The following is a 1,038,858-nucleotide window of genomic DNA, read 5'->3' as shown; positions in this document are numbered from 1 at the left end:
TCTTTCCTTTTTCTTTTTTTTCCTTTTAACATGAAACCTCACCCAGTTTGGTGTCAATCATCTGCCAGAGGCCAGCCCCTCTCAGGTCTGGCTCTCCCACCACAAGCGCGTCGGGGCCAGCCCCGACGTGCAGCCCGGATCCCTGCGCCTGCCTTCCTCCGAGGCGGGGACCGGGCACGGGCACCCGCCCGGAGCTGCACCGTGGCTTGCGAGGAGCCTCAAGGTCGACAGGAAACCGCCAGCTCGGAGGGCTAATACTCGCTCCCTGCGAGCTGAAAAGGACACAGTCGAGTCATTTGGGACATGGGGACTTGGCAGAGCTCCTCTTCGCATCCGTATCCCTGACCTTAACGATGATGCTGCAGCAGCCTGTTTCCTCCTCTGCAGAACGGGTATCGGAAAGAAGGACGTAGTCCCCCGATGAACTAAAGCTGGGAGAAAAGGAGATTGAAGTCAGGGTAACAGCAGGAAACATTCGAACAGACTAGCTGGGCACTCAGTTGGAGCTGACTGGAACAACTTGTCACCTTATTGCTTATTTTGCTCCCAAATAGGCTGGTTGTGCACTACTTTATCTCAAATGCTGTGTATGTGACACAAATGAAGTTTGTCTCCGTCCCTCTCCAAAGGAACTTCTAGGCAAAATCTCTGCCTTCTCTGCAAGAGGGAAGTTGCACCCAGGATTCAGAGAGTAGAATCACACCGGTGATGGGTGATGCCCATGGCCCAGTAAAAACCATTCAGTTTTGAACCTGAATAAGGCTCAAACTCTCTGCCAGAATAAATCCAGCTACTGCATAGCCAGCAGTTGTATTGAGACCCATTTTCAGCTCACAGTCTTCCTTCCTCTCTGACTTAAATTGCTGGGCATTGATTGAAGAGTAAACTGATGTACATGGGGATAATTTGAGGACGATTGTTCCAACGTTGTTGATTCCCTTTTGTCTCAGTTACAACACTGGTTAAGATACAGATCTGGGTATTTCAGAAACAGGGCTGAGCCCTAGGGGGAATATACGTAATTCGTGCTCTGAATGTCCCAGATCACCTCGGTTTGAATTTGGAAATGTTTGCATAAAGAATTTAATTGGCCTATAACAGACATAAAAAAAAAATCATTGTGCTTTTATGTAAATTTAGTTTTAAACACTCCCTAAATGCATATTTTCACCATGAAGTCTCAGTTTACAGTACAAAGTCTCATAAACCTCTCTCCAAGAACATTTGCCTCTCCCTCACACTCATTTAATATAGTCAAGATTCACTCAAACAGGTGGTGGTCACCACCCTCCAGAGGTAAGAAAAGTTGCAGACTCCCCTTTGAGCACAGACTGGAGTGTTCTTATCAGTTCCTGTGCACCAGCTCTCTGCTAGAAGGTGACTGTGTTTGCAGTATCCACTTTAACAAAAGCATTTCTCAACTCCCACAAGTATATACTGTGTGCTGTACACTGCTCTCTCCTCAGAGCTGTCAAGTTGCAGCTGCCAAAGAGTTGCTGTTTGCTTAGAAAGTTGGCTATGTGTGCTGAACTCTCCTATTAGTTTCTGGTGACTACCTTCCAAGATGAAAAAGAAGTTTAAAAGCAAACAAGCACAGATTTAATATTACTATTCAAACCTGTCACGATCCAGGTGTGACTTGGCAAGCCTGACGCTGTCTCACTTGCATCTCTCTCCCTCACATGAGTGCTATGGCTTTTCTCCAATATAGGCATATTCTGCCCACTCTCTCTCATCCAGCGTCTGGCAGTAGGTGAGGGGCTGGCATGAGATGGAGGCTTTGGGAAGGGCTGTACACAGGTTTTCAATAGTCTCAAATCCTTGAGTGCAGCCAGGCATCACTGCTCCTTCTCTCACATACAGCTCCTGTTAGCCAGCAAGTGAGGAGTCTACTACAAGTGCACCTCAGGAATTTGATATTTCCGTGTAAGAACTGCCTTTATTTTTACAGATGCATCATGCAGTGAGAATTGTGCTTCAGCTATGCTTTGGGTGTTCAGAAAACCCATGAGAGAGAGAGATGTTACTAGAAAGTTTTTTTGTGGAAGGAAATCTTACCTGGATATCCTCAGGGGAAGAGTAGTGTGTCTTTGTCACCAACAGCCTGTGTGGAAGTTGAAGTAAAGCCAATTTTGGTTCACAGATTTATCCCAGACAGCCTTATTAGCAAAACCTCACTCATATTTTGCCTTTTTGAGTACTACAAACCTCCCTGTTAGGGCCCAAATGCAGCTTAATCAGGATTCCCTGGACAACCAAAACATATGAAACAAGACTAAGCTGGTAATTTCTTTGCATTTCCTTGTTCATAGCTCCCAGTTCCCTGTTTTCAGATAGCAATTTCTTCTAGATTGAAACTGTGAGTATTTAACCTCAGCCTGACTGAGGCAGAAAAAGAGTCCTCTTCAAAGAGTGGAAGATAAAAGGTGTAAATAATAATCTCCAGCCTGACAGGGCAAGGGAAGACAGCTACTTTCAGTTCCTCACTTAAAAAGGCAAAATAGCAAAGCACTGAATATTGTGTTTTCTTTCTGAGCCTTTGAAATATATACTGAGAAAACAAACAATTTAGTACCTTTTGTATCTCAGGGTCTCCTAGTGAAAACATGTTAACTGGTCCTTGCTGCAAGTTTTAAGTACAGCTTTTTAAACAGTCTATAAAACTACCTAGTATAAATGATCTCTCTATGTTATTCTAACTATTTTCTAGCTTTCAGTATCTTATTTCTATCAAAATCCCACATGAACTACAGCATTATCCTTGTAGAAAAACAGTTTCAAGCTTCTACAAAACATGCATTGTTACTAAAAAGCTGTTGTTTCACTGTACTTAACATACACTCAACTCAAAACCATTGTGCTCACAGCCACAAGCTGCTGATGTCCACAATAAAGCAATTATTTTGATGAGTTTATTAACTCCAGTGTTGGTTTATGTTACAATCCCAGAACAAGATAGTTCCCAGATGCAAAATTAAGTAAGGCCTATACAGTTGCACTAACACAACACAATATTCATGCCTCTGTAAAGCTGATATTTGTGGTGTGGGGTGAGACATCTCAAGTTACTTTAGCTGCCTAAAAGTTAGCCTTGGACTGAAGTTCCAGGAGATGGCTGAGAAAACCCTTTCTCACCATCTGATGGAGCAGTCCTGTTTGTTTCACTGTGGAGGGATAGTCCCAGATAGGGTTCAAGAACCAAAGGATGGAGGACAAATGCTGGATGAACAGAACTGCCATTACGGTGGCAGCAGGCTATTGCATCACCCACATTCCCTTGGTCATCCAAGGAGGGAAAGGAGTCTAGATGTTTTAAAAACCTTCTAAACACAATGAGCTGATGATAGGGAGCATAATTAGCCCAGACATCTACTTGTTAGGTATCTGATGTTAGATGATACGAATCCTAAAGAAAATGCTCTTTGAATTGTATACATCACATAAAGTAAGCTACAAGATCCTTTACTGGCAGTCATTGGAGTTAATGCCTGTGATTTTTATTTGGAATGACACGAGGCAACCAGGTACATAGTATGCTGATATTGCCTTACTGAAACTATTTATGAAGTAACTGGAATAAATAGTATGACCCAAATAAAAACATTGATAACTCTGGAGAACTGTTGTCATAACTACTTTCAAAATAAAAATAGGAAATCTGCTTGAAAAACTGATATGTCCCATTTTGATGTTTTCATAGTGATACAGATTGGCTTTTGTTTTGAAGCAGACTGTTAGTTTTGAATTTTTTTTGTTCTCACCATGTTACATATAAAAAAGGACATGGGAACAAGATCTGACACTTTGATTTCACTACAGTTAGGCAAGAAGTTTATTTTTCAGAGAAATTTTGGTATTTCAGTTCAAATCAAAGTCAAATTTTGTAAGCCTGTATTATTTGAAACTTAAAACCTCTGTTCACTGCAGCACTCTGTTCACAAAACTGACATTTGCCTGCTAATTTTCAAATTGAGGGTGCTTGGCATGGAGCATCAGCCTTTCAGCATCCTTGATAAGAGCTCTGCCTGTCTTGTGTATATTTGGCTGAAGAACACATTGTCCTCTTTGGAGCAGTGTCAAACTGTTGTGCCCTGTATCATCATTTGAATCATATTTCCCTCTTAATTTAGGTTATCATAGAATACAGAATTACAGCTACTGTTAAATGCAATTTTCTTACTTTGTATAATCACTGGTTTCCACTTGTTATTGATAATTTGCGCCATTATGAGAACACAGGCAGCCTCAAGCAAGGACGTTTACAAAAGGTTACATTCATTGTAAAATGGTTTTCAAAACTTATAAAATGTGTTTGGACTTAACACAGCATTTATGCTTATCTCATAGATATAATCAAATTAAAACATCTGTTGTGTGTAATCATCCGTCAGAAAAAGGAAATCAGCTTGTTATCAACTCCTGCATACATCAGAGGCAACAACAATAATGTTATGTTCAAGATTTATCTTAGTAAAGCTTTCTGCATAAATCTCCTGAATGACACTTATCAAAATGAGGTTTTGAAATATTATTTGAATTAGCACTCCATTCTCAGGGCACTGCCGTTCACATGATCTCTGACTTTTAGCTAGAATGCAAATCAACCATTTCTAAGCTTCACAGAATTGGCTTGCTCTGTGTTTACTGTGACTGTGTGCATACCCTGCAACAGTGAAAGCAGAACTACAATAGTGTCAGAAGAGATATCTTTCTGCAGTGCTTCTGGCAGGAAACACCATTAATGTCACCACACAACCTTTACATGAAAACTTCCATCTTATTTTTCCAAAAGCAAAGGATGTTTGGAGACTTTATACTGTTTTTTTCAGCTTCTACAATGAGTTTCTGAGCTGGAGGGAAACTTGCGCACCTCCATAAGTGTGTTGTATTTTTGTGTGGAATCTTTTACATGTACAAACAACTTGTAAAATTAAGTCTAGATGATGCGGCATTCTTAAAAGATGTGAAAACAAATTATTACAGATGTACTCTGCACATAATTTAAGTTGCTTGAAAATAGGGTTACCCATCATTACCGCATAATTTGTAGTATTTACTATCATCAAAGCTTGTTTTTATAGGCTCTTCATTAGAAAGAATTTGAACATTGAGTGCCAAGCCTCAGAAAATATCTGAAACTATCAAAGAATCTCAGTAGTATAACACAGAGGCCCTTCTGTTTCATTTTTCCCACAGGAACAAAAGGGAGTTGTGAATCTATCATAAAATATATCCCTAAATCTAATCTGAAAGAATCTCAGTACTTCAACCACAAAGCCCCAGAACTGAGGAAAGCCTCCTCCCACCCCACCAAGCAGAAGATCATGTCTGTGTTGTTCAGGAATGCAGCACACTGATGATGTTGAAGTGGCTCATTTGACCGCGATCTTTAAACAAATTTATTTGTGATAGCACAGCTGTTCCTCTAAGGAAGGAAATGCACACTTCCATAATTTCTATCTGCAAGGCAACTTTATGATCTGCGGTCACAGGAGGTGGCTACTGTGCTTTAGAGGTCAAAAGCAAGCAGTTCAGGAGGATCCAGAATGCCTTGGGAGTTGGATATTGTTCCAACAGAGCTGACCCCATAACAAATGAGCTAACTGTGGCTTGCAAATAACTCAGCTAATAAAGTTTACTTTTGCTATTTTCCTCTTCTGTGACTAAGAGCTTCATGAAAGTAGCCTGCAAACCCCATTTTCAGGCTGTGCACTCACAGTGTCCCACATCTTCCAACTGGTGTGGCATCTCCTCAGTTGGACGGTGGTCTCCACACAATCCTACCAGCCTTGAATGTTGGGCAAGCATTTCCAGTCACATCTCAGGCCAGAGATGCCAGGCTGCCACCAGTGGTTTCAACTCCTGGCTATAGCAGTCTAACACTAAGCAGTGAAAATTGCACTGGGCTCGCCTCTCAGATGTGAAGGATACCCATGCTGTCTGCTAAGCTGGGACAAACATTGGGGCATTAAAGACCTCTACAAGGATGAGGCAAAGATTGTTAAACCACAGCTTCAGTGATACTCAGCATTCCCTGCATCACTAGAACAACACAGGGGCTGTTAGAGAGAGCTTTAATGTAATTTGCACCCATTTTGTTACCTTTTTCAGTATTAAAGTGTTATAGATAGTCCTTAACTGAGAATTAAATGCTTTGAAGTTAATAAAAGATTCATATTGATTCTACTGTCTATGGAGAAATAACACAGTATTTTCTGTCAATTTGGCAATTCTGGAGTGTCAATTTCCCAAATTCTATGCCCAGATATTGACTTCTGTGAGGGAACAAATGCACATTGCTGGTTCAAACTCCGTTTTCCCTTCCTTAAAAACGTGTACCACATTTCTTGCTCAACTTTGCCCTGTCTGTAAGGATATTTCTGCCTTTGGAGAAAGAGGTTTGGTAATTCTTCTGCCTACAAATGGAGGTGCAATTGACAACTATGAAAGATGAGAGTGTGAGTGAATATTTGATGTCTCTTCACATGCTTTGAAGTATAGATAAGGAGATATCTTGTCCGGTGTTACCACAGTTTGATCTCTGAATCATGCAGCAGTTGGAGCCTTCCTGTCCTGAGGGACCTCTGCCAATCTTATAGCAAAAAAATGCTCAGAAATTGAGGAGTTTGTAGGCTTTATGGTGGGTAAAACAAGACAGCCAGGCAGCAGAGTGGGATGTTGTGCAGAGAAGTGTAGTGATGCTCCTTAGGGAGAGAAAATATCCTGTTGAAGTCAGACTGAGTTTTCCAAAGAGCTTTTATAGTTCTTGCTATTTATTTGATGCATGAGTTTGCTTGCCATAAATACTAGCCTGGTTTTCATCTCTACCTTTCTTTGATGATTTCTGAAACATACCAATGTTTCAGAAAGAAGAAAAGATGGAAAATCAATTTCAATAATCTCCATCACAAATGAAAAATAATTTACAGCTGTGTGCATGACATTACTCTTGTATGATTTCAATGTTTTCCTTTAAAGGGCATGCTGTTCTGAATTGGCATGTCTTTCTTTTCTTCATTTTGTTGTCTATTTTTGCCTCTATTCTTTGGGTTCCTTTCTCCCATTTCTCCTATTCTCTATTAAATCTTTCCTTTGTTTCTTTCAGTTAATTTGTTCTGAGGGTTATAATCCATCCCCACTGATGTTTCCTTTGGGTGTCAATGACAGACTACTATGTAAAATTAAATTTTTTAACATCTTTGCTATTACTACTATGTCTGTCAAACAATGCTAATGTTAGACTTAAAACTGCTTTTTCAAAACTGTCTTTACTTGTGTGTGCACATTAACATTTCATCTAAAAAAATCATGCCCATTAGTTTCACAATTAGCAGCTACCACGCTCTCTTAATTGAGCAGTGGTAAAACCTCTGGGCCTCACAGTGTTTTTTAGTCAAAACCCTGAATAAAGGGCACAGGGAAATGAGAGTGGGCATTACAGGCTTCACAGCTCATTTATTTGCCCTCTTAACCCCAATAAAGTGTCCCAGCCCAGGCTGGTCTCCATTTCATTACCACCCTCAAAGATTTCTAGCTATGTTCAGATGTGCTGATAAGCTGATATGTAACATCCTGTGAAAACACCATGGCACGAGGTCCCACCTTTTCTAGCAATGCAGTCATAAATGTGCATGTGGTGCTGGCAGCTGAGCTGGGGATGGTGTAGCAGAATGAACTTGGCCTCCTGTACAGAACCTGTTTCCACTCCTGTCTGATCCACTTATGGATCTTAGTGGTGTGTTGGGGAGAACAGCTCCTATTTTCACTGTAAAAAGGTGTCTAATTTGCAGCGATCACACTAACTGCATTCTCACCTGGTCCTTCCAGTTGCTGAGTCCCCTCTCACAGTCTCCCTGCAGCTATTTCTAGCCCCTCTCAGTTCCTGACAGCTGCCATTTCCTGCTCAGCCCACTCAGCACAGTGCCTGGTTTGCTAGGCAGCAGCCCTCAGGGCTGGCATGGTTTGACATTGCTGCTTTGGGTTGTTGTGTCCTTCAAAGAAATGCTGGGGTACATGCCTTTGTCTATCCTGTGTGGGTCACACTCCATGGCTCTTGTGAAAGTTTTTACGTGGTATTTCCTGTAAAGTTTCTTAAACCCAATAACGATTCAAGGAAAAATGCTATCTGAAACACCTTCTAGGTCACTGCTTAATTTCTTTCCTTACTTAGCTACAGTGGGCAAGAGAATTTAAAAGGAAAACAAGACTTTTAGCACTTCAGTGGTGTGATTAAAGTTTGTTGGTGTTAGAGTCATACAGTCAATAATGATTGACAAGGCAGTTTTCATCTCTGAATTTCTACTCATAGAAAATGTGGACTAAGTCCTGCCTTGGACTCTTAAAGAACTTGTACGTCTAGCTGATGCTTATTGATTAGTTTTGATGTTGTTCATCCTCTTGGGTGTTGATGACAACAATGAGAATCTGTCAAGGACCAAATTTTACATAGACATTTCAGGTATTGCTCCTTCCTTGCCTACACTAAGCCTGACGTGGCTGCCAGCCCAATCATTTAGAACACAGGCTCCAAAAGTCTCCAGTCCTACAGAGCATCCCCTGAAAGGCACAATCCCTTCCATGTGCCATGACAAATGGTGCCAGTTCATATTGCATGATGCTTGGAGCATAGAGCCAAGCTCCATGGCCTTCCTGTTTTCTGCTCGTTGTACACCCATGTCAAGGCAAAGGATGCCACACCTTGGAAAGGGTTTCCCTGGCAGCCAGCAGGCAGGCAGGTCATGGAGGTGCTGAAGGGAGTGAGGTACCATTTGGCCTCTTCTACATGGAAATGTAGACCTCCCTCAAACTGCTAGTGAAGCAAAAGTTAATATAACTTAACCTTCCACTGGAGGAAATCACTAGAGTAATTTATTTTCATGGCTAAATTTTGTAAAAAGCTTTTTTTTTCCTTTTTTTTTTTGGCATTGGAATAAACTACTCAAAGTGCAAATTATTATAATTGCACCATTCATGACCACAGTGTCTTCCTCTCTTCAGGGAGAGGAAACGTCATAAAAAACTTCATAAAAGTTTTCTAAGAATCAGAGGAAACCCACTAATTCTTATACATGAGGAGAGACACTGCTTCCAACAAAGTGCTCAAAGATGCTCAGCTGGAATGCATGGAGAAAGAGGCTCCTGGGAAGAACGGGAACATTTCTTTTCTCATGAATGAACATAATGACCTAAAAAAATAATTGCTATGCCTACAGCACTGAATGGGTTTTTAAACAAAGTATATTTATTCTTATTTCTGCTGTTTACTTTTGTGTATGGGACATGAGCAGACGAATTTGAGATAACTCATAACTCTGTGAGTTTTTTCTGTGCAACATGCAAGTAATAAGTACTACCCCACAGTGTGGATAGGATTTATCTATTAGGATTTATAGGGCAGAATTCACTTCACAGGTGTAAAACATCATAAATGATATATGTACTTCATAACTCTAATAAGTTTACTTCTACATGGCCTTTCAGGTACAAGCATCCATCTCTTTCCAGTGTTCATGTTGATGACTCTTAACACGACATCAGTAATATCAAAAGGGATCCATCTAAGGCTTGCTAACATCACCACTTACTACTTATAGCTGAGTACCAATCACAGACTAGCAACATGAGCTTCCAGGTGTGAAAAGAGTGGTGACAAGTGAGAACTGCAGGTGCTGATAGAGTGTGCAAGCCAAGATGTGATAAGCAGCTACCAGTGCGAACTTTGGTTTCAAAGACTAACACGCATTTTGCAAAGGCAGCATTTGCAGCCCTTGACAGGAATTAGAGGTTGTTTTGCAGCACCCACAGGATAACCTTCTGCTGTTGCTCTACAAAGGGTGCACACCACTTTCAGCTTTTGCAAAGCAGTTTATCATAGACACTCCTTTGTGGGCTCGCCCCTGCTGTGCTGGTGCTCTTGTACACAGGCAGCTATGCTGTTCAGAGCATGCAGCTGCTGGGGACTTCCTGCCTTCCTCTGCAGCAGGCAGCCATTTCTGGCCTTCATCTGCACCATTAGGAGATGGCCTGACTTTGTAAAGTCTGAATCTGGATCCAAACACAATTTTCTTCAGCATTCACAGGAGATCTTATCCTAGGTTTGGGCTTGCTCCTTTCAGATCAAAGACCAGCTGCAAAACTTGTACTCCAACCAAAACTTCCTCCAAGTGTTGGGGTCTGGGGTTGCAGCTCAGATTTAGCTCCAATTCTACCTAATTTAGAAAACTCTGTATGTAGAAAGCCAGACAGTTGTCCCATTGAAGTCAGTAGAGTCTTGCTTTCTTGAAACAGATTGAAAAAGGGCATTTAGGTCATATAGGTTAGACTAATACTAACTAGAATGTTTAAAAATTTTTCTGACAGGCCTAATATTTGGTTGGAAATCAGCCACCCTAGGTCTGTAGAATTCTCAATGTTGTGATCTCATTTCATTACATTACATGTCTATTTAATATTAACTCAAGAAGCATGTCCAAAAGACAGTCCTTGTTTAGTTTGACCTTATATCTTCCAATCATTGCTTCTGGAAGGGTGGGCTGTTTCCTCTAAGAGATTTAGTGCAGAGATATGATAACAGATTGGAGTGGGCTACCAACCCCTTCCAATGAAATGATTGTTATATTCCTGCCATTGTATAAAGCCCAGGTTGGAGCTGGGTGGGTGAGAGCTGATGGTGCACTGAGTGGCTCAGAATGCCTGCTGCCCAAAGGGAAGAACAGCGCTGTAAGCTCTCCTCAGGGACACCAATGAGTTTTTAGAACAGTTTTTGCCCTTAGCTCTTTGTTGCAAAGGGTTTTGGCAAACATCTTGCCCTAGGAAAAAGAATCTTTCTAGCGGGTATGTTATTAGTTGTCTTTGTTTGTTTGCAATAAAATTAAAATTGAATGGGCTGTGCTCACTGAGCAGCGCAGAAGCAGCAGTTGGCTTGAAATGAAATGAGCTCGAGTTGAAAACCCTCATCTTCTGCTATGTTGGGCAATTTCCTTGTAAAAGTGTGATAAAGTTTATTTGTACAAGCAATTGCTTCTCCAGCAGTGTACAAAGAAACAGTAGCAGGGGGAGGTTGTGGTCACAGCTAAGCAGTCTCAGTGACCTTAGATTACTAACCTAGCACTGCATTACTCCTGGGCTCTTGTCAGCCTCTCAAACACACCAGCTCAGTCTCTGTGTGAAACTTCATTGTGCTGGATGAAGGAAATCTTCGTCTGTCTGAATTTCATTTCAGCTGATAATGACAGCTGTTTTTTAAGTGCTTGGAAAACCAGCAAGAGCTAAAAGACTCTATCAGACCTTAGAGGTCAGAACAGAGCCCTGGGAAAATCTACAGTTGCAGCAGCACCTGTCATGTCAAGCTACTATTCATGTAGGTTAGGCTGCGTAAGGAAGGAAAGAGGGATAAATTCCTGTGGTTACTTATGGTCCCATCTCAGTTCTGTTACTGCTCTTACCATATGAGTGTAGGCAAGAGATTTAAGATTTTCCATAATTTCAGGCAAAATAATCCACAATGGAATTATTTTAAGTAGTTGTTGAAGAGACTGTTGAAGGGAAATGAAAGGAAAAAGTGACACCCCTTTTTAACTGGGTGGAAAGAAGTTCTTGGAGAATAATGTGGTAAGAACTCATGTGTAGCATAGTGTCTTGGAATTGTACAGTATTTTGTGTGATTGCTGTGACAGCAAACCTACCTACAAGGGTTTCAGAGAGATATTAAAGCAAGGAAAGCAATTTTTACTGGGGAGATTTATAAAACAATGCCTTACAAGTGACAAGAAGCAGCTCCTCCAGGCCTGCCAGTTTACACATAGGTTGACAGAGTGAGCAAGTATTTTTTGCAACAGTGCCACCTGGCCTTCCTTTGAAGGAGGAGAGTGCTGCACACGTACCGCTTGATCAGGTGGAGCACAGCACAAATGCCTTGTTTAAAGCTGACTGGTATTTGTAATGGGGTTAATGTTCAAGATCAAACACTTTTGCAAAATAGTTAGCACAGGTTACTGGGCCTACCTCTGAGCTGTGGCCAAGAATAAAATAGAGGCAGTCAAATTCAAAGATGTCCAACCTTTTTCCTTGAACAAATGATGACATTCTCAGAAGTTCTTGATTTGCAATCAGAACCAATTAGATTAAATCAGTGAGAGATATCCGTGGATTTATTTACCTTCATTAATGTCAAACAACATTGGACAATCAGGATTCAGTGTGAATCATCTGGAAAGGATGAAGGCATTAGTATTCCTTTTGCTTACCTAACAAGGTCCTGTTTTTGAGATTAAGGCAAAATTCTAAACCCTTCCCCAGGGGCTATAATTGTATTACTGCTCTTTACTCTGAGTGTTTTTCTAATTTCTAGTGTAACTGTTCCTAAACTACAGAAGTCTTATTGGGTAGTAGGAACTCTTCTCATGCTGGAAGCTTAAACAATTCATATGGTTCAGCTGATCAGGAATGTTGTTTTTCTTCAGTGTGAACTGTAGCCATTAGATCCATCTATTCATTTTTTGTGACCCACCTGAGAAATGACTCCACTGTGCTACTGCCCAACAAAGGAGGGAAAAGAGGGAAGCAGCAAATATAGCAGCTTTCCCTGATCTGAGGTAATTGCACAAGAAACATTCTTTATGTTATTCCTAAGAGGACCTGTTGGGTAAACCAGCTTAGTTCCATATTTCCCAGGAGTTCTCCCTACTCATGACAGCAGAAAGGACTAAGATTTGGTGAAGTCTTCTCAGAAAATCTAAAGAAATTCATGTTTTGTAAGCCTTGAAAGGGAATGACATTTCATTCCCTAAGCCAATTCTGTTAAAAAAATATTTAGAATTTTCACAATTGTTTATCTTGCTGTTTTTACTGCAACTCCTCTTCCCCTGGTTTGCCACTAAAATGATCAAATTAAGGGTTTATTAAAAAAACCTCTAAATTTTCATTTCAGATACTCTGATGAATCTTCTCCAGATTTGAACAATAATAATAAAAATATAATCTTCAAAATAATTCAAATAGAATGAAAAATTTCCTTTAATGCATCATTAAAGGAAATACGCAATCTATTTTTTTATTACCTTTTTGGGTCTTAGCACTGGCAATAATTATGGTGACTGCCTCGGGTCCCTAAAGAAGGGTGGTAGAGGTAGAGAGTCTCCTGTGCTTAGTAAAATGCAACACTAAAATGAATTATTTGAGTTAAACCAATGCTGTTTCTCCATGGACACTGTTAGACAGCTTTACTCCTGGTTTATGTTGCCAGAGATTAATTCAGCTGGGAAGAATAAGACTGAGATGTCTCCATTAATTATGCTTACCTAGAAAAAGTACCAGAAAAAAATCATATGTAATAAATGACCAGGAGATTAAGGGACATGCTTGTGAAATGACATACATTCCTTTGAAAATTGGGAGGATGGCTGATCATTGGGAAAAAACCCCTGTTCCAGATGATGGCAGATTCTGCATTTCTTGATGTCTCCAGATTGAGGAAATGTGTTGCAACTAAAGACAAGTTACTGGACTAAGTCAGAATTAAAGAAAACATGGGTCAGACTAAGTTAACTAACCATATTTTTCTGACCATAAATTACAGCAATCTCCAAAAAAGTAGGAAAATACTAGGAAAAGTGTGGGCAGCAGCTCTCTCTGTCTAGTTCCAGCTGCTTCCTCTCACTGGCTGTGGGCTCAGTTCAGAACAGTTCTCTAATCCAAGGCAACTAGGAAAGTGAGATCCTTTAGCTTTTTTGTTTTGACCTAATCTGTCTTTTTCTCTGAGCTTCTTTGCCATTTCTACCAGGCTCTTTTTACATGGATAAATTTGGATTTCTTGTAGAAGTTCCTCCATGTATGGCAGAAGGGAAGAGCCATGGCTTTAGCTTCATGGGGTCTACTGGGGACAAGCATGCCTGCCTTCAGTCTGACAGTCTACTTACGCTGAAGTATTTGTGTGAATTTTATTAACTGCACATCTAATGCCTTGTCTCTACACTCTGGGGTGCCCATTTTCCCCAGCAGTGGTCACAATGAAAGGGAAAATGGCTCTTCCCATGAGTGGCTCCCACCAGCAACATCTATGTTAGATGCTTCTGCCTGCCTGCCTCCCCAGTTTTGCTACAAGAATGGCAGTTTGGAATGATAATTTCTGCCTTTTTTTTTTGCTGTTGTTGCATACAGGAGATAGAGTGAACTGTTCATTTCATTATAGAATCACAGAACACCCTGGGCTGGAAGGGACCTTGAAAGATCATCTAGCCCAACTCGCTGAATGCACGGAGCCAAAAAGCATCCTCTATTCCCAAAAGATTGACAGTCATGCATAAATACATATTTTCTACCAGCCTTTTTTCTTCTACTCAGTGAACTAGTTACATTCATCAGATGTGCAGTTTAGGCTGCAAGGTTGTCTCAAAGCATAGCAAGGATTTGTTTGGCCAATGTAGGTCTCTCAGTCAGCAATGAATGCAGCCAGAAAGGTGGTGGAAAAGGAAATTGGGGAAGGACTTTATAGACACACAACTGCTCTCTTGGTCATAACCAAGACAACAACCCATGATTGGTGCAAATGAACTTTCAATCTTCTTCTCCACAGACATGTGTGCTGGCCACAGATTTACAGCTGGCTTTCTGTCATGAATTCCAGTCAGGTCCACTGCTCAGTTTAATTCAAAGCAGCAGCCTGTTTCCCAGCTGGTGCTTCACAAGTTAGGATCAAGCACATCTCTGAGACCTGAGTCTGGTCCTTACAGCTAGGTAAAACATATGGTCATTGGCCTCTTAGCTCTGTAAGATGTTCTAGAATGAAAAAAGTTGTAGGCAAGCCAGTTTGCCCATGAATTCACCTTGTGACACGTATACTAACCCAAGGGTGATTTATATTTTGAAGACCAAAAGCATTTTTCCTATGCAATTTACTTACTCTTGCAAGCCTTTTGGCCTCAGTGCAGTAACAGTCTGTGTATCTTCACTTTCACCAAAGCTTTCTGTGTCAACCTTTACTATTCTGCTTTTCCAAAGGAAAATATGCATTTTGATGGAGTATTCCTTTCACTTTAATTTACTTTGTTCACATTCTTTGCTATCATATGAAAACCACCCTTTCTACAGTGGTTTAACCTGTATCCCCTTGTATTTAGTCACTTGTCAAAATAAACCTAAATATTAAACCTTTTCTCTGTTCTAAAAGCAATTTCTAAATACAACCTCCTTCCACCCTCCTATGTTTTCATTCTGAATGTAACTGTTGATTTACTTGACTGACTCCAACATTTTTATTATTGCTTAAGAAATATACTGTCTTAACAACCTAAAATTGAGTATGAAGGAGCAGAGAATGAACTTCTCAGTATTGAAGCAGAAACAAATTCTGTTCCATGTGAATAAATCACATGAACTGACTTTTGCACTCAGAAGTTCTCACTCATGGAACTTTGGAATTCAAATTTTTTTAAACCCCAGAGTATTTGAAAAGCTTTATGGCCTCCCTTGAAATAAATGTAACTGAAGCTGGAAAGAGCCTGAAGGTAAAAAGAATGAGCTTCTAAGCCTAAAATCCTAAACAGAACAAGGCACTATCTGAATTTCTTTCACAGAACAATCAAAAGCAATAGTAAAGTCCTTGGTTACCTCTGCATATGGTCTGGGGAATCAATATTTACTAAGTTATGGGTGCTTTTTGGAGGTTGGTTTTGTTTTGTTTTGTTTTGTTTTTTGGGAGCAAAAAGAAGAGGGGATTATGGAATAAATACAGCTGTTGAATTGTGTCATTGGCGGTAATAAGCTCCTTTCCTCACCCACCCAATCACATAGGGAAAACACCAATATTTCATCCAGATGATCAGAATCCAGAAGAGCACTCCACACCAGCATTACCTTGGCAAGAGGTACAGGTATTAAAAAGCAAAACTAAATTGATTTTGCAAATAGTTCTTGCACATTTTTTCCTGAACCCCGTGATCTAAAGCACATCAGAAATACCCAGTTTGCTCTGACATTTCTTCAATTCCTTTGAGAATTATGGCCAAGGCTGTAAACAGGTACTGAGAGAAAGAGGAAGCCAGCTGAGGGACTTGAGCTCAGACATTCAGTGCTAAATCACCTTACACTATGGAAAAAGTCAGCAGTTACTTTCTGGATCTATTCTCAGGTTTCTGATTCCACTTCTGCTACAAGAGCTCAGGATGGAGGTGACAACTGCATGAATCACTGGGACGACATGTCCATCGACGAGGAAATGACGGAGTTTCCTAGTGAGCTGAAAGTGAGAGAAAGTATTTCTGGGAATTCCTGCAAATTTGATCACCCCTGTCTAACGAGGAGTCAGCCATAACTTTGATGAATAAAGGCTATATATCTTTGAGGAAAGGTGGTGACAATGTTTTGGCCAGCTCTTCAAAGTGTTTCTCCTTTCAGCCAGACACACTTCAGTCTTGCCTGGGTTCAGCCTGAGCAGACTGTGCTTCATCTACACACTTCCCTGTAGGCATTTTGATGTGGTACAAGTGGTGGTGGTTGCATTGTTCAACAAGGGGTGTACAGGAGGACAAAGAAGAAAATTTAAGTTTGAGTGGACATGGCAACTGTGAGATAACTTATATTAAGGCAGAATTCCCTTCTAGGTATTTCACTAAGAGCTTTGCAGCATCAACAGCCTCACCAGGCACTCTGAGCACTTAGGAAAAGGTGCCAACGCCTGTCTCCTGGTAGGAACTCACTGGTCCAGACTGGACTGAGTTGTGCTCATGGGGATCAACCTGCAGAGCCTCCTACTGGAGCCCTTCTGGACAGGCCTTGTGACACAGGGTACATCAGAAGACTCCCTTTACTTCAGCATAGCTATGCCTACCCTGTGTTCTCAGTAGGTTATAAACAGGCTGTGCTGGCCAAGAGAGATTCCCCCCACACACTTTTGTCCCCTTATAAACATGCCTGCAAATCACTGCATGCAAGTACAGGCTTGCCATTCAGGAAGTCTGAACGTCTCAAATAAATGACCGGAATTTTAAAAGCCTGAGCACTCACGCAGGAACCAGAAAGAAGTTTTCCAAACTGAATAAACCAAAACCCACTCTGATGCCAATGAGAGCAATAGGAACCTTGGACAGTCTGTGACTGAGATGGCCCAAAGGAACTGAGCTCCAGGACCAGGAGCTCTGCACAGGGCTGCTAAGTCCTTCAGAATACATCCTTCATTGTTGCAGCCTCATACTTTGGTACAGAAAAATCACCAATAGCAGCCTTTAGCTATTTTTAGATGATATTAATGATTCTCAGATTGCAAATCTGAAACTGCCATCTGCTCAGTGTTCCTGCTTTCTGAGCGCTTGTGTGCTCTTTTTTGGTTCTGCCTAACACACATTCTTGGTGCCACTGAAGTCAAGAAGAGTTTATTGTTAAAGGTGACCATGGAGAAACTACCTGCAGAAGTTGTTAAAGTGAACACTCATAGTGCAAAGATGTTTCATAATGAATCAAAGAAGAAAATCAATCTTTAAAAACAGCTAAGCATATGCTGCATTATACTGAGAGGAAGAAATACAGGTGAAATATAAATGCTGTTATGTGAAATACACATACCAACATTTAAGAATGCTAAATAAATTGATCTTTTGCTTTAGCTGAAGAATTGTAAACTGAAAATAATGTCCCTTTTGCATGAGGAAAAACACTCTAAAATATAATTGTTCAAGAAAATCTGTGCAAGCACAAACTATTCCCAAAGGCAGAGAGCAAGTCACTAAAAAATTTGCTCTAAAAATCACTATGCTGATTACACTTGCCTACTATGTCATTTTCTCTTCCTGCAATTCATCCATAGTCTTCAAACTTGCAATCTCAGGATAATAATTTTCACAGTGGATGCAAGCAGTATGGTGAGTGAGACTCAAGTAGATGCTGGAAAAAGCAAGCTGTCTATTCAGTTGTCTGGTGGGCTGAAAGTTAGTCAATTACTGCTGTGAACTTACAGTTTTGGAGGTTTCCCTTTCAACCTTTTTTTCACAGCAGAGTCTTGAATTACCGGATTCAAATGGATGTCAACAATGTATTCATTCTTAAAGCACAATTTAATACTTAAAGCTGAGACATCCAACCCCTAAGACAAATACCTCTACTTTTTCTTTTTTTTATGGATACATTTTCTATTAAATATCAGATAATATATATTGGAAACCAGAACTATACTGTATCAGTAATTTCTTTCACTTGTTATTTAATACATATGTAGGCAGGAAAGAGGTTGGGAGGGACTGGACAGATGATGGGGACTTTTAAACATCTGTTACATTTCCAGAATTCCATTCCTGGTAAGACTTTGAAATGTCACAGCTGCTGCCCTTTTGCTTGTATGATTATTTCTCCAGCTGTGTGGAAATGCTGCAAAACCATTTTGTGACCTGTCACAGAAAATATTTTGACTCAACAATCAATAACATAGAAGTTCCTACTAAATGGTATTAGCTAACTTGGTGTCAGAGTGGATTAAAAAAATATTGTTGGTTCTTAATCATTGTATTTGGAGCTGATGTGTTTAGAATGTATTTTCCCAGAAAAGTTGCATTCCTTACTCTTCTAGGAGTTTACAACTTGGTTCTTTGTATCTCCTCTACACACACACACACACTTAAGCCCAAGTTAAGGAAAGAGTTAAAAGGCAATTAAGGGAGAGACTTTATCCATCACTGGAGACTGATTTCTGACTCTGAACTATGTGCAGGGATAAATCCCCCGCAAATCAGAAAGAATTTTTTTGCGCAATAGACTTTAGAAGTGGCTACCCAAGTACCCAAGAAAATGAAAATGGATGAGGGGGAAAAGTCACCTAAAAGAGCTGTGAGGCTGGAAGAGTCTGGGAAAGCACTACAGGGAAGTTATTCCAATTGCTTTATAAATACTTCCCCTGATGGTTCTGGGTACTGTTGCAAAATGTCTCAGTTATCAAACCTCGCAGAGACAAAATTCTGCCATTTCTCAGACAGGGCTGACTGACTGCTGGCCACCTGACAAACTGGGGAGATGCTCCACAATAGTAAGTGTCACTGAGCTGCCAAGTAAAGCCAGTGACCTGCAGGAGGGTGAGGGATAGAGGGAGGGAGACTCACCAACCTCACAGTTAAGAATTTCTCCCTAATATCTGATCTAAGCCTTTGTAGATACTCTCTCTCCATCCTTTCTTGTGAGCTCCCTTCAGGATATTAAAAGATCTCAGTTAGGTTCCCCTGAAACTTTCTCTTCTCCAGGCTGAATAAACCCAATTCTTTCAGCCTTTCCTCACAGGAGAGGTGCTCCCTCCCTCTGATCATCTTGGTGGCCTCCTTTGGACTTGCTCCAACAGGTCCATGTTTTTCCTGTGCTGGGGACCCCAGAGCTGGATGCAGGGTTCCAGGTAGGGTCTCACCAGAGGGAAGCAGAGGGGCAGAATCCCCTCCCTTGCTCTGCTGCCCACTGTGCTTTGGATGCAGCCCAGGAGACATTTGGCTTTCTGGGCTGTGAGTGCCCATGGCTGGGTCATGTCCCCTCACCCACCAGCACACCCGAGTCCTTCTCTCCAGGGCTGCTCTCCATCTGCTCATTCCCAGCCTGTACTGATAAAAGGGGTTGCTTACATCCGAGTATTTCTACCATCTTGTGATACTGCCCCTTGAGATCAGACTGTGACCTCTAAATGTAACTTCAGTTAGTCTTCAGGAGAGATCAAGAGGGAATCCTGTCACACGTACGAGTACAAGAACAATGTTACATGCCTGGCTAAGTGTACATAGCTGGCTAACAACATTAAATACCTGTCAGAGTTCATGACCCTAACTTACATCAAATTGCTGACTGTATCTGAAAGCAAGAAAGGCTAAAATGGACACAGGGGTGGGGGGTTTTTTTTGGTTGGGTTTTTTTTTTTTTTTTTTTTTTTTTTTTTTGAGAGGAAATAAGGCAAAACTACTGCTGGTAACAACTGCCCACAGATTTCCCAGCCTGTCATTACAAAGATGTTGAGGAGGAGATTCAAAATTTGGCAAAAGAACTGATTTTCAGATAGATGCTTTCCCACCTCACTGAAGAATGTCTTTAAGAGAAATCATTCAACCCGATTGGCAAACTGATGTTTTCTGGCTTTCTTTTTTCCCCATAAAAAAAGTGTTCCCAAGGGTCAGCTCTTTAGACTCCTTCCAGTAATACTTGCACATGTGATAAAATCCCAGGACGACAAGATTCTAGACTGATTAGACACATGCTATGATTACATTTGATGAATTTCTTAGAAAAACATTGCATTTTCTGTAATTTGTTTCATAATCTGACACATAAGGTCAAATATCTAGCCAAATTCGTGGAAGGATTATGTTAAGTGGGGTTTTAAAAGATATTAATGGGTGGAAAATGAAGCTATTGCCGCCATTTTCAGAGCTCTATTTATCTGAAGTATTGCTGAGCTTCACAGGTCCTCTTCAGGCTCTGTATGGAGCAATGGTTTGGGAAAATAAAAGGGTATCAGACTCTGGGCCCATGTTGAATTGTTCAGTCTTTCAGATTTTCAACCAAAACACCTGACTGAGCTACATTTTCACAGGAATTCGTGTAGGAAACATAAAAAGAAGGGTATCAGAGACTAGCAAAGGAAAATCGTAATCTGAGAAATAAGGATTTAGTGCTACAAGTGGGATGAAACCCTGAGGCATTTCCTTCTGTCAAACCTCCTATGATAATATATAGTGATATAAATCAGGACGTAGATTCAAGTATGGGTGACAATTTGTCTTTCTTCAATATCCTGCTGACAAATGTGGTTTATCAAGGGATAAACCTTGATGTGACTGAGTGACTTCCCCATTTTCTAGAACTCTTTCAGTATTGGAAGTTGATACTGTGGAAAAAAGTTTCAAGGGGAGCAACAGCTGGAGCTTCCCAGGAAATAGATATGCCGGAGAGGAGATGTTTGAGAAGCTATCTTGTGCCTACACACTTTGTATTTGTCACAGAGAACAAGGTGCTATGCCAGAGAAGAGCAAAAGGGTTTAAGAGAGAAGAATTCAGTTACCTAAACATAGTTGTGACAGCCTCAAATGACGCAGGCCCTATAATAGATTTCAAGACAGACAACTGAAAGCCTTAGGGAATACACTAAGCATTGGAAGATCTCTGGACACCGATGTTTACGTGAGTGGATCCCACCCTGACAATCAAATGAAGCAGCAGAAGGGTTCTGGTGAGCAGGGAGATGTCTGAGGTGGAAGGACAAGGCCTCAAGAAGACAGTCAGAGTATACCCACAACATTCTTTTCAGAAAACCTATGGGATTAAACAGCTCATTCTAGGGAAGACAAGGTAAGAGGGGAGAAGATGAAAAGGGGAAAAAAAAGGAAGAATTTTGTTCAGAATATGGACAGTCTAAGAAGGAGCAAAACCAGGCACGAGAGAAACATGTCCTGGAAAGGGGATTTGAAGGGTGAGGAGCAGAGGGAGGTAGAACTAATTTGGACGAACATGTACAATCCACCAAGTTCAAAATACATGAAGTAATAGACCCTGTTTCATGAAAGTAGTTTCCAGTACTTTTTCAGCAGTTTTCCTTGAAGAAGACCAATCACTAATTTCTGCAGCAATGTGGAGGATGATCTCTTTAAACTTTGCCCAGTTTTTCCATAAGCCTTCAGAAACACTCAGGTTTTCTTTGTCACCTCCATACCACAGCTAACACGTTCCCAGACAATGAAATTAAAAATACGTGAACCTGACAGTTTATAGGATAAAGGAAGAAACCACACAAGAGAGAAAAAAAATTACAGGGTTTTGATTTTTTCCTCTAAACAATCCAGTGGGCAAAATTCTCTCAGGAGTTCTCTCTCTGAAGGAAGGACAATTACAATGCTGTAATTAAGACAGAAAGATTACTAGTTAACTCTAATTACATTTTGATTTCTACTATTTTTTTATGGTTCATTTTTTTGTTTTTTTTGAAAGCTATTACTCACTGGAATGAGCCTGAACAGCTGTGAGGCTTTCTTGGTGATATGGGTTAGGAAATACTATCATTTGAACTGATTAAGTGTGCACGTTCCACTTGTCTTTATCTCATTAAATTGTAATACACAATGCACTGCGCACACTGGAAAACACACAGATCACACGCAAAGGAGGCAATCACTTGAGAGCTGGAGACACCAGGCTTTCCTGGAGGCCACCTGGGATTAATTCCCACATAGCACAGTACATATCAGTTTAATAGACCTCATAAAACTCATAAAACTGGGATTAAGATTACAGCCCTATGTTAAGACACATGACAAATTTTCAGCTGTTATGAGAATTAAAGAGAGAGAGAGTGAAGGAAATTTAAAAAAAAAATGTGGGACACAATTTACATACCAAAACTCCCCTTATCTAGGTAATATTGTCTTTTGCCCAGTGGCAGCAGCCTATCTGAAAGGGGTGCATCAGGATGTAATTTTCTTCCCCCAAAACAGAGATTAAAACCTGCCTAGTAAAAGATCACCAGAAATCCAGGATGTGTTGCACCTCCAAGACAGAATGTTTTGCTGATGGTTATTTGAATTCTTTATGAGACAATGGTTTCCAGTGCAGTTTAAATTTAAACAGAAGCAGGGAGGTGTTGCCTTTCACAGATCTCTCTTCTATGATGTTGCTCCTACCTCTAGACCACACAGCATGACAGAATACCTGTGTGCCATCTTTGGGTTTCCTACCCTTCTTTTTACCCTCTGTTGTGGACTACTGCAGCCCTTAGATCTATTCTTGGTAAATGCAATGACTCAGAATAATGTATGTTTCCTACATGAATAACAAAAAGACAAACTCCTGTTACCCTCCCTTATGGCACTTGATGCTTGATTTGCTGAAGTTATAGGGACTAGTCAAATATTAACAATCTTCAGAGCCTTTGCAAATGCCAAGGCTGTTTTGCCTAAGGTCAGAAATGACGCAAAAATATTTTCTTAATGAAAAAATACTTGAAAATCCCAGTTGAGTGCCATATATATATATATATATATATATATATATATATATATATATATATGGATTTCAGGTTATTCTCCAGTGAACTGCACTGAAAATCTCAAAGCCCCATTTAGTAATGCCCCGCCTGCCTCTCTGAGCCTGGGTCTGTTGCCATGGCATCTGCACAGCTCTTTAAAAAGAACCCAAAGCCAATGTAAGCTACATCTGAGTCAGCTCAATGCCTGACCTAACAAAAATACCATTGCCTAAAAATGGGCACTCCTAGTAGATTTTACCTGAAGCAGACTAGTTTAATCCAGACAAGAACACTACTAAGGCAAGACAGTGCATGCAACAGTTATGAGCAATAAAATAACTAATTTTGCCACTGCACTTCTCAAAGAATTAAAAGGTGTCATAACGCCAGGTGTCAGAAAAGAGAAAATAATACACCAATGCACAGACAAGCACCTAATATCCAGGGTAAAGGACTTGACAGCTTTTGTTTTTTTTTTTTTTTCTGGTTATTTGGCATGGGTTAAAACTTCAGTTTTGTCTTCACCCAGATGTTTCCAAAAATACATGGATGAGAAACATAGGTTTCCTAGGAAGAAGGGAGTGACAGAGACTGTGCTCACACAAGTAGTGCTGATATGGCACATTTACCTCCAGGGAAGTGATGGAGGGATGTCTGTTCAGGAGAGGACCATGCTCAACTCCAAAGGGACATCTGGGTTCATTTTTCAGCATGTGTGGAATCTCATTCAATGCCCAGGCTTATTATAGATTTTGTGACGGAAGGAAAAACAGCATGAGAAACAGAGGCCAACAATTTTGTTTCTCAAATCTCTGATCAGCCCCTGTCAAACTCCTTTTCCTGCCAATAAAAGCAAAAGAGTGTAGTGCTTGAATGTGTAATAGTGGGAGTCATAATTCATAAGCATTTAGAGAAATCCCTCCTAAAATTTTAGTAAATACTAATGATTTTGAACATCACATTTCATGCAAAATACTGGAAGTTTTCTATTTTTAGCACAGCAAACAATCTCTTCCTAAAGCAGTCACCATTAAACCCTTTTTGCAGTAAGTGAAAGAGAAGGGAAGTTTTGCCTGGTAAATTTTAATTTTTTTATAGTATCATGAAGAAGGGTTTTGTTTTTGGTGTTTTTTTTGTTCTCTGTGAACAAATACCTGTTTCTTCAGTCACTGACAATTGACAAAATAAGAAAAAGTGTTACATGTTTAAATGAGAGTAGTAGGGAGTGTCTTGGGTCATTTGCCTATGCTCCAGACTCCAGTTTTAAAAAGCAGGGACTAGGCATGTCTTGCTGCTAATTCTGCTTTCCTAACCATTTGAGTCTGGAGAGCTAGAGGTGAATGACTGCATCTGGTAAGGAACTTTCTTTTGCTCCCCAGTTTGTTGAAACCTCAGAAAATTCTCCTAGCCTTGCATGCGGGGCTGAAGTGGGAAAAGTCTCAGATGCAATCTAACAGCGCCCTAATCCGGGACAAAACCACACTCACCATGTGAACCAAACGCTGCCATAGCCAAGCCTCCTGCACGCCTGCTAATGGAAAAAGCACACATGCAGACGCATGCAGGTTCCTTTGGAACATTCTGCCCACTGGAAGAGAAGAAATCTGCCTTTCACATGAAGTCATTTTGCCAGTGTTTTGAATAGTATTTTCCGCATGTTTTTTCTATGAGATCAGCAGTCATGCCCTACTGTTCCACATTATCAGCCCTTTTTTTTTCCACCCTGTGTTTTACATTAGCAAATCAGCCAGCTCTGAGATCATATTACGTAAGTTTCTTGTTTTCTTTTTTTTCAATTTCTGTGTTTCTCTAATTAATAGGAAGTGGCTCTCCTTTAAGGCCTACAGATGACAAATGGCTTCCTTTCCTCATTTGCGCACAGCTCAGCTGTGAGCCCATTGTTCCTTGAGCTGCTCTTTCCCAGTGCTGCCAGCCCCAGGGCTGTTGTGTTTCACAGAGCAAGAACCACTTCAGGAGCAGGACAACAATGTCATGGGTACATTTGTCCCTCACCAGCCACAGGGCCTTGTAGCAAAATACAAACGTGCACACAATAAACTCTGACCTGTAATTTTAGCCTTTCCCTTAGGGGGATTCATCTCACTTGACACTGACCTACTGAAAGGCAGCTGACTGAGCTATTGGGTTACTGGTGCTTCCTCTGTAATCACTGGGGAGGAGTACTCAACCCATCTGAGGTGGATGAGGATTTTCAGGAGGTGCCTACTTGCCACTGGCTACAGAGCATACTGAGGCAGCCACTAAATTAAACATCTACTTTCCAGATGACTGAAGTGATATGACATGAATTCCATCGTACATGGTTTCCCACACCAGTTGAAGCCTGCTCTGAAGGAGAAATGTCTTCTTTATCCTTCAGTCTAAGACTGACAACACTACCTCCATTTTCTATTTTGAAGTTGTATGTTTTTTTTTTCTCTCTCTCTCATTAATGGAACTGGTAAATAATTTGCAACAAATCATGTACTTCAAGGAAATTAAAATTTTGGAAATAAATAGTGAACACCTCCCAGTTTTCTTCCAATGCATATGCTTTTCAAAATTTAGTGACTGCATCTTTTATAGACAGTTGGGTAAGAATATTCAGTAATTAAAATTCTAAGGTTGAGGGTTAGTCTGATTTGGATTCATTCACCACAGAATATTTCTCCTGTTCTGTGGCAGAATACAACTAGAGGTTATTTGCAATAACTAATTTGACTCTGCTTGGTACTGGTTTAAAAGCATGGCAGTGGTCTGCTGCAATGACTCAGTTGCATGGCATTAATTCTGAGCTGAGATGGAATTATTTAAGATGCTGAAATATGATAGAAATTATCTTGTCTAAAAATTAAGCTTTATGAGTTGAAAATATTTTTTCTGCAGATGAACCCTAATAAGCATTTAAAATTCATAGTTTCTAAGAATACTATTAGTGAATTTATTTGCTGCAATATTCCTGAAAAAAATTATGTAGAGCAGAATGATGTATTGGAAATACAGTCACTACTTTTGTTCAGCAAGTTAGAAGCTGAGCATTGGCACAGAACTAACAAGAGGTTAGAAAAATAAAAAGGAAAGGTTGAATTGTTATTCCCATTATATTTCTGCTCAAACAAAATGTTGAAAATTGTTTGGTTGTCTCCAGTATAAAAGATGTTATGAGGGAATGGTCATTTCAAATATAGCCATTCTCACTTGCATATTGAAATCTGAAGATAATCTCAGATTTTTATTTGGCAAACAAATCCTTGAGTTCCGCCAGTTATTTTTAAAACAGGCCTGGGATAGTTAGAACTGGGTGGTGTCACAGAACAGAACACATACTCAATAGGTGTTAAAGTGAGATGTCAATTGACAAAGCTCAGGAAAAAACACCCTGCAAGAAAACAGCCTGTGTTACATCCATGGTCTTCTCTGAGTTTCTCCACTGAGAATCCTTCCCCAAGAGTCCTGGCAACAGCATCCTTCCAAAGAATCTGCAATCTCTTTTGCCTTCCTAGCCTTGTCCTCATGTCTTGCTAGAAGGTGAGTTGCCTTCCAACAGGTAATTCTAATGTGCTACTTCTTTCTTGTTCTTCTATATTTAAATTTTGTTATTCCATATTCCTTTCCTGCATGAGCTGGGATTTCCTAAACTGTCTTCCGTGCAATGGAACAAACTAATCAGCCTGCTAAACTTCTCTATCCCCTTTATTAATTGGTCACAAAATCCAAAGAGTGGAGGGTTGGACACATTTCAGTTATTGAGGTGAGTAAAGGAAACGGGATGTGTCAGAACTGATACTCTGGTCTCTGGCAGCTAAATGCTGTAGCAGCACACACTGCTGAGAGTTACTAGATGGAGGATCTGCTCCACAGAGGTGTGCTGGTAAGCTGATTTAGCAGCTGTGCCTAGATACAGGTCCAAACAAACAAGGATCTGAAAGCTGGCTCCAAATCAACAGCCTGGTAACCATTCAGCTAGTCTTAGAAAACATTTTGTTCCAAGGCTTTAAGTGCTTTCTATTTTCTGCAGGAAAATCTCCACTGAATTACTGCTATGTACCTTTCACCCAACAGAGGAAAATATGTGATTTCTTTGCATTTTGAAAAGTTGATTTAATACAGAATCCTAGTTGGTAATTTGGCATTGGTACAGACAAACTCTCAAAAATTTCAGAAGTGATTGTGCAAAGAGGGTGACAGGCATTACAATGCTTTGCAAAAAAAAAAAAAAACCCACACTGATAACTCAGCACATTCTTCTGTTTTATTTGTCAGGTTCTCTAGAAGTATTTTGCAACCACACTCACAGAAATTCCATTTAGTTGCAAGACCTTTGCCCACACTAGAGAAAGCTATGCCAGCATTGGAGTAAAATTACAGCCAGAACTGTAAGGGAAGTAAAACATCCAGGAACATTCCTCTTTCAAAACCTGCTGGTGAGAATGACGGGCAATGTCCCCTGAGTTTTGGAAAAGCTCTGAAAAATTCTGTTTCTTTTTCCAAAGCTCCATTTCCAAGAGCCTGTTTGACTCATGCACATCTCTGAGATCACATAGGTTTAAAAATTTTCCTTTAAAAAGTGACAGCCATACTGCACCTTCCCCAACAGGAGCATTTCCTAGCTAAGAGCAACAATTATCAGCAAACTCCAGAAATTAAAGGCAAGTTGTTTGAAAATATATGCCCAGTCACAATTGTTAGGAAACTAAAATTTCCTTATTCCTGTAAACAGGCAAGTCTGTCAGTCTGACAATCAGATGCAACAGATCCAACTTCTGGTTGAGGAATCCAGAGATTTATAGGATCTGTAAAATAAATCTGAGGTTTTTAGGTCACTAGACTACATCTGGCCTACTTTGGTAATGAGTAAAAAGTGTTATCATCACTGCAAGTGGTGTTGTGTTCACGTTGGTGTCTGTGGTGGTTTATGCAACTTGAATGGACTAAGTTTTGGGGTTTTTTCTTTTTTTTTTTTTTTTTTTGGTTAGAAAATGGTGATGGTCTTGTTCAATTATCTGGAGAAGGTAGACAGCTCCAACATAAAAGAGTGAAGTCAAAAAAGAAATATGAGCATAGATCAGAATGGAAAAGCCCAATCATCAGGAGCATACACAATCTGTGTCAGGACAAATGAATATTCTCTAGGCTTGTGAGTCTAGTATCCTTTACAACATTAGAAAAAGTCAAAACAAAAAGGAAAAAGAGGCTGGGAAAATTTATATCCTTATTATTGTAAGCCATGCACAACACCTGGAAATGCTTAGGATTCCAATAACATCTCAGAATATACCTTTTTTTTTTTTTTTTTTTACAAACCATACTAGTATTATTCACTTTATTTTTTATCTGAGCAATGTAGACTGGCAAGGACTATAAACATTTCTGGAAATAGTCACTCAAATTTTGCTTCACCCAGAATTAAAGCATTGGTATTTATTTTCTTGGATTACTCTCTTCCCTTGGGGTCAGAGCCGACATCAGAGTAAATGTCACCCCCTGAGAATATTAAATGATTGCTAACCAGGTTATTCTAAAAAACAAGAGAAAAGGAAACTTAGCTACTCTCACTGTAATGCCTCAGTATTACTCTAGTATCAATGTGTATCACTGAGAAGTAGTTTTCTAAGTCAGACACCAAAACTAGGAATAGAATAGCTGATTCCCCTGGATCCATTGCACATTTTCTTTGTTTCATTAGTTAAAATAGTTATTTCACAAAGTAATGGAGAACAATTTATTAAGAACTTACTAGGAAGAAGATACTGCAGGCTGTCCCCTACAGTATAGTATTTAACTATCTTGCTGGGCTGGGCTTCCTTGAAGTAATTCCTTGTGCTTTGTTTTGGACAGTTTTTATCATAAATTCTGCCGAAAACTTCTATTTGCTGCAATGCTCATCATGTCACAGTGCAATAAGAGCAGGGCTGCTCAGATCTACCATGTCACCATGCAGTGTTAAGTGGGGTCTTTGTGCTCTCCTGCTCATCCACCCTCTACCTCTAGACAAGGAGGTGTCTGATGCCAGGCTGCCTGTGTTTGTGTTGTGTTTGCACAGGGCCTGATCCCACGGAGTCCCTGTCTGTAAGCATATATCTAAGCTCTCTCACTTATATAAGATACAATATAAAACAAAAATCCCTTTTATTTACACATAAAAGACAAAGAAAAATAATGGAATTAGTCACATATAAAATATTAATAAGAGGAGAGCGTTGAAGTTACTTTTGAAGACAGGAGGAGTCACAACTCACTGGAGAAGTCAAGCCCCTAGAGAAGAGCCTGCTGCTAGCTCAGGCTAAGGTGAATTTTGGGTGGGAAAGAGGACAGTCTCAGTGAAACAGGAAGGTTGACAGTTACAGAGGACAAAGAAGGGTCCTTGCCAGTCTACATATTTTGTAGCCAGGCCAGCTGGATTTGATGCAGACCACTCCAAACCTGAAAATTCTGTGCCAGACAATTTCAATAGGGAAATGAAGATTTTTACAAAGTGAAACAGAAAAAAGTTACTGCTTACTCTGCTTGTCTTCCTGCAGATTTTAGCACACAGTATTGTCATTTGCACCTTACAAAGTACTGCAGGTTTCTGTCCCTGTGGCAGCTTGCAGAGTAAGGAATGAGAGAGGTGAAGGTGTTGTTAGCTCACTGTACAGCCAGTGGGGTGGGTGAGCATGGGGAAGAGTAAGGGGGTGGGTACAGAGGAGTGGTGTCACATGCCCAGCATCAGCTCAAGTGAAATAACTGGCAGTATGGATGCTGACACAGTTGCCTCAATGGTGGAAGGTTCTCAAGTGATGGGAGTAAGTCACATCTGAACTTTTTCATTAGGCTGTCTACACATCCAGGAAAATACAGGTGTTTTTTTAGTTTGACACAGTTTTTTCTTTTTTTTTTTTTTCCTTTACAACCGAGAACTAGAATTGAATTTTAGATTAAAGCCCTTACATTGGAAAACAGTTTTATGCTATGGAGCCTGTATCAAGGCTGCATGAGTGCATGTCACCTGTAGCTGCAGCTCTGGTGTTGGACTACTAAGAACTTGCTTAACAACCAAACATGCTGTGACCATGTCTTTGAACAGGACTTATTTCAGTACAGCATTAAAGGTTAAATTCCAAACCAGCATATCCCTCAGTTAATGTTTCCTTTAGCCTTTGATGTCTGTTTACTTCTCTCCATACCTGTTTCTATTTTAGGTCAGAGGGCATTTGTATGTAGGTAAGAGTACACATATCTAAGAGACTATTTCTGCAGGCATGTTATAGAAGGTAATTTTAGGTCCAGAACACATACTGAGAAGTGGACAGGCTGCCAGAAGGATTATAAAACCAGTTGTGTGTTTTTCAAATCCAAAGGACAGGTTTCAATTAAGCAAAGCTAGGTTTGGCTGTAACAGAAATTAATGCTAGGTAGAAAAGGCTTCTCTGATCCCTCTCCTGCCCCATCCACCCTTCCCATTTTGTGCTTTCGGCCAGCTATGAGATGAACATTTGCCCTGAACTTGCATAAACCCTTGCAGCATGATGGTCTATGGAAAGCAGTTCCAAGTCTATCTAACTGGACAGACTGGATTAGTGCAAGAGGCATGTCAGAGGCTGGCCCATTGCCAGGAAGATAACCCACCAGTCGATATTCTGGAAGTCACTTGCATTAAACAGGCAGGAAGATGCTGTGTATTTTGCCATTGTATAAGTTCTGACTCGGTGCCAAAATAAGCTCCCGAAATGGATGCATAGCGCAGCATCTAAAGCACTGCACTGTCCCAACTGTGGTAAAAGGAAAACACTTCTTTCCCTGTTGCTATGTACTTTGGCAGAACTCCCATCCAAAGAATTGTGCTCAAAGTACTCTGGAAACACCTGCCAGGAGACTACTTGGGAATGTTGTTTAAACAAGCCTACCTGCCAACTTTCCAGCACTGTTGACTTTGCAGTACCAAAAACCCGTCCTATTTTAAAACAGGCTTGATGGATAACAGGAACTGGGCCATAAGGATGAAGCACAGAATGTGCTTAAAATCTGCTTGCAGTTTCTGAAGCTGCTCAAAGGGTGTAACTGTCTAATGTACAGACATTTCAATACGCAGCAGTATACATGGTTGGACTCCTGACAGGAACACGTACGTAATCATGGTATGTGTTGATGCATTCTGAGGAGAGGAAGGATATGTTTTTCCTTCAGTAATTTACTCTAAAAGGGCTTCCACATAATTGTTTTCTGATAAGATGTCTTTTTAAGTGTGTGTACAATATTTTTAGAGGAGCTATAAAAATTTTCAGGGCAAAAGCTTTAGTGTACAGTGTTTGTTCTCAGGGGAGGTCATGCAGAAGCAGAGGTAAAGAGAGTAGCCTCTTGCCAGATTTGTCTACTGAAGGGAAGAGGAGGTGCAGACAGAGAGAAAAAATGTCCTTTTTCACACACACACAGACTTCAGCACACAAACACACTGGCACGGCCTGAGTTACCAGGTAGTGATGAAAATACCATCTGCTTCATTAACATTGGTCAGTGCAAGACATATTGACAGAACTTCTAATGGAGGAAACTGGATTTCCTTCTATCCCTGCTATGCACATACTTCTATTTCCCCATACAGTGTGTTTATTTTCAGATGTAGGTAGCTCAGGGTCCATTTAGTTAAATTCCCTCTGGTCTCTTTGAGGATTTCAGAGATCTGTTCACGTCTTTGTTCTTGGCCCACTCCTAACACGTTCTTGTGATGGAGAACTTGAATCCCATAGCAACTTCCTGTATGTGAAGGTCTGTGAGGTTCTTCTACCCCCCTTTCACTACTTCTAGTATTAGCCTAAGTCCATAAATTTAATCTCTTCAGGGAACTTCAGCAAACATGGAAAATGGCTCTCTAAAGGATCAGCTTAGGCACAAGGAGAAGGCTCAACTTCTCTGACTCAATCATCCACACTATGCAAGTTCAGCCCTGCAATAATTCAAGAAGGGCTGCATCAGAGTTTTTGCTGATCCATGGATGTGTCAAAATGCTTACATCTAAAGTTGCAACTAACCCCCAAGAATATGCAGCAAATCAATGAATGTCCATCAACATGGCAAACAGCGAGTTTTTTCAAGCTCTCTCAAAAATTTCCCGCTGTTGACCCACAGCAGTGAGGAATACATCTGCCACTTATAATGCAGTATCTTGTGAACTTTAAAACTGTTCTAACCAGCTAAAATCAAGGAGCTGTCTGAAGTGCTCTTTATGTCCAGATAAAAAGAAACTGTCTGCTGTGCCAGCAGAAGTATATAACTCTATCCTGAAATATTTACAGCCTTATTGGGCTGCATTTTTCTCTGTCTGAAGCCAAAGAAGTATTTCCCAAAGACTACTGACTTTGTAGGAACATTTATATCCAGCTTCTCTTGAATATCAATGGAAAGATTCTCGTTGACTTCAGGAGGAGCTGGATCAATGATCATATCACTGAAGTCATAATTCATTAGACAAAAGGCTCACAAAATTTAGCTGCAGCTACTCTGTCACTTATCAGTGGATAAAAATTTTGCTGACCTTTCCTCTGCAAAGGCACCTGTGCTGTCAGAACAGTCCCAGCTGTTATTCAACAGTTTAGAAAGCATTCACAAATATTGTTACCCAACTTTTCATCATGTAAAGTGCTCTGGCTCTATCACTCCCTCTTAACCTGTGGAAAAGGCAGAGGTATCCCTAATGACTAGAGCAGGCTGAGTGCTGCACAACCAGCTCCATGGAAAACTCTGAAATGCACAGCTCTGAGCTTGGCTTGAGGACCCTTAGCATTTGTTTTTGCAAGCTTCCATCTCTCATGTGCATTTTACAGTCAAGGAGAGAGTTTATATCCTCAAGCCAGTAGCAGACACATAAAAATGTAAAACCCTCCTATATCCTTAATCAACAACTGAAATCCATAGATGTAAGGCAGGGACAAGTAAAGCCAATGCACATGCTTTAGTTATCTTTTTTATTTTCTGTAGTGAGATTAACTTGGCTTTATATGTATTTTCCCTTTTCTAGTCTGCTGTGATTCCCTTCACTGCCATTACAGTCTGATAGCTCAGTGCATCTTTGCCTACAGTGTTTTTTGTTTGTTTGTTTGTTTACTTTTCTACAGGAATGCTGCAGCATCTGCTTCGTTTTCTGGTTTCCACTACATCAGAAATAATTTTCTTCTTTTCAAAAATATAGAAACCAAAACCAAAATTGTGTCTGTTAAAAGTATTTTTAGGAGGAATAGTGCTCTAAGGTGTTTATTTTTAAAAGCCTTATGGTATTTAAAAATGTTGAGTGCACAGAAAATAAATGCAGCACTTTGATATTCCTGCAAGGTTCCTATCTCTGACTTCATGGGAGGAAATTTTGTTTTAGCTATTATGAGCTCTTTTATCCATTGTCTAATTCTTGCTTCCTGTATTTTAAGTACAGGAGACTGAAGAATTAAGCAGATTAAAATCAGAAAAAAGTTATTTTAAAAAGCTAAACATAATTTCTGAGGTGAACTGTCCTATGCATAGCATTCTTAAACATGAGAATTTTTCAGCACTCTGAAACCGAGATACTTTCTATTACACGGTATTGTGCTTGCATACTCTGAAAGATGCTTGAGATACTTGGCTCAGGTTTATCTTCTATGTGTAATGAAGCCTATAAAGCAACATGATAACAGATACTAAATTACAGCCGCAGATATGAGTGAGAGGTGGAGGTTATATTCAGGGCTGTTTATGATGTCATATTGTGTTTATCAAGAACTCAGTTATTATATTTCCCATATTAAATTTTGCTTTTAGAAATCTCTTTTCTATGTCTGAACCTACAGACTGCCATACATATGCAGGCCCTTTCTCAAACAGAGGGTCTCTTATTTTCCCCAGAAAAACAAAAATTTGCAAGCAGTTGACAATTTAGTCAGGAAAACTTTAATCCTTCACATAGCAGCCCACTGAATTTTTGGAGTGAAGTCTTGAAGACACAGGAGCTTGGGGACTAAGGACTTCTAACTAAAAAGCCTCTCTAATCTTACCACAGGTTTGGGGGGATCAGATTAAGAACTATGAAAATTCCTTCATTTTATTTTGGGGTTGACAGTTTTGCTTCATCGGAAATGCTTCAATTTTCCTTCTGTCTTCTTCCTCTCTCTAATTTTTATAGTTGAGATGGAGCTACAAAGACTCAGTCATTTCATTCAAGCAGCAATTCGACCCTAGTTGCTTTCAGAATTGACTGTATTTGCCTTTAGCCACAAAACCTAGGTCTTAAATGCTGGCTGTGCTTGGCAACTTTAAAACCCTAATAATAGGAAAAAAGATTCAGCTAGGAATTACAGAGCAAGTTGCTGGAACTTCACCAAAAATAGTGTCAGATGTGTGTGTGTGCTGGGCAACTGTTACTGCAAGAGACTGTAGAGTTCTTTGTGGTAAATGGGTCAGAGAAGGGTTGCTAGTGAGAACTGATAACTCTGTGACAACTTGCTCAGCGTGGCAAAAAGCAAAGAGTATGGAGAGTAGCATGAGGTGTTGCTGATACACAGGAATTCCTAATCCTAAATTGAAAATTTGTTGGAGTTGCTCCAAGGTATGCTATTGTTCAGTGCCTAATGTTGACCCTACAACATATGATTTTTGAAGGATGGGAAAAATCTGCACTGGATTTCATGTCTCCATAGCAAAGAAGTAAAGTGGTTATAAGAACCATCTACCTTGGTCTTATGAAATCTGAGGACTTCTGAATATTATGTGCAATTTTGGCTGGACAGCTTGAGCCAATTCCAGCTCCCTCAGTAGTAAAAAATAAAAAAGAGCAGCAGAAAAGAACCTGCTAGTGTATTCCCTAGAAATAACAATAATAAAAAAGTGGTATGCAATGATGTGGTGGTATGCAAACAGGAATGGTATGGCCATAGAAATACAGTGATAAACAGCAGGGAATGATGTATACCAGCAAAAGTAATTTTCTTCTACACTATTACTAACCTCTTGTTTTTCTATTGAGGCCAAGAAGCAAGGGAGCAGCAGCAGGCCCAAATCACAGCAGACATGTGAGAAGCCTTCTGGTGCAAGAGCAGTATCCCCAACCAGCCAGATCAGATGAGAGGACCACACATATTAAGGGACCAGCTCTCCCTGCCCCTCCATGTACTGTGCTTCTCCCCACCCCTGCCTGTGCTTCTGGTTGTAATCATGGCAGGGTGGCTGTGGTGTCACTAAATGGCAGGAGAAAAGAGAGGAGAGGCAGAGAGGAGAGTAAACATGCACCAGTACCAGCAGCAGGGGCTCTGTGGGTCCAGGACTCCCTAGGAAGCATCCAGATGGGGCAGCCGCATCTCTCTGATTGTGGCATGTAGCCCAGGTGACATTTTGGTGACTCTTTATTTGCCTGATAGTGTTAAAGCCTTTTGCTGGAGTCACAACACCTTGTTCTTCTATTGAAAAGTGCTAATCAGGTTCTTTTCCAGCAACTAACTCCAATAGCATTGACAATCACCTTTCAATTTATGGCCACTACCCTGCTTTCTTAAAGTTCATTTTACTTATTAACCTGCTGTTTTTTTAGTGGTCTCTGTTCCATTTTGATACAAGTGCAGATGCAAAATGTTCTATTAATTCACAGGTTTTATATCTCTAACAGTTTTGCTATTCACTACACTCTGACAGGTAATGTTATCACAGTTTACTGGACACAAGATACAAGTCTTGAAACAATTCTGCCCTTTTTTTTTTTTAATGAAGATACTAACGAATGTTGAAAATGTCTCAAGTTAATTGGTTCCTCTCAGAGGGACTGGAATGGGAAAAGGAAATGACAAGGGAAATAGGTATAAAAATAAACTATTCTTGTGCTCTAAATTTCCTGATCCCCTGGAGTTTTTCATAAGCTGAAGTAAAGGAAAGACCTCACAGCTGGTGCATTTTTGCATTTTAGATGCATATGAATAGGAATATTTATGCTTTAAAATACCAACATAATTTTAAACCACCATTTTCTAATTGCAGCTGATATATGCTTCATGTGTTTCTTGGCAGCTTCGTTTGGAAAAGACACAGGAACCTCAAAAAGTGTAGGATTTCATTAGGAAAAAAAAGCAGCGCAGGCTGCTGTATATATTGAGGAGCTTGCCAAGCCTATGAGAAATCAGAGGAACAGATAGGCCAGCCTCCTTCTTCCAAGCTCCATCTCTATGAATTAAACTCAGGAACGTGTTCTGCCTGGGACAGAAGAAAGTCTTATGTGCCTAGGTAAAAGAGAACAGTATGTGCTTAGGCTAAGCCAATCGCCCAAACTCATTTTCCATAAACAAGGCTCTGCTACGGAGACATAACTGTGTTTAATCCTGTCTGGATGACTTCATGTGCTAAGCACTCCAGAGCTTGCCATAGACCATGTGATTCACCCAGCTCCATTCACTCCAGAAAGTGGCTCTCTCTTTGACTCTGAAGCAGCAAAAAAAGGTCATTTATCAGAGCAGTAGAATTAACACTGGGTCATGAATAGCCTAAAAGGTTGTGTTGATTTTGCAATTGAAACCTTCACAAATGTCATCTTTCCTTCAGGAAAAATCTTTCCAAACTGTAGCATTTCATTGATTTTTATCCTTTTCCCGTTGTTTTTAAATAATCTCAACCCACTCCCAACATGGATTCACAGCAATTCCAGCTACTGGAGAGCAGTAAGTGTGAACATAAAAGGACTCCATGTTTTGATTTTTTTATCCATGTTATATTTTAGGATATTATATAACTGCTTAATTAACCTTTATGCATTTCTGGCTTTTTCTCCCCCACTACATGGAACCTTTCCCTACCCATGAAAGGCAGGTTGGAACCAGATGTTCCCTAAAGTCCTTTCCAACTCAACCAGAAAAGGCTGGATTTTGTGTCCGTTTATGCCTTATGTTGTAACTGTCTTTGAACTAACTCAAGCACGCAGACAACTGAGGAGTAAGGGCTGACTCAAAGACAGAGCAGGTTTTGGCCCTGCAGGTGAGGGTTTCAGATCTGCCTGTGAACGTGAGGTGCCACAAAGGTTTCTCAGGCTGAAATTCTCTCCACCATACCCTCGAGCTAGAAATGCAGGCCAGGGAGCAACAATCCCTGGAGCCTAATTAAAAGATCCTGGCTTGTAGTGTGGGAAATGCCTCCATGATGAATAGCACTTTGCTGCACTGAACAATCTGTTCTTAAAACACAAAATGGATATGCTGATTGTGAAGTGGGGATCTGTTTTATTTGTGCATAACTAAGTTGCATTTGCCTACATGATAGGAATAGGGACTGGGCAAACTGCTAGAACTCTTCAAGAGTTGGCTGCTGCACTGATCAGTGGGCAGTGGCTATTAGTGTGGAAATCTGATCCAGAAATCTGATCTGGATCATAATAGACATGGACCCTGGAAACATCTACAAAGCCTGAACTTGTCACATGTGTGCTGCAGCAAAGAGGGCCCAGATCTGGAGCAGAACAAGGCAGTTCAGAAATATCCATCACCGCGCTGCACCAACTACTGCTTTAGATGACTTGACTGCATTTTGTTAATATATAATTCATTCATGTTCACACTTTACACAAAGAGGCCTAAAGTATGTTCCCTGTTATTGCTATGCCATTGTCAGAATCTTTTAAGAGATCAGGACAACAAAACTGATGCCGTGCCTCAAAAAAAAAAACCAAAAAAACAAAACCAAAACCAAACCAAACCAGGGATGTGGAAAACCAGGGATCTCTTTCTAGTGGGAGATACTGACACCTAGACTGAAACAATGTTATTCTCATACTTGGACGGCAAGTTCCTGGAACTGAAAAACATTTTCCAATTCAAATTTTGTCATAAACAACAAATTATCCTTAGAAATTTTAATTTTACCAAAAAGAAAAAAAAATGGTGGAAGATTGCAAACCACCTTGCAAGAACAGAACTGAGTGTGTGGATTTGGAGGACACATTTCTCAGGAAGGGATGAGGATGGTGAGTAAGTACAGGCATTGACAACTAAAAATAGTTCAACAGAAACAAGGCACAGCATGTAAAGTACTTTGCAAAATACCAAGATATGGTCAGCTAGTGCTAAGTAAATCCTATAATGTATATTCATGTTGGATCTTCTGGGGGATGGATGCAAGGCAATTTTTTAGAGGTGTGCTGAGAGCTTACTCAAGATTTTTGCTGCTTGTCCTGTTGGCTTAGTATAAATATGACTTTCAGAATGGTTTTAAGCTTTTTGTGAGCCCAAATATTGTAAGCTCTCTTGGCTTTTGTTTGTTTGTTTATTGCTGCTCAGTTGAACTGACCTAAATTCTGGGACAGTGTCTCTTGCAAAGAGATCAGTATCGCATTTCTCCTTTTGTGGACTTGGCTTTTATTCGTTTTGCTAATCTCAACGAGATTGCCTGTAAATCATTCCCATCAGGGCTGGTTTTCTCATTTTCTGCTTTTGTTTCTAATGAGTTTTACTGGCTGTCTTCCTCTTAGGAACAATCCCTGCAGCCAGGCCAAAGAGTTTCTTCAAAAGGCACTTATTTAAATGCCTCTAAAAATTGAAAGGAAGATGACAAAATATCCAAACTTGAAACTGATGTACTCCACGCAGGAAGAAGTAAAGGGAATGAGAGATGGGGATACCCAAGGAACTGAGCAGCACCGCCACCACAGGGTCCTGCCCAGTCTCACAGCACACCAGCCCTGCTGCTCTTATGCAGCTTGGCAGGCAAGAAAATACTTTGTTACTCAGCTGCCCCCTCCGTGTCACAGTGGCTAACTTACTTTATTTTCAGATTTTACAATGCAGACATCAGTACCTTTAGACAGGATAAAGCACCACACTCCCTAGCACAGCAGAATTACATACATATATGCATACACTTCTTTTGATGACAAATGCTGTCACCAAAATTATAAGAAGAACCTGCAGTTTGGAAAGAAAAGTATACTCCCTACTAAAATGTGAATTAGGTACTAAATCTATCTCCTGTCATGATTCAGAGGAGTCCCACACCCACAGTGTTAAAGTACCCTGAGTGTACTCTGTGCAGAAAGACACTTTTAAACCAGGTTTTGCAGGGGAAAAAAAAGCCAATAAAATCTGTTTGCCTTTTTCACACCTCAAAAAATGAAATCTCTTTAAAAAAAATTAATAACAGATGGAAAACTAAAATACCAGATTTTTGAAGCTAATAAAAATAGTTATAATTCCCAGTTAATGCTGCTCTGCAGTAGCAAGAAATATCAGACTTGCCAGGGCTGTTTGAAACTCCCAAGTAAAAATGGTACAAACAAAATTTGAGCTACAACCAAGTCATCAGCACACAAAGGGTATTAGGAAGAGAGCAAAGAGAAATAATATTTTTTAAATTCAAATGAAGTGTTGAAGTAATGTGCATGAGCCAATTCCACTCCTCACTGAAATTGAGACACTGGATACTCACTGGGTACTGAGACTCTCTGGTTATGAGAAACTGTTCTTCAGAACAACCTGATTGGAGCTGCTGCATGGACCTTAAAGGATTGCAAGAAAAAGCTCTAACAGTTTGTCCCCCGGTTAGCATTTCCAAATATGTTTTCCAAAACCTAAATTTTAAGAGCTTTGCCTGTTCTATAGATAGGTATTTTTTCTCCTATTCAGCTTCTCTTACTGCTTGAAGAAGAAAAAGGAAGCAAAAGTCACTCTTTAGGCTAATGACATGTGTTAAGGATAAAGAGGGAAAGAGAAACACTTATATCTTGATTAAAATCTGTCACTGGGGTTGTTTCTGTGCAACTCTTGTGAGTCAACCATAAATCAGCCCAGTTAAAATATCATGCTCTACATATAATTCCTTTCTACTCCCATGACATTTTGACTTTCAAAAGAATAATGTCAGCCCCTATTATCTAGGTTTGCTTGGTAATATCTCTTTTTCTTTTTGGCTTGTGTGTCTCTCACTTTCCCAGTGAGTGTCTTGCTGATGAAAGTTCTTGTACTTTTGCCTTTTCCCCTAAGGTTTCCTGTAAATGTCTTATTTTAATGACAGTTGATGTTGCAAAATAAATGAGAAAATGATAAACCATAAACACCACATTTCAGTTAAAACCATGTTTCTGAGAAGAGATGGACCATTCCAAATGAAAAGTGGAACTGTCCCAGTCCCACAGCTACACTGGATATTGATAAGACACAGAGATTTTAGCAATTGCTGGGATGAGATGTGGGTCCTAGGCATTTTCCTAGAAAACCAGAATGGACAGCTTTGTAAGTCTGGACACACACATCCCCACCCCCCTAAACCTTTCCAATTTGCTTCATCTAAAACTAATCTGGATTGCCCACAGCATGGGGCTTTTATCAAAAGGACTGAGCAGAGACAGGGTGGGGATCCTGTTATGGCAGGGTGTGTTTCTCTGTAGTTGTAAAGACTCATCCCTCCATTGTATTTACAGGAAAAGAAAAATCAATCTCATGAGCATGTCCTCATCTTATCCCAGTTTCTGTACACACAGATAAGAATGAAATCCAGACTCCCCTCCTCCCCTGGGCTTCATCTTATTGACTGTAAACCTCTAGATCTGCCATGTACTCTAACGCTGAGATATTACTTGTAAATTGGTAACAGAATTCTCAAGGATGTAAAATATTTATAAAACCATGGATAAATGTGGATCAAAGTATTGTCTCAGATTTTAAAACAGTCAACTGAGTTAGGTAATAGTAGAAATTTTTTTTAGCTCGTAGACACTATTGAAGGACGATAAGTTAACAGACAAATCAAATCCCTACAGTAAATTTTAGTCTAAATCTGAATAATCCTTATTAGGAGCATGGAAAGCCATATCATCTTCAAAGCTGCTCCACTTGCTCAGCTTTGACACTGGGGTTATGCCCAGATCTTTTTCTTCCAGAGCTTTTCTGGCTCCTAGATGCAGTTGAAGAGTCTTGAGAACTTCACGGCAGAGAGGAGCAAGCAAGGAGCATATCCTGAGAGTGAGTTGCAAGAGTATTAAAACTGCAGTCCAGGTTCATCCTCTGATTGAGATGCCCAATGAATAAACTGGATGTATAAGAGCTCTGGTGGAGTGAAGCATTTCCCCAGCCCAATCTCCCCCATAAAATGTTTCCATTTTTTGCTGCAAAAATAAATAAAAGTAACATGCTTATCCCAGTTTTTCAGTGGGCTACACCTCTAAAGTGCCTTACTCCAGCTCCACCAGACTTCTTTCTCCTCAAGGGTCACCCCAGATGACCCAATGGGAGGAATCCCATTCTCTGTGTCAGCCAGGGCAAGGAGGACCAGAGGACAGCTCTGCCAGTGACAGGATTTTCTGCTGTGCCCCCACAGCACGAGCTGGGCTGAAGGGTTGGCACACACCAAGCGACCTGTGCAGCTCAGCAGCCACACAAGCAGGCTGTGTCCCTGCAGAGTGCTACTTAGATTTGAAAAGGCAGCTTGATTTCTGCACCTCATGTGGCTTGCCCCACTGGAAACCTGTCACAAGGGTACAAATTGCAAAGGCTTATGAAGAAACAGAAGCCATAAATATGGAAAGACTAGAATGATTCTTACTAAGAATACAGTAGTCCTGGACTATCATACAGCCATTGCAGCACAGGATTAACAGAACTCCTAGATGACAAATTTTCCTGCCTTTAGGCTTGTTATTTTTGGATGCTAAAAATTGTTTTAATAAAAAAAAAGTTTTTAGATGTTTTTAGCTTATCCTTAATAGTCTATCCTTAAAAATTTATTAGGGATTTTTTTTTTGAAACAGTCAGGGAAACCAAAGAGAGTGATACAGAGTGATTTTTCTTAAAATCTTAAAATGGTGGAAGAATTATGGGGAAATATCTGATATGAAATATGTAATGGTAGGGGTATCATCAAGGCTATGGAATAACACAGATATGACCATTTTGGACAGGATATTTTGGGGAATAAAAAGTTGCATAATAATTTTCCTAATAACTTAAAAAAAAATTAAAATAATGCCTTTTTCATATGGTCCCTCTTTTCCTTTTCCAAAATGAGTGATCTTTATCAAAATATGCTTTCCCAATACTTTTCTTGAAAAAGGGTTTTGCAATCACCCAGAGAACAGTTCCAGTCAAGAACAAGGTTTCATTTTTACAGCTGGTACTGTGGTATCATTTCCATAGTGAGTGCACATAGTAAGTACAGCCATTAACAGCGTGGTTATGGGATATGGCAGACACACTTTCACACTGCTTCATAAAGCAGCATTCCTTACCAGAACTTTACTACCCAGACTTCTGGAGATTAAGGCAAGACAAGGGAGAAGCAACCAGGTAACTGCTGTAGAGCCAGAGAACAAAGCTGGGAGGACTTGTCCCCCTGATGCACAGAGCAGTTGGAGGACAGGCAACGTGCTTGGCAGAAAAGAAGTGGCTGCATTTTTTAAAGTGTGGGAGGAAGCTTACGTGAAGGTACACAGCCAAAAGGGGAATGAGAAGATGGAGGAAGTTGTCCTGAGGAACAAATGTGCCTGAAAACTTCTAGCAGCACTGCCTGACTTGCAAACTCAGCAGCACGCTGTTCAGTCCATCTCTAGTGCATCTGATAGCACTGGTGTATACATTAGTGGCAGCCTGTGGAACTCAACCCCTTTTCTGCTCTGCCCTCATCTTAGGTTAACAGATGGACGTGTTTGCATAAAAAGATTAAACTGCTGAAAACATTGCAAGCATGCAGTGTTTACTAGGAACTGTCAGCTTTCTATCTCCTACAGCCACTTTGCTTCCTCACATATAGATGTATTTACATAATTTGAAAAATGCCTATTATCAAGCTGACTGTTATGGTAGCTCTGGAGTGGTTACTGCCTATTCTGTAAACACAGCACTGCTCCAATTTATAACAGCCCTGTTATTTACCCCACAGAATGTGCAACTGTTCCAAGCGAGCCATTACCGACTGCCACCTAAAGTAAATTCATCTTCAGCTGCTTTTGCAAGCAAGAGTTGTAACAACACTTAACATTTCTATAGTGCCATGCACGTTGGAAGATCTCAGTGCACCTTATAAACAGTAATGAATGAATTCAGAATTAAAAGCAGATCTGTGAGGAAAAATTAGAACTAACTCAATAATTCATAACCATGTCCTAGTTCAGGAAGTTTAATTGTGGGCACTGACTTCAATGTGGCTGCTTATGTGTCAGAAGCTTCACACATGCCCAAGTTCCCAGGTGACTGCAAATCTGCAGGGTCCATGACATCCATTTCTCATCTCTTTCTGTTGCCAGAACACACTCAGCTTACAGTCTTAACACAGGAGGGCTCTCTGCAAACCTCTCTTAATTCTGTAAGACATTTGGTTTGAATTTCATGCATGCACACTCCCCCCAACCACACAGTGAGTTCATTCTTTTCAGGTTCCTTGTATTTTGTGCTAACTCTTCCCAGAAGAGCGCCCCACCCCACTGCACGGTGTTCTCAGAAGTGCTGGGGGGAGGCAGATGGGAAAGTCAAGCAGAGCTTTTTCCAGCTGGGCAGCAAGGACACAGCTCTGCAGCCAGGCATTTCTGCTTGCTGAGGCTTTGGAGCCTTCAAAGTTGTTAACAGAGAAAATAGCTGCAGGTGTCCAGACTAGAATGTTAAAAACCCACATGTGTCCAGTGCAGAACAGCGACATACTGGGGAATAGTAAAAATGCCTCACCTCCAGTTACTATTTTTCGCTTTAAATCCAAGATTTTGAATTACTAATATATGCCATGACCAAATGGTATTCCACTGAAGTGCATTTTCTTATGACAGCTTATTTGGGAATAAGGGAAATGGAAATGAAATTTTATATTAGCTGCATTATGAACTTATATATATTAAAAAAGTCCAATTATCCTCTAAATTGTACTGGCTCCTGAAGCACTAAAAACAATGGAGCTACAGCAGCACAAACAAGAAGAAAATTATGTCTTATTTAAATTAATAAAAAGTCAAAATTGCTCAATAAAATAATATAATAATTGCAGTGCCTACAAAAAATAGTAATTAATAAATTCAAAAGAGCTCTTAAGAGACATCCTCACCTATGCATGATAGCATTTCTCCATAAGAGAAGGAATAATGAAGTGAGTCAAGCCTTTTCACTTTAAGAGATGGAATAAGTATTTAAGCTCTAAAAATTAGCCAGGTTACTACTGCTGAATTATACTGGATTGTATTTTGTTCTGCAAATCTGTTTATAGACTACACCAAAAGTATGCAAATATTCTCTGGAGCATATACACTGCACAACCTACTTCTGATCAGGCATAAATTTTAAAACTGAAACTCCAGTACCAAAAGTGTTCTCAGAAGAAAATTCCTACACAAGTGGTGCACGGAAATGAAATGATTTACTGGGCTCCCAAGGGTGCCACACCACTGAAGGTCTCTATGAACAACATTTCAAGTTCCTCTGCAGTTGTTCCTTGTTAGACAGTACCTGGGAGCCAGGTTGCACATACACCATGGATTGAGCAAACGCTGGTTGGAGAACTGTCAGATGTGCCTGAAACAGCCTTGCAACAGCTTGACATTCTGGGACTGGCAAACCAATTGCAGGGTAAAGCAATGCATGGCAGGAAAACAACCCACAGGAAGGTTACCCTTAACCTTCCCTCTACTTTATCATATTCTCTTCTATTATTTACTGCTGCCTATAGATTTTTATTCACCCTGCGATGAAATGGGAGAATGCGATGTCTGGAAAATTGGTGGAAGTGACTCCCTTAAGACTTAATGAACCTGGTTCTTGCCTGGCAGCTGGTTGACCTTGTTGCACCTCCATTTCAATCCAGGGAGTTAAGTCATCCATTAAATCAAAATAGTTTTGATCAACATTTGTGTAACTAATGAAAGCATCATTTCCATAGCCTCTCTCAAGTGATACTTAATATTCTGTGGTGACTGAGCAAAGATTTCCCTAAAAGTAGGACTCCTTTTTTAAAAGCTAAATTCTGGGTTCCATAAAGTTGATGACAAAATGCTCACTGCTTCTGATCTTTTTTTCCTGGCTTTTCAAGGATATGTAAGTAATTTAGAATGGACAAGCGCACAGTCTTACAGTACTGAGGCACATTGATGTGACAGATGAATGATACACTCAAAAAAAAGAGAAGTTTGAATATCCCTTCTGCAGATTTAATATAAGTTAGATCCTTCAATATTGTATGGATGTGGATTATATTAAAGAGTTTGAGAACAATTCCTAAGTAGTGAATTGAACACTATCATTCAAAAACATAACACAAAAGTGAGTTAGAAATCACAAGATAGGAAAGACTTGAGAAAAAAAATTAATGGTCATGCTCTCACAGCTCCTAATGATAAACGATGTCTTGCATGCAGATAGAAAATCTCTTGCCTTTTGCTTATGATGAGCTTTTCTACTCTATATAACTGATACAATGGAAGAGGACTTGAAATATTCCTAATTACAGGGAAATTCTGATGTGGAACATATATCTCATTTCTTTATGTTCCTCTTATTACTTTTCTGAGAGATACCTGAAGCGCCAATTTGAAATTCAGCAGAAGTGGGTATATTCCAACTCTCCCCAAAGATCAGAGGTTTGCATGCAGCTGGGCCCTGTGTATTAGCAAACACAGTTATTTGAAACCTAAACACATGAGTCCTTTGTATTGTCTCATGGAGTACAGGAAAAGACATGAAAAAGGTTTACATTTTATCTTTCAGCATGAAAGGTACTGTGGGACCGGGTGAAGGAGCCTTCCCCATCAGCACAGGTTATGGGGATGACCCTATTACAGCTCTCTTCTCAGCTCCCTCTGAAATGACAGTCCTCTAAAATAGGAACAAAAGACACAGGCAGAGGAGGGAGTGCTAAATCTGTATTTTCTTTCTCATGGCCCATTAACAAAACACACTTTAGAGAGGTCTCAATTTACAGTGGGAGCCAGTCAGACCTAAGAGCACAAAAATACAGGCAAATCAAAGAGTTTTGTAAAAAGTCTCTCTCTTTCTTCAGTTTCTACACTAACCACAGTGACCAAAATCAAAGAACACAGTTTATGCTACTGCCAACAAAGATTCTGAAGTTAGAAATTCTGAAATTTTTTGCTAGCCTTTTAGGAGCAATAGTTTAATCAGAATACTTCCAAGGCCCTCTTCCCCATTTGATTTTTTTTCTCTGTTCCAATACTGATTATATAACAATAGATCTACCAGTGAAAGGACTCAAGTGACATGAGATTTTCAGAGCCTTTTTTCCCCATCTTCAATTTTGGAAACTATCTTCACTCATTTCAGGAAGCAAAGGGGAAGTAAAGTTCAAATGAAAAGAGAATGAGTTTCAAATGACCATCTTCCAGAAAACTGACCTCCTCTTACATGTGTTTCCATCATAGTGGAGAGATTTACAGAGTCTATTTTCCTTCCTCTTAGAGTTGTAAAACTTCACACTTAACACTCAGGCATCCCCATTTCATCCTTTCCCAAATGCCTTTCAGTCAACACGACAGCTTAACTGCTTCTTTCAGCCACGTAGTTTTGCAGCCTTGCTGCCCAGCACCATTCCCCTCTTTCAGAAACAGATCATGTTTCTGGATGAGAAATTTCAAGGGCATGTCACATACACTCATGAACTGTCACTGTGCTTTCTACACCTACTTTGGACACCATGAGATTTGCCTCTTGAGTATATATATATATATATATATATATATATATATATATATATATATATATGCAGTTGGCTTTTAATATCCTCCTGAAAAGGCTATAGCTGGCTTTTTTTCCACCCAAATCCAGGCATTTAAGTGAAGATCAGAATTATAAGAATATTCACTTATTCACTACCTGTATTTAGGTTTGATTATCCATTTGAAAGAAATGTAATGGAGGTAATTAATTCCATGTGACTACTCACAGACTTGCAACTAATTTTGTCTATTTTGTGGGATCAGAATGCTTTAAATTTAGCAGGACTTGTGCTGAACATCTCAGGGGAACAGCATTTTCTTCCTTTTCTGTTGTTATATAATCACAGAGTATAAAATTGGTGTCTACTTACCAGAATTTGAATTTTTTATTCCTACAAGGCACGCTTTGCCAGTATAAGGTGCAATTGTTTGTAATGAACCATGCAGACATTAGCCTACTAGTCTTGCTCTTTTACCCCCAGTACTTATTTTTGGGACCAAGACATTTGCTTTATCAGTATACATTAAATCAATGTGCTTTGGATTTATTGCCTACAGTCTAGGCTTGAAAGCAAAGGTTGAGTTTCTATCAGCTCCATTTCTTTCCACATCAAATCCCTTAGAGTGAACAGAGGGACATGGGGTAACCACTGAATATGAGAGTTGGCCCAAAACTCATAAATGGTTCAAGCACTCCATCCAGCTGCAGAACATGCCTATTATGACAGTTTTGGGTTTGCCTGCCTAGAGATGACTGTAAGAAGTGGCTTCCTGGCAAAGTCTGGAGCAAAGGCCGCAGTCTAATTAATTCCTATTTGTAGAAGTGGCTTTAGGTAGATTTATTCTTCAAAGCCTCAGTTTAATTGTTGAAGTTATAGACTTTTCTAATGAAAAGAGAAATGCAAAGGTGGAGTAGAATAACCAATGTTTTAAAATTTTGTAAATTTTTTTTCCCCCAGAAAAAGCTCAGCTGCTTTAAAACCTCTAGATTAAGGTTTACCCAGAAATCACTTTTGTGGGTTTTGAGGCTCCTGGAAAGTGGTTAAATACCTGTGGGACGGCAGAGTAGGCTCCAGTCAGGTACTGAAATGAGTCAGTCCACAGTTCTGATAAAGGCTGAAGGAAAGAGCCTTCTGATGGAATCCAGAAAACTTCACTTCTCTCCAATAAACATTGTACTGTGTATTGACTGGAAACACTTTTGCAGAGTCCCATGGATAGGTGGCAATGAGATCCACTCGGGAGAGATCACACAGGAATCCTGCATGGGGAATCTCCACCCACTTTGAAGGGCCACTGCTCCCCAGCTCACTTTGCAGTCAGGCCACACTGTGGTAATTGCTTTTGGGAACTTAAAGACACCCCTCAAAGTGACATGCTCTGCTCATTTTCACTGGTATTGAAAATGAATTTTTTTCTCATAACATTTTCTTTACAGAGTAGAACAATAAATGAGGGATGGTTTCTGCAAAATACAAGCTTCCTTGTGTCCCACTGGTTCCACCAGCATGGAGAATGCTCTCTAGGCTTTAATACAACTATTAATTTCTCCAACCATATTGCCTTTACCACTAGGATTCCAAGGATTAAGCTCTCCAAACCTCCTTGTGGAACAACAATCTTCACTTTTCCTTCTTTATCGAAGTCACCACAGACATGGGATTGCAGAGCCAGAGTGTCTGGCTCTGCTTTACAGCACATCTCCTGCAACACCACTTTAGCTGTTCAAAGTGTTGATTGCTGCAGCTCCAGGGGCCTTTTCAATATAAGGATGAATGTTTTACATTTTATTTCTGCCAAATGTAGAGAACTCTTTATAGATTGTACAATATTAACTGCAGCTTTTTTTAATCTATATATGATTAGAAGAGAAGCATCACCCTGTGGGGATTCTGCCAACTGACTCAATAGCTACTCTTTTTTCCTTTAGTGCTTCTGAGAAAAACATATCAATTAGTAGGATGAGGGCATGGGGAAAAATCTAGAGTTCCATTTTGGGAAATTGGGCTCATCTCAGCTAGCTTTAGCTGTCTTCAAGACAGGCAATCCAAGCCAGCCACACAGGACTACTCATTCTCTCTTAAGAGAGTTGGGTTGAATGAGTCTCAGGAGCTGCCTGTCTCTGTTCCTCCATCTCCAGAGAGAACTATGATAATTCACATAGTTTAAAGGGTGATATTTAAGATAGACAAATTTAAGATATAATTAGTATGACCCTTGTGCTGAAGCCCACTCCTTGCATGAGAGAAAAAAAGAAGAGTAAATTCTGGTGAGTAAATTACAGGGTTTACTTACTTTTAAATGCAGGATACAGTTTCAAGCATCTTTTTGTACCCATTGTTTCTAATCCATTGTTTAAATAATGAATTCTTGCTTCCTTGTGTACCTAATAGATTTTGCTCTTATTTACAAACTGAAAAGTCTCATGCTTGGTCCTGATATTTTGAGACATATGACATTTTTATGCATGTGAATAAACACCCGAGAGCCATCCTTCAGGCTGGAAGGAAAATGAAGCACTGCAGGGCTGAGGGAGTGTCCTGATGACTGAAAGAAGACAAAAGAGAGGAAGACAATCCTAAAGATGCCAGCCAATAAATATTGCTGTGACTCTGTTAAGTGATTATATTCACTCAAGAGTCAGATTTGTGCAAGTACAAACCTAGGAAAAATGCCAAACAAAATCATTTCAGTTTGGGGAACAGTTTCTCATGCAGAACACAAAAAATTTAAAGTACCCCTCCCCAGCTTTCAATTTTCTGTTTCTCTGGCATCTTAACAAACAACATTACAATATGATAATGTGATGTTTTTGTAGCCATGAGCAATACTATTTAGTTTGAGTCTATGCCTGATGCTTTTCCTTCAGGCTAGAGGAAACATTTGCAAGTGTGAAGACTTGTCTCTGTTCTCCAAGTGTTTCAGCTGGTCTAATGCACACAACAGCCTCCTCCTTCAAGTTTGTGGTTGCTTTCAAAAAGAGCATGCAGACATCTCTGGTGTCAGTAGTTACTGTAAAAGGCCTGGATCAATGCTTCCCTGCAACAAAGGCCAAGCAAGGAACTGAATGGATGTTTCAGTTAAAGAAGCAAAGAGTGAAGGGCAGTGCTGAGGAGCACAACAGCAAGCATGGAACATGAAAAGGGCTTTGGGAATAACACCCAACACCTGCAGCCTCACTAGCAGACAAATATTCAGGGCTCTCAGAAATGACTCATACTAATTTGGGAGTGTAGAGGACAAGCTTTGACAGCACAGCCAAAGAGGCATCTCTTACTCCATGGAGCCAAAGGGCTCAATGTAATTTTAATCTCTCCATGAACGTTTTCCAAGCTCGAGAAAGGAAAGAAATCTCTGGGTGATTGGCTAATCAATGTCCCCCTGCTAATAATTGCTGTTGAAGGGCTCTAGTGTCACTCACTGACAAAGAGATTTGTTAAAAAAGCTCTAATTGTTCCAAGACATTTATGGAAGGAAAAGGTGACAATGGGATGTTGGGGAGGGGGCAGCAGGCACCATTTTCTGCAATGTCTGAGAGCAATGCTACTTCTTAATAGAAGCAACAGTAGAAAAATCCCAGTGAGAGAACAGAACAACACAGGCGTAAGGTTTGGCAGTACAGATGACTGTATCCAAAACTCACACCTCCTATGATTTGCAGGCAAGCCTGCATCCCTACACTCATTAGAGCCAGAGCTTATGGTGACTGTGGCTGTCAAAGCATTAGCACTCTGCTGTTCCTGGATATATATTAAATGACATCACACAAAATGGACACTTCAGATTGCCTCCAGCTAGTTTGCCCAGCTTCTATTGCTCCTAAAGCTGCAATGCCTCTGGCAAGGGTATTCCTGAAGAGAACGCATTAAGAGCTGGAATTTCTTCTCTGTAGAAAATTCTAGACTTCTTTTTTCCCTCTTTGGAACAAAAGTACAGATGTTTCAAGAGTTTCCTACGGAAGTGAGAAATTCCCAAATATTTTGTTTCAAAATAGCTAAAATGACACTGAAACTGGAGACTGTGACAGACTCTTGCTCAATGCCCAGTTCCTTGTGTAGCAACAGGGAATCAAGGCCCTGAGACTCCACAATTGAAGCAGCAGATGAGGAATACAGGAATCAACATTTCAGCTCACTGGCTAAGGTGCCCAGAGCAGGGTCCTCACACAGAGCAGGATTTTATTTTGGCTTATTAAAGTCCTGCTTTCTACATGAACCACCATCAAAAACTAGAAAACAATGTCTCAGCCTCTCTTTCTTCCAAACATGAAAACAAGATTGTTCTGGGCAGAATGAAATGCTGCAGTTTAAGGATTTCTGGTGGGTTTTGGTCTTTTTAAAATTTAATTTTAGGTCATTTTAAGAAAAAAATGTGTTGACTCTCTTTTTCACCCAAAGTATCTGTATGATTCTTGTATAGATACAACCAGTTTTTTTTTTTTTCTTTAGGAAAAAAAAAAAAGGCGGTTTATTTCTGGGAATTTTCAGCAGTGTCTGCATGAAAGCCCTGAGTGGGTTTCCCAGCATGATCTCTCAGCTGCTGCACAACAGTGGGCCAAACTCCAAGTGGGACCATAGGTTCCTTGGGCTTCTGGCCTCCAAATGCCTGTGGGAGATCCTGACAGCCATAAAAACCCAGAGAAGGCCTGTGGGGCTGAAGAAGTGACTTGCTGGGCTCTACAACCTCCTGCCGGGAAACAGCGTGCCATGATGAAAACTGAAAACCTCCTTATAGTTCTCTGTCAGTTTGCTAAACTGACAGAGTTCCACAAATCATTCCAGATGTGATAAGTCACTGTTTTCTGACCAAAAAAAAAAAAAAAAAGAAAAAAAAGAAAGAGAGAAAGGGAAAAAGGATGGTTTGACTGGAGAATATCCAACCCATTTTATTCTTGGGATGGCTAGAAATTCCCTTGTGCTAGACTTCCAGACTTCCACCTGTTCTTTGACCTACAAGACAACACAGCCCCTGAGCTAAGGAGACCAGAGCAGCGTGCTCCAGTCAGTGAGGCCTCCGAGCACATTTTCCACGAATCTCTCATGCCAAGGAATACCAGCAGTTTCAAGCTAAAAGCACCTTCAGCACTGCCACACAAGTGTGCTATCCCTTTCACTGTGTCTGCCAAAAATCTTTGCTCTCAGAAACAGCACTAAAGAACACAGGTAACAGAAAGACCTGTTTATACTGAGAATTCTTCCAAATGCAGTTGGCTTTTCAGAATGACTGGGGTTTTCTTTGTTTTAAATGTCCCTAAATTTGTCCCACAAGTGTATTTTAGCAGCTGGATAAGCACGTATCAGAGTCTTACTATAAACTGGAAGAAAGTTAACAATCCCCTGACAATCAGGTACATCTTAAAATGAGAGTTTGACTAGCCTAGCTACAAGTTCCCCACAGTTTTCTACACTTGTTAGTAAGGTACATGCCCTCCTGTGGCTTGTTGAGTGCTGTGCCTGCCTGCCCATTCCGTCCCCAATAACACGCTCGAGCGAGTGTGGCAGAGCAGCAGCAGCTTCAGAGACATGGAGTTCCTACCTGTTCCATCAAGGCTGGGCACAGCCAGGCTATCAGTGCCTCCCACAAGGGAAAAACAGTGCAGTTTTTACAGGATACCAGGAAGTCTGCAATATCAAAAACCCCTCTTAATGACTCCACTGTTGGTAAGGCTTAAGCAAAACTTAGGCTGTGAAGTCAAGGACCAAAGAAATTCATAATAAAGTAAGTTTTCTTCCTTTTGATGCTCACAGTACAGACAGGTTTTTTTCTAATGGAGGAAAGCAAGATAATGTCATTAGGAGATGTAATTTCTTTCCTAACTTCAGCAAGCCAGTCTTGGTCATCTCCTTGGTCATTGCTTCTTCTTTAGTACAAGGGTTGTTGCAATTAGGAGTTTGCCAGTTTTGGATAGTTACAGACTTGGAGTCAGACTGGCTGTGATAGTCTGTTTGAGACTATGTGAAAACAGCTTGTGCAGGCAAGAACTTGGATATCTTTTAACAATTCTCTCAGCCAGTCTAACAGGATATCTAACACCTCCCTACAGGGAATGCTTCATCAGTCATTACCTTGGCATAGCTTCCACTGAATTTGAAGGAAACTTTGTAAAAACAAAAGATGGCAGAATAACTGTAGGATTTTGTGCAAACAGCAAAATTGCCAACCATGTTGACTCCAGTTTTGGGAAACTAGAAAATCATAAGAAAAATTAATATTTTGTCATTTTATGAAAGATCATTGCCATAAAGTGCCCTCTATATTTTAGATGAAGTGATGGATGTACTCATACCTTGCACAAAGGAGAGGTAGGCAATTGTGGAACTTCTTGCTTCAAGCAAAAAGAGGCCCAGATCACAAATTGAAAATACTATTATTTTAAAAATAATTTTGTCTAATTTGGAGAGCAGAATGTTTGAGTTGTTGAATGTTAAGAAAGAATACAAACCATGCCAAGATCCTTAAATGAATCATTGACACACAGTGTAAAATCTGCAAGGGCTCAGCAACAGTGTAAATTTGCATTTCCATAGTCATCCCTGCTGAGATGATCTCAGATGAAACAGTGGGATCCACATATGTAATTTAGTGCAGGAACTATTCAAGCCTGTTCTACTGAAATGTGTAGTGTATTCAATTAGTTTTATGCATCCTTATTTGCCAAACGCTGATGCTCCTTAAAAAAAAAAAGTTCTAACCAATTTAGCTTCATTCCTGTCAGGAAATTAGTATGAAATGACAACTGGCTTTTCAGAAGTGTTTCTTGACTGTTTTGATATGTTTAGCAGGATGATGCAGTGCAGCAGATGCTGTTAGGTCTAAATCCAAGAGAAAAAAGTAACAAAATGGGGACTCTGACCTTGTGCTGTTGTTTAAATCCTTCCAGGAGAATTTATACACTCTGCTGCATGTATAAATGTTGTTAACTCAAGGGCCAATAGTTATGCACTATTGGACAACTATTATAGTTATCCACTGCATATCTAGTTCTTGCTTACACAAATCTTTTTAATAATGTCCAAGCATCTCTGAAATATTCATTTCACAACATACACGTCAGTGAAATATTCATTCTGGCACTGGGGAACTGAAGTGTTTCTGTTTCTGAAGTGTGTAAATTTCTCATATTGCTGTTTCCACCCATGGGTGGGTGCTTTGCCTTAGCCAAGGTGTCCAGAGCAGCCCATGTTGTCACTGCTTTGCCTATCCACACCCAGCATCACCCAGTCAGTTCCACAATACACACCCCTTACTGCAAATCCTGGCTCCACAGCTGTCCCACACACCTCCATTTTTCCTCTGTCAAAGGCATTTCTAGTCCATGGCTCATTGCATGCAAAGTATTTGCCTGTCCTGTGCTCAGCATGTCAATTTCCTGCCTTGAATCTTAGGGTAGATTACTACACAGTTAGTTGATGGTTTCAATGCTGGTTTTAAACCCCTCCAGATGAAGCCACTCCACATCCCTGTAGGTGACCAATATCATAGTTGTGAACTCTCCTGACTTGTGGGATATAGCTTTAGGAATATTGGTATAAATATCCCATCTTTCCTGCAGGTCCCTTGTGGTCCCTCTTTTGGGCTGAGACATCTCAAATACATTTTAAAGCCTCTCTTAGTGTGAGTCTCTGCACACTGCTGCAGAAGGGCATGTCCTCATGTGTTGTTTTCTGGAATGGCAGTGGGTGACTGACCAGACTGGTTGGAGGACCAGTACCAGGAGACCCTCCTGCCCAGTGGAATGATCTTTGCTCAAATCCTACATAACTGCTAATTTTATTCAGACAGAGATCTAGTTATGCCATTCCAGCTAAAATCTCAGGATTGGTCTAGCAAGCCGACAGTATGGTACAGTCAAGGAGGTGAAACATTCAGGAGTCAGTCCCACTAATGAGCACAGTGAAATGATAGAAGATCAATCAGGTGCTGCAAAGGATCCTCTGCCAGTCTTTTAATGTGTTTTTGCTCATACTTGAGTTAGCCTGGTTCCCCAGACTGAGTGGTCCCACCTTTCAAGGTGGCTCTCTCCAGGCAAGGTGTCTCACCAACCCAACTAGGCCTGGTAAGTCTGCCAGACAGCACCAGAAAATAACTAAACTTGCAAAATTTACTGCCTTTTGTTTGCATAGAGCCATGAGGGATTTGTGGCAGGTGACCAGATATAGGTTCATGGCAATGCTGCTCATCAAATTCAAATTTCAGTCTTACCACTAGATTATCTTTTCACCCAGAGAAGGGGGCTTAAAGCTTTATCAGTGTGTAGGTGGCAAAAGGAACAAGTGCTTATCAACACACATGGAGCAAAGGTAGAAAATATGAGCAGCATGGACATTTTAAGCCTTTCTGTGAAATGATCCATTACTAAATATATCTTTTCTTTTATATACCATATCAGAAAGGAGGATTATTATCAAAATGTCATTTTTAATTGTATTTTCTATCCTTGACTTGGTAACATTTAGAGAAAACTGTGAATCCTTTTCCCTAAAAAGGAGAGTCTACTCTTCCCAGGTGTATTACCTAAAATGAATTATTTACAGCTCCATGAGAGAGATTTCTCTTTAATTAGAGATATAATTAGCGAATCCTTAGTGTCTGCTTCTACAAATGGTTAGTATTTTGTAAATTCTTAGGAAATTGATTTTTACATGATGATATTAATGGTAGCCATGTAAACCTGAGCAAAAATGAGCTGTTTTATAACAGGGACAGAAAGGCAGGAGAAAAGTGTATAGAAACTTTGCCATTGCTTCTTTTACGATTTGCTACATATGGTCCCACATGGACTTCAGCACACAGATAAAAAGCTATTTAAGATACTCCTTTAACCAATGCACATGTAAACCACAGAAGTCATGAACAGGAAGAGATGTATATGTTGTGTGGCAGACTGTGTGAACAGAAGGTGAATTCCACAGAAACCTTTTAAAGGAAAATGTGTCACTTTCTGCCATTCAAGTATATTTATTTTGACTAGAAAAGTCATAGTTGATGCAACTTTATCAGATTTTTTAAAAAAATTTTTATTTTAAGTAACCTGAAAGCCAGAATCCCTAAATGTGGCACCAGTGTTACTGTAAGTGAACAGAATTAGACATTTAGAGTGGAATATTTTTATCTTCTGACATAAGGACAAACTGCAGCTGTTTCAAAGGTGCTGAAGCTTTCACATCTCCAATTAAGAGCACCGCTGTAAAAGATTAAGAACTCAGAAAGTGAAGTAACCATCAGCTGCATTTGCATTACTTATATGAGCAAGGGATTCTGCTATTTTTATCTGCATTTTGGGCTTCTTAATGAAGAAAATTTTTAGAGCAGATTCCGGTTAGTTCTTCAACCTCCTTGAAGTTACAGCACAGCTGCATGTACCACTATGGTAACAGAACTGCTGGCACAGAACAGTCTGGTAGCACTAGATTATATTTTAGGGGATAAATGTTTTATGTAAGGGAGCTATGGTCATGACTGATATGACTAAATACATCAGAAGTTAGGAACTTTTGCAAATATCCTTCCCAATAATTTATAATGTGCAAAGCAATCAAATAATTTAGTTTAGCACCAGGCCTGTGAGGGAATTGGCAATATTGTAAAGCTGTTTATGTTGAGACCTGTGTGATTTTGTTGGGATTTACTCAAAAGTCTGACTGAAAACATCTCTAAGGTTACTGACACAGTTTTCTAGTTTTACTCCTTTGCCAGTGGCATGAAGTCTGGGGCAAGGAAGCATTTTAAATTTCAATTTTTAACTTTTTTCATGAAAAGGGAATACACCAAGACATCAGGGAGAAAGCAACTCATAAAACAGCAAAAAACCATCACTGAGGCAGAGCAGTGACTATGATTCCATTCCTGGAGGTATTCTAGGTCAGGCTGGATGGAGATTTGAGCAACCTGATCTAGCGGGAGGTGTTCTGCCTATAGCAGGGAGCTTGGAGATAGATGATCTCTAAAGTCCTTTCCAACCCAAACCATTCTTGGATTCTGATTCCATGTATCTGAAGCCAACAATTTCAAGGCACACAACTATCTACCTCAAGCACAGAGCTGCTGTCTCTATTTATCTTGTCCTAAATGTCTAAAAGTACAGCAAAGCAAGCATGGCCTGTGACAAAGAACCAGAAGTGTAAAGGTTTGCAGGAAAGAGAGGAAGCAGCAAATGAGCAAGGATGTGATAGTTTAGACTCCTAAAGCTTGAGGATGTGACAAACTATGATTTTTTAAATAATTTACCAGGTATGGACAGATATTTGAAACACTTTCAAGTCAGCAGTATTTCTGACATCAAATTTCAGAAGATAAGGAACTCAGAACTTCATCACATTAATTTTGATTTGAATACAAACTTCCTTTATGTTGCATATCTTTTCAAATCCAGACACTATTTTCCAGGCAGTGAAAATATAGCTACACTAAGGTTATAAATATTTTTTTTTTAATTTCCATATGGAGCTAATGGTCTAAACATGACACAAAATAAACCAGCTTTTATTTGTATCATCGTTGTTAACAGTGGCTTTGGAATCTGAAGAGATGGGCAACTATTTACAATTTTATGTGGTGTCAGATTCTGTTAAGGAAATACTAATGCTTACTGCTTTGCACCTGCAAAAGGCTCCTTTGAAAAAAGATTCTTTTTAATCTGTCTTTTTACCAGACAAAATGTTCATTGCTAAAATTTCCATTTATGTGACTATAAAACCAGAGTCAGGATCCAATCCATAAATTCCTATGAGGTAGGTAAATATTTCTTCAATTACACAGAAAAAGTAATGAGTTGTTTAAGCTAAGTGATTTTCCCTTACAGGCATGTATTTGGAACTAGAGAATTCTTGTATTTTGTTTCGTTCATTTCTCTACCACATTGTACTTCAAACCAATATTCACTGAGGATTTACACTTGGTCATATGGGGACAATAAGAAATTTGAGGGAGAAGTTTTTTATTTTTTTTCTTAATTCTTTTCTGTCTCAACTCATAAACTTGAGTGGCTTTTATAGCTCTCAAATAAGAAAGACCAAGCAATTGTTGATGGCCATGAAAAAATGCAAATCAAGACTTTGACATCGATTGCAATTGAATGTTCTCAAATCACCTTGCCTTCAATGTCTCAATTTTCTTTAAAATATGTGTGCTGTTGCATTTTTTTCTTCCCTTTCCCATCTCAGTCTGTTCCTGGACTTCCAGAAATTTTTTATTTTTTGTTACATGTAGGGAAAAGAACACTCAGTCACCTCCATGCTTTTGTGCTTTGACAGCATCTCCTTCCACTTTCTCCCTCGTCTGCTCCACAGAACTGACCAAGAACAACTTGCTTGGTTATGACTGACCTGAACAGAGGCTGAACTCGTGTTCAGCTTTATAATAATTGCAGACTGCCATTCCTCTAAGGTGTCTTTGTATTCCCCCTCCCCAACACAGCTTTGAGTGCCTGACCATTAACTTGTCTCTTCTATCTGAAAAACTTATGTGTTCCAACATCCCCTTTTAAAGATATTTCTGTCCTTTGGCCATCTCAGTCCACTTGGAAACAGAGGGATGGGGCAAATTTATCTCAGTAAGTTATGCTTTGGATATGTTATAGCTGAATAAGAGTTTCAATTTTTCAATGCTTACAAAGCCTTATCTCTTGCAGCTAGAGCCTATTTGAACACCTTAAGCACTTGGTTATTTCCACTGACAAGATCAATTTGGTACCAAATTAGAAACCATCTAACCTTCAGTAGTTTGAACAAAATGAGTGTGGAAGAGATAGAGCTTGTATTTGCTGAACTCAAAGTGAAAAAATTCTAAATCCTGAGTAACATTCCTGACCTCATTCATACTCAAAATACCATCAAATATTATGGGTCAGATTTTGAACTTGTTCAACAATGTGAGAGAAGCTTATTAGCCTCTTAGAGAATTTTTCGTATTGCAAGTTTGATGCTAAACTTAAATGAGAAACCTCAAGCCACTCCCTTAGAAGACTGGCACAGGAGTGAGTCCAAAGAAGCTGCAAAACTTCAAACATTTTGGGTGTCAGGGTTGTTTCTAAACACTGAGTGAAAACCAGCAGAAATTATTGTCCCCAGGGGGCTGTTCTAACTTCCAGTGCTGGTAATATTATCAGTACAACAGGCAAAGGACTTGGTGTGTTCCAAGCCTGAACATCAAAAAAATGCAAAAGAAAAATCAATAAGTAAATTTCTAATTAATCAAAAATATTTGCAAAAAAGGGGCTGGATTGGAGGAACAGGGAAAAAAAATCGGCATTTTGTGGAGCATAGTCCTTTCTTTTAAAGTTTTCTTAAAACATTTGTTTTTCTAGATAATGAACTCACCCTTTCTTCTCTCAGGAATATTCTGGACAAGAAACTCAAATATTTTTTGTGCTTAAGTCAACATTTATGAAAGAGGGAATTTTGACTGTCTGTATGTACAAGTATATCTCTGTTCCCAAAAAGTCAAGTGTGAGAAGGATCTCACAGTGGTTTTTTAGCCAATGCACATCCTGTATCTTTGAGCACAATCAAACAAGTACAACTCATTTTTTATTGATATGATTTACCTGAATCTTTCCGGAGCAATGTTGTAAGAATGTGCATTCTGCACCCTCCACAGCCTGAGTTTTACAAATATATATAGTAAAAGTATGGCTATGACTGATGCAAATTGCACCACTGTTCTTGCTGAGAGATTTCTGCAAAGTTCTTTTTCTCATGCATTCTGACTTCACCCTGAAATATTCTTCAGGAAGGGGCCTCTTTCAGAGGTGCTGATAATCCTCAGTTCCTCTGAAACTAAGTGAGTTTGTGAGCTTTTTGCACATTGCTACAGTGTTCGAACATTTTGAACATCTATCTCAGCTGACTGTTTTCTGCTCTAATTTGGGATTTGGCCAGAGCACAACATTCACATCAGCCCTATCTTGACATCAACAGTTACTTACATTTCTTCATTATTCCACTTTTACCAGCTGGCCTATTATATTATATTATAGCATGTCACAAGGGATTGTCTCAATTACATGAGGTTATGCTACATCTGTGAGCATAATGTAAAACTGGGGTTGGGACAGTGGTGTTTTCTCACAGCTCTGGCTAAGCAAAATGGCAGTTTTACAAGAATGGGTGCTGAACAGTAAATTAGAAAGCTAGAGATCCCCTGATTTATAAAATACTTTTACACAAATGAGTTATGTTACCACAAATATATACCAAGCAAATATGCAATTAAACTGCTTGAGCAAGTCAAGGACTATTTTCTCTTATCTGTCTAGAGTTGCTCTGAAAGCTTAGGCTTAGTGTTTGAAGTTGAAAAAAAAAATCCTTAAAAGCACTTCAAATATTCTGTTGTGCAAACTACAGTGAAAAAAAAGTCTGCTTCTAAATGAAAGCATCCTGATGGAGTGAGCAAAAAAGTGTTCAACCTCTGTATTGACTTCATATCACTGGAAGGACTGTCAAATTCTCCAGGCAGACAAATCCCGAGCCAGGATAAAATGACTGTGCCAAAATATTTCCCTTAAACTATATAGGGGCATATGAAAAAAAAAAAAGATTACTTCAACAAAGCTGATTTAATCAATACCAGCTGGGACAGGCATGTTAAAAAAATCTCTGTTTTCATTCTATTTGACAAATCGTGAAGCTGTATTCACATTTTGTGAAGGTGTGGCTCATGCAGTAATACTTTTATGGCCACAGACATTATGAAACAATATAAAATATTTGGTGAGCGGAGCAAACACCTGCATTTTCTATGATTGTGGGTACAGAAGAAAATGGTATAACACATAGGAGCATACTGTGGCATTTAGTCTGCTACCATTCAACTACTGCTGTGAAGGCAGCTTTTGAGAAACTAAAACAATAATGTTATTATCGTCACTAAACAATACTGCTCAAAGAGTCAGTGCTATATATAAACTCCTAAGAATGTTTTCATCAAGCTGGGAAGCCAAGTCTTTGTAAGACTGAAAAGAAATTTTAGTAAGTGAACAAGTGTCCATTCTGCACTGCATTCCCCAAGGGTTAGAAAAACAGCAGAAGGCTACATAGTTTATAGCATATCAGCATTTTTTTTTCATATACAGAACTAGAAAAATGAAAATATATCTTTGTTTTTTATGGATTTTCTTTAGCCTTCAGACTACTGAGCTATTCTTCAAATGCCTCTTGCTAACAAAGACTTAACATTTACCAGAGGATCGGGCAAATTCCTCAGGCATTAGAAGCATGGTTGATTAAAAAAGCCTGCATTTAGTAATTAAAACAATGCAGCTAATCCTCAACTTGAAATATTTTGGAAGCAGATCATGGGGTGAACAATGCAGCTGTCAAATAAAGAAGAGCTTTTCTCACAAGGGATCACTTCACAATACAAGCATCTCCAGATCCCCTCGAGCAATAGTGCACTTCTGCATAGTTGAAGACTTTTAATATTTCTTAATAGCTGATATAAATCACAAAATTTCATAACAGTGCAAGATTTCCTAGGGTTGGTTTAACATTTACAGAGAGCTGCAATTTGCTGTCTTATCCAGCTTATGCTTACATGCAAGTGGTTTTGATTCCAACAATGTAATTAAGATGGGTTTAACATATTGCTGGTCATCCTTTTGTAAGAGCTTTGCCATTCCATATCCTAAGTGGCTTAAAACTTTAAATTATGTGATTAGTCATGACAGACACATTAGGAGTGGAAACCCCAAACTGATCTGAAACAAGCCTCAAGGAACCAAATACAGTGAGCTCAATAGTGGGAAGGCCCCCTTTCTTTTGTCTTTCTGATGGACATGGTCTGTTTTCCTCACATCTGTGCTGCTTGGTCAGAACAAGCAAGTCTCACAAAACATTTGTGGCAGCCTCAGTAGAAGCATCTGCTATTTTACAAGCCTTAAAGTCAAGGGACATTCTTACGTCGATTTTCAGTCAAGTAATAATTGACCCTTATTCACAACATTTCCCCCCATGCCCAAATTTCTGTTACTTCAGTCAATAAATATGCTAATCTCTCTCAGTTTTGTTCCTCTCTAGCAAGCATGGAGGAAAAATGTCTTGTTTGCTGTAGAGGAAAATAACAAGGATACTAAATTTGTGTCAGGTATTTCAGACCCCATGACTGGGATCATGACAACCAGCGAAACCCCTTCACCTGTGACTGCCACCAACCATAGCTTTGCTCTCTCCTCACTCATTCACAGCAGCCAAATGTGCCACTCTGGAGCTACGGAACCCTGAGGAGCAGCAATTACCTCCAACATTCCCCCAACAAGAGGGGAATCACAAGAGAAGGGAATCCCTGGGTGAGTCACTGTGGCAGGGAGGTGCTCAGCAGCACCCTGAAAAGCTACCAGCAGGTACTCCTTTGTCAGCTCTGCTCCTGAAGTTGCATCAGCCTTCACAGACCCACAGACACGAGAGGAAAATGACAAGAGAGTCTTACTGCTCAAATGGAATTCTATTCAAGAGGTGACAATTGACTGGGGAGCTTGTCTAGGTCTGGCTGGAAGGAGAACAAATTATTCAGTTGGGAATTGGAAAAAGGGTACAGTGAAATTTTTTTATAGATTTTACTTTCAATGTCTTTAGACATAAAGACTAAAGAAACAAAAACATGGGAGATTTCCTTTTTATTATCTCTGTCCTATGAATATTTATGTAACAAACTACAACTGACATGTAGTATCTGGTAGGAGCTCCCTATTTAAACTAATCCATGTAAATTACATGGGCTCTTCACAAAGGTCTCATTGCTGCTTACCTTTACCTCCTACAGAAGCACCTCTACAGGTATTCTCAAAGCACACAAGAATACAAATGCACATAATCAAATTGGATCACACTAAGAAGATTATGTCTGCATTGATTGAAAGGCACTATTAAATCTGTCCAGCATTCCTACAGCCCTTCAAAAGACGTGAACACTCTTTTGCTGACAATTTTTCCCTGCATTCCCAGTTATCTTCTTGGTAAGCAAGGTTACAAAACCAAAATAAATGTAAAATATAAAGCTGATGAAATAGGGAAATATAAGACAACAGATATTTCTAAAGGAATAAAATATATGAAACACCAAGCTCTTAATTGCCATTAAATTTAACCTGGTGCTTAAGGAAAAAAAATGCTATTAAATTTTTTCCTCAAGATTACTTTCAATCAACCCAAAGCCTTAATTCTGTTAAAGTACTGCAAGAGAAACACAAATTGCTTTGCAATATGTCTGTAGAAATACAAGTATGGGAGATCCTAGTATCAGACAATGGAAAACCTAAACCGGTGTTTATAACTTGAGTAGAAGACAATAGTTAATCTTGGATGTTACAGAACACACACTGAACATTTCCTTCCTCAGCATATTTGTGTGCATGCATGTTTCTGCACATCATTTTGATGATGTTAAATAAGAAACCCCTGTTTCAGGAAAAATGAAGTAGGAATACATAGACACATGTGTGAGAAAATGACAAGAGGCTGGTGGCTGTGGGACATCATAGTTTGTAGAGGTCCTCTCACAGCCAAACAAACTGCATCATGATGTACCTGCTTTCACCTCACTAGGGAGACTACAGAGCCAAACTCTGACATCCATATTTCCTTTTCCTCAGAAGTGGTGGAAACCTGTTGGCCTTTATGCACTTTAGAACTGCTGGCTGGCCAGGGTCAGAGGTTGGCTGACTGCTCTTAAGTGCTTGACTCATTACTCAGCTACTACACAGCCCTGTTATTTTCTGCCTTGTCTTTCCACTGCATTTGTTTCAGAAGCTGGGACCTAATCCTTCAACTGGATGAAGTCACAGCAAGCTTTGCTTTTGGCTCCAGTGGGAGCAGTATCCTGTGTGATTACACTGTGGGCTCCATCTCCCTTTAACTTACAACATGTCAACACATTTTTGCAGCTCTATAGAAAGTACTGTAATCTTAACACAGATGCTTGTTGTAGATAAGCAGGGAATGGTATACTCTGTGCTGATTCTAAATCAAAACATTGCTATCTCCATGAGCTACTGAAAACACTTTGGTCTTCTTCACCAGCCAAGAGCAGTGCAAGGGATTCTCTGCTGCTAGCCTGAAAAAACTGCCAGCCAATTGTTTCATAGAGCCAAAATTACCTGTGTCTCTCTTGCAACAGTATTTGCAATACACAAGGAGGAGGAATGGAAAAGATGAGACTTCTCCAAACATCTCCACTGTTTACTCATTTTAATCCCTGAGAGCCATGAAACAAAGAGAGTTTTATTTTTCTCTCTGATTGTCAACTTGCTTTGGTTTTAAATCAAAAAGGTGTAACTACTTCTTCACTCTGTTCAAATCCAATGACAGCTTTCAATGCATTATTTTAATTAGGCTTCCAAATTTGTTCATAAGCTGTCCAGGTCACAAGGAGAATTAAAAACAAACACTGGCAATGTATTTCTTCGTTACTTCTACAGACAGCTATATTTGACTTGTATTCAGAAGCAAAGCTAGCAGGATGCACATGACTGGAAAGGGCATCAGTGAAGTCTGACATGGGTTAAGCTTCTGGAAGCTCTGGTCTCAACTCTGCAGTGCCTCTGTTACTTTGGGATTTGTACAAAAGATAGAGGCTTAGCAACTCTCAAACAGCACACAGGTACTGGAGTTGAAAAGCTCACCACTAAACTGCATGAAGTATTTATGCAAGGATAACAGTTGTGTTTTCAACACACATGATAGATTCCTTGCTCCTATATACTCCTCAACACCATACATTAATGATATGTCATCTACAGATTTCATAGTTATCAGTAATTTTATCCTAATTCTAAAATTCACCCCCCCACAATTCCCTCACATCCACAAGTCAAGTATCAAAGCAAGCACTGAAATATAATTTCCCCTCAGCTTGTTTTGTTATAGAAAAGAGAATGTAATAATCATTACAATGTTTGTAAACTTCCAGGAATTCAAAGGCTTTTTTAAATTTAGATTTTTTTGCAGATTTTTCATCATTTATGAGACAAGACCAAAACCCAACACTTCCTCAGTTTTTGCCCTCTCATGGCAAAAACATGACAAAAAAAGCAAGATCCATCATGATTCAATGGATGTATTAGTCAGAGTTGAGCTCACACATCCAGAGTTGATTAGTGATTTCCTAGCAATCCATCCTGAAGTTCCAACATTAGCTCATCAACAACTCAGAGAAGGGACAGCCAAAACCAAAACCATACACACACTTTGATCCCTTCCCCAATTTTCTGTGCAAGTAAAGTACAATACTTTCAAATTTACCGACTTTTTAAAGTATTTTAAAACCCTTGATCAAAAAAAATACTATTTACTACAAGAGAGATAAAAGGGAATTTGGGAAGACAGCTATCATCCATGGTAACAAGCAAAATAAATTTGTGGACCCTAACTATGAATTTTCAAACTTTCAGGTGTTTGATGGCTTGTGAATTTAATCTTAACTCTGAATTCCCCAGGCTTTAAAAAATCCATGTATAAATACCTTTCTGCTAACTATAACATTCTTGCAGGGTGTTTTGCCGTAATTTACACTGTGCTCACACTGAAGCCAAATTGCTTTCACTTAAAAAGCACCTCTGCTAAGGCATAGATCATTTCTAGTACCTTTGCTTCAGCCCTTTGCTCTCCTTTTATGCACACAGAAGGCTTTTACACAAAGGTGACTGTCAATACCTTTAATCCCAGCGGTGGTACAGGCAGGGAAATGAGATTCTTCCTCCTGCTCCCCCAGGCAGCTCTGCAGGTTGGTGCTTCTGAAGTGCAGAGACCTCGTATCAGCTGCTGCACATTATCTGTGGAGCAATTAGCAGAAGAGCTCACTGTACAGAGCTGTCCACTGGGATCTTTTACAGAACCACAGAACCATTATGGCTGGAAAAGACCTCGAAGATAGATGAATCCAAGCATTACTTTTCACAACTCTTACAACAGACCCCTGAAAACTGCAATCCAGACTCAGCTACTCTAGTGCCAAGTACTGCATGAAGTCCTGACAATGCTACTAGAGCAGCAGACTGTGTTTCAGACTAGGGGTCTGAGGTAAGACTGAAGGGCAATTTTTTGCCTTTTCTTCTCTCCCCATTTCTCAAATGCTATTGATCTAAATACAGAAGAGACTGAACACACAACTTCACTGAAAAGTGCATCCATAATTTTTTTTTAATTTACAGTGAGTCTGAACCAGCAAAGAGGTTGTATTATATTTTTGATATTTACATATTTCTTCAGAGATGAATTACCTGAATTTTTTTCATAGTTTTTTTTTTTTCAAGCCTGAAAAGTGGTGAAGGTTTGCATTTTCAAATCATATACAGCCTGTACAATCATTTCTGTGGTATTGACTGTGAAACAGTAACCACAACATTCAATTAAATAAAAAAGGGTAATCTTTTAAAATGTATTCAGCCTCACAATTGCATTACAGCAAAACTGCACTGACTTTATCATTTGTCTGCGTGGTTTCTCATTTCCTACAGTGGTATTTCCTTTTGTGATGAAATAATACTCCTACTATTTTCTCACTGTAACCTAGAGATCCATTTTACATATAAACCATAGAAACAATTCTGGTTTTTATGTTCCCTTGTTAGTGAACATTCAGGATCACCAAGTTCACCCAAGTCATTCTCTGCCTTTCTGTTGTATTAAATACAAAAAAGTCTTTGTAAAGAACTAAGAAACATTTTTTTTATCAAAGAATCATAGAATATCTTGAGTTGGAAGGGACTTACAAGAATCATCAAAGACCAGCTTCTGGCCCTGCACAGGACAGCCCCAGGAATGACATAAATTTTATTTCTTGTGAATAATTATTAAGAAAAATAGCAATGACACTACTGAAACTATTCTACTAGTCACAAAGTTTGGCAAAAACTTTTGATCAAATCCTTGCAGAAACATCAAAATATTTAAAAGTTCCATTTAAAATACTTAGTTAAAAATTAGAAAACAAAGTAAAGTAGCAGGACTAAAAAGGGACTAAAAAACATTAAAAACATTTACAGACCTACACCATAAGCATGGAAAATACTAACATAAGAATGCATCCTGAGGAAAAATCCATAAAAAGAAGTAGCAGTCAGAGCATTACTTAAATACAGTTGTTAAGTATAAAATAAATACCATTGTTAATGATCATATTTATTAAAAAAAATTTGTATATTTTAAAGTAAAACCACGTATCTTACAGCTCACAGCTCTAAGAAATATACAATGCAATTTGGTTTGCATTAATACAGAGATATTTAGTTATTAATCCTGTAAAAATGGTTTCTATTTTTTATTATTAGAAAATACTAAGCATCACTGTAGATGAAGGAGTTACAGGATTTTCATATTTTATTAAGCAAAGATTCATAAGACATAACACAGATTTGGAAACCCAGAGAAGGGAATTGGAATACAAGGTTAATAATTTTTAACTTTAGTGCTATCAGGAAGAAATAAAAATCTAATTTTCATGAGGCTACACGTTGTCTTCCAATTTTGAGATCTTATTCCTCTTTTAATCTTCTCAATCTTGAAAAAAAGAAGTATAATACAGGAATAAAAGAGAGCATTTTAAGCAGCAGGGGGTTTGAGAATCATACCTTTTCATTAGATTCAGTTGCAATCAGAGTACCTAAAATGAAGATTAGCCCTTAGCAGTCAATACACCATCTGTTCCTGGGATTCTCAGGGTCTGATGGCCTGATCATCTATTTTAATGTGTTTTAACTTACAAGGGCCACTAAGAGTTTCACATCTGCAGTAAGAAATACCTCTGAAAAGAATTACTTTTGTCCTTTCTACTTTCATGTTAGATGGCACAACAATGAAAAGAATGAAATTGAAAAAATACTTTTTAGGGCAGAAATCTGTTGGGAGATAGTTGCATATATTATGCCTCACAGCAGGCAGCTGAATCAGTAAACTTTGTAGAGCTCTCTGCTGCTGGGAAGAAACTGGTGCAGAGGAATCTGTTTGCATTTCATTTCTTAATATTAAGTGAGAGCAGCCAGAAGATGTGCCTGTGCCCTTGTTTCCCTCCCAGACAGCAAATCCTTCTGGGATGAAAGTGCTGTGGGCTGGCTTGGACAGGGGCTGTCCTTCAGTCAAGACAGGTCTCAGTATCAGAGCAGAACCGAGCAAGGCAGCCTAAAGAACCAGCACACTGGGCTAAAACCTGGTCTTTTTGATGCTCTGAGTTGTTGAGATAAAATGCAGAAAAACAGGAAGAAGGAAATGGTGTCTAGAAATACAGGGAAACAGAATTAGCTCAGCACCTGTCAGCAGGATCACAGCCATCACTCTGCCAGCCCAGCAAGGTCCTTAAGCACAGGGCCTACAGCTGCCCCTGGAAGCTGCTGAGGAAGGCAAAGCAGAGCCTCCCTCTCGAGCAGCTGCACACCAGGGTTAGCAAAGCTTAATGCCAAGAGCTCCAATCAACTTTCCCATGGTGTCATTATCTGGAGGCCAGCTTTGAGGTGCTGCTTGGTGGAATGCACAGAGGGAGAACCTCTAATGAGGAGAAAGTTTGGCTACAGGCAAGCTTGACTTTAGGCTAGAAGTCTTCTACTCTTTTCCCCAGCAGTGGCAGAAAAAAGCAGCAGGCATAATTTTTGCTAAAGAATCTGAATTATTTTAAGTCCACTAGATTTCACTTCCTTGCACTCACTAAGCTGAGAAATGTCAGCAGCGATATTTAAAGAGATGGCAGATAGAGCAAGAGTGTCAGATTACATAAAAGCAGTTATTGTTTCCTTAGAAGCAGAAAGTTTCCTTCCTTCACACCAAATTAACTCAATGAGACTGAAAATTAAAGTAAATTAATATTCTTTATTTTAAACAAACAAATAAATCCTCACTGACCTTTGAAACACAAAGCATAATAGGCAAAGGTGTGATTTAAGCACTACTAGTAATTAAAAATGAAATCAGAAGTTTTCTGTAGGCAACCACAGGAAACCTACTATCCTGGCTTTACAATGAGCCTGGCTATATGAGCGGGCATTTACTTGTTTGCAATTATTTTCACATGCTGCTTATCAATTCCAATTGTTATTAAAGGCAAAGGATACACTGTGTGAGTAGCTGAGTTCAGAAGTACCTTTCAGGAGAAAGCACTAACTATCTGAGATATCTATGGTATCTGAACTGTGCAGCTATCTGTTTTCTACAGGTGTCTCACTTAGGAGGAATCAATAGGTGAGTAATGAAAGTACTTAGCTAATCCTAAGGCCCAAGTGTTTGGGTCAAGAAACAAAGTTTGATTTTCAAAGTTTACTCATAAATGTCCTGAGCTGCAACTTACTGATATCGTAGAGCTCTTGGTGACTCAAAAACCACTTCTTCTGACTGGCTCTGTGCAATATCAAAGCAGAGGTTCTAAGAGTCTCATGAATAAATAAGCTAGCACTTTCACTTCTGTGAAAGTCTGAGTGCCTTTTGCCTGTTTTCAGAACTCCATGCTGTATAGATAAGCCTGGCTGATATGATTCTTCCTGATTTCTGTCCATGTCACGTAGCAGAGTAGCATTATTTCAATAGGGAATAATTTTTAAAAAGAAAGGAAAAAGTAGGCATTCTCTGAACTATTCTTTTAAATTTTGACCACTGTTATGATTTTTCTTTTCCTCTACAAAAACCTAGGATCTTTACAACCAGCCATGAGAATCCTACTTTGAGAAATCACATTTTCTCTAGTTTCCCGTCACATCCTGCAGAGTGACTTGAGGATATTTTCTGTGTAAATACAGAAATTCTAACACATGCGAGGATTTTTTGTCCTTGTTTCCAGAAAAGATTCTAACACATCCCTCCACAAGTAAGCAAATTAACTGAGGAAAAATATAGTGCAGACCCACAGATCCCAAGGTTGTAGAAAACCTCACATGACTTGGCAGCTGAATTTGGGGTTGATTTATAGGCTGTCACCAAATCAGTGGTCAGAAGCTGACTCAAAATGTCTTCTGCAAGCTTTGATTCCTTATTCAGAAAGTCTTCTTCATTTATATTCTATTGAACCAAACAACCCAGGATTTCCTCTCCCTTTGTTGGATGGCTTCCTGTTCCTGCAGCTGCCTTCTGTGATGTCAAAACATGAGAGTTAAGTGTTGCCTGAGGATTATGTTGCCCAAGTCCACCAAAATAAACCAGATTTGAGCATTTAATCCTTTTAACATCTCTAAATATGTGACTTTAAATAGCAAAACCTTCTGTAATAAGGCAACTCCTCCCCTTCACCAGACAGCTCCATGACAAGTAAGGATTCAGTATGACTTGCCTTGAATCTTACATATTGCAATATACTGAAAGTTTCCTGTTATCTTTGCTCCTTTACTGTAGAAAAAAAAATACTTTTCCTGCATCAAAGTCTAATAGGATCAGATCTCACTGTATGTATAATTACATATTATTCTTCCCTTCCCATCTGACCTAAATCAATTCTTCTGGTGGCAGAGTCTGTACTCTGTATTTGAATAAAGCATCAGTTGTATTGAATGTGCTGGAATTGGCAGATGGTTGGTCAGTCATTCAGTTTGATATTAATTGCTTCTTTGAGATCTCTTCCAGAGAACTGAGGACAAAATGCATACTGTCTTATTACATTAAGAAAAAAAAAATTCTCATCTGAAATTCTTTGATGAAAGATTCGTCTGCCTGGCAGACAATGTATTTTCTCTTTAAGAGTCAAAAAATGACTAAAAAATTCCATTATTTAAAGATTATCTCATTTCCTTCCAGTGAGTTAAAAAAAAAAAAAATCAGACATTTTGTTTGGAAGAAAAATTATATTTTTTCTCTTACTATTTGAACAACACTTTTTACTGATTAAGAGAGGGGGGTTCTTTTGCAGGAAGGTCATGTAATTTTTTTATTATGATTAATTTTTAAATTCCTCACCACTCATTAATGTTCAGCTGTGTTCATGTGTCATTTAGTGGTTGATTTTGACTATAGTAGCAAGCAGGGGCAAGATCAGTTAAAACAAGAATATTTAGCATTTGATATTAAACACTGGAGGTTTAGAAGATGACCAAGGCAGCTGGGGTGAGGTCTCTGGGTCTGTATTTCATGTATTATGGTGGGTCTACTGCTAGAGCCAAATAATTTTCTACTGGTATAGAAAGTACTCCCACAAACTCTCCAACATACTTGTAAATTATATTCATGCTTCACATTGAATAAATTTTCCCTTCAGTATATTAAATGTATCTGGCACCTAAAAATCATTATGTATGATTTAATCTCAGATTCATTACTTCACAGATATGTAAAGTGTATGTTGCCTCATTTAGTCATTGGCCATTAGAAATACATAAAATAGCTGGGAGCTGTTAAAAAATGTGGCTCTCATTCTTCTGATGCTTATGTATTACTATTTCCATCACAGCAATTACAGCAGGTGCCAAATGGCACCTATTTCTTTTTGATAAATGGTATCTTATGCAGTATTTAAGTAAGTACTGTGTCTGCTCACCCTAAACATTTTTAAAGAGGTGACAATCAGTTAAAACTGGAGGCTGCTTCTGCCACTGCTTAGCATTGCTAAGCGAGCTAAATGCCTTGTTTCAAAGATGAGTCTCTCTCACCTCAAAGGTCACAAAATTCTTATGCCATTTCTATGATTCACTTTTGCACTATTCCCTCAGTCCTTTCCTTGGTAATATTTTCTTTTTCAATAAGCATGCTGCATGCCCCAGTTTTGTCTTCCTCCTATCCTACTTTTGACATCATGGTGTGTATCTGGATCTTAAGCTCAGACACTGCAAATCATGAATGTTTTAACTTCTGCCACCTATTTACAAGCAACTTTGGGATACATCAGTAACACAGTTAGTGTTTTTAATTTTCAGTAAAATCTTTCACTGAGTCTGGAGGCTTGATCCTGAGCTAGCAAGCATCACATTAGCTCCCCTGATTTAAATGAACAATAGAAATCTCAAATCAATAGAAATCTTCAAAAAATCTCAATACTTCTTGGGACCTCACATGTTTTATATGGAAAGATGGATAAACATGGGAGCAAGATTTTGTCCCAAAGCTGAGCCTCCTTCAGTAAACAATAAAAATGGCTTAGTTGTATATGGCTATATTTTGCTCTACGACTGGAAAAAATATGCATTAACCAGAAATTATTGACATTGGCTAAGGCTATTCACTTGATATTTTATGACAGCAAAATACGTATATTTTTTTCCACATGGAAGAGCCACCGGAGCAGGACTGACAGCAGGTTGGATACTGTGAGCTCACATGGCTGCTTTGAGAGACAGACCAGTTGTGCTCAGAGCAAGGGAGGCCTCTTGGACCCTGTCTGGGTGCTGTGACCTGGAGCTGCCTCTGCCCTGGTGGATATCAAAATTCAATGACAGTCCTCAAAACACCAGAGCAAAGGCAGCAACATGAGCCAGCTTTTCAGGTAGGTTTTAAAAGTTCTCTGGGCTCAACCATCATTATTATGCTAGTAGACAGAGAGTACAAGCTGAAGAACTTGTGCTGATAGCATCTTCAGAGGCAGTTTTGCCATGCTGTGCCATGTCTCTCTCCCTAAGAGTTGTTGTACTTTTCCCCTTCAAGTCTACAGATAACTGAGCTGTTGCTGTTTTGCTTCTGAAAATGGCTTCAGCGTGTCTCTATCCTGCTGCCTAAGTGCACTGATTCATTCAAACCAAAAGGAAAGTGGCTTTAGGAATGGGAAACTTTATTACAATGAATTAATTCCCAGTTCCATACCATTAGTGAGGGCACTCACTAATTGGAGTGATGCTCAAGAATGCTGCTCTCAAGAATGTTGCTCAGGCATCAAGCAGCCATGCCATGTATTCAAGAGGAGGAAAAACAAGGCGTGACCTAAGATGCTGTAAAGATTTAGGTAGTGTGGTGAGCTTTGCAGGGAGGTTAACAGGCCTGGGTTTAGTGCTGGGTTGATGCAGCTCTGCTGCTTTCATTTCTGAGGCTAGTGTCTGCTGGAATTTAAGCTGTGTTGTGTGTACAAAGCAAGTTACTCAGGGTAGCCAGGTATCTCTTACACAACACTTTATCTCATGGAATACAAATCCAGAGAGCTGCACTGAAGATGACAGACTTCTCATGGGAATAGTTGGAAAAAAATCACAAAAAATCTCACTGGATGTATTAAAAAAAGAAAAACTCTCATATCAGCTAACCTGTAATCATGCATGGAAGATGGCAAATGCCTATGGAAGGGTTAAGAGGAAGAATTCTTTACTTTCTCAAGCCTACTGTCCCATCCTTTTAGCAAAATCAAGCCAACAAATGAACAAGAACATATTGCCAGAGAGAGGAGCTGCAAGAAATATTCTAAACCAGAAGAAAACACATTTGGCCACAGCAGCAAGGAGTCAGTTGACACACTCAGCAGGATTTCTGAGCTTATGAATAAAGATGACAACTGAGAACTGAGCCAAAACTCAGAGTAAAAACTACACAGCAATATTCACACCTTTAACGAAGCCAGGGAATTTCTGGCTCTGCATCTTTTGTGCTTTAAATATGACATTTTTGGCATTTTGCCTCTTTGTGTGTGTGTTTTAGTAGTGTAAAGAGATCCTAACTTAAAAGAACCTCTTATTCTGCTTTTTTCCAATTAAATACCCTGCTAACAACCTCTGAAATCAGGGCCTCATGAGCATCAGAGAGCTCTGCTAAAAGTCAAACAAAAATACAATTAGACGAGAGGGATTTTTTCTTCCCCAAACAGTGTCCTGCCACTCACATTTTATCCTTTTTGTCTTCAGTTTTGGGCATGCTGACACTCCTCCATATTTGTTTCTGGAGGTACTTTTGAGCTAAGCCATAAGTGAAGTCTAAGTCACTTCTCACCAGCCCCATACGTTTGTCAGATAGGAAAATGCCAAAATAATGTTTAAAATTACTCCATCAATTCCTGTTGCCTTACAAAATATCTTGGCAGGCTAATTTTATTTTCTTTAGACCATCTTGCAACAAGTTTGCTGGAAACATCATGTTTTGATTTACTGTCCAAGGGGTTTTTTTGTGCAATACTTGCAACAATTTTTGCTTGTAATTAAGAATGGATGGGAAAAAATTCCACGCAAGGGTTTGTAAATGGTTACAAGGGGCCTTGCTCAGGGTCCCTGGCCTAGGTCTGGAGAAGGAGACAGAATTATCCTCATCAAGTTTGCAACCACCTGTAGGAGAAAGGCATGTGGGGGGATGCAGCTGATATGTTCAAGGACAGGGCTGCATTTAGAATGAGCTGGATGGGAGAAATGAAGTAAACTTCATGAAATTCAGTCAGGACACCTGCCCTGCCATCTCTGGAACAGGCTAACATCCAACAGGAAACAGGCTGGGACTGCCTGGCTGGGGAGCAGCTCTGTGGAGCAGGGACAGAGGTCCTGGGGCACACACACCTGGTTGAACCTCAGCCAGTAGGATCCTGGCAGGGATGAAGGCAGAGTGCCCTGGGCTGGGTCAGCAGGAACACAGCCAGCAAATGGGGGAAGCAGTTATTCCTTCTTGCCAGGCATTTGCTTGGCTGTCTCTGGAATACTGGGTTCATCTCTGGGCCACTGAGTACATGGAGGTTGTCAATGAACTGCAGCTCAGCAGAGAGTCCTGAGGTGGCCGAGGCTGAAGCACTTGTGCCGATACAGGTAATAACTGAAATATTTTGTATGCTGTGATTAATTTACATCAGCTTTGATGAATGTTGGGCATTTCATCTTTAAAAACAAATTTTCATGAGAGAATGTGCTTGTGTGGTCTGTATTCACCAGTGCTGATAATTTTGCTCATTTCCTTCAAAGGGCTTTCTTCCTTATAGACATTCCTCACACTGACAAGTGAAGAAAAATTTGACCCAAGTCTTTTTGTTCCATACTGACATCTAAACCATTGGTGTGGAGTGGTTTGTAGTAATTTCTGCTTTAGGAAGAGATCATGAAGTTACAGATATAGATACCTCCCTATCACCACAGGTCACTACAGACTATTACCCAGACACTTTTTTGGATCACCTAAGGAGTGATAAAAGAAAAGAGGGCACAGAAAGCATTTAGAAGCTTATGACATTACACAGTGGCGACAGTGGAAACATAGAGATGTGTTAATGAAGAAGCTTCCATATAATCAGTTTAATATTTATTTTCTTCAGCAATCCACATCTGAAAAATGCCAGTATAAATGAGTGATACTCTAAAAAATATTGGTCTGCCATACTATCACGAAACAGTCCATTTCACCCACTGATACTTTCCCTGTGAAAGTTTAAGGCTGAACTGCTGAATAGCCTCTGCCAGGTTGTGAGGATTTTCTCTGTGAGCTGAGGACAGCATTGGGATTTCCCTACCTTGCAGTAGAGTGGGTGTAGGCTCCTGGCTTGCCAGGGGGATGTGGGGTGTCCACAGTGTATGTGCTGGATGCAGAGCCAGCATGGCAGAACACTGCTGATTTCCTGGCTGAGTCAGCCAGAATTCTCCCTGGGGCTTTTCCTGCACTACAACTCCTCAGCAAGCTCAGACCTCAGAGCCACACAAGGGTCCTATCAGATACTATTCTTATCAGTTGTGTGGGCCAGGAGACACAGCAGCAACATGCAAATGGAAAACCCTTGTTGTAGCTACCAATACTTTCCGAACTGTAGTTTGAACCACTAATATTCAAAACATAAAGGACCAATTTCAGTGTGGGAATAGCTCAGTTAACTTCTAGGAAATTATATTGACCTACCCAGAGATAAATTTTCCTCTAACCATGAATGCTGTTAACACAAACAGCCAGAGAGAAACTGTGTAGGTCATTGATTTTGCAGATTATTTTACATGTAAACTAACTTCACCTTCTGGATTTAATGAGTGTCGATTCAATTTTATGGGCTGTTATTTCTTCAGTGGCCCTGATTCACACAAAAATCTCATAAGGAAAAAGTTCTGGGATTCCAGCTGGTAAAAATTAGCTCTATCTTCATTCTCCACCTGCTTTTCCCTTTGTTAGAATCATGTATTTTATTGTGGTTTTATCAAAAAAGTGAAATACAATTTGATAGCTATGATTTAAATAACAAAGGACTTGTGGGTTTGGATGTAGTAACCAGGACTGTAAAAGCAGAGGTTTGTGGAAATTGATTTGCTATATTCACTAAGGCTGAGCATTCTACTTCTGTTCTTACAGTTATTTAGGCTAACTTGAAAAATTCGAGCCTTGTTTTCTTATTTGGAGTTTCACCTTTGTTTGATCTAAAATACACATACTAAGTGGCCTGGGTTATTGGCAGCTCTTAGCTACTGGTCTCTGCTATCTCTGAACTCTCCGATATCAAAATATTTTTTCTCAATTATGCTGAAGTTAAGCAACATTCTGAAACACTTGTACTTTTCCAAGTGTTGACTTTAAGGCAGAGAACAATTGAAAGATAAGAAGAAGGACCTGAATATCCACCCTCAGACAAGTACATAGCCTCTCTAGTTACCCTTTCCACTGAAAAAGACCTCTAGAAGATAAGGCATGGATGCTCAGCTATGAAGATTGCAAGACGAAGAGCCAGGAATGTGGAGTGGGAGGTAGGTACTGAACATGGTATTCTTTAGGCAAGCAAACACTTCTTAAAGAAACTAAACCTACCTATGTGTGGAATGAAATTCCCTTTGTAACATGGGTAGAATGCTTGTGTTCAATGGAAATCCATAAAATATGAACTCCAGCACAGAACCACTGAAAGGAGCCCTGCCACTGCTCAGTCAAAGCCATGCTGATGTTTGAGAAACTAAAAACTCTTTCCTTCTCAGAGTGTTTCTAATGTTCTATTGTTTGCTGCAAACAAGGTGGAGCAATAAAGCTCTACAGGATGCTGCTTGCAAATTGAAGAACCCACAAAACCTTTGTACTTTTTTATTTTTGTTTCTAGAAGTATTCCTATAGATAAAGCACTTATGCTTTATGCTGCACTATTCATGAGGCATACTTTGCAAAAAGCTTAACAGAGAAGTTTATTTTCAATTGTGGCCAAGTAATTAAGAAAACAATATTCTTTTGCACAGAAAAGAAAACAAAATAACAAAGCTGTGCATTCCTGAGGTTATTTTAGAATGCATTTGTTTCTGTCTGTCACTGCCTGCGGTAAGGCAACAGAACCTGTGATTTTTGACCAACTTGGTGCTGCAGCCACTTGTGCCAGTCGCTTTGCTAAAGAGCAGAGGTGGATGTTCTGATGTGGTGGTGATCAGCATGCAGCACAGAACCAGCTTATCCACAACCATGTCCTCCTAATCCATGCCCAAGCACTGCCAGAGTCAAGAAAGTACTACATAAAGATAACAGCAGAAAGATCCAGTCTGTAAGTACCATTCAAAGTAAGTTATGGCCAGAGGTCTCACATTTTCGGAAAAAGGAGCTGTTTCAATAAACTGTTCCTTTTCTCTGGAGTTAGGTTACAACATTCTTGCCTTTGTTGGAGCTATAGAAGGAATATACAGTATTTTCTCAATGGCTGCAAAGTATTTGCAATTAATAACAATTTTAAGCTTTCTACAAACGCATGCTTTCAAAAAGTGTTGGCCTGTCCTTTTTTTCCTGAAACACTCTGAAGTCCACAGATTTTATATCTACATTACATTGCTGATGGAAATGATGCCTTCCTTTTCTCTGATCCATCGTTTTCTTTTTTCTGTGGGCTGGTGTGTGTGCACAAGCCATAAACATAAACAGGTAAGAATAACTACATATCTATAATAAATAGATAAATATAACTAAATAATTAATATCTATAACTAAATAGATGAAAATACCTAAATATAACTTAAATAACTAAATATAACCATTTATATATATACATATATGTATATATATATATTTATGTATATAAATATATCTAAATATATATTTATACATACACTGTATGTATGCATTAATATACATATATATAACTATATATATGTGTGTGTGTATATATATATATGTATATATATAGAGAGAGAGAGAGATAAATAGACCTATCCCCAGTTAAGGACATGAGTAGCATAAAAATGGTTTAGGTAGCCTATTTGTTTCTTTGTTAGGGTTTGCTAAGGAACATGGTAGGGTATAAAAAACCCCTGGATCAAATAGGTTTCAGATTTCCTTTGAATACAAATGAAAGTTGTTATTATTTGCATAGCATTGGTTCTTCAATTCTGTTAAAAAGCTGAGGCATCTACTTAAAGGCAAAATTCTGATGAGGAAGATTAATTGCTTTTCAGTGAACCCCTCTCCCCCCATACTTAGTGGTAGCTGTGTTCATCGCAGATGGAGGTCTTGACTGTACAATCATTACCACTGACATCACTGAAACTTCTTAGAATCCATGAGCTGGAGACTGACTAAAGAATTAGGCTGGTATTTATTCGCATTCTCAGGATGGGTCTGATCCTGGCTTCCAGGAGACTTCTCTGATTGAGATTGATTCTCCGGGGAGGAGTGGGACTGAGCTCCAAATTGACAGTGTGATGAATAACAATGGCACAGTGATGCTCCAGTCTGTTCCATCAAGATGGATCCTAAATTTTTTGCTATAAAGATAGTGCTCCTTGTTCCATCTAGTGTCCTAGTACAGGTCCCCTGATCATTTAAGTAGCTGAAGAAACAAGCAGGAGCTAAAGGACACCAGGTCTTCTGCTGCTCTACAGCACTGCAGCTACACTGAAGGGCAACGGAGTTTCAGCAGTTCAGACCAGCTGAAGCTTTTCTGCCGAACTGCTTTTGGTAGAGTGGAAGGAAAGGCAGAGCCCATATACCACAGAGCAGTCTCAGAATGTTTGAGATGCTTTTTCTTTGTACCCAGGCAACGTGCAGGTACTCAGGGGAAAGTGTGAAAAGAGAAGAGAAGCCAATAGCCAAATGGATGATTGTTCTGAAAGAAGAAAGAGCTGTGAAAAATTGAAGAATAATGAAATAACATGGGGCAGTTGGGGTGGGAGGAAGCCCATGATGTTTGGTCCCTCAGTAAAGTTAATAAATAGCTGAAAAATGTGAAACAGGATGCAAAAAAAACACGTGGCAAATACCAATGAGGCAACAAAGGCCATTTAGAGCGCTTCCTATCAAAATTCAAACACATGCAAAAATAGAGCTGCAGAAACTCATTTCAGAGCAACTGGTTGTTCTTCATAAATTTTGGTTTACTCCTACTGGAAATTACCGAAGTGCTTTTTTTGCACAGAAGAAACTTGAAAGGTCTGTGACTGTGAATATTTTACTCAGCTTGAAAACACTCTGAAACCCATTAGCTGAAGGGAAGGTGCAAGTTTCACATTGCTCCAAACCTCCCTCGCTCCACAGAGCTCTGCAGCTGTAAGCTGTTTTCTCACAGAGGGACCCAGAGACTTCCACTGCCGTCCACTCTTTGTCAGGATCTACATAACATCATCTGGGGGGGTTGCCCAGGATTATTGAGTGCCCTGCTTGCCCAGCTATCTTTCATATTTGCATGCAGCTATGCTGCTTGGGAACCCACCACAAATGCATTGGCGTGAGTGCATACTCGGATGCGTTTGTGTGTTTGCCAATATATTTGGCACAGACAGAATGCATCTGTCTGAAAGAAACTACAGGATATCTACTCTGACAGCATTCCAGTAATGACATTGAACTGAGGCAGACATATCTATGGAACAATCATGCATTTGTCTGGTCTTTTGAATCTGAAATGCTAACTTGAATTGGAAAGGGCAAGGCCCTTTCAGAGCACTCATGAAGCAGTCAGGAGAAGGAGATCTAGAAGACTTAAGTTTTTTTCTATCTTGTTCTTTGGAGCCTAAATATGCAAGAACAGAGCACAGCCCTGAGGGAGGCTTTGCTCATGCCTGAGCCCCTGACCTCAAAATGGAAAACTCAGAGTCAGCTAAGTCTCCCTGACAACAAAGAGGAGGGGAAATGGAATTGGCACTCCACATTATTAATTTATTTGCATTACAATTTCATCTCAAATGGGGAATAAACTGAATCAACAAAGAGTGGTAAAGAAGTGATCTCTTGTCTACTACAAAAAACCATATACATATGTATATGTGTGCGTGTGTTTACATGTATATATCTCTATATCTGTATATGGAATGGAGAGACAAAGTCTGCTCGCCCTTGGGGGCATGGCAGGCAGCATTGGGTGTGCCAGCTCAGGAAACAGCGCTTATCTTATCCTGTGACATTTTGGGGTCCTCTTTGAGCCAGGAAATGCCATCATGACCTGCAGCAGATAAGATAAAGAGCTCTAAAGAGGGCTGCAGAGTCTTTATGAGTAATCAGAGCCTTTATGTGAAATCAGTTGTTCAAACAACTGCTTATATTCTGTGCATTCAGAGAAACTAGTACTGATTTCCCCACTTGTTTCTTGCCAATGACACCACTGACATTTTCTCAGAGATCTCTCAAGACCTGAAATCTACCTTGTGTTTTGAAAAAAAAAAACATCAGAAATGCTTGGCAACTTGAAGAATCTGTAACCAAAACAATTCCTCTCTGCCTTCTCTAGTTCAGTTTCCCTACCTGGTAAAAGGAAGAGTTAAAGTGAAAGGAAATGGAGTATGACATCAGACCTGAGGCCAAGTCCTTAATTTGTTTTTTTGCTGAGGCTGAACTCAAGGAAGTCAACTGGATCCTTGCCTGAGTAAGTAATGAGCAGAAATTAAGGAAGGGCTTGAAGCCTGGGTCTTTGATGATTAGGTCAATGCCTTCCGTGTAATCCCAGGTGACCAAAAGAGCATAGAGAAAAAAAAGAAAAGTACCCCTTAGCACTTCCCATTGCCAGCTCAAGCAGGAGTACTTCGGTGCTCATGGAATTGGGAGTCTACAACAGAGCTGTTAAAACCCCATGGAAATGAGAAAAACACTGGGGCTGGGCAGTTGCAGCCATGTGGCTGCAAAGTTAAAATAGAGCCATTTACAAATTTGACAGATTCCTCTCTTCAAAATCACTGTGAAGCACAAGGCTGTACACATACATCTCCTCTGAGCACACCACAGGATTCCAAATCAGACTGTAGATATGTTCTGCAAAGCAATTGTCCAAGGATGTGATCCAAATGCCTATATCACCTACCTCAGTGAATTCAATGCCTGATTCATTAAGTCCAAGGACAGGGTTTGCAAAGCTTTCATTGAAACTGCTGTAGACTATGCAATTACAATAAAACAGATGACTGCTTTTATCTGCAGGTATAGGACATGTACAAAGCAGATTGGTTCTACTAAAACATAATATCATGCCAAAAGTTCTCCCAGAAAGAGAATGATAATGTTCCAGAAAGTAAGCAATATGTGACCCTGCTTGGTCTCCACAGAACTGCGGACACCGTTTTTCTTGGATCGAAATGTTGTGGCCAAATTTTGTATTGAGTCATTACTCAGACAGTCTTATTGACTCCCATGGAATTGTACCAATCCAAATCAACCCCAGCTGTCCAACATCCTTCCCTTGACTCCTAACCCTTTGCAGTCCTATTCTTCCCACCTCACAAAGCTTGCCTTGAGCTAATTCAATGGCAGGAGTACAAATGCAAGACTGCAGAACTGACCAGTTTTATGTATTCATAGCCATAGCAGCCAGAGAGAGTCAGTAATCCTGGAATCATCTGATTAGACAGCACACAAAGCTAAATTTAATTCCATTGTTTTGCAGCCTGTGGCACTAGTAGGGAAAGGAAAGCTATTAGTAATCCCCCTCTGTATTGCTCTCACTGTAAATAAGTGTTTTTAGGGGATTATCCAAGGATGTAGATTTCATATTATAAAATGTTCTTACTGCTGTATAAACTATGGGTGTAAATTTAGGTGTAAAAGGTAATGAATATATAACCAAGAGTGCTCAGGATGTAAGCTCCTCAAAGGGCTTTCTTGAAGACTCAGATCACAGCACCAGTGAGGATTTATACTTATACCGTTGATCTGAAACAAACAAGATCATTCTAAACAGGAGATAACTTAAGCAGATTAAATAAGCATTGTACAAATATGTATACAGTTCTGCTTCACCCCATTTCCTCCCATGCACATCACTTATTTGCATTTATTATATTACAGGTTGGAAAGAAATGTTCAGTTGCTTAGGACTAAGCTCACCAGGAGCAGAAATTGCTGAGGTAAGTACTCAGTGGTTTGGCTGGCTCCAGCACTAAGGAGGCAGCTGGAGGGTATCCTCACTGCAGATTGTGTCAGGAGGGCACAGTGTGAAGGGGAATCTCAAGCTCGCACCCCCTGGTGCTGAGAGACTCTGAGTGCTGAGTGTCTGTCACGGAGCTACTCTCACCTTGAGGAAGATGGGAGTCAAGTCCTCTGGGATGCCTTCACACACCATTGGCTGAGGCAAGCAAACAAATTTATAGGAGACAGCCCGGTCTGGGAATTCTGCCAGCAGGAAAAGGAGAAGGCAGAGAAGAGTCTGTCTCTGACATCTGTAACTAAAGATGGTTTTCCTGCAATGCTCATAGAGGATGGCTGGCAACACCACAGAGATCTAACAGAAAGTAAGGCTTCAGCTTTATGAGGTTTAAAAGAACTGCAACTTACTATGCAACTCTGCATTTGAAAAAGACAGAGCCCTCTGCAGACATTAATGCTTTCTTTTGCTCCTCTCACAAGCATTTGGCATATTTTTGCTCACATAAAACTTGCCCACCAATTCCTTTGTGAAATGCTTTTAGGAGATGTCATCATAAATCATTTTCTCAGTAATCGTTTGCTTCTACCTCATGTAGCATATCCATGTTTTGCATATACCTGGAAGAGGACAAGCATCCAGAATGTATGATCTCCCTTGCTGGCTGTCTGACTAAATATGAGTACTACACCCCATACAGCAGACAGACAGAAAGGATCTGGGAACAGCAAAAGTCAGAGGGGCCAAAACAAGTGTATCCATTTGGCTTGTTGCTTCTGGGTGGCCAGCAATGAAGTGCTGGTGTTCATACACTTATCCTTCATGTACCCAGCCAAGGTCATTGTTACCCAGCTTTCAAACCTGGGCCGTGCTGGGACTTGCTGCAGAAACCAGTGTCTTTTTAGGAGGAGGAAAGCAGGGTGTGTATGTGTGTATCTGCAGGGTAGGGTTCTGCACCGAAGGACACAATGCTCCTGACACATTCAAGAACCACTCCAGCTGCAGGTAGTGCATTTTGCCTTAGCATGACTGTATTCAGCTTAGGACATATTTCAGGCTAGCTTAGAATAAGAAAAAGTGCCTGGTGTAAACACTTTGGGTTTCAAAGTTTGAAAGCCACTTTCTGAGACTACTCCCCCTTGCAGTATGCAGTTTAATGGCAGATACATTTGCTGTTTTCACCTACATGTTCATTCCAAAGTGAGAAGAGCAGGCTGAAAAGCATACTAAATGAAAGCAGAAGGGTATTTCTTGCAAGAAAAGTGGTCTTAGGTAAAGGGAAGAGATGGATATTTCCCTGCTCAAGCCAGGAACACAGATACAGAGCTCATTGTAACTGCAGATTCTGATACCAGATTCATTACAAGTTGGACATTTATTTTGTACAAGAGAACATAATTCTGAGAACCTCTCCAAGAGAAAGCTCTGTAAAATCCAAATTTTAAGGGCAAACAGGAATAAAAGATTGGAAATAGGATCTTCCATGTTCTGCTACATATCAAATGAGTTGTTTTTAATTACAGAATCTCAAGTGTTAAAATTACTGCATACTGGGTGGAATCTGGCAGCCTCACGCAAAGAAAGCAAACAATAGACAAAATACAGTGAAACAGAGTGTTAAAAATCCTCCAAAATAGTCTGCTATTATAAGTCAATATTTTCTGAAGCTGTCAGAAAACAATTTTAGGTATCTGCAGAGTCTGCCATGATGGCAGATCTGTCCAACCACAAAACTCATCAGCTGGGGCTCAGCAGTTTGCCCAGCTGTAAAGCCCAGAGCAGGCTGAAGTAGACCAGGGACAAGGGTCTGGCACAGCCTGTCTTCACCCACCTGGCAGATCACAGATAAGCAAGCCACCATTTGTAGACTACAGCAGCTGAGGTGCCAACACCCAAAAAATCCTTGGGTGGTACAGCGGGCTCTCAGAGAGGCAGGCAGAAGTCAAAGTACATAGGGAAATACTGCAGTGGGATTGTGAGAGATTAACTGGGAAGTCTGATGCCTAAGATTTTATCCCAAGACCTTATAAAAGTCTCACCCAGGAGCAGAGCACAGCGTGGTCTGAAGTTGCATTAAGAAACCAACCAACTAGACAAAAAATAAATCCCAGTTTATACTGAAAGTAGCAATTTTGTTTTAAAAACCCTCCTTCAGCAATTTCACCCTTCTCTTTGGTTTCAACTATTTTTCAAATCTTTAAAATTCTGCACCTGTTCGTTAATCTTATGGAACCAAATTTCTGTTTTGCAAGGAAAGGGGAATGTAGGTTCAACAAAAAGGCAGCAACTCAGTGATGAGCAAAAGTAGTTTAAGTATTTCAAAAGGACAAGCCCCTTCTAAAAATTCAATTGGAAGAGTGCAACTGATAAAGAAATCCTATAGTACTTTAACTTGGAAGCGTTCAAACTGTTGAAAAATGACATTGCAAGGCTGAAGAAATCAATCAAAGTTCATTGGCCAAATTCTGCACTCAGAAAAGAACAGCTAAGATCAGAATCTCTCCCAATTGCTATCTGTTTTCCTATTTTATAATTAAATCTTGCAATCTTTCCTCAGACAAAATCATCCTCTGGGATTGCTGGCATTTTTTAGGACTTCAAAAACTTGGCACTCAGTGTTCTCAGGAGGAAAATCTTTAAGAGTTAAAAGTATACAGCTGAACTGCAAAGAACTGTCCAGAAGTGGCACGACCTCATCCCCTAGCAACAGAAATCAATAACAACAAAGATAATATAATTACACCACAGAAAGGATCCAGAGGGCAGATTATGTCAAGTATTATGTTGTTAAGAAAGAATGACATGTGAATCAGACAGTTTTAAACACGGATGAAAATACAGAAAATGTGCAAAGTCGATAGAGAAAAGTGAAATTCGAACACAGAATAAATTAGCCTGCAAACTCTTAAAAGGGAAACAAAATTATTCCTGTTCCTGCTTTCACTGTTTTATTTATTCAGTACACAGAATCAGATTCCCAGGGGAGCAGGGAAAGGCATTTTATTTCACAAGAGGCATAGTGGCACAGGGAAAATGGATGACCCTATGATGACAGCCTTGTTCTGGAGCTCTGAAGACCCAGTTCATTTCCTGTTTTTGGTACAGATGGTCCATACTACTCAGACGAATTGTGGGCTTCCTGTTCCTCTGTCTCCCATTTGGAAAAGAGTGCCAGTAGGAGTATGAGGATTCAGAGCGTAGATGGAACAGATACAGCTGTAGTCTAGGGATGACATGGAATTGCCTGCAACAGAAGGATTCCTGTCTGCATTGGCATGGAACACGTATTTGTCTCTTGAACAATGCTCCTCCCTTTTGCTGTTCAGGTTGCTCACATGTCTGGAGGAGGCAGGGCATAGTGCCTGGGCAGCCTCCACTCCTCTGCAATACTTGGAGCTCCAGCACCACCCGCCTGCCAGCACAAAGGGTATTTGGAAATGTGTTCCCTGACACAGCTCCCTGCCAGCGCATTCATACAGCTTTGACACATAAAGTAACGTGGGGAAACTTTCCAAGGGCAATCCCATTTTTGGCAGAACTGACAGGTATCAATAAAGGCCTATATGCCTATTGCTTTATGTGATGCAGTAATGTCCTATCACCAAATCACCTGATCCCTCTCCCACAGTTTTGCCTATTTCTTCCCTATACCACTGCCATGTGAATGTAGCTTTCTACTCAGAGTCCTAAGCAGCCTCTGGCTAAAGTGACCCTGCCTTTTTCAGCCATGTCCAAGACATTTGCTGAAATTAAACTACATAAACCAGCAGAAAATCCAACAACTGCAAAAGGAACATCAGAGGTTAATAGTGGGGTCTCATCATGATTTCTACATATTGATGTCATACATAATGATTTCATACATACTGATATGTAGACTAAGCAACAGCTTGCTGAACTCAGTTTCTATGTACTCAGGGATCTCAAAAGCAGGATCAAGGTGAGATGTTTGTAGTAACAAATTTTGGAGGGGGTGAAGATGTGCACTAAGAGTATGCTTTTCACTTACTGCATTTTTGGCATAAGTGAAAGAACCTTCTGAATGACAAATATATGCTCATGAACACTCTTAGCAGTACAGCCAATAATAATGAAAAAGCCCAAACTAGAGAGACAGAGAGAGAAAGAATATTAGAATGTATGTGAGGTGTAACTCACACTATGGGTTTTGTCTCTTAAACACTCTTTATTTTACCTGTTCATTGCCACCCTTGTGGTACCTGGTGTGGTCAATCTCTCTCCCTCTGCATCAAATTCTGAATTGATGGGGTTCACATGTCACACATGGAGGACACAGAAACAGAGTGGCACCAAAGCACAGAGGCTACATCTACAGCAATAAATGCAGCAGGGCCAGGAACAGTCCTGGGCACTCTGTCTCAATCATCCATGCTGTTAACTTGTAATGTTTCCAGGCACAGTTTTGGCTGAAGGCTGACAGCCCATCCTGAAAAAGTCCTGGGCCCTGTTCAGAAGTTGACAGTGCCCAGGGAAAATTCCCAATGGCAGTTTGGATGCAGACACCTGATTTGGAGAATCAGAGAATTTAACAGTATGGACAGGTACTTCCATGGTATTTGGTCTCAAAACCAATTCTGGGGACATTTAATTGACTCATATGTATATTATCTGTGATTATTTGTGCCTTCTTACCATGAGAAACCAGCGCTACTATTCTAAAGTCTTTCTAATTATTTTTTAATTAGAAAGTTTGAAGTAATTATTAGAGACCATTGCTTCTTTCCTCCAATCTGTGAAGGGTCCAGTGGCATTTTTTGAACCTTTACAGGCAAGACCCAAAACTGGGCACTTATCCAGGACTGCTTTGCTGTTATACTCATCTTTATATCTCTTTTATGAGTAGAAGTAGCTGATATCAGACCAATTATGGTCATTATTCCTGTCATAAGATGTAAAACTAAGCACAGATGGTATCTTATTCAACCTTAACATGATGCAAACAAAAGAACTATTTTAACACACTGTATAAAATCAGGGGACTTTCCACACTCTTTCCCAGGAGTGCCTGAGAACTGATGATTTAGCTGCCTTGGCACCTACCCTAGACCCATCAGCCAAACTAGTCTATTTTTCCTTCAGAACAATACGTTTTGCAGATATTACTAAATCCTGTTTTTTTCCCCCAGCTTCATATGGAACTGTGTTAATCACAGCTCAGTGGATGGAAGAATCAGCACAGTGGATGCAGTTTTGTAAGCCTTTTTCACAGCCTGCACAGTCAGGCTCCTCTAATACTGGCTGTCACAGTTCTCCCATCTGAGCTGCTGTTTAACTCAACTGCTTCTCCTTTGTACCACCCAGCTCATCTTTTCTAAATCCTAAAAAGTTTTATTGAGGACTAATCTAGTTACTGATACTCCACGTGATAAAAATGAGACAGAGCTTTCAGCCAGGACTCCCTGTAAGTTAATTTGAAGCAAGGTCATTACCTGCATTTATTAGCAGTTTTTGAAGAAGGAAATACATCTGAAGGTTGAGGTTAAAAAAATAAAGCTGAAATGAATTAATACTTTTTTTTTTCTGTCTGGTAATCTTACAATCTTCAGGGACACAGATTATTTCTATAGTTCAATTTACTGGTGTGTATTCATGTGAAGAAGATTTTCCACATGAAGTAAGAATACTTTGATTTTTTTCTGGCAAGTACTGTGTTAAAAAAAAATCCGATTTTAGGTCAATTTAACACAGAACAACCTAGAAGTAAATTACAAGCAGGTAGAAAACATAGTCAATATTGAAAAAAATGCACAGATTTTTTTTAATAGTAGTCCCAGTAGTAAAGACTGTACACAGAGAATCCTGTCAGATTCATGATTATTCTCTGTTGTCTATGATATTGCCATTCCTCAAGGATACTGCCATTATTTCATAGATTGTTAAATAGCACATGACATCATGGTGAAAAAACTGATTGGTCTATTTGGAGCTGTGGAGAAGAACATAAAATCTTCACTACTTTATAATTTAAATTTATATTTAAGCTAAGCAGTAGCTCTTTGTCAGTGCTAATGTCTCTGAGTATCTGAATGTCAGCTGCCAAAAATAATAATTGGTTTGGTATCTTTGTTTGGAACTCACTGTAAACAAAATAAATAAATAAATTTTTGGACAACTCTTTTGAAAGGACTGCACTATTTAGACAAGCCATGTATTTTATTGCCTCTAAAAGCTCCTGGTTTGGCTCAGAACCATTTAAAAATGACACTGAACAATGCTGAGTATATGTTTATATAAATGAGCATATTATTATCCTTGATCCAATCAATCTTGCATTTCAATGGCTAGAGGAAATGGCACTTGCATGGATCAAATTACACAAACAAATCATTACAGTTAAACAGAATGTAAGTTATTGAAAGATTCCTCCCTAACTGGTGGAAATATTTGTCTACTTCCCCATCCTCAGCTTCATATCTAGCACACAAGAAGGCATGTTGTTGCTATTCTTGGTTCTGAATTCCAGTGACATGTTCAGGATCACATACATTTATAAAGAAGTTCAGTAACCTATGATCTAACTGGATATGGACAACAATACTTTTGTGATAATGTGTGAGGCAGAAACACTATAGCTTTGAGAGGTATGACTGAAAAAATGCAAATAAATGTGCACCGATTTGGTGTACAGTAAAGTGTTAAAGGGTTCATGTATTGAGTTGACTGGAGAAGTCTTTGAGAAGAACAAACCCCTGTCAAATTTAGCAATTATAATGTGAGCTTCCAAGTATTTCCAGATTTGCTGAATAAAATCACAGGTTTCACGTTTGTAGGTTTTTTTCCCCTCCAAGTTTAAAAAATTAATGGAACTATAAGAACAGTAAAATAATATAAAACTAAAAATTATACAAATGTATCCAGAAGTTTCTGAGGAATGAAGGTGACACACTGTTTCCCAAACTGTTATTAAAAAAGGCAACAAAACCAAACCCCCTTGCAATCATTCAGTAAATCTTACTGTTGTAAATGCATGACTAGATTCTCCCAGAATGTGGCTGGACAAAACTACAGGAGAAAGTTAAAGGGTGTTTGCACACTTTCAGTAAAAGAAGAGGGGAGAAACTACAAAAGAAGAATCACAAAGGGCTTAAAAGGAAAAAGTACCTTTAGCCTGGTGTGGAAGATAAAAAATGAAACCTTACTAGGAGACTGAAGTTAATAGAAATATGATCTTGGAAGAAAAAAAGACTGTAAGTTTATTTCAAATGAGGCCTTGATTGCTGTAACTGATAATGCTGCAAGCGGTGCCAAGGGGTAATCTCTTCCTGAGTATGGTTCCTAAAAAATTCTCCATGAGAGCATGGAGCTGTGAAGGAGAGCAGTCTGCCATGCCCTTCATTTCTGCTGCTCAATGCCCTGAAGAAAGCAAGAGGAGTCAAATGGAAGTGTGCCTAAATTTGCCCTCAGCAGCTGCTTCTAGCAGAGTGATCCTATGCCCAAGGTAATGCAGAGGAGTGAAGGTATTGCTATGCAAAATGAAGGGCCTGTCCTTGCCCTTCCTGACCCATCTCTGCTTCAAGAAGTACATTCATTTTTAAACTAAACAGGAATAAAATTTCAGGTTTGAAATATGCATATGCTTTGTTACAACTGTTTTTTCCTCACTAGGAAACCAAACAGAAAAGGCTTGCCCATTTTTTACCCACTGACAGAATGGGCCTGCTGGAAGAACAGTTCTTCTTTGCCCCTTAAAATACAAAGGATGTGATTCTTGTCTGCAAATGAATAGCAGAAATAACTGCTGAAGTTAGTGAAGCTCAACAGCAATGAAAATGAGAACCACATCCTAAATGTCAGCATGGTCCCTCCAGATTTTCTGTACTGCTTGGCACTTAGACAACACTTTTTATCTGAGGAACTCAAAAGGCCAGTTCTTAGTTCAATTTTGTAATACCCTTCTGAGGCTGGTAAAATGCCCAGCTAAGGGAGCTTGAGCACAGAAAGGTTAAATAATTTACTGACAGTCACACTCAGTCAGTAGCAGAAACCAAAGGCCCAAATGCCCAGACCTGTGCTGTAAATGTAACAAGCAATAAACAAATTCTGGTCATTGTCAGTAGATTTGTGTATCTGTACTTTAATGGAATGCATTGACTATGCATCCTTTGGGGCTTAAATGCTCAGTAAATCAAACTGAGCTAAGGCTTGTTTTAAATAGATGTAGATTTCTAAAACAAATAGCAGCATTCACTCAGAGAAGTGGATCATAACTCATGGGAAGGGTGTTGTTTTGGAAAGAATAATCAGCAAAATGCAGGAAGAATTTTTAGAGTGTTTTTCAGTAACAGTTATTACTCCTGCACCATATTACATTTAATAGCAAAGTCCCTGCTGAAACTGCAATACTGCAAATGCCTAAAATGGTTCTTTGTGGAGGATAGGAATTATTACATTTAGTTTCCATGCAAAGATGTCCATCTGCAACCTGGAAAAGAAGAAGATTCAGCTAAAACCAATTTCAATTTTGAATACCTCAGGTAATGACAGCTGAAGGAAAATGGAACTAAAATGCTACTCCATTTAAGAATCTATTATACAGTACTTTTCACAAAAACTTGATGTAAAATATGAACTTGTATTTCAGGACTTCTGGAATTCTAGGCCAACATGCCACCCACAAGAAATCCTGTCTAGTATCATTTTTCTAATTAGTGAAAATCCAGCAATTATAGAAAAAACCCAGCAATATTCATATGAATAGGTAGGTCATCAATAATTAACCACTGTGGAAAATCTTCTCTTTTTCTTTTATAGCCAATATATATTACCAGAACATGCTTATTAAATTTCCAAGTGGCATGGATCTAGGACGAATTGTGAGTTCCTTGGAGAACAGGATGAGGATCCAAAGTTGGATAAATTACCTAAAAAACATAGGATGTAAGTCTAAGAGGACATACAGTTAAGTAAGATGAACTAACTGCATAACTATATAATAAAATAGGAAGAGTAGCTCATTAGATGAGGCTTCCTTCGGGTTTGGGGTTTATGGTGCCTCAAAAGCTGTGTTAACAGTGTCATGTTGTTTGGAAGAAAAATTACAAATATGATACTGGGGGACAGATGTAAAGCAATATTCAAGACATAGGAAGCCATCCCTCAGTTTCTGTCAGCTGCTGGTATATGAGTGATGAGGGAAGTGGTAGACATGTGCCCAAGTTTCAACTCAGGAGCCATGAAAAATAAGAGAGGGAAAAAAGAAAAGAGATTCTCAAAACACAACCTTGAAGGAAAGATTCAATAAATAGTGAAGGGGGGTGGGGTAGGGAAGAAGGCAGAGTTGAAAATCTGCCAAACATAGAGAAGACTGCTAAAAAAGAAGGAAAATGCATTCCCTGGGCCTAATACAGCCTGAAGTTCTATAAGAAGGATTCAGGATCGGCATTGGGAGGAGTTTTCTAACAGCAGGAAAGGAAAACCCTGCAGGAAGCTGCAGGAAGCTCTACCACCTTCCCACCAGTGGTGAGGTATGTAACTATCAGGAAAGACATTGACAGAGACAGGTAGATGATTTCCCTGGGACTCTGATCCTACTCTGCTAAGTTACATATCTTTAATATTTCAGAGAAATATCAGCATTAATAATTTTTCCTGATAGAGAATGCTTGATTTCATTACTTGATCTTAGCTTCCACTCAAAGATGGAGATGATCTAAGAGGACCAAATGGCTCAAACCATCAGAGCCCAGTCCACAAATCACTTCTCAATTAACACAGTGCCAGCAGGCAAACGGGGAATTGGAAGCAGGCACTACTCTCAGAAGGGTTCTAAGTTTCTGTTGTGGATGTTGCAATCATAACCAGCGAGAACGAGTTTGAAGTTGATCAAGTTTGACACTTAGTTTTGCTCAAAGCTAACAAGGGTGGTAAAGAGAAAATCATGGTCTAGAGCCATCTCATGCACAAAGAAGAAGGAAACATTGTAAGCTGTGTTGACAGAAACACTAAAATGCAGTTAAAGAGTGTTTTAACAGGTAAATCATACCTGGCTTTGGTCATGAATGCGATGCATCAGAAACATTTTGATTGGTGCACCCAAGCCTATACTGCTTCAAAGTTATTTTTGCTTTGCTGTTTCTTGCAACTTTGCCTGAAAAATGTTTTACCCCAAAGTTTAAATTAAGTTGAGATATTTAGATAATCTTACAACTATTGTTCTCCCTCTTCACAGCTTAAATATATATATATATATATATATATATATGCCTTGAAGAAATAGGCATATGGTAGTTGATCCTGACTTTCATTGTCTAGAATTATAAAAGCTTACTGCAAATACATCCTCAACTGCCAAAATCCACTCTTTTTTTAAAGAATCAAAGTGTATTTATTACTTCAGACTGGCTTTTTATTTTAGTAAGCCTTCACCAGTGTGGACCAGAGAGAGTAACAGTGAGGGAAGATGAGGAGAGGAAGAGGCGGAGGAAGACATCAGAGGAGAGCAAGAAGAGAGGAGGAAAGGGTGAAGACCAATCCTAACCCCAGTACCTCATCTTTATTTTTAGGAGACTTTGTGTCACAGACCTAAGAGGTATAAATACATTCAAATTATGCTGAAAAATTGCTGTTACTCTTACATTCAGTAAGTTCATATAATTGCTAATAATGGGAGAATGTGGCTTCTGAGTTTCAGATGTTTATTTAAATTTTCTCTGATTAAAGCACTTGAAACAAATGCCTCTCTTCATTAGACTTTAGGGCATTCAGCAACTTAAAGAACAAAATGCTTCCCCCTCCATTCTTCACAGGTTTCTTGGGTAAATTACTGGATAAAATTATATTTAGTGTGGCTCAAGAGTTTCTAGAATTAAGAACATGGGAGGTGCTTAAAAGTAAAACAGAGAAGCTCAGGTTTTGTGTGTACACTGAATGAACCAAGGCCAGAGCATATATGTCTTCCATGGTGCAAAACTGAATGTGTAGTTAAATTAAGAACAATAGGTATTCATAAATCAGCACAAGTGCCCATGAGAAACAAGTCTTCTAATTAAATAAGAGAATCAGTGTTCCTTGTTCCGGGAATTGTTATTTGGTATTAGGTAGAATATATTGATAGTAGAGAGACTTTTTTTTGTGAGAAGAATTATTTGGTTTATTTATCAAAAACAGCTCCCTTCCTACACATTATTCAAGTTAATTTACACAACTGGTTTGGAGGGAAATACTATTTGTGCTTTTTGAAAAGGAGCTATAAAATGCTCCTGCAGAAAAATAAATCTTAGTTATCAGAAAAAAACAAAACTAAAAGTAGTATTTGTGTGGAAATCAGTATGGTATTTCATTTTGCTTTGGTTTATAATAACAGATAAAACCAAAGAAACACAAACCAATCAAAAAACCAAGACAGGCATTAGTATCCTTATTAAGGGAGAAAATTCTGCAGTGATATGAAAAAAAGATTTGATTTATTTTCTTTAAAATACTTCAGAATTTCAGTGGAAATAATTCAAAGTTCTAAATATTCTCTGTTTGGTGAGTAAATATGGCTTGAGGAATGGCTTTGTAATTTTCTGATCCTGATGCTTCCCAAGAACCTGTTTTTCCATCATCTCACTAAGACAAGACAGAAAGCAGAGAACGAATGTTTTCTAACTTTGGTCCTGCAACCCCAAATTTCATCCACCCATTATGATGCCTTACAGCTTTTCAGGTAGAAAGAAGAACCTGAGTAGGTTATACTTGGTAATATAGTCAAGAACATGTACATTTCAAATAATGGGGACATGAAAGATCTCACTTTAACCTCTTCAAAAATAAGACATTCTAAAGAAACTTTCAGAAATTTCTCTTCAAATCGGCGGTTAAAAGAGGTCAGCCTTTATACGAACAATTTTCATTAAGCCAGGCTGACTGAATCCCATTAATCACAGACTAAGGGAAGTAACATGGCCCTGTTTCCTGCACAAAGAGTAAGTACTCAGATCACCAGATTAGGAATCAGATTCTGTTCTCACAGAATTCCTTTTCAAGGCACAATAATCTCTTGTGTAGACACACTTTTAGAGACTTGAGCTGGCTTTGAAATTCCATCTTTAGTTTAACTCAAATTGCCCAGAGAATAGTTAATACATGTAAATTCCTCTATTTTCCTTTATGTCCCTTGAAGTACAAGTTCAAAGCAGGGAAATCCCATCAATGCCTTACTTTGGATGAGGCTAAAACTCAACTTTGAGATTGTCCTCTACAGTATTTCCATGTTAATGTACATTAAGCTGCCAGGGTACTTTGCTTGCCCAACCAAGAACGTGCACTGCACAACCTGAAATACACAGGGCATTTTTGCACATTTGAAACTTTTTATCTTCACAAGAGATGACTTGAGTTCAGAACTCATTGTGTCATGGTGATTTGAATATATCTCATCATGAGTAGTGTTTTAGGGTATAAAGGCAACTATTTGCTATAGATGTTTTTTAATAGATTTAATGGGTTTTGGGTTAGTATTTTTCCACCCAAAGAAAATCAAATTCTATGCAGACATTTTGGTCTTGTGAGTTATAGCCCAAAATATGTATTTTTTTAATATTTTCATTGTTTCGTCACTGAAAGAAAGAGTTAATACTTGAATATTCTGGTTAGAAAATGAAAGAAAAAAATGTTTTGAACATTCTGGTTTCAATAGCTTTTCTTCTACTGAAGAGAATACATGACATATTAGACATACTGCATCCCTGGTTCTGTATGTTAATAGTGTCAGAAACTTAAAAATTAAGTATTGCACTGACTGTGGGTGAAATAGAAGCATGATGAGATTTCAAAAGCAGACTCTTTTCTGCTGCCATCACAAGACATTGGGCTAAGATTCTTTTGAAAATCTTACCCTAGGTCTTTGGGTCGTGAGCCTTGGTGGAGTTCAGTCAGTGAAACAGTGGAGTGAAGGCTTTTAAAAGTATTTTCCCGCTACAGTCATGGCTCTCAGAGCTGAAAATTTGTTATCAGGTCATTTGCATCATTCTGTGGCAGCTTCCAGAAGATTCAGTTATTTTAGTCATTCAAAGCACAAAGTTGTGTTGTTACTGGCATTTTGACATGAGGCAGGTTTTTCCCTCAAAGTTTGTTTAAAGTGACCACTGTGGAAAAATTACTACCTCTCCAAGTATTTATATAGGTCTACCATCAAACTTGTGGGTCTATTCCATGCAGATGTAACAACTAAGAAAATGTTTCTGACACTTTTTTTATGCCCAGTTGGGTGATTTTGGTGACATATCAAAAAGACAGAACCCAGAAGCATAAGGAGATAAAAGCACACTATTTTTAGGCCCAGTTCTGTGGTGTTAGAAAATTTTGTTAAGGCTGTTTGCCTAGGGCGTTATGCTCCCCTCGAGCTTCCAGAACCTAGGACAGTAATAGACCACAAAGCAGTGACCATCAAGGGCAGCTTTGCCTTTCAAAGTCTTTGATTTCCAACCCTATAGACTATGTTATTTTCATGGCCTTTGTAGGGCTGTTTTTCTGCAGCATTTTCTACAGAGTAAATTCACAGGTCATGTGTGAGAATATATGAAACAATTCGTATAGAATTTTGACATAATTTCACAGAGGACACACATTGTCACTGCCATTGTACCCAATTCCAAACAGGATGCTGATCCCCTGACAATGCAGCACCAATCAACAACATTTTATGAGGCAGAGGAAAGTAGTCCAAAGAAGCAGAATTTAACTGGAGAAAAAACCCCACCAAACCACAAAAAATCCACCCAAGCAAGCATAGCAAAACTGAAGCCCATTACAAAGAAAAGATTAGGATGACACAACTATTTTTTCCCCCCATTGTTAAATGTAAACTAAGTTAATGGCAAAAAAGTCGTGAAGGATGAGGGAGGGAAGTTGTGGATGATTGCTGCATTCTTTATTATGACCCCTCTCCATCCTGGCGAGCTGGAACATCAGTGCAATTCTCATGCCAGCTTCCAAGTAAACAACACGCACTTCCTGGCTATCTCTAATCTGGGCAGCAATGTGTGTGAAAGGAGAGTGCTGAGTGATCTGTGACTGTGACCAGGTATCCTGTTTTGACAAGGGTGTTTGTCCTTTACCCGACAAATTGCAGAAGTTATTCTTGACATTTTTGTACTATGTTTTATTGGAAAAGATCTAATTAGGTCTTTTGGGAATGATTTAATTTGGATTACTGAGAAGGTTACAGGGCCAGAGGTAACAATTAAAAAACAACAAAAACAGAAAAGCTTTGCTTAAAAAATGCCTATTGCTTTCAACATTTTAATTACAGGTAATTCAAAGATATTCTCTTTCCTCTAATTAATATTTAAACTATATATTATCTATTAAAATCAAGTTTTAAATTTGATTCTAAAATGCTTTTGTAGCTGGCTCACACTTTCATTCAATAAGTAATGCTGTTCCAAAGTTATTTTCAGCAAAAAACTTCTATTTTGGAAAATGTCAGCAAAGCAAACCCCCACCAATAGAATGTAATGGTTCTAGGGGAGCTCTGCTGGCAACAGCAGAAATCGGAAACAAATTTCAAGATGAACAAAGTGCACATGTGTGTAATTAATTATTTGGTACTTGGACGAGATGTCATTCCAGATCTATATTTTAAAGACATGCTGTCTCCTGAGTGAGTGGTCTATTATGTGGGCTGAAGACAACTCTGTAATTTCACCCACTGAGTCCTTAGATTCACCCAGATGAAGGGTGTCATCCACAAGAGAGGTTTAAAAGAGGCTGAACATTAGAGATAAAATCTTGGCTGTTCATTTTCTTCTCAGTATCTAGTACAGGCTTATGTTTTGGGTTTGTGCTGAACACAGAACCGGCAATACAGAGATGTTTTTGTTATTCCTGGGCAGGGCTCATGCAGAGCCAAGGCCTTTTCTTCTTTTTGTACTGCCACACCGGCAATGAGGCTGGCGGTGCATGGGAAACTGGGAGGAGACAAAGCTGGGACAGGTGACCCAGGCTGACCAAAGGGATATTCCAGACCTTAAGACATCATGCTCAGTGTAGAAAATGGGGGGAAGAAGGTGGAAGAGTGGAACATTTGGAGTGATGGTGTTTGTCTTCCCGAGTAACTATAAAGGAGCCCTGCTCTCCCGGAGGTTGCTGAACACCTGCCTGACCATGGGAAGCAGTGAATTAATTCCTTGTTTTTCTTTGCTTCCATGCACAGCTTTTGCTTTCTCTATTAAACTTCCTTGGTCTCATCCCAGAAGTTTTAAGTTTTACACCTCCAGTTCTCACTGTAATCTCATTGTTGGGGGAGAGATGGAGCAGCTGTGTGGGCCAGGGTTGAACCACAAGAGCCACACACTGACACAGAAAGTGTAAGTGGCTGTTCCTCTCCCATCCCATGTAGAGAAAATACTTGGATGGACAGTTCCCATATTCTACCCAGTTGCCAGAGCCATCTAGATACTGGCATTTCTCATGGGGAAAAATCCCCCAAACCTATGGTTTTATGGAGAAATACTCATAACATTGTACTTTTGTTTCAAAGTTAGCTTTAGTAAAATACTCCATAATATGGATGAGGAAAACAAAATTATAAAACTTACGTAATAAAAATCATTTACATGCTAGTTCTTTGCACACTGAAGACTTGTATTTTTCCCCCTCTATGATTCCTTTGCACTTTGGACCAATCCATAAGCTGATTTCATTGGAACCTGGTTCACTGAATAAGATGGATATAAACATCCCAGTTGTGGGCCCAGTCCTAAACCAAAGAATGCTAAGGTAGGCTTGTCACTGACTTCCATAGGAGGTTAGTGTCCCTTCCATAGGAGGGGAATGGCTACACCCCCAAACCAAAAAGGTGTCATTTATGAACTTAAATATCTTAATTAAACCTAACATAGCTACAGATTTTACTCTGATAAGTGGTGCTGGCATCAAATAAGGTAAAGAGGAGGCCAAACGAAGGCAGGTAACATGTGTTAGAGACATTTGGAAGATTTAGGCAAACTCTGAGCTGAGAGGACATTTAGGAAGGCAACAATTTATCTGCTGTGTCTAGCAGGCACAGAATTTACCCTTTCTCTTTCTAGCTTTCTCCATTTACTACATTTGATGACAAGAAACATTGACTAAAAATGGCTCTTGGGTAGCTACAGAACCTGCTTAAAATGTTGAATATTCAGAAAAACTTGATATCTCGAAAAAAAATTCTATGATGGTATCTTAAAGAAAAAAACCACTTGTATTTTCCTTTTTTCTTTTGAAGATGAATTTCATCTCTGAATATCTTATAAATGTCCAAGCAGGGAAGGAAAACTAGAGCCACACATTCTCCCTGAATTCATTCCAATTGCACAGGTGTGACCTTGGGATGACTTTGACCTGTAATTTTGTAATTCTAGAGTTTTGTTGGATAATTCCCCCGACATCCCAAATTGCACAAATCCAATGATATATGAATATTTTGGAAATGTTAAGAACCTGCTGTTGAGTCCTACATTTATAACTTACTTTTTTTTTTTTTTTGAGAATCAAATATTCATCATCAATTTTCCATCACTTCATTGTAATATTTGAATAAAGGCAATCCAGAGGCACAGATTCCCATTATATAAGAAACAGCAGGACATTTAATGGCATAATATGCAGTTAATATAGGGACTGAAAGTGATGTTATATATTGTTGGGAACTCAGTGTCAATGAACTTAGAGCAGACCTCATTAAACAGCAATAATTTGCTTTTTCTTTTTAAGGCAAAATCCCAGTTCCACAAGACATTGTAATGGATTGTGATTCCAGAAGTCCTTCTGAGCACAATGCTCACATAAGGACCACTGGAGGGAACTAGTTAAAAGGATTTACTTTTAAATTATCTGGTATGAACTGAATATATTAGAAATAATGAATCATTACAAGCTGATGCCTTAGAATGCTAAATCCTCATTTTAGTTAAATATACTGGAGCTGCACAGGAATGATCTTGGAGGGTAATGAAAAGCAAAATAATGACAGATTAGCCAGTTCACTAACTTCTCTGATTAAAATCTTTCTCCATAATGAGCAAGCCAAATTAAATGGAGGCGTGAGGTAAAAATATGAAACATACTTTTTTGCTGAAGTTTAAAGTACTTTAGTAAATTTTGTGGACAAATTTCAGATTCAAAGACCAGAAATCTAACTTGAGGTCTCTCCCTACATTTTTCTTGGGGTATGACCCTGTGCCAGTGGTAAAGCCTAAATGAATTAGACAAGTAAGACTTACAACATGGAAATTCACAAACTGGGACTTGAAATCAAGGCTTGGAGTTAACCCCATAGCTGAAGAAAATCAATAAAGAGATGGATTTTAATCAGGTAGAGCTTCCCCAAGATAACTTAGCAGTATTCTGGAAACAGCAACTTGCAAACATAGAAATCAACAAGTCCAGCCTTGCTATACCTTAGATTGATTTTTTTTTTAAATTTGTTGAACACATACTAATGCAACTAATTAGTTCATTTGGGAAGCATCATTAAGAATCCAGTTCCCACTAGAGAAAGACATGGTTTCCAAGGAAAAATAAAGTAACCCAAGAATTACTTGAGAAAGTCTGAGGCCCCAAGCTGTCATGTTCCCTTGCAGCTCATTTGGCTTACCTGCCTGCACAATCCACCTTTATAATTTGTAAAACTAGTGACTCCAGTGCACTCTTTATTATTCCACAGTCTAAAATGAACCATATTTTAATTTCATTTACACTGCTGTCAGTCCAAATAAATTTGCTGGGTAGCATCCTGAGGTTTTTTAAGTCAAGGACAAATTGTCCATTTACATCACTGAGAAGAGTTCCCTCTAAATTTGGCGGAGTTACTCCAACTCATCTTTGTGCTATCAGCTCCATGTCTCATCTTTTATGTCCTGGGGTTACAGCATAAATAAGGGAGCAATTAGAGATGCAAAGGGAGTTTTAGTATCAATGTTGGAAGCAGAATGTGTCACACTAGGAAAACAGAAATGTGAATCCCAAATGATTCAGGCAGAGCTGCCAAAGGGAATATCTAGCATTTCCCTAATGGAAAAAGTGACTGTTAGGTGGAAGGCATAATTGGAAAAGTACAACAAAACTTGAAGCCATACGACTGATTTATATAGAGCATAGCTAAAGTATGTTCACCTGTTATTCTCTTTCTAAGGTCTTCAAAAAGAAAGTGTTGGTCACTTTCCCAGGGGTCTCTCAAATAGCAGGAGATGTGGGGAGAGCCTTATATAGATGTTCTGGTTTTGAAAATTGTTTTGCCACCATCTTTTGGTAAGCATGAAACTCTGGGAAAATTTTAACACATTTCTAATTTCCCTTACTTGTTTGCATTGCAGTCATTGTCTGTAGCTATTCTAAGACTCAGAGTCAATACAGAACAAGTTATTTTAGAAAGGGAACTCAAGAAACCCAAGATGTCTTTTTTTGCAGAACTGAAAAGTCTGCCTGTATCATGTCTAGCCAAAAAGAATACTGGTTTTCAGCTTCTTAGGAGAGCTCCAGATTTCCATGAGTGGCAAAAAGGTAGCATCTCCAAAAATTTTACTGTCTGGGCAGTTTTACGGTTGGACTTGGTGATCTTTAAAGCTTTTTCCAGCCTAAATGGTTCTGTGGTTGGTGAATCACTGGATGGTGAGTTTGACTGGCTGCATGCAGGCTGGAGTAAAATTTCTTCCAACTCTCAGCTTTGTGTGCTGCGCTCAGGCAGTGTGTGGTTGTGTTTCTCTCTTCTACCCTGAAGCAAGAGAGGCAGGAAGCCCCACTAGCTGACTGTCATATTTGATGTGGTCTGGAGCCCTCATTGTGCTTAACTGCTATTACAGACCATTCTGGAACACACCTGAACCAAGAAACATGGACAGGAGTGGGTATTTCTCAGACAGTCCACTTCAGATCCCCTTTTGCTCAGAACTGACCTCAAAGGCCACAATCTGATCTTGTTTTTCAGTTTGTTAAAGAAATCCCTAAACTCACAGATGTTATTTTCCTGCATTCTGGCAAACTAAAATAAATGAGAAACCAAAAACTTTATTTCTAATAAAGAAAAAAAAAATATTAGAGGCGAGTGAACCATGACTGTGACTGGGTCTTTTGGCATATAGGTGTGACTGAAATAGCTCTGAAAGAGACTGGTAATTATTAGGGGGAAAAAGAAGTAAACATGTCTTTTAACTTAAACCAAAGTATACACCACCTTCAAGATGTTAATTAAATTTCTCAGTAGGAATTAGCTCAAAAAGAAAAAAAATCTTCAATCAACTTAAGAAGGTTTCCATAACACAAAACTTTATGCTATTAAAGGCATTTCAGAGAGGAAACACAGTACGAGTTTTACAGGCAGACTGACAAGAAACTAAAAATCCTCAAGTGGAGATGTTACAAAACCTAACTCTACTTCCTTTTTGCAGCAGATAAATCTGACTCATCTTTTTAATTAAAAAAAAATTAATGTCACTCCATCATTTTTAGCTAGGAAATCAGTACCTTCCTGATACATTCTTAAAGATTTTACTTTCTACTACCTTCTCTTCACTTGTGTTTTCACATAAAGCTTGGTACATCACAGGCTACAGTTATGTGCCCAGTCTGCATCCCCCCGGGACAGCTTGGTCTGTATTTTTGTCATTTGCAAGATGGCTTGTGTGAAAACCATTCAAGTGCCCTCTGGTGACTGAAACTCACAGTAAATTTACAGCTCAGTTCAGCAATCATGAGTATTTGATGGACCCAGTTACAGCAATACAGTGGATGTGGATGTGTTGTTGGCATTTCCCTGTTGCTGTGACCAGCACTGGAACGTCTCACTAACAACATGCCTGCAAGCCAGAGGGCAGAAACCATCCACCTAATGTAGGGAAGATAGATGCTGTGATGACAGGAAACCACATATGTTTATTGCTTTGTCAGTCTTAGGTCTAAGACCCAAAAGAAATAAAAAATAATGATAATCTATAAACAGTTTATTACATTACTCATGAAGCAATTTCTGCTACTTTTATTACTCTATTTAACAAAATAATGGTAGAAAAGCAATGTACTAGTAATGGTAGGCAAAGTTTCCATTTTACCACAGGCTAGAAAATGGATTGTAAAATTTATGCTGTTCCAATTAATTCAGATTTTGAGCACTGTGATGTAACTGAGCGACAGAATAACACTTTATTCCAGAAGGGCACTATTTATTTATCCATCAATTTATCAATTAATCTAGAAGCTTAACTTTGGCAATGGAGAATCATATAATACAACACATGTAGATATTAAAGCCAACACAGCTTGATAAGATGAATTCAAATTCTAAGCAGTAAAGTATGAAGGAGAAAAGCATAAGTTAAGTTTTAAATTTCAACCATTTAAGACAATAAAAAATGGCAAAAATACATGGAAATAAATTTTTCATTTCTATTTTAAATAGTAAGTTAAATAAAGGCAGCAAGCCACATCACGGAGGCATTTTGGCTCACTAGAAGACATCCTGGTTGTGTGGGTTAGTATAATAAATGTAATCTGGTTCAGAAATGAAGTACTTACTGAATATACAGTTCTTAGGAAAATAGCAAGAGATACTCAACCTGCCCATGCTGTCATGGGCAAACCGTTTTTTTCCTCTCATACTTAAAGGAGACCTACAATTCTTTTCCATGCTCACATTCAAAGCAGAAAGGGGTATTGGACTGAATTAGCCAAGGAAACCACAGTTATTTATCGTTCTCTGGCAGTTCCTTTTCACCAGGATAAGTTTGATTATGTTTAAAGATATGTTTAGGCATTAAAGCCAGCTCAAATTCTGTGAAGCGTGAAGAATGGAGAAAGTAATGAAAATTCAACAAAGGGCAATTCTGGCATTTTGTACTGGTAAGGTATTGCTCTGCATACACTGGGAGGCCCTGGTATTATCACAAATTGAACACTTTGAATAAATGCATAGTGGTTTAGTCAAAGTATGCCGCTCTGCAAATTCTTGTTGAAGTGGGATAGTCAGCAAATAATATGTAAGCCAGAATGATAACTTTTACAAGGTGTTTTGAAAAATACCTCCTTTCTTCACGTGCTTCAGTTTTTCTGAGTTATAACAATAAATACTGATCCATGTGGGCTTCCTTGGCAGTTTTTTTACTGTGTGCTTTAGTAAGCCTAGAAAGCTCAGCAAAAAACACACTGGCAGGCACAGCCACATGTTTAAAACCAGAAACAAAAAGGTTCAGTGTGTGTTAGGAGAAAAAGAATCTGTTAAAATCCACTACACAACATCACAACAAATCCTCTACAAGGGTGGCTGTTCTCCAGCTTATCACTACTGTTCTGAATTGCTGTGACTTCCCCTCCTTTTACCTCAAACTTTCTCAACCTGCAAACCATTCATCATGTAACATTTTAATCCTTATTGTCCTTTTTGTTCTCCTTTGTCAATGTCTCCCTTAAAACATTACCTGCAATGGTTTTTTTTGTATTCTCATTTTCATTTTTTTGTCCTCCCCTCTCACAAAGTGACAAAAATGTTATATTGTAGTTCTCATAGAATGAACATTCCTGAAAATAAATCAAACTCAAATTTAAGGTGAGAAATAAACCCTAAACCCATCCAAAATTTCCAGTGGTGTTCAAGGGTCTCCACCTTTCAAAAAAACTCCTGCAAGAGCAGGTTTTAATAGGGATGTTTATTGTTTTATTTATTGGAGCAGGCTTCTTTATTGTGGTTTTATTTTTCAAGTTTGCCTTAGAGAAAATCTCTTAAATGGTTTCTAAACCTCTTGAAGGTCTCAAAAACAATCTCTCTGCACTACCAATTTTCTTTTAGCAGCAGGACAAGCTTGCCTGCCAGCAAGCCAGTTCTTTGTCAGAATGAAGAGCTTCTCATCAGTAAATGGAACATCTTCAGCACTGTATTTCACTCTCTGCAGTAATAACACAGCCCTGCCAATGACTTGAAAATAATTAGCCAGCAGCAGCATTGATATTTTCTTCATTGCCAGCACTGCTCTTCAAAGCAATAATTCGTCTCTCTTCAGGACCATCAAGCCCTTCAATTGAATAATGATGGACTTGAACAAATACCAACATCAGCAGCAGAATTCCTACTGTGGAAACTTGTAATCCAGTTTTCTTGTGTAGTAATCTAGTGTTTTTAGAACTACCATCAAACCCTCCATGAGAGTGTTATACTTGTGTGCAATTAAAGTGAAGAGATCTAAGCTTCTGAGGGCAGCATTTTCCTTTCAACACACATTTCAAATAAGCCTGCAATTCCCAAAATTCTCCCACATTACCGCCACGTTCACACATCCCAAGCAAATTCAGTGAATTCAGTGACCAGTTTGCTTTTTCAGTCCTGAGACTACAGCAAGCCACACTGTCCCTTTTGTATCAGCATGTAAATCCTCCTACTGAGCCTGTGTGACCAAGACTTCAGTCTTTTGAACAATCTGTCTAATCGCCCACAGACACAAAGAAGTCCTGAATCTTGTCTCGTGTCCCCAATCTAGCACTTTGATTTACACTGCCCCAGAAATGCACAAAAAAAGAGCAGCTAGTTCAAATGCAGGCTCTAGAAACATTTAACCTTCATTCTCACCAGGGTTTTTCATTTCCCTTTTGCACATGGGAATAGGAATGATGCTCTGTATTGGTACTCTACTGGGACTAAAAAAAGTGCTGTCCACCTTCCTCCAAACCTGCAGCCATACTCCAACAATTTAGGAATGAGATAACCCCCTTTGATTAAAGCAAGTCTGATTGATAGAAAATGGTAGTAAAAACAACCTCTAGGAGGGAACACATGGTCACATTGCTCAGCTGGGTGGGTGGCTTTGTCTGAGTAGCCATAAATTCCTGGAAGAAGCAGGTGAGGGCTATAGAGACAAGGTACAAGCCTAAAAACAGTAACAGTCAGCCAGTGAAAAAGCAGTTTAGGTGGACTATGAAAATGTAAGTTCTTCCTGTGTTTGTCAATTTTATACCCCAAAGTAATTTTCTTTATTGAGTTAGTCTAACTTCACTTTTTGTTTGGAGAGGCTTATTTTGTTTTTGTAGAGTTAATCCAAATCACCAGACAAAATGGCTAGATACTTTTCTGACATATTTTTTTTTAAAAATCACTCAAGGTTGTATGTTTATTTATGCAAATATATTAGGAATATCAGCTGTGTAAATCAACAGTTATTTCCCAATTAAAGCTGACTGGTAGCAGCAATTAAAGCAGCAATAGGTGCCTGTAATAGTATAGTCAGGAGGCTATCTCCATTTTCAGATTGAATAGATTTATGCATGCCTTCTTAGTAAATAAGCAAATTGTGGTTTCTTTTGCTACAAAGTCTGTTTTGGTCTGATTTGAAAATAAACCTCTTTTTCCTCTGTGCCAAAAAGAATGTTCTTTGAAGCTAGAAGTGAAAACTCCAGACACGGTCTGCACCATTTCTAATAATCCAAGAGCTCTTAACTGAGTACCAACACACATTCCTCTAAACAGGGCACTTTCTCAGATCCATCTGGCTTGCAGCACAGCCCTCCCACCTCATTATTTGCATTACTAAAAGCTGCTTGTCCTCTCCATCCCTGCTGCTGAACAGGTCACTTCTCTTGATGTCTAAGACATCTAATATCCTTTTCATTCCTCTTGAGATTCCACTTCATTCTTCTATTCCTGCCCCAGTTCCTCACTGTTTTTCTCTGATGACCTGACAACTCAGCAGAGCAACCTAAAATTTGTCACTTTTAAATACCTGTGTTTTGGGCAAAAAATCCCAAAAAACCAGAATGTTCTGTCTATGTGTCTACGTGGCCTTTTCCTCCCTTTCTGAACCCTTGATGTATTGCCTCAGTGCACATAATATGGGAAAGAAATTATTAGGATGGTATTCATATAAATCCCATCCGTCTTCTTCAACACTTACTTTGCTCCCTGATAAATAGTTGGTCAGAAGATTTTCCAAGGAGGCCTAATCACCAACAGGAATGCTGTCTGAAAAGATCTGTCCCAGTCATTAAATCCCTTGTTCCTCTGATACAATTCCAGAATAACAGTGCTTCTAACAGCTCTGATTCGTGTACAGCATTGTGTCAGCTCGAGGCAGCTGCTGAGGCTCCACACTCTGCTCACTCCTTCTTGGGCTGCCGAGTCAAAACAGAAACTTGTACACTGGTTAGCTTAAAAATGCTCTGTGGAGAACTGCTGCTGCCTCAGGAGTGAATTCCTGAGCAGCATTGCCATTCATTTAGGACTGGTAACTCTGTTAGCCATTCCCAGCTTTGTCCCCATGAAGAATACCTAGGTTAGAAATGCACTGTGGCACTGCATGTGAGTAATTGGTCTTGTACTTGTGCAGTTTGCATTCTACACTGGCCCTTATGGCCCTTATGAACAGGAAAAAACTACACTCTGAGAAATGTTAACAGCAACTGTAAAGCACTTCTTCCCTCACTCTCTCCTTAATTTCTGTCCAAGCACACAACTCCTGAGACGTAATTAAAACCTAAAAAAGATCTAAATGATTCTTAAATGCACTAAAAGTGGAACATCTGCTTAATTTTCAAATAACTCAGAAGCTTAGGACCATTCACATTTGCTTCAAGCAGAACAAACCAACAAAAAAAAGCACGAGTGTCATAAAACTAGGAAAATATTATGAAAATGCCTCCAGCCACCACAAGCTACACATTTTGATACCATTTGTTCCATCCACAACTCAGCAAACCAGTGTTAAATAAACAGAGAAATGGCAGATTCACTTGCGCTGAAGTAATTTGAAAATTCTGAAGTAAGCAAAGAGAGTTGTGCAGGAAAGTGCGTGGAACTACAAATTCACAAAATGCAAGTTGCCATTGCTTTTCTTGCAGTTTTGACTAATGAGGATGTAGGCAGGAGAGAGTCTGGGAGACATTACCAGAAAGAAAAAAAAGGCACTGCTAATAATATCTCTGGCTCCGATTCCAAGTTTATTATTTTATGGGGAATTACATGGCTAACACTATTAATATTTAGCCTAAGTGAAAAAAGGCAGACAAATTACAGGCTAAGCCCAGCTGCACAGAACACATACCCCACCTTTCTCATTTGCTTAAGCTTGAGTAAGCTGCTGTATGTTCCTTTACTTTCTCACCTTCTTCCATTAACACTTTATACTAATTGTTGTTAAATTGAGGTTTTCCTTTTAAAAAATCTGAAGCAGGAACTAAGGTTTACAAAATAAATTTGTGTCAGCTTAACTGCAGAACACTTCATTCTTTGGCAGTAAAATCATAAGATACCATTTTTATAGGACAAAAGGAGCAGGTTTAATCCTTTTGTATTTAACTGAGGTTTCCATTTAAAATTTTTTATCAAAATGATCTTACTCGTAAGTTCCTGTAAATTTTTTTACAGGCTTTAGAAAATACTCATGGGCAATGAGAAATAATTTCTAACAGGCACTCTTGGATGAGGATAGGTTTTAGCCTCTAAAATTTGCACAAAAGACACGACTTTCGTGTCTTTGAATATCTGTCCAATTCAAATCTCAACAGCCTCGTAGTATTTCTAATGCTATTTTTAATACTTTTACAGTTCGTTTGCACTATAGGACACTGTTTTGTTCTGTGCAACTCTTCAGTTTTGCCATAACTGGCACCTAATTGCCCTTTGTTTTTATATAAGACCAATCAGAAATATGTTGAAACCTTAGAGGACAGCTACAGGTCAGTTTACATGGCACTGGTGCAGAAAAGGCACAATGCAGGCTTTTAGTCAATCATTCCTTACCTAAACAAAATTTGTGTTCAAGGAAGTAGAAACATGGCCAAAAGATTTACACTCAAACTCTGCTTCAACTCTGTGCCTCAAATTCTATTCAGAGAAAACCACATTTTCACAGCATTGACAGTAGAAATTAGAGAAAGGACAAAGAGATCAGTGGAAAAGAGATTCCTTAGCCTGAAAACATGGGAGTATTCAAGACAAAATTAGAGTATTTGAGAAGCACGAAGAATTAATCCCCCAGCACACTTCACAAAGGTATTTGGAACACAGTGGGAAAATAAAGCAAAACTGCAGTAAGATGTTAAGTCTGGAAAGCACTGGAGAATAGGAAAAACTAAACAGTTAATATCTTTACCATAAAGACAGCACAGTAGGCCATTTAATTATTCAATTCCAGATGGCCATTCTGTTTTTTTCTTTTTGTAAAACAAGGTGAAACCATGCAAGCTGACCAGAAAAAAACCAAACAAAGGAGTAGTAAAATTTTATCACTTCAAAATGCCACAAACTATGTACTGCAGATATTAATTTTGCACAGACAAATCAAAACTAATCCTCTACTCAAAGAATAAGGTGATCATTTCTCAGATAAGGTGACTTGCTGCACTGCACCTCATGCTTTTCTGACTAACATTAAGGCAGACCCAGGAAAAGCTTATTGAGTGGCTGTGCTGATGAATGACTCACTGTGAAACCTGATGCTAATCAGGAAAATAAACAAGGAAGTTCGGTAAAATGCCCTGAAGTTGCAGTTAGTCAGAAGAAGGGGAAAACAAAATCTTGACAGCTCTTCCCTGGAATGGTGCTGAGGTTATCACCAGTGATGCATCAACAGCTCCTCAAGATAAGAGTGCAGAGAAAGCAAAGTAGCCAGGCTGACTTGCTACAGAAAATGACAAGCCATCAAGGAAAGGCACTGGAGCTGCAGAGTGCTCTGCTGCATTTACATGTGCTAACCAGAACCAGCAGCTTCGAATGACTGTTGGCAACATGAAATTCCAACTATTTATCCTCTGGCACATATATTTTTAACAGTGATCCTAGAAAGTGAATTTGCTCCTCCAAAAGGTAGAGTGCTTTCTGTAACTATTAAAGTAAATTTCAAAGGCAAATGATCTGAAGCTCAGTGGCATTTATGCCCTCAGGATATGCCCGTGGACAATTAGCACTGTTACTAGTTAAGATCTGAGGATAGACATTCACTGTGTATCAAGTGTAAAACACAGAAAAGATGGTCTCTTTCTAAAAAAATTTCAATTCAGACTGAAAAGTTTGAAATGGAAACTAGGTGTGATAGCAGCAAGGCATCCAAGAAAGCAGAGGACAGACTGAGGTATTGAAAGGATTTATGTCACATGTTCTGAGAGTCACATGTGAAATCATTTGGCAAAAGTTCTCTCTCCTATTTACCTGCTCTAGACAGATATATCGAGTTGGGGGGTAGGTCAAATAAGGGATGTAGTAGCATGTAAGTAAAACTTCTCATGCTTAGATGCCTGCCCCCTCCAAAACATAGACCAAGCTCCTGCTTGAGTACAGGGACCCTTATAAGTGATGTGCAGTCAGAATGATAACCCCCTGGATCAATATGCAGGTGGAGCTTTCTGGACAGAGTCAGTAAAAAACACTAGACCCAGGACCTGTCTGAAATCCTGCATCTCTTAGGAGCTTTAAGGCTTGAGCTAGAGCTTGGGCAGATGTCTGGATTTCCTCAGGACTGAGTCTCCTGTGAGTAGGTGTTTACAAAGCTGTGTCTCTCTCAAGCAGGTGAGCAAGGCTCGCTTTTGAAGATTCAGCTTCTGAAGAAAATAAATAGTATGAGCTGTCAGATTTTAAACAGTAGCCTTATATAGAAAGTAGAGAACTCAAAGACAACTTCTGGGCTCCTAGAAAAGCACCTAGCCCGACAAAGTGTGGGTGAGAGAGGAATGCTTACTTCCCCCTTTCAGGGGTACCGTGTCCCTGTGGAGAGTTTTATAATGATCCCAGGGCCAGGAGAGAAGCACAGAGCTCTGTTAAACTGCTGCCCTGCCTCCCAAGTATGTTAAAACTGTAGGAAAAAGGCAGTCCTGGAAGAAGGACTGGAACTGCCCACCATCAGCCAAATCCCCTAACCATGGACGCATAAGCTCACCCCCTCTGTGCAGTTCAGTGACTGCTTTGCAGATACTCGTGTTTCAAATTGATCTACAAGCACTATCATCCCTTCCCTTTCCTTTGGCAACAGCTTATACGGAAAAACCCCATGACCATAAAAAAATCCACCAGGGAAAAAACTCCATAGCAGGCATCAAAACCAACAGAGTAGCATTTTGCTGAACTGTTTCATAGCTGTTTTGTCCCTAACCCTGATTAATGTTAATGGGACCTTCTGCAAAAGCACAAAGGGGGACCAAGGCCACTACTTTGTGCCTGGAATTGTAGGGTTCCCATTTCCTGCTGCAGGTTCTTTCCTGCAGCAGGAAATAGCCCAACTGTCTCAGTAGAAAGGTCTGAGTCAGTGCTGAATCACCGCCCAACACGATGTGAGGGGGTTGGAGGCCACCTGCAGTTTTTGTTATGTTGTTTTCCTGTGGTGTCTTTTGAATATAAGCATAAATGTAGGACCGAAACAGTTTAAAAGATGGGACAGCCCACTATGCTATTCACACAAGTGTCTATGATGTTTGCATCCCTAAAGCAAACAGATACAATATCCAGCCTCCTGTTTAATGTTGCCCTAATAGCTAAAAATCCGCAAATCTACTGGGGAAGTAACATTTTAACAGTGAATAGGAGCAGCAGGAGAGGAAGGGTGATCTCATGCCTCAATATTGGTCAGAGGCTTGAAGCACCTAGGTTTGAGTTCTGAAGTGAGAAGATCAAACTTCTTTTGCTTAGGTATACATTCAAATGAGATGTTTCATGCCTAAACATGGATCATGTCAAAACTGTAGTCCTTAAATCCATGATCTCCACCAGGCCCATCTGCCTGGAAAGGCTAATTCTCAGAAGACCCCCCAAACACATAACACTCTGCAGAGAACACCAATTTTAATGTTGCCTGTGGAGAAAAACTAGAATTTCATTTCTCTAGGTAATGACAACAATAAATTAGGCAAGACAATGTTCCAAGTTCCAGGTCTTGCTCTAAAGTCAGCACATACTTCATAGCTGGTTTATATCAATGCAAACCCTCTGCAAAGCAGTAACTTAAACCCAGTCCTTTCCTTTTCCCTCGTAAGTATCCAAAAATTATGCCAAGTATCACATTTCCCCTCACTGGCCCAGTGAATGTGCAACATATTCCCCTTAAGTGGAACAGCTTCGGGGAAAAGAAAGCACCAGCCATATGGAGTTCTCACTAGTCAGTGGCCATATGGAATGCTCACTTTTGCAAGATGTGGGCGTCTTCACCAGTCAGGCAAAGACAAGAATCAGCTGTTGTCTCCTCTGTCCTGGATCAGTGTTCCAGCCACTGACATTGCCCTGCTGCAACAGATACCAAGCTGCACTTGAGAGGAAACATTGGCTCTCTCTTCATTGGCTGACAGGCAGCAGGCAAGCTGCCTTGAAAGGAAGATATTGTGGGCTGCCCTTCCCAGGAGTGAGTCTTTTGTCTTTGTGGAGTTGTATGGATGGAGGGGCTAGGTTTTAAGTTGTAGCACAGCAGGGCATTGCATAGTCCTGTTAGACCAAACAGGTGACTCTCTGTTGACCATTCTGGTTCCTAAGTCTCTCAAGGCATCCAGTCTTTCCCAGGCAGTGTTTATTGGGTGCTAGGAGGACCAAAGCCCCAGTTTGTAACTCTCAGCTTGAGTTGTGTTGGAGTCAATGAACACAATGGGCTGAGCTTTGCCCAAGGCCTGGGGCAAAACTGTGACTGCATTCATAGTTTGTGAAATGCTCAAGGGCATTCTCAGGACAAAGCACTATACAAAACTCAAAATACTGTTGGACTGATTTCCACACCAGAAAGGAAGCAAACTGTCTCCTACCAATGCCACTGGCAGAATTCCTTCTTGTCAGTGACAGCAGAAGGACGTTCCAGATAACTAGAAAGCCAGTAAGAGATAGTGAGGAATACCACTGAGCAGTGCTACATTTTAATTTATGATATTGTTTGTACTTTACATGGAAGCTCTTTCCTGTTTTATAGCCCCTGGTCTAGAGAGTTGAGGTTGTGCATTCACTGCCCTGAGCCAGAAATTTCCTCCATGTCTCGGTGGTGGTTTTTAATTGGGTGCACCACCCTGCTGAATCCACTGGCACAGGCAGACAAAGGGCAAACAACTGGAAACCTAGGAGTGGTAGGGAGTGAAACAGAAGATAGTTGCACCACATTTTGCAGCAAACAAATGCCAGCTCTTTTTGAAAGTGGGGAAGATAGCTCATCTATTAGTCTCCTCTCTTTCTGACTTGTATGTCACATCCTTTTTAAAAATAGTTTCTCCTACTGCTTGTACACTGACAAATTAGCAGTGGTTAGTAGGAGGCTCTGGACATAGCCTTACACACCAGAATATAAACCATGGTAGCTTTTGTATATAAAGGATCTTTAGGACTGTAATTTCAACAGTGGCCCGTGCATTGAACTAGAAATGGCTTGGAAAAGCTGCGTTACTATAAAAATAGATCCTCTTTCCCCCCCTAGCAGTGGGGTAGAAAATATAGGAAGCAACATTGCCAAGGCAGAAATTTCCTTCTTAATCCCCTAAAATTTCTGTTCAGTCCCTGGCACAAATACTAGGTGCTATTAAAAAGCTGGAGCATACACTAAATTGGGAACTAAAGAAATGGCAGTGATGATTTAATTCTGAATGTGTCAAATTCCTGAGAGATTCCTCAATGATATCCTCAAACATTAATGACTTTATCCGTGAATGCAGATAATAAAAGTTACTTTAAACTACAAATATGCACATATCTACAGTAAATTATTCTTGTTCTATTGTACTATTTTATAAGATGACTTAAACTTTTCAGAAAAGCAGACAAATTTCAGCACTTCAGAGAAATAAGAAAGCCCTAAATAAAATTATCACAGAATGAAAATTCATGCTAATTCACTAATTTTAAAAGGGCATGCATCTAGCAAAACATTAAAGCAGCTTACTAAAACAACTATATATTTTTGACAAAATTTGTTTTTCTACCCAGACTGGGTGTAGAGCGTAACTCCTTGATGCCAACTGAACCTTGGAGGCTCCAAGAATAAATGTTGAGATTAGCAGCAGGACAGTGGAAAGCCAAAGTCTCAACTGTCACATTTTGTACTGATATGAGTTTTCACACAAATGAACTACAAAGCCCTGCAAAAATTTATAAGGTCCATGCTGACAGACCAATAACTATCAAGGAGATGCTAGTCTAAAAAATAACCTAGAGGAAAGAGAATCAAAACAGATTACAAAGAGGTCTGGGTAAGGTCTTGCCCATCAGTCAGAAATCAGATGAAATATTTAGATTTTGGGTAGGCTCCCTGTTCAGGATGATTTCCTTAATGCCTAATAGAAGACATTTTCCTGTTAACACACAGCAGTAGGTGCTTCTGCACAGGATTGATGGAGCTGTGTTTTTTAAAAGCTGAATGTATTCTTTCTGCATTTGCCATCATATGTTGAGAAGGAAATGATGGGGGGAGGAGGTATATTAAAAGTAGGAAGGATAAATTTGTCTCACTCAAGTCCAGAGTTTTAAACTATGATATTTAAACTATGCTTTATTAGTTGTTTTTTTTTTTTTAATCCCAGTACTTTTGAATTACAACATTTTATTAGTGAATTCAGATATGCAGAAGAGGTCAAACACATGATTTGTAGGTTACTTATGAGAAGTCTGACCCTTCTTGTGGCATTTTACTTATTTACTCATTTTTTACTCCTACTATCACTTTATTTTGTTTAAAGATAGACAGAGACATTATTTCCCACTCACTCTTGTCTCCACTTGCTTGTCCCTTTAAGTTGCAGTTTTCTCTCTTAATAAGCTCTGAAACTATTTGTTGTTGAAGCAGTTTTGCCCACTCTGCAAAGTGCAAGTTGTTGGTTCATTTTTTCCACCTAATTCACAAAATGCTTTGGGCATTATTAAGTGCTCAAAGCTATAAATCACAAGTCCTGGAGCAATTTTATGTCAACACTCTTACTTCATACAGCACAGGATAGCCAGCACCATCTTCACTTTGTGCAGCATCTGTTGCTTTGAGAGGCAGCAGATTTGGATGCCATGGCCCAGAACTGTGAAGCTGCTGGCCAGAGAGGCAGCAAGGCAAAAATGCCAAGGGGTTGTAGCACTGAATGTTTCCTTTTATGACCATGAACCATCAGTATCTCCACTATTCAAAGCAGCTTCCTGAAGAGCCACTCAAAGTAGCCCTCCAAGGTCTGACCTCCCCCAGCCAGCAATATTATGCCATGCAAATAGGTCACTTGGAGTCTCTGGGGTTAAAACAGCAGAATTCCTCTTGAGGAAAGAACCATCAAGAAAGCCTTATCTCCAGGGTATCCCCATACCTTCTTTCCCCTTCCACCCTGAAGTGAGCTACAACAGAGTTCTTGGAGTTGCATTAGTATGTGGTATTATCTGGGATTGCTTTCAAGGGCTTAATTAAAACATTGAGCAGTTGTAATCAACAATCACAAGAAGTGTGATGTGGAAGTATGGAATTTACCTTGAATTCAAGACTTTAAAATATTGTAGTTTGTTTCTGGGAAGCATTTAGTTCCCTGTGAATTATCAGAAATCTTACATTTAAAGAGAGTTGAGATTTTTTTTCCCATGAAGCAGATACTACAATTCAAATTATCACAGATCACTGTGCTATCTGTGAGCAATTACTTTTCACCTCCTTTTTAAAACCTTCTCAACATGTTAAGCTAAGTCAGGCCTCAGTTTTTTCCTGAGGTTTGGGTGTATAACCAGATATTTACAGTAAGATCAAGTTCAGCCTGATCCTCTCCTACAACTTGTTTATATCAAGAGTTGCTGCTTCAAAATTGCCATTTCTGAATTCTCCCTGGTTTTCTGTCTCTGCTTCAGAAAACCATAAGACCAGCAACACTCTTTGGATAGTACTACTCTTTTTTTTATGAGCCTTATAAAAGATTGTTCCTCTAGGGGAATGGATGCTTCAAAGCCCAAGTTATTTCTCTCCTTTTGTCCAGGACAGACTATTAACTTCTCCATCCTTGTATGTTACCAAATTTGTTCTTCCCACCAGATTAGTGAGAATAGTAACCCTGGGGGATCAGAGTGACATTGCTGATTTGAGAGGAAAAATAAAAAAAAAAAAGAGAAGAAAAATATTTTACTTTTCTGTAGCAGTTGAACTGCATCTTAGACAAGACTGAAGAGGGCTGTCAGTACCTGGTAAGTGCCTTCTAGGTGCTGTTTTATGTAGTGCTTTTTGAGCCACCACATCCTTACATAAAAAAGGGCCCTTTTTAAAGGTTTTTTTAGCTGTTTTTTCAGTGCAACAGTTAATTTCTTACCATATTTTAAATCTTCAGAGTACTGATTATTTATTAAAACAAAGACCAGCAGAGCTGGAAGTAACTATAATCCATGCTTTCTACTTTTATTTCTACAGTACATCATCTAAATGGAAGTCCTCAAAAGATAATAAAATTTATCCCATCTGAATGTAATCATTTGAAAGACACTTTTTTGATTGACATCAAAAGTTCACCCAAATATACATTTTCTAGAATTTTTCAGCTCCCTGACCCCTGGGAGCACACCTTTGTTAGCACACATATCTTAACCATCAGCAGCACTATTAACAATATCAGGATCAGTAGACACTGCTGCCAACTGGAAGCATTCTCCATAGAGGTGTTTGAATCCTGAATGGGATTAGGAAACCTCAAAATGGAGCTGATTTATACTGTTGGAGAGGTAACTGATGTTCACCCTTGTTCTTGCTGCTTTGTGGCAAAATTTTAACCTTTGTAGTCTTCAGTCCACCACCATCACCATCGTTTAAGAACAAATGTGAAACATACAAAAACTCTCTGATATTATTATAGCACTGCTGCTGTGGTCTTTGCAATGACCCCCCTTTTACTTCTAGAATGATCTCTCAAGGTCTCCAGAAGGTTTTCAAATAAAGTATTAGAAACACTTTTCTTTCACCCATTACTTATCCTTTCAGTACCTAAATGGGACCTACAAGAGAGAAGAGAGGGACTTTTTACAATGGCCTGTAGTGACAGGATGCATGGGAATGGCTTCAAATTGAAAAAGGGCAGGTTTAGACTAGAAATTAGGAAGAAATTCCTTACTATGAATGTGGAGAAACAATGGCACAGCTTGACCAGAAAAGCTATAGTTCTCTCATTCTCGGAAGAGTTGAAGTCCCCCAAGTTGGATGGACTCTGAGCAACGCGGTCTAGCAGAAATGGGGAGTTACAATTAGATGATCCCTGAAGTTCTTTCCAACCCAAACTATTCTACAAATGTTCTTTATTACTCTCCTAAACCTGTAGCATATTTCTATGACTCATGCCTACTAGAGATTTAACCTTAAGTTTGGTGTTATGAGAATGGTGAATGATTCAGGCCTCATGAGTCAAAGACAGACACTTTCCACAGTCAAGGAGAAACAGTCACAATAGCTACAGTGGGTAGATGGTCTGCTTATAGTCCCACAAGCTTGTTCAATTCAAGTACATATAAGACACCACTTCTGCTATTCACAGTAATCCATTCATTGTTCAGCTATGAAGACAGACAAAATCTCTCCTCAAGACAAATAAAGGCTAATTCTTATTGATTCAATAACACTCTAATTGATAGACTGCAAACTCCCTCAGAAAAATACTGCTACCTCAACAGTGGTGATGGAGTCTCCCATAACGCCAGTGTTGGAATTTCATTTTTTGGAGCACCTTTCATGATGAATTAGTGTGATTTTAACCACAAAATGATGGCTAGAGATGTCCTAGTGTTATTTCTTGTGCCCACTGTGGCAGCACTCTTCTCAATCCCTCATTGTGTTGCATAGTGTCTATTTAATTTTGCTTACACTGCCAGCACAAACCACTCTTTGATTCTCTGAAACATCAGAAAAAAGATAAGCTTTGAGTGGGACTGCTAATGGATCGTGAAACTAAACCACACTGAAAAGATTTGATTGGCTGAAAGACATAGGAGACTGGTATTAAAAAGCCCTGAACAACCATCACTGCTACCTTACACTCTTCCACCCTCAAGTATTCATAAAATGAATGAATGAATTTAGTGAAAAATGGAAGGCATATTATTTTTCTTGCAAAACACTTCCAATTTCACACACACACTCATGAACTGCCACTTCAAACCCACATTGATTGTTCCAGCATCCTCTGCCCACGTTTCAAGTACTTGAACTCTCCCTTCTCAACTTTTACACAGGACAGTTCCAGCTTGGTATGAAAATTATCCTCAAATTTCTTTACATTTCGTAATTTATATTTCTTCCAGTTGTTTCATGAAAAAGTGATTTGGAATCCCATAAACAAAACTATTTAAATACTAAAAATATGTTTAAAAAACAGTGTTAAAGCCAACATTGATTAATTTATGCCAATTCCATCAAACTAGACTTACAAATTTCACAGACTGCTGAGTTTCCATCATGACTCTTTGATTGAAGAAGCAGGGAAACTTCGTTCTGTTTATTAAATACACTTTTCTCCCCCTTCTGATATTTATATTCCTAGATAGTGTTATAAATTCTGTAACACCAGCCTACTTTTTCAAAGGTTTCATATTTAGTCTTAGGCAACAATCATGGTAAATTCCACAATAATGTTGGCAATGGTTTATTCTTGGCTATTGCCAGTGGGATTCCACTTGTTGGTACTTAGGATTGCACAACTCCCTTTTAATCTGGGCACGACATTTTTCAGTATGCCTTTAGTGCTTCTTCAGAAACTTACATGCTGCATTTTCACTTGAGAATTTATAACAACTCCTGCCAAGACTAACTTCAGATACCACGATGGCAGGAGCCTGCTCTGCCAGTCAGCATCAGCACTAAGGGATGGGAAAGCTGAATTCATGGGGTGGGGCTTTGAAGAACTCTGAAGTGCTCCTTCACAAAAATTGGTATTCAGGACATTCAAAACAATAATAATAAGGCAAACAGACAGAACCACAGCTTGGCTATGAAATCAGGCTGCTCTGATGTCAGGGAAAGTGAAAGCAAGCGGGGCCTCCGAGCTCTTTCTATGTGCAGAAGTGTGGAGAGCTGCTTTGCTCTGGGACAGGCTGTTTGCACACATTGTGTTGGAAGCTGGATACAGCTGTGGGAGCATTTTGCTCACATTTGTCATGGGAACTGCTCCCCTGTGCCGCTGTCATTGGGAAAAGCACTTGCACAAGGGAAGAACCCCTCCCCTGTCTCTTCCAAGGCTGCTAATGGCCAAGCCTACTTCAGCAACGAGGTGGAGAGAGCTGAGCAATGTGCAGCCAATGAGTAGCACTGAGAAAGTAATTCTGCCACTTAAGAACAGCCAAAACGTCAGAAAAGCCAAACGTTTTGCAATTTTTCAATGACTATCTCATTGAAAAGGTAAAAAGAGCCTTACATCAACAAATTTTCCTGACAGTTTTTATTCCTCTCATTCTTTTGTATTTTTTTATTCTTACCATCACCAAAGTTTTTATCAATTTCCTCCAGCATGAAGCAATTTTAAATAAGTTCACACCTTTGTTTGTTCACAAAAAGTGGTTGTTTTTTTTTTTTTTTTTGCTGTGTGTGAATGGAATTCATTTTAAAAAGCTTTGCAATGAGAGTAAAGCTTTCAAATAAGCTCATGTGGAACATCTCTCTACTGGAAGCATAATATCACAGAAACAATTCCAATTTTACTTTTTTTGTACTTGCAGAAATTTTCCACATTTAATCACCTATGTCTTACAGTATTGCCAATATCTGTAAAAGAATCCCCTATACCTGCCAACAAAAAAAAAAAACCAAAATCCAAACCAAAGCAAAACACAGGCAGAATGTGTTTCTTTGGACTTTTATTTATTTCAGTTTATTTTTGCCCATTCAACTAATAAGCAATGAGTAAAAGTTAATAAAATTTCAAGCTCAACTTTTGACATGGACCAAGAAAGCTACTTTATTATCAGAGTAAAAGTCTTGGGCTAAATACATGAGTATTTTTATAATCTCACGTCAGCTTTGGATTGTGCTAGAGGGAGATTTTTATTTTCTTGCTACTTTATGTTTGATTTTACAACACTTTCTCAAAGGAAGTCAGATCTTTCTGTTTGGCTCTATATATACTTATTCAGACAAATTTTTTTGTTTAGCTTTGTACACTGGCTTAGCCCTATGAGGAGGGCTATGGAGAGATTGGAGAGGGTCTATCTTCTGATTTTTTTGAAAGGAAGAGATGCATGAAATATGCAGTTCAAGCTTTTTATCTGTGGTTAAATCTCACTTTCCCCCTTCAGGTAAAAATACAGTTATACATTTTATATTGTTATCTGCTGCAGACTCCTCATGATTTCCATCACAGAGAATATGAGACACAGCAGTTCAGATATTTTGACTTGTAATCTCTCCAAAGGTACTTTTTGGTCCAGTTATATAACAGTAGTTGTTGCTGTGCAACACAATATCTTTGAAAAGCTGAGAAAAATTAATCAAAATTTTCTTAAAACTGATGTTTTGTAAGGCTTTGGGAGTAATCAAATTTCCTTTGTAATCAAATAATAGCATTAAAAGAATCAAAGAAAATTATTTGGCAGGGTCTTGAAAATGGTCATTAGATACAGGATAATCAGTCTTGTTTTGAACAACGTGGTTGGCTAACAAGCAAAATCTACAGTTCCAGAAGGGGAGGGTTTTCTAAGTAGAGAGAAAAGCACACCAATGCATGCAACCACTAAAATTATAGAAAGGCTAAGTATTACAAGCAAAAAGTGATCAAGGAAATCTCTCAGATGACTGGAAGCCAAGTAGTATGAGAGAACAAACAAAGAAAATAACTTTTACTGTATAAATTGAACACTTTGAGAGCATAGAGTTGACACACACAACTTTTTAAGATGGATTTGATATCTGATCCACTTGACACAAGGAAAACTTTATAGACTTTTATGAAACTATTTTTAAAAAGCCAGTTATCACTCTTTCTTAATCAAAAGATTTAAAATAATCATCAGGTAAACACAGCTACGTGGCTGTCCTGTTTATGTGCAGAAGCCTATAATTCTTTGAACTACGTAAAGTCAATTCTTTCTGGTCAAATGTTATCAAATATTCTTGGGCCTGCTACGGAGTGGTTTTTTCCTCTATTGTTACTAAATGGGCAAACATTTCTCCACCACTCTTGTTTCTATAGTATCAGTAGAGAAGAAAGATGATGATTAGCTGTGCATTGCAGCAATGATTTTGGCATTTGTGGTTTATGAGTCAGTTGTACCTTCCGTGGAGGGGGACCAGACCTTCTCTGTGGAAAGGAAACAGTTTTGCAGGTGAGATGTCATAGCTGCTGAGATATGTGACTATGTCTTAAAAAAGAAACTGATGTCCTCCCTCCTTGAGGTAAAGAAAAATTTGAACTTTCACACAGAATACCTACTAGCTAGGATAAAACGTTAGAGCTAGCACGTAAAGTTATGCAATCTTACTTTATGCCACTCCTGAATAATAATGAGATTCAAAAGATAATATTCAGGCCCAGTATTTCTTGGCTGGCTTCCCTCACTCCTTTCTCCTGTGTGTTTTTTAATGCAATAGATTAGCATGGAATAGACTCACATGGAATTTGAATAGGAGGAATTTAAAATAAATTAACACTGTGGGCATAGCAATTGCTCTGCTAATGGTTAATAATCTAATCGTGCTCCTTCCAAATACAATGAAATAAGAGGATTTGGTGTACTCTTTGAATCACAGACAAATTTACAAATCTAAATAATGAAGGATGCAGAAACCCAAAATCTCCAATTTATTTTAAAGGGGTCAAAATTGTCACTATATTTCTTATGTTTGCTAAAAATGACAACAAAAAAGTCCTATTGTTATGAAATGAAATGTTACAAATGCAACTGTACTTGATGTAAAAAAGCCATACAGATATTTAGCTTTCCTCCCCACCATTCTGGCCCTACTGTTTATTGTGATTTAGTAAAAAGACAGTTAAAGTTCTCAGCAGTAGCAGACTCATCTAAATAGTAATAGATTTCTCAGAAAGGAGCACTTCTCCCATCATCCTGTCACAAAATCTGTGAGGAAGCTGGTGCTTTACTAATTAGCATATCATCTTTCCTTGTACTGGTTGGCTAAACTGGGAAAAAGAATGTTTTAAGTTCCCTGAACTGGGAAGATAGCTCCATAAACTTACTGTCAGATATAATTCTCTACAACCTGCTAGAAGGAATGGAGGGAGGAAAGAGAGTTTGGTCTCAGTGGAGAAATGCCAGAGATAAATCTGGCCAACTATTTTCACAACAATATAAAAAAAAAAAATAGTCTCTCCAACCAGAAAAAAAGAAACCCCAAACCAAACTTCAAAAAACTTTTCCAATAGCTTTTAAGTTTCTAAGAAAAATGACTGTATTCCTGAAAGAGAGACCCCTGGTTTCTGCCAAATACCAACCAATAAAGAAATCTCTATTCCTATCAGGAGATCAAAAGTTCTCAGAACAAAGCCATTTTATTTCCAATTTTGCCAAATATTAGCATAAGTTTATTTTCCAGGGAAACCTATCCAAGGCAAAGTGCTTTTCCTAGAAAAAAAAAAAAAAAATTCTACTAACTTACGTCAAACAACAAGGAAAAATAACAAGCAAATTCCTGAACCTTGAATACCAGCTCATAAAACTCAAAGGAGAACAGTTTCCTCAAAACCAGAAGAAACCGTGGCAGACTTTCTAAATTTTTTCTGCAGTGAGAGGTTGTGTGTCCAAGACATGTTTGTACAATATGGGAAAGAAGCAAGAATAAACAAAAAAACCCTGGTGACTCTAAGAAAACTATTGTAGAAAATGTCTGTCTTCATAGTTCAGTAGGTGACCCTGTGCTTTAAGAAAGGCTGTGACAGAGAGGGAACTGCAATATCACTGTGTCTTATGAAAAACTTTGCACACCTGAGCATTCAGGAGTGTACTCTATCTGCTTCCCCTGCATACTAATTCCTTACAGTTTACACTTCAGGACTGAAGAACCTTCAGAATCTCATCCCAGAGCATTTCAGTGCAGTGTGTAAACACGAGAGATGTGCTTTAATTGGCAGTCTCCAGTGACCTGTGCTCTGACAGCGCAGGATGCGGCTGAACGTGTCTCGAATACAGAGCAACAAGTTCAACACACATACCATTGTGCACAGCCCACATGCCTAACACAGAAATTTCAAATTGCTCTTGAATTGTTTGAAACCAGGCAGAACAAAATCTGCTCTTCACTTACATGAGTGAACTCAGTTAGCAGAGGATGCTTTCCACCCTTACTCCCATCCCAGGGAATCATCAAAAGTCATTCCAGTTTGAGGCTCTCCAAGTGCCAGGAAGGGGTTCTGACCTGGAAGTTAGCTTTGGAGGTTTTTCAGACTCCTAATTCTGTCTCCAATGGCATGAATTAGTATTAGCAAATACCTGCTAGCCTACTGTTTGTTATGGAAGACAGAGGTTATTTTATTTTCCATGCTTCCTTTAACAAGAATGTATTCCACCACAATCCACCACTCCCACACCTTGAAGCAGCAGAGAATGACAAGATTATAAAAATGTTCCCAAGGGTTTGTTTCCCCCTCACCATATCCAGCTCCTGTGATTAATATCAATCAGGTTAATTTTCCCATGTGTACATTATTTTCTAGTCTAAAATAAAAACCAACACTACAAAGCAGAGACTGTGCTGGATAGGACTACTCAAAATGAGATTTATGAATCTATGTTCAAAAACCATACTCATGCTACTGAAAAGTATTTACCTTTATACTTAATTTACCTTTCCTTACAAATGCAAGCAAAGAAAGAATGTGTGCAGGTGTCTGATTCTTTTTTATGATATGTAAAGCTCAGCATTTACAGTGTTTACTGCTGCTTTTGATATAGAAGTTTTCTTCATTTTTTGGTAGTGGTTTTATTTGACAAATCTCAAAATGGCAGAAAAACTAACAGAAAAACTAACTGAAAAACAAGAAATGTAGTTCTATTTAAATTAAGATGGCAAAATACAAGCTATTTTTATACAAAAATATCAGAGTTTTACTGAGGTCTTTTTTTGAATTTTTAAATGAAAAATATAAAGAAAATCTAATGAGCTAATAGTTATAATTTGCTCTTTCATTATCAAAGAAACCAGACAATTTTAGAAGGAATAACAAACGTTATGTAACAAAGTGGTGTACATTAAAATACTTTCATTTTCTTTCTCAGTTAATTTTAGGACTCTCAAAAAATTTGACTGAACAGGTCCATGAGCAACCTGAAGTTTGACCTTTTTGAGCAAGGTTTTAAGCTCTCTGCCCTTCAGAAGTCACTTACAATCCAAATGAGCCTCAATAGCAGGGCTGTTTCTATTTAATCCTCTATCTAAATTAATTGGTTAAAAATATCTAACCAGGTTCAGAGTAAGGTGGAAACAAGTGTTTACTCCCAGTGTCAGTACCACTGTAATAACCTCCACATGATGCTGTGTCTCATGCTGGGGTCATATCCTTGTTTTCTTTCTTGCCTCCCCCTCATATTTTAAATTAACATCTATTTAATTCAAATTGCTAGCAAGACTGGAAAGAAAAGATTGATTTTTGAAATATTAATTATTTGTATCTTCTTAACTAAGGACTGAAAAATGATAAATGCAAGCATTTTGGTTCTTTCCACAATTTATCACTATCAACTACATTAACAACTGCTATTATTCATTAAATTTATAAGATTAATATTTATTTCCACATTCTGTATTGATTTATTGGGCTGAGACATAAGTTCAAAATTGTGAAGAAAAATAATCTAAGCTGTAAAAAATGCTAGCATGCTGAAACTAGGAACACAAAGCTAATTAAGATCTGGTGACTAGCACATGTTTATGCTTTTACTGACATGCAGTGGATACATGCCAGCACAGCTAGTTTTGTTTTGTTGGGTTTTTTCCTTCACAAACACAGCTGTTTGCAATGAATCAATTCTTATAATTTCCCAATTGACCCATAATGAAAGAGAGCAGCCTGCTTAAAGTACAGTTGTTAATATCCTTTCTTAATCCATGTTTGTGGGGCTACCTTTGTAGTGTGTTTTGTAAAGGTGAAACTGGAAATGCAAGTGTGCAGGGACACGTATGAGTGTGTATTCCTCCTACAAAAAAAAAACCAAAAAACGCAGAATGACATTGATGGCAAATACATGGAAATTGTTTGACAAACCATCTCTAAGAATGAGGTCCTGCCTTGGTCACACAGAAATCCAAACAGTGGCATGATGAACATATCATTATATTATACTGTCCACAACACATTCTGGATATAATTCAGATCCTAGGAATTTAAAAGCTTTCTGAAAGTAACATCCATTAATTATACCTCACAAAAATTTTCAATTTCTATCCCAGTGAGGACAACCAGGAAGCTCCTGATGCCACCAGAATAGGTAACAGCAAGATTATTTTGTTTGGAAGAAAAAGTGCTTGGATATTTCATAGTATTTCATGCTATTTGACATCAAACCTATTTGTGTCTTCCTTAGACCGTGATAACTGTCAGGAGAACTGAATATCTGAGTATCCAGAAAGAGGAATACACAAGATTAGTCTCATTTCTACCTTTCCCAGCTGGTTTAGTACAGACAGCTGATACATGAGTAGCACTTTTCAGCTTCAGATCACTACTCTGACAGGTTTTTCTACCTAGAGAAGTGAAGCTACTTCTGCTGTATTTAACAGATAAAGCCAAAGACTCACCTCCTGATTAGATGAAGCAACAGTAACAATACAGTATTTTCTGAAGAGTGTCAATGCTTTTTCTGTGATTAAAATAAAGCTTTTCTAAAGTAATCTATAGGCAAATGCTATGTAGTATATTCCACCAATTCTAACACTTAAATAGACACCTGAGTTTATGAAATAGATACACAGATCCTATATTGTGTTTGAAGTACTAAAAAGAGAACGTCAGCCAATGGTATGTGAGTCAAAAGACTCATGTATGTGATATGACCTTCATGGCAAAGCTGGAACACAAAGGAGTTGTCCAGCCTTTGCCTGAGCTTTTTCCTGTGGCTTTTGATGTTCATGGACAGATAATATTTCCTAAAGAGCTTTCCCATAGCAGCTCATTTAAAGGAACTCCATGAATCATTTTGCAGCAAGCTGTAAATGTTGTTCCTTTGAAGCAGACAGGATTCCTTTGACGATCTCTCTTCTGACAAACTCTGGATAGCTGTCAATCACTTGACTTGATGTTTAATGATATGAAGGCCAAAAAGAGAAAAACATACCCAGAAAATAGTTATGCAGTAAAACACTATCAGGCCTGATCCACGCTGCAGGTCCAGGACACAGCATGTAATCAATCTGTCTTAGAGATAGTTAATAATGTTCTTGGGTCCATTCTACTGTGGTGGAAGGAACGACATTTACCTTTGAACTGAGCTTCCAAAGAGATCTTTTGGAAGTCTGAGTAAGAAAAGTTGATTATACCAAGAATTAAGTGGAACACATTCTGTGAGAAAAGTAATATATTTTTAACTGCCCAAATAGTGGAAATTTATTGTTAGCATTAGAAAGTGCTATAAAAAGAATAATACTGTGAGTGTCTAAAACATGTTTGGCTAATAACCGTTTTTAATATATAACAAATAAAATGTTTTTATTTAGCTCTGTGGTAATGTGTTTTCCAAGAAAGAGCAATATACCTCAATAGAGAAGCAGTACTTTATAAAGGAAAGAGTTCCTTCACAACATCAGTTTTACTTCTATCATGTATTGGGACATAATACTGAAACACAACCCTGTAAGGGAAACCTGCAAGCCTAGGCCCAACATTCTTATGACGTGGCCTTAAAGGTGGCAAAACGTCCATGAGACTTCATACGTGGAAACCAATCCATGTTGAGTTGTTGAAATTACTGAATGGAAATCCTGTATTGTGTAGGGTTTCCCAAGTAAATGAAGATGGGGAAGATCCTTTATTTGGTATCACTTTAATAGATGGATTGGAACAGAAAGGAAAATGTAAGAGGCACAAAGAGGTCCCTTCTCCCCATACAATTTTGATGAAATTCAGTGGTAAGAAATTACTTTAATTACTTCACATATTTTAAGTCAGAGCTGACATTGGCAACAGCCCATTAACAGGAGACCTGAGTTGTAAGTCAGTAAAAAAAGAAAAGAAAAAAGAAGATAGGTACTTTCCCCTCTGAAAATGTAAGCCATGTTTCTTTCTACAACCTCAGCTATTTTCCAGGAGATCAAGAGGGTGAAAAGTAACCTATAAGTAAAAAAGTGATTTTTAGCAGGCAATAGCATCTCATTATCTCAATGCTACAATAATGTACAGCACAATGGGAAATAATATTTCTTTGAGTGAAAATGCACCCATGTACACTGTATTCTTCAATCAAGGAATTGGGGAAAGGCAGGTGGTGAGAGTCACAATCATAAAGCCGTTATACAAAACCACAGATGCCTCAATAGAAATTTGTTTTCATTAGATTTGCTTTCTGATATTACAACGTGGACTAAAAGAAAGACTGGAGTTGGAGACGGAAGGTAAAGACAGAAAATTATGAGTAAAACTTATCCTTTATCCCAAAGAAGAATTCTGTAAGAAATGCATAACATATTCAGAAAAGCCATTATTTCATATCAAGAGGAATGAATTAGCTGTGGATTATATGGTTGGTTTGGTCATCAGCTGCTGTATCTGCATTATTATAGATTTTTTTTCACAGAATGAGTTTAGCAAAAAAGACATGAGTGAAGGCAGTTGGAGTTTTATGATTTTGGAAGTAAAACAGTGAGACCTTAATTTCAAGGGGACCACCTTTCTATAAGCTTCTGGAAAAACAAACTCGGAACACTGACGTGAACCAGAGAGCACAAACTACTCATTTCAATCCTGCAAGAGTCCACTTAACTCCCCCTTCTGAACAGATAAATGAGTGACTGCAGGGATGATAAATTAGTTCAGCTCTCAGCAGTCACAGTGACAAAAGCAGTAGAATTCACATTTAGGATTATTTTATATAAGCAATATCATGGACATTTAAAGAGAGTGAGTCTCTTTCATGGTGATTTGATCTGCTTGGCACGCAGGGTGCCTTGAGAAGCTGCAGGCTGCTGCTTGCAGCTGTGCTCCCAGACACTCCTGCTGGACTCATGGTAGTTGCTGACAAAGAGTTTTGCTAACCACAAAGCCATATCACCTCCTATATGACAAACTAAGCCACCAAAAATACTTCATCTGTAGCAATGATTTTTCCTGCCACTGGAGATACTGGATTTTCCCCTAGTCCTGGCTAAGGATACAAGGTCAGAATAACTTTCCTTTATGCCCACCCTTATGAAAAGTGTTCCTGTCTTCTCCACAAGCTAGTAGAGCTGTTGAAAGATAGAGGGCTGTGAAAACAGACTTCTCTCTTCTCTGACCCTTTAGGAGCACTTGGTCTTGCTTTGAGCTTTCAATAGGCTTTTATACATGACCAATACTTACAAAGTAGCTCCCTTACTTTTCTGACAGGAAGAGATGGATGCAAACACATTCTGAAAAATTGGATGCAGCTGAATCAGGATAAAATTTTTTAAGACCCAACTTCACCTGCAGTATTCTGAGTCTGTGTTATCCCAATACTGATCTGAAGGCTTACTTTTCACATTTAGTGTTGGTGAGACATTTTATTGAATTGGATATTACAATACTGACATATTAGACAAGGACAGAGTTGTGAAACAGTCTCTTGAATTTATTTGACTGCAGTGGAGAAAAGAAGTAGCAGATATTTTTATAGAATTAATTTGAAGGTACTATGCTATGGATCGCATGCAGTGAGACAAACCCACATATTAAAAGCTACAACTCTACTATAAAAGTATTTTTTCAAAGTCTAGTAATAATTCAAACCATATAACCAAATGTTGCAATCCATTTTGATCTAGTTCCATCACACATTCCTAAGCCATACTGTAAATCCCACCCAAAACAACAAAAACCACAAAACAAAAGCTCAAAATACCCCACCAAAAAACCTGAAGGTAATCACTTTGCAAGCTTTTTTATTTTGTTATAAAGTTAAGCTTTTGGAAAGCTTTCAAGACAATGCTAATTCTTGAATAAATGCCACTACAAACTGCAAATGTATAGGATAGGCAGACCAGTTTCTGGAGAGAGAATGAGCAAGCATCCAGCTGAACAAACCACACTTCCCCCCTTGTCCCACTCATATCCTTTTTCTCCACACAAAAGCCAGAAAACAAATTTCATCTGGATAAAGTGAATGCTGACTGACTGCAGGTTGGTTTGTTTTTTTAATAAATTTGCCACCTTGACAAAACCTGCCCGTTTGCTCTATCTGTATATACACCCAAAACAAATTTTCTGAAACACTTTCAAATTCCCCTTACTGCCAGGATTACTGAATGTTTTACCTATTAGGCTTGAATCCCCATGACCATGGCATTATTCAAATATTGCTGATACAATGGTCTCTGCATACAGCTGCTCCTGCTAACACATACCAAGAGGAATTTTATTGTGACAGCTTGTGAAAAAAAATACATAATCAAAGGAAATGTGCTAACACCTTAAGTGTCCAGTATCGAGTACTTCATCACAGCACAACACCTACAGGAAATGCCTGTGACATCCACAAGTACTAAATGAATCCATTAGGATCAGTGGTGTTAAAATGAATACCAGATGCATTAACAAGGGACTGCATAAAACAAAATGCTGCACAAATATTTGCATCCCAATCCCAGCTTTCAAATAACATCAGCATATTACCCTAAAATCATTACTTTGCTATTCTAGTTCCTTTCCTAGGGAGCTCTAATGATAGTTCTTGCCCTACAGTGAATTCATATTGCATCTGGCACAGGAAATTTGGCATTTCAATTTACATAACTGTTTTCAATTGCACAAATTTGCTGTTCCCCAATTCTCAGCGTACTTTGAACAACAGTTTTCAATGCTTGACTGAGAAAGAGAAAAACTGAGCCAAACAAATTTTCTTTCCCTCTCTCCCCTTCTGTCAGTAGGTTCTTGTGCTTTTTCAAATGATGATAAAAGAAGGTTGAATGTCAGATTTCAAAGAAGAGAACTTGTCCATCGTTTTGCCTAGTTTAATTTGGATAGTTGGGACTGACTGATAGAAACTGGATTGTGTGTTACAAGGGAGAACTGCAACCTGGATGAAAATCCAGACAACAAAAAGTATGACATTTCCCAAGAAATAATGCTCTTGTTTATGTCAGATCAAAAGAGACAGAGATAAAGAATAGTATTTCTGTGAGACCAAGAAAAATCAGTACAGCTTTATTACTGACTGAGTTTGAGCTGAAGCTGTGGAAGGCAGATGTGCTTCTCTAGGGTATGTCCAGTTCCAAGGTATACATTGCTGCGTGTTGAAGGAGCAGGCGATGAGTGAACAGTGATAATGCACTACACACCATCCATGTTAGAAAGCAGCGTGGAATTTAGGATGAAGACAACAAAGGTGGGCTAGAGAGGAGGAAATGTGGCACATAAAAATAAATGAAATCAGGCTTTAAGGAGATGCAGGTCCTGTCTGCATCTCTAGCAGTAACTCAAGCCCTCTGAGTGCTCGTAAATCAAGGGAAATACCATTATAGTGAGACCCAGGGTTTCAGCTCACACACTGAAGCTATTTACATTTACTGAGAGAGAAACAAAAAAGCTGATATGGTGAAATTGCGAAAAGTACAGCTGTGGAAAAGAAGAGGCAGGCTAATCCTAGCTTTGTTGCCAGTGTCTCTGTTATTAGGAGCAGCAGTGATAACATTATCTCTTCTGGTTGTCATTGACATCCCTAGTTTATGAACGTGTTTCTCAATTTCCCAACATTGGCTGCTGTGATATATTCCATTTTTGTCATTACCTTGCCTGTGGCAAGACACCTAGTGTTTGTAGTAGTGCATTCTTCATGTGTGATTCTAGTGTCTGGGATAAAAAGAAACAATTTGGCCTCTCAACTGGATTTGTCCTCAGTAAAGGAGGACAGCACCATCTTCATCCACTCAGAAGAATCTATTAATAGAAAAGAAAAAGCCACAGAGTGTGGTCTCTCCTGGCAGCTCCCAAGGAGATATGTAGTTCTTCTTGCTGAGGCGAGAACACAGAATTGACAAGCAACAGAGCTCAAGGGAATAAAGTTTGCCAGAGCTACACTCTCTCTTTGTGCAGCCATGTCCAGTGTCTCCTGGCCTTTTTGAGGATGGAAACAGCAGCCACAGGGTGGGCTGGGGACACAGAGACAGCAGGAATTTCCACACAGAGGAGAGAGGAGGAGCTGAGCTCAGTCAAACAAAACACAATGCCAAATTTCTAAGGTACGTCTAAGCCACAGAAAAGACAGGAACCACTGGTCTATGCAAATCCCTTCTGTTATCCTGAAACCTTCTTGGCAGCCTGGCCCTTCCTCTTCTTTCTGCTTTCATTAACTGCTGCCACCATTCCACCCACTACAGCTGTTTAGCCATCTCCTGTTGCCCACTCACTAGTGTGTCCCAGTCCCTTCCTTCTCCTGGCCTTTGCTGCTGCTTCACATTGCCCAGAAGGAAAACATGCCAGTCACCAGCTCAAGAGGTTTGGGGAAGAAATTAGAAGGGCAGATTTTACTTTGCTGCCATTATGTGGCAGAATTAGGGAGAAAGCCACAGACCAATGACATGTAGCATAATTATAGCTTTTACAGATTTTACTACTTGTTTTTTCCCAGCTTGTTTACAAATTCACTGCACAGAATATTCCAATTCCATCCTAAAGGTCAATCAAAGTAAACAGTTTTAAGAGCTCTTGAGATAATAATTTTGAAGAAAAAAAAAAAAATCTTGCTTTACTTAGGCACCCTGCAGAAGGTGGTAGAGTAAAAACACACAGAGATTTCTCAAGTTCCCAATTGCTGAATGTAGAGAGTGCACTCCAGAATATGTACATAAATGCTTGTGTGTGCAGTGTTGTGGATTTACTCTGCTCTTTTAAAATTGTTGTGGATTTACTCTGCTCTCTTAAAAACAAGTTCCAGTTTACATCACAGAGGTCTGATGGCAAGAGCAAAATATTCCACCATGAAAGCAAAATACCACAAAGGACTGAAGCTGTATTAGTTGTTTTATTCCTGTAGTTAAAAACAAGAAAAATATATCCAAACCCCAGAGTCTGTGTTGAGTCTACTAATGTCACTGCCAATAAGAGTTAAAATTTCAGTTCCTATGTTTGTCTTTTTTGGATACATTTCAGACTACATTTGCAATATGTAGTCCGACAGGGAGGTCTAAGAGAGCTGCCAAATTCCTCTCCCCCATACTTACAAAATGAGTAATCACCTCTCCCTTAACCCTCCCAATTTTTTAGTATTATGGAAGCAAAAATAAATTAAGGAATTATTAAAAAAAAGAAGAATAGAATAGAATAGAATAGAATAGAATAGAATAGAATAGAATAGAATAGAATAGAATAGAAAAACTGAAGCAGTTATCAAGTATTACCATTTTCAGAACCACTAACAAAAAATTGAAAGTTATGACCATTTAAAATGGCTGTGGCACTTTGAGGTGTGGTTCTATAGCTGAAAGTAATTTCCAAAACCTTCTGTAACTCCAGTGAAGTCAATAGGATTTGAATGAGTTTGTTGCACTACATTTATAAAATATATGAACAATGACAGTACTGTCTACCATTCGTAACATTTTTTTACAGCTCTAGCTTAAAGAAGTGTGGGGCTTGTAAAATTGGAGAAATAAGATTTACAAGATTTCATTAGTTTATAGATGCTTTAGCTTTTTGGGATTACACATCTCCATGCCACTTTATATTCAGGAAATACAGTTCTGTACTTGACCAAATGCTGATTAAGAAATGGCATAGGGAGAATCCACTTTAAAATACTTAAAAGCTCCCTAAAATTATAGTTTCAAAGAGAACTTGATGAAATATTCTATGCTCATGCTAACTTTTTTGGGTAGAAAGGGAGAAGATTAAGCAATCAATATTTTCCTAAGTTTAAAAGCCTGTATATATGAATCAGTTACATAAATGTTGTCATGAAAGGCATAGTCTGCTTTTAGGCACGGGTTTAAATAGCTCACATCAGCTTGAATGTAAGCTGTGCCAGGCACTCACAGGCAGAATTGCATGGGGAATGGTCCTCTTTTATGTTTATGCCTTCTGAACAACAGGTACAATCACACACACAAAAAAAAAACCCCCTCCTTTGAGTCTACACATGTCTCATACTCAGATCTAAAAGCTGAATGTCAAAGAGAGTACATCACAAATCTCCATTGCATTGTTTATTGTGCTCTCCGTAGAAAACAGCTGCTAATAATTAATCCATTTTGGTGTTACCAAACTGCTTTTTCTGCAGCTCTCAGAAGAGCAGCATTTACTGGATGCTTAAAAAAGTTTTTTTTTTTGTTTAGGGTGAAGAAGAGGGTATAGTTTGAAGGGCACTGGACAAGTACAAAGCCAGTGAAAGACTGTGCCCTAGCCCAGAGCCTCAAGCAGACACTACCAAATACTGTTGGTTTCTGGTTTTGTAATACTGAATAATTATGGCTTGAATTCCTCCAAATGGAAACAACATCAAACACTTATTCCTGCTTTTAGAAGTTTTTTATACTGCCTAGCAAAACCATTGCATTATGTACATTTCACTGGAGCCTTATAAAAAAGAGTTGAAGAAACAGAAAGAAATTCCACACTGCTCTCTAAGCTTATCCACTTTGGTTCATATTTATTTCATCACTATAGCTATTATTATTATCACTTCTGTGTGAGCATTGTCTTCTCTACTTCCCACCTCAGGTTACTGTAACAGTGTTGACTGACAGCTGGAGATTTCCAAAATTAACCCCAGTGAGCTGAGCAGCTCTAAGAGCATGACTCTTGTCAAGATTTTCAGCAGGCACTCAGATTATCTTGGTGAAACAAAGGGCAACTTTTGACTAATCTTGCCCAGAATGAAGCACTTCAGTGAAAGTCAAAAAATTATTTTTCCTGAAGAAGAAAGGAACTCTGAAGATCTATTTAAGTTAATTCTGATTATAAACTACATTATTTTCAAGGTGAGTATTTCTTCAAAGGAACACTAAAAGAGAAGATGTCATTCTAATAATGAACTAAACAACAAACCACCTGGGGTACTACTTGTTGTGACTGCTGCTTCTCCTACCTGTGCTGCCATTTTGGGAGGTATAATGCATAAGGAGAATGAAGACAGATGAAGATCAGTTCATAAAAACCCAAAACACAATCAACAACACAGCAATAAGACAAAGAGGCTTGTGAGACTGTGCACTGCAGAGATTCAAAGACTAAAACTAAACATGCAAAAAAAGTACCAGGTCAAGGGAGCCCATCAAGATATTTGAGGAATTTCTGCCCTTGCATACCTTATGGGCAGTCAAAAATGCCCAGTCTAAGAGTCTAAGATATATATTTATATATATATATATAAAAGACAATCTGAAGTTAATGTGAGTTCCTTGAAGAACATGACCAAAGAAGGGCATGATGATCAACCCCACATTTTGATTTGAAGAGAACTGCATCAACAGAGATGATGACTTCAGTAGTAGAGTATCAAATCCAATATATTTAACACTAGCAAATTTCATTAGCTTTGTATATTAACGAGGCTAAATTGCTACAACTGTTCTTCCTGACATACTGCCAGTGGCTCAACACAATGCTAGAACACAAAGCAGCAAAATGACAATGCAAAACTAAGTCCCAACAACTGCTTTGCAGAAGAAAGATGAAAAAAATCTTCAGAAATTGTACTTCCCATAATCCCTCCCAATCCCAATAGAGAATAAACCTCTTTTCCACACAAGACTATATTCATTTGCCAAAATAATTCAAAGGAAAAGTCTTGCACAATCCCTTCAGTTGTGAAAATGACATAGCTGCCAGCAGATGAAAGAATTAAAGCAGAAAGAACAAATTATTAGCAGCAGAAGGACAGTCATGGACTAGCAGAACATACCCTCATGGTAAATAGTGCAGCTGTTCTAGTGCTAAACACTTTGGGCACAATGATCTCTTGCTTTTTCAGTCTATACCTTCTTCAGATTTCTCTTCCTCAGAAATTTTGAGTGCATGGAAAAAGAGATGCATTAGGGCAGCTCCATTAGCCACCTGATATCCAACAGATCAAAGTGATTTTGGCTCAATGTCACTAGATACCTTCTCGATTACAAAGAGGCCTTGACTTCTCAATCTGTGCTCTTTAATACTCATTCTAGGGGCAACAAATAACAACAAGATCTGTTTATTAGGATTAAGTTTATAATTACCTGTTGGGTGATTTTATCCTGGACAAGGAGAAGCAATGATCCACTGTAGAGAATTGTCTTAAAATTTGCCTGTGTTTCTTATTAAGTGTTACATTTTAAAAGATTATCGATGTTTTCCCCAACAGTAAACTTGTAAAAAATGTACTAAAGTAAAATTGCCTCATGCCTTGCACCTTGATACTTCTTCATTTATATTAATCCCCAAATGCTCCACTTAACTGAAAATCCACAGAAACTCTTTCAGTGTTTTACATATTTCAGTTTTTTTTTAAATCTTAAAAATCCTCTGCCATTTTCTAATTCTTTTTACCATAAACAGTCATGTTTAAATATTGAATACTCTATTGAGATTTTTTTTTTTGTCACTTGTGGTTTTCTATTCCAGCTTGTGAACAGTTTTGCAGATGGTATTCATTTTTAAGCTTAAGTGAGGTGATCTTTTGTATTAATACTGTTCACGCTTATTCATAACTGGCTTTCTTTCAACAAAATAGAGTATTTGTGTGCTCTGTTCCACTAGTACATAATGTACAAGACTTTTTCTTTCTAAGAGTCAGGAATTCCAGCCAAACTAAGTCTCTATATAAACATTTGTCTGCACTGTTCTTTGTTTATCCCACTCAAAGAGAGATGAGGTGCAACTGGTGAGGGGATGAAATAAGACCATTGCATATAAATTAATTAATCAAAATAGACAGGAGTGTGTTAGATAGGATCGTGCTCAAATGAAGCATGATGTTCAAGCGAACATTTCTCCTGGAGATATTGAAAACCCTATCCAAGGCAAACAGCTTAGTTGAGCAAATGACATTGGTGCTGCTGTTTTAAGTAAAACGGCAATTAAAAACTCAGTGAAATCTATAGCTGTACAAAAGTCAGCATTAGGAATTGAACTCTATCCAAATTCAGAACAAATCCAGAAAATAAACAACACTAACTACAGGTGTGGTCAAACTTTTACCACAGTACTCTGTCTTAAATTCCTTAGGCTTGGAATTTGTTTTTGTTACCCATACGAAATGCATGTTCTAGGGAATTCAATGCCCTAAATTATTTGACTTTCCTACAGTGCACCAACCACTAGATGTAAGAACAGTAAGGAAAATGGCTTTGTGTCAATTTCTGTAAGCAGTCACTCAGCTACTGGAAATCCAAAAAATTCTAAGTGTGATATCTCTGCATGAAACAGCTCACAGGCCAAGAAGATTGAGTGAGAAACATTAGTCTTGCCAGAGTAAGGTGTGCTATGGAGCCAATAGAGAAGAGAAGGTGAGAGTCTAAAGATCCCTGTTTAGCTCTGTGGTGTCAGGGCTGCCAATTTCTGTGGAGGTGTGGATGTCACCTGGAAACTTAATGAAATACAGGATCTTCAAGTGTACTTCATCATTACAGGGTTATTCAATGGAGCCCCTACTTTCCATGAGTTTCCCCAGAAATACAGTGCAAAATGAGCTGGGCACTGAGTGCTTGAGAGTGAGCTGGAGAGGGACACTAAATGCACAAAGATATGATAAATATTTTTGGTTTCTATTTTTTCTGGCTTCAGTCTCAGAATGTTAGTAAAGTCTGAATTCCTTAGGACGGTTATGCATCACATTTTTTTTTCCTTTTCTTTTTTTTTTTCCCCTGAGGTTTAGGTTTCAATTGTCAAAAAATTCCGTGCAGGTGGAAATGTTGTAAAACCTCTCTGCAGATCTGAAATCCAACCAATTTTTTTCTAGAGCCATTTGTCCACTAAGCATCTGTCCATTCTTAGAGGAGATATTTTTAAAACATCACTCTGCTTCACCTTGAACATAGAAAGGCAGCAAACCATGCTGGAAGTCCCTGAGTGAAAGGTAAAATGTTAAATACATTATTAAGTACTATTATTCAATAGGAAAAATCAACATATAAGGAAGTACAGCGTACTGAATTCCTCTATTAGTCTGAGTTACAGAAGCAATTGGAAAAGTAATCTCCTGGGGAAGCCATTCCATTAACCTCACATAACATGGCACAACCTGTCTCAATTTTTAATCCCTAACTTTCAGGAAATGTGGCTCCATGATAGAGGTAAATGTTTGTGTCAGAGCTAGAACGAAACAAACCTCAGTGGAACTGAATATGTTGCAATTTCCACTTTCTATTAGCTTGGCTACTGAAGGGTATGTGCCTGCCTGCAGTACAGTGGGACCATCACAAGTGTTGCTAGGGTTTTAATTAACTTTTTTTCCCCCCTATATTTAACAGACTAGCAGTGTGCCTATGGCTCGGTGTTGTATTTGAAATAAAGGAGGGAATTTCCACCCCTTTTAGCTTTTAGCATCTCACACAGAATCTAAGTCAATTAATTTTGTTCATGCTCCTGAGAGTCTGCGGGTTTTCTTATGTAGACTTGCTTATGTCACTTTCCTGTCATCACAACATAATTACATAGCATCTGCACACATTGACCTTGCTTTGTCCTGTGGCTGCACTAGGATATAACAAGCATAAAAATAAAGCTCCAGCTGCTTGGTTCGTAGGTTACATTAACACAGACTCCTTAATATATCTTTGAAATAGGTGAAACTGGTCCTAGGAAACAGAGTGAAGTACAACAGAGTGCACCATTCATGCATCAGTTCAGCACTTTCAGTGCTGGCAGAGAGTGAAAGGGCATGCTTTGTTAGCTTAATTTTTTTAGAAGAAGAAGCAGATTTTTGCTTTGAATTCTTACTTTTCAAGGTCATGCATTTCATGTCTTGTCAGTTACTTGACATTTTCCATTTCATCTTCTTGACCATGGCTCTTCTATAGCTAGCAGCCCACCTCCTCCCAGAACCATGGTGTGAAGGGAGCTGTCCAACTGGATTGTACCCAAGGGACAGGATGCAATTCATGATACTAGAAACATCACTGTTGATGTCAACAGAAAGTCAGGGCTAAGACAAAGCTAGCAGATGGAAGCCAGACAAATCCAAAATTGGAAAATACTACAGTTGGCTGCCAGTGTGAATTACTTTCAGGTGGTCAGGTTCATTCCTAATTAAGATGGCACCCTCAGCATGCAATCCTAATGAGCCCTCAGCAAAGGCATAATGAGTCCTAATTCTCAGCTTGCATAGCTGCATTTCTCAAAGTGGGCTGGTTACTATGCAACAAGTGAGGCATAACAAAGATCCTGCTTTTGCTAAGTGAAGTGGGAGTCAGATGAGATTAAAAACTTGATTAGTTCATTTATGTGTGCCTGTTTTAAACTAGTCTTTGAGAACGAATAAAGGTAAATTTACACAATTTATCCTATCATTATGCTGGGGAAGTTGTGCTGTTTACATGGAATTTGTAACATTTGAAAAGACATAGCGGATACACAAAGCTTCCTGTATGTTTTGAGTTTTTTTAATACGAGAACTCAAACTAGAAAAAATGGACCTCCAGCACTGTTGTCTTGTAGTTGAGTGAGCTTTATAATAAAGCTTTAATAAGGAACTTGGCAAGGTAGTATAAAAGTCAGGTCTCTTGTAGGGATGTCTGGCTAAGGGGTCATAGGGCTATCAAGAAGAAGATCTGGCCATTCCTGGCTGAGCCACAAAATTGTTCCATCGACTTTGGAAAAGCTATTTTTTCCGACTGCAAATAGAACCAGATAAGTAAAAGTACCTATGCAGCCTTGTTGCTGTTTACTGTCTATAACACCAAAATAGATTCCACGTCTCATGGGCATTTGATGGCAGCTGTTGTTCACAACATCCTAGAGCAAAGCAGCCTTCAAAGATGTTCCTTAACATGATATGGTGAATTGCAGTCAATTCTAAGACTCAAGAGTTTGTCCAGAAATTGACCTACTACTTTCAAAACAAAGAGCCATTTTAACTGCAAGTCCCACTTGAGAATCATAGATGCTACTGTATATGAATAAAGAATTAAATTATTATACCTAAACTCTGTGGCTAAGAAGAGTAGAAAGGTTACTTTTTCTGAAAGTATAATGGTAACTCACATGATGATTACACATCTGATTCACCTCATCACATAACAAGTGCCTAAAATAGCACCAAGCAATAACGGATTTAAGTGTGGTGTCCTCCGAAATTTTTGTTCATAGGACCATGATGAATTTTAACAGGCATTCAGATTACTATTTACTCAAATTACTGAGAGTATTTGGATCATAGGTACAGTAAAACTTTAGAATGGTTTTCATGCTACAAAATAAACTTGCTTACATTGCTTGCTGTAATGATGATAACATTGCTTACATTGCACTTTGTCAAACATGTCGGGCTGCTTCTGGTTATCACTCATAAGTATTTTCTTATAGGTACCAATATTTTGAGCATTTGGGGAAAAACAACTCAGTTTGGTTAAAAATATGAAGTGTCAGCTATTCAGCTAACGTGAATCAACGTTGAAGAAAATGAGTCTGGCAAGGGAAGGTTTGCTACTACGTCCAGGCTGGTGTGCGTAAAGATACAGAACTCTGCATAATAGAGCATCATATTCCATGGCAACATAGGCTGAAAATAAAAGTGGTTGATTTACAAGAAAATGTTCCTCCTTTTCTTGCCTCACCTTTCCCCAGTGCCTCAAGAAGCTGCCAATGCAAGATATAAATGCCACAAAGAGTTTCTGGCTTTCACAGTATCCTGACCTCTCACAGATATGCTGAATGCTGAATTTCATAAATTGCTGAATGGCAATTTAAGAAACCATCAGGTAATATTTTGGCATAGAGTGACCTGACTCAGCTGTTTCATCCTCCTCTCCCCCTGTTCAGCTGCACACGGATCTTCCTTGACATCCTTTTTCCTGGGTGCTAGGCATTGCTAGATACTAGCAAAAACACTTTCAGAAATTCATATCACTGTTAGACTTGGTTGGGAATTTTATGTGATTTTTTTTTTTTTTTTTAGTTAGGAAATATTGGAAAAAACTAAACAAGTTATGGGAAAGTCAGTTTGTAATGAAAGACCAAGTTTAACCTATGTTACACAGTTGCAAAATTATCTTATTTTTTGACATTTTCAAAAGCTGTTCATTTCCTTGGTGAAAATGACTCTTTGTTTTGAAATTAGTGTATCCCTCAATTAAAAGGTTAGTAAAAAACTGCAGGGGAGAGGTGGGTGTGGCAGGAGTGGGGTTAAGTGTTGGACCACAGGAAAAAAACCTTCCTGTGATTATCAGAAAGACTTGTGACTGTGCTACGTAGACATAGCTCTGCTCACAATAAAAGCATCAGACAGCAAAAACATTGCCAGAATGGGAAGAAAAGTTTTGTATGGACAGAGCACCAAAAACTCAGGTTCTTGTGATACTCCAGCTAGAACTGGATGGCTTCTTAGAGGCACTTTATACCATCCCAAAGGCTGGGCTGAGTGTGCTTCCATAGGCCTGAGATGGGTTTCCCACCTTCTCTGAAGAGCTGTTGGTGGATGGCAGCTCTCCAGTGATTCCCATCCAGTCTTCAGACATCTCCAGCTTTACAGACACAGATTCTAACAGAACCTCTTTAGCTGTGCCAGACCTTGACCTTAAAAATTAGCCACAGAACTGCTAAGAAAGCCTGAAAATTCATTGCAGATGTCTTCTGTATCTATACTCAAACTGCACAGTCTGCAGGGTTCTTAAATCATAAGAGCTGCTAGGACAGTGCATTGTTTGAGCATAATTTATAAAATTAACTAGTCCAAGTGGATTTTTTTTGCTGTTGCTAGGAGCAGCCTTCCTCCTGGTAAATGACACTAAAAGGAAACTTCAGTGTGATAAGACAGCACAAGACCATATTTTCTGTTACAGCTAACTTTTGGTAAGTTCTCTTGCCTTAACCAAGTTGTAAAGACTTCTTAGTACTGCTGTTTTTCCCTTGATTAAAGCCTCACTTTGTCTGCTCTTGGCAAAGATAGTTACAGGCAGAGGCAAAATGCAAAACTATCTAAGCAATAGGAAAGGTAGCCTACTGTACACAGCTAGAGAAGGGTTGAAAGGATGGCTTGGGCACAGAGGCAGCACCACAGGAAAAGACTTGTCCTCTGCCTTGCCTAGAGAGTGTTGGAACCCTGGATGCTGAGAATTTTAGTTTCTGTGGTGACAGGCACTGACCCCCAGGAGAGCCGTGGAACCAGCTCCCAAAATTTATTGATAGTGCTGGGATTCAGGTGTGTAGTTGGTTAGAAGTGTGTAATATTACAGGGTGAAAAACTGAAGAGTTTGGGGTTTTTAGTATGGAGGAGGACAGAAGACAAGATGGAGGATTTTGAGGGTTGTTTGATCTCCTTCTTGTTCTTCATCTACTCCATTTTCTGCAGTGTTGGTGGCACAGAGTGGTTGGTTAGAAAGAACAGCAATGCAGATGTTGCGCGGACAGACAAATAATTAGTTATTGGTAGAAAGGTAGAAATGAAGTACGTTCTTAGAGTTCATTGGAAAAAATAGCTTCAAAAGACCTTGAATCTGTGTGCCTTGTGGCTTTTGGTGCCTTCTGTTTGTATGTTAAGTCTGAGATGTAGATGGCATGCTGAACTTCTGAGAAGAGAAAAATAAACAACAAAGAAGACCTAAAAAACCACAAGTCCCGTCCTTCTCTCAAAACTGGCAAACAACTTTTTAGGGGTCTCCCCATCAGGGGGATCTACGAGGGAGGTTTCTACAGACAGGATCACAAAAAGCAGAACTACAGCTGTTCCTTCTGTCAAAGAATTTAGAATAAGCGATGTAGCAGCTACTGCAGGGAGTTAATACCCCACCTCAGCAGCAGCAACTGTCCCCTGTGCATGCATTACACCTTTTCTTTACCATCAGCTGGAAAAATAAACTTGTTTTCCTATCTGTATCTCCACTTCATCTTATCGCATGTCCTTGACTATGACTGGAAAGTGTTCCTGTCATCTTTAGAGCAAGAAAACTCAGTTTTGCCTGTACCACTGAGTGTCTCTGAGAAAGATCTGCTTTGGGAGTGAAGGGGAAGAAATGCCAGGGTAAATAAATGCCAGGGTAAATAAAATTAGCCAATTTCAGTTTTCTACAAATTTCAGACAACCTTAAAGACAACCGGCAATAACACCACTCTTCAAAAGCATCTAAGCTTCTGTTCTCTTAAAATTCTGTCATTATTTAGAAATATCTATCTAAGAAAGCCATTTAATTTAGATTGCTGGAGATGTGGATGAGCTTTATCATGTAGGTTTCGAAGATTAATATGTTTCTCCATGGACGTGTTTCTAATCCAAAGTAGACTGAATTCCACTGAAAGACTAAGGATGGTGAAGAAAACCCTCCAGTATTCTTGAAATTCCAAAAGTTTGTAATAGAGACATTTTATTAGCCTCCCTAAAACTGCTTTCTCCCAGCTGGGTGTTATAAAACCAATGTGAAACCCACATAATTGCAACCTCAATTATTCATACAGATTAACTGCTCTGTTAAAAGGTTATTTACTGTTGGAATGATTTATTAACAGCTGATAATATATTTATTTATAAGTAGAGAGGGGAAAGCCATAGGGGGTTTCAGTTTCAGAAACTACACAGTCAGTCTTATCTCGGTTTTGCCACCTGAGACACCAAGCTATCCAGGAACAGATAAAAACATGAGACGTTCTACTGGTTCCAGCTTTTCTTTATTGACCTAGAAGTATTACTCCCCTTTTACTTTTTGTTTTACTTTTAGAAACTATGACAAACCTAAAATTTTAGCTGTTGCTTCATAATAATGTAAGCTAGAGGTTTCAAAGTATCAGTGTTGCAGCAATGTATATAATGGAGAACAGTGTGAAGTTTGGTAGTGCATATGCCAAATGCTGTCATCAATACTTCATTAGTTCCAGATTAGGAAAAATCAAGCAGGAAATTGCTCCCATACATGATAGAAATATTAATTGCACACAGGATCTAATGTCCCACTACAGCTCTTCCATTTATATCAGGATAATTGGACCAGCTATTCACCCCATGAGGCTCAAGAATTTCAAGGCAGCTGTTAAACTTCTGTGCTGGGGATCATGCCTCTCCTTCTCATACTTCCATGGAAGTGTTTGTTTAAGTGAAAATAAACGCAAGCTCAAAGAGCACACAGCATCACAGGCTGGGAGAGTGTATTATACCCAGAATATGACAATCACATTCTACTCCACATTTCACTACAGGAAAACATGCAGGGATATTTACTTCCACACAATCATAAACAGTTTGAAAGTCAATTTATGCACCTACATAAAAGAATTACCTGGAAACTGTATCACCACTCTGGCATGAATACCCTTGCAGCAGCTCTGACAGCAGTGAAATTTCAACTCTATCTTCTTCTCCAGATGAGCAAACTTGCAAAGGCTCAAAAGTTATTGTTGTAATAGGAGAGATCAAAGGCCTTGTAGCAGGTGTTTAAGCAGCTGTTCCTGTCCAATTTCTGCCCAAACAATTCACAGCTGGCTGCGAAAAGACCTGCAGAAGTAGCGCAGAGAGCTACTCAGAGTTAGGGGAAGTCTTATTTTCCGTGACTTGGTTTGTTATGGAAGAAGTAGGTTATTATTATATGATATTTTCTATGTATTAGCAGAAGGAAGAGCTGTTCTGTTAAACACATGGTTAGCTAAGGACTTGACTCAACAGTTGTGCTGAATACTTCTGAAAAGCACCTTTCTGTCTGCTCAAAATGCCTGCAAACACCTCGCAAGGAATGGAGCTAGGTGCAGAAGTAGGTAAGAGGGAAAGGCCAAATCCCTTATGTGGTGTGGGACATCACAGCTCAGTTGTAATCAAAAGAGGCTCACAGACAGCCTGATGTTATTGTAATGGGGTATTGCTGTTATTGTAATGGGGTATTCTACTGTAATTGTAGCAATAAGCAAGCATATGCTGAGTACCACAATTTTCCCGCTGCTTGTTAATGCCTATTAAAAAATTGACAATGGTCCAGAAAACAGCATTACAGAATGGAAAATAAACCATAAAATGAAAGAATGTATGTCCCTTTTCAGAGGAAAGGGACTTAGTGGTCTGTGGTTTATAGATACAGAAAAAAAATTTTCATTATGAAGATGCACAAAATACAACGTGTGAAAATTGAAGCTAGACATTTTGTGTTGGAAAAAACAATCAAATCCCTTTTTAACAATGAGGTGACTTTTCCATTGTCTGACATCTTAAAATGAAATAGAGAAGTGGTTTAAGTTGTGTGCTCCTGCTGCTCCAGAATGTTTGGAATAGAGTAAAACATTGGGCTGAACTGCCTTGGGATGTGCAAATGGATGTACAGATCACTTTACATTTGGAAAACTGTTTATGCTGCCATAAGAAAAGCAGGCAACTGGAGGATATGCACAGTGCACACCTTCTGCCACAACCATCCTTAGGACACAAAAAAGAGTGTTCCCACTCCCTGGAATGCCATCAGACTGAGGTAACTGAGTGTCACCCCAATGCACACCAGACCCTATGGTGAATTCACACCAATGTGACAAACATCAAAATTTGCACTACAGCTATAAATGTCCCCAGATTTTCTATTATGGAAACAACTTTGGTAGGTAAATATTTGCTCATATTTCCATTTGAATAAAAAAAAAAACAAACAAAAAAACCGACCGACACAAAACCAGAGGATTTCTCCTTACAGGAGAGAATTTTCTTGAGAAAATTAGGTTCTGATCCAACATGTCTTTGCTATTTAAAAAGCTTCATTTTGCATGACCTTTGAAATATTTGCATTAAAAATTGAAATTCTGATTTGAAAAGAATTATTAAATTATTTCACTCCCAGCAATGTCAGCACCATTGAAAGTGCAAGGTAGAAACTTTCCAAAATGAAGTGCCATTGAAAACTTTGACAGAAGGTTCTGATTCAACAAAGTTGCTTTTTCCAAACAGAAGAGAAAAAAAGTGTCAGAATAATGATTAACCGAGCTTTGAGACCTCTGGAGGCAAGTTGTGGTGTAAAGTCTGACTGCAGCTGAGGAAATTAAATACAGTCTACACTCTTTAAAAGGCAATGCTTTTAAAAGTGCAATTTTTTTCCCCTTTAACTTTTATTCAAGCATATTTAGCACACCTGCAAAGAGTCAGGGGGACTGTCCTGGCAGCTGACCTCCTTTCACTAGAGAACTGTTTAAAAGCAAGGAAAAGCAGAGTTTGCTTCCTTTTTCTTTCCTTTTCTTCTCTTTTCGTTTTTCTCCACAAATTTCAAGCAATCCAACCCTCATCTGGGTAGACCATCTGCACTTATGAGAAGACAGCTCAGCGTCCATCCCCTTTCAAATTCTCGGTCTAATTCGAGACACACAGAGAGTTTTTCATCTCCTTCCAATGCAGAATGTTAGGAGGGTACTGGAGTTCAGTCATTTTAAAGCAAACGAGAGGAGCTGGCAACAGAGTAATGGAACCAAGAGTGAAGATAGGCCTGCTGACCTGAACAGTCCTAAACTGAGAAATGATTGTGAGGGAGCCACCAAAATCCTGCCAGTGAATGCTGCACTCAGGGATAGGGATTCTATCCCAAACAACACGATTTCCTAACCATGGAAAATTGTGTAACCACTTTTAGAATACTTAGTCTTTCAGGTTAAGGTAACTTCACATATTATGCACTGTTATTGTAAAATATCAGATACCAGCCTGAGGTTTACATGAATCAACGTAAGAGATTTATTTTTGGATTGCAGGGCACCCACACTGCAATTAAACAGCTGACCCCAGGCAAACAATTTCAAGGAATTTACTCTTTGTCAAAGTCTTTAGGAATGTCACTCTTTTGAAGGGTTAAATAAGAAACTATAACATATAAAAGGATAGCAAAGGTATCTGTCTTATGCAATGCAGAAAATTTACTTCTGGATTTAATCCATGCATGCAGATGGGTACACAGTTATATAAATTTATATATATATTCCTGGCATATTTGGAAGAGCTCAGATGGTTTTATAGTTTTATACATATACACCACAGACTGTGTGAGAGGCTATTTTGTGCTCTGTAAACAAGGTAAACAACCACCTTGAACTGCTTTTTGAACCAAAACCAAACACAGAATTGTAATATTTAAAAAGCTAAAATACATGCATTAAATACTGCATGGAATACAAGCATGCTCTGATTTTAATGAGAAATAAAGGGGAACTTCTGCCTCTGCTCCCACTTTTCTAGTAACCATTGCTGGGTGTGTGGCATGAAGTCTGTTGCAAATAACTGTGTTTTAAAAAAAGATAGAAAAATAAACAGAAAATAAACCCACTCCTGCACTGTTTTCTTCCTCCAGCTTCATCATTATAATCAGCCCTGCTCATAAAGTAGCACAGACTTCTTCCTGTTTAGACACAGATATATGACTGAAATAGGTCTATACTATTAATCATACTCTCATATTGAAGGTAAGACCAGAATGTTGAGTGTAAAAGCTGAACTCTCCATCTTCTTCCTTCAGTAGCCAGTGAAAATGAGTTTGACTCTTTTATTCTGTTTTCCTCTAGCTGTTTGCCCATCTTATCCCAAAAAAACCTACTCAATAGATATTTGAAAAACCTTTTCTCCCACCCTCTCCCTCAAATCAATTCATCCTGTGCTTTAAATTAATTCTGCTGAACAGGCTTCACAGCTCAACAGTAATGTCAGGAGTAAACATGACTGGGGCTGTTCAGCCTGTGGCTCTTCTCATCTTGGCCAACAAGTCATTACACACCAGTACCATTTCCCACTGGACTGGAAAAAGCACAAATCCTCACAGTCTTGTATCAGTTACATGAGCCCAAGCACCTTTATCATCCTGGATCTTTAAATGCATGGCTGCACTGGTCAGGAAACTTGTGACAAATTAATAAAGCCTATGAGATACTTGGAGCAACAATCAATAGCTATGCCAGTGACATCATTATTATTATGAACCTATTGCAGTTTGGCAGAGTTGTGCCCAGTAGAAGTAAGGGAGAAAATTATCTGATATACAACTATATTATGACCTGAGGCATTACATGTGCAACCCAGCTGTCAAATTTTAGGAAGTGCTGGTTACCTGCAACTCACATTAAAGTCATCTCTTGTGACTTGGCTTAATTTGTAAGGAGTATGGAGCTCGCAGGGTTGAGCAACGAGAACAGGGTCGAATGAGACAAACAGCAAGATTAGAGCAGTGTGCAGAGAAATGAAGAGCCCAGTGCACCTGCAGAGACAGCTCTAACAACACTTTTTCTTCTACAAACCATGCTTAGGGTTTACTTTGTTGCAGCTCCCAAGGAGTATGTATTACACAGCTTCTATAGCAAGCATTAGCTGCCACAAAGTCAAAAGGGATTTGGTTTTGTTATGGTTTTTTTCAACCAAGAAAGATGATAATGATGATGCACAAAACTGATCCATTAGGCACATCAAATCCAAAGATGAAATACTGTCAGATTCAAAGCTCAAACAGGTCAGAAAGACTCCTGGCAGTATCCAACTGTAGCATCAGAGATTTCCTCTGAAATCAAGGCTTGCTCCCCCACTTCTCCCCTCCACAAGGCAGCTGCTATCAATATTAGAAAACATAGCTTCATAACAGTCTGCCTCATTCACATGAATTTACCTACATGAAAGCAGATGATCTGTGGCCAGGCATTTATCTTTCAAGTGAAATCCCCCTGGGGGTTTATCCTAAGGGAATGAATCCCAGCCAAATCAGCCTTGGTAAACTTTCCCACTAAAATAATGGTGTTCTAGCTGACTTCATTACTCAAATGAAATAACAGGAGGAGGGAGGAAGGCAGAGCAGCGGCTTAAGCTTCCCTAAAATTACTGCCAGTGTTCTCTGTGAGTAAATTATCTAGATTCATCCTGACAAAACCATCAAACATGAGACGGAAGGGGAAAAGCTGTGATAAGGTCAGTGATGCTTTGCCTCTTTCTGCAGAGATCTTGGTGCTGGAAAAGGCTTCACTGAATCCCTTGCTACCACTCAAGCTAAAACCGGAGTGTGTGTTGGGTGCAGTCCTACAATCAACTCTTAACAGCATTCATGTCCAGTATGACAAAGGGAATCCATCTCAACTGCTTGATATCCTTGTTTTTTACTTTATAAACAGGCCTTTTATTTGAACCCACCCTTGCCTGTGTGTTCAGTTCTGAGAGTCAGGATTAAGCTGTTTTCCCAGGATACCTCTAAGGGTCTAGAAAAACTCATAATTTTAACAGGTCTACCATTACTGTTCTTGTCCTAAACTATGGCATCAGGGCACTTGCTAGAAGAAAACCCTCCCTAGGCATTTATTTTTTGCCTTATAATCAATACTTCAAAGTCATCCAAAGTCAGCATATGTTTTTTCTATAACTGCCGCAGCAAGAATGGGGGAAGCATTACAAGCTTCCACTTTACTGCATCTGGATTTAAAATACCATGCACAATTATTAACTGCCTCCCCTGGAAATTTCCTTCCTTTATTTGCTCAGGCAAGCAGATTTTGAAAACCTGAGGTTGAGTAGCCTCAGCAGCACAAAATGGTCAGTGATTTATTAAGACAAGCTGTAGGTGCAGAAATGCTCACCAGGTGGCTAATAAACAGGCTTTGTGAAATAAAACTGAGGGGGAAAAATAATCAGTGGCCTTTTCTTGGGATAGTTTCAAACATTTTAAATATGCACTGGGGAAGGCACACTTTTTTTTATATTATTATTTTTTCAAACAGTTGGACATGCTCTTTGAATGTTAAACAGACTTGGCATTTTCAAAGTCAGTATAATTTTGCAGTGAAGAAGGGGGAATATATTAATATAGAAATAGTCTCCCTTCTGTGTGGAACAGTGTTTAAATCTCATCGTGAAATGGTCTTTCATAATGAATTACTGGTATAATCCAAAAGCTTAAGAGGGCTTTGATCACACTTCAATGTGTTTCCCAATCTGTGGTGCCACAAGGTAACCGAGGCTGAGGAATGTTGCAGACAAAACTCTCGGAGAATTTGAAAGATAAGTCTTCTTTTTCGATTTTTATTTTTTTTTCCTTTGCTAACCTGTGGAACAAGAACATGTTCCAAACCATGGGATAGGATTGAAGATAAGAAAATATGCTCTGGGGTGCCCAAAATCGATATTTCAACAATAAGAAAATAGACTTTTCAAGCAAGTTATGTATTTTGCATAAATCAAAAGGTTAGATAGGGTAGCCTTGATAGTTTGGCAAGACAAAGGTGGATCCCAATTGTTTAAATATTGACAGTAAAATAAATTTTGTACAGTACTTAATTTTTTTTCTAGAATAATAAAACATGAAATCTTGTAAACCTTTTGTTTGTGGTTTTCATCAGCTTGAGGAGAAAAAAGTCTTGAACTAAAAAGTACATTGATTATAGGAAATATAATTTTTTTAAAAATGTAATTAAGAGAACATACTGCAAAAAGACAAAAATGGACATTGAAAACTGATGCAAATTTTGATTCCAGAAATGTAACTGGTTACATACATTAAATAAAGGAGTAAGAGGATTTGTTTTAACAAGCATCACTTTTTCCTTTCTTTCCCATTTCTTGTATTAGTAGTACCTTGCATTGCCACTGGGTATTAGCTGGTAAACAGGTTGCCACGGATCAGCCCTTGGTGAGTCATTTGAGAACAGACATCACTCTTTTTAGCTGGCATCCAGTTTTACAGCCCTCTCTTTGTCCATGGGCCAAAACCTTCGGCAGAATGTGACCTTGAGAGATCATTTGTGTAAATAACAGAAAGAGACAAAGTGTGTTCAGCCACAGAGTATTTCCATTACCAACCCTCCACCCATGTTTTATGTTCTTTGCTCAACATCACTGAGAGAAGATGTAAAGAGTGCCCTGTGACCATCTCTATATTACACCTTAAATGAGCTGCACAGAGGCATTTCCCACAGATTGGCACCCAACAGCACTGCAGCATTCCAAGGGAGCATGTGCAGAAAGCATGGTTGGTTACAAAAGGAGAAAGATCTCTTACTGTGTCTATGAACAGGTCACTGGATTTGCCAAGCTATGAAATAGGCAAGCTTTGGAAAACTGAAACACTCGGGATCCATAGTCTTGCTAGGCCACACATACATCAGCCCACTCCAGCATGCTTTTATTCACTCTTGAGCAAAAAAGATCCTGCTTTCCTTTTCCTGCCACTTGTACTAATTCAGTGAACTCCCTCAAATTGCATAATTACTTAATAAGAACAAAACCTGAGCTCAAAGATAAGCAAAATATTTGGCCTATTGTTTCAAGCTTCAGTCCAGAAGCGCATGGTTGCAAACACCCAAATTCAGATTATTACTTTAACATTTACTGAGGTCTGACCAATCTCAACTAGATTTTAAAAAAATTTAAAATGCCCTCCTGAATGTAAGCAGGAAGAACTCCCGGTAAGTACGTCTCTCAAACTGGTGGGAGACCTCCACATTTCTGAGAGGATTTGTAGCTGTACTGGGATTAACTCACTTGCCGATCCTTTTGAGAAAACTCTTGCTTTGAGTAGTGTTAAAACAATATTTTAAATTTTGCCCTCAGCTTCCTAACCTTGATGGCCCTGTGAGTCACCATAAAGATATTACTTATGAAAGGTGACAGATTAATACATTTACAGTAGAAACTGTTCTTCATCAAGGATTTGTGGAAATAATAGTGAATCTGTGGTGCACCCAGGCTATAAATTCCAATGTAAAGAATTTAAAATTGTGGAATGCCTGTAAGTAAAAAAACTCCCCACATCAGAATTGCCTTCCTTCTTGGCCTCAACCATCAGCTGTCATAGGAATAACATCTCTCACTGATGTGCCAAGCAATGATCCCATCCCCCCGTGCCAATTTCGAAAAAGGAATATTATCAAGTAAATTGTCTAACTTTTGAAATGTATGATGCACGGTAAAACAGTGCTGCCTTCTGCCCCTAACAGTAAAATTTCAAAGAAATGGGTTGTCACAGCTGACAAAATTTTTTTTGAGAAACGGCCTCCTTTCTACTGAAGAACCCAAATTACCAGTCCCAGTGGAGACCATAGCATCACCCTGGAGATGCAAGACCATCAGGATAAATAACCAGACAGAAGGACACTCATCTTAATTTTCATGTAATGCTCTGTCATCTTCTGAAACTTGCTAGTCCTGAGAGACTTAGAGTACTAACCAGGTAAACTATAAAATATGGCAAGGAATGATCTACAGTGACTTGTGCATCTTTCTCAATCCATAAATAACTTTATATTTCATTTCTGGCAGCATGACAAAGCAAGGAGGTAATGAGCCATTATGGAAAACCCATCTGTTGCTCATAAGGGGAAAGGCTTTGTGCTGGTAGATTTATGGAGGAAAATTTTCACTGCAAGTCCTGTTATTCTTAATGAGAATTGCACATCTAATTGCCCATGTTGAAAGTGTACCCCGTTATGTTCCTTCACTATTCAGATGACTATTGTGTGCTCCAGCAACAAGGGAAACATTATCAAAGGAAACCCCATTGTGAAGTGACAGTGGCACTCAGGTGGTGGGGGAAAGGAGCCCCACAGCACAGGGGTGGCTGGGACAAGACAAGTACAAAGGTACTAGTCACAATTTCTGATACTAAAACAAAGCAAATAAAGAAATTTTTTTTGCATGCATACAGAGAAGCATCGTTGTTTGGTCTACTCCAAAGCCCATGTGTTTTTTAATTCTCTAGCTAAGTTTCCTGACTTAACCTTCAGATTCCTGGTTAGAATTTTAACCTTGTATTGTTTTCCTTGATCACTCTTCCAACCGCTCTAGAGAGGGCGTTCTAGGCAAAAACATCCTGCCTACTCAGGCTTCTCCAGAGCACTGGCGACTGTCTCTGCATCTTGAACACCCTCGAACATCAGGAAAGAATAAGGCCTTCATCATTCCTTTTGCCTGTGGTTTGTTTAGCTCGTGCACACACACTGGACCCCACCCAGCCGTTCTGTAGCAGACTGTGCAGCCCCTGCATCCCACAGCAACTGCAGCAGGACAAGAGGCCAGGGGAGAAGCCACTTGGGCCAGAGGCTTCACTTGGACCTTTGGCCTGTAAGCATTCCCAACCCTTCTTCCATGTCTGTCTGCCTGAATTTGCCAGGGCCACAGGACACGACAGCAAGTGCTCAATCACAGGGGCTTGACCATGCCAACAAGCAACTCCTCTTGCCAGCTCCAAGGATCAGCCTTGAAGCCACTGACACACAGCCCGTGGTTCCCTGCTACCATTCCTCTGGTATGGGATCCAGGGCCTGAAGAAACAGGTAGTCAAGAAGCCTCATAGAATATTAGGAGATCACCAACACCAAAAACCATAGAGCACATGTTAAGAGAGCTTTAAGGAAGCAACTATAACAGGTTCCTTCTAGTCCTAGCAACATAAAGTTACTGTCACTCAGGCAAAATAACTTTGCCCTTCTCGTTTAGAGAACAGGAGCAGGCTCTGAGGCCAGCCTGAAACAATGACATGTTAACTTAGCAATATCCAGATATGCAAAAGAATTCAGTATTAAGAGAATCTTCTCTGGCTGCAGACCCCTAAAAATGCCTCTACTCCAAACTAAGTCTCTGTGTCAAAAGCAGTGGGCCTTAACAGCGAGCTCCTACTTTATCTTTCCCAAACATAGCTACAAAGTTAATCCACCTCTTAAAGGAAAACAGAACATTGCAACCATTGCCAAAGTTTTCTCCATTAATAAAGTAAAGCTGATGAGCCCCAGATATGTTCTGGGTGTTCTTCTGATGGCTTGATGAACAGCAAAAATTTTATCCTGCTACAACTTCCCAGCGTGGATTCAATTGAAGTTACTTCTGAACTAGGCAAAGCAGATGTCTGAGCAAGAAAAGCAACATGACAAATCATATAATGCACATATTTTGAAGAACTGTTTTTCAACAGCCCTTCCTACTGGGAGGCCTCAAGTCCTGTACAAACATGCCTTTCCTTTGCACCAACTCAGTGAGGCTGAGATGACATTCCATATGGTATTCCTGAATCACTCACATCTGCAATACACAAATTAGTTTGTGAAGAATCACAACAGAATCTGCTGAATGTTGCTGAAATTGTAGGAGGAGTGTAAGTAATCAGAATAAAGTCAAGAATTTGGACAGATAACCATGACATGAAGTACCCTGTGGATCTTCAGTAGCCATCAGTAGCAATATTAGCCACACTAATTTTCTCAGCAGAAGCAGTTAAAGAAGTAGAAGTCTCTTTAAAAGAATTACTTATTGATTCAGCACTTCTTTTGGAGGGTAATTGCAACATAATTTTTAAACGTCCTCTAAGTACTAATTCAGACTATTCCTTTGGGAGCTGGTGATCAGTTTAGCATGCCATGATATGACCAGGTCCTTTTAGTGCTCTCAGCTGAGCAAGGAGCTTCTGGAATCACCACAGGAGAAGGACTAGGTTGCTTTGAGGATTCTTCCATTGAAGAATCATACTCTTTGTCAGCCTGTGAAGACTAACATGGAACTTCATAAGACCACATGTGCCAGCTGCAGCTTTGGGAGACAGTTTTGATAGAAATGCTATAAAGAATGAAGAGACAATTATTTGAGCTTTATGTCTCAGCCTGTATCTGTGTACACATGCAAGCGTGCACATGCCCTGAATTTATAGAAGCTGGATCTTGTCTCAGAGATCTTTTGTTGTTTTAAAAATGAGGATAAGGGCTCGAGGGAGGTCAAGGCAGCATCAAGGGTAACAAAAGAAAAGGTGGACCATCAAAACTAACACGTTAAAATTTAACAGAAACCATCTTGAAACACTAAAAGTAGAAAAGAACTATGCTGTGTACCCATAGCACATGTATAATATAAGTTTGAAGAATTAAATTCCTTGGGGAGAAAAGGAGAGGCATAAAAAAGCCCAGGCTGGGCTGCAATGTGGTACATCTCCATGTCAGCGAGTTTCAAATGGCACCACGAGATCTGGCACACACTTTATATAACATCCTGCAGAACTACTGTAGACAGAGGAGAGCACCTTTTCCTGAAGGCATAAAACGTGCCCTTGCTGCTGTGGAGAAAACAGGATGGGGAAAATGTATGTTTAGGTGACAATCTAGCTGCAGGGTAAGACCATGACTGGAAAGGGCAGTCCTTGCACTTCAGCTGGCCATGGTACAAAGCTCTGTAAAATTTCCTTTTCCTTCCTGAGTCTGTATATCTGTCCAATGTCTCCATGCTGCCTAGCCCTACAAAAAGCAACAGGAAGAAGCATTCTGCCTGGAAAATTCTGTATTTACAGACAGCACATCCATAGCACAATGATTTCCCTACTTATTAATGCTTATGTCACATCTAAATTTATGTGCTAGAACAGCTACAGGAATCAGCAAGCTCTTTTGAAGCAATACAGTTATAGGAACATAAAAGGACAGATCACTCCATTTAAGAGCTGCCTTAAGATTCTTTCTAGCATAAGCCACAATGCCCACAGCAGAACTTTCTGCTGCAGTTATACCAGTATAACTGTACCAGCAACCCCCTTCAAATCAGACAAGACCTTATTTCACCAGCAGAAGGCCTAAAATTGTTTTTCTCAGAAGACCTTCTCTCTTCTGCTGCCTGTCTCTGTGACGAGGTTCAACTGCTCTCTCCCTGGGGACGGTGGCATGTACAGGGTTCTTTTCTGATCTCCACAGGCCTTGAAAGCAGCATGATCAAATGGATGCCTGAAGAGACCTGACAGGCACACAGCTGTGTGCTGCAGCTCCACTGCCCCCTGACTTCCCAACTCATCTGTCTCTCTTGTCTCACGGCATACAGACAGGACAGAGCAGATTAAAGCCACACGACACGTTACTGAATTACACCGGAAAGAAAGCAGATATCAGCAGAGGACAGAGATAATGCTCCCAAGTAATAAAGCAGACAACAAATTCTGAGAGTCCCTGTTCTCTAATTGAAATGAAGCCTCCATTTCATTCTCCCCTGGATCTTCTTCGGTATTCTTGAGGTTTTAACAATTTTAAGCTCATTGAGGCCAAAGAGATTAGTTCTCCATAAAAAAAAGTAGCAGCAGAACTGACATGATTATCTTATCTTAAAAACATTATAAACAACCCTCTGAAACAAACTTTTTTCCCTGAAGAGCTCCTTAAGCCACATCTGAGCTGAAGAAAACAGTAAGCTAATGACATTTCTTCTTGATTTAAATTGACTTACTCAATCCCATACAAAACTTAACTGCTTTAACTTAACCTACAGCAGAGCATCCATACAGGCCTTTTATAACTGCAGAATGTTCAAACACAGTCTTCCCCAAAAATTTATGGGAAGACACTGTCGCTGTTTGGCTGCTTTAGGAAGGGAATAGATAATGGCTCATACCTCACAAGGAAAATCATATGAAGTTGATATTCAAGAGAGTTTAAAGCCTATGTCTAGGGTTCCAGTGTTGTTCTTTATGTCATATTTCAGCTTCCCTTTCTGATGGCTGTCTCTATGGAATTTAAGACTGCCCTAGACTTAAGGCAACTAGACTGTATAATTGAATGCACAAAGGAAAAGTTGAGCAGGTAACTTGACAGTGAATCTTAAAGACTTTCTGAGGAATCAGAAGAATTAACAAGACAAATTATTTCATTGATGTGTTTGAGTGCAGTGTGCATGTTCTTGATTGCACAGTTGTACCTGCACAGGCAGCTGAAGGACACACAAGGCTTCCACACACACCTCAATAGTGGCAATGCTCAAGTGTTCCACAGACTGGTTTAGGGCAACAAACAGGTGGGTATCCTTGAGGCTCACATTAAACTGGCAGACTGGAGGTTCCAAAACCCCTCTCTCTACCCTCTGTCATGCCATCAGAAGCTGATGACTGGTTTATTCCATACTTTTTATACCTAGAGAAAATACACTCACATTGGGCAGGCAAGCTCCTAAAATACATATCTCCTTTTATATTCAGAGTAAAACCTTAAGCAGGTTGAAGTTGTCTCTTTTCAAGAACAAAACAAAACCTGACAAAATGTGTATGTCTCCTTTGTAAAATGCATAAAAAATGGCCCATGATTTTATTTTCATTTTGTAGATGGCATGGGTGTGATCATAAACTCGCAGTATAACATGCATAGTGGCACAAACAGTATGAAAAAAACAGCATTCCTGGTGGAAATCTGTAAACATAATTTATATATAAGTACTTTATCTCATTTAACTCAGTGAAAATGGGGGAGAAAAAGGTATCTTTACATAAGCAAATTTGAATTCATCTTTTTATTTAAAATCTGTCTACACATTAGAAAATACCTCATAACACAGCTGATTATCATTTGGTAGCATAAAGCTCAGATTGATCAGGCAAGGAACAGATCCATGGGAAAAAAAGCACAAAACAATTTGGACACGCCTGCAGAAGTCTGGTTACAGCCCTGCACAGCTCAGCAAGGGGGGGTACAACCCTGGACTGGGCTCCTTTCCTTTTCACAGACTCAGCTGAGCCTTCTGCAGGCCAGGACCAGGCAGCACACATCATACTGGTTAATATGTCATACCATGTATTTACCAGCTTGAAAGAAACTTCTTCATTAGCGCTCTCTGCCTTTGATATCCTAAGATTTTAATTAAGCACTGTCACAACAGGGTGTGCATTAACAGAGCATTGGCACATGCCTTTGGAGCATTGTGAAGCACTGCACCAGAGACCAATTACCTTCTACCACCCAAGCAGTACAACAGCAGCCCATTAATGCACACCCTGGTGTGGCCTGCTTCAATTAAAGTATATTTGTGAAAGGACAGGCAGTGTTGGACCACTGAGAAAATCAGATGTTTTTAGGCTAGGATCCCACTGATTATTCAAACTTTTACAAATGTACACACTGAAATTCAGTAAACAAATTGCCCAGCTTACTTGGTTACACTGCATAGTAAGAAACAGGGCTATTAAGAGAACAGAATGGAATTTCCATCCGAACGTAGAGAAGGCAAGGAGGAAGCTGTGGTGTCAGCACTTCTGCTCTCTCCATTCCCCCAAAGGAGGCTCAGTTTCAAGACTCTGGCAGAGACAACATTGAGGAGAAATAGGCTCTACTCACTCCATGACAGGGTTTATCCATGGATAGAGTTCATCCAATTATGTAGCACAGTGCAATTCACTAGGAACTTAATATTCTCTTTGTGTCTTGGTTTGTGGTTTGTTGGGGTTTTTTGCATTTACTACAAAGCTAATTTTCTCCTTGCATAAAAATTTCATGCATGGCTTCAGTAAAAGACATATACACACTTGGCAAAATATGTTTTAACTAAACATCCCATGCACATCAGGCAAATCTTGCGTCCTCACAGTTTTTTGTTTCCCTTTTCTCTCTCCACTCTTTTTCCACCTATGTATTTATGTCAGACTCTTTAGGGTAAGCAGGAGCCCTTCTCAGATTCTCATACAGCCCCAGATATAATTCCTCACGCTTTTATGGCTTTCAGCAACTTTAACAAAAGCCACAAATAAAAATAAAGCACAGACCTGTGGCCAACTGGCAGACTATAATTGCATGTTACAGGAGTGGGGCATAAAGCTGTGGTTTTGATCACCACACTCTAATGCAAGGGCACACCATCAAAGGCCATAACAATACAAGTTGCAGAAAGCACAAAATCGGTGGCAAAAATTCCTTGATATGAGTCTCACTCGGGGTCCATAGAAATCAACTTATCCTAGTAGGTTAGAATAAAACAATTTTTGACTGTAATGTAACCATTGCCAAAATACAGGGCAGAATAAATCTGGCAGGAGCATCTAATCTGTACAGAGCCATATCCTCCTACCTTACTTCCTTCCAGGGTAGGCTGAGAGATGATGGACTGGATGATAGTATACCTGGCAACTGGAAGCACCAGAAAGAGAACTAGTTAAGCAGCAGAAGAGTGTTATTACTAGTAAGCAACTAGGAATGAAGTTAAAGTGAGTTTCTGGATGAGATTTTAAGAGAGAAGAATTGTGAAGTTCCCTGTGGGAAATTAAGGTGGGTTCACTAGCCAGAGCATTGAAACTGTTCAAATCTCCAAGTAATCTTCTATTAAGGGGAAGCTGGCATTTGTAGGAGGATGAAGTGGATGGCACAGAACTGCTTTTCCTTCTTAATTTTCCTGTTTTTAAATGAGTCATGAGCCTGAGCATGTAATGAAGTGAAGTCATAAACATCAGCTACCTTCTCCCAAGTCTCAGAGGTGAAGCTTGATACCTCTGCAGAACAGCTAGTTAGGCACACAGGCAGCATTAGAGCCCCTAGAGAGTTCAACTGCAGTATTGCATGCAGCAGTTGGACTTGCTTCCATCTTTAAGCATCTTCCTGACCCAAGTTTTAAATGAAAAACAAGCCATGTGCTGAAGATACATTGCAAAATTATGAGATTTTTGTCCCTCCTATTTTGTTTTCTTTCTTCAGGGTATAGTCTAATAACTCTCAAAAGCAGATGTCATCTCATGTCAACTACTCTTCTTTCTCTCTTGCTGAAATAATGAAATTTGCCAGTTCTAATTTCAAAAATGCTATGTCTTCTAATCTTGAGTCACTATCTAAGTATTAGGAGAACAGAAGAAGCTTTTGTTCTGCAGTTACCCAGTGAGCTGAATGCTGTGCCTATTCTCTATTTTGTGTTAACAAACTCCCAATGCAGACAATATGCTGCCAGAGTGATGGATATGGTCGAAATATTGTCAATTAGATACTGACTTCTAAGCAAAATTGCAAACATCAAATGAATTTCCAACACATTTGAGCTGATGTCACTGTTTCTCCAGCTACCAATTCTTCTGGCCTCTTATCTGTTTTTATGGAAATTTATGCTAGGGTTGACAGAAAATCTCTCTCCCATCTTTTCACTTTCTTTGAAAAGGAAAGATCAATCTTTGAATCCCAATCAAAAGGTAGTCAGAGAAGATTGGTAAAGAAGCATCTAAACCTTTAATTAAAAGCAGCAAGACACATTCTATTTTTTCCTCTACCACATTAAACAGGATGCCTTGCAGGACTTTCAGGATAACTTAAGAATCAAGTTTATTCTTTCTTCTCTTTTCCAGATGAGATGATTTTATCATCAGCAATTGCTCTTTAGATTAGTATCTTATCAAATTATTAATCAAATAAAGTGTGTATGTATATATATATATATATACATATAAAGTATAAAGGCAATAGATAAATACACTGAATCCACATAAATATATAAAGAGATATAAAGCAAGTATCAACATAAATATGTATATCAAATATGTGTAATATTAGAAGTATTAAATGTCATTCCTAATTCATTTTCTTTTTAAGAAAGAACTCAAAACCAGCACATCCTAGATATGGCATATATATTTTCTGATGAAACACTAGAATTCAATTTATCCTAGGTTTTCTAGAAGCCCTGTACACTGGTACCTATTGACAAAACATTGGTGCAAGTCTAACTGAGACTAATATCTAGATAAAACAAGGTATAAACCATTAAAAATTGAACCCAGAATAATATATTGTTGATTTTAATATTTATGTTTTATATTTTTCTATTTTATTTATAATACATAGTTGCTATGGATAAGAGGTAAAAATGTACAATTCTTATTAAAGGTTAGTGATATCTTGCCTTTTTCTTCCTTTAAAGAAACTTTGAGTAAATTTTTTGCTCTCACAATAGTTTTCTATTCAGAATGAATAGTTGTTAGGATTTGGATTGCAGTAAACATATCTGATGGAGTCTTGCATGTGCATCTTGCCATGGAGATTCAGTTGAACATTTATGGATAACTACTTCATTCATAGTGCCCTCCTGCCTGCTTTCTGCTAAGTTGTGTATGATTGTGAGGTGTTACCACAGGGATAGCAAGTAAAATATTCCCCAAAAGAGAGCTAAGGGTGCTTTCCATAAGCACCTGTGTGCACTATAGATACATTTATATATATATATATATGTGTGTTTGTGTGTGTGTATGCATATATATATATATATACAATACATATGTACATAAACATATATATACATATATAAGATACTAAATTATGCATTGTTATATCACATTTAAAGTACTACAGTTGTTTCTAGAGATGGCTAGAATATTGAAGTGATTCCATTTATAATGTTTCCTATAACTTCCAAAATAAGGCAAGAGAAATAAGACATAATTTTATCTCCCAAATGTCCCTTTCCTAGGTTAACCCCTTATATTTTTCTTAACAAAAGTCAATTGCTAGCAGACAAAAGGAACAGTTGTTAATCTTTGTTGCTAATAATCTTTTCTCAGGACTGTGCAATACAGAAGTTGAATTAGTTCTTCATGGTTCAAAGACTACCTGGTAGAAGTTAATATCACATAAAGTGATATAATGCCCTTCCCTTATAGGAAGGGGGTATGAGGACATTGTTGGTGTAAGGATACTACTCTACAGGCCTACAGAAGAAAATTATTCTTCCATAAGGAACATCTTTTCTCAGTTGCTAATAATTGATTTCTTGCTTTAAGTCAGCAATTTATTGCTGCACTGCAGCTGTGCAAAGTTGAAGACATTATTCCAACAAATATGAAAAGTTTTTAGGTTCAAATATTGCCTATTGTAATAGTTTAAATAAAATATGAGGAGAAACAGAGTTCCTCTGTAATTTTCTATGTGTTGTGTTGACAACACTCTTTCAGCTCATGAAAGATTTGTAGGTTTCATGATTTTATTTTGTCCTGCCACTTCACTGATTTTTTTGCACATCCTGCTAAAAAGGCAGGGAGCGCTAGATTTCCATGTGTGTTTTTAAACAGCAGCTCATGAGGCTGATCACTAGTTGGATTGATTTATGTTTTAATTTTATGGATGATATCACACAATTATCTCCAGATGGAATAATCGGGATGAAGCCCTGCCAAAGAACATTAGACACTAAAGGAGTCAGCCAATGCAATCCATTCAGTACTGTAATTATTTTTGTTTTGGCTTCAGATATTTCTACAGAGGCACAAACTCATTCTGGTAGGGCCTTGTTCAGTGTCTGCATAAGTCAATGGAAAGACTTCCACAGATGAAAGGAAGTTCTGGCTCAGCACCCCAGAACCCTGCATTCCCTTCACACATTCCCCTGTTGTATATCTCAGAGATTCCTTCATTGTATTTCCTTTCTCTTGCCTTCCTCTCTTCTGGAGTCAACTCTTGCTGTCCCACCCTTGTGTCCACTGGTTGGTTTTTTTCCCCTTCCCAGAAATCCGCAGCTGATATTCAGACTCATTGTTTCTGGTTTATTAAACATAGACAAATGAAATCAAAACTTGTTCAGCCTGGGTAAACCAGGAAAGCTTTAATTCCTATAGCAATCTATATATAGTTGTTATTTGTATGCATTTATTGGATGAGCAAGACTGATGACTTTGAATTTCTTGGTGTCGAACTCAACCAAATATTTCTTCCTAGATTAAATCTAACAATCTAAGAGAGAGAAAAATTTCTCTTTTTTGTTTTCTTTCTGTGAAAACAAACAGACTGTCCTGCTTAACAGGTCCCATTTTATTTGGAATCCAACATTTCAATGCTTACAAGTAATTTTCTAGGAGTGAATTTTCAGAAGGACCTGCCTCAGCTAGTAGCACAGATCCCACTACAAACCCTCAAGCTATATTTAGAAACTTAAACCGAAAACTTTATTCTGAAATGTAAGTGTAGACTTAAGGCTGTGACTATTTTGGCTGTACTTCCTACTGCAGAACCCAAACAAGCACCTCAGGGGAACACTGCAGGTGGCCCTCTTAGGGCACATCTGCATTGGTGAATGCACTACCAGAGAGCTACCAGCTACCTCAGGAACTGCAAGCAGTGTCACAACACCAGTGTGACATTATCTCTATCTTTTCAGCTTTCTGAAAGACAGAGATAATTACTGGGGATTCAGAGATGTACCAGTGTCTTTATGATGCTGTCAGGATATGTGCCTTCCATCATGGATTCTTTCTATTGCCCCACACTGAAGTAAATCACATTTCTACAAATAAGTCTGACCTGCCCATAGACCTGAATGAGTTACTTGGTCTTCATGATTCACTTGTGCTTCCTTAAATAAATTTGTTTATTATCATGCACTTGTGACTGGCTGACTGAGGCATGACAATCTATATAATGTTTTCATAATGTGTAGAGTTCTACTTGCTTATGTTCCCAAGCCAATGAGTGAAGCTTTCAGGCTTGAGGGGTCTGAGCCAAACTTTCTGAGTTACACAGCTTTCTGCTCGGTTTTGGATCAGCTGCATAGGTTATGACTGACACTTGACATTGAACAGCATGTTCTTTTTCTTCCTATAAATATAAACATATAAAGGTTTTAGTGTAGGGTATCATGTCAGATTATTTCAACTAATTTCCGAGAATGCAAAGGGGAATATTATTTGATGTGTTTGTGTCACATTTGGGAAACTTCCAGCATCATTTTATTAACCTCCACTATAGACTTTCCCCTTAGCTTTTTCTGAGACATGCTTTGTAGAATATCACTGACTTAAATATAATTAGAAAGTACTGGAAAAACAGGCAAAAATTGCCCTTTCTCTTTGCACTGGTTCAAAGATAATCAGATAACTGTAATGACCATTTCCTTACAAAATTCTTAAGACTTTCGATCAGCAGCCATACAAAAGGAGGGTTTCTTGCCTCCCATTTCATAGAAAAGAAATGTATATTTAAGTTTTTTGCCTTAACCTAAGAATCTAGGGTATGAGTTTACAGTTTATGAGCTACTCCACGAAAGTGCCCCTCTGTATGGTCTATGGTGGCTTATCCTTTAACAGAGCAGCAGAAAGCTGTCTCAGAGGGTAGAGCCTCTACAGCAGCTATCACAGATCTGCTAATGCTGTGTGAATTCCCTGAGCTTGCACCAAAAAAGCAAGAGGTAATGCAGCTACTTGGTTATTCCTTCTACTTCATCCACAACTCAGTTGATTTCTCACTTCCTATAAGTACCTTGGCAGAATAAATCTCATTGAAAAAGCTGCCCTGTCCCATTGCAGTGCATGAACAAAGTTTAAGAAAAGTCAACAAAATTGGGACCTCAGCACAGAGACACCATAGGCTAAACTGCAATACCTTCCACCAGAAACTTCATGCTGAGTTCAAAAGGTTCTTGCTGAATAAGGGGCTAGCTCTAGCCACAACACAAGCAGGCATGCTGACAAGATGACAAGTGAATTTATTAGACTGGCATTGAGCCTGAGCAAATAAATCTTCTTGGAACCTCCAGAGTTGTATAGAGATGTTCAGGTGGCACTCAATGAGCCTGGCTGGCTTTGCACTGCCTCTGTGCAGTCCCATTCCTTGTGGGAAATAGGAACACAGCACTGAAGCCTTCCTGATGACTCCACAAAATGAGACTGAGCCTTTGGGGCTATTAGTTTGTGTTCTGAGACACAGTGTGGCTAAACTGCTCACAGACCCAAGCTGGCTGGGAAGGCAGCACAGCTGCCTCTTTCTGGCTTTGGGCCTAAACTATTAAATAAGGGCAGCCCAGTGCTGGCTGGGTAAGGGGAGAGCTCAAGTATTTCTGCTTCCATCATATGATTAACCTCAAACTGGTTAAAGCATCCACAGACAACTGAGTGTTGATTACAGATAAGTTCAGAATCACACAGAAAGCATGTGGCAGAGCTCAGGGCTCATTCAGGTCTACACCTCCTGCATGTCAATCCTGTCCCTAGGAATTACAAGACTGTTTCCCCTTACCAGAATGTTTTCAGTCATGTGCCAGTAAGTAAAAGGCAGCTTCTGTTGGTGCCTGAGCAAAATCATAACTAGCAGAAGACACCACTGCTGAGTGCATAGATTGTTAAACAAAAAGAGCACTGGAACAATAGTTAAAAAAAAAGGAAATTAAAAGAGCCAAGTGACCATTCCCCACTCCTGATAAGTGAGGCACAGCCACTTTGATCACAGGTAGTCCCCCCCTGTGGCAAACTGCTGATGTGAAAGCTACAAATCATTTCTTACTAAGCACCCTGCAGTCCCTACACAGCACCAAGACAAAATTACCAGTTAGTGGTTTTATTTCAGTCTCTGGATTCAGACTGACCAATGTGATTACTGGCTGTACTGCAATCTATCACAGTTTGCAGCTTTAAGCTGAAGCTGGGTGTTGCCTGAGCACGTTATGAGGATGCTTGAGGGGTAGATTCTGCTGGCTTTACATTGAGAAATCATAAAACACCACCAGACACGTGGCAGCCTTAGGCACTCATCTTTCTGGAGGAAGCCTGTTGAGTGTGCTCTTTCCCACATGGTGGCTTAGAAAGCCAAGCTGTGTGACCCAAAACAGAGCTGGGCACTCATACTGACAATCCAGGATCCTGTGCATGGGTGTTGTCTGGTCTCTTTTTCTTGAAGCATGCACACTTACCTTGATGTTTACAAACTCAACTGCATAGTTTCAAAATAGATATCATTACATTTAGAAGGTGTTTCTGTATCCCAGGAGTGATGATGGACAGAACAGGTGAATATTAGCACTACTCAGCACATGTTTCTTAGACATAAAAATAAAATAGCCTTCAGTTGAAAAGCTTGCTAAAGTTCATTTCATTTCCATCCTAGCAACGTGCTTAGTGCTAAGAGAATTGTCCTAGGAAGAGGCTATAAATATCTCCTTCTCTCTGTCCCCTCCCCAATTACTAAAAGAAAACACTTATGATGGTGAGGAAAACAACTTGAGAGGAAAAAAAAATAAATCAGAACTTTGCAGAAAAAAAGAAATGCATCCACCATTGTATTGTGACAGATCTCCTTGTATTTGTTTGACAAACACATTGAGTTTGTACAATAGAACATCTGAAAATGAGAGCAGTCACCTTTGCCTCCTCCTAATTATTATCAAAGATTGTGCAATGAGTTTGAAAAATTCCATTACTGGCTTGTGACTTTATTATTTGCAATAAAAAGAAACTGTGCTAATAGAGATAAGAAAGGTAAAGGAAATGGAAAAGCATTCGGCATGGATAGCAGGATAGAAATCAAAATTCAACACCAACATACAACATTCCTCCTAACCTCTCAGTGAGGATCAGTGGCATTCTCTGCATTCACAGACTCCTGTTTCAGAGGAACACAGCAGAAAGAATGCAGAGGTAGTAGAAATCAGATTACAATAAACTCAGCTAGCCTCCTTTGATGAAGGCAGAAAAAGCTACATTGATGCAGTCTAAAAAATTTGATCTCCATCTTGCACTGCATTTGAGGGAGCATATTCTTGAGCACTAATGAAACACAAAATCCAGCAGCAGAAACAGATGTGGCAAAAAGGTATGGCAGACATGTCTAGTGTTTGGGAGCTGGCAGAGGGTGTTGGCAATGCCTGAAACTGTTTCATGACCAACATTTTGCTCCATTACCCGAAGCAGAATGTCACTTTCCTACTCTATAGAGTGACAAAGTAAACAACAGCTTGTGGGTTATGCTAATTCATAAATACCAGTGGGAATCTTTTGTCACCTAACACATCCTCTGAAGACAATCTGAACCATGGCAAGTAGTCACACACAAAAATAAAAAAAAAGGCAAAAAAAAAAAAAAGCAATTGCTTGTTCTTGAGATTGTGGAAGAATCTTTTCTTATAAAAACATGCTCTTAAAATATATGAAACTATTTAGAGATCCTAAAATTGTCCAGTTAAAATATGTCCTGCCATCTAAATTTCCTTCTATGCTACAGTAACTGCCTTGGGGCTGGAATGGGGAGTGAGGGTTAAAAAGCCACTAGAAAAAGTAAATCTTGATTTTGATAAAGAATTTCTATCAGCAGTCTATGAAATTAAGTAATTACTCCATCACAATACAGTGGGTGAAAAAACAATTGCTTTGGCTTCCAAATGGGTTTTAAAGGGATGCACTCTGGGCCTGATTCCACTCAATGCTTTCTTAATGACCAGAATGAGGTATGAGAGTATATGTTTATATATTCAGCAATGATAATAATTGGGACTGCAAAGGGGAGGGTTCATCACAGTGTTGAAAACTGAATATGGTTGAAATAACAAATGTCAAAAACTCAAAACAAATGTAAAGTACCACAGGCTGGAAGGACAGATCAAATGCAAGATGTGGGATAAAATATGTAAGCTGTTTTACAGCAAAAGAGAAGCTATGGAATTGAAGTAAGTAATAAATAAATTTTGAGGCCAGAACATGGCATCACTTTTCCTCGGTGTACTGTACTTAGTGCTGGTGAAATTTGTCTGGTGCGCCTTTCAATTTCCATGTGGGACAGGAAAAATTGAAGAAGGGAAGAAAATATCAACAAGAATGGTGTGAGGGCTAACACAATAATCAATTAAGAAAAGCAGATTGATTTGATGAAGTAGTATTCTCTGAAAAGAAGAGAATGAATAAAAGCAGAGTTGAAGATACACATTGCAACACTTTTCCAGTATGTACAAGGGAGAAAAATCAAAAGCTACTATGGGAAGCCTGAGAAAAATTCTGAGCTTCTGAGTGTAATCAAAAATTACAACTAGACAATACCTAGAAAAAAGGAATTATTTAGAAATATTTTCTATTAGAATTATTTTTTTCAGATTCCTCCAAGAGGGGTTGCTGTCCTCCATCACAGTAGGGAAAATTCTCATCCACAGTCTCTGAAGTCCCTCCTACCCATATACCCCTAAAATGACACCTAAATTTATTTGTACAATGAAAAAGAAGTTTTGGCACAGAGCTCGTGTATAAACATGCTCAGAGCTGAACACAGCTCCACAGTGACTCTCTTCTGTGCCTTTAGGTGCTTGTGCTAGGACTCCACAGGAGTTTAAGCAGGCAAACACTTCTGTGTTTCAAATATTATGTTTACCAGAAAGTGGGAGTCTTGATCTAACTATAGTGTTTACAAAAATTGTGTTTCTGGCCTGCATTTCTGTTTTGCTTCTCTTGGTAACAAGACATAAGGTACAGGATTACACTTTTGGCAGGTAGTGGGAGTTCAGTGCTCTAATGAGTGCTTTGACCCTCCAGGGTAAACAACAGCAGAAGTCAAAAACTGGTTTAATAAAACATATTGTTTAAAGAATCAAAGCCTCATGTTTAAAATGAAAAAAATAAAAAAAGGTAGTGGGAGTCGTTTAAAGAAATTTCCTACACATTAGAGTTAGTCCCAAACAAACCTGCTACTGACATATCTGTGTGTCATGAAGGGCATGCACAAACCTGTCTGGACCTCTGAAGTGTTATTGGTCAATTCATTACTTGCTCCAATTCTAGGAAATCTCCCGTTGAATACTGAAATGAAAAGTAGCCAAAAGGAGTTGGTGAAAATGGTATGTGTGATGTCTTGGACTTCATGGACAATAAGCAATTCTTTGGTGTGTACTATGAACTGCTTAGCACAAATATGATCTCCTAGGAAATAATCTTCTACATGTAACTTTTGTAAAGCTCAGTTACAGATGCCCTTTTCACCTAAGACTAAACTTAATTTGCATAATCTGCACTTTCTCTCTGTCACCCTGTCATAAATGGCAGTCTTTTGACTAGTCAGTAAAAGGAATGAAGAATATCTTCTTCCTATGGCCCTAAAAGTTTGGCTGGGTATAGAAGGCAAAGGCAGGGCAAGCTTTCTGGCATAGGGTTTTAAATTAATTTACTTCTTCTCCTTAAATCAAACAATTTCATCATTAGTGCCAGTTTCAATATTGCAATAAAATAATTTATGGGGCCCAAAGTAGATAAATACTTTAAAAAAAAAAAGCCCTAAGAATTAAAGATCTTGAAAGATCTTGCAGAAGAATATAAACTATTGTCAACTGCTGTATGGCAGGACCTGTGGCAGCTGTCTGTTGTAAGGAGAAGATATTTCATCTAAGAAATTAATCTCTCCTTAAAGGTAAGTTTTCATCTCAGAGGAAATACAGGTAAAAACAAAAAAAAAAAAATCACCACAGCTATAATTTTACACCCACCTGTTGGGAACATAAAGTCTGTCTAGCTCTGCCCTGGCACTGCCCCAGTTCCTGTAGCAGTACAAAATATACAGCTCTCTACTCTAGCTCACCCTGAAGACATACACAGAATAGCAAATGCTTACAAAGGTAATTTAGTCTATCTGGCCTGTGTAAGGCTCTCCGGACAATCCTGGATGCTGTGCCATGTCTTTGAATAAATGAGAAATATGCCTCTCTTTTTTTTAATTGAAAATTATTTCAGTGCACAGACTTCCATTATCACGCCATTCCCCCGAGATTCTGCTGAACCCAGGTGATGACAGTATTGCCAGCATCAAAGTTTATTTCTCTGCAATCTTGCCTAACATTGCCCTGTTGGGAAAGAACCCCCAAAAGGGCTTGAAAAAGTTGCTGGTCTGGATAAAGAAAGCAAGCAGGCTTCAAAATCAGAATTCTGACTGCCTACTGCCAGCTGGCCTGAAACACTGCCCAATTGTCCAGGCTAGCCTGCAACCATGTGAGAATACAAAGCTACACTTGTAATCTAGACAAGCAAATTTGCTGCTGTTTCCTGCACAAAGATACAGATTTAACTGGAACACTCTTCACTGCAAACACAGCTGAGGTAGAATCCCTTAACAGGATCAAACAACAGCCTGGATTTTGTCCTTTCTTCTTTAAATGGACAAACACCAAAAGACTAAACTGAAAATGTAGATGTTAAAAATTGGGCATACTCCTATTAATATTCCAAGTTCATCTGTTTGAACCTCATTTTAAAAGGGTGACCAATAATTAGGTCTTCTCTCTGCAGAACCTAGGATGTAGTAGTCCCTGTTTTGGTCACCTACTTAAAATGCTTGCCAAGTTTCTCCTCACCATGCTCCCTGCAACCTAGAGAAATACAAACTTGCCCTACACTTAGCCATTCAAAGATAATTATCTTGCCTTCCTGTTCATCTCATGGTCCATATCTTTTCTAATTCCCTCCCTGATTTTCTTACTCTACTCAATCTAATCCAAGCTGCTTCTCTTCCCTTTTTACACAGATCACAGCCTAACTTCAACGTACCTGTTATTCACAGTGGAAAAGCTGACTTTTACCTCACCATCCACGCCTGCCATCCTTGCCTTAATTTGCATTTGCAACTGGCTAGCTAAGATGCAACACTAAATAAGCTGGTGTAGAAGTCACCTTTTAGCATCTGTAAATATGAAATTTCCTTCAGTATAAAAAATTCTCAAATACTATAAAGATGTAAATGATAGAAAAGAGTACTAGTCTAACACTCTAGAAATCTCCACCAGTCTTCTACTGACTTCTACTCACCGACTGGGCTTCATCTTTCAGTTGCTAAAGATATAGGACTGAGCTTACTAACCTCAATAATGTACTTAATAATTGTCAGCCCCTCCAGCTCCCTTCAGTTAACCTCAGTGTCAGTGTGTCTGTAGCCATTATCAATGTAACCCACACACCTGAAATCATCTTCTGGAAAAGCCAGTTTGCCATCTTATCGCAGGTGTGGTCAAAACCCACACATCTGAAAGCAACATACATCAGTTGTAGATTATACTTCAAACTCAACTTTCAGCTTCAGCTTTTAGGACCATCATATTTTCTAATTATTTAAACTTTTGAAGGGTGAAACCTTTTAGCTAAAATTCTTACTTTGTCACTAGGAGGAGTGGTTGTATAAAGAAAAAATGCAATTTTTCTTTGTTTCTTTTAGAAAGAGTACCCAGAAAATGTGGGCCCTTGGAATCTCTCCCTCTCCCCTATGTCCATATGTATGTTTATAAACATTTATATCTTTACATATATATGTATTTGTATCCACAACCTGAGTCTGGATTTTTGTGAACAGAATGGGTCTGAATTGTTGTTTTACAGAAGTTTTCTGGGAGATACAAGATTTAGCATGCTGTTATCAATCAAATTAGACTTAATAGATATAAATATTCTTCTTTAGATATTTATTTAAAATTTCTGCAGTTGCAGAGATCACAGACTACTAAGTTAACAGCAAACACAATATTTAGTGGAAATCATTCCCACAAAATGCTTCTTTAACCTGTACTCAGAAGCATACTTTCCTTAGCCTGACTGGGTACTCACCAGCTGTTAAAGTCAGCATTCTCCTGAGTTGGAAAAGAAATCTCACAGAAATCTAGGCCTGCTTCTTCTTGCCTCATCTATCACTGACAAGGAAATCAAAGAAGATTCCTTCCTTCCTTTTACACAGCACCCTTTATGTTTTTGAAGGCTGCTACATTGTGTCCTCCCACTCATCTGATGGAGCATCTTCCCAGATCAAATTTCCCAGGTGTCCAATCGCTTTCTCAAGACTGATGGCTTCTCCACATCCCCTTGCAACCTGTGCTTGCCTCTGTAACAGAGTAGCTGCTATGGGGAACTTGACATGCATTCACCTAAGTCTGACAGGCATTTAGATCCCTATTTGTCTTGTTTTGAAGTTTTTGGGACTCCTCACATTGCCTTCAATGGGGGCAGTGTCAGATCGCATTCACAGCAGCTCATGCATTCAGCTTGACTACTACAGGTATTCTGAAAGATATGAGAAAGCCAAGGTTCTTTTCTAAAAAAGGATCACACACATTCTGTAATTCCCTTTGGAGCTGAGATAACCCATGAGAACAAAGCAGTAATCTTGGCTCAGACACATACTGGCTTTGCTCTTTGTGCTACACTTCAATGTTCCTTTTCTCTCTGAGCAGGTTTCACGAGCGCTGCTGCCTCTCTATCAGTGAGGCTCAGACAAGTCATCAACTCACAAATCAAACTTGCTTGGAGATCTGATTTGCAGTTAGTCCAGCAGTATAGATAAGAGTTCTTTAGTTGATAAAAACCTAGTTTACACAATCCATAAAGTCAAGAAAATGAATTACTTATTATAATTGTAGCCTACTGATAAAGCTTAACATCTATCATCAGTACAGTATATTTAGGGTTGAAAATGAAAAATAATGTATAAAAAAAGCTAATAAGAATGTACAAAAAAGCTAAATCAACCCACTTTAAAGACTTTGAACTGATCAAAATAACAGTGGTTTTTCCCCATTTTTTCATTAAAAAAATATGTGAAAGCCAGAAAGAAAACCAAGCATAAGATATGGACAGGAGAGCAGAGGAATAAAAAAGTGGAACAAGAGCTATGGGCTTTCACTTTGATAATGCACGTAAAAATCGAACTCATGCCTTTACCCATATACAAAGAGTAATTAAAACAATCAAACAAACAAAAGCAGCAGCAAGAAATCCTAAAATACCAAACTGAATGAAAAAATAATCATTTGGTAGTGACCATGAATGAACACTGAAGCTAAATATTTTCAGACACCATTTGGTGAGCTAAATCAATGAACAATCTTAGAATAACACCCTCATGGCTTTATACGGTTTTATCCAAATCTGTAGTGGAAGAATTAAATGGAAATAGAAACCAGCAAATAACTGCAATAATCAATGAAGCCAACAGAGTCTAATGAGACCCTTTTCTTAGCTTGAAAGCTGTTTATAAACACATTTCCGGTTTATTTATGTTCTTTCTCTATGTATTTTTATACCTTAATGTTGTTTTTCACCTGTAGAATTTATCACACACTGCATGCTGCAAGATGTGTTACCAATACTGTACCTTAGACAGGAAAATCATCTCATTTCAGCTGGAGTGACAGATCAAAATAGGTGAAAAGTCTTTAAATTACTTGGAGAAAGAGTTCTGACTTCACTGAAGGTCAAGATCCTTCATCTGAGTATTCTCTTTTGTACCATTTCTATGCAGCCTTTTGCTACATGGGACAGGACAATTTGTTAAAAACTGGTTCTAGACAATAGTCAGCGTAGCCCACGATCAAACTTAAATGCATCCTCATGATTCATGGTGGAAGGTGTTGCAGTCCTGAGTGCATTTTAAGAGGACAATTGGCCAAAGTTATTTCCTGCAGAGTTCAACACAAACTGCAGTATTAGGTTTCTATAACTAAATAGGTATAAAAATAATGGGCTACAAGCATATAGAACATCTAAACCACTCCTTCCTCTGAAGCAGGATGTGCTGGCAGGAAAATCGTTCCCCAGATTGGGCAGCATGGCCAAGATAGGATCAGGATGGACAGGGAAGGAACAGATTTATCAGGTTTTCACACTGGCTTTGAATGAAAAAGAATTCTGTCAATCCTCATGGCAGAAACTGCTGCCCAGAGATGTGTTCCAGGAATTTTAGTGTTAGAAACTGTCTTTAGTGGAAATATATGCTGCCTAAAAATGGGAACATGCTGCCAACACAGACATTTGAAATTCCTTCATAATTAGACTAAGGGAGGTCTCCATAGTACAGAAAAAATTGTTATAGTAGGATCAGGACAAAGGGGCAAGTTGGGGGAATTATTTGCATATTTGGATAAAATTCAGCACGTACTTAAAGGAAAGAATGCTGCATTGATCCCTTTTGACAAATACCAACCAAAACATTTATTATTCCTTCAAGATACCATTTGCAATAGGATGTACTGCTACCAACTCCCTTGTAATTCATATTAAGACCCTGTTTTAAAAGATAAGAGAATGAGGGTCGACTTCCACCCATACCAGCTTGGGGTAAGGCCTCAGTGAGAGGCCTCTTTTGACTGAACTGTGCCAAAATGAGCATCTTTCAGTCTTCCAAAATGGATGTCCTTCATTATTCCTATCTAAGAACCTAAACTTCACCTATGTGTTCAGATGTGCTGGAACAAAGGCTCTCAATGGCTCTAAAATGGGAGGTTGCCACCAAGCTCTCTGTACCCTGTTTTTGTTTCTATCCCAATGAAGATGTGACAGGTGATTTAGCTCTAAGAGAAGAGGCCCACCCTCTCTGTACAATATTTTTGCAGTGGCAGCACAACTCCTTGCTCCAGTAACACAAGTATCAGAAGGAATGATGATCAAAATTCCACTTTAGGAGACTATACAAGGCTGCCTGTGATATACTTGCTTTTACCTTTAAGAACAGATTTTCCACCATATTTTCTTAAAATCTATTCCAGCAATATTTCAGCTAGCCACGCTCCACTCTTCATTGCTATTCTACCTTCTGAAGTACTGCAGGAAAGAAGGGACCTTTCTGCTTCAAAATATCTATGGAATTTAGGTCAGAATAGCATAATACAACAAATCCTATTAAATTACAGAAGGCTTGCTTTCTCCACCTAGTGGCTAAAATACAAAGCTAATATTCTGTACAGTACTAGCACCCTAAGGAAAAAGGGCAAAATAAAAAATAAAATAACAGAACAAAGAATAAAAGATTAATCCACTGATTCACTAATAATTAGTAGTTTAATTACACTGAAAAAATGGACAAATTTTTCCTTGTCCCTCATCAAACCATTTCTAATATGAGGTGCTAAAGAAGAGTAGAAGATTGGTACCTAGCATAGTAGGATGGGAAATTTTAAATGTTAAATGCTTTAGTTTTCAACCTGAAGAGGCACAGGCCTCTCTGAGTGATCAAGGCTCCCAGTGAGCACTTTGATTTCAAGATCATAAGTCTAGTCAGCATATTTTTCACTATTTCAAAACAGGATGGGGATGGAAGAAAGTTTTCTGTTCATATTTACCTCCTCTATCAGCTAATTATGTAAGCTAACTGGCACTAAGTTTCACAAAATTAAGAAGCAAGAAAGAGAGAAAAGGCTGAGGTAAGTTTTAGCACTTTCTAAAGGCCCAGCTCAGAGAATTCTGAGGTATTGCACAAATAATCTGGCTCAGCAGCCACCACTCCTTATTGACATACTCAGATTTGTTCAGAGATGACAAGCCCTTGCCTACTGTGTCACAAGAGGCACAGTTCAGAAAAAAAACATCTCAATCATCTTTGTGGTAAAGAGAAACAACAGAAAAAACTTCCTTCATTCTTGATGTCCAATACATCCTGGCTCATCCAAAAGTATATGTTTGCACATGTTCTAAAAAGCTAAGGGACTCAATGTGATCGTGTCTACAAAGAAGAGAACCAGACTAGAGTCAAAATCTCCAAGGAAAATGAGAAACTTTGTAAAATAATTGCAGTTACTAAACCTCTGGTTTTGGTTGTGGAGAACACACACAGGGTTAGTTTGAGTTAAATGATAAATTTTTTTACCCTTTCATTTAAGCATATGCTTAAGAGCTTTCCTGATTAGACATTGATTTAAATCTGCATTTAAGTGTTTTTGCAGATCATCTTACATCAATGACTGTCATAAACAGGACCTAAGAGAACCATTTTGATTTCAGGATTTTCAACATCACAGGAAAATTATAAAACTCAATGGGGAAAAAAATCCCTAAACCTGCAAAACCCCAATAACAACCCCCTACATCCCCAAGACATAAAGGAAAATAGGCTTTTTAAAATGGTTTCTAATGCTATAGGAGGTGGGGGGGGAAAAGTTTTGTATTTGTTTGGGGATTGCTATAACATTTACACTGAGAATATTCAGTTTAGCTCTAACTATCTTCAGCAATGAGTCATCAGCATAAAAAGCTGGACTATACCATACTTAGGAAATATTATCATCTATGTAATGGAAGATTAATCTGAAATAGTTGTTTAATAACTCTAAATGTCCTTTCAGTGTTACAATATCAGGTTTCTCAGAGGAAGGCACTTCCTGAACAATGTATTTTAAGAATTACTGACCTACTTTCACTCTTCTGTTCAAGCAGTGAAAAGTATTGAACAGATGTTTGCATGGCTATGAATCATTGCAAGTTTAAAGCAACTTAGGAAGAACCAACACCCAGCAGCTTAGCACCTAACTTTAAATTAACAGACTTTTCTCTTTTGCTAATTAGTAATGGTAGTTCATAATGTATATCAATCTAGTAGTGTATGATATAGTAGTACACATTAATAATATGATTTTTGTATTGTACATCTTTGAGAATAACTTCTTCAACCTACCTCTGGTAGGCTGAAAGAAGCCCATGATTTCTACATCTTTCACTCTGCTTCTCTGAACAAGCTTATTACTTAGAGATATCCACTGCATGATTCATTCACCATCTTTTAGATTTATTTCAGTATATTTTTCTGTGCCAAATGGAAGGGGGAACAGCATATTCTGCTTGTTTTCACAAACCAGTAGAGGGTCAGAACACCCTCTTCAGCCAAAATAGGACATGGCATTATTTCAGCACTGCATTACTGACAGTATTTTTCTCCAGTGTGGTGAGATTACTGTAACATGCTAACATGATAAAATGGCTAGTCACACTGCTTCTCTCTCCACAATCTATCTTAGCATCTCCCTTTTCAGTGAAGAATAACAGCAACCCAATGATGTATAATAGCTGACATTGCTGAATCTCCTTTTCTATGCTGTGAAGACCCATGGTGGAAATCTTGAAGCAGCTCCTTTGTTAAATCCCTATTTAAGTTCTCTCTATCTGACTAAAGGGAGAGACACAGATCAATAGTACTGAGAGAGAGAATAGAATGACTCTTTTAAGAAATTCAGAGCCTTTTAGGAAGAATTTGCAATTGCATTTCAAACAGAGTCTAGAAATGCACTATGAGCTTTGTGAATTGTTTTAATGGCAGTATCTGAGCACCCAATGGATTCTTTGACCACACTCCAAAATTTGTGCTTTGGATGAAATCTACTTTATTGAATGTCAAACTTCTGCCCCCAGAAGAAGACACTCCAAATATAAGCAAGAAGATTCACATTTTCAGCTAAGAAATTACCCGAATATTTGGAATCCAGTACAGGTTGACAGAAGTCCCACAGACAGACTGCAGGAACAGAGCTGTTTGCATTTCCCACTCAGACACGGGCTATTTTTAGACCATACTGGTTCACCAGCCAAGCAAGATTTACTGCTATCCTAAAGGTGAGATGGAAGGGCAGTACAACTCTTCACTGGCTCTGTAAAAATGATTGCTACCATTGCAAGAGTGAGAGTATTTTGCCTTTACTTTTTGAAGATGTTTTTAATATTCTCTGAGTTATTTAAGGGGGAAAAGGCATTTTGTTTCCTTTTGCTTTACTGCAAGGACTGCTTCATATTGCATAGATGCACAAGTTATATGTTGCAGCCAGCAGCCAAAGGCAATCATGCATTTGTGTAACACATTTCTACTAGGAAAGACAATATGTTGGTGGTATAAATGACAGCTATTTGCACTGCTTGGTCTTCAGACCTGGCAAAGGTCATTAATAGTCAGTAGGTGCCAGAAGATTTTTTGCCTGTGCTCTTCTGTAGTGCTCAGGGGACTGAAATAATGAAGCTGTCAGTGAAATCTCTTTAAAAGGGAATTGCAGGCAAAAATACAAGCAGAAATGTGAAATAAGTGAAAAAAAAAAGTTAAAAAATCCCTGGCTACAGTTAGAGAATTACTTGGGTGGTGGGGGAGACGAAAGGGGAGAAAATGCTCACAAGCACAAAACCTGATTCTCACTGGCTCTGCTCCTGCCCACTCTGTCCTAAGCTATTTCACTCTGCTGAAGCAATTTCACATTGTGGTGATTGAGACTTTCAGAGGCTGATTCCTCATCACCACACACCGTGTATTTCTGGTGCAGTGTAATTTCATTGTACAATGTTTTACTTCGACTCTCTGCTTGAGCAGACAATTAAATACAGTACCACATTAAGCTTATACTGCACCACTTACTAGAAGGAGATCCAGCAGATGAAATGTAGATTTCAAAGCAAGCTTCTGCAAATAAGGAGGAGTTTGTAAAAGCAGGAACTTCAGATAAAAAATTACTGTTTATACAAACCTGTTGTTTAAACCCCATAGTCTGTATTTCAGCTTTCTGAATCTCCAAGAGATTCTGATTTAGAATGGTACATAGGGGTGAGGCCCCCTAAGTTTCAGTTTGGATTTCAGTTTGGATATAATCAAACTAAGCCATACTTTCATTAGATATGGTCTCACAAATCCATTTCAGACTGACTAAGTATACATATGACTTTAAATTAGACACATTTTAAGTGTCTTAATGCAGTCCACATAGATGATCTCCACCACATCACATTTTTGTTGCAACTGGGGTTGTTTGAATGAGTCATTTTTCACCTGTAGGAACTATTTATCCTTCAACTCCTGCCTACCACAAAGCCAGTTGAAATTTCCAGATAAATCTCAGGAGACAGACTGACACTTGAAAGAAAGAGAGAAGCCTGCAGCTATGCAGTGCACAGTACATGACTAGCTCTCATCTACAAACTGCTCCTAAGCGTGGCTTAGAGTCATGATAGACACTGATCTGATGGAAAGCCTTGCTGTTTGTGGGTAGGGATTTTTCATTTATTTTTAAATCATAAATCACAGCGGGGTGTTGTAATCAACCCCATAACATGACTTTTTTAATGAGTATCACTCATTTCTCACACTTCAGTCTGACTGATGCTGATGCTTTCCAGCTTGTTTCAGTGTTCACACTTGATACCTGTACAGCACTGAAGCACCTCTCAAGATTTGCTTTCATGACCTCTGAAACACCTCAAGGTTACTTTAAATCCCATCATTGTCTCTTTCCTCCCCAAGCAGACACCTAATACCTAAAGTTTAACCATGCAGAGGTCATGCCTAAGTACATTGTGGGTGCCCACCAGTCCTGCTCAACAGGAATCCTTGGAGGGAGCAAAGGAGCATCTATTCAATACGTCCACTCAAGAATGCCCAGGACATGCTTCTCTGCCTTGCACTACAGACAGAATCTGTTAGCTAAAATCAAAAGGATGTGCCAGATTCATGGCAGGTATTCCTTCTCTGGTGTAATTGTGTTGTTGAAACAAAAGCACTAGCTTTAAATTAAAATTTCAAAGATGCAGAGTCCTGCTTCCTCCCTTAACCAGAGAGCAGAGCCACAACTGCTGGTTCCACAGCTGGTGCCCTGATGCTCCACCTTCCTACAATCCTGCTGCAGTATCAATATCAGTGAGCTCAATATGAGCTCCTTTGCCTCAGAGTTATGCCTTGTCCTCTGCCCTCAGCAGCTTTCTTAGATCACCCTGTTGAAGGGATCTCACTTTTTTACTGAGACACTAGGAATACACCATGCACTCACCTGAGCTGCTTCCTTACAATCTGCTGTAAGTAAATATTTTCAGTTTGGAAAAAAAACTCCTAAAAACAAACCTAATCCAAAACCAACAATGCCAACCAACCTTTTCAAAACAAAAAACCCCTCAAGCACAAAATACCAAAGAAAAAACAAAAAACAAGATCCACACAATTAATCCACCACCCCATACCGCAAGCCACAAGGGTGAGTGAAGATAAATAATCCATGTGGTTTGCTGTGGGGATTTTTTTGGGGGGGTTTGTTTTAGCTATAGAGATTTTTATATTTTTCTATTGTTTTCTGCTTGTTTGGATTTTTTTTTTTTTTTTAGGAGAACAAGGCATTTCTGTTGTTTAATTGATTACAGCACATAATTTCTGAACCCACTGGTTAACTTGACCAAATCTGAGAGTGAGACAGATCTCAAAGTAACAGTGTATTTTTTTAATACATGTTTTTCCCATAAAAGGGACAGAAGGGAGGTTCCAACAGGAAAGAGATGAAGCACTGAAAGGCTAGTTAGCCTAGACAGGCTTGCCTTTTGGCACTCATCAACCAGGCAGGCAGTCAGGCCACATTTAGCTGTGACCCAGTTATGGTATGATGGACTTCCAGGTCTGGAAGTCTTGACAGGGGATAGATTAAAGGTTTTACAATGAGGGAATAAGAGCACAGTGGGGAAAACAAGAAGACATGCAACAGGAAACTCATAGGGAGGGAGGAAATGAAGAGGTTGCAATATCTAAATTTGTAGCAATTCAACTGCAACCAATTTATTTTTCTCAGTATTCCTGTTTGGAATTACAAAAGACAGCTTCATTTGTTCTTCCTGCTTTGCTCATTATTTCTGCAGGAAAGACTCCACTAAAAATAAGTACAACAGCAATGAATTAAGCTTTTTACAATTGCACTCACACAGACCCAATATCCTTCTTCCACCTTCTCCCACACCCTCAGAAGTACACAACTGAAGAAGGGCTGAGAGAGAGCTAAAACCTGTTACTTCACACTGGTCTGTGAAAGTGTGATGTCTGTGTAGATGCTCTCAAATTCTGATGCAACACTCTGGTATGGTTGCACTCATAAAAAAAATAAAAGATTGCTGAAAATTATTCTTAGAGACACTAGATTTTAGTTAAGAGGGCAGTTTTCTTAATATGAGATTTTAGTTAAGAGGGCATATTTCTTAATATGTTTATCTTCCTTAACAGCTCTAAAGTAAGCAGGCAATTGTGCTGCATCTATTTTGTATAAAACTGATTATATTTTAAAATTACAGCTCTATAAAAATGCAGCAACCTCAGGATTCAAAGGCAGTCATACATCATAATTTCATCTTAGAATGCATCCTGACCGTGTTTTACCATGTCTTTTGTTTCTAGGAAACACACTCTAGAAATAACACCACAATACAGTACAGACATTTTAAGTAAGCATAGGGAATCATTTCTCCTCTGACATGGCTGTAGAGCTTCCACTCATTTCAGGGACTACACAAGCCAAGCCTGGACCCCTGTTTTCAGTGTAAATTCAAATGAAACATTTAAAAGTCTACAAGCAGTAAAGCAGAGAAGAAATAATGCTGTTCTGCCTGAAATAAAAGGATAGGCTATAATTTCACTGTATGTGCTTAGTTTTCAGTTCATTCATTAAGAGATACTAAAATATAACTATGCAACCACTAGTTTAGTTAATTATAGGCCAAGAATCTCAGTGGATGATCTGGCATACTTCTGCTATTGTTAATGAAGCAATTGATACCAGCTGAACTCATGGTTTCTGTTATCATGGAGAAATAACTTGCCCTTGTACACTTACAGAAGGAGAAGTGTATTCTACACTTATGTAGAATAAGAAGGCAGAGATACCAAATGCCTTTGCATCAGGCTTCACTGACGGGGTCAGCCCTCAGGAACCTCAGGCCTAGATCCAGGGAAAACCAGAGGTGAAGAAGAGTTTCCCATGGTCAAGGAAGAGATGGTTAGAGATCAGCTTGTCAGACCTGGCTTCTGCAGCTCCATGGAGCCTGAAAGGATGTGTCCACAAGTGCTGAGAGGGCTGGCAGACAGGAATGAGCTCAGGAGCAATAAGCATGGGTTCACTGAGGGTGAATCCTGCTTGCCAACCTGATTGCCTTCTACAATGGTAAAACTACCTGGATGAATGAGGGAAGAGCAGTCCATATTGTCTGCCTGGACTTCAGCAAGGCTTTTGGCTATGCCCCCCCCCCAAATCCTCATAGGCAAACTCAGGAAGAGCAAAGGGTGAAGTGGACAGAGAACTGGCAGAATGACACATCCCAGAGGGTCATCATCAGAGGCACAGTGTTTAGCTAGAACCTGTCACTAGGGGTGTCTCCAGCAAGAAGCAAGCAGAAACTTGTTCCTTGTTGCAGGAAGTTCCACCTGCATGGGAGGAAGATCTTTATACTGTGCAGGTGGCCATGCACTGGAGCATTTTGTCCAGAGAGGGTGTGGAGTCTGGGCATATTCACTGGAAACTTATTCAAGATTTGTCTGGACAAAATCCTGAGCTGTGTGCTCTAGGAAAACCCTGCCTGAGTAGGGAGATTGGACCAGAACACCCACTGGTGGTCCCTTCTGATCTTGCTGTTCTGTGACTTGGTAATTAAATACAGAGTCTATTCATTATTATTTATTTATCATTAATTTTTAGTTAATTTGTTTTTTCTGAGAAAGTTACATTTCAGGTTGTAACTTCTAGCTACCTAGAGAAAATTCTTTAGAATCTGTTAAAGAAAAAAAGGTTCATTTGATTTTATGGTTTTGATTAAAAATGGTGTTTGCCCTTCCGCCTGGCTTCTTAATGCATCAGGGAGTCATACATAGAATTGAAATACACTGCTTTGATGTGATTTTATTCTATGATTGGAGAAAATACCATGAAAGAAAAGGACTAAATCACACCTTATTTTAGCTCCAGAAATGCTTTTCTCAGGTACTAAACATGTAAATACAAATCCAGTAATAATACATTTTACAGTTAGTTAACCCACTATCTTCATTTTGACTTAACTTGAAATCAAATTCTGTGCTGCATAGTCATGTGTTAACATGTTCACCTGCCAGAACAAACTTTCTGGTCCTTAGATCCTCACCCTCATAACAACCTATGAATAAACTCGGAGAAAACAAAACAAAGCAAATAAAAAACAACCAACCAAAATAACTGAAAAGGCAAAATCTTGCAGCGTTCACTGTCAGTGTTGAATTACATATCAAGGAAAAGAGTTTTATTTCCATAGGTTTGTTTGCTTTGGTAATTGATGCCTCTTCCTCTTGTGTTTTAAAGACGTCTTTAACAAAATGACAGCTTAAAAGCCCTCCTTATTCACAGCTTGAGGTTGAAATGGAATCAAGCCAGAACTGGAATGGCTTTCCAAATTAGCAAGGGAACCTACTGCTGAAGTAGACTATTACCCTGCATGTGTTTGTGCATACAGCCTTGTTTCTCCTACCCACAACCGGGCTAGCTCTCATTTACTCACCTCGCAAAGCTGCCTCCTTCCTGTTCTTCTCAAAGAATTTAGTTAAAACAAAAGAAAAATCAACATAAAGTCTTTTGTGCTTGAAAGCACTTTTCACTTCAAATGGCTGAGCAGCATCAAATCATTTAGCAAATAAAGAGTCTTGAAAGTGCTCAAGGCAAACACAGTGGGCTGCAGTTTCAAAGGTGCTGTGCCTGTGTGAGAGGCTCTGAAGGGCTCATGTCTGGAGAGTGCTTACACAGTGTAAGTGGTACACAGAAAGCCAGGGCTACAGTCACATCAAAGAAATATACAGTGCAAATTGCACAGATCATTGGCTTGCAGGTCTGCTGAGGAGCCTCTTAAAGCACATGCAAAGATAAGGCTTTTTTTGTTGATTTCAGCCAGTGCCATACATTTTGAGGAGACCAACAGATGCAAGGAACTTTAGAAATGGGAAATCTAAGCCGCATAAATGCACCAAAACATAAAAAGAAGCCCCTCAAAGAGTTAACAACAAAGACAGAACATGCCCTTCCTGATCTAAGTCTCCCACCCTTGCAAAGAAGAATCCTGAACTTTAAGGGAGATTAACAGAAATCACCTAGTTATTGGGCTGGCTTGCTTACAGGTATTAGCACTCACAAAGCAGCCTAGCATGCTAAGATGATGGGCAATGTTTTCCCAGATGTCTCTTGATCATTTTCCTCTTGATTTCAGTTTGCACTGAAATCCATACAAATTGTCAGTAAATGTGCTCCTTACAGAGACCCTCCAGAGCTCAGGAGCAATGAAAAAGGGCAAGATGAACAGCAAAACCACTCCACAGCTTTTGGGAGATAAAGGGAAAATGTCTCATGCAATCAGCTGTGTAAGTCTATGGGCTGCAGTCAGAGCGCTCCTGCACATTGCAACCCAAGAGCCCTGTGCTAACAAAGTTTAAATTAAAGGAGCTAAAAGTAAGAATTTCATAACTGAGTAAAGGGCACATGCAGAGCCTAAAACCACCAGCAAAATTGCAGCAACAGCAAAATGAGACCACATGTCAAGAAAACTAAAGAAACTGCTGACTATGATAATGAACTACCTTGGAAAATTCACAACCTTACTCCACCTTGCCAAGAGAGTTGGACCACACATTAGTTCTCAAAGCAACTTAATTATTACTCTCAGTTCACTTTCTCAGCTGCCTTGCTGCACTCCTTGGACTCAAACAATAACCATGGGGCAGAGCATCATACAGTCAGCTCTGCTGGGTCAGCATCAAGGGCTAGGTAAAAGGAATCACACATGATTTCATCTGCCTGGTTGCTTTCCTCATCAGCTGCAAGCACGTCTATTTAGCTCTCTGAAAGAGCTGATTAGGAAAATATGTGAAAGGGGGTTGTAGTCAGCTGTGGGGCAGTTCCTTCTTCCAAGTAACAACTGATAGGATGAAGAAATGGCTTCAAGATGCATCAGGAGAGTTTTAGATCAGATATTCGGAAAAATTTCTCTATTGAAAGTCTTGTCAAGCATTGGAACAGGCTGCTAAAGGAAGTGGTTGAGTCACCATCCCTGGAGGCATTTAAAAGACCTGCAGATGTGGCACCTGGGGACACAGTCTGTAGAGGACTTGGCAGTGCCACATTAATGGTTGGGGTCAATCTTTAGGTCTTTTCCATGATTCCCTGGAAAAAGTGGATGCAGCTAGGATTGACTCAATTTTCCTGGGTTAGGCACTAATCCCCAAAACCCAGGTGAAACAGTCTAGCTCTACTATCTGCTTCCAGCGAGAGGTGGTCAGAGGGGACAGCATGGGATGGCTGCCCCTTTCTGCACAGCCCTGCAGGTGGAGGTGTGTGCCCTTCCTCACCTCCCTGCCCACAGCATAGCCTAGTTTGCAGGGCATTCAGGTGTTAGTTTTGGTAGTAAATCCCAAAGCCAGGCATATGTTATTGTGCCTCTGGTATTTCACTGGGCATTTTTTCATAATTTTTAGGTGGGTTTTTTTCAGAGGCTAACCTTTCTTCCTAACCACAGATCTTTCCTTTACTTGGATTATTGGAAATGACACAGTTTCAACAGATGCAGAGCAGACAGGGCCTTGGAGGTTTTTTCACCATGCATAAAAAGATAAGTCCCAAATAGCTTCATAAAATCTCAGTTTTTAAAGCAGTTTCTTACTTGAGATTGATAAGCTCAGCAAAGTGTCTACCCTGGGATCAGAAATGAGTGGTCTGAGACAGAGGAGCTGTAGATGGATGTAGAAGCAGCAAGGGCAAAAGCTGGTCCTGCCCAAGCTCACTAACCCTTGTGAGAAATAATGGTATTTATGTTGTGAAAGGCCAAGGCTCCTGAAGAGATGATGGAAAAGAGATGTACCCATGGCCAGCCATGGCCACTCAGGGTGCAACTCCCTCACACAGCTCATGGCTGGCATGGGCTGCCTCTGCTGGCCCTTGCACTCCGACACCTGCGTGCTCTTCAGTCACTCTGATGTGAAAAGGATGACTCGTAACAGCATCAAGCTTTTCCTCCAGTCTCTCCAGACTTTCTGTCCCATGTTCTATGCAACATTCCCATGGCCTGCCCAACCACAGCCCCCTCCTACATGCCTGGCTGTGGGATCGATACAATTTGACTCTCAAAAATATTCTCCTGATGGGACTTCATGGAGTCAGAAAGATGAGTTGGCAAAGGAGTATTTGGCATTAATCTTAGTGGCCAGGAAAACTTGGAATTTATGTTTTAAAATAGGAGTGAGTCTTAATGTTAATATGTTTTAATATTATATAAAATGAAAATAAATTTTAAAAAGTATTTATTGGGGAAAAGCTTCAGATTTGCAATACATGGGTGGGGGGGAGGAGGGAAGGCAAACTTCCTGTTTTTCTAGCATTTTATTTCAGTTATTCTATCGTGCAATAGAACCAATCTTCACTTAAAATATCTGTACCAGTGAGATGTACTACTGTTTTCAGGGGACTTATTTTCACAGCAGAGTGCTACCTGGCATTAGTGAGCCCACGTGGCACATCCTGTCTGTCTGAAAAAAACTGCTTTGTTTTGGGTGTTTCATCATTATACCAACAATTTTAATTTTCATGGCTCTCTAGCCTTTGTTCCCTAAGCTAGGGCTCTCCCACCTTTCTTCTGTTTACCTCCTCATCCTCTCTTCCAGTACCTCCTTCCTTTTGTTCTTTTCTGTGTATTGCAGCCCTTGAATCACACCCCTGTTGCCAGACAGTTTGTCCTCCGCGGTGCTGAATGGGGCACTTCAGAAGGCAGCGTGTCTCCTTGGTGCTTATTTCACTCACAGAGAGGAGCAGCTATTCAGCACAGCGGGAGAAATTACGGAACGCAGCCTGGAGGGGAGGTCGATGAGACAGAACATTTTTCTGGAGCTTTCCGGCTCCATTTAACCTCTCAATAAAAGTAGGTGAGAGCATCCTGATATTAAGGACTATGTGAAAGGGAAAATGAAAAAAAAAAAAAAAAAAAAAAGCATAGAGAGGGGAAGGGGGAGGAGAAGGGAACATTTGAATAGGAAAAATGCCCTTGCAGGTAAATGCACACAGAATTCCTTCCTGATGCATAGTATAAAGGAGGGGATTGTTATGCTTGGCTCAAGAGTTTGCAAGTGTGAATTGTTTTTTGCCGCAGTCAGAACTGAGCTGTCACAAGTCTAACCACACTTATGCATCTGGGCTTGGTGGGGGAGAGACTAAAGAGGAGAGGGTAGAAAAAAATATTGTCACTTATAGTTCATACAGGCAAATCTAGAATATAAACTGTGCTGTATTCTTAAAAAAAAAAAGAGTGTCTGAAGGACCCAGATTATTTGCAAATGCAATCAATTATGCTTTCAAACAGGTGCTGAACAAAGACTTTTATTCCCATTTCTCTGCATGGGGAAACTGAGGAACCTTTCCCAAAAGGTAGTGTGAGACAGCTCTGGACTGGCCAGCCACAGGTGAAGGGATCGGGACATTACCATTAAAATTAGATGTAAAATTGCTTGTTAATAGAAAACACCCAGAGAACCATGAAGAGGCTACTTCTTTAACTTCATTGCAATTACTAATGTAGACTCATAATGAGTCTACATCCGAAAAAACAGATCAGCAAGCCAAGGCAGTTTTTTATGCCGAATTATGATGGATAAAGATGTTTGAGTGAGGATTTTATTATACATTATTTCTGTTTTAATCAGGCACTATAAAGCAGCAACAGGGCTTATATACTTCACAGCCACTTTGGATTATTGAAGGCTCACAGTAGGCTAAAAGAGCACTTGCAGTTCATCAAATTAAGCAAAAATGTATAAATTAGGTGCCATCAAGCACACAAGCCAATGCATTTGTGAGGAGTGAAGAAGGGGAAATAGAAGAGATTTAAAGGGTGAGGCATTAAAATGTACTTTACAGTGTGCTTTTAAGAAATGACATTCATGACTGAAGAAAGCAATTAACAAACATCTCAGCCTGTTTCTATCCATCGTGTGAAGCTCAGACCTATTTCTGCATGTCTCCCTAGTCAACTATCCATCTTCCCTGGCCAGCTATCTATCTTCCCTGGTCATTGATTATTGCAGTATTTCCAAAGAGCATGATTTATTGTCTCCCACACGTGTTGCAGCTTATATAGCACGCCTGTCATGTGAGGCAGGCTCAGCCTGGAGTTAACATCTGCAGTGTGGATGCAAAGCTCAGGGTCTCACACCCAGAACCTGTTTTGCAGGATACCATGTAGAGCAAAGGTACTGGTATGCTATGAGACAGAACTGCAGCCTTCTGCATGCAGAGCAGCTTTCCTGTCACAGAAAAGCCTCATCCAGGTTTAATGATCCTAGGAATTTCAAGACTTCTCCCTGTCTCTGGGCTCTCAGAGAGGGTACAGAAGTGGAGAATCTCAACTTGCATTTGGCACTATGAGTTTGCTGGTCAGTCACTATTCCTCTTCTTTGCTGCTGGTTCCTGGGCACCCATCATAAATCAGTGGTGTATTTTTTCCCTTGGTGAGTTCCATGCAAGTTCAGTACATTCAGGATTGCTTGGGCTCCTAGCTTAGACTGGAGACTAAGATAGGCTGAAGATGTCTTCTGCAGGGACAGAAGGCTGCAGATGCCAGCCCATTTTAGAAGGGGCTGCAAATTAATGTCTTAGAGGAATAGGGTGAGAAGAGGGCAGTTTCACCTTTGTGACACCCAATCAGGAGGGAGGGAAGAAACAGCTGGACATGAACAGATGGAGAAAAAATGCAACAAACTTTTTCTTCTTCCATGTGCACTAAGATGGTATAGTTTCTGTTGTGCCTTTTACTGTTGTGATAGATTATGGGAATTGCCACAAAGTAAAGATAACAGCACAAGCTAGGATAGCTCTTTAAAAGCATAGAGGGAAAGACATCAGGATTATGAAAATGTCAGAAAGTAAAAAAACTTGGAAATTAATCACAAACCAAAAATCTTTATGCATCTGATAAGCTGTTTGTAAACGATAGCCATATATCTTTAGTCTACATTGCAGCATGAAACACCACCTTTTCAGCAAGGACTTTACAGTAAAACTTAAATATCATTGTTCTCAAAACAATTACTGTTATTTCTCATCTCTACAAAGACAAGACCTCAGACATTAAGTAGTCAGCTGAAAATCCCCTTTGAAGACTTTCCAGATAAAGGAGAAGTTTTGTTTCTAAAATAAACCAAAACAACTGAGAATTAATTAAGAAAAAAAAAGGGAATACTAATCAACAACCAAATTTGCCACCTCTGTTTTAAATACTAACCTGCTAGATAAAGAAAATTTTCAAGTATTATTTGCCAGTTTCTTCTAAAGCTGTTTTTCAGTGTCCATTATGAAATTCTGTTAATCTTTCAGATTTCTACAGTATTCTTACAGGGAACATGTTAGATGAAACTACTGAAGGATCAAACAAAGACCAGGCAGGTAACCAGTTAAGATAGAAAGCATTCCCTTCCGATTTCCTACAGAAACATTGGGTAGGCAGCCCACATTGGATATGGAACAGTTGGACTGAAAAGATTTCACATTTGGATTCCATAAAATAATCCTTCTAAACCTGAAGTGTTTATGAGAATGACCATGCAGTAGATCTTTCAGTTTAGAAGAAAGTGGCTGCTTTAAATTGTGCTAGAAAGTAAAATTAATGAAATGTGCTGCCTCTTTAATAATTTTTATTTTAAATAGTCGGGGGTGCCTGCACCCTGAAAGTGTCAAATGCAGAAGCATTATTTCTAGCATGGCCTCAATGCATGGTGTTGGTTGGTCTTGCTACTCCTTCTGCCTTGTGCGGTAGGATGAGAGGCAAGGAAAGTGAGGGTTTAGGTGTCTAGTACTCGTGTGTTTTCACCAGCAAATACACGTCTGTGGCTGCGCTCACACGCGCATCCACTTATACCAATATGTATACACACACACACACACGTATGGATCGCGGCTATGGCTCGCAGTCTGTGGTGCCATCTGGTGGAAAGAAGTCAGCAGCGGCCCTGCCGCCAGGAAAATAAAGGTACCAGTAGCCTTGAAATAAGGAAGGAAGGAGTGAAACACCAAAAGAAGGAAGGTCTGATCACATGATTAATGGAACCCCCAGTGCTCATCAAAACACAATCAGTTCCAGTCTGTCTTAACTCCTAAAGCTTCTTACCTTGGCTGTCTCAGACTGTCACACTCATTGATATGGATCAGCAATCATTGATGAGCATTTAAAACCACAAAAGCTTGAATGGGTAATGGAAAAAGAGAAATACTCCCTCACATTTCTAGCTGTCTCCTCTCCCGACTCTGTCTGAGTTAGAAGGGTTGGAGTCTTGCAGACTTAATGGAACAGCAGACATCATCAATATCTTTGACTTCTGCATCTCATAGAGAACCTTTTACAGTGAGCAAATGTTTACATGAATACAAGGTTTGGGATTTTTTCCCCCTGGTGCCCTGTCAACTTTACCTGGTATGAGTTGTCTCCATTTCTATCACTAGATGCAGCTCTTGGGAACAAATTACATACCATAACTTCTAGACAATAAGAACAATCATTTGTTTTAAAGATTTCTTGGAGTAATGTTTGCCATATAGTCAGAGAGAGGCAGTCAAGTTTTATATGAACGATCTCGGTTTGTTTTCTCAAAATATTCTTTTTTTGTTTTGTTTTGTTTTGAAGGAAAAAAATATGGACTGGTTACTTTTTTAGAGAAATATCTTCAAGGACAGCACTCACATCAGAACAGATCAAGGCCTGAGGGAGCCTGCCCAATGTAAGTTCTAATTCTTCACTAGGTTATACAAAATTTGGTCATTTGGGAATGTTCTTTTATACAGAGTTACTATGTACTTCTAACTGTGTACTCACAATTATACTGAGAACTAGGGATTGGCATAACATTGTTAAGGCTTCCATGGCAGAAATACATACAGCAAAACTAGTTTTGTAGAGAAACAACAAATAGCTGAAATGTCCATCAGTAAGGGTGGTGACATTACATCATGTTCATATTCTTATAAAGTAGCTTTAAATAATAAAAGGTAGCTGACAAATACCAGCTTTCGTTTTTTCAGATTAATATCCTGAAATGAATCAGTGAATTAAAAAAATGATCAGGGTTGTTTCTTAAAAGGCTGGAAAGTTTGTCAAATGTTCTGTGTCTCATAAAGAAAATACCCTGGAAAGCAGAGACCTTAAGTACATAGCTGAGCAACCACAAATCCATGTCTATATACCAGCTGTAATTAGTTTCTGCAGCTGAGGCAAATGAGCCCCCTACACTTCTTCCTTCAGCTTCTTTCCCCAGGCTCCCTTTTCCCTTTGCCCATTCAGTGGTTGTATACCACTTCTCCACGTAGCTCTCAGGCTCTCTTAAGGCTCCATTCACCTCTCTGACAGCCATCAAACCCTCTCGAAAAAGTGGATGGAAATGCAGTGGGGAAGAGAAGTGATATGACTAAATGAAAATCCCATCCCTGCTGAGACAGCATCCTAATCCATTGGCAGTCTTTCTTGATAAAGAGGGAGAAAAATCTTGGATAAGATTTCAGAACTTGAGTTGTGGTTGAACCATCTTTATAGCTGCCAAATTAAATATATTCCTTGACCTTCAAAACTCAGCATTGTCCAAATGTGTTCTTAAAGCTCACTCAAAAAAAGAAGAGTTAAAATGTGACTCCTGTTCCAGCACTTGCCTTATTTCTGCAATTCTTGCTTTTTGGTCTTGTGTTCTTTTGTTTCTCACTGCTTATATTATGAAGTCTGAATCACAGGCTGCTTCTTGTATCCAGTGAACTCAGCAGAATAATTTGTATTGACTTTACTTGGTATAGAATTGCATTTACTGTCCATTGCTCTAATCTGCTAGATTACTTTTCTCCTGCTATTTCTTTCCTGTATGCAAATAAACAATGAATATAGAGAAGTTGTACTTATTGGCTAATGTGGTTGTTAGAAGATTGGAAACTAAACGAAAGAAATGGCTATTTTTGGAAACAATTTTCACAAATTTTTTAAACAAAATATTTGTCCATAAGTTTTGACTATGAGTTGTTAAAAAACAAACTTCCATTTACTACTGAAATGAAACATTTCCTAATATCTATAAATCCCCTTTCTGCCTTCCTGTAGCTGAGGTTCTTCCTCACCACCATCATTCAACAAATCCATTGGAGGAAAATTATCTCTCTCTTCTCCCAGTTTTTCTAAAAAAATTTCTTGTTTTCTTTGTAAGCTCAAAAATAATTACTTAGAAGGGGAAGGTTTCATTTGTAGGACAGTTCAGCAAGTTCAGTGGTGAATGCCTGGAAGACCCAGTGATGTGCATTGTTACTATGATTAATGACTCTTATTATTGATGCAGAACCATAAATTTATACAGGATCTGTCTAGAAAATGTAAGATGTAATGTGTTCTGCTATAAAGAGTTACAGCAGGAAAATAGCTAAGATTCATAAAAAGCAAATATTAACAGATAAACAAACATATAACCAAACTGTGAACATGATATGCTCCTTTTGTAGTTCTTGGAATGTTGTCTTTTCTCTGAGATGGGAGGCAGACTGGGCTCTTAGTGGATATAAGAAAAGCAGAACACAAAAAAGAATTTGAATTTAACAAGGAAGCTGATCCATTTCCTCATAAAACCTTGAAAAAGTAACCTGAAGGCAATTTGTTTACAAGCACACACCCAAACTGATGTCTGACTGAAGAAACTGACAGTAAATGGGATGGTGTCACAATTTTGGGGAGCAGGAAAGAGACCCCCTTTCCAGCCCCAGTGATTTCTTTGCAGGTTCAAAATTGGCATTATTCCCTGTGGTCTCAAGGTGCTCTTTTCTCTGGAGGGCTGCTGCACATCTTCACTCAACAGTAAACTCTCTGCATAGGTAGTGACACAAAAGTGTGTGGAAAGTAGGGGCTGATAGTGTCTGGTAATCTGCAAATTATTTAGGTAATCAACAACCAAAAATTTACACCCTGGAATTTGGTGCTATCTGCCTTGCTTAGCTATCCACCTCTGCCTTGGGCCAATGCAGGGAAGCCAAAGAAACTTCACCTGGGGCCTCAAGACTGATCAGAGAGATACAGCAGAAAAATCAGGGAATTGTGGGTTCCACATTAAAAGAAAGGTATTCTCATACTGCAGGTTGAGCTCACTTTCAGGGGTTTTTGGTCTTAAATGGTAGGAATATCACCTATTTTTTTGCGTAATAGAATGCATCTCTGAAGTGATTCTGATTTTAAAAAGAAATAATATGGAAAAAGTAAGACCTAAACTCTTGTAACAACCTCCAAAGTTTGTATTTGGATGTAGAACTGAAATCTAGTATAATGAAAGAGCACAAAAATGGGAAACCAACTGACATGTGGATGTTGTATTGGCAACTTGTAGGGAAGGAATGGGTTCACGTGTATTTCAAAGCTGAGGAAAGAGGGCATAGACAGGATTGGTTTTTCCTCCTTACCCCAATGTCACAAGAATTCCTTACATAACCACATGCATCACAGTTCTGAAATCTCCTCTTTCTTTCCTCATACCATACTCAAAAGCACAATTTAGGCTCCTTCCACACTTGATTCTTCTGGGCTGCCCTTGTTCTCTCCATGGTCATATTCCATAAGTTTTCCCATTTCACGTCATGTTCGGAGCAAGGACTCCTTCTGTTGGCACCTCTCACACGCTGCCTCTGGCTTCATTCTTAGAACACCTCAGAGGTATTTCCACTGCTTTTTCTGAGCCTTAATTGCTGAAAATGTGTCTGGGCAGTATCAACTGACACTAAAATGATTTCCTCTTTAATGTCAATTGAAAAATGAGTTCCGTTTCTTGCTCCAAACGCTGCTTTCATGTCAGTAATTTCACGAGGCCCCCGAGAGTTTCACTGGAGCAGCCGGCTGCCGTGGTGCAATCGGGCCGTGTCGGACCAAGCTCCGCGAGCACGCACTCTGCTGTCACTGGCATCCTGCATTTTGAGGGCTCCACATGTACAGGAACACCAAGAGTTTTGAATAGATCTGCACTGGGTGGGAAGTGGGGACAGTGCTGCAGGGAGCTACTGTGCCGACAGAAGCAGTAATGAATTCTATTGCAGGAAAAGAAGGATTGAAGGCTTTCTAAGTAAAGCTATGGGAGAGGACTGAGAGGGGGTTTTTGTTGCTATTTATGGTTGAAAAGATTCCCCTGCTTAGGTCTTTCTCTGACCTCTGCACAGGAAGATTTTTCCTGTCTAGAGTCATAGACTTCCCTGCTTTTTATTCTCTACAGACTACATCTCTGCTGTGTCTGTGGCACCCAATGGCATCTGCAGCCACTAAAAGTGGGGGTGGCAAAAGCCCAAGTTGGCACTGGCATGCAGGGGTGTGGATGAAATGGACAGGCACATTTTGCACGTGTGCCTTGCTACCAAGCAGATTTACTACTGAAACTGTTGTAGGAAGAAAGAAACAGGTAGGCAGCTCTGTAGCTTGCGCTTTCATTTGAGTTCTGAGGATGGGTTTTGGGTTAAAGAAAAGTATAATGCACCATGTAATGTTATCACATAAAACTGTCCTGGATCTGTCCATGCAGAGGTACAAACATTCATATCCACATCACAATGCCTTTCCTAAATGGTGCTTCATAAAGAGGCAGAGGAAAGCAGAACTTTGCAAAGGATGGAAAGCAGGCATCTTTCTTAACTCTGGTCAGCACTTTAGTCTGCAAACAAAGTTATCACACAAGTGTGAATCTTCTGGAACTCTTTTTGAAACAAGTCTGAAATACTCAGTGTCTCTCCCTGCGCTTTTGGTAAGGTCTGTTGGCAGGTGTAGCTGGGCTGATTAAATGTCTCTATGTGCTGGGTCTGGGGGCAGGAAACAGGGAGTTGAAAAAGCAAAGTGACTGGGGCCTTTTTTTTTTTTTTTGGTAAATAATTTTGGATGATTGCAGATATCACTACCGGAAAAAATAATTCTGCTATAAAATTTTTCATCCTGATCCGTTTTTACCAATGAAGTGAAAGCTTGCTTGTGCCACAGTGAGGAGGAGACAATTTTCTGGGCCAGATGCTGATGTCTTGCTATTTAACATTCAAGTGTCCTTGCTCCCTCACAGCCTGTGTGCACCTCAGCTATCCGTGCTGCTTCAGTTCTTTCCCTTTAATCTGTGCACAGAATTAATCAGAATTATTTGTCAATTCACTCACCAGGATAGCTCGTGGTCACATATCTAAACCTTTGTAGCAGCCTCCAAAGGAGAGGAAAAATAGGATAGAGAATTACTAGCCTGCCAAGCCTAGCAAAGATTCTTTCCTTCCTCTTCTCTTTGGGAAGTTTGTTTAGTTTTGCACATTTTTGTCCAATTATCTTGAACATTTAATACTCCTACACAACAGACAAACTGCTTCTCTCAGGTAAACAGTCCACATTACCACAGTGAGCTTTGATGCTCAAGTCCCTACTTTTTAATAAGAATTCTTTCCAAGCTTAACAAAAAATTATATGCTTTGGGAAAAAATAATGGAAGAATTCCCAGCAGAGAATCCAGTGGGGTTGTAGCTTGTTGAAGCTATACTTTTTGAAGACTTTGGTGCTGTGTAGGCAAGTAATAGAAATCACCTCAGAAATTTAAACTTTGCATGTCAGACAGGATGTGTCATAGGGAAGGGAGAGATAAATGAGCTTGAAGTGTATTGGGAGGAGCAGGAAGATCTAAAAAAACCAACTATAATTTAGCCAAAGAGCAGAGGTTTTTGCTGTTGCAATTCCCTGATCCTGGGTCTCCACAGCTGGAGGAAGTCTCTGACACCTTCCTTTTTTTTTTTTTTTTTTTTTGGTGGAGAGGAGACACGAAGGACTTGTTCTCAGGACTTCGTGTCAAGAGGAGCTGGCTGCAAGAGCTGAAACATATTACAGAATAAACATAAGTCACACAGGCAGGACTGGCAAATGGTCTGTTTGCTGCAGTCCAGGGAAGCCCTTGGTGTGAAAGAAAACCTTCTTTGTCCAGAGGCCTCTCATGCCTCTCTGCAGGGGCAGAGTCCTTGATGCCTTAGGCTTTAGCTTTTACATTTTTCAGATTCTGTTCTGCTTTAGTGTGTAGTTCTGAGCTTCATATTAAGGGATGGTAAGCTCTCTTCACAGAGTAAGTAGACAAAACGATTCCTTTTCTAGCTTGGGACCAATGATAATTGACCTAAATTTCAGGCCCAAGAGCATAACAAATATGGACTGAAGAGAGAAAAGCAAGCAGGATGGGACTTCATAACCTAAAGCTATAACTGGACAAATAACTCCAACTTGCAAATGGACCAGGACTTATAAAGGTGAGAGACCTCGTGACCAGTCATTCATTTTGTGACCATTTTGGGTTCATCTTGGGTGTAGCCCTGGCTGGGCTCTTTTACTGCCCAGGGTGTACCCATTGAGGCCTTTTAATAAATACCTACTTTATTGTTTAACTTTGTCTAGCCTCTGTTCTAGGTCAGCCTTCACAAGGCATCATCCCCACTAGAAGCACAGACACAGTTCCCAGCACACTGTGAGCATGGAAAGGGTCATTTTCAAAGGGAAAGGAAGGAAAAAGTGTCATTTTCAGAAAACACTTCTAACATAAACTCTGTCCCCAGTGCAAAAGACAAAAGAAGGGCCAATTTTATGGCCAGCTCACTGCACAAGACATTAAAGTTATGTTCAGGTGAGGCACTCTTCTACAAAGACAAACCAGTTCCCTTGTGTGGTAGAAAGAGCCCTGCTGTGAGCATCCTGTCTCAGTCATTGCTACAGACAACACTCATCACTACCCAGAGCACGCTCAAAGCTTTAGTACCTTGTAAAGGTCAGTCTGGCCATCTTTTTGGATTGAAGAAATATTTCATCCTTGCCATACAGGTCTGCACAGGGGTGAATCATGTACCTCAAGATGATTTTGGTGGCACTGAGACTACTGGGTAACTCTGTTTTTCTAAGCAGTAGTAGATGTTCCTTTTGAACATTTTTCCTACTCAGAAAAAAAAAAAAAAAAGAATTGGATATTCTCCAAAAACCAGCATCTGCAAACAGCTGTTTATATCCCAAAGCCCTCACAGCACAATCAGGATATGAAAAGGATAACAGATTTTGGAAAGCAGTCCTTGAACTCTGCATTACAGCCAGCTATTGCTGTGAAAAGTAACAAGAACTACCAAATCCCACTGAACTCAGGTGGGTCCGAGGGTCTATCAGAAATCCGAATCACTGGATAGATTAGGTAGATAATTTTTCCCTCCCTCATAAGCCTGGCAGAACATGTCTTTTTTTCCATGCTTGCATGGCATCCAATGGAGACTGAGGCCACTGTGTGTTACTGTAATAAATATTTACTTGCTCATTTGGAAGCATACATGGGACATAATTCTGAGGGGTCACAACTGAGAAACAGGGGTGAAACATTCAAAAAATGATTTTTTTTTAAAATTTTTTTTTTTTTTGGTGGTAGCTCTCTGGGCCTCTCAAAGTCTCACCTTTAGAGCAAGAAAGCCAGGCTGTCAGAATGCTTGCTAAGAGGAGAACCTGGAACTCGCATCACAAATGGAGAAAGGAAGCATTGGGTCAGATCCCCATTTCTCCTGGTGGCTTACTCAGTTTTCTGTGCAGCGCTTGTTCTTTTCTTCAGCAAAGGATTGTTGTGTCTTGGTATCAGCTGAGGAGATGCGTCCACTTCCCTGCTTCTGCCCCTTTCTCTGTACTAAAAAGAGACTCAGTGGTGGCAGTACAACTTTGCATGTCACCAAGACTAACTAGAAAAGAGCAAGATGATGTGTGGAAAGCTCAGAGGAGCCTGGACTCCACTAAAGAGTATTTCATACAGGATTAACACCAGGCAGAAGTTGCTCTACCTGAGGAAGAGACCGTCCTAGTCAGCTGCCGTGTGATGTACCACAACTGTTAATAAGGAGGAAATGATTTCTGAGTGAAAAACATGGAACTCAATCCCATGGGAATTATGTTCAAGGAGCTTACACAATTTTCAGTTGGCTGTGTGTCAATGGCTGAATTCCACAAAAGACAGAGAATGTACTGACTGGAAAAAAATGGTGAAATAAATCAAATAATAGGTGTAAATAATGGTTTCTATCTTTTCCTCACACAGTCCTGTTTTTCAGCAGCATTTCCATGCAGCAGAACCTAGGGCCTCAGCTAGTCACACTATAAACATAAGCCCATTCTACTTTTAAAAATAGCTGCATCATTCTAACTGCATCGACTTTCAACTCCTCCATTCAAAGCAGTGCACATATCTAGTACATTATTTAGCTATAATTTATGCTCCTTCAAGTAAGTTCAGTGAGGTACCAGCGCAAAGCATCTGCTAAAACTGAACACACTTTGGCAGAGGTCTGTAGATGTAAATTTTGAAAAGGAAGGAAGTGGTTTGGTCACAGGACCTTGCCAAAAAGTGGATTTTTTTGGGAACATTGTAACATTGGTAAACAAACCTTGATGACCGTGCATGTTTCCCCAAACTGACAGACCCTGGGAGGGCTTCAGTAGAGGGATGGGCTGTGTCCTGCCTGCCTCCCATCTGCAGAGATGGGAGACACCCCACGCCTGCCTTGCGTGCAGCAGTGGGCAGCTGCAGCCTCATGTCTGCACGTGCTGGGCAGCACATTCCCCTCCAGGCAGGCTTGTTATCTGCCTGGCAGAAATCCTCCCATGGCCTGCAGCCTCAGGACCACTTTTGTTAGCCATTAATTAATGGCTAACCGTGGCTGCTGCTGGCCTCAGCCAGATGGAGGCCTTTGTGTTCTGCTGAAGATCAGATTGACACGAGTGGGGCAAGGAGCTGAGGCACAGACAAAGGCCACAGCAACTTTGCCAACAGTCAGATGGACACTTTGGTTTGAATCATGGCTTGCTCGGTGCTTTCAGTAACTTCTGCTGCAGTCCTCTCTGCTTCTGACCCTTTGCTTCTGTATTTGCTGATCATTATTGGCACTCTGAGACCTTGGTGTTAATGGGCAAACTCTGGCCATCCAAAATATTAAAATTAAAATTTATATAAACCTGCTAATTGTGGAATTGTCCTGACTTTATGCTATACCAGCTACTGATTTGTTTTCTCTCTTCCCCTCTGCTTGAAATCTCAAGGAGTGACAATCAAAGGATATTGCTATCTCCACATGGAAGTCATGGACATCCTTTCCAGATGCAGACTACTGGTAAAAACGGCTTTCACCCTCTGGAACAAACACACCTCACACATAACAAAGCCCCATTTGTCCTTATTCTGTAATTCTAAGGCTAAGACACATACAATGATATAACTTGCCAATTAACCTTTTTTTTTTGGGACACTGACAGTGGAGCCAGGAGGATGAGAAGATAAAGCCTTCTTACCTGAACTTCTGTGGAAGCTGATGATGCAAACTCCCCTTAAACTGGTTCCATATGCACACAGAGAGCCAACTGACAGACAATAAAACCAAAAACACTAATGCCACAGTTGTTAGCAATTTCATTTTAGTAGAGCTTGAAGTGGTATGATATTGCAATTGGAGCAGTCTTGGCAGGGACAAAGATGAACTTGACCCCAGGACATCAGCTATAAACCACCTTTGCACCATCTGTGTTAGTGGAACACAGCGTCTCACTTTCTGCTGATCTCCCCAGCCTCCTCAGCCACCACTCAGAGTTCCAGGCAGGCTGCAGCTTCAGCCTCCTGCCTTCCTCCTTTTCTCACCATCATCATGGCCAGCAGTAATGCACATTTCAGTACAGGTGCACTTGAAAAAACCCCTCTCACCTGCTTCCTCATCTGATTCCTCTAAGGATTTCTTTGTTCTTTCCTGATTAAGCTGAAGGGAATTAGAAGCTCATTGATGTGTATTTCATTGGGCAAAACAAAGTGAAAAGAAAGCATGCAGGTGATCCCACAAAACATGTATAAAGCTGAAGGAGACAGGCAGGTAAAAAGGAACATTTAGTGATTCCCAGCCTGTGAACAAAGCCACTTTGTTTAGCTGAGGAGGAGACTGGAGCTGGACCCTTCCACCCCATCCTCACCTTTGGCACAGAAACTGCCTGGTGGGAAGAAATGCTCATGGCAACAAGAGAGCAGCTGAGTGAAGCAGCCACGGGGAATGCACCCAATACCTTGTTCCCTGTGAGATATGGCTGAGGAGACAATTTACTTTCCACTTTCCTTTCAAGATGAAGTATGGCTCACTCTACCACTGCTTAGGCTGTACTTATTCCACAAATAAAGATTTTCTGTCTTCCATGTGGCAACTTTTGCCCTGAAGTCACTCTTTACAATAAACCTCAGAAGCAGAGGCAATGTTCTCCTAGCAGGTGCACAGCTGAGAGCCTGGACAGCAGAAACCCAGCAGCAGTGTACATGCAGTCCTGGTGTGAGAAACACTTCCTCCTGGATATCACCTCCTAGCACGTGGGTGGCTGTGCTGCTGGCAGGGCAGCAGAGCTGTCCTGTCTCTCTGATTCCTCCCTTCCATTTGGTGAAGATGCAGAGGAGGCAGACTTTGCTGCAGAGCCTTTCTGCTCCCTCTGTGCTCAGCCGCAAGAGTCACAGCCTTGGGAAGCCTCTCGAGAAAGGTGCCACAAGAACACAGAGTCACCCAGCTCTTTTCTTTCTTTATTTTTTTATTGAAAGCTTCATCAAAGAAAACAGAAGTTTAAACCTAACATCCACTGATCTACAGAAAGCCCCAGGAGTGGGAAAATGGCAGCTATTTAGGACTGTGTTACAAATGGAAAACATAAAAAAAAATCATAGCAGTACAGATCTTTCAGAGACATTCTGAGACATCAGCACACAGATGCCCATATAAATAAGATTCATAATTTAAATGTATCACAGAGGTTCTGTATTCTACATTTTGGCTGCAGTGAAGTCTGTAAGGGCTGTAAAGAACCTCTGACCCATTTTTGTGATGCATGTTTTCTTGATAGGAAGTTCATCTGCTTTCAAAGCTGCTTTGATTTTTCTTACAGATAGAATCTATTCATTCTCCTTTAAAAAGGAAAACAATTAAAAATTCCTAAATGAATTCTGTACACTTCCTGGTTTTACATAAAATTGTTTTGCCTCAAAAAGATAGTAGAATTTTCTTCCACTCTGGAATACATCATATTTAATAATACTTCAATTACATAAACATCATGTTCTCTTCTTTAGGCTGTATTTTTGGGCTTTAAAAATATAACTGACTGTAAATTTCACCAAATTCATAAAATTATTATCCAAGAGAAAGACACTTAAAGGCAGAAAATTAATGTTGGGCAGGTACTCTTTTAAGGACAACAGATCCAGATCTTGGAAGGTGCTTACACCTTGCAGGCTTTGGACCTACAAGGAAAAATGGATTTGTGAACCTGTCAAGGGCTGACATTTTCCACTTCATTACACATTTTTACTAAGGTGAAAGAACTCAGCTGTCACTGTTGGGGAATTAACAGTTGAACTGAAAAACTTCAATAAACACAAGAATTTTTTCTTATCATGGGAACCTGAACCAGTGCTGGGATTCATTTCTTTTACAGCTTTACTCTCATAATTTTTGTTCAATTTTAACAAAGAGCATGTTAATAAAGGGGAGAAGAAAGGGTCTCTTCTGCCTGCTTTGAGGCACAAAGGTGAATAAATCTCTGGAGTACATACAGAGCTCTAGCCTATTTGGGTGACAGGAGCAAGATAGAAAAAGTTGGTGCTCTTTTTGAGAGGAAAATAACTCTCCTTACTCTGCATCTTTGCTGCTTGCTGAGATTCTAGAAATCTGCTCCACTGAAGGGGAGGAGAAGTCTGCTGCTCACTCAGCCCTCCTTCTGAGCAAGTGTGCGTGCATGACTGTGGGTGTGGGTATTAGAAATGAAAGGAATCCTCGTTACTAGAGTCAATTGTCATCAAACAGAAAAGACCAATGCACCAAATGTCAGCAGTTTTGTTGTTTTCTGTTTTGCATTTCCATCACACCGTGACTGTTTTCTTGGATCACGTGGGCTACCGAGAAAGACCAGGAAAATCCCTACCCTAGGGCACTTCTTTTATATCCAGACCAATTTCATGTTAAATAAAGTTTTGAAAGGAAATGTTGACCACGTGTGTATCAAACATTACTATCTTCAACTACCACATTTGGTCTCATCACTAAAAATGGATTGATTCATTACTTTAAGCACATTATCACTCTTTAGCATGACTCTTGCTATAGGTGGAGTTAAGTGAGTCTGCCTAAACCTGTTTTGCTCATGTCAACCTCAGCATTAAAATGAAGTGGCACGAGGAGCACCATCAAGCTTAAAACCATGAAGCATGGCAATTCTTTAAACACTTAGGATCAGTCTCAATCTTCAGTACCATAAACAACATAATATAGATCCAAATACTATGACATATTAAAAATAAACTTTATTACAATGCAGGCTTCCTCAAATTTGCTGAGTTTTGGTACACATACATACATAAATAATACCCTTCATTTGATTTTTACTCGAGTAAAAATCCATTCGAATGCTACAGTCCAATTGCCCATTGAAAGTTTAAGCCCTCACTTCTCTAATGGCCAGCCTTTATCTTCCACGTTTGGGCATGCATCCATAGCAGAAGATGATACAATGTGATGCAACTGCTCTCAGATATGCCTCGCTCTGCATTACGGTGGATTTCTCAACCAACACAACCAAGGCAGTCTCTTGGTAAACAGAACTACACAAGTAAGCACAGGCTAAGGACATTTCAAGAGTCTGTTTCACCAGAAGGCAAAAAGAGGACATTCACAACTTGAGGCCTGACTGTCACAGGTGAAAAGTGCTTACAAAACCAGCAGTAGAGCCAGATAGGAAGAAGAGTCCCACTGCAATCTCAGCGGGAACAGTGAAATTTTTTCAGTGCCCTGATCTACACTCGGGTCAGCACCTGCAAATATAACACTCTCTTCAGTTCCACTGTGTCTTTTATTTTTTCCCTCAATGTTAAGTGACAAGCCCAGGTATTCAGAATTTTCTAGCCATAATTCATAGTTTTCTGACACCCCTTTTGTATTTATCTTTTAAGGTTAAAAAAAAAATTACCAAACCTGAACATTCAGATTTGATTATTTACAAGAATTCAGGTGTGATGGAAAGTATGTACGCAGTTCAGTTTATGGATTTGATATTACTTCTAGACCTCTGGGCCAGGCACCATTGCCTTAGACATCTAGAGTTGCTTCTGCAATCTTTCAGGAACTCTCCTGATATTTAAAGCTAATTTGGCAAGACAGACAAAGATATTGACTTTACAAATTCAGGTCTTCAAAAAAAAAAAAAAAAAAAAAAAAGGAAACCAGAAACTAAACAGAGCATAACTATAAACCTTCAAAAAACCATAGTAGCCAGAACAAACATAAAGAAAACCAGTTTAAGATTTCAGAGGCCACCAAGTGACAACACCCATGCAGCAAGTGTGCTGCTATTTCACTGTTCACTTTTAGAAATGAGTTACGACTTTCTGAGCATTTTGTAAGTTCCAAATAAGCTTTTTTTCTTACCTTATGATCTATGACTGTTTATAATCAAGGCTCACAGTGTTTACAATTCATAGATTTCAAGTACCAGTTCACTGTTTTTTTGGGATCAGTAAGATGATGAATTGTATTTAAGGGGTCCATTTTCTTTCCTCTTCTTCTTCCTCTACTTCTTTGCTTTTTTTCTTTTGATTTCAAACACCATTGAACATTATAGCATGGAAAAGAAAGGGAACAACTCTAATACAGAATGCACTTGAAACACTTTAAAGTGACAGGCACTGTGATATCATGTTGCCTGCCTGGCTTAATAAAAAACACTGAGATTGTTTAACTTTGCTGAAAAAAATAAGAAAAATGTTTCTGAATGTATAAATAAAGCAGCAGAGTTCTGAATAGAAACAAGAAGGTACCTCAGCATATTCATCAGCCACATGGTAGCTACCTTGTAGCCTCATTGTTGATAGTAAATGAGACTTTTTGTGTGTCACATTAGAACTAACACAGAAATAAATGTCTTTATTTCATATTTAACTGACTTGTGCCTGGGGTTATCTCCATTTGTACAAATAATTCAGAGAGAGACAGAAAGAGAGTATGTGTAGAAAGGAAGAAAATAAGGCTAGATTGATTTTTTCCCTCATATGCCCTCTAAAGAAAGAGGGAACCTTTATCCAAGGACAAAATTCAAGTGCCCCTCTCAAAAAGCAACAAGTAATGAGACAGCACATGAAAAAGAAAGAGAGGTTTGGGGTTTTGAATTAAAAACATGTTGTGGATGATGTTGTTCTTTTACTTTGGCATCATCTGGTTTTCAGAAGCGTCGAATACCAACAACTACTTCGGAGGAAGCAGAAGTTTTATCACTTCTGAAAATCAGGCCCTCTTCCTATGGTGAAGAACCACGTGAACTCCCATTTCTCTCTTTTCTATGTTGCATACCTAGCAGCATTTACTTGGGAAACCCCCTCCCCCCTCCCATTATGTTAAAAAATACGATCTTGCTTCATCAATTTAAAAAAATAATTGTGTTCTTTTCCCCAAAAAGTCAGGTTAGGGAAACACAGACCTCTTTTTAAGATTGGGCAGCTGAATCAGATTGATCCAATACATATGTTTTAATTTTCCTTATTTTTAATGGATACCCTGTCTCTAATCCACCACAGTAAATGTGATGAGCCTTCCCCTCTCTTCTGGACGGAGGAAAGTTTAAAAATGTTTGGTTTAATATTTACACATAGATATGTGTGTATATATGTATATATGGAAATGCTGCTTCACTTCTGCCTCCTTAAGGAAAAAAATCATCTTTTGACTTCCTTCTCACCTTTTTCATTTGTCTGTTTGGAAGAAGCAAGGGCCATAATCAAGATTTCTGTATAGAAAACAACTGTCATTCCTAAAATAGGTTTTGGTGGATTAAATTTAATTTTTTTTTTGCCTGATCATACTAATTAGTGATTGTCAGCCAACATATTAAGACAACAGAAATCATAGCAGAGAAGAACAATTTTTAACTTCCTGCCTGCATGACAATAGGACAAAATTTTCAAAATTTTTGCTTGTATGGGAAAGCTAAAATGAGAACAAATATCAAGTTTGCTTTCTCTTATATCTACCTGGCAACTCAAATGCAACACTGAGAAATAAATGCACAATTAAGGTGGCTATGCATGCTGGACGATGACAAAGACTGAGGTGAAGAAATGAACTGGTATGTTAGAATTCAGAAGGAAGACTGTTGTTTCAGTAGAAATACCAAAGATCAGGTAATTAAAGAGAAAAACTCCCCAAAATTGAAGCCTGCCTGAACAGAGTAGTTGGTAGCCCAATCCCCCTTGCTTTGGAATGTTCTCCAAAGCATATCATCAAAAACCTGGACAGCTTCTGATACCAACTATTCTGAAATTTCCACTATAAACATATGCAGTATGCAAAACACCAGTGGAAGATAGTTTAAACAAACAAGAAAGTAAGAACTGGTCCGGCCATGTAGGTCAAATAAAGATTAAAAAAAAAAAAAAACCCTCTATCTTCTGGACTGCGTTAGGGTGTCACTTCATCTTTGGTATAAAATAGGCCATCCATAGGCTGCATTTGTTCACAACTAGGAAAGACTACAGAAATTGTCAACAATTTCTTCTATCTATTGCTTTTTTTGCACTTTTTTTGACCATAAGCTCCTATCTACTTAAGTTTTTTTAATGCTCTTAAGCTAGGTTTTTGCAATGTGACAAGCAAAGCGGACTAAAAACTTCTTAAAGCTCATAAAAAAGACTGCAGATAAAAAGCACTAATGCTTTTGCTAGCGATCACGCTTTGTAAATAAAAAAATCTGCATTCTGCAAGAAAAAAACCCTGCATTCTCTATAATGCAGCAAGTTTTTTTCTCAATTCAATAACTTTACTGTAAAATGCTTTAGCCTTCTAGATTTTTTTTTCTGTCAACACTTAAGACAAAGTTCATAAAAGTCCCAGCATTTTTCCAATCCTTTCAGTTGCCACAGTTCCTTTTATCATCAACTTTTCTTCAAAAGAAGAAAATCATTTTCTTTTAAACTGTACAGTTTATTTTTTGTTCACCCCAAAAACTCAGTCTATTAAACTTCTGCACCAGCACCGGTGTGAGCAGTTTCAATTCATTCTCGGGTTTTCTAACAAGACGTTGACAGCTTGCCTTGAGAGCCTTTGACGTCCTTAAAATTAAGGCAATTAAGATTCAAGATAAACCTTACCTAAACATTTCTTTAAAAAAAAAACAAAAAACAAAAAAACCAAAAAATACTCTAGATTAAAACAAGAAGAAAAAGAAAATGAGAGAAAAAGAGTAGCTTAATTTTTGAGGAAGACAATTGGTTTTCATCGCAACTTGCTCCCTCTTGACATCATCAGTTTTTCTGTTTAAAAAAAAAAAAAAATCTAGCTACACCTCCAGGTAAATTCTGAATTCAAATGTTCGTCCAGATGAAATGTCAACCCAGCATTTTTCCTCTGGGTTTTTCCTTTAGTTGAAAAAAAAAAAAAAAAGCAAAAATAAAATTGTCAGACTACATGACGGAACCATTTGCACAGCACATAAAAACACTGTTTTGTTTTCGTTGGGAAAGGTAGAAAAAAAAAAAAAGCATTCATTTGACGCCTGTGCAAACTGGAAGCCAACTTCTTGTTCAGTGAAGTTTCTCCATTCAAGGCAAAGATTTCAGACCGACATTCTTCAGTCCTGTTTATTGTCTGTAAAAACAATTCAATTAAAGTGGTCATTAAGTCAAAATAACTTTGAAATAGCTTCCTCTCCTTTTTTTTTCACCCAATTCCCTTTAAAAGTTATCCAAGCTAAACTAACTTTGCAGCTGTTTAAATATGATACCGCCACTAACCTGAAAATAGTCAGGCAAAAATAGGGAACTCTTACTTTGGGGACATTAACACATCCTAAGCAGATGAATTTACTCTTTGAATGCTAGGCATTAATAGGCAGTCTAACTGCACTGAAATGAGATGAATACATGGCTTAACACTGTGCAAATCTTTCACAGGTAATTCAGTAAGAGGGTGAATATTTTCACAATAATAAGTGCCACTACTTATTTTGGGTATTACTAATAAAATGAAAGATAAAATTATAATAAAAGAATACAACCAATTTGCTAGAAACAACACATTTTCTGATGGCAAGAACAATTACACTGTGGAGCAGTCTGCTTAATGAGCCAGTTAAGGCTAACTTAGCATAAACCTTCAAAGCACTATTAATTAGAAAAATATATTTTTTTATCATGTAGTGTAATATCTTCCTAAATTTAGCACAGAGAATAAGGAAAATGATCAATCTTTTTCCTACAGAAGATACCTCTCATTCTGTGTTTTTGATGTTTCATGTTACTTAAAGATATGTCACATCTAGCTTATTTGAAAAGGACTGTATGAGATCTTTAAGAGAGACCCAGAACCGACATAAAAAATCTATTCTCTGTCTAGGGCTATCTGTAAGGGTCAGCTGTTGCTTTTCCCAGAGTCTTTAAAGCTTACATGGAAAAAATCCTTTCCTGACCAAAGTTCAACACAAGAAAGTCCAGCACCTTTCCTTTTGTAAATATTAATGCATTTGCCTTGCATAGTTTAAAATAAATTTTAAAATTAGGAGTTAAATTTGAAGAGTGTTGATGACCTAACATTTGCCACAGAACTGTTTGTCTGGGAGTGTAAACACAGAACTATAATTTTAAATATTAAATTTGCCAAGGGGCTTTTTCATTGCATGACACCTGAAAATTAATATTTTGAAAGTTAAGAACAGATTTATGTGGAATGCAACAATTAACTATTGACTTCAGGTTTTCTATGCATAATTTCTGGTAGGACTACTCAAGTTGGAAGCTCACCCCCTGAGATTTTACTGTCCCTATGGGTCGAGTGGCCGCCACACGTGTGAAAGTCCAATATCAACAACACAGCACTCGCCCTTTAATCTAACCTGGCATTGAGTTTGCCTGCAAAAGGCTTTCCACGTTTAAAATCAGAGTATGTTGTCCAGCAGAGTTTTGCTTGGAGGTAAGAGAATATACTTTTTGGGGGCAAGGATATCCATTGATCCCCACTTCATAGTCTTCATGATTTTATGTGCAAAATTAAATATTTACAAGGAAAAAAGGGAGTAGGGTCTAAAATAATTAAGGCAATTTCCTCATAAAGTAGATTCCTCTGCTCAGAATCAAGGGCTTTTTTTGTCTACACAATATGTAGCCAGGTTTTTGCCATGAAGTTACCATTTCTGAACTCTGTGGGTGGGATCCTCAAGTACAGCATTCAGCATATTAAATAAAAGAACACGTATGCTGATTAGAAAGTGGAACTTAAATTCCAAGTTTCATGGTTTATTTTTACTTACAAAGAGAGTACAGAGTCCTTATACCACCCAGTTCATTCTTAGTACATTTTCTCTCCTCCGTTGCCTGCAATTTCATGATTGTTGCAAAGAAAATAAATGTAAGGAAATATACCATTATAACTTTTCTCCTGCTTGATCAGCTCCAATGAAATAATTTTATATAGTCTGCCTGTTCCTTTACCTATATCTGACAAAGTCATTGTCCAGTCCTGTTAATTACTTTCTTATATCTCACGTTGACAATCACTGTTTTATATCTGGCATGATGTCTCTTATTGATAAATGTACCCATTGGAAAGCAGAGTAATAAAATAATATTTTAATTATAAAACAAATTCACTTGGTTTATATTAACGGTTATTGGAATATTTTGTCAGAAGTTAATTTTTGAAGACAGAGATTGTGTATATTTTGGTTTGTTTCTACAGCTTCCCACACTGCATTTCTGCCTGCAACTGGCAGATATAAATACAGGCCCAATTTCAGTCTAAAAAAAATACTGAAATAAGGACAATAAAAAAAATCTGTGGTGGATCTGCCTGTCTGATTAAAAAAGAAAGAAAGTCCTCTGAATATAAATGCCAGTGCCATTACAAGCATATTCATCGCTGCAAAAAGGCTGTAGCTGACAAGGAAAGATGAGGGATCTCATTTTCAGGGAATTCACCACATGAACAAGAAACACAGCATCCATTTCAATAAAGAATTGCAATGTAGTTTTCTCCTATGCTGGAAAAATGCCAGAATCTGCAGCTCACAGCTACCTTATGAGGGCTTCTAGACCTAAGTCCTTTTTCTTTGAGATGCAAGAGAAAGGAAACTGAGACACAGAAATCAACAGATCCGAATGCTACAGAACACACTCATTAAAACAAGTCAACAGGATGGTACAGACATATTTCTCTCTTTGCCTTTTATGTGCTGTAAGTATTTTGCAATCATTTATTTATAGGTGCTAGAGAGACTGGCAGCTAGAAAGGATAAGCATACATAGTCTGTGTCTCCAATTGGGTAGCTTGTGATTGATTGTTTTTGCAATATGTACAGACAGATATAGACATGACAATAAATAGTCTTCTCTTTTATTGTGGTCAAAACCACATAAATCTGAAAGCATTTGATACTCATATGGTAGACAAACAAATGCATCTTTCACTTCCAGAGGTCAAAAATGAAGTAAAGCAATTGACAAATTGTTGTAACTCTAATCTTTTCTATACCAGCTCATATCTGATGCCTGGAAGTACAGAGCCATGATGCATTGACTGACATATCTATTGTATTTCTTGTCTGGCTATTTCTCTACTTTCTTCCCCAAGATAAAACATGTATAATTCTATTTTCAAAGTGATGCTGGTGTTCAATATACATGTATTAATGAAAGACTGGATTTGTGCTTCTTCCTAGAATCTGTCCAACATTTATCAGTCCCAGTGAGTATCCTGTCAATATGAAACCTTCACTTTGTGAAGATTTTTATTGTAGCAAAGAGAAGTTGTGTTTGAAGAGATTTTTCTGAAGATGAAGGGACTCTTTAGAAGTTCTAAATACAGCTGTCAGTTTATGAAGTTTGAACTTTCCAAAGTATTCTGTGGGAAGTAAACAAAGGGAGCAGAAGAATGGAGACATTGAACAGTGCTTCTACCCACCTCCTTCTTATCCCTCTTCTTCCATTTCCAGGTTCTGCCTACTCTGTATCTGCATGGAGGTTTTGCACAATCACAAATACCAACTTGGGGTAATTTATACTGCCTCATTAACTACACTTTCAGACAGAAATCTTTACGTGTGCCAATGTGCACTGTGCCAATATTTTCACCACTGCAAAATTTAAGCCCTTTTTAACCTCTGATGCCAGATGCTGCTTTAGCCCAGCATGATGATTGTTAACACAGTTGTTGAGATCCTTCTGAGTCCAGAAAAGCAGCAGACAGTTAGAGAGCATATCACTGTGGGCAGGAGCTCAAGGACATTTTGCCAAATTGAGGACGTCAGCCAAAACCTTTTGCTAATTACAGTGCTATACATCCAGAATTCATCAGAACTTAACAAAGCTATTCAGAATTTATATTTCTGAAAGAGGGAGTCCAATTTGGCCTGCTATAATCGAGAAGCAAACCCTTCTGACTCCACAGCCTATGCCTACTTACTTAGACTGTTGGTAAGAATATGCAGGCGCATGTTCACTGGATGTTTCCACTGTCATCTGTTGCTGTTGACCACTGGCTTCCTGTGATGAAGATGCTACTGTCTGTGGAGAAGTATCAGCAACAACACCCTAGGGAATCAAATGAGAACATGAAAAACTTACTAATTTTGCTCATGGCAGTGAATTATGTACAAGAGCTCAGCACCAGCTCACCGTTCACACATTTCTCTAGAGATCGAGAGAGTTTGAGGCAGCAGAACCACACGCTAACACAACAAACTCCATCAGTTTTAGAAAGCTAATTCAGCAACAAGAAGCTTTCTCAGCCTACCAGTAGTACTTTGCTCTCACAGGTTGCAGTGAAAAACACCCTCCTCTTTGAGGGCAGTTCCCTGCCCATTCAAAGCTAGAGGCAAATCTTCTGATTCTGGTGGATTCTGGGTTTTACTTCTTGGCTTTTTCATAACGTATACATGCCTCTTCCGATTCTTGCTTACCTACCCCCACTTCACAGTGAGTTCACACTTATTTTGTTTGATTTAAAATGCAATAAAGCCAGAATCTAGACCCACCACTTTCCACTTCACTATACATCCAAAAGAACCTGAGTCACCTTAGAAGAATGCTTCCCTCTTCTACACACTGTCTCAATGCATGTTCCCTTCAAAAATAAATTTGCCTCACACTAAAGACTTTAATCTGTTAAGTCAAAACTCCAATGAAGTTTCATTTTGTTTATATATTTGCAGAAAGCAGATAAGTAAACACATACAAGATTATATTCATGAATGCAACATTATGCACAATTTCTTATCCTATTTAGACAGTCTGAACTTGGTTTAAGTTTTTTGTATGCTTTCAAAGCAAGATACATTTTCTTTCCTCTACTCTCATGCTTGGTGTGTTGGTCTCATGAATAGCAAGCATCTTCAGGGAACATGCTCCGTTACTCTATTGCACACAACAGAGCCAGAAGAGGGAGCACAAAGCACTTGCTTTGTTTTTATTTGAGCCTTGTGTAAACAACAGGTAGTTTATTTTAAAGCATCTGTTAAAATATCAGTTTCATTTTTCAGAAATTCTTTGTATCTATTGCTTAGCAGACTGCCAGTATTATCTTTTTCTGTCTACTTCCTTGTCTTTATCCTTCTCCTTTTGTCCACCTCATCTTGAGATTGTAAGCTCTCTGGGGCAGAGACTGTATTTTTTGGTCTCTGCTTGTGGAGCATCCAGCATGGTAGGGTCCTGGTTCATGATGCTACATGAATACAGATAAACATTAACAATAATCATCATCACTGGATAACAGCAAAACAGGCTATAGATTCAGATAACATTTTGATTATTTTAGTAGATAATTATGACATTGAGTTACTTTAGAAGGCATGACGGTACTAGCAAGTGATAGGGAGGAGGACTCGACAAGTAATATAAATTAACTTTAATTCTCATTTGGACAGGTCAGCATGGTGTGCAGACAGCCCCATGATAGGAACCACTCTCTATCCCACCATCTCCTTTTAATTCAGATTTGTATCTGCCCAATTTAGACTTAAGAACGGCAGTTGAAAAGAGGCACTCACTCACAGTGCATTTGCAAACAAATGAGGTTTAAGGCAAAATTATACAGAGGCAAAAAAGACTGAAACATAACCAGCTCAGTACAAAAGAACAGCAGTAGCCTTTCCTGTGGGACCTTATCTGGGAATAATTGCAAAGAACTAGAAGAACACAAGATAAGACCACTTGACTGCTGGCAAAGCCGTGCCAGCAGTACCACTAACTCACATCCTCAAAGCACAGAGTAGTAATAGCACAAAATCCAAAGTTCACACAGATGAAGACAGAAGTACAGAGACCCTGGCACTCCTTGCCTTACCCCAGAGTAGGGCAGAAGTTGTTAATAAAAGAGGGTAGTGCCAAAGAGAAACACACAGGGAAGAGGATGCCAAGGCTCCCTCCTCTCGCTGTGCTCAGCTGCCCCTATGAAGCTTCACAGAAGTGGAGGCCAAGCTGACGCTCTCCCAGCAGCTTGTGGTCTACAGGGTTGAGTAAATACTTACTCATTAGACTGTCATCAGCATGACTCAGCCCCAAGGAGGGAGGGAGCGAATCCTTCCTCAAGGATGAAAAGCACTCAGTCAGTGCAGCATCCTCCACGTCTGTATATACAAGAGGAAGGTTTCCATTGCTCAATCACTTTTTCTGGTGGCTAAATGTTTCAGCAATTACCTATGCTTGCTAAGGACCGCATCAAACCCTCTTGCAATCTTCTCTTCTTGAAATCTCTTTTGGTTTCGCGGTCTGCCTGCTGGGTTTGTTTTCCTGTCTCTTCCCATCTCCCTCCCAAGTACATGGGGAAAAAATAGTCATAATCACTGATGTTTTTATTCCGTGTCCTGCTGTACAACAAAACAAATGCAAAACAAGAGCCCTTGCAAATAATTTTAAAAATAAAAAAGAGGGGTTAGAAAAAAGAAGGAAAAGGAAAGAAAGAAAACAAAAAGAGAAAGAGATGTGCAGTCCTCATTTAATAAGCTGGAAGCTTCCAGCCACCACTCCATAAAGAACCTTTAGGCCCCTTTCAAGCAACAGGTGCACAAAGACATAAGTAAGAGTTCTGTTTCCCCTTCACTCTACTTTAATGGATGGAGATAAACTTACTTCAATAGGGACAGCTGTTGGAGGCACAGGAGTGTACTGGGGAATGTAGGTCCCTTGCATAGGTGCAGCAGCAGTCATGTACTAGAACAAATCAAAAGCAAATGAACAGTAGAAAACCACAATTAAGATGCATGAAACCACGTTAGAAGAATGACATTCAATTTCCCATTGAGAACTTTTAGTAAGAGTGCAGTATATTATTTCTTTTAAGTAAGGACTTTAGGTAATGGTACAACTTACCCAGCTATAAAAAATCATAATCTTGAACCTCAAACTCAGGTCATATCTGAATACAGGCAATAGTAAACATCTCACTGACAGAAGCAGATTGTTCTCTAAAATTGAGAGACTCCTATTTGCACTTACAAAAAGTGGAGACATGATAGCAGCATATATACACACACACACACACACACACACACACACACACACACACACACACACACACATATATATATATATAAAAGTGGTTACAGATACAAAGCAGTCTAAACAATCTTCTTTTGAAGTCTTACTGACCTTATCTAATGACATCTACAAAACATGATGCATGAAATTTGAGAGGTTTATTCCAATCTATATTTACCCCATCAACAGCAGCAGTTGGGTTTACAGGGATACAAAGCTGCAGATAGGTGCAATCCGAGACAGGAGAAGTAAAGCAAGAGCAAGATCCATCTGGAGTTTCTCCTTTTGTACACAGGTACCTTAGCTAAATTCTTATGGCTTATTCTTACTATCTAGGGATCTTTCCTATGCATTTTGAAACTTGTGCAAATTATTATAGCAACAATTTGTATTAGCTTCTCTGAAAGATGGTCTCTCCCAAGTACTACAAGACAATCTTTTTTAAAATTCATGTATGCAAGTGAATCTTGTCATTGCTATGGCACTGATTCCTTTATATACAGCACTTCTCAAAAACCTCTTGAACTGAATGCAGCAGTCATTGTTCAAATTTTCAAATAAAGTATTGATATTAAGTCCTTAGATCTATATGTACCTTTCTTTCTACAATCCAGTCCTAACTACATGTCTTCACTGACAAGAATCTGAGAATGTGCCCAATCCCCCAACTGACTGTATGACACTTCCACTACATGTTATTTTCAAAGACACACCAAAGATCTGAATCAGCCCACAATGTATTTGATGAATTTTAAAATGAGTTAAATATAGCTTTGCTTCCTGGCAGAGCTAGGAAGTGCTTGCAAGATTTTATTCCGCTGTTTATAGTAAAATTTACATTTAAAGCACTCTCCCACCTCAATTCTAAACTAACTGGATGGTTTGATATGCCTGTCACAAACATGCATTGTGAAATTGCAAAGTGGGGTGAAGACTGCAGCAATGCTGGAGAAATGCCTAAGGGAATGACAACAGCATATGTAAAAATCTCACAGCTAAATCCTGAAATATTCTTTCAAGTAGAAGAAAATAAAAAGTATTTAAGTGAAATTGTTTTCTATTAAAAAAACAAAGTGAGGATCATATGTGACATAGAAGGCATACTTGCAATATGAGCAGCATATGGTGTTGAGAACCATCACAGTATTTTTCCCCACATTCACAGTGTTTTCCTGAACTTGAGCAAAGAGACAGGAGTGCCCTCAGCGTCTGTATGCCTGTATCAGGCCATGTTTTTCTGCAGCTCTTCTTCCTTGTTCTTCAGGAAGAGAATTGAATTCAATAGTGTTTCTTACGAAGGCTAACCCCCCCAAAAGCATTAGGCCAGCTTTCCCTTTTGTACTCAGTGCAGTTGGGCTGTTCTCCTGCCTCACAGATTAAGAGCAAATGAGAATGCTACAGTGGGGTGTTGCAGAGCTCCTCCTGCTGCATTCATCCTGCCTTTTAATGTGTTGGGAAGACATCTGTTGTGTAGCATTGTTCTAAACGTGTCAAAATTTAACATTAGCCTGAAGCACGCATTCTTACAGTCCTGCAAAAACCTGCAAGGGTTCTAAACATTCATGCAGTCTAATTTCACTTGTTCAAAGATATAGAGAGTTTATCTGAAAATGTTAATTTAAATAATAAAGTGGTATCATTCAACTTGAACTTCCTCTGTTTTCTTTGAACCTGGCAGAAGAACAACATTCAGACTCTTATACGATGCAGTTGTCTGCCATTCCCTACCTTACACACAAACCCATGTGACTTAATATACAAACAATAAATTACTCAACTGCCTTTTAATTCAGATTACTCAATTTTTGCAAAAATCCTTTGGCACTGTGTTCTGTAGCACTCCAATGGAAACTGTCTGGGAGTTACTGATGTCTTCGCTGTCTCTAAAAGCACTGCTCTCAGTAGTTGTGCAGTTTCTTACTCTATTATTTTTTATTGAGGCAGATCCTGATCTTACTTTCCAGCCTCCTTCATGTTGCTTCTTTCACTGCCAGACAATCTCTAGGGAAAACTGTACTGTTGACTGGAGTGTCAACAGTGGCCCTGGCCAAAGCCTGCTTGCCCTGGTCTTTTCAGATACACACACCTCCTGGTTTAATTTTTTTTTTTTTTTTTGCAGAAGTTTTAACTGAATTCAGCCAAACAGCAATGATTTAAAGCACTAGAGACCAAAGCTGTCGAGTTACTTGCCAGACTCCCTGGAGAACTGTAGGAGAGTGACTTCTCCCCTGTATATAACACTCTGCATGTCTAAATGTCTGTACTAATGGTGGATCAGTTTTTCTGACAAATCCTTCAGAGTTCTACAATCAAAAAGAAAAATGCTGTTAGCCAAATTATTTCCACCAATGGCACAAACAAAGTCAAAGTACTTGTGGCAAAGATTTTGGTCCCAGGAAAATTTAGCCAAGGCTCGGTGCTACAGAATAGTGGTGCTTTATAAATGGCCCTGGATCACACAGCAGCAGTGGACTGCATCACAGGTACACATATTGAGCCCTTCAGTGGAATGTCCAAACATATTTAATGCCTTCCTCTTTACGAATGTAAAGATACACTCACCATTTCGAGTTATTGGGTCAGCAATTAGACATGTTATGTGGGCTGGAACTGGTTCTCTGTCTCCAGGATCTCACTGAAGGGTTCATTGAGGCTTCTGTAAAAATCTTTACCAACCTATAAAGGACAACTACGACTTCATTCTCCGAGACACATAACTGGTGTCTAGTATCTGAAATCCCCTCGCATGCAGCACAAGGGAGTCCCAGCTGAGACCACATGAATCTGGAGGTGTCTGCCCTGCTGGATCAGTTTCTACCATGGCAAATAGTGCTGGGAAGCTGCTTTAGCTTAGTTTGTTCACTAACAGTGTAATGAAAAAGGAGACGGAATAATTTTTTTTTATAACTGACACTAGCTCAAGCAAGTTTACACGTATTTCTTTCCTTTGTGAACTACATAATCCTAATTCTCTGATCTCACAGGATAAATAAAGATTACACAGTGCTAAGGCACAATGTCAGTGTTGATACTTACAACAATGGGTTTGGATAATGCAAGAGTTGAATTCCTTGTCATGAATATTCATGGTAGGTTGTTTAGCAAAATGATTCCTGAACACTGCTGTTCAGTAGCTTCCGTATCCAGCACACAATGAGCCCCATGGAATCTGTGTCTCTTCCTGGGTGCCCCAGACATTTTGCCTAGCAATTCTATTAAAAAATGTGCTTTGAATCTGTTAAAGTGAGTAGAGTCCAGGCTAGGAGGTGGAAAAGGTGTTCAGAAATTATTCTGAGATTTAAAGAAAAGTTAAATATTTTATATCTACTCAGTTTAAGACCACCCAGGATGAAAATTATAGTCTAAGGACATCCTTGAGGTGAGGGACTGTTGTAATGCAGCTCAATTTGGATTACAGCTCCTGTAAATATATGCACTCTGCACATGGCTTCCCATCTACCTCAAGAACCTCAAGTAACTTGGAAGTAGGCAGATGGCCAACAAAGAAGATGTCAATGTCAGAAGGCCACTACTCACATTTATTTTCTCTGTGAACCACACTCAGTAGAATCTTTATCCACACATATGTGTGAAACAGAGACAGCATCACTCACATGCTCAGCTCAGCAGAACTCAGCTACAGCCACTAAAGATCAATATTATGAGCATTGAAATGAGAGAATCTGAAAAACCCAAATGCATCCTTTCTTTGTCGTGTGTTTCCATCAGGATTAAAGATTCTTGTGCTGTGATGTGATCAGTCATTCAACAAGGTACGTGCAAGGCAGAGGAAACCATCGTTCATTCTTCCACAGCTGTACAGGCTTTGTGGGTCTAAAAGTAGAAGCTGCTCATTTCTGGCAGTAAAATGAATGGTGACTCTACAGGCAGAGATGATGGATCTGGAGGTTACAAGGGAGCTTTTCTCAGCAGTCTGATCCTTTAAAAGCCAGTAATTTCTACTACAGAAAACTACTACACTGCTGGTGGCAACAGGCTCTTAATTTGCTTGTAAACTATTGTTTTCTTCATACAGTACAGAGAATGGATGTTCTCAGCACTGAAGATGTGCAGTATTATAATATAATTCATGTTTTATGATGCCCAACTGCTTAATTCAGACTGCACTGATCAGGTACCAATTTAGTCTCTATGCTACATTAAGAATTCTACTCATGTCTTTTCCAATGGGGTTTTTGTTTGTTACCATTTTGAAATTACTTAAATGTGTGGAAAAATATATAGCTAGAAAATGAGAGTGTTGATGTACACTTACACTTCTCTTCTTTCAGATACTGCCCTCTGTGACTACAAAGAGTTAAATGCCAGGAGGTAACAAATGAGGAGGTGGGTTGAGGGGACAAAATGAGATCCCTCAAGAAGGATCATGTTTAATTCAGAGAGCAGCATCACTTCTTCGAGATCTGCAAACAGCAGGGTGTCCCAGCCTGGCTCCAGCAAGGATCGTGTTAAGCCTGCAGCAAACACCAAACCCATAAAGGTGACAGGCACTGGGAAATAAAAAAACAGGAGGAAGGCAGCTGCCTGTACCCAACAGAGTGAGGGAGCATGCTGCAGTAGGATAATAGGATTTACCCATCAAAGGTAGAGCTGAGTCACCTGCACAGAATTTGCAGGAGCTTTTACACTGAGACTGGGGCACAGGTAATGTCCATTTATTCATCTGCCCTAATAAGCTCTTAGCCTGCTTTTCTCAGGCCCAGGTTAATGCAGAGTCAGGCATCTGCCTAACAGCTGAGATACATAGCAAACACCCCTTACACCAGCCATTAGTTACTGAATTTGAGCTGAGACGCTGCCTGCAAGAGTGCCTCTTGCAAGACCAAACTATTTCATTTACATCACCAGAAGAGTTTGGCTGCACATTCTGTTTAAATTCTGAAGGCCATCATTAACAGAATGTATAAGAAACCACCCTAAAGTTCAGTTCTATTTATAGGCCTAGTTGCCTATAAAATAACACAGCTGTGATTAGAGAGAGGCTGCTACAGATACTCTAACTGTCTTGGTCACTATGAATACTGTGGGATTTTAGAGACTGACAACAGTTAATAATCTGATCAATGTTGAATAAGTTTCCTGGTATAAAGAAAACAAAAAAGAACTTACAAAATGAGATAGTAACAGATATGTTACAGTAAATCTGGAAACCTCAAACAACACTCAGAATCACTAGACTTGCTAAGGACAAATGGCAATGACCAAGGAAAAAATGTTTAAGAAGCCTTTTATACATTCCACGTGAAAATGCTTTTTTCTGGTGTTTTGCTTTGGTCAACGTATATCTGTCGCAAGAACCAAAGATCTCTTTCCTTCTATCATCAGCCTTCATGTTCCTGAGAAGACTTGGAGCCTTTTCACTCAAGGTGAGAGCCAAAATGCAGAAGCCTTGTACCAGACTATGCTGGTAAGCCTTTACACCAACCACCACCGGCTGCTAAAGGGAGATTAAATGGGATGTCTAACATGAGACAAATGTTAAACCATGTATCTGAAATAAGCAAGGATTCCAGAATCTGGTCTTCAATGACTGTTTGTGGTTTCATATCACCGCATGAGCTATAGTACAGTGATAATGACTTAGCTTTTCAGGATTCCCAGAATTAATGCCAGGGTTTTCTGCTTTCTTTTCTTTATTTTTTTGTTAATCTTTTAAACCATCTGAGAAGTCTAGACACTGCATCACTAACAGAATTATGTGAAAATATTTGCATTGCTGGAAAACTGAAGGAAATGAGTCTGTTGGCTGAATTTATTTTTATCTTTTTTTTAAACTTTTTTTTTTTAACCCCATGAAGGAAACATGCTCTTCCACTTTCAAATCTCTTTCCCTGCAAAGAACAAAAACTGCATCTCTCTTTGACCGTTGTCAGGTGGTTATAACTTTAATGAAATGTAGAATAAAACCACTGCTTTTTTCTCTCTGGTTCCACCTTCTCATTTGAAAATACCCTGTTCTCCAATAGAAAAGAACATTGTCTTGCTGTGTCCTCTTATCCCATAGTCTGGCATGGAGATACGGGAACTCAGGAAGAGAAAAGGACCATCTAGTTCATCACTGCCAGTGGCAGTTCAATGAAATACAATATCCAGCTGCCAGTTTTCACTTTAAACTTAAAATATCTTTTGCTACCCAGAAGCATTCTCATTTTCCAGCTCAATCCTGTACTTATTCAATGGCTGTTATTAATTTCACTTTCTCCCAATTAAAGAATGGGAGAATAAATGGTACGAAGTTTTTGCATATATTACAATAATTTTGCTAATAATTATCAGCCAGGCCTAAAATATAATAATATAATTCCATTTTACCACACAATTACCATAGTCCTATCAAGAACAGCTCTGTCATTCAACAGAATCCCATCGCTGGGCCACAGCACTCATTGTTAAGGCAGAGAATAGAAATCTTCACCGGATTTAACATTCCTTCCCTGCTGCTCAGTAATACAAATGTATTTAGGAATGCTGGCTATCAATTCCCTTTCAACCTTCCTAATGAGATGTTACCTAATTCTCTGAGCAAGTTAAATGAAGGTAGAGAGAATAATAACTTCAAGAACTATATTTGCAAACTAATCTTCTTTTCTCTCCAGGAGTTCTAAACATCCTTCACAAATCCCTATCTTTGGAAATCAGAGTAATACAAAGGTATAGAAGAAAAAGTGCAGATGAGCTAACCCCCCCCATAGCTAAGAGGTCTTTTCTTCTTTCTGAAATTCAGTCCTGCTACTAAAGCTCAGTGATCAGGACTAATCACATAAAGACTATTTAGAGTAAATAAATATGAGAACAGTCAGATACCCACATACAGCTGTGCACCAGCTCTCATTAGCATACACTTTGTAAAAACCGTAGTGAATATAAGCAGTATAAACAGATAAATAAAAAACCTGGCTCATTCCCTTTAACAACTTTTTAGTCTAAAGGCTGACACTTAAAATGAACTCAGTAAAAGTCTCAAACCACTTCCAGACATCTCATCAATGTGTGAAAAGGGCGAAAACAGAGGAAAACTCATCAGCATGTTAAAATAAATTCCCATTGTGATTGCATCTTTCATTAACTGGAAACTTCCTTTAGGCATTTGACCCGAGGGTGCCAAAGATTCTTGCAGCCCATGTGAGTGTACCCAGGCTCATGGTAGTTCCACTCTTCTGTAGGTTGGGACCATGGAGACCATACAGAAATGTAAACTGATCCCCCACATGTGACTGCATATATGAACAGCCCCAAGATGTGAAAACTGCTTTTTTGCATAATTTGAATAATGCCATATGTCTGATGGATACATTTGCAAGACAGGAAGACTTCTGTGCTTAAAACAAAGAACATGACTCTGGCAATTTGTTGTATTTTCTTAATTCTTCAGTTCTTGCATGTTTCTCTACAAGAGAGGCTTTTTTTTTTTTTTTTTTAAATACCCTCTATGTACCTGTTCTATGAATGCACATTACGAGCTCTCTGGACCAAGTTTCTGAGCATGGGTTAGTGCCTGATTTATTACAGTCCTGTCTGCAGCACCCTATATGAAATCAGGGTACAGTGACTGTATCACAATCATACTGCATCAGTTTTGGTCAACCAGGGGTGGCAATCATTGAGATTCTGTGTGAGATTCACACATTTATATTCTTCTTTCAGATCCTGTATACTGAAGAATAAAGGGGTGATGCAGCAGAATTATAACTGTGGCTTCTGATACTTAAAAATTCCCTATGCACCCCTTTAGTTGGAAATTCTTCGACATTTCCATTTAACTGCAATTCTGCCAATTAGTCCCTGATGAATGGCTGCTAGTAAGATGAAGGAAAACTGATCTGTACATTTTAATATTTTCAACATAAGTAAAAAAAAATGAAAATGTGTTGGTGAATCAACATATAAGCACACTGAGCTATTATTAATAACGCATCCATTTATATGAACAAATAATTGTTTTCTAGATGCTATGAATGAATCTCCATGAATGTGAAGAGTCTAAAGAGAAGCAGGCTGCTGTGTGCAAATGTGCTGTATGGTTAAAACAAAAGAACTGCTTAGACTCTTTAAATAACAGTTGCTCATCAATCATCACATGCACTTTCCATTGCTCTTTCAGACCAGGGATAACAGTGGACAGCTCATGGGCCAGCTGTCCAAGAATGAAGCAGATGAAAGCCAGGACAATTAGTTGGAAGCTAAATCAAACCAAAAAAGAACAGTAAAAACAGACAAAAGGACACATGAATGTTAGTAATTCCAGTTTTCCTAGAAACAGGAAGAATTTCAACATCGCCTGCATGAAAAGGCAGTCATGCCAGACTGAGGAAAGGTAGTAAGATAATAGAATTATAGCACCAGTGTACACCTTAGACATTGTTAAGAGCAGCTAAAGCATGATATTTTTCAGTCCTTTATCTCTAAAAGATCCTTAGAATCCAAAATGTTTGGCTAAGTATCATGGAAGATATCACTGTGGGAAGGGAGGCCAGGGGAGGGAAGGGCAGGGACCATTTCAATACTTGATAAAAAACACTGCTGTTCACCAGTACCCTGCATCCAGAGATGGAGGAGAAGTTGCCAGCTCAGTGAGCCTGAAACACCTTGGAGACATCACTTTCTGGGCCTTACCCTGGAAGCAAGCAGTGGCATTAGGGAAGCCTGGCAAGCTGGTCTTCCTGAATGGATGGTGAACATGCCAGTCCAGGCTTAGGCAGGGGGAAACACATTCCCTCTGGGAAATGCTGGGTCCTTATGCCTAAGGGTACAAGGCAAATCAGCCTATTGTTGGGCATGTGTGGATAAACATCCCACAAATCATGCACTTAGGCCTTCCAGGCAGCCCAACACAGAGATGGTGTGGTTGAGCAGGGAGTTTGCAAGACCCAAGAGCGCTGCTTCATCTCGGCCCCCACATGAAGCTCTGGGATGTCCTTACCTCTTCCTACACATCTGGAAACTGGCAGTACCTCTTCAGTCTTCAAGCCAGTGCCCTGCTTTTTTTTCCAGGACAATCCCACTTAGTTGCCTCACCAAAGTAACATTCTTGGGGTTTTCTGACTTGGCTGCCAGACTAATCTGGCCCTCAGTAAGCAGACCTGTAAGCTGACCCAATAGGAGGTCTGGAAGCCTGCCCAAAGCATTGGACATGCTGAGGCTGCTCTGGAACATGAAATCCTGGGATTGTTTTGCAGCTGCTGCCTGAAAACTGACAGAAACCAAGATGGACATGTAAGCCAGCTGGCAGCTGCCAAGGTCTTGCAGACTAGATTTTGTATTGGGAACAACATGAGGCATTGTTTCTGAAAATTAAATTCTGTTTGGAATTTCTGGCTCAAGGGAGAATCTTTCTGGTTTGTTCTGAGTTTTCAGAAGATGAATCAGAATGAAACAAAATTTCATAAGATTGATTTCCCACAAACTGGAAACCATGAGTGTTGCTTGGCCAACTCTTCATCTATCTGCAACTTCAGCCATATTTGTATTTGGATAGGGTAGGGATACTAGAGAATACTAACCTTTAATGGCTGGTGCCAATTTCAGTACACTTAAAGTGTTTTAAAGTGATGCAGAACAAAATATTGCTTCTCATTGGCATAAAAATTGTTGTGTGGAAATTTTTTAATGTATTTACATGATCACTAGCTTTGCTTACATGGCAGGGCTGTGGAAGGTGGTAATAGTGAGCATTTTGGGGGGAATTTTTTGTTTTTCCACTTTCCACAAACTCTTGAAATTCTTGTGGAAGATGGATCACCTTGAAATTAAAGTCAATGCCCTACTGATAGAGTGTGACTGTGTAAGAATATTACAGTCTGCCCCTCCGTATGTTAATTATCAGCTGTGGGAGGAACTCTGAGACCCACTGGATCATATCAGCTGCAAAAGCAAAGGAGAAACCTTGACCTGTAGCAGAGTGGACTGAACTATACTGCTATGTCATCAGCTTATCTACCATGTAATGATCTGCTAACAATGTTGAACTCCTAAACTTGTGTGATAAAAATTACACAGAATCTCTCCTAATTTGTCATTGTTTCATCCAAAAGATAAGGGGAAGAGGTAAAGAAGATACCAAAATATTTTAAAAAAGCCCCACAAAACAATGAAAACCAGCAGAACAAAACAGAAAATGCAAGAATGAAAAAAAAAATCCCAATAGCTCAAAAATAGCCATCCCTACTTGCCATAAGCCCTCCTGTCTTATCATCTAATCAGTAATTGGTCTCCTAGAGAGAGGTCCCTTTAGAATGCCTCCCATTTTTGACCCCTGAAGGTCTTTCATACTATTTCCCTGTAATATTTTCTTAACCTATACTGTTTTGTATAGGGAAGTGTGATCAACACAGCTGATGAACCATAAGCGAAGTAGCCAAGATGGCAAGCCTGATGCCTCAGCTTTAACTCTCACTTTGTACAGGTGAGCAACTTAGCATATAGCAAACATAAGGTTTGTTTGAAAAACAAAAAAGTGCAGGTAATCATTTTTCATAAGACACTATTAAATTGAGCTTTATGGGTATGCTTAGTAGTTATTTTACCAGGAATAACATGAGCAATGCTTGAAGGGGCCAGTCAAAGAGATGTGTCTTAGTGCTGGCAGAATAGCAGCATGCCAAGCCTGTTCTTTGGGTTCTTTCACTGCTTGTTTTCCAAAGGAGACAGAATCACCTCATATGCATTCAAATTATATACAATTATCATTTGGTATGGATTTGTGCTTTAACACCTTCTTACAGTTCTGGAAAATACAAGCACTGAAAGTTTTCAGTGCTAGTGTATGAATTTTAATAATTTCTACAGCTAATAGAGACCTGACCAAGTATGAAGCAATTCCCATCATTGGAGAAAAAAAATCTCTTAATCAGTCTTGTCCTTGCTCTCACTGTACTGATTGTAAATAGTTTTAGACAGGGCTAAAAAAAGTGTAGCAGCAATCTCAGCTTGATAAATGAGTATGCTGAAATGGTTGCTCTTGATACATTTTTTCAGTTAGCACATTCTGTGAAAAATTAGAAGCAATGCTAAATAACAAAATCTTCCCAATTTCCTCCTCTCTCTCTAATTCTGATAGAGATTATGAGAAGAATAATCTAGGAAGGGAATCAAGATTGGGGAAAATATAAATACATGTTCAAACACCCATATGTCCTCCTTATGAATGCCCTTTCTACGACAGAGATGTCCAAACAGCACTTATGGAGCAACAGCAAAATGCCTGACAGACAGGCATGATAAGTAATGGCTCAAAATGTTTGCAAGCTAGACAGAAAGGGTGACTTTTTCATTTTTTTTCCCCCCCCTGAGAATCCTTTAAGGTAAACTCACTCTGTGTCTGCTGGCATGAAGCCATTTTTCTATAAATTCATATTACAATGCTGTATTTCTAATGGATTGGGTATGGTGCTTTTCCATTTTGCTAATGAGAAAAGCTAAAGGCCATTACTTGTTCTGATTAAGATCCCAAGGGAAGAAATGTGATGTGTATATCACCACGCCATACCTAAAGGAAGTATTTGGCATTTCCAATCAATCAGATGAAGGGTAGACAGAAAAAGTCTTCTCTTGTGACTGCAGAGAAGGAAGATATAGGGGGAAAAGAAACCATAGAAAGTGTCTTTAAAAGGTGACTTACAGGAATCAGTTATAATGATATTAGTATGATCAATGACTAGGGCTACTATCTGGGAAGGATGTAATTACCAAAATGAAAACTTTCAAATGGGAAGCCTGATCAAGGGCAGGGGTACTGTCATATTTCTCAGAGCACTGTCAGCTCTCATCCAGGCAATGTATTACAGTGTCACTCACAAGCACTATGAGGTTGTGCTTCCCTGGGGTGGGAGCAGACCTAGGAGTGAGGGATTGAGAAACTTTGCATCCAGCTCAGAAACGTGGATAAGTCTGGCCCCAAAGGCAAATTCAAGATAAAGAAAGATAAGGCTGGGCAAAGGGGAAAAGAGAAAATTCCCAGTCATGACTGGCTTTAAGGAAGGTTTTGCAGCAGTGCACATTTAAAAACCATTTCAAGAGAGAGAGAGAAAGGAAATGCTGTAGACTGATGAGCTACTTGTCATAAAGGAGAAGAAACAAAAAAATGTACCAAGAGATGCACTGCTCAATTTACAGAAGGATAGTCTGGAGTATCCTCTAAGATGTTTCAATATGCAATTCCTACATGTTTAATCATGTTGTCATAGAATTTTTGAAATTTATATCTGAATGAAATTCAAAGTTTAGAGACAATTTTTCATCCCTTTTTCAGTGGCTGCATAGTAACAGTTTGAAAATGGTACAAGATTGATGCTCCAGATGGCAAATAAAATGAATAGAGCTTGGAGATGGGTGTTCTAAGAGAGAACAAGATTCCTTGACTGTGTCACAATGCACAGTCAGAGGTGTAGATATACTTTAAAAAATATATTAATTTCACATAATAAATAACTCTGGAACATTAAAACTGACAAAAAATTTACCACACTACATCCTCTCAATTGGATTTCCAGATTCCAGCAAAACTATAATATATTCCAGATTCCAGCAAAACTATAATAACTGATAAGGTCAGCAGGAGAGATAGACTCCTGTACTCTCCCAAATCTGTATTAGGGCATTTAGCTTTCCTCTGTAGGACACCACTGATTCTTTACAGATACTTGGGAATGTTTCAGATATTGCCACTTGGGAATAGAAAGAAAAGCTGTAACACGTCCCCCCCCATGTGCTTTAAAAGAACATTTTCAACCTTTCCTTTCATCATAAGAAGGCAAAGGTGAGAGATGTATTTCTCTTAAATATTATTGGTGACAAGGCACAGATGAAACATACAGTGCCAGAAAAAAAATAAGGACCACAGCTGAGAAAGCCCATCTACAGCTATCACACTGAAATTCAATCATCTTCAGTTTTCCTTAAAGGCACATATTTAAAATATTCCACACAGGCCCTAACAGGAGTTCTCAGTGAGCTCTTCTGATCCCTCTGCTCCAATCATGCAAAAAGGAACAAATGCTGCACAAATGCACCCCAGCCTGTACAGGCAAGCAATTCTGTCCTCTTCTAAATGCCACAGCCTAGTCAGGGAGTTGTTCTTCTCTGGAGGATCTTGCAGAGTATCTATTTCTAGGCTAGGTTGTCTATTCTGTTTCTTTGATGCACTTCTGGCTCTGGCACATGGACTGACTGGAAAGGTCAGACATCTTCATTCTGCACTGGCACTCACTGATCAGCATAATGTTCTCTTTCTCCTTTCCTTTTATACACAATATATGTAAAATGAAAAAGATTAAGTGCTGTGCAAATATTTGCACAAAGTCCTAACTGCATCATAGATTTCCTTGTCCAAGAATATGACAGAGATGACAAAGAGGCCATTTTTCTGTCAAATAAATTTATACCAACACTTTAAAGCCACAGGACTTTGCATGATTCACCTTACAAAGAAGGATTGCTGCTGACATACAAGTGTTACATCTAACTCACAGGCCACACTGCTAAAATACAAATTAACAGAGTTTACACACAGAAAGTATAAAACTGGCTATTCCTGAAGCTGAAAAAGGGCATTTGCAGATTCCTCACACTTAGTGGCTGAAGTCAGGGACAACGAATTTAATCTTAAAATGGGAGAGTGTTTGTGGGGGATGGTTTGCCAGCCTGCCCAGCTGTAATATCCCCTAGCAGCCTGGAAGGAATGATAATTGTGAACTGAAACAGCATCTGCTTAACTGTCATCCTTGCCTCAGGACTGGAACTTTTTTTGCTTGTTGTGAAGATCATGAGAAACACTACATGGAGCATGAAGATGAAAACAGAGCAAGATTAAAAACATTAAATACAACCACCAAGACACAGCTGTCCACACTGCTAGTGAACTCAGGGAAATACAAATGCCAACATTTGACATTCATGATATAATTTGGTATGGGAACACTGAATTAACTGCAAAATTCTATTTTAAAATATTTTTTCATTATTATTAATATAGAGGACAGATTATTACACATTATTCAGCAAGAAGCAATTAAGATTCACTGCTAGACAGTAAAGCCAAATCTAACTTCAACTGGTAAAATCTTCTTTTCTTACTGAGAAGAATGGGCCAGTTAGTTCAGCTGCCTTGACCAGAACAGCTTATGGCAGTCCATCACACTGAGACTCTGAGCATTGCCTCAAATGTACAGCGGAGCATCCCTGGGTTTAGAGCAGGAGCTGCTGTCCATACTCTAAGAAAGGCTACACTGTATGGAGGTAATTTACCTCAAAGGGAATTGAAGAACTTGCATTAATTTGATTTTTATTCAAGTGATGCTATAAGGTTTAATTAATATTTTTTTAAAACACCTTGACAATATAAAATGCATTATAGGTTCTGCTGTTGCTATTTGTCAGTTGTTCTCTGCCTCAGGATGTCTCTGAAAAGACTGGAGTCCTGTTGTGCTTGGGAGGAAAAGCAAATGTTACAGATTCCCTCCTGTATAATTTGTACCTTAGGGAAAAAAAAAGAAAAAGAGGGAATGTTTGCCATAAATCTGCAGGATGTGTGCAGATGGAGTTAAAATACTTCCATAGAAATGCCACAGCTTCATAAACTGAACTAACTGAACTGCCTAAATAATAAGTGCTTCAAACTATCAGTAAATACTGACATTTTTTAGTTTACAATAGGATCAACTCTGCCTGAAAAGATCTCTGTGTAACAATTATAGACAAGAGACACTAATACTTTACACTTCTGTGCCAAACTTGTAATTGCAATCATATAATTAAGAGTCCTTGGAACGCATATCCAATAGTGTATGTAATAAAGTAAAAATCTTAATATTAAAAATAAGCTCAAGATGAAACCATGGTGCTTGAGCCATATTTTTCTGTTTTGAAATGCAAGGAAAAAAACTGCTCATGACATTTGTATGAAAACTAATGAAAGACAAAAGTGGATTTATAAGCCTTGAAATCATATTATTTTCTTTCCCTTCTGTTGCAGATTAATTACTTTAAATTTTTCCATCAATCATTTTCTGATTTCCAACTCTGTTACACTCAGTTTTAAACAAGGGTAAAGATTTGAGCAAGGTCAGTGGTCTTCTGCTCTCAATACTGTTCAGGTACAAATAAAATAAGGAAACCTACTTTAACCAATAGCCAAGCACTGAGTGGAATTTTTTGCTACTATTTCCTTCTGTCCCCTAAGACATCAAGGAAATCTGAAATTGTTGCTACTTGCGTTTTTTAATTATGGATAAACTTCATGTAATTCTTTAACACATTCTATAATCTTATAGAATGTGTAAAGGAAAATAATATCACTCAATCAAATTATGGCCATTTTGTTGGAACAGCCATTTATTAAAGAAAACTAAAGATTCTGAGATAAGTCTATTGTCTTCTGAGGAAATCAATTGTACTAAAACTAGTCAGGAGCATTTGTATGTTAAAAGAAAGTCAGCAAAATAGCTTTTGTTAAAAAGTTATCTTTGAACACTAAAATTTTGAGCACCAATTTTGATTCCATGGATGAACTAGGCAAGGTTATCTGAGAGAATACCATCATAGCCCAATTCACTCTTCCTCTTGTTACGGTATTTTTGTCACTCTGGTTTGCACTACCAAAAATTGCAATTGAAAAAAGAACAAATACAACTCATTTTTAAGTCCAATGCAGGTGTTTCAGGTGGAAAAGGCTGGCAGCAGAGCAAAATTACAGTACACAGGAGTAAGGGAGCAGTCAGGTGCCTGAGGGGTTGAAAAAAAAATCACTTTGGAGATCATAGCACCTTTGGTCTATATCGCAAACACTACACACAGCTGTGGCTCACGAGCCAGAGAACACAAACAGCATGAAGCTCTTGCATCAGTGAAATCAGTTGGTGTCATATAAATATTATATTGATTTAAGAGAAGCCCCTGAGGGAAACACAGCAAAGGAAAACCGGGAGTTGAGGTTGGCAAACACGCAATATTTGGACACTTAGATACTAAAATCCTAAATTTTCTGTTGCTGTATTACAACTACAAATATTAAAGAGGCAAAATTAGAAGCATACAGGTGAGTATATCACATTCAAAAGTCATAAAATGTCACGAAGCATAGAGCAGTCCTTCACAGGACCAGAAAAGGATGTGCCTCTGGATATGAGCGCTCCCCAGACCCATCCCAATGAGGTGTTTCTCACCTCTGCCACACAGTAGAAATCTGCTGAGTTCAACAGTTCATCACCTTGCTAGAAAAACAATTCAATTCAGCAAACTCCCAAATTCACTCAACACAGCTGCTCTCAAACCCCTTGCTACAGCTCAATGAAAAGTGCTGACTGAGATGTTTCATAGTAAATATTAGGTATAGCAGAAATCTCCTCCCAAACTGAGTCTTTCAGGAGCAAGAGGATTCTACAGCCTCCGAGCTCTGACACAGAAACACCCATAACTCACAGATAATAAAATACCATCAGAGGGCACAGAGGTTATTGCCATCAGCAGCTCCCTATAGATTTGTAAATAATTTGAACAAAGCTTATCCTTTTCTGAGAGCTTCAGGCTGAAATCATTGTATATACAGGATACCAGTGTCTTGCACAGTGTATGAAACCTGTACCTTTAGCTCCTTCATTTAACCTGGCTTCACAAATGAGTGAACTCTGAACAGGCTGCTCTTTCCAGAAGAAAACAAAGATACCTCAAAAGCACTGGTAATTTGTTTTACAGGAACTTTAAACCTTTGGGGTACCAGTTTGCCAACCATCTGATAAGCCATGTGGGTTAACTGTGAAATGCACTGTGAGCTGAAATTCAGAGGCATATGATATGGGAAAAGGCAGTGAAATTCAATGGAATATTATTTTCGTGAGCAGCTGTAGGTCCAGGACTTTGTCCAATATGAAGGTTATCTCTTCCATTGTGAATAAAATACGTAATATACTGAACATCTTTCAGATGAAATTCACTTTCAACTCCATTCTATGTGTTTTCAGTAACATGGCAACAGGTCATCTTCCAAAACACTGCAACACCTACAATCTAGCATAACTAGTGTTTCTGTGAAGTCCCAATACCTCTTGAATTAAAAAATTTCCCTTATGAAAGAACATGGGAAATGTAATTCAAAGGTTGCTGCTCAGAGCAGAAATATATTGCTTAACAAAATGTACCCATCTTATTGGAAAGAAAAAAAAAATAATCCAAAGAGTTCAGTATACTTACTAATCACACAAAACATGTTGAAATGATTCAATCTTACCTCTTGGTTCCAAAGGATTTTTAGTAAGATAATACTGTGAATGGTCAGTTGCAACATACGTTTACTCTTTGACTGTAAACGTCACGCATTGTAAATAAAATATTATTTTGATGCACAGCTCTTTTCTGAGTCTTGGTACATCATGCTCAGTAAATATTTTTTTTATAATACCCTGAAGCCTTGGTATTTAAATGAATATTACTTGTTTTGAACTGAAATAACAATGTCTCTTGTGTCTCTCTTTGTGATGAAAAACAGAGGATGGAGATGAAGAAAGGCTATTAACCACTGCTCTGGATTTCTGTCAACACCTGGAAATTCCTCCTGTGGATTTTAAAGTTCAGTTGAGTTCTAGACGTCCCAAACAATGGACTTTCTGTGCTTCATCCCAAACACTAGTCTAGCTCTTAATGTCTTCTGCAACATATTAAAGTTATGCTTTCCTTATTCTACCTTCATAACCTTGTTAGCACCACTAAAATTTATTTTCCTTTCCACGGATACCCTTAATACACCTATGTTGTGTTGTAAACCACTGCTGTCTTTCACCTTCAAGCCCTTTTCTTTCAGCTAAAGTTTACCTCTCTCTCTGAAGATGGTACAGTTCAGGTGCTTCACCTTAGACCTAAATGATATTGTGGGAAGGACTGCACCAGTACTGAGGATAAACGATCTGGTTTCCCATATAATTTATCATGTTGTTCTTTTCTTCAAGGATTTCAAGACTTCTTGATGCGTTTGTGTGCACTTGCACATGAGGAGAAATGACCACAGATCTGTTTCCCAGCTCTTGGCAGAGAAGAGCTGTGGAAGCAGCACCTCTGGGAGACACTTGCTTTTCACATGGCCACAGTTTTGAAAAACACTCTTCACGTCTCTAAGATCCTCAAACTTGCCTTGTATCACAGAGCCCCCACAGAGCTTGTCTTCACCACTTATACTTGGATTTATTACTTCTCTGGAAAGCCATATTCCTCATTTCAGTCAGAATTACTCAAGCCTTGTTTAAACACAGGGAGGACAATAAAAACAACTTTCATTCTAATATGGCAAAGAGTTCTCTCCTTGATTGAAAAATGGAAAACACATTTACAAAAGAGAAAACATATCAAGAAAATATTGATGACAGATCTGACATTTTAGTACATATAGTACTTTTGCTTTCCACCTCTTTATGAGTTTGTCAGTTAGGTGTGGCGGGATGTTTCAAACCTAGAATAATTTTCAGGATTTTTTTTAACTTATTTGTTCCTCTCTTCTACCTCTCTGTCTGCTAAATAAAGTCATTCTTTTTCTCCCCAAAACTTGCCCTGTCATTTATAGCATCAGCACAATTTCACAAGAAAATGTGTGAACATTACATTTTTCCTCTTGAAATTCAAAGTATTTAGGTAAATGACCTACTAGCAGTTAGTAAAATGATTTTGCAATCTGTAGGAGACATATCAACAAAAATTTCTGGGAGTATGACTACACATGAGCCTTTTGAGGGGGGTATTCTGCAGACCACTAAATTTATGCCAGATACTAGTAGTTTTATGGCTTTCAGTTTCTATTCATTACTGCAAAATAAAAATCCTCATTTTATATGCAGTGCATGGCTATCACTAAATAAAACAACAACATGCTTGGAAGAGGTGGCTTTGAACTGCACTCCCATTCAGCAGGTGGCACTCTTAGAAATCACAAAAAGAACTGCAGGAGTCATATTTAAGAAAATGAGAAACAAGCCTCTAAATGTTCTAGTTTACAGTTATGTAAAGTCATCTGCAAATCAATTATATGAATGAGGTTAGTTTGATGATGAAAATGAAGTTAAATTAGTTAGGGCTTTTCTGGCTGATATTTTTTGCTTTGCTGATCCATCACTGTTGTTTTGTGTTGATGTGTATTTTTATCACCACAATCAGGGAGCTGATTCCTCCTCTGAAAAGGAATCTGGGCTAATGTCACTTTGAGTCAGTAGCTGATACCTCAAAGAGAGGCAACAAAAGCTCTTTGTTCATTTGTGGAAGTGTTGTGTGAAGGTAAAATTTAACACAGAATAAAAGCTACTGACCTGCTGGGCTCAGATGAAGCGGTGCATGGACCAAAAATGGAATTGCCTCCATCTATGTTTATTCACCTTTTACATTTTCCCTTCCTGCCTATGACAGGTAATGGCTTTGAAGATTGGAACACTTCCACACAAAGGCAAACAGTAAGCCACTACCAACAAATGGCAGGAAGGTAGAGCTGAATCCAGAAGAGAAGGGGGAACACTACAGAGATATGATTTTATAAACTCTATTCATTCAAAAATACCACCTAGCCAGAGCTATGGTCAAACACAGACTGTGGAACCCCTGTTGAAACAGATGAGTAGAAAGAGTCTTATCTATACAAGAGGTGACTGCTGTTGACTGCTTAGAATCTGGGGCTTTTCACTGAGTGCCCCTTTTTATCTCAAATTATATGAGGTAAATTGGAATTGCCTTTCAAGAGAATGTTTGGGGAAAAAAGGTGCAGGAGGAGTTACTTGTTTTTCATAAATCTCACAAGAATTTATGCTGATCTTCTCCCTTCTAACCAGAATCAATTCTCCTTAAATGGATCTCCTGCCCCAGACAGCTCCATGTTGTTAATCACTTACATTTGCCCTGGACTTTGGCTGAGTAAAGGCATAAGGAAGATCTTAGTTTCAGCCTGAACTAGGCTATTTCATTTGAAATGGGTTCAGTCCTATATTTTCCACACAAGCAGTAACTGAAACTGTCAGTCAATAAATAAAATAAAAGAGCTCTAAGATTAACACCTGATAACGTGAAAGGCACAAGACTGCAAAGAAACTTTGCTCCTGTAGCTCTCCAAGGACCTTGTGACATACAATTAGAATAACAGAGAGTACTTTTTGAACAAGAATCTGAACATGAGGGGAATGAGATGATGTTTCAGCTCCATGTAGCTGTAGTATCTGCAAATAGAATGGGAGATTAAACAGGAAAAAAACCCCAACCCTATCTAACAAAGCAGTTATTCTGCTGAGGCCTTCAGGTGACATTTTAAACCACCAGTGACCACGGAGTATCCAAAGGAAATAAAAGATAAAAAACCTATAACAAGCTTGTTGTTCCATTGAAGGGTTCTGGAGATATCATCAAGCTTTGCTGGCAACAAAAAGAACTAACAAAGTGAAAGATAAGACTGATGTACCTGCATAACAAGCCTGCTATTCCACTGAGAAATTTCGGTGATGCTATAAAGCAGGAAAGCTGAGTTAAGGTAGTTTGCAGTTTCAATAGGATCCCACATTATGTCATTGCAATTCTTTCACCTGACTGTGTTTTTAATACAGAGCATCTGGAACAATTAAACAATATTTTTTGTTTGTTCCTGTTGTTGTTTGAAAAGTGCAATGGAGGGTTTATTTTGTAAGTTGCCTATCAAGTTTCTAAATTAGAAACTGAAAGCAGAGGGAACCTCAAGTGTGAAGAACAAATAAGCAGTCCAGTTGAACTACCAGCTTGAGTAAAAAACCAGGCTTCTACTCACTCTCCCACTGGTGTGGGCCTCAAAGGTTTAAGATGAAACCAGGCTACACTAAGGCAGTTCCAAAGGAGAGGGGAAAAAAAGCTGGAGTCACCCCTATGCCTGTGAGGACTAACAAAGGCTGCCTCAAACTATTGAATGAAACTGGAACACAAGCAGTGTCTGAAATGGATACTAACACCAGGGAGGGGAGGGAAAGCCCAACCAAGAAAGTGCAGAACAGCAAACTTCCTTCAGGAATGACAAGCAGAGGAAAAAGAATAAAGCAAATCTGCTTCCCACCGAAGAGGCAGATTATTGCTGCTGATGGCCAAACTTGGAAGTGCCAAGGAGCAATAACTGAAAGCCGTGATCAAACTGCTCAGTTTTTTACATTTCTAAAGGTTTTTGTATTATCAAAATACAGGCATCAATCACAATGTTATTAAACCACGAAAGAGATGTCAGATCAATGGCTGTATCAGAAACATTTTGAGTGATAGGCTGATGATGGAACAATTCCAGCCTCTATACATTATTAAACACATACTAATGCTGCTCTTTCAGTGCTACCCTTGCAGACTCACACACTCTATTCTCCCTCTACAGTACCTTTTTTAATAGCAGACCTAATTGTAGGTGAATATTACACAGGAAAAACAAGACTTACCATAATAAATAATAATAAACTAGGAAAAAAAATCAAGCTTTAAAGCTCTTGTCTATCTTCACATTATGCCTTCTGGCATTAAAATTTCATTTTAATACAATTGTAGGAGCTGAGACTGGGTTGTCAGCCTTAATCAAAATATTCAGAGCTATTGCTTTCTTGCTGTAATCTTGACATAATTTAAGCTTAGGTTTTCTTTATGTATTTGCCCACAGCTAGCACACCCATGTAAATGCTTTTTGCTCCTTTTGAGTGAAGAGGTATCTATGAAAAATACATATAAATACAGCAGAAAGCATCCCTCTGGCAGATTGTCTGCTTAACTCCAGATTTCAAGCAGAATGGGGAAGTGATCAGAACAGTACATGTGCCTCTCAATTCATCAGCAACAAAAACTGTATTTTCACTGGCAGAAATCAATTTGATTTTCATAAAGGCAAAAAAGAATTATGTTCTTGGTGGATAAAGCACAAAGCACAGTAACTGGGACATGCAAATGCTGTACCAATTTCTCTCACAACACAGGAACATAGGGTGGAGATGCCATAAATGGCACATCTTTACCTCCTCCCTCCCTCCAGTGCCCTATACCATCCTTTGGCATTGGAATCAAGCAAAGATGGAATCACAGCTTTTCCAGGCATCTTGATAGCCTGCTTAGGCATCCTCCTGATTAGGAAGTGGTTGGTATAGAAGAGTTGTCTAATTTTATGTGTACAATTCAATAATAGAGAAGAATTAAGAATGTTAAAAATATAATAAAATGAAATTAAATACGCGTTTTTGAGGAGTTTGGATAGAAAGAAATCTTCTTGCCCCTATTCATGGCAAATAGTTTCCTAAACAAAATTATTTGGGTTTTGGGGGGAAGGCTTTACCCAGCACAAGGGGAATGCAGCTGACCATGAGTGAGTCTATAGGAAAGCTACTTTGTTTTGACTGCCCAATTGGAGTCTCCCAGATGGAAGTGAACACCCTAGGAACATGAAGCCCAACCTGGGCTGCTGACCAAATAATCAATTGGATGGAGGCAGCTGCCCCCTGGATTCCCAGGGGCTTTAATGTGTGCTTCAGGGCTGAGAAATCAAAACCCAAATCCAGTTTTTGGAGTCAAGGTACAAAATGGCAGAGGCTGCTGTTACTCAGGTCACTCGCCTCACCAAAGAGCTAAAGAGTGAAGGGAGATGGAATGGCTGGACAGAGTATTTTAATGTTTTAAGGAACATCAAAAGGCTGAGTAATTCCCACAAGATACGAAGATGCATAGACACTTATACTATCTCTCTAGCTCACTCACTAGAGAATAGATTTTCTGTTGAAGCAATGTTTTAGAAACCCAGTATTCATCCTGAATCAGGCAAGTGTGGAGGTGGTTTTTAAGTCAACTCTCACTTAAGTGACCACAGGGGTCTGTTTCAGCTGAAAAATATGTTATGTTAATTAGCAAAATGCTTTGTCTAAGGAAGTGAACATATGAAAGCCTTCCAATAAAAACTGCTTTGCACACTGCAAGCTTTTAAATTAAAATGGGACAGAGTTACTGCCAAGAGTGAGTAGAATTATTTGAGTAGAATTATTTGTGACTTTTTGTCTTGTTTGCCTAAAAAATGTGGCTGGTTTCTTGAAAGGTAGCTGGTGGCTTTTTATCGCACTCTGTTGCACAGTTTTAAGGATAAAATTGAAAAATATATTCATAACAGAAATGCATCATTTATATCTTTTATCTCCCATAAAACCTAGTCCTGCTGAGGTACTCACAGTAGTATGGCTTGGACTTGGCACAATTCTTCATGCTTTATGCTCTCAATGCTCCTCTCTCTGGACCAAAACTCAGAATTCCAAATAAATGAAGTAAAAATATCTCTAAATAAATCAAATCTCTAAATAGCTCATGTTCCCCATGTTGTTTTTTTTGTTTTGTTTTTTTTTTTTTTTTCTTTGTAACTGAATATGTGCCGAAGAATGAATTTCACATCTGGGTAGATACATCCAGCAAAACTGCTACTGGCAGCCCAAATCATGATTTGTGATAAGAGGAATTCTCAACATAAGAAATTCTCTATGACATCCATGATTATACTGCTTGCATGAGTATTTAAACTGAATATGGTGCTGATGCTGTTTTTATCTAAGAGAAATCTTGTATGTGATAAAATAGGGTGTCATTTGAGATGTTTGAAAAGCCTATGGATATTGTAGCACTCATCAATCGTTTACTCTTTCTTGCTCTTTAAGTTTTCCACAAATGACTTAGAAGTTTTACAGATAGTAAACCTAGACCTTTATGGTATACCTCTGAATGTATTTCAACAAATTATTACAAGGAATGCTGTGACCTTGAAAGATAAAACTGTGTAAAGAGCTAGGAAAAGAAAGGAAAGATCTTCATTTGGTTGCAGTAACATGAGTTCAGGATCTCACTGTCACCCACTGGATGACCCACTCTCTCTCAGAGTCCTTTGCCTGACTCCCCAGATGGATTTGTTACTGTAAGCACTGTAACAGTGGTCTCAAGCAAGAAGAGAACATTAACTAGGAATTTTCTAGTCTGCATTAAGATTGTGAGACAATGAGCACAGAAGACAATGTCTGTTAAGTGTTATGGAATTGAAAATGACAGGCAGAGGAAGAAATTCATAGGAGTTGCCCAACAGCACAATCAAAATTAATTTTCCATTTCCTTGCCTTAACTTTTAAACAAGCTTTGGAATCACAATAATTACACATGCAGAAATTCTCATTAGACCAAGTATTTCCTTCAATTTCACGAAGGGGAAAATGCTGAGATTAACTTTGCCATGTAATTCCTACTTCTTTTGATTATTGAATGCAACATCTAAAATGTCAGGAATAAACAATGAACCATGATATTTAAGTCTTGTCGTAAAAAAATACAGAACTCTTATATCTTAACTGAGATTTTTTTAAAGAAGTAGGAAGAGACACTGGAGTTAGAATTAAATTCAACAGATAAGGAAGAAGCAGCAGAAGAGAAGAGATCAGGAAGAGAGCTAAGACAGTGAGTTAAATAATTTTGTACAGATGCAACTGTATTAAGTTGCATCTTATTCAACAAAAAAAGTTGGAAAACTGTGTTCCTATAGATTAGTATCAAGTAGAACAGTGGTAAAAGAAGGGTAAGTGCATAACAGAGCATGTTATGCAATTACATGTTTCATGTGTGCTACAGTAACAGAAGCATAATATTCATGCCTATATTTTTGCAAAAATTTACATTACATGCAGTGTACACACAGTCACATATCAAACCACCATTTATGGTCTGCAGTTGCTGTACTTTAGGAACTTTCCAGAGAGCTTGAATGATTTTAATTAAGAATGGGTTTTGCCTTTCCCTGACTCTGGGGGAGTTAACTGAGAATGACCTACACAGTTTAAAAAGAAAATTTGAAAAGAGTTGTTGAAATATGCATATTTAAATATGATAGACTAGAAACACAGCTGGCCTTGACCAAAAATCCCATTTCTAAGCCTGGAACAAAATACATATGGCTGGCTGCTATGATTTGAAGTGAGTAGGGGATCCTACCAGAAAGCCAGAACTCCTAATCCAAGGGGTATGAAACTTTTTCAACGGACAAGCAAACAATTTAAAAAACAAATTGATAGAGCAGTACTTCCATATTTGCATGAGAATTAGTACAGATAATTCCTCTTAAATTTAGATCAGGTTTTGTTGGCCTACCATTTTACTACTCCTGCTACTTTGTCATTTCTGTTCTATAATAACTAATGCGTACTGTATGATGATGAAGCCTTCACTTCACCATCAAAACCACTGAAAAGAGCAGCCAATTACCTTAGGAAACTCAGTAAGCAAGAGATGCTTTGCAATAGAGAGAAAAAGTGATCTTACCGTTCCTGTTGTGCCCAAGGAAAGGTGGTTCATCTGTTGGGTCAGAGGGCCCATCATGCTTGCTGGCTGCATTGACATAGTGTGGTCCATTGTTGGTGTTATCACAGCACCCTGGAAACACAAATTATTCACAATTCAACCTCTCACATGAAAAAAAAAAAAAAAAATTAGAAGACGACATAAAAAAGGCATTCTTTAAACGAGTGAACCTGACTGAAAACTTGACATGAATCTTAAAAGACACTAATACATCTGTCAGAAAAAATATGTTTTGCTCCTATTGACAACCAAGCTACACACATATACTATTTGTACTGCTAATGAGACCATTTTATGTCAGCTCCAATTAAGTGCCATTTTTTACTTCATTGCTTCTGACAAACAAATGCATATGTTCTTTCTATGATGAATGCTACTGTACATTGCAAAATGCCTGTCATTTCCATTTTTCCATATCCTATATAGAACGATCTTACAGACAGAACACATATGTCCCCAATTTTCTCTGCCTTCTAAAGCCTTCAGTCTCAGGGATCTTCAGCCTATTATGGTAATTATCGTGGATTTTTCCAATCTCAATTAGGAACCCTTACTCATGGTATTTTATCGCTGATAAAGGAAGACTAGCTATTGACAGTGAGTTTGGTAGTGACACTCATTTAAAACACACACACAGTGTTTAAAAGCATTTTTCTTCCCTGCATGAAAAAAAAAGACATTAATAACAAAGACCATATGTACTAAAGCAAAACTGAGAGTTTGACCAAAAAAATGAAACAAAAGACATGCCAGAGGAGCTTTAGAGAGAGAGCTCCTTTGCCATTCATATTCCTTGGTGTTTGCTCTCCCACTCCCCAAGGTCCCATGTTGGCAACATCATGACTTGTGAAGTGTTGATTCTCTTCAGTTCAATATTTTAAAATGCTATTTCCTGTGTTAGTTGGAGAAAGTCAGTCAGAAAGTGTAGTCTGCTCTTTTTTTTTTTTGTGGATAGTGATATAAGGCAGTATTTCCAGTCACTTCTTCATAAGAAATTATAATTTTAGTCTGTATGCAACTTTGTGTGCATACATCACAAACTTGCACAATCCCATTACATCTGCTACAAAGTGTGAAAAATGTAGATGAATGTATCTGTTCAAAAAAATTGTCTTTTTTCCCCCCCTTTGAGAATTCTGGAAAAATTCACCTATAAACAAACAACCTGTAAAACAAACTTGTTTCAAAACTCATAGCATATCTGTTCTTACATGTCTATCTCACATTTACATAGAGCTATTTTTGCCAAGGATCTGACTAGAAGATAAGGATTTCAAATTTTTAGTTGCAAATAGAAGTAAATAAAAATACAAAATTCTGAGGAAATACCAATTCAATTTTGCCTCACCCTCCATCGATATTTTTTCCTATTCACATCCTATCTGAGAAGTATAGAGTTTGCAGTCCCTGCACACTCATTCCTTGCATGCAGTGGGGTAAGAAGGAGGTAGGCTCATTTTGCTCAGTCATTTTTGTAATATTCTCAGCATAAGAAATACATACATACTTGCTTTATGTCACAGAGTGGATTTACATTGCATTGACAAGAGTCCCTAAAGAAATCTGACAAATTACAGAACCTAGCCTCTGTGGAGTATCTGTCATGATTCCAAATAAATGCTTAGGAAACACGCTGATCAGCGTGCATGTATCAAACCTGCAACACTTCCCACGTTTGCCCCTTTATTGGCTATTATTAATTTGCACTGGTTTACATTGATTAATTTATTGATTAACTCATTTAATGAACCACCACAAGTGAAGTCTTCCCTTGGGGTGCAAGAGTCTAAAAGCAAGTCTGCAGGGCACACACCCGTTCACCCATCCAGCAGTTCCTACAGAGAAGAATCAATGCAAGAGTCTGAAGAAGAGCCACGCACAACAAAATTAATCTTGTTTAGGTTTTGAAATCAGTGGCCTTAGATACCATCTGAGGTTCTAGGGTTTGGGCTTCAACTGCACTTTTTGGTTACAATAGGACATTGTAAGCAGAGTGATCAGCATTTTTACTCTATCAAACCATACGTGCTCAAATTAAATTTGTCAATTGATTTCTTCTCAGTTCCCTCTACAAGCAGTGTTCTCCTTTGGCTCAAAGGTGGAGAATTGCCTCAGGGCTTTCCATGACAGACAAGCTGGGCTCCCACTTGTGATGACAAGGAAGGTGATTCTCCCTCTCTTCTCCATGATATCCCACTTTGAGAGATGTGCCCAGCTCTGGGGGCCCCAGCATAAAGAGAATGTGTACCTGTTTGAGAGGGTCCAGAGGGAGCCCATGAGGATGATAAGAGGGCATCAATGCATGTAAGCATCTGAAGGGAAGATGTTAAGAGCAAGGAAGCAGACTCTTCTCAGTGTTGCCAAGCATTCAGGCAAGAGGCAACAGGCAGAGACTGGCAAAAAGGAAGCTCCTGAGGAAGAACTTCTTCACTGTGCTGGTGATGCTGCCCTGGAACAGGCTGCCTAGAGAGGTTGTGGAGTCTCCCTCACTGGAGATGCTCAAGAACCCTCTGGATGCAATCCTGTGTAAAGATGCTTATTGCAAAAAGACAGTTGGAGGAACATGTGTGACAGACTGATAACTATTTCTGGGTTTAATTCAGGAACCTGGAAATAAAGAAGGGGCAGTGGTGAAGGAAGTCTTATGGCTTAGTGTAACAAATGCAACTGCAAGACATAGAATGGAAAAATCTGAGAGCAAATGTCTTTCAGTAAATAAGTAAGCATAACAGGTATTGCAAAAAAACTATTTAAAAATATGGTCTAGAGAGAAAATATATCAAGGACAAAAAAATTGCTCAGGTACAGAAAATGTACCATTTTCAAATTGAAAATATATATATCCATGTCCCTAAATATACACCATTTAATACACTAGAAAAAGAAGCTGGGAAAACAAATCAAATATTTGCAGCTTTCCTAAGACAGCTTAACATGTTTTAAGCTGACAGTTACCTAGAGCAGAGAATTACATGCATTTCCCAGATCATTAATTCACCAGTTAAGAATCTTTTTGTGATCACATAGGAAAGAAATTATACTTAATTAAGGAAATATTGTCTGGTTGTTAGGGCGACCCCCAGTCTCCAGACCATAATGCATTTCATATTACATGCTGTCAAGTCCATTCATATTCAATTTATTTAGCTGCAGAAGACAAAAATGTCTTGCCTCAGATGTTGCCATCATATTAAAAGTAATTTGATTCTTTTCAGCCTATAATATGTAATTGCTGATAAATATCCAGTTGGCTACTGGCAAAGGTTATATCAAACATATTGTTTTGTCTTGATCTGTTTGGATGTCAGATTTTACTGAGGTTGTAAATGTACAGAAAGGCATCTTAGCATTGCAAACTATTACTTAAAGCCCATTTTAATGGTGAAAAAACTGTAGAAGAAACTATCATGAGATTTTTTGCCACTATCTTTGCCAAAATGTAGCTGTCCTGTCAATTATTTAGATTTGTCCTGTTGCTCTGTTGCCTCAGTAGGATTACTTTTTTTTTTTTTTTTTAGTTCCCACAAGAAACTGATTATAATGACTTTTAAATTTGGCAAGATATTCTCAGCATGTGATTTGTCATACAATTTTGTTGATGCTAGAGTGGCTTTGAAAGAAATTACCAGGGCAAATGGTAAGGAATAATGATACAGACAAGCATGGTTTTTGTAACATTTTGATAAACCTAAGATAAGCTGACATACACATTTTATTTCCTCTTCACTTTGTTCGAAAGACCTTGCTAGTTTAGAATGCTTTAAGTTTTATGAAGACACTTTTCCTATAAGAAAGTAAATGTATATATTTCAGAATAAAATCTATCACGTACAAAGAGAGAAGCTGGACTTTATGAATACTGCACAGCCCCTCTATAGCAAAAAACTCAAATTACAGGAAGGACACCAAATACAGTTTATTATATGAGGTAAAATACCTTTAAATATTTGCCAATATCAAAAGGCATCAGCAGAACAAGTCTTTGCTGGTGCAAAGACACATGTCACTTCTGTCTGTTGAAGGGTGGGAAAGTGACATCAGAAATAAAAAGTGTATTAGGAGGCTTTAGAAAAGGAGAGTTCACTAGTTGAGAGATGCACTCAGGGTCCAGTGGGAGGGTGGATTTGTTGGTCACGGATTTCTACAATAAGAACTGCATTAAAGGCTTCTATTTTATTTCAGTGTTCTAATACTGATATTGGACTTAAGGGGAAAATACCAGCTGAATAAATATTTTTAAAGCTTACAGTAAGCATTTGTTTATTTTAGAATTTACTTTTCCTTTATTTAAGAAGTTTAAACAATTTAACCATACTCACAAGTTATGTTTTGTAAATACTGGTCAGTGTAAAGCCAATAAACTTTACAGCAGAAAACTTTCCTTTCAAATTATTTTACAGATATCTTGTGCAGACATATAAGCACCAGGCCATTCCATCTGGAAATTTATTACCCTACTACCAAGTGAATGCCTTTATGTTATTGAGAACACGTTGTTCCTTGAGGTTTTATTAAATTGAGTGAAAGGATGACTTTCCTTATACTTATCAGACAGACACATCTATCAAGAATTAATATGAAAAAAATCAACATGCATGCTTTTTTGCAGAGAAATACACTCTCTCTGCACACTGAACAAATGATGGCCATATTTCAATTGATTTACTGTTCTGTCTAGTCTGACTTGTCTGATCTCCTTGGGCTGCCTCTCACAGGCAGCAGAAAAACCAAATCCCCTTGTCAGAACTGAGTCTACTGAACTACTCCAAACTGGTTTGTAAGGGTCAAACTCCTATGACTGTTGCAGGAAGAGTAAAGGTAGCTTTGAAATCCTCGCTGTCCTTGTCATCACCTCTGCTGGGAATATCTGTTGATATTTCAAACAAAGGAAAACTTATTTTCCCTTTCTCAATGAAAAGATAGCAACTGCTGTGGCATCTGCCAGTTTATCAGAGGTTAAATCATGACTTGAGTATAGTGAAGAAGATAGCAAACATCATCTAAAAATGTATATTCTGCAAATCATAGGATTTGATTTCATTACATTGTTGATTTCAAAAACTTGCTAAAAATGTGGTAAAGTGAGCAAGAATCCCAAACCCTCCACTAAATTAAAGCAGCTTTAACTTCAGAATAGGCAAACCTGATAGAGACCATCAATGCTGAGCCCTGCTTCTGCACTGAGTACTAAACCTAAGCTCACATCACCATGTACTGAGTTCACACTACCATGTGAACTTATCCCCCATATTTTGAATCTTGGGCATTAATTCAAATTCTTATCTGACATCACCTTCATAACTTACCTGAACCTCCTAGGAGCAATGAGCACATTTGCTTTCCCTTTCTTTGTTTTTGCTCTACGTTTGTGAACTTCTTTCTTTGGCTGAAAGTAGACATCATAGGTTCAAGAGAGTTACTGCCCAGAAGTAACTGCTTTTAAAGGATTAAGAATCCAAACACAATGTGGTAAATGAAGAACAAAGGTGACCCTTGTGTAGGCTTCACCTTTCTTCAACAACAGCCAACACTTTTTTGATGGTTCTTTCCCATTGTCCTTCTTGCCTTGTATTTCCTGTCTCCTACTCTGAAATACAGCTTTGATAATGTACAGATACTAGCCTACATGTACAAATGCAGATTAAAAGGATGTAGAAATGGGAACATCAAGATATAAGGAAAAGAAAGCTGATGCAATAGGAAGAGTTTTATGCTGGTAACTGTGTGCCCAAAGAAAGCAATACCTGAAACAATATTGTTCCAGTTAATAAATGTATTATATCAGGCAGTACCATATATCAGTAACTTATGCTTCAACCAGAGTAGAAAAAATCAGTAAATATCAGAGCATTCCTCTGTCTGTTAATCTAAAAGGATCTAACTAAAAAACAAATAGCATTTATTCTGCAAACAAAAAGCTGCCCATGTCACTCAGTGCCTAAGGTGACTTTTGCATGGTGACCTGTATCTTTCCACCCAAAATAAGGTCTAAAGAGAAAGGCCATTCAAGAAAGTGACAATATTTACAAATATTTATGAATGGAAAATACACCTGAGTTCTTATAGGCACTCTGAAGCAGATTTTGTGAGCCCTGTGTTAGACCTTTGCCCTTACTGTCTGCCCATGCATGTTGGACCATAAGCCCATGTGCTTCTCCATAGACTGAAAATCTGAAGTTTTCATACCTTTCTTCAACTTGCCCAGAAATAAAATACAATTACTGATATTATATGCAGGAATAAATGTGAGTATTTTAGCTGGGGTCTGCTATCAGGAAAGAGCCCAGAGCAATTAGGAAATGACCTGTTGCAGTGGAGTATTCATTCCAGAAATTGCTGGAGAAGGCAGAGAGGCCATGGGCAGTTCTTGCTCCCTCATGTGACCTATTCTAGAAGGAAATGGGAAACCTCATTTGCTTTTTCCCTACTCTTCAGCTTTTGAGTATGCACTTGGCTGTATGATGGCTTTATGCAGCCACTCCACGTATCAGTGCTTTTGTTATGTCAAGAACAGCCACCACAAACAAAACAATCCTCACAACTCAAAGAGGGTTTAGCATCCCTGGAAAAGAGAAAAAGAAACACAAAGGTGGTAATTTGCTTGGGACATAACTACTGTAATATACAGATCAAATCTTCTCCTGCTCTTTCCACTATCAGATTTCATAAAAGAAAGATTTCCATCCGTGTCAAAACTAGCAATTCCATTCTGTTTATATTCTTATATATATATTCTGATGTGGATGAAATCCTTTCTTCCTCCACTGTCTCCCAGAAGCTGATGCACCGTCCTAGTAAATGGGAATCAGGAGTCCCTTTTCTTTGGACTAGTTTTTTTTTAACATCAGAAAGGAATTTAATCTATTAAAGTTAAATTCAAATAATACTTCTCAAACAGCTTTGTTCTATTCCCTCCCTTCTTGCCTATAACCAGGTGTGAAAATTCACTTAATGGCACATCCTAGGTGATAAATGGATATTATAAAACTGTACATTAAAATATAAACCAGAACCAGTTTTTAGCTAATATTTTCACTTCTTTGTCCTAGTGAGTTCAAATGAAACTTTCAAAAAGGATGTCACGTTTGTATCCTCAATAGTTTGACTTTACATATACATATGTACACACATAAAATTACACATGGGAAGACAAATTGTATTGCCAATTCTATTACACCCACTCAGGCCACAATATTTTTTCAGTATGTAGATAGGTTTTCCTTAATATTTGAAACTCTCAGTGCAGAATTTATTATGGCAAATGTAACTAAGAGCAACAGTGACTGGTTTTGAAACTCCCTGCTCGTGAGCAACATTTAATGAGCAATGAGTACTAACTTCTGTTATTTGCTGAAAATGCTTACTAATTTTATTTTACTCGGGCAAACATGCTTTTAAAACAAGAAAATGTTTGATGGAAAATTTTGCCTCCAGAGGCTTGTGCTTTTAAGTAGAGGTACAGAGAAGGTTGGTGACATGAGAGAATGTAAGATGTTTAATGTAGTGGGGCCTTGTCTCTCCCTGGGCCTCCAGTTTTCCATGCAAAGTGAGGCAGTCCCACCTGTCTCTGTGTTCCACAAAGGCATGGCAACAGATGTGAGCCAGTGTCTGATACACTGGGCTGCTGATCTCTGCTTTTCTGGCAAGATTCGGTGCATAGGTCATTTGCCAAGCACAGAGAGTGCTTGACTGGGTTTGGGGAGGAAAGTCCAGTGACACTTCTGTGTGCACTTCTAGCCTCGACACTGCAATGGCCAGTGACAGGGCAGAAGCTGTGATCTCGAACAGATGTGCTGTGTTTTGCTTCCTGCCCAAATCCTGGAGCGACTTGTGCTGTGTGAGCTGTAATCTAACAGCTGAGCTGGATGAAAATATTCACTCATTAGAAGGACAAACAGTGACACTGAGAGACATCAGGAATTATTAGGAACTGGATAACAACAAGAGAAAAAAACAAACCCAAAACCAAGCAGAAAGCGGGCTGGTAATATAATCCTATGTATTAAGGTAATATTAGAGGTAAGATGACAAAAATGGCACTCTACACAAGGAAGGAAATGCTATGGCTGTGTGTGGTGTTAACTCCACAACACTAAAAGGACTTAACACAACCAGACTTAGATGGAAATATCTGAAATACCTTCAGCATTCAAAACAGTGAGGTGGTATCACGAATGACGTTCCCAGGAGACATACTGAGGTGCCAGGGTGGGAGACAGCAGAGTGCTCCTCGGTGAGATCCCAAATACTTGAGAGGACAATGGGAACAATAGTCTAGCAATGGTTACTATCAGGATGTTCCCCTGCAATTCTGGAAGGCTCTTGTAAACCGAAATTTATTAGTGATGGTTAATACAAATAAGGCAGCCTCACACAGTTCCTCCCGGATTTCATGTCAGCTCTTCCAATGTCAAGCCAAAGGGAACTCTTCAACATCAGAACTAATTCCTAGGCAAAGCTCAAATCTAGGCTGCGCTCTCAGAGCCATGCTGATGTAAGGGCTACCATGTAATCCAGGTACACAGCTGCATGGGGTGGGTAGGAAGACACCCCATGAAATGCTGAGGCTAATGTTGCTGTGTCACTCCTGAGCTCAGCTACAAACACAATGTCCATCCTCCATGAGGATGAACTATGGTGCACTGACATCTGCTGCCTATGTAACAACTCCTTGTTGGCAGCTCCTGCACAAAGGAAGAAAAAAGGTATGGAGGGTCTAAAAACTATGTTCTTTCGCTCCTCATACCATTTTTCGAATTTAAAAATTCTGGTAAGGTGATGAGGACCAGTAATATGCAAATAATCTTCCCAGCAATCCTTCTTATCCTACTTATTAGGAAAGACAGGTAGCAGAAGATGCTATAAATGAAACCCTGGGTGAGTAAGGATGTTTTTCTAACCATATGCTTCTGGTCAGTAATAGATTTTAGACTTGAAGATGATAGACTGGGAAATCTTGTACTAAGCCACTGTTCATATTATGTATCAATTCAGTTCTAGATCACAGTGATTCATACCAATCTTTAAAACTAAAAATGCATCTTGTTAGAGAGGACAATACAGAAATCTGTCTGTCATGTTTTGTTAGATTTGTAACCTGTAATGTTAAACAAAGCTCTCTCCTACACAGTAATGGAAAGACAACTATTCCAGCCTGCCTTTCCTTTCATTTAAACCCCAAAATTTTCACAGTCCGTGTGTCCTGGCCCAGATCCCAAATTGCATTTCATTTTCTGGACTTGTAACTCCTTAGGGGAGGCTACAGATGGAATATACTCCATTCTGTACAGAGGTTTGTCCTTTGACTGGTTAAAACTGGCTACCTGGCACTGCCAGTTCTGTGACAGTCCTCAAATCCAAGACTGAGGCATGTATTTCCAATAGTGCCTATTTCCCTTACATTCCATCATTAAAAGTAACACAAGACTATGCCTCACTCACGCCTTTAGAAATTTTAAGCATGATTTTTCTGACTTTAAAAACTCCAGACCAGCTTCTCCTTGGACTCTCTGCAAGCAAAATGCCACCAACACCTGGCTTTTGCTGCTCCTGGACAATCCATCCTGCTTTGGATGATGCTCCCAATGACACCATTGCAGTTTGTACACTGTTTTGAACAACTGAGACTATTGGCACAATCTGGACCAAGTGTTGCTGCAGAAGTGTCCCAACCTAAAACTTCTCTCCCAGATGCATGAGACCTCAAGGAGCCAGTAAAGCTGGTGGCAGCAGCCACACAGAGCATGTCCTTCAAAGGTAACCCCGTCTACATCCATGAAGGTACAAGTCATATTGATGAAATCAAATTCAAGTCCTCAGCTATGTGTCACCAGTCAGAAAAAAAATGGAGTCCAGAGAGGGTAAGCAGATTTTTTAAACTAAAAATTGGATATTTTATGTTCTTATTTACTTTAAGGTACTTCCAGTGAAACCAGTCTGTGTGTTAAACACTAAACATTTGTAAGTCTCCCTTCTACCAAAGATCCCAAAGTGTTTTAAATCCTGTGTGATATATAGAGAACTCAGGAGCTGGTCTGTTGTCAGGGTTCTGGGATGAGTCTGGATCTTCATCTGTAACTACATCTTCTCAAGGCCATGGGTATTCAGACTGGGGGGTACATCTTGGGTATTCCCCATTGCAGGCCCAAAGAGAACAGGTGTTTCCATTTACACACACCAGTCCAAATTGATCAAGAAAATGATATATTTTAACTCTTGATTCATGCTGAGCAGATTTGAAATAAATAAGAGAAAATGGCTAACATGAGTCTACTTTGCTCTACACTCCATTGTCTTTCAGAAGCAAATGAAAATATTGAGGAAAAGCAATTTAAAAGCAACCCATGTGAGTAAATATTCAGTGCAAAAATGGTTCAAATAGTCTAAGAAGCAGACATGAAAAGTTCAGAAAGATGCAGATTTTGGCTAATATTAAGGATAGAAAGAAGAGAAAGTAAGCAATCCAGCAAGGATTATTCTACTTTTTAAAATATATCTTTACTGATTAAGAATGACTAAATTGATATATTTTACCTTTTGTTTTCTGTCCAGATAAAGTCAGTCTTGGGCAGAAATCTTCCTTATAAAGTTTCAGCCTAGAGCACATTTTTACAGCTGAATTATTATCCTTAAAATACAAGTTCACACTGGAAATGCTGGCAGCCCTCTTAACTATTGTATAACAGTGAGCACAGCTGTAGCATGTTAAATATTTTGAAAGTACATGGGGGGAACAGGGTGGCTCAGGGGCCTGGTAACAGAACAGAGTCTCAGTGCTGGGTCACCAGGTTTGGTAATTGCTGGGACTGAAAACTTTATCAAGTGGCAGCTGCTCAGTTCTGTTCAGGTATCAGCAACCCACAGAGAAACCCTCCACCACAGAGATACATCACTGTGACTTGTGATGTCCAACAGCTTTCCTGAGGGTTGGGAAAGGTAGGGAGCTGCATCTCCACAGGTTACTGATTGGGGAGAGACTTGCATGGTCCTTGGCCGACATGCTGCTCTGCCTACAGAGGGTGTTCACCCCTAGCCTATGGCTACTGGGTCTTCTCAGGCACTCAGTTTTATCAGAAGGATGGTAACCACCAAAGACTGCTCTTTTTCCCACATTAGTGAATGGACCACATCCATGCTATCACACTGCCAGTTTCAGAGGAATTGCCGAAGCAACGAGGGCAAATGAAGTCAAAGTCTGCTGCTTCCGTTTTCTCCAAATGAATTTACTGGAGTAAATCAGGTAAGTTGCTCTAATTTACACTTATCCATACATGCTGCAGTAATGTCTTCAAAAAGATTTTATTATAGCTTATATTTTTCATACTACCATTTCCTACCAGCCACTGAGTACTAGTCCATGGGAATGTACAGCAAGCATTCAGATCCTGACATATGACAAAGAGGTTTTTTCTTCTTTACGACTTTGTGGTTTCCATACACTGTCTGATTTGCAGAAGTTTAGGTTGAAATAAAAAAAATTATTTTGGGCAGCTTTCCTGAATTTCTTTCAGCTATTTTAGTATTGTAGAGGTGTTCAGTTTCTCTGGAAAAAAAATCTTTAGGTTTATTTTCTCTGGCATGTAAAAATTAACTACCGTTGTGGTCAACAATAATTTAAGAGGTTCCACGAATGAGCCAAGAAAGAGCAGTTCAAGTTTTTTTCTAAGTAATTTTCTAAACCCTACCTGAAGTAAATTCTTCAGGCTACAAGGCAGCTGATGGGAACTGCCTACTACCAAATACTGCTCTGAAAATGCCTCAGACAACAGAGAGCACCTTGCTCTGGAGCCAGAAAGGAATAAGCTGGTGAGTCACTGCTGTGGTAAATGTACCAGAGAGAGTCTTTGACCCAAACTGGATGACCAGCCTTCCATGAAACACTGATCAGGCAGCTGAGTCTGCCATGAGTTCAGTAAGATGTCTTTCACATGATGGTAAGGAGATGCTTTAGAGGAACAAATCATAGAGGAAGCTAGAGAAGAGAAAGCCAGCTGGATAGTATACACATATTGCTGAGGTGAACAGTAAGTTATTTGGAAAAAAAAAAACAACTCTCAAGGAGAATAAAACATCCTGTGAATCCAGGTCACGTTTGGCACATAATTGTGACCAAAAGAATGAAAAAATTTGAGCTGTCAAAAAGCAATGTTTCCACCATATTTCAAAATGACATATAATTTCAGAATTTATCTAAATTTGAAGGGGGGGGGGGGAAGTTCGACAACCCAGAAATGAAAACAGGGAGATTATAGATATTTTATCTTTGTTCTTCTTCTCACCCTTCCCCAACTCCCTAAGTTCTCTCAGGGAGTGGAGTCAAAACAACATTTTCACAACTTTTTCCATGTCACTACTCTCTCCCTCTGCACATTTTCACTTGAAGACAAATTTTAGAGCTATTATTTGATTCTGACCACAAAGCCAAATTTTATTATCCACAGAGTATTATATATGTATTAGTCCTGTCAGTCCTAGCCAGATGCAAAGTGTAGCCTCAGAGGTAAAGGAAACAAGAAACTTCCAAAGGAAGAAAAATAGGAATGAGATGATAGGCAAATGGCTAATACTCCCATCTTTTGTTGAGAGCTGTGTGGATAGAAAAAATAGTGCTCTAATTAATTCAGAGTGACAAGGACTTGAGGGCCAGGTTCTGTGCACTGCATGCTTGTGAATCTTCATTATATGTGAAACCCCTTCCTCCAAAAACCAAACAAACTTTTGTTTTGTCTTTGACATCAAAAGATGCATCATAACTAACACCAGATGTCTGATAAACTCCAGTAGAGACCAACCTCTTGGCAGCCACATTTCTGTTCTGCAGTGACTTTTCCAGTCACACAGAAAATCCACTTGTGGGACTGAAAAGTACGTAAATTGGTTTTCTGGTAGTATTTCCTGTGGTATTTTCTGTTACTATCGAGGAACTGCAGCTTCATGAAAGACCATCTTCTGGTGTTTCAGTTCAGGGTCACTGCAGATGATTATGCATCTTGAAGAGGGAACTAGATGAGGCAAAAAATTTAGCAGAAGCTGGTTGCAATTTCAGTGGTTCAAACTTCTGTAATCCAACAAACACAGTAACATACAGATCTTAGTGAATTCGAAAAATTTGGCTTGAAATCCTGGCCCTGCTGAAATTAGTTATGGTTTGTCATCAACTACCAGTATTTCACATTGTTTTAATCCTCTGAGACAGATGCCAAGCCGTACATCACTACGCAGGTATCCAAAAGATTTTTATAGCACAGACAGATTTTCATTAATTAGTTATGTCTAGCAGAGATGATTCTACTCTTGTTTTCAGATTCAGATTGTATTCAGTGATTTTTGGGTTTTTTTTTCAGTAATCCAATTGTGAATTTTGTGGCCCTATCCTGCCTGCAGACTTGTTTAACCAAGAAACAAAATTTTGTTTTCTGGCAAGACAGCCATCTTTTCAAGAAGCTGAAGTAATTAATAAAGATAAGGACAACCAACTTTGGAACAGGAAAGACTCAAGTCTAATAAAAATTTCCAGTAAGAAACCATCTAATAAATACTTGTTATGCACACTGAGAAGGATCCTTAGGCTGAAATGTTGCCATAAATTATTCATATGGAAGTTTTGGACTGTAAACAAATTTATGGAGATAATGATCTCTTTGCAATTCATGAACAAAAGTGGAGGGAGGGGTCAATCCCCAGAATAAACTGCGATGTATAAATCCACCAGCTGGAGGCATAAAGCACTGATGCAGAGATTCACTGCAGAAATTGTAAAATAATCCCTGCGTGTTTTCTCCTTCCAGAAAGACAGCTTTGAAGAGCAACTGCAGAGCCAAATAATTTAGCGTATCCTCATTTGCTGTTCTTGACCAGAGCAGTAATCACAAGTTAGAAATCAAAGTCTTTGGACTATAATGGGTGAATCAAATGAGAACTGTGCACAGCATTAGCCTGTGCCTGCTTAAAACTAGCAGCAAGCAAGCGTGAAACCTTCGTCAGTACAGACCGCAAGGGGTTGTTGCAACTTTGGGAAACACTGATGTTCATTTCTGTTTGATGTACCAAACTGCTTTTCCTCAACTGAGGATTCATACTGACTGCCTAGGTGGTTTAATAAGCTGAATGAATTTCACAATGGCAAAGTTTACTTCCAGTACATTTATTTAATGGCTGAGGGAACTGATGAAAGGGAAATAAAAATCTGATGAGGAGAAAAAAAAAATTAGTCTAGAATCTAGACTCCCCCAGGACAATTTCTTGTGCTTTGTATCCTCTGTACTGACAGACAACATATTTGCTTTCTAGCTAATTACCAACAAGACTAAAATTTTACATCTTTGATGTGCATGAGATCAAAGAATATTAGGAAATAAAAGTAAGATTAACATAATTGTCTTGTACAGCTATAATAAATTATGACTACATATACAACCAGACTCATCGGGAAGGCATAAACTAGAATCAATTGAACTATACAAGAACCTTGTTTAACTTTGCTTCCTCTGCAGTTTCTCACCTCTCTTGACACCCACCACTGGATCCCAGATGGAAAGCCACAAAAGAGGCCCCCATTCCAGTGGCCTATCTGACACTCATAAGATCCACAGAAGTTCCTGTTTCAGTTGTTGAGCCTTAAAAAAACATAGGAGCCTCGTGCAGACATGGCAGGTCACCAGCAGGGGATGAACTAAAGGATTTCCAGGTCCAAAATCACATATCCTTACCACATGCTTGGTATGAAGAAATTATTTCTATTTAGGTTTTTTATTCTTTACTATTATTGTCTACCTTATGTGCTAACACGGGCTGGGCACCCAAGTCTCTTTGGGAGCATTTTGTGGTAGTGCAACCTTTTTCTATTATGTATCTAGGGCACGATTCTCATCCATCAAATCTGTGTGACAGTTAGCATGCTCAATTAAGGAAAAAAGGAAAAAAAAAAAGAGGGGAACCAATGCTTTGATGTATACCTGCATCTAATTCATCATTACCATGGTTTAAATAATGAACATATTATTTTAGGAGTGTTGCATTTTCTTTAAATTGTCCATGAGAATAATGCTGCTCTGTAATAACTGATAAACACCTAGCTTTGATTGATTTGTCTTCAGTCTTAATGCACACAGCATGTTTGTTTACTCCACAAATATCTTAGTATTCCTACTTCCTCACCCGCTCAACTATGAGGAAAAAAAAATCAAAGGCAGCCAAAAGCAACTGCTTTGTAAGAGTAAAATGGGGTGGGAATGTTTGGATCGCTCTGGCTCATTAAGGTGACGTGAAAGGTCTACTTCTGGCTAGGAGCTGTGAGTTATTCCTTCAAGCAAAAGCATTTTGAAGGTTTTATTTGTCATCAGGTGGCAGTGACAATGAAAAACGTCTATTGCACTTCAAGACAGCTGGTAATAAAGCAGCACGGGGAACGACTGACAGAATAACTATACCACTGTAGCTTCTAAGTTTTTACAGCCACTCAGCTGGAGTGATACCATTGCATTAAAAGTGGTTTAGGGTATAAAAAACATGTGATACAGAGGGGTTCTCTCCCTCCCCATTGCTGTATGAGGAATCAGTGCAGCAAAATTTGGGTAAAGTGGTCTTTTGCTTAATTTAATTAATTGTTTCTACTACGCAGTTTTGCTTTAGTTCACACAAGGGCAAGCCTAAAAATGTTTCTGACTTTCTGACAACTGAATCATTCAGCACCCTTGCAAGCAGCTCCCAACAAATCCCAGTCTTCAAAGGCACATTGTTTTTGTTTGTTCTCATTGTAACAGATGTTTTGTATCATGTACTTCAATGAACTAATTCATCTGCAGAGGACCGCCTACTCTGGCTGGTGTGCATCCAGCTGTGGAAATAGCTCAAGTGTCATCTGTGACCACTCTCATTCCATTCTTCTGACCTCACAGGATCTCAGTGACCGCATCCAAGCCCATTAAAAATAAACAGACCTGAGAACATCCTTTTAAAAATTTTCCAGCGGAGGAGTAAGGCTACTCTAGGCAGGAAGCCTTTCTGGAAAGAATGTAACTGATGCTGAAGGAAGATTCACTCAGCTCTGGAAGTCTCCTCCAAAACATGCTGCTTTTATCATATGGACTACCCAGTCAATATTAAGAGGCACAGGAGCAATGTCATGTGTGATTTTGATGGAGCTGAGAGCTTCTGAGTAACTCAGTGCCATATCAATTAGCCTGAGCACCAGACAATCAATCACCACTTCTGTTCTAAATGTACTGTGCTCCCATTAGAAGCTGCAAATACCATGAGGCTACTTCATCTCAACACACTGAGCCCTTTTATATACTGTGGCTCTACTGTAATATATTTCTGAAGTAGAAACAAAATCAATCTGAATTGCTCTGGAGTGGAAGCATATCCCATTAACAGCTGTGCACCAAGATTAAAATGTATTAGTGGATAAAAAATTGTCTGCGTCTGTAAGAAGACAATTACTGCTTTCTTAAAAGTGACCAAATAAAACATCCAACAGCAATAAAGAACAGACTTTCTGAAAACACCTTTAGAATCAGTTGGGATCACTTCATCACAAGTCAAAACATGCTGGGATGGTGCAACCATTCCTTGATTGGCTTCCTCAGAAGCAGGAGCAACAAGTTGCTTTCTGAATTTCTTGTGAAGTCGACTGCAGTTTTCCACAGGAAATAAGTAGTTCCTCATAAGATGCTGATCATACACTTCAATACTGGGTCCACTGTATTTGCTAATTACTTTCAAACCACTTAGTCAAGTCACCCATTAAGAGGAAATGATTCAATTGCAGATCCACTGAACTGAGAAACTCGGTGACCAAGACTCCTTGTGGAGCTAGAATTATCCACCTGTGTAAGAGGGCTCGCAATATGTCAAACCATGTAGTTAATTTTGGTTTTGAGAAGCAACTATGTCTGTAGTTAATTAGACAGCTTGGAAGGATTTTTAATATTGTACAACACCAATTACTAGAATATTTCAGAAACATTTCAGAAGCCTTTGAAAACCTTCAGGAAAATTAGAGCCTTATATCAATCACCAGAACTGATTCATCACTTTCAGGAAGTTGCATTCCGAAGCCCTGTATTCTACAGAGAAAATTTTAAAACTTTCTGGCAACTGTCCTATATTTTAAAGATGGTAATTAATCTTCTCACTTCAGCTCAGGTGTATTTATTATAAACTTGCTATTTGGGTATATCTAGGGGTCAAGCTGTTTTAAGGTCTAAGCAGATCACGCAGAAGGCATGAACAGCTGGCTGCAGCCCATGACATTTTCTGTAGTTCCGAACTCAGAGGTCAACAAAATGGACTTGTTCACAGCAACGCTGAAGAATTTCACATTAATTTTCACTGACTTCACAGTAACTCATTAAATGGAGATACCTAGGGTACAAATGGGTGCCTGACAGAAGACTTTTTTGGGATTTTAAGTCTCTGCCTGTCACACATTCTAGCCTTCTGCTGATTTTGCTGTTGCTTAGTTTGTTTGGCTTGGGCTTCCACTTTGGAGAATGTCAGAATGATAGATAGCATTCTTTGAAATAGAGAAAATACTTCTCAGAGGGAAACCACCACATTTGAGTAAAACTATTGTCCTTCAGCGCATATAACATACAAAAGTATTGCCTGTGATGCTCTTATGACTTACACTGGATATTGGAATTGTTAACGTCAAAGACTTCTGTCCCTTGTACTTATCCACAAGACTTTTACCAGCACAAAAGAGTTAACATAGCTTTTTATGCTGTGAGAAGCAGAACAAATATTGTATAATGCCTGGTTACATATTGTCCCAACTTGGCCAAGCAGATGAAAGGAAACAGCAAAGCACAGTCTCGTACTTCACTCGATACAACAGCACTCATGGCATGTTTCCACTTACTCCTTCACTTGTCTGTTGAACAAAATAATGAAAAGAAGCTCAGACAGGATTCAATACGTTGCATATTGTGGAAGCAGGCAAATATCACCACAAACAGATCATTGCTAGTCACCACAGCCCACACTCTCAGAGTCATGACCTGTATCACTGATTTTTATCTGGAAGACAGATTTGAATGGCATGTAAAACTCTAGGAAGAATAAAAAATGTACACATTTTGAATATTGTGAGAAAGTTCCCTTCAATTGTGGTATTTGAAACTTCTCAAGCTCTATTTCAAGATGTTTATAATGAGTTCACCTGGCTTACACACATGTCCAATTTTTTTTTCCCCTGAATGGATGCAGTTACACACATTGGTACATTTATATTATGCCAGTGAGAATATCCATGGTTACTACCCACTGAAATATGAAGTCCAGAATCTCAAAGACATGCACATCACCTGTGTGGGCCAAGTGAAATGTTTCTCAAGGTTGTAGCCAAACCTGAACTTTGTCATCCAAGGATAAATTATCTTGTTTTTCTATCCTGGAAAGTGGAGGCAAAGCAAAGGAAAGGGCCAAACTAGTATGGAGTTCCCAGGACTTACTCCAGGTCCAGGCTTTTAACACTGACATGGATTGAAGGCATGTTTGCTATCTAAGTCCAGATCTGAGCTCTGAGCCATAACTCTTCTCTGGGCAGCAGCAGAACCAGGACTCCCTTTCAAAGACCAGTTTCTCCCACCATTACCATGTTCTAACCAGCTGCCTAAAATTTGCTTTATAGTCATCTCCTGGTAGAACCAATAGCCCAAGGTGTTGAGTACCTGTGAAGACTTAGGTTGAAATGTTATAAAATTGGATATCAAGTAAAAGCTGAAAATGTGAATAGGGTGTTACTGTCTGCAGAAAGCAGCATGAAACCAGGGGAATTGCACAGGTCTTTCACTTCAAATTTTTGTTATTCCTGTGCTGTTCCTGAGGCAAGATGTGGCCTGTCACAGCTTCAGCTGTCATGATGAGTGTCTTTGCTTGCTGCACTTGGAGTGGAGTTAGCCAGGGAGCTGATACAGCTTAGCTACTTCCACAGACACAAATCAGTGAGATAGGGTTCTGCATCTGCTTGTCTATCAGAAATACTCAAACTGCTCCTGACAAATGTCCACCCCTTTCTCTCCCTAAAGAAAGAACTGTGACAAGCACTAGGAAACAATCATTGCATCAAACACTTCATCCTCATTTAAAGTAAGTACATCTAGAGCAATCCTCTCCTTTCCACAAAAATGACATGGCCTGCCAGCAGGAAGAAATGTCAGTGGTGGAATGCATGCAACCATGCTTTTCCTGGAACACTGCTTGTTCTCCTGGACCACTGAACTCTGGGTTAGCCAGGAGCAGCTGTGGCAGTGCAGATGCACCAGCTTTACAGTGGTAGGTCTCTTCCCCTACCTGCCCATGGAAAATACACTTCTAGCCACAGCCCTGTCAGATGTGGGACATCTGTGAGTGTGACACCCACCCCCACCTTCTTGGCTAGAGGCAGGCAAGAGACCAGTAATTTCCACAGCTGCAAAAAGGAGTTTTTTATTGATAGTGCTAAAGAGGAAGGCTACCAAGCTGGGAGCTGACACAGACTCACATCCTGTGTGGATTGGGCAAAGAGGGGGTGCATAATGATTTGCAGATTGCCGTACTGCAAAAGTACAAAGGCTGTTTGAAAGCAGGCTGTGTGCTGTGTGAAGCATATGCAGCCCTCTTGTCCCACCATGGGAATCAGTAGCAGGGTGTCAATCCTGTGATCCTCAGCTCGAAGTTGAAGTAATCATCCAAGTTATTCCAGACTGAACCCCCCATGAGGACTCCACACTCTGTGAGTTCACAGCATTTTAGGAGGCAGAAGCAGCAATAATGAAGAATTCAGTTGTCTTCCTGCTTTGGGATAGGCATGTATAGTTTGCCAAGCATAGAGAAAAGATAACTTCCACTCAATTGCTCACTCAGAAAAGCACAGTGGTGAAAGGCTACACCTGGGCTTTGGGGTGATGTTACAGACAGGGTCTCTCCTCAGCAACAAGGCACTACAAAACATCCCAGGTAGTTTATGTAAAAGGCACAGACTTGGAAAGGTTGTCCAGCAGACATCCTTTAACAAGAGGCTGTAGTCAGTAACAAGAAATAAAAAATTGCATTTAAACCATAATAAGAAGAAGTGAGATTTCAGCCCCTAATTTCCAATTTCTTGTTAACAATAGGCCATTTGATAAGAGAACCTACTCTGCTGGAAGTGCATCTCTCTGACAGAGGGTAGTCCAAAGGTAGCGATTTCACTAAATAACAACTTGGCACTCCTTCAAAATTCTTCAGATTCTGTTGATCACTGTGTTACACAACTCATTCTTCATCAACCCACTATGAAACAGCCAAAGAATGTTCAGTGTTTATGCTATTACATTTCACTATTTGTTTTCTCAGTCATGTAAGAAAGAGGTTGAAATCATCCTCTCAACGGCACTGCAGATACCACTGACTCACAAGAGGCTTTGTGGCAAACACTGCTGAATGCATGGACTTAATCCTAATTCACACTGCTTTGAGAGGAAAACAAGGCCACAAGGTTACAACCTGAAAACTGTAATTAAGCAATTACTCCACTTCAGTGGGATTAAAATCAGCTTAGGAAAGATACACATGATTTGCCTCTGTACTGCAAAGTTTAGGTCAATATTATTTTCTTTCTAAGGATATTTGAATTGAAAAGAAAGCATTTTACCTACGACAGTTAGAAATGAATGTCAAATACTGTTAGACCTGACTACATTCAATTGTTTCAATAATAAGCTACTACTTATGGTATCTTGAATGTTTCTAACTTCCAGGGTGTCAGACCACAGCCTACATTTGTACATTGAGATAAAAAAATAAATTTTTAGCACTGCTTCTACAAAAATAATTATAAAATAATTATGTTTCAGCAGTTACAGTTGAGAAGGTGCTAATTAATTAGCCACTTACTCAGACCCCTCAATAAGTATATCAGGAATGAACACAGGAGAGAAAAAGCAAGAAAATGCTATATTTAGAGGCCAGAAATACAATTTGCTATAAGTCTACCTGAGACTTTGCAAATGATATTCAAATACATAAAAAAGGTTTCTTACATAGATAAGTGAAAGCCAAGGAGAGAACCCAGAGCTTGGCTCCCCATTCAGGGCGGATGGGGGACGCATTAAGGTGTTTCAGAAGGAGCCCCAGCAGAATAAGGGCACTCTCTCAATTTCCTACATGAACCAGCAGACAGCAGAGGCAGCACTCAGAGAATGAGTGTTTGGGTAGAAAAACAAATATAGACAATGGAGATGAAAATCCCAGAGAAGTCAGTGAACTCAAGGTGAATTGAGGAAGCAGGACTGGATCATCTCTATTGCAGAGCTGGAACATACGAGCACAGGTCCAGGACTAAAGGATATTAATGAAGATAGAACAAAGATAAATCAAAGATAAATCTAGCTAACCTCATTTTTTAAAATAAAATAACCTATTTTCTCAACAAAGGACATGCAGCAGATCTAAACTCTCTGAAGGTCAATAAAGCATTTCAGGCAGTGCTACAGCTAGAAATTACTAAACTTTGGGGATGATAAAGGATCAACTAAAGCAGAAATGATAACAGGTTGTGCTAAAAGACAAGATGTACTACTTCAGTGGGAGGATCACTAAAATCTCCCTCAGGATTGCTCTCATCCAGTGTTTTTAATAATTCCCTTGAATAATATTTGGGGAAATGGCAAAGTTGTAAGGCACATTAAGTAAAGTGGCAATTTACAATACCATACAGGAAGGACTGGACTAAACAGAGCAAGGCAAAAATTCATCAAGTCAATCAGGCTAACATGTGGTTTCCTTTATCACATAGGAGAATCTGCTGGAAACGTGGAAGAAGGAGAAAACCTAGGTATATCAGTGAATTTAGGATGGCATAACCATCATGAGCACAAGGGAAGAAAGATATTTTACAATGCAGCAAAGTCATCCCAGAGAAGAGAAGGAAGTATTAAAGCTATTTGCACAAAAGGCTTGAATCCTGTGAGCATTGGCTGCCCCAGAAAAATGAATTCAAAGTGGAATAGATCCACAGAAGAGTCATTGTTGCAGCCAGAGGTATAAAATCCTTACAATTACTGCAAATGAAGTGATGCTAACACAGTTAATCTAAATTAAATTGAAAATGCAGGTAACATTTTTGTCTATAAATTAATGTGGTGAACATTGAGAAAGGACAACAGTTACTGAATGTAGGAAGAGTGTTTGACCAAGAACAGATGTAGGCAAAATGAATTGGAGCACCTTTAAGCTGGAAATTAAAAACCGAGTGCTAAGCCTCAGAGCAAAGGTGTTTTGAAACAAACCTCCTGAAAGGATTATCAAGAGGCATAAAATCAAAGTATTTAATCAGGTTTTGCAAAGGATTATGTAACATGCCACTGAGATTAGCTCAGCTGGTTAGGGTATGGTGTTAATAATGCCAAGGTTTGGGTTTCGATTGGGCCATTCACTGAAGAGTTGGACTTGATGATCCCTGTGGGTCTCTTCCAACTCAGAATATTCTGTGACTCTGTAAGGTTCTGGATACAGGAATTTTGAATCTTATAAACTGGCCACTAAGTCCTTAGGGTACATTATTATAATTTTCTACACAAGTCCTGTGCTAGAAAAATCATGATGCATTTGTAAGTAATACATAGATTAGCTAGTTTCCCCTACTTATGTAAATTGGTCCTTGAATACACTTGGCATAACATAATGGTAATTCATGGAAGTGCTGTTGTTCCAAGGATTAAGAAGGTGCCAGAGGCTCCTTCATCAGCTTATTGCTGCAGGCATGATTTTCTTCTAATTCTTGGTGTTTCACACCTATGCAATTCAATTTTCTTAAGTGAAGTTAACTCTTGATTTATACTGGTAAAAATCAGATCCAATATTTCCTTTTGTAGCTGGGACATGTTTATTTTAATTATTAACATGAAAACCCTGAACCCTAATAATATCTCTGTGAAGATGTGTTCAGAGGCATCAGTCTATATAAGCCTTTGTTCCACCAAACTTTCAGAAATTTCTACTAAAAACTATTTAGCACTATGACAGTTTTATAATCTAAATTGGGATTTGAGAAAAGAAAAATCTGAAACTGACCCTAAGAGAAAGATGTTTTCTCCAAGGCCAAAAAGCTGATCAGTGGCAGATGAAAAAGTATCTGTCACTAAGTGCTCTAAGCCTACATGTATTCTTTGAAGCCAGTGTGAGGAAAGGCAGGCTCAGGTAAAAAAGGTACTGCAGCAAGGAAAAATATAGCTATAAAACACACTTGTAGCTAAACAAGTATGCATGATTTCCATTTGGAATTTTCTTTCAAAACCAGCTGAAGCCTCTGGGAAAAAACCTCAAATGAATACCATATTTTAAAAAATAGTAAATTAATTAACCTTGAAGATTACACCTTGATTAACACATAATTTTCTTCCTATTCAATTGTTTACAAAAGGACACCTTGTCAATAGCCTAAAAGTTGACTCAATCCCTCACTAACAAGAACTCACCTCTACAGCTTTGACAGGTTGTGCAAGTCTTTTAAAATCCTATTTTGGAGATATTACATTTAGGGTGCTGCCCTGGCATTACTCTACTTCTAAATCACAGGCTTTCCTCAAAAATCCTCTTCTGGGTTTGCAAAACCCCAGAACCTGTTTCCTTCTCCAAAGCTGTTCAGCGCTTCTTCTGTAAATGGAAGTGCTGATTTCCTGCAGTTGTAGGGATGGAGTTTGGGAGGCAGAAATGAGATACAGGTCCCCTTCTTCTGGTGAACAGTCCTCTGGTAACATCTTGTATTCTTAACTGTGCTATGGAAATGAGAACCACATCTCCATCATGGGAAAGGCACCCAGAGATTATTCCCAGCCTTGCCACCAAGTAGTGTGAAACCTCTTTGCTCTCAGACCACAGAGCACATTCAAAGCTCTTTGCTGTCTGTGGCAGATGAAAATTGTTGCCTTTCCCTTCCACCATCGCAGAACTTGCATGTTTGGCAATTGCACTACACCATCACCTTTGTTACAAACAGGCTGGGGTCTGGCTTACTACATGCACATTGTCTGGTTTGTTGTAAGCCAGCAGAGCAAAGCCCTCTCTGCTGAAGGTGGGTAACATCAGCATCAACTGCAAGACAGCAGACAATGCTAGGCACAAAATAAGAGAAAGGTTCATGATGGAGGGTAAATTTGAGAGGACTGTAACACACATGTCACATGCCTCAGCCTGTTCACTGCACATATATGCAGGCATCACCAGAATGCATCACACTGGGCAAAATACCTGATGGTGAGCTAAATTCAGCACTCTGCTGAGCCTGTTATCTCTGCAAACTGTTCTTGGCCATTAATAGCATACATTTACACAGTCCACCACTCTCTCCTGATCCTATCACAATCTGCCTACTTACTAATCTACCACCTGGTAAATAAGTAACTTGACCAGTGCTCACCAAATTAGGAATTTTTGCTCAAAATGGCAAACAAAACATATGAATCTTGCAGATCTGTGTTCAGGATTTTGACTTTGTGTAAATCTAAAACTTGATGAAAATGCAAATCTCCATGAAAACAGAGATGTTACATATATTAATAGGAGCTAAATTAAGTACTGCTGATATTCTTAGGTGATGTACACAGAGTGGGAAAAGTGAAAGCAGAACGCAGGCTTTGTACAAAATTAGGCATTGATTTTTTTAAAAATGCACCACATTCTTCCACAGAAGGCACTCTAATGTCTATGGATTAGTAACCATCTTTTTAAAAAATAGTTGCCTTTGATAAAACTGCTTTTAAACAGCTGTTGTATTAAGGTTTTTCTTGACAATGAAGGTTGATGGGTAAGGTTGCATCTTTTCTGTTAAAAAGAAATCAATATTCCATAACCTCAACCAGAATTTCCTGGCTTCAAGAAACTCTGGGGAACCTTTCAAATTTAGTGTCAGATGCCTTCTTTTCCAAATATCTTTTTCATTTATGTTTATAGATTTATATGAAACATAGATGTTATGTTTTTTTCCACTAATGTAAATGTCTTTAAACAAACTGATGGTTTATACATTTAGTGTTCATGCTATCTGTAGAATATTTGAAAGAAAAGAAAATTTTACTAGAGCCCTGAAGTCTTTTTAGGATAAAACAGCACACCACAAGTTCCTCAAATGCAAGGGCTTGTCTACTGGAAACATTTGTGGTTCTCCTGTCCATGTTTTCTAAGTGAATCCATATGTGGTGTGTCTTGCTGCCATCACAAAAAATGCTCCATTTCACTAGGGGGCTCTAACTGAGTGTCAAAAAATGTTGGCAATCAAACTTAACTGTATCTTTTTCTGGCAATCATATTAATTCCTACAACAGCAGAACAAAGGACTGGAGCAATACTTTGATATGATTCCAGAAGCATTGTATAATCGGACTCAAAAACTGCTACACTTGAGTAGGAGATGTAACTTGGCTGAATCTCTTACACCTGTTTTCTTTTAGAGGTCTAAGTTAGTTGAACTCAGGCACTCAGGCTTTTCTGGCCTAGGTACTCTCCCCAGAACAATACCTGGCACTAAAGGAGGGCAGCAAGCACATGCTCACCAGCCTCTGACAAACCTGTTTAGGTAGCACTGAGGCAACCTCTGTATACAGTGGGTGCTGGGGGAGAGGGAGGCAGAACTGACCTCATGTGAGCCTGCCTGCCCCAAAGGAACACTGCCAATTACTGCCTTGATTATCAGAGTTATAGAATTTGCAGTCCTCGATTTTTTGCCTCGGGAAACACTGGAATTAAAATTGCTCAGCAGAACTTTGTCATTGGTATTTGGTTAGTTATTTCAACCTCTAAACACTTTAGCCTTAAGAGTTCAAGTAAGTTCATGTTCAAAGGATCTCTTAAAAACACACAGCCAAAAGTTGAAAGACTTGCTGAAGATTCCAATTTCTAAGGATTATTTCCTGTTTACTTTTCATACCAGCTAGCTGAATTCTCACATTTCATCTTGGAGGCAGGACTGAACTGTCTGCAGAGGATATATTTTGTTTTCTTACACTCAAACAGGCAAACTCAAGATAGATTCCTGCCTCTCTTTACTAAAAAGGTAGAGCAATAAACGTGAGGTAGAGAAAGCTGTCTTGGGAGAGGGATGTGGATTGGAACACAAGGAACTTCTTTGTTCCAGAGTGTAGGAATCAAAACACTGAAACTGCTGTGGCATTTTGGGCATTATCCAAAGCAGCAGAGTCGCTAGTGAGAAAATGAAAACTGATCCATTCCAGTTGAACAATTTGTACCTTTTATGCTACTACACTCATGCACAACAATCAAGAGGCAAGAATCTGGAGCCCTTACTCAGCCTTGCTTGTCACCAAGCTAGGGGTTTTACACTGCTTATGAAAAAAGACATGTTTTTGTTGGTGCTTTTAAAGACAGACGGATTCCATTTAGCCATGGGCCACAGGAAGGATGACAGAAAAAAAATAATAAGGGTGTTTGTTAAGACATTGACCTCTCTAGAAGGACTGTAAGGGCTTGTAAGGGCTTGAGAAACTTCCAGAACAGAAGTTCTCCCCAACATACTTTATCGTTATAATTTATCTATATCTTTATAGTGGTACATTTTTCCATATGCTGCTCTGCTTACAGCCCTCGTGCTGCCACTGGCATACTCCTTCTCCAGCTATTATGTAGAAACTATTCCAGACTGACAAGGACATCTATCTGTGCATACCCAGTGATTGCACACACAGTTTTACTTGGAAATAAAAGAGGATAAGTGTAAAACCAGTGTGTACCTTGAGTATTAAGGTAGCACATTTCTGTTGGTTCACTAAAAAAATTGCCTTTAAAGAAGAGTATGTGTATTTTTTGTAATAAAGATTTGAATCAAAATGTTTTTTACAAATGCCCTTATCAGTAAAAATGAGACTGTCTACATGTGAATTGACGTGTAAACACGTTTTTCAAAGTATCCCCATAACTTTCAAACAGCCTTCAGGGACTACAGGAAAAACATAGTAATATGGCAAATGTTATAAGTCTCAGAATAACTCTTATCCCATTTATGTTTTGATTCTGTCATCACTATCCATCTATCCTTATCCTGAGGCAGTAATGAAAAATAAGACTTTTGTTTCAAACACGGAAGAGCAAGCACTGTACTTTGAAAGATATAGCTAACTAAACTGAGCCTGGACTATCATCAGGGCCTTAAATGTTTTGCCAATTTTAATCCAAACTCACACTGCTGAAACTCTTTTGGAGCTTGTCTTCCATCAAAACTGTGGAGACCAACCAGGACACATGACAAAGGAATGAAATTTTAAGTTTTCTTACTTTGACACAGTGAAGGCAATATGGGAAAAAGTGGTGAAGGTTCAATTCACAAAAGATGCATATTTCAAAAGCATCTGAATCACACATGAATCTCCAGGTAGATTTTTCATCATGTCCACATGATTCAGGAATACTGCTTTCCAAAACCCTGAAGGTTGTGTAAGCATTAAGATGTGAGAAGTTTTCATGTATACTATACCAGGAGAAGTTTATTTTCATTAAACTAAATAAACTACTTATTCAGAAATAGCAATGCCACCTCAACCTATTCAATATTATTTTTCCATGTCTCTTGGAGTAAGACCAGCAAAAATCACTGATAACCAAAAATAAAGCCCCTCTAAAAATTGTATCTGCAGTTGTTTATTAGCAACGTCCTACAATATCAGTTCTATACCTGCAGCATCCTTGACTGTTCATCTTTCTTCTTTTAGGACAAAAATGTTCTGACTATTGTTTTATTACAAAATGTAACTTTGGTTGTTTTCTGGTTTTAAGGGTATCACAGAAGCAAGAAGACAAACATCACAGAAGTAAGAAGACAAAGGTTATCAAGAAGCAAGAAGGCTGAGAAGGGAGACCAGTATAGTCAAATATTTTTTGTTAATATATATGTCATTTTTGTTTGTTAGGGTCCAGACTTTATCTTGTTGTAGTTAAAAAGCTACAGAAGGAATTGGAGATACAATCTTTTACAATAGTGGGCTTTTTAATCTGCCAAGTAAATGGATACAGAATGCACACGTGCACACATCAGGAAAATGTGGCTGAAATTTATATACAAAGGGAAAAAAAGGACAAAAATGTCTGACAGGCCAACCTACTGCAGGGGATATCTCTGAAGAAAGAGCTTTGTATTTGCTGCACAGGGAGGCAGGTGGGAAGGGAGATGAGACGGGCAGGCAGAGGAGGGACAGACAGACACAGGATGGTAGTGCTGTGCAGCACAACTCTTCCCTCCTGTCAGCAAGGCTGCCAGTCTGGGAGAACACTGCCCTGTCTGTGCACAGCACGCCGAGTGAAAAACCCCCTTTGTCTCCTCTACAGCATGGTTCTGCCTGTCTTTTTGTCATGAGGGACACTATGTGCTGTTAAATTACACATAAATATCAAGTAGGACTTTCTGTCAGAAATTAAAAGCTAATCACCCAGTAACATGACTTAGTGGATACTTATAATCAAAACAAAGAATTAACCACCCCTGTCTGAGCAATTCAAACTGTGCTTTCTGTATGAGTTCATCTCTACTGACAAAGAATAATAGAGGCTTAACAAAATTTCTCCTTCCTGGGTAAGAGGAATGTAACATTTATCTGCAGTGGTGTCCAGGGGGACATCACTTGCCACAATCAATCACCTCATAAAATATGAAGTAAAGTGGTGGCAATTTAGATAATAGCATGGAAAACTAGCTTATAAGAAGAAACAGAAAGCTAACCAAATTGGAAAGTTCCCAGTTTCATCAGCTCAAAGGATTACCAAAACTCACATCCTTAATTCTGCCAACTTTATGGTAATCTTTTCTTTTCTTTTCCTTTTTTTTTTTTTTTTTTTTTTTTTAGCTGTGGAGGTGCCTAGAATAGAGCCTATATATAGTTAGGCATGGAACTACAGAAACTTAAAATGAACACAGATTCTTTATTTTCTTTCAAAACAGACCATTAATTCTGAAGTCTCCTGAATTCTCTGTGTGGCAATATTCTGACAAGTTTTCAGACATTTCTAATAAAGAATTCATCTCTGAATGAAACCTTGGGAATGGTAGTTCTGCCTTTTTGGTTTTTATGCTTCTTTGGTACTAAATGCCTCATGTCCTCTTAAGAACATAATCTTTAGAAACATATGGGAAAAATCTGTCAGTGAAGACTCTAGGATTGCTACAGAAAACACATGGAGGTAACCCACAACAGCAATGAGACTGGAACAGAAATGGTACACCACTTCTCCACTGTCCCTCTGCTTTTCCATCTAGAATCACACTTTCCTTTATTGACGTGACTCTCTGGTTCACAGTGAACATCAATTTAACTCAGCATTTTGAGGCTGCTACTCACAATAAAATACAAGTTTTCTCTTCACGTCCTTACCAAGGGGTAAACACATTTAATTACTTCATAATAGTACCTCTCCTAGTACTACAGAAAAATGCTTTGCTCAATATTGTCAAATAAAACTCTAACACACATATACACAAAATCTGGGATTGGTAGAGTGCTTAGATTTTTCTTTTAGAACGGGAGTTTTTCTGCAAGGATTGGAGCTTCTTTGGCTTCCACAATTCTCATAGCTCATCAAATACACACATCTAAGACTTCTTGTGGTATGCTATTAAATCCAAGTATTAGAATACAGGACTGATGCTAACTGTGAATTTGTTCAACACATTTCATCTCCCTACAAGGAATAGAGCAACAGCTTTACTCCACTGAGATGGTAAGTTCCTCCAGGGTCTGCAGAGAGGTGCAGCAGCAGGAACTGGGTGCCCAGTCAGTCCCATACTATGCTCTCTGCCTTGTGAGAGAACTGGAGAACTTGCCTCCAAAGAGCTGAGGGGTGTGGAAAGGGGGCTGCAAACTGGGATGAGAGACTTGTGCAACTAAACAGATATGTAGTGTAATTATATCCGTGTTGCTGTACAGCTAACTCTCACTGGAAGTTACACTACTGTGAAGTCAAAATATTTGAAAAAAAATATGAACAATAAACAATCCTAAGCTACAGACCTTCATTTTAATATTACTCCTCTTCTAAAAATCAATGTATTGATGATTACGTGGAGCGTGCATTTAAATTTTGATTAATGGCACTGTCAAGTGGATCTATACCTGACAAACTCAAAAAAGGTAGAAATGTCACTAAAGTGATGTCTACAGTGGAATTCAGTATGGTGTTTTCTCCAGGTATAATGCCAATATTTAGGTAAAGAGCATCAAAAGTCCTCTGTGAGGTAAAGAAAAATCAGCTGCACTCGTTCTAAAGAATGTTGATTAGAAACATAGTGCAGCTTTAAGTAGTTATAAATTGATAAAGATGACAATTTACTCGGGGCAGAGGGGGAAAGAATTGACTGGCCAAATCAAAAAGCAGATTCAGATTTGCTAGAGACTCTCTAAGACAGTTGTGCTTCAGCCTTTTCCACCACATTGAAATGCATTACTGAGGCAATGAGGATCCCTGACATAAAGCTGCACAGGACATTTTTGATGGATAAGCCTATAAGGGAATGGTCACGTGTGATCCTGGCAATTCAAAGTACGCAGGAATGCGGTTATCTTGCAGTCCCTGAAGCACAGCTTCAGAAGCAACACTTCAGAACTTGTTACTCTCTTACAATCAATGCAATTAGATAACACATCAACCATCCTCCCCTTTCCACTAAATCAAATGGTGCTCCTTAAAGAAACAGATTCTTTACGGCAGAGGGCTCTTGTCTCAGGGAGCAGCTGGCTGCTCTTACATGACCCAGAACTTCAATGTGGCTGGACAAGCAGAGCAAGGCTACAATGGAAGCACTTTTAGCCAGATAGAACCAAGTATCCACTTACTGTTGGTTGCATAACATATGGCGGATGAGGCATCCATGAAGTACTCTGGACCTGCACATCAAATACTTTTAATTAGCATAGAAAAGTTTAAAACTTAAAGATTTACTTAAAAATAGTCTCTCTGTTACAACTGAGGTGCTAATTTTGACAAAAGACTTAAGTCTTATAACTCAACCCAAAATTAATTTACGCTTTGTAAAGTTATTGACAAAGGAAAAAGCTTTCAAATTTCATTTGATAATGTTTTCCACCAAAGGCAGAAGTCTGAGTGATTGCACCACTGCTATGAATCACAACATTTTATCTCATAAAGAAGCCTTCAATATTCCATGTTGTCCTATTTTTTCATTTGCATCTTTTGCTTTCATCCATCAATATAATCATGAACATGTCATCCAACCGACAGTGCAGGAGACAGAAAATGTTCAAAGTTTATTTTCAAAAGTATCTGTATGAACCTTTAAAGTTATAGCATTTTCAGAGATCCCAGAATGACTTGATCTGTTTCCAGTAAGAACTGCAGATCTAATTCAGAGTTTTTGAGAATTATTCTAATTGAAAGCTTTCATGGCAAAGCTGGCTTAAGAAGTCTTCCCCTCCAGGATCATTCTTAGATAGAGCATGGGTCTAGCTGGGGGTCTGTTCCCACCAGAACTCCATATGCATCACCAAAGACTTTCTTTGTTCTGCCTTATGACTGCCATGCAATGTATTTCAAGGATATAACAATTTTACTAAGAATTAGACACATTATAGGGTGTTTGCATATTTGTTGTGGCATCTCTGATTTTTGCTATGTGTGCTTTCTGCTATGCGTGCACGGCCCGCATGCTACAGAATTTTGTATTTATTTTGGGTTTGCATCAGTCTGGACACCACAACACACAAGTACACAAAAGATGTAGCTGTGCTAGAACCTTCAGAGGACACCTCACTTGCTGTCCCAGAGATGGGTGTGCAGCACCTCAGACTGAGCATGTCCAGGAATAACAAGGAGAAAGCTACAAGGTCCCACTTCTCCAGATGCCTTGTGATTTTGTTAATGAAGAAAGTGTTGAGAATTATGTGTATAACAGTGTGCTCCAACACTTGTATATGTTTATCAAAGTCTATTTTTTGTTGAAAAGCAAGTTCAGGAAAACATCTTTAGAACCAAAACCAGCACACCCACATGTGAATACTCCTCTACTACAATATTTTCTGCTGGGAATCCCCATGAGCTAAAACACACTAAAGCTGCCACAGCTTGTTGCTGCTCATTGCTCCCAGTCTTGCACCACTGCAGCTCCTTCACAGTGCCAGGGTAAATGTCTTTGGGCTTACACTGCCAACTATCTAAGGAAAATGATACAGGTTAAAAAAAAAATTAAAAAGAATGGTTTTGTTGCAAATGCATGAAACCACAAACTGATGCAATGGTTCAAACCAGAATGGGAAAAGGGGAGCAACTGTGAACTGTGGAGCAGTGATGAAAGTAAGTGGCTGGGGTGGCCTGAACTCAGTGGCCTGAATGGGAAGCAGTGTGGCTCTTAAGCCAGCTTTACAACCAAGGAAATGGTGTGTGAGCTGCATGCAATGCAGCTTATATCTCTGGCATTGACTCTACTGAAATTTACTGAATTTACTTCATCAAAACAACTTTTGGCTACATAGCCATCTCAAACAAAATAACACAAAGAGAATTACAAGAATCATCTGTCTTTGAAGATCAAGTTTAAAGTGGAGTAACTTCTCAGAATTACCTGTAAGCAGAATCATACCATCTACACACACCGCCCCTACACCCCAAAAAACCAACCCTAACATTAAGAACAACCCACCATGCAGCTTTGAAAGTTTGGGTAGCTTATTTCAGGTAAGACTCAGGATTGGAAAATCACTGATGGCACAGGAGAGAAATAAGTAAAATTGGAAAATGTATAGTCAATGACCAGCTTCTGTGAAGTGATAAACTCCCAGACAATGGCTAGTAATAAAAATATACAATCTGGTTTAGACTTCCATCTCAGAAAGCCAAAACAAGACAATAATTTCCCAGTGGAGATCTGAGAGGGATATGCTGAAAAGAGAAGTTCTGAATGACACGGCATGTAGCAGACTAAAGAACGATTTGAGGACACTTATCCTCAAGTAATATGCTTTGTCAGGAATTATTGGACAAAAATGAGTACTTTTAAAAGGTGTAGTTACTGGAAAAAATGTAGCTGGGGTCAAAAGGTCAAAGTATAATGCAGTCAACATAAATTATGAAAAAGAAACAGTTAAAAAACTTTTGGCTAATGAAGGGGAGCCAAAATGAGGAAAGAGTTCAATAAGAATGATGAGCTTCTGGTGTTGTCAATTGGAAATTAGGCAAAATGTTGTTTATCAGAGAAGCTGATTGAAATTAAGAATTACAGTGGCTTTCATTACTGCTGTAAAGAATGCAGGAAACACTTTAAACTCTACCCAATGATACCTGAATGTTCCTAGAGAGCCCTTTGTTTCAAGAGCGACTCAAGAGTGCAAGCACTCACAGTTTTCTGTGGTATACACTCTGCCTTCATCCACATCCAAAACATCATTAACTGGGAAACGCAGTAGACAAGGGCATATCTGACGTACCTGATATGTAGAGACAGGGGAAGCAGCAATGAATGGCGTGATTGATGTCTGTGGAATCATGCGGTTTGTTGGAATACTGTACGGTGAGGAATAAAATCTGCAAACAAAGAACAAAGGCAAGAGGTTTTTGAACCTTTTGACTACTTAGGCTCTGACTAAATAATTCACCGCCTCCTGGGCAAAGACAAAAAGAGTCTACCCAGGTAATTATGTCCATCTATTTCCAAAACCACAATAAAAAAGATGAGATGGCTCCATTGAGCAGATCTTGAAAATGGAAAGGAGGAGGAATATTTACACAAAGCATATTTTTTTTCACTTCAACTAGCACAAATATAGAACTCCACAATACAAGAAGCAATTATCTGAGATGCAAAGACAGCTGATTTTCCAGGGCGCTAGCTAGTGAAAGGAAATTTCTTACACAATATCGAAGACAACATTACTGATTTCATTTTTACAGAGGTTACTGTTTTCTTTTCATATCCTAGTGCTTCAGTGCTGAGAATAACACATTCTATATACATGCCTGAATTATTTTATTAAGGGGTGGCTACAAAAACTCTGGCTGAAATTTTTGTATTCATCTATGCAGAGAGCAAAACCCCCTTTTTCTGGTGAAATATATCAGGAATTATGAGGCTAAATGCCCCAAGCAGCACTAAAAATCCCAGATTTAGTCGGTTTTATTTCCACTGTTGCATGCTATGAACAGAACCTGCACCATCTCTTACTTGATGGCAATAAATGTTATATTCTTTCTCCTTCCCTGTGTGTTAATGGTTATTGATAAAATTATCATTTGGAAAATATCATCACTACTACTGGATTGTGTTAGTACTTTATATGTGCATGCTTGTAAAGATTTTTGCATTTGACCTTTTTGCAGTTTTAGCTGTAAGCCAGAAAATTAAAATTGCTTAAAAAAAGAATGTTTGTGGTTTTACTGTTGTCTAAATGCCTGTATTTTGGACATTGAGACTGCACATGAGAGAAAACCCTCATGTGCAGTCTCTTTTGTACAATTTAAACCTCATGTAGATCTTTCTCATATAAGATGCACCAGTAAGTAACAGAAGATTCTGCACAGTGAAGTGAATTGCATTCCCTCTCTTTCTGTATTTTTTCCCCTCCCTAATCTGAGGCAATCAACAGTAGCTTTCCATGAGAGCTATGCAACCAAATAAAAAAAAAAAAAAAAAAAAAAAAAAAAAAAAAAAAAAATCATTACTGGTGTTTAAACAAGTGCTCTATTTCCTGATTGCCCTGGCATCACAGATTTAGTACTAATCAGTCTAGTTCAGACTGGATGTATTCATTCTGGATGCAGGCTCAAATAACTACCGACTTCAACCAATAGCCTTGGAAAAACAGGCTGCTCTCTTTGAACGTTGGGTGGAAACATCCAAAGTTAGGAGGGAAGAGGGAGACAGAGAAGCAATCATTTGTTCTTTCTATTCCAAATCAGATTTTAAAATGCCAAAAGCAGCAGGTGGCATCTGAGTGATTTTTTGTTTAATAGAAATATAATGCTATTTTAGGACCATTTATCAGCCCTCACAATGCTCGCACAGAGACTATTTTAAAATTGTGCCTTTGCCCAATTTTATATATATCCTATTATGAGAACTAAGAGGCAATTGTATCGCCATGTTTATACCAAATATTAAGTTCACACAACATCAAGGGAGAAGGGATTTTTATACCACTAGGCAGAGTCATCTATGGCACGAGCATGTTGCATATTCTCTAACCCTTTTTACAAGTTTCTCCCAGATTAATGTTAACCAAAAATCACTTGGACTATGGTCTTGCTAAGTGGGTCAACTGAGAAATTTTGTGTGCAGAAAATTAAAATACTCAATAGCAGACTGACAGAATTTAGTAGTCTATGGGTGAAATGTTTAATGTATAGAAATAGATATAAATCTTTTAAACTAAAAAATAATATAAACAAAAAAAATCTTTTGAGAAAACCACACATTTTTTGTTTACTCTTTTCTCATTCTGTTCATAAACATGGCATTGATGCTGGGCTCATATCCTTAACCACATATGAACCACTCAGACAAAGACAAGTACAGGGAAGAAACAACTTTCCATTTGGAAATAGTGCTGACTCTTTGGAATAAACTCTCCAATAAATCCCAGCAAATACTAACAAATTTACAGAAAATGTGTGCTAAGCCAAGAATTTGACAGACAGCTTGCCATTTCAGTTTCAGCTTAGAGATGCATTTATCTGAATAGTACACAAGCCTGTAGAATATATACTGTGGTAATGTGGAATATACAGCCCTTCCCACAGCCCTGCCAATACCATTTATCTGTCACCATTTGGAATGCTCTCAAATAAGGATCAAATAAAACATACCACCAGGACATTCAGCTGTTTTGGGAAAATTTCTGCATAAGAGCATCGAGGAAGAGAAAGGAAGAAACTCTGATGCCGCAAATGACAGTGCAGGAAAATCAAGTTCATATATTTTAATAACAGTAATAATAAAAAATCAAGTGTTACAATCTCAGCCACTGCAACAGGCTACAAAGAAACTATTTTGCAGTCAGGAATTTCTTACATCAAGAGACAAAGGCTTGTTTCGTTTCCTCAGGGCCACTTGTGGCCAAAAGGATCTAATGGTAAAGGATGTGGATGTCTGCCACATGTGAAGAACAGTGGTGTGGTGAGGATAGAGGTGTCCTTGCTGGGGATGGACTCAAGCAGAGCCACCCTGAGGTATGGGATGCTCAACCTACCACACTGCTGGAGTCATTTGCTGCCAGGGCAGGGTTCATTGACAAAGAGGGCTCAACAGCCCCTCACCCATGGGACACTGAGGCATCTCTCTAAATTCCCTCTACATACAAATGGGCTATTATCCTCATGTGTAACTGGCATAAGTGGCATGCTGGGGATCTAATAAGAGACAAGCGGAACAAAACACAAGAGTAGCCTGCTCTGGCACAAACTCTACAGCATGACAACAAGATTTGCAGCTGAGGACCCTCCTGTATTCAGTCTTAAGCTCTGCCTTCTTTTTTTCTTTAGGCTTAGGGAGAGGTGAAATGAGGTGGAAGATGAATGTTTTAAGTTCATTCAAGGGAATACAGGACTCTCAGTCATCAGAATATCTACATCGGAAAGAGGAGTGGAAAGAGATATGAATTATACTGGCTTTGATTTGTCTTAGATATATTAAAGATATATTTAATGCCAAGTTTCCTGGCATTAAAATGCACACAGTGTATCTAATACAGTGCACTAGGCACTAGGAGAGCTGTAGGTTTTGTGGTGTAGTAGTTGGCCTGTGAGCTCTAAGGAGAGCTTTCCAGAAGGCTCAGCTGCATTTTCTGCAGATGCAGTATGCATCCTTACATTGATCTGTGCAGCCTTTTGCAGGTGCAAGACAATGTCCCTGCTCTTCAGCTGCAATTGCAATGCTAGGAGTACAAGCATGCAGGTGGTAAGGGCAAGGCAAAATGGACGTCACCCTCTTGTTAAAAATAGACTTTTTCAGCATGCCTAGATTCCATAAGCAAAGGGGAAACTCATCACTAGTTGAGAAAATGATGCTCCTGGAAGTTTCTGAAGGGGACTTTTTTTAGAAGGGGCTCAAAAGAACACATTTTGGAGCGATGTTAAAAAGAAGCAAATTTCCAGTACCTCATCAGGCACACAGACACAGCGCTTTAACAACAGTTTCTGTTGCTTAACAGACAAAGCACATACTCCTCTGCTACACCAACCCTCCCTTTGCATTTGGGGACTGCATTATCTGCAGTGCCTGGTCACTATTTCCCTGCCAAAAAGTGGAAAAAAAAAAAAAATCCATATGGTTCCCATTCTAGTGGGGAATGTGCAAGCTTCCAGACAGAATCTGCACAAGAGCAAGATCCTATTTGCACTGCAATAAACACCATTTGCTCATGCCTCGTGCCTGCGGGCAGTACTGAAAAACTTAGATTCATAAATAGCATCCTGGGGCTCACATAATGTAAGAGTATTACCAAGCATTATCAAGGCAGCAATTTTCTGTTGCAACAAGGCACACAGTCAGATGTTGGAGTTGGAAAAGACCTATCTGAATATTGAGCCCATTGGCCAGCAAACGCACAAAATTGTCCCCCAGATATGAGGCACTAAACTGATAAAGCACATCGCAATCTAGTCAAATGGCCAGGAGGACTCCAGCCTCAAGAACAATTTAAATGAGCCTCCTTACAGTGCAAGAACAAGAGCTCTATCCTGCTCCTCGTATGAGTGCATAAAACTACTAAAACAATATTAATGCCACAAATTGAAAAATCAATAGCATATTACAACAGGCACACTGCTCCCCAAAATAAAACCTGAGTACCTTTATAAACACAATTCAGAAAAGGCTGATTATAAAACAAAAAAAAAAGGTGAAGTGGTTGCCAAGTGAAAAGAACTTATCTGCTGAAGGGTGTTCTTACCATATCCTCAGTACCTCATACTGCAATGCTATGGTACACTACGGGCTGGGTTCTCCACTCCATTATACCAGTTTTATGCTGATGTAACTCCACTGGATGCTTAAACAGAGCTACATGGGCATAAAAACAATATAATGAAATGGAGAATTGAGCTTTACAATGTAATAGACTCAGAAGAAAATCATCTATTTCTTAGCAGAGGAAAAAATCATAGTCATTTTTAGTGAGAGCCTCTCTCACACTGTTTTATTTCTGCTATAGATTTTCAAGGCAAATATGCAGTTATATGGTAATAAAAGTGATAGTATGACACCATGAACAATAAGAACCTACCTTTTCATTTGGAAGCAAGAGTCCAGATTCTTCCTTCATGGCCCAACCCAAAACCTAACATAATCCACACCTCTTAAGGAACTGTGAATTTTAAATACCACCCCATGACACTGGCTGCAGAGACATGGTTCTCCAGTAGGCTTCCATCCTCCACATAATCCTGTGTGGATTTAGCAACTTAGATGCATCCAAACACATCTATCAACCCTAGAAAGATCTCTAGTAAACATCAGCATGGGCAGTTAATCTTTCTTTTAAAATTTTTTTGGTGGTTCATAACTCTTCTGAATCATCACCTTGACTTGGTATCTTTACATTTCTCATCCCCAGACTCTGCCTTCACTACTTTTTGCACTGGTGGCCCCAGCTGAATGCTACAAGGAACAGACCTTTGTTTTACAGATCTTTAGGTGTCATTGCTCCATGCAAACTTTAGTGGCTCGGCCCACGTTACAGCCAAAGTATTCTACAGCCTTTTAAGCACAGGGTGGGTGTGCCACACTGCCCTTCCCATGAGGAAGATGCCCCTTTGCTGAGTTAACCTGTTACTTCACAGAGCTTAAAGAGCCTTTAAGTCTCTTTGCCCATGGCCACACACCGATGCCTGTGTCTTGTGTCAGCAAGCAGCAGATCAAATTTACTCATTTCACAAGCAAAGCATCAAGGTGGTCCCTGACTTTATTAAAATAAAACTCCTGAGCTAGATTTTTCACTGTATTTGCAAGTAAAGACGCTTATAAAAAGGGAAAAAACAAAGCTACAGGATATATAGAGATTGCTGTGTGAATGTCTTGGAAGATAAAAAAATCCTGTTGGACCAAAAGGGTCCTGGCGATCCTCATGATACTGCACACAATCAAGATCTCACCACAAGAGCATTTTGAATGATGGTTTAGTTCTGATAAAACTGAAAATATTTTGACACTTTAGAAAAAAGACATATGTCAAAGTAGTAATTGTCACTCATAGAGAGATATCTGGTACTGTAATTTAATTTATTTCTTGTTTTAAAAATAAAAGAACACTTAAAAAACTGCAGAACTGAAATCCTCCATCAGTTACAATTTCTTTACCCAGTGATGACAGCGTGTTCAAGCAACTGAGTGATCAAACCACCTGAGCAGCCTGAACACCATAGGTGTTCTTTGATATAAATACTGTCTGATTGTGAGATAACTTTCATAACTTCAAAAGAATTCTTCTTGAATTAAAATCATATTAGTCTCAATGGGTCATTCAAACTACGGTTTCCAAAATACTCACACAACTGACAAGCAGGAACTTATATGAAAAAAAAAAAAAAAAAAAGCCAGTTGTCCACATGAAACACTGGTATATTATGAACCAGTGATGTTTTTATTTACAGATTTCAATGTTTTACCAGCTGAAAAGTATGACAATAGAGAAGAATGACTCATGTGGAGGTCAGAACAGGGAAATAAAAGCAGAGAATTCTGAAATTACAATTACACACAAGCTTTTTATTCTTTTGAGTTTGGCCTCTTCCTCAACAACACAGGAATATCACAAGTCCTACAAAATTACTCCTTGTAAAGGAAAATTAAGCAAAATAGACTATTACTATTGATTTTTTTCAAACTACTGGGAATGTTAGGGTTTTTTTCCTGAATCCTTCAACTAGCAGCGCCCTAACAACTATTTAACAAATAAACTCATTCTTATCTCTATCAGTAAGTTCTCCCCTTCAGCTGGAGAACAGGTGGGAGTATGCATGGAATTTGATAATCGTATCATACATCTCTCTGATCAGAGAGTGACTGTCAAAGAGTTCAGGGATGAAGTTCCTGCCTCTTTTCAAATTGTTGTTACCTAGCTGAAAAGAGAGTTAAATAAAGAGGATATGTTTTTCTAGTTTATGAAATAATTGGAAAAGTAATCATTCAGGTAAATAATATGATGATGTAATTTCACTGCTTGGTTTGAGGAAAAAATTGCAATTCCTCGTGTCAACAAATGGTAGTGGAGAAGCAAAGAAGAGCGTTGCTCAGAATGTTACCCTTAAATCCCATCTGCTTACACACTAATTTAAGGCTTTCTCCCTGTCTGGCATTTTTATTCAGACAATGACATGGAAGGCAGCCAGCCTGCAGAAAGAATCCCAGATGAAGTAACAGCTCCATTATTCAAAATACATTGGAATCTTCAATGATTATTTTAACAAAAGCCAAGTCAGTAAAGGGAAACTTTACTGGTTTCCACTTCATGACAGAGAGAGTTAAAAAGACATCTACTAACATTTGCCAAATAGAGATGGGAACTATTAGAAAAAACAACTTCCCATTCAAATGGATATTGCAAACAAGAAGGCATCAAAAGAAAAGGAAAACTAAAGAAGAACTTGACAATATAGCTTTATATGCTTCAGAAAAAATATGACTGAGTGGATTTGCTTTTCAAAAAGTTTCACTACAGAAAGAGAAAACAGAAGATGACATTCAAAATAATTTTAAAGAAGACATAAGAAAACATGCAGTTCTTACCCATTCTGTATAGCAGCTGTTGGATCGTAAGTCAAAGCCATGCCAGCCTGCACATAGTTAGGGAAGAAAAACAGATTTTTACTATTACTGAAGGAAAAGGGGAAAAAGAAATTAAAAAAAAAAAAGACATGAAACATATTCAAAGCCAATGTGAATAAAAACTGTATGCAACTTAAATAGAAATCTAAATTCTCAAGGGAAGCTCAGATGGCCAAAAGCAGCATGGACAGATTGGGTACCTCCCCAGCCTGAGAGATCACTGAGAAACAGATCTGTTCAGTCTGTTGGTTGCCATCTTTCCACAACATTTAGGGAAAATGATGGGGTTTTTTTTGCACCAGTATCAATTAATAATTCCACTGTTATTAATGACTTTACAGCTGATTATTCACTATAACAAGACAGGCCCAAATCCTGCCCAAATCACAGGCCCATCCTGTGAGATGGCTGATTGGGAAATATTCCAAAGCCAACTTCGTGAGAGCTTCAGAGGAAGGAGTCTCATCTTTTCTACAAAGGTCACACCCTGTATGACCCCTGCCTTCAGTTTCTGTGAGGTGCAACTCGTAGTTAACAGTTAATTCATTACCAAGAGACAAGAAACAAAAAATGGGCTGTGAAGCAGAAAAAGCTTGAGCTTTCAAACAAAGCTTTTAAAATACTTCAGAGGTCTGGACAGCAAAGAATTTGTTAATGTGTTACACAGAGCTTTTCAACTGCCATTTGCCACCCGGCAGACTGTGACCTGTGCAAAAGGATCTGGCAGTGTCAAAACAATGTCCAGCTAGCAACTGTCATCCCTGCCAACCTTAGCAGACATATCCACAGGTACCACAGGAAAGGCAGTGAGAGAGCAGGGCTGCAGACAGTATTAAGCACTCTACCTTATGCTCCAACATAGAAGTCAAGGTCATGCAGGAAAGACCTTTTTTTTCCCCCAGCATTTACTTAAAGACATGGAACTGACAATCTCTCCTCCCACATACTGCATTTGCTTTGACTTTTTGCCTTCCTTATCGATTTTTATCCCTCCCTTTGTGAAACGCTTTCCAATGTAAGACTACCAAGAGATGAGAAGTTGTCCTTTGTGCAGGGTAAGAAGCACAATGGAGAGAAACTCTATTGCTCAAGGTGCTGCTCTCCCTGTGGGAACAGCTGAAAAAATGCCATGGCACCATCCCACCCCAAGACACTGTATTTCTCTTCATTTTTCATACATATCCTATGCTTGCTGCCTGAAACAGGCAGCATTTTCTTCAAGGACAGATGCTTTACCAACCACGTGGCATGGTCCATGCTCCTGCTGGGAGCTTTTCATGCCCCTAAAGCCATCTACCAAAGCACTTCTGAATAATGGCACCTGCCCCCTTCCAGATGGCTGCACAGACAGGTCAGGAAAGCGCCTGGGCTTGGCTGGCTCCCAGGCAGGCAGGTGAGCAGCCAGGGTAAATGCACTGGTGACGAACAGGCAGAGAGTGAGCAGCACTCCTGGAAGAGCTGGGTTACCCCAGCAGCTGCAAACTGGTCTAAGAAGAGGTGGTCCAAATTTCCAGAGGCCAAAAATAATTTCTGATGTGAAAGACCAGATTTCATGCTACTTTGTGCTGCCAAAAAAAGGCTTGTGTCCTTATTAAATTTGTATATTTCTCTCATTATTCTTTTAAGCAGATGCTAGGGCAAATGTTTTGCTTTATGAAAATGCCACTGTTTTAATAAAATATGTAGTCTCTCCCAAGCAAAGGATAATTCAGGAGACAAAGTCCAAGTACCTGTGGCTATTTTTGAAAGAAGTATTGATTTAATACAAAGAGAAATAAAATGGCTATTTCTGCAAGTTTTAAATGTCAGAGAACTGAATTTAGGAAGACTCAAACCACTAATTATTTTGATGTAAAAAATAAATTAGCTCAGAAAATCATAATCCCTTACTTAACTTGGTTTTATATTCTTATGTCTTATGCATGCTCAGCACATTATACTGTTTAGTAAGGTTGCATTAATTACTGAAGGAAATGTAGAAATTTCCAAACAAAAGAGAAAAGAAAACTTTCTGGCTGCAATACATTTTTGAGGAAACATACCGTCTTGTTTTCCTTTCTCTTTTCAACATGTATAAAATTTGTTATTGCTCTCTTTTTCTATTCCTGCACTGGTGAAGACAACTTAAATATTACGTACAAGCCCTAGAGGAACAGAAAAATTACTTCTAACATTTTTTTAAAATATTCTTTAAATTAACTTAAGATGCTCCCTTTAAATTGAGGTGTTTACATTTTACCTCTCATCTCATGTCTACTCAGACTAGCAAAAAAACCATTATAATTTCTTGGAAAAGGACATATCCAAGTTTTCTAAATTAAAGAGTTTCTAGATCTAGTTGTCCTTAGAGTTGCTGGATCAGGGCTCACTATATCCTGCAGCTTGCATTAGTGACTGGGGGGGTAAAATGGCAAAAAGGTAGATGGGTCTGGGAGAAAAAGTGAAAATAAACTACTGATCTTATTTTACTTTCTTTGACATAAATAAGAATGAAGGCGCAGGAATGAAAACCTACAGCAGCTGTTTCACTTGCTGTCCATGTGAGACCTGCAAACATGTTTGCGCCACTTCCATTTACTTTTCTCATGGATATTTGAGCACATGGTCATGGACACTCAGCTCACCCTCCAATCCCATCACTCCCAGACCTGTGTGTGGGTCCATGCAGACAAACTGCACAAAGTCAGTTCTTTATATTGGTATTAAGAACAGGGGGAACACAGATGTGATCCTGAAGAGTACAAAAGTATGACAGGCTAGGCACTCATCTCCTCTTTATGCACATCCCATATCCATCTTGCATGTAGACAGATTACGAGAATCTGTTCAAGTACTTCAGCAGTGACCACTATAAATATCACCATCACATTTACCAGTAAATGAAAAGTCTCAATTTAGACAAATAGGGCACAGCGTGTGGCAATGTGTGCATATGGTAACCACCTACGGCTGGCCCAGTAATAATGCTAATATCCCCCGTTGCTGCATAGCCTTAAACAGCTGCTATTTCAAATAGCTGCTAACACAGGACTATTTACTTCTTCCTCATCAAGTTGTATAATTTCTCCCCACAAAATTATGCTGGCTGGAAGCCCAGGAGTGGCAACGCTTAGCCTGGACTGGTCAAAGATTTAAGGTCTGAAGCATCCTCATTCATCAGGAATAAAAACTGATGAGCAATAATAACTTACTGGAAAATTGTCTTAACTTTCCTCCATAGCAGACAAACAGAAATTCCAAAAATACCAAAGGCGGAATATTAGAATTGGCCTCAGACCTCTGTGTGAGAGCTATATTCAATTCTGTTAAAATCAGAATTGAATATAGCCATCAGAGTGCTAACACAGGCTGAACTACACCAAGCACTGGCTGATGCCTCTATAGCAGCCCTCTGCTGTGCTGAGACTGTTTTCTTCTGGGCCTTTTCACCCACTGGTTTGCTCATGTCTCAGTAGAAGGAGAGGGTCTTATTCTTTCTTCTCATAGGGACACTTCCTGACAAAATGGCACCTGAGGGAGTGGCACTGATGATGGAATGCTGGTTTAAGAAAGTATTTGTCAGATAAATCTTCTATTAAGGAACAACTGAACCACATAATTTTCATGCCACTCAGCCAGATAATGGCCCTAGACTGCGCTACTGAATGAAAACACACCAGTAGAAATAAAGGTCATTCTTTATGACGACTGGTCTGTTCAGAAAGTCAGGTGACAAAGAAATCAACTCAGCTTGTTAAAAATACTGATTTTAAAAAAAATATTACTTAAGCCATATGAGTCTATTTATCTCTTATTTTTAACAAAGTGTCTGAACTTAAAGGACATGTGGAAAGAATGAAAGTTTTTGTTACTTTTTGCTGCAGTTTTTTAACTGTTGACATCAGTGAAAGAGATTCTAAGAACAAGAGATTCAGCCCGCACCTGCCTTTAAATTTAAGCTCTTTCATTCAATAGAGAGCAGGAAATATCAAAAAGCATCTGGAAAACAAGGGTTTCCCCAGGAAGTTTGAAGGCCTTTTGTTCAACACTCTACTGTGAAAATTTTTCCATGGGCAAAGACAAGATGTTCTGTTTCTGGTTTGATTTTTTCCCCGTCTATTTTATGATTTGAACATAAACGATCTGATCTTCAATATCATGTGAAATGAAGTGGGTTTATTATTTCTCTACCCAATCCCTGTGATGTCTCACAAGAAAAAAAAAAAACTTATCAGTGCAGTATCTGTCTTCCAGCAAACATAAATACCTATATATGACCCATTTCTTCTGTGCATCTTCAATGCAGCCCAGCATCTTCTGTGTTGCTGGGAAGCTGCTTTCATGGACAACTTCACCATCACATCCCCATATCTACTCTCAGCGTACACGTCTTTCTGACACTGTGCAAAATTCACCACAATATCAACCTGCTACAGATGTGCTATGCCTCCTCCTCAGAGGTGAGACTTCCACATCATCTCCTCAAACCTGCCCTGGCCAGCCTCTGCCCAGTGCTGGAGCACCTCTGCAAGGGCAGGCTGCTGCCACTGCAGGATCTCGGGCTGTGCAGGAGGCCGCAGTCCATTGGAAAAAACTGAAGAGGCCTGGAAATTAAAAAGGGGTGAAATCCATGGATGTGGTGGGCTTTCCAAGCAGAAGGCCCCCTGGATCTGTTCTCCTTAAGGTGAGATTTGGAAAGGTAAGGTTGTACACTTGCACTTAAGGGATTTCTGTGGTGAACTGACGTGGGAGTTAGACTAAAAGATAAGCCTGTCCTCTGAATCTCCACTGACTCAGAGCTTCAGCCTTTCACACTGCAGGACTGCCATCCCAGGGCGTGCTCTTGGCTACTACAGTGGAATCAACTGAAATTTCAACACTCAGATTCCTGTACTTGTTTTTTTTTCCATCACTAATATCTGCCAGGCATCACAACACAAGGATCTCTTGTGCCCTGACAGAAGATACCCCTATTGAAATGCTTTGAAGAAAGAAGAGAGTAGGGAAAAGAAATCATCAACCCAGATGAGATTAATGCAAAATACTGATTTTAGAAAAAAAGTTCAGTCACCAGTAAAGTTAATTTGGCAGAATTCCTTTCTTTGATTACTTAAACAGTTCTGACAGAAATATTCAACATTATTAGAAAGACTTCTGAATTTAATTGTGACTAACTGTCCCCACCTTTCCTTTTTAGAGAAGGAGAAATCTAGAATATAAATGTGACACCTCTTAGACATTTAAATGTATATGAAAGGAATGGAGCATTTCCCAGTGATGTGTGCTCCTTAAGGAGCTTCAGATTCTGAGGGCAAAAGTGTTGTGGAGAGGAAAGGATATACTATTGTTGTCAAACATGGGAAGTGATTCATGAACCTCAGAACATCAGAGACTGCTCTGATAAACACAATAACAAGTTCAGATACCCAAATGAATGACAAGAAACCCTTTTGTCCTACAGAACTGGAATGGAAATCTGACATACACAGCTTCTGTTCTTGGGATTGAGTCACCTTCTTCCCACTTCAACTCACCTTACTAGTTAAAATACAAGTGCTGAAGACTACAAAATTGGAAAAAACAAAACAAAACAAAACCAAAAGATAACATATATAACACAACACAATTATTCTGTTTTCACAGCCACTCCATACATTCCACCATGTCATCTTCAGGTCTATAAATGATCTGGTTTTGGGGATCTGGTATCCCCAGTTTGCCATGAGTGTGATCCAGTGCTGTACTAGCTGTGTATTACACTCGCATCTGCACACTCACATGTGTGTGCTGCAGTGAGCTGGGAAGAATTCTAGGCGTGGCTGGCAGCACTCCTGATATCTGTTGGGGATACAACAGAAAAAGGTATGTCCTTTCCCTCTGTCCAACATTTGTTTATTCTGCCTAAGAAAAAACTGTTATAGCAGCAGAATTTGGAGGAAAACCCAACTGCAGGAAAACCTCCAGGGAAAATGGCATGACATTTTTCATCAGAGAAGGAAATTCAAAGCTAAAATGAAAACAAAGAAAACTGATCTCTAAGGACAGGTGCATTGCTGATTCTATTTTAACCAAACCATGGCCCTTTTACAATCCTGATTGCATTGACAGTGATTACACATAGGCTATTGGTTTAAAATATTTCTATGTACTTTATAAGCTCAAAATCCAAACTAATCTTTGGTATTTGATCCACTGAGGCATCTTTCCAAAATGGTGCCAACAGCAACAGCACCTTGTGTCATTATCCTAGATCTTTTCACCTACTGGTCAGTTATCTTTTACCCTTCTCTTTCTCCCTCTGGAGAGAGGGCTTCTTTTCAGGTTCAATGCCTCTCTTTGTTAAACCGAGCTTTTGTTGAAAATAAGCATGTGAAGTGTCAATGTTTAATGTACAGGCATGCTAAATATATATAGTAAATGTCTTTGTGGGCTGTTTACATATGAGGGTACTAGTGCTTAGCTCAACAGAATTGACTCTCACAGCAAAGAAAAGTTACTTGTCTAGGTATAAAATACATCTGCCCTGGACACTCAGGATTACAGAACACAACTATCTCCTCAGAAGCACAAAAAAAAAAAAAAAAAATCCATGCCTGAGTTATAAATAGGCCTGGAATAGAACTACTAATCATTTCTAAATGCATCTGCTGGTAAAGAAGAGACCATTGGCATGAGGATCACTTGCTTGAGCCTTTCACTGGTACTGACTTTAAAAAAATTTGGGAAGTGTCTTACCTATTGTATGTTTTTCTCTCTAAACTGCTGTTTGCATTAGGCAAAGTTGTAATGAATAGTGGATAAAAAGAGAAACTGTTACAAAAGCAACATTCCCAAACTACCTGGTCATTTTATTTTTTAAGAAAGAACTAAAAAGATGCTTAATTCTTTGGATATTCCATGAACTGAGCTTGAAAGAAAATAAAGGAGAAAAGAGTAAGTAGGAAGAGAAGAAAGGGAAGGAAAGAAAGGTAACCTATTGGCTCTTTAGAAATAAAAAATGTAACTTAGATTATGGAAGCAGAAAAGCAATCAATGGAAGAATTATTACTGACAATTATTGAATGTCATTACAGACATCAGACCAAATTCAATGGCAATTATTGAATAACTTTATAGACATCAGACCAAATTCAATGCATTCAGTACTGCTTCTCACTGTTGTGATACATGCAACAATACTGTAAAGGTGGTACACTCTTACAAGACAATGCAACTATTTAAATAGCACAAATTTTACAGAAACTTGTGAATGAAATACTAAGGAGTTCAGAATACTGTGACCATTAAAAAAGCCTTAATCACATTGGGTTGACCAGATGTAGAAAAGCTACAATTTCTAGAAAACAGTAATAAACTTTAGGCAGAATTCTCCCTGTCTACCATGTAATTCTCAAATAAACCTGCTCTTAAATATATCTATCAAAAGACTTTATTTTTGAATAACCAAAACCAGGTTTAAATCTGCAACAGAAGATTATGTTGCAAAATTTATGTTGCACTTTTTAATCCAATCTGATCTCATTTTGTGACTACACTTGATTCCCTGGATGCATTTTTGACTAAAAAATTTTTGGATATTTATGTCACCCACCTCTAGACTTGTCAATTGCAATTTAAAGGTAAATTGAATCAAATATTTTACAGACAGAATTTGAATATGATTATCCTCTATCACCATCTCAATATAATCTTGTCAGGTTAAGTTTCAAAACAGAATGCTTAATTAAACCAGCATGAGGAGAAGCTAGCCCAAAAAAGAAATTACTAAACTTTGTGCAGAAATTATGTCAGTTGCTGGGTCAGAATTTCACTGCAAATATTTCCAACACTTGCAGGTTTCACTGTACATTTATTGCACCTGTCTTTTTGGTGCCTAATTTGACAGCCTTATATAAAGCTGTCACTAATATAAGCTCTCAGCTCTATAGCCCAGGACTGGTCAACCATCACAAACAGTCAGTTAAATGTCTCAGCAAATCTGCTGAACGTTTCCTGAGACTCCAAACAAGATGTAGGGGTAAGGACTAAGAAGAACTATTCAAGATCTGCCATTCTTCCCTGGTTACAATTGGCTAAATAACCAAGCACCAAAACCACCCCCCTAGACCTCCCAAAAATCCCTGGAGAAATTCAGCGTATTCCTAAATATTTGACTTTAAAAGGGCAGGCAATTTAACAGCCAATCAAAGTATTTCTCTAAGGTTATGAAGCAACCTACAAAGATGTAAGATAGGAATATGATTTTCTACTGCGTTCTGCAGTATGACCTGACAACTTCACAAAAAACCAGAAGAAGCCCTGTCTTATAAAATTCCATAGAAGCTCTTCATAAAAGAGAGCAAAACCTCTGAGAACAGCATGACCAGAGACATAACACTACAGCAAACCGGCTCCTCCCCACTAAATCTCCTTCCATTCCCTCCCTACAGTAGAGTACTGGGCACAGCTCAAGTTTGAGGCCAGTGACAGAACCGCTGCCATCATTTCTCTGGGATCTGCCTTTCCGAGAAATAATCCTTCTGCACGTTCAGTGCTAAGGCTGGTTAAACTCAGATGTTTTAAAAATGCCCTTCACAAAAGTGTTCAAGAATGCAAAGGCTTATTTGAACAACAGCCAAAATACATCTTGGTCTAGATACCACAGGATTTGGTCAGGGTGGGAACATTAATGGAGTAATCTCTTGGATGCCGTTTCAATTCTTTTCTTTGGGGAAGAAACCAAAAAAGAGTAGAGGTGAAGGGAATATTTCCAGGTCCCATTTGTCATCAGAACTATGACACTTGTCATAGATCAGTTGTTTTTCACTACTCGCACTGCCTGTTCTTTTAAAAAGAAATTAAAAGAAATTAAAACCTACAGAAATAACTGTAGGAGGGTTACTCAAGTGCTGCTACCTAAAGAACAACTGAATGGTAGATTGTTTTTAGAATATGATCGTTAAAGAACAAAGAGTTTGAAAAACCTTATTGCGTATGAAATATGAGAGTAATTATACAGAAAGATTTTACATTGGAAATAAGAAAATAAACAGTGGGGAAGAAATTCAATAAATGAGGGACCCTAAAAGAGAACATGCATTCTTGTCTTTGATGCTCTGGGTAGTAAATATCCAATGTGCAGTAGGGTATTAACCAGATGTTAGTAAACAGAGAAAATCTGAGAAAATCTAGCCTGAAATATTTCTGAGTTTGTATCTTTACCATTTTTTCATGTTTGTACATTATACCATGACAACACCTCTGTAGTTGACTGCGACCAGCAACATGGAAGGATGTCTTCCAGCACTGAAAATCAGTTTTTAAGTGTTGATACTACAAACACACCAGCCACACCCTGCCTCCAGGTCACCAGGATATCACTGGGCTTAATAGGCACCACTCCACTAGCAACAAATGAACTACACAAGATGCAATAAGCGGATGCCCTGAGGCCACAGGCATAATGGTGACCTGCTGGCTTTAACTTTATAATTCCCTTTTATTATTGATTTGAACTGAAGGAAGTATAAAACAGCAGAGATAATAGCTGTGATGGCATTTACTTTTTAAACAGGGATTTAGAGGTCTTTAAAATATGGATTGTTGATCTTATTGTCATCTCCTACACATAAATCTTTGTTTTTCAAACTATGTATAGGCTGATCTGAGTCTATTGCTTGAAGTACTTCTTGGGCACTCGCTCCTCAGTAGATCCCTAACATGACAAACCATAATGGCTCCTGAGAAGATAGCTCCATTTTCTGAGACATGCAGTGTAAAATACTGCAATGAGCCTTTGGAGACTGCTGCAATGTCCTGTAGCAAACGTGTCTGCCACACTGGGATGTTCAGCCCACAGAGCTAAAAAGGGACCCTTTGCTGGTGGAACAGTGTAGAACAACCATGGGATGGTGGGAGAAATTTCTACACTTTCAAAAGGCCTTTCTGTTTGTTTTGGGAGCTCACCAATTGTGCTAGAGTATATATGTCATAAACTAATGCTCTGAAAAGGATCAGCTAGAAAAATCAAGTAGTTACAAAAAAGCTGAAATACTCTAGAAACATGTAACTCAGAAACAGCAAATAATTTTTTTTTTTTTAGTTTGCCTTGTAAATTTGAAGTAAACATAACATAAAACAAACACTCACCCCGCCCCCCCCAAAAAAAAAAAGAGACACCTTCCCCCCATTCCCCCCACAACTTGTATTCTAGAGGAGTACAGTCGAGACCAATATTTTTTTTCCTTGAAGGGTCAATTGTAAACACAGAGAATAGTTGTTTAGGATAGAAATACTTGCAAGTCCTTCAGCCTTCATAGCTAACACCATGTATAAGAAGGCGCTCTGAGCAGATCTATTCTATTTGTTCAAGTCTTTTTTTGGTAATAAAATTCTAAAACAGTAAACAAACTCTTGAGGAATCAAAAAAGTGCCCTTCCTATTTCACCTTCATTTGGAGTCACTTCACATAAAAGAACACAGAAAAGTAACTCCAGTAACAGACTACTTGCAGGAGAGCAGAGAGCAACCATTAGATTATTTTAAAATGTTGTACACATGATGCAGCTGAGGCTACTGTAAATTGCTTTGTCTTGAACAGAATGAAGAGCTCAGCTCAGATAAGCTTTCTGAAAACTTTTACATCCTACATCTGGATGCACATCTCTCTTTGGAACAGCTCTCATATTCCCTAAGGATATTTTACCACCAGAAACTATGTGGAGGAAATAACATTGTTGAGTTGCTTCAGGGCAAATTGCTTTGGTTTGTAAAAGGCACACCTTGGTTGCTGATGGCTCACCAGTAAGAGAATCCTCAGGTCTGCCTGCAGAACACTCACAGTGGGACCAGGCTGTGCACAGTTCCACACCAAGCTCAGAAATTCTCCTTTCCTGTAACTTTACACTCTGCACATTATCATAAACCTCCATCTCCCCACTGCTTACATAGCTTTTTCTGTATGAAGCCATTGCATTTTGTGTGCAATCTGATTTCTTCACAGTCTGAAAGGTAGACTTCCAGGTCTGTCGCTGCCTTCTGCCAAACCCCAGGAAAATAATTGCTACGTGGCACTTACCTCTCCTTCTCTGGGCCACGGCCTTCCATTCTGTGTGTATTTGCTTTGATTCTGGCGCTTCTTTTGCCCTCCATCAGCAAATTTGCACAGCAAAGGCTCAGTGGGGGCTGTGAAGACAAGAAACCCAGTCTATATTAGCATCCCCCCCAAAGAAAGTGATTATACCAGCAACAGTAGTGCTTTGTAATACTGATCTTTTGAAGTAAAATCTTGCCTTCTGCAGATATTTTTTCACTCTTTTAGCCTTGACTCGGCTGGCAGCTGTTCTTATTAACTAAGCTTCAAAAAATATATACTGGCAGCCCTTAAAAGAATTTAGCAAATATTGTTGAAAAAATAATCAGCCTACGCAGAATGTTAAGTTGCTGTAGTGGAACAGTATAGTCAGGCATTAGTTCCAGCTAAGTTAGACACGTATCCATGACCAGCATTAGTACAAGGATAAACACTGCTTTACTAAAGCAGCTTTCAGGTTTTAATTGTAAAAAACCTTTGCAAGAACCTGCTTAAGGAATAAGTGTTCTCACTATTTCGGTGTTTCTCAACATCCAGTCCTTTAAATATCTGACTAAACAGAATAAAATGGAGACTTTTGCCAAGCCCGGTCCAATCAGCTTTCTTCTTTCTCTTAAGTCCCTCTTTTAAGTAAGTTGGCAGCTGAGAAAACCCTTTTCCTCTCCAAGTGAGATCTGGAGTGTGTGAATACAATAGTCAGGAGGGGCCAGAGTCCCAGGAAGAAAGGATATTCAGAGCACTGCACAGCCCAAAAGGCAACCCATAATAGGGCCCCCTGGAGAAGAAATTAACACACATCAAACGTGCATAGCAGGAAGGGAACTTGGTGTCTTGGGATCTCTTTCCCATCCACCCAGCTCTTCACAGACTCCTAAAATATTTTTTTAGCCAAAACTTTAATTACTGTGCTGGTGGGAGCTTGTCTCTCCTGCTTAATCTTTAAAAGGAGGGCCAAATTCTACCCACTCACATATACTAGGTGTATGTTAGGGTTGAGCTTTATTGCCTGCATCAGCAGAGAAGTAAACCAATATTTGCCTGTTTGAAAGAAACTTATAAATCATGTGTCACATCTGAGTCTCTTCAGGAATCTTTGAGTTCCCAGGCATGATAAGTGTGTAATTTTTGGGTAGCGGGGCTAATCAAGTTGTTGACTCATTAATTTGTAATAAAAATTATGATTTGGTTAAGGGACAAGATCATGTGGTATTGAAACAAGTTAACCTCCACCAACCTCCTGATTATAGCCAACTGAAAATGGGTCGGAAAGCATAGATTAAAACTGTGATCACCTAAAAACTGCATCCAAGAAACAATGCATGGACAGAATCTCATATCAAAACCACAATTTCGCATTGGGACAGCATTACTTTGGCTACTTCTGAAGCTACAACAGCTTTGTTTTTTCATTACCATTTTATACAGGCTAGTAATTTTCAAGGTCACTAGAAAATGAACTGCAGGAAACAATCCATTATTGGCAGAAAGCTCGACTGTGTGACCCCAGAGGTCCTTTCCCACCTCCAACTTTGATTACTGTATCAGATTTTTCTAGAAGCAATGCTCAGCCAACCATTTTAAATTTAAAATAACGAAGGTTTAAAAGCATCCAGGTGGCTGTGGAGATTCTTTCTGCACATGGAGAGACTTTACAGGGCTGATTGCCTTGTGCTTTCACTGGTTTTACTCCATGGCCTGATGCTGCATGATTTCAGAGTGGTTACTTAGAGTTCACTTTGATGTGATTGTGAGGGAGGAGCAGGTGCTAAGCCAGCATTAGAGAAAGGCCTATTAAACATCACATCTGAAGCTTCAAAAGCTTTTTGTTTTAAGCACTGAACAACTACCAAGAAACATATGATACCGTCAGGAGGACCATGCAAAAATCATCTGCACACTGGATATTTACACACACCCTGATCATCTGCTAATGAACACATCTGGTATCAGCCCATGTACTGTGATGTGGTTTAACAAGCTAGGAAATCTACACATCCTCTCTTTCCATTTAGCCAACCACAAATAGGAAGCTGTTACCATTTCCAGAATTCCCCACTCCAGCATTACCATCTGACAACCTCATCTTTGTTAATTAGTGGCTTCCTAAGGTTGATTGATATTGAACAGGGCTACCAAACAACTTTACTAACCCCATCTAGAAAAAAAGTGAAAATAATATTGTATAGACTTTTCAGGAAATTGGAAAGAAAGTAGAAAAGGACAATGCTCTACACAGGCAAGTTTCTGCATGGGAAATTGTATTCCTCTATGATAAACTAAGGGTAATTCTGTGGATAAAAGCAGTCTGGGTTGACCAACATTCAAAGAAGTAAAAATTTCAAAACAAAATGTTCTGACAGGAAGACAGAGCTCATATAAGATGGTTTGGGGTTGAGGATTTTCAGGGTTTGTTGGGTTTTTTCCCCCTAAACACAGGCATGCAGCATCAAATGAGACAGAAGATTATCTTAAGTTTGAAGTGGTGTCAGTCCTAATGGTTTACACATGGAAACAATAATGGTAACCAACATACATACCTACATATATATATATATATATATATATATATATATATATATATAAAAAACCAAATTAATAATCTCTCTTCTTTCAGTACATAAAGTAGAATGTAGCAGTCTTGAGAGCTCAAAGATGTTGCTCTAAGTACACAGAAGAACTCAAACCTTGATTTACTTCAGCCCTCTAGAAATGCTTTGTAAGAAAGGTCCTCTAGGCTTTCCAAGATCAGATACACCCAAATAATAGTACCATCATTCTTACTGGTCAAATGCAACAGAAGATAGCAGAAAGACAACATCCCATTCCACTATGAGAGCATAATTCTTTCTAGGTAGAATTCTTTTTTAATGGTTTCATTAAATTAACAACATGCTTTAAAAATAATACATTTACTTCAGCCAAGAAAAGGATCACAACTAGGTACCATGGTTATCAATTCAAAAAAGAAAATATTTAGGGACTAGGCAAAAAATATCAACATTAGATTAATAATACTTATGAGCTCCAGTAGAAGTATATTTTATCCCAAATACTTCAGAAGGGGAGGAAAGAAAAAAGGGAATATTTAAAACTTTTCAGCTTCTTTTCTTTTCCATTCCATGTAGACAGTCTTCAATTTATGGACTGCATTTCTACTTTTCTCTTTTTCCTCTGTATGAACACATGGACTGAAAATAAATGCCTGTCTCTCTGCCTCTTCTCTCACCTTTTGTACTTCTGACTTAATAGAAAATGTAATTTGGATATCTGTAGATGTTCACATTTTGAAGTGATAAGCAGATCTTATATGGTTCTTGACATATTCTAAGTTTCAAGCATATGTGGTATTTTGAAGCATATCTGGAAAATCTACTGTTGCTATTTTCCTGTTAAAAAAGTGAGAATTGATTCACTTGAAACAAATTTCAGGCTATTCCATCCTGATAAACTCTTCAAGATAGAATGCACTGCTCTTTCATTGACTTCTACCTGACAGCAACAAACACAAATATCAAGAATAAATAACTGCTTTAACCTGAACAAGGTTCATTAAGCCATAACCCATTTTTCAGGCTGAAGATTTAAATGCCTGCTACAGTTCCCATCCAAAGCCTTCTCTAGTTAATAAGACATAAATAGTCCTGAACTTGGCTTTCAGTCTTGAGAAGGAAGTGGGATCAAATTGATAGTGCTTCTAAACAGCATTTGCCAAGATATTCAGGGCTGCCTTAGGAAAGGGCAGTAGCTGCTAGTGTTCAAATTCAGTTCCCATGGAAGTCAATGGCTAAAACCCTATCTCACTTCAGTCAGGCCCTGAATTTACTCAGAGAGTTCAGTGGAGGTGAAAGAGAGAGACTGGTTTTATGTCAATCAAGCCTGTCGATATTGTTGGAGTTCCCTCAGGAGATCAGCTTCTCATGCTCTGCTACTTTAGATGGACAGATTGTGCAGACAAACAGCACAGAACTGCCAAAAGGCTGTTAGCATCACCAAAAGCAACACTGGTACTTAAATAGCACAAAAACTTCTGAAGGAAGGAGAAGGGGTAACAGTGCCCCCTTCTCAAATCTGGCAGTCTCTAAGAAATGTTCCAGCTCAGGAAGGGAATTTCAATTAAATTGGAGAATTCAACAAAATAAAGCAAACTCCTAACTAATTCTGAGTACATAATTTCCGTATTCTTTCATTCATCGGAAGGCAGATACACTTGAGCTCCTACATGTGCAAAAATGTATATATTCATGAGCATGTGCTTCATAAAGGAAGATGAAAGCTGTCATTTGCATTTGGTGAGACTTTTGCATTATTTCAGGTGCTCTGAAACTTTTACTGTCTTAAGAGTTACTGAGAAAAGTTTGTTCCCCACTGTCATTCAGCATCATCTGTCCAGCAATGGCAAGAATTACATATACAAAAAGCAGTAACGGGACATTTTTATGCATTTTAGCTGCTTTTACTGTGAATATTTTTGAAGACAGAATATTTTTCAGCATGTCAGGAACAGTTTGGTCTCTTCTCATTTTTTGCAACAATGGAAGTAACATTTTCAGTAAAAAACAGACATGTGCATTGTGAACATTCATGTATGTCTTTAGCCACCTCTACTTTGTTAATGTGAAGAAAAATAATTAAAAAGTCATTGGTATGACAATGAATGGTCAGTGCACAATTAATGATCTTTTTCACAGTATGTTTTAATGATAAAGTTGGATTAATTTCTTTTTCAGCCTTGGCAAATCCTTTTCCACAATAAAAAAACTGTGCACAGTAATAATTGGGTTCACAATTAGATCAAGCGCTCATACTGACCAAGCTCTGATAACTATTTTAAGTCCTAACTGCCTTCCAAATTTTAAGTAGTTTGGTAACATTTTTATGTGCAAATCACACAGAATATCTGACTGAAATACCCATGTAAGAGCCAAACTCTTTGTCTGTTATAGATCAAACATTTGGAGTCTTTAAGAAAAACTTCACCTTACGGTAACATCAAATCCATTTTGTAAGGAGGCAGTATTTCACAGGGAGACATGAGAGACACAAAAGCTGTACAGCAAGGCAGGACAGAGCAAGTTTAAGTTTTTATTTAATATCTGGGCTCAGATGGATGTACCCAGCAGGACTATGGTATTTATGGAGACTGCAGAGTTTATTTACAAAATGAATGTTGCTGTTGTAAGCTTTGAAAATGTAGAAGTTCCAGGACCCCATCAAAAGAGTCACCCTCTGCTGTAGTGAGTCCACTGGCTTCTAGGAAAGTCCTGCCATGCAATACTTTTTCATCCCAAAATCATAAATAAACAAAACTTGAACTTCAAGGAAGATTATAAAACAAAACCATAGCTAGTCTGCTCTTGGGAAATGAAGATGAAGAATTACAAAAGATGGTATGTGACAGAATAGGACATGAAAGGACAAAGTGTTACCTGAGTAAGAAAATCATAAATAATATGGCAAATAACCACTTCATCCTGCCCTGCATGGAATTGTTAAAGGATAGAGTAATAGATTTTGTCCCAGAAGTCCATGATACAGGATGTGATGGCACAGGAGAGACTCTTAATGTTTACAAGAGCTAGCTTTTAACAGAGGTTGAGCCATGTACAGCATATTTCATGGAATCATGGAATACTCTGATTTGGAATCACAGAATAGCCTGATCCACTAGGATCATCAAATTCCATCTTGTGGTCCTGTATGGAACAGCCTCAAGAGTCACACCATGAACCTGAAAGTGTTCAAATGCTTCTTGATCTCTGTCAGTCTTGGTGCTGTGATTACTCCCCTGGGGAGCCTCCTCCAGTGCCCAAACACCTTTGGGGTGAAAAATCTTTTCCTAACACCCAGCCTAGACCTCCCCAACACAACTTCAGGCCATTCCCTTGGGTCTTGTCACTGGTCACCACAGAGAGCTCAGTGTCTGCCCCTCCACATTCCTTAAGAGGGAAGTTGTGGACTGTGATGAGGTCTCAGTGTCCTCTTCTCCAGGCTGAACAAACCAAGTGACCTCAGCCACTCCTCATTCAGCTTCCCCTCAAGGCCCTTCTCCATCTCTGCAGATTTACCAGTATTTCAGTTAAACTTAACTTCATTATATTAATTGGATTTGTACAGATGATTATGAAAGCAAAACAATGAGTTATCACAGCATTTTACTTTCTATAAATCTTCACTTTTACAACATAATTATAGAAATTGGGGGAACAGTTAATAGAAAAGGAGACCAAAGTGAAAAAAATATAGAGCAAACATCTATTTGGGTAAAGAAGAAAAAGGAAGTGATCTACTTTTGACAAATTGTATCAGAGCTTAAGTAATTATCTCTTGTTCACCTCTTTGTCTTAAGAAACAGGAAGCAATCCTTTCATCTTTTTGGATAATAATGGTTTCTAAATAGCAAGAACATGTTAGAAAAGAAAAATAAATCTCAGGGAGAAATAATGTGTCAAGCAGAAAGTTAGGACTTTTATCCTGTGAAACAGAAATTACTTAGAGCAGGTAATCATCTGTGTATGTGCATATTGGAGAAACAGCATGCCAACATGGAAGTGTGGAGCAGATCTTGTTGCAATCAATCTAAGCACTCAAGCAACTATGTGGAAAACTTCTGCTTAATCTTATTCTCGCTGAAATGTCCATAAATATTTGTTAGAGCAGCCTAGAAACTGGAGTCGCTTTTCTATAAGAAACTGCAACATTCATTTTACAGTCTGTTTGGTTTTTTTAAAAACTATTTTCCTTTTTAAATTTTCAGTGGAACAGAGGACTAGGAGTGCCTGATTCAGGCCTATTAAAGTGCTCCATTCCAATCTGCTGATAAGGAGGAACTGTTGTAAAGGTTATTGAAACAGATGCTTCAATATGTTATGGAAAGTTAAATCAATCAAAATAGAAAAACTGAGATACTGAGTATTAAACTTGTGCCCAAATGTTGTAATATGATGGTCTATTTTTATTTCTCCAAACTCCATTTCTTATACGACTCTAGTGCTGGTCTCTGTTGGAGAGAATGAATGCATGGTGGGCAAATACAGAATAGAATTTGGAATTTTTTACTTCATTTTATTAACTATTAAATCATTATAAAATACTCTGCATTTTAACATTGGATTCTGCCTTTATTTTAGAGCTCTGAGCTCACAGAAATTAGACATTCTCACTGAACCCAAAGCCTCTCTACTGAACCCAAATTTAAATTTGCAGTAAGCATAAGCAAGAACAGACTCAGGCCCATGGGTTTTGCCACAGAAATCAGCTTCCTCAAACTTGATGATACAGCAAAGTTCTGCCCTATTGGAAGTACCCAGCACAATGCTGAAAAATTCCAGCTGTGGTCCATCCTTTGTAACCAGTGCTGTGAGAAGCTCTCACAACCTTTAACCACTGGATGAAAAGGAAGTGGAAGGAGTGATTTATTTTGCAGTTTTAAAATTTCTCCAAAAGCCTTGCCAGCAAAAGAGTGGACCCTCTTACTGAATGACTGTGCAACTAAACCAACTAAACATGTCCATCAGTTTGCACAAATAATTTTCCACATCTATGCTTAAACCCAGTGGGTTTTTTTCTAAGACTTTCAAAGAAGATCTGTTACAAACTGAAATTTAGGGCACGTCCTTTTAATGTACCAATTCTAATTGCAAAACATGTAGTTCAGCTGGGAAAATATCTCCTCCAAAAACCACTTTGATAGACTCCCTTGGATTTGTGCCTCATCGGAAAAGCCGTGTACAAAAGAAGTGAGTCTGTATCATGTTTTGTAGAGGAGCATTTGCTACAAGTCATTGGAATCATTTCACATATTATCTGTGAGATAGACAACAAATAAGTATTGACCTCTTAATTTATGCTAAATAAGAAAAGCCTCTGTCTTGCTTAATCATCACTGTTAAAAGGTGAATGCTTAAGAAACCCATTCACCCTGTCTGAAGAATTTTTGTGTGGAATTTATAACTTCCCTGTTTTTCTATCTTGCCAGAGTGACTAAACACTGAAAAAGAAGAGTCTATGTAGCTCTTCTGGAAACTATGCAAATATTCAGTGGAATAAAGATTTATTATAATACAATGGCTCCCCTATCAAGAGTTTCTTCCCATTGACAAGAGCTGACAGCTGTGAACAGTTTTTCAAAACAAACCAAACAAAACAACAAAAATTATATTTTAGTGGTTTTTTATAGATTTTTGCAAATACTAATTATTCTCTGGGATTCTGACTTAAATAGTTAAAAGGAAAAAAAAAGACGAAAAAAACCAAAGGGTTGCCTATACCACTTTAATGCTATTGACTTACTGCATCAGATGCTCATTGGACTGCATGATGGCCAGGAGCTGATTCATCCAAATAAAATGAAAAAAATTCCAAACTTAAAATAAATTCCTGTATTAAAAAATACTTTAAAAACCTTCCTGTGTCTTTCACTGTAAATTTCTAGACCATGCATGATTTGCCACACAGACACACATTTCTGCTGAGTGTGACAAGGAGCTAATAGAGATCAGACAAACAATGTCCAACCCAAGAACCCAAGATCCAGTCAAGCTGATGAGAACACTTTCACTGGAAATGGAATATGACAGCAGTTATGCTGAAATAGATCTTACAAACTTTTTCTTTGTGTTTTATTTGGTCTTTAAACTTAAAGCTGAAACCCCTTCACATTGGTAAAATGCCAAGAGAGTGAAGACAATGGCTAACCTGTCATCAGAACCAGTTTTCAGGGGAAAAAAGTTACACAGTGAGGTTCTGCTGTCTTACTGTGTTGCTCGTCATCCCAAAGAAGCATTAAATCTGAAAATTCATATACTGAGGCAATGAACTGGAGGAAAGGTCTGACTTGTATCACATTTTTAAACCCGTAGCACCCTGATTTTCATGCATCTACTCCATACTGGTGCTCCTGAACTGAGTGTGGTTGATACATCAGCTGTGTGGGGCCCCAGAACTCCAACCTGCAGGTAGAAACTTACTGAGGAAACGTGACCCTCTAAATGTGAAACCAAAACCACTCTTTAAATCCCCCTCTGAGACTGCCCTGTGAGCTTTTAGGAAGATTGTACTTCATGTACCTTTTTCTCTTCTCCCATCTCACGAGTTACTTTAGTTGGATGAAAATGGAGATCTTGTATTTCTTACTGTTCAATTATTAAGGAATGGCAACAGAGGCGGCTTCATCTGAAAGGCTGAGTGATTTTTAAATGATCTCATGTACCATAATTTATAATGGAAAATCAGGTACAAATAGTGTGATATGCTTTCTAGTTCCTCTCTAATGGAAATAAAATGAATCCCTGGTAATGGGTGACCCTACTTGCTTCTGTGGTCACCCCTTTTACTTTTTCAGTGTTCTCTTTAGTAGTCTCAGGAGAAAAGAACAAATGCAAAGCTTTTATCCAAAGCTGCTTCACAAAACAATAGCTCCATGCTTCTGCTATAAAATCTATTTTTGCTATTCTCAGAAACAAATATTATTGATCACAGAGACTTTGCTATTCCCACTGAGAAAAACTTACTTGCACTGACAGTCCAGAGACAAAATTATTAGAATTTATGCTGAACAAATAATTAATTCTGGTTCTGTTCATAAAAGGCTATTTCATGTAGCTGTTTAAGTGTTACTCTAATATCTAATGTGGAATCTATTTATTTTAAATTTAATTTTATTATGTTCTGCATTAGTTTTTTACTTTGTATTTATTTAGATAAGCCAGAACATTACCATCACATATTCCTCTATATGACACTGCTAGAACTAACACTAGAAAGACAAAAAAACCTCTTCAAACATGTTTTCAATATAAACAAGGAAACCAGAACAAACGTCTCATGTCAATGAAATGATTTCTTTCCACCAGCATAATGACAATTCCTGCACATACACATTTATTGTTTAATAACTGAAGTTGAGTTTTGGGTTTCCCTGTTTACACTCCAACACATGTATACTATTAATGTCCAGAGGAGCTTATGCAACCCAGGGTTATACTACATGAGGGGAAAAAAAAAAAAAAGCTTCAGTTATGACCATTAGCTTATTTAATTCACATGTACGTGTTCTAATACTACTTTTTTTCCTTAACCCAGTTAAGGAAAGACACATCTGATGTGTCTTTGTGAATGGCCAGCGTAATTAAAAAAAGTGGCTACATATATATATGTATAATGCTAACACTATTTGCAGCTCTGCTACAGCCTGTTACAGAGTAGCAGTAGAAAAGATACACAATCAATAAATATTTGGTTTCGGTAAAGATGCCCTGTGTGTTGTCAAAGTAGTAACATGACCTTCTTGACATCTGAGCTGAAACAATCTATTTCTAAAAGCACTGATTACTGCAAATGCATGAAATATTCCAGTGTAAATGTAAAATAAAGTTAATTTTTAACCAGCTATCAATCTGCTAAAAAGTTTTAAAATATTCAGAAATATTCAAACCTTTTTTCTCAGACCACCTAGTGAAAATCCTTTTATTTAAATCAGTTCTAATTAACACACATTCTAATAACAACTGCTGGGTGCAGCAGCAAAAACTCCAACCACTGATAATATAAAACATAGCTCAGCCATATCATTTTGCCATTAGTCTGAGAAAAAAGGAAAATCTGAAGGGAATTTTTTTTAAAATTTATTGCCCTTCTTTCATTTTATTCTTCTGCATTCACTGAAAGTTATAATTTGTATGCCCTAAAATGAAGGAGTTTACTAGGAGCTAACAGATAGCATTACCAGCTTTCTCACGTCACTGCAGGAATAATTTTAAAAAGTGGATTTGACCCTGACTGTGACAAAACCAGGGCTGGGTATAGGTTCCAAAGCAGGAAGCATTTAAAAAACAGCGACTGACTGATTCTTAAAGGCAGGAGATCATTTTGTAGTGGTAGAGAATAACCAAGTCGCACTAAATGCCTTGGACAGCTTAATTTGTGTACCACAAAACCTCACTGTGTGCTCTCACCGTCTTCTTCTGTAAATGGGCCCAAAGGGAGAAAGGGAATACTTTGGAAACAATACATAAGCAAGGATGCTGATACCCCTTACCTTTTTCTCCCGAGAAGAAGGGGTGAGCAGCAGCTCAGAACAAGGACTGCAGTACCCCTTGCAGCTCCAGCCTGATGCACTAGCTGCTCCTCCTGGCAACTTCCGACCCCTGAGTCTGAAAGACAGACTTTTTTTGGGTGATAACTGTGCTGAATGGCTACTGCCCCCTCACCAAGTACCTGAAGGTAGGGAGCAGATGTGGCACAGGTATTTATGTGCTAGAAAAGGAAGATAAGACCTTGGGAAAAAAAAAATCAGTAACTCCCATTTCCTTGAAGGGCAAGAAGGCAGAAAGGCCCTGTAGCACAGGACCACCTGGAGCTCCTGTCAGGACATCGAGGCTTTGCACCAGCTTGAAGTAAGCTCTGCCTTCAAGGCACAACTGTACCTGTGGTTTCCATGACAGAGAACTGCACAGTGGAGTCACTGGGAATTTTCCACTAAGTCACCTATTTATGATGACACTTTATCCAAGGGAAAGACAAAAAAGTGAAATTATAATCTTTTCCCAAGACAATGGAAGACCTTACTCATACTTCTTAGCTCTTTTCAAAATGTGTAGATGATACCAACACTAAATCTAATGTGCTATGACATAAGGAAAATTTGATCCCTTGCAGCTTAAAAATCTTTTATTATCATCTGAGACAATATCGTAGAATATTAAACAGATAACACTAAACCCTTCTGAAATTTTCAACTGCAAAGCTCTCAGCTGAGGGTAGGCAGGGAAAAAAGCTTACATATTAGAGACTGAGTGATAGACTAATCCTTAATGTCGTAATACATTGCTTAGAGATTCTAGATCATACTAGATTCTACTTTGCCATGCACCCAAAAATTACAACAAGAGTAGGATTTCAATGCTAAGATTGGCAAAATGAGAAATTGGCCCTCTACTCCTTCAGTTAAAAATCCTGGAATAATCAGAACATGAGAGAGCCAAGCACAAGAAAGAATACATGAAAAGGAAAGAAAGGTATAGAAATATGCAAACAAAAGCACTCTGACAGAATGAATGGAAAAAATAGGAAAAGGAGGGAAAGAAATGGTTCTGAATTGCCCTTGAAAATGTTCTAGTTTTACAGAAAAGCAAATGCAACTCATGTCCTCCATGAATGACAACAGAGGCCTTCACAGAGACTGCAGAAAAAGAAAATTCTAGCAGAAATGGCTGCTTAAATGTCACTGCCTATAGCAAACAGAATGACAGAGGTTTATAAAAGATGTAGTTTTATCTGAAAACAGGAAAGGAAGACCTATTCTGTTGCATTGTGAGGAACCCACTAAGGCTGTGGATGGTCTCAAAGGCAATTGTTTGGCATCAAATCACTAAAGAAACTGGGGGAGACTATTGAGTCTCCTCCACACAAAAATACCAAGGCTCCGTTATTAAAGTAAATTCAAAAGCTTATCTCAAAACTCTATAGATGAGCCAACACTTACATGCCACAGAAGATATAATTAGAGATGACTATGTGAATGATGAAAAGCAAGGACCTGTCTTCCAGATAAGTTACATTATGAGAAATAGTAATAGTTGGTTGCACCAAAACACATAATTTTTTAATGTGTTGTCCCCATTTGAATGGGATCCTTCTTTGGTTTACAGGCACATGGATGCAGCCATGCTGGCATGATGAGTCTGTGGGCAACTCTATTCAAAGCATGATTTTAGCTCAACAGTAGTATCAAAGTCTGGTCTGGCAAAAGCCGTTTCCAGCTGATGTGAAACAGCAATTCTCTTCACAGCAAATTATTTCATGAATCAGCCAGCAGGGAGTGACAACATTCTGCTGCCAGTGACTAAGTATATGACCTCTGGGTTGTAATTTCCACCAGCTTAAGAGGAGTTCATTGCAAACATGAGCTTATTTTTCACACTACTGTTAAGAGAGATGCTAATCTGGCTCTTGGTTTCCTTTCTTTCTTCTTTTTTTTTCTTTTTTTCCTTTTTATCAGCTTTATTGCTTACAATGTAGTATTTCCCTGGAGACAGAAAACAAAGTCTAGAACAGGTTGCTAATAAAACTTGAAGACAACCCAGCAAAGTAAGAATTAAAGGGCAACAACTTTTCTACTTCAAAAAGTAGATGTGGCAGGCCTAGCAGAGACCTCATGGCTTTCTCCTGTCATGAAAAGGCAGGTGAGTACTGAACCTTGCAACCTGGTGAGAGACAAGCAAACTGAAGTGAGGGGGGAAAAAACCTTTCTGAGAATGCCTTCTGATAGAGAACTAGAAACAGAGGAAAAATCCCAGTTCTGAGTATGGTGAGAAGATGAACACGGAGTTTTAAATGAAGGGTGAGGTAAAGACTGAGTAATGAAAATATTAATATTACCCACATTATCAAATGTTCTCCAAATACTTCAGCTAGGATCTGCACACAAATAAAATTTCCAGGTAATTAACCACAACAGACTAATGTCAGTATTAATTCTACTGAATTAACACAATACTAGAATACTGTACTGCTTTATGTGACTCGGTTGTAACAATATTCCATGGTAGAAAGTGCTTTTATACCCTTAATAGAAGTGTTGAGGAGAGGAAAAATGGAATCCTAGATTTTATTTAGCATTGGGATTCTGTTTGACTGCTGATCCTAAAAGGAGTGACAACCAATGGTTAAAAGAGCTGCCATTAAGCCACATTTGTTATTTTTATTCAGTGCAGTTCTGCTTCTTGGGTTGTTACTGGGGGGAGAACAAAGTCTCAGGCTCTAAAGCTCAGCTCTGAATTGAGAAGGACAAGCTGATAACCAGTGACTCCTAAACTCTTTGGCAAGGGTGGAAGAAGTTGCACTGAAAAGGCCAGCATGGACTTGGTGGCAGAGCAGGACATGAAAAATGTAAGATTTCTTTGTCTCCACCTCTGCCTGAGGAGCCATAAGAATTGGATTTCTGGGACATGGCCCATATTATTAATGTGGATCTATCAAACTGTGCATTCAGAGGTACAGAGTCATATGAGATCTCTGGAAACTTACTGGGTGGCTACATAGTATATGCATGGGGTTTTTAACTGGCCTGGACAGAATATATTACCTGGATTGAAATACAAGCACATCTGACATAGGATGAAATCAAGGTGACCCAGGCCTCAGCACAGTCTGTTTGCAACAGACTGCTTTTGCTAGTGGATAAGCAAAGATGAAAGCACATTTAGGCAAAAGCTTTTGCTTTAAGGGTGCCTATGTGCCAAACCAGAATAACATTGCAAGAAGAGCTGCTTTATAGTACCAGAAGAAAAGTGTATTTATTTGAAATGGTCAACTTAGACCAAACTAGCTTACTCTTATTATCAGTTTTTAATGTGTTTACATAGCATATAAAATGAGCACAGAATTAATCCAGGTTTAATCCTGTATCTCTTATTCCTGCTTTGTAATACCCTTGTAGGAGAGTCTTCTCATACAAACTGAACTATTAATATTTACATTATGCAACATGTTCTAGTGCTGCAGGATTAGGGTACAAGCATGCCTATGCAGTTCTCAAGCTATGTCATGCCAGGCTCCTCCAAGGTAACTTCTGCTGCCACTTTTTCATTCTAAATAAGGTTGAAGTTTTTACAGTGCTTATCACTGACTTTGTTTGCAAACACCTTACAAGCACTAATGATTTCATTTTCTCAGTAGGCAGTGAAGTATTTCCTTCGTTTCACAAAGGGATGAGATGCAGCACAGGGATAATGGAAGTTGTCCAGTTTCACAGAGTCACTGAGTACGGATCTCCTGACTTGCTGCACAGTATTTATTCCCAAGTTAACCCTTATCAAACACCTCTGCCTAGCTGCACCATTTTCTCAGCCTCATTTCCCACTTCAATCTATGTCATTGAAAAATCTCATTCACCGATCCAAGTTTGCAATGCCACCATCAGCTCACTAAGTGCTTTATCAGAAGGCAGCCTGATCTACAGTGCTCATTCAAATTGAGCTTGTAATGATAATAAGGACTGAATGCAACTACAAACACACACATTTCTTTATACATGTTTGTACATAACATATGTGCATATACACATCTATATTATCTGGTATCTGTAGAAAGTTATCGAATACAGAACATCCAAACAGTAAATGTGCAGTTATCCAAAGCTTCAAACAAACCTGTTTATTCTCTGCAATATTTAGATATTCCAGGCTCATACTTATATCTATATCCCTAGAGGGCAATGTCACCTAAGAGGTTGTGCTCATGTTCCCGTCATCTTCATGTGAAGTCAAAGATGATGCTATTGAAAAGACAGACAGAAGTAAGTCTGCACTTAATAAAATTTGCCGTAATTACACTTGTCCCTGTTTATACTCAAGAAGTTTTAAAGCCTGATTTCAAGAATGGCAAGGTACAGTTGATTATCCCAAATTTACCTACCTTCACAAACCTCTGGGATTATCCTACTATGTCCCAATGTCAAGCAGCATAAGGCATAAGGTAAAGACAAAATTCACTGGGGTCTTAGAGACCAGCACACAGAAAAACAAACCACTAGAGAAACTTGAATGGAAAAAACCATTCATTTTCTTCCATGAATTTACTGTCTTGCTGCTTCACAGCTAACATACTTTCTGCAAAGCCAAGTTTCCTGCTGCCAAGGCCTATGTCTATCCCCAGGTCTCAATCCACGTTTACTCTCAACATTGTTCAACTTGCACTGTTCAAGTGTGCTGCCAACCCTGGTGGGCAGCATTTCAGTGCTCTCTTTTCCATGTGTGAAACAAAACCCCTCACTTCAGCAACAATGTTCTACCTCTGAACAGAAAATGATGTTTTGGGTGGGGAAGTTTTCCAGCAAACCTTCTGACAATGCAACCGCCTTTTAAAATCAGAATAATGCCATATAATTGCTTTATTGATGGATTTTGCAGCCTGGATTTACCCTCTGAAATATAAAAAAAGGAAGGCTTCTGTTGTTTGCTTCCTTTTTGTTTTAAATTATCAATAATTATTTCACAAATGTCTTCCCCTGACATTTGATTTGCTAGATAATACACAAACATACAGTTACTAATGGGTTTTCTGGCCTTTAAACCTAATTTCTTTTTTCATTACTTTTCATTTTATTTCCAATTCCGATAAAAAAAATCTGTTTTCCAGAAGATTTTTGCATGATCTGAAGCTTCCTCACTTTAATAGTATACCGAATGATATTTTAAAACAACGACAACGCCAAGATCAATGATAGCAGAGAAGCAAAATCAACCCATATTTTTAACTTTTCTTTGTCATGTTGAACTCCTTCACATGCATTCTCTCCAAGAAGGTTCCAAAATTATAATGGAAATGAATAAAAATTTTGTGTATGTTAACTTTAAAAAAAAAATCTGCTACATGAAAACATTTAAGTGAAGACCATACAAGAGAGTTCAGCATAAGAACAGATGTTTTGCTGTCAAGCTACTAGCTAGCATTGTTACTGTATTGCAAGGATATATTAGCTAATTATTGATTAGGACGATCACAGAGATAATAATTTAGAAGTGAAAATTATGTATTTTACATTTTTATACCACAGAAGAGGAAATAACAGCTAAAACTTCAGGGATTTATACAAATGTGCACAAGACAATGAAAAAGTCTCAGTGTTAAGGGAGCAGAAGTGGAGAGTAAGAATTCCAGTACACTCACTAATTGCAGTGGGAGTAACAAACAAAGTCCAGTAACTTATTTGCTACAACAGCATTTACACTCTTTGGAACAAAGCAGGTTGTTTTAGCAATTGTTCTGAGTGTATCTTTGGGATTGTACTAATTTACTCAAATTTTATCTGGATGAAGAATTACGCTGTTTTTTTTTAATTTTCCTCAGCCAATATAATTTGAAGTCAGCAGGACCTTGTGATTATTGGTCTTACAACACTGCAGGTCCACCCACCACTCCATTCATAAATGCATGAAAATGCAGGTCATCTTTCTAAAGAAACGACTTAAAAGTTTAAAGGACAATAGCCTTTTGTGTCCATTGCTGGAATCCTACATGACTAGGAAGGAGACATAAAATTTTTTCTCAGTGAAGATTCTCAATATGACATCTGTATATCATCATTCTTTACAAAGACCCACTGAGATTTCCTAGCACTGCATTAAACAAATTAAATGCATTTTTGTATTGCTGTCCTATTCAAAAGATTGCTCCCATGCACTAAGATTCAGAATAGAAGAAGCCTTCTGAAAGAGAAGTCTAAAGAGGACACATCCAATCTGCTATTTAACCTATTTTTCCCATTCTAAAGACTCTTTTTTTTTCCTCCAAGGTGTGGCTCTGGTTAGAAAGGATAACACAATAATGATCTCCAAGCAACAATACCTGTATTGTAAAATTGCAATTTATTCAGATGTCCTTTCCAGTGTAGCCAAAAGAAATAACCTGACATGCTAACGGACAGGTTTCTATTTAAACCAAAAAGAAAAAACAGAAGTCCTTAAGAAATAGCCTCTAAAAAACATGTTTTTGGCTCTTTTCCTTGAATTCCACTGACAAAAGTAATAAGTGAGGTGACAGGAAACCTGATATCAATTCTGCAAGTTCTAACTAGATGTGCAGGAGATCTAAGCTCAAGGAATAGGCCTCGAATGCAGAGCAAATAGGCAATTATTCTGAGCAGGAGAATTCTGTGCCTGATGATGACTTGCCTGTCTCCATTCTCTGGGAGAATCTTCTATGTTGATGCCTATATTCAATCTTAACTCCTGATACTGAGTGATGGGAAGCTGTAGGGATTCTTTGGAGGTTCACTGTTCATAGGGTTAACTCAGTTGCCATGTCTGCTGAGATATTTCATAAATAATAACCCACGCCATGTGATAGGAATAATTAACTAGAATCACACAGAGCACACAGCTTTAAAACTTTTGCCATCTTCTGCTTTAGCCCCTCACCTTCTTAAAATAACAAATGCTGGTAAAAGGGCATGGAGTGATTTCTCCTCCTTTGCATGCATTCATGGTGCACTCACACAACTTCTGCCTCTGGATTCCTTCAGAACCTCCTGCCTGAAGTTCTGAAGGAATCCAGATTTCCAAAAACATTTATTTTCCACACGCTGAGATGGCTACAGTTCTTCTTTACTGTCTGAACAGACCATTCTACTGAATATATGCAAGTTGTATTCAGAACCTGAACATTCCTGTCAGAAAGAAAACTTCAGGATTTGAGTGAAAATGTTTTGAGAAAGAAAATCCTGCTGCAAATGTGCTTTTCAAGCAGCTTAAAATTTATGCAGCTGCTTTTTTTTCCATTATTAATCTTCTGCTTCTTGGTCCTCTCCTTCCCAAATGCAACAACAGCTCTTTTTGTTAGCATACGACATGGAGGAGGGGTTTATTTGTCTGCAAGGCCTCTCCATAAATAATGCAATTGCTATGGCTCCTGACCTATCTGAACTCCAGCATTTGAAGTGGACTGCATTCATTTATATGAATGGACTTCCATGACATGGATCTCAATGAACCACCAGTAGACACAGTCTCAGTATTTGCCTTTCTTGCATTATTGTATTAAAAAAATGAGGAAAATGACATAGGGTCCACCCCAAGGGAGGGTGCTTCCATTTACTGTGCCAGGTGTCTGACACATGATTCAGGCATAGTGATTCCTTCCTCTAACCCTACCTTCTTTTATTCTACAGTCTTCTCAGCTCCTTCAAAACTAAGGAGGTATCCTGAATAAAATACATGTTTAGAGGTACAGGACTATCACATTATGTGAAGTGCTCCCACTCAGTCCATAGGAGAGAACCCCAGGGGAATATTCAGTCTGCTGAAAACAATCTTGCTGCAGTATCATTACAATGCAATCTTCATTTCCAATCCCATCAAAACACATGGCTAAAAATTGTTTTCTGAAAGCTGGATCTCATCAGATCCTCTCATAAGAGTTAATGTGGCTTTCCTGATGATCAACATGAACATGAAAACGTTGGCCCCAGAAACTCCATAAAGGTAATGGTGACAGGCATGAAGCCAGCAAAATTTTTTAAAAAAGGAAAAATCATACAATTTAAGTTTTAAGATCAAATTGACAATGGGTTGTGTTTGTTTTTAATAGTCATGCCTAGTTGATTCCCTTCAATTAGTAGTTGTTGAAACTTTAGTTTGAATTAGAAAAAATGATATCGCTAAGTAATTTAACAAGGGTTATTACCACTTAAGACTTTCAGATGCGTAATTATGTAAATCCACCAAGCACCATTCTGGCTATATTTTCATTACTTGGCAAAAATTGCTGATAGAGGAATGAATTTACATAATGCCATCTGCTATTTCATTTACAATTTGTATTTCAAAAATAAGGTGTGCGTAAGGTAACTTGTACAACAGTTCCACTGTTCCTCACCTCCAATTGTTGACATTTTAATTTTTTCCTACTTATTTAAGTAAGCATGCAAACACAGGACTGAGAATAAGCAAGGAATCAAGAATACAGCTTGGGATATTTACCAGAACTGGTCTCATTTCCAAAGATGAGATGCTCTCTGACATATGCATACGTCATTTTAGGCGAAGCCAGAACATAAATGCAGATCTGGATACAATAAAGCTTCCCATTTTTTGGTGTACCATGAAAATACATATATTTTACAAAACTCAAAGCATAAAACAAAAAATTGAGATATTAATCTCAATGCTCTCTTCTGACTCCCTCCTCCATTTCTCCTGAGTTAAGTATTTGAAGATTCTGGGCTCTTCAACCCCCTTTCATGTGGCAAATTGATAAAATGATCTTTAATACTTTAACCTTGCTCTTCTGCATTTCATATCAGTTCTCACTGTGTATTCCTCTCATAAAATTCCTTACCAGTCCAGTTTTCTGCATTGCACTGAACGACTCCATACTTGGTGACACTGTATTTTCCATTACACTTCTTGACTACCTAATTGGTTTATTTGAGTATTACAACACTCACTGAGTCAAAAGTAAAAACAACTTGGCCAAAAATTTCTTCATGTTTCAATAACGTCAACTACACTCACCGAATAATGCAAAGGAAAAACAAGGAAAAGAAGAAAACCACCCTAAAGGCCAAAACAAGCCATTTTATTCCTATGAATCTATGGCAGAGTGGGCTGAACATCCTGTCATCACCCTCACCATCATTATGGGCTTGAATTACTGGAACACAAGGTATGGTTCGTTTACAGTATTAGCTTGCCTACAAGGAACACACAAAGCATTTACTGCTGAGGTACAGAGGACCTCAGCAGAGGTCAGAGAAACAGAGGACACATAAGACAATATTTGGCATTGTTCTTCATGCTCAAATAATGTAACTCATCAGTTTTCTGGTAGTAGGTAGAGACTTTGAAAACAGAATTTTTAGAATGGATCACCAGGAGAAGAACTGTTTTAGGGGCTTTCAGATGCTTCTACATTCCAGACATATACAATACAAACTAAAAGAAAAATAAAAAGAAAAACACTGCATATTTTACAGGAGTGAGTTTCCTTGATCCATCAAGGATCAAGGAAAAGGTGTTAAAATCCAAATGAAAGTCAGTTCAAACTCACTTTCAGGACCATTGAAATAGATGAGGTTTCATAGTTTGATCATGAGGAAGGAAATTTTTGTGATTTCCATTCAAGAGAGAAATGCTACAAAATCACATCCCTTTGGACAGAAAAACAAATACTTTGGAATAAAATAGAATACCGTACTTTTTTCTCATTCCAAGTTTTCTGTTTGTTTTCAAATTTTCTGTCCGGGTTCTAAGTTCTCTTTGTTATTTCAATTTAAAAGTTTCCTTCTTATTTTTAAAGGGTAAAAAAAATCAGCACTTCTTTTAGAGGCTGGCAACTCTTCCTGAGTTCTGCAACTTGTGCCCTTGTCTAGAGATATTAAACTTTGACTTCAACTTCTTCTGCTTTGAGTGACAAAATGAAAATTAGATCAACGTAGCTGGAGTTCAGAATTGTTGTTGTTGACACTTTCTTTGTGAATTCTTTCTCTTCCCATTTTCACCCAAGATAGTTTTTTTACTTGTTTCTATGGGTTTTTTTTAATCAAAATATTTTACTTTTACGTATCTGTGATGCATTGGGCTGTGCAGCTTTTGGATATGAAAACACTGAATCTGTGTTTTAACTGACCATATGAAATAAAACAAATAAGCTGCGAAACATTTTCAAAATATTTTTTCCATTCTTTTGGCACTTACTTTAATTTTAAAGTTGAACAAAGAACTATTTGCTATTCCCTCTGGAGACAACAAAAGCGAAGTTAGTACACACATTCATAGCACATACTTAAATACATTTATACCAAAATTCAGAATGATTCAGTAGTCAACTACTACTTGCGCCACCTCTGTATAGAAAGAATCACAGAAATAAGAAAAGACTCAGTAGCTGATTATTCAATTATCACTAAAAGTGGTGGTAGCAGTGTGTGCATACTGCCTTGGAAAATACCAATATAATATCCATGCCACACAGAGTACACTCTAAATTAGGGAGACAACATAATGAGAAATGCATGGAACCTTTGAATAGCACATTTGCACATAAATGAATGGAAAATAACACATATCCCATATAAACACTTCTTGGTTTGGTTTTTTTTTTAACTCCTTTAAATTGACACATCTTATCACACTACAGCATGAGTGCTATGTTTGCAAAGATATTGACACCAAAAAAGTCTATGTAGGTGTTTATTTTTGCTTGTAGCATGTGTTTAAGAGCTGGAAAAGAACAATGAGGCTAGATCCAAAATTCTTTGAAGCCTATACATTCAATGTTAGTATTAAAATATCTGTTTAAGAACGAGGCTGAGATCTGTTACTGTCCTTTCCATTTTAAGCCAAGCTGCTAAATACTATTTTGGTTTTCTGCTTAAATGATGAAAACTTGCATATGTTATAATAACCCTGACTATTCCTTTACTTCACCTTCTGTAAGAAGGTAACCCTGTATGTATTGATTTGACACTGGTAACTGGCACTACCTAGAGTACAGCATCTGGTGAATCAACCACTACCACCACAGTGGCACACTGCAACTCAGTCCAGGGTTTTTGTGTTCACAGCACAAAGTAAAGAAAGTTTTTTATAGATAAACTACCACCTTCCAGCCAAGTATGCTGTGTTATCACATGTTTTATTATAACTTGGGATACCAGACTACGCTCAGTGTGCTGATCTGCAGACTGGCTTTCTGAGGGAGGAGATGGGGGAGTCTCATTTCTCTGCCAAAATGAACTGTAAGAGTCATTACATCCAAGTCCACAATAAAAGATTGTGCAGTGCCATCCACAGTTCATGTAATTTTTTATATTTTGCTGCATTCAGTATTATGCTTTAACCTTGAACAAGTTACCTTTCTCTCTCGCTGACAGGTTAAGACCTTTACAAATTTCTTTTTAAGAGACCTGGAAAAACCTGCACTGCTCTTTCCCTTGCTCCGTTGAAGAGAAACACACTTAAACCTCCAGCCCAACACTTACTGTAGGTAGAATCAGAGCTCATTTTCTATGAAGTAGAATTCATGGGGGTGGCTTCTCAGGATGATTTCCCAAAGCATCACCTAACACAACAGAGATGGTGACTATCTGCTTCTGCAGGAGCCTGCCTGAATAAAACAAACTCAGCAGGTTTTACTGGGGACAACTACTATAATTTTCTCCTGTAATGTCACATTTCCTGTGAAGTTTGTATACTCACTGGCTGGGTAAAAACCGTGCTTAGGATATGTGTCCGCTCTTCAGAGGCAGGAAAAACACAGCACAAGGATCTAAGCATCCACACAGCAAATGGTGGAGCCACACCACAAATGAAGAAACAATTTGACATCAACCCTATGGTTTCTAAGCAAGATCTTCCCATGTTATCAAACTTCTACCTTTCTGATGGAATTGTTTCTCCTTCAAACAGATTGGGGCATTACAGATCTCTACATGTGAGCTGCCCCTCCTGAGATTCCTCTATAAGCAATTAAGAGATGAAAAAGCAGACTTGGGACATATAGCCAATTTCAGAACAGGACGAAACATGAATTGAAAATGTCTATTTCCTTCTGTTAGCTGTGAGAAGAGACCAAGTGATGTAGTGAGATGCAAGCTCCTAAATCCATTTTCTAGTGGGTAAATTTAGGCTCTTGAGCCTGAAGATTAGAATTCCTACTCATAGAAGTGCTTACCAAAATGGAGTGAGATTTGAACTTTTCTAATCTGACTAGCAATACTATAAAAGCAACAATACACTTAATATACTGATCATGGTAAAAATATGCAGAAAGGATTAGAAAAAGGACAGTTAAATCATAAAATCAGCTAAGAAAGTGGGCAATAGTACCTTACATATGGAAGTTAGTGAGTCTGATTAAAAAAGCAAAATTTCTTAGCCGCTTGTTGATGACATGGCAATAGTTGAAGTCATTGATTTATATCAATGCAAAGGGTAACTTATGCTGCAGTATTATGTCACTGCCCTACTGTAAACAGAATTCCTTCTCCAAAGCCAAAATGAAAATGAACCTTCATCTTATACATTAAATTCAAATGTGCATATGTGTTGGTGAGAGTCTGTATTTGTATCAGCTCTCTTTAATATCAACTGTGCACGAGGACATTCTCTTCTTTGTGTAATGTTACTATTAGATTCATTTATCCTTTAGCTTAACAGGTCTTATTTCTGAAACAGAGATGCACAAATGTGAACGAGAGGTCAGGGAGAAGGATTCCTTTCAGTCTTCTTTCTTGTGTAAAAAAAAAAAAAAAAAAAAAAAAGGAACCTAATTATGAAGAATTTGATTAAGAACCCAGTCTCTTTCTCTTTTTGTCTTGTCTGTGAAAACTGTCCTTACCATATGGATGGGTGAAAGAAAAAAATAATGACAGAAATTACCATCATCCCATTTCCTCTACCTACAGAAGACACTGTAGACACTAAAGAACACTCATATTTGATCCAAATCCTGGGCTCAGTTATTGTCTTCAGTTCCTTCCTTCTCTCAGCCTTTCACTTACTTGCATATAGCACAGTCCAGCATAGCAGATGCTTTCATTAAGTATGCTGAGAAATGCTGGTCTGGCCTGGAATTCAGAAAGAAACTCAATTTAAAATCAAAATGCATTTAAATGTCTCTGGATATGACACTGCTGAGAGAAACATTACTGAATCTCTCAATTTATTCCACCAAGAACTTTCAGGATAATATATATTAATGTATTTTTGGTAGGTCTGCATTGCAAGTTTGATTTGTTTCTGCTAGAAGTAATTTATATTTAAATTCCAAAGCTGTAGACATCTGAAGAATGCTTAGGTTCTCTTAATCATGGTAAAGCACCACATACAGGGATTAAAAGAAGCCAACAGCCTATAGAGGGTCTGTTTAGAGAAGTAGCCGTTTGATAGCAGTAAGGTGAGAGTGAAAAAGAAAACAAAATAAAATCATTCTTAAAACTTCCAAATAGATTTTTAGAGCCAGGAGCCTTGAATCTGGTGTTTAACCAACACAACTAATTACCTTCAGCAAAAGAATTGAGAGAGGAAAAAAAATGAAGCGACCTCTTTCAGGCAGCTTCTGAAGCTGTGTCCAGTTCTGGGCTCCTCAGGACAAGAGAGACATGGAGCTCCTGGAGCAAGTCCAGCGTGGGTAACAAAGGGACAGGAGCATCTCCCTCACAAGGACAGGCAGAGGGAGCTGGGCCTGTTCAGCCTCCAGAAGAGATGGCTGAGAGGGGACCTCATCAATGCCTGCCAGTATCTAAAGGGGGGGTGCCAATGGAGCCAGGCTCTTCTTGGTGGTGCCCAGCGACAGGACAAGAAGCAACAGCCAGAAACTGATGCACAGGAAGCTCTGCTGGAATGAGAGGAAGAACATCTTTACTACACAGATAACCAAGCCCAGAGAGGGTGTGGACTGTCCCTCACTGGAGATATTCAAGAACTCTCTGGACACAGTCCTGTGCCACGTGCTCTGGGATGGCCCTGCTTGAGCAGGGAGGTTGGACCAGGTGATCCCACCGTGATCACTTCCAACCTGACCCGTTCTGTGATTCTGTGATTCTGTAAAAGCTGTCTTCACATTCACAAGCCTACTCTGACTCTTCCTTGAATTAAAGATGATGCTGGAGGGGAAGCTGCAGCAAACATTCCAGCTGTGGTGGGCAAACCTTGTGAGTCAACAGCTCTGATCCATGGAGGACAGGATCAGAGTTTTTTTCCTATTTTCACAAAATCTGAACTAGGAGAGACAACTGTGCCCATTGTGACTCTTCTGTCATGTAGGGGGTCCCTGGCCTCCAGCTGTCAGAGGAGGCAATGGGAAAGTGTGACTGTGAGAGTGGAAGGAGATGCTTAACCCTTACAGCCCCCAGTAACAATCACCATATGCAGAGACCCAACCAAGGAGCACTCCTTGAGCAGAGGGATAAGCTGGATTTTTGGAGGTTTGACTTGGGACACTTTTTTACAATGACATTAGAGTAGTAACCCACCTTCTTTGTCAACAAGGGAATGTCAGGTCTACTTATGTTATCCTGGGTTTTCTTATCTTCATGCAACTGCCTTTCACATCACTAGCCATTCATGTCATGGCAGTTCACAAATTTATGCACAACAGGCTGGTGACAGTAAGAAAAAGTGGAAAGTTTCTAAGTGGTCTATTTTTGTTTCTGCAATTTTTTTTCCTGGAAAAGTTAAAAATTCTATTAAAATAACTTGGCTGTCTTCCATTTTCTTTATTAATCAGACTGCCTAGCAAGTGACTTCTTGCTAGCTGAGAAATTCCTATCTTGCAGGGTTTACTAGTAACACCAATTAACACAGCAGGAAATATAAACATTTCTACCACAAAAGTGATTATTCCAAGGCAATTACACTCTGTTGGTCAGGGTGAATAACTCCCAATACCTGAGCAAGTTTCCACTCTCCAGCACTGGGGAAAAAAAAAGAAAAAAAAAAAAGAAGAAAGAAGAATTGGAGAAATGGTTTTCTACCTTTCTCAAGAAAGAAAAGCTAAATTCTCAATAAAAAGGAAAATCCCCAAGCTGTATTTTTCAGAATGTGAAAATGTATGTGAGATGTAATGTCTATTAGCTTCTATTTAGCGTCTTCCTCACACCAGGGAACTTTATAATAAGAAGCAGCTGAGGAGAAATCAATGTTGGCCTCCATGGATGTTCTGTATTCATAGGGATGGCTCCTCTGATTGATTCGTTGGCAACATGAGATAAAAACAATTTAAATTAAAAAAAAAAAAAAGACCTTAATGAGAGCTAAAGCTTATATGAGAGAAGAGTGAGAAACTAAAACAAGGAAAAGATTTTTAACAGCTCCTCTAACCTTGCTTTATTAAAATTTTCGGTGCATGGACAAGGACAATAGAAAGAAAATGGATTCTCCCCTAGATTTGACCTGCTGAGATAAAATAATCAGGTCAAAACACTTGAGGCCTTGCACAGTATGAGAGGACACATTTGGCTGAAATAATAACAGAGAGCCATTTATTCTTTTCCAGTTTGCAAACTAGACAGCCGTATACTAATTTTAATTTTTTTTATGCTTTCTTATGGAAGACATAATCCACTTGCTCTGTGGCAAAGCTAATCCTCCAAGATTGCAAAAGCACTTGTGGAACAATGCAGGAGTATACAGTAGATTGTGGGTTAATCCAGCACCTCACACTACCTTTAAAATATAGTTCTACCTCAAAGAAATACTTCTCATAACGACTAAAACACACACAGGATGCCCCTTTCCTCTTCCACACAAAATTTCAGACTGTACTATATACATGCATGCTTCATAGCCACAGGATACCCATTTTAGCAAATGTTTAAACAGGGACCCACCACCTGAAGGCATCAGAGGGGGACTTGGAGCATTCACAGAGGTATTAGATGAATGAAGCTTGAAAATAGTGGGAAACATAAATTACACTGCACATAAATTCAGCTCAGTGCCACTCTCCATATGAAAAGCTAACTACATGTTCTGGTAGAACTACATGTTCTGATGCATATTTTCTTTCCAATCAGTATTGTGCATTTCTTATCTGCACACAGGTCCCTGCTGTATATCCTGAAAGTGCCTAGTGCCTAGAAATCCTGTTGAGATCAATGAAACTTCTATGCATAGAAGGGGCAGAGAATGAGCAACAGAGATCCTCGAGGTAGATAAATCTTTGAATCAAGTTCATGGAAGGTGAATTTGCCCTGTGTGACTGGTAGCAGATTTATTTCAAGTTTTATACAATTCACTGAAAGCCAAAGATAGGTGTGGTGTTTTACCTGTCATTGCTTTTAAAGGAACACTGAATTAATTTCATTTGGAGGCAGATCATGCAGGTCTGTACACTGACCAACAACGAGAAGTGACTATGACATCCAGCATAGACAAAGTCAGAGTATAGATACACTGAGGAGAAAAATTCCAAAACAAGTGGGATTCTCAAACCTAATGTATAGCTGTGCACTTAGTCTGAAGTGCTTTGGGCAGAAAAGAATCAAGATATAACACTTACGCTTAACAGCAGAGCACTTACTCTTGTCTTTTGTCTCTTGGTGGTGGTTAAGTGGCAGAACAGAGCTGGTTACAATGCATAGTGCTTTCATCCATGCAGGATTATGCCCCTCTCTCTTCCTCACAATTTCCCTTTTTGTGCTTTCCAGGATCACACATATTTTCCCAACACGAGACAGAATTATGGGGGAAACTGAGCTCTCATAAGGATTCACACCTTACCATCAATGAGCCCATCTTAGAATTTCATACAGACTTCCTGGGATCACAGCTGCTGTAAAACACAGCAAACTCTGAAGGACACCAAGATTTTAGGACAACAGCTGATAACAAAACCACAACACAGAACAGAAAATTTGCTTTAAGGATCATCTGTTTATGTGATTCACATTGTCTCAAAGCTTTGCAGTTTGAAAAATGTCTTTCTTCTTCATCTGAGTTAGTACATTCCAATGCAACATCACAGTCTCTGCAGCTCATCCCTTGTAACTCATCACTGTAATCAAAATGTTAACAGAAATGACCCAGAAAGCATGCAATCACTCAGCATTGACAAAAAACTACCTCTGTCAGGCCACATGGGCTTACAAAGCACAAAAGAGCTTTTGGCTGTGAAGGACAGATATTTCAGCAAACACACTCTGCTAAACATCTACCTACAAAAGTTAAAGCTCTTCATCACAGTTCTGATCATACAAGTGCTCCCTAAGTAAAAAATAATATGCCCTTGCATTTTAATCTCTGCAGCATGTTTCCACAAATTGTTAGTCCATTCCACTGCAGTGTACATTCACTCAGCTCTATTTTTTTCCCTAATGTTATGATTTAGCCTGTCCCTTACTTTTTTTTTTTTTATTTTAATAAAGCAATCTTCTCCCTCCAGAACGAGGAACCATTGCCTGTTCTATACATGATGAAGTACACAAGCTGCCATCCACTACAGGGCCTCCTCTGTTACTAGTTCAACTTCATCACAGTGAAACTAGTCTGCAACTCTTCCAGCAGTCCACTCAATTCCAAGAGTAATCACATGTTACTAACAAACTGCTGAAACTTAGGACAAATGCCAACCAGTCAGTGCAAATAAGTCCATTGGCTTGTGCTATATTTCTATCCCATCCAGGTTAGTGGCGGAACAGCCAGCATTTCATCATTTGTCCATAAAATGTGTGAAAATTGGAAACCTGGAACCCCTAGCACAGTATGGCAAACTCTGTTTCCTTGTGTCAAACTCTGGAGTATTAGGAGATATTTCAAGAAAAATTTCAAGCCTCAAATCCTTTGCGTAGAAAAATGAATCATTGTACCCAGAGCAGAGACAACTTTCACTTAGGGATGCCCACCTCAGCTGATGCATGGCCATGAGCAGTTGTGGAGGATACAAAAGGTGGTTGTATCTCCCATAAAATCCCACCCTGCATGGAGAGTGAGGAGTCATTAGTCCTAACACAACCATAGAACCATAGAATAGCTGGGGTTGGAAGATCACCCAAATCCAGCTCCCCTGCCAAGGCCATGGACACCTTTCAGTAGATCAGGCTGCTCAAAGTCCCATCCAACCTGAGCCTTAAACACTCAGTGATTCACCTGAGACACCTCTGGTTATGACTGCTACGCAAATTTTGTTCAGTTCCTGACTTCGGCAGCACAATTTATTTACATACAGATGATAAAAAATCAGCTCAAAAATGTAATAGAAAACAATAAATCATGTATTCAGATATACCTGTCTGCCACAAATGAAAACACACCAATAGAAATCAGTGAAATATATTTTCAGCAGAAATGCTCCAAAAACATAGGGCTCAACCAATTACACTAAAATCACTTCTTACTAATTCCAAGATCTATTCTCTGTTTTGAGGGCAGTCAGTAAAGATTAGGAGGATTACAAACATATGTCCTGGTCTCAAAATTAAGACCAGGTATAGAAAGCAGGAGATCTGAGCTCTGTTTCTTCCTAGGCATCAGAGACTCACTCACTGTACAGGAAAAGCAGGAATCCTTGGAAAGTGAAGTTAATTCATCTGAGCAGGATACTTTTAAGTAAAAAAGGTATCAAGAACTCCAAAAGATCATCTTTACTGGGAAAACTGTGATGTTTTCCTCATATACAGGAATACTTTTATTACTTTGAATACTGCTGACAGACACCAGATTTCTTAATCTGTCGAGAACTGACAGAAGAAAGAACATAGCATCCCTGTGCTGGCCCTAAATATGAACACCTCTGTATCCTGAGGCACGATGAATAAAAGGAGCAGGTGTAGTCATTCTCTGCCACTCTGTGGTGGCACCATCAGCCAGTGAATCTATCACCAGTAATGGACAGATTTTCATAGTTTCACCCTGCAAAACCACTTAAATGAAGATTAGCTTTTTTAAAAGTACCCTGTCCCTTCTAACATCCATTTTGGCATTTAAGACTGAACACTTCAAGGATCTGAAACACTGGATGTTTTATCTTTAATGAGCATCACAGAAGCTCAAACCATTAAAATCCACTCAGCATTGATCACCTAGAAGAAGAGAATATCCTTCAAAGCCATGCAAAATTTTCAACATAAAGCATTGACTTCTTTTTCACCAGCTTTGAAGATATCTAAAATGCAATTTCTTTACATCGTATCAACAAGATCTTCATCAATTTAGTGAGAGAAGCATGTGTGCATTTGTTTCACTCTCCTTGCTAACCTTCCCCTCCAAACACATAACCAGGTCCAAAGGATGATTAAATACGTAATGGGATGAGGCATAACGTGACATTTTACTGAAAGATAAGAGGGCAAGCACAAGTATTTAAACTTTTCTTCTAGCTTGTGACAGATAAAGCAAGCACCATTATGCAGCATAAGCTTCATGTTACTTTAAATATCCTGTACAATTCCTATAAAGCTTTTGTGTAAAATCCTTTCCTGCATATATAGAAATGAATCATATCACATTATAGCTTGCTATGCATTCTTCCCGGAGCACACAATGTTTTAAATTGCAAAATCCATTTTTATTTTCTTTTTCATTTGTCACCTCACCACTGGAAGGAAGGTTTCCTGGCGTGTATTCCATTGCATGCCTGACAATATCAGGTTTGCCTTCAATATATTAGTATAAAAAATGGAGGATAAATGATTACATGAGGTCAATGAGCAAGTGCAGGAGACAAGAAGCCTACATGATTCACTGTATCTTCAGCTACAAAACTCTGAGACTTTTTGATGAGAATACAATAAGCAAGCACATAGCAGAGAAATAACTCGCTTTTTAGTACTCGGATAATTTTCAGATAATTTGGATAAACCTGATATAAATATGTGTTCTTTGTTATCTGTCATCCCACAATACAGTAATGTGCTGCACAGTGTAAGCCTCTCATAGTCCTTAATGTAACTCAGCCACTTGGAGATGAGGCGCTGATAGATTTTCTCTCTGAGGCATTCTCCTTTTTAATTCTGAATTAGTACACCATCCCAATCCATGTATACATTCACAACATGCTTATGCAATAAACCTTTAAAATTGGTGCAAGCATCTTACAATGCTTTGTCGTGCATTTGTTCTTGGAAAAGAAGAAAAGTAAAAAGAGTAACACGTAAAACATGTACAAAGCAGAAAGGCTGAGCATGCTCTGCAGGCCTGAAACACTTTTCAGAGGACAAAGGGAGAATCCCTAAATATTTAACGTTGCTACAAGCAGAGGGATTAACAGAGTAGAGCTCTTTGATCAATACTTGCAGCATCATGTATTATTTCCAGCAGGCATGAACAGCAAAATGCTATTTATTAACCAAAGTATGCTACACATCATTGAAGTTTAATAAAAGGGGACATGAAATTCTCTCTTGATCAGTACTAAGCCCCTGACCTGACCATAACCTAATCAACCATTTCTTGCACTGCAGTAGCACTTGTTAGTTCCCAGACTCATTTTTCTGGGAGCTTTCCACGACATAGACAAATCCAGTCTCTGACATCAAGAGATTAAAGTAATAGATAGTTTAAGATGAAATTAAATAAAGCTGGTGCAACAGAACAAATAGAAGTATGAGTAGTGAGAGGGTAAAAGGCATAAAATCACTTGGGTTCATAGACTAATTAGGACTTCAATTAGGAGTACAGAATAAGAAACACTTTTGGTTTAGTTTTCTAGCTTATAAGAATAGTAAGAAAGAGTTTTGGCAGCTTTTGTCCCACTTTCCATATATGCAGTGCTATGCAAGCCAAAATGGAACAGTAAAATGAACACAGCTGCCAGACAGGAGAGCTCTTGTTGGGGCAAACCAGAAATGTCCCGATCAGACCAATGCCCCATCTGCCACAGACAATGCTCTGTATCAAACACATATAAGGAAAATTCCAGGAAGCAAACTGTAAACATCTGTGAAACAAATGGACGGTGAGAAAACATTATTTGCCCTGTCATCCCGAGTCTCATAAAATATGTTGCAGGATTCTCACTCATTAATCTCACTGAGATACATATGAAATTACCTAGCACTACTTGGGAAAAATCAACCTGTAAACTTAACTCCACTTTTTTAAATTTCACATGCTTCCAGTAGCTGAAATATCTTGAAACAAATGGTATGGTCCCCACCCCTAATGCAAAACCCTGCTGCACATACAACTGCCAAAGAAAAGCACGAACAAGGAAATTTGCATCAGTCATTCCTAACACTGAGATCTTTTGAAGATAAATTATTGTAGTCCATTGTCCTCCCCGTCTGTTCTAAAATCTCCACCTTTTCTGTTCTGTAGCACGCAATGTTTGTTGTGTTTATGATAAAGCTTGGAGTAGATAATTGGCCAGATAAAATCCCATAATAACAGAAGTGCATTAGTCTAAAGTCCAGGAACACACACCCCTGTATGTATAGGGGCAACCCAGACAACAGAGTCCACATGAAACTCTTTTCCTCTTGATGCTGAACACAGATGAATTAATGTCACAACAGTCAGCACCTGAAAATTGTGGTTGCCTGCTACTAAAGAGATCAAATGCTCATTCAGGTGCAAGGAGAGGTCTTCCAGAACACAGGAGCTCAGCTGCCTCCAGACCCATCACCTTGCAGGGCTGAGCTCATCTCCCTTAGTTCGTAACCTACATTCGACACTGCTGAATCTGTGCTGCTTCTTTGGAACTAGGTAATTGGGATAAAATGAAATAACTTTTCCTCAGAAGGGAACCCTCTCAATTTTCTCTTCACAGCTGCACTTTCTGTTACTCAATTTCAAGGAAACCAAAGTGACTGAATGCACCTGACTTCAACTTTTTAAAGGGCTCAAATATGACTTTCAATCTCTCTTCCTTGCTGACTGACGTATCACATCAAGGAAGCAAAGAGATGCTTCCCTTGTAAACTCTGAATAAACTTCTCCAGTCAGTGTATTTTAACTCTTATTTCTAATAAGGACAAAGGTTATTCAAGTAGACAGCTGCTACTTCTGAATTTCATTTAGCATATACCTCTCATGAGGTTTCTAAGTGATACATGTCAAAAGCTAAATGTGAAATTCCAAAAAAACCTTCAACCACTTACCTAAAATGTCATTCGCAGCCAAAGAATGAGTCTGGAAGATAAATCCTTAAATGACCATTTTATATTTTCTTCTTTTCAAATATGGTCCTCCTTTCCCTGACAAAGCATTTTGAGTCCTCTTATGCAGTTATAAGCTTTTCTTAAGGTTTTTTCAGGTGTTATAATAACATTTTTTGATTGCTTTTAACAATGACACATAATCCAAAACACCTAAGAGGGATTTCAGGGAACAAATTTAAGCAGTCACTGAAATATGAAATCACCGACTTCAAAAGGTTGCCACCTCAAGCTATCAGACTGACCTGTTTTCTACACCTGGTTTAAAAATACAATAACTCTGCTATGCAAAAATAAATGAAATCAAACAGTGCAATGGTTGAAAATACTGACAAAGAAATGATGAATGGAATAGAAATGATGAACAAAATGAAAATAAAAATCCTTTTCAGCACTCCAGCCAGCCCACAAGAACTCCTTGGTGCATTTGATGGGTGTTTTCTTGGCTGAGAAAGGGCTGATGCCGAATACATTGTGTACATAAATTACATGAAGTGATGACAAGAGGATGAAGAGGAGGGCATATGCACTTAAAGAGGAACAAAGACTTTAGCAGTAGAGTGAAAATATCCTGTAGGAAATTTCTAAAGGCACTAAAGAGGTGAGTCAGAGATACTCAGAGAGGCAAATGGCTGTGTCTGCTGTGGTAGGTGGTTAAATGTAGTTCATTGGTATACATTCTATAGACAAAAGACTAAGGAAGAGTCATGTACATGAACCTCCTGGCCATGATACTTTCCCACCTTTTTTCTTTTTTAAATATGAATTGTGCACATGAATGTGTGTAAGGAATTTTAATGAGATATACACTATAAATGTATTAAAATGAATTATGCAGAAAAGCAGTAGGAGAGCAACAGATGTACAGATCCAAGGGTGACATGCTTAGTTTCACTTGATGAATGTTTGTTTTGTTGCTTTGAAAAATTAATGTAATGAAATATTTAAAGTGAACAAGAAACTTTAAAATTAACTGGGGGATGGATTACTTCCTTACAAGGACAGGGTTTTATTAAGGAAAATATGCTGTTAGCATTCGAATCAGTACTCTATGAACAAGCATTAAAAACAGCCAGATATTTTAGGAATGCCTTACAGACAGTGTGCTTTCAAACCATGGTATAACACCTCTTAGGGACCACAAGACCAGAGAACAAAGTCTTCACAGCAAACTTACATGTGGTGTCTTCAATTTAAATGGTGGTGACATGATAACCTTTAAGAACTTTCACAAGCTGACAGAAGACCAAGGCTGTCCACTGGTCCAAAAATATTCTGGACCACTGCTTTTACTTATACCAAATAGTCACAGTATAATTCTAGAAACTTCATTAACATCTAATTACATTAACATCTTCTTTCCATGATCTTTACCAAATGAGGGAATTAGAAAATGAGAATTCCCTCCATCCCACATTTCTGTTATTAACAGTATCAGTTTTCTTGTCTAGAGCAGGATTTTCTGAAGTTTATGTTAAGCAGTAAAACTTTCAGTAGTCTTTAGGTTTGAAAACCATGTTCAGGTATTTAAATTTAGGTATCTACTCCAAAAGGACATCCAAAAACCAGACAATGGGTTCTCTGCCTAGGCTCTTCAGCTTTCATTGGCAACAGCTATGAGGGCAACACATACGTCTGCCTGATTCCTCAATGCAGTCTGTACATCATATAGAGAAGCAGCAAGTACCAAGCTTTTGATTCTGAGTCCAAAGTCAAATTCCACAATTGTAAATAAGAGTTAGGCTGTAATGCCCAATGGAAAGTCACTGTGAATGAAGCAACAAACTGGAACTGTTAATTTTGCCAACAGCACCTCAGGGAATCAGAAAATATTTAGTTTTTTCAAAGAGAAGTCATATTCTTGAGAATATCCAGCCTCTCCTCCATGAGAAAATTGTTCTTGAGGCAAGTAAAGGAGAACAGAGGAGGTTATGATGACATAACTTGCAATGCCAAGCCTTTGAAACGATAGCCTCATGAGAAATAACATGAATCAAAAGGATTCTTTGATTTTTCCTTTTTAAAATAAGACCCCAAAACCTCATCTTGTCCAGTACTATGCTCTTTACCATTTAGAATGGCTGGTAGCCAAGAAACGCCAACTAACCTGTATGAATGATACATGCCAAGGTTGTTCTGCAAAAACAAAGAACTTTTTGTGGTCTAATAATGTTCCCTGACTCTAATCCATCTATGAAGAGATTGCTACTGATAACAGCACCAGCAGCAATTGAAAACCCTCTGTGTAAAAGCATAAATTGCATAAGATGTGGAAATTGTATTATTTTGGTAACAATTTAACCTCAAGCCTTATCTGTGTATCTGATAGACACCCTCCCTCTCCCCATGTATCTTGATCCCCTATACAGAGGATCAACATGTAGAACACATTTTCATGGTGGACTTTACCAAAATCTATTTTACTTTCATGAAAATTCAATTAAACAAGAGAGTGCAATTATCTGTTTACTGGCAAACAGGCAGTCCACATTAGTTCAGCTCTGCTCTGCTGAACTGTGTTCAACTGCTCAAAGCATTCACATGTTTCATTATGAGATTTCATCAGACACCCTTGGCTCCAACACAATGGCACAGAAAATGGAATGCACCATGCCCACTGCTCTTCACATTTTGGCTGCAGCTTAAAAGCTGACCATGAAACTAGTCAGCTTAAAAGCTGACTACAGAAACTATTCACAAGCATAGCAAAGGTCAGGATAGCTTCATACAGATATGGTTTGTGTTTTCCATATCTTAGCCAGGCTACTTCCCCTCTCTCCTTTTTTAGCATGGCAAATTGAAAATTAACTTTCATGGCTTTGCTTTTGCCTCACTTCAGTCAGGGTGCCTAAAAAAATCAACAGTACATATAGTATTTTATATTCTATTAACCACATGCAGCTTTACATAGTGGTGTAACTTCCCACCAGAGCACACAAAGCCACCCTGTCCCTGCACGGCTGAGCTGGCATCCACATGCTGATGGCACAAAATACATCTGACTGAATTGCCATTTAAACCTGAAACTCCTGATGGAGCCAGAAAAAGCTTTGATCCTGGGAAATGTTTCAAGTGAGCTGCCCTCCTTCCCAAAGCAGACAGATCTCAGATCTGAAATGTCACGCACAATTACCCCAGAGTCTTTGACTCTGAATCTCCAAATAACTCCGGGCATTATGCAGGCTCTCCTCTTCCCCCAATAACTTCAGGACTTGATTTTAGTGAAATTTAAAGAATTTTCTTTCAGAAGTAGTGGCTAAAATGAGACCTATGTCAGTATAGGAAAAAAAAAACTGCAACACTGATTCTTACAAATAAGCAGAAGAATGCAAACTGTGAGGAAACAAATAGTAAGACTGCCTCAATATGCAGGCCATCTAGAGATTTCCAGGCTTCTTTTTTATTCTGTGTTTGGGACTTCTTTGATGAAGACAAAACATCCTCTTTGTGATGGCGGAGCAAAAAACCATGGGCATTTGGAATCAGGTTGGTATTGTAGTTCAATATTGCGTATTACAGCAATACTGCGTATTGCTCTATCATGCTTGTGTTGTGATTTCCACATATTGCTACATGAATGTTACAAATCAAAATCCAATGCAACATCAAATATCTTCAAAACTGTACACTTGGCATTAGAACATTGAGCAGTCCTGCTGCCTCAGACCAGAAGAGATTTAACAGTTTGTTTGGTCACAGTTTGTAGGACAGGACTGGCACTCACCAAGTTTTCTTAGAGCTACAAGGATGAGGAGCTTGGTGAGTTCTGGGCCAGCAAGAGGGGTCTGTGGTTCCATGGGGCTCAGGAAGTAAGGTAGTGTGGCAACTCATGATAGCAAGAGGTTGCTTTGGTGGTCATGTGCAGGGGCAACCATCTCAATGACCATCAGAGTAGTCTTCTGATGCTCCATGTCTGCAAGGATACCTGAAGCGAGGAAAGCAGAGGCTGCTGTCCTTTGAGTGGCATGCCATAGAGGCACTTCACTGAGCCATGGACTCTCCTTGGCAAAGAAAGGCAACAGATTAAGAAAAGGGACACCAGAGACAACATCTTTGTGCAGAAGTTATCACCAGTGCTTGTGTAAACGATGATGGGGTGAACCCCACACAGCAAACCAACAGAAATGAGCCCAGGGAGGCTTCTGAGCTCATCAGCATTCCCCTTAGGCATTTGTGGGGAATATGTCACCCCTGGTCACCCTCACTGGGACCAGGCAAGAGGGCTGGTCATACATGTGATAAATGGATTAAGTTCACTGTGCAATATCAGTGATCGCCTGTGCTGGCCTGAGATGGGAGCAGAAAATCACTGACCAAGAGCTCATCATCCTCGGGCTAGGAGATGAGCACAGGTGAGGTATGTGCTCATGATGTTCAGAGAAGAATATACAGGCAACCACAGCCTTGTTAAGAAAGCTGAACCCAACACAAATGACACCCACATGGTAAAGAGTCCTTTGCTTTAGATAAAGAGCATTAACAGTTGAGTAGATAACCTGTTTGTGTAAATGGAGTTCCCTGACTCAATCCAAAGGGTGTAAATGTCCTTCTGAACCACACAGAAAACATCTACAAATTTCAGGCCCATGTAAAGTATAACATGCAAACAGCTAATAAGAGAAATTTGGGAAAAAAAGCAATAGGTTTGAGCTGGCTCTGAGCCACATGCTCCTCTGCAGTGACTGGGAATGTTCAGCATCATGATAGTGCAGCATAAGACTGGCCCTGGGAATCAGGCTTCTATTCTGATTCTGTTGTGTAAAACAATTGCCATATCATGATTGTGCTGTAGTTTCAGTGTATTGCTCTTCAAAATCACAACCCCACATAATGTCGAGTATCTTTAAACAAATCTGGAACTCTTCTCATGTGAAATGTCTGAAGGAACCAGATCCGAGAGTATTGGACTCTGACAAGCAGAGTCTCAGGAGGAAAAATGGTTTTTTGTGGGCTGTAAAATGATACTACTTAGAATCTAGGGGTCAGAGATTCCAAACTTACCCCTTTTTATTTTTGTACAGTGAAAAAAGCCAATAATTATAACGAAGAACATAAATAGAGTAGATAAGAATCTTTTCTCTGAACCAAGCAGTAAGAGCCATGGGAAAGCAGGGATGATGCCACTAAGTGCTTATTCCCCAGCATCCACTTCCTGTGAGCTCACAAGCCCAAAGACATTCTCAGAACTGTCATCTCACTGCATAGGGAAAGAAGCAAATTTTAAAGGCAAATAAGAGTAAAAAAATTAGGAAAAAAAAAAGAAGGTGAAGTCCTTTAACCAGGAAATTAAATTCAGGACCTGGCAGAAGTCTTAAGCATGTTTTTAATTTTGGCAAAGGAGGAGATTGAGCATTCTAAAGACTTTTTTTTTGTCTGGAATAGAGCTTTGAGATTTCCAAATAGGCAACAAACAGTGAAAAAATTACAATGCACAGCAAAAAGAATGAAACTAAAGACCAAATATTAAAAGAAAAATCTCACAGGATGTCAAAGTCAAGTGGACTTTCTGAAAACTGGATGTTTCTAAGACTGACACAACTTTTAAAAGCTAGAACGGAAGAGGAGGAACTGTTTTAAATTGATAGATGCTTTTGAGCTCTTAACACAAGAAAACAGGAAATACCTTAGGAATTGTTATTTTGGTTTTGGCAGATACTAGGGACAGACCTTTAAAGTGCCACAAGAGCAAAAGGATATCCTCTTGAAAGGAACACAAGCCCTTTGCTAAGAGCTAAGCTCAGTTGCAGAAGCCTGTAAAAATGAACTAAAGCAAGTGAATGTTAACATTCATGGCTCAATTCCCTATCCAGCTCAGCTGAGATCTAATTCCAAAAGACAGGTATTTCAGCACAAAAGCATATGCCAACAAATTAAAAGCCGTATGCAGAAGAAACATGCAGGCAGTGGTGCTCTCAAAAATCAGAACACAATGGTAAAATATCAGGAATATTAATTCCTTAAAATGGATTACCTAGGAAAACAGATTTATAATCACTAAAACTAAAATAAAATCCATCAAAACCATCAAAATGAACACAATCTGACTTTAAGAAGAGTTAATGAGCTTGAACTAAGATGTAGGATTAAAAACCAGATTTCTTTTGAGCTCCATTAGTGATAAAGTATATGAAAAAGCTGTGCATTAATTATTATTCTTAGCACTCCAGACTTCCTGCATAATATCTTCTCTTGTTTGGTCTCACCTTTGCTGCCAAAGAATGGCCAAAGATTTTCTGTATTTTATTCTGTGGGCTAATTAATTTGTAAGATGGGAAAATATTAGGGACATTGAACACAATGGAAATAGAGATGCATTTTGAACAAACAAAAATGTTCAAAGCATTCTGAGTATAAAAAGAACAGAACTGTTTTTACTGTAAGTGGATGTCAATATGCATCCAAAGATTTGGCAATTCAGAGGAGTTCTTGGCTTGCTCAACCAATTCAAACAAATTGATTTTGATCTACCCAAATTTTTTTAACTTTCATTTGTCTTTAAGAGAAAGATAAAAACCGTCATTCAAAACCTTGGCAGATGTTAGAGAATGAACTTTGCTCTTACCCAAATACTCTTTTAATCTACACGCAGAAGGTTCAGACTCAGGAGACCACTGCTATTCAGATAAAAAAAATCAAGCATTTATTTAAAATTTGAGTAGGGGTTATTTAAGTATGTGCTAAGAAACCTTTCTCAATCAAGGTCATCAATGAGATTTCAGGGGGAAAATAAACACTATATATATATTTATACATACACACAATCCTGAGAGAATCAGCTGTAATGGAAAATGGGCTTGCCAACAGTTCTGGCATGACAGGTGGGAGCACAACTCAAATTTTCCTAGGCTGTTGGACTGTATCTTCATCTACAAAAAGCAACATTGCAAGGCATATTCAAGTCAGCATATTTCACATGTATCAGAACTTGAAAAGCCCACACGAAAGGGATATACCAACACAGGTAACTGTCACATGGATTTAGCTCCAATGACAAAAACTTGTTATCAAAAGAGGTTATCAGAAAACAGAAGGTTTCTGCTGTCTAACCTGTCACAGGCTAAAACATAAAGCAGTGTTGACTCTGCATTGAGAAAAGGACAAAACAGACAGACTCTAGGTCAAAGTCATTGGTGCCCAGTGTTCCTACCAAGAGTGGAGGAATCTGTGCTGTGTCATCATCCAGCAAAACCCTTCTTTCAGGAGAGGATAAGTGACAAGATGCAGACAGTGTCTGATCTAATGCTGCAGGCACAGCACATGGAGATGCAGGATCGTATTTACAAGAAGTTCTGTGCAGCTGAGGCTGCTCAAAACCCATAGAGGAAATTTTTGAAATGCTGGCATAAAAGAGATGGTGACAGCAAGGCAATGCTAGCTGCAGGGAAGACACACTGCACTAAGCCTGCTGGGAACAGGGAAGAGTGATGGACAACCATTTGATTAATCGAGATATTCTCTGCAAGGTGCAAGGAAAGTGAGATGCAGTCAGCTGTTTCCTGAGTAGTTGCTTGTACAAGTTAAACCAGTTCTTACCAACAAAGCAGCAGTATAAGAAACACTAAAAAAAATTTAAAAAGTAGATTAAACCAAAGACCATGCATACTATATTCCTAACAGCTGAACTCCCTCACAGAAAGCATGATGTCTGGTTTCCAAAGGTCTCTGCTCAGAGTTGTAGTAGGACTGACATCCCAATGAACTTGGCATCATGTCTTCCCCTGCCTAATCTTCCCCTGCCGCATCCCTCTTAGGTGCTGTACATAAGCCACCCCAGTCTGGAATCCATCAGCTGTGTTAGAACACAGAGTTACTTTGATTTCTTAAGTAGTGTTTGTAAGTTCTGACAGCCACACTTAGTTTTATTAAATGTACTTGTGCCGGCTAAAGCCTTTCCCAATACCTCCTTAGGGCACTATTACAGGTTTCAGATTGAGACTGGACTGCTTGGGAATCATTGTGTTCCCTGGAAAAGGGCTAATTACAATGGCAATCTTGCACAGCAGTTACCACTAGTCTCTGCCTATATTGTTTTCCTCCTGCAAAAGGTTAGAAGCATGAAAATAAATAGAATTAAGTCTGAGTTTGTTATTGGAAGATATGCAGCAATCAGGCAGAAGTATTTTCATGTTCACTGCTAGGTACAGGATCTGATGCATGAGAAATGGTAATGAGATAACAAATTAGCCATTGATTCAGACACATCAGTGATGACTGTAAGCCATTATGTGGTAACTGCTCTTTTCTGGGGGTCTGTTTGAAGTATGTTGGTGGTTCCTATGTATTTCCTAGGAGAAGAACATCTGTTGAACAAAAAACACTATCAAAATCAATATAATTAGCATCTTTTTGAAACTCTTGAGTTAAAGGAAGGGTGGATCTTTTTCCTGACCCTGAGCTGATCTTTCTTGTGTGACAAATAGAAGCTTTCAGCTTCCAACTTGTTTTTGTTGGATGAAGAAACAGTTTTATTTCCTAGGTCTGACAGTCTGGCTCTATCTATTAATGTTCATACACTTAGTTACATTAATGTTGATTAATAGTCAATAGTTTCAATTAAGCCTAAAAGACTTCAATACCTAAGTATCCCTGAAAATTATTGGGACTGACATACCTCTCACTCAAACTAATTCAAAAAATGCCCAAAGTGTTAAATTAGTAACAGATACCAGAGAAGTAATATGCAGCACACTTACAGAAAAAGCCTCCTTTATGTCACTACTCTGGCATTCAGAAAAACCTTCTGGAGTCAATGATCACACAAAATGATCAGAACAGCAGAATCTTGATTCAGACCACCCCTTATGTATAACATTGGGGGTGCTGAATATTTTTTAACCTTCCAAAGCCAGCACACAAGCAATGTCGTGGGAAAAAAAATCCTTTAAATTCAAGGCACACCTAATACCTTCCATATTTCCCACCTTCAACTATTATTTCCTATCTACACTTCTTATTTTCTTAGCACTGAAACTAAATCCTACTTTGGATGCAGGTCCTAATATGCAATGCTATACCAGCAACGTGGGTCATGTTATGCACAAAAGAACTATTTGGTTGAAATTACAGGCAGGCAAAACATATATAAGTTAAAAATTGCCTACCAAGATGTTAATCACACAAAAATTATATATTTTAATGATTAATAATTTTAATGATTATTTCTTCTTACATTACATGATGTATGCTGAAGATAACTTATATGGAAAATGAACTGCTCAACCTAAACTTGTATCCACCACACACCTGCTGGAATTAAAGCCTCCTAAGGCAAAAGTAAATTTCTTTGTGCTACTGCTCACATTCAAGAAGAATGCTTTCAAAGAATCCAGCTCAGTTCTCCCTGGTTTCTATTAGAGCCACCCTTGAGGCTAGTCAGAAATAAGATAAATTAGAGATGAAAATAACCAATGACATCAACTCCTACATCAGTGAAATGTAGGCTCTTGCAATATATTTACTCCTGTGCTACCAGGCTTCTTTTGAAAATTCCAGATGCTGAAGTTTTCATTACACTGTAATGCAAAATTCAGCTGATGAAGAATTTCTTTGAAGGGCAGGTGCTCATTCATGATGCTGTTACCATGGGTGAGGTTGGACAGGGAAATCCAGACAAGAATACTTGCTACAAGCTAGGAAGCTGCTGGTTCATATTTTCTTAATTTGAATGCATATTTCATATTTTAATAGTATAAGCTCTGAACTAAACAGCTTCACATTTGGTCACAAAGTTACAGCATTTACTGGAAGGGGGATAGAGGGAGAAGGAGGGGAAGATGGGAGAAAGGGAAGAGTGGGGGGAAAAAAAGGAAAAAAAGCAAATTAAGAGGGAAAAGGAAGGAAAAAGAGGAAAAAAAGGCTCAGAATCAGTGAATTTATCGTGCAATCAGTAAGCTAATAGAGAAAGATACTGATTATATTCAGTAATATATACTGTAACTGAAGAGCCACCCATGACAACTGGGATGTATACCTTTTTAGTTGTTTTGGGAGGATTTCTTTTGTCATTAAAATTTGCACTTTTTGAAATGTAAAAGTCTTATGTGAAGTAAGGATTGTTAAACTTGGCTTTTGAAAGTTATTTTTCCTACCATATCTGTGCAATCTAAAAGTTAAATTACTCCTTTGCCCTTTTTCTCTCTCTTTTATTTTTTTTTTGGTTTCTTCTTCTTTGCTGAACAGCAGCAATTCCAAAAATACTACATACAGAAAGATTATATACTGGGTGGTAGGGTAAAGGCTACATAAAAAATGTTGCTTTAATGAGCTTTAACAAAAAGGACAAATGTAAAATCAGATATCCATCACCTTTCCCCTCCCTCTTGATGTCTCTTACATTGTAGAAGATAAATTGCAGACACATCATAGACACTGAGGCAGCCCAAGTAAAATGTAGGCTGCTTTGCCCTTCTTTCAAGTTCCTGTGATTGAACCTGGGAAAGACCTTTCTATGATCTTGTGATCAAATGCTGCCATTCAAAAAAGAAAGGCTCAGAGAAATGAGTAAGAAATGGGGCTTTTACAGCTCCTCAGGACTGCTGACCAGCACAATGACATCGTTGCTGGGACAAACAAATAAAAAATCAAATAGAATCTTAGCCTTCTGCTCCTCCAGTGCTTTCAAGGCTGAATTGCTTTTCTCTGTGTTTTGCAGAACCATTGGAGGAGAAGGGTGAAAGAGAGACTTCAAGTAATCAAGAGGCTCCTTTCATACTTATTTGAATACCTTGAGGTATTCAAAACATATGGGGAAGGGAGAAAGAAGGTGCTGGTATTCAAAACATATGGAAACTGCTATTGTGGTACCACTGATCTTACTTTGTCAGGATGAATCTCTAAGGGAAATATCTTCACTCGCTACTTCACACACTTCATGTCACTTCATGCTCAGGGGAGAAAGCCTGCAGAAGAGTCCTCAATGCTCCTCTGGTGCCAGGGACAGTTTTACTTTTGGAATGAGGGAGGGAGGGAGAGAGACAGTGTGGCAGAAAGACAGGACTACAAAGGGAAGACAGACCCTGTGTAACTTTTCCCCTTATATGTGTCTTCCCCTTCCAGTGACACCCCCTTTCTCACTACCAAGTCCTTCCTAAAGGCATCAGCACCAAACTTTTCCCAAAATTCTTAAGGACATACCAAGCACCTGCAGGATGTCTTCTGTTCAGACAAGTACTCAGAAGTTTGGGTACAAATCCTCTCTTTCCAGCTACCAAATTTTTCACGTACTCTGCCAATGTAAATGTCTTTGTACAAAACTCTCTGTACCATCTCTGATGGGACAAACCCAGCTGAAAGCCTCCATAAGGCTGTCTGCCACCCAAGGGCACTTCAAGGCACCTCTCCTGGATGTTTGTTGAGTTACAGTGGTGTTCCAAAACATGTGAAAATTCAATACTCCAATTTTATTGGGACGTCTGAAAAGTCCATTCCCAGAGGCTTCCACTTCTGGTTGAAATACAGATGCACAAAGGAGTGTGTCAAAAAATATCTATTTGCACATTGTTAAGCTTCAATAAAACTTTTTTGTTCAGCTTAAATGGAATTTACAGGGTAAAGGTAAAGGAGATTGAAGCTTCTGACATAAATTTCTCTACACTTTGAATTTAAAAGTGTTCAATGTGCAAGCAAGTGGAAAAGTGTGAGGGAGGGAGGAGGAAGGGAAGATTTCTTCTATGAAAGGCCTGAAATGGAAATAATTTTCCTCAGTTAAAAAAAACCATGAGATCACGCAAACCACTTGCTGGGTATTATTATTATTGAGCATAACACACTATGATCTCAAGTGGTTAGTCTGTGCTCAGCCTTGCTCAAGCTGGCTTTTTAAATGACTTTTAAACTAGTTGGCTCAGGTGTGACAACACCATACTGCAGCAGTAAGGTCTGCAAAGCAGATGTACTCCATCATTTAAAGTGTCCTGAAGGGACTAATAAAGTAATGCAGGAGAGGAAGAAACAGGAGGAGTTGTGCCACTGCTGGCCACAGCTGATGCAAAAGCAGAATTATACCCTGAAATCTGAATCATGCACAAATAACTTTGCAATGTTCCACATTGTTTCATGCTCTGATTTGCATGTTTTTTATTTATTTGCATTACTTTGTTTTAAATTGCCAGCCCTTTAGACCTAAACAATCTGAAATTCAAGCTGTGAATCTTTCTGGCTCATAAATTTTGCCTGCCATAACACCTGCGCAACTCGTCTGGCTTGTCTTGGATTTTACAGGCGCATCCGAGGAACAGCACTGTCCCTGGACCAGAAACTTGTTGACACTTCTCCTGCTGATGTATGAGGCAAGACAGAATTCAGTGCACACACTCTCAGCTGTGCTGGGTATGCAGCAGTAGCATACAGAAGGGACTTCTTTATGCTTAAGCAAATATATCCACCATTTCCCATAAAGGGAGTGGATTTTCTGAATTAGAAGATTTACATAGTCACTCTTAACAGCAAAAAATGCCCATGAGTGAAAAGAAAAAAGAAAAGTATATATTGAAATTAGTTTAGATAAACTGTGGCAGACTTCATTGTCACTAGATATTATAAATGAGAAAGGAATGCAGTTCTGTTTATGCTGCAGACTTTTAGAAATCTTAGGAAAGATATGACAGGTGGCAGGAAGAAAAAAATGAATAATCTTTTCTCATTTATATGCCATATTGTTCTCTAACTTTCATTCTTATAAAACATGTGGAAGATTTTAATCCAAACTGCAGTAATGCTATTTTATAGATCATGACCTGAATTACTGTATTATCACAAACAAACTGATCTTATGCATTTTTTGTTATCTCTAGTTACAAAGTAATACAAAAACCCCAACACTGTAAAAGACTTTCTCCCTAATTATACAGCTAGATTACAAAATTCAGTATTTGACCATACAGCTTTTTGAAATACAAAAAGATACAGGTCTTTTCCTAGGAACTTACAGACCAGTACAAGATCAAATGAAACCCAACATAAATATGAAGCTCTTCAGATCTTTGACACTGTCCCATCATCAACAACTTTATGTCTTTTTGGAAAAACAGGCTTTAGATGATGGCAACATTCTGTCTTCTCTCACACAGCTTTTCTCATGAGCTCAAATTACATGGTTTAGCACTGATACACACCTCTTAATATCTTTAATACAAATTGGCTCAGCCCTCATTCCTCCAGGACATTAGTGTGTCCCAACTACTGGGATTTACAGAATAAATAAATATGCCCATATCCTCCTAAGCAAAGGGAGTTTTTTTTTGGAATGGAAATGACATAAAATCTTGACTAGATAGGAATTTTTCTTTTTTGCTTTTTAGAAAAACAACATTTGCCTTTAAAGAATCTAAAGAATATACAATCTTTAAGATCCAAGAGACCTAGGAAATTGGAATGTATCTTTGCATCATGACATGGAAATATGTGGTATGGAACCAGAAGCACCTACAGCAATGTCAGCACAGTAAGGACAACTGAAGGTTACATAAACTTAATTCTGAAGAAAAATAAAAAAACCCAAAGGAGCTAAAGAGAGAGAACCCCATCTTGTCCAGTGGGACAAAATGACACACTTCATACTTGAAATTCTTAAGAATTCCATGAAGCAAAACAAGTATCATCAGATTTTAAAGGCTGTCTTTGAAAGGAAGGAAACTTTGAAAGTCCAAGAAACATTTACTTCAGGAGAAGTCAAAAGCTATTGGAAATCTATTGCTGAAGAGTTGGTACACCTTGGATTAACTACAAATGATGTTTGAGCAAGTAGTGGAAGGAGGGTAAAGCCAGGAGACCCTGCTGGTGGTGTTTGACAGCTGTGAGTATGGAAGGGAGGACAGAACATGGAGCGGTGATGAGGTTTTGGCCACATCATAGAAGCCTGTATGGGCCAAAAACCAAAGTCACTGAGATCTAAACAGGGAACTGCTTTCTAAGCAAAAGGTTTTATATTTTCCAATAACTCAGTACCCATTCTGCAGTTTCTTGGTTAGAAAGTCCATCTTTATGACCATCTTCTGCAAAGTCTATGTGATCTTAAAAATAATGTGATATCTGAAAAATAAAACTATTTCCTGAAGGACCCTCTCTTCTGAGAGCTGTATACACCACCCAGACACCTCTTAGCATCCAACACAACATCAGCAAAAGGTCCACAGAGCCCATTCTGCACAGAACTCTTTGTCAGAGAGACCTGAGCTTGGCACAGCACCTGCACATTGCTGAGGGCATGGGAAGCACGTGGGGCCCAAAGCAGGACAGGTTACAGAGGTCTCATTGTCATCACCAAGAATCAAACAGGAGTTAAAGATTTTAACTGTTTGTCAAAGATGAAGACTTGCAAAGAAGATGAAACCAACAGAAGTTAAAAGAATATTCAGAGGGCTTGTGTTGTAAAAGAAATTTCTGCTAACAATGAGTTGAGTTTGTGTATTTATGGAGCACAGAAAGTGAAAGATAACAGCAATTCCATAAAAAATGACAGCCAGAAATTGGAAATGAGAAAAATAAATAGAAAATTTGTTAAACTGTTATTTTTTATTAAGGTTTTTACAAGGATCATATTTTCTGATACAATGAGGAATAATTTTTATAGTGCAGTCAGCAGACAACAATGGAAGTATTTACAAACCTTAATTCTTAGAATTCAGGTAGACAATATAAGAGATTCAGATAACAGTGACATCATATACATGAAAGGAACTGAGAAAACAATTGTGAAAATCTGGGAAAGAAAATTTTTGAGGATAACAATATGTAAAATACAACCCTTCCTTTTAAACTAGATTCACTGAGTATTACCAGTAGAAAATCTAGCAGAATGCCCTTTATTCTGAGTTCTCTGTAGCATTCAACAAATGTTTTAAGATATCTACAAACCCATAGCTGGTTTATAGTTTTGGCTGCTGTTTTATCTAGTTTAAAATGTAAAAAACATATATGTATATACCGACAGCTATGCAAATGCCCCAAGAAGAAATTTTTGGAAGAGTTTTTCAGTGTTTTATCTATATAAATTAACAGAGAATTAACTAAAAAAGATGAAAAACGAAGAGGCAGGGTCTAAAGAGTTATCAAACAAAACATTTTAAGTTCTTCACTCAGAAAAGCAATTTAGAGCATTGCTAATGACAAACAAGATTGTATTTGTTCATATACTAAGAGAAAAACAGTGGAAAATGTTGTTAATATTCAGTACACAGTTAAACCTCAATTGGAATACTGTTCCTTCATCACCATTTAAGGCACAATATCCTAGAAAACATGTTGCTCTAAATGGGGTATTCCAAGATCTAAGTCTACTTCTCTAAAGCAAAGGTTGACCATTTGAATTTACTCTCTGTGGTGCAAGAACCTGAGAGATGTCCTAACAGAAATATTTAAACTAAGGAGAGAGGCAGAAAATATTAATCAATTTTGGTGAAATGAGTCCACAAAAATGCAGTGCTTGGAACACTTTCAAAAAGAAAAAAAAAAAAAAGAAGCATGCCCAGTAATGATTAAAGCAAGATATGAGGTATTTGCAAAAACATCTGTATTGTAGCAGATAATTTCTTTCTATTTGAGAATTTTTACTCTAATAAAAGTCAGTATAAAAATGATAGAACTTGTGGGGTTCTTTATGTACACAAGAATAATAATTCCCTCTTCTTTCTTTTTGTCAGGTATCTGTAATTAAATTAGTGATAAGAAAAGGAAGATTCTTTACCATGTAATGTAGCATTCATGTGTCTCACTTGCTTTAAATTTTCTCTGAGAAAGTAACTGGTCCAATGTCCTCTGACAACTCAAATGAAATTTAGGAAGTACTATAACAACTAGAAAATGCTGTGAGGGAGTATAATGGACATATCAGCAGAGGATAATTACTGCAATTGAGGCATGTTCCTGTGAAATTCCAAAGAGAAAAGTAAGAACTTGTTAAATTTTTGCATTTTTTCAGAAAGAGAAAAATGATGTTATTTAAAAACATTCAAGGATACCGGGACATGAACAAAAACTGTATAAATATCATTCTCTAAACTTGCCCATCCAAACAGAAGCCAACTTGTTACTGAGAGATGGGCTAGGAAATTTTAATTTAATTCAGTGATTGCAAAATTTCAAAAATTAGCAGGATTTCATATGAAGTCTCCTATTCACCATCAAAAAATAGATGAAGTACAGAAAGACTGAGAGAGAGCTACCTGCATTATTAGTAGTGCTCTTCACATCTCGATGGAGATTTAGAGCAATGCAGAATTCATCTGCTGGCTTTCAGCGTGGCCATACAGGGCCTATACCATTAGTTTCACACGAGGCTGAATTCTCTATAGGATGAAAATACACCCACTGGGCTGTGCAGGTCTATTTATCTCAGTACAGCAGTACTAATAAAGGGAAAACAAAAAAACCTCTCACAAATAAAACCCACTAAAATAATAATCACTCAAAGCTACTCAGAATATTTATGAAGTTGACATGGAATCTGCCAAGAATTGAGATTTTGCAGATTTCTGCAGATGACTGTGCTTTCTCAGTCTGCAAGAAATGCAAAGACATTAACTAATTATTTATGGAACAACCAATTATTCTGTACTGTAAGTCTAAGACTGAACATCACGAAATGCTTATTAGTTGAGCAAGCAAGAGAGTGGAGCAATTCCTTCTGGAGTGGAATGAAGCCAAGGAGTTGAATGGAAAAGGCCCCTTAATGAGAATGATTCACTAACACAGACACAGAGATGCTCAATTTACCTAGGCACTACACAACTGACCATCAAAATGTTTCAAGAGACAGAAAATAACCTTTACACTGTGACTGGGTTGAAGCAGAGGGGTCTGGAGCTACAAGTGCTCAGTTCAACAATTTTTAAGAAACAACAGTAATTGAAGTTAAAAAGTCAAAGAAGGATGGATGTGGTTTTGCTTTCAGAAGGTACAAAGGTCAGAGCCTCCAAAGTGCCCTGTGTGCCCTCCTTTCCTCCAGTTGTAACATTGCTTTCCTGCTGCGCTGCTGGCCTGGGCTAGCTTATATGTGTGACTCTTGGCTAGGCTCAAACATCCAGGTACACAGCACTTAATGTCTGGCAACTTATTTCTGACTTACAAGAACAATAAAAAAACCCCAAACCTGACAACAAGAAAAACCAAATTAAAAATAAAATTAACTGCATTTACATCTCAGTTGTCAAGAAAAAACAACTAGTTGAAAAACAGCTCTCTAGTCAAAATTAATGTTTGAAATAACTCTTTGGGAAGGTAAAACAAAGTCAGGTAAGGTATAACTTTATTCTGGCATGAAAGCCAGAGCTATGGTGCCCAGTCTTTCTAATGGGCTGTTCAACATCATGTGAAAGCTACCTTCTCCAGATCTTCCATCATGACTGGGTAACCAGACAAAACTACCCTTGCAGCACATGAGCATTTTATCCTCTAAACATGCTGATCTCACAAACATATGTCCCACAGAATGTATGGTGACACATCACCAGGATCACATCTCAGGGAACCCAGCAGGGGAAGACAGCAGGGATGGAGGGGAGCTGCCAAAAAGATTTGTCTGGTCCATAATCCCACTGCCTCAGGCCAGTAGCACATGGCAAACAGCCAGGTTGATTTCTTTCTTGATGGGCCTCATGTAACCTTCTATTAGCTGGTAAACCTGAACCAGAACATTAGTGCTTGGATGAGAGATGTGGACAAAATGCAAAAAAACCCTTTCAGTTCACTGCCACACCTGAAAGAAATCCATTTGAAAATCCAAAAATCAATGTAATTTAACCCTAAAACTATTGATCCATTTTCGCTCTCATTAAGATCAGGCCTTTGAGCAGCAGAGTTAGTAACAGTGTTGCATATTTCCACTAATGTTCTCTGGTTCTTTGTTTTTTAACTGATATCCATAAAGAGGTCACAGCAATAAACTAGAGATGATTCTCTTTCCATGCCAATTGCTGAGATGCTGGGAGGATCCTTTTCAGATTATAATTGTGATTTTCCAAGTACATTAAGAGACTTGATTTTCCTTCCTTCTTCATGCAAGACACTTCTGTCTTGCTGAGAGGCTAAAATACAGGTTCATAGCACAGATGTAGAAACAGAGTACAAGCTTAACCAGAAACTAGGAGTGAATAATTTTTTGCACTAGATAAAATGTAAAAGATCCCTTGAATCAACCCCACTGCTAAGGTGATCATGTTTATGCCCTGGCTTCTTAAGAAGAAGAGGAATGAATATAAAACATCTTTTAATTATGGATTTAAAGAGTGACCTACTCTAATAACAAGGCACAAACAGCCTCTTTTATGTGGACCAAATACCCTGTGACTACTTCTAACTAGCTGTGTTCAGAGATACAAAATCTGCCTCCCAAAACTCAAGGACAAAATGGGATCTCTTACAGATACCTCATGCATAGCTAAGTGAGTTCAGTTAATGGTTCTGTGATTTTTTTCCCAAGCCACATTATGCTATATCTGCATCTAAACAGCACTCAGGTAAATTAAAACCCTTAATATAGTCACTTCCCAAATAATCCTTGCAACTAAATTCCATCTGACAACAACCATCTCGAGAGAAACAGAGTAGACAATATTTTCACATGGACATCTTTTCTTCCTCAAGAAACTAAGAACTGATTCATGTCCTTTAAGAAAGCACCAAAAGTTATGGCCATTAAAATCCAATTTCAGTGTATCTCTTGAAACAAGATAACAAGAAGTAAATAATCACGCTATCTTATCAAAATCCCTGTTTCAATGTACGACATTGTTCATGCTGAATACCCAGCACATTTCTGATTATTTAAAAATTAAAAAAAGAAAATTATTTTCATTTTATAGCTGTCATTCTTTACCACGTAGCTTTCTGTCTCAAGCCGGCTCTGCAAGAATATTCTGCTTTAATACTGGATTTAATGATGTGTCCTCTCTGAGACAACTGGGAACATGACCATGGAGCACACAGACTTATACTGACAAAGCCAGCCTTAGTGTCTCCTTGCTATTCACACTCTTTCCATTGGGTGTTGCTGTGATATTAAACAGATTACTGCTGGGACTCAAAGTGTGCATACAGAAAGGCAAGGCAAAGGTTAAAGTTCTCTGCCTATGCTGCTCAGCCCATTGTTCTAGGCAGCCCAAGTTTGTTGTACTTGACAAAGTTGGTGGTGTAGTTCACTAGCTAGTGCTGAGAAAAATAGTCAGTGACTACTTTTAAAAAAGCAGTCTTAATATGGAGTCTTGCAGCTTATATTAAAACCTTTATCTTTGTTCATGAAGGTGATCTGACCAAAATTTATATGTACATTGCAGCACTCAATTACTGTACACTGTAGCTGTGCAGATGGCTTTCTTTTAATTAGAGTATTTAGTACATCTTCTGCATAAAGAACCAGGCAATGAATAAGAAGAAATTTAATGAAAGTAACTAAAAAAGGAAATAGTTTAAAGGAAGCTAGGGGGAAAAAAAGGGGGAGATAACAATTTAGGACACAATTCTCGCAAGCATTTCCTGCTCATTTAAGGCAGCCCTTCAGGAGAAATCCTTGCAAATTTGTGGCCTTGGAGAGGGTCTTGTCAAGCAGTAAGTATCAAGCAACTGATCACTAAACTTTGCACAGCTGATGAATACATGGATGATAGCTAAAGATTTGAAAAGCAAAATAATAGCTGGAACTTGACTTTAAATGTGGCACACCAGTGAATATGTTCTGAAGGTATTGTGAGGAAGCGCCAGGACTTCATTAAGTTATGGCAAGAAAAAATAACTTAATATTTGAAATATCTTCAGTATCAACAGCTACTTTTGTTAATACAGGTAACAGTAGCTAGCAATACTAAGTGGTAACTGTGATGAATATAAAGCTGCTACCTGAAATCCTGGATATTTAATAATTGATAAAAAAGCTATAATTGATAATGAATTTATAATCAAGCTTTTATACAAGTTATATTTCTAGTTTGTTAAAAAAACATTGACATTTAGTTATGTGGCCTCTATACTAACTGGGGAAAAAAAACAAACAAAACCAACCAACCAACTAAAGCCCCCCAAAAAACCCCAAGAAAACAACATTCAAGAGGAAAAAACACATCAAGACAACATGAATTTTATATGTTCCTAAAGTTGCTGCTGTCAGGCACAAATGCTTAAAACATACAAACCAGGGTAAGAAAAAATTGCTGAGGATCATAAAAGATAGGATTCAGCCAGGGAGGTTATATGCCCTCTTAGCAGGGGCAGTAATTTAAGCCACTCTCAAGTATTTCTGTATTCTAAAGTCTTCAGTGATTTTTAAATTTCACAATGATGGCTAGACTTACCTGGTAGACCGGGTGGGGTTTTCAGATATTTGCCATTAAAATGTTGAATTACTACTTCACATTTTTCTGTAGACTCCATTCTGGAAAAGAGAAGAGAGTGGGATATGGGTAGAGGCAATTTGTGTTACTAGACTGTTACGGGAGCACTCAGTCAGCAAAAAAAACAAAAAGCAGAAGGAGAAAAAAAGGACAAGCACAGATGCTGAGAGAAACCTTCAAAGCTGTTGTTGCTGATTTTTGCAGAGAAACTGGTTGAGCCCATTAGGACAGAGTGTGGCTCCTGAGGAGGACCTGCCACCCTCCCTGCCTGCAGCTGTGCTCCCAGCTGTGTTTGAGCCACAGCCCTGTCAATGAACAGTCCCTTTCTGGCTCCAGGGCATCACTCTGAACAAGGACATCCTTTATGCTCTCACGTGCTGCTTGGAAAAGCAATGGACACGTTTCTAGACTCCTTTTGCACCCAAAATAACTTCAAATGGCTTAAAGAAATGAATTGCAGGATTTGGAGAAGAACACGGAGGATTAAACAACAATTATTAAGGATTACAGTGTTAAGAAAACAACCTGCAAAGACAGGCTTCATAGTAAAACCAAAGACAGTGCATATATGACTATTACAACATAAAGCTGAGTTCTGGCTGAAGACAGAAATTTATGTATAACACCAGCTGAGGAAATGCTCTACTGTTTATCTTTTATGAGTTCAGGATAACTTTCAGCATTGAGACATTAAAGTATTAACAGTGTATTGGTAAATGCAGTTTTGAAGAATTGTTAAGAATACAAAGTTACTAGTCAAATCTCAAACTGTGGTTATACCACATCTGGAAACTCACTACTGCTTCAGATCCTCTCAATTTCCTACATACAAGTCCAGAAAAAGAGTTAACTTTGCTACAGAGGGGGTTTAGAAACTTTGAAAAGAGGAAAAGAGAGAAATGGAAAGCTAGACATTTCCTAGAAAAGTTGTGTTTAAAAACCATGTTCAAACCTCCTTCAATACAACAGTATGTACCTCCAGGTATTCGCCACAAAATAACTCTGCTGACATATATATTGCTTACTTCTCACCAGTCTAAATAATTTTGAAATGAATTTATCCACCACTCTTCCTGTCACACAGTTTGGGGAAAGAGTGGTTCACACACAGCAGCAGTTTGTGTTCCAGGATACAATTCTGCCAGAGTCCAAAAAAACACACCCCACCACAAAGGAAAAACAAAACAAAACAAACAAAAAAAAAACTAAAAATCCTGCTTTCCCATTTAATTCTTTGAGGAAGTCAGTCTATTGTCCAATTGTTTCCGATGAAATTAAAACTTTCCCCTTCCAGGTTGTTTCACTGTGTATCATGTGGGCTGGGCTATTTCTGCAAGCACAAAGACAGTGACTGAGATTGTTCACTTTGGCTTCATTCAGATTTAACTAAGCGAATGTCTGCGCTGAGCCTTTAGAGACTCTTGTCTCTGAAAGAATAAATGCAATAAAAGTCTGTTTTCTGTAGCTGCAGGCACTTGGTGTCAAACCATGTTATGTTGCACCACACAGCAGTGACAATTTCATTTTAATACATGGGGTACATTTTAACAAGCCAAAGCAATCCCTGCAAAGAATGCAATATATAAGCTGCCAAATGAAAGAGACTCAGTGCACTTCATGCGTTTTATGTGGGAAGAGAATAAAAGTGAAACCCACAGTGTTCTGGGATAAAAAGCCCATAATTCCAATAGCACTCTGAAAAAGAATGTGCACATTTTCCTCTCAAGTTTCACAATTAACGGCTCTCAAATGCCATTGCTGGCTATCTGTAATCTGGCACACGCTTCGCTTGAAACCGACACTGGCATTATCGACTCAGCCTGAAAAGGCAGCACAATAGACAAAGCCCTCTATACATGCTCCCCTCTGATGTGGTGCTGAGTAACAACTGCATCCATCCTTTGCCCACCCCACCTGAGCCCTCGTGTGCTTTCTGCAACTTCTGCCTGTGGGGGTGGCTTTTCCCCCCGGCCGGGCAGAGGCTGGCCAGGCAGCCACGCACTAATCAGGAAGGCGTCCACCCAAACATGAATTATAATTGTCCACAACACCCCTTTGCTTAGAAAAAAACCTTTCAAATTGAGTTCTTCAGGTTAATTAGCTCACTGACTGACTGGGAAAAATTAGTGGTACAGAGCAACCAGATATATTAGCAAAATTCTCAGATTCTTGCCTTAACAACACCCTGGTTTTAGTTCAGTCAAAATTCTGACCAATATCAGCCACTTATGTGGTTTTTTATGTGTCAATGCCTATGGCAGGCACCTACACATGAGTTGAAGCTATCCACACATTACTCCTCTTCTTGTTTTATCCATAAGGACGAACTGTATCTGGGCAGAGGTCCCAAAAATATACTTTCTTTAGGCCCACATTAATAAATTCCTCCTACTTTTCCTTCAGAAAGCTGCAGCACTCCTCTAATGTAGAAAGTGCTTTGAATTATTTCTCTTATATGAGCTAGCAATGTTTCAAAATGTTGCATGCGACTGGGATTTAATAAAAATATCACTAGTGGAATTGTTACATGTTGAAAGGTTTTCTGAGAAAGAATGTCAGCTAAGCACAGGTAAACTTGGGGGAAGAACACAAATAAATTTTTTAATATTGGCATTCCTTTCATAATTGATAGGAAAAAAATATGACAAAATATAATATTCTGGATAAAAGATAAAGATCCTAGATGCTTCAAATCTTTCTACTGAAAGATGTAGATATTCCACACTTGCTGGAAAGGGAAGGAAAACAGCTTCAAATGATAACAGAAATTTGGTCTGATTAGATAATTTGTGAAGTATCACTTTCAAATTCCCTTCAATTGTATATTTTTGGTGTTGATCCTAAGAGGATCTAAAATAATAATTCATCTTTAAATGCAATGGAGATAACAATAATGCATCTGAATATTATTTTGAACCGAGTGCACTGCAGAAAAGAAACAATTATCAAAGCCATAGGCTTTTATAATTTTTAAAAGGTACAGATAATTATATAAACCCAGAGGAACTAATAAAACCATGATAATTTACTTTTACTTGTGTCTATATATCTCCCAGTTCTGGAAACTAAGTTGTAGGGATCCCAAATAAAAAATAAGTAATGAGACTGTCTATATTCTGTCCAATTTGAAGTCATTTTTTTTTTTAAAATCTGAAGAATGTTTTTATGATTTTTTCTAGCTATATTTTGTAAACTAAAGCTACTTCAATATGAAAAGTAAAAGAAAAAAAATCCAAACAAACTTAAACAGTGGATGCTTAAACAACCATCAGAACCAAATAATTTGATGTTCAGATCTTGCTATTAAATATTTATTATATTTATAATCTATTATTATATTATAAAAATAAAATTAAAATAATTTATTTTATAATATTAAAATTATAATAGATATCTCTCTACAGACCACAATGGCACCAAAGTAGTCATTATGTGTTGTTAGAAGTAATTGGGAACATTTGACATGAAAAAAGAGAAGAGAAGAGAAGAGAAGAGAAGAGAAGAGAAGAGAAGAGAAGAGAAGAGAAGAGAAGAGAAGAGAAGAGAAGAGAAGAGAAGAGAAGAGAAGAGAAGAGAAGAGAAGAGAAGAGAAGAGAAGAGAAGAGAAGAGAAGAGAAGAGAAGAGAAGAGAAGAGAAGAGAAGGAGAAAGAGAAAAAGAGAGAAAATTAAAATTATTTTAACTGCCTACCTAAAGCTCTTATACACGCTTATTATAAAGATTGATGCACTGTCAAGAAACAACTTAATACAATTTTTATATAAGGAATACCATGGTAATTACATAATTATTACCTGAGAAATATTCAGTACCATGTAATTACCACTTAATGGAAAAGTGTGGGTTTGGTTTACATATATCCTATAGTCACTTTGCTTAGTAATAATAATAATATAAATGAGAATCAGGACTATTTTTTTTTAATATCCAGAGTAAATATTTAAAGACGAAATTTTTACCACCACCTTTATGTTATGATCAACATAATAATATTGTTTACATTTACAAGAGTGGGAATAATAAATCTTTGAGAACAATGCTTCCTTACTATTTAGGGCATTTTGCAAAGATGGAAGCAGGTAGGTAGTAACAGTATTATATAGTGAGGGGAGCCCAAAGAATGGAGACCATAGTTAGAATACAGAGAGAATAGGACAGAGAGAACTGAGAGAATACAGAGAACTGAATTTCTTTAGCATATCAAGAAAAGGACTAGAGGGGCAGTCTGATAGCACTGCATAAGTAGCTTTGTGGGGAGAATAAACCAGGGAGTAAGGACTTCTTTACTCTTCCTGAGAAAGTTGTGACTAGAACCAGATAAATTTAAAAGAGAAATTAGGGAGAAACATTTACCTGCAAGGAAGATGATCCACTGGCAAACATTAGTTATAAAATTGCTGGTCCTTTTTTTCTGGTTGATGTCTTAAAATAATTTCTGAAAGTCTTATTTAAGTAAGACATGAGCATAATCTCAATATTAGGTAACGGGTAGTATTTCAACTGCCTAGGATATAAAAGATGTAGGCAAAATGATCTTCAGGTCTCAAATACTCTAAAGCTACAAGATAGTTTTGATTAGCATGAGGTTTCCTATGTTTTTCATCCTTCCATGGAAACATACTCACTAGTTTTTTAATTTAGTTTCCTAATTTAATTCCAGGCATTCTAAGACCCTGATGTGGCAGCAACAAGATTTCCTCCTTCTCTGTAACAGATTTAGGTATCTTATCTCCTCAGCTTTTCAGTCAGTAAGAGATTGCTTCAAGATGTTTGTGCTTTTTGGTTTGAATCCATTTTATGTTGGAAAAAAGCTATTCCCTTTGCCACTCACAGCCGAAGAAGACATTTATTTTGACAAGTTCTCCTCATGGCTCACAAATTATATCTTTTCCCAACATGTCTTGCCTGTATATTCTTCAACTGTCTGCTTGAACAACAGGAGGTTGTTTACTTTCTCAGATAAATATAAAAAAAATCTAGAAACCAGTCTTTTCCTCTCGAGATGTGGTTCATCCTATACCTTGCAGCATCACCCATTATGCCAAGGTGAGCTGCCTCAGTATCTCTGAACTACAGTATCTGCGTTTACAGCACTCTCCATAGAGAAACCTCTTTGGGTCAGAAGAAATAACTTCATTACATATACATTATCCCGAAAACCTCTGAAAAATACACAGCCTCCTTTAAGAAAAAAAAAAAAAAACACCAAAAACATCGAAATTAAGGCTAATCTCTCTCGTTTTACTTCAGTGGAAACTGGAGCAAAACCATTTCTACTGAAATCCATGCAGAGCTTCTATAAATAGAATAATGATCCTGTGATGGCTCAAAATCTCGTTTCCTAGTTTTTGTTGCTCTCTTTTAGTTGCCAAGTTGAATATTGTTTCCAAAGACTAAATTTAAGACATGTAAAATGGGGACAAGTAGGAGATAAGTTTAGTAAAAAAAGATAGAAAGAGCAAAGAAAAGCAACCCATTAGAAGCTTTTCCAGAAGAATAAGGTAGAGAAAAGATGAGGATGAAGCCCAAACTCCCAACAGCAGAGTGTTTAATGCCTCACTACAGACCCCCAGCTGGGTCACAAAGGGATAGAAGCATCTCCCTGATTTGTACCTTTGCTCTGAGGTGACAGCTAATTGAGAATGTCTTGATTTTGGTCACTTGCTGGGAATAGCATCATAACATTCTTTTATGACCATTTGTGTTGCACAAATTTTCTCATGTTACTGGAAAAGAACAGTACGAACACACAGTCATTTCCACCTAGACCTAGGCTGATTGATGCTACTGTCTTCACAGTCTCAGGTTAAGTATTATACTGGTGCCTGCCAGCAGTGCAATACTTGACTGTCTGACTGTCAGCATTTCCATCATAAATTTCTGTTTTCAGAAGTTTATGACTTCGTTGTAAAATGTCGCTTGTGGGAGGAATCTTGCAAGGTCGTTTTAAGTTACAAGACAGCAAACAAAATAAAAAAAGTTAGTGGCTTCTAACTCTTTCTTTGCACTTTATCATTTAAAAGGACCTATAAAATGCTTGTTCTGCGGTTCAGCTGAGTGTGACAAACCTGTGTATGGTATTATTAACACTACCATCTCTTTAGGGAAGATACTTAAATAATACTTGAATGGTATTTTATTGTGGGGTTATAAAAAGCAATTTCTATTTCATTGATTCAGTGGCACCAGTTAAGTCCCTCCCCAAGGTATATACCAATATCTCCTTGCTCCCTTTTCCAAAGCCCAAAAAGTTCTTTAATTAAACTCACAGTATACCTCAGGCTTGGATTATGCAAATTACTCAGCCAAATTATTTGATGGCTCCCAATTTTCCAGTTTCCTCCCTCATCACCTTTCAGAGCTGCATCTTCATTTTCATCTTATGGAGTCCCACTGATATTTGTCTAGGGATCCTGATCCATCTGTCCTTCCCTGAAGTTTGCTTCTCCCTGCTTCTTCCTGAAAGTGCAGCTTCATGCCTGCCAATTTTCTTAGGGATGTATGAAGTCCAGCAAAATTTTTCCAGGTTGCAATAGCAGATGGAAATCTGAGGGTCTCAGAGATACATTCCCACACAGATCTCCCCTCCACCCTGCAGTGTTGCTCTGAGGCTTTTCCAGGGAGGCCTTTCAATGGAAAATCTATCACCACAGGCATTGGAATATATTACAGACATCACACAAAATCTTTGGAGCATGCTTGGGATTTCCAAATCAGTTTGGAAATCAGTCTAGTATCTCAGTTTCACCTGAGATATTAAATTATAAAGCAATTTCCTGGGTGAGGTGCAGGATGTGACAAATCATTCTTCTGACTGAAAGCAGGAATGATTCTTATAATATCTAAGCTTGTACTACCATCCCATATGATAGATTTATCCAAGCTAAATTATAGCACCTTTTCAACTACCTTCAATTAAACCCTTGAATAAGGAAGAACAAAGCACTTTTCCTCTTCACAAATGCATCCCTAAACTCCCTGAATGCTCCTTATCCCCTGGTGCTGCTGACACTTCTGTCTCCTAAGTAGCAACATCACTGATCCTCAGAAATCTCTCTCTAAATATTCCTCCGAGCAAAACAGCACTACTGCTTTGCCTCCACTGTGATTTTGTCATTCCTTTATCTTTTCACACCTTAACATCTGGAATTCATCCTCTGTGGGCCTATGGAAATCCAGGTCTTCCAGCACATACAGTTACCTCTTTCTAAGTGGCAACACTTCTTCAGGATGAGGATAAATATTTCCCTCCAGGCTCTCAATGCCTTCTCCTATCCAGTAATTCCCGCCTCCCTCAAAGACCTTCTTACTATCTCTGATCTGCTTTTTACTCATACCATCAACAACACTACTAATGTTGTTTGCCAAACTCATAAAACATCAACTTAAAAATTACATCTTAAAATTTCAAATCCAGTTTCTGTGGATTTCTTTCCTTTTTTTTTTTTTTGTTTGTTTTGTTATGTATTGTTTTGTTCTCTTTCATCTTGCTGATTTTTTTTTTTCCTGGATGAAGGACCATGTTTTTGTTCTAAGCTCTGAAGAATACATTTACACTTTTAAAATGAAAGATCAGCTGCTGAAATTATTAGACAACTCCCGGCAACAGGTATTTTAGAGAAACACCTACAAATTTAAGTATTGTGATGAAATCCTGTGCGCCGGCATCACGGTGCCATTCCCTCTTTTAACAGGCAATCCTACAAAAGACTGAACTCAAAGCTTCACATCCTAAGAAGTGCCACCTTTTTTCCAATACCCTACTTCTATTAAGCATTTCTGTCCCCTCCTATTTCTCATTTCTCTCTCTGCCCTAGGATAGGCTGTGCTTAGTCTCAGCTTCTGCTCGCCGGTGTCAACAGAAACACCCCTGCCAAAGACCACAGCAGTGTGAGCCCTGTGGAATGCCAGCTCCCAGGGAGCGTCTGAAGGCAGGTAATATGGCCCTGAAGGAAAAAGCATGGGCCAGGGGTGGGGCAGAGGCAGATGTGTAGAGTTTATAGCATGGATTGGCTTTTATGAAGCCACAGTCGAAGTCTAAAGTTTCCCTTCTCTGGCCCCTTGCTCATAATTCTCCTCCCAAAAATCTCCCCTGGGGTGTACCCAGGCATAGTTGGCTCAGGCCGCAGTGAAATGCTCTGGAAAGATTCAGGAAAATCTGTTCAGTTGCTTTTGAAGGATGCAAAAGAGAGGAAATTGTTTCATGGCTTGATTTTCACTCAGAGCTAGTTTTGTACACACATACTCTAAAGGAGGCTGTTAATGTCACCAGACATAACCAAGATAATTTTGATCCAAGAACATTTGAAGTTCTCCAGGTTATAAATGATTGAGTGGCCATCTGCAGTACTATAAAACTGTTAATCATACCCATTTAGAAGAAAAATCTGACAATAGCTGCCTACCTCCAGTCTTTACTTTTTATTACTTTTTGAATTAATATACTTATTTTGAGATTGATTACTTCCATGATTGGGCAGACTCAGAAAGTGACTTTTAATCATTATAAAATGTAATTAATAACTTTGAAACATCACATTTCAAAATTGCTGGATGCTGTATCATTTCAGCATATGCAAACTTAACTTTTTCTCTGGTGTTTCTGTGGCTCTGTTTAGAGCTATGCTAAGCATCATGGTACATTCCACAGGCAGGCAAGACATGCTTTGATAAAAGGTCCCAATCAGAATAGCCAGGATCCTCACCTGGGCTGCTGATTTGAACTTCTAAAATCTTATGTGGACTGGAAATCCAGCTTCCATCCCCTACCTATACTGCCTTGGTACCCACTCAACATGTGCTCACGCCATAGGTACACTAGAATGAAACCTTCAGGATTACAAGCAAGGCTAAACAAACTAACACCCTGTTTGGTTTGACATATAGGAAAAAGATACCAGATAGCACTTCTTTACAAAAAAGAAAAGTTATGTAATAAATATTGTATTGATAATTCTGCAAAGACAGGAGTCAGCATTCAACTATGGTTCTAAATTCCTGGATTAACTTCAGCTTCACTCAAATCAGTGGGAGAACTCCTGCATTGTTTGATGGAGTGAAGGTTTTACCCCACTGTCGTTGACATGGTGAATTACACAACCTACAAGTTAGATCATTAAAGGGTCCCTGAAATATGTTTCATAATTAAATGCATTTTCACAAAGTAAGTCAATTTTCAAAAAATGAGTTTATCCATGACTTAGACTAATCTATATTTAGTGAGCTAGAAAAAATCACGTTATTAACTGCAAGTATGCAGTGTGCCATCTTTCAGCATAAATGCTTTGCCTTTTCTCATTGAATTCAGACAATATTATCTAAACATTTTTTGTGCATGATGGCCTTTCACATCAAGGGCTGAGGTAACACTACAATGTCACTTTTCTTGAAAGCTAACATTTTATCACACGGTACCTCATTTCACTCAGTGGTATTATGGCACTAACAGAAGTGCCATGATATACCAAGATATGATGGTTTTCAGAGAAATTTGCAAGATGAAGAAGTTATTTTGCCTCCTCTACAAAGCACAGTGTTATGAATATTCTGTAGAAACAATGATCTGGGATGTTTTTTTTTTTCCCTTTTCTTTTGAAGCAGAAGACTGATTTGCAGCAGAATTGCAAATTTCTCTTCTTATTTGTTTTTTCAATACCTTTCTATATATAGGACTCCATTTCTTGGCTTTTGAACAGAAAACTATTTGATTTGAGAATGTTTCAAGCTGAAGAGAATCTATGTAAATATTCCCTGAGAGTAAACATGGAGCCTTGTCTATCTGTACTAACAATGAAATACATGGTAATAATATGTTGCCCATTCTGTCTAAAATGTCTGACTACTCCATCAGGGCTTTTTCTATGCAAATATTTCTTCTTAAGCTCTTTTCATAGCTGCAGCTGAAGCTTTCAAGGAAGACACATTTCTTCAGTCACAGCTCCTGCCCTTTGCTCTTCCAGCTGCTAAGTTTGCTTTCTCCTGTTGCAAAATCTTTGTCAAATATTTAATCAGTTTCATAGAACGGTTTGGGTTGGAAGGGACTTTAAAGAGTATCTAGTCTCTCTCCAGATTTCTTACAGGACCCCTTCAGGTACTGAAAGACTGCAATAAATTCACCCCAGGATCTCCTAAGCACAGGCCTTGATTTCTTTACCAAGTGTGTGCTTTTTGCTGTAGGACATTTATTATTACCCCAGCTTGATCCTGAATGGATAGCTCACTATTCCCAGCTATTTTTATTTACATTTACCAACACAGAATGAACCAGTTTTTAGAACAATGAAATGAACATCCTTCTACACTGACATTTCCTGCTGGAAAGAATGGATACAATCTGATAAAGGTGCCACTCTGCATCTTCCATAGCTGTGAGACTTCAGAGCTACAGAACAGATAGCAATTGCAAAGGACCAAAGGCGAAAAAATGTGCATGAAAAGTAAGAGCAAAGGTTTCACCTGGCAAAGCCGACTCCTCTGCTGACTCCATTTGCATCTCTTAATATTCTGGTGGAAATGACATGTCCAAAGGGTTTCAGCATATTCTCCAGTTCCTGCTCATCCATGGACACGGGTAAATTTGAGATGTAGAGATTTGTGGGATCTTGCTCTTGTTGCTGCGACAAAATAAGAGAAATATCTGCAGTTAGGCTTAACATGGTAGGATAGATTATGACTCGTACAAGAAAGGCTGCTCAAAATAGGACCAAGCCAAGAATTCATAGCTGCATTAGAAGAAAAGCTGGGTAATCTTTTCATGACAGCAACATATTTGCCAAATTTCTGCAAACTCTCATGCATGTGCTTAATTCTGTGCATGATTGCTCTCATTGAACTCAGTGACACTACTCATTTATAGAAAATTACTCTCAAGAACAAGTGTTCTTGGATTTGTGTTCTAATTTAGCAATGAGATTGTGAAGAAAATGTGATTTCTCCAAATGTGCTAATGTTAACATAAATAAAGAACAAAAATTCAACATATACTTTAAGCAGATGTGCTTTCTAGCCTGAACACTTCCCATTCAGCCTGTTCATCATGAAAAAGGTTGGTTGAGAACACAGAATACTATTCATAGTATCTTCTCCTGTTCTTTCCCCATCAAAATGTTATCCTTAATAACAAGCAACAAGATCGAACTGGGCCTGGGGGAGGGGGTGGGAGTTCTGCAGTTCAACCTATGGTCCTGGGTGAGATAGGTCACATGTTTATTCTGAGACTAAATGAAAACATCTTATAAAACAAAGCCTGTAGCATGAATAATTGAAAAAACAAATTTGAAAGCAGCTTTCTTGTTCTATTTCAGCTCTTTAGGCTAAACTTTCCATTTTGGTAACCACTCCAACTCCTATTCTTGCTTGCTGAACTCTTGCATAGAAACATGAAAGAGACATAGATGCCATATGTAAAATAACTGTATTGAAGCAATAAAAAAACCCTTGTCTACAGACAACCAGATCTTGATTGCATTAAATCAATTTAGTTATGCCCTTGCAAATTTTCATGGCTCTGTCCATTTTTATTGATACAAGCTTTACATAATAACTGATCACCTGCCAGCACAAGCACTGGGATGAGGCATTACTACATCATTTCAGTTATTGTTAAATAACCAAAAATATAAGATGCAATCATTATACTGTGCAGTAATCCAGACAACATCTTCTCTGAGAAAATTCTGAGACAGAGATTTTAATTCTTTGTATTACACATTTTAATAGGCAGAATTAATTTGTACTTGTTCAACATTGAGTTGACAACAGCAATACCCTTTTTTTGCTGAGTTGTCCTAAAATCAGATTAATAACCTTGCAGCAGCACTGCAACCTTGCACTGTTATGAAATTACACACAGTCCTGCAGCCATCTGCCCTGGTTTAACTAAACTAGTTTCAAATTTCACTCCATTAAAATCAGTGAGGATGTGCCTTGTCAAACACAATAATGCATTCTGTTTCAAGAAGATGTATGAAGACGGGACAGAAGCAAGATATCTGCTCCATCACTGCCTTTTACATTCAAGGCCTCAATATTGGAAAGAGAAATTGCTTCAAGCTGTGATTCACACACACCATCTTTGCAGGGACAAGAATGACTAAGGCAAATCTAAGGTAGCTAAATACCAGAATCAGAGGCTGAAGAAAGTTCCCTCAGGCTCTAGGGAAATTTTAACCCTTTTGGATGAGACAAAAAAACTGCAAATGGACACCCCAAAAAGTCCAAAATCAGGAGGCGTGTAATACTGTTGTACTGTTTAATGTGGATTCTGATCTCAGGGCTATGGATGCTTGTCTTTGGATGTACTGGCTAATGACCACTGCATTCTAGCTTTACATCTCCAGACCCACTACCCCTTGAAACAACACATTACTGTGCATGATGAATTTCTGTTCTACAAAACAGAAATAAAAGACCAAAGTAGGCATGTTATCAAGCTGCTGTCCATAAAAATATACCCAGTTATTACCACATCTTTAAGTAAGGGGCAGAAGAGAGGAGAGGAGCACCATACACATGAACACTGAACTCACTGCAAATTCAACCAATGTTACAAAGCTCAAATATAGAAAAACCTTATTTCCCCTCCCAGTTATCTTTCCCTGCAGTCATCTTCCTTGCTCTCACATCAATTTACATTTATAGACATCCAAAAGCTAGTTCCTCTCCAGTAACCAAAAGATGCTGGTGAGGGGTCAGAACTGCTACAGTACCAACAATGGAAGGAAAATCATGCAAACAGTCCTGAAGGGAAGGTAGACAAGAAAAGAAAATGAATATGAGCTTCAGATCACACTTTTAGCTTCGGGAAAAGCAAGGAGACAAGAATGCAAATAATTTTCTTTCTCTATCTCTTTTTATTTTTTTCCTTTATATTTTTCACCTTTTCTCTATGCAAGCTATATAAGTTTTATTGGTACTTCCCGCCTTATCCACCCTCCACACCCCAAAGCCACAAAAAAAAAAAGAAAGATGTAGGAATTTGGAAGCATCTTCATTGTTACTAAGTACTTTGAAAGGGTGAGCAGTAGAGGCAGGTAAAGCAGAGGCATTCAAAAGCAAGTCGAAGCAGAAAGTTTTGCAATTGCAATCGGCTCAGTTCTTCAGAAATAATTCCATTATTATGCAAACCTCTACCTATTGATTGGTCAAGGGCTTTGATTTATCCACCAATCAATGCTCAAGGACTAACATCTCTTGCTAATATTTAGAAAAAATACACTGATTAAATCCTTGTAGCCAAAGACCAGACTAATGTGGAAAAGTGGAGTTACGCATCAGTAACTTCACGACAGCCTCTGCTTTCACTGAAGCAACTCAGTCCCACAGCACATTAAAATGAGAACTCCTCCTTTGACTACTCATTTTTCAAGCTGGGTCGTACAAATAAACTAAATAAGAACCATTGCCAATGTGTTTCACTTCTGAACCAGGAACACATAAGCCTTTTAACTGTGGTAGAGATTAAATGTCGTTGTTTTAAATATCCATGGAAAGTTAGCTACACTCTGAGGATGAATGAAAGACTAGCAGACCATAGTCAGTCTTCCACAGGGATTTGCCAAGCCTATCTTTTATCAATGTGATAAACAAATGCTGCAAACAGAGAGAGACAGATGAGACCACTCATGCTACCTCTGCAACATAACAGTGTTTTCTAAGAAATGGAAAAATTCACATTTTTCCTTGCTATACAAATATAGCATTTAGAGAAATACCCCTTTCCTTTAGAGAGAATTATCAGCCCACAGAAGCCATATATCACACAACCAACTGAAACAAGATGAAATGCCTTCACAGTAATGCAGCCGGGAGCTGAGGAGGCTTTACAGACATGATGTGGAACCCAGCTGCCCTATCACTGTGCAGCCAGACCCCACTGCCACCTTCCCTCATGAGTTCCTATTTCTCAGGCTTGGTCCCACTCCCAGCCTCTGGCACTGAGGCTCCTTGTGATCTTTTTCAGCTGTGCAGAGATCTCTGCTGTTCAGTGTGGAGGTCCTAACACACGCCTCTCATTTTGCCCAAGCCTTTCCATCCCAGATCCCCAAGCTCCTGTGTGAGATATTCTCTTCCCTATCCTCGTGACACTGCTGAGCTTTTCACTGTCAAAGGTAAGTGTCCTGCTGTTCAAAATGTGCCTATTTGTTGACAAGATAAGCCTAACCAGAACCATAAGTCTGAGCACCCCATGAACCACTTGCCTTTCATAATCCTAACAGCTGACAGCTCACTTTCTGCCTTCAGTGAAGGAACAGCTCCCGGGGTTGCAGGACTGATGGCGATGTTAGTGTCTGGATCGGGCCCCCTGTGTTCATTTAATTCTCTCTAAGATTTTTCACTAGACATTAAAAGTGCTACTTCCCATCTTGGGCCACTAAAATCTAATTTAATATTGTCTCCAGTCCCAAAATGCACTGACTGACCAGTCATCAATGAGAGACAGCTGAAAGTGTTTTGTTTGATACTGAAGGTCACTTCAGAACTGCATCTCCATCCTATGACCCCAACAGTCTGGGCAGGAACTAAAAGTGTGGGTGGCAGAAAGCCACATGCTCACCACAAACAACTCCAACAGCACCGTGACTTGGATGCCCCGCAGCTGCAGTCTTGCAGCCAGTGCTGTGGGGCCACCAGCCAGGGCTTTGCTAGCGAGTTCACAGAACCCTAGAATCACTAAGGTTGGAAGAGATCTCCATGATCGAGTCCAACCAGTAACCTAACACTGACAGGTCTGCCACTAAACCACGCCTCTAAGGACCACATCTACATGTTTCTTTAAAACTTGCAGGGACAGTGATTCACCTCCCTGGCCCGTGACCACCCTTTCAGTGAAGAAATTTATCCCTCTGGACCACACAGAAGACACCATGCTGGCCCTGCACCATGGGGGAGTGAGACACATTGATGCAGTCTTCCCAAAGCACACCTGTCCCTTGTATCTAATCCCCCACAAGTGAGAAGGGTCACCCCAGGGGGACCAGGGCCAGCCACCACAGCTGACCACTGTCCTGGAGGCTCACAGGAGCAGGGGGTCTCTGCAGGCTCTCTGCAGTGTGGCAGCACATTTCCTCTGCCTATCCCAGGCCCTGTGTCAAACATGGATAAATAATGGGTACAGCACCAGGCCAAGTTGCTGCTTCATGAAGAGAGTGGTGAAGCAACCATGCAGCCTGCTGTGTGTGCCAGCTGCAGAAGAACCATGCTCAACACATGCAAACTTGCAGGTGCAGTCTCAAGGCACGATCAAAAGCCTGCTCCTGCCTATCCTCACAGATGCTCATTTTAGCCAAGATCTCCCATTTGACAGCCCAAGAATTTTCCACATACAGTTTGCACTTGCACTGCAGCCCTAAAGAAGCAGGAATAAACTTATCCAGTCAGACCCAACCCCAGGAAATCCTGGCACAGCCTCACACCTTAGGCTAAGCTCATTCACCCTGGTGTGTGCCAGTCTGTGTGGGTATGCTGAGTGCCAGAGAATGAGCCAACAACAACAAGAAAAAATAAAATAAGCCAATTTAAGCTCCTCTCCAGAGGAGTGCATGGCTTTTTGCAACTCCCTTTGCTCCCACTGCAGTCTGTTTCACCATCATTGTATGAGCATAATACCTCAGCTCCTCTGGCCCTTGTGCTCCAGGGGCTTTAGCTGCATGCATATGTTGCAGCTAGACCATTCTGGCTGGGCATGTGTGTGATAGACACTCTCAAGGTGGTCAAAACCACACCGAGAAAGGCTTAAAATTGTGAAGATTATTTTATTTTTTTTAATTCCAATTTGAAAAAAAAAAACCAATCTTAAAATTGGAAGGTTTAAAATTGTGAATACTGCAAACCAGCAGTAGGTCAAGCCGAATTTTTTTATTATCTCAGACCAACTCCAGTGGTCAGCAGGGCAGGCATCTTGCTGCAAGGCTCTGTAGTTCAGCAGTCAGGAGCAGTTGTACTGGGGAAACAGCCAGAATTTTTGTTGCTGCCTTTAAGCAAGAACTGGGCCAGTCACTCAGCTCCCAAGGCCTGTGCCAAGGAAGCAAAAGAAGTTTATAATGCAGAGGATTTGAAGTACACTACACCAGCAGCATTTCAAATGAAAAAAAGAAAAAACAAAACCAAACCCAACCCTAGTGGGGAGTGTGCTACAACTCCAAGTTTGCTGTTTGCTCTGCTGGGCCCTCCCAGACACTTTTGAAAGGAAGGACAACGTTCAGATGGGATTTTCCCTCCCATCTTGAGATAATCTTTGGAAGCAATGCATGAAAAGCTGAAAGAACAATTCCTTCTTGTGTGAGCTGAGGCTAAAGCTCCTTACGCAGTACATTTAGTAATGCATTCCTTAAAGACACGTGTAGGGAGGGGCAGACACATTTGGCAATGTTATTTTTTTCCCCAAAAGGAACTCAAAACTCTTCTATCTGTGATCTCAGTACGACTGGAAATTGAGTATGTTTGGTTTATCTGGAAACCTTATGAACCGATTCCTTTTATTGGACCGAATTTATTTCTCCTTAGAGCAGCTTGCTCTAGGAAACCAAGCACTGATTATGAGTTCAAATGATTTCTTTTTCCATCTTCCAAACTTATTCTGGGAATTTAACTTTGCATGTGGATCAATATGAGATTCTGAACTCCTCCCCTAAGAGATATAATCAATATTTCTACTATTTATCAATAGTATTATCAATATATCAATGTTTATTTATTTGCTGGTCTTTAATAAATTGAATCTTCGTTATACTCATTTTGACACAGGTCAATATTACAGCTCACCTTTAGAAACACAGTTCTGGTTTTTTAGATGCAGGTTCAAAACACCTTTTAAGCAATTTTTTTCTCAAATTAGTTCATCTCTGCCTTATGGCTACTGCTCAGATCTTCAGCCTATGCACTGAACTCCTTGTCTCCTTTGAAGATCTAGGTTGAACTTCTGTATCCCCTCAAAATAAAAATAGTCATGTTTTTATAGAAAAAGCCATTTATGTGGATCCATATACATGAAACCAGATCATTTATACGGGAACATTTATGTGGTATTTCACACATTTTCCAGTGTTTGCTCACCGTTTTGAAAACTGCAGTTGTATGGCAGCATCAATCTCATCTTCAGTTTATTAAATTATTTCTAAACTGGAGTCTTTATAGCCACTAAGCTTAAATTAAATTTAGAGGAAGCATGTAATATTTACCCTCAGTAGATTCATATTCAATAATTCTTCCTGTTGTTTTATTTTTTAATATTCATGTTTTAATATTGCAGATCATGAGAACTTTTCAGGACATCTGAGGCAGACATTCATTTAAAAGCTGATCTTATGCACATTTGGTTGGATTCACAGACCAAAATTTTGAATGAAGAGACTTTACCCCATTTTTCTATTGCTACTCCATTTAGTCCTTTCATATTATTGTAGCATATTTTTTCACATGTGCAAAAGATGCCTGGCTTCAGACAGAGTAAGGTACTGATTTTTATAATCCTGGTGTTTAACCTCTACTCTAATACCTAATGTCTTCAAGGAACCTTTAGAGATGTTCTGTCTTCACTGACCTATGCAGCCATGGCAGGATGCTCCTAACTTACTTAATCACTTAGATAGGATGAATATGGGCTAGTAATGTGAAAGTTAAAAGAAAGTCACCCCAAACTCCACCACCTCCTGGTATCAGAGAAGTGACAGCAGGAAATCCTTTTCCTCCTCATTGAGGATGAGAAGGAAGGGTGTGGTGTAGGGGTTGGGGATGGAGATCTTGCCTGTGTACCTGCATGTGATGCCTTCCCAAGCAATGAAGATACGCTGATATGAATTAAGTGACAGTAGTCCTGCTTTCAAAGATTTTTTTATGTTACATGTTTATTTTATAAAAGGAAGAAACAAACTAAAAAACACTCTCATGAAACCTTTGCTATAGCAATGGTCCAGATGATGCAGCCTGCCAGATTTGCCAATGACATATTTTGAGCCATCATTGCATTAACACGAGGTGAACAAAATGAATCAAGTGCAGCAGCCAGGGTTCCCTTTGACTTTTTCCTTGCTTATTTGCTTTCCTTTGTGTGAACACTTTTTTTAACAATATAGAAAGCCAAATCAATGGCCAGTTAACTATTGATCACTGGCTAGTTTTGCTCTCTTGTTGAGAACCACACTAAAAGTGATGTACAGAAAGCCTAAACTTCACATGGATTTTATTAGTGCGCAATGTATTAATAATATAACAGATACAGTTGAAGGAAACTGCTAAAAGTAATGCAGGCCTCCTTGACAAGAGTATTTTTGAAGCTCTTTTACAGAATCTTGGAATTGTTTCAGTTGAAAAAGACCTTGATGATCACTGAGTCCATCCCTCAACCCAGCACTGCCAAGTTTGTCATTAAACCATGTCCTTACCTGACACATGTGCTTGTCTTTTAAATCCCTCCAGAGATGGAAACTCCACCACTTCCCTGGGCAGCCTGTTCCAATGTTTGACAATCCTTATGGTGATTTTTTTTTTCCTGATATTCAATCTGAACCTCCCCTGAGGCAACTTAAGGAAATTTTCTCTTGGCCTATCAATTGTTTCCTGGGACACCAAGCTGGCTAAACCTCCTTGCAGGCAGTTGTGCAGAATGGTAAGATCTCAGCTGAGCCTCCCTTTCTCCAGGCTGAATAACTCCTGCTCCTTCAGCTGATCCTCACAGGACTTGTGTTCCAGAAACTTCACCAGCTTCACGGCCCTTCTCTGAACCCACTCCAGCCCCTCAATGTCTTTCTTGCAGTAAGTGGCCCAGAACTGAACACAGGATTTGAGGTGTGGCCTCACCAGTGTCGAGCACAGGGGGACAATCACTGCCCTGCTCCTGCTGGCCACACTCTTTCAGACACAAGCCAGGATGCCATTGGCTTTCTTGGCCACCTGGACACACACTGGCTCATGTTCAGCTGAATGTCAAGCATCATCCCCAGGTCCTTTTCCACCAGGCAGGTTTCCAGCCACTCCTCACCAAGCCTGCAGTGTTCAATGGGGTTGTTGTCACCCAAGTGCAAGACCAGGAACTTCACCTTTTTGAACCTCACACAACTGGCCTTTTCCCATCATTCCAGCCTGTTCAGATCCCTCTGTAGAGCCTCCCTACCCCTCCAGCAGATCAGAACTCCTGCCTAACTTATTGTCATCTGCAAACTGACTGAGGGTGCACTGGATCCCCTCATCCAGTGCACTGGATCCCCTCATCCCCTCATTTATAAAGAAATTAAACAGCACTGGCCCCAACACTGATCCCTGGGGGACATCACTTGTGACCAGCTGCCAGCTGGATACAACCCCATCCACCACCTTGCCCTGGTCCTGGCCATCCAGACAGTTTTTATTGAGTGAAAACACATACATCCAAACCATGAGCAGCCAGTTTCTCCCAGAGAATGTGGGAAACAGTATCAAAGGCTTCAGGAGAGTCTAAGGAAACAGCATCCACAGTCTTTTCCTCATCCACTAAGTGTTTCACTTTGTCATAGAAGGAGACCAGGTTGGTAAACAGGACCTGCCTTTCACAAATCCATCCTGACTGGGCCTGATGCCCTGGCTATCCTGGATGTGCTGCAGGATTGTGCTCAAGATGATCTGCTCCATAACCTTCCATGTTATCAAGGTCAGGCTGACAGACCTGTTTCCCAGATATTCCTGTCCCTATAGATGGGTGTCACATTTGCTAACTTCCAGTCAGCCACAACCCTTCTGCTGGGAAATGATTGAAAGTGGCCCAAAGAGCACTATGTCAGCTCCCTCAGTATCCTTGGGTGGATCCCATCTGGCCCCATGAACTGTATAACAGAACACTAACCATTTCCCCTGGGAATATATGGCTTCATTCTGATCCCATCCCCACCTTTCAGCTCACCTGAACAACTGCTGGTCTTACTATTAAAGGACTGAGACAAAGAAGGCATTAAGTACATCAGCCTTTTCCTCATTCTTTGTCACTGTTTCCCTCTACATCCAATAATATATGGAAATTTTCCTTAGCTCTCTTTTTATTGCTGATGTATTTATAGAAGCAAATTTTATTTTCTTTCATGGCAGTAGTCAGATTACCTTCTAGCTGGGATGTCAATCCCAACATGCTTTTTGGGGAAGAAGCCCTAATTATTACATGACAATTCTCAGGTGCTTCTGAGGTTTTTAACACATCAATAACCCCTGTATCCTTGCTCCTACATGGACGTCCATCCCGTATCTCCACTGAGACAGCAGATCAGCACATTGTCCCTCACACACTGTCATGATGCCCCCAGGCTTATCTCTACTGAGCCTGGCTTTATCCCTTTTCCACTTAAATTTTTTTTGCATTAGGCATTGTCTGAAGCATGAGCTATCTCTTCAACCAAGACTGTCTAAACATGGATGGTTTCACAAGGAATATACTAAAGAACAGAAGACATTTGGTTATTCAAAGCAGCTTAATTTGTCTTAGGTATCTTCAAAAGAATCTCTGTCTTGTTTGATGGTCTTCCAAAGGCTCCAATACACAAAGATTTAACATCAACATATTGACTTCACAGTAGTTGCTGCGCCTTTTAGACTTAGTGCTGACTACGTGTTTCATAAATTACCCTTCTTCGGTGCCCAGCCCTACCTGATGTTAGCGCTATGATGGTTCAAAATTTATTAAGTGTGGTGTTTCCAAAGAGTCACAGGAGATTTGGCCCCAGTATAATTATGCAACCACTATTTAGCAATAATTAGGCCAAATCCATCAAACATTTTAAATATAGCTAAAAACAAACCTGCAGCATCCATTTTCTGTATAAGCTTGATTGTCATTAAGTCATGTCAAAAGTCTGTTAATAAGGTCACCTTCTGAAAAGACAGCGGTTCTGCACATGGACACAGAAAACACTCATAAGTGCTATTCTGAAGAAAAGCATTTTCCCAATGCTTTTCAAAAGTATTTTATTGTTATTCACATACATAAATTTAAGCACTACTGAACTTTATAATGACCCAAGAAAAGCACTCCTGCCATTTGAAATCCTTTTCCTGGACTCATCTAATCAGAAAAGATGTGACTTGGGTACCCAGCATTACTGGGCCATCACTGAAACACTCTTTGCAGTTACTCCTTAAACAAGGCACAGACTAAAGATTGCTCTACCAAATTTTGTCCAAAAATTGCAAACAAACAAACTCTTGAACCCCAAACCTATGAAGAGCAAAACCAAAAAGTATTGTAGGAAATTATCTGTCACAAATGCCTGTATCAGCTCCACAGTGGAGTATTATTTATAAGTACCATTTTAATTAAAACCATGAACTTTAAAAGAGTTCACAGTTTATATATGCCCAGGATTTCTTCTCTGTGCAAACTATCAGATTGCTGTGTCTGCTGTGTAAGCTGGACTCAGCTTTCTTTTAATTAAGTTTGTTCATGGACAGTACAGCATTTGCTAAAGCTAAATATTGCTGGAACTGAATTGTCATTGGTCTGTCCAGCACAAAGCTGCTGCAGAACCTTCCATCATGCAATTCACCTACCAACGGTGACTTGATTTGCCCTTTGTCTTCCGTGGGAAACATGGGCTTGAGTACTCTGGTGGCTGCCTTCAGATTCTGTAAGATACATGGTACCTCCCTTCACTTCCACAGAACACACTTGTAACCAGAACTATCAAACACTGATGTAAACACCTCTTATTCATACTTTTGCTGTAACAAGGTGAGATTTTTAAAACTCCTTACTTTTTAGTCTTCCTAGAAACAAATATCTAGCTTCCAACTTCCACAGTACAGTGCAGCCAAAAAGGCAGATCAACTCAGAAAAAATCATTGTATCATTCCAACTTTGAGTATGTTCAGTTGTCTCCATATTCTATTTCACACTGTTTCAGTGACTGGTTTGCTATTTTTATTGCTGTTAAGTACAAATAAATTAATTACCTGAGATGATCTGATAACTGTCTGTAGCAATGTCTGAAAATGCTACACTAACCCCTACTTATGGGCCTGAAATCAGAAACTCACAACTTCTGGAAGCAAAAGGATATTTTTGCCAGATGAGCTGCAACCTAAGCTGAATACCTTATTTCTCTTTATTTTGATTTTTCATCAATATTACGCTGGTGAATTTCTGACAGTTTTCTGTTGCCCACAGGACAAAATTGCCTCAAGTATGTTTGTTTCCTTTATGCTATACTGAGCTAATGACATACTGATTGATGTATATTTTGCAGGATTCTCTTACTGATATTTAGGCAAGAGTCAAGTCCTTTTTCCCTGCAGAGAGTCAATGAACCTTGCAATTTAACCCTGCTATTCACTTTCTCCCAGAACTGTGTTTTACATGATGCTGTCCAACAGAAAGGGTGCATTTGTGATGTGCAACAGAGAGCAAAGAGGTCATGGAAGAGATTACTTGCTTTGCAGAGGACACAGCATGAAATCAGGCCACAGTATAAACTTTCCACTATCAGTAAGGGAGGAAAGAAAACTAATTTGACCTAAATTTCCATATGCACTAAATCAATAACATTAAATTAACAGCTTAATTTAAAGTGTTCTTAAAAAAAGAATTTAGAAGTATGCACTGAAACATCCCATTTTAATTGATTCTTGTGATTATTATTTGTAATTTTGAAAAATATGATCTAGCAAATAATATTTAGTAGCACTGCTTACTTCAGTTCTTGAAAAAATACCTGTAGTGACAGTGACACTAATTAGTTGAAATGCTTTTTTTGTATGTATGTAAAATGCTCAGTGAAAAAAAATAATTCTGATTGCAATAATATATAAAAAAGAAATTCACAATTATTTTTGCTCTAATTAAAATCATTCTTCCAAACACCTGACATAAACACCAAGCATTTCCAGACAAAACTCTTGTTATGTTGAGGCAATATAACTCTTACAAGAATTCTACAGTTCTACTTTGCATAAGCTGAAATATCAAGAGTTATGATAACCAATACTCAGAAGCTGGATTTGTGCACACAGCAATGCAGATTCCAGAGTAAAAGGTTCAAATTATTACAGAATTTCTAGATCTTGTCATTTTAGTCTACATTTGCCAAGATGGCAACTCTCAAGAGTGGTGAATCCTGGAGCTAACTGGGCTGTTCCACTTCCTTAACCTCAAAGCTTAAAGCAGAATGTCTATGTTCTCATGACAGTAACATTAGACCAAAAGGATTGCAAATGGCAGTGGAAACAAATGGTTTTCTCCCTAATCTGTCTCAGGATACAATACCACTTGCTCAGTGCAGAGGTCAGAGTTCAGTGTCATTGTAGAGGACAAAAGTGGGTTCCTCAAACTGTAGATTAAAAGCATTTAGGTCAACCTGTGCATTGACCCCTCGTGTGTAACTGTGGAGACTGTAGCAGGTGTTAGAGCAGAGGCTGGGTGCTCCTTCCTTGGCAAAGGAAGCAATGGGACTTAAACAACAGGAGCATGGCAAAGGTGAGGGCTTTGCTGTCTGATCATCCAGAGGCTATAGGATGTCATAATGGAGCAGCAGAGCCACAAGTTACAAATGTGGTACTGTACTTGGCCACGGTGGCTTTAGGACTTTCTATCCACTATTTTCAGCAGCTGTTCTTGCCAAGGACAGAGTATTTGCTCTGTGATAGCCTTATCCTTCTCTAACTGAATGCTACAGAAAAATTCACTTTGGTTTAGTTGGCAGCATCAGGATCTGTGCTTGGAAAACATTTTCAGAACTGCATTCAGTTTAATAAAGATGTAAATAGCCCAGTGAATACATTTCTTCTGATGATTATAATGCATTTATTGTTTTCCATTAATACTTCATTTCAAAGTTGCCAGAAATATAAAGACAAAACAGATTTGCACAGAGGGTTAAATTATTATCAATGTTGCATCCACCTGTAGATCAGTAGGAACTCATGTTTCTCTTGAGAAACTTCTCTAGATTTGAAGATAAGTCTGAGGAATCTAAGGAAACTCAGATTTCTTCATTTAAAATTCAAAGACTTAACATTTAACTGTCTACACTTGGACTGGAAAAAGACCATAGCTATTAACAGTAGTAAATTATCAGCACTGGGACAGCATTAAAAGCTTTAAGAGGACTTTTTGGGACAGTAAAAGGCTTTTTAATATTTGACCTACTGACCCAAAGGCGAATTCAAGCAGTGCACAGGTCCCATGTGATTGCCTGTGAGGAAAACGGAAGGCTTTCTTTTGTCATGTTTTGTGTTATTTCCTATAAACCATAAATGAAGTCAGAATTTTCTAGTCTGGGAATTCCTGTTGGGATAAAGGTTGAGGCCTACTTAGCCTGAGTCCATACAAACTACTAGAGAACAGTTATTCATCTTGATGCACATGCCAGAAATAGAAACCTACTAGTCCTTGAGGATGCATCAATTTTCAGGGAGTCTGGATACTTTTAACTACTACAGAAACCTAAGAAAAAAAAATCTACATAGACACTGCTTAAGGAAATCAAAATCCATCGTAAAACACTGCCTTGACAGCTTTATTTTGAGAAATGGTATTTTTGTCTGTATTTAACACAGACAAAAATACCATTTCCATTTAAGTTCAGGCTCACTTCACAAAATATACACTGCAGAAATACTTGTACTATATCTAAATGCATCAGATATAAAAAGGCAACCAAGCCATGTTTCAGAAGTGACAAGGGATGGCTATCACTCACAAGCATGACAGATGCAACACTACCACATTTTCCCTATTTGTGGAATTTCCAAAGCTGAGTCAGCATGTCCCAGCAGAGGGCTAGCAAGAAAGCCTTGAAATAATCAGTTTCCACTCCCACAGATGAAAATGAGGAAATATTATGAGTAAGGGAGGAAAAAGAAACTTTCATTTATTTAAAGCATAACATACTAAAAATAGAATAAAAAAGCAGGGTTGAATTGCTGTGATTAACACTGCTGAATCCATTGTATGACACAGTCCTGAACTGCTGAGCTGTCTGTGCTTTCCTCAGCACCCATCAGAGCAGGTCTTGCTCTACATGATGAGATTGCCTTCTCTAAATGAAGTTGAGATTAGTGGCCAACATAAGGAAAGAAACATGCAAGAGTTAATGATGGGGTTAACATCCTGCCTCTTTGCCAAATGGAGCAGTCATGGATGGTCCCATGGTGTCCAGGCTGGAGTCTCAGCACTGCTGGGACTGTCTGTCTGGATTTTTCCTGCCAGGGAAGTCCCCTGCTCCACAGCTGCAGTCAATATCATGCCCATGCACAGCAATGACAGGAAACAAATTGATAACCCATGGTGGCCAATTATACACCGTTCAAACACATGAAATTTCACTAGAAGAGTGGTAAAGAAAGTAATCTTTGTATATCCCTTCACAATCCTTCAGAAATACCATGCACTTAGTCAATCATGGGCACAGATGTGTAGGGAAGTTGACTCATGTAAGTAATGGAGCACATAGTGTATCCTGATGCTGCAGATGAGCTAAGGGTCAAAGCTTACCTTCCATGACACAGAAACCAAGTGCCTCTGGGGAAGGAAGTATTATTTAAGGGTATATAAGCTTTGTGTAGGTAGAAAATAGGGATCTGAGCAGTTCTGTGCATTGCCTAAAGGTTTCGGTAAAGTCAGGAGAGAGTAGTAAGCACTCCTATATATCTACTATACTAAGGGAGAAAGGAAGAATAGAGAGAGCAGTATAAGAAACATGGTTCTCCTCTTGCCCTGTGATGAAAGCAGAGAGGAAAGGGGATTTTCCTTTTCAATCTACAAAGAACATAGTGCAAGATGGTGGTGGGGGGAAGCAGTGAACCAAAAAGTAGTCTATGAACTCTCTTACTTCCAAAACCCAAGGTAAGCACAAGTTCTTAATGAGTTTTCCTACAAACCTTTCATTAGTTCCTTCCATATTTCATATCAGCTAGAAGAATGCTGTTTTCTCAGCAATAAACACTGACTCAAGTTTTCCAAGCCAATGAATGTTTCCAGTTGCATATTTACAGAGAAAAAACCACAAAGTCAACAATTATCTGCAGAAGTAAGCAGAAAACAACTCTGAAATTAAAATAGGTATAGCAAGGTGGACAACGTGGTCAGTTCTATGCTCCTATCAAAGGTCAAGACAGAATTATAAAGCAGATTTTGTTGAGCCATGAAGGGCCATAACCCGGTCCTATTGTGGAGAGGAAAAAGAATTTCCCTCTGCTCAAGAAACTGGTGTGAAAGGGCACATGTGCTGTTCTTATGGCAGAAACAGAGTTTTGAGAAAGCCATTACGCAAAGATATCTGGCAACCAACATGAAATAAGATTCAGTTGTCAGCTGGTCAGCTGGTGAGATGCATCAGGACTGGGGTAGCTGGACATGGGCTGTGCAGCACATGGCTGTTCAGGGTGGGAAGGACAAGCTCAGAGTTGCTGCTGCATGAAGCTCATGCAGTTCATTGCCTTTGTAACCCAGGAACCAGGAGGCAAACTGTACAAGGATGACACAAGATGATACAAGAGACCAGCACAGAAGAGACTGAAAGATACTGCAAGTTGAATTCAAACAGAGCACAATACTTGAGCCTGAGTACACATGACCAGTCCCTGCAAGAAGGAGAAATGAAAGAAGAAAATGGTCCAAGCCCTGTAACTCCATATTTCCTTTTGCTTCCAGAAATCTGAACTGGGCTGGCTGTGACTGCTCACATGCCAATGACTTGCTGTGCTGTACTAAAGTGGCCTGTGAGAAAATGCACTAGCATTCCAATATTAAGCTTTCTGAGGTCCATGCATATCTGTTCTTATGTCTCTACAGTATTTCAGCTGTGGGTAAGGTGTATATGTATGTGTGTGTGAGCCTGTATGTGTGTGTACATGCATGGGAATCATAGAATGACCTGGGTTGGAAGGGATCTTGGAGGTCTTCTAGTTATACCCATGGGCAGGGATGCCTTCCACTAGATAAGGTTCCTCAGAGCTCCATCCAGCCTGGCCTTGAACACTTCCAGGGATGGGCTATCCACAACCTCTCTGAGTAACCTCTTCCTGTGCCTTGCCATACCATGGTGAAAAATTTCCTCCTAATATCTAATCTAAATCTCTCTCTTTTAGATTTAAGCCCTTTGTCCTGTCACTACATGCTCCTCTAAATAGCCTCTCTCCATCAATAATGGAATAATGTGTTTGAGTACATAAGTATAGTGTTGTATTATATACATTACAACAAAATATACACATAAAGGTGCATTCCAGTTTACATATGCTTTCAGTTTTGAAGATCTGCCTAAACAGATGCCTATGTGTAAAAACATATAAGACTACATCTAGACTTCCAAAAAAAGGATGCACATTTGCAATTATGCATCATATGTGTAAGAGACTGTGTATGAAAAGTAGGTATCCCCATGCACAGTCACTTAATGTACTTAGCTGGTGGTCTGCTTATATGTGATTAAATATATCTGCATGCAATCATATTTTACATTTACTTGTACATGTGTATAAACTGTTGGTATAAAAAGTGATGGCTGCACCAATCCAACAAATGAAGGATGTTATTATTCTCTTTCTCACTTGTAAATCATAACCAGCTCTAAGAATTTCTGCAGTAATAAAACTGTAAGACAAGATGTACAGACAGTCCTTGAGTCCCAGACTGGAAAGGAATTACAGTTGGGCATTTTGGATGGCTGGGAATTAAAGACAAAGGAGAATCCTCTGCAGGGTATAGAGGGAGTGGTGTGGTCTCCTCCTAGGATGCTGAAAGCTGGACCTGGTTCTTGTGCTGGTCCTTAATTTATCTGAGTCATCAGGACAAGGGGGAATGGGTTCAAACTGAAAGAGGGTAGGTTTAGATTAGATACCAGGAAGAAATTCTTTACTTTGAGGGTGGTGAGGCACTGGAAAAAGTTGCTCAGAGAAGTTCTGGATGCTCCATTCCTGGCAGCGCCCAAGGCCAGGTTGGGGTCCCTGAGGGGGAGTTCCAAGCAACCAGGTCTAGTGGGAGGTGTCCCTGCACATAGGCAGGAGGGTTGGAACTAGATGATCTTTAAGGTCCCTTCCAACTCAAACCATTCTATGATTCTCTGACTTTATTCCAGATTCAGAATATTTTTTTAAATGATGAAAAAGACAGCATTAAAGAAGAGAACTACTGAACACTTTAGGCTTCTGGATTACCTCTCTCAGGTGCTGTATTCATAACTTGTTTTCAGAACAGTTTTAGTGGAAAGAAAAGCTGAAGGCTTAGAAGTGGAACATCTTAAACTCTCAGCTCTCTATTACACCACTAGTGCAAAGAAGTAGAATGAGAGAGAGCCATTTTATCATGCAAATTAGGAGCGCTTTATCTGAGGTGCATTTGTTATGCCAGTGCTTATCCTTGCTCATACTGGTATCATCAGTTGATGACATAAATAAAAAACCCAAAACCAAAACAACCTCGCCCATTTTTTTTTTCTGGGGTAAAATGAGTTGTTTCATCTTACCTAAAGAAGGTAAGATGAAAAAGATACCTGTGAAAATCCAGAGTTTGTTTATGAGGTTCCTGTCATGACTGTAGCAATTCCTGGTGGCACATGGTAAAACATACTGCTGTGGATGTGTGAGCTTTCTTTACTAGCTGTGTAAACACTTCAAACCTAAGGGAGCAAACCTGATATTATGCAGTCCTGAGAAATCTGTGTTCAGCTCAACTTGTCAACAGATCAAGCTAACATTACTTGTATTCTGTGGACCATTTAAAAAGAAAAAAAAAAAAAAAACAAAACCAAATCACAAAAAACCCCACATCTACGTGCTAAATATGAAATTGGTCACAAACCCCCAAATCTAGCAAAAAAACCCTTTAAAATGCTCAGATTCTCCAAGAGAAAAATAAATATTCACTGAATCCCACTGAGAAATGTCTCAGTCAGATGTTGACTCAGTTGTGGACCTGCAGATTGGTGACTGCCACAGATGGATTGCACATCCAGCAGCCTCAGGATGGGATCTGACACTCAGAGGTTTCCCAGCCTTTCCACGCCAGGGAGCGGATGAGGCTGGCTCTGCTGGGAAAAGCATCAACAACCTCTGCAGCTTGTTTGTTTTTTATGGGAAATAGTTTCAAGTTACATTACCCTATTTTTAAAGATCAATAAACTTAACCTGCTAGGCTGCCTTTCACAGGTTCTTGAGATATTACATCGTTTCAAAAGATCAAGCAATTGCCTGAGAAAGTGAATAGCTAAGGAGTAGAGCTATTTGCATTTATTGTGCTATTAATTTTAAGACCTTAAATAACAAAATTTAAAGAGTTCAAAATAGTCAAGTATGAGAAAAAAATATTTTGAGGTAGTCAATCAAATCACAGGTCATGCAGTGAAATAAGAAGAAAAAACAAAATACACAACCACCTTCTGCCACTTGTGATACACCTAGAAAACTGTGTTGTACTGTCCCAGTGTTGCTAATCCCCATGTAAGCAACAAATTTGCCCACTTTTCAATTCTGCTAAACCTGCTATCTTTTCTATAAGCTCCAAAATTAACATGAAGAAAAAGAAATACTATTCAGAGACAAAGCCCACTTGAAACTAAGGCCCTGAGTACTCTGGGACAATTAAAGTGCAGCCTGGGTATATTAATCACAGTCTTCTGGCCCATTTCCAAATTGGGCAATTACAATCTGCCTACCTCAAATTCTCCCCAGAGTTTCAAATGCAAGAGTTATTTGGGATTTCCTTCCTATAAAAAGTGTTGTTTAGCACAGTCAGTAAAGACTGGTCTCATTCAAGTGATGGGTGAATAACCCACATTGACTATAGAAAATGTGTAAAAGCACTTTAGGATCCTTCAGGAAGAAGGACACTTATTACATGGTCATTTTACAGTGCTTTTATTATTCTAAGAGGAAGTACTCCTTTCTAGATATTTCTTCACAGGCTTCTTAGTAACCAAGTAGTTCAGAGTTTAGACTTGTTTTTCTAAAATTACATTATGGTAGATTATTTTTTTTTTGTTAATTGAAGATGATAGATTTGAAATGCAAGCACTGTATCACAAAGACAGTTTAGGAACACATACACAACTTCTACTTTGAAAACCATTCAGACAATTCCTGAGCCAAAAAAGATTAATGATTTATTATGGGGCTCATTAATCAAAAATTGTGTGTGCATGTTTTTTAAAGGACCAATTCCACTGTTCAAGTCAATTAGGTCCTCTAAAGCTATTACATCGGGAAGGAGCCACAATATTACCAAGACTTCCTGCAATATTGTTGAGACTTCCCCAAGTGTATTTAGAGTATAAAATAAATGCTATTATTCACGAGATACTGAATTGCTAAGCTTCTTAAATTTGTACAATTGGGAACTTGAAGTACATTAAAATGCTGAAACTCATTAAGAGTCCTTTTCACAGCTGCAAAATCGTTGGCATTCACAGCACCGTGCAGAACAATAAAACACTCCCCACACCTTTGAACAGGGCAACTTCCGTTCCTCCAGCTCCGCTTTAATGAATCACTGAGGCAGAACTGGTATCTAACCTCTCCGTCAACCTCTTTCATTGAAAGTAAGAAACAAAAAAAACCCACAATAACACTGATATTCTGAACAGAAAAGAAAAATGTACAAGCATACTGTACTAACCCTCCCCCAGCACAAAAACCTCAGCTATCGCTGACTCTTTGTTAGAATGTAATTCAATTTTCTCCATCAAAAAGAAACAAACCATCTTCAGAGGCAGAAAACGATCCATGTTTTTCTCTCAAGTCACCCACCAAATCGTGCCAAGTAGACTTTGTTTGTTTGGGTGTCGTTTTTCCGAACCCAAAGCACAGGACTCAGCATTTGGGTGGGTGTTTTCACTAACACTAGCTGGAAAAGGTCGCTCTTCATGCCAAATTGTCCTCCTGCCCTGATCACTGAAAGGTTGGATTTTGTGCCTCCAAAGCGGTACCAGAACAAACAGCCCAAGTCTTCAGGAAACTTGTGGACACCCCATAAATGTTTCTGACACATTCTCCAGCAGATGCACAGTGCTGGTCCTGATGATCAGAAGACTGTGTCTTTCTGTGATTCAACACAATTCCATCTTTCTCCAACTGCATCAAGGTAAGCAGTGCCCAACCCTTCCCAGCCAGCCACTCCACACACCAAATGATTGCAAACAGCACTTAAAACCAATCCCTCCCTTTGGTCTGGGAATGGTATGTTCTGCCGTCTCCTCAGTCAGGAGGGTCACAACTGCACCTCTCATATCTACAGGTCTCACCAACCCCAGAGCAAAGAAACCCAAGTCTTATCAACACTAATGTGCATCAGCCTGATTTCTTCAGCTGAAGGATTTGTTTCTAAGTAAATTTGCACTGGGCCACCTACCGCGCTTCCTTTGGTATTTGAAAAACAGAAGGAAAAAAAGTCAGTAACCAACCAAAAATTAAGTGAGAGTAACAGCTATGGAAATAGTGACTACTCTAGACATTTCACAAGATTAATCATAATCTTGGTGCTGGACAAAACAGAAATAAACAGTCTTGGGACTATTATTTAGCTCATTAAATTCTATGTGCAAACTCTCTCTGTTTATTTCAAACTATTCCCCAAAGCAACAAATGGATTGTCTCCCTGAGAGGGGGAAGTTTCACCCTTTTCTCTTCTAAAAATTTTTGAAAGGAAAGTACAATGCCAAACTGGTGAAAAGATTATCTGTTTCAGAAGTGGGTTTGAAAGATTCAACAAGAGATACTCACAATAAAGATCACAGAATTAATTACAGAAGAGGAGGGGGTGGGGTTCTGCGTGGGAGTTCCTGTCTACATCAAACAGACTCAAAGAAAGCAACATTATGAGGGAAGATTACAGTATGACAAAAACAAGGCATGTGGTTAAAGCAAAAGATGCTCTGATAGTGTACAAGCTGAGATGGTTTTGTTACTGGCCATAAAAAAATGTAGCTTTCAAAGCTTAGCTGAAGAGTACTACCCCAGCCCTACAGTTCTTGACAAAACACACCACTGCTGGCACACGATTCTGGCTCTGTATGTTCAGCTGGAGATACCTAATGCATGCCAAGTGAGGAGAACAAGAAAACTTGCCTGCACATCCCCTCCAGGATCACATTCCTCAACTGCTTCCTGGCCACGGACACTAGGGATCAGGCACTGTGGTACATGGCCATCAGCACTGTGGGCAAAGGAGGTGTCTGCCTCCATGCCAAATGCTGCAAGAGACACAGCAGTGGCAAATCCCAACTTCTTCCTGAAAAACACCCAGTAAGAAAAGGGCTGTACCAGTTTCCTCTAGCCAGTTGTTTGGGGACTGATTGATTTTGCATGGAGACAATAAAAAGAAGGAAAGTAGACCTCTAAGCTTTTCAAAACATAACTGATAGCCAGTTTTTTCCATCTGAACAGGAAAACTGTGCCCAGCAGAAAAAGAAGCTTATTCAACAGCTTTTTATCCTTGAAGTGTTTTGGCTTTCCCTCTTGAATCCATCTAACTCTTTCTATTGGATCATTTTATTACAACAAAAGCGAAAGGGTCACTGTGGAATCCATCCCCTTTGCTAAGTCAAACAGAACTCAAGCTTCCACCTTGAAATCACACTGTAAAAGTTGTCTTATGCTGACAACTCAGGGCTTTCCTTGTCCTATAATTTAGAGTAATTGAACTTTGCCATCTTGTATTTTGCAAACTTAAAACAGAATGCCAACCTTTCTATCACATTCTTATCAACTACCTTAATTTATTTAGCCTAAGCTTTTGTTCTCTTGGAAAATAACAAAACTAGGCTAGCATCCAAGCACTACAATAAGCATCTCTCCTTAGGCAATGTGACCAAGTACACCTTTAGAGCTATGGTCATCTTATTCATTTTAGAGTATGGGCCAGTATTTTTACACAGTAAGTTCTCATCTGGTGGAAGAGCTTGGCCAGAATTATTTTAAAACTTCAAATCAAAACGTTCTATTCTGCATCCCAAATCATTGCACTTGAATAATACTGGGCATTTGGAGCTGAAAGCACATGGTTGCTAACAGTGATTGAACTGCACACCAAGGCAGAGGTGTGAGCTCAAATGTCTGCATGCCCATCATGGAGACTCAGATGTGCATTATGCACCTGGCTTTTTATATCCACCTCTGGCTCTGGGAAAACACCTTGCTTGATTTCAAACACAGTGCCTCCAAGCATGAAATATTTTCTATTTTTCAAACCAACTTTTGAGAACAGTTTGAATTATTTGCTTTCTTCATTAATAATGCTTTGACCCTTAACCTGGGAAGTTCTTTCCAGAAAAAAAATAAAAAATCTGGCGTTGTGCAGACTGCACACTCTGGAAAGAAAAGCATTTGCTAAAGTTTTAGGCTCACAAATGAAATATTAATATATATGTGCAGTATTTAGAGTATCTGGCTTTGGAGTTGGGAGTAGGTACCTCATTACATAAAGTTTCCCTCCCACATATGTGAGAGACATTTAAGAGATGTTTTAGCTTGGGTTGTTGTCATAAGGGATCTCAACTGCAGTAATCCAAAACTGCCCTGCTTTAGCAAGAATCTGGTGCCAAGATTCACATCCAGGCAAAGCCCGGGTGGATTGCAGACCCCAGCCCAAGGACTGTGTCTGATTTTTAAAGGTTTTTCTATGCACTGCCTAGGATTACCCGCATAGAGAAGGAAATGAGAGGAAGAAGCCTTTCTAAATTACTAGAGTAAATTAAATTTCGGTATCTAAGGTCAGACCAAGAATTTTTTTTGGTTAAGAGTTCGGGGTGTTTGCTTTTACTCCTAAGTGAGTTCCAGTTTGATCCTAGAAGCCGCCTGTGGCAGCTGAAAATGGTGCCATCTGTAGGCGAGACTGGGGGTAGCACGGTCGGGACGGATGGAGACGAGAGATCTCTGAAGCCAAGTCGTGGAACTTGCGGTTTATTGCAAAGGGCGTGGGTACAGGGCCCTGCTGGGAGCTGCCAGCTGCAGCTCGGAGCAGGCCCGAGAGAAGAGAAAGGATGAGAGGGTAATAACGTAAAAAGGCAAGAGCAAGAGTAAAAGCAAGAGAACAAGAGCAAAAGCAAGAGCATAAGAGAGCGAAGTTCCCGTTACAATACAATAAATCATCTTCTGTGTTGAATATTCTGATTCTCACTAACCAATCTAGTACAGCATACAAATCCTATAGCATTTACATACAGCCTATAAGAATCACTACATTACCATATTGTGCTACATTTTAAACTCTAAAACCTACTCTTCGGACCCCTTCTGCCAAGCTGGCAGGGTCTGCTCTGACCCTTGGACCTGCCTGCTTGCAGAGGGTCTTGTATCATCCAAAGGGGATTACCTTCAGCCGGCCACACCATTGTTTTCCTGTTGTTCAGTAACTAAGGGATGTCAAAGCTTGCTTTCATTTCAATCTCGCTTATAGTTTCTATATTCTCAAAATCTTTTGCCAGGCAATCATATTTGTAAGGCTTTCTTGTTTCATCTTCCCCAACAGCCATCCCTTCAGCTCTCATCCTCATACAGATCTCAGTACTCTCCTCTGCAATCCCCTGTGGTTTTGAGCATCTGGCCTTTCCTTGCCAGGTAACATTAGGAGGATGAGTGTAAGGCTCAGAGTGGGGCAAATGAACAGCTCATTTTCCTCAGCAACACCTAATGTGCAAATATGGCCTGGAAAGACATGGAACACCAGAACCTGTATTTCTAAAACAAACAACAGTAAACAGAAAAAAAACCCCAAAAACATCAAACCACAAAAAAAAAAATCAAAAAAAAACCAACCAAAATCAAACCAACAACAAAAATCTTCACCAAAGAAGCAAAACCAAACAAATAAAAAAGGATTCCTCTTTCAGCTGTTTCTAGTATATGAGTCATTGATGTCTTATTCAGCCAAGCATTTTGCTGATCTAACTGACACTAGTTATTATAAAATCTCTAGCAGCAACAGAACCACAGAATGAAAATTAGGTTATCAGGGAATATCTTTCCTCATCTTTTTCTCTAAATACTATATGCATAAGAAAATCTGAAGGTGAAAGACTTCCTATATTTTGATATAAAGTAGGTAAGATTTCATTCAACTTCAGTGAAGCAGTTTCTCAATTGCCCAAGTAACAAAAAACAAAAAAAACCCCAGAGAGTAAATATTAATTTGGCCAAGCAGGTTCAACACAAACTATGCTGAATGGCATGGGCTGTGCACAAACGAAAGCACAATCCTTGTTTGTAAATCCCAAGATCAAAGGCTAGAGAAACAATAAAAGAGTGCATATCACTAAACTCATAAGGTAAAAGAATACCTAAACATACGGAAGGTTATTAACCAGCATCAGCATAAGCCAAATGTACTTTTGAATTACTTTCGAAAATGCAATCCTCTGGGTTCAAGTTTGCATTTTGACTCTTCTACACTTGTGGCCACTCTATTAAATACTAATCTAATTTTTTTTTTTCATTTTTAACATGTCAAACTTGCAGTTATACTAGGACTACTAAACTTCCATGTTCACATGGTTTTAAACAAATTCTTTAGTTTTCCAACACAAAGAGGAGCAAAATGAGTTGAAATCTTCTTATGGAAATGTGTTCAAAGCTAGGAACAGATTTGTGTACCTAGCAAGCTGAATAGAGTTTGCAAGTTAAAAGTTAAGCATAGTTCAAATCCCCTGAGAACTGCTACCAGAGCACTTTCTTTCTCAAAATACCTAAATAGTTAATAGAGGAGTTAACATTTAATGATGCTTAAAATGTGGACCTTAATTCATTAACTTTATGGGAATGATAAAATATACCAATGGGCTTTTCTAATAGTTTCCACAGTTCAGCCATCCTCTCTTAACAGGTAGGACCTCAGTCTTCATGGTAAGCATAAAAAGGCAGCATTGGCCATCTTGGTGAGGTTGCTGGCCTACCTAACCTGGAGATGACATCCCTTACACCAGTTTTGTCATCACAATGCAAGACTAACAGCAGCTTTTACTAATATAACTGTGAAGCTTAGTCATATATATGGGAAAATGAAAATACAAGTCATTACTGCTTTAAGCAGTACATAGAAAATAGCCTAAATGAAAATACATTTCAGAAATAAAGTTTTTTCATGACTTGTCTTTGTTTGCCATTAAAATGAAAGGCTGGGTTAGAAAACTGCTGGATTAGCGACTACATGATGACACTGGGTCCTGCCTGGACTTTCTATTTCCTGCCATGGCAGTGGCAGTGGTTTAGGAAATCCACTGTCCCTCTCTTCGGAGACCCCAGAACAACACCACAGTTTCTCCTGCGTGGAGAAACGACAAAATGTTTTCAGCAAAGCACATCTTTTAAGCTGACATCATTCTTCCAGAACATGTCAAATACAGCCACTAAAACTCCAACCTACATATGGTTTAGATTAAAACTAACAAACAAACAAACCAGCCCTTAAATTATGAGGCCTTCCAGGAGCAAGAAGCCAAAAGTACAGTAATTGCTTTATAGAGAGAGCACTGCAGGGACTGCCAGCAGAGCAGCACATCCGGCACCACTCAGAGGAGAGAGTGCTCCCCGTTTTCCGTGAGCAGGATGGAGAAACAGCCTCTCCCAAGGCAAAAGGGCTGCTGGGATGCTCTCAGCCCTGCTGCACCCTGGCTGGCACATACTCCCCAAGGGCACCTGCACTGACAGAGGAGTGAAAAACCTAACACAAAGCAAAGAAAATCCCTCCATGTAGCCTATGCAACAGGTTTTGGACCTCTGCCTCAGGGAGAAAAGAGCTCCAGGATGGTTTGGTATTAATGACAAAAATGAAGAAATTACATTTGCGCTGCTTCCTACACTTAGTAAAGGAAATTATGCATTTCCCACAAAGCCTAATGCCAGCTCCACAGGGATTATATTACTATTTATTGTTTTGTTTGCTCAAATAAAACACCTGTTGAGGTCAGCTATTCAAAGAATTTTTAATATACAAGTCTTACACTATGGAGAGTAAGAAATGTTTATAGAGGCACTCCTGGTAAGATTGTTGGCTTTTTTCCCCCCAGGTAGGTGCATAATGATTTAATAACAGAAACAGCATGCCCACAAACCTCTGAACCTCAGATTTAAATAAAAACTAATATATCTGAAATCTGGATATCAGTCTCCTTCAGCTTTCCCTGTTATGGAAGGAGGCGTAACCCTAGGATACCGCATCCTTCTTTTATAAAGAACCATCTTAAAGTGTCAGGAGTCAAGGAATTAAAAACAAAAGCAGCATAAATCGCTGTCAATCACTAAAGTCTTTGATCTGCTGGTTTCTTCAGAAGGCATTATGCCTCTAAATGGAGGGATCAATCACCCTACTCCAGACCTGCTGCTAGGCACTCCCGCGCAGCCAGCACGGAGGGCAGCCCATCCCAGCGCATTCCAACTCCCCTTCCAGGCAAACCAAGGGGCAAAACCACACCAGCAGGGAAACAAAACAACACTACACAAACTCCTTTGTGCAGCTACACAACATGACTGCCTTCCCTTTTGGCATATTTTTCGGCTTTTCTGTTAAACAGCAGCTCACTTTGGTCTGACTTTCCCGATACGTTCTCAGTGCGTGTTCCACCATCACAATGTCTCACTAGCAAACAGAATTATTGGGGATGTTTTTAAAATCAAGGAGAAAATGTTTATATTTTCACTCATCCGTGGCCATATGAAATTATATGTTGGCCTGCATTAGCTTGTCTCCTCCTCTCTTACAGCAAACAAACAGGCTGCATAAGTAAAGGGAGATAAATTTATTCACCTCTTCCTCAAATGCCAAACCTCCGCAGATGCAGCACATTTATCTCACATGGAAGACTAAGCACTTAAAAGGATAGGAAAAAATTAACTTTCTCATCTATGCACAGAGATACATCTGCTGACTTAGCCATGGTTCAACCCAGACAGGCCCTGCTGTCCTGTGAGGATGAATCCTGCAAGAAGGCTCAAAGGGAGTGCAACCTCAATGCCCTGTACCAATGCAGGAGATGCAATGAGCTGATAGAGTTGCACAGATTTGGTGAAAAAAGAAAGGATTTTAATAACAGCAAATGGTATCAATCAACTGCTGGCCAAGAGAGAGTATGGACAGAATACCTGTTTAAAATGGGTGTGCTTGGCCTGTAGCAAGAGTTAAATAGGTTTTCATCCCAACTCAAACACGTTTTTCACTTAAAGGTTTCTATTCCTTACATGTCTCCCAGGCCTTAATTCTGTTGCCCTTCCTCAGTTTGAGAACACTTTTCCATAAACAATCCTTTTAATTTCACATTATGGCAATCACGAGCACAATCTGGTCTTTATAAACAAGGAGCTGAAGAGAAAACAAACATCAAAGAGATAAAAGTAGTATTGTACTTTTAATTATCAAAGTTTTTTATTTCTTTTAAAGGAACAGATTCACTGGTCTTTTCCAGCTGCCTTGCATCATCACAGCAATGCAAAGCATTGTAAATCCAGTTCAGGGGAATAGTTACAGGGAGTTAGCAGCTGCCTTACATCACTGGAGCAGCATAAAGCAGCAAGCATTTCAGTCTAACCCCTAATCTTTCAAGGCACTTTACAAAACAAGAGAAAAGGTTTTTCTCTCCATCAGTGACTACTACTTAACTGAGAGCACAGAGCAATCTAGTTAAGAGAAAAAGTACTAGAGAAAATCTCTGAAAACAATTTTGAGGCAGAATTCATACACTTTTCTCTCCTTTGGCTAGCAAGAACATTTAAGTCTCCTCTTACACTGAGGAGACTTAAATGTTCTTGCTAGCTAAAGGAGAGAAAGGTTTAGACAGGTTGCAATATAATGCTTCAAAACAAGTTAGAAGGGCAGATTCACTGCTACTTAAGGTTTGGAGCATGGAGAAATCAATGCTCAGATTAAAGATGATAAAGACAGATAAGCACTTTGGGTGAATATGAAATAGAAAGAAAAATACTGCTCTCAAACCCCTCCTGCTTACCTAATGCAAGGTAAGTGGAAGTGTGGCATCTTCCACAAGGTGACTGCAATTCTTTTTTCACTTACTTTCAGTCTCATGTCTGTTCAAGGCTTCCTCTGTTCATGAGCTGCACTGCAGCCTGATTAGCTCAGCCATTAACTATGCCCTACATTGTTCTTTTTTCACCTGGCTATTGCTTTATTTCTCAAGTGGATGGAGCAATTGCTCCTATTTGGCTAAGCTCGTAACAACCACAACTACTAATTTTCCATATATTTTCAGGCAACCTGCAGTTTAGAGCAAGCATTTTTTCCTACTGAATGCCATAGAGAATGGGGGAATAATGCCATCCCCCATCAACATGTGCTCCACACCACATGTGCACGCGCACACACACACACACACACACACACAGAGTTGTCTTCTTTTACCTTACCATGTTTGAAAAATTACTAGAAAAACAAAAGTAGACTTCATTCCCATCTCCTATCAGTAAACAGAGGCTGTTTTATCCAAGGTCCCAGGGAAATGAGGCAAACATAGGATCACAGAATATCCTGAGTTGGAAGGGACCTGCAAGAACCATGAACTGCAGCTCCTGGCCCCGCACGGGACAACCCCAAAAACCACACCACTTGTCTGAGAGCATTGTCCAAACACTGAACTCTGGTAGGCTTGGTGCCATGACCAAACATGCTGTTGGTGTTCGTAATTTTTTCACCTAATAGCTGCTAAACCTAAGAGAAAGATAAGGTTTTCAAAGACAAACTACAGTTCTACATGTCTTTTGTCATAAAGGAAGATAAGAGATCAAGCAAGTTCCCCCAGCTGTAAGGAAAAAAAATGACATGTTAAGACTGTGTAAAAGGGAATGATGTGTTAAGAATGCTGTTGCAGATAACTGCAGCATCCTTTGCTGGCTCCACTCTGTGATAGGCCTGCACTGTGGGTGGCTGCATTGCAGGAACATTCAGCTAGCCTGAGTTTCCTCTGTGTTTGCATCCCCATTGACCTGCATCCATGCAGCCAAATGCTTCACTTCATTTGCACACAGCGCTTCAGCATGTGAAACTTTTCATCCTTACATCCTTCCTTCCCAATGACTGTGGCATGTCTTAGGTGGGGCTGGGCCCAGCACTGCAGCCTGGCTGCTGCATCGCTCCTGATGGACATCCTGGAAGCACTTGGCTGGCTTCCCCTTTCAGAAAGTGGGAGGCTTGAGCACAGACAACACTTTATTCAAATGATAATTACTGGAGTGCTTTCTTGCAAGCCATTTCAACTCAATTACTTCAGTGAGCAGTAACATTTAATTTTACAGCCTGGGAGCACAGTGATTCTGTAATTTAAATGTTCCTGACAATTTCAATCATACTATGGTCTTCATGCAATTTGGTTCTTGACATTGAGTGGCAGAAACTGCAGAACTGATGCCACTTGCCACATAATCATGCTGTCACAACAACCTGGAAGCCTGGCAGCCATGCTACCAGGTCCTGGGCACATCCATAGCTCACTACCACTGACCAGCCAGCTAGAAAGGGCAGCAGACGATGGGGAAGAAGGCAGAGTCCACACTAACACACCTGCTGCTCCTTAGGGAAGCCAAGGGCAGTAAAAACAGCAATTCAGCCTGGATTCCTTGCAACACAGGAGCACCACATAAAATCCCAGAGATTTCAAATACAGTTCATCACACCAGTCTGCCAGTCTCATTTTCTACTATGGGCATTACACCAATAATTTGCTGCAGGAACAAGCATTCTGTCTTCCCCTCCCTGAAGTGCAAGGAGGGACTCGGTGCGGTGGGGGAAACTGGCAACTCACTAGGTGACACTATGGCTGTGCAGATCCCACCTGCTCTGCATGTCTAAAGGATGGCTGAAGCCTACATCTCAGAAATATCAGGACCTTGCTTTCAGAGACAAGTAGAGAGGCTGTTATGCATTCATCAGAAATCACAGTGAAAGTGCACACCTTCTTCCCAGGAAAAGCTAATAATTTAAAAAACAAAAAAGAAAAGAAAATACATCTCCATTTAGGTTTGAACACATAGAAAAAGCAAAGCTTTTAGACCTGTCTTTCTACAATTAAAAAATTAAAAAAGAAAAGAGAAAAAGGTCAATTTAATTTAAAGTTTAATTATGAATACTAGTCACAAATACTTCTGATGACTACATGGTATCCAGTTTGGACTGTTTGGCCTCCTGGTTTACTAGTACTGACATCCTCACTTTCTGTTTTCATGCTTGAGAAAGGCAGGGATGTGTGGCAGAAATGGACAGTGACCAGACTTCACTTTCCTCTTTTACCAGTCAAAATGAAAAGGAAAGAGAAACCTACACTATGGTGAAAGAGGGGGCAGCTGAATGCAATGCCAATAGCACCATTACTATTTTGCTAAGGCACTCTTTCATTCCTCTTTAAGCAGCTCTCCTTGCCACCTCGCCAGCCTGAAGGCAGGCAAGCTGAAAGAGAAGCAAAGGACAGCTGTCTGACCACCGAGCAAGGAAAAGTGCAGGAATGGCTCAGCACCAGGCACAATCCTCCCCCTGACTTCTAAGCTAGACATGGAGTAACATTTCCCAGTCTTCCGTGCTTTCCCTCCTTCCTCCACCCAGTTCTCTTCTCCCAGAGGACAAGAATTATCATTAGGAAGGTCACTTTATAGCTGCTGAGTTTGTGTCTGGCTGTACTTCAGCTGAAGCTGAAGTTAGCATGCTGCTGGGTGTGAGGCAGAGCCCTGCAGACCAGCTTCTCTCCAAATCCCCAGCGCTATAATTAAAGTAATTGCTATGTCCAATGAAAGAGGTTTAATTTCACAGGGATTCAGGCAAAGCCGGAGTGTGTCTTCCCTTCCTGAGGGCTACATAACAAACTCCAGTGGCATGGAATTTATTTTGTCATTTTTAATTGTTATTAATTTTGAGGAAAACACCTGAAATGTTTCCACAAGTATGACCAAATATGTTAGGCTGTGGAAAATGTGCTATCTGCAACTGAAAGCAATTTTTGAAAATTTGTAAGAATGCCTGACAGCAACTGACTTCTTTCTCAGAAAAAAAAGTTTACTCCAAATGAATATGCTTCACATGAAGCACAGTTTTACCTACAGAAAATCTTTGGAACAAATATTTAGCCTTGAAAGACAACCATTTTTTGAGTTATTGATGAAAAGATTTATAAAACAAATGAAACCTTCTTTTTTTTAAAAAAAAAGGATGCAGTATACAATATCAATATCCACACTAATTTTTCTACCCATGCCTTAGGAAACTATTCTCCTGTGTAAACTCCAACAATTTTTGTCCAGAAATTTTTTGAGAGAAATCTATGCCTACAACTACTGCACATATTTGGTAAACTCGACATCATACTCTATATGTTTTTTTTACAAACAATCAAAGCGTCCACATGTAAATCCCAACGCAACAAATGCTGGAATTATTGTTTCCCACAAATCATTGGGTGACACATTCATGGCTCAACGCTCTGGATTCGCTGTGCATTGCGACACAGCAAGCGTGCATGAGCAGTGACTTCAGCCACGCTGCAGAACATCTGCACACTGTGGACATGGCTACAGTGCACCGAGCTGCCCCAGGGATCCCTAAGATAGTTGGCAGTGAAAGTCTAGCTGAGTTGAGCTTAAAAAAAGATCTCATATACGGCCCAAATAAAAAGCCTTGGAAATCCCCCCCCCGACAATTCTGTTTGTAAAATAAAGTTTTTAATGGAAAAAAGAGGGTGATGATCCTTCTATGAAACTCCCCTCTTTACCTTGGTTATCAAGAGATGACCACTGCACGAGCAGGAGGACTGCTTGGGTAGTTACTTGTTTCCCAGGGAGGCACAGCAGCTGTCTGCAATGCACCCATTTCAGAAAAGAAAACTCAAAACATCTGGAGCTTTTCTTTTCTTCCTTCCCAAAGAAAAAAATGAGTTAAATGCTTCAAAGCCCTGGGAGACTTGATGTGCAACTACATATAAAGCATCCACTCCCCTCTGTGTGAATCGGCTGCTTGATGCAGCTATGTGGAAACTGGGGTCTGGGAGAGCTGCTGGGTTAAAAAGATGAGAATACATTTTCCCTGAGGCTGCAGTTTCAGTCCAGCTCCAGAGTGCCAGAGCTGTTGCTGCCAGGAACCATTTCAGTTATTCCTGTGAAATGATGGATGGCCTCAACCCATTCCCTAATGAAGATTTCATCAGGAAGGCTGCCATTGCCATCAGCTTCTTTTTAAGGGCAGCTTTAAAGGATAGGCTAAAGAAGAAAAAAAAAAAAAACACCACAAAAAAAACCCCAAAAAAAAACACCACCATACCAAAACACTCGCTGCCCTGTGCAGTTCTCTTCTGAAAAGTGAGGTGCTAAATTGCAGCAAGTAAGTCTTTGAGAGATTCCTTTATTGTATTTATTAGCATCTCCTTTGTGTAAAGCAGAGAGGAAAGGGGGAGAAAAGGCCTCGCCTACAGGCTGAGACCTCAATGAACAGTAGTAAAATATGGTGTTGAAGGAACCAAAATGTACATGCCAATTCATGCTGTGAATTGAGGACATCAGCTAGTTGACAAGGAGTTTCTGTTAAATTCTATAGCATCATAGTGGTCAACTTCATCGGATACTTTTGCTGCTGAATGTTCCACCAAAACCCCTCTCAGGTCCCTCTTATTTTCTCGAGTGTGTTTATGCACCACATACGTATGATACAGCATAATGGAAAACAATATTATTTTAGCTAAAGAAAACAAAAAAGAGCAATTCTTACTTTAATAGTGTCTAAACTTTCCTAAATAGTCCTTTAATAGTCCCTAAACTTTCCCCAAAGTCAACAGCTGAGTGAGGGTAGCACCAGGCTGGTCCCACTGTCTTCTGAGAAGCCACAGAAACTTCTTGAATTCAGAGCTTTAGCATCGTTGTTTTTAGTGTACTACCAAGAAAGAAAATGCACCTGCCTTAAATTTGCCCATTCTTAAGAGGGCACAAACAGGCCATCCCACCCGCAGAAGACTAGTGAAGAAATTATTTGTAACACTCCCTCAAAAAGGAAGTTGAAAGATGAGGAACACCACAGCTGAGCAAGATGTGATTTTAAGAGTGCCGAGACCTGGGAAGTCCAGTGCACTCTTTACCCAGCTCCCACTGTTGTTAGCAGGGGAGAAACACTCCAAAGAATATTGACAGTCACTATTTCCACAGCTCAAAGCTTAAGGAAACATTATTGCTTCACTTAAATTCCCAAAGCTATTGCTTATAAAGAAGCATTGTTTCAATGGTAATGATAATGCTGGACTTCATAATGGTGGTGCCCACATGAAAACTTCAGGGCACTGCATCTGAAAGTGCCTGATGCACTGTGGATGCTACATCAACCATCACAGCTTTGAGTTCAACAGGAAAACTTGGTGGAAAACAACTTTTTTCTCACTGTAAGCACACTCAACATGCAAACTGTGACTTTGTGCACATTTTGGAACAGGCTGATGGGCTTCAGACTCTCCTTGCTTGCATTAGCAGCCCTTCTTTACACATTGGTGATACACTCTTTCCCTGCTTCCATCACTTGCCCTGAGGTGAGTCAAACCCTACACCCAGCCAGGGGTTTCAGGGCTAATGCAGACTAATTCCTTGAGTTTCTAAGGTCAGTTTTGTGCAGAAAATCCTCTGTTGGACCGGTATCTATGAATGATATGAAAGACCAGCTGTGAAGAGAGGTAGCTGCTCACTGACAACTTTCCACATAGCCTTTGTTCTTACTAATAGGTTCCTCCTTCTTTAGTGCTTCCCTCACATTTGGAGCAAATACAAGGATGTAGACTTTAGCATCATAAATGGGGGTTACTGTTTTAGGAATGTGTTAGCCTTTCCAGCAATCATATCGTATGTCTTTGTTATTGCTCACTGTTTTCCTGTGTGGATAAGCTTTCCTTGTTAAAAAGGGTCCAGTAAAAGAAGTGTAGAGAATAAGAACAATTGAAGATGTTTTCAAGTCTTACAGAAAATGGGTTTTTCCCTGGCAATAATATTAGGATTTAAAAGTTTAAAGTCATTCAGGGATAAAAACAAATATTAGATCACTGAGATATTGGATGTTTCTAGTTTCATTTTACGGAAATGAGTTCCCCTCCTAACTACCAAAAAAAAAAGTACTGTTGTACTGTTTGGAGAAATATCCTACTATACTTCAAGAATGCTTCAGCCTGTTGCTTCTGCTTCTGCTAAGAGCCACACTGCATTTGGCCAGGTTCAGCACAACTGCATTTACCTTGTCCGGTCCAAAGCTGCAACTTCCACGCTTTTTAAAGTGAAAATGACATCACAGCAGAAAGATTACCCTCAGCTTTTCAGATGATCAGTGATGTGTGCTTTATGCTGTTCAAAATTTTCAAATATGAGAAATAAATTTCAAGAAAGATGAACTAGAGGAGTATGCAGGTCAAAATATCCAAATTTCATCTTGTAAAGCTGGTATACTCAATGTTTTTTTTTTAAATTACATTTATTTAGCTTATAAATGCAACTTCATAAGTAGCTGTCATATTCTGCCATCATATGAATAGAGAGAAATGTAGAGGTAATATTCCCTACACTGGTAACTGGTATACTCTAAGGTATACTTGCACAAATTATACCTCTTTAAATATTTATGGTTGCTGCTCTTTTGTTTATATAAATCCAAATTTTTACCTAAATGCTATTTTATTGTTACTTGTCAAATCCCTTTATCAAACAATAAACAGGAAATGTCTCTCTTTACTGGCTCCATAATATTATAAATGCAATGCAACTAAGCTCTAAAAAAAGAATAAGAAAAAACTGCAATAGATGGCAAACTGGGATTGCTTTGTAGCTCACTTGAGCCTTGTGAGGAGCAGGTCCAACCTCAGCAAGCACCACTCAGTTTCAGCACGTTGTAAAGTTATCTCATGTTGGGACTAAGAGAGAAATTGAAGCTTCCATTCAATACAATAGGCCACAATAGAAATACATCCTGCCTGGTCCTCATTAAACTTGTAAAACATGACTGCAGGAGAGCAGTGCATAGCACCCTCTAATAGCACCATTTAAATACCAGTCAACACTGTGCAAGAGGTAGAGAAACGTGACAGAAGTATTAAAGCTAAGTCAGCCCTGAAATGTCTGGAGTTTAAACGTCTCTCCAAATCTCTTTGGACTTGGAATCAAGAAGAGAAGTCTTGAGTGAACACAGAAATGTTTTTTCTCCAATACCTGTTTGCAGTCAGGCTTCAAATACCAAGAAAAAAAAACGACGAGGAATATCAAGGAAAAAATGTAATGCTGGAATAAAAAGAACCAAATCTTTTCCTTTTTACCTCTCACCATCTGAAATCATTCTTTCACCTCACAGAATACTTAATTCCAATGAAATTCTTCACTTCAAAGAATTCCTCCATTATCTTAAAAAGGAAGTATGAAGCAAGCATTCTCCAGGGGAGAGTAAACACTAATTTAACTTGCTGTTGAATTTTAAGAGTGAGGGTTGGGGGAAAGAACATTCAGTAAACATTAAAAGCAGCTCCAAACAAAATGAAAACAAATTTTTTAAAAAAGGGGAAAGCATAAATAACAAATCCAGGGACAATGCAATTTGATTTTGAAAAGAAAAGCACTTTTCTCCTTATTGTTTTCCACACTATGACAATTTTCTTTTAAATACACTTTATCTGTTATTTGTCTTAAAGTATGTTAAGCATGTATGTGTGAGCTGTTCCTCTAGCTAATTACTATTAGAGCATTTTAAAGAGAAAGTTAAGTAATACTGAGAGGGTTTAGTTTCAGAGAGGCATGTCTAGTCAAACTTTCAAACTTTACAGGAAAGACTGTGCTTGCCTCCAACATTTTTATTCTTAGAAGAATTTTCGCATTTGAGGTTGAGATCTAGTAAAATTTCAGTGCTGTTGACTTCATGGAATTTATTGAACTTCAAACTTCAACATCAATAAAAATTCAATGCAGTTATCTGAAAACAGCCTTATTGAACTGACCTAAAACTCTACTGATGGATAGGAAAATAATGTTCAACACAAATAAATGCATAAAACATTTCTAAGGATCTGAAAGACTCCCATCCAAAAGGAATTGTTTCAGCAAGTCTTTTTCTACCTTTCTTGCTTAAGTGCTGCATGAAATAAAATTATTTCCAAAACGTTTCTTCATAAAGTAAGTGTTCAAGTGAATCAGTTCGTGTAAACAAGCTCTACTGAGGATTCATGCTGCCAATTTAGGATAAACTATTTTGTGTATTCAACTCCATTTCTCTGGTAAAATTTCCCTAATGAAATGTAGTAAAACTCACAAACCATCAGATCAACACACACCAGCAAAATTAAACCCCTGAGAATATTCACTGCTTTATTTTTATTAGTACTGCTTTAAATATTCAAAATGTATGGGTCATAAAATTATGCTTAGGGCAACATTTTCTCATAAGTTCATTTGTGCATGTTTTAAAATAGATTTAAAAACTAAATAATTTTAATCTCAACCTTAATGCAGACACAACCAGCAGCAGTAGTGATGGGGGCAGATCTTGATAGCCTCTCCTCAAATTGTTAATTTTAGGTTGGTTTAGGACAGGAAAAGGAATGTATTTAAAAGCCTGAAGCAGTTTATATAATGTTTCAAATTTCTAGAGCAGCCCCCACATTCCCTTCCTTACAAATACAAGATAAAATTACTTGGAATTTCCTTATATTATTACTGAATATAGGACAAACAATAACACAGTCAGGAGTCAGACATGGTGACCTGTGATTATTTTTCATGGAAAGATCACAGGACAATATAAAATCTGAGCAGTCGACTAGAAAAATGGGCTTCCATGTAGTTTAGACACATACATCTCAGGCTATAATTTATCATGTTATTACCCTGATCACAAAATGCAAGAGGAAAAGTTCATGTCTACTTTCTTGCAGATGTAGGGTATCACTGCAGCAGTATGCACAGGAAAGTCACTAAGTGATTTGAATGAGAAGGGGTTTTTTGGTTGTTGTTGCTTTTTTGTTTTGTTTTGGGTTTCTTTGGTTGGGTTTTTTTGTTTGGTTTTTTGGTGGTTTTTTGTTTGTTTGGTTTTGGTTTTGTTTTGTTTGGGCATTTTTTGTTTGTTTGTTCATTTGGTTTGGGTTTTTTTCAAGTTTTTTCCCTCTCAAGGAAGCCAAGACAGCCTGTGATATGACACAGATAACTAGATAACTTCAGGAGATAAAGGATGCATTATCTGCAGTAATTGGGAGAAAGGTGCCCTCATGTTCACCCAAAGAATCAGAAGATGCTAGACCCATGCTAAATCACAGAGGACAGCCTTGCAACTCCTCCTGAGTTTTTCCTAGGTCTGAATATAAAAACAAGGCTGAAGAAGGGGTGGAGGAAGGTGGTAGGTTGTGCAGGAAACCTGGCAGCACTGGAAAAGGAGAAGCTGCTGCTAGCAGGATCAGCAGGGGATATGACAACTCATATTTATCCTCAAGAGCCTGGAAGCATCAGGGACAATATTCAGCACAAGCCAGGCAGCTCCACAGAATGCACTCTGATTTGAACTGCACTCTGCCCAGCTTGTACTGCTGCAGGTCTGTGGGTTCCACCAGGAGAGGACGCAGAAGGTGCAAGAAAACTATGAACGGCCACCTCAAGCACATAGAAAAGCTTCCTTTTCTTTCCCTTTCCCTTTCCTTTCCCCTTTCCTTTTTTCACCTCTTTCTTCTCCCCCTGTCTCTCTCTCCCCACACTCCTTTCTGCTGGTCCCTCTCATCAATGTGTCCCCTAAGAACAGACATTAGTTTTCATTTTCTTCTGCTTGAAGGAGCAGAAACTTCCACAAACAGAAAGTTCCAATGCCAGTGACTTTTGGGTACAGGCAGCACAACTGCCCAGTACTATCAGGGATTCTCTGTATGAAGAAGTCAGTGGTGAATATCTGTCTCCGGGCTTCATAAAAACTATTGACAGCATGCAAACTGGCTGGAGACAGAAAAGTGCCTGGCTGGAGCCTTGGTGTTTAGGCAGTCACAAGTGGCAGCATGGCCTAAGAATACTGGGAAGGAACAACAGGCTGGGGCCTTGGTTCCAGCAGTTGCCACCAGGAGAAGTTTTGGAGCAAACCCTAGAATGTTCCTTTGGTCTTGAGTTAGATATACATGTTGAGTTTTATCCTTCCATGGTACAAAATTCTGCATCCAAGAAAAGCCTGCCTTTGCTATTACTCAGAACAGGCCTAAATGTAATTTCACAGAAAAAGATTATTGAGAAGAATCTGAAAGTATACAACTGCTTATCCCTACAGAGAGGATCACTTTTGTAGGGAAAAGGAATGAAATCAGATGCACATCAAATAGTTCAGGATCTTAAGAAAGACAAATTGACCCAAAATGCACAGCTAATGTTGCTTTCCGTTGGGATAGTTTTTTTTCGTTCAGACATTTCATGCCAGAAAATAAGGTATCTGGAAAAGAATCCAAACTTTTGGATTTGCCATAGAAATCCAACCCACTTTATCTGACTATGCAATGAGGCAAGAAGAAATTAAAAAAAAAAAAAAAACAGATAACTTTCTTGGGGAACACAGTGAAATCACAGACCAGACAGCAAGAAGAAATGACACTGGCGAGGTGAAGACCATTATAACATTTCTCTAGAAAGATGTCAGTGCTCAAAAGTGACAGGACACAAACCAACAAGTGAACATGCACAATGCCCACCCAAAAACACTGTGTGATGTTATAGCTGGCTGAAAACCATTTTTAATGAGATAAACCTTTCAAATGCACAGGGAAATAATACAGCCAAGAAATCACCTAAATGCTTTTCATAACAGATTCTCAGTAGAACATTATTTAAATATTAAGACTTATAATTGATGAAATTACTATTATAAAATATTATATTAGCTGTAATATTTCCCAAAACCTGTTCCTTGCATTATACTGCTCCTTATTCTATTTTCAGACAGCCTCTCTAACACGAAATGCCAACATTGTACACATCAATGGCCTCGAGGGTATAATTAAAACTTGTTATTTACATTTATTTTTTAAAATAATTAACTGGGAGCATGTCTAATGAATGGTAATGGGACTTAAATTGAGACACAATATGTCAACTACCTTGCCATTTGGAAGCGAACTCCCGTGCAGCTCCGTGTGATCGGGAGCACAGGGCTGGCGGGGGAGCCCTGCGGATGGCACTGCCAGTCTGAAGCCAATGACACTGGCTGCCTCTTGGTTACTTTGAAGAATCTGATTTTCACAGACTTCTTCATTTTACACACAGCATTGATGAGTTAAGGCACTGGCTTGGTTTTTGTACATGTCAGAGGTTAAGCAGAGGCTTATCCGTACCCTAAGCTAAACCTGCTGCAGTCCTTTGTTACTACACTCTCTCTGTTTTCCACTACTCATGTGTATGTCCTCAGTTGACACAGTTTATAGGACATGGCATAAGCAGCTACTCATGCCAGAATAAGCTTCTGACTCAGAAAGAAGCTATGCATAAAGAAAATCCTCACACAGTGATGTACTTTCAAAATGCATGACCTCATTCTTCCCCAGTCAGGCTCTCAAAGGAAAACAGACCCAAACAAAACATTTTATGGAGTGAAATATGAAACCAGTGTTGGATAGGTCACGTCCAAGAGCGAAAGGCAAATTGCAGTTGTGTAATCAATGTAACAGTGCTTTTGTCCACTTACTACAGGTATAAATCCATTTTCCCAGCATCCTGAAAGATTTTCCCACCATGGTGCACTTGGGTCAAAAGCAAAGAATTGACCTATAAAGGTGTACTCATTCAAACCTGATCACTGGTCTGCAGTGCTAGTACTAATCTTGTCCATGAGTTAAAAAAAAAATTAAAATTTATTTGCAATGCTCTCTCTAACAAGACTCTTGTAATCAGTTCAATTCATGTAAGACAACCCCCTTGTTTTCATATATGGCTTCAAATGTATTTTCATAAAAGATTAGCAGCTGTTCATGTGTAATACATATGTTCCATAGGGTGAACAAAAAAAATCTCACTAGGAAAAAAGCCTGAAGGTATCTGTGTCAAGAGTAAAACACTTACCACATGTCACGTAATTATATGAATGAAGTTCCAGGTTGTAAATACAATAAGAAAAGAAAGTAGAAAGAACATGACATTTTTCAAACACATCATTCATAAGCTGAAGAATAGTTAGATGTGTGTTATCACTGTTTATCTTTCCCCCCTTGCCTTTAACTTCTTCCCTTAGGTCTATCCATTTCCAGGCTACTCTTTCCTTTCAAAATCCTTCTTGTCCCTCCTCCTTCCAGGAAATTTTTGGCCTATTGTTGTGGGCTGCACTACTAATATTTGATGCCACCTAATTTAGGCACACTGCAATACTAATGAGTTTGTAGTAAAGGCTGCAATAGCTAACAGATCTCATTTGACATCAGCATGACTACCTTAGCCCTGTGAGAATGAGTTTAAGAAAATGCAAGATGTGGATAAAGAAATACAGGGACTTATTTATCTAGATCCATTTTATAATGTGTGCTATATACAGGGGTACATTGGAAACCACCTCAAGTAATAGGCCAAAAATCCATGAATTCCTTACCTCAGCTAAAACAAAACTGTGGCCCACAGAATTATCACTTCAGACTATAGCAAATCTACTCTTTTGGTCTAAGGATCTATTCATCTTTCTTTAGACATAAATGTGCATATATGTGCATCAGTTCAAGGTAAAACCAGAAGAGAAACAATGCTTCTGTTTCAACACTAAATATTTAAATTTTCAAAACAGCTAAAAATATTTGAATAATTGTACAAGCAAGGGCAGTTGCTCTAACTAGATAATGATTTCTTTGTATGATATACAAGAAGAAAGTGCATCACAATCACATGTATACAGCTGGGTGCACTTCTACAGAGCAGGTAGGAAAACAGCAACCATAATGCATATGCTAAGAGAAAGTAGAAGGTGGTATTCTCCACAGAAAATGTACTCTACCTGTAATATCTGTCAGTGTGAATAATTTCTTGGCTGCTGGCTAGAATATATTCTGCAGTTCATTTTGTTTTATCACATTATTCACACTTTTTTCTGGAACAAGCCGTTCTCTTCTTATAAGACTACACTCTAGTGGAACAAATGAGCTCAAGCCTATGATTGATTCTCCAACATAGTTGAGATGCTATAGCTTTATTCACTTTTTTTTAAACAGCTTTATTCATTTACTACCTCCAGCATGACTCTAGAGTATCAGCTGCTCAGAGAAACAGCATTTTGAAAGGTTCTTTCCGTGCCCAAGGAGGTGGTGGTTGCTTTTTTTTTTTCCATAGTAAATTCCATGATAAGGAGGAGGAGAAGTGCCCGACACAGACAGACTGTCTCTGCTCACCAGTTCAAAAAGTGCACTCCCAGAAATATTTTCTAAAAGCTTATCAGTCTAAACATTCCTCTTCAGCTCTGTTTCCCTGTTGAAATGCTGTGTGAGTCTATTTGGATCAAGGCAGCAACTCCCTGTTTTATTTCCTGCTGAGGAACTGGCAAGGGTGGGAAATCAACAGCAATCTGAGCAGGGTCCCTGGAGAAGCTAAAGCCGTGCTATAGCTGAGAAGGTTTTGTACAATGCTGTTCTGTCACAGCGTCACCAGAAAAAAACCAAAAAACAGAACCAAAACGAAGCAAATCTAAATTTCAATAATAAAAAACCCCAAAGCAAACAACCACAACTTTTTTTTTTCCAAGATATATACATATATTTTTACTTCTATAATAACTAATTAAAAAATAAACATATTTTGGGGGATACAAAATTCACACAGAAGTCATCATATTCTTTTTTTGAAAGATTCTCATGTTGAGAGCAGAATGACAAGGACTACCAACTACCACGGATTCCTCTTTCTCAGGACTTGCTTGTTTTGTTCACTGAATTTTTTTCTAGGAAAAAAGAAAAAAGTACCCTTTTCCCAAGATTTTCCTTGATGTCTCAGACCTGAAACACATCAGCTAAATCGCTCACACACAGTTACTTCTGTTTAGAAAATCCTGTGAAGAAGTATGGGGGACATTTATTTATTCTCATTTTCAAATCCAGGCACTCAGAATAATCCTGGAAAAATAGCTGCATTTCTTAAGCATCCCAGTAAAGAAGACATTTCCAAAAATCCACCAGGAATGAAAAAAAAAAAAAATTAACTGAAAGTTTTACAACTCAAAAAAAAAAAGTAAAAATATCAAAGGAAAACATGGGTTTACATACAATTTAAAAAGTACACATTTAGTCATAATCTAAAGGTGACCTAAGTTGCTTTTCTTTATGACCAAGGAAAGCACCTAAACTGAGTTGGGCCCCATCAGCTGGAAACAGCATGAACATACAACCAGTTCTGCAGTGTGGATATCTGTGATAGGTGAAATTCAGTGGCAAATAAAACTGGTTTTAGAATAAATTGTGAAAATAACGTTGCAGGTGTGGAATGAGAATAGCCACTGATATCTTGTACTATAATGCTTTTGCTCTTACTTTCTTACTTTTCAGAAGTATTTAATTGTTATTTTAAAGGCAAGACCCTTACATGGCGTAGCAATCGTGGTTTAAAAAAATGAAAGTCTCTAAAAGGGAGACAAGAAAAAACATGCATGAATTTAACTCAGATCTCATGTAGCAAAATGACCTTTTAAAGTTCTGCTTAGAAGCAGCTGCATTATTTACTCTGCCACAATCTTTAGAATGTTCAGAAGGCTGGATAAGGAACAAAATTCAAATATTTGGAACTCAACCACTGAATTTTGGACTCCTTCCTTTTCCAGTGTCTTAACTTTGTTTATCAGCAACTCTTCTGCTGTGCAAATAAAATTATAACCACTTAACTGAGCAAGCAAGAGATGCCTTAAATTAAAAATGCTCTGTGAAGAGAGCAACTGTGTAAAGGCATCATGCAAACCAAAAATGACTAAGAGCAGAAGCAAGCTAAGCAAGTCCATGAGCTCAAAGATCTCAAGAGGAGAAAGTTGTCATTTTCCAAAAGCCCTGCCTCCCTCCTTTTCCAACATACAGGAAAGGAGAAAGGTGAAAGGAGCAGAACTTCCCAGGGATTACAGGGGAAGAGAAACAGGGAAACCCCAGCTGGTTCTTGTATCTGCTCACAGAAAGGCTCCTCACCTTTAGAAATACCTTATTGTGTCCAACACTACCTCTTGCTGGGAGACACTAAGCCTGCCTCTCTTCTACAAAGCTAATACTCACCAGGGGCTACAGCAGTAAAATAAAGAAATAGTAAACATCACCTTTGACACACGTAGAGGTGGGAATCACTGATTTTACACCATTTCCTTTAAACTTGCAAACAAACACCAAAACCCTTCCTCCTGCAGTAGGGGAACAGCCTTACTGCCCTGCACCCCGTGCCAGTGCTACACACTGATCTGCCATTCTGTGCTATTACAGTCGCTACGATTCACCTCAGGTATGTATTAAATATAAAGCTTTTATATTTCTTTTCATTTTTAAAATAATGAATGTAATTTTACACTTAGGAGAGAATCTGTAAACTCTTCTGGGCTACCTAGAAGCCATTCTCCATTTGTGGTTTGCATGTTTTCTTCGTTTGGCTTCTTTAGACATCCTTGTCAGTAGTTTTGGAAGAAAGGGACCTCAGAGCTCCTGAATGACCCAGAACCCTTTCACCCTATCCCACCAGCTGCCTCAGGCTCTGCAAGGCAGTGCAGCAATGCAGCACCAGCTTCCCTTTCAGCCTGTGCAAGAGGCTGAGCATTTAGCACTCTGCTGAATGTTTATTTCAACCACAACAAACGGGAAAGAAATGCACACTTGATCTCGGCCTCCTCCTCACAAGCAGGGACTTCTTATCTCTCCTCCTACCTCTTCAGAGCTGTAATTTAGAGCACAGTTCTGGGTCTGTTATATGCTACTTGGAAGTTATCATTGCTCCAGCTATTCATGGCTCATAAAGTATTGTTCTCTCAATTGCACTGTATGGCTCTTTGTGTGGAAATGATGGATGAAATGGGATACATATTACTTAATGATTAGACTTCTGCAAAACATGTTCAAACAGATATGCCAGGCTTGATGATACCTTATTATCATCAATGAAACAGAGACAGCATAATGGTGCCATGTATGTATTTCTCAGCAGTAAATACAAGGGAAATGTTTCTGTTTCAAAACCCGACAGCTCTTTAGTCTCAGTTATTTCAGTTCAGCTAAAGATGACATGCTAAAATGAGGGCATTTATTACTAAGTGGCATTAAGAAGGGGGATATTTAACCTACCATTGCTTACAGCAATGCATGGAGAAATCATCTAATGTGTGCTGGCAGTAATTTATGACATTGGAAAAAATGCTATCATCTTTTTTCCCCAGTCTGTGGTCTGGCTTTGCAAACTACAAGCCCTCAGGAGCAAGTTTGATATAATGCGGCTAATGAGAATAAGTGAGCATACTGCAATATTCTTAAAGGGTTACACTGCTGAGTCTTTGACTCTTTATACTTTTTAATTTCCTTGTACAAACAGTGCAGTGAAAAACGGCAAAATCCATTTGGCTGGTCTGTGCTACAAATTAAATCCTTGATTAAATTTTGGCAATTACTTCTCCGGGTCTTTTTCATTTAAACATTTTTAATTCATTTGAATAAGCTTCTTAATCATGATTCTGGCAATCCATTGTATAGCAAGACAAACTCTAATAAATACTATAATGCAGCAACAGACAAACAGAAAGATGGATGGATGCTGAAAAAGAAGGGTTCTGTCTTTTGGACTTTTTTTTTTTTTTATCTTGTTAAGTGTTGCCTATATCCATCTTTCATGAAAGTTGTATTCCAGTCTTCTGTGATGTTGAAATTTATCTCATTATGTGTTGACATTTCCCTTTGTGATGTCAAAAGCTAATAAAGACTCCAGGTAGGGTTTCAAACCCTCTTAATAAGAGGGTGGAAGAAAGATTAAATCATCCTTAATGCACAAATCAATACTATAGTCAACCAAAGGGTACAAATTAAGAGGAAAATGTGAAGGGCTGTCACTCTTGCAGCAGGAAGGATGCTCGATGGACATTTTCAGCAAAGTTGCTTTAATTTAGCTGCTTAGCCTTTACTGCACGGGATTGTATTACCTATTGAAAAAGCATCACAGAACCTGAGCTCTTCTCTGGAGGTTTTGGGTGGATTTTTTTCATCTGAGAAGACAGACATGAGACAGCAGGAGGTAAAGTACCTCCTTAGTCAGAGAGGAACTGTCTGAGCATGGAGAGCAGCACCGTGATCTTTTCTGTGCAGAAACAGTGTGAAGAAAAGCAATGGCAACTTGATGAGTACAGAGTCAGGAGAAAACAGAAATTAAAAGAAGCCCTACAGGAAAAAAAACCCAAAAACTGAGTGGAAGTAACAAAATGTAGCCATTTATTTTTAATTATTGTACTACTAGTTTACAGGTACAAAAATGTGTAGAAAATATTGATAAATATAGAAGTTCAACATTCATACCGTGCTTATCCGTGACCCTAGAAAAGAAAGAGTTAAAGTCTTACAGCAAGGCCAACTTGATGTCAGACAGGAAATATGCTAATATCTAACCCAGAGTGTCCCTATTCCTGTAACCTCTGCAAATGCCTAATCTCATCAAAAACAGAAAAGATAACCTCTGTGATCCTGAGAGGATAAACAAAGGGAATGCACATGCCCTGTTTTTTCCCCTTTCCTTTAAGCCAGAAGTCACCTGTAAATAGATTTTGCTGATTTTTCCCACTACATTCCAGAGGCCTGGCTTTATGCAGTTCAGAAAGGAGAAGAATTTAAAAGCTGTACATTTATCTAGGTGCTCTCAATTGCAATTTCACCATCACATTACATTGTGGGCTCAGTGGGAGGTAAAGGCACAAAGAAAACAGATAAATAGAAGACCAACAGAGAATACCTAGATTATATCAAGAATTAAAAGAGGGGAGACACTAACTCTTGGCAAGCTGTATTAATGTTGTATCTGCCTCTTCCTGTCCCTAAAGGCAAGGGACTGAACTCTTGGGGATTTAAGCTGAAAGGTGAAGGTTCTGCACACACATTTGCTAGCATGCAGGGGATACAGAGCAGGTGAGCTCATCTGTTCAGTATAAACCAGCAGTGGATAAAGATATAGTGCCCAAACAATAAGTCTGTCAATGCCATGTCATTATGCTTATGCTCAGTTTCACCAATAGCACATAAAACCTTTTTGAGCTTCAAATGCTGGGCCACACAATTTTGTGTACCAGTTAATAAAATTGGGGTATTCTTTTTAAAGCCTCTTCTCATGACAGAATTTCATTCTCTGGAGTGTTCTTATCAAACTTCTGTTATGATCCTGAATAAAAGCCTAGTTCCTGAAAAATACTACAGTGAAGAGGGGGGAAAAAAATCCCAAATGAAGCACAAGAGAGAAAAATCCTTACCAAGATAAAAACCTTCAATATATCACAACAAATCATATTAGAGCACAGGTGACAAACACTCCAAATCCATCACCAGAAAAGAAAAATAAACTATGATCTATTTATACAAGTATAGTGATATGAAAGGAACAAGGAAAGAATAATTCACAGGGAAATTACAAGCTCTGAGCTTCTAATTTTGTAGATTATTGTCATTTTCTCTACAGATGTTGGCACAGAGAGACAACTTTAACCCTGAATTCTCTTCTTGCATAAATGAGAGACTACAAGCCTCCTGATACTAAATTCAATATAATATGAAAATTAAATCTGGCAGAAGTAAAAATCTATTGAAAGGGTAAAACATAGAAGTCACATTTAATGTCTTCAGGATCAGCATTCTATTAGCAAGTGGATGTTTTTCTGTAGCATGCCTTAATTTAGTAAAGACTGCTACAAGATGCAAAGACTTTCTCACTGTGATTTGAAATTAGGGTCCAAATGATACTTCTGGATGCCCAGGGATTTCTCTAAATGCAGCATGGGAGTGTAAGGGAGACATGCAGCTCACTACCTTTGATAAGGAACCATATGAAGTCAACAATGACAAAAACTCAAATCCTGTTCTAAGCTGGGTTCTTCACAGGTGCCTGTCATCTGCCAGTAAGACTCTTCTATTTTCTACACCTTCAGAATATTACCTCAGTTTTGGTGTGAAGGATAAAACCCTCTGCTTTGAAAGCAATGAAAATATAACTACTGGCTGATTAGTTTGTGCATCAATGCATTTTTATGTCAATTATGAATTAGAAGCTTGGCCAAGGACTTCCATAACCAAAGGTCTGGCAAGGATGACACTACATTCAGACACTTCCCTCTCTCAAGTAGCCATCCATCAAGAGGCAGGCTTTTTTCACAGCTGTTTTTTTTTATAATGATTTTTTTTTAAATTTTAAAATAAAATCTTTTTATGAGCTTCAACTCCAACACATCACAGCCTGCCAAATTCATCTGCTTATAGCCCTAGGCTGAAACATCTTTTAATGCTCACTTTCCACAAAGCCTGAGAAGGACAATTCCAAGGCCTGTGTTGTATCCACTCCTTCCCTACCCTCCTCTGCCCAGCTGGCACATCCTGCCCAGCCCGAGGGGCACCTTCAGGACCTGGCACTGGCAGAGAGACACCCTTTGTTAATCAGTGTAGGGGGCAGGCTGCAGCCCAGAGCTCATCAGGACATTACCATGCAAGCCAGCATGTTACTCTTCCCTATTCAGTCCCTAAAGGAATCGTGTTTGACAGAAGTGAACAGCTGCTGTGTATTTAGAGATGTGAATGTATTGCATTATTTAATGAATGGTGTCATTTTAATATAATTATTAGTAAAAGTCCAAACGTAAGCCTATTTTTATTTATGCTTAAAATTTTTACCCACTAAGCATTTTCAACTCTGTCTGCAGCCAGAAGTGCTTTCACAAGGTTAGACCACCATAGTACTCCCAGTTTTGTTTGTGGATCCTTATTCAGCCACTTTCTTTTCAAAAGGAATGGTCTCCTCCTTTCCAGATAGTACCAGGACTGTAGCTGCGCTGCTTGCACTTGAGCCAGCTCCCCTGCATGCCACTAATTTTGCTATCTCACATACAAGTATTTCTGGGCTTTTAACAAATAAAATCCATGCAAGGATTCCCGTTTCTCCTCATTTTGTTGGTAAAACTCTTTTATTACCCCAGTGCCTCCACCTACATGCTCACTCTCACTTAATATCATGACAGTAATACCTATGTCAAAAAGTCTTGAGCATGAATTATTCCTTCATGTGCTAAGAGAGTAGCTCATGTGGAGCAAAGGATGAATTTCAACAAGCCACTTAGTGCTACCAATTTCTTAACACACAAGCAGCCTAACAGGCACCAGTGCAGCTCAGCAGGTCTCGCTGTCAAGCCCACAGCACAGCTCGGCTCCCACCACGTACAAGGACACGACAAGGCAGTTTTGATCCCGGTGTTCACTTTTACCTTCAAAACAGCACCACTAATAAACTCACGGGGTTTTCAGAACAAGAGGGAATAAAAAGGGAACATGGGTTGTGACACTTTGCTTCCTTATTACTGGAAACCAGAGCGTGACTTGACTCTGCCTACCTACTGCTTGAAATTACAGCGAGGGAAAAGGATTTTAGATGCAGTGCCCTGCCTCTAGGAGCAGACAGATTCAAAACAACTGGTCACAGAGCTCTGGTGATCACATGCATTCACAGGCATCTCATTTTATGCACTTATGCAATAACCTCATTGCTGAAAGTCATCTGGAATCATTCTCTGGGGCTGGGACCCTGGGCCTGACACATGTTCTTTTTGGAAGGTGTTTCTGGTTTCCCAACTGTTGTTCTGCATTGCTCTAGGGCTTACAGACACTCTAGCGACGGCCACAACCTCATGCCTTATTCACATACCTCTCTATTGCTACATTACTGGGTGGATACTGAATTAGTCATCACCAAGGGTCACTGAAATATTCACCTATTACTTCATTTGCAGTAGATATTCATGTGGATGCTAGCCAAGTTAATGCTGAATATGCTTTTCACTTGCAGCATTAGACAGATGATGTCCTTCTTTTTTTCTTAAATACCTGTTGCTATCAGAAGCAAAAAATGTCTATGTATCTTTCCATATATTTCACATCCATCTGTATGAAATCAATTGAAGACAGGAATGTTGCTAGCCCACCTTAAAAAATGCTTAGGTAAAATGAGTGTGCACAAAACTACCCCATGCTGGGTTTTTTAAAGATATTGTTTATTTAAAGTAGTCAGACCAAATGGCCTCTAGAATAAAATTCAATTCAATCTTAAACAGCACAGAGAGAGTGATTAGAAGGGTAGTGCTCTGTTTCTTTCTAAAGAGGTAGAGATCATGAGAAACTGTCATCAGAGGTCTAAAACAGATACACAGATTTAATAAAACTGTAGAACTCGCTGGCACAGGATGTCTATGCATCCACAAAGTGGTAAGCATGGAAAAAAGACCCCATTTGTATGAAGTAATCCGGCCCAGGGATGTCAGGGTACACCCAAATATATCTGTATTTGCATACCATGCCCCTACATGCTGCAAAAAGCAGGACACAAGCCCACTGAAAGCCTCTCTCAGCAGTGCACCCAGGCATGATGCTGGTTAATCTGTCCCTTATTGCTACTTTTCATTTGCAAATTGAAAGGGGGAGCTGTGGGCAGGAGGGATGTAGCTTGTTCCTCCCAAAGGGGTGCTCAAAATCCAACCCCTCTTCTGAGCAGCCATGAGTGCAAAAGGCAGCAAAAAAATCCTGATAGGCACTCTAATGAAAACACAGCCTGTTACAGTCCCTGTGATAGAGAAAAATTCAAAGAAAAGGAAGGAGCAGCCAGTGGGGCTTCACAAGGGACTACTCTGAGGGTTTAAAGAAAAAAAGCAGGCATACTGGAAATAGAAAGGATCCACACAGGACTACAGAGGATCAGTAAAGACTTGCAGGGAAAGTAAGAGAAACAGAATAGCAAGGGGAGTTCACGCTAGCCAAAGGGATTAAGGGGAGTAAGAGAGGCTTTTACAAATACTTCATGTCAGGCAGGAAAAGGATGGAAGAGGCTCACTAATAAATGAACGCCAGGACAAAGAAAAGACTCTAAAATGAATAAATTGACTTTTAACAAGGGACATAAATAAGAGAAAGCCAGATTATAAAAGGAAAACTGGATAATAAAGAGGCAGGTAAAGGGAAGCCTGAGTTAAGTGTCGCAGCACTGAGGCACAGGGAACACAGGGCAGCAGGGGAGCCTCTGCAGCAGGCACTGCTCTCACTGCATGGGGCAGAGGGGACAACATGGCCCAGCAAAGGCTCCCCACTAGTGTTATAAGGCACAGCATGTTCCTGCAGCTCTGCTGTGTCCCTCTGCCAGAAAGCAAGGAGGGAGTGAAACAGCTCTCTTCCTCCTCCTCACCTATCTCAGAGACCAGGACAAGGATGGGGAGCTTCTGTCAGGATCTTGCAGATGTAATTGACTGCACAAAGCTCAAAGGCATGTGAAGTCAATAGCTCACATTCTGGACCCAGAACCATGTTGTGAGGCCATTGGGAAGAGAATTTAGGGAGGATCTTCTGCCTGTCTTGTTAATTCTGTCTCCCTTTGACAATTCACTGGTCCCCATGCCCTGGTTTACAGATCAGATCTGCCTTGACATCCCTTATGGCACCTCCATCAAGAGTTTAAAATTGAACCTGCTGATCAAATTTAGGCTTTTCCCCAAAGAAGCACAAAACCTCAGTGGGTAGCAGAGATGGGGTAGCAAATTTCCACCAGAAGACTTGGCCTGTCCATGACATCCATGGAGAAGGGTGACATACAAGGCCAGCAGCTCAGGTAAAGGCTTCCAGAACAAACCTAATGTCACTACAGAAAATCTGTAATACAGGTAGAGATAGATCAAAATCACCCACCAGTTCTAAACTGTCCTTCAAACTTGACCTTGAAAAATGCCTCACTGGAAAGAAGCAGACTTGCCTCAATCTTCTATTTTTGGATTCCACTTATCAACAAGAATACTACCAATGTGGTGGAAATGTATGGGCCACTTGGTTGCTATGTGCCCTTTACCATTCTAAAACAAGGCCAAAACAATAGCAATACAGTCAGATGCCAGTGCCTCGAGAGCCACACAGCAATTTCTGAGAAATCGTGAGAGTTTAAGATATTAAATAATTTAAATATGTTTATGAAAGTTTTCCTGATAATCATCTCACCCAACAAAATATACATGTGTCAAATGTAAAGTTTGTATTTTTGGACTCTCCACCTTGGCTATATTAATATTTCTACTGCAGCAAGTTCTCGAGTGCAAAACCAGACCCAAGCAGAGAGTGAGCCTCCAATTCTGAGCCCCCTTACCCTCCTACAGACCCCATCTGTGAGGAAGTTTATACAGCTTGAGAGCCCAGTGCTCCACAGAGAGCAGCTCCCATCAAACCTACTGCTGCTAACTCAAAAGCACCCAAAGGCTGCAAACCCGAGCCATGTGCTCCAGCTTTGTTTGCAGAGGGGGTGGGATGATGCCTGCCACCTTTGACTCCTCTCATGCAGCCTCCATCTCTCTGCATGGCCATTTCCTGCCTCTTCCTTGCCCCAGAAGAGATCCTTTTAACAGTTTAAGTCCCAATCTTCAGGGAGACCCTGGTGCAGGAAGGAGGGCTGCTGAGCCCTGTGGGGAGTCATGGCTCACCCCTGCTCTCAGCAGGTATTGTCCCCCACACTCCAAGCCCACCTTCTCCACTGCTGCACTAACAGCTTCCTCCTAATGGTCTTCAACCCCACACCAGCACACGGTGTGCTGCCAAATGGAGATGCACAGAACCAATGCACCAAAGAGCAGAGATATTCAGCTTGTTCTCTGCCTATTCTACTCTGAAATGCACCCAGTCTCATTAAAGTGCTGATCAGAGATTATTAACTCTGAGTACTTCCTTCCATTTTGTCCAGCTGTCTCTAGGTTCTCCCTATCACCTGCCAGAGGAGCCCACTAAATTTCAAGAGTTTTAGCCAGTTTAATACATTTAAAAAGAGGCAAGAATGAATGGAGCCCTAATACTATTTGTACCAAGTGGAAAGTAGTCAGAGCTACTATGCTGGAAAATAAGCAAACACAGCCATTTACACTGAATCTTTCTCCATATATCAGCCTCTAGACAAAAGCACCTGAAACCACTTCTCCTGTTTCAGGCATAACATACATTAAACTTACTTTAGACAAGGGTGAATAATAAAGCTCAGGATCTATTAAAATCTTGACATCTGATTTAAAGTACAAGAATACATGAAACAATGTGTGTCAAAGACTCTAGAAATTTCCGGACATTAGGATACAGGAGAAGCAAAATACTGCAACACAGTGACCCAAATTAATTATTCCACTGGAAACCCAGAAGCTGTCAACATTAAGCAGGGACACACCAAACTACATTAGCGAAATAAAAAGTTATTTCAAAAGGTATCCATTATTCTTTGCTAATACCCCTAACCTCTCCTCAGGTTTTTTGATAAGCTAATGACATAGGCTGCTGGGGGAAAAAAAGCCTGCCATGAAGGAAGAATTGGGTAAAGCCAGAAATCACATCCTATGCAGGAGGCAAAAAATCAAAATGTTTTTTAGATACAGGATAATTTATGCACTAACTTTGCTTTTCAGAATAAATTTGCTGCTGAGGCCCCAAGGATGCCTCTCACTGAAGCAGAATATTATCAAACAGGAATGAGTGCTTTGCTTTCTCAAAATCCCAAACAACTCAAAGAAGAAAACCTCGAGCTTATTTACAAGCATCACTTGTGCACTCACAGCCGTGAGTAACAGATTTCTATTAACACTCTGAAAGAGTATTTGATTTTTACAGACAAGCTACAGGCTATACTTAACTTTGGATACAGCCAGTGACCAAGCTTCAGTGATTAATTTTTATGTGAATCACAATTATTATGAGAATGTCTATGCTGTTTTCTTCATTTTCTGATTTTTCACTTTCATGTACTTATGTCAGAGACTTCAACAAAACAGATTTATAAACAGGGGCTTGCATTATTACCCTTGACTCTTTCATCTTCTGAAATAATGTAACATCTAGTGTAAACTTGAACAAAACCAATGAGATATACGCAGTTTATCTGTTCACAACAAAATTACACAGAATAAAAATGACTTAAAGAATATTTCATCTTTCCTCATCTTTCATGTAAATTGAATTTTGCTACTGTGAGCTCTTTCTGTACACACAGGGGTGGAAAACCAACTAGTTTTTATGGCATAATGAACACTTAGCTGCAGAGAGAAGCATTCAATTGCATTTACATTTCGCAATTATTTAATGCCACCTATTAATATCCAGCTACCGTCTCCAGCAGTTCTACCTTGCAGGGTGGCTGAGCATGCAAAATGTGCTAAAAAGGAATTTCCTCTTCATTTCCATCTTTGTTCTACTAACCCATGGCTCCCATTGTCCCTGCACACCGTTCCCATCAGGAAGGCAACTCGCATTAAGCACAGCCCCAGCACACCAAGCTTGCTGCCAGCACACTCTCAGCTCTGCTCCTCTTTTCTGCTCACAGGTCACAGTGCCTTACTCTTTCTGGGCTTTGTTTTCTGCAATCACTACCCTACTGTTGCTTGGGAGGTTGAGTTCCTTATCTACCTTGGGAAAAACCCCAACAACTGAGCTTTGAATGCCCCAGGCTGTGATTTTGTCTTATCTTTCCATCTATTGGGAGGATTCAAGTGCAACATAGAGAGTCGTAGAGCCAAGTTTATACTGTGCCACTGATATTCCAAAGATAATTTTCTGAGAAGCAGACATCTACCTAAACTGATCTCATGGCTAAATTTCAGTTTTCATAGTTAGGATCCCTGCACACCTTACATTTGAGTACTGTTTTCCAATCTGCTGAAAGCACTGAGTGGTGCTGCTGTGCCATGAAAACCACGTGGTGCACCTGTACAGAGATAGATGCATGTCACCCAGGCAGAGACCCTTGTCAAACCAGACACAGAGCGATCTGAGGTCTGAAGCATTAAAGGAAGCTTGTAATAACTATACTTTCAAAGCTTTACTATATTATTGACCCTTTTCTTTCACCTAAGCAGCCTGCCCACTTTTAGTTTCCTAACACGCCCTCCTTCACCAATTCCCAATTGACCAGCATCTCCCTCAGGAGGCCTCAAAATGAACACACATGAAGTCAGATCAGCTGATGATTAATCCCACTGTGGCTCCAAAGGGTCAAAATACCGGCAACAGAAATCAATGGTCAATCATGTAATGACCTCAGCAGGACTCTGATTACATGAGCACAAGAGAGCTTACACAGAAAGCTGGCTACCATGTGGATCTGCTTTGGAGCCCCAGGGTATTACAGAGGCTGGCAGCCAGAGATCAGACAGGCAGCAATTCTCTCAGCCACACATGCAGATGGATTTTTCGGTATGCTGCAAATAAGTCCCAAAGGCAAGAAAAAAAGCCCAGCTTTCTACCTAGTGTTGTTGCATTGCTGGTGACTGGTAACACTTTACAACTCTCCTCTCTTCTTTGCTCTATAAGGACTGTGCTAGCAGAATAGATCCCACTACAGGAATCCATGAAGACCAGTGGCCCAAGCATATTTGACACTAGTGATGAAACTTCTCTTGGCTTCAAGGTGGGAGAAATTCATCCTCTAAGTTCCAATCAAAGAGCCTGAGGTTTACCTCTGAAAACATACAAATACAAATTTGGGTCAAAACTTGCAGAATTCCTACAAATCTGCTATGTCTCACTCAGGAAACAAATTTATTTTAACTTGGGATATGAAAACAAAAGTCCAGAGAAAGGCCTGCTGAAGACCAACTGCTATTCTCTCTAAATCTTAAGAAAGACCCTCAAATGGATTTACACAGCATTCTTTTAGCTATAAATAACTATTCCAATTGCTATCTACTGCAGCCACATCTGGTTTAGACAAATATTTTAAAACCATTCTGCCCAGGTGGGAATTTATTTAGATACACAAGCTTGAAAAGAGAATTTAAAGTTCAACAACAATTGCACGCTTTTTGGAAGTGGATGGGAGAAATGCTGGGAAGAGACTACTTTTCATAAGTTTTCTGACACTCTTCTTTGGATTGGGTGGGTCAGCAGCCAGCCCAAGTGTAATTCTGAGGTGTTGCAGATAGGAAGATCATACAAAACATGTGAAACAATCTCACCACAAAGCTGAAGTGCTGAAGAAGTCAATGTGCCAGTGCAAGGACTCTGTAGCATCAGCATTGAGTCAATTCTTTCTGAATGACATTGATTCATATCCATGGAAAGACAGTAAGGCTTCCAAGGATGTAAGGAGAATCCAAGATGCAGTTTGAAGTAGAAAGCTTTTGAGAGAGGTATGGCCACCAAGTCTCTGTACTTTTTTTTTTTTTTTTGGGGGGGGGGGGGGGGGTGGAATTTTGCTTCTTTTGTTTCCAGTCCCAGACAAAACAAGGAAGGAAGAAAAGTTCTCAGAGATTCAAATCTGGCTTTTAAATAAATGTCCCACTGTCTTGTGAGAACCAGTCTTCTGTGGAACAAGGGTCTCTCCCTCATATGGGGAAAGAAAAGGGAAGGTTTAAGATCTTGACCAGTAAAATGAATCTATGAAATACTGACCAGAGCTGCTACTCCTCACAAAACTGCTACACAAAGACATCATTTTGTGTTGCTGATATCTGACCAAAGGCAAAGAAGCTGAGCAATGTGCCTTCATGTCAGGAAAAATAATGCAATGCTTAGATTGTGCCAAGTGTGGAAGCCCACTGGGGCTGAAAGGGAGGAAATGCAAACAATAAGCCTTTAGTTTCTCACTCCACAGCGCTACTCTGAGGCTGAGCATCCCAGACCTTTTCCAAGTGCTGCCTTCAGAGCCTTACAATATTCTTCCTGCATGACTGAAGCATAAAATAAAATAAAATTAATAATAAAATAAATTTGTAAATCATAGGCTACCCTTCTTTCTCTGAAACACTAGGCAATTTTCTTAAATCCACCAGAGGGGGTTTAGCCCAAGCATCTTACAGCCCAAATCTCATCTGTGCCAGAAATTATATTGTGAAATGCCCCCACAGATGTTAAGAAAGCTTTGAAAACTGTTAGTCTGATATTCCTCTTTTAAAACTCAGTACCACTGAGGTGCTACTGATTAAAAAAACAACACCCAAAGGCTCCAAAAAGAACAAGACCCAAAACCAAGTCTCTGCCACCATGTTTCTGAGCCTTCTTGCAAAGCTTGCTTTGATAAAATTAAATTCCTATTTTAACTTTTTTTAATTAAGAAATGAACTAAAATGAATTAAAACTCTTTTTAGATTTAACCTGCTTACCTCATAAGTAAACAACTACCTTGAGACAAAGTGTCTGAAACACACATAGAAATGAATATTAAACTTTTACTATAAAAATACCTCCTGTGGATTTCAATTTTGCTTTTAGACTCCTCTTGGGAAAATTATTTTAGACACAGGTGCAGATAAGAGCAGACTTAGATAAAAACTGGTTTCAATAGTTTGGGGCTGGATTACAGACTAGTAATTCCTCTGTAAAGCCACAACAGTAAAGATAGCCTGGACAGATGCTGAAAACATACATATGTACATCATAAATCTTACACAAGATTAGATACTGCTTTTAATGGTGTTAAGAACCTAACAAAACACCCACAGCTCTCACGAACAGAGCCAAGACAGACAACTAAAACTTGCAGTTTTGGACACCTTTTCCTCCCATGAGAAGCTGAATTGTCTGAGAAAGATATTCAAAGAATACCATTAGCCTAAGACTTTCCAAAAAAGCACTCCGGGTTAGTTTTTTTATAGAATTGCCATGTTTAGGAGTAAAGTATCTATCTGCTTTTAAAAATCTGCCTTCAAGCATAAGTGCATCTTTAGATATCTAAAATAAATTTTAAATTCTGGCCAATAGTGCCCCATTTTCTCCCATCCAGCCTCCATAAGTTAATCAGCCAACTCATCACTTTGAAAGCAAGAGCAATTAAATCCTTGTATTAGAACTTGGTCCCATTAGATCTCCTCCAGCAGAACACCTTTTAAATGAGATCTGCAAGAAAAAGACATCTGCTGGAAGAACTGGGCTGTAAATTACAAGTTGAATGCTGATGGCACTGAAAAAAAAAAGAGAAAGAACTAAAGGCATTTAAATTCCTATACCTAGAGAGGTGTGTTTTTTAATTAGATGGGAGAGTTGACAAGGCTTGGATAAGAATATTTTTATGTGCTCTGCCTGAAAATTCAGATCTCTCTCTTTAATCCTAAGAAAACTATCAGTTGGATGTGATTGTGTGCTATAACTCTGTTTATGGTATAGTCTAACACATTGCACTAATGTGTTCCAAGAGGTGCCTCCCTAGGAAAAGCCAGCATCCATGCAAGCAATGAGAAAATTTGCCTGTGGAAGGCATGGCTTGCCTTGCAGTGCAGGGGGGCACAGGACTTGTGTGTGGGTACTGATCCATTGTGCCTGTTTCCAGGTAGCCCTGTGCTCTCTGAAGGCAGATAAATAGCTCCAAAATGAGAACACCACCACTGCTCCACATATTAAATCAATTTGTCCTGAAGGAGGCTATGCTAATGATGGCAGAAAAAATTTTTAAAAGTCTCTCTCTTTCTAGTCTGACGTGGGATATAAATCTGTGGCAAAAGAAACATTTGTACTTGGTCCAAATAAGTTGTTACTGAGTGAGTTTGACAGATTGATAAAACTTTCTTTGATGCAGTAATAAACATTTTCAAACAGAAATCAAGATTCCTCTTTTCTGTTTTAAACAAAGATCTGGAGAGGTCCAGTATATTCAGTTCAACATTCCAGGCATATATTGGATTAAAACCAGCTTGGTAATGAATATTTATAATTTTCTTTTGTCAAGTGCTGTAACTAAAGAAGGCTGTGGAAGGACAGCTTTTACTTCCTTACCCTGTAGCTAGCACAGAGATGCCCAGTAAAGAGACAGCATGTGAAAACAGTGGCAGGAAGGCTTAAAGAGGTACAACAAAGTCTTCAAGAGGTCTCCCAGCCACCAACCCCACATAAGGCTAGGTACATTTACTCGCCCTCCTTTACAGGGCACAAGATTGATTTCAAGTGCTGGATAAGCAACATGAGTGAGCTGGAGGAGAAACCAAGGTTAAGGAGATGGTTTGAGGGAGCATTACTATGCAAACTGGATCTCTCCCCATTTGGCAGGCCTCTGAACAGAGATGAAGAGAAGCGCTTGCCATAAATATATGTAGGGCTGCAGTGCACCAGCTCTCTTGTGATGAGCAATAAGGGATCAAAGCTGATCCCTGAGGCTGCCATGTGCAAGATGCCAAATAAGTCTCTTATGGACTTCCAAACCCATGACATTTCTTTCTTCCTTCCTTTTATTTTTCCCCCATAATTCAGCGATGCCCAAAGATTTCTGATATTTCAGCAATCTATTGGGGATTGCCTGATGAATAAATGGCTGAAAAGCCACAATAACAGCCCACACCCTCCCCTCCTTGCCTGGATTCACTGAGTAATGCCAGGAGTTTCATACGCCCCAGGAGCTCAAAGAGCAGCACGGGCGACTGACTGTCTAGTAAAATAAGGATGATTAAGTCAGATCAGAGTCATTGTTTGCCTTTATGACCCACGTCTAGTCTTTCATCACATTTACAACACTTAATCCTTAATAGGAAATGCTCCATTTATTTTGACCACTGATGTATTCAGGACAGTCTCAAGGGTCAACATGGTTTCCATCTTTCTTCTTCCCAAGCTACATTATTAGGACTGTCCCATGGGAAAATCAGGCTTCAGCTTATCACATCAGTTTCTTGCAATTTTCTGAAGAAGCTCACTGAGAGTAAACTGAGGGAGAGCCAGGGCAGAACTCTTTCCCCCCAGAAGCATATCTACCAAATGCATGTTACATGAGCTTTGGTCAAGTGATCACTAGGAGATTCCAGCAAAGCTTGGCTGAAAGCATTTCCCCTAAAATACTGCAGGACTGCAGGGTGTTGTTCCTCCACTTGATTTGCACTGAAAATGGTATTTACATAATTTAGCTAACCTGGGGTGATAATCACTGGGATTATTAATTGTGTTCATATTAAATTTTTAACCTATTTGAGTAATTCACATTAGGATAATAATGAATATAATACATGTAAGGAAAATAAATACTTAGTTCTTATAAATAAGAACTAAATACTTAGTACTTATAAATAAGTTATTCTATTTATTATTCACAGAAGACCATGTATTTTTACATCATTGCATTCTTACTGTGGTCTGTTCATTTATAACGTTTTAAAGTCATGGATATCATATCACTGAGAGATCCAGCTTCTTTAAACTTCCAACTTCTTTTACAGAGTTTTTGACCAGGATAAAATATTTTCCCTCACAAACACAATGTGACAGCTTTGCATTCCACATATTTGTCCTGTTTAAAATAATGGTAGACAACCAATGGAAACCTGACAAACTAAAATATGTAGGTTTATAAAGGAGGACTGCACAGATGGGTACATTTAGCAAAGTCATTTTCCACCAGCCTATGAGTATCGAATTTCTAAATTCTACAGTCTTTATTCATTCACTCTTGGAAGGTTTAGAGGCCAATTCATTTTCTCAATCTCTCAACTTCATAAATTTTCATTATTTGCATTTTAATTCAAGCACGACCTTCATTCTAGATTTAGAGTGAGTTAAGATAGGACAAGAACAAAAGAAAAAAAGCATTCTTATAGATGGCAGAAGTAGAGTGAAATGAAGGAAAGGATATAAGTTGATTACAGTTTTGAAAACTTAGAAACACCAGGGAGAAAGCTATTTATTAAAAGTGGAAAAGACGAAGGGAGAAAACACAAAAATAAATGGAGCACTGATTAAAACCTCCATATTATTAAACAGGACAGAAATGAATTTAACATACTTTTAAAAGAATGAAAAATAATACAAATATCAGAGGAAACTGTAGGCAGGGGGCAGCCTCAAGATGAGAAGACATCAAAATGAAGAACATGGAGCACAGAGGAAAGGTACCCTTAAAAGGTCATTCTTTCTATTCATTGCATAAGTTTGACTTTGCCACACATTTCCAACACTCACAGCATTTTCTGTGGTATGTGCTGACCTTTTAGGTTTGTCTACGGTAGTATTTTCTTTTACTTCAATATTTTTTCTTTAAACATTTTGAATCAATAATTTAATGTCTTGTTAGGTACAGCACTAGTAAAGATAAACCCCTACACACAGAACAACAAGAAATCCCATGAAAAATAGCCCCCCAGAACATTTCCAGCTTTGTTTCAGGACATGGGCATAAGACCTTCTCCTCAGGGCTAACCTGGGAGCTTTACTGGGGTCTCTTCTGTGTTGGGTGGAAAAGCTGCCTGGTGCAAACACTTTTATATGCAGCATCTCTTAGGACACTAAAAGCTTAAGGATTGATGTAGCAAAGTGTGAGCCTGTGACTGATGTGGCACCTGAGTATTACGCTGGGAGCAAAACGATGGGTTATAATGCCAAGCTCTGACATAATGGCCTCCACCAAGTGATTTAAGCTCTTCAGACCTCTTTCTCCTCCTATGGTCCTATAAATACGACACAGACCACAAAGACTTCTGTCTCTCAACATTGCCTGCTCATGCTGTTCCACTTTAGGGACACACAGGCTGCCAAACAGTGATCCAATGCTGGTGCTGAAGAAGAAGGGAGAGTGAATTTTTCACACACGTCAATGGTATCAGTGGCATGATACCATTTTTCACGTATCAGCAATGGTATTTCTGGTCTGGCAGTAGGATTAAGCAAGACTGACAAAACCTAAACTCAGATGAGGTTGAAATTCATGGTCTGGTTAAATACAAATGCTCTACTTCCAGTCCAGAGTATTTCATTTGAGGGCATAAAGAGATTGAAAGACTATAGCAACAACATGGATAAAATCAGTCAGGAACCTGACTACAGTTTATTAATACGAAAAAAGTGAAGCGAAACAAACAAGGAGAAAATTGGATAAAAATTGAAGGCCCTGTATATTATATCAAGATTTGAAATAACTCCGTCATCATTATCCAGAGTTCAAAGTCCACAGTTATTTCCTCGTACAGAAAGGCAGACTGATAATTCCCTTACGTCAGTTAAGGTCTTTTTTCCCCCTCACTCCTTACACAAAGCCCTTCTTGTCACTGGGAAATTCCTTAGACAGCAGCAGGCTCTCTTGCTAAGAATGAACAAGACACAAAGCTCAACTTCTGCAAAGCACTGCTCATTCAGCAGATATTAATTTGAATACCTAAATCAAAGTGTCTGCTGACAGCTCAACATCACTGGAGAAATGCAAGACCCATGATGTAAAGCTGTGAGAGGGCCTTCAGATTTGTACATACCTATGCATTGCTGCTGCCCCACTCAGCAGGAGTTTTAAAACTGGTGGTCTGAGTCTCAACATCTCAATCATTAATCACAATTTAAATAATTAATTAAAATGGACCTCAAAAGACAAGGAAGCCTTTCAGCTATCCTATGTCTTTTGGAGCAGAAGTTTGATGATGGTTTTTTTTTCTGCTTAATGAAGTTGATTCCACAGGCCCCTATCTGCAGATAGAGGTAACTTCACTTAACCAATTCTTTTAATAAAAAAGCCAAGCAAAGCATGTGTATCTTATTTAGCCACATAAGGAACAGTCAAAGCACAAATCTCTAAACACAATAACAAGTCCTGCTTGTTTCAAGACACTGGTTTCGTAGTCTCAAAAAGTCAATCACATATGTAAATTGTGCACATAGGGAGAACATCCAAGAGTAGAAATTTAATTATTTGTACTTTATTAAGGAATAGTAATCAAAGAGGATTCCTGAAGAACTTCAGAAGAATCTCACTAATATTTTCAAAAGTTAGAGATGACTACTGGCCAAGAAAATAAAAAAAAAACTAGAAAGGGGGGATCTGAACACAAAACAGTGTTTAGAAGAACTATACTTACATATGAAATGCATTGCTGTTCCTTGCTACTTGATACAAAAAATGAAACTACATTGGGCATACTAACAATTGCTTACATGACTCTACTGGACCCTGGTATGGAATGAAGCACCTTCAGTTCTCAGAAGTGCTCTGGAACTGATTTTTCCACTAAGTCAAAATTAAAAAAGGAGCTGTGCTTTTGCAAAGCTGGCTCTTGCAGACTTTTTCTGTCAAATTTTACAAATGCATTTCTGAAGATCAGCTCAGATCTGGTACTAATTTGCAAGTGAAATGCTGAACTTGGCATGAAGTTTAGCTCAATTCTTCTCACAGGGTCACTTCTTCCCATTCTCCCTTTTGGTGCATAATGCCTCCTTGGTGAGTTCTATTTAGTCACTAGGGTCTCACAGGAGACATTGGTATATCTTCTTAAGGAATTATTGTTATTTTTAATTGGAGCCATTTGCCCTTCTGAGAAATCCACAGCACTAATGGCAGCTCTTCTGTTTCTGACCTCCACCACCTCCCTGTCAAACTGGAATGGAAAACAACCAGCTCTTCCATTTAAATCAGCTCCTGCTGTCAGCGACAACACCCAGAGTTACACAAGTAAAGTTAAAGCTGAAAAAAACGCACAACCAATCTCTACTGCTGCTGCACAAGCTGTCTTCACTCAGTTCAACTCCCTTAATCTGAGCAAGGTGAGAAAGATGAAAGGAATTTAGATATAGCAAAAATCAAATTGAACTGCAACATCTGGATCCAAAGTGTTATTCCTATGTGAGTGCTGGAGGGAGAGACAAGGAGTGTCAGGATGGAGCAAGATGCAATTTAAAGCACACTGAATAGGAAGACCACCAAATTTCAAATATTTTATTAATCAGTTGTTTTCTAGAGATAGGAGACAATTCCATACCGTCTTTCCAGGCAGACTTGATGTTCTGGCCTGATGTAAGAGCAAGCAGTCTTTCAGGCAGGCCAGCTGCTTCAGCACTCCTTCAATTAAGCAAGGCTTAAAGAGGGGAACTGAATGGGCATCTTTTTTCTCTTTTTAAATTATTCTATTTGAAATTTATTTCTGCTTTATGTAGGGGTAACTTTTTCATGTACAAGGATGCTGTCCAGAGACAAAATTACAGCCCCATTGCAGGGAGTTAACCAAGCCAAAAGGTACCTGATGATATCTAAAACTTCAGTGAGTTCAAGCCCCCTGCTTTCAGGGGAACAGTTGAGAAGCAAGCATTTAAATATCTTCTGGCAGCCCACAAGAATTCCCTCTTAAATGCAAGTGTAGGAAAAGCCCACATTTAGAAGATATCTTTCTTCTTCTCCTGAAGTAAGAGCAAGACATATCTTGCCCACTTACAAGAACAGTGGGTTGGACAGCAGAAATAAATATATGACAGCACGAGGTCTGCTGCCCTTGCAAAAAATGATGAAACATTCAGGGATCAGCATTTTTCGCCCCAACTACTTACAATCCAAAGTAGATATTTCAGGCTGGCAAGTTATACCTCTGAGGACAGAGTTATGAAATAATTTCTCCCCTGGCTTGACAATAAAATGGGGGGGAAGAAATGACAGGCAGGATAAATGTGCCTGTCACACAATGCACAAATAGGAGAATCAAGCCTTAAGCACTCTTAAATAAAAAGAGAACAACAAAAGCAGAAAACCCAAACATCTGAACTTTTGCCACAAACTGAATTAATTTTTCTCCATGAAAAATCCCCCCAACCCACATTCTATACCATAGATATGTCACATTGTTTGACACCTGGCCTGAAGATAACTTGATAATTGTTGGCTAAGCACTAAGAGTTTTTTGGGGTTTTTTTGGTTTATTGTTATGTTCCTCATTTTACCATAGGACATTAGAAAAAAGGAAGGAAGAATGATGATTTTCGACAATGTCATCAATGTCACCCCTAGGGTCACACCCCTTTTCCTACATCTTGGGACATCCAAAATTAATAAGTATTTTTTATATTTAATGATTGATGGTGAACTTAAAAAGTATCAAAAGAGTGAAAGCAAGTCTGAACCGAAATGCTTTATCAAAATTTAGAAAAAACAACCTGACAACAAACAAAGACAATGACATGATGCCTCTCTTGTGTCTTCCATGGGCTACGCTGGGCTAAGAGCTCATCCCTAAAAGCTCTGCATGTGCAGCTGCTAATGCATGGGAAATGTGATTAACTGACTTGAGAAAGGCCCAGAATTACTCCCATTCTGACTAGATTACTGGATAATTAGATTGGTGGCACTCTTCCCTTACTGGGCTGTCAGATTAAATCCTGCTGGTTTTCTTCAGATAACTGTCATGTTTCACAATAATAAACAGAGACTGACACCAAGTCTCTTCATGTTCAAAGAAAGCAAATGTCTCTTCTTCCCCCACGCATCCAAACAGAAAAATGCTCAATGCACTTACTATTTCATTGAAAATGTCATTAGATTTGATTAAAACATACCTAGTTGATGAACCTGGTCAGAAACATTTAATTTGACTTGATAAATGGGAATCACAGGGCTTTGAATACTCATCTGGCAGATTACTTAATGGGAGGGCAAAATCAAATTATGCTTTAATGGGGGATAAAGCAGGAACATTTCAAAGTTCTGCTTCCAGAGAAACAAGTCTCTCATTCACACGCTCCTTTATGGGGATTTGTTCAGTCCAAGAAAGGAGCCAGCAGGTATGTTTGGATCTTCCACATCTGCTTAATGTGGGAAGTGAAAGTTTTTTGTCTTCCTCAAGTCCCATAATTGGTATTGTACCACACGATGTTAAAACAATAATCAGTATATTTATGGTATTTGGCTCCTCTCTTCATTCCATGAAGACCTTGACAGAGCTTGATATGAAGTCTGTGATTTGACCAGAATGTAAAGTTCAACTACCAGTTCCCAAAATACACAAATAACTCTACCATTTTCAAACCTACACATTTAAATCTCATGAGGAACTATAAGTTTGATGTTTTTTCCTGAAGTAATCAGTGGGTTGGGAAAGTCTTCTAAAAGATAAGAATAGACACATGCCAAACCTGAGCCAGTACCTTAACTCAGCTGAAAACAGTGCTGAGCTTCCCATCATCCTGGTGAGCACAGAGTAACAGTCCTTGGAAAAAAGGGTTTCTAACACAGGGAGCTTTGCTGCCTCATTGTAACCCTACCCCAAAACCAAACCAACTCTCCCCACCGAGGCATCCATGAGCTATCACAGCTGCATTGCAGTCTTGCTCCTGCCGATTTCAAGAAGGCTGCTATTTGGAACAAGGCACAAAGCTTAATTCCAGTATTTTTTCCTCTTGTTTTAAATTATATAATAGTGTCTTATTTGAAGTATTGCCACTGCTAATTAATAAAGGCAAAGTTTTCTGCTCACCTGGTCACACTGGCAAATTTATGCAATGTGAAGAAAAATTTATCTTTTGAAATTTGCACAAGAAAGAGAATATCGAAGCCAAAGAAAAGGTGAAACATCTCTGAGAATGTACACTAGAATATCAAAAACATTAAAAGTGTAAATCTATATATGCATTTCTTTTTTTTTTTTTCCTGCCTTCTAAAGGCTTTTGGGGTTTTTTTTTTGTTTATTTTAAACTGAAGAAGTTGTTTACACTTTTGTATGAGATTATCTGAAATAATGAAATGGGGAAGGGGCAGAGTTATAAACAACAACGGCAATAAAGTAGAGGGTAGATAAGCAGCTAAACCAGTAAACTATAAATGTAAAGAGCATAAGCTAGCATTAAAAAAATACATCACTGTTATAGGGCTTGCATTTACAACACTAATATATGTTTATCATATTCAATATGAATAACAGTTCCAAGGACTTGCAGCAAGAGTTAGAATAACAAAACTAATCACATTAACTATATGGAGATACTTATCTACAGAACCTTTTTTTTTTTTTTCCACCCACAGGTTCTGGTTTTTATAAAACTAGATTAGAATCATTTGTCTTTTTCACTTACAGCTGAAACAGAACCATTTTGGGGGGAAAATGAACTGGCTAACTGGCTGATCTACAGTGACCAGCAAAATCAAATAGCAAGTTTGGATAAGAAGTGACTGACACTTTACCTAAGGAAAACAGAAAAGGGATTACAATGAACTTCTTGAACTAGAATTTGATGAAAACATTCAAATTAACTCTTTCTACTCTCACAGATTGATATGAACAGTAAAAATTGAGAGATTGTCTCCATCAAAGTACAATTAAAAGAGAATGCTTAGATATTTGTATTAATGAACTCTATTTGTGAATACATGCCAAATTACTATCTTGAGAAATGAGATTAGCAACACAGTGCCTTGAAGAAATCTTGACATTTGCATATGTCTTCTGAATGCTATAAAAAAACTAAGTTCCCACAGAAAACTGACATTCCCAACAATTAGGGCCTTTGTGTGTCTTACAGAGAAGTGGTGTAAAACTTCAAAACTCCATTGGCTTCAATGGAGCTAGGCAGATTTGTATCCATGATTTATCACATACCCTCACCCATTTTCAAACCCAGATGTGTGACATTTCTTAAAAAACTATGCATAAGAAAATTGCTGATGAGTCAGAGCCTTGGGTGGATAATTTTGAGCTACTGGGTATAGATGGCTTCTGATCACTACTCAGGGGGCTGGGATTAAAATCAATACAGAAAGGGGTTGGGAGTAATTTTTTAATAAAGAATTCTTGTCTGAGTAAGGGAAAGAAAAATGTCTTTGACTACTTGACAGAAGTAAAATGGCACTTGTTTAAGGTTGCTTGGGGACTTGGAATGGCAGAAAATGACCTGTGAGAGATGGATTAATAGAAAGTTAATCCTGCCACAAGTACAAATACATTATTCACCTGTCTGTGCTGTTTATGAGATGGATAGATACATGTCCATGCAGTCATGCACTCACAAAACCTTGCCTAATATTTGAAATACTTTGCTTTTTCTTAATTTCACTATAGCTCTTCATGCATTGAAGCTGCTTTGATTATGCCAGTTGAAGGAAACCTTTCCACGCAGTTGTGACAGAGGAACTCCATTTTCCTGGGTTTTTACCCTCAGGCTTGCTCAGGAGCAGGTGTGTTTACACTCACTATGATGGAGGTCTTCCCTGGACACCTGTTCAACACGAGCTGAACAGAAACCCCTGACACCCTTCACGGTGTCTAACAACTCTCAGATGTTAACACATTTTGGCTATTAAGGAGAGGGACTATGATTAAAGCCAGCATCCTAGGAGTAGGAGGGTTTTAATCACATTCTTACATGCACTGGGGAGGGAGAGCTCTCCATTTTGAAAGGCTATCATCCAGGCCCTTTGTGAGAGCTCAGCGCAGTTAACCAATAATGTGAATAGTATCCACCACTTCACATACTTTGGGTGGCCTTTCTTAACAAAAGGTTATTCATGCTGTTCCATTATGAGAACCCCTAAAATCTCATTAGCAGCAATGAAGCAGATCCAGTGGCTGTAATAAACTCTAGTTTAAATTAGAAACAGCTACATTTTGCACATTCACATGTGTATACATGATCTGTTTGTTGATAACCAAAATTACCAATTTATTAAAGTTTAAGTAACTTAGAGGTGAAAAAAAATAATCAGCAACTTCTGCATTTAGAGTAATAAATCCTTTATTCATCCTACAGCTGAGCTGCTCCTCTGATCATTAAGGAAAAATTAATTAAAACACCTTTGCAGAAATTGCATCCCAGGGTGAAATGTGGTAGAGCCAAAGTAGGCTCGCATTTACTTGCAGTGTGTGGTCCCTGCTGTGAAAAAACACACATCTTACAAGAGTCACTCACATTTTAAATATTTCCAGCTTGAACATTCACTGCGAAACATCATTGCTAAGTTTGCATTCAAAAGACACAGCATAGTAAGAGTTCTATTTAAACGCAAAAAGAATGCTTTTTGTTTTACAGCTGAACACTCCTCTCCTTCTATTCCACTGAGGAAAACACTACATACTGCAATTCAAATCAAGTTTGCTTTCCTGTATGAAAATTCCTATTTCAACATCACAGCTGCTATTAAGTTCAAAGGAAGCTGACAGTTCTGCAGTTATTAAGTTAAAAGATGGCCAACTTTCAGCTGGAGTCATTGCAAATTAATTCTGCCTTACAAGGCCACATTAGGTCATTTCCTGAGCTAGTGGTAATAAATAGCCCTTTCCATAATGTAAGAACAAATGAGTGTAGTGAGGCTGTCCTGATGTGAAAACAGGAGGACCAGGCTAGGCTGGGCTCAGGGAAGTGCTGTAGGGCAGCCTGAGCCACCCACACTCAGACCCACCTCCAAGTGGAACCTGAATCTTGCATACACTGAACTTAGGTGCATATCCAAGCTAGAGTGTTGCAGTAGGTATGATCTCACAGTGCCTCTTTTACAGGCCCTTTACTTTCTCATTTTACATTTTGGATTGTAACTTCACTTGCCAGCTACAGGGCAGAGATGGCGGAGTGGAATTGAAACGGGCTGAGATCAACAGGTTTTGTCTTACAGGTTTGAGCTCTATTATGTCCTCGGCTTTGAGAGGCATTTATTTATTAATGGATGTATAGGAAGGAATAGAGTTGGCTGGGACACGCTGTGTAAACAAGCATCAAACTACTGACATTTTCCCTTCGTGCCTTTGTGCTGAGTAATTTGCCACAGCCATGTGAAAGCACTAGTTAACAAAGCCTAAAACCCAGGATTTTCTCTTCCTACTAAACTATTCATTAGCTTCATTTCTTAGAATGCAATGACCTCCAGGAAAAACATTTCCTCAAGTAGTGGGGGAAAGAAAAATCCTGCCTGAGCCTTGCATGGCCTCAGATTTGTGTAGCCCTATCTCTCTGTAGATACAGAGATGCCACAATATCCAGGTACATGGCCACCCCCTAATACATTGTATTATCCTGCATCTTTCATCACCTGCTGTCTTCCACATGAATCTCTTCCACTCAAGGGGCAAGGACTGCTCTTCTCTTGATTTGTTCAGGACCTAGTAGAGTCATGGGCCTGATCCATGATGGCTCTAACACAAAGTCTCCATGGTGTCCGTGTGATGATCAGGATCAAATGACACAAGCTAGTGAAGAGACAGCTTTTCTGAAAATAGCAACACAACTAAGGGGAGTTTTGCCATTATCTTTAGTGAAGTTATCACTTAACCCAGAAGGTCCACAACTCATGTTGCAAGGTGAGTAGCAAGAAGTCTGCACTGGGTCTCTGGCACCCGCCTTTCATTATGGGAACACAGATTTTCCCTTTCTAGCATTTCTGCTTTTTATCATTGAAACCTCCATGGCTGCATTCTACAATGGTTAAGTGAATTTCAGAGAGGATGGCACAAATTAATTCGCATTATTGCTATTACTATCATTATCACTAAGTTAGTACAAAAAAAAAAAAAAGGAAAAAACCCAAAATCTCAGACTCCCTGGACAACAAATGAGCTTAGGTTTAACTGTAAACAAAATGGGCCTGATGGTAGGCTTTTGCACAAGTCTTAGACAATCAAAGCTACTGATAAACAACAAGCATCATTTACCATGGGAATACACTGGTTTTTGCTTTGTACAAAAGAAGGAAACCTGAGAGCTGGGAGAGCAACAGGGTATCTCCATGCAGTGTATCTTACAGCACACAAAATATTAGTAGGAAAACCTATACTGACATGGCCACAAGTCCATTGCTGGGCTTTGAGGGACTGAGAAGAATGCAGGTCAGGAAGAATAACTGGTGCATTATCCTGCCTTTGCCCAAATCAGAAAAGAGCATTAAAGTGCTGCACACAATCTGACAGCACAAGGCCCCACAGGGATTCCAGGCTTCTCCAGCAGGATGTGAGAGCTCTGAGTTCAAGGCCCTACATCCCTGATACCTAGCAGGCTACAGCTTTAGTCTCTTGCCCTGCCCCAATGACTATTCAATTATTCATGCAAGGTGAGAAAGGTCTGGGTGAGAGAGAATGAGAATGTCTTCTTTCAAGACAGCCAATAATCTGATGGAGGGGAAATCACCTGGCATGTAAGAGACCCTCCTTAGAGCCATAAGAGATCCTCCCTAGAGTCCCTGCTGCAAATTAGACTGACTCAGGACAGAGGCCGAGCCACCAAAACCTAAGCGAGTTCCCTGAGCTTTGAATTATTAACTGTTCCAAAAAAAGATTCTTTCACCATTAAACTTCTGCAGCTCTTTTCTTTTTCTTCTTTTGGTGGGTAAGGTCAAAAAAGACCTTGTCTTCTCTACCATCATATTTATCTGCTGCTGCAAGTGGCAAAGTAAAGTGAGGTTAAGTGGTCCACTGAGACTCATGATGAAAGCGAAAGCTTCTACACAAAAAAAAGATATGTACAAGTATTTAAGACAAGAAGGAAGAAAGTAGAAATATTGGAAACTGATAAACAATCTGTGTAAATGGAAGTTCCATTGCATTCAGAAAATTGCCCTTGGAAGGACTTTAGGAGTGCATCAAAGAATTAGAATCTTTGGGGTCTTGATAAATAGAATTTCTTCATGAAAAATAAAGTCACTTAACATAGTTCAACCAAGATTACAGCGAGTAGTCAGGTGATACCAGAGATATTTAACACATGCAATCAGGATAATTTGTTCACACAACACACTGCAAAATAAATCTAGCAGGCTGATTATCTTCAGTTGAACTGAAGTCAGACATAATTGCTAACACATTGGCACATGCTATTCATCATTACACTCATATTTTTCACCTCAGAAAGTAGCCACTCATTGTCCTCTGTAACCATTTAGTTTTTTCCATTGCTTTAAGATCTTAGTACTCTCGTTGTCATATAAATTGCATTATGGCTCCAACACAAATCCTTTGCAATCACAGTCAAATTTTATGAAAATGGAAAGAAACCCAGCAATATAACCAAGTGAACCTCATGGAGCTCAAAATCCCAGGAGAGCTGTACAGTGCAGACAATTAGTTTCTGCTTACTGGTAATGTTTTGCAGGCAAACAAAAGGCAATCAAAAACAAAAACAAAAAATCCCCTTTTAAACAAGGAGAATGGATAAGAACTCTGAAAGTGGAAAATTACAAAGCACAGGAAGAAAAAGATCTGAAACAAAATTTGAGCCTATCAAAGCTTGCTTGTGTTTCACCTCTGAAAGGTCTCTGCATGTACTTCTACCTATTAATGCATATCCACTGACATTTTGAAAACAACATGAAATAAAGCAGGTCTGTTTGGAATAGCATCTTTCAGTATTTATTTACTAAAAACCACAAACTGCTATGCAGTGCATTTGCTGTGATTGGGAAAAAATAATTTTTATTACAGTCTGAGTCATTTCCTATTTTCTTCCATTACTGAATAATAATTTAACACAGTAAACAAATATCCACTCATTAAAGTTTTTTAGCAGACGAAGGCTTTGAGTCATTGTTCTGGCAAAATTTACTGCTCTGAAAGCTCTGTGCTTTGTGATCAGTATTACACAGGTAATGAACACAGCACACGAAGATAAATAGAAAATGTTCCATGTTTCAGCACACTGAAAATCCGACCATGCAGAAGAGCTGTACATTCATTATGTCATGCTGATTTTACAAATCTCCTTTAGCAGCTCTTAGGATGGCAGTCACCAACCTCATCACTTGTTTAGCCCAAAAAAACCAATCAGAATAAAAAAAATCTGCTAATTAGTACACAGCTCTGGGAGGCAATGCCTCGGGTCCATGATGGGCACGGAGACATTGGGAAAAAAGGCTGAGAACAGCACACATAATATGGGCAGTGACAACCATGAAATCAGAGTAAATGGCTGAAAATTACCTCCTGACTGCCTGATTAAGTTTAACACAAGGCAGGGTTCAAACCAGCCATCTTCAGATACATGGTGGAGTGCGACCAGCTCTGTGGGACTGTAGCTCATCTCCAGGGCAAGCACAAGTTCACTAGTGACTACTGAAAGTTTAGAGACCAAGAGAGAGAATAGCATTTAAAAAGTTTTGTAGATTGGAGAGACGAAGCAGGAAGCCATTTTTCAGGTGTTGTTCAAGACCATGTATGGCAGAGACTAGAGAAAGTCTGAAGGAATCTGGCCTTCTCCTAAAACATAAAGGTGAAGACATGTGCATGCACCTTTTGTTTAGATTTGTACTTTCTCTGGTGTTTTGGCAGTCAGAGAATACTACTTGGGCGTAAGCAAGGGCTGTGCCATTTATGGTGGTCAGTATTGATGGTGCTCACAGAGGTCAGGAAGCTGCACATTCTGAATTAAAACTAGATCTGCTGAGATAATCACCAACATGTGTTCCTGCTCAGGGTATTCAAATAAAATATAGAAAACTTGCACAACCCTGTCCCGAGACTTGCAGTAACCAGGAGGCCGAAGGCTGGAAAGGACTCTAGGAAAAATCAGGAAGTGATAAAAGTCAACCTGTAGCACAGACTATTAAAATCCTGATTTCAAAATTAGGGAAAAAACTCTCTTGTCCTAAATAAGCTCTATCGACTTTCAAGTAGCAATAGTAAGATAGTGCCTATCTATCCCTGAAACCAAAGCTTTTGGTGAGAGGTACGAGTGTGGGCCCAGCCTGGCCAAGCTCAAGTCAGCATCTCATCCCAGGAGGATAGGCTGTGCAGCTACACAGTTAAAAATAGCTGGAGTTGCACCAAAAAATCCCTCAGGAACAGAGTGGGAAAGCCAGGAGGTCTCTGCAGCATTTTCCACATCCATGCACCTGTGCCCTTTACTGGAAAGCTCTCAGAGGAGAGCTGAAGACTTCTCAAATTTGCAGAAATAACATTTAAAAAAAAAAAAAAGAAAGAAATTCAACAAACAAATCAGACTAGTAAGTCAGACACAATCCTATTTTTCCATATGGTACCAGTGAAGTATTTTGAAGCTGCCATGAAGCAGAGCTGATGGCCTATGGGCAGGTCCATAGGAGCCACATCTCCTGTGCAGTGATGTAGGAGAAGGGGAGATTCAGCTGTCCCAGTCCCAGGGGAAACAGGAGGAAAAAAGCCACAGCAACACAATGGACTTCATCAGCAGCACCAGAGGGGAGGACCTGCACCCAGCATCCCTCTCATGACACCCTCTGTCCCCTACCTCCCAACATGTTCTGTACAAAGAGGATTCCAGAGCTTCCCGCTGAGGGATTTACTACAAATACATAAGCTGTTACTGTTAAGGCCAATAGGGATCTTCTTACAACTCTGATTTCTTTAAGGTTTCGTGCTGCAGGTTAAGACATCTAGGGGACTGAAAATGCACACAATACCAGCACTATCCTGTACAGTGAAACCAGTGGCTCTGAGGACATTAGGAAGCTCTTAGTTTTTTTTTTCATTAAGTATCTGGGATTCACTACAAAACATCCAGAAATTTCTCAAAACATCCAGAAATTTAACAAAGGGCACCCCTTCTCCTCTCCCTCAACTCTTTGAAAAATATTTATTTTTCCAAACCATAATCAACATTTATTCAGCAGGTATTTTAGCACCTGGCATTCAAAGAGGCTGCAGAGGAAGGAACAAGCTGAGCGAGATAAGGAGGTAGAGCAGAAATAACTGGAGTTGAGAGGGAGGAGGTACAGATTGGTTTTGCACATTTCAAAATATTTTACATTTAAAGATAGAACTGTCAAGCTCCAGATGACACAGAGGTCTACAGCGATATTCTCCTCTACAGTAATCTACAGCACTGATATAAAATACCACGGGAAGAATAAATGTAATGACCAAATATTATAAAACAAATAAACAAAGAAATAGCCGGTCTTTTTTTTTTCCCTTCCTCATTTTTAAATCCTGAAAATTCAAGAATTGCCAATCTTCTGTCAGGAGTGGCTCCAGAGACTTCTGAGCCCAGTTTTGAACGCTTCCTTTTTATTCTATCATCTCTTTTCCACTTCTTCAGCCTCCTGTCTCTCCATTTAATTATAGAGGTGTCAATGAGGTTGATTAGAGCAAGGTTTTTAGGAGCCAGGGGATTGCCATTATAAAAATCTAAGGAGAGACAGTTCTGATGAAAATCTTTTATAAATAGCTACAACTTGCAGCTTAGTCTATTGAAGAAAAGAGGCCAGAGGAAAAGGGCATCTTAACTCGGGTCACATCACTGCATTTCATGATCCAGCCTTTGAGTACCTGGAAATACCCATCTTTATAAAACTCCCCAAATGCTTAAAACCTAAGGTACAAAACCCTTAGAGCAATCCTCTGGTGAATGTGTACTAAATCCCCTGCATGCCTGAGTCCCCGAGCCTGCAATCCTCTTCAATGTGAGCCCTCGTTGCCTTAGCTCAGGCTGTACCACAATACACTTTTTGAACTCTGGCTCCTCAGCACAGACTCTATTTGAAGAAACATGATAGCAGGCATTGCATTTTTTCTTCTCCATGCTTTTAGATAACTGTTATTCTTGACAGTACATGTTGCAATATTCTATACTGAGCAGAAATTTTGTTACAAAGGCTCAAGGGACTAAACTTGTAACTGAAAAACAGAGTCGGCACTGTTATGAGCAGATAACAAAATGGGCAAAAGACAATCCAATAGATCTTTTTAACCTTATAAAGCAATCTACTTGCTCTATTAGGCTCTTTTTCCAATAATGGCTGTATGAAGCTATTTACAACATAAATTAAGACAATTACTAGCCTTGATTCCCACTTATCCGCTCTATAATTATTCCCATATCCTAATCTGCTCTCACTTGTTTCCTTCGTATTTTCCAAGAGGTACAAAGTACCTTGAATATAAACAGGCATGAAGCTCACTGAGGTTGCACCTACATTTGCATTTCAGTGTGACTCAGGCACGTATCTTTTATGCAAATTTCCTAATTATTCCCACTTGACATGGGCTGGTTCATATCACAGAGCCATTGTGGAGCACAGGGAACTCAGGCACTTTCAGATCAAATTTACCCAGAAGTTCAGTTCAGGACTCCACTCGATGTATTTCCACCACAACCAAGCCTGCTGCCTCCAGGGCCTGAGGAGAACTCATGTGAGATAAAACCTCAGTTTTATTTCAGAGATGAAATGCACAGTGTGGATGCCAGCTCTGTAGGACTGTTTGTCTCCCCAGATCTGCTCCCTTTAGTCCAAACTGCTCCTTACAGTAGGCACAGCCTGAACACTGGACCTGGGCAAAGACTTACAGTCCTCAGCTTAGCTCAGCAAACTGCCCAGCTGGTAACCACAAACCCACTTTGCTCTCTGTTAAATAATATACCCAGATTGTGCAGATCTAAAGATAAAGCAAGTGAGTGAGGAGTTCAGAATCAGACATCATTTTGGTCCCCTTGAGTCACTCCAGCATGGTCCTTTGCAGCAATGCCCAAGAACATAAAATACAGTAACACCTTTCAGTCTTCCCTGATTCTAGGTAAGAACAGGAAAGTTGACTGCCCACTGCTGTCCCCAGGTCTGGACAGAAATGTTGAATCCTTAGCAGCATCAATTTAAGAAAACACCTAAAAACGCCTTCATGATTTCTGTGGGAGTAATAGTGCTACTTCCATATAAATATTGCTCAAATATATATATCCTTCTGTTAGTATGAAACTGAAATGGTTATTCATTTATATATATGCATATATATATATATATATACACACATATATAGATACATGGAATGATCAAATTTGGTTTTATTAATGAGTACATAATTTTTACAATGAACACACCATGAAAAGTGTCAAGACAAGTGGGGGAAAAAAAAAAAAAGAATGTCCCACTTTGAAACAGAACTTACAACAATGTAGCCTGAGTGACCATTAAACAAGATCTCTTTTCATGGTCATGGTAAATGTGTATGCTGCTTAGGAAAAGGAAAAACATATTCCACAGATAAAAAGTAAATTTAGTATGTCCTGAAGAGGTTTGTGGGATATTTACCACTACTTGAATTTTAAAAGTCAGCTTAAATTGGTAAGTTAAATAACATATCCATATCTAACTTTATAGAAAGATAATAGGCAAATACCTGTAAAGTTTACCCATATATTTGCTGTCTACAAGACAAAAAGCATCATCATACTCTCCTGGGGAAACACCTACTTTTTTTGACAGGACTTTTTCTTGTCAAGGACAGCACAAAGATAACATAATACACAGATCACAGGATAAAATCAAATACTTAGAAGAAACCCCAACCTATCAAATAATCATTCTGTCTGTATAAGAAGTATCTTGTTTAAAAATGGCAGGAATATATCTCTTCTAATTTGCCAGTTCAACACCATAATTATATCAATGTTGTGTGTTTCCTGGCAGGTTTACTATAAAGATTTGCAGCTATTCAAACATTCTCTTTTGCTTTTGATGAATATGGATTTTTCTCCCCCAACTCCTCTACATCTTTATTTGCCTTCACAGAATGGAATGAAGGGTTTTCGAAAGTATATCCAAGAAAACATTTTCATTGTAGTAAATTACAGAAAAAAAAAATACTAGTAAAGCACTGTTCCAGAAAAAAAAAAAAAATAGGCTTTTTTTTTTTTCCCTCTGTAAAGGCTGAGCAACAAAGCAGGTGCACTGGGGAAAAAACAAATCTGCTGGCTTTGCACAATGGAATGGAAAGTCCACTTTGTTTTATTACCATTTCAAGCTGCTTACAGACTTCAGTGTGTAATGAAAAAAAAAAAAAAAGATTTAACAAAATCCAGATTTTTCTTGTATATACTTCAGGAAATTCCCTTGCTAAAGCAGAGCAGTAGAGGTTTTCTCTTGTTTCCCTTTTCTCCCCTCCCTTTTGAAAGGACTGTTGTGATCTTGAAAACATAATCTGGGAAGAAACATCTGGTCTTCACTTTTTAATTACATTTCAGTCATCTCAAAGGCTTTCCTGGAGGTAGACCTACCTACAAGGGCTTACTGTCAGAACTATAGGAGTTACAGGGCTGCTGCATAAATGGATCAACTGTAACGGTGGATTTGGGACCAGCCTAAATAAATAAGATCATGCCACGTAAAACTTCAGAAGCAGGGACTGCATACAAGCAGATTGAGAGTTTTTGATGCCGACAGAAGCGTGGCCTGGGGAAGGTAAGGGAAACCTTCAGGGAGAAGATAAGGCCAGGGACAGAAGAAGCGTCCGAACTGAATGGTGGGAATAACCCAGCAGCCTGCCTCTGGCCACTGCCCAAACCTTTTTACATAGGAAGCAAGAGTAGTGCTCTGTCAAGGTCAGGAGCGGTGCCCTCCCTCAGCACTATCTCCAAATGAAGATGGCAGGGACAGCAGTGCCACGGTGGTGGCAGCGGGGCCAGGCCAGGCAGCCGTGCAGGTGGGCTGCAGCCGCCTGCCGTGCGGCTGGGACTCGCTTCCTGAGCCTCCCCCAGCCCAGGTGCTGACACTCGGGAGACCACGTGGGGGGAGCAGGAGAGCTGCCAAGTACAAGGTGTTACCCTGGACACTCAAATGCCTTGCTACAGCTCTGAAGCATGCAGTAATGGAGATACGAGAGGATAAGGAATTCACAATTTGTTCGGGCTGTGATCCAGCAAAAACCACTTAAGCAGGTGTATTACCAGCAGAACCACCCAGCTCCATCACACACAGGAAGCAGACATCCAGTTTCCCAACAACAGGATCCACACCATCCTGAGGGAGTGGGAGGATCACTTTGTGAAGAGCCCTTTTTCCTACTATCCATTTCCAAATTTTATGACAACCTGGCCACAGTATTTCCTTGAGTGCAATGGAAACACTGAACAACAACAGAGAAAAATGCCTCTCTCCTTCTTTCCTCTAATATTTATGCTACAGTGACAAGAACAGGGCTGCTCTGTGCTATGTTCTGCACAGATAAAAAGTAAGAAAGTGTCCAAGAGCAACAGGTATCAAAAAGAATAAAGCTAGAGAGAGTACCAAGACAGTGAGAAGAAATGAGTTGGCCAGTGTCACACAGTAAACCACCAGCAGAGCATGGAAGAGTATCCACACTGCCCTGAATTTGCGGCCTCTTAATCTTGAGGGTTGGTACTAGCTGCTGTGTCATCCATGCTCTGGCAGCCCAGAATGAAGGACCAAAATCTGAAGCAGAAGATCTAGATTTTTTTTTTTATAATCAGTACTATGTGCCATGCTTAGAGTACTTTGGGGACAACATATCCTGTGCCAAAGCCCTGAATCCTAGCAAGTATTTTGCCATTTTAAATTATCTAATAAAAAAAACGGTTAAATAGTTCCCTCCCTTTTTAGAGCTCTGTGTGTGTATATATGCACACATATGTACATATTAAATCTAATATGTACTGACAAGACAAAGTAGTTTTCCCCTATTCTTTCCTTTACATGAACCTAATGAGGCTCTGCAAGGCTGTTGTGTCTCAAAGTACCACCAGTGACAGATAGGTAAATAAATAAATAAATGTGTCCCCCTTTTAAGATCTTTGCTCACAGTGTCCATTGCTGGTAAGGTCGACCTGACATAAACCAGTTCTCAGCAGGCATCTCCCCAGCTTTCAAAAAAACCACGGAACTTAAACTCTGCAGATGATAAAGCACCTTGTGTCAAAACCAGTGCCTTGTGACTTTGACCTTGTAGTAAAACCTCAAAGGTTTGTTCTGAAATGATGTAATCCACAAATTATTTTTCTTCATTACTGTTTTTAAACTTCACAGTGGTGAATTGATTAACAGAAAACTGTGACAGGCTGGAAAAACACTTACAGGTAACAAAGTGAGAGCAGAAACTATTCCTAAATTTTCACTAGCCTTCCTAACTACAGATAATTAGCAGGATGGAAATTGTTGATGCTATTTGAAGTAGCCTAAGTAATGACAAACAAAAAGGTCCCACTTTGATTAGCAAAAAACCTCCCGGTAACCTCAGTTGTTTGGCATTCCCGGGTGGCAAGAACTGGGTTTGACTTTTCTTGTCCAGAATAGAAGTGTGCTGACCCTGAACTTGACTCAGCCACATTCAAGGCATGGAGTTTTCCCAGCTTTTACACCTTGTGTTGGCTGCTGTTAGTTTATACAGCCTTTCAGTTAGACACAAGACCTTTCCATCCCGAGCTAGCTCCACAGTCCATTTAAAAACCCATTTTCTAAGAAGGAACAGCTCTATTAAATAACACTCTCAATGTGATCCTGCCAATATTCATATTCAATTGCTTGACCTGTAGAGGCAAAAATATTTCACGAACCTACTGCTGCACATCCAGTAGAGTTGCATTTGGCAGTGATGGATACTGCTGGCAGGCAGTGCTGTTGGCCTAGTCCAGCCACACAAGAAAGCCAGTTGGGGTGTGGATGTGGTTTCTTCAATACACTTATTAATTTCAGCAGCTTAGATGATATGTAATATTAATGGATTAGAGGCAAAGCTGGGAAACACTTACTTATATTTTAAAACCACCAAGCCTTAAATTTGGGATGAGAAAACACAGAAGGAATCCCAGCTCAGAGGGCAACTTGCTTTTAAAACCACTGCAGCTAGAGAAAGGCATATGTTTGGACAAGATTTATTTTTATGTGCTTAGGGACTGATCAAGAGTAAAGCCCTGACACATCCCTTCCAAACAGCTCACGGAGAGGCAGTCAAAAAGCCAGATTGCTTCATTTCCTCTCCTGTCCCCCTCTTCTGAAACCCTGCCACACCCAGGTGATGCACCTGATGGAGGGATGCCAGGAAAGTTAGTTAGGCCCCTAAACTAGGTTCACACACATATAATATATCTGACTAACCACCTAGTAAAAGAGAGCGACCCAAATAAACAAATAAAACAATCACAAGAGAGGCCTGGAGCTGAGGTCCCCTGAGCATTTTGGGGGATAAATTATCCAGGACTACAGGGTCTTGTATACTTCAGAGTGATGAACTATTAAGAAAGGGAAGGAAAGATCTGGATATTTCAGAAGTGCAGGGTACTTGAAGCCAGGTTTCACAGCAGAGGAAGTTTGAAGTATTAGTTCTGTTAATGGCCTTTGGATTTCCATGAAGGAATATCCTGTGAATAGAAATACAAGCATTCACGAAAGCATACAAAGCTGAGATCAAGGTAAAAAAGAAGCTAGCAGTGCTGTAGTTAGAGCAGCAGCAGTGACAGTGGCATATGCCTTTTTGTAACCATACATGCAAACATATGTACAATACTTATATTCTGTGCCAGGGAGCCTAATCCCTGCAACCTTCTCTTGGGGTGAGATGAATAGCACAGAATTTCTGATCTGAATGTAGCCTGGACAGTCCTTGGGATGAACAGCAATGAGGGCTGGTTGTCTGCCTGCTGCAAAACATCTTGGAGGGGATGTTAAGCTCCAGCACAAATGAGGGCAGCACCTCAGAGCTGCTAAAGCTCCTTGCCGTGACATGATCCAGACACAGCAGCTCGTTTCCATGCTGCAGTTCTGGGCCTCCAATCCCTCTTCCAGCAATCAACAGCAGCCCAAATGGAAACACAGTTATAGGAATTTGTTTCATTAGCCTTCTGCACCAACATTACATTTTTTTCCTTTACATTCTTTTAATCTTTAAAAAAAGAGCTACTGATTTTAAAGATCTTGGCATCTCTTCCTTCTTGTGCACTAATCCATCCTGCACAAGACAAGTTACCAGTACCTTTATATTTTTTCCAAAAGAGTCTCTGGTTTCTAAAAGAAAAAGAAAATGAAAGAGATGTAATTCTTCTCTAAAGTCTCCATAGATATTTGTTTTCTCTGGATAACTATTTTCCTACATTTCAGCAAATGGCCTGGCTGTGTGACCCTCCCCCTCTGCACCTGGGAAGCACATTGTCAACCCTGGAAGTGTTTATTCTCTGTAGATTGAACAGTATTTGCTGGACCGTGATCACAGAAAGTTGTAAAAACAGATGGACAATGATCTGTCCAGACTTCCAGAGCTCACCACCAAAAGGCTACTTACATAAAAACATTTTGCTGAAGGATCAAAGGATTTTCTTCCCCTTCTCTACACTCAGTTATGAGGTCTTTTATATAAAACATGGGAATGCAAAACAACCATCTTAAATAGTGCCTAAATTCTAACTTTTGAAACTAAGTTGCTAATTAGGCTAATAGAATTACTAGATCAGTTTAAAAAACCCCACACAAAACCAAACCAATCCTATGCATGAGCCTTTTCCTGTTTCACCTGCATCTTGAAGCCTTTTCCTATTTTTTCCCAGATATACAATCATTCATCTTACAATCATGCTATTTTCAAAGAAAATAGCAAAACTATTTATTCTCACTACAGCTCCAGATCACACTGATTCAAAAGTTGACATCAGTGTGCCCTCTCATGCATCAACATAACCAAACAATGCACTGTTTAAAAGCACACAGGCTTTCATCTAGGAATAAGAAATAGCATTTTTCTAGGTGGTGAGTTCAGCCCTGAGCTGTACCTCTGTCAGTCTCGAGGTCAGGCTAAATGAGAAGATGAACATGAATTCTTAGAGTAACACTGCTTAAGAGGCTATGATGTGATGAAAGGGGGATACAGCATAAGTAAGTACAACACCTTGGCTCTAGTGCTTGCAATCTAGGAACAGAAAGTGAGGTCCAAGTTCTCATTTTCACAGTAAGGACTTGGAAAAACTAGAGCAGTTACAGGGGAAAAAGCAAGAAGAATGATGGAAGGATCAAAGCATTTGCTTCACAGTGTGAGATGCAAGATGATCAATTTATTTAACTCATCAAAGAGATGGTTTAGAGGTGGCTTGGTCTCAGTCTATGAGCGTCCATATGGGAAACAGAAATTTAATAGATGGGTTTCCAAGCTAGGAAGAAATTACTGAGATCAAACAGCTAGAACCTGGTTTGTTCATATTATAAAATCAATTGCTACCTCTCTGCCACCAATCCTGACTATACAACCATCTGGTCCTTCTTCATATACTTCCAACTGAAATGTAAACAGAAAACTAACCAAGGAACTGAACAGTATAAAACAGGAAAGAGAATTTACATGAACAAGAAAAACACCAGTGATCTGAGCAGTATGCAAATATTGTTCTTCAAGCTCTGACTTCTCCATTCCCCATTCATGTTTTTCTGCATTTTGTGTTTCTAATTATCTCATTTACTAACTGTTTGTTGGCAGAGAACTAACTTCTCTGACAACAAACATTGTCTTTACACTTACCTTCATGCAATCAGGTTTCTACATTGCCTAAGAATTCAATATTAACAGTGCCTTTACTTCGTGTACCAGGAAGCTTGTGTTAATCCCTCGCCTCGAGAGCAGCAGTTTTCAAACTGGAGATAGAGCAGGGCCATTTTAGTGGCCCTTGAGAGGTTATCAAGGGGACAAGATGATTAGCATTTCTGCTCCTATACAAAATGTGGCCTCCCAAGCTTTTAGGCATTTTGCGATACTGTTTTGCAGTCCTCCTGAGGCATGCATCTTTGTAGTCCTATTTGGGAGGCTGGGAAAATCTGCTGTAGGAATGTCATAGTGCTACTGCCCAGAAGGCAGCAGTACTCTTTGCCTTTTTTTTGCTAAAGAGGAATTTTGTATAATGTTTTAAAAAGTCTGAATAATAGTATAAATTTGCACGTGCAACTTTCAGTATAACATCCATTATTTTTAGAGAGTAATTGATGTTGTTTATTTTCTTCTATGATGATAGTTAAGCATTGGAATTTGACAGACAGTTTAAAAATAAAACATAAGGAAACTCCCAAAATAGGTTTCAATCTAAACAAGGCAGAAAAATGTTGGGACAGGGAAACACCCCATGTCAAGAGCACCATATTGCCTGGCATGCAAAGCACCAGCGTGATTGTTTGGAGCTGCATGCTTTCTTGGTCACATCCTCAATGCCATTATGCTGTATCCAGAAACTTATAAGGAAGTGGGAAATATGCCAGCCTTTATCAGAGGAGGCTGAATGGTTCTGTACTAAGAGCTGCTAGTGCAGTAGAGCTGCATGCTGTACATATTTAATCCACAAGCACAGCACTGTGCGAGCTGTGCAAGACAAGCATTTTGCCTTGTGTGGGATTTTTTTAAATGCATTTAGAGCACTTTGTAAGAGTAACAGTCCTGAGATACATACAAAGAAAAGTGTTTGCCATACCAGTGTGTGAAATCCCTGAGCTGACAAGCTCTGTTATAACAGAACAGAAGAACACCCCACACTTGACTTACCTAAAGAGCTCTTCACGAGCAGCTGAGTTGGACTCAGAGTCCAACTAAGAAAAGGCTAATTAAGAGCTTTCTCTTGTGAAAAGTTAAGAGGAAATTACAGAAGTACAAAAAGGGAAGACAGAGGGACATGAAAAGCCCAGCCCCCACCTGCATGATCTTTGTAGGGCAGCAGGGTGTGGGGATCCCAGCAGTCTCTCTGTACCTGCTCTGATCCCATGAGCAAGCAGCTTGCCCCTCAGAACACAGTGCAAGGAGGGTGAGAAAGGAGACTTCTTCCCTGTCTAGACTGTCACACTGGGAAAACTCAGACACTCCCCCTGAAAGAATAAAATAGCAGACATAGGGAGCAATGAGAAGAATTCTCTCTCAAAAGGTCTCTCAGCTTTCGCCCCATACCATAAACTGCACCTTGGTGATGCAACCATGGCCCTGAGAAAATAATAATTAGGTGAACATCATCAAGGAGGAAGAGCAGTTCAACTCTTTTCAGGGGAGATGTTTATAGATCATCTCCTCTGGATATGGCTAAACCATTGTTCCTCATGGTCCTTGTCCTGCCAGCCCCTGGTGTGAATGTCCACTGTGGGGTGCGAGACCACAACTGACACACGTATGTAAATATACTCACAAGAAATAAAACATGAGGCAAACAGAGACAGTTATATGATTTACTCATGAGCAAAAGGAAAGTCATTTAAACGATGGAAGCCAAGGATAAGTTAAGTCTGTCTTCCATCTTTCTAAAGATGTAAAAAAAATTAATTCTTTTTTCCCCTATCTTTGTCTTCCCTCCCTTCTCCCCTACTGAATGGTATAGCACATTAATATAAGTTTCAAATTGAGTCCTTGCCCCTGACAATCAGCTCTTCTTGCTCCCTGCCTCAGGAAACACAAGATGTTTGGCTAACCCTCCTCTTTTAATTTATGGAAAAGAGCTACACTGCTGACTAGCAATTATAAGCAAGATTAATGATTTGCCAAGAGACCTCTTTGTACTTTCAACTACCTATACAAAAGCTGCTCTTTGTCTATAGAAAACAAATAGTGTTTTGAGAGAAAATATGACACAGTTAGCAGACTGGAAATTATTCCCTGAATAGTACAGGTTGAATATTTTAAGCCAGTGCTACTGTAAGGCCTGCTTTGCACAGTGTGTGTTTGTATCAAGTATACCCTACCAGACAGAAACTCCTCTAGCTTACTCAAACCCTTACACAGCAATACTTTAGACAGGGAAACCTCCATCAGAAAGCAGCAAGCACAGTGCAGACACACCATGTAACCAGTTAAGTTGCTTTACTACAGATCTGATTTTTTTTTTTCAAAATGCTGCTACTTCAGAAATAGTTATTGGATCCAGTAATTGTAAAATCACACAAACAAAAAATTTTTACATACCTTCTCTCTGTCACTGATAATATTTTTTGAAAAATTTGGCAATTTTTTCTAGGAGATGAGAAAGGGATCATGGATCACTATTACAATGAGTTAAAATGTCTTTTCCCCAACTCTCTAGAAAGCACTAGTATTGTTTCTAGGCATCACCGTGTTTGCTGTGAGGACTCCTAAATTTCCTTTCTCTGTGTTGAATTCTTTATCTTTTTGTAGCTTAAAATGTAAACAAATCATTTATATATCACTGCATGGAAAAAAGACAAAGGCCCACAAAAATGCACCTAGCTACTATATTTTCGTAATGTGCCTTTCCTGCTGCTTGCCTTTTTGCTTAATTGCAGGAAAAAAAATATGAGCAATGCTGAGAAAAAGAAAAAATAGTTATTCAAAATAGGAACTGTGGTGCAGAAAACAAATTTATATTCAACAGATTATACATAATAAGCTCAATAATGGTTACTATCTAATACAGCTCCAGCCTCCCATATACACATACATATAGATATTTTCACTCTGTGATCTGGAAAAGAACTGATAGCTTGCAAACCCCACTAAAATTGGTGAGAATTGCTGGAAATTAATTGTATCCTGAAATTATTCTATGACTTGGAAGAATAAAGACTAGGACAAAAGAAATAATTGCAGTTACTAACAAAAACAGGAGTGATTTGTTAAAAACCCCAAATGGTTTAACAGGGGATCATGCTTACTGCCTACATCTATCTTTTTAGGGGGGAAATTATGACAAACAAGGAGTCACTGTAGGTGTTCTCCATGTGACTACTCATCATTTCAACAACAAATTTATGCATAATTTCATTTTGCTACTGATGGATTCAGATTACCAGGAAAATGGTGTATATACCAAACAGCTGCATCTGTTTTCCAATACAAACACTTTTTAAGAAGACAAACAGGTCTGAATCTTATGCCTTCAAACATTGCTACCATATTCCTGGGAAAAATGTTCTAATAATTATGATTAGTGCTACTTTATGTTGGGTACTAAAAGTCCTGGGTAAATGTGATTTTCTAACCATTTTTGTAAAAATAGATATTTTCATTTTACTCCAGGAAGTTATAAATACAGACCAACACATTTTCCTCCACACAAGTTGTGGAGGAACCACAGTCAGCCTGAACAAATGCAAGGCTGTGACCATCTCCTACTTACACAGAGTGACATCAAAGTCACCAGCCAAAACTGCAATTCAAGCTAAGACAGTTTATTAGAAACCTCTGACTAAGCTCAGTGCAAGTGACCCTGTGCTCCAAGGGCAGTGCCAGTTCTTTTCCTCAGCAAGGAGGCTGTGTTTGTAGGGAAAGTCTGTAGGAACTTCCCCAGGAACTCATTCTGCCCATGTTATTAGCAAAATGAAAATCAGAGAGCTGAGATTAGAAGAGAGCTGAGCTACAGACAGAAAAACTGGCTGAGCAGTTAATATATTTATTTTTAAACACAGTTAAGCTCACCTTCTGAACGAAAACTAATATGATCAATTACAATACTGGAATTGCACCATATTTTAAAACATTTTTCTGAACTAAGGCCAGGTTGCAGTATCTAATAGAATTTGGTAAAAAGAGGGAAGGCATTTACATTAACACATTTTGCTAAGGCTGTGCAGATGTGTTAATGTAAATTATTTGTAATTCAGTTGCTACCTATAATAAAGCACTTTAAAAGATAATGACACTAAAGGGAGCACATGCAAAATAATGCAAATGGAGAAAAAAGGCCAAAAAATTGAAATGTAACCACAGCATTGCAAAAGCTGAGAAAATAGTGACAAGATACATAAATAGAGATTGGAGTTTATTAATCAATCACAATTCTATTTGCAAAATTCCAATATTTTCTTCTTTTCTTCCTTTTCTTATCAACATTTCACCTGCATTTAAAGTAGAGGGGCATGCAGGGAGGGAGTGATTGCTGCATTATTCGTTATATTCAAAGCTTATTCATTTGCCTTAAAATCTGAAATTTCAGAAATAAAGGGAAAATACTTGGTTAAAAATGTTTGACTAAGGCAAGGCAATTTGTGATTATTTCTATGAGCCCCAGAGTGGATAACATAAACATCTCTAATAAATGAAGGCAAGCTGAGTATTTAAACAAACACTTCCTTTCACCATCAAATTAAATAAATTAAATACCTTCAGTGAATGTCAACCTTCCTCCCAGAAATGCAGACCTTCAAAACTGCTTCCTACCTCAACAACAGCTACAGATTACCCAGCTATGGATAGGAAACACACTGTGTTGGATTTAAAGTAAGTTTTTTTTAAATGCCAGGCATAGCAACCATTAAAAAAGGTATTATGCCAGTGTCATTACAGCACACAGTCTGAAGGTTGATTAGTAGGACAGAGCATGGTCCCAACTATCCCTATTTGTGTTTTCTGAAAAGGAGAGTATTTGTGAAAGAAAGCCATAAAGTATGCCACATATATCAACAATCAAAAGCTCATCTGCATTCCTGTTCCCCAGGATGGTGGATCATTTACATTCTAACACCTCCTGAAACAATAATGTTTTTTTCTATAATTGCTCCCCTTTTGATTATTCAAATCCAAGGCAGTGCCACACACTGGAAAAGGGAATTTAAAAAGGAAAGAAGAAATGCTACCAATGTACAACAATAATGGAATAAATTTCACCTGCTGGAAAGCAAGGGGCAGTTCTTTTCTGCATCGGTAAAGGCCAAATTTTTTAAGAGGCATCATCATCCTAGGCTTTACATCTGTCTTAGCACCAAGTTCTCCTTGATGTAAAACAATTTATGCACAAAGATCAGTACTTCTCTGTGGTAAAAAAAACACAGCTACTGCAGAGTTCCATTACCTATATCATCTCCCTTCATTTCTTTATGCTGGCAAACTTTTTGTGGATTACATACACAAGGAGGACTCTTACCAGGAGTGCTATGAATTTACATAGCTTTTTATCTGTCATCTATGGACCTGACTATTCTCACTGCATGTAGGACTCAGTACCATTCATGATTTTGCAAATCCTTCTGCCCATAGAAAATAAAAAGATAAATATTTTTCTTTGTTTATAACAATTTTTGAAAAAAACTTCCCCTTTTAAAGTTTCTACTCCCCACTCTCAATCCTTTCTTTTCAATCTTTTATTTTCACTTATGTTTTTTACCAACCATATTTAAAGGTGTTCAGGAAACCTCTAGGTAAGATGGTAACAGATCATCCAGTAGGGAAAGAAAAATTGCACAGCACCAATGGCAAAAAAAAAAAAAAAAAAAAAAGGGCAAAACAACATGAAAATTGCAAAGGATAACCCTTTCACTTTTCAAAGCTTTCCACAATCAGCTCTAACATATTCCCCATAACTTCACAAAATACACAGATAAGGCAAAAGGCTCATTATATAATTAGACAAAATCTTTTAATTCCACAGTGTGCACCAAATGTCTACCTGACACCGAATAAATACATGGGAGGCTTTCCATTTACTTCAAAGGTTACTGGACTAAACTCTGTGTGGGCTCACTAATGAGCAACCTGACTTGTGCTCATGAGCCTGGCAAAGGATAGCTCCAAGAAAATGCAATCTCTACAGCTCATAATTGTTTAGATGCTGGAAAATGAAAATAATGAACTGGTAGAGACACAGCCCAGGACACATTTGCTTTTCATGTATGCCACTAATCAAACTTTGTGGTGTACCATTGGAAGAATAAAGTATTTTAAAAAAATAGGGAAAAAATAGAGCCTAAATTTGTTATCCAGGGTGGGTTGACAGCTCATTCATAACTTTGGCAGGAAAAGCCTGTCATCTATTTGGAGACATGCACGGAGACAGTGCAGAGAGAGGCATACTTAGGGGCATGTTTACACTGCAGTGCAGGAGAAACCCAGCCATGGTCTTAGAGAGTTCTCAAGAAGCTAATTTATCTTGCTATGAAAATTAGACACAGACCTAACAGGAATTATTTTCTCCAGAGCATCTTTAACCCTCAAACACCCACTACCTAGTATCAATCTAAAACCTCTTTAAAGCATCAGCTCTTGATAAGATTAGGTTGAATTACAAACATGAGATTGGTACTTTGATTTACTTTGTGCTAAAATACAGCCAGCACACAACATTGGTTTTTTACTGCTTTATGGAGTATACAATTACATGAAATACACATCAAACTCATCTAAATAGCTGGCCATTTAACTGTCTGTTTGGAGCGGTTGCACACTTTGTCATCCTGTGTGATCTAAAGCACAGAGTCAAGTCTGGCTGCTGTTTGTAATTTAAGATAGGTAGCTCTGAACAACTGGGCCTTTTCCCCTCCTCCCTTTCAAGCAAGGGAAAGCTCTTAAAAGGTCAGGCACCAATGCAGTTTACTGAATAAAGCTCAAGTTTGAAGAATGTGCCTTCTGAAGTGATTTTACTACCTGGGATGTAATGAGTTTTACAGACTCGCTTTGTTAAATTGCCCTGACAATTTCCATTTCCACTTGCTTCAATCATATTAACAGAAGCTAAAGTTCACAAGTAGTAAAATATTTCAGTGTACTGAGTTGGGTCTCTAAAAAATAGATCACACACTTGACAAACATAGAGGACATAGCGTTTGGCATTCCATTTCATGTTTGGCTTGGCATGTCTCATTTAGGGCAGGAAAAGATGCCCTATCACAGTATCTCATTACTCATGGAAATAAAACATGGTTACACCATGGGCTTGACAAATCCCATTTAGTATCTCAGAAGGACAGGACTGCCCCAGTGACTTGGAGTGAGAATGAAAAGGGAAACGTTGGAGATGCTCCACTGAGAGGGAAATGTACTTTTAACATCATAAGACATGAGCATACAGAACCTGGGAACACAGGTAAGAAACCAGAAATCTCTCACTGAAATGAGAAAAGGGACAGAAAAAGTGAAGACAGTGAGGATAAGTCTTGTTAATGAGGGGATAATTCTCTTATTAGAAGAGTACACACACTACTCTGTCACTACCTTGTGCAATTGCCTTTGCCTTTTTTAAATCACACAGTCCTTGGGGCATGGGATGGACCTTCCTCTGCCTTTGGTAAGTGTCCATGGCTCCCTGGAAGGTACCACAATGCAAAAAAAACTGGCCAACAAGTGATAGTTTCCCCTTTTCGAATGCTGAAAGAGTTCTGAAATAATTTTAGATTTTGCAGAATATAGGAAAGAAAACTTCAGTCAACGATTATATTGAAAGGAGGAGGATTTGAAATCTTGCACTAATTCAAAGCAAAAGAGGCTCACCCATGTATGCTGATTTACAAGTTTTACTTCCCAAGTGTTTTTCTCTATTATTACCATTAAGTGCTATAGCTATGGCTACATGTAGCACTATACCGAGATTTAAATTGATTTACTATGACTTCGATTAAAAAGGCAACTTGATGCAACCAGGAGAAGAGGTGGGCCAAGAAATGCTTTTGCTAAGCTAACCCACTCTAAGTGACATATAGAACAAATACAGCATCTTGACATATCCAACAGCAATCTTCAAACCCACTGAGTGAGGGAGTCAGACACAGACCTTTAGGATGCTGCTTAATGAGCTACCGAGGCTCTTCAGAGCCAAAAATAAAAAAGGAAAATTGATTTCAAAATAATTTTAAAACAAAAAATTTGGAACTATGCATTATCATCCAACTATTCTCAGAAACATTAATAATGCTGAAGCAGTTTGAGATACAGTCAATATCAAACATAAAAACAAGGGGGGGGAGGGAAAAAGCAGTAGTTAAATAAATGCTGTACTCATCACTCATTGCTCCTCCTGAGTCCCAGACTCCAGTAGCTGGCCTGACAGCATGGTAACCAGATCCAATGTAAAAGATCTTTATTATATATACTTATCTGGCAGCACTGACTGAAGGTGGCAGACAGTATGTGAAGGGAAGATGAGCGCATAATGGGAACACAGTTCCCCAAATCCCAGAAGGAATAAAACCTGTAGCGATCAAGGTAAATCAAAGCCGAATGAAAAGAAACGCTCATCTCATTTAGATGCAAATAAATCCGGATGCCACTGCACGCCACCTCTAAACAGTATCTCACAGACAGTATTACTTTCATTGTACCAACAAATGCCTGTCTCCGCTCTAATAATGTTCTCTTTGATGCACATGCTGTGGAAGAGTTGAGGCATATTTACATTCAATCAACAAAACTTCATCAGCACAGCGAGATGAACAGAGATCATATCCATAGCCCGCATCTGACCTTTGCATCGCTCCCTCCCTGAATGCAGGCAGGCGAGCACATGCACACCAGCAGAAACCAGAGATAATGCCTGAAATCAACTTCTGCCCAAGGCATCCTGATATTTTCTCCTATGGTAAGTATTTTATTCACTTCAAGCCCTGGATTTTAATTTGTAACATCCACAGAGCTATGCACAGTGTTGGTGCTCAGGTAATGAGCATTTAATGGAATTAGAGGAAGGCAATAAATAAAAAAACCGTCACATTAAATAAGTGTATTACCTTTAACTGAAACCACATATTTAGAAATTTACTTATTTACTAATTTACCGTATTAAGCCAGATTCATGATCTACTCATCACAGGCCTGTGCATATTGCAGGACTTTCATCCAAAACCAGGTTATTACACATCAACCACTTTTCAGAATCCATCCCCATGAATATTTTTCTTTGAAAATACATGAAACAATTTCAGGTTAGTTTATCCTTCACTAAAGGAAGGATAAATCAGAAATGTATTACTATGACATAATTTGTTTATGTGTCTTGACCTTGCAAGTTTTACACAGCTGGACCTTGATCCAATCTGTTATTCAGCATCTAGAAATAAAATCTTTACACATACAGCAAACGGCAGAAGTTAATAACACTTTTGATGCTACAGCTTCATCTTAACAAACACAGGACATAGCAAACTGTAAAACAGGTATAACAGGGCAAACTGTAATGGTATAACAGAGCACTGGATGGAAACTGTCAGCAACAATGGCTTCTTTCTTACATTCTGTGCAATGTGAGACGTTATTGACTTTAATTTTTTACTCTAATTTTAAGAAAGCCCATTAATTGTGCCTGTTTACTTTGTTAGGACTGGTTTTGAAAATTCTAACCTTTCCTAAAACAGCTAAAACAGTGGCCTTAATGTATACTGCTTATATAAGTCAGTTGTGGTCCTCTTTTGGAAGGGGTTATTGAACAAACTGCTGGAACCTCACCCATGATTTAGGTCCCAACATGCCTCAGTTGCACCTCCTTTCAGCTCTTCAGATTTGTGAGGGAGGAGAAGGTTCATGGATTCAGCAGGTCAAAGTGCACATCACTGGCTGTGGCTGATAAAGAGAGAGTTGCCCAGAAGGCCAGATGCTTAGATTTTGGTTTCAGCTTGATGGGCCAAGCTGACATCTGGGAAAAATTCTGTTATCTCAGCTTTGCCTTCAGGCTTCAAACTATCCACAGCAGGCACGGAGGACCCACACTGAGACATAAAAGATTTGTGGAATCATTTAATATGGATACTTAAAACTCTATTTGGGACTTGAGTTTTAAAGGCAAACCTGACCCCCATTCCTAAATTCTTGCAGAATAAAATCTTGCACCACATCACGAAGGGTGAAAAACAAAGTTTGTTGCTTGTTCTCAAAGAAAAAAGTTTTTGGTTGTTTTTGTTCTTACTAATATGTTAAGGAAGGGCAGTTACAGTATTGCTGACCAAAAAGAACAAAATCAAATATTTGAGGGTTTTTTGTGAAATACATACTACATTGAATTATTTTTTCTAAAACAAAAACTATGAAAAAGTGTGAATGGAATTGAAATTAAAAGATCAACAGAGATCATTCGTTGAACAAAACCCTTCAATATAATCCATTTCTGCTGCAAGATGAAATAATAAGCAGAGATAACACAGTGAAGTCTTTTACATAGGTGGAATATTATCTAGGGACCCAGACTGTCAAAATCTTGAAACAATCCAGCAAATCTTTCTAACCAAAGACAAGACATTATTGCCAGCTGAATATACATGTTAACTTTAGGTCCAAAATATATGTCTATATTTTAAAGCAACTAACATCAGCACCACAAATGACTGCATCATGACTCTGAGCAATCTTGTTTTTTAACAAGATTAGAAGTGGCAGTACAACAAGGCTGAGGGTCATCTGAGTCATCCAAACTTCCACATTGGAGCTCCTACTCACAAAAATCAAGTTCTGCCTTGAAATAACCAAACTTGATTCCCTGAAAAATATGTACGTGAATCTGTCATCTGGATATTTATATTGGGACAGCAAGATTTCAAAGTTGTCTAAAACAAATATTAGAGACATATATCTCAAGGAAATCAATTTGAACAGAGTAGATCATTCTCTTAGAAAACATTTTGTACATCTCAAGGTTTTTCTCTACATAATATTTGTGGGAACAGTAATTCTGACGAAAAAAAGGACCACAACACAAACAACCAAAAACATGAAAAGAGAACTAGAATTCATTTGTTTCTTATAGCTCTCTAACTTAGGCCTGTATTTCTCACCATCCTATCTTCATGTTAAACCTTTTAGCTGTGAAGTATCTGCCTAGAGAATAGTTTGTGGTGGCTGTTTTTTTTTTTTTTTCTGTTGTTTTTGTTTGTTTTTTGGTTTAAAGGTAATCTTTAAGGTAATAAAAACCTGCCAGTTTCATGGAACCTAATACTTCTTTATTAAAATGTGAGATTTTATCATAACTGAAGCAAATGATGGTGCAAAAATTTCAGGATTTAATATGTTAGAAACCCATCTATCCCTTATTGCTGATTTCTCAGATTCATTTTTCTTTGTGAAATGCAGCATTTCAGAAAGCATTTAATGTTTAGAAACACCTAAATATAACTCACTTTCTAAATCTCCTGTTTGGCTTACTATATTTTTGGTATCATACATGGCTATAAATTAAGCTCTGGGACACTAAGCCTCTCTTAGCACAACTCAAGATACTTGGGGTGTCACATTTATGGTGTTAAACAGCCAACCAGTTGGTGCACTCACTAAAGACAAGCCAAAGAACAGATCTTTAGTTGTGAAGGTTTGCAAACACTTCTGGCATAATTTTAAAACTGGTGTTTATAAACTACAAAATCTACACTTGAATCTAGACCAGGAAAGGCATTCAGAGATTTAATTGAGCAAATGAAATTTAACAATTGAACATGCAAAATAATGTAGTTATACATCTGCTAAAAATCAGAATCTCTAATGCAAACTCTACAGTGTTCATCAATTGACTAAAAGGCAATAAAATATACATATTACAGCACTGTGGACTCTCTAAAAAATAGCATACAGCTTCACTCAACAAGATTTAAGAAAGATGGATATTTAAGATAAAAGGTATAGAAAAACACTATCAGTCAGTGGAATAACACAAGAAGAAGTGTGACTATCCCAGAAGAGAGACTTTGCCTGTTGCAACAGCACCACCCAGCTCAGATCCAAAACTGCAACAGGATTGTGATAAGTGTGTAGGAACACCCTAAAAAGAATGTGTTATATTCACAATAGCAAAATGAAGGATGCAAATCATTCTGCTTTTTCAATGCTTTGTGTGGATTAACTAGAGTGGAAAAGATTAAAGTGAAAGGACTCCACTTACATGGGAGCAAATGGGGATATTACAGAAATAAAAACATTTGTCAAGTCAAATACCACTATAAAAACTTTAAAAATATTAAGCCAAAGACCAATACAATGGGTTATAAAAAAAAAAACCCAGCAAACAGGCAATAAATAGTATTTATAGCTATTATTCAATGCCTGATCTGATCTATGGATCGCTAAGACCGGGAACTTGAGAGTGCTGTGGTATGTGAGAAGTTTCCATCACTGATTCAAAGCGTTTCAGGTCTCAGCTACTACACTGACTCAAAGGACCTGTCAACAAAGAAATGGAGAAACCTTCAGTAAAACACAGTATAAAGTACTAGATGATCCTCCCAGGAGGAAAGTGCCTAAGTTGCTACATTTTTTAGACCATATCCTTTAGATAAGCCTGCACCAGGCTTCCCAAATGTCTTGGGATCCAAGAGAGAGAGCATAACAGCCACATAGAGGAGTGCAGAGAGATGCCCCTGTAACCAATCTAATTGCTCACTGACATAAAATCTTGAGCCTCTTCAAGGTACCTCTGTAAGTCAATCTGGAAATTTCTTACATACTCAAGAGAAGTAAATACATGCAACAGTGTAATCATGCAAGATGAAACTATTTATTCGAACTTCAAGGAAAGCAAAGCAGAGTCTGCACCCAACACTCCTTTTAGCATAGAAAGCCTGAGCATAAGCAGACCCAGAAGAAAGATCATACAAAAGACAGCCATTATGTATTCAGCTAATTAAATTTTGTTCTGAAAGGGAAGCATTTCCATCACTCTTGGTTGGCTCAGCAACCTCCGAGAGAGGGCAGGGCAGCGAGACCACTGCAACCCCGTTACAGCCAGACTTCAACCTGCTTTGGATCAGTTCTGGCTCCTTTACCAAACCCACGACTTTACCATGTGCAATGTGCTGTGCAGTGGGAAGGCAGGCTGAAGTGAATTAGGTCCTGCTATTAGCAGTGGTGACCTTTCACTGATGAACAGTTTTTAAGCAAGGGAAAAGATTTTTTTGGAAGCTAAGACACTGCAAAAGCCTCACTTCACTGACTCCACATGCTGCTTTATGCTGCATCCCTATAATATAGCAACACAGACATATAAATGATAGTCCTGGCTTTCCATAACAAGCTATAATTGGAGTAGGTGACTGGGAAAATGTTTAGATAAATGGTGGGATCATAACCTTTTATGCAAAATGGACAAATAAGTTATGGAAATATCTGGGAAACCCTGAGGCTGTGTAGCTCTACTGCAAGCTATAGGCACAGTTAAAGCAGACAGTAAATCACTAAATCTCGTCTCAGAGTTTACAGTTTTGTTGTTGTTTTGGAATTTTTTGCCAGGTTTTGCTGACAGATGGAAAAATACTGGCTGATTATGACCAAGATTTAATTTACCTCCAATTTCCTTCCTATTTCTACAGCACATGCCTAAAAAATCCACATACTATTTTATTTTCAGGGCTTAGAGCTATTACTAGCAAATAGTCATACTCCAACAGCACATATTATGAAAATACCACTGCAATACTTTTCGCTACTCATGAGAATCTCATTATAAAATTTTCTCACAAATATTTCTAAATTATCATCCATAAATGTGGGCATACATTGATACAAGTATAGTTTCTTGAATACTTATCAGCTAGGCATGCATAGACTAAAACCCCGTATGTCCATACGCAGAGAGACAGAACTGTGATACTGCAGTGGAACAGCATCATCTATCAACTTAGTGGGGTAGTAAGGTGCCAAAGATACCTCTGAAGATGGAGAAGCCTTTATTCAAGGTGTCTTCTCTTTCTTTTTCCATCTACCAACTGAATTTAAAGACCGAAATGATTCAATTGCATGAAGTGACATCTGAGACACAGACTTCAGTCTCAACTACTAGAAAGGTATGTTCTCTTGTTCTGAGGAATTCAAAGCCAAGCTTTCTAGCACCAAGCCTTAATTATCCCAATTCCAAAGTTTTCTGCTAGAAGCAAACATCTTTTTTCACTCTCTGTTTTCCTTTTTGAAGTGGGGTAAGAATATGAGGATAGAGGATGACTGACAAGTGGTAATCATTGAATACTCCCCACTTTGCTATTTACTGGCACCTAGATAAACAAAGCTGTATGCATTTTAACAAGGCAAAAATATACCCCCAACCAAATACCATATCCATATTCTAACCATGTGCTCACACTGGGGAGGACCAATTTTTCCAACTACAAAAAATTCCTTTACAGTTGCTTTCATCAAAGTTTTCACTATTCTCTGTGATTTTTGAGAGCACAAAGTTGTGAGGAGCAGTAGAGGAAATAGCCACTGCATCTCGATTAAGGCAGTGTAAGGGGTGTCTTTGGTAGGTGTACATCTCCCAGATGTACTCAGTACATACCTTTGAGAATCACAGAAAGACTCCATCTGCCTACACAGTGGAGGAAATGGCAATTTAGAGCCTCTAGGTTCTTCTGCACGTCCACCATTTTGAGCTATGACTAATAAAATGACTAACATTTTCTTCCATGATCTCTGGAGAAAGAAGAATACGAATATAAATCTCTCCTAAATAAGAATTCATTGCACAGCGTGACATCTGCTGCAGTCCTTTCCTGGGTTTAGATATGAAGTCATGTGCTGCAGCATTGCTGGTCACATCATGTCCAAGCAGTGGGTGCAAGACAAAATGCACAGGGGTGCTTCAGTAGCCCCTGGCAAAGATAAAGTCCTTAAGCCCGTTGACAGAATTGGCCAGATATTGATCCATTGGTGGCATCAGTTTCAGGTATTGTTCATCAGTATGAAAGATATTTATTTGATCTAATATTTAAGGAAAGCTGTGACCAAACAATTCCAGACTTGAAGGCAATTAGTTATAATGTCTTATTTATACAGAGATGAGGGGACTTGGGTATATGTCCTTTTGACACGCTGAACACATGTCCTCATACTTGGGGTTATACTTCTCTTCACTTGCTGCTTTAAAGGAATAGCTCTGTTACATTTTTTTAACACTTCAATTATTTCTGGGGCACATTTTTCTAAAGCTGACAGTTCTTCTTTTAAAAATTGATCTTCCTAGGCTTAATCAGATATGTGCATTTATCCTTGTGCAAAATGAGGACTGCCTTACAAAGTACCTGATACCAGCCAAATGTATTATTCCTCTCTGTGTCCATTTTCTCATTTCCCAGGCTGCAGCACTACACAGCATTAGCAATACTTGCCTCATGTCCAACATATTGATATAAAATGACCCTCTAAGCTTCCTGTCAGCTCTGCTCTCGTATTACAAAGCCACTTTAACATGTTTCACGTTCATTACTTAGCAACTGCTCCTCGCTTCTAAGAACCACATCCTTATTGACGCACGCACATCCTGGCACATCCTTCTTAAAACTGGAAACAGAACAGGGATTAAAGGAAGTTATGATTGCATTTTATAAAGTCATAAGTGCGGTGAAAAGGATTCATAGGGAACAAGAGCCTTCTGTCTCCCCTGATACAAGAATTAGCAAGCAATCAATGAAATCTGCATTGCAGGTCTAGAGCAAGCAAAGGAGATGGATCTTTGAAGAACATGAAGTTAAACTGAAGAATTTCTAAAAGCTGGATGTTGTGCTGCCAAAATTTTAAATGCAAAACAGGCAGCATAAATTGTTTATTTGGGGATGGGGAGGCAGCTCTACAAATGACTATTCAATACAAGCTGAAGAAATCCCAAATTGCAAATTGCTAGAGGCTAAGAGACTGCTCTGGGGAAGTATCCTCAGATGCTTGTCTGGTTCTTGTACTCCTCTGTTGGCACGTACTATAGTGCATTATCAGAAAGAGAATCTGATATCAGAAGGAACTTTAATCTGGTCTGATACGGCCAGAATGGGTTTTATTCTTATATCTCTTACATTTATTTGGATCACATCATAGCTAATTTATCACGACTACGAATAGAATTCAACTGTTCATGTCATCATTATCTCCCTTCCTGAGCACAAATTTGTAAAGGGAAAGGACTAAAAAATTCAGTGAGCTTCCATTATGACTGAGTATGTTACATATAGCATAAGCACAGCCTAATTTCTTATTTTTATACAAAGGAAAAATAGAGTTTCCTAATATAGTGACGAAAATTATCATTCATTAGTGAACAAAACTGCATCTAAACTAAAATTTATTTAGATTACAGCCAGACTGCTCAGTCATGTCAGTTGAATCGGAGACAGTCATTAATAAAGAAATAACAAGCAGAGTATTCACTAATACAGTAACATTTAGATATTCAGAGGGGGATGCATAACTGTACAGGGAATATCTAAGTATATTACTGGTAGATTTGTGTTTACTGGTAGAGTGTGCACCTGTGCATTTCCAGGCTGATGAGCTGCTATACAGGCACTTGCATCAACTCAGAAGAAATGCCACTGAAGTTTGCACACCTGCTTTCCAAATCAAACCAAATAATCTGAAAGTGGCCTGGTTTTCACACAAATTGCATTGCTTTGTTGAAGCTGTGTCTCAGCCCAGACTAAGGGGTACCCCAAAAAGCATGCACGTATTCTCCTGCTGGTGGTCACATGAATCATCATGCCAGATACAATGAAATTTGTTTCTCACCTTACAAAAGCATTGTCCTCAGGCTGATCTACAGAAGAATATAATTAAATGATATGTCAATGAAAGAAAGGCTATGTCCATTTTCTACCACAGTAATATTTTCTAAAACCACAGTTTTTTGATCATTTCAGCATGCGCTGGCTTTTTCCTGGTGAGTAAAGCTGTGCTTACTGAATTTAGAACATAGTTCTGCTCAGTCTGAGCTGCAGATTCCCAAGCTGCATAATTGTGGTTGGATAACTCCTCCGTGGGGCGTTTGGAGTTTCCTGAGTATGGAGGCAAAAAAAGAATTAATCTGACTCCAGTGTTTAACTCGTTTGCAGGACTCAGATTTCCTGTTCTGCAAACATAAAGGGTTTGCAAAGAGTGTGTAAGAGCTTCCAAGATGTATAGCTATGTGACTGCTAAAGATAGGGAGCCCCATTCTTCTCCCCAGCTTAGACTGCCAAAGCTCTGTGGATTTCAGCTGTATTATTACCAATTCAAATGTGTTCCAAGTCAGAGGAAAGTCAAGAACAATGTGTATTTATGAAAAAAGGCCAACTCTTGTTTGGCTGAAGTTCATAACCCGAAAAGAACCCAGTAATTCCACTATTCTTCAGCCTAAAAGTTGGCTACATTTTTCACTTTCAGCATCTGTTCTGTGGTGCAAGGCATTAATAGCATGGAGGTGGATATATTTACTGATTGTTTGTATTTTAATTTTCAAAGGGAGAGGAATGTTTTAATGTTAGATGAAGTTACAGTATGGAAAAAAAAATCAAGTAAATCTAGAAACTAAAGCAGCACTTGAAAAGGGAAGGCAAATGCCATGGCCAGGTCTATCTGAGGTGATAGCTAGAGAATAAACATGATGGTGTGTGCTGTAAGATTTTCTAAGTTAACTTAGTGGTTAAGAAAGATGCTGAGCTGCAATTTTTGGGAACAAAGGAACATAGTACTGACCTAATTCCTCTCAATTGGCCAACAGTAAAGTTCCATGCACTTTCAGAGTGTAGAATTATGTCAAGTTAAGCACTTCTGAAAACCCCCAAAGAAAATATTGTTTATAAATTTGGCAGGTGTGGTTCAAACACTGTCGTTGTGCATACTCTCCTTCATGCTGATCTACATGTTTTTAGGAGCAACACATGCAAGTGTGAAAGGACTGCTGGATTTTAGTACCCCCAGGATAACTCAACGCTCTTTCAAGAATGGCTCAAGCTAATGTGTTCTATATTGGCTTGTGAATGCACATTTAAAAGCAGGAAAAGGATCTTAGGATCATTTCACACTGACTACCATACAGTTCTCAGGTAGAAGCATAAAATTTATAAGGCTGGATAAGACTAGGAAGTCCTTCCATTAATGTCATGTATCTCTGCTACCACCCCAATCTATCATTGTTTGTGCAAAGCCACTCATTGCTTTAGTCTTGATTGTCTAGGATGCTCATAGGACACTGTCATTCGCTACTGCAGATTTTCTGAAGTTTAAAGTTAGCCCTTTGCTAGCACATCTGTGATTTGAATCCTGAATTTAGACAGTGTTTCATCTTAGAAAAAAAAAAAACAAAACAAAACTCAAAAAAAAAACCCAAAACAAAAACAAAATACCAAAACAAACACAAAAAAATCCCACAAAAAACCCAAAAATTAATCGACCAAAAAACCCCCCAAAACCGACCAAGAAAACTTTCCAGGCATATTATCCTAAGAAATTTTGATATAAAACCTAATATCAACAAATAATTTAGCATCTTCTTAATGCTCTTGCTTCGTCAATTATTATCCCTTAAGAAATGGAAAAATATCCTATTTTACAAAACCTGCATTTAAAGGCCAGCTCCATCTGGGAAACTATGATTCCCCATCCCAAGAGTAAAAGATAATTTATGAAAAACAGAGATAAGCAGGCAAGAGAGGATGAGGACAAGCCTGACTTTGATAAGCAGCAGTACATGAAACTTGAAACTTCCAGTTAGTGCTTCTGCAGGACACCTTTGGTACGGCTGACTTGGTAAAAGAAATCAAAGGAGAGGGAAACAGTTGCACGTGTAATTTTAATTTCCAAATCTAAACTGAACTACCTCTCATTTCTTTCCAGCTATAACTTTCCATTTTCATTGAACCCAGGACTGTTATTTATCCAGGTCAGTATTGGTCAGCCAGTATGTGCTGTGCAAAAGCCCAGGGAGAGAGGGTGCACATTTTTGGAAGATGAGAGGAGAGCTCACTGGAGAGTGCTCCACACACGTACAAGAGTTGTGCCAAACGTCTCTGACAAGTGTTGCAGCAGCAGCAGCCCACGCCTGGCTGTGCAATTCATTCAGAAACGACATGGAAGGTGGCCAGCACAGCCATGTTCTCAGCTTCTCCTACACTGCTGAGCATGGCGAGGTTTCCAGCTCCTGCCCCAGCAGCAAATGAAAACAGTGGTTTATAAATCACCAATACAAATATCAGACTTCATAGAACAGTTCAGTGGGGATGAGATATCTGATAATTAAAGTATAGGAGTAAACCAAAGCCTGGCAATTTCAATATTGAGCTCTGAAACTCCTAGAACCCCACTTTGGTTTCAGAAGGAAAGTTATCTCAGTCAGAAGGGCTGTTAACCAAAAATATTATCAAAAAACTCAATATCCTGAGGTTTTGTTAGCTAAAATTTGCAGACATTTCAATCATGAGTTAGGAAACCAGTGTACCATGTGTATAGGCCATATTTCATATTTTGTACGGACAGAATTCTAATTATTTTCATGAATTTATAAATGGCAAAAACAAACAAAACTTTTCATTGAAATAGGTTAAAAAAACATTGAAAAGAAGGGTTTTCATCAGAGTTTTTCCATTTTAAGGATTAGCCCTTTAGAGTACTGGTGTCTGACAGAGAAATAAAGGGAAGTAATTTAAAAATAAGAGAATAGGAAGCTGAAAAATAAGCAGACAGAACGAAATTATTTGGTCAGCTGACTCATACCAGAGCAATGCTTAAAACCTACGCAAAAGTCTGGAAAATAAATAAGATTTTCTTCTGTGGGATTTCCTTTTCCTTGGTTCCTGGAGAAAATCTTTCTATTTAACTATACAGCAACCAGCTCTCTGTTCCTCTTTAGAAGGTCTTGTGCTTGGCTCTGCTCTGTGGGAAATAGCTCCCTTTTATCTTTCACCTCGATGGTGACTACTCCCTGTATTTAAGCTTCTGCATGATGGAAAGATGAGAAAAATATCACACAAGAAGCAAAATCACTTACTGCAATTCCCTTGTGGAGGAAAACACATCAGAGCCTACTGGCACAGCCCTTTCTCAGAACCAGTTCCTGCAGTGTACTCTCTGGATGGCAATTACTGCAGCAGAGTAGTCAAGAAATGATTCCTTGGACTTAGACAACTGCCAGCACTAATTAGATATCCCTTCAATATCCGCATTTTTCACGCAGGTCTTGAGGATGTCTAAATGCATTATATGTACAAAAGAAAGCCCAGAGAAGATACATAGGATCAAATACATTTTTAATCCTTATAAAAGCAGGACTGAGAACCCTTCCTTTGTGAATGCATTTGTTTCAATACTCTTGATGGGCTGCTAGGTATTAAAGAAGCTATTAGATACTCTCCAAGAACCTACCTTCACCTGAACTTTCAGATTATACAATCTTACAGCAGACTAGAACTGGAAATAAAAAATGGTAGAGAGGACCCCAAATGTCTGTGAAGAGATAAACTGATTGCACAGTTCAACTGCAGGCTGACACAAGCTCAGAAGCTCAAATTTATTTAGACAGCTGACTTCTATTGATTTTTCAGGTGATTTAGACTCCTTGGCATCATTAAAACTTACATATAAAGTAGATTAAGAAGTGTCCTCATGAATGTGCAATTCTGGGTGAAGGACTATTGCAAATCCCAAGAATAGATGTGTCTACAGATTTTATTAGAACACTGATACATTTTTCATGTGTACTAGGCTTCTTTGCCTACTTGTCTGAGCCAACTCCCATATTACTAAGAGTCTCCTTATTAATTTTCCATATTCTGTCTATAATATTTTTCTAGGAAATGCAAGAAAGGAGCATCTGGAAAAAACCTAAGCTGATATATAAATCATGCATATAAGCAATGTTTTTTTCTGTCATGTTTCTGTAGTCCCTAGCATAAAGAGACAACCAAATCAATAATTCCTGTGAGATTATGCAGAGGCATATCAGTTCTGCCATTTTTAGCAGGAATACAAACCCCAAAAAACACCTGGACTCTACAAGCCTGACCAAGCAGGCACTACATATACACAAATGAATCTGCATGTCTAAAGGCACACAGGAAGCACACAGCAAAATAAGGCCAGCTAGGAAAACATCCCTCAGCAGCTGCATAGATGAGGGATCGATAAATGAAATGCTTAATAAGCACTTTTGAAAAATATGGACAAACCTAGATGAACATAGGACAAGAGAAGTGGTCAGAACTCCTGGCATACTACTGCTGTTCAGCTCCCTCAGCCGAATCCTCACCCGCCTACTTCAAACCAGAGCAAAAGAAGAAATTCAGACGTGTTTAACAGTTGGGTTTTTTTTCCTTTTGTGGGTTTATGGGGTGTATTGGCCTCAACAGAACAAGTCTTCCAATACTGATGGGACTTGGAGCATCAATCCACCAGAGTTTAACCTTCTTCCAGAGGCAGCACTCTGAAACAAAATCAGCCAAAATGCTGTCCAAATTCTATAAAAAAAAGAGGGAGGCGGCTGTATTTTAGCATCGATAAAATGCGTATATTTTACTCAAGTATCCACAGGATACTTCTGCTAACCAACATGAACAGGGGTTCAGTTTTGCTTTGTGTTTTTCAAAGAAGATTCCTGGATTTCTATAAGAAAAATTATATTGTGTTAAAACTGAGAAAGAGCCACTCTTTCCGAGCAAGAGCTCTCTCCAGGAAAACATCACAGACAATACTAACACCTCAGCATATTTTCTCTCACTACTAAAGAAGGCCAGCACATAGAAAGAGTTCGCCAATGCCTCTTTCACCTTTACTCAAAAGCATCCACAGCTGGACTGAGATTTTTTGACACTTGCTGAACACAGGTTACAGTCTGTCTCCTCTCTGGCCTCTACTCAGGGCAGTTTCACTGCTTTGCAATGCAGAGTAAAAGAGAACACTGATACTATGAAAGCATGGCATACAAAAGGTTTAGGGAATTTCTTCAGACTTGACTTATTTTATTTTGATTCTATTTGAGAGCCACCATTCACCACTAATTAAAGCAGCTCTTGAAATAAAACTGCTCTGGCTAAACTTCCAGAAACGCAGGTTAGACTATTGTTCTGCCCCTTTCCTCAAACTCTTCTGAGCTCTCACTGTCAATTCCAACACTGGCAGGTAATGCTGTCTTTCAGCCCTGTTATGCAACTTGGCTTCCAACACATGCAAGAACTGACATGTTTCTCCAATAGATTTGCTTTCCCAGGCTCCTGCCTTCTCGGCAATGTGAGGTACTTTGTGTGGAGTCATCTCAACTTCCTTTGAAACCTCATTTTTCTAAATAATTAGATTTTTTTCAGAGATACGAAAAGTCAGCTGTATATTTATCTTGAGCTATCAAACACACTAAAAAGAATCTATCTGAGATTCCAGGCACCATGGCTAAATAATAAAAATACAGTCAGTCTTATGCAAACAAATCTGTACATACCAGCCACCTCAAAATCTCACAGGGCAAAAAGCTGCTCCTGCCACAGGCTCCCCAGAAAACAAACCAACCAAGGGCTGGTCCAGTTCTTCCTACTCTGAAAACATCAGGCTTTGCTTTTAGTCCCTAAATACTGGACAATCCAAACCACAATGCTTTAAGCCACCATCTTTTCTGGTGTTTCCACAAATATATGTACTGCAATTGTTCATTGTTCTGAATCCTGACAACCCCAAGCATAGATTTATCTTTCAATCCTATCTTTAAATCTGTAATTTTAAATCCATAACTGTACAGTTTTATACTGATTTAGATTTTTTACAGATTTATATAGATTTACTCCTTTCTAGAAAGGGCTATTTGATATCAATCATTAGGAGAAAACATATCTCCTGTCTTTGGTTTCTTTTCCACAGCTTGACTAATGCACCAAATTGCCTATATTTTAACAAGGAGCTGCTGTATATCTGAGAAATAAAATAGCACAATCCTTAGCAGAAGTTCACATTCTTCTGCTTGCCATCTTTTACCCATTTGAAGCAAATATTTTTTATCACCATGTGTCAATAAAAACTAAGAACCAATAAAACAGCCTAGCTTGCATTGTGGGATGCTTTTAAACAGAAATACATCGTTGACATCCAGTTTCTTTCAGGCACAGTGAGTGTAATTCAGTAGAAGGCAAAAGAACCTCATTTACCAGCAATTGCTTTTCTCCCTAAAATAAAATAATAATAAAAAAAACCTATACACCAAAACAAAACTATGTTTTTACTAAGACATCATTGAAAAACAAAGGTTTAAACCACCAACATTCCTTTAAGTGGAAATGTTGAAATCTGATGGTTGTTTATCCGTTGATTTCCCTCTTTTTTTGTAATTACCTGTTTGCTTTCACTGTTTTAGATTCTAGGACAGCATCATTTCTAGAGAGACTAAATCAAGCACTATTAAGTGCTTTCTGTGAAAGCAAAAGCTATTTTTACTGGCTGACACAGTGTAGAGCCCAAAGACACATTATTCCACCTTCAGAAAGGCAACAGCTGGACCACACAATGGTCATTGCCATAAGCCCTGTCTCACCATCAGCCCCTTTGCCTGGGGACAAAGGACAATTCAAGACCAGAGTGACTGAGCTCACTGCTCTTGCTATGGCTTCTGCAGCCTCTGTGAGCAAATGCCAATCATCTCCACACAGCCTTTAGCAACTATTCTCCCAGCAATCTTCTACACTCTCATTTATGTCCTCAAAACAAAAAAAAAACCTCAACAAGCAGGAGAAATCAAACCTAGGCAGGTCAACCAGATTTTCATTATGGTCAGTCAATCCCTCCTTCAGAGAAGCCCACCAGCCCCATCAGAAAAGAGTAACTTTCCAAAGCAAAGGAACCAAATGAAGACAACTTCAAGGTGAAGAAAAGGCAACTCTTTCACCCAGTACTTAGGAAAAGGCATTTCCAATGCTCTTCCACTTCAGTGCTCTGTCTTCCAACCCTCTCCAAACAGGGGTACAGAGAGAGAATCAGAGCAGAGCCCATTATATGAGACACAGCTCTCAAGAACACAGACAAACCATGAACAAGGCACTGGAGCCAAAGGATGAAAGAATCTTTGGAACACCCAACCCCAAACCTTAAGGAAAACCGGAGCAAAACAAACCCTTGTAAATTTAACCTAATAGCTGAAATAAACCTGCAATGACAGAATTCTTCTTACCTTTGCCATCTGCGCCTGCACGCCATTTGCTTTGAGAGATGCTACTGCTTTCTGTGCTGCTGCAGGACTGTCAAAATCTACAAAACCATAACCTGGAAAATAAGCAGATAAATACAGTTTTTCAGTATTATCCATGTTATGAACACAGATAAAGATTTTATTTTCATAAAGAAGGAAAAATCTTTCCATTCTCTCACACTGTCTCATGATCATGCAGTAGCACTGCCACCACACCTCTATTTGTCACGTCTTTTCTCCTGAACCTAGTGGGGTTTAGGGGAATGTAAGTGACCTGAAAATTTAAAGTGCCAGAAGATTTGAAGCAGAGGGGGAGTGTAGGCAGGTGTTTGTCAGTCCTAACAGATTAAAGGTCCCTGGCAGCAGAAGGGCACACACACTCAGTGCTCTGGAGCCCTGCTCCATCTCTTCCATAAGAGAAGGTAACATTAGGGACCTTCCTGAGATACAAAGCTACAGCTTGCAGTTTGTGGTTTCACGAAAAAAACACTCCTTCTCCTGTCCTTTAAAGCCATACAAAGATTAAGCTTCACAAAAGGAGGGCAACAAGTCTGTGTGGCAGGCTAGAGCCATGTGTGCAGGGGCCACGTGTGCAGCTTTCCAGCAGGTGGGACCAGTTCAGGGAAAAATCCCAATGTGTGCTCTACAGGCAACTGCCAGATAGCTCTAGGAGATGGTGAGATAGCAAAGTCTCAGCTTTGGTTAAACCACATCCCTTTCCATCTCCCTGCTCTCCTCGCTGGAACAAGGGACAGATCTCTGCCAGGAACTGCTTTGGGGTATCATCTGAACAAAAGCTTAGAGGTTAGATCTTAAGGATTGGCAAGGGATAATCATCTGCTTTTAAGTGGCTTTCTTACTCCCAGTATTTCCATTAGTTTCTTATATTAATCAGAGAGTCACTTCCTATCTTCTCTTCCTCTCTCTCCATTTTTTTTCTTCCTTTAGCCAGCAACACTGGTATGTTCAAGCAAGCCCAATGCTGTTATGCCCTTAATGGACAGCAAAAACTCTGAAAGAATTTTTATTCTCCTAAAGACATAAAGTAGGGGTAAGAAGGCAAGGAATCGACTTTTCACAATTTCTAAAGCACTGAGCTCTCTCTGACCTTCAACAGCATTCAAATGTCTTGCTCATAAAGATTTCGACTGAATTAGGAAGATCTAAAAATCTCACCAAGCACCTATTTAGGCAGCTGCATATATTTCACAATCCATCCAGGGAAACCCCCTACATCTTATTAAGCAATTACAGCTCAGGTAGGCTGTGCTGCTCAGACAAGCTGTGGCCAAGGGCCACATCTTTGGCTTCTCTCTGGAAAGCCATATGGATGAAACTGAACTGCCTGAAAGCTTTAATAATATTAGCACAAGCGTATTTACAGCTTCTTTGCAGACATCTCCCTCTCTGCACCAAATCTAGGTATAAGATTGTGTGCTTGTTATCACCTTGCGCCTCAAATTACAAACATCTCTATTATTATTTTGGTATGCATACATTGCTCAATGTCCAATTATGAAATAATTTTGTGCACATGGATGTTTTTGTTCCTTGGCCTAAATCTCATCTACAAAGTTTTAAGAAAACTAAAAGAAATAAGAAAAAAGAAACAGACAAAATTATTCAAGAAACTGCTGACTTAAGAAGCGTGAAAAGCACTATTCTGTAGCAAAGTCAAGATCTGAACCTTTCTTTTCTTTGCTCAGTTTTCTATTTTGGTTTGTTTGTTGGAGGGTTTCTTGTTGTGGGGAGGACTCGGGAGGGGTTTTTTTTGATATGGCATCACTACAGATTGAGGGACACTGCAATACAGACACTGACAGATTGAGGGACACTGTGATAACAAATCTAATAAACACAAGAGTTTGATCAGCTTGGGCATGTGAGGAGTTTTTGACCTTCTCTGATTGCCTCATTTGATTTTCCTTTTTTACTGCAAGCCATTTTTAAATCAGCTTGTCCTACATCACATTTGCCTTTGCAGTGCTATCCAAGCTCTCTTCTCACTGCAGAGCAGCAGCTAAACTGATGCTGCTTTGAAATAAAAAACATGCTACAAACGAGCAAGAGTCCTCCCTGGAAGCCTTTGCCCCCTGGAAGAGAAACTTCTGGGAGGAGGAAGGAGATACAGTTTCCTATATGAGAGATCCTGACAAGAAGCCAGAGCTGTCAAATGAGAAATCTGAAACATCTTGGGAAGTGATGAGATGGCTTGGATCAAACACTGAGAAAATAACTTTTTAGGACAGTTAGGTGATCTTCTCAGGAAACTGAATTGTTTTTTATTTCTCACCATTTCCATGCCCAACAATCAGGAGGTAAAAGTGCAAAAGTAATTTTAACATTGTCATTAAAAACAGATAGTGGAGTTAGATTTTTATATTTAGCATCACTGTACAGTGCAGGTTTCATGCACGAAAGAATAGAAAAGAGTTTATTTTTAATCTGACTTTCTAGACAGCACAGTAATTATTCACAGCTAAGTTAGTTTTGCTTGTAAATAAAAAACAGAATGTGTAAGAATATTCCAGTGTTGTATCCTAGATATCTAGCATAATAAATATCCTAGGTATACCTAGCACAATAAATCATTGAGGAGTAACTTTAGTCCATAATATCTAAAACCATTAATATCTTCTAAGAATTTTTTCAGTGGACACAAAGGGCTCTATGACCATATCAGAGATCCTATGGAGTCTCAAGACAAAAAACCCCACATCTTTAGCTGCCCATTATGCATTCTAGTATTACTACTCCCAGTCTCACTGCAAAGCTTTTCTTTTTCCTTCCCTCAAGCTCATTTCCATTCCAAGTATCTTTTTCTAGCCCTCCCCCATCCTGACACATCTCTCCACCACACACAGAACATCAGGACAAAATCACTCCATGGCTGAAAACCCGTCCAAAGAACATCAATCTGCTGCAAGGGAAGCCAAGTTCCCAGGCTGTTTCAGCATTCAAGTATCCTTACAAGAACCCTGCAATGCTATATAACAGAAAACCAGGCATGATGCCTTCTTGTGCAGCTTCCGTTCTTCCACGTAGATGTTTACAGTGTATGTTAGTGACCTACACTAAAATATTTCATTTGTTTATAATCTCACTTCATTTTTTGTGTTTCGGGCACTAACTAAATAGTGTTGGCATTTGTGTTTGGGTTTTTAGTTTTTGTGTGTTGGGCTTTTCTTGTTTTTTGTGTATTTTTTTTTTTTAATGTTATTTGTCTGGGTGGATGAAGTTTAGCCCCCACAAAAGCTAAAACTGGGTCTTGGAACATCCTCTCCAATGTTCTCCAGAGGGTAAATGAAGCCCCAAACTCCCTGTGCTGAGTCCTTCCCTCTTGTCCAGGCTGTGGCTGGAGTGGGTTGTGCTCCCTGCCAGCAGAACTGGGCTGCTGTGGCTGCCCCTGGCAGGTGCACTGTGGCTGGGTTTGGCTGCTCCAGCATCTATCCCTGCTCTGTTCCCTGGCTCCTCCTGGGAAAAGGTAGGAAAATGGTTGGAATCATCCCCTGGGATGAAATTCAGATCAGGGCTTGCCAATCAGACACTGCTCTAAGAAAACACATTTCTTTTTCATCCTTTAAAAACAAGTGCAAGCCCCACCAGACTGTCCCTCTGCTAGACTCAAATTCCACAGCCTTTTTTTCCTTCTCTCTCCTCTGTATTTTTACTGTGTGTTCCTTGCCTTGTAAATATTCTGGTCAATGGATTATACATTTTTTTCCCCCCAGTTTTTATGCAGAACATCATGAAAAACAAACTCAGATTCTAAACCAGGACCTTCAGACTGTGCTCATAAGAATCCGTCACCGCCACAGGAAACCAAAACTATTTCCTTTTTTTTCCTGAAGCGTCCTGAGATTTTCCTTTAAGAACTCCAAACACAAAAAAGGAAAGCTGTGTTGTCCCCTATTGCTTTGAGAGATGGGAAATGAACTTATCACTAACACGAACCCCTCACCTCAAGAGTACTTAGACTGAGGGTGACTTTGGTACTCCAGCACTACAAATCCTCCAGGATCCTGAGGTTTTTTTGGTAGAATTACATATTACAAGTTACTACATGCAAGCACACGCACAAAGAAACCCAGGACAAGACTATCTAAAATAATTGTTAAACCTTTCCTTTCAGAAACAGTGCCCATAATTTTGTACTGGCCTGATGCCATTAGGGCTAAATAATTAAATTTTAAAAATAAAACCAGTAGAAGGGTTTTTTTTTTTTTACCTGTGGGGGAAAGAAAACAGCTAAGCATCAGCAAACTCAAGTTTATAGCTAGCTGCAATAAGTGCTACCCAAATACACTGGCAGACACTAAACATCTCCGTCTCCTATAACCTAAATGGCTGGGGGCCTCCCGGTCTCAGTTTCTCAGTTCCATAATTAAGCTTGGCAGGAGTTTCAAATGAATTAAAACTGAATGTCACTATTTCCTCAACAAATCCCTCATCCTTGTTTTTTCTTACTTGTCAGGAGAAGACCAGCAGAACAGCAATTAGTGGTAAGCAGTGCAGTGAAAAAGAACCAAGCATGCACTAATTAGGTCACTCGCCAAACACGTTCATTTCATTGGCAGATTTAATCAATGTTTTCCTGAAATGTCTTAAATCTCCTATGCTAATTTAAAGTTTTGTTATTGTTGTTACTTTAAACACAGATGGGATGCCTGGAGATTTTCAATTGCTTTCCACAAATCCATTTCAAAATAACAACCCCTCATATAGTATATCATCAAAATTTCGGCACAGGTTTTAGGAAACGGCCTCTAATTTTATGCCAACATTTTTGTGCCTGCAAATACCTACGGGTGCAATTTTGTGGATTTAAGTAATTGCAGGTGTGTAGGGCTCTTAGACATCAAATTCTGAATTGCCCTGATGGATCGGGTACTTAGGGGTAATGCCAAATAATTTAAGGGACTGCCTGCCACTTGAGGTTCCCGTAATTCTTGTGAAATGCTGGATGGTGGCACAGAGCAAAGGTGAGCTTCCCCTGGCACACATGGGCTTTACACTTCACCTCCAGGGAGCTCCACTGGTGTAGTGACAGGAATGAGAGCCTTGCTGCCTCTTTGGAGCATTGAGGCAGCTCCTCAATGAGGAGCATTAGTTACTCATAGTGCATGTGAACAGCAGTTTTGGGGTATCCTAGCAGCTTGGTCCCCCAATTAGTGCTTAGAGCTAGCACACCAAGGTGCTTTTTTGCATGGAAGACACTCTGTTGGCAGTCATCATTGTTGTCACCGTGGGAAAGGGAGCTGCCACAGCTGCTGAACCAATCTGCCCTACACCAGCCTGCCCTGCACGACACCAGCCTGCCCTGCCCTCCTTCCTGTCCTGACTGCACAACATCTTATCCCCACAGAGGCTCCATCCTTCCTGCCGCCGCTGCCCCAAAACCGGCCCACCCACGGCCCCGCAACCACCAATGAGTTTGAAAGGGCAACAAGCAGCCAAGCCACAGCTCAGCAGCCACCTGGTCACCTAGGGTCAAAATAAAATGGAAAAAAAAAGGCCAAAGAGCAGGAGAAGTGTGGTTTCCTAGAAGTGAGGAGTGGAGCACCCTGGTACACTGCTGACAGACAGGAGCTCAGCAGACATGAACCTCTGGCAGGGGGCTGAGAAAGGAGAAGCCATGACAAACGAGGGAAGTGAAGACAGGGATGGTGAGCTCTGAGCCTGACCCTGACACAAGTACAAACACCACATCTGACCTCTGACCAGGTGCTGATTTGAATCACTTGAATTCAAGTCAACCATTACTCTCTGCTTTCTGCCCCCCACACATCCACACAAGCAGAGGCAAGAGATGAAGACCTGCCCCATCCAGCCAGGAGACTGGCACGGAGTCTGGGCACTAATTCAGCCAGTGTTCCTGGCTCACTAACCCTGAAAGCACCTAAATACATTGATGGGAGCTCACACATACCGAGGAGCTCTTCTGGTTCCACTGATGCCAACAAACTCACTTCACCAAAAGAGTGAAAGGCTGGTTTCTGTAAGTTAATATCTTTGCCTCCCTCCTGACAGATGGAAAAGGCTGACTGTCCCAGGCAGCCCCTACTCCTGCCAGGCCCTCTGTACTAGGGGCTGATGTGGGCGTTTAAGGGAAGTTGTGGCAAAGCAGGAACTCCAGCTCTGACATTTTCCCACATTGGAGAGGTTGACTTGGTCACAACTACTCCTTTTGGCAGCATAAGGCACATAAATGTTACATAATATCACATAATAGTGGAGAAACTTTTAAAAGATGAACACAGATTTGCTTCTGTTTAATTACAATTCCATTATACCTAAACTTTTTTCCCTAGGTCTGCTGCATCAGAACATTTGGAACTGTGCTTGCCACCAGCATACAAAGTTTTTTTAATGTAAAAAAGTTCCCAGTCCTTGTTTTTGACCATCTAGAATTCAATATATTAGATCTGAAATCCAGAACAGAGAAAACTGAGCATATCATACAGGTTGGGTCTTCAAGGAGTGTAGAGGTTTGGACAAAAAGGAGGATAAAGTAAATTCAAGAAAGTACTTGCTTTTTTCATCAATGTTTCTGCTAATGTTACTTAGAGACTGGAAATTAAGAACCACCTCCAAAAGGAAATGTAATGAGGGAGAGGAATATCAGCCTAGGAAGAGGCAGCAATCAAAACTACTTGATGAATTAAGAAGCCATTAAATAGAATATATTTATCACAAATATCTTAATTTAACTTTATGATATCACTTCCACATATCTATACATATATATGCATACATTTGAAGACACAAGCATGAAGTTTTGACACAAACACTAGTATAAGTACACAGCTAAGCAAATAATGTAAGATAATATAATTATCAGAGAGGCTTCTCCTTCACACTTAGAAGAAAACACTAGGATTTCACAAAAGCCTAAGTTAATTTGAGTTTTCAAGTTCACTTTTGCCCAGCACTTATTTAGAGTGTCTCTTAAAGGGCAGTATTTGTTCTGACAATCAGTCTGCAAAAGAAGTGATTATCTAGTAATTTACTATGCAATTTTCAGACATTGTTTTATGCTCAGATAAAGAATCAAATAAAAGTTTTATAAGCCTTGGAAAATTACAGTTAGCAAGCAGAGAGGTTGAATCACCCTTGAACACAAAATTACAAAAACCAGCTTTTTCTTTCATTGTTCAATTTGTACTAAAATATTCCTACAGCTCCAAATGTTCAGAGTAATAGTAAAATAGTCCACATCATTACTATTTTTAAATCTCTACTTTAGAAAAATGTTCTCAGTGGCTAGAAAGTGGTGAATCATCACCTTTTAATTAAAACAGCTAATATATAGTTAGAAAAATAATTGGAAGTGAAGACTCTTAAATGCAAGAAAGAAAAGATAGTCCCTTCATTTTAGATCACTCCCCAGAGATGCACCTACATTGTTAAGCATGCATATAGAGCTGATTTTTTTTGTTTGCTTTAGCTTGATATGGAAATACAGCACAAAACTGTCACTTTGATTATGTTTCTGCAGTGATTTCTTTTGCTTCTTGCATTATTTGAATCCCCTTTATAACAAGAGAACTGCAGAAAAGCAGCAGTAACAAACAGAATTTTTAGAGATCTCTTTGGAAACACATTCTTAATTTGAAAATTCAATTACTTTGAATTAAGCAGAGCACATATGAATACAGGTTATTATTAATTGCATTGAGTAACTAATGATAATATTTTAATGCAAAACTAAAATAGGAAACTCATGATGATCATTAAATTTATTATAAACTGCTTCTAAATTATTTTTGTCAATACTTATCAGAATATGTAAAGGAAACAGTACAAAGACACCTACAAAATTTTGTTATGTGGGAAAGAAGTATTTATACAACAAGTAAGTAACTATATGTATATGCATATTCATGTCTGTTTTTCTGGAACTTCATGCTTCCAAAATCTTATTCTCTGAAGGAACAGAAGCAGATCTCAAAACTGACAAAAGCTCTTTGTGAAAGATGGTTACAATAACAACCCTGAGGGAGAGAGGCATAAGAAGTTATGAATTTAGCAAATACACCCATCAAGAAAACAGTATTGCACTTGAGTACCCTCTCTCAATTTACACTGCATTCCTGGCAATTCAGAACCCCAAAGACTGGCAAACTGAAGAAAATCCTAGAAAAGAGCACAAACATAGTCATAAAAATCCAGATTTTGCAAATGGCAGAACACAATTTGTTTATCCCTAACAATATGACAAACGTTTGGGGCCTTAAAATGAACCTACACGTGCGTGAAAACTTATGGGTAACCCTAATTGCAGCACATCACCAACACAAAGACAGAGAGACCTAAGACTTTGTGAGGACCTGTCAAAGGACAAAAGTCTTGGTGAAAACAAACAGAGGGAAGTTGAGAACTGTTTCCTAGTATTTGTTAACAGCGTGAACTTGGATTAATCACACAAAACCAATGATGGAAAATTCATTGCTCAAGTTACTAACTTTGGACTGACTAAAGAAAAAACATTGTAAATCTCAGTGTCAAAAGGACAAGAGATAAACACACTTTTCAATCTTTAACTTTCAAAGTAAATCTCTCTGCAAGTCCCATTGATTCACTGTCAAAATTCAAAAAGAAGAGTAACTCAGTTTTTTTAAGTAACTCAATTTTTTTAAATATCTTTAAATATCTTACATCTACAATTGCCATACGAACCTATGTATGAGTCAACATTACAGTTATTTACCACCATAACATTTTTATCAATACATTAGTTATATAATGCAGTCATTAGGATTATTTTCATTAGATTTCTGCAGCATGAGACATTGTGGTACTGCAGCTGAGCTAAATTTCACACTTGAAGCAGTGATTGAAGAAAGCAGAATGTTCTCCCAAAGAAATACAGCAAGAGGAGTGCTTAGTTATGTATTTATATAAAAGGGAGGGAAGGATACAATAGCTGTTTCTTTCCTTGACTGGAGAAACACTCAGTGCCTCACAATATAGAACAAAATAACCAGAATTTGCAGTTTCAGATTTACATCACCTGCCTTGAGATCCAGAGTTACAGTAGCAATTAATAACTTCCCTGAAAAACTTGAAAGGAACCCTTACACCCAAGACTGGAAAAGGTTTTGCTTTTTAAATGACTATTTTTCATTTTCACTTTCCTCTGATTACAGCGACGTCCAGATGCCGAAGTTTCAAAATACCACAAGAAAGACTATTTTCTTGGTATTTCCAGACAGCAGGAAACACTGACACTCTCATGAGAAAGTCTGCTCTTCTGAGGTTTCATGCTCAGTTATGCAGACTCCAGAGCTTTACTTAGCTTGGATAATGTTTGGGTAAGATATGAAACCAAATCTCTTGAGATTTGTCCATCACTTATTTTAGACCTGAGCGACTTGAGTAAAAAACCTGGTGCAGAGAAACAGTTTAGGAAAAAATCATTCAGCCATTACTTCTGAAAGCTCCAAGTGCCTGTGTAAAGCAACTGATTTTCTCCTCTAATATTGGACCTCAGTTTACCCAAAGCTAAGCAAGTTATCCACCAGCTGTTCACCAAAAAGGCACCTAACCTAAGAAACTATGAGACTAATTCTAGCTCCTGAGGACTAGTTAGAAATGAACATTAATACTGTCCTGCATCTCTCAGGGTTGGAATTTGGCATGGCATTCCAGAAGCAGACTGAACAGAATCTACGGGTGCTTTACTTCTAGTGCACCACACCCATGGAAGACAGCAGTGAAACACTGGGAAGGGGGAAATGAAATCTCTCAGCAGCCAACTCTACCCGCACTCATTTTAAACAGTGATACTATTCTAGGAGGCAAAGGAGGATGTTTTGTATCACCCAGGGATTTTTGTCAGAAATGAAATATTCCATTCTCTTCTTCCCAGCACTGGATTGCTCAGCAACCTTAACATTAAGTCACTGCAAATCCTTGCAAGCAGGAAGAAACTATCTGACAAGAGAAGATGCACTTGGTGATCACACCGTGATTACTGTACTTTATTAAAAATAATTTTCTTTTCAGTATGTTTTGACAAGAAAATAGAAAGCATCTTGTGCAGGCTTCAGGAAATATTAAAATAACCCAAGGTGATGAACGTGCTATTATCCAGTCTGTTCCAGAGGGAGGATGCTCAAGTACTGAAATGGTTTTCGTTTCAAATACACATTCATTTTCAAGACACTGCACTTGAAAAATTGGACTGTATATTTGTCACACAGTGAGCAGTGATAAAGAGCACAGCAATTTATGTTCTTTATGCAAACCACTTGTAATTCAGAAAAAAACTATAGTTTCTAAAAGGCAGCAAAATGATAACACTTTCCCAAGAAAGTGAAATGGGGTTTTTTTGTGCCAGTTGTCCAATTCTAGCATGCCAACCTTCGCTGTGATAAACATTTTGGATAACATGCAAAGAGCTCCTATTCCAACCCATCAACACTCATGATTTCTTGGAGCTTTAGGCAGAGATGAGCAATACCTTCTGAATATTTCATACTTCTAAGAAAAGGATCCTGATACCACCACCACCATCATACTAAAATACTGATGACCTTTGAGGAAGAGGTCAATGTGCTTTTAAGAAATGACTGGTGGTAAAAAACAGCATTCCACCTGTGCTATGGAGGAGAAGCACAGCAAAGCTGGACAGCACAGAGCAGGATAAGCCACAACAGAGAAGTAAGAACAAAATCCATTTTAAAGACACAGCATACTTTTTTGCCAGATAATTTTGGACTGAGACAGTATTTCAGACAATCAGAACGCAAGCATCCCTAAAGTTTTATAGTTATATTGCCCAGGGTGTTCTTTTTTCTTTTGTGGTTAAATACCAGTTGCAGCTTCTGAGCCTTTTTTCATGTATCTACCACATTTATCTGTAGCCTGAAGTTCCAAAATGCTATTGTTGTGGTAGCCAGAAAAGGGTTTTAGTTTTCCAGGCTGAGACAAAATAAAAAAAAAAAAGAAAAAAGAAATGAAAAAAGAGAAAAAAATTATTAAAAAAAAAGAGAAAAAAAAGATTAAAGAAGAGAAGAAATAATCACATCAGAAAATCTCTTTTCAAGATCTCTAATCCATTTTTTTCAGATGTGAGAAAGTTCTGCAATGTAGGTAAGTGGAAGACACAGATAAAGTGCGGGATTTTAATCAAATCTGAATTTCGAACTAGTAGAAGTTTCCTATCACTAGAAATCACATATCTCTAATACATGAAAAAGAATCAAGTGGATAATGTAACATTTGAATCTGAAGCAAACACCTTCCTTCCTATCTTGAATTTAAGGTAGCTCTTCAGTACCAGCTTGTGCGTAACATTCCCTGATGGTACAGAACACGGGGGTCCCCCACCACAAAGGTCTGATGAAGGTGCTCACTGAAGCCCACACTGAAGTCATCTGGATGATGACTGTGAGGCATCAGGAGGTCAAGCCAGCAGGAGGACAATCCCCTGTGTACAAATGCCAGTATGTAGGAAGCCGCTTGCACACTAAAATTCATGGCCATCACCAGCCTTCACTGAGCTTGTAGAGAAAAAAGGCACAACTATGGGATTGGAAGAGACATCCTGGGTCTTTCTGGAATGTGGATGATGAAAACTCAACATTAGATGACCACATGGGGTTACATCAGCGACTCACATAGTTCTTTTAATATTACCCTTTACTTACTGGAAGGATCTTGCCTGATACATCTTTATACCATATATATTCCCTTCACAGCTGTGGCCATTTATGGCTTGGGCAATTACAAAATCATCTGATACTTTCCCTAAAAATAATCTTCCAACTTTCCATTCAGGATTTCTTCTATTACTTGCTAAGTAAATGATTTTACTATTGGATTTTTTTCTCTTTTTCTCAAAATCCAGTCCTCATCTAATTACCTTTCCATGTAATTGCCTTGTGTAACAAGCAGGTATTGAGGGAGATTCGGCAGCAATATCATTGAAGAATAAATGAGAAATCTGTTACATGCCTTGGAAAGAAGGGGTAGGTGGGCATTGCTGATGGTGGTGACTGCTGTGTCCTATCCTGAATTCAGATCATAAGAATATCAGCAAGGACTATGTTCAGTAGCTTTTTCTAAATGCTCAGGCATCCTCTGAAGATAAAGCTGTTAAGTTTAGGGTCTCCAGAGACTCTTAAGGATTTAACTAAGAAGCAAACTCATTGATATATATTGCCAGTGAAAGGCCAAATATACAATGGAAAACAACCTTCACCACATTAAGCCAGTTTAAGGTATGAATTTCAAGGCTTAAAAATAAAAGGTAAATGCAAGGAAGGCAGATATACTAAAATATTCTTTTTAAAAATGAAAGTGAGGACAAGTTAGATATAGTCTGTTATTAATGAGGGATACTTTATTATTAAAAAATCCCTATTTTTATAAATTATACAGAGAATTACTGAGATGTCCAGGTCTGCAGTATTTTGCTGAGAGTGGTTGTGCATCACTGTAGTACAATAAATAAAAATGAAAAAGGAAGCAGCAAGGAGTTTAGCTGAGACACACAAACCCAGCAAACATATTTTGCCTAAGAAGCCAAAATGCACAAAAAGAGAAAAAGACATTTGAAATGCCCAGCAGGATCCTCATTCACCCCATCACAGTTTTGTGTATGTGCATGCTCTTGGTCAGTCCCTGAGCCTTCTTTGCTGTAGCAAGCGAGACAGGGAATAGACACAGGCACTGCCGCGCATCCCTCACGCAGACGCCAAATTCATGTTGGTGTTGTCAATGCAGAGATATGTAAATGTTTTGAGCCTGAATGTCTGCTTCCTGTCAACAGCAAGAATTAGCCAGACAAATATCCAGCAGGCACGGCTGTGCTTTCGTAAGAGTGTAAATGTTGTACTACAAAATTTGCTGCTCGCTTCATTGCTGGCCTGTAGCTCTCAAAGCCATTTCTGTGACCAAATGCAAAGGAAAGCACCTTCCCACACCACCAGCAGACCCTGAAAGCAGTGAGGGGTGTGTATAGAGGAAGATGATGAGGTACCAGCTGGCTGAAAAAATGAACACAGAGTTACTCAGGTCCCATGACCAAAAGGGTCACAAAAGGAAACCCGTCTCATTTCCATTACACAGAGATGGCAGCAACTCTCCTTGCTACTCTACCTCTACACCTTCCTAGGCACCACTTTGTATATCTGGGGCAGACCTGGACTCTTTCTTCCAGAGGTGACCCAGGCAGGTGATGCATCAATCAGAAGAAGGCATGTCCACATACTTCTGTATATAATGCAATCAAAAGATCCTGCACTGGTTATTTCTATTACATTGAGTGATATTGTGTTATATGACCCTGAAAGCAGGTTTATTTTTCACTTCTTATGGGCAAGGGTAGGGGGTAACATGGAGCAGAGGTGCAAATTCCCTCACGTGCCAGGCTTGGAACCTTTGACAGAAATGGGGATTGCCATTTATTCTCATCTACTCATGGGATGCAACAGGTTCACCCTCCCTAGTGCTCTCTCCTGCACTAGAAGACAATATGAGGTTCCAGCAACAGACAGGGAAGACATTTGGAAAGAGAAAACCTCCCTCATCTTCCAGAAATCATACCATTCTGTCATGTCATTTTATTACTTATTTTTTCTTTTTTCTCCCCAGATGGTTGGGACAAACATTACACATGAAAAAGAAGAGTAGCCTTTCCTTGCCTGTATCTAGAAACAAGCAGATGGAGCAGATGAAGGATCTCATGCAAAGCATGATGGCATGACATGATGAGAGACAGACAACAGTATTAGACAGCCTTTCCCTCCCTTAGTCTCCACTACATCTAATTAGGATGCTCATTTCACCTTCCCATCACAGATTTTATCACTTAGGAAGCCTGCATTTATTGCATCAAGGTATTGTTGTCCTGCAAAACAAAACCTTAGGTCTTTTAAAAAAAGAAATTTAAAAAAAGTCCAGCAAATGACATGATTCCAATCTTATTTCACATATGTGGCACAAGTGCATTGTACTTGTTTAATGGGCGACCAACAGAATCAAGCTTCCCTCAGGAAAGTCAACATTTTAGTGCACGCTAGGAGAATTAAGAAAAAGCCATCCCCCAACCAAAAAAACAAACTCCACATTTAATGGCTTAAAATGAAGCCACTGAAGACTAAACATCTGGGCTTTTTGGATATCATCCCAGATGCTGCGTGTAGCACCAAAGCTCTTCATAACAGTATCCTCTTAAGAATTTGAGTAAGATCATTCCCCCAGTATATGTTGCTTCTCTGGAGGACATCACAAAAACATGCATGTTGCAATAAGATCTCTTTGCTATGTGTATGGAGATCACACAGAACCATAGCACTTTAGATTTGTTTGGGTTCTCCAGGACTTGACATAACACTAATCACCTATCTGCAGCAGTAGCAACAGCAACCACCCATGTGGATCACAAAAGCCAGTTAGAGAGGGATTATCACAAACACTCTCATAAATCAGCTGTGTTTCTACAACTGGAGGTCAGTGGGACTTTTTGTCCCTGAAATGCAACAGGCACATCCACAGTTCATCTCACCAGCATCCATCAGAGACCTTCTCACCAGAGTTGAACAAAGAAGTATTGCCTACATGGCAAAGAGCAGTGCCTGAGCAGTGTGGTGCTCCCAGAATATTTAGGACTGTTTCTCATCAAGTATGAAAAGAACTAGCAGAGCACCACTGTGTCACTGATTTCAGTACTAATTTGGACAGGCCTACTCAGTACAGCACTGTGCTTTTGAAAACCCCTGTTCCTGAACAACTTGTTTTGAGATCTCCACTGGTCCCATCTTCCAGGTCATACCAGCTGTGCTGAGATGCAGCCTGGATTTACTGGGACTGCTGCACAGAGTTCTGGACCTGGTTCTCTGCAGAAGGTCAGACTGATCAGTGGATACATTTAAGCTCTGCAAATTTCTGAGAAAGAGTGTGTGGAACATGGCCACTGGAAAGCAACTGAACCAGCACAACATTTCATAGGCCAGAGGCACACACATTATAACTATAGCCAAACTACACAGTGTGAGAGAGCCACACAAAAGACAAAAGTATTGGATAAGGCTGAAACAGAATTAGCCTTAATAGACAGTGCCTCCCTAGAGCTTTTATGCTCACAGCCAAGCAAAACGGTTCTGCACAGGAAGACAAGAATTGCAGACTTCTGGCATGGGTCTTGAGACATAAACAGTGTGAGAGACTTGTTCCCATAGTAGAACAAAGAGGTGAAGCAGACCCCCTTGAAACAAACAATTCCTGGCCACCATACCATCCAAACAAGCACAAATAAAATTAAGTGTTTCATTTAGCTTTCCTTTTTTTTTTTCCCAAATATATAAAGTAGAAAATAATATTTTTTAAGTTGCTGGGGTTTTTTTGTTTAATTGACCTTCCTCTACTCCCTCTAGCAAATCACACACATTCTCCCTTTTTTTAGAGATACATTGGTAGTAGGAAGCTCTGTTGTAGAGTCTCTTTTTGTTTCTTTTTTTTCCAGACAGCTAGTCCATTTATTTCCAGTCCTGAGATGATCACTCCTATCCTTCATTTTCCTCCTCTCCCTGCTCCTCTAAGGTGACTTAAAAAGAGAAAGACCCACGGAATAGGCTAGGAAGATGGCTTGATTAATGACTTTTCCACTCCTGTAAGTAATTTCAAAGGAATCATTCTATCCAGGGATGACAACAGGGAAGATGTTTCCATAAACTCCAGTATGCTTCCTGCAAACACATAAGCATTCCAGTGCAGGCAAGGAGAGAGTGAAGATCTCATTCTCTAGCAATGCCATTCTTTTCCTTTTCTATTTGCTTTTTGTCCTCATACTTTGTGTTTTTCCCACACTTCCCATGTTTTTGTCTTTCCTTTACTGTTTTATATATTTCTGTTCTTTTCTTCCATCATCTCCTCTTTCCTAGTGTTTTTTCTAGCTTCTTCAGCCTCCCCTTTCCTTTGTCTCCTAATTTCAGCAATTAAGATGGAAAGAGTAGTTCTCATAAAAAAAAAAAAAAGGAAAAGAAAAAAAAAAACACCTCAGCTTTTAAAGTTGAAACAAGAAAACTGGACTTTGAAAAAAGGTGAAAAGTAAGGATAAAGGTCTGTTTTGAAATGATAGTGCAACAAAGGAAGCAATTAGGGGAAAAAAGTCAAGTGAAAAATGAACCCAAGTTTTCACTCAGAATTCAAGTTTTCTTTTGGTTAAAAAAAAAGTTCTTGTCCAATATGTTTCTGTACTTACTGATTTTATCCATAATGAGGAGTAGACTTGCCAAAATATCATGAGAGTCTTACTAGTAATGAGACTTTTAGACAGAGAAAATGCCAGAGTTTCTAGATAAATCAGAAACAGAAAGTACTAAGTACTTAATGGAAAATTTCTCTCATGAAGGAGAGCAGCCCTGTATCTCAAACAAAACCAGGCCCACAAAATGCTGTACTTACATTTTTAATAATCTGCCATGTTAATCAACTTTCTAAGATTCAGTCTAGCTGCCTCAGGAGGGGCTTTGTTATCCACACCCTGCAATACGCAGGACAGTTTGGTCCTGGCTGAAAGGCAAAGGGCACAGAACAGAGAACCCAAAACCTTCTCTTGATGGATGCTGCAGCCTGAGGTTGCAGCACATTTCTAGCGCAGTTTGAGAAAGCCAGTACTCTGCTGCTGTCACAGCTTTAGGACGCCTGCTGCAGGGATTCTCTGCTGCAACTTGCTTCTGTCCTATAAACACAGCTAGAAAACATTCAAGATGAACTTGGGGCCTTGGAAAGTTTCTGAACACACTTAATAGAACTATTTATCAAAGGAACATGTAATAGAAGATTATTATTTTACTCCTCAAAGTATGGTAGCTACAGGAGAAAACTTGTTCACCAAAGGACAACTCAGAAGATAGCTCAGCTTCTGAACCACAATTTTGCCCAGCTTCAGTTAATGTTGACTAATTTAGGAGACAGGAGCACCACATTCTTCATGTGTGTCAGAGGAAATAGAGAGCAGCTCCTTTGTGGGGCACTTCAGAGCCCCAAAGGTAAATTCATTTTCTGAACCACCTCTGAAGGAGCTTCTCTCTGCAGGGTTCATACAGATTCTAAGAAAACCAGTTTTAAAACTGAGAGTTTTGCATTTGTTTCCAAAACTGGGCAGGGCAGACATTTCCCTCTGCAAGTGTCACTGTTCAGCCTTTATCAAACTTACAGTGGGGAGCAAGATCTTGCCAGCTCATGGCATGTGCCAAAAGGAGAAGAAAGGAAAGGAAAGGAGGGTGAGACTCTCACGCTGGGATTGCACACAGAGGAAGGGACGGGGTAGCAAGGCACTCATGCAAGGTACAGCATAGGTGGATAAGGAAACAAAAGAAAAATCAGGGATACGTGCACACTGGATTTTAGTTCTAATAAATAAAAACTAGGGCAATGCACCCATTTTTATCACAAGGCTTCACTAATGAGAACACTGCTAATGAGAACACAACATGGACAAAAGCTTCTCTCAAAGCTTTTTCATTCAACACCAAACACTTCCCAGTCAAAATCCAGAAAGACTTCCTAATAGGGATTAGCTCATTTTCATTGTGAGCCAGAGGTCTTTGGAACAGAAATACCAAGTGTTTGGTCAGGAAAAGTAATTTGGGCCAAATATTGTTCTCATTTGGTCTTGGTCTCCCTTTCCCGCCCCTCTCTGTTCTCTCCCAGTGATGATGAAGGGTATGACTGTCACCACTACTTCTTCCTGTTAGCACACAGGAAAGGCTCCAGCAAAAGGCTCTTGCTCAATTCCATTCATTGCAGCTGGGTCATGCAGACAAACCACAGTGAGCTGATACAATGAAAAGCAAGTTTTAGCTGGAAAGCATGATTTTTTATTTTTTTTTTGCCTCGAATTGTTCTGCTCTCTTATATAATTTTAAAGCAATGTGCTACTATGTGTATTTTTAAGGAGCTGAATCAGTTAAACCAACAAATCCTTTTTTCTTGAATTCTTTTTTTCCTTACAAAGTAGGCAGAGCATACAAGCTACATAATATTATTAAATGTATGCATAACTTCTAAATAAAAATAAGAGGTCAACTTTGGTGTGATTTACTAGACTGACAACATCCCCCCACCAAGTATACAGTACCCTCATAAATCCCGAAGTGCTCCCTTAAATTTGTATAATATGTATGCACTATCACTCAAAACCAGGTGTGGATTGATACAGACATCTCAAGGAACAAACAACTCACTGCATAGGCACAGACTACAATAATAATCATTCTCTGATTATGGCTGATGCCCAAAAGATTAGCCAGCTAGTGGAGACAACTATCTACCACGCTGGCTCAATTTAATGAGCATTTCATATGCCCTCAAAAAGATTCTCTTTGAAATTAAAAAAAGAGAAAAAAAAAAACCAACCAAGACTGTGGTGGGTTTTTGCTTAACTGAAAGTGGAAAAACACATTACAGACTTCAGGTACATCTGCTGAAGTTCATCATTACCATGGGAGATCAAAGCATTTTTCTTAATCTCTTCTTAACTAAAACAATTTAAGCCCATTTTCATCTTTACTTCCCCAGGCTGTACCTTTCAAGGACAGTTCCACTGTTTTTAATCTAAAATACAATAACCTGCTTCATACGCAACACACATAAATTTCCAAATCTCCCCATGCCAGGCAAGGGCAGTAAATTGAGAAAAGGACGAGGACAGTAACTTCAGCTGTGCAAAGCCTGTTTCCTAGCAGGGGATCAATAGCAGCTGACTGCACTATGGGCAGAGAAAGCAGCAGCAGCTTTGCTGTTTTGCTGCTGGAGGTCACCACCACCCTCAGTGCAACTGAGCCTGATGAGGCACATGCCCAGGGTACAAAGGTGCAGGGGTCCCTGAAAGAGCTCCAAACAAGCCAGCCTGCTTGCTGGAAGCAATAGAGCTGCGGGACCAGGGAAAATGGTCAGTGCAGACCCAGCAAGTGCTTCACAAATACCTTCACTTCTTCCACAGCTTAAGTAGGACTATTTTTACTTTTTTTGGACTCACACATCACAGCTTGACCAGCTACCTCCATTTCCCTAACAAAAATAATAATGTTAAAAAATTTTAAAGCACAACTCTTACAAGGAGCAGCCAGGGAAGTTGGAGTTGTTTGGCCTGGTGAACAGGGGGAGGCTCAGGGAAGATCTTACCACTCTCTACAGGTAGCTGAAAGGAGGTGAATGTTGATGTCTTAGCCCAAATAACAAGAGTTAGAACAAGAGGAAATGGCCTCAAGTTGTGCCAGGGGAAGTTTAGATTGGATATTAAGAAATCTTTTTCACTGAAAGGCTTGTCAGGCATTGGAACAGACTTCCTATGGAAGTGGTTGAGTCTCTGCCCCTGGAGGTATTTATAAGATGTGTACATGTGGCACTTGGGGATACAGTTCAGTGATGGACTTTAAGTTAATGGTTGGATTCAATGATTTTAAAGGTCTTTTCCAAACTAAACTATTCTATGATTCTCTCTCAGTTTTGTCTTTGCAGGGGTTACTCTTTCCTCTCAGAAAGGAAGGAGGAGTTGGTCCAGCTCACAGAGCTACAACTAAAAGGGTAAAACGAAAGACAGAGCTCTCACTGATTGTCCTAGATCACCAAAGATGGAATGTTACTTTGCTTTATCTCCCTTTCTGTTTATCTGTTGAATTTGTCCTTCTTATTCCATTTACTACACCAAGGCTAAGGTCTGCAGACCTTCCTATAACCTAACCTCCTTCTGCCTCAATTTCTTCTTCCTTAGAATGGGAGTAATACATTTATATTCACCTTTTGGCAGCTAGATTTACTAATCCAATTAACCAGTTATCATGCATTTGTAAAGAACTCAAGCTCCTCAGAAGGAAAGCATTACAGTAACACTAAGTTTTATTGTTATTGTTGTAAAAATAGTCAAAATTCAGAGGGAAAGGGAAGATGCCAGCTGGCAGATTGAATATCCAGTCTCACTTATTGGCAGCAGGACCATTGCTGATTATGCAAACTTGTACTTCCAGTCTTCAACTGGTTAAGGAGCTGTTGTCAGCTTATTTCACAGAAAGCTCCTTGTGGCTCAAAATACTGTCTGATCAGCTTCTTTTCATGGATCCAGGATTCAAAAGAAGAAGTCCTTAAGCACATGCTTAGTGTAAAACCAGCATTTAGGTGCTCTAGTTAATCAGACTCACAATAAAAAACTTCCTCAATGCAAGAAAATAAGAAGGCTTTTTCCTCACAAATATATACACATATTAGAGTATCCATGGCCAAAATTTATCTTAATAAAACTCATCTCCAAACCTAGCATTTGCATACAATATATGCATATATATATATACATAAACATAAATAACAGGCATGGTACATATTTCATTTAAATAAACCTTTTCTTTGGGGCTTGGGTCTTGGTGTTGCAGAAGGACTGTAAGAGCCTGCTAGGCTTTCACTCACTCCTGTTCAAGATACCTGAATTACCCAGGTCTAAGGGATATATTCCAATTTAAAGGGGCCTTTCTGACTGTCTAAAAGAAGTTATATGGTCAGGGAAACAGGAAGATGAATGTGTGGCACAGAGCACACCAAGGTGACAGACTCTATACTGGCAAGCATGGACTCTTGTTGAAAGCTGAAAAGTAGCAGAATCTGTGAGGATGTACAACAACTTTTGAAATAGAAGTCTGGAACATTTGGAGCATGGCTGCATCAGCAAAAAGGATAAAAAAAAAAAGGCTATGAGAAGTGTCAACAAATAGAATCTCCTTCTGGAGTAATTACTCGTCCTGGAATAAGCAATAGTTAATAATGAGAAGCAGGCAACCACTGAAAAATGAAAATAAAAACACAATTTAGTTGAAGAGAGAAGATAGTTGCCACACACAGGAAGCATCATTAATTAGGACTTCTAAAAGAAGATTTCTCATCTTGAAGGAACTTATTAGCAACTGATTGCTCCAAGGCAGGTTTCAAAACGTGAAAATAACAATTATAGAATGTTACTAGCTAGAAGATGACTAAGATGGTGAGATTAAAGATTAAATCTTCAGGTTTTTTATTGGTAAATTCCCACAAAAGAGAATGGGAAAATGGGAAACTTCAGCATAATGGAGATATTGACAACTGAGTAGAGACAACTACAGGCAAGTCAGACACTGATGGCCATTGCCTACTCAGTAGAAAACCAAGCTGATCACCAGAGAGCTGTTTCCCCAAATCAGTGCCACCATATGTCCTGAAACATACCCCATGTATTAGAGCATCCCAGCAGGATGTTAGAGAAATTAACACCATGGGCAATGTAATGCCTGATAGGTAAAACTAAAAACCCAGCTTGGAAAAACCTGATGCTCTCACTCTTTTAGGAAAAGCAACAGCTAGCAGACAGTTGGAGGATCCAACAAAAGATTTGATATACCACTAGAGAAATCTAGGCTGACCAGAAGAACAGGGTTCAGTGTTCTCAGATCAGATCTCAGGAACTGACACACCTCAGCTTTGTCTGTGTGACAGCTGAAAGGCAATGCAGCAGCTACAGCTGCAAATAGCTCCAGGGAGACTCATCTGAAAGCCTGCATAGGTGGGGATACCAGCATGAGAAAGAAAGCAAGTCAAACCAAACATTAATTTCTCCAAAATATGGCCTCAAAGGAAAAGGCAGGAAAACATAGAGTGCAAATCAAAGGTGATCTAAATGAGGCTGATTATTGGTGACAGGGAAAATAGATGACCCATATTAGCATATCTAAGAGACTGGATTTCAGAGTCCAGAAGCTATAGTGTGCCTACCACATTTTCACCTTCAGAACAGTTACTGAGAAGCACATCAAGTGGCAAAACAAGCTCATTAACTTAATCAGTTTTTGATGGCATCTGACAGCCTCCATCACTGCTCACTTAAAAACTAACAGAGGCATCTGAAGGTTGATCAGAAGCAAAACAGACCTTTGTTGTCGCAGACACAAGGGGCCATGGCTGGATTGTTCTTTTCACCAGAGAAGAACAGCATAAACAATTTGTTTTTCAGTTCTTGAAAGACAATGTGAAAAAAGTCCCCTTACACTTTGTCCTATCCCTGTAGTAGCCACCTTCCAGCCCATTCCAACATCTTGTTGGTCACAGCACCAAAAAATGTAGGTTCCTAGAACTCTGCCATGAGTGGCACAGACATCGTGGCCACCACTATTATAATCCAGGCTGTTGTTAAATTTGCTTACTTGTAGCATCTCTGCATCTTTATATGCCATGGATTCCTTTAAAAATAATGACAAGCCACAACGTGAGCTATCAAAGTTAAACAATTAAGGCATGGAAGCACAATATGTTGTTTGTCTTCTGCAGGACACCGCCACAGATTTTGACATGAGGAATGGATAAATGGATACTGTCTAAAATCAGTGTACCCTTTTAGCATGAGGCCAAAATTTGGCATTCACTGCCAAAATAGCAAAGTCACAGTTCAACTATCACATATATGCCTCAAAACTTCATACCCAGTAATGATAACACAAGATGCTGCAAATGATAAATTAACAACAAACACAGATCACAATTTAATTTTTAAAGCAGAAAACACAGCAGAATTCACACATATTGGCACTGGCATGCCCGTTAAGAGGGATATTCACAAAGACCTATCAGAGCAAGGTGTTAAGCACTTACTCATTCAAAGAAACTCAAAATCTGGCTGTCAAATCCAACACTTAAGACTGCAATATATGTCCTATTCTCCTTAACAAATTGGCATAGAACAATACCCTTGAAAGATAGATTTATGGTAATAGTCTCTGTAATTTATCTTAAAAACAGGATGAAAATACCTAGTTCATTTGCTAAGAACAAAGCCTTACCATCAACCACCAGGCAGCTATGGAACATATAAGGGTATCTCTGCTTAGGCCTTTCTTTTCTTCAGGAAGGGATAATCTATGGGTCCTCAAAGAAAAAATGCACTGAGACCAGGCCAGCGGTGTCCAAAAGTGAGTTATTATTTGAGATCACAGGATGTGTTCCAGTTAAAGTACATCATCTACATACATTTTTTGCCCTTACTCCATTATTTTCTATTCTCCACAGGATGTATCACTGGACCTACAAGCATTTCTGGGGTTTTCTTGCTATAAAAACAAACCCTGCGTTTCTACTTGTGGTAGCACTTTGATCTGAGATTTCTCAGTATTGGTGACTCATCTCAAGGTCAAACTGAAGAGTTTGTTTTCCTAATAATTTTTGATTTGCTGGTGGTTTTCTTTTTCAGTGTTTGGGTTTAGCAAAAGATGAGGCTTGAAGAATAGGAATAAACAATCCTGACTAAGCACATAATGCGACTTCTTTGAGTGCCATTTTAAAAGATAACAAAAAAATATGACACTGTGATAATCATTGATTATTTGCATTATATTGTAGAAGAAAGGCTTGCACTACCCTTGGGGCCCACATTGCAAAGCCTTGTACAGCAAAACAGGAGATATATTTCATGTCTCAATCAACTATGGATAAAATATGCATAACAATTTCAGCTTGGGAGGCCCAGAAAGATCATTTATTTTTCCTGTCTGGGAAAGAGTTATTTGTTTGTTTAATTGTACTGTGCCTTTTAATAAGGAATGTTAAGGAATCTTCTGTTGACAGAAAAAACAATGCAGTCCAATCCATTTCAGCAAGAATGCCTATTATTCACTGGATAGCATTATGCATATGAAACACATTGTATTTGCTGCAAACAGGAAAAACATTTGCTGTTTTGCTCAGCTGAAGAGAGAACAGCTTCTCACCCATGTTTTATCTATTTTTTTCCAAACACTAAATATTACATCACTGTGAAATAAATTAATTGACCTGTGCTGTGAATAGATAAATTAAAAAATTCAATATGCTGCTTTGAATTTGCAGCTCATTTCTGCAAGACGGTTTTGCAGCAGCTCTAACATATGAGTTAAGTAAGCCTTTCTGACAGGTGTAAAAGCCTTTCATACCGCTTGCAAGGTTATGCTAGCGAAATATGACAGAAAACGTGGACTAGTCACAATATCATATGCTCCATATCAGCAAGTATCATAACAGAAAGGCTCACTACACCAAATAAAATGTACTATGTGGTAAAACAATGGGTGTGTAGAAATAATGACACAACAGAACAGGCAGGAGCTGGGGCTCTAATTTGGCATGTTGCTTTGCCATAGGATTAACCCAAATGAGACTCATTATCTGGGAAAAAGAAAGTAATGAACTTATCCATCAGGAGCATTACCCTATGCTTGGCTAAGGAGAGAGGAAGCAACATTTATTTTTTTGTTTGCTTTTTTAGAGCTGAAATGAACTCATACAAGATTATGGCAGTTTTCATATGTACTGCCTTTCTCTGCCATCCTGTCCTGTTGCATGTGCTTTCTCGAAGGGACTTTATTGATCCCTCTTCCCAGATGTTTCATATTTGAAGAAGTATCATAAATCACTTCTGGAGCAGGAGACATTGCTGGCTTTCACCCATACAGTGCTCCAAATCTGAATTTGATTTTGTTTTGCCTGCTTAGTAGCTCACACCCAGCCCTTGGCTCAAGTGCCTGTACCCGGCTCATCCCAGTGATACCCTGGGTACTGCACAAAGAACATTTTCATGCCTTGGCCAAGGAATGCTTTGGTTGCTGTCAAAGCTGGGTGACTCTGCTGAGCCACTCCATTCAGAAGAACAGCCAATGTTGGAAAGGAACTATCTTTCTATCATAAGACTGAACAGCTGATGAGCCAAACTTCATCTAACTACTCACTTGTGATTTTGGAAAGAGCTCTACCCCAGAAAAAAAAGGAGCCTGTGTGGAACTGCAAGCTGGACTTCAATCAGGGTCTCTGCGCTACAAGGCCAGCACTTCATTTGGTATGTGATCCAGAAACTTCTGCAGAAGGCTTATGTGAATTACGCATTGCCTCATGTTGAGAGTCAGGCAGTTAAGACATACTGTTCTAAACATCCTTGTTCACATGAACTTCAACCACTATTTACTAGCGTTCAAGAGAAAAAAATAAATAAAAATGACATCAACACTGATCTAATGCTTCGATTTTTCACTAGGAGGACAGCTGTTTATACCAGTCTGCCTCACATCTGTGAAAGAGCACAACTTATCAGACAGCTGAGGGATGTAGGGAGCAGTACTGAAAACCAGGTTTTAAACTCTCCAAACCTGAGCTGACACCAAAAAAGTAGATTTTTTTACTGTCTCCCTTAAAAAAATGCCAAACAAACAGAACAACAAAACAAACCCACAACACCATAACCAGTCTTCAGAGAAAGAAATACGAACAAGCTAGGTATCAACAAACAAAAAAACAACCCAGCAGGATATATAAACTAGGGATTAATTGTTTTGCTCTGTGACCAGCAACAAAGTCTATCTGCTAGCATCTATTTCTAGAACTTCCAAATTCAAATTACATCTAATGAGTTTACAGTACAATTTTTAAGGGGTCTCGCCTGAGTCATAAAGACTGAAGCAACCATTAAGGCCCATTTGTTAACAGCTATGATAACTACACTGTCATTACGCTCGCTGTAGGACATTGTGCTACACAAAGGACTAATGTTATTGCACCAGACTAGAAGCACTTGAAAGTCATCTTGTGCAACTAGTAAGACAGGCAAAACACATTTTCTGATCGTAAAAAGCATTCTGGAAACTGACAAAATTCATGCATTAGCATCAACTATACGTGTAAAATATGACTTTATTTTACCATTTAAGTAGACTGCATTAACCTGCCATGTTTAGCTTTGAAATTTCATAACTACGGTTATCTAAACACCACTGTTATGATTATCTATGCATTTAGGTTTGATGACAGTTTTGTCCTCTTATGCCCTTTAAATGATTTTCATTTGAGGCAGCAAATTGTCATCTCTTCTTTTTTTAACAATATTAATTAACACTATAACTGTTTATTACTACTATAACTGTTCACATAGTCTAGACAATGACACAGAGTGTCAGCAGATATCTAAGCAAAAGTGATGAAAACTATGGATCTCTGCTTGAAGCTTGATGGTTAATCAGAGCTTATCTACTTGCAATTAAATTGTCACCAGGCTAAAGATTGCAAATTGAAATCTACTGACCAGATTCTGGTCTTAATATATACCTGGAGAACACTGATGAAATAAGAGATTATTCTAATTTAGAGTGATGCAGCTAAAACTGGATTCTGAGGGTTTGTGTATTCAGCTCTAGAAACCAGGGCTTTTGAAAATGCACACCTAAGATATTGTTAGAAAAAGTAGCTTTATCTCAATCTTAAGGAGATCTTTATGTTCCCACTTATTTATAGAAAATTAAAATGGAGCAATAGCACATCACAGAACCTTGTGGCTACATCCTGTCAGGCTAGAAGTCAGACAGACGACCTCTGAGAGTTCTTCTGTATCAGAAAGGAGGTGTCTCTGACAGCTTTGACATCAGGTACTGCAAAAGAACTGAATCAATTTTGAGAGAACTGCTGGATGGATAACAACTGCTACCTTCACCCCGGGAAAACATGTAGCACTCCTACAGGGTGTGTGAATGTTTCACTTCAACATTTCATCCAAGGTATTCTCAGAAAGCCTAATGACTTAGAACCAAAGAAAGCAGAGGTATTGCACAATATGCAGTGGTTTATAGAGATAGATCAATCACAACATGGCTTTCTGCTTTGCACAGAAGGATGTGAAAGACAAAATAAAATTTTTAAAAGCCAGTCTCTGGAAACCCCAGTTAAAGATCCATTTATATACAGCTTCAACTATGATCCTGTGATGACTTTTCTAGATAAGCAGGAAGAATTCGCAGGCTTTTTATACAGAGCAAAAATAGAAAGAAAGAAAATCTTGGTCAAATCTGTATGTTGAAGATAGAATCTGTCTGTTGTATGTTGGTATGCCAGAGAATTAATTATAATACCATTTTTTATACACTTCAGAATAAATAAGGCATCACAACAGGGAATGAATCTTTGTCCTCTCTTCCTTACAAGTCACTTTATCATTTATTATTTTCTGAAAGAATTATTTATAAAAGATTCTCTATAGATATTCATTCGGGGGCATACGCCTAAAGAGGTAATCACTTAATATACAAACCTGTTAATTTGAGTTCACATTTGGCAGCATATTCCTCTTAATGTTCATCTGGTAACCACCAAAATGTCTCAGTTTAGAGAGGGACTTTCATCTGAGGGAGAAGGATGGGAGGTGCATAACATCTAATGTCAGAGCAATGTTTTAATCCTCTCACCAGTCATAAACCTTATGTCTTACAGTGTTTATACTACTTATTTTAGCTATTTAATTTCTAAATCAAAGGCTTTTCCACATCTTACTATGATGTCTCCCTACATGCTCCTGCCTGCAAGTTTTTCACTTCTACTTCCCACATACAAGTCAATATCTTGACACTGTTACAGTTGTGCGCTGGTGGTCAATTCATGTCCGAAAGTTTGGTGCTTCTTCTGATTAAATTTAACTTCTAGGATTCTAGGCCACACTAGTGAACTCCTCACTGCTCTGATTACTCCTAGCCTTACAGCTTAGTGCCAGTACAAAGTATGCCAAACCCCTTCGGGTTTTTCTGTGACCAAGTGCAGTCTCCCAGCAGTCCTGGACACAGGCGTGTTCGCTCTCCTGGGCTATATAACCCAACACTGACTCTCCAAGTCATTAATGCTTTTCTCTGCAACTTGTTCCTAAGGCAGATACAAACACTGCAGGCTCAACAGCAGAATGAGCTGGGGTGCTGCCAAAGAAATAGTTCTCCTCTGAAAAATACCCCAATCCATTCAAATTAACACAAAACAATGTCTTGGTTTCCATAGACCTTTCACCTCCACATTATAATTTCTACTAAAAGTTGTGACAGAGCTAAGGGAGGCAGAGCAGCCTGAAGGTCAGGACACCCTCAGTGGGGGTGGAAGGGGTCAGGCTGGGTGCTGATTCAGACCCAGAGCTCCAGCCTGAGCTTTTCACCTCTCAGCCAGCTGTCTGGATAGGGTGTTCCTTTCCACGGTTACTATTAACAGTGCCAAGCTAAGAACAGGAGAAACACAGATACAGGCAAAATACATTTCACTAGACCAACAAATAGTTGGAAAACATACTTGGGAACATATAAGCTCTCCTTCAGATTTAAAAAAGTTTCTGTTTCTTCCCCCACTCTCTTCTCCCATGCCTCCATTTTTTTAAAGTCTTGAGTTCACCCCAATCCAGAGTAGGTGAAGAAATCCTAAAAAAGACTTAACAGATGGGAAACCCCTGTTTCATCCAAGAGTATTAATTCACAGCTGACTGCAGCTGACACAGAAGTTGGATCTCAAAGAGGCAAAAACCTACTGAAGCAGCACTCCAAAAGGACATAGGAAAGTACCAGGCAAAAAGCTTATTTCTAACTTAAAAAAAAAAAAAATCATGGAAGTGTTGTTTCAGTTGACACTGCCTGCTAATACAGTAACTGGCAATAAAAGTGATTATTTGGATTTTAAAAAACGTTGCAGAGGTTTGGGGGCTTAAGTCTGAGAGACTTATCTTTGTGATGGCTATGTGAAACTACACCTACCTGTAACTAAAATATTTACAGAAAACTATATTTATGCTTGGGAATGGTTCACATTCTTGGCTTTTTCAGGATAGCCAAGAAAATAGTCCTTTCATTAGCTCAAACTCTGTATTGACACATGGGCTTTGCTATCCAAACAGCAAAAAACACAACTCAGCTGAGCTGCACAGATGTTTTGAACTGGCCCAAAAGGCCAAGCAATGTGATCAACATCTTATCACCTAAAGTTGTCTCCCTGAGCACTCAAGTACACATCTGTACTTCATATTTCTTCTTTCACCCATGACATCCAATAAAAAACAACTAATTTAACACAATTGCCAGTGGATTCTTCAATGTTTCATTTAAGTCAAAAAGAAAACAGATTGCTTTTAGAAAAACACAGCTATTTAATGCATTGTTATTGCTGCTCAGACTTGGAAGCCAGGCAGCAGACACACAGCTTACAGAAGTCACTGAGAGCAGGGAATAAAAATGTATTTTGAAACAGCATATTGATTTTTATTTCTCTTCTAAGGGCATGTGGAATTTTCCCCGGGTGTAATTCAGCTTGCCTTGTCAAGGAAACGTTCCCTTTGTGTGTGCAAATTGAGTGTTTATCCTTTCAGCCACTTGGGAGCCGGTGGCTTTGTGCTCCTGGTGCCCCTGGTGCCAGCAGCGTGAGCATGCTTTGCTCATCCATTTCTTACCAGCCTTTCAGTGCTGTGACACTGGGGCTGAGCTGAAGGCTGCCTCTTAGCTGCATGCACTTATGATATCACTGTGCTTCCTTTGTAGTCCTTCAAACCAGGACAAATGTCAAAGAAGCCCTCTAATACTCAAACTGAACAGTCTCTCCAAGTTCTCTGTTTGCAGCCATCACTGGTGCCCACTAGTCTTGCCCAAAGACACAAGAAGTTTCCAGCAAACACATACATTGCCTTCTTTTGTCTCCTGTTTCACATCCAATTCCCTCCTTTTTTTTTTTTTTTTTTTAAACCTCTGTGTGTTTCTAGGGCAATTTGGTCCTTTTTACTATATGTGATCCATTAGCTGCATAACTTTGCAGACCAAGATGGAGGTTTCAAAGGGATTCTCAGGCACCTAAAACCCTGGAAGCTGAGGGAAAAAATGAATTAAAGGAGGCTAATTTGTCTGGCTTCCTATGCCAAAACCATAAAAATGACATGAAAATCAGAGGCATAAATGCATGGATAGGTGGTCTGGCTCCAAAAAATGATGGTTCTTGAGTTCTAACATATGGGAGTGGGATCATTTTCCATGTGTAATAAGCTCAGCTATTTATTAACATAAAAGCACTTTACAAAGGGGAAAAGTTTTTCCGGAACAAACACAACGTTAAAAATAACAGAAGAAAAAAAAAATTAAGAAATATTAGTTTTCCAGATTTAACAATGTTTGTTTCCATAAGCATAAAGCAATACTTCTCTTCCTTTATGATAATATAAAAGGTATGCTATTAAGAGTACCACAATACCAGGAATGCATAGAAGAGAAAAATGCCAGCAATAAATTAAATGTACTGATAAACAATAGGCTAAATAATGGCACTCTACAATTAAAAATATGGCCAGATTTTTTTCCTTAATTTTCTAAAATGTTTAGTATGAGTAATTTTTTTTTTGCAATTTTTTGGAAATGTTTAATAGCCTCCCAATTTCCCCTTGTCCTTCAGCCATTGGAAGCAGCATGTTGACACTCAAAAATTATCTGCAAGTACTGAAATGTTTCAGATTGGAAAACAATGTGGAAGCTAGGCTGGTTGTGGGACACTGCCCTAGCCTTTCACCTCTGTTGAGCTGGGAAATGAAATCTGTCTTAGGTCATAAGTCAAATGGGCTTCGTGATATGAAGGAGTCCCTCAGGAATGCGGACACAGAAATGAGGAATGAGAGAGAGACACACACTAGGACTCATAACCTACTTCTGTATTGCTCTGAGCCAGCTTCCTATTAAAACCTCATACAAGCAAGCTCCTTCCTACCAAATTTAACCTGGATGTATCCTCAAAAATCACAGGAAAAACTAAGCTTTCAATCTTCAAAATCACACGCACAAATACACAAAAAGCTCTTCGACATTTTTTGGACCTAGATTGATCCTTATTCAACACATTGAGCTCTTGGCATGGAAAATGCAGGCTTAATTCTTCCCACCCCTGCCTGTATAAACAGGCATTCGTGTCCCATGCCCTATGGTGTTCAGTGAGGTGACTCACAGCAATGCCCGGCCACTGCCCTCGCAAGCCTGTGACACAAGCCTGCTCTCTGAAAATGGGGTTTGGATGTTCAGCCTCATCTTTCTTTATTTAATTCTGTAAGCCTTTAACGTTCTTGAATCATCCTCCAGGCCAGGTAGTTAAGGAATCTCCTATTTATATCAATTCCCTGTAGCTCAGGACAGCAGTAAAATGCTGGTGTGCCAGGAGGATTACCTGAGCAGAGAGGTTTTCTCTACAAAACTTTTCCTCCCCACCATTAGCACTAAAAAGGCAAGGCAAATCCTATAATGCTCGCAGGGAGTAGCAGTGACTTTCTGCAGTTCAGCTCAGACAGCTAAAAAGCTTTGGGGCACCTATGACTTTTTCAGGGCTCCCAGTTTGATCAGTGCACTGCTGCAGCTACAGCTATATATTTATTCCTGTGATCAACACAGAGGTTTTATATGTATTTGTATGTGCACATGAGCATATATTGATACATGCATGTAGCTGAGGAAAGGAGCTAGACAATGAGAAATTGCAGGTAATATGACAAACACATCCTGCTACAGGCTTTGCATTAAAGGACATGTCCAAGTACAGTTCTTTCCTCCAGCTCCTGAAGGCTGTGCTTAGGCTGGACATAATGCAACAGAGCTGTAGCAACTGTATTAAAATTGTTTTCTGACAAGTAATAGCACATTTTCACGAGGCTTTACACATGGTCAGAGATTCAACACTGCCATTAAGGAGAACAGTCAGCCAGTAAATATCTTGTGCTGTTCTTCCCTAGCAGGAGTGTAATTACACCCCAGCATACCAAACCGCTCTATCTCGTCCTTGTGACCTTTGTCCTTTAGCAAACCCACAAAGGGAAAAGCTGGTATTCCTGCTCCAAGAGCATCACATACGAGTTTTAATCTGCTTCAAGATTTCACTGCCCTTAGAAACACTGAACTCGCTTCTGTGTGAACAACCTGACAAGAAGCCAGGCAAAGGGCCACTCGGCGGTCAACAGGAAGTAAGCTGGGACAAAAGGTCCAAGTTGAGGAACGCTTCTCTGGGCTCTCTGTCGATGTGCAGCCTCGGCAGCTTGCACTTGGGGCAAAGCCAGCATAAAAATGTACTCTGGGTAACTGTGGGCTTTGATTAAAAAGCCACAGTGCTTAATAACAAAACCTGACTGGAGAGCAAAGAGGACTGAAAAAGAAAGAGCCAAACTTATGAAAAATACTCGTGCCTTCAGGCTCATTTAGATTGTGTTTTATTGACTTTTTACTCGATTAAAGGATATTCTTATTCTTTCCTTAGATACTGTCCACTGCTTCATTCTGCACATCAATAGATGATGAAGCAATGCAAAAAGCTCAGGTAAAGCAATCCAGAGTCACTGTGTGAACTTGTTCGTGTTTCTCTCAGCATCTTGGAAAAAAGAGCTCTTGAACTATTTGGAAATCCCATTAAACCCACACATGGGTAGAAGATAATGGCATTTCCAGAATGTCTGTATGTGCACTATGACACTATGAAATACTCAGTATGAGTAGAACTGATGAGTTCCATGAGCTCTTTGGAGTTAACTGTTGTGAGAAGGAAAAGCTTGCAGGCAGTTGAACCTGGTGGCATTGCAAGTACCAGAAGATGTTTTTCAATGAAAAATCTCCCAAGTAGGACTTTGAGCAGAGATATAAAGGCTCTTTAGAGATCACATCAAGTGCTCAAAAACCAAACCCTTTTCCTCACTTGAAATAGCTCTTTGTGTATACAAAGAACATGTAATGCGTCTTGTGTTGGAATATCTGTCTGTAGCCATCCCTGCAGTTTTGCTGTATGCAGCTTTGGGGAGACAAGTGGACATCTCTTCTTCCTCTCCCCTCTCAACCTTTTTAAAAAAAGCTTATGAATTTCTTTTGCACATAAGGAAAAAATATTCTTAAAATGAGATTTAGTTCAAATATGACTTTCTAGAACAGGACTGTGTATTCCTCTCCAAGTAATTTTAACTGGATGACTAAAAATTTCAATTGAATTATTAAAAATAGAAAGATTCTATTTCCTTACTGCCAGAAAATTTCTGAGTGCTCTGAAGTCAGTTGGCTCAAAAAGTATCACTAATAAATAGAAAGAATAAAAATAATTCACAATTTTAAATTCAGCAATGCAATTTCTAGTTTCAATTAGGAGACTTTTCCACTAGATTATAAGTTATGCTTATAAAGCCCTTCATATTTTAAAATGTGATTAAATATTTTTTCTTATAGTTCAGGCTGAAACCAAAGTAGCAATACAGGAACAAATTACTATCCATCATCTGTTTTGCTACCCCCTTTGCAAGCTCTCACTCCATAAAAAATGCAAAGCAGCTTGCTGAAAGTAATCTCTCTGGTAAATAATGTGCTTTTACCCCAATGTCCTGAGATGTGTGTGGACCTGAACAGTCCCTGAGGAGCATGCAAGAACTTGCTGCTTCACAGTAACCTGCACATATGAGTCTTCAATCACTACCTCTCCTTCCTTTGTTGACTTCACCATATAAATAGCAAGAGAAAAAAAAAAAAAGTGGTAAGAAGAGATTTTGCAACAAAAGTAATCTAATACGATGCTTAGGTCTTACCAGGGACATACTTTTAACTAAGGAGGGGAATGACTGTCTGGCAACAGCTTTGAAAAATATATGCTGGAGTTAACAGTGCTGGCAAAGTGACCAATGCCATCAGAGCACAGAAGAACAGATCTTACTGCAATGAAAGAACAGGAAGGTGGTGCTAACACCAACTCCAATAATCTTTCCACTGTTTAGTTTGGAGGTTTGTGCCCTTTTCTGAAAGCCACATTTCATGACCTACTGGTGAAGTCCAGAGTAGAACAAAAAAATAATTACAAGGTTAGATAATATGAGCTAAGAGGAAAGACTGAAAAACTCAGGGTCCAGTTGCTGGACAAGGCAGAGAAGAGACAGGATTACTGTAATCTGGTAAATTAACAGTTGATGCAATGCATAAAGGTAAAACTATGTTTCCTTGTTCGTTTGGAACAGTAGCCTAAAACACAGCAAGGAAAATAGATTGGGTGTCAAAAAAAGACTCCAAACCCTATGGGTAAGCATAGTATGCATTGCCTGGTAATATTTAGGAATCTCAATCATGGAAATTTCTGGGGAGAGGATGTAGGAATAACTGTAGAAAACAACTCAGCCTCCCTTAAGACCAGGTGGATGGATAAATTCTTCCCAGCCCTATCTTCTACAAGTATTATTTTTATCTAGCCTCATTTTAATCTCACTTGGAACTGCAGAATTTATGCTAATATTACAAGGAATGTGTCACAACAGGTTTATACTACCAAGCAGTCATTGATAATTTGAAGCCTGTAATAAATATGTTTTGTAACTAATGAAAAGTTATACATATTAAACTACCAGCTGAAGAAAGACTGCATATTCCATTACAGTATTTTTTCACTTCTAAGGATACCAACATTTTTCTCACATTAACCCCTGTGAATTAAAAGACAGACTATTGCTCAAAAGCTTATGTATGATGTAGATATACAAATCTCAATTTTACAAAGGAAAAAAAAAAATTCATAGGTATAAATTTTAGGCTATCTAGACAGTCAATTATTACACAGCTGGCATTTCAGTTGCTGTCTGCTACAGTCTGTTTAAAATTACAACCAGCTCTCAGTGTAAAGCTTGCAGAAAACTTGACAATGGTTTCTGATTCCTTTTTTTATTTTCACTACTCAGTAACAAAACCTGTGGAGAACACCTGCTTCTACCTTCTGGACTAAACTTTCTGCAATCTTGACTGGTAGGAAATAATAAACCTCAAAACTTCATTATAGTGGTAGCCAGCTCTGTCATAGGAATTTTCCATTGTCGGCCCCTCTAGAATTCAGAACTTCAGATTGATTTAGTAGGAAAATCTGAAAGATATTCTGGAGTACAGTATCTAAAACACAAGGAACACTGATTTGCTATTTCCTTCTTTTGCACATTCTCTCAAATGCTTTCCTCATTTGTTCGTGTGTTACACTGTCAGGCACATTGGAATTAACCAGAAGATATGACCCAGATGTAGTGCATTTGTAGTGGAAAAAGGCAATTTCAGAGTCTAGTGCTTAATAAAATTTTTGCATGATTTCCTACAGCTGTTATCCATGTGTTATTTCAGGATAGCTGAAACACAACACTGTTAAATAACTGAAACAAACACTCAAAACACGCTGAAAACGCAAATCCACAAGTGACTTTAATGTGGGATGTAAGTCTAACAGAGTATTTGGGGCTAGTGCTGATAAATAACCACATTGTTATCCCTGCCACCAGATTCTGCATCCCAAAACCAAAAACCTACTAAACATATGTATTTGCCATATGTAATTATGACATCCTGATTTAGTCACTGGAGTCTCTTCTTTCGCTGAGGTTTAATTCTGTTTATTTTTGACACAATGTGGGTTCTTATTGCACTCTAGAATCTAGAGACAAAATACTTAGTCTGTGGATTAAAACAAAATGAAAATCCTTCCATATGAACTCCATGTCTGATGATTCTAACGGCCACAACTATGTGTAAGTTTCAAATAATAGTCCTGAAGCTTTAAAAAAAACTAGTTGCTTTCTCTTTAAATGTTAAAGAAAGCAGGGATTGTTTTGCCCTATGCTATGACCCAGGATGGGATCTTTCCTCATTTCCTACACCTTTGAACACAGAGCTGTTCTGTGCTGTCTGTCACACAATAGATATGTGAGTTCAACAAGTGCTAAGCTTACCCTAAAAAACAGACAAAAACAAACATCCATGCTTATGAATACACTGCTACTGCACTTGGGTGGCCATCTGCAAGAGAAGAGATGCTGGGACCAAAGTCTTCCCTGGTATATTTCCAGTGACCTCAAGGTTACATCAAGACCTACTTGCCCATTGCACTTACTGATACACATCAGGATTTTTGAATAAAAACATATCTTGGATGAGAGAGTTCCAGAAACAGATGCACAAAGCCTTAGAAGAGTTCTATACTCAGCATGGTGTAACTGAGTGATCCTGTCCAGCAAAACACCGGAAAAGCACATTAATCAACAGCCAAAAGCCCACATTCTGGATTTTTTTTTGTTTATCTTAACATAATTTGTTTACATAAACTTTGCACAATATTTTTCAACCCACTGTTCCTTTGGTATTTACTTATCTTCCTAGAAAAAGCTTCCTGCCAAATAAATAATTAGAAAATAGATTTTTCCCCTTCCTAATTATTAATTATTGCTGCTTGTAAGAGAAGATATTTAAAGAGACTTGATAGTCAAGAAAAGCCTCCTATGATATATTCATCATAGACCCACAATTTCAGCCCTTTGAACTGTTTCAGATAAAAATAGAACATAAAATGATTAGAAAATATAAGAATTTTACAAAGGCAGATGGCTGAAAAGATCATTCCAGGTACAAAAAACCCCCCACCCTAGGCTGTGATTTAAGAAGGCCTTTTATGAAGAAAAGGAGATTTTGCAGAATTTCATTTCCCGAGCACAGGTGTTAGAAAAAGGGGAACCAGTTGCAGACACCTAGAAGGTGGCTGAGTATTTATTTCTGCAGAGTAAAGAGTAGGATCCAGATCAACAGAGAAACTCTGTGGTATCTAAGGATGATCCTTCCATGCCCAGAGCTCTGGCTATAATCCCAGGTAAATACTGACAAGTGTGCTTCAGAGCAGAACACTGGATACCTGACCTTCAAATGCTCTACTGCTGCTGAGAAAATGCTTTTATAAAACTACTGGAAATGAATGTATCAAATCTCCTTCTAATGCCTCCATGAGAAGTAATTAATGATGGGAAGTTATGGGTTTGCACAGAACAAGTCACTTGCAGGACAAGTCACTATGGGTGTTCATGATGGAACTTGCTTTTCTTTTTTAAAACGCCTTAAATAACCACTGAACCTTTGAAACAGGTTTCATTGTTAAAAAAGCGTTGGTCTATCAATATCAAAATAACACACCCTCAAAACCAGCTGTTTCACATTCCATTCATCAATCTTTTGGTTGCTTATGTCAGGCATTGACAGGTTTAATGTATTGAGAGATAGGAGTTTGTCCTTGGCTCTAGCAGGAGGGAGGAAATGACGGCCGAGCACCAGCTCGCAGCACACATACTGAAAAGCCTACAGACTACACTGGGGCCTTGAAAACCACTCATCCTTCCATGCCCTGGGATCACCCCACACACACCACAGGAGGCACAGATGTGTGCGCATGTCACCCTGAGCAAGGACAAAAAGAGCAATCCCTGAACTGTTTTTTGGATGCACTTTGGGCAGTGCAACAGTAACAGACATAAGCCTCAGGTACTATATGCTGGGCAATTCCAAATCTCCCCTAGGCTTTAAAAAAAAAAAAAACAACAAAATAAGTATCTTTACACAAACATATACCAGAATGTTCTGCACTAACACAAAGCAAATAGCCCCTGCGAATGTAAGCATACCCTAAGCAGCCACAGAGTGTGCCCAATTTCACTTCTGTGGGTAAAGCTGAACCATGGAAAGAAAGTACAGGTATCTTCAAAAAGCACGTGTGTCCTAAAAAGAGCAAGTAGTAGAGGAGAGAGCTGGAGAAAACAGGAACAAATGTGGAGTGCTGTTGTTCTGAAATATTACCACGATTTAAGGAAAGAAAAGGCATTGGTGATACTGAATTAAGACGTCTGCTTCCCAATTACAGTTTTGTACATGGTGTTTGGGAAGCCATTTGATCACAGCTAGCACTGGAATTTTGTCCTGTCTTGCAGTGTTCCTGAAACAAATATGTTTGCCCTGGTAATCTGCTGATTAAAGGAAAAAAATAGGACTGCAAGGCTGAGCTTGAGTTGGATCCTGTTTCCCCACAAAACTGGGAGCATCTCCAACAGTTCTCAGGACAATACTTGCTTTCCTTGGGACTTCTTTCCCCCAGCTGCTTCACAGCTTGCTATGAGAATCAGGGCAAGCTTGTTCTCATGTAGTACACATACCCAAGATAATTTGTTTGGGAAGAAAGATATAAGCTTCAACCACAAAGACAGCAATCTTTCCTGTAAGTTTGTAACACCCTCTGGTACAGCAGAACATGTCAGTATTGCATAAGAAATTCAAGACACTTACTTTATTCTATTTGTGGTATATGTTATTATTAAAGTCATGTTGAATACAAGATTATGTTTTAAATTTTACGAAAAACGTGGTCATATTCCCATCCTCACACTGGGCAGTATTTCCCAGATAGAAAGAAAGGTTATGCTCATACTCTCGTATTGTTCTACTTTAACCCAGGAAATACAGTGGCTACATTGCTGGAGCTACTTGGGACTGCAGCATCTGTCTTATGAAAATAGTCTGAGGGAGCTGGGGGAGCTGGGCCTGTTCAGTTTTGAGAGCAGATGACTGAGAGAGGACCTCACCAATGTATATAAATACCTAAAGGATATGTGCCAAGAGGGGCCGGGCTCTCCTCAGTGGTGCCAAGCAATAGGACAAGAGGCAGTGAGAAGAATCTGATGAACAGGAAGTTCCACCTGAACGTGAGGAAGAATTTCTCTACCATGCAAGTAAAGAACAGATGGTCCAGCGAGGGTGTGGAGTCTCCTTCACTGGAGATATACAAGAAGTGCCGGAACACAATCCTGCGCCAAGTGCTCTGGGATGGCCCTGCTTGAGCAGGAAGGTCACACCAGGAAACCCAACTGTGGTCCCTCCCAACCTGACAAATTCTGTGATTCTGTGAACAGCAGTTTTGGCCACCCAGCTCTAATCTGATGAGGAGTACCTACATTTAACTAAGAAATACCAGAGGTGTAGTCAGTGTCACGGCAGATTTCCTGAAAGATTGTTCTGGTTATAACGTAAGCAGGGCCTGCCTTGGCTAAGAGAGGCAATAGTTATTTAGCCAACTCAACTACCCAAATGACATCTTCACCCAGGAGGATAATAAAAATAGTAAATGTTACTCTCAGGATCCTCCACCTTCTCTGGGTATTATATACAGTTAGAGGGAAAAACGTCTTGTAACAACCACTGACCTGTAAAATCTGCTCTACCACACACTTCCTTTACAATTCTGTAAAAGGGTATTAACAGAACGTTTCCCACATCCTGGGGTGCTGAGAGATCAAATGCATCCAAGACTGGGAGGCACTCAGATACTACAGTGATGCAAGCTATGGAAGAATCCAAGACAGATAATCCTCATTTATACCATATGAGGAAACACTGAAGCAGAGAGAAGTTAAGCAACCTGTCACTCAAAAAAATTACGTGGATAGTGCCGCAAGGAGAATTTCATCCCCTTTCCCCAGAACTTCAGACATTTGGAACAAGCTGCAAGATGAAGAATATTACTGGAAATAACAGCACAGGAGACAAGTGACTAGCAGATTCCCAACTACATAGCCCAGTGCATATGAAACACCCTCTCCTCCATCCCATCATGGTATTAGCATACAGAGCACAAAATGACTGAATGCAGCATGACTATAATCATTTTGATAGCGATTGTTTAAGTCAGTCAAGAGAAGAGCTGGCTGTCACTTCTAATCCTTTTGTTTGAAAGGTGGAAGCACCAGCACTGCATCAATCTTTCTGCAGGATCTTACACCTCTGAGCATCCAGGGCTTGCTACTACCAAACAAGTTTCATGGCAATGTATTAACTAATGACATTGGAAGAATGACTCTTGATTTCCACTGGCATTACCTCTGCCTGGGTGGTTTAAAGAAAAGAGTTATCAGTTAAAGAACAGTGATTTAGAAGCCATAGATGCGGGGACAGAGACACCCATGGGATTTGTGTGTTAGCTTTGCTTGTAACAATAGATTAGAAAATCAGATTGAGAGTTGCAAAAAAAAAAAGGCAAGAAACTCAAGAAACTAAAGATGGACTGATAAGAATTACTGCAAACCCTGCACTTTTGAAATATAGGTCTAACAAGAAGATATTAATGGGTCCAGAGAGTTTATACTTCCCATGTGTTAATTCACAACAGTTACACACCTGCTGTATTTTCCATGTGCAAAACAGTCACATGTAGTGATTTAAACTACCCATGAAATCAGCACTTTAAAGAATTATTGTTTTGCTAACAAATGTACACATGAAAACTCAATGTTTTTCAAAAGTGCTTACAAATTAGAAAAATGTACTGCCATGTCTTTGAAAGAATAAGCACCAATATTCCACTAGATATTTTAGTACAAATATTGTCAAACTCAGACCTCCAGAAACGTCCAGTTTAAAACAATGCATCTTTTTAGAATGATGTGAGCTATAAAAAACATATAATTATAATATTAGCAAAGAATGTATAGCAATTTGCTATGGCAACACTACTTCAGAATTCAATGATACAATTACACAAGAAAGCATATTACTTAAATATAAAATTTTATGTCTGTCCTTAAGCTTTTCCAGGAACAACATCAACATTGCAGTTAATCATTTAAGAAGAAATACAAGTGTCTGATTTTTATTTAGCTATCAAAAGGCTTTCATTGTGTAACACTGCATTCAGCAGTTCTCTTGATTCTCTCTAGAAAGAAAACAAAGTGCCGAGCTCGTCAAGTTTAAACTTAAAACAGCAAAGTACCATGACACACCATGACATTGCTGTCTGATGGCAAATGCTGATGGAATACTGTCCTCCCTCCCAGACTACAATGTGTCTCACACTAATCTAAATAGTACTTCCCATAAACAATGACTACTGTGAAACTCACTGCATTCAAATAGTAATGGAGAAGGTCCACAAGGATGTATGGTCACAATAAACTCATTATCAATTCAAGACCATATGTGTGGAACATATCTGCAACTGTTTATTCATTACTACTGCCATATTTTTATTTTCATCAGTCACTGTAGCTGTAATTTGCATGAGGTATACTGCTAAACGTTTTTAGTGGATAAATTTGAAATTTTCATAGCACTTCCAGTAGTTTGCATGGCCAGAAATCATTATGTTTCCCTACAACTATGCAACATGAAAAAGGGGGAATCTCCTTTTTGAAACTCAGGTTTACTACACAGCATTTTAAAATGCAGACTTCATTTTTATCATTCAATAATTTTATTTCACTTGCCAGGACTCTCTGTTTTAGTTTTCTTAACTACACAAATTCATGCAGATGTTTTCTGATCTAAATGGGTTTTACAAATTCTTTACTTCCTGGAGCCATTTGTAAAGAATTTTGTGAGATGCACACGAGACAGCAAAGAAAACTCAGAATGTTTAATCCTAGCTTTCCCAACACTACCCCCTGAGACTGTAGGTAAGAGACAACCACACCCTCCCTCCATCAGTAGCTTCAGTTTCCTTGAAAGGATCTCAAAATAGACTAATAGACCACCTGCGAGGAGATCTTAAATTCATTAAACTCTTATACGGAATAAAATTTCTCCCTATTTATAATTTAGTCCTATTGCTGATCCATTTAAATAGAAACACTGCAAAAGCCACTTCACATGTCAATTAACTCTCAAGTGAACAGTAGCACATTATTTGTGACAGCTCTCCACTTTGAGCTTACTCAATCTTCCTGTTATATCCATTAGAACTCTTCCATAATCTCCAAGGTAAAGACTTAAAATGCACAAATTCAGAGCATTTTTTCAGAATACTTCTTATTCTTACTTCTCTTGCTTAGCATTTATTAGTGGCCTACAGCAATTTTCCTCAGGCCAAGTACTATCATCAGTGCTTTTACACAGCTTGGCCTTTCTTCCTAATCAATCACAGAAACATGGTCCAGAGAGGGTCTTTCATTTTAAGGTGACAGAAAACCAGATTATTTTTCTTTTATTCATTCTACCAAAATTTTACGTCTTGGAGAACTTTCAGATTATAATTTACAGGACTTTTAGCAGAAGGTGCTGGCCAAAATACCCTTACAGATATAATCTCTAATAAAGGATTTTTTCTTTTCAGGAAAAGCTGATATTGTTCCTTCTTTTTGTAGATGAATGTGCCATATTTGCCAAGTGACAAGGACTTGCTCTTTCCAGCCTTTATTTGCTTATCAGCTGGGACATGGCCTTGGTTTTGTTTGGTTTTTTTTTCCTATGCAGGTTAGGTTGGGTTTTTTTTTCTTATTTTTAAGGTGATTGGTAATATGTGATGGTACCATGCTCCCTTTGAAACAGGAGTGCAGACTACTAAATGTAAAAACTATCCAAAGTGCCCTTTTTCACAGAACCATTAAGATGGAAAAAAATCCTCTGAGATCATCATTAACCCAGCACCATAATATTCATCACTAGATTATGTCCCCAAGTGCCACACCCACGCAGTCTTTTTAACAACTCAAGAGATGGTGACTCAACCATTGCCCTGGGCAGCGCCTTCCAATACCTGAACACTCTTTCAATAAAGAATTTTTTTCCAAACATTCAATCTAAACTCCCCTGTCACAACTTGAGGCAGTTTCTCTCATCCTGTTGCTTGTTACTTGGGAGGAAACCCTTGACTTCACCTTGCTACAACCTCCTTTCAGGTAGTTTTTGAGAGTTATAAAGCCCCCTCTGAGCCTCAAACGCTCTCTGTTACAGCCAAGATCCTAATTTTAAGAGCCCAAAGCTTTGCTCCTTCCCTTAAAAGCCTCCTGTGAATGGACAAAGCCTCATTTCAGGGTAAAATCTTCTCACAGTTCAAAGCTCATGTTCTTCATTTCTAATACCTCATTTGGAGCATCCAAAGACATTTTTAGGGTTAAAGTCCTGTTTTTAAGGCCAAAAGTTTCATTTGTAGGATTTGAGCATGTCTATTAATACCCACAGAAGGAAGAGAAGAAATTATGGTTTTGTCAAGGTTCAGATGACTAATGACAGACTAAGCATTTGTTTCATTACTGAGTTGTTAAAGTTTACCTACAACTGACATGGAATATCTAGGACACAGACGATAATAGCAGGGGGAAAAAAATGAGGGAGGGCAGCTGTGTACAGATATAAGCTAGCATGCCATTAAGAACAGAGAGTCTAATTACTTATTTAGGTAGAATAGTAAAGAAGGGGCTTCAAAATGTTAAGAAATCATTCGAGAAATAACACTGATGGAAAAGGAGAGACATGCAAGCTGAGACTTTTGAAAGGTTCATGCCAGGACACCCACATATATATCAAATGGCAAAAATCACCAAATTATTAAAACCACCTATGCCCTAAATACTTCTTAAATAGGACTTCCTAAGTGCACCTAAGAACTGTCAAACTGGTTTGATTTCATATCAGATCATAAAAACTATAATCAGTCTGCCTTTAAATAAAAAAATAAAATAAAACAACAGCAACAACAAAAAAAGCCCAAGAAAAAGCAAACAAAAATGATTTAAAGGCACTGATATATAAAATCCCAGTTTACAAGGTCACTCACACACTTACCTGGGGTAATGCATCTTGTTCTGATCAGTTTCATACCAGCAATTTGTAAACAAACCAGAGGGTTTGTTCACTGATGAACAATAACATTGAATAGAGGTCAGTAGAAAGTTTTACAAGGAAACATTGCTGGAGCTCAAATATATCAGTTGAGCTGAGTAAATACAAGAAAAGAGGAGTGCATTTTAACATTGAACTATAATATTGAAGGGTAAGAAGCAAAAACCAAAGAGGGAGATGAATTAATTAGTGTGGTGCCCAGAGGTAGGGGAGGAAGGATAATGAAGAGTAGGGGGATTAAATTAGGAAAAGCAAAATTTAGGCTGAGTATAAAGAAAAAAAAACTTACTAATAATGAGTTTTATTATTTCGGGAATTAGTCTCTCAGGTGAAATGATGGAAACACCTGTCTAAGATTTAGGACTTTTAAATTTAGGTTGCACAAAGGTGTTAATGCCTGAACCATGCAGTGTGCACAAAGACAGACACACTTTGGGGAGCAGAACAGCGCTGGTAGGGACAGAAGGAGAGGATGTGACCACATCCTGTTTCAGCTCCATGGCTACAGTGCAATTACCAACATCCTCTCCAAGAACTGTCCAAAACGCAGCCTACACACACGTGCCACAAGCTCTGCTTGGAAGCACTGCCCACGTGGAAAAGAGATGGGCATGTGCACAAGTAGGTAGTTGGCAGGAGTTCCTGGCCAAATGTAGTTCCAGGCACAGCGGGGTAAGGACACATCAGCACACCTGGTCTTTGCTCCCAATTCCAGTATTAGCCCTCTTTTCCACCCTTGCAGGCCTTCCTGCAAGGTAACAGCAGGAAGTAACAGCAAAAGAAATCCATAACCAAAACTGTAGCACTTTGTTTCTCTACATCAGGTAATTTTGTTTGGCCATTAGTGAGCCCATGCCACTGCATTCAGAGGCCAGGCTTGGTGCTCCAGTCACAGCACTCTGCCTTTGAGCACTCTCTGGAGCCAATAGTGCAGTTCAGAGGAACAGCTGCTATTGCTCCTGCCTCTTCATTTAGTTCATGAAGGCCAAGCAAGCCAGCTAACACCATCACAAAACAAAATAAAACATCCTTTTCAGAAAGGGCTGCAAGACAAAAATGCCATACACTGCAGCTGGCAATCCGATGTCTTGCTTATAGCAGTTTTCCTGTTATCTTAAGTGGGAAGCATCACTGAAAACTGTTCTAAGATTTTTTTTCTTTTTCCTGGGGTTTTCTTTGCCTACTTCACATAAAAATAAAAAACAGCAAAACCCTTGCAGGCAATTCTGAGAGCACTGCCGGGACCACAACTGGATAAACAGTTTGTGCCTAATAACAGGCAGGCTGTTCACCCAAGTGAAAAAGAAGGGTTAAACACTGAAGCTTTATCAGGAAATTTGAGGCTTTACACTGGAAGCAATTTGTTCAATGGCTATTTTGACCATAGAACTTCCTAATCTCAGTTCCCATAAAGTTTGGCTTGGAGCCAGCCAGAATGGTTCGTTTCAGCTGCACAGATATCTTCCACAGAGGAAATAAAAGGATTTCAAACCCCGGAGTCATTTCCTTTGGTTCTCGGCTCATTCAGAAAAAATGTCCTTTCGGTCAGTGATATCTCCAACTTAATTCCTGCAGCATGACTTTAAAAAAAAAGAAGAAAAGTCTTTGTGGGAAACTTTTTCTGAAGGTTTGGAAGTGTGCCCTATAAGCTCTTTGCCAGTTGGTGTAAAATACCTTCTTTGCTCCCAGAAGTTTGCAAAAAAAATGTCCTCTTCATTTTTACATTAACTCTGAGCTTTCCAGAAGTTTTTACTCATCTAGTAGTCCCCATTTAATAATTAAAGGAGGTATTCACACTCATACACACAAATATATGAGTTTACAGAACTGTGCATCAAAATAATCCACTAAATGTATTTTATTCACAGGGATTGATGCACATGCAGCTTCAGAGGTAGTAGTGCAAGCACAACAAGCAAGCACTTATCAAGTAGAGCAATGTATTTCCCAAAAGTATCACAGATTTCAAGACATTGTAAGCCTCAGTATCTCGCTTTTGAAAGTAGCTGACAAACATTTGAAGATTCAACTCTGAATCTGAAAAGTGATCCAAATGGTCCAAACAGTATATATTTAAAACAAGCATGCAGGACAGCCAACATAAATACCAGGAGTATAATGTCCTCTCCAAGTGAGTGGGATACATACTCCTTGAGGCTGCCACCATCTCAAGCAGGTAGTCAGGGTTTCACTGAAATAATGGAGATAAAATTTTTGTCACGCAATCTAGCTGTAACAACCAAATTCATTCCAAGCACGTCAGACCCCTGAACACTACCTTTACATCATCGTGAAAGGGAGAGGAAGCTTTTTAAATATATCCTCAGGCCTGTGATATTTCTAAGAGTCCCATAAAACAAAATACTGAGGTGCAGGGCTCAGTATAAATGGCAGCATTTGTGCGTTCAGTCATAGCGAGCTTACGCATCCTTTGTCCTAAAATGAACTTTGAAGCACCAGGATGCCTAGGAGCTGACACGTGCTTCATCAAGAAGATTGATTTTAGTGAAACTCAAAGCCTTCTTCAGTAGTGTGCCTCAACATGCATCTAATATTAAGCATACACATTCTGAGGTGGCCCCGTCTTATGTTCAGGAAATTCAGAAAGCAGAGTAAATGACACATGCAAAATGGAAACATTAATGAGTTGAACCCTACTGTCAACTCCAAATGTCAGTGCCGATCTTGATAATTAAACTACTCTTTTGAGGAAAGTTTATCATCCGATTAAAATTACAGTTTTAGTTAGGATTTATGAATTGAGCCTCATATAACTTATACTTAAATGCTCAGAATTGTTTCTTCCTGCACTATAATGACTGAAGGTGTTATTTGAGATACACTGAGACATCAACTCCTCATAAAGCAGTTCAACACACATTACACTCATATTTACATGTATCTCCCTATATATCACAAGCTCCTTGATAGCACTGCTCTGCAAAGGGAACTGAAGCCTTAGAACTGAAGGCCTTCTTTAGTCTGAGATGTTTTCTTACAATGTCTTGAACAGCACAGACTAGACCTTCAATCCTACAATCTGTGGATCTCTACCAAAGAGGAGATAGTCTACAATATTAGATCTTATTTCTGTTTTCTGAAGGAAAGAGAGGGAGGGGAGGGCTGTGTCTATTCAATTTATAAAATAAATTTAAAAAGTAAAATAAACAATGAAGCATAATTTTCTATATGACAATCCAAACATTTCTCTATTGCAAAGTTCCCTCTATTTGAATCATTATTTACCAGGATAAAATAAGAGTGCCAAGATACTGATGAAGTATATAGAAAGAAAGGCATAGGGGAGATTTACAGAATGGATAATTTTTCTGAGAATAAAGTAGACCTAGACTGCAATTGTAATGGTACCTTTTTCCTATTTCCCATTCTTTTCTAAAGCTGTATGTAAATTCAAACCAAATGTTGACTGGAAATTTTTTCCCCTTTTACATTCCACTCTTCTTCTCCCTTTAAGGAATGCCAAACACAGGAGCTGAGTGTCAGTAAAGACTGTCCAAATTAAAACAAAATTTCTGGTTTCACTTAGTCCTATGGATAACGTACTTCTACTCTTCCCTAAAACACAGTGGGAACATGGGACTTTAAAACTGTAATCTGAAAATCCAATTTTCTTAGAAGTCTTAATGATATGAAATGACTCGGTGACAGTCAGAACTTCCATTTAAAATAACATAAGAACATTTCATAGCCAGTTCTCTGCGTTATCCTCACTTCCAAAACACTGAAAGCTCACCTTGCTGGGCTTTTGAAGGTTAATTGACAAAGCCCATTTTGGAGTTGTTTTTTTTTTTAATTTAATGTGCAAACCTGCAGACATTTCCTAGGCCTCACACTGGCAAACACGCAGGTAATTTGCAAGGAGATGAACTGTAACAGAGCCACACTTCACTCCTCCAGCTCCTGCTCCCAAGTATTTCAGCCAACCATCACAGCTTCCCACACACACTCCCATGCACCCCGACAAAGCCAGTCAGGCTGGCTCAGGATGAGTAAGACTCTTGCCCTCTAATTGAACTCAAGAGCCACACTTTTTCTTCACAGAGCTGCCCTAGCAGCTATTTTGCAGGTAAAGATTTGCTCAGAAGGGCTGTAGATAGTGTGGTGTTACAGTCCCAAGAGCCCTGAGCCAGCACCCAGCCACAATGGCCCCAAGGAGAGCAGTCCTACAGGGAACGTGTCTCCCAGCTCCCTCCCCACTGCTCCTTGTGGGGGTGCACCTACTGAGACTATTAAAGCAGTTGTATGAAAATATACCTTACAACATTTGCCTGACTCCAGACTCAGAATATTGGGGGAACTCTTCAAAATAAGTGCATGCACTGGGGAAAGAATCCTGACCCCACTCTCAAGCAGGCTCATGCCACAACTCCTGCTGTCAGAAAAACTGAGTTTGCTCCACCCTCTGTACCAAAACTTGGCTGCTCCAGTGGTCAGAAACTCTCACCCATATTTAATCATGGCCTGTTTACTCTCACTTATTCCTGCTGCCAGCATTGTGCACACATTTTTTTCCCTTGCCTAATACCAGACACTGATTTCTTCATAGACATTCCCATTTTGTTCTGGTTTTGTGAATGTTCTTTTAAATGCTGCGTCTTCCATTCCTCACCAATCCTTCTCTATACTCTTTCGAGTAAGAGCTTCAGCATTTCCAAGAACAAACTGAGACCATGGGAGCATGAGTTTGATTGCAAGGAAGAACAGGAACAAACTCTGGCTTTTGTCTTTAGGGCAGCAAAAGGAGGGGAAGGTCAATTAGATTACCTGGATAGAAAGAAGTGGTAGGAACAACCCTATCAAATAGTTTGGGGGAAAAAAATTAAAGTAGGAATTAACCAATTTAATATGCCAATCATCATTTCCATGTTTTTCCCATGGGAGAGCTGCACACAAGGGCAGTAGGTCCAGGTCTATTAGGGCTTCTGCCAGTTCAAGGCAAGACACAGGTGGTAAAGCAGGATTTAATCCAATGCTGCTGCATCTTTCCCACTGAGAGCTACTGACATTGCATCTTCTTGCATTGAAAGTGTCCCTCTAGAACTTGGAGCTAACCAGAAGGAAGGAGCAGGTTGGAGTGATGACAATCTCTCTCTCCAAGCAAGCAGATGGGGGAATTGAGAAAAATCAGAAAATTGAGAAAAATCAGAAGGTGATCACTAGATCTATCCCTCTTTCAAATAAAACACCAGGCCCGAGAGCTAAGTAAACATACTGTAATGCAGAGCAACCATGGAGTCACACAAATGCAGTGCTGACAACACAACTGAAATATCAGTGGCTCCCAAAGTGGCTTATAAGCCTTAAGAAATAAGACGGGTAAACTTAACTATGTACTACAGTCAGAACACAGTCACAGGAAAACTGAAAGCAAGGCAATGAGTGGATCATCTTAACACCAAGATCTAACATGCCTGGCAAAGACAGAGCAGGGGTGCTGGAGGGGTAGAAATGATCAGAGAAAGCATGGCAGAGAGCAACACACATAACCTGCTAGAGCTGAAATGCAGAACTATGGAGAAAAGCAGTAAATGGAGTGCTCATAGAGGACTTTTATCATCCCAACACAGATTGGGCAAAACGAGATGTAATGCAAAGATCGCATTTTTGGTGCTGTTTCAGAGAGCAGCTGCTTAGGAAGCCCAGAACAGATGAAACTCTTAATTTTAAATGACCACAAAGAAGGTTATAGGACAAATTGACAAAAGTGAACACTACCAAATTGCAACAACAGATGGTATTCACCCTCCCAGTTTGAAAAGAGCTCCAGGATACAATAACTGACTACACACACTAAGAAGTGGTGTGCAGGTTTTTTTGGTTTTTTTTCCCTAAAACTGACTTTGTGCCTGTATACTGGGAGGTGACACACATGGGACCAACATTCTGAAAACACCTCAGGAAAGAAGATCCAGGTACATAAAAAGATCTGTAAACTTCATGTCATATCACCAGAAATTACAGAAACAGAGTAAAATCAATGGAAATAAAATATGTTGAAAGAGCTAAGCTGACTTATGTAGGTTTGTCTCACAGACCTATTGGAGTACTTTGAAAAGGTCAACAAGCCTGTGGATAGAGCTGATCTGGCTAATATAGTCTGCTCAGATCTCCAAAAGACCTTTGACAAGACCCTCACAAAAGACTTCTTAGGAAACTAAGCAGCCATAGCTTAAGAGGGAAAGTTCTTGGGTAAACAATTGGTTAAGAGATAAAAACAGAGGGTAGAGGGCATGATCCTTCCTACAAGAGGGGAGCAGGAGCAGTGGACTTCCACAAGGGTCTTTGCCAGGATCCTTACTGCAGATTTCATTTCTAAATGACGGGAAGAGGCTAAGCAGTGAGGTGACAAGATAATTTAGGAGACAAAAGAGGAGATGCATCTGTGAAGAGCTGCAGAAGAACCTGATTAAATTAAGCAACTGGGTAATAAACCAGAAGAAATTAAATGGAGATAAATGTAGTGATGCACATGGGAGAAAATTCTGGCTTTACATTATGATGCCCTTTGAAATGTCCATAAAAGTGTCAGCTTCCTATTTGCTCAGAAAGGCAAACTGAATTCCAGGAATTATTACAAAAGAAGCAGAAAGCAAGGCAAAGAACATCCAGCAGAAATATCTACATATATTTCCCTGTCAGCTCCTCCTCTCCTATAATTTTTGAACTGACTGACCCCATTCAAGCAAATTTGACAGAGGTAGCAATCTCAAACATTTTTAAGCTCCAAAACCTCAATCTCATTACTAGACACTGGTGAAAACACAGCAGAAATTTGTTAATCCCAGCAGCCTCAGAAGGATTTGTTGCACAGCATACACCACCCCCACCCTCCTCCTTTAAGTGTAACAACTTTACCACTTTTGCAGTAAAAATTCAAGAAAATACAGCATGGCAGGCAGAGCTATGCAATTCTTTCTGATGTAAGAAGTCAAATTCACCCAACTTGATAAATACGTATGTGTCTCCAAAACTTAAGGCATATTTAGTGTCTGTTCCATGACTTTCTTCTATAATAACTGTCTATAATAGCAATAAAACCTGATTCTTTTTAAAAAAGAAATTACTAAAACAATGTGCAACAAATGAACAAAAAATTAAACACTAAAATATTGAGCACAGACGTTTGGGGGTTTTTTTCCCCTTAGTTTTGGGGCTCTTCCTAAAGATACCTTCCATCAATAATGTGGAATTTACCCAGCAATTTACTGTGAGCTGAAGTGACTGACAAGAGCAACCAAGATACCTCAGGCAAAGCAGGTCACTCAGGCTTTTTCTTGCTGTTTTGTGATTAAAGGCTGACCACAAAAACCTTAACGTTCTGCAGAATGACATGCTTGGTTGGTTAAATATGCAGGCAATTAACACAGAGAAAACATGCATTTAAATGGAGGTCCCATTGACCCCCATCTCCTGACTGCAACCTTTGCTCTGAAAGCAGACAGCTTAGCAAAAATATTCAATTAATAAAAAGCCATGAAGGGCAACAACTCCATTTCAATTAATTTAAAAATAAATAGTGTTTACTGCTCCATATTTAATAAGTTAATAAAAAACAACAGCACAACTAATATCACAAGCAGCAAAGGAATGTGCCTGAAAGATCTTTATAAAGATCATATAAAAATACCCAACCCTTTTTCTCCTTTGTTTAGAATAAAACAGAGAATTCTAAATGCAATGAAATAAAGCAAGCCTGTTGTTTAATACGTTTGAGCCCCTTCTTTCTTGCCTCTACCCATGTTCTATCCCACACGTGATGCTACAGCTTGCTGCAGTGACTCCCATCCCTCTCTCCAAGCATTCCCTACTGTCTCCACACTCTATTCTCATACCTATGCCTCCCTCCCTTGTTGGTCAAAACTAGCACAAGCTCTGGTTCCACCACAGAGGAGCAACTGGTGAATTACTGTAGTTACTTCAGGTGGACCAAAACTAAATCCATCCCACATTTCTTGTAACAGGACAACTGAGTGTCTGTCTATTCTACATAACAGGACATTTTCTGAAAATATTTAACTTGGTTCTATTTGAAAGTCCCAGGCCTCTTTTGCTTTAAACTGGACAATAAGTTGTAAACTTCTATGTGAAAAAAAAAAAGTTTGGAGACTTTGAAATTGGAAACCAAACTAGGAAAAATTTAACCATTTGTAATTTTTTATTAAAACTTGTAGTTTGGGGGTCCAGAGAAGCCATGTATCACACCACTGCCATCTAATGGAGGAAAACATCAGCCAATGATTGGTCCTGGGGAAGACCCAGTCACACAAAAAACATTTCATCAAGTAGGAGAGTCATTTCTAGCACCTCCTTTTCTCATCTACAAATTTAGCTCTTCTCAAAACATTCTGTGTTGAAAAAACTCACTAAATGTTATCCAAATGTATGATTATTCTCAGGAGAGCTGAAAGACTGGTTTGGTTAGGGTTTTTTGGGTTTTGGGGTTTTCTTTGGTGGAGAATTCAGTAATTTAAAGAAATGCCATTTAACTCCATTCAAAATCCTAATACTACTTATGGTACCTAAATTGATTGTGGACCCTGCTCTTTTTCAAAGACCTGGGCTGCAAAGTCCATAGGACAAGGCTGCCCTTTAGTTATTTTTTTGTAGAGTACAATTGTTTTCTGAACTGTTGATTAGCACCCAAAGCTTTAGTGCTCACATACCTGTATCTGGCTACCATAGCCTAAATAGATGGAGCAATATTATTAATGCCTGGCACTTTCCCAGAAGTGACGTGGGTGGGATTTTTGATCAGAATTGGGGGAATTACATCTTTATTGCCAGCAGTTATGATTTTTCTCCTGTGTTGCACATCTATTCCTGCTCAAGCAATCCTGCACCACCTCCAGACAGGCAGCCCTCAGACACCCAGAAAGAAAGATTGAATAAAAAGGATGGCCCAGCCTCTTAGTGTTTCACAACTTCATACCCTCTACCAAGAAAGAGAACACCTACTTAGTTCACTTGGGTAAGTGAACACTACTCTTTGAAACAAAAGCAGGGGGTGTGCAGTAATAGGGGAAAAGAGAGCAGTGACCTCTCTGCCGGCAAACCACAGAAATGAAGTCGCGTTGTAATTCACAGATCTGATTCAGAATGGTTCCTGTTGAGTACCCACGCTCAATAAGAGCCTGTCAATTGGATTCATTAGCAAATTGTCACTATATCAAGGCAGCATATGTTCTGCATATGCTGTATACTCTGAGAGAGGTTAACAGAGTAGGCTCTAGCAAAACTAAGGAGCTGAGCATTGTCCTCCTCCTGCCTCTGCCCCAGGTTTCTACAGGTCAGCTGCTGTGCTGAAGGCCTTGAGACTTTTGAGAAAGTAACTTCTGAACAGAGAACCATCACTTTTGGAAGAGATTACTTGCCTCCAAGCAACCAGAGACTGAAAAGATTTACTGGTGTATAGGATGCTGTATCATGGCATCAGAAAAAAGTTTAAGCAAAGTGATTCTTCAAAACATTTGAAAAAGCCAAGGCATTGTAAGGAAGCTTTCAACAAAGCTGATTATGAGCCACTGTTCAGATAAAAAAAAAATTCTCTTCTGTTAATTTCTGTGCTATGAAATAGATATTTCCAAGTCTGCTGAGACCACTAAGAGCCTACAAGCATTACCCAGTCCCAAAATGCACTTCAAGTACATGCCAAGCTATTGGCAAAGTTTTATACAGACCAATGAATCAAAACATTAATCACTGTGTACAAATGGAAATTTTACTTTTTTATTTCTCTGGAAGGAAACAAAGTTAAACCAATTATTTGTCAGCGATGTGGGCCTGCAGATTTTGGAAGCAGTAAATTAGGAATAATCACAGATTAGATATGTCACTGAATACTTGAGCATCTTGTGTCTCCCTACATAAAATATTTGCTAGGCTATGAGTTCATTTATGAAAAGATAATGACCCAGGAAATTTTTTCCTTAATTGCAAAGAAGCCAAATGTCTGGGGAACTAATTAGGAAGGAGTTTTCTCTGTAGAGGACCTGGCTTTAAACTCACTAAACAACTTTTAGAGGTCTTGCTTGAGACAGAGCACTCTTTAGAGGCAGTCAACAATGTTTGCTGAGGTGCATTTTGCAGGCATTGGGGTGGGTATGTCTCAGTCCTCACCACAGTGATGCACTGCCCAGTGCTGGCGTGCTCCAGCTATGATGACTTGTTGGGCACAACTCATTGAATCCTTTCCTATTTCACTTTTCACTTCAACAGATGTGAAAAGCATTCAAAAATATACAGACAGGAGAATGTCTACCTCTAAGCTAAAATGAGAGTTTGCAAAACACTTGCACATTTGCCAAGACATCATAATGCCTGCTGGCCAACCCAACAGGTGACAGGAAAACAGCTTTGTTATGATACCTAAACACCCATGAACACATCCCCTGTAAATTAAAGGAGACAACTATGTAGTTATTTTATATATATTTTATATATATATATATATATATATATATATATGCAGCTTTCCCACTCCCCCACATAGTTCCTGGTAACTTCTTAAAGTGGTCAGATTTACAGACCATCATAGCTCATGAGCCCAGAGATCAAACGAGCTTTTATTTGCTAAGATAGGGTGTGAATTTACACTTCATTTGTGAGGGAACAACCTCATGGTTTTTTTACTGGCAATTCCTTTCACTTCATTTTGATGTATGCCTGACATCATGGTGTTTAGATGCCTCCTTTAGTAATTTTTTTTTAAGACTTGACTCTTAGTCTCATGTGGTTCCATAGTAATATCCCTTCTTAATTTAAACAGAAAAAAATTATCTCAACCTTTACTTATAAAAACCACAGAAGTGAAAGTAAAATAACCCCTGAAGTTTAAAAATCTCCCAGAAAACAGACAAAAAAACCCTCCAAATATTCACAAATTTTAAACAACTAGCCTCATGTTATTTAACATATCTTATCAAATCACACAGCACTGCAAGTTTGCTTTTTTCCTTTCAAGTGTTTCAGAATGGGGACTCAGTGACACTGTTGAAGGCTTTGTCCTTTAATCTCTGGAGATTTGGTTTCATCGGCTGGCTTGCTAACCAAAAGTGGTACAACTCAGCATAGTTTGTGCACTCTGCTCAGGAGACCCAGGAACAGAAGGACCAGATGAGCTGGGGCTGCTGCAGGTCAGTGGTGAGATGAACCAGCAGAGCCACAGACAGGGCTCACTGAACGCCCGCCCCACACTCAGACACTCAGCACTGTCCAGCTTTCACAAAGTCCTCACTGCCAGAAAACCTGCTCATGAAAATATCCCATATTGCTACACTTCTCATAACTTGAGAACTATTATGCCACTGATTACATAATGCTTTGGAGTGGATCAAAAAGAAAAAAGTGAACAAACAAAATTAATGTACAAAAAACCAGCACATCTATTGCTACTCTGGCATCGAAAACAGGACTGATTTATTAGCTACACAGTCTAGGGTTTCAAAATTAAATAAGTCTGGTTTACAAATTATTTACTTTCTACAAGATCCATTTCCCCTTGAAGCACACTGTGCATGGCCTCCTAGTGTGAACAGTTTACAGTCTCTGATCAGGCACAGACCTACTTGTCTGGATTTTTTTCCCCTTTCAAAATGGCAATTCTGAGAATCATAAATTACACAGCACAGTTATTGTAATTCGAGCTTATTCCCAATAAATAAAATTTATTAACTAAATAGCTTTCTATGTAGCTTAGCTCTTTCTCACCAGCTTATTATTTTACATAGACTTGCTTCACATTCCTAGTCACAACCAAATTGTGCCATCTTAAGAACATGAATTTTAAAATATAAAGTAAAAATGCATAATTTCATATTATCACAAATAACCTTTACTCCTTATAGAATATGTCCAGAGAATACTTTGTAAAATTTGAAGCTTTGAAAGTATTTTATCTAACATGCATACCAAGGTATATCTACTACATGAATATAAGCTTTATTTATCAGAACACCAGAGTAGAAGCCTCCAGCTCATTAAGCTCCAATGCATTAGAGTATTTAGGGATGCTGGTGAGCTTAAGCATATGAGTAGCAACACTGACACAAGGCAGGACAGACTCCTTTTGGGAGATATAAAACATCACTTTATCATGCCATTCCAATTATCTCCAGCACTTATAGTAAGCCCCCAGTTATTCCATTTTTGTTACATAAATAAACTCTCAATTTATAAAATAGGTCATGGTAAATTTTACGTCCTGGTCTAAAAACAGCAAGGCAACTGGAGAAATAAAATTGTATGTGATATATGGTGGGTTAACACAGATGACCTCATGGCATTTTTTTTTTTTTACCACAAACCTACCCCAATCCTAATGAGCGCATATCCGCATCCACAGTTTTAATATTTTAAAAAGAAATAGATCATTGCTAACATTTCTCAACCAGAAAAATGCCATAATTAAATACTAAATTTATAAAGAAAGTCACTGTAGTTCCCCTCATCATGTTAGGCACATTTCACTCCTAAAACAAACACTGTTATTAAACATATCAAGTCACCCATAGTTTGTAAAAAGATACATAAAATGAAGAACATACCACGGAAGTGTTTGTCTCCCACAAATCAAAAATTTATTAGGTTTTATTTATTAAAAAAAAAAAATCCCACAGGTTGAATTTCAGACTTTTAGTCAATTCTCCTGTGCTCATCTTCTAAGGTACTAGCAAAATACTCAAAATCATGCAAGCCCCTGGTTAAACCAGGAAGCAAATCTGCATGCATGCAATTACAGTGTCTGCAAGGGCAGACGCAGATGACAGTAATTCATACGCTAAGAAATGGGCTTGTGAATTTGGCAGATTAACTGCTCTGTATTCCATTGCTATGAGGTATGGAAACTGTACTGTGAAACAACCATTACTCATTCCCTCAGCTCTGAGCACGTAGGTCTACCAAAGGCAAGCCAGGCTGCAGAGGGTGGGGGGAGAGGGCTGGAAAGAGAAGAGTCTACACGTTTCAGATTAACGCTTCTCTTGAATGGTTTCTTTTATTCCATTTCCCCTACTTTTTAAATTAGCAAATACAGTAGGCCCAGAAGGGGAATGTGCAAGGGGAAGAGGGAGAGAGGGGAGGGAAAAGGAAAGAGAAAAAGAAAAAGCAGCCAAAACTCTCCAAATTGTTAATTAGGGGTTTTGTGTTTGAACATCTGAATGAATCATGTGTCTGGTTTTCATTATTCTCCATATGTATTTGTTCTTTGCTTTGTTCAGAGATTTCTGGCCATGTTGTCATGACTGTGCTTATTCTGTTTTATAGATTGTTCTGTTACAGGGTGATGGTTACTTCTCCTCTGCCTCACTTAGTAGTTAAGCCACCAACAAAGAGCAATCTGAAAATGAGAGGTTATGTCAAAAGGTGTCCCTAGCGAACTCCCTTGCAGCCTATATGATTACTGTAGATCTGACTGCTTAATTCAGACTAGGGAGAAATCCTGAGATAACACAGCTCCTTATCGTGGCAGGAATGCAGTGGGTATCTTTTTAAAAATCTGAGGAATAATGGAGAATGACCTAAAGTACATCACTGAATGTCTTCCTTATTTCTCCAAAATTTCTTGCTAAACAGTAACCTGTTTTAACAGATGTGCTGTTACACGGAAGTTTTGAAATAATTTCTTTGCTAAATTAAATATTTCTACTTTCAGCTTTACTCTATACCTTGATCAACACACAAATGACACTGAAAAAATTTCTGAAATCACTAATCATGTGATAATTTTTATCACTGAATTTATTCCACCCTACTTCATTGAATGCATATCACAGGATGATGTGCTCATTTAACAAGATAATCTCTTACTTGGCAGAAAGTGAGCGAGACCCAAAAGACTGGAAAGGAGCAAACAAATAGTGTGTTTTTCTCATTTTTGATGTTTGAGTACTGGGTTTTGTTTGGGGTTTTTTTGGGGTTTGGGGGAAAGGGGGATTGTGTTGTGTGGGAGGGAAGTTAGTGGTTGTTGTTTTCTCTTGATTTTTGCTGGGTTTTTCTAGGAAATAGATGCAGATTCCACTGTTTTAGAGACAGTTTAAACTTCAACTTTCAGCAGATAGGAGAAAAAAGGTCTAGCTGAAAATGCTGTGAAGTAGGTGTCAAACTGATTAGCAGATCCAATTTAAAAAAATAAGTGCTCAATGGCTCAGTATTGCACTACCTGGTGTACTGAGAGGGTTTCCTCAAAAGTCTTCCCCAGGTCTGTCATTATTCACTCTTTTCCACATTATCTTGTCCAGTGGATTAGAGAAAGCATTTATTAACTGTGAAGAGGATACTAAAGAGCTAAGTGCTGCAAGCACTCTGGAGGCTTAAGATTATACTCAAATCTTACTAAATTAAGGAGAGCACAGGAAAAAAATAGGATAAAATTCAATACAGACAAATGAAAAGTTCTACCTCTAGGAGGGAATAATCAACGACTCAGAGCAGGGCATGCAATAAAGAACACCTGGCTGGCAGCAGCACTGGAAGACAGTAACAAAACCAGGGGCTGCACAGAATCTCTCAGCATAAACCCAGCACCATTTTTCTCATGCAACACCCCATGCGCCTCAGAGATGCATCTATATTGTAAATACATATAAAATTATTTATATGTATACATCAACAAAGAGGAGAGTCATGTGATCACAGAGAAGACAAATGAAACCCCTTTATACTATTTTAAATGATCACATTTAGGCCATCTAAAATCCTGTGCCCAGCTCCAAGTTCTTCAGGTAAGGAATGAGCTGATTAGAGAGACCAGCAAAGTACAATATATTGAGAAATTTAAACCAAATTGCCTTAAAGGAAAAAGTTAAAGGACTAGTGTTTAGCCCAAGGAAAAGATAAGGCAGATGCAGATCAGTCTTCAAATATGTATATGTTTGATGCAAAAAGGAAAGGAATAAACTGTTCTACATGTCCACTGGGGAGAAGAAAAGAAGCAACAGATTTAAATTACATCAAGAGAGATTTGGGTTAGACATTAGGAAAAGCTTCATTATAGCGAGGAGAGGGAGTGTTATCAAAGACTGCCTGAGGAGCTCAAGGAATCTCCACCACTGGAGGCCTTTGAGCAAAGGTTACAGAAATACTCCTCAGCAGTGGGTTAGAGCTGATCCTGCCCCAAGGCAGGTCCTGACCTCTTCAGGTCCCTTCCACTTCTGATTCCTGGGAAGGTTTTTTTGGCAGCCTTACTGAAGAGAAAGAAAATTGTACCCAGCACTTAAAGCAGCAAAACATCTATTATTTTTATGCCATAAAGCATACTGTTAATAAATCCAATTATGTTTATGATCTTTTAATGGCACTGCTTATGTCATAAAGATCCATCTCTGAAAATAGAAATAGATATCTCTGCCCTACAGTGTAATACAACAGCATGAAAGCAAACTAACAGAAAATACAAACTCATTGTTATATGGCTCCTATGAAAATAATCTTAAAGCTAACTATAACATAAAGAACACTAAACTCAGACATTTTTCTTTCTCAAAATTCTAGCATTCATATTCTTTACAATATTTTCACTTCACATTTTGTGTTTCACAAACAGATGCACGTCTTTCCTTGTTTACCACTGGCAATGGGAGCAAAGGAAGTTCTGCTCACCAGGGTATTCTTTTACAACGTAACCCTAAAAAAAGAGAAAACACCAAACCCCAAACCCAATGAGATCTAGTTCCTGGTGTGATATTCAAAGAAATACTGAGTGATGTTATCAGAATTCTGCCAGAAGAGTTCCCCAAGGAAATCAAACACACATTCAGGCAAAAGCAAATGCACAGCAGTGCAACTTAGGACAATGGCCCATAACCAACTGGGTTGGTAGAGTCTTCTAAGTCTGCAACTGCAGTCTTCCAACTTGCTTTTCTCCTGAGTGCTAATAAATGCTGCTTCTGGCAGGCAATAGATAAGGCCACACAGTTCTACAAATCTCAAAAACATCTTTGGCATGGGTGGCAGGATTTTTCTCCATCTCATAATTTCTCCAGAATGCTTCTCTGCTGCTTCTCGTCATCCCATATCTGGCCAATCCACAAGACAGTCCTAAACTGCAACGCCTTTTCTTTTTGCTAATATAGAGAGCATACAGAAATGCTCTCCAGGTTGTGTTTCTTTTCAAGAGAACCCACCTTAGCAGATCTTATTACTCCAAATTATTCTGTACACCATTAGTGGAGAGCTACAGAATCATTTTAAGGCACAGTTTCTCCACCATAAACTCAGTGACACTGCAGACTCATAAATGAGTAACAATTCTAGAAACTGAGATAGTACTACACACATTAGTCAATATTTTCCTCAACAAATATAGCTACACACACACACACAAAACATGCTATATTTTATTTTAAAATATTTTCATACATTAGCAGAAAAATTAGGAACATAAAACTGGAAGAGAAATTATTTCTATATCTCGGTATTGCAACTTGTAGATCTAATTGTGTCATAAAAAAAATATTTTGTTCTTCTATTAGCATATGCCAAGACTTCACAAAAATGTAAAAATTAGACCAGGTTTTCCTTTTCCAACTTTTCCCAAACGTTTCAAAGTTTTATATAGGAAATCAATTTGCATCACTGATGATATCATTCAAATCAGACAGCACTATGTGGTTAGAAGGCAATTTACTCTTCTGCTGAAGCAATTTGATACTTGTTCTGATTTGTGACTTTCATTTTGTTTGTTAATGAAAAAAATTAATGAGCAATGTTACTGGAAGCACAACTCAAAGCTTTGGCATTATTAAATATGTTTGTAATATACAGTGCATTATGTTGATTGCACAGTTGGAGCCAGAGCTTTGGCAGTCAAGCCACCAGTCAATCATTCAAACCGATAATGAACTCACAGGGTGGACACTTTGCACGTACCTTTGCACTGATTTGTGTTTTTGTCAAGAATTGCCTTTGTGGATACAATTTTTCCATACCTATGGAGAAAACAAAAATCAGAGGCACAAGTTACTATATTTTATTAAAGTATGTTGTGATTTTTGCATGCATATATAACACATATCCTAGGAAGAGGTCTAGAGCTCTTGAAAAATGTTCATCTGATATCCTGGAGAGAGCCCTTCTGCCACTAGCTCAAACACTTTTGGAGTTCCCCAAGAACACTTGCCACAACCTGTCCATCTCTGGTCCATGCAGCGTAAATGCCCATCAGAGGAAGAATTTTAGGACACTAGTAGAGAGGCTTCTTTGACTAAATTATTTTAAGTTTTTTTAGGTTAAACAGACCACATTTCTTCAGGAAATTATGGTCACTTTTTATACACAGGCATGCACAGCTGTGCTCATGTGTGCATCCATGCCTATGTATGTACACTCTATCTAGTTTGGATAAACAGAACCTTTGAGGTTTGTGTGCATCTCCCAGCTCTTGACAAGATGAATGTTAATACTCATTTGAATTTATATCACCTCCCATAGATAGCATGGCACTGCACTGCAATTTGATAGACTTAGTACAGTGAAGAGGGAATTTGGGCAGCTACAACTTGTTATATAAAGCAACTAGACCATAAAATAGGTATCTGTGTTTACCTTGCAGAGGTTAAGACTAAAAATGAAGACTTAATAGTAAGTATCACAAAATCCAGGTAAAAGATCACAGAAGATGGCATTTATGGACAAGCATAAGAAATCAGAAGAATAAGTAAAATAATTTTATTTCTCAAATCACTGATACATCTTCATTGTTGTTGAAGAGAACTTCCCTTAAAATGCCCTTTCCTACATTTTTTTAAAAGCATTATTGATACTCTGATATATTGGGCTTTCATTTGGAGGACTTTTCCATGAAACACAAGTTTCTACATCCACAAAGGGCATATTACTAGGAAAGATTTAAGAAAAAGATGTCTTCTAATGGCAAAGCAACACCTATGGAAAATAACCAACATCAATTACAAACTATTGAAACATAAGGCAAACAAATACTTATTTGGTTAATCTTTATTAATAACAATATAAATTTGGTGTTAGCAGCTTCTGCTTGCAATCCAGAAACCAGAATGTGTAAAACCTTGCTGCTATTCCCTTCTCTGCCTCAGGAGAAAATCCATGTCTACCACTATACATCAAAGAACTCAAGAACTCTAAGGGCAGCTAGAACACTGTACCACATATTCAATAACACACCCTTCTTTGTCCCATGGGTCTCTAAACATCCTGAGAAAATCAGGCAAAACAAAAACCAAAACAACCAGGGAGACAAAGAGGGAATGGTACCATAACTCAAAGTGTAAAAGAGACCTTTAGGTCTGGAATCAAGAAAACAGTTTATTACCTCATGAAGGGGAGTAGCACCTACAGCAAAGACTGGGAATGGCCTAACTAAACATACTCTTTGATACCAGAAAAATTTGAGAAATAGTTCTCCGCTGAAGTTTCCACACTGCAAGTGACATGCAGCCACTCAGCTTAAGATAACAGGCACTGTCTCTGCACCATTCATGAAAGCAGAGTAAGGAGAGATGGAAAGTGAGACTTTCCATTTCATTTCACTGTTTTTCCTCTGCCTAAGAATACACAAAAGCATTTTTCCATTTGACTTTCATTTGAGGAGGAAAAGCATGCTTTGCTTCTTTTTGTTTCAGTCTGAAACTAGTCAGGAGACGGAGGAAAAACTGACTTAAGGGTATTAATAATTTGTGTAAACTAAGTCAAGCCCCAATTCAGATATCTTTTACGAACCAAAAAAGTCAAACAAGCCTTCCTCCCCTTCACTTCTCTCCCCCACCCCCCCTTTTTTCGCTGACTGTAGACCAGAAGGATTTTGGGCCCTGAAGACAGGCACAATCCATTGTTCACTGCACTATGAGAGGTACATGGGCAGGTAGTTGAGAATCTATTTTGCCATAGCTAGCTCCACTCCAACCAAATACACAACAGATTTAATGTTAACCATGACATCACATGCTTTTCTAATCTCAGGTGTCTCTAGAATTGGGACCTTAATACTCACTCATGTTCCACTTAATTTTATAATTCTTCATGGTAGTACCTGAAGTTGACTTTGGCCTCTAAGATATTAGATCACATGTCTTTAGAAGGCAAAGAAAAATTTAGTTCAGTGATTTATGGCTGTTCAGTGGGTCAACCTACCCAGCAGGAAATTTGGCCCTCGTAGTGCATCTTCATTTATTTGATTTACTTTGATTTAATATCAAGTACATGAAAAACATGCAAAAACACACCTATCTTGTACAGCAATGCACCTTTGACAGATATATAGGAAAAGAATCCAACAAAAATCAGTGGCTAACCCACAACAACCTCAAATAAAACACAACTTCTACCTAAACTTCCGCCAATAAAAACTGACACCCAGCCCCCATTTCAGTCCGGCCACTCCTAATGAATTGATATGTTTATCCATCCAAGTCATGTGAGAGCTAGAAGTTTACATTTCTTGCCAGCAGAGACAGGCATTTGTGGTTGGTTCCACTGCTTTTATTACAGATTTCACAGAGTTATTTGCTGCATACTGCAGTACTACAAACACTTTGTTGCACTAGAGATTCTACTCACGGAATTCTGTTCTGGTCAGGAAATGCTTCTCCCCACAATCAAAGTTATGTGCACACCTTCAGTTTTGCAAAAACAGACATCGGAGTGGTAAGAGGCACCACAATAACAAACACTGTTATAGGCAATTAGCCATATGTCAGCGATTTAATCTACTGCTATAAACCCTGAGTGTTACCACAAGAAAGTAATTGGAATTAATTTGGCCACTGTTTTACTAAATATTTCAAGTAATTATTCTACAGTAATCAGAACATCAGTTCTGATGAAGAATGTTAGTTTGCATGCTGCATGAAATCAGGAAGGTATTTTGTTCCTACAAACACAGTCATATTTCTTTCTCTCATGTGTGAAGTACAGTATTAAGCTATAGCTCATCTCCAAAGTTGTTTGGCTTTCTGCTTGTTTTACCTTTAACCGTGATTTGATCACCCAGAAGTAAAAAAAAATTAATTCAATGGGAATGCTCACAAAAATAAGGATAAAATGCATCTCAAGAGTTTACCTCTTTTTCTTTTATATTTAAATGGAAATTATTACAAAGTTTAACAGCCTGCACACCTGTGTTCTACAAATTACTGATACCATTAATGTAAAGAAACAACAGGTATGGTCTCCTTTTTGTGAGAAAGTGTGAGCACTATTTTAGTACAGTTCATGGAAGTACTCTTTCAAAGATATAGAAACAAAAATTCTGGTCATAAAAGGATGACTGAATTGAGTCCACCTCAATGCCTCAACCCTTTCAAAACAATGGCTGTATCATTAATGATAACCTACTGTATCACGCTATCCAAGGAAATAGACGCAATGAATCTGAGCTGGCTACCTCAAGAATGTGTCTATTAAGCATCTGAATTGAAATGGCTGTTCAAAAGGTTTCCAGGCACTCTTCCTGAAGTGTTATCTAAATGTACAGTAAGCACTAACAAGATTGTTCAAGTGCTTTTAAAAATCATTGTAATTATTTATATGCAATCATGCTTTTATTTCTTTTTTATGTAATAATTTTCCTGGAAAACCAGGTGGTCAGATTTTGAAAGAGCTTCGAGAGCAACTGCATAGACTAGGACTTCACCACATTAATGAAGAACCCATGCAGTGAAATAGTGACTAGTTGTTTCTCATAATATATAAGGACTGCCCAGAAAATTATAAAGTTTAAAATCTGCAGGTTCCAGAATAGAGAGCTACACTGGGGAGATATTGCCACAGCCCACACTGATGCCCCAACAGAGACATCACTACAAAAAGCTATTGGACAGCTTCTAGGAGGGAAAATCTATCATGAAATTAAAAGCAAAGACACATTTGTGCCCTGGAAGTCACATACCACCAGAAACTGTTAGAGGATACCAGAGTAGCATCATCACATGTTGTCCCTGTTTTAACATCAGGCACCTCCCCAGCTGCTAAAACAAATTCCTATCTGGCCCAGCCCAGCCATGCTTACATTCCAGGAAAACATGCAGTTGGGGGTGGAAATACCTTCTTAGAAACATAACCAATTTTACTTTATCTTGTATATATCAGTGAAACTGTTGAAGTCATCTCACATACACTATTAAAATTACAAAGGTCCCTTAAAAGCTCTTCACTTACCAATAGCAGTAACTGACACCATGTCACACAAAAGGCAGAACTAAGGGAAGAGCTCTGCACAGAGAAACAATCTCCCTGTTCCGTCCTGGCTATAGAGCTATGTCAAAAATCACTCTGGAGAGCCCCATCCCATTGCTCCCCACGTTTTCAGACTACTCAGCAGACTCAGGAAAGATGCAAGCAATGCAAAATAAGCCCTTAATGTATGTACATCAAAGCAGATCACTTTAAGAGCTTTCAGGCAGGCGGTCGATCAGCACTTACACTGCAGACAAAGCTCAACGCTCATTTCCAGGAAGTTATTTGATAACTGCTGCTAAAATGGAGATAGTTCCTGAAGGAAACCATTCAGCTGTGAGTGATACCCCTTGGTAAGATGCATGAACCTTAACCACAGCCAACCCCAAACAGAGGAGAATTTGCTGTCTCAAAGCACTCAAAGAATTGGAGCCATTTCTCTTCCTGCCTGTGAGAAGCTAGGGGGCAGGGAAGGTAAGTGGACAGCTAAGGTTAGGAGACAAGTGACATTCAGCTAAGGGCTAGCTCAAGGCAGAGGAGGCGGGTGCCACCCACCCCACTGCTGGCAGGCAACACGCCAAGAGAGGAAGCTGGCTGAGTAACAGCTGTGACCAGGAGCTGCTGCATCAAAAAATGGATTTCCTAAGAGGCCAGGCTGGTGGGGGCCATGCAAACATTTCCAATTTTCCATGTCATTATGGGAAACAAAATCTCTGGGACAGGCACAGCTTATTCCATCTTTCAAGCCAACCTTGAGGCTGGCCATAGCTACTCCTGTAACACAAGACGTCTGTAGGACCAGACAGGATAAATCTCTCACCACTCACCCGACTCTGTGCTGCACTTGTGCTGCCATCCTCCTCTCCAAGGCACTGGGTTCACAGGCATGTACAACATACAGCTTTTACCCAATTCCAACCACTGCTTGTAGGCTTCAAAAAAAAGTGAAGCTCGGAATTGAAACTCAAGTTGCCAGTGTACAGAACTCCTTCTTGCTTAGTAAAAACCAATGGAGTTATCAAGTAATTTCTGAGTTCAGAGCTTAACAATTACATCCCCAGCATCTGAGTTCACTCAAAGCCTCAAGCATTGCTGCGAGCACAATCCACCCAACTGAAAACTGTCCGCGTTTCTGGGCATTTAGGTAATGTATGCTTTTATCTTGGCAACTTTTGTACTGGGATGAATTTGACCAGCAGTAATTGGATTTAGATAAGCAACTCTGAGGCTCTTTCATTCTTGTGAATGAATATCTAAATAGCATAACCAGGTTTATTTTGTTTAAAGCAGGCTCTATTAGGCAAATCCTAAGTTTTGGGAGAAAATTAAGCCCACATTATGAAGACCTAAAGTATGGAAATAACTGCTGTTCAATTTCTTGGAAAGACATTTTTCCTATAATACATTGTTACATGAACTTACAATACCCAAACACATACAAAGGGGAAATTCACTCATAAAAATTCTTTTTATATATTTGCATGATAATTTCTGGGCATTTCATCTACTGCATGGCATTTTAAATGCTTACATTTTTTTACCAAAATATAAGACATTCTGTCCCTCAACAAAGACTGAGTTGCTTTGTTGCCCTTTCTCTGTATAGTATTTTTAATTTTAAAAAAAGCTAAAAAACCTGAAAATTTAAGACAAAATTCTCATAGTCACACAAAACTATGACAACAAAATACATGCCACTCAGAGCACCTCACACAGAGCAGTGCATGGTTTGGGGAACAAACAGAAGGAGCTACTTGCAGGGAACCGATGGTGTACTGGACTGACAAGACCATGCTTCTGTAAGAGTTTAACATATGGATGCTCTGTCTTCTCTAATTACTTTGGTCTGGCTGTCATGTTTACAAAAATCATTCCTTCACTCAGTAAAATACAAGCTTTTCACACTCTCACAGTATCCCACTGGACAAAATGTCCAGCACAAAGCTGAATAAATACATCTTGCAATGGATGAGCAACTGGCTCATGGGTTGGACACAAAGGGTCACAGTGAATGAGGGGACATATAGCTGGGCATGGTCACTAGTGGGGTTCCACAGGGCTCCATCCTCAGCCCAGTGCTCAAAATCTTCATAAATGGCTTGGACGCAGGACTGGAAGGGATACTAAGTTTGCAGAGAATACTAAAGTGGGAGGAGCTGCTGTTTCTCTCAAGGGCAGAGAGACCTCAACAAATCATAGGACTGTGCAATCACCAACAGTATGAAGTCTAACATGGGAAAGTGACAGGTTCTGTGCTTGGGACAGGGCAACCCTGGATCTACGGACAGACTGGGGAACAAGAAGCTGGAGAGCAGCAGTGCACAAAGGGACCTGGGGGTCCTGGTTGATGGCAAGTCCAATGTGAGTCAGCAGTGCCCTGGCAGCCAGGAGGGCCAGCCCTGTCCTGGGGGCATCAGGCACAGCATCACCAGCCAGGCAAGGGAGGGGATTGTCCCACACTGCTCTGAGCTGGGGCTGCCTCACCTCGAGTCCTGCATGCAGTTTTGGGTGCCACAATCTAAGAAAAGTATAAAGCTAACAGAGAGTATCCAAAGGAGGGCTGTGAAGATGGTGAGGGGTCTAGGAGGGAAGCCACATGAGGAGCAGCTGAGGACTCTTGGTCTATTCAGCCTGGAGGAGACTGATGGGAGACTTCATTGCAGCCTGCAACTTCCTTGTGAGGAAGAGGAGGGGCAGACACTGATCTCTTCCCTGTGGTGACCAGTAACAGGACCTGAGGGAGTGGCCTGAACTTGTGTTGGGGTGATTTAAGTAAAGGTTCTTCACTCAAAGGGTGACTTGGATGATCCTAGTGGGACTCTTCCAATTCTGCACAGAGTATTCTGTGAAGTTAGTAAACAATCTAGACTGACAACCTGTCCAAGAGTTTCAGGAATGTCACAAAAAAAGGGAGAGGGGCCTCTTAAATCTTTTGTTTGTACATCTAAACCAGACCTGGACTTTCAGAAGGCATCCTGAGTCATTAGCACCAATTCTGAAAGGGCAGCTCAGCAATTTTGAAACTGAGACCTTCTATTTCTGATCCTAACAGCACAATTAGAAGCCTCGTTTTAAGCAGAAAGTAATGAATATCATAGCAAGTGGGAAGAGTGAATTTTCAAGAGAATGCAAGCTGATGAATCTCTAAAAAAACATATACATATTCAATAGTATCTTCTGGTACAGATATTTACTACTAAGGGTGTAGTGATTTCACTCATGCATAGGCTGATTAGTCACCATTGTCCCACATCTACTGAAAATATATTTTTTGGAACTAGGAGAGAGAAAAAGCTACAAAATCCATAAAATATATATAGACATTATATAATATGTCTATAAACACTATTATTGCTTTAGACAAATAAAATCCAAGATCTTACCATTCTATTGAAAAATGGTTCCACATTAGGAAGAAAGAACCTAAAAAGCTAGTTCAGATTATGAATCATGCCATTTACAGATCATATTCAGAAATTCACTTTTCAGAAGATGCAGGCACCATTCATCTCAAATCACAGGGCTCTAATGCAGCCCTGGAAGGCTGGGTAAGGTCCTTTGGTGCTCTTTTATTGAAAATAGGGAAAACTTAGTAGTTTTAGTGAAGTTTGCTTCTTGTAAAATTTCAACAACCTCAGAAAGATAATCCTGTAAATGAACAGGCATGTAAAGAAACATCTATAACTAAAAAATTCCTCTGCTGTTAAAATTCTAGCTTTCCTTTCCAAAGGAAAACCTACTGCTATTAAAGCCCAGGAATGTGTCTCGCCTTCATCCTCACTAAATTGAAAACTTGTCTCACATTAAAGTTAGAAATGTATTTACAAGACAACACATATTTACCAAGAAAGAGAAGGTCATACTTCATATTCAAACTAATCTGCATTTATATATCTATATGTGAACCTTCACCTCTGGAAAACAATTTCATATGAGTGTGTACAGGCTTGAAGGCTTATTGCAATTGTTTTAAGTATTTGGGAAATTAAACCAGGTAAAACAGAAGTTGGAGTAAATGAAATTTAAACAGATACAACATTTATTAAATAGTAAGACCTTGAATTTTCAGACCTGCAAGATGTATAAAATTTTAGTAGTTCGCAGGTAACTTTTCCTGTAACCTTGTCCCTTTCTTTGCCAAAATCAGAATATTAATTTTTTGAGCATATAAATGAAATTAAGTGGTTTAATCTAACACTTTCAAAAACATCAAAAACATGTTTGAACACAAAACATTTTTTGTGTTCAAAAACATCAAAGATATTTTTTTCACTGCCTTCAGTAGGTTCAACCTTAAATCCTACCAACAGACTTTACAATAAGGCTATCACACCCTTGTTACCCAGGACAGAATAAAACACCACTTACTAATGTGGCACTCCCCACAACAGCCTGACATTTTACAGAGCAGAGTTTTTCCTCAGCTTGTTGCAAGTAAGACACTTGGCTATTAGCTGCAGTTTCTATTCTAAATGCTGTTTTTTCTTAATTAGTGCCATGTATTATATTCATATTAAATCTGTACATTTAAATATTGAAGCTATTTAATACTATTTAAAAATTAATTACATTATTGTATATCATATCAAAATTATTACATTTATGTTTTTACTTTGACAGAACACTATGTTTTTCCCTCACAGTTCTGCCATGACAAATAACCAGTGTTAATAATTAATTAGCAAAATATTCTACAGTTGCTAAATTAAGTATGGAAAACTAAATTCATGCACAAATTACTAACGATGATTTCATGCAGTACAGTTCAGTTCTTTTTCTGGGCCATCATTAAATCTTCAATTACTAATTATTCCACATTTTCAAGAATTCAGATGTCTTAAAAAATAAAACGCAACTTTTGTTTGCAGACACTTAGCAGTGCTTCTAAATTTTCCATATGATAGCAGGCACTACTGGGAAGACAGTTTAGGGATCTGAAACCCTTCACAGAATGTGTTTTACTGTAGCGTGTCACAAATTATAATGCCACGCATACCGTTAATTTTCAAAAGGCAATGGATTTATTAAAAGTCCAAATCTTTTCTAGGATAAAGACACTGCTCATCAGCATTGGAAAAAAAAATGAAGCAGTTCTTCGAACTTGAAGAACTTCCTCTATCCAACAATTCAATTATTTTAGATATTGTGGAAATATTCCCCTCCTCCCTAACATATCATTCCAAAATGTAGAATTTATTTGCTTTGTATGTTCTAGCATGCTGTGCTGTCTTTAATCCAATTTCTCATTCACAGTCTTGCTTACATTGGGAAGATTCATTGTTAAATTACAGTTGGTATGAACCAGCATGCCAGCATACCATGATATTAATCTCTAAAGTGTTCAATCATTTAACAATAGCCTCATTATTCAAGGGAACTCTGAGAATTCAGTTTGCGAAGATTTTCTGACATTTCACTAAAACAATTTACTCTTAAAAGAATTCAATGACTGCAATATATTGTAATATATATATATGTATATATACATGCCTCAATCAGATGGTTCCTCTCTAATAATAGACAAGAAAAAGAAGAGGAATTGAAAAGAAAAGGAATTACAGATAAAAGCAAGAATGCCAGCTACCACCAGGGACCGTGAACTCAAACTGATAATTTAAAGCTAAAGCATTTTATAGGGTTCACACAGAGGCCACTTGAGTCAAATGTGTGAGTGAGACTTCTTGAGTTCACACAGTTCCCGTTTCATTATTTACAAGTTAGAAAAATCCAGGTGCTTGGGTTGTCTTTAGAAACAATATAGTTTTGAGGAACTGTTTCTTCAGTATTTTACATTGCAAAATACATCATTCGGGAACTAGATCATAGAAAATATTCTTTTTCTTCAATATATTTCATTTAATCCTTTTATTTCCAGGGCTGGAATGTCACAGTTGTATTCACTTTCCAAAGGCTGAACTTTGAAAAACGTGGCACAGAGGCGCATATTTTTTTTCCGCCTGAAATTTTCAAGAAGAAACAGCAAGAGCTTGGATTTGGATTTTTACAATTATGCGGGCAAAAGTTCACACCGCTCTCCCAGAACTGGGACAGAATACCTCTGGGCTTGAGTTCCTTTGAATTGTAATTCCATCTAGTATATTTATAAAAGCAAAGATTTTTTAGTCCATTTATTTGTACAACTCTAACATAATGACAGGCTCAGGAGAGTGTGTGAAAGCAGATTCGATGAGCTATTTGTCCGTGATACTTTTGAATCCTCATGCACATGTACAATTTCAGGCATGTTGAACTTAAACAGGACGACCGACATTTCTCAAGGTTAAATTATGTTTGTGGGCTCATAAATTAATGTGCTTGTTTGGTGTGCAAAGTCCTCCCTACAGCCTCGACACAGCAAACAGATGTACAGGACATAGAAGTGCATGTTCCCAGTGAGCCAGGGCTTTGCTTTCCTCAGTGCAAGGCCTATAACCACCACAGTAATTAGTTTGAAGAAGACAAATCTGCTCTGACTGGTAACTCACCACAACTCCCAGGTATTCCCCAAAACCTTCTCCTGAGCGATAGTTATGTCAACCATTAAATTCAAACTAGGCAAAGCTGCCCCACACGTAATATTGACACACAATTTATCAATCATGTAATAATATTTTTTATGCTTTCAAATCCACTAAAAACTTGCAAGTGAATGCAGCATTAAATGAAGTCACCTGATATGAAAACACATTTACGGGTTTAAAAAGATAATTGGTTTAGAGTCTTTATCTATTGTATAAATTATTACTCACTCTTTATTATCCAAAGACAGATTGACATATTTGAACATATTACCCTCACTATGTCAGGTGAATAAATATCTTTGAAGGGGGAAAGCTTATTGAAAGCTTCACTTTGGATCAGATTCTTGCTTTCCAGACATGTGGCACCCTTCTGCTGGCTCCAAGGGCTGCCCTAATTTACACAGTTGGAGCCATTGCCCTTGTCTTGAAGCGTTGAAGATTTACTTTGAGAAAACATCAAGGGGTAGGTTGTGCAGCATAACTAACACACTCTGTAGCTCTCTGCTCATCAGTCAACACTTCTGAGCCTAAGAAAAACAAAATTTAAGTTAACAAAAATCTTGTGCCAGCTGCTCCCACTGGACACATTGGCCACAAGTCTTCTACAGAAGAAAAGCCAACACTGGCAATTGCTGTGCTCTGCTGTGGTTCAGTTTGTGCCCAAAAACAGCCAACAGGGACCAGGAAAGGATGAGACAAGCCATGGGATTCACTAAAGAAATAAACTCTTTATAGCCATAGAGTCTTCTGTCCTTAAAAGGACACATGGTTGGTTCTGCTAGACAGAACCCTAGAAGGAAAGCAATAAAGAGATGCATTGTAGCCCATCCTTTCTGAAATATCCATGGGCAGATCTACAGAAAGGCTCAAGAATTTAAATACTTTATGTTTCTGCTGAAAAATTTTACCCCAAGAACATAAGACTCACTGAAAAAACACAGTGAGCCCATTTTGAAATCTGACCAGTAATGCTGAATTTGGAAGCAATTTAGCTTCAATTGCTTGGGAGCCCTCAAGAAAAGACTTTTGTATATTACTGGCTTCAGGCATCTTCAAATAAACTAATTAAATAAGATACAATCCTCAAACCATATAAAGATACACATGGAAAATCTGAGACCTCATTCTGAGTATTAGGCATACTTTGAGAGAGAGAGAACTGTGATTCACTGGGATAAATCCATGTCTCAGAAGCTCACTGTCAATTGCTCATTAATGCACAAGAAAAGGTAATTAAGTTAATTTTGATATTAAAAAATTACAAATAGATGAGACATCCTTTTCTTTTGCTTATATATTTCAAGCCCCTGTTATAGACTCAGGCTGTATTTTCATGCTTCTATGTAGAGCCATGAGGGAAAGAAACCTACATTTTTATAAGAATTGAAAGCTGAGTTTCCTACCTTATCACATGCCTAAGGAACCAAGGTTTAAGAAACAAATACTGTGAACCTAGCAATAAAATTTTGAGGCATGGCAACACCAAGGGCTACATCTTCATCAAATATTAGTGAACAACTTCAGCTAGAGTAAGAACGCTGCTTGACAGTTGCATGGTTTGGGTCCCAGAAAACAATCCCAAGGAAAAAAATAAATTATAGCAAGGAAAAAATCCAGCCTGTGATCTATTCCCTACTTTATAAAAAGACCAGGATTTAAAGACAGATCATAACTGCAGTGCTGGCACTCCTCACTTAATGCTATCACACACATAGATAACAAATATGTCCTATACAGATAAATTATATTCCAGCATATCTATTCTGCAAAATATAATCTCCCAAAGGTGCTGGGTTTGAAAATTAGTAACACAAAATTTACAATGATCACCTATAGCAGCAAGCTGCCTGCTTTTTGAACATCCCATCAGAAGCAGTGAAAGCACAAAACCCATGTAAAAAGGTCACAGTCATTCTTTATGGAGTCAAACACATATCCTACAAGAAACAGGCAAATACTCTGCAAATATTTACAATGGTGAATGACTAAATTAATATCCTGGACAGTCTTGAATGCACCCAATGGCCAGCTTTCATCAACCTAGCACTTGCAGTATCAGACCATGTATTCATGCATTCCTGAAACATCTTAGTCATCAACAGCATTTGCACTCTTTCTTCCCACAGACTCAGACATTGGGAGTTTCTGACCCTTTCCCTTTCTGATGTTCAAGAAAGGAAGTTCTCAAAAGACCAACATCTTGAATAAGAAGCCAAGGCAAAAGAAAATGTCAGCTCTAGCTACTCATTTCCCATATGCCTTTGCCCTTCGCTTTACTTGGGCTTGTTCCAGAGACCACAGAGATCAAGAGAAAAACCTGTGGATTTGCCCTGTTTTGCAATTTCTGAAAGCCATTAAATGTTACTCTACATGTAACATTCCATTTTGTAATACAATTTCCTATGTTCAGACTTCAGTTTCTTTGTGATTCCCACATTCTCAGGACAACAGTTTCTTTGTTCAAGCTTCCATGTTTATGGTATGTTATCTTATCTCTGGTTTAGCCTTTAATATTGAGCAGAGTCAGAAAAGAATCATCCTCTTGTTTGAGATGCAAAGGTTTATGTCTGCTTACATTTTTAAGATACACAAACATACCTTAAAAAGTCTAAGAAAATATACTCTTATTAATGCTGTTATCTGAATGATGATATTTAACCCCAGTTGCAGCTTAGTTCCCTTATCTCCCCTGTGAAATAGCTTTTTTTTCCTCTAGGATGCTGTCACGTTAGTCTCATACCAGAGTCTGAAAAAACTTTCTCCAGCTCTGCAAAGGGAACAGCAAAGTTGAATTAGAAGGAAATTCACAGAAGTGAGAGTGAAGCAAGCTATTACAGTCATGGGAGAGGACAGGAGAATTTTCATAGCCTCGAGGCCCAAAGTTGAGAGAGACACTCAATGTCACAGTGAAACTGATTCAGAGAGAGACACAAAAGCATAAGAGTGGAGAACGGCAGGAAAATTCAGGCCCTAGTCTGAAATCCCAAACTGCACCAGCACATGGCGAGGAACACAAGGACCTGTCCACACCACAGCCACGCCAGTTTTGCTGGAGAACATGGCTGTGTTCTCAGCTGGCTTTGACCTGGTCCCAGGTTCCACTGCGTGGCTCTAAAACCCAGAAGCATCTTCAATAGAGGCTCCTTCAGGAACTGCATGCTGAGAATGTGAAATGCACACTACTGACTCAGTTCTGCATGCTTTCCCCCATCTAAAAGAAAGCACTTAAAAAGAGAGAAAAGAATCATCATTTGTTTAAACCCCAGGCAGGGTTCTCACCAACCTCCCCATGTCCCCCATGCCCATCCTTCTCCCTAAGGCTGATTTCTCACCCACCTCTAAGATTAGTATGTTCAAGACCTGCTCAGTTTTAACAGGGGAAGAAAAAAAGCCACCTTGAACAGAAAGCCTTTTGAGTCTTCCCTTACTTTTGAAGCCTTTGTATTTTTTAATCCCTGCTCTACCAATTTTGTCTCCCTTTCCCCTCCTCCCCTTCAGTGGAAATTTTCTACTCTTTACAAGCCTCTCTGCAGAAAATTGATTTCCCCTAGGATACAGCCATCCTACTGTTCTATGCATGGTCATTAATGACCATCCTGTTCACCACAGAGACAGACACGGTGGCACTCCTCCCCTGCTCCTTAGCACAGCAAGCACACTGGGAAAAATTGTAACAGCCTCAGAGCTCAACCATACCAAGAGTTCATCATCCCCTGAAAACAGCATACAAAATCCCCAAATGAGCTATTACAAGAATAAAATGATCCTTGCTGGTTTCTGTCGCTCTTTACTTCCACTGCATTAGATTGAATTTTTTTTTTTTTTTTAATCTCTCCCAGGTAACAACCATTATGTAGTTTCCTCTCTCCCAAAGGAGGTTGTTCCCTTCTTCCCCCACATGGGAACAAACCTTAATCAGATGTTACTTGGACTCATACAGGTTTTTACCAGGGGACTGGCATCAGGCTATCCAAGGACAGAATGCATTTCAGCACAGATTGCACAACCTGCCTGAAGATGCAAGAAGATACCTGGGTGCTGCACTTCTTGCCATTTCAGCTGCTTTGCAAGTAGTGTACCTGCTGGCTTCTCCATCTTAAATGTAAGGTGGAGATCTGCCATCCTTCATCTGATTGCAGCAACATCCCATCCTTGGAGCGACAGACAATTCTCCCCTTCGCTCTTGGTGTCTCTGATGCCAATGGGTAGCGCAAAATGTCTGTACTTACAAAACTGCTACAGCCTTCTCTATAAACATCTTGTGGATGGACTCTAAATTGACTCAGCTGCTCCTTGACCCATGAGGTTCTGGTAAGAACTTCCTTTTGTCCCTGCTGCTACAGGGAGGTACAATGGAGGACTCGAAGTCACAAACTACATTACTAGTTTCAGCAGGACCAAATATAAGGAAAATTATTTATAAAGATAGATATAGAGCTGGCTTTTGTGCTTTCTTTTTAACATTCAACTTGGTTCCAATGAATTTACATTAAATAAACAGGAGCAGTATCTTTAAATCAAAAGACAAATTTTAAACAAAAGAAAACCTTTTTAGTGACTGTGATCAGAAAAAAACCAGCTCTAAAAATTAGCTCTGTAACTGGAAGAGGGCCTTAGCTACTGAACTGTAACTTGATCTGAAAAATGTCAACACAGTGAATGCCTGATGCAGCCCCTCAGAAAAGCTGGGGTGGGGAACTGCCCAAACCAAGACATTCATATTTAAATCTCACATTGTCCAGATACACTTTGTATATTGTGCTGTGATTTCTTTATATAACTCAATAATTCTGGATGATATTAACCAGGGAAATCCTCTGCATACAAACAGGACAATCCACCCCACTGTAGGTCCCATAAAATCACACGCTCTGTGGAAATTTCCAAATACCTCGACACAATATGGGTGAGTTAAGGATAAAGTTTCAAGCCTGAACTCCATAATTTCCTGTCTTTTGCTGGTCTACGCAGCCTTTTAATGCTACGTTAATATCATTTCTGTGGGTGTGATTGAATTACCCGCCACTCCTAATGCCAGCATTAGTGAATTTCTGTGTAACAGGAGAACACACTTTACTGCTCATACTGTTACTAAATACCATTAAGTGGAGCAGCTGCAACCCTCCTGATAGCAGGACTGGAGGGCTACCTCGTTAGGAGGGGACAAGCACTTTACTGCTGGCACACAGCCTGAATCCCAAGAGCCCTCAGCACGTCCAATTTGCCCTGATGTCCCCACCAGGCAGACTGCCACAGCATATCCCTCAGCCAGAAAAGGTCCCCAGGCCTGTAAGTCTGCTGAGATGCGGAGATCTCTGACATGCAGACATCTTTCTCATAGTCTCAACATCCCGAGTCCTACACGATGCTGCCGTGACTTGGCAGCTTGAAAAGATAGAGATGTATTTACTTGGTGACCTTTTGGCTCCAGGTGCAACAGAGGGCTGCTAAACTGTCCACTGAGAGCATGCCTCACACTGGTTGGTGACAGCTACTAACTAGTGGCACAGTGCTTTAAAAATCCCCTTCCCAAGTCTTTGTGGAGAGATTAAAATGCCATACGTATGTGAATTGTAAAAACTCCACAGCAACCTCCAAAAGGAGATTCAACACGGGTTTCTCATCAATACCCTTGCCCTGCTAACCAGCACCTACTAAACAAATATGAACCTGACTATGCAGACACATCCCTCTTTGGAGGAGGATTGCATCAGAGAAGAGAGGAGCAATGGAAAAAAAAATGAGGGAGGATGAGGAGTTTACACATAGTTGGCTTACTACACACTGACAGACAAAATAATCCAAGCAGTTGCAATGAGCTGTAGTTACACTTCCTGCCTCTCTAATCCACCTCTTCCTCACCAAAAAATGTCTCTATGCTGCCTATGTAGCTATACTTGACCAGAAGCAGTGGGAGATTCAGCTGCTAGCAATCAACTAACCATAGCTCCATGGGAACAGGATGCCAGGAACACAGGAGGGACAAGAAATGTGGTCCTGTTATTGAGAGAAATTCTTGTTTCTCTATATCTAAGTTCAGTAAGAACTAACAAACAAACACAGGAATCTAATAACAATTACCACTTGCAAATCCCATATTACAAACGAGAAAGTTTTTTCTTACCACTCCATGAAAACAGAGATGGAACAAACTACAATTCCAGAAAGTGCTGATAGCATTTACCAGCTGTATCATTACAACCTTCCTCCCACGTCTCTAAGACCTGCTATCAGTTATGTCTGTAGTCCAATTCTTATGTTAGACAATGACTAAAATCAGCATGAGTAGAGTGTCCTGCTTTCATTTAATCCCCACCAAGGACTTGGTAATTTTCCATTTTTTCCACCACAGGCATAATTTTTCCTTTCCATCTAGAAGCACTTGCCTTGACTTTATTTTATTCTGAGTCAAGAGATTGTTCTATATCAATCTTTCATATCCTTGAACTGGCTGTATGTTCATATGTGATAGGAATTATTTGTTACAAGGCACTTTATTTGTTCCTAAGGCACTTAGTAAACTTTATATTGAAATATTTGTGTTAAATTATCATTAAAAAAACTTCCTAGCCATAGTCCATTTAATTGGCAATTCTAAATTTGGTGTTGATTTAAGAAAAGCAGAGGAGACCTGATACATTAAAGGTGAGTAGAGAAATTGTTAGGTGTGGCTTAGATACAAATTCCTTACTTTTAAAAGTAAAGCATCAAGGGTGCTGCAGTTTTCTCATTCTGTGGGGTTTTGTTGCTCACAGCCAAGGATGGACAGACGCATGATTAACATTAAAGGTAAACAAAACCTCAGAGGTTTAGAGATGAGCTTCTGCTTCTGACATAATGCCAGTACCAGTGTTCTGTGATCTCACAGAGTGCATGTGGCACTTGCTGACACTCCTACTAAAGACACTACAGCAGCTTTTGAGTATCATTTCTCCTGCTTAAGAACACAGATGTTCCAGTGATACATAAGGACATATGCAAACATACATAAGCTAAATATAATAACAAATGCCCATAAACATGAAATAATTAGTTTTAAAAACATTTAAATGATGCCTGCAATCCTTGATGAAATTATCTGGAGAAGGCTGGAGAAAACTGTCTTACAATCAGATACTTAAACTGCTCCATCTACTTGGATTCTTAAAGAAAAAAAATCTGAGAAGTGACTGCATAAGTGCATCTGGGAGAAGAATGGAGCAAGAGAATTCAGAGAGCTCCTTAATCCCATACATGAAGAACAAAGCAAAAAATTAAGACCAGAAACTTGATTTGCAAGTGGGTTAGAAATTCTGACCAGGGAACATGGTTAACAGGAACAAACTCCGAGCAACAGTGGTAGGTTTGCTGTTGTTTTCATATCTTCAGTTCCAGAGTGGGTGCTGTTCTGGAACACAGTCTTTATAGAAAAATAAATTTCTATGCTTAGTCCAGGAACAAAGAAGGGAAATTTGAAGATCTTAATCAACCAAAAAATTATGGTAGACTGTCCCTCGGTCTCTTCTGGATCTTAAATTCTATGACTTTGTGAATAATTTTATCCCTTTTAATTATTAGTTCCCTCCTATAAAAAAGCTAAAAAAGTTAATGTTCTTCTTGAATCAATGAATTACAGAAAATAATTGAAGTTTTATAATTGGATTATAACCCCAGGAGAATATGGAAGTGCTCAACTGGGAAGCTGAAGTAAGGAAAGCATGTCTGTTTTCTTTTTTTTTATATGATCACCAGGCAGTAATAGCCATAAATGCTTCACTTATTACCTGCATCACACTGAAACATAAACATGCCTGTGATTCTACAATAACTGCTATTTGAACAGACTGCTGTGCTTCCATGAAACTTCCATAGACTTGGGTGTCTGTTGGCAGAAACCTTATTTCAGACTAAGTCCTATAATTGCACATTGCTATTGCCTTCATTGTTTTATTCAGGGTTGCCCCCAGAGCTGTGACTAGATACCTTCCAAGAGATGCAGAATTTAGAGGTCTCCACATTGCCTAGAGCTCCTGATGGGGACACAGAAAACACATGCCCAAGACAGAGAAAACCTTTTTAGATCTCTGTCAGTTCAACATCTTTTAAAAATTAGGCTGAAAACATTCTGTTGTTCCTGTATCTGTTTATAACGAGGCAAATAGAAAAACCTCTGACAGAGTTGCAACAATTCTAAGAAATTCCTTCTCCAGTGAACATCTTTAAAATAAATTAAAGCCTTTGCACTTTTTAACACAAATCTAGTAGCAACACTTGTCACACAAATAATTCTGGGAAGTTACCAAATACTTGGAATGAAGGATATTGCATGCTACATAGCACAGAGCTCTTGTCGATGCTTGTTTGGAATGGTATGAGAAAGTCTAGCGGCTGAACACAATGACATTTTTGTTTTTGTGCTGATAATATTCAATAGCTTTGCCACCAAAGCTGGCCTGCCACTTCCCCTCACATAGAAATTGCAGGCATGCACTAAGGTTTTTGCCATTAGCTGGAAGCAGTGCCCAGGTTTTTCTTGGTTTGGGGAGGGGGGTTGTTAAGCATGGCTGGTATTGTTTTCTTTCGGCAAAGCTTTAGGACAATGTAGTTCTCAAACAGAGCAGAACATTATCTGCGTCATACCTTCAAGGAAAAGGTTAAAGAAACATTTCTGCTACACAAATGTCAGAGTGTGAACAGCATGTCTCCATCTCCTCTCAAAAGCTGGTGGCTCCTAAGGAGTATAAACCACATGCCAGTCACAGAACTTCCGTCTCCACTCTCTGCACATGCAAGACAGCAACTGGCTCTGCTCTCCCACTGCTGCCATCAGCTCTCAAAGGATATGAGATCAGAAAGACACACTGAACCTGATACCATGGAATTTGGGAGAACTAACACCAAAAATGCAGACAAATCTAAAACACATGGATAAGCTTCAAAACAGAAGAAATAAAGATAACCAGAATTTGCAATGCCACTAAAAAAAACCCCAACAAAACACTGCTATGACTTAAAGGACAGTAGTGAAGCAACCTTTATCTAACCAACAGCATTTCAGCCAGCCCCCTCACTGGAAAACAGAAACCAAACATCAGAGTTTTCCAAGACACGTTAAGGGGCTGAAAAACTCAGACTGTCATGAGATCCATGGTTATGAAAGCCCTTTCACAGTGAACATCCACATTACAAAAATAGACACGTCCCACAGACTTATATGGGGGAGAGCCTGTCTGTCCTTTGGACAGTTTCTGGCCATGAGCACTTTCAGACTCAAGTAGAGACAAGAGTAGCCTCATGAATGGATGGTGATGCCACAGCTGACTGGCTGCACAAAAAATATGCTGGAAAAGCGAAGAAAGAAGGAGGACAAGGAAAGACTGGAGACATATATCTCAGCACAGGTTAGAAGAAGCTCATTAACTGTGTTGCCCTCCTATCCCAACACCCCTCCTGCACAGTAAGCAGAACAAGTGGCTGTTATGGTCATGCCCTTCACATTGCTACAGAAAACTTACTATTTCTGAGTTCTTTTTTTTAGTTATGAGGTGGGTTTTGTTTGGTTTTTTTACTTGTTCTTTCTTTTTTATTCCACAAGGACTTTAATTAAAATTCATCAAAAGAAATATTTTCAGCAGCAGTGTCTGAAAATGCTCTCCTCCTCCCACATCTTGCATTAAATCAGGTTCATCCAACTTGAAAGGAGATGAGAAACTCTCACTGACACTGTCACACGCCACTGAAAAGACAGGCACATTCAAAACAGAGGAGAGTGCAGGTGCTCATTTATTACTTTACGCAGATTATTTTTCTGCCTTTCTTCCTGACAATGGGAACGTTCACATCCCAGATGGAGCCCTCTGTAGTGCTGTGGGCATTTGCTGACCTAAAGTTTTGTTTTCCCTGATGAAAGAGGCAAGGCAAGAAGAGGATTGGTTTGTTGCCTACTGAGGCAGCTTTAATGTTTGTTTCTAACAATGGAAGATGTTTGGGGATTATTTCAATGGCAATGAGTGTACAAATAATTTTTCAACTATATCAGGTAAAGGAGAAAAAAATCTATACTCATCCATGTCCATATTTACACAATGCAAAAATATAATATATTAATATAACTGACTGCAAACCAACTGATTTTGGAAATGAAGATGTTGGTCAAAAGAAATACAAGGTCACTGCCTTGCATCACTTCAGACCTAGAGAGTTCCACAATGTTTCTCACAGCACTGATAAGCATCACCATTATAAAGATGTCTTCAATGCAAAAATTAACAAATCACGTCCACAGTATCAGTTTTCTCTGCTTTTATGCCTACATTATGCACCCTTAGCATTCACCATTTGGCTCCTGATCAAAAGCATTTTGATTTTAAAAAATTACCCTTCTTTCCCAATCTTGCGCCTCTCAATAAATTTTTAGGAAAAGTCCATGATACAAAGAACTTGAGAAGAAGGCAGATTTCTTCAATGTAATGCATCAGTGTGTTTTTCTCTGGTCTGCAAAGACAAACATTAGCAAATAAGAGGAATACACTCACGTAGTTCCCTCCTTGCTTTCTATCAGCACATTAGTCCAGCAGGGTGCTTGGTCCAGCAGTGCACTGTTCTTAGGATTGACTTTGCTTTCCTGATTTTACTTGGAATAACAAAGAAAATCCATGGGAGGAGAAAGGGGGAGGTTTGGGGTTTTTTCCCCCCTCAAATGTGGGCATTTCTTTAGCTCCCATGAAGACTGATCTCTTCAGCAGATATTTCATAGCCATTCCCAGTTCTCATTTTACTGGGCTACACTGAACCAAAATATCCACCAAGACTTTAAACAGGAACTATTCCCTGTGATGCCACATGGTTCCTATATGAGCTAATCCCACTGAATGAGTGCTCTCACCTTCATGCCCTCTCAGTCTCTGCTATATCACAGAGCAATGGTGTCAGCTGATATTAATTACAGGAGAGACGGAGGTTGTGGTTCTGTTTGAATTAATATGGAAGACAGAGTGCACATTGCTTTAACATACAGAATGTTACAGAATGCAGTAAATTCCTTTACCACTCCAAAGGTTACTTAAAAATTGAGGAGCAGACACAGCCTAATGCTCTGTAAGTCTCAAATAGTTTGGGTTTTGTTTTCACAAGGGTCGGGATGAGAACATCAGTTTACACTGAGTACAAATTTTGTCTGACTTCATTGTGGAACAGATTTACTGCTGAGATTGTTTTGGTATTTTTGGTCCTGAGCTCACTACAGCAGTTGTATTTTGGTTAACCTTCATTTTATATAGTTCAGAGTATTTTCAATTACTTTTCTTGGTAATCCAGTCAGAAAAAGGAAAGGAAGAGAATTTACTTTTCTCACATGTTCATTCCATCCCTTTTCATATAATATAATAATAATAATAATAATAGAGTCTTATTTTTAAACAAAATAAAAAGAAAATAAAAATAGTCAGGAACGTATAACTTGCTGCCTTAACACATGGCAGGAATGACCATTATAAACTTGCTATAAGATTTGGTCTAATGGAAATGTTGCACTTGTTGCAGCTATTAACAAGACAACCTATCCTGAAAGGCACCTTGAAGCCCTCTGAAACCTCAATGAACTCAACCTTTTTCTGTGAGGGCAAAAGGAATGCACACAGTTCATTTCAAAAATAGTCTAGAATATAAGTAAATTAATGTGTGACTTTTCAATTGATAACCTCAGTTACATTAGCCTTGGGACTAACCCTTTAGGAGAACCTAAACAGTGACAGCCTGAATATTTATTCAGGCGTTCCACAAGGCAAAACCAAGGACATTCAAAATTAACAGAGAGGCTAAAATCTCACACTTAATGAATTGTCAAGGAGCCAATCAGGATACCTTCAGACAAAAGAGAAATTAAAAAAAAAAAAAAGAACAAAAAAACAAAACCATTAAAGCAACCAACACCACTAACCCAAAACAGCCACAAAACACTGAATAATCTGCTCAGAAGTATCAATCTAGAAGTTATTTAAAGAAAGCAACACTCATGGAAATCATTATGCAGCAGGGATTTCCCATACCTGGAAAACCTTGGAGAAGTCTGTCCTGTCTTGCTCAAGAGTTAGCCTGAGCAGCACACAGACTTACTCTCTTTAGGTTTAGATATTTCTATTGTTGTTGTTTTAATTAATTAAATAGGCCCTTTAATTTTACTCTGGAATACAAAAAACTCAATTTCACTGAATCAAGATGGACAGAGGTAGTCTTTTGAATACATGTTAATGTCTTAACTGTGCAATGAGGAAGCCTTAGGTTTTAGCCAAATGCTGGAGTTTTACGCCAACTTTTCAAAATTACTTGGGGGGGGGGGGGGGGGGGGGGGGAAGAGATACAAAACAACTCTTTTCCCAGATTTTTTTTCCCTTCTGCAAAACTTATTTTATCTTTTAAAAAATTTTGGGCCTAAATCTTCTTCAGTGCAAAAATGTAAGAACAAACAGAAAAACTAAAATCTTGAGAAGCAGACTGACTTCTTTAAATTAAATATGTTTTAAAATAATAAAGCTCAGATATTTAGTCTGTGTGTGAGATTTCTTTCACCTTATCTTCACCAGGATGCAGTTAGGAAGAACAGGATGAGTCTAGTTTAATAGGGCCCTAATTTAATTCATCTCTGTGTGTTTTTAAGAAGATCTTAGAATTCTCCTGGATGAAATATGAGGCAATGCATGAAAATTTAAGTGACAAATTATGACTATTTCAAAGACAATAATTTATATTTTGCTTGCAAAATGACACACTATGAAAATTTTCCTGTCTATAATATTACATTTTAAGGCTGATTATCTTCACTTTTAATGAAAAGTGTATTTTTACTGGACACACATACAATGATAGATACACATACAATGGTGTACACCACTGCATCAGCAGAGAGTGTGTACCTCTGAGAAATAAATTATAACTATGTGATACTTACTATTAACATTATGAAGTGCGTAAGTATTTAAGTTTTAGACTAATTGTTGTCACCTTATTGAAAAGCTCTCATACCTTCTCGGTGATTTTTCATGGGCAGCTCCTCACAGCACTAACTCCTTCACAGCATAGCCAACAAACTCCATCTCTTTCTTCTCAACTAGCTACCCCACTCTTTTGTAGCACCCTTCTTCTTACTGGACACAGCTGTGGCCTATTAAGGGCAGGCCTGTTCCTAATCTTTGGTGATTAGTACAGCTGCAACTCCTCAGGTGTGAGACTACCTTCTGCACTATCTTTATTTTCTTACGTTCTATCCCTCCACAACTAATTAGTTGTGATGATCAGTATAATCACAGATAAGTATAAAGTCTTTTTTTACAAATCTCAGAAAAGGTTAAGAGAGGCCAAGGTCCATTTTTGGCAGTTCCTTTACTCAGTGTTTATGAAAATCCAGAAGAATATGCATACACAAAAGAACAACAGATTCTTGCTTGCTTTAACACTTTTACTCTTTTTTGATGTAACTTTTGAAAGAGTTATTGCATAGAGTCCCAAAAGATACAGTGCAGCCTAACAGCTCCCTGCTGCAAAAGTGAATTTGATGAAATTCTGCTGGACACACGTTAAACCAACTACTGAGGATCAGAACCACACAAAAAGAAAAATCTTCCACTAGCAATTTTTTTTTCATTTACTCAGCTACTGTACAGCCTATGATGACTTGTTTTCCTTTAGTTATATGAACAGTTTGACAGATTACTGTGACAAGGTTACTCTCCAATTGATAAAAGGTTTGATAGTGTCGGAACATTTGTCAGAAATGTCTCACATCACGTGTAATGGACTCTGCACTTCAAGCATCAATGGTACTCCAGTCTGCTGTTTCTTGTTTAGTGTGCAATGCACACCAACAAAAACATACAGCAGAAAGACAGAAAAGCAGGCAGGATTCATCAAACAGCCCCGTGCTTTATCAAACAATTCTGATTAAAGGAGTTTTGCTTCCTTAATGCCCCTCACAAAATGAAATTAAATGAAAAACTTTACACATGACTTGAAGGGTGGCCTCCATATGGGACTAAACCTGAAAATGGGATGGGCTGTGATAATGTACATAAACATCAGTGTTTACAGCATTTCCTGTGCTTCTGGCAGGGAAATATTGTGGGTTTAGAACATTATTCCTCAGCCTGCCAAATGTGAGACATTAGAAATGATAGTTGTACTGCTAACAGCCTTGTTCCATGCTAGGGCAGAGGAAATGGGTTCAGAAGGGCTCATTTTAGGCACTGGCAGCTAGCCTATGGGAACCAGTGGGCTGGACATAAGCCAGCTTTGGTGAATACTTCCCTTAAATACAGCTCTCCAAAAATATTGTACTACAAAATAATAATATGGTTTCTAGATTGGAATTAAGGTTTTTACTTCACATCTTGCAGCAAACAATGCTAATATTAGGCTATGCAGGAAGCCTAGGAGCCAGCACCTTCTGCTCATTTGTAAATACCTGTTCACATGAAGATTTTAATGCCTGGTGAATCCCCAGCCAGGTAAGCTACAAAAGAGCTCTACAGAGGAAAACATTTCTGAGCAGATAAATCCTTTTTCTTCATATAGCAGCAGACTGTTGGGTTTAGTTTTAGTGGGGTTTTTGGGGAGAAGGGTTGGGTTTGAGGGTTTTTTTGGGAGTGGGGACAGGTGAAGAGATAGGAGCTTTAGACCTTTATCTACTTCTACTGTGTAACCACCTGCAAAGGTAAAGAAAATATCTAGCAATGTATTACTTAAAATCTCCATATTGCTGTCATGAGCAAGAGTATCTGAGATTGCTTAAAACATCACTGGCAAGAGTATGAGCAAAAGTCAGATTAAAGCATTTCTCAGATCACACTGCATCCTGGAAAGCAATGGGGGAGAATGCACCACCACAGTGGCCAGTACAAATTCTTGTATTTTCATATGCTTAAGTTTCCCTACATTGTCTTTCTCTTCTGCCTCAATAAATTCTTTTAATTTTCTGAAAAAAAGAGTCAGAAGAACTATCTGGTTTCTTCTCACTGACATTCAGCCAAAGGATAGAAAAATCAGCAAAATGAGTGTCAGCATTTTTCTTAAAGAGCATCTGTTCACACAGGAACCTCATGACAGCAAGACAAAGCCCTCTAATCTTGTATCAGATTAAGTTTAGTGGAGCACATTAAAAAAGTTTCCACAGTGCTACAAGGAAGCTCTGAGATACTTGATTTGCACTTCCCATACGCAGACAAGGGGTAGAGACACACTCCCTGAACTTCATGATTCAAGTATCACTGCTCACACCACAGCCCCACAGCACGACTACAGCACTTAAGCACCAAAGGTGTGAGGCTCCTTTAGGAATAATTAGTTCAGTCCTGATCAGCTGAAAGGGTTTATGTGAACTGGAGAAGGGTAAGACTGCAAGAAGATGTATCACAAAACAGCTTTTTGAAAGCAAACCAGCTTTTTGAACATCAGTAGACTACAGTCAATTTATACCTACTGAGGATCTTCCCCTTGAACTGGGATTATCTGCGACTGTCACGTGTCAGTGAATGGAGCTTCTACAAATGTTGGACAGGTACACTCACATTTCAGCTTGCATGAAATAGAAAACATCACCAGCACACTATTCTCCTGTGAGCAGTGAGTCAGTTCTACCCACAGAAGCTTTAATAGCAGAAAGTCACAGGGAAGAGCTTCAAGCTCACTCAGGTCTAAGTATCACTTCAGTAAGGCTGCTAGCTCCAGTCATGGCCAGTCATGCCCGCATAAAGAGTACACAGGGAAGTCTTTCAGGACTTTTAATCAAAATCAGGAAAGGCAGAATGTCATAAAATTGTAAAAACCCACTGAATTGCTACTCCTATTGCAAGCTTCAAAACAACAGTCATTTGGATTCAGGTCTGTAGATCAGCCTCAGAGTGTTCCTTACTTTACCAGATTTCAATTATTGATATCTATTCGAAAGCCTGACTTTTGATGACAAAATACAGAGATGATGTTGTCTTTTGGAAAGGATGACTCTATGGCAAAAGCACTGCAGTTCTGCATCATAACAAGAGTGGACTTGCATTTTTCAAATTTCTCCTTGTGCTTATTTCAGCGCAAAAAAAAAAAAAAAAAGGTATGCTAAATTCCACCATAGTGATCTCTGGCTGGAATCTCCAACTGGATTATTCCCCTCCCACATGCCAACAATAATAATCAAGACTTTGGAATTCCAATCAGGTTGTCATTCCATATTGTCCACTACATCTAGTCAAGAGAAGAAGGGTAGAAGAGTGCAACATTTTAGGAAGTAATTCTTTTGATGATGCATGAGGAGCAAAAAGCACCTTTATGCCACCTCTTTGGTTTCAACACAAATAAAACACAATAAAACCAATCTTTATCAGTACAGTCTGCAAATATGACTCTCAAGATAACCAGGGAGGTAGAAGGTGCCACTTTCTACAGCATCATTTTTCAGTGGCACTGTAGTTAATTAGATGTTAATTATATGGCTACAAGGCCACCTTCAGTGAGTTTCATACTTCTCAATCTTTGAGCCCAGCAATGTGACACAGCAATCATAAAATGTGATAAATGATTGAGGGAGGAACACCCATGTTGTGTTGTGCACTGGGTTGTGATCCACAGATCATTGTAACTATAAAATCTGTCATTAGGGAGGTTTTCCTGCCACGCAAATTCTCCTTTGAAACATAAGAAATCAACCATATTAGAGCAAACAAAAGTCAATGTGAAGGCCCTCACCTCTCTTCCCCTAAACTCATCACCTGAAGTCTTTTAGCAGGCATTAATTAGCCATTCAACTAAAGGAAAAACAGTCAACCTTCAAGTGTAGGAGGCTTCTGATGCCTTTTAGGGGCCACACAAGTGTAAGCAGGAAGGCCAGCTCTGACATCTTCCTACAAAAGGCACTGAGTATGGGAAGGGCACTTACGGCTGGCACAGCTTGATAAGGTCCTGGTCGGTGGTGCCGGGTGGAAGGCCTCGAATGTACAGGTTGGTTTTACTCAACTGCTCTCCGCTGCTGTTGTTGCTGCTGTTGTTGCTGCTGTTTGTGCTGGGGCTGGGAGGAGCCATGGGGTGGGGAGCTGGTGCATAGGACTGCTGCAAAAAGAGCAAAACAAAAAGGCTGTTACTGGAAAAGGCAAAATAGCGTGGCAGAAGTGTGTGTGTTACCTGGGTAAATCCAGAACTGTGCTATGCTTGTCCTGCCCTCCCTGACCATTCCAGCTGCTCACGCCTATGGCACCTGTACCCACTCCAAGCCAGCAATGCCTTGCAAATGCCAAACAGGACCAACCAACATTTCGGTTCAGCCGTAGCTATGAAATGCATTATTCTACAGTACTGTTTCATTTGGAGTTAAAGTAGCTAGATCACAAAACAAAGCTCTGAAATGACAGATACTCAAGGAATAACTAGCACTAAAGAAAGAAATTAAACACAATCTGCTCTAAGAGTATGCTAAAACACAAATAAGAGTATCTAGCCAAAGGTACAGAAGCTGGTGCCAGAAGCCGAGCTAGTCTTTTCTAAACATGAGGAGCACCCAGTACATGCACAGTCAGGTGGCATAGGGTTGGCTAGGCAGGGAGAGGAGAGAAATTCCAAAGCAGCCTGAAAACACTCTGTTGTTACGGGTGTCTTTCGCAATAGAGAAACAGGGTTTGGAAAAGACGATCGAGCCAAGACCTTCTGCTCTCAAAATCATACCCACTTCTGAACAACCACAAACCACACACAGCAACTGGGAAATATTGCTTAAGAAGGGAGGCATTCTCACAGGGAAAAACAGTGTTCTCCCCTAACTCGCTGGTTAATACATGCTGTGAAAAAAGACACCCACATGCTAGAAAAATTACCTAAACATCTCTGATCTGGGGCAACAACAGAGAATTTCAATTGCTGCAAACCTCCCTGGCTCTCTGACCACTGGAGTATTTACTCACAGCTTGCCAGGAGAAAAAAGGAGTGATTGGGAGGAGGAGACCATCCTGTCACCACTGTGACCTATGCAGAAAAGCTGAAATCTAGGGAAGAAGTTGCAGGAGCTGGTGGATCCTGAGGACCAAGCTCCAGATGGGCAGTCACAGGAACTGCAGTCAGAGCTCCTGGAATCTAACTGCCTGCTGAGAGAGAGAAAATCCCATTTCCACAACGCAATCAGCACACTCTGCTAGCTTTATGTCTTGTGACAACAGCAGGTAAATGTTGGACCAATGCTAAGTTAACCATGCTATGCTAATGGACTAATAAAAGCAAAACATCTGCAATTTTCATTACAGCAGCAATGACACTTTAGTGACTTCTAATATGCTTGTTCTACTTTTAGGCCTTGAACAGAGAAAATATTTAAGTCTGTAAGTAATTCTGATCACGCTAATCAACTGCCCCTTTAATGTCAGTGGCTCTACTTTAGTGCTTATAATTATGCATACGCTAGATCACAGTCTTGGTAGATGCATGTTTCTAAATAAGTAGCTCTAAACTCTTTCAAACAAGTTCCTTTGTTTAATCCCTTATTTAGCAGGAAAAAAAGTTGGAGACTATAAGGGGAGCATCAATGACAGGTGATGATCAGACATTTCAATGAAATGAAACACCACACTTGCCACTGATGCCTTTACTCCTGGCCTCCTCCTTCCTTCTTCCCAGTATCTCCCATTTAAACCAGGATAGAGGGAACATAGCTCCAAGTGTCAAGACATCAGAATTCCCCTGCAATCTCACCTGGCTGTAATGTGACTCAAGTAGGAGCCATTAGAAGAAAAAATACTGGTTTTTAGTGTGATCACCATGCTATCAAGTAATGACATTCACTCTCATCGCCAGTAAAAGAGAAAGGGCAATGAGCTCCCTTCCCCAAGTCTCTGCACAGATACTTTTGCTGACAATCAAAAGCACTTAATGCATGCGGATCATATTTCTCTGCAAACACATTTTATCACTGGGTAATCCCCACCCACTCAAGCTTCAATGTCATTCCCAGAAATAGAGAGTAGAAGCAGCAGCCTTGAGTACCAGCACAGGCACCACCTCAACTGAGCTCCAACACTGGGGACACATCTTGGAAATCAGCTCTATGCCATGGTGGCAGCCCAGCTGGATAACACTACAAGCAACACTAACTGTATTATATACATAGGCACCTATATATTGTCATATCCTGTCTGAAAGCACATTTAAATCTCTGTGCACTGCATGGCCGTGGAAGAAGCAGGTATGACTGTGTATAACACATTGGGCTTTAATATATCAAAAGCCCAGGAAATATCCCATGAAATCTTGCACATTTTGAGCATTGCTAAGGTTAAATAAAAAGACAACAGAGGTCAAGGTTACATTCTAAAGCAGAAGCTTTACCCTACACGTCAGAGATTACCATGCACACTGAATGCACGTAAATGACGTAAAGCAGTGAAAAATCTTCCCATAAGCCAATGAAGTGCTATGTACTTTAATTATTAATTGATATTATTATATATGTCTTAGCAGGTGATAATGACTAAATGTCCTATTCTCACACCAACCTAATAAGCAAGAAAAAAAAAAAAGTGGAAATTTACCTTTGAAATACAAAGAGCAATTTTCATTCTATTATAAGATCTTTATCCTCACACAGAGGAAAACACTGGGGGCCTAATTCTAATTTAAGCTTAAGACATTTTATCCCTCTCAGCCAGCTGAAAGGGGATGTAGAACTGAACACAAAATACATTTACACTAATTTTGAGGCCACAGCCATTAAAAAAATAGAAAAAAAGTCTTCAATATACAGAGAATGAGGCCATATGACAGGCTGTCCCTCAAGTAAGAGCTGCTCAGAGAACAGGCACACCATAGGCCTGGGTTCCCAGCAGTATCCTCGGAGAAGCTTTAAGGATGGGCAGAGAGGCAGCCACACTCCACTTTAGGGGATGCTGATCTTCTCAGCCCAGCAAACACTGCTATACTCCAAACCCTCTTCACTAATAAATCTCAGCTACAGCAGCCCACAGTAATTTCCATGCATATCCAATACCCCAGAATACCATCTGCAGAAAGATTACAAAATTGCCTGTACTGAGGCTGATGACATCTTCTGGCTTGTTGCCAGACTGAAAGCTTCAGGTCAGAAGAAAGCTTCCTGTTCTTGTTTCCTGAGCTGCTGAGTATACGACTGATGGCAGAAGCACTGTGCCTCTAAATGAGCAAAGGATCTGGTTTGGTAATCTCCAAGTAATAAATGGAGTGAAAGAAATGACTGGCAACCTAATGATGATCCCAGATATGGACCACTAGGTACAGGATCCTGGACAATGCCAAAGTGAGGCACTCTCCAGGGCACCTGCACACCTGGTAGCAGGAAATATGTTTTGTTTTGATGTTGGACCCCTCCATGGCTGGGGGAAAAGCACTTAACTTTTCTGCCTCAAGAGCCAGGAGGAGCACCACTGTCAAGACTGGTTTGAAACATCCTGATACCAGCTATAGAAACCTGGAAAAGTGGTTTTGCCATGACAACCAAGTACAGGATCTACGCCTCTAAGAAGAAAAAAGAAAAAAAAAAAAAAAAAAAAAAAAGGCAAAATCTAAATGTTTCACTTCAAGAGAGAGCTGGAATTCAGAGCTGGTTTTGCCATTAATTTTTCACATAACCAATGCAACCAACTCATTTTTCAATTCTCATGCTTCATTATTCAGTGGAGAGTGTGTGGGGAATGAACTGGTTTGTAGATCATTCCATGCAGCTTATTAATTTAGCATGGATGGCTAATAGGATTTGTTTTCATCTTTGAAAAATGAATGAAATTTCTCCTTTTTCATTATTTAAATGTGAAAAAATTAATGTGCTAATTCTTATCCATTCTCAGGAATGCACCCTTCTGCTTAAACCCTACTGTTCAATTCTTTGAAACAGTGTCCCGTGAAACTGCACACAGCTAAGCATGAATAATGAGATACACCTTGGTCTTTCTAAGTAAATAACCCAGAAACACTGAACCAGAAGCCTCTCAGATATTAAATGAACAATGCTCCTCCTTTCAACATCCAACCTCCTTACACAAGAACAGTATCTATCTTTCCATGGCAACCAAGTACTCTTAGGTAGTTTTTTACTAGTTGCAAGCTTAGACTAAAGTATTTTCTTTCCAAAGCAAAACACTACTTAAAAAGACAAATTTCAAATATTTTTCACATACAATTCCTTTTGGATGGGAATCACAGGCCCCAGATGCCAAGTTGTAGAGTCTGCTTTATTAGCAGCAGCTGGCTCCTTGGCAGGCTTCTGAGGCGGTCGGGCTTGTGGTTTTGGAGTGGCCTCAGAGCCTAGGATGCAGCTGGACAGCTATGCTAATGGACTAGCCAATTTGTTTGTAGTCACCTTTGGCTATCCCAGATTTGTACTCTTTTATCCACTTGAAAGGGAGGTCTTGGAAAGATTCCCTATTAACACCGATATGTTGACTTTTCCTATCATAGTCCATATTTTATATGAAAAAATGAGTACAACACACAGTCCTACATTAAAACATGTGCTATTTAAGCAATTGTGAACACACACTATCCATCTCACTCTGAATGGAGTGTTTTCCAGCTGCTAGATTCATCTAAGTGCCCAATTACAACACAATTCCCTTCTCTCCCAATTGAGAAAAATAAAATAAGACAAAGTAAATACAAATAAATTGTGCAAATACCACTTTACAGCTCACATTAGGAAACACTGTTCTCTCTATACCCTACTGTACGAAGGAGTAATTTTTGTGAGCTGGAGAGCTCTTACTAGTCAATTATAGAGAAGATGAGAGGATGCCACCAAGTTTTAGTCTGTTGATGGGATTTTGGAGCTGAGTGAACAGAAAATCTCCTATTAAGCAAAAGACAATCATCACAGTTGAAGAGAAAGCAGAGCAGAAAGGGAAATACAGGGGAAAAGAAGCATAGATCAAAGTAACAGCAGCTCTCCTGCCTTTGGTTTCTTCCTCAGTGAGGAACAGCACCAGAAGGTAAGCTCTATTTCCCATCCATGGACAGGTGGAACAGAAAAGTAAATAAAAAATTAACATCTAAGCTGGCAACACAGACACCTCATGTATTTTAGAAAGGCTGCAGTCAAGGGAACTCCAGCTAGAATTTTCTTCCCAAGTCTGTAGGGCATTCCTTGCTCTTGCAGAATCCAGCCATGACTATTGCCTATCTCCCATCTGGCCAATGAAGGCCTGGAAGACAGAGCTTCTTTTGGATTCTTCTCAACATAGATAAGAGAAAATAAACAGATGTAAAAGAGTCTGAGTTTTCTAACCCCTCTGCACAGTAGCAAAGCTTCCTAGACTGTTTCTGTAGAAGCACCAGCTCACCTCTTGGCCCCATTTTCAATTTGAAAAGGAATGGCATGTGAAAACGTGAGTAAACTCAGAAGATGAACACAGACAATAAGGTTCAAAGTCTATTCCCTCACAGTTCTTTCAATCAAGAAAACCAGAACACACCTCAAGAGGATTTTGATTTCTCTGAATTCCTTCCAAGGCCTTTAAAAGTGATTTTCTGGATACAAGAAGCCCAGTGAGTGATAGCTGCTGGGTTATACTCTGTACCACAAAATCACTGTGCTACTCCAGCAAGTCATTTAAGTTCCTTACATCTCAGTTTACTAATCTAATGATTCTTCATTATACCTTCCTAAGGCATATATAATGCTCTGTGATTACTGGATGAAAGACACTACTAGGAATTGCAATATTACTTAAATATGGGGAAAATGTTATTAAAGTCTAACTTAATAACTAAACTTAATTCTTTTGCAGATAAAAATTATTTCTGCCTACAATGATTTTGCTATTCTGTATCTAAACTGAATGAATGAAATAATTTAAAATAATAAAATACCAAAAAAATTCATTTTCTCATTATTAATATTTTTTTAGTTTAGAAACAAACTTAGAATTATATGTTCACAGGACTATTGTGATTTTAATCTACGTTTTGAACTCACTTTATCCCAAAGGATATCTTTATTACACGGGAAAAAGGTGTAATTGTGTTTTGCTTAGCATTTCATTTCACACAGGAAAAAAAAAAAGGTCACTTGGAGAAAATGGAAATTATGAAAAAAGCCCCAACCTAGTCCTCCAACAGACACAGTAGTCATTTAACAGTCAGATTGAAACTGGGATTTGATTGATCAGTAAAATACTTTGAGATCTTTGATTCACAGACAAAGCTGTTGAAATCAGTAGGCTAAATACTCTGGAGGCCTACAATTCCCTTGAACCTAGCACAAAGCATTAAAGATCTATAGAATGAAAGCACAAGGAAAATTTGGCTCAATTTTCTCTATTCCAAAATAATTCTCTTCCAAGTCATGACTGTGCAGATTTTAGCATTTTATAAATATTTTACAGGTAGACAATACAGAGAAATCGAGGCATCCACAGGAAGAGGAAGAAGTTCTTTATTGACCATTACCCACAAAGTAGGTCTCATTTGAGAGTTTTCTGAGTTAAAACCAACCAATAAAGCAAAGAAAAAGCTCCAGCAATTCAGTGTTCTGACTGTCTTCAAGAGCAGTGAGAGTTTAGCAGTCATTAGCCAGGGTGACATACACTAGAAGCCTGAAAATCTCCTCACTAATCATAATATCTCCTATTTCCAGTAAGACAGACTGAAATAGTCTGCACTACCACCATTATCAACAGGAAATTTGAAAAGCTAATTGGTCAGGTGTAAAGTAGCTTATTTTGAAGTATGATGAAGTAGAAATAATAAAGTGGATTAGAGAACATTTCATTAGGAGAGTCTGAAGACCATCTCACCTGAGGATGAATGGGCTCCAGCAAAAACCAGTCCAAGACAGGGGAATGGCACAGAAATTAGAAGCATTGTTTTCAGGTAGAGAATATCCTGGCCATCACTGCCTGCCTGGGTTTTGGTCACTGAATAGATGTAACAGATGCTGCAGAGCTGCCAGCTCCAGCTCTTCCCCTTCTCCTGCCCACATATTGTTATACCACATTTTGGAGCTACTCATCCCTCATAAGCAATTTTCTGTTAATCCATAGACTACCTGTAGTTTGGGTCTTAAACATGGTGACTTCTCTGAACTTAGGGCTTCTTATGTCCAGTCAGGAGGGCAAAATTTAGTCCCTCACATTAAAAAGCCAAAAACTAGCAGTAAGAGCTGTGTCATCAAATAAATATTTTCCAGAGTGGAAAATAACCTTCACAGCCTTGTCTCCTCCCATTTATTTCATGGCAGGAAGCTCCCATGACAGAATATTCCTGAGGCATTATTTATTTCTCCACAAGGGAGAAGAAGAATTCTTTCTGTAGATAAAGTATTTTGCCACTTTGGCAAACTCGTAAACAATAGCCTATATCCTTTGACATAAATTACTGTTATTGCTTCATTATCCAATCCATTCATATTTTATTGATGCACTGAGACTAAATGTGAACAGACTTTAGATCTTAAAATTACTAAATCTGGGCAATCTGGACAATAAAACATTGCAATTCCTCTAATAAGAATATTTTAGAGCACAGATCAAAATATGATGGCAATTACTGTTTGTGATAAAACAACCCTGTGGTTTAAAAAAAAGGGGGGGGGGAGAAATAACAAATTCAAGAAGAAATTATTGTTTGTGTTTACATTTCTTCATATCCAGTTTTGGGGCTACAATGAGCTGTCGGTCCATTTGAAGGTTAAGAATAAAAATGCAGACCAAGAGGCTGATACTTAACTTTCCAAAGGTTTGCAAGAACAAACACATATTTGGTTCTGGGAAACTAAATTTACTCTCTGGGTATTTGTTTACATGTGGCAGCCTAAAAGCATCTTGGAAATGAGATGCAGCAGGCACGTGCTGCATTGCATTGCTTTTCTGCACACAGTCCACATGTACCCCAGCATCAACACTACTGTAAGAACCTGGCTACAAAAAAGCTCCCCCACATAAACCTGAATTTACAGCACAGAACAAAACTAAATGTCGATATCATCTCTTTCCTCTCAACTGGAGAATTTGGCAAGCAGAGATCAGAAGCAGATGTGTTTTCATTCTGCAGAAAGAAAGCCCAACCAAAAAGGTTTTTCAAGATCCAACCAAGTTTCCTAAGTTTATCTTTCTTATAGAAGAATTAAGCAGGAAATCTGCCACTGTTGACATAAGCACTGTTGGGATGGAGGATTCAGGGATGGCAGAGCTCCCCAGGAATGTTGCTCATCATCTCCCCATGTTACCACAATGATCTTTTCTGGATGTGCATGGGGAAGCTCTGCCTCCTCCACCCAGTATATATAAAGATGAGCTGTGCCTCCCGTCCTGTGGCCAAAAGAATCCACGGAACGCAGAGTTTGGGAAAGGCTTTTCCTTTCCATAGCAGCGTGGCATCATCACCACAGAATTTGGGGCATTTCACAATAGCCAGAGTTCATGTTTTCTTTGAGACCCCTCAAGCTACAGTAACACACTGGTCCAAGGCAGGGTGCCAGAGGATGCCCACAGAAGATATGAGCCATCACAAACCTCACCACATTTTTGCTTCCAGTGCAAACTCATCCAGCACATTCATCACAGAAAACAGCTTTTAAAAAATTGCCCGCTCAAGTCATTACAGTTCATACATAACTCCTCACTTAGGAAGAAGAGTACACAACCAACCTTGTGAGACCAATGTATGTAATGTCATTTATAGGAGAGCCAGAAAACCTTCCCAAGAAGTAAGCTGATATAGTGGGGGTAAGAGTTTAAGTCTAGGTTAAGATTAAGGTGTGAGCCTATGGACATCGCTGGCCAAGGTGGTGCCCGTCACCTTCATGCTTCTGACAGCCCTAAATACTGTACCAAAAAAAGGCTAAGGGAGACAGGGAAGCTGGGGTAGGGCTCACTGGGGGTGTGAAACCCCATATTAAGAACCTCTCTGTCCCATTCCAGATACTCCTCTACATTCTTAAAACCAGTTGACTGCATAAGAGAGAGAACTTCATAATGAAGTCACAATTATACATGATCTGAGATACTTTTTGGGACCATGGAAAGACTGAAGGAATAGTACTCTCTCTGCAAGCCTTAACTTGGTAGGGAGGTGAATTCCAGACCTCCTTTAGGTCAAAATGCGCTTTGAGCATCACATGACTGGCATCTCAGGAGCACACAAAACATTATGGACATGGGAAGGTGAGAAAGATATGCCAGGAACATTCTGGGATGTCAACTATGAGCTTTAAATAATTTGCTACAGAAGATGAATAAGCACTCTCAACTTTGTTACTGCAGATTCTGATACCTTATCAAATCTCTATTTTCTTTAGATTTCATGTGGCAGACTTGGGAGGTAGTATGGGAAAAGCTGTTTAATTTTGTTTGATTTAACAAGTAGCTAATATAACATGCAATTAAAACATCTTCCAGACATCAATCAAATCTACTTGAGGCAAAATCTACTAAATAAACTGAATAATTAATGCAAAAAATAGAGAACTTCTTTATTCTATTTTTGGAATTTTCAGACAAACACAATTTACTGACAGACATTTTTTTCCTGAAAATTCAGTTTTCTGTAGATTTTATTGATTTTGAGAATGAACTTAAGCATGCTGAGAGTGAGTACAAAACCCCAACACTAGTGTCTTTTGGGATCTATGAAACAAAATATTGCCATACTTTTGTTTCCACTCATACACTTACAAGTAAATCATATGTACCTTAGGTCGAATTGGAGCCTGAGCACTAAACTCTCAAGATAGACCCAATATTTACACCAAATGCAAACTGAAGCAAAGGTGCTCATTGATAGCCCACTCACTGGGGTATTTGGCCATCTGTGTGAGTAGATGCCACAGCAGTTAATGTCCAATATGCTCTTTGTTACCATGACTTGAGGTCCTGGAACTGCAGGACTACTGAATAATGGAAATTTTATATTACTCAGAGTCACTGAAAGAGGTCAACTAGGTTTTTTACAACTAGTAAGATCCTGGCATGTTTTTCCTACAAGGCAAATAAAAATTACAAAGCTTTTTTTGAAAGGTAAAAATAATTTCAGAATGCCGATTTGGCTTCAAAAACAGTGAATCTGAATATAGATAAACCTGACCAGCTGCTTAGATATGCAAAGGACCCATCACCTTTAAAATTGCAAGCTAATATTATTCAGTAAGTCCTTTCCCATCTTATTTCTACTTCTTTCTTCAATGTTTCCCCTACCTCTGATTTTAAGCAGTTCTCAGAGCAGGGGGGAAGAAATTGAAAAGCTCTACATTTACTATGGCGTAAGTTCTCAGCCATTTCGCATTTCTTCAACAACAGATTGTGCCACTGTGCTTGTCCGAAGTTTCAAATGTCATTTGACTCATGCACCCAGAAATGTTGACTCAATTAAAATATCCACACAAAACTCACTTTCAGTTTGCTAAAGGCAACCTGCTCTCTTTTTTCTGATACGCTTAGGATGTCTCATAGTGCAGACATTTGACTTCAATGCAACAACTTGCTTTTTCTCATTTCCCCAAAATCATCACTATTTTCTGCTAAATGTTGTGGCACAATGAGCCAAGTGTCTTGCTAACAGGCACAGACTCAGCTGAAGATGCTCTGCCTAAACCATTTTGGGCTCCGTGCCATGTGCTTTTTCCATCCCATGCGAAGTGACAATACGAAGATCCTGAACTTCTGCGCTCAGAGGTGAAGAGCTTTGCAATGTGGGGACGCAGCTGCTTCCTTACGCATCTGTGTCAAACCCAACGCACCACTAATTGGGATAATGAGCTACTCCTGTTGCAAGCAATAGGCATACAGAGAACAGGGTACATATGCTAAATTCCTGAAACAAGTCACCGTCTCTATTTACTGTTTTTCATCCAAATGATATATTTCCTGACAAACAAAAGCTTAAATTTCCTTCTGCACTGCAGCATTGCCTCCAATTTCTTCTATTAGCTTTCTGGCTTTTTGACCTTTTAATATTCTTCATTCATGCATGATTTATTTTTTAAGTCGGCATTTTTTTCCTCTGGAAAGAATATGTATTTGAAGTAATTTCAAATGTTAAATCAGGATAAGCAAAGGAAGAAAGAAAATCTCCTTAATACATTTTCTTTATAAATGTTGTACCATGCTTTAGAATAGAAGCTTGAAGTATTATAGCATGTAATAATAAGGTTTATATTTCAAATCAGATACATATAAATATTCTAAGTCTTAATACCACTTAATGCCTCTGTCATAGGCTCATTTGCACAAAAAGTTGGGGGGAAAAAAAAAGGTTCAAGTCTAAAATGAAAAAATATTTACACTAGAAAAATCAAACCAGAATGGGGAAGAGTTGCAACTACAATACTTTTAGCAAGTATTACAACTTTTGTAATAATAACACACAGTGTTACCAGCTGAAGCAGAAAGATAAATTCATTAGGAATACCAGTTTGTCTACAGGAGTGTTGGCAGCAAAAGGAAAACTAAAGAAAAGATGTGCCCACTGCTCAATAGGACAGGGGACAAAGGACAGATGAAAACACTTGGTGCTTTCTTTGCCTCAGTCTCCACTGGCAAGGTCTGCTGCCACTCCTCTTGGCTGTCTTCCCCTAATAGTAGGGCCTGGGGTGAGACGGGCTGCTGAGGAAGAGGAGCGTTAAGTTAGAAACTACTCCAGGAAGCCAGTGAGGGGTTACTGAACACAGCCTGTAAGGGAGCCAGCTGGGGTCACCCAGAGGCTGCTCTCTCTTTTCTCTGAAAGGCCATAGCAATTCTTCAGAAGAGGGAGGATTGGGAGATCATCAGGCTGGCCAAAACCTTGCATAACTAAAGAGAAAAGCCTCGTAGGTGCTGTGTCTAAACATGTGAGAGACAAGAGCATCCGCAGGGATGAGAAAGGGCAAACTACACTTGGCCACCTGGCTCAACTTCTGTGCTGGGACAAGCAGCTCCACAGATCAGGGGAGAGTGGTGGATGTTGCTCACCTTGACTTTAGCAAGGCTTCCAATGTGGCACTGTCACAACAAGCTGCAGGACAGGAGGGAGCGCACCCTCACCAACACTGCAAGTAACACCAAGTTGCGGGGAGTGGCTGGACAACTACAGATAAGGGCTGTCTGAAAATATTATTGTCAGTATATCCAAGGCTATAAGAAAGAACTACTCAGCACAAAACTCCTTCACCTCACACATTTTGTATGCTAAAGGCTCTCCAAGCTGACTTACAGAACAAATGACTACTAAGTGATTTGTGCAGGTACATCCTATAATCAAATTCAACGGCACAAAAAGGATTTACTAAAACTGAGACATCTGAACTTTATTCCTTTGCTATGCTTTGACCTCAAATTTAGTTCATTTGCTAAAGTCATTATTAAACAACAATGTTCCACACAGATTTCAACAGCAGTAGTATTTACATTAATGCAATATCCCTGGATTAAAGGAATTAGAAATACTGAATATCCTATTCCTCAGCTTCTTAGAAGATCTACAGTGTAGACTAGGGAAACACTCTCTAAGAAAAAGCAGCACTAATTTAAGGGCAGTCTGGTTCTCAATCATTTGAAATTGAATAAACAGAAAAGTCTTTAAAAATCTCTGAGACTAAAAGTTACACAATTAATGCCACTACCAGTTGCCATCAGATAATCCAAGTTCAGTCTGGGTAAGGTTTTAAATTACATATATCCATAGTTATAACAAAGTGATTTTTTTTTTTTATCATCATCTTAAAATGGTGAAGGGAATCTGACTCCTTCAGTCATATCAAGGCATAGGTCTCAATGGGCAGCATACTTGATCCAGGTACACAGAGCATCTATGCTCAATATCAGACACAAAGTGTCACACACAATCTGTCTAAAGGGCTAACTTCAACTTAAGCCTCAGGTTTGGGGAATTCGATCCAAGGAAACTTGAAAAACATCTGCAATGGGACACTGAAAGACAGCAGCAAAATACTGAAGGTATTCCAGGTGGGTCTGAGGACAGCTTCAGGATCGAGACCTAGTTACAATGAACCAAACTATTACCAAAACCAGCAAAGCCCGGGTTCTTGTGGAAAGCACAACATATCCAATCGTGTTTAAATGACCACGTGTCAATGACTGCTCACAGAGGATCCAAATTCAGGCTCATGAAGAATTCCAATATTTCCTAAATTCTGACTCTTTGACCATATAAACTAAATTTCCCCTGACAGAATTAACAGAGCATGATAAAAGGAGCTGAGACTTAGTTTCAGTAAGTAACAACCCATTTGGGAAAACAAAAGACCTACCCAGCAAAAAGACTTACATTTGGGTTTTGCTAATAACAGGTGGGAACATCTTAGGAAATGGCATGAGAAATGCAAGCAGAGAGTAAATATCCCCAGAACACTTTTCACTTTGCTACCAGATGTTGTACACAGATCATCATCCTACATCTTCTGTGATTTGACCCATTAGACTTTAGTCCTTTAAAAACCTCCTAGTGGGAATCAATTTTAGAATTAGATTTTATATTAAAGAAAAAACAATCTGTGTGTTTTAAATCTGCCCCCAAAAAAGTGCAATTGATGCTGCTTGTTCCCACTCTTGTTTTACAAGAAAAATTTTGCCGTGGGTTCTTTTTTCCCCCTTCTCGCTTCCATTCAGAACATTTTATGTGAACCATTTTATCCCATGTCTTACGTGGACAATCCTCAAAACCGCGAGGAGGTAGCAGCCACACAGCCAGGGGGATTGCTATCACATCTTTTGCAAGTAAATAACTTTCACTGTTAACATGACGATGCATTTGACACAATACAGAGACAGACTATTAAAAGCACTGGATGTTTTTAACACACTTTTAAAAACAAATGTCTATATTTAAAAATATTTTTTCACAGGGATTTCTCTTAAAAGAAAAAAACAGGAAATCCTAGACAAAAAGTATATTAATACTCTTAATTCCAGTAGTGTTAAATATCTGTGTTATCCCTCATATGCCTATTTTTTTCTTTTGCAATGGCTTGCCACTAAATTTCTTATTGTAAACCCTGGGCAAATGAGTTCTTGCCAGGCAAGAAGTCTTTCAATGATAGAAAAAACCTGTTATCAGGCCATTGCATGTTTCACTGAGGTCCATTTACCATTGCAATTCCCTCATCCTACTACATCCAACAGATGAAATGCTGCTGCAGAGGAAAAAATAAATACAGCATCAGGGTACCTCTGGGAAGGACCATGCCACAGCTTTTGGCTGCCAAACCGAGCCCAGGTTTCCATGTTCCCATCTCAGATCTTGAAACCTTACCCTGCTCCAAACACATCTGGAACAGCCCCTATAGACAGCAGACCATTGAGGATCCACTGGTCTGGCAAGGAGGACACAATTTAAAAGTTCTTTTGCAGGCTGTATACTCAGTGCTTCTGAGCACAAGTGGTCTGCTGATGTCTTCTACCCTTTCTTTCTCTTTCCCCTTCTAAACATCATTAGCCACATAAAGATGACTCTGAACATCTGGAAAGACAGGGTTTGTTCAGACTCTGATGGCAAAATGGGTGAGTATAGGTGAGAGTCAGTCTGCAAAGTGATTCCTGCAATTCAGTACCAGAGCTCTGAAAAAACACAGCAATGCCTGTGAAATTGCATAAATGCATTCCCTGCATTTGTCAGTGCCCATATCTTACATTTATTCACCAAAGTAACAGCTCTTCTTTTCTCATTAATGCTTTTTACAGTCTTCAGTAAGTCTTCTGCAGGAAGCTGTTAGTACATTAACACCAGCCAGGAAAACAAGACTTTGCAATACTCCCCCATCACTCCCTGCTAGGGGTGCCATCAAGAACGATGGCACAGCATACGTAGCCCAGTTTCCCTCAAAGCACTGCCACCCTCCCAGAGCATTAACTACCAGGTTTCTGCAGCCACAGTCTGCAAGGCTAAACTTAGCAAACAGCACCTTCCCTTGCACCTCATCACATGATAGGAAACAAACATAAATAGGGATATACAAGATGTTCCTAAAGGTGGAGTTGGAATACTTTCCTCTCTGTAACAGTTTGGTAAAGGACACTTATACAAGCAGCTTCTCATAATGTGCCATCAGTTACTTGCACTGTCATTTGCTTTCTGCATAGTGCTAAAGACAACCACCTCTAAATGTGCTCTTTCAGAACCATTTCTGGCCTGAATCAAACTACTTAATATCTATGCTACAGACAAATTGCTTTGTTAAGTACCACTGTATTATCAGTTGCCTATTTATTCTTGCACCCTTCTACACGGATAAACACCAACCTTGCAGTGGATTCATCTCCTTGGCAGCTGTTGCACATTTCACCCTGGACTGTCCCAAACTCCTCTGCAGGCCATATCCCTCTCTGCTGCACTACTGAGGTGCAGCTAATTGAAGGCTGCATGAGAGACTTGAAAGATAAAGAACCAGATCACATTTATCTTTTTTCTCCCTTTTCCTAAATGGTGTCATGCAGATCTTAACAGCCATGCAAAGTAGCCACAGCTCTTTTATTTCAAAACCTTATCTAGAGGACTCACAAAAAGTTAGGTGTATTGAAGTCAATTTGAAGATTCAAACATAACAAAGGCAGAATTAAATCTTCTGAAGTTGCATCACAGACTGCACACCGAAAGAAAGTGTAGGCAAATTATTACCTCATTTAGGACCTTTATATCTCCTGCATAAGGGAAGCATAAATAGTCCTTTGCACATATATGAAACCCCAGACATATATCACAGTGTTACAGCGTACAACAGGAGGGCATAGAGCTGATGAGATTCAACTTACACAGAGCCCTGACCACCTGCTTCTAAAGTTATCATCACCTTGCTGGCTCAGTTCTAGCACAGCTCAATCAGCTCCCCATGTACTCCTCTTCTTGTGCAGTGTGCCTGTGGCTGAGGAAAAGTGCTTTCTCCCTGAAGCAAGGTTCTGGCTTGGCCACAAATTCCCAAGGCAGCACCCAGGATGTGCTGGAGCCACAGCCATGTCAGCAGACCTGAGGTAGGGAGAGCCTGAGATGTTTGAGGGTTTTTTTGTTTTAAATCCTCAGGGATTGGACTGCTTCTGTTTGAGTATCCCTAATTACAAACATGGTTATTTTAGGCCTAATATGTTTTGAGCTTTTATAAAATTAGCTGCAGCATTTTACTTGAAGATGCCCTGGCAGAGAGCAGTTCCACAGGCTAGCAGCCTACTTGCTAAAATAGCATTTAACAGCTACTCACTTGATCACAATCATATTTCTGTCAGGTTACACTTGAGTTCAAATTTAAAGACATCTTTTAAAAAAACAGACCTCTTGATTAGCAGTTCTCACCCAACATCCCAAGTTTGTGAACTGACCTTGATGTTTAATAAAATCATTTATGCCAATAAAAGGGAATTAAAAACAAACAAGCACAAAATCCCCTCCCCTGACACAATTACCAAGGAGCAAACAAGGCCATCACCATCGATTCCTCTCAAGCCATTTATCAAACTACTGGCAAGAAAAATTAAGGCCCAGCTTCATTACAAACAGAAAAATAAAGAAAAAAATGTTAAATATAGAGGAAGAAATACTCACAGACAGTAGACAAGTTTAAGAATTTTTTTTACAATATATTTTTTTGTCAACAGTCTAGGAACTAGTTTTTTTTCACTGCACTTGAGAATTATCAACAAAAGTACTAACAAAATTATGTGGCTGTTTCTGGTTATGTTTCATGACTTTGAATTTCAATTGGTTCTTGAAATATTTCATTATTGATCAGAGCTTTTTAAAATAAACATACAACATTCATTAATGACATCAGAACAGGACAAATGACTTTCATCTTCATAAGCCATAGCTGGTCTTACGCAAGCAAACACCCAAATTAGCTTATTTTTGCTGCCTGTGTTCCCAGATTATCATTCATATTTACAGATTTTTAAAATGAGCTCATCTTTTTTTGAAAAAAAACCAAAAGAAAAACAAAGTCCTACCAAAAAGAAAAAATACCACCTAGAAAGAATTCTCAACACTTTGTCCAATATAATCCTGCAATTTTTGTATTATACAATCACGGGCTCAGAAGTGCCTCGGCTGCATTTATTAGCTACGGGGTGGCATCAGAAGATCATCTCCCTTTGCCATCCCACGTAGGCTGAGACAGACATGTCTCCCACAAGGTTGTGGCCCAAGGGTTTTGGTCATGCTCTTGTCATCACCAAGGAGAGACAACATTGACACTCAAGGACCACCGCAGTCACCCAGGGCAGACAGGTTTCTTAAGCTGGGGGAGATGCTGGGCAGAAGAGCATGGAAGTCCCACCAAGAAGGGGATGCAAACCCTCAGGATCTCAGGCAGCACCTCTCAGCAGAAGGCCACTGCCTTGCAGCAGCACTTGACCCCTTCTTCACATTTGTCACTCTGCGATGGAGCAGAAGCTCTCAGAAATGGATGTAGACAGTGCTGCTGGCACTTTGTCTCAATTAATAAATTTTAAATTAAATAATATCAATTGTGTGACAAGGCTGGGAAGTGATTACCAAGATGCCTCATAAATCAGTATCAACTTGCCATATTTTGAATTTAAAGCAATCAAGGCTATGAAAGGAGAGCCTTTTTTTAGGGAAGGTAAAATTGGCAGGACAGGAGGTCTCTTGACATCTAGTACCAATATTAACACTTGCACACTAAGCGAGGTTGTAGGATAATTACCCTTTCTGAAGATCTGGAGTATTGGTTATATTAGCAGGTTAATTTTCTCAATTTTCTAAGCTCCCTTGCAGTGATCCACTGCTGGCCAGCCTCCCTCTGAAAGTTATCCAAATAACTGACACTACTGCTGTTATCATTAGAATACCTTTTCTTCAAGCTGACATTGTTTAGCAGCCATGGTCTGTGTATATGGAAAGAAAACCCATTAAAACTCATTTCAGAGATCTCTGTTAGCCCAGGAAATATTTAACAGCAGCAGCAGCTATGCAACAAGAAGGTTAAGCCAGTTAAGCCAGTTTGTGACAATTGCACTTAGCCATTCTGTCCAATGGCAAGAACATCTTTGCATTTATCAAGGGAACAGATTTAGCAAGAAACTACACACAGCAAGAAATAAATGAGAGATGCAGGGAAAACTCGCATTATTGTGGCATCTGCTAGAGCTATTTTAGAACGGTGTCCCCCTGTGCTGCTCCACTGATGGGCTTGTGAGTATCGACTAAAATTAAAATCTGTTTCTCAGACACTTGTAAATAGGCCACAAAAACTTAACACATCTCAGGTTTTGTTTTGCTTTTTATGCAGTCCCATAATTTTCTACAATCATTTCAAAAGTGTTCCAGCTTATGCTTTGCAATGGCCCTTGTGCCCTGGACCTGCTGTGAGAAAGGCTCTGCACTTCCCTCCTCCTCTGCCAAAGAAGATATTCCTTATGGCACACCCTTGTCCCTCTTGCACATAGGGCCAGTTGCAGCAAGAGTTTGCCCTAAGGAGTATTCATTTATTCATTTCTCAAACAGGAATTCAGTATTAAATCCAAAATTTTTGTGAGGACAAAAAATTTTTGTGAGGCTCTCTGTTCCCAACAGCTTCAGGCATCCAATTCTTTAAAAGGTGGGTACAAATTCTGCTTCATCTTCGATTTTGCCTGTGCACAGGAACCCCTTGCACAAGGAAGGGCAAGCATTTATGCCTTTTCACAACTCACCAGCATTTAATTGCGTTTTGGCTCCCATTAGGATGTGGCAGTCTGACCAGACAGCCAGAAAAACATAAACGCAGAAATGGTTTTAAGCAAGATTGCAAACCCTCTGCTCCCCTTGGCAAATCTGAGCAACTCACACAGGCACTGAAAGAATCGGGGCAGTATGAAAATATGCTCAGCTGTGGGAACAAAGGTTGTGTAAAGCCAGCCACAACTAACTTCTAGAAAAATGCATATACAGTCCCTCTTACCACAATATTTAATTTGTTTATTTATTTTTTTTTTAGTGGGAGTTACATGCAAGGTCTATGTTACCTCCAGGGACAAAAAAAGAAAAAAAGAGGCCTTGGGAGCCTAAGAGAGAGAACCAAAATGGCATGTCTAAAATCTAAACTAATATGCTAATCTAAAAGCTTCCTTACAACGTGACTGGGTTTGGAACACAGAAAGCAGAATATGACATGATTTGAATAAGTTGCACTTGGCAATATGAAGGAGAACTGCTGAATCACTGACTTCTATTTCTGGAAAGATGAAGTTTATACTAATTCTGGCTATACCAACACATTAACTCTTTGTGTGATCCGTCTCCACACAGTACTATCAAAAGTGCTTTTCTTCTTCCTCAACAGGATGATAAAGGGAAATCCCATTCTTGTAGCTCTATAAGTGTTTCCATGAAAACCACACTGCTTACTTTTAGGTGGAAAAAACTGTATCTGTATGATCAAAATGGCCATCAGCTTAGGTAGAGAAAATTCTTCGCATGCTGAAGAAAGAAAGTGCCAAACTGAAGAACAGAACATCTGTTATAGAGAAGGCTATAATTATCTCATACATCTGAACACCACTGGGCATTGAAGTTACTCAAGCTATTTTGCCAGATACTCTGTGTTCAGGGCTCTTACTTGACACCAGCTGGAAATAATCAAGAGCTTGAGAGGCCTGTCAATACAGACCTTACACATTTCGAAGGGCACTGCTTTTGATGTCATATGCTGAGTCTTCTTGCTCTAAGGGAATGAAAATCTGAACTATTTTGCTGCCACTGTCTCATATTACAAAACACTGTAACATTGCTAACTGTAGCACTCGCAGGTTAACAACTACTTCTGTACCATCCATCGTGGTGTGTTTCACTGGTTAGGCATTTTCATGGAGTTCTCAGCAGAAAGAAAGCAAAAAACCAGCAAAATTGCTCTCTGCCACCTTACCAACACCCAGCAGCAAAAGCAAGTGGTTTCCCTCAACAGATGTAGAGTAAGTGCTGTTGCAGGAGCTTTTCCCTGGGGATGCCAAGCAGAAAAGACTCGAGCCTGCTCCCAAACCTATGTGCAGGAGCTGGGCTTTTCTCTCTCTGCAGAGGCAACTCCCAGTCCCAGGCCCCACATTCGAATTCTCTCAATGAAAGCCTTTCACGGGCGCATTCTTTGGTACTTTGTTAGCTTATCATTTCTGGTCCACTCACAGAGAACATATCAACTGCAGCTGAGCCCCAGCAAGACTTTTTAAAATATCCACCTCATGTGTTCCATCAGCACATCACACAGGAAAATATGGAAAAGGGTTATAAAGCTGTTCTTCTTTCAGGACAACAAATAGCTACTGTTCTCTTTTTCCACAAGTAATATGCATAATTGTTCACTTATGGCAAAGCAACTGAAAAAAGAAGTAACACACATCTTTCTCTGTTAATTCTCAGTCTGTGCCTGTGCTTTTCTGAAAAGGGGATCAAGGTAGAAAAGGAGCGATAGAAAAAACAAAAGAGCAAGAAGGAGAGGGTACAACAATCTCCTTTGATTCTGGGAACACTAGAGGCTAAAAGAAACTCAGCTGCCTGGGTATCTCAAGGACAGATTCCCACGTGAGACTCCAGCCCGGCTGTGTCACAGACACTGACAGATGGGTTTCCCCAGCCTTGAACAACCTAATGGAGCTTTTAGCCAATTTGCATAGTGGCTGTCCCTGGGTGAAATGGGTACGTGTCAAGGACATTAAGCAGGCCAAGACAAAAGTGTAATAGCCTTGTATACAATATCACTTCTTACTGCTTGCTATTTTTAACCCCCAGGGGGAGGAAAGAAGAAAATAAGAGAAAAAGAAGCCTTGCTGAAAGCCAGTTGTGAGGCAGCAAGTTCCTGCTTTGGGGAATGGGCTGAAGCAACAAGACATTTTCTTGCAAAATGGAAGAACAAAAGCACCATTCAGACAATTACTAGCTAGTTTCTTTCCTTTTTATAAAGCAAAACATTGTTGGAGTCTCCCAAAGCCTGTCTATATGGTGATCTATTTTGATCCCAAACCCTCAAAGAGAAGCATGTGAAGCTGATTCCTGCACCTGAAACAGAGTCCAAAACATCACCTCTAGAGCCTCATGCAGGTACAAGAACCTGGCTGCTGCAGCTCCCTACAAGAGCTAAACCTAAGGCTAAGTTTTCTCAGGCCTAAGTCCAGATCTTCTTTCATATCTCCTAGCACCTCACACACGGCTGCTTCCTAACAAACTAGGAAGAAGAATGAAAAAATTCAAACTGGACTCACAACAAAAATGTATATCTTGATGTGAAATGTAAGGTCAAGCCCTGAGGGTGGCTGAATTACCTGCTGACTTGCTGCAGCCCTCGCGCACTCCAGGGAGAAGCACATGTACTCCGTATTTGCTTGGCTATCACCACAACCTCCTGGCCAGATTCTGCTCTCAGCCACATTAGAATAACTCAGCCACCAGACAATAAGCTGTGATTGAAAGTGGGCCTGAACTGCAACTTGTGCAAAAAGAGCCCCTGCATAAAATCACTGAATTTTGTTGCCTTGCCTTCTTCTTCAGGCTTGCTCCTTACAGCTTCCTGTAATGCACAATGGAGGGTCTGCCAGTGCTTAAACTAATTCTTTGCCATTTAGTAGAGTTCAGATTAAAAATTAAGCACGCAAACAGAGGCTTCCCTGAGGAAAGATTCAGCTCTGGCAACTAAACTCTGTACATAGCATAAAACATACCACAGAAAGTGTCAAAACATATTTTTGACAGAAACAAAACCCACACCAAAAAGCCTTAGGATTTAACCCAGCTGAGCCATAACGCATCAACACTGAGTGAATACACCCCTATGTGATGCTATGAAAAACTAGAGATCTTCAGCAAAGAAGAGCTGTGTTCAGATTTGAGATTTGTTTACGATCCTTCTGCCCATGGTGAGTGATTATCTATCCTGAGAACACAGGAGGGACCAAGAAGGTAGGTCCTAGGTTTGAGTGTAGCTACCTCAGTGCTATTTTTGATTTTGTCATTAGCTGGCTGCGTGATTTTGACTAAGCTGTCACTAGGGACTCCCATTGCTTCTAAGCGAAATGGGAACACTAACTTTATTTTAGGCACTTCTGAGGTCATAGGATAGAAAAGCTCTATAAATGAACATTTTTACTGTCAGCAATACTGTTCTACCACTTCCATGGTTATTCAAAACCAAAACCAACAGTAGTGCACAAAAGAGCTTTCTAACAGCTATCTGCAAATCTAGGTTATGACATAGGTCACCACTTTATGTGTTAAAAAGCTGCAGGATTTCCAGATGAGCATCTTCAGTCATCATAATATCTCAAGCCCGGTTCTCAAGTCCATTTAATTAGGGTGGATGGAGAGGGATAAAGCCCAGAGGGTGTTTCTGCTTGGCTAATGTGTTTGTTTAGCATTACAAAAAATGCTATGAGCTTAAGTGTAAATTATTTGAGCCTTTGGCACTATTCAATTATATATGCTAATTTTAGATGGAGTAGATTGTACTTGAAATAACGGGATTTCATGTGAGCAAAGCCTTCTGTGGTGAAATTCTGCTGATACTCTCTCAAATTTTCTCTCTTGCAGAGACCAACCCTTTCTCACTGCTGGACTTTTATTGTGAAGAGAGGATTCACTCTTGGTGCGACAAATAAGCATTTCAATTTAAGCTCCTCATTCAGTTCAATTACATAGGAGCATGCATGTATCTACCAAGTAGCTAATGATAGGGAGTTGTAAATACTGTCACATCACTTGATTTTAAGAATTTCAATTTCATTAGAAATATGTTATCTACTGAAGCTGTAAATAATTTGATTTCTACAAATTAGGTGAAAATTTTGTGGTCATTTAAAATAAATAAGTTCAGTTTTTTTAACATGTTAACCAATACAATACAGCATGTCACCCCTTTGTCATTTCACCTTTTGTAGACAGAGACTGGATGAGCAGCAGCAAAAAAGTCAATATAACAGAACCAGAAGTAGTAAGGCTAAGGCTTAGTCAAAGTAAGGCTAAGCCTAATAGTAGAGATAAACTGCTTTTTGCACCTGAGTTGGTTGCTCTGCAGTAGCAAGCATAGACCCAGCAGCTCATTCACAGTGAGCTGAATTAATTTAAGGTTGCATTATGCCAGGTAGACAGTTCCTTACAGAATTTAAAAAATAATAGAAAGTAAAAAACAAAATATGCAGAAACAATATGCAGCCCCACAATATCCAAGGTCTAAAAATCTAGAGCCTATGTGGAAACCTATCTTCCTAGTGGAAACATCAGAATAACACTCAAAAATAGCAGTATCATACGGGACAATTAAACAAGGGAGGTTTTTTGTTTCATCTATACCTGTCCTGGAACTAGGAAAATTAAATTCATATCAGAAAAAAATTATTTGGAGCTCAATTTTGATGGCCTTTTCTTGGTTTCAGGTTGGGGGAAGTGGGGTTGGGTAACTTGGTTTTGGGGGGTTTTGTTCATTTTTAATTCAATTGCATTCAATTGGTAAGACAGATATCCATCAAATAATTTTGCAATAGCAGAGAATGTAAAAGTGAAAAAATATAACATTATTATTAACAGTACTTCCTTCACTAAAGAAGGTTGTAGTTTTATATACACAGCAGCAGTCTGAAATGCTGACCTCCTCTGGATCTTGGGTTCACACCTCAACCCAGCAAGGCAGATTCAAAATTTACAGCTTAGTGACAAGTCTGCCAATTCATCACCACTAAACCATCTTGAGCCCTCTTTGGAAGTGGCACAGGTCAAAAGAGGAAACCACCAGCTGCTGAAGAAATCCCTTCTCAAATAAATTCATTCCACAAGTAGGCAGCCTGGCACTAGCTCTCTCACACACCTTCCCCCACTCTCTGCCAATATCTGTGCTGCAGTGGGGCCATACTCATCCTGACTTTTCCACTTATCTTCCAAAACCACAGGCAAAAATTTTAAAATGTTACCAAACTTAGGGTGAGTTAATAGAAAGAGTCAAGAAGAGAGTAAAATACAGCCACACAAAGCTCCAGTGCTTCTGATAGCTGAGTTTTCTCTAAAGACAAGAGTGGCTGTCCTTTTATTTTCCAGTCTGTAGAGACACAGTAGTTGGACATCTTAAGTTGAAGAGAAGATGAAAGAGAAAATTTACTTCTATCAATCTTTAAAGGAAACTACTAAATAATTTAACAGCTTATGGAAACACTCAATGAGAGATTTTTTGTGGAACTATTGTTCTGGCAAAGAAAAATGAGGCAATTTAGGTTAGTTTGACCAGGAAATGCATATCCATATCTATACAGCACCAGTATGCCCACCTGCACAGCTATTTTATCAAATATACTCAGAGTTCAGTTTAAGAGTGACATACCTTACCTTACTTTAAGTCTTTGTCCTAATTTATTTAAACTAAACTCTTATAAAGCGAACAGAATGTGGACTTAGCCTTATGTATACAGTCTTTAGCATCAGTTTAATTACATCAGTTTGAAATTACACCATAAACTGGGCTAGTGTCATTCTGCATAAGCTTAGCCCTTGCAGCATCAGACACCTAAACCCCGTTGAAATGCTGTGACATTCTTGTGCTTAATTCCCTAAAATTCCTTAGGAAATCCTAGCCTAAAATGTGAGCAGGAAGCAATCATACCGAAACCCTTCTGAGATGAAGCAGGCAGCTCCCATCTCCACCAGAGCTGTTTTCTTACCACCCTTTGTGTAACAGAATACTTTAACTAATACTTTAGTGTTTTGCAGAGGTGCAGTAGAGTTACTCAGGTGTTTATGGACAAGCTGTGCTCAGTTCTTTGCGGGGGCTCAGAAATTACAGTTTTGGTTACCTCTGCATCAGGTACAGTATCTCTGCTCCTCAAAATCTGCCAATCTCTGCTTCTCAAAATCTGTCACTGAAGGCTTTAGTGAGGATTGGTGGGTTGGGGACCAGCCTGCTGGCTCATCTTCCCGATCATCCAGCAACCTCTAAAAAATGCAGTGGGGAGGGCTGGAGTGCTGCCTGGCTCATCTCCCCCCAGAAAACTGCCCCCAAGAGCTACTGAACAGCCTGTAGCCAAAGTGCCAAAGAGACACTCCCGGATTGCCTCTCCATCACCGCAGTTACTCTAAGGCAGATAAAAAAAAAAAGAAAGAAAAAGTGTCTGAAGGCTGTTAGCATGTAATTTTGCATACCTCATGGCTGCTATTTTAGAAACAGTTTTCAGATGAGTAATTTGGCGAGATTCACTGTTTGCAAACTGCATACTTGGTCTAAAGAGCACTTACAGTGATGTCTACAGCACCAATGTTCAGGCCACAGATCTCTGTTTACCCTGCTTTTCAGACCACCCAATCTGCCTGCTTCCTCACAGTGCTGATTATTACATATTCTTGTAAAACGTCCACTAATGGCTCTTCTGATACAAGGACCTTTTTGGGTTTGGTTTTGGTTTTTTTTTCAGGAGGGTTTTGTTTTTACTTTTTTAGAAATAAAGGGGGGAAAATAATAATGTTAAAAGAAGTAAAGCCTAAACTAGAAAAGTTCATCTCCTGTCATTCACCATCTAAGAGAGCTGTGAGAAGCAGTGCCATACAAAAAGACAAGTTCTCTAACTGGCAGGTCTCCACCAGCCTTTACAATCAACAAGCCAGCTCATTGTCTGGGCTGTTATCTAAATTACAGTCTAGGCATTTTCTGCTAATATATTTTCTGACTTTTAAAACACTATACTGTACAGTACCTAGTACAAAGGCGTCTTTCTCTAATTCTATTTAAATCTCTATTTTCCTGTTTTAAAAATTAATTACTGTAACCATAGCCCTAAGCAAAGAAAAGGAGAAGGGGAAAAAGGAAGAGAATATACTTTTAGCAAGGAAGGAATGGAGTTCAGGTGTTGGAGTTTTCTTTGAAGCAGAGGCAATAAAAACTCACTACTTTTAAAAAGACTTGTCCCACCACATTTGTTTTATCAGCATTAATCAACAGCAACAGGAACTAACAGAAAAAACAAGATCAGTCCTTTCTTATGACATATCTGAACCACTGAGTTCTCGTCTTCTTTTTTTTTTAATATCTAATTCCAGTATATATATTTATATCTTCACTTTCTTGTCTTCTTTTTTTATATCTAATTCCAGTAGAAAGAAAATTACTATGAAACTTTTTTTTAAAAGGGATCATATAGCAGGGGATACAAAATAATAAACATTAAGCATCATCACAAAAATACGTTTTATTATGTTTATTCTACTTACAGCCTATAAAAGATAAAATGCACAAAACTTGGGAAACATACTAGGTGCTTTACAAAAACTCATAAACAGGTGTCTTTGGACCAGTCCTCCCAAAAACAAGCCCTTTTTCTGCTTTTACTTTACTTGGGGGGGGAATCTCAAGAAGCAAAAGTTATCTTTTGTATGTGTAAATCTTGCACATATAGGCAAGTATGCTTTTATGCTTTTCAACTCTTATTTTTTATTTCAGATACTGGAAGGGCTTTCAAAACATGTTAGCAACAATTACATATATCCCATACTCTTCTTTTGGCCAACAGGAAAAAGGATTAGAGAAAAATGGAATGTGCTTCATTTTCTTAATTTGCTTCATTGCTTATCATTCATGATAAACAATCCATTAATTGACTGTTTATTTTGCATTTGTGGAGCCTGTAAAAATAATGTTTCACTCCAAGTTAAGAAAACATAATTTTCTTCCCTTCCAGAAAACAGAAAAACATCAAGGCTTTTCTCACCATGTATGTCATCATCAGCAATATTACTTCTGTGATTGAAGTCAATGTGAAAGAAAAAGAGTTTGCCGTAACTTTTAATGGTGAAGTTACAGGACAGCCCATCAATTAAATCTATTAAAAAATCAGTAATAATTACAAACCATTGAAGAACCTTAAACAAGATTTCCATAATATCTTTGATGTTTGCTTTTCAGCACAGGGTTTTACTGGTGACACTTGTCAAATCTGGCTGACATTATTTAAATTGGGGAGCAACAAAAATAAGCTTATTTTTTTGACCAAGAAAGATTACAGATAAAGGAGAAATTTCTCAACATTTACTTCACCCATTTACTGAATAGTGGTCCTGACACACTAAATTACATTACGGGAAAACACAGTGAAGGCTGAAAACCTCCTTTAGAAGATATCTACCAGCAAGTTGGTGTTTACCAAGGAATTAGTTTTCAATTAAAATATGTACTACTTGAAATTCTAGAGATTAATTCAGATTATTCAGTACCCCAGTAAAGAACACGGATTTGGTTTTGCTGAGTGTTTTACATTTCTCATGGGATGGGGTGCTGTAACAATGGTCTTCTCTCTGTAGGTGCAGACACACCTAATTCAACGTGATTGTGGGTTGGGCTGTTTTCCTCACACAGACTTCAGTGAGACATTTGCAATGTAAGGAAGTTAAGAAAAACCCTCTCACTACTGAATGTATTCAGGTAGCTCATTATTTTTGAAAATTGTTCCATCCTCACTTTTTCCAAGCAGTATTTATTGTTAAGACACGTTACCATCCCCTTGCTTATGTTCCCCACAGCCAGAGAGTATAGGTGCCTCACAGCAAACCCTGAGCATCAGCAACAGACTGACACTAGTGAGGTATAAATTGCAGCAACTTTTAGTCTGCTCCAGATGGCACCTGGAGCAAAACCAGTCCTCTGATGGAAAGCTGTCACTGGTGTCAAGCTAAATCTGACCCATCCTTTCAGCTCAATATCGGTGAAAGCATAGAGCCGCTTTGGAATCAATAACTTAAAAAGCTGTTTGCTCTGATTTGTAATCCAAACAAGTATGTGGGAGACAAAGAACTGGAGGATTGAGCCCAAAGTCATTACTTCTGACTTTAGACTTCCGGAAATATGTCTTAGCCATGCATTTTAATGATTAGCCTTTAAAATATCCACATTTTGAAGGTTAAATATATATAAATTGTAAACAGAGCACAGCATAGACTCAACACAGGATTTTGAACATGAAGCATTAATATTTATTCAAAGTGCAAAACTTTCATGTGGAAAAAAATAATACCTTTTCTTAGCTGAAACATGTTTAAAGGTTCATCGTCTCCGAGGAAAGTCAAAATGCAGTGTGACAGATAAAAATCCAGCACATATCATGTCCATATTCACATATAAAAAGATATTTTTAGTCTTTCAATTCAAAGACCAGCAATAAAAAAATCCCTCTCATATCCTTAGGATGCTAAATAATCATTTTATCCATGTCTCAGTTATTGACTTACAAAGACATGACTTGCCTTTGCTCTGTAGCTTCTATATACACACGAACTGAGGACAACTCATTGTTACGGAAGTCAGTGGGATTGTCAGCTTCTTTAGGAAAAAAAAAATAAACTAGATGCAGCTGGCTCACAACTCTGGAAAAATATTAAAGATGACAGAAAGAGTATGATGTTTTGGCTCTTCTGCAGCCATTATGATATTGAGCAATATGCTGCAAAGAGCTATTGCAGTTAAGTGCTGCAAGACCACCTCTTTGCTGAATAAAGGTCATGCAAGGACTCCACTGAATACTCTGAGCTGTATTGCTACGTCTGCATCTTCCAAGTAATAATTTTTATGCATCTTTCCACCATGAATTTTGGAATCTTCACATACTGACAGAAATTCTGTGCAGGTGAATAAGATTTTCCAATTCCAAACATCACCAGAACCTAAATTATTTGTTTCATTTTTACCATCTAAACCATATTATCTGTTTAGCTCACAATAGCTTGAAGAGTTTTTCATGATCCCTGCCACACAGCGGAGACACAGAGGTGTGTCATTCTTGTCCTGAAACAAGAGGATACTGCTCTTCTGCAGGGAGTGTGCTGATTATCAGAAACATTTCTACCCTCCCATCCCCATCACAGCAGTTGATGGCGGTAGCCAGATGTGAAGAGCCCTGCAAGGACAGATGTACAGAAAGAGCCCTGCCCATCTGACAGGTCCTGACAGCCACCCAGCACCTGCCTGGCCCATGTGCTGCTGCCCAGTACCCAACAGCCATCACTAGCCTGGGATACAAGGAGGTTTCCCTCTATTCTGTTTTATTTCCATTATGCTATCTCATGGTGCTTTATATATTAATATATACATTATATAGATTGTGTATATTTGTGCCTACATAATGTATATAATATATATACATACACATTGCAGGGAACATACATCAGCAAAAGGCCTCTTTTATTGCAGGGATTGCTTCAGTCAATCTAATAGCTGACATGGTAAAACAATTTACAATTTGTACTCTCTCCCATATTTTATATTTTCAGATGGGGAAAGGAAAGAAGAGACTGAAATTTCTCCCTCTAGTTACTCAGACGACAGAATCAATGTAATTCTGCTGTCTTCATTACATTATTTTTCCCCAGAAACCATAATACTACAAAAAGATTAAATTAAATAATACTCTAAAAAAAAAAAAAAAATCAAGCAGTTCTTTAATTTCATTTCAATACCATCTTGTTCTTCCAACAGCCTCTCAGATGTGCAGGAAATGGTTTAATGATGTGCCTTTATTAAAGGGAAGTGCTGAGGTATCTCTGCAGGTTGCTCCCTTCCCCCAAAAGTTTGCACAGCAACAACTCTGAGAATATATATCTGCCAGCAAAAAATGTCTTCATCAGAGCCTCCTTTTATCACCGAAGCTTCAACAAAAACAGCACTTAAAGGACATAATCATCTCTACTCACAGTACCTCCTGAACTGTAAACACAGTTTAAAAACTGCACGCCATGGAGCTCCGGCGCGTTATCTAATCCTTTAGAAACTCTATCCTACTGCAAACACGGGGAGCAGCAATGCCAGCCACACCATGTGCTTCCACTTAGTGACCCACTCCCTTTCCGCAGGCACACAGACACCATCCCTCACCAGCCAGCACAGAAATGCTAACACAGCTCTCATGGCCTAAACACTTGGGGCCTCACCTGGGAAGCAAATCCAGCCCTGCCTGTCCATCCTCCTAACATCCCCAGACATAACAAGTGCAACTGTGCATTATATATGCTGTTGTCTAGAGTTATTTTCCCTCACCCTTGCCTGCACCCCTCCAGCATTACAGCTGAAACACAGAATGAAAGGAGTGGGGCTTTTTAGTGTAGTAGCTGGGGCTGCTGAGCTTACTCTGGCTGGTGGCGTGTTGGAAACACTACTTACCTGAGCAAGTGTTGCAACACTCTGGCCACACTTATGTTGTTAGCAGCCAAAAGCAGCCAAACAGCTCGGGTGACTTTGCAACTGCCTTGCAGGGCAGCACGGCAACAGTACAGGCTTTGACAGCCAGACCTGTCATAACAAGGAGGAAACAGATATTTTTTCTTTTCATTTTCTTTTTGTTTTTTTAAATCTTCATTTAGTCTGAACGAGGTAATTTGATCTAACTAGAAAGCCATTCTTTTATTTTCTTGTTAATAGTGTTGAAGACTCCTGGCAGCACATGTGAGCACAAACCTCACTCAACGTGGCCTTGGGAACAGCAAGAAATGCTTGGTACCTGTTTCAGAGCTTTGTGCGGCTGGGCAGGAGCAGCCCTCCACACATCATCCTTCCAGTGGCCATTATGGAGCAGAGTCTCAGTCATGGCACCAACACTACCGTAACCTGTAATGGAATACAGCTTCTCCACAATAAAAACAAACAGCAACTGGTAGGTGAATAATTCTGGGCAAGACAACAACTGAAGGTGTGGGCTTTACGCCATGCCCCAGATCATACAAATCATACCAGATCAAGCTGCACCTGAACAAGCTCTTGATTTTGTAAATCCTAGTGCTGTGAAAAGCTGATGGTTTTTCTGAAGGGTAAGTAGAGCTGTTTTTTTTTTTCTGTCCCCATACTTCCAATACAACTCAGATGCAGTAGTTTCACTAAGGATCATATGACATTTTGTAAAAGATGTTACCTATTTCTGCCTCTGTTAGTCTCTGTCCCAACACTCTACATGGCATTTGAAGTACTGAAACAGAGAGCTTTAAGTTCTAGCTTGCACTGATTTTTAAAATCTGCCCGCAAAGATGAATCCTCCTCTACAGATCAATTTACATGACCATCACAGCACTAAGGTGACAGACACAGGAACAATCTTCTGCCATGCAGCTACCCTGTAGGACCTGAAGGAGCTCTCGCAGTGAAATCAGCTTTGCCATTGGAAACCTGCACGGGACCCTGCTTTGGATGATCTGAGACTCAAAAATTAGATTTCAAAATCACACATGGAACAGATGAACATTCAAAGGTTTATCATTTACCTCTTCTATTTCTCAGACAACACTTGTTTAAAAAAAATTAGATGTATCTTTGTTAAGGGTCAGCCATACCGTAGATGACAATTTAGGTCAAACACTACTGATCAGCTTCATCCAGCTGCTCTCTAGCATCACAGATCGTGTACTCATCAAGCACTCATCTTCAATACCAAATCATTCTCTACACAACTACTTCAACCATCCCTATAAAGTTTACAAGATCTCAGAGACAAAAATTACCTTCTATACAGGTATGAAAACTAGAGCAGAAGATAATGAATCGCTGTGCCTAAAATGATACATTCTAAGAGAATTCCTATATTGTGCCTGGATTAATTACTTCCTCCAGTATAAAACAATTTTACAGGATCAGCATACATTGGTCTAACAAAGGGCTATGAAAATTTTTGTTTGCTTCAAGCCAAACATGATTTCTAAACACCCCTGAAAGCCACACACAAAGCTAGACCTTAGCAGCACCCACACACAGATGTAAGTCATGTTGCATTAGACCCTACGAAGTGAAATTACAGCCCACATCCAACACACAGATTGTGTCCTAGCAGGCCAGATGTTGCATGCATGATTAACTACCAGCCTTCTAGGGGAATGCGACGAGCATACTTGTACATGTCCTCTACTCAGAATGTCCCTGAAACCTTTCTTTCTTTTATTTCTACCTTGTGAAACAGAGTTTAGCTGCATTTCACACAGATTTTAGGTGCTGCTTGATTCCCATTGTCATCACTGGTGGGTAGACTGATCCACAGAAGGGAAAGGCAGTCCCAGCTCACAGGAAGCAGCAGCTGCCCTGCAAGTCCTCCCTCTGGAGCTTTGTTGGGAACTATTCACTGCTGTGCACCCAACATGCACTCTTAGGATCAGTCAAAACTACATCATGACCTTAAGCAAGGATTAATCACAACAACAGGGAAAAGATACCTGTCCAAAGGCACTGCTGCATTCACTATCTACAGAAAGACATCACAATTGGTTCTCATGTAAGAGATGAGGATGGAAAGCCAAGGGAACAAAAAAGGGGAAGATTTTCCACCAAAAAAGCTGTGTTGGGGATCTGGACTATGAAACACAGACTAAGCAAGGAAGAATGAGTGAATCTTCACTGGCCTTCACTCTTCAGGCACTTAAAAATGCGAAGATGCTAATTTGACATTTCAAGGGTTTTTTTTAATTATTTCTTTGTGCTTTATTCTTTTTGTGTAGAAAAAAAGAAGTGTAGACAGCACATGTTTAAAAATGAAGCACAGAGTTCTTAACAGGTTTCGATGCCATAGGGTACTAGCAAAAATCTTACAAATGACACCTGGCTGGAAAGACTAACAAAGACCTTAGAGAAAACAAATTCACATTTTGTAAGACAGTCAGAAGACATTCTATCTGTATTTATCTTATTAGCATGAAGTAGCTGACACTACCATGAACACTGCAATGCAAACGTATCATGAATCTGTGCCATTCATAAATGTTTCTATTGTACAGCTGAGGACTCAGTAGAGCATCAGGGGGAGGAGGAGATTTTTCTGCTTCCTAATTAGCTGTCAAGTGACACAGTTCTTTTTATTGTCTGCAACAGCATTTTGGGAAATGGTTTCTCAGTACATTAGGTCACACAACCCATGCAAAGCTAAATGCACAGTTACTAGCACGGGATGTGAAGGCACTTTAGTTTTCACCCAGACTACTTCTGCTCTTGTTTGCCAGCTACCCTTAATTTCCTCCACATCTTACTCCTTGTTGGTCTGTTCCCCACTTTCCCCGAGTACAAATAACATTGATTTTTTTTTTTGAACTCTTAATCTAGATTGGCAAAAGCATTTGTTCAACTGTTTGTCCAACAGTTCTCCACTGTCATTTTACAGATGTTCCGCCGAACTTATTGGAATTTTAAAGCTTGCCATTAACACAGGAAAAAAAATTTTATCAGCATATACTTCAAATGTTAGGCAGGACATCTAAGAAACTACTAGATTCACATCAAATTTTGTTTCCTTGGGGGAAAAAAAAATTTAAAACACTGTTTCTGCTTCCCTCCAGACACCAGGGTAATACCCATGCCTTTTTTGGTTACTTTACTTAGTTCTAAGCTATTGTTGGAAACTGATGCTTAAACTTCTTTAAAAAGCATTACACCAGTTCTGCTCACATCTGTGCCAATTTCTTTCTACTGAATTTATCAAAACTTAGCTGCACCAGTAGGTCACTGAAAAATAAGCCTCTGTCCAGGAGCTTTCTGCACTACACAGTAAAGGAATACCTCAAACAAGACTGCAACTCAGAAACTCACCACTAGTTGAGCAGCATCATGAGCCCTTTCAGCTCCTCCTTTGCATTTTATGATTATTTATACTTCTGGATGACTTTTGATTATAGCTCAGCCAATGTTAGACAAAAAAGTAATTAACCATAAGTGTATTCATTACAGGCACACACCCATAAACTGCAATATGAACATCAACTGTGATTCCCTAAGTGAGGGAGTCCCTCAAGGCTCAATTACTTGCCACTTTTTGCTCCATTTCAGATGTTAGCAGCCCTACTCTTCTAAATGGGTAATAACTTCCGATAACCGTTTACAAGCACCAATTAAGAGTTTTAAACCAATACCAATGACTTCTCTCAATTCTAGGACCAAGCTTTACTTATTTTTTCCAATTTCCTAGATAATTTTCTCAGTATTATCCGTTTCCCACATACTTTACTGAGTCACTATTTTTCACAACATACACCTAGATGTTTATTGAAAATCCCTGGTCTGTAACAATCAGTATCAATCACTGATACTGAAAGTATTGATACAGATGAATTTTTCTCTATAGCATAGATTCAAGAATGGTGATTAACTTTGGATGAGACCATGTTAGTTCAGAATATCTGCCTATATCCAAGTACAGCAGACAAACCAGGCTGAATAAGCTCTCAGAGCCCCACCTTTTCTGAAACGAACTTCTATGCCTTCTCTATAATTGAGCTTAGCGTGCCAACATAACTCTAGGAGATACTGGAAGAAATCAGTATCACATAATGATTTCTCATGTGTTAATTAACTGTCTATTCCACATTCCTGTGACCACTCTTGTGCAGCTTCCCTGCTCCTACACTCAGCTATTAGCTGCACACACACCCATGTGAGACAGGAAACAACACAAAGCCCCCCAAAGGAAACAGGACCTGTCCCAGCACACTCAGAAACTGATTAGCCAAACCAGAGCCTGATAACACACTCTGGATGTTGACAAAACACCCAAATGTCTGACAGCCTGCAAAAAGGAAAACTCAGAAGACTTCCAGCCGAGGTGTCTGAGCTGATCACGGCAGAGAGACTCTCATTTCACATCACAGCAAGAGCGAGCAGAAGCCACAGAGCTCTCAGCACCAGAGACCAGCAGAATTACCCTGAGTGATAAAATACTCAATGTCAGGAGTTTCAAAGTCTTTATCAACACCCTTTAAAAATATTTCCTATGTTACCTAGATTTTTTTCCCCCTCTATCCTTTTATCCTGAAGAGCATGGCACTTTGCATTCTACTTTATTCATTAATTAATGATGGTTTGACTCTCATCATTTCTATTAACCAGTTTTACATACCAAGTAGATATTTCCATGAATCTATGGAAAGATTTTTTAAAAAGCAGTGGATGGGTACTCCAAGGAGTAATTTAAAGATAGTGCAAACATTCCACATGTTAAGAGTGAATAATGGACCCTGTTTACATTCTTTTTATTTAGGATTCATTTGAGAAGGAAAACCCTACTCTTCAAAATTTTTAACTGACTTTTTTAAACCCTTTTGTACCACATGCATCTCTCCTGCCCAAGGTTACACAACTTGTGGCAAATCATACATTTGGAAGCAGAATAAGAGAAGTCCTTTCACAGTTATTAGCCTGAAACCTAGTCAAGTGCCAGACCCAAGAAAAAATAAAATGAAATAATTTCTACTTTTAATTACATGTTTAACTCCTTTTTTTTTGTATTTTTAAATTGTTTTTGCTTTTCTTTTTAAAACAAGACCTCTTTTTGAAAAGAACAAAAAAAAAAAAAAAGAAAAAAGCCCAAGCAAAACAAAAGAACACACAATATAAAACAATACAGAGCTTAAACACAGTGTCTGTGGGCTCTTTGTTGGTTTGTTTTTTTCCTACAGTACTTATATACTCTAGTCAGAGCAGGAGACAGAAAAAAAGGAGACTATAATATATTCATCTTTCTTCAGAGTCACATGAAGAAGTACTTGGATAGGGCTAAGGGAAAAAAGGAATAGAGGTGATGTCTTTTTTACAGTGCAAACTTTCAAATGCATACTACATTAAAATCAAGTATCTAAATGTAGCATCTGTAGCAGTAAACAAAAAACCACAGATCTAGCTAACAAGGTTGTTGTTATTGCCGTGATCTCTGATGCTGAGCTTGTGCTGCCTGAAAACAATGAAAATTAAGACTCATAAGCAGCAGCAGTCAGACCTCTCAAGAATGTTGATACCTCTCTCTCAGAGTGTCATCGGCTCCTGACAGCCAGATGCAGACATGCAAGGTAAAACGTTTCAATCTGTGCATCCCTCTGGTCTGGCTGCAGTGCAACGGACGACTTCAAACAGGCCTCAGTAAACAGTCTTCTTTCTCATCACTCCAGCCTGGGCTGAATTTTAATCAGGGTCCTTTAAATGCCATTGAGCAAATCCATATACTATGGATTGCTTCTTGCATGCCTCCGGCCAACCACTATTTGGAGGGTCATTTATTATTTTTAGAAAACCAAAACAATCCAAAGTTACAGTACATATCACAGCACATCTCAAAGCAGAGTGCAGTTATTTCTGGACATTTGATATTGCATGTAAATGAAGTTTTTAATTATTCTTTTAATGTGACATAGTGGATGCGTCCATCTGTTAGCCACAAGAGAAGAGGAGCTAGGTTTAACTCACAATAAAACAGCAGTTAAGTTTTCAGGCCACTCAGATGTAAAACTTGGATTCAAAAATTCATGTATTGTGCACTAAAGGCAAGCAAAAGACAGAAATATGGGAAGAGCTCCCAACTGTAATAGCAGCAATAAAGAGTCTACAATTCAGAAGGGATGCTATGTATGATGAAAACACTAAGCCCGCTCATAAACTATTTTTTTTTTTTTTTTTGCAAACCTGTCCCAAGGAAGGTTAGGCTTGTGCATCAATTATCAAACCAGGAGGACATCCCTAGTAGAACTACAAGCTCAGCAAAAACTCATTAGAAAGTGTGTGTGTGCAGTGGTGGGGGGGGGGGAATGTGGTCATTATTTGACTGCTCTGTTCTGCAAAGAACTGTATTAGGGAGGTGTAAGCCAGCAGAGTGCTGACTGCTACAGTTCTTTCTATCTCCCATAGATAAGTCAATTAATCAAACTTTGCTTACTACCTGTCAAAAGCCTGTGCCTGTCCTCTTGTTGAAATACAGAAGGAATGCAGGGGCACTTCCTCCGCCTGCAGGTTCTCTCTTGCTTAAGGAGTGGTTCCAGTCATTTTGAGAAAACATTATTTCGTCCTGTTAAACAGCTTAAGGAAAATCTCTCCTCTGTCTTTCTTGCAAACAGAGCAGCTGAAAAACAGGGAGGGAAGACTTTTGCCCAAAGAGAGGAGTGGCACTTAGCACAGCATCTGAGTGCAGCCCTTAAAACCACTGTAGTGCTGCTGACACCTTCCTCCTGTCCAGGGCTAGGTTTGGGCCAGGCACCAATATGGGCATCATCCCTTGGCTTCACGACTGTCCATTTGAGTTCGAATTTCAGACTGAATGGGCAGTCTCAGAACTAGCAATCCACGTAGCTCTGCTGGCTCAGAGGAGGAGAGCAAAAGCAAGTCTTTCAAGAAATGCATGTCTGGGAAAAATACTTCCTTTGCCTTTATGTCAGGCCACCATGATACAATCAGGGCAGCAATGTGAGATGAGATGATGTTTCTCTTCTGCCATAACAATTACAGGCATTACTTCCATTATGGGAAATGTTTGAGAATATTCTTAATTGGAGACTCAATAAACATTCTTTAAGAAATGATGTCATGTCCTCTTGACAGGAACAGGGAAAAAAAGGAAGAAGAATTTTCTCTTACACCTTGAAAAGCCTGAGGAGGTGGATTTGTACGCATCTGGAATTCAGGCAATGTATAAGTGGTCTCTATAACTCTTGGAAGGTATCTTAAAAGAGGGATGCTTCCCTAGGAGTTTGTAGAAGAAAAATAGAATGCCACAGAGGCTGGTTTTCATACAGATTTGAGGAAGATGTGAAAAAAGGCTACATATATAAATCTAAGAAACTTTTGTCAGGGAAAACAAATGCAGGTTAAGGACATTATTGCTATTGCTCACCCAGGCCAAAATGAGCCCAGGAATCGGGGCTAACAGTCACCATATGATGAATTGAGAGTCCACCAAAGTAGATGGAAACACTACCACTTGTTACCATTTGTTATGTCCAGTTCTGGCCTGTGATTGACTAGGATTTTCAGTACTTTTAAAGTAGATATTTCTTTCACAGTATTGCCTGATGAAATGCTAAAAATGACCAGTTGTTGAATACAGCCAACTCCCAGAATGCAATCATTTTGGATTAGTTTCTGAACTAGGTTCAGACTAAGCATTTTTAGGTCTATTTTTATTTGTATTGAAATACATGCTTCAGTGTTTCTAGCTGTTCAAGCAGCAGTTGTTGCCACAGACTACTTTGTGGCAGCATGAGCAAGAGTTGGATTCAATGTTATTATTTGGAAAGTATTTGAACTTTTTTTCCCCCCCCTCTTAAAACTGTCCGTCATATACATTTGTTTCTAATGGTTTCTGCAGTTCCTATAAGAGGAAAAAAAAAAGTTCTTAAGTTCCCCAACCCAAGCACAGTGAGAGACCACACTTATAACGTGAAAACATAATTCTGGCTATGGTTGAAGCCAGTAAGACAAATTTAATTCCTTTTAAAAATGTATCCCTTCCTAATTTTTTGTTTCTTAGACTTTCTGACTAAAGTACTTTATTAGGCAATCACAGCCTAAGGTATCAACTAAGAACTAAAATTCTAATTAGAGGATCCAGCATCCTCCACAGTCATAACCTCCAGACATTTAAAAAAAGCCCCGCACAATCAAGCAAGACTCTGGTGTTTCCACTCCCTAGCTTTTAGGCAGCAGCTTTCAACTCACAACAATCCATTTCATTAATTGAATTCTCCCACTCTGAAAAAATTCAGAAATTTGGAAATGGAAGAAATTGCAACTTTTGCCTAAATACAAGTACCTTTTTTCTCTCTAGTGAAACTTATGAAGGAGTATTCCATATGAAACAACCGAGGTAGACACCAAATTCTTCATTGGAAGACAAAGATTACAGCCCCCTTGCCAATCTGTCTCCAAATCTTCTACTATTTTCCTCATGTATTTGTCTTCCTTGACACATACTGTGCTCCTCCCCCTTACTCACATGCATGGCATGGGTGAGTGCTCTGTCATGTATTAAGTAGTGCAAAACAGGTAAAGGTAAAATGTTCCAGGTCAAGTAGGCAATTCTAGTGGTTCAAGAGACAGTTTTTGACAGAACATGAAGTACACTCTTTGGTTCTGGCCCACTTCACTAACTGGCTGATAAGTACCTTGAAACATCCAAGCAAACACACTCATCAAAAAGAAGCAATTTAATGCAAGCAAGATGGCTTTGGAAACAAAAAATTGATTCTTACACAGCTGACTCTGCAGATTTGTACAGGCGCTATTCTTACAGACCGTTCCATGAAAGAATTGTTTCCATTGGCCCCTTGACTTTTGGATTCTTAGAGTTATTCTTCTAAGCTATGTTGCTCCAGTTGCAAAACCTGATGAAGTTAATTTGTCATCCTGATTACACAATGTATTCAATGAGTCCATTTTACAATATAATATTGACTAAAATATTAATAGGAAGTGTTGACAGGAACCAATCCAAAATAGCAACATGCACTCTGTTATTAGCAATGTAGTTTCCACCATTAAATAGTGTAAAAAAGCTTAATTGGATTTTAGCAGCCCTAGAAGTCAAGAAAGGAAAAGAACCTTTCAAAGCATTAACATCTCAAGCTCTGCAGTATGTTTCAGGAGCCAGCACAGCCCAGTGACTTGTTATGCTTGTGAAATATTGCAGAAGATCACCAGTCCTTTCCAAAGTCCTGTTTCATCAGCCCTTGAGTTGAAAATTAGAGCATGGCATATAAGGAATTTTCACCTGAAGTTTAAAATGCCTGTATACATAGAAGTTTAATTTATTATTCTAATGACTTTCACAGCTTGAGATTCTCACTGGGAGACATGCCTGTATGCATTTAATAAGGCTGCAGAGATTGGGACTATTCCTGAAGGACTTTCCGAATCATTTCCAAAGCATCTTTTTATAGCTGGCAAAGTATAAATTATGTAAAAAGGCAATTAGATAGATACCATCAAATCTATTTGACTGTTAACCCCTCTTTGTTAGATTAATCTATAAACCTGAAAAGAATCCACTTTTAGCATTCCAAGACCATGCTCACATATTTAGATGTGAAGATGTAATCATTCAAATAACTGCAGCAGGGGGGCAAGGAAGGGAAGGAGGCAGGGAGGAGGGAGGCAGGGAGGGAGGGAGAGGCAGGAAGTCTTCGTGTTCTTCTCCTTCTCTCTTGAGACCTAAACAGCACGTTCATGACAAATATGCTGTCCTATTACTATGATGTTGGTAGCTCACAAACATAACTAATGATCCCAGCACTAGATTTTTGGAAATCTGGCAGACATCTGATACACAAATGTATAAAAAAAAAGATTGTTATATCTCCTTTCCTTACTGATGAAGTCCTAGTTCTTTGGGGATGTGAGAATTGAGAAGAAACATTCCCACACTTCCCATAAATCTTCCAGTAGCAGAGAATGAAGAGAGCCAATGGCACAAAACAGAGTTCCAATTAAGGCACATAATTTTTTTCCCACAAGATCGTCCCACAGGTAACAAAACATCAGGGTTGGTGCCACAGCTCTCTGCTCCTTTTCATAAAGGGCATTTCATTGCCTTCTTGGAATTCATGTATCATGGCACTGAATATTAAATACAAGTTTCACAGGGAGGGCAAGAGCATGAAATTCCCTAGCATTTCTACCAGGGCCTAACTCTAAGTCAAAAATTTCTCCTCTCCTCATAAAGAAGGTACAAACAACACACAGTGTGTTTCTGCTGTTCTAGGGAAAGAGTTGAGGCCTGAAAATTGCCCATCTCCAGTGTCAGTGCCCTTGAAGCCGGACAAGATCATTCAGCCTCAAACACGAACTGCAGCCTGCCTGTAATCCAGACTCAGATCTGAACACTCTCTTCTTCAACCATCTCTAATTATGGGTAACCTTGATTTGCTTTTTAGCTGGATAAACAGACAGGCTGGCTCAAGCATTTCTCACCCCATGGCAGAAGAGTAGATAATACATACATCAAAAGTGCTCTCTTCCCCTTCACCGCATGACTTCTGTTTTACGAGGCATGCCCAGAAGTAGAGATCATGTTAAACCATTTGACAAGAACATTCACTATTTCCTCCCCCCTCCCAGAAACTGACTGTGAGATTCTAGTTACAAAGACATTTTGTCAGTTCACTGCTGTAAGTGGCCACTTTTCATACGCGCCAGCTAAGCAGAAACTACCTGAGAGTTATGAATACTTATCAGATTGTGTGAAAGTCACAGGCATCACACTGCTGTCTGACTCTCAATAGCAGGGGACTTCTGGGTGTCATTTGGGAATGAAAAGATGCTGTCATTACTCCAAGAGGAGAAAGAGAGCCAAATGAGACTACTTGTGAAAGCAGCCCAATGATAGAACATTTTGATTAGAATAAATGACACCAAGAAATTGTCTGCTGGCAACCACACTTTTTCCTATTACAAGAAGATGATATAATAAAAGGGAATTTCTTTGCCAACTCTCATTCTACTGGGAGGTTTCTGAAACCTCAAATTTCATGAGACAACAGCCTTTCGAGATGAAGAAACAAAGGAAAGTATTTTCAGCTAGTGCTTTTCTGGGGAACAAAAATACAAGTTTCCTTACTTATAGACACAGGCACTTCCCTTCCTACAATTGATCTTGTTTCTCTTCAGGGTAAAAATCTTGCATTTCAAAAAACCAAGACTATTAAGAACACTCTTCAGTAAAACTATGTTGCCTGTCCTGAAAGTCCATCAATAGTACCAATGGGTGCTGCTCGTTCACAGCCAGCAAACCTGGTCTTCACAAGGAGCAGATGATCACTGTATGGAGAGCATTTGAGAGCTGCTTGTACCCAATAGCATTAAAAACTGAAGCCCAGCCCAGTTCAGAGCTCTCTACATGCACTGCCAGCTCTGCACCTCAGTCACTGACCCATCAAGGGGCAGTTATTCAGAGGCATCTGTGCTCAGCTCTCGGCCTCACTGTCTCCAGTTCTTCTCTCTTACCTCACCAGATATTTCTCCTATTCACATTTGAAGAAAAGAGGCATTGCTAGTACACAGCTGTACTTTGGAGGCTTCAAGTACGAAAATATAATTTGTGTCTTTCCTCCACCAGATCCTTTCTCTCTCAGTCACCAACTTGACATTCCACCCTGGAATAAAGCTCTTTTCCAGGCACCTCAAACAGATGGAAGGATTCAAAAGAAGTTGTTCTGATGTGCGTGCCATAGTAAGTGCCTGATCCATGCAGCTACAGAGCCAGCCCTTCGTGAATGAATTTAATTCTGCATAACTGAACCAGTCTAAGAGAAGGGAAACGTTGTTTTGGGTATGGGAAACCCAGAAACCAGGGCTCACATACAACTTAAAAAGCAGCTGGAAACCACACTGCGATCATGTTCTTTGCACGGGGCTATCCCAAAAAAACTTGTTGGTGATTGCACTGGACACTCTTCCTCTCTCTCTCAGCTGAAAACTCACCATAGACCTCAGAAATATTTACCTAGAGTCTTGTTGAAATTGGTAGGTACTTGAGAAGTGACTAAGTCTGGAAGAAGTGGTATTCTGTAACTTCCTGACCAGCTTTGCCTACAAATCTCTCCAAGTGGTCAGGCACAGTGAAAATTGGTTTAAATGTTCACTGATAGCCCCAGCAAGCCTGAAAACCGAACTGACCTTAGACTGAGTCACAGTTTGTAGAAAGCTAATCAGGTACCTGCAAGCCCAAATAACAATAAGCAAGTAACACTTTCAGCTAGATCAGGGGAAAGGGAAGAAATCAATACTAAATACGCTGCAAATTTTATTTTGTGTTTTGAAATATGAACAGAACCTATCCATGGTTAAAACTCATATAATAGTTCCAGCAAAAGGAAAGTTTCAGCTTCTATATTAACTGAGAAATTTGATCTATAAAATTAGTAAGGTTTTTCTCTGCTTTTTTTCACTAAATCACTTGAAGCTGACATTGTTTAAATATTAAAACCCTAAACAAACCCAGAAGTGAGCAACACACAGGATGTTCCAAGCAGAAAAAGATGAGCTGTTTTGATCTAAACACTCTTACCTTAAAGGACAAAGTATCATTAACTAAGATGGAAAATTTTAGATTTATTTGGTTCAATGTAAATCAACATTTCAGCCAACTTTCAAATTAATTGTCAGACTTGAAAGCCCTTTATACACCCAGCTCCACAAGTAGTGTATTTCCCTCCTTGCTCTGGTCCTCCTGCTCTCTTTTGGGTCACTTCCTATATGGCTTGATATGGATGTCCCCAAAAAGTGGCAGCACTCAAGTACAAATGAGCTGCTGAAAAGCCAGTGGGTAATTACGGCAATCCTATATCTCTCTTACTTCTTGGAATTCAACTGCTCAAGTTTCTGGAAGGTAACTAGCAATGGGTGAGTGCCCAGGACAGAGTGCCCCAACCAGGAGGAACCTATGTACCACATCTAAAAATAAAAGTACTGTTTTGTCAGGTCAACACTTCAGTGCTCTTGGGATGTCATCCAGATGGAAATTGCAGTCTTTCCCGAAGAGCCACATCCAAACACTCTGAAATCAAGGTGCTCAAGGAGATCAAGTTACAGCTGTGATGTTTTTCACATTTTAGACCAAGAACCCAATCTCCACATCAGCTCCTTTCTGCCACATCCCTGAGCTGTGGCAGCATGAAAGCCTTGCAGCTGACCTCCAGGAGATGCACCAAAGATGCCTGAACTGAGAACAGTTTTAAGGCTACTGTAAGTACCACACTTACCCCCAGCATTTACCCCAAGGAAAGCTGCAATACTCTCACAACACCACTCATGCAGTGACTACAGACCACTTAGCCAGGTTCCAACCACGTGGTCGATGCTAAAAGCCTTTTCTGGAGTTCTACACATAGGTAACCTGACAACAAATGCATGACAGCTTTCCCTTAGCACAGCCACCTTGCGCTCCATGGAATAGGGACTCCATCTCGCTGCTTTACAAAGCATCACACACATCCTTGGGACTAAGGAATACACACTAACAGCAAGAAGAACTTAAAACAAAGAAATATAATTCATCCTACAGGTTTCTGATCAGTGAGGCACTCTCCTAGGCACAGGGGCCTTTCAGAGCAGAGTTTACCTCTGGCAAGCACAGTCATTTGCAAGATAATGCTCTTCCTAGAAAATACTGATTTACACGTTTGAGGATACACAATGAAGTTCTGTGACCAAATCAGACCTCACCAAAGCTCATCTAAAAAAATCACCTGCTTGTAATTTAAAGGTTTGAGTTTTGGTTGTTTTATTTTTAATTAATTGTCCCAAAGTTGTGCTAAATTCCAGAGAGATACACCACTTTTTAGTACCATTCTTTCATGCTCTTTTCAATGCATTTTATTAAGTCACACTACAAATAAATTCTATTGTAGAGTGAATGAAAGAGGGATTGTAGAGAGAATGAAAACATTTAGTGGCACAATGCAGATTTTAGGCAACAAGTGAAATACAGGTCTCAGACCTCCTCATGTAAATGTGAAGACAGCAAACTGAAAAAAAGATGGGAAAGAAATTGGAAGGAAAATCTTCCTTTTGCATTGAAAAGTTACTATTGTTATGAAAAAGATATATCAAATAGTAAAAATTCTTGTGACTCAAACTATATTGTATTAATGTGGCTCCACAACATAGTATGTTGCTACACAGTATAAATTAACTTTAGCTTTCTGGAGACAGTAAGTAGGGAGTGTTTTGTCTAGCTATATAGGATCATGAACAATGTAACAATTTCAAAGCATTCCCTTCACGCATAAAACCCCCTGCATACTGTTAATATATCCTGACTAGATTAAAAGTCTTGCAAATGATTTTGCCTGAAAAGCCCTAGTATGAGATCTCCTTTAGGGAAATATCTTCAGCACCAATTATTTTAATTGACAAGGAAGCCAAGAGAATAGCAGTGAAGAGACAGAGACAGAGTAGACCAGGAAAGGCTCTGTTTCCCCATTTGCTCTCACATCCTGGAGTCTATTTGCTATTAGTGCTTGCAGCCCTCCCCACCCTAACTATTTATATTACTACCACTTCATGGATACGTTGAAACTTTAAATCATGGGAGACCATGTAAGAGTAAAACTTACTAGGTTATCGGCACCACAGCCATGCCTCACACACCTTTTTTTTTTTTTTTTCCTTTAAAAGCCCCACTTTCATCACTTGCTCTCCCCAAATAGCTGGTATGCTTTTGAACAGTTTTAGCACACCACAATTATTTCCCTTCACCCTCCAGGGAGGAAACAAAGGAGAGCAAATGTAACCTACTCGGTGTGATAACAACTGTGAAATCTTCTGCTTTCCGCTCCTCACTTCCCCCCACAGTGCCCTCCAGAAGTAACCTGAGCCTACCATCCCATCAAATCAGTGACATTTTAAGGCCCCTGTGCAAGGGGGGAAGAAAAAAAAAAAAAAGTCGTCTCAACCTTGGGAATCATGTGGAATCCACATAATTTACTATTTCCTGTGATTCATCAAACTTCCTTCTTCCCAAGAGTAATTGGTCACCACTTATTTATACACCACAGAGCAGCTTAACTCCAAAGGTCAGTCCAAGATTAAAAAAAAAGCAGACCATTTATTCAAGAAATCTGGGTGGTTTGGGGTTGTTGGTGGTTTCTTAATTTTTTAAATTTTGGTTGGGGTTTGGGTTTTGGAAGTCGGGGGAGGTATTAAATGTGTAAAGAAAAAAACCTTACATGTCTTAAGCAGGCACTCAGCCTTTCAGAAAACTTGTGTTCCCATGGCTAAAGCAGAAGCACAGCGCAGATTTAGGATGCAGAATCGTTAGCAGAGAACTGCTTGTATGTGTGGTAAATCAGGCTTCAATTTCAGGCAGAAGAACCAGGAAAAGTGGGAGCATGCCCCACAGCCTTGCACACTCACTTTGGCAATTCCTTTGCCCGTTGTAAAAGAAAAGGATGTCACATATTTGATGCAGACCTGCCTTGACGCCCAGGGGTGAGAGCCAGTAACAAAAATAATTCTGCAGGAAGAGTGTGTGTGTGTGTGTGTGTGTGTGTGTGGCTTTGTGTTTACAAAGCAAACCATTTGGTTCCCCTATAATAAAAATGTTTAATCTTTATTATAATAAGAAATAAGGAAAAGCAATTATGAATCTAGAAGCCCAGAGGAGAGAAATAAAGTAGTTCTTAAGCTCCACATTTCAGACAAAACTGTCATTCTAACATTAAACATCTACTTTTAACATACATGCACTTTTAATAAACAAACACTAAGACGCTGTGGAACTGAAGACTTTCTCTAGCCAAAACTTCTGCCCAGCTTTCATGCTCTCTCTGCACCTCACAGCCCTGTAGCCCCATCTACACAAACGAGTCAAGTAGTATAAAAAGAGATGCTTGAACAAGTTAATATCACATAAACTGCAAACCCCAGTTTGGGGGAGCAATTCATATTACCCATGTTAAAGATCTGAGTAATTAAATGCTGAGATAAAAACTGTCCAATCAAAAGGAAAGCTTACATATATAAGTTTAAAGGTACATATATTACAATATCCATGAAAATACAGCACATGACATAGCTGACATTAAGAAGGGAACATTCTAATTCAGCCTGTTTAAAAAACTAGAAAACACAACCCAGCTCTTCTTTTAGGATATAACTGAAGCTATCAAGCATATTTATTTATTATATCAAGAAAACAAGAGAAACCTGTAGAAGTTAAGCCAATTGTTACAGAACAGCCATGTATTTTCTAACCCTCTTACAGATTCCAAAGATCTCTTTTATGGGGAGCAAAGGAATTCCAAACATCTTTGCAGGGCACTTTGCCCCAGGCATTAACTGAAATTCCCACCACGATCAAGACAGAGAAAGAGGAAAAGAAACCATGTATTTTTCAAAGTATATATGTATATATACACGAATATATATATATAAAAAGTAAAATTACATACATATGCAAACAATATGTAACAATATGTAGACAGTTGTATTTCAGATGAGGAAATAGATGGAATTAGTCATTAGGAATATTTATACTCCTAATTATGATGCTAAATATGATTCTCCATGACAAAGTGGCATATGCAGAAATCCCAAGATATTTAGGAAAGAAATTACATGTTGCTGCTTTTATTCATGTGTTGAGGTCATGTTTTGTTTCACTTTTTTACCTTCATTTTTTTCATTAGGAAATATCTGATGTCTGAAAAAAACAGGGATCTAAGACAAAGCCTTCTCTCCTTCAGCTAAAACACTTCAAGATTTTTTTCCCCTTTAAACATTTCTATGTACCTGCCTAACACCGGTCAGATGTATGGTCAAGATCATAACCATTTTTTCAAATTAGTTCAAAGTAATTCTTCTACTCCAAATTAATCATTTTAATTATGCTGTCAACAGCAGCATCAGGGCTTCAAATCAAATCTGTTTTGTTAATGAGATCCTGTTGCCATATGCTTTTTACCCAATACTCTATTTCATTATAGGCAGGTCTTCATATAGACAATAACTTTAAATAATTTAAAGAACACACAACTCTGAATTTTGATATGCACACAGAATAAAACTCAACCTCCTGGAAGTCGTGTCTCAGGAACACTGGAATTTTTGTCCTTCATTCGAATTCTCATAAAAGTAACAGGGGGAAAATCGGTTTAAATGGAAGTGTAGCAGAGAAGGAAGATAATAATCCTTTTCTTTTTGCTTTGTGATAAGCTGTGATCCTTCCTGTTTCTGCATTTGCTTCAGTGAAGCCTTCCTAAATTGGCAGAATTCTAATGTAACAAAAATATGTACTGGCAAGGTCGGGATTTTGCTTAGCTTTTTTCCTCCCCTCCCCGGTGTTCCTTTAAACCTTACAAAAGAGCCTGTAGACAGGACTGTCAGGTAAAATTCACAGAACAAAAGAATGCAAATTGCCACCTATTACCTCTCAGGCACATTTCAAATAACCAAAAGAAGTCTAGATAAATGATAAGATTCCAGTCAATAGCTCATTTCTGCTATAACCACACAGTTCTGAAAGGAAATGCACTTCAGTTAAACCAGTAGTGATTACTGGACAAGAAAAATATAGTTACCTTTTAACCATGGCACAGTAGCATTTACAGATCAAAAACATGTTATTAAGCTCACAGACTGGCCACTCTCCACGTCTTCTCAGAATATTTCTCAAAAGCTAACATTTCTAACAGCACAGCACCTGAAAGTATGCATACCTCGCGTTTTCTTTCCTGGCTACAGCTTCCATAAATCCCATCTGCCCCTCTCGGAGGCGGAATAACTATCCTTTTAAGAAAAGTATTAGCTTTTGTAAAGTCACCCGCTTCAAGCTGCCACTGAAGCAAGGGGCTTATAAGCACTTTGTGTTGGCCTAACCCACACTCTTTTGGAAATACCACCCTCGGGCAACTAAATCCTTGGCCTAATTTTCAAAATTGCTGAAGATTCAGCAGTTTCTAATCATTGCACGGGAACTAATGGGGTGTTAGCAGTTTGAAAAACAGGCCACTTATTTGAGTCCCTTAGGACCAGAGCTTGGGATGCCTAATTTTACACAGCCATTTTTAAACAAAGCAGCCTTAAGCCAGGCTTTTTTGCCTAAACTTTGGCCAAGCAGCCTGTCCCTTACATTGAGAGGCTAAAAAAGGCTGACACATTTGGATATGGAGAGGGGGATGGGCACTAATAAGAGCAAAGTTTACAAAAACTGCATGGGCAGTGGAAGAGGTGAATGCAGAGCTGCTGCTCCACAGAACCGCTGCTGCAAGGCAAGTGCCAGGAAAGAAAGAAAAGGAAACCAAGTAGAAGCATCATGAATTAGCTGTGTGGAAATGAAAAATATGCCTCCATCTTGCAGGAAGACATAAATGAGGGCTAGAGCACTACTGCTGGATCATAAGAAAGTTGTGTTATAAAAATGTTGCTTCCCAAAGGTCTTAACTAACATCCTAGCCCCAGTATACAATAAAGCATTCCTGAATGTAATTCCTGCTGTTTGGCCATCAGTAACAACTGGAACCCTGTAATAGCACTCCTGACAGATCACAGTGCTGCCAGGGAACAAGTGAGCTCAGAGCATCTCAAGGCACTAGAAAAGTCCTCCACACCGAGCATAGCATTTGCAGTCACACAAGAAGCCCCACCCGGAGCTTCAAAACCAGCTCCCAGTTGCCCTTGAACATGGTGTTGCTCTGTGTGTGTTACAGCTGCTTCAGAACTGAAAATAACGTGCACAGGAAAGGAGAGCCTGACACTACAGAAACAGCTCTCTGGTGAAAATATCAAGAATTTGGTGTTTCTAAAGCAAGAGGTAGCTCATATTTGTCACCAAATTCCTGATGACTTATATAAATAGCTATTTGTGATGCTTGACAATGCTGATATGTAAAATAAGACAGTGCCTGAATGGCAATGGGCAACTAAAAGGGGGAAACAATTATACATAAGGTCAAATTCTAGGGATTTCCACAACTTTTACACACATTTGCAATAACTATTTTCATTCATAGAGCAAACAATGGAAATAATTATCAAGGCTGGATCTAAGTTCTCTAAATACCCCACAGGAAGGCATTTTACAATGCACCGAATCTATTTAGCAGTTTGAGAACACCAGTATCATCAGCCAGCTAATAATGAAGTCAAAACATTACCCAGGCAAAGTATAACACACAGACAAATTCTATCTCCTGAAAGCCTGAGCTGTATTGGAACATATTTTCTACATAAACATTACTGGTGTAATCCAACAGATTTATAAGATGTATTCTTAAAAGCTTATTATCAAACAAACATTTTATGAAGGATGGTATGTTGTGTTTTATGGCAAGGTTCTGAGGTAAACTTTCATTTAAATGCAAACCGTAAAATGGTCTAAGCATTATTTTGGCAACTTGATGTGTAAGGAATTCATCCCTACTCCAATTTCATCATATCTTTAATAAATTCTTGTAGACTGAAATTGTGCCTAGCAATTATTTAAGAAATATGACTCAAGAGTCTAAATATAGTTTACAAACATTGCTAAAATATTTGCCAGTAACACACTGAAGTCTTATCACTTTTCTCATAATGTAGTTAGATTTCTCTTTTGGGGTTTTTTCAGTGATGGAAAATAATTTTTCTCTTAATATCAGGGATTCAAGCTCAAAGGACAGGTCCTGTCCTGGTTTAAATCAGGCAGATCCGAGTAAATCTATTTTACTCAACTGATAATCCCCCTCAAAGAAAACAACTCTTGCTTTTCATGTCATCAAACCACTTTTCCCACCATGAATTTCCATTGCAACCCTCTTTAATGGAAGATGAATTACAGCAACAGCTTACATACCTCTTCTATTTCAATTTTGACATGTCAAGGTTTCACTAGCCTCTATTTCCTCCTTCTTTTCCCCTACAGTAATTGGCAGGACTGCTTTCTGCTTTGCAAGATCCTTCACATACAAATGCTGGAGTTAGCCAGGCTGGGCAGCTCTCCCCTCCCAACAACAGGGGAAAAAAAAAAAAAAAAAGCAGCTACCTGCTATGATGAATCAGAAGACTTTCATGCTGTTTCTAATTTTACCATTTCATGTTCAAGTAATGCTGATCACAGACTTTTCCTTCCTAATTACTGTTTTGGATGAACTATATGATTTTTTGAGCTGGTGGAAGAACATCAAAAAAGTACAATAAGCAAGCAGGGCTGCTGAGAACATAACACAGGCTAGCAAAGGAAAGCCAATAAATAAGAGATTGAAAAATTGAACTAAATGTATGTATCAATGAACAGTTTGTTCAGTGCAAGGTAGTTCAAATAAATCAAGATTTGAACAAAAAAAGTTTATCTTTGATGATGATGTAAGTCATGTTAATATCATTTCATTCCCCTATATATTACCTCTTCATGTCTTAGGAAGAATTAAATATTTGCCCACTGAAAAAACCCTGAAATATTTGGCTATTTTACAAGGCTGTAATAATAGCAAAAAAATATATATTTTTAGTTAAAATTTGGGTCTCAGCAAGGCAATGCATGATAACAAAGATCTACATACTTAAATGAAGGTGTTTCCCTTCCAGCTCTAGCAGCCCCAGATACAGAGGACTAATTCAAAAATTCGTATTTCCAAGCAAAGAAATTAACATAGAGCAAATTTTATTACTAATGAATTTTCACCTCAAAAACCTTGCTCCAAGTCTCTCTGCATGCCACAGTCTTTACGCAAATATTAAAAAAAAAAAACAAAAAACAAAAAACGCAGAAACAAAATCAATACATGCAAAACCCAAGCAGCCTCATACTATCACCTGGAAGTAGCTTTTAACTAAAAGTTGGACTTGAGAAGTCAGATCCTAAAAAACAATTCAGTTCACTCAAAAAAAAGGTTTCTGAAATTGGTTTCTGCCCAGCTATGCTTGTCCTATCCTGTGCCTGCACATGTGCAGTTCCCTACCACATCCACACCTCTGTGTGTACAGGTAAGAGTTTAATTCAATGAGTTACAGTTACTGGCTTTTCACAAGGCAACTCTATTACCATGGTGCAAACTTTTACTGTGACAGATTACTTCCCAGTTATCAAGCACACTCTGCTTGCTCCTTTATCTCCACTGTTTGGGGCTCCCCTCACCTCCCAATTTCCAGATACTTTGTCCTTAAAGGTTTTTGTTTTTTTCCCCTCAGATAATTTAGCATTACAAAACTTTTGGATTTATGCCATGCAAGTCACAAATTAAAAACTATATATGTGTATATATATACACATACACATACATAAATGCAGCAATCTCTGCAGTACATACCTAGGTTATTCAATTTATTTATGGTATACACTGTTAGGAACAAGTCTTGTTACCACTATTAAATTACCAACAAGGAGGCTAAGTATGAATCCTGTGGTCATATCTATCTTAATTTTCAGCAATCTTAAGCAAACCATTCCTTATGTATTTAATGCAGAAATTCCTATGCAGACACTCGCTGGCTTTTATTGTTACCTCTATTCCATGTCCATTGTTTTCTTGAGAATATTTTGATGCGTGTGTACTGTTGGTTGACCTGCTTTGTTATAAGGAAAACTACTATTACCAAGAGTAACTTCCTCCAAAACTGAAGAGCAGTAAAAACCTTCCTACAGTTCAGCAGGTCTAATTAAACAAGGATATGGCATTCAACTCCTCTTTAAGCATCAAGAACTGAAGACTTACCTGCAAATTCTGCAAAATACTTTATATTTGCCTGGCTCATTCATTAACATTTTAGGCTGACTCAAAGTCAGACGACATAACTAAGCAGTGTATGATCATCCACAAAGTTTAGGTGGACTTTTTTGCTCTATTTCATTAAACCAGGTTTAAGGTAGAGAGCCGAATGGTGATCCAGATCAGAGAGGCTTTTTTTCTCTGCAGTGCTGGGTTTAAGTTATTTCTAAGAGGCATTTAGTAATTGTGAACCCCCATACACTGTAGTCCTAGTGTTTTACCTTGACCCTGACTAAAGAGTTTTTTTTTAACCATACCTACTATCACTAGAAAGGATTTTCAAGAATTGCATCTCATCATGTCTGCTTCTCCTTGCAGAGCTGACCTCTTTGCAAGTCAGAGCCTGGAAGCACCAGGAGAAAAAATGCAGAGCAGCTTCAGCAGAAGTCATATATCACTTACAAAGACCAGACAGACTCAAAATCACATTCACACCAGTGACGCTGCAGTTACAAAACAAAATCAAGTCCAGGAGTTCTATCCCTTCTTCCTGGCACTTTTTCCTCCAGGTCATTCCTACTCAACTGTAAAAGTTGCACATTCCTGAAAGTGAAGCACACTTCTTTCAGGGGCTTTCCCAATATTTTGGTGTCTTTACCAGACGAATTTTTTGAGAGACCTTTTTTAATGAGAGTAGATCAAGAGACAGACAAATCACAAGGAAGCACTAAGCTACTGCAAAACACTCGGAAGGAAAGACAGGACCACTGGGTGAGGCCCTGGGCTCCTGTGCCTCAGAGCCATGATCTGAAGAGCTGGAAGCAGCTACTGCTGCCTCTTTTCCTGACAGCACTGTGGCTGGAAATGTAAGTCTGGATAACAGTACCGCTGTGCTATACAGAAAAGGATCTTTAAAACTCTACCCACATCTGTAGCATCATCACAACTCAGGTGCATTCCAACATGCATTGCATCTGCTGAAAGCACTTTTCTCAAAACCTGTAATCCTGGATTATTCTCTTGTCTTTTCTTCATGAAAGCCCTAAATTTTGGGTGTCTCCGTTTTGAACACTGGACACAATGTAGCAGTACTCCAGGATCCAGGGAGCACTCAGGAGTCAGACCACAGATCACACACCAGGAATTGGTATTCCCTGATAGCACCTGACCCCTAGTTAGACCAAATGGTCTGAAATGTGCTATATAAGAGATAGGTATTATTACTATAATTTGTCTCTTCTGTGCCAGACAAAACATTCTGAATTGCAGCTTTCCTTGTTTACATGAAAACAAGGAAATTAGCTTTCTATATCCCTAGTGCTATCTAGGGAATGTAAAAAGGATGTCCTGGAAGAAAGGCTTTCAGAGTTTACCACAATAAAGCTACTTTAGGGCAGGAACCTATGAAAACATGATTGAAGTGGGAACTGCCACTCAAGGGCATCCTGAATATGAAACATATTATTGTACCAATCCAATTATTAGTCTATCTACTAAATGCAATCTATATATTAGTACTCAAGCACACATGATTACATATTATTATAGTTGTTATAAATACTGATTATATTTAATTTAGAATATTTATATTTGTATAAATTACATTTATAATTATATTTTATATAAAAACATTTCCAATTCAATACCCACATATGCATAATGTGATGAAAATTATTTCCTTAAGAATTGAGGTGCTAGTTTATCAATATAATTTCTGTGCTTGTGTACTCTTCTCTGACTGCCTACCTTTCTTTTTAAAGGACACTATGCCAGATACATTATATAAAGAAACAGAGAAGGTCTCAACTGGCTTTTTTTTTTTTGTTGGTTTTATGGGGGTGTGTTGATATTTTTAAACATATAGCAAGTATAGGGTAAGATAAAGGAAACTTGTATTTTAATTGTACTCAGGGATACTTTGTAGTTAATTACACTTGTGTTTTCTGAAGCAGCTCAAACACTGCCAAGTCACAATCCTAATGAAGTAGGAAAACATTATCTTTTCAAATGTGAAGACAGAAATCGAGATGAAGTGACTTTTCCAAGGCCAGTGACAGACAGGAAAACAGAAAGAAGCAGAATCAGCCTTTCAAACATTTGATCTTTTACTAGAGAGAGGTCTCCTTCTCAGCTGAACCAGGTCTATTTTCGGGACAGTTACAAAAAACTAGCTTCAGTTGAAAATCAGTGGCTTTTTCTATTTGGCTTTCTGAGTTAGTTGGAATGGGTAAGTAATGGAGAGACTCATTAACTCCTGTGCTTTTCACCACTGCTTTCAAAGCAATCACAGAATTAGCTGAAAATTGTTCTCTGGCCTGTCCGTGTTTTCTATTGAACGATTCTCATGATAGAAGAGCCAAGATCTGTGACCTAAACTTGGCTCCAATAATGCAGAGAGCAGCCTCTCCTCTGTGGTGAACTGAGCCTTGAACAATTTCATTAAAAGGAATCATTGGAAAAGATGAAATCGATGCTCTCATAACACAATAGCCTAAATCGTTAATACAGATCCTAATTTAAAGCAGGCAACAATGTAAATTTTCCCTGTCTTCTTTCACAGAAAGACATGTGCCAGGCTTTCATGGGAGGCATAAACTCACCTGCAGTACTGATGGCCCAGTCCAACATTTATTAATTCCAACAACATAAAAAATAACGAAGGTGACAGCTCCATTTTGTAACATGGAGCTGGTCAGACCTAAGCACACAGCAGCAGTAGGTGATTGCTGCAGACATGGAGTCTAACAGGTGATCTACCATGTTAATGAGATGGATGGATGTAATGAAATCAGCATGTTTGTCACCAAATGATCCTACTGCTGTCAAGCAATTCCACTCAATGCACAAAGATCGCAAGCAGAGGTCACGGTAAAGCATTCAATTCAATACCAAGAACCTGATCATATTATTTCACATGAAGAAAGATTATATAGTCAAGCAGCCTGACAACTTTGCCTATGAAGGACAATTTCTCCAAAACAAATGCCAACAGCTTATTAAGTTACCAATACACTGCTAAACTATAGTGACTTAATGCCACCAGGCCGAAACATTTTCTGATGATTTTTAAAGGGCAGTGCTGGGAAGCTTGCAAATCACACATTCACATTTTAATGAAAGGTGCAATTACCGAACATTTACCTTGTGTTTAATTAGAACGAAACATCAATAAGGCTCATTTAGCATCTCTCTAAGATGTCAGCAACTTTTTTTAAAGGCGGTAGCAAACATTCGTTTTTGATTTATAGTTTTGCAGTTTTGCATTTGCTGGGTTGCTATTAAACGACTGAATGACAAACGGTGCAGTTTTGTCAATTCCAAAGCAAAGATAACTCTGCTGTGGTTCTTGCGCAGAACTCGAATCACAGACTAATTTAAAATCAGTATAATTTCCTCTAAAATAACAACAATGGTTAGGGTTATCATATGCAATTATGACAAAGGAATGCATCTGTTGTTCTGATCTAGCTGTCGCTGTTTTGACTGCTTCCTAATGCATTCAAAATTACAAATAGCTGAGGTATCTTTTCCGAAATTAAAAAACAAACAAACAAGTAAACAAAAAAACAAGGCAATAACACCAGAATACCTTTGCTGAAGACATCACAGGCAACAAAACTTTCCACTTTGCCAGTCTGGTTTCAGCATAAGCTGTTCCTCATGCTACATACCTCAAACTCCCTTTCAGCTGGTGGCACAGTGACAAACCATACACAAGGTGCAATAATACATTTCTTTCTAGCTCCATTGTATTTTGCTGTTTCAAGCATACTTGGAGTCACAAAGCCCAGATCTAGATCTAAGTTTCTATGAAGATCTGCTGATCAAGAAGCAATGCAATGACTCCAGCTTCCCTGGACCAACTTCTTCAGGGCTAAACTATAAGAACCACTTGCAGCTTCTTTCCCAGAGACTAGAAAATGATGAGAGGAATAATGAAATATAAACAGAGGAAAAAACAACACATTGGGACCTTAGAAGGCTTACCCAAGCAAAATTTGCTTCCAGACTGGAGCTGAACCTACACCTGTGTCCCAATCACTCATGTACTTATGTATTACATAAGCTTGCCATGTAACGACCATGGCAGGTTTGGCCAAAGAGAGCTCATAGCATGCTTCATTAACACCCTGCTTCAAAAAAAGACCAAAAAACCACCAAAAAAACAAAACAAAACAAAACAAGACAGAAAAAAACCCAAAAAACCCCCAAAAAAACAAACCCCCACAAAAAACACCACCACACACATACACAAAAAAAAAAAAAAAAAAAGAAAAAAAAAGAGGAAAAATTAATTCTAGTATGGGAGAAGTCCCATGAAACCCAACTGAACAATTTCCATGCCTTTACCCCACAGTACCAGCTGCAGGTGCTGGTTGCCACTGACAGGACTCTTCTGGACCACGCTGCAATGGCATTCTTTGGAAATAAAAGCCTTAATTCCTGGAGTAAGCACTTAAGCACAAAATCACTACAGAAAAACCTTACTTTCAATTTACTTACAGTTCAATCCTTGAATCCACCTAAATAAGAAAAGAACTTAAGAGAAACTTGTCCTTCTAATTCAGTATTGAGCAGCAGCCTACCAGGTAGGAATATACATCTGTTACAAGAAAATTTAAATATTTAACATCTTAAGTGATAAATATCTAATATTTACTCAAGCTCATAATGAATGCTTGTCTAGGAGGAGGACATGAAACTGCACTACAACTATGTCATTAGAATTTTTTGAAAAGGAAAATTTAATGAAGTAATTTGCCAGCCAGCTAGCTAATGATTTCATGACCATGCTATGTAAACATTGTTTCCCTGATTCTCTTTAGATGTTTTCAAGCAGGTATTGCAAGGGCATTACATTTGCCAATGGCCTCTCTGCTCTAACTCATGGGAACTCATGACAAATATCTGCCATAGAGGGCTTAGAAATCAGAGGAAACTGTCAGACACATTCAGAAGGTATCCTGCACAGGGCAGGGCTTTGAAATAAAGCATAACTGAGCATCTCTAGGCTTTCTGGTTACTGACTGCTCCTTACAGGTCATCTGTACACGGTCAAGACATTTAAACAGGAGCCTCTTTGAAAAAAAATTACTGCAAGAGACAAAAAGCTCCTGATAGAAGCTTCAGACTGCATCTCATGAGTTTTGAGTTCAAATTCAGGATTCTGCCAGGCTGACTGTGGGATTTGAGACATTTCACCCTCTTTGCCTGTCATTTCCAAAGGGGATTATTTGTATGACTTACACTTCCATGAGGCCTTCACCTACAAAAGGAGTGGAGTTCAGGAGCACATACATCTCTAAGCACATTCTACAATTAAAACCAGAAATCAGTAAGTTTTGAACAGATTGCAAATATTCTTGTGCTACAAGGAAAGGAACAATCTGTGAGAGCATGTGTGTGGTAACACTGACCCCAGCTGCCCTCAGAAGTGGGTGCCAGGTCTCCATACACTTACAGAGGAATTAAAAGCTCTTCTGTCAAGTCACTCTCAGGCAAGTGCTAGACACCCCCTTCTGCCTAAGAACACATCAAAACTTCTTTGCACTCACACTGGAAGGTGAAATTTGTGTTTTACAATCAAGGCACACACACATCCAAAAAATGAAAAAAAAAAAAAAGAAAAAGCTGGAATTACATTTTCTGATGGAACTGATATAACAGACTGAAATGGGAATGAAGCCTCAGAAGGAAACTCCAGCAAAACCATACTTAAATGTGTTTTCAATTTATAACAATGCTAGAATCCAGGACAGTTTTGAACTTGGTTTGTTCTCAGTTCAAGCAGACTCTTTTCTCCCCAGAGTAATTGCACAGTATTTCTTGCCCTCCCAATTAGCATGGTCTCCCAGCCCTCGCTGCAGATGAAGTTAATGTGAGGAATGGAAGTGCAGCTCTGCCTATCTTTCTGCAGGTAGCAATTTTGTTACATCAACCTAATACACACCTGTCTCTGGGCAAACTGCTCTGTGTCACAGGCCATCTTGTCACCATCAGATGACAACTTTTCAGCACTGCTGATCTGAACTGCATTCAAGTAACGACAACATTGACAGTTCTTCTGATTTTCTCATATTTGATGTTTTATTTAAAACCCCAGCTGCTCCAAACAAATGATCCTCTAGGAATGTCAGCTTTCATTTCCCAAAGCATACTTTCAGCCCTCATGTTGTACATAAAAGCCTGGGAACAGGAACCAAATGTACCTTGATGTCTCAAAAATTCAAAGCAAAATGAAAAAACACAATGTGTACTTACATATCATCATTTTAGGGTATCAGACTCCTTTCCACTAAGATCAGAATTTTTTTGTTTCCTAAAAACCAATGTGACTAGCTAGAAAATTTACGTTGAATTTCAATGAAAAATTTGCTTACAATAAGAACTGTTTAAAAGGTACAGGTGTCCTAAACAAGTTTGAACAAAGAGTAGTTTGGCCTTTTTTCTTCTCTTTCTCTTCCCACCCCTTCCCCTGGGTTTGATGGCTGCTGATTAATCCCAAGAGATGGAGGACTTCATATTGACTCTGACTTAGCTTTATAAGGTGCCCGAATATTTCAGTATAAAGTGGATTTATTTGGAGTTTTTACTTGAACCTGTACAGGGTCTCAGGGATGGACTGATTGGCAGGAAGGGATGTCCTGAGGATTTTACCAAAAATCTTTAAGGCAAGAAAATACTTTAAGTTAACAGAGAAAGAATGGAGGGCACCCCATTGCTTAGCCAAAACAAGGACCACAAGGAGTTAATTTCTCACTGACTTGCAGTCTTTCCTCATATTTCACTCAAATGCAGAAGAATGATTTCATAATGCCAAGTTTCAACTTTTCAAAACACCACTCTCCCAGGATTATGCATTTTAAAAACTGGTTAATAATATACATTCATGCATAAACCAATGGTATAATTGAAGATTCCTTAGAACAATGAAAGACTAAACAAATCCTAAATTTACAAGGCTCTGTGGTACTATTTAAGGACATCCCTGAGTTACTGTAGAATTCCAAGCCCAACTCTCACACTCACTCAAAGGGAAGACCCAGCTAATCCTACACAGCAGGGGGGTTTAGTAACTCTTCTGCAATTAGCCAGAGGCCTGAGATGAAGAAACAGCTCCCTCCACCTACCTCCATCCCATTTACTGTGGGCTGTAACATGCTCAGACTCCCTAAGGGCTGGAAAGCCCTCATCCTCCCAAAGAGATCCCAGAAAGATGAGGAGAACTTCCAACTGGGCTGGATGTGGGGGGAAGGTCAGTCACCAGTTATTTGTGAGGCACTGGCTGAACAGCATCATCACCCTGGTGCTGACAGCTCCCATCCAGCTGCCATGTGATGCTGCAAGACCAGCAACATGCACACAGGTGGAGTCTGCTTAAATCTTTGGTAACAGATGAGCCAGGAAGGAAAACATCCCCAAGGGAAACTGGAGCTTCAGTTCAGCATTCAGTATATTCACCATCACGGGATTTTATGAAGAATAGCAGCTCAAAGAACAGAAGAGTTTGCCAGGAAAGAGAGAAATCACCACATGCAAAGCGACTTCAACTCAGAAATACCAGTCAGGGACACTTTTGGCTTTGTTCTCCTCCCCTCTACCCTGGTGCAGTCCTAGTAACACACCTAAATTCAAAGGAATTTTACAAGAGAGGATACAGTATGTAAAAGAAAAATCAAATCTGATGAGACATACCTGATAAAGTGTAAAAGGAGCAATTATAGGAAAGTAACAGATATTGTGGCACTTCACATTTCCAATCAAAAGGTGTCAAAGGAAAAAAAGAACAGAAAAAAGAAAAAAGAAAAAAAGCTTTCAGTCTCTCTACCTTTTGTATTACCCACAACTGCAAAACAAATTTAAATTTGGAGGACTAAGACTCCTACCCCTTCCAGTGGGTCACTACATGAACATTTTCCATGCCTATTTCACTGCAAATCTAAAGAGTTTCAGAATTAGTTTAAGAGTGCTGATTTTGGTGCTGACTTTTCAAGACTCACAAATGAAAAAGCAGCATGCCATACTGAATTAGTTTGTCATTCAACTTCTATAATCCTGCAAATGGGATTTGCATCCTCACCATCCATACACTATCTTGAAACTTTTCCCCAAAGTGATTACAGGAGCAAAATTAAGGTTCCGATCCAATAGAACTGCTTTTATATTAAGTCTGAGAACTGAGTTCCCTGCATTTGTGTAGCCTCACATTGAAAAAACACCCTAAAAATTTTTAACTAACATTTTTTTTAAACTAAATTTTTTAAAATTTGCTTAAAAAAAATTAAAAAAATATCCTAATCAGAAGACATACAAATTGATTGATATTTGGAAGAAGAGATGATTTTCTTTTCTAGAGCTAGTAATATTTCAATCAACTGTGCTGTAGACCCATCACCAGCAAGATGTTTGCAGCACCCATTAGACAAATTCAGCAATTACAAGAGACCACACACGCCTTCATTAATCCATGGTCAAATCTCATTATAACTTCAGTTCTGTGATGTATATGCCCAAACACATGTCCACAGCATTTCTGAACAGCACCAATCTGTATTTTAAGGCAGCTCTCACAAAATGCTCTCAAAGAATCAATGCTTTGAGACATCATCGCTGATGGTTAAAAATAAAAGTATCAGTGATGAAGTATCAGTGGAAGGGAAGAGTTAAAGAAAGAGCCCTACTTTAATGTAAGGAAAATCTTTCCCACTGTTGCAGAGATACAAAAAGAATAATTGAAGGCAGTAAGAGGAGAAACATTACAGGAGAGAAAAGTACCACTCCACTAATTCTCATGGAGTATTCACTCCAAACTACTGTTTGATAGGGCTAGAGAAGAAGATGAGTGGTCATCTTTAAAATCTTTGATAATATTTCCCTAAAATTTTATTAAAAACACATGGCTATTTCTTTCATTCAGCAGCCAACTTTGAGTTAGTTTTTCAAGACTAGTTCCATTCTCTCTTTAGCTCCCCTTTACAAGGACAGCAGAACACTTCCTACAGGAGAATTAAAGCCAGATGCTGACAACTGGACCATGAACCAATATATTGCTTAAATTCTATATTTATACACCTCCAACCTCCTTGGTATCTCTCTCCTGAGTATCACTTGTGAACAGTATCACTGATCACAAGTGATACTCAGGTTATCACTTGTGATCAGTTACTGGCCAGTGTGAGGAGCAGCAGTCAGGCACCTCCAGTTTTGAAAATCCAGCTCTTCATTAAAGACAATATATTACATGAAGTCAGCAATATACTTTCAGAATTGAGAAATGTTTTTATTGAGCCATTCCAAACCTATGCATGGAATGGCAACGACATCCTTCTCTCTCACTTGCCTTGAAAAAGGATGTATCAGCAAATAGACATAACAAAGTACCTGGCATGAATAGTCAGACTCCATTGTTTTCAGACTACAACTTCCCTATTACCAAGGACACACATGAAGGAAAAATAAGGTACCATTAAGGAAAGAACTTACAAAAGAACGTCTATTAACACGCTTGGTAATCCTGCCCCTTGACCAGATGAACTCAGTCATGCCTAGTATGGAGCTGGGAGCTTTGGCAGAAGCAAAGCTTCAAGGATGCAGCAGTGATGGAGAGAAACATTCCTGCCTTTTACAGGCCTGAAGGATCCTGCTTCAGGTCAGGGTGTCTGGAACTGACACCACCCCCCACAGCCACAGCAAAGGTGTAAACAGATTCGCTCTGGGTACCGCCACTGACGCTCACAACTTCTCCTCCCCTGTTCTCCCTAATTATGAGAAGTAGAACCCAACCCCCTGATGAGTGATTTTGCCAGAAGGTATCCCTGAACATTTTCATCAGTCAAATACCGTGAATCATGTGAATAGAACAGGAATGGAAGAAACCTGACTCTATAGGAATGCCTTCAAATAGCCTACAGACTTGAGCTGAGATTTATGGGTCTGATCTAAATCCCTTTGAGGGCAGCGTAAAGACCCGCAACAGGGTAAGGCAGGAATTCTGTTCCTGCTGTGAGAAAGCACAGAAGACATGCCATCCTCTGTTAATTATTTTATTTCTACAAGGAATTCTCAGGAAAGGAAAATCTGGCCCTAAAATATGAGAAACAATATATATTACTGAACATCAAAGCTTACTTCAGCAAATCAATAGGATTTTATCTCTTTTTTCCCAATAAAAATAACAACTCTCTGCTTAAATAACAAGACATTATATACAATTTTATTAATCAAATGAGCACATTCACTAAGAAACTCTTGATCAAATCACACTGATAGGCAGTTAAGAATTATATTAACTGTTGTCTAGTAAGAACCATGGAGTAATCCCATTTGATATTTTCTTACAAACATATGCGACATCATGTTGTCTTATTTTGCTGTATTCAATGTATTTGTGCATTTATAATGACCTTAGGAAAAGCACATAAAAGTTCTTCTTGGCTGTTATTCACTAGAGTTTCCACCTACCATTTGATATGTATACAACAAAGCCCAAACAGTATTGAAACGTGGTATGTGCAAGTTTACACTTCTACACTGCATTACTTCTCACACTTTTAGATAATTCCCCTCCCTCCAGAAACATATTTTTAAGGTTTTTTTCCTAGTAGCACTGAGAGTCCAAGCCAAAACCCTGCTCCCTGCACAACCTAAAGTCAGATGTTTCTGCTCCAAAAGGTTTACAAACTAAAACACTATGAATGCAAAACAAATGGATAGAACAGTGTCTACTTGGATAAATTAACAGACTGACAGTGGAATGATTTTTCTTGCACATATACTTCATTTGTAAAGCTGCATCATTCATATACCCTGAATTTAGAACCACTAACTAATCAAGTCCTCGGGACCAAGAAGGATAAAGATACAGAGATGTCTTAATTAAAAAAAAAAAATCTATTGCAATGCTAAAAGTTATTTTCTTAATGAAGACTGGATTCTACTGGCAGCTGTCTACATTGCAGTATTGAGGTTTTAGGGCCACTATAATTTTATTTCTTTTACTTTTATAAATGCAGAATATGTAATACTGCATTAAGCCTGATGCAACTAAACTGAGTTCTTACAGTGAACTGTAATTCTTCTTTATTATCTTTATTCAAATACTGCTTGCAAATTGTACTCTGGCTTCATAACTATTTATTTCAGGTTTGCTTTCAGAAAGCTAAATAGGAAAAACATTGTTTGCATCATAAAACCACTCTTTTTGTTAGCTTTGCTCTATATTCTGAGGAAATGGTTGTAAAAGCAGAGACTTCGCATGGAAGACATACAGATTTCCATGACTACATTTGTGTTTACTAATAGAAGATGATGCATGTAGAAAACTAAAAATTGAACATTTGTTCCTGGTTCCATTCTTTGCAAGGAAGACCAGAACTTGCTGAGGCTACTTGTGTGGCATCCCACTCCACAGGCAGCTCTGCAGAAACTGCTGGGTTTCTATGTTTGGCTCAAATGCAATTTACCACCCAAACTGAGCACACAGGCCCTTAGCAAATGCCTGGATATTTGTAACCACCCTGCCTTTGCTCAAAAAGGAATCCAGACTTTTCCTTACGGTTGCACCCAGTTCTGCAGAGCAGTATGACATTCCTGCCCAAACATCTCCTCTTGTGCAAGTCTGAATGATGCTCCCAGTGCCAGCATCACAACCCAGTACCAGCATCACCGTCAGCAATATTAAGCTGCTGAACCCTTGTCCCCGCCTGTTCCTGATACCTGCACTGTGAAACATCTCCTAAGGAAGAAAGCTTTTTGTTTAGAGCTCAGCAAATTACTGCTTTGCTTTTGCAAGGGTTGTAGTACTTGCAGAAATGCACACACAGCTGGATATTTTAGGAGATTTAATATTCATGATATACTATGTTGGACTGAAAATCAGACCACCAATCTCTGTTGAGGCTCCAGTATTAGTTGGACACCATACTCCTTTAGGATCTCCTAGGGAAAAGAAGAAAACAAAAACCCCACAGTCCAGCCTTATATCATTTCATAAGGATTACAGCCAATGGATGAGGGGAAGAGAAGCTGTTCAGGAGATGGCTAGTGATATGAAGGTTTTCCTCACCAGCACAATGAGATGTTTGTAAACAAGATGCCAGGTCTGTGATGTCTCATCATTTTTAGCAAGCCTACAAACATTGCCTTCTGAGCCTCAAGCTTTTACTCTCATGACAATTCTTACCCATCATAATGAGATTCAACCATGCTGAAGATGGCAACACAAGCTTTCTCACACTGGTCAGCTGTGCCTATTGATACAGATCTTTGCATCAAAGACAGGATAAAGATTTCAGCTCAGTTCAAGCTAAGCTAAAATTGGAATACTACTCTAGCATAGCAAGAGGCAGTTGTGCTTGTGTGCTACTCTGCTTACGCAACAGCACCACACACTTGAGAGGAAAACTGAGGTTCACACCAGGCACTTCTTCAGTATCAAGTATCTTAAATGCAACTAAACCTTGAAATAGTACAGTGAGCCCACTCTTCTCAGGCAAACACAATGCACCAAATACCTACCACTTTCTGAGCAGCAAAAGCAGACATTGAAAATAAACATTTCTGAATAAAGCAAAGCAGTCTATTATTACATTGGACCCCTTCAGAGAAACACTTATGCCAAAAATCACTTCTACATATAAGAAAACCCACAAATCTGAACTAGTGCACAGACTTGCTCACATATTGAGAAGCAACATGGATAAGAGGAAATCTGATACTTTATTTACATCTTGGTAATAAAGAGGTTAAAGGCACATCATAGACTGCAAACTCAGCTTTCATCTCTACAAATGGATAAACCGACAAGCAATGCATATGTGTGTGCCTGTCTGTGTTTGTGCACGTGCAAATGAGTGAAATATTCAGCATCTTGTATGAAACCAGAATTAAAAGATGTTAATTATTTGCTTACTAAAAATTTAGACATGCTACTTTATCTCTTGGTCATTTCCTATACACAGAAATACACACTGGTTCCCAAGTACAAGCTAGGGAAAAAGCTAATAAGCAACTTCTAAAATTATGACAATATATATTCTAAAGATATGAACTGCAGAGCATGCTCCCAGTAACAGCAACCAAGTGACTTTCTGACTCTTTCCTCCCTGATCTGTTTATTTCTAGCAAAGTTGTGCTTGTGGACCATCTTGTCCAAAGAAAGGATTTTAAAGTAAATGCAGACATATTTCTTCCTATCAATCATGATCCTAGGGATCAAAAATCCTTTGTAAAAAGAATTTCCACCTCTTCCTCCCAAATGCATTCCTTAGAATATAAATACAGAGAATGAGACAAGTTGTATAAGATTTTTTCTCAATACACACCAATGCATAGAACAGACCTGGGGACACATACTTAAAAGACTGGTGACAAAGAGGCACAATGGGTGAACTTCTATATCACTAACCCTGAGGCCTTTTGGCCTGTGTCACTCCAGGCAAAGTGATTTCCCTGCACCAAAATCCTCAATGTATCTCAGGACTATATTTTGAAGTTCAACAGAAGAAAAAAAATCTCTTACATTTACTTTGGAAACACATGTGAAGCAGTGGAGAAGACTACTGCTCTGATTTCAGAGTATAATACTAGGCTTCAAAAATTGTCTGATTAGAAACAGGGCCTCTAAACATGTCTATCTTGATGGAAAAAGTAGTAGAATGTTTATTTTTGCAGGTATTTGGCCTGGAGAGAAATATATGAAGCAGACTGAAGTTTCCACATCATTTTCAATTACTCTGCTGGGCTAAGGAAGAACAGATCCTTCTTGCTTGGACAACATTCTCCATAAAAACACAAGCCCTCCTGAAGGAATCCATTTAACATGGTCTTTAAACAATACATTTTGTCTAAGCCATTACTGTACGTCTACTTTTCTGCATCTGTGAGAGTAATAATGATTTCATTCAAGTATCCATTTCCTCATCTGGTCCCAGACTGCATTGCAGACCAGCCCTGCAAGCTCAGTATGCCACATCCAGGGATACATTATCCAGATAGGAACTTCAGCTCAAAACCAGTACCAACAGCACAATGTTGTTATCCAGAGTCTGAAAAAAATAAATAGATTAAGAGACACAGCCCAGTTTCATGAATCATGCTGCAAATGGAGATAGCTCAAGGCCCAGTGCTTGTCTTTTAAGATGCAAAGTGGTCAGCTACCAAACTTTCTTAGAGTGAAAATAAAGGAAAAGAGAAAGAAAGGGGGGGGGGGAAAGGTTGTATAGGGGTAAAGTCTTAATTCTGTTGAATTTTCCCTCTTAGGCAATGCTGAGAGATACAATGAGCTCTGTATCATCCAAGAGAGGTTTATTCCGTAAATCAGCATCAGTTTGAGTAAGTTAGGTGCTCACAGAAAAAGCACTGCTTCAAGATCTTAGTGAATCACCAAGCTCAGCTGGATAGATGTTTTTGCTTTTTTATTTTGGACATAAATAAGCACCTCTCCTCTCAGCATCTGAGATGAGGATTAAACTGACCTCGGAGTCGTATTCGGTATTCAGTCAAGACAGCAGAGAAAGAATAAAAGATGATGATCGTCATAGCCAAGGTATCGTCTAATGTGAAACAGGGAAGAGATAACAGGAATTAATCAATATCCTTTTGATTCACAGAAGATCTTTTGTGGAAGAAGGCCTTTCCCAGAGGGTTCAAAAAGGTTGTATTGTTTTGATTTAGCAGCAACAGCTCTATTTTTTCATTGTGATTTTCATCTTCAGTTAACATTCATCTGAGCTGAAACTCCTTCTTGACAGCATTTATCCCCTTGTGTTTGTGGTTACAGCAAATCCAGGGTAAGCCAGGAACTAAATTATCATGTATGTTTCCCTCTGCTCTGTCTCTGGATGGAACTCGGATCAGGTAGAAGAAAAATTCTGAGAAGTAAAAATGAATACGCTTCCACTTCACAGGTAGGTCAGCCTTATCTGGGAAAACATTCAAACAGCAGCAACCAAAGGCTGAAAACAAAGGCTGCCATTCATGTTCAAACTAAAGACAGACTATGAAGATGCACCTATTTTTGGAATCTACCTAGATACCAGGTGTCAGATAAACCAGACAGAGCTTTGCTCAATTTGTTCCCCGATCACTTGAAGTCAGAGGAGGATGTCAAATGGGTTGCCCTGTTCAAACCTCAGGAAGCTGAAAAACCAGCTTCATTCATGTCTGTGCAAGTCCATTGGTAACAACAAGAAAGCACATTTGCACATCTGATTCTTGCTTATTTCCAGAGCACAGCCTTGCTGGACAAAAATCATTATGATAAATGTAGCTGGTACCCCCAAAATTAAGAGCTAGGTAGCAAAGGAAGGAAAAAAAAAAAAAAGCTCAAATCCATAGATGAAGACTTTTCACACACCTTCATTTACTTCCATGGAAAAGAGAATTTGTAGCCTCTTTCTCCTTAAAAATAATTTATGGTTTGCCCCAAAGCTCTCACTTTTCAGAACAGACAACCTCATACTACATGCAGAACCTGCCAGGCTCCATAATGAAGAGATCGCAAAAGAGAGTGAAGAGGAGTGCAAGGACACTTGCTTTCATCTTTGACATAACTCAGGTCTCTGTCCTAGAGATCTGTAAGAGCAAAAGGGGCCACAAACTCCAAGAAGCAGCAGGATTAAGATAAGTCTCCTTATAAGACAAAAGCTGTCTTGTGATATAACTGAAAATGAGACACAGACAGAGTACTGCTAGTCCAAAACTTAAGTGTCTCTAATAATAATTCAGAAGCACGAAGGCTGTTTTGAGCCAGACAGAAGCTAAGTACAGAGCATTCATGATTACTGCTGTCTAAAGTTCCCCCTTACCTAAACTCATCAGGCTGAAGCACCATTTTAGGCAGAGGACCCAGACAGGATTTAGAAAGAAACACATGGCTCACAGAATGCTAATTATTCATTATAAGTGAGCTTATGAATAGGATATTAGATAATATATTTCAACCAATATTCTGTGGGTTTTATTCCCAAATACGTGCTAGTACTACAGCACTAGCCATGTCAAGACAAATGCACACTAGCACTGTGTAGAAACAGCAGCACTAATGAAGTAGATATCTTGGGGAAAAAAAGTCACTGATGGTAGAAAAGTTGCTGAGCATTAAAAGAATAGCCTATATAAAACTAAATTGGTTCCCTATCTTATTTCTGTTGGGGGAAAAAAAGTCAAAAGCTGGATTCATTTTTTACTGGATCATTATTATGCTCTTCTGGATATCGTCTGTGGTGACTTTCATTCCAGGAAATAATATAAATCTAGTATTACAGCTGAACTCAGGAGTCACATGCACTTTAAAACTACAAGTTTAATTGGGTTCTGGGATCAAAAAGTTATATCCAGGTTGCATTTGCCATTCTTTCAGCCTCCAATTGTCCTTTCCAAATCAGAATTGCTAATAGAAACTTTTACAAGTCTGCAATAGTGAAAACTCTCACATGGAGATAATGGCCTGGATTGTGCCTGGCTCTGTGAAGGTGTGCAAAGGGGAAAAGATCACAAAGAGCCTACAATACACAATGTATTTTCTGCAGGGCAAGCCAGGATTCACAGCCTTCCAATTTATGGAGCAGAGGCCAGTGCTAGACTCTCAAAAGCACTTGAGGAGGGTTCTGCCTGCAGCAATTGACTTGTCTTGCACAAGAAAAAAAGGACAGACATGGTGCACCTTCTCAAAAGGGGCAATAACAGCCAGGCTTTTAGAGAACAGCTGCAAGTTTTCCTTCTGCTCAAGCCATAATGGTCTTCAGGTCTTTCAAATTGTACTAATCTCACCCCTACTTTAAAGAACCCTGAAAATTCTTTGAGTTCTGGCCAAGCCAGAGATGCTCATGTAGGTTTTGAAGAGAAAGCAGATTAAACCTCAGTACTTATTATGTGCTGTTCCTGGAGAACAGCACTTCTCAGCTCTGATTGCACCCCACAGAGCTCAAAACCACATCCCTTTCTGCACCAGGAGGATGATAAGCTAAGCCTAGCTTCAGAGAGGCTAAGCCTAGTTCTCAGAGAGGATGCTAGAATGTGGTATTGGACTTACAGGAGCTGGCTGATAGTAACAGTTTTAGAAGAAACACATGTTACAGTGACAGTAGCAAGTTTAAGCTCTGGGTCATATTAGTGACACTGTGGAGTGCTGATAAAATCTTAATGCCAAACTGTAGCTAGGAAGACCAATATTTTATGTAATAAATGTTCTTTCTCTACTCTAGAATAGGCACTTAACTTTTATTCCCTCAGAAAAAAAAAATGAGAAAAATATCTATCTTTGCTATCCAAAACAGTCACCAGTCTTTCAAAAAGACCAGGAAGTCAAATCACCAAGGGAGTTTGCTGGTGTTTGTTTTGGGAGTTTTATATTTGCAATTCAAATTACCTAACAGTAAAATTTCATTTTATATAAGTTGCATATTATTTACAAACATCATTCTAAAATAATTGCTGACATTAAATACAATCACTTGAGAAGGAAGGGAATGAACATAAACCAACAAAAATTAAAAACAAAAACAAATAAAAAGAAAGAAAGGTGTCCTAACAGCAAGAAGTTACTCAGATGGAGCTTAAGGTTTTGCATCAATCTCAGCAAAAATGTGGGAAAGAATATAATTTACCTTGTTTATGGAACAATACCTCAGTATTTTTCTTTTCTGTTAACATGTACTGATAAATACGAGCCCAGAACAAATCCATCAGCTGCAGGGAGTGCCGGTACTTTCAACATCCTTTACTAGCAAAGAATCTCATCCATTCTGCTGAGGAAGTGCACCCCTTTATAAACATGTGAATCAAAGGCCCTCTATTCTTTAACAAAACATGTCTCAAATTAAAGCATTAAATCTTTCCTTAATCAATGAAGCAGCAGAGGTTGAATAGCAAAATTATTCGGCTCAGATGTTCAGATTTATCATTATTATTATTATTACTACTAGAGTAGTGAGCAGCAACAAAAAAACAGACTGAGAGCTCCTTTGGGCAAAGCACCAAGCAGAGCATGGGGACCCCACTGGCACAATGGGAAGCTGGTGACATAGGACACCTTGGGAAACTACCCCATCTCACTTGACACATGTGTGCTCCTAAACTATTACAATTTCAAAATTACTGTAATCTATTTCAATGGCAATGATTCAGGATAGTTTAACCTGCTTTAATGTGCAGCCACAATGAAATTCTGCTGAGGCAGAACTTCCAGCAGTGCAGAGCCAAATCTTTGAAATGCTTTGCCGCACTTGTGACTCTGCAAGCATGGCCTAAGAAAGTCCTCAGCTGACAGAGATGACAACTGAAATGGCAACACAGAAAAAGGGTGTGAGTCAGAAGAACAGGAGAGTTGAGCCAAACAGATGAAATCACTGGTCCTGAGCTGAACAGCACACTAATGGCACAGCTGAGAAAACAATGAACTCCCTTCCAGACTACGGATCCTATCAGGGAAGCTTTCAAACCTTCTCACCATGACCTTGGGAGCTCCTGTGAGCAGTTCACAAAGACCCTCTGAGGACAGCATCCCCAGACTGGGTTACCAGAACAGCAGTCTGAACTCTTGTGCCGATGGTTACAATACTCTACTTACTATGCCAGTTCATAGCATTTTTCCATCTAGCCCCAAATCCTGTCTAATCTACAATAACCAGAAGTAGATGGCAAAAGGAGAGGATGGGAGCAGAAGAAACATACAAATAACTACCCTTGACCATACTCCCAGCCTTAAACAATTTGAATGTTTGGCATTGCATGCACAGTCTTTTGGAAGCAATTCCTCAGTGATTTCTATGCAATGAAACTATCAATTCTCATTTGGAACCCAGGTGAACTTTGAGCATGCCGTTACTCTATGGCAAAATATGCTCTTTTTCTTGTAAACTGTGACCAAATCCTCTGTTCTGAGATCCAAAGTCTGGTGCCCAAGCAACTACCCATGGTGACTCCTCATAATGGCTCCAAACAATTTTAAACATTTTACCCCCATTCACCCAGTCAAAAGTTGTCTTTGTCTACAATCACCACATTACCCTATTTTTCAATTATCCCTGTCCTTCTTTTCCACAATATTTTCAGCCAGTATCAACAATGATGCCACAAGAACAATACCTGCAGGGAAGAAAATCCTGTTTGAAAACAGGATATTGTTCAGGGTGGGAAGCAGGCTGTCCACCTCTACACCTGTTGTCTCTCTGTACCAGGTCTCTATTGGATAAGCAAATAGGCATCATCCCCACAACCCAGGAGATGAGTGCTGGCATTGCACCTATATAATTTCAGGCAGGGAGATAAATTCATTCTACTTCTAAAGTTGAATCATTAATCTCATTTTTGATACCCATGTAGTATTGCCATCACAACACCAACAAAAACATGCAACTGTTATCCAGGCTACCAGTTTGTCTTACCATAACTTTGAAACAATTTCTGTGACCAGTACACATCAAACATTCCTATGAGGGCAGGATTCCCAGATGGGTTCATCAGAACAGCTGTCTACACTAAACTGTCGTGCCTATGGTTACAAGAATGTGCCATGGCTAATCTGGATCTGGGTGGGATTAACTCCCTACAGCTGCTGGTGCTGAGATTTCTGGCTCTATTTAATTTGGCAAAGAACCACACAGGAAGCTGAAAGACTCAGTCACTACAGTGAAGCTTCTGACATTTTCGTGCCTGGACCCTGGAGAACCCAAATGCAACTCGAGCCAGAAGTCAGTAAACTATTCAATTTACACAAACAGGCATGTAAACTCGGGTTGCAGTTTTGTTACCATTTAAGTTGCCCAAAATGCAAGTTGTCTCTGCCCTCTCTACCTGCCTTGTCTGGGTATTTGTACTTCCTCTTGGATGCTTGCTCTAGTGCTTGTTTGGCCATGTGCTCAGCTGGCTCAGAGCGCCCAAGGACAAAGGAGAGGAAAAAAAAAATGAAAAAAAGAAAGAAAAAAGTGACAGAAAGCAGAACATCTTAGCTTTCAGACATATCTGCTCCCTAGCCTGATTCACCTGGTAGCCACACAAACGCAAATGTCTGCACTAGGGAAGGAGCAGCTTCCAGCAAGGACAGAATTACCTCCTACCACTAGAATTGAATTAAAGAACCATGAAACAGCAGTGTGGTAGGGCTGTGCTTGTCCTCTACAGAGCTCAGTGGTGCTGCAGCAGAGAGAGGGAACAGGTCTGCTTGTCTGCAGCACTGCATAGATCACTATCCTGCCATGGCTCTGGACAGCCACTTCTTAAGATGATTTAAGTATCTATAAACACTGCCTGTTCAAAAATTAAACAAATTAGTTGGTCTGACAGTGCACATTTACTAATTACTTCAGCAACTCTTGGATAGTTTATCTAAGCCAGTAAGCCTGGCTCAGCTTTTGTAATAGAGAACGCACTTTAGCACCAAAGTGCTGTACAGAGCCTAGCCTAATTTCACAAGAACTTCACAACCTGCCATCTTCATCTCTGCTGAGCCAAAAAAGAACTACCCCTTGTTCTCAGCCCTTGGAGAAACACACAGGTCTATGTAAACCTAGGGCAGAGTACTTAATTCTCCACAAGATGTAATTTTTCCCTGTTAACATTAAATAGGATTATCAGGAAGAGATAGGAGACTTTCACCAACCCTGCCTGTTCTGTGTTTGGGAAGCTTAGGTTGCTGGGAATGCCTACATGGTGTGTATCTACAGCTAATTAGTGGTAAAGGCCCCTCCTGTGGAGTCCATCAAAGCCACCTCACCCCTAACAGGGTTGCTGCACAGAGATCTGAAGCTCTGCCTTCCTTCTAGAGGGAGGCAGGGACTCCCCTCACCATACAACAGTGAAAAATCAAATCCAGGAATCAAACTCAGGTACCTCACTCATGAGATCACTAAGGCTGGCAGAAACATCGATTTTAATAAAAATCAAATAAAAAGTGAGCCACTGAACCTTCAGAGAGCTGCCACAAGCAAAGTATGTACAGCTTCACTTTAAAAGACAATAACAACAAAAATATCATAGTTTCATCTGTGCCAAAATACCTTTGACATTGGCCACATGAGTCATCCCAGTAGACTTATTCCCACTGGCATGTGGCTTCAAGTTGCATCCCTTTATACAGAAACACCTTAGAGGATTTGCCTCAAGAGAGAACTCTCATGACTGCATAAACCTTTACCCAAGGGTTCTTCCCTATGGGAAAAAAGCCTTTAATTTGCAGCCAATGCTTTACAGTACTTTCTCCATTTGAGGCTGCAGAGAAAGAAGGCTGGATCTCTGCATGTCTGTGCAACCAGGACCAACTACACCTGCTCAGTCCTTCAGAGAGAAGGAATCTTGTCCTTTTGCTAGTGATAAGAGTCATTCCTATCACCAGGATCTTGGATCCAATGTCCTCACCAAGAGGTCAAGTCTATAGACTTGTGCATTCTCAAACATTTAGTACTTCTAGTAGGCCTCCATTTACACCTTTGATTTCTCAGTGATTTCCTCACCAGGAAGCTTAACAAAGGACTGTTTTAAGATACAGCCAGAAATGTTTCCCCACACATCCCCTTCAAAACTTCCATGATAACAGTCATATATAATGCCTCCTATTAACAAAGGACTTTTGGGAACTAAAATCAGAAACAATCTGTATGATACTGCAAGAGAAGCCATTAAAGTATGTTTTAGGAATAAAACAGAGGTTTAAGAGTCTTTAGATAACAAAGAAAGAGCCATTATGTCCACAGTTAAATACTGCACTATACTTTTTTAGGACTGTCAAGCAGAATTTCTTTTTCACTCTTACCCCCTCCTTTTCATCTAAAGAATCCTTCTGTGCACTAAAACAAAATTCAAAAATTCTGCTTCCCATGTAGCCAATGGATTCCACTAAGCAAAAATAACAGAAAAAGTAGAAGAAAGAATAAAAGAGCCCCAAGAAGAAGTAGTAGGCAACACAAACTCACCTTCCAAACTGGCCTTTTCATTTTAGTTGGGGAGTTTCATCCTTGTTATAGAAACAGGGACAATTATGTACTCCAATCTTTAAGGAGGGTGGCTGAAAATCATTAGCAACACCTGCATCTGCAAATCATTTTGTAATGCTCTGAATGAAAGATGATAATAAATTACACTGACATTCATGGAACATTTGCAATTTCATCATTCAAGAGAACACAGGGATTCTGGAGGAGAAGCACGATTGAAAATCTTATATGATAGGAAATAATATGGGTAGTTTGCATTTATATAGCTCCCACCACCTGAGAATATTAAAAAAAAAAAAAAAAAGATACCAACTGTATCTCTGAACATCTTTCATAAGATTCCATAGGCCTTCTTGCCAACCTCAGATCAGAAAAGGAAGACAAAACAGTGAGTTTTATTTCAGTTCATACAGAAGGGTAAAAGGCAAAAAAAGAAACCATTTAGGAATTCCTTGCTCTACCTACCCCACAGCTTCCTAAATGCTTAAGTGCTGACATCAGAAAAAGAAAAAATTCTCTAAAACATAATGAAGTGGCACAGAAACATTTATCAATGCTGCAATCTGGAATAGAGTTTAGCCTTTTAGCAATATACTCTGAACTGAGAGATGAAATAAGTTGCATAGCATGTAACTTATTCCTAAAGCAAATTCTACTGTAACTTAATTAACATACAAATACAATTTTTCTTCTATTCAATAATAGAAGGAAAAATCCATTCTACTCCCTAATGAACTACAGTTAAAATTTCCTTCGTTTCAGCTCTCCAAGAATGGAAATGTTACTAGTTCATTTCTTGACTTTTTCTTTTAACCTTGTTTGTTGCAGGAATTTTGGGGAGTACAAACAACCATAAATTGAGAAAACTTCCTAAAACCACTCGGACTTAATTGTTTTCAATACAGCAGTTTATATTTCAGCATTATCGTGCTGTCTAGTCCCCTTCTAATTTTCCCTTAGCCTGAGAACATGGTTAGCTGGGGAGCAAAGAGGAAACCAGGTGGCTTATGAATAATTAGCACTTTTTATAGTATTTCTTCACATGCATTTCTACTAGCACACTGTTCCAAATTTAATGGGATTCTGAATACTCTGAACATAAAGAGAGGTATTTACACGGAGCGGCATTGTCTGTCTTGGTTGATTTATTGTTGGTAGAAAGAACTCATTAGCTGTCAGGCCAGTTGCTGAAAAGACTATAATGCCAATGCACAAAGTTGACATAATGAAAATAAAGGAAAGAACCTGGGCCAAATTCAGAGGCAATCTGTAAGGTAATGTAATTTATACCCACTTATGCTCACTCAGATTCCCTTAGAACTTGTTCTACTCACTCTATTGGTGCATGAGGGAATCTAAATTGATGTAATTTATATATCAAAGAGTCACAAATGCTGTAAGGCCCCTAAGTCTGGGGCACTTAAAGTCATGCTTTCCTACATATTGTTCTCTTCATTAATCTGTCCTGAACCCTCCCTCTCTTCACTGTTTCACTCTGTGATTTATGCCATCAACAATCCCTGAAATGCAATGGGCCAAGTGAGAGGCAGAGTGCAGGTAAATGAGCATGACACAAAGGAAATCTAAATAGATGTAACACAGAAGTTAGGGAAGCCAGGTGTCTCTCACATGCACATCCACTCTTCCCAGTGCTTGGATTCAATTTGAGATTTGGCTCTGCATATCCTCCATTACCACTGGCAATTGCATTTGTCACTCAGATGATACAAGCAGTCACAGCTCATAGACCCTCAGTTTAGGGCCAGGAGAAACATTACAAGGGTCTAGTTTGACTTTCTGCACAACAGAAGCTAGCAAATATAACCCAGAAACCCTTGGACTGAACACAGCAAGGATGAATGAGAAAGACCCAATGTCAGTTTAAAGACTTCAAGTAATAGGGGAATCTGCTGCATCCCTCAGCAATATGTTCCAGTGGTAAACTACCACTGACGATCAAAACATGCACTGGGTCATCTGCTGAATTTTACTGGCTTCAACTTTCAGCCACTGGTTCCTTCTTTGTTCTACTAAATTTCTCTGTATATTTCTTACAGAGTATATATTCAATTGCCTCTCACCCTTCAGTTCACTGTCTCACATTTTCTACATCCGGACTCAAAAGAACATAAACTTTGTACTCAAAATAGTTTTACAATGAGTTGAGCTTGCAAGGAAAAGTATTTATATATGTTATCCTGATAAAAGCTTTTTCATTTGGGAGAGGAAACAGGACAGCTGGAATCTGGTGACCACAGGCCCTTCAGTATCTGAGCACTCCAGGATATTATCAATTGAAGTATTTACTCTCTCTACTCTATCTGAACATACTGGGAAGAATAGAATGAGAGCCAGGGTTGCAAGAGGCTTGATTGTTAAACTACTGCTCTCCAGTTCCTTCCACAGCTCTCTGACTGACAGTTATTCTGCTATCCCCCTCTAAGTGAACACTCCATCCCACAAAAAAATTCTGATTTTATCACCATTTGCTAATATACAGAGATATGTGGTCAGCAGTAGCTCTAGTGGCAATGATATATGGTCATATTTTCTGGTTTCCTGTTGAACTACAAAATAGTGTGCAACAAAAAATCCTCACATCTTAAGGAAGACCTCATTACAAACTACGTTTCAACATAAGGAGTTGCAGGAACACATGAGAAACGCATAAAGGGGTGCTCTGGAGTGGCATTCTGGTTTTCTATCAACACGCAAATAGGATTGGCCAGAACAGGATGTTTTCGCATTGCTTGCATTTTTGTTTCCAAGCCCTCCAAGAAGATTTGTCAGACATTCCAGTATATGCCACTGCTGTTTCTGATTTCAGAGGTTGGCACACTAGTCTGCTCTGCACAGGCATGGTTGATGCTACCTGTCCCAGTTGGAGAGATGTTAAAGGTCTGTGCTCTGTAGGACTGAAAGGGATGAAGCACAGAGTAGGTCAGTTTCTCTTCTGGTCAGTAATCTAACTCTTGGATAGAAACTAGCTGGCTCTCGGCAAAGTTAACATTGCTTTATTATCTGTCAGGATTCTCTGCTGTTCATTTGGAACATCTGCTCCCCAAGAGGGGGACAGACTTTGCACAGGAGCATCAAACAGAGCCAGGAGGAAGCACATGGCTGCAGCGAACCGCAAAGAGCAGCCAGCATCAAACACCGGTTCAGTGCTTCCTATCAGCTAATGCCTTTCATCCTGTGGCCTCCTTCACCTCCAGGCTTGGCCTCTGTCTGCATTTACACCTTCCCAGAATAAAATCCTTGCTTCCCCCACCCACTTGGTAACCATCATTCAGCTAGTTTGTCTATGACTCATCCACTTCAAAACCCTGCTGACTCACAGGCCTCAAAAAGGAAACTTGCTCAAAGAACGTACTGAGACGTGGGTACGCCGTCCATGCCAGCGAGGAACTCATCCAAGCTGACCCGGGCTTTTTACTAGGGAAAGGGAAGGAAGATGTGCCTCATTTGTGAATCTTTATAGTTTTAAACCCTAATTAGCTCACAGATATTTATAACCAAAGTATACCTCAATGGCCTGATTTCCAAAAATATTATGCACCCAGTAGCTCCCACCAAACCTAATGGGCACTCGACAGTGAAAAATATGATAAGGCTACACAGCTTTTTAAACAAGAATATACAGGCTGGCTTCTTAAACCCATGGGTAAAAACTGACTTAACTCATGTGATAAGGCATGTTTGACACCTTTAAAGAGCATGTTAAGTTAAAACAGCAGCTGTAGAAAAAGAAGGTAATACAAGAAAAAAAAAGACATTTCAGATGGACCTGTCACACCTGAGTTGACCATTCTCCTTCATCTTCATGTATTTAAAACTAAGTGTTTTACAGGGAAGAACAGCAGGCTCTCCTTGAGGGAAAAAATTAAAGAACCAGACAAAATTGCCTTTATTTTTTCCATTTCACCGTATAATTACTAACACACCTACACAAGTAGGGAGCAGAAACCTCTCTAACCAAGGGTGAGGAATTCAGCAGCTTCCTCAGCCACATCTCTCACCATGAGGTAGGAATTCCTTGCACCTTCTTATAATACAGGCCACTGAGAAATGTCTGGTAGAGATACTGTAAATCCATTTGATTTCACTTCTGAGGAAGGGAGCATGGTCTGGATGAGGTCTCTTCTAATACTGCAAACCTTCTAACAAAATGCTATCAGCATATTGAGGAAATGAAATTTCACACAGCAAGATTATCCCCCCTGCTCTCCCCATTTCTCCTGAACTCTACCAGAATTTCTCCTTCTCCAAAAACTGCCTAGTAAATGCACAGCCTAGTTCAAATCCATGCCTTAATGATGAGTGGTTTACCTTCTATTTTCTCTAGCTATGGAATGAGCACCAGTAATTTTTCAAACAAAAGTTACCACAGACTTCCATCTTCACTGGGACACCTCTGGAAGCACTCATAAATGTTGGCAGTAGGACAGGTCTATATTGCTCTAGAAAAACAACAACTAAGAAATGATGACAGGATCACTCATCTTCGGAATGAACCAAAGGACTCATTACTACAATTTGAGTTTCTTCAAAAATTTCTTACTGTTCACATCCAAGGAAGACACCCACGCATATAAACTAAATATAAACTAATCAAGGTGTTTCTCTGACAGACTAGAAAGAAAGAAAAAACAATGTCATTTTTATTTCTCTTTGAAATTGTTTGGGAAGAGCCAAGCACCTTGTTTAAACAGACTACGTAGCTAGCTAGATAGAGTAGCCACATAAAACTAATATTGAAATGGTTCAGAACTGAATACCTAAACCAGTTAGTAAATCCTCCCACTGTAATCTTTCTAGCTTTAAGAACTTAGTCCTGTGTGCTAATTTAAATATTTACTCTTACTAGAATAATTTTAAAAGGTAGAAAATTGCATCTAACAATTTACATAAGCTGATATAGATCTGGTATGCATCACCTGTAAAAGTGCAAATATTATTTGAATGTTTTTCAAACAATTTAAAAAACATTGAACAACAAAGAAAACCTCTGTAACACTGGATATTTGATAACTTACCCCTTATCTGCTTGATGTGACATTTAGGAAAACACATTTTTAAAAGTCAGTAATGTATTCTGAATGTAACACTGACAATTATTGTACCCATAACCTCAGTCAAATCATGAAAAGGAGGAAAAAAAACCCCCACACTTAACATCTCCTAAAACATCAATCTAAAAAATACTATTAGTATGTAAAATTACATAATACAAATATTTTTTTTTAAAAATCCCACCTGATGTATTTTCTTACCCCCTAAAGAAAGATGTGTCAAAGATTGCACAGTTCACTGGGGACTTCAAAGTTGCTATCAATCTCTGCATAGAAAGCATTCAGATACTGCCATGATGGGCAGCAGTATAAAACCCAAAGAGAGGGAGAAAAATAGATAAAATGCCCTCAGGAACAAGTTTCTTTCCAAGAAAGCTTACTAAACCAAGGCTTAAATTGAAACAGTATTATTTTTCTATGTAGAAGCAGTTTTTCATCTTTTAACTCTCTCTTGTTTGTAATACACTCACAAAATGAAATTTCTATCCTAAAGGCCAAATTCTGACAGTCCTCTTCCCACTGAATAATTCCTTATCCTGCATGCAGTGCTGCAGTTTCAGCAGAGTTGCTGACAAGGCAGTGTTCAGCTGGGAGCACACCTGGACCACAGGATGGGGCCCAAAGGGAAAACACCTACAGGTTACCAGGCTCCCAACACCAGCACTCCATCTGTCCCAATAAATCACTTCTACCAACCTCAGTGGGAAGAAAATTAATACAATTAAATCAGGCATGGTGTTTTTTTCCCCTCTAGTTGCCTCCTTTGGATATTCCCACTGTAAATGCTGAGTAAGCAACAGATACAGCAGCACTTGGCATGAACATGAAACAAAAACCCAGAATTTCAAAATGCATGTCTAATTAAAAAAAATTCAACCATCAGCTGAGTGTTAAAACTACTACTCAAAATTACTTGAGTCTATAAACTCAAGAAATAGTCAGCACTGCAACCTACACCTGAACACAGGGAGCCCTGGTGAGACCTGGATGTTACATCCCCAGCTTTTTAGAAGACTTCCTTCTGCTTTTCATTGTGTGACTTTTGAGCCTTTTATATAGGTATATCTGGATTAGTCATTCAAGCTTTTCCTGAAATCTAGAGGGAGATTAGAATTTGTACATAAACAAACACACATTTTGACAATTTAGATCCTTTTGAACTGAAGTACCTTAGGAAAAATAAATTCCTGCCACCTAGTATAACTGAAAAAGCTGGTAACAGACCAAAGCAGTAAGAATTTCTCAAAATGCATGTTTAAAAAAAATAAACTTCACATAACTGCTAGAAAAGCTTGTGTTGCATTTTTTCTATCTAAGCAAATCATTTTGTGGCAGTCCATGCATCCCAAACAACATTTCTAAAAATTACAATTAAATAAGACAAGAAATCACATCCCTCTTCATTATCCAATCTAAGTTGTGGAAGCTAAATAAACAATAAAGTTATTTAAATCATTAACATCACACCACTAACAAAATGAAGAGTTACCTGTCAAGAGAGATATCTGCTTTTGGAAATATATTCTATTCATGGCTGTAAAAAAAGAATACAAACAAACCAAACTACCCCAAAAGACCCAAATTTCTTCCTTTTGTCTCTGAACTCTTTTCTTCCCCTACAAAAAATACAGTAAAAGAGAGAGGTTTCCCTGTCAGCTTGCAAGCACTATTTAAAAATATTAAAAAAAGGTAACATTTAAGCCCTAAGGAGCTCTTGGTCTTCAAAAGTGCAAAGTACATACGGTTCTAGTTGAAATTAAAAGGAGCTGCAGGTGACCAGCACTTCTGGCTCTGAGGCCCCAAGCTACTGTACAGAGCACTGTCCCTTTGAAATTCCAGCATTTACCAGCAGCCAGCTTGCTGAAGTGCAAGACACACACACTCCTTTCCCCCACAGTATTTACTTTTCAAAAGCACAGAACAGTTGTGGGCAGCATGGCTCTCCTGCAGCATTACAGCCCTGGTGAAACAGGAAACAAGCATGAAAAAATACCAGCTCTAATCCTCACTGAGCATGAGCCCCTAGCCACTGCACACCAGGATATTTCCAGAGCTCTCATCTGCTGGGAATAGACTTCTTGTCTCACACTGACCTCAACTGCTTTGCTCTTTTGTCCAGTTCCATTACGTTCTCCGTGAAGTCAGCCAGCAACATCAGCTCAGACTGTGTTTGTTCAGGACCAGTTTATCGACACAGGCAACTCCAGAAATGCCCACCATGGCTTCCTTCACTTTGCAACACCAAAATCTGCCAGATGAAGCATGGGAGACTGGCCACCAAACAGCAAAGATGGAGAAATTAAAGCCCGGGTAAACACAAAGGTAGTGCACAAAGGTAGAAAAGGAGGAATGATTCTGTGCAACTAAAACCCTAAGTATTGGGGAAGAAAATGAAAAAAAAAAAAATCAGCAATGCATGAACTGGGAAGGCAGAGTGACTCATTCCCAAGGTGAAGGAGTAGTGTACAGTATATGGGTAAACAGTAAACACGATTTGCCATCTACCATCCAGGTCCTGGCGCTGCTTTGCAATGCAAGCTCCTACCAGGCACTTCACTTCTCTCCTTTGCTGCTCCTACCACCTTTGTGAGGCTGCCTAATTTACATTGCTCATAAACTCTTGCAGGCAGGGACTGTCACTTCCCCTGGCTTTGAATGCAGCTCAGCACAACCTAACTGCACAGTCAGAAGTGGTCTGCTAACAGTAAAATACCATTAAAAACAAAAAAGAGGGGAAGAATATGACTGGCTTAGGAAATACAATAGTTTTGATGGTCAAATGGTAGAACAGACACCATGGCATACACATTAGAATTAGGTGAAAGAAAAATGAGAACCAGCAGAGTTCTTATAAGGCTAAGAAGAACACCAAAACAGGGGGAGGGGGGAAATCAAAACAAAGACATTGGTAAAAAAGTAGATTTGCTAAATCACAAATGATGGACAAATAGAAATAAGGCTTCTGGCTTTCCTTACATTCATGTCATGGTAATGACACCCTTATGCCTCAGCTTTTTCAAGGTCTGTCCTTGTCACCTAAGCTTCAGATCACCTCTTTGACCCTCAGGCTGGAAGGCATGAACTTACCTGACAATCTATCCTGAGAGCAAATGAGAATGAGGGAAAGAGGAGGGGGGAAATAAAATCCACCCATCTCTACCTCAAAATAGCTGACTAGTGCAGAAAGGAAGTAACCCACTGAAGGTTAAGAAATAATAAACAACTAATAATTTACTCCTGTGCTAAAAGACCAGGAGAGATGAAGCATAAACGCCTACTTCATCGGCTGTTGCTGGAGCATGGCAGTCCTACTTCATTCCTCAATACACACTGTAAAATCACAATCTACATCTGTGTGGCCATTGGCACAGTTCCTTGTTCAGTTTTAAAACACCAATAATCAACGCTTGTTTGTAGTGTTTTCACATATTTAAAACAAAACCCTTGGGACACAAGAAGTTATCAGCATCAAAAATATCATCATTTCTCTCCCATCCATGTAGTACCTTTGAGCCAAACAAGCTGTGATTTTTAAAAATGCAACTATTTCCAACAAAACAGAGAGGGAAGCACATATGATACTGTTACAAGCCAAGGTGAGAGGAATAAAAAGAGTAATAACAACAGAAAATCTAAAATAAGTCCTGGCAAGGCACACAACGTCAGGCATGAGAAAACCAAAGCCAGTTGGCTGTGACAGTTCTGTATCTATCAACTACTAACTAGCTAACATCCACCCATAAACAACTTCTTTGCTCTTGCCTTGGTGACTAACAGGGTGCTGTAGATTTGAAATATTAACCTGAAGGACTCAAACACAGACCAGTTTCCTTGCACAATGTTGGTGGAATTGTCACAGTTGTTTCTCAATAACCTTCCTATCGGTGCCTGACAAAGCTGGCAAGGGCCAGTGGGACTGGGGGCTGTGCACATGCGTTGTTCGAAAGCATTTTTCTCTTCTCCTTGGAAGAATGAGAAGTCCCTTGCATCCTTGTCCAGGTGTCTGCTAAGTTTTTGTCTCCTGGAAACATTTGGGCCAAGCACTGTTCGAATTTCTAAAACACTGCAAGCTGGGCCCTGATCTGCCCCTCATAGCACTGGCCAAACACCACAAAGATCTTTTTCAGTCACCTTAGCAGGACTGCAGTCAATCTCCTTCCCCAACACTGAGGACACAACAGGAAATTCCTCTCCTCCAGAAAGTGCATCCTCTCTCCCTGCTCCATTTGCTCTTTTCCCTGGCAGAAAGAAGGCTCAAGAGGAAGGTGTAATGTTGAACCAGCAGGCAGGTTCAGCCACTTGCCCCTGGTAAGTGGTCCTGCAAAGTGCTCTATAATTCTGTGGGTCACATTGGGTTTAGTGTCAAATGTCTTTGAGAACTTCATCAGCTAAAGCTGTGTGCACTCAGCACTTCTGGATAACTATAGATGAACATGTCCCCTGCTAAAAATGCTTTCCCCTTATTTTTTCCAGCTTTTTCTTCACTCTTAGACCACTCATGCACCACATTTTCTCATAAAGCAGCAACAGCATTCCCCACCTCCAGATTTTGCCCAAAGAGAGAAGGTGTGGATGCTACACAAGTCTATTCCCCAATCCTTGATAATCCAGTACAGGCTTCTGAAGTCATTATTTGCTTGCAGCCATTGCATGAGCAAATAAGGTGTTTAAGGCACCTCTCAGAATGGGCTCTGAAGATTAGTTAATGTTTATACAGCCCACTGAAAATTGAAATGACTGCTACACGCTAAGTATTACCATCACCAGGGATCCATTTAAGTCAAAGCAGGGCAGACAGTGAAGGAAACAAAACTTATTTTTTCTGTCCAGCACAATTACTGCCAGACTTATGCATGCTAAAAACACCCAATAACCCATCTAACACAGTAAATTAATGTTTATGCTATTAAGTTTAGACAATCTTAAGCTGAAAGCTTTTCAAACTAGAGGAAATTGCATGTTGCACAGGGACAACTGTATACAATTACAGTGATTTCATAAAATGGCAGAGATATAAAGCAGAAACTGAGTGGCCGGCAAGGCTTCTAAATCACACAGATAACAAGCATGTCCTGGTGGGCCAGGAGTCTACATCTTTCTCACAGCTGTTCCTAGAGACAGGAATTATAGCCATAATCTCAAAATTCAAGACAACTCAGTGCATTGCACACCTGAATCTGCGAGGCTATGGCAGACACATAATTGATCTGCACGTACTATTACTGTCATCGTGGAGTCACCATACATCAGCCAGTTTTATTATTTTCCCATCTTGCACCACCAGCTGCCACTCACAATAAAAGCAACATTAAAAAGGACATGGAAATATTTGGACCAAACCATGTGTTTCTTTAGGATGCAAAAGCTCCAAAGAGACACAAAGAGCACAAAGATGCAATGCAACGAGTGCGATGCTCCCCCAGGCAGAAAGTTCCCAGCTGCTTTGCTAAAGGCCACAGCAATATGTCTGCTTTATGCTTGTTTTCATGAAGGATTGTTTAACAGTACACTTAGTGCAGCTCTACATTGACACAGTAAACGTCATCTTAATACAGCCTAGGTAAAGCTTTCAACTTACCAAGTCCTGCTGCACGCTTTGTCAAACATCTGAAGGACTGCAGTGCCTCTGACTTTTTTTCTGATGTCTTGCAGGTATTAAAGGTAGTTTTCATGAATGCAAAACCACGCAGAGGCTTTTCTTAGTGCTATCAGTCCTATTTTTTACCTTATTCATTGTACTGTTCACAGCACACTTTCATCACCAGTCTCCCTTCCACTAAACAATTCCAAAAGTGTCATTTGCACACCAAATGAGTGTATATTGTACCGTTCAGTTACATGTGGCAGATTATTGGGTTGTGTATAGCTGCTAAGCAGAGCATGGACAGCTGTGTAGACACATCTCAGCTGATGCTAAAAGAAATCTTGTCGGCAGTTCTGATCTTAAAGTAAATACACTGAAAAACTTAGCTCCAATTAGGCTGAGGCTAATACGATTTTCTGGAATGAACACTAAACGAATGTGGCCGATAACACCATCTTTGCAAAATATCTTGTTTGGTTTGTCTTTACAGGATTACATTTTGAAGATAAAAGTGGCCTGACTTAAAAGCGATATGTCCCTGCTGTCCATGTTCACAAAAATTTGAATTTTGTATTTTAAGCTGTGTGTTATGCTTCGTTAATATGAAATCGCCGCCCTGCATCACTGACATATTAGCTGAGCTCCAAGTGACCTAATTCATTTTTAATATTTCATAGTTTGTTAAAAGCTGTAACAAGAGATCACTAACACGGCTCTGACGCTCCCTGTCATGAATCGAAAGATGTAGGGAAAAGGTCATGTACTTACTAACTGGCACCAAACCAAATTCATCACTACAAAATGAGAGAACAGAAATGAAGACTGCATTTCCCATTATGCTTCTCTCTTTGTAAGAGTATCCATCAACTTGCATGACTCCAAAAGCAGAATTTATTTATATACATGTCCCCCAATAAAAGGTCAGAGAGAAGTGAGAAAGAGAAGAAATAAGGATTGTAGCTTTGTCTAAGCAAGGAGTTCCTTCCCTTAAAAGCATACTCAGCAGCAATAGCCTTTGAAGACGAAAAGGAGAAACAATTCCCAACCCCATAAAGAAACTAACAAGTCCCTTATATGGCTAAGAATTGCAATGCCACTTCTTTCCACAGCCAGAAAAATTAGAGCAAGAGGGCAAAATAGAGCAAACTTTAAACAGGAAGCTCTCTGAGCACCAGGGAATTCACACAGGCACATCATTCCAGCTTTAAGAACTGCCAAACACTTTCTTCTTTAAAGGGAAGGAGGACATTACACCAGGTGAGTCCCTGAAATCCAGATTTTAACTCTCCTGTTGTAACTATGGATACCTAGCTTTAAAAACCTTTTGTGATGTAGCAGTACACCAGGCTCCCTTATTTCATCCTTGAAATGCCTCCATCTGAAGTTCCCTAATGTCCCTTCCTCTCACAAGTCACCAATGCACCACTGCAAGGTTTTGCCAGCTCTGGAACAGCACATCCAAACGAGCTCTCTGCCCTATCCACTGCATCTTCAGTCTGCCTTTCACCCTCCCATAACCCTGGCACAAATATGGCCAGCTTCTCAACAGGAAAGGCAACCAGACTGCACCAGATGCTGTTCCAAATAAGCAGAGTCTCTCGCAGGCAAGACGCAGGAACGAGACTTGATGGCTGATCCAGTCCTGCCGTCTCCCACCGGCAGGAGGAAAGGTCAGGCTCCTGCGCAGCGTCCATACTGAACTCTGAATGGCTCAGCCTGGCTGGTCTCTAAATATAGCTGGGCAGAGGAAGGGCTATGAAAGTGGGTGGGGAAGGGAGTGGAACAGAAGCCAAATGAGCAATCAGTTAAAGGCAACAATACCATGTCGATCCACCAGTAAGACTTTCCCTCTCTACTATGTCACATTCTGCAGCAGAGTATTTAAGCACAGCTTCAGGATTAAGTCTATGAATGCAAACTCACAGAATTAAAAAAATCCTGCTGGTTGATTTATACTTGGGGAGGGGGGAACACAAATCTGTTCAACAACTTATCTTCTTGAATGAATTTGAATCACACAGGAGTGACATCACTTCCACAACATGACAGCACATAAATCATCATCAACCACATGGTACTAACCATAAAACATGTGTCAGGAAGACACCAACAAGGAACAAAATATCAGAGTGCTTTACATTGTAAACATGCAATCTTATGTGTCTTCTGGCTTCTACTATGATCTATATATGTCAGGTGGTTTATTTCATTCATTTGCATCTGAATGAAGTCAATACAATTAACAGAGGAACCCTCATACAAAATCTGCCCAAACTATTTCATCTGCATAAATATACCACAAATGAAGCACTCAAAAATGTAAATATTTACTTGTTATTAAACTATCACATTTGATACTGCAGTCAACTTTACAACAAATAAGCAATTTATTTCCACCATGGTTGCAAGCAAGCCCAAAAACAAACAAGATAAATAAGAACGAGAGAAGGAAGGGGGGAAAGAAAAAGTCTTTCCATCCAAAAAAGCAGGAAAAATAATCTCTTTCTCTTACTTGACAATGTCAGACCTGAAGTCTTTCAGCGAATAAAAAACTTCTAGGAGATTAGACTTTGCTATAAACCAACAGAATATAAAAAATAGTATGACTGAGGAATTCAACAGGAACTTCCAATCTGCAGCCACAGATAGGACATGCAACCTCGGCTTAAGTTCTCTATTTAGAAACACTATCTTCAGAAAAGACCAACACAGAAAACTGACTTGTTTCAAATTTCAAAGAGGCTACACAGTATTTTTATCTAAAGAATTACATAAATTAAGTGGAAACAGTTCTCCAATACTTTTTTGTGGATTAAGCGCACTTAGCCTCTTACTGAAATTGTTAATCTTCATTATAGGCACTGGGCTCCACGTGAGACATCTCCTATGGCAATTAGAATTCCCCTCTGTATAAATAGTATCTCAACTGGCAGAGAGAGAAACAGATAGAAAGACAAAGCATCTGGTTTATGCTGCTCATTCTCTAAAATTATAAATCACGAGAAATAATGTCAAATAGAAATTATATCCACAGTAAACACAAAATGCTGTTAAGTATCAGATGAGCTATGTCCTTAGTCCCTTGCACAATGCAGAATCATTTTGATTTTCTGTTTTTCTTTCTTTTGTGACTGTTGCTTGTTTGGTTTTTTTTTAAACCTGCATATTGTTCAGCTGTCCTGGTTTTGCCATGGTGATAGGTATGTGCTTTGTGGGCCTGATTCTGTTTTGCTGAAGACAACTAAATATCTTTCATCAATTTTTCAAAAGGTAGCAGATCCCTCTCCCGATAACTTCTATTCAATAATATTATTGTTAATCCTCTACTTAAAATATTGTTACCTCATTCTGCATCAGTAGACACCATCCTTGGGCTGATACCTGCTTGTTTAGAATAGCTCTCTTTGTAAAACTCTTTACTTCTAACCTTCCCTTTGTTACTCAATCTTGCCCATACGAGTGGGAAAGCAATTGCAAAGCACCACTACAGGAATATGCGGAGTATAGACTCTGACAATATCTGAGTAAATCACTGCTCTCTGTCTCCCTTCTCTGCCCATCTGCAGTCTTTGGTATGGAACAACTATATCACAAAAGCTCTTATTCACACATGCTTTTGATATTACACTATTTAATCACATACAGCTGCAGCTGATGAGACTGTTACAAAACACAATTTTAATGCAGCACTGGAAGCAAATTCTTGAGCCATATTAACTATTTTCCTCTTCATAAAATTTCTAGCACTAAAATTCTTTTATTCAAGAAAAAAAGAAATCAATCAGACTATTTGTTTTTTTAAAAAGTCTGGTCCTTTTCCTGGACAGTCCAGAATGGAGTTATTTGCAAGCAAACTCAGGCCCCGCCTGGAGTATAGATAATGGAAAATTTACTTCCCACCCTTAAAAAAAAAAAAAAAAAAAAAAAAAATCATTTGAAAACAATGCTTGCAATTGCATGCAAAGGGAATACTATAGAGGCTACTCACAGCAAGACCTGAAATGAACTCAGACATCCTACTTGAAATACAGCCTCTCTCTTATCTGTTTTTTAATTCATGGAAATTTAAGAACTGACACTCTGATGATTTTTACCAAGATACTTGAATTAAAGTGCAAGCATACCACCATGCTTTCTTTGAAAGGACTTCATGCATTAAAAACCAAACCAGTTCATTTCTGAACCACTGCAATTTATTTTGAAAGGGCACCTTGTAAAAAACATTCTAAATTATAACTATTAACACACTGGCCACAGCAAGATCTTGTAGCCTCATCTGGCAAATAATTGCAACTTCCATCTTTTGTTACAGAAATAAAATATCTGCTTGCAAAATAAATAGCCGTAGTATATCATAATATGTGAGTGAAGTAGTAAAAATTTGAATGCTCATTTTCCACAGGTTTGGTCTGGGGTTTTTTATCTGTTTGTTGGTTTGTTTTTTGTTTTCTTTTTTATTTGGTGATCTCATTTGTGTATATTTGTGCGTTGGTTGGTTTTTAATTTAAACAGACTTCCATTGAGGCAACATATGAAAGGAAGATCAATCAAGACATTTAACATCATTTTAATACATATCATCACGTCCCTTAAAACAACAAAAGTATTTTTTTCCAGGAATGCAAGGACAAACGGAAAGCAAATGAGTTCATATATTCCTTCATTTTCAGAGGAACACAACTTTTATCTTCCTTATTGTTTAAGCCAATTGGCAAATACTGGAGCTAGATATTAGTATTTCCATCAAAATCATAGCCAGGCTGAAATACTTTTAAACGGCATTTAAATGAATTTGTATTCCTTTTGGGCAGCTCTGAGGCATTTAAAACATGCTGTGACATACTGAATCAAACGGGGCTAAGTGCGAACAAACTTCATTCCTAGAAATGCATTTCTCTATTTGCAAGTGTTTGCCTTTACTTTGGCATGATCACATGGGCTCCAGCTAGACTTTTGAGCTCTGGCAGCAATCCAAGCTGCAGATGGTTGGAAATGCAGCCTGAAATCAGTGTGTGGTTGATGAATTACTCCTTACACCTGACCCCTGCTTCACACCAGGCACCAAACACAATCTGAACACTACCAGCCAGAGAAGCCCTGTCAGGCATCTCCATATCTGGAACGCTTTCTTCAAGGCCTTCTGTATGGCCAGATGGCCAAAAGTGGGGAATGCCATAAACCCACTAAACAGAAACGTGAGTGGCCAAAGAGCATGGGATTGGTAGGTAAGAGGTGAAGAGAGGCAAGACTTTGCACTGATTCCAAATGCACGCTTTCTAAAGGAGAGTGATGGAGCAAGGAGGAAGGTATGCTCATGCCATACAACTGAGGGAAGTCCCCAATTCCCTCATGCCAGAAGATGCCCTAAAAAATGTAAAAAAGGAGATCTAACACACACCCAAGCATGTGCCCATAAAATCACTATATCAAACTTAAACTCTTCTGAATACACCTGTTTGAACTCTCTAAACGTTTTCACTCAGCTGGGGCATGTATCTGTCATTTCAGGAACAGGCTCATTAAGCCCTCTTGCCTGCAGGTTAGTCTGCATCCCTTTCACAGCCACAGAGATGGGGTTTTATTCAGGCAGGTGTTGGGAAATCACACTTCTTTCTTTTGCACGTGTACACGCATGCATCAGGCATACAGAGATGAAGAGGTACAGTGGGTACTGTAAACACTGCCCCTCGTTTTGGGGTGTTTCTGCCATCTGACTGGGTTACAGAGTCAACACCACGAGAGTTAAACTAGCAGACCCAAACCATGACTAATAAGTAGGAAATATCTGGAGAATGCATGAAAGCAAACCGCGCGGAAATAGCTGCTTAACTGGCATATTTCTACCCCGAGTGCAGGTAGAGAGATCGTAAACCAAACAATTCCTGTCGACAGGTAACTGTGGCACCTCCTCCTTTCTACCCAAGTGATTCAGGTTTTTTTCAGTAGACTGTTTGCAAAGAAAGCTGACCCCAGCAAGAGGTCTAATCATAAGCTGCAGAGGACAAAGATAAAACACATCACCAACTAAATCAAGGAGACTCTTTCAGATATATTCAGAGTTAATATTTTTCTCCCCTTTTTCTCATTACATGATATTTCATAGTGCTTATTTTTGTTTTCTTCTGTGCTAAATGGCAAAGAGAAAAGAATTTGCTTTGGCAAGCAAGAAACAAAAGAAAGAAATTCAGACCATAATGCAAGATTTGGCATCATTAACATTCTACGTGACAATTTGCAACATACTCCTGTAAACCAATTGTTTGAGTAGTTACACCATCAGCAAGGATGCAGCTAAGGAAATTCTCTTAACATCTCAAAATAAAATGAAAAAGTACCACAGATTCTCATCAGATATACATGAGCTGAACCACTTCCCTGCAATATTTTTGCAACAAGAACACAAGATTATGCTTCGCTTACAGCAGTAACCAGAAACACTTTGAAATAAACTCCACTCCTAGGACAACTGGACTCTCGCCATACTCTCAGCATCTGCCTAAAAAAGTTCCAAAACTGTACGTTCAAACTGAAGTTGTCAGCGTCACACGAAAACAGAAATAAGGTTATTTCTTGCCTCAAACTCAACGCTTGTCCTTAAGAGACATTATTAAATTCCTTGCAATTGTCTCATAAGGACTGACACCCTCCCCTTTTTCTCTTTTTTGGATGACAATGGCTTTTCCTAAACCTGAAAATAAAGTTTTAGCTTCAGTGGTGGCATTTGATAATAAAGGAGCACAAATAAATGGAACGAGTGCATGCTTTGTGTTCCACAAAAGGCCACAAAACTCTAAAAAGTTACAGCAATCAGACAAACATATGGAATCCATTTTTTCTATTTATAATCCCATTACCCATACAGCTATTCATTTACACCCTTTCTGCACAACAACGTGCTAGCCACGTTAGAAGACACACACACACAGTCTGTAGGCTGGAATCCTGCGCAGCTCTGTGCTCCCCCGTGAGAGGGACGTGATGTACAGTAATGCGGTACTTCTCAAAGGAGAGCCAAGGCAACTTCACCAAACAAGCAAAGCAAAAGCAGCACTTCACCCAAACACGCTGGGGAACGTGAATTCCCAAACTTCGCCTGTTGAACACGCTGCCACTCTGAATTTCAGAAGCTATACCACACCATAAGAAAGCCTAGAATTTCTTTCTTAATTACAAATGAATGTGCACCCCCCCCATCCCCAGCATGCATGACTATGAGCATAAAAACACATTCTTTCTGCAGAGCTGAATCCTACCATGCTTGGTACAAAGAGCAGTTTTTGGAAAATAAGAAGCTGAAGTTCTCAGGCTGGCTGGAATCATACAAAGGTTTATTTATATGTGTTGCTCCATTAGGGATGATAAAAGGTACAGTTCTCCACCACAAGATTATTTGATTACCCAACTATTAGCTTTAGACATACAATGGATCTAACTGCTTTAAAACGTCCCAGAAGCTGATGGCTAGCTTTAAGGTAACAAAATCCAGATGCTGCCTGTCTGCACTACTTTAAAATCTTATAGTCTATAGAAGAGAAATACTTGCATCTGTGTATATGCATTATATATATATACATATATATACACACATATATATATATATATATATGTGCATGTGTGTTTATTATTTAGAGTTTATGAATGTCCTTAACTGTGGACCAAGGAAAAGGAGAAAAAATAAAGGCATATAAAATGTATCACCAATTTGAAATTTTACCTGTCCTTACTGTAATAGTGCAAGTGAGCCAAGACTGATGCACATGACTTCTCACAGGGTTGATAATTTTATACACGGCTATAAAAATGCATTTAAATTATTTTTTAAAGCAAGGGGTTAAAAAAAAAAAATCATGGTACAGAAAAACTATTTTTTTACTTTAAGCCCAAATATAAGGATAGTTTTCTCAAAAAAGCTTATTTTACAAAGTTAAAAAAATGAAGAAAAAAAGAAAGAAAAAGGACAACTGGCAAAATGTAAGCTACATGAGCAAAAGGGATGGAATGTCCAATATTTCTCCTCCAGTACTCGAGGCTATTGTTCTTTCAAAAAAACACCATCAATTGTTTCATGTCCTTGGCTTGCCAGGTTTTGAGGAATAGCATCAGCCCGCATCCTCCAATCCCCCAAACAGTTAAAGCATAGGCAATATTGCAGTCAAGCTAGTGACGGGCTGCTGCTGCAACAGCAACATTACCCACTAAATGGTCACAAAGGTAAAATGCTATTTGGATTGACCTTGAAAGGAAGGGGTGGAGAAATGATAAATTTCACACCAAAATACAAAATTTAAAAAAGGACGAATTTTAATCAAAAGAATATCTGCATGATGCAGTGAAAGAAACAGCAGAGCAAAGAAGTGAGAGGTAACCCTGCCATGAATTACAAGGCTGTAATCATACTGAATGCTTCTGGTGTCATCACAACTCCAACCAGCCTGAATCGCAGTTTTTACAATTAGTTAATTTATATAATGCAGTAGTCGGGCTATAAACGTTAATGGGAAAGTAATTTTTATTAACAAGGAATATAACTTATCCTTTCCCAACCGCAGCCAGATCAACATGCTTCAAACCAAAAGTCTGGAGAAGTCAGCCTCCCTTGTGGCACTTCACCACACACAGTTGCACACATCAAATGTCCCATGTGTTAAATTTGCCACAGGAGCACAATGTGTATATTTACACGCAGTACCATATGCACGTGTGAGCACCCTGCCTTCGCTTTTCCCTCCTAAAGGATGTTTCGTTTATTTACTGAAACTGCTAATCTGTGGCTGTGAGGTCACACTTCACCTCGTGAAGTGTGTATTTTTTCCAAATACAGTGTCCTGACAGGGTTTGCAAACTTTCGGTTTAGGGCTTTCTTTTGTTACTGTCGTTTGGTCACAGGAAATCTTTTCAGAGAGCAGACTATTATACAATGGCATTATAAAAATAAGGCTTTAATTAACTAACTCATGGCCAGGTAGCATAGACTTCACTCAGCCTCTCTAGGAGAGGCCGGCCTGCTTTCCAGTCGGCTGGCATTTTAAAAATTATTAAGAAAAGAAGAAAGAAAACGGAAGCGTCCGCGCTTGGATACACTCTCCCAAAGTAGTTAGCCTCTATTTCTAGACCTTTTTAAATGCAACAGAGTACAGCCATATCATACTCAATATTTAATGAAATAATAAAACCAGTGCAATGCACTGAAACAAACTCCACCAGGTTTACAGACGGTTAGCTCCGAGCTCTCCTCCGAGCTCCACAGCATCTCCTCCTCAGCTGATTAAAAGTTTGAGTGTCCACAGACAGCTTTTCTAACAGCAAAATGCTTTTAAGTTGTGAATAAACTGTAGCGATCACTGGGAAATCCACCAAAAGTGTTTTATGTCCGATGCTGTCCAGAGCAATCTTTATCCCATGCTATAACAAACACACTACCTGCCCGCTGTTACGATAGCGTTAACCGCACTGTTCTCCCCAAACAATAAAAGGAATTAGCCGACGCCAGCAGCCCTTGGGGAAAAAAAAAATAAATTAAAAGAAATAAAGAAATAAATGGGAGGGCAGACAGTAACCTTCCTGCCTCTCTCATGCTCGCTTTCTGCCTACCAGCTCGGCTCTGTGTGATACCAAACCCGAGAAAGAGACAGAAAAATCGCCAAAGAGAAGAGGCGAGCCCGCAATTCGCGCGGCTCCGCTCTCCATCCCCCGCCAGGCGCCCGGCCACGCCAGCCCTTACCTTGGTTTGGAGATAGTGGGGGTAGTAGTAGGTGTACTGAGGGTACATTGGCTGCTGGTCCAGGCGTTTGCCCATGTAGCTGGAGTCCTTCTGGCTGGTGCGGGGAACTCGTTGGCAGGGTGTAGTGCCCCAGGGCCTTTCTTCCTCTCACGCCGCTATTCCTGACAGCGCGGGAGACAGAGGAGGCTGCCGAGACTTCCTCGCCGTCTACCGCGCGCTACTTCCAGCGCAGCCAAAAACGCGCCCGCACGAACATATACGTGTGTCTGTGTGTGTGTGTGCGCGGAGGGGTGTGTGCGGGTGTGGGTGCGTGGGTGGGTGGAAGCCCCGTGCCCGGGTGCCCGCGGCGGAGCAGCCCGCCTCCCCCTCTGGCAGCAGCGTGCCTCCGGCGGTGCCCGCTGCCCGGCTCGGGAGGGAAGCGTCCTGCGAGAGGAGCCGGGAAGACAGTGCAACTCCAAATCTCCGCAGAGCCGCTCGCTCTCTTGCTTGCTCGCTCGCTCGCTCTCCTCGTCCTCTCCTCGGCTCGCCCCGCTCTCGAGCCCTCCCCTCTCGCTTCCCCACCCACCCCCCTTCCAACCAAATGAAAAAAAAAAAAAAAAAAAAAGGAAAAAAAAGAGAAAAAATAAAAAGAAAAGAAAAATAAAGAAAAAAAAAGAAAATAAAAAAAAAGGGGGGGGAGGGAAGAGCCTTCCCCAGCCTAGTTGCCGCTGCCTCCTTCACGGAGTGACATGGTGTTCAGGGCTCGTCCTGTCTTTCATTCAAACCCCCTCCGCGCCGCGCCGCCGGTGGGAGGGACCTCGGCGCGCCGCTCCCCCGGGAGGTCGGCGCAGGCCGCGCGGCCGCCTCCGCGCCCCCGCCCGCTCCGCGCCCGCGCCGGACCGGGCAGCTCCGGAAAGCGGCCGTGGGACTCGGGAAATGCTAACGCCGCGGGGCGGGGGACGTGGGAGAGCAGCCCCAAAACGCGGTTTTATATTTATTATTTTAATTTTATATATATGTATATATATATATAAAATATATGTATTTTAACAAACGGGAAGGGGGAAGGTGACGGAGCCTGGTCGCCGTCCTCCCCCTTCAGAGAACTACTCCGCACCTTCATCCGGCACTTCGCGGAGAGGCGACCCAGGGCCAGACATATTAAATACATACTTTGTTAAACCGCTTATATAAGACTTGGTTTATTTAAAGTTGGAACAAAATGGAGGAAGAGGGTAAAGAGGAAATTCGGCCGGCCTGACATGCGGGTGCCTTCCCCCAGACGGGTGAAAATACCACGGTGCCACAAAAGTTACCCGCGGCTGCGTTTCCCCCAGCCGGGCTCCCCCGCACGCAGCTGCCGCAGCCCGGGCCCAGGTGAGGGCCAGGTGTGGCCCCCGCGTCCGGCCGAGAGCCCCACACCTGCCAAAGATCCCAGGCGTGCAGGACCTGTGTCAGCACCGCGATCCCAAATATTTATCCTCCGAAAGACTCGAAGGAAGAGTCTGTTTTACAACAGAGCTATAAATCATCAGGGAAAAAAAGTGCGTGAATAACAAAATGTTTCCTCTTGTACACAAATCCTAGCGTTTCTCTTTTTTAATAATAACTTATTTCTTTAACATGTCATCAGATTGCTGGGCCTTTCTACAGTGGTTTTGCCTATTTATAAATTTTTGGGGAAAAAAATGTGGGGCAGCAGTTCCTTTTTGTTTTTATTTAAATCATCCATAGTATGGCAGTGGGATTGTCAGCTGCTGCATTATCAACCAAATTGCTTAAAAAAAAAAAAAGGAATTATAAAAAGAATGTCTTTAAAGGGACATTTCTCAAGGCTGGTAGAGCTAAAATTAGCTTTGCCAGCTGTGTTTTGGTTTGTGGGCACGTGCTTGCACATGACAGGAACATGGAAATATCACGCTTTACTCTGGCAGTTTGCTGTTCTCATGAGCAGAGGGTTTTGTTATGGGTTCCTATAAATGCCCCATAGCCAGTCCAAAAGGGCAGTGCGGGAAGACATATACAGGTTTATAATACTGCCTATGCACTGTGTTTTCATCACCAGGCATTCATAATTGTGGGTATTTTGGTACCAGCTCTCTGCCATACCGTGGGAACACCATGCCATGCTCATACAGGTATTTGGCTCCTGTGGCAGGAGATAAACTTTTGGAAAACGAGTGCTCTGTTCCCAGCACACTGTGCAGGCATTCAGCAGGTTCTTGCACACCTGGACGAGCCCTGTGGAGCACTACCATTGCCCCAGTTTCCAACAGACTCAGAAGAAGAGCCTGGTTGGGTAAACTATTGAGTATTTTCATTCCCTATCTTTAGTATTATCATTCCAAGCTGGCCAGGACCATGCAGTCCCTCTTCTGACAGTCCCTCTTTTTCATTCATCTTCTCTTCCGAGAAGTGAATTTAGAAAAAAGATAGAATGGGAGGAGAAGCCTGCAATCCCTGCCTCTGAGCCCCACGGTCTGTATCACTGCTCAGCTTTAAATACGCTGCCTCTCATTGTAGTGCATGATACTCTTGCTTACACTTTCTTCTCCCCCCGCCTGGCTTTCCCTGAGGGTGAAATAGACTGTTCGAGGGTTGGGATCTGCAGAAGTGAATAGTGATTACTTGACTGTATGTGATACTTTGAGCCGAGACAACTTTCAGATTGTTCTTTCAACTGCCAGAATTAAGTTGTTGGGCTTCTCTCCTCACCTTCTCAATTTTCCCTCAGGATATTAACACAGTTTTTCTTGCTAAGCGGTTTGCTTGTAAACGGGATGTAACCAGATTTGGGAGAAGAACCTATGTGTACAGGGTGAAATAAAAGATAAATAAGATAAATACTAAAAGAAGTAGAAAACTCTGCATTCTGACCAAGAAAGCTACACGAACATGCAAAGTTTTCCATGGTCATTAATTTAAATCTGGGAAGGGCTGTTTTGTCTACATCATCTGACTACTGTGAGTCTTTCAAATCATGCCATAAAATTTCAACCCAAGATTTCCACACACTTCCCCATCAGATGCACTGGCTAGTAGCTCCATCAGTTCTAGCAGCTGAGAAAAGGTGGGAAGCTACAGAAGTGGGACTGTTATGTGAGTGGGGAACAGCTCCACCTTTCATCTGCTCTCTCTCAGCAGAAATCTTCAGTATGCAGATGCTTTGACTTTCCCTTTTCACCTGTAATCCTGACCAGGTGCTGAGCAGCCTCTGCTGTTTGCTCTGAGTGCTCAGCATCTTGCATGATTGAGCCTTCAGAGATGCAAGACAGAGTGGAGGCAGCAGAAATAGGAATTCAATATAAAAGAGTGGGGGGCCAAGGAGAGAAGACAGGAGGCAATATACCATAGCAAAAATGCAAATGAACAGCCACAAAAGCAGATTTAGATAGCATACAGCCACTGAACAAATGCTAGTGCTGGAAAATGGAAAATTTCCATTTGCAAAATACAGACATCAAAAAGATCATCTGTGACTTGGGAGCACACTGTTTAAATAGAATCCCCTTCATTTTCTGGCCTGTGCATTTGAATAACTGAATCCACTTGCAAACTGAAATAGCAGTTTGCCTACCGAGTGTTAAGTATAAATGTTCCTCAAAAGAAAAGACAAGCTGTTCAATCCCAGTGAGCAACAGTGAGCAACTTCACAACTTTTTTTTTGTCCTATGGGAGGGCTCATTATGAAGCCCCAGCCAGTCCCAGCCTCGGGAACCCGGGGAGTGAGCCATATCCCAGTGCATCTGCAAAGGCACTGCTGCCACTGCTGTCACTGACCTGAGGGCAGATTCAAGAGCCAGGTGAGCAGTAAGGATCCCTTCAATGGAAAGTTTAGAAATGAAATGAGATAAATGGGAACACATCATCTGTAAACTTGACAGCCAAGTGCATTCAAAGACAGGCACCAAAGGATATTAACCCTGCAACAACCAAAGCTGTGGATAAGAAACCTGAAGTTAACCAACAGAAGGGGAAAAAAAAAAAAAAAAAGAAGAGACTCATTTTCCTGGCAGCCTGAAGTACAGAAAAATTACATATGTTTGGATGTATTTTTACCTGTCATAGAATGCAGATTTCTTCATTCACAAAATCTGAATTAAAAGAAAAAAAGCAGATACCTAGTAGAAAATTCAGGGGCTTTTCTTTGATAAAATACAATTTTACATACTTTTTTTTTTTAATAAGTTTACCTATCCAATTAAAATCTTCTAAAGTCAGATATCAGAGTCAGGGAGCAATTCAAACATTTTCTAGCTCCTTGCTCTTGAAAAGCAGCCATGCGTATTCTAGAAGATTTAACTCTGACAAAATTATGCCAAAATTTTTGAAGTCGGGACTAGAGAAAAAGAGATACCACCACCTAAAGAAATATAATAGGCTAAAAAAAAAGAACAATTATATTTGGCTTACAGTTTTTACCCTCTCTACTTTTATTCTCTTTATTTACTCATTAAAGCTATTACAAAGGAGACCATAGTGACGCTTGACAGCTTGTTTACAATGGATTACAAGAAGAGCACTGATTTTATTTTTAGATCTGTCAGCTCCTTCAGTCCAGCTACCTTAAAACTTTATTGATGAACACAGAATTTTATTATTTAATGGATCATTTATCAAGCTGATTTACCTAAGGAGAGCTAACCAAGTTTCTAAGAAGGGACACACCCTGGCACACCCATCAGTAAAGCATGTGATAGCCACGGAGAAGGTCAAAAGACAGAGAAGATCAAAACACTTAGCTTAACAGTGACAGCATTAAGTGTCTGGGATTGACAGAACCTCTCTGAGTTGGGGGATGCCACTGTTTTCAGGTGCTTTCCTTCAACAAGAGACCAAACACCACTGGAGGCGGCTTTACCCACACACACACGCACACCCCTTCCCTGCCTGCAAGAAAAAACCCAGCAGGTTTGCTCTCCAACCTTCAGCACTAACCATCACAGCAGCACAAAGTCTAGAATTAGGCAGAGCTACAGGTGGCCTAAAGTAAATCCGAAAGAGTTAATAGAGAAGATTTTGGACAACAGCAAAGGGTTGTCATCTATCATCATACTTCATTATTTTTCACTTTATCATCTTCTGTCTTTACATTATGGCTCAGGGGTTTCCATTAGCCTACTTTTACCTGAACACCCAGTCCTAAAAGAAATCTTTGGACAGCAGCAGAGTGAAAAATTTTAGATGAAAAGTGAACAACAATGAACATTCACTAAATTGTTTGTGTTTTCCACCTGATATAATCCTTTACAAGCACTAGCCAGCGAAACCAACAGTCAGTTGTACAGACTGAAATGATGCACTAATGTCTTCTTTCTGCCGATGTTAATGGATACAGCCAAAGCAAATAATACCTAATCTTTTGTCTACAGTCTGTTTCCTACACATCTCTGAACACCTTGCAAGAGTTAATTCATCCTGCAGTGTGGAAGAGGATTAAGTAACATGACCAATCACTGGCAATGCCCCAGTTGTGACAAAAAATGGGGGATTCCCCTCACCCCACAAACCCTCATTGTGTGGTAAAAGCCACAGCAAATAAGACCAATGGGGCAAAAGATTGGTTCTTTCAGTTCTGGAAGGGATTAATGTGGAGAAAAAGCAGTGCAATGGCAGTGAGGGCAATGTGAAAAAATGGGAGAGAGGCATTGGCTGCAGCATACCACAGGATCACACAGCAGTAGTTTAGGGCTTTCAGAAAATGCCAGGATTGTGTACAGGTTAGAAGACATGCCATTCAAAAGTGGCATATTGCATAGCAACTCCACAAGTTAGTAAATGCTGCATCTCATCCTGAGTCTAAACTCTTAGGATAAAGAAGGCAAACAACCCCCCCAAACACTAACAGGACTAGCTAAGGCCATTTCCCTCTTGCAGCATATTAACTTAATACTACCAGCATTAGATGTGGTATGGTTCCAGAGGGAGAAAATTCTTCACCTCCCACCTTCCTCCTTCCAAAGTCCTGCTTACTAGTCATTTTCCCCACCCCTTGTTTACTTAAAATTAGATTGTAATCAGGGAACATAAGTTTTTTTTCTCTTCAGGAAGTTTATTTCTGAAGGTAATGGGGAGATGTAAATATGCTGCCTGTTTACTGAGGCTCATAAACATATACGAACAGAGGCAATTAATTGTCACTGAAGGAGTTCCAGCAAACATTGAAAATCCTAGCTTTTTAGGGTATGTTTGACTAAATGTTCACCCATCATGTACTGAATTACTTAGTGAGATATTAATTTTGTGCTCCAGCTGAGGGTAATCACAGAACAAACTGGCATTATTCAAGTTACTCTGTGAAATTACAGCAAGGGTAAGCTTAAGAACAAAGGCCAGCAGGAGTTGAGCCTCTCGACTTGAAAGGAATTATCTTTTCCTCTAATTGAAGTGAGGACTGTTTTGTTTTGTTTTTTCTTTCCTTCCTCTTGCTAGATTTCCAACAACACTTTTTGGCAGAAGGTCTCCTTGCAACGGGATTTTGTGCTTAAAGCCCATGAGCAGGGCTCATCTGCCTGGGAAAGTTTACTGATGTAATTGCACCAGCATCCTCGACAGCAGAGTTATACCCACATAATGCCTCATACGGGCATTCTTCCCTGGGAGTGATTATGCTGGTAAATGCCCCTATTTACACAAACCCAGACTTCTGGGTCCTGTTTTCCTGCTGGTGCTGATGAAACTGACCTACGCCATGACCTTGGACAAACCACTTCTCCTGCTCCCTCCTCTCTGTCTGTGTCTCACGAGTGTCAACTGGAACTCTTTCTGGTGAGAACAATCCCTATGTTTTTACAGTGCCACAGGGGAACCTCAATTTTGGTTGGGCACCAAAACAACACAGCAGAAATCTGTAATAATGTATGCAAACAGTTTGTTGTTCTACCATCCAGACGGCTGCTATTAGAGAATTCACTGGCTGTGGCTTTTTTTTTTCTTTTCCTTTTTTTTTTTTCCATGAGAAAAAGTTAACAATAGAAAAGAATGGAGGGTCATTTCAGGCGACATTCCATCGCTATCAAATATAATAGATTCTGCTTTCTCCATACTTATATCCTCCCCAGCACGCCAAGACACATTTCTTTTTGTCTCTTTCGTATCTGCCAGGCTTATTTGCCCACTAAGTAACACTTTATCTAATGCTGGCTGTAAATAAGGTCTGAAGGAGCCTTTGCTAACAATTTCTGTTTCATCTCCTAATAGACCCCCTTGTAAAACATGGTACAATTATGGCACTACCCTAGCAATTTTGTCCAAAACTTCATTCAAAAGTATTTGTAAAAATAATTTTCAATTACAACTACTGGAAATTTTATGGTTTTGATGAAATCTCAAAACATTACCTAATTTTTTTCAGTTTAGTTAAAATTTTATTTTTTATTTTAATTTTTCCATAAAAATTCTGCCTTTAAATATTTTCCTACTTAGTCCCCCTGAAAAAGGAAAAATCAAAGTCTAAAAAAAATTCTCTAACATATTTTCAGAACTATCTTAAGCAAAAACTCTTTTATCTCTACACATGCAGGAAAATATTATTTAGGAAATATACAAATGAAATACCCCTATTTAAATCAGTCTCTAGGGAAATGTGTTCATCAGATGTTTGTTTTTAACTGAAATTCATGACTGGGAAAAGCAATCTGCACTTTAGCTTGCGCCAGTAAGCCCTACAGTAATTCTGAGTCTATTCAATCCAAAGTATTTTATAAATAAAGAAAAATCACAGGTTGGGAGGAACTGTAATCTTCAGCCACAACAAAATGTTATTCTTTTCCTTCTCACCTAAACACAACCAGGAACTGAAGTGGAAAGCACATAAAAACACATACTAGGACTGCTAGTGCCTTCTTATCAACATGCAAAGCTTCCCTGAAAGCATTACAAGAAAAATTGTAAGTGTCCACTAAATATGGAATCAAAAGATTGTGTGCAACGATTCCCAACAGAGGGGGAATGTCTGGCTCTCAAATTCTGTCTCACCAAGATAGGGAGACATGCATAGCATGGAGAGAATGCATAGCAAATGGAGAAGTGCAGTACTGGGAGTTGGGTAAAAAGTTCCATGTGCAGGTAAGCTGCAGACTTGAACCAATTCTCCGTTTTTCAAATCAGTTCACTCTTTTATAGGAATAATGGCATTTTTTTGTAATGGACAGCTTCCATTTACCACAGAACCAATGCAGCCTGCCGTGCAAAATGAAACCTTATGTCACACTAGATTACTGTCCATCATAACCAAAGAAAATGTATTGAACTGAATATATTTGGTTCAGGAAACCTGTATTTTGTCAGCTGCAGTATAGCTTATTGTCCACTAAACAGTACCAATCCCACTCTGAACAGAGAATACTGTAGAAATGTTTCACCTCCTAATCCTGCACTTGTACACTTGCCAGAACAGAAGGGAGGGTAATACCTGACATCTAACAAAAACAGGGTTAGGACTGACACTTTTCTGTACCAGAAAAATTCTTTGGGTAAGAGATCATTTATTTCCTGCAAACAGACAAATGCTAATTATAGCTCAAATCTTCCCTCTTTTTCCTCTATATTTTCTTTTTTCCTTTGCTTCCTCCCCTCCTTTGTGCATCTTTTCTTCAGTCTCGTTCATCAAAAATTTTTTGCCTTCAAAAAATCTCATCAAATCTCTACATTCTCATTCATCTGAAAGTTATCTGGCTTGAGAATAATTTTCCTGCCTTCTTTTATGTATTCCAGCTGGAATTTTTAATAAAAGCACAAGGACTCAAGGCTACTGTATTTTTATTAGGAGATGGTGGAAACTTTATAGTGATTTCCATTCACATTCAGCAAATGTTCATCCCTATTGTTCTAGCCTATTTACCGCTCCCAACATCCTATTCCCAAATAGTTTTCACTCTGTAATCCTTCATCTGTTTTGTTTCCTCTTTATTTCTGTCCCTGCCTAACTGCCTGTCTTGCCAGCACAAGCACTTTCTTTTTCTTGAATTCTCTCTCTATTATTTTTTTCTCTTGCCCCTATTCCTCATTCTTCCCTCAGCTACAGATGCTTTAGGCTCCACTTTCTTACTTATGTTGCAGTTCTTTGAATATAGAACAAAAATATTCACGGGGGGGAAAAAGATACCACTGCACTACTCTTTTGAACTTGGAAATCCATCCTACTAGATGGAAAGAGATAGCAACGTGCCATAAACATCTAAATTCACGTCAGCTGAGGTGCCTTGGCAGGGCTGTGGACAGAGTTAAAATAAAGTAGAAGGTGAGAATATTAAGTTCATTAACAGACAAAGAATTGGGTCTCACAGACTGAGGATCCAATCAATCTCACCTCTTACTGACTTCTTTTCAATAAAGGGCTTTAAAGACATTTCTGCTAAGTACAGATGTACACAGGTTCCTTTCTCCTCACAACTGCAAGTTGTACACCCCTGACAGCACCATGCTTGTCTTTTCAGGATCCTATGGCAGCAAAACATATATCAGCTTAAAACCTTAAGAGCAATCTTTGCCAAAGAATTCTCACCTCATACAACGGGGTAAGAATTACAAGCAGAAACCACTGAAAGTGAGTAGGAGTTAAATGTTAATCTTTTGATATAGTTTTTCAGATGAAATACTGACACAAATTCAGCTTGCAGATAATTTGCATTTTAGCCATTTGGTACATTCCCACCAAGCAAAGGTAATGTTTCTGCACTGTGAAGATCTTGTACGAGAAAAAAAAAAAAACAACAATAACTTTATTTCATTTAATTGTATTTTAGCAATAAATATTTCTTTGTCCTAGTCAATTACTTCAATGTTTTATCAGAAGGACCAGGAGTGTTCTGTCACTATGGGGCCTTGACATTTCCCATGGTCTCAGACATTCATTGGAGTGAAACACTGGTTTGTCAGAACTCTAGCACTACAGCCAAATATTTCCATCCTGCAGATCACATCCTCCCTTCGAGCTCATGGTGAGAAATTCCAGCCAAACCATTTGTCCTTTTCCTGTTTCTCAAGAAATATACCATTTTTTTTTACCTGTGCTGGAATAAGGTGGTGCCAAATGAAGGCAAAAATAGCCAAGTTCATCCATCTTCTTCTTCTTGGATAGTGGCTGGAAGGAACCAGAAGGAAGGCAAGCTTCTGTAGAACATGTGGAAGAGGGACGAGAAATTTGCCCAAATGGGTGACTCATTCTGCTAGGGCTGTACCTTCTACCTTTTTTGTGAAAAATATCCAGGTTTGGCCACGCGAGAAACACTTGAAAAGGCACGGTCCCTGTATCCTCAGCATACATTTCCCTGAAGCCCCTATATTTTCTTCCCTCCCAGCTTCCACAGACCTCTGCAGACAGACAGGGAATGGCACCTTCCTCCCAGGAGCAGGAGCTGTACAGAGCAGGAGGCAGGGATGATGGGCATAGCAGGAGATGCTGGCACATAACTCCAGCAGTACTGTGAGGTATTGCACAGTCTCTGCTGGGCTGTTGGGCTACTGCCCATCACTCACTGAGATGAGGAGGTGTGGAGGAGGGAGCACAAAAAGAGCCTGAGGAGTAAAAGAGGGATGTGCCTTGGTTACAGGGGGAGTGAAGACAGTACATCAAGGCACTGGTGTTATAAGAGGACCCCAGGGTGAGTGAGCATTATAGTCTGAGGTGGAAAAGAATGAAATAGGGATCTCAAAATACCTGTGGAAAATGGGACCTGAGGTTAAGAATCAACTAAAACTGAGAATGAAAAAGCAGTAGTGATGGCAACCAGGTAGACATGACGACCCAAATTGATTAGGAGGGCTAGGCAGGACATGAGAGGAGCCAAAATGGGTGAGAAAAGAAGGGCACAGAGACATACAAGGAAAAAAAGAGGACAGCCCTTTTCCCCCTGCATCCTGGTGGTAACCCCCAAATTCCTGACATTGACTACTCCTCCATTGTCAACAAAAATCTTCTACACCCAGCTGCAAAGTGATCCAGCCCCTCCTAGCACTGGTCCACACAGACTATTAAAATCTAATGCTGCCAGACTCTCCATGTCTCTGTGATAAATAGAAAGATTTCAACCTTGCTGACAATCCATTTGTCAATATGCCATGGGATGGCATTTTCAGGTTCCTTTATTTTTTAAAGCTAAAACCTTTTTCACACATAAATTAAATTAAAAGAACAAGTGGGAAAATTCCATATGATCCCACATTTAAGGTTAATGAGTAATGGTGTAATTATAATGAATAATAAAATGATAACGAGTGTTCACAGAGAAGCCCATTATAACTGCATAGACAACCATTATTCTGTAATTTTATACCTTTTGAACACTTGACTTTGCAACCTTAATGTTTTTTTAACATTGTTTTTTGCCTGTGTAATGATATATAACAATCTCCAGACACCATCTGCAGTCTTCATAGTTCCTTGATACCTTTCAAACAAATTTTTATACTGAGTATGAGAAGAGGCAAGTGATTATCTCACTGAGCAACAGCCAGGAGATAGTGGGGAATGCACTTGGTTGTTGCCTCTCTGCACATTCATAATTCCTATTTCAACAGCTGGGACCACATTACAAACTCTTGGGCTTGGTTTGTCTTTTTTAAAGCCTCCGTTTTTACAACAGTTCTGTAAAAATTTTCTGATTCTGCAGTTTGCTTCTATTGTTGTAACAGTGGAAGCCAAGTTAACAAGGTTTCAGGACACAATTAAATACTTTATTCAGTTAGGGTTGTGGCTGAGAGCAAGGCATCAGCCATTTCCTTCACTCCTTTCCATCTGACACTGTACTGATTTACCTTAGTTTTATGTGCTGTCCTTCACTGCTGGACTCCTGCTTAGACACGGTACTAGGCACATTTTTTAATTGGAAAGAGGCATTGCATGCTTACAGACTATCATCATATTTCAAGTTTACTGCTAGGAAAAGCCAGTATTAATAAGGGCTGGTTTGCATTTCTCCAGGCATTACATATTTTAGCTGCAAATATCAGCTTTTAGCAAGCTCTTAGCTCTTCTTTCCAAAGTATTATAATAGTAATAATAAATGCCCCATAGGACTGTCCCAAATCCTTGTCACTCAAGCAACTCTGGGTCACCTTAAAGCCACTGCAAGTCCCTGAACATCTGCATTATTCAGACTAGAATCCTAACGTGTACCATATAGCAACCACAGCTACACCACCTGCATGCTTATATGCAGGTGGTTCTCTTGGCAGCTGAGATGTCTGTTTGCAATAAAAGAGAAAAAAACCCCTGTTTGTAGTAAAGAGCAGACACTTTGGGGGGCCAGCTCAGTGAGCTGACTACCTGTGGAGCACACATTCTCATTTCCAGCCGCATGACCCTGAAGCAGTCATTGCAGTCTCACTGGAGAAGGGGAGTTAACACTAAATAATATTAGATAAGAGTCAATCTCTAGTCAGCACTCTTCAAACAGCAAGAGAAACATGTCTTAGGTGTAAAGTGAGAGTTCAAGTAGGAGGTAACAGTAGTGAAGAATGATAGGGCAAATGAAAGACTGTCTCTGCATGCTTCTCTGAATTGGTCTTTTCTATTATTAAGTTCTTGGCTATAAGAGAAAGGTGATGGATCCTGTGCTCTCACTGTCGCAGCAAGTCATTCACTTGTTCTTCAGCATCACAAAGAGCAGTATATGAACTTCACCAGATTTATGGATCTATTTTATGCAACAATTTAGTTGCTGCCTCCTTGCATATAGGAAACACAGTAACACCTAATTCAAGAAGTAGTCTTGTAACAGCACTAATCAGCAAGACAAAAAAAAAAAAAAAGAAAAAGCAATTAGGTGATGTATGGGTACTTAGTCGTATAACTCCGACAACGATGAATGAAAACAGATCCTCTAATTTCCAACATGCTGCATGGAAAAGGACCATCTCTGAACTGAAATGGTGGATGGCTCCCTATGTACAAACACTTACACACACATGTAACCCATGATCGAAGTAGGCTGGTAGATGACAGGGTGCCATGGCACACTTGGTCCCACAGGACTGCCTGGAAGCAGTTGGACCTGATTCAGCAGAACTCCCTCTTAAACATCACAATCATTTCCTGAACCAGCTATTAAAACCCACTTGCAGCAGCAGACTTTGCAAGCTGCACACCCTGCCACTCACTCCAGCTCCCCTAGGAGCCCTGCAGTGCCTGTGGCTCTGCTTGTATGTGGCTCTGGAATACCTTCAGTGCTCAGTCCCCAACTCTGGCCTCCTCCTTAGCGCTGGTGGTTGTTGCGCGTCTGCCAGCACGAATACCAGCAGCTTTTGGCCGGGGAAGAGGTGTCATACCAAGCCTGGGATTTCTGGAATATGATACTAGGATTTCTGCATTAGCCTGATGGAGCTTCTGAATTTCCACCTTAGCCACTTTATATAACACAACAGAAAGTGCATTAAAAGACAAGTTGCAAAGTGAACAGCTAAAATTCCTGGAGCACTGGAATTAAGACTGCTTATTCCACCTTAACTACATCCTTAAGTCTCTTCATTAGAAAAAAAATCTGCAGAATTGCATCTAATTCTAATGGGAGGCCCCTTGCCTTGTTCTCAGTGTTGAATGGGCACTGCTAGCCGTACGACAAAATATTTCATATTTTATTTTCTCATCACTTTTTAATGCCATACCATATTTCCTGTACAGCACTCAAATTCTGCTCTGAAGACAGAATTATTAATGTTTGCATAGACTCTCAAGCAGGTTTTTTTTCACTATAGTGACAGTGTGCTTTGTAACACATGTAAATTTATCTTCCTAATGCCTCAGGAGATGGAGAACTATGTTCATCTCCAGTTAACAAGTAGGCAGCAGAAGCACATACAAAATTCACCAAAAAGTCAGTGCTGGAATTTAGTGCACATTTTAAGGAAGGGCCTACATTTTCAGAATACTGTGTATCATATGGTGCAGTTCTGCTCAAAGCTCAAGCTTCTGCCAGTCATCAGCCACAAAGAGAGTGACCAGCAGTGACAAAACCTTCCTGTCCTCCCCTATAGGATCAGCCCACCAAAGTGCAGCAGAGAGCCTCATGTATATCCTGGCAGCAGAGAGACCTTGGCAGGCAGGTGCTGCTCCAAGCCCCAGACCTGCATGCTAATCTCAATCTTCTTGCTCAGTAAACTTAATCCTACTCTTACAGCAACTGAAAAGAAAGATTCCTAATGGGAAAGGATGGGAAATCTTAACAATAAGTAGTTCCATCAATCCTTTTCTATATATAAAATTAATGATACTGAATTGTAAAATTATCAGAGAATGAAGCAATAATTTTATGAAATAGAGAGTTAAAATAGACTCCAAAGGATTAACATCCACAGTAGATTATCCCCTCCATACTAAATTGAGTAATGGATTTCTCTGAATAGGATATTTCTTTAGAGCAGAAGCATGAGATATTCTTTCAAAAAAGATCTGTAATATCTTACTTTGCATATGCTTTGTGTTTTCTTTTGCTGCTTCCTTCAGTCATTTAGAAGTAGTGATCTTGACTGATGACACAAGTGCATATTCTTGTTGAGATATCATAATATAATGGGGAGGAACACACAAGCCACACATGATCTTCTTTGGAAAGAAAGAGCAGAGGTCTCCCTCCATGTGAAGATTTCTGGTCACTAATGGAGTACGGTAGGACACAAGTAGGCAAAAATAGCAGTGTGGTTAAGATACTGGACTAAACTTGGAAGCTATCTTCTGGTTCCTGGCTCTGCTGCAGACATCCTGTGTGTCCTTGGATAAATGCCTCTTGTGAGGCTAATTTCATTTATGTGCTCATGTACATAGTAATGAGCCTCATAAACACCCTATAAATATAATCACTTGAAATAATTTTTAAGGTACAATCTCTCATACTCAGTGAGGGATTTCATATTCTTCTGGGAAATGAAAAAGTGTTTTCTAAGCTAAAGGCATGAGACTGGTTTGGAGCCATCTCTATTTCAGTGGCATCTGTGTGCACATTTAGATTTGGCACATGCAGACGTTTATGATAAAAAAAAGAAGTCTGTATTATTTGCACTATTTCTCATTTTCTTTCTCAGACTGGGATTATTCCTATTTATAGGAACTCAGACTGTAGGAAGCAAGGAGAGACACATGTATAGATGATGATATCTTTGAAATATGTATTGGCTCCATGTCGTTTTTATACAAAATTCTTGGAAACATCCTGTAAAAATCTGTGTGCATGCACAACAGTTGTGATTATTCACATAGACTGCACTGTAAATCACAGATTCATTCGTACATCTGGAAGCTACACGTCTCCCCACTCACAGTATGCATAGCTACACAATTCACAAGTAAATTTCTACAGGAAGGGTGGTCCTAGAGCAAAGGCAGGTCTGCCAAATCTGCTAACCAGTGTGATATTTCACCATTTGTCATGCAAGGTACTCCATTACTGTTTCGGGGGCTCTGGCAGCCTCTGTTACAGACATCCAGAAAGGCCAGGTAAAAAACTGCTGCTCACAGCAGGTTTGCTTCAGGTGGGCAGCAAATGTAATACACCATGGACCCCGGGACTAGCCAGCAAACACAAACTGTGTCAAGGCTAGACCACCAGTTCTCCAAGTTTTGTTTGTGGATCCTTATCCAACCACTTCCTTTTCAACAAGAATTATCTCCTCCAACATGCAGTTTTGCAGTTGTTGACCCTCTGTGGCTTAGACGAAACATAAGGTACCAGGAAAATGTAAATTTGGAAAGTAAAGATTTTAAGTCTATATCTATCATCTGCACCTACTGCCTATGACTTTGTAAAAATTCAACTGTCTGCTTTCCAAAGTAGGCATTCCTTACTTGGGATGGGTCACTATAGAAACCTCTTTTTTCTTTTCTTTTCTTTTTTTTTTTTTTCTTTTTAAAAAAATTAATATATCCAGTTAAAAAGCTATGCATATGCAGTCATTTCTTTATGGATCATTTATGGGCAAAACAGAGTCCAAGTCTGAAAATTCACCCCACCAGGAAAATGTTTGCCATAAACCAAAGAGTTTAATATTATGGAAGTATACCAGAAGACACTCTTGATGATAAGCCAGAAACTGCTGTTCATTATTAATCTAAAAGTAACTACTGTTGCCCTTAAATCTCTATAGCATTCCTTGCATCATGTTACTGTTTTCAAATAATTAGAAATGCCAGTACCTTAATGAATCAGATTACTACAAAATAGGCTAAGATTGTTAGAATACAAACATAATTGCAATTCCTAATATAAAAGGGAGCAGGCAATAAGACAAAATTAAGGACACAAGCAAAAGAGACCTACTGTCTCCAAATAAAGAGCATCAAGGTGTAATGCAGCTAAAAAAACTGTGACTGCAGGTTCTACAAGAGCTGATAATTCAAATATGATCACTTACATATAATCTATAAAAGCAAGTGCATAACTACTGGAATAGTTTGATAGTTAAAAGAGGGTTTTAAGGTTTTTTTTTCCTGGATGGGAGTCATTGTATATTACAGTTACCTAAGTGAATTCAAGTTCATTTAAGGGCAAAGGTATGTTTCTGGAGCTACTCCTGCTGTCTGATCTGTCAAAGAATTAACAGCCTTAGCAGTTAGGAACAGAAGCCTTACCAAGCAGGATGCTTTTCTAGGGGAAAGGAAAGAAGACATGAAATTAAGAACTAGGGCTGCTCAGGAGCAGCCTGAGCTATTTGTTAAATGCCTCAGCGCTGATATGTCCCAGTAACAATAAGGCTGTGGCAAATCAAGAATCTTGACACTCCCAAGAACTTGTGAATTCTGGCAAATAAGTTCTGTCTGGGGAGATGAAGTGAAGAAAGTGAGGATGTACTAATTGTCACATTGCAGTATCATAACATTATGAATAACATGCATAATGCCATCGGATACCTTCCAAAAGAAGATTCCTGATACAGCAAAAAACTGCCCCTAATATTAGCTCATATTTTATTAAAGCTGAGGATACTGTGACAGCTCAACAGTAAACTGTATGTAACAATTACTCAATAACACGTTGTATAGAAGGCTTCAATAGTTTCTTGCTTGTATCCTTTGGGCTTTTATTTATTCTCTTTTTTTTTTTTTTTTTGTCATGTAATGACAAGGACATTGCTCATGTTCATTGAAATACCTCCAACCATACAAGCTGTGATCAGTAACACATCTACCAGCATCTCACACTGCCCTTATATTGCTATTTTCCATTTTTCAGGGAAATACATTCAAGACACATGCACAGAGTAAATCCAAAATGAGCCTTAAATAATCTTGTTCAGGGCAACAGAGAATAATGAATGTGTCTTCAATGAGGGGCATAATTACAACAAGCTGTCAAAGGAAACTTTAAGAAGGTTTGGGGGCAGGGGGAATTAAAAGCTATTTACCTCTATCAAAGCAGAATGAATAAGGGTAATGAGTAATAACCATGAGAAAATGACAACAAAGGGGAACAGTCTCAGCACCATGAGTAGGAAATTAATCAAGTTCCTCTTTTGTTAACAGGTGTTACACAATAAATTCCCTGTGTTCCACCCTGAAAAAGCATCCCTAATACCAGAAAATAAAAAGTTCTAAGAAGTAAACAAAAAAATGCTACCTTGTCCTTACAATACCTCACTGGCATATGTCTCAAAGCACCTTTTAGCTCAATACAGTAAAAGAAATACCAAAGCTCAGTGTATCATGGCATTTGGCTTTAAAGTTACAGGGAAAATCCAGTGTCCCAAATTAACAAGTAGGCAATGGATGTATGACTAGGAGATCCATTTGGACAGCACCAAATGATTTGCAGGAAGCACAAGGTAACAGCTAACAAAGCCCCAGTGTTCCTACTGGAGATAGGCAAGCTTGGATATCTTGATTATATCTACCACACCTCAGTCCCTTAAGCCAGGGAATACTTAGCTCAAGTCAGAGCAGCACAATGCAGTTGTGTAAACAGAAGACTGAAAATCAGGAAATCCTTAGTTCTAAAATGGGATCCAACTGTGCCCCTTTTTCCTGTCCACAAAAAAGTTAATGAAGCAGCCTAAGCAACCCGCCCTATCCTCCCCCCTGGACAGAAATAGGAGTGTGTAACTGCCAGTCTCAGTGAAGTGCTGGGAAAATTAACAGGGATGGATTGAATAAATTCACATCTTTAACATATTCTGAGGAAGCAAAAGGCTCCATAAGAACTAAATATTATTGAAATACTGAGTAGAAGATCTTTTCAAGGGGAAATTACTACATTTCCTTTCCTTATGTATCGATTACTCATTAATGCAGCAAAACTGAGAAAGATCAGATTTGACAGTTCTCAAGGAATGGTTTTCACTGTTACATATGCTCTTGATTTGACACTACAAATAAAAATGTTATTCAGTAGACCCCAATCATTCTCCAAAACTACTCCTGAGGGCCTCAATTTTAAGACTTTCTGTGCAAATTATCTACTCTAATGTCCATTCCAGCTTATTCTTACATACTTGTATGTACTCGAGAAATAGCATGCACAAAGATTGCTCCTGCTGCTTCTTGTAATGAGGAAAATTTGCTTAGATGCTTATTAATTTCAGAGATTTTGAAATATGCTTTGCACCTTCAGATTTATCTAAACATCTAAAAAATCTATTTATATTTATTGAAATAAATATAAAACCCTGAAAAACAAAGGCTATTTCTAAGAAAAAAAAAAAAAAAGGCAAAAAAAATTCCCCAATCCCAACAGTATAAAATGTCCTGTATGTAAAAGCTAATGTGAATGCTCAAAAGCTCTGTGCATTGAATGCAAAGCTATGGAAAACACAGATGAAGTTATTATATCAGATCATGGAACTGTGAGCTTAAAAAAAGTTCAGAAAGCAGAAACACAAGAGGGACATTGGCCAGGACATTTTGCCCTTTATATCAAATGAGATATTTACAAATCGCAGTACATAAAACTTTAAAGAAACTCAACCAACCCACCAAAAAAAAGAAAAAAAAAAAAGAAAAAAAAAAGAAAAAAATTAAAGGAAAAAAAACCCCAACCCAAAAATAAACCAATACCAAAACCAAACAACACAGCACCACCTTTTCTTCACTCACTTTTTGCACTTTGGCAACTGATGTAGCTGTATTGAGGGATGTAGGTAGGTGAATAGCAGTAGGTAATATAAATGAGACTGAATAGGAGGGCAGCATTTGGAAAAGACCCTCTAGAAAGAAATGAGCCATGTAGAGAAAACATGAGAACCCTTCTGCAGAATACAAGGCACTAAATTGCATTTGAGTTTTGCTCTTCTTTCAGAGGCTATTTGAAAATAAAAAATGTTCTTTGAGTAACCATAAATAATTTTTTTAAAAGGACAATGATCCTGTACAAGAAATCTCAGTGTCAAGGTCTAAACAGAAAGAAAGGGTTCTTGAAAGCACAAAGTCCAATTCACTTGCCAGCCAAGCACTTTTCTCCTCCATCTGTTTTGGAGAATCTCCCCCTAAAAACTTTCACAGCTTTTTTATTATGCACTTTTGCTTCATGGTGAACAAATACAATTAAAAGCAATGGTATATAAATGTGAGAGTCATGACCCTTGGAAAAGTCAGTGAACCTTGCAGCATAGTTAGCCTGAAGTGAGATTTCACATGAACATATACAAGCTTTAGATCATGTATTAAATTGTTTTGTTCAGAATAAGACAGGAAAGTTGATCCAATCTCACTAAATCCTGAAGAACCAATATATGTCTGGAAGCACACAAAAAGAAATCTCCTTTACCCAAACGACATGCTTAGAATGCATTCCAAACTTCCTGTGTGTCATTGGCCATGCTGAGCAGACAGGCCTATGATTTCTAATCTAATCAGCCTCAGAGTGACTGTGAAACCAACAGCTGTGTCTGAGCAATCGGAAAAATAGCTACAGAACAAAGGGGAAGACCATCTCGTCAGGGTTTCTCCCTCAAGTGCATAAACTCAGCTTCAGTGGAAAGTATAAATATTTCATTCACTATTTTGTACTGTATTTCTCCCGGGATTTGTGCTCCAACTAGTTTCTTTTAAAGGTGCATTAATGTCTTCTTTTAACAGCATCCCTTCTAAACTTTTCCCCTTGCTTAATGGGCCTGAAGGGATTAAACCCTTAGCAGAAAAATGCATCTGTTGTACATAACATCACAGTATCAGACGATCATAATACCAACTCATTTATTTTCATTTTGTGGAAGTATACCTTCCCTTGAGAATGATGCTACAGGGTATATTTCCTTCCTGATGCTTCCTTTCATGTATTGTATGATGTTAAGGAGAAACACTCGTATTCAGACATCAGAAGCCCAAGGCCCACTTTTTGCCTTGCGTTTTGAGGCCACATTATGCCAGAAAGGTGTCTAGGCTGGCCAGAAAAGAGCTCCAGAAATTCTGCCTGTCTCAGTGAATATGCATTGTACATTCTTTGTGCTCATCACGGCTCTGGACACTGACCAGACAGAACTGACTTAAATTTGCTTTTGATTTAGGTGACCTCCTTCCTGTGCATCAATTTGAGAAAGCTGAGTTTAACATGTCTGTGAGGCCAGCTGTGGTCTAACTGCTTGAATATACACCATCATAGTCAACACCAGCCCAAACAGTGGTGCCACTTGTCTTGCACTGGGCAAGGCTTTGTCTATGCAGTTGCATCTTCCATAGTCCTTTGGCTTTGCATTAGATAAGATTCCCTGCAAGTGCATCATAGTCTCCATCAAGACCAGGCCTCCAAAAGAGCCTTGAAATCAATACATCAGAGGGACTACAGGTAAAAACTGGTAACTACTCTCAGTTACTTCAGTAACTTAGCTTTGGTAAACTTGGCAAAATTTATTGTTCACCTGAATGGAAAGATGTTACTTCATCTGTCAACTAACTTCACTTTAATCCAGATAAAGGAACTTGTGTATAGTTTGTGCCAGGTTGAAATGTAAGATGAACATTTTCTTACTAGGGCAAGAGAAGAAAGACAGTCTTAGGCAATATTTTCCAGGGGCAGTTTTGAAGAAACCATTTTTTGAACTGAACAGAGAAGAATGTTTAGTTCTCCTAGCTAACATGATAGTGATCAGGAAGAAATATAGACCAAATGTTTAATGGTTCAAATGGAGATGCTGGCAAGGATCTGGCTTGGACAGAGACAGATCTGCAGAGGTTTTGACTCAATATTAATCTATGTTGAACTGAAAATCCTAAGTGCTTGAAAGGGAGAAGGTACCAAATTTTCCTTTTTCTTCATGCCAGCTTTTTTGCAGGATCCTACACTCTTCCAGGTTTAAAGACAGTCATCAGTCTTACTTTACCAGAAAATTAAGATGTCTGGTAAATAACAAAGGATGAAGGGATGAAGGGGTCACTCAGTCAGAAAGTAGATTATGCAGCCTGCAGTATGCTTGCATTGTGACAGACTTCCTCGAGTACACAAGTATGTTAATCAATAGTTGGATATGTCTAAATGTGTAACAAGCTTCACCTTTTGAGAACACATCTTATCCAAGAGAGGGGTTAATGAGCATTAGCACAAAACAGAACCATGGTTGCAAAATCCTAAAATGACAGGGAGAGGAAAATAACACCAACTTGGAATCACTGCAGGCTTAGCTGCTGAATGATGCTGAGAAGGGCACAGTCCCTGTTGACTGAAACTAGACATGAATTCAAGCCACACAAATTCCAGCTCAATTTCAGACTTGCCATTATTTTTGCAACCCTGCACAAATCAGTAATCTTCTTGACTGGACTGCCGTTGCTTTCACTTCTTCTCAGTGAAAACAGTGGCATAGTCTGCTCTGCCTAATGCACAGAATTACTGAGGAAGAAAAGAGTGCTTCTTATCCCTTTCCATGACTTTCTAGTTTACTGTAAACCTTCCCCTATTAGCTGGAAAATGTAAATGCATTTGACTTCCATATTGCAGCAATCTATGGTTGCATAATCTTTCAGTCTGGTCAGCCTTCCCAGTTGTCTTTCATCTTCCCTGCATAGCATCTGTTTTTCAAAGACAACAGATTCTCTGCTGTTGTCCTGGGACAACGCTGGGACATCTTCCCTGAGGAAGACATTTTGTTGCTGTTTTGCTTTGTGTAAATTAGCAGCGACATCTTCTGAGATTTTTGCTAAACCTTTGGGGCTGTCTTTCCTTTGCAAGGTGTCTGATTAAAGTGTCAGCTCTGTTTTCATGCTGGACAGCCAACACATACTGTTTTGTTGGTGCTTTCATTGTGCTGAACTATGTAAAAACCAATGCACAGTGTTAAAGGCAGAGCATAATAGAACTGTGTTATTAGCATCAGCCTCTGAAGCATTTTCATGTATGTTTATCTCAGAATATGGATTGAATACCTTAGTCAGGGTGGCAACTGTTACTAGATTATCTTTTCCATATCACTGTTACACATGCTGCAAAAATACAGAGCCCTATTCTGAGATTTTTTTTGAGATTTTGTGGCCTGTTTTACTTTACCCTCAGCTGATAGTTCTCATTTACTTCTTGACATCACAGTATATCTAATGTGGAAGCTCCTGAGACTAAGAACTTTACTAGGACATAAAAATTGACTGGTTTTGGTTCTTCCTCCATTATGGAGAAATGTTCAATTAGAAATCCCCCAAAGACAGCAAATCTTTAACCTTTGGCATCTTGGCACTTCTAGAAAATTAACCCATTTGGAATTGTTTCTTGTTAAGCATTGAGGATCAAATTTGCTTATCAATTTTAAAACTATGGATACATTACTCTCTCTCTCTCAAATTCCTTTTACATCTATAGAGCTATCCACACTTCTAATAAATCTGAGCTGGATCCAAGACTATATTGATCTTCAGACACTGGCTGTGTATATTAATCTCCACTATTTTTCTCAGAATGTATTTCACTCATTGACGAGGTAATTGGACCACTGGGCAGGTATAATGCTACAACCACAACTATTTCCACAGAAAGCCCCTTTCTGATTGCATTTTAAGTTACTTTTCCCCAAGTTTCTCTCATCGATAAATGTTGACATTTCTGCAGCAATGGAGGATTACTTCAATCACGTAGAAAAGGAATATATAAAATTACCAGGCCCCTTCGAAGGGCTGGCTGGGAAGGTTATAAAGCAATAAGCACCTGAGTCAGGTAAAAGGTTTGAATATGCGTGTAATGAAGGAATGTTTACATAAGTACTCTGTTCTACTCAAATCTGAAATAAGCACCACTATTCAGTTTACATTTCAACTTGTCAGACTGATCAAAACAGAAGATGTGCATGTGAACTGAAAATTAAGAAGGAAAAATAAAAAACATTCCATCAGGCAGTAATGTGTAGCTCATCTTCCAAGTGAGGGAATAATGACTCTGCATGTGTGCCTTTCTGTGGAATGAAGGCCACAGCTTTTGTGAAACACAGGCAAAGGTAAGACTGGAAGTTAGATTTGTTTTCTTATCCCTTAAGATGGCATACAACAGCAATCCCAAAGATTTCTAACTGGAAACAAAGGCTGAAAACTCTCCAAAGATTTCCAGGTAACACAGAAGCTAAACTTGAAAAGACTACATCAATATGGGATCAGTCAGACTAGCATCCCTCTCACTGCAGGCAGAGTGTTGACCCAATTTCCTTCTCACCAAAAGCCAGAAATCACCAGGTGGTGATATATGCCATGCTTCAACAGGAAGATCTTTTCATTATACTGCTGGGGTCAAATTCTGAACTCAGATGTATTAGCACAGAGCTACTCTATCAAAACCAGAAGAGCTGTTCCAAATTATTGAGTGAAAGAGAAATTCCGAACTCCACCCGGAGTTGTAAGGAAACCATTATTTTATTTTTTGCACGTGTACACAACTATTTTAAGAGGTCAAGTATGACCTTAAATTTAAGGAGTCCTCAACATGCTTAGATCCCATAAAAGAGAGACTTGGCCTTCCTACATCCTCCTCTGTTCTCCTATCAGATCCTTGCCTGATTTCCCAACTCATGATCATGGCTCTTCAAATGCTCTCCCTCCCAACCCACTTCTAAGCACTGAGATAGCAAGATCTGGAGTTTGAAATGAAATCCTACTAGCCTGCCTCATGCAAGGCAAGGTCAGATGCTGAGCAGCCAGATCTTGCTAAATTCCTGCTGGCTGCCTTGCACAGCAGCGGGAAAGTGCAAACCAGCTGATTGACAGTGACTGGCTCCTGCCTCATACATAGATTGCTCAAACTTAGAGGGCAGTACATCTATATTGTAGAAAGGTTTCCTTAGGAAAAGGACTCTCTTTAACACACAGTAATATGGCAGAATTGAGAACTTGTGTGTCCTTTTGATTTGATCACCTATGAACACATAGTTTCCATCTTTCCTCCTGGGTAGCTGCTAAAGTAACCAATTCCTCTCAGAGGGAGTATTTCATGTTCCTCAACTACTCCCATTGGCCTTCAAGAAATTTCAAAAAGAAGGCTTTGCTCAGAAATGGTCATTTAAATGGACCACCAAGAGTAATGCAGTTTTCATCTTTCCTGAAGACAGTAATTAATTTTATTTAATTGCAAAGTTCATGCAAGCTATATTTCTGTAAAGTCAACCTTCTAACCACTCTCCAAACAATCTCTTTTCAAAAAAAATCCCGTATCTACCATACCTAAGGATCATACCAAACTTTGAAGTGATTTAACAGCAGACAGCCACTAGCAAAAAAAAAAAAAAATTGAAACTTCAGAGGCTATAGAAATTCATTGTTTCATTTAGCTGATTATAAGCTTATAGCTAAGATTATAGAAAACAAACTTTAATAATTGCTACAGAGCAATGAATATAAATTCAAGCTGTGTCTCACAGAAAAAAAATCAAACAGTCTATAAATTGTGTCTCATAATAAAATGCAGTAGCTACACTGTGCTAAAACTAAATGATCCTGCTACTATTCTATTGAAATATTTTAATAAATCTCCTAAAGTAAGAACTAAGACTCTGGGATTCCCCCCACCCAGTAAAGCTGGTTAGAGAGAGAGCAGAGGCAGCTCACAATTACATATTTACCAGAAGAAATCCTACATTTTACTTGCAATAAAGGGCAAAATAGTTCTCTCTGCTGTGTGAAAACACATCCTCTGCCTGTTTTAAAAGCAGTCAGACCACTGCAAGACATCAAAAATATCTAACTTCAATTCAGGCAACAGGTTTAAACCCACCAAAATATTTAATTGTTTTTTCTCAGCCAGCATAAACAAGCATTGCTAGAAGACAGTTTAAAAGACCAGAAGCATGGGAAATTAGAAAAATCTTCAGGCTGTTAACAGTTACAAAATACTCTGATTTACATGTAATTGGGATAAGGAAGTCAGACACTGCCAAAGGCTGAAAACTATTTTACTGGAAATGTCACTCCACAGGTCCTATTAACAGCCTGGCCTTCACCTCTGGCCTGGCCTGAGCCTGTCTAGGTGCTCCTGAACATCCGCAGGCAGGGCCAAGACCTTCTCTGCACAGCACCTGGATCGGGTCACTCTGGTTGAATTGACCTTGCTTGCCCCTGGGGCCTCAGGATGTCCAGATTGTGAAAAGAGCTAATGGAGCACTGCACAGTCAACATTTTTGGAAATTATGGAAATACAGAACTTGCCAGTGTCCAAGAAGGAAAGAATATTATCTGCCAGGGAGCAAAATTATGATCAGAATATAAGGCCTGTTTTGCAAAAGTGATTTAACCAAAATTTGTCCCATGTAAAGTAACTATAATCTATAATCAATAGAAAAGTCGAGTATTATCTATTTTATATATAATTCTAATTTTGAAATTTATTAAATATTTTTCCCAACAATTTAAATTTTAAAAATAGTTTTCTCTTACATGTCCACCAGCATGGACAGTTGTCCATCTCACAACATATTACATTGCCCCAGAAAGAAATAGAAGGAAGATAACAGATATACTGGGAAATGCTTACTTAATGGGACAGAGCTCTTCATACTTTGACTACTCATTCAGGGGTTCTGATGATATAATCAAAATTACACCTAAGTCTTTGTTCAAAAACCAAGGACTTGCTGTATTTCAATTTTATTCAGAAATAACAACGGAATAAACAGGGTTCTTTTAAAAAAATAAAATTCTACTTTCTTTTTTTCTTTTTTTTTTTTTTTAATTATGTCTTCTCAGATTTCAAGCTATTTTTTAACACCTGTGAAGATGGTTGTATGTAACACCAAGAGTTTTTGATGACTAATGAAATACTTCTCTGGGAAAATACAGAAATATTTTCAGTTCAAGTGTTTGTTCAGATGAGAGGTTTCAAGTCAGTTGGCAGCACTTCAGTAAAACCTCAGAAAGCACTTGAGCCCTTCTACCATCTTAGCTACTCAATTCTTAACCCTTCAGCCCACGTGGATCTTGACTTCAGTTTCAGTGCAACTAATGGGTTTTACAGCCTTTAGTGCTTGGGGCAGTGTCTCTTCCACTTCAAACCCTACAGGGAAAAAAAGGCATCTGAACACAGGCAAGGGAATAATGACATTTCCACTAGAAACAACAGTAATCTCTCTTTTTAAGGAAATCCTCACTCTTACATGCAACAATTAAATATTCTTTCTCATTTTGCATCAGTAAGTCAACTCCTACTTGGAATTCTAATCTTGGTCTCCACTAATTGTGAATTAAATTATCAAAAATAAATGTTCCTCAGACTGTTCCTTCTAGGAACTGCCTGAGGGAGGAGCTCTCCATAAAAACCACTGGGAACAATTGTTTTTCTTATTTTTCCTTAGAACTGCTGTGATTCCTCCAGAAACAAAAAGAAACAATAAAAGACACAATAGTTCTGTCTCAGGAAGCACTTCAGCTGCAAGCACTTGGAGGCCGGGAGAGCAGCAGTGTCTGGCCCTTCAAGTTTGCCTTGCTCCCTACCATGTCCTAAAACAATTGTTTTGTCACTGGAGAGAAGAGATAACTGGGTAAGACAGACCTTAGTTTTGCTCATTTTACATTCCTGTGTCACAAGTTGCCTGTATCCTCAACAAGCACCTTGCATGGCTTCTTTGCATGGCTCCTCTTGTCCTGCCTGAATGCTGCCTTTACTGCCAGCCCATCACCCCCTTGTGGCCTGCATCACCTCTTCTGCTCTTTTCTCCTTCAGTCTGGCAAGAGCACTAGTGCCCCTGGCTCTGAATTTATGAAAACAAACCACAACAACAGCATCAGTGTGACTTTCCACCAGATAAACAGGCTATCTTTGAGGTAATATTTTGAGATACAGGCATAATCTTCTTTACAAACCTCAGACTTTTGGAGAGAACTGGGGAGCCCAAGCACAGTGAATGACAAACAAAGTCACCACATCAGCAAACAAATTGTTCCTGTCCCTTCAGTGGCACAAACTTCCAATCCTGTCCAGATTATCCAAGCCAAATTCACTCCTTGAACTCTGCACTTTGAAGAAAATTGTGGGAAAAAGCCTCAAAATGGAAAGGGAAGTCAGAAGCATAAAGTGTCAGATCCATATTACTTTCATGAAAGTGAATGACAGATACAATGTTCATGTACATTTTTGGGGAGTTATATTAGAGACCATTATTTTAAAAGCTGGTTAAAATTGTTACTCTGTCACGGCATTATTAGTGAACAGCAGAATGAAGGATCTATTTTTGAACTCTCCTTCACAAAACAAAAATTCTTCACTTTTTTTTCCTATGTCTCTTAGAAATTCAGGAAGATAATTTGCTGGTTTTAGGATGGTAAACCACTGTCTGAAATATTTAGAAGTACCTTGAATTTCCCATGGCATCAAATTCCCAGGGCTATTCCCTTTACCTGTTTACTTAGATTTGAAACTACAATTGTACTTGTGGGTGGCTTATGTACCTCTCTCAGCTTGCTGTTTATTTACAGCAAATAGAGCTCAAATAGAAAGGGCTTCTCCTTCTGTACTTTGAAATTAATCCTGATGGATGCTCATTATAAGTAGTCTAAAAACTAAAAAACAAAATAAAGCAAAAAAATTGTACCACCCTCCCAAGTACAGCATATCCTTGTATGGCAGGATGTCCACATATACAGGGAAAGGTGTGTCTTCAACTGGAATGAACTGTCATATTAATGGAAAATGGAAATTTACTGTTTAAATCTGCAGGTGATTTCTGCATCATCAGAAACACTACAAATTGCATTTCTCATTATGAGGAAAAACAAAGTCACTTGGGAAATTAGTTTTACTTCTCACCTTCTTTGTGTTAAAAAATGCAAAAAGTCTGAATTGAAAACCAGGAATAATTGACAGACTATTTCCCCAGCAAAGGGTTATTATGGGAACACATTAAACTGGACAAGTATTCTAAATTCATCCTAGAAAATAAAAAAAGAAAAAGTTATTTTTTGTTTGTTTTATGCAGGTATAAAATAAAAATCTTTTCTTCCTACAGACTTGAAAAGACACTCTAAAATGTTCTGTTAAGATCTCACTTATCATCAGTGGTGAATTCAAATGAGTTTCAAACATACTGAACTATCACTTTGCAACATATTACTTATCCAGGATTACTTTAATTTTCATCCAGTGCTACTAAAAATTCAGCTCTCCTCCTCTGCCACATCATTGTGTACATAATGAACTTTATGATTTCTTACAGGCACAATCTATTGCTTTTGGTTTGACTTTCAGGAAGTTTTCCCCAAGTAATTTTTCAGCAAGTGAAGAAAGTCTAAATAAAAGAACTTTCCTGATGAGATTTGGCATCTTATTTTATTACAAGACAGGATACTTAGGTTTTTAAAAGATTAATGTTTTGAATAGACCTTTGCAGAGGATATGCTTAAGAAGCACTCACCCTCGTGTCACCTCTAATATGTCCAACATCAGTCTTTTGGAATTAAAAAACAAACAAACAAAGAAATAAAAGAAAAACCCTGTGTAACTTCTTTTAGTCATAGATCAAACTTGTGGAGTCTTCCACAAGCCTACTTCAAAAATACTTCACTGACTAGGTCAGATTTCATTTGATTTTGGACTTTGACTTTTGAAGTGAGAGATCCAAGATGTTGGGGGAAAAACATCCCAAATGTCGCAGGGTGATCCATGTGGGGAATCACCCTCATCTCTACCTCAGGCATTGTCTCTGGGCACATGGATTTAATGCTGTCTTGGAACTGACAACACTTTCAAAATATAAGGAAGGCCATAGGCAAGTATTCCTGCATCGTACTGCATCATTCTGATTGGGGGGTAAAATGCTACAGAAAAAAATAATGGGTAAGTCATATCTTCTGGTCCATTTAGTGAGGTGGTAAGTAAGAAGAAACATGAGTGCCAATCCCAGTAAAGCTCTCTCCACCTAATTTCATTCCACCTTAGTTCTCCTGAACTTTAAAGGAAATGTTCCCCCATTGAAATACTGAGGTTAACTGTTAATATTTTTAGGACGATACAGAATCCTTTAATTAACTAATCTGAAAAATATCATCATTAAAAGTGCAGGGGAACATTACATTTCCTGGGTCTAGAGCCTGGGCTACTTTCAGCAGCCTGTGTTGCCTCAAAGAAGACCCAAAAAAAAGCGATTTTCAAACAAAAGCAGTTTTCAAACAAAAGCAGTGGTAAACTTGTATTTTCATCAACTATCAAAATAATTTCTAAAAATTACCAAAAAACGCACCAACAAACCCCAGAAACTGAAAAAATAAGCAAAAGAAAACAGCAAAGATATTTTCATGAGACAGAGCTAAGTGCTGAGAGAAAAGTTGAGGGATGAAGTCCAGCTTTGCACAGCTCTGTAAGTGGGTGGTTGTATTAAATATACTTTATTCCATCATTTTTAAGCATTCTGAACACTTCTAACAAAATAGTTGGGAATAAGAACTATCCACAATTGACAGAACAAATGTAAGCAACAGCAACCGTACAAGCAATTATGTAAAATGTGTCTAGGGAATTTCCCTCCATCAACTAAGAAAACAACACTGAAGAAAACCATATGGGGATGGAGTATAGCATGAAAATATTTTAACTGTTACATCAATAGGAAAGCGTGAGGATTTTTCTTAGATGCCATTTCTTAGAGACTATGCATTTTTCTTCTTTACCAGTTGCAGGAATACTGTTATTTTTACATTAATGGAATTTAAGAGCAGATACAGATGTGAAAGGTAAATTTTCTAACCATACTGAGAATTATTCCAAACATTACTACTTGTCCAGTCTGGAAGTGATGCAGCACAGTACTATCAGGGCAGCTTCTTAAAATGAATAGTATGATTACCTCAATCCCATCCTGGAAAGTTAGTTTACTTCCAGCCATCCTGAAAAGTTAGTTTACTATCATGCAGTACTGCAGGAAAATTATTGCTATGTTACAATTGTATATAGACTTTATTTAATACAATACTACCAAACTGAATAATTTTTTTCTCCAAATTTTTAGATTTAGATTGACCTATAATAAAAGTTAATGATTTGAAGGATTTCATTTAGTGAGATTTAGAGTCCTTTTAGGATTTACCAAAATATTCAGGGATGTTAATGTCCACAGTAATTAACCTCAGGAAGGCTCTTTGTTGTTCTTGGGGTTTGGGGATTTTTTTGTCTCCTTGGGTTCATTTGCTTTTACTACTGCACATCGCTCTCCTTTTTGATACACAAAATCCAATGCAAGCAAAGTGACTAGCCAAAAATAAGTTCCTTTGCATGGGTACACTCCCATTTGCAGGTTCTGGTCTTTGGATTTTTCATGCTTTGCTGAGCACTTCATTTGGGTTGGCAAATTCGGTGAGTCATATGGTGACAATTCTCATTTTCTGCAGCATCTGAAATGTCCACTCATGGCATCACTGACAGCTAAAATTAGATATTTGGCAAAGCAGTCCTAGGAACTAAGGGCTTGATCAAGTTGCCTAATTATAGCTGCCTAGTGCCATTTGAGATGCCCTGGAGTACCCCCAGCAACCACAGAGACCTGGCAGGTGTCACACAAAACCTACAGGAGACCTGTGGTCCTCCAGAGCGGGAGCTGTAGGCAAGGAAGGATAATCCCACATTTCAAAGGGCACAGGACCTTTTGTTTAGACTCATTTAGGAACTGAACACTATGTGCTTGCCACTGGGATATTGAAGAGATCAATTCTCCTGTCTTAGCTTGTTCTCGCATCACATTCCGTGTCTTTGCAGGCGGGTGCGTGAACTCTCACTTGCTCTGGGCCTGCTCTCTAGCACAGAGCACAAGGAATAAAAAATGTGAAAATAGGTTGGAGCAAACATTAATTTTGGAGGGGTGAAAGGGTTGGTAGACAACCTCTTCCAGGGAATCAAAGGGAGGGCTTGCATACTTTCTCCATATTCATCTCATCATCGTTTACTTGGAGGAAAAAAAGAGATCTGCTTAAGGAATTCTTCACGTTAGTTCCTATTGTGTCATGGGTTTTCCTTGGAGGTGTCCAAAGCAGAATCCAGTCTTGCCTAATTTGTGAAATTTGACATGATTTCAGACTGGGGTTGATAAGGTTTGTGTTTAGGGAGTCCTGATGGCATCTCTAAAGATTGTAATTCTTCATCCACCTCTCTTTTGTGACAAGATTGCATAAAAGTAGAATAAAAAATTGCTTTATTCTTCTTTTTCACATTAAGTAGAAAATGGCTTTCTTGAGATTATGCATTTGCACTGGACTCAAGAAAACAGACCCCTGCAGAGCATGAAATGACACTGGGGAATATATTTTCCTTGACATACTGGGCATTTTTCATCTGAGGCAGCTCTCCACCATTCCCTTCCCTTTTTATTTTTAACATAGTTATGCAGTACCTCATATAGCAGTCATTCTTATATTCTCCTTAAAAAGAAAATGAGCACCAACAGCACAGAGGGACAAATAATGCTTATCATAATAAAAACATTATGGTCTCAAGGAAGTAAGCACTATTTGGAAAATGGTATGAAAACACAATGCTCATGTAGTTTCCCAGTGGCCAAAATTTCAAATTTACTCATGAAGGTGTAAAATATTTCCTAGAAACCTGCTGAAATTACATGAAATCTAATAGTTTGATGCCCAAGGCAGGGCTAATAAACCTTCCCTACTTCAGCCCAACAATTCAACTGCCTGAATAAACAATACTCAACAACTACCACAGCTCACATGTCTCCTGAATATTAGATCCTTTTCTCCAACAAAATAAATCTCATTGAGGCCAATACTGATTCTGACTGGCATATATTTCTGTACAGATCAGCAATTTGCTTTTTTTTTTTTGTTAATCTGAATCAATATACATTGGTGTTACACTTTTCTGATAGGGAAACTGTTTCTAAACCCCTCTGCCTTCTGCATTAACTCGATCTGTTCAGCTGCACAATGGATTGGTTAAGACAATTATTAGTGATATGGCTGAAGTTATTTGCTCACCACCATTATCAAATAGTGCCTTCAGAGCATGAGCTAGAAATAGCTTGCTTAAAGAGTGGCTAAATGGAACAAATGTTTAAAACTAGTGTGTAGTTAATGAACAAGAATATTCATTGACGTACTTCTCAGTCAGAAACAGAGATAAAAAGCTTGCTGTTGAGTATAGATCATTTAAGATATTTCAGGACCCAATGTAGAGTGGTGGTGGAATGAGAGCCATGCCAGGAGTTCCTGGCAATTGGTGACTTCTGTGGGGTGAACTGTCACCACATGGCACACAGGCCTAAATGCCACTTTGCTCTTGCTCCCATAGAGAAGCTCAGAGGGTGTGGAGCCTCCCTCCCTGGAGATACTCAAGAACCACCTGGACACAATCCTTGCCATGTGCTCTGGGATGACCCTGCTTGAGCAGGGAGGTTGGACCAGGTGACCCCAACAGTGGTCCCTTCTAACCTGACCCATTCTGTGATTCTGTGAAGTCTGGGAAGCACTGTTACTAAGGCACAGGCTGAATGGATCACCCAGAGGTGTTCTTAGAGTTAGAGTTAGTTAGAGTTAGAGTTGATTTGGTCTCAGTGTCTAAAAGATTTAGTGTCTAAATGTTTGAACCATTATATTTCCTTTATAACTGTTAGTCATGTTTTTATGAAAACAGGGTCCAAGAAAATATCTTCAGCTTGACTGAAAAGCACATCACAAATTTATGTCATCTTAATATTAAACAAAGGAAACCTTGTATTTTTTTCAATATTAGAAAACTATAAAGTATATAGAAATACATTAATGCTCTATTTAATAAATATCAAACATTTAGCAGTCCCAAACAGTTTAAAGTAATTCTAGATAGAAGGGATAAGATGTGGAGAATTTTAAAATACAGATCTTATCTGTATTTTAAAATTTATTTAATATGCCTGTTAGACAATATTTTGAACAAATTTTAACAAATTACATTTGGATTAAGTAGATCATATATTAATTTGTTTATGTCTTATGCTTCAGCTGGGGTTTTAAATCTGTCATAATGCTACAGAGAAGAAAAATATTTTAAGATGGATAGAGATGGGACAGTTTGGAGAGAAAATTAAAAGTTTATGAACTGATCTCATATTCCTATGAGAAAAAAAATACAGACTTCTTATTAAAACCCTGTGGTACCTTGATACAACTATTACTTGAGTAGCATCTGGCAGTGTCAGGTAGAGTTTCTTGAAGACTCAGATCTTTTGGCTTCTAAAATAGTAACAAATAACCCAAACCAGTCTTTTTTTCTGAATCACCATATGAGGATTAAACAACCTGTACAGGGAAGCAGATTTTTCAAGAAATCTTTTATGTATGACACTAGAGAAATGATGTGGCATCTAAATCACTAATATAAATCTGATGAAAAGGTTGCTTTTTTGCTATGTGTGTTGTTTAAAAGTAAACACACAAAGAATTTGACAATCTGAATCTTCTGTTTATCTGAGAAACTGTACACCTATTCCTTATACTTGGAGAGAGATTTCCTGTCAGCATTCATGAATTTCTCTCCTGACCCTGAGCAGCAAGAGATATATTGCAAAGGCAAATGTTTAAAGTTTATATCAATATACACGTGGGACAAAGGTAATTTACTCAGTGAAGGAAGAACCCCCTGCTACATTTAATCATGCTCAAGTACATGGGAAAGTGCCCTTACAGCTGTTGTTTCTCTCTGCCTTTTTAACCCAACTGTTGAGAAGCCCTTTTCTTCTCATGAAACACCTTAAAACCAAAGCCTAATTAAACTAGTAAAACAGCACTAAACCTGGTGGGCAGACTTATCTCCAGTCACTACCATTTGCAATTAGATGTTGGGTGAGGGTACAGGAAATCAATGTTATGTTCACCCCTTAATGAGAACATAAACACTTCCATATTAAAGGATTATTTTCTTAAAATCCCCACAGGTAGGCAGGGGATTCTTGCACCTGTGAAAGAACAAAAACATAGCCAAGAAAACAGTGGGAAGCAAAACAAAAAAATCTCTTTGCCTCATGTGGAAAAGGTATTTTCCTTTCTCCCATGATCTCAAGAAAAGCCAGATGAGAAAATAACAGTATGTATACACGTGGTCAAAGCAACAAGGTCAGGGCAAAACTCAGAGGCATTTTGTCTCTTTAGAACCATCCGAACCAGGCTTGCTTCAGTGTACTGATACAATAGATAATAAAGACACAAAGACAAAGAAGTCCATGTGGGCATCAAACACCTTCTGCTTTTGATCATCAGAGAATACAAGCTGGAATGTCTTGGTGGAGGCCAGTGGGACTTCATCACCTCTGATCATATGAGAGCTTGGCTGATTGTATTCTCCAGACAGAAACTGCAAGTGTATATTTTGGGGCTTTTAGAGAGGGAAAAAGCAAAAGTGAGATATCTGTGGGAGACATTCTGCACAGCTGTAGAGATTGGAATCTGCATTATAAATGTCCAATAGCAAGGAGTCTCCCACTCAGCTGCAGATCTGCTGATACCAACACCATCACTGAACATCACTGTAGTTAGAGACTTCACTGAAGAAACCTTCCCTCCCTCGTGAAATTTAGGAATTGTATAAAGCAAGAAAAAACTCTTCCTTATAGTATGTAATTTGTACAGAATGACTCTCAAGTTTCTCCTCCAGTCTCCTGTTTGGACCAGCAACTAATACTTTGTGATCACTAGCCTTGTTTACTTCTGCTGTTCAATTCCATTTTATTCACTGTCATTTAAAACAGAATGAACTATTTTATTTTGGATGTAGTAAAATTAGATGGTTTTATTCTTCCAGACATATGACTCCTAAAAATGTATAGGGTTGGTTTAAAAAGCATTCATTGAGTGGGAATGACATTTCTGTTGGGTCTTGGGTTTTCGGTGAGAGAGGGAAAGAGGCTACTGGGTTTTTAGAACAAATTTAAATATGGAAAAGAAGTCCTTAAGAATGGTATAGCTAACAATGTAAGTTCACTTTGCTGAAAGAGATTATATTTAGTTTTTTTCCCTCCTTCTTTATATTTGACATGTTGTTTGCAGAGAGTCTAGCTGTTTTCCACAAAACATAATTTGATTGGCATTTTTTTTTCTGTGTGGGTTTATTCTTCCTTTTACAGAGGAAAAAAAAATATTTACACTTCCTGCCCCCCCCCCTTGCTTTTTTTTTGGTCTTAAATAAGGAAAAATATTTTCAACCATGCCAGTTACTCTATCTAGAGGCACCACAACCAACACAGACACACCTTATGAGGTTAACAAGACTAGAAAAAGGTGTTTATTCACATGGAACATCTTACCATAAAATATCAAAATTGGATGTAGTCATTCAAATAATTTAATTTGGTTTTAGTCTGTCAACAAGATTTCAATGCCAGTTGCCCTTTTAAAAAGCAGTTATTCATGAAGCCATACAACTTAGCCATCACAAAAGCACTAACATGCTTAGCTTTCTTTTATTAATGTTATGTGAAATTTTTTTGTTGTTTTCTGCTTCACTAACATTTCAAGAAAAACAAAGTGATTGCCATGTGGTACAGTCAGTTCTGCAATGGCATCACAGCCTTTTATTCCCAAATTCTGAGATTTTTTTTTAGATTTATGCAGTAGCCTGTATTTTCTCTGAAGGGAGTTATACATCTTACTATAAACAGACACAGTTTCCATAGTCAGTTTGCCTACTGTATGATACTTGGCTCTAAGAACAACAAATTGAATCCTTGTCCTCCTTCTATTGCTCCTTTTACCTTGAGTTAACTCCTCTGGTAAAAAAAAAGGGGGGAGGGGGAGAAGGTATAGAGGGCGATGTGGAGGGTGACCAAAAAAAGTCATGGCAGAGAGTCACAAAATTACTCCATTTTACGTTTCAGAAAAGTCAAGATGACCAAACTTCTGCTTCAGACACCCTCTATAGGAAAGCATCAAGCTTATGTCTCTGTTCCTGATGTAACTGAGCATGCAGGAGGAAGTGGGGAAGCATGAACATTTAACAGCCAGAAGAGACTGGTATCTATGCCAGAGATCATTGTCTTGCGTTTCAAGGGATAAAAAAGATTTGATGAGTAAATGCATCTGAGTTTTTTGATTATGAGGAGCAAAAACGACTCTATTCAAAATAACACAACATCCCATTAGCATCACACCAGACCTCGTTGGTTTCTCTGGGAAGCTACAAGCGTCATAAACTTATCAGCAAGTAAAAATAGGGACTGAAATAAAAAGACTTTACTATGTACAAGCAGTAACCTGACTTATTTGCCCCACAAATGGGAATTTTTGAATTTGAATTAAATAGCTTGAAAATAAATCTGTTCATTTTGTGTTATTCTCACATAACAAGTATGATGAGACAAAGCTGCTCTGCAGTTCTATATGACCACAGCTAGAAACTGTTTACCCCATGCAGAATTTCATTCTGTATGCAGATCTCTTCTGGTTATTAAGTTATTAATAATATATTGAATATATTCACTGTGGGTTGAAACCTCTATGAAGCTTGAGTATCTTAACTCAGTGGTGGACAGGTTTGTTCTTTTAGGAAAGGGTGAGAACTTCCACTCTTCAGAAACAGATTTTGAGCTACACTTCTGAAATCTTGGTCCCCATTTTCATCACGATGAAAGAAAAAAATATTAAATTATTGAAGTAACGATAGATTCACTATCACTGCTTTAAAATCTACATCCCAATGAACTAGTTGGAGAATGCTAACACATCCTTTTCCTCACATAGCAGTGCCAAGAGATTTTTAAAAGACTGAAAAAGCAATTCTATCAAGCTTCAATATATAATTAATTCTTTTCTTTTCCAACTCCCAAACAAAATATTAAGATAAACAGCTTGACTTGGTATCAGGCATTGTTCATCGTATGCTCTCCTTTACAATGCTACAGCTTTCACAGTTCTGTTTGTCTTGCATAATGTACCGTATGTGGGGCAGTGAATTACATTCCTTTCTAAGAGACCATGCTGAATTACTATTTCTTTCCCAGGACTCAGAGGTGAATAATTGCACCTGTCCTCCTTAAGCAGACAAAAGACATTAAGTAGCAGCCAAATGGAAAGAAAGATTTAAAAAGAAAATCACTTTATAGTTTGGCAGGAAAACAACTCAATCCAACCTTTCACCCAGCTGTATACAATATGAGGATTTCTACAAGCACAGCTTCTGAAGAAAATGAAGTCTTCAAAGAGAGACTGCCCTAATAACAAAGAAAAAATTGAGGTGCTTTCTAGAAGTTTAAAAGATCCTACTTTTGAAATAAATCACTGACAATACAAAAAGGAAAAAAAAAAAGAAATAAAAAAGCTCAATGACACAGCTAAGTGTTTGTGGGCAAATGTTCTCATTTACAGGATACAAACAAAGAAATAAAGTAGGATGGGGGAACAAACAAAACCACATGGCTTTTCCAAGACCACACAGAGATGCAGGAGGAGAACCTAGCACAGAGAAGAAGTGAAGATGCTGGAACTTCCTGACAACCTTGACACTGTGTCACAGGTTCATGGTATCACTTAGGCTGGGAAAGACCTTTAAGACAGAGTCCAACTGTAAAGATTTTGTGACCATGCTGAACATAAAGGCTGAGTTTTGCTCTCCCTGACTGCAAGCAGCTGGCAGAGAGATCTGCAGCAGCTCTGGTTTCAGCAGAGCAAGCCGTGCTGGCAGGCATCCAGGGACAGATCACCAGGGCAGAAGGACAGAGCCTCAACAGAGTACTTGCCTTTGGTGCCAGGAAATTCCTAGCACCTGACCATGCCAGAGGGCTAATGCTCAAAAAGATGAGAAAAAAGCAAGAAAGGTGAAAATACTGAAGAGAATCTTTGCAAAGACCTTTGTAGTATTTCCAGACCCTTACAATCTTTTTCCTCTTGCATGGAAGTTGACTGCATACCCAAGGAAGAGAGGTATTTGTACATAAATGGAAAAATATTCTGCTCCTTGTGAAACCTAAAGGTTGTCAGTGTCTTTGGCAAAAATCCAGGCAGTCCATCTTACAGCTAAAAAGTTAAATGCCATGGAAAACGACATTAAACCCCAAATAAAATAAAAGCAGGAAAAAAGGAAACAAATGAGTGATGCCTTGAGAGGAGATGCCCTTGCAGAAAGCAAGTCTCTTTTCCCAAAAGCACAAATGTCTGTATTTGACATCCTTAATGAGAACTTGATATAGCATAGAAGAGAAACATTGGTGGAAAGCAAAGAACATAACCAACCAAACCTGCTTTCGGCTAGAATCTTTGGGCTTCACTAAAACACCTCCATCACCTTATAGTTACAGGTTTTAGAACAAAGCAAACACTGCCTAGTTATATACTTGGAAAAAATACAGAAAAGAGACAGGTTTGACAGATGAGGTACCAACTTGGAATGAATGAAAACCAAAGCTTACTGCCATTCTTTTCCTCAAACAGCTTAGGGTAGGATCTCTTTCAGTGCCATTGCTTCCCTTCCTATTTTCTGTCCCATCTAGTTACATGCCTTGTGATAGGGACTTACTTTTACAGTATTTTTGATACAAATCTGAAGTCAATAGAGTCCTTATCAAGGAAAAAGTAAACACAGCACTGTGATGAGTTGTTCCCTGGATTTCAGAAATAAGTAAAGCCTGTTATTTTGTGGTTCTCTGTTTTTCCTCTCAAAAACTACAGCTCCTTCCTTCAAGAGTGATGCAGAAATACCTTCTACAGAACACCTTCAGTCTCCTCAAAATGAAGTTCTCCCACAGAAGCCTTAAAACTGGACAAAAGTAGAGAAATTAATGAAAACTTGCCCAAGACTGACACACAGATCACAATGTCTCTCAGGTGTTTCTTTCTTGAGGAAACCCAGCTAATAAAAGCAAAAGCAAACATTTCAACAAAGGTGACAAAGATTTAAAAGGTGACAAAGATGAAAATTTAGATTGCTTAGAAAATTAGCCATGCAAGGAACTCTAGGATTTTGATCTCTTTTAGATCATGTGCTCTCAATAGAGTGTTTAAATCACTGGTGGAACACATGTCAGAAATCAGCAAGGGACAAATGATCTTTGGTCAGCATTTGGATTTGCAGTAAAGCAACATTTGAAATTTATCAAGGGTAAAAAAACTGAAATGTCATCAAAAGAACATTTCAATTTTGACAAATCAATATTTCCTACAGACATGCATTTCTTCCATCTCCCTTTGTAAACAGAACTCACTGTCAACAGTGCAGCTGAGTAGCCTCCCTGGTGTAAATAAATCCTCAAGGCAAGGTCTAAGGGCAAAAGGAAAGTTTCATCCCTTATGCCTTCACTGAATTGGGTGGGTTTATATTAAATCAATAGCCCCAATTAAAATTAAGAGAGAAGAGTCCATCAGCAAAATGATTTGAAGTAGTATTTGCTCAGACTAGTGCAAAACTCTTCACCCTTGGAGGCTGCAATACAAGGAAGTTGCCTGAGCGTGTTAATTATTTAAAATGAAAGCAACAGCGTTGCTGGCCTTTTGCGATAATCAATCCTTCAAAAAGTGTCAGGTGTCTCCAAAACATGTGACAGGTTGGCAGCTTGTAGCATCCACTGTCAAGCCCTAATACCAGGATTTTCTCTGGAGCCTGAAGGAACTCATCACCTTAACTAACCTAAAGACAACCTGTCTCGCTTACTGAAAATGAGATGGAGAAGCTAAATTAGAACCATACATCTCCTATTTGCTAAATTAAAGCAAAAAACCAAAACAAACACTGGAAGCGTGTATATACATATATATAGACACACATTCATACATACAGACAGAAATGCATATAGAGATATGTATAGATAGATACATAGCTGTAGCTGCAAATTATAGACATTAACTAAGATCTGTATTTACTGCCTCCTACAAGCCTATTTTACAGTCTAAATTTAGGGAATTTCTTCTCTTAAAAAAAAGAAAAGAAGAAAGGAAGAAAAAAAAAAAACAGCGTCTGGCTTGGGTTTTTTAAGTCTATTAAAAAAAACATCTTTCTGTCTCTTCTTCCACTTGAGAACGCAAGAATAAAAAATGTAGAATCAGCAAGACAATTCTTGCTTCCCATAGAGTCTGTTTATAAACAAAAACTTCCCATCTCCAAAATGGTTGACGTTATTAGCATTTGGAGGTGGTGAGAAACTTTTCAGGAGTAGTTATTTTACCAATAAATAAGAGCTGTGGATATATCTGTGTAAGTACTTTTGGTAATTTCAAAGATCTCAATTATACTTCCCATGAAGAAATCTTTCTGCTTGAAAATAAGGGCACTAGTTATTTACAGGGGATTTTTTCCTAATCCTGCTAGCATTAATTGTTGGAAAAAAATAAAACTGTCCTTAAGTTTTTGCATAAAATTTGACTTTTTTCTGTTAAATAACACACAGGAAACAAATCAATAACAGGCATCAACAAACACCAATCTAGAAAATTCTTAATCTGTTAAGATTAGGAGAAACAATGACAAAACACAATATGTGTGATGTGTAAATGAGTAGAGGATGCTGGAAAAAATAACATTAAAACACCACTTACAAATAAAAAGCCAGACTTCTGAAATCAAACATTTCTAAACTCACTCCTATGGAACTTCTCCATTTCCCCAGACTTTCTGAAAAATATTTGTTGCGAGTCAGTTGAAGGGTTTTGTGTTATCAGTGCTCTCCCACCTCTCTGACAGGCACTGCCCTTTTGGAGTAGGGCATTCAACTTCAAGTTGTAATTGCCATCGATCAAAAATACTCCAGAACCTGAGCCAACCTGAGCCACCCATGGGCAGTGGCATTTCACACATTCCACAGATCTGGTGGGCAGCATCCACAGCACTGTCCTTTTGCAGGAGCAAGCAGGGGCATGGGAGCATTTAACACAATTCTTACAGCATCATGTACATGTTTTTGAAAAAAACTACTCTTTGAGGTAAAATCCAGTTAACTACTTTGGCTAGAGTTCTATATTGCTGGTGACTTTTCCCTACAACTCTTCACTCAAGTTCCATTTCAAAGCTTAATACACAAAATATGCTGGATAACTCAAAGGCGGAATGCAAAACCCATTGGTGGATTTTGTGATTTTTTTTTTTTTTTAAGGCCTGGCCAAGTTTTAATGGGCTGTCACACACGAATTATTATGAAAGCACTACAATGAACTGAGCTGATAAGCTGATCTGATCAGAATTAACTGCATGTGATTGCTGCTTTGAAAAGCTGGCCTAAAGAGGCAGCATTGAAAGCAATCTCACAAGTCACTGGTACCGCTTGCCTCAGCTATAAGTAAGCACAGATGGTGAGAAAAGTTAATTAAGAGACATATTTGTTTGGGGGTTTGAAATTTCCACCCTCTCTTCTCCAAAGAAGCCAAGCCACAGTGAAAATGTGTTTCACGTTAGCGGCCTAATAAGTTCATGTTTTTGAGACTCTGTTCCTGTAGATGGAGGTAATAGATGAACAGAATAAATAATTTATGTCAGCAGTTAGCATATGGATTTGCAGCTGATCACTAAGCTACTCATTGCACCTGATAGCTACAACATCTCGTCAATTAAAAATATTCCCTTCTCCACAATCCTTCATTGCTTTTCTCCTAACTGGCACAGCTTCTCTCTCACAGCACAACTGTACCTAGCAATGGAGATGTCATCCTTTTGATTGCCACTTTAATGACTGCTTCTTCATTTTAAACTCTCACTTGTTCTTGCAGGATTTCATAAGGAACATGTCAACAACTACATAAAATAGCTTCTGGTGATACACTTCTCTTTTATTTCTGGTTGGGAGCTCTCTTTCCTACTTCTTTCCAGCTTGATCTTTCCCCAGATTTATTAATGGGGGAAAGCTGGGGCTGTCACCAACTTTAGAAGATCAAAACACATTCTTTACACTTTATCTTCTGTAGGACTGTGACCAAAGTGACGCCTGGAAGATATTTTGCTCAATGGTCCTTCAACAGTGTATAATTTCTTGGACCCATTTCCATTTTTTTAAATCTGTGGCCATTATAATGACAAGGGCCAGTAGCACCAAAGAAATACTGGCTAAGGAATGGTAGGGAGCAATCTCACATGAAAGGCCTATGAAGGTAAGAAAGAGTTAACACCAAGGACAGAGAAAGCCAAGACTTCAGAACTGCAAGTGTAATTGAGAGGTTCTTAGAGAGACACTTCCAATTCATGCCTACTGTACTATTTATTTCCTTTTCCATCACTGCTGATTATAAGGATGTGCGTGTGTAAAAAGAAGTTTCTTCCTCTCTAATCAGACCAGCTCTACTCCACAAATCCACAATCCACCGTTCGTGACATTACAAAATGAATCAGGCAGGAGGCTCAAGTCAGATCAGAAAGTGACAGCTTTTGTTTAAACAGATATCTCAGAAATTAGTGATGACAGGATTATACTGCATAAGCATTTCACTCTTTGCACTTTCTCTCCAAGGAGAGGTGCAACAGAATTACTCACTGGAAAGATCTTAGTATTAAAAAAAACACAAACCAAACTTGATCGCTGAACTTTTCTACTTATATTTCTAGAGAAATAAAGGTCTGTTTGGAATAGGACACCGGTACTATGTGTTGCATGCTTCCTAAATTTAAATAAAGATGCTTCTTCAAACATTATCTTTGCATTATAATGTATGGTCATATCATATTTGGTATGATGTGTGAATTTGGTATGCATCAGTAAATTGCTTCTGTCAGTCTTATTTTGGTGTTATAGAACCAACTTTGAGTAGAATATTTCAATTACAAAAATGTGTTCTCTAATTAGCTTTACATTTCAGAGAACAGGATCACATCAGAAAATTAGAGACTGAACCAACTCCAGCCCTGCACTGAGAACCTTCCTACATCATTCTGCAAAGATTTTAGCCAAAAGCTTGTTCTGTGCTTTATATATATAAAGGTATATATACACTTAAAACGAATAAGTTAGGCATTATATATATGTATACATATAAAATTGATAATTGTATCTCACACCCCAAGGTGGTTCCTCAACACTGTATTATCTAATCCCATAAAAATGGCAGGTTTTCTAATTATATAAATGTATACAAAATAAGTTGTTTAAACAGTCAATCACTGAGAGCTCACTACAGATGTTAATCCAATTTGTGTGGTAATGATCAGAACAGTCAGTTTACATAAAGCATTACAGCTGTGCAATGCTGCAGTCCGGCAGCTCTGTCATCAGCAATGAGGCTCACCTACCTGGAACTGGAAATTTTTCCGATGGACTCTGCATAGTCATGCTGACAGTGAGTAAGCCCTTCCATTAGACTTGTCCACAGTGACAGCCTTGCTCCCTTTCTGCTTTTCTATCCAAGGATTGTCAGTGGAAATGTGTAAAAGGAGCTACAGCTCCTTCTACTGGGTCTTAAGGTTTCTAAGATTAAAGATTTGAGATCCTACTAGGGCTTCCAGAATTGAGTGGAAGAATGCCAGTAGTTTCTCATAGCACTCTGCATCACATTTTTTTAAAATTCTGCATTTCACATTCCAACTAACAGCATAATTTCAGAAGCAATCATGCATTTAAGGAAGCCGTAGAAATAAGTCTGGGGACAGACTGTTGGAATGGGGACTGCTAAGCAAACTGATTGTCTGATCCATATATGACATCTCAGATGTAACAGCTTGTAAACATTATGTGTAGAGCTCCAAATAATAACTCTACAGATTTAACCAATCATGCTTTGAAGGCTGTCACTGATCTAGTGGAGCATGACCAAATCCTGTTAGAGTGCAGAATAGATTCTAGCTGAAAGTCTTACATACACTGGGTTGGCTATCTAGATAAGGATTTCAAAGACATTGTGCATGCTACAGAGATGTATGCATATGGAGAAATTAATATACACAGTTAAATTCACCACCCCATGGGCATACAACAAAGGTTTCAAACCCTGCAGGGTAACACACTCTGTAGCAGTTCTGTCTGCTTCAACAGAGAGTATCACATGGCCAAATTCCTTCATAAGTATGGACTGACTTTTACAAAGGTGAGCATGGCAGGTATTTCAGACTGCAACATGAATATCCAAGAAAGGCATAAAAGACTCCCTTATAATTTCAGCTGGAATATTCCAAAGCTGATGAGATCTGTGTTTGTTTTCTCACTTTACAGATTAATTCCTTTAAATTCCTTAGTACAGTCTAAGTAGTTCATTTGTTAGAGTTAATTCAATGAACAAGATTTCTGAAGATCTGTGAAATTCTATCATCCTTCCAGCAAATGTGGAGAAAAGGAAATGAAGTGAGTCTTTGAGACTTTTGAAAAAGCATGGGTAGGAAGCCTGTGTAGATGTGAAAGTGCTCAAAGGACACTATCATTCAAAGGTTCCTACCTTGCCCAGCAGGGATAATGAGAATTACTTTGTCTATTTTTTATCTTCCTGTGTGAAGAAAGTTCAAGAAAAAAGCATGACTAGGTGTCTTCTCCTATTCTGAGCAATATATGCTGTATTTTTCTGGCTGTAAGCCTCTGAGTGTGAATGCCAGAAGAATTTCAAGCCCCTAATATCAAAAATAATTTACTATGTAAGGACCATCTACCACATTATCATTTATATTAGTATACACAGATCCTGCAGGGTATTCTGCTTCCCAGTATAGCTAAAAATTAGCACCTTCTTGTTTGCTCAAAAACTGCACTGCACTGTTGACTGGGTTGATATGCAGTCTGTTTTTCCCTTAGATAATTCAAGAGCTGAAAAATTACCCTGTTTAAATAAACTTCCTGTTCTTTTCTTTCCTAGGGTGAAAAGAGTGTTTTTAATCAATGGTTGCAGCACTATGGAAGAGAGATGCCAAGGGGGCTCTCTGATAAAACAGAATAAAAATCCCACCTTTGGCTCTGACATACTCAGGACCAGCCAGAGTCATAAGGGTCTCTTAACACCGCACTGTGTAAGATATTTTTTTCTTTCATTTAGATTAAAAAAATATATAAAAAATTAGAGATTTGATTTTTTTTTAAGTTACATTTGGCCCAATTAAAATTAATCTTTTTTTGTCTCCTTCAGCTTTTCTCCAAACAGTAGAGAAATTCAAAGCTTTTCTCTTGGCCCTGTCTTCAGGGACTAATATCTTTAAGTACTCCAAGGGTAAATTCAACTCTCTGACATTTGTCTGCCTTGAACTTGCACAGAGCTTGTAAGTTTGTTAGCCTCCAAAGTGTCAAGGAACTGCAACGATCTTTAGACATATTCCATGTGGGAGGTTTTGCAGAAACAGCTTCATACAGCTCTACAACCTACAACTTGTTCTGCTGAACCTGTGTCAGATGAGGGCAAATAAAATCCTCTGAAGTAAAGGAGATATCCAGTTGAGCACGTAATACTCAGAAGATTCACAAATAAAGGAGCTCCCCGGTATCCAGATTTTAATTTTTTAATTTACCATAAAAAGATTGGTTTGAGCCCAGATTAAACAAATCCAAGTGAGAAAGAGGAACCGGACTAAGTCTAACTTTATCATATACAATGAAACAGATATCCAACCAAAAAGTAAGGCTTTTTTTTCTTTGAAACTTGAAATTCATTTGATGCTTGAGAAGGGAGGAGCTGAATTTCCTGGAGTGCCTTGCCCAGGCCCTGTTTATGGACTCTCCCTCAGAGAATACAGAAGTATGGAAGGTATGTAAAAAGTGTGTGATCACAGTGGTAGGCACTGCAATGGCAGCTAACCTGTTACAACTTCTTACCACCAGCTTAAGAAATCTGTCTGATCTCTGCTGAGTAGCTCTGCAACAGCTCCTCAGATGAGCCAGAACCAAGAAATGTATCAGGTTTTGCAAGTGTTTGAATCCAGGGACACTGAGGGTAGGGCTAATCAACCAATCTGCACAAAGGTTTATGCAATTCTGCACATTCTAAAATCTCTGCTTTTCAGCAATCAGATAAATCAACTTCCAGACTGATGTATCATTTCCAGTGACTACATATTAAGATGCTCATTGAAAACAAATATCATACAGATCATATATGTACAACCTACAGATACTGTACTATAATTCCAGTGGAGCTACCCTCAACTTTAATCTAAACAACAAAAAAAAGAGGAATTGAGGAATTGGCTTGAATAGACTGAAATTTCAATTCAAATTTAAAGCTCTCCTCCAGGAAGCACAGCATTCTTCTTGTATGCTCTTTTACTAAGCAGAGTCAAAGCTTGAGTCACAGAGGGGATAGTGTTTATTCTAACTGATCAAAGTTAAGGAGCAGTTAATGATTTGAATACCCACAGTTTAAGATAAATTAAGCTGTCATGGGATTCTTTTTGAGCCATCATTCTAAACAAGGAAAATATCTGTGCCCTTGTGATGTCAAATACTTTTTACTTCCTCACAAGTTTTTATCATTTTCAATGACACCATAATGGAAGTGAGCAAACAGAAGAATCCATAGAGATGTTTAATTTATTCTGAGAACTCATCATCCCAGAAAAAAAGTAAGATTTTACAAATTTATTCCTCTCCTTTATTTCAATTACCATGTTAATGTTCAAGACAATTTCTAACCCAAACTTCTGGCCAGAAGTCTGCTGGCAGGTAAGACAGCAAATCTAAATCAAATCACTAAGATCTTGCAATAAGACTGCACAGTACAATTTCCATTCTGTACCAAAAGCTGCACTTTCCCATTTCCCCACTGGAATTCACTATAGGATGGCAAAACTTCATTACGTACACACGGCAGGAGGTTAAGATGCTATGCCTTTTAAGAAGTTCTATAACCAAATGTCCAAAGATAAGTTCAAATCCAAACATTAAAACAACAAAGTGTGGAGTGGGGAAAAAAGGAAGATTGCTTACACTAATGAGATTTTCCCCCATTAACTCTCTTGGAGTCTTTCAAAACCAGAAACTACATGAATGAAAGGGCTCTGCAATAAGCAGTAAACAATAGCAATATGACAAAATTCACCATTAGCCTATAGTTGGTAGCCTTTCATGACTGTCAAGTTAAAACACACAACAACACTGAGCCACCCTTCCACATTCTTTTTGGTCACCAGTTCATGCAATTATAGAAGACCAGTTGTCTTTGCTTAGCAACAAGATTGCATGTTCACCACTGATCACATTAATGACAAAGTAGTGAGTCAAAACAAATCTAATGATGAGAAGAGATGCTCTTCTTCTCTGACTAATCCGCACAATTTAAAATGTTTGAAATAGAAAGAATAATTCGTTCATCTTACAGACTCACCAGAAACAGAAATAAGGCCATCTGTAATACTGCTTTTCAGACTATGTTTCTGACACCAAAACCCAGGCATACAACAATAATTTCATGCAAGGAGAAAGAATGCTAAATGCACAAAAATATATATAATTTTTACTGAGGCATAAAACTTTCACATTTGCTTATGTCTAAGACTCATTCTAATTTTTTTTTTTAGAGTTTGGGTTACTATATGTGAGCTGTTCTGTCTGGCACGGGACATAAAGACTGCTGGAGATGGGTGCTGAATCATCAGCCCCTGAGTGCCTCCACCTCCCAGGGAATCACAGAGCTCATTCAGGTAACTGCAGAAAAGATTTGCATTACTTACAGCAGGATGTCCAGCACAGTAGGTGTAGCTAGCATGAGACTGGTAGTGCAAGCTTGCTCTTGGAAAGGTGTATGTATTCCAAGCAGGTTGGCTGCTATTCCACTGGGAGCTAAAGCCAGGGCTCATGGTCACTCTCGATTTACTGTTTTGGTACGTTCTCACTGTGGAGCTGGACTATCAAAAAAGAAAGAAACGCAACGTAAAAATAGCTTTTAGGGTAGAATACAAATAATGCAGCTATAAATCATCATTGTGCATACATATAATGCCACATGGTCTGGAACTAACTTGAATGCTTCCTGTTAGGAGCTGGGAAAAGCAAAAAATGGATTCCATCAAAGATATCACTGGAAGAGCTATGTACCTGTAATGCCCAAAAGGAAGACTGATGACTGTTAGACTTCAGGCTGGGATATAAATCAAATGGACAATCAATAAGTGATAGAAGTAAGGGGATGTTCTGAAAATGTGTAGAATGTACAATCCCAAGATTAATTGTAGAAACTTCCATATCTTTTTATTATATTGACATTTATTGAACAATTGATCAGTTATGGCCATTTTACCGTAAATGGCAGTTTGGGGCCAATGTTCAGATCTAATTCTTGAAGACTTGAAATCCCATCTAGAGGCTAGCTAAGGTTGAGCCATCACAAAGCTACACATCAATTACGCAACCTTCCAGGCACACTATAAAATTTCATGACTTTCTAATTACTTAGGAGAAAAAAAATCTAAAATCTTGATTTATCTTTTTTTTTTTAATTCAATGATTTAATCTGAAAGTAACCTACAGATATGTAAGTCACATGCATTCTTTCTGTCCTTCTCTCATTTTACTTTAATTGTAGCTTTCTGCTTCTAGTCCTTGTTTTATGAAAAATATTCCTAATAAACATCTGCACTGTTAGGGGTGGTTTATTAGGGCAGCAAAAAAGAATCAATTTTCAAAAGAGTAGAAGAAGCATAGGAGTGGATGCATTTTTAGCAGGTATTTAGGTTGGCCTTCAAAGACATGCAAATGTACTTTTTATTCCATATTCTGCTCTTCATTTGGGTTTTGCTGCCTTTCTTTATATTGGCAAAGGTGTTCTAAATTTCCCATGCAAATTTACCCCAGCTAATTGTGGTTATTATAAAACTAAAGCTATTCTCTTTAGAGCACTAAATTTACGGTGACCTTGTTTATACAGTGAAAGCTTGAGAAATACGAACACAAATAATACTTCTTAGAAATGCTTATAAACGTCCCTGTTAGCAAATTGATGCTATCAATTTCAAAAGCTATACTCAAGAATGACACTTCATTTATTTTTACCCTCCTTTCAAAGACAACTTTTATACATCATATGTGTAGCATTAACCAAATATCAATATGGGCCACCATCAAACAAGGTGTTTCACATGATCCAAGACCATTCTTACCCTGAAGTGCTTACAAGATAAATGAGAAGGTCAGGGAAAGGATGAAAGAGCAGAGTCTGGTGTAGAAGCATGGAAAACGGCTTCATAAACATGACTTTCAGCTTGATTTCAATGCTTCAGCTCAGTTTCATTGGGAGAGAATTAGAGACACAGAAGGAAAAGAAGACAGAGAGAAGACATACAAAAAGGTTTCAAGGACACATTCTAGCTGCAAAAATATATAGGCTGCAGCCTTTCCAATTTTTAATACTGTATTTAGACCAGCTGCTTGCAGAAACTACAGGCCATGCTGGCATGGGCTGAACATGCCCTCTTCATTTAATTTAATTTTCAAAAGTTTAAGTACACAAAGTTTGCCTCAGTTATCAATTGCTGTATAAACTTTAAGTTCAAGAAAAGGCCAAACGACTTCCTGCATGTGTTTATTTCCTGTGCCGCCGATTAGGAAGCCTGAAAAGAGCAGTTTCCGCTCACCAGCTCTCAGTATCTCGACAGATTCGCCTCCCGCCCCCACTCCTAAGAGAAGGATTCCTGCGGTGTGATTTCTAAAGATTTAACTTACGACTAGCTGAACACAAAGCGTATGAATGAACACTAAAACCCACACTAAACTCTCATTAGTCACTGTGTGTGACAAGTGGTTACTTTGTTCTTACAAAAGGCTTTAGGAGAAAAAAATATCTGCCCCTACAGTTAAAGGGGCTTATTTGAAATAAATCTTTTTGTATGAATTTAAATCATGACAAATCAAAAGAAAGAGGCTATAGCTACAGCTAGGGAAAAAAAAAAAACAAACCAAAAAAAACAACTGAGGAGTTTTAATGTGGGGTTTTTCTTTTTTTTTCCTTTCCCCTTTTACCCTCCATCCCCAAAGAGCAGAAACTGCATTTTCTTTCCTTTGACATATTACTTATCTTTCAGCTTACTCCTCAAAGACAAGTCTTTCTTTCTGAGCCCTGGCAGACTTGCTTCTACATAAGAGATGAAGGCTAGGTTTTGTTTCAGCCAGACCAAGTAAGTTTTCAGCCCTAATGTACTTTTCCGTGTACATTTCTCCCCTTTATAAACATCAGATATTCAAGTGTGGCTGCTTATTAACTCCTCTTGAGAAGTTGATCCCTCATTGAATATTCTGTGAACACTGAGCTATTCTATCCTAATAATAACTTTGCTCCTTCCTATTATTTCTGATGGGTTTTCATTGTATGGACCAGTGGAAGGTATTTGTGGCTGATGGGATGCAAAGGTGCATTGTCAGTTGTGATATTTGTTAACTGATTGTTTTCACAACAGCAGTGAACTCCACTACAGTAAGGAGAGATCTGCCACTGGCACAGATGTGCACAATACCTGTTCAGTTCTGAGAGAACAGGCCCAAAAGTGAGCCTGTTCTTCACACAGCCTGCCTGAGTTGCTGTACAGCCTTCAGCCTGCTGCCTGGCTTTTGTTTGTGTGCCACACAAAACTTCCTTCCCGTTCTGTCCCATGTTGCAGGCACGGTTCAGCCCCAGTGCTAAATCCTGGGAGAGAGTTGAGCCCCTCTGCCCTGTTTCTATTCCTCCACCCAGCTCCTACCCCACACAGGGTGCATTAGGAACAGTGAAGCTTTCAGAGCACCAAGGATGCAGAGGGTGTCCTAGCTGTGCAGATCTCTCAGGATGCAGAGGCACGAAATGAGACCCCACAGACCCCTCAGGGTGGCCAGGAGCCATGGGTGAAAGGCCCCTGAGAGGAGACCCTCTGCTCTGAATAGCTCTGGTCAGGGACCACCAAGTCTGAATCCATAAAAGCTGCTCTCTTGCTGCTGGATCCCCTCCAGGAAAAACCCAAAACACATAGCAAAACAAAGCAAAAGTCAGTGAAGACACTCACTAATTGGCTTTGAAATCTTGAAGAAATACAGCTTGTCTGCCAGAAAATAGGGATCTCAGCCACAAAGTCCCAGGACGGCCTGGTCCCCTCAGGTGGTCAGGGAGCAAGGATATGAGAGCAGGGACTCCAAAAGTTGATGATTTGATTTTCTCAGCTCAACAAAACGCTGCATACCTCTGCAGCCTTCTCAGCATAGTGAAGAGGCAGCTCTGGGAAAGACACTGGACCAGCTGGGAGAGCTGGAAGGGGACAATGGTGCCTGGGGGCAGGTGCCCAGGTGCTGGCAGTGGAGGGCAGCCCCTGCCAGGTGAGGCTGGGGCCGTACCCTGCCATTCCCAGCCATTCCCAGCCATTCCCAGCCATTCCCAGCCATTCCCAGCCATACACGGCCATTCCTGGCTGGCTCCCGGCCACCCTCACGCTTCAGGGCCCAGCTGCGCCCTGCAGCCAAGGCGGCGCGGCCTCTGGGAAAATGGATTTTGGAAAGAGCAAAACACTGCCTGGGAGTGAGGGGAAAAAGGGAGAAACTGCCTGTGAGTACCGGGGGAGAGCAGGAGGAGGGTGAGGAGGCTCCTCTTAGGCCCTGCAGAGCCCATCTGGAGCAAATGTGGGACAGCATCTGTGAAGAAACCCATGCTGGAGGAGGTGGAGATGTCCTGAAGGAATTGTGGCCTACACTACAGCAGAGGATGAGTATGAGGAGCAGGAGGAGGAGAACACCCAACCTCCCTGTGCCAGCAGGGATAGGAAGCAGGCTCAGGAAAAGGAGAATGAAACTGAGCCTGGGAAAAAGGCAGAGGGAAGAAGAGGTGAGTATTGTCATAATTTTCCCTTCTTTCTCACTATGCCAACTTATTTTAACTGGTAGTTAAGTTTTTTTTCCCACGTGGAGTCTGGTTTTGCCTGTGAAAGTAACTGCTAAATGATCACCCTGTATTTATCTTGACCCACGAGCTTTTCCACCTTATTTTCCACCCTTTTTTTGTTGAGAAGGGAAAGTAAAAGAGCCTCTGGATGGGTGTCTGGCAGCCAGCAAAAGTAAACTCACCACAAACTGGCAGGTCTTGTGGCACGTGAGCTTTTACTCAGGATTTAGAAGTGTGTGTCTTTACCCTTAACTACTGATTCCATCAAGAAAAGGAATCACCTCTCCCCATAATCCCAATGTCTTATTTATAGCTCTTAGCTAGTCAATGCAAGACCACCACTGACACTTCTGGGACAACCCAGTCACCTTCTCCTAGAAAACTTCTGCAGAAAATTATCAGATTAAAACAAACAAAACCCACCACCAAAACCGACCCAAAAAACCCACAAAAACTTTTGCCCTCCTTGTTATGTCTTGCCAGAAACAAGAAATATTAAAAAGCAAGAGGAGAATTTTCTTTTCCTTGAGTAAGCCAGTCCAGTGCCTTTATACCCCAAAGGCCTAGTGCTATGTAAAATTGAGATCAGTAAAATTTAAATGTCTAAGCATATTTTAAAGTGTAACCTTTTTTTCTTCTCTGTGCATTAATTTCTCTGGTTTATAAGTATGGATAATCTTACTTTAAAACTTTTAGAGTAACCTTTTCCTTGTGTTTGTAAAAGATTTGAATAGTTTTGGACATAAGCATGAGTAAAGTGGAAAGTGTTATTAGTATTATTAGTACTTCTTGAGCTTAACTGCTTTTGGTTCTTAGTTCTTGTAATAGCTGATGTGTGAAGTTGAACAGTGGAAAAAATAGAACATAGTATTTATGGAACACTTTTTATCATCAAAGCCCTGTGCACATTTTAAATGGTGGTAATATTTTTGACTAGTACAACATTTCCAACTTCAAAGAAGTTTATAGTGGATGTAAGAACTAGAAGCCTCTCCTTTCTATTCATATGTGAATAAAGCACACCCTTTGAGTAGGACATTAAACAAAACGGATAGTTCTGACACAGCCTTAGTCTTTGTGCCATCACACCCTTGCTCTCCACTCTTTTGCATTTCAGGGTCATCATGTTAGTAAATTAACACAAAAAACTGTGTGCTAACTTCTGAATTTCTACACCACTTCAAATGCAAGATTTACTACATCTATCAGACACCTTCCTGCCAAACATTCCAAGATGCCATGATTATTATTGGCTTTGGCACTCCAAAAGAAGGGAGAGGCTCAAATGTTCTCCTCCACACTACCTCTTGACTAACATTGACTTTAAAAAAAAAACAAAACCAAAACCAACAGACAAATGGTATTAAAGAGGTGTAAACATCTGAATTCAGCCTCCCATTTCCTCATTTTTTAAAAGCAACTTTACAGAGCTATGATGTAATTTTCTTAGCCCACACAATTTGAGCTGTTTTCAGTCCCCTGGATTTTCATTATAGAATGGTTCTGCCTTCAGCTGCATCTTCTGGGTCTTTTTTTTCTGAAATGAATTGTGATTGAAAGGGTATCCACCCTCGTCCCATATCCCTTCAAGGGATTTTACATCCCCTATTTTGGATGCTGAAATGATTACAGAAGATGGGAAAAGCCAAGGAGAGAAACTGCCATTCTGGAGGTACTGCTTCCAAGAACTCTATATGCCTGTATTTGGATCAGGCCATGATGCAAAGCACAGTCCTGTGCTCTTAAAAGTTTGGATGCTTTACAAAATACTACTGTTCCCATACTAGAAATCAAAGGTTTCCTATAGCCTGTAAAAGTAAGAAATGAAAATAGCTTCCTTGGAACCTTATTACATGAGCTAAAATGTTGAGGGTTTTTTTACGCTCAGAGAAAATATGAAACTGGCAAACCAAATCTGAAGTTAGTTCATCACAAAATCCCCCTGAGAGACCTTAAAGGTTTGGGAAACTGAAGAGCAAAGGTTTTTTTTTCTTTTGGGGCTGTTATGAAAACTAAACGTGGAAGATATTGCAGATTGGTTTTGGGTTTTTTTTTAATGGCAAAAAAGAGGACTTTTGTGCTGCTACTTTTCCCAACATAATCATTCACCATAGCTTGCAAATCTTTTACTGTCTAGGACCAGATTCCATCTGTTTCAGTAAGAAATGAGTTTTTAATATTTGGCCATTGCAGATTTCAAGTTTATCAAGTTTTGTCTCATAACCTTTAAAAACAAAACATTAGAGACATGACCAAATTTGAGAGAAACATTGTTTTTCCAGACATGGGATTGAAACTCAATATGCTCTACCTGGAAAAACAGGATCAACTGAGAGAAATAGCATTCCACTGAAACCACAGAGAAATGATGAGGCTGTATTTCATACCTCGGCATACATGTAAGATTACAGCTCATCCAGTGGATCCAAAAGCACTGAGCACTTGCCCCCATCATGCCAAAAGCCAGGATGTGCAGCCCATCTGCCCCCTCCCAGTAAGTGAGAGAGGAATGCTCTCCATGGGATTGCCTTGCTTGGCTGGCAGGAGCTCTGCTATCCAGGTAAAAGGGACCCATGTCTGCACAGCTGGAATACTTACAGCTGGGGCCCTGTACAAATGCTAAGTTGAGAGACTTTTTAGGATAGGTCTCAAATAACTCAAGGAATGTTGTCCAGAAAAAGATTTTGCCATTCATTATTTTCCCCCAGAGTTATTATGCCTTGAAAACAAAATATATATGGCTTTCACACTTTCTGGTTAGAATTGCTGTCATTTCCAGTGACAACACTGTAATTCATGTTGTACTTTTAACTGTTACTTGAATCCCAAGAGCATTTTTTTCCTGGGCAAATATGAAACATTGCTCTTGTAGTTACAAGAGAACGAGCAGAGGAGCTGAAAAAATGAAGGCCTTCACAGCTTGAGGAAGAGGCCATGAAGAGGCTAGTTTTCTGCCATCTCATCATCCACACCAGGGGCAAAGAATTATTAATAGGAGATAGGCCAGTGGTAATCCAGATTAAAGCCTTAAAACCTCTTGGGAATCTGTGTGGGACACACGAAAAAAATTGCTGTTAGCTGATGATTCTCTAAGCAAGAGACCACTTGGTTTCAGTCAACTTCTGCACATACACCCCTCTCCAAAAGCACTACCACCACCAGTTCTCAGCAGGTACAGTCAGTGCAAAGGCCAAGAGTCTCACGAAATGCTCCTGAACTTCAAACTAATTTCTCCAGAATAAGAAAAGGAATGTTGCATGCATAACAGATGCCTTTAATGGTTTTCATATCCATGTAGTACCAAGCCATAGGGAATGGGGACATTCATGCTTCTGGACCACTCATTTGTATGTCTTCCTTCCACAGAAAGGAAAATGAAAGGTGAGTTTCCAAAACGTATGCATTTTATTTGTCTAACTTTTTTACCCTCTTTGTAAAAAGTAAACTGGGATTAAAATGTATTTCTGCTAGATGGGATTCTTTTTGGTCTAGTTTAAACCTCTGATTTACTTTTAAACACAGTGAATATCTTGAGTCCAAATAAGGCCATGTCAAAGTTTCTTCTGTTCAGAATATTATTTAGTCAATGTATTGTGATAAATTTAAATCATAACGACCTCAGAAGGCCACTGACTGTGACCTTCCAATGGCAGGTCATTAAGTAATTATTTACTGAAAATAAATCACACTGGCATTCGTTAAATTTACTCCAGCCTTTTCTAAAACATCATGGTTACAATTTAAAGCAGTGAAGCATTGTGTTAACCTAAGATGAGCATGAACTGTTTCTAGTAAACTCTGGTAAGATAGCACAGGCTGAGACCCTTTCACAGATGACCTGAATACTTCTGATTTCTAAAGAAGTCACCCACATAAAATAAACCACTCAATGCAATACTCCTACAAATGCATATAGAGCCCATCTGTACAGAGTGAGTGGAGAAAACAATGTTCTTCTACCAGCAGCTGTTAAGCACATAAGTCACAGAGGCAAAGAATTTGCTCTAGATCAGGAAGTTTATTGGTGAACACTATTATTAAGGATATTTGTTGATAACATACAAAATGTATTACTGACAGATCTCCAGAGTAATATTTTTACAAGGTCTAAGAATCCCTGACTCATATGTGCTGTTGCCACTCTTAAATGAATTTTCTGTGAAATACACAGGAGTGTTAGGGACTTATATGGCATTCCCTTGGTAAACCACAGAACAAAACAGGGTGCTGTAAAAATTGAAAAAAAAAATATTGTTATAAATGTGTTTCCTTAGGATCACATTTCCAAGTACACAGGGCTCTTCTATCAATTCTACTGTAAGTCAACAAACCACTTATACCTACATCTTATTTTTCTGTGTAACACTAACTGCAACACAAGTTCAGGATCTTTACAGATTAATGACTGATTTTAGCATTTACCTGTGTGCCAAGTTGGGACTTTTTACAGACAGCTAACATATTTTGAGAAACTCATTATTTTTTGATAGTTTGGGGAGAAAAATAATTATTTTATTAACACTTGAATTGCTTCTCCTTCTACAGTACCCAAAGGTATTTTTCACTATGTTCTACAAGATCTTAACATTTTTTCTGATGTATCTGTTTACTTCATGCATATTGAATTACTCCATGAACAATAAATCAACCACTGTCTTGGATACAAAATGCATTTTCCTCACACTAGATCAGCAATACACAGCTTTTTTTTTTAGACAACCCCAAGAGTAACAACTGGCTGACAATTTAAGCAAATCTGAAACATTAACCAGTGAATGTAATCTGGACTGAGATACCAGGGAAGAGGGATGCTTATGAACAACTGAAAAATGTCTGTGGCACAACATTACTTCTACAATTCTACCAAATATAGTCAAATTTCTTTCCTTGGCCACAGTAAGGCAAGTGTTGATTTCAGCATCACATGCATATTACAAGCCTTCATGTACAGAAAATGCTTACTTTACTGAATGAGTGCAGCTATGAAACACATTTGGCCACTGGGAAGAATTCTATAAATCCTACAAAACTAACCAATGTACCGTTCTCCAGCTATCTCCTGTGGATGGGCTTGCATGCTTTTGTAAACCTCTCCGTGGGATTAGGACATTTATCAAAGCTATGATTTCCTTCCCATAATATTATACCTATTGTATACCAGGAGTTCTGCAGGTGCATGATTTATCCATCCTGTCATTAGCTACAATACCCTGCAAACAGTTTTTATTTTCTGCTGCAGAAACAAATACTCCTCCCATAAATTGTTTTACTGCTGATTGGTGAACAGTCTCCTGCTCCCTTGACAATAAAACAGCTTGGTTTCTCTGACCATGGAGTTATAATTTTCAGCACAACAATCTGAAGCTCTGCACCGTTTCTTATGGAATTAAGGAATATAGGGAAAATTATGGCTCACTTTTCAATATCACGCCTGAACTCTCATTATCTGCTAAGCACCAACACGTTTGATCACTTGAGGGACATTACAGACAATATAGCCCTAAAGATCCAGCCAAGGGAATACAGGAGGATGAAGCAAAAGGCAGATAAATAGAACAGACAAAATAATCTTGTTAAATTGGAATGAAAACCTAATATGAATTTTGCTACTTGAATCAGGACTTGCCAAAGGTTTCTCTTGGGCTGAAAAAACTCTGTGAACATTTTAAAAACAAGGAGCAAACTGGACAGCCAGGAAATCCAGGAATGAAAAGCTATTTCTTACTCAGTGAAATCAGACAGGCCTTTCACTCAAATTAATTATTCATAGAACCACATATATTGTATATGACACATTTGAATGTGAAAAGGCTAATATCCTCTGTCTTTTCCAGTACTCAACTGATCTATTAGAAATGTAATAGACAGTCTAACAATTCCATTACTTCGGTAGGACAGACAAAAAACAAAAGAGAAAGCAGAATGAACCACAAAGAGAAAAAGAAAATAAGAAGACATTTTCAAGACCATCTCTCAGGGTATTCCAAATCAATTTCAATTGCCTCAGATATCTGTTGAGTATCAAATACAGAACAGAGGAACATGCACACAGGGCTACTGAGTTGTCAAGAAAAGCTGGTTTTTCTTCCCTTAAGCTTCAGGCAGTCATACTGGAGAAGAGAGAAATTATTAACTTATAAAAAAGGATGAGCAAATTATAACCAGGAAGTTGACTATAAACTGTATGATTTCAGTGTAGTGAGGACTTCCAGGATACATCAATATACAGTCACAGATTTCATTAAAAAATAAGCAAATCTCAATAAAAAAATGACATTAAAATTCCCAAAATAAAAGACAATAGAAATATCTAAGAGATAGTATGCTATGGGATCAGAGTTTATAAGATTTGCTTAGTTTTGCTTTTATTCCCCTGGGGGAAAAAAAAAAGCAATGAAAGGCTGTTAAAAGCCAAATAATTCTGCAGATTATTGACAATCCTGCAGTCTAAACTAGTATGAAGGACACACAGGCATCAGCAAGCAAACAAAAATACTATTAAGTTAATGGAACACTTAGTGAATCTGAAGGAACAGAGCAGCATGAGGTATACATGAGGCAGTCATGCTGAACATCTGACCATGCAAAGCTTCTCTGGCTTGGTCTGCACGGCATTCGGAACAATGGGACTACTCATGACCTCAAAGTAAACCATGAGTATAAGCAAACAGATCCCTAACAAAGCTTTGTCAAAACTACTCCTTGAGTTAAACACAGCTCTCTCATGCGTCACTGTCTACTGTATGTAAAGATAATATCAGTCTAATGCTTCTAAATATATTAAAACACTTTTACTATAAAGTATCAATGTGAATGCAAACAAGAAACCTCCCCATAATAATCCTTTTCCTTCAAAGTACAAACCACTCCTTTTATTCTTACCAGCCAAAGATACAGGGCTGACTTGCTTTTGGCCAAGCCACAAAATTTATTGCCATTTTATGAATTCATAAAATTGCCACTTTATGAATTGATAAACCAAAATAACAACAACAAAATGCCAATTACTTACATTTTAGAAAGGTTACTGCAGTAAGAAATACCCAGGCAGGTCTGAAAATAGCTTCAGTTGTCATGAAATTACACTGCTGAGAAAAAATAAGCCCAACACACTACACATTGAGGGGCTCTAAGTGGAAAGCAAAGATCTTTTGAATCCTGTTGGAGGGTGCTCAAATAAGAGAAGTCATTGAGCCTCAAGAGAGGAAATCCAGCTGAAGCTCCTCAGAGCCTGGCATGTGGAGCTGTACTTCTTCACTTAGGAAACACTGACAGCTAGGGGAATAACTCAGTGCAACTCAGCCTAAGGGATTTTTTCCCCTAGTGGGATGAAGAAGTTTCAGATCCTTCCTATTGAACTTCAACATCATAAATTTGACAGGTAAATGGGGAGATGGAAACCTCTACTTTTGTGTTTCTCCCTGATGTAACCAGAGCCCCCTTTCATATTCCCAAATGTTTGTTAAAATGTTAAAATCCAGATTTCATGTCCAGGCTGCAAAAATCAGATGAGAAATTAACAAAGACTGAGCAGAAGAGAGAAGATGACCAAAAACCACGGCAGAAGGCTCTGAGGATAAACAGACACTCCTGTCACATTGTTCCCAGTTGGTTTAAAACTTCTGCTTCTCAAGTCAAAGCCTTTCTAGAGTTGATGAGTGTATTTCCAAAGCCTGAAGATGAGTAGAATTTCTTACCCCTCTATAAGGACACTGGTCTTAAAATGCTAGAGAATTAACAGAAAATACCCTAGAAATTCCTTTAAAAGGCATATTTTGAATCTCATGTTTCTATGTCAGTAGATGATCTCTGCAGCTCTGTGCTTATAATATACATTTCAGGAAAATTTCCTGTACAGTATTTTTAAGTCATATCTTTTGTATCCCAATATGTCTAGGTGCCAAAATCTTATAGGAGAAACAGGAAAAAACAGTAATAATAAAAGATTTGTACAGAAGCTTACAACATTAGTTACCCTATTCTACCTGAACAGTTTAGAACTTTTGAAGATTGTCAAGAGATATTTTTGGAGGCACATTATTTGTTCAGTTTAAAATACATTTTAAAAAGTCCAATCACCTATAAGTAGCTTCATGATTATTTAAGTGCAGCTTTCAGTATCTAGTGAACTGATAGATACATAGATACTGAGAGGTTAAGTTAAAGAGTATAGGTAGAAAAGAAAGGAATCTCATCTACTAGATCTGAAATAAAAAGATGGTTTTTCACCTAAGGAGGGAAACTATTATTTGGAAGATCAAAAATCACCACTACCTCTGAATCAGGCTTCTTATGTGACTTAAACATTGCACAGCTCTTTCCCGGCCTCTGTAACAGAATTTACTGCTTCCTCTTTTTGCACCCTTTAGGAGAATGTATGAAATATTTCGACCATTCAAATTTTAACAGCAAAGTCCCAAATCAATCACCAATCATCTAATAACTGAATCAGGGCAATTTTCAGGTATATAATGAGTATGAAAGCTGGTATGATCAGGAACAGCCACAACAAAAGACACAGAAAGGCCTCACATATATCACGTAAGTATAATTAAGTGGAATAAATAACAACACAACAGAACAATACAGAGGATGTTTCCAATTTTGTTTAAATCGGATGGCAGACTAATTTTTTAATGAAGCAAAAAGCGGGAACGTGAATTAGGTGGATTTAAGAAAGCTAACAGCATAAAAGAGCGAAGATGAGGGAAGTAAATTGGAGGAGCTGAATCATTATAATAGAGCCTTACTCCATCTCATTCAGCTATGTATATTTACATGTATACATCTATGTCTATATTACATAAGGGAAAAATGTTGAAATTAAAACCACCTTGTTACAACATTTTGAACATTCTTTTTACTTATATATTTCCAAAGAAATATCTAGAAACATTTATTTTGGAGGAAAGGGTTAATATAAATTTTTTAACTGTCTGCTGCTAAGATTTTATGTAACATGAACAGAAAGACACAGGCAAAAAAATTACAGTCTACAGCTTAAATATTGAAGAAAACCCAAATATATTTATGTCCTTATCTCCTGTAATTTTAGAAATATCTGCTGTAGACTGTCATTATACCCAAATTGTTTGCAGACACTGCTGTGCAATGGAATAGTCAAACTGTTCAAATATTTGATGGCATTGTCAACCTTTTAACAAAGCAAAAAAAGAAAATCAAGTGGATGCTGAATAGATGCTAGTCACACCACGATTTGAGGTTACCCAACTTTTTTACAGGTCTCTTTCACTTAGGCTATGATACAGAAAAATGCATCTTTTCTACATTGACTTTCCTAATAAGAATTGTTAACTTAGATGGATAGATCAAATTGATAGAACACACATAAGGGTTTTTTTTGCTGCTGCCTAAAATTCTGATTTCAGTCAGAAACATTGTAAATCTTAAAAAACTCTCCAGAGAAAATATCAACTAATGCAAAACAATTTAATTAGTTGATGAAAACCATTTTTAGTTAAAAAAATATTTTAAAGAAGCAGAAAATTTTACTCTAAAAAAAGTAAATATTTTCTTCTATCCTCAAATTTCAGAAAAAATATGCAGGAATATAGATGCTATAAAAACAATGGAATTCAGATTTAGTAAGACGAATTTTAAGAGATTCTTTGATTTCATGCATCACATCCAGCTGATCAAAGAATGGGAAATTTGTTAGATGAAGCAGAAGATATAGTGTTTATCTCATTAACATCAGAGTCCTACATTTTGACAAGATTCTGATAATCATTCATTCTGCAAAAATTTGATAACTTTAGCAAGTGTCATTTAGGCCCCGGATGTCAGCTTTGTTCTGGATGCCAAGGTCCCAGTGCAGCAAGAACCCTTAAGAATATGCACAGCTGTAAACACAGGAAGAAGTCTGCAGAAGCTCAGAGGATTTGTTACAGTACTAGAATCATAGAAAAGATTTTCATTTGAAAGACTTAAATATCTAACAGAATTGATCCTGTGCTGAAGATAAAAACTTTATTTCTCTGCAAGAACAAAAAGATGAAGGCTTAGATAAGAAAGGGGGGACTTCGTTGTTTACTTTAAAAGGATATAAATCTTCATGATGCAGGGTATACAAGAAAGCTAGAAAGATTAATACTCTCTGGACAGGATATTCTACTCTTATTATGCACAGTATATCTTGCACCTTGTTCTGAAGCATTTAGCAATGGCTCATGGAACAAGAGATGTTTAATGGTCTGATACGGCCTTGCTGCATCGATCACTGCGATACAGCAATCAAAACCAGAGGGTGCATATGGCCCCATTTGATCTTTACATGAGAATTCCACTATGCTAATCTCTAAAACATAGCATCAGATTATGCATTTCCCTCCCTTGTGCTTTTCCTTGCTTGAAAATAAATAAATCAATCAATACCGCTATGATGCAAAATTTCTGAACTTAAGGGAAGTCAATAGTGTTTGTAGGTTCTTGGTAGAATTCTACCTCTGTGGTAACAAGGTTGCAAATTGCAAGGAGCCCTATTGACCTTCTCCTTTTAACAAACTCATTTTTGGAAAAAACACACACATTCATTATGTCTCTTACTTCCTGGAAGAAATATTGGTGCAGCTAAGGTCTGGAAACAGAAGACTCAATAACAACTGAACAAACGACTGAAATATTTCACTGTCTTGCTTCTTCCCTCAGTATTCTTCCTACTTCTATTTAACTTTCTATTGAAGAGCTAATTTTTTCAAAAGATGAGTCATCCACTGTACCTTTTTTAAAAACCCCACATTTTTGCATGGAATAAAGATGACAGAACAAAAAGACTTGGTTGTGCAATCTGCATTTAAATATTTACATTTGACTAGAGAAACCCAAGAATTTGCAGACAAAGTAAGTAAGCAACTAGCATCTAGATTTTCAAATATCACCAGCTTCAGACTATTCCTGGGTATCCATTTCGTTGTCCTCATGACTCTTCCATTCCTCTCTTATTTGGGCACACTTCTTGTGAAATTTTTTTCACTTCTTTCTCTTTATACATTGCTAGCAGTTTATAGTTAGGTAAATACATGTAGAATCCTCACCTGATAATTTGTATCCTCATCTAACTCCCAGGAAATAAACAATTTAAAGCCCAAGACTAAATGGGCAATTAAAGAATTTGTGGTTTATAATGGCCAACAAAGCCTCAGTAACCAAATGTCTGACATGAAAAAAATCTATTATTAATTACTTCTGATAAGAAGCACAGGCATCTCCACTGGTTTTAAGAGCTGATATAAACTTTACTGGTTTTTTACTTATCTTTTTTCTCTCTTCAGGGTTCACTGAGTTATGTTGAGATTGATATCCATGAATTTATAACATTTTTAAGAGAGAGAATTTTTTTTTAACTACTAAGACTTGAATGTAGAGGGTGAAGTGTAGTTTCTCTAAGGTAGACTTTGCATTTTAATAAATTATTGTTATTGATATTAAATATTATTAAATATAAAGCAATATTTATTTTTAAAGTATATATTTAAAATTATATATATTATTAAATACATAAGCATGTCCCAGTTAGACTGACCATGGATGTTAACTGGGAAATGAGAATTTATGCTAAAGTCCCAAACTGAACAGCAGCAATATAAAAAGAGTTTAAAAGAGAAATTTTCAAAGAAAAATATACTTGCATGTTCTTGTAAGTACACTCTATTAGCATCTTATATGAGTTTAGTATTTTCTAAGCAAAAGATCTCTTATGGCAAATCGGCAAATGGAAACCCCCAGGGGTAACCCTCTTTCTACTTGATAATTGACAACTTTCCTAATGAATGCACAATCCAGGTTTTTCCCTCTCACCAGTACAATTTAAAGTCTATGAAGAGCAATGTGTTTGTTTTCAAGTATCCACAAAGAAAAAGGTGATGATCTGAAAAAAAAATATACAGATGACTAAACATGGGAGAAAATTTGAAAATGGCAGAGAACCAACTGGGAACACTTCCACACAGACTTGGTTATGCAAAAAGAGAAACACTAAATTTGCTTAATGATATCTACAAATAACATTAAGTAATTAGTAGAGCTACACAGTCACGGGACACTCTACCTAATATTAACTATTCAATAGATAAAAAACACTATAGGTCACTGTGAAAAATAGTAAGTTTCTTCTATGGAATATTCCCTAAAGGTTAGACAAAGGTTAGACAGCATTTTCAACAAAACACGAGTTTCTTCCTTTTAATTAATGTTACTCCAAACTGGGGAGAAATGGGAGAAGGTGATTAGAAGACCTACTTTTTTCTTTCAAAGGGGTAAAATGAGGCGTCAGTCTGACACCAGCATATGCTGAATCAATTTTTTTTCCTACTGTATCTAAGAGAGAAGGTTGTTTCTGGAGAACACAGTTCAGTTGCTAAATTAATATTCACACTGTATTTCCACACTTCTACCCCAGAATGAGAAAGGTCAGATCATGTGGAGACAGATCTGGGAGGTGGGGAGAGCCAGCCCCTGAAAGAACAGTTAGGAGAGCTACAGGCATGTTGTGTAGTGCAGAAAGTGGAAAGATCACACAATGAAGCACTTTGACTTCTTGCCAGGTATACCCTGTGAAATGAATTTCAAAACGAAGTTTTAGATTACAGACGGCTTTTCCAAGCCATTGCTGGCAGGAGCACAAGTGTGGAAAAGCTGTGACACCAGCAATTAGGGATAGAAGAACCTGAGATATTAAGGGAAACTTGTCAAGCAGAACTTAAAATATCTAAATATTTCTCCTAAATATTTGCCAAAAGAAGAAATAGAAATTGCTTTGGCTCTGCTTGCCTATAAATTTGCACCTTCTGGATTTATTTTTTTTAAATATTCACAGATACTAGTTCAGAACTTCTATAAACATAATACTAATTCATGTCTAAAAGCATCAGGAACACGGAGGCTAAAGATAGAATTCTTTTAAAATATAGCATGTGGTGTGCCAGCCACACAGTCCTATGAATTTCATGTTTGTCCTATCTGTCCAAGTAAAACACACTGTGAGCATCTAAGCAAAACTCCTTGAATTCCTTGCTTAATGTTTGCAAGGAATCCAGTTGAAGGAGTGTTTGCTGTAACAATTAAGTTGAAGAAAAGAAAGCATACACATTTAATGAGTGACAAAAAAGGCAAAGTACTTAAGGCCTGTCTTAAATGACCCTTATTATTAACCATTCATTGGGAAAACAATCCAAACTTGTAATTAACATTTTAAAACCTCATGTAATGTCTGCACAAACGCTAGCAGCGCCATCAGAAATGACCACTGCAATGAAGAGTCATATGACTTTTCTAGAAAGTCATAAAATCTTGAAAATTGTAAAGAAAAGAGGCATTGAATAAATTATTTCCCAGTACATAATAGAAAATTATTATTTTTTCATAAATTTGGATCATTCAATCTGAATCTACAAAAAATTTATGAAAAATTTACAAAAAGCTAATGAGCTTTTTTTTTAAAGTAGGGGGGAAACAGTTGTATAGTCTCCAACACTTAACACCAGGGACAAAAATTATTTGGTATCCTTCAACTCCCAACAGAAGATGCAGAAGGTGTTAAATGTAAATTCAAACAATTGGGCTGGCCCCTGCTTCCACAGGGTGAATGAAAAATTGCCATTGGCAAGGTTTCAGGCAGGATGTATTTCTAAAAATACCATCCTAATGTACAATATCCCCCTAATGTCCCCACCCAGCTGCTTGTCACGGTCCCCAACTCCTCAGTCAGGTCTTCTAGGATAAAGAAGTAGAAGAAAAGATGTCTAAACAATGCTCCAGACAACATGAAGTTAAAATCACATAGTTCCAGTTTGCTGCAGGAACTATTTCAGCTCTCAGCAAATCTCACAGCACAAAGACTTTGCCTTTTACTTCTCCTGCTGGGTCTAGCTAAGGATTGAGCCCCATAGCTGAATTTTGAGTATCCTTAAAGTTTGTGGATCACAAATTGTAACAGATGTCCCTGCTGTGCAGGGAGTTTTGTTTAAAGGTCCATCTGCCTGCAGACTGAAATCTGGGATTCTTTGTTTGCATCCTGCAAAACCAGATCTTTCAGGCCACTCACCATAAAAACACAGAGATTTTTCTGAGGGGTATGAAAGATCAATACCTTGCATACATTTGTTCCTCTAAAAAGAGGAGTAGCTTGACACCATCTCAGGGTTTGGCAGGACACAGTCTGACTCATGGTAATGTTGCCTCCACAGATTTGGCCGCCTGCTGCAAGAAGGAAATGGATACAGGCACTTAGGACTTTTTTCTTTAAACCCCACGTAAGACTGAGTGCTCTACACGTCTGGGGATGTGGCAAGGGAAGGAGTCACCTCTGCATGGCTAGATGAAGAATTTGGGCCAGGGAGTGGAACACAGGGTCCAGAATATGGTCATTTAGAGGAGAAAGGCAAAGAGACTATAGCACTGGTATATTTAGCTAAAAGATGCAAATGTTCCCAAAATCTGAGCAAAAGAAGATAGTAATGATGAAATTACATGAAATCAGAATGGAAGAGAAGTGAGAGACTATGAAGGAATGAAAACCAGGACATGGGAAGAGAAAATAGCAGAAAGGGTACAAGTGAAAAGAGAAAGAAAAAGTATTTACTATGCAATTAGATTTCATGTGGGGATGCACTCAATTCCTTCCTCTGTCCAGCTTACAACACCACTTTTCAGAAGAAATTCTCCATACTCCCCTCAGCACACGAAGGGGGAGGCTTGCTGGGGGGAAGGGCTTCTTCATGCTCCTCAGAATCCACTGCTCTTTTCCAGGTTCTCCCATTAGATCAGTGCATTTTGGGGTTTGGATGAGAAACTTGCAGGAGTGAATGAGATAGTTGCATTTTAACAGAGCCAACCCCAATCTAGGGGTTTTCTGAGCAGGCATGCACCATACTCTTGGGAAAAGAGGCTCCAGTTTCCTTCCTTGCCTTCCTCAGTTCACTTTCAGCCCAGCAGTTCTATGTTTCTTTACAGAAATAGCACCTCACTTACCTATACATTCTCCAATCACCACCAGGTTCCAGTGGGTCTATTTTCCTTTTGTTGATCCCCGAAGAGTGTGAGGTTACCGCCTACTCATAATTTTAATTTTTTTTCTCAGTTTACCTCTTTGGCAGCCAATGGGCGGGCCCATAAGCTTGAGAAACAACAGTATACAGAAAGCCAAGAAATTGTTCTAGTTTTCCAAACAGTCTTAAGTGTTGTCTTTGCTTAGGTCAGACCTTCCCAAAGGAGTCTTTATTGGCCTTCCTTTGATTTCCCTACCGAGTCATGCATAACTTCTTTGCAGCCAGCTTCCTGCCTCCTGGACCAAGTCCTGCATATGCAGTTGTGCCCAACACAGGCGTGCCATTCCATTTCTCTCCCCTGTCCAAGCTCAGAAATGACATACCTACAGATATGAAGCCTTGAACTGAATACAGCAATTTCACAAAATTGACCAGAATTCGTGGGTTATGACAATGTTCACTTATTTGAAACTGATTGCAAGTCTTCTTGTATCTTCAATTCTTTGCTATTTTAAAACAGCGTGTTTTGCCTCTACTTAACAGCCAAAAGAAGTCAAAGAGCTCATCTTCCAGCTATTTCAGAAAATATTTAGCAACAGGAAATATATTTTTTCAGACACTTACAGTAAATTTTGCCATTGTTTTAGAAGCTGGCATCCTGCTCAACAGTTTAGAGGTAATCTATTAGAGAACTCAGAAAACAAACACTATCACAAACCTGTAAAGCTGAGTAATGCTATTCATCAGCACAGAATTTTTTAAAGATACATTTATATATTGAAACCTAAGAATGAATTATTTTTGTATTTAATCTTTATAGAGGAAGTAGGTACTGGTCATAATAAACACAGTTTTTTCTCCTGTAAAAATATCACAGGTTCAATATTTTCTCCAAAAAGTATTACTTTCTTTTTATTGAATGCCTTTATATTTGTCAGAAATCAGATGTCCATGTTCTTTTATTACTAGCAGAATTAGAGAGATGGGTCAAGTCTTCAGCATGACATTCCCCGTTTTTCATATATCAGTGAAATGTTCTGTACCTCCTTCTCAGGTTTATTCTGTCGTTTTGTAAGTTTTCTGCACTTTCCTCTTGTTCACATTTGAAAGATCTGGAAGTTTTCTAAATTCTATTGAATTTACCCTTTTTTTCACATTGGACAATTCAATCCTTATGCTTCACATTAGATTCCTGGGTATAGTGGTCACAATTTGTTACTTCTTCCATGGCCCCATCAGTGTCAGACTGATATTTTTCTGCTTCAAGCATCTACTTAAACTATATGCTTTTAACTCCCGTTTTTTGATCAACAAGATCTTTCACTGCCTATCTGTGACTGCACCTCCTTAACTGACAGTCAAATTGGGCTTGGAGAATTTTTAATGAGTATTCTGTCCTACTGACATCTACAGAGGAGTTCATCCCTCCTTCCAAGGAAAGACTTCTCAGGCAGTGCCACCTTTAATTTTTTCCATAGTCATTCCAGTGTGTTCAAGATCCAAAAGTCGTAATACAGCTCCATTTCCCATTTACAGGCATGCTGAAATAGGGTGAGATTTTCAAGTAAGGAATTTTTTTTCCCCAAAAAAATAGAATATGCACACAAAAACAGACAAAGAGAATGCATGCTGAAGATGAAAAAAGAATTCGCTCCACTCCACTGAAAGAAACCAATAAATGCTTTTACAACAACAGTGAAAAGCTAACTGGGGTCTGAACTTGCTCTCACTAATGTCAGTAACAGTTTGATTCAATGGGAGCAAAGTAAATCCCATTAGAGCCTTTTACAAAAAAATCCTAATAAAAGCAGACACTACAAAGTAAAGACCCCGTTCAGGCCTCGCTTACACCACAGCCATTGTAAAGCCACACCATCATATCTGGGGCTGGCATTCAGAGCTGGAGCTTTTCAGTCCTACACTTGCCACGTCACAGAAAGCCAAAAAGAGATGCTGCTCTGAAGTGAGAACTGCAAGTCTCCCCTGGCTGTGGATTTAATACATTATTGTTAGGTTTACATAAGATCTGGCTGGGTCCCAGTTGTGCATTCCTTGACACCCACACTGCCTGATTTATGCTGTCTTATTTGGCTGGTCACAGAATCAAATTGGTGACTGGTTTTGAATGAAGGCAATTAGGCCGCTTGATCGGTTTTGTAATTTGGAGAACACTACTCCAGAGCAGTCAATTGTGTAGAACTATCCAGTTCTTTAATCACTGGTTTCCCTGTGCAAAGAGCTGATACTCTACATCATCTGAAATTTACACCGCCTATAATCAATCCCATTCTCCCCATTACCCCACTTATTGCTTCCTCCTCGGTCCTGCACTGGGCAAAAACATTACATTTTACTGGAGAAAAAGTTAACTATAGGTGGCCAATTACTTCAAAGGTATAACCAAATTTTATTTACAAGGTCAACCAAGTGTATGGGGGTAACTATATTTACAGAGCATCTGACAGCTGTTGTGACACAGTAGTCCAAGACTTCCTCTTAGAAATCTGTTGGGAAGAACTCATTCAAATTTGAGTTAGGATAAACAAGACACTTCTCTCTGCAAATCCTAGGAAGCAACATCATCAACAAAGACAACAGTTTTACATAAGTCTCTTGGGTTCCCCCAAAAGACTGGAAATTCTCTATTCAAAAAGTTTTCTTTCTGAATGGATAATAAAATAAGAAGATCCTCAGGTTTAAGACACAAAAATTAAGCCAAGCACAGGACAGAAAATCATACATAATTTGCTGATGTATAGTAACCATATACCTTTATGAAACACAGTTTCTTATTTAAATATACAGACTTCACTTATTCCAGAGCTGAGAATTAAAATTGCACTCAAGAGTTTCCTCAAGCAATTTTTTTATTCTCAACAGTGGACGGCAATTGAAGTATACATTTACAAGATAAATAAGCAAAGAAAAACTCTGAAGAGTTACGTGATATTCTAGGTTGCATCTTCTGTTCCCTCATCACAATCTGCACTCCTGACATTTATTCAGAAAAAGGCTGTGTTCTGCACAGTAGCTTTCACATCACAAAGTCCCAAACCTCTGGGCCAATGCTCTGCTGAAAGTCTCTGCCATTGATCACTGACCATCACAGAATTATTCCGAACATTTACCTGAAAAAGCAGTTCATCTTATACAATGCTGTAAGCAGAATTTCACTTTTCAGCAAGGCTGCATAATGTGAAATAATATGGGCTTCACTGAAGGGTTCCACAAAACCCCTGGTCAGCTCAGATGTGAGGCAGCTTCAAGGCTTTCTATAATGTACCCTAATTTTATACTCCTCATTGGAAGTACTCACTAGAGCTGAATCCTGAAGCCCCATGCAAACTGACCACCCCTGAAAAAACACAATTTAGAGAGCCAAAAGTTTTACTAGTAAGTAATTAAGTGACTAATTAAGTTTTATTAGTAGTTAATAACATGTAGGGTTATGTATCTTTGTACAAATTCCCTGCATAACCCTTAATTTATTGTGGTCCTGAAAGTTCTGATTTTAATAAAATCTGCCAAATAAAAGTAAACTCTGGTTCCCACTCTCAAGTAAGTAACAAATCTTACTGATTATGAGGCAGTAATGAAACTGTGTCAAAAGGTTTGTATAGCATGGAGTAGATGATGTTAGTTAGTTGCATTTAGTATTAGACAGAGTAAGCAAATTCCATTTTAATTGAAATGATCCTATTCCTTGAAATAAAATGTAGAGGAAAGAAGAAAAGCCTCAGATTACTGTTTTGTTTCATCACTTACAAGCAACAAGGAATAACTCAAAATTCATTATCATCCTTTGGTACTGTAAGCAGCTATGCTGTTGCTGTGCAGTTTAAATACCCAATCATCCCATTACACCTCACCAGAACATTCATGGTATGTGCAAGAAGAGTGATAAATTTGAACTTGAATGACTTTGGTGTAGCTGCTCACCTAATAACATTCACATGCAACACTACACACAGAAGCGTTTATTTAAAGTTGGCTTTACCACTGCAACCATTGTGAGATTACTACCACATATTTGTAATAATCCGTAGGAGCATTCTAGGTAAACCTCCCAAAACTGGATAGGTGCTTTGATGGAGTTTCTCCTCCTAGTTTCATTGGAGAAAGAGTGAGGAACCACATCTCTGCCAGCTCCCCAGATCACCATTCATGCCTGCATGACATTAGTGGTAGTGCCGGAAGTCAGCATTTCAGATTAATTTGTATCTTAAAAAAACTCCCAAAACTTATTTGAGCACTTTGTTGTGCTCATCATATTGACCCAAAAAAAGTGGTTACAGTCCCAACCTAGGCTTCCTGGGGCCAGCAGTCATGGGCAGAAGGTGACACTTCTTCCAAGGACAAAGGCACACAAACAGGTAAAAGTCAGGGACCTGGTTACAGTGTATCAGCCCTCTATGAGAAACTCTGAGTTATTTCTCCTCTTGAGTCCATGATGCGATCCTGAAGGGACACACAGCATATTTGTGACTGAAGGTGCATGTCTACAACAACTTTGCTGCCTTCCTATAGATACAGAGTAAACTTAAGAACTCAGATTCTCAGCTAGAAAACGGCAATTAAAACATATATAACAAATACCATCACAGGGGCAGGAATTCACGTCTTTGGCAACATCAGGGTCCAGCAGTGAAGCAAAGGGAGGTACAGAATATTCCAGTTCCACACCCCCCCCACCCCCCATTTTGCAATGTGTTTCAGGTGGTTTTGGAAGCAAGGGAAGAACCAGGAGCTCTGGATGAAGGCAAACTGGTGACAGACTACAGGCCATGCCAGCAGCCTTACCACAATAATGGAAGCAAGGCAGAACAGGATTATTTCCAAAACGGTCTCCAGACACAAGGAAATGAAGGAACAGCTCCAATTTGAAGGCCTCAATGATACCAGTCAGAAGCACAACCCAGGGCAAGCTAAAGAGCATTGAGCAACAGCCAGCAGGAAGGGGAAATTCTTCCTTGTGATTAGTGGCACATTCCTGCAGTGTATCTGAAAGGGATGACGGCAGAAAAGCTTCATATCCCTCCCTCAGCAGCAGGAAGGCTGGCTCCAAATCAATCAGGAGATTAAGGGATCCCATCCTTTGGGGGAGTACAAAGGAGGAAATAATATGCCAGCAGCCTCTTGTGCCAAAATCCTTTCTGACAAGCCTCTGTTTGGGGGTAATAGCAATTCAAATATTAGGAGTACAAAGGAATGCTGGAGAAGAGAACAGGAGGGTAAGAGAGGGTGCAAGTCCTCCTCCTAAAGCACTGGCCTGCCCTGAGACCACAGGCTGAGCTGCAGAACTCCAAGTTCCTAAGCTAAAATGTCTGAATAACATCTGGATATAGGTGTAATTATAGGAATCGTTCTTTTAAAGCACAAAACCCTGTAACTCACAAAAGGGTAGGTGTTTCATCCTAGCACTGCCCACTTCACATTGAAGAATCAGACCCCCAGGAGCTGGGAGATTTCGAAAAGAGCAATGCAGCACACTTGAAGCTGACTTTCGACCTCCCCTCTGGCCCTTCAGAACAAGGTGTAGAAGGAAGACAAAAGTGTTTCAGCCTGCAGTTATGCTTACAAACACTCTCCATGCCCCCTACTGCTCAAACCGAGTTTTACCTTCGGGCAAAAGAGCCATCATCCCACTTCTTACAAATACAAAGAATTTCCTTGACTGTGCTGTTCCCTGCAATCCCTAAGAGCCACATTTTTCTTCACAGACCAGTGGGAAGCAGGGGGAGGAGGAGAAATACTGCTGCCAATTGATTCTAATAAGAGAACTTAAGATGAAGGAAAAAAAAAGGAGAAAAAGCAGCAAATAAAAGTGCTATAGTTGGGCAAAGCACCAGATATTTTAGCTATTTTCCCTAAATCCTAGCTCTCGGGCTCCAGGATTCTGCCTGAATATATAACAGCAATGGTGGGTTCATGTCTTCAACTGATACCTTCACGAGAGGTATTTCCCACTTCATCCCCAAAACGCCTCTTGACAAACAAGCTTTGTGCAGTGTTGCAAGGTGCCAAAATGACACAATGCTTCACAGGAGATGGCTAAACATTTCTTCTTGAAATGGGAGCATGAGGGCCCTCCTGACAGACACTGGAGAAAGCTGACTTGCAAATGTTTAAGAACCTCATCAATGAACAACTGACTGATTCTGATTGATTTAATGAAAGTGCTCTGTACTGCTGAGAGGATATTTACAAAAGCAGAGTTTAGTCTAGTGAGACTGTGTTCCCACCAGAGCCAATGAACAGACATAGGCTTGCCCTGGGCAATGTAGAGAAGGAAGTCATGCTAAAGACTGTCTTTGTTAAATGTTCTGCTGTCTCCCACCATGCACGGAACGCCCGTTTGCTGACATGGACCATTTCATGTATTGTGTACCCTTTTGGGAAGCATTTATATGATAATTCAAGAACAATTAATATAGAATTTTTTCAAATAATTAGAATAATGAATATACTAAAGAACTTAACTGTAAAAGATTCTGATTTCTCCACCGGCTAATGTAGAGCAAAGAACAAACATGGAGAAAGTAATAGAAAACATGGTTAAAGGTGAGTATTCTGAACAGAAAATACCTGTAACCCTCACTACCCAAACAGATTAATGGAGTTTACTGGAGTTGCAAAGGGAAAAAAAAAATCTGAAGACTGAGCTTGGCTGATGCTGTATCTTGTATCATGTAAGATGCGGCTGCTTTACACATAAGCACATAAATGTTAATCTCATGTAAAAAAAAGAGTAATCCTAGGGGCTCCTACCATAATAAACCCCCTTGCTTTAGATTTTTTGATATTCTATAGATTACTGAAACAGTTGCAATTCAAAATGAATGCATCAAAATGCTGTTGCTAACGTGCAAAGGGCACACACCCTGTATCAGACAGTTTTAGCAAAGTCTTCTGAAGGCTTCCAGAATATTGAACAACTCATACAATCCGTTAGTACTTGAAATATGAGAAATTGCCTAATTTCTTTTGAAAAACAATACAAATATACTTCAGAGAAAGAAAAAATATTCACAAGTCAGTCAATCATACAGGCTAATATTATTCTAGATAATCAAATATTGGCAGAAGTCTTGCAAACTCACTCCACTCCTACCACTACCACCAGATCACTTGGGCTCACCTGGCTACATTCCACAGGCACACACAATTACAAATATTTGTTGAGCACTACACATGATTCACCAATTTAAAAATTACTAATATAATCTTTATTTGGTATTATATATAGATAAAATGGCCCATAAGCATTCCACTTTTTTTTTTTTTAACATAGGAAAAATTCAGTTTCTGTCAAGAAAGTCCACAATTTTCCCTTTGCCTTCCTCAGTTGAAACAGCTCGTGATTAGAGAGCCTACCCCACAAAAAAGCATTGTAAAGCAAGCATATCTCTGGTCACTTCAACTGTTCATTCTACAAATTTGACCTTCTTCAATAAGTACCTTTGACTCTTACGTGTTTCAGAGCATCTCTATCCATGCTTATATAAACAAAAATCCTTTAATATTAACATTTTTCTTCCATGTAATTAAATGCAGCCTTCATTCACCACCTTAAAAAGCCCCAGCGTCCCTTAGACCTGATTTTCAGGTAAATGTGGCCAGTGGGAGTTCTTGTCCATAAACAGACAGATTTTCCATGCTGCATTTCCTATCCTACAGCCTAAACAACACAACTAGTTTATCCCTGCTGCTTAAGCTTTTCTATTAAGACAGTCTGAATAAAAAGTGTAAGGGCTTTCTCTGTAGGACTCCTCTCCAGCATATAATCACAGGTCTTCTTACCTGTGTAATTAAAAGCAGAATTCTCGCACAGCCATAACTAGAATAGATCTTTTTTGCTTGCTCAAGCCCCAAGACCAAAAAAGAGCCATAACAAGAAACCAGTACCAAAGGCAGCAAGAAAATGCATGTACTTTGATTATTCATGACAGCTGCCTGATATCCCAGCTATCTCTGCTGAAAGGGGGTTTTCCTGAATCATGGTTTATCAGGGTGGCTAAAACCTCTGCCCTCTGTATCCTTCTGCCAACTCTGCTCTGGCTGCATTATTTGGATGTTACCACTTCCAGTCTTCAACAGCTGCCATCAGGTTTGTCAGAAACAACCTGCCATGGAGAACAAAGCTCCATGATTCAGGAAGAAATGGGTAATGGAAACATTACCCATTGGATGGGTAATGTTTCCATTAATGGAGTAGAGAAAATTTAATGGGATAAAACAATCTAATGGAGAAAGCTCGTATCTCAGTGCCTATCTCTTTTACAGAAGCTTGTTACAAGTTAAACATTGCTCAAAATTAAAATCTGAAAATTCTATGAAGGAAACTTAAAGGGAGCAAGATGGGTGCCTCTTTTGACTCCAAAGAGAAATATTTCTGAGAGCTCATCCATTTCATTCAATTCACCTTAACAGTGGAGATGCTCAAAAAGGTGCTAATTAGTCAACTCATTAGATAGTGCTTGGATTATGGAACCAACACTATAAAGCTCAGTCCTGGCTATTAATTCTACATTTCATTAGATCCCAAGCAGTTATTGAAGGGAAACACTTGAGGGAAGCTACCTGTAGGAGCTCCCTGCCATGGGGTCACGTCTGGGTACGGAAGACATCGGTGTGCACAGTGAGCTCACCTCAAACCCACAGACACTACCAAAGGCAACAGAGAGCTCTGCAGCCAGAGAGGCAGCTGAAAACCAGACTCATTGATCAGGACTGAAATAAAATCTGTGTCAACTAAGGGATTCATATAGAAATATCACAATAAATAAACCAGCAGATAATTTTACTGATTTCCAAAACTACCAGATCAACACCTATGCTAACCATCTGGGCAAAATATATTTGGATCAGAGGGACAATGAGGAAAAGGTCATTGTTTTAACAAGTACCATCAGTATGCAAGAAGACAGACAAAACTAAGCATTCATTAACAGCAAGAGATGCCTCAGAGCACAATTTTTTCTTGGCAAACATCAAATGCAGAATTCCTTGTTTCTTCCCTTTCCTTTATTTTCAATGCAACACAAATAATAATGAATATTTATTAGCCTAATTGCTTGAAGGCCTTTCCTCCTTCAGCCCTCTTACACACATTTAATTTTTTATTCCTTGTCTAGTTGAAGTGATGCCATCAGTAATCAAATAAAAAAAACACAATGAGTATAAAGAAGAGAGAGAATTTTAAAAATAAAGAAGTCAAATAAAAATTTAGTTGGAAGAAACAGCAAAAGGCACGGAATGAAAAATAAGTTTGGACTGCAGGAAACATGAAAAAATGTTTTCTTCTCCTGATTTTCTCCCCTTTCTCCCCTTTCTTGTTATTTCCTTGAGTCAAGCGTTTTCACTAGGTAATCCAGTTCACCTTGAAGTGTTTTTCAGGGCAATAGACCTCAAAAGCTTCTTTCACTGCAGAAAATTGAGCTAAAATGGACTTGTATTACTAGCATTACAAGTCCAGTTTCATTTATTACTTTTCATTTATTGTTTCATTTATTTACACCCAGACAAATTTTAAGGTCATATTTTAGAGATCATCACATAAGACTAGAGAGAAGAACAAGACTCAGTGACTTTTCCTGATGCTTGCACCAACTCATCCTGTGATTTCTAGACAGTGAGAGCCTGGAGCACTGTGTGAGATAATATGTAGGGATCTCATCGTGCAGAGAGAAAACAAGTTGGTTTTAAAGCCCATTGATATCATTAAGGATTTTACTAGGGATTATTTGTTGCTACTGCAGCAAATATGGCTCATCTGTCTTTCCCTTTCTTATCAGTTCCCTTATCCTATGAACTCTAGCTGTGCAAGGAGCATCTGTAATCCTATAGGGAAGGAATAAACACAGACTGCATTGGCTCTGATCCTTCCTAAATTCAGATTTAGTGACCTTGCTAATGTTCTTGGGTTAGTTGCACTTCCTTCAAGGCCTGAGAAGGAAGAAAAGGAGAGATGGCCAAGGCCTGTTTTAGGCAAATGCAATCTGACTTTGAAAAGGCATAACTATTTTAATAGCTAATGAACACCATTAACTACATCAGTAATAGCTCAGGGCACAAATTCTCATGAAAAAACTGTTTACAAACCAGCTGAACCAAATTCCTGAAAATGGATTTTTTCAGGAACATGTTAACAAAGAAGAAAAAAATACCTTCCTTATTGAAGCACTTATAATAAAATTATTTTTTTCAATACTTCTAACAAAAGGAACAATAATGTTATCATGACAGTCCTTGAAGTAAAAAACATGAAAAATTCTGCAGATGAAGGGAGGGAAAAAAGCATGTTGCAACCTATAAATCACAAACTATTGTAACATTTTGCAATATGGTATTTTTACATTAATTTGCATTAAATAATGTGAATGAAGATGTAGACACTGATCATGTGGATTTATAATTTCTGTCACAAGAAATGTATAGTAATGAGCAGTCTTGGTAAAAACTCTTGCTCACAGATGCCAAATTCAAAAGGTTACTCCTATACACTTCCTGCCAGATGTAACAACTGTCCTTGAAGAGCAGGGGCTTGCAGTTCACTTTGTATGATGGACACAATAAAGAGACAACACCAGAGATATCAATACCTGACAATGTACCTACATTACCTTCCAATTCTTATTACAGTTATTCATAATAAATACACTACTTACCTGAAAAAGTTCCTTGCAACTCACGAGTGCAATATATTCTTACAAGTTTGACTTACAAAGATTTAAAAGTTCTTGGACACTCCATGTGTGAAGATAGCCCCATTCAATAGTAGAAGGATTTGGGGTTTCCTGTTTGGGTTTTTTTAAGCTAGTTGCTAGACATAAGTGATGGTACCTTGTTATTGCTAGTTCATTTATGTGCACAACATACACCATCCTTTCAGGAAATTTAATGAACCATGCAGAAGGAGGAAAAGAAAATATCAAAGGAGTTAGTGACCTTTGCCCCAAAAGTAAATTGTAAAGCCTTCCTAGTATTTTTGCTGTAGCATCTTTCTATATTTGCAATGTACCTATGCTAGAAGTCGAGCTGTTATCACCAAAGAAAATTGATGTACAACTTGGGAAAGCTGATTGAGGTGTCAAATGTCCCCAGGTTTAGAGAATGATTTAATCAATACAAGAGTATAGGGCATGCAGTTTGTATTGCTGTAACTTGTCTCCTTTGAAGCTTTGTTGTTTATTTACAGCAGATTGGAATGCTCCTCTGCATTTGAACCGACAACCAACCCACTGAAGTTCCCACGTTAAGGTCAGATGCCACTTGCAGAAGAACTTCAGAGGATTCCATCATCCTTCTCCTCCTTTTGCAGGAAATAGCTTCAACATGCTTTAAACAAAAAGAAAACTACTCATCATTCCAACCCAGAGCTCTGGATACAAAATACCTGAATTCAGAAGTCTGGACCCAGATTTTGCTAGTGTTCTTGGATGTGTCATTCTTCATAGCAGGCAGGAATAAACTGGGCAATGATAACATCAACTATTTGCCTAATTTTAATTTTCAAGTATTAAAGCCTCATTGTTGAATCAAAAAGGCTGCTGTTTTTCTTAGGACAGTCTTTGTAATACCCCAGTAGCCAGCTTGTGCAAATAGCATATTTCCACTGACTTAGATAAACAGTTTTAAGTGAAAATAGATCATATCACTTTGCACAGCAGTTTTGATTTACTCAAGCTGAGAATTTGAATGTAAAGAGTAATTTGGAGGTTAGGTTATTTCATTTTTAAAACCTCTACTTATTTCACTGCCATTATGTGTGGAACAACCTACCAATACTAAAGGGTCGGATTTTCAACTTAATTTCTAGAGTTTCCCTCACTAGAATTGCCTATACTTACTGAAAATTTTGGAGGGAGGTAACTGTTTCACTTTTAGTAATCATTTTATAAAAAGAAAACCCTTCTTCAGCATTTTATCTTGCCCAGACACCAAATGTAACAATAGAACCAGATTGAAGGAAAACTTCCATTTAAGGCAGAAAACCACTCTGACATTATAATTAGTCAAATCTAAACCTCATAGAGCAATGACAGGACTCTTCAGGTAACAAAAACATTGCTTTAATTTATGTTAACATGCTGCAAAATGCAGAGACATGCTAAAGAACCCAAAAATTTGACTTTAATTTTCACTCTGACTGATACAACAATTTGGATAAGTGGGGCTGTTATCTCCTGACAGGAAAATCAGGCACTTTGTAACTAGAGGAAGAGTGTAGAAGTGGCTGCAGGACACAGCTGTGCTCCTTACACCTCAGTAGTCAGGATGATCCATGTTTAAAGAAAACAAAATGGAAAAAAAAAAAACAAACCCAAAAAACCAAAAACCAAACACAAACTCCAACCCAAAACCTATTTTTCCATCCAAAATCTGACATTTAATTGAAATTGTTTCCCTTTTTATATGTCATTAAAAACCAGGTAATGCTGAGAAGTGTCTGGTTTTGGGGAAGAAATAAAGGAATTGCTATCAGCAACACTTCACTCTTCAGAAGGGCTCAGATTATCAGAGTTATTAGAGTAAGAAATACATAAAAAATGAGGAACATGAGATTGCAAATTTACAATTTTTAATGAGCTCCACCATAGGAAAGTGGGTGGCTATTTCATGCCAAAACAGAACTCTGTCACAAGCAAATAACAGCACCTTGGAACCATCCTTTCAAAGCCCAGTGGCACATGGGCCCCAGGGTGCAGAGGCTGAGCTGTAGAAAGAGAGATGACATCCAGAGTGACAGGACTTCACAAATGTCACTTATTTAAGAATACAAACAGAAGGGGCCCTGTTATGCTCTGCTACAACTGCATCTGAAATAGAGCTTGGCTCTCTGGGCACCTCGTCTCACAATAACCACATACAGGAAATTGAGAAGCTACAGGAAGAGGTAACAAAAGAGATCAGAAGTGTGACATTGCTTCCACTTTGGGAAAGAGACAAAACCTGGAGAACAGGGCAATAAAAGTGTATTAAAGAAACCAAAATTAATTTGGACAAGTGGAGAGGAATACAAGGATGGGTTGCTCAGAGAAGCTACTTGTCAGTCTTACTGCCAGCAGAAGAAAAAGCTTTCTCAGGAAAAGCCCAGCTAAGATGTGCAGCTCACACCACCCAACACTTTGGTAGACAGAAGTATGAGCAGCTGCAAAATAGATCACGGAGGAAGGATCCAGTGATGGCTGTGAAGGTTAATAGCCTAGATGCAACCTTGATCTCAGAGCCACTAAGCCATTTATTGCCAGGAACTGGGCAAATAAGCAACCCAGCAGGACTGCTCTAGACTGGTGCTTTTCATACTCAGTATGGATTCAAGTTTTTACATGCAACGGCACTGCTCTTTTAAGGGAATTTTCACAAGAAATTCTACCTAGTTGTTTCCCAGGAAAAGTTCATCAGGAAAAAAGGTTATGTTCCTATACACACTTTAGTTTTGACAAAACTGGCTCTTTCCACTAGAGAAAAAAAAAATTACAAAGAACCAGTGAACCAGTTCTTACACTCCATGTAACTGAGCCCAGTGGCAATTTTCTTCTGAGCTACTTCAAACCAGGAAGCATTCCAGTCAAACCAAAGAAGATACTGCAGAGTTCATAAAGCATCTCCCCACTGAGTCACTGTGTGCATGGGAGCTACGTATAAGGTGAGCGCTCAGTTCTGTCTCCTGCTGACCAAAACACATTGCATCTTGGGTTGGTAATTTTAGATAATGACGTGAACGTGCAGCTTGTATTGAAATAGATTTTTAGAAGAAATTAATCTAAATTACTTTAAAAACCAAGGCAATCCTCTTTCCCTGCCTTAGTTTTCCCCACTGACATAGTGGCGAAACAAACACAAGAGAAAGAAAAGATACTGGGTAAAAATTTTCATTGTTTTACAAAAAGTAGTTTAAGAACTATTTTTCAGTCCTGTTGTCATCCACAACAGCAGTTGACCTGCTTTATTAGAAACAGAAGGAATTTGCCAATTTAAGCAGAGGTTTCAAGAAATAGTAATTTCACATATATATATGTGTATATATATATGTGTACATATTTTATATATATATATATCAAATGTCCCTCAACAGCTGGTGATATTCCAGTAAACAGCTCTATGTATGTTTAAATCTCTAGGCATAAAATTGAATATATATTTTCTTGGGCCACTAAGGAATAATAACAATAAATAAATTAATAACAGCTGCAATAAAAAAAAAAAAAGTTTTGGAAAAAAATCTTTATGAACAGAAAAGAAAACAGCAAAAAGTGTCCTTCAAAAATTACAGATGCCACAGGGTTAAAAAGTCTTGCTGTCTCCACTAGGAACAATTCTAAAATCAGAAAAGACGGAATGAAGGAGGTAGAATGAGGAGAGTTCACTGGAGAGGACAAATCAAGCAATCATTCCTTTGGAGCACAGTTATTTTTGAAGTTACCTTATAGTTTTTCTTAATATTAAAGGATTCTTAAGATCAACATCTAAGATTTTAAAAGCTTTTAGATCTTATTTTTAACAGTGACTCATCACATCAATGAGCTGAAATACAGATCTATGTCTAAGATCAAAGAAGACACATCACAACCCAAATACAATTTAAAATTACAGTTTGTCAGTGTACCACCTCCAAGATATGAGCACATTTTTTTGCAAAACTATTAGGAGTTCCTCAGTCTGAGCCATATTGAGATCAGCAAGAATATGTCAAAGTTAAGGGAATATGCTCAACAGCGTACCAAATCCTCCTCATATTTTTTGTTTCCTTGCACATAATTCTCCTCTTTTAATGTACTAAAAACAAGACCAGAAATTAATATTGATGGAAAAATACCTTACCTTGATCTTGAAAATATCCCTGCTTTTATACAAGAGAAATGCCATAAAAATTAGACAAACTGCAGGAAGAGATATATCCCATATTTTTCAGAGAAAAATGCTAATTTCCATTCCCAGTTGTGCTGAGGCAGTGCCAGCGATTGGCTCCATATGTTTCAGCAATTGGAGTCATATTAACATTCTTACAGTTCTTTTGCTTTCACATGCTTTGTCTTCACTGCATTATGCAAACCCGGGAAATCCAGCATTTCTTAACACCCTCCCCTCCAAATAATGACCAATTCAGTTCCTAACTACAGTGGTTTCTCTATCCAAATCCCAACAATGGTGATTTATCCAGACAACGCAAGGAGGGAAAATAAAACCCATACCTGGCTTCCAAAATATATTCATTTTTTTAGGAAACTATGATCGAGTGCATAGCAACATGCAAAGATCACTTTCAAAGGAAGAGCATCCTGGCTTCTTGTTACAGCAAAATGTCAATAGATTCTACTTGTATTTTGCCTTGGAAAAAAAAAAAAGGCAAGCAGAAGTTTTCATCCTGAGCTGGTGACAAACGAGCAGTAAAATGCTAGTTGGGCTGAGACAAAGCAGACTAACTTAATAACTGTAATTTTCATCAGCACTGGAATATGAGTGGTAGGATGGAAAACCCACATTCCAATGCATACCACTGGCAAATACATTTTTCCAAGACAACCTGTTTTTCTAATGCTGCTGACCACAAAGCCATCCAAGTGCACCGTTGTCTTCAGACTAAGGTAGATCTTCTTAAGATGAGTAAAACTACCACAGCAGGATTTTTACATAAAGGGTTCACCAAAGTTTATGCTTCACCATAAAAAGTACAGGAGGATACTAACTGGGAGTGAGTGCAATAGTTCTCTTTCAAACAATATTACTAAAAGTCAGTGAGTCAAATCACAAATCTTTTGTCACAATAAAACTCCTACTGAAGTTAGTGCTGGGAGCAGGGAGGTAAGTAGGAGCAGAGCATCAAAGAGAGGAAATACTGCCTTCTTGGGTTTTACTGTGTAGCTGCTTATAGGGTGGTAGATCATATCCCCACTCCTAAGTAAAAGATGAAACACCATCATAAAGCAGGCTGGCATGAAACAAGTGCTTGTGGTCTTGCTGGTATGGGGTTTTTTCAATTTTAAAATCTGACAAAACCCAAATCTGATTCAGATTCCTATTTATTTAGAACAAAAATTCTTGTGTGACTTCCAACCAGCAATTTCTCAAACCAAAGCTTTGAAGTGCCACCTAACTGGCAATAAAGGGGGCGTCTAGGCTATGGAAACACAGGGGAATTCAGAAAATTCCTTTCAAGGACAGTGGAATTTTTAGGACTGTGCTCCATTTAGAAATACCAAGCATTTTCAAAGCAGTAAGGAGAAGAAAAGAAAATAAAAAAAATACCCTTAAACTGAAAGCAGAAACCTTCTCCTAGCCAAACCACAGATTATGGATAGTCTTTCTGACATGCATTTTATGTATTTACAGAACTTAACTAATGAATCTCGCAAGACACTGGTGACTGAGATCTTGCTGCAGAGAAGCCTTTAAAACATCTACTTAAATATAAGTCAAGTGGAGGGAATGAGTTTTGAGCATGCATCAAAGATTACTCTGATTATAAAATCATGAGGATATGTCAAAGGAACAAAGTAAAACAAAAGACACTAAAACTAATCAGATGATATTTATGAAACACACACTTTCAGGACTAAAGTAATTTCTTTATAAAACAAACCAGGGAATAGTCAGAAAAAAGGAAGAATATCACACTAAAATTGTGAAGGAAAATAACTGACAACTAAATGCAGCTGTATCACTGAGGAAGAAAACATAACAATTACTCTTACATTCAACAGATCTTCTTCCCCCCTGCCTCCAAAATGGGCTGACAGAAACTCTGCAGATGTAAATTATAGTGCCACATTTGTCAAATGCCATTGTGAAATCTTAAAAAACTATTCAAGTTCTGTTGGTTGTGAGCAGTGCCATTGCAGACTCTTCCCAACAAAACACATTGGGGTTAAAATCGAAATCAAGATTATGCAGAAGCAATAAAGAATGTTGGCAAACTGACTGACTAATGTGAGGAAAAACATATAGTTCTCTGCAAACTGTCCAATAAGTATTCCTCATTGTCAGGTTCTTTTACTGAATCAGGAATGAAATTTCCACTACCTATAATTTCTAAAATCTCGAATTCTGTCACTTACAACAGAGATTTGAGACTTGTATGTAAATCCTTTTTCATGGAGAGTTTCTATCTATTTGAAACTTTTAAAAAGATATTAAGTACTAAATTTGCATTAAGAAAGTCAATAACTTGACTATGAAAAGAAATACCTTCAACCAAGACACTTTGTAGTTTTAGAACATCTCAGGAACATGAGCCATCCTCATGCTCAGTGGGGAAACAAGGTTGGAGAAAGTTTGAACAAATTGTTATGGAGCTGTGTGACCTTGAGTTAGAACAGAATATATTCTTCAATCCTCCAAGGCCCTAAATCTAAGACTATGGTGCTTCCCAGTGCTTTACTCTTCACTTTACACATTTGGCATGAAGACAAACACAGAACCCACACAACCCTTGGCCACTTAAATACAGGATGCAGTAGTATTACCATTTGTCTCTGAGGTCTTTGAAGACCTTTGTTGAACGTCCTCATCTCACACTTTCAGTGAGAAGTTAATGGAGGTCCTGCTCTACACCATTATCTTCTCACCAGATCTCTCGATGACTTTGGAGATTGTGGAGAAGAATGGTGTCACATGGTGCTATTTTAACCAAACACTTCTATATCACTGAAGAAGGGAAACTTTTTTCTTCCTTTTATTTACTTGTTTGCCTGCAGGGAGGTTGCTGAGGACCCTTGATGGTCCCAAGACAGTAAGGAAGGCCCTGAAGTACAGGGAAGCAGAAGGCAGCAATATCTCCCATAGTGCAAGAAGCATCAGCAGCAGGAAAGCAGGAATGGAAGATGAATTAACAGGGTTTAGCAGAGGGTTTTAGCAGCAGCCACCAACTGGCTTCTGAAAGGAGTTTGAAGCAAGGTAGGGATTAACCTCTTCTACCAGGCTACTAGTGACAAGGACAAGAGAACAATCTCAATCTGTTCCAAGGGAGGTTCAGGTTGTGCACCAGGAAGAATCTTTTCATGAAAAGGTTGTCAAGCATTGTAAAAGGCTGCCCAGAGAGATGGTAGAGTCACCATCCCTAGAGGTGTTCAAGAAATTACTGGACACATAGTGCCATGGTCAGTCAAATGTTTGACTTCATGATTTTGGAGGTCTTTTCCAACCTAAATGATTCTGTGATTTTCTCAGGGATAACATCCCAACAGGGTTTATCCACTTTTCTGCTGTGTCCAGTAAATACTTACAAGATGAAGGACAAGGACAAGTGACCATTGTGCACAGGGATTCCCACACCAGCCATAAAAAGGTGGCAAGTAGGTTTTTCCACTTGATCACACCCACAGACATTACTTGGCAAAATAGATAATGAAGTAAAGCAACTGGGTGACAGTAAATAACTGCTAAGGTGAACTCTGAGTACTTTTGTTTTGCAAACAGTACTGTGTGCCATTAATTACGGGCAAGGAGAAACAAGAGCACCTCCAACGCAGATACCTGGAGAAGAAGAACATGACAGCGCCAGAACATTTCTCACTAGCAAAAGGATCATGCATAAGAGGGAAATAGAAAATGCTCAGACATAATACTGCCTAAAACACTTAGCTCCCTAAAATTTTTAGCTCCATAAATTTGTCTCCCTAACATGACTTGATCAAATGCAAATATACTGAGAAACAGAAGGCTTTACTACTTTCAGCACAGATGTAAAAAAGGTTGATATATTTCTGAAACAAGCAAAGGAACAATAAGCTCCTTTCTCTGCGTTTTGAAGAGGCCAACTGTCCTGATTATGATGGACAATAACATGAGGCTTAACTTTTGCAGGCTTTTTAATTTAATTTCTTATCACCCTTGTTGATAGCAGTATCCCTTTTGTTTATATTTTAAAATTAACAAATAATCACGCTGTTTCAGAAATCTACAAGCAAGGGACTCCCACCCCGGGGGTGGGAGACAGCTGTGTTTACAACAATGTCATTAGGACTTTTCTGTCAGTAACTAACAGATCTCTTCAAGACTCAGTGCTCTGGCGGTCTGGACACGCTACAGCAAAAACTGAGCCGTGAAAGGCCAAGCCCAGAGACTTCATTAATTTGTTAGGCACCATAGAGACCTGCCAGAATAGAGCCACACCGCATTTCCATGGTACAGCTCCAAGGAAATGGCTCTTTTAGAAGAAAAATTATCACAGCAGGGGATCAGAGTGACAGCAGAAGACTCCCTCCTGTGTGAGCAACAGCTTTGAGAGTGGGTCCAGGTTTTTGCTGTTGAATGAACCTGATTTCTCTAATAGGCAATATAGTGAATGGACAGATTCACCCTGCCACAACTCCCTACTGTATATCTCACCCCAAGCAGGTAATCTGGCCAGAGTTACCATAAAGAAGTCAATTCAAAAAACAAATGTTACATTTTGGTCTGACACATAAATATTAATGATCTCTGACCTCTTAACACCAATGTTAGAGGAGAATGCAATGTGGTTGTCAAGATGATACAACATGCAGCTTCAATTTTCAAACTGGGGATGTTGAGTAAATGGTCAATTTCATACTCTCCCACAGGAAACCAAATTATTCATTCAGAACACCTTATTTTTATACATATTTGCATTCAAAATCTGTTGTCACCTGTTTTCATGAGTTGCAAAACGAAAGCTTCCATTTTCTCTGTTTTCTATTTATACATTAATTTTTTCCACACAGCAGAATCTATCTCTTCACTGCTTCCACAAAAATCTTGTCAACAACCCACAATTAATGATACCAATAATTATTTCAATAATAACTGAGATGCAATAGTACCAAGTGCCTCAACAACATTTTAAATAAATGCCCTCCACTCAGCACAAGAGGAAAGAGTGAGTAAAGCTAGCATCTGTTAAACCACCTGAATTTTTACACCATCCCTATTGGAAATATATACCCATTCTAATGAGATTTAGCAGAAAGCATCCCATGCAAAAAGAGGACAGCAGCTGGCAGAAAGGCTGCTTAAGTTCCCTACAGGACTTTGTGCATGTTCACATTTGTCAGGGTCACTTCAAAGGCTTAGCTTCCTACCTTGTGGAAAAGAAGGCATACAAAAGGGACTGTGAAGGACCACTTCACTGCCTCTTTTCCTCATTTCACTAATAGCTACTATGAAGGGCACAGGGGATGAGGAGTGGAATTACGATAACCTGTTACATGCCCTCTCATCCAATGCCAGAGGCAGTGCTTTCCAAGGCTCCACACCCAGGCTGTGCAAAGGGTTACAGTGCCTGTTCAGGGACAGGAGCAACTGAAGCTCGGCCTTTCCCACTTGACACTACAAGAACGTAGAACAAAAGGTGCCTTGAACAAAAAGTTCTCAAAAATCAACATTTTCAAACCAGCTACCTAATTTTGTTGACTTTTCTGAACTGAACCTGAAGTTCAGTTCATGTTGGGGAGGAGGTAGGTGTAGCTGAGAATTCCAGCCCTAAATGCAAAGAGGGAAACTGGGATTTTAAAGACATAGATTTCATATGAAACTAAATGAAATTACTAATTTTGCTGACCCCAGAGTTCCCTCATTTCCCACAAGCTCAAAAGAGGACAATATTTTTCAGTTGAAATATCTCAGCAAGGACCCTAAAACTCACCTTCTGGGTCTATCACATTTCATACAGGCTATTTGAGAATTTCCAACATGCCTCTGTCTTGTCTAATTGAACTGAGTGGTTCCTGGAAGTCTCTCTTGAGGTTTGCATAGGAAGCTTGGAACAACAGAGTTGTGATTCCAGTTGACACTACTTGTGAAGAAAGGGTAATGCAAAGCAATACACTTGTAAGACATCTACAAGGCTTTATTTAAAAAGAAATAAAAGTATTTAAAACATCTAAAGTATCTACTTCTAGAGTATCTGGGGACTCAGTCATGGGTCACTTCCTAAAGTCACACCAAAAAAATGAACATCTGTTTTTGAGAACCCCAAGTGGTTCCCAAGCCCACTGTGGCTCCCACTTGGGTAGCATTGATATGCAATCTTCAAAATCCTTGAAGAACGTGTATAACCATTTGTTTTTTTCTTATTTAGAGAAGGAGAAGCACAGGACTCGACAGCGACTTTGCACAAGGACAAACAACTGGAACAGCCAAGGGAAGGACAGAACTCAGGTGCTTTATTCCTAATAAACTGCCTGACTCTCTAAATCATTTTTTATATTGCCATTTCCTAAGTACACTGTGGCACAGCAAACTCATTAATTTACTAACAACTGTTAGTAAACATTTTCCTGTAACATTTCCCCAGTTACCAGCTAATGTTTCATTTGAAAACTGAAGCTTTTATTGACAAAGCCATTTAAAATGTAAAATGAATCATGCAAACCTGCAAACAGGAGGGGAAAAGTAATCCACTGGATAATTACACAGGGACATTTCCAAATGTGGGAGGGGAGGGCTGAGGAGACCTGGCCTGGCAAGGCAAGCAGGAAAGGAGAGCTTCCACTTTCCTTCACCTGGAAGCAGCTGCTGAACCCACCAGAATACCCATGCTGGGGCTGTGTTTCACCAGTGTTCTAGCACTGGGACCATGGCAGCTTTCCTGTGGGTAGGGAGCTAACTCACATTTCTGTTATGTTATCATGAAAGAAGTTTCCATGGAGACTGGCATGAAAATGGCAATAGACCAGTGAGACAGACATGGAAAGCACCAGGGACAGAGAGTCCAAGGTCTCAAACTCCTCAGGCCAGGTGCTGGGCTTTCCATGCCCACAAAGTTCAGCTCCATCCTCCCGTAGCAGCAGCCTATCAAAGAAGGTTTGATGGAGTAGGTAAATGCCAGCCATTAATAGCAATCTATCACAGCTCATGAATACCTGGTTAACGTACATTAGATTGCTTCAGATGTATTTGTGTGTGCAAAGGTTGTTAAAAGCAGAGTTAAAATGGCACAGTAAGGGCAGGTGTTTATTTCCCAGGACAAAGCACAGAATGCCAATGGCTTTCCAGGAGAGTGTCTTGTCTTGGGGTTTTACTGAAGCAAAATAGCACTGATCAAATATTGTTCTCTGATTTCCTACACGTAGGAATGACCTAACTTTAGAGGGAATTAAGAAAAAACCCCTCATTTTTTATGGAATAGTAACAACTCAATTGTTTCACATTTCTGGTTCCTATAGTGCACTTTGACAAGTGCCACTGGGAGCATCAAGATCCACCCTTTCTCAGAGAAGGACCCAGGAAAACTTTAACCAACCCCTAAAATGCACAGGGTGGGGAGAAGGGGGAAGGCAGGAGATTCCATTCCTGCCTGGAGATACTGGGAGCCGGCAGAGGGATGGGTAAGGGCCCTGGCATCCAGAACACGTTGAACCTGAGGGCAGAAATGCGTACCCCATGCTGTTCTATCTGGGCACTGCTCTTTAGAAAACATTTACATAAAATTCAAAGCTTAAGATACTGCCCAGGCCAACAATAAAACCTGTGCAAAAATAGAATAAAAGAAGGCTCAGGATGAGAGGAACTTCCCCATGCATGGTTTCTGGGGGCTTTTTTCTTTGTGCTTTTTCTTTTCTTTTTTTTTCCTAGATGAAGGCAGAGCTGATGAAGCACAGCTTCCCCACCACTGAGTTTAGCCAGCCAGCTCAACAGGATTCCAACACACATTTCTGCTTTTCAGAACCATTGTGAACTTTATGGACCATGTTCTTCCTCCATCCACAGGGCAAATGCTCCAGGAGTGATTCACAAGCCCTGCCACTTGGTACCAAAACATCCTCCCCTGAGCTGGTTAATTTAAGACTGGAATTAGTCTCTTTGTGCTGACAACCTTTTTATGAAGGCAGCATAATCCCACAGAGCACTTACTGCAAGCATTTCAAATCCTGATGTTTTATAGTGTTACTTTTTACAACATGTGTGTATATTTGAAAGGTTTCTTTGATACATTCCTTTACCGCAGTACAAAGCATAAAATACAACCCACAGAGCCTCCAATTTATTGACATTGCTCCTTGCATTTGCATACATAATGGCAATGTCATCTAAATTGTTTTGAAGTACAAGTTACAGACTTAAACAAAATGTTGATTTTTTAAAATGTATTTCCGATGTTACTTTTTGTACCACCGTGCAAAAAAGGCAGTTTAGTCTAGACAAAAAAGGTTGCTTAAGTCAATAATCTCTCTTTAAAGCACTGAAACAATGCCATCTATTTCTGTGAATGTGTGTCTGGAAAAACTAACAAAATTTCTGACATATCTGGAGATACTAAAAAAGCCGTAAGTGACATGCAAGTATTCTCCACAGAAAGTTCTGAGGTCAGACGAGGAAATCCAAGTATTTTAACAGACTGAATAGCTTAAGTTTGCATTTTATGACACTGAGTAACGATACATACCCAGCAGTTTTACATGTCTACCTTAATTCCTCTTAAAAGTCTACTTAGCAGCATAATAAATGCTGCATGTCTACTATGGCAGGGCTGGTCCTGAGAGTGCTGACGGAAACCCGTCAGTCACGGCTCCAGAGAATGCACCTCTTCCATTTCAGAAAGTAACTTCACATATGACTTCCTTAGACGGCAAAGCAAGAAGCAAGTCATGGGGTGGGAGATGCTGAAGAACACAGAAGCTGCTTCTACTCCTTTTGCCTCAAAATAAATTATGCTGAGACTGTAACAGATGTTAAACAAAACAAAACAAAAGTCTCACTTCTTATTCTCATCCTGTACCTTAAATCTTCAGCTCAATGTCCCACAAAAGCTGCAATTTCCACTGCTTGTCCAGTAAAGAAGACAAGATGGACAAGTCTTTCTTATGAAGTAAAGGGCACCATACAATCTGGAAGCAAGTCAAAGACCTGATAATTCACTATATCCAGCTTCCAAGAAGAAAAAAAAAAAAAAAATCCCAAGGAAAGTGGGGAGAGGGAAGGCAAATGTCTCATATTTCAAGGTAACAAAAAGTCCTTTCTATTCTGAGCAGTCCAAACCAAGGCAAAATTTTCCAAACCAGAGAAAACCAAAAAGTGCAATTAAAAGTGTATTTATGAACATATGAAAAATTATATATATAACTAGGCCACTTATTTATTGTAAGATAATTTTATATCTGATTTTCTGGAAAGGCCAAAATTAAAAAAAAAGAAAAAAAATTTGAAAATGGGGAGAAAGGCAGACCCAGCCATGCTGTGAGTTCACCATGTGTTCCTTGAACACCCATACAACAGTGTTGTCTTCTTTAAAGCCACACTTTGTTGCAACTTTCCCCTGTGAAAATATCAATGCTGTTATTTTGGATATTCCTCCTTCCTGCCTTTCCAACAGACTTTTTCTGATTAATAATTTCTTGTTACAAAAAAAAAAAAAGAGAGGAAAGAAGAAAAAAAATTCCGTGAAATCACAGATCCTTAAGATCTTAGAATTAACATCAAATGTGATAACTGATCACAAATTACCCTGATAAATGACTGCTGACCTTTAGCTAGGCTCTCCACTACTGCCACTCTCCTTATGGTATTTCATAACCTCACTAAGCACCTGTCAAACATATTAGCAGGGCCTTAGTTCACTATTTTCAAGAGGATCACAAATTTTGAAAGCTAGGGGTTATAATTGCTCACTTTTTCTGAGTATACACACACACCAGTGCACATTTTAACACTATCCTGTCTGGCACTCCTGCAGATGATATTTGGGACCTTTCAAGACTTCACTAGCGCAGCTCACACATTGAGTCTCTGATCTCAATAAAGATGTTTGGATGAGGAACATGTTGCACTGCAACAGAATAATTATTATGCCCAAAGAATTCCTTCTACCTTTTTTTATTCACTCCCCAAATCTATTTCAGGAACTATTCCTATCCTTCTGACTCTCAAGCATCAATGCATGTGCCACTGTAGGCAGAATACAATGGCAATTAAAAAAAGTATCAGCATAGCAGAAATGCCTCTCCATGAGAAAAAAAAACCTAACAGGCAGACATAGTTTTCTTCACAAGAATTTACATATTAAAAGCTGTATTTATCAATATTTGATTTAAACGTCTGTGCCTGCACATTTATTGAACAAAGCCAGATGGGTGCAGGCAGCTGCACATCTGTATTCATTAACAGAAAGGAAGAGAGACATTCACAGTCAGCCACAGCAACAAATAACAGAATGAAAAATGTTTGGCTGAATTGTAAGCATTTTACCTCTGTTCATCAACAAAAACTGGAGTCTTCCTCAGGCCTACGTTCATTCTTAACTTTGAAGACCAAAGTACTTAGGTTAGGAGAGTAGCTGCTGCAATCAGTGGAGAGAGATGCTTGCAAAGGTGCTACACCCCACTTAAGACATGATTAGGTTGACCTCTCCCCCTTGGCCACACAGGGAAGCTACAGTTCCTCAGTCAGACAATGAATTTTAGCCTCAATATTTAACTGCCAAGAACAAATCTGAATTTATAGTGAACTAAAATGAAATGCCTTTTATGGAGTGGGCTTACATTACCACAAATACAATTAAGTTTTCAAGGATGTTCTTAGCACAAAGGATTGAAGTAAAAACTTCTATTTGTTATTAAAATTGAAAACTAAAGTTCACTTTCTGACCGAAGCTGTGACTGCACCACCTATTTGAGCATCACGTATGATGGAAAAAGATGTACAACCCAGCTTCTCTTGCAATCTGTACTGATGGAACCAAGATAAAGAATCTTCTGCAGGAATTCATCAGTTCATAGGATGAGGCCAACTATTTGGGGCAGCCTATTTTTAGTTACCAGACAAATAACCTTGAGGCATGCAAAACAACCATCAGTCTGACAGCCACCATAAACAGGAAAGGGCAACTGCTCACAGCTGTAGCACCTAAAGACTCAGATCTAAAGCCCCATAGTTTCCAAGAAACACAGTTCTGAAATTGAAACTATCCATGAAACTCCTCCTAATTGGTAAGCATGCTAGGTATGCAAATTTTTAAATTAAGGATGTTTTCTTGCTTAAGTGAGAGCTGAGTCCTTCACAAAAATTAATGGTTTAATGGGTGCTGATCACCCATAAGCTTATGGCATTCTCTTAGGACTGTGGGCTGAGGAAGTCAAGTGCACTAAACGCAAAATTGAACAAATTAAATATTAGGAGAGAGGACTGACAGAGGCAGTGCATGTCAGCTCTGACGGACCTTTCTCACAGGGAAGAAAAGGGAATGGAGGGGGAGCAGATAATCTGTTCTGCCAGCATAATGCTATTCAAAAATGAGCCTTGCATAAAACTGAAGGCATTTTGAGGAAAGGTCTTCTACATTTGGATTCCTTACAGTACTTGCACATGAGGATAAAAGGTGATAATGGGGCGTCAGTGTGGGACTTAGAGATAACATAGGACCAGTGAACAATATGTCACCTGCCTTTGCACTCAAAAATACATCTTCTAGATAAATTACTGAGATTATAGAACCAAACCATTCATGGTTTACTCTGAGTGAGAAGAAAACTCTATGCCTTTCAGTCTAGATCACTACCAGTGATAGCTCTGCCTCCAGAAGGAGACTCATACACAAAAAAAGTAACTGGATACTATGCTGTGTGCAACAACTTAAAGTTAATCACTGACATAATCATGGAGTTTAGATCATAACAGCCTCCTGCCAGTCTGCAATATTATGCTTAAATCTGCCAGTAGAACATGGAACAACATAAATATTGCATCAGTGCTTTGGAGTTTACAGTGTGTGTTTACAACTTTGCTTCACAAAGAATATACTTCATGTACTCTCCACTGGGAGCTAATATTAATTCAGCAACTCACTGAAGTGCTTTATGCAGAATAAAGGCAAATAATTTAATGCCAGAAGGAAGAAGTTACTTCTAATAACAGGTTACGGAATAAAACCATGCAGGTCCTTACTTCTGCTGTTCTAGGAAGGATGCAGTGAAAATGGTGTTACAGATCCAGCACCAGGCAGCAGGGACTGAGCATGCAGCAAAGACGTGGGAATTGCTGTGCTTTGCATCCAAGAACACTATTTCTGCAGAAAAGCCTTAGCTACTTATCACGGCTGCTAATCACCACTTCTGGGAAAACAACAATGTGACAGAAAAAGCTTCAGTTTTGTTCCAAAATCCTCAGTGCAGAAATAATATAGTTTTAAAACACTCTCGTTTTAATTATTTTTCTGTGTCTCAGAAATGAAACAAAGACCAAAGTCCTGCTGATACCCCACCCTGCACGAGAGTGCACATCTATTTTCCAGGGAACGTCACTTCTATGTGTGCCAAAAGTTATGCACAGAGTCATGACCTGCATCAGCTTCCCAGAGCCACCCAGGCAGGCTGCACACTGCAGCACTGAGCTGGGCAGCTCCTCCTGCCTCCAGAAGCTCTGCTGGTCCCTCAGGGCTGCTCTGCCCACCGAGGGCTTGTGTGTCCTTGTGCATGCTTCACGCTCCTTCCCTACGCCCGCTCTGCAGCAGCCTGCTGAAAGCTTCAGCCAGGCCTCGATTGTGAGCAAGCTTTAACCAGGCTGTCCTGACACCTCCCCTCACACACACGCACACCTTGTCTCCCAAGGAGGAAATTAAGAGCCAGATGAGAGGTGCCTGGGGCGGCGTTTCTCAAGCAAGCGTACAGGAGCTGCACGTGAGGCTCTCCAGTAAACTGTCAAAGCTCCAGCTACAGTGAAAGTATTATGCTTGCAGCTCTTTGAAAGGATATGTTTTCACATGGTGACCACACATGAAGTCAGTCCCTCACGGTCACACATGGCCACCAAGGCAGTACTCGGGGATGCCTTGTTTACCAGCACGACTTTATGGACTTTTACTGCCAGAAAACTGGGATGAGGAGTACTGGAAGGGGACAGAGTGTTTACATCAAGGAAAAAAGATCTCTCAGCCTGCCAGGAGCACAAGCCTTTCATGCCTTGGCCCTTCTATGCTTTTTGTTCATTTCCTCATGATTCCATTGGAACCCAACACCCACACGCTCAGCAAGAGAGCATTTGCTTAGTAAGAAGAACCTGCTGAAAACCCCAAGAAATACAGCCTCATGACTGACCAGCTTCCTCAAGTCTTTTCCTGAGGGAGGAGATCTGGTCTTGATTTAGCTGAAGTCTCAGCTCTGGTTGGAACAACGGTAAAGCCTGACAGGTACCAAAAAGGTACCCTCGACTCTGTGCTACCAACCACAGCAGCTTCACTGATCTTCTGCATTATTTGCCCTTTGCTAGTAGCCAGCACAGTCTGTTTTCCTGTGCCTAATACCTGCAACGAAAATCACCCAAGTTCACTTTTCAACCACTTTTCCAGGACAAGTGGCCACTGGGCACCACTCCTGCTGAGCTGTGCAGAGTTGTCTCAGGCTGAAGCATGTATGACCACAGCACTTAGAGGCAGCCACAAAGAGGAGGCCCCTGGCAAATCTTCATCTCAGAAAACCAAGGGAAAGTAGGTGCAGCAACATCTTGTACTTACTGTACACTGAAAGCAAAAACCTGACCGACTGCCAGGCCTCAGATCAGAGAAGAGCCACAGCTCCTGATTTGGCTCAAAAGAGAAACTCTCATGCATTTTAATAATTCAACCCTCTACAGCATGCCATGGTAGATGAAATCATATATATTTCCTTTCCAGAGTGCTTTCAGTTGCTTGTAAATTTGCCAGTGTTGCTTAGCCCAAAGCCAAGGGCTTGGTTCCTGCATGGGAGAGGCAGACCTCAGCCAGGCTGCAGCACAAGGGTGTCCCTGTTCTGACACCTTCTCTCCTGCCCAGCCCAGGTCAGCAAGAAGGGGCAGGAGGCTGCAAGGGATCAGCCAACAAGTGACCTGAAGGGCAACCCCTTATCTCCCCTAGCTGTCAGAAGAGATGGGATTCCCCAAAAGGTGCTACAGTGGTTCTTTTCAGATCTGACACCAGAAGACTGGCTGCTTTGGCTGAAAGATTAAGACCTAAATACTGGGCTTGGCCAGTATTAATTTCCATTTTTAATTTCCTCAGTAGACCTTTCCCTGCTTTTTCTGCCACAGCCAAAGAGAATTCTGTCTTTACTTCTTCAGTGGCTCCAGCTGCTGCAAAACCTCTTTTCCTCTTTCTGTCACCATTCAAAACTGCCTTGTGCTACACAGTCTATGAGTATATAGATAATTAAAGAGATCAAAAAATGTAAAAATTTTAAATGGGAAATTCTGAAGCAGTCTTTGCTACCTTTGACTGCTGAAAAATTAGTCAAGTTTTCTTCGTGAGAGTAAATCTCTTCAGAGCAATTAAAAGGTATATTTGGTTTCCTGACAGCCATACAGATCTGCTTTGTGGAACACCCTGTGAACACCTGTGTAGTCTGTGACAACATTGATTTCAACTCTTTCCTCCCCTCTCTCCTGCACTGGAGGCAGTCAAATACCTCAGCTTGAAGTTTGTATCTCACAAATGATTTTGCATGTAAGGGACAAAGAAACCACAGTCCCGTGAAAGACTCATTCCCCCAAATATCTACAAATTTGAGTGGCAGAACAAATCAGCCATCCTCAGACAAACGAAAGAGTTACTTTATGTGATGCTAGTTAGGGAAGCTGCCCTCATGGAACACTTCTGCTTCCCTGCTCACCAACAGCTCCACACACACCAGCTCAGCTCACCACAGCACAAATCACTGCTAAGCTACTGAGAGCCTCTGCTTCCAGGTTTTAAAAGCTCACAAACTGCTCATCTCCACAGGAAAAACAAAATAATCCTAGGCTAAAATTCTCCCCTTAGGTGGGGAGGAAGGGCATGAAAAGCAGACACCATGGCAAAGCCCTTTGTATTGTTAAAGGACTGAGCCCACCACTCTCCTCCAAGCACAACTCCCACACCGAGATCAGAATTCACAGATTCCAGGGTCAAGTTTTGTTCCAATTTTTGTTACAGAAATTGCTTGGGGTGAGGCTCCCTTATCTGGGCTCTTGACAAATGTGATTTGCCATTAAACTAAACCAAGACCCACGTGCTTCTCTCTGCTTCAACGACTTTTTAAGTCATTGTCCCTTGAAAATAAGAAATGTGCACAGTGTGTGCTGTAATCAACATCACAGGAGAATTCTGCTCCACTGTACACAAAACTTATGTTTCGTCAGTGTCATTTTAAAGAGAGACGTTCAGCATACACAGGTAAATGGATAGATAACAGTAGATACAGATCTATAATCTCTATTTATGAACACAGGGAGCCCTGGATCCAGTTCCCTCCTTCATCTCAGGAAGAAACAGCTTGGCAAATGGTTGGCAGTAGGGCATTTTACACTTTAAACAACACACACAATCCACAAATGCAATTCCTACCTGAGAAAATCCCATACTGTGTGCTGACTGACATGTCTCCTGAGGCCATTTTAAAAGCTACTTGTGTCCTGTGGGTTTATTTTGCTGTAGAGTTGTTCTTTTATCTCCCAGTACCTATACATCAGGACCATGTCCCATCTGTCAGTTAGCTGATGGGCTGAGGCAGGGTGATGGAGAGCAGAAAGCGATGAGATTTCACTGCTGCTTGTCAGTCACTGGGAGGGGATGTGTGATTTTTCCCTGGTGGAAGGTATAATGAAAGGTTGCCCACCACCACATACTTAAGGCAGACAGCAGGATGATGATGAGCTTCTCTGAATCTCAAACAATTTCAGCTCACATTCAGGACTGTGGACCTCAGTGCATGAATATATCCTGACTGCTAGAAATGTCACAGTCATCAAAAAGAGACACTTAGGAATGAGGGGAAAAGCCATAAGTGATGAAACAAGAATTTTGGAGTAATGGCCTGGTCTCTTCTAAAGCTATGTGAGACCACGTTTTCCTTTTTATTGTCCTTTTTCAGTGTTAACAAATAGGAGAGGCATTTATTTAAAAATAGTTCATTGCTGGTTAAACACACAGGATCATCTTTTGTTCCAAACTCCTGAAGCCTCAGACTGCAGATGTTCTCCCCTGCTACAATGAATCCTAAAGAGCCTGACTGTGCCAGGACCCTTAGAGCTTGCTTGGCTTATCATTACTTCTATAGATTACATTTATGGAAACAAAGCAGGGCAGTTTAAATGAACTGCTTTTCAAGGAGCAAGCACATGCAGTGATGCTGCATGCCATGAAAAGAAGCATTTTCAGTATCTTTTTTGCACGTGATGTGGCTTTGCCTCTCAGACCTAAGCAACCTGGTGGTTCCTATGCTGTGGAAGTCTGCGTTCCCAGAGTCCATCAGCCAAAGTGTAGGATTTTGTGGTTATAAAGAAAGCTTGAGTAAAGCACATTTGGAAATGCAGTTCCCTAGCAGGAGCTCTGGGAAACATTTGAGCCCAATGCCTCTGAGCTACAGAGGCAGAAAGAAGTGAACAGATGTAGCATTAAGTTGAACGCAAAGTTCTCGGTGCTGCAGTTACCAAAGTGAAAGGGAGGAATGTAAAAAGGTAAGGGATTTATCACAGCCACGATCTCATTCCCTCTATGCTCCTGCTAATGCGCATAAGAATTTTGCAGCTTTCTTTTTAATGGATGCTGTTTCCATGGGCACAGAAGTAGTACTGGTCTGCACAAAGGCAACTCCTCTGGCTGGCCACAAAAAGCAATGGCTATTTTTATCAATTAGTATTATTTCACTAGCGTCTCCATACATAGCCACAGATCTTCCCCCAAAAACCCAACTGAAATGGCAGCATACTTGTTCTGTCAGTAGTGCTAAATTCATAGAGACACGAGGTCAGAAAACACGAATTTGTACTTTATTTTTGCATGGCTGTGGGTGCTTCCTTTCTAAATGCACCCACATAGACCACAACATATGGCATACAACTTTTGCAAATATCACCCTGGAGTGGGGGGGGGACACTGAGGGAGTTTACTGGTGATGTGGCTGTTGTAACATCTCCAGAAACCAAGATCAGTAATCTTGTCCTTCTCATTGTGTAAGTTGGCACAATGATATGCACTGCTTTTTCAGAAGAAGCATCTGTGTTGCTTTTATTTGCTGAGTGTATACAAGCAGCTTCATGTCATCACATGGGTGCACAGGCAATTAATCCTGGCATTTCCATTAGCTTGTGCAACACGAGTGAGACCAGGCTGCTTCTGAGCTGTTACACCTACAGGTCAAGACAAACTTCACCTATCAGTTCTTAAACACACTTGCACTTTATTTTGACTCATCCGTTACCAGTGATGAAAGCATCCCAGCCTCACAGCTAATTCAAGCTGAAATTTATCCCCATTCACTTTCACATTTCCATGTAGACCAAGCCACTTCAATACCTTTCCTTTGACAGGACTTCTTTCATAACTAAAGATCTCCAAACATTTAAATGCCCCATGAGAAAACATGCTTTCTTTCAGTTGATGCCCACTAGAGATAGTGATCACTTCTACCCACTTTTTTAAATTTTCATGGTCTTTTCTTAAAAACCATCATACTCCAGCAGCATGCAATTCCATGGAAAAAAACCCACTCTTTTATTTTATTAAGTAAAAGCTAAAAATTTATTATAACTAGAAAATCAAATATTATAACTAGAAAATCAAATTATTCAAATTCACAATTCAAATAAAAATTATATCTATCTTAAAATTATAAAGCCCTGTAGGACTTTGAGGGGAAGGGACAACCCAGTGGTGCCTGATTGCTGTGGCTGGCTTTTCCTGTGTTTTTACTGCCTGGGACGAGTTGCACACAGCTGCAGCATCACTGCCACTGTGCCCAGGCCAGCACAAGATGAGGTAAATGGGAATTCCCGCTGCTCTGCAGGGCAGACCCGATCTAAGACAATGTTTACAAAACAAATCAGAGTATTCAAAACCAGGCAGAATTTTCCATCAACATCAGTGTGAAGGGAGTTGATGTCATGGTCTCTTAATGTACATAAAGATAGCAAACTCTCCCATTTGGGATTCTGTAAACTCTGCACTGTCTAAAATAACCTTTAAAGACACTAAGAGATATTTACTGTAAAGCAGGCTTATTGTCAAAGACATTTTTCAAATTTCTTGTTGACTTCATTGTTAATAAATGATGTTGAATTTACTTTTTAAAGTGGGAAAACAAAATACCCACTACCATTTCTCTACATGCCTGAACAGCAGACTTGCTGTAGTGCTTGCATAATAGATGGTGGAAGCTCTCTGCCTTTGATGTCATCTTAATGAACTCAGCATAATTGCCTTTTTGAAACAACAGCAAAGAGCACAGCAGTACTTAAATACAGCTCCACTAAGGCAAGGATGCTCTTGGTAGTGTGCCAGCTTCCCATTTCCAGATTCTTCATTACTTCATCTCTCTCTTTTTAAAACACTCTTTTCTCCAAAATACAAGGCCAGGATCTCAGCTGATATAGAATGATGCAGCCTTGTGTGATATTTACTAATTCATCAGTTCAGAAAAGAAGAGACATTAGTGTATCCCAGCCTTCTCCATGCTCCATGCTCACCTGTGGCAGTTCCAGCTCCCTGTGACACCCACCAGCCCTCTCTCAACCCACCATTGGCTGGTGGGTTGACTGGGTTTGGTATCAATCTCCTGGAATGGGAATGGAAATTCTGCAGCTCTCACACCAACTTTCCAAAACAAAATACTTTCATTAAATATAAAAAATTGATTAGCACAGCACTTGACTAATCTTTGAGTTTATCTGATTCTGCCATTCAGTATCAGAAGTTTTCAGTATTTTGCACTGTTCCAGGTTACCAACTCACAGCTGTGCTGCACACACCAATAAACTGAGTGCAAAAAATATTTTGGTGTAGCCACTTATTTTTGAATGCTCAGTAATCACCATATTACAAAGTGAATGTGACAGGAAAGCTACAAAGAAATCATGCCTTTCTTGAAAGCCAAATTCATATCTGAAAACATCTCTCAACACAGCAGGGTATACTTGTCATCCCTAATTTGGCAGTGACGGGCTTGGCTGATTGTGATTTAGCATTTGAATTTTCACTTTGTTAAGGAAAAAACAACAACAAGAAGAAAAAGAAGGCCATATCTTTAAAACCTGGAAGCTGAAGTTAGATATTTAAATTTGAGACTCATCAAAATAAAAGTGCCATAGAATATGCTGTGCCTTTTATAATTTTTGAAGAGATGTTGATAGAGTCTTGTAGTGAGAAAACAATGTACAACAGATCACCCAGTGAAACCAGTAACTGGTTATGTATGGATCTGAGCAGTACTGAAGAACAGGGCTGGGAATAGTGAGTACCATCACACTGTGACTTTTAATCCAGCTCTGACACGGCTCATACCAACTAAAAGTCTTCTGAGGAAGCTAAAATAATCTGAGAATATGCCATTACATGATCAGAATGATTGTTTGTCTTTAGACTTCTCTCTTAATCACCTAAGACCTTTGCATCCTATATAAATAAATTACAACCAGTACTTTAGCTTCTTTCAGACACAGCCATTATAAGAATGTCACTGACATTTTAGTCAGGATATTCTATTTAGTTTGAAATATGATAGGAGCCTAATGAGGTTTTAACCACAGAAAGGCAAATGCTAAGAAGCCTGAATCCAAATATATCTAGGAAAATTAAAGGAAAAATCCTATAAAAACTATATAGAGAGCAAGCTGATGGTACCTAATGCTGAGCATGCCCTCCTTATCTGGAGCTCCAAACAAAAAAAGCCATAGCAGGAGGACTGCAGCAGTGGAGATTCTGCTCTGGCTGCAGTACACTTACAGAAGCTCCAGGAAGGACACACTGACCGCAGCTGCCCAGTCCTTGGCTGCAGACAGGCTCTCACGTGGCAGCCTAAGACAAAGCATCCTGCAGAACATTCTCCCGCAGGCAGCAGACAATACAAACCAGAGGATGAGCTGGACAGCTGGCAGGACAGAGCCCCAGCTGGGGCTTCCCCAGCACAGAGCCCTTGCCCCACCAGGCAGCTGTGGAAGAAAGCACTCTCCTGCCTTCTCACTTGTCTTCACCTAGCACATGGCATACCTCCATGACTTTCCACCATGGTGCTCTTTCCTTTATTTATGAGTTGCATAGTTCACCTAGCAATCGGCCACTTTTTATTTCTGCTTGCGAAAGCTGAACGCAGAGGTCCTTCAAACCATTAAATATCCATCAGAAAAATAACAGTGTAGTTAGTGAAGGATTAACATATTCAAAATATGTATATGTTCTAAAGTTAATTAATTTCCAAGTACAAGCACTCATATGACCACTGGTTAGAACAACCTAAAAGCAATGCTTGAGCAGTATTAATCAAATTAAATTACAAACCAATTTTGAAGCTGTATGTTTAAGTGCCCCCATCAACTTGTACAAAATTATAAAAACTAGGAATTAGGAACAAAACTCTGACTTGACATTCTTTTTCTTAATTTGACTTTAACTGGATTACACATGAATTACTAATTGCTGTTTCTAGTGACCCATGGTGATAATAGGAGCTCTGTATTACAATGACCTGACATTTAATTAGTTTGTATGAGTAGATTATGCAAAGTTTTATCATGAAGTGATTTAAACTGATATTGCCCTTGGTAATGCAACACAGCAATGGTGAAGCCTGTGCATTGGTACAAACATAAAATTTCAAAGAGAATCCATTAAAGGAAAAACCAATTGATTAAATGCAAAACGAAAACAAGCTCTGCAGCATATTAGGTACTAAATTCTATTCAACCAAGCTTCAAACTTTGTAATCATCAACTTGAACTATGTAAAACAAGCATTAGTCACACTTCAACTACCGAATAACTCAGTTTGTATATTACTTGCAATTCAAAAAAACCCTGAGAGCTCCACTAGACATTTATATACGAGCTACAAAACCAGCTAATCTAGATATCATTTTGTGTGGGAAGGAAGCATTTGCCTGCCTGGCTCCCATATGGAGTAACACTCTAAAATAGGTAGCAGAATAAGACAACATGGACACCACTCTGCAGAAGAAAAAAACAGAAATTACTCTATGACAAAGTATCTTCCCAACAAGCTGAGAATGTTTCTGAAGAGTTACTAGCAAGTTCAAACAACATAATCCAATTTAAAAAGAGGCACAGATGCCGCTGAAGACCAGACGCCACTTAATTTACTTCTGCCCATCACTGGAACATCTGATATAAATCAATAACAAAAGTATTGGCCCTTTCTAGCTTCATTTACTCTTTCAAGGCACCTTCTGAAAGGAGCTGATTCTTTTTTTTTTTTTTGAGGTGCTAATTTTTATTTTTAAATTCTTAAAGATACTCTTAAAGATTTATTAAGGGAAAAGGAAGTATTGATTTGAAGAAATCCTACTCCCATATTGAAAGAATTTTCCTCCTACTGTAGAAGAATTTACATAGATTACAGAGTTCCTACAGGCTTCATATTTATCTGATAACCTCTAAAATGTGTTTCTTTCCTGAACCATTAGATTGACACCATCTAAGTGCTGCTTGGTGCAATTTTGGACATCTCCACAGAGAAATGAGTCCAGGCTCTGGAGGAAATGCTTGCCTGTCTAGAACAGTATGGAGTAAGAAAGGCAGATCAAGTTTCAGGTTTACAGCCAACCATTAGGGACACCTAACAATGTTGCCTAATAATCAAGAGAGTCATTGAGCAATAACCCAAGGCCAGTCATTGGAAAACAGATGCTGATGTTTGTTATGGAAAAGTGTGTGACCAGATGACAGCTGTACATTTCATTTGCTGTTCACTTTTGTTGCCTCTGTGCCAGGAAGGATCATCTGATCCTGCAAGGCTCACGCAGGAAACATGAAGCTGTGTCAGGGGAGGTCTAGGCTGGATATGTAAAAGGTTTTTATCACAAAGGGTGGATGAGCACTGGAACAGCCTCCCCAAGGAAGTGGTCACAGCACTAAGCCTGACAGAGCTCAAGAAGCATTCAGACAACACTCTCAGGCACATGATGTGATTCTTGGAGTGTCCTGTCCAGGACCAGGACTCAATGGTCCTGATGGATCTATTCCACCTCAGCCTATTCTGTGATTCTGTGATAACCCTCTTGCATGGGCCAGCCTGACATAGCCTGAAACAGTAAGTCTCTGAGGGAGTATTTTTACTTTGCATTTCTATTTCTTGAGTACATGTGTGCGTACAACATGTGTGTGTAGACCTTTCTAGTTTCAGATTCCCACCAGCATTCATAAATGAATATTCATCTTCAAAAATTATGATTCCTGATGACCTTGTTGACTTTGTATCTGTCAGGGTCCATCAAGATACTCAGAAGACAGGAGAAGCTAGCTGGATTTCAAAAGGACTTGAACAGTTGGTAGCTCTTTTAAACCACAGGAACCAATTGTCTGCAAATCCAGTACACAGCCTGCAGTTAGGAAGCATTTTCCAGAACAAAGTGTGGCACATCCTGTTCTTGTCCCCTGTAAGTTACATACCAGCTGCTCCCAGAGCGCTGTGCTGCAGGTCACCTTTGCCTTCGGTGCAGGCTCAGTGCAGAGCTGCTTGGTGGGAGCACACCTGTGCAGCCTGGGCTGCAGGAGCACAGCTGCTGCCCCACAGGATGGTCCACCTCCTCAGCAGCACCCCAGAGACCACCTTGCATCCAGCAGGGCTTACAGTGCATGTCTTGAAGGACATGCCAGTTCCCTTTAAATACTTTCTCACTTTTCAGCACTACAGCCACTCAGCCCCTTACTGGTGCTGTTAAAGGAGAGCCAGTCTTACAGGAATTAGTACTATTTTTCAGTCAGTCTACCCTACAGCCCCCTGGAGAAGAGAAAACAAATAACCAAGAACCTATGGGTCACAGATCACTTCAGCCACACAGTTTGCCATGCCCATCTGCCTGGTGCCAGAGGACTTGAACTTCTACCAAGAAAAAGGCAGAAACGAAAAAACTTACAAGGACTTGCACACTCACTTACCTTTACAAGTACAAGGGTGCTTCACTCACATGTCCTCACTCTTCCAAAAATGTCTCTACTTTACTGAGTCAAGGCTTAAAATTTCCAAAATCATCTCTTGGCAATGAGGTATCAGTTTCATCCATTTCTCATTAGATATTAAGCCCTTAAAATATATTGCTGGCTTTGAAAACTACACACAAAGTGTATGTCTCTAAATTGCTTGCAATATTTGAAATCTACCCTACAGCCTGAGCTTGAAAATTGCACACAACTGAAGTCTACCTCTATTATTCATTGGCTTCAATGAGACTATTCATGCAAAAGGTCCAAGGCAGTTTTAGGGCTTTTGGTAATATGTGTGTAGATATATCTTTTTACTTTTAAAAATGAATGGGGATTTTGGAACAAGCATGAAGATCATAAAGTGGGTAAAGATTTTTTTAAACCACCACCAAAATGCAATCATGCTGGAAGAAGCTGACAAATTTCAGCAGCTCTTTTTCATTAAAGTGCATTACTTTAAACAAAAGCCCCCAAGGCAAGGTCTGTGAGAAGTTTGCCATGATGGGAATATACTCATGTGAAAGAAATATAGCACAATCTAGCACATTCACAGAAACATCACTTTTAAATATAAAGTCCATTATTCATTATTAAAAGAAATGGATACATATGTGAGAAAAACACCCATCTTGTGGCTACATGCCTGACAGCAGCTTATATTCTTTGCAGAGTATTTTACATCCACAATAAATGTGAAAGAGATGTATCTATCTAGCTTTTCAGATGTTTCTTCAGGTTTATCGCCACTGGGAAATAGCTGTGTCTGATTCAAGAAGAAAAGAAAGCTGCATTTATCGAGTGAGTTAAAGTGCCAGGAAATTCAAAGACATGGGAAGTATTCTGGATAAGTTGAGACACAAATGGCAATGTCTGCTTTACACTGTAGGGCACATGGTAGCCCCCAATAAAAGGGGGGCATTGTCGAGAGCTTGACAAAATACACTTCATAAAATAAAGTGCTGTAAGTCTTATTTCATTACAGCCACAGCAGTTTATGATGCAAGGTATTGCCTCGGCATTTTGTGGGGTATTCTTTTGGTTTCCTGTTTGAAGCTAGCCAAAAAGATAGATGGATATTAATAGTACTGATGCACAAGCAAGTTATCAAAGTGCATCTACTTTAATTGCTGTTGTATTTCTTAACCCTAGCAAGGCATACAAATACTAAAAAACAGCCACTTGTGCCAGAGAATCCATATTTAACCAATACATCAGGTTAAGATTCTAATTTTTCTTCTTCAGGATATTCCCACTGTTAAAATTTACAAATGACAGATGCTCTGAAGTTTTCCACAGTAAAGACATTTTAAGGAATGTCATTAACACTTTCTAAGACCTTTGTGGCCCTGAAATTGCACAGATGGCATCTCCTCAAGCCCTGATGGTCCTCTCCAGCTGTGCAGTGAGACAGTACTTGGAGACTGGTGGTTAGCTTTTCGTTTTGGAAGTTTCTCAAAACATGTTGCCTTGAAGTGTGGCAATTTCAATATGCTGTGGCTTTTTTCCTACCCTGCAACAATAACAAGAAATACATATCTGGGGAGTAGAGAGTGGAAGGAGACAGAATTCACCATGGATTCTATGTTCCCATCTCAACTGGTATAAAAAGTTAAACAGGAACACTTTTTTTGCTGCACCTGTCCCAGTGGTTGATTCTGCAGTCTTCAGAGTTGAACTACTTGGTTGGATTTGGGGTTAAAATTTGGTTGAACTACTCAGAGACTCACTTGCACAAGTTTTACATATCAGAACACATACTGTAAGTGAAGTGCATTGTTGCCTTGCAAATAGGACAATACCAAAGAGCAAGAGTAATCACCAGAACCCCTTGCCTCTGCAATTACCACCCAGTCCTAGGTTTTAGTCAGGGAATCTCTTAAAATTATCAGGAGCTTTTGCTCATCTAGGAGCACCAGACTAGATTTGGCAGGTGATGCACAGCAGGAGCAAGCTGGTTTCTGGGGGCACACAAGGCACCAGCTGACTCAAAAGGTAATTTTGTCCTACTGCAGAGAGCCAGAACCTGTTGGAGAGGGCAGCAAGGGTACCTTTGCTTTGGTAACATGGATCAGGTTCAAGACATCAATCTACCCTGCCACCTTCCTCTGCTGCATTCAGGAAATGCTTACTCTGCTTGTAAAGGTGGCCTGCACTGCATGGCTCTACAGGGGCCAGGTGCAAACAGCACCTCTGTGACTATACAGACCATTGCCTTCTACACCACAGGACCTTTTCTTTCAGGGTGCACGGGCTGAATGTGGGATGAGTTTTGGACGTTCTTGTTTGGCATGGTTTTTCCCTGAGATGAGGACCAGCTGGAGGAGCAAGGCCCTGTCACCAATGTCTAAAGAAGTTCTAGCCCTCAAAGGTGCAATGGAGGAGGATGAACAACAGGCTGCTTGAAACCTGCACTTGGAGAGGGAGTTTCTTCTTCCTGGAAAGCAAGAAGTCATTTTGAACCACTCAACCCCAAAATCACCTTTCTAGCACTCATAGTCCTTTCTCCACCTTTGCAGTTGTAGCACAAGTGAGAGCCTGGCTTTAGACTTTATAGTGACTTTGGTGGGCTGCCAGCACTTCTTGGAGCACACAAAGCAGCAGTGTGAGGTGGCATTTTTTAATATTTGATATTGCAGGACAAGGTGGATGTCATTCTATGGAATAGGATTAAAGAAAAAAAACAAAAAAAGAGGCACTTCCTTAACCAAAGGGCATCCTTAATGCTGCATTTGATCACTCAGTGCAAACAGGAAAAAGACAGGACCTTCTCAAAGGAAAGGCTGCAAGCATCTTTTTTAATGGAAAGTTTTAAGCAATTTACAGGTAGGAACTGCTAGTGACTCCTCCATTACACACAGAAGATAAATCAGTTAATCTGGAAAAAGTATACAAACCCAACAGGAAAGGAAAAAGTTTCCAAACTGATCTATTTAAACTAAGAGCCATTGATTTCACACAGGCACTGCTCCTGATTAGAACTGGAAAGCCAGGTTTGCCACTGTGATGTTGTTTTGCTCTTGTGATTTTGAAGCAGTGTGAAGGGCAGAGAGACAGAGGCTGGGTTTTAATAGGAATTACATCTAAACCCTGCTCATCACTGCAGATAGAATGTAATCACTTCGTACAACTAAGGACACTGGTGAAACAATCCTAGATGTCAAAATGTTGCTGAAGAGACAGCTCTATCACCATGAGAGCAAAACTGCAGGAACAAAACTCTGCCATAGCAAGATCCTGACACATTAGTAACCTTGAAAGAACCTGTGACAAATGTGCTCAGCCCCCTAAACCAAACCAGCAGTAGCTTGATACATGCTCCAAAAGTGAGGTAGATTTTGAAGCTTCAGTCGCTTCTGTGTATTTACAAAGTGCAAAATCAAGGCAGAATATGTGTCATAGATTCACAAACCTAGGCATAAACCTGCCTGCTGTAACTACATTCCATTTCTCATCCTAGTTAGGTAAACAGAAGTTCTCTTGCCTAATTGAGGAAGAGAAGCCTATTATCCCAAAGCACTGAAAAACAAATACATTCCCTGCAGCCTGAATAAACTAGGTTCAAGAGGCTGCCAAATAGAGAGTCCAGCCAGTCTGCAGAAAAGTTTTAGCTATCTGACAACTACATTGAAATTTGAGACTTGATATCAAGTACATGTTAAACCAAGGTCCTGCTGCCCACAAGCATCTCCACAACAAAATGCAAGCGGATGGGTGGACAAATACACATTTGCATCCACATAACCATATTCAGGAAAGCTTGATAAAATGTGCTTCTTTTTTCCAAAAACCTTCAGTACACTTTATTAATCAAAGTAACTTCAAATCCCAAAAAGATATTGAATGAAATTGAAATATTTGCAAGTAGCAATTAAGCAGGCAATGAAAGAAATAAACAAACATAAATGGCTCACATATATAACATATCCTACAAACAACTTATTCCATGGCATCATGGCTCTTATGGAGAATGAAAAGCCAAAGCTGTACTAGGTCTTGACTTTAGTGACTATTCCAACACTTGTTCACCAATTTATCATAAAAAAAGACAATCAGCCAAGGTATAGCTGAAACTCTACAGTTTGATACATGACTATTTGAAAAATCATACAAGCATTGCTTCACTGACAAACAGGAAAGCTGAATTAAGTGCAGGAACCTGTTTTCATTCTGTGAGTTTTCAGTATTTTCATTAAAAATTTGGTATGATGAAGGAGAAAACACCAGGCCTGAAGAGAGTATCAAGGTGAGAAGGTACAACAGAGCCTTTAGAGGAAGAGATTTAGTGTCCAAGTAATCCTGAGACAGAGGGAAAAGTGTCTGAGCAAATGCGGATTCACTCCAGCAAGTGTGGAGCTGCAGTCTAGAAATGTGATGACTGCACGTACATATATTCCTATGTATAAATAAATATATATTTATAATAAATATATACCTATGTATATATAAATATATATTTACACACATCCATATACCTGTGCAGCTGACAAAAGGCATAAGAGAGGAAACTGGAGAGGCAGTGGGTCTTCAGAACAGGATTTGTAAATCTTAATGGATTGTAAACTGCATGCAAGTCAAGAATACTTTGCTTTTTAGAGAAAGCAAATATCCAAGTGGGATGAATGAATGGGAGCACTGCTCCTAAGACAGCTGAAACAAACCTTCTGCTTTGCTCAGAAGCAGTAAGGCTCTCACAGCTGGAGCACTGCAGCTGGATTTGGGAGCAGTATCTAATACCAGAACAACGCAGGCCGACTTGAAGGATTTCAGATGAAAAGAATTATCACCAGAGGTCTCAAAACCTATCCTTGGAGGGAAGTCTGGGAAAAGCAGAGTTGTTTAGTCTAAAAATAAAGATGTCTGAAGGGAGATACGATAACGATCTTCAAACACAGAAAAGGACTGCTAGAAAGAGAAAGGAAATAAGCCCTTTTCCATGTGGACCAAGGTTTGTATGTCTAGAAATAGGCTGAAAAGGCAGCAAGGGAGATTTAGGTTAGACTTCAGGAAGTGCTTTCTTCCAGTGGTAAGAATAGCTAAGTCCTGGAAGAGTTGGCCTACAGAGACCTTGGATCACCATTATTTAGGCCTTTTAAGAACAGCTATATGGACACTTGTTAGAAACATATTGGTTTTATCTGCACTGTCTTGGGGCAGGTGGATGGACTGACTGACCTCTACCACATTTTTTTGCTTTCTACTTCTACCGTAACTGTGAAAAATAAGTGATTGGAGTATAAACATGTTCATTTCTAGCAGAGCATCTCTCTCTTTGAAAATGTATGAGCAGGCACTAGACTGGTGCTTGGTGTCATCACAGCATCTCCTCTGAGTTTTGGTACACAGATAAAGTGTAGATATACAAACAAAGGCAGTAGAGGGGAACTCAGACAGACCTGAGTATGGTTTCCCACAATGTTTGGCTTCTGTCCTGGAATAAAGAGGACATAAGCTCAATCTTTCTTCCTCCCCGGGGAACAGGTGTTCAGTGTTTGCTCTCCACCATCCAGACCCGAAACTGAGACACAGCAAGCACAGAAGGAGGGGGAGCTGGCCTCTATGTCACACTGCCCAAGAAACATTTTCATCCTCCAATTTTACTGCAGGAGATTTGAAAACAAGACTTTCTCTGTCAGTAAAGGTGCAGGCAGGAAGATTTGGTCCGTTTAACGCTAGATATTTACCCAGATGACTTTAAAAGCTCTGCATGGATTTTGGACTGGCTTTTTTTTTTCTTGTGGGAGTGCAGTAAAACACCAGCTGCTGTTAATGTACCTTGGTGAATAATCACACTCAGCTAATTTTCAGCTATGAATGATTAAGCACTTCATACAGTATGTGAACATAAAGAGCCATTTTCTCACACTTAAAATATATCTGATTTGAGAACCCAGTGAGGCGAACCCACCCCACACCAGCATAAGGACAAGCTGTAGAATTAGACAGTTACTCTTTTGCATCCATGATGTTGTGAGACATACAAATTCTACAGGAGAGCCATGACACCCCTGCACAAACTGATACTCCTGCAACATTGTTCAAGAGCTTGACTGCACTGCCTGCTTTTATCCCTGGGTTGCCATGCACAGATTACACTTTGCATCTTTCAGAAGAACATCTCTAGAAAATCTGAGTTTTTTAAAAGAGGAAACTGTCGAAATTTGGCAGGTCACAATTTTGTAAGCCTTACTCATTACTAGTATTTACTCCAGCAAACCATTTGCTGGAAGTCAGTTTGACAGAAAAAAATACTGTTCACTGATCTGACACAAAAATTGCCAAGTCACACTATCATTCCACATGAAGACAATTGCTGTTGCTTTAGCACAGACTTGGGTTTGGGTATTCAGCCTCAAGTCAACAAAAAACACGCTCTTACAAAGCTTTATTATTGAAAAGTTTTTTAAATTCTCCTGAAGCTAGAAAATTCAAATGCCCTCTAGAGAGCTCAGCTCTCTACTCCTTAATTTGCTCATTTCCTACATGAATATGTGTTGCTAAACAGGAGCAAGAATTGTGGGCTTGGCCAATAAAAATGTGCTTCCACCAAGAGTGGTTATGTATTGTTCTCCACTACAAAAAGGTGAGAAAGATGCTGTATTGTTTTGGTGCTGACAGGAATTTTGGAGGTCACATCCCCTGGAAAAGCCCTTGTAGTTATGCACAGTAGGTGGTCGTCCTTTCATGAGTGATTTTTGCTACCCTCCATCCCCAAGAAACTCCTTTGCATGACACATGCAACAGAGCTCTGAGAAGCATGGGCTGTCAGGAAAAAGCTGTTCTGATTCTGCACCAGCAAATGGAGGTCTGTACATATGGTAATAACAATTTACTTTTTATAGAATAATAATAGGCTCGGGTAATTCCTGTGCCAACAGATCAGCGGCTACTGTTTCCACTCAGAGGTTATGAAAGATTCTGCCCTCACCCCTTTCCAATGGCCTCTTGTTCCAGAACAGCTGAGTGTTATTTTTAAGCCATAAAATTGTAGGAGAATGGCTGGGCAGCTATTATTAACAATCATACAGAATTCTGCATAATGTGTGTCTCAGTCCACTTTATATTCTACCACTTAGCACAGAAAGCACAGGCTGAAATAATTTACAGTCAAGTGACATTTTGCATGTATAAAAGATACATCTATTTGAACAAGGTGAGTTCAAATCTGTGGTCTCTGTTCAAAGAAAACTTAAATATAAGTCAATGAGAACAATGTCTGTGAAAACAGGGCCTGCCTGGCTGCTTTCAGAGAGTCAGATCAAGTTTATTCTTTCCAAAATTCCTTAGCGTGCAGGACTCAGGAATAGCTCTTTTATCTTCAGGTTCTCCATTCCCCTGATGATCCACCTGCAGTTACTACTCCAGCTGTCCTTTTCCTGAATATAATGAGATTTTTCTGCCTTTTTCTACTTGATTCTCACCTGCTTTCTGTTCACTTCTACCTTTTCCTGACAATGATATCCTCCTCCCCTTGTCCATCCTTTTTTTATGACACAGGAATTCAGAGCAAGTAAGGAGAGGAAATTGCCATGGTGGCTAAAAGGATAAACTGGCAAAGAGAAGAATTTCAGTCCTTTTGGGAGGAGATACAGCAACTCCTATTCAGATTTCCTGCAGATTCTTTTCAGATTTGTGAGAAGGAAGCCAGAATCGAATCTTTTCCTTCCTCCTTTCAAGTTCAACAGGAAATTAGCCGAACAGCTAAAGTGCCCACTCTGCAGCCCTTCCCCAGCAGGCCCTATGAATGTCTCCACTTGTTACAGTTTGTTAATTGCCACACAGAAGTTATCACATTAATGCAACTTTGATGCCAAGAATAGTTTAAACGAAGTTAAATGAGTAAAGCATGCCTAGTAGCTCCCATTGTTCAGCCCCATAGACAGGCAGTGAGTTGGATAATTGGGCATTCTGACACTTCCAACTCATTTGTTTCATTACACTGTATTGCTTGCACTCAAATAAACATCTGCAAAAATTGTGAACAAACAGATCTAGGAATTCTTCACGAGGAAAAAGCTGCTGTATTCAGATTGATTGTGCACTAAGAACTTGTAGGATTGGAGGGTTATTTTGTTTTAAGGAAGAGAGCTTTTTCCTCCCAAGTGCATGTCACACTGGAGCAACCCAAGCCATTGAAGTCAAAGCCCTGAATACCAAACAATGGGCATCATATTGAAAGCAGATTCCTCTAAGATGCTGAATTTATCCTAACATCACATCCCATTACTGCTATGTAGGTGCCTTTCACCCTAACAGGGACACACAGCAGTTTGCAGAGTCAGGTTCCCACAGCCAGAGTACTGCAGTTCCTGGACTTCCACCACTCCCGTGGGTGCCAGGAGATATCCTGCACTTAGAGACAGGCATTCAGCCCCTGCCAAATAAAATACTCTTCAATGGATATAACTTACTGCGAGCTTTTCCTAGCTTTTTACTGGCATAGCTCCCCTGACTTTCACAAATTTTCCCCAGCAGAGAGCCACTCTGACAGCAAGAGCTACAGGATTGCCAGGCTGGGCAGCACTCGTTTTTGTGGCCTAACGTGACGCTGGAGCCCAGCGCGGACTCTCTCGGTGCCTTCGTGCTGGCGCTATAGGACGTGCCAGAACACATCAAGTCCACTTGTACATCTAGTTCAGTAACCTGCCTCCAGCAGTACCTCTGTGCTTCAGGGGGAGACAAACCTTTTGTAGTGTGTATAATGAGAGGAGAATTTCCCCTCTCTAGCTATTCATACAGCAATTTGTGGAGAGCCTGATGGATGAGAATTGATTAGCAAGACTTGAAAGGTCAGAGGTACGCACAGACCTCATCTGCAGTACAAAGGACAGTTTATCCTCCACATCACAGGAAGCATATAGTGAAATTTTCAGTGTTGCTGATATAATATGGGATATATTGCAACATCAAGTTGAATTCTAATGCAGCCTTTATCATTAAAAATCTCAACACAGCTATGTTATTCTTCTGAGCCCACATTTTCAGCCTTCCCCGGTTAGATGGTTGGTTTTTCGAAGGCTACTGAATCTTGATTTATTTGCTAAAATAAATTCACAAAGCTTCACCTTCCTGGGATGTGTCAATTAGATAGATGGTTGACCAAGCCCCCTCAAAGTCCTAGCACTAGAGCAAGGTAATTTTATTTCTACGTAATCTTACTGAACTTTTTTCCATTTGAGAAGTGCTATTTTCTAGAAATAAAAAGGTGAAGATTCTCTGCATAAATGCTCTCACCCTCCGAAATTCTGTTGAGAAGAAGATCAAGCAGGCACCATATTAAATACTGCTGCAGTGCAGTAGCTGACAAGACAAAAGCCCAAGACATCCTCAGTTTGGAAATAAATAGTTCAGATGTTAACATTTCCACAGAAAGGATTTTCTGTGCTTGAACCAGTTCTTTTTAACCTTATGAACTTGTGAATCTATAGTGGGTTTGTGTATTTTCTTTGGTTAGTTGGTTTGGGGTTTTAACTCCAGTAAGTTTCACAGCATCTGTCATAAACACCATACAAGCAGATTTAAGGTTCTAGCCCTGAAGGCTGTAAAGAATCATGTAAAATTGTGAACCTAAAGGTCTAAAATCCATATGGTAAAAAGAGATCAGAAAAGTTTATGCTTTACAGTTTCTAGAATTTTGAATCAATTTCATCTCTTGGGAACTGGAAGTGTTTTCCTGAATGTGAACATGAGCAAAACACCGAGCAAGAAACGAGGCAGCAAGCAGACTAACACGTTTTATACAATAAAAGTATTTTAATACAACTGCAGATGCCTGGCATAAGGTTTTGGGATGACTGCAAAGAGCAATGGAGGGAGAGCAGGTGGACAAAGTACTTGCTCACCTAGGACTGAAAATAATTCTTGCTTCCCGTGTCTCTTATTTCATATACACACATATACATAGGCATATGCACATGAACACATTCTAAATAGCATGTACAGTCATTTTTTAGTATTACTCTAACATTTCCGACTTGGGATATTAAGCACCAGGTGTTGGAAAGATTTCCACAAAGTTATGCCAGTGCAATCAGTAGGATTATGCCAGCAATATTACATTCACAGAACCAGGCCCTAAGGTCATAAAAGTTGCTCCTTCTCAGCAAATGATGAGCAGAATCCCTGGGAATACTGTAAAAGTGGCAGATAATTACATATTTTTACACTTTTATTTAATAGTTTTTGTTAGCTGTTTCATTCTTGCACCAACCCTGCCATACTTCATAACTCTTACAAATATTTCATTAACACACTGAAAATTATTTTGTTTCTCATCCTGCAGTGCCTGCATGAATCATCATTCCCACAAGAAGGGAAGGAACAGCTACACTAACCCAGGACAGTGCAGAACTCTTAGAAACCTCAATACATAATTCACACATGTTCCTATCTTTTTTTTTTTTTCCTAAAGCTGCATCCTTTATATTTCCCCCCTGGCCAGGAAAAGTCCATAACTGCAGACAATGAAGCCTCACAGCCTGGTAAGAGGACACATTATTTATTTATATGTAGAAAGAAGATGCATATCATCTTTTTACTGCTTAATTCAAGTCTGTATTACAGAATTTTCTGATATCCCCTGTGCTTTAGGTTTAGTTAAATACTCTGAATACTACCCTTGGTATGTCATTAGGGTAACTGAATTAGAAAATGGAGTTTCCTTAGGAGCCAGGATCATTAGAATAGAGGCATCCCTTCATTTAAAGAGAAATCCATGGTTAATAACATAACCTTGAAGAAGTCTAGAACACAGTATGCTACTGAATATGAACATAATTTGAAAAAAGTGCAGGGAACCAGCCCCACTATGCTGTAACCATTTTTTTCAACTCAGGACTCATTTTATATTTTTTGAAGAGCCATTGTTCAAAGAGAGGAAACCAATTTAAATTTTGTATATGTACATAACACAGACCAAGGTTAAAAAAATAAAAGCTTCACTCTACTCAATTGTTATTCTAAAGCATTTCAGAAATATCTGGTAAATTTGCATTCTCCTCTGCTGCCCCCATCAGATTTTCATATATTCATGAACCTCAGCATTCTCATTGGTGGGAAGTTTTTCCCCATCAGAATCTCACAGAGTGGCTGTAAATGCAGAAAGTATTAGTGCTAGTTTCATCAATATTTTGAACTCCACACAAGTAAAAAGCATTTGAAATGTTTTTGTTCCTGGTATATGAATGAACTAAATTCAAAACTGACTAAATTGAAAAAGAGTTGTTAAAGTGACATGAAGCTTGGGCTACCCTTTGTACCATGTCCTTACAAACCTCCTTTCCAAAGACCAAGATAACCTCCTCAAAAGTGAAACATCTTAAAGCATCTTGCATCTGACACTTAAATAAAGCTCCTCAGTTAGATTTCTGAACTTCTAAATCAGCCAATAGTGTGCAAGCACACTGGAAGGAAAATAAACAAACTGAGGAGAAAAAATAAAGACCTGAAGAGAAGAAACATATGTGGGAAGGGTAGAAGAGCAGAGGGAAGAAGTGGGTGGGGTGGGAAGAATTCATAATAAATCACAGCCTTGCTCTACCAGCAAAGATCAGTAGATTTCAGCTGAAGAAACAGACAAGCTAAAAGCTGCCAATGACTGCAATGAGATTCTGAGCACCAGAAAGTTTAATAAAATTACAGAATTTTGCCAAAATCAGAATTTATTTCTTTTGTAAACACACAACACAGTTCCCATCAATGACAATAAAAGCTTTGCCAGTAAATCCACATAAGGGCTCAGACACTGCTATTATTAATTCTCAGTTCTTAGTCCAGGGGCATGAAGTGTCCACAATGAGTAATCAAGCTTGGAGCCTGGCATAGCCACCCAGTAAAGCACTGTGGCCTGGTTGTGCATTGCATTTCAACCCCAGCACACGTGTTGGAAGGCAAAAACGTGAAGAGGAAGAGACACTCTCTGTCACCAAGCAGTGTTATATTGTCACAAGAATTTCACACCACACACAGGCTTGTACATACTGTTATAGACATGCATATATATATACACACACATTATTCAACTAGAAACAGATTAGCACCAGCTAAAGAAAAGTGAACATACAGATTTCAAACAAAAATCACACAAGGTAAAAAAGTCCTTGTCTGCCTGTGGCATCAGCTGAAGAATAAATATGATAATAAACAATCATCACGAAATGGCATATGGTACATTTTTGTACACATATTATTCACTCATTTTTTATTGTATTTGACTTGACATTGACAATATATCTTACTCATTAGGGGAGCTTATATTTCAGTCTCAGCTGTATGTTAAAAATCTCCCACTGTTATGTGGCAAGAATACATAAAAAACAAATAGGCAAAAGCACGCTTGCCTGGAAAGACTTAATATTTCTCAAAATGTTCAAAAATTATTCTTCCCATTAAAAATCCAAAGTCAGAGGGAGAAAATACAATTGTTACCCTTGATTTTTCCCTGGTGTTTCATTTATTACATCAAGAGTTCCTTGATTGGATTCAAATGCAAAGTTGCTCCCATGGCTTCAAAGTCAGAGTAAATTGAAAAATGCGCTTCAACAACATTGATACTCCAATAATATCCCAGAATACTGTCTAAATGGCTTTACCCTTATTAAAAAAAACCCAAAACTTTGGGGGTCCTTTTAAATGAAATAAGAGAATGATAATAGAAAGCAACAAAATGAACCATGTACTAAAGAAAATCCCGTCTTTAAACCCCCTCTGGAAATACTTGTGAGCTTTAAGTTTTCCTGTGACTCTGAAGAAGTCTCTGATCCACAGGCACTGACATCCTCACACAGACTCCAAACAGGCATGCCACATACTAAGGGGAAGGCTCTCTTTGTGGGCAGTGCTTTGAGCAAACAGTTGGGTGTAAAACCAGACCAGAGCTGGGAAATCCCAGGAAGAACCATTTCTCAGAGGGAGCATTTCAACACCATATTCTCTCTCACAATTCTCAGCAATTCTCACCAGATTTCTCTCCAGCTATATCCATCTGTCTGCAGAAAAGCAGGCTGGAAAACAGGTCCAGAAATTGCTGTCTGCAAAAAGGCTCGCAAAAAAGTTCTCAAAAATCATTTAAATAATCTAAAAATACTGTCAGCCTGTTATAGTATCTTATAGTACCTACTCTTTAAGTTTGGCTCCAGAGTTTTAGACAGTTGCCATTTCATGTCATTTCAATAAACCAGAAGACATTAAATAATTTTGGGGAGATGAAGAAATAGCCCAAAAACTGCTGCCCTTTGTAAAAAATATCAGGTCATGCCACCACTCTGATTCCAGTCTTTTGGGACTCCATAGAAGTTGAAGCCACATTAATTTCAATCCGTCCTTCCTCCTGGGATAAAAACAATGCAAGGATGGAGCAATGACACCTGTATTTGCAAAGCCAGTATTGCTTTCCCATGAGGTCACCTCTTGCCCTGCTCCCAGGTGAGCTTCCATCTGGAATGGTTTTCTTTAGAGAGAAGCCAAGGTTTGACATTTTTCTCTCAGACTGGTGCAACTCAGGCAAAAGAAGCGTGTTTGTGAAAAGTAAATGGGGGAAAATGCTACATTGTCCTCAACCAGGACAAATGCTATACTGTCCTTCACCTGGAGTAGTGACATCAACCCAGTCAGCTGCAACGAGTATGTCATCCCCTTAATGACAGGGGATAAAGCAGCCACAGACATACCAAACTGGGACTGAGCCACTGAAGTGAATCAGCTGGACAAACCCCTTTCAGGCCACATGAGCACATCAGGAAAGTGAAGAGGCTCATGGCTCATCTGTGTTGCTAACTCAGGGGCTGTCAGGTTGTCAGTCACACCGTGCCACGTAGGGACAGATGCACAGAGTGGTGCAACAGGGTTTCCTGAACTATACCAGGAGTCCAGACAGGAGATTTTCTAGGAAAAGTATGTGCTGCTCAGAAGAGAATCAGCCATAATGGCCTATCTTACCAATATTCCTTGCTCAATAGGAAATTAGTACTCTTTGACTTTTTACCTTTGTTTTAGAAAATATTTCTAATGTAAAGGCAAAGACATGAAGTGGATAGAGTTAATATACACCGAGGCCCTGAACTTAAACTGTGGTATTTCCACATCATACACAACCCTCGGAATGATGGCTTTTTACAGAAGGTTTATCACAGCCTCACCTAATTGCAGTCTGATTAAATGGGCTTTTCAGATTTTATTCTTGCCCCTCCAGCATAACAGGCCCAGACTATTAAAACTGAGGTGCTTCAACTTAACAATACTGTGAGACAGTGCTTCTCCTTAGTTTCCATCCAGAGAAATAATACTTTTGAAAGCAATACAGAATATTCTCCAGAGGGAGAATGCCAGGGTTAACAGACATCAGGCTTAGGAGTGCATCCATTGTCACCCAGGTGGCCCAGCACAAAAGGATGCTGCAATCTCTGGCCACTGAGATGCATGAGGGGACTGCATCTCCAAGCCAGATATGACTTTCATTACACTTATGAATTATGCCTGACATTTATATTTGAATGTAATATTTTTCGTTTTAATAAAGAATCACTGGATCATCAGAATAATGGATAGCACTGGTGCAAATATAATGAAAATGCCAAGCTTTAAATAGCTTGTTTAATTATTAAAAATGTTACCGGAAAAAACTAACTTTGCATTGCTGTCAAGATCAAATGAACATGAATTTCAATCAAAAGGGAGGCTATTGTACAATATATTAAAACATGAGGTTCTGCCTACAGTAATTATTGTGCACAGCGCACAAAGGGGAAAAAAAGGCAACACTATCAATCACAGTCTGTCCACATTCAGTCAATACGAGCCCCTCCCCTGCTTTGTTGCACAGTTTTTTCTTTGTTAGCCATATTATACAATACATGGGGCTTTCAAGAGCTTGGCATTGAATGTGCATTAAGGAAGGCTCTCGAGATCCTTCTTGAAAGTAATTCGATATCTTTTCTTGCTTGAGAAAATTGCAATAAACTACACAGCATCTTCTATATTTATTGTTTTTTATTGTTAAATCATCAGTCATCTGCTACTTACCACATTTTCCTTTCTATGTGATCATGCTACACAGAACACAACCTTCTCATATGTTCATCAGCATTACAGTGACAGTACAAGCACCACTCATTCAGGCTGCTGAAGGACTTGATCCTGCATCCAAGAGAAACATCAGGACCAAGATTTTCATTTTGCAGCACTGTGCAAGGTTTGCTGAATAAGGAGATGCTTTCAATTTTCATGCTAAGCAACTGCTGGGGATAATATGGAACACACTGTCTTGCAAGAATCCCACCACAGCATCTGTGCATGCTAAAAAACTTCAACTGCATAAGCACATCAAGGCTGGTGGCTCCAGGTTTTTTCTTGGGATTTTTTAGAGAAGTGGGAAGTAACTCTACACATGTAGTTGCATGTCCTTCTTGTCCATCTTTCGGCTTCTATTTCCCAAAATTTTGCTGGTAGGCAAATTCTATATCAATCAGAATGTGTAGTATGTATCCTTGGCAGGATTCCTCTGACACTTTAAAAATATTTCCACCATTGCTTTTGAAATTCCAGTTCCTTCCCTCCCGCACGCCCATTTTTTAAAATTTTCATCTTCATTGTTCTAAAATTGTTCCTGACTTCTGACTTTTTCTATTTTTGCTCAAAGTTTCATTGCAGTATGGCAAAAGCTCTTGTGCTGTATTGCTCATTTGGATATCAATAAAGTACATTTTAAAAGGTAAGAGTCAACCTTCACAAAGTCATAGCTTTATGGTTACTCAAGTATAATTTCTGAGCTATATATAATGCATACACTAAAAACATTAAAATGCAGATATATATATAATTTCCTCCAACTGGCTGTAACACATCCTGTTTCTGTACACCTCACCCCATCTGTGGATATAGTAGTAAAAGACCCCCTTCCAGGGTGAGCTTTCTCTTAGGGAAAGCACCTCTGGAACCATTTATGCTAAAGCTGATGGGAATTTTGTCCTCAGGCTTCCTACCAAAGATAGAGCAGACATGAAAGCTCTAACACATCTCTGTTGAAAGGGCAGGGCTTGCTTCCCATTTTACTGAACACAGAGGTGTTTGTTTATTTACCCATGTCTGTGAAAATCTTTACACTCTCTAAGCTGAAGATTCACAGGGGTGCTTGAAATTAAACAACAAAAGCAAAATGTCCTCCTGCACACGCTTGAGGGTACAATCACAAATTATGTAACCAGGGCTTTATCTCAAGAGAGCTATAAAGCTGTAATAAAAACCATTTTATTGCTACCCTGTCCCATGATGGGGCTACTGTTCTCTCATGAATATTGGAGATGTCCTGCACTTAGCCATAAATGCCCCCAGCATTACAAACCACTAAGCACTTGACTCATTCCAGCAAAACACTTTAAACCCACACAACCTGAAGTGTGTATCCAACCCTATGCAGACTGTTTCCAAGTTCATTTCCAAAGCAGAACCCTGCATGGCTGTGACCTAATATACAATGTTACAGACAAAGGGAACCAAGATAGGGTAAGGACACGGTCTTTATATCAGCCCAGTGGATAAAGCCTGTAAGCTGAAGCCACAGCTGCTGATTTGCTGTATTTTTTCACCCAACTTATGGGACTGAGTTCATCTGCTCTGACTTCAAATTATTTTCCTGGGAAAAGAAGGAACTATTCCCTCCTACCATCCTGTCACCATGATACCTTGCCAAGGTAGCCATGAAAGCTCCAGCCAAAATACCTAAGATGGACTAAAGAACACATGAAATGGATTTCATGAGAAGTTTGGCATTGAAAGACTTGCATAAAAGCTGTAGTTTCTTTCCTTTTATTCATACCTCATGGCCACCACCCAAAGCTGGAGAGAGCAGCACCTGGCAGAACTCTCACAGAAGCAAGAGCAGATTTTATAGCACAGCATCACATTTGAGCAGTAAAACCACTTCCACACTACAACTGGCTTACCTGTGACCAGTGAGTGACTTAACAAGATCAGCCTCGTCAATTTTTTAAATACCAGCACTGTCCCTATACGTCCTCAGTCCTGAGCATGGCTTTTCATAATTAATTAGTCATGTTAGGACTAACAGCAGAGGAGATACAGGAAAGTAACTGCAATGATGCTTCAGTTTTGTGCAAGTCAAGGGGAAAAAGCATGTGCAAGACAAGTTGGGAAAGTGCCAGGCAATAAATTAAAAATTACTGAAATAAATCCACCCCATCCCTCCACCCCACAGCTTTTGTGGACACAACTTCAAAGGATCAAACAAGTGTAAGTTCAACACAAACTCAGGCAAGGCATCTACTGAAGCATCAGGCTCTTTCTGTTCTAGTTACGACCTCCATTAAAACTGTTCTGTGCATTTTTTTAAACATTAGTTTCAAGTTTCACAGATCTTAATGCAAACATTTTAACTGATAATAGCATAGAGAAATTGTTTGAGGAAAGTCACATCTTGTAGCTACTTTAAGACTGCCTGTGTTGTCCCAAGGGAATTAGCTGAGAGGACAGGGACAAAACACTGAATCTATTAAACATGTTGGGCTAAAAGCAGTAATTGGCTTCACTTGATATTCTGCAGACCTAGTTGCATTATGCTGTATTAACTTTTCATGGCTTCATGCAGTGTACATTTTTTGACATTGCTTTCCCCTTGTCCCCATGAGAGCAGTCTGTCTATTCGTTCATCTCTGTTTACATTCTTTCAATAAATTACACGGATAACTCTCTGTTTTGCCAATTCTTCACTACTGGCATTTTTAGGTTTGCATTTACATGAGACATTCTAAGTTTATGAATTGAATTGGAGGCCATAAAGTTAAAACTAACAAGGCTATAAAAATGAATTTGCTTTAATACTGCAAACATGCTCACAGCAAAACATTAGTTGCAGCATGTTTTTCCTCATTTTCTCCTTCTTCCCCTTCTCATACAGCATTTGCCTCAAGCCATGCAGGAGAAGGCACCTCACCCAAGCCCTTCATTAGCAGAATCTATCATAGCATAGCATATAGAGGAGCATCTCCATTTATAAATTTAGTTCTGGGGCAATCCAACTAGCCTATCCACAGCAGCATCACTGCAGTATATCACAGTTTGGGAGTAAAGGAGCTCTCATTATGTGGAATACAACTGGAAATAAACTGAGCTGATGCTCAGAAATTTCCCAGAAACATCTCTACAGCTGGTCAGAGGAGAAAGAAACTTATATAAATATATTCCAGAGAACAAAAAAATCAAGGTTCTGCAATCAGAGAAAGAAAGAGAAATATTTCCACAAGAAGAGCTGCTAACATCCATACCAAAACAAAGGAAATGAGAAATAGACGGGGCTTGCCAGTCTGCTCCATAATTTAATCTTTACGGCATCTCTCTGGAAGGTTGGGTGCCAGTTATAAGCTGTATTTTCACATAAATGATGCAGACATCAGTTCAGCCTTTCACACATGAACAGACTTCTGCTCAAGAGCAAGCACTGTGCCAAACCACCCCAAAAAAACCAGAAAGGTGAGGTGCTGCTGAGCTCCATTTGACTCACATTACCTACTGACACAGCCTGCACCGACACTGCATGACATGGCCCAGGGAGGAGCAGGAGGCAAGGCAGTGGCTTTGCTTGCTCTTAAACCAGAGAACTTGTAGGCAAATATGTAATTCTGTGCTAGCTGAGAAAGTTCAGGTGTTTGCAAACCCAGGCTTTCAGGGTTCTGGGCCAGTCAATATATTTGAAATGGCAATGTGTGTATTTAAGGCTACACAATAAGAAGTATTTTGAAAAATGGGTTAAAAACTACTTCAAAACATTTTAGCTAGACATGAAAACCTTGATAAAATTCTAACATCATGCAAGAAACTAAATTCTAGATGACAAGAAATTTAGTGGGATTTAATTTTACGTACAGGGAGGGAATTCTGTGAAAACAATCTGACCAAAGAAATGAGAATCTAATGGCAGATCTGATGATCCGATCCTCAGAAAGACTGCCTAACAATTTCAGGTCATTGATATGAAACCAGTTCCTACCTTAAACAACCAATGCTAATTTGAGTGTTTAATATATGAGTTATTAATTACAATTAGAAATCCTTCTCATAGTCCAGACAGAAGATTAAGATTATTTCCTTGATTTACATGGTAATTTATCCTGATAATATCTAAACCTGCAGCTTAAAGCAAACAAGGGCAAGGAAAGATCAATCCCAAGAGCACAACAACAACAAACCTGTTAGATTGAGTTGAAAGGAGTTTTTTAGCCAAAATAAAGATAATAGATTAACTTTCTCCTGATTTTCATTTAATTTTTGACTTGCTAATGAGTAAAACTTTCAGATGATACAAGACTTTCATAATACAACTTGGGAGAGAAGTCCAACTATTTAAGGCAGGGAGCAAGAGCTATCAGAGCTGTTAATAAGCATTTTCCAAGATAACATTTCCATGGCAAAAAGCACTTCAGCAAACGAGATTTCATTCATGAAAAACAGAACCAAAACATTCCCAGAAAGCTGAACAACTGTCACCTTTTTGAATGCAATTTGTAGCTTTTGTGTTGTCTTATATGAAGTTAAAAAATAGACAACAGACATGAAATGGTTTTTCCTAAAGGGAAAGAAAAACATGTAGATCTTTCGGAGAAGATTTTGAAGCTTTGTTGTTAGTCTGCTTAAAAAAGATTTTTTCATTTGTCCCAGAACTTTGTGTCAACTGAAAGAACCCATCTCCTACAAGATTGCATGCTTTTTATAACCTCTCCTGCTCCTAGAAGGTACGGGGGTGTGCATGCATGATCCTCAGAGTAAGCATCAGAAACCACAGCTGGTCACTTGCCATTCATTTTTGAAAAGAAGCAAAGATTTTTTTCCAAGCTAAACTGAAGAATCTGCCTGCTCCTGGCCACACGTGTGCATTTTGTTAATTTGTGAACATCAGCTCTGAAGCAGATTGGGAAAGACAATAAAACACTGCTGAAGCTTGCAACCTTTGTGATATGCGTCCCTGAAAGTGGACTTGAAACTGAAAAATTCGTGGCACTTCAGGCAAATAAGAGTCTCATTATTTGACTCACAGGAAAGACAGTTACGTTGTGTTATCCCTTAAGTTAGGCATATCCCTGTGTTCTAGGCCTGAAGGGTCCATCCAGAAGAGCAGCTCTCCCTTCTGGGTCCCAGGCTGCTCCAGGAGACAGAGGCAGAGATGAGCAAATCCACAGTGTAGCTCAGGCAGGGTCTGAAGGCCCCAAGCTGAGCTAAGCCTTTTGCTCTGAGCCATCCTGTGCAATCACAGCTAAACTGGATGAACACAAAAGTCTTACAAAACCCACATTTCACACAGCCTTTTTTTTTTTTTTCCAAATTTCTTCAATGAAATTACCTAAAGAGAATCCACAACTCTCACCCCCATCAGAAGGCACATTTCCCTTTTCCCCACAAAGTGACAGAACCTGTTTGTAGAATGGGACACAATTACCCATTCAATGCCTTCTGCTACTGCAGGGCAGTGAAGAAATGTCATCAGAGATCTCCTCTGCATGTACTTCTAGGAAACGGAAAAGGGGAAGAAGAACAGAATAGAGCAATTCCTCTGGAAGGGAGCTACAATGATCAAGTCTGACTGCCTGACAGCTTTGGGGCCTACCACAACTTAAAACATGGTAGTAATGGCATTGTCCAAATGCCTCTTAACTGCTGACTGGCATGGGGCATCAACCACATCTCCAAGAACCCTGTTCCAGGATTTGACCACAATCTTGGTGAAGAAGTGTTTCCTCATGTTAAGTCCAAACCTCCCCTGACAGATGCAGCTTTGAGCCATTCCTGTATATCCTGGTATAGGATCCCAGGAAGAAGAGACCAGCCAACATTCCCATCTCCATTTCATCTCAGAAAGCTGTAGAGAGGAGTGAAGTGGCTTCTTAACCCTTTTCCCTCCAAACTAGAAAAACCCAGTGTCCCAAACCACTCCTAAGAAGACATTCCTTCCAGCTCCTTCACCAGCATTGCTGCCCTTCTCTAGAGATGTTCAAATATCTTACCACCCTTTTTAAATTGTGGGGCACAATTTATGGGATTATATTCCTTTACTGTGTTCCCTTGCAGTACAAGAACACAATTGGAACAGTTACTAAGCTAATTGTTTCAGGATGTGCTATGTCAGCATTGCACAGCCCTTTGCAGAGAAGAAAGCATAGTCCTTAAATACAGTAGCTATCAGTTTGTTTTCAAGCATAAGTCAACACATGGGCTTTAGCTCATAAATCCCATGCAATTTGAAATCCTTGCTACTCAAAGACTGCCTTTTCCTGAAAGGTCTCTGGATAGGGGGCACTCATGGTAAGCAAATTCATCTTTAGACTTATTCTGGCTGCTGGTCTATCAGATCTCTGTTTGGACACATTGAGCTTGCATCAAAATATTAAGGTTCTTTAACAGAACAGACATTCTGGCAGCTTTTTGCACTCACTACAACAGTTTTGCAAACCAATTAATATTATTATGTGTGCCAAAAGATTGCTTTTCATGTTTCTTCTATTAATTAAAAAGTTCTATCCAAATAGCTTCATACTGATAATATGATTATTTGATATGATATGATCTCAGGTTTCAGGTGGGCATATAGAAAACAAAACCTTCAGCCCTGCTTTGCAGTTATCTTACAGGTGTGTAGAAAGTCTTAGAGGCAGTTGTCTTTTATTGTCAGGTGGACAGCTGGCCAGTCAAATCCTTATCCACACCAACGTTATCAGCAACAAGCTTTTTAACTAGATGCTTGCAGAAATCCTTTACAAACTCAGCAAACCTTTATTCACACTGCTACTACAGAATAAAGCAAATCCCCACAGACAGGAGCATCAGTGCATCATACTGATCCAGCAGCATTTCATCTCTTGGGACTTTTTCAGTACCTGGGCTGATCTGACACTTTTCTCCATAGAAACTTCCAAAAGGGAACCTCAGTTAATAACCTCAACTGGGGTTATTTTCTTTCCTAGGAGGCAGGCATCCATTTTCAAAGGGCTTAGACTGACAGCAGCAGCTTTCTTGTTCAGAGCCCATCACCACAGTGCATCCATGGCTCAGCTGGCAGGTGGAAGGCTGGGTGTGCTGGCCATGGCTGCATGGATCTGTGGTCCAGCAGGCTACTAATGGGTGAAATCCTCACTAGGGAAGCTTCCAGGCTCTACCATTCTTTCCTGGATGTCATCAAACATATGAAACAGTGAACTGCATGGCCTTTTAAATGTTGATTGCAGAAAAGCATTGTTCAGGCAATTAAGATTTCCTTGTTCATATCAAATTCTTGATTTCATGGCATCTCAACAAGGTAGTGCATATCTGTTGCTGCTCCTGATTAAACTGAGAAAAGCAATAGGCATAGAAGATCAAAACCTCAAACAAAAAGATTTTCATCATGAACAAGGAAGGCCAAACCCAAAACCTCAAAATGTGGTTTATGTTAAAAAAAGTTACTCTAAGTATTTTATTTGCCAGTGCATAAGAAGTTAGGACTGAGGTCACAGCTACACACTCCCTACAAGACCACACACTGCAATTCAAGCTCTTGCACAAGCTGCCTCTGTTTAAAGGTAGAAGCTGTGCAAATATAACTGAAAAACATGTTTATAGCCTCACTTTCCCATTACAGAAAAATTCACTAATTTCTTCATTGTCATTACTTTTAGCTCTCATGTATAATATCCTGCAGAACATTAGTCTCCATAGAAATTTGTCAGGCATTAATATTTGGGAGTAAAAGCAATATAATCTTGTTTACAGCTCTAACTACAACACTTGTTACTTATCTTGGCATGTTTCACTCACACAGATTGATGTTTCAATTTTTTTTTTTTAAGGTTTTCCTAACCCAGCCACATTACGCTGGCAAGAGTAGCTAAGCTAAATTCAGTATGTTCTGAAGATCCAGGAAGACACAAAGAAAGAGCCACATCAAAACCCAACTCTGATGACTCCTGCACTCCACAACAGGTTAGCCACACCTCAGGTTTAAGTGCTTCCCTGCAAGGAAATAGTTTGTACCTCCAGTTCTTGATGGCGGAACTGTGGCACCACATGAACCCAAACACTCTCCCAGAAGCAAGTGAGTTTCTTCAGACAGTGAAAAGCACAAGTTACTTGGGCCCCTCAGCTACACTAAACACAGTCAAGCCAGAGTGGGATTTTTTGAACATCCACCAAAGTAGATGGCCAAAAACTTGCTGGGGCCAGGAGGAGGAGGGTCATTCCAAGTCTTTGTGCCATTTCTATCCACAGCCCACTGCACACCTCTGCAAGGCTCTTCTGAGCTTCTCACAGCAGTTGAGAGCTGTCCCCCCACCTTCTGGTCCTTCAACACCTTTAGGGATTCTTGCTAAAGGACTAGATCATCTGTAAAATAATCTAAATACACGGATACCAAACAGGAAAACAAACAGTGTAATTCATGCATCTGTTCTATGATGAACATTTTGCATACACATATCTATGTAGCAGCTACCACTTTCACCACTGAAGTGCTTTAAAGCTCCAGTGGAATGTTCTTCCCTGCATGGCACAGGCAGACAGCTCGAGTTATACTTTCGTATTCACATAGAAGACAATTGATGCTGGGATCCTGCTTTGTCCATCCTCTGTGTGTCAATATCAGTTTTGTAACGTTATTTGCTTGGCCTCCAAGTCTGCTGTCCATCAGAGATGTAATCCATGTGCTCCAGAGTCACACTGTGAATCAAGACAGTGCCTTGCAAGCAGGCAGGTTGAGCAGACTTGCTTCAGAGCAGCACTGCTGCTCTGAACAAAACCCTGACATAGGTGCAGCCTGGGATCCTCTTTACGTTCATCTGAGGTTGGAACAAATCTTTTTTGCCAAGCAGTTCATACCTAAGACTAATGTCAGAAGGAAATGCAGCTTCCACCAGAAATGCTTCTAGGTCCAGTCTTATGAGTTTCCCAATTTAAAAAGGGTAAAACCAGCCCTGGAACAATTAACCTGTGTATCAAGCACCAAATTAGCATGCACTTGATGGCTGCTCTGCTCAGCAGAAAAAAATAAAAAGTGCTTTTGGCTGCAAGAGTACAACTGAGCAGCATGCTACCCTCTTTCAGCAGTGTAGCCTACCAAGGGGCACCCGTGTGCCAGGATCTCTGCTCCCTTCCTCCAGATGGCATAAGGACCAGCAGGACTCATTACTTGTTTTCCACATTTTGTTGTGTTCTCTTTGGAGCACTTCTAGTTTAGACTCTAAAGAAACCATCATAAAAAGATATTACATTTGCACATAATGCAATGCCTAGAATGAAATGCCAATTCTTAAGTTTTGTTAAGTTACTATATGGTCGTTGACTAACTATTACTGTAAAAAATTATATGAATTATGTAAGCAGAAAATCTCTCAGGTCTCTTTTCCTGTTTTCACCACTCTGAATTAAAAAAGCAGATATAATTCCAATATCTTAAACAAAAAAAGGGTAAATGAGAGTTCAGAAAATAACTAATAATCAGATATTTTTCATTCCTCTTGGAATAATAACCTTCTCTTTAAAAACAAATAAAAAATCAATGTCCAAATAGTGAGAACTGAGCTCTTTTACTGCACTTCTCATTGAACAGTTCTACTTCTTAACTTTGGCTTTATTATAGTACAGAAAACCCAACTGAATGAAGAGAGCACTGGTCCCTTTTCTTCCAGAGACTGCCAAAGAAGACACACAGCAATCTGATGTGCCAATATCCATAGCAGACATTCACTCATAGCGTGATTTCTCATTAACAAGGCAGCCTAAATCCAACAGTATGGCCATTCTTCTACAAGAGGCTGCAGAGCACAAGGTAGGTGAAAGAGCAATTTGAGTATTTTCTTCCATGCCCAACCGTACCGAGAGCACAGATTTGATCAGCTGCCTGCTGACAGATGTATCGCTGTTTACTCCTTGTCCTTGTTTGTGGGTTTCTCCTCTGATCTCTAGCAGGATCCACTGGGGCTTGCCAAGCTTCAGCTGCTCAAGTCTCTTCTCACAGGAGCCTGTAATGCTCATCACAGGAAGCTGTGTAAAATTCAGCTACCAGAGCATCAAATACTCACTAAAACCCAAAAGGGACCATATCGGTCCTCAGATGACAGCGGGCAGATCTCAGTTTCAAGAAAAACAGCAGTCACACATTTAAAGGTGAAATACAAGCCAGGAATAAATCCCCCAGTGCTGGGAATAACTGGGAACAATATACAGAGCCAAATACCTGCTTTTATCATTTTGTGTTTTCATAGGTTTCATACTGAGTTTCTCTCCTTTTATTTAGCAGTAGAAAATTTATAACAATAGACCATCATTATTTGTTATATTTCCTTAAAGGCTTTGTTTGATTTATGCAGTGAGCAAACCAAAACAAAAAAATATAGCTGCTTCTAAATTTATGAGTTGGTGCTACAGACTGTCAATATTTTGCAGAAATGGTATTGCAGTGTCTAAGAAAGACAATCAACTCTTTCAATACTAAGATATTTTAGTGCTATTTCCACTAACAACTCAGGGTCTTGCTGTAGTAAGACATTGCTATTCCTATACTGTACAGCACCTTCTGGGGTGCATGGGCAGTCAAAAAGACAGAGCCAAAATAAAACTGTTATTGGGTAAGGAGCAAGCATCTTCCCATGAGAGAGGTAGAATTTCCAACCCAGAACAGACACACAGAAATGCTAGGGACAGAACACCCTTGTACATATATACAGAAGAGAATTAAGGCTTACAGGAAATTTCCTACATAATGTTGCCACATAAGACTAGTGTTATCACCCATAGAGACAGAAAGCAGCTATGAGCAGCTGAATTATGCCTTCCTGATGAATATCATCCTTATTGCTCTCATGCCCTTAAGATTAAATTAGCTCATACAGGATAATTACCCATGTCCCAAAAATGTGCTCATCATTGAGAATAAGCTCAGATTTAGCCATCAGAACCTTAGCCAGGCTAATAGACCAGGCCATTGCAAGCAGGGATAGTTAGCAGCAAGTCTACTGCTAAGATAACAAATGTTGATGCTTCTGAAGGAAGCTACAAAAGGATGCTGGGGTTAAAGCTTTAATCATAGTACTGTCACTAAATTTACAATTTTAAAAGCAAGTTGGACATCTGGAAAAGGGAAGGCTTGGCGTAACATGAGAGTTAATCTCATGTAACTGAAGGGAGCCTACAAAAAGATGAGAAGAGACTTTTTGCATAGATGTGTAGTGATTGTAGGCAATGCAGAGCAGCTTCAAACTGAAAGAGGGGACGTTTTGATTAGATACCAGGAAAAAATTCTTTACTGTGAGGGTGGTGAGGCACTGGAACAGGTTTAAGTGCTTCCCTGTGTGGAAATAGTTTGTACCTCCAGTTCTTGATGGCTGAACTGTGGCACCCCATGAACCCAAACACTCTCCCAGAAGCAAGTGAGTTTCTTCAGCCAGTGAAAAGCACAAGTTACTAAACCCCCTCAGCTACACTAAACACAGTCAACAGGTTAGCCAGAGAAGTTCTGGTGCCCCATCCCTGGCAGTGTTCAAGGTCAGGTTGGATGGGGCCCTGAGTAACCAGGTTGATGAAAAGTATCCCTGCCCACTGCAGGTTGGAATAAGAGGAATTTAAAGCTCCTTCCAACCCAGGCCACTCTACAATTCTTCAACACAGATTTTTCAAGAATGAGACTGCCATCACCTAACAAGGTAATATTAGGAGCTTTCTATAAAAAAATGGCAGCTTCCTGAATTATTTCACATCCAATTTTTTGATATGCCTCTGATTTTCTCTACTGTAATATGCAAGAGGATTGATGTAAAGCATGACAGCCTAGATCTGTGGCAGGGTAAGTGCATTTACCAAGACAGTGCATGCTCTTGGTTAACAGTTGAGAAACTCCATCAGCAATCTAACCCTAGCAGCAAGGAATATTTTGCAAAACAGGATAGATGTATAAAAATTCACAAAAGCAACTGTCAACTTCTAAACTCATAAGAAATTGAATAAACTTGGAAATTCTTTCTGAGCTCATGCCTTTAAGTACAGTTTGCACTGTGATGATGACTATTGTGGAAGAACCTGGCTGAATTATAATGCACATCTTACTGTGTTACTGGCAAGATTACTATCAGGTTATTAAATTCACTCTTCTGTTGTTTGTACTTATCAATATACTAAACTTCAGTCTTCCTGAATTTGAAATGTGTATTTATTAACTTCTTTGGAGAAATTAAATAACTCTTCCTGAATCTTCAAACAAAATATGCCAAGCCCCTAAATAAACAAAAGCATTTTCTAAAATGTTCTACAGGAAAGATGTATTTCACATAGACTTGATTTCATCGCAAAAAGTCATAGGAATCACAGGAAAATGCAGGAGTACCACTCCACTCAGAGTCAGCTTAGGCAGAGTACAGCCCTACCTACATACTGCTCCTAGGCCTTAGCATTTTATTTATGCATCTATTTAAACACCTCTCCCTAACACAGGCACACAAATATTGCAGGAGACCACCTCAGAAGTGTTTCTAAAGACAAGGAAAATTATACCCTCCGCTCCTCCACTGTCCTCAGGCATAGTCCTTTTACCACAAAAGATTGGTCAGATGCTTTACTCCTGGTAAATCCATGCTGTTTCCCCACTCACCCTTTTTTCTTTTAATCTGTTCAGAAACGTGCCATTCAGCTGTAAAATAGATCTAAAAACATACAGCTTTTTTTTCCCTTTTATTCAACACTCACAATAGTAGGCCAATGGAGGAGGCCAGCAGGTGCTAAGAACAGAAGACAGGCACTATTTAAGATATTCATACTGCTCTGTTCTCTGCAGAATAGTCCAAATTCAAAACACTTGTGCCAGTTCAAATTAAAACCTATCTTCAATAAAGAAAAAAAGGTATAGCATTGTTTCTGTCTGTTGTGTGCACACATAAGGTATGGGTGGAGCCTGGCAAGTAGTTCACATTCAAGACCCCTAGAAATGCATAACTACAGAAAAATTCCACCTCTGACTGAGCTATCAAGGGAAGCATCAGTTAGAGCATATGTTTAAGCATGGTGTTCCAAATTACCACCAGTGATTTCAAGAATAAATCAAAGTCTTTCTGCTTGAAGTAATAAACATTCATAGCCTTTAAACCAACATATAATCATCATTTTGTTAATGCTCCTTGAAGCCAGTAATACCCAAGAAGTAAATACTTAAGAGCAACTGAGAGGCTTGGGAATAAATACTATTTTCTAAGTATCAGCATTTATGACTAATGCAGTTTATCATCATCCCAAAAGAACAGTGTAGGGTACTGTGACTGCTTGCTCCTTGATGCTACAGCTACCAACACAACCCCACTATATTCAAGGTCACCATATGACAAATAACAAATTCTGTGGCAAATATTGTCTTCCAAGTCAGCAAACTCTTAATTAGATCATATGGAAGAGTCATGATTTCAGTCCTCAAGTGAAATTGGTCTACTTGAAAAAGCTAGACTGTTTAACTAGTGAGTGGTCTGCATATTCTTAGAAATAGCGATAATCAGTATGGGGAGAAAAAAAACCCCAACAACAACGAGGATTCGTTCAACATATGTTGGGAAGAGCACTGATTGCCAGTAATATCCATCAGGCCTGTATGTTTGCTCAGGACCCTAAGGTTAAGAATATAAATAATTTCAAGATAAGACTGATAGCTCATCTACAGAGAGGTCATTGTAACACATATGCACGTACTGTTGGCATGTTATGTTGACATCACACAATAGAAAACAAAAACTAACCAATTTGTGCATCAGACATAAGGAAAAAAAAAAAAAAAACCAAACAGCACAGACACATTCACTCTTTCATGTGTGCAGCATGAAACCTGGGGAAAAAAATAATAAAACTAAGACCTATGGTTACAATCACCAGAATCACATGAATGAAAATCCTACAGATTCTAAACAGGGGAAACTGTAGTTTTCCAGGAACTGTACTATCACAGGGTATTTTAAAAGGGACCACAAACATTCATTAAAAAAATGAGCATTTATCTCTCTTGCCTCTAATGCATGTTAAACATAAAATGGAAGGGGAAGCCAAGGCAGCTCCTACAGGCATGCTCAAAACCAGAAATTTAGACTTCTGAAAAAGCTGCATGCCTTCAACAAAAAACAAAAACTGATGCCACACAAAATCTGTCTTAGAGCAAACTGATGTATGCAGATATTTTCATCAGACTATTTTTTATCAGAAAAGAAACAAAAAAGAAATCCCTTCAAATATCATATACTGTTAAAGAGCTGAATAAAAAGAAAAATAGGAGTAGCTCTATGCTTAGTCATAGCAGGAGCTTGTCAGAACTTGCCAAAACCATCTGCACATTTCAACAGTACAGAAAGTTACCAGTAACTCCTAGAAACCCTATGTAAATACCTCACTCAACACATATCCTTTCTCAGGTACTCAGGTGAATCATGCTTCCAAAGGGACCACGATGACAGAATCATATGCAACTATCAGCTAATTAAAAAAAAAAAAAAAAAAAAAAATCCCTGCAAATCCAGCTGAAAACAATATTTACCTGGAGAGAAATAAGACCAAGAGCTGCTTTTCCTCTCTAGGTACATCTTCACTTGCAACTAGAACAAGTTCTGCCCAGGTATTCCCCACTTCCAGTACTTTGTCAGTAGCCATGTTGAAGATATTTCTTCTTAAAAGAATCTCTTTTATTTCGTACTAGAACTTCTTGGAAAAGGTAAAAGACTACAACAGTATTTTTTACAAACATCATCCATTATCACATAAGGAATTCTGAAACTCAAGTGTCAGCTGGTATCTGCTAACAATGCTTATTGCAGTGGAACTTCTCCCTCCTCAAATGAGAGGTGTATTTGTGGGACCTCCTATTTGAGTTCACACAATTTCTCAAGTTGCACAAGTAGAAAAGAGTTGAATTTCTCATCAGAAGGTATCTGCTCAGAGTTTCCTGGCAAAGGCACTTTTCTGGCTGATTCCTCCACGCTGCAGCTCAAACTGCCATCAGATCATGAAGGCCCAAGAGCTCAAAGGAAAAATAGTGTCACCTCAAAGAATTCCCATGTTTCTTGATTGCTCCCCAGGTATGAGCTGCTGCATCCAGATCCCACCAAATGGCAGGAACACAGCTTAGCAGCAGTGCCCTGATGGAGCTGAGGCACTACAAAGGTGTATCTCAGCTCAGGTATCAGCTCTTCTTTTCTCCACCGAAGTCTCAGCCTCTGTTCAGGTCACAAAGGACTTTGCACAGTTTGTTCCTGGCATGCTTCAGGCTCAGCTTATACCACAAGCATGACTTGCCAGAAGTGAGAAATGACGAAAGAGGAAGAGGTGAAGAGTCCTCAGGCCCTTTTGCAAGGTCACCAATAGCAGGTGCCTAACAGGAAACCGAGACACGAGGAAGAAACACAAGCTTTATAGGGATAAGAACCTTGGGCATGCTGAAAAATTATTAATGGGTAATTCCAATGAGGACCAGCAGGCCAGGCAGGAGCTTTCATGCCTACTGCTGGGAGAGTGTGGGAGAAGAAAGGGAGAAAAAAAAAAAGAAAGAAGAAATAATAAATTAGACCGTTAAGACAAATTCTTACATAATTCTACTTGGATATAATAGATCTGATAAAAACAAAAAATGTCTCCAGAAAGACACAACTCTTGTACCTTTTGCTCGTGCAGTCTCATGGTTTAGACTGAGTAAGCAGGTTGCTGAATATCAGAATGTGAGGTTTCATTTCAACTTGTCTAAAGGAGGAAACAAGGGATTGGCAGGAGAAGAGAAAAAATGGTATCAAAACAATTTCTGATTTCTTGGCCTCCATTCTAAACTTGGTTTTCCTCTAGCGAGTGAAAGGAGAAGGTCCAAAAAAATTATACAGAATTAGGGAATTCACCTCCTCCTATGAAGAGTGCAAGAAACAGGAGTTTCCACAAAGCTGTAAAATATTATTTTACTTGCCTGCTGATCATCTTGGTCAAGTAGCAGAGCTATAACTAGCACTAAAACTGGCACCACACTGGTTTAAGCTCTTGCTCGAAGTAATGGGGGGACAGGTTGCCTCCAAATGGTGAGTAGGAAATAGAAGGTGGCTGTTATCCTTGGGATAATGATGCTTTAGCAGATGTTTTTAGAGGTTTGCCTGAAATAATCCTGGATGTAATGTTGCCAACCTTATTCAGAGCAAGATTTAAATGCCTGCTAGGAATTGCACTCTTCCCACAAGCAATAGAAGCAACCAGAGCATACATGTGAATTTGAGAAGGAACTCAACAGGAACACTAGGTTAGAGACCCACCTGGAGTTCCAAAGCCATACAAAGACGGCCTGGTTAAAAAGCAAAGACTTTGAGCTTTGCTTCCAGGAGTGGTAAGAGGGGGCTCTGAAGTGGGAATCTCTCAAACAAGCAAAAAGAGAGTTACTAGAAGACACAGAGCTGTACCCAGAGTCAAACAAAGGAAGCACAGCTGAATGATTTACACCACAGGCTGAGAAAAACTGATAAGAGAGAGGCGCAGCCTGTAATATATGTAGGAGAAGGGTTCTATACATAGTGGCTAATAACAGCATCTTCTGGCCCTCAGAGCTCCTACAAAGCCACAGCACAATAAAAACATACCATGACAAACCCTTCAGGAAAGGGACAAGAGATACACATCTGCAAAGACAGAAGAAAATACAGTAACTCTACCAACGCATGGGAAGTGTCAGCTATCAAGTTCAGACTGAACTCCAAGAACCTGGGGAAGCAGACATAGAAATAATTCACTCAGCAGAACTGGAAAAGTGTAGAAAAGAAGGAAAAATACAATTTTGCACAAGACACAAGGAAAAAAAGTTAAACAGAAAAGCAACATATAGGTGCAGTAGAGAAAAGCCACAACAAAGTTTATAAGAAAGACTGTGGACCGAATCAGAGCTAATAACTATGACAAGAAGATAATACCTATCCCTGAAAAAAAGGAAAAGCACACAGCAGTAAGACTGCAGGCAGTCTCAAAAGATGAAATATTGTATGCATATGACAAAACTGAAAAGAATGAGAGCAGTTTTAAATCACAGACTTGTAGCAACACCAAGGACATATTTGTATGCAGTAGGCACAAAATAGATAACACAACTAAATGGCTCCAGAGACAGCAACCAATATCAGAATTATATCTTCACATCTTTGCTAGAAACAGACAGGGAGGTAAAACACAAGATAAAAGAAAATCAATATGAATCTCTAAGAGTAAAGCTACCTCCAGACCATGTACTCATTGTCCACCCAAAGATCATGCTGTTACCTGAAGAGGTGTGAGCATTACAACACAAATCTTTCCTAAAGATATTAAGTAAACTCAAAGGTAATTTAGCTTTACAAGTTGTAAAAGTGTTTTCTGAAGTTTTCAACCCATGAGTTGTGCTGTAGCTATTGAGTAGTCAGAAGGACAACAAACAATTCTGAGATTCCCAGTGTTCAGAGCTTTTCTTCTATGTTCTCTTCTGCTGAGGCAGCAAACTATCACCTCGATGGGGAAAAAAAATATTTTTAAAGTCTGACAAACAGTTAAACTTACACCACACCATTGCAATAATATCCAAGAGTAGAATACCAACAGACAGAGAAGACTTTGTAGTAAGGTCACTGCTAGTACAGCTACAAGTTTAAAAAATGATCAAGGGATATAACAGTGACTTCTGTAAGACAGTCCTGCAGCAGAAAAGCATAGCATCTGAATAAGTACATAAACTGTTAAACTAAACTTGTTTCAGACCACTTCAAGGTAACAGCTGGGGGTGAGGAGAGGGAATTAAAAAGGAAAAATTTATATCAACTGCACCTGCATAATCAGACACTGCAGGAAAAAAAACTTCATACTCAAGCACATTTTAACTGTCAAGGTGTTTTGAAAAATACTTCAGTGTTACACACAGTGAGAGAAAACACTTTGGCTGTGTAATATAAAATTCTTTTTAGAAGTTTCTGAGAAGTACGTGGGAGTCACTCTGAAATAGAACCATTTCTCCGGAGGATCTAAGGATGCAGCGCATTCCCCACCGGAGCCATGACTGTTCCCAACACAGAGCTGTGATCTGCATTAGGATATCCAGCTTAAGCAATAGGCTGCAGTTGTGCTGAAATGCACAGTAGATCTTCAGGAATAGTAGAAATCACCAATTTCACCAGAAAAAAAAAAAAAAAGAACCCACAATAACATCATTATCACAGACTATAATTGAGACAACTGGGAACTAAAAAACCTGTCAGACATTACCTCAGTGACCACTGTAATTAAAGCAATGAACCATTTGCTCAGCCATGATACCTGAAAATGTGAAGTATTATTACAGTAAACTGGGCTCCCTTCTCTTTGTGCGATTTGCCTGGAAACAGGAAGTCAGGCACGTCACACACCATTTCCATAACAGAGAAGTCAATCAAATAGCAAAATTCAATAGCAGTTAAAATTGTTATGTCTAGTCAAGAGGAAATAAAAAAAAAAAAAAGAAAAAGTGTGGCAGGCCATTCTGAACTGAAGAAGCTGATAGAACATTCAAGCAGCAGAAGTGAGTTTAAGGCAGTCCTGTGTGACATTAGGACATGCATTCTGCTATGTGACAGTCACACACAGCAGTTCAGCAGTTTGAGCAGTCTTGAGATGCACAAACAACCTCCTAAACACAGCAGAAGAAAGGTCAGTTAGCAGAAAGGTTAAGTGATTACTTGCATTAGCAGGACAACATAGATCTTCCTGGTTGTAACAGGACATTAAACAGCGTACTTATATAAAACATTTATTTTATGCTCCTCACAGTGGTTCTGACAGATCTTTCTCAGGAGAAGTGAAGTGTTTACCAGTATGTGAGGCCTGTGGCAGAACAAGACATATCAATGATTTTTTTTTTCCAGGAAGCACGTTATAAAATCACAAGAAAGTGCAACACAAAGGAAAGAACCTGGATGTTAAACTTCTTTTGCTATATCCCTTTTAACAGCTAATAAAACAAAAATAACAATTATAAAAGCTACATTTAACCCCAAAATGTAAGTAAAGGAAAATAATTTTAGGTCAAAAAATAAGACCTTACTAAGGCTATCTTACTAGAACAGCATCATTAATTACAATCCAAAGCTTCCCTAAGTCTAGAAATAAAATCAGAATTCTCCCTATTTAAAAGCAGCATAGTCACTCCTTGATATTCACAGTAGCCAAGAAAGAATGTACATCTATTGATGCATTATTTACTCATCACCTTGTATACCGTCTCACTGGGTATTAATTAACACATGAAAATGTCCAGTGTATTTAATAACTAATTAGAGTGGAAGCTAGATGATGTGATCCCAAATTCAAGCCCTGGGCTGTGGAAAGACATGTGCTCAATAGGCTATTGAAATATAAAGGCAGTGCTTGGAGCAGAGGAAGGTTACAAGCACCACATTAGCAGAGCTCCCTGCAGCAGAAGCGGGGGAGCACATGCCTGCTGCCCTCAGCAATGAGCATTTGTGGTTGCATACAGGATGAGAGGGAAACAATAGGCTGCTCTTCAGAAATGCATCTCTGGTATCAAATGTCTTTTTCCTTCCTTTTCAGTTGTGAGCCACTAAGCCACATGAGCATCGTGACTGCATGTCTGATTGCTGCATGAGTATCAGAAAGCACCTTTGAAGTGTCATAAGCTGTAATTTAAACCTGTAATACATCTTAACACAATGGACTGCAATATCCCTTCACAAGCAGAAGAAATGTTCCTTACACAAACGTTTTTTAAGTCAGGGAGAAATTTCTTTTTTGAGTGGATTTCAACACACAAACCAACCTACATTAACCAAGACAGCAGTGTAAGGCACACAGCAGAGGATCCTTATTTACAGTCAGTCAGATGAAGTCTGACACAGACGGTAACAGGTAGGACATCTGACATTACAGATGATACCATGTCCTTAAACAAATTCCATTATGCCCAGGTACGTATTGAGCTGCAGTAGTTTCAGATAACAGAGTGACCTTTCGTCCATATGTGCTTTGATACTTAAGTAAAGGAGGACAAATTAAGGACAAAATACTAGCTTTCACTTTGAATTTTGCCTCCCCTTCCCCATTTCTTTCATGTGCATTACCAGGTATAAAAAGCATCCACAGCAAACCACCACCAAGCTTTCAATAGTCTGTTCACCAGGATGCAAGTGGGATTTCATTCGCATTCAGCAGAGCTGTGAAGGGATCAGACTCAATTAAACCACTCATGCTTTTTAGAATTCTCTCTAGCTAACCTCTAAGAGAATTATCACAGTGCAATCAGACCAAAAAGGTAGTCCAGAAACACGAATATGCCATGCTGCGTTTCTGAATTACTGCAAGCAGCTGAGCAAGCAACTTATTAGCTGAACAGGAAACCAGGCATGCTTGAAAATACAATTACTGCAATGTTAATGTGTCACTGTCACTGATCTGGACTTGAGAGTTGCCTTCACAAAGGGAAAGTGACCAAGAGTGATAACTATGAAAGCAATGGGTGGGAAACTGTCATGTAACAGTTGCCAGGGGGGAAGGGGGGGTGGTGTTGTCTTTGCTTTAATTGCTGCTTATATGTTTTTATAACAGTTTTTTCCACCTTATCAAAACACCAAGTAAAACCCTACCATGCACGAAATTCTGTGATGTTTTGGATTCTCCCCTGCAAAATTTCCCTCTCCCCAAGCTTCTGTATACATCAGAGGCAGCTATAGATACTCCAAAGCATGGTTTTAATAAACTGAGATACACATCAAGGACGTGGTTTACAAATATTTTAAGATTTAATGCTTCTGCCTCCTTGTGGCAGATGCTGGTATGAGCCTCCCTCCAGAGCTGGTTCAGCTGCAAACACATTTGTCAGCTCTGAAACGCACAGAAACGTGGACTCTCCTATAAAATCATCAAAAAACAGACTACAGTTAACATTTTAACTGAGTGAGAAGCCACAAGAAGTTTCAGGACAAAAGAAACGGGGAAAAAAACCACTGGAAAATTTGTGGTGTCCCCTCCTCTTCCTGAGTTAATGGCTATTCAGCACATCCCTGCAGGCATCAGCTCAGGGGAAAGCAAGGCTGGGCTGGGTCCTGATACTCATCTAGAGGCCTTAGCAAGCTGAGCCTACAGGAGTCTCTGGCTTTGATGTGGAAAGCATTAAGTTGCTTGAGACTGGGTCTGTGCAATGCTTACTTGTCTTTTTGGTACACTGACACAAATACAATATGCCATGATGATGGATTACTGTCCCACTGCAGCAGAAGCTGGAAAAGCTGACCTGCCCTACACGTGAAAAATGTTCTCTATAACCAAGAATAGTGTTCACCTTTAGATCACAATAATACACCTTCAAGTAAAAATAGAACAGCTGTAACAATTCAGAGTAAATGTCCAAGTGGGCCCTGTACTCCTCCAGCCCTGAGATGAGCAACTGCTCCAGGAAAAGGTACAAAACAAGATTCAAGCATGGAGAGTGAGCAATCCTGTCTTCTGAGCCCTACTGAAGTGACAGCACCCAGAGCCAAGGGTTAGATATGCATTGTTATGCTGAACACACCTCAGCAGACTTCTTTTCCAGAGAAGTTAGTAAGCTTTTTAGTCTGTTCTAGGCACCTTCAGTGAAGGATTTCAGTCAGACTTTTAATGCTGGAACCCAAGCATGTTGCAAGAGCCACGCCACCTTTACCTAACTTTGCCAATTCCTTTATAGAGTTCAGGCAGATCTCTTTCCTCATGGTACTTCCAAATTACAGAAGAGGTTTTAATCAGGACCATTGCTGGTTGAAAGTTCAGTATAAATAATATATATCAGTAAATGTATATTTTTATATAATCTATAAAAATATATATAATACCCAGGCATCTTTTTGGGGAACTCACATTCCACAATATATATATCTCATATTCCACAACTCCAAGTGACAAGGTATGAGCCAGAGCTGAAAGTTTGGTGCTTTCAGTTTAGTTTACTTGCAGCTCTTCAACAAGCCCTTTCAATAGTGATAGTTTTGTTGTATTCAGGGACCAAAATGGAGTAGTTCCTGAGAAAGATCATATCAAGGGCAATATTAGAGAAAGATTTAAATACTCAAAATTGATGCTGCAGATGCTTCTATAATTCTGTAATGGGGCAAAATACACAAGGAGTTAAAAAATACTACAGACTGTGTCCCTAAAAGAAAGCTTTCTCATTGAAAATAAAAAATAATCGCTGCAACCTTAAACATGAAGAATTCTGAAACTGTTCTGAAACAAGAATACCACTTAATTGTGACAAGAAAACACTCTAGTTCATAGACACTTCCCATATCAGTCAAAGCACATGGCCTTCTATGCTGTTTTTTTCTCATACTTAAAGCAGATATATCAACAGTTTTACAACCACTGTTATAGGGAGGATTTCATGTTAATATTTGTACTGCAAAGACTAGTACAACCACTATTGCTTAGTAACTATAAAACTTCTCATATGCTACATTTGGGAAATAACGTCCTAGAAGAAACAAGATTAAGGAGAAGTTAGAAAACTGGACTTTAAAAAAAAGCTTAAGTTTCTACTTCACAATGCAATTTAGTTAGTTAAATGACAGACTGAAATGAAAGCATACCAGACTACTGCCCTGAGATAAAAGTCTTAAGCCCAACAACTACAACTGAAAACAAGTAGCCAAAGGGCTACAGAAATTGGAACTTAATCCTATTTTCACTTAGTTTTCCTTAGTTACTTTTCAAAATAAGTGTAAACACAACATTCCGAGACAGAAATCAACACACGGAAAGTTATGTGAACATACAAATACCAGTAGCTCAGATAATGGTTCACAACCTGAAGTTTGTCAATATCTAGTCATTTGATATGTGCATTGTGCTATTGCCCCAGAGAACAAAGAACACAAGTGATGGAAGGCCAGGTGGAATGCATTTATTTTACCAAACTGTGTATTGACTGTAGAATTCATGCTTCCCCTTGGAGAAGTGGAACCTCATGAACACCTCCTGCAATGTCCTCCTCTGGACAATTCATGCTTTTAATTTTTACTATCAGATACCTGGAGTATACATCACTCAGTAAGACAGAAACTCCTCCTACAGAAGTTCACAGTGCAGCATGGAGAGATGCCCTAAAGTCTTTGAGGGAGGTATTTTATTGTAGTTTTATTTTCCAAAGGAATCCAAACAGAACTTGCTGGCCTGCTGCATAGTGTCCTACTATAAGGACTACAATTCTACAATTTTCTCCTTGTATGGTCTATTTTCAGTTCAATACAGCTAGATTTCCACTGAGACCATAACATCATCTGTTTATATATTCTGTCAAGTGTTCCCAAGACCTACTTCAATTGTTTTTTCTAAGTGTAGGGCCTCTGCTGTAGGTCCTCAAATAAAATGTGTGCAATATTGATCAAAGTCCTGCTTGCACACCATGCAAGATTCAATACATTCCTATTAGATGGGTACAAGCAGAGCTTGATCTTTAGCAGGATAAGCAAGCTCTATACTGCAGGACACAATAGAGCCTGGTTGTTTTAAGTGGTTTAGAATTTTGTCTAGTCTTTGGAGGTCCATCTAAAAGTCACTGGGAGGATTAACAATTTTGCCCCTTGCTCCTTATAGTCCAGCCATGGTTATGAAGGCACACAGCATGATTTTGCTTACCACTTCCACTGCCCATAAATGTAAACCACAGAGAGAAAGTTTGTGTGCATTAAATCTAAGACTCATTAGCATACTCTGCCAGCTTATCATCTCCCACCACAAGTTTTTGATGGTTACATTTGCAATCCTGAACAGTACTCTAGTTTTCCCTTCTGAATTTTGCAACAATCCAGTTGACATTCTCATTTTAACCTGTGCATGAAGAGGGATTCAAATCAATCTCATCCATCGAGGCACTGTCATTCATTCTTGGGAGTTCAGATGCTTTCCCCGTTTGAGCACCACTCACACTTAAAGAAAAAGAAACCAACAGAACATCTCATTTTGCCAGAGTCACATTTTCCTTATATTGTCGGTCACAAATTTATGTTTTCATTGAAGCCTGTAGGATTTCTGCTTGGGCAACTTCAACCTTTTCAATAACTTCTTAGTTGCTTTTGGTTTTGAAGTTTTAATTCAAGTTTCTACATCTATGTAAATTTTGCCCTGATACATTAATTGCCTTGAACATCCACTACAGCTGAAGCAAGAAACACAGTGGTTTTATGACAATATGTAAGTCACGTTTATACAGAATCATTCTTTCTAGTTCTTCACCTACATCATCCCTATTTCAATTGCCTTCTTAGAAAACTTGGATATTTCATTTAGAATGGATTAAGGTCCTGGCCCCCCACATCAGTGGACTTTGAGGTATTACTTTAAGTTACTTGTAGGCCCTTGGTGTTTTTAACAATGCCATCCCCCAAAATGTGTGAAACATTGCTGGTTTTTTTAAATAATCTCAGTCAATAGCTGAAAGTCCACCTCACAGGCAGGGTAATGTTCACTCTACAGAAGGCTCTCAGACAGTGGCAGAACTACAGAGTAATAAAGATATTCTTCATGGACCTTGAAAACAGAATTCTTATCCATACCAAGCTATGGACAAGATTGAGTAATGCAAGCTTTGGTGACTTTGGGGAAGTTAACTAGCTTCTGCTAGCAAGACGTCTTGAAATTCTCAAAGAATTTCCCTCTAAGTCTAAAAGCTGATCATCAGAATGAAACAGGATCTCTAAACGTGCTGGGAGAATCAGCACCCTAAACCTTACATTGATTTAAATCACCAATATAAAAGTCTCATTTTCTTTCTAGCACCATATTCTTGCTTTTCAGATAACTGCCACCAATGCTTAGCATTAACAACTAACTGAGTCACTGTTAATACAGAACAGGGGGAAAAAAATGCTTTCATTTCCTGATTACAGTTTGATTTCAAATATCAACACAGCTTGATGGAACAAAAATGGAGCACTCACACAATTAAGATCTTAACTCAGTAGGCAACTAATCTGTGCCTTGAAACATGACTAACAAGCATCTTGATATAAGTGAATTTTATCAGTGTTCAATGACTATTTAAGCTTATGTAGAGCCATGTAGTAGACAGCAGAGCTCACAAGCTGTTGAAGCAAAACTTAAATACCGAGATTTCTAGTTAACACAAGTTTCTTAGCCAAGAACAGCTCCAAGATTAGACAAAGAGACCCTTTCTAGCGTCCACACTCAGAAAACCTGGGATGAAGAAATTGACTTTGAAGACAGAGAATATCTGATTCTCTCGCTTTGAGTTAAAATGAATTGTATCCTTTGAGGAACTGGTCCATATGTTCAAGAGGTGTTTTCCATCCCCAGCTTTTATGATTCATACATAGATTGCAATTTCATTGCTACGGGGTAAATACATTTTAAATTAGACTATATAAAGGAGCTCTAAAGTTGCCATGACAGTTGCGGCAAAACGCCTTGTCGCTTCTCATTACAAAGCATAACCTATCTTTATAACCAAATTAGCTTTTCCAGCTATTCCCCCAAATGTAGCCTGCAGATTTATTTTTGTTGATCCACCAGTTGTTTTTTTCAGATTTGCATGGCTAATTATCAAACAGAATGATCATCACTTAGATTATTAAAACAATCCATCAGCCAGCTTTGTTTTCCTTTGTGCACAAGACAGGAAAGGGGAAAGGCTCTTAAAGAAGTTTTTGTCTAGACCTGGTTTAGAAAGGCAGAGAAACAGTTCTATGGCACCAGCCTTGACTTGACCATCCTCCCTAGACATGCCCCCAGCCCCAGACCAGCCCCTGGACACATCAGATGCCAGCTGTTACTCCTCCAGAGGTAAACCCTCCTCTTCCTCAGCTAATGTTTGCTCTGGAAAACCATCAATCCCTTTGCTCGTGCAGCTGATTGTGGACTCAGTCTTGTCTCTTCATTGCATTTCCTCTCCAGGTGTAAGGCTTCAGGAGCATGAAAGATGAGAGGCACAAAGAGCAAAGTCCATCTGTTACTTTTAAATACGAGAACAAGGGGGCAAAAGGCCCCTAAAAATAACTTAAGCTCTTCTGCTCCCACCTATCTTGCAATCTTTAAAAACATTGGAACACTGAAGAAATCAGGGGGTTACAGTAGCATGCGTGTAGGCTGCAATTATCATACTAATTATCATCTGCATCAAATTGATTGCATTAACCAGAAAGCAGAATTTAAAAAAATAAAATCCCTCTGAACCGTTCATTCCAAGATCAATTAAAGTAAGAAGAAACATGACGAATTGCTGACAAGTGTTAAAACATCATCTGTTGGCATCTTCTCTTTCTTTTAAGATGTCATAGCAAAGTCAAAACTAAGACATCTACCACAGAAGATATCAAATGACACATTTAATAGAACATGAGGCAAGATGTTTGCGTGTAACAGGCTTTGTCAATCTTTGCTATTAGTCAACACATCAGGGATACTACAGATAACATAATGAAAAGACCCTATTGTAAGATTACGTGCAGCTTCAAACAATATTATCTGAAGTTTATATGACAAGATCTGAACCTTGGGAAGAGTCAAGAATAATGTTGCTAGACACAGCAAGGAGACAGTTTCCTTAAAAGACTCACAGATTTAAAGAGTTCTGAATTTAATCAATCCACTATAGAATTTTGTTAGAATTCAGCTGCGTAGCTGTGTGAACAACAAAACTAATTAAGCCTGATAGTGAATGTACAGACATCTTGCAGCTGATTGACTTTAACTGAATTATTTCTTGAGCTCTGGGGTAAGTTCATCCCTTAACCAGAAAATCTGCACAGGAGAGAAAGTTCAGTCTCATTGTTGAAAAAACACAGACACCAACAACTGAGTTTTTTGCCCCATGTTAGTAAATCCATAATATAGCCAACATAAGAGAGCCAATTGTGGACATCAAGATTGGAGGCAGACTGGGCTGCAGTGATCCCACATTGCTGGAGTTTGCAGTCCCAAGAGATATGGGTCAGGTAAAGAGTAAAGTTAGGCCCCTGAACTTCAGGAAGGCAAACTTCCAGCTCTTAAAAAAGATAATCAATAGGAATCCCTAGAAGACTACCCTCGGGACAAGGGAGTAAAATAGAGCTGGTAGACCTTTAAGGAAGTCATCCATGGAGTCCTAGAGCTAGCAATCATCACAAGCAAGAAATTGGTCAAGGAAGACAAAAGACCCACATGGCTGGGTAGGGAACTGCTGGTCAAACTGAAGGGGAGGAAGCAAATGCACAGAGGAAACAAGGACAGGTAATCTGGGAGGATCACAGAGATGACATTCAGTTGTAGAGGGTTGGGCTAAGGAAGGCCAAGGTGAAGCTGGAAGTGAACCTGTTAAGGGATACAAAGAATAACAAGGGCTCCTACAGGGATGTTAAATAGAAAAGGAAGGTCAAAGAAGGTGTATTGTCCCCTATGAACAATACTGGAAAACTGGCAATAACAGATGAAAAGAAGCCTGAAGTATTAAAAAACTTTTTTGCCTCTGTCTTCAATGGCAACTTATCTTCCTACACTTCTCAAGTGGTCGGAGAGCACATTGGGGACCACATTCCCTACTGCAAGTAAACAACAGGTTCACCACCACCTGAGGAACCTGAATGTAAATCAGTTTGTGGGGCCCAATGAAATGCATCCCAGAGTCCTGACTGAACTGAGTGATTGTGAAAGCATTCTCCATGATATTTGAAAAGTCATGGCAGTCAGGTGAAGTCCCACGTGACTGGAAAAAGGGAAACATTGCACCCATCTATAAAAAGGGTAGAAAGGAGGACCTGGGACCCATGCCAGTGTCACCTCTGCACCTGGCAAGATCATGGAACAGATCCTCCTGGAAGCTATGCTTAGACACAGGGAGGATAAAAAGGTGTTTGAGGACTGTCAGCACAGCTTCAAGGGCAAGTCCTTCCTGACTAACCTAGTGGCCTTCCATGATAGAGTGACTACATCAGTGGACAAGGGAAGGGACACAGATGTCATCTATGGTTCCCCATAACATCAGTCTCTCAAAATTAGACAGAGGTAGATTTAATGGCTGGACTGATAAGTGGATAAAGGAATTGGCTGGACTCTTGCATGCAGAAGGTAGTGGTCAGTGGCTCAGAGTCCCAAAGGACATCAGTAACAAGTGGTGTCCTTTGGAAGTCCACACTGAGACAGCGTTATTTAATGTTTCCATTAATGACATAGACAAAGGGTGCACCCTGAACAAACTTGGAAATGCCACATCAAATGAGGGGATATCATCCAGAGGGACCTGGACAAGTTCAAGAAATGGGTCTATGGGAATCTCACAGTTTAACAAGACCAGTAACAAGGTCCTACACCTGGGTCAGTATCAACACAGCTGGAAACAAACAGATCGAGAGCAGCCCAGCTCAGAAGGCAGGCAGATGATAGGCTGGACATTATCTGGCAATGTGCACTTGCAGCCAATGTGCACTTGATCCAATCCCACCCTGGGCTGCATCCAAAGCAGCACGGCCAGCAGGGCAAAGGAGAAGATTCTGCCCCTCTTATCCCATCTGGTGAGACCCCACCTGGAACACTGCATACAGCTGTGGGTTCCCCAGCACAGAAAGGACAGCAGCCTGTTGGAGCAGGTGCAGAGGAGGACTGCCACCACAATTCGAGAGATGGAGCACCTCTCCTATGAGGAAAGACTAGAAAAATGGGATTCATCAGCCTGAAGAAGAGAAGGTTTTGGGGTGACCAAATTGAGACCTTCCAGTATCTGAACAGAGCCTACAAAAAGATGAGAGCTTTTGCAAGGGCATGTAGTGAGAGAACAAGGGGAAATGGGTTTAAAGAGAATAAGTTTACATTAGCTATCAGGAAGAAATTCTTAATTGTGAGAGTGGTGGGGCACCCGAAGAAGTTGTCCAAGGAAGTGGTGGAAGCCCCATCCCTGGAAGTGTTCAAAGCCAGGTTGGATGGGCCTCTGAGCCACCTGGTCCAGTGAAAGGTGTTCCTGAGCATAGCAGGGGTTTGGAACTAGATGATCTTTAAGATTCCTTCCAACCTAGGCCATTCTACAATTCTCTCCCATGAACTGCCCAATGGCTACTGAAGGGTGATCTCATGTTTTCCTTTGGTATGGCATTACCAACATCTCTCCTGTTGTACTCTGACAATTCCCACAAAAACCTCACATCTCTGAAAGGTTCAACAAATTTGCAACCTTCCTTTTTCTCACCAAATTCAGTCAAAAAGGGAACAGTCAGCATTCACAGATAAAATACCAAAAAGTTTCACTTGCTATGCCAAACAGGCATAAAAGACTTATGGGAGGAACATTCCTGGGATTTCTCAAACTGAGTCTGCAGTTTTGAAGTAAGGCTTCCAAAAGAGGTTGGGAATCTTCCAGTGATGACACAGGGAGAATTTTGTCTTTATGGTTAAAAAATTTGTAGAATGATATAGTTTGCAGTCTTTTTAAATCTCACTAAATTCTTCCTCTAAAAGAAAATACTTCTGAGAGGCAACAAAAGTGCAGCTGACAAATAGCTTTTGGAAATGTTTTACATCTACAGAAGTCATTACAAATGCTGCTAGTTTTTTCCCTCATGCCTAGCACACACATTTCTCTAGACAAACCTGAGCCCACTGAGCAGACACTTAGCACAATACATACATTTGGTGTTTGTCATCAAAAATAATTACACAACAATTGAAAGGACTAAAAAAGTTTGCTGACCTAGCAGACTAAAAAAAAAAACACCAAAAAAACCAAACCATCAGCTGTTTAGAAACATCATTTTGAAAAAAAGGGTTTTTCTCCCCTGCATACTGATTTTTAAGATCAGCCAAGCTATAAGTGGAATCTTCTGAACCCTTACTTGAAAGGGTTGATATGATACCCAATGGTATCTAACAGACTAATGATAACTTTCCCTTTCTGAGAAAAGAAACCTGCTCTTTCTTTCTCACACCTGTAGAAGAGAAATACACAATAGTGAGCCTTGGAAGAGTCCTATGTTTTCATAACTATTACACCTAAATTTTAATATTTATACAGTATAATCAGGAGAAATTTAACATAATTGGTTTACCAAGACTTTGATATTGGGAACTAATGCCCAAATCCCATGCTTGGTGAGGAATATATATATATACAATCCACAGAGTGGCCAAGAGGTACCAGATGCACAGATTGCAGAATGGAGCCTGCATTTTGTCACTTACAGTGACTATAAAAAATAAGCCCATCTTTTAAATATAAGTTTGGGTTTCTTTCTAAAGGTACCATCAGTCTTCATCCTGCTGTGTTAGTAGTTGTGTCAGACACAAAGTGTTTCCCCACAAGTAGTCAAGTGAAAGCATGGGGTTGGATCATATGAACACCATTGCTTCCCTTCAGGCTCTTACCCTGTTAGAGCTTAGGAAACAGCTTTATGTTCAATTCAGTCAGCTGCCTGGTGATTATACCCAGACAACAGGTAGCATACTTGGAAGAGCAACTTTTTAATAACAGTGTACACATTTACATTTACTCATATTCTACCACTGACCATTAAGAAAAAAAAAAAAAAAAGAAATCCATTTCCTTTTTTAGTTCCCCTCATATTTAATTTACAAAAGCCTTAACTTTTCAAAGCTAAGTTTATGTTGTACTTTGGTTGGCAACAGACACAATTGCTCCTGAGTCTCATTTGGCTGAGTTATCTTCACACAATAAAAACAGCTTACACATCCTGGTGTACTGATGCATTTAGCTGAGCAGCCAACCCAGTGTGCCCTGCTCTCCTGCTACTTGCAAAGCAGTCACCGAGATTAACTCTGCCTTTGCCCATGACCTTGGTGAAGTTGGGGCTGCCAGTGCAGATTCCTGTGGCTTTATAAAACGTATGCCAGGTTCAATCTTCCTTTACATGCTCCTACAAAATGCACCATGCCAGAAGCAGCAGCTCACAGATTTTGCTGAGGGATCATCAAAGTTTGGAAAGCAGAAAGAACCTTTAACATCGGGTTTCCAGTTGAACCTAACAAGCTGCAGCAGAAAAGATGGACAAGTGTATGAGAGGTGAGACACACAAGGAAAAAAAAAAAAAAAGACAACAGCTAATATTTTGACTGCTGCTAATAAAGACTGACCTAACGTATGGGTCAATCTTTATTGATAATCGACAAAATCCCACAAGGCTCTCATTTGCATAACACGGCTTATTCATGGAATAAGAGCAGACCTGGAGTGCTGATCACAGATACTCACATTTTCCAAACCTGCAGTGAACTTAGGCCAACACACTATGCATAAAAGAATAATTATCCTTCTAAGTGTTTAACTACTTAAATTTGCTCTTGCAAGGCACTGTCTCCACCTCAAATTCAAATTTAATAAGTGATCTAAGGTAAACCTATCAAGGCTTGTTGAAATTCAGTGCATACCTTTGACATGCCACAAAGTTCAGTTTCTGTCAGTACATACTTGATTTTTCCATGTGCTTACCCAAATGTAACAAAGATCAAAATGCAATGCTGCAAAATGGATGACCTATGGCAAAGAGAAATGCCTAGCTCTGAAAAGATATATTATGGAAAGGAGGTATTTAGGGATTTCCACTCCCTTTATTGCAAAACTGGCAAATTTCCCTTATTAAGTCAAATGAAGTCCATTGAATTTTGCTACTTTTTTGGGGTAAACACCAAGTGCCAGGAAGAAGGAACATATTTCTGTGGCTTGGGTTGTCTGGTTTGCCTTTGGAAAGTTGCCAGACCTCATGTGACCCTTAAAAATAAGGTTTAACCCTAGTAGCTGGACTAAGTCACTGTCATTTAGATGAGCACACTGCAGCTCAAACCTAGGTCAAGAGAGAAGGAATTCTGTTGCCACTTGACAGCTGTTCAGTGGCTTCAGTGGCTTCTTCAGTTGCTGTTCACAGTAAGTTTTCTAGTGGACAGGCACATAACCTAAAATTTACTGCCACAGTGTGTGGTGCTCAGCAGAACAGCAAAGAGCTGAGTCATCAGGGAGACAGTGACTTTCTCAATACTGACTTTTCCAAGTCAGACTTGAGGCACTGAAGGAAAACAAATAATATTCAAAGCAGTTGAGTACATTACTATTTATTATTCTTTATTTAGTATTTAGAACTAGCTATCTTCCACCTGTTTAAAAGAAAACTCACTTCACAGGAATCGATCTTCTGAGCCATTGCTCCGATTACCTTTTTGTTCAGGCAGCCTGCCAGAATCCATCAAGGAAACTCACTATTACCCATCTTCCTGCTTCAAGAAGTCATGAAATTCCACTTGGAGGTGTCTTAGGCTACAAAAAACCCAACTGCTACCAGAAGCCATACCTAGTTTGGCTTCCTAAAATGAAATAAATTCTCTACTCTCATGTTGCACAATTAATCACAAGGTTCATTTTGACCTTGTGCGCTGTGAAAAAGCCTACTGAACAGACACCTGTCTAATTATCTTCTTACCAACACATTACTGCTCCAACACATACACAGGAAGAATACAAGGGCAAAAACAAGGCAAGGGGAAAGCAGGGACACACACAACAGGGACAAAGAAAGAGAGAGAAATTATGTACACTGAAATCTCTGACCTGAAATTCAACAAAACAGCTGTCACAGTATAGCTGGAATATCACCTTTCCCAGCTTCTGCCTTCCTGACTGGTAACCCGGTATTTCCATCATCCCCATCACAAAGAAGCTGTATTATAAACTATCATATGGAAAGATAAAATATTTCAGCTGTTTGAAACATAGACACTACATTGAATGTTTATCAACATCCATTGTCTGTCCAGATTCCTTTGAGAAACTGCTAACCACTTCGTGCTAAAATATAGTACTTATCCCTGTGTTTAAAGAGTAGGATATTGAAGAAAAAAACACATTCTGGCCTTAAGGCACTGATGCCAAGTTCAGCAATGGACAAAGCTCTGACTACCAGCAAAAAAGCAATGAGCTTTTTTTGCCTCTACCAGAAAGTCAGAGCAATAACTCTGTAACAAAGCAGCAGTGGAAGCAGACAGAGGAATGTTATGGACTCACAGCTGAGAGCCCTCCTGTCCTGTGGCCCATTGGACACAGTTTCACTTTCTGCATTTTTTACTTCATTAGCTCATAAACTAATGCCTTGCTAATAGATATGAGGAGGAGAAAGATGCTAAAATGTTCTATATTATTTTTAATGGCATTTAATACACACCAATTATTCTGCAGGCTCATTTAGCACCTAATATTGAAGAGGCATCGAATATTTCTAGAAAGTCATATAATCTAGGCATTTCTAAAGATAGTCTTGCTAACAACCTTTGTGCAAGAGACCTGGAATATTGCCACTAAGACGCCAGCCAACAGTGGAGACCAAATGAATTGTCAGATTTTACCAGCTCCCTAGTGTGCTCATGAGCAAGAAAAGTCAGCCTATCACTATCTTCTACCTGCATACAAGGTGGATTTATTTCTGAGATCTGACTAGGTGCTATTGACTTTTTGCCTCTCATTAACAGTTAGGACATAGCAAATTAGGAGGATCGTTGTCCCATTACTCTCTCTTTTAAGACACTTTATCTATGGTTTCTTTCCATGCCTTGACCTTAAGCTGACATCTGAAATATATGGTTTCTTCCCTTTTTTTCCTAAGGAAAAAAAGAGGGATTTTCTCTTAATTGTCTTCATTTTTACTAGCACACAGTTCTCAAGTCGTTACCACTAATGAGTGAATTGTTAATGTTAAAACTGCTTTCAGAGACACCCGAGCTGCAAGGCTGAGGGCCTTGTGACCTAGCCTGCCTGTGTACCTTTGATTCCTCATGTCAGACAGACTGTCCCACACAAGGATTTGCCACCACTACAAGAAGCTCTGTCTTAGATGTCATCCCACTCAGCAAAAGCAGCGTCATGTTGGAAATAGCTATACCATCATCCCTGATAAAGTGCCTCTTCTTCATTCATTTTCATCAGTTCTAAGAGCCACTTGCACTTCAGGCAGCAGTCCTCAGAGTACCACAGAAGGACTAAGTTCAGAGCTTCTCACAAAATTGCTGCAGACTTCTTCACCCATCAAGCAATGCCAGTAGCCAAGAACACAGTGTAGGTAATTTTGCTTCATTAGCATCTTTATCTCCTCCTTGATTCCATCCCTCAAGCCAGTTTAGTACGTCTGAAGGCAGTAGGACCCCCCAGCTCCATGGGTGCCAGTTCAGAAGCTGAGATTTTGTTTGGCTTTCCTGCCCACCCCTCAAATTCCTTAATTCAATTGATAAATTCCTCGAATCCAAAAATATCAATCTTTTAGACTAATGGCTTCTTATTCTGACAGTGAGAAAGAGGAATGCTTGTAGAAACCTAGCTTGAACCAGGTACTAATGCCTCTTTCCCAGGGCAGTCAGAAGGAACCTCTAAATCAAGTTTCAAAGATGCCTCCCCTGCAACAAGACATTTTCTCAGGCTCAAGGGGCAGTGAAGAAAAAAAAAAAAAAAAAAAAAAAAAACAACAACCACAGAAACCCAAACAATACTATTCTCTGAACAGCTTTATATAAAAAAAACCCTAAGCATACAAATTCCATGCGTCCATGAGAGCGCTCTAAGTTGATAGAAACTTATTAAAAACCTTCCCCAGATAGCATATTTGAGATAGATAAACATGCTTCAGTTTATCCAATACAAAATACAAGCATGTCTGGGTAGCACAAAGCAAATCAAGTCAGGGAAAAATGTGTTATTTTCTGTGACTCATTGACCTCACCCTTTCAAATCTCTCACCTAATGGACCTTCCAACTTCACATAGATAGAGGAAATGAAAAAAGAAAAACTTAGGGGAAAGAAGGAAGGAAGAAATCAATTCAACTTTTAACATTTCTTAGATGCATCAAAGGTCTCAGCTATGTAGTTCTATTAGGTTTGTGTGTGGATTCTTGTAAGATCCATGTGGAAAAGCCTTCCCTGGGTTCACTGCATGAGACTAAAGAAAATGCAGACTATGAATTTTGAACTTCAATCTTTTTCTTTCCTGGAAAGCTATCTTTAAAAAAAAATTTTAAAAAAAGTTTAAATAAGCTATATATAGATGCTGGTAAGTTGCAGGGCTGAATACAAATCTCTTATCCAATACAAATATTTTGCCACTCAGCTCATGAGAGCACACAGCAGTATTCCAGCCTCCCAAATGGAACCGCAGCAAGCCTATACATCCTCACAGTTGGTACTGGCATTTATAATATCCATAAGGCAAGTTTATAAACTTATTAAACCCAAAACACAGAAGACAAAAGCTGGCAATAAACAAGGAAGAAAAATAAAAGATTAGAGTAGAAATGACAAAGGAAAACAAGAGTCAAACGTAAGGGGTACAATATACATGGAGGGAAACTACCATGAGCACACTTCAATACATCAGAACAGGGTTTTTTTCCCTGCAGATGTTGGATAGTCTAGAAATACTTTCAAGCAACATTCCTGGTAGTTAATCCCTCAACTCTGCTAGTGGTTTGACAGGGTTGTAACACTACAAACAATCTTTATTATGCACTTATGTTTCCCTCCCTCCTCAAAAAGGAAATCAAGTGTGTAGAGCATAAGGTGCATTTCTTTCGATTTGCTAGGATGGTCTCCTCCTGACATAGGAATTAATCTCCTACTAACAGACAACTGCAGACACACATAAGAAGAGGAGAACAGTGCTGGTATGTATTAGTTATAAACTTTTTCTTGCTCACTGTCTAATGCCCTAGAATGGAGCAAGAAATAATCACTGAAAAGAGTTAAACTTTTGTCTATGCATTCTTCACTTTTACCCTCAATAGTAAAAATTCAGTGTTGAAAAAGTGAGACAGAAAACATGGAAAACGTTTTGAGCAAAGGAACACTATTTTTGTATGAAAAGAAGGCATAAAACTCTCACAATACTTTGTGAAAACAGGACCATTAACACTGGGAGGATAGTGAAAAAGATAGCTAGAAGCCCATGAAGCATTTAGCCATTTTTTTCTCATCCTAGTCTAAATAGAAATTAAATTCATGGTTTCTTTTGCTTTAGGTTTTAAGGCCTAAATCACAACTTAATGGAAGTTTCCTCTCTTAGTGTACACATGTCCTTCAAAAGGAAAACCCAGCACGTCAGATCAAGGGGGGGTTATGGTGTTCTTTTCTTTAATGTGTATGTAGAAAGAGATACAAAAAATTAAAAGTAGAGGCTGGAAGAAAGCAAAGCCAATGCAATCATTACTGAAAAGATGTTTGAAGAGTTTTTGAAGACAAAGTTGCTTAGCAAGCCATATCCTTGTCTATAGTAAAAAAGAGTTTTGATTTTGATAAAGTAACAGAAACCCTGAATACCATTCAAATTCTTATAAAGAATCATTAACCATGATATTGTTTTCTGCCTATCACTGAAGAGTTTCTGGCTTCAGTTTCAATTATCAAGTTTTCCTGAAGTTATGATCATTGCAATCACTTCACAAAGAAACCCTAGAGTAGGGTGGGGGGGAAGGCTAGCATAGGAGAATAGACTTCATGCATTGCCAAAGGGCATCAAACACCCACACCTGTAGCTTCAGTGATAGGGGGATTCAGCCACAATAACCATCCCTGACAAGCCAGAGAGGCACCACTGCATTAGAGGAGGCACAGCTGTACAAGCTCCTCCATGAGCAGCAACTGCATCCAAGAGTTTGCCACAGGATATCCTGCAACAACCTCAGAGAGCAGCGTGACCCAGCTGGGCTAGTGCAGGTAGGTAACACTCTTGGATCCCCTCACAAGTTCATTTTAAAAGGATGCATGTGTCAACCTGAGCTTCAGATCCTTTTTGACAAGGGCATATTACCTGATGGGGCTGTGAACTGGACCATCTGCTGTAGGAAGGAGCACCAGAAGTCTTGTTGGCTGTAGGTCTCTGCAAAATAAAAGAAGGACATGTCAAATATTCACCCACACGTCCGTCATACACACAGGCAACTTCACCAATCTCAACCATAGGGGAAAAAAAAAAAAAAAAACAACCAAATACCCCAAAGCCCTAAACAAGAGCCCCCAGAAACCACAAATAGGAGACAGTTGCACTAAAAATCACTCAGATGGAAGCTTGATGAATTTGCAGCCAATGCTCTGTTCAGCCTCAAACCTCAGAACCTAAATATTCACTTCAAACTGTACTTTCTCCCCCAGACTGCATATTTAAATGCTAAACCCCAACCTAAACCAGGGCTACAAAGCACTACCCATCAGGCAGACAATTTACTCAGATTAAGCAAACATGCTGCAAAGAAAGAGCAACTGACATCATCCCCCTGGACTTGTGAGAAGCCTCTGACACTGTCCCACACCAGAGCCTTGTCTCTAAACTGGAGAGACACAGATTTGACAGACAGATCAACCAGCAGATAAAGAAGTGGCAACAAGGTGACACTCAGCTGTGGTCAATGGCTCACTGTTCAAGCGGAGAACAGTGGCACATGCTGTTTCTTGGAAGAATTGAAGAGAGGGTGTCAAAACAAAATACTTGTTCTTTCAGAATCACTTCACCTTCCATTTTTGAATATTTTTGGAATATGTAGTGGATTATTTATATACCAACTTTCTTTTTAAGAAAAACAGCCTTTATGGTTTATCTCTACATTTCCTTCACCCATTTCTCTATTTTTTTCCCCAAAACCCTAAGAAAAACGACCATACTTTCACATCCATATCATGGTTGTCACAGACAGACTTTACAATCAAATTGCCTTTGATGCTGCAGAAGAATCAATGCACCATGGCATCTAGTAGAACTCCATCAATTATTTTATTACACATTATCTCTGGTTTCAAAATTATTTTATAGCATCAACTTCAACATCATCTACACCCAGTTTAAGCTAGAGTCTGGTGTAATAAAAGAGCTTCAAATCCACTCCTTACTTATGTGAATTTGGTGCTTTAAAAAAAAAAAAAAGAAAGAAAAACAGCCAAACAAACCCACTGGATACCACAGCCAATAACCAAGTTTCTTGCAAGCATATCACTACTATACTGTGTAAGCTCATGTATTACATAATTCTCATGACAACAAGGCTACTTTTATCAGGAAGACCAGGTGGGTTTAAGTTTCTTTTGCATGAGATCTGAATTCAAACAGGCTTTCCAGACATAAGATACTAATTTATCAGTACATTATGTCACCAGCAGGATGCTAATAAGGGGGACAGATTCATATTTAAACCATATGGACATAAATTACTAGAAAAAATGCAATTGTGACAACCATGTGAGATTTATGCCACAATGTAGTACAGTCTTTGTAAGTATGAAAATAAATAGCTTATGGCTTTTAACACCCAAGGATACAGTACATTTCTGTGCCAATTATAACCACCAGGGCTTATACATCATTACATATTCTAAAGCTGGCATGTCATTCTAACTAATGAGAAACAGCCACTGCTGGAATTGTATTTGTGTGTTAGTCTATCAAAAAGCAGTCATTTTACAAATTTAATTATTAGCATTACTGTATAGTGTATTTATCTTCTCCTAGACACCCTTAAAAGGATGGGCATTTTTAATGAACAGATACACCATGTAACAGAATAACACTTTTTTTTGATAGAAACTTCAGAAAAGTCAAAGTGCACACAATGCCGGTCGCAGCTTTGTGAAAAATTATCTCCATCTGCTTCAGAAGAATGACCAGCCAATCTCTGAACAACAAGTTGAATAATGGGATAGCTGGAGTTTTTTCCAGAAGCACCTGGAAATCGTTTTCCAGCAAGACAGCTCTCCACAAGCACTGCACACCCTTCTTAATTAATATATATGTAATGTATGTCTGCCTTTAGTATCATCCAATAAAGCTGCATCTTCCTCCTGTCTAAACTCATAAATACCAGTCTGGGGTTTCATTACTCACTCCAATACCTTTAGTAGGTACATTTCCTACACGGCAATCGCTCTTTTGAACTTTGCTGTCTCAGTTTCAAGGACATTCGAAAGATAAATATCCCACAGAGAAACAGTACTGCAGTATTACAGAGAAACAGGCAAATCCTTTCCAGGACAAACACCCGGCAAACAAATACTTCCCAAGACAAGGGCAGAAGATGATTTTGTTTTTTTTCACTTTACAAAAAAGAAAATACTAGCGCTTCAGAAGTACTTATTAGATGACTTCCATCTTCCAATATGATTAAGATGGCATTTTTAAAAAAACTGGAAATAGTAGTATAAAAGACTTTGATTTTCCAACTTTTATTTTCCCTACCCTTCCAGGCTTTTTTTCCCTTCTCCATTCACAGACCAAGAAGCAGGGTCCCCTTGCTCCAAGGCAACCAGATTACCGGGTTATAGAGCAAAGGCTTGCACTATAGGCTCACACACAGAAGCTTCTGTATTAGACTATTCAGAGAAGACAATGAAATATCTAGAATATATTTTCATTCAAGCTTCTGTTCCAGCTCTAAAGGGCAACAGGAAAAAATCTGAAGGCCAGGCCACAAGCCATGCTCATCTCAATGGTTAAAATACTTAAAGCAAGTGACTTAAAAAGCTATGCACATGCAAACTCCGAATGCACACGCCCCCATCCCTATTTTGCTGGAACCAGTAGCAATTAGACACCCACCTGCCTCTAAGAATATGTCTCTTGATATCTAGCAGCATAGGTCATAAGCTAGACCATATTCTCTGCTGGAAGAGCAGCTTTTGCATACAGCTTGCACCTCAAAGGCCTCAAGGTGCTGCATTTCCACAAGCTATTTTACCAGGCAGAACACAGGCTGCATTCAGCCCTTTAAGACATACCCCTTTCTTCAGTTAAAATCACCTCCCACATCACTCCTCCTTTTGAGAAAGAAGGAGCACAAACACAGGATATTTAAGAATGCTCCCTCTGGCACAATTAGCACTTTAGCACAAGCCCTGGACATAAACTTCCCCCCTGGTCTTGCAGAGCTCCCTAACAGCATCCCTGAAACGACCTAAACCAAACAGCCATCAACACCTCCAGAGCCTCTAGCAAGTCCCACTTTTAGCTACCTTTACTTCCATTCTGCTTCCCAAGCTCATTTCTACTCCCTAAGCTGCCTCTCAGCCATATGCAGACACAAAAGCTCCTCCCCAACTATTAAAAACTAATTAAGACTGACTGCCCTAATTACCTGCTGTCCAAGCTGTTCCTTATGTCCTGGCCCCTTCCCTCATTCCCTCCACCTGGGAACAGAGGTCAAACTCACTGAACTGCAGATGAGCACCTGTTGTTTTAAAAGACCACAAAGTTTTGCTGAAAATTTTAGAAAGGTTTGGACTCACAGCAGACTGTACTTCCAAAGGCAGTAAGACTGGAAACTGGATGTGTGAGCTCTGTAACTGAGCTGGAAGTTGTGGAAAAACTGGAGAGGGAAGCTGGTGGTCTGCACACTGTTGCCCAGGCAGCAGTCAGTGTGAGAGGAGAAAATCTGACGTAGATTCAGGTGCAATGCTTCAAGCACTTAGCCAAACCTGAGTCTGAATGTGAGGAATGCTGATGAAACATCAGACTGCCTCCAAATCCTAGTGAGATCAAGAAAAAAAAGTACTTCTCACTCTCTTAAAGTGGCACAGATTAAAGAAGAGCAAATGATGCAGCAGATGCGCAAAGATGCTTTTTTCATATGCAGCTCACAGGAAAACTGTTTTCTCAGAAGATTCCTACTACTGAACACAGTAAATAACATAGCAACAAGCCAGGAAAAAAAAAAAAGCTTCTAGAAGAATACATGGAAATCAATTCAATGGAGTATGGCTCAACAGGAGAGTTCAGGGAGATACTTGTAACTATTTCATTCTTGGGATACGGCTACCAGTGACTGTGTGCAATACAAGCCAAGAACATACAAAGTCCCTAAATAATTGCTCAGTCAGGGAAGGAGATCTCCAAGATAAGTCCACACTTCAAATTTATGAAGAAAAGGCAGAGCCCAGAATTAGAAGTGTCATTACTCTGACAATATTTCTAAAAGCAAAAAAGGAGCATATATTCTGATAACAAAGGCAATGTTTATGAGTTGTTCTACACCCAAATAAACCTATAAAGTCTTGTGATGAGCATGGCAATTCATCCCATTAGTCTGGAATAGTATCCTGAGATGGGATGATGTACTGTCTGGAAGTACCTGTCTCTTTCCATCCACTCACTGGAGAGAAAGGCTAAGCAGGCAGTTTAATTGAGACATCTAACTGGGGATGGCTAATGTTAGGTGAAATTAAATCTACCCACAGTTCCTGTTCTCCTTGCTACCAAGGGACCTGAGCAATTTGTCCTCTTCTATGTTTCAAAGGGTTGTTATGATAGCAAATTTGTTATGCAATCGGGGTACTTGTGAACTGCCATGTGAACTCCCACAAATTGGGTTAATCTTCAAAATGCAGCTCATTGGTAAAGACATGAAACACTGTCTTGACTGGTGGGACTTGGAATTTTTATAGCTGGGCAAGAAGGGGAGAAAATTATTTTCTTTATAAATAGAGAAAATAAAATATGAAAAGAAAGGGAACATATGCAAAACATTTAGTCGTATCAAAACCATTTTTCTTCAAAGAAAATCTACTTAGACTTACACCTGTAGTACTCTGAGAACACAATTACAGTTACATGAAACACCTGATATACCACCAATTCCTGGGCTCTTTGGCTTTCTGGCCTAAAACCTTGCTGGCATTCAGCTGGTCTCTAGTTCATCTGGTTTACAAAAGATGCTGCTTCTTTAAAGAATATAGAGTTCAGTTGTTTATGTATAGATGGATATGAAATTTATGATATATTATGCACGGTCCAATATCTAGAATTTTTTTTCTAGTATTTGCTATGGAATTTTCCTGATTTTCTCTTAAATTAAAAAAAAAAGTAATTTCCTGAAGAAAGCTATAGAGACAGCTGAAACTCTGTAAGATGTTAAGACACTGAAGTTCTTCTTGTGAAGTTTGCTTTCTTTTTTTTTAATGGAGTTTTGTATATCTGTGACTTTCGCAAAGAGGAACCAGCAATATCATGTTAAAAAGAAACAATATTCAGGGAGACAGAGGCCTTTGGGTTAACTTCTTTTTGTTTTTTTTTTTTTTTTTCCACAGCAGGAATTTATGAAGAAAACACGAGTAAAAAATAAAGCTTTAACTTCTCAGACTATAAAGGGCTATAATATCCTTTATGACTGCCCAGGAATGAATAATGAGCAAAGTCCTTTTACATTAGCCACAGCAGACTGGAGCAGTGGGAGTTGTTTTTTGAAGTATTGAGGTTTATTTCTTTTTACTTATTAAGCTTATCCCACAACAATGCAGAACAGAAAATGTCAAGTTATTAATTCCTATGTACAAGGTAAATAGAAATGGTGACAATTTATCTGATATTATCTCATCAAAAATGGCGCTTAGAGGAATTACAGTGAAATTTGAACCAGTGAAACAACACAGACTTCATGTCCACATATCAATCCATACCTGCCTCTGGTCTGGCACCAGACACCCTTAAGCCATGCTGACTCTCTGTGAGAGGTAAGACCTCACACACTTGATAATACCAAATCCTTTACAGCCTCTTCCTCACCAACATCATCTCAAGGGATCACAGAAGTCAGCTCAGTGGAAAGGGTATCTCTGTGCTTCCAGTCTGGTACCACACCTGGCTCCATGGGGAGACAAACCCCAGTAAAGCCTGTTCATTACAAATGTGCTGCTCACCCATGAAGCCACTTTCACTTCTGTGCAATAAATACACACAATTCCTTGCTCCCTTCGAAACCTCAGCCCATTTTTCAGCAATACCAATACCATGCTGGAAATTCCTAGCTAGCACTCTGGACATAAGACAAAACAAATTCCAAGTACTTTAAATATCCATGATTTCTTCAAAACCCTACAAGTTAAAAATCCTCCAAAATTTCCTGGAAAACTGCCTGCTTCCTAGTGATGCTAGCTCTACAAAACTGCAGAGTGGTGGATTTTTTTTTTTTTTTTGGTTAGAAAAAAGGAAGATGGTTAGAAAAAAGGAAGATGGGAAAAGGTTATATAATCAGATTAATAGTAGGAATAAAATTTCATTACAGCCATGCAGCAGTTTTTACCCCTCAACAGCAAACATCGCTGATCATGAGGTTACGAAGTGAAGTGCAGTGATTATGACAGCAGTGGAAGGACGGTAGGTGATGTGACAATCTGGTCTTCTCCTGCATGCAAAGGGTGCATGATGCATCCTTCAGCTTGCTTGGCAGCTGAGAGAATAGCCAGAATGTCAGAATGACATCATTGTTTGCAGCGATGAGGTGATGCATGGGAATCACCACGTACGTTGCTCCATAAAAGTGTAAAACCGGGAGGAAGACATTAAGAGATCAGCCTATCTGGATAGAATGGCAGGACATAAAATGTAACAGAGTTGCAAGAGGTGAAATTTGTAAGTAATGAAATACATTTATAAGTTGTGCATGAAAAAGTGCCTAGTGGGAAAACAATCTTTCCTTAACACTGTTACACAATGTCATTAGGGATTACTTCCTCTAGCTTACAGAAATCAATGTTATGACAGGAAGAGACAGAGCAGGAGAGATATTGACTGAGCTGTCAACCATAGGAGTACATCTCTCTGAACCTCTGGGTTTGGGCTTTGACGAAGCAAATGCATTCAATAGACGCTTTTATAGGAACTCAGGCACTCACTCAAAGTACTCACATTTCATATCCACTGTCTAGTCACGACCATCAACATAGTGACTCACATTTTTGAGGTGAAATTGCCAAAAGTAGTATATGTCCATCACTCAGCCCCATCCATGGATCCTTGACACCTAACGATTTGACATGGGCTCTGAACCAGGGTGCAGGGGTTGTCATGACATTGTGATTCCCTCTCTTTTTTCTTTGTCCACTCTTGTTTACTTATTTAATAAAGACATTAAAGAAGGAAAAGAGGAAACCTTCTAGAAAAAGCCAGAGATAAAAATATCACGTCTTCATAAACTCTCTTTACACTTACCAACCAGGAGCTTTGTGCTAAAAAAAACCCCAGACATTCCCTACACGACCTCCCATATCCTACTTGATTGTTAAAAGTAACAATTAATGTATTTGAAGTTTCAAAGTATGTATTTCAATGGTAATGAAGTCCGCAGGCCTTTTATATCTCACAAATCAAATAAGAACTGATATTAGAAATTGTGTATTAGAAATCCATCTCAAACCACATCTACCTTAGCAGAACTGACTGGTCAAGCTCGAGCCAACAATACTGTAACCACTAATTCCTTCTCTTTTTTGATTTTTAGCAAACAAAAATGTGCAGCATCTTTGAAACCACAAACAAGCTGAACAACTGTTACTGTTGGTGAGAAGCAACATATTTCTTAGGAATTTTATCTGGTGAAAGTAATTATCTCTGGAGATGCTCTAGACATCATGATTTCTTGTGTAGTCAGCACTTTCTTCCAAAGCGAGAGAGAATTAGAAAATAAGCTGCAAAGAGATTGAGGAACAACCTTCAAGTCTTCCAGATGGAGTTGACATAAAGTTGGCATTCTTACCCCATAAAATATACAATTAAGAAATTGTAAGAAAGTTGCAAGACGTAGAATCATGCAATTAGATAAGGAGGAGAAATCAACTGAAAAAAAAAGAAAAGAAAAATATGGGGACATTTGACCTTGATCTTGACCTCAATTGTTTGAAGTCAAGAACTCCCCCAAGCACTACAGAGAAGGTAGGGGAGCACAACACAGCCATATGAGGAAAAATTCAGTCATGAAGTGGCTTTCTAAAGCAGCTGCTTTTGTGGAACTAAGTGTAGTATTACGTCAAGCAATGTTCTGTTATCAGCAATCAGTAGCTTCAACAAGGAGCCAGTGAATGCCACAGTCCTGGATATCACCAGGACACCCACTCCTGTTGAAAGAATGCCCAAGGAAGTATAAGATGCGTTATCAGAAGAAACTTGGAACATTTGACATCTTTTATTCCTTTAGACTCTCACTATTTTCCTGAATAACTGAAATGCTGGGGCATCAGGAGATGTAGGGGAAGTGGCCACAGCACCAGCCCGACAGAAATCAAAATTGTTTGGACAGTGCTCTCAGTCACATGGTGGGACTCTTGGGGATGGTTCTGTGCAGAGCCTGGAGTTGGACTTGATCCTGATGGGACCCTTCCAACTCAGGGTCTTCTGTGGTTCTATGATATTATGACACAGACAGTCTTGGCCAGGGCAGAGAGCAAAATGGGATTAGTTTTGTGGGACCAAAAGACCTGGCTTTCTTCAGAAGCTTGCACAGGCCTGCAAAAATGGAATTAACAGGTTTATGTTGATTTGAGATAAAGGAATAACACCAAGAACATAAATTAAATTGATTGTAATGAGAGCTGTTCTATTTGAGCAGCTAATCTGAGAAAGATTATCTGTTCCATTTTAATAGCAGACAAGAAATATGAAAAGTGACCCAGAATTTGAGTAATATTGGATCTGAGGTATGAAAACATAACAAAGTGACCACATTGAAAACTGCTACTGAGTAGGAAACCATCAGACATGCACTACAGAGTATCAAAAAACATTAGAAGAACAACTGCAAATATAAAGACAATGGGTGCTCTCATAAAGGCATGGGGGGACTTCTCCTTTTTTTATTAATGTTCACCAAAGAAAATAAGAATTCAGATTTATGCTTACATTGAAGATTATAATAAAACCAGCACAGAGAATAGCCTTGATAAGACAATGCAAAAGGCAACAGTGCAGAAATTAAAGTAAAATATGGCATACAGTAGATGCAATAATCAGAATATGTTACATGTGTTTCAGTACTGGGAGGCAAGGGCATGAATCATGAAGGTTCAGTAAAATACAAAAATAAAAAACTTTATTTGCAAACAATTCAATCATAGAAAGGTGGAGGAGGTACTATTATGATCTGTTTAATGGTGAGAGATAAAAGGGAACAACAAATGGTTATTTTCTAGATAAAGGAGTCATTCCCAGAAGAATCAAATTTTTAAAGGCAATTAGACATTCAGGAAAAATGTTGGCAATTCCTGCTAAATTATTAAGACTCGGATGCAATTAACTTAGTCAAATTTTTTACAAGCTAATTTTGATAATATTTCCTAAGAGCAGAAAGAGAAAGTCACATTTCCAATTTCAAAACCAGGATGTATTGGAAATATAGGAGTTGTTTCTACGTTTCTTCCCATTTGAACCTCAAAAATCCAGCTTTCATACCTTTTACAGACACATACTCTTTAAAAAGGAACAGTGAGTCATGGCAGACATTGGTGTCTGGCAAACAGTTCCTTTCCAAGATTAGCCACAAAAAATGAAAAAGAGCAATCACTTTTAGTTAGGCATTGTCTCCAGGAAACACGCTGATATAAAGACAATTAAAGTGTAATTTCTTAGAGGATTTAGCAATAATCTAGTGGGTCCTTGGTCTGTAAGGAGAGTATCTGACATCTTGGAACATCACAGCACAAGTATGAGACTGTTATGTAGGAAATTGGATGCTTTTCAAGCAGAGATACAATGAAATTTCTGCTCTGTTCCATAGAGATCCAATGCTAAAGTGGGAAGATGAAGAAGCCCCACACTTCTCAGATCAGTCCAGTCATTGGCTGGAAGGCACCGAAGCAATCTGCCTGAACTTCTAATAAGTGACTGCTGCAGGAAAGACAGGTCAGAAAAAATGGTGGGTTTGGATCAGTGAACATGAATGATATTCAAGGATTGTAAAACCAGATAAATATCCTTGTAATGGTAAGATTTTGAGCAAGCTTTCTGTCAGGCAATGAGGCTGCAATGAGCTTGGTAACCTAAACAGCTGATAGCTTTAAATAATAGTAGAAGTCTGTGGGAGGAATGAATTCAGTTATTTGCTGCTTTGAACCTAATGACAGAAGGAAAAATTCCTTTGTACAAAAGACCCTAAAAAGTCACCAAACTAAAAAAAGAGATCTCTTTACTAGATTGGCACAGGTATTGCCTAATCATCAGCTGAGAAAAGCTCAGAAATGGAAGGGCTGACATTGTAGTGCAGTTTGACTGCAGTCAGTGCAAGCACAGCATAACTGGCATGGGTGACAGCTGCTGTGACTGGGATGTGGCACAGAGTTTGCTAGCTGTCAACCACCACAGCAAACTTAACTGAGCTCCTGGATGCATGAAGTGATCTCATTTTGTCGTAGGCATTTCTAGAGAGAACTGCTGAGCTGTCTGCTCTGCACAGGATTCACACCACCACTCCCACTGCCCAAGCAATGTGTTGGACGTGGTTTTTAGAGGGATTGTAGTGAGGTGATACTCTTTTGCAAACAGGATGCTTGTTTATGTAAATGCTGTGAAATCCTACACCTATTGTCTCCACCTACCTTCCTCTTCTACCACAGCAGCTGCCAGGTGCTCCCTGTTCCAAAGCCCTGCGCTCACTCCCGGTGTTCTGGAGCATTCCTTCTCCCCCACGCCTATCGTGCAATCTAAACCCCAACACCACAGAAGGTGAGACAGGATTTCAGACCTGGCTGCCATTGCAAGAGGAGAGATGAAACATAGTGGATAGAGCAGCAGTGACTGCAAAAATTTATCATCCCAGCTACTTCAAATGCCCCTCCCTGCTCCGTGATCGAGGAACACCAGGAGCAATAAATTCTTCTAAGAGCCCTTAAATCTATCAGACTAATTGCTAAATGCAGAGTAGCCATTCATCTTTCCTGCTAACATGGTAATGCATGAATTTACTCTAAGATTCTTTTTTCTAATGTTTCTTTATGATTAAACTATAAAATAAAAGAAAATGTAACATCACCGTCTACTTTGAGGCTAATGCTTTTTTTGAAGCCAGGAGAGGAGTTCAGCATGAAAATCACAAAAGATTAGGAGGACTGTCAGCACAAAGGGACAGATATTTTCCTGCTCTATTCACATGCAGTCTTAACATTTAAAAATGCATGTGAATAACACTTATTTTTAGACTTCAGAAAGAATAAACAACACCCATATTTCCAGAAATTTCCTAATAACATTCTCTTTAAATTTCATTCCAGAAGTATCACAGAAAGTCTTCCTTCATTTAGCATTGAGACTAAGTGAAATTGGACTGTATTTTACCAGAGGGGTCAAATATTTAAAATAATAATATCCTTTGCAGTTGGTTGATAAATATACATGGAGAGAAACTTCAATGAAAACACAGGCAATAATGAGGCAAACTTCAGATTGCGAGGTTGTCCTTTGTCAATTTGTTCAGCATACAGTAACCTTGTCAAATTAAGAAAATTCCAAGTGTATTAGGAAAGGCTGCCCTCTTCAGACAAACTTAATAAAAGGTACCCAGAAGTTCTGAGTGTCTTGAAGTTAAAATAAGAATGTGGTGAAATTAACTGTGCAGCACAATATTAGCATATTAACTTTCTTCTGCTTAATAACAATTTGCTAGCGCATAAAGAAAAGCCTTTTTTGTCATTAGCTACACATTAATGTGTGGTTTTTTAGACTCACAACAGACCCATTTATACTGTTTCTGTAAGGGTGCTATAACTTCAAGTCACATGCTGAAATACAGACACAATTTATTAAGAAATCTATTGGGTCTGAATTTTCCCTATGTCATGTTTTGTGCTGTCATACGGAAAAATAACACATTTTGCAGCACTGAATTTCTGTCACAGGGGAATTTTCATTAAACATGATAAAATTGCCTTTTTTCCTCTAACAAAACCTGGGTTTAGATAGGTTTTGATCTCCCTAATGATCTAAACTAGTGAGTGGAAAAAAGTCATTGCCATCATGATTGGTGCTTTATACTTGTTGGCTATTTTTAATTTCATTCATGAACAACTAGAAAACAGCTTACTTAGACAGAAAGTAATTTTTTCTTTTCCTCGCTGTTTGTCATCTGAGTGTCTTCACAGGTGAAATTGTGGATTTTTATCTTTCATCACACCAGGTGGCAAAACACAAGGCTATCCTGATGAATATCATAGAATTTTCATAAGGAAGACCACCTGTATGAAGTAAGTAACTGTATTTGGGTTAATGACTGTAAATAACAGCTTCCAATTTCCTGGGGAGGTGAGGTGAACATAAATATTTTTTTATTGGTGTTTCACTTTGAAAACTGAAAGCTGTATCATAGAATCTTCTGAGAAGACCCAGAAATACATATTATGCTCCACAAGACCAAAACTAATACTTATCTATCCACATTTTTCAAGACCTTTACTAGGACCTGGAACTGTACCAGACAAAACAGCCATTAACTCTCAATACAGCCCACTAAAGTTCTCCAGAACAGGGAGCAGAGACAATTCTACTAAAAGATGGTCCTAAGAGAAAAAGATATGAGGGATTTAGCTGCCAGTTTGATAGAAGTCTCTCCATTCAGAGACTGCTTTACTGAAAAGCTCTTTTTTCCAGCTTTTCAGTAAAGCCTCCATGTCATGATGTCTCAGGAGAACACGCCTAAATGCCCAATAATTGTGTGACTGCAAATTGCTCTTTTCCTTGCAAAACCTTTTTTTAAATCTTGTCTCAAAGCATGATAAGTCCAATTCATTCGATATTCTAATCAAAAATTTGAATCGTGTTTCCTTCCTCCTTCACCACATCATAAAGGCTTTTTGGACAACAGGTAATTTCATATATCATGTTCCTTTCCACAGACAGCCTCTTCAGTCTCTGAAACAGGCAGTATTTCTAAGCTCACTTTAAAAAACACCCCATGCTGTTAAACTTTAACCATGTGAAGAAGTCTCTCTGAAGACTTGTGGGCCTTTTTTTCCCCCTTGTTAAATAGATTTGGTTTAAGATGTACTTTAAGTTAAGAATTACTTAAACGCTTTGCTGAACTGAGGCCTGAAATGGGACTTTAATTTCCTTAACAACTCTCAGTATACCATTACTAGAATAAATGCAGAAAAATCAGACTTTCTGAAAAAATGTGTCTCGAGGGTGCTAGTACAAGCAAATTACGGAGCAGTTAAATAATGCCAAACTATAAATCTCATATCTACCAACACTTATCCATCTGTCTTACCAGTGTGTTAAGGAGTAGGTCTTTAAAAAAGACTGAGATGTTAGAGCAGGAAATGAATACTTGCCTTTTAGTCCCCTCCTATGCTATGGTATTCAGTTTCATGTATAATTGATGGGCTGAAATTTTAAGACAGACAGTAAATAAATTATGAGTATTCAAAATACCACCCTTTTGCCAGTAAACCCCTGTTATTCTTCACACTGACTCAGCCACCTCTCATGCTGCTATCTTTATTTATAGGAATAGTATTTGCTGTGATTTTGCAGTATACACTTACTAAAATGATCTCAATTGAAATTATTTCAATGTCAAATATAACCATGATTTTTTAATAATCAAAACACAGTACAGCTTTGTTTGGGTATTTTTCCTTCATTCAATTGAGACACAGTGTAAAAGAAAGGCATATTAGTTGAATACCAGCATTTTTTATGCTATTGCTAGTTCTTGCACAATAGAATTCCTAAGAACTGTGCTGTAATTCTTTCCTGCAGTGAAACACAGGGGTGTCCACATTGGCATTCTTGAATTTTCTTAGGCCATTAAATCATAAGGCTGCCTGTACTATGCAGAGAGATTGGGTTATGAATTTTCTGAAGTGACAGATCCCGTTATATAAGCCACTGGTGAGTCTGGGAATGCCATTCAACATTTTCAGCTTTGGAATTAATTTTATTCTACTTTTTCCCATGAGAAAAATGAAAATGTTCACAATTTTACTGGTAAGGAGTGCAGTTTCCATGACAAAATCACATCCCTGGGAAAACCCCAAGTATTCCTTCCAGCTGTGGGTGTACAGAGGTACAATTCTGACCTGACAGCTGTGCACCTGATGTGACTTATTGGAAAACTCAAACAAGGATCCTAAAATTAAAAAGCTGCTGGATAAGATAGCTGCAGCATATTTCTTGTAACAGGCAAGGCTAATGGACTTGAAAAAAAAAAAAAATCTAAGAAATCGTTTTTGCAGAACGCATTATAAGCCTCCTTTATATAAAAATACTGGTCTTTTCACACATGCAAGTCTTTCCATTGCTTTCAGGTCCAGGATAGGGAGAGGGCTAGTCAGGTAAGCCCACTGTCCTTCAGTACTACTGAGGTGGTATCAAAAGTGAACTGTAACCTGTCTGATACCACTTACAAAAGTTAATATCACATTCTTACACAATTTAGTTCATTCGGTGACAAGCTGTAATCACAGCTTGCTGAGTCCTTCCAGGACTCAAAGTAAATAACTGGAGCAGTAAGAACACTTCTACAGACAGCAACTTTCAGTAAAAAGAATTTGAACAGGTAAATGAACACATGCAGGTTTATTAACAGAGAAAGAATGCAAGAAATGAACATTCGCAGTGAGATAGACATTCATTTAGAAAAATTAGAGGAAGCCAGTGTAAGTTCTGAGACAAGGCAAAGATTACTGATTTTCCTTAAATAAAAACAAGGAAGCAACCTAACTCTGTACCAGATAACAGCTGATAAATTCACTCAATTTGGCCTGCTCCCCTTATACCTTGGAGCTGGGATTTTCAAATTTCACTGGTAGATGAATGTGAAATACCCCTTCATTCCTTTGAAGAAGCCAGTCTGAAGCTGCAATGAGCCTGCAAATAGTGATTAGCATTTAAAGTGGCACCCTGAATAATAAAATGTCTTTGAGCTGGATTGTAATTTTCTGGAAGTGAAAGATACTCTTTACATTTACCTCACAGGAGACTAATTTTGGTCTTGTCCTGCTAAATGAGAGGTCACAAGGTATCAGCTCCAATGAATCTCTTCTAGGCTCTTCAGGTAATATTTAATTCTTGACATTTCATTTGCAAGTTTTCTGGAGGCTGTAGTTTGTGGCTCCCTGCCCTGTTCCCTTCCAGCCTGAAGAGCAGTACACGTGGTGAGCCAGACTGCAGGAGGCTGCAGTGCCACCTTCCTGCTCCAAAGAGCTGCACCTCCTCCCAGGTAAGCCTGCACAACCAGCTCTGAAATCTGACTTTCTCTCAACACTCAAAAATCCTGCTCCCCACATCTGGACCCTGACAGAGGTATGGGGCTGTGAGGGTTTTTGTGGTATCATCTGCACCCCTCCTAGCTGCTGAGACAAAGCTCATGGCAACCACTTACAGTGTTCAGCTTAGTCTTCAGCCAACTATTTAATCAGTAAATGTTGTACCAGGCTAGTTAAAAGCACACAGGAAGGATTTATCGTGACATCAAACTGAAGCCTAGTAAAACCAAAATAACAAATGAAGAAACCCACAGCTAGGTAAAAATATCTACATCCACAAGTGGGGAAGCATTCAAACAGCAGTAAACTCTCATTCCTATCTGCTTCTGTGCAAGGAGTGCTAAGCAGAAACGCCTAATGGAAACAAACCTAACCTGGGCAGGCTCTTTCAGGAGAGCAAATAGACAGAGAAGTCTCTTGATGCCCATGTAAACGCCATTACCTCTCTGTCTACCTTCTGCAGCAGCCCACACAAGGACTGGTCAAACAGCTCACAGAAAAGGGCAAGCTCAGGCTTCGGAGTTGCACATTCCCCAGAGAAAACCTCCTCTGCTCTGCTTTATAAAAAGCATAGTCTCCTGCTTTTCTACAGTAATCTTGAAATCTGTTCCATTTTCCATGCTTGACTATAGAAATCCTCTCTGGATTCCCTGAATGAAAAATATTAAGCAGAACACCCAAAGCTTTTTAAAATACTGTAGCACTTGAGTCTCTGCCCGCCACTCAGTGAAACACAGCAATTTAAAATTACTGAAGCTCTTAAATTAAGTGCTTAAATTTGAAGGTGATCACCACTCTGAACATGTGAATTGTACAGCTATCTGAACTATCAAAGCTTTTCAATTTACTCCAAGCAAGTAATTTTTGGAAGTGATAAGGGAGTCAGTGATTGCCCAGACTGTACTGATTTAAAGCTTCTGCTCACTTCTTCACTCCTTTTTAAAAGTATTTGAGCAATTCTGCTAGCTTATAGAAAGACTGATGTACTGAACACATTTGAGCAGCTTGAGGAAATGTGTGGGACTTTTGTTTTGTTTGTAAGTAAGCATTTTGGATCAGTATTTTCCTTCTGGAATCATGCCAAAGTGGTTTTATTTAACCCTTCAACAGTTGTGTGGAGATAAAAATTGAACACCCATATCCATTTTCAAAGTCTTCAATTGACTTAATAGACAATGTACAATTTTCTGAGTGCACTGAAAGTGCCATTGCTTTGTAGCTACAAATTGAAACCTATAATGCTCATCTCCAGGAAACAATTATTAACATCTTTTTTTACAATAAAATATATTTCTTCTTGCAATTTTGGCACACAGTACCTTTTGAAAATATTTTCTTAAATGAACTAGTAACAGCTAGTTACCCTCTGTAATATATTATTCAGTGATGAAATACTTCCATTCCATACACAAACCTCTTACAGCTGCAAGGACTGTAGAAACACAAGAGATTCTAAAACTCCTGCATGATTCTTTCCTATACCATCCTATACCAGCTACCAAAGTAGCTTCAGGCCAGAATGAGGCCTTGACAGGTTTGTGGGTTTTTTTTAATTTGGACAGCTTTCTACATATTCCCAGAATTGTTAAATATTGCACTATTTCCCACACTGCATAAAGTTCAATTAGAAACATTCCTTCTGTGGGCCTTTTTCTTGTGCTCCTCCAACTGCCCCATGGCAGAGCTGTCACGGCTGATGCTCTGCTTTGATTCACAACTCCCAGCAAATATTTCCCATTTTCCTTGCTGAATAGCATTAATGATAAGGCATAATTATCAGAAAACTCTGATGAATTCTAGTATTTGCTATAAATTAATTCCACTTAATGCCTTGTATTTTTAAGGCACTTTATCTATCAGAACTAACTTCTGAGCTGAAGATTTGTCAGTTAGCCTTCCACTTGTAGACCCTTGAAAACCAATTGTCTTTCAAGTGGAGGCACATTCTGGCTATTTGACAGCAGATCCTTTTACACATCTGTACTGACCCATAATCTATTGCAGAGGATGTGCATTAGCATTTGTATGCTCTGCCTCCTAAAATAACAGTGAGCTGGGACCTGGGGGGTTCTTGCTGCAATATCTGTTGGCTACTCACACCTGATGGATAACCAGCTCATATTTATGATGCTAAGATGTCTTGAATGTGGGGGGAGGATTTTTTTTTTTTTTTTTTTTTTTTTGCCATTTCAAGGACTTCTGCAACTTTCAAGCAAAATCTGATTCCAATGAGTTTCTGAGTCATATCGTGCTTGTGCTGCATCCACCTACTTTTCCTTTAGTGGTCAGCCAAATGCCAGAGGTGAGATAATGCCACAATGCTTGACATTTATCTATTATCAAATTATTTGCTCAAGATTACACTGATTTAGCACCTCAGTATTTTTACAGGTACACTGTGACACATCAAGATGTTTCAGAGTTATTTGTAAAGAAATCTGTCACGTGATTTCAGAAAAAGCATGCATGTTTGTTTGAAGCTGTTTGATGTTCTCTCGATGATTAAACCTTATGTGAAAAATTAGTTGACCGGGTAATTTTCCATGTCAAAGTCCTGGCTGCAGCACTGCCATTTCTTCCATTTGGGTTTATATATCAATGTGGAAGAGTTTGTCTGTCATCACAAGTGTAACAGTCATAGTTGCTTACTTTGTTAATTGCTATCACTTTTTACATCTCTATTCTTTGATATTTTGCCTATAATGCTGCATTCCCCATTATTCTATGGGATTTTCCCTATTTCCCTGCTTTGCAGAAGAGATCCATAATTTATCAGCCATCTTGTTCTCACAAGCATTTCCCTAGTGATATGAGCTTCATCTCAAGTTTTCTCAAGTTTCTGAATGTTTATCATATTTTTCTACTGTACATGTAAAGCAAGTGCAGTAATAGTAATTTCTGAAGAGTCAAAGTCTTAAAGCATTAATAACTTCAGAGGCACTTTTCTGAAAGTCACTAACAGCTGTTGCAGCATCTATGATATGGTCGTTCAAAAAATGCAATGGCACATCAGGGCTGACTTGTGCAGGGCCTGAGCCTCAACACACACAACCTGAAATGTGGGGTTTGTGTCTTGAATAGCCTTTTCCTTATGCTTTTAAAGATTGCCAAAAAAAAAAAAAATTGGAAAAGAATTCCAAGGCAATTTTGGCCCCATTTTTGCATTATAAGCTGGGATCAAGCCCTTCTAGACTACCCCCTACTACTTCCTTTAACCACTTTTTTTAAAACCTCTGATGAAGAGCCCTGAATGAGTGTCCCAGAGCCACAATTGCTCACTGTTCCTTCCCATCATTCATATATGTTTTGGAAGATGAAGTTTCCCCTCAGGCCTCTTTTTGCTAAATTAGACAAATCAGTTTTTTCACCTGATTTCCATAAGCAGGTTTTCTAATCCTCTTTTCCTGTTACTCTCCTCTGGGATCTATCCAGTCTGTCTACTCTTAAGCCCATCTACCAAAAAACATATTTCAACTGCAGTTACACCAGTTTCAGGAGAAGCATTTTCTGCCACTGAGGAAAAAAAGTTTAAACATCCCACAGCCTCATTCTCATGTTTTTGCATCATCATAATAAAAGGGTGTGCTTTTTTTTTATGAATTTCTTACCAAACAAAAGACTTCTAGCATCAACTCATCTACACCAGCTCACATCTTCAAGAGTTGACCCAAACTTCCTTTTAGTAGAAGTTAAAACAACCGAAGCAATTCTTGGTGACTATTTGGATGACTCCTATGACTTGTAGACAGCCAGATTTAACAATGATTTCCACCCACTCTGAACTCTGACATTGGCCACTGATTATTTTTTTTCCTCATGCTGATCTGAAACACAGGGATGACATTTGCTCATTGCATTTCTCAATATATTTTGACTGCCTCAACTTTTGTTATTGCTGTTATTGCAGAGATCCTGGCCTAGCAATGTTGTCAGTCGGAGCACGCTGATGAGCAACTCCACAGTCATAACTGGCTCTTAGCCTATGAGTGATGGTGCTGTTTCTGCATTAATGTGATGCTCACTGAATAGTAACTATCTTGCACCCTTGGATATATTATACATTTCCTCATTTTTAAAATGCTTTTTGTCAGCTGTGATGTTTGCACGCTACAAGGATTTAGGGCTTGCATTTGTCCATTTCTTTCATTGCTGCTATCAACTTTCATTATTGCAACTATAGCTCTAAATGTTCTAGAAATTCTCATACATACTTGCCTTCAGTAAAGTCTGTTGTAGAGACCTGGCTTTCCCAGCCACTCATGAAAAGACTTGTAAAAATTGCTGAGTGTATTACCTTGCTTGTGTGACTACCTTAGCATGGTTTTGATGCTTGACTTTATTTTGCTAATGAGTAAAAGTTATAGAAGTATCAATCACCTGCCAGTCTAGCAAAACAGTGAAATTCATTTCATCTGGCCTCTTTGACCTGTTGGACTTAAGTGGCCATACCAGGAGTTAAAACTCCAGCCAGCAGAGATGATAGGATTATTGAAACACAGGCTCTTTCATTATTACCACAAGGGGTAGCCCTCAAAGACTGAAGTCTCAGTGGTGGCACTTGCAAAGATTAACATTCCTGCCAGAAACCACTGCCCAGCATATCAAAACACTTCTACCTAAAGCAAATGCCTGAATGCAAACTTAGGTAATGAAACTGAAGTAGCCCAGTTTGGGAAGGTGTTGAATACTCACAGCTTTCAGCAATATTATGGAATTAAATGAAAATAGTATGTGAAATAATAGACCTAAGAGAGACAAACACAGTGGCACATGGCTATAGTCTTTGCAAAACAGAAATAGATCTTTGTGTGAAAGTACATAAAAATTCTTAAAAGCTAAAGTGACTAATTCCTTCTTTTTATACAGCTTAATTGATAGTCTTAAGCCAGGAATAGATTTAAAATTTATCAAAGTTTCCTAAATAATTGTGACTTGATGGTGATACAATCCTGAATAATAGACTGAGTAACAGGTTAATCAATTGACTGATTTTTTCACTGAACAGAATATCAAATGAAAATATTCATCTATTATTTGTATTCATTTGTATTTAGATGTAAGCACATAAAGATTTGACTTCCTGCCATACTGAAAAAGGCTGGAGGAGTATTGCAGCACAAAGCATTCAGAGAGAATTTGTCATCCACACAACTGAACTGCGGGCAAGGGTGACTGTAACACTGCCTCGTAGAACTCACAGCCCAGCACATGCTGTATTTGATGTGCCAAGGAAAAGGTACTGACACTTGTCCAGCCCATCCATCAACAGCAGTTCTTTGGGAAACTCCCTCTGCTCTCTGCAGAAAATGCAGGTCCATACAAACAGGACCCTGAACCTGGATAAAAGGGGCCATCTACCCGGGATGAACATGGCACATACTGTCTGACACCAGCTTGTAGATTTGGGGTGCAGAAGAGACAACAAATGCAGTAAAGAACCTTTGCCAAACAGAGGAGTCTTTACCCCTAAAAAACTGATACCACTGCCCCCCAGATAACTTCATATATTTAGGTTTTGAGTGTGCTTTTTGTGAAAGATTCAAGCCAGCTCATAGTATGCAAGAACACAGTTAGGAGTTGTCCACAAAAGGAACAAAATGTGAAGGAAGACAGAGATAGTCATGTTATAAATAAATCCATGAGTCTGCATTTAAAAAAATAAATGTTTTAAATGTAGGGCATCTTTGAGTCAGGTGCTAAGCTAAGAGGTTGGCAGGCCAACGTGCTTTCTTTTACTCCTTTTGCTAATTCTAGGTTATATTTTCAAGTGTCAAGTTACTTTTCAGAGCAGTACTGCATATATTTTTTATACCTAAGCAAAGCAATGCAGATCTTCTGAAATAAAAGTGCATATTTATTTGACAGCACCCTGCATTACAATAACCAAATTAAAACACATTTGCTATCTCCTTTGCTGGCTTTCTATTATTTATCAAATATTTCCATTTATATATATATATTTAAATTTCTATATTTATATAAATATAAATACATAAATGTACACATATATATACATATGTGTATATAAATATATATATTTAACTAAATATGAGCATCTTTGAAAATTCATTATTGTTTGTCAGAACCCTCCAACAAGGGCTTTATTGTTCAAAGCTGCTGTAAAGAGAGCGGCACCAAAGGGAGCCATTTGAACTGCACAACAATGAACTTTATTGATCCTACATAAGTCATAAGCACAGTTACATTTTTCTGAGTGCCTTCTATGGGCACAGTTTTCCTAATGACAGTGTATGTGTGCCTGTGTATTAATGTTAAAGACACTACCACTGTGCATCACAGCACTCAGCCAGTACATGGTCCAAAATTTCCAGTTTTGGACAGGGATCTCTGCAACCTTTCTGCATTCTCACTGCCATTATATAAGTTTATTTGGAGGCAACCCTGGACCACACTAAAATACAAGACTGCAAAGACTTCCTGGCTTTTTATTTACACTTGATTAAATTGTTCTAGTTTTTGCTTTGACAACTATACCTGTATGCTGGCCCATTCACTCACACTAAGAAAAATAAAAGTGGCACATGCATGGAAATGAAGTAACTGCGCCCAAGTAAGTGCTCTCACAAGTAATCTGACAGGTTACTCAGTAAGTTAGCTAAGTTCCCATATTTGGACAAATTCTTTGTGTGCCCAGACTCTGAAGCTCAGAAAGGAGAGCTCTTGCAGACTGGTACCATAAACATAGCCAATGTCAACAGGCTTTATTTTACAGCAAACATTAAAGAGGATATTCTCAAAGAAACATAAGAAAGTTATGAGCAACCAGGGATCAAACACCTTTAGGCTCCTCTGAACAGCAAAAGGTCAAACAAAACAACCAGTACACCAGCCCATACCAATTGCCAGACTGTAATGCTCCCTGAGGCTTCGGTCCAAGAAATCAGGACCTTGTTTATGGAAACATAATTAAAGCACTTTCTTTGCTTTCCTGTAATGGACACTTTAGCACCTGGTAATTAAAGGCAAATACCTGAAAATTCTGTTATTGAATTTCACTAAGGCCATGCATTAGCTGCCTATTTGCTTTTCTGTGGCAAATTTGGTCACAAATTCACATGCCAGGGCTTCATTGACTCAGTGGTACAAACCAGACTGCACATCCCTAAATCCTCTGCTGCTTGGTGAGCCTACCTGCAGAAGCTTCCTTTGCCTTCCCACTTAGAGGAATTTAGTTATCCAGCATGCATTTTTAATAAGCTCAAGTCACTTCCACTGTTTAAATGTTTGGACCCTATTACCTGCTACAATGCCGAGAGCATCAAATGGGAATCTTGCCCTTAACATCCACAAGTGACTCACATATATGTTTCCCTTGGCTCAGGCTGTGCTCAGGCCCATCTGTTTGAAGGCACCAATCCTGCTTTGCTGGTCCAATGCTCAGGCAGCGATGCCAAGGGACAGGAACAGTGAGCAGGATATTGCCTGCTCACATGAGGCTACAAGAGCCCTTTCCATTGCTCCCACCCCTGCAGTCACACCAGGTCACTACTGCTGCCAGTCTCTCTGGAAAAGGCCTCACATCTGCTCACTCAGAGTGCAGGGCCATGAAGTGGGATACAGTCCAAGGGAGCTTTGGCTACACATGGTGGCTGCTGTGGGTGAAGCCTGTCTTCATGGGCTTGCCCAAAAGCCCATGCCCGCAACAGAAATCTGTAGCTCAGGAAACAAAAAGTGATTTTGCTATGGACAAATCTCCCTCTTATTTGAAGGATCAATACAGCAAAGGTGCCACAGGGACCCAGAGCTCCCCACACACATACTCAAGTCTGAAAAAACTAATGAAAGACACAAGTCAGAAACAAAGGACTCTGAGTAATGAAATGATTAAAGAGAAAATACAGTTGAAAACTCCTGGAACACATTATAATTTATTATCTCATTATTTACTAGGCACATTGAACATAACATGAATTTCCCTCTGCTCCACCAAGCCCACTTCATATTCCACAGAGCCTACACTTCTGTATCTCATCCAAGCTGAGATGAAATTGTCTTGAATATCAGACAAATGTACTAGAGAGTAGCCTACACTTCGGTAATGTACAAGCTGAATGTTCCCAACAGTCCAACTTCCACATCGTTTAGAGAATTTGCACTCACACATTTTCAATGCATAATGAGGGGTTTTAGCAGTTCATAATTATTAAGTAGTTATTTTACATGCCCTTGTGTGTGGTAAATAATACCATAGAGAAAAAAAGTAACCAAGGGTTTGTATAAATGATTCTGCATAAACCTACAAGCTCAGGTTTTAAATCTGCGTTATCATGTTGGTTCAGATCTTCAGGCTTAGGTCTGAACAAACATGAACTTCAGGGACATTTAAAATTCAACTCTGTATCCTGACCTGGATTTTCTAAATGACCTTTGAAATTTGGAACTAAATCCAAGTGTTGCAGACTCTCTATCTGGAAGCTTTTTGCTGATGGATTTTCATTCAGTCTAATGTAGGTGGCAAATTATGCTGAGAATAAGTCATTTTCAAGTGATCGAAGGTCTGGCATACAGACTACTGCTTCCAGCCGTTTTAAATGGAAAACAAAAGTTCTTCATTTACCTCTGAGGCTTCTGTCTGATTTATTTTGCTTCCCTGGTTTGCATTTATTTGATTGTTTGTGCCAGGTATAATGGAGAAAATGCAGGCATCGCTAGAAAATCTGCAATCTGCAGTCCCTCAGCCACATTGACCTCTCACAGACATGTCTGAATTGCAGCAGAAATGAGAGATGGCATCTCCCAGCTGGACAGGCCTTTGCAGCTTGCCCAGATGTCAGAAAATAAGTCTTCACTGGCCAAGATTGAGACAGCCATAACTTCTTACAAAGCAGTGAAGCACATACTTAACTTTGCTCACGTATTTTAACTTAAGAATGCACTTAACTGCTTTGCTGAACATGAGCAGGCACAAACACTTGCCATGCTGCACTGGCAATGTAGGGTCAGTCACTCTCATAGCACTGAAATATTCTCCAAAATTCCTGAAAATGGGAAATACAAGAAACCCTATTTGTCACGTCACTACTCCAGTGTCATAAAATCATAGCTTCGTAGCATGGTTTGAGTTTGAAGGGACCTTAAATATCACCTGGTTCCAACCCTCCTGTCAGGGACACCTTCCAGTAGCCCAGGTTGCTCAAAGCCCTGTCCAACCTGACCTTGAACTTCCATGGATGGGGCATCCACAGCCTGTCTGGGCAACCTGTTTCAAGCCTCACCATCTCCACAGTAAAGAATTTCTTCCTAATAGCTAATCTAAACCTACCCTCTTTCAGTTTAAAGCCATTTCCTCACAACCTATCACCACATGCCCTTGTACAAAGACTCTCTGCAAGCCTCTAAAGGTACTGAAAGGTTCTCCAAGGTCTTTCCAAAGCTTCCTCTTCTCCAGGCTGGACAACCCCAGCTCCATCTTCTTAGGAGAGATGCTCAGCCTTTGGTGGGCCTCCTCTGGACTCACCCCAGCAGGTCCACATTCTTCTCATGCTGGGAGCCCCAGAGCAGGATGCAGTGCTCCAGGTGGGGTCTCAGGAGAGTGGAGTAGAGGGGCAGAATCCCCTCCCTTGCCCTGCTGGCCACACTGCTTTGGCCATTCTCTTGTGTCAATAGATGGGAATTAGGAAAATGTCCCTTCATCTGACAGCATCTGACACTGCAATCCAACAACCTCAGTCTTCTGGCTCTTTCTGGGAAGGCAGACATTCAACTTATATTGGCAAGCCAGCAAATCTAAGCCAAACAAAAACTGAAGACAAACATCATCCCATTGTACTACAAAAATGAATATATAAATGTAAATCTGAAAAACTGACTTGTGTTTCTTATTACTGTCATATGTCTTGGTTATCTAGAACCATGCACAACTAAAATTAATTTAAAAAGAAATTATTTTTGAAATGCACAGAAGTTCAGAGGCAGAAGTCAGTCATATTTTCAGGCATCTATTAGTTGCTTTATTGATGTGTTGAAGAAATTAAAGGAATATTAAAGTTATTACCTGCAGGAACTGATTGTCCTTTAAAACAACTTCAGTTTCATCAAAACGTAAAACCCAAAAGCTTAAATCCAGTTTGAGAAAAAAACATCCAGGTTCCAGGGTCAGTAAGAAAGCTACTGAAGCAAGTCTTTTGTTTGCCTTTTGAGCATTTCTGCATGCAGAACTCCCTGCAGTGCTGTCCAGCTCTGCCTCCCAAGTGCTTAGAAATAAGCAATCTACCTTTGACCATGCCTTAATCTACATTTTTCAGGACAAGAAATGCTTGGCTGCTATGCTGATCACCCAACTAGAATTTTTAAGTACCTTCTAAAAATCTCACATTAAATTAGTGCTTTGTCCTCTGCCCATTTTGCTGTATCACTTTTCATTCTCTTTTCTTAAAGGGAGCTATGGACACATTTTATTTCTCCTGCACTGGCAGAAGATTTATGTCTCTACAGACCCTTCAGCATAATTGTCTCTGCATTTTGTGTGAACAGTTGTAATTTTTTTTAATTGCATTGTTTTAATTCATATTTTAAACAGAAATTACACCTCGATAAAGGGAATTAAGCTCCTGCTGAGATGAAGACCACTGGAGTCAGGACTGTCATATTGTTTTTTGACTAGTATTATGTGTGGTTGAAAGATGACCTGAACTTTCTTCCCTCATCCTAAAAAGAAACATAAATCAAAAGTCAGCCTTCCATTTTAATCAAATTGCCCTGATTATCTGCTATGGATCTAAAGAAAGAAGGTTTAAATACCTCCTACGATGGAAATATTTCTGAATTAATCTGACAGTACAAGCAAAAAGAAGTAACTGATAGAAGCAAATGAACTTACATTATAGTGATCAGGGAACTACTGGGGAAAGGGCACAAAAATTGCAAGAACCAAATGATTACTGTGGATTGTTTCTACATTAAAAAAATTAATTTATCTATACTCTTAAGGCTACTTAAAAAGAAGTAAGAAAAAGGAGAACATAAATTTGTCTGCCTATAGAAGTGCATTACTGGATTGCAGTTTTTGCTGAACTTTACAAAAAGAGAGTAGCTTCATATTAATGAAAAAACTGATCTGATGATATAGTTTTCTTTCTGGAGAATCAAGGATAGTTTTCTGAATGGGGTTTACATAGTTGTTAACTAAGAGGCAAATCCAGAGTCTGACCTCCTGCTGAACGCTTAGGAAGAAAAATCAAAATCCTTCACCGAGAACAACACTGCTATTTCTTGCTTTTCCTATCAGAGCTCTTGGGGATAATAAAGTTTGATATAGCCCAAAGAGCCTCTTACCTGGAGGCATTGCTGATAACTGTGTCATCTTCTCACCTGGACATAAGAGAGCAAGACACTGGGGGAAAGGCATTGGGCAGTGCAGGCAAACCCCAACTGCTGTGAAAGAGCTGAGGTTCACCTTATATGAAAAGAGAGATGTGCCGTTGATCTCTGGCCAACACAAAATTTGGCAAACCCTTTAAAGACCCTATGAACACCCTTGAATTTTTATCCAGTAAGAAGTAAAATATCTCCGGTATGCTGCATAGAAAAATTTTAAAAAATCACGATCCTTGCCATAGAGTGCCAATGAAAAGAAATTTACATATCCAAAACTGCAATTTGTCAAAGGTCAGACAAAATCTACCACATGCTGACAGATTAGTACCCTAACACACTTCAGAAACATTTTTCAACCCGAGAACAAGCAAACCACAAAAAAATTTGTCATTTTATGTGTTCCAAGGACGTGATTGTGATTGCCTTTAACAAATGGTCCTTCCTGTACCATTCATGCTTTAGTTTGTCAAATGTTTGTTAAAGGCAGAAACTAAAATGAAGCTGGATGTGGCTGCAACACTCTGGAAAACCCTTTTCTGTAAGAGGATCAAGTTAGGAGACTGTGGAAATTAAAGAGCTGTAATGGGAAACCTAATGTATAGTAGCTGTCAAGTGAGGTAATGTAGAAACTGGAAAGCCTTGTCTTAGAGTTAATGCCTTAATCCCAACATACCGCTTACACTGTGAGGAAAAAATGGAATAAACTGAAAATCCATGAAACAAGGTTATGGAACAAAGACAATAAAATAAACATTGTCAGTGACAATGTGTTGAAATTGATTTGTTTTCATTCCTGTAACAGGTACTTACTTTCTGATTTGCCAAAATCTCACAGCATCCTTCTATGTTCAAGTTATTCTGAAGTCTGTTCTAGACACTAAATATTAATTACAAGTATCTGTGACAACCATTGACACTAAAAATGGAATATTTATCCCATCCAATGCCTGAGCTCTGAGGTATTAACCTCTCAAAGTTTTGGATAACCAGAAAATAAAACTGTGACATTAAAGGATGTGGTTATGTGGAGAATAGTGAAAAAAATTTCCTTTTAACAAAACACAAAAAGTAGAAGAGTTTCCTGATTATTAATGATAAGCTTGCACTCAGGGCCTAGCTAAATCAAAGCCAAGTGTTCTCAACCACAGAAACAACAAAAAGTGATTGCATGATAATCACATGTGTTTTGATTATTTGCATCCTACAGGCTCCCACAGAACCTCCCAGTCCTTAGCCCAGGCTGAGCTCAATCTGCTGTCCCATGGCAAACCGCGCCAGACCCAAACCCACCAATTTTCACAGTTTTGACATTAAAAATGTGATGAGGGGGTGGGCGAACTTAGCCTGAGGACCACCATCTTGCCAGGGCCCTGCCTGTATCCATCCCCCTGGAGCAGACAAAGCAGCAGAGAGCACCTACAAGCTCCATCACATGTGTAGTACACGGAACAGGGCTCAACACCTCTCTGCAGGACTCTCCAGCATGCTCCATCAGATCCTTTCACCATTTCTCAAGAGAATACAGAAGGATTTGGATGCCTTCCCCTTGGAGACAGCTTTGGTGGGGAAAAAGAGGGGAACAGAAAAACTCATTCTTGGATTTTCTACTTGTGCACACAGGTTTTAGAGGACTTTGTGGACCTTCTGAAAAGCACTGAACCAAAAGACACAACACCATGGACAAGAAATGGGGAACACATGTCAGACAGACATAATTAAGACTCAAGGAAGGAAGTAACTGATAGAGGAACACAATAAAGACCACTGGCATCAGCCATGTTGGCCATTAAGTTTTCTGTTTCATGTTCAGAGCAAGGGCAGTGTTGATATACACCAGCTTGTCAACATATGAGACAAGTAAATTATTTGGCCTCAAGGACCACATCCCTGCTGCTAAAATAGTGGTGTCTCACAATAGTTAGTGCCTAGTCCCATGTTTCCCACAGGATGCTTGAATTCCATCCCCAGGTTTTGAGGGGCAAAAGAGTTTAGCAGCGTGCACACACATTGTGCCACAGCCCTTTGCTTCAGGGATATCAAAGGATCTTTGGTGTAACTAAGTGTAGAGACTTGGCTGCATAAAGGAGGACACAAAACTCAAAAGGAGAGGCAGCCACAGTGTCACCCGTGGTGAAAAACTGAACAAGAGACAAGAACAGTACTCATCTTCAGCACAAGCATTAGCAGCAGAAAAGTTCTGCACTGCCCTGGTTGTTCCTTCCTCCACAGCAAGGAAGCATCCTGGCATGAGTGCTTGTAATGCAGGTGTCCCTATACCCTGGAAAACGTGTCAGTACTGGTGTTTTCACCATTACAAAACTGCAAGGAGTCAGGAAATGTTGCTGCAAGTGACAGTGGTGCCTGCTGCCACTGTAACTACATTACCTTTCAGAACAACCGCTCCCCTAAGAGATGGTAGGAATGACAAATTAAAGTGTTAATTCGTTAAACTGAAATAGAACTGTCAAATTAGCCCGGCTGAAAGTTAAAAATAAATCCATTCACTACTACACAGCCAAAAGAAGTATCAACCACAGAGCCAAAACAAGCATCATACCCTTTGATAGTAAAATTCTGCGTGCACAGCAGTCTTATAAGTCCAAGAAAAAAATAAAAAAAAACAGGAAAACAGGTAGGCAGCTCAGAATATTCAGTTCATACAAATGCAGCAAGTCCGACAAGGACGTTGCCTCTGGAGAGGCTTCAGAGAGTGAGCATATGCATCTGCTGAACACCCCTGAGGTTCACCAAAGTGACTTGAACCCTCTCTTCTCTCCCTGCTGCTCTGGTAGTATCAAAGACTGATCACTTGTGACAAAACCAACAAGTACCAAGTAGTGAATTGCCTCCTTACAGATAAAGGAAAAAAAACACTGTTACAATTTTTTTTGTGAATGGAGGCCAAGTTGCATCTGTTCCAAGCACCAGGGCCAAAAAATCATCTACAATTAAAGCATTGCTGACAATGTTGTTGAGGCTAAACGAGACAGAGCAGATTACAGGTCATCCTGCAGCTTGGAGGTATACTGGTGTTGTGATGGTAGTGGTAATAACAAACGTGTTTGTGTCAGTAAAGTAAGCAAATATGACTCAAAGCACACAGGCAACGAACAGGCTGAATAAGAATTCACTTTTCTAAATGTAACCACAATTTGAAGTGTGAAGGCATGGTGGCCTACAGAGCCTCACTGCTGGACAGCTGTTGTAGAAATCTAACAGAACATAATTGAAATTAATGAGAGAAGAAAGCAGCACTCACAAGCCTACCACAATAACTGTTTTGCAAAAGCTGAAGCTCTTTTCTGTCACTGATATATTCAGGAAGACACTAGATAGAATGAATTATGACATTTGATAAAATACCCCAGCATAGGGGTCATTAAAAAGGGGATAGGTAAAGGCAGGCACTGTAGATGCCCTGACATATTCTCACAACTGGAAATACAGAGTTGTGGAGATGGGAAAAACAACCCAACCAAAAAAGTACAACTGAAGCAGTCAACATAGCCTTCACCATTGGGGAACTTACACCCCTCTGTCTGGGAAAGATCTCTAAGCTCATGCTAAAAGATCAATGAACTGCAAAAGATGTCTCAGTTTGCCTGGGAATCTGAAGAATGAGTGGAATCTGGTTTTGCTTTGATTTCAATTTACCCAGCCCACATTACAATTCTGCAACATACTGTCAACCCAAAAATATTTGTTCTATTGCCAGTGTCCTATCACTCCTGAAAGGGAAACAGTGATATTTTGATCATGATGTGTAAATGGCAAAAGCACGTAAAATAAAGTGGGGGTGCAATGGCAGTGGGAGAGAGGAATAGCTGGGGGGAGACTCATTCCCTAAATAACTCAGTAAGCCAATACTTTAATACTCATTGTGAAGCGTGATCATGCTGCTAATGAAGCAATAAATCCTCCCTTGTATTGGTGCTGGAGGGAGGGGGGTCAGAAGGTGGAGAGAGCTCCCTTTCCTCTCTCATTATAAGCAGCAATGCAAAATGCTTTAATAAAGCTCAGCAATGTCCTAGAAGGAATAATCAGCTAATGCTTCTCCTCACGAAGCCATACTGCAAAGTGGCATGGCTCCTTGGCTCTCGTGGCTTCCCTCCTGGGGCTCCTGTGCTGAAGTCAGCACCAAGCCTGGCCCTGCCCTCCCCATCCTCCCCACCAGCCTTCATCCACTTCGGGACTTTGACAGTTGACTTCCAGACCCAGATCAGCCAATTTAAGCATAAGCATCACTGAGTAATGCCTAATCCCCTTCCCCCTCCACATATACTCTAAAATGCCTTTATTTTAAATTGCAAAGGAGAGAAACATTTTCTTTCCCAAAAACTGAAAGTGGCAAGGAAAAATGAGCAAAGCCTATCTCTAATTAACGCTAATCTGTCTGCCTTGTGTACGCAGCAGTGAGGGAGCCACAGCACGCTGCAGATCAGAAGATAAAAACACACTCAGGAGTTCAACTGCTTTAGAAGCACAACATCTGTTAGCCATGTTTTTCTGCAGCTATCCAACAAGCAGAGCACTCTTCACAACACTTAATAGCTTATGCATTATGGATGCTGCCGTGGGTACAGAGGTACTTGGGCTCAGGCTTTCCTTCTGCGCAAGTCTCAAATTAAAGAAACTACGGGCAAACCTGGGGAGTGCCTCTCCCCTCTCCTTCCTCACATGGGAATTGAGAGTTCAGGGCCAAATTCTGCTACCAATTACACTAATATGGCTCCACTCAAAATCCGTTTGGTGTAATACAGAACAATATCTAACTGACTCCATCCTTAACTCAGTCAGTATGGAGAAATAGAATAAAATTGCAAAAAATCTCTTTAGAAGAGAACATTTTAAGTCAGCTATTGTATTATCTTGGATTGATTTAGCCACTACATTATTATTATAAATTAATAAGGGAAGGGCACACATTAATGGAGTTTATAGGTTTTCCAATTACTGTTTTCCTATTATTCTTCCTATTATTCAATTCACCAGCTTCTTCACATAGTTTATCTATAACTCTAATGCATTATGTTGCTTCAGAATTTATGACGGATATACAAAGCATATAAATCCTATTAACTAGCCCATCATACTTAAAATTGATTCAATTAAAATGTTGTGTGTGTCTACAGTACATAAAGGGGAGGGAATATAAAACTGAGACCAAGGGGTTAATAAGTTCTTGATTATTTATATTTTTTAAAACTTCTCTACCACAGTGGAAACAAGACACAGCACGAACATGCTACATTCTATTCCTTAAACCCTATAGCCCAGCATGTAGCATAAAGAGTGTAAGAGACCCGGGAGCAACTTAAAATTTTTTTTGTATTCATTTTAAGGCCAAAGGGACCATTTTGTCCTTCTAATATGACTTTAATATTCACAAAGCATGAGCCATAGTATTTCACTCAAGGATTCTTTCATAAAGCTAATGGTTTCTGGAAGAGTTGCATTTTTTTCAAGTATCTAACCTGCATTTAGGGATTTCCATCTATTTGTTCCAATTTTGTAACATAGCCTTGTTCGTAAAAATATACATTCTGGCAGGTTTTCACATCATATATGCATGCCCATGTTAGGTATCCAGCTTAGGAATGATTGAACAGATCAAAGTGAAGGACTGGAGTTCCCTGCCTAGTCAATGAAAGGAGGCAGTCAGTCAGCTTCAGCACACTGAGTCAGAGACAGCTGAGGGAGCTAAAAGCAGACTAGGAGAATAAATACCTACATCAACTTCTGCTCTGAATTGCTCGAGATCCTCCTCCTACTGATAGCTGCTCCTTCCAACTATTGTCTTTGGCAATACACTTCATTTGCCAGACTGAATAGGCAGCTACTTTCTCTATAGCCATACATGCAATTCTGTAATAACTAAACCACATGGAATTTGCAATGTGACAGTGAGACAGATTTTCCAGAACTCAGATCATTCAGAGAGGTCTTTCTCTCTTCCTTCTTTTTTTTTTGCTGCTGTCTTTATTTCAGTGCCAACTCAACACAGGGTTTAGGCAACAGAATCCTAAGTGTCACTGACTTGAATTTGTGCTACAAAGTCATTGAAGTGCTTTTGTAAATCACACCCTTGAACTCTGGATAAGACTGCAGCATTACCCTTGCCACAGAATTCGAGTGCAACATCAATGTGTTAATTCCTGTTTCTAAAGCACTTTGAAGATGCACATACTACTGCATTGCACCCTGCAGACTTTCACTGGTGCTAACATGGTACAACTCTGTTTTCTCCTTCCCTCCAGCCTGAGAATAACAAGACCAAAAAATGTGTTTTTCCTGTGCATTTGAGAAGACAAATTTTGATGTCCCAGCATGAATTATTCTGCACCACACAAAAATGCTAATTAAGCCTTTATTCTATAACCTGACAGATGTTTCTGATGCACTGTTCATCCATTTCCTACTGTACAAAAGCTAAAGTTTTAAACTTTTTGTATTATGATGCAATTAGCATTATTCATGAAGACAGCCATCAAAAGTCTGCTTGAAGCACTGTCCCACTCCTCAGAGAGAAGAATTTTGAAAGACAGGGCTGGAGGTTGCCCTCCCTGTGCACTGGGTAGACACAATGCACACACACACACATATGCAGGGAGTCCACAGGCCCTCATTCCTTCTCCCCACACACCCTCACTTGACTTTCCTGCTAGGACCATTTCCTGTTGCACATAAATTCCAGTCCTGGTGGCTTACACTCACTACTCCTGCCCAGCCCACACAGCCTAGTGTTGTGCATACAGAGAAGCAGCTCAAGCAAAAGAAATGTGCTTTTGTGACAGCAACATCACAGAGAACAAAAGTTCAACCAAAAATCTTGGTAGCTGACCACCCTATTCCTCTATGGCATAGAAGTTTGTCTCAGTGCCCTTCCGCCCCAGCAGTGGCCAATCACTACTGGCTCCCGCTTTCAACTTCCCTGCAGTGTCACAGCAAATTTATCTTCATCCCTGCTCCTTTTGTCTTATCTTCTACACATCTACACAATAGCCTTCTGGTCTTTTGGGGCTTTTTTATTCCTCTTGCCTATCACTCTTCCCTTTTTTCCTTTGCTCCCCTAAAAGAGCACATTAATACTCCAACTTCCTCAGTCTCCTGCCCTTGTCACCAAATCAACATCTGAGAAAACACTTGTCCTTTTCTCTTTCTTGTTCTTTTCTCTCCAGTTACTCTGGAGTCACTGTCAGGAAAAGAAAGATTTCTTTAAAAATACAGATTCAGCAACTACACTCTTAGTTGGAAGGAAGCTTGTCCCTTGGGTAGTGATTATACATATAAAGACAATAATAAGACTGGGGGCTGCAAAGCTGTGTAGCAAAGGTAGAAATCTTAGTCTGTCTTTACAATTCTCCAGAGGTATAATCTATAGCCAAAAAAAAAAAAAAAAAAAAAAAATCTTATCTTACACGTGTAAGTGCTGTGAAAAAATGCATTTGCCTGTTCATCACAAATTACACTATAACACATCTCAAGAAATGCATCAGTAAGTGGATAAACAGAAACAAATAGGCATATAAAATGTTTACCAAAGGGATGCAGAGAAATGAACGTCCCTAATAAAGAATCAACCCATTTTTTTCTATTTGCTTTAAAAAAAAAAAAATATTTTTTAACAATATACACCAGAGCTATTATCTGTTACTGTAAAGCTGAAGATGTAAGCGATGTGATTTGTGACCTAACAAAACAAAGTTAAATAGTCACTCTATCACTGCTTTACCTACTTCACACAGTATATCAGCAAATAGGCAGGATAAAGATTTCTAAAAGCAGAATTTAATTGAGTCAAATTGGGTTATATCAAATTCCTTACTGTACAGAAAAGACAGAGTTAGGTAAGTGAAACCTGGAAGTGTGGCACAGATAATTAAGCTATAAGTTTATCAAGAATCATGATGGAGTATTAAACTGAAGATGAAGCCAAAAAAATAAAAGCTAAGACATAAAGACTTCCTATGAGGATCTTCTAACCCTAAACCTGATGTCCCTTCCTTTTGCCAGGCTGAATCCAAACACCAGATTTATGTATGGAATCTTTGTTCACGTGAAGAAATACACACGTCATGATTTAGGAATGGTGCTCTCCAGTTTAGTTTAGTGCTCCCACTGAGAATCTCAAACCATTTGCTGCTTACTCCCTCCCTTTTCCCTCAGCAGGATGGACAGAACTGGAGGCACAAAAGCTGAAGATCACAGGTTGAGATAAGAACAATTTACTGAAAACACCAGTGAGATAAGAAGACAAACAGTTGCAGCAAGAACACTAATGACAGAGGGTAAAAGGAAGAGGTCAAATACCCAACGCCTCCTTCTGCCATGCTACAGTGACCCAGAAGAGGGCACTTCCCCCATCCCCAGCAATGACACGAGGTGATGGAGAATAATCTCCAGGTCCCAGCCATGCCCTCTCCTGGCTACTGCAAAAATCACCCCTGTCCTGGCTGGAACCAGGACAACCCTTCATAGAGGCAGTCCAGAACAATCCATACCCTCATTGTACATCTAGAGCAAGTAACTGGGCAACGCTATGAAGAAGGATGCAACACTGACACTGTCGTTCCTGTGAACTCATGAGAACAGAGAGAAGCAGAGAGGTTTCCCTGCTGAGCTGGAGGGATGGCAGGGGAAACAGTAAGGATACCTTTCCTCTCCCACACAAACACAACTACTGTGTGCTTCAGGATTTCTAACACTAGCGAATAAGAAAAGCAGGGATGAATTTTCAACTACGGCAGCCTCCAAGTTAAGAAAGTCTTTTTATATGTAGGGCACTGAGGTTTGAATGAACCCAGACTGGGACAGCAAGTGACTTTGTTCTTCCCACTGAAAAAAAAAGCACTAAATTGTTCCTGATCATTATGTATTTGTATGGAAAATAGCTCCCTTTCTCCCTCCATTGAGTTTAAAGGATAATGGCCATTTCTGCATCTTGGTGGACTAGACAGAGGGAAGAATTTTTCCAGAAGTATAGTGGATGCCTCATCCCTGGAAACATTCAAGGTCAGGTTGGGCAGGACCCTGAGCAACCTGAAGTAGTTGAAGATATCCCTGGTCATTGCAGGTGATTTGGATGAGTTGAAATGTCCCTTCCAACTCAAACTATTCTGTGATTCTGTGAAGGACCTGGTTGTACCAGACTGTGTCAGGGGGAAGTCAGCAAACCTACAGGGTGGTAGCCAAGAAGAGGTTTAGGAGCACATGGCTTAGGTATAAGGTAAAAGCCAAGGAGCTGCCTCTTACCTGAAGAAATGTGAGCCATATAATCCCAGATCCTGTCTACCCGAGCAGAGGAGCTACCAGCATGCACTCCCACATCACCAAGTGATGTTGCACTCCAACATCACCAAGTCACTCTGCTTCCCATCAAAGGGCCTGCAGCAGCAGGCATGGCAGCTGCACAGTCAGGGGGCTTTCCTTCACTGAAGGCTTTCCACTGTCCCAGTATGAAAATGTTTGGTCAGACAAAAGCAGCCCTGGCCACTTGTAGCAGAGAGAACAGCAGCATGGGGAGTCTCAGGGACAAAATACTCTGTAAGTTACTTCAGACACCTTCAAGCTATGGCAGCGGCTTCAAGGCTCACTCCTTATTTCACTATTTGTGAGATATATGACATACAGTGGGATTAATCTATGCTATAGCTTGATATCCACCATATTGACCTCGTCATTCTCAATCCCTTTTTCAGTCTATGGCTCTTTTCAGTTTAGGTGTCTTCAGAACACTGTCAATTTCAACTGGTTTGGATATCTGACTTAAGAGATCAAAGCCACATCCTCCCTCTTAACAGAGGAATGGGTCTAGATGACCAGGAAGCAGCAGATATCTGCTGCATGCACACTGGTGTACCATCAGAGGCTGCATCTGGTTTCTTTAATGTCACTTGGTCCTGTGGAGCTAGCCCTAAAGATCACAATGACTCCTTTAGTCCTTAAAATCTATTAATCTTCTAATTAGAGCTAATTAAAATGAAATGCATTTTTACTTTTTTTTTAGACAGCTTTCTCTTTCATCATTAAAACACTGACATTTTTTAAATGAGCTCCCCTAATAACAGGAGAACATTAATATACTTGATTAGTATTCTTTTCTAATAGTTAAGACCTTGGCTTGTCCAATTACACATTTTTATACCATTAGAAAACAAAGTGAGAAGCTACATGTAACAGCACACCCTGGTTAGCACAAAGAACCCAGTGCAAACAGAAAACAACCAATTAAGTGTTTCTTCTGGGTATCAGGGATGAGAGGAAATACTTCACTGTAGTTTGTGAATTGTGTTTAAAGTACACACAACAATTTTTTATTAAATATTTGGTATAAAGTTGAGTGATATAGAAGTGGGAGAACAACAGAAAGAAAGCAAGGGGGTGCATAAGTAGGACATGTCTCCTCTCTAGCTTCCATCTTTCTCTCTATAGCTCTTATGAAAAGCTTACAGCAGCAGAAGACAACAGGAGATGTGTCATTTAAACAGAGGTAGGCCATTAATATATTGTTTAGAGTAATTGAAATGCATTGCACAGGATTAGTTGCCTGACAATCATCCCAATTAAGCAGGCGTGTCATTGATCAGCATAGCAATTAAGAGGATTCTAGGGTATCAGCAATTTATTCTTAGCAGTCTCAATACTAATTGCTTTCAAGCACAGAACCAGGTTCAACATTCTTTAAAAGAGAAATGGGAGAGTCATTGGAAAATTTCTTGTTCTTTTCCCATGAACAAACTATGGGCTAAACTAGATTAGGAGAATTCTCAATACTGCAGAGTTCGAACATACTAGTAAATTATTCCATCATTATCTACTGCTAGCAACTGGAAACGACAAGATCAAATGGACCAACACTTGGTGTTTATTTTAATCTGGATTTTGCAATGTTCCTGTAAGTCAACAGACAATTCAAACTCCAAAGGCAGCACACAGTGAGGCAAAGGCTCTGTGGCAGCAGAGCAGACAGACTGTGCTTTCCTGCAGGTTCTTTGAGAATTAAGAAACGCAGCCCTGCAAACCACCAAACTTCTGGCATCCATTTAAGTCCAGTTTCAAACTGGTGTGACTCCCCACACTAGCACTCCCCAGTTGGTGTCCTTGTGCTCAACCAACACCTATGTCTATCCTCTGAGCAAATTGGTTAGTTTGACACCAGCCTGTGTTTTACAAGAGTGTTGGGGGGTCTGGTGGTGTCTGCTGTGTCAGCCGTGCTCAGGAGATCCCCCGTGCAAGCGGGTGAGACTGAAAGAACAAGGCATTGTACTCCAGGTAGATCAGAGGCTCCCAGGAGCCAGGTTGCCATGAGCATGGGTAGGACAGAAAAAAATGGATTATTACACAGGCAGAGCGAGGAATGGCTGGGCCACAGGAACAGCAAGGAGTCAGGCTTGGTCATAACCTGAGCTTTGGAACAAATCAGAAACCAATAAAACTCATTAAAGTTCCAATGAGAAACCTTGTGTGTGTTGCAGAACATTTTCTATGTTTTCAGGATTTTTTTTTTGTTCATATAGTTTTTCATGTGCATCAGTGAGGAAATAAATAACCAATACCCAAATTGGAATATTTTCATTTTTGCCATTCTTATTGTTTCCTTTCAACACCAAAGCTACTGTGAACTGAGTGAAGAAATTAACATACACAGCCTCTCTAAAAGCACACTGATTATACTTGAATGCTTATGAACAGCAGCATCTATGAATATTATTTTGATGCATTAAAATCTTAGCACAGGACTTTATCTTTCTGAAAACTCAAATGTTTGGTACTATAGAAATACATACCTGATTTCAAAATATTTGTTATGCAGAAAGCATAATGTTCGCTGTTAGCCATAGGATGCAATGATTACATCTATATAAATATGATATTTTACAAGCTACTCTTTACCTAAGGTTCATTTTACTTTAAGCAAGTCATTTCCCTCACCAGGATCTGCAGTTCCTAAGGGGGAATACCAGCAAAGCAGACCAGCACACTGGAGACAGGGAGAGGAGGAGGGAACCTTCTTCTCAGTCTCTGGAAAATCACAGAATCGTTATGTTTGGAACAGACCTATGAGACCATCTAGTCCAACCTTTGATCAATCACCACCATGTCAACCAGACCATGGCAGACAAACAGACCAAGACCTACATCCAGTCATTTCTTGAACAGCTCCAGGGATGGTGACTGTCTACCATGTCCCTGAACACATCATCCCACTGTTTAACAACCCTTCCCATGAAGAAATTCCTTCTGATGTCTACCTGAATCTTCCCTGGTACAACTTGAGACATTGTCCTCTCATCCTGAAAATTCCAGATCTCTGGATCTGGACTTCCAGACCTTTAAAACTTCCAAAGCCATATGCAGAAGTAAAGACTACATTTCACCCTGGAGAATGCTCCAAGGGAGACCTTGGAGCACCTTCCAGTACCTACAGGAAGCCTATAAGAGATCTGGAGAGGGACTTTTTACAAGGTCATGTAGCAGTAAGACAAGCAGTGATGGCTTTAAACTGAGCATAAATTTAGACTAGAAAGAAATTTTTCACTATGAGGGTGAGACAATGAAAGAGAATGCCTAGCAATGCACTGAAACTATGCCTAGAAAAGTTGTGGATGCTCCATCTCTTGAAGCATTCAAGATCAGGTTTGGTGGGGTTTTGAGCAACCTGATTGAGCTGAAGATGTCCCTGCCCAGAGCAAAGGGGTTGGAACCAGATGATCTTTAAGGTACCTTCTTACCCAAATAATTCTATGATTCTGTGGTTTTTCTGGTTCAAACAGCCCACCAAACCCATATTCTAGCTTCATGTCCATAACAAGATGTAGATATCTCCTTTTCCTTTCCTACCTGAATTTAACCTCCTCAGACCTCTAGAGCAGGGCACAGCTAATATCCTCATTTTAGAGGTGTGAGACTCAGAATGACTCACTCACACAAATAGCCCAGCCAGATTTCCAAATGGGATTTGGAATTTCAGAGAGCCAAGAGTCTATTGCCCTAACACCTGAACATGCAAACCAGGAGTGTCTTTTAAGGAGCATCTCTCCTTTTTTTAAATGAGCCTGGGACTTGCCACTCACAATTCTTCTTCAGGCCTTGTTTTGCAGTTTTGAAAAAACAGTGATGTCTTTCCCTCCCTGTAAAACTAACATTGGCATAATTTTAAAAGGCTTTGATATCCTGGCCTGACAGATGCAGTTCCAATTTATCCATTAAATACTATTTGGCATATTGGACCCTTGCACCAAGAGACAAGAAGAACACCCTATTCAAATGCTCCTAGCCTAAAGAGTAATAACTGCAATTAAATTGTACATTGCTTTTTGCAGAGGTCAGTGAGGCTGCTATGGGTAATGGGACAGAGAGTGCAAAACTAGCAATTAAAATAGCCTCAGTCTCTCCTAAGAAAAGATGCAAAAGCATGCAGTAGATAGACACACTATGCATGCAAACATCTGTTGTAAAGGCATTTTTAGCAACTCAGCAGATAAACAAATGGGTCAGTGAGTTAAGAAAAATTAGTTTTTTTCAGGAGGGTAAAGCCTGCAACAGCCTGCATTTTAAGTAAGTCAGACTCTTTCTACTTGCAACAGTGGAACTCTTGATTTGCACAGCTTCATGACTACATATTTACTTAGAAAAAGGGAGTGCAGCCCTTGTCCCCAAACCAGCTTTTTCCTATTAATTTCACTATGCTTTCTCTATGTGTAATGGAGCTATTTGAAATCCTTCCATCTTGTTTGCAACTTGAATCATGTCTCTATTTTTTACCAGACTTGGAGCTACACTATGACTTTACCAAATGGAAAATGTAATCATGTCTGTGTTATGTATAACAAAGTGTGTGTTTGCCTTGAGCCAAATGAACTGCATCATCAGGATTTTGGATGGAGTCAGAATTTGGGGACAGTAACAACCCTAGGAACTAGCCCTGACAGTAACTTTGCTTTCCTAACTTGCATTAGCTGGAGTTTTGTGACAGCTCCCCAGAGAAAGGTGCTGAGGCAGCACAGCAAGACGACAGTGTCTCAAAAATGCAAGAAACCAAATTACTCAATTTGTCCAACTATAGTGAAATGGGATTTGGTCTATTCAGTGGGAAAGGACACAGTAATCTTGGGGTAAAAAAACCCAAAACATTTCTTTAGGAAAAGCATGTATGCAACATGCTTATAACTGCCTCTCAGTTTAACTAGCATTGGCAGAGATTCAAGGGTGTGAAACACTCCTCCCAAAGTCCACGGGGGCTGATTTATGCCACTGGGCAGGCAGCCTTTTCACATAATGAGTTTCCCTCCCAGAGGGTAACATTTACTACTTCTGTCCTGCTCCAGAGGCAAATCACACCTAGCTTCCAGGCTCTGCATTTAACAGGAACGAGAACAGCAAAGCTGACTGAGAAACTGAAGAAACATATGGCAGCTCTGTGCATATGGAAAGGAGAGGTGTGACTGGGAGCATGCTGCATGTTTTTGCTCTTGGAGCCCCTCAGAAGACCTATATACATGCCATAGGGAGCAGGAACCCTAAGGTGTTTGTTCGTACACTGGTTTTCAGAGATTCTTAAACTAGCACCTGCTAGATGTGTTATTCAAAGCATTCTGGATGAAAAAAGCCACCATTCTTTTCCAAGTACTTAAAGGAATTAAATATATTAATTGTTTTGCCTTTGCTGATGACAATAGAGGCATACTGTAAAAATAACCTCACACATCTAATCTGGTTTTCCTCTTACAACAGTTTCATACCAGTGTTATGTCATTGATCCCACAGAAATTGCTACAGATTCACTGCAACAGACCCCTGAGAGAGAAGAACCATCCAGTGAATATCTCGGTCTTAAGAGTGGTACATGATATTTTAAAATGCCACAATAAATGCCCACAGAAGCCACAAAATCTCTTGCAAAAGGAATTCTGGATCATCCACATGTGGGACAATTGTTCCTCAGTAAAGTGGTCTTCCCTCAGTGGAGGAACTGTCAGCATACAATTATGGATCTCTGAAAATCATTAAATCTCCATGTTTACTGGAAATACATTAGTGAGAAAACAACATTCTATTTCTCCAAATGTCTTTTGAACATAATAGCTTCTTTTTTTCTGAAAATGAAATTCCCAAATCTGCTAAGAGATTACCACAAAATGTCACAGTTCTGTAATTAATAATTCAAGTCTTTTCTCTACCCCAACCCATAAAGAAATCAAAAATACAATTGAAATGTTGTTTGCCTGGCAATATGTATTCTACTTCACAGCAGCAGTTGTCAGAAAAGTACTTTTCATGTTAGGAAAGACACTTTGGGCTTGGTTTATAAACAAATTTTTGCTGGTACAAATTACATAAATCAAGCTAACTACATGATTTACATCAATTGCATTATATCAAATTAACTGCTAAAATCGAGCAAAATCATTCTGTTCTCCTACAAAAATTGCTAAATGAAGAAAAGCAATTCACATCAGGCAATTTGTAGGCACTTCCTAGTTGTTTGTAAAGTTATGCTCCCACTTTTAGAAAGGCTGCAAAAATATTTGGCATAACATCACTCCACCATACGGTAACTTTGTTCTGTATCAATTATAATCTTGCCTTAGCACTTTGCTCTTCAGCAATTCTGATGCTCTGCAATTTAATTTTGTCTCTGCTTCCACGTGGGGGAATAAAGGAACAGAAGGAGCAGGTTGAGCCATGGACCCTGCCATTTTCCCACTTTCTAAATAAAAACCAGTGCCAACAAGAACAGCTGTGGCAATAAAAGGACAGAATAAGTTGTACAGGTAAAGGAGTATAACAAATGCTAGGAACCAGAGATCCATCAAAACCACGAGTCCTTCTACAGAAAAGCAGATCCACTTTAAAAAAAAAAGTTATTCACATCTTCCGGCACTGTCTGGGTTTGGATGAGTATCTGATGCTATGATGTTGGCCCTCCATCTCTGAACACTAGTCCAGCCACAGACAGACACATTGTAAAAAGCTGCCTGCAACTGAAAACCTCCTCTCTTTGGAGACTACATCAATTCACTTCTGAAGTTCCCAGCATAATTTCGTCGGCTCTCACAAAGCACCATCACTAGGCAACCACTTTTTGGTGGGCTCCAACTTATTGCTTAAGACAAGTTTCTTTCTGCTCTATCCATCGTCTACCACTCCTTCCCTAGGGGTGTTGAAATCTGTCAACATTTCTTAAGACAGAGGCAAACAGTTTTATTTCTACATGACCCCGTGGCAACATGGTATTGCTTTCCTTCACTGCCTCGAAATGTCTCAGCATCCATTTGCTTCGTATTGAAACCGAATTGGTAATTGCCCGGAGTCCTGTCTATTGAAATGGATTTAAATTCTAATCCATGACTGTACCAGACTTTTTTGTACAGTATTTGAGTTGCATTTTAAAGGCATCTAAAGCCTTTGATACTCATTCTATGTACAACAGCAGCAATAAAAATGTGTGGGAAAAGAGCACGTCCCTAAAGTTTGCAGGCAGTGGAGAGCTGCTGGAGCCCTGAGTCCCCCAGTGCCCTCCAGCTCCCTACCAGCACAAGCCCTGGGCCTGAAGCATGGGCCAGCTCTTCAAGGGAAGGTGTGCAGGCTGAGTGATCTCTGCAGAGGGGTGCAGAGATCACTCAGCCCCTTAGAACCCACAGGCTGCAGCCTGTGTCTAAGGGGGAAGCCACTGCTTCCTTTTTTAGGAAGTCTTCTCTGCTTCAGAGTCCAGACAGTGCAAACAGGATCAGGAAAAGGGATATATGCATGCTCTGCAAAGTGAAATGTGGGATGTTTCAAAGACAGTCTCTCCTCAGTCTCCTTGTTTCTTCCTCTCTTTTTCTGTCATTTTACTCTCCCCACTTTCTGACAATCTCTCACCATCAGAAAAAAAAATGTTTTAGAAACATATTTCATTTCTCCAGTCCTACTGTCAGATTTGCTGAATCTGTCTTGAGTTCTAGAGAGTCCCATGTGCAGCTCCTCCTTTTTAAGACTGCTTACATTTTACAGATGGAATAAGAAAATGGGAAATATTCTTTTCTCAGATATGATTAACCTGTGGCAAATCAGGTCTTTGAACTGGGAAGTTTACTGAAAAAGCTCTTCCCCTATTTCTCCTGCTCAATAAAAAAAAAAATTATACTTTGTACAACAGATTCTTATGGAAAAAGCTTTTCCTGCATGAAGAAATTTTCTCCATGTAGAAAGAAAGTTTATACCAGGCAGGAATGTTGCTGAATCTTGCCTTATGCTGGACGAGCTGTATTCCTGTTTTGAAAAGAGTACGCTTTTGGCAACTCAGCATTTACCTTACTACAAGGACAATATGAACCTCACAGAGGAAATCACTACCACTGGAATGCATCCAGAAAAAACAGAAATCCCACACCAGTTGAGTGGATGGTTAAAGCCCTGATTGGTAAATGCTACAGTATTCATCTTACAGATTTTTGAGTTGTCTGTGAAAATTAATTAGAACAGCTATCAGAAGGTGTCTTTGTGAAAAACATTACATAATATTACATCAGTGCCAGCAAAGAGGTACTGCTGCCAGTTTTACAGTATTTTAAACAAATCTTGTCCATGCTTTGTGTGAGGTATTTCTCATTTGCACAAAAATACCACACAGAAGCTCTCATCAATGACATGGACTCCATGGTACCAGCCATTAAATGGATACAGGCAAAAAATTACTTTTTTCCTACAGGATGTGAAAAAGGGATCAAAAGCAGATTGACCCAAGGGAGACAGAAGTGTTTTAGAAATCTGTCTAAACTCAATTGCCATTTTTTCCATTTACTTTACTGTGTTTGGGATGCTGAAGTTCCTAAAGTTCAGAAATCATCTGATACACCTTTTTGATTCACACAAGTCATCTGGAGTTTGATACACCTGATTATGTCCATATGATACTCCTAATTATGGCAATATTAGTTAAACTCTGGTCTAGGAAAGTCTGAAAGCTATTCAGAGCAACATCACTCAAAGCAAGCTATTCAGTATGAAACAGAGGTCATGTGGACAACCATAATTCTGAACAACATTTTGCAACTTTATCAAAACATTAGGAAGCCAGGAACTATATCAAATTAAGAGGACAGATTGTTTTACAATGCCAACTCCTGGGTAGAAGGAACGAATTTTAAAAAATTAGTTGTGGTTGTAAAGCAATCATGGTATTGTATTATTAACCTATGGGGTTAACAGTTATGGTTACCATTACACCATAGGAAATGGTTCCAAGTTCCAGTGCCAGAATACTTAAAATCAGCATTCAGATCTGCTCTGGTCGACTCATCAGTAAGTCTCAATCAAACAATCTCATTTGAATTAGGTGAGACTGAGCTGCCCACACATAATGTTTACAAGAGACTGAAAAATATTGAACTAGCAAAATAAAGGTCAGTTTTAGCTTTTAGTTTTCAAACTAGTTAACAGAGTGAACTTGCCCTCCTTCTCACCTTCTTTAATCAGCAGCTCAATGAAGATTTCATTTGTTTAAGAAAATAGTGTTGGTAACCAAAGATCAGAATCAGGCCCCGAAAAGATAAAAACAAGTAGCATAACTAGTAGCTGGGAAGCAGGACTGACTGAAGCAATTAAGAAATAAACCCCTATCAGTTCTTGGAGCTCTAGGTCAATAGGGAAGACCGTGTGTCTAAGCCACCAGAACTGCAAGTTTGTTTTTGTTAGAGAAGTGAGAAACCTCTTGTGCACAGTGACAACTCTAAATGTCCCTTCTTGTTTAACAAAAGGGATTACCTCAGGCAGGGTAAGAACCTTGCAATGAAAAATCCCAGTATCCATCAGAATTTGTGTGCAGGACCCAGAGGTGCTAGGCAGTCTGCAAGCACGCAGGGTGGATCACTTCTGCCCAGAAGGGCTAATATGAAATACATCACCAGCTTTTGGTTAGGAGCAATTGGAGCTGGTTTATTATTTTAGTCAGAAAAAACCCTGAAAAATCCTGTCTTGCTGTGTGTTTTATCTTCCATTGCTGAAAACTAAAACAGCAGAAGCAAATAAACCTTGTACCAATTCAATTTGGAAATCACAAGTTCAGCAAAAACACAGAGAGACAACAAATTATTGAAGTTACCAGGTTTGAAAAGACCTTTATGGGAAGACAAGGTGAACTAGAGGTGTAAATAAGTTTTTAAAATTGAATGAGTTTTCTAAGAAAGCTTTAAAACAGACAACCTACAAGGTGAAAATATAACAGAGATTTAGAATGTCACTTAACCAAGGGAATTCAAACCAGGGAACAAGGCTGCTCACCTCTGGGACAAATCCTCCAGCTCCCCAGGAAATGTGCTAGAGTGCAAGGAACTGATAACTATTGCAGCAGCAGGTGGACCAGGGCCCCACAGAAACCTTTCACACAGCTCAGCTTACAACGATGTCAGAAGGCACTGAAGGCCTGTCCCATAAATCAACAGTGATGCAAAGGCACACGTGGAGCAGGACACACACACAAGATTCCCAAAACTGGCCAAGCACCACAGGCAGGAAGGAAAAATGTGTAACAGAGGCTGTGCATTATCTCTACAGCAAGGATGCTGGGATGATGAGGATGGCAAAGGCCTTGGCCATGTCCTCCTGATCCTCAAATATGGCACAGGTAAAACAGGCCAACACCACAGACCCATCACTTCCTCCCTTCCTTCCCACCTAGAACTTGTCCCAAAACACATTATATTTTGGTGGCAATACCAGTGAAAATGACAGAGGTTATGAGCCTTCTGTCTCAAAGTCAAATTATTGAAAAACTTCACAGACTTTCAGAGCTCCTTCCACGACTGCCCTAATTTATATCTCCACTGGAAACAGTGAGTCAACAAAAGAACCACCTAAAGAACTCAGATTTTGCAGTTTCTGAGCTTTCCCTTTTCTCCCTGCTCATCTGTGCTGGCAGGTTGATTTTTTCCTCAATCTGGGCTTAAAAATAATAATAAAAAAAAGACATCAATTTATTTTTCGAATACTAACAAAACCCAATGGGAGAATCAGGCAAGAAGAAAATTGCAGGCTTTTCAATCTCCTATTGTAGGGAAGTATGCTGGAAAGACATTCATAAAATGAAATGAATGTAAAGAGTACATCCAAGAGCGCAGATTAGTGAGGAACGCATGTGCTAGGATTTGCATAATTCCAGCTGGTTGGTGGAACATTTCATATTAACAATAATGCTAAAAATAAGGTATTTTGAATATACTTGAATAGACTACGCTTAAGCACTGCTGTTTTCTTCACAGTCAATGGGTGCTTTACGACAATCAAAGGCAATGGCAGGGCAGGAAAATCCACCCTCAAGTGAGGTGGTTACAGACAGCACTGCAGACAGCTACAGCTATTGCAGTGAAAAACACCAACATATATAACCAAAATTCCACCCCCTACTCATCAGTAACCCTTTAGTGTCCACAAGAATCCAGACATTAAGTTCTTGGCCAAGTGAAGTTCAGACTTGTTCGATAGTGGGTCTGAATTAAACATTGCAAGGAGGAGAGACTCCTAGAACTCCACTGTCTCAAAAACCCACAGCTTTCAAGAGTATTACTTCAGTGCCTCCAAGCTTTGAACTGATAAAAAGATATTATTTTATGTTTATAGGTTGCTCTCTCTAAGGCTCCTCTACCCCTGGCTCATAATTTTGTGTCTTTGATTTGGTGGGTTTTTTTAAAGCCCAGCTCCTTCAATGATATGTTCATGTAAGGATTTAATTTTTCCTTTAAAATAAAAACCCAGATGCTCTTAGCCTTCATTGTTGAATAGAGGAGTTTTGAAAACATCTCCCAACTGAAGATAAAAGATCAAAAACCAGAAGGCAAGTAAAAAGAACGTGCATTTTTTTAAATGCCCCATTTTTTTTCAGCCAGCATCGTGATGTTCTTCAAGTAAAACGTGATTTATAAAGGTTGAAAGTGGAGAAAAAAAAAAAAGAAAATTCTTTCCCCTGAACGCGTTAAAATACCTGCTTAACCATACATACCAGTATGCCAAATAAATAATGGAATTATACACAAGAATAAGTGTGAGCATGTATTAATATTCACAATATGTGATACAAAGTTTTATTCATTTTTGTTTCTATGTATTAAAAGTGAATATCTGCCTTGAGGATGTGATTGATCATGGCTCAGTCAACAGAGCATCCAAAACAAACCCTAAATCAAAAGTGCTGCATGTAGACGTAGAGTATGAAGATGAAAAAACAGCACATCAACCAAGCTCTGTAGTTACCAGATACCCAAAGCAATAAATAAAATGTGGCAGTTACCTGTGAATAGATAATACCACTTAAGTAAGGCTAAAGTTTGGGAGGTGAGATGACAAAAAGAGGGAATTCTTGAACTGACAGTCTCCTGAAAGACAAAGCCAGCAGCCTCCATTTAACTCAGAAAGAGTCAGTTCCTAAGTCTGACTTAGGAACGAACAGTAGATATTTGATTGACTCATTCATGCCTCAGCTTTAATTTTGCAGTATGTCAGTAGCTTGATTTTCAGTCCCGGAGCACCTACAGCTCCACTGAAGTAGTAGGAGATGTGAGAATTCAGCCTCTTTGAAAATTCAGCTAAAGGCACTTGGAGTTATGAACAAAACGCAGGCTCAGTTGCATGCCTATTACTGTACCATCATTATGACTGCTCACAAATTAGGCACAGAGTCTCACACATGGTCTTAGTCACACGGGGGACAGTTTCAAAGATGCATCATGAGATGATATGAAACCAACTCCCTATAAAAGTACATCCCTTTGAAAAATCTCACCTTGAGCTTTGAACAGTTTTTCACAATGGTTCTCTTCGAGGATTTGGTGGTAATAGAAATAATTCCTTATATATCACTGGATAAAACCTCAAGATTATTGAAAAAAGGCTTAGGTTTTGTGCAAGAGGAGGGAAACTTCGCACATTGCTCCTGGGAAATCTGTGATGCAACAAGAGGAACAATGCAGGGCAAAGATCATGCAAAAGTGAAAAAAAAAATAGCTGCTACACTGCTACATGAGGGACATCTCATTTTAGTCCCCTAGTAAATCCCTTCTTTTTTTACAGTGAATTCATGCCAGAAGGGAAAAAAAAAAAAAAAAAAAGCTACAGTCCAGTTAAAGCCATTCACAAAATCAACACAATTTTGAACCATCCCTTGTTTGCTTTCAACCCATTAAAGTTTAGAATTAACATAACATAGTTTATTGGTTTTTCATGCTCTTCAATATTGGTCTTTTTATACTAGACCCAAAACTAAACTTCAGAGGCCAAAACTGGGGCAGGGGAAAGGGAGGAAGGCAGGCCCCTTTCATTAATCTCAGGAAAAGGTATCAATCTCAGACTCACATAGGATTCACAGTATAAACACACAGTTAGCTTTTAAAATTACCCGAATGTATTCAAAGTGTTTGTTTAGTTGAATCTGTTATGCTCTGATAGCATCACTCCCTGCCATAAGGATATGGCAAGGAAATAAAATATGAATGATAGCACTAATAAATTATCATTGTAAACTACAACCACATCTTTACGTGATCTTCTGAACTTTACTGTGAAAAATGCATTTAGGCAACAGGTAAAAAAAGCTTCCTTGGAGTATATAATCTTCTGAAACGTTATGAAGGAATGGAAAAAGTGTGATTCATCAGATAAAATACTGAAGTAATTTCATGTGCACCTCTGATGAAGCCAACAGGAATTTTGTTGATATTTGGGGGATTTTACTCTATCCAGATACTGTTATGTACATTGTTATTATTTAGATTTTTCCTCTGAAGACAATAAACTGCATGCAGCTAAGCACCTCGTTCTGAAAGAGGAAGATGAGCACAGGACAATAAGTCTTACAGCCCACACAGGATAACAAAGTGATGCCATCCAGAGTCTGGGCAATATATTGGCCTAAATAATACTGGTGACCTGTACCATAAATCTGCTTATCAGCCACATTTGCAGTTTCATGAGTCTCTCTTTCTCAGCTAATCATTGATAAGTACAGCTGAATTATTCAAATCAATTTCAACTTGATTTACAATGCAATGATCTCTAAGACACAATTATGAAACAAGGAGTTGGCTATCTGTTGTCATCATATCACAAAAGTTACATACCTGCTTGGTGATTTCTCATGGGCAGCTCCTCATAGCACTGACTCCTTCTTCTGCACAGCCTCCAACTCCCTTCACAGCACAAACAACAACCCACAGCTAACCCACTCTTCTGTAGCACTCTTCTTCTTATTGGACACAGCTGTGGCCTATTAAGGGCAGGCCTGTTCCTAATCTTGGCTGATTAGTACAGCTGCAACTCCTCAGGTGGGAGACTACCTTCTGCACTATCTTTATTTTCTTACATTCTATCCCTCCACAGATATCTGAATATTTTGTCTCCAAATTAATTCCTTCCCATGGATGAATGCTTGATGCCATTGTCGATTTTGGTTACATAAAGAATGCAAGATTTCTCTCCTTAATCCCTATAAAGCTTGATTTACCAAGGTGAGTAGAGCATAATAGTGATGGCCAACCTTTACCCAGGGAACTTAAAAAGGTAATTTGACATTTTGAGACCAGAATTTCAATTTTCTGAAAACAGAATATAACCTGAGCTGAAGGTATATTGGAACACTATCAAAACATTATTTGTCCACAGAACATCTGCTGATAAGAGGAGGGAGGAAACATTTTGGAAGTCACCACTACTTGATCATCCATGATCAAAAGGAAAAAAGTGAAGACCCATTTGAAGAGAACATGGCATTTGGAATACTTTCATGGGCAACTGATGATGTTATGTATTATCAAGTCTTCAAAATGTTAGCTTTTCCTTGCTCCTTTCATTTTACCAGTATATGGTTTAAGCCTAAGCTTTTCAGGGAAGTCTTTTTTTTTTTCAACTTAGTTGCAGGAATAGTCAGAAGTTTCATGTTTTCTCAGTTGAATGTAAAGGACAGATGCTTATATGTGCTAAGGAGCAGTTAATTTTCTCTTCGTGCTCATACCAAGACAGGAGTGAGGATAGCATTTTGCAGGCTTTGCACAAAGAAGAATACCAGGAGAAGAGTTGTAGTTATGCATTACAATTCAGTCACTGCAGCTGGATACAATCCATATGATTTGCTTACATCTTCACAAGATCTTCAAGGCATATCAGCTGCAATGCGTTATTCACAATGTCAAATATTCTAGACAGGCCAGAAATAAATCTGTCTATGAGCTATTACTAAAAAATCATCCATCAGCAACACAAAAGTAATCTCTGCTGTATTCTAGTCAAAGTCCAATTGAGAGGGTCTAGCACATTGGCTGAGATCAGTTGCTTCCTGAGCTTGGCATTTTGCCATTTTTTCAGTCATCCCAGAAAGAAACAAGGAATTATGCAGTGTGCTAGCCTGCCAAACCAATGACATAAAAAAAACTATTAGTCCTGATTGGATTATTGTGTTTTCAAGGAAGGTGATAAATAAAAAGAAAAAATATTTTACATTATGTACATAGACACTCTTCATAATCTGAGGCATATCAACTACCTTTTCCTCATGTTCTTCCTCTCTCATAAATTCTCTACAAAGTGCTGATATGCATCAAATTCTGAAGACTTGAAAGAGAGAGGCATAGAAAAATAATCTAATTTGATACATTGCAACTGTGCCTGTATGGATGCAGAGCATAGGTATTGTCTTAAATGCTAATTTGTCTTCCTACAAGCCTGATGATAGAAGGTTTTAAAACCTACAAGCATTCATCCCTCTATCTGAAGAACTCCTAAGTGCAGGTCACTGATGGAAACAGCTAGGTTTGAATAGAGGAAAGGGAAAGATATGCTAAATACCCATAATATTTTCAGTTTCTTCCTCCTTCCCAAATCATGTCTTCCTGAACAGTCCAGACAAAAAGAACACCCATTACTTTTGTCCTAATTTCTGTCAACAGTGAACTTCAATATAGGCCTAAATCAGCTGCCACTGCAGTTGGTGAGAACACCTCTCTCATAGGACTGATGTCAGCCACTGCTGCCAATGCAGCCTTATAGATCAGCCAGCCCTTACACCAGAGTTCTGCCAAACACTTAGAGACTATCACAAAAGAGAAAGGAAAGCACAACTCTGGGTATTTTCTTCATCTTGGGATTTTTTTTCAACAAAAGCAAAACAGCCAGCCCATGAACTCCCTCTAGAACAGGGTGTACTCAACTCATATGCTTCAGTCTCGACAACAAACAGCCTGTGCTGCTGGGCTTAATTGCTGCCTGGCAGTTCCAACACACAAACTTCTCCAGCAGTTTTCAGATGCTTTAATAGCACAGCTCCCTAGAAAAACATCAGAATCCATTCCCTGTCCTGTATTTTTCCCACTTGTCCTGAAGACTTTTCCTCACAGTTCATTCTGGGTCACAATTGTCAATCATCAAAAATGCTGCCTTGACTACAATTCCACCAAGACCATACTGCAGGAAAGTAATATCTTTGGGATAGGATTCATCTCACCTAACTCACTTTATTTCAGAGTTCAAGCATATATCCTTGGCTAGCAGCTAATTCCCATCATAATCAGAATCTTCAGGCGGCTGAAGATTCATTTAATTTCAACACAGGCTTCTAAATTAAGTGCAATGAATTTACCTCTTTAACTCCTTGACTACTGAAGGAAACCAAATAATTAGCTCTGGCTATTTGCTTCCTTTTTTGGATCTGGTTTAGCAATGGTTACATGATCTAGCTCCATGCAACAGTGTCATATCCTGGTGGGAATTTGATTGGCGTATATATTCTAAAAGATTTCAAATATCTTTTTAGTTGCTCTCTGTTTACCCAAAACACCATATGTTCGATAACTTCAAGCCAATCTCTAAGAAGTCTAGCTGAGGTGTTCAAGTGTCTTAATCTGTTCCTCTTAGAAACTGGAAAAATGTATTTTATGAGATAATACAGCAGCATCCATTTTTTCATATGACAATCAACAATACTTTCTTTTATGTTCCATTTCAGACTTGCACAGGAAACAAGGTGTCTGTGTTATTCAATATATGATATTTTTCACTTTGATTTTTCATTGGGCTTTTAAATCTGCATGCAATTTTTGCTTTTAAACCAGCTGAACATACAAACACAACTATAACTGATTTTGGCATTCAACAGAACAAAGAGAGTCTCCTGTATTTGGGGTTTCTATTATCAGAACCCGTTTTAGCACTTTTTTTTTTTTTTTAACATAATAAAATGATTATGCAAGAAACTACAGTGTCATGCTAAATCTTCCAGACATGAGAACAAATTAATGACTTAGTGGGTGAAACTCTGGAATGCTGACAACTGCAAGCTAGGCTCCTCTAATGTACTGGTAGCATGGTTAACAGCCTGCAACCAAAATGTCTCATAATCCTTATGTGAACCATCACTTTATGCCTTTAAACTTACACTGTTATTATACCATTAAATTCCTATTTTTTTCCTTGCCAAAGCTTACTTTATTTTCTTGGGCAAATTCTACACTAATACAAAATGTTAGCCTGGGGTTGTTTGGAGAAACAGGTGTATATAGAAATGAAATGTGTATCAAACTTTGTGGGTTTTTTCACACAGGGTAAAATAGATGAAGCTTGCATGTTGAGATGCTGGAAGGGAGAAGTATCTGAAAGAGTAATTAAGAATAAAATACAGTAAAAAGCCATGCATCCCTTTTATCTTACACCCTATTTTACTTCCTGCTTTTCCTTCAGCTTCCTCCCAGTCAGATCTTCTTTCATATAACTCATTTATTAAGTACTTTCATGCTCTGTGTAAAAATAGTGTCAGGTTGTTCTAGTTTCTAGCAGGGCAATTACTGAGACACAGGTGTTGTGAAAAAATAGATAAAGGAAGCCTTCTTTCAGAGCCTTGTCACAGAGAAAGATAAACCAGATGTCGCTTCTCCTGCTCAGCCCCCCTCTATTACTGTGCTTTTTGGCTTAGAAAATTCCCAAATCTAGGAAAGTATAACCAAGTGGTATCTCCATAAGCTCACTGAGACACCTTGTGCTGGAGATACTACCTGGACTTTCACACTGAAGAGCCTGTTTCTGGCACTTCTTACGTTTACTAATTCCCATCTGATGAAACAGACCCCTCAGCCTACAAAGTCAGGCAGCTGTGGGGCCATCCCTGCCATGACACATACTCTAAACCAGTCCAAAGTCATTTTTCCTCCCTGCAGAAACCTATGCCAAGACCCTGTCATTTTGAAATCTCTACTATAACATTTCATGGCCATTCCAAAAGACACCACTGCTTGCAGAATGCAGTTATAAAATAATACCCCATAAACTCTGAAAGCTATTCAGGGGACCATAAAGTCATCACATAAACTCTCACCAAAAACAAGGGTGGGGGGGGGACAAGTAATAGAAATTCAAACTTCTTGAAGGAAGGATAGTAAATAAGTTTTTCTTTTACAGTAATTAACACCACCTCCTTGTTACCTTCACATCTTTTAAGGTGTCACACTAAATGATGCTCTTCATAAAAAGCAACTTTTAGCCATTTCTAAAAGGCAGAAAAATTACTTCTGGGTAAGAAAGCAAAATTGCTTTTCTTAAAACACCATATTCAAAAAGCCTTACAGGTGTGTCCTGACAGAAATAACTGCATCAAAAACCTAGAGATTTTACTTTAGATTTATTCTTATAGGGTGATATTCTATTATCACAAAAGCCAATGGAAATTTTGACATCCACTTCAATGGTGACAGAATTTCACTCACTGAGTTAAATGACATTTATTAGATTTTCATGTTAAATGCAGAGGAAAATCCTGTTCAGGATTCCTGCTAATCCAGACTCAGAGTTTCTACACGACTAAAGCAAGAAAGTTGGTAACCTCAGATCTCTTCTAAACTGTACAGAAATGACCCAATTTCCCACATTCTTTTGAATACTAAATCTTTGAAGCCTGAGATGAGGGAGGAACCACTATGTTGCACTTTGAGTTTCACTCAGTATTCTGACTGCAGTCTTTGTGAGTCTGCAAGGATTTACATTCATTGTCTCTCCAGAGTCACTTGCAAAATGATTTCTAAAAATTCTCTCTTTCAACTACTATTAGGCACTGTCTAATACAGGAACAAGGAATTCCAGGCCCAAGGGCCAGATGCAATCTGCAACTTAATTTCAAGCAGTCTGCAGCCAAATGACTTTGTGTGTGTGTATTTATTATTGGCTTAAAAACCAAAGTGGTTATTGACATATGACTCGCCGAATGCCTCCAAGGGACCTAGAGGGTTCTTCTCAAGGAAAGGACCTCTACTCCAGGGCTAATAAACTGCAGCTCAACATTACAGCTACCAACCAAGCAACACAGAAGCATAACATTGCAGATTATTCCAGAGTATGTAAATGCAGAATTCCAGTGAGACTGTCATGTAGGTTTGCCACTCTGGTGCAAAGGGCACCTTTAGTGAGCATTAGTGAGGCTACTCAGGGCTGGCAGCTTCAAACCAGTAAATGGCAAAGATGGAGAGGGAGGAGGAGAAAAGGAAGAAATTACTATACCTTAAGCTTCAGAGTTCAGAGAAGATTTGGGGACTGCCAGGAAAACAAACAAACAAAAAAGCATCTTTTTGCTTTCAAACCTTTTTTGAGCATTTGAAACAGAAAGGGAGGAAGAGATAGCATAATTTCTGCAAGGTTCCTTTTTAAGCAAACCGTACTTTTATATCAAGCAACATTAAAAGAGAATGCAATAGATTCAAAGGGGAAAAAGAGTTCAGAACTGAGGAAGTTGCTCACATCCTCCTGTTACTTGATCTGAACCATCTCATATCCATCTAAGTTATTGCTGTTTCCTCTGTCTGTCCCAGATAAATGACTGCTCATGCAGTAAGAGCCACTGCTATGCAACAGCTGTGCTCTAATGGACATTTTAAAGCTCCTTGGATTGGCAGATGCAGGAAGAGAGGGAGGGAGGAAGGAAGGAAGGAAGCAAGGAAGGAAGGAAGGAAAGAAAGGGATGATGAGGTGGAGAGGCAAATGAGAGAGAGACAAATGTAATGGATTTACATTGTCACCCTTCATAAATCTTGATTGTGTCGTCAACAAGATCTAGAAAAATCACAATTTCACTCCAGGACAGGGATGTTCATTACCCAGGTTCAAACTGTATGAAAAATTGCTGTGGGAGAATCATTCACAGCTGATTTATGGCTAAATTGAGAGAAGTGGAACTGCCATGGCCAACCCACTGACTTCAAAATATCTTCCAATCTTGCACCAATACCAAAAGCTTTTCAAGAAGCTGCTTCTATCATTTGTGTACCCAAACACAAGGCATTAGCCTAGCACAAAACATTAATCATTCCAGCCACCTATAAATGAAAGCTGTAATAAAATGGAGAAAGGGAAAAAATTAATAATTTAGTACTTGATCTTGAAATATACCATTCTAAAATAAACACTTCTCTCTTTATAAGCCTGAGAGAGTCCTAACAATATTTATATTAAAAATCTAACCAATTTATTCATGTTTCTTTAAGGGAAAAAAAGAAAAATGATAAATCTGTCAGAGGGAAGACTCAGGCTTCAGAATAGTTGTTCATCTTATTGTTAAAAAATATGTAATTTCTTGAGAGTTGTTCAAGGCAAGCTAAACAAAGGCAAGGCTTCATATAACAGATTGTTTTGGAGATCAGCTGTTAAATGTCTCCATATGCTTCAAATCAATACAAAGGGCACATGGATGTTTAGATTAATTTCTATGCTCCAAGAAGTGCAAAAATATCTCAGGCCATGCATTCTATGCTCACCAGCAAATTGATCATCAACAGACACATTACTTGGGAGCAGCATCATGCCTTCAGGAAAATTTAACTGGTACGCTGCCATGGCACAACAAACGTGCTGACCCCAGCAGCAGCAGAGTGAAAGGAAAGTGAAAGGAAGTTAAAAAATGATGATTCTGCTTCAAGGATCAACCTCTCAAAGCAAAAGGCAACTTTATGACACTGTGGAAGGAACTAGGACCTACTGTGAAAGAGCCATCTGTGTACAATGCTGAAAGAAGGAAGTCATGAAACAACTAGAAAAAAAATCATATTATGATTTTTTTAACCGTGTTATTCTTGTTTACATCTGTTGAGTGATTCCCCTATCACGCTGCACTATAAATTCATTTGTGGCTGCACACACCCAGACACATATATTTGTTTCATGTACACCTGAGCAAGTGGCTTTAGGCCATTGGCTTTTTCCAAAGCATGCCAACTAGACTAATAAGATACTACTATATGTTATAAAAGAGATTTTTAAAGTTGCACAGTAGCTAAATTACACTGTATGAGCACAAGCACTAGACATCTCTATCAAAGGTTTTTGTTTTTTTAAGTGAGTATAGTATTATTAACTTCTCTTATAGAATGTAAACAGGATTTCAGAAGAGGAACTAATCACAAAAAATTCAAATAACAGTTTGAAAGCTGGAGCATGAAGAAACTAAGTAACAAACCCTCTGACAAGGCACATTTGTTGGGAGTTACGCTTTTATAGGACTACAGCTGTCACCTATCCTTTACCCCTCTTAAAATCTTAAAGTTGAGGTCATGACTTTAAGACTGAACAGTTAATATCACCTCCCAAATTAGTCATAATTACTATCTTTTTGAACCACTCTGGGGTTTCATCCTGAACCCCTGTGGGCCTATGCTATGAGATGAGACCAAGTTCCTGATCTCTTACCTCCAACATAAGTATCCTCCACTCTTGTATTATTTCTCCTCTTCTCTATCTCCTAAGGCTATATTTTTGGTCCTTCTTCTGGCAGGAGCTTTCTCAGGCTCTTGAACGTTCTTGCCACCCTTTTTCCAATCCCCCTATTTCAGTCACATCCTTTTTGACCTCAGGAGGCCAAAACTGTGCACTGTGTTCTAGCTGAGACCACAGGCACAGCTTTTTACAAAAGGCTGTACAATATCCTCTCAGTTACTCAACTTCTTAGCAGTCTTCAATGATGTGCAACCTAATATCACAGTTGGGTTTTGGCTGTTGTAATTTGACCAAGTGTCCCCACTGATCTCTCATGCTCGTTTCTTCTGGATCCGTCAGGACTGACTGTTCACACTCAGTCGTTCTTTATTCACCCCTGATCTTCATCCAGCACTGTTCTGCCCACTTGGTGGAAAACTTTAGAATTAACACTTCTTGCTCCTCCTGAATAGACTGTGTAAGTATTTCCACACAGATTTTGCAACATGGTGGCTCCAACTCTCTCTCAATAAATACGTAAACAACAGAAGTCTTTCTTTATTTGCAGATGTCCAGAACCCAACTTCGGTCTCTTTCTACCCCAACAGATTAGCCTAACCCTCTGCTTTTCCTCTCCTCTCTAGCTTTCAGTCTGATAATAGTATTTTGCCTATTACTCCACAACATTGGAGTTTTTGTAGGTTTTTAATGTCCAGAGCTCTGTCACTCAACAGCATTTTGTTTCCAATTACTCATAACTTTTCTAATACATCATCCATGCTAGAAGATCACGGAAACATTGGCTCTTATGGCAAAAAAAAAAAAAACAACAAACAACCAAAAAAACCACAACAAATCAAAAAAAAAAAATCTGGTGGACTACATCATGGCTCTCTGGTACTTTACTATTGTTTTTTAAATGAGGATTTCAAGTTGGTTGCAGATGTAAAGTGTTACCTAAATATATCACTGAATTAACTAACTACGCCTGTAACTGATTCACAGCTGAAGCTCTGTTTCCAATAGAATTAATAGGAGACACAAGGCTCAAATCACTGTGAAACCCAGCCACAAATCAAAGTCCTCTTTGGCATATGGAACCAATTGGTCTAGCAGAGGTTTGCTGCTGGAGCACTCAGCAGTTCATGCATGAATCCCAGCCCTCAGTCACTCCATTTCTGCTCACAGAGTTTTGCTATCTTCAGTATTGCACTGCTCTCTTTTGCAGATTTGCCAGGCACCCATGCAGAGTCACGGGTGTTTCTGTATGATTTCTGAAAACCAGAGCGTGCCCAGCTATTCTAGAAGCCTGTCAAGGGTTCTTCTTGCCTCAAGGTCCTCCAGAATTTGAATTCTGGGCTCCAAAGACTCATCTGCCAGACAGGAATTCAAGACTTTGATATGGGACACAAATAAGCACTCCAGGAAGGACAGGAGGAATGAGTAGGACACAGTGTCTTCCATGATCTCTGCTGCACCAAGGAAGAAGCTCTGTCAAGGATGTATTTTAAATCTTCTGCTCCAAGAAAAGGTCAACTGGATGCTGTGCACCTTTGAGGATGAACACTAGGAAAGAACAAGCCAGAAGGATTCCACTGACTCAAGCAGCATTTTGGAGAAAGGAAACAAAGGAAGAAAGAAAGCCTAGTGTGTATGATGTGGCCCAACTTCCCTTTTATCATCTTAGATGGAGAAACGGACACTGCTGAAACCATAGCAGAGGCCAATATGACAGCAGGGTTATTGTAGATGATATCCATGATAAAAAATGCAATAAAATTACAAGGATGCACTGGTGTTATTACACTTTGGAAACTAAATTCCAGCACTGAAAAACTCAGAGGCATAGACACATTCTGAAATCTTCCAGACAGCCCTCACAATGACAGCACTGCTTCCTCAGGGCTCAGTCCTGCCTTGCCTGAAATTCGAGTCTGCCTCCTTTTCAGTTTCAGCACCACAAGACTAAACCTTGGCAACTTCGTTCCATGTAAGCATCCACAGGTCAGTGAAGAAACTGCAGCCACTCTCCCTTGGATCCCTGTACCACACTTGTTTGTTCAGGAGTCTGCAACATTATCAATGTCTCATTATTGAATCAAAAGCCACCCCAGTGACTAAAATGCAACCCAAAAGTGGGCACTTCTTGTCTATTTGCCCCCCAAGTCAACAGCACGCAGAGCAAAAAGACAACCACAAAACCCCCTATGTGTGCGCTTCCCCTGCTCCATGGCAGCTGCACTTCATCATGTCATCCGCCCCAGGATCACTGTCTCTGGGCTGGGAATATAGCTCTGTTCCCAGCATGCTCCCCATTTGCCTGTCAGTTTAGTGCAGTGGGTGCTGAGTAACCCTCCTTCTTCCTTGCATCAGCATCTTTAAGGCTTTAATATTCTGTTTGATCTCTTTGAGGCTGTGGGAGGAGTAAGCGATTTTCTGTCTGGCTTATTAGCTAGGTAGGAAATACTCCCCAGTAAACACACTCTGTATCATTGCCTTTTGACCTCTTATCCATGACATTGTTCTGCCCTTTTTTTGGTTTCTTATAAGACATTTTTGTTTAACTTTACGCATTCAGGCAAGTAGATATAATGCAAATAACCTGAGAGCCAATGTTATTTATAACTTTACTGCACATAACACCCTCATTCTCCCCACCACCCTTTCACTCTATAAAAATATACAAGAGTAAACAGGCACTCCAGAAAAAGAAACCCAGGCATCCAGTGTTAAAACTGAACAGCAAAGAGCTTAGCAGCAGCAAAATATAACCTCACCTCTTTGTGAATAATGCCTTGCTATTTAGTCTGGTTACAGATGCCCTATGCTGCAAATACTATGCTGTGGTATCAGCTTTTCTCTACAATCTTTGCCACAAGTCTGGAGGATTATGTAAGTGGAGGCCAAAGAATCCATTTGGAGAACTGAAAACCAGCAAGTATGTTTAAAAATTAGGACTTAAAAAAAATTGTACAAATCAGAATGAAAATGCTGAAGTATAGTCAGTGTAGTGTGAAAAAAATTGGAAGGGAAGGGAAGGGAAGGGAAGGGAAGGGAAGGGAAGGGAAGGGAAGGGAAGGGAAGGGAAGGGAAGGGAAGGGAAGGGAAGGGAAGGGAAGGGAAGGGAAGGGAAGGGAAGGGAAGGGAAGGGAAGGGAAGGGAAGGGAAGGGAAGGGAAGGGAAGGGAAGGGAAGGGAAGGGAAGGGAAGGGAAGGGAAGGGAAGGGAAGGGAAGGGAAGGGAAGGGAAGGGAAGGGAAGGGAAGGGAAGGGAAGGGGTCTAGCTGAACAACTTTAGAGGAACCGCTTTGCTCAATTTTCTGCCCAGATATTGTGAGCAGTGTTTCATGTCAGTTGTCTGCAGTTTCTTACAAGGTACAGATAAAGGGGTAAGTGTCACTTAAAACAGAAACCTCTATTACTCAAGCCTCATGCTCATCACAGATGAGGCATATCCCTGGCTAACAACATGGGCTTCATCTCTGTGAAGGTTTACAATAGCCTCACAGCATTTGGCCAAAAGTCCCAACAAGCCTGCCATCAAGCTGAGAAGTGAAAGGGCACTCAAATGCTTAGGTTGTGTTGTCTCATGAAGAAAATCTTTAGAAGAATGTTACAGGGAAGCTTTTAGAGAAAATAAAAATATTTATTTCTTTCCTCTTCTGAGGATTTCTGAATTTACACTGGCATTTGATTGAGCAGTTACTTAGCATGCTGTACACCACATTTCACTTACAACAACAGCGGACACAGTAAAGTTCCCCTTTTCCCCAGAAGATGACAATTGTGTATATTTCTGATAGAGTATTACAATTTTTCAAGGTTTGGGGTTTTTTTTCTTCTTTCTTTAAAGGCTCAAACAAAGGAAAACATGTTTGAAAGGAAGGCTCTATGATGAGAGGGACTCTGAAACCAGAGATACAAAACTTGTTTCTATGATACATTAAATATCCTACCATGGTCAAACAGACACACACAATAACATTTATATGTGCAAAGGATCCACAACCATAGGTCTTCCACCACCTCTAGAAGTTGCTTTGGCAGCAGATTTTGTAATGAGTCACAGGAACCTGTAAGACAAAAGAATAAGGAACAAATGTTAACAGAGAGACACTCTTCCCATCCACAGCTTGTAGCTCATTAGAATTTGCAAGAATTTTTAAGATCAAGGGTGACTAATTCATCTCCTGGTCCTGTGCCATTCTGTGATCAGCAGATGATTGATATCTGATTTATCTGTGATCCAGGTGTACAGCAGGGGCAGCAGGGCTGTCCATGGAGACACCCAGCAGTTCCCAAACCTATAAAAGATGGAGGAAGCGAAGCAGTATCACACCTGTCAGCCCCCAATCAGCAAGACCACCCTCCATTTGGTGCACAAAGTGGGTGTTTTTACCCACCAGGCAGTATTATGGTTTGTGTCACTTGTGTTGCTAACAGCACGCTGGGGAAAGGTAAGACAGCAAACACGCATTTGTAATACACCACCCAGCTCATCAACAGGAACAGTAAAACCTTTAAAACAGACATAACAGCAAAAGCAATTAAGGAAACTCCTTCAGTTCAGAGCTACCTGGGGTGAGCACATGAACTGGCATACAAGCTGCCTGAAGGCCCTGGAGAGCAGTTGCTGAATTAGTGAGGATTGGAACAACTAATTGGTGATTGTTTATCAAATAATACACTAGCAATTCCACTGTGCTCTAAGAGGGAGGCGAGAATAAAGCCATTTCAGGTGCCACCACTGTGAACTTAGCATTTTTCTAAGATACATAAGACATATTCTTCAACTCTTTTAAGTGTCCATATGCAGACTAGACAGAGGCTGGCAGGAGGCACATTTATAAGTGCATTTATTTCAAGTGTCTCTGCTAGTTCAAAGGACTCAAACAAAAACCGTTGTCTAAAAAAAACACAGATGTGGTTTGGAGAAGAGAAGGAGGACAACTTATCACTTTTGAGGTGGGAGGAAAGGATGGCAAATATGGTACTAATTAATATAAAACCTTCTCCTTCCTTGCTGCCCTGCTGTCCCCAAACACACAAAATGAAGAATCTACTCTGCTCTGCTCTCTCAATACTCTTGGCACGTACCTCCTTCTCTCTCCCCCTCACACTCCCTCTCTCTCCATAAAGGGGCATGAAATGAGAAATTTAAGCAAGGTTTCTTTACAGAAGAGAGGCTTGGCTTCAAGCCCAGTATACATATGTGGGAGGGAGTCTTCAAAGAGAGACTCCCTCAGCGCTGCCCAAGAAAGCCGTACTTCTCACGGCCCGCAAGCGAGGTTTGCTGGGACTCGCTGGCTCAAGCCCCACCACTCCCTCAGAGACAATAAATGCCCAAGGAGGTAAAAACATCTGCAGGATGATGTCTTAAATTTTCCTTAGTTTGAACTCTAGGGAAAAATGACTGCATGTTGAGAGGAATGGTTAAAAAAAAACCCAAACCCAATCAAAAAACAATCCAAAAAAACTTGGGGTATCACTCGATTTCCCTATTATATAGCATGTCCAGTTGTAAGAATTAGTCAATTTATACTAAAGATTATTTGTTGTCTTTAGCTTTGTGCAGATGATTTCTTTTCAACAACTCCTTGTAGACTCTTGTAATAGTGTGTTGGTATAGTTACACGAGCATAGACAATTTACACTTACAGAAAGGCCATTTGCAGATATAGTTTAACAACACTTCCATGAACAAATTGAGTTGTCCAAGAAAAAAAATCCTTTTTTCTCCTGGTCTAACTTCATGCTTTTGCTAGCATAGCAATAATGACAAAACTATAATAAATCCCTACTTGACACAGCTATGCCAGCAAGACTAAAGCCTTCCTCTCAATTAGGTTGAAGTACTTCATATTTAAGCAACATTTATGTTACAAGCTTTTCCCCTCACAGCACAGTGCATCCTCCCCAATCACCTGGCTTTGCACTGCTTCCTGCCCATACTCTGGTAACCATGGATCTCCTAGACAACATTTACAGCATCAAGCATGCAATTGCAGGCTCACCTAGGGCCATTTAAAAGGAGTTTATTTTTGATTGTTTAAAAAATTTCCCTCCATCATGCAGATGGACATTCTGCAATTTCTGATGAACTCTCATCCCCAGCTTACAGCCAATTCTGACCCAGTTCTTGGTATTGTGGTAGTAAATGCTGTAGCACACAGTTGAAATGTATGTTTGCTTTAGTTGTGTCTCCGTCCTGTTTTAAAATGCACAACATGAATCAAATGCATCTAGTTTCCTTAGCCATATTTTCACTTTGAACATATCAGGAGGTAAACAAAGCAGACAGCTCTTAACTGATTCTTTTTTCTGTAATTAAGTGGGAGTTTCTTACCGTGCCCAATGAAATCCAGAATGCTTCCATGTAGATGCCTGAAAAAGAGAGAAAAGTGTTTAAAAGACAGTAGTCTTTTGCTCAATGAAAGTCTAACTCCACAAAAAAAAAAAAAAAGGAAAAAAAAAAGAAAAAAAAAAGAACTATTGCCAGCATAATTCTATAGGTTGAGTTAAATAAATAAATACTTATCTGATTAATTGTTGCCTGGAATCCATTTGTGCTTGTATCTCTTGAGTTAGAGGCCATATTAAAAAAAGTGCACAGGAGATTTGAAATCTGAGGACAACCTAAAGCTTGATTCTAAGAAGGCTCAATGCACCAGTACTTTCCCATGGCGTGGGTGAGACAGGTTTAGTCATCAGGTGTGACAGAGAGCAGTCTGTTGCAATCCAACATTACATGGAGAGCCGACTAGAAAGCAACGTATTTAGCACATACACTGCACACATTACAATACCCTCAAAGAAAAGAAAATCAGGTGTTTCAGTACACAGGCTTTATTCGGGTCAGCTGCATTTCAGTCTCTCTGAAAAGCTACAGCAAGTGCCTGGATGGAAAGATGTTCACAATTTGGAGATTATTGCCAGACATCAACATCACTGTTATTCACAGCTGGGAGACACACTAAGGTACTATGTATACAGCTATTAAGACAAAAAGACCCTTCAAAATCATTAAAATATCTTTACAATTAGGACTTCACCCTGAATCTGGTTTTGTCCACCTCAGACTTCTCTTTTTAAAAATCCTTCTGCCTTTCTTTTCTGCAAGAACACTCACTGAAATCCTTCCACAAAAGCACACATTGCTTTTTAAGGGTAGGAGCTTGTTTGTAATGTATTTAAACAATACCTTGGCACAGGGTGGGTGTAATTACATGGGAAGAGACAGATGAGATAGGCTTAGAGACTGAGGAAGTTGAGCATCCTATCACACTCACGACTTCCACTTTTTCCTCCTCAGGCAAATGCAAACAGCCTCAGCTCCTTCCCCAGTCCCACTGTCCCAACCTCTGAGACTCCCCAGGTCCCAGCAATCTCTGGTGAGGTGATTCCCTGAATCAGAACTACATTTTTGTGTACAATAGCCTTTGAGAGAGTTTTCTTTAAGGGGCATGTCCAAACACCCCTGTTGACATGAGAATTCTTGGCATCTATAATATCCCAGGGCAATTTCACAGCTACAGGAAGTCCTTTTTGCTAGTTTCAAAACTGTCACCTATCAATTCTCTTGAGGCTGCTTGGCTCCCATGGCATAGGAGAGTGAATGGGCATTTTCTATTTTCTTTCTTCATGCCACTTGAGAGTTCATAGACCTTTGTTTCTTCCTGCTCAGATAGATGCCCAAATATTGTTTTCCATATGGGAGTCACTCCACATTTTTATCAATATTTCTTGTATCATCTCCCCTTCTTCTGCATCCTTTCTAAAATGATGGAGCAAGGATGCAATATTGAAACATGCCATGCATTTATACTGTAGCATAAAGACTCTTGTTTTTGTTCACAATATTTTTACCAATCAGTCCCAGTATTCAGGTTGGGCTTTTTTCTTTTTCTCATTCCTATTGCACATTCAGCACGCATTTTTATACAATTACTATAAACCAAGCTTTCTTTCCAAACAGTAATTTACATTCCTTCACTGTGTATTTCAATTTAGAATTGTTTCTCTTCCTCTGCACTATTCTGTGTTCTGCCAGGTGTTCCTCTGGTCACTCTGTATGGTGAGGCTGTTCTTCAGTCCCATAGCACATCCTCACCTCAACTATCCTGTTTGATCTGGTATCATCAGGAGGCTTTTTTGTCTCATTCTCCACCTCTTTCAGGACTATGCTGACTCAACAGACTCAACAGCTTGACCTCATTGGTCTTTCCATCCCTTCTGTAAAAGTTGGACAGTTTCCCCTCACTCCTATTTCCTAAACTGAAATTATTATTAACCCACTTAAGGACTTTGTGCCTTAGGCCATGGCAGCTTGAAGTCATTGAAAGTTTTTGAAGATAACAAACATAACTTAGAAAATTTGTTTATGTGATTATAACAGAAGCACAAACATCCGGAAACTCAAAAATCTTCTGTCCAACCCTTCTTTAAAGTAACCCTTACCCTTCACACACCAAGGTTTTAGCTTCTTCTTGAAATGACAGCATACATTACACCCTGGAACAACTCTTCCCCAGCCACAGGAGTTACCCTATCTGTGGGGAATGTGTCACTCGCCTCAAAGAGTGCTTTTCTCACTGTGCTTTCTTGAATCACAGGGATCTGCTAACAGCTAGGGCAAGTTCCAGACCCAGTTATGGGCTGCAAATGCCCCCATTGCTTCCAGGACCATTAAGCCAAGGTACGTAGTAGACTGCACCAGCTCTGGAGATTTTTTCACCCGTACAGTCCATCTGGAAAGACACTTTTTCCTGTTCTTTTGTATTTTGGAAAAGCTGTAGCTCTTCTCTCCCACCCTCAGCCTTCTTGTGCACATGCATAGGTTGAACAATGATGCACGTTCCCTGCTCACACAAACCCTCTGGCTTTGAATGTCGTTCAAACAACACAATGCCACATATGGTTTCCCAGTGTTCAAGAGCAGTTCAGAAGTCCCAATTTAGACTCTGAGGCCCACCAAATAAAAAGGAATGTGATGCATATGTTCCCAGTTCTAGCTCAGCAAATATAGGCTGGAGGAAAAGAAAAACATCAAGCCTGGTAACTTAATATTACACTACATGAATAAGTATAATTTTCTAAATAAAAATAATTGGCTCAAATATAATGCCAATAACCCTTCAGGGACTTGAGCTGGTGAGTACCATTGAGAATAATAAAAGAGGCAATTCTTACTGCATGCATACACTTTAGGAACAAAAACACAGCGTGAGAATTTTAATTCCAATGATTTGGATAAAGCTGGCTGTCCTGAATCAGCAAGCAAAGCACAACAGCTACAGTGAAGTACAAAACCAAAAGAACTGTAACTTTTAGACAGCAATCCAACCTCAGCTAAGCACGACTCCAGGACTGCTAGGTCAACACACTGTGTGAATGCTGTGCTACAACATGTAGCTTCTTTAGGAATAGGATCTCCAGCACAGGAAGTACAGGCCCCTGGCAAACACCAGATCTGAAGTGGCTAGTGGTCCTCAAAGAGCAGTGCTGTGGATGGAAAGGCCCTGCATGGCCTTTTCCTGCACCAGAAGCAGTAAATAATTGCTCCTAAGCAATGAAGAGCTTAAAAAAAAATAAAACCTGAAGGAAATAGATACTGGTATTATTCTGATTCTGCATTCTCCAGCAGAGTTCTGCTCATTGCAGCCTTAAAGCACAGAAGCAGCTGGTACTTTCTCCTCAGAGGAGACTACTCCAGAGACTGGTCAACACTGCAATTAAAGGATGCACTTATTGATTACACAGACCCTCCAGATTTCCCCAAGGTAACCAGTGAAACCCCAGTCTACCTTTTTCAAGGATATAAACACTGTGGGAAGAAAGCAGTCAGCCCCTGCCATCCTGGCCAGGATGCACCTCCTGCAGCACACGTTGCTTCCTTAAGACCCAGTGCAGCAGGGAGCAAGGAGTGGATTCAGCCCAGCTCATTCACCATTTAAAAATTAATGGCAAATGCAGCCTCTCTAGCTGCAGGTAAGGCACCCCAGAGACCTCTGAAAACTAATGTCAGCCCTCCAACTCCTGTTCCTGTTACAGCACTAATCTTCAGGTTCATCCACACACCAGCAAATGCTTAAAGCAGCCTGATAACTCTACCAAAGGACTGATTTTAACTCGGCTCACATACACAGAAAGGTAAATGCAACATGCCAATAAACACATTCTGCTATCAAAGAATTACTTAGAAGTATCACATTTTTAATATCACATACTTATTTACTGTTGCCTGCCCTAGCAGGCATATGTAACCTAATACTGTATTTTACTGATATTGCAGACGGTATAACCAATCTCCTGAACTCTCAACACTCTCAATGGATTAGTATGATGTGTGGAGCAGTTTTAGCTTACAAAGCACTACTTTAGTGTGTAGAGTTATTGATTTAACTTAGAAATTCTGCTATGTAGTGTATTTTTACTGATTTACCTTTACAGTAGTGTAAGAATATCTCTTCTCCCCCCAAAAAACTTTGACACACTTCCTCATCAAATACAAAAAACCGCTCCTACTAGGATTTCAGGACAGGCACTCAGTAATCAAAATTATGGATTTTTTGAAAAATTTTTTGTGTTGCAGGGTTCCTCCCACATTAGTCATATCTTTTTTTTTTTTTTTAATAAACCTGGCATACCCCCTAAACTTTCCAGAAATTTCTCAAAGAAACACCTGCAGTTATATATCAGTGTAACCTCTACCCTCTTCCAGCCTCAAGCTGGGCAGATACTGATACAAAGAGAAAAAGTCTCCCATCTGGAATACTTCCCAAAGGTACTGATACATTTTCCTTCTTCTCAGCTGCAGTAGTCACTCAATACTCTAGTCTCCTCTCCTTTTGAATGCTGCAGGAATCTCCCATGTGCCAGCCCCAGCCCCAGCTCACAGTTCTAGCACGTATGGAAAGCTGCAGCTGAATAGTGCATACAAATGACAGCAATAAAATAATGCTGTGGCATTGCTAAAAGCTTATTTGGAAAGCACATTTTAAAAACAAGACCAAACCTGAGAACCACTCAGGAATGTCAATGGCATTCTCCTCCAGCTTTTCTTCATCATCAGCTGTCTCTGCAGCCATGCAATTCCAACTCCTACCTTCTGCCCTGCATCACACCCCTTTCATCACTGTATCACAAGTACCTTTTCTTCTGTTAACTATTCTGCGTTCAAATCCTCCTTTACTCTGCTATGTTAATCAATAACAGCCCCCACCACCTCTTTCATTCCTCTGCTAATCAATGTGATATTGAAAGTGCTTCAATTTTACTTTATGATGACTTTACATGGCATAAACCACCATCAAAAAAGAAGTCTAAAGTCTAGCTCTATAAATATACTTTCCCTCTTCTTCTTTGCAGAGGCAGACTTACATCAATAATTAAATATGCCAAAAGGCTCACCTAGTCTGTATATTGAGGTACCCCAACTCACCACATTTTTGTACGGTCAATGAATTATAGTCTTTGACTGTATTCATCAAAACTCTCCATATCAGCCCATGCCCAGTAGCCAGTGACATGTGACTTTAGTAAGACTTACAAAGGGTTGCTGCACATTTGTTGATTCACATCAACCAATTACAAGTATGTTTTTCTCTGGCTTATGGCAAATGCAGGATAACTCACAATAGCTTCAAAAAAGTCTTGCCTCATAGAAAGAATGCCATATGGTTCTATGCCACTTCAACACAAGGAAATTGCCATAGAAAAGATTTACACATTAAAGCATTGCTTTAGTCTCAGATACTTTACCTTGATTTACAGTGTTTCCACACCTTCACACTTTAAGGTAATGTTATCATAGTATCTGGATGCTACCAAATTCTCCCTATGTTAAAAAATATATTTAAGTTTATATCTAAACTTCTGTTATGGTAAATAAAGTCCTGTGATTTCAGAAGGCACATAGATCACAGACAAATGGGTCTAGCAACCAAAATCTTCTCTCTCACACAATGATAAATTGTGCCATTCCAGCAGTTATTTAGACCTCACTGGCTGAACTCATGCTGACCTGAAACATACCCATTCCTTCATTACCCCAAGCTTTGTGTCATGTGCAGCATCAAACAACTTATCTTCTTCCTGCTTATAACACCTCCAGCAATAGCACTCTTTTCAAACTTAAAAAAAAAAAAGAAAGAAAGAAAAAAGGCAAAAAAAGCAGACTATTTAAAATTAACTGATGCTTATGAAGTTAAAACAAAACAGAACAGCACACCCGACTCTGCTCTGAATTCTTCAGCAGCAGAATATCCTGCAGTGGCCTCAGCCAGCTGGGCTCTGTGACCCTCGGATTGATCCCCCGAGTGTGTTCCCATTTTATCAAGCAATGAGCACTCCAGCCCCAAAGCCAGCAAGAAGTTTGTCACTGACTTCAGCTGAGAACAGGAACTGGCTCAATCATAAGAAACCTTGAGCTAAATAAAGCGGCAAGAAAAGGCACAGGAGGGAGGTGGGGGGTGTCAGCTCAGAGTGCTGTGGGGCACAGCTCTGCTTGTTACCAAGGTTACTTGGTACTTCCCCACGTAAGATTTCATTTTCAATCGCCAATAAATCTGCAAAAGTTTGACCCCCTTGAGTGGGAAACTGGGGTTGAAATGTATTAAATATGTGCTGCAGCCTGATTTGGGAGGGAGGAAAAGGTTTTCCAACATAATATTGTAGGCAGTTTTGAGAAAGAGGTTACATGGAAATGTGTGGATGTGGAAAGCTCTTTTCCAGTAAAGACTCACCACTATGGCCCTGCTTTGAGTCTGACAATAAGTATGTCACAGATCCAAAATTTCCTGATTGTGTCAGGCATGTGTCTAAACAAAAACCTGCCTGAATTTGAACAGGTTTTAGGCCCTCAAAGAGAATGGAAACGAAAAACACCAGTTAAAAAACAGTCAATAAAGATATATTCAAATTTTAGCTGCTTTAGCCACAATAAGCTGCTTAGGCTATTCCAGCCATTCCCTCAAGGCTCCCAAGCCAGCAGGTTTGCTCCAAGCTGGGGCTGAGCAGGACTTTCCCTAAAACTGCAATTCCAGTATGCTGAATGCTGTTCTGTATAAAAGCATGGATGCCCTCTTCCTCCACCGGTGTCTCCCCAGCCAACACTTCATTTGCTCCAGTGAACATGGAAGTTAAAGTTTTCAGAACCAAACATAGTAGAGACAAAAGTGTCAGGCTTGCAACATTTAGGTAGAAATAGAGGGGAAAAATGTAGGTAGGGAAATTTCTCTCCTTAAACCCTTAATGAATGACCTGGAGAGGCTGAAATTACAATAGATGAGAAATGGGATCTGAAAGTCATGGAAATGAAGATAATTCTGGGTCTGAAATCTGTCTAAAAAAACATGACAAAGAGCTGTGGCAATGTGGTGTGAGTCTCAGCTCTGATGAACTTGGACGCAGAAGAAATGCTAAGACTATGTCCAAGGGGTACCAACTGGCTGAAGAATCTTTGAAAAGGAGCCTGAGGTTCAGTGGGAACAAACCAACATGGCAGAAAATACCTAAGTCCAAGCAGAGACAGACCAGAAGAAGATCTTTGATCAGGGTAACTTTTGTGGCTGAGCCAAAAGCTAAGATATCTATGAAGTAGATCACAAATGGGATTGGTGCTGCTTCATGCCAGCCTGTGGGAAAGATGCTTAGTGGTCACCGGTTATTCCACTAGTGGCCCTGCTTGATATGGTGGACAGGAAGATCTCTGGTCTGTCCAACAACTCACACAGGTGCACATTTCACACCCAGATTTGGGGTTTGCAAAAAGTGAGTTGGCAGAGAGCAACTTCTTCTCCTGTGTCTCTCCTATTCCCTGGTCTGTTCATATAGTTTTATTTTAAAAGGCTTGATGCTATAACCTATAGCTGAATCCATTCCTGTGATGCCTCAGTCTGTACTTATCTACACACCTCTATTTCTTGAAGCTCAATGAGAGTTAGGAAATTGTGTTTTGAAATGTGCACCTTGTCATTGCATAAAAGACTTTATACCATGGAGGAGACAAGAAAAGGGATATTTTTCATTCTTGAGAAATAGTTATGGCCATATTGAAGAGTACAGCCTCCCTCCCGTAAAAGAGTCTTTTAATCCCAATATCATACAAGAGGATAACTTTTGTGCTACAGTAAAATCTGATCTGAGCAGCCTCATTGACTTAGGACAGCATTCCTTCTTGTCCATTCAGCATGAACAAGCAAAGACAGTATTCTTCTGGGATCTTTTCCTGAATTTACTTTAAACATTGTGATTTCAAGTTTTATGTGCCACTTTTTGTTAGTTACTCAGAGAAACTTTGCTAAATAAAATCTCTAAGCATCACTGCAGATGGGAAAAACAGAGCCCCATGAGAGAATAGTACTTGCTCCAAATCCCTATGCAACCCAGGAGGTGATTTGGAAAAAAGGACACAACTTCCCACCACACAAGCCTCCTCTATGGCAACCCAAAAAAAAAAAACCAAAAAAAACCACCAGATCCAAGATTATTTAACTTGTGGTGACACTTGCCTTTCAGTAAAAAGGCTGAAAAATATCTTGATCAGTGCCATAGCTCATGAACTTACACAAAACTTTCCAGTTCAAAGCACACAATAAATCTGGCATATAGCATGTCTCACCTGCCACTCAGAACTACCAGGTCATTTGTTCCCTGGAAGGATCACTTCATTCAGATCCTGGTGCTGTTTCTTTCCCAGTGATACACTGGTTGTATGGCTGACAAAGGAAAGGACAGTTCTTGCTAAACTTGCAGCATCTCAGAAGTTTCATCACCTCCAGGGAACCTTCTTGCATTTCCATTACTACTCCTTCCCCCTTCAAATGCTGCTTCTTGATATTTGCTGTTCACCACAAGTGCACTGTTTTCTGTGCAGAGGTTGGGCCAGCACAAGCCATTTAGCCTGGCAGTTTGAAGAAAAATGTTAGAATGCCTTTTACAGAAGAACAAACATTGACTCACGTTAGGAAATGTCACTTGTGCGATGCGCTATTTTGCAAGACCACCATGGTTGCACTGCCTCACTCTGATCAGCCACATTAATATTTGAATACTGGATGACAACAGTTGAAGATTAATTCCAGTAAGTTATTCATGCCTGGAGGTTCAGATTTCCAAGCAGAAGCAAGTGGGCTAGACTATGGCATTTCAGCACATGCCCAAGGAAAGTGCGGTGGGAAGTCACCCAGCCCCAAGAGGATCAGAGTAGCTTGTTCCTTTGCAAAATAATCCCTCTTCCTGCTTCTCTGTATCCAGGACACTTCACCATCAAAGATGATATGCCAAGGGCCTTTTCTTGCTGCCAGCCAGCACTGCCAGACAGTATGCTTACAAAAGGTGTGGACATACCCAGCCTTGTATCCCCATTGGAGGAAGACACATCATTTATTTAGCCTGGGAAGCAAAAAAGGCCATTCTCAGACAAGCAAGACAATGTGTCTGTGTGCTGATTGAGTTGGGACCTGTTTGGCCCTCAGCATTTATTTCAGTTCCATACTCCTTACATAAGAGTCTTCAAGCGAGAGAGACTTTGAGAACATGGCAGTGTGAGAAGAGATCCTGTCAAAACATAAGTGTGAGGGCCTGTGCCGTGAAGAGCCTCTCAAGAACACTTTCTGCCACAAGAACAAATCCTTTCCCTGGATTGTTCCTGACACACACAGAGCATGAAGCTGACGTCCAGGAGCATTACTGGAAAGCCAGGGCAGAGGGGTTCAGCCAGCCAGCACCTAATCCTCTGTAAAGGAGAAACAAGGAGTGCCTGCATCCCACTAGTTTGTGCCTAGGGTTTGAGGAATATAAACAGCAGTGAGATTATTTGGGATATTATATATTTTTTCCTGAAGTCGTCATAATATACACTTTTTCTTCTACCATGGCTTTTTTTAAATAAGGGAGGAGAAGCAGCCGACTTCTCAGCAGGGCCCAGCAACCCCAGCTCAACCCCAGCAACATCTAAGGAAGTGCCTTCAGCATGCAAAATTCACTGAAGACAGGAGTAGAAGATATTACATGCTGATTTCCACCTTTCTAATGGAAGTTCAGAACCAGCAAAAAGAAAGTCTCTAGTATAAAAATTTAATACTACCAAATCACTACACAGAAGCCACCAAGACATCAGGTCTTCAACACATGAATCAAGTTATTATTGCCTTCTTGAAACTCACTGCCTGACATCTCCACATAGCAAGTAACGAAATATGAAAATTTTGGCTAAATATTAATTAAGAGATATGCAAAGGAGTACAAATTGAATTCTTCAATATACTGAACACTATTTTAACAAATGAACCCATGTTCATGCTAGGCAGAAGTTCAGACAGAAATCATCTTGAAATATGACTTTCAGCTCCCACATAGGAACAAACGACAATTAAACAATTATTAAAAATAGCTGCAATTTCTCTACTGACTGGTACTGAAAATCAAAAAGGTTTTTAAAATAACCAACAAGAGTGTGAGAAGTTTTTTTGGGCTAAATATAAACAGTAAAAAACATTGATCTTTTAGGCTTTTTGAGAGACAAAAAAGTCCAGATTTAAAGTCCTCTCCTTCTCCCTCCTTCTATGACCTGGGCAGAGACAGGAGATATTTATAATGATGTGTAGTAAAGTCAGTTTTTCCACAGCTTTGCAATCATGTACCTCCATAAAACAGACAGAACGCCGCCAATGGAAAGACAGAGAATTTCTGGTGTGTGCCTTTTATCCTGCTATTTTACAGCAGTATGGGCATAAAACAGGCTCACACAGCTCTCATGGATCATTACAAAAGACCAGGTCAACAAAGATTGGGCTCCTTGTCTAAACTGTCAGCTGTGACCCTGATGCAGATACCCTGCCTCTAAAACACACAGCACTGCTCTGGCAAAGGACTGCTGGAAGTGATTCTGTGATGCTGTCTACCCAGATTACACAGACCACTCCAAAGATTTCCACCCCTTCCACATCTATTAGCCAGCCTCTGAAGTTCAGTGCCACAAATTACCCATATTGTAATGCAGCATGTTTTATGCAGCTACTAGTTTCTCTAGATCACAAACACCTCGAGGAACTGAGAAAACAAACAAACAAACAAACAAACAAACAGGAAAAAAAAAAAAAAAACTAGAGAAAAAAGAAAAACCGATAAAAAAATGCAAACAACAAGCCAGAAAATCACCTTCAACTTAAGCAAGCCATGTTAGAGACTCTATTTTAAAAGCAGCAAGCTCAGGATTTCAGCCTGAGATACAGACAGTGTTGAGACAAGGGGTTTACTCCAAATTCAATATAACTATTATTTACCAAAGGAGGGAAAAGGTTCAGAATATAGAGCAGGTCAAGTAAAAGGATTCTGTAAAACTGAAAACACCTGCAAGGCGGGGCACATATGGTAGATGTGCTGACAATATAGGAGTAGACAGGAAGAAAAAGGGGCTTGTATTCTGGATGGAAAAGAGCTGTCTACTGCCATGAGCCAGCATCTGAAACTGTTGAAAAGCATTACAGCCATGTTCCCAAGCAAACACTTGGGAACACTTGTGTTGGGCTTAATCCTCACAGCTTCATAGGGAACAGCACAGGCACGTAGTAGACAGAGGCAAGTGCTTTCCCTTTTCATCTCAGTCCTTGCCAAAGAGCAAAGGGCATGTTCAGGTGTGAGCAAGCATTTGCAGATGTGTTGCTGCCATCCTGCTCAGGCTTTCTTCAACCCAAATTCCAGCAGGGTACAGACACAAGCATTCTGAGCAGATTGTAAGTTTTGCATAAGAATCAAGAAGAACTAAAGAGATAGGAAAAATTCTGAAAGAACAGTTGAAAAGATACAATTTTACAGCCTCTCATAGCAATTTTTTTTCCTTAAAATAAAATTTATTTTATTAAAATATTAAATATTAGCTATAATAAGCTATTGAAAAAACAGTGTGTTAAATATTAGCTAAAAACTCCCTAACAGTGTTACTCCAGAGTCACAGCCAGGAACAAGTTGGGAACTGGCTGACAACTCTGAGGCTTCCAAGGGGACAGGAGCAGGGAAGACAGCAATAACTCACCAGCAGTAGCTTTCAACATTACTCATTTTTTCCAAGCAACAAGCTCAAGAAGAAAACTTAGCTCCATTCCTCCATATTGTTCCTCTACCCCACTACCCCAAATGCAGTCCTCCAGCAAGTTTAGGTTCTGATCCTAGCTCTCTATAAGTCTTGTAATAGCCAATAAAAGCATGAATTCATAAATAGATAATTAGATCTAAGGATTTTCATGATCCAGTCTGCCCTGGCTTTTTCTTCATTAATCCATGCACAAGTGTCCCTCAAGCACAGGTGATTAACACTGCCAAAAGCCAGACATCCCACTTCTGTACTTCGCAGCAGTCAAGTATCTGAGGATGCAGCACACCCTTTCACATTAACTGAAGCTCCTACTCATCAGGAGCCCAAATGAGCAGTACTATTGGAAATGCCATTTGATTAGTCTGTGACTCAAGGAGAAGAGCCTTATTTATTATTAAAGCAAAAATTCTCATTAAACTGTATTTTTCAGTAAAGCTGGGACTAGCGGATCTCTACAACTTTTTAGCTTGTTCTGGTACAGTCTTAAGCAGCACACCAAATACAGTGTTTCACAAAGCTAGTTGGAAAGAGTTTGCAGAGCCTTTTTACCTCATTCTCATTTTAGCTAGTATAATGAAGATGGACATAGAAACATTTAGCAGAAAAGAAAACTAGGACTTTCCCCCTTCCTCAAATTCTTAGAGAGTTTCACTTTGGGGGCAATTCAACCTACTTTCAGAGCTGCTCTTAGAGACTGTCTTAAAACAGGTAACAACATTGAAGATTTGGAAAGTGAGAGGTCACATAATGCAATTAATTCAGATAATCAGATCTGCAGAGTTACTGAGACATCAGCAATGTTTGTCACTGCCTCACAGGAGCTTAAAGCACATAAACAAAATCAATTCCAAGTCCAGAATCTCAAACAAATGAATTGGTTACCCAAAGAGATGAGAAAGAGGGAAGCAGTTTTCCCTGAAGCCACTCAGATTTACATCAACACAACAGAGCAACCCACTGTTTCCAACCACTTTAGAATGTTAAAGGCAAAACATAAATTGATGTCATAATGTCATCTTAATAAACACAACCAACATCAGTATCACAGTCTAAGCCTACCTACCACTGGTCCAGTCTACCTTTCTGAATTTATTATTGCACAGGGAAACAAAATATGAAAATGTTTGATTGCTTGTTTGTCTGTCTTTGAAATTAATTGGTGAGTCAGTATTCACCAACAAGTAAGTCAGGACAAGAACACTTCCATGCATGGTCCTTCTCCATGAGGTTCCAGCAAACTTTCTGCAGAAATCAGTTAAGAGTTGTGTCTGTATAAGAAAGTGTTCAGCCAGGTACTGTGAGAATTACAGTGCACAACACCTATTCTATTAGAAATAAATGATCTCATTTACATTTTAATTCTGTAGAACAAGCAACTCTCAACAGGGCCATTTGCTAGAGTTACTGAAGATGTACAGAAGTTGTAATTTTCATCATAAATGCACATTATGTTCTCATCAGAGAAATGAAAGGACCAATAGGCATATTAGAGAAACTGCCTGTCTGGGAGGTGCCTCCAAGTCTTCCTGAACACAGCCTCTTGCTATCTTGCAGTGTGTTGTTGCACAGCTAAATATCACAAGAAGTCTCATCAGTTGAATGGAAATAAGTACAGAAAATATTGTACTTTTCATTGACCCTTTGGAATGAATAACACCATACAGATGGAAATCACACCCAAATATCTAAAGCTGTAAATTACAAGCTCTAAATACATTCCAATAACTACAGAATGTACTGGTTCCTCTCTTTTATTTAGAGTTTCATTTATTTGAATTGTTTGAATTCTGTACTCCTTAAAATAAGAACCTGCCATCCCTGGTGGATCAGAGGATGGAAAGACAAACTCTTGTGTAGATGCTGCAGTGCACCAAAATACCATTTCTAATTTTTTTGTCTTTTAGCAAAAGAATCAGGGCTGGGTCAAAGTCTGCTTAGAGGATGGGGACACTGGTTTTACTGCATGCCTTTTGTACTCACTGTGATCTTAATATTGCTCATGAGAAATTCGAGTAGTGTTTGGCAAATAACTATGGCTCAGTGAAACAGCCAACACCCACTCAAATATTAAAAGACCTTGAAATACACTCTTCACAAGTTATTTCTACAGTGGCAATCACATGTTTATGGGGTGTTAGTACTTACAACAGACAGAGTCCTTATTTCAAGCTTTTAGGTAGGGAAGTAACATTAACCCAGCACTTTCATTTCTGAGGAGACAGACACAATCATTAAGTTGAAAGCTATTCTGAGGAAGATTTTTCTTCAGCCTTTCTAACTGGGCTTGCATCACTTTATACAGAACACTCATGGGAGCCAAAATGAGAACGCTTCCATGTCACTCTGTCTTTCTGGCTTTAAGACTATGATCATTATTGTTTTCACGACAGAAGAGCTTCAGGATAACAGAATATCCCAGGAGACCCTACAGCTCTTTAGTGAGCATTCCCAAAGTAGGGTGAGAGATGGTTTTGTACAACCATCAAGATCAAGATCTGGGTCAATGCCAGACATAACTCAGACCAAGTCTCTGGGATATCCAATGGTGGGATTTCAACAAGCACTGTTTCCTTCTTTCTTCTCTTCCCATCTTCTGGGTTTTTTTAGAAAACCTCAAGATGAAGTAGGGTTACTTTGGGATGAGATCATCGGTTACCCACAAATGATATCTGTAAAATGCTTTCTTCCAAGTTCCCCAGAAAAATAAAAAGAAAAAAACCTCAGAAGAAACCCCTCTCCCAAACCTCCTTTCCTGCTACCCCAAAAGAGGCAGAGGGCTAAAACAGCATTATCCACTGATGCAGCTTTCATTATACATTGAAACATATTCAGATCATTTTCAAGATGCTGTCAATGGTAAAAAATAAAATAGCTTAATGATGAACTTCCCTTAAATTCCAAATTTTATGTGTAAACAGAGAGTATGAATTTAACAGTTCTACCCACCTTATAAGCACATTACTGTCAAAGGAAATCCTCATCTCAAGTGAGTATTCTTTTACATTTTTTTATAGACCCTGCCTGAGGACTGGGGCAGTTCAAGAAGGACACCTCACAAGAGCACACAGATACTTGAGTACCACACTGTTATCGTCTCTAACCACTCACTGAAAGATGCCTTGCAGCAGAGAGAGAAGTCTGTAGCCTACAGAGCAAGGAAAGAGTCAAAATGACTTTGCTCATTCGCCACCCCCCCTCCCTTATCATCATGCAGGAGGAGGAGGGCGATCTATTGATACTGGGTGTAAAGACAGCTGCTCTTCTGATCCAGCGTGGCTTTTGTTAGCAGCGGCAGAGCTGCTGAAAGAGAACAAACGCTCTCCCATACATGCATTGTTAGGGCAGGAGACAAAAGAATACCTGTTTTGAATCACTGAGGACTATTACTGTAACAAAGTACAAGATAACATTTCGCCAGAGGATACAAGAGATTCTGAGAGGAGCAACAATGAAACCAGGCAACCTTTCTGTCATCTTATCAAAAACTGCTTGGGGTACTTACTGAACAGTGGGGGGGCAATAATAGCAAATAGAGAGCAAACACAGTTAATCTTTGCACAAAGGCTTTTTGATAAGTAATAAAATAGAGTTAAGAGAGGCGTGCTGGCCTTTGCCAACTCACGTTGCTTAGAAGAAAGGATATAAGACAGGCCTAAACAATTTTAAAATAAACAAATCCATACACAACAGGGGAATGTTGCATGAATGAATTTTCTCATTCTCCTTTTCCAAGCAATTCAAGAAGCAATCAAAGCACTCCAAGGTTTGCTATGCTTTTACATACGTTTTTTGACACATTGCTTTACAGAACCTTCACAACAGCCCACTATCAGTTGCTTTGGTGTCACTGTATGGTATGTAAATGGAATAGGCAGATCTTTGACATAAAAATAATAATCTCTGGTAAAATTACAGTACTACAGTGTATCATAGCATCAGAATTATGGAAATATTAATACATGGATCTTTGACAATACAATGTAAGATGTCACTTTGAGCAGTTATTATGCTAATAATGGACACTTATTATAAAACAACATGAAAGAGGTAAGCTATGTGGGTGTAGAAAGAGATATTTAGTATTCAGAAAATGTATTTAAAAGGGAAAAAAAGCAAGTGCTTCATACAGCATCTAATCCCACATTAGGCAGATGAGGAGTTCCCTGGCAGATGGGTGTCAGGGTACCCTGGGACTTGGATGAAGCAGCACATTATCTCACAAGGGAGCACACATGCCAATATAATTTACAGCATCCTTCGAGCTCGTTTTTGTCATGCAGTGGGCCAAACTGGGACCAAAATAATGAAGGTGGGGGGAAAAGTGGCACTAGAGCTTTGAGGATTAACTAGAAAAACTGCTCATCAAATCCAGCAGGGTTTCAACAGAACATATTCTGCCCTGTGCTCACTGACTTCAAAATAAAATAAAATACATTCCAATACTAAAGAAAGAAAGAAACCACAATGAGGAAAATGTCTCATACCAAGTTCCCTATACAAAGCAAGCAACAAGCCAGCATCATGACTGGTTCCATTCAAGCGACAAGAAAGTGTCCATTCACATTTTAAAAAAACACTAAGACTATTAAATCTTACATTAAAAGCCAAAAGAAATATTTACAAAGAGTTTGTAATATAAGAAGGAATCTGAGGAAAGAGAGTCTCTGTTTGCCTGATGGCTAAAGAGTAAATTTGTCTAGGGTTTTTCTAGTTGGGAAAGGAGCAATTTATAGGTATTCTTCATTAATTCTCACCTGGGCTTTTTTACTCTGCACTAAGACCCTGTTTTCCACCTAATCTGAACAACAGAGTCACTCTGGGGGCAGAATCAGCCATTTGGCACAGGGCTGCTGCACTGTAAATTCAAACCTTAGTTGTGTTTTACAAAAACTTCTATACCACCAAAGCCAGCTGAAGCCATTCTCATCCTTACAAATACATCCCTCAGCCCTGAAACAAACAGAAATGCCACGTTTGTGAAGACAGAGCAGAAGATGCAACACTTCAGACAACAGCCATAAATAAAATTCTTACATGCACAAACATAATCCATTTCAAACAGGAATGTTGGTGCTTATGCTGCAGTGGTTGGAAATACCTGTCTTTCACCATTAAGCCTTGCGAGGATAATGCTTAGCTGCAATCTAAACCTGGGTGATTGCAGCAGAACAATCAGAAGCTGTGTGATTACTTATTGCAGCTCCCAGTCAGGGAGAGGGAAATCTGCCACGAAGCTCACATGCAGGTACAAGGAACCCCTTGTCTCAAACAGAATAACACAGGGAATTATTTGGATTTTGCTTACACTTGCAAGGATTTCCTCATGCACATTTCTGTGTACAGATGCACCTCCAGTCCAATTGCACTGACCATGGACTAGATCACAGATCCTTCTTTTAATTACTTGGCAACTTCCTGGGCCAAGTTTATTCAACTGCCGAGCCATGGACCACGTATCCTTATCCCTCTTCCAGATTCCTACAATTTTCCAGGTTATCTGCAGGCTCCCTGATAACTTTATGGCCTTTCACATGGTTTAGTTACCTTCTGTGGGGGAGAGAAGACAATGGCCACCTGCAAAAGCTGTCAACAAGAACCTGGGAGTCTGCAAACTAAAAGTTATTGCTTTACTAGCATGACAGCAATATAAACACTACTGTGTTCAAATCCCTGATACTTCCCAATCTACAACTTGTCTTTCCCTTGCTTTTTATTCTGAAATTAATTACTGCCCAACATACTACAAACAGGATTTGAACAGTGGTATTTATCCAGTAGAAAGAACTACTCCTATAATCAATTAGACCTGGGGCAGGCTGGGAAGATGACAAGAACACCTGGCACATAGAAGAAGGCATACAGGAGAGAGAACAGTAAGTTTTCCACTGTACACACCCTTTAGAGATATGCAGATGGGGGTAGGGGGAGAAAAAGAAAAGCCTTAGGCACATTCCTGCTAGCTCTCATGATTAAATTCCTACTTTTACAGAATTTAGGATTTTTTTTTCCCCTAAACCTTCAGTTCTAATAATCAAGGTATTTTGTCATACTTGCAAATTTCCCTTTACAGAAAGGTGGCGGGCAGAGCGTAAGAAAAGTCTTGAAGAGAAGATTCCTCCAGAAGCTAAAAAGCAAAAGTCATTCATAAATCATTCATCAGTCCTAAGCCATACTCATCACTGGGATCCTGTTTCATGACTTGAACTGCAATGTCTACCATAACCACTGAATTTCCCTTCCCGACAGCTGAACATAACTCATTTTGCTCTGTGTGCTAGGAAGCTCTGGAATTTTTCTTGGCATTTTAAGATAAACTGTCCCTTCAGGCTCTTACAGTCTTCCCTTCTAATACCAAAGCCTCAATTAGACCATGATTAAAGAGGATGTACTTACAGATACCAGCAGAAGGTAAAGGTTGTCGGTTTTATTACAGGTCAGGAATGTGTTTCTCTCCGTATTCTAGACTTCAGAGTTTATTGGGGAAATAGAGTTTACTAATAGGCAAGTCAGATTTTCTCAACAGGATTCAATCTTGATTATCAATTAAACAGGCATAAAAATATCTAACCAGATGGTTTCTGCCAGTCAACAGAAGTCTTAAGGGGGAGAGAACTTACACTCATTGACAGAAATATCTAACAGAAAACTAAAACAAATCCAACAGGAGATGTGCTTCACGTGAGGCTTTGAACTCCTCTTTGCTAAAAAACCAAAAGTGCATCTGTGTACTGCAGAATATTGTTTAACAGAATTCTTCAGCTCCATTTTCCTTGTGAATTTGTTTATCATGCTTCAGAGTGTTGATCAGTTTTCAGGAAAATGTGATGCAAAATTATTAAGTACTGTGGCATAGAAGTCAGGCATTGAACTCCTCACCCCATTTGCACTGAGGCCCAGCTCCATTTATTCTCCTTTGGTTTTGACCAGTTTCCCTCTGCTTTCCTCACACTTCAGCTTCTGCTCAGGTTCAAACAGCTACCTATTTTTTAACTGCCAAAGAAAACACTGTTTTCTCCTGCACAGTTCTTCACGTGGTTTCCACACAAAGATGACACTATCCCATAGTGTTTCATGCGCAATATTCATTTTTGGATCAGTAACAAGCTGAAAGTCTGGTAATGCACACTCTCCTAATTTAGAAATGGAGCCTTATAACACTGAAATATTGCAAGAAGCTCCACTGCTTGCCCTTCCATTAATTTGTTACTTACTGTGTTGGATTCTCATCAGCAATTCTTAATTGATGTACTCTGAGCCATGCCATCAAATATTCTCTATGGATCTAGTTGGCAATAATGGTTAATTTCTAAATTTTTGTAAGTTAGTGATTATTTAGGTTGTGATTACTTCAGAGTAAATATATTCCTACATTTTGGAAAGCCCCAGTAAAGAGTGGGCATTGCTACAGATAAATAATAAACTGCAATAAGTATTCTTATAATGGCAATGTATGATGCACGGCCATTTTCCAGATGCTACAGAACTAGTTGTGCTGCCAACAGAAGCAGCCAAATCCAAAACAAATCCATATGAGGAATTACCGTTGAATCAACCTCATCAGTGAGAAAAGCTTCTGCCACACAAACCTTTTTTCACCTTAGCATAATCTTCATAAAGTTAATGAAATGCAGCCTACCCCTGTTACAGCTGTAAAACCAAAGTAACTCCCATACAGGTGAGTTAGAACTGATGTAAAGGAGAGCCAGGACTAAGGATGTTTTCCATCAGGGCAAAGACTGATCTGCTAATGCTGTTAGTGATGTGACACCACTGCAAAGCAGCCTGTGTGTGGAGCCAACACTGCCTGGCACACATTCCACTCCGACCCGGAAAAACAATGTAGCGGCAGAGCTGCCATACTGGAGCTGCATCACCACCCAAAAGTTCTTTACATCCTCAAGTCTTACAGCACAACTAGCCCCATTGGTTTGTCTGCAGGGTAAAATATTTCTCCACAAAAAGAAAAAACATATTTCTCCTCAGGTTTTAAAGAAGTAGGCAAGTAGGATGTATGGACTTTATGACCAGAAAGGGGGACTAGAACATCTCGTTTGACTTTCTTGAAACAAAAGCCAAAAGCCTTCAGCCCAATATATGAATATACAATACAAACAAAACCACCAAGAGGAAGACTTACATCACAACCTTTCCTAGTCACCACTTAGCTAATCTTTAGATTTTTAGTATTTTTAATCCTCCTTCATAAATCAGTACCTCTAGCTCCCAATTATTTTAGTAACAGGATCTCTGAGCTGTATCATGTATAGAAAATTAATGACCTTTAAAATAGAAGGTTTACTTACACAGACATTAATTGCTATTGTAGCATAGATAAACAGTTAAGCAGGCCCATGAAACATTTTGTTCAAGAGCCTAATTCAAGAGAAGGAAATACTTTATGCAAATCCTTGGATGACAAAAGGTCAAACGCAATGAAGTTCCTATCAGAGAAAAAACCTACTTAGGTCTATTTGCCAAGTACTGCAAACAGGTTAACCATACACATAATTAAGTTCTGAATCCCTTTATGATCATATGGCATCAACCTGATTGCAATTACAGCGCCTTGGGCAGAAGATGTCATTTTAAGTAGAGAATCACTACTTTGGACAGGTTTTATAAATGATTCTCATTGATTATCATTTCCAATTCAAGGAAGTAAAAGCATTAAATGGCCACTTTGATATTGGAAGTGACCTTTCACCTGGACGATTTCCCTAATGGATGAGGGTTAAATTTACAGTGACAGCACCTAACCACATTTGGTATGGCCTCAAATTTGATGGTACCAGTATCACATCAGCAGCAGGCTGAGTTGGTAAGACCATGACATGCAGTGTTTGTACCTGAAATATGATTATTAGTATCCTAGGGAGTCAAAAAACCTAGGCATTTTCCAATCAACTACTTTACATTTCAGCAGCTAAAAGGAAGACACATAGCTATACTAAGACCTACAAGAGGATTTTCAAAGGATCACACATTTTTCTCTTTTACATTTTTTTACTGCTTAATGTACCTCAACTTTATTAATTTCTGCTCCAAAATGCTGGCGTTCCCAGTAACAACCAATAACCACAAGTAACATCCCTCTCTCCAAACAAAGAAAATATTGTATTTCTAACATAGTACTGCCTCTTTCAGTTAGCACAGCCATGTGAAATCAAATATAAAAGCTCCAGTGAGTGATTTTTTTACTAATCCTGTGTAACACATTTTGCAAAAGTGTCAAAAAGAAATATCGTTCAGTTGCTGAAGACAGAATGGAAATTGTTTACTTTACAACCCAAACTTCTCTATTTACATAAAAATAACTTCACTACAGCAGAAATTTCAGGCTACAACACAATATTAATGGAGTTCGATTGCATATTAATCTAAATGGGTTATTTTACAGTCATTGTAACGTTAGATCTAAATGCAAGACATAGACTTATATTTGCAATATATTTTAGTGTGCAAACAATATTTCAAGAAGAGCCATAGGTAAGCATCAGAAAAGAGCTTTTCTAAAACTACCACCCTCCTAAACCCTGTATTTGTATACAGGCACAAAACTCTATTTTAGTATTAATGTTACTTATCTCAGAATTACAGCCTGATATTCCCATGAGAAAGACTGACAAACACGTCCTGGTTTTAGAACGAGCCATTTTATCACCTCTGCTTTCGTTCTTCACTGACATTTTTTTAGTGTTCCTTTTACTGGCACGGTTTTGTTTTATATTGGTTTTACTGTCGTGCTAGCTGCAACTGTACACTACACATGCCTCTCTACAGTCCATCCACAAAGGAAATGAATCATTACAGCTTTTACTTACAGGGCCTGACTTCTCAGTGCAGGCTGTAAGGTTTTCATCCTCAGTATCACTCAGCACAGGGGTGCTTCCATTAGATTGTGTTATTAGCCAGGAGTCCTCTGGAGAGCTCTGCTTCCACCGGAAAGTGCCATAAACATGAGCCGCAGTGAATGCCAGCTGGGAAGAGAAATGCATTGCTGTATCCCTTTAATGGGAGAAGTTGCTCCCCAGTGCAGCTGGCAAGCTGTTCTGAGGCTCCCCTTTGGAGCCAGCCAGAATACAGCAGTTCATGTTCACCAGGAATTACTTTCTATTTGCTTTCATCTTCCTTTAGATTGAAGCAGTATTTTAACAAATTGAATAAATTTTTTAAAGCTGCCTCTACCATATGGCTGGGACAGTCTGCAGGCTTCTGCTTTGGGAGGGAGGTGATCCCCATCACTTCTCTGAGCCTGAGGGAAACTGGTATTGATGTCAGCAGTAGCCATGAGCCTGAGGAACATGTCATTTACTCCAAGCAGCTGTCATGCCTGCCAGGGCCAGGGCTCAGGAGGGCTGAGCACCATCCTGGCAGCCACACTGCCATGGACTATGAAACCAGAGCTTTCACACCTTTGGTTCTGTTGCCTCTCCAGAGATATGTGACCTTTTGAAATCTCTAGGATTTCTCCTGAGGACCTAAGAGGTAAGCACCATTTACTGCTGGGACTTCCACAGTTCTGAAAGTCTTGGCTCCACACCAAGTGCCAAAGTGCAAGGGCATCACACTTTCCCACAAGGAATATCTTCCTGTAACAGGCTCCTGTTCAGCTTGCCATTAATCCACATCTGGCTGTGAGAACCTGTCTGTGAGTTACTGAAATAAGATCAAATCTGAAATTCTTCTAAGGAAATATTTTTGAAAAATTATTTTAACCAGCTCAGCTCCCCCATTGACCCATAAACTCTCCATCCAGTCTACTGGATCTATTGAAGCTGCATCCTCAGAGATCCACAAAGAGGGACTGAAAGAAATGGAGAGGAGGAAAAGAAAGTAGTAGGCAAAAAGCTAATCTTGACTTGTCCAGTGCCTAATGCTTATTTACACTAATGAAGAAAAATAGAATAATATGAAACAAAAAAACTCAAATGAAACCAAGGAAAAAAAGAAGGGGGAGGGGAGGAAAATAGAGGGAACTTCTCAGACCTTGAGTATAACTGGGTCATTGTCACTAGGCTGTGATTCTGTGGAGTACATAGTTTGAGAGACACAAGTCTTGGTGCACAAAGCAGGCCACAATAATGAGCAATGGCAGATTTGCATGTCAGGTCTTTCCACCATAGTACAATTAGTCTACTGATACTGTAGGCATGACTAAGGATGGGGGGATATGAAGGTAAGTGATAGAGACAAAATGAATGATTAAATGGCCTCAGACCTAACTTGTGACCTCATTCTATCATAAACAGCAAAAAGTGAGAGAACTCTTGTGTGGATCAAAAACCTGGCAGGGTTAGCTGAGCACATGAGACAAAAGAAATAGCACAGCACGCTCATCTTTGGGCTGCCACAATGTTCAGTCTGCACCAGAGACACAGAAGACTCAGGTAGCATCTGGGTCCCAGAACAACCTCGCTAACTATCAGGGGAGATGATTAGGCGGCTTCCAGAGATAAAAAGTAGCAGCTGCTGATTAAGGAGAGCTAAGAGGCAGCAGAGACACTCTCAGAGTCTGCTGCAGAGCAGCAAGCAACAAAAAGACTGGAATCCACATGAACAAGATGTCACTCTCCAGATCTCTTATCCATGTAGCACACAGCTCACCAGGCTGAATGGGGACCAATCCAGAAATGCTGGTTAACTCTGCACTGCAGTCTTTCCCATGGTCTCCACAAATCCAAATCAAAAGCCTGGCTCTAGGGTCTTCTGTTTGCTCAGCAAAATACAGTTCCCTTTAGGCTCTAGGAAGTGTGTTCAGGAGGTGCCAGGATATGTCTGAGAGACTCGAGTCACCAGGGTGTGGCAGAGGGTGAGAACAGCTAATCTTAATTTTCCTGCTCTGTCTGCATTGCTTCTCCATGGCAATTCCCAGGGGCCCTTCCATTAGATGTTAACCAGGAGTCCCCTGGAGAGTTCTGTCATCCCAGTTCATTTAATTAGCAGCTACAACCATGGACAATCCGCCTTATCCTACGGTGCACTCCCATTCCCAAGAACCAAGCATTATGCAACACTAAAAGTTTACCAAACCTGTGTCATATTCTGGAAACCAGACAAAGGTACTTGCTATTATCCACATGTGTGGGAGAGACAGTCACCTTTAGAGACAAATTTGTGGCATTTGCTCTTTGGAAACACTGAAATGCAGTGATTCAAATTCCTAGTGAGACCACAAAAGAGTCAGCTGTGGCTTTTAGGGAATAAGCAGACATGATGAGATTTTGGAAGGAAATGGGCAGAATTGTGATAATCGGTACAGTAACAAGAAATTGCAACTGGAGATCTACCCAGACACTATACTGCAATCGAGAGATTGAACAAGCAGCTAAATATGGGGGGAAATTGACCTCATCAATAACAGAGCAGCTTCAAACAAACAGACATTTACCTTTTCCACCATTCTTTTTCTTTTTATTTTTTTAATCCCTACCATTGCATTTGGATAGAATCACAGAAGCATTTTGGTTGGAAAAGACATCTAAGATCACAGAGTCCAACAGTTAACACTGCCAAATCAACCCTTAAATCACGTCCCTAAGCCTACCCTGTTAAACTCTTGCCCTCAGAGTTATCCAGCAACTTCAACTTTCATCAGCAACGAGCTCCCAGTATGGCAGAGCACTTCTTCTGACTTACTTTTGACTTTGTCACTTTTAACCTTCACCGAATGCTCCTTGTTCTTCCCTGATGGTAGAAACAGCATTTCTTGCTCTGTAAAGCCTACACCTTCGTTGTCTGTAACCTTTTATCATCTCACTTCTGATTCATTTCCTCTCCAAGGTAAACAGCCCCAATCTCTTCAATCTTGTGCTATATGAAAGTTTTTCCTTGTCTGTTTAAAAACTGATTTATGTAAACAGTTAAAAACTTACTCTGTTAGCTTAGCTTGTATCTATAAATTAGCCATGCATATTAAATTTGTATTAGCTAGGTTTAACTGAATTAAGTGTATCCACACAGGATTTTTCATCAAATTCCTAAAGTCAGTTTAAAATTACACCTTTTGTTAAAGCAAAGCAAATGAAAGTGTAGTTAGGCCATAGCCAGTTTCTGATCCACAAATACTTCCAAGAAGAATTCAGACAGCTCTTCAGGAAAGGGTATATTTCAGCAGACCCCTTAGAGAGTGTTATCTCCATTATCCTGAAATTCATGAAGCCCCCACGCATAGCAGGGAGTAATTCTTCTGAAATATTTTCCATCAGCAACACAGGGATTTGCTACAGAATTAACTTAACATGTTTTACCTTGATAGCACCTCCATTTGTGGGAGATAGTTTATTGCCTAGGCAAGGAAAAGTGCTATTAAACCACAGATTTTAATTCAGCTGCAAGTAAGCTGCCCTATTGTACTCAGAACACAACAGCTATATAATGAAAACTGCTATAAAAATAATTCTGAAAATATCAAGTACAATCACTGTTAAGTTTAAACAAAGGATATTTGCTAGTTCATTCCAGGACTTAGTTGCACTCAAAACCCGATGCAAACTGGCTTTTACACATACAGGCATTCAGAGACATTTGCCTATGGAATAGAAGTTTTAAATTATGGCTATTAAATGCATGGTATTTCTTAATGACAGCATTCATTGTTATCCTTGTAATAATACATTTGACAGAGGAAGAAAAGAGGAATTTATCGAAAAGCTGCCAATGGATTTTAATAAAAAACACTTCCCAATAGAAGGCAACAACATCCTTATCTACTAAGCCACAAGTGCTTGAGTATTTCTCAAGGAATTTAGAGGCACTATTTTGCAATAGAAACTTAGAGAAAGTTATAAAGAAGCAAGTAATTCTAAAAATCAAACATACAGGCCACTGAGTTGAAAGAAAGTAATTTCCCACATTAACATTCAGATCTATTATACATGCATACAAATTTCCATGCAAATCAGACTTCACTTATTGTGTATTTTGCCTTATATAATGAAAAAGACAGAAGAACACCTAACCCCCTCCATTTTGCCTATTAAGTTGCTGCTGTCTGCTGGACCCTGGTGATGGCATTTCCACTGAGGCTAATCACAGAGAAGAAGTGTGCACATAAACAAGAGAAAACTCATGCTCAGGTTAGAGAGAGCAGCCACCCGGCCTGTCCGTCACATTCACCTCTATTCACACAGTAATTGCTGTACTCTCTTGAAAGCCGACTAGACTCATCATGATCTCAGAACACTAGTTATCCCCTACTGAACCATTTTCAAAATTGGTAAATAATACAGCTAAGTATAAAAGGAGAGACTGTCAAACAATTCAGCTTTAGAGAACTCACTTTCACAGAATGCAGAGAATTGGTGAAAGCAGCTGAAATACACAGTCAGTCCTGGTCACTGCTACAGCTGCAGTCCTGGCAGAGATGCCCCTTTGTGTCCATGCCATGTGTGTGTCCCCTTGACACTTCCCCATAACCTTCATTCCTCTTTTCCCACAGGGAAATGTGCTGGCAGTCTTCTGCCCCCATCAGCTCCACGCTAGCAGGATGTACAGGCTGGATGGGCAGAGCTGCTGTGGGAAAGGCTTACAAAGAGCCCCATTTTGCTTCAAAATGCCTTCCTGCCAGCTCACTTCTCCTGCCTAACTCCACTATCTATAGCTTTCAAATGCTTCCCCTTCATAATCACACCTCCTACTATTCTGAAGACTATTTTCTGGGAACGCTGAACATATTTGTTGGCTCACTGGCCCCTAGCACACTGACTGCTCATTCAATAGCATTCACACAAGACTGGAAAAGACTTGTCATCCTCTTACTATCTGGCACTCTGTTAGTAGCTTACTACTGTTTCCCTCTGCAGTACAGGTCCAAATTGAACGTCAGACACAGGAAAATGCCAGCAAAAGCTCCGGTTCACAGTCAGGAACCAGCCACAGGATACAGTCCAAAACTAGATACATACTTGCACATTACCATTATTAACACGAGGTTTGCCATGAGTAAAGCCCTTTGTCATTCTTTTTGACAGTGAGGACAGGGAAAATTAGAGTTATTACAGTATTTCAAATATCTGCTGGGTGATAGCATCCTATAGTGGTAGCATTAGTCAAAACCTCAGGCAGACACTAGGATAAACAGATTCTCCTGCTTCCATTGCCAGGACTTCTCAGAAGCAAATTCCCACGGAGATCACACAACCTGCAGTGTAACTGTCTCCTGGTTGCCCAACTATTCAGACAAGGAAGGAAGGGATTAGGCCTGTAAGTCTTCCTGCTCACCAGCCAGGCTGCCAAGTACATCCACCACCCAGCCTCATTCTTCCTGCTGCCTGGCTCTGTGACTGACTGACCTTCCCAGACTCTGCCCAGCCACAGCAAATACACCCAGGGCATTCCTGATGGCAGCTGAATTGTCAGCTAAAATAATCACCTGGCTGTCACCAGGACCAACACAGGTAGGGCAAAGGGGAGCAGCTCAATGCGCATGCTTTCAGCCGACATGGTAAACAGCTAACATATGGTAATTCTGAGGGGGTTGACACACTGCAGCAAATTATTAAAAGGCTGACACTCAGCTGAAAGAGCTGACACTTTTAAGTTACTCCCTAGCACAAAAGAGAAAAAATGAAAGTGAAATGTGACTGAACTGTTGTCTCACATGCTCATATTTTGTTGACAAATTTATTTGTAGGTATGAATTCGGCCCTTTCTTAAGAGTGTCACCATCAGCTGCTGATAAAAAAGCAACCTGACTCTATTACAGATGTGTTACTCCTCAAACTGACGCTCCAGCAAGAGCAAGAAGACAAAGAATTCCACTCTTAAAAATCTGTTGTGCAGGCTAAGGCTACACTATCAACTGCAATACTTGACATTGTTATGCATCCCTTCTAAAAAAGACTACTTAGAATTTGAAATATTGTATTATAATGAAATACCTCTTTAAATATATCAGCCTTGGAAAATGCAAGTTAGCCAACAGTTTCCACTTCAAAATACATTTCCTTTTTAAGGTCCTTCAAAACACTGTTCAGTTATTACACTAACACTTTATATCAACTCTCTATTACCAAAAAAAAAAGATTCAGATTAGGTATCACATCCCCAGCACACCGGTGTTCCTTAGTTCTAAGACTGTTTTTGATACAGTAGGATATGCAATTTTATTCTGTTGAAATATTACACTTAGTGCTACATGAACACGTAAGTGTACAGGTTTCATTGTAGCAGCACTGTTTAATTACATAAAGGAAGATGGTACTTCTCACTCAAAGCCTCAGAATTCCAAGATCTGATCATGCAAGTATGTAAGACTGCAGTTTTATTTATAGTTGCATTCACTTAAGACAATTGTCAGGTAATTCGTATTAACTTTTGGAGCATAAGTGCATCTGAAAACTCTTGTAGATGCCATTTTGTTTTAAAAACCATCAAAGCGTTTTCCAGCACAGAATCATAGAGGAACGATGTGGAAGATTTACAGCATTCTCCTGCTCCAAGGAAGGATAATTCCTAATCCCAAACAAAATCTCATCAAGGGACTTTCTAGAGGGTTTTGTGTGGAACATAGTAAGATTTGAACTATGAAAGTTAAATAAAATTGTTATTATAGTAAACTATAAATCTTCAGATTTATTTCAAAATGAGATCTGTCCTTGTTCCTTCCTTTTTCTTATTTTCCAAATCTGGAAACTACTCCCAAAATTATACTGCTCAAAACAATTCTCTTACAGCTCTGAAGAATAGAAGTGAGTTTCAATTTGCCATTGATACTATAGAATGTCATTCTCCTAAGTGTGTAAGAATTCTGTAAGTTGTTAGAGCACTGACAATGCACATCTAACTCCATCTGAACCTGCTAATACTCCTTCCTCTGGATTACTTTTTCACAATCTGTATTTCTCCACCCCCTCATGCATAATTCTACTCGTAACAAGTTTTACTTGGTCATAGATCATTTCAAGTCAGTAAAATATAACATGCCTGTGAAAAACGCAGTGAAATTCCTCTGCTAGTAGGACAAAAAATTTGTGCTTAGCCTACATGAAGTCAAATATTAGACTCAGCTTTAAAGATGCTAAAGCACTTTTCCAAACCCTGTGTTTTTTAAGTTTAATAATTTACTAGTCCTTCTGATCCTTACACTTCTGGGCTGATGCTGAAGTGCTGTCAGAGAGGCACAATAATAGTCATGGCAAGGGTGTGGTCTCCGTTTTCTGTTGCAGAGTCTGCAGGAGCACTGCCAGCACACCCTGGCACTGGCCTGGAAGGAGATCAGAAGAGAGGACATTAACAGCCTACAGATGTGAGGTAAGACTTTGTCCCTCTCTGTGCCCAGCATTGCACTGGCATCCAGTACCAGCTGCACAAATGGAGTATGGGAATAGTATTTTACCTACGGTGAAAGTGCCCCCAAATACCACAGACCAAGCTGTGGCCTGCCATACAAGCAGGTCACATTCCCTCATTCTTGCCAACTGAGGGAAAAGGATGAACTGCCTTGTTCTTATTTCTGTAACTTAGCCTTTAAAATTTATCACTAGATCCCATTTATGCATTTTACATTGGTTTGGCTTTTAAATATGAGTTTTATGATTTTTGCCTCACTGCTGTACGTAAGCTTCTCCCCCATTATTTTATGCACCATGATAACATAACAACTGTTGTTTAGAAGAAGAGCTCAACATTTTCTGCCTTTACTCAGCACAACACATACACTTCTGTTTGTGCACAGAGTAGCTTGATGCACACAGTGCATTTCTGTACTTTTCATTTGGTAGCTCACCTTTTAAATTCTCTGCAGTGATCTCCACAGCACCTTTCAGAGGTCCTGACCCTGGCTACTGAACTTCTGTACTTCTCACAGTGCTCTGGGTAGCCGTGACAAGTCTCTGCCACAGATGTACGACAAAACAGGACCACACTGCATACTGAGATTATTGATACCACAGAACTGTGTGTCAACAGGTGTAACTGCTCTGACCTGAGTCTTAAAAATGGCAAAAGTTCTACCTGTGACAGATTCATCCATAATTTTCCTTTGTGTAGGTGAGAAACAAGTCATCTCTATCAGCAAATAAGAGAATAATGTTTTAGGCCCCTGTTAACTGTTGTGTCACTGTGTTTTCCTGCTCCTAGTTCTTATTAACACACAGTACATAGTACATAAGTACCTGTTATCTATGGTTTTCTGACTTTATTGTCTCTAGTCTCTTCCAGTTACTACCATCGGATGTGAATGTATGACTAAGAGGCGTCACACGATGATCATAGGTAACATGCACAGTCACTTGTGAAATTCAGACTGACATTGCAGAATGACACCCTTCCATGGGCTTTGTTTGAATCTGCAGACAAACATGGGCAGTATGGATAGCTCTGGATACCGGGAATAATGCCACAGTCAATAGGATAGTGTGACCAAACTGATACCCTGCTGTGAGGAGCTAAGTCTGACACTAAAACAGCAGCAATTAAGCACAAGTGTGACTGCTTCACCTGATTGGTTAGGAAGACCTCAGTGACTGTTTCATGTGCAGCAGCATGCAAAAGCATATGACTGTAAAACAACTGCCTGAAGAGAGAAAGTTGTTGAATCTTACCAACAGGCAGAACATGCAGAGCAGAGAGCAGACCAGAGCCCAGAGCTTTTTTTCCTGCCCTGAGCAGCGTTTACCAGCACACGATGATCCCAGTTTTGATGTTGATTTGGCTGATTATCTCATGCCAGTCCTGTGGTAAAGATACCCTGAGACGCATTGACCTTGATCACCTCTGATGCTCTAACCTCCACATGGCTTCTCTCTGAATTGATCCATCAATTATTTATCTTCTGCACAGGGTGTGTCCTCTTGACAAGTTCAAGAAGTGGCACCCTTGGATTCCATTTTGAGGTCAAACAAGGCTTTGCGTAAGACCACAACAGCACGTGACACTGCATCAGCCACCTCCCTACTGTGGGAGGCAAATTAGGTCTGACTCTTGCTGCCTTGCTCCTCTTGAAAACCTGCACAGCTTTCCTTCCCTCTAAGCTTGCTACTCCTCCCTTCTCCCTTCGGAAAGATATTCATGACCTCCTCCAAACTTTAATGTTCCCTGTTTAAGCAAAAATTTCCCCAAGCTCACAGCAGGCACCCTTTAACTACATGCACTGAAGTGACTACAGAACATCTGGGGATGTCTGTCTTTGAGGCCACGCCAGCAACCTCACCATTTCCCTGCATCCATCTTAACAGCCATCTGATAATGGTGTGTCATTTCCTGTGGCACACCATGTGTGCAGGGATGTAGATGATCATGCAGGTGCTGGATGCTCTGCTTAAGGAAAAAGTCATTTTATCACTTGGAAATTTCAGCATGTCCCTGACATAGTAAAGCTGAAACATGCTTCCAGTTATAAATTAGTTCATATAGAAGCACTCTATACATGGGCTGATCTTCCGGAAACCACTTACTAGATCGGGGAAAATTTAGTTTAAGAGCATATCCTATGATAGAGGGAGAAATAAGACAGGACAAAAAATGGGGATTATCTAAGTTCCAAGATCTTTGGGGAGATCCTTTTTAGCCTGTCATATCTCAAACCAAACAAACCTTAATATTATTGTATCTATTTTCTTTGGCAATAACTTGCTGTTGCCATTTATTAGATATGAAACAATAGGTGGGAGAGAGTAAGACAATTAATTACTAAAAGTGGTTTTCACATACCTTGAAAGTCTGCATGTCCTCGAAGCACACTCAATAAAGTTCACAAGGCTAACCAGGGCACTGTACAACGTCTGTGAAACCTCAGCTGGCGTTTTGTGCATGCTGAGGAATTCTGCTGTGTGCTTCCTTAATTCCACATGGACCCAGTGCACACTTCATAAAGCTCTTTTGCCTCAAAACACAAAACCTTACAAACTTCTCTCTTCTAGCCCTACTCAAAAGTTGCTGCTTTCAATTAGCTTTTCAGCTACTCCCTCTCTGCCCCTCCATGTCCCTCCCTCTCTCTCTTAATTCACCTGAAGAGCAGAAGTTATTTACAACCTATCCCCACACATCATGCTCACCTGCCCATCTCTGAGGACTTGGAGTCCACCTTCCTGTGTCATGCCTAATTCACACCTCAAGGCAATAAACTGCTCTGGAAAAGTACAATGAAAAGCACAATGCCTATTTATTTCTACTATGTTGAATACAAAATTGCTACTAAATATAATAGCCATAAGAGTTATCTTTGATAGATACTAGCCCTTTCACTCCCTTTCCACAAAGACCTTGAGTAGGTTAGTTTGGATCCAAAACCAGATTTTCTGCTACTGTCTCCTAAAAATCAGTACAGACTCAGTAATAACCTCAGTGAGAAAACCATCACTGGGTAATAGCAGGCAGGAGATGTCAGTGGTGCTTGAGGCACTTGTTGAAATCAATTAACACAGACTCTGTGCTGATGGAACAGGCATGGGTTCCACAATATTTCCATCTAATTCTCCAATCAATTATAAGAATATTTTCCAGAGGGTCTAAAACTAAAGGGTGGAATGTTACCTTTAGTTTCCCTGCACTTCCTGATCACATTATCACTTTGAATAACCTGTGTCGAATAGCTTTTTGGAGACAATAAACTCTGTAACCATAGGACAAAGTGTTCAATGAAATGAACCCCAAAGCCGAGGAACACAAAGTGCATTAACCAAGCTTTGTGGCTTGAGTCTGTAATTTTGATTCACCCAAAACTTGCTTTTCAGTCAAGGAAACTATTTCTATTCTGCTTCTGTAACAAGATTGGTCTTCATATAATATATAACAAAAATAACAGCTGTATTTAAACACATGGCAGAAGCCATTAGGCATGGAAGAATTACTCTTTTTCTAGTAAATCATGGCTGTCTAACAAATTTTATCATAACTGTCCTTATCTATACTATGAGCCAAATGTTGTCTTGTTTTATCCCAGTTAAGATGCACTGGTTACTTACTATAAGAGTTCCTGAAACAATTTATATTGCCCCTGTATCTCAGAATGCAATGTGGGGAATTGAAATAAACCAGAAATTTTTGTTATAGGAGGAGGAGAATTTTAGAACCATGCAGAAAGGATGACAGTGAGGAAGCAAAGAAACTACTGTAGAATACTAACATCTGCATTGCCTTTCAGATCCATTTTTTTTTCTTTCTACACATTTAAACATCACACTAAAACCTGATCTGATCCCTACTTTTATGGAAATTATTATCAGTAGCCCTGTTGTTACTTTTCCCATTTGCAGCTGTAGTCCCATTTTCTTTACTATTTGGATATTTTCAGAGACAAGATATTACAAAACAATAACTACCGAGACTCTGAAACTTTTTATACCATTGCCGGACAATTACTACTGGCAGTGAGTCAGTAGAAAAACCCACCTAGCACAAGGTGCTGGGAAATGATCCCAGTCACTGTATGAGCAGCATGGCTACAGCCAGGCAGAGAACAACCAAATATGGAACCAAAGAAAAACTGAACCACTTCACACATCAGTAACTATACATCTCTCTTAGCTTGGGCAATTAAGTAAACTCAGTCCAGTAAAAATTGCTGTGCTGTAAGGATTCAGCAGAACAGAGTAAGTTTTTACCACAGATAGAGATGGTCTAAAAACACTGTGAGCATCTAGGAAAACACTGGGAATAGCATGCAACAACATGGGCATTGTTCGTCTCTAGCTTCATTGATTATCCATTGTTTGAAGCCCCAGATTTGTTACAAGCTGGCATTCAGCTCTTGGCCAGGAACTCCTGTGAATACTGGGCTTTTGAGAACAAGCTTTACTTAAGTGGGAAGGATATGCCATGCACTGGCCAAGCTCTGAGCTGTCATATGCAGTCCTGAATAGGACTGCTTTCCAGTCTCGGCACATAGGCATGAGCACATACCACTACATCTGAGTCAAGGCAATGTCCCAACTGCTCAAGAGGAGATAACAAAGCCCTTTTCAGTGCTGCATCTTCGTCCAAGTAGGAATCCTCAAAACCCTTCTGCAGCCAAGACAAAATTGCCTTTAACCAGAGAGTCAGTTCTGTGTCTTCTGCATACAAAACTTGTGGTTGTGTTGCTGATGATTCAAGAGCATTGTTCAGCTCCCACCCATGATGTTCATTGTTTATGTCGCTGGATTTGTTACCCAATCAACTACATATGCACTCAATTTCACTTTGTATTAACTCTAAGAAGTATTTACTTTTCATGAAATCTCTCTATTACAACGAATATGTTTACCCCAGGAGCCAGTCAGAGTGTGATCACCTTTTCAAGCTTCATCCACTTATTGATCAGTTGGACGAAAAATTAAACAGCTGTAAGACTGGAAAACTTCACCAAAACATTTCTCATTTGATTTCTTTGAGAGGACAGCTATTTTAAATAAGCATATTCTTCTTTCAGAAATCTCTGTATTGGGTAAAACTTTAAAGAATCATTCACATGCACTATCATGTGTGTTGTTTTAGCACAGACACAGGCAAATCACAGAAGTCAATTCCTCACTCTCCAACTTTATGCTTTAACATAAAATACACATTCTCCACATTCCAGATTCTGGGATTCAGTTAACTATCTTCTCAGTAGCTGGTACAGTGCTGCATTTTGTATTTAGTGTAAGAATAATGTTGTCCTACTGTTGACATCTACTTAAGGCAAGATTTTTTTCCCGTATCATAGAATCACAGAGTCTTAAAGTGGTTTGTGATGGAAGGGACCTTAAAAACCATCTAGTTCCCTTTGCCATAGGTAGGGACACTTTCCACTATACTGGGTTGCTTAAAACCCCATCCAACCAGGCATGGGGCATCCACAACTTCTCTGGGCCAACCTCTTCCAGGTGCCTCACCACCCACACACTTTATTCCTAATGCCTAATAAACAATTATCTCTCCCAGTTTAAGGCCTTTCCCCTTGTCCTGTCATTCCATGCCCTTGTAAAAAGTCCCCCTACAGTTCCTCTGTAGGCCTCCTTTACACACAGGAAGGCTGCTTAGGGTCTTCAGAGCTTTCTCTTCTCCGGGCTGAACAGCCCCAGCTCCCTCAGCCTGTCTCCACTGGAGAGGAGCTCCAGCCCTCTGATCATCTTCGTGGCCTCTTTTGGACTCACTCCAGCAGCTCCATGTCCTCCTTATTTTGGGGTACCAGAGTTGGATGCAGTGCTCCAAGTGGGGTGCACAAGAGTGGAGCAGAGGGGGAGAATGGCTGCCTTTGACCTGCATGCTGGTCATGCAGTAAAAGGAATTCCCAAAATACAAGACAAAAAGTAATTTTGGTGATATGAAAATGATGAGGTCTTGTTCCCAATATCTTGTCTCCTTTTGGATTCTTTGATGTCTAATAGAACATGAGTTTGTTATTCTTGACTTCAGATACTAACAGTTTCTCTCTATCTCTCTCTTCTTCGCATCTGCTTAATTTTGTAACAGAGGCACAATCCTAAGTTCATCTAAGGATTCATTCTCTCACTAGAAAGACTGAGGCAGATACATGAAATGCATCAAAATGCAGAAGTAGACCTGCCTGCAAAGCAAGGCTTTCAGTTCATAGTAAATTTCCTCTTTTTTATTTTTTTTTAATCTGAATTTTTTACTTAGTTTCCTCAAAGCAGATAGCTCTTGGGTCTTGCTCATCAAAACAGATTAATGGCAGGGTTAATAGCTTTGCTGGCCACATCAGCAATACAAAGGACTAAAACCCCCTTTCCAGAGGCATCTGCCAGGTCCTCTTGCTTTGGGCAGCCATTCCAGGAACACAAGTCCAGGAATCTCCTTGTACAGTCATGAGTTAGCCTGGCCCAAAGCTGTGATCTGGGAACGTGCAGGATAAATATCTGAATATGAGGGACTCAGGGACTCAGAATGTCCTGGGTCTCTGGCTTTGGGTCAGGCTGACCACTCAGGCAGTCACCAGACTCTGGGAATTCTGGAAGAATAGGGTGCTGACTTTTTTTCAGACCACTTCATCAGGAAGAAACTGAACTATGCAGATCAATACCAATATCACAATGGTCCACAGCACAGATAGGAACAGTTTAAGAATAAAGAACAGATGCTTAAGAGTGGATCTGAAAAAGACAGAATTGATGTTGCTGGGCTGGGGAATGATTTCTGAAATCTTCTTACCAATAATTTAGACAAAGACACTGGCTTTGTCCTCACTTTAAGCATACACTTGAATTTCTATCTGACATCAAAAGCTCAGAATAGCAAAACCCACAAGTATAGTTTTCTGCTATATCTGTGTGGCGAAGAATTTGTCCATCCATCCATACAATGGCCTGACCTTGACTATTCATGCCTGCATTATATCTTGGTAGAACCATAGCCCATGATACACTTGGCACAAAGCCTTTAGTACTTGGAAACTCCAACTAATACAAGGTGGTGCATTTTACACTACTATCAGGAGAATACCACAAGCAACCAGTAGTGTTGTCTATTTCTGCTTTCTTCATCCCACACACCCCATACTGGTTCCTCATAGCCATTATTGATTTCAGTTTCATTTTTTGGTTCTTAACTTCTGATTGCTCAATGGGATGGGTCCAGATTATGTGGCAAAAGAAAACTCAATCAAATCTCCAAGAAACATGACTCCTCTTCTGTTCACAATGGAAATGCCTAAGGTAAGATAAGCACATCCGATCTGAGACTGGAGTGATCTGCCCCCTGAAAAAATCCCCACCATCTGCTTCAAGCATAAACTGCATTTCTTGAGCCTTCTCTCTCTAAATGTAAACACACAGTAACATTTGGCTTTCCAAATCAAACATAACTAAATACATAAGAGAAACTATTAAAAAATAATTCCCCTGAAGTGTCTTTCACTATTCCTGACCTGCTGCTTGTGGAGGATGAGTGAACAAGTATCCATAGTTGATAGCAATATTCTTGTAAATACGCTAGCAGAAGGCTTTCAGAGACTGATGATCAGATTATGAGTACAGCAGAACAGAATTCCCAAGCTAATACCAAGTGCCCTTCCCCAAAGCACTCAGCTTTTCCCCTCTAGAAGCTCACACTTGGGTGCCACTATCACACAGCACTATCACAGGTGAGCATCCTGGGAAATAACATAGAAAAAGCCCCACAAAACACCTCAGAACTCTTGCATCAAACACTGGGAAATTGGTTGTGAACCAGAATACAATGTAGCCAGCCCACATAAGCTTGGTTTTGCTATAACCTCAGTGTGCTCATTTCCATAAAAATACACAGAAAGTTCTTCACTTTGGAGCCATTTCACAGATGGTTTTATATCTGGAATGTAGGTATCAAGTGAAAGCTCTGGGGTTGCTTGTAGATCATCTGTGCTAAATGATTTGGGCATACCAGAGGGATGCAGAAGGAAATGTTACATTACCAAATTCACACCTCAGACCAACTTTTAGAGAGCCTGGGGGCTTTGGAAAATGGAAACACTGTAATAGACTGGCTGTAGCTGAGGGCTTGAAAGTCCTAACTCAGGGCTCAGGGTATCACCTCTAGGAAAACTCTACCCATCCTGAACTGTGAGCTGTCATAAACCTCATTCACAGTCACCAGTCTGCAAAGGAACTGCAAAGCTGCCTTCTACTCCTAAAGTGCTCAGTACACTGATCCTTGTAAAGATGCAATCATTCCAAGCTAAGCTGGAAAGAATCCTTGGTACAATTTAGGGGCCTGGATCCATTGGCACCGAGTCATGGAGTGGCAAGATGGTGTGACAATCCACCCACACAACCTGTCACAGGCATCAGCTGCACCTCCAGCCAGGAATGAACAGCCAGGATTGCAGGTTGTTCTCTCCCCCAGTCACTCACTTTGCCATACTGGAGAATGTCAACATGCTTCTGTATATAGGATTAGACCTATATGCTTTTAACTAAAATAACAGAAAACATTGTAGGAGTGTTGAAAAATATTTTCTGATGCATTTTGCTTTAAGAGAAAAAAATAGTATCCATATAGAGTCAGCCTATTAGCTTTCTAAACCTTGCACTCTATTTGTGCTTCATTTTCTCCCATCCAAATGGCAACTAGGCTTTAAGGCACCAAGAACTGTATACTTAATATATTATAAAGTCAATCTTCATACATCAGTCAGAGATGGTCTCAACAGAAAGATATATGGGAAGTAACCTAGGTCTTTCTCCAACAAAGCACTATAGCACACACTTCAGCATGTCATCATCCCAGATGAAGACAGTGGGACATATTTCAAGTTACACACATTTCAAAATTGTATTGAAGCTCAATGACAAAGAAACTAATATACAGCAGGGAAAAAACCTTCAGTATCTGTATAAGTGAGACTATGGTAGTATCTTCTACTGAAATTCCACAGACTTAGAAAAATACTTGCTTTGGTTAATTCAGTTTCCCTTTTGGAGGCAGTGACAAAAAATACATTTATTAGAACATAAATTTGACCCAGCTCCTTTTAGATGGAAGTAAAACTCTTTTTATGTCCACTGGAAATGCAGCTCAATGATTAAATATGAGATTTTTTTTTTTTATAATTGAAGCATGGTCCCAAAATGCAAATCTGACAGAGAAATCATGAGATATTGCAAGATCTTAATATTTAAGTAGTCATTGTCAGGAGTCCAGGTTCTAATGTCTTTTACAATTTCCATGTAGAGTGCTGACATTTCTAGCATGTATCAGTGTGCCTCTGAAGTTTGTGTAAGGACCAAGAGAACAGTGGTACAGTTATTTCAATCAATTTAGAAAGTTCTTAGATGATATTTCCAGAAATGCTTGAGTTCAGTTTTGTAGTTGACTTGAGTTTTTTTCACAATAGTGTTGGATTTTACCATCTCTCTAATGGTTTTTCCCCTTCTCATTATATTTCAGTTGCCAGTACTTTACCATATATCTGAAATAGTTCTGCACTAATAAGAAGTACTGGTTGTCCTGGGACAGCATCCAGAAAAGATACATACATTTAGGGAGGTTTGAAATATCACAGCACATCCCAAAAATACAAGCTAGTCATTGCAACAACCTTGGCAATGGCAAACTTGGAAAAGCTAATAGTGGAATTAAAAAAAGATTAATATATCACAGTACTTTAGCATGGCTATAGATAGAATAAAAAAACCAAAAACCAAAAAAAAAGAGGTAGTACTTTTGTTTACACATCCAGAAACTGCTGGCAGGTACACAATAAAAGAGTGCAATTCTGAGTCGTCAAACACATTAATTAGCCACAATAGAGAATCAGGCCTTCTTTGGTGTTCATTCACCTTCAGTCACACCTTCTTTGCCTTCCTCATGTCCATGACTGGTAAAACATTAGATTGTGTAGTACATCAGAAAGTAATTATTGAGCATGGATTTCTGCTGATGGCAGAGTTTTAAAATTTTCGAGGCAGTGGCAAAACGAAGTCATGTAAATGGCAAGTCTGGCTCTACATTTTAATTATTTTGAAATGAAATAATTTTAAGTTTAGTAAGTAGCACAGTGCAAGGAAAGGGATCCTAGAAACAATCACACACACACACAAATCATTCAGCTAGGTACAGTGACATGCAGTCACGACAGAATTAAATATTCATAAACTCAAAGGAGATGGAATTCTGTGTTCATCTATCACAATATGTAAACCACCAGTTACCATTTTAAAAATAAAACCCTTGCATCCACTCCCTTAATCTGTACAGGGCCTGTTTAAATGATCCAGCGTCCATACCCTCTTTTAATTAAAACAATAGCACAGATTTTCCGAACAGTAACAAGCCCAAAAGTGTAGGAGGCAAATGCTGAAAACTCAGAGTCTACATTTAAAAATACAATTTTAAAAAAATACAACATGAGAAATCTTTCTCATGACAACTGGAGCTCTAGTCATGCAAATATGTGGTGTGACATAGTTGTTGCATTGATTTATTGCATTGCTCGCTTACATTCCTTCATTGTGTTACTGTTCTCTTTACACATTTGTAACAAAACCAAACTATAGTAAAACTAGTTGAAGAAACACGGCTCAAATCCAGTACATGCCAACATTTTTTTTTTACGTTACTCTGGGATTATAATCTGTTTGGGGGTATCTGTGCATTCAGACAATTACTCGGATTTCAATAAAATATAAACGGATGCGTTTTACAGTCTAGCACACAGGGATCGCACCTTGCAACCATCACCGAATCACGATGAAACTTACACATTTATCAGTCTCTGCCTGTCACAGACCTACAGACACAGCAGAATTCATCGGCTTCAGTTTAGCAAACCCATGCCGAGAAAAATGAATGAAGACAGTGCCCACAGACAAAAGCACTGATCAATGCACTCCGCTGACATTATCTTAATGGCAACCCTTTTCCATCCCATCCTCCCTACTTTGCGATTCTCCCAGCAGCAGACACATCCGCACCAAAGGGTGCGATGTGACCCATTTCTCGCTCAACTCCGTCACCCGCAGGTTCTCACTCGGCAGCGAGCAGCCGTCCCCCGTCCGCAATGACACAGCAGGGCTGGAGGGACACAGCGCCCGGGCTCCTTCCCCCAAGTGACTCGCCCCTCGCTGCCGGCTGGAAGTCGAGGCGAGGCGCGGGGAGGGAAGGGGAGCGGCGGCCGCGCCGGCCGCGGCCCCTCGAAGTGAGGTTAAACTTTGGCGGCGGCACCTGGGCCGCTCCCGCCGGGCGGGCGGGCGGAACAATGCCCGGCGCCCCGGGCCCGGCGGCGGCGGCGGCCCCGCGCTCTCCGCCCCGCCGCCCCCGTGTCCTCAGACAACCTCGGCCGCCGGCCCCCCGCCTCCCGCCGCCGCGCAGACAAAGGGCGGCGCGGGGCTGCCCGCGGCCGGGGCCGCCGGGGAGCGGGAGCGGGAGCGGCCCCGCCCGCCCCGCCGAGCGCGGCCCCGGGCAGCCGGCCCCTCCGGCGGGCGCGGCGCCGGGCGGCCGGCGGCGGAGCGGACCTACCTTTTTGTCCTCTTTCTCAGTGCCGTGCCTCCGCTCCGGGTGGCCGCTGTCGGCGGCGGGGGCCGGCTCCGCGGGCTGCCCATCGCGGTGGTGCGGGCGCTGGTGCGGGCAGCCGCCAGACCCCGCCGCCGGGGGGATGGGCTCCGGGCACGGAGAAACTCCCTTAACATCCATCTCCATCTTCCAGTTCACTGTATTGCGAGACAAAAGCAGGCAAACACTTTCCACCACCCCGCGTCTTTCTTCTGCTTTCCTTTCTCCCTCTTTTCTTTTTTCCTTCTTTCTTTCTCTCTTTTGTTTTTTCCTCCTTCCTCCCTTCCTTCCTTTTCCCCCCTCAGGAGGCCGTGACACGCATGGCTCTGGCCGCGCTGCTGCACCGATCCGGCGGCTGCAATTCTCCCCTAGATCCTCCAGACTTTTGTATCCAGCGTGCGTGTGTAAGAGTGACTGTGTGTGTCTGTGTGTGTGCGTGTGCGTGTCCTTGGCACGGCGGCCTTCAATCGCCCCGAAACAGCAAACGCTAACTAAGCAGATCTCTCGCCACGAAGATCAACTCCCGGCCCCAGCCTAATTGTGGTGGTTATTTACTTTACGCTATCTGTGTCCCAGGCCCGGACAAGCCCTCCCGGCTGCAGCCCTTTGAACAAAGTTAACTGGAGGGAGCCGAGCCCGGGGAGGGGGTGGGGGCGAGGGGAAACCACCGGGGTTTAACACGGGGGAAGTGACAATAACCCGGTAATGTCAAGTAAAAGTTAAACCTCCCCCTTCCTCCCCTCCCCCTCCCCTCTCCACAGCCCAGGCAAGCGCAATACAGCAAAGCAAAACAAGCGATTTCAGACCTGTGCAAGGTGCTGGTGGCGAGAAGAGAAGAGCATTTACCCGATTGTTGCTTTTATTTTATTTTCCCCTCGCCTCTCCCCCCAGCACCACCCGCTATTGCAAATGTGGGCTCCTTGATGTTAATCTCCTCTCAGCGGTCTGAGTCTATGCGTGTGACTGGAGCTCCCTCTCTCTCAGGCTGCCAGCGCCACGCAGCACTGCACAAGGAGAACTGAAGTAAGGAGAAAAACAAGAACAAATCCAGGCTGGAAATCTAAATCAGTGCTGGCCACCAGCTCTCCGATTTTATCAACACAGATAAAAGAAGAGAAAAGAAAAAAAAAATCGCCTGTAAGCTGCTAAATCAGTTGTGACCGCAGTGCACTCTCGACTGTTTTATTCTTTGTGTTATCTTCCTTCTCAGACTGAAGTTAGACATGTTAGGGAAAAAAATGCAATCTCATTAAGAGTGGTTTATACCAAAACAAGAATTTCGTAGTGGTGCCAGAGCCAAGCCAACTCTTCAGCTATTCCCCTTTTCATTTCAAAGAGATGAATGGTGAGCACAGACCTGATCGCTCTTAAATCAGGACACCATCAGGTGACCAGTCTGCACTTCTAAATATAACACCACATTGTCCTGAGGAGCAGCTGCTCTGGAAGTTAACTGGAAACATCTCCTAAGAGCCTGCAGTGCAAAGATCTGATCTATACATCATCCAGCTGATGCATGTACTGACCTCTCCAACAGCGACTACCCGCTCTGCAGAGATAGCGGGCACATCCTCAGGAGCTGGTCTGTTTTACACCAACTGAGAACCTGTCCCAGGATATTTTGGGAAGCAGGTGACTATCTGGTACTTTATGACACCCTTTTATTCCTGGCCTTGGGTTGTGTTATCCCCCAACCTTGTTGTTACTGTGGGAACCTGAACAGTTCTTATTGTCACAATATATTCAGACAAAGGGCATGAGCTAACCTTGCAACAGAGAAAAAAAAGTCTTTGTCACACCAAAACTGAATTTTTAAAATACACATCTCTAAAAATCCTCTTGTATTATTCTCAAAGCATGTCGAGTATTTACTGTCCCTGCTGTTTTCTCAGGTTGGTGCAAATGAGGAGCCTTTCTACTGAAATTACCAACAAAATATTTAAAATTGAGGTAAATAATTAGACAATCAAGCCGTATATATTAACTTTTATAATCAAATACTTCAGACTACTTACAGTCATGCATCTGTAATCATTGCAATAGACTTTATTGAAAGGCTACATTTTGGGGTAGAAAGCCTTATACCTTCTGGACACTCTTGCAGTTCTGGTCTCAGAAAGCAGAAAGCAGTACAAACTGCAGACAGGCGCTTTGGAGGGGAGGGCTGCACAGCCCCAATGGCTGTAGAACATGTACCAAGGTGGACTTGACCAGAACAAAGCAGTGAGCCCACACAGCTGATAAGCAATCCCACTGTCTGTCCACCTGCACAGTCACCCCTTCCTTCCACAGAGAAGTCATGCAAGGAACAAACTTCTGTCCTCTAGAGCTTTTCAGTCAAAGTACTCCCAGTATCACAGGTTGGAAAATGGCAAAATAAAAGTGAAAATAAATATGTTGTTCATTCAGACACTACAGTGCACATTTTTAAAAACAACAGATAAATTATATAGAAAACTTTCCATGGTGGGTAATATTAAATAATCCTGTTAGAAAATAACAATTCCCAGTCTACCATCTCAAGGACCGTAAAGTAAAATTCAAAGCAAAACCAAGCCACCTAAAAATACAGAAAAACTAACCCAAATACGAATTTTTGTCCACGTGCTCTGAAGATTACTGGAGCTGGACATTGGCAGAGAATCAAGGAAAACTAATTCCAAAGGTGGGGGTCCCCGACTCAGAAAGCTCTGCTTCTAATCCTAGAGAGTTTAACCCCCAAAACCAAAAGAAATTTCTGAGATAGTTTAAGCAAACTTGATCATACATAAGAAGAAAAGCACAGTTCCTAGACTATATGAAAGTCGGTAAAAAATTTTGCATTTGGCTGCTGAATTTCAAACTTCCTTTTCCTCCTCTTTTTTACCCCATCTTTTCTTTCTGTTCTGCAAGAGATTTACAACTCTAGTGCAAAAATAAAATTATTAAAAACAATTCATCATAACAGTGTGCTCTTAGTTGTTCTCTGCACAATCCTTTGCTGTTATTCAAAGGATTTCCAGAGAACTCTAAGTAGAAAATATTTTTTTAGGCTAAGGTAAAGTTCTTAATAACCATTGCAAATCTCAGTGAGAGAAATAAAGATCTCCAGGCCAAGCACAATTTGAGCTAGAAACAGTAACTACAAATCTAGAAACGCCAACAGGTTGGACAGGAAAACGTGATCTGAACCAGCAGCCTGGGGAGATAGGAAGCATGACCTCTTTCCAATCTATTCAGTGGTCCTGAAGAATGAGACTACAGACCATGATAGTGCAATGAGACACAAAACTGAGCAGTTCATCGGTGCTGCCTAATGAAAAGGTTTTGGAACCTTCAGCTTACTTGGTACATACACTGAACTAAAAACACGGAATTGTATTTGGAGCTGAGGTGGAAGAATGGTGAACCAGAGCATTTTACCACATGGCAACAATCTTGGAAGAGCATGCATTTGAGAAGCAGAAAGCAGCGAGACTCACTAGAGGGCAAGCCAATCCACACCAAATAGGCTGAGCTCCTGAGAAAACAACATTTTGTTGAATGCTTCTCGGATGTCCTGAAAGACTGAAAAAAAATTAGCATGGATCTTTCACTTATGTGCACTGTGGTAAACCAGCATATATTTTAGCTTCTACATAGAATAATAAAGTGCATTACTGAATATGGACTATCTATTACTGTACACAACATATATTAAGGATTTCTGAGTCCAAATCCATTGTACATTTTTCAAGAGAAACAGCCTTAAAATATTGCTGGTAAAATCAATACTATGACTCATTAACACACATTCCATGCTCTTGCATATTTTGCAGTTGTGTTGTACTGTAAAATGGGTGTAGATGACTAAATAGACTACAGAGACACTGATGTTCTAAAATGCAAAAGAAAGACCTTTCATGACCAAGTACATTCTTCACAGCTCAAAAGATTAAACTCAGGGAGTGATGACAATATGAATTTAATTACAGGCCAAGATTTGGAACAATTTGATGGAAAGGGTCAAAGACTTCTTCTAGAATGCTGTGTAATTTTTATCTTGTTATTCTTGGTTATGATCAGATGATAGTAAAACATACTGTGCAACCAACATGGCAGGGAGATTCTATGTAGTCTTAATTAATAAGGGTAGAAGTGGTGGGAAGACATGCACAAATTAAATTAGTTGCCTAAGATCATAAAGTAGTTCAGCAGCAGATTATAAAGAACATTTATGCCCTTTCCACAATCTCTTCTCTTGGTCATTTGTTTGACTTAGCAATTTGTCACCTCTTGTGAGTAGTTAGGCTAACTGCTCAGAAACTAACTAAAACACTTATCGATATTTCCTTACATAAGAATTCATGTTCAAAGATATTTTCAGGTCTTTCTCAAGCACATTTACATTTACTTTAATGTGGATGAACTGAAGATGTTGCATGTAAAACATACTAAAGTGGCTATTACAAGTTAGCAAGACTTATGCAATCTTTATAAAAATGCAGCTATCGGAGCATTTTGCTTTCTGCTGCCTCACAAATCTGTTGGTTTAGGATTCATCTATCTGCTGCACTCAGCATTTGAATAATTTTGACCTTTTACACCCTTAGACAATTCAAATAAAAGGTTTCCTGTTGTCAACACAAGCTCCTTGGGGCCTCACTCAACAGTCTTATCTGTCAACTTGCATTCTAGGCAATTTCATTTCTCACTTAAAAGTTGCAAACAGAGTTGCTTTCTCATGAAGGCTGTGACTTTATCAATAATTCTCTCCATACTGTACCTTCAAAGTGGCTAATACAAATATCCAATGGGTCATTTTCCCACTCATAGATCTCTGCTTCTGCCCTATTAGGCACTTTACTGCAAGTAAGTAAACATTTGGTAACTTGGGGACTTCCGTAATTTTTGAGATCTATCTACGCAGGTATTTTCTGTCTCAGAAAGTCTATAATTTTATGTGCTTAATAAATGGTGTCCTAAAACAATTACATTGTACTGGGAAATAAAGATATGCTGTGGTTGTTCATAGAGAGTAAAAGCTGAATATACTATTTGAACTTCACCATTGTCTACTCAGTCCACATGAAAATTGATACATTACAAGCTACATTTTCAAAAGCACCTTGTCTTCTAGCTTTCTACCCACAATTTTAATTCAGTTCTCCCCTGTATTCTAATATTTTTGCTCACAGATCCCAAAACCACAAAGAATGGCTCACAACTCAAGCCTTGAATGATATTTTTTGATATGTTTAAAGACTTAACTCTGTTCCTTTTTTGGAATAAAGAATCCTGTAACCCTTGGGAGATCTACTGAACTCCTACATCTCCTTTTCTAGAAAATAAAATCATCCAAATAGAATTAATATGCTTAATGACTTTTAAACATGAACATAGCTCCTTGTAGTTTAAATTCTACACAACTGATCAACAAAACTATTTGCTTCATCCTTCCTTGCCCAAGACAATGAGAGAAATGGCCATGCACTCACTTTCCATAGCAGCATCATGATTTGAGCACACAAATGTTCTTTTTGTGTGGAAGGCTTTATTCACCTCAAAATTGTTCCATGAAGTTGAAATAGAAGCAGCTAATTGTGCTGACTTTTCTGAGAGTTGGCCTGGACTCATAGCTAGTCAGGACACCACTGAGTGGGATGAAAGGCCTAACCTGGGAGGCTCAAAGGGAAGAAATGAAGCTCTGAGGGAAAAAGGTGGGCAGGAAAGCCACATTTGTTTCGCACACTGGAAACACCTGTATATCACTGGATGATGCTGCAGTCTTGTTCGTTCCTGTGGTAAGCCTGAATCTGTGTCAAATTGAAAAGTTTGACATAGTTTTCAGTACCTGGGAAAGGAATATCTCCACTGAATTCACTTAAGTTAAAAATTGGGAGAAAATGTAATTTGTCACTATAATAATTTTTAGAAACAAACAAAAGGGAAATGTTTTAAAACAACAGAAGAAGAATTTATCTAAATAATTTCTTAATGGATGTTATATCTTCGTAGCTAGAGAAGAAACTTACAGAAGTAGACAAAGGCATGAGAACGTTCTTCATGGGATAGAACATCTCCAGTGGCAGCCAAGGGTTGGTGTGCAAGAACTGAAGTTTGCAGTCACACTAATAGGGAGAGATGGAGACAAGATGATGTGTGGGCTAAACCCTTCAGCATTTCTGCTTCACCAGCTGATCTGAAAGTCACTCACAGCCCTGCTGTGTAAAGTGCAGAGGAGATTTGTGGAGGAACGAGTGCCGGTGTTAGGAGAACCAATTTCTCTCTGATCTTCCATGCCATGGAGTGTTCCTATGTGCCTTTATATCTGATATTCCCAGTGGAATTGTGGGGAAATGTCATCAGAACAGGAGCATGCCATGGGATAAGGAAGAAGCCCAGAACAATTATGTGTTTAGGTCCAGGAATCCCTTTTTTTCTTGGGTTTTCTTTTCTTTTTTTTTTCCTTTCCTAATCTCTTCTCATAACTTCTGTCTCTTGTAGTAGGGTGAAGCATAAGGACAATGTGCTAATAGCATCTTATTTTTTTTTCATAGCAGACTGCATATATACATATGCAAATACAGTTTTGAGCTGGGATGATGGGCTTTGTTTAAAACTGTCAAAATGAAGTCTGGAAAATTTTCTTGATGATGAAAATAGATGAGTAATCTGTTTGGTAGTATCTGTGTAAACAATGTGCACAAGCTCACTTTCTTAAAAAGTTTCTGCTTTTAATTCTTAAATTAATGCATACTGCTCAATTTGACTGCTTCTTTCAACTTCTGCTGGCTCTCTAGTCCTGCTGAGATATGCTCCATTCTCTCCTTGTTCTTTCTGCAGATTGGAAATACATTCAAACTCATCAAATTTGGAGTAAGAAATCCCAAAGTGTTAAGCATAAATAAGACTGAACACAATTCATCACATCTTCTAAAGGCTAAGAATTGAGAACAAGTGTATACATTATCAATTACTCTTCTATTCAAGTGCAGGGACTTGAGTACAGGATTTTACAGTTTTGTCCACTGTATTCAAGTCTTAACCTGCAACTGGTTGAATCCATTGTGACAGAAAGTATGTATTTAAAAAGTATAGTCTTCAGCACTTCAATATTTAGAAGAGAGCCTGACTTTGCTGTCTCTGCCTATGATAAAGCTGTTTTGATGCCAGTTTTACATCTACAAGGTGAAATAAAGGACATGGTTCTGAAGGGGAAACACAAAATCCAGAACCTTCCCCTTGCAAAATAATTTTAAATTCCATAAATAGTTTCAATATATCTATACTTTGGAGCTAGCAATGTCTCCTCAATTGTAAAAGCCATGTTTTCATTATTTCTTCTTTTTTTGGGATGCTATAGAGAAAAATAACCTCACAGAGTAAAAATTTGAAAGAAACCTTAGCTGAGTGGGTTATCATATATCTTCAAAAAGCAATCTAAAAAAATTATTTTTAATTTTTCTACTCAGAATTGTAGAGTTTAAAATAGACATTAGAAGGAGTGAGTATTAATGAATACAACAGTAAAGAAAATTAATAAGGAAAGAAGACTAGAAGATGCAAAATACCTAAGACTCTGATGAAAATTAAAACCCCTGTAAACAGTTTTCTGACTCTGAATGGCAAACTCAAGAGAGATGAAAGATGAATGCATCAAAAAGAACATCTTTTTGTTCCTTGAAAGAATAGGTTATTGTCTACTTGTATTTCTTGTACACCATCACTGGTAGTTCACTCACAAAATAACAATGGAAGACACATCCCTGCCCCAAGGAATGTACAATCAAAAGAGCCAATGGAAAAATGTCCAGTCATTGCAAAATGAATAGAATTAGATCCAAAATTAAGCAAATGTACTTAAACAGCAATGCCTCCCAGCATATTAGCAATAGCTCAGCAGAAGACACCAGTCAGCCTAACCATTCAAAAATAGATGTTCTGATGACAGATTAAAAATAAATAGACATGGTAATGGATATAAAGAAAATAAACTATAGTTACAAGGAAATGTTTTGATTTAAAAGCTGAAATTCTCAGGTCAAATATGCTGTCAACAGGGTATGACACTTAAGGTCTCAAAAAGCACTCAAAGCTAAACTTCAGCTCTGTGTATGCAAATCACTGGTGTGTGTGGTTGTTTATCACTGTCACTTGTACAAGAAAATGATACAATTTACATCTGTAAAAGCCTGTTTGTGCTTAGTTTGTATTCAGTTAGCACATACAGCTGAGGTTTGTATGCATATCTGTATATTTTATCATTTGCTTGCAGAAAAAGCAGTGCTCAAATTGTATCTGAAAAATAGATGTCATATTTCAAAACTGTGGTTCTGAGTAGGGCTCAGAAAAACCAAAAAGTCCCAATACAATGGTTCAGACAGAATCTAATCTATTTCCAGCAATGACACCAAAATAAGATAACACAGTTTACAATCAAATAAACAAGATGCTAGATGTCATGAAGATGTTAGAGTGTGTTTGTCTGTTTCCTTTCTTGTGCCCTTTAATTGACTGCGAAGTAGTTCATAATTCTGACAGTTGTTAGAGGTCACTTTACCTCAGAGAAGGTTCTAATGCTTTGCTACAAGTAAACACAATTCATAACTCTCAGTGCTCTTGTTTGATCCTGCCATGAAGACTCATGGCAGGTCTGTTCTTTACAATGGCGTCACTCATGTAAACAGAGCCAAAATTCCTGGATCAGGAGAGGCGTGAGGCTGAATTAATCAGCTTACCACTCTGTGCCATTGTTGGCATTGAGCTAGGCCCTTCACCAAATTCTGTATCAGCTATCCCCAGTGCACAGGGAGGGATCCATTAATATATAGTATTTTTATATTTATTCATGTTTCACAGGGTATTATAGTAAGATCTAGATAAAATTTATTTAGCATAAGTGCTTAGATTCTGAAACACAAGGCCCAGCTGCCAAGGAGAGGAGTGGGACTATAAAGCTGTTCACTATCCAGTTTAGTTCTTGCATTTGCCTCTAAGAGATAATGTTAGCCCTCAAACAATAAGCAACATTCACTCATAGTCTGGGAGCCTATCTATACAGCTATTTATTTCATTTAATGGGAGCACCAGAGGAACTCACAGCTTCAGAAAATAGTTGAAGTCTGAATCCAACAGCAATCCAAGAGATTATGGTCTTACTTCATCAGCCAATTAATCCATTCTTGACTTTCAAAAGGTACTTTCCTTGGATCTACCTGTACCTATCCCAATTGAAACTCATCCTCCAGATAAGATAAATGATGTCCCTCCATAGCAGAATGCAGTATACCTAAGAATGGAATTCAAGTTTGAGAGCTAGAGGGGGTGTCTGTGAAGAGAAGGCCTGTGTGAAATAGAGCTAGCAAATGTTTTCTGGTTTAATACTGGAAATCTGTCCGGAAGGCAGTCAAAGTACTAAACAGCTTTTACTAGAAACAATAAAGCTGTTTAATAACCTGTTTGGTCCTGGGAAAATCCCTATTTTCTTAGAACTAAGCCAACGGCAGGATGCCTGTTGTTTCTTGGGGCATTACCACACTGGTGTCTCACAATAAGAAAACAATTTTGCAGGAAAAAAACCCTATTTTGAGTGCCTTCTCTGAAATCAATTTGCATTTCTATTACTTTCTAATGAAAAACTTTGCAGTTTACATACTTTGCTATATTTATATGGCTTTTATAAGCTTCTCAAGTTATCTATTTTGTTAGCCTTCTATTAAGTGCTCTGGAATAATTGTGTTTACTGTATTAGGCATTTCTGTCTTTTCTAAAGAAAATTAGATGAAAACTAGGAGTTGATATCTTATCTAAGACCAACAGGCCTCCTACTCCACTACCCTGACAGTGCCAGTGTCAAATACACTTCACAGGAAAATAAGTAGTCAAAAGTGTCAAATAAATACGCAATGACTAGTGGGTGCTAGACTTTCCTCTTAATTACCACCACACTGTCATTAATTTATGCCAAATATAACAAATTATTTCTACAATGTAAAAATATTTTTTGCCGTAACTCCTGTAACTGTTTTTCTTTTTACCCATAAAACGGTCTTATACTCTAAGAATTTAAAAGCCATTTTAAAATTCCAAAATAAGGTACAGCAAAGCAAATGCAAATCAGCAGACATTACATTCTCAAACATGAGTAATGACTCAGCGTTGTTCAGATGTGCATTTTTATTTCTACAGCTGCATCTTGCAGTGCAGTGCTATCAGTCAGATTGAAGCTCTAAACAATCTGGTGATTTTACAGTTCTGTGACATCTAATAGCTCATTAACTTTTTTCTACCTGTCACAACAACATAACAATCTATTTAAAGAGTTCTTATTTAAGATTTGCCTCCTACTAAAAAAACCTGGGTTCTGGCACATGATTCAGAGGGATGGGAGGATTAAATAGGTACAAGAAGATAATATTGCCTTTGGGCCCTTCTTTCTGAAGAAACTAACTACACAAATGCCATTTAGAGTGAGAACTTATTCTCTTTAGTAAACAATATAGTTCAAGTATAACTGCAATTTACAAAAGCAAAGAGGACAAGAAAATATTAAAAATAGTCTCTATGTTTCATTAGAGCATCCACTCAAACCATCTTGTGTATTTGTGCATTTAAACATATGGGTATATAAAGCACAAACATACATAAAGCATGTATTTCCATATGATAGGGATGCACTTACTCCCCCATATGTAACATGGAATAGTGGGTATATGGTAAACGAAAACATCCCTGGTTGTCATTTGCCATATTTCAGGATGAACTAGAAAAGCATTTACAAGCAAGAAATGCTAAAGTATTGGGAAAAAAATCAATAAAATAAAATAAAATAAAATAAAATAAAATAAAATAAAATAAAATAAAATAAAATAAAATAAAATAAAATAAAATAAAATAAAATGGTGTATATCAATGGAAATTGTAAAGTTCTCTTCAAACACAAAGGTCAATTGAAAACATTCTCCAGGGGAGGAAAACAAAACCCAAAAAAACCCGGAATAAAATCTTGATTGATGAAACAATTCTAAAACGTTGGAAAAATAAATTAATCTGAATAGAAATTAGCTAATTGGTGTAGCTGATTATGGATAAGTGTTAAAAGAATAGCAAAAGACTAAGCAGAAAGCTAAAACTAAATGAAGTGGATGCAGAAGACTTGCTGGAGAAAAAGTTTATGATTCAAGTGCAGCAGAAAGAAGAGATATAAATTGAAAAGATGTAGAACTGTATTGCCTGTACATGCTCTCAAGTGGAAATTCAGAAAATCTGGAAAGTTAAAATTGCAGGTATTGATTTCACTAAAAAGATAAAAAGTTACTATTATATTGGAAGATCTCATTTGGCCCGTTCTGGGTAACAAGTTTAGTATGCATTACTTGTCATAGTACAAAGAATTCTTAATTGCTTGAGATGCAATTTCACAGCTCAAGTCTTCAAGTAAATCCGTGATTGCTTATTTGGTGCTGGTGTATATTTTAAGAGTTGTTGGGAAAAAAATCTCTGGAGTAATTTCTTTTGCAAAAAGAAAAACTTAAGTTTTTGGCATAGCAACCAAGATATTCTACTGGTAAAAATACAGCTCCTTGTTATCTTGCTAATACTTGGCTAAATATGTTTTGTTTTCAGGAGGCAACAGAAAGAAATCTGATGTATGAACAGCCTTTATGACTGATTGTGATGGTTTGATGAGTGAAATCCCTGTTCTTCTTCAGAAGGAATTTTACATCAATGAACTTTTCCTCTGCACTGAAAAATAAGGGTTTCAAAACAATTCAAAGGTGAGAGAAGTTTTTTTTTAATTCTTGTGAAATACTTAACTCAGAGAAAACAGCTTTGTCATAATATTCAGGTGCTCAATGGCAACCAAATTTTGGTTTTCCTTATCATTGTTTAACATTAGTAATAATCAGGATGCACTCAACATTGTTTATTATCTTGAAAACTGTTCAGGTGCCTAATAGGCCTAACTTTTTTTGAAAAAATATTAATTGGAAATGCAAAAGATAATTAACCCATTAATTACAATTCAAGGCTAAAGGAAATGCAGCTACAGTATATAATTTATAAAGACTTACAATTAAACAATCTTTTAAAAATTCTCTGGTGATATTTCAAGATTTTTGCATGGGCTGAGAAAAGCTGTACTTATTACAATATCCAAAGAGATTAAGGGGGATTCAGTTTTTATAGACATAAGATCGTCCAAGGGAAACCTTTTAGAAACTTTAATGGAAGGCTTCAGGAAAAGGTAAATATGATCCAGCTTCACAGGCCTCAGCCACCAGAGGATGATACAGCCTATTTGTAAACAAATGGTTATTTATTAGCTGTGGTATTTGAGAGATGATGATTGCTAGGGATTTATGAGTAAGTCATCTCATTTCCCTTAATCATGGCAATGACTCAATATTCCTAGCTAGAATGGAGTTTCAGTATGTTCCACCAATCTTGCAATACACTTTATCACTTGGGTATTTTGGGGTTTTTTTTTAACTCTAAGCAAGAGTGATCATAAGATATGATATCTGTGGGGAGCATTTACCATGACAAAGCACTGCATGCTTAGCAGAACTAGAGTCAAAATATTCTTTTCTCTTTCATAACAAAGCTTCATTTGTAATTTTATGTAGAAGTAAATATCAGTGCTATTAAAAATGACAGCAGGGAAGAAATGGTAAATAGTAAGAAAAAAGAAAAATACAAAGGTTGCATAATAATCCAGTTAGTTCTACTGTACAGAGGCAAAGGAAACTCCTAAATGCTTAGTGACACCATCAGTTTTTAAATACAGAGCACCACACAGTGAGTGGGAATGGGCCATTTCCTCTCTCCAGAGCTCTAGTAAATTGGGCAATATAGCTGAAATGGCCAGAAAATAATTTACTGGATTTTTGTCCTTTGACCTTGCAAATTTTTCATCACTGAAGTTTTCCAGGCAGCTGCATTTCGAGCTTATACATACACCCCTGTCTTTTAACTTCATAAGCTTAAATATGTCTCAGATACTTTCATTACTTGGATATTCCAATTTAGACTTTTTCTCCTCAGAGGCACATGGCAACAGAAAGTACAATGTAGACTCTTGAAGGTGTTCTAGGAATGACTGATTCATGTCAGGTTTCAGTAAAAAAACTTTTAATTATGAATTTCTGAGGAAATAGGTATATGTTACTCATAAAAGACCAAAGAACAACAGGACTATGTTTGGAAAGCTCGTGCAGCTGCCTAGCTTCTAAAAGCAAAAAATACTAAACAGACATTACATCATATGTACACACACTCAACCAGTTTGTGTTGGTGGGTGCAGTACACTCTGACATGTAACCTAGAAAAGTACTTGAGTTGTGAAAAACTGTCCCCCTTCTGTGAATCAGCCACAAGAGGCAGGTGAGACATGCATTTCATCTGGCCTACAGAATTATTGCCTGGCTGGAGCAAAACACTAGTTCCAGGGAAAGACAAAGGTAATACCTATTTATCATTTTCTAAACAGAAATCCTCCACGGGTGCCATTTCCTGTACATCCATATCACAGTCATAGATTCCTCAGTGGCCTTCCCAGGCAAGTAATTTCTTTCTGAGATCCAGACTGTTCCCACTCCTTTCTATTAACTTTGCATTTTAATTCCACTTTTCTCTGCCTTCATTTCTTGTCTCTGATATTTTTAGTTACTCTCTCTTGCCCTGTGCTCCATCATTTTCCCCATCCTTGTAACACTCAGGCCCAGCTCCTAGTGCTCCACTTAGGCAGTTTTCCTTTTATTGCTGTGGCATCGGCAGGGGTTCTTTGACGCTAAAAGAGAGATAATCTCCTGCTACAAGCTCTGTTTTCCAAACCACAATACTTGTCAAAGAGAGGAGGAATTGCACAAAGCATCACTTGGCCCCTTCAGTCCAGGCAAGGAGCAGATCCAGTGAAGATGAAGCTTTGGAGAAGGTAACTGACAAACCCTAGTGGCTAAAAACATGGAGGTTATTTCTTTTTTTCTTTTTTTTTCCTGAGGTTATAAATGCAAGCCAAATGTAGGCATATTTTCACAGCATAACTCATGCCGAGCTTTAGGCCACTGCTCCAGAACATAAAGATAATGCAGTTTCCTTGGTAATTGTAAACATTTCTCATAGGAGCAAAAATATTTTCCTATGAAATCTATTGTGAGGCATGGACCTGCTTGCTTAAGCTTTTCAAAACAAGTAAAGTACTACATTCATTTCAGCCTGAGGCAGACACCTGCCATGGAAAGCTTGAGTTGAGTATTTAAAATTTAGCAAAATTGTCTTTTATCTGAAGACACTTAATAATGGGAAAAGACAGTGTCTTTAATAAGGGGATTTCTTATGTGTTTTTTTTAGATTTTGACTGTACCCAGCATTGTGGGGATTGAGTTACTTCCTCTCAGGGGGATGAGAGTAATTTTGCAGACAATCTTAAAAACAAAATTTAAATACAGCTGTCTGCTTTGTTCTTCAAGGGCATGGGAGATGCTTCAAAAAGGCTGAATTGTGAACAGAACAAAGCTTGTTTAAATAATTTCTGTGTATGCATTTGCAAGGCATCTGAAAAAATATCCATGTGATTTCATCAGATTCAGTGATACTGGGTGTGTTTCCCAGGATGAGATTAGGCAGATTGCCTTGGGTTTGCTCCACAGGGGACAGGTCAACTACCTTTATTGCATGCCATCAGCAATGTGCCACTGAGACATTTCCAAAAGATTAAATACTTCTCAGGATTAAGAGGCCTGGTTAAAACAGAAAATTTCCTTTTTTGTTTTTGCTACATGTAATGCCTATTAGGGGGCTATAAAGAGGATTATGGAATCATAAATCACCAACAGTATTGTTTGCTGAGGTCTTTTTGTTCTTATTGCTTATACTTATGAAAGTACATGCATTTTCAAATTGTATATGCGTGTATATTTTTATTAAAATAAGTGGAGAATAATATATTGTTTAGCCTCCCTAGACAACTGCTGCATTTCTCAAGTCACTGTGCCAGTTAAGCTTTGCTTTGTGGTTAGAAGTGGCAGTTGGTATAATTATTAAAGAGAGAGATTTTCAAGGATTCAAAGGATTGCTTATCAGCAAGTACTCTTTATGTGACTCCATAATACTTTCTGTTCTGTAGTAGAGGTTTCTTTAAAATTCCCTCTACAATCAAGAGTGAAATTTAAGAACAGTGCTAATAATGGTAAACTCTATTTCTTGTTAATTATATCTCAGTCTTACATAGTCACTCTTTCAGTTTATATTATCTGACTGAATAATATAAATTCACATATTTTGGAATTTACCCTTTTTGATCAAATATTATTGAGTACAAGCTACAGAATCTCAGTCAATCAAATAATTACTAAAGCAATTACCAAAGCCTCACAAGACACTTCCATATTTTTAGTATTAATTTTTAAATTTTCTTTTGGAAGCTGTTGCAACCTTCTGTCCTTGTGTTTGCTCAATACACAAATGAAGGCTGGCATGAGGTTCACAATTTCACGACATTACAGGTCAGTCTCAGAGGCTGCAGAACTATGGATGGAGGATCTTATTTTTGGCTAAAGTCTCACAGAGCCCCCACTTTATCTTTCCAACTATTTTGCTCTTGCATTTGACCCTGTCTTTAAAATGGGCATCATGCAGTGAAGCACAGAAGTTCAGATGGCATAGATCTATTTTGAAACTTTTGCTTCCAATACATCCTCTCTAGAACTTTAAGAAAATCAGTCTCAGATCAGGGTACTATTGTGCTAGGAGCTGTACCAAAAAAAAAAAAAAAAAAAAAAAAAAGAAGAGAAAGAACAAAGATGACTCTTACTCCAAAGAGCAAAAAATAAAAAGGAAGACTGGGGGGGGATTAATAATTCTGGAATTCTGGTAGATTTTAATAGGCACTTAGGTATTAGAATAAATATTAGTAGGCATTGATGCTATATAGGAAAATGAATTCTGACATTAGTGACCATGTTATATAATTTAAGACTTTTAATCTAGGTAAGAAATACCAAAGCAAGTGCCAATGGAAATAATCTGAGATCAGTAAGACTGTACTTTCCATTTCTTAAATTCCACGGACTTAATCTCAGAGTAAATGAATTAATCTTAGGTTTAACTTAGCCTATCTGGAGGAAGACTGACAAAAATAGATACATCCACTTGCCATATTTGTACTAACACTGGCTCGGGTTAGGGCTCAGAGACAAAACAGGACCTGTCCTGAGAAAGCATTTCACTGCCACTGATTCCATGTTCATACTCAGTGTCCCAGCTGAGGGTACATTAGGATCCCCGCTTCTTTGCAGCTTATTGTTTAGAACTAGGATAAGGTTTTTTCCCTAACAGCTGCCTAGCTGTTGACATTTTTCTGCTCTTTTAGAACAATTTTTCTTTATCATAGGACTGCAGTCTTTTTGCCAAGCTTATCAATAATGCACTTCGTATATGTATCTTTTACAAAATATTCGTATTGCACTGTTTTTTAAATTATTTCTTTTGTCTCATGTCTCCTTTCAACACTTTTTAAAATCCTCAATCCTTTGAAATATTTTCTCTCTTTAGGGCAGGAGGATTGAAGTCTTCCTGATGCCTAACTCAAGAGTGGAAATCAACACGATGTATCACATATACTAAGTTTGGGATATTGAAATGTCAAGTGCAATTCTGAAGAAGGTATGAAGGACGCCCAGTGCCTAAGGAGACAGACTGAACCACCATTTCCTGAGATACCTGCAGCCAGAAAGGATGAATGTGATCATGGCGTAAAATAAAGCTATTCAAACCTGGCAGCACCCTTGGAAGATGATAGCTGTGCAAACTTTCTGTGTTTGGCTCAACAATGTGACAAGCAACTGCAGAATAGTTTAGTGACAATAGCAATGGAGATTTCCAGTACATTCAGCATGCTTTGGAATGCAGGATACATATGCAAGGCGTTTTAAAAGTTAGCACTTAGTAACATCCTTACATTGTCTTCTCATTTACCATTGCTCATGTTAAACTGCACAGTACTGTATACATGCCATTTTATTGTACAGGATCTGTTTTTTTAGGGAATGCTCATTAAGTTCTCTTCAGTTAGCTATTAGGCATGCTATGTAGGCTTTGCCTCTGTTTTTGTGGAGTGTGTGTTTGAAGCCCATTTCTTAAGGCCCATGATTGTCCCAAGCCCACTGTTTGTTTATTGTGTACTGGAAAAATGAACATAAAATAGATTTGGGGTGTGCTGCAGACTGCAAACTTAGATCATGGCCAAGCAAGTTGGAGCATGCTTCTGACTGAATCACACATGGACAAGCACCGGCTGCCTTGCAGTGCCATAACATGGCCAATGACAAGTCAGCCATGTGACTCTTCATTGGAGGGTCTCAGTGTTGTGAAATACAAAGGCAGATGGATTTGTAGGCTGTGTGAGCTCCAGAAGCCTTTCTTAGCCTGTAGGGAATGCTACAAGTGTCCTGTATTTGACCATGAAAAGCACTAAGACACATCAAGGGGCACAGTAACCTTAGTGAGTTCTGTGGTCCAGCCCCTAAGGTGCCATGCAGACATAATCATATTAATGATCATGTGTCTAGTTCTTTTACCCTCTTCCACAAGCCAACCCTTCCAATATCAAAAAGTGTTTCGATTTAAACTCTTCCTTTCAGAGTAAAGAAAGCTCTGAGATACTCAGAGCAAATAATTATAATAATTACTTGACAGTTTTATTATTACAGTGTTCCACCGGCTCTCTTGTTCTCCACCATTGCAACAGCAGCTCATTTGTTCAGTCTTGACTTGAGTGAAGCACTGCAGCTTCTTTCCAGCTCCTCCAGTGATGGAGAGAAACTGCAGTGCTGTGCAGGACCTGAAAATCTGAGTGCAAAAAATATGCTTTGCAGCTTTTTGGTTGGCAGAATGCCCCACCATATGACCCAGCCTGCAGAGAATGACCTGAAACTATCGAAATGGGACACAGCCTTTCCCTCTGCCATGAACAGCTGCGCTGCACCTACCTCTGCCTCAAAGATAGTGAGGGATTATAGTTCTTTTGCTTATAGCAATGTAGCTCACATCATCTATTTACTTTGTGCATGATAAAAATGCTTCATTGTGGTGATACATCCTCTCTTGCAACCAGCTCACAAAACTGGTGAGATAAACTTGAGAGAACAAGATGCACTGTTCTGAAAGATGATACAGTTTATTTACATGCTCTGCAGCTCAGAGAGCTTGAGAAGGGAGTTTGCCTCCAAAATGAAATTGCTGGGTTTTATTCCATGGTCCAATTCCCAATCATATACTATTTGCTCTTCAATTATTGTCCTCATAGCTTCTTTATTTTTACTACATTGCATATTTCTAATGCTGAACTTTTTTCAGATTATTTTTCTCCATATAATTAATTTTTAATTTTCTAAGCAAATTTTCCTTGGTTTACTTATTTCCTTCCTGTATTTGCAATCTCCTTTTGCTCTTCTCTTTTATCTCTGTTTTCACTAATTTTGCAACACCTTCTAATTTGCTTGCTATCTTCTTCTTAAAACTCCTCTCTTTCAGATTAGTAATACTGTTAAGTAAGACATTTTTAAGAGATTGTGCTGCTTTCTTTCTTGCATTCTCAAAGATTCTTTGCAGCATGCAACCTGAAGAAATCTGTTTCCCTAAAGACCCATGTGAATAGAACACATTGTTTAGGGAGCATATTGTATTCCTGAGGAACTGGCACCTCTCTGATCTTCCAACAAGAACCACTCCTACCTTACACTTGGAGAGTTCACTAACTCAGGTTTTGCTAAATTTAAGTAGAAGATTCACAGATTGTAGATGTAGCTAGAGATTTTTATAAATCCAGAGTTTTTTGTAAATCCACTGAAGAAACTGTCCTATCCAGCCACATCACTCTATTAACTCTAACTTCAGCTCCTTCCATGCATGCTAAAATCCTGCTCTGCATGCCATTCTTGTCCAAGTACAGCCAGCTGAAACAAGCTGATGTGCTGTTTATCTTCCTGCAAGGTAGCCAGAAATGGTACTGTGCCCATACTGCTCATAATATTTTGACTGTCAGTCATTTGCTACAAGTACCTGAACAGTGAAAAACTCAGAAATATCTTTTCTCCAATATCCATTTCCAACAATCTTTGGTCAAAATGTTCAGGCGCAATCAAGATACCAAGGAACCAGGGCATTTTCTGTTCTATCTTTCTCACCTCTACATTAATTTTGGTAAAACATGAAGCTATTTATTAAGTTATTGGTTTAATGGTGAAATTTTACTGCTCTGTTAAGGCTTCTGTACGGCAGGAAAATCTAAGCCTAGCATTTAACCTAATTAATCAGCTTTTTCTGACTCTACTTCTACTAAACATTGGAAAAAAACTACAAAATATGAATTTGTTTAATATATGTGAAATGCTATATTAGTAAGCATATTTAATACAGTACATCATTCATGCTTTGTTTTTGTTTTTGAAATCTTCAAGCTTCCTGTGAAGTTCAGTTACATTTTTAAGTATTTCTCATAACAATGCAGACGAGACTCTCCCAGCTCAAAGAATTTTTATATTTTTTATTAGTGATTACCAGTTTGACTGTTGGTTCAGTAAAGTGAAATGGATCCCAGCATAGCTGTCTGGTGAAAATCAATATATAGCTTAAAGTTGTATCATATTTTTATTGCAGACTTTTTAGGGTGCCTCTCATAATTGCATTTATCAGAAATGTCTCACCATTTGCATTTCTGTCTGAGCTAGCAACTACTAGAGTTTAAGTTTGAACTCTATATAATTGACTTCACTACCTGTTCCACTACTGGACACAGCTTCAAAAATAATGTGAAGGAAGAATAAACATGTGTTGCTATCAAAAAAGGGAATCTCCTGCAGCCACTATTCCTGCCCTTGCTCTATTCCTTCTCTTACATCACCAGATGTACTTATGTGGCTACATAGTGAACAGGATAAACAAAGTAACCTGGACAATCTCTAGCTCCTTGCTGGAGGGGATATGGGATTATTTTGATCCAGATTGGTTTTCTGATCTAATTTACTAAATACTCAGACAAATACTTCTCTGCATTGAGGGACACTGAAAAAAACAAAGCACCAAAGTCAGAAGGACTGGACTGCAGCAATGTCAATTCAATGCTTCGAAGCTGTGATGCTAGAAAAGTGTAATTAAAATAAAATGGTAACTAAAATACATCAGTGGCCCTAGCTAACTGTGATGAAAAGGCAGTCATGAGAGATTCCCTGGAAAACACCAATCTAGGTAGCATAATTATTGAAACAAGGTAAATTATTAGCTAGTTGGTTTTATACCAAAAATATAAACCCTTTTCCTTACGTGTTTCATCTTGCCTGATAAGATTTTCTCCCTAGTCTGTGAAGAAACTATTTATTAAAACTTTGCTTATTTTGGCTTGCTTACTTACTTCTAAGCCTTCTCAGAATTTTGGCCTTATCTCTTGGCTGCTTTATTTTTCTTCCTAATTTCTTCTGAGAGATTTTGTCAGAAATCCTTTTGAAAAATCACAGTAAATGACTTCCTCAAGATGCCCTTTATACACTGTACTGTTGACTCAAAGAATTTAGCTGGTCAAGAATGTCGGGTTTACCCTTGTGGCAGCTAGGCCAGTTTGATCATATCAGCATATATTTATCCAAGCGTTTCATTGCTTTCTCCTTAATTATACTGCACCACTTCATATAATACTGAAGAGAAGTTTGCAAGCGTGTGATACCTGGAGTCATTCTCGAATCCTTTTAAAGATGGGAACAATGGTAGACAGTTTTCAAACATCACATTTTTTTTTGCCTTAAGTGATGTACAGATTTTAGAGCTTCACTTTCATATTTTATGTTTCTCTTTTGCTCTGAGTTCTTTTGTCTTTTAGTCACAAGCAACATATAGTGAAGAAGAAGTATTTTCAAAGATAAGTTATGTTTGCTTGAGGCCATAAAAATACTAAAGGATGACTGGCCTAAATGACCTTATTTATTGCTTAAAATATTTCTTAACATTAATATGTAATTATGTGACACTTTAAGAAACAATAACAAGAGCTGTCAGAAATAAAATTGTTTTGAGAATAATTTCAGTAATATTTTCTTTATAAAAAGTATCAAAAAGAATTAAATTATTGCAAAAATTGCACAAAATAATTTTAAAGGTCTTTTCAGTGAAAAATTAATGTGAGAGTGGTGACCATTTATCCCGTAAAATAGCGACGGGAAGGCCTTTATATTTAAAATTAATATTTTATCTGTCTCTTTCTGGCTGTTTCCTAATTCCATTTTTATCCACTTTGTTCTGTTTCTCTTTTCCTTCCCTACTCCTTAGGGTGGGAGGAAAGAGATTTGCTTTGATCTTTATTCTGTTTTGTAGGTTTTTCTTTTTTAAGTATAATTTCAGTTGTAGGACAGTGAAATGAGCATGCCTTGGATGTTCTCTACCATAACTAAAAGCTGTGTAGCAGCTAATAATCATCTGGACAAACATACTATTTTTGAACTGAAAAAACTCTTAGAGACTACTTAGAGTTAAATTTTCCAGTACTGAACTTAATGTTAACCAAAAGGGATTATATGTGAGGATCAAAGGACAAGTAAACCCCACCATTGTTTAATATTGGAAAAAAGGGGGGGCCAAGACTATACAGCTGAAATGCAGTTTCTAATCACTGAAAGATATGTGCAAATCAGTTCCAAACATATAAATATTCATCATTTTCCTATAATACATTAAAAATTGATTTAGAATCAGAGAAACTTGACTGGTTTTATTTTAGCAGCTATCTAAACAGTCATATTTCAGTTGTCTGAAGTTTTTAAAAATCTAAATAAAAATATATTTATGTGGAAAAAAATACTACTTCAGTTTTCATCCTTAAACTAGAAAATACAGCAAGTTTTATAGAAATTGTGTCATGTCTTGGAATTACCACTTAAAATAATTATTCCTTTTAATAGTTCAAACTATTCTGCTTCATGAAGAACCAGTGAATTTGTGAGAAAATGGGCAATCTGTGCGTAGAGTTCAGGGCAGTAGAGAGAGTGTGGTGACACAAGTCACTAAGTGATTCTTCATGGCTGAATCCCAAGGTATGTTATAAAGTAAGTGCAAAAGATCTGTATTTGAGCATCCTGATCTAGGGAAAGATGTCTCTGCCCATGACTGCTGACTTGGATTCTGTGATATTTAGATGTTACTGTTAACCCAAAGCAATCTATGGTTTTCTGAAAAAATAAACTTAATAAAGCAACATTTCTTAGATGCTGTCATTATTTCTGTACTATCTAAGCTTGCAAAAAATTATATGCAAAAATAACATTTTGTGAAAAAACCATGCTGTGAAAACTATCTCATGAAGAGCTACAATATTATTCTGGACTGTGAAAATATACTGCATTTTTAAGCCTGGCTCTATCTCATATGACTGGGTGGCTCTACAGTATTTCTCCTGGTACCAGATTCCTAGAAGTCTTCAAAGGTGAGTTATCATGCTTCTGAAGATGGTAATAACAAAAGAGAGTGAAAAAGGTGTCTGCTTAGATAGCATGTGCTTCTGAAGAGAATTGTGGTAGGAAGCAGTGTTCAGTTCAGCCTGAAGAAGAAAAGGCTCAGGGGCATCTTAGCAATGTATACAAATAACAGAAGGGACAGTACAAACAGAAGGGACAGTACAAAGATAAAAGCTCTTCCCAGTGATGACCAGTGACAGGACCAGAGCCAATGGGCACAAACTGAAATACTGGACTCTCCCCCTGAAAATCAGGAAACACCTTTTCACCATGGTGGTGACTGAGAACTGGCACAGGCTGCCCAGGAATGCTGTGGAGTCTGTCCTTGGAGATATTTAATAGCCATGGGAGCATGATGCTGGGCAAACAGCTCTGGATGTCCCAGCTAGAACAGGATGGTTGGACCAGACAACCTCATGAGGTTATTACAACCTCCATCATTTTGTGTTTCTGTGATAATCCTTTCATAATGGGGTAATTTTGCACCAGGAAAGGCAAAACAATGCAAAATCACAGAGTTTTTGTCCAGATTTTCTGGCATTTCAAAGCATTTGTAGATCTGATGCTGCAGAAGTAGAGCAAGAACATGTTGAAATAAAATATTAATAACTGGGAGATTGAAAAATACAATTTCTACTGCATAGAAATATGAAGGGTAAGACCCTGTGAACACAGTCACTAAACTACACTGAATCATTACATTTTTCATTTTCAAGAGGGTACCAGGAGTACAGTCCCTTCTGGTACTGCTGCTCCTCCTATTTTCTTTAAAATCATTTGTGGGAAGAGGCCAATTTTCTAAACAAATTCCAGATAATTTATCCCTAATTTTTTGCACATACATGATCACTTTTAAGAAATATTATTAAAGTCTGATATATTAATCTTTCAATTAGAAATTACAGTACAAATAATCTTGCCAGAATAATTTTTAAAAATAGAGAGTAAATAATCAGGAGATAATGTTTTAAAGAATGTAACACCACAGCAAAGTCATTCAAAAGACAAAGGTAATGTGATGAAAACTTTCTAATTGCTAGAAGGCTATTGGAAATACTGGAAGATACCAACTTTTTTTACAGGAGATAATGTAAGTCATAAATAAGAGAGTTTGTATTTTATCCAATTTTGCTTTTAAAATTTGGAAATGGTTTACTTAGAAATAATGAAGGAACAAGAAAATTTCTTCCTTACCATCACAGGATATGCTGTTACCATCAATTAGTTTATTAGAAGTCAATCAACTACAAGTTTCCTCTGTCAAAAACTCAGAATTTTAAGATAAAATCTATTCCGACATCTTAGTAGGTAAAGCTTAAAAGATGATCATTTCTAGATTTTAATTTTTGAGTTCCATCCTTTTGGATGATGTCCTAGATCAAATTCCTTCAGAACAATTGACTTCAACTGTGTGGGAATATGCTTCATGCATTTAACTTTGTCAAACATGCTATTTGATATCTCAAAGGAGAACTTTTGGTTTTGCAAATTTTGGAAAAGATTTATAATAAATTACAGTTGAAGAAATGCCTTAGGCCAATATGTATGTCCTCAAAGCACACTGCACTAGCAGACAATGCACAAGTCTAAAGTTTCTCTTAAAGCAAACGCTATGACCCATTAACTTATAAATAATTTCAATCTGACCTCCCTCTGCAAACACAAAACCACCCTGTGAAAAGAATCAAGAAAACTTTCAGATCATGCAGAATACTTAAATGCTGTACAGCCCTTCCCAGCTGCTTTTCTGCTTTTTAAAGTAGATGTAAATTCTGTTTTACTGTAGGAAAAAAAAAAGGCACATGAATTCATGACCTCATTCTGGGGGATGGGGCAGTAGGGAGGTACATTTCTATCTTTTTCATATCAACTTTGACTCAAAATGAGGTCCTACAACACAGGTGAAGCAAAGAACTTCCAAACCATGCCCAAGAGGCTCTACAAGCCGTGTGCATAAGGGTGCATTTCAATGCTAATAACATGTAGATTATATAAACATAGCCTTACTGCGTCTGACCTAACGGGTCATGATGAGAAAATAAAGACAAGAAACAGATGAAAGCTGAGAGAGCTCAAGTATATCAAAAGCATTACTCTTAAAGGGCTTTCCTGCAATAAATAGTATAATGGGAACCAAACAGCCTGGCATAAGATAGAACAATCTCTGGGCTTTCCTGGGATAATGCTCCCAGGAGGGAACAGCAAAAGAAGCGTATTCTCATGTCCAAAGACAATGCAGACCACTAATGTTTCAAGGGCTGTGAAAGGAACAGAGTGTAACAGAGTCTAAAAAGTTGTCCCAAGTGACAAGCCTCATTTCTCTGAAAAAATAAATTCACTTGAAAATTATCCAAAATATTTTTTTCAAATAAAAGAAAGTGCATGGAACAACAAACATTAACAAATGTTGAGTTATAATGCTGTCTTTTAAAACAGTCTGCAGTACACTGAAACATCTTTATGAGGTATGGAAATTTCTTTCTTCAAAATCAATTAGAAATAAATTGCATCAAAAAAGGCAGCCAATTATACATCTCTACAAATTCCCAACACTGAGTAATAAATTTTGATGGCCATGAAAGAGTTGAAGCGGGGATCTATTCTGGCATTATCTTTCCCAGCTCAAATGCAGTATTTTTGTTCAAATTCCAGTGTGTGCTACTGACTGTAATGTCTGTAACTACCATTGAAACAGCAGCTCTGTGTCATCAAAAAAGTTTGCTGTGAGACTGTCATTCTCACTTGATTCTTACACTTCATCATTTCCCCAGACCACCAGATATAGTATGTCTATGCAAGTTATCATCATTCTCTGCAGTTCTATAAATTAATTTCCTATTCACAAGACAGAACTTGTATTGAATCCAGTTGAGACTTAGAAAGACAGATCTCAGGTGTAATATTTTAGCACACAATGAGGCAGAAGGGAACAGCTCTGATTTTTTTCCATAATGATCTGACTTTAGAAGCACACTCAAGACCTTTATGAAGACTATGATGGCCCACTTGAAAGCTTACAGAAAACAAACCACCAGCATTGCAACCTATGCATTCTACCTTGTCTGAGAAAGGCAGCAGAAATATCAGTGCAATGTGAAAAAGACTTTCCATATCTGACCCTTTGTGATAAACTGGATGCAAAATGGGAAAGTAAAAAGTCTGCCTTAGAGAAGAATGCAGCCAGGATGATAGGATGCAGCCCCTTGAATTGCAACACTCTGGATTTGATCCATGTCAGAGTGATCAAATCAATCGATTCTCACTAATCAAGTGAATTACAATGAAATATAAATACTTAATTAGATATGTGGACAGAGTAGCAGTTCTGACTAGTATAGTACATATTAAAGGACTAAATTGGGCTAAGAGTGGTCTTTCTTTTTATAGATGGGTTAAGAAAGTTAATTCAGAATGAGTAGTACTGCACCCCTTAACAGACCTAGAATTTCTGTAGGCCAACAAGGAGGGATTCAAATTTTAGTGTTCAAATTATGGAGTACATCATAGGAGGAATTAGTCATCATATAAGAAATTATTAGAGATTTCAACAACATTATTTACTTTTAGAAATTTTATTAATTGAAAAGGAATTTTAAAATTTCATTTTATAATCATGAATATACTTGCAAAATGCAAGAATTATCTAGTCATGAGTTACCAGCAAAAATAAGTCTAATTTATACCTTTTTCCTTCTATTTCTTTTTTTCTTTCTACATGACTCACAAGCTGTCTTAAAGCAACAGCTCTGCAACATGCCTGAGTTCCAGATATTTTATGCAATATTATTTCTATTCTTTGATTATTTAAAATAGTATCTCAGAAGGGCACTATTTGTAAGAAAAATATTATTTTAACCATTAAAAAAGGGTTTCACATTAGCAAAGCATATAGAACTTAAGCCAGCACACAAAAAGATCAGGTCCCATTGATACTAAAATGAATGAGGTTAACTCTGTTTTAGGTTAGGACATAATTTATCCTAGAGTTTTTACTTATTTGAAATAAGTGAATAATATTAAAATAATTGCATCTGAATATGAAAATATTGGATCAGTACTACAACAGATGACAGTAGAAATATTATTAAAAGTGAATACTTAAGAAAAACATGTTATTTGTCCACAGAAATTAATTAATTTTGAGCAGAACACACTGGAAAAATTGTTACAAAACACCACAAAAGAAAATAAAGTTCCTGAGGCTGAAATCTCTGGAAAGAGCTAGGGATTTTTTTTTGTTTGGTTGGGGTTTGCTCATCTGTCTCTCAGATACAAAATTAGGACACCTTAGGACTTCTGCTTGGAGAAAAGAGAATTGTGGGACAAAGCCACCTTCCATATTTCCATACATGGGTATAAGGCATACATAATATAAAAGGGAAATAAATTATTTCTATATTGGTATATATGTTAAAAAGTTTGGTTTGTTTCATGTTTACCACAAACACTTTTCCATTGCTTCTACTGCAAATAAGATCATTTTAAACTGGTCATACTTTACATGGTTAATATGTTTCTTCACAACTAGCATTTACTTCTCTAGCCAAGGCTCAGAGTGCCGTACAGGAAATCATTAAGAAGTATTTTACTGCTTTCTAGCATGTTTACATGAACTAATTTTATAACATACCTGCAAAGATGGAAGAAGCCAAAGAATTATTGCTGTTAGCTATTTTTAATACAATGTAGTCAGCAGATAATTGTGTTTGCCTTAATGTTAACTAATGCCCCTCCTACTGTGTTTTAAAAGGAAGTGGATCAGCAGGAAACATTTAATTTACAGCAGCTTCTTGCTGTTTATGTGAAAATCAGCTACCAGAATAACGAATGGTTATTTTATGTATGATTTATTTCTTCCTTCTCAATAAAAATTCCTCTTTTAGAAGAAAACACACATACCAAGAAACAGGGAGAAATATTTTAAAAATACATGGAATGTCAAAATTTCAATGTTTTTTTATTTATATTTTAGTCTATTGCAGTCAGACTATTTTAGAGAATTAAGAATATTTGTGAAAATGTGTCTCTCAAAGCTGTAGTTAAGGAAACACAGTTGTACTCAACAATTCTATATCCTAAAAGTTAATACTATTAATTACTTTCAATGTCACTGCTAAGAATGCTCAGCAAGAAATTTGAAAAGCAAAAATAGAAGATTTTTTAAAATTCTGTTTTAATTATTTCAGGATGCTTGGTTTTGCTTTCTTTTGGGGGATCTGACTTCATTTTCTTTGTGTCTGATTGACAGTACGTATCTTCATAAAGACCACCTATAGATGTGCTTACACAAAATTCCATACAGTATTTTCAAGGACTTTTGAATCAGCCCACAGCTCTTGGGAATGCCAAACAAGAAAACAGGGAAAATAAAACAAATAGTTGCCACTTAGCCTCCAGTGTAATTTTAATATTACACTGAAGGGTTATTTCAATTAGTTGTATTTTCTTACATTTTTGAGTACTGCATCTTGCAGTTACTTCATAGGTTTATCTATCAAAACCACATACTCTAAAACTGGTTGTAAAGTTTTTAACGAATTCTTAGTGCAGTTGAGAATGGAATTTGGTTAAATATCTGCTTTCATTTCTTGGGTTTGCCTGTTAGCTATTTCCCTGGAAAGCACAGAGATATCCAGCAAAACCAGGACTGACTAAAGAAAATTATACAAGCAGAAGGTCTACACAGAAACAGCTGGAACTCCACTTGGAATCTGTATGACAAAACAAACTGCGAATACTTCTGTAAAATTGAGGAAAAGAAAGCCTCATACTGATACTGAAATTGCTTCTGTGATTCTTGTTTATTTCAAAAATGCTTTTATAATTAACAATATAGATGAGGTTCAGGTTTCCTAAATTTCACTTCTTGGACCTCCTAGATAAAGAACATAGAGAACTTTGTATCCAGACAAGGTAAGAGCAAAGCAAGTCCACCTTCTCTTCCCTCAGGCCTGCTCCTCCTTTTCCATCCTATTCTTTCCCAATGCTCTGCAGTTTATATGAAGATGAATTTGGCTAGGAACAGTAACATGGCTTTTTTAGCTTCATTTTTTTTCCAATAGATCTAGATTTAAAACTCCTAAATTTCATAGCTTTTCCTGAGTGAAGTTTTTTCACACCACACAGTTTATAAAGTAATTAGCTAAATTAACTAATCATCTGAGCTGCTGCACAGAGCAATGTGTGGCATGAGAATACCACAAAACCTGGTAGAAACTTTCTTTCAGATACTAATGACACCTTTACTTATATGTTGGTTCACCTGGTTTTAAAGTAAATCTAGTCCAACAGAACTCTCAACTGAAAAACGTGAGGCTGTAATCTTTCCTTACACAATACTTAATAAAACCATAAGGTGCACCACTAGGATAGCAAACCATCCTGTGTTCCAGTGCCAAAATGAAAACTATTACTTATACTGAAACAATAAGGATGTGTATGCTGAAAATTTGGAGTTTACTTGCCTTTGTAATTTATTTTATCTTGAAATTATTAGAAGTAAAATGTGGCATGGCAATAACAAATGTCTTGGAAATTGGGTTTTTTCTTACACCATTTATATATACTGTGTAAAACATATATATATATATATATACTATCATATATTATATATATATACATGTATTGTAACTATAGTAGTATCATTCCAATTGTAATCATTTGAGCATATTAAAAAATAATAAAACCAAACAAATCAAATACTCTAAGAAGAAAAAAATTTTTTAGGCAAAGTAATACAGCTGGGAGAAAAAAAAAACACCATAAGAAAAGCTGGGCCTGAAGTCAACAACTGACTTGACTGCTAAAACACTGCTATATCAGAAACAAACTCTTTTCTCCTCACAGAGAAAGTATTAAACGTTTTACATGTATTTTATGACTTGTATATAAGTAATTTCTGATGAGACAGCCCTCATAAATGAGGAGTTCTATGTGTCTTACCTCTCCACAAGAACTGTTTCAATAGAGCATCTTAGCACACTTTTCCTTTAAAAAGATTGTATAGTTTTGTGAAATGTCATTAAATACCCATAAGTCCCACCATTTCAAAAAGTGAAATATTATTTCCAGACATATCATTTCATGAAAGAGTTAGTGGCTGGAAATTGACTGCGGGAAAAGAATAATTTCACTATTTAGCAATAATTATAATACTTAGCTTGTTCTGCTAGTGTTTTTAACAGGGAAATAATTCCACGATTCCACACTCTGAAAAACAGCTGTTCTATTTTCAGGAACTCTGTTGCCTAAATAGCTCACTAGCTACTCTAAGTTATGTAGACCCTTAATGAATTACTTTCACTGATAAATGAGACACTAAAGGTATAAATGGCCTGTCCTATGACCCAATAAGAATTACATCTGTTGTTGTTTTCATTAACATAGCTTGGATCAGAAATTAAAACCTGGTAAAAATCACAATGAAAATATAACTAATTAGAAATAACAATAAGTCACTTAATGAGCAGCAGATGTGATTTTGGGGAAGAAACAGAAAAGAATTCTTATTTAAGAGTGTGTCTAACTTCTGAATAAAATAATTTTATATTTTATGTATTTACTCTGAAGAGCCTTGCAATTTTTAACTATTATCTTACCTGTGTCTTATTCAAAATTCTTTATTATAGGGATCTTGCAACCACAATGACCTCTTCCTCTTAACAGTGTGGTGAAATACTAGGGTTATATACAAGGGTTTAGTTTTCACTGCATTTCTACAGCATCCCATGCAGTAGGCTTTTTTGATGCATTTAATACATTAATGAAAGTTTACTATTATGTATTAAGATTCTCTAAATTAGTACACACTAAGGAAAACCAGACAAATTTATTGGGATATTTCCATTGATGATAGATAAGTAATCATTAAAAAATACTAACAGGTCACTTTCAGTCCAGAAGCACAAATCAACCAAACAATAAATGTGCTTACAGTTAAAATCTAAAGCAACTTCTTGATTTGTCAGCCTGTGCATTGAAGTCAGCTTGAGGAGTTACTGCCCACAACAAATATTAAACACCTCTGCACAGCTAAGATTCCTCCTTGTAAGAAACTTAATACAAGCCCTGCAAACAAAGGAAAAACCTATGTTCGTTCACTTTAACCTGTACCTACATAAATATATGCAGTTCTCAGAAAGGCTCTGTTTCAATAAAACTTAATTGTGTCTAATACCCTGTCTTATACATAAACCAGCCAGGTTTCTTTTCTTTTCTCAAGCTCTTCTCTCTCCTTCCCCAAATTTCATGAATTTCAGATACTATCCACCCTGTCAGAAACATCTTTGGGCATTTGCAAACACTCACAAGAGAAAATCAGTAGTCACCCATACTTGTTTTTCAAATGCCTAGAAGGATAAGAAGTCCTGAAGTTTATACTTAGAAATTCTATCAAATGAAAATGCATTACTGTTCTCCAGGTCTGTTTCTTGCAAGCCTTCAGTCACTCCAATATTACTGGTTATAACAATAATTATTACTTTCCCTTCTTAGAGTACTAACAATTATATACTTAGAAGAGTCTGCTTTATATGTCATTATAATTTATCTGTTTCTCTCAGTCTTAGAATATTGTTCTATTAAATTCTATTGTGAGTGCAGCCAATCTGCAAACCTTTTACTTATCAGTAATACTGTATTCAACAGCCACAGCTCTTGTGTTCACATATAATTTAAGAAATAGTAATTTCAATATTTTCAACATGTAAGTTTAACTTATTTTAAGGTGATACTAATTTTATGTCTTTTTGATATTCGTTTTTCACAATATATTTGAACTCTTTGCACGTTCAAGTGAACAAGGAGTCCCATACAGTAGTATGTAAAGTCCTGCACTGATTTAATAAGCAATTTTTGTCAAATGATTCTGTGTGAAGAAAAAGCATGTTTAATTAAGAGCAGCAGAAACTGCTGCAGTAAATTCCAGGTTTGGATTGAGGCTTGTTCTAGTACATTTTGCATTTTTTAACAAGAAGTTAAAGAAGGATGATACTAATTTGTCGATTATTTTTAAAACATCTATACTGAGAACATACTTCAGACAAACTAATATGCTTTGGTGCTGGCTGCTGTACATTTCCCCTAAACATTTTTCTATAGGGCAAAATGGTGCACTAAAAATCTGCTGAAGCAATATGCTGCTATTTAGCAAGTTCAACATCTAAAAATTGAGTAGGTAGTATTCTTGTAGCCTCTACTAGATCACTGTAAAACCCACCAATCTGGCATGATTTAACATGACACATAAAAGCTGCTGAGAATGGAACAGCAACAGTACTACAATTTTAAAGTTATATAATGCACATTATGCACAAAAACTCACATATCTTCAGCATTGAAACAGCTTTCTTTTTTTATAGCTATTTCCACTTCAACTCAAAACATGAAGCTTTCTAAATCCTCTGTTTAAAGACTAAAGTAATTCAGTATTCATCTCAGACATCTGCTCAACCAGACAAATCCAGATGAACTTTGCACTTTCACTTCAAATTTGCCCTTACAGAAATTATGTAATGACATACTATTAGGTTTCACCTCATCATTTTTCAAACATCAAGTAAATGTTTCCTAAACGCTTTATATGTTCAAATAAATGATCATAAATATTCTGGACCAATATGCTCCAGATAAAAAAATTACAGGCATGGATTAAGTACTATAATGCCCATTTGCACTTTCATTTGCACTTTCTTTACTTTGAAGTCAAAGGCAGGCTTTTGCAGTTAGAGTCTATACCATATTTCAATGTTCTCGAATCAGGTGCCTAGCAAAAAATTAGTACAATTGTTACTGAACACCTAAGAATATTGTATTCTCTTCATACAATTCTATAAAACCCTGGTGAATTTGTTTCATTAGATCCTCAAGAGTCATGACAATTCATCAGTTTCAACTTTCTTCTGGAAACTACCAATATGTTTTTTTCAAAATAGTGCAGTAATTAAACAAATTTTATATTGAAAATTTATTAGATGACAGTCTATTAATCCATCTGTCAAAGACTGCTTATCCATTTCTACTTTGATCATTTAGTTTAAGATTTCTCTTAAAGGTCACAGTTAATTCGGTCTTCTGAATTTTACCTTGTGTGCAATGTCAAGAAATGTTACCACAGTAATCAGTAGTTCTGTGCTTGTAAAGCGAAAATGTTCCTAAACTAAAACAAATGAACAAAAAACCCGACTATATTTATCTCTCCATTCATGCTTTCTTTTTCTCAAGTCATGCCAGCTTTTAAATTGTTCAAATAACACACAAACAAGTGAAATTACATGGGGAAAAAAAAAGTGATAAAATATTTTAAGATGCAATATTTTTAAGCTAACTCAATTTCATTTCCTTTTTCCTCTATCTGTTTAATAGAAATCTCTTTCTTAATTATTTACTAATTAAAGAAGTCTGGAGAGATATGGAAAGTTAAATAATTTTTATCTTTTTTCTGTATTGAATAGTAAATGTAAAGCATAGAACTTAGACAATTTTTTGTTAAAAACCCCAGAGGTCCTCATGCCAGAGTCAAGCACTGGCCCATCTACTCCTATGTTTTGTATAACTAATAAAATCAGTACCATTGCAATTCTCTATGCCTGCCCATCTTTCTTAATGAATTTTTGTCTCCTCCCATAAAACTTGGCTCAGAAAAACCCCAGTACTTCCCTGTCTACAACGGGTTTCCCACATACAATAGAAGTGCTCCATTTGCCTTTTTAAGTGGCTACCAATATTCAGCATGTGGGGCTTTTTTACTCTTAGTTTTCAAAGCAAAAAAAGAAATGCTCATTTGAAAACAGACTGCCTAGGAATTAATTCAAACTGAAATAATCTTGACTAAATAACAAACTCTGTTGTGTTATAAAAATTAGATGGTATTTCCAACACTTCATGGCTATAAAATGCCATCATTTACAGATTATCAAGGCAGGAGGGCAGACACATTTCATTTTGTAAGGTCTTTTCCTGGTAAGTATAGAAAATGAAGATAAGTGCATTGTGCGTGGCAAGCTGAGAGGAGAGGTTAATGTTATTTCAATTCTTTTGCATGTTTGAGGGACTTGTTTTATGTATCAGAATTTTTAAAAAGAAGCAGAAGAATATCAAGGCCAAAAGGGACTATAACAACATTAGCGCAACCACACTTCCTCTGCAGGCCAAAGAACCTCCTGCTATTACATCAAAACTAAATGTCTTTGTAAAGATTCCAAGTAATGACAACCTTAATCATGTGTTCCAAAGGTTAGTTACCCTCATTGTTAAGAGATAGCCACATATTTTATTAGTCTGGATTTGTCTACATTCAGTTTCAAGCTTCTGGACCTTATTACATTCTATACCGTTTAAGGCCATTAAATACTAGAAATCTTATTTTCATGCATCTATTTGTGGACTCTGATCAAATTACATCTGAATCCTCACTCAAACATATTGAACAGATTGAGCTTTCTAAGCCTCTCATCATAACCCACATTACAAGTAGCACACTTGTATTCCTATAGCTATTTCTGAATATTTTTTCAATATTTTTTCTTTTTTTGAAATATAACAACCATTACTGATAGCAGTATTACAGCAAGTCTAACTTATGCCATTTGCCAATGTTTTTCTTCTTCTCTATTCCTATACCTATTTTATGTCAGTAAACAGTATAGAAAAAAAAGTGATCTACATGCCTGAACACTTTACTCTGATCTAAGAGTACAAAATATCTAAAACAACTTCTGGAGAAAATAAACCATTAAATATATGAGGGTGAACAGAAAATGAGATAAAATGACATGACTAGCAAAGCAATCCTGCTAGAATGACTGGATATCTTTAAAAAAAGAGCAAATTTTATGAACAAATAAAAAGCAGAATGGTATTTGTCTAGATATCTGTACCACTCTACACAAAAAGTTTTACATAAAATTGGGGTTATTGCTGCAATTTTAAGAAGTAAGGAACTGGCTGTGGAGCAGATGTCAACTCCTATGAGCTAGACCTCTGCCCTAGAGTGAAGTTAGTAGTAGAGTTCCTCAAAGATCATCTTTGAGAACAATCTTATTAAATATTTTTAAAACTCCCTGGCATAAAAAGTGGGAGTGATGTCAATGCCTCCTAACCATGTGTCAATACAGAGAACTGAACTAAGACAAAGGAAAAACCGGGTGACTCAGGGACTGGAGTAATGGAAGTGTCATGACATTTAATAATACCAAGTATGAGGTTGGGGCACAGGCTCTGTGCTCAAGGCTTCTTAGCAGTGTATACTAAATTGGATTTTGATGCCCTCAAGGAGAGGATAAAATTACTTATTTTCTCAACATGAACAGGCTTCAAAACTATATTTTGTGGTGATGACAGAGGAACCAGGACAGGAACATCTTCCCTGAGAAGTTTGTGTTGCTAAGCTAAGCAACATCCCTACAACCAATAGCAAACAGCCATGGTCCCATTTCCTTCTGCACAACCCCCTCTCTGTCTCGGGGCTGAAGCCATCCACCCTGTCTTAGGAGAACCGAAAGCTACTGGCAGAGGCAGAAAAGTGAAATGTGCACACTCCATGTGAAAAGAACTTCCAGTTCCCGCATCAGATTGCCAAGATCCCAGTTTGCTCGATGCTCACCTCTGTCAATGGCCAAATCCTCCTAGAACACTCTGTTTTCTCCAGTCTGGAGAAATTAAGAGGAGGCAACAAAGGTCACAACTAAAAGCTTCCTAGTCCCAATAATATGTGGCTGTGAGACTTAAACCACCCAGCCCTGTTAGCAGCAGGGACTAGCTTAAACTCTTAAATCTATCTCCCACTCCCCCATACTGAAATGAAACCATTTCTCTTTTGTTATCCCCTCTAGCAATCAAGAAGACAGTGTTGGAGAAAAGGTGTGAGCAGGAGGGGATGAGTACACAGCCAGCATAGCAGCAGTCATGAAATTAATGCTCGTGTGATCTTGGCACCCTGAGCTGCTAAGAGAGGATGAAATATGGGAGCAATTCTGTACCATGATGATTCTGCAGACACATCAGTCTGTCATCATACACAACTATTTATGCCTAAATCTAGTTCTGTGGCAGTTCCTCAGAAACTAATACACTGAAAACCTATTAGGGAAATGAAGATCATAACATATTAGTCAATCTCAGGACAACTGAGCCACCAATGTGATGCAACCCTACAAGGCAAACATGACCTTAAATCAGAAATGATCATTTCAGTAGAGTGAGAGAGGACTTTATGTTATTTTACATTGCACTAATGAGTCCCTGTGTATACTGTTACACAGAATTCTGGCAACTTATATTAAAGAAAAATGGATTCAAACTGGGACATGTGGAGAGCTGTTACTAGGGTGATAAGAGAATGGAAATTTCCCTGTTTTGTAAGATCAAAGTTAAAGAAAGTGGCTCACTACCTTTTTTCCTTACCTCTAATTCCACATTTTGTTTTGGCTTCTGCCTCAACTGCATCATTCTACCAGCCCTAATGCTCCTGTACCTCCTCCTGCAGTGAACTGAGTCAAGGGACTCATAATCAATAAAAACTTTTCACTCATCAGTTTCCTGATGGGATTCCTTTTCTGAGTATGCAAGTCTATGGCGCACACAGAAAATAAGGCCTGAAGCTAAGAATAACAATGCAAATTTATGATGCAAGTGCAGATCATTGTTTGCTAATAAACACATGTTGAAAGGAAACACTGAGAAGGAAGATAGATGTTTAAACATAAGGACAACACAAGCTTGGAGAAAATGGTTATACATCTATTAGAATCCACATTTCAGACTGTAAATCAGAAATTTTAGCTGTCACAAAAGTACAGTTGTAGTTCCAGTTACAGGGACAGAGGCATAACTGTTTTTACAGTACAGCTAATGTCTGCTAGCACTTTAAAAGTTCTTTTTCAATCCCTTATCTAACAATTGTTCCATATTTTTGATAATAAGTATGCATTTAATTGTGTTGAAGTGCAGTATTTTTAATTAATTTCCAGAAGTCAGAGATTAGTAAATTAATAAATAAAAAAGTAGTATCACTTGTACATTTGGACAAAGTGTAACATCTGGAAATGCTGCTAATAGGGTAAAAGAACGTAAAAGAAACTTCAGTTAGGGTGTAATTTTTCGAAAGTTCCAAAATTATTCTTACAGCTTTTTTCAAAGAATTGCCTCCTATATGTGGTGTGAGACTTTCAGATCTTGTACACCCTCAGACCCATAGCCATATTGTGACCTGATATTTAACAGAATCTGGTACTTAATATTTTGAGTTTTTTGAAACTAAGCTACCTGTTTATATGCCCAAAGCCATTATTTGGCTGCAAAAAGATGAATTATGTCAACAAATTTCTAAGTAGTTAAAATACTCTTTTCAAAAATCACCAAAAAAGCTCTAAAATATAGGTGATCTGTTTTCATGAACGTTAAGTGGGAGTTTAATCTTTGAGGGGGGGAAAAAAGGATGCCAGTTTTCTTTGATGCCAGTTTTGAGCATGGTTAGAGCTCATAATTTTGTATGAGAGACTTGACATAGCACGGAGTACTGCAACACATCAACCTGCAGGAATTGGATTATTTTTAAACGTACATGGTAGCTCCTACTTTTCATACTGATGAGTTGTACTGTGGCAGCTCCTCTGGGAGTCTCTGCTGGGAGCAATGAATGTGCTCTTCTTTGCTTGTTTGTTTTCACATTCTTTGCACTGAAAGAGTTACTTTGGGATTTAGTTTTCCAACAGCTTGATAGAGAGTGACTATTCAATACCAGAAATATGCCTTGATACAATTTTAAAGAAATTCTAACACATTTAATTCAATTGAGACATATTTCAAGGGTTAGCTGAATTACACTTTTCAACATTATCACACAAAACAGATATTTTACATGCCACTTGTTAAATAACATTCATATGTGACCAGATAATTCTGAACTATGTCTGAACACATCAAAACCCTCTAAGATTTTTCGGATTTTACACCTGATCCTGCATTCTTGCCCTTCAAAACATGCCCTCTTTGTGCCTCACAGTTTTGCACTGGCACATTTCAAATATCAACTTTAAAATACAGAATAATACACAAAAAAGGGCATGTGGGGAAAAAAAAAAAGAAAGATATGCAAAAAACAGTATTATGAAAGAAATTCAAAACTCAAATAGTATTTACAAATGCAATTGCTTTTATGATACTTTAAAATACATTATTACAATCTTCTAGTTATGCTTTTAAAAAAAATTAAATTTTTCTCTGTCCTAAAGAACATCAAAATAGTTGCGATGGAGTGGTTCCAGTTGTTTTTTAAAAGTACTTTAAGAGCTACAAATCTAAAATTAGTGGACATTAAAAAAAACACAGGTAAGAGATGCAAAAACTATGAATTTAATACCTTGCTTATCATCTCTTTTTATCAGAATATTAGAGATTCATATTTTACAGCAAATTTTATAAGAGATCTCACTCTTCACTTGAGCATTACTACCTTTTTGATCCTGTAATACTGCCAAAAAACATTTCAAAACCAATGCAGGCAGAAGACAAATACATCTGACAAACAAAATAAATTATATTATACTGGTTATTCATAAGATATATGTACTCCTTACCTTTGATAGATTAATAAAGGTGTTGTAATTGATTTATTATGTCACGATAAACCAGTATAATAAACCATTTCATCGCACTTTTCAAATTACTTCCATTTTAGATGTGTAGATCTGTGGTATCTGTTGTTATTTTTAATGAATAGCCAACATCATACCATTAATGAATAACATATAATCAAAATATGTTTGCATGTCTCATTCATTGCTAAAACATCACATTCCCCTCAAAGGGACATATTAAGTCTGTTTATTTTTTGGAAATTCCTGCTATGTAGCAAACTACTGACAGGTGCTTGTCATCACCGAAAAGGTCAGTGGATTTGGAGCACTTGTCTTTTTGTAAAAGCAAAATGTATTAAGTTTGACAACGCTTTTAAGCACTTTGCCACAGGTTATCCAGAGAACCACTGTGTGCTGCCAGGGATTTTCATGGCCCTTCCCCATCTCATTATGATTTGGATAAAGATGCCACTGTTTGAAGGTTTGTTTTTGTCAGGTTATAACATTGATGCCACCCTGCAGCACATGGTGCACTCCTGGCTCAACTACTTTGCTGCAATAGCTCGCCCCTGAGTAAGGCAAAAAAGGAGTTTTGTGCACAGTGCTCTCTCTGTAGCCTTAGTCTGGAATCCCTTTCTTATTCCAGTCAAAGCAGCCACACCATCAGTAGCTACATTTGCACAGTTTTTCCATTAAACATCAGTTTCATCAAAGAAACTGTTTCCTGTTGAGAATAGATCTTCTCCAGTACATTTGGATTAGTAATTGTCCTAATGCTTGTTTCTTCAAATCTTCAGCAGTGTCTTCTATACATCTTTCAAAAGTATTTACTGAAAAAAGTGCATTTTAGATTGCTGCTATTATTATATCATATAATATTATATATATAATATATATTATATTATATATATAATATATATTATATATATTATATATTATAATATCATTATATTATTATATTCTTCTACCCATGTTATTTCAGTGATTTTTTGTTTTCATGGGAATAACAATTGTTTCCTCAGTGGCATGTGGTCTTTTGCTATTATCTATGAAACTTCTAGATTTTTATCATTAAGTTTTGCAAAGTGCTGGATTGAGCAGCACGACTGAAAAATACTTGTGAAGGTCTGTCTTCATGTTCTGAATGCATAGCTTTCTATACATCTGGCTAACCATAGTGGCTTCATACCACCTTTAGCTGATATCTCAAGACACAACCTACATTTTGGTGAACTTCATTAACAGCGGTTGTCAAGTCATAGAACCACAGAGTTATAGAATCAAAGAATGATAGTTCCAGCCCCCCCTGCCATAGGCAGGGACAACTTTACTAGATCAGGTTGCTCAGAGCTCCATCCAACGTGGCCTTGAACTCGTCCCAGGGATGACATATCCTTCATTTCTCTGGGCAACTTCTTCCTGTGCTTTGCCATCTTCTCAGTGAAAAACTTCTTCCTAATATCTAATCTAAACCTACCTTCATTCAGGTTTAAGCCATTCCCCTTTGTCCCATTTGCCCCCTTTGTAAAAATCCCCTTTCCGTTTTTCTTGTAGGTTCCCTTCAAGCACTGGAATGCCACAATTAGGTTGTCCTGAAACCTTCTCTTTTCCAGGCTGAACAAACCAAATTCTCTTAGCCTTTCCTCACAGTATATTACAGTCTTAGTAATTTTTAATGTGTTTGATCAACTTATTGTCTGACCAAATCAGATCACCACTGGTTTTGATGTTTTGTGGCTGACAAAGAAGTCACACTTGGAACAGAAGTGTCAGCTCTACCATTTTCCTGTTCTCTGCTTGTGTTTAGAATCATCTTCAATGACAGTTTCTTTGCAGGAATCTTTTTAAGACACTTGTCCATTTTGTGAGGGTTAATGTAATCAAAACTGGTTAATACAATCTGTAAATCCGGTTAAGCAGGCACATGGAAAAGGGAATTTAGACAATACACTGAAACCAAGTAAATGATGGCAGCACTATCAACCCCTCTGCATTGTGGAGCACCCAGCGCTCCCCCAGGATACCTCATGTGTCATACCTGAGGTGACCATCTGACCAAATGAGAGCAGCAGTTTTGTTTTGGGTTTTTGCCCTTTTTTAAAGACAGACTCGTTGGAAGAGCTATGTGTAAGTATAAGCAATGTGATCAGATGGAGAATAAACAACAGCAATAAAGCTATGCTGCTGGTGGTGCCTGTTAATCTGGATTTCTACTGAAGGGAGAGGAATTCTCCCAGAAAGACCTAATAAATCTGAATAATTTGAACAGTTGTGTGATTGCGTTGGTACTGGGTTGTGTGTCTGACTGTTGGCTCCATCAAACTCTGAGATGCCAGACAGGTGAGATCTCTGTTATTTGTGATCAGTTGCTACTTCATTCTTGTGGCTTCCTTCTCTGACCTACTTAATGCCTGCTTCATTCTGCTTCCCAATGCTAACCAGTCTGCCTGCCTGCTTCTTGAAATAAACTCTCACCTTGTCCTTCTATTTAGTATATATTTTGATTCTGTGACATTTTCATTCCAAATCTGACTCCTGAGTTTGCTTTCATTTTTCTTTTTTTTTTCCTCTTTTTCCTTTTTTTTTTTAAAGATGCTCTGTGCTACTCCTAATTTCTGCTGCTTTGGCTCACCTTAACTTTTTTCCTACCTTGATTCTAGTCTAACAGTGATCACTGAGCCCAGTTGTTGTTTGATATTGTGTGGAAGTTGACAGTATGAATCAAAAAATGGAACTTTCACAACTATTGAGTGTGTTTAGATCTGTTGCTTGAAAGCAGCATCAAAAGAAATTGAACATTGCAGTAATTTTCTGTATATTTACTGAGACGTGAAAACTCCCTGGGCATCTGTGGGGAAATTCAGCATAGATCTCTCTCTTTCACTAAGAATATTGTTCATCTCTCATAATGTGTCATTCAGGGAGCATCAGGCCTCTGACTAATGGTAAGGTTTCATTAGGTAGAGTGACTTGTGTGCTATGGCATTACCTAAGCTAAAATGTGGATTATTTTCCTATAGTTTCTAAACTAATAAGGTGTTACTTATAAAAACTACTGATTCTGAATCTGAAAAAAAATTAAGCATAAAAGAGTATATAATTTAATATTAACCTTTTTGTTAACTATTTCTAAATTTGATAAAAGTTCCAATACTAACATGTGTTAGGACTAAAGTCTTTAATATTAGACATTACTTTAATAAAACAATAATAAAATCTATACTTGTAACTGGTATACAAAAATAAAGGGCTTCTAGATTCAATATCTACCTTATGGCTTCTGTTCAAATCTCATGTCCTTTTGAGATTTCTGGTTTCACAGCTTTAAAGAAGCCTATCTGAAATCCTCTGTATTGGTTAAGGAGCACTGAACTGAAACTTAGTAACTTGATCAAAAAATCTACCATGAAGGATCAGATATTTTTGGGATCATGGTTTTCACTTTTTGACAAGAAAAGAAAGTGAATGCCTGTAAGTTTTTGGCTTCTAAGCTTAACCAGATGTTCACATCTGAAAACAGAAATTATCTTCAACATTTTCATAGCACTCTTGGGTTTTGCCATACCCAGGTACCAGGACTTGCACCTGGAGATAACCAGCACTCCTCAAATGAAGTGGAAAGACCACTATAAAAATATGGACCCTTGTACATTGTATTTTTTGGACAGCATTACAACTTGATGGTTCCTACTCAACACGATATTCACCTTGACTGAGACATGGTTCAATCACGCTGGACCAGGCACACAGCTGTTGGACACTAATGCAAGTTCCATTAAAGCCTTCTGAGAGTAGCATTATCGTGATGGTTTGCTGTTGTCCAAGATCTTTCCCCTCAGAATCCTGAAAAAATCTGTCTTCTGCTCCATACCACCCTTTAGCGTGAAGCTCCTTATGAACTGCAGCTTGCCAGTGAACCATGAGAAATAAATCAGCATCTTAAAAGTTTTGAAATGAGAGAGACTCGGTCAATGGGAGAATTAAATTCCTGAGCATATCTTATTGAAGGAAATTTACCATTAAGGGTTACTTCTGTATATTGCTGTTTGTGGAATTAGCATCCTCTGATTATAAGCTTACAAAATTTTTAACAAACCTCAGGGTCACTGAAATGAACTTTTGAAAGTCAAATGTTTGTCTTAAATCCTATTTCCAAGTACGATTATATTGTAAACTGGTATAATCAACTGGAAATTCATTTTTTGCCAGCTTAATTTCATTCTTCCTTTTATTTTAGAGCAAGAACTCAAAAGGAAGGATGGGAATTCCTCCTTCAGTGGCATTATTCTTGAAAACATTCATAAAAAATAACTTGGAAAGGTCTGAGAGTGAAGTGACCACACATTGAGTTCAACCTCTTTGACAGTGATGTTACCTTGAGCAAAGTAAACTTTGATGCAGAAGATGAAGTTGCAGAAAAAATTGTGGTGATAATTCTTAGGGAACCACCATTATTAACAAGGAAAATACATTCCTTCAAAGACCTCAGTAGATGTTATGGTAACAGTCAGAAACCTGCACAGAACATAAGGAGGTATAAGTTGTTCTCCAGTTAAGCACAGGAAAAATGTTTTAAACAAAAAAGAAAACATAGTATTTAAGCAGAATTTCTGATTGAGGTGCTGGCTACTGAAGTAGAGACATTAACTCTCCCATGGCTACTCTGAATATTTTGATTTGTGCTTCCGCAGTTAAGGCAATGGTATGTAGAATAATTCAAATCCAGGACAGGAACTTCATTCAGACTTAGCAGTGAAGATGCAGCAGATAGGTATGTACTAATATTTGGATAACTCACCAAGTTTTTCAGGAAAATAGGATAGAATGCTCTATGAGAGCCGAACATGTCCCCTTAATGAAAGTTAAACTGATACCTCAATTTTGATACCTCAAACTGATGCCTCAATAAGCACCCCATTTAGATAAAAAAATGCCAGTAGTAATGAATTTTTTTTGAAGTTTGATATTTTTAAAGCATTGGGAAAATGAAATGATACACAGAGGTTTTGCTAAATGGGCCTTCAGGATTTCAGACGTTGAACTATTCACCCAAAACCCAGAAAAAAACTTCACTTTCTGAGCGCAGGGATCAAATAAAATTCCAAAGAAAAACCAAACCAACCAACCAACAAGAACAAAAAAAAAAAAAAAAAAAAAAAAAACCACCACAGAAAAGTACTGCCATTTTTCCTTCCAAATTAACTTGCACCAAAGAATAATCTTCCTATTTGATTTCTTTTTCTGAACATTGAATTTATGTAACTGGGATAGATAATGTCATGGCTGAGAAAACATCCACAATGAGAGTGTAAAGGCTGTACCAGATGAGTTTTAGGATACAGTGCTGGGATGATGGTACTAGTATGGAAAAAATGGATCTGTGCAATGCTGCTGAATCACTGCTTTGAAAAAGCACTATTCTTCAAAGATCCTTCAGGTGATGGGAATACTGAATCACTTCTTATCATAGAGAATGAATATAGATTTAAAGATTATCACTTCCACTCAACCTCCCTGAAGTCATCTGCAAGTATCTTGACAAAGAAATGAGGTTAATACAACTTCAGATTTCTGAAAGGCACTTAATTCCTCACTATAGACTCTTAAGACAAGAATGTCATGGTTTATGGATCCTCAGATGACTAAGCCAATGACAAAAAAAAGGGGAAAAAAAAGGGTAAAAGCATATTTGGATTGTTTTCTCGGTAATGACTTTTCCCTAATGAAATCCAAAAACTGGCCTTTTTTTGTGCAACATGTGCATAAATTACCTGGAAAACTGAGTAAACACCAAGGGGAATCTCTTAGTATGCTCTAATATTGATACTAACTTGTTGCAGAAAGAGGAAAGGCATGGGGATAAGGAACTGGAAAACAACACCAACAAACCAACTCAAAATAGCAAAAAAACCTTACGCACTTTTCTAGACCTGACTGGGCAATAAAATGGCAGATGAAATACAGGGTAAATTAAAACGTAAAAGTGATGAATATGGGAAAAATAATTTACCTTTATAAACATGACAAACTGAAAATTTGACACTTCTACATGACCTTGAAGTTATGACAGCTCTATGAAAACATTGGTTCAATGTTCAGGAGCAATCAAAAAAAGAAATCAAGTATTTGGAATTACTAAGATGGAACAGAGGAACACAGCACCATGCCACTACATGATTTCACAAAGCTCCCAAATCTCACAGGCTGCATGCTTTTTGGTTCCACGAGAACAAGACTGAACAAAAAAGAGAGCAGTAACAAGGAATCAAGGGAGAGAACACCTTTCAAGTACCGCAACATAAGGTAGAATTCTTTACCTTAGAAAAGGGATGGCTGACAAGATCATAAAATGGAGATATACTAAGTCTTGACTGGCATAGAAAAAGTGAAGGGATTTTTTATTATTTCCTATTTCGCGGTGTTCTCCCAAAAATACAGACAACAATAGAGGAAGCAGTTGCTTGAAGGAGAAAAGCATAACAGTACAGCTGTGAAGGAAGCCCAGTGAATGTTTGCCACAAAACAAAGTATTTTGACTACCGAGTTAGCAAATGGAGAGCAAATTATAAAGGCAATTGAAGACAGAAATACTTGCCATTAGGAAATGAATACTTTTCCGAAGACAATATTGGGAGGGGGTGGTGTATGATGCTCCTCGCGAACAGGGGCAGGGAAGGCAGTCGGGGTGGGGGGGGGGGAAGCCGAGCTCCGCACCCGCAGCTGGGCTGTGACATCTCGTGGTCACACGGTCTAAGTGCAGTCCAGGACACCAGCGCTGCAGAGCACCATTTGTTTTGCCTTCGATAGTAAAAGCGGAGACCCTGAAGAGGTGATCAGTGGTATGGGGCAAGTGGAATAAAATCCGAAGAGTACACTACATATAGGTTCTCTGTATAGAAATGCGTATTCTTCTAAAATTTAAGAAGTGAGGTCATTAGTGATATATGAAAGAGAAAGTTGACTCAAATGCTGTTCTATCATTAAAACAGACATGCTTTCATTAACATTGTTATATGTGATTTCAATTATTGAGGAAAACAGACTAAATTTTAAGCCTAATCTGAATCCAAAAAAAATCACAAACCACTTGACTATCCCTCCTTCAGCTGTGAATGGAATTGGATTTGGATTTCATGACACACAAACCGTATGGTTCTAGCAGATACAACAACATGAAACCTAAAAGACCCATGCCTCAGAAACAAAATATAACTCTTTACTTGAAAACACTACTGGAATGCAACTTCCTCCTAACCTTTGTTTTGGCTCTGTGCAGTTTTGAAGAGCAGTTCAGCTCATCATGGCTAAAGCAGTACTGAAATTTTATTTTGAGATCCATGCCTCACCTACTTTTAGGTTTACGAAGAGATTGAATATTTAATTTTAAAGGCAAATCATAAATACAGAATCACAGAATATGCTGTGTTGGAAGAGACACACAAGGATCGATTACAACTCCTGGCCCTGCACAGAACCATCCCCAAGAGTCACACCATGTGCCTGAGAACATTGTCCAAATGCTCCTTGAACTCTGTCAGGCTGGTGCTGTGAGCACTTCCCTGGGGAGCCTGTTCCAGTGTCCAACCCTATTAAAATTCATGTTGAAGTTCATTGCATAAAATATATTGGATAACATGGTCACTAAGATACCTATTCAAATGAAAATTTCTAATATTAAAAAAATTAAATTACTCAACTCATCAGAAATTTTAAATCAGAAAAACAGTATTTCTTGAATAAAATATGAATAAAGTAACAGAGGGTGTTTTTAAAAATCCACATTATTTTATCTACTTACAGTCATTTAGATTAATTGAATTTCTCCTATTTTATCTGCTTACAATAACCACAAAAGAGTTCACTTCTTCAGAAAGTCACATACAACCCTCTTTAAGGGTTTTTTTTTCCCCTGAAATCTCAATTAGTATATGGTTTAACAGTCTAGAATAAGCTTATATATGACAAGAGCTCAGTTGTTTTGCAAATCATATTCATAAACTTTTTAAGCAAATTACAATCTTGGCAAGAATATAATATGAACAAAATAAAATGAGCATAAGTAGTGCTTCCTTGCTATTAAGTTGCAAGTATGTTTTTCCTAGAATTGAATACATTCATGTGGAATACAACAAAGTGAGGATTAAAGTCTCCCATTTCTATTTTTTTAAGTAATAAAAATGCAGTCTTCAGCAACATAAACAAAGTGCATTCCAAACATTTCAGAAGGAAAAATCTAATTCTCAGCAACAGGATGAAGTCATGCAACAGAGTTACTTCTGTGAAAAGGATGGCAGTACTATGACCTTTCATGAAACTCTTAGTCAAGGCATAAGTAAGTTCAGAGGGAAGACAGAAGTTCCCAAAATAGAGGCCAGAAAAACTAAAGATATCTACACAATAAATAATGTGACTGTACACACACAGAAGGAGGTGGACTACGTTGCTCTGCTACAACTGTTTTGTCCCACACATAAAGTTGTACAACACACACATTTCCAGAGAGCATCTTGACTTACAAAGTCATTTATACTCGGTCTAGCGTGAGCTAAGCAATGATGTAATAATAAGGATCAGGCAGTCTTTTCTCCATATGGAAAGGAGATACTGCTGAAAGGTGGGAAAATGTCAATGCTGCTACTGTCAGATCTGTACAGAAGAAATCATCATGATACATTGTGATTCACTGTGCATCTGTCTGATTAACTCTGCAATTGACAGAAACTCACAAAAATAAATCCAGCACAAAACCATTCATGACCAAGTTTCCATCCACATCTATTTGACAGTGAATACTTCCATTAGGAAGTATTATATATATATATCCATTAGGTCATATTGTGTCTACAGGTAGATCAAGGCCCCTCCTGAACAGCAAGCTTAGTGTAATACCATGGTCTAAGCAGCACTTGTGAAATCTTGAAACTTGTAGTTGAGACCTGCTGGTAGGGTTCTACATGTCTTTGGCAAAGCTGGCATCAGACATACCTGAGAAGGTAAACATCAGTCCTAAAGTGCTACCAAAATGAAAATGTATATACTCCCTTATGTTCATTAAAACACAGCTCTCTTATTTGTGCCTGCTGCTGGAAGGTGCACCTCTTGCTCAAGTTTGAGGGAAGGACAGAAGGAGAGGGGTCAGAGCTCTGGAACACTTACATAAAGCTGCTTCTTATACCCCGCCCCTCTTGGTCAGGGACAGCCTCTCCCACAGGGAGATCAGATGTGTCTAATGAACAGAACAGATGGATGTGAAAATTGAAATAAAGTCCTGAAGCATGTTATCTTGGAGTTCTCACAAGCAGATGGTTCTGAGGACTTTTGGAGGAATGCTCCACAGACGCCATGTATAGTACCCATTTGGAGCTAATTTTGCTGCCATTCAGTGCTCTAGGTAATCACCTTTTCAGACAGGTATTAGTAAAAGTTCTGTGAAAGAAGTCAAGAGGACAACTCATCTCAGGTGTAGTCTTGCTTGTCTAGCAGAGTGGCATGGCAACCTTTCTCACAATCTTAGCTGTGAGATATGCTTCAGCCAAAGGCAAGAACACAGTAATTCCTTTAAGAATTTTTTATCCTCTCTACAAAAATGGGCATATCTTTATTGAGAAAAAGAATTGAAATGTCTGAAAAAACCAGACTGAGTATATTAAGAAATACATGATGAGCTGGGTGAATTAAGCATAAGTTGTATCAGGCACATGACAGATTCTTCTGGTCCATCATAAAGACCAAAGGTTCAGTTTGTCTCCAAAAAAATAATTTCAACCAATCTAAGACAGACTGGAAACTATTTAAATTGTCAACTCTGCTTGGGGGCCTCTCTGTCTACATTCTACACCTGTACATTTAATAATCTGTTGGAGGCTCTAAAGATCAATGACAACACGCTATCTTTCCTAAAGAAACCACTCCAACACTTATCAGAGACATAAAAAGACAGATGGCCTTTTGTGGTAGGTTGACCCTGGCTGACTTCCAGGTGCCCATCAAGCTGTTCTGTCATTCCCCTCCTCAGCTGGACAGGGGAAAAAAACATGACAAAAGGCTTGTGGTCAAGATGAGGACAAGGGAGGTCACTCAGCAATTACTGTCCCAGGCAAAATAGAGTTCAGTTAGGGAACTTGGTTTAATTCATTACAAGTCAGATCAAAGTAATGAGAAATAAAACCAAACCTTAAAACATCTTCCCCCTACTCCTCTTACCTTTCCGGGCTTAAATACTGTTTTTCCTTATCTCCTCCCAGAGGAGGAGGGGGACACAGAGTGAGGGTTATGGTCACTTCATCACACACTATCTCCACCACTCCTTCTTCCTCAGGGAGAGGACTCCTCACACTTTTTCCCTGCCCCGGTATGGGGTCCTCCAAAAACTTTTCCTACATGAATCCTTCCCACAGGATGTAGTTCTTCACAAACTGCTCCATCATTAGTCCCTTCCATAGGATGCAATCCTTCAGGCACAAGCTGCTCTAGCATGGGTCCCCTCTTGGGTAACAAGTCCTGCCAACAAACCTTCTCCAGCATGGACTCCTCTGTCCATGGATCCATAGGTCCTACCAGGAGCCTGCTCCAATACAGGTTTCCACAGGGTCACAGCCTCCTTCGGGTATCCACCTGCTCTGCCATGGGGTCCTCCACAGGCTGCAGGTGGATCCCTGCTCCAACATGAACCTGGACTGCAGGAGCACCACCATAGGCTGCACCACAGGCTGCAGGGCAATTTGTGATGGTGCCTGGAATACCTCCTCCCCCTCCTTCTCCCATCCCCCTACTGTCTGTGGTTGCTTCTCTCACGTATTCTCATTACTCTCTCCTACCTTTTCACAGCAGTTTTTTGTCCTTCTTAAATCTGTTATCCCTTTTTAAATCTGTAATCCTAGAGGCACTATCAACATCATTGATAGGCTCAGCCTTGGGCAGTGGCAGGTCCATCCTGGGGCCAGGCTGGCACTGGCACTGTTGGAATTGAGGGAGGCTTTCAGCAGCTTCTCACAGAAGGCAGCCCTATAGCCTCTCCATTACCAAGACCCTGATACACAAACTCAGACCCTGATACACAAAACCTTTTCAGATTTTTCCTCCTATAAAATACTGAAAGTCTGAAAACTAAATAAAAGCAATAAAAAAGGACATTCATATTAGGGATAGTAAACTTATACATAAATAAGAAAAAGTTCATGGTAATAGTATAGAATGTTTTTAAAAATGAACTAGGGCTCCCTTCTGCACAAAATATTACATCTCTCAAGACTATTTTTATTTATTTAAAACCAATTTCTTTTTAGTTTCAACATTCAACATTCCAATTTATTTGTATGCATATATGCACAGGTATATATTCACAGATAGAAAGCTGTGCTATGCCTGAACATTCAAAAATGACAGCCCTTCAACAGTTTCTAGCCCAAATAAGTGAATATTGAGACTTACAGACTCCTGTATGAATACATTGGCATTCTGCTGTTTCTAGCAGTATAAACCAAGCAAGCATTGGCTGTGGGTAACATAGCAACTATCTTGCAAGGCATTATTGATTTACTGAAAATTATGATCATCTGAAAAATTGTTCAAATGACATTAAACAAAAAAAGATTGTGCTTTTGAGCTCTCTGTTTTGTATTCCTCTAAGTTGGATGTAAGGAGTAACATCTTCCAGAAAAAACATGCTTGTCACCGAGGAACAAGTACTGATACACTGAACAGAAGGAAGAATAGATTATAGTTGATGACAGCACACAGAATATACTCTCTTAAAATATCCATAAGCTATATTTCATTTAGAATTCCAAAATAAATAAGACAGAGATCTCATATTTGATTTGTTCTGGCACAAATCTGGGTAAACTAGAGTGCAGGGCTACCCAACATAAAGTTATTAAAACAAAATTATATCCACAGTTTAATCTCTGGCAAGAACTCAAAAGCAGTCAAAGCAATAGTCATGAGATAGTTTTATTTTATGGTAAATATCTGACATTTTCATTAGTATACACTGGCAAGAAATTCATATTGATGTTCCAAATGCCTATAAAAAGGAAAAATTAATTCACACCCCCAAAAAATGGCAAGTAATTCAGAAATTACTTTATATTTTGTATCAGTTTTAAGCTCCTATAAGATTGCCAGCAAGCACGAGTTAAAAAATACTTTGGTGAGAAAAACTGAAGGTTTTATACGTAAGTACTGCTAAATCAGACAAAAGATCCACATAGCACAGCTCTTCGAGTAACAAAAGGAAATGCTGTGTAGGGAGAGCATGCTTCCAGGCAGTTTCTCCCAGCACATTCCCACAGCACCTACAAGTGTTGGGCTAGGAATGTCAGAAACACACACTTGCCTACTTTTGTTCTTACTAAGTAATTACTTTGGTTATGACAACAATTCCTTTTTGAACACACTTGTACTACCTGACTACACAATCTCCAGTAAATTCCAAGAGTTCAATGCCTACTGCATAAAGCAGCAATTCACTTGTCTCTTTTAAATTCACCTTCAACCACCTGAATTGAATGCCATCTAGTTTTATTACTGTGAGATTTGGCAAGCAACAGTTCCACATTTCTTTTATCCATTCCTTCATGACCATAGGAATTTCAGTCATATTTCTGTACCTTCTTTTTTGCCAAATTGAACCGACAGCTTTGGTCACACTACTGTATGCATAGTACACTACTGTGTACTTTCAGATAGAGTGCGAGTGTAACTTTCAATTTTTAATCTCCTTTGTACTTTAATTTTTACTTTTGAATGGAATTTTTTAAGCCACTTCTAAGACATAGTTTTACTTTTCAACTTTTGACAGTCAGAAAATCTCAAAATTTCCAGAACAATTAGTGTATTATTCTTATGTCTGTTAATAACTATATAATATGAAAAATCAGTTTCCAACTACCTTTAAGCATAGCTATACAGTAACTCATATATGAAAATATTCTAGCAGTCATGTGTGCATAATGTGCTCTTTTCACAACCTTAAAGGAGTTTGGAATAACTGTTAATGTGTTTTGGTGCTACCCAAGCTCTGGAACAAAGAGTGACCAGGAATTCAGAATGACAGCTATAACAAAGACATCTAAAATGTACACCATGCAGTGTCTGTTACCTGGATTGGAACAAAGTTTGTCAGAGCACCCTAAAAAGCAACTGAAAGAAAAAATGCCTTCTTAGGAAGTCTATTTGGGAGATGTATCTATATCTCTGCTGCCATCAATTACTGCATGGAATGCATTAGGAGGGAGAAATAAAATCCTTATCTTTGAAAGCTCTCACAGGTGAACAATTATAATCCACATTGACTTCAACTGAATTTTGTGATAAACCTCTGTACCAACAGAGAGCAAGTCCAATCTGATAAATTTAAAAAATTTAGTTTTTCCATTTCATTGCTATTCCTGTGAACAGGACACATTACCTGTTCGTTTTTTACTTTATGCTTATTATAATTTAAAAGCACAGTAAGTAAAGACAAAAAGCTCCAAAGACCCTTCATTGATCAATTTTCCAATTGTGATTGTCTTTATAGATATTCAGAAATCCTTTTAATGAATTTGAAAGACCTGTTGATGCTAAAATCCATAAGCACTATGACACAAACATCACAGTTGTGCAATTTTTCTCAACTGGGGATCATCCTGCCCCAAAATCAAAAATGATTGTAACATTTCAATTAAAAGAACTTCTATCAGAGTAAGGTAGAAGGTGCAGAACCTACAAGGTGCAGGTTTTGTATTTTCTAGGCTCTTAAGAGCTTCTACTTGAGTAAATGCAAGATGCGTATTTTGCATTTTCTATGTTCTTAACTTTGTTATAAAAGCAAAATTCACAGAAGGACTTAGAAAGCTTTCCTGTTCCACAGGAAAGGGCCAGGCATTCTGTCATTGCTGCAGCTGGCAAGAAGAGGGAACCTTTGCTCCAGAAGAGCCGCAGCTGTTTGTAATCGATGCCAACAGGCTTGGGAACCACAGGCCAGGGCATAGGAGCGTCTGCGAGCTCTATACAAAGCTGTGCTGTGGGCACTGAGGGAGAGAGGTGAGTGCCGGGAGTGAGGTTCTCCAGAGAAATGGGCAGAGAACATTTGTCTGCTAGAGAGCATCATTCAGGGGTTTGCAAGAGTTCAGCATATTCATTTGTGGACAAGATTATGGTATGGTTTCCAAGAGAGTAAAACTAATAGAAAGCCCCGAGGAATAAAAAGCTTTATGCAGAGGTAGGGTGGAGAGGTCAGGTCAGATTTTGCTCTTTTGAAAAGATGAGATCCGTTTGCATGTTCCTCTTCTTTCCGTACACCTTGACCCAAGCCTTAGATCATCAGAAAAGTCAGCTTTGCTCAAAGGCAACTGGTATTAGAGGAATCACAACAGAGACTCCTTAAAAACATTAGTCAGTAAAGTTAAATAGGTATCAATAGAGACATCATGAAGAACAATCTAATTAAAAAATATACCGGCGCTGAAAATTTGATACAAATCATCCTACCCCCAGTAATGGAGCACAGATTCAGTAGTGATTGAAATAATATTAAGTGGTTTTCTACAAATAATTTTTATTTTTCAAACTCTTGAGAAAAAGAGCACATCTAAAATATTTCTGCATGTAATGCAAAGTATGTGCATGCCCTGACAAAAAAGATGACCAAAAAGTTAGGATTATAGCCCTTGTAATCTTACCTTGGCTATCTGCATATTTTTCCCAGAACTGCTTCCTAGAGGAAGCTCCAGACAGATATGATTACTTCCACTCTTATGGGGCTCAGTCTCTTCAGTAAGATACTTGTCAGAAATCCAACACACTTAAAATATAGATGAGCATCCATATTGCAATACCATGGCTGAGTTGTATAAACTTGCATTATCAGTTCCTGCTTTAAACACTTTCCATTTTCATTATGAATCTACACTTTATACAGACACATTTTTCATTTTTTTAGCCATAGAAAAGTAAAGGCTTTGCAAATCCTTCATTACAAAGTGTCAAACTGTATTTATTCTAAATTTTTCAAAAATCCCTGAGTTATAACAACTATTGAAACATATTTTTTTCAAGGAAGATTTACTTACCAGTAAAGTTATTTTTAGCTCTTTTTATGATCTAAAAGTAACATCTAAAAGTGACAAAAGCATTTTATCTTTACACACCACGAGGATACCAGGAAACTGTCAGTCACTGCATATGCAACGGATTACTCCAGCCACTGACTTCTCTATCACCTTGAGAAGAAGGTAAAAGGAAAAAACAGCAAGAAAGTGTTGTGGAGAAAAAGTAGGATTTTGTAAAATATATATGTCAATACAGTTCTTTGAGATCACCATTTCCCTATAGTTTTTACATCCAAACAAATATATCTAAAATGCATAACTAATTATATGAATATTAATGACATTTCAACAACAAAATCATTACATTGCCTCCCATTTTCACTCATTTTCTAGTTTACAAAACCAGGTCTGTTTTCTTTTATCCCAGAAGAATACCTATGTTACAAGATTTTTTTAATTTGAGTTTTGTCAAATCAGAATATTGCACAAAGGGAGGAATAGAGTTTTGTTAAAGAATTAATTGCTTTGATAATGAAATGAAGTATGACAGCAATGACCCTTGCCTACATTACAAGGTCAGCCCAGTGATCAGGAAGCATAGCAGGCACAACTTGAACCCAAGACTGGTTTAAGTGGTTTAACTGCAGAATATAACATTGCTGGTACATGTATGCAAGAAAAAGAAATAAAAAAAGAATTTAGAAGTCAGCAATATATTTTGATATGTGGATGACAGGCCTGGATGGCTGGTCCATACTCTTTTCTTTTCCTGTCATATACATTCCAGATGATCAGGAAAGACATTCATAAATGCATTCTCAAACAAGAGCCCAGAAGAAATAAAAAATAGGAAGAACATAGGCCCAAGAACATGGAACCTACTTTCAATACAGCATACCTATCTATAATTCTCCTTCTTCTCATGGTTCAAAAAAAAAAATGGAAAAGCCCCCAGGAAGATGATTTTCTGAAAAGCACATTAGTCTATCCTGAATTGTGATTATTCCTCCAAAATTAATTAAATTAATTCTCTTTCTTGGCCTTCTAGAACATGCTGCTGACCCATCAAGGAGCAGACTGGACTGGAACATCTCTCTGCGTTTCTTTTCACATCATGCTTACCAACTAATGGCTTTGAAACTGCAGTCCTGGAATTCAACTGGCTCATCAGTATTGGTAGAAAACAGAGAGGAAAAATTATGCCAAAGGACCTTCCTGTTCATGAAGGTGTTCATACACTATACCTGTGTAGTAGGACAATGTTTTTGTTATCATCTGAAGGCCCAAAAAGAGTCATTCTGTTTACCTGAGCTGAAAAGTGACAGTTTTCTTGAACTCAACTAAGATATTTAAAATATTGAAGCTGTTGAAAAGAGTTCCATTGGTTAGGGAAGACTAGAGAATACAAAGCATTTACAGTGTGTATCACTGAACTGGAGGCTTATTAAGCCAGTCTCTAATTAATGTAACTATCTCAGCAGAAAATTACTCACTCGTTCTTTTTATAGTACCAAATCATCTATTTATCACAGTACCCCTTAATAACTTCCATGAATAAGGAATACAAACATTTCCTTCCTATAGCCTACTTCCCACAAAACACCTCTTCTTCCCACCCCCCAAAAAAAATAAAAAGAAAGAAAATCAAATAAACAAAACCACAAAATGAACCCTACAAATTCTTTTCCTTTCCTTTTATTCACTTAATGTGTTTCACTAATATTTGTACAAGAAATCCATAAAGAAACAGCCAAACAGCAGGGAAGCCTGCATTTGAGCAAGTTCTAAAGACATTTAGCTAAAAAAAGTAGCTACATTTCCAATTCTAAATACTCATGACTGAGATATGAGCAGTTTGGGATTAACACTGAAATAAAATTCAAAAGCTTAGTCAGGAAAGGGTAATGGAATTTTAACTGGTTTTATCATATGGGTATATAGAAGTTCAAACTCGTTGTAACTAACAAGAACAAGTTCTGTGTGCTGAAGACCAGTTCCCTTTGCTCAGCTGAAATGCTTCCAGAACGCACTGCCCTGACAGTCAACAGAGCTCTCTGGCTCAGGTACCCTGATCACAGCTGCTAGATGGTGACAAAACATCGGGTGCCAGCTACTTCAGTGCCTTCCACAAGGCAAGGCAGTGCCCATGGGGTGGGACATGGCAGTTTTTGAATTCAGTTAATTTCATGTCTTCAGAGAGCTGCAAGTCCTGACCATGAAAAATACCTTGTATTTTGACATTTTAACAGTCTGTTACTGGAAATGACAACAGCACTCATGCAATGTAAAGGCTTACTCTAAGAAAGGTTATGAATAATATGACAGAAGATGCTAACAACCCTAAATCTTCAACCTAAATGGTAATTAAAACCAAGGGTTGTACAAAACAGTAAAAGTATTTCACAAGAAAAGAAAACATCCATTAGAATTCTGATTGTGGAATCAGACAAAAACCAATTTGCTACAGGAAGCTGTCTCAGGACACCAGAATGCCCTGAGGGTACTGTTAGCTCTTACCACTTTCTCCTGCTGTAATCCACAAAAGAAAGAATAGACAGACACAGCTTCAATTCAGGAGACATTCGACATACAAATCAACCCAGAGCTAACTAGTTTGATAATAAAATTATTGTTCATTCAGCTTATGAATTGCATACTACTGATAGTTTTATGTTTTCTTTATCATACTGAAATTATCTGAGTGTGCTTCATCTTGGCCCATTTGTGCCACATCCTAGTTGCATTGCAGAATAAAACTAAATGCACACAAGAAATAGATAAGAAAAAAAGTACAAATAACTAAATGTCAACTAAAAAAAGAAATGCTTAATAAGCTTAATAGCATACTAAGCCAGTAGCAGAGCTCTGGTCATACTCTAAGCTTCCTCCCCTCATCTCTGATTCCTTTCCAATCCAAAACCTTTTTCTATAACAAGTGTGGGAAAAGTTTATGGCAATAAATTGCCATATTTGGAATGGCAATAGCTGTGCCTCAGAGTTTATGCATTTTTTAGCCAAGATTTTCTTTCAGAACAGAGTTTCCTATAAAAAAAATGAGTGAAGAGACCCCTCCAAAGCATGATGTTTACCACCAAATCAGTTCAGGACAGACCTCTTTCTGTTTCCTTTCTCTTTTCATTCACACACAAATAAACCTTCAGGCAACATCACACAATAGTCAAAAGAGAACTTCCAAGAGTTTTCCAGACATTTGTAGAATTGAACAAAGCTTCAAACATACAGTTCTTTCATTTGATGAGCAGAACAAACCCAGTAGATGTGTCTTAGCTACAAAGAAAGAAAAGTTAGTCAAGTGTACTGAATGCAATAAGGACCTAATATTTTGTTTTAAACTTCAAAGTAGAGAAAGGACAAAGTAAGAATAAGTAAAAATAATATTTGCTGAAGCACAAACAAGAGATGTTCAATTTTAATGCCCAAAACAATTTAGTATTTCAAAATTATGGGCATTTTGGTGACATCATTAGGAGACAGCAAGAGAAATTTAGCTCAGCTGAATTTAGTAAAAGGTTTGACACTGATTTTGTCAATCAAAAACCACCCCTACTCCTTAAGCTATAGATGATTATGAAAGCTGGATCTTCAGTATTTTATATTTTTAGCCTCTTTTAAGCACGATCTCTCTTATTAGGAACTTAATATTCATCTGCCAAAGCATCTGTTCTTTGCAAGGATTCACCATTTCAGCTAATTCACCAAGGCACCACTATTAGACTCAAAGACTATAAATATACATAGACCTATTGTGATTTAAAAAAAAAATATTCTTCAGATTTACTGAGAAGCCTGCTAACGGTTAGCTAAAAAAAAAAAAAAGAAAAAAAAAAAAAAGAAAAAGCCCCAGCCACTAAACTCCTATGATAAACCATTTCTTCCTCCAACCTGTTACGGCTCTGGATGAGGGGAATGAAGGGAGGTTTTTGCAAGGAGCTCTCAGGGCGGGGAGGGCACGGAGGCGGTCCCTTTCAGCCTGCCCGGCCGGGGCTGCTCTGCCTCCAGAGCTGCTCTGCCTCCAGAGCTGCTCTGCCTCCAGAGCTGCTCTGCCTCCAGAGCTGCTGCTTTCCGAGTGAGCGGGAGCCGGCGCGGTACCTGCGGTGTTCCTGCAGCGCCCATCGCCTCACGGAAAGCCGCACCCGAGCATCCGCGGGCACCTGAAGCGAGCGGAGGACGCGGACCCGCCCTGTCCGCGGCCGGAGCCTTCGGGCCGCCCTGCTGAGGGGCGAACGGGGCATCACCGAGCGGCATCACCGGCGCTGCTCCCCGCGCCGCCGGACAGGGAGCCCGGGGCCGAGCCTGGCCCGCCGCCGCTGGGCGCAGCCTGCTCTGAGGGGAAGGGGCGCAGCCGTGGCTCCCCCCGCCCGCCCGACGGCTTCCCGGGGCTTCCCGCCAGGAATCGCGGCCGGGACAACGGGGCTGGGCAGGGCGGCTGTGCTCCTCCGCCCCGACCCGGGGTCTCAGCCGCTGCCCCGCACCCTGCGGGTATTTCCTCCGCTGTCCATGGGCTCGCTGAGCCCGTCCGGCAGCGCCCGTCCGGCGCTGGAGGCACGGAGTGATGTGAGGGAAAACGCTGCGGAGCGCCGGGTGTGAGGGGACCGGACCCGGGCACAAGTGTCGGAGCTTGACAGCTTTTTAATTTGGAGCGTCATCTTCTTTGCTGGCAGCTGGGTAAGACAGTTCTTAGTCAGAAACTTGTCTTCATATCCTTTTCCAGCACAGGACCCACTGGCACCCAAGTCAGCAAGCTCTGCCTGGTGAAAACCAGCTTTACAGCTCTTTCTCAAATCCTTTTAAACCAAAACTTTAGAAATTATTCTGCAAGACCATTTGCTATTGCAATAGTGATAATTTATATACTGTAAGGTTAAAAAAAAAAATGTTCTTTCACCGCAGTGTCCATAAAGAAGTTGGTGCATTGATAGTGTCACCCACACCTGTCCCTCATCTCATACAGGACTGAGCCTATGTGGAGGTTTTTAGTCCTGGTTTTCTAAGGGAGCTGTAAATACCTCAGAATTAATCAAGGAAAATGTACTACTTTTGCTAAGAAAATAAAGGTGGGTTTTGCTTTTCTTCTGTTCTTAGTCTTCGCTTGCTCTTTGCTAGTCATAAAATTACCCAGTTATACTTAACTGGATTAACAACAATCCTAATAAAGTAACAAAGTATAAACATATCCTAAATAATTTCCCCCAAACAGACCTATCTTTTTTTTTTTTTTTCTGTTATCAAATTGAGAGGAAACCTAATGTCTTTACAAGCAATTTGCTGGGTGAAGGTACGGATGTTAACAGCTTTGAAATAGGTCTTAAAGTCTCTACTAAAACTTTGGGCAGCAGGTTTGTTGCAGAGCTCAGACAGCTTGGCTCCTGGAACAAACAAGTGGGTCTGCACAAGCCTGAACTTTGGGGTAAAACAGTAGGTTCAAGAGGGGAATATGTGGCAGGCGGTTCATGAGGGCTGTACCTACCAAGTGCCTCAGCAATGGAGAAAGAAAGAGGGCAACATGCGGCCAAAGTTTAGGATAATAGGAGGCTGCGCCCTCTGAAACCTTGAGAAAGAAAACCCAGCGGGTGTTTGCCCCAGTTGACTCTCTCCCTTTATTCAATTAAGTTGAAAGACTCCTCTATCTCCTTTTTGGATATAAACCTCTGGCGTTTGTGGATTTTCCTGACAAAATCCTTCTTTTCATAACCTTCCTAAAGAGGCCCTGCAACAATAGCCAGGACAGAACAAGCACCAGCTGCCTGCCAGAGTCACCAAAACCATGAAGATTTAGCTTGCAGTATGGCCTGCATCTGTCAAGATAGACAGTTAAAAAAATACCAGTCTAGTCATCTTACAAAGTTTAGTAATTTTGGCAAGGCTAGAATTTCTTCCATGACCTCGCATAGCACGTGTTACTGCATGGACTTTTTTTTCTTTTCATGTCTAATAAAGGGCTTGCTTTGTTATAAATCCATAAACAAGAAATTAAACTAATTACAAGAAATTAATGTTTTGGGCTTGCTTTGTTTGTGGGTTCTTTTCACTTTTTTCCTACCTCTACAGCTAACTACTGACCTTAAACAGACTGCTTGTTTGTGCTGGGGCAGACTTATTTTAAATGTTACTTATGCTTTATGAGTAGTCTAGAGAAATGCATAGGCAGGATTTTAATTGCATGCATTATTATTTGATACTTCCAAATTTTTACTGTAACACAGCTTTGTGTCCTACTTTGACTGGTGCAGGACTGCAAAGAGTATAAAGAGTGCTGAGCCATTATCTTTGAGCAGGACAGGTTTTGTGATCTTTCTGTTGCTTCTGTACAATGTCAAGCACAGAAAGGGATCAGAAGAAAGCAACTATGACTTATTTTTGTATTTGCAAGGACTTGCACTGCATAAATAGATGTGTTTAGCACAGCCTTTGCATCTGTCAAAGTGAAATCTAATGTAATGTGGTTCACAGAATGCTGATTTTTATATCAAGTTTGTTCTGTTCTAATTATATGCAATAAGAGTTTTGTATCATTCTAATTGTACTTATTTAAATCACACATAATAGAAGTAGTCAAGAGAATTCAACAGAGTACAGGGAGTAAGCTGTTCTAGGCACACACTTCTAACGCATCAGAGTTATTTAACTATCACAGAATCATCATGGTATGACAAGGGGTTGGAAAGGACCTTAAAGATACTCTAGTCCCAGCCCCTCTATGCCATGTGCAGGGACAACTCCCCCTAGACCAGGTTGCTCAAGGCTTTATCCAACCTGTCTTTGAACACCGCCAGGGTTCACACTGTCATCTGGGGCCTCAACATTTCTGAATATTTTATCTTCTGTTTACTGTTTTCTAGGTGAAAATCTGATGTGGTGTCATTTAATATCACTTATACCAAATAACTATATTTGATTGCTGATCAGTGATTGAATTTTATTTTTTCATTATAGAATTTTTAACTTTTCTCTCTTGTAGCAAAACATAGTCTTTCCACAAATCTGAAAAACAATGGAATCAGTTAACACACCTTTCTGATGGGTCATGAAACTGGAATGTATTTAGTACTGGAAAGTTACTAGTCTCAGTTAAAGACACACCTTTTGACACCGGATGCTCTGGCACACATCCTTGTGACCATCTGTTATGATGAATTATTTGCTAAAGTCTGAAAAGAGCTGGGATTTGGTTTTGGTGGGGTTTTCTTCTTGTGTTTTAAAAGTCTGGTATTCTGGCTCTGCAGGCCTAATGCTTGTGCCTGGCAATGTGTTTCCTTTGTATGTGTTTACCGTGCTGGGATTAGGATGTCAGACTGAAGTACAGGGAAATGTCCCGCTAATTAGAAGATAATTCCTGGTAGCTTCCAAGCTCTAGGCTGGGCAGCTTACAAACAGCAGTGTGGAAACATGATGGTGTTACAAGAAGAATCTGTCAATCCAATGGTACGTTTCATTATCTATTTTTTATTCCATAGTTGTTCAACAGAACAATGCATGCCCATATGCAGCTGAACTATGTATGTTTTTACATTTTCTAGTTCGCTTTTTAATCCATACCTTGTTCTAGTACTCTCTGTGCAAAGGGGGTAATAATAAATTCATTTTTATTTCTTCAGAAATCAAAGCATGTTTCTTTCAGAAAATATAAATGACATGATGAACCATTGTCCACCTAAAGATTCAACATTTCAAAGAAAAAAACACAAACAAAACCAGACCCTCTACTATTGGAAAATTCTGACATTAGTTTTTAATATGACTGTCTTTAAGCTGTATTTAAATGTGTAGCAACAGGTTTTACAATACCAGCCATTGTCCAGGGCTATTTTTTGTTTAACTGTTCTGTAGATAGGATGCCAACTGTGCATTTTATAGGGGAAAAGATTACAAATTAAATACGTGATAAAATAAATGTGATAATTAGTCTGTGAATGCTATCCACAAAAATAGTGGGCATATTTGATAGCCCAAATCCTTATGTGCTTTCCTTCTGGATTTCATAATAGCACTATTTCAAATCAATGTTAATCCATGTAGTAAGACCTCTGTTCAGTATCTTAATGACATGCAAACACATTTGTACCCTTGTCATATGAATTGTTACAAAGAGGTGTTAACTAGGAAATAGTATTTTTTGCCCTTCAACTGAAGGCTGCTGCTCTTGGTAAGAAATATAGTGGAAAGTAGCATTATGCTACTTTGGCTCATAAAATAAAAAGCAATTTACTTGTAACTTAAACTTCTAGTGAAAATCATAGTAGTGGTAGCATGCTACAAAATTTTAAAAAATTTGTTTTGAGGTCTTTGAGCATGATTAATGGAGAACTTGTGGTTTTGGTTTTTAAATTACATTCTTGTCCAAACAAGAATTCCCTACCCACAGCAGGAGTCCTGTTTCCATTTGGTCTTTAAGCATTTAAGGAGTACTCAATATTGCAACATTTTTCCATATATAGATCAGTTTGGCACATTAGTACACTTCCCTTACTCCAGCTGACTTTGTGGCACAGTTGCCAAAAGTCCTTTGGGACTTGGCTAAAGAACTCTCACAACATAAAAGCAAACTGCTTGTTTTTTTAGCAGCAAAGGAAACTCCTGTTGGTTTTATATTAGTCTTGAAGAGCACAGCTGCTCTCCCCTGTAGATCTACATTAGACGTGTTGAATCAGCTTGCTTTTATTCCCTGTAACAGAGGTCCTGATCTGCAATTTAGATTTATTCTTGCTTCGTTTCGACCTTGGTGGAGGAACAAAAGCTGTGGTTTTGGCAGATGAGGTTACATGAGATGATCTTTCACCCTGCTCTAGCAACAGAGCATCCATTGCCTTTCATCTCTGCCTTGTAGGAAGAAAAAAAAATTAAAACCCTACAAATGTAAAATGTTACACCATGTCTCACTAGCTCTTCAGCTGTGTGCACGTGTAACTTCTCAAGAAACTGGAAACAGTTTGAAGAATGTGAGTTGGATGGGCTCCTCTGCTGAGGAGTACTTGGAGCAAGCTGGGGGCAGCTCCCGCTGCAAGTCACTGATCTTTATGACTTTGCTACAGCCTTATTTTTGAATGATCGCAGGGCGTGCAGTGAGCCTCAGAAAAGGGAGAAAAGTGAGTTTTTAGTGGCTGCCTGCTTGTGGAGATGCCCAGTGGTGCTGGAAGAGTGGGCACTGGCAGGGAGCACATCTGTATCCTTGCCAGATGAGTGGAGTGCTGTGCTCGGTACAAGAAAGACAACGAGCTACTGGAAAGGGTCCCTCAGGGGGCCCGTCGGGGGTCTCTGTTTTAAGGAGAGACTGTGGGAGCTGGGCCTCATCTCATTAGAGCATATAAATATCTCAAATGTGGATGCCAAGAGGATGGTGCCAGAGACAGGACAGAGACCAATGGCCATAAACTGAAACACAGGGCGTTTCACCTCAACATGGAGAAGAACTTCTCTACACTGAGGGGGCAGAGCACTAGAACTGGCTGACCAGGGAGGTCGGGGAGTCTCCCTCTCTGAAGGAATTCCAAGCCCACCTGGACGCCTTAATGTAGCACTGTTCGTAGTGACCCTGCCTTTGCAGGGGGGAGGGCCTGGATGATCTCCAGAGGTCCCTTCCACCTCTAACAATTCCGTGATTCTTTGAGACCGTTCCAGGCGGGAACGCCGACCCGCAGCAGCTCCCAGGCCGCTCGGGGCCGGCAGCAGCCCCACCCCCGGCCGGGCGGAGCCAGCTCTCGGCCGCGCTTGCCGACGCGTTCGGCCGGGCGGGGCGGCGGCCCGCTTGCACGCCGGGATTTGCAGTCCGCCCTCCTTCCTCCTGCCCGCCCCGGCGGCAGGGCCGCCTCTCTCCTTCCGGGAGCGGCGCACGCCCGTTGGCGGGGACCGGGAGCGGCGTTTGTTGACTTCCTCGAAGGCGGCGGGGGCGGCGCCGAGCCCCGGGAATTCCCCGCGGTGGCGGAGGCCGAAGCCGCGGCCGGGCCGGCGGGGTGGGGGCGATGGGCGTCCGAAGGGGCCCGAGCGGAGACCGCGAGGGGCGGCGCTGCCTCCCCGCCGAGCTGAGCGCCCGCCGCTGACCCGCCCGGCCGAGCGGGGCCCGGACAGGTTGGTCCCGGCGCGGGGGAACGCGGGGCGGCCCCGGCCGGGGCTCCCCCGGGGTGCTGGGAAGCTTTGTGCCCGTGGAAGAGGAGCGACTCCCGCTGGGAAAAGAGGCTGGTCTTTCGTTTCTCCTCTTAAAATAGAGGAGTCCCCGTAGAAGCCCAGAATCGTGAGGGTTGGAAGGGAGATCATGTAGTCCAGCCGCCCTGCCGAGGCAGGGTCACCTCGCGCAGGTTACAGGTGACACAGGAATGCGTGCGGGTGGGTTTTGAGTGACTCCACAGGGGGAGACTGCCTGGTCAGCCTGTTCCAGTGCTCTGCCTTCTTCTTATAAAGTTCTTCCTCATGTTGGAGTGGAACTTCCTGAGTTTCAGAAGGGGCAGCCTGTCGGTCTTTTGCCGTGCCCTGCCCAGTCACACTTGGCTGGAATAAGGAGTCATCCCGTGGCGGGAGGGTGAGCAAGGCTTTCAGGTACCGCCAGCAGGCTGGGGTTGGGCCTCGGGCAGGCTGTTAGGCTGGTTACAAAGCCGCCTCTGAGCAAGTTGAAAAACTGCGTGGGTTCTTGGAGCTGCAGTTTGTGCCTTGGTACAGAGCAGTCTGGCAAAGGAAATGAGCGAATTACGGGTGTAGAAAACATGATGGCATATTGGAGCTGACGGGAATACAGGTGCTGCAGGCTGTGTTAGTTTGGAAGAAGGAAGTGTAGATGAGCATCGAGGTAGTTGTGTATGCTAGTGGTGCTTTAAACTTTTAAAAAATTGCCTCTTGAAATCCTGCTGTTTCACCTGGTAGGAAAAATACCCCAATCTCCTTAAATGAATTGGTCCCATAGCAACTTAGAAGTGAGTGTCAACTGTTCCAGTGAATGCTTTTAGAAGTTTTTTGTTTCTTAAGGAATCCTTTTATTTCCCCACTGCCTTTCACTGTATGTGAAAATATCCCCACCTTTTACTGTATGTATGCAGTAAAATCAGTGTGCTGGAAACAGACTCTGGGAAAAGCAGAGTTAGGGGAGAATTATTGCCAGGACAGTAAAGTCTGCTCTGGGCTCCAAAGGTCAGTTTCTCTTCTGAGACAGTTTTCTGGGAGATGTTGTTATGGGCTATGGGAAACTTGTCATTTCCTGGATAGTGGTGTATGGTCACATGCTTCTGCTGCTAATAGTCCAAGTTATCTGTTCCAACATGTATTTTAGAGTTTTACTAATTCTACTAGAATTACTGTAGAAACTAAAAGAAATCTATGACTACTTTTTGTTCTTTGAATAATTGCTGTTTAATAACAGCACTTTTTTTAGAAGTGTTTATCAGATAATTGCCCTATAGCTTAAGTAGATGATCATTGCCTGAAATTTTAAGCAGAATTTTTTCATCTAAACTCTGAAGTCAGAAGGCAGAAAACACTGGTTCACTGAACTGTAGATTAGACTATATGAAGGGTTTAGCTACCTTCTCATTCCCAACAGCCATATTTTTTGCTAAAATTTAGAATTATTCAGAACCTTGTTTGCTGCGTTTGTAATTTAGAAAAGTGAGGTGACCATTGCCCAAGTGCTAGCTAGGTTATGTTTTACAATGAAAATTAAAGAGTAAAAAGTTTTTCAAAAGAGCAAAGAGAGTGAAGTGACATCTTTGTGCAGCAAAAATGGGTAATAAATGAGAAATAGTTTTAAGACTGCCTAAATTTCAGCAAGTATTCTACTTTGGTTTTCAGTATATCTGTTATATGTGACACTCAAAAGGTGGGGAAAGTGTGAAAATTATTGGTCAAATATATGAACAAACTTAGTGTACTTAGTGTACTCAGGGCAGAGAAATAGAATAATTTCATCTCATAGCATTGGAAAATCATAGAGTTGCAAATGCAGTGACATTTGTTTATATTATTTCAATAGATGCATTGAATTGGAGATTGTGCACTATAAAATGTTAAATGTGGGTTGCCTGTTTAGGAAAGTGGAAACTCCCCTGTCACTGCACATGGTATTCATATGGTTTCTTTAGAACAGAATTTGAAGGAAGAAAGAGAACATGTAGAAGGAAACAGGATAAAATGCAATGTGGGTTTACCTTTTGATATATGTTCTCATTCTTTCACAGGGATTTTCTAGACAGGGGAAGTCTGACAGTCCATAGTGAATTAAACAGGGATAATGAGATCCAGTTTGCTAAGATGGCAATGCTAGGATTAACGGTGCTGGGATAGGGACCAGCTTGGTAGGAGTCAGTGGGGAGTTCTGCTGAACTCCATAGCTGTATCCATTATCTGTGGTTCACTTTGGACTCAGTCTTATGTTTTTGCTAAATATTTTTACTATAATTGCATTAATTAAGTAATTTATATGATTATACAATATTTTTATATGGAGTTCTTAGTGTATGAAATTGTAGATGCAGCTAAAATTTGGCAGGACCTTTGGGGAGAAGAAATAAAGTTTGAGAGGGTAGGTGAAGCATAAAAGGCTTGAATATTTGAAGTCATTCACTTAGAAGCTGCTAAGTGGAACTTACCTTCAAATTACCAGGTTTGTCTGAAATATTGCCATCTGAATATAGAATTTTAGAAGATAGCCCAAGTTGAAAAAGACCTGGGAAGATCTGCTCCCCTTGTAAAAGGGAGCCTGAATCAGATTTGCTGGCATCTTGTCCATTTGTGTCTTGGAAATCTACAGATGTTGTGTTAGTGAGTTGCAGGATGACCAAGGGCCATCAGACAGACTCCCTTGCCTTCCAGTAGCTGTAACAGATGAGGCACATTTCCACTTGAATTAAAAGTTAATACAATTACAAAAGGCTTATCACTGAACTTATTCACTGAACTTGTGAACTTATTGAATGGTAATTAACCTATTTGATTGAATAGAAGGAAACTTGTGATTGGGAGGTAGGACCTGCTGTTTGGTTTACAAAACAAGATATGAAAAAAAAAAATCCAAATCAAGCCCTCTAAACTTTTGGAAATTGTTATTCCTTATAAACCTTTTGAAATGGGAATGAATGAACAGCAAAAGAAGGGTTTCAGTAACCTTTCAAGATACTTATATTTGGTGCTAGAAATGTTTAACAGCCAAAAGCCATTTTGCTCCTACTGAGGTTTGCTTGACAGTACTGCTTTTAATTACTTTCAACATTAAACGTAATAGTTTAATAAACAGGATTATATGATGCTGAAAGGATAATATTTTATTGATTCCTACTTCTGGGTTTTTATTTTCCCCCTTTTCAGGTAGTTGTCAGGGAGAGTGATTATTGTGACAGCATCCACAGAAAGGCAGACTGAATACATTACACTGAGGATGCATAAGGTTTGCAAATTAGCAGTGGAGGTACTGGAGTCTGACACTGTTCAGAGAAAGTAAAATTTATCAAGCGCTTTTGTAATAAAATGGGCTTTTTATTGCTTTTCTGGTCCTTGTGAGAGTAGATTATTTATTGTAAAAACCTTGAGATTAAAAAAAATTGCCTGTTGTACCTAAGGAGATTTTTACTTGGCTTTTGTAGCTTACCCAGATGTTCAGGATAGATGAGCTACAGTGATCTGGTGTGTGAGCTCAGAGAGAGTGAGTTTCCATTTCCTGAAGGCAGTAAAACGAAAGTGCTCTGGAGGTGTGATGTAGATCGCATGCTGACGTGTTTCTGAAGGAGCACCCAGTACACTGGGATGGCCGGGCTGTGCCCCTATGCTCTGGGACTCACTGGGAGGGCACTGGGCCTGTGGACTTTGGCCATATGGAACAATGAACCACAGCCAAAGTAGCAGCTGCTGAGATGTGGGTGTGCGTGTGAGAATTTTTATTACTCTTAAATGGAGCAAGTATGTGTAAAAAGTGATGCCTTTCTCTGTAGAACAGTCTGTTCACAACTGGAATCAAAGAGAACCTAAGATTTCTGAAGGAGAGGTGCAAAGTGATGGATGCTTAAAGAGACTGGAAGTCTTGCTTGTTTTAACGTCTTGTGTCATATGCTCCAAGTACCGTGTGGAGTTTTTGATGCTGGCTGCAGGAATTCTGTTTTATTCCTTGCTCTGCTGAAGTATCTTTTAAAAAAAGAAGAAAAAAACAGTACAGCTTTTCTGAAATTACGGTGAAGGTTGTAACATGCTCACTCAGGATTCCTTTGGTTCAAAGGCATTTCTTGAATTTAAAGGGTTTTTTTATGGTTATATGCATTTATGTATACCCTTCTCTGTAAGGCAAGATAAATCCGTACAGAAATTATGCTGTTGTTATCAACAGCTGGAAACTGTTCATATTACCATTAGGAAGTCAAGCTCTTTGAGTCTGGAAGGCAAACAGGAAAACAACCATCTTGAAATTATTTGCCTTTGATATTTGGAAATATTTTGAGAACTGTTTTATTCTCTTTCAAATCAACCGTTAGGCCAAAATGAGAATCTGCTTCATACTGGGAAAAATTTAATGTAATTCTGCTTTTACTATTTCTCCTTCTGATCCGAGAATAAGATTAGCATTTCAAACTACAGAGCTCTGTTTGTGCAGTGGTCTGTTTGCTATTAGAGCCTCTGCATCCCATGTTCCTCATATGTAGAATGTGTTTTATATTTAACTGCCTCCCATGGTGTTAATGACTAGTGTTCTTAAAGCTCTTTAAAGAGAAAAGTGATGTTTCTGCCAAGCATTAGTAAGATATGTGAAAACATTATTTTGCTCAAAATATTCAGTGTATTGAATCAAAGCTGTTCTATAACCTATGTTGAGCAACAGAAGTGGTTCCTGTTAGTTCTTCTGTTCTTCACATTGTGTGAAAGAAAACTTAAGTGGTGCCACCTCTTCAAACTCATTTGCTTATGAACAGGGAGCATAATTAGTCCTGCTAGAACTTAATGCTGTTTCCTGTCAACAGTGTATTCAGGTTGGGGTTTTTGTTTGTTGGCTTTTAAACATTAGTTAGTTAATACAAACAGTAGTACTGGTACTCACTTAATGTATTTAGTTTTGGACATAAAGATTAAAGTCCTTTTAAGTAGGCTGTTTTGTGTGCAGATCATTCTAAAGTGTAAATGAAATACATTTATCACAGGCAAAATACTTAGCTACTGTGCTGAAGTAAAGGGAATAAAAAGTATTAAGAAGACCTTTCTTGGGATGGGATGTGTGGTAAATGGGATTGTGAAGGTTGCCTTAAGGAGGCCAAGATGGACATCAATTGTATTCAGAGGCATTAGCTTGTCAGTATATTACTTCAAATATTTTAGTGAGAAATCTTTCACTTGAACTGGTTACTGTAGGACAGATTACCTCATGAATTGCAGCTCCAGAGAGGTCAATATTCACTCAGGTGTTTCAGAGTGTCAGCTCTGAGGCATTTTCAGCAGTGCATACAAATGTGACTTTGAATTAGAAGTCAAACAGATTAAAACACGGCAGAAGTCTGTGGCAGGACTTGGTGAACCATCCTGAAAGACCTGGCATCCTTCTTCCAGATTTGAGGAGCTGTAACCTGTGGAATAATCAAAACATTTATTTGATTGTTGCTGTCAGTTCATATTTTTAAAATGAGGTAATATAGTTCTGGGGAATCTAAATTTTGATTCCTGTCCTTGGGTGAAATTAAAGACTACAGCTGGAATTGGGGATTTCTTACAGACATAGCCCCTTTTTTATACTGAGGGGTTTTGTCTGTCCTGACAGCAAAAAAAAGCTGGGTGACCTCTGCATTTCACCATGGCCTTTTATAGTACTGCCGATCTTGAACTGTTTAATGGCAGCTTGTCATCACTTAGTATGCAATACAGTTAGTCAAAAATGTGTATATTGGATTTTTTGGAACGGTTATCTTCGGTGTAGAAATTTAGAAAAGCGTGCAAACAAAGTCCCTTTGAATTATGTGGAATTGTATGCTTCTCTTCTAAATAATCTCCAGTTCTGGCTTAGAAAGCAGCATCAGAAAACCAGAGTTGAATAATCCTATAAATTAAATGAGATCTTTCAAGTAAAAAAAAATGTTAGAATAACTGGTCTTCCTAACCTGGTGCAGGTTAGCTGTGTACTTGTATTTGTAAAATAGTATTTGTGTATGCTGAGTCTTATTTGGAAGGTGTTCCTCTCTTGGAGGCTCATAAAGGCACTTTTAGTTAACAAAATGCAGAATAACTATGGTCCTGTTTGCCCATATTGCCATCTCCTGGTAGCACTGATGTGTGCAAGAAATAGGGACTGTATGATGCTCGGGTTTAGGAGCTATAGGAAAGCATGGGGACAAAGATCTGTGTTATGTACAAGGTCACAAATCTCCTGCTTTCTTTGAGAGATAATGATAAGCTGTGACACTTCTTTAACGACATTTGAGTCAAGTGTTCCGAGAAAAGGAGATGTGTTGCCTTGAGAGGGCAAGCTCTTGGGAATTTGATGAGATGGGTGACAAGACTTGCAGAGCCTTTGGTGAAATGGGGGAGGATAAGCTGGTATGTTAGACTCATCTTGGAAGACAAAATGAGCAATTCCTTCAGTCAGTTAATGCAGTTTGAATGATGTGGTGCTTTTGGTCAAGGTCACCTTGTGCATGGAGTGATACTGTGCTTACAATGAAAAGGAAGCAAACCTTTCTTGCATGGTTCTTTCTGCTTAAATATTACAGAAATCTCAGAATATTCAAGGCAGAACAACAAGCAAGGGAAGCTTAGGCTACTTTTTTGTCAGAATGCATCAAACACAACATACAAGGCATCCATTCACCTCCTGAACATAACCATGAAAAGGAGTTCAGCTTTGGTTTGTAATGTCTTTTTTTCACTGTTGAAAAACTCCACTGCTGTCTTATTTAGTAGGAATGAGCTGTTACAGTTTTTTATCATGTTGTCTAACTGGCTTGGAGCAAATTGAGACAAATGTGATAACAGCACTATTGTTCAACAGTAGCTGTACTACAGCTCTTCATAATGCTGCACTCTGAAAGCTTTCCAGCATGGTGAGGGAAATTTGACCATACAGACAAGCTCCAGGCCTTTACTTCTTGTAATCTATAAACAAATGGAAGTTTAGTTTGAATTCAAATAGCAAATGCACAGTAGAAGCAGCAATTGTGACTGTGGGGTTTTTTTCACTAATGCCTGCCTTTTCTGCAAAGTTCTGCTGATGAAGTCGGTTTTCTGTTGAAGTAAGTTTTTCCTGCAGTACAAAAAGCTGTCTTCATTATGCTCAGTTTTTTCATTCCAGCATTTCTGTTGGTCCATTAGCTAATCATCAGGAACCTAAGGATTTGTTGAAGGGGAAAAAATTAAAGTCTGCTTTTTGTAGAAGTCACATCACTAGTTTGTTTAAAGGGGGGTGGTGTTATCAGGCACTTTGTAGCATTTCTTAGTACTCAATAGGAATACAAGTAATCTTGATATTCATAACTAAATGAGATGTATCTGGTTTTGGTTGGTTGTTTTTGCATTTTGGAGGTTGGCTTGTTTTTAAATAAACCCCAAAACTTGTTCCACATAACTTGTAACTCTTTTTGGGGATTTTCCATTGAGACCTGTTGCTCAAGAAAATATATAGAATTTCTTTAAGATTGTATTTTCTTATTGAATGTTTTGCTGTGCCTGAATGGCGTAGGTTGCAACAAAAAGTCAGTGTAACATCTGCTTTGCATTTGTCATTCACGTGGATCTACCTGGTATTTTATAGTGACACTTTGCTAATGATCAGATTATTGTCAGTTTTCTCCACACATACTGAGGCAGGTCATGTTACTGTGATGTTTTCATTCTCATCATATTTTCAGTCAAAAATTACTGTAATTGTTCAGAAAGAGGTTTTCTACTGTGACCAGGGAAAGAATAGCTACTCATGCAGTCTCTTTAATGACAAATACAAGTGTAATTTAAGATTCTGTTTTAAACTTTCAGAAAAATATAAGTATTTGCATTCAAAAATAAAGAGGCTTTGGCACTTGTGCTCAGGAACCACAGGAGTAAGTTGATTTGTTGGAACTGTACTGTTTTACTGCTCAGTGCTGGCTTGCAAAAGCTCTGATATAATATTCCTTTGGAGTTCAGATAGCTGGTACCAGCCAAATTCTACATTGGTGTTAAGACTTAGTAAAAATGAATTTGAGAGTTCATACATCTGATAGGTACTCAAAATATTTATATCAAGTAACGGTGAAATGTGTCTCTTCTAAACAGTGTATTTTCAAGGTGAAATGGATTTCAAGATTTTTCTGCGATATTAAGATACTTCCTGATTATTTTGTCTTGTCTTGTCTTGTCAGACAGAAACACCCTGCAGTATTATTTTGGAAGGTTTTCAGTCTCTTGATGAATTTGTCTTTCTGAAAACTTAGCACTTATATCTGTCTTTTTAACAGCTGTCATGGAGGAGTTGGTAGAGGATGACATCTGTATTTTGAACCATGAAAAAGCAGACAATGCTCACAAGAGAGACAGCGATATTCCTGTTCCATCCTATAGTGGAGATGAGTCTGTTGCCTCACACTTTGCACTTGTCACTGCATATGAAGATATCAAGAAACGACTGAAAGAGACAGAGAAGGAGAACTACTTCTTAAAAAAAAAAGTGAGAATTTTAGAAGAGAAGGTAAGAAAATAGTTGATGTACCAGTTTCTGATAGCTTCTTTTTTTGCTCCTGGCTGGATGGCAGAGAAGAAGGTTAAGGATTTGAAATATACACTTCAAATAATTTCCAGGTTAAAAAGTTTTTATAAATTGTTTTATTTATTTAAGTGAAATGCAGTTTGTTCCTCTGGTAGTGTAGTGTCATGGCATTTTTGGTTCTCACTGGGCACATATATGATGCAATGCAAAGACAGTGGCTGATTCAGACAGATGTGTAGTTGCATGGAATTTGTCACTGTAGTTTGGGTGCCTCTTCATGTTATTTATTAGCTTGGGCTCATGTGACACAGTGCCATTGAACAGTGAGGTGCAAAGCTTGTAAATTAATCAGAATCAAAATTGTCTATCAAAAGACCATTGGGCATACCAAAATGATGAGGAAAAATTGGTTGGTAAGAATATCCAGCTAGGTCTAGCTAATCACAGCCTCAAGTGTGAAATGCAAAGTTGCAATGCCTAATATAGGTGTTGGCTGGCTGGCTTTTAATGCAGTAATTCTGAAATATAAATAAATATTGGAATTTGTTTTATGGACAGTTTCTCATGGCCATAAACTAGTGAAGTTCCTTAAAACTAAAAATTGACCAGGGCACAAGTTTTTCTCTCCAAGTAAGGAATGCCGTGATAAAATGTATATCCATTGTTCAGAAAAACCAAGTGTCTTTGTACTGCAGAAGTTCCTGACTTTGATAGATTGCTTTCTTATATAAGATGCAAAGATAGATCCTAGTGTTAGAGCTTAGACATTTTTGGGACTTTCTCCTTGCTGTGCTACTGACTTTTAAAAGCTTTCCAAGTGTGTATTATTTTGTGGCATTGGAATGAAGAACTTGAGTCACACTTGGCACAGCTTTGAGAAACTTATTTGGGAATTCTTGGTGAAGGCTGGATTGAGTTTTTCTCAAAAAGGAAAACCAAAATCTCAAGACTGTCTTTATGTAAGGTTTAGGGGGATGTTGGGAATAGGACTAGAGCTTTAGACCTGAACCATGCTAAGTGTAACATCTTTTATGTTGTTACTCAGAATCACAATAAACAGGATTTGACCTTGACAATTCCTTTTGTCTTGAGTGTTTTGGTTTGGCCTGGTTTAGCTTAATTCTCTTGAAGATGCTACTTTGTTTTCTGTAGAAAAAACTTTTTTGTATGTGAATACCACTAAAATGTTTCCATGAGGGAGGGGTATTGAGAAGGCCAAGGCTGTTAGTGACTTTCAGTCTTTGTCAATAGCTAATGTACCTGTATGCTTAAAAAATATATGGGAAGTTACCCCTTCAGAGTTTGTAATTGCAGTGTGCATGGAAACTTCCTGAAAGCTTATTAAGGCTTGTGTTCTATCTGAGTGGCTTTATTAGGGGGAGAAAATATAAAGGACAAAACTTAAAAGGATTCATACACATACGGAAAAAAAGCAAAGGGCAGGAGCTTCCTATCTTTGTGGCCTGTTTTTCCATACTTTCTTTCAAGCAAACACTTTAAAGAGGAGATATTTAAGGTAGATATGTGAGTGTCAGTGCTTTGTTTTAGTAATTATTTTTGTGTGACTCCTAATTTTTAAGAAAATATATGCAAATCTGTTGTGAATATCTGCAAGAGGTACACTTAAAAGAAGTGTGCAGGATAAAAAGAATGAAAAGGAAAATACATTACTTAATTAAAGCAAGAACTTTTTATATGAATGGATATAATTTGATGTAAGACTTCTTTTCTTTCTGTCTTATTAAAAACACTGAATATATTTTAACTGTTCCCTTTTTTGTAGCAATCCAGTGGGTAGTGGTTATTCTGCCTTGCTTGCCTCTTGCCATAGCAGGCAGTAAGATGGTGGTGATCCGAAAGTTAATAGATATTTGTAAAATTATTCTGCTTTGGCTTTTTGTACATATATGCACTGAAAAAAAAAATCTTTATTTACATTATGAGGCATTTAAGAAATTATGTTTGGCTTCCTTTGAACTTTGTGTGTTTTGTGTTTATATGCTTAAAACTCCTTTTTCAAAAAGCAGTTGACATTTTTTTGGAGCCTGGAAAAAATATGATTAAGGGATTGTCCATGGGAGTAATCCTAACTTACTAATGGTTTTTAAGCACTGATAGGAGTGAACTCATAGCAGTCTGCTAGAAAGCGTCCCTGTCCATGGCAGGGGGGTTGGACTAGATGAGCTTTTGAATGTCCCCTTCCAACTTAAACTAGTCTATGATTCTATAAATTAGTGAGCATTAAGCATTGTTAGAGATTTCAGAATCTGTAGACAGCCCTTGCTGCACTTTTGTAGAAAACTTTGGCCTGTATCAGTGTATTTGATTAATTTGTTATCTAAACTGGAAAAAAAGGAAAAGCTGTTAGATTAATATTGCAGGCTGTAGCACTACCTTTTCAAAATTTTGCAGTTGCCAGCATAACATAGAAGACTTCTCACTTCTCCTGTGTGTTGAACGTTCAGGTGCTTGGCTCCCGGATGGAAGAGGAATGCAGCTCTGTTGGGCGGGAACAAGTCAATAAGGCCTACCAAGCCTACCGAGAGGCCTGCATCGACCGCGACCATCTGAAAAGCAAACTGGAAAAAATGGTGTGCCTTTTTAAGTAATGGCTTCAATGCTTGCTTTATCAGTACTGCATAGTTAGTACATGTTTACTGTAGAATGAACTTTATATTCTCAAGATATGTGGTGTTGGTTTTATCACTCTTTTAAAGTAGATGACAATATTTTCTGTAGAAATGACAATTTAATGTACCTCAGTTTTATTACTGGTCTAGAATAATGCTTAAAAAACCCCAAAGTAATGTTGTTGTATTTGTTCTAAAATATTGAATTGTCAGACATGATAGAGAAATGCTTCACAAATTATTTTGGGTTGGGGTTTTTCTCTCCTCTGAAAATAGGCAAAAGAAAGTGCAGAATCCTTGAAAAACTTGAATGAACAGTTGCAATCTAAAGAAGTAGAGCTGTTACAACTAAGAACTGAAGTGGAAACTCAGCAAGGTATGCATTTGGTTACTTCACCTTAAGGTTTGTTGAGGAGCCTTAGTGGTTATATTGTGATCTCGGGGCATGAAGAGGCTTAACCCTATATAGGGGCAAGGTAAGAGAGGCATGAACAGCAGTGAGGTACTTTGAACTTATCTTCATTCTCGTGAATGGTGACATCTATGTTCTGAGTCTGTTGTGTTCTCCCACCCTAGGTGGTTTACAAATTTGAGAAATGGGCACCACCTAACAGTTTATAGGCTGTGTCATGTACATCTCTGGACCCCACCACCTTTTCCTCAGAGCAAGGCAGAGGCCTGTTCAAGTATAAAGATCATTCAGTCAATCCCACGTTTTCTGGCACCTGCAGAGGGTCCAGTATATTGCTTTGTCTCGCTGTTGGATATGACAAATACAAGAGGATGTTGTATAGCAACAGCTGCAGTTGCCAACAGTTACTTAGCTGGCTGGGAAATGAGGAAAAGTAGAAGGATGCTGGTTGTAGAGAGCCTGGTGAAAAGAGGAAGGAGAAATTAACACTATATCCTGGCAATTCCAAAAGCCCAAATCCAGCATCTCTTAGTGCAGTTGTAAAGAGCGCTCTGTATGTGATAGATGTGTAAAACAAAACACCATGGAAGGAAAAAGACCCCTTGATTAATTTAGTTACAAGAAAATGCCATCTGTATAAAGTTAGAGTATGGACTGACTTCAGAGTCTGTACAAATGCAGTCATTTGAAAGGCACTTTTGAGTATAGCTGTGCTTGAATTTCATTACTCTCCAAAAGGACCTTAAGCATGTAATGCACTACTTCAATTGCACAAATATTTAAACCTAGAAAAACAAATTGCAGGTAGTGCTAGTATCACTGCTGAGGATGTCATTGTTTCAGGAGGTAAGAATTGCAGTGTTTGTAAGGAGAGCTCTGAAAATGTGATGATTTCCTTATTTGTAACTCAGTTTTACTCAAGTGGACTCTGAGTACCTTGCTTTAAAAAAAGGAATCAGTGTAACTTAAGGCTGTTTAAACTATTAAATCTGGAAATAAATGTACCACACAGCTGAAGACCTGTGGGTTTTCTTCCTGTCCCGTTCCTTCTTTTCTTGCTGTCTCACTAATGCACTGCTACTGATCTGATGGTAGCATCAGCTGAGGTTGCTTCTTACCGTGTGAATTGCTTCAGTCTAACAAGATTTGTGTCACTTTTATGCTTTCTTCTTTTGTTTGGATTGTATCTCTTGTTGTTCTGTGTGGAACTTCTTGATGTTAAACTTGGGGAAAACTTAACGGTAAATGATGTAAAATAATACAAATCTGAAGGCAAAAGGACTTATGTTTTCAAAGCATATAAGTATGCAAGTTGGCATATATGATGTGTATTTGCCATAAATTGATTTTTTTATTTCCAGTGCCTTTTTATGCTAGTACCTCCTTTTTCTCTGTGTCAAATGTCTGGTCCATTCCTAGAGAGTAGGGCTCCATGCTTTAAACCCAGAAAATAGACCACCTCTGCCAATGGCATTACCAGTGTTATATTTCCCTGTTGCCATAGACTCCAGTTTCTTCAGAATACAATGTTTTTGTAGGGCATGGGCTGGTTGAAGAGGATCTTGCATATTGAATTATGTTCTTTGGACTGAGATTGCAATCTAATTGTCTTGCTTGTCTTCTTTACAGTGATAAAAAGTCTGAATTGTACTCAGGCTAACTGGGAATTAGAGAAGCTGAACAGTGACCTGAAAGTGCATAGTCTGGAACAGGATCTAGAAAAACTCAAGGAAGAGTGCAACAGTCTCAGAAAGGAGTTGCAAAATTCCAAGCAGAAGGTACCTTTATTTTTAAGGAATTTTTCTATTAATGGTTAGTTTTAAATCCCAAGGTCAATCAAAATCAAGGGTTAACAAAAATATGAAGTATACAATTGAGTGAAAGATTAGTATCTTGGTAAAATTAACCTTAAATATTTTAATAGACTGTAATTTTTCTTGGAAATAGGGACAGGCTCCTCAAGGAGGTGTTCATGGCATCAAGCCTGTCCAAATTTAAGAAGTGTCTGGATAACACTCTTAATTAGAAAGTTTGGTTGTACGTAGTCCTGCAGTGAGCAGGGAGTTGAACTTAATCCTTACAGGTCACTTCTAACTCCAGATATTCTATGATTCTATACAGGTGAGATTTCCCAGCTATTGCCCATATAACAACAGAAAATAAAGCTTTATGATTTTTTGTAAGTAACTACTGAAGTTTAATGTAAGCTAGGCTACTAAGAAAGTTTGGGCAAAAGCTGGCCTCTGTTGCCTTTTTTTTTTTGAACAGCAACGGGATGCTAATGTTTAAAGATGTCATGAACTTTGTTTAAGGAGGTCTGGTGCTTTTCTTTAGGGTAGTTGCATGAAGCTTGTCAGGAAAGTACCTCTTTTGGCACCCTTCCTGGCCATTTCTGGGACAAATATCTGTTCTGAGGGACACGTTTTGTAACCTAGGCATTGTTAGGATCTCAAAAAGAAAATTAAGATGACAATAACAAAAAGCACTAAGTTATTGTCTAGTGCATTCTTTCTGCTTTCCATCTTACGTTTGATGAAAGGTACAGTGCCAGTCTCTAGGACTCTGCAGTCACACTGAAGTTACACAGTGAATGTAAAACATTTAAATGTGATTGTTTGAGGAGGCAGACTGTTTTAGATTCCTTCTGGTTATTAATAATTATGTAATCTGGAATCACACAGCATTTGAGTGAGTCTGCAGTTTTTCCACTAGGTGGGGATAAAGCATGTGAGGTGTTTTGTTAACTTCCCTCACTGCTGGTTGTTTCACTTGGGGCTGGAGCTGTTTCAGGTGCTTTCAATAACTTGTAAATCTGAAGGCTTGCTGTAACCTGTGTGAAGTTCTGGTGTCTTTGGATAACTCTAGAATAGAGTAACAGCTGCATAAATAATTGCAGATTGTATTGTGAGAGTGAATGATGTCAGAGAGAGCAGACTAAAATAGCATTTGTAAGGAATACTGCATGTGACACTGTTTAAATGTTTATGCCAGCAGCTTTTGTTGCACAGAACAAATACAGGGAACAGCTTTTTGTTTTGTTCTGGTGGGAGGGGGGGTTTATGTTGTTTTTGGGGGGGGGGGGTTGTTGTTTTTTTTTGTGTTTAATATAATTTCTTCTAGATCCTGCTAACTGCTTAATACAGGAAATAAAGTGCATGTTTTCAAATATGGGGTAATACAGTGCAATTTTTTTACGCTATGAATTTAAATCTTTGGGAGATGGTGAAAAAGTTCAGGAGGGGAAAATCTGTCAGATGAAATATAGTCAAGTGTGGTCAATGGGCAATGACAAATCAGCATTATTTCAACTCAGCTGGTGTTTTTGTTATTACTTATTTTCATTACATTAGTTAGTTTAGCTAACATGTAATGAAGGTAAGTAATAATGAAAATGAAAACAGGAAAACATGTTTTCAAGTGTTTTCTACCTTAGGCAAGTGTACTTTCTATTTTTCTGTACTTTTATATAGTCTTACTCAAGTTTTACATTGTAGTTCAGGCAGTGTGTACATTGTATTGACAAGTTGCTTGAAATATGTGCAGCCTGTCTTAAAGCCACTATAAAGGGATCAAATCCATAAGAGCTTTGGCTAGAGGGAATGATAGGAAGGGAACATGGAAAGAAAGGGAGGGAGGTCATCACAAATGAGAGTCTAATAGAAGCACAGCTAACAAAATGAGCCCAATGTTTGATTTGTTAAACAATCCTGGTAAATTCAGTGTGGCTGCCTATATGTGCAATTTTAAAGTAGTCTGTCAGACTGAAGAGATAATTTATGTTCTGTCATAAAAGTAACTTGTGGAAGTAAATCTATACTGAATCAGCTTCCTTTAAGTTAAGGATCTTTATATACTGTGACAGAGAAAGAACAAAAAAAAAACTGTTTAAAAAGCAGAAATTGAGAAAGACTTTTCATGTCCATTTAAGAAAGTAATGAATCACTGAGAGTTCAGCTGTTTCAAGAAAGAAGAGTATGCAAATGGCTGAGCAATGCTTTCATATAAGTAGGTAGTTTAAGCAAATTTTAGTGGAAATTCTTACTAGAATTGAAACCCACTTTTGAAACCCACTGCAGCTAACACAAATGAAGATTACTTGTGAATTTCAGTATTAGGCAAATTGGAGTTTCACTGCTATTGTTTGAGAGGCAAGATCTGAAATCATGTTCATTCATTCTGTCTTCCCTTCACTTTGTTATGCAGGACCAGGCTCAAGAAGAAAATCCATTACATGGAGACCACCTTCAAAGGCAAGACATCCAGAGGTATGAAATACTTTATTTTCAGTTTACTGAGGAACAGTTGTTTGAGCAAGTAAATTATTCTTGCAGACTCTTTAGGTGTGTTATTTCAAGTTACATAATTTCATTAAAAGTCTAGGTATAGTTATTTAGCAAGATCATTGTACATTTTTTTTCTTTGTGTTTGTAGTTCAAGATGATGAATATTTATATAGTCATGCCTGTTGGTGCACTTACAGCATTTTCCACCAGAGGGAAGAGCAGCCCTTCACAATGCCAGGCTTTAGTGCAGTGGGACTTGGTGCTTCCTTGGGTGTTGAAGAGACTTCTCAGCCACTGAAAGAGAACATACAGACACTTCCCATCATCTCTTCTCTGGTGCAGTGAGGTTAACAATGTACACACTGCACACAAATCACACTTTGTCCTTTCACCTTGGCTGGATACTTATTCCTGTGGTTCCTCCTGGAGCTTTGCTGTCAGCCTCACACGCCTGATAAAAGATGTTCTCTCAAGACACAGCACTTATCTCTTTGATCGCTGCTCTGATCAAACTGATCATTTGATCAAATAATTACTGATCAGAGCAGATTTATTCCACCAAGTGGTGCTCAGGTGGCAGCCATCTGAAATAGCATATGGACAATATAGTGTTTATTGTAATGTAAATACTAAGCATGTAATAAATATGTAAGCCCATCCAAAAATCTGTGGAGGAAAAACCTCCTATGAGAAACATTTATTGTAGCAAGCAATCCTGCTTTTTATAGGAAATGGAGGCATTTGCACCTAGTTAACTTTCTGGAAACTAGTTACTTCATACTTGTGAGCAGCCTGTAAATTTGACTTTAAATTCTCAGTGTAAAAGTCTAATTTGCTGTACATTTGAACAGGCTGTCATAGTGAATGTTCCTATTACATGTTAGAAGGCAGTATAGGATAAACCTCCAGGCACAGGGAATCCTTGGTTTTCAATTACAAATTCCTTGAAAATTAGGCTTTGCAATGGGATTCTAGGCCAGGATCCATAAAAACAATTAAAATCAGTTGCATGTGATTTAAGTGGAATTCTGGTACCTGCAGCCCTTTGCAAGATGCTTGTAAAAGTGCTAAATGCATTTTAAAAAATTCATCCAAGCACTTTCCTTCTGGTTGGTGGCAGACACTTGAGCTGTCCCTATATTTACCACTTCTCTGTTAAATATTGGACAGTTCTGGTCCGACATAACTAAAGTTTTTGATCTTATTTTTTTAGACCAAAACATGAGAATTAAGGAATTGTGGTTGCCACATCAGCTTTAAAATTAAGTTTTCATCTCTTTAGAGTTTAAAGAGCCAAAAGGAATCTGCAGTAGAAAGGCCACAGGTTTAGCTGAACTTCTTGAAATATCAATTCTGAAAATTTTAACTTTCTATCTGTCAGAATTGCTGACACTTCATACATTATTTATTAATAGAACACCTTCCTGTGTTCTTTAACAGAATTTTATGAATTTCAGCATTTGAATTATGGGGAAGTATTTTTGTGGATAGAAGTTCTATTTCTTTGTTGTAAGGGAACTCTCTTAGTGTTGACTTCCATAACAGCCACTTTTCAGAGTGATTTTGAACATTTGTGCTTGATATTTCATGCAGGAGTGATCCTATATTGCTATTTTTGAAGGATATCGTTACATACAGTTATAAAGCTTATTAATTCTTACTCTTCTCAATAGTTTGAGATACTGAGCTGTTTTCAAATAAATGCCTTTTAGTGAATGTAGGGAGGAAGAAGAAATTCTGGAAACTCTCATCCATTGTATTTGTCTTCAATAAATGTGTTTTGGTAGAATGTTAATCATTAAAAAAGAATTAAATCATTGCATTCATGTTTAAGTTGAAGTAACTACATCCTTATGTCTTTGGACACTAAGTTAATTATTAATCAGCATAAATGTGATATTCAGTGAGCCTTTGCTAGAAATTTTACCAAGAAACATATGGTAATGCTGACTTTTTTTTTCCTCCCCTCTTAATTTTCTTACCAGTTACTAACATGAAACATCAGTGTTGGAACAGTGCCGCTGTTGCTAAATAAGTTTCTTTTATTATGCTGTCTTAGAGAAAGAATAGGAACACTATTTTGTACACTGTCTGATAAGGCAGTGTATTAACATAAATTGGAGGCCTTGAATATAAAAGAGTATGGTTTATGTTTTAGATTGGACCCTGTGTGTATGCTCAGTTTGGGTCTCGGGTATTTAGACTGAATTCAGTGTAGCAATGTGCATGGTATAAGAACAAAATACTGATTTTTGATTGTTTGAAATTACAATCAATCAATATTACTAGGCTCATAATATGTATTGGGGTATGTGGTCATTTATTGAAAGGTATTCAGAGTTAACACTCTGCCTTTTTTATAACCTGGTGTCACTTTATTTAAAGTATTCCTTTGAGATGACTGATTTTATTGGAAGATAGTTAGTTTCAGATACTGAAATGAAAAGTAAGCTTCATATTTCTTTCCTTTGGAGAGTTGAAATTATTACCTAGTACGTCAGTAAATAATGCATTGTATATTGCAATAGGCAAGAATCAAATTATATACAAAGGTCCATCTGTTTAAGATAATTCTCAGTACTGTTCAGTCCAGTTACAGTTATGGTATTCCAATAAAATTTGCAGAACAATTTATTAACAGTCAACACGTGATAGCATGTTAATAGGCTGCTTTAGAGGCAGCAATATTTAACTTGGAATAAATTTTTGTTTTGAAAGTTTGCAACAAACATATTGGGACCTGAAGAGAGAAATGTCCAATTTGCGTGTAGTGACTGACAAGCAAGCTGAGATCCTACGAAAACTGAAAAGGAACCCACCAGGAGCCAAGAAAGGCAAGTCAGTGTTGGCAGTAACAGACCTTACAAACACAGACCATTGATGCAAGCTGTAGCATTTTAAAAATAAACCAGCTATCATATCTTATCAGAATCTCATCAATTGAAGTTGATAAGCTAGACTGTATTATGGTTCCAGCTTCCCCATTTTCTGCTTTTGCTTCTATCTCATACTGGTCAACTTCACACATAAAGGTGTTGCTGATGTGTTTTTTCTTCAGTACTGTATTCTGTTCCCCTTGTGGCTTTTTTCTCAGTCAAGTGTTGCTTATGTGCACAAGGCTGAGGTGTTAAGTTTACTCGTATTTGACCTTTTACCACAACTACTTCATATTAGGGGGGAAAAAATCTTTTTGCAAATGCAGTCTTATTTTCCCAGTACAGAATATATGAAGTATTAAAATTGCAACATTTTAAAATTAGACTTTAAAAGACTGAAATTCATTATGGTTTCCTATCTCTTTATATTGTATTCAGTAAAATTGTCTTTCCTAACAAAATGCTACACAGTGTGATATTTTCTGAATGTTAGAATACTGGGGAAACAAAACTGCCTTACATAATTTTAAGGGTTAAATATTTTTCACATAAAGTGTTTAAAATTTCCGAGAGCACTTCATCAGACAGTTCTTCTGTTCCATACATATGTTTCTCTCAAGCCAAATGCTAGACTATCAGGCAAACAAACTGTGGTAAAGAGTTAATTTCCTTTGTTTTCTGCTCACTTCAATTGTGGTCTTTACTGTGCTCAGAGTACTGGTGGAAGACAGTGAACTTGGTTACAATGTACTGGTGACAGTCTCTGATGTCCCTGTCCATTACCAGATCAAGACATTTTGTTTCTAAACAGCTCAGTGAGGTAATGACAGGATTCACCTCCCGAGCAGTCCCTGCCTTTGTGGTCAGCAGTGACTAATGATCACTTTGTCTCTGGTACTTGGCTGATACAAACTGTCAACCCATTTTGTAGACTTGGCCATATTGTTACCAGGTGAGTCTGTGTTCCTACAATTCTAAAACCTGTTTGTCAAATAACTGCAGCAGAGAAACTGGGAACTGAATGAGTCTAAATAATCTTAGCTCTGTCAAGGTTTGATGTGATCATATACAGTCTTTGTATCCTTACTTTTAATTTGGAGTTACCTGTCTTGCCACTACACAACTACTTATTTTTCTCTTCTCCTTGATAAGGAGACTCAGTTTCTGCAGTTGTTCATCCACAGCCATAGAAGGCATTCTTGATTGATCAGGAAACAGTGGACTTTTGCCTTTTCATCTGTAGATTTTTTTCAGTAATTTTTCAGAAGTATGTGAGAGTGGACCGTCTGATCTTGGTCATCAGCCACTCTTATGAATGCAATACAGATATATCTTTGCTTATATTTATAGACAAATCTTGGCTTATGCAAAATATGGGTACAATTGCCTGAAGCCTTCCAGTTCCTATACCTCTAATACTGACTTGTGGCATCTACAAACCAGCTGCCATTGTCAGAGGTGCATTAATTCTGCAGAACATTTGTTCATTACTTTGTGTGGGACATGAACAGTATCAGTTAACATGTGGATTCTACTTAGAATGTAGAGAGGCATTTTATGTATGTTATGTATGGAGGCATTTTCAACAAATGGGTGTGCTTGTGGGGTTTTTTGTTTATTTTTTTCTTGTTTGGTTTTTTTTTTTGGTTGTTTTTTTGGGGGTTTTTGGTTTTTTTTCTTTTTATACTTTTTCAATCTATTTTCAGTGGATTCAGTTTTTCTTGTACTTCTATAGGTCTGTAGGCCTCAAATTGCTTTACACCTGCCAGCACAAAAATGCCAAATCCAGTGCCTTAGCGCGTCTTTCAGACATGATGCCCATGCTATTGGAGAGTGGTTTGGGCTGACATCCACAGATTTTAATTTATTGTGACAAACAGAAGTTGTATTCTTTGACCAAGATACCAACTTCTTTTTCTGTCTCTTAAGAATAAAAGTTACAATTCATGCTCAAGATTAACAGCTGCTCTAGAAAACTCTATGTAAGATGTGAGTTTTAACTCAGGAAGCATGAATCTACTCTGATTACATGTTTATGTACATTATCCCTACGAAACAAAATGACCTGCTTGTATTTGGCCATATGTTCAGATGTGTGTTGAAGGTACAGCTTTTCCATTTCAGGTAGATCCTGTTCTGTTTCAAAATCCCCCCCTGCCTAATAATTTAAAACTCCTCTGGAATGTCACGTGGTTGAACATTGCAGTCTGTCATTTTACTTTTGGAAGTCAGACAAGAGAACCTGTGAACACCACGTGTTTCCCTCTTACTGCTTCATGGGCAGTGAGAATTCGGGTTCTGGATGGCACAAGAATACAACTTGTTAAAGAATCGGTAGAATAGGAAGCAGCATTCAGTCTTCTGCATTTGGATGATTTCTCCAAGCATGTGAAAATGGTCTCTGTTTTAGCATTCATTTCAATCTGATCAGGAAGATCCATCAGTTTATCTGTGTTGAAATGGGAGTTGGGAGATATCCTTGGAGTTGGCTGTGTTTTAGATATTGTGATGTCACATTTTTGGGTTCATCTTGAGACTGCTGAGGGTAGTATATTGTTTTTAGATTTCAAGTAGTTACTGAATATGGTCCAAAAACTTGTGGCTTGAAGAAACTGTGTTTAACATCCCTGCTAGACTGTAGTACATTTGGGGTACTTGAAAAATGCATTAGATAATGCAATTTTAAAATCTTTTTTTTATCTTTTTTCTTCAGCTGCCTGTACTGCACCAGTGCAATGTGTTGACTTGAACATTTCAAAGGTGAATTTGACATCTGGGGTAGTCTATAAAAACCTGTCACAAAACGATAAAGCCCTCGGCAATGCTGTGTCTCCCCCTCTGCTGAGAGATGCCCGTGTCCCCTCAGAAAGGGTGACCCTACAAGCTTGGACAGATGAGAGACAAATTCCAGCTGATGGCAAAATGTTTCAGGAACACCATTCCTATGGAAAGAGCTCTCTGGAAGATAATTCCTGGGTATTCCCAAGTCCTCCAAAGCCCAATGAGAATATGTTTTGGGAAATGAAAAATAATCCAACTTTGTTAAACTGTCCAGCAGATTACCTGGATCAGTGTAATCAAAACTGTCTGCACAAGAGTTAAACAATTTTTAGAATGAGCTGAGGCATTTTTGGAGTGATTCTGAATAGGCACCTTAATGCTCGAACTTTTAAGGAGAGAAATTGCTTGAAATGTCTGTCTTTATTTTTAATTCTAGTTCCAAATCAGAAAGCCTAGTCTTCCTCTGCTGTAAATCAGGAGTGAGTTCCTTGATGTTAAAGCTGTGCTGGTATAATGTAAATACAAAGAAATCTAGCATGGGGCCTAGATAGTCATGTACTGCAAATGACATACATTTGCTAAAAGTTACAATGAAAAGTGAGTTTGTGGAATAAAACAAAATAATCCAGTTCTGTATTTGTTTGCTATTTGTATATCAAGAAAATACTTGGTATCCAGTATTAGAACTTGTACCAGCTCTGAGCTTATATTTTGACAGTGTTCTTTTTCAGAATAAGAGATAATATGAAGAATTGCATTCTCTCTTCCTTCTTCCTTTCAATTAGCTTTGATTCCTCTGGTTTGTAAATGCATTTTTCTGTAATATTTAACTAAGAAAGGTGAGTTGGGTTTGTTTTTTATTCCAGCCTTGATTTATGAGAGTGGCAGGAGAAGAACCACCCTTAGGCTATCCTGTTTCATTGCCTCATTTAGGGCTTGATTGTGAATGGTGAAGGACCCTAAGTAGAGCTGCTGCTGAACACTGTGAATCCTGGAGGATCAGTTTGTTTCCCTCAGTTCCTGCTGAAGGGAGCTGCTGCCACAGACCCAGCGTGCTCACAGTGCAGTTTTCTATATTGTGCCTCCTTTGCACAGCACCACAGCTCTGACTCTTCATTCCTGTGGTGGTGAAAGCTACTAATTTTTCTTTTGTTAAAGAAACAAAGCCTTAATTTAATCAGACTTGGTGTTGTTGCATTGTTGATATACAAAAATAGGTATTTTTGTGGTGTCTTTATGCCCCTGAGAACCAGAGCAACTGGAATTCCAGCTACCTGCTTTATAGATTAGGGGTGTCTAGGCACTACTTTTTCATTATTTGTTTTCCTCTTAAGGCCATGAACTGTTTTTAGACAAATATAATTTATGCCTTTTTTTTTTTTTTCCCTATTGTAAACCTCTCTGCTTCATATCTGGCTTAATACTACAGGGTTAAGTGAAATGTCTTGACTGCTCAAAAAATGGAAGAAAAATGCATTGTATTTTAGATCCATGATGCCTAACTTGTAATGGGCAGGAAGATATTTAATACTGAATATGCTATTTACAAATGTGTGGGTGGGTGAAGTATTCAGCTTCACAGATCCAGCTTAACATTAAAGTAATAAAAATTAATTTCACAGCTGTTTAGTAGCTAATTATCTTAAGATGGCTTGCAAATACATGGGGAAGCTCTGGCAGTAGCACAGCCATTGTAATGATGGGCTGTAGAAGTGTTACAAGGGTGCTGTGTGACCTGTGTGGTTCCACGCACCCTCCCCTGCACAGTAAGTACTTCGGACAGAGCCCATCTTTCGCTCTGTCTATCAAAGGCAAAAAAAAATGCCTTCCAGATACCTTCTCCTGTAGTACAAACAGCATACATAAACAATGTTTCCCATTCACCCAGATACTGTTTTTATCTTTCTATTATCTTGCTCACGTATACTGGCTTGTCTGTGATTAATGGAAATGGTGTCAGATGCTGGAATTTATTCTGACCAATGAACACAGCTGACTCAGGGGAGTACAATCTCTTGGAAAGTAATAGAACAAAATCCAATATGCATAAAACAAATCCAAGTCACTAGGCTTTAGCTGATAGAACCAACTACCTATGTAATAACAAAGAAAACATTTCTCATGTGGCTGCATAAGCTATATGGTACCTAGTTCTAATGTAGTTTACTTTTGGGGTCCCCCACCTCAGTATTACAGAGTTTTTTTTATTAAGGAATGTAATATTCAACAGGCATTAATATGATTTGTGCAATGAAGGAATTCTACTGTGTAAGATATTAAATAAATTTATTTTTGTTTGAAATTGGTTTCACTAACAAATCTCCTTTCCGTATTTGGCACAAAATTTTCTGCTGAAGTTTTAATTCCTTTATTGTGTATAAATGTTACTGCAAATACAAACAATTAGATTTGAGGTTCATTGCTTTGACTCAGGGAAAAAAAATCAGCCATCTGCTGTAGCCTGCTTCAGCATCTTCTGGGAGAAGTATCCTCCTGGATGTTGAAACCTGAAGGATTTAGTTACCTTTGACTACTTGTGTGAAAAGGTTCCCAGTCAGCCTGTCCTATCCTGTGTGAAATTACAATTAAGATTCTGTGCGGAGCCTGAGAATTTCCAGATTCTGCATTTGACCCTTAGTTTTATATTCTGTGCTCCTTCCCAGGGTGGAGAAGGAAGCAGCAGTGTTTGATGAGAGGGACTTGAGGAGTGCTGCTGCTAACTAGGGAGAAGAGGGACTGATGCCAGAGAGTTTGCTGCAGGCAGCATTTCCAATCCAATCACTCACTGCCATGTCCAGGCTGTAACATTTGAAGAGGAAGTCCCCAGACTTGGAGTCGCTTGGGAGCTCGCTGGCTTGTGAAGCATCTGTTGGGTCTGAAGCTTACAATCAGATTTTGAGTGAAGATGGAAAAGTCATTTAAATCCATGCCACTAGTGGCTTACAGTGCTTTTTCTATTTTCAGAAGTGAAATCTTTTTATCAGTGACAGCAAATTACATGGAGAAGTAGCTGCAATAACGGGGTTCTGGTGTTAGTGTGCATGTCTTACATAAAACTGTAAAACTGCATATAGTAAGGACCAAAGCTCTCAAATAAGTATGTTAGATGACCCCAAGAAAATTTTAACTTGAATGCAAACTTTGAACATTTTAAAGCCTCCACCGATTTGGCAATTTTTAATTTAAGAAAGCTCTAACTCCATTTAACAGAAATGAAAGCCAGCTTTTGGGGCAGGAGGAGGTTGTTGCTTTGCACATTTAAATGGCAACCTGGTGATTATGTATTTGGGTATTTGGTGAGTTGGATGAACCTTCTAATAACTTACATGTAAACTTGTACTGTTTGGTTAATTTTAAGTATTTTTTAAATCTGATAGTTTTAAGTTTCCCTGCCAGTTTAGTGGTGTACAGCTGATCAGTTTTCCTCACATGTGAACTAGCCATATTGAAGAAAGCAAAGCCCCAAATTAGCTGTGATGCATTGTCCAATTTTTACAGCTGGAAAAAGACAAGAGCAGCACAAGACATATGGTGGAGTTTCAGTAAAACAATACCCATTCCAAGTGATGAAACACAGGCCCATGTAAGTATCACATGAACTATACTTGTGGGACAAAGCAGATTGAATTTTCCTCCAAAACCAACTTGCAGCAGACTTTGCCACTCCTGCGCTGAGACAACTGCAACTTTAATTATGCTGTGGGCTGGTAGAGTGAAGAGCTCTGGCACCTGACTGACACCTCTGTTGTTTTCTGATCTCCAGACAGGCCTGTGAAGGACAGTGGTTGCAGAGGTGTAAGGTATTTCCCTGAGTCTCTGTCTAGTTTGAGTGTAAAAAAGGACATGTGGGGGGTTTGATTTTTTTTTTTTTTTTTTAGGTTTTATTACTTTTTGAGGGTTTCTTTCAGAGTTTTGTCCATTTCTTTAGGGAGAGTGGTGTTACTACTTGCAAATGTATGAACATAGGGCAGTTGATGAAAGCATTTTATTTTTTTATGACCAGCAGTAAAGGCAAACACTAATTTTAACTGAGTTGCAGTTGGACCATTAAAAAACCCCACCGTCTGTGGTAACTGTCCAGCAAAATTAATTTAATTTAAGATGGAAGAGAGTAAGTCAAACATTAAGATAGCAGTAATTAAAGTGGTAAGATGATCATGTTTGAGTACAGCTGTTTGATCTAGGGAAAAACATGCAAGAAACACCCAGGTGCTTACTGTTACTGAACCAATTTTTAACTAGGTGGAACACTTACACTGCAAGTGTATTTGATCATTTTTTGATCAGCAGAGTAAACAGGACAAAGGAATTACTTGCAGGAATTACCTGAGGAGGAGTATGGCTGTGCTAAATGTGGAGCAGAATGGGTTTCTGGCTTGCAGGTTAATTTCTGAGTGCTGTCTGAGACTGCAGTGGCTGTTCCACTGCCCTTTGAAAACCCTGTGCATTACAAACTGCCCCTCATATTCCCTCTGAGTTTGGGTTTTACCCTCCGAAGGCAAACTTTTAAATAAGTATGTGACACCTTCTCCCTCTTTCCTCTCATATCTTCCATTAGTAGGGGGCTCCCCTCAGGAGTTTGATGAGACCTTTAATACAGCCTCCATTAAAAAATGGGGGTGTCTTTGGTGCCTGCCCAGTGCTCAGAAGAGGACAGATAGGCCCCTGTGCTGTGTTTTCTTACACTAAGTAGAATCCAGGGCTGACTCCAATTAGCCTGAGTAGGAAGGAATGTTTATGGCTGAGACAAAACCAAAACCGAAAGTAATTCAGTGGTATGAGTTTGTCATGTCATGGTACTCATTCTTTTATTTAAACTTTAAGTAAAAGATGGAAATGCAATTCAAGTACAGGATATGCAGAAGATACTAAGAAAATTAAAGGTGTGAAACCAAGAATTCAAAGCGAGGGAACATCACATTAAGTAAGGCCAGAGGTGTATTATAGAGGCAGCTGATGCATGATCCAAGGGCCAGTCCCTGCTCTGAGAGCATACCAGAGTAAAGAGAGGAGCTCCAATAAGCCAGATGTAAGAAAAGAGAAATAAATGGCCGACAGCACCATTCAGTATGTGGAATTTCAGGTGTGATATCAGTGCTGATGTCAGCTGTGGCTGCTGTTCACATACAGGCTGTATTGAAGGATGGGGAGCTATACCTGCAGCTTCACCTGAGCTTTGTTCCATTCCACACATCCATTCCTCCCCTGCCGTCCCGGTCACTGCACTGGGGCTCCCTTTCATGTGCTGCACACAATTTCTGCTGAGCCAGAAAAAGAAACCTCTATGGCTGGTGCTGTTGTCTGACTCAGACCTCAGCCATAGCTGAGCATGACCCAGGTGAGCCCTCAGTGCAGGCACACACCACTGGCAGCAGCCAGCACTGCCCCTAAGAGAATGCTCACTCCCACCCCAGTCCTCTGGGGAAGGGCTTTTGCCAACACTTTCAAACACCCAGGCTGGCTTTCCAGAGCTTGAAAAAATAGCAGATTCTCATAGTGGGACAGAAGAACAGTCATTGTAATTAAAGATACATGTCACCATCTATTTTAAATTTCCTCCTTTTTAAAATACATACAGTGAAACAACTAATTAGGAATATTTTGGTTTTCCAAAATGCTTGAGATAAGCTGAGAACATGTGCAGGACACTGTTCCACATAAGCTGTTTCAAGGTGGTTACTTTTAGAGCTGAGTACCACTTAAGTTTGCCTAACAGGACAGAATGCTACACATCTGCCTTGTCACTCACAAGTCCTTTCAGTTTGTCACTCACAAGTCCAGTCCTCCACCCAATCTACTGAAGCAAGATTATTAATGATTATTCCAGTAACAGGCACAAAGGGCAATTATTAACCTGCAGCATTAAGTGCTTCATATACATGTGTCAGTGTTTCTTCCTTGAATAGTGGAATGCTGTTTGTGGTGAAGCAGTATTAAAATAAACAAGTACAAAGTTGCTTCTTCTAATGGAACACTCAAATGCTACCCTTACTCAGAAAATTACTTTTTTCCTTCTTCAATCAGGGCTTTAAAGTAGCCAAGTTTAAGTGCAGCCTTTCCGTGCATTTAAAGGATTGAGTTTATTTCAGAATGTTTGGACAATACTCCAAAACAGTGATACTAATAGAAAGTTTTAGAAACTAAGTGAAGCCATAAGTGAAGCCATTTAAGTAAGTACAATTAATTTTTAAATAATTTAATTAATGAACTACAATTAAGCAGCTTCAAGTATCAGTACACAAAAGACCGTTTATGTTCTCTTTTCAAATTAGGGACCTGCTTAGTTCCTGCAAGGTGATCTGCATCTTCTATGCCAGGTTTAGTTGTTTATTCACCTCTACCTGGGATAATTTTGCAAGTGCAGTCACTTACTCACTCCTGAAGCATAGTAGCTTATTCCCTGTTCTCAAGGAAGGTCTGGATGAGATTACTTTCTCACCTAGAGTTGAAATGCTCAGTTTGGGCCATGCACAAGCGCAAGGCATCCATCCTTTCCATCCCTTCAGACAGTGTAGGCTTGAAAGTGAGTCACAGTGTAGACTTAAAAATGAGTTACAGTGCAGGCACAAGTACTGCCAGGCTCTCATCTGACAACATTTTGATGAAAAGGGTAATTCACATTGGTCTGAGGAGCTCTTCTACATTTGCCACCCCTCTCTTCTAGTAAGGGCATCTCCATACAGTCAGCTTCAGGTGATGACTAACAGACCAACTTCAGTGTATACCCTATCTGTGATCAGTTAACACAACACAAATTATTCACCCTTATGTTTTTATGTAGCCTGGCTCATGCAGCTAGATATAGGCTTTAAATTTCAAATGGACATGCTGGAATTGTAAACTCCAAATTGTACACTGGTAACAAAATCTCAGGTTCAGATAGAGGAACACACCTTTGCCACCTATCTTGCAAACTGTGACAGCATGCTGTAGATCTTTAATTACAAGAAGTTTTAAAGTTGACTCTTAATTTCAGACATTATTTTATTCTCCATTCACTATCTCATTTTGTGTATTTCAGTAAACTCCACACAGAGTGGTACAGACAATTTAAGTCTGTTTAAATCAAGTGAAATCCAAATTGCATATTAAAAAAAGTTCATTTTAAGTTTTAATCACACATTCGGAGTAAACTTCTGTCTTTTTTTCTTAATTCCAGTTGCTCTGTATTCTTCTCTTTGCTTCAAATATTCTGCTTTGCATTCTTCATAGAATGATGGATCAGAATAGCTACAAGACAGAAAAATACATATTGTTTTTCATCTTGGAATAGTGAACAGATACTGCAAGAGTACCACTCATAACTGATCTTCCTTCCACACCCAAAGAAAACTTGTCTGCCTTTAACAGTAAAATAACTTTCCTTTTCAAGCCTCTATAGTGAAGCCACCAAGAGGAAAGGCAGAAAAAGGGAAATATATTTGGTATTTAAGTTCAGCTGAGGAATTCACTTGCTGTTATCCTCCTCAGCATGGGAAGCTGCTGGAGATGACTTATTTTTTTAATATATCCACGTAACTACTGGGAATAGGTTCAAGTGTAATGATCAAGGTCCTTGATCATTACATTAAATTCCTTTCATAATTTTTTGAAGTATAACTATTCAACACTATAAGTATTTTTTTTTTTGTCAGAAGCATTTTGTTTTATTTTTTTCAAAAGGTGAAGGAACAGATAAATAAAACTGAGTAACTCAAGCAAGTTCTGACTACAGTTAGGCCTAAATTCTTGCCTGGCTGCAGATGTTTGTTTCATCAGTTCCTAAATACTTGAGAATAACTGTCACTATTTCAAAGGCATTTATTTTTAATCTCAATTGCTGGTTTAAGAGAGCAGGACACACCAAAAATCAAACCAACCTCCTTTTCCCCCCAGTCAAACTCAAAACCTTTGCAGCCCTCACCCTGGCAAATTCAAGAATCTAACACTTCAGCCTAATGGCACTGGAGGTAAATTAGGACTTCCAAAAAAGATGTTTCAATCCACCATGGCATTGAGTTGACCTCTCATACATAACAATTTCCCATTGCTCCTGCTACTGCTGTTCACAACAGCAGGACACTTTCAAGACAGACTAAATCTTAAAAAACAGAAGCAAAATGAAAACAAAATTTTCCTGTCTTACTAACAGACTATGAAGAAGCTTCACTGTGTGCCCCTGTCCCCACATCTGTGATGTACTAGAGCAAATAAAAGGCTGCAGGTCCTCTGGGCTGAAACTGTCCCCAGGTAATCAAGAGGAGAGTCTCTGTAGCCATAGATTCATATGGTAAATAAAATCTTGTCAGTTAGGGCCCTGACCAGCACGGTTTTAATAAAGCAATGATACCATTTTCAGAAAATACATCCAAGTCCCTAAACCTGCACAGCCCTTTTCAGAATAGTTAACATTTCTAGATTAGTACAGGCCATGCACAAAAGCCCAGCAAAAACTCAGGAGGGACTTACTAGCCAACCAGACAGTCCTTCAGTGCTGCGTTCTCCTGCCGACACTTCACCACCATCAGAACACCAGTTTCTTGACAGCATTTAGTAAATGCTGGAGGAAAAAAAACCAACACAAACTAAATTGAAGTTAGAAAAATGACAATAGGTGAAAAAAATCCCGTGTGTAGGAAGTAGCAGACCAGATCTGTTTTATTATTAATATAACCATAGTTGGCCCAGATTCTCATACTGTTTGCAAGGTCTTTGTCACTTGTTTAGCAACAACACTTTAACTGGGATTCTCCCCTCATCATGTAGCACATTCACACACACTGCTGTTGCTAATACCATTTCTGAAGTTATTCTTGCAGCAAATCCATGATTCTTGTGCCTGCTTTTTACATGCTTTACTCAAGGCTACCACCTAAATCTCTGGCATTTAAGAACAATGAAGATGCTCAATGAAGTGAAAGTACCTGGTCTGTTTTAAAGACCTTAAGACTTAAAAACAAGTCAGTGAGATACTAAAACAGAACAGCAAAGTCATGGCTAAGGACATGGGATTTATCTGGGAATAACTAAAATTATGCCTCATCGTTACCAGCACTCTGTACAGATGTTTCACTGAATAATAACCCTAGATAAGAATTGGCTGTTATTTCTATCAGGAGATTTCAAGCTGTTCTAAGAGGTAATCAGCTACATTTAGCAAATGGAAAAGAGAGAGAAAAAAAGGGAGCCATGTGTCCATGATCAACCAGGAGCCAGATGAAGAACAAAGTTCACCCCTACCACATCCCCTTCCAGAATTCCATCCATTTCTCCTCCTCTAAGGTCTTCCTGGTAGTGATTTAATATCCAGCAAATTTAGGGCATACAAAAATTATTTTCTTGCACATACTTAGCAAAATTTACAGCTAATCTAGTAACATCAACACATATTGGTGCTACATCACACAACAGCTAAATCATGTTACCTATGCTCAGTGTATAGGTACATCAAGACTTAAATGAACAACATAGAAGAGATTTCTGCCTATAAAGGCAGCACTCCTGTCCTTGCTCCTAGAAGATGCCCGCTGAAATGGGCATTAAGCAATTGTGGACCTCAGTGGAACAAAATCCACCTTTTTGGATCCTGGACACTACTGGCAAGATTTTGAGAAAGTGATCCAACAGCTGCAAGCAATCCCTAGGTGAGATTAATCTGTTTGTCCACAGCTATTATTAATTAGGCTTTTACTAAATAATTTACAAGACAAGGTAGTGTTTGCTTAAAGTGGTGATGACAGATTTCAGTGTCCTTATACTGTGAAACTTTACAAAGAACTGACTTCTTACCTACTTCAAACATATTATTTATTGATGAACACTTAAAAACATTGTCCAGCACAGCACCCAGTGTTACACACTGGAAACTCCACCACACCCTACATGCAAACCAGATGAAAATGGGTTTAAGCTAACCAGTTAATTACCAGCTGGGAAGACACTGTAACCTGTGCTCAAAGGTATCTATTAAAAACCACATGCAGTTTCTAAGATCTATGTGTTTTAGACTTAAAGTCAACCAAATGCACAAGCACAGCTTTGAGGAAACAGGACAGCTGTTTCCTGGACAGCTCAAGTTTACTAAGCAATCTAAGCTCAGAACAAGACAAATGTGTTATTAGGTTATCAGAATATTTCTCTGGTTTTCAAGGGTGAAGCTGACATTTGTTCCATTTCTTCCTGGGCTATTTATATTGACTATTCCTACATCAGCATCTCAGAAAAATCATACCTATTAGGACATTTCCAAAAATGAACTTTGTTTTTTTTTGTGGGAAAAAAAACAAAGGTTATTTTTGGAAATGACCTAATAGGTATGATTTTTTGAAAGCTTTTGGTTTGTCTAATTTGATTTATACTCTCTACAGGCACTTCTTAAAGTGCTGTGCTGAGGTTTTGGGTTGGGGTGTTTTTTTTTGTTTTGTTTTGTTTTTTGTAGTAGTAATCATTTCTTCTGGAAGCTGTGAAGTAAAAACCACTGAAGACAACAGGAGGTCCCTCTCACTTGTTAACTCACCAGTCTAGATTGGTTAAAGGCGTGATGTCCCAGTGAACAAAAAAAGCCTGAACTGCAATTGCCAGCATTCCCTGGCTTCAGAAGGCCCTGCCTGTGGTACATGGGCAGGCACTGTTGCAAAGTGATAAAACTGCTTCCAGCTGTTTAGCTTTAACATTACTGATGCTTAACAACAGAGAGGAAGAAAGAAGGTTAAAGCATATTAGGCATCCTTATATGAGCACACAAAACTTGATTATCCATCTCTTCTGTTTGGCAGTCACGTAAGGAATGCAAGACAGGTTTAGTTATAAACACTTACCAGAAACCTTCCAGGAGTGTGGATAATGTTTTTTTTTATTTTTAATTGTGCTTTGTCTTGCTCACAGAGGGTCAAGTACCAATCTCTTCACTCTCCTAACCAGGACTCAAGGAAATGGCATGAAGCTGGGTCAGGGCTAGTTTAGGTTTGTTCCCAGGAAAAGATACCCACCCAGAGGGTGGCTAGGCACTGGAACAGGCTCCCCAGGGAAATGGTCACAGCACCAAACCTGCCTGAGTTCAGGAAGCATTTCAACAATGGTTTCAGGCACATGGTGTGACAGGGGTGTTCTGAGTAGGGCCAGGAGTTGGACTTGATGATCCTGATGGGTCCCTTCCAACCCAGCTTATTCCATGATCCTGTGACTCTTCCATGAAATGAAATGTGTCAATACTGAGCAGCACAAACAGTGTTTAAACTACTCATTTGGAGAATAATGTTAGAAATAGTGCTCAATAGTTGCAGATATCTCAAACCAAGAATTTATCTCCATGTCTGATAAGGCTTAGTCATACCATAATCAGGCAATATCTGCATTGTTGACCAAACTTTCAGGATGTATAGCAAGACATCACAAAAGGAGCAGATAGACAGCATCCAGTTACAAACCTATTGTAATTTAACACTTTAGCAGCTATGGGGGGTAATCAGAACACTAAAGAATCCAAACAAACCTTCTTCCTGATACACTGATAGAAAGAACAGAATTGATCTTTTCATAATCTTGTGTATAGTACTATCTTTATGACCTCAGGAAATGGCTTTCCATGATTTCAGAAGTTCATGGGCTGATACGTTTTCTTTCTTCCTGCAAGCAGCAAGCTACCAAAACAAAACTTCAAGCAGCAGCAAAACAAGAGGCAAATTTGTGCAAGTCTGTAAATTCATTGCGAACTGTAATACAAAGGAAAGTCATTTTTCAAACAACAAAAGTTATTCCCAGTATTTCCAATACAAATAAACTGAGGAACAGAACTCAACACCACAGAAGTGAAAATGCCTTGTAAGATAGGGGAAAAAGGCTTGGCCTCCATCAAATCACCCCTTTGCCAAGGCTTTTCTAGGACAGCTACATATGTCCATCACTGAATGCTCTGTGCACAGACAAGGACAGATCCACTACTGCGTCAGCAAGCTGCAGGTGCCTACCAGTTACCACGGAAACTGGCTACAGACTCCCCTTTCACCTGCAGCAGTCATGGTTCATGACATCATATCTGACATAGGTTACCCCACAGGCTCCTTTCCATGCCACGGGCTCTGTCTTAGGGGATGCACACGAAGCAAAGATCTCTTCTCAAGGCTACAGCTCAGAGAGACTTCACTGAACAGCTCAACACTGATTTGAGGCTGGATTTCTTCTTTTTCTCTCATGAAGAAACCTTTGCATTTCTGTTGCAAGGCAAATCCAAAATAAGTTTTGGTCACAGTTCAGAGAATGTTAAGTCTCATTACGTTCTGGCCATTACAGGCACATAGAGAGATTTTAACTGCTAAAGCAAGCCTGCAATTTAGTACCTTTCCTAAATCAACCAAGTATGTAGGCCAAAAATGTATCTTTGCCAAGACAGAGGTCTGCTGTCAACTGAACAAAACCTGAAATGCCATGTCTGAATACAGAGTATTTCAGTTTTGCCAGTTCTCACCTGCTCACTATGGCATGCTGGCATGTGCAAGGGATCCGCCTATGATGGGAAGACCACATTTTCAGGGAGAGACAGGAGGCTTTTTGGCTGAGGCTAGAGATGAGTGAGTCCTTCCAAGGACTGACTCTTCAGCAGGGAGCATCTCCGGCCCTGAGCAGCTCAGAGAAGCTGCTGAGTTTGGTCCCTGGCACCTCCCGAGCCTGTGGCACTGCCCAGGATCCAAGAGCCGGATTTCACGGGGTTTTCCTATCCCAACTCACCCACCTGTCGAGAAAGCACGACACGAAGAACTAGGAGAAATCAGATCCTGACATATGTAAAGTCACAGAACAGCAAAAAAGTAGCTTTTTAAAACCTTAATTTATCTATAAAGCTGGACAGACATGCGTTTTTTTAATAAAAATCCCATTCCAAGTCTTTCTGTAATTCCCTTCAGATACAGAATTATACAAATTATGTTGGAGGCGTGAAAAATTAGTTTTGAGTGCCTGACTTAGTATATTTGATGGTTGATTAAAAACTTCTTTAAGTTACAGAGCGCTCTTTTTATTAAGGTTTCTCTGATAATTAGCTAGGTTGGCACAGTAAAGAACACTTTGTTTACAAAGATCTTTACACTCCACACTAATCTTTGCTGAAAAAAAACAGTATCTAAGAAGAATGCTTTTCTTTAGTATTTCTAATTGCTTTTTCCCCAACTCTGTTTTATGACTTTACAACAAGATAATATGAAAAGCAGATGGAAACTGAAGTGAAACTGGTGAACAGTTACTTATCACAGAGTAAAGATTGGACAAATTAATTCCCTGTCTATTCAAGCAGTCAGTCAGGCATATGCAATACACAATAAAGTATTTGAAAAGATCAGATACATTACCAGAAAGCTACAACAAAGTTGGTGGGGGTCCACCAACAGATGTCCTGAGACATACAAGTCCTAATTTGAAAAAGGACATAAAAAGCCAGGGTCCTGTTCATTTTAACTTTGGAACATATTGATAGGTTCAAGAAATATTTGCTCTCTATGACAAAAATATAAAACTTGTAGGATTTTGAGTCAAAGGGACAAAGCAACATCTGGCATAAGACACAGGCACAGCTCTGCAGAATAAAGACAATGATTTTCTTCCATACCATTAAACCAGACAAGGTTAAATTTAACACTGTTAATTTCAGTGTCTGCAGGACTACAAACAGTGGGCAACAAAAACAAAGCAACATATTTATGATGCAAGTGTTCTTTATGTACCTTACAATACCATCCCACACCCAAACAGAATTCAGCTGGTTTATTCACTGTGCTGCATTCAAAATGAAATGGTGCAATAGGTGTGTTGGACTGCTGAAGTTTCAGTTATGTGTATGTAAAGGAAAAACTTCATGAAAAAAACCATGTTATGTCCTGCCACAAGTTTAAAAACAAACTGAAAGATGTGGGGCTGTTTTTGCAATTTAATAAAAAGGAACAACCAGCATCAGATTGTATTTGTAGCAGATTTCTAAGAGATTTTTTCTCTTTAATTTAAATATTTTAAAATATTAAGATAGTTAATTATTTCTTCTTCCAAATATCAAAGTCTTCCCATGTGCAAGGTAAGAGAAGAATAAAAAGTGGGACTTATCTCCAGACAAGCAGCTGCATGGAAACTGTGTTGATATAATATCAAGGAATCATCCTCATTATTTTCAATGTATGAACTGTTTGTAGCGTGAAGGCTATTTCTGAAAGTTCATTTTTTGTAGATTCAGATTACAAAAATACTTGGCACTTTCATATTGCCTCATATTGTGAAGTGTTCTACATTTCATATTATGTTGGAACTGTAGTTTTATCAATTACAATTGTGCATCTATTTTGCAGATGTGCTTGTACACAAAATAAATGAAATATTCCCCATTATCAAGATAAATTGATCCTCTCAGGTCTGGCTTTCATTTATTTAAAGACTTTACAATTTTACTACTTAAGAGAAAGTCCTACAGAGGTGTTATCTCACCATTTATATTTTCTCAACACTTATGATACTGCTATCACACTCTTAAAATAAGGAAAAAAAAAAAAAAAAAAAACAGCCTGCATCATGATCCAGACCAGACTTATTCTGGGGTAGGTTTTTTTCCCTCTACACAAAAAAATAAAGAACAACAACATAAAAAAAAAGAAATAGTTTTGTCCAGTGTTTGGGTCATTCCTTGGGCTGTACCACTGAGTGGAGAAAAGATGCCCAAATAACAATGGGGATTTGGAGGTGATAGTAGAAGGAGGAGGAAACACTTCCCTTTAAAATCTAAACAAGGGCAAAATTTTAAAACCTATGTTTGCAAAATGTGTACAAAAAGATTAAATGATCAAAAACATTACCAGCAACATTTTTAAGGGTATAAAATACCCTTAAATAATACTTTTAATTTTGTATTAAATTCTGATTCATTAGCTTGTTACTTTGAAGATGACTCAGTATGCACAGAACAGATTACTGGTGCATTTAATGAGCCAGAGGAAGTAGTAGCATGAGCATGAAGAGATTGTTTTACATTGTAGAGTACGAGCTATTTGATATTTCCAACACAGTACAAAAGAAAGCTTCTCTGTAGATTGCTCATGGTTCAGTTAACATCACTGAATATCTAATACCTCCAACTCAATTAATTCTCACCTGATTAAGATCAGTCTGATATTCAAACTAAATCATCTCTCCAGTCAAGTAGAAATCAATATTTCTGATTTTACTTTTAAATTACAACAACAAATAAAATACATGCATCGTCAGTATGCTAGGAGTAGCTTTCCTATTCTAGCCTTCTATGGCATGCATAACACAGCTGATTAAAGAATTATTCTAATTTGAGCAACAATATATATAAGGCAGATTAATTTGAAGAGAAGGAGATAGCATGAAATAATTAAATGCATCTTATATAGGGCAAAGAGAAAATTGACATAAAATAACCTTGATTCTTTCAAGTGAACCTCTGTTATCAGATCAAATACTTTGTCTCTGCAAATATCCATTTGCTATAACATAAAAATCATGTACTTTCCATTTTCCTGCTCATCACCAGCCCCCCAAAATCTGATCCATTTCAGCTTTTTTAGCTGCAGGCATCTGTCCTAGGAGAGATAATCAATGCATACTAGCACACAATACAGGACTGGGGAGCAGAGAATCCCAGGAATTCAGGAAATTTAAGGAAGAGATATTCATCCTCCTAGCCAGTCTTTTCCAGGGCACTCACAGCATAGAAAAGCAGCTTTATCTTAAAGTACAGAGTGCAAACAGAGGATCCTCTAGCAGACCACAGCATCTCTGGCACTCCAGAATGAAATGCAGAAACCTCCCTCGTCCCATGACTGAGGTGAACACACAGCAGGAGAGAAACATCAGGAAGGCAAACAGCACAACTGTGATCTGCAGAGGAAGAATGTTTCCCAAAAAAACCTAGAAACTGTTTGTCTAAACACAATGCCTTGGGATAAAGAAAGCATCTTACCAATATCCTGGAAATAAATCTGAAGACTTTGCTTTAAGGGACATTTAGAGACGAGAAAATAACATACTGGATCAATACAGGCCTATTTGTCCTGTACACCATCTTTCTCAGAAGGCAGTAATAGCTACTTTAAAAAAATGTGTCAGAAAGGCAACATTACAGAAAAACATCTTCTCAAATGAAGTTTCTTCCTAATCCTTATCAACTGTAAGCTTGGCTTATACCTTGAAGCCTGAAGTTCTCACATGCCCTTCAAAACCCTTAAGAACCCTTAGGATGCCTTACGTGGGGGGTTTAAATGGACAAGCATCCAAAACAAGAGGATGAAAGTGGGAAAAAACCTGAAACCAGAAAGGTATATGCTAGCCTGGATTCCTTCAAAATCTCTCTGCCTTGGCCCACCCAAGTCCTGCTAAACTCCCAACTACTGCAATTGTAGTTATTTGTTTCATACCATGCGTGCTTTTTTCATTAGCAGGTTTTCAGAATCCTGCTGCAAAAATTAATTGGCCTCAAAGTATCTCTCAGCTGGATACAGAAACAGGCCAGAGCAGTAGGGAGCAAAGGCAGTCTACCCAGATCAAAAATGTTTGAGAGTTGGTTGGGTTTTTTTCAGAACATCCAGTTACTCGCCCTGTAAATGCCACCTACCTACTTAGGACAAAGAGTTTCCAAAGTTTTCATGTCCTACATCCATTGATATTGCAAGGATCTAGGTTTGGTCAACTGGTTACAATGGGCTCTTAAAATTAATACAGGAAATCCATGGCCTATTTAAACATTCTGTTTCAAAAAATATTAAAATATATATATATAGGGGTTTTTTTCAAACCACAATACTACAGCAGTTCTGAAAACTGATGCAAGGCACATAGGGATCCTCCAACATCAGTTAATTCAAAACAGAAGTCATTGCTCAGCTGATGATTTTTTTCTTACAGAAATATTAGCAGAGTTTCTCTTGTTTTCAAAGACAACAATCATTAAAGACAGAATTTGTGGTGGTGGGGGGGGGAATAGAAGATCTTAAGAAACTACCATCAAGGAATGACAAGCACATTCATGGAAGCCACGAACCATGAAGATACAGTCCCATTCCCATGTGATGCAGAGGCTTGTGCTGGGGGAACCTCTCTCACCAGACTCACTACATGTGCCCTGCAGTTCAAAATTTGCTACCATTCAGACTGAGAATTGTGGATGTTTCTAAGAGGCATAACCAGAAACCTCAAGCAACAGCAGAGAAGCCCTTCTGTCTGTCCCAAATAACCCACACTTATCCACAGCATATCATTGGACCTTTTCTTTCCAATTTTATAATAAGCACCAAGAAACAGAGAATGGAACTGAAAAGCAAAGTTTAAGAAAGAGAAGAATTGCTTTGTTTAAGAAAAACACATAAACCATGCTGAGGAACACAGCCAAACACAGAAATTCAAGCCAACCCAATCAGCTCAACGAACAAAACCCAGACAAATACTTAAAAGTATTAACAAAAATATGCCAGATTAAAGTAATTAAGCATTAAAGAAAAAAAAAAAAAAAGAGTTCTGAAAATAACCTATACATGCAATCTCAGGATACTTTAAGGAGCATTTAGTTCTGCCATTAGGACAAGGGCAGGTCAGCTCTGCTCTATGTCCTGCACATTTGAGATCTGACCAAAATGTCTTCTTGGGGACAAGAGCTGGAAAGACTAAAGTTGGTTTTCAGTTTCATATGAATACTGAATGCACACATGAAACTTGACTAGGAAAAGTGTTTCCCTAAGAGTCACAGAGTCAGAAAATAACATATACCTTAAAATGTCAGTCAGTGCTTTCCTGATTATTGCCAAATGATGAAATACTGTGAAAGACAGAATTTATTAGCAATATATGTTTAGTCACTAGAATTTCAACAGAACTTGGACCCTAACAGCAAAAGGAGCTTAGGCACAGATGATAAAGAGAAATGTCTACTTGTTAGTTTTGGTGCCATAGACCTGATCTGATCTTCCTTCCTGGATGTACAGAGTTGTCAACATTTTCTATATGCATGAGTATACACACCTACCTACATATGTGTGTGCACACATTTTGCCTCAAATGCACAGGAATCTAGTACACTGTCATATTTTTAAGTAAATTCCAGCAACCCAGCTCTATGAGAGCTACAAGAAAAGTCCTCCTGCTTCTGACTAAGCATGACAGGCAGAGCACGGCAGTACACAAGAAGGTTATGTCCTCAGAAGACACAGGAGAAATAGCAAGGGCATAACTATAAGGCTTTACAGCAACTACTTTGTTAGTCAAGGCAGATTTAAGTGCTCAAAGATGACAATCTGCTGGGCTATGCAGGCAGATTTTTCCAGAGAAGGAGACCTCCTTTTCTTCCTAGTGAAATTACAAAAATCTACCCTTTTAAGCAAAGTAAGCACATTGCTGTGAAGCATTTTATTTGTGTAAATCATGATTTGTCCACTAAAGAAATCTGCTTGAGGAATGCTCTTGTCAAGTACAAGCATCACCTTCTCTAAAAGGCTTCAGGTAAAGCAATCCCAGCAAGCACAGCCACCTGGTTAAACTGCACTGGTTTTAAACAACTGCTTCCTTTAAGACTGCCTTGATCTAATTTTCCTCCCACCCTGCAGTAAGTATCCCTGACATCAAGCGTTACCATACCAGGCGCTGGAAGAGGCAGAACTGGAACAAATGCAAGTTCCCCCATGGCTACTGTCTGTCACTGCCTGCTTTTATATAACCAAGTGCATCCAACTTGAGCCGTGCAGAGCAGCCTCGCCTCTGCCTATCCTCCCGCCTCCTTCGGGAGCTGCCGAGCCACGCAGGGACAGCGGAGAAGTTCGGATAACAGATGATTTAAAGAAACAACACCTCTCCCTCTGTACCACAGCGACTGACTCTTCAGCTGAACTATAAAGGCAAAATACATCTCTTTCTCGAAAACAGAGCTTCACGGAGTGGAAAAAGTAACAGTAATGTCCTTCTACCACACGGTGGGGGTAGAGCAGGGCATTTATATAACTCCTGAGGAGGCATTTGCCCAGCTATTCCTCCATGACACCGGCTCTCAGTTACACCGTGCTGTGTCAGGGACTCTTCCTTTCTCCCTGCCCCAGTTCAACTTAATGGACTTCCAAAACTACCTATTTAACACAGAGCTCCGATACTGAAGGTTGGTGGTAGCAGTAATAGTAGTTCTCACTCCTCTGAATGAAACAAAATATCTTCTAAAAAAAAGTGAAACCGGTTCCAGGGTTGCAGCTGGAGGTGAGATGGGGCACACAGAACAGGGTCAAAATCTCCGGTCTTTTGAGAATACAGAATGCTCCCAATATATAGAATATAAAATATTTATACAGTTATTAAAAGAGGAAGTTACTTTCCCTCGCAGGTCACAATTCATCCCCCAACCATTGTTCCAACATCTTCAAAACAGCTATCATGTACTTATCCTACTTTCCAGTAAATGTCTTTTTTTTTCCAAAGTGACTAGCCATAGGCTGGTGTGGAGGCAGGAATTCTTCACCATGGAGAATTCCTGCCGAAGAATTTCTGCTGATTGAGGTAGTACTCAGTGCTAGTAAGGATGACAAAACCAAAGTGCAAATTTTCCAGGAAAAAAAAAAAAAAACTGCTGTGTCCATGTTCTAAAAGTGAACAGTGAAGACCCCTGCAATTATGGCCACTATGTGATAAAGTACATAAACTTACTTTTTCAAATGAAATTGCATCATTGACTACGGAGGCATTTAGAATTTCAGACTACTCTACTCATTTCATGATTTTGAAGAAATTACTTTAAACCATGAGGCAGGAAATCACACTATCAAAACTTAGCAATATTTGGAAATTTGATAGCAACTGTGTAACATTTATCTTTCATCTTCTGTAAAATGTTTTAAATAAAGGAGCGTTTCTTCAGAATAAAAGTTGTAATTTTAAAGACAATAACATAAAATACTGGTAGAGGGGGAATTTACAAACAAGACTTTGATAAATCTACAGGGCAAAACAAAATGCACCAGAAACTAGGTATGAAAATCCCTCAAAAGAGAGAAACTGTTTTGCAGTGTAAAGCTTAATAGGCAAATGGCGTAAGAATCTGTGTGAGACATTGACTTTACTAGCACAAACCCAGGTGTAGTTTGGTACACTGAAGCCTCGGGGACACAGCTCTGCCTTCTGAAAATTGATTACACTGTGCTCCTCAAGCTGTATGCAGAGGGATTCAAATTTGGCAGGAGGGAGTTTTAAGTGCATCTATTCTGCCTGCTCCAATTATCTTGTTTCTGATGCAAAAACATCTTAGAGCATCAACATACAAATACAGCATAAACAGTGTTACGAAAGAAACAGCCAAAACAATCACATAGATGTGGTTTCAATTTTTAGAAAAACAACCAAACTCTTATGAATTTATTCAGCAATTGTTAAAATAAGTATGTTAACAGTGCACTGCTACAAAAATCATTGGCAAAGGAGATACTGAAAGTTAAGACAACGGGATACATATATGAAGCACCAGTTTAGAAGCCATTTGTCACTTCTTCCTATGGTATGAGGATACTTCCAATGAAATATCACACGCCTATCCAAGCAATCAAGAACTATAGGTTTTGTCAATTGCTTTCTAAAGGAGGAGACTAAATTTATTCCTAACACATTCAATCACAGACCAATATCCAGGGCTCAACCTGCTGTAAGACCAGAAGTGACAGAAGACCCCTGCGCATTACCCAGTGGTAGCTGAGGACACAAGAATCTGAAGCTGCATTCAGCAGCTGGGACATGAGCAGAAACTGTCTCAGGGTCCTGGTGCTGCCACTACAACCCCCTGTGACTTTTTGTCTTCTGTTTATTTAGGACTGAAAGTAAGGACCTTTCCTGGTTGAGACTTCAGTGCTATGACTGGTTGACTGTGAGTGCATTCTCCACTGGCACAATGAGATTAAAAAGAACCTAATGTGGCTAAAAATCTTTCCTCCATTTTCTGGGTTTTGAACTAAATGAGTTTTACTCACTGAATGCAGATGTACACATGCCTCTATCACCACAGATTTGTCAGCATGTAAGTTTTTTCCAAAGACTTGTCTCACCTTTATTCTGAAAGAAGAAAAAAACACCCAAAAGCTAGCATATGCTGTATTAATGTAAAACCCCTAGAGGGCAACTAAGCTTCAATTTCAACCTGCATAAATATTCAGCTCCTTAACTAGTTTACAGATTATGTAAACTATTTCCTTCAACCTTGTTTTTTTTCCCCTCGTTTAAAAGAAATGAATCCTTTTCATTCTCAAATCACATTATTGCTGCCTATTTAGTGCAAGTTAATCACCACTGCCCAACCAGAGATCGAGTCCTCAACCCAACAAAGCTCAAATGTGCGCAAAAGAGAACAATAAAGAAAACACATGCAAAGGCTTCATTTAAACAAAGACAGAAAACAAGCATATGAAAGTCTGAAATCACTTTCTTTGCATTAAAGACCTTTAACAATATGTCTTGTTTATTATTCAGCTTAGTATTAATTTATTGCATGGCATCTGTTTTCTAGTACAGCAGTCTGGTTGCAAGTCTCAAATTTATAAATCAGAGTTTACACTGTTGAGATTATTTGCCTGTTTTCCCCTACACCAAGATTTCAGCCTTATATATTTGGTGACCAAAAAAAAATAAAAAGTTATGAAATAGGAAACAAGATGTCAAATTAGTTATGAAAAACGGCTTCATTTAGATTTTGGTCTTTAGCTAGAGTCCAGGACTGCTGCCAGTAGTGAAAGTAAAAAAAAAAAAAAGGAAAGTAATTGGAGCCATAAAAGTAAAAAGCCTATATTCAATTACAAGTGCTCTTCCCAAATTTTAAATTGGTAACCAGTGTCCAGCTGAGCCCTGTTTGACATGAACCAGAAGGCAGCAACTGCCTTTCCCCTACTCTGATAAGATCTTGTTGGGAGCTGAAAGACACTATCCTGCCAGTCCACACCTGCACAGAACCTGCAGACACACTGATGCTTAATGTTAGAGAAGGCACTAACAAACCAATGGGATTCCCAAGATATGGAAGCAACCAGAGACAGACAGGAAAAAAAACAACTCAAATCCTTAGGAAATGCTTGCCAAAGTCCAAGAGTTTCTACAAGGCTTTTGCAGAAGATTAAATACCCAAACAAAAACTGACAGCACTGCCATTCCTTGCTTTATGCATACCAATGTAATGTCCCATATGCTTTGATCATGACAGTTCTCCTTCATTTATGGTCACACATATCTGAACAGAGACTAAGAATGCCTACCAGTAGAATACATTTTGCCTCATTTTACTCACCAAAATTTCCATGTCCCACCCAAAGCTGACTCTGAAAGTACCTTCCTGTCCTTGTTGCCTTAAGCCTTGACAAGGAAGGGGTAAGGGAATGGGAAAGAGATAGAGAGAGATAGAGAGAGAGAGAGGACTACAACTGGGATGACATGTCTTCCATCCTACATGACTTAAACAAAAATCAAAAGAGGAATTTGAGGAGCTGACATAAATCTCCAAGGGTGTTCCACTTATAAGGGTCACCTCTCTGAACACTGCAGAACAAGATGAAGTAACTTCTATCTCCCTTCTGCTTTGAAAGACTGCAGAAGGGAGAAGAGGAAGGCTAGACTCTGTTTCTTACTCAGATTCATTGCCTGAAATACAAGAAGCTTTAAGTATTCATTCTGACTTTTTTGTCACAAGTTCAGCCAAGGCTCAGAGATCTGAGGACCTGACAACTATTAGTACAAAAATGCCCACGTAAAATGTTATTGTACAATCAGTTTGGGTCTGGACACACAAAAGATTATAAGTACCAGATCTCTTTATAGCACAGCAGAACCCAGACATCAGTGTATAAACCTTACAATCAAACTTATTACGGTGACTATATTACATTAGAAACAAGGAGATTCTACCTGCTTCACACAAAAGAATTTTTACACACTGTTACAATTTACTGCTTATGTGAAAAGGATCTGGCTGAACCTGATACCACAACCCAAACATTGTTACCTTTTAGTACTTTTAACACATTTCCCAGAGGTGATTATTTCTCCTCTTCATTAGAGTGGCTGAATTACTTTCAGGCAAGTCAACTCATTGCAACACAAACATTAGGGCCACAGAGATCTGTAACATCAGGTTTGGAACAAACAGCACTGCACTGAAACCACTGCAGAAAAGAAAATCATGAGACCAGAACTGTTTATCTGGTGGGAGAAGGTAGCCAAAGCAAAAGTACACAACTGTTAAATATCTTCCTTCTTTCTACAGAAGCACAAATACTATTTTTTGGGGTTGTAATTTACTAAGTTCTCTGCCCAACAATGAATGTTGCTAAATGGTTTGTGCACAGTCAGTAAGTAGTATTTGCATGAATTTGACAGCAGAGTGAAGAGGACAGATTCCCCCAACAGTATTTTGGTTTAAAACTGCTTAAGTTTTATAGTTACTCAACAGATAGAGCATATCAAAATGAACTTACACCAGTCTTGCTGAAGCAAAAGCATCTTTTCCACACCATTCTCACTCTCTACAAAGAACTCAAAACTTCCTCAAGCTGTTTGGAATGTATAAAATAAAATATAAAAAAACATCACACATACATACATACGTGAATATGCTTTTTAATTTCCTTAAAGTTGGAATAGTTTTCAAAAGCACAGGGACACCTCTATTACAAGGAAAAAGCTGAAGAACCATTAATACTACTACTCAACTGTCATGAAGCATTGTTACACTTAGCTAATATAAAATATTTTAAACATAGGACTTTTGATATAAGTCATTGAAGACACCAGAGAAGCTGTGAGCTCTTCTAGCACCCCATTAAAGATAAGTTAATTACTAATAAAATCTTAAGTTATAGAACCCCAAATGCTATACCATTCTTTTGTATTCCTCTTTTCCATATTCTATGGAAAGCAAAGGTAAATTTCTGTTGATTAACTAGATACATACTGAAGCCTACATTTAATGTAAAAAAACCCAAACCACTCAGAAAAGACATGCAAAGAAGCACAAGGAGGAAATCAGGACAGATCAGAAATGACAAAGATTATTTACACCAGAGAAAACTAAAGAGTTCTTTTCACCATTGGCCCCATGAATCATTTTGACTGGGTTGTCAGAGTCACTGTAGAAAATTATCACCCCAAAGGCAGGAAAAAAAGCAATGAGCAACAAAGTTTGAAGTTGCAGGCTGTGGTCACTCTTGTTCGCTGGATATAATTTTCTTCAAGCTGAAAGTACAAGTTCTCCCTCTGAATTTAAATGTCAATTTTAGCATCACATCATTAAAGATTTTGGGTGTCTTTGTTTAAGGTACTTCATGCTCCTGAAAACAACTCTGGAATTTCAGGGTTCAACACCTTCCCTAAGCCATTTCAGGGACTCTGATAGAAATAGTTTTCCAGGACGGTTACTGAGTAAGTATTTTATTTTTCTTTTTCCCTTTTGCCTGTTTAACGTAAATCAGATCATCCTTTTTCTTCCATTTGAAGTCCTGCTTTTATTCAGATCACGGAATCTGTCCAATGTATGAGAACCCAAATTGCTTGAAACACAAAGAAAAATTAGTTCAGGCACTAAATAATAATAAAAAAAACGTAGAAAGCAAAAAGCATTCTTTGAATTGTAAAATAGAACTAAGCACTGAAACAGGCCATAGTAGCTTAAACATTAACCAGATTACAGGACAAACACAGGCATACTAGGTATGGCCCCAACAGAAGATGATGGTCCAAAATGTCTTCCCAAAGCCCTCTGCAGACCTGTAACCCTTTCATGCTTGATAAATGTGCCCTCCAAGGGCATCAGGTTTGATAAGCATTTCACAGAACTGAAGTTCATGCTTTTGAAGCATGGTTAGACCAGTCTAGATTGCATCAAGAAGTCCTACTTTCAACTCTCTATGTCTTTCCACACTTTATACACTTTCTGTACATTTCCCACATATTAAACCATAGCATTCAGAAGTTCTTTCTGCAAACATTAGCTGTGTCCCCCTAAAATAACTTTTTAAAAGTCTGACAGTCTACACCCATAGGCGAGATCACATCTCAAGCCACAACTCTGCAGTGCTTTATTTTCACTAACTTCATGAGCATCCCATTACTGCAAAGAGCATGGGACATTTCTGTCACCAGGAAACAAAGCAGGACCTGTATCAAGCCTGGCATGCAAATGTAACAATAATTTTTTGATTTTGTGCTTCAAAAATGACTATTTAAACACCCCTGAAATATGTTGTTGATCTGAAAGCTTGAAGGGCATTATTTAGTGCATACTGAAGAGGAGGAAGAGGAGGGAAAAGAAGAATAACTAGAATCTCCTTGGGAGATTCCATATCACAGCCAGAAAGAAAACTAAAAGTATACAACATTATGGGTGATAAAAGTATTACAAGGAAATCCAGAACTTGAATATCAGAAGCCCCCAAAAAAGGCAGTAGTGACCTAAAGAAACCTTTCTTCATACTCATTTTAGGAAAAAGGTAAGAAGGCAGATCTCTTAATACCATAATTAAAGTCCCAAATTCCCTACAACCATTTCAACTCCTTCCCAACACAACAAATAAATACGCAGAGAAGAATCTGGTCTCTCTATCCAAGGGAAATTTTCACACACGGGTCTTCTACATTTTCTTCTTCAAAATTCCTCATGTAAGTTCCTTTCCTACTCATTATCCCATCAGCATGACTACCTTCCCTCCTTTCCACGATTCCTGTCAAATCCTTTACTAGTATTCCACTGAAATCTAGAATAGAGCAGTTAAACTGCTTTTCTTGTTCCCTGATCATAAATTTAAAGCCTCATCCATACCTCCAAAACTCTGTACAGCTCTAGCAGTCCTTGATCATCCCTTTTCCTATCCTCTGACCATCTCTGCAGTTCTTAATTCCTCATCCAAAACACCTCTCACCTTCTGTTACATGATTACACTTCCTGTAGAGGTATTCATCCTGATTTGGGGCAGCAAACGTTCCAGGTGCTCTTTTCTGCAGGACTGTTATGAATAAAATTCAGAGGGATGACAATACAGCACAGTGTTTTATGACCTTTCAACACTGTAGCCTTTACTCCCCTCTTAGGCATCAGACCTTTAAGTAAAACACTCTTCAGAGCACCAATCTCCCTACTCTTTTTCTATCCAGCACCACAGAGACAACTACTGGAAAGCATTTACAACAGCAACAAAACTAAATTTGGGGGTGAGAAAGAGGGGGATTATTTTTTGTTGTTGTTATTAAAAGGACCTGAAAAACAATGTACAAGAACATAGTTTTATTCAGCAAGAGACAACGTTGTCTCTAGCATTAAAAAAAACTACTTGTGCATTGTCGGTGTTGTTACCACAGGACCCATTAACTACTACATCAAAGAATAAGTGCTAGAGGGACAACTCCCTCAGTTTGAGATAAGCAATCTTTAGAACTACTGCTCTACATGTAAGAAGAAGCTTAAATGTTTCCATCCCAAAACAGGATAAAAATTTGAGATTTCATTGTTTTCAGAAAACAATGAAGAACACTTAGATCAAAAAGCATGAAGAACCCTTAGAACACCACATCTTGTTGAAAGTGTGTGTAGTTGCCAAACCATGTTTCAACTGTGTGTTCCCTTACTGCCTGATAAGACCTGTGATTCCTGTCTTTTTTTTTTTTTGACTGGTTCTGCTGAGTTGTAACATTCTACACAAAGATATGTATAATGGGTATAGGTCTCCAACACACAGAAGATAAAACTACAACTCTCATAATCCATTGTCTCATTAAATCAAAGCATATTAACTAAAATCACAGTTCCTATTCTGATTTCCATTTAGTATTAATTCCTGTTGAGCTTCATTTCAATTTCTGGAGGTTTGGATAAGCCATTTTCTTTGGCAAATACACTTATCAACTTCATGTGTTTTCTAAAGAATGGACAGAAGCTTTCCCCTATCACCTTATGCTGAATATAAGGTCAATATATTGCTTTTAGGCTGTCTGAATGCTCACTATTTATTGTATTTCTGAATTCACAGAAGCAGCATTTTGATCAAACTAAGTTTTATTTTCCACTGCTGAACCTAACGCTACCTATACAACACATTCTGACTTCTACAGTTGAAAAATAACCTATTTTCTGTGTGAAACTGACCCAAGGGTAATATTAATAATTCAAATACAACATAAATATTTATACACAGGCAATGAGAACATAGCATGACCTCTTGAAAGTATTAAGATTTATTTACACTAACTGTGTAACTGTTGAATATAGTATCTAAGAGGGGTTTATGATGCAAAATTTCAGAGCGACAACTTCATACATTGTTAAGGACAGGCAGCTAAAACAACAGCTACTGCGAGTCACATGAACTGCCACTGCTCTGTCCACCCACGCCGCAGTTACACCTCACTGTAACACTCTAACACTGCACCCATAGGTTATTGCCCATCAGAAGGGATGCAAAAAACCCCTCAGAGAATCCCAAGTTTGCCCTTGCTTGCTGGTAGTAAGAATGACTGACACAGAAGAATCAAAACGTGTCAAGTGGACAAGAAAACTATGAGAGCAGCAAACACTGTATATAACATCTGGGAAAAGGCATTAGTCAGTGGCTGGAACAGCACCCTCACCCTTTTGTTGGGAGAAGAACTCAACCATGTCTCCTCCACTATGGACACTCCCCTCACATGGTTCCCTAAAGAATGATCCAAATACCATGAAATACGCCAAGATCGTTATATTAGATCAACAAGAAAGGCTGCATTTCTCTATTTTTACAGTTTGTACCAATCTTACTTCACCAGGACCCTAAGACACAAAACCAGCTATTCAACCTAACATTGTAGAGTGTACTAGTGGAGAACTGGAAATAACTTGAGCACTTAGAAGGCATATACATCAATGCTGACATCATTCCTGAAAAAACAAGTTTGGAGAAATTATGATAGAGAAGAGACTTTTAAACTTCTTCCATCAGTGGGCAAAGAATTTCCCGGTACAAAAGTCAGATGAAGACAGCAACAATGTTTCAGCTTCACTGGGGAATTTGTCACAGAGTAGTAATATGACTGAAGGGTAGGAACAACTGATGACTCGGACTCTTAATTTCAAGTTCAACTCTTCCAACAACCCAAGAAATTATACAACAGGACAAAGACAATTAGTTTCTTTCTTTCCTTATACACAATTAAAGTACTCCCATTCTGCAGATGTTAAAACAATCTGGAAGAATAGCTTTCCTCCTAAAACTGGATTACCAACTGAACACCAGATTACAATAATTGTATCTCACCATAAGAGCTGCAGAAGAAGCAAGCCTACTATTAAACTTCCAGCAGTTAGCTTGGTGAGTGCCCTTGTTATGGATATTACTACCATGTACCACAATAATCCAAAAACACATAGGCATCTTCTTTTTATACCAGCATTTGTTAAGAACATGTAATTAATCTGAGCTATATTAATATATTTATGCTGGACAGGGAAATCAATTTAAAATTCAGGATCTTAGCTGGAAACCAATAAAATCTGTAACTTGAGAAAAGCAAATTGAAAGACTGCACAAAACACAGGTAGCCTCTTGAGGTTCTCAGCTATGAGCTCTGAACTACCAATATCACTTTAATATCTATACATAAAAATCTCTACCAGGTAAGAGAATCAAAAATCAAAACAGGGCTTGTAAGATATGGCAACCTGGCTGAAATTGATATTCATTAAAGTACTCTTTGCATGAATAGGAGCATTTGGACTCTGTGGTCTTTATCAGAGCCCCAGCTGGTAATGGTTGAAGGTTAATGCCTTACCCCATTCTGTTCAATTTTCTGTCCTAATTAGTCCTCTAAATCTATAGCTGTGAGCACCAAGTGTCTGTGCTCAAAAGAAACTAATTAATGCTAGCAAATTAGATCAAGTCCAAAGATCCAACAGCCAAACTCTTAAATGCTCCTTGTTAATAGGAAGTGTAGCTGTCAATAACTGCTGTTGGTGGCTATAATGAGGCCTCTTTCTTTCACTGAAAGTGATTTCATTTCTCTTTGTCCCTGTAAAAGCTGTTCCTTTCCCTAATAAATTAAAAAAATAAAAAAATAAAACCCCCCACACAACTAAGTTGCAGTGGTAAAGCTAGCAGCAGTCCGACCCATTTCTTGTCATCAGCTGAGTTGAAATTACATAGACAGAGGGAAGAACAAAAATAATCAAAACCAGGCAAGTTCCCTCCCTGAACATTTTCTTCAAAGTGCTCAAAACTAGTTAAATCACTGAAATTTCTATCATCATGCAAGACAATATGCCTTCATATTTCTTTTCTATAAATTAGCTTTGGGTAGTTAATGCTGTTATCATTCACTCAAACAAACACACACAAATATAGAATTTCATTTCTTCAAATTCTAATTTACATATAGTTGTTCTCTCTGCCCAGTTTGCTGAAGCAAAGCTCAATATACCATAATTCCTCTAGAGATTGTATTAATTCACATAGTTAAATGTGATGAGAGCAAATTTTCACTGGAAATAATATAGCACTGAATAATGTTTTTCAAAATCAAAGCTATTGTGTGTAAATAAGAGCATCATATAAAAATTCGGCATCTTACTCTCAAGGAATGCAAGTCAGAATAAAAGCTCACAGCAATTTACTATTAGTATTAAATATAACTGCACACTATCAAAATATCTAAAATAATTTTAAAAACTGACTACTGCACAACACATAAAACATAGTGTAATATTAATAGTTTCATATAAGGTCATGTGGTCACACGATATGACTATAACATACTTCAGTATTCAGATAATAAATACAGCAACAGATGACAAGTTTTCCTCCATTCTCCACCTGCAGTTTTTTTGCTGAATTGAAACTGTTCTCAAATTATACTAACCTTTTCCTCACAAAAATGGAGTTGCAGATAATAATGCAGCATATTTTTTTAAATCCTCCTAAGAGAAGGCTATTGTGGTCATAAAAAAAAATCTGTGATTCTTCCACTGTAACCTCTCAGGCTTTCCACCAAACTCTGAATAATATGGACATAAGAACATGTAAGCAATTTCTGATCACAGCAGCTCAATTTAAAAAAAAAGGTACCAGCAGCTGTCGTGTTAACTCATTGATTTTTATCAGTCACTTGATCTTTTTGCTTTGGTCAATTAGAAGATCACTGTGTTCCCAGATACTCCTAGGAGATGTGAACTTGGAAAAAAAAATGTAAGGACTACATTTTCACAAAGATGCAAAGTGGATGAATGAAGTTCAGCTGTAAATGGTGATTTTAGTTTTGATTTGCTACAAGACAAGAACACTCATCAAAATTTTTAAGTAGACCTGTCATGTAATTTCCCTCTGCTATCAGTCTTAGCATCTTCTGATGTCAGAAATATAGGTACCAACAGGTTAATGCTCCCCCAGCATTCAACAAGGGTTGGCAACAATTAACAGAACTCAGTTTGCAATACCAAGGAAAGTAAGAAACATCAAGCAAAATTTGCTAAGGATTTCACATGTTTCATTATCTGCATTTCTGATAGGAAAGTGTATATAAAAAGAATGGTTTTTTAAGAAGGCATATCTAAAGGTATGCTTGGGCATTTAAATGTACAGCACCACATGAGTTCAATCAGAAATTTCTTTGGATTTACGGACCTTGCTATGTCAGGTGTAAGGGTCATGGTCTAGAGCAGGTGGCCCCTAGGGGGACAGAGATAATGTCAGTGACAGGACTGTTGAGTAACTGCACATTATCAAAACTCCTGATGACACTGCTCATGCTCAACTGTAGAGAAGCCTGCAGTAGTGTTGCATCCCATCATCTTCACTAAGTATCAACATGAGCCCTGAGGAGGAGAGGGCTAATGGGAAATCTGGAGAATAGGAGGAGGATGGCTGCTTGGAAATGTCCTTTTCCAGCCACACTTTCCAAACCATTTTTAAAGCCCTGCCAAGTATTATGAGATTTTTTTCAGCAATGCAACTCCAGCTGCTTTAATTACACAGCTCCTCCAGACAAAAGAACCATCACAACGGTGCTCTCAAGTGAAGGTCCTCAACTCGGTACAAGTAGAAATATCTTCCTTGTGTCTCCCTCATGAACATTTTAAAATAGATTAACTTTTTTTTTTTAAAGGACAGAACAACTTGTCATCTTGATCAAATGGATGTCTCCCACAATATGCTTAAAATAAGAAATGGCTACCTTTACTTCACCATCTTTCTAATGGCAGAACCAGGCTGAGTTGAACTATCTGTCCCTGCAGTGACCCTGAAAATACTGTAGGTCTATTTCCTCTTGAATCCTTCAATCATACAAAGGAGTCTCATTACAGAAGATGTCTGCAGGTCCTCTTCATGACCTTAAGGGCCCAAATCCAGATGATATGACAGTAAAAGACAACAAAATTCAGAGGAAAGAAGTTCAGAACTTAAACCCCTTGTCGATGGAGAAAGTTGCTCTTTTCCCAGAGAAAAAAAAAAAAAAAAAAAAAAAAAAAAGTGAGGTTTTGGAAGGTCGGCAGAAATGCTTTACAATACAACAAATACACAAAACATCTACAATAAACCTAATACAGAATTAATTTCATGACTGACTCTGTGACCCAGTAATTTCTTTTTGGGATCTCAATTCAATACAACTTCTTCAGATTCTAAACTCACAACATCTCAAACTCAGTCAGTTCTATTCTCCAGGCCAAGTAATCCAAAATTAAATCAAATTAAGCTGACAGCCCAAGTTTGTGTATTTCTGTTACTAAAAAAAAAACCCCATCAGGTTCAGTTTCAGAATCTGTAACTTTGGACAGCAGAGTAAGTGCTCCCAAGAAATTAGACAAACTTCTCTGTAGAAATGATCAAGAAACAACCACAGCTCTTGCAACTTTTTCCATGACTGTCCCTAGTTTTAGGGCATGGAGCTGTCCCTAGTTTTAGGGCATGGACTCATGGAAAGCAAAGCACAGCTTAGTGAAACTACAGAACTTCCAATGTGCTAAACGTCACCACCATTCTGATGAAAAATGCTAACTCCAGGTTCCTGAAATTTGCTATGAATTTGCTTTGAAGAAGCTTACTCATATTTAAATTTTATAACTGGAAATTAAAGCAAAACTGGAAAACAGCTTGCTTAAGAAATTATTTCATAAAAGCAGTAAGTGAGGCAATGGCTAACAAATGATCCTTTTAGTTCCTTAGGTTTGAAATGCAAGGACATGCTGATACAGAAATATATCATTTAATATTGCCTCAGGCAAACTCATGCTATAGTTTGTAAAAATACAGTGAAACATTCCTGTATGACAATGTTTTTGGGGGTTTTTGTCTGCTTGTTTTTTGACACTTTTGCCCACAATTTCACATACATACATACAATGCATGGATATGAACACAATAAAGCATATTTACATAATGGTCACAGAAAAATGACTAGTGTTTCACAGAAAGCATGTTAACAGAATTACTACCCAAGTTGACAAAACTAATATATCCATTTTCACTGAAAGAAGTGCTTGAAAATCTTAAATCACACAAAAATCATTCTGAAACTGAGAGCTACAAAATTCTTAAAAAACATGCAGCACACACAAGAACTTATACTGGAACAATCAGAAAAAAAAAAGTTGTAAGCAAACTTAAATAATCTAAGTAAAATGAAATATGACCAGAGTGGACATACTTTCCATGGTTATTTCTTCCCTAAGCCATTTTGGTAGGCTGATAACCAAGCACAGCAATGAGCCAGCCATTTAACTGTTTGCTAGGGAGCAGGATCACTTCTTAAGTTAACAAGACCTTTTTTTTTTATTTATTTTTGTAACCCTTGGGGTTTCTTTTCCCTGGACGGCTCTGGAACACGTGCTGGACAGGCTGTCATTACTTGCATTATTAGCTCTGATAAGCACACAGCTCTAGGTGGTATAGCTCCAGGCTAGGGTACCGGGCTGGCTACAGATGGACCCTGTGCTCATGCAGAGCACTATTGAATGTACAGGGGCTCCCCATTGGGACACATGTGAACCCAGCCTGATCAAGCCAATTGTAAGGGCCCATACTTGTGGAATAGCTTTATTTCCTACAGTACTGATGCATTTATCACAATTTCCTAAACACAATAAGAAACAGAGGTCCACTAATAGGAGTTTCTGAAACATGAACTTAACGTAAAGCAGAAAAATCCTACATTGAGAGCAAGTCAAACGAGTAACTCTGCCCTCAGTGTAAACAACTCCATTTCATGCATGTGTGTACACTCCACAGCACACAAACCAAGTCACAAGAGCTTTGATTACTTAATTACACAGCTTATGTTCATTGCTTATAATTGTTTACAGCATAAAAAGCATAGCCTCTTTACTCTGATTAACACCTATCCCTGTGTACTAACAAGACAAATTTACTCCAGGAATAATCTCACAATGGATTTATGAGATGGTAAATCTACTGATCACAAAACTGCTTAAGCTTCATTTCCCATGGTTTGGTCTCTCCCCTCCACCCAGATGAAAAGGTGTACAACAAAATAACTGAAGCTGTGCTACCACCTTTTTATTTTAATAGAGGTATTAATGTGGGGTTTTGCTCGCCTATTTGACAAAAAAAAAATTGTTTCAGAAATGCTCAGTTTCTACTTCTAACTTCCACACAATTTGATCAAAGTTGGCTTAGGGGTGATAGAAGAATGATGGGGAGATCGATGTATCCACAAACCTTATTTTCCTAAAGATACAAAACTAAACTCTGTACAGGAAAAAGAAGGAAGAAATTTTAATTATGCTTAACATCACAGAAAAAGAAAAACCGTAACATTTGGCTTTAAAATTTATGGAGGGAAAAAGATGGAGAAGCTGCAAGGTAATGGTTCACAGCTCATAGCTCAAGAACCTCCAATATTGGCTGCTGCCGCAGAAAATGAAGACGCTGAAACCAAAGTCCTCATGTTACACAAAGTTCAGAGGAGAAAAACACATTCACACTGTGCCTTTGGTTAACCTCAAACAATATTATACAAATAGCAAGCTCTCAAAATGCTTTCAAATGACCCACACTACTGCAATTGCTTTTCATCTTCATTTTTTTTCCCCAACAGGTATAGAATTCAAAGTAAAAATGATTCAACTATTGTTCAAATTTTAAAAAAAGGTCTGTTAAGTCCTTCTGGCAGTGCTAGAAGGCACCTATTACATGATTCCACTTTTCTTTGGCAGATATTACGGTAACACTACTTTTTAAATTTTTTGGAGAACCTCTAAAAGCAGCTGCTTAAAAATATACTGCTCCACTTTACCTAGATTTGACTCTAGTCATAAAGTGCACTCGTGATAAATCTCCAGAAACTTCCTTTGAAGTTTCTTAAATAACAGCAAAACACAAAAAGTCACACGCCACTGGGGAAATAATTGTTCTTTCTGCCATGGTAAAAATCGCTGAAATAATTCAGGGAAAACAATATGGCAACAAACTAAAATGCACTCCCTTGTCAGTAACAGAAGACCCTGAGGAAGATTTGAAGAAACAAGTGTTAAAACAAGTTACATAGTGTGGGAGGTTTGCTATACAGTTGAGTTTGAAAGTACAGAAGTTTTTAACTTCTCACACCTTGTGGTATTTGCATTTCAATAATGAAATGCACAAAAAAGATATATTTTTTTTGTAAGCCACTATGGGAAAGATGTACTAGAGAAGAACTATTCTCAACAGGAAGTGGCATCTTGAATTTAAAAAAATGTATTATGGAAAAAGTGTGCAAATGTAGCTACTGATGGAGTGGCTGTTTTGACTGGAATAAGAAAGGGATTCCAGACTAAGACTACAGAGAGAGCACTGCACATGAAACTCCTTCACTGCCTCACTCAGAGGAGAGCTATTGCAGCAAAGTAGTTGAGCCAGGAGTGCACCATGTGCTACAGGATGGCATCAATGTTACAACTTGACAAAAACGAGCCTTCAAACAGTGGCATCTTTACCAGATTTTGTAATGAGATGGGAAGGGGCCACAAAAATCCCTGGTATCACAGAGAGGTTTGCTCTCTGGATAACTTGTGGCAAAGTGCTTCAAAGAGCTGTCTTTTCTAAAAAAAATGTGTCAGGTTTGACAAGTGCTCCAAATCCACTGACCTTTTCGGTGATGACAAGTGGCTGTGAGCAGTTTGCTACCTAGCAGGAATTTCCAAAAACTTAGCACTCAATGTGTCCTTTTAAGGCGAAGGTGTCATTATAATAATGACTAAGAAAGTAACTCCTTTGCAAAAGAAACTTGCATTTTGGAGAAAGCATTTTGAAAACAGGTATTTGGATATGGTCATCTAATTATGTAATTTTTGGTTTGGTTTTGTTGTGAACAAAAAGGATATCAACAGAACTTTCTAACCCGTTAACAATCTACTCAAGGAGAGTTTTAGGAGGTTGAAAACACCTTCTCGTTAGTTTGGAAGAAAAACTGATTGCCATCAGGGGAGAAGATAATTTATTAGCTCTATTTCAAGCAAACCATTTACAAAACCTGTGGATAGGACTGAAAAATGAATATAGTTAAGTAAAATTTAGTAAGTGCAAGCAACTATGTACCTCTTCCATGGAGATCTATGCACCTCTGTATGGTAACTTTTCTGGGCACCTATCTAGATCAAGTGTTGAAATACACTGCATTTAGAACCAGGTATTCCAATTCCTATATCACAGCGCTAAATATTTTAAAAACTATGATGTATGTTCAGTCATGCAGATCTCAATAAAAAGTACTGCTATTAACAGTAATCTTTTTAGACTGATAAATATTTATAATATTTTAAAGTACTGTTTATTTCACCTTTATCTCATCCTTTTTTAACATCTATTTTTATGTTTTATAATGTATATAACATACAGTACAGTGATAGATTTACATAATTTATAAATGAATATACCTATATTGGGATTGTGCAGTCAGAAAATTTTTACTGATGGGGTGCATGAACAAAAGAAGTTTAAAGAGCTCAGATCTGGATGACCCGATGCAAATGCCCTTTTCTGAAAGCCAACACTTGCACAGAATAATTCAGTGGCTTTTCATCCATTCTGACATCCCTCTTATAGCAGCATTCTTGGCTTACCTGTGTGTAAGCAGCTCTCAGCAGAGGGGGTGACACCACTTTAAAGAGTTATTGAAGACTTAAATTAATTTAATTAAGACTTTAATTAATTTAAAGAGTCCAGTACTCTTCATAAGAAAATGAAAGCAGAAGTGCACTGCATCACCCTATTTCAACATCTGTCTAGTAACATGTGTGTGTTTATGTGCACGGATCATTTCAATGCTGGGGCAAGGAAAGGATGCAGTAAGTTGGGAATATTTAAACATATTGGTTAAAATGAGAGAAAGCTTAACTGAAGGTTTGCAGGAGGCAGTTGAATTTATTTAAGTATTAAATACATCATACAGAAACACAGTAACTCTTGTGCTGCTCTGTCATCACCAGACTGAGATGTGAAAAAATTTTGTATTAATCACACTAAATTCTACTGCCCTTTAGAGTAAGTAGTTTCGGAAAATAGTCCACATCACCAAGCAGCCAAAGCCAACACAGCAGATTTATATGCTTCAATACTGGTTTCACAGTGAGCTGGTAAGATGGAAATCACACATATTAATTCTCTGACTACATGATTTCAAAAACAAGGATTATATTCAGGGCACAAAAGTGAGTACATCTGATCTCCTAATGAATATTTGACTCTTACCTTGCACCTTATCCGAACACAGCTCCTTGGCTCGATCCCTCATTATTTGTGGAATCAAAACATCTTTTTCTACATGTCTCAGCTTAGAATTTTCTGCAAGAGTGAAAAAAAAAAGATAATTTTGAGAAAAAAATTGTTATCTATACATCAGGAAAAGTAAATCAAAAGAAATAACACAACATTGTTCATATAACATACAGGAGTATACTAAAACTGCCACAAACAGCAGCAGAAAGTACCATGAAAGGACCATGCAGATCAAAAGGATGGAAAGTCCAAAATTTGCTCAGACACAAATATGAGCATTATCCTAAATATTTCTACTCTGTTTAATATGCACTGTGAACCAAAAATAAAGGAGCAAATTCTGGCAGCACATTTGAATTTCTGCCTTATTGAATAAAATAATCTACATACAAACAGCACAGCAGTTAAATACTTTTATTTCTGGATACTAATATTTTTCTATGCCCATGATCTGTATGTACTCTTTTATTCACTGACACAAAGCTGAGAAAAACAGCACATACTAGAGCACAACCTAGAATTTGTATGGCTACGTGGAAGACTTCAGTTCTTCAGAAGAAAACAAAGTCTCTTCAATGGAGGATCTAGGAGCTTTTTCATTCAGAAATCCAACTTAAAAAGAAGTGCTGCTGCCTGGTTTCTATACTTAAAAGTAAAGTTGTAGTTGCTTTCAGCTATCTCCAGAATTCTCTTGAGTACAGCTAGTGATTTAGAATAAACAACACAGATCATTACAAAAAGAAATACTGCTTTTCCAAATCCACCTTCTTCAAAACAAAGGGATGAGAATTCATCAAGAACAGGTTTTTCTTTCTTGTTTTCTGAGTTTATAACCCTTTAAAGGACAACTGTTCAGAACACTGCATAGTCCAATGCAGTTATACCAAATACCTGGTTTTCATCTTCAAACACACTATTTATTCGTCCTTCAAAGTTGATACCACATTTCAGAATAGCATTGGTTGGGATGCTCACACTATGGAAATTCTACTGTCAGACAGTTATTCTGAGTAACAATCACTTCAATTTAAAATCACTCATTAAAAAGGAGATAAAATGATGAAAAAGTGAAAGTGCAATGTATTGAAACTAAGGAAAGAAGCAGGTTTTAAGTTACCAACACCTTTCAAATACTATTTTTCAGAGCATTTTTTGTTATGTCTCCATAAAAAATAACTGAAACCAACATCTGTCATTCTTAAATCATCATCGTTTAAAGTTTACTAAAGATTACATTATGAGATTACACAGTATTCTATATGATATTACAAGTGGAATCTGGCAACAACAGAGGATTACAATGAGTAACATACAGAATCTGAACTAAAAACATTTCTCCTCAAAAATATTCTTCTTAGCATTTCTTCAGCAGGAAAAGACCCTCTATTCTGTACGTACAACAGAAACACTAAAAACAAATAGCTTATGACTTTGATTTGCTTCTATGCTCTGATGTTCATATTTAAATACTACAAATATCAGATTTCTACAAATATATTATTTTACAGATAAAATATTACACATATCCTTCATTTTAACTTTCTGCAGAGTATCAGTGTACCAAACACTCGGTTCAGTACATAGGCTGCAGACAAGACAAAGCTGTCAGAAAACTTCCAAGCATGTTTTGTAAACAGGACAAATCAGTTCAGCTGAATGACATGGCAGGAACTGGCACCGCCACACTATGTGTCCCACTCATCCAGTCAAAGCAAGCTGGCACTGCAGCCTTCTTGCCCTCTCCCCATCCCTATGATGCTCTTTTCCCTCTGCCCACACAGACAGGCTCAGCGGCCCTTTAGTGAATGAAAGGGGAAGTTAATTTCCTTTAAAGGTAAATAAATTTCCTGTTAGGCAATTTTTCAACTAGGTAAATTCCCTGATCCTGTTCACTGCATAACTCCATATGACAGAATTCAATGAGATGAAGACAAGAAGAAAGACTGAACTATCATAAGTACCACTTGGCTCAAATTACAGCCTAAATTTCTGCACCCACACTTTCTTTTTCTAAACTCAACTTGGCTATACTGGTGCTTGGAGTACACAGATACAAATGCAGATACAGTGAATCAAGTCGGTTGCCACCTGTCACCAAAAGGGAAGTTTTACCAGTGCCACATTGCCCTCACTCACCCCCATCACATCATCATTTTTATGCACCTAACCTCGCAGTGAGTGAGCAGGTCAAAACAGAAAACTAACTCTAATACATGTAAAAAGGTGCTTCTCAGTGATTTACACTTTAGAGTAATTAGATCTACTTATCTACTTCCCATAATTAGCATCATAGAATATCCTGAGTTGGAAGGGACCCAAAAGAATCACCAAGTCCAACCCTTGGCTCTGCACAGGTTCAACTTTTATACCACAGCATATATGGAAATGTAGCAGAGAGAAGTCTTTAGGGCCTGGGAAGAGCAGCTGGGTTTCCCCTGCTGGCAAAGCTGGCCAGAAGCATCCACGATTTTCACAATGACAAAGCACAGGCCTCCAGTGAAAGGATCAGCTATCCCTCTACTGACAAAGAGGAGAAGTGGGTAGGAATGCAACTAAAGGCTCAAAAGGAAACAGGACACAGGGCCATCTGGGAAAAAGCAAGCAAGCAAAGAAGAAAAAACCCAAAAAAGAGAAGACTTCCCTGATTGCCCAGAACAGTCAAAAAAGATTGTCAGGTTTTAGTTAAACACCCAATCTTCTGTTGATTATTCAAAAGAAAGAGGCGTAAGACTGATAGCAAGGAGTAGCTCTACTGGTGTTAACACCAGCACAACCAGAACCATGACAGAACTGTGCTCCAGGCAAATTCCTTCTTTTTAGTCCCATGTTGTCAAGTCTACAAATGCTGAAAATGCAGGAAGGAGAGGGCACATCAGGACACTGGGCAGCGTCCAGTAGGAAGAATGAGAAGAGAGCTACAACAGTAATTCAAAAGTAATTATACAACAGTACAAAGGAAACTACAGTAAAGACTATTTATAAACCCATCTACAGTTTTTAGAAGAATCTCTGTTGTGAAGTATCAGTTTCAATGGTTTTTTTTTAATTTTAAAAAATGCTTGCAATTACAGGATTTTGCTTTTGTATTTTTAATTAGAAAATATTTAGTACTTGATAATGGTTGGACTTGATAGTGTTAAACCTAGCCTAAGTGACTGCATTAAAAGCCCAAGCAATTTTAATTATCTTACACTGTCTAAGTTTCAGGCTCTGGGTACAACTACCTCTCCAAATAGCTCAAATGCAGACGTTCAGTTTAAGCAGTTTGTATTTACTTGTGAGTTTCTACTGGAACAACTTAAATATTCTTCCTTGATTCTAAACTATCCACTGCATTACAATTACAGTGGTTTTCCTTCAACAATCTTAAAACTCTTTACTGAAGTCTGTATCCCTAGGAGTTTACACAAAATATTTAAAAAAAAATAAGGTGCAAATATTAAAAATAGCAGACACCAGCTAAAGCAAATGTGTTCACAAGCAAAGTACCTGTACTTCTGATACTGATGTACAAGCACTTGCAAGATCACCATCAAGTCAAGCTATTCATCTCTGCAGTAACATATATGGCAACAACTTTCAAAGGAAAAAACAAACAAAGAAACAAACAAAAAAAAAAACAACCTCAGAAGCAAGACTTCATCAAAAAATAGAACACAACCATGATGTAAAACCATCAACTCCTTTTGCCTTTTTTCAACTACAATACAGTTTCCAGAATAAGAACTTTTTCCCCCTTTCAAAAGTTCACTATTCTGCACTAAGAAAGGTGCTTCTTACTCTAATACCAGATACCTGTGGACTAGTCCCTACAGAAGAATCTGCATTTCAACAGTCTTACTCCTGTTTTATTTCATCATGAAAATATTATTCCCAGACAAGTAAGAAATATATTTTCCTACAGTTTGCCTTCTGCATTTAAAAGCTGATACCTTTGGTATCACCCACATTCTCCACACACTTTTTCTGGTCTTCTGGGTAGGCTGTTTGAAGAGATCATGGCTTTTCACCAGAAAGTGAACCACCACATCACCCCAGACAAATGCTAGCAGCAGCTTTTTCTTCTCCCTCTGCCAGCCCAAACTTGGGCATTTTGTAGATCAATTTAATACTCTGATAGTTTACCCTTACTGTACCTTCTGATGAAATTTCCAAGTACCATCAAAAATTACAAGGGACAGATGGATGAACATAGCTAATCAAGTAAAGGTTACAAAATAAAGACTAAATACTACAAATACTAAAAAATAACTATTTTGTAAAAACATACACAAAAGTTAGAAAGAATTAAAACCAAATGCAGGCTTCCAGGGGCAACAGCTAAGTCACTAGCTCCTTGAAAATATAAGTCTACAGACAAGGAACCTATGTGATAGAATTACTGAATGTTTCCTAACAAATGATCAGCAGATTCCAGAATGCTCCTCTTGGGGACAAGGAACAAATGAGAAGATAAAGAACAGTTAAAGAAGTTACAAGTTTGCAGGAAAAAAAAAAAAAGACAAAAGGGGAGAAAGCTACAGAAAAGGGAATACCTTTGTGAAAGAGAACTTATTTTCCATAAAATCTCAGCCCAGTTTAAAGAATTAAAGAGAGAGATTACTTAACTGGGAGATATCCCTATTCACTAAATCACAAAGAAACATTTATGACTTCGTTTTTTTGAACAAACAAAATCTGTGGGGTTTGGTAAATCTCAGCGCTCATGGTTCTCGCTGCATACAATATGTGGGGCACAAGACTACAGTTGTAATAATAGCCTTCTGTGGTTGATCAAAACCCTCAGCTGCAAAAGATCTTTACTGCCATGGAAAGCCAAGGACCACAGTTGGTCATTTTAATAGTTTTTGTTATTTTTCTAAAAATGACCAAACCCCAAGAAACTAATATACATTAAGAGGAACAAGAACATCCCAAACCACTTGAACACATCAAAATCATTCTGTAGGGAAGCTAGCAAAACAGATGACAAATACTTTGCTGACTTTCTAGCCTCTGACTAAAGGACCCAGGATGGCCTTGCGAACAACACCAGCACCCTACAGAGCTGTGCTGCAGGCAGCAGACCTTTAAAGGGGAGAGAAGAATGAAATACCAAGCTGCTTTACAGTCCTAACAACAAAAGGGACTCTAGCAGCTTCTCAAATTAATTAGAACACTATTACAAGAAGAAGATACCAAGACAAAAGCCTTCCTAGAAGAGTGTCCTGAGAGAAGTCATGTAATCTCCCCACTTCATTCAACACAGGTAGTAACTGACTTGCTCACCCTTTACTCATCCTGCCAGTAGTTAACAGCTCTGCTCTCACCTCTTTAACGACTTCAGGTAGCAGGGACACAGATTACTCAAGAAAGTTGAAATCTGCTCTACCCAGCTACTTAAAGAACCTCACACTTTCTCCATCCAAAGGGAACTGAGTCAAACAATTCCAGTAACAGTCTTTTAAATGTGCATTTCTAGTTATATAACCTATAATTTGAGTTTTCTTGATTTTTTTATTTAGCCACGTTCAAAAAATATTCAAAATAGTACTTTAAATACTATTGCTTTTTCATTAGGAATCGCAGTATGTATGAAGAACAGAGAAAGCTTCAGTAAGTTTACATAATTTTAATTAGCAATTTTACTACCTCACGCTTTTCTTGAAATTCCAGTTTTATTAACTTTTAAACATCAGTTATGTACTTGACTAGAAAAACTGCTGTAGAAAGTTCAGTCAAGGTTCATGAATCCAAGTTAAAATACAACACAATATAAATTTGGAAAGCAATCACTTTCGTTATTTTGGGAGATTGAGAAATGGGGAGCCATAAATGGGATCTTCTTTTTTATTACACCTTAATATTTTTTTTCCTACCAGTTGCCACCAAAGGTAAGCTGTTGTGAGTAGACAGATTTCTAAGATACTCTTATTTTTTAAGCTAAAAAATAAAACTCAAACAAGTATCAATAAGAACTTCAGCATTAGAAATAGCAGTTACTAAAGTGAAAAGGGAAGAAAACCAAGGAGATGTATGCAGAATTACCATTCTTTAACGTACATCACATTTAAAGAAAATCTCCATTGCAAAGAAGCTGCTATCCTGGAAGGGAAGGTCTTGTTTTAATCTATGACAAGTCTACTAAAACTTGAATTAAACAGCCATTCTGTTGTTTCTTCCATATGCAGATCTATAGTTTACACAATACTTGAGATGGTTTGGAGACTGACTAAAAAGTTTGTAACTAAGTTGCAAAATTGCATTAATTTAGAGGATTCAGTTATTCTTCATGTCACTTGCTAAAAATTGTTTCTGTGAGGTAAATACTCCATTTCATTACAAAGTTTTGTTTTAGAATACTTGCCTATGAGATAATTATAACAATACACTGGAAAAGTAAACTTTCCTAAATAACAGAAGGAGCAGCAGTGCCCACTGCCTGCTTATTGCTAAACATTCCTTTCATCAATCAGACTATTGGTTCTAGACATTAATTATTTTTTTACCAAAAAAAAAATCAGATTTATTTTAGTGCACCAATAACAGTGTTTCAAGTAAGCAAATATGATTAGAGCTTAGTACTCCTCCAGGAAAAGAATGCATTCAACTCAAAATTTTCATCTCCATTATTCTGCCTAGCTTATTCCCCTTGTATTAAATAAAAATTACCATTCTTAGGTTAATTCATGTGAATCATTTATGCATATGTGCATCATAAAAACTTCTCCAACAAGTCTGTATCATTGAATCAGACTGCATCAACTGCTCAAAACCTCTGTTTGGAAACACTAAGTCACACATGGGAACAAATTCATTTAGAGATAGACCATTAAAGTCATGGGAGAAAAAAACAACTTATCTTTCTAAAATCTTAGGATCTTTTCCTACAATTGTATTTGATGTATCAATTAATACTTTAAGTATCCAATCCTGTAGCCTTTGGGAGGGCTTCTGTTCCTTTACTGACAAGGAATTCGTGGGGTCAAAGCTACAGAATAATTTCAGCATCCAGCTTTGTAAACCTCAGTCCTAAAAAAAACCCTGCAGAATTCCATTAAAGGTTTTTATCAAAGACATTGATAAAGAGAATGAATTTTATCAAAGACATCCAGTGTGAACTGATGGATGATGGACTAGGACCAAACAAACACATTTATACATAGGTGAAATGCTACAGAGTTTGGTAATTTCATTTGCACATCAGTGTTTGCATACAAACTAGAGCCTTAAGCAGCGAGCTTCTACAGAGGTTTTGAAGGATAGAAGGACAATATGAAATGATAGAAGTGTTATAATCCAAGTGAAACTAGATCTGTGATACCCTGAAACTCTAATTTAAAAGCAAAAGAAACTTATCAATGCAGCTTTTCTATGCAGTACCCTTTTTTATTCTTCTTTAAATGTATATGAATAAATTTATTTGTATTTTAAAAATTCCAGATTTTGAGATCTTTCTAATACTGACAACATTTGAAATTAAGATGGAGTACAGGGATGACAACACCAGGGAAAATTTCCAAAGCTTTAACTTCTCACCATTCTATCATCACCTCAAAGTCAATTTTCACCTTTTTCACTGGCTGAATTTGTTATCTTACATTTTGCTTTCGGGCTCATGTTCCTGCAATATGGCAGTACTGGATTACAAGAATGCTGTTTGCTAAAAGTGAACAATGGCTGCATTACAGCAAGTCCGTAATGCCTAGAAAGAAAAGGAAAAGCAAACCTGACAAAGCACACTTTCTTGTTAATTACATGCAGATTGCAAATGCTCATACATCTAGTGAGTAATAACTAAAGCCAAGCCGACACAAGGAGATATTTTTACACTGCTGATCACACAGCAAATCCAGTTACGGGGCCTGAAAATTAATTACAGATTAAGACTTAATATTTACTACTGGAAATAAGGCAGCTTCATTAACATGTAGCCTGTAACATTGTTCAAGTATGACAGACTTGCCAGTTAGGAAAGTTGTGAGCTACCTATAAAGGGAACACCTCAGCCCACCTCAAATCCCATCTGAAAACAGGTAAGAATTCCAGCAAAATGCAGTAAACACAACTAGGGCTATGGACTGACCAAGGATTAAACTAGCAGAGCCAGCCCTAATTCCACTATGGTAAAGCTTCTGAGTGCTTCACTTGGTAACTGATGCAAAATCCTCAACACAACTTTCTGTCACTTAAATAAAACACCATGCAGCAGGATTTCAGCAACCAAATACACATTCCAGGGGTTTTTCTGAGATGCTAAAATATACTAACAGCACAGGCACAATTCAAATCCTACATATAGGATAGGGTGGCACACTTTTTAAAAAGTCAAGCCCACACATTTGAGCACCTCCTGTCTGAAATCAGTTCCAAGTGTAAAATTCCTATTTATTCTATGCCTTGTCTAACTAACAGTGAATGGTGTCCAAGAATGTAATGCTTACTTCCACTTGGAGTAAGAAACAGAGAAAGGTCTTGAAAAAACACAAACTATCTGAATCATATAAACCAAACAGATCACATAAAATAGAGCTAAACAGTGACATAAGAAACTGTGCAATAACTTGCACCAGAAAAAAGAGATGAGTAAGAGGTAAATCTGACATGGAAAGAGCAAAGTACCCAATATGGATGAGGAAGGGATGCAGGAAAATCTAACAACCAACAAATTCCCCAGTTATTACAAGAGGAGATGTTAACCACCTAAGATTTGCCACCATGCTCAATAATATTCATCAGCTGCTCCAGCACTACATAATTTTCAGAAGCGTGTGACAAGGAGTAATGAAAAACAATGTAAATCACAAATAAAAGTTTCATTATAGAAACAAATCTGCCCAAACTCCTTGAGAGCTTCAATATTTAGCTCTTTAGCCACTCCTTTCAAGATAAAATTTACACCTTTCATTCCAAATAAAGAACATCACACACAAATGAAGAGCAAGGCTTATGAATAACAGGACCGAATAACATTCTTCCTGCATTTAAAAAACAAATTCTTTAACTGGAAGTAAGGATTAAGAAACAAATGAGAAACAATGCCTACCTTTGACTTCTGGACCTCTGTAGTAAATGAACAATCAGTACATACAATATAAATGAATGAACATCTTGGAAACTAACATCAGGGATATGATTAAAACACACCACTGTTCTCAAGTTTCAGAGCATGAGGTGACAAGGCTAAAAGACTTTCAGTTACATTAACACAAGGATTGCAGATGGTATTCTGGTAACTTATGTTATTAGTCACAAAACTTATCTAAAAGAAGTTTAATTAAAAGTTGAAAAAGAACAGCTGAAAAACAACTTTTCCTTTTACTTCTACATTTTTTCCCTTTAAATTCAACATTGTTTTATTGCCCATTATTTTATCCTTTCTATCTTTTGAAGCTATAATTTCATTCTTTTCAGTGTATTCTTCCAGCTCTAGTCTTACTGCCCTTGCCACTTTGAAACAAGTCACATCCATTCTGCAAGTCAAAATCTCTCCATTCACTGATAAAACTGCTGTTGTATTTAACAACCTACACTTCCACCTGTCATGAAGAAATAGACATGTTAAGTAGCTTAGGAAAAATATCAAAACAGTCTTCAGACCCGCAGTTTTTAAGCCCTATGTCAAGGATAGGTACCAAAATCTGTATTGTCTATCTCAGCTACCATCCATGACTCCACTTTATGCATCTGTGAATGTTCAACTAGGGATCCAAACATCACCACCTGAAAATGACAGCTATAACCAAGTGCACAGTAAAAATAAAATTAACTTTCCCATAACCCATGGTCTCTACCACTAAAAACTGCACCCTATATAGCTTTGGAAGTGCTGCATACAAAAATCAAATTCAATGCTGGGCTGCAGCACATTGATTCTGGAGAAGGATAAAACAAATCAGTGTAACATTTTCCTAAAATGGGAGAAGCTGTTGACTCCCCCAAAGGCAGAGATACCCTCCAGGAAGACCTAGACAAATGAAGGGCTGAACAATCACCAACAACCTGAAGTTTAACACAGTTTAACACCTGGGATGGAGCAATTCTGGATGTACAGACAGACTGGGGGAAAAGCATCTGGAGAGCAGCACTGCAGAAAGGGACCTGGGAGTCCTGGCAAGTTGAATGTGAGTCAGCAGTGCCCTGGCAGCCAGGAGGGCCAGCCCTGTCCTGGGGGGCATCAGGGACAGTGTCACCAGCCAGGCAAGGGAGGGGATTGTCCCGCTCTCCTCTGAACTGGGGCAGCCTCACCTTGAGTCCTGTGTGTTTTGGGCTCCACAATAAGAAAAGAATATAAAACTTTAGGAGAGCATCAAAAGGAGAACTACAAAGCTGGTGAGGGGCCTAGAGGAGAGGAAGGGCCTAGAGCCACTCAAGGAGCAGCTAAGGTCACTTCTTTGTTCAGCCTGGAGACTGAAAGGAGACCTCACTGGGCACTAGAACAGGCTCTCCAAGGAAGTTCTCAGGACACCAAGCCTGAAAAAGTTCAAGAAGCATTTGGACAACACACTCAGGCACATGGTCTGATTCTTGGCGAAGTCTTGGGGAAGTCAGGGCCAGGAACTGGACTTGAGGATTCTTGTGGGACTATTGCAACTCAGGATAATCTGTGATTTTATGAACACAAAATCTTCTGAACATGTTTACTACCAATTTATTTATTGGATATAATCACCTAATGACGCAACCACGGTTTCTTCCCAAACTATGGCTATCAAAAAACTCTTCCCATACAATTCACAACATAATTCACAGGTTCTACAATATGAGCTTCAGAGGACTCCTTGATATTCACTCCCTACTGCCTTTCAAAGCCATGAGAATACTTATGTCCTTTGTGACCATAAAATGAAGTATCAGTCATGGTAACAATTTACAGAACTGTGATCCTCCCTCTTTTTTTTCTTATATATGAGCCAAGAAGCAGTTAACAACGATGACATTAAAACCTACCGCACCAGGGTATTTGGGTTAACACCTTGCTAATACAAACAGGGCAGCTCACACCTCTTGCAGCAATTGTTCCAGTTTCTCTACTACCTCACTTAGACATCTCCACGTTTAGTTCATTCTGAGGTTTTCAACAGAGCTGTATAAGCCAGAAACTGAGGGGGGGGTAGGGGGAGGGAAGCAAAAGATAGTGGATAACAAGGTAGCAGATTTAGAAAGGTGTCAGTAAGCAATGTCTCTGCCCAGGAGATGAATCTCAGTATTGGTGCCACACAGCAGGTACTCAAAGTATAGCCTTAGCAGTCCTACCATAGCTAACATACAACCACAGTATGGCTTGGGAGGGACAGATAATGTCATTACATACATAAATACGGAAGCAGAATGCCAATTACTTCAGTGTTTGGTGCCATGCTTTTTGTTCTCACTGAAATCACAGCAGGTTGAATCGCTGAGATTAGCTTAGCTGGTTACAGCATGCTCCTACTAACACCAAGGTTGTGGGTGTGATCCCATTAAGGATCATTTACCCATGATGATCCTTGTGGGTCCCTTTTACAACTCAGCCTATTCTGTGAATCTGTGAATTACATAATGTAATAAACAGGCTTTTTCCAAAGGACAACCAGGAAGTGAAATTACATCCACCACTTGAAATGCTATCGTAAATTTTATGTTTTCTTAATTGAGTAACAGACCAATGTGTAGAGGATACAATCAATAAACTCAGAACTTGACTACTCTATGATGAACGCCTTGTTTGCAACGCCTGGAGAGCCAGGTCCAAGGCAGGTTTCCATCAGAAACTGAGAGCCTGGCCTTGGCCACCATCCTTCGGCTTCTGGAGAAGCAGCCACAGGCGGCAGGGACCGAGGTGCACAGCCACGACCACTGCAGGTCACCACCACCTTCGGGAGACTCAACACCTTGCATTACCTGAAAGGAATGACCTTTTAAGACACCACGCCGAAGGTACCTGACTCGGGAACTCTGGGCACAGTGAGTGAACACTACACGGGTATAAAGGCCACGGGCTTACATTCACTCCTGTGGACACGTGTCTATAGCCATTCGGACAAGACCTCGGTAGCACGAAGCCGAGGACAACATAATCTTGGTGCTTTGCCTTTACATTTGTTACACAGCCAGAGAGGCTACAGCAGGCACCCGCGGGCGCCTGGACGCCTCGGAGCTGCCTTCGCCCCGCGGCCCGCCGCTGGAGGTCACGGCGGCAGCAGCAAAGCAGCAAGGAGGGAAGCAGGGAGGTGGCGCCGGGAGCCCGCTGAGAGCAGCAGGAACGTCCCAGTCCGCCGGGAACCTCGCAGAGGCCGGACCAGAGCCCCCCCAGGGTGGCCCTTCCCAGCACCCACCGGCGGTGCGCCGCAACACACGCCACCGCCTTCTCCGGTGGGTATGAAGGGCCAGGGGAAAGCCACGGGGTTTCCCACAGGAAGCCTTGGCGAGGCGAGCAGCGGTGGGGGAGAGGAGGGCGGGAGTGAAGTGAGTATGTCTGGGGGAAGCTCCGCCGCCCCGCCGTCCTCCCTCTTTCCCGCCCGCCCGTCGGCCGCCCCTACCTGCGGCGGCGGGGGCAGGCTCCATCTGCGGCCCCACGCAGCGGCGGCAGCTGCGCACAGCGTGCGCGCACTTCCACTTCCCCGGCCCTGCGGCGCAGGCGCGGCACGGCCCGGCCGCTCCTGCCGCTCCTCCCCGCGTCGGGCGGAGCCCGGGGGCGGGAGCTCTGAGGGTGGAGGTTCCGTACGTGTGGGCATGTGGGCGCGGGGGCGGACCTGAGGCGGCTCTGCGGCACCACGAGTGGCCCGCCGCCGCGACTGAGCCGCCACCGAGGTGATTTCCTGACCGTGGGTGGGCTCGTATGCTGCGAGTCACCGAGGGATCACAAAATCACAGAATGGGTCAGGTTGAAATGGGGCCGCAGTGGGTCATCTGGTCCAACCTACCTGCGCAAACTGGCTCGTTCTGGAGTATCTGGTGAGGGACACTCCACACCGTCTCTGTGCAAGCCGTTCCAGTGCGTGGTCAACCGCACAGTAAAATTCTTTCTCGTGTTCAGGTCGAGTTCCCTGTGCATCACATTCTGCTTGTTGTCTCTAGTCCTATTCTTTGGCACCACCGAGCAGAGCCGGGCTCCATCCTCTTGGCTCCCCCACTTTAGATATTTATATACATTGATGAAGTCCCCTGTCAGATATTTCTTCCCAAGACTGCACAGGCCCAGGTCCTTCAGCCTTTCCTCATAAGAGAGATGCTCCAGTGCTCCACTCATCCTCATTGCCCTCTGCTGCATCCACTGCAGGAGCTCCATGTCTCTCTTGCACTGAGGAGCCCAGAACTGGGCTCTTGACAGGCCTGGGTGCTGAGCACCAGGTTCCCGGGGAACCTCAGGGAAGCTTGTGCGTGTGTCTGCAATGTGTGCAGCCTCTGACAGGGACTGGTGTCACATCCTCCAGCTCTTGGGGTGCCTGAGGCTTCCACAGCAAGGACTTGAAGTGGCAAATGAGAATTTCATTGGTGGCTGTTTTCATCAATGATTTGGTTTCTGACCATAAAAAGGGGCTTCCCAGTCACTGGACATGAGGTCCCTTCTCGTGCCTCAGTGTCGCTGGGACCGTGTTCCTGTGACAGCAGTGCAGTTGACAGAGAAATCAGGAAATCTAGTGTTCCACCTCCAACTCTTAGTTAGGAGTCTGCAATATATTTGAAATATTTGGTCAATAATTGACCAACCTTTAATTGCATGAGGCAAGAATAACCACTTTGGGACACAAAATATGGAGTAAAAAAATTAATTTAAAAAGTGATAAATTTCCATAAATTGTTATACACTTAAAAACCCAAGAACATGATTCCCAAGAAATTAGGAGAAATGAGAAGTAAGGAGACATATCCAAAATTCAGGACTTGATTTAACAAATACAAGCCAGAATTTTCAGAAAGCCTACCCTCTTTTCCTATCTTTAGCATTTTAAACTGACAAGTGATATGAAAAATCAGTAATTTTATGCAGTAGCCTCTTACAAGAGGCTGCAAAAATTCTTTCAAATATATCATTTCCTCTGTTACCTGGCATTGTTACTTTCTGTTCAGTGGAAAGGTGAGTTTTAAACATTATATTCTCAGGGAAGTGAGAAACCCAGGAGCCTTCCCCAAACTTCCAGATTGTATGCCTCTGGAAGATAATAAGCAGTCTAGAAAATTCAGTAGGAGGAATTTAGATAATGCAATGTTATTTATTATTAAAATTATTTTCCATCAAAGTTTCAAGTTTTCCCCCAGACTGACAATATTTTCCCCATTTGAAAATTTAGTCTCTTTATTAGGAAATATCTTGTTTCAACTTGAGGCCACACTAAGAGCCAAGTTCTTCATGTTGAAACATTCACAGAAATTAGTAGAGCGTGATGTAGGCAAAATCTTCTGCATGAATGCTTTTGGCCTTACTGATCTAGAGCATTTCTGCTTTATACCATTAAGTGCCTTTATGCTTTTCTTTTTTTAATCACAAATTTGATCTCATTCCTTAGAGTGAAATATGAATATTACAGTTGTTTTCTGTAACTTTAAACTATACCTCTTCAGTTAATGTTTATAAACTGGTTTGAGAATTTTAATTGAACAAAGCAACGGAAATGCAACGTGTCAATTTATTTGTATTTGTTTTATTAAGTGATTTTGGCTATGCCACTTCTGCAATGAATATGAGAGAGTGTTAAAAAAAAAAGATACCAGCCAATCTGCAGATAGTTCTTATATAATCTACAAAGGGAAAATACAAGAAAACACATAATACAAAGAGGAGCTTTCAGCATGAGAGCCAAAAAAAGGGAATGTGTGCTTTCAAAGTAAGTTGAGTCTTTTAAAAAAAGGCATTATTTAAGTTAGTAATTTTTGCTGCTCTTTAACTCTTGGCTACTGATATTTTATATATGTCCTGCAAAATTAGAACTCTGAAGGTTTCTTTTATTGATGAAGATCTTTGAACTTACATGTCAGCTCCGTGTGTTGTGTTAATTTGTTCCATTTCAGGCCAGAACTTTGCTGCTTTCATGGAAACAGTACCTGCAAAAATAAATGTCGAATAGCTTTGTAGCTTGAAGAAGTTGTCCTCTGCTGCTGCTGCTTCTTCCAGTAGCAGGTCTGGAAAGCAGAAACAGGACTTTCTGGAGTTTTATTTCCAAGTCTGAGAGACAAGAATGATGAATGTTGAGAAGTGCAAAAGGGACTAAGACACACCTTGAGGAAATAAGAACAAAGGAAAAAAAGTTGATAGAACAACTTTTTGAGGGTCAGAAATAGTTTTTGAGGGAGGGCATATGCAGCTGTGTGTCTGATAACAGTCTCATGCTATTTGGGAGTTGTAGACATTATCAGAAATGAGAAAGTATCAGATAAAGTGTTATCTTGACAGATAAGCAAATGAGGCTGACATGCAGAGCAGGAATGGCATAAGACAGTAAGGTAGCAACTGTCCACAAAGGGCTTTAAATTAGGAGTAATATCTTGTGTCTGACTTGGGAGCCAGTGCAATGATCCCAGAAGTGGCACAATGGCTGACTCAATGACACAGGATAATTATGTTCTTACAGCAGCTTGTATGAACAAAAACAGAACAGTTTTTACCACCAGAAAAGAGAAAGTTACTGTGTGAGAGATGTGAAGTGTTAAGTGCCACATCAAGAATTTTACCACAGCTAAAAAAGCAAAACTTTGTAATTACACGTTCTTCATGCTTTTACATGCAGTCTTGATGTTAACAGGATCATTGACTTATATAGAGAAAAGAATTGCTTCCTTCATTAATGTGGAAGTGCCTGTGAAAATGAGCTCCATCCTGTGGGGGCATCCAAGGGTATAAAGGGATAGTTTAATTAAAAAAAAAAAAAGAAAAGAAAAAAAAAAAAAAAAGTGCAAAGTGGGTCTTCCATAAACATGAGGTCTAACTTGTATCTTATCCCAGGAGAGAGTTTTGAAATGACATCTGGAGTATGCAATTTGTGTTTAGTCAGATCCTTTTTAATATGAATCTTGCACAACTTGGGCAGCCCTGTGAAGTTGTGCTGAAATGTGTGGGGCATTTGCCATGTAGCACTTTGATACAAGTTTGTACCATATGCTTCATTTAACTGAGACACTTATCTGGTAAACTTGCTTAATTGGGACGTCTCCTGGGGCACTGGTGTAAGACCAGTACTACTTAATACACATAACTGCTACTTAACAGGGCCCTAACAGAGCAGTGGCTACTGCTTAGTGCCCCTGGTTATTCGGTGCTGCTTATGTCATCTCTCTGTCACAGTTTCTTGGAATTTGTCTATACAAAGAAAATACTCCCTGCAATTGATTCCCTGAGGATAAAATACTGAGTGAAGTATTGGAAATAGACTGATGATGGTGGTCACAATTTCTGCACTGATTGTTACAGTGGGGAAGATATGATTTCTTCCCTGATAGTCTTGAAGGATGCTTGAGAGAATGTTTTTCTTATAAATTTTAAAAACCCTATATAGTCAGAAGTACTGGTGTTGGGTTACAGTAATTTCTGTGTTTCTAAGATTCATATTGTTATTTGATTAGCTAATCGCCCATTTTCCAAAGTGTGAACATATTTTCACACTTCAACCAAGACAGTGTTAACAAAGAAACTATAGATAGCAATAGAGATTAATTATCTGTCCCATGAGTCTCCACACCTTGTTTTTACCAGATAAAGAGAGCCTATGTTTCTGCACACAGGTGTGATTTTTTTTTTTTAAACAATAGCCTTGGTCAAATAAGTTCAAAGGCTTATTTTCAAGAGGCACCCCTTAGACATGTTTGTTTGCTGTTGACGTTTTTGATCTTGTTTCATGAAATACAGCTACCAGTAAAGGGTTGTGATTCTTTGCTAAACTTACCCATGTGAAATTCATTCATAGGTGTGAGATGTGGAGGTGCTTTAAATGAGAATATTTAGAATCAAAGAAGTGTTTCCTTCTTTTCTGGAGGGTAAGTACTCTTACTGAAGTCACTGCAAAGTTGTTAAGGGCTTTATTTGCAATTGCCATCTGAGATTTTCACTGACTTGAGGCGTCTTCCAGAAGAGGGAAAAACACAAAGGAATTCTAGTGTCTTCCTGTTGGACAAGTTGCAGCATTTTGTATTTATTCCC

General features: G+C 39.0%; 3 protein-coding genes and 2 long non-coding RNA genes across 11 annotated transcripts; 1 reads left to right on the top strand and 4 right to left on the bottom strand.

The window, feature by feature from the left end:
* Window positions 1-197,200: 197,200 nt before the first annotated feature.
* On the bottom strand, window positions 197,201-900,997 carry RBMS3 (RNA binding motif single stranded interacting protein 3). 7 transcript variants are annotated; one of them, XM_059846669.1, is made up of 16 exons: window positions 796,183-796,237; window positions 687,426-687,599; window positions 545,435-545,604; window positions 517,739-517,797; window positions 457,638-457,729; window positions 351,169-351,326; window positions 340,676-340,755; window positions 287,288-287,394; window positions 276,214-276,260; window positions 268,922-269,018; window positions 266,318-266,368; window positions 235,482-235,592; window positions 209,781-209,861; window positions 207,118-207,245; window positions 204,968-205,031; window positions 197,201-203,310 (listed from the first exon to the last, which is right to left on the bottom strand). In XM_059846669.1, the coding sequence occupies exons 2-15, from the start codon at window positions 687,549-687,551 to the stop codon at window positions 204,986-204,988; spliced, it is 1,353 nt and encodes a 450-aa protein (XP_059702652.1). In that variant the 5' UTR covers window positions 687,552-687,599; window positions 796,183-796,237; the 3' UTR covers window positions 197,201-203,310; window positions 204,968-204,985. The 7 variants fall into 7 exon arrangements, 6 of the variants coding, with proteins under 6 accessions (XP_059702652.1, XP_059702661.1, XP_059702670.1 ...); XM_059846678.1 differs by lacking the exon at window positions 204,968-205,031 and having other exon boundaries at window positions 796,183-796,233; XM_059846687.1 differs by lacking the exons at window positions 687,426-687,599; window positions 796,183-796,237 and adding an exon at window positions 639,622-640,162.
* LOC132327495 (uncharacterized) lies at window positions 857,024-861,767 on the bottom strand. The gene is made up of 2 exons (XR_009486535.1): window positions 859,745-861,767; window positions 857,024-857,471 (listed from the first exon to the last, which is right to left on the bottom strand). It is a non-coding gene; the product is annotated as an uncharacterized LOC132327495 (long non-coding RNA).
* A 62,389-nt stretch (window positions 900,998-963,386) lies between the features above and the next one.
* On the top strand, window positions 963,387-987,373 carry AZI2 (5-azacytidine induced 2). The gene is made up of 8 exons (XM_059846639.1): window positions 963,387-963,532; window positions 971,842-972,071; window positions 974,555-974,680; window positions 974,996-975,095; window positions 976,761-976,909; window positions 979,335-979,396; window positions 982,133-982,248; window positions 985,004-987,373. Exons 2-8 carry the CDS (start codon window positions 971,847-971,849, stop codon window positions 985,390-985,392), a joined length of 1,167 nt encoding a protein of 388 aa, XP_059702622.1. The 5' UTR covers window positions 963,387-963,532; window positions 971,842-971,846; the 3' UTR covers window positions 985,393-987,373.
* Window positions 968,455-974,620, bottom strand: LOC132327461 (uncharacterized). The gene is made up of 2 exons (XR_009486532.1): window positions 974,484-974,620; window positions 968,455-968,985 (listed from the first exon to the last, which is right to left on the bottom strand). It is a non-coding gene; the product is annotated as an uncharacterized LOC132327461 (long non-coding RNA).
* Window positions 987,374-992,037: 4,664 nt separating the features above from the next.
* CMC1 (C-X9-C motif containing 1) lies at window positions 992,038-1,034,401 on the bottom strand. The gene is made up of 4 exons (XM_059846650.1): window positions 1,034,267-1,034,401; window positions 1,021,740-1,021,832; window positions 993,520-993,610; window positions 992,038-992,301 (listed from the first exon to the last, which is right to left on the bottom strand). Exons 1-4 carry the CDS (start codon window positions 1,034,289-1,034,291, stop codon window positions 992,187-992,189), a joined length of 324 nt encoding a protein of 107 aa, XP_059702633.1. The 5' UTR covers window positions 1,034,292-1,034,401; the 3' UTR covers window positions 992,038-992,186.
* Between the last annotated feature and the right edge of the window lie 4,457 nt (window positions 1,034,402-1,038,858).

Source organism: Haemorhous mexicanus, chromosome 1, assembly GCF_027477595.1.
Source record: "Haemorhous mexicanus isolate bHaeMex1 chromosome 1, bHaeMex1.pri, whole genome shotgun sequence".
Classification (NCBI taxonomy): domain Eukaryota; kingdom Metazoa; phylum Chordata; class Aves; order Passeriformes; family Fringillidae; genus Haemorhous; species Haemorhous mexicanus.
Note: the sequence above shows the minus strand (reverse complement) of the source record. Positions and strands in the feature narration are given on the sequence as shown.

Bases quoted from the DNA above. Each gene is read 5' to 3' on its own strand.
- RBMS3 (XM_059846719.1), bottom strand. From the start codon at position 900,526: ATGGAGATGGATGTTAAGGGAGTTTCTCCGTGCCCGGAGCCCATCCCC. The intron at 517,798-545,434 runs GTAAGTGCCCTT...TTTTCTCCATAG, and splicing joins CTTATCAAGCTGTGCCAGCC to GTATGGAAAAATTGTATCCA. The intron at 276,261-287,287 runs GTAAGTGCCACG...AACTATGTGCAG, and splicing joins CGTGGCCCAGAGAAGGAGAG to GCTGGCATGGCTTTGACTTA.
- AZI2 (XM_059846639.1), top strand. From the start codon at position 971,847: ATGGAGGAGTTGGTAGAGGATGACATCTGTATTTTGAACCATGAAAAA. The intron at 972,072-974,554 runs GTAAGAAAATAG...TTGAACGTTCAG, and splicing joins TGAGAATTTTAGAAGAGAAG to GTGCTTGGCTCCCGGATGGA. The intron at 975,096-976,760 runs GTATGCATTTGG...TCTTCTTTACAG, and splicing joins TGAAGTGGAAACTCAGCAAG to TGATAAAAAGTCTGAATTGT.
- CMC1 (XM_059846650.1), bottom strand. From the start codon at position 1,034,291: ATGGAGCCTGCCCCCGCCGCCGCAG. The intron at 1,021,833-1,034,266 runs GTAGGGGCGGCC...TCACTCTTGCAG, and splicing joins GCCTGCCCCCGCCGCCGCAG to AAAATTCTAAGCTGAGACAT. The intron at 992,302-993,519 runs GTAAGTCCCTCC...TCTGTCTTGTAG, and splicing joins AAGGACTGTCTGGTTGGCTA to CTATTCTGATCCATCATTCT.